The 1,121,368-nt window shown below is 40.9% G+C and overlaps 88 protein-coding genes, 7 long non-coding RNA genes and 6 other non-coding genes across 196 annotated transcripts in view; 53 read left to right on the forward strand and 48 right to left on the reverse strand.

Annotated features, from left to right (window-relative positions):
* Positions 1 to 226: 226 nt before the first annotated feature.
* Positions 227 to 24,895, reverse strand: LOC147156766 (uncharacterized). Of its 4 annotated transcripts, XM_086065234.1 has the most exons (16): positions 24,684 to 24,895; positions 24,125 to 24,587; positions 22,244 to 22,390; positions 14,079 to 14,150; positions 8,615 to 9,151; positions 7,485 to 7,780; positions 7,195 to 7,375; positions 5,676 to 5,815; positions 4,944 to 5,509; positions 4,607 to 4,880; positions 3,254 to 3,446; positions 1,973 to 2,157; positions 1,492 to 1,587; positions 1,213 to 1,368; positions 894 to 987; positions 227 to 791 (listed from the first exon to the last, which is right to left on the reverse strand). In XM_086065234.1, exons 5-16 carry the CDS (start codon positions 9,136 to 9,138, stop codon positions 728 to 730), a joined length of 2,769 nt encoding a protein of 922 aa, XP_085921360.1. In that variant the 5' UTR covers positions 9,139 to 9,151; positions 14,079 to 14,150; positions 22,244 to 22,390; positions 24,125 to 24,587; positions 24,684 to 24,895; the 3' UTR covers positions 227 to 727. The 4 variants fall into 4 exon arrangements, with proteins under 4 accessions (XP_085921360.1, XP_085921362.1, XP_085921361.1 ...); XM_086065236.1 differs by having other exon boundaries at positions 22,244 to 22,386; positions 24,125 to 24,895; XM_086065235.1 differs by lacking the exon at positions 14,079 to 14,150 and having other exon boundaries at positions 24,125 to 24,895.
* trnas-gcu (transfer RNA serine (anticodon GCU)) lies at positions 2,366 to 2,447 on the reverse strand. The gene has a single exon. It is a non-coding gene; the product is annotated as a tRNA-Ser (tRNA).
* Positions 24,896 to 25,270: 375 nt separating the features above from the next.
* On the reverse strand, positions 25,271 to 43,061 carry sbk1 (SH3 domain binding kinase 1). The gene is made up of 4 exons (XM_086064032.1): positions 42,468 to 43,061; positions 32,682 to 32,926; positions 32,399 to 32,601; positions 25,271 to 31,783 (listed from the first exon to the last, which is right to left on the reverse strand). The coding sequence occupies exons 1-4, from the start codon at positions 42,503 to 42,505 to the stop codon at positions 30,959 to 30,961; spliced, it is 1,311 nt and encodes a 436-aa protein (XP_085920158.1). The 5' UTR covers positions 42,506 to 43,061; the 3' UTR covers positions 25,271 to 30,958.
* A 1,896-nt stretch (positions 43,062 to 44,957) lies between these two features.
* On the forward strand, positions 44,958 to 48,179 carry LOC147156769 (retinol dehydrogenase 13-like). Of its 2 annotated transcripts, XM_086064033.1 has the most exons (7): positions 44,958 to 45,145; positions 45,508 to 45,626; positions 46,122 to 46,277; positions 46,377 to 46,481; positions 46,752 to 46,964; positions 47,046 to 47,147; positions 47,575 to 48,179. In XM_086064033.1, exons 1-7 carry the CDS (start codon positions 45,081 to 45,083, stop codon positions 47,880 to 47,882), a joined length of 1,068 nt encoding a protein of 355 aa, XP_085920159.1. In that variant the 5' UTR covers positions 44,958 to 45,080; the 3' UTR covers positions 47,883 to 48,179. The 2 variants fall into 2 exon arrangements, with proteins under 2 accessions (XP_085920159.1, XP_085920160.1); XM_086064034.1 differs by lacking the exon at positions 45,508 to 45,626 and having other exon boundaries at positions 44,965 to 45,145.
* An 865-nt stretch (positions 48,180 to 49,044) lies between these two features.
* decr2 (2,4-dienoyl CoA reductase 2, peroxisomal) lies at positions 49,045 to 54,287 on the forward strand. Of its 2 annotated transcripts, none has more exons than XM_086064470.1 (10): positions 49,045 to 49,211; positions 49,670 to 49,771; positions 49,884 to 49,952; positions 50,220 to 50,271; positions 50,345 to 50,480; positions 51,513 to 51,637; positions 51,738 to 51,831; positions 51,893 to 51,997; positions 52,153 to 52,405; positions 52,733 to 54,287. In XM_086064470.1, the coding sequence occupies exons 2-9, from the start codon at positions 49,671 to 49,673 to the stop codon at positions 52,371 to 52,373; spliced, it is 903 nt and encodes a 300-aa protein (XP_085920596.1). In that variant the 5' UTR covers positions 49,045 to 49,211; position 49,670; the 3' UTR covers positions 52,374 to 52,405; positions 52,733 to 54,287. The 2 variants fall into 2 exon arrangements, with proteins under 2 accessions (XP_085920596.1, XP_085920597.1); XM_086064471.1 differs by having other exon boundaries at positions 52,153 to 52,341.
* Positions 54,288 to 54,465: 178 nt separating this feature from the next.
* On the forward strand, positions 54,466 to 81,054 carry rab11fip3 (RAB11 family interacting protein 3 (class II)). 2 transcript variants are annotated; one of them, XM_086064454.1, is made up of 14 exons: positions 54,466 to 57,062; positions 62,834 to 62,927; positions 64,875 to 64,951; positions 68,706 to 68,878; positions 71,241 to 71,438; positions 73,438 to 73,575; positions 74,762 to 74,797; positions 74,904 to 74,997; positions 75,076 to 75,320; positions 76,015 to 76,096; positions 76,182 to 76,319; positions 76,389 to 76,544; positions 76,658 to 76,798; positions 77,784 to 81,054. In XM_086064454.1, the coding sequence occupies exons 1-14, from the start codon at positions 55,575 to 55,577 to the stop codon at positions 77,895 to 77,897; spliced, it is 3,174 nt and encodes a 1,057-aa protein (XP_085920580.1). In that variant the 5' UTR covers positions 54,466 to 55,574; the 3' UTR covers positions 77,898 to 81,054. The 2 variants fall into 2 exon arrangements, with proteins under 2 accessions (XP_085920580.1, XP_085920581.1); XM_086064455.1 differs by lacking the exon at positions 73,438 to 73,575.
* A 507-nt stretch (positions 81,055 to 81,561) lies between these two features.
* telo2 (TEL2, telomere maintenance 2, homolog (S. cerevisiae)) lies at positions 81,562 to 89,541 on the forward strand. Its single transcript, XM_086065355.1, has 21 exons — positions 81,562 to 81,765; positions 82,014 to 82,370; positions 82,541 to 82,818; positions 83,091 to 83,159; positions 83,692 to 83,839; positions 83,964 to 84,066; positions 84,138 to 84,206; positions 84,334 to 84,475; positions 84,709 to 84,845; positions 84,989 to 85,074; positions 85,704 to 85,814; positions 85,991 to 86,079; positions 86,160 to 86,251; positions 86,490 to 86,606; positions 86,705 to 86,776; positions 86,859 to 87,017; positions 87,624 to 87,715; positions 87,805 to 87,904; positions 87,999 to 88,063; positions 88,141 to 88,256; positions 88,579 to 89,541. Exons 2-21 carry the CDS (start codon positions 82,030 to 82,032, stop codon positions 88,698 to 88,700), a joined length of 2,508 nt encoding a protein of 835 aa, XP_085921481.1. The 5' UTR covers positions 81,562 to 81,765; positions 82,014 to 82,029; the 3' UTR covers positions 88,701 to 89,541.
* A 580-nt stretch (positions 89,542 to 90,121) lies between these two features.
* ift140 (intraflagellar transport 140 homolog (Chlamydomonas)) lies at positions 90,122 to 114,431 on the forward strand. 2 transcript variants are annotated; one of them, XM_086064857.1, is made up of 31 exons: positions 90,122 to 90,447; positions 90,869 to 91,028; positions 91,120 to 91,341; positions 91,480 to 91,601; positions 91,678 to 91,808; positions 92,035 to 92,210; positions 92,297 to 92,388; positions 92,476 to 92,582; positions 93,841 to 93,983; positions 94,048 to 94,251; positions 94,368 to 94,440; positions 94,970 to 95,061; positions 95,154 to 95,281; positions 95,358 to 95,475; positions 95,593 to 95,714; positions 96,977 to 97,112; positions 97,209 to 97,340; positions 97,482 to 97,508; positions 98,491 to 98,705; positions 110,630 to 110,807; positions 110,882 to 111,072; positions 111,200 to 111,295; positions 111,369 to 111,501; positions 111,568 to 111,711; positions 111,820 to 111,948; positions 112,117 to 112,299; positions 112,372 to 112,575; positions 113,263 to 113,472; positions 113,551 to 113,714; positions 113,790 to 113,931; positions 114,007 to 114,431. In XM_086064857.1, the coding sequence occupies exons 2-31, from the start codon at positions 90,882 to 90,884 to the stop codon at positions 114,184 to 114,186; spliced, it is 4,341 nt and encodes a 1,446-aa protein (XP_085920983.1). In that variant the 5' UTR covers positions 90,122 to 90,447; positions 90,869 to 90,881; the 3' UTR covers positions 114,187 to 114,431. The 2 variants fall into 2 exon arrangements, with proteins under 2 accessions (XP_085920983.1, XP_085920984.1); XM_086064858.1 differs by lacking the exon at positions 97,482 to 97,508.
* tmem204 (transmembrane protein 204) lies at positions 100,247 to 108,239 on the reverse strand. Its single transcript, XM_086064859.1, has 3 exons — positions 107,861 to 108,239; positions 106,366 to 106,521; positions 100,247 to 101,095 (listed from the first exon to the last, which is right to left on the reverse strand). The coding sequence occupies exons 1-3, from the start codon at positions 108,138 to 108,140 to the stop codon at positions 100,851 to 100,853; spliced, it is 681 nt and encodes a 226-aa protein (XP_085920985.1). The 5' UTR covers positions 108,141 to 108,239; the 3' UTR covers positions 100,247 to 100,850.
* Positions 114,432 to 114,568: 137 nt separating the features above from the next.
* Positions 114,569 to 120,490, forward strand: ccdc78 (coiled-coil domain containing 78). Of its 2 annotated transcripts, none has more exons than XM_086064831.1 (14): positions 114,569 to 114,680; positions 114,783 to 114,908; positions 114,989 to 115,075; positions 115,827 to 116,180; positions 116,264 to 116,314; positions 116,403 to 116,491; positions 116,669 to 116,729; positions 117,908 to 118,033; positions 118,108 to 118,304; positions 119,078 to 119,249; positions 119,315 to 119,355; positions 119,427 to 119,511; positions 119,637 to 119,737; positions 119,810 to 120,490. In XM_086064831.1, the coding sequence occupies exons 1-14, from the start codon at positions 114,618 to 114,620 to the stop codon at positions 119,883 to 119,885; spliced, it is 1,629 nt and encodes a 542-aa protein (XP_085920957.1). In that variant the 5' UTR covers positions 114,569 to 114,617; the 3' UTR covers positions 119,886 to 120,490. The 2 variants fall into 2 exon arrangements, with proteins under 2 accessions (XP_085920957.1, XP_085920958.1); XM_086064832.1 differs by having other exon boundaries at positions 119,430 to 119,511.
* A 9,968-nt stretch (positions 120,491 to 130,458) lies between these two features.
* On the reverse strand, positions 130,459 to 136,626 carry metrn (meteorin, glial cell differentiation regulator). Of its 2 annotated transcripts, none has more exons than XM_086065248.1 (4): positions 136,323 to 136,626; positions 134,866 to 135,305; positions 132,805 to 132,861; positions 130,459 to 131,784 (listed from the first exon to the last, which is right to left on the reverse strand). In XM_086065248.1, the coding sequence occupies exons 1-4, from the start codon at positions 136,409 to 136,411 to the stop codon at positions 131,471 to 131,473; spliced, it is 900 nt and encodes a 299-aa protein (XP_085921374.1). In that variant the 5' UTR covers positions 136,412 to 136,626; the 3' UTR covers positions 130,459 to 131,470. The 2 variants fall into 2 exon arrangements, with proteins under 2 accessions (XP_085921374.1, XP_085921373.1); XM_086065247.1 differs by having other exon boundaries at positions 132,805 to 132,864; positions 136,323 to 136,625.
* On the forward strand, positions 130,712 to 145,215 carry LOC147156777 (uncharacterized). Its single transcript, XR_015091856.1, has 4 exons — positions 130,712 to 131,841; positions 131,925 to 131,976; positions 137,193 to 137,273; positions 145,068 to 145,215. It is a non-coding gene; the product is annotated as an uncharacterized LOC147156777 (long non-coding RNA).
* A 7,099-nt stretch (positions 145,216 to 152,314) lies between these two features.
* stub1 (STIP1 homology and U-Box containing protein 1) lies at positions 152,315 to 159,188 on the forward strand. Its single transcript, XM_086064282.1, has 8 exons — positions 152,315 to 152,439; positions 153,035 to 153,266; positions 154,583 to 154,781; positions 154,856 to 155,021; positions 155,117 to 155,192; positions 155,272 to 155,328; positions 156,859 to 156,975; positions 157,050 to 159,188. The coding sequence occupies exons 2-8, from the start codon at positions 153,153 to 153,155 to the stop codon at positions 157,173 to 157,175; spliced, it is 855 nt and encodes a 284-aa protein (XP_085920408.1). The 5' UTR covers positions 152,315 to 152,439; positions 153,035 to 153,152; the 3' UTR covers positions 157,176 to 159,188.
* Positions 159,189 to 160,014: 826 nt separating this feature from the next.
* On the forward strand, positions 160,015 to 162,721 carry LOC147156779 (C-reactive protein-like). The gene is made up of 3 exons (XM_086064283.1): positions 160,015 to 160,182; positions 160,258 to 160,324; positions 161,040 to 162,721. Exons 1-3 carry the CDS (start codon positions 160,180 to 160,182, stop codon positions 161,648 to 161,650), a joined length of 681 nt encoding a protein of 226 aa, XP_085920409.1. The 5' UTR covers positions 160,015 to 160,179; the 3' UTR covers positions 161,651 to 162,721.
* A 21,305-nt stretch (positions 162,722 to 184,026) lies between these two features.
* Positions 184,027 to 192,006, forward strand: prr35 (proline rich 35). Of its 2 annotated transcripts, XM_086064062.1 has the most exons (5): positions 184,027 to 184,183; positions 184,954 to 185,007; positions 186,637 to 188,116; positions 188,491 to 189,295; positions 189,729 to 192,006. In XM_086064062.1, the coding sequence occupies exons 3-4, from the start codon at positions 186,801 to 186,803 to the stop codon at positions 189,269 to 189,271; spliced, it is 2,097 nt and encodes a 698-aa protein (XP_085920188.1). In that variant the 5' UTR covers positions 184,027 to 184,183; positions 184,954 to 185,007; positions 186,637 to 186,800; the 3' UTR covers positions 189,272 to 189,295; positions 189,729 to 192,006. The 2 variants fall into 2 exon arrangements, with proteins under 2 accessions (XP_085920188.1, XP_085920187.1); XM_086064061.1 differs by having other exon boundaries at positions 188,491 to 192,000.
* LOC147156781 (neurotrypsin-like) lies at positions 191,777 to 208,142 on the reverse strand. 2 transcript variants are annotated; one of them, XM_086064060.1, is made up of 18 exons: positions 208,033 to 208,142; positions 207,801 to 207,945; positions 207,704 to 207,738; positions 207,475 to 207,562; positions 204,106 to 204,324; positions 201,495 to 201,537; positions 198,986 to 199,228; positions 198,066 to 198,204; positions 197,810 to 197,988; positions 197,447 to 197,594; positions 196,930 to 197,108; positions 196,557 to 196,698; positions 196,266 to 196,486; positions 195,970 to 196,111; positions 194,849 to 195,130; positions 194,456 to 194,578; positions 194,114 to 194,376; positions 191,777 to 193,071 (listed from the first exon to the last, which is right to left on the reverse strand). In XM_086064060.1, exons 5-18 carry the CDS (start codon positions 204,316 to 204,318, stop codon positions 192,674 to 192,676), a joined length of 2,715 nt encoding a protein of 904 aa, XP_085920186.1. In that variant the 5' UTR covers positions 204,319 to 204,324; positions 207,475 to 207,562; positions 207,704 to 207,738; positions 207,801 to 207,945; positions 208,033 to 208,142; the 3' UTR covers positions 191,777 to 192,673. The 2 variants fall into 2 exon arrangements, with proteins under 2 accessions (XP_085920186.1, XP_085920185.1); XM_086064059.1 differs by having other exon boundaries at positions 207,704 to 207,945.
* Positions 208,143 to 208,499: 357 nt separating this feature from the next.
* Positions 208,500 to 215,039, forward strand: LOC147156782 (cerebellar degeneration-related protein 2-like). The gene is made up of 6 exons (XM_086064064.1): positions 208,500 to 208,759; positions 209,233 to 209,345; positions 210,600 to 210,748; positions 210,845 to 210,994; positions 212,647 to 212,860; positions 213,703 to 215,039. The coding sequence occupies exons 1-6, from the start codon at positions 208,678 to 208,680 to the stop codon at positions 214,234 to 214,236; spliced, it is 1,242 nt and encodes a 413-aa protein (XP_085920190.1). The 5' UTR covers positions 208,500 to 208,677; the 3' UTR covers positions 214,237 to 215,039.
* polr3e (polymerase (RNA) III (DNA directed) polypeptide E) lies at positions 214,658 to 226,054 on the reverse strand. The gene is made up of 21 exons (XM_086064063.1): positions 225,909 to 226,054; positions 224,896 to 224,990; positions 224,750 to 224,800; positions 224,427 to 224,504; positions 224,226 to 224,341; positions 223,187 to 223,269; positions 222,910 to 223,017; positions 222,762 to 222,811; positions 222,479 to 222,598; positions 222,314 to 222,399; positions 222,166 to 222,210; positions 221,564 to 221,655; positions 221,118 to 221,238; positions 220,965 to 221,046; positions 220,766 to 220,825; positions 218,676 to 218,833; positions 218,520 to 218,581; positions 216,836 to 217,296; positions 215,918 to 215,995; positions 215,675 to 215,797; positions 214,658 to 215,590 (listed from the first exon to the last, which is right to left on the reverse strand). Exons 2-21 carry the CDS (start codon positions 224,932 to 224,934, stop codon positions 215,534 to 215,536), a joined length of 2,070 nt encoding a protein of 689 aa, XP_085920189.1. The 5' UTR covers positions 224,935 to 224,990; positions 225,909 to 226,054; the 3' UTR covers positions 214,658 to 215,533.
* Positions 226,055 to 226,200: 146 nt separating this feature from the next.
* On the reverse strand, positions 226,201 to 226,282 carry trnal-aag (transfer RNA leucine (anticodon AAG)). Its single transcript has one exon. It is a non-coding gene; the product is annotated as a tRNA-Leu (tRNA).
* A 590-nt stretch (positions 226,283 to 226,872) lies between these two features.
* eef2k (eukaryotic elongation factor 2 kinase) lies at positions 226,873 to 238,924 on the reverse strand. 3 transcript variants are annotated; one of them, XM_086065243.1, is made up of 20 exons: positions 238,775 to 238,924; positions 238,344 to 238,661; positions 237,412 to 237,670; positions 236,922 to 236,978; positions 235,574 to 235,674; positions 232,864 to 232,924; positions 232,748 to 232,785; positions 232,405 to 232,576; positions 232,188 to 232,337; positions 231,223 to 231,355; positions 231,026 to 231,153; positions 230,734 to 230,938; positions 230,004 to 230,062; positions 229,851 to 229,928; positions 229,675 to 229,731; positions 228,353 to 228,484; positions 228,089 to 228,277; positions 227,893 to 228,017; positions 227,572 to 227,750; positions 226,873 to 227,342 (listed from the first exon to the last, which is right to left on the reverse strand). In XM_086065243.1, exons 3-20 carry the CDS (start codon positions 237,652 to 237,654, stop codon positions 227,233 to 227,235), a joined length of 2,217 nt encoding a protein of 738 aa, XP_085921369.1. In that variant the 5' UTR covers positions 237,655 to 237,670; positions 238,344 to 238,661; positions 238,775 to 238,924; the 3' UTR covers positions 226,873 to 227,232. The 3 variants fall into 3 exon arrangements, with proteins under 3 accessions (XP_085921369.1, XP_085921368.1, XP_085921370.1); XM_086065242.1 differs by having other exon boundaries at positions 238,339 to 238,661; positions 238,775 to 238,795; XM_086065244.1 differs by lacking the exon at positions 229,675 to 229,731 and having other exon boundaries at positions 238,339 to 238,661; positions 238,775 to 238,923.
* Positions 238,925 to 239,203: 279 nt separating this feature from the next.
* On the forward strand, positions 239,204 to 239,285 carry trnal-uag (transfer RNA leucine (anticodon UAG)). The gene has a single exon. It is a non-coding gene; the product is annotated as a tRNA-Leu (tRNA).
* A 965-nt stretch (positions 239,286 to 240,250) lies between these two features.
* Positions 240,251 to 243,263, reverse strand: tha1 (threonine aldolase 1). The gene is made up of 7 exons (XM_086064735.1): positions 242,911 to 243,263; positions 241,808 to 241,891; positions 241,632 to 241,720; positions 241,353 to 241,538; positions 241,133 to 241,270; positions 240,819 to 241,011; positions 240,251 to 240,743 (listed from the first exon to the last, which is right to left on the reverse strand). The coding sequence occupies exons 1-7, from the start codon at positions 243,227 to 243,229 to the stop codon at positions 240,433 to 240,435; spliced, it is 1,320 nt and encodes a 439-aa protein (XP_085920861.1). The 5' UTR covers positions 243,230 to 243,263; the 3' UTR covers positions 240,251 to 240,432.
* Positions 243,264 to 250,660: 7,397 nt separating this feature from the next.
* On the reverse strand, positions 250,661 to 258,826 carry socs3b (suppressor of cytokine signaling 3b). 2 transcript variants are annotated; one of them, XM_086063700.1, is made up of 3 exons: positions 258,096 to 258,826; positions 255,211 to 255,505; positions 250,661 to 253,694 (listed from the first exon to the last, which is right to left on the reverse strand). In XM_086063700.1, the coding sequence occupies exons 2-3, from the start codon at positions 255,337 to 255,339 to the stop codon at positions 253,179 to 253,181; spliced, it is 645 nt and encodes a 214-aa protein (XP_085919826.1). In that variant the 5' UTR covers positions 255,340 to 255,505; positions 258,096 to 258,826; the 3' UTR covers positions 250,661 to 253,178. The 2 variants fall into 2 exon arrangements, with proteins under 2 accessions (XP_085919826.1, XP_085919825.1); XM_086063699.1 differs by lacking the exon at positions 258,096 to 258,826 and adding an exon at positions 256,251 to 256,501.
* pgs1 (phosphatidylglycerophosphate synthase 1) lies at positions 258,082 to 269,540 on the forward strand. The gene is made up of 11 exons (XM_086063695.1): positions 258,082 to 258,311; positions 259,915 to 260,110; positions 261,112 to 261,189; positions 263,936 to 264,035; positions 264,126 to 264,315; positions 265,187 to 265,365; positions 266,772 to 266,953; positions 267,267 to 267,558; positions 267,749 to 267,897; positions 267,996 to 268,116; positions 269,254 to 269,540. The coding sequence occupies exons 1-10, from the start codon at positions 258,178 to 258,180 to the stop codon at positions 268,113 to 268,115; spliced, it is 1,620 nt and encodes a 539-aa protein (XP_085919821.1). The 5' UTR covers positions 258,082 to 258,177; the 3' UTR covers position 268,116; positions 269,254 to 269,540.
* LOC147156790 (uncharacterized) lies at positions 258,834 to 269,238 on the reverse strand. Of its 2 annotated transcripts, XR_015091525.1 has the most exons (5): positions 269,202 to 269,238; positions 268,825 to 268,892; positions 266,066 to 267,575; positions 261,089 to 261,186; positions 258,834 to 260,094 (listed from the first exon to the last, which is right to left on the reverse strand). It is a non-coding gene; the product is annotated as an uncharacterized LOC147156790 (long non-coding RNA). The 2 variants fall into 2 exon arrangements; XR_015091524.1 differs by lacking the exon at positions 269,202 to 269,238 and having other exon boundaries at positions 268,825 to 269,030.
* A 51-nt stretch (positions 269,541 to 269,591) lies between the features above and the next one.
* Positions 269,592 to 282,284, reverse strand: LOC147156791 (cytohesin-1-like). Of its 3 annotated transcripts, none has more exons than XM_086063696.1 (12): positions 281,978 to 282,284; positions 274,831 to 274,913; positions 273,986 to 274,050; positions 273,355 to 273,421; positions 273,098 to 273,216; positions 272,682 to 272,875; positions 272,463 to 272,611; positions 271,408 to 271,520; positions 270,931 to 271,009; positions 270,788 to 270,859; positions 270,553 to 270,707; positions 269,592 to 270,080 (listed from the first exon to the last, which is right to left on the reverse strand). In XM_086063696.1, the coding sequence occupies exons 1-12, from the start codon at positions 282,072 to 282,074 to the stop codon at positions 270,002 to 270,004; spliced, it is 1,272 nt and encodes a 423-aa protein (XP_085919822.1). In that variant the 5' UTR covers positions 282,075 to 282,284; the 3' UTR covers positions 269,592 to 270,001. The 3 variants fall into 3 exon arrangements, with proteins under 3 accessions (XP_085919822.1, XP_085919823.1, XP_085919824.1); XM_086063697.1 differs by lacking the exon at positions 281,978 to 282,284 and adding an exon at positions 278,372 to 278,558; XM_086063698.1 differs by lacking the exon at positions 281,978 to 282,284 and adding an exon at positions 275,683 to 275,840.
* A 2,261-nt stretch (positions 282,285 to 284,545) lies between these two features.
* On the reverse strand, positions 284,546 to 360,810 carry timp2a (TIMP metallopeptidase inhibitor 2a). Of its 2 annotated transcripts, XM_086065208.1 has the most exons (6): positions 360,803 to 360,810; positions 298,257 to 298,429; positions 292,281 to 292,381; positions 292,078 to 292,186; positions 288,585 to 288,709; positions 284,546 to 287,145 (listed from the first exon to the last, which is right to left on the reverse strand). In XM_086065208.1, the coding sequence occupies exons 2-6, from the start codon at positions 298,384 to 298,386 to the stop codon at positions 286,948 to 286,950; spliced, it is 663 nt and encodes a 220-aa protein (XP_085921334.1). In that variant the 5' UTR covers positions 298,387 to 298,429; positions 360,803 to 360,810; the 3' UTR covers positions 284,546 to 286,947. The 2 variants fall into 2 exon arrangements, with proteins under 2 accessions (XP_085921334.1, XP_085921333.1); XM_086065207.1 differs by lacking the exon at positions 360,803 to 360,810 and having other exon boundaries at positions 298,257 to 298,654.
* Positions 299,458 to 306,303, reverse strand: sfxn2 (sideroflexin 2). Of its 2 annotated transcripts, none has more exons than XM_086063679.1 (12): positions 306,190 to 306,303; positions 304,289 to 304,512; positions 304,051 to 304,221; positions 302,874 to 302,972; positions 302,734 to 302,809; positions 302,547 to 302,632; positions 301,548 to 301,608; positions 301,375 to 301,441; positions 301,248 to 301,297; positions 301,119 to 301,168; positions 300,972 to 301,019; positions 299,458 to 300,095 (listed from the first exon to the last, which is right to left on the reverse strand). In XM_086063679.1, the coding sequence occupies exons 2-12, from the start codon at positions 304,444 to 304,446 to the stop codon at positions 299,996 to 299,998; spliced, it is 966 nt and encodes a 321-aa protein (XP_085919805.1). In that variant the 5' UTR covers positions 304,447 to 304,512; positions 306,190 to 306,303; the 3' UTR covers positions 299,458 to 299,995. The 2 variants fall into 2 exon arrangements, with proteins under 2 accessions (XP_085919805.1, XP_085919804.1); XM_086063678.1 differs by lacking the exon at positions 306,190 to 306,303 and adding an exon at positions 305,522 to 305,679.
* arl3b (ADP ribosylation factor like GTPase 3b) lies at positions 306,657 to 310,640 on the forward strand. The gene is made up of 6 exons (XM_086063680.1): positions 306,657 to 306,804; positions 307,392 to 307,535; positions 307,701 to 307,817; positions 307,893 to 307,943; positions 308,963 to 309,148; positions 309,225 to 310,640. Exons 1-6 carry the CDS (start codon positions 306,802 to 306,804, stop codon positions 309,270 to 309,272), a joined length of 549 nt encoding a protein of 182 aa, XP_085919806.1. The 5' UTR covers positions 306,657 to 306,801; the 3' UTR covers positions 309,273 to 310,640.
* trim8b (tripartite motif containing 8b) lies at positions 312,010 to 322,111 on the reverse strand. Its single transcript, XM_086063677.1, has 5 exons — positions 319,786 to 322,111; positions 315,689 to 315,784; positions 315,243 to 315,508; positions 315,051 to 315,166; positions 312,010 to 313,745 (listed from the first exon to the last, which is right to left on the reverse strand). The coding sequence occupies exons 1-5, from the start codon at positions 320,389 to 320,391 to the stop codon at positions 313,099 to 313,101; spliced, it is 1,731 nt and encodes a 576-aa protein (XP_085919803.1). The 5' UTR covers positions 320,392 to 322,111; the 3' UTR covers positions 312,010 to 313,098.
* On the reverse strand, positions 324,023 to 324,136 carry LOC147156796 (U5 spliceosomal RNA). Its single transcript, XR_015091885.1, has one exon. It is a non-coding gene; the product is annotated as a U5 spliceosomal RNA (small nuclear RNA).
* LOC147156797 (alpha-N-acetylgalactosaminide alpha-2,6-sialyltransferase 2-like) lies at positions 324,482 to 330,894 on the reverse strand. The gene is made up of 9 exons (XM_086064435.1): positions 330,651 to 330,894; positions 330,185 to 330,458; positions 329,945 to 330,107; positions 328,851 to 329,013; positions 326,164 to 326,302; positions 325,983 to 326,086; positions 325,814 to 325,897; positions 325,638 to 325,737; positions 324,482 to 325,553 (listed from the first exon to the last, which is right to left on the reverse strand). Exons 1-9 carry the CDS (start codon positions 330,746 to 330,748, stop codon positions 325,326 to 325,328), a joined length of 1,353 nt encoding a protein of 450 aa, XP_085920561.1. The 5' UTR covers positions 330,749 to 330,894; the 3' UTR covers positions 324,482 to 325,325.
* Positions 332,092 to 335,636, reverse strand: LOC147156798 (alpha-N-acetylgalactosaminide alpha-2,6-sialyltransferase 2-like). Of its 2 annotated transcripts, none has more exons than XM_086064891.1 (10): positions 335,492 to 335,636; positions 335,249 to 335,372; positions 334,327 to 334,585; positions 334,069 to 334,231; positions 333,830 to 333,992; positions 333,610 to 333,748; positions 333,432 to 333,535; positions 333,071 to 333,154; positions 332,843 to 332,942; positions 332,092 to 332,557 (listed from the first exon to the last, which is right to left on the reverse strand). In XM_086064891.1, exons 2-10 carry the CDS (start codon positions 335,347 to 335,349, stop codon positions 332,327 to 332,329), a joined length of 1,344 nt encoding a protein of 447 aa, XP_085921017.1. In that variant the 5' UTR covers positions 335,350 to 335,372; positions 335,492 to 335,636; the 3' UTR covers positions 332,092 to 332,326. The 2 variants fall into 2 exon arrangements, with proteins under 2 accessions (XP_085921017.1, XP_085921016.1); XM_086064890.1 differs by having other exon boundaries at positions 335,249 to 335,409; positions 335,492 to 335,619.
* On the forward strand, positions 335,114 to 339,133 carry LOC147156799 (uncharacterized). The gene is made up of 3 exons (XR_015091785.1): positions 335,114 to 335,833; positions 337,241 to 337,304; positions 338,313 to 339,133. It is a non-coding gene; the product is annotated as an uncharacterized LOC147156799 (long non-coding RNA).
* mxra7 (matrix-remodelling associated 7) lies at positions 335,407 to 340,474 on the reverse strand. The gene is made up of 4 exons (XM_086064892.1): positions 339,821 to 340,474; positions 338,268 to 338,535; positions 337,224 to 337,332; positions 335,407 to 335,784 (listed from the first exon to the last, which is right to left on the reverse strand). The coding sequence occupies exons 1-4, from the start codon at positions 340,145 to 340,147 to the stop codon at positions 335,670 to 335,672; spliced, it is 819 nt and encodes a 272-aa protein (XP_085921018.1). The 5' UTR covers positions 340,148 to 340,474; the 3' UTR covers positions 335,407 to 335,669.
* On the reverse strand, positions 341,764 to 344,258 carry srsf2a (serine and arginine rich splicing factor 2a). Of its 4 annotated transcripts, none has more exons than XR_015091849.1 (3): positions 343,698 to 344,258; positions 342,236 to 343,384; positions 341,764 to 341,829 (listed from the first exon to the last, which is right to left on the reverse strand). XR_015091849.1 is itself a non-coding variant. In XM_086065211.1 (3 exons), exons 1-2 carry the CDS (start codon positions 344,030 to 344,032, stop codon positions 343,108 to 343,110), a joined length of 612 nt encoding a protein of 203 aa, XP_085921337.1. In that variant the 5' UTR covers positions 344,033 to 344,258; the 3' UTR covers positions 342,045 to 342,332; positions 343,084 to 343,107. The 4 variants fall into 4 exon arrangements, 3 of the variants coding, with proteins under 3 accessions (XP_085921337.1, XP_085921336.1, XP_085921335.1); XM_086065211.1 differs by lacking the exon at positions 341,764 to 341,829 and having other exon boundaries at positions 342,045 to 342,332; positions 343,084 to 343,384; XM_086065210.1 differs by lacking the exon at positions 341,764 to 341,829 and having other exon boundaries at positions 342,045 to 342,801; positions 343,084 to 343,384.
* Positions 345,589 to 363,464, forward strand: rnf157 (ring finger protein 157). Of its 5 annotated transcripts, XM_086065203.1 has the most exons (20): positions 345,590 to 346,510; positions 349,031 to 349,149; positions 351,856 to 351,944; positions 352,799 to 352,948; positions 353,024 to 353,141; positions 353,360 to 353,426; positions 353,491 to 353,534; positions 354,024 to 354,071; positions 354,176 to 354,247; positions 354,316 to 354,475; positions 354,553 to 354,665; positions 355,566 to 355,795; positions 355,882 to 355,984; positions 356,832 to 356,940; positions 357,391 to 357,608; positions 358,199 to 358,249; positions 358,321 to 358,369; positions 360,188 to 360,298; positions 360,765 to 360,799; positions 361,791 to 363,464. In XM_086065203.1, the coding sequence occupies exons 1-19, from the start codon at positions 346,423 to 346,425 to the stop codon at positions 360,797 to 360,799; spliced, it is 1,974 nt and encodes a 657-aa protein (XP_085921329.1). In that variant the 5' UTR covers positions 345,590 to 346,422; the 3' UTR covers positions 361,791 to 363,464. The 5 variants fall into 5 exon arrangements, with proteins under 5 accessions (XP_085921331.1, XP_085921329.1, XP_085921332.1 ...); XM_086065206.1 differs by lacking the exon at positions 360,188 to 360,298; XM_086065204.1 differs by lacking the exon at positions 360,765 to 360,799 and having other exon boundaries at positions 357,490 to 357,608.
* A 1,034-nt stretch (positions 363,465 to 364,498) lies between these two features.
* Positions 364,499 to 370,729, forward strand: LOC147156803 (5-hydroxytryptamine receptor 3A-like). 3 transcript variants are annotated; one of them, XM_086064616.1, is made up of 11 exons: positions 364,645 to 364,762; positions 365,606 to 365,772; positions 365,847 to 365,891; positions 365,961 to 366,070; positions 366,821 to 366,990; positions 368,239 to 368,399; positions 368,464 to 368,674; positions 368,796 to 368,948; positions 369,021 to 369,103; positions 369,232 to 369,470; positions 370,112 to 370,729. In XM_086064616.1, exons 1-10 carry the CDS (start codon positions 364,678 to 364,680, stop codon positions 369,448 to 369,450), a joined length of 1,404 nt encoding a protein of 467 aa, XP_085920742.1. In that variant the 5' UTR covers positions 364,645 to 364,677; the 3' UTR covers positions 369,451 to 369,470; positions 370,112 to 370,729. The 3 variants fall into 3 exon arrangements, with proteins under 3 accessions (XP_085920743.1, XP_085920742.1, XP_085920741.1); XM_086064617.1 differs by having other exon boundaries at positions 364,499 to 364,762; positions 365,346 to 365,772; positions 369,232 to 370,729; XM_086064615.1 differs by having other exon boundaries at positions 369,232 to 370,729.
* A 524-nt stretch (positions 370,730 to 371,253) lies between these two features.
* Positions 371,254 to 376,701, forward strand: LOC147156804 (5-hydroxytryptamine receptor 3A-like). The gene is given in 10 exon segments (XM_086064554.1): positions 371,254 to 371,391; positions 372,492 to 372,658; positions 372,762 to 372,806; positions 373,115 to 373,224; positions 373,291 to 373,460; positions 373,561 to 373,718; positions 374,739 to 374,949; positions 375,717 to 375,884; positions 376,021 to 376,158; positions 376,161 to 376,701. Coding segments are annotated over 10 exon segments (1,422 nt in total). The 5' UTR covers positions 371,254 to 371,354; the 3' UTR covers positions 376,379 to 376,701.
* Positions 376,702 to 376,774: 73 nt separating this feature from the next.
* LOC147156805 (5-hydroxytryptamine receptor 3A-like) lies at positions 376,775 to 382,080 on the forward strand. Of its 5 annotated transcripts, none has more exons than XM_086064552.1 (10): positions 376,775 to 377,451; positions 378,316 to 378,381; positions 378,461 to 378,621; positions 379,156 to 379,200; positions 379,311 to 379,420; positions 379,584 to 379,753; positions 380,549 to 381,088; positions 381,173 to 381,286; positions 381,463 to 381,533; positions 381,608 to 382,080. In XM_086064552.1, the coding sequence occupies exons 1-10, from the start codon at positions 377,397 to 377,399 to the stop codon at positions 381,839 to 381,841; spliced, it is 1,566 nt and encodes a 521-aa protein (XP_085920678.1). In that variant the 5' UTR covers positions 376,775 to 377,396; the 3' UTR covers positions 381,842 to 382,080. The 5 variants fall into 5 exon arrangements, with proteins under 5 accessions (XP_085920678.1, XP_085920677.1, XP_085920679.1 ...); XM_086064553.1 differs by lacking the exon at positions 376,775 to 377,451 and having other exon boundaries at positions 377,905 to 378,381; positions 380,549 to 380,709; positions 380,878 to 381,088; XM_086064551.1 differs by having other exon boundaries at positions 378,316 to 378,621; positions 379,156 to 379,420; positions 380,549 to 380,709; positions 380,878 to 381,088.
* A 495-nt stretch (positions 382,081 to 382,575) lies between these two features.
* Positions 382,576 to 386,442, forward strand: lrrc59 (leucine rich repeat containing 59). 2 transcript variants are annotated; one of them, XM_086065220.1, is made up of 8 exons: positions 382,576 to 382,737; positions 382,837 to 382,947; positions 383,081 to 383,140; positions 384,194 to 384,352; positions 384,441 to 384,545; positions 384,630 to 384,702; positions 385,550 to 385,762; positions 385,906 to 386,442. In XM_086065220.1, the coding sequence occupies exons 2-8, from the start codon at positions 382,846 to 382,848 to the stop codon at positions 386,187 to 386,189; spliced, it is 996 nt and encodes a 331-aa protein (XP_085921346.1). In that variant the 5' UTR covers positions 382,576 to 382,737; positions 382,837 to 382,845; the 3' UTR covers positions 386,190 to 386,442. The 2 variants fall into 2 exon arrangements, with proteins under 2 accessions (XP_085921346.1, XP_085921347.1); XM_086065221.1 differs by having other exon boundaries at positions 385,909 to 386,442.
* Positions 385,483 to 388,393, reverse strand: nat9 (N-acetyltransferase 9). 2 transcript variants are annotated; one of them, XM_086065222.1, is made up of 6 exons: positions 388,189 to 388,393; positions 387,647 to 387,756; positions 387,315 to 387,455; positions 387,166 to 387,238; positions 386,911 to 387,005; positions 385,483 to 386,610 (listed from the first exon to the last, which is right to left on the reverse strand). In XM_086065222.1, exons 1-6 carry the CDS (start codon positions 388,263 to 388,265, stop codon positions 386,357 to 386,359), a joined length of 750 nt encoding a protein of 249 aa, XP_085921348.1. In that variant the 5' UTR covers positions 388,266 to 388,393; the 3' UTR covers positions 385,483 to 386,356. The 2 variants fall into 2 exon arrangements, with proteins under 2 accessions (XP_085921348.1, XP_085921349.1); XM_086065223.1 differs by having other exon boundaries at positions 387,179 to 387,238; positions 388,189 to 388,372.
* Positions 388,394 to 388,751: 358 nt separating this feature from the next.
* syt15 (synaptotagmin XV) lies at positions 388,752 to 391,267 on the reverse strand. The gene is made up of 8 exons (XM_086063799.1): positions 391,192 to 391,267; positions 390,911 to 391,118; positions 390,674 to 390,807; positions 389,903 to 390,195; positions 389,497 to 389,664; positions 389,311 to 389,419; positions 389,051 to 389,236; positions 388,752 to 388,964 (listed from the first exon to the last, which is right to left on the reverse strand). Exons 2-8 carry the CDS (start codon positions 391,111 to 391,113, stop codon positions 388,825 to 388,827), a joined length of 1,233 nt encoding a protein of 410 aa, XP_085919925.1. The 5' UTR covers positions 391,114 to 391,118; positions 391,192 to 391,267; the 3' UTR covers positions 388,752 to 388,824.
* LOC147156809 (uncharacterized) lies at positions 389,465 to 395,357 on the forward strand. 7 transcript variants are annotated; one of them, XM_086063798.1, is made up of 4 exons: positions 389,465 to 390,082; positions 390,920 to 391,155; positions 391,228 to 391,323; positions 393,476 to 395,357. In XM_086063798.1, the coding sequence occupies exon 4, from the start codon at positions 393,485 to 393,487 to the stop codon at positions 395,165 to 395,167; it is 1,683 nt and encodes a 560-aa protein (XP_085919924.1). In that variant the 5' UTR covers positions 389,465 to 390,082; positions 390,920 to 391,155; positions 391,228 to 391,323; positions 393,476 to 393,484; the 3' UTR covers positions 395,168 to 395,357. The 7 variants fall into 7 exon arrangements, with proteins under 7 accessions (XP_085919924.1, XP_085919921.1, XP_085919918.1 ...); XM_086063795.1 differs by lacking the exon at positions 391,228 to 391,323 and having other exon boundaries at positions 390,920 to 391,172; XM_086063792.1 differs by lacking the exon at positions 391,228 to 391,323.
* Positions 395,358 to 397,513: 2,156 nt separating this feature from the next.
* On the forward strand, positions 397,514 to 401,136 carry LOC147156810 (chymotrypsin-like elastase family member 2A). The gene is made up of 6 exons (XM_086063806.1): positions 397,514 to 397,653; positions 397,736 to 397,845; positions 398,864 to 398,958; positions 399,034 to 399,314; positions 400,559 to 400,722; positions 400,807 to 401,136. The coding sequence occupies exons 1-6, from the start codon at positions 397,551 to 397,553 to the stop codon at positions 400,984 to 400,986; spliced, it is 933 nt and encodes a 310-aa protein (XP_085919932.1). The 5' UTR covers positions 397,514 to 397,550; the 3' UTR covers positions 400,987 to 401,136.
* On the reverse strand, positions 400,437 to 402,986 carry timm23a (translocase of inner mitochondrial membrane 23 homolog a (yeast)). The gene is made up of 7 exons (XM_086063807.1): positions 402,576 to 402,986; positions 402,406 to 402,464; positions 402,233 to 402,326; positions 402,074 to 402,158; positions 401,695 to 401,753; positions 401,512 to 401,622; positions 400,437 to 401,420 (listed from the first exon to the last, which is right to left on the reverse strand). Exons 1-7 carry the CDS (start codon positions 402,679 to 402,681, stop codon positions 401,296 to 401,298), a joined length of 639 nt encoding a protein of 212 aa, XP_085919933.1. The 5' UTR covers positions 402,682 to 402,986; the 3' UTR covers positions 400,437 to 401,295.
* A 5,466-nt stretch (positions 402,987 to 408,452) lies between these two features.
* On the reverse strand, positions 408,453 to 427,537 carry qki2 (QKI, KH domain containing, RNA binding 2). Of its 5 annotated transcripts, XM_086063800.1 has the most exons (9): positions 426,942 to 427,537; positions 425,792 to 425,940; positions 423,412 to 423,528; positions 418,612 to 418,755; positions 416,456 to 416,543; positions 415,966 to 416,250; positions 414,669 to 414,692; positions 413,370 to 413,447; positions 408,453 to 410,711 (listed from the first exon to the last, which is right to left on the reverse strand). In XM_086063800.1, the coding sequence occupies exons 1-9, from the start codon at positions 427,081 to 427,083 to the stop codon at positions 410,689 to 410,691; spliced, it is 1,050 nt and encodes a 349-aa protein (XP_085919926.1). In that variant the 5' UTR covers positions 427,084 to 427,537; the 3' UTR covers positions 408,453 to 410,688. The 5 variants fall into 5 exon arrangements, with proteins under 5 accessions (XP_085919926.1, XP_085919929.1, XP_085919927.1 ...); XM_086063803.1 differs by lacking the exon at positions 414,669 to 414,692; XM_086063801.1 differs by lacking the exon at positions 408,453 to 410,711 and having other exon boundaries at positions 412,191 to 413,447; positions 426,942 to 427,536.
* Positions 427,341 to 430,748, forward strand: LOC147156813 (uncharacterized). The gene is made up of 3 exons (XR_015091557.1): positions 427,341 to 427,648; positions 428,884 to 429,021; positions 430,651 to 430,748. It is a non-coding gene; the product is annotated as an uncharacterized LOC147156813 (long non-coding RNA).
* Positions 430,749 to 431,889: 1,141 nt separating this feature from the next.
* prph2a (peripherin 2a (retinal degeneration, slow)) lies at positions 431,890 to 437,917 on the reverse strand. The gene is made up of 3 exons (XM_086063735.1): positions 437,002 to 437,917; positions 434,720 to 434,966; positions 431,890 to 432,708 (listed from the first exon to the last, which is right to left on the reverse strand). The coding sequence occupies exons 1-3, from the start codon at positions 437,580 to 437,582 to the stop codon at positions 432,499 to 432,501; spliced, it is 1,038 nt and encodes a 345-aa protein (XP_085919861.1). The 5' UTR covers positions 437,583 to 437,917; the 3' UTR covers positions 431,890 to 432,498.
* A 1,288-nt stretch (positions 437,918 to 439,205) lies between these two features.
* tbcc (tubulin folding cofactor C) lies at positions 439,206 to 440,721 on the reverse strand. Its single transcript, XM_086063736.1, has 2 exons — positions 440,575 to 440,721; positions 439,206 to 440,437 (listed from the first exon to the last, which is right to left on the reverse strand). Exon 2 carries the CDS (start codon positions 440,352 to 440,354, stop codon positions 439,335 to 439,337), a length of 1,020 nt encoding a protein of 339 aa, XP_085919862.1. The 5' UTR covers positions 440,355 to 440,437; positions 440,575 to 440,721; the 3' UTR covers positions 439,206 to 439,334.
* A 258-nt stretch (positions 440,722 to 440,979) lies between these two features.
* On the forward strand, positions 440,980 to 448,923 carry bicral (BICRA like chromatin remodeling complex associated protein). 3 transcript variants are annotated; one of them, XM_086063732.1, is made up of 11 exons: positions 440,983 to 441,440; positions 443,229 to 443,292; positions 443,585 to 443,630; positions 443,760 to 443,808; positions 443,930 to 443,995; positions 444,348 to 445,487; positions 445,654 to 445,736; positions 445,937 to 446,082; positions 446,169 to 446,263; positions 446,530 to 446,632; positions 446,702 to 448,922. In XM_086063732.1, the coding sequence occupies exons 3-11, from the start codon at positions 443,590 to 443,592 to the stop codon at positions 447,070 to 447,072; spliced, it is 2,094 nt and encodes a 697-aa protein (XP_085919858.1). In that variant the 5' UTR covers positions 440,983 to 441,440; positions 443,229 to 443,292; positions 443,585 to 443,589; the 3' UTR covers positions 447,073 to 448,922. The 3 variants fall into 3 exon arrangements, with proteins under 3 accessions (XP_085919856.1, XP_085919858.1, XP_085919857.1); XM_086063730.1 differs by having other exon boundaries at positions 440,980 to 441,440; positions 446,530 to 448,923; XM_086063731.1 differs by lacking the exon at positions 440,983 to 441,440 and adding an exon at positions 441,510 to 443,137 and having other exon boundaries at positions 446,530 to 448,923.
* Positions 446,375 to 451,233, reverse strand: LOC147156817 (uncharacterized). 3 transcript variants are annotated; one of them, XR_015091540.1, is made up of 6 exons: positions 451,048 to 451,233; positions 449,895 to 450,707; positions 449,663 to 449,761; positions 449,454 to 449,570; positions 448,559 to 449,371; positions 446,375 to 447,060 (listed from the first exon to the last, which is right to left on the reverse strand). XR_015091540.1 is itself a non-coding variant. In XM_086063734.1 (6 exons), exons 1-5 carry the CDS (start codon positions 451,055 to 451,057, stop codon positions 449,343 to 449,345), a joined length of 1,068 nt encoding a protein of 355 aa, XP_085919860.1. In that variant the 5' UTR covers positions 451,058 to 451,233; the 3' UTR covers positions 446,375 to 447,060; positions 449,335 to 449,342. The 3 variants fall into 3 exon arrangements, 2 of the variants coding, with proteins under 2 accessions (XP_085919860.1, XP_085919859.1); XM_086063734.1 differs by having other exon boundaries at positions 449,335 to 449,371; XM_086063733.1 differs by having other exon boundaries at positions 446,375 to 449,371.
* A 1,069-nt stretch (positions 451,234 to 452,302) lies between these two features.
* On the reverse strand, positions 452,303 to 458,413 carry LOC147156818 (guanine nucleotide-binding protein subunit alpha-13-like). Its single transcript, XM_086064021.1, has 5 exons — positions 457,775 to 458,413; positions 456,324 to 456,550; positions 454,646 to 454,696; positions 453,563 to 453,763; positions 452,303 to 453,398 (listed from the first exon to the last, which is right to left on the reverse strand). Exons 1-5 carry the CDS (start codon positions 458,055 to 458,057, stop codon positions 453,027 to 453,029), a joined length of 1,134 nt encoding a protein of 377 aa, XP_085920147.1. The 5' UTR covers positions 458,058 to 458,413; the 3' UTR covers positions 452,303 to 453,026.
* Positions 457,817 to 468,035, forward strand: LOC147156819 (regulator of G protein signaling 9-like). Of its 3 annotated transcripts, none has more exons than XM_086064020.1 (19): positions 457,817 to 458,981; positions 459,834 to 459,930; positions 460,170 to 460,220; positions 460,287 to 460,393; positions 461,139 to 461,190; positions 461,265 to 461,323; positions 461,404 to 461,480; positions 461,741 to 461,822; positions 462,743 to 462,805; positions 462,925 to 463,056; positions 463,138 to 463,199; positions 463,336 to 463,449; positions 463,514 to 463,629; positions 463,699 to 463,786; positions 463,932 to 464,070; positions 464,144 to 464,226; positions 464,299 to 464,422; positions 465,793 to 466,190; positions 466,880 to 468,035. In XM_086064020.1, the coding sequence occupies exons 1-19, from the start codon at positions 458,913 to 458,915 to the stop codon at positions 467,040 to 467,042; spliced, it is 2,076 nt and encodes a 691-aa protein (XP_085920146.1). In that variant the 5' UTR covers positions 457,817 to 458,912; the 3' UTR covers positions 467,043 to 468,035. The 3 variants fall into 3 exon arrangements, with proteins under 3 accessions (XP_085920146.1, XP_085920144.1, XP_085920145.1); XM_086064018.1 differs by having other exon boundaries at positions 457,822 to 458,981; positions 463,027 to 463,056; XM_086064019.1 differs by lacking the exons at positions 457,817 to 458,981; positions 459,834 to 459,930 and adding an exon at positions 460,026 to 460,090 and having other exon boundaries at positions 463,027 to 463,056.
* A 1,996-nt stretch (positions 468,036 to 470,031) lies between these two features.
* LOC147156820 (parvalbumin, thymic-like) lies at positions 470,032 to 474,578 on the forward strand. 2 transcript variants are annotated; one of them, XM_086064023.1, is made up of 5 exons: positions 470,032 to 471,520; positions 472,458 to 472,523; positions 472,596 to 472,728; positions 472,810 to 472,919; positions 474,408 to 474,578. In XM_086064023.1, the coding sequence occupies exons 2-5, from the start codon at positions 472,463 to 472,465 to the stop codon at positions 474,434 to 474,436; spliced, it is 333 nt and encodes a 110-aa protein (XP_085920149.1). In that variant the 5' UTR covers positions 470,032 to 471,520; positions 472,458 to 472,462; the 3' UTR covers positions 474,437 to 474,578. The 2 variants fall into 2 exon arrangements, with proteins under 2 accessions (XP_085920149.1, XP_085920148.1); XM_086064022.1 differs by having other exon boundaries at positions 470,037 to 472,523.
* Positions 474,579 to 477,630: 3,052 nt separating this feature from the next.
* pvalb3 (parvalbumin 3) lies at positions 477,631 to 481,399 on the forward strand. The gene is made up of 5 exons (XM_086064024.1): positions 477,631 to 477,777; positions 478,177 to 478,243; positions 479,501 to 479,633; positions 479,968 to 480,077; positions 481,000 to 481,399. Exons 2-5 carry the CDS (start codon positions 478,183 to 478,185, stop codon positions 481,023 to 481,025), a joined length of 330 nt encoding a protein of 109 aa, XP_085920150.1. The 5' UTR covers positions 477,631 to 477,777; positions 478,177 to 478,182; the 3' UTR covers positions 481,026 to 481,399.
* Positions 481,400 to 483,601: 2,202 nt separating this feature from the next.
* Positions 483,602 to 487,196, forward strand: pvalb9 (parvalbumin 9). Its single transcript, XM_086063961.1, has 5 exons — positions 483,602 to 483,797; positions 484,427 to 484,494; positions 486,034 to 486,166; positions 486,476 to 486,585; positions 486,951 to 487,196. The coding sequence occupies exons 2-5, from the start codon at positions 484,434 to 484,436 to the stop codon at positions 486,974 to 486,976; spliced, it is 330 nt and encodes a 109-aa protein (XP_085920087.1). The 5' UTR covers positions 483,602 to 483,797; positions 484,427 to 484,433; the 3' UTR covers positions 486,977 to 487,196.
* A 795-nt stretch (positions 487,197 to 487,991) lies between these two features.
* Positions 487,992 to 495,029, forward strand: ccz1 (CCZ1 vacuolar protein trafficking and biogenesis associated). The gene is made up of 17 exons (XM_086064434.1): positions 487,992 to 488,124; positions 488,577 to 488,652; positions 488,739 to 488,835; positions 488,946 to 489,043; positions 489,128 to 489,221; positions 489,320 to 489,400; positions 489,470 to 489,517; positions 489,670 to 489,753; positions 489,875 to 490,050; positions 490,122 to 490,203; positions 490,277 to 490,338; positions 491,888 to 491,999; positions 492,620 to 492,653; positions 492,745 to 492,862; positions 494,244 to 494,402; positions 494,478 to 494,605; positions 494,683 to 495,029. Exons 2-17 carry the CDS (start codon positions 488,639 to 488,641, stop codon positions 494,736 to 494,738), a joined length of 1,443 nt encoding a protein of 480 aa, XP_085920560.1. The 5' UTR covers positions 487,992 to 488,124; positions 488,577 to 488,638; the 3' UTR covers positions 494,739 to 495,029.
* A 555-nt stretch (positions 495,030 to 495,584) lies between these two features.
* On the forward strand, positions 495,585 to 500,732 carry dlgap5 (discs, large (Drosophila) homolog-associated protein 5). Of its 2 annotated transcripts, none has more exons than XM_086065339.1 (16): positions 495,585 to 495,703; positions 495,922 to 496,163; positions 496,308 to 496,489; positions 496,703 to 496,768; positions 496,882 to 496,921; positions 497,012 to 497,125; positions 497,203 to 497,277; positions 497,365 to 497,405; positions 497,490 to 497,842; positions 498,716 to 498,804; positions 498,888 to 499,048; positions 499,138 to 499,245; positions 499,372 to 499,489; positions 499,802 to 499,930; positions 500,176 to 500,324; positions 500,439 to 500,732. In XM_086065339.1, exons 2-16 carry the CDS (start codon positions 495,929 to 495,931, stop codon positions 500,550 to 500,552), a joined length of 1,974 nt encoding a protein of 657 aa, XP_085921465.1. In that variant the 5' UTR covers positions 495,585 to 495,703; positions 495,922 to 495,928; the 3' UTR covers positions 500,553 to 500,732. The 2 variants fall into 2 exon arrangements, with proteins under 2 accessions (XP_085921465.1, XP_085921464.1); XM_086065338.1 differs by having other exon boundaries at positions 499,799 to 499,930; positions 500,439 to 500,726.
* On the reverse strand, positions 499,746 to 505,447 carry rsph10b (radial spoke head 10 homolog B). Its single transcript, XM_086065340.1, has 17 exons — positions 505,191 to 505,447; positions 505,038 to 505,113; positions 504,743 to 504,811; positions 504,473 to 504,640; positions 504,299 to 504,384; positions 504,071 to 504,191; positions 503,770 to 503,949; positions 503,341 to 503,443; positions 503,133 to 503,230; positions 502,763 to 502,952; positions 502,472 to 502,580; positions 502,211 to 502,290; positions 501,418 to 501,566; positions 501,218 to 501,322; positions 501,096 to 501,155; positions 500,919 to 500,964; positions 499,746 to 500,824 (listed from the first exon to the last, which is right to left on the reverse strand). Exons 1-17 carry the CDS (start codon positions 505,316 to 505,318, stop codon positions 500,700 to 500,702), a joined length of 1,893 nt encoding a protein of 630 aa, XP_085921466.1. The 5' UTR covers positions 505,319 to 505,447; the 3' UTR covers positions 499,746 to 500,699.
* Positions 505,448 to 506,113: 666 nt separating this feature from the next.
* pms2 (PMS1 homolog 2, mismatch repair system component) lies at positions 506,114 to 510,664 on the reverse strand. 2 transcript variants are annotated; one of them, XM_086064912.1, is made up of 15 exons: positions 510,196 to 510,664; positions 509,983 to 510,122; positions 509,800 to 509,886; positions 509,633 to 509,735; positions 509,363 to 509,546; positions 509,112 to 509,279; positions 508,944 to 509,041; positions 508,772 to 508,871; positions 508,616 to 508,700; positions 508,235 to 508,387; positions 507,417 to 508,152; positions 507,007 to 507,174; positions 506,823 to 506,923; positions 506,556 to 506,725; positions 506,114 to 506,472 (listed from the first exon to the last, which is right to left on the reverse strand). In XM_086064912.1, exons 1-15 carry the CDS (start codon positions 510,207 to 510,209, stop codon positions 506,329 to 506,331), a joined length of 2,451 nt encoding a protein of 816 aa, XP_085921038.1. In that variant the 5' UTR covers positions 510,210 to 510,664; the 3' UTR covers positions 506,114 to 506,328. The 2 variants fall into 2 exon arrangements, with proteins under 2 accessions (XP_085921038.1, XP_085921037.1); XM_086064911.1 differs by having other exon boundaries at positions 509,983 to 510,125; positions 510,196 to 510,663.
* Positions 510,665 to 511,066: 402 nt separating this feature from the next.
* Positions 511,067 to 518,650, forward strand: eif2ak1 (eukaryotic translation initiation factor 2-alpha kinase 1). Of its 2 annotated transcripts, none has more exons than XM_086064913.1 (15): positions 511,067 to 511,413; positions 512,899 to 513,066; positions 513,149 to 513,285; positions 513,536 to 513,579; positions 514,183 to 514,282; positions 514,362 to 514,442; positions 514,525 to 514,618; positions 514,698 to 514,746; positions 515,350 to 515,746; positions 516,888 to 516,996; positions 517,090 to 517,196; positions 517,269 to 517,383; positions 517,919 to 517,998; positions 518,062 to 518,295; positions 518,388 to 518,650. In XM_086064913.1, exons 1-15 carry the CDS (start codon positions 511,245 to 511,247, stop codon positions 518,514 to 518,516), a joined length of 2,013 nt encoding a protein of 670 aa, XP_085921039.1. In that variant the 5' UTR covers positions 511,067 to 511,244; the 3' UTR covers positions 518,517 to 518,650. The 2 variants fall into 2 exon arrangements, with proteins under 2 accessions (XP_085921039.1, XP_085921040.1); XM_086064914.1 differs by lacking the exon at positions 511,067 to 511,413 and adding an exon at positions 512,056 to 512,237.
* An 815-nt stretch (positions 518,651 to 519,465) lies between these two features.
* On the forward strand, positions 519,466 to 529,332 carry usp42 (ubiquitin specific peptidase 42). Of its 7 annotated transcripts, none has more exons than XM_086063994.1 (18): positions 519,466 to 519,607; positions 520,940 to 521,160; positions 521,551 to 521,757; positions 521,865 to 521,975; positions 522,141 to 522,240; positions 522,345 to 522,412; positions 522,496 to 522,566; positions 522,660 to 522,742; positions 522,844 to 522,955; positions 523,051 to 523,191; positions 523,433 to 523,533; positions 523,709 to 523,877; positions 524,039 to 524,674; positions 524,785 to 524,867; positions 525,272 to 526,228; positions 527,224 to 527,519; positions 527,608 to 527,683; positions 528,707 to 529,332. In XM_086063994.1, the coding sequence occupies exons 2-17, from the start codon at positions 521,007 to 521,009 to the stop codon at positions 527,643 to 527,645; spliced, it is 3,327 nt and encodes a 1,108-aa protein (XP_085920120.1). In that variant the 5' UTR covers positions 519,466 to 519,607; positions 520,940 to 521,006; the 3' UTR covers positions 527,646 to 527,683; positions 528,707 to 529,332. The 7 variants fall into 7 exon arrangements, with proteins under 7 accessions (XP_085920120.1, XP_085920115.1, XP_085920119.1 ...); XM_086063989.1 differs by having other exon boundaries at positions 519,472 to 519,607; positions 520,914 to 521,160; XM_086063993.1 differs by having other exon boundaries at positions 519,472 to 519,607; positions 520,914 to 521,160; positions 527,227 to 527,519.
* Positions 529,333 to 529,354: 22 nt separating this feature from the next.
* On the forward strand, positions 529,355 to 557,281 carry LOC147156829 (uncharacterized). 2 transcript variants are annotated; one of them, XR_015091605.1, is made up of 4 exons: positions 529,355 to 530,837; positions 532,924 to 533,024; positions 553,823 to 553,896; positions 556,196 to 557,281. It is a non-coding gene; the product is annotated as an uncharacterized LOC147156829 (long non-coding RNA). The 2 variants fall into 2 exon arrangements; XR_015091604.1 differs by lacking the exon at positions 556,196 to 557,281 and having other exon boundaries at positions 553,823 to 554,869.
* On the reverse strand, positions 529,467 to 556,680 carry LOC147156830 (cytohesin-3-like). Of its 2 annotated transcripts, none has more exons than XM_086063998.1 (13): positions 556,266 to 556,680; positions 542,419 to 542,501; positions 541,458 to 541,522; positions 541,280 to 541,346; positions 541,019 to 541,137; positions 539,042 to 539,122; positions 538,840 to 538,952; positions 538,076 to 538,224; positions 537,851 to 537,962; positions 535,307 to 535,383; positions 532,617 to 532,688; positions 532,391 to 532,545; positions 529,467 to 531,442 (listed from the first exon to the last, which is right to left on the reverse strand). In XM_086063998.1, exons 1-13 carry the CDS (start codon positions 556,282 to 556,284, stop codon positions 531,370 to 531,372), a joined length of 1,185 nt encoding a protein of 394 aa, XP_085920124.1. In that variant the 5' UTR covers positions 556,285 to 556,680; the 3' UTR covers positions 529,467 to 531,369. The 2 variants fall into 2 exon arrangements, with proteins under 2 accessions (XP_085920124.1, XP_085920123.1); XM_086063997.1 differs by lacking the exon at positions 556,266 to 556,680 and adding an exon at positions 542,592 to 542,767.
* trnav-uac (transfer RNA valine (anticodon UAC)) lies at positions 534,316 to 534,388 on the forward strand. Its single transcript has one exon. It is a non-coding gene; the product is annotated as a tRNA-Val (tRNA).
* On the forward strand, positions 535,104 to 535,176 carry trnav-uac (transfer RNA valine (anticodon UAC)). Its single transcript has one exon. It is a non-coding gene; the product is annotated as a tRNA-Val (tRNA).
* A 4,234-nt stretch (positions 557,282 to 561,515) lies between the features above and the next one.
* LOC147156833 (ras-related C3 botulinum toxin substrate 1) lies at positions 561,516 to 565,191 on the forward strand. The gene is made up of 6 exons (XM_086063999.1): positions 561,516 to 561,948; positions 562,985 to 563,056; positions 563,134 to 563,251; positions 563,642 to 563,704; positions 563,801 to 563,960; positions 564,124 to 565,191. The coding sequence occupies exons 1-6, from the start codon at positions 561,914 to 561,916 to the stop codon at positions 564,252 to 564,254; spliced, it is 579 nt and encodes a 192-aa protein (XP_085920125.1). The 5' UTR covers positions 561,516 to 561,913; the 3' UTR covers positions 564,255 to 565,191.
* Positions 564,689 to 568,319, reverse strand: crym (crystallin, mu). Its single transcript, XM_086064000.1, has 8 exons — positions 568,076 to 568,319; positions 567,658 to 567,808; positions 567,529 to 567,591; positions 567,363 to 567,464; positions 565,901 to 566,084; positions 565,684 to 565,805; positions 565,494 to 565,578; positions 564,689 to 565,422 (listed from the first exon to the last, which is right to left on the reverse strand). Exons 1-8 carry the CDS (start codon positions 568,240 to 568,242, stop codon positions 565,355 to 565,357), a joined length of 942 nt encoding a protein of 313 aa, XP_085920126.1. The 5' UTR covers positions 568,243 to 568,319; the 3' UTR covers positions 564,689 to 565,354.
* A 513-nt stretch (positions 568,320 to 568,832) lies between these two features.
* On the reverse strand, positions 568,833 to 569,929 carry snu13b (SNU13 homolog, small nuclear ribonucleoprotein b (U4/U6.U5)). Its single transcript, XM_086064001.1, has 3 exons — positions 569,729 to 569,929; positions 569,438 to 569,558; positions 568,833 to 569,231 (listed from the first exon to the last, which is right to left on the reverse strand). The coding sequence occupies exons 1-3, from the start codon at positions 569,729 to 569,731 to the stop codon at positions 568,969 to 568,971; spliced, it is 387 nt and encodes a 128-aa protein (XP_085920127.1). The 5' UTR covers positions 569,732 to 569,929; the 3' UTR covers positions 568,833 to 568,968.
* A 973-nt stretch (positions 569,930 to 570,902) lies between these two features.
* uqcrc2b (ubiquinol-cytochrome c reductase core protein 2b) lies at positions 570,903 to 575,439 on the forward strand. Of its 2 annotated transcripts, none has more exons than XM_086065170.1 (14): positions 570,903 to 571,048; positions 571,786 to 571,887; positions 572,111 to 572,260; positions 572,849 to 572,913; positions 573,007 to 573,063; positions 573,202 to 573,326; positions 573,415 to 573,512; positions 573,607 to 573,664; positions 573,748 to 573,843; positions 573,959 to 574,158; positions 574,242 to 574,322; positions 574,397 to 574,473; positions 574,799 to 574,952; positions 575,142 to 575,439. In XM_086065170.1, exons 1-14 carry the CDS (start codon positions 571,016 to 571,018, stop codon positions 575,223 to 575,225), a joined length of 1,380 nt encoding a protein of 459 aa, XP_085921296.1. In that variant the 5' UTR covers positions 570,903 to 571,015; the 3' UTR covers positions 575,226 to 575,439. The 2 variants fall into 2 exon arrangements, with proteins under 2 accessions (XP_085921296.1, XP_085921297.1); XM_086065171.1 differs by lacking the exon at positions 571,786 to 571,887 and adding an exon at positions 571,663 to 571,749 and having other exon boundaries at positions 570,908 to 571,048.
* A 588-nt stretch (positions 575,440 to 576,027) lies between these two features.
* LOC147156837 (uncharacterized protein C16orf52 homolog B-like) lies at positions 576,028 to 579,818 on the forward strand. 2 transcript variants are annotated; one of them, XM_086064620.1, is made up of 3 exons: positions 576,028 to 576,688; positions 577,409 to 577,621; positions 578,785 to 579,818. In XM_086064620.1, exons 1-3 carry the CDS (start codon positions 576,583 to 576,585, stop codon positions 578,967 to 578,969), a joined length of 504 nt encoding a protein of 167 aa, XP_085920746.1. In that variant the 5' UTR covers positions 576,028 to 576,582; the 3' UTR covers positions 578,970 to 579,818. The 2 variants fall into 2 exon arrangements, with proteins under 2 accessions (XP_085920746.1, XP_085920747.1); XM_086064621.1 differs by lacking the exon at positions 576,028 to 576,688 and adding an exon at positions 577,113 to 577,206.
* A 1,997-nt stretch (positions 579,819 to 581,815) lies between these two features.
* On the reverse strand, positions 581,816 to 582,856 carry birc5a (baculoviral IAP repeat containing 5a). The gene is made up of 4 exons (XM_086064718.1): positions 582,653 to 582,856; positions 582,312 to 582,421; positions 582,079 to 582,196; positions 581,816 to 581,988 (listed from the first exon to the last, which is right to left on the reverse strand). Exons 1-4 carry the CDS (start codon positions 582,761 to 582,763, stop codon positions 581,896 to 581,898), a joined length of 432 nt encoding a protein of 143 aa, XP_085920844.1. The 5' UTR covers positions 582,764 to 582,856; the 3' UTR covers positions 581,816 to 581,895.
* A 497-nt stretch (positions 582,857 to 583,353) lies between these two features.
* On the forward strand, positions 583,354 to 588,918 carry faap100 (FA core complex associated protein 100). Its single transcript, XM_086064670.1, has 8 exons — positions 583,354 to 583,636; positions 583,846 to 583,964; positions 584,184 to 585,049; positions 585,191 to 585,347; positions 585,898 to 586,744; positions 586,823 to 586,948; positions 587,110 to 587,196; positions 587,360 to 588,918. Exons 1-8 carry the CDS (start codon positions 583,493 to 583,495, stop codon positions 587,495 to 587,497), a joined length of 2,484 nt encoding a protein of 827 aa, XP_085920796.1. The 5' UTR covers positions 583,354 to 583,492; the 3' UTR covers positions 587,498 to 588,918.
* Positions 587,659 to 635,417, reverse strand: fscn2b (fascin actin-bundling protein 2b, retinal). 9 transcript variants are annotated; one of them, XM_086064673.1, is made up of 12 exons: positions 635,371 to 635,417; positions 634,849 to 634,961; positions 632,305 to 632,427; positions 618,332 to 618,374; positions 609,193 to 609,337; positions 608,777 to 608,973; positions 599,194 to 599,292; positions 597,988 to 598,714; positions 591,265 to 591,421; positions 590,980 to 591,101; positions 590,108 to 590,275; positions 587,659 to 589,975 (listed from the first exon to the last, which is right to left on the reverse strand). In XM_086064673.1, the coding sequence occupies exons 6-12, from the start codon at positions 608,789 to 608,791 to the stop codon at positions 589,770 to 589,772; spliced, it is 1,494 nt and encodes a 497-aa protein (XP_085920799.1). In that variant the 5' UTR covers positions 608,792 to 608,973; positions 609,193 to 609,337; positions 618,332 to 618,374; positions 632,305 to 632,427; positions 634,849 to 634,961; positions 635,371 to 635,417; the 3' UTR covers positions 587,659 to 589,769. The 9 variants fall into 9 exon arrangements, with proteins under 9 accessions (XP_085920799.1, XP_085920798.1, XP_085920805.1 ...); XM_086064672.1 differs by having other exon boundaries at positions 634,825 to 634,961; XM_086064679.1 differs by lacking the exon at positions 634,849 to 634,961 and having other exon boundaries at positions 598,075 to 598,714.
* On the forward strand, positions 592,472 to 603,228 carry LOC147156841 (uncharacterized). The gene is made up of 3 exons (XR_015091733.1): positions 592,472 to 592,532; positions 593,816 to 594,028; positions 601,795 to 603,228. It is a non-coding gene; the product is annotated as an uncharacterized LOC147156841 (long non-coding RNA).
* Positions 635,418 to 636,777: 1,360 nt separating the features above from the next.
* bahcc1b (BAH domain and coiled-coil containing 1b) lies at positions 636,778 to 699,460 on the reverse strand. Of its 2 annotated transcripts, none has more exons than XM_086064480.1 (28): positions 699,093 to 699,460; positions 696,443 to 696,774; positions 674,377 to 674,535; positions 669,545 to 669,655; positions 666,740 to 668,719; positions 666,169 to 666,280; positions 665,439 to 665,632; positions 664,385 to 664,525; positions 663,380 to 663,552; positions 661,456 to 661,825; positions 659,028 to 659,885; positions 654,117 to 654,283; positions 653,143 to 653,279; positions 652,874 to 652,978; positions 649,345 to 649,417; positions 648,853 to 649,024; positions 648,618 to 648,779; positions 645,740 to 645,859; positions 645,389 to 645,627; positions 642,526 to 642,709; positions 642,283 to 642,400; positions 642,119 to 642,194; positions 641,824 to 641,932; positions 641,629 to 641,742; positions 641,413 to 641,550; positions 639,483 to 640,879; positions 638,894 to 639,130; positions 636,778 to 638,745 (listed from the first exon to the last, which is right to left on the reverse strand). In XM_086064480.1, the coding sequence occupies exons 2-28, from the start codon at positions 696,612 to 696,614 to the stop codon at positions 638,536 to 638,538; spliced, it is 8,028 nt and encodes a 2,675-aa protein (XP_085920606.1). In that variant the 5' UTR covers positions 696,615 to 696,774; positions 699,093 to 699,460; the 3' UTR covers positions 636,778 to 638,535. The 2 variants fall into 2 exon arrangements, with proteins under 2 accessions (XP_085920606.1, XP_085920605.1); XM_086064479.1 differs by having other exon boundaries at positions 645,716 to 645,859.
* Positions 699,461 to 741,108: 41,648 nt separating this feature from the next.
* slc38a10 (solute carrier family 38 member 10) lies at positions 741,109 to 763,071 on the forward strand. 3 transcript variants are annotated; one of them, XM_086064192.1, is made up of 18 exons: positions 741,109 to 741,336; positions 741,470 to 741,738; positions 743,155 to 743,272; positions 744,074 to 744,119; positions 744,297 to 744,390; positions 744,485 to 744,628; positions 747,030 to 747,154; positions 750,055 to 750,157; positions 751,028 to 751,210; positions 753,141 to 753,252; positions 755,169 to 755,275; positions 755,374 to 755,527; positions 757,086 to 757,256; positions 757,331 to 757,741; positions 758,101 to 758,184; positions 758,603 to 758,623; positions 759,187 to 759,327; positions 760,248 to 763,071. In XM_086064192.1, the coding sequence occupies exons 2-18, from the start codon at positions 741,649 to 741,651 to the stop codon at positions 761,378 to 761,380; spliced, it is 3,237 nt and encodes a 1,078-aa protein (XP_085920318.1). In that variant the 5' UTR covers positions 741,109 to 741,336; positions 741,470 to 741,648; the 3' UTR covers positions 761,381 to 763,071. The 3 variants fall into 3 exon arrangements, with proteins under 3 accessions (XP_085920318.1, XP_085920317.1, XP_085920319.1); XM_086064191.1 differs by lacking the exon at positions 747,030 to 747,154 and adding an exon at positions 746,367 to 746,491 and having other exon boundaries at positions 741,110 to 741,336; XM_086064193.1 differs by lacking the exons at positions 747,030 to 747,154; positions 758,603 to 758,623 and adding an exon at positions 746,367 to 746,491 and having other exon boundaries at positions 741,110 to 741,336.
* On the reverse strand, positions 753,427 to 764,085 carry ndufaf8 (NADH:ubiquinone oxidoreductase complex assembly factor 8). 2 transcript variants are annotated; one of them, XM_086064194.1, is made up of 3 exons: positions 763,810 to 764,085; positions 763,461 to 763,571; positions 753,427 to 755,911 (listed from the first exon to the last, which is right to left on the reverse strand). In XM_086064194.1, exons 1-3 carry the CDS (start codon positions 763,888 to 763,890, stop codon positions 755,798 to 755,800), a joined length of 306 nt encoding a protein of 101 aa, XP_085920320.1. In that variant the 5' UTR covers positions 763,891 to 764,085; the 3' UTR covers positions 753,427 to 755,797. The 2 variants fall into 2 exon arrangements, with proteins under 2 accessions (XP_085920320.1, XP_085920321.1); XM_086064195.1 differs by lacking the exon at positions 753,427 to 755,911 and adding an exon at positions 763,164 to 763,391.
* A 401-nt stretch (positions 764,086 to 764,486) lies between these two features.
* On the forward strand, positions 764,487 to 769,729 carry tepsin (TEPSIN adaptor related protein complex 4 accessory protein). The gene is made up of 13 exons (XM_086063676.1): positions 764,487 to 764,608; positions 764,887 to 764,959; positions 765,063 to 765,154; positions 765,319 to 765,412; positions 765,471 to 765,538; positions 765,612 to 765,693; positions 765,821 to 765,892; positions 765,974 to 766,162; positions 766,264 to 766,450; positions 766,564 to 766,677; positions 766,950 to 767,028; positions 768,279 to 768,413; positions 768,507 to 769,729. The coding sequence occupies exons 1-13, from the start codon at positions 764,570 to 764,572 to the stop codon at positions 768,939 to 768,941; spliced, it is 1,659 nt and encodes a 552-aa protein (XP_085919802.1). The 5' UTR covers positions 764,487 to 764,569; the 3' UTR covers positions 768,942 to 769,729.
* A 284-nt stretch (positions 769,730 to 770,013) lies between these two features.
* Positions 770,014 to 771,738, reverse strand: LOC147156846 (uncharacterized). Its single transcript, XM_086064732.1, has 3 exons — positions 771,114 to 771,738; positions 770,720 to 770,825; positions 770,014 to 770,638 (listed from the first exon to the last, which is right to left on the reverse strand). The coding sequence occupies exons 1-3, from the start codon at positions 771,128 to 771,130 to the stop codon at positions 770,396 to 770,398; spliced, it is 366 nt and encodes a 121-aa protein (XP_085920858.1). The 5' UTR covers positions 771,131 to 771,738; the 3' UTR covers positions 770,014 to 770,395.
* A 28-nt stretch (positions 771,739 to 771,766) lies between these two features.
* Positions 771,767 to 792,607, forward strand: LOC147156847 (arylsulfatase G-like). 4 transcript variants are annotated; one of them, XR_015091559.1, is made up of 17 exons: positions 771,767 to 771,828; positions 772,600 to 772,888; positions 772,988 to 773,161; positions 773,271 to 773,399; positions 773,779 to 773,942; positions 774,016 to 774,192; positions 774,582 to 774,715; positions 785,036 to 785,275; positions 785,367 to 785,602; positions 787,421 to 787,535; positions 787,794 to 787,946; positions 788,694 to 788,893; positions 788,961 to 789,041; positions 789,609 to 789,717; positions 789,891 to 789,973; positions 790,126 to 790,216; positions 791,316 to 791,372. XR_015091559.1 is itself a non-coding variant. In XM_086063808.1 (17 exons), exons 2-17 carry the CDS (start codon positions 772,600 to 772,602, stop codon positions 791,594 to 791,596), a joined length of 2,694 nt encoding a protein of 897 aa, XP_085919934.1. In that variant the 5' UTR covers positions 771,767 to 771,828; the 3' UTR covers positions 791,597 to 792,607. The 4 variants fall into 4 exon arrangements, 3 of the variants coding, with proteins under 3 accessions (XP_085919934.1, XP_085919936.1, XP_085919935.1); XM_086063808.1 differs by having other exon boundaries at positions 789,853 to 789,973; positions 791,316 to 792,607; XM_086063809.1 differs by lacking the exon at positions 771,767 to 771,828 and adding an exon at positions 771,840 to 772,014 and having other exon boundaries at positions 789,853 to 789,973; positions 791,316 to 792,607.
* On the reverse strand, positions 774,980 to 783,441 carry LOC147156848 (monocarboxylate transporter 7-like). Of its 2 annotated transcripts, none has more exons than XM_086063812.1 (6): positions 782,676 to 783,441; positions 780,726 to 780,965; positions 778,667 to 778,810; positions 778,044 to 778,172; positions 777,067 to 777,972; positions 774,980 to 775,765 (listed from the first exon to the last, which is right to left on the reverse strand). In XM_086063812.1, exons 2-6 carry the CDS (start codon positions 780,961 to 780,963, stop codon positions 775,491 to 775,493), a joined length of 1,692 nt encoding a protein of 563 aa, XP_085919938.1. In that variant the 5' UTR covers positions 780,964 to 780,965; positions 782,676 to 783,441; the 3' UTR covers positions 774,980 to 775,490. The 2 variants fall into 2 exon arrangements, with proteins under 2 accessions (XP_085919938.1, XP_085919937.1); XM_086063811.1 differs by lacking the exon at positions 782,676 to 783,441 and adding an exon at positions 782,434 to 782,648.
* LOC147156849 (WD repeat domain phosphoinositide-interacting protein 1-like) lies at positions 792,003 to 802,055 on the reverse strand. 2 transcript variants are annotated; one of them, XM_086063814.1, is made up of 12 exons: positions 801,619 to 802,055; positions 800,268 to 800,350; positions 798,900 to 799,069; positions 798,685 to 798,781; positions 797,107 to 797,204; positions 796,928 to 797,020; positions 796,788 to 796,858; positions 795,780 to 795,887; positions 795,406 to 795,570; positions 794,984 to 795,091; positions 794,644 to 794,783; positions 792,003 to 794,550 (listed from the first exon to the last, which is right to left on the reverse strand). In XM_086063814.1, exons 1-12 carry the CDS (start codon positions 801,696 to 801,698, stop codon positions 794,435 to 794,437), a joined length of 1,329 nt encoding a protein of 442 aa, XP_085919940.1. In that variant the 5' UTR covers positions 801,699 to 802,055; the 3' UTR covers positions 792,003 to 794,434. The 2 variants fall into 2 exon arrangements, with proteins under 2 accessions (XP_085919940.1, XP_085919939.1); XM_086063813.1 differs by having other exon boundaries at positions 796,788 to 797,020.
* A 1,463-nt stretch (positions 802,056 to 803,518) lies between these two features.
* Positions 803,519 to 812,514, forward strand: LOC147156850 (cAMP-dependent protein kinase type I-alpha regulatory subunit). Its single transcript, XM_086064602.1, has 11 exons — positions 803,519 to 803,685; positions 806,184 to 806,392; positions 807,223 to 807,393; positions 807,479 to 807,570; positions 807,725 to 807,786; positions 807,861 to 807,907; positions 809,039 to 809,197; positions 809,276 to 809,336; positions 809,422 to 809,543; positions 809,627 to 809,708; positions 810,265 to 812,514. Exons 2-11 carry the CDS (start codon positions 806,219 to 806,221, stop codon positions 810,435 to 810,437), a joined length of 1,143 nt encoding a protein of 380 aa, XP_085920728.1. The 5' UTR covers positions 803,519 to 803,685; positions 806,184 to 806,218; the 3' UTR covers positions 810,438 to 812,514.
* Positions 812,515 to 813,176: 662 nt separating this feature from the next.
* Positions 813,177 to 822,271, reverse strand: fam20a (FAM20A golgi associated secretory pathway pseudokinase). Its single transcript, XM_086065308.1, has 11 exons — positions 821,721 to 822,271; positions 818,572 to 818,765; positions 818,455 to 818,505; positions 817,190 to 817,268; positions 817,018 to 817,110; positions 815,994 to 816,109; positions 815,194 to 815,374; positions 815,013 to 815,122; positions 814,804 to 814,885; positions 814,667 to 814,726; positions 813,177 to 813,823 (listed from the first exon to the last, which is right to left on the reverse strand). The coding sequence occupies exons 1-11, from the start codon at positions 822,065 to 822,067 to the stop codon at positions 813,553 to 813,555; spliced, it is 1,584 nt and encodes a 527-aa protein (XP_085921434.1). The 5' UTR covers positions 822,068 to 822,271; the 3' UTR covers positions 813,177 to 813,552.
* On the forward strand, positions 815,858 to 828,833 carry LOC147156852 (uncharacterized). 2 transcript variants are annotated; one of them, XR_015091867.1, is made up of 3 exons: positions 815,858 to 816,148; positions 821,630 to 822,293; positions 828,725 to 828,833. It is a non-coding gene; the product is annotated as an uncharacterized LOC147156852 (long non-coding RNA). The 2 variants fall into 2 exon arrangements; XR_015091866.1 differs by lacking the exon at positions 815,858 to 816,148 and adding an exon at positions 818,599 to 818,785.
* Positions 828,834 to 832,942: 4,109 nt separating this feature from the next.
* LOC147156853 (myoferlin-like) lies at positions 832,943 to 855,791 on the forward strand. Of its 2 annotated transcripts, XM_086065305.1 has the most exons (55): positions 832,943 to 833,201; positions 833,683 to 833,738; positions 834,038 to 834,129; positions 837,217 to 837,325; positions 837,395 to 837,488; positions 837,566 to 837,720; positions 837,940 to 838,068; positions 838,143 to 838,205; positions 838,303 to 838,353; positions 838,916 to 838,946; positions 839,008 to 839,123; positions 839,202 to 839,328; positions 839,396 to 839,499; positions 839,571 to 839,639; positions 839,731 to 839,774; positions 840,332 to 840,414; positions 840,551 to 840,589; positions 841,748 to 841,872; positions 842,040 to 842,153; positions 842,274 to 842,451; positions 842,537 to 842,661; positions 842,741 to 842,850; positions 842,931 to 843,123; positions 843,859 to 844,014; positions 844,103 to 844,234; positions 844,360 to 844,523; positions 844,914 to 845,028; positions 845,119 to 845,221; positions 845,819 to 845,961; positions 846,055 to 846,225; positions 846,404 to 846,497; positions 846,590 to 846,667; positions 846,740 to 846,921; positions 847,960 to 848,118; positions 848,234 to 848,335; positions 848,412 to 848,573; positions 849,289 to 849,454; positions 849,768 to 849,844; positions 849,965 to 850,021; positions 850,517 to 850,528; positions 850,603 to 850,701; positions 850,840 to 850,968; positions 851,049 to 851,204; positions 851,275 to 851,366; positions 851,460 to 851,630; positions 852,169 to 852,317; positions 852,395 to 852,534; positions 852,613 to 852,701; positions 852,781 to 852,876; positions 852,943 to 853,084; positions 853,213 to 853,312; positions 854,329 to 854,522; positions 854,600 to 854,709; positions 854,839 to 854,986; positions 855,306 to 855,791. In XM_086065305.1, the coding sequence occupies exons 1-55, from the start codon at positions 833,114 to 833,116 to the stop codon at positions 855,342 to 855,344; spliced, it is 6,222 nt and encodes a 2,073-aa protein (XP_085921431.1). In that variant the 5' UTR covers positions 832,943 to 833,113; the 3' UTR covers positions 855,345 to 855,791. The 2 variants fall into 2 exon arrangements, with proteins under 2 accessions (XP_085921431.1, XP_085921432.1); XM_086065306.1 differs by lacking the exon at positions 849,965 to 850,021.
* Positions 855,414 to 860,308, reverse strand: aarsd1 (alanyl-tRNA synthetase domain containing 1). Its single transcript, XM_086065307.1, has 12 exons — positions 860,160 to 860,308; positions 859,317 to 859,445; positions 859,044 to 859,203; positions 858,916 to 858,973; positions 858,698 to 858,854; positions 857,727 to 857,843; positions 857,468 to 857,598; positions 857,315 to 857,381; positions 856,342 to 856,433; positions 856,214 to 856,268; positions 856,041 to 856,135; positions 855,414 to 855,940 (listed from the first exon to the last, which is right to left on the reverse strand). The coding sequence occupies exons 1-12, from the start codon at positions 860,196 to 860,198 to the stop codon at positions 855,802 to 855,804; spliced, it is 1,239 nt and encodes a 412-aa protein (XP_085921433.1). The 5' UTR covers positions 860,199 to 860,308; the 3' UTR covers positions 855,414 to 855,801.
* Positions 860,309 to 861,117: 809 nt separating this feature from the next.
* Positions 861,118 to 862,399, reverse strand: ptges3l (prostaglandin E synthase 3 like). The gene is made up of 7 exons (XM_086065309.1): positions 862,233 to 862,399; positions 862,047 to 862,160; positions 861,899 to 861,965; positions 861,723 to 861,821; positions 861,548 to 861,637; positions 861,410 to 861,472; positions 861,118 to 861,305 (listed from the first exon to the last, which is right to left on the reverse strand). The coding sequence occupies exons 1-7, from the start codon at positions 862,265 to 862,267 to the stop codon at positions 861,297 to 861,299; spliced, it is 477 nt and encodes a 158-aa protein (XP_085921435.1). The 5' UTR covers positions 862,268 to 862,399; the 3' UTR covers positions 861,118 to 861,296.
* Positions 862,400 to 862,974: 575 nt separating this feature from the next.
* kat7b (K(lysine) acetyltransferase 7b) lies at positions 862,975 to 868,370 on the forward strand. The gene is made up of 14 exons (XM_086065313.1): positions 862,975 to 863,182; positions 863,977 to 864,127; positions 864,211 to 864,459; positions 864,550 to 864,632; positions 864,718 to 864,801; positions 864,886 to 864,984; positions 865,073 to 865,183; positions 865,542 to 865,733; positions 865,799 to 865,888; positions 865,962 to 866,102; positions 866,764 to 866,857; positions 866,935 to 867,081; positions 867,206 to 867,312; positions 867,720 to 868,370. Exons 1-14 carry the CDS (start codon positions 863,165 to 863,167, stop codon positions 867,819 to 867,821), a joined length of 1,668 nt encoding a protein of 555 aa, XP_085921439.1. The 5' UTR covers positions 862,975 to 863,164; the 3' UTR covers positions 867,822 to 868,370.
* A 60,849-nt stretch (positions 868,371 to 929,219) lies between these two features.
* dlx4b (distal-less homeobox 4b) lies at positions 929,220 to 932,448 on the forward strand. Its single transcript, XM_086064601.1, has 3 exons — positions 929,220 to 929,827; positions 930,927 to 931,120; positions 931,800 to 932,448. The coding sequence occupies exons 1-3, from the start codon at positions 929,500 to 929,502 to the stop codon at positions 932,049 to 932,051; spliced, it is 774 nt and encodes a 257-aa protein (XP_085920727.1). The 5' UTR covers positions 929,220 to 929,499; the 3' UTR covers positions 932,052 to 932,448.
* A 5,222-nt stretch (positions 932,449 to 937,670) lies between these two features.
* dlx3b (distal-less homeobox 3b) lies at positions 937,671 to 939,548 on the reverse strand. The gene is made up of 3 exons (XM_086063847.1): positions 938,990 to 939,548; positions 938,621 to 938,805; positions 937,671 to 938,504 (listed from the first exon to the last, which is right to left on the reverse strand). Exons 1-3 carry the CDS (start codon positions 939,321 to 939,323, stop codon positions 938,187 to 938,189), a joined length of 837 nt encoding a protein of 278 aa, XP_085919973.1. The 5' UTR covers positions 939,324 to 939,548; the 3' UTR covers positions 937,671 to 938,186.
* An 11,056-nt stretch (positions 939,549 to 950,604) lies between these two features.
* itga3b (integrin, alpha 3b) lies at positions 950,605 to 970,488 on the forward strand. Its single transcript, XM_086063846.1, has 26 exons — positions 950,605 to 950,913; positions 958,962 to 959,089; positions 959,266 to 959,348; positions 959,419 to 959,668; positions 959,748 to 959,852; positions 960,000 to 960,204; positions 961,307 to 961,500; positions 962,995 to 963,083; positions 963,155 to 963,291; positions 963,364 to 963,450; positions 963,527 to 963,594; positions 963,671 to 963,816; positions 963,909 to 964,055; positions 964,145 to 964,242; positions 964,311 to 964,479; positions 964,635 to 964,709; positions 964,814 to 964,893; positions 964,991 to 965,068; positions 966,121 to 966,223; positions 966,434 to 966,610; positions 966,929 to 967,063; positions 967,146 to 967,259; positions 968,112 to 968,210; positions 968,291 to 968,416; positions 968,563 to 968,718; positions 970,346 to 970,488. Exons 1-25 carry the CDS (start codon positions 950,738 to 950,740, stop codon positions 968,671 to 968,673), a joined length of 3,180 nt encoding a protein of 1,059 aa, XP_085919972.1. The 5' UTR covers positions 950,605 to 950,737; the 3' UTR covers positions 968,674 to 968,718; positions 970,346 to 970,488.
* Positions 970,489 to 972,201: 1,713 nt separating this feature from the next.
* ace (angiotensin I converting enzyme (peptidyl-dipeptidase A) 1) lies at positions 972,202 to 989,959 on the reverse strand. The gene is made up of 25 exons (XM_086063845.1): positions 989,345 to 989,959; positions 986,207 to 986,374; positions 986,042 to 986,129; positions 984,418 to 984,561; positions 983,433 to 983,624; positions 983,157 to 983,254; positions 982,901 to 983,070; positions 982,604 to 982,827; positions 982,389 to 982,533; positions 981,117 to 981,215; positions 980,169 to 980,291; positions 979,894 to 980,099; positions 979,681 to 979,817; positions 978,302 to 978,460; positions 978,110 to 978,197; positions 977,882 to 978,025; positions 976,685 to 976,876; positions 976,223 to 976,320; positions 975,688 to 975,860; positions 975,397 to 975,620; positions 974,516 to 974,660; positions 974,335 to 974,433; positions 973,992 to 974,114; positions 973,471 to 973,655; positions 972,202 to 972,701 (listed from the first exon to the last, which is right to left on the reverse strand). The coding sequence occupies exons 1-25, from the start codon at positions 989,564 to 989,566 to the stop codon at positions 972,475 to 972,477; spliced, it is 3,873 nt and encodes a 1,290-aa protein (XP_085919971.1). The 5' UTR covers positions 989,567 to 989,959; the 3' UTR covers positions 972,202 to 972,474.
* A 7,833-nt stretch (positions 989,960 to 997,792) lies between these two features.
* Positions 997,793 to 1,001,963, forward strand: LOC147156861 (lymphocyte antigen 75-like). The gene is made up of 9 exons (XM_086064731.1): positions 997,793 to 997,975; positions 999,092 to 999,253; positions 999,372 to 999,460; positions 1,000,303 to 1,000,432; positions 1,000,510 to 1,000,545; positions 1,000,617 to 1,000,784; positions 1,001,046 to 1,001,165; positions 1,001,262 to 1,001,369; positions 1,001,446 to 1,001,963. The coding sequence occupies exons 1-9, from the start codon at positions 997,912 to 997,914 to the stop codon at positions 1,001,463 to 1,001,465; spliced, it is 897 nt and encodes a 298-aa protein (XP_085920857.1). The 5' UTR covers positions 997,793 to 997,911; the 3' UTR covers positions 1,001,466 to 1,001,963.
* A 3,420-nt stretch (positions 1,001,964 to 1,005,383) lies between these two features.
* LOC147156862 (calcium/calmodulin-dependent protein kinase type II subunit gamma-like) lies at positions 1,005,384 to 1,041,994 on the reverse strand. Of its 3 annotated transcripts, XM_086065155.1 has the most exons (23): positions 1,041,740 to 1,041,994; positions 1,038,697 to 1,038,791; positions 1,029,737 to 1,029,796; positions 1,026,326 to 1,026,380; positions 1,026,130 to 1,026,195; positions 1,025,086 to 1,025,158; positions 1,023,894 to 1,023,996; positions 1,023,021 to 1,023,104; positions 1,022,606 to 1,022,700; positions 1,021,855 to 1,021,977; positions 1,021,625 to 1,021,708; positions 1,020,790 to 1,020,832; positions 1,020,056 to 1,020,118; positions 1,015,907 to 1,015,947; positions 1,015,270 to 1,015,353; positions 1,014,199 to 1,014,243; positions 1,014,080 to 1,014,125; positions 1,013,827 to 1,013,907; positions 1,010,925 to 1,011,068; positions 1,009,623 to 1,009,698; positions 1,009,438 to 1,009,532; positions 1,009,061 to 1,009,297; positions 1,005,384 to 1,008,219 (listed from the first exon to the last, which is right to left on the reverse strand). In XM_086065155.1, the coding sequence occupies exons 1-22, from the start codon at positions 1,041,802 to 1,041,804 to the stop codon at positions 1,009,065 to 1,009,067; spliced, it is 1,854 nt and encodes a 617-aa protein (XP_085921281.1). In that variant the 5' UTR covers positions 1,041,805 to 1,041,994; the 3' UTR covers positions 1,005,384 to 1,008,219; positions 1,009,061 to 1,009,064. The 3 variants fall into 3 exon arrangements, with proteins under 3 accessions (XP_085921281.1, XP_085921282.1, XP_085921283.1); XM_086065156.1 differs by lacking the exon at positions 1,010,925 to 1,011,068 and having other exon boundaries at positions 1,041,740 to 1,041,993; XM_086065157.1 differs by lacking the exons at positions 1,010,925 to 1,011,068; positions 1,013,827 to 1,013,907 and having other exon boundaries at positions 1,041,740 to 1,041,992.
* Positions 1,041,995 to 1,047,982: 5,988 nt separating this feature from the next.
* sec24c (SEC24 homolog C, COPII coat complex component) lies at positions 1,047,983 to 1,062,126 on the reverse strand. 4 transcript variants are annotated; one of them, XM_086064497.1, is made up of 25 exons: positions 1,061,963 to 1,062,126; positions 1,060,270 to 1,060,448; positions 1,060,011 to 1,060,091; positions 1,059,725 to 1,059,854; positions 1,059,483 to 1,059,631; positions 1,058,378 to 1,059,025; positions 1,058,062 to 1,058,204; positions 1,057,062 to 1,057,130; positions 1,056,511 to 1,056,619; positions 1,056,308 to 1,056,435; positions 1,056,029 to 1,056,167; positions 1,055,850 to 1,055,965; positions 1,055,653 to 1,055,777; positions 1,054,509 to 1,054,700; positions 1,054,279 to 1,054,372; positions 1,054,092 to 1,054,208; positions 1,053,779 to 1,053,949; positions 1,052,629 to 1,052,725; positions 1,052,189 to 1,052,334; positions 1,051,975 to 1,052,113; positions 1,051,767 to 1,051,885; positions 1,051,073 to 1,051,252; positions 1,050,805 to 1,050,990; positions 1,050,602 to 1,050,691; positions 1,047,983 to 1,050,041 (listed from the first exon to the last, which is right to left on the reverse strand). In XM_086064497.1, exons 2-25 carry the CDS (start codon positions 1,060,427 to 1,060,429, stop codon positions 1,049,901 to 1,049,903), a joined length of 3,669 nt encoding a protein of 1,222 aa, XP_085920623.1. In that variant the 5' UTR covers positions 1,060,430 to 1,060,448; positions 1,061,963 to 1,062,126; the 3' UTR covers positions 1,047,983 to 1,049,900. The 4 variants fall into 4 exon arrangements, with proteins under 4 accessions (XP_085920623.1, XP_085920625.1, XP_085920624.1 ...); XM_086064499.1 differs by lacking the exon at positions 1,060,011 to 1,060,091; XM_086064498.1 differs by lacking the exon at positions 1,057,062 to 1,057,130.
* Positions 1,062,127 to 1,063,154: 1,028 nt separating this feature from the next.
* LOC147156864 (synaptopodin 2-like protein) lies at positions 1,063,155 to 1,075,331 on the forward strand. Its single transcript, XM_086065358.1, has 4 exons — positions 1,063,155 to 1,063,342; positions 1,067,215 to 1,067,600; positions 1,067,912 to 1,068,282; positions 1,072,034 to 1,075,331. Exons 1-4 carry the CDS (start codon positions 1,063,241 to 1,063,243, stop codon positions 1,074,331 to 1,074,333), a joined length of 3,159 nt encoding a protein of 1,052 aa, XP_085921484.1. The 5' UTR covers positions 1,063,155 to 1,063,240; the 3' UTR covers positions 1,074,334 to 1,075,331.
* A 1,599-nt stretch (positions 1,075,332 to 1,076,930) lies between these two features.
* myoz1b (myozenin 1b) lies at positions 1,076,931 to 1,085,358 on the forward strand. Of its 2 annotated transcripts, none has more exons than XM_086064618.1 (6): positions 1,076,931 to 1,077,119; positions 1,080,873 to 1,080,959; positions 1,082,829 to 1,082,995; positions 1,083,063 to 1,083,132; positions 1,083,260 to 1,083,446; positions 1,084,249 to 1,085,358. In XM_086064618.1, the coding sequence occupies exons 2-6, from the start codon at positions 1,080,875 to 1,080,877 to the stop codon at positions 1,084,481 to 1,084,483; spliced, it is 744 nt and encodes a 247-aa protein (XP_085920744.1). In that variant the 5' UTR covers positions 1,076,931 to 1,077,119; positions 1,080,873 to 1,080,874; the 3' UTR covers positions 1,084,484 to 1,085,358. The 2 variants fall into 2 exon arrangements, with proteins under 2 accessions (XP_085920744.1, XP_085920745.1); XM_086064619.1 differs by having other exon boundaries at positions 1,083,066 to 1,083,132.
* Positions 1,085,359 to 1,085,751: 393 nt separating this feature from the next.
* The window catches only part of usp54b (ubiquitin specific peptidase 54b), a 41,779-nt gene continuing 6,162 nt past the window's right edge, over positions 1,085,752 to 1,121,368 (forward strand). For 2 of the 6 annotated variants that reach the window (XR_015091714.1, XM_086064567.1), the window contains exons 1-17: positions 1,085,752 to 1,085,935; positions 1,092,613 to 1,092,698; positions 1,095,873 to 1,096,341; positions 1,100,051 to 1,100,143; positions 1,104,533 to 1,104,667; positions 1,105,216 to 1,105,329; positions 1,105,404 to 1,105,486; positions 1,106,181 to 1,106,286; positions 1,107,519 to 1,107,665; positions 1,110,919 to 1,111,068; positions 1,111,354 to 1,111,546; positions 1,112,168 to 1,112,350; positions 1,113,713 to 1,113,932; positions 1,114,003 to 1,114,380; positions 1,114,454 to 1,114,581; positions 1,115,703 to 1,115,855; positions 1,120,122 to 1,120,275. Coding sequence is in view for 5 of the 6 variants with exons in the window: in XM_086064567.1 (XP_085920693.1) it covers positions 1,096,198 to 1,096,341; positions 1,100,051 to 1,100,143; positions 1,104,533 to 1,104,667; positions 1,105,216 to 1,105,329; positions 1,105,404 to 1,105,486; positions 1,106,181 to 1,106,286; positions 1,107,519 to 1,107,665; positions 1,110,919 to 1,111,068; positions 1,111,354 to 1,111,546; positions 1,112,168 to 1,112,350; positions 1,113,713 to 1,113,932; positions 1,114,003 to 1,114,380; positions 1,114,454 to 1,114,581; positions 1,115,703 to 1,115,855; positions 1,120,122 to 1,120,275 (2,381 nt within the window). In the remaining variant the exon portion in view is untranslated. Of the gene's footprint in view, positions 1,085,936 to 1,086,380; positions 1,086,612 to 1,092,612; positions 1,092,699 to 1,095,872; positions 1,096,342 to 1,100,050; positions 1,100,144 to 1,103,109; positions 1,103,386 to 1,104,532; positions 1,104,668 to 1,105,215; positions 1,105,330 to 1,105,403; positions 1,105,487 to 1,106,180; positions 1,106,287 to 1,107,518; positions 1,107,666 to 1,110,918; positions 1,111,069 to 1,111,353; positions 1,111,547 to 1,112,167; positions 1,112,351 to 1,113,712; positions 1,113,933 to 1,114,002; positions 1,114,381 to 1,114,453; positions 1,114,582 to 1,115,702; positions 1,115,856 to 1,120,121; positions 1,120,276 to 1,121,368 lie in introns of those variants that run through there. The other 4 variants (XM_086064569.1, XM_086064568.1, XM_086064570.1 and 1 more) reach the window with 4 other exon arrangements.

Consider the following 1,121,368-nt stretch of genomic DNA (forward strand, 5'->3'; position numbering starts at 1 on the left):
GGAAGCTAACATTGAAAGAATCTAAGAAAGCAAGCTAACATTAGGGTTACGTTGAAGCTAATGTTCGAGTAATGCTAGAAGCTAATGTTGACGCTAAGGTTAAAGGAAAGTTATTGTTGGAGCTAACATCCATAGCTAAAATTGGAGGCAACATTCCTGTTTTCCAGGACTTCAGATTTCAAATTAAATATAGAAATACATAAAAGGCAATAAAATGCAGGGGCAATTGTGTGTACATGTACATTTACTATACGGTTTTCAGTCATAAAGTGGCCCTCTGAAGGCTTGCAACAAAGAAGAGCTTGACAACACTGGTTTAAACTATCAATATAAGCAACTATAAACATTTTCTACAATTCACTTTTTTTTTTTTTTTAATGGCGGGCCTTGCTTCCTATAACCCCTGCCAATAGCCAAGGGTACACTAGACAACACAAAGTAAGAATTCAAAAAAAAGGAAAGGCTTCATTTACTTAAAAGATAAACCAAAATGATTTTTTTTCCCACAAAAAGAACAATGATTATTTCTCTCGAGTATTACCATTTAATTCCCACCCCCTCCCTTTAGTACCTCTTTCCCTTTCATAGTACGTAGCAACCAGCACTGTTCACAAACAATGTTCTTTATAAAAAAATATGTTCTAAAATAGCTCATTTTCATCAGCGATCCCTTTTCAAACACAAACACTCACGGTCACATAAGGACAACCCTGGGATTATTCCTGGACTATAGATCTGAGAGACCCTCCCCGTGCTCGCTCAACTCCATGGTGGCGTAGTCCAGAGGACGCCTGAGAGCAGAAACAGACTTTAAAAAAAAAAAAAAAAAAACATCCATGCACAATTTTCTACAAGAAATATAATAAATAAAATATATAAATAAAAATACATGCCTCCTTTTGTAGAAATACGTGACAAGAGCCACTCCAAGTGCGAGTAGCAGGAGCACCGCGACTACCAGACCAATCTGTAAACCCAGGCTGGACCCTAGGACATAATCAAATCAAAAAAAAAAAATAATAAACAAACATTAATATGTACCGTTTTTCCACCCTTAATGTGACCTATAACCTTTACAACTCTATTAAAAAATAAACATCTAAGATAAAGGTGGTTGTAAAAGTGCGCACACCCTCTTATCATTTCTAATGTGACAGAATTGTCACATGTGACTACAACAATAATGAAGCGTCCCGGAAAGACTTTACTGACCTGTACTGGTGCGCCGGTCAGTGGTGGGGGCGGAGCAATCATCTGCATGCTGGTTGACCGGGGACGTCTGGTTGATGAGTGCTCTCTGGTGGTCCGAGAAGGCCCGAATGTTTCCCCATACTCGCAACCAGCCAGACACACATGAGAAATTGGCCCCTTGAACAGGAACAATACAATGTAACCATGATTTTTTTTTTTTGTAGATCATTTCATCTGGCTGATTTATTTCGCCAAGTCATCAATCTTTCCTTAAATGTAAATCCGTTCATTTGACAGTACCTTGGAGCGATAGAGCGGATATTCCACAGAGACACTTCTGCTCCAGATAGTGGGCCACTTGCACCATCCTCCTTCCCAGAATCAGACCACTGCAGTCTGCAAACATACCACAAAGATCACGTAATATTACAATTATCAATCCATCCTAACCACCTAGCTAGCTAGCTAGCTATCAAAACACTTTCCTTCCTTTTTTTGTCTGCATGATTATAGAGGATTTATGTCAAGACTGGTAAAAAGCCATGACAGAGCTATCAGAACACTTACGCTTGCAAACAGCAATGTTTGTTGAGCCGTCGATAAAGAGAGCAAGCCATTTTTAACACTTCAGGTTGGTTAATCATTTGTAAAAGTAACACACCCAAGTGGGGACTGACCAATATTGACCACATAAGGACACGAGATTACCGTCAAACAGTGACAATATCACACTCCTTGTTTGATTACAGATGACACTTCACTTTATTTCATCCATATTCACCTCCTGATATATCCGGCCAGCCGCTGGATGGTGGTCCGAGGCAAATGTCGATGTGGCTGGAGAAGGCCGAGCTGGGGCAGATGTTGGCACTTCGAGGCGTCGGCGAAGACGTTGTCCAGGAAGATGGGCTCCTCACATCGCAGCACGCACAGCGGCTAAGAGAGACCGCGCCGTTTTTGACTGACCTGAGATTTAAAAAAAAAATTTTTTTTTAATTTTTTTTATGTAAAATAAAAATAAATTTATAGATTATATAGTAGATTTCCAAACATTTATTAATGAAATGTCAAAGAATTTGAAAAGTGTTCAACAAGTCCATGGATATTTTTGATATGTAAAAAAAAAAAAAGTTAACTGCACAATGTTTGCTTTAACACAATGTAGTTATTCTCTCGACGAGGATGGGATTCGAACCCACGCGTGCAGAGCACAATGGATTAGCAGTCCATCGCCTTAACCACTCGGCCACCTCGTCTGGTTTCATTCACTGTGTGCTATTTTTAACCACTGACTCAGCAAGTAAAAGTAAAGCGACCGCCATGTGCGAAGGCAGGGGAAGGCAGGGGTGACACGGTTTCATGGATAGGAGCGGTGCTTGGCCCCCAGGTACGGTGGCCCTGAAGTGCAAAACGCAAAAAACTGACACGACTGCAAATCAAAAAAAACAAACCAAACATAAAAAGAGATGCACAGACGGACAGATTTTAAAGCAATACAATAACGACATGAGTTAGGCTAAAAGCAATGTAACTGTAAATAATTTTCTCGCTTAGCTTGAATGATACGACTTACGTACTTCAAAGAAAATGGAGGTAAATCAAGCAGGGATCGAGGGGAAAACACATCAATTTTAATGGAAGCATATACAACCGGATGTTACCGGTGGTTGTTTAGATTATGTAAATAAAAAACTAGCACTAAATTTGTTGGGAAAAGCAATCTAAATTACAACTAGGATGAGATTTGAACCCACGCGTGTAGAGCACAATGGATTATCAGTCTATCGCCTTCAACCACTCGTCCACCTTGTTTAGTGTCAGCCATTGTGTGCTATTTTTTAACACTGCCTCAGCATGCGGCTACAAAAGTAAAGTGACCACATGTGCGAAGGAGAAAACAACTTCAAGTTGGTAAAGAAATGATGTACTATAGTTCAAGAAAAAAAATAGAGAACACAGATTTCTGTTGAACACAACAAAAAAATTGCAAGCAGAAAATGTAAACAATTGGAGCGTCTCTATGTTAGATGTGTGATGTTGCCAAGACGATTTATGTGCTCACCTGAGAGCAGGAATGACTCGGCTCCCTTTAGTGGACATGGAGGAGAGCAGCAGCTGGACATCACTGAACATCAGCTCGTCCCGTCGACTGGAGTTGGTCAGTGCGGTGGCAGCTCTGCACACGCTGAACAGGTCATAGCACAGGAGGACCGCTCCTCGTGCCGGCACGTCACTGCCTTCTGGGAAAGTCTGATCTATGCAGAGAAACATTATCAATCGTTCATTGCAAATATTTTAAATATACCATTTTAACAAGTTTCATCATGAAATGTGTCGTTCTTTAACTTTGAAATGGGTCAGTTTGACCCAGACTATGTTAGTGTTCCAATAGCTTATGATTTTTTTTCAATGCAAATATGTCAAGATGAACCATTTTAATTGTCTGTTGCTAAAGTTTTTTTTTTTATTGCGAAAAACTACCAATTTTAAAATGGGTCAATTTGACCCGGGGTATGTTTAAATGTTTCAAAGGCCTTCGGCTAAACATTTAATTGAAAATGTGTCAAAATGAACCATTTTGAAGTTTCCTAGCAAAAAACAACAACAACTAATTTGTAGATTTCAATGTTAAAATGGGTCAATTTGACCCAGGCTATGTTTAATGTTCCAAATGTTCAATTTTTGATAAACATTTAATTAACTGAAAATGTCAAAGTGAATTGTCCATGCGACATAGCAAAAAAAAAAAAAAATATATATAAATACTATGGGTCAATTTGACCCGAAATGTTTAACATTCCCAAATCAACACAATAAACATTGTTATAGCTTATTATTAACCGTTTTTATTGTGCATTCGTCAAAATTGACAATTTCTTAAAGACTGTTGATGTGAATGTTGGGTCAGTTTGACCCAGTACTGTATATTCTCAATGTTCCTTGCAAATATCTCAGTTTTTTTTATTGACTGTTGGTGCCAGGTATGATGGGGCAAAGCTAAGATTTGTTCTTAAACTTACAAGTGGGTCATTTTGACCCACAACATAACAGGAGAGTTAATATTTTTCATTTATATTTTGTGCGCACATTATACCTACTTTGTTGCCACAAATTAACATTTTGTGCAAAAAAATGTTTCCCCTGTGTCATGTCATCTCTAAAAACAGTTGGGTCAAAAATAACCCAACTATGGGTCACAAATGGACCGATCCTCTACTTGGGTCTATTTGACCCAACTTTGAGTCAATAAATTGTTTTTTTTAGTGTAAAACAACCCATAAAAATTGGTCAGATCCTTGACTTGGGTCAAAAAGTTGGGTCAAATTGACCCATACATTTTTTGATCCATAATTGGGTTACTTTTGACCCAACTGTTTTTAGAGTGCAAATTCTCTATTCTACCATCTGTGCTCACCCGCTCCAGTGACATTCCCAACCATGTAAAAGCCGTCCTGGTCGATAGATCCGGTCAGAGGAAGCGCAACGACCCTGCCGCTGTGTTCCTGGTCAAACACGACCAGCACCAGACCGAGCAGCTGGGTCAGCGGGGGGCCGTGCAGCTCCACGAAGTACCTCTGCTGGCTGTGATTGGTCCAGTGGCCACTCGCCACCTCATTGATGACCACGCCCTCGGGAGCCGGAGGAGGCCGGGGACAGCTGTTCTCCCTCAGCGGAGTTGGCGGAGCTACCTGAGGTGATATATAGAATATTATTTTTTTTTTATTCAATGCTGATTTTTCTAGTGTACTTACTGAAAATGCAGACAGGTCATAGGGGTAAAGTCCTCTGCAGCGGCTGAGCGCCTCGTCACCGGGGAGAACCTCCGGATCCTCCAGTAGAGGAATCTGTCCGGGTGTCAACGCCTTACTCAGCCCCTGCGCCTCCTTATCCGACCCCATCTTGCGGTACACCACAGCATCCAGGAGCCCTTTGGTGGGGATCCCCCTTTGCTGCGACGAAGGCGGTCCGAAAGGGCTGCGGTACAGCGCCACGGCGTCCGGTCCGTTCTGGATGGTGTTGGGAGGCAGGCGGAGAGAAGGCGCAGGCACCAGCCTGTCGCTGCCCAGCAGGAAGTAACCCTTGGCGGTGGTGAAGTGCCCACTGAGGCTGATCTCTCTGTAGGGTTTGTTGTTGTTTGCGCTAAAAAGTAGAATCCAGATGCCCTGCAGGGACACGCGGCGTCCGGACGGGTGCCACAGCTCCACGTACTCGCCGTCCTCAGCCACGCCGGGGGTGTCCGTGTTCAGCTCGTTGATCAGGAAGTCACCGTTCCCCCAAGATGGCAGGTGCGGGGACGTATCCGCACCTTCTCCTGGAACTACCTCAACAGTAGAGTGCATTTATTTAGGGATGTTAGAGACGTATGGCTCATAAATATGCCCCCTTGCGCCATCCATCTATTACTGCGACAGCCATTTGTGCCAATGCTTCTACCCAGTTAATTATTTACATATGCATAACCAACAAGTTGACCCAGCACTCACCCATAGTGTGAGGGCAGATTTTTGGCCAGGGGCACTGGTTGGGTTGCCCCGGGGTTTGCGGGGCCTCCCAGAAGACGCCGGGATCTCTGGTCCATGTGGCCATGCCACAACGGCTGAGGTAGAAGCCTCCCTCTTTTAAACTGACAAAGGAAAAGGACATATGTTTATTTCATTGTACATAATCAATTAACATATCTATCTATCTAGCTATCTAGCTATCTATCTATCTATAAAAAAAAGTCTACACACCCCTGTTCAAATGCCAAGTTGTTATAAAATATATCCGATTAACTGCAAATAAATTCCAGATGTTCTCGTAGGTTTTTCCTGACATATTTTTACTTTACAGAAGAAAAAGCCCAAATTATAAAGAAAAACACACTTGTGGGATTAATCCTTTACGTGCGCTTTATTGAGCTGAAATGGAAAGGAGAAGCTGATTTTGAGCGTGCCATAAAACGACGGCAGCATAGGGATGCAGTCAGCATGACTAAGTGCGCATTTCACATGAAAATAAAGGAAGGCGCGCTTCTTCTGTGAAGAGGAAATGTGGTCACGAGGTGACCACTGACATCAAAATTGTGTTGCAATAGTAACAAGAGTAGTTTTGAAAAGCAACTTTTTATAATTTAGTTTTTACACTGGCCCTGAATGCACTAAACAAACTTTCTGTACCTTCCAGAGGTGGGAAAAAGAACAACAACAAAAATTGTGGTCAAGGGCCACATTGGATAATTAAAATGGAGAGATGGGCCATGTAAAGGAAAGTTAAAATGTGTATGTAAAATAGTTTATTTAAATAATTAAATAGTAATTCGTCCTAATTTTGAAATAATATCACTTAGGATGAATTTAATTATAATGATTCAAGCAAGTATTTAATAACAATGTGTATTTCATTTTTTTTAACCAATAGCTTTTGTTTACAATAGAACAATCAACAAATTATTTAATGAGAAGAATAAATACATTAAATAGACATACTTAAGAAAAAACGTTAACATTAAGGTAACACAAATAATCACAATAAATACTGTTAAATTTCAAAAATATTTCAGTTAATTTAATTCGAATTAAGCAATTTGATTGGTTCAAAATGTTGACTATATGTGTAAAACAGATAATATAAAATTTATTATTTACAATAAATAAATTAACTGATTATTTATTAATAAAACAGAATAGAAATAGCTTATTTTTAATAAAAAACTGTTATTATTATAGTTATTAGTTAAATTACAATGATTAACAAATGGCTGTAGTATTAAGGAACTCAATACAAATGTGAAAATTGGTTGCTTTTCCAAATTTGTAAAAGTTTATATTTCACAATTAATCAATTAACGAACCACTTAATGAATGAAATGAATACAATCTCTCGCAAACTAATGTAAATGCTCGGAATGCAGAATGGACTTTTCATGGTGTATGATAGGCTTGAATTGTTTTGATTGTAATCCCCTCTGCGAGACCTTCAAATGAGCAAGGTTTGTGTTCCTAGTGAGTCACGTTCCCTTGCCTGTTGCTGATCTGGTAGGGCTGCCTCCCGGGGATGAGGGTCTCCGTGAGGTTGGCACTAGGTTTGTCTCCGGGGCCGGCGAATACAAACGAGTCCAGAGGCTCGATCTGACTTAGCGGGCTGCCCACAGGAAACTCTGAAGTCGAACCGCTGTATATGGCCACCGCCCCAGACTCATCTCCTGAAAAGAAACCATGACCACCTTTTAATTTCAGATACATCAGTGCTACACCATAACACAATATAATGCTAACACTTCTAATCTAAAAAAAAATATTTCACATACTCACCTTTCATATACTTCTTGTCTACAGTCATGGAGATGAGTCCGTTCCTGGAAGTGTTGGCATCCACGTTCAAACTGACGCTGACTCTGTCCGTTCTCCCGCTCAAGACCACCAACACGAGAGGGCCCGCCTCGGACGCCGACGTCAGCTCCACGACGCCGTCCACCTGACCTCCGCCCAGCTTCAGCTCGGTGATGACGGGCATGCTCGGCGGCGCGGTGGCCGGCGTACAGTTGTTCCTCTGGCCCGGGGAGGGAGAGGACACCCTCAAGCCCCAGCGATCTTCAGACAACAAACACCTAGATAGATAGATTTCATTTAGTTTATTTTGTTAAAAAAAAAAATTTTTTTAAGTGCACTGGCGGCCATGTCGATCCTTGACCGCTAACTAGCGGTGGTAGGCTAAAATTAGCTAACAATGTTTACTGTTGACGTAAACTTGTACACAGTAAATTTCCTAGAGTAAATTTTGCTTACACTTGGAAAAGGGTGAAATACTAAAGAAGAAAAAAAAAAGATCCCACAACTTTCAGCATAGGAGACAGCCACTCTACCACTTGAGCTATGCTAGCTTTATTGTTAGCTAACAAACATATTGTTAATGTGTCCCCGAAGGAGAGAAAAAAATGGAGATATACGAGGATTCCACCTGACACCTGCGATATATTGACACCGAGCAGGAGTGGATTGGGTCAGTGCTTAGGTAGGCTGTCTCCCAACCTGAAGGTTTTGTGATTGTTCCTCACTTGTTGAGTTTTTTTTTGTTTGTTTTGAATATTTTACTCTCCTCCAGGTTTACTCTGTTTAGACTGGGACCGAATATAGTCTTTTTCAGAGTAAAATGTACTCTTTACAACGTTATGTATACATTGTCTTTTGTACCCCAAGTAACTTTTTGTGTGGGGAAAAAACGAACTGTCAACGGTTCTTGTGAAGAAAACAAAAGTGTTGTCTATGTATTTTTTGGATGCTCTTCAGAGGCACACTTCCTCAGGGACAAGCAAGCCATTGGACCCTTAAAGCTACAAAATTTAGCAAATTTTTTCTGACGGTGCAGAGGACTATTACAAGCTTGTTCAATGAACAAATTTCACTTGTAAGTCAAAATATCCAAAAGAGTCCTGATCTAGCACCTCTCGATGGATTCGTCCCCCTCCAGGGCTTTTTCATCCTCCACAAATGCCAACTCCCCCGGGGTGAGAATATCTGCCAGCACTTGGGCACCGCCCGTCTTGCGCGTGGTATAAACAACGGCGTCCACCAAACCCATGGCAGTGACGTTCATCTTCTCGACGTAACGTGCCGCCGACGTATGGTAGAGCACGACGGCGTCATCCGGACCGTTCTGGACCGTGTTGGGAGGCAGGGGGATGGCGGGTTTGGGCAGCATGTCCTTCGAGCCCACCAGGAAGAAGCCCCTGTCGTCCGTGCTGTGGCCTCTCAGGTCTAACACTTTATAAGCCACGTTTCCATTCCCGTTAAAGAAGACCAGAGTGTATCCGTCCAGCAAGGACCGCTGTCCGCTGGTGTGGTACAACTCCACAAACTCGCTGGTGTCCAGCTTGGGGTTGTCGGCGTTGATCTCGCTGATGATGAGGCAGGGCTCGCCTCGAACCAACGCCGCCAGGAGCAGACACAGCAGAGTAAGCAACGTCATCGTGGAGCAGCTTCTGCAAAGAACAAAATTGCCAAATAGAATTGGATAGTGAGTTCGAAGAAAGCGAAGAAAGCCCAGGACAGACCAAAGCTACAGAAAGAAGAACGAGAGCTAAAGTCTTCAGTCCTGGACTGAATTAGCTCCCTTGAAAAGTGGAACAAGCCAAATTTCTTTTGGTTTCTAAAAAGTCACATGGATGGCAACCAGGCCATTGTTTGTCAATTGTGCTCGGTCGGCCATTGGCTGTCCAAAGTGTGCATTTGATATATAATTAGGACAAGCACTTTAGAAAATGGACGGGCCTGTATTGACATGTGTTGTGCAGATGGTACTGTAACAAATGGCATGTCATTGTCTGGATCATTATGTGGCTGTTTTTTTTAAAAATCGAATCCAAGTAAGTAAAATGGAAGACTACATAAAAACAACATAAAGAAAGTAATTTGTGTTGACGTCAATATATCTACGAGAGACACTCATCATAACACCATGAATGAGTCCTCTGTGTGTGTGTGTGTGAGTGTGAGTGAATGTGTGCGTGGAATTGTGACACCCGGCATTGCACGTCTTCGGCGTGAGTCATGTCATGTTGCGAACGGAAAGTTTGCATGCATGAACGTGAACAACATCTTGAGTCAAATCGGTTGACCGAGTGGGAAGACGGTAACGCGCCCCCAGAAGACCCGAGGAGTTGCGAATCGTGCATGGGAATGACCGATCATTACACGACACTTATTCCGGTCACGGTTCGGCAGCCGTGCATGCATCTTTGCATCCTAAACCACACACACACTTCTGGGTGGGGGGAAAAAAAAAGAAGCGGTTTACTTAGCGTGGGTTCCCGTGTCGCTCCGTGTGTGCCGTGGAAACTTCTTCACGCCGAAACGCACAGGAAGATAACGGTGTGTTTTGTTCTTCTTTTGAAAAAGTTTGCTTTCTGCCCCTTCCGCCGCTCCCTTCATTCACAAAGCAGCACTTTCTCCCCCTCGGAGTGGGCGGGCTGTCAGACTGGCTAGGGGGGGCTATGATGATGATGATGATGATGCTTTTGACCCCCCATTTCCCTCCTCCCCTTATACCATGTCCGGGATTTTACTATTTTTTTCAACATTTTAAAATGTTATCATTCACAGTAAATTTTGTTCAGAATGAATTTGTAATGTGAGTAAATAAATAAACAGGTCAAATGTTTATAGCCAATAAGTAAGATTGCTTTTCATACGGCAATTATATTTTATTATTTATAAAAGATATATTTATTGTTAGTTTAGTTAATGTAGTTAATTAACCAAATATTTACTTAAAAAACGAAATAAATAGATTCAATGTAAGTGAGAAGTTGCTAAAAGTATAAAACGTATTTTTACAATTAGGTTCGTTATAATGAACTAAACATTATTTAATAACATAAATAAATAAGCAAATTAAATGCATATACTTGTAATTAAAATTAAAAAAAATAGTTAATTGACATTGGATTGTATTATCTTTAATAACTCTGTTTAAGATTAATCAATCAATTATTTATTAACACACATAATGACACAGTTAAAAATGACATGTAAAATTGTTTATACTGTACAATACATTCATTATCCTTTTCCTTATGTTTGAGAATTTTAAAGTTCAACCCATAAAACCCTCAATCAGACGGTAGGGGGCGTCCTGAACCCACTTTTGGTCAATAGGTTCACTATTAACGGACAAAAATAATATTCTTCCTCCAATTGCTGGAACTCTTAAAAAAAGGTTGATTTTATTTTTTAAGCCAGTATTAGTGTCATTTGTGTCAAACTGTCATAAATAATTGTAAAGTTAGAATCCACTTTCTTGAGCGGCATAATAATAATATTAAAAAAAGTGATTCAAGATGAAACTGCAGTAGTACCTCAAAATCCCACAGGATGTCGATATTGGCGCAAATACTCAAAAGAATCAACAAGAAAAACAGCATGTTTGATTTATTTTATTTTATTTTATTAGCCGAATATTTCTGCTATCCTGGTTTATCTACTGTGGAATTAAATGTGTGTCGAGTAGCACAGTAGTCGAGGCCAGCACGTCTTCCTTAGAGGGGTTCTGGGTGTGAATCTCGGTTCTGACATTCGTGTGCAAAAACTAAATTGTCCAAAGATTTGAACGTGAGTGTGAACCAGTCCATTATTGAGTAGGGTAAAGTGCAGTCTTCTGCATTTGGAGGAGAACGTAACACAAGCCAAATTAATTAACAAGATGATTTAATATAGACTCATCTTCCCACTACAATCATTCAGTACATTGAGAATTGGTTCCAACCTTGGAGGAGGATGAGAAGCTTGATTGTGCTGAATTGCAGCTGACAGCCAATTCATCATAACACGTACACAATTGGATTATAGCGCTGCCATTCATCATATCAACTGCAATATGTCACGTTTCTTGGCCTCTTAGCTCATTCACTGCCATTGTCACCTATAAACGTCAAAAATTAATTTTAACCTATTTTTATTAGTTTAACTTTTTTCCCCACTTTTTTTTAACAAGAGTATGAAAACCTAGAATTTTTTTTTAATAATCTTTTTTTTAAAGAAAAACAAGAAAAGATTATTAAAAATTAGGGGCGTCAGGCGATTACAATTTTTAATTGTAATTAATCGCATGACTTCAATATTTACTCACAAAAATAATTGTAATTATTATTTTTAATTTTTAAAAATGTTTTCTTAATTTTTTTTCCCGTATGACTTCTCTAGTTAACTCACAATCAAATTTTATATCTGTTCTAAATGTAGAATATTTTTTTCCCTAGGTTTTCATACTCTTGTCAACAAAAGTAGAAAAAATGTTAAACTAATAGAAATTGTTAAAATGAATTTATTACGTCTATAGCCGTCAATGGCAGTAAATGAGTTAATTGAACACATTTAGTTGTACATCCTGCCATCCAGGTACTCTGTTTTACGATAAGAACTACAAATTAGGGATTGCCATTAATTTCATGCAATTGAAAGGAAAATTGGGACATATATTGGGGAGTCTTTAGGAGCAATATTTGGACACTTTGTTGTGTCATTCAAAAGGGAACATTTTTATTTTGGGAATACAATTGGGTACATTTTGCATGTTTCCACTGGTGGGGGTGTATGTATTGTTGCTACCGCACAGTGTAATGTAATGGCCTTCATATCCTTGCTTTGGAACGTTTCCCTTAATAGCATTCAATGAATTGTTGTCTCTAACACCAAATCCGTTTGGCCTTCATTCAATCCCCTTCGCTCGATTGTGACCTGGAAAAGACATCAAGCGTCTCTCATCATCACTGGCCTTTTGAATAATCCCTTTTATGTGGAATATAAATACACAATGCTTAATCTCCCTCCACCCCCCCCCCCCCCAATTTTTTTTTCATGTTTTTGCCTCTAAAAGCTCCTCTGGAGAGCCTGCAGTTAATTTTTCACATCATTAGCCTGGACAGACATTACAAGTGGGCCTGCACTGCGATGACAAAGACGGAATTAAACATAGAGGGAAAGGTGTGATAAGAAAGGCCAACAATCCTTTAGATGAGAGTCCCGTCCGTGCACACGCACAGGAAAATTATAAGTGTAACCATGAAGGTGTTTTGACTTGAATTAGCAATGTGGTGTGTGTGTGTGTGCAGGTGGTGGTGGTGGTGGTGGTGGGGGGGTCTGTTTTCTCTCTCACGCCTTCCCTAGCGCTCTATCTTGCAGCTACAGAGGCTTTTCTTTTTTTCTCCTTTCCTTTCCTCATCAGCATTCTGCATGCACCATCGGCTCACCGCGTCCGCTCACCGCGTCCGCTCACGTGCGCTCACCATAGTAATGTGTGTGATGAAGGAAGACAAGCGAGGAGAGCCCCCTTTGTGTCATGCTGAAGGCCCTCCCACACGCTACCCACCAACACCGCCGCCAAGGTCGCGCATGTCAATAAAAGGCTGGTACACACTCAGATACAGATGTCGAGAGATGTTGCAAAGCGGAGAGTATTAAAAGTGCTTCACTTTTTCATATGCTCTACAATGTACACTTTTCATTTGAATCTACTTTATCAGGAGTCCTGTAATATTTGCTGCATGCATTTAGTTTGGATGTATTATTTTTATTTTTATTTATTTTTTACTTTTCTTCTTCTAAAAAAAAAGATGTCCTCGATTTTTCAAGTGCAGCGTTACACTTTTTATTTTATTTTAAAGAATGAAATAATTTACGTTAAATGAAAAAAGGGTGGGAAAATGTTTGTTTTTTTGTAAGTCATATTTGTTTAATAAGACATTCATTGCATCATTGCTTAATGCATTATGGCAAATAATGACAGAAAAAAAAAGAAGTAAATTTGTTGTAATTGCTGTCAAAGCCTGTGAATGCGTATGCTTTTAAACCCATTCGTTATTTGCTGAAAATCAGTTTTTTAAGTAACGTGTTCAAGATTGTGTTTATGCTGCATGTGTTGATGCTTTATGATCTCCGTTTTCTTGTGCTCCACGACCATCGCGCGCAATTTCATATATATACAATTACCAACTCCGGAGTCAATTTATTCACAGATTTTCATTATCACTATAGGTTGTTGTATGAATAATTTTGAGTGACAAACTTAATCATTTGTAATGTCAAAAATTGGGGGCAAATGATGTAAAAATCCGGATGCAGGTTAATGGCTTTAATGCATGACTTGTGATGTTGCTCTGACACACCAGATGTGTGCTGGATTATTGATCATCCCCTCACTAGTCTGAACTCATTTCCACCCTGTTAATGTGATGCATTTGACATAATCTGGGGAATTTATTTCAACGAGGGAGGGAGGATAAGCGGTGTCCGCAAGTCCGTCCCTCCGGGAGTGGCGAAGATTGCGGTTTTGTTTGAATCTCAGTTGCCATGGCAACCAAGCGCCCGGCGCCGCACCTGACCTACATATGGGCTGTACGTACACACACTAACCATCTGTTAGCATCTCTTCACGCGGCGGCTCTGAGGGAATGTGAGCGAGATGATGCGGGGCGACTCGAGTGGCTGCGGAGAGAACAAACAAGAAGCGACAGCGGATCATTACATTGACTTTGTGTCAACAAGTCATAACATCAAGCAAACAATACAGGGAGGCCGTACTCACGTGGGATGATTTTTGGGTCTGCAATTCGATTCAGGATAGTTTTTCGATTAAGAATGATTTGATTGACAATGATTTTTGCTTCAATCTATAGATGTGCAAGGAATTGTAATGATCTTCTCCAGTCTGACTCGCTAATGCTAATTGGCGCGCTACTCGCGGCACTTTTATCACTCGAAAGAACGGCTCCACGCTGAAAAACAACAACTTTTATTGGAATAACTTGATCGTGACTCTCTAATGTGGCTACAACTTAACAGTGTATTAGACCGCGTGGAACCGCACTGCCTCTCAGTGGCCAAGCCGGGTACAACATGAACAGCGCTCCAAATAAAGGCACACACAGACAAAGACAAGACAGTATAAAATCATTTAAATAAAATCGATTTTGGGACATTTAAAATCGATTCTGAATTGTACAAAATCAGAATCACGATTCTTATGATAATCGATTTTTTGGCACACCCCTAGTTATGATGGTCGTACAGTAGTAATGGTAATCGTAATTATGGTAGTAGTGGTAGTGGTGGTAATCATAGTAGTGATAGTAATGTCCACATTAGTCTTGGTAGAAGGGGTTCATATTAGAAGTGGTGGTCGTAATGGTAGTAGTAGGAATGGTAGTAATGGTAGTAGTGCTGTTGGTAATGGCAGTAGTAGTAGTAGTGGAAGTAATGGTGGGGATAGCACTAACAGTAGTATAAGTAGTAGTTAAAATGGTAGCGGTGGGAGCTGTAGCAAATGTGGTAGTAATGGCGGTAGTAATGGTAGTGCTGATGGTATTAGCAGTAGTAATAGTCAGTGGAAGTTTTAGTAGTTCTCGTAATGGTAGTAGTGGTGGTAACAGTAGTAGTAGTAGTAATAGTAGTAGCAGCAGTAATGTAAGTAATGGTAGTAGTACTGGTAATAGCAGTGGGAGTAGTGGTAGTCATAGCAGAATAATTAATAGCTGTAGTAATAGTAGTAGTGGTAGTAATTGTAGTAGCAGTAGTTGCAGTGGCAATTGTGGTAGTAGTGGCGGTAGTAATGGTAGTAATCGTAGTAGTGGTAGTAAAAGAAGTAGAAGCCGTACTAGTACTAGTAGTAGTAATAGTGGTAGTAGTAATGGTAGTAGTAGTTGTAGTAGTGGTAATGGGGGTAGTAATGGTAGTAGTAGTAGTAATAGTGGGAGTAGTAGTAAAAGCGGTAGTAGTGACTTTGGACACTGTACATAATTCATATAAATACAAATAAAAATTGGACCAATTGAGTGAAGTCTGCTAATTTCCAAAAATATGTACATATGAGAAAAGCAGTAGTGCTCAATTTGGGTTCCATGGCTGCAGATCAACACTCACATAGACTGTATGAGACACGTCACAAGCCATACTGTCATTCATCAGCTATTGATTTGCCATCTGCACGATCCACTTAAATCAAGTGGACTCCGTGAGACTGATGGCTGATGTCACATTTGCGATCCACAGTTAGAGACGCGGTGGGAAAAACAAATGAATGAAAACAGAATGATGCTGCCGTATAAGACAACATTTTGTCATTTGTGGTTTATGGTAAACGTGATCATCTAAATGTAAGGAAATGTTGTTGATTATGCATTTTATTTGTAGATGAGGTAGTAGTAACAGTACATTTTCCCATCAAAAGTGGGTTATAATATTATGCACTTTGCCCTCATGGGTGGACACATCCAAAATAGTCACTACTTTCTTCTCCCCTCATTGATTGTGCCTATCGCAGGTCAGTGTCACTTCCCCATACTGCATTCTAAGTAATAAATCTCATTGCTGTCGACGCGTGGAGGCTCAAGGGAAAATTCTGGTCCACTTTTTTTTTTGCACCCAGACATATTTAACTGGAAAAATGGTGGAAAGTGGGCCATAAAGTAGCATCGAGTCACAGCTAAATAAATTGTATTTGCTGGATCATAATTTGGAACACAAACTGGAGCAGTGACATTTCATGCAAAAATCCTCATGTTCTTATTATATTTCTTTGTATAGACTAGTAACTTATAACATAAACCTTCCCTTTTAATAGTTCTTGGTTTATATGCAGATTTTTTTTCTTTTCTTTCCTTCTTTTTTTGATACAGTTTATTCTCATTTATGTTCTGCCTTACATTTATTTTGCATGTAATTCCACTGTTGACTACTAGATGGCAGCACACTATTTTATTTGACGCTAAATTGGGCTAAAGAAGAAGAATGGGAAGTATTTTGGTTCTCTAATTTTTTTCGTGATTACTCAATGTAAATTTTCTTCCATCATGCTTTTTACTATGCACTGCATTAAAAAAAATGCTACTGAAATACAACAACATTACATGAAAAAATTCAAGGGAGGACAAGAACATAGCACTTTGAGGTATTCTGGCGAAAATGGGCTTGTCACTTGCACTTATGTAAAAGCAGCGGAAGTCGCACAGCACCAGCAACAAAAAAACTGCCTTTTATTTCACAGCGACTTGCTCACATGTATCTCTGCCCGGGGGCAATACGCTAACTAAAGACCGAGACATGCGTGAGTATCATGCATTTTCCCCATTTCTTATCTCTCTTAGCATTTGACATAAGAACAAAACCTTGGGTCACACTGCCACAAGTGATCTTCCTCACCTTTAATATCTCCCCTTGGATGAAGCGTGTTCACATCATGTGTTGACCTGAGATCTTTTCTGAGAAGTCGCTTTTAGACAATTAGTCTATAAAGCCATCTTTGTCAATTGTCAATTTTCCAATCGTTTCACATTGCACAACGTACATGAGTGAGTGCCTTGCAGTTGCAGCTCGTGGACCCCCCCCCCCCCCCCAAAAGAACACCAAACACGTTTTGAATTACACACACTCGATAGTGCGCAGGCCTTTGCCAAGGTCCTTCTGACGTATTTGATTAATTTATCCGGAAAGAAGGGAGCAGGGAATGAATGAGGAAGGCTGCAAAGTAGGTTTTAACTGAAGGAAAGAGGGATGCATGAGAAAAAGGGGTCTGGGGGAAGGAAGGCATCAAGGAAAGAAAGATGGAAGGAGAAGAAAGGAAGAAATGTAGAAAAAGGAGGTTTCAGCAAAGGAAGGATGCAAGAGTGAAAAGCAACGAAGGGAAGGAAGTTTGGAGGTCCGGAAGGAAAGGAACAAAACAAATCGGAATTGGAAGGAAAGAAAAAAGCAGACATGTTTAGTTCATGGAAGGAAGGAAGCAAGAAAGGAAGGATAAAACGCAAATTCTGAGGGAAGGAAGGGTCTGAGTTTGGAATGATCCTTTTTTAGTTGTTTTATTTCTTTAAGATGATTTTCTTAAATTTATATATTTTTTCACACAAAATCTCATGGGATTTTTTTTTTAAAAACTGATTTTTTTCTTACATTTAATTTTTTTTTACACTTTTTACACAAATACTGAATTTCTTTTGAAGTGAAATTTTTTCACTTGATTTTTGAGATGTAGATTTTTTAAAGGGAATTTTTTTCCTCAGATTTTTTTTACATGTTGCATTTTCATAAATATATTTAGTAATTTTGTCAGATTTTTTTTTTAAATGTTTAAATTTTTCAGTTTTTTTTAGTAATTATCTTTTTACGTTTTTAATTAATTTTGCATTGAATTCTTGATGTCTGCTTGTTTAGATTTTTGATTTTTTTACACTGAATGAAAATTGGAATATATCGTTTTTTTTAACACTTTTTTTTTAAGATGCTGATTTTCTTTACACTGAATTTTCAAAAACGGAATATTTGAATGTAAAAAAATAAACTTTTACCAACTAAAGTCAAATTAAGATGCCATCCAAATATTTCAATAGTATGGAAAATACCTCCATATATTTGGAAATTAGTTTGCATGCACATGCAATCCCTGCTGCCTAATGATTTGCACCAATATCACCATGTAGGAGGTTGCTTAGCTGGCCAGCAAATCCTTACCAGGCTGAGACCTCATTCATTTTCTGTCAGGCACAGATGTCCTTCACATGAATACACTTGACTCCCAAGACTCTCTTATAAAGCAGTTTTGCAATTGTATTTGGTTGGTCAGAGCAAAACTGTTCAACTGGAAAAATACGTTTGTAGCATTCTGCACCCATTTATGAGTATATTTCCTTTCCAGCCCACCCACCACTGTCTACACCGTACTTCGAGCTGCATGTAAGCATCCCAACTTGCGGCCACAAAGTTCACGACAACATGAGCAGACATGTCAGCATTATGTCATACGCTCCGGTCTGTCCACACGTACAGTCCTGTCGTATTTCCATCACATATGTCCGGATGATATTTATAGCAACTTACGCCAGAAACTGCGCCAAAGCTGCAGAATGGCGCCAAGGACAGATGGCACTTCCTCGCAAAATCACAGCTTTTTAGTAAAGGACGTGGCACGAAATATAAAAATGGAAGACGGATAAAAATAACAATGCACAGAATGAGAGAGTTTAAGAATTTAGGAAGAAAATTGTGACATTAACACAACAAATATTATAGGACTCTAATAATTAAAGAACGTGGAATGTATGCGGACCCCAGGCCACTCTTTGCCCATCCCTGATCTAAATATAGATGCATGCAAATCGTTTCACATATCTGCATTTTTTCGAATTACCAGTGTTTACGTAATCAAGAGATGCAGGTTTTGGTGCCATTGTGTTCATCTAAATCCCCATTTGTTCCAATTTCTTCCCCACATACTTCACATTCTCCTCTCTGTTGACCCCCCCAGGATGCATATTAAGTGGCTCTGACGTAGTTCCACGGCATGAATGACGCAGATGCGTTAAGGAGAGGCGGGAGTGGTGGTGGGGTGTCGTCCTTGGGGTGTAGAGAAGGTGCAGTGAGGTTGTAATGGGGAGAGGGGGGGGGGTAGCAGGAAGAGGAGAGAGAACTGAAAAGAGACAAAATGGGAAATGTGTGAGTGTGGAAGGGAGGTGACGGCGTGAGACAGATGACGAGGGGGAGGGAGCGAGAGAGGGACAGATTGATGAATGAATGTTTGCACAAAGGCAAATGGCAATTTACTACATCGAGTGTTTCAAATTGAAGTGATGCAGAGAAAGAGAGAAAAACGACAAAGTTGGAGGGGGTAGGGGGAAACCAAATCGCCAATTTTCCAAATGCACTTTGGATAATTCAGGTAAGTCAGGAATCCAAATTGTATGATAATGGACAGTGTGCTGCTCCTGTTGATACGCACACCATGGCCACTGGGGGCAGTATAATGAAGACATAGAGACATATACGAAGAAGAGTTTCACAACTTACTCACTGAGCTGCAGTAATATTAACGACATGGCGTACTTGATTGGCTATTAGGCAGGCTATCTTGTGACATCTTTCACCATTAATATCATTAAATTTATCCCCAAATAAATATAATGCAATATAACAACAGCGTAGAAACTTTTTTTAACCTTCAAAACTTTTCCAACTTGTACTAACTTGCAAGTGTTTAAAGCAGAGCGTGCAGTTTTGATTTGGACCAACTTCCTCACGGCTCAGCGAGGTCACGCCGACAAGCCAAAGCACTTAGAAAACAATTAAAATTTAAACTGCCTTTTTTCTCTCCTGCATTTTAATTTAATGGGGTAAGCAATTCCAGTTTGAGGAAGAGCTTATATAACGTGACCAAATTTAATCAAGTGCACAGTGTGTTGTGTATCAAGCTCACAAACGCTAGAACCTGAAATCTACTGTATTGTGATTTTATGCGGGGCATACTTTTGCGGATTAAGTTCTCATTTCACTTCTCGGTGAAATTATGTAACCAGTATGGAAACCTTTTTATTAGTATTAACCTTGACCTGGGAAAACTATTGCACAACTGTATATGTTCAATATAAAACAGATTGGTCATTCATAGATGAGATTTTGAAGGAGAAAAAAATGATTATAAAAGTTTATTTGAGTGAAGTATAATGAGTAACACAAATATGTAAAATAGAATTTCTAAAGAATATAAATAAATATATTTCATGGTAAAGTCTAATTTTAGGAAGTGTTGGGTTTCTCTGTTTCCGACAAACTCCTCATTTTGATCACATCAACTTTTAAAGCCTCTTCTTGGAAATGACTTTGTGCACTGTTGACTTGTTGCCAAGTCATTTGCAAGCAGAGATTTGTCTTGTGTCACCTTGGACTTTTTTTGTTATTAATTCAACAGTGCTTTCTTTCCCTTTGAGAGAGACACACTGACAAGTTGTATTAATAGAAAATAATCAATCAGGCAGTGTTGCATTTGAATCCACTGAGGTCACGGGGGGGGGGTCATCTAATATTTTTCTCCCACCCCTCACTATGCGATATCCTTAACGAGCGTGGATCGCTTTCGCTTTCTCTCTCTCAGTAGGATTCCCGTTTGCTTCATTAAAAGCCGTATCTTGTTTCGGAGCGTGTCGATGAATGGAATTGAATTGACTACGGTAACACGGAGTGAGTGTTTACACCCGATGCTAAATAACGACTTAAAACTGCTTGGAATATGTTTTAATTAATGAGTCAATGAAACCCTGCAGAGTGTGTGACGACCCCCCCCCCCCCCCCCAACCGAGCCCCACAACAAGAAGCAATCTAGCATGAAGCTACCTTCACCTCATTACATTCATTGCAGCTGTGACTCACTCAGGTGTTGACTTGCAGCATAGGGACTATTTATTATATATTATAATATATATATATATATATTGTAGGTGTGTCAGGCGATTACATTTCTACTCGATTTTAGCGATGACATTTTTTAATCGTAATTAATCGCATGACTTCAATAGTTAACTCGCGATTAAGCGCAAATTTTATTCATAACTGTTACCAATAACATGTACAATAAATTTTAAATAAAGTTTTCATACTCATGTTAACATAAAACAAACTAACAGAAACATGGCAGCATCTTTTAGTCGTTGATACAGTAATTTCATAATAATTAATTTAATTGAGTTAAAATTAAAAATATGTGCTTTACTGTAAAAAAAAAACAAGTGTGATATGGATTTGTGTTGTGGTCATTTTTCTGCCACTAGATGGCATAATTGCATTTGTAAGACGTTGATGAGTGCATTTTTCTTTTCATATTATAAACTATCTAATCTTTAACATGAAGTAACTTGTGAAATTCTGCCCATTTTTAAAATTGTGAAATACAACTTGACCCCAGTCTCCACAAATATATGCATTATTATTACATTTATTACTGCAAAACTTTGACATGGACGTGTCTGTCGCATTGCGACTGGATTTCCGCCTTTCCAAGTAAGGGGCGGTTATTAATATAAAAAAAAAATGGTGGCATTAAAGGAACTTTAAATGAACTCAAAATGAACACATTAAATTTGACACCCCTAAAATATAGTCAAGACAAGTATAACTTCTATAATTACTATAGACAAACTTCACTTCCTGCTATCAGTTCTAAAGGTGGACATGAATCATTTGGCCAAGATACAACTGTCGCAGCCACGCTTACCCTCTCCTTGCCCCAACTCATTAGCGCGCTCATTAGCACATAATTGAAAATAACGGATCGTGAGCCTCGCGTGAGCGGCATCCCCGAGGTCTTTGCGATTTACAAGCTGGTAATGACAAGCCGACAAAGCTATTGTTTACCACAACTCTGAGGGCTTTGAGATATTTACTGCGCAGGCGAGGAGAGAAAATAGTTTGGGGTTGTGATCCATAATACTGCGTTTCAGCATGATGAATCTATCCTGCCTTCCAAGCTGAGAAAGGTTGGCCTTTTCCCTTAAGGAAATAAATCCAATCAAAAGATACTATCAGCAGTGTGCGGGTGTTGTTTAGAAAATGCGACAGCATAACACCGTAAACATTTCCAAAAATAAATAGCTGGGTGACACTTTTGCTTACTGTATAGAAGGGTAAGAAACATATATCTACATTATTACAAGATAACATATGGCACGCATGATTATAACTTATAGACACATATACACATACAGACACTTAAAATAAAATCAATCAATCATTCGGTGACAAATTTCGTGTGTGTTTCGACATACTTGGCCAATAAAGGTCGATTCTGATTCTCATCCTCATTCTGACGATGCCGTGTTGTTTCCCAAAACAACGTCGGTGTCCTCTTCTACACTCGGTTGCTGTGGCAACGCCGTCCGAGCACCACACACTGTCTGAGAGTTTATGTCTGGCTTTGGCAAAAAGAAGTTGCACCACAGAGTATTAGATGTTTTTCCCTGTGTAGCTCTGGATTGAAATGACCTAAAAAGCCGTTTTTTTTTTAAAACGATCAAATCGTTTTCTGTATTTCTGCATGTTTCTTTTAATTATTTTTTTCTCTGAGTGGGGAGCAGGTGGGTTAAATTTGGTGTTATCGCTGTCACACTCTCATACTGGTGACAGGAAGTTCAATATGGCACCTCATGGCCAAGAACTCTCTCCGGATATTAAACAAAAAAATAGTGCTGGTAAATAATGGGGCCCACACAAATTATTGACACTCTGGGCTCAAACACCTGCCACCTGCTCGCACTGTCACTCGCACAGTTCTGCCAAAAAGAAGCAGCAAGCAGTTGAAGTTTACGATATCGCGGGGGAACACTTCCTGCATGTTTCTAACATTATAAACACATTTGTCCCACTTCTCTTTTCCTCACTCTCCAGCCAGACATTCTTTTCCCCTCACTGTTCCCCAAGCTCACTTCTCCAGCTGTGATCCGACACGGATTCACCCGATGTGGATCTGACAGAAAGGAAAGAAACGTCCCTTGACAGCTGGATTTCAGCTGGATTTCTACAGCGTCACGCCTAGAGATGTTGTGCAGAAATGCATTGGGGGATACAAAATATTATTCACAGTAGCTTTATAGTGAGGATACTGAGGTGCCACAGGAGGGGGGGGGGGGTACACCTGTATTTTTTTTTACTTAAAAGTATGTCTTTTCACATTTATTGGCGGTATGACAGGGTCTCAGAGGTTAATAGATATCTACCAGATGAGCTACAGCAAGGATGGGCAACGTTTTGTGCTTTAAGGGCCACATTTGATTTTTAAATGGACGGTTAAGTCAGATTATTCAAATATATTTAGACTAACTATTACAATGAACCACACCTAAAGTGTGTGTTTGTGTGCGAGAATCTTTGCTTCAATGACATTTTATGAAATAATTTTATTCCTTGACATTCTCTTTTATTACGATACAGCGCTATTTTTCTTTATTAAAATTTTTGTAGGGGGGGGGGGGAGATGAATGCCATTTAAAAAACAGATTATAAAACAAGGCAAGACTTTCAAGGAGAGAGATAAACAAAGAAAGAAAAAAGAGCTGGGTGATCTAGAAAAAGAACCTTAGAAATCCAGTAAAACTGTGATGCTATGTTTGAATTAAAATGTTTAGACTGTTTTAGCTAGCCCTAAAATAGCACCCCCCCCCCACCCCTTGTGTTTTCAAGAAAAAAGCAGGTAATAAACCATCCTATAAATTGAATTTCCAAGATCAGCCATCAAGAGTACACTTTTCATAAGGTGTTTTACTTGTATCATACATTTTGCTGTGTTTGGAGCTAGCTTGTTACAGATACTCACATATTAAAAAATATATATACACATTATGTCGCTAAAAAAAAAGAAAAAAATAAGTTTTTACACTTAGAGTTACAGGCCATTTCAATACTATTTTAATGTTAGTATTCTCTAATTACAGTAACAGGGTTGCAAAACAGTGCTAATGTTAATGTTTTGCTCTAGAGCAGTGTTAGCTGCTATGCTAACTGGTCAAGAAGGAACAAACAGTAAGAAAAAAAAGAAAAGAAAAGAAAAGCATTGATATGAATACTGTGTTTGTCATTTTCTGAATAACTTTGAATTACACACTCCATTATGGTTGAAGACATAAAAAGTAAATATAGAAAAGAGGGCTTACCTTAAGTCACAGAAATTAGCTTGGTGATGCTATTTCTCAGAGTCACGTATCTCACTCCCCTCCCCTTACCCTTTTCCTTCAGGTGGATAAAGGTTTTAGCAAAAGGTGTGAAGTGATTGTTGAGGGACACAACTTCAGAACATAATACTGCATGTTTTTAATAAATCTAAACATTTGACCAATTACAAGGAAGACATATTAATCATAAGTTGATTTGAAAATTATTTGATCATATTAAATATGTAAGCGAGAAAGATGAGGGGAAAAACATTAGTAATAACATTTTTAAAAAAAATACACAACAACAGTATAATAAAATATTATGTAAAGATTTAAGCACTTTATTGCCACCCCTACTTTAGCCTTTATTTAGCTGCTCCTGTGCTCTAAATCCTTCACCAAAGTCGAAACAAGGACACCCTTTGCTGCTTGGTCCCAGCGGCATAAGTCAAAGGATATCCATCTAATAAAAAACGGGATTTAGAAGAAGATGATTGCAATAACACAGAGCAGAGAAAGAGCACTTTCTCTCCTCATAATCCTGCATGTCATGGCTGACCTTTCCTTTCTCCTGCCGTCTGAACGGATTAGCTTTCGCCAGACGTCGTCCACACTTGCGAATCCCTGTTCAAACTCGTAAACAACTCCAGCCAAGGTCTCCAGCGTGTCACGACAAGATCATTGCGCGGCGTGGAAGGCGATAAGCGCGCTCATTTTTTCCGCCGCATTCTGTATTCAAAGCGCCTTTGAACTCGGTTTGTGTTGGAGGGGCGGCAGATAACCTCCTATCTGCAGGCAAGTTAATTGGACAGGAGGAGGAGAATTGGAAAGGAGGGGATCATGTGAAAGAAAGTCTGGACACCAAAGCAACAGGAAATCACATATGGTTCCAAGATGACCTTTATCAAAAACATTAGGCGGGTAAGCCGGGTCATTCGTAGATGAGGTCAGAATACAAAAAGTAAAAGTTCAAATATATGTCAAATATGTAACGTAGTTTATTGAATTACACTATGATGACATTAAAATGACTGTTGGATTAAAGAATACTTTATCTAACATGATCTAAAAGCGGAGCAGTGTGTGGATAGTGAACCGTTCGCCAATGAGATGAGCAAACACTACTAAAAAAGGAGTCATAAGAAGTGGCGCACAATTGTGTTTTATTTTAACATATATTAACATCGTTCTCATTTTTATTAAAGATACAGAGTATTTACAAGATTTTACAGCAACTATTGGTGGCAACAAAAAAAAAAGGATTGCTTATTGCAATAATTCCCAACCATTGTGTGCTGTGGAAAACCATCAAGTTTCGCTGATTTGTTCTGAAAATTATTTGTTATATAATATTTAGTAGTTCATCTATCTATGCCAGCGATGTATAATGTCAGGCAAAATATTTAAATGCTCTTCCACTAGATGGCAGAAGACACAGTTAATCTTTTCATCCGTCATTTTTGGCTTTATACCTTTTGTGACATTTTTGTTTGGTGGTAATTTTTCGAATGGCGCAAAAAAAGTTTTGGGGGAAAACTGGTTTACAATCTTCTCACACAGATTTCAAAACCTTTGTCCTTGAACGTGAAAATAGCTGTATTAACAGTCCTTGAGCAGCAACAGAAGAAGAACAACGATGCTCACGTAAGACGTCTTGCATTGCTTGGTGAAGAATGTAAAAGTCACGCGGCATCATATTGAGTCATGTCCGCTCGCGATGACTTTTTGTTATATAATGTGTTTTGTTACATATGCACACCTACTGTCTATCTAATCCTGACCTTTTCTACTATGCAGATAAGCTCATTGGACAACATGGACACGCAGGCTAATTGCGAGCGTCTCTCTCATCCGACTGTCAAGCAATCGGAATGAGAAGGTCAAGGTGAGCCGCTATTGATTTGTCTTCTGGATGCGTGTGACGACAGCCTTTGAAACAGGTTGCAATTAGCGGCGGTTACATGATGCTGGCCTGTGGTCGAGCTCGTCTTGTAAAGCAGTCGCGCGTCCTTCAAGTCTGGCATTCGACCATCTTTTGATTGCATCTGATGTAACTGAAATGTAAAATCCTGCAATCTAAACGTGACTTTTAGGGGTGCAATAGCTTCACTGAGCTTTTATAACTTTCTTTCCTCCAATAAGGGTTCTTCAAATACTCAACTGCAGACAGTACCGGGCGTTTGTTTGAAGGATGTGTCTATTTTAGAGGAGGCATTCAAATACGTATTGCTTGTGCTTTCATCTCCTCAAATTGCGACTGTGTCGATTTGTGTTAACTGTGCAGTGAACCAGGTGTTTATTTGAAGGAGGTGTTTATTTGAGAGGCCTTGAGTCATACAAATGTGATGGTGCAAATGTTTTGCTTTTGCGTATGTCTTTATCTCCTCAAATAGTGGCCAGGAATGTCTACAGTATATTCACTCAGGGTATTGTGCAGTGTACCAGGGATTTATTTGAAGAAGGTCTTAATTTGTAAAAATGTGGTACTGTACCCTTATTTCCTCATGTATTGGCTCGGAGCATCTATTTACTCAACTGCACAGAATACCATGCATTTATTTGAAGCAGGCGTCTATTTCAATTTCGACAAATGATAAAAGATACTGCTTTTATCTTTATATTTTCAAATAATTTCTGGGAACGTCTATTTAATATAATACAGTGCCAGGCATTTATTTGAGGATGGCATCTATTTGACATGAGACCATAATTTGTACAAATGGTTCAGTAACCTCATAGGTATTGCTATAGTGACTGGGAGCCTCTATTTTCTCAATTCCGCAGACAACTAGGCATTTATTTGAAGGAGGCATCCATTTTAGAGGATGCCTTAAATTTTTACAAATAGTACATGGCACCGCTTTTGCCAATCTCACAAAGTATTTGGGAGTGTCGACGGACTAAAAAGCCAAGTGTTTATTTGAAGGAGGCATCTATTTGATAGCAGGAATCAATTTGACCTTAGGTCATTTTTTTTTTAGAAATGTATAGTCAAAGTTACTGCATTTCTTCCAATAGGAGTGTCTAATTCCTCCATTGCAGAGAGCACCATGTGTTTATTGGAAGGTGGTTTCTATTTCTGGAACTCATTCTGCCTACACACCCGCCAAGCAAATCCATATGTAGTGCACCCAAGCGCACTTTACTGCTTGGGGGAAATTAACGTGGCAATAGAAAAGGTTATTGCAGCTACCTGGGGGCACCAAGTGTTTTTTTTCTGGAGGGGTGGGGGACATCTAATCGAGGGGAGGTGTGGATGACTCACCTTAGTTTATTGTAGTGGAGGCCACTTTTTGAGGTTATACGGTGTTTAACTTTTGCAGGTTGGGAACATACTTGGAATAGCACAATTAGCTCTGCGCTAGTGCAGTTAGTATCTTCAGGGACAAAAACACTCTTTACAATTTAAATTAAGAAAATCAATTGATGAGATATGTTAATCAGATTTGTTCCATGTGCTCAGTTGCTATCAAAGTTTTTAATAACATTGTGTTTGTATATTTCAACGCAAAGCACCATGGGAGCGAATTTACAGGGAACACTGTATTTCATCAAATGCTTTAAATAATAAACGTTTAAATTATAATGAGACTTTATGGACACATTGTACTATTTTATCGTTATTTCTGCCAGTCTCGTTCACTGAGATGAACCGAGCAATTGTTCCGAACGGCTGCGAAATTGTTTAATTCGGGCTCAATTAGATTCAAGGAGGACAGAAGCCCAACGACAGCAGCAGTGTGGCACTGTCGCTATGGCAACAGAGCTGATGGGCTGTCAGTGCGAAAATTTAGGGGGCGGGGGGGGGGTGGGGTGGCTGTGGGGTGACGCTGATGATCAAAACAACATCGACACAAACATGAGCGGTTCTACGCACGCTGTAAGTATTCACACGCTGCTTTCTCGTAATTAGCCGCGACTGTTTGGAGGCTGAAGCGAAGGATCCAATCAATCATCAGCCTGTGAAACAATAGTGGATGACACAGAGGGCACTTCTCCAGATAACAAACACCTGGGATCTACTCAGGGAGGAAAGTCGGGCGGCTTCATTAAAAGTCAGCGTACAAAGCATCTGGAGAGTATTCCCAATGCTTTTATTTCCACATTTTGTTATGTCACAGCCTTATTCCAAAATGGAATCAATATATGTTTCCTCCCTCAAAATCCTACATCACCACATAAAAGAAAAAGTCCTTTTTGAGATGTTCAAAATCTATTAAATGTTAAAAAAGTGAAGCACTGTAAATAGTTAGCACACATTTTAATGATGCCGAGGCATCGTTTGTGTCAACCTAAATGCATCCCAAAACAGGCCAATTAAATTAATGTCGTATTCATAAGGAAAATCTAGAGTTCAGCCAAGTTCCCACTAGGGCTGAACAGTTAATCAAATTAAGATCAGGGGATTTGGAGAAGAAGAAAAAAGAACCTCTACTTCCTTTCAGTTTCATTATTATGTATATTTTATTTATTTGACTAGTGAATAATGTCTGGATAATTTGATGATTCACTAATTAATTGCCATTGACGGCTATAGACGTCAATGACAATGTTTGTTAAGAATACATGGGCAGAGGATTTAATACTGAGACGAGGGGTGGGAAATCACAATTAGATTGATTTTCAAAATTGTTCAGCCCTAGTTTCCACCAAACATCATCATTCATCAATGTTTCTGTGTAAAATAAGAACTAAGACAAGGGTCTGGTATTTCAAATAATTTGGACCTACGTCTCAAATTGCATACTGTATATAGAGTGAGCCCCCACCAGTTTGCAAAAAAGAAGTGTACTGTTAGCTGGAAACAAAGCAGTTCAGTTTCTACAAATCCAAGAGTGCATCCCACCAGTGATTCAAATCCAGCAAAACACTCATAGTTGAAGAAAAAGTAGCAGCTACTGTGTTAAACACCTTCATAGGCTCTATTTAGAGTATCTCAAGTGAGACAAAACTATACATTCCGTCCTATTTAGTTGCTACATACAATGCGTTAACCTGACAGTGACCAAATCCCCTGATTTAGAAAATGAGTACAGCTACATAGTCGAACTACCTGATATTACAAAGCACTTTTTGAAAATACCAAACATAACTACAACATGGAGTGAGATTCCTCATCCTTTAGAAACAGATTGTGCTTTAGAGTTGGAAACTCACACATACAATCCAAACACACACACTTAGAAAAGGAAAAAAAAAATTAAAACAAACATATTCTCTCCTTGTTATTGTTCACACTTTTGCGCTCGTAAAATGTTCCCGTAAATGGAGCTGAGCAGTCCAACAGATGCAGACGATGGATTTACCGGAATGGATTACTAATAATACAGGAAGTGATCCACTCAAATGTCCTGAGGTGATGCACGTCACTGAGACACGGGAAAACGTGTCCCGTACAAACTGCTACATGGAGGTCCATTTCGTGATCATCGGTGTGGTTAATGCAGTGGGCGGCAAAGTCAAATGTTGCTCTAGAATCGCTGGCCTCTGAGAGATCTGGAATCTCTGAAGTGATATGAGAAAAGCGGTGGTTCTCAAACTGGTGTCCTCGTTTGTATCATTCACACATTGCAATTATGTTTAACTGGCGTTGAGATACTGAGGTGGATCCCTGGACCCAAAAGGTGTGAGAGCCCCCCGCTATAAAGTGACAAGTGATGGGGAAGTCATTTCCATGGAGTGTCTTACTACGTTGATCATTAGCACCACACCACAGTGCGGGAGGAAATCACTTGTTTGGCATGTTCAAAGTTTGCAGAAGATCTCTTAGCCATAAATAATGCTTGGCCATCACCATCTGGATTTCGTTCCTGTCCTGGAAACTGGTGCTGTCCAGCCTCCTCTCTGGGGTCGGAGAGAACGCTCGGTTTCAGGGGAGTTTCAAGGCAAGAGTTCCAGGAGGCGCGGAAGGCGGGAAGAAGACGATGTTAAAGATAAACTAGTAGTTGCCAGTACACCCCCCCCTCCCCCCGAGCTGGACCGTTTATCCCTCTTGGTGCGGAAGGACACTCTTTCAGCCGTCTTTGGCCATGAATCCCGGGTCCTGACGGATTTCAGTATGATCTTGAGCTTCTCTGTTAAACCGCCTTTTAAGATGGAGCACTTTGCTATGACTGTGATAAGCTATGTGCTTACTAGTGTGTGCTCATGAGTCACTGTAGTGATACAGTTCCCTGTCTTTATGATGGTTGACTTTATCTGTCTCTACATGTGTCCTGTATCTGACTGACAACCAGTCTTGGGTGAAGTCCACCTCAGGATCAGAATCATCGTTATTGGCCAAGTATGTAAAAACACACAAGGAATTTGTCTCCAGTAGTATGAGCCACACTATTATTGCACCTTCGCCCCGGAGTCAGCTTGGATAGGATCCAGTTTCTTGACCGACCCTAAACATATTTAGCAGTATACTGTAGAAAACAGATGGATGCAAGTGGGCTCATATTTCAATGGCAGTGGCCATCACCATCTGGCTTTTTTGTTCCTGTCCTGGAGACTGCTACTGTGTCCAGCCTCCATTTGAGTGGAGCGAGATGAAGGCAGGAGGCTACAGGAGTCCGTTGGAGGTGTGTGACAAAGAAGAAGAAGAAGTGCAGGAAGATGAAGTGCAGTTGCTAGTGAACACTTCCTGGCTGGACGATTTTCCTCTCTTGGCGTGGTTGGATGTTCAGCCGTCTTTGGCCGTGAATCCCAACCTAAAAGGCCTTTAAAATACCAGGCAGCTAAGGGATGACGTTTATTTCCAGTTTGATCTGAGCTTCTCTCTTAAACTGCCTTTTCAGATGGACTTTACATATAGAGAGCACTTTGTTATGACTGCGAAAAGTCATCTAGTTACACACAGATTTCAATCGCAGTGGCCATCACCATCTGGCTTTTGTTCTTATCCCGTCCTGGAGGCTGTTGCTGTCCGGCCTCCTCTCTAGGGTCAGACAGGACGCTCCGTTTGAGGGGAGCTGGGCGAAGGCAGGAGGTTCCAGGGGGAGTAGAAGGCTCCGGGTGTCTGTGGGACGTGCGTGAGGAGGAAGAAGAAGTGGATGAGGACGAAGTGCAGTTGCCGGTGCACACCCCCGAGCTGGACCGTTCGCCTCTCTTGGCGCGGTAGGACGCCCTGCGCCTGAGCTCGCTCACCAGCTCATATTTGACAAAGCAGAAGACGTCCTTGACCCCGCAACGTTTTTCCGGCTCGGCGGCGAGAAGCCTTTGGAACATTCGCAGTGCGTCGTCTGTGAATCGACGCCACTGAGACGGATATGTTCCCACGGGGCATCCGGCTTTCTGCCATCGTCGAAACTCCTCGTAAAAGGCGTCGGTTAGCAGTGCGGCCTCCCAGGGGAAGTTACCCGTGAGCATGCAGAAGACCAGAACTCCAAAAGCCCACACGTCCAAACTGGTAGTGACCAGGAAGCCCTCGGTGCGGCTGGCCCGGCACACCTCTGGAGCCGTGTAGGGAATGGTGCCGCTTACCCTTTTCACACGGCAGCCCACCCGGCGGGTCATGCCAAAGTCGGCCAGCTTGATGCGGCGACACTCGCGGTCAAACAACAGCACGTTTTCTGGCTTCACGTCCCTGTGCACCAAGCTTTTACTGTGTATGAAGTCTAGGGCCAGGCCGAGTTGTTGCATGCAGCGTTTGACCATTTCTTCTGGGAGGCCCACCTGGGAGGAAGACAAAGACACAGACCAGATAATGAAATACTATATGTAATAAATGGGAGAGAAATTGTATTGAAATAAAGCTAATAATATACTTTCTTTGTGTTGAGTCTACTGTTAATTCATAAATAAAATAACAATAAATATAAAATAGTAAATTCCATTATTGGCCTTAACAAAAAAAAAAAAGATTAATAGCGCTGAATTTATTAATAATTTAATCCCTGACGCAATACCCAGTAATAGGAACCCAAATTGCAGTACAAAACTAGCCAGGTGTCCCAATACTTTTGTCCAAATAATACCAAATAATAATGCATTTCACTGAGTTGTTAAAAGCAAAACAAAAACTAAAGTTCAAGGGGAACACTGATTTTCTCCAATAAGAAAAAGTGAAGTAAACGCCTCTCGTCTTGCGTTGCGCTGCAATTGCAATTTTAATGAGAAAGCCGAGCGAAATAGTTCTAAAGCAAAGTCAGAGCCGCTCTCACAGCGATCCAACCGAGAAAAGGCTCCAGCCCCGGGAGAGCTTGTTAAAAGCGCGCCGTCTGAACATGATTGGAGCAGCGCTGTCGGAGCGAAGACGAAGATTGCTGGAGACAGGCATGATGGCGCTACCTGTGGGGGAATGATGTCGAATAGGTCCCCGGCGGGAGCGTATTCTTGTCCAAATACGTAGCTGTCCTCCGTCTCAAAGAGCACGTCCAAGACTTTGATGATGAACGGGCTTGAGCTAAGCGAGCCTGTAAGACTGTACTCCCGCAAGAAACTCTTCAGCTTGGTCTTGTTTTTGGTAACAAATTTCAGCGCCATTTTAGTGCCTGAAAAGAGCAGACGAAAATATGATGACAAAATGTGCACTGGATGGATCCACAACATGTATATGGTCATGTTTACTCACCTTGGCTCCTGTGGGCTACCAGGTCCACCTTGCCGTACGTGCCTTTCCCAAGCTCGCGAATCTGCTCAAATTGTTTGGCGACATCTGCAGCAGAAAGCGAGGTGATGGCCAAAGCTTGCATGTCCTCCACAGGCACCCCGACTCCATCGGGGGCCATTTTAGATGTAGGGGAGCCCCCGCCGCTGCCCACACGGCCTGGCCCGGTTGGAGAAAGGGACAGGCTGGCCTTGACACTGTGCGGCAGACTGATGGAAAGGAAAGGAAAGGAAAATAGTACTTATAAGTCAGTGTGATTTTTTTTTTCAGTAAAAGTGTCTGGTCTTTATCCTTTTAGCAGTCTTTTGTCCTTTTATTAGGGGTGTCAAAATTGGTGCGTTAGTTAAGTTCCTTTAACGCCACTAATTTTTTTAACATGCCATTAATGACCGCCCCTTACTTGGAAAGCATGTACTGGCGGAATTCCACTTGCAACGCAACAAACACGCCCACGTCAAAATTTAGCAGTAATAAATTTAATAATAATGCATGTATTTGTGGAGACTGGGGTCAAGTTGTATTTTACAATATTAAAAATGTGTAGAATTTTACAAGTTACTTCATGTTAAAGATTAGACTGAGCTGTCTCCAATGTCTTACAAATGCAATTATGCCATCTAGTGGCAGAAAAATGACCTTAACACAAATCAATATCACACTCGTTTTTTTTACAGCACAGTACAGCCTTTTAATTTTAACTCAATTTTATGAATTATTATGAAATTACTGTATCAATGACTAAAAGATACAACCATATTTCTATTAGTTTAACATTGTTTCCACTTTTGTGTTAACAAGAGTATGAACACTTTTTTATTGTACATTTCATTGTACATTTAGAACAAATGTAAAATGTGGGATTAATCGTGAGTTAATTATTGAAGTCATGCGATTAATTACAATTACAAATTTTCTTGAAATAAAAATAGGGTTCTAAACTATAGTTAAGGTTTCAAAATAGGGTTTCAAATTAGAATTTCAAGCCAGGGCCATGCAGAGTGTGCTTCCTTCCTTCCTTCGTTTCCTGCTGTCATCGAAAGGTATACAGTTGGGTTCACTATTTCACCCAATTTATGTTACTTTCAAGCCAGTAGTTGTAAGAGTGTAGATTTTGCTATGGCTTTTTATTAAATGCTATTTAAATAATATCTATTAAAAATAAGTATTACTAACAATCATCATCTTTTTCTTGCTAGGAGGAATTTTCCATGTTGACTCCCCGCTTAAGTCACCAGATAAAATTCCTCGCCAGATAATAGGCTCCTGCTAATTGCTCTCTTCTTGTATTTGCCTGTCTACATGATCTTGTTTTTTTCGTAGTATATCCCAAAGGAGGACTAAATCAGAGGCGCTTTAACAGACTCTCATTAGCATGAAATCCATTTCAGAGGAGTGCATGCGCAAAGGGAAGGGCCCTGAGTACACGCGCCGGACATCACTTTGTGGAGCAGCCACGAGAATGACTGGCCTCACAGCACTTACTGGCACACGGTGATGGGGAAATCAATAGGAGCAGGTAGAAGAGCCAACAAATGGAGACAAACGGCTGACAGCTTCGAGTTGTATTCCGGTTAAAATATGCCACGTGCCTTCTGGGAAACAAAACATCATCTCCTGTTGCTTTGACTGACAGCACTTTTGGGTTTCGTTCTACAGCACTGGCTGCTCAGTTAAATCGGCAAGTGTGTTTGGTTAGAGTGTAAAAAGAGACTGGAAAAAGAATGCATCAGTTTGAATGGGGGGGAAATACAAAGTAATCATCCATCCAATCAGGATGGAGGAGTAATTTTGCTGATGGCCTGTTTCGCTCGATAGTCCAAGCTAACAGATAAGCTTGTTGTTCCTGTCTCCTCTAACCTATTTTCTCGGCAGAGCTCCAGTTTAGGTACACCTGCACTACTGCAGCCACTACAAAGGACATAACCACAATTAATTCTGCATTTAGTGTATTGCTTTAATACTGTCCGCTTAAGCATGTTTTAATGTGGGAGGAGTAAAACTATTATTATTAAAAAAAAATTAAATTGATTTTCTATATCACACATTTTTAACCATCATAGTTAGGCCTGTAATGTATCTTAAAGGGGAAGTCAACATTAAACATTTCTTGACAATAATATATGTGACCTCACTAGTCTAAACATGACATTCTGAGTTATGAAGCAAAATCCAGCCGTTTTTATCCATCTGAGGGGACGGCCATTTTGCCACTTTCTGTCGACTGAAGATGACATCACAGTTGCTCAGCAAAACAGGTGAGCTGTGATTGGTCGTTGTCTGAGCCCTGAGCAACTGTGATGTCATCTTCCGTCGACAGCAAGTGGCAAAATGGTTGCCATCTGGTATTGATAAAAACTGCTGCTTAACTCATATTCTACTAACACAATAATAACCAGAATACCAAATTTAGACTAGTAAGGCTCCATAAAACATATTATTGTCAAAAAATAAAAATTAGGGTTGACTTCCCTTTTAAATCAAGTAAATTAAGTTGGACCCAATCCTAGTAATTTAGTTAAAATGATCATTATTTAAAAAAAAAAAAAGGACAATAAGTATCATATTTAAAAAAAAAAAACATTTCATTATTTGGAAATACCATCAGTTTTGAAATTTATTGAAAGGTCAACTTTTATCAGTTTGAGACTGTGAGCCATGCAAGACCGAGTTTCCAACTGTCCTCTTCAAATATTTAACCACAAAACCCGTGCCCAAGACTGGTCCACACGGAGCGCGATCAAGTCTTTTTCGGACTCCCTGAAGGCAACTCACAGTCGAGTGGGCACAGTTGGCGTGAGTAGGCAACAGGATTCACAGCGTCTTACATAATCATCTCCAGGCTCAAATCAAGACGTGTGATCAGTCAGCGCCGATACGAGCACATATGGAATACACGGGGCGCTCTTTCTATTTTCTGCGGCGGTGATTATTTTCCTCCTGGACTGCAAGAAGAAGAAGCCAAGAACAAGCTTTGCAAATTGTCACATCCTGCCGCATTTGCCCTGTAGCTATATTTATCCAGCTCTGCCCACAAGATATGAAGCTTTTCTTGAAACTCCCTCTACTGGGTTTTCATGGATATATTTATGTATATGTAATAGGGCAGTGACTCCGAAAAAAAGTGTGGTACAAGTACCACTAGTGCACACGAACTTTTTTAGCACAACATTTAACCTTTAAATACTGCTTGTAAACTGTTATGTGCATTACATTAAAATTGAATCAGCAAGTTTGATTAGATTTTCCTGTAGTATATACAATAGCAGTATTTTTGACTTATTCTTGTAAAATGTTATCTTATTTTCTTGTGATAATACAGCTTTATTTGCCTAAAAAAATTGACAGTGTTCAATCGCTTTAAGTTTAGAGGGTTCATTTCCCTTACGTTATTATTTCAAAGTTCTTAAGTTTTTACTCAAAATGCTTTGACATTAATCTCATAAATTACAAATCTTGGTCACGTAATATCATGACTTTATTGTTGTTTCATTTTTAGTTTTTTGCGCAAATGTCAGTTTATTTCAAATTTATTATTATTATTTTTTTTTAAGTATTCTGACTTTAGTCTTGGATAATGTTGAATTTTGTTCTCCTTTCCCTCATAATATTTCAACTTTATTCCTGTAAACTCCAAGGTTATTATTCCCATAATATCATATATATACATATATATATATATATATATATATATATATATATATATATATATATATATATATATATATATATATATATATATATATATATATATATATATATATATATATATATATATAATATTTTTTTCCCATGTACCATAATAATATGACTTTATTCATGTATAATTTTGAAGTTTTTCTCCTAAACTTTATTTTTAGAAACGTTTGTCATTTTCCTGATAACATTACAGCTTTACGAATAAAACCTCTCTAGTTTTGAATAAAAAAATGTTTTAGGCCGACTACATTTAAATTTTGCCTAAGGGAGTACTTGGAGAGCTAATGTTTCTTTAGTGTAACTTGGCAAAAAGAAAAAAGTTTGAGAACCACTGCACTTTTGGTCGAACAACCAGAGGTGAGTAGAGTAGCCACAAATTGTTCTCAAATAAAAACATTACTGTTAGAATAATGTCATTGAAGTAAAAGTAAAAAAGTAGTCCTCCAAATAAGTCACTCCAGCAAAGCTCACAATCACATTACTTAGGTCCCCACAAAGACAAAATCCGCCCCCCCTACTTCCGATATGCGACGGTGCAGCTGTGATGCCGTCGTAGGTGTGATCCACAAACCTCAGTGTTATGCCCGGAAGGTGCGTGGGGGAACTTATGCGCTTCTCTGGCAAGATGATGTGATTATTTGGGAGGCTCAAAGGGTCCTGAGTGTGACAGTGACGCTACATAGAAGGGGCCCTTGTGTCCCGCCAGCAGCTGTGATCAGAGGCGGCATAAGCCAACTAAGCACCTGCTTAGGGACTGTTAGGATCTAAGTAATTTTTATTATCCATTTTTAAATGTTAACTAAAGCTTGTACACATTTTTACACAATTTTAATGCCAAATTATTCAACTTAAGCTATTTAAAAAACAACAACATTTTATCACCTTGTTTTAGATACCTGTGTTCAGTTTTGTCACTATTTTTGTATTTGTTGGATATTTTATTGTATTTAATGGAAGTCAAGTCAAAGATTATTAGTCGAAAACATGGTTTTATGTTTAACATTGCGTTGGTGGAATAAGAAGATTAATCTACCTGTTTTTATCCATCTGTGGCATTTTTTTTTTACATTCTACCGCCCTCTGCTGTCAACAGAAATTGACATCAAAGTGCGTGCATCTCCAACATTCCGGAACACCTGTTTTCTGTGTTTGGTCACTTGACGTTGAAATGAATGGAAATGCCATTAATCCGTCCCAGCCTTGCAAAATTACAACAATTAGCAAAATAGTCATATTGTACTTTCTGAAAACATACTGTAATGACATAATTGTATAAAGTGTTAAAATTTTAAAAATGTTGCCACATTTTTTACTTCGATTCAAAGGACATTGTTGCAGAGGACAAAGAATACATGCCTCCAAGGAGATTATGTGCTGCTCCACCATTTGTCATATTTCGTAGAACTATCCATTGGATAAATTGTCTTTGGTATTCTGTATATATTGTTTGTTAGCATTAAGCTAAACAGACTTATCTAAAGCGAAAGCTATGCAGTTTATTTTTTTCATTACCGCTCACTTCTTGTCCTCTCAGGTGGCTAAAGACGCCGCAGATGAGCCCCTGGCACAGTTTGTCGTCTGTGGGTTATTAAATCCAGTCCCACTCAGTCTAAATAATCTGTAAGCAATTTAAAGCAGCTCACGCACTTGTTATACGTTAAGCATGTTTTGATCCTCTTGACAAGTTTTCTATCCCACGACATAAACGTAAACGTGAAAACAAATCTCTTTATAACGCTATTTGAAAGCAAGGACAGACTAAAAATAATCTCTAGTCATAATTCCTGAGAAGTGATGTGCGAAAAATAAGGACATCATCATATGGGAGGCTATAAGTATTTTTCACAATCGCAAAATGTCTACATTTTTTGTTTTTTTTGTGATTAGTAGTTTGCAGCGGTGTACGATTGCACCGTAATCACTCCCACTAAATTTGATGCAGCAATAACTGTGTCAAAAAATAATGAATACAAAAAAAAATTACAATTTAGATGTTGAAGAGACAAAACTGAGGGTATTAACGATGATGCAGCACCCTTTCATGCGCAACAAATGCATTTTAATATTCAGCAAGAACATCAGTATGACTAAAGTGGGTCCGGGGATCAGAGTCAGCAGCTTTACACTGTTTACACTTTTTATAGCGCTGTCCTTGTCCCTCTTGTCTGTTCCTGAAAACAAACAAGGGATTTAGGGAGGAAAAAAAAAATGAAGTAAATAGATTTTGCCTCATCTCCCTCTTTACACTAATGGACAACTTGTTTTTGGTGTGATGAGTCATCCACCGGGGATGACTGAGCTCATGTATTGCCTTGTCTCCTGTTCTCCGTTTGAATGAGTTCCAGTTAACTAGGAGGAAACACATCTTCCCTTGAATTGTACAAATTACAGCCTCCAAAATGGACATGAAATCCCTATCAGACACATACCGCACTGCCAATAAAGGATCTAAGTTGCGTACTCACACTCTGTACTGATATTGGTGTAAAATTAGAAGACGGTATGGATTCAAGTGCTTTAATTAAAGACCGTTTAAAATGAATTCAGATATATATTTTCAAAAATCTTAATACTGTACATTAATTATAATTGCTGAAAATGTGCAAAGACTTGTTTAGTATTCACTAATAAAATGAATAAAGCGTTAAACTGTTATTCACTATTTCTGTTTTCTTGATTATTCTTTTAGAGTGGGTGTGGCTAAAATTTTGAATCCTGCCCCACTATATACTGCCCCGCATTCTGGCGCAATTGCGACATGCAATTACCTAGTGAGCTATACCTACACCCGAAATGGGCATTTTCCCATCAGATACTCTGTTAACGTGGCTGCTTTAGAGTGCCTCGTTGTCAGCCATGAGTATTTGCGCGTCAGTGAGAAAGGCGGAAGCACCTGTCGGAGAAGAGAAGGAGTTGTGGGTTGGGGGGTGTACAAAGTCCTACATGGCAGCCAATGTGTGTATCAGGACTCCAGGCTGGCATGACTGCTTTAGAGCGCCTCGTTGTTGGCTGCGAGTGTGCGCAAGTCACTACAGCAATTACTTTATCGCTTTGGATTTATGTCTTTTCACATCATGTTGTCTATTGGCTGAGGTTGAAAAAAAAAAAAAAAGCCTTAAAGTAAGGCAGATAAAGTGCAGATATTTGTTTTCAAATAAAAGTAAAAAGTCATTCGAAAAATAAATATTCATGTACAGTACAATTTTTTTTCTGCTTGGCTTCCCGCTCTGTTCCTCTCCCGTTCTTATCTCCTTGCACGTGCTGAGCGTTTTCCGGGTTCATACTGTGCCCCCCTCTTAAATGGACAGCGCTGTAGGCTTGTTCCCCCCTCCCCCCTTCTTATGTTTTTTGTTTGTTTTTTCATCTTAGAAACTCAGGGCACTGAAAGGTGACCCGCCAGGCTTCCCATTCTGTCTCCCTCTGTTGGTAATTGTTATTTTTATGTTTCCTGGATGAGTAGTGACTGGGGGATATCAATAAAGTAATCTGAATGCGAAGTAAAACAGATACCTGAAAACTCTACTTAACTACAATAATGTACTCGATTTGTACTTGATTACTTCACACCACTGAGCATTAGTGTGCTGAGCTCACTGTCCATCTGTTGGTGTTTTTACTTGTACTAAAACATATCACTGCCCTTGTCAGTGAATGACAGATTGGGTCTATCCTGAAGCAAACACATTTTAAAAAGTACCACATGAGATATTGGCAAATCTCCCGCTAATGTCTGCAGGACCCATGTGAGTGTATCCTGTCCCTGACTTGTCTCACCTCTATGCGTCCAATCACCACATCCCTCTGAAAACCCCCCCGCGGAGCAAGCATGTTGAAAGGCAGCTATATTGGCGTCCTGCTGGGATTGCCAAAGACCCAGAAATGGGAGGAATAACAAGGCTACATTGATCCGAATGAGATAGCGTGTGGAGTGAGCCTGTTGTCAAATGTCATCGGTTGACTACGAATGTGACCCAAATACAGAAAGAAGGAAGAGAGCGATTAAAGCAAACGCTGACAACGGGACTAATCCAGATTCATTAGCGGCTGCAATTAGACTGCAGCACATCTGACTATAAACACCAATCAAAATCATCTCAAATCATCATCGCAATTACTGCCCGTCATGCAGCAATCCTTAAGTGGCGATATATTACTTCAATCATCTGCTCCTTCCACATTTCTCAACAGATTTAACACGTTCCAATTTTTCAACCGCAGAACTGTTGATTAGATCCTACATTTTTCAGTTTGACAATTTTTTTCCCATAAATGTTTCCAAAAAAGCTAAGCGTATTCAGGACCTCATGGGAACTATTGATCAAATTACGAAAATTCCCTTTTTCATAATAAAATCCTCAAATTAAAAGATATTTTTAATATTGACCTCTTCCTACCACATCTTTCAACCAATTCAAATGATGTAGCTATTTATGACATGCGGGACATATGGGGAACCTTTTTCTTTTTTGCTTAGTGCAAATTTCCACATTTTCCAGTACCACCACTTTTGTTCACAATAACATTCTCACATCAACATTTTACTGATTTATTTCATCCTTCCACAAATTTTATTTCAGATCATTCAGGACATCTATTTCCAAAATCGCCACATTTTCACAATAAGGAACACTGACGACACGCACCAATCATAACTCAGCGTAAAACATCGTTGCCTTTATGTTGTGCAGAGATCCTTAAGTAGGTGACATTACTTCAATAAGATGCCTTGGGAACATACTGTACACCCCCCGCCCCCTCCCATCCCTTGTACCCCACCATTATAATCCAGCAGCTTCAACTTCCACAAGGGAGGTTGGATGTGAGCGAGAGTGTTTGATTGGGGGAATCCAATGAGAGAGACCACCCCTCCCCCTTTGTGCCACATGCTTTGATGTTGAATACATGGCGGGGAGGGGGGGGGGGGTCATATGAGAGCTGCAGAAATTGGGTCTGAGGGGGGTTGTGGGGGGGCTTGCCTAACGAAGGAGCCATTTCACCATCCGCATCAAGGCAAACTAACAGTACTGTATATAATGAGATTTACAAGAATAATACAAAATTCCTAATCCCCCCTCACTCCATCCCCCCTCCCCCCCACCCCCACCCCCCACTGTCTCATTATGAAGTATTTGACTTAATTGCATGATGTATGTGCATGTGTATACAACACTGAGCAGACACAAAAGAGCAGTCTCCGAGCATTAACCAGCCCAGAAAAAAAGCAGCCCTAATTGGAAAACTGTGCAGGGCGAGTGAGCGTAAATAGAGCTCAATCAAATCGTTTGTAAGAGTACACTGAAACCCTGCATGAGGTATTGATTGACAAGGCTCATAATGATATTATATTAAACAGCTGTTTCCTCCCAGATGGTGGCAGGCAGGTTGATGGAAAAGCTGTTTCACACAGATGTTTGCAGACTTTAGAGGAAATGATGCACCCACTTGCACGACGTAGTAAAAATATTCACATTTGTGTCATATCATGTGGTAGTCTTGGATTAAGATGATATTTTATAATCTACAATGTTAAATTATTGTAGCTGTGGAAAGCTTTGTAAACCCTTTTTTATGGGATTTCCTCTAAGGTCATGAATGAGCAGATGTAATGTGTTTATGAATTTATGAAGTGGAAGGAACCACATTTATTATAAAAGTATTCTGCTCGTGAGGAGAATTTGTAGATTGATGTGATGTGAGTAACAATTTTTGAAGCGTCATTTATTTATTTCCAGATGATGTCCTTGCTTCTCTAAGCACAATGTTGGTGACAAAAGTCGCATAAGCTTTTCCACTTTGGATCCATTTGCTCTTTATTTCACTTGATTTTGTCTCGTCCATTCATGGCATGTCGTGTATATTATACACAAGTGCGCTATTGTGGAACCTCAGAAGTAATGCCAAACAAATGGGAGGTAGTGATGAAAAATATAAAAACAATGTAAGTCTCCTGGTGCGTACAAAGAATAATTGTTTTCACTACTTGTTATTGTACATGATATTAGCTTCCTAGATATATAACATAACACATAATGGTCATTTGGACAATGTCCTCACCTGCTGGGGACTTGTCTGTCTCCTCCATGGTCCTGCATTCTCTGCACAGCACTGACGATCTGGAGAGTGCAAGAACCTGAAGCACACAGGTGAAATAAAATAAACAATAAAAATAAAAAGGAAAAAAAAATCCTCTGAATCCTGTGCAGGTCCTTGAAAAATCTCAAAGCCTTTGGATGATAGAGAGATTTGATGAAAAACACTGATGTGCTCCCTCAGTTGGCTCTCATCCTGTTTCCTTGAAAAGCTTTAAGACTACTTGTCCGGAGGCGGATGCAGTGATCGCATCATGCTGGGTGCTGAGGTGTGCAAGCTCGGATCATCTCTCCTTTGGCAGAAGGCTAAGGGGGGGGGGGCCAGGGCAGGGGGTGTTTATCTTTCGCTCCTCCAATGCTCCCGCATGACCCACTTCAGTCCCAGTCATTCACAAACACAAGAAGCTAGAAGAAGCCTGCACATCCGGCGTAGGTGAGTGCGTTCCACTCCCGCTCTGCTCTCGTGTCCTGGGGGCGAGGGAGAGGGGTGCGAGGTTGAAATGTGGTGCAGGGGATGGGGATGGTTTGTGGCTCAGATGTTGCTCCTGTGCTGGTCCCCTAGTACTCGGCTCTCCTCATTGTTCGCCGTCTGCACTGCTCACATGCGCATGGTCCTAGTGCCTCCCATTCAATTTATACCACTACTACAGTGGTTGTCAGTGATGATAGTGTTTGACTAGCTTCATTTATTTAATAATTTAATTTCTAATAACTAGTTCTTGATCGTAATTTTTTTTTTTTTATCCCCTACCTGTCCGAGACTCACTTTTTCAGCCCCGGGTCCGAACCACGAGTGTAGAATCACTACTCCCGTTATTGCACTTTGAGTGATGTGGGCACTCGAAAGGAACAAGCTGCTTCACTCTTGCATAATTCAACAGCTTGGGCACTTCACGCGGTGACTTTGCCAACTGTCCCTATTAGGCAATTTACTTCACAGCACTAGCATGTCCCCTTAACTGTACATGATGAACAACAGCTCTCGTGCCAGCAATGTTTGTTAAGATGAACTGATGAGACAGCTTGGACATGGCAGGAATGACCTGAATGAGCCATGACGATCATTAGTGGATGGATGGTTGCATGGAGAAATGTGATACCTTGTTACAAATAATTGTGTAGGGAAAACAATTATGTAATTTCATTCATGTTTTCATTGAAATCAAATTAACTGCTCATTTCCCCATTTTGCTTCTACTTTATCACTCTTCTTTATTAGTTTTTTCTCTCCTTGTGTTCAACTCATTGTAGCCCCTTCAGACCCGCATTTCTTTTCTGCTGAGCAAAATTTCTTTCTTTTTCCTGATTTTTAATCTTTTCCCACACCGTTGTGGCTGTAACGTGTTGTAAACTTACCAAACTTATATGCAACGTTTTTAACATGAACATCATGCAAGTCAACTGATTGTGATTGGTTAGGTAAGATCCAATCATGAAGCAGAAGTGTTGACATCATCCAAATAATGCATTTTATTGGTTTAGACATGCGAATATGTCACGTCCACTGGGACCATCTATGGGTCTGAAGGGGTTAGTTAAAGTAATCCGAGTCAGGACTGGACTGTCTAAGTGTACCAATATGTGAAAGAAAATGTGCTTTCAGTCATTTTAGGTCCAGCAAAGAAGAGCAGATGCACCTACTGCAATGTGTTAAACAGGCCAACTTTTTATTTTATTTATTTTATCAGGGCTAGCACAGAAACAGCGCTGCTATTAATCATAGTGAAGGTCAAGTATTCATGCTGACAGCAGGGAGCAGCGAAGGTCAAGCACACCAAGGGGGATAAGACACCTTCGAACTATTAACAGATGTAATAGTAACAGGCTGCTCTGCTGTGGTCACAATGTCTTTCATCTCCTTTTTGCCACACACCAGACTGTCGGCCTAGTTTTGCACTTTTTGTGTGTCGCCTCAAGTTTCCACTTTCCACCTGGCCTTGTTTCTTTCTTGTTACCAAATCGTCGCTCCTGAAATTGCTTCCTGTGTCCTTGCTGCCCTATAAACGTCAATGGAGCGATACAAGTTCAAATGGCCTATTTACTGAGTAAAGTTTCTTCTCCAACTTTTGGTTGCCATTTTGTGTTCAACGGTGGCTTATAATATGAGTGTGACATTTAGCAAACTGAAATAAATAAAGGCACAATAGCAGTATTAATCATTCCAGTTCAAATATTTGTAACCCAATCACATGTAAGAAAATAATATGAAAAGCTGGTTAGCAAAAATCAAGTATGATAGGCATACCCAGTACATGCCCCTTCTTAACAGTAAACGTTTAAGTGTCAGAATTTTTTTTTTCTTGCATAATACTGAAGTGAAAAGGGAATATATTAATCAAGTGTGTTTATTTATTTGTGACATTAAAAGTTAAATTAATTAATAACAATAACAAAGCGTATTTACTCTTTTTGAAAGTGCCTTCTGTAAAACCAGACTACAATTCCCACAATGCCAAGTACCACAATGACGTCACAAGCAAGCGCCCATAACCTTGTGCTTTGCGTGTTACTGTATTAGCTGAGGAAACGCAGCTCAAAACGTTTTACTGTATATTTATTTAGTATAAATGTATCCACAATGAGCAAGTATGTGTTGCCAATTTCTTTCTTTGGAACTGTTTTTGGATGTGCTGTCTTACTGAAGTGAGTAGCTCTTGAATGAGCAATGTTTATACTGCAACTGTATTGTGCGTATATATTTGTATCGTCCTATGTTTTGTGTGTGTAGTGGCTTACTGAATATACACGTAATTTTGTCTGCTTTTTGTTTTCCCACTGAGAATTTTTTTTTTCTATCTGTCTATCAAAGCAAGTCAAACACTGGTCGAGGAAAGACTAAACTTAATTGATTTGATTTTTAATACTGTACATTAATTTAATGTACATTTTTGGGGGGTCTCGCACGAATTAATTTTATCCTAGAAAAAGGGCTACACGCAGGAACTGTGAGACAGACATTGTAGCAAAGGAGTCTATCTGAAATCTTGATTCGATTGCTTTCACAGAAATTACGTGACCGGGGGCCGGTGTCCTAGCAAAGCCAATGTAAATGGGAAGACTGTGATTATAACAGGGGCCAACACAGGGATCGGCAAAGAGACGGCGCAGGAACTGGCCCGGAGAGGTGTGGAAATATGATGATTAGTGTTAGCGACCCAAGATTTGCCGCAGAAAAAGTTAAATACAATTAGTAGCTAAATAAATGTTGCGAAACAAACATGTTTAAATTATAAAATGCAAAAAGTCACATACAACTGATCTGTGTAAATGTACTGTAATGGATTAAAGAAAAGTTGAAGCCACTGTAACATTATGCACAGTTCGAACATTTAATTCCGTGATTCTTTCACATACCACTAGAGGGAGCCTGCATGCTATTGGTGCTCAAATACTACACTTTGAAAATCACTTGTGGTATGTTTTAATAGTTTGAATTTACTGTATGGTCCAAACTATGATCCCACAAAAAGCACATTAGGTGTGACAAAGGTGCATTTTTCAGCCAATCGTTTGGTTATGTTCGACTGAAAAATGTCTTGTGTAGGTGAGTTTAGAATGGCATCTCATCAATTGTTTACTGTATCTTATAGTGCTTTGCCTCACTTTTCTTCATGGTCAGGGGGTCGGATCATTATGGGATGTCGAGACATGGAGAAGTGCGAGGCGGCCGCGAAAGAAATCCGAGGTAACACCCTGAATCATCACGTTTACGCCTGCCACCTTGACTTGGCATCTATGAAATCCATACGGGAGTTCGCCGAGAGGATTAAAGAAAGTGAGTTAATAAAAAAACACGTTACACAATCTTGTTTGATCCACAGCTCCGTGCTGTAGGGTAAAATAACGTTTTCTTGAAAATGATATTCCCTTACAGAGGAGAAGCATGTGGATGTGCTAATAAACAACGCCGGGGTCATGAGATGTCCAGCCTGGAAAACAGAGGATGGCTTTGACATGCAATTTGGAGTTAACCACTTAGGTACATGCACAATTTGAATTAAGCACATTGGACTAGTGGTTAGCATGTCTGGCTTGCAGTCTCGGGGGTTCTGCGTTCGAATCTCATCTAGTAAGCGGAAAATTGTAAAGACAAAGTTGTGTGGTTGTTTTAAATGTGCATTTATTTTAAGTTGTAAATAGAAAATGCATAGATGGAAGGAAATTATATAATAGGTTCCCAATTGAGACACAATCCATTCGAATGATTCACCATGATAAATGACGAATATTTTCTTCTATCTGCCTCCAGGCCACTTCTTATTGACCAATCTTCTGCTGGATCGGTTAAAAGAGTCCGCCCCCAGCAGAGTGATCAACTTGACCTCGCTCGCCTACGTGGTTGGAAAGATGGACTTTGAGGACCTGAACTGGGAGAAGAAAAAGTTTAATACCAAGCAAGCGTACTGTCAGAGCAAGCTTGCCAATGTTCTCTTCACCAGAGAGCTGGCCAAGCGTTTACAAGGCAAGTCAAGTGGCGTGTGTGGGAGGGAGTACAGCTTTTAATGGAAAATAGTTTGGTCGACAATGTTGTTGTATGTGACAGGCACAGGAGTCACGGTGAATGCTGTGCACCCCGGCGTTGTTTCCACTCAGCTTGGCAGACACACCGGTCTGCACCAATCGCAACTCTCCACCACTGTGCTCAGTGAGTATAGTAGAATTCTCACCAAAAAAAAAAAAGAGAGAAGAAAAAGCAGCTTCCATTTTGGCAAACAATAAAAATGTAGCTCCTGTTTTGAAGTAGGCATTTTGGCAGTTTGCTGGTGTGCAACATGCCAAGTCATCAGCAGCCATCTTGGAGATGCTGCCCATCAATGCGATGGCCATTTAAAAAAAGGCGTGGAGTCCATTATTGGCAAGTAGAAAACACTCCAGACGCTTTCTAGACTTCAATTGGAATGTTCAAATTTATGATGATAGGCCAGGATTTGCTCAAGAGCAACATTTCATTTTTGCAATGGAAATATGGGCTCATGTATTTTCCCCATGTTGTGTAGCCATTTACAATTCAAATCAACAAAACTGTTTGAACACTCTCCAATGTTTCTGCCACCATCACGCTCTCTCCCCAGGTCCCTTTTTCTCCCTTCTGATTAAGAACCCAGAGCTGGGAGCCCAGCCCAGCGTCTACCTGGCCGTGGCTGAAGAGCTGGAGGGGGTGACGGGACGCTACTATGACGTGTTGACAGAAAAGGAGCCAGCTCCGCAGGCCGTGGATGAAGATGCAGCTTGCAGGCTGTGGGAGATTAGCAGCAGGATGGTGGGTCTGAAGGAGGACGACGGACAGACCAGCAATTCCTCCCACGCCAACCTGCCGGCACAAAGTCAACAGACACATGGACAGAACCCAGGACCAGTTGTAGAAGCTGTGGGGTCGTAGCACGTTACGTTATGTCTACTGCCTCGGACCGGCAGTGATAATGGACTACAGTGGTGCCTTGAGTTACAAATTTGTTTAGTAACTCAAATAATGTTTTCTCATTGAAATGAATGGAAATGCCATTAATCCATTCCAGTTTAGGCCGGGTCGTTACTGGACGTTTCCGAATCTGGAGAGTCTTCACAGCATGTGTCTGTTTTTAAATCTGCTGAAATAAAATAGTCTGCACCCTATTTATTTTTCAGGGTAATGTTTGAAGATAAATTCAAAATGATATTAAAGTATTTTGTTATCATAGTTTGTGGCGTATTTATTATGGTTTAAGCTATGAATATAAACTACTAAAAACATTTTGGGGGCTGGCATCAATTAAATGTTTCACTATTAGCAGCAAGGCTCAGTATCAACTGATTTCAGTAAACATATTTTTGTTTACATACCTTTGTGCTCCTATATTTCCTTTAAGCAAGTTTCCCTTTAAAAAAAAAAGAAAAGAACAAATGAGTCATGAACAAGTGCCAACAATTAAATTATCTACAGTGCTTGCAAAATATCCACAGGGCAGGCACTAGCCACAGTCTTTGTATCCTAAATCTCCACAAGAGATTTTAATGTTATTGTTGCTCGTTTTGAGATATGCTGGGACCATTTTTGAAGGCCACTGTAATGAGATTATAGAACTCTATTCTCCAAACATTCAAAGTATTTCTCTAAAATGAATTTATCATCAACATTACGACTTTTTTTCCAACTAAAACCGTCAACTTTATAAATTCTTATGGTATTTTTGAGGCACTCGTTTAATTTTGATTGAGGTCCAAAACCCCCTCGGGCGGTCAATCACAAACTAACTAATTACTGTACACTAGTATCTGACTTAACCAACATTGCAAATCTTTCTTAACATCACATTTTGGAATAACTATTATTACAAAGCATTAATAGCTGTACTTATTATTATTATTTATGATTGACGTAAATTTAATTAATTAACTAAGTGTTTAGTAAAAGAAAACGTGGAATATACATGTAAAATCGTTCAAAATTATTAATCACAAATTACTGATAATATATATATATATAAACAATTAAATAAATACATGCGACAATACTGTATTTGAAACTTATCGCTGGGAAACGACATTTCCCAGAATGCCTTGCAACCAGCCTTTCCGAAAACTAGCGTCCAAGGTACAAACAACTTTTCGAACTTCACAAATAAGGGACGTACAAAAAGCCACACTGGAAGACTAACCTCGATATTTTCTTTTGGAAACTGACGCTTTCAAATATCTTTTCGGCGCTCCCGCTCAATTTGCTCTTCGACAGGTAAAGAAAACACAGGCTAAAGTTAGCTATATGTCTCATAGACTTTCATTGCACAGCACATGACAGCACCAAGATGCTAACACAAAGTTGGCTTCCAAAATTCGCTTTAATGTTCATTGGAAGTAGAAAAACAGCATTCCGTGTGACAGTAAGCTGTAATCACAACAAGGCATATAGTTGCCTAAAATCGTGAAATTAAATTCCAATTAAACAGTTGTACTTGCTTTGCAAACTGGTCGTTAGATGTCCCCACTCTGGTTAGTTTTCAATCACATTGCATAGATTTGTGAATTAGGTTCCATTTCAGATTGATTCTAGACAATCTGTCAAAAAACTGAGATTTTAGGAACACCCTGTATTTGATCCTTAATACTGGATTTAACAGTACAGCATCATTGTGTGTACACATATATGCATTAGTGGCTGTTTGATGGAAGTCATTACCGTATCTTCATTAGGATGGCAGAAACACAGCGAGTATGTGATCTGCTACCTGAAGACGTTGCTTCTGATGACTGCCTGACTTCATACACTCACATCTACAGTCCAGACTTACTCAAGTAAGTATTCAACGAGTACTGTATGTGGCTTAGAAGGACCACATTGCTAAATAATAGAAGTCTGGCATGGTGATTATGAATTGAAGTAACTTTGAAATCTTGGTATTTTCAGAGATCAGGTAGCATTTATTACAGGTGGTGGATCAGGAATTGGACTACGGATAGCAGAAATCTTCATGAGGTTAGGAAATAGTAGGCAACTTACTTGCGTGGAATCTGCATTATTTGAATAATCATTTGTAAAATTCATAGCGTGTTATCTTTATAATAATGAGTTTAACATTTTGAATTGAAATACTGAAATAAATGAACTTTTCTACAGTGTTCTAATTGCATTTTGAATTTGAACAACTGAGCACAAATAATACAATGAATACAATAATACAATATTAGTGCAATCAAAACACGTGAAATTTCCCAATGTGTTTTTGCTTGTCTCTTATTTCAGGCATGGCTGTGACACTGTGATCGCCAGCAGAAACAAAGACAAGCTCACTGAGGTTTTAATTATTCTTGTGGTTTTCTTTGCCAAAATGTCAGTCTTGGATGATTATTGGTGAATGTCTTCTGCAGGCGGCGAAGAAGCTGTCTGTTGTTTCAGGAAGACGCTGCCTCCCGTTGTGCTTGGACGTGAGGCAACCTGAGAGCATTTCAGCGGCTGTGGATGAGACCCTCAAAGAATTCGGCCGCATAGACATCCTTGTTAACAGTAAGACTGAAAACAAAAGTGGTGCTTTGTTTCTCTTTATTTTTTAAATTCTGAACATGTTGTACTATACTTGATTGGCAGATGGACCAGGTCAATTGAAGATGAGGGGGGAAAACGTATATAATTATAATAAATATTAAAATAATAATTGTCATGCAATTATATTATTTATAATTGATTAATTATAATTTTATGCAAATGTAAAAAATGTGTATTTGTGAGGTAAAAAAATATTTACGTGAAATATTTCGAATAGGATATTTTTATAATAAATGTTTAGTATTTTGCATATTTAATTAAATTACAATAATTAATTCACCAAATATTTGATAAAATATAATTTAAAATTTCAATTGAAATGCACATGTATTTTCTATGTGACTATTTTCCATTTTATGTCTAATAAAATGAGTAACCGGTTTATCAGTTTCGTTTTAAAAATGTAAAATGTACATGTTTTATTAATTACAATAAATTAGCTTTTTGTTTAATCAAATTTAAATGTCTTTGTAAAATATTTTACTAATAATTGTATTTCATTATATGTAATATATTATGTAAGCAAGTATTTGATTAATTAATTTAAATGTATGCATCTATGTATAATTGTTTATTTTAGTAATATTTTTTAATCAATTGTTAACCAATTATTTAATTATATGAATAAATACATAATATATCATTACATTTCAAGTAAGTCTTTTTCAATGGAAAATAGGTAAATTAATCAAAAATATTACATGACTCTTGATAATGTAAACGCGCAGTGGTCCAGTTTAAAGAACGGAGTGGGCCTTATGTGGCCCCTCACCCATACTATGCCCACCCCTGCATTATTATAGCATACAAGGTTGAACACGCGTAGATGGACCGGGAACAAAGATCAAGTGTGAAAAATTTTGGCTTAATCATCAACTTTTCATTTATCTTTTCACGCCAAGGTCCCTTTCGTCTAGCGCACAAGATCGCGTCACTTGAAACGCACCACCTTCTCTGATGTAACACAAAATAAGATTAGGCATTTTGTGACAGATGCTGCCGGAAACTTCCTGTGTCCTGCCACTGCGCTTTCCTTCAACGCCTTCAAGACTGTTATGGAGATAGACACCATGGGAACGTTTAACACCAGCAAAGTTGTGTATGAGAAGTGGTTCAAGGTACAGCAGTTAGTTACCACAAGAGGGCAGTGAATATTTAGATTCAATTTAGTCATTCAATTTACATTTTAGCATGTCTACAATTGTTTTTTATTATCAGGATCACGGCGGCAACATTGTCAACATCTCTGCAACACTCGGATACAAGGGACAAGCGCTCCAAGTGCATGCTGGATCTGCTAAGGCTGCAAATGGTAAGACCTCTTGACAGTTTCAAGAATTTTAATCCTCTTCCACTATTTTTCCAATTCCTAGATGCCATGACCAAGCATTTGGCAGTGGAGTGGGGACCCAGTGGGGTGAGAGTGAATGCTGTGGCCCCTGGTCCGATATCTGGCACAGAGGGCTTCCGCAGACTGGGTAAAAAAAAAAAAAATTGCATCATTTTGTATGTTAAGGAAGATTTGGGCTGAGAGAAAATTGATGTAAACAACTAGCCATTGAAAGAGTTTTGCCTTCATTTAAAAATAAAATGCTGCGAACAACACATTCTTTTTTTTTTAAAAACATCTAAGGTGGTCCGACAGGGGAGTCCGCTGGTCTGTTCCAGTCCATTCCCTTGCAGCGATCAGGCAACAAGACCGAGATGGCCCACTGCACACTTTTCTTAGCCAGCCGGGCCTCGTCGTACGTGACCGGAGCCATCCTGGTGGCGGACGGCGGGTCGTGGCTGACCTCAGCTAACGATATCTCCAAGCTGATGGGTATAGCCTCCTCTAAATCCGCTAAACTCTGAGCAGGGGCTCTCCTGTCCTCCTCCTGACCCAGGTGTGTAGGAGGAGGTATAGCTTTTTAAATGGCATGCGAAAAAAAACGGAATTTAATTTATTTTGTTTGCTTATCACTATATGTCGCTGTGATAGATGGAGAAATGATTTGTAATATGTAAATGACTTTTTTTAGACCAATTAAGTGCAATTGAATCATTTCTCGCAGCATCACTGATGATTACTACCGGCACCATCACAATCACTGATACAGGTTTTGTTTTTGTTTTTTTATTTTAATTCTTTTTTTCTTCTTCTTTTTTTTTGCAATTTGCCTCACAATGACACAGCAAAAATAATATATATTTCTTTTTTTCTTCTTTTTCAGGTTATTGGGCATCAGAAAAGAGAGACAAATAAAAATGAACAAAACCGTAACATAACATTTGTTTCATACTGTATGTATGGAGACTGATACATAAGTATTTGTACTTAATAATGTCGATTGTAATACCACATAGACAAATGAGCATATTTTTAAGAAATGAACTTTGCAACATTTTATTCAACTGGAATGTGGAGATCTTCAATATCATCATTATGAATGCCAACGTTTGTGATGCATGAACTCCACATTGGCGTCAATTGCCTTTGTCCAGACTTAATTAAGCAACACGCTTTAGTTTTAAATCTTTATTGTGTCATTATGCATTTCATGTACATTTGTACTGTTCACGTTCCATTTTGTGATGTTTAGTTCCAGTTTAATAACATTTTAGGATTATATGTAATATTGGATCCTTTTATGCAGTAATAATTTATTTTATTTCACTTAATGGTCCAGCCCTGTGGGTGCTTAAATGCAGTGATTCCCATCCACTATGTCATGGCTTATTGTGAAAAAGATAATCAGGTGTCACTTAATTACTACACATAATGTATCTATCGTTAAATGTTCAATACCAGTGACGTATATTGATTGGCAGAACAATCAAATGCTCTTCCACTAGATGGAAAACAATTAACCCATGTAGCCACATTCATACAATTTTAAATTTGTGAGTAAATAGAGAGGAGATCATTATTTCAGTTTAGGCTGTATAATTTTTGGGACATTTTTATAATGTAAAATATGTGCCTTGGCTTAGTAAAGGAAACGTAATTTGGAAGAGTAAAAATTGAAAAATACAGGCTCTCTCATCCAATCCAAGAATCAGTACTGGTTTATGCCATGTGGGGGGCGCTATAACACTACAATCGAGAGAGAAAAAATGCACCTTCCACTTCCACCTATAGTGCTTCTGTTTTTGCATTTATTGCATAAATCGGATCGATTTTATAAATGTAGTGTATTGTGGTAGATTTGAAAGTGTGTTTAGAAGTGTGGAGGGACGTCAACCTCTTGGTAATTTCACTATTTTGCCATATTTTCTCCACTTCATGATTACTGTCTTCACTTTATGCCTTGGAAATTGTATATCTAGTATATACTTCTACTGACTGAAACTGTTGAACAAAAGAAACGTCTGCGGACCATGCTTAAATTGAGCTGTAACATATGATGCCAAAAATGTCAGGAAAATCCTACTACAGTAGAACAACTGAAGACTTATTTGGTGTCTTATTTTTACATCCCCTCTAAAATGTTTAGTTTTTTTTCTATTGAATTGTATATTACAGGTGTTATTGTTAGTGAAAAAGATTTTCAAATCATTTTTTCTTGGTCTCGTTCTTTTTCTGTATCACTAAAACCTGGCATCCCAACAAGGGTGTGTAGACTTATTTTTATCCACTGCAGTTATTTAAATAGAATATATTGTAAGTATATAAGAGTTATAAATATAGTCAAATGAATACAGTGTCAGTAATATTTTGACAATTCCCGGTGGCCACCACGCACCGCGCCCCTGCATAAATAATAAACTTGCTCATCCTCACAGTCACATTCTGCAGTCATCATATTTGAGCAATATAAGTGCAGACTGAAAGCGCAAATATTATTAAATGAGTATTCGTAAATCATTTGGGAATACCAACTATATAATAATACAAAAGTGACATTGCGGAGTGTTTTGTACGCTTGCGTCAAACGTCAGCGTGTCTGCGGCGACAGAAGGAGGAGGATGACGAAGAGGAAGAGGAGGAGGGTCGGGATGCTGATGCGAGGGAGAGCTCGTACGTGACAACATCGGCGGCCAAACGATGGAACATATTCTTGCCATTTTTAATCTCTCTCTTTAAAAAAAATATAAAAAAATCATCGGAGCGCGGAGACATTTTGTGCGGAAGGATTTTTTGGGGCGGAATGAGCAGATTCGTCACGGTCTGGGTTGGCCTTATTTTTGAGCATTGACACAGGTGGATTTCCGTCGGGGGGGTGGGAAAAACGCCAAAGGTATATACCACCGACGACGACATCCGTGGATCAATTAACATTGACCCAGAGTCTTTTATTTTTATTTTTTAATCTTACCAAGGACATGGAAGTCGTTTGGCCTGGTAGCGAGCTAATAGGCTAATTTGGGCTAGCTCTTGCCGACAGCTAGCCAATGACAAGCAAGCGGTGGGATGCTGGAAAGGAGGAGTTAATGTAATGTTAGTTTTCCCCCTCAATTCTTTTCAGGATAAACGTTTGACAATCCCGTAGCAATAGAATTTAAACGCCACTGTGGACTTACGTTTCTATCTTTGAACCGGTTTGCTATTTTTTTCCCCCACGCTCTCATCGTTTCTGCTCGTGAGGAGATACGATGACTTAATCGGCTAAGCTAATGTTGACAAAATACTTGTTAGAACTCTTGTTTAATTCGAGATGTAGCTCGCGTTTTTGGTTGATTGCCGAGGGGTTATTCACGTCGGTTTTACTAAATTCTTCACTTAAACGTTGACGATGTTTGGGCTGAGGCTTCGAGAAATGGGAAAAGTCATGGGTGGACCTGCCATGCCCGAAAGGCACCAAGTGAGTCAAACCAGATTAAAGATTTGAAAATTGAAGTATGGTTTAGAGGTAAAAATGAGTTTGATATTAGCTAATACGTTTGTTGGATGTGTTTGTCGACCTGTAAAGTTAAAAAACATATTCATTGACAACTACATAAAACCTAACATCTCGCTAAACATTTCTACACGTAACGAGGATGCGTTGATATTAAGTTGTACTCGTATGTAGCCTAAGCTAAAGTATGGCATGTGAGTTCGGTTTCGAGATAAAGCACCTGAAGTCAAAATAGATGGAACTCACTGTGGTGTCAAGCCCTTTGGGGCATGCGCAGTGGGAGTCGGAGCAAGCGTTTCCTCTTGGATTTCTCACCCTGGACTCAGACAATGGAGGAGTCCTGTGTCAAAACAACAGTGGTCAGACAGGTTTGCATTTTGGCGACCCCAGTCTGACGTCCCAGCAAAATGAAATGGACAAAGTCTACCAGGACGCGCCGGTAGAGTTGGATAAACTTTTGTACATTTCTGATTATCCCTGTGGAGATTTGTTTTTCGATGAGCACCATTGCACTGCTTCTGAGACATCGCCTCACTCAGAAAGAAACAAGGAACCTGATGAAACAAGTGACTTCATGCTCTCGTGGCTGTTTTCTCCCAACCTCACTGATGTGGTTGGGAAAAACTTTGCATTTGAGGATGACAATGGACAGACTGACGTAATAATCAACAGTAGCACAACAGTACTGTCTTCCCAATCCAAGTGGAATTCTGAATTAAACCCAGGAGATTCACTTATTTCCATAAATGTCCTCTCAGATGATCAGACTTGTGTCGCTTCAGAGTCATCGGTTTTGTCACAAGGTGCCAGTGAAGGACTGGTAGACCTGTCACATGAGGAGGCTCCGGTGGAGAACAGGACGACGTTGTCACGTGAGACGGGAGACAAAGGTTTATTCCCAGATCAAGTGACAGCCCTGCCAGTAAACAGTAGTTTGACCCCGCAAAGGCTACCTGAGAACAGCCTCCCACTTAACCACATCAGCACACCACTGGCTTGTACTCAAGGATCTTTGTTGGATTTAGAGGGTCCAGAACTTGACAGCAGCCTGACCCTTGATCCCGATATTCCAACAGGTGCACAGCTGGATCTAACCCAGGAATGCGACGTTGAACATGCCGCCCAAACGGTATTCAGGACTTTAGATCTCCAAGATGAGAGTGTCTCACCTCCTGTGATTTTATCGCTGACAGACTCTCCAGCTGAGGATGTCTTCATCCGCGGTGATCTCAGCGGTGAGAGCTTCTCTGTGGAAAGTACGTCAAATGATTTGATGGAAAGCCAAATATGCTCCGAGGCCGAGCATCAGGCCAATGAGGAAATGGCTTTAGATTTTTGCTTAACCCCTGATGGAGTGCCCAGTGAGGAAACATGGAACTTAAAGCCACAGGAGGGAGTAAATGATGAAACTGCTCATGATGCGACGACAGAACAGAGGGAAGAGGAACCATCGCCGCCTGTTAACAATCGGCAGGATTTTAATATTCTGGAGTTGAGCAGTTGTACTGGAAAGACTGGATGGACGATTGAGCAAAGTGTGGAGACCGTTTCCCTCTCTAACATGGTGGGAGATGACTCACTGCCAATGGTTTCAGCTGTGAACACAAGAGAGGAAGATGCCTCCCCTCTAAAAACTGTATTCGATGCTTTAGACCAGGACGGAGATGGCTTTGTTCGCATTGAGGAGTTTATGGAGTTTGCTGCTGCCTATGGGGCTGATCAGGTAAGATGCTTTCAGAAAGTAGCTTCTAAAGCTTGCATTTGCAATGGCGGAAGGCTCCAATGCTGGCCACTCATTCACTTAAAACTAAACCACTAAACTAAAATCCATCAAATGGTCACTCTGGCCTAGAGGGCTTGTTGAACAAGCTCCAAATTGTTGGAAAGCAGTTTAAAATGATCAAGTGAGTAAATGAGGTTTTAACAATTCTAAGCTATTAGCCTAATTTGAGGATTAGTCATCAGTGATTACAAGTCATGTTTTGTTTAGTATTGTTTCAACATGCATCAACAAGTTATTGTTGACCTAAAGCAGGGTTTCAGGTTCTTACAAATGTATCGCCGCCCTTTAAATTAAACTATGCTGGCAATGGGACTGTTTCATTAACCAATCAGATTTCAAATTCACCTAAAATGGTCCACTTTAGCAATAAAACATTTTTTTAGTCTTCTGACAGGTTCGTAAGAGTAAGGCCAAGTTGAACTAACAAAAACTTAATTTTTGATCATTGTGATGTGATAATGGTGATATTGAGAGGTGAATTAAATCGGGTAAGTCCTCACTGATGGCCCAGTCTTGCAATTGCAATACACCGTATCCCGTTGAGAGTGGCGTGCCTGCTATTTGTTAAATAAGCACGAGCAAGTCAATTTCTCATTGCTTCTACAGTAGGGTGTCACTTGTGTATATTTGCTGCCAACCTCTCCTGGTTTCCTTTGCTGAAGAAGCTCAGCGTCACATGACTAAAACCATTCAGCGGATTAGTTTTTCATGCATTCACTAGCAGTTCCAGCCTGATGATTTGGGTTATCATCTAAATACGCCCGCCGAGCATAAGGGTTTCATTGGCCAGGCAATTCCTCCATATGTCAAATAACAAACGCTCATCTTCTCATTTGCATAGTATTTGCTTTAGGGATTATCTCCTGTGAAATGTCTGACGTCTCCCTCATGCGCATGACCCTCAACCATTTACTGCCTCTCGCCCGTCACATTATAAAATTGCCAGAATTAATTCTTAAAAAAATAACATGAGATAGCAAGGGTTGTATTTTAAATATATTTAATTCTACATTTCAGCCTGGGGGGGTTCACTGATGTAGCCTAACTGGTAACCAAAGCAAACAGAACACTGCCCTGATTAGCATGTAACATTCACATAGTGCTTTTAATTAATTGAATGTGTAAATTGGGCTATGGAGGGTTCTTGTGTAACAAAAAAATAAATAAAATAAAATTACAGTACCTACCCAAAATAATGCTAAATGGAGTTCTTGTCATCCCATTTAACCCCTTCTGTTTTATTCTTTTTATCTGGCCCCACATCATCCCTCCCAATTAGGCATTCATGGATCACCCCACAGGGAATTGTGAAGGATTAAGAGTAAAATGTATTTGCCTGAGTCAGACGGTCATCGTGGTTTGGTTGCAGGCCACAGACTGACCATGCGAGTGTGCGTACATGAGGCACAAAGCCGTGCTATTGTCATGTAGTCAACTGGCTATCGACTCCGCCTGTTATAGTTCTGTTTAGTTTCTAGCTCACCCCCACATTTCATCAGGACTTTTATGTTTTATTTTTTATTTTTTTGCTGGGTAATTGTTGTTATTCATTTAATAAACGTCTGTTAGCTTAAGGCTAACATGAGAAAACACCAAAGACAGGCTAAAAGAAAGAAAATAAATTAGCATCAACGTCACAGTATTTATAAACATTACAATAGATCGGAGTCTTAGCTTCTTTCTTTTTGTTTTTGTGGCATTTACTAGGTGAGCCCACATCACAAAGTGGTATTGGTCAGTCAGTGGTCCAGCAAGGTCTGCGTGCCTGATGTTTACACCATATGGACATAAACACTTGAATAACCTCCATGCCTAATCAGCTCTGATTTAGCGAGATTTCAAAGTTGTCCAGAGTGGGAAGTGAACACGGTGTTATTTTAGCAGCCTATTAAGAAAACCACAGAGCAGCCTTTGGACTCACAGGGACATTATCAAGCACTCTGCTGCACTTGTAGGATATAAAAATCTGGTAGGAGTGTAGGCCAAGTAGATAATTGAGTTTAGATGTAACATCAGAATCAGTGCCATAAGGTTACTGGCAGAGATGATTGTGAATAAAAGCTGCAGATTCATGTAGAAAGATAAAAAATAAAAAAAATCTTCATATAGAGAAGTGAATGGTTTGAACCAGACTCTATTTTTGTTTGACCTGGTTCTTTTTTTTGCAAATATGGCTGCAAGACAACAGTTCAGTATTTGCGTACTTATCCACTTTGGGCTCGGGAGCAAGCATGCAAATGTTTTCTCCAGAATTATTCCAGGATGTGATAGTTGTCATTTGCAAATACAAAGGCATATATACACACACAACACGTGAGTCCCAGTAGGACTATATAAAGTAAGTCCATGTACTGTAATGGTATAAATTTAAGTTTTATTTTTATTTTAAAGAGCTAGATGACTAGCTGGACACATACACAGACAGTTCAGCGCATTTGATTTATTCTGTAGTATACCATACAATTTACATTGTTATTTAGAAGCATATGCCTTAATTAAACATTTGAATCGAACCATCCGTGTAGTTGGTTGCTTAGCGCTCGACTCTGCTTTGCTACAAATGGCTATTAATTAATTGACTTGTCAAATGGGACGCCAGTTTACCTGTCAAATAATCACACTCGTTATACTAAAATTTGTCACATCTTCTATCCTATCCTTCTTTTTAACCTCTTAGTACTCTGATTTCTTTCTACTGACCAGTAATTTCAGAAATCTTCAAGCAAGATATATATATATACTATAATGACACTTAATTTTTTTTTATTGATTTACTTAAATATTCTAATACCCTGAATTTAAGTGAGTTGAGTGAAAATGTGGAAAGAAGAATTTTGAAATATAACATATTTCCCATACTTCCCATTACTACTCATTGAAAGTTTCCAACTATGAGAAAATTCTCAGAATGCTGAAACCGTTGTGTGCCGTTACTACTGTTGTGAAAACAACTCTAACTGTTTCTTCAAACGTGCACGCATTTAGAGTTTCTGAAAGCTTTCAAAGCCCTCTTGGTAACCGCCACGCTCACTGGTTTTGACCCCAATTGTTCACAAAAGCTGCACCAAGCTGTATTGTGGCAGCAACTCTCTTGTCCGTCGACACTCCCAACCCCACTTTTAGCCAGCCTGCCTCCCTTCTGCTTTTATGCACTGCCCCTCTAATCCACAATGGAATGTTCAGTGGCCTGAATTGTCCCCCTTTTAGGTCCTCTTCTGTCTACTCTGTGCTCTCTTTTGCCCTCAAACCAGTCTCTCAGCATGTCTGTCAACCTATTGATCATTTTATCAGTGCTTTAGATGGGAACTTTTGTAAAAAATCTCCACCAAACTCTTCCACTATGTGTATTCTTCTGAAAAGTGGTGCATGTGGGGGTGCGGACAGTCGTGGCCCGGCACTGATTAGATACAAATAGAGGAACGAGAAAAACCACAATGCCCTCTCTGCTCGTCCGACCATAGGAGCCGCAAAATGCCTTTGAGTCCAGGCCTTGTATAATGTTGACTTTAACATGGCTTCTCAGGGCTTTGTAGTAGTGTAGTATAGAATATTGTACTTATATACTATTAAGAGCAGATCAACAGTTTCTAATGTATGCTTGGTCTATTGGCCAAGATCTAAAGGTCTTGTCACAAATGATGATCACACAGTTTTTGTGTATATTATAAGGTAGACAGAAGAATGATATCTATGAAGGTGAACATTTGAGTGTTTTTGTCTCTTGAGGTGCATAATTAGGACCCAAGTGCAGACAAGACACAGATGTTGGAAAACGGAGAGTCTTTATTTACAAAAACAAAACCCCAAAAAACGTAATTTTCTGCCTTTGTTTGGACATTTTATGGCTACTTTTGATATTTTTCCGCCTTTTTTGCTATCAATTTTCTGACATTTTTGGCAAGTGTGTGGACATTTTATGATCATTTTTGGGATTTCTTATTTTTTGTTTGGAACATTTTATGGTTACTTTTTGAACATATTCTTTTCTGCCTTTTTTATTCAGTTCTCTGTCTTTTTTTGTGTGCAATTTTATGGATATTTTATGCAAAATTTCTGCTTTTCCTCTGCATTTTTAGGCATTTTATCGTCATGTTTTGGACATTTTTAGGTATTCTAAAAAAACACAACATAGACTGACATTTTTTTTGAATATTTTCTTAAATTTATATTTATATTTAAAACATTTTATTTAATCAATTCGTTTAAATATTTTTCTAAAAATAAGTAGGTAAAAAAAATTCTACAAAGTTTTTATTTATTTATTATTTTTAAGAGATCCACATAGGGAGCCACAAGAGAGGGACTAAAGGTCCACATGTGGCTCCAGAGCTGCAGCGTTGCAGACCTCTAGACTAGACAAACTAAGAGTGGCTAGCACATCATCATCATAAGTGACATAGCAACCGCATAGGAAGGACTACTAATAGTATCGCACGTGACTTAGTCACTGCATAGCAACTAACAACATCAAAATCATAGCAACACAATGACCCCCATGACCCACCCCAAAAACACAGCCATAACAGCTTTTTAGCTCCTGTATTGTTCAGCATTAGCCAACTATTGTTGATTAGACTTACCATGCTATTCTGTGGTAAATATTTTGTATTGCCTGCAGAAGAGCAACGCTCTTCATACTCAGTCTTAGCGCTGCAGTCACACATCTGCTTTCTCACATCACCCCGCGGAGGTGTTTCTGCATATAGCTGCAAAGCACTTCTTTTTTTTTTTTTTTGCCAAAGTGAAATGGAAAAGATCAGCCAAATTAAAAACAGCCTTCAACGATCTCTCGCTCTTAGCTCACGACGACTGCTGGGCTATACGAGCTGTGAGGGCCTTCTTAGCCGCCCTGAGTCAGAGATCAGCATTGCTGAGCAGATCAGCTTGTTTGCAAGAGTAACTGATACAAAATTATAGACAACAAGATCATCTCGTACCCACAATAGAAGTCTTTAAAGAGCGTGTAAGAAGACTCACTCACTCATTTTCTGCACTGTGGCAGGCTGTTATTTGTGTGTCGATTTTGATTGTTTGCTGCAGCTGTCAGCCCTACAGTTACGATGCAGTAAAAGCCTTCTCGGAGGCAGGCCACCACAAAGTTGCCATTGGGGATGGACACTGGAGTTTCTGCACATTTTTTTTTACCAAGCGCAGATCTGCTCCAATTTCATGTTATTTTTATTCTTCCGAGGTGCTGCAGCGCCGGAAGCATGCGCTTGTTGCTAGGTTACAGCCTGATGGAATATACAGTATGTAGGTGCCCTTACGTAACCCTTATCACATTGTTTTGCAGATATTGACCATGCATGTCTTTTTATTATTATTTTTTTTTATCCAGTGTATGCAAACAGTTGCACTTTGTTATCAACATCCTTGTAAAATCTGAATTTCACCAATAAACTTGCATAACATTTCCAAGTTAGTTTATTTTTTATTTTTTTCAGCCTGCAAATCAAGACGGGCATGATTTCGTAATTGTATAATTGCCCAAGTGTTTTTTTATATTTTCGAGAAGAAAACAAAATCAAATTAAGTTGCCTTTATTCAACCTTAACCATGACCTAGATGACTCGTAATCTACACAGGTATAAAAAAATAAGATAAGATAAGTACTGTTATTGATAATGTGACTAACAATTTCTAATATTTCTCATCCCTCCAATTAATTTGATTTCAGTTTCTGAAGGCTCTGCTGTGTTTCTGCCTTTCAGGTGAAAGATCTGACCAAGTTTTTGGATCCCAGTGGCCTGGGAGTAATCAGCTTTGAAGACTTCCATCGAGGAATTTCTGCTATCAGCAATGGCGGCAAGTGAAACACATTGAAGTGGGATTTTCAAGTTAGGGCAATTTAATCGCGTCTGTGAAGGTCATCTGAAGTAAATCAAAAGAGAAACTGTTGTTGTTATTCATAAAAGCACTGCTTTTCCTCAATCCTCTCACCCATATTGATACCATTAGACTCTTTTCCAGAGCGTTCTGGGTTGGATAGGTCTGGTTACCCCGAGACATGAATAAGAGATGCACTTGAAAGCTTGAGCCGCACGAACACGCGGGCCACGTCGGCGAGGTTTCAGAGCTCGACTGAAGGCAGAGAGTCGTGTTCGCCTAAATAATTGAACGCTCCCCCTCTCTTTGGTTCCTGTCCACTGTTTTTTTTTTTTATTCTTTATTTTGGTTGCCAGAGAAACCGCTGGATTGTAAATGCACCTTCAGAAATCTCAGTCATGCCTGCGTTGGTGCTATTTGACAACAACCACCGCAAAATAGCACATTGGAATAATAATATGATTACTTATTTTGCGTTTTAGGTTCCTCCCTCCCCAGTTATCGTTATTTACTAGACCCTAACTCTAACTATTAGTCTTTTTTCATTAGTCTTACCCTTTTTGAAAGCTCTCTGCTTTACTCTTAATTGTTTACGCGCACAACATCCATGACTGGAAGGAAAACCTGCTTTTCAATATCCCAGCTTGTGTCTGAACCTTTTATCAACGGGCAGGTATTTGTTTTTAATAAAAAGCAAAGCTGTGGCCTGCAGGTTATGGAAATGTCTCATCCCTTGTAGTAGCTATGGTATGTCTGCAGTCTCATCGCACTTAAATGGCGTGCAGTGTGTATAAGTATCAGGCAGACTATTTGATAAAAGCCTAGAGTCTACTTGGCTGCTGCTTTTTCACCAAGGCGCATTCAAATCTTTGTTAGGCTGACAATAGAGACTCCATTTTGTCCATCTCGGGTTACACCACTTGTCTTGGGTTGTGCGGATGCAGGTTCGTGTTTAGCACTTGTATTGTTTTTGCGTTTTGCTCGTGTCCTTGTCACGTGACGCTCTCTGGACCCTGAAATTTGAGCATAAATGTTACATAATGAGCTTCCGCTCCAAGGACGCAGCCTCGAAAATGTGCTGATTTGATTGTCCACTTCACCAAAAAAACAAGTGAGAGAGAGATGTAGTTTGATTTTTGTCAAACATGAATTCCTGTTACTTTATTACTTTATTTTTTTTATATTTAATAATAATTTATTAATTACGTTATTTATTTATTTATTAATAATTTAATCATTATTTTTTTTTCTATAATTTACTTTTCTTAATTACTTTAGTTTCCTTTCGGAATCAAGATTTTCTATGGAATACTATACTACAAATGACTCCCACAAGTGTGGGCCTTTGATTGCAAACAAGATTTGTTAATTAGTACACACGAAAAAAGTCGGGGGTTTTTCGTGACAAATTTATTGAAGAACAACGATTTGTTAATTCCAGGCCTAGCAGATATGTTGCAATCCATAAAAGTCATGGAGGTCATAGAAAATACTAGATGTATTTATGCATTCATTTTTTTTGCAATAGTTAATTTGATTAAATTAAGGATTTTGTAATCTATTTATTCTTTTATCAACCTTACTTTCATGTTGCGAGTTAAGCGCATATTCTACAGAATTTTGGAAATTGTCCTTCTGTTCATTGAGATATTGACTAAAATCTTTAAATGTGTCGAGGGGGGGTGTAATCATATACGCTGAGCACTGTATATGTAGGGGATTATTATTTTTTTTAAATAATCTATGTGCTACTCATTTTTAAAGATAATGTAAGAGGTGACTTCACCTATTTCCCTTCCTTGTTCTTTTCTTCACGAAGGCTATTTGTATGCACACACGACTACCCTCATGCGTTTGCAGAGCTTCCTTTGCACAATGATGTAATGTTTACACACATGAAACACGTCTTCCCTCGCTTATCTGCAGGTCCCGAGCCGCAGCTGTACAGCGCAAACTACAGTCCAGGCGACGGAGCTGTTGGGTGCCCGGAAGAGTATGACGAGGTGAGACGCTGCACACAAAGCTCGTGTAACGCAGCCCCGTTTTGATGCTACTTCCCGTCGCGGTGGTAGCGTGAGGTTTGACGAGCTGAACTCTTGGTGCACCCTCACTCTTGCCGCTGCAACCGAACGAGCGGCTCACAGAGCTATCATTACCACGCTGAGAATATTCCACAGACTGAACAACCTGGTTTGGCTGACATTGAGTAGCATCTGGCAGGCTGAGCTGTACACGATACTTTGACAAATATTGAATTGGGCGGATCACGAAAGAGTTTAACGAGAGTATGGGCTGTTTTTACAGTTGTGGTTAGCATATCTGACATTCCTGTGCACCCCCCTCATTCTGTATTTGGTTATTTAACCATCATATTGTTGCTGGCGTCTGCAAAAATTTTAACGTTTTTTTTGCCAGTGTGTGCATTTTGAACAATGAAGTGTCACGCTTAGTGTAGCTTTAACCTTCTCAAGGCGACCCAGTGCCCTGCTTGGTTTCTGCTTCAGATGTGCAGGTGCAGACGAGATGTAAAATCTTGGTAGATGAGATTCAATTTTATTTTTGTTACACGCTAATATATCAAGGCAATGAAATGTAGATTGCATCTTCTACCCACCCAGAAGTGCATGAACAGGTAATTAAATAGCATACAGCATGCTGCGGTAAGGCATGAGATTGGATATAAATATGTCGACATGTGGGTCTAATTCTGCAGGTTATAGTATATTCAAGGCTATGATTTTGACCGTGAGTAAAGAGATGCAATTATTAATCGACAACTCATTGATCATCAAATTAATGTAGAATTATTTTTGATAATCGATGAATCAGTTAGATGTCTTTTTTCATTTAAAATTGTCTAAATGCTCAGAATTTCATTTCCTCAACTGTAAATATTCTCCGATTTGTGTAGTCATGCATGAAAGCGGACTGATTATTTTAGTTTGGAACCAAAATAAAACAATGATCAATACTTTTTGCTGATTTTTCTCACTTTGCAGACCAAAACAGTAACCGAATCATAATTAATTTATGGTTGTGTACTGTTGATTTGAAATAATGTCTTGTTTTTGAAAAAAAGGATGGCAATTTAAACTGTTGTTTAAAAAAAATCTGATTCATCGATTAATTGAAATAAATAATCGACAGATTAATCGATTACTGAAATAATCGTACTTGCAATCCTATTAGTATGTTAGTTATACAGTATCATTCCTATATATATTGCACGCTGCTTTGAATATACTACAGATGTTCGTTACCACTTTTTTTTAGACCGATACCAGTGCGAGTACTCAGCTCTTGAGTAGTTACCAATATCACTTGTATTTTTGATACATAATATTTCCCCCCAAAACAATAACAGATATAGCTATTTCTTTACATTTGCATGAAATTAACGGCAATGTTCTGTTCTAATCTCTAGTTAGTGATCGTAAAACCGCCACAGGCGGGTATCGGCTTCTGTCGCGAGTACTTATACCTTGAAATAAGGCCTAGTATCGGCAAGATCCAAACAAGATCGAGATTACAATGAGCTAGAGCTAAAGCTAGAGATTTCTGTAAGTTTTACAATAGTCGCATAATAAATCACAATATTGAGGGGGAGAAAAATCACAATTAAGATTATTTTTCAAAATATTTTCTTTTAAACTCTAAGCAAGATAAAGTTTCAGTACATCCCAAATTGGGATTCAAGTCTACTGTATCAAAACCAACAAATGCAAATGGCCACTAAAAAGAAAGGAAAATATCTCAATCAATGCAAACATTGATCCAATAATTGTTCATGTTTGCAGTTAGAGCGGTGGCTGTGAGCAATATGTGTCTGCATCTTTTTGAAGTAGTCGCCCCACCTGTGTCCACTCCACGGACTTGTTTTTCCACTCGCAAAAGGGTGCCTCCTCAATGGTCGCACTGTTCCGCCTCTGTTTGCTTTCAAAACAAGCAAGGTGAAGCTGTACAACCGAGGCACAAGACCCCATCCACCCAGTTTTTCCTTCACTTCACATTTCCCTCCATTTTTTATTTCAAATCGCACCTAGAAGTTAAAAGCTTGACAAAAACCACTTGAACTACAGAAGAGTAACGTGTTGTTAATCTGTAATGCCGGCACACGGCAAAGGCGGTTATGTAACGCCTTAATGATGTGCACTTTGAGATATTGCAGATCCATCCCGTCATAATTATGGTGATGGCGTTGAAAGATTACGTCGTCGTCATGGTGTTTTTTTTTTGTTTTTTTTTATCTCGCCGCTGTTCGCGCGGAACGTTACAGTTGACTAACGCTAGCTACTCTTTTGGACTTTGGTCTCCACCCCCCTGACCACCCAGCGGAACTGAACGTGTGTACAGTACAGTACTTTCCATTTTTCAAACCAGCTCTGTGTCAGCGTGAGTGTGGAGGATAAGGAAGCGTTTTAGGATGCTCTAATGGCAGGCCAGCTTTCCTGTCTATGACTCTGATGTCCTGGGAGAATGGTGTTGGACATGTTGGGTAGCTCTTTTGGCCCGGCTTCTCCTGACGCCTCGTTCAGCCTGGTACGCTTTCCATTGTGACTCACCTGTCTTGAATTCATTGTTACTTTACAGCCGGGACACAATTGGGTGTCTAGACACTTGAAATCCACTCTCTTACTTTTTATAATGAGCTTGTTTTGTTGAAAGCTTAAAGGTGTTTTGCTTCTACAAGCTATTTGAAAAGCAGCAGATTGCCTGTGAAGTCTGTTCACGGTGCGTCATTTGTTTTGGTCGTTGTTTCCTGGGATCCGTCTGTCCCAGTTGTGCGAGTGAGGATTCAAAAAAGATTCTTTTATCTGTACTTTTTGTTTGGTTTGCTACTGAAGTCCAAATAGCCTTCACAATTTAATGCCATTCTGCATAAACCGTTAGTTCGTCAAACAAGTATGTAAATCTTCAACTTTATTATTGCATTTTATTCCTCACACTTTATTCACGTGCTACTCTTTCTACATTTTTCAACCGATTCTCACCATTCCACCTTTGATATGTTCCAAAAATTCATGGCACCTGTGCAAGTGTGCATCAGTTTTTCTCATTTTAAAAACGTTTTTCTCAACATTCCAAAATTTTCAACCAAAAATTCACCATTCATTCCCAATGACGCACTCCAAAAATGCATGCCTTCCAAAAAGTTACCATTTCCCAAATATTCCCCAAATATTTCCCAAATTTGCATTTACATTTAAATTTTTTGTATTTATTTTAATTTAAAAAATTGTATTTAAAGTTTTAATTAATAATTTAATATGTATATATATTTTTTTATATTTATTCACTTTTTGACACATTTCTACACACTCCAAACATTCCTACTATTCAGGGCTACCACTTTTGTCATTCCAAAAATTTAAATATTTCGCGAAATTCAAAAAATTTCCGCCAAAATTTAATATTTATTCCCAATGTCACATTCCACTTAACCTTTCCTATTTGAAATTGAAAACATTCAGCATTTTAAAGTCACCTTGGAAACCATTTTCAACATGCCAAAAATTCCCATTTACAAAAATTCAAAATTTTCACCATTAAAATACCCACAAAAACCACAATTTTATTTGTTTTTCTCTTCTAATTTCTACTTCTTCTTTTTTTTACCTTTTAAAACCGTTCCAACTTTAAACTGTTCAGCTCATACCATGTCATTCTCTATTTTAATAAAAGCAAACCGAATGTTCGGATCAAATTTATGTGCACACAGTGCATTTTTGCTAAGCATGACTTTTTGTGTGACTGCAGCAAAATGAGGTGACAGACAGCGCTTACCTGGGTTCAGAAAGCACGTACAGCGAATGCGAGACCTTCACAGACGAGGACACCGGTGCCCTGGTACCCCCTGAGATGCACGAGGATGTGGATGCGGACAGCGGCATTGAGGCGGCACTTCATGACCCCGAAGAGGCCATAAATAGGTTGGTTTAAAGTCACATGAAATGTACTAATGTCTTGCCATCTGCTGTGATTTAAACAAGCGTGTCCTATTGTGGAAACTGCGACCAATGTTCAGTTAAAGCAATGTTTCCTAACCTTTATTGAGCCAAAGCACACGGATGGATACACAGGTTATTTATTTGTATCGTCTACTATATAGTGTAGGAGCATTTCATTGTTCTACCTTTCACTGGCATATATAGATGATAGATGAACAAATACATTATTTGCAGTATATAAATACAAATGTTTGGATCGTTTCCCGCGGCACACTTGATGATCTCTCATTGGCTGGGAATCACTGAGCCAAAGGTCAAGCTTAGAGTAGCCAGTGCACTGACCCTTCACACTGATCATGTGATGTTCGTGCCAGTGCGGGATAAGTAACTGTTTGAGTTCTATTTGGGTCAGCAGACGGACAGATTAATGGGAAGGATAGCTTACTATTCTTGTGCGGTCACTGTAGGTCCATCTGTATTTTCCTGAATAGCCACCAAAATGAAACGCACGGCAATGCACAGCCGGGATGTTGTTGACGTTTTCAGGATTGCTGAAATGTAACCACTTTCCCAACATAGCTTGAGATGGAAGACCTTGACCACAGAGATCCTTCCACTTTTGTTAAACAAGTCCACTGTTTTCATTCTTTTTTGTGGGAAAAGACTGAGATTACACTATTGACCACAGAAAAGATGTTTTCATTGGTATCAGTTTGGCTTGGAAGGGTTGGAGGGACAGGTGCATTTTAATCAACTTGTCCTGTTTTCCCCCGCTGAGTTCTGGATATCGTATTACAAAATGTGTTGTTTTCATTTTCTGGTAGTGTTTCGGGCAAATGACAAGTGCTGACTTTGTGATCTGCCTGGTCTCCTTGATGACTGATGTCTGTGTTTGGCCTTCCCCTTCCAGCCTTGAATGCCAGGAAGTGTTGAGCTAAGCTCTTTAGTTGTTTTCCCATATTTTTTTTCCCCGGAATAAGCCGATTTTCTCCATTGCCCATTCACACCTTCTAGCTGACAGGAACACCGTTCCAATGTCCTGATGTCACCTCCTATCCTTCTTTCCTCAATTGCCAAACTAGAAACTGATTGCTAGAATAAAAATACATTCTTGGTTGATTCATTTCTGGCGCTGTCCTCATCTAGTTGATGTGCAAAGCCTTAGGCAATGAGGTATTCACTAATTTACCTCAGCGCTGGGTCATTAAGTTGATTAAAGTTTTTGCTACCCGACCACGTTAGCATGGCTAACTCGAGCTGTAGCTGTCAACTGAAAACAAGCGCAGCGTACGCTTCTATGGACTGGGTGAAGGATTAAGACTGTAACGGGATTAGCCTCCCCCAAACCTCTCTCTGTCCAAGTGCTGTGTCCCCACACACACACTTGGCCCTCCCTCGGACGGTCAGCTGGATTGTCTGATGGCTGTTGCTTAACCTAAAATCAGATTAACCCACTCATAGTGATTCAGTCTGCTAGTTAGCCTTTCAGGCCCGGCAGTCTTGGCTCTCTGGAGTCTTGGTTTTGTTTTAAGTTAAACAGTAAGACTTCAGGATTCCACTCTGGTTGGCTGGGGTTTTAACCCCAGTTGCTCCGAGGCTTTCACGCCAGAGAATTGGAGGGCGTTTAGCGATGCGTTCCCTTTCCTCGCCGACCCTCTGCGTGAGGGAGCTCAATTTGGGGCCATGCACTAAGAACCTGAGTAAAGGGTAAGTGGCTTGTGAATGGGTGGCGTTGCTGTTTATCCAGTTCTAGAGCAGTGTGGTTTTTAAAGTGTTTTTTTTTTGTCAACTTTAACCCAGCCGTCTTGCTGTAAACATGAAAACAACACTTGTCTTGTGAACAAGCAAAATGGGACCTTGCAGTTGCGTGCTGAGAGAGCAAACTTTTCTGCTGATTTGGACATCCTCATCCTGAGTGCGCTGAGGCTCTCAACGTATCCTGTCGGAAAACAGGAAAAGCCTGCTTTCCAGCTTTCTTTTCTTTTCACTGGTTTTATGTTGGGCTTTGGTACATGCTGGACAATTAAGAAACCTATAGTCACAAACCTGGACAAAGATTCCTTCTATACTGTGCATGCATCATGATGGAAGGCAAGGCGTTTTTGTTTTTAAGCAAAGATGCCTTTAGGATTCATGTGAATTAGCAGATTAGCTCAATTTGTCCAGATTAGTTGCAGTTTAAAAATTGCTTCTCTTTCTTCTGAATGTCCAAATCTAAGAAGGGTTGGGTCTTGTCTGCTGTGTGATGTTGCTATACATACTACTATTGATTATTGATGTCATGTGTATGACTCTTTTCCAAACCTATAACTGTCTTGTGTTGTTTTGTGCCCCCCTCCCAAAGGTTCTCTCTCAACTCAGAGCTGCACAACCCCTCCCTGGTGGCGGTCATCGGTGGCGAGGAGGAGCATTTTGAAGATTTCGGGGAGAGCAACACCTCAGAGCTGTTAGAGAGCGCCGAGGAGGGCACTGATGCCGTGGTTGACGGTCTTCTGGCACAGACCCCTCAGCAGATCGATGTCGCCACTCTGCTCTCTCCCAGGTACACACTTTCTATTTATTAACGACATCCTTTTGAAATATGGGCATCATTGTGGTATTTCCGTAAAGTGGAAGTTACTATGATGTGTTGCAGACTGTTAAATACATCTTGGTAAATGCATGTATTATATAGATATTATACTAGATACAAAAACAAACGTGGTTTATTTTATTATTAAAATAAGATATTTAACTTACACATTTTCATCCATGAGATGTGAACACAAAAGTTTTCCCACCCCTGACTCAGAGACTCTGAGGTTAAAAACATGATAAGATATCTGCCGGCGTCCTTTCCATCACCGTCTCTCCCTTTCTGGCGAAGGGCAAGATAAATAGTTCATTCCTCTTGTCACACTCGGAATTCATTTACACACATCTCTAGCCAATGAGGGAACTGTTTTTTTCTTCTTTTTCTTTTTTTCCTGTGTTTCCTCTCCACTACTTTTTCACTAGCGTACAAGTAGCCACTGTATTTATTCGGTATGAAGTTCTGGTCGGTCAAATCTGAATAAATCACACTTTGCTGTAATTCTATTTTTGTTTTTCATTTGCATCCAACTGGCACATAAATAAGCAAGCAGCAGTGATAGTCATTCTTGAGAATTGCTTTATGCAAGGATGACACGGTTTAAGATAATATATACTCACAAGTGGCAGCATTAGATGCAACTTTTGTGTTATCTAATACAAGAACTGTGGAAAGCCTTGAGGCAAGGCAAGTTTATTTGAATAGCACCATTGATACATACAGTGCTTTACATAGGTAAAGGAAAACATGATTAATCAGTAGATAAAAAAAAAAAAGAAGAAGATGATTATCAAGGTAAAAGCTCAACATTAAAGCAGGATAAATTAAAAGATGAACCAAAACTGTGACAAAACGTATACATTATCAAGTCAAAAAACATAAAATAAAAGAAAGATGGAGAGAACAAGAAACAAATATTGATTTATGAAAAATCAATAATGAAATTTCAAGGCTGGCTTTAAATTTGAGAAGCTCTCAAGTGAGCATGTAAACACAATGCTGCTTCACTTTGTTTGCAAACACTCAATAATCCTGCGCCAGATGACATGAGAAATCTCATAAGGCGCCAATTTTTAATTTAAGTCACGATTTATCCTCCGTCCTCTATACAAAGACGACATTGTTCGATTTTGATCGTTCGGACATGATCAAAGAGGTATAGCGACTTCAAACCATGCTGACATATAAAGTTCTGTAATTACAAGCGGTTTGTTGTCCTTCTCTGAACTGAAACTTAACTGACTTAAAAGATGACATTGCATACAAAAAATGTTGCTCAGTTTAGCGAAAATGATACTGCATCCCACAGACTTCACCCACTCGGTGTGAATGCGTCATGCTCTCGGCAGTGGCAGCCTACACACACACACACACATTTATCTTCATGTTATGAGTTTGTTTGACGACTTGTAAACTCGCCTCGATTTCCTCTCACACGAGCATCAATTTGCCAGTGAGATGAAAATGGCTCAGGGCAACAATGCGGATGGCCATCAAGTGACACTTTGACTGGCATTCATTTTTGACGCAGCGTTTGTGCTTCAGCAAGCAAACCTGCGCCAGATGGTTGCATAATGGAAGAGCTGACTCATTCCTTGAATGAACAATCAGCTTTTAGCATGGCCATGAGGAGTGTGCACAGGCTTCCCCGTTGAATTACTACACTATGTATTCAATCCGCTTGCGTGTTTCCAGCAGTTATCTTGGATCTTTTTTATAAAGAAATCTCTGAATTCTCTTTTGTTTTTAACACATAAGTCGACTTCTTGTAGCAAAAACAAAAAAACGAGGCCGGGAATCCTCCTGCGATTGTTTCCTGACACTATCCCCACATCCTTCTGAAGGAAACCCTCACACTTCATACCTAACGCAGTTCCTCGTGGCTCTTTTCCCACCTTGACGCACCTCCTGCTTGTCTGTCACTCACCTCTTCCGTTCTCTTGCCCTCTTCCTTCCCTTCTTCTTCCAGCGCACCCGCTCCTCTCCCCGACTGCTTTCAGAGCTTCCTCAAGGAGGAGGCGCTGGACTTTTTCTGTAGCCAATGTCACAAACAAATAAGTCGCCTGGAGGACCTCTCCACCCGCCTCAATTTCCTCGAGATGACTAGGTAACGTTTGTCTGCTCTGTGGCGCCGTTTGCCGTGGTGCGGTGGTGTGTTAGATGACGTGTCACGCATGTTCCCAGCATGTGTGCATGTTGTGTTTAGATTTGTGCACACACAGCATCAATATGACATTTTTGGGAACTACACTACTCACGAAAAGTTACGTGCATTCAAAATGTTAAAGGGTTCATTTAAATGGGAAGTCAATCTAAAAAATATATTACAATATGTTCCATGCAAAAAAAAAAAAATAATTTGCAGAATCCACCTTTTTTTATCCATCTTAGGGGGCGGCCATTTTGCCACTCCCTGTCAAATGAAAATTATATCACAGTTGCTCGGGGCAAGTGGCAAAATGGCCGCCCCCTGAGATGGATGAATACGAGTGGATTTGGCTGCTTAATTAAAATGAATGAATTAAACTAGTTGAATAAAAAATATATAAATTAAAGTTAATTAAACTAGTGGGGACGCATACGGCATATTATTGTGAAGAAGATTTTTGGGTTGCGGTCGCCTTTTAAGGCAATAAATAGTTCATTTAGATTCATCCTGAAATGTCACCAGATAGCCTTAACTCATGTGAGTAGTGTACTTTATCACCTCTGTTAGCTTGTTGCCTTGCCATTGTTACTGTAACTCTTAAGTAATACCAGATATCACAGGTGAGTCATACCTTTTTCGCTGCCTTTTGTTCCCTCTCACTTCACATTTTGAGTTCCGTGGTCACTCTTTGAATGACGCTTTTCAAAAGAGCTGTTGATTAGGAAAGACTTGCTGATCCAGGATTACTGGCCAGTAGCAGAGTTACGGTAGCCCTGAAATCCCATTTGATCTGCCCTTTAGTTGTAAAAGGGAGCACATTTATCGCAGTAAATCTGTATGAGAACTGTTTCAAATATGTTCACACTCGTGCCCTATCAATTGATGGGATAAACTAAGCCTAGATCAGCACTTTCTAGATTCACTCTGCTACTAAGCAGTTTGCTGTGTTGTCCTATTTTGCTGCCATGATTTTGACACTAATAGTAGTAGAATTCATTAAGCCCCCCCTTGCTCCACAGTGGGGGATCCCCCACTAGCAGAGCAGGGATAGCACTGATAACAAACAGGCTTAGCAAAAGATGATGTCTCCATCCTCCATATTCATCTTTTCCTGATCACTTGTTCTTGTTGTTCTTTCTCCTAGTGCTGGCAAAAGGCTGTCCAGCAAGAAGGTGGCAAGGTAAGTAAGCAGAAGCATCAAATTCCTAATTTTGTTTTTGAATGCATTCTGCAATGAGTCTAGCATAAGCGTGATGTTAAAATATGTTTTGCCCCTACACATGCAGACATCTTCTGCAGAACAGCTCAATAACACTGGACACGGTCAGCGACCTGAGCCGCGACATCCTGGAGCTGGCCGACAATGACATCACAGACAAGGTGAGCGGTCACACACAAAGCTGCATATGTGTCGTTGAAAGACGTTCCCGCCAATTGTTTGCTTTTAACTCTCGGCAGATGCTACTACTCGAGCGTCGCGTGGCAGAGCTGGAGAAGGAGTCGGAAACTTCGGGGGAGCAGCACGCGCGCCTGCGGCAGGAGAACCTACAGCTGGTGCACCGCGCCAACGCCTTCGAGGAGCAGCTGAAGGAGCAGGAGCTTCTCGCCGACGAGCAGCTGCAGCTCGAGACGCGGCGCCACAAGGAGGCTCTGAGCAAGCTGGAGAGGGAGAGAGGGATGGAGATGGAAAATCTACAGTCAAGGTACATTCGGGTTCAGATCAGTGGCAGGCCGTGCTGTTCATACCTGGGCTTTTACACTCTAAAAACAATTGGGTCAAAAATGGACCGATCCTCTACTTGGGTCTATTTGACCAAATTTTGAGTCAGGAAATGTGTCTTTTAGTGTAAAACAACTCATAAATATTGGTCAGATCAGGTCAGGTGGGGGGGGGGGGGGTGTGATTACCAATACCTGACCTTGTTTCACGTATTATACTCGTGACAGCTCCCTCTTGTGGCCGTTTTACAATCGAGAACCAGAAATTACAAGAATAGAAAATTGCCATTCATTTAATTCAGTTTTAAGGAAAATATATTCAGACATATAGGTCTTTAATATAAATTATTATTATTTTGGGAGGATACATTTTATGTAGCAAAAGTACTAGTTGCATTGGTACTTGGTATTAATATTGGTGAATACTCAAAAGTTGGTATCAATCTCAAAAAAATGTGGTATCCAACATCCCTAGCCCGGACCTAATAATAAACATCCACCAATTTAGTGGCTACAAAACGTCTAGGACGTTACAGCCAATAATTGAAACTGTTAGGTTGCTCTATACTGCCACTATGTGGCACTGAGCTGCAACCCAGTTTCAGTGCCGACATGAGGATGCTATATGGGTGTTTTTGGTGTATCGATATAAAAGTCATGTTTGTTTTATCTGCACAGATTGCAGCAACTGGATGAGGAGAACAGCGAGCTGAGGTCCTGCGTTCCTTGTCTACGAGCAAACATCGAGAGGTTAGAGGAGGTCAGTGGAATTGCTCCTGCTCATTCCTACTGCAGTTAATAGAAACCATCCCAATTAATTGTATTTTTTTTCTCTTTTTTTTTAGGAGAAGATGAAGCTCGAAGACGAAGTAGACGCAATGACCGACAAGTGGCAGGATGAAATGGAGACCCGGCAGAAGATGGCCGACAAGCTGAGCCATGAAAGGCATCAGAACCAAAAGGAGAAGGAGAACATGCAGGAGGTGGAGTATTACTTAATAAGATCCATTGAGCTATTTTGTGAATAATGGATTCCTCTGTGTCTCCTGCAGCTGATTGAGGACCTGCGTAAGCAGCTGGAGCACCTGCAGTTGTACAAACTGGAGGCGGAAGCCAAGCGGGGCCGCTCAGCCAGCGCCGGACTGCAGGAGTATCAGACCCGCACCCGAGAAGCAGAACTGGAGCAAGAGATCAAACGACTCAAACAGGTACAAGATTCTGGCTTCTTGCTTTCTTTCAGCCAAATTATGACTTGCATTGTGCGTTAGCATTGGCTAATGATAGACGTGATTGACAGTAGATGTGTGCACTCCCTCTGCAGGACAACCGCAGCCTAAAGGAGCAGAACGATGAGCTGAACGGCCAGATCATCAACCTCAGCATCCAGGGAGCAAAGAGCCTGATGTCTGCTTCCTTTTCCGACTCCCTGGCAGCAGAGATCAACTCTGTGTCGCGCTCTGAGGTGATTGATGCAAAATGTGTTCATATTTTTTGTTTTTTAACCGTTACCCAGACAAATTTTCCATTAAAAATTACAAAAAAAATAATACAATTACAAATTAATATGATAATAATAATAACAAAAATAATGATATATCATCGCTGTCAATTTAATATTTTTTCACAAATCAATACTATTGGTCTGTCACTACGTCATCATTTATTTTTAAGTATTATTAATAGGGTGGGAATCTTTGAATGTCTCTCAATTCGATTCCGATTTTTGGGATTGCGATTTGATTCAGAATCGATTTTCGATTAAGAGCGATTTTTTTATTAAAAATAATTTCATTGACAATGGTTTTTGCTTCAATCTATAGATGTGCAAGGAATTGTAATGATCTACTCCAGTCTGACTCGCTAATGCTAATTAGCGCGCTACTCACGGCACTTTTATCACTTAAAAGAATGGCTCCACACTACAAAAAAACAACTTTTATTGGAATAACTTGATCCTGACTTTTTCCTTCTACTCTCTAATGTGGCTACAACTTAACAGTTTATTTGACCGCGTGGAACCACACTGCTCCTAAGTGGCCAAATTGGGTACAACATGAACAGTGCTCCAAATAAAGGCACACACAGACAAAGGCAAGACAGTATAAAATAATTTAAATAACATCGATTTTTGGGACATTTAAAATCGATTCTGAATCGTACTAAATGAGAATCGATTTTTTTGGGCACACCCCTAATTATTGACCAATTCAAAGTGTAGAAAATCTATAAACTCTCTTAGCCACTTAGACTGTCTGAGAAGTGTCATAAAAGTCGTTCTCGCTGCGGAGAGCCGTGCAGCATTATGTTGCCTCGAGATCAAACATCTGCATGATTGTTAGACACTAAAGACTGCAAATAGTTTGTTTAAGATACATTGAGGTAAGCCCGTTTTGTTCAAAATGGCAGCTATAATGTTCCATTCTGACCTTCCTTTATCTGCTTCGCAGTTGATGGAGGCCGTTCACAAACAGGAAGAGATCAACTACAGACTTCAGGACTACATTGACAAAATCATCGTGGCCATCATGGAGTCGAACCCCTCCATCCTTGAGGTCAAATAGGCACCGTCTGCACAGGGGAGAAAAAAAGCCACACAGTGACCTCATCGTCTTGAATATCAACAAGTAATCAGACACAATAATAGAATATTATTATATTTGTGAGTGTGCGTGCGTGTGCGTGCGTCAGGTGCTCCTCAGGTTCTGGTGACTTCCATGTATTTTGGTCAGAGGAACCCAAAGCCGGATGAATGAACGTGTGAAACTTAATCACCCTGCAACCCCCCTCATCCTTAAAGTTTGGACTTCAAATGAAGGACTAGGCAATTATATACCTTGAAGGCCTTAAACTCGGAGGTGATCAAATTTATCTGCAACTGGAAGTGTCGGGGTTTGGACCATCGTCTCTTGAACCAAGCTGCTGACCCGTGGTATGAAGCACTGGTCAGCTTATTATTATTATTATTTTGTCAACACATTTGAGGGACATTTCTATGCCGGAAGGGTTTTCTTCTTTTTTTTTTATGAGGTACCTCAATGAGTTATGAATTGCTTTTTTTGTTTGTTTTCTTTTTGTTTGTTTTTTTACAATGAAACAAGGTCCTGGACTTCAGGTGGGGTGGAAAATGAGAAGGAATTCATTATTCTTATAAGAATTGCCTTTATTGAGCCAAAGCATAAAAATCTTCTAACACATCACTTAAAAAATAATAATTATCTTAAAAAATAGCTACATGGATAATTTATGAATCTCCTGCCACCTACTATAAGAGCATTCATTCTGTTATTATTTTTAGTAAATAAAAATTTTTGGACCAATTCAGTAGAAATTGCTCATTTGCCACAATAGTTGGGAGTCAATGATGCAAACTAAAGATTACAAAAATAAATATATTTTTTAAAAACATCCACCTGATTCCAGTGTTCTCTTGTTGAGTGAAAGTTTTTACTTTTTTGTTTGTTGTGAATTATCGTCAATGAAACTGTCAAGACTGAAAAAAAGTGGATGAACTGCTAATATGTGAAGAGTATGAAAAACCGTTTGAGCATTTATTCAATGTCTGTAGTTGGGCCTAGTAGTGTTACTAGTGCAGTACTGCGGTTTACTAATAAGGTTTCATTGCACACTTGTGGTGAAATCTGGCTCTCGTAGCGGAAAAATGTTGCTAGTTACAATTGTTCTATATATATATATATGCTCAAATGGTTTTTATGCTAATAGTTGCACTTTGCACTAAATTTTGTTTTGATTTTGTTTATTTTTTTCATGGAAGGGATCAAAATGTCAAATGACAAGTATGCGGGGATTTAAAGCACGCTCAGGTGTGGACTCATGCAATGACCAACCGACGAGGCAATCATAACTGCCACATTTAATGGAAAATACTTTTTCGCCTCTCAAGGATTACGTCACCGTGTGGACTCTGCGGGCTTGTCGGAATGACAAACCTTTAAGCGTAATCTTTTTTCTTTTTTTTCTCTTTTCTCCCCCCCCCCGACCCACGTTGCACACGGATGCTGCACTCATCTGGACTTTGGAGGCCAAATGAACAATAGGGTGGAAAAAAAATACGGCCCAGCTTCGCTTTCTGCACAAAACGTTCTCATGCTCACTTCTTTGTCACTCACAACTCTTCACCTGCCACTCCTCGCAATATGGCCTTGGATGTAAATGACTTGTAAAGTTTTTTCTACGCTTATTCTAGATTGTAGGTATTTTTTTAGTCAGTGGGGAACAACAACAACAACAACAACAAATCATTTATTTTCTCATCTTCTAAGGTGAGAAAAATGCTGAGGCTGCCTGTATTCCTTTCTAGCATGTAGCGTGTACAGTTTTTTTGTTCCTCTTATTTGGAATCACACAGATATTTATTCAATATGTGACACAAAGGCAACACTCTTGTCATCTGTTATACGATTTGTGTTTGATTTGAGGCGATATTGAATTCACGGTGACTACGAGAAATGCGCATATCATCTCGGCGCGTGCGTAATAATTTGCTGCAAGAGGTCTTTAGTCGAGGTATTCTTCTGTATATTATCGTGACCGCTCGAGAGTCTTTCTTATCGATATACAGCTTCTAGAGTCGTCTTCCCGTTTTGGAGTCAGGTACTGCATGGAAACACAGATTTTCATTGTATACTTCCTTAACTATTCAGGCTACTGATAGAACATGTTTTCTCACTTTGAGTGCGATTGGAACTTTTCCGTCACTTGATTCGTAACAGCAGTGGTTCTCAAACCGTTTACATCAAGTACCACCTAAAAAAAACAAAAAATATATATATAATCGTAATATAAGTGGTCTTCAAAAACAAGACAGAGGTTTTATTCTTCAGATGTATGTGTTTAATATTTGTAGTAAGTCACCAAAGCATTATGCACAGTTTAAATATTAACATTGCGCAAATATAGGGAATAAAAACAACAGTCCTTGATTTGGTATTTACTCAAATGTGAAATACAAATGAACTGGATTAAGGCAGCAATTCTCTCGCATGCCACTAGAGGGAGCCCATGCTTTACAAACGGAAAATGAGACGCCAACAAACGACAACTTGTCTCTAAATATTGCGCACGAGTGAAGGTTGGAGCACTAAAGTCAGACAGTTGACATGCAACATTCCTTCTTCTTTCTTTTGCAGAAATTATTGCACTTTAACATTTGCTTCTTTTTTTAAATACCAAATATATGCTCATATTAACCCCTGTTCATCTGATTCAAACTGACAAAAAAAAAAGTCATTGCTAGTCTAAAACACTGTGCCTGTTTCAAACTTTGCCTCTAAACAAACCTGATGGGAAAAGCACTGACCACACCACGGCGACATTGTTAAATTATCAACGCTAAAACCTTTGATGTAAATATGGAATTGTCATTTTTGTGGATTTTACTCCCACGCTCACTTCCAGTGTCCAAAGAAAATTCCAGGCACCATCACTACATGTGTAGTGCATGATTTGCCATTGCTATTGTATGACATGGGAAGATGAAATATTGTAGAAAGAAGAAATTGTAAAATGTATTCTTATTTTGAAAAATAAATGTATAAATTATAACAGTATTTGGTTAAAACTATATTTTATTTTTCATGTTTGGAATATCCCCTGTAGGTCAAATTACTTGGGGTAAATATAATTTCAGTCATTGTAAAGAGAGAAATTATACAAGTAAGCAGTGAGCATATGAGTAGGGAAATAAAAGGAATAAAATAACTGGCTGTGTCTACTTCTTTCATTTGAGTGTTATTCTGTACATTTTGCATTGATGATTATCGTTCCCAAACAAACAGTGAAGAAATGTACACAAAAGGTGTCAACATAATGTCATATAAAATTCAACATTTTGTGTTGTAGTATAGCTAACACAAATTAACTGGTTGATTAATTTGGTACAATTGCAGTAATTAAACAAGCAACAAGAATGTGTGTTGCACAGTTGTAGGCTAATAGTTATATTAAGTAGTAAATAAATTGAAATATGCTAATTAAGACTTTATGTCAGGAAATGCAAAGAAAAATCAAATCTATTTATCCAGCAACAGCAATTAAAAGAAATAAATGGCTTCAAATTAAAATTAGACACGAATTAAAAGCGTAGATAACACAGAATTGCGATAGGTAGCAGTAGCGTGCAACATGTATGGCTCTCAACCGGGGGTGGAAAACGAAAGATGATTGACGGAACCATTCTTTTGGCTCCTTGCTAACACGAACTTATTTTGAGGGAACACACAATTCAGACATGTCGTTCTCCACCTAATTCTTTGAAAGACTCCTCTGAACACGAAGCAAGATATTCTTGTTTCCACGGTCATTAAGTCGAATAATTTTGCTTTCTAAAACGAATATACAGATCCGCGTGTTACGTTTGAGCTGTTACGCAGACGCGAATTTAATTATCTTACACCTGCACTGCTGTACAGGGTAAGTAGAATACTGTACTGTTTTAAAATGTATTGTGATGTTACAAGTCAAGCTTAAGTTGAATACAAATGCTTATAAGATCTATCCGCAGTAGTTAAAAAAACAGCGATGTCGATAGATCAATTTTTTTTCTTAAAACAAGGTTTTTTAGTGTCTCTGTTAGATAAGTGCCTTTAAGAGGCGAGGTAATAAAACACCATATTTCATCCTTAACTGTCCCCACCACCCCCCGCCCCCTTGCACGATAGGAAATTGTCTCCACAGATGGAGGCTTCTACCCTGTCTGCTGATGTCCGTCTTGAAGTGTCCCAGTGTTTCAGGAGTCTCACCTTATCATCCCCCAAACGAGATGCAATCCATGCCCTTCAAACCCTCTGCTCTTACTTGGAAGAAGCTCCTGAAAACGCGAGCGCTTCGGTCCAGAAGGCAGAGTTCCGAAGGTCTCACTTCACTCGCACACTTCAGTTCCTGGTAAAGAACATTCAAGCCGACTGGTTCTACGGCCTGACTGCATCACAGCGTTCGGAATTATGGGATGGCCTGTTCCTGCGGGGACCTCCTGATCAGGCTCTGCTGGTACTGATGGAGGGAATTGGTGAGCTAAGGTACAAGATGCACTGTCGATGACGTATCTTCACATGAATTTGACATCACTGAATGAAAAGTCTTCTTTTTTTTCCAGGTCAAGTTATTGCTGTTTATGTTCTATTTCACATCGCGCAGAAAAAAGTGTTAAAGAAATCAAATTGTTATTATCCGTTGTTGTGCTTTCCAGACCAGGTTCAAACCTGGACCACTTGGTCAGCATCACCGAGAAGTTCATCCAGCGCGGTCGCCTTGCCGACCTGCTGTGGTCCTTCTGTCTCACCACGGGTCCCGTTGACTCCCCCCAGCTCCGAGAGGCCCTGCTAGCACGTATGGTGGCGCTGCCTGACCTCACTGCCAATAAATTGCAGCACAACAACAAGCCCGCCTTCCTTCCTCAGCAGTACTATCCTCTGCTGGCTAAAGAGATGCTCACTGCCTTAGAGCGCACTTGCAAGGCGCTCAAAGGTAAGATTTTTAAAGTCATTAAGAGGTTCGGCATTTTTTTCTAGAACTACATTATTCGAGGTGGGTAGAAACATGCTACATATTTTTTAAGGATAACTTCTACTTGTCAGAGTAGATTTAATGCAACATACGTTTTGCTTTTATGTGAGTATTTTTGTTGAGAAGAAATTAGACTCATTTTCTTTAGTTTTGACCTATCTATTATCCATTTGTTTAGGTTAGCTATATGTTTATAATGTACAGATACATTTTTCTTGTTTTATATTCGACAGATGGCACAAGCTGCTCCTTGAATTTTGTGGCTCAGACACTTGGAAAACTCTGTGCCCAAGGACACAGTGGTGAGTTTATAAAATACTGTACACATTATGAATTATTCTTTTTAAACACTACAAAGGTGTTAATAATTACAGTTAAAACAAAAGTTATATAATATTACATATTGCCCCATGAAGAAAGCTAATGTGTTGGGCCCGGCCGATATGATTCTTTTTTTTAGGCCAACTCCGATGTTTGGCAGAGTAAAATTATGAAAACCATTTAATCCTGATTTAAAAAAAACAAAAAACTTGTTTTGGGGTCCTTTAACACTTCAAACAATATTTTTTTCCATTAGCTTTGTTTTATATTGTAACGTGTTAATGAGTTTAAAAAAATAATAAAAAATCGGCCAAAAAAAAGGCAGATTTTTTTTGCTGATTTTAAGATAAAATATCGGCCAATTAAAATGGGCTTTAATAATGATTTTCTAATAAAAAAATAAGATCACTTTTACTTGAGAACCGTCACAAATCTGTGTCCTCTATTTTCTATTGATCAGTTTTTTAATTCATTTTTATGTATTATTTTTCAAAAATTAAATCCTCCCTGCAGGTTTGCTGCTAGCAGTGATGGCTCCCAAAATGTCCGGCTACACGCGCACAGACATGGTGTGGCAAAGGATTTGCTGCAAGCTGCTGGAAAACGTTCCCCAGCGCTGGATGGAAAGCGTGCTCACCGGCCTGGTGCAAGCCGTTCGTGGGTGAGGTTGCTGGGATCCCAAATGAAAACACCATAACAATAAAAACAAATTGGATGAACACATTTCAGTTGTTGTCTTATTACAGTATATGTCACTAATGTTATGGGTTTTTTCATTTTTTCAGGCCTGTTGCATTGGGTAGAATATTGGGCAATCTTGTATTAACAAATAAGACGGCCCAGTTTGTCATCACGCATAAGCTGCTGTTGCTACAATACAAATATGAGGTACGGTATTTCTTTAAGCGTAAATCCTGTAAAAAACAAATGAGATTTTGCAGTTATTTTTTTCCATCCAGACTCGTACGTTGAGAGTTGTTCTGGGTTACCTCGCTGCAGACAAGGGCAGAAGACCGCTGCTTATCCAAGTGAGTGCACAGAACGTCAATTTTTTGAAGCCATGATTATCCTATCTGAATGTATTCACATATATACACTACATATATTATTCTGTTGCATAGATAAGTAACACGGTGTTATTTTATGTGTTCTTAGGTGTTACGGTCCGTGTCCCAAGCGTGGGCCAACCCAAGCGCGGTGAAACACACCCCGCTGGAGCAGCAGCTGTACGTCAGCAAGGCGCTGCTGCTCTGCATCTGTCTGCTGGAAGATGCCGAGCTGCAGGAGCTACGTTCAGGTGCCACGTTCTCGATCGGATTTGTCGCCTTATGAAGTTCAGTCAATTGATTGATTGTTTTTGGGGTAGATCTGCCACCTCCAATATGGCGGTCACACGTCATACTGACGTATTGCAGCAACAAACAATACAAATGAGGGGTCTATGTATAATACTGTATGATATGCTCCCATGACAATGTTTCCCATTTTTAATCCTATTAACCGAGAAGGACTCTTCCCGCCCCCATTCAGAGCTTCTGCAATGCATGCTGGGAGGTATGCAGAGCCACCTGGACAGCAACGTGGTGCGCATCAGACATATGGGCATGATAGTGGGGGAGTGTCTGAGCTCCCGTATGAATATCAACGGAACCAAGCTCAAATTTGAGGTCAGAGTTTAATTGGCATGTGGAGAGAAAGTTATTAAAGGCACCTAATCAAATTACATTTGAACCTCTGTGCTCACTTAAGTATATCTAAGTGAATCCATAAATCATCACTTGAGCTGTTTGTGTATTGTATTGTACCGTAGTATGAACAAGATGAGGAAACACGAGAGCTGATTTCTCTTCTGACTCCTACTACCATGGACGAATCAGAGCCTGAGTCTGAAGATGGGTAGGTATCAATTACAATTCATCAACATATTTTGGAAGCGTATTGCATTCACCTGAAGAAAAAAAAGTCAGATTTTTCTGAGTAATTTTTTGGGGAGATTTGTTTTTTGTGTCTATTTTCAAATTATTATTTTTTTTTTCTGTTTTTTTTCTTTTCTGTTTTTTGCATTTTTTATTCTGTTTTTTGGAATAGTTTTTCCTTCTGTTTTTCAGAATATTGTTATCTGTTTTTTGAAAGAATGTTTTTTCTGTTTGTCGAATAATTTTTTCTGTTTTATGGAATATTTTTTCTTCCGTTTTTCAGATTTATTTTTTCTGGAGTTCGGTATAACTTACTTTCAGTTTTTTTGAATTGTATTTTCTATGTATTGGAATGTATTTTTTAATGACAGAAAAATATTATGAAAAAACTGAACAAAAAATTGAAGAACAGAAAAAAAATATTCCATAAAAAAGAAACAAAAACAGTAATTTCCCCCCGATTGCCCCCCCCATACGCTTACATAAAATATACTTAAATCCATTGCTAGTACATATCTTTTTTTAAAGAGTCAATATATTTGTAATATAACCTTCATGAAGTGATGCAGTGTAATGCTGTTTACTGATTTTATTTAATATCGCGTACAGGGTCAGCCCTCCTGAAGAGATCAGAGAAAATCCATTGATATGCAATGATTCATCACCAAATGAACAGGAAATCAAATCATCAAAAACTGAGCCAGACTCTGACCTCGATAGGTAAGTATTTACTGCACACATACACCATTCCAGTGAAAGGTTGCAGTGCATTTTTGGTTCATCCTGAACTTCTACCTAAAAAACCAATATCACTAACTTTTTATGATTTGCACAGTATGTTATGCAGTACAAGATCAGTGTAAATTAAAACTAAATTAAACTCTTAACAATTTCAGTGATGATGAGTTCATGCCTTACGACATGTCTGGAGATCAGGAAATAAATAAGGCAACACCACCACGTTACCTACGAGATTGTCTGGAAAGTAAGTTTCTATACTGCCAACCCCACCCCCCCATGGTATTATTTCATCATGTGCTGCCTGACTTTTTCCAATGCATACAGACTTAATTTCCTCTGAAGATCCGGAGCGCATGGAGCTCAGTTTAAGGGTTGCCGAGGGACTGGTGAGGAAGAACGCCTTCGCAACCAAAGAGGTACCAAAAAATATGCAATTGGTAATGGTCACTCTTGTCCAGTAGGAGGCAGCATTGCATCTCCTGTGTTGTACAGAGTGTCATAAATGTTGGAAATACTTTGAAGATGTTTACTTTTTTTTTTTTTTTAAATGTGCATTTATGTCTACATATCCGGACTTGAAGGATATCCTGTCGCTGTAGCTAATCTTCTGACCTTTTAAGTTTATAATTCACAGTCAATGTTGTGTTTCTTCAGATCAGTGTCCAGCTAAGCAAAGTTCTTCTACACATGGAGGATAAATACAGCATAAACGGCTTTCTGGCTCTCAGGCAAGCCACCATGGTGGCGCTTGTGGTCAGTGATTGCATCCCGGTATGGTCCGCCACCTCTTATCACAAGAGAATATCGCACATTGAAACTTATTTTCTGACTTTTTACATGCTAAAGTGTTGATTGTTGTTTGAGTCCAGGTGACAGAGTTTCTGAACGCAGAGTTCTACTCCTTAAACTACAGTCTTCGCCAGCGTCTGGATATCTTAGAGGTTGTGGGGGGGGGGCAAACAACTTCAGGCCAAAAAACTCTTTTTTTTTTGGTCCTCACAATAACTCTGTCCTATACTTCAGGTTCTTGTTCTAGCAGCTCAGGAGCTGTCAAAGCCAAACCCGGGCAACACAGATCCAAGCGTCACCGCAGATTTAACACCATACTCTGTTAACGACACTGCTCACTGGCAGCAGGTTGTTGACAAGCGCATACAGGCAAAGACCAAGCGAATCAGTAAGGTATTTAAAGCTCATACACGACTGCTCAAAAGTTTGGGGTCACTCAGTTTGTTTTACATGACAAAATAATGTTGTAATAGGGAGTACAGGCATGACAGAATTAGGAATGCCATTTTCATTATGAAAAACAAAAGCTTTATTCAGTCACAATTAGAATAGTGTACAAATGATTATTAAGTACGATCTCTTATTTCTTGTAATTAGATAGCTAAATAGAAAGTTCACTGGATAGCTAAATAGAAAGTTCACTGGATAGCTAAATAGAAAGTTAGTCGGATAGCTAAACAGAAAGTTACCCGGATAGCTAAACAGAATGTTAGCCGCATAGCTAAATAGAAAGTTAGCCGGATAGCTAAATAGAAAATTAGCCGGATAGCTAAATAGAAAATTAGCCGCATAGCTAAATAGAAAGTTAGCCGGATAGCTAAATAGAATGTTAGCCGGATAGCTAAATACAAAATTAACCGGATAGCTAAATAGAACGCTACCTCGATAGCTAAATAGAAAGCTAGTTGATTGATTTAAAGCTAGATAGATAGAAATAGATGGATTTCAAGCTAGAGAGATTGGTATTTTATTAATGTACAAGTCAAATTCACGTTACAGGGTGCCTCCCATCCTCGAGCAAAGGCCACAGCCAACCGTTACGCACCAGTTGCTGGGTATTTCTTCTTTCCTTTACTCAGGAATTATGACAAGTGAGTCAGACATTTCCCCCCATACATATACACGGTCATCTTTTGAGCTTAGAGCACTTTTACATGTGTGTTCATCTCATGTTTAATAGACCTCAGGTGACCTTCGACCTGTTGGGAAGTGACCACATGGTGCTGGGCAGGTTGATCCACACCTTGGGCGTCTTCATGCATCTGGCAGTGAATGTGCCGGTACTTGAATCATTACAATAAACAAACCCAATGTCCCCCTAAAGTCTCTTTACTAATGTTACAGATGACGTTATTTGACATTTTTGTCCCGCAGGTAGCTGCACAAATGGGTCGGGCTCTGCTTGACTTTGTGTGGGAAGTGCGTTACCACCCTGACCAGTAAGTAATTCTTGAAAATGTTGTTTTAATTTGAAATGTATCATTTGTAATCTAACAAGCAACGTTTTCATTTTAAGGATGGTAAGACGAGGCGTCCTCTTTGCTGTCTGCGCCGTCTTCATGAGCATGCCCAGTCAAAACCTTTTGGTGGAACTTACAGACCAGCTTTTTGAAATTAGATCTTGGCTGGCAGGTAAAAAAAAAAAAAAGAAGAAGTGTTTTCCTTTCAGTGAAACACACACACTCACACATAAAGGGACATTTTCAGAATGCACACGCAGCTGTACTGATTTCTGGGAAGAGGACGAGGATCCAGGATGTCCTGCAATGCACATTATTGTCTATGACGAGACTGGTTTATTTATGTATTTTGTTTATTTTTTATCCGTCCTGCAGCTTAAAAAATACTTTATTAAAATGTTAACAAGGAGATCTGAATCACCTCAAGTTTATTATTTATGTATTTATTTATTTTTATGTTTGTCTGCTGTGCTATTTTTTTTTCTGTCCCCAAGATGTGGCTGAGGGTGATCTGGATGCAGACTGCAGGAGTTTGGCCATGCAGAGTCTGGTGCTGCTGGATAAGAGCCTCAAGAAACAGCTTCAAAGTCCACAAGCGCTCAGCATTGAATCATGAGTAACAACAACAACAACAACAACAATAAAAATGCACCAGGTCAAAGTGAACGCGCTGTTCTCATAAAGACTGCAGATGTTGATTGTGGCAGTCAAAGGAAGCGGATGACACCAAACACTGACGAATGTCCCTAAAGGTGGGATGACTTTTTCACTTCCTGGAACATGAGGTCAAGCAAACGAAAACGAAAGCACCTTTGGCTCTGCAATTGAAAGTACACACACATATTTCTTCTTTTTGTTCAAACTTCAAATCATGGTCAAATCAGACCAATTGAGGATAATAAAAAAAAGAAGACATACTATGCTATTTTATTGGTTAATATTGTGTGAAGAGGATATCCTTTATATAGTACAGGTATATCCTTTTGTCTCTTTCTTGTACAAGCAGGTCTCGCTATTGGGGTTGTTTGTTCGCAAAGGACATCCTGTGAATATTTATGTACAGTATGTAGTCATACATACGCTGGAAAAATAAATAATGCTTCCTCCTGTGACAAATGCATAGTTTCATGTGAGAATGAGTTCTCTGAAATACAGTTTCCCTTATTAAAAAAATGGCAAAAGATGACAATTTGTAATTGTACTCTGTTGTAGTTACAGTTTTTATTACACTACACTTGCAAATTGTGTGATGACCATGCAGTGGCCTCAATTTTTCTTCATCAATGTCAACTATCAAACAATACAGTTAAATGAAGAAAAAAAATTGTACATAAAATCAAGGGCAGCCATGCATCAAGTGTTATTGTGTGCTAGTATTTGTATTTGCACCTGTGTCCCTTACAGAGTTCACATGATACAATACTTTAGAGTGCTATTTTTTATTATTAAAAGCACATTACAACATTTTTGTTGGTGTTTTTTTTTGTGAGACTGGAATAATTTAATGGAATTTATATTAATTTTAATTGGGGAAAGATAACGTGACACCCCGTGAACTTCAAAGTCTAATGGCCATGTTCCTGTGGGAACCCGTGCAAATATGGTGCATAGGCCTACACAGAAGGTTTTCAGGACTCCCTCTTGAGCAATTAACGTCTTAACCACTGTCCAATAAAAATACACACATTTATGGGATGTACAGCATAACGACCATTTTAATTGATTTCACAAAAAAACAAACATTTCTAATTTGACCCTCATTGTACACAATTTGAAGCATCTGAACAATTATATATATATATATATATAAAAATTTGTATTTTGGGTCACTTCACTAAAAGTCATCAAATATTAGAGTGAACAATTTTTAAATGTCACAACGGGTAAAATATAACTTGGTACTGTAATAATATGTGAGGATAAAATAGGATTACAAAAGGACTGAAAATTAGCAACATCTTCGTGACTCCTAGCACTTCGGTCATGTTCGTTAATTTCCGTAACTCCTCCTCCAGTGCAACCTCAGATGTTGTCAGGGGCAACTGTCAGGGACGCTCTCATTGCCACGCACAGGCGAGAAAAAATTGCAAGAACGTCTGGAAATTAACAGATAATTTTACTGGGGTTGGCAAGTTTTAGAAAAAAATCCGCGTCCTGACCTGTTGTTCACAAGACCGCCATTGAAGGCTTAGGCTAAGTTTGGATAATGTATCCAAGCTAGTTAGCTGAGGTGGGAAAATCCAAAATGGATGCCGCCTGGAGAGCATTTGTTGAGCTAGCTCCCTAGATGTAGATTTCCTCAACAACAACAACAAAAACCGAAACCTCGGAAACACCGTTGGGAAGGAAAGACGCTATCTCGGGTATGTTTGTTTCCTCATCTGTGTGAAATTGCAAACTAGGCTCATAAACTCAGTAGCACTTTCGCGTATTTTGTTCTATCACTATGTTAGTGATTCGAGAACATCATATTATTGCATTGACGATAATTCCCACAGAGTTGTTAACGCGCCAGCAGCAAGAAGATGCTAACGTGCCCCATCAGTGCAAAGCAATCAAGTCATTGTGTCAGTCAAATAAATGATGACATACCCTGTACTGCAACTACAGTTGAACACAATAGAAATTATTTTAAAACAAACACGTTTCTAGGGCGTCATGGTGTCTTAAGTGGACAGCATTTCTTCCTCACAGTCCTGAGGTTCATGGTTCGAACCAAAGCCGGTGCCTTCCTGTTTGGAATTGGCATGCCATTTATCTGCCATCTTTACCCTGCCCACTTAGGTACACTGAGGACATGGCGGTGTATTTCGACCACCGTGTTGAGACCCCTGAAAATTGTGAGGAACCCTCTCACTTGATGTGGCACTCGGCTCTGTCCATACTGGCTGTGGCCTCACGAAACTCCACCGCTGGAGGAAATGTAAACATCTACTTACAGCAGGTAAACAAGAGTATGGTTGTGAGATTGTATTATTTTCTCAAATTGCTGCTATCAGTCCCGTCTATCTAAACAAATACTTCTCCAAATGCAGGGCGAGCATGTGGAGAGCTGCCACATTGAGCGTCCTCACCGGACCACCATGCTTTGCTGGCATCCCATAAAGCCAGTGTTAGCTCTGGGTTGGGAGAATGGCGAAGTGTTGCTTCTGTTGCACCCTGCCGGGGATCAAAATGTCCTCCCGAGCACGCACGTGGCACGTATCACGCTGCTGGAGTGGAGTAGCTCAGGAAGTCGCTTGGTCACTGGGGACCAGGTGAGTGTCTTTTGAAGTGCTTTCTTCAGTGATTCTCAAATCGGTAGCTTGGGACTTTTACGCATGTATAGTTAAGTTATTTTTCAGAATACTAATAACACCAAATAAAAAATCTCTTTTACGTTCATGTAACATCAGAGTGGAGCTTTAGCTGTTTGGAAGGTGGACGCCAGAGGGAGACTTCAAGGGAACCATCAAGTGAAGCACGCGTACAACTCACCCATCACTTGCTGCATATTCAAACCCGCTTTGCCTGGAGAGTGAGTAGACAGGATAGCTAGCTAATTGTGGGAAGAAAAAAAAAATCTTGAAGTGTTTTTTTTTTTTTTTTAACAGTGACGTGAAAATGCTGGCCCGTGCGTCAGTGAGTGGGGATGAAAATGCTTTAGATATGTTCAGCTGGAAGGGAGCGCCTCTCAAGATGGGGCCGCAAGAAGGCCTTGCTTTCTACGTCAGCACTGCAGATGGTAGGTACAAGTCTAATTTTTTTTTTTTAAACCCTGTAAAGTGAATTTAGAAATGTATTTCTAAATGCTTGTATGAAGACAATTGATACCGTGTTTAAGCATTTGAGTGTCTTGAAGATGAAAAAGTGCAAAGGCCATTTTTTTGTAAATTATTTCGCGGACCCCAAGCTGCAGTCTACGGACCCCCGTTTGACAACCACTGATCCAAATTGTCACTTCTTTATAGGTAAGGTACACAGTGTGGATGAGCACGGCAAAACGAGCATGCTCCTCAGTATGGACAACGCCATCAAGAAAATGTTCTACCTGGACACCAGGGAGGTTCTTACTGTGATCACTGACACTATGATGCTGTCACAGTACACTCTGGGACCAGAGGGGGATGCCCAGGAATTTCAAAAGGTGCGCTCATCAGATTTAAAAAAAAGTTCCTTCATACAGTATCCACACATTTTACATTCCTCTCTCAAAAAAAAAAACGTTTCAAGGTCAAGCTGAGCAGTAAGAGCGGCCAAAGCGTCGACATCGTGTGTGCCCAAAATGGTCTCGTTGTCACAGCGACAGGGGAGCAACTCATCAGGTCGGCATACTGCGCTCACCAAATGAGGCACGAAAACACACTTATTGGTTCATTCGTGTGATGTTCTGTCCTGATTTGGTTTTGCAGGCTGTGGGATCTGGAGCGAAACGAAAACTACGCCTTGTCTCTTGATGAGACGCTGGGCTTTGAGAGGGGCGAAATGATCAACTGTGTTTCCTACTGTACAGGGAAAGGTCAATATTGATATGTTTGACTTAGTTTGCTGTGTTTTATTATTATTATTATTATTATTATTAATATATTTGGAATAGAAAAAGTTGCCCAAAATTGTACTCTAGTAAGAGTACTTTAAAATAATATGACTCAAGTAAAATAGTCTTTGAAATTCTTAATTGAGTAAATACTCACTGTTAAGTATTTTTTTCAATCAGAAAGTAGTCATTGAAATACTTGAGTAAGTAGACAATGAAAAACAACAAACAAGTACTCACTGTTCATTATTTTATTTATTTATCAGAAAGTAGTCCTTGAAACACTTGGAATAAGTACTTGGTGGAAAAAAAATCTAGTCAAGTACTCAATGTTGAGTAAGGTGTTTTTTTTTCTAAATCAGTAAGTAGTCCTTGAAATACTTAAGTACTCAGTGAAAAAACTACTCAAGTACTCACTGGTGAATACGTTATTTATTTTATAATCAGAAAGTAGTCCTTGAAATATTTGCATAAGTACTCCGTGGAAAAAGCTATACAAGTAGTCATTGTTGAGTAAGTTAATTATTTATTTTAATCAGAAAGTAGTCCTTGAAATACTTGAGAAAGTACACAGTGAAAAATTACACAAGTACTCACTGTTAAGTTCTTGTTTGTTAGTTGTTGTTTTTAGTTAGAAAGTAGTCCTTGAAACACTTGAATAGGTACTCAGTGGGGGAGGGGGGGTCTACTCAAGTACTCACTGTTGAGTAAGTTATTATTATTATTATTTTTACCAGAAAGTTGTCCTTGAAATACTTGCATAAAGTACTCAGTGGGGGAAAAAAAACTATAGAAGTACTCACTCTTGACTATGTTATTTATTTTATAATCAGAAATAAGTTATTTTTTTAAAAATCAGAAAGTAGTCCGTAAAATACTTAAGTACTCAGTGAAAATAATACTGAAGTACTCACTCTTGACTATGTTATTTATTTTATAATCAGAAATTAGCCCTTTTAAATAATTGAGGAAATACACAGTGAAAAAACTACACAAGTTGTCACCGTTGAGTATTTTGTATTTTATTCAGAAAGTAGTCCTTGATATACTTACGTAATCAGTGAAAACAAACTACTCAAGTACTCAATGTTGAGTAAATTCTTTATTAATTTTTTTAATCTGAGCATGAATGTCAGATATCCCCAAAAATTAAATAGGAATGTGCATCTTAAATTACATCGAAAACCACAACGTGTGGAATTCCTTGTCTGCCATGAATGTTGTGTCCCTTCATTCCCAGAAATTCTTGCTGCTGGCACCAGTCACGGACGCATAGCGATGTGGAAGATGACGGTGCCCCCGGACCGCAGCAGAGGTGACACAAAAACCCAATGGAAGCTTCAGACACCCACGGAAATAGAAGGGAACGTCACTCAACTGCAGGTACTCTTAACAAATGTTTTCTTGTCGAGCGTAAATAAATATCTGACGCGTATTTGCCTTTCAGTGGGGCACCAGTCTAAATCTGCTGGCGGCCAACAATTCCAACACGGTGGTGATCCTGCACGAGCATGTGATGTCAGCCCACTGTAGCCAGCAGGTGGCAGCGGTGCAGTTGACGCCGACCCAGCTCAGCATCACGCAGTTCCACACGGGGCTGCACTTGGCTCTGCAGTCCGAAATGCACATCAAGGGAGTCTGTGTGACCAAAGTAAGCAGCAAAGGGAATTTGTCATCGGGCTTAATGTGATGTAGGCGAGCCTGTTTGTACTGTATTGAATTTGATCAGCTTTCAATTTTTTTAAATTTGTGCTTCCATCCTGACAGGATTCTGCAACAGTTTGGAGCGGCAAACAGGTCACTGTTTTTGAGATGTCGGGGGCTGCGCTACATAATAAAGGTACTCGAGGTGCTTTCAAGGCTGATTTTAACTCATTCACTGCCATTGACGGCTATAGACGTCAAAAATTAATTTGAACTATTTCCAATAGTTTAACTTTTTTTTTTGCATTTGTTAACAAGAGTGTGAAAACCTAGATTTAAAATTTGTTTTGTTTTTATGCAATTAATTACAATAAAAAAAAAAAATCGCCTGACGCCCCTAATTTTTAATAATCTTTTCTTCTTTTTTTTAAATTGCATCAGGCAATTATTATTTTTTTAATAGTAATTAATCACAGTAATAACTCACAATTTATCACAAATTTGTGTTCTGTTCTAAATGTACAATAAAACATTATTTTGGGGGGGAGGGGTCCTACTCTTAATAACAAAAGTGGGAAAAGTGTTAAACTAATAGAAATAGTAAAAAAAAAAAATTGACGTCTATAGCCGTCCATGGCAGTGAATGAGTTAAGAGAGCTAATATTGTCTGATTAAATCCACTGTTAATCTCTTATTTACATTTTTTCCTCTGCTGATTTCCCCAGGATCGTTCCCTTGTGACTCTCATGTCGTAGCTGTACATAGTGAGAACCTCTACACAGTGGAACCTAACAGAGTCCAAATCCGCACACCGCAGGTTCGTTGACCCACTTTAGGAAGATGTAGTTCACTAATTTAGTCATTCAATTCTCTAAACACCATTTTATTATTTTATTTTTTTACATTTAGGGCACAGTGAAACAGCTGTTGACTTTCTCCAAGGCGGAAGGCAACCCGGTGCTCCTCAGCGTGTGCCAGTCTTACCTGGTGGTCGGCACCGACACATCGCATATCCGAGTTTTTGATCTCACCAGGAGGTTTGTTAATGGTGATGTTACTCTTAAGTCAAATACTTCTTTGTCCATATATGTGTGCATCAATGTGTTTTTATAGAGATGCTAAAGCTCACTGCAATGCCAAGAACCTGACTGACCAGATTCCTAATCTGGGAGCCCTGCGGTCAGTCAAGTGCAACGCCAACGGCAGCCAAGTCAGCATCTTAATCACACAGGTGAATAATCAACAGCCACTCTCATTCTACATCTATTTCATTCTAATTTCACAAACCCCAGTCTTCTTTTTCCTCTACTTTCGCTATTCTAAATCGATTTTTTTCTTTCCTCTTTAGGTGAACGGTCGACCCGACCAAAAAGTGTACTTCTATGACATTGAAATGGACACCGTGACACACTTTGACTTCTTTACTGGCAGACCATCCAGTGGGATCTCACAGCCGGAAGAAAGTGAAAGGTAGGTAAAGATGCATTTGCCCTTTAGCCAAAAATAAGCAAACATTTCCTCAAATTTAGACACATTTTCTTATTTTAAGCCCCCCAAAAAATATATTTTTTATATCTGCCAGCAAAATATGTTTGTCAATAATTCTTAAAACTAGTACATCAATCTAGCCCCTTTAAAACAGTAACGGGTTTAAAATAAAATCAAATAAAAAAACATGCTAATTACAAGTTCTGATTCAGCAAAGTCATACACATTTTGTTGCATTTTATGATTTATTTATTTTGCTAATCCGCATTATGGGCATTGTTAAAATATATTGTTCGGTTCTGCGTTCTAGTAGACCTGATTCAGCACAGCAGGTGACATTTTACTTATGTTGTGTAGCCCATGGCTGTGTCAGTAATGCATTTAAAATGTGCTCGAAAGCAAAGACAATATTCAAACTTTAATTGGCAAGTTATTCCCTAATTTCTAAATTGAGAAATTGTGTAATTGGTTTTCCTCTTAAAATAAGAAAAAAAAGTATTTCTCTTCTGCTGGTCATTTCATGCAAACATTGTGCAAAGCATTATTTGAGTTTATCACAATTTTATTTTCTTAATATTAGCTGTAATGTCTTAAGAAAAAGTTTGATAATTTTCCTTAATTTTAGATCAAATTTCTAATGCAAAAATTATTTGTCGAGATTTTTTTTTCATGTTGGGCAAAAAACGAGGAAACCCCCCAGAAACAAGTTTTGTTTTTTTACTTTCTTAAAGGGGAAGTCAACTCCAAAATGTTTTTTTTGGGCAATATGTTCTATGCAGCTCCTCTAGTCTAAATATGTTATTCTGTTTAATATTGCGTTAGTAGAATATGAGTTAAGCAGCAAAATCCAGCCGTTTTTAATCCATCTCAGGGGGCGGCCATTTTGCCACTTGCTGTCAACTGAAGATGACATCAATATCGCTCAGGTCTCAGGAAACAACCAATCACAGTGCAGCTTCAGAAAACTGGTGAGCTGTGATTGGCTGTTGCCTGAGCTCTGGGTAACTGTGATGTCATTTTCAGTCGACAACAAGTGGCAAAATGGCCGCCCCCTGAGATTGATAAAAACAGCTGGATTTTGCTTCATAACTCATATTCCACAAATTTTATTATATATATATATATATATATATATATATATATTAATCAGAATGTCATGTTTAGGTCACATATAACATATTATTGTCAAGAAATGTTAAAGGTTGACCTCCACTTAAAAAAAATATCATTTTTTTGTTCTTCAGACAAGATTTTCAAGCGAGCGAGCTTAGCGGCCGATGCCCTGTATCGCACTTCTGGGACGAGAGTGAATCTCGACTCTTTGTGTGTGAGACAGTGCCGGTCAGCTCTGAAACCTCATCATCCGGCTACTGGGACACGGTAAAGTTAACATTCAAGTCTAAATCAGCTTTTAGAGTTTTATTAAAAGACTGTATGCGGTGTTTATTTCTGTCCTTCCGTTGATTTTTTTCCCAGGTGGATGTGTCTGTGGTTACCCTCTTCTGTACTCAGGAACACGGCCTCCTCTTGCAAGATTGCTACCCCAAACCGGCAGGCCTGCAGGCCCTCCTTGCTCTTGACGTGCCTTATTATTATTTCAGCTGCAAGGTGAGTTTAGACAAACTCTTGTTGATCAGTTTCTTCATGATTTGAATCTTCTTAGACGTGCTGCTTCTATGTGGAAATTTTTGTTAAACACATATTTCCCTTTGCACCCACCACTACTCTAATGTGCGACTGTTTGGTCAGCGGAGGGGTGGTGTCTTTCAATCAGAAGTAAGTGCCTGTCTGTGCCTTTCCTTCAGAAAACTAAACATTTGTCATTTCCCGGCAGCACAAAAGTGTCCCTGTGTGGCGAATATAGCTTTGTTTATTCCAAGGTTGTAGTTTGCTTTGACTCCTGCCCATTCCGTTAATGTCCACAGTTCATCCAAAAAGTGTTCACTTTTTCCTCATTTTGTTCTGTTTACAGCCTTATTCCAAAATTGAAGACATTTTTTTATTTTATTTAAAGTGCCTATCTAAATTCCAAATACATTTTCCCAGCATTTTCTTTTCCTGCAGACGATGACACTGACAACCATTTTAACTCATTCACTGCCATTGACAGCTATAGACTTTAAAAATAATAATTTTAACTATTTATATTAGTTTAACATTTGTTCCCATTTTTGTTAACAAGAGTATGAAAACCTAGATTTTTTTTTTTGTACATTTAGAACAGATATAAAATGTGTGATTATTCGTAATAGTGAAGTCATGCGATTAATTACGATTACAAATTTTAATCGCCTGATGCCCCTAATTTTTTAATAATCTTTTCTATAAAAAAACAAAAAAACACTGTTAAGTTGTAACCACATAAAAGCAAAAATTCATGATCAAGTTATTCCAATAAAAGTTTTTTTTTTTTTTTTTGCAGTGTCGGATGTTAAGCTCCTTCTCTGTATACATTCCTGAAGCGTTTTGTATTAATAGCCGTTCTTTTGAGTGATACAAGTGCCACGAGTAGCGCACTAATTAGCATTAGCGAGTCAGGCTGGAGTAGATCATGACAATTCTTTGCAGAAGTATAAATTGAGGCAGAAGTCATTGTCAATCAAATAATTTGTAATCTAAAATCGTTCTTAATCGATTCTGAATGGAATCGCACACCTAAAAATCGGAACTGAATCGAATCATGAGACAGTCAAAGATTCCCAGCCCTAATGTGTTCATTCATTCATCCAAACTTGCTTTTTCCTTGTTTGTTTTCAAGGAGGTTTCTGCCACATCAGCGCCAGCAAACCAGAGCCAGCCATCACGAGGGTCCTTTGCACTTTTCCCCCAAATGGTCTCCAGGCGAGCGCTCAGGGACTTTGAAGGCCTGGAGAACTGCGACAAGTCCACCCGCGACGCCATGCTCAACTTCAGCTTCTACCTCACCGTCGGCCACATGGACGAAGCCTTCAAGTCCATCAAACTCATCAAGAGGTAAGAAGTCAGCTCGGCGCAATCTGTCAGCACGAGGTACGTACTTCCCACTTTTATCAGGTCATCTTGTTCTTTGGCAGTCCGGTCCACAAGGACTTTAATTCAAAGACTTGACTGAAGACCAACAGGGAGTGAGTGTATTGTTATGTTCGGCCTTGGCTCTGAGTGGCTCCACAATGGTCAGGAGGTTGTTTTTGATTCACAAAGTGCCTTCACGAGGTTTTTCAAAATTATCTGTGACTTTTCAAGATGAACCTAAAATGCACTCTGACCTTTCCGAGTCAACTTAATTGGACCTTCTCAAACGGAAAAAAAATCGCATTGAAACAATCAGGTGGGAAAAACATCCCACTCGCCGGATATTCACCTCAATAGATCTGATGACAGCTTTACTAAGCTCCTCATTGATGGCTATTTTTACCGCTTTTCAAAACGATTGACATTGTGTTTGATTAATGCAAACATCCACCTTTTACATGCTTGTCATGAATTACCCAGTGTGACATTAGAGTTTTCTCACGAATTGTCTTAGTCATATAAATAAATGCATGTGCAGCTGGGCTTAATGTCATTGTTAAAACATTTTGGTGGAAATCCTCGGAATGAAGCAGCAATATCAGATGCAGGCTGGAATGTCTGTATTCCAGACTCTGCAATTTCCTCTCATTCATGTTGTCCTTGACCTGCAGGGTTATCACCCACTTACTGTCTTTTAGCCTTCACATTGCAATTTAGAGGAGGTGGCCCGGTAATATGAATAGTCAAATAAACAGTGCGTATGTAGAGACATATAAAGATATCGAATCGATTTTCCTTTTCGAGCCTGATATCGATTCTTAAAATCGTGAATCGATTATTTTTAATATCTCTTTTTCCCAGAAATTCATAAGAAAATAGAATTTTTAAAAGCCACAATTTTTAGTATCTTTCTGTTTTCGTGAAATTTATTTTTTATTTTTTAGAATAATATTTTGTCTATAATTCATGTGATAACGTCATTATTTTTTATGAACAATTAATATCTTTCATAGCAAGTTTTTCCACTTGCTATCAACTGAAGATGACATCACCTGTGCTGGGGAAACAGCAGGTGAGCCGTGATTGGTTGTTACCTATTTCCTGTGCATGGAAAAATGTGTTTTTAAAAGTATTAATTGTACATAAAAAAATAATGAAGTTATCAAATAAATTTTGGACAAAATATTAACTTTTTACTGGTGAAAATGGCTCGATGAGTCAAGTGTCCCTTTGAAAGTATTTTCTTACATTTATGAAGGACAATTCAGAATATTTTCTATTCATATTTACAATTATTGAATTAGAATTATGAACATTTTTCACCTCATCCTTGCTGATGTCAATGTTTGTGTAACACTTAGTGATTATAAAACTAAATCATTTAACCAGTTACTGCCTTTGCGAAATTAAATTTGTGCATCTAAATTGAATCGACTGAGGAAATTAGAATCGATACCCAGCCCTAATAACGAAGGTACAATGACAAAAAAAAAGTTACGTAGAATGATAAAACTGACAAAGCATCACACTTGACTTTCAAATTTATTGAATTTATAAGATGCTATTTTATTTACCCCGTTTGAAAATGTGGAAGGATCCACAGGGTTCTTTGCAGATGTATGACATAATAATCCCAAATATCACGACACTTAAACGATAGCACTGTGTTTTATACAGTTTACGAATATTAAATTAGTGTATGGATGTACCACGAACAAGCAGACTTCTAAGTGGATTACATGAATTGCAAAAAATGATGGCAGTTCAGCTGTTGCCTGCTTTTATGTAGAAGTGCATGTTGTCACCAAGCTTAAAATGCAAGTTTCCTATTAAATATTGCTTTGACCCATTAAGAAACCTTGCTAGGATGACTCAAATGTTTTTAACCTACAAAAGATATATCAACATTACATTTCGATATGGGGGAAAGAAAAACGAGGTATTCCGTTATTATGATTTATAACCCATTCTTGAGGATTTTTGACTTAAGTGCACATATAACAATCAAGGTCCAGCTTGATCTTCTGCTTGGCAGACGTCCAAGAGTTGTGGATTATAAAACCAAACACATGCAGGTGGATGTATATTGCGCCATGGGGTTAATGAGATTGCGCGGGGATTTTCCGCTCAACACGGCGAATCCACGTAATCGTTGTCCAGACGCGGGTGGAAAGGGGACGTCAGCGAGCGGCTGATGATGATGACCCGCGGCGCCAGGCAATCGTCACGGCGGTGTAAAATGTTCCAGATGAGCATGGCCGCCGCCGTGGTAGCGAGCAGGCACGCGGCTATGTCCACGTAGCAGGAGTAGGACAGTTGCGTGTAAGGCCCGATCCTGTAGAAGGTCACCAGTCCAATCACCAGCACAAAACCTACACGGGCGCAGAGGAAGACAATTGACTCGGTTTGGCCAGTGACTTGAATAAACCGCCGAATAACATTAAAACAAAGAATTGCAAACATTCCACTAACTGCATATTTCTGACGTTTGTTTTACACAGTTACTCATTGATGGCTATTTTTACTGCCATATTGTGTATGATTCCCGAAATCCTCCGCCCATGCGATTACACATTTCCCACCGCGCTAACTTGTTTGTTGTTTTGTGAACTTTTTTTTTTCTGTGTCTTTGCGCCTATGAGGCCCATGCTCCTACACAGGATATTACTCAAGTATGGCAGACATATTAATATTATACACAGCAGACTGGGCTTAAAGCCTGGTATCTGTACTCGCCCATCCCTAATTTTAAGCTGAACTTAACCATAGCCAGCCCTAAAATAAAATAAAAATATAAAAACGTATTTATGAAACAAAAACAACCTGGTACGAAAAAGATTTAAGATGTTGTCATGCCATTTGTAGCATTACACAAAAGAGGCCTTAAAACCCTTCGCTGGTCTCTGTTTTCTTGGAATTCACAATCGAAGGAACTGCTCCGTCTTCAGTTCCATGCTGATTCATTGAACTGCTTCCATAACACACCTTTCCTGCACCTTTACCTCATGGAAGACCCCATCCATTCATAAAACCGAAATTGACCCGTTGGGTAATTTAATAATTTCGCCGCCCCCCTTTCTATGCACTGAGTGAGGATGTGAATAACAGCGTCTGCGTACTATGAGTGTGTGTCAAGCACTCAAATTGGAACGTCGCGCTGTTTGCTCAGTTGGCTCGGTGTTTAACCCGCCTGGCTCCTCATCCAAGAAAATGAATAATCTCCTGTCCAGGTTGCAGCCAGGGTGGGCTGTGTGAACCTCTTTCTGGCACGCACTTATCTCGTCAGCTTCCTTCCCCTTCTTCCTCTTTCCATCCTTCCGTCCCACCCCTCCACACCCGGGACTTCGAGGCTCGGACATTTACTGGAAGTTTGGATGTTATCGGTCACAGAGAAAAGCCTGAATAAGATTCATTTTGATGATTTTCAAAATATATATGATTTGTGAAATGGTGGGAAACTAAATGTCGTAAGTAATTATCCCGTGACCTATTATGATGCAACCTGACTTTTGACACAAGCGCACACATTCCAGCTTCCAAGGGTGAAACGGCCAACACAAAGGGAACAAAAAAAAAAAAAAAAAAACTGAATGGACGTGAATGTTGTAAGCTCACAGTCTGTGGGCACGTTTGGCTCCCATCAAAATGAAAACATTCCGGTGAAAGAAGTTGATAAGGCTTAAAAATATCACCATTCATTCAAGTAGTCCATTCACTACTTGTATAAAGACGAATACAAATCGAATTTATTTTGTAACTTGAAACACTTATATTAAATCCTCTTTCCACCTTGAAATGAATGGAAATGGCATTAATCCGTTCTAGCCTCCCCCCAAAAATCAATTTTTTCCCGTAACATTTTTTTTATACTAATGAATGTCAGCAATACAGTATTATTATTATTATTTGCAGTGGACAAAGAATATAAACCTGTCAGTATTGTTATTTGGGATTATCTGGGCCGATATTCAGCATTTTGACGGCATCTGCCTTTCTGAAAAATCTGTCGGCCGATAAGGAATCAGTTTAAAACGATGTTAACTTTAGGGAACTATTTATTTAAAACTTCAGTTAACTTTACTGTATAAGAGATGCTTCTGACGAAAACATGCACCTTTTTGTTTTTGTTTGAAATTACCACAAAATTATTAGACATTTTGAAATTTTTGAAAAATGTATTTACTGTACAAAACAATTGGTAACTATTTACCAGTATTTGTTTAAGTTTTTTTTATTATTTTTTTATAAACTTTTTAAGACACTAATAATTGGTCCCTTAACTTTTTGTCGCCAATATTTTCCCCTTTAGTGAAAATGAATATCGGAGTTGAGTTTACTGCCACCATAGAGCGCGCGTATCCCAAATTAAAGCTACTTTATGTGGTTGTCTATTCTTAATGTTTTACTATTTAAAAATAGAATAAATTTGACAGAACACTCATCAGTAATCACGTTTCCCACAGAAAGCAAGAGTACATAGCCAAAAGTGCATGACCAATGATTTCTCTCAACTTTATAGAGTTCTTTAATGTGAGGTCAGAGATAACTGAATTATATGAGAGGGCCTGGCGCCCAATCAACATTCTTGTTCATTTTCCACAAACTTTCCCACAAAATCGTAAGCATAGCATTTTCAGCCATAGTAACATTAATATCCCCAAGCTGCTTTTGCTCACCATATATGGCCAGACATTGTCCTTGCAAGATGCTATTTTTTTTCCAGGGAGCCTTTCTAATTTTAGATAGGAAATAGGCGTGTGCTATTTCAACTGTATTGTCAACTTACGTGAAGACGGTCTCATTGATCACTCCCGACTATCGTCATAAAAGCTATAAATATCCGCATGCGGATCTCCTAGACTAGACATGTCTTTTGTTTAGGTCACTAAGACCTGGAATGCGATTCACTGTTATTTGAGGGTGTGACTGTCAACTCTCTAATCAAGGTTCTCAGATAATGGCAATCAATGACACAAAAAAAAATGCTTGTGATGGAAGGGGGTAGTTAATCAGCAAGCTTTTCTGTCAAAAAAATAAATAACAAAAAATGTGTCTGGGGCCGCAAAACATTTGAAGATTGTGATGGAGGAAACAGTATCTACTCCTAAAGGGAGGGGAAAAAATCGAATGTACTGAGGGCTCAAGAGCTAATTAGAGCTGCACCATAACACAAAAAAGAAAACATAAGGCATATTTTTCTAATTTTTCTATATATTGTTTTTCATATATATATATATTTTCTGTCAAATTTCCCAAAATTTTTACCATTTTATAGACATAAAACCCCTTCTTTCTTTTTTTTTTGCTGCTTCACTTTTCTTTTTTGGACATTTTATTACTATTTTTTGACATTTTTGCTGCCTTTTTTGCCATCAGTTTTGTGGACATTTTATGGTAATTTTCAAGAGTTCTTGTTTTGTTTTTGTACATTTGGTAGTTGCTTTTTAAACATTTTTTTTTTTTAATCTGACTTTTACATTTTTTATGGTAATTTTCGGGATTTCTTTAGTTTTTTGACATTTAATAGCTAATTTCTGAACGTTTTCTTTTCTGCCCTTCTTTTTTTTTGCCTTTTTTATTTTTTATTTTTGCAATTCCAAAGATATTTTATGGTAATTTTCTGCCTTTCTTTTGTTTTTGGACATTTTAAATTATTATTTTTTATTTCTAATCATTTTTTTTAGAGATCCACAAAGAGTCACAGGAGAGGGACGAAAAAGAGTCACATGTAGCTCCAGAAATGCAGGTTGCAGGCCCCTGATCTAGTGGGAAACTGCGTTATGCGCATTTAACTTCTAAAATCCTCAATCCCAGCATGACTGTTGTCATAAACAAACACAAGAGTATCTCCAGGCAGTGCACAAACACACAGTCCCTGTCGAAAAGTGTCTTTCCCGTGCATTCCCCCTCCCGGCTTTTTCCTTCTTCATCTCGGGGGTTTGCATAACAGGTAGTCACAGACATTTCCTCGTCCTGAGCAGGGATATCCTGGCGCCCACCAGTCGCTCCCTGGCTCGCTGCAGCTCTGGCTCACGGGCTCTGGACGAAGACTAAATTTAGACCCAGAGCAGGCCGCAGACTGATACAGTGCCAAGTGACTGAGTGTCCATACACCATGCGCTGTAGGGACAAAAGTATTGGGACACAACTCTTTTGTATCAAACAAGGGTTGGGATAGTTCTTCCTGATTCTCTTGTAAGTTTGTGGGAAGTTTGCAGAAATACATTTACTGTTCCCATGGCAGTGCCCCTGTACACATGGTCCATAACGGCACACTTGAGACGTTTGGTGAGGAAGAAGTGGAAACCGTTGAGGATGGAGAAAAAGGGGGAATCACGTCACATGCTCGTCTACATTTAGTTCCTGTGGGTGTCCCAATACGTCCATCCATTTATTAACACATAGCCTTCATAGTTGTGGTGTGGTTGGAGACTATCCAAGATGGCTAGGTGAATCACTAACACTGCTAATGTTTGTCTTAATTTGTACATTACCCTTTAAAAGTTTGGGATCACTTATGATTGGTCTTTTTTTGTCTTTTTCCATGGAGTTAAGATTAAATTAATCATAAAGTACAGCATAGACATTTTAAATTTGTCTGCAAGCTTTTGAAAGGTATTTTATGCCCATTAAAATATATAATATTTCGTCACTGTTGGGCAGATACCTTGTATGATCAAATCTAGTCAATATAATATTTTTTATCACAAATTGATACTGTTGATCTATCACTTTTTTTTCTGCATCATTAACAAATTAACTCATTCACTGCCATTGACGGCTATAGACGTCAAAAATTCATTTGAACTATTTCTATTAGTTTAACTTTTTTTTCCCACTTTTGTTAACAAGAGTATGAAAACCTAGAATTTTATTTATTGTACATTTATAACAGATATAAAATGTGTGATTAATCGTGAGTTAACTATTGAATCTACGCAATTAATTACGATTAAAAATTTTAATCGAATGACACCCCAAATTTTTTGTAATCTTTTTTTTTTATCACGTCAGGCGATTAAAATTTTCAATTGTAATTAATCGCACGACTTCAATAGTTAACTCACAATTAATCACAAATTTTATATCTGTTATAAATGTACAATAACATTTTTTTCTAGGTTTTCATACTCTTGTTAACAAAAGTGGAAACTTTTTTTAACTAATTGAAATAGTTCAAATGTATTTTTGACATCTATAGCCGTCAATGGCAGTGAATGAGTTAAAATGATGGAAAATATCTGTCTGAGAAAGTCTTGAAAACACCTCCCACACTCTGCGGGAGCCGTGCAGCATTTTGTCACCTCAAGATTAAGTTTGGATGTACTTTTGACAATAACAGGGGAAAATAGTTATGTTAAATACGTTTGAGTAAGCCTGTTTTGTTTTGTTTTGTACAATTTTTTTTTTTTACGTAGTGATTTTGGAGATGCAAGGATTTTGCTCGTCTGCGACGATAGTATATAAACGTCACTGGGTCCCCTTGAAAGGCACTAAATAAATTCTGTAGTTCAATGGCTCATTTATCACGTAATTATTTGATTGTTTCTTAACCAGTGAGAGTAAATTTCCTGCATTGCATTCTTATCATTGTGAGCGTATCCTTGTGAGTTGTAGTACTTGACGGAGGTTTGGCACTTACTGGCTAGCTGGAAGAGCGCAGCAATGGCCTCCTCCCACCACTGAGATTCTGCCGTGATGAAGGGCAGCTCCATCAGGCCCAGGAGGAAGATCAGTTGACCTGCTGTCAGGGCCACGGTCGCCATCAGGTTACACGCCCGCATCATGTCGAACTGCACTTGAGGGACCACGGGGAGAGTTGTGTTATACCACTAAACATCCCTGAGCAAAATAAAATTCTTCAATGTAAAAAAAAAAAAAAAATGGGGAGTAATATTTACTCGAAAAAGTAAAAAAAAAATGTTTTCCAGAAATTCTAAGTACATTTCACTAAGAGAGTTTTGGGTACATTTTACTATTTAAAAAAAAATTGTGGAAAAAAGCTGTGTAAGCGTTGAGAAACAAACTCATGACCTTCAGCTTGGGTGACAGCCACTCTACCACCTGAGCCATGCCACCCTTGCTGTTTGCCACTATACTGCTGCATTGCTGCTGTGTCCAAAATAAGACCAAAAAAAAAAAAAACACTCTCTTGGAGGTACGAGGGTCCCACCTGATACCAGCAGTATAATAAAACACACAAGGCGTGGCATGGCTCAGGTGGTAGAATGGCCAAGCTGAAGGTTATGAGTTTGTTTCTCAATGCTTACATTGCATCTTTAAAAAAAAAAAAGTAAAATGTACTTAAAACTCACCTTGTATAATTTACTTAGAATTTCTGAGTAAAAACCTTTCTTCTTTTTTTTTTGTGTTGCGCATTTATAGTGATGAAATGAGATCAGATTGCGACTTACTAACGCAACTCTAGTAACTTAACTGCAGTAATATACTGTAGCAGGATTATTATTTTTTTATCACACTGTGCTGCTGCCTCATTGTGCTTAGTTGGCAGTGGGCATGCAAACTTGTTCTTGAATGGACTTTTGTCAATGGTGCTTTATTAGGTCAATGGTGCTTTATTAGGTGAATGGCTCATTCTGTGAAAAATCCAACGATCCAAATCAAATTAATTACACAGTCAATTCTGTCAATTTTATTTTGTCCCACTGTAAACAAAGTAAAATTATAATGAAGAAAAAAAAGTCACTCATGGGTTGAGGAACAAATCCACAACTTTAGGTTGGGAGACAGCCAATGAAATCTTTGTAACTCAGTTTGGATATAAGCAAACAGTGGGAGTGGCGTAGCTCAGGTGGTAGAGTCTCCCAAGCTAAAGGTCGTGAGTTTGTTCCTCAACCCTTGTGTCATATTTTTTTTAATAAACTAGTAACATTTTGACATAATCCCTCCTCGCAAAAGTTATTTAGAATTTGTGAGTGGAAAGATCTTTAATATGTTTTTCCTGGGATAGGCAAATTCTCTCATACATATTAAAAATACTTTGAGTAAAATTGACTGTATAATTTACTTGATTCTGTGAATTCAGTTTTTTGACTAGTTTTGTAAAATATCCATCCATTTCCTGTTCCTATTTTCTATCAGGATAATTAGGCTTGGTCTTATAAGTATAGACTTACATTTTACAGAACTGCGGGATTCTTGATAGCCAGCATACTCGGAACCCCATCCCAGATCTTCACATTGCCTCTGTGCCACTTGAGCCCTTCGCCCCACCTGGAGGTCCTCCCGACCCCTCTCCCCTCCGGCGGGGCACATCTTCCACAGTCCCACGCTCCTCTTGCGGCCATCTTCCAGGGCTTGCAGGACCCAGCTGGGGGTGAAGGCGGCCACGTTGTTGAGGACCAGGGACAGCAGCGCGACCATGACCGCCGCAGCCACGAGCCTCTTCACGGCCATGTGACACCCGGTGCCCGCCAGCCCTCCTCCCCCGCCCTGGTGTTCCGACCCCCGTAGGTCCTCCCGCCCGCTCCCTCGCCTGTCCTCTGGAGAAGCTCCGTGGTTCCTCGGAACCACCTCCTCCTCCTCCTCCGCCGCCGCCGCCGCCTCCTCCAGCGGATCGCTCGCAAGTCACGCAAATGCAGAATAGACGAGGGTGTTGTTTTGAGGTTTATCTAAAGAACATCTCCGTTCATCCTCATCGACGAGTCGGTAACTCCTCAGCCTTCCTCTTCTGACAGCACCGTAGGTATGCTCGGATCGATCCAAGAGACGCCGAGGTCCATTCCACTGGCTCCCGATGGCTGCAGCTTGACTTTTGGATGTTGGTTCCTTGAGTCCTTTTCTGGCTAATCTCGACTTGTATGTTGAGCGTATACAAGAACGATAGACACTACCGCCTACAACAAAAAAGTCCCCGAAACCCACCTCCCTCTGCTTCCTTCTAGCGATGCCCCTCTCTTGTCCCTCGCAGCAAATTCTATTAGGTTGCAGTTGATTTGTTGCAGATGGTCAGTTTGCATTAGCAGCAGGTCATAACCCCTTCACGGCCGCTTTAAATGTGCTCGCATGCCAAGGTTTTGGTGGGACTCCAATGTCCAAAAAAGACCCCCCTCTTGGACGTCACTGTTGTATATTCTTTTGTCTGCGACCCGGGAGGAGGCGCGGGAGGGGGGGCGTTCACTTGAAGTCCTCTCTTGTGTGCAACAAACACGTTGGCCGCCACAGTCGGCCAGCAACAGGATGTGTTTCCTGAGAGGAAAAGAGGCTGGGAAGAGGGGCCAAATGTAGACCTGTTCCTTCTCTTGTCTTTCCTTTTCTGGCTCTCTAGATGTTGCCGCTCCTCTTGCATTGTCAAGTATTTCTCTCATTGTTTTTGGGGCATCCATACAAGGCCTGACTGTTTCTGGACAGAACTTGAATTATCTGGCTGACATGTTGCATGCTTGTACTGTACGCCGTTGCCCCCCTTGTACAACATGGGCCCCCTAAAGATTTGGGCTATTTCCTGTTGCCCAACTTTAATAAACAGCACACATCTGTATCTGCTAAAGCAATGAGGAGGGGGCAGGGTGGAGCCAAATAAGGAACAGATGGCTAAGGAATCTTGAATATGAACTTGAAGCAATTGCAAAAAGGGGTTCAGGTTTGAGATTTTGGCACACATCCTGATTTTTATCCTCTAGTGATGCCTAACAGGAAGTCCGACATTTTGATTTAGTTTGAGGAATTCTGGGCCTTTTTTAGAGATCATGTTTAACAATCTAAAGATGCTTAAAATAAGTTATTGAAAGCTTTTTATTTCGTCACACGCTGTTTGAAAAAAAAAAAGCTTTTTTTGAGAGTCTAAACGTGGGTAAAAATTGCACACACATCAGACACAAATCAATATTTTAGACATTTCTTATATATTTTTTCCCCCGTAGTGCGTTTAAACTAGATACAGGAAAATTGGAAGGCATTTGTAACAGCCCAAGACCTACACAAGTCTTTTGTAGCACTAGCCTATACCACACCCAACAGAAAGGCAGCTATTTTGACTTTTTGGGGGGAATTGGACGCGCTTTTTTGCCCATATTTTAATGAACACTTATAGAATTTATCTGATCATCTTCAATCTTTGTTGTGTTTCATCCAAAGAAAGAAAAAATATTAACAGCTTTTAATTTTGTCATACGCTGTTGCCGTAGCGATGCACTGTTTAAACCTGGCATAAAAATGAACATTTTCAAGATTTCTTGTGTGATTAAAAAAAAAAAAAAAAGGCTCCATAGCGCCCCCTACAAATTTTTAACAAAGCATTCCTGTTTGTACGTTTAACCTAGATCAACGAAAATTGAGACGCACACAAAAGTCTTTCACTCTTTTGAGTGCTGTAAAAAAAAAAAAAAATTGGTATCGAACATCCCTAATTAACTCATTCACTGCCATTGACCGCTATAAACGTCAAAAATTCATTTGAACTATTTCTATTAGTTTAACATTTTTCCCTCTTTTGTTAAGAAGAGTATGAAAACCTAGAGAAAAAAAATATTGTACATTTAGACCAGATATAAAACTTGTGATTAATCGTGAGTTAACTATTGAAGTCATGTGATTAATTACAATTAAAACTAAAATGATTAATTGTAATTAATCACATGACTTCAATAGTTAACTTATGATTAATCACAAATTTGATATCTGTTCTAAATGTACAATAATCATTTTTCTAGGTTTTCATACTCTTGTTAACCAAAGTGGAAAAAATGTTAAACTAATAGAAATAGTTCAAATAAATTTTTGACGTCAATGGCAGTGAATGAGTTGATAATCATTCTGTTGGGCTGATTTATTTATTTATTTTTATTGTAAAAAAAAAAAACTGACTTTGCTGACATCATTTTAATGTTCTATCTGATGACTAAATCAAAAGCCGTAAACGACTTTCTGCCTTTTCTTCTCACCAGTAAAGCAGTATGGGAGAACATGGCGCGCATGTGTGTGAAAACCCGCCGCTTGGATGTGGCCCGAGTGTGCCTTGGCAATATGGGAAACGCCAGGGCAGCCAAAGCTCTGAAGGAGGCCGAAGCCGAGCCGGAGCCGGAGGCCCACATAGCAGCGTTGGCCATTCAGCTCGGCATGCTGGTCGGACGCCAACCAAATGAAACTATTTGCTACACTTTTCTCGTTTTCTTTCTAACATCAAGATGTCCCTCCAGGAGGATGCTGAAAAGTTGTACAAGAGCTGTCAACGCTATGACCTTCTCAACAATCTCTATCAGGCGGCCGGCCAGTGTGAGAAGGCGCTAGAAATCGCTGAGAATCATGATCGCATCCACCTACGCACCACCTACTATAACTACGCCCGTTATCTGGAGTCCATGGGTGACAAGAGCTCGGCCCTGGCTAAGTAAGATACTTTTGTGGTATCGCAGTCACTATTTATATACTGCCATTTTAATTTATTTATATGTAAGGGCGTATTATAGAAAACAATGTTTACATTGTCCTTCTAAGTTGTCAAATCCTTGTTCCAGTTACGAAAAATCCGACACCCATCGAGTGGACGTGCCCAGAATGCTTCAGGATGATCCTTTGTCTTTGGAGATCTATGTGAACAGGATGAAAGACAAGTATATCCACTTCGAGTGTAAACAGGCACATTATGGCCAAATCCTTTTTATAACCTCTAATCAATCAACGCAGGAACCTCTACAAGTGGTGGGCCCAGTATTTGGAGAGCCAATCAGAAATGGATTCAGCTCTGGACTTCTACCAATCGGCTCAGGATTACCTCTCCCTGGTTCGGGTTCACTGCTACATGGGGAACGTTCAGAAGGTGACACTTTTGGTGATATGCGCGTAATGTAGTTAAAAAAATAATAATAATGAATTTATTCGACAGGCATGTGAGATAGCCATCGATACAGGTGACAGGGCAGCGTCCTACCACCTGGCCAGGCACTACGAGGGTCACGAGGACATCAAACAAGCTGTCCACTTCTACACTCGAGCTCAGGCCTACAACAACGCCATACGACTCTGTAAGGTGAGTTCATTACTGGCTGTTATGGTGATCAGAGGCGAGAATTCTGTCATTTCTCAGCATTGTTGATGCTTTTTTTTTTTTTTTTGGTCTCGTCTTATCGCTGAATAGGAGAATGGTTTGGATGACCAGCTGATGAACCTGGCTCTACTCAGCAACCCGGAGGACATGATGGAGGCCGCCTGTTACTACGAGGAGAAAGGCGCCCACATGGACCGAGCGGTTTCGCTCTACCACAAAGTATGTCAACTGTTGGTTTACTCTAAGAAGCCTTTTCAGGTCCGTTTACATTCCTGAATGCATTCTGTGGCACTCCACAAGAGGGCAGCATTAGATTACATTAGAATGACCACAATTTGCTATCATTCATTGGTTTTCTCCCTTCAATGGCGCCGTGTGCTTCTGTAGGCTGGTTACGTCTCCAAAGCCCTCGAAGTGGCCTTCGCCACGGAGCAGTTCGCAGCACTTCAGATGGTTGCCGAGGATCTGAATGAAAGCTCGGACCCTGCCCTCCTGGCGCGCTGCTCTGAGTTCTTCATCCAACATTCCCAGTTTAAAAGAGCTGTGGAGCTGCTGATTGCAGCCAAGAAGGTAGCGGTCCTCCTTGATGTCCATCACAATCTTCATACTCTGAATTTTATGTGACCATGTTCTTGTTCTCAGTACCCTCAGGCTCTGGAGTTGTGTGTAAATGAGAACCTGACCGTCACAGAAGAGCTCGCTGAGAAAATGACCGCGGCGGATTCGAAAGACTTGTCCGAAGAGGCTCACAAGGAGCTGCTGGAGAAGATAGCCGAGTGCTGCGTGCGTCAGGGGAACTACCACCTGGCCTCCAAGAAATTCACACAAGCTGGAAACAAACACAAGGTAAGAAATGCTTTTAGTTGTTGTCAAGGAATTTGGAATGGGAAAAAAAACGTAATAATAATAACTTAACTCATTCACTGCCATTGACGGCTATAGACGTCAAAAATTCATTTGAACTATTTCTATTAGTTTAACATATTTTCCCACTTTTGTTAACAAGAGTATGAAAACCTTGAATTGTTTTTGCGTATTAGAACAGATATAAAATTTGTGATTAATTGTGAGTTAACTAGTGAAGTCATGCAATTAATTACGATTTAAAATTGTAATCGCCTGACGCCCCTAATTTTTAATAGTCCTTTCTTAAAAATAAATAAATACAAGATTTTTTTTTTTTTAAAGGAAAATATTATTAAAATTTGTAATTGTAATTAATTGCATGACTTCACTAGTTAACTCTCGATTAATCACTAATTTGATATCTGTTCTAAATGTAAAAAAATATATAATAATAATGTAGGTTTTCATACTCTTGTTAACAAAAATGGAAAATAAATGTTAAACTAATATAAATAGTTCAAATGAATTTTTGACGACTACAGCTGTCAATGGCAGTGAAAGAGTTAATTATTGGACCTGGATTATTCTTTTACATTTGTATTTATTTGACAATTGATTTCAATCATAAGTACATTTCAAGTTGTAACCTTCAAGTTACTGTGGCAATTTTTCGTTTTCCTATAACAGGCAATGAGGGCACTCCTGAAATCAGGCGACACAGAGAGGATCATACTTTTTGCCAACGTTTGCCGTCAGAAGGAGCTTTTCATCATGGCCGCCAACTACCTCCAATCCGTAGACTGGAAAAATCCGGATATCTTGAAGACCATCATTGCGTTCTACACGAAAGGGAGAGCTCTGCACCTGCTCGCTGGCTTCTATGAAACCCGTGCACAGGTAGCATACTGCTCCATTCTTGACAAGACAAAAATGTACAACTATACAGACCTTTTATTTTTTGTAACCATACGAAAGGTGGAAATCGATGACTATCAGAGCTACGAGAAAGCTCTGGATGCTTTGAGTGAGGCGGTTAAATGCCTCTCTAAAGTAAAAAACTCAGACGGACAACAGGAAGCCAAACTGGCCGAGCTGCAGCGAAAAATCACCATCATTAAGAAATTTGTCCACGCACGGCGGTAAGAATATACTACTGTTCCAACTTCATGTTTTTCTTTTTAATTTCTTATTTTGGCTCCTTGGCTTTTGCGCAGGTTGAAATCGGAAGATGGCGAGGAGGCACTGAGCATTTGCGAAAGCTTACTGGCGGAACCCGAGCTGGATGTCGCTGTCAGAGTCGGCGATGTTTTTGGTTTCCTGATCGACCATCACTGTCAGAACGGCAACTTCAAATCTGTAATTATTATTATTATTAATTTACGCTCAATACAAAATCCCAATTATTCTGACTTGGCTGTATATTTTCCCTAGGCCTACAGCAAGCTGGAGGAGCTTCAGAATGTGGTACCATCACAAAATATCAGATATTACGTTAAACAGGCCAGCCTGGAGGCATTACATAAACACATGGGTCTCACTATGCATTCTGGGGACCACAAGCATAATGACAAAGAGGAAGATGAAGTGGAAGAGGACTTGAATATCCCCTAAAATCCCGCTCATCACCTCAGATTTACCAAACAAAAAAAACTATTGTGCCACTGGGTGGCGCTGGTGTCATGCTGACAGTTTGCTACAAATGTCCTCATGGTTGAAATATAATAATATCAAAAAATATATATAAGTCACTATTTTTTTATACACCTCATGAAAGCAGATTTGTGCAAGTGTGTGTAAATTTGGAATATTATTAAATAATTGTATGCATACATTTGACTGTATATGAAAAATGTACTATGGAATCCACTTTTTTTGGTGAACTATAACTCTTATGTAAATAAATGTTTTGATTCTTTTCTACAAAGAAAATGGGTAGTTTTGTTGTGAAGACTTGTGTTGTGCTGAACCATGGCAACATTCCGCCGAGGGTCACAGAGTGAGTATCAAATGCCGTGCAGCACTTAACCGGAGGAATTGTAAATATGGACCCACAGGAGGCGCCTCACCCATGTTCAAGGATCAAGGATCAAATTCAACAGGAAAATGTGAGTAGAGCATTCCGTATATAGATTCAATTGTATTTTCCAAGTGTATCTAATGTTGAGTTCAAATCAGTTCATGTCTATAACCTAGCTTTCACTTTGCAGCCCATAGAGAAGAATGAGCAACTTTCCATCAAAGTAGACTACTTGGAGAAGAGAGTGGCTCATCTGTCCACCTCCAACGCAGACCTGTCCGGCAGGCTAGTCCAGAGCGAAGAAGAGAAGCTGAAGGTTAGAGTGTTGATCATTTTTGCTTTATTAAACACACCCCCATAAAGACAAAGGTCTTTTTTTTCTCTCTCCATGATCAGATATCAAAGGAGCTTGTGGAGGAGAAGTTCCAAATAAACAAGACGAGAGCCCAGTTTGAAGAGGAGATGTTTGAGCTGAAAAATAAGGTAAGGCATCATTTATTTTGGTCATGAAATCAAAACAATCAATAGACAATCAAACAAATTTTGCATGGTTGAATTTTTTTTTGTTGATCTGTTAACTCATTTACTGCCATAAATTCATTAAAAAAAAGATAATTAAAAAAAAGCAGATTAAATTTTTTTATTGTAAATATTCTAATTACTTCACTCGTTAACTCACGATTAATCATAAATTTTACATCTGTTCTAAATCTAAAAAAAAAAAAATCTAGGTTTTCATACTCTTGTTAACAAAAGTGGGGGAAAAAATGTTAAACTAATAGAAATAGTTCAAATGAATTTTTGATGTTTATAGCCGTCAATGGCAGTGAATGAATAAAAAAGAAAAAAAAGATTCAGGGCGTCAGGCGATTAAAGTTTTTAATCGTAATTAATCGCATGACTTCACTAGTTAACTCACGATTAATCACACATTAATCTGTTCTAAATGTACAATAAAAAAAAATTCTAGGTTTCATACAATTGTTAACAAAAATGGGAAAAAAATCAAACTAATAGAAATAGTTCAAATGAATTTTTGACGTTTATAACCGTCAATGGCAGTGAACGTTAATGTGCATTTTCATCAGAATTGCAAGTTTTAATGACATTATCAAGAATCGGTTACTTAGTATTGGAGCGTACGCAAATTAGATGTTTGTGGAAGGCGTGTGCCTTCTTAGCTCATTAAAACTGGCTTACGTTATTCATGGACTGTATCTTCCCTCATCTTTAGATATTGAACCAAAAAGATGCCATAACAGAACTACAGACCGAGCGAGACAATTTACTCGGTAAGCTCCAGTCAGTCGAGACTCACCTCAAAGCGGGAGAGAAAAGCGACCAAGAGTTGGCCTCGCTCAAGAGCAACTACCTGACCCTGGCTGAGGCCCACCACAAAGAACTGGCCCAAAGCAAGGAGCTGAGGGCAGAGCTGCTGGCCTCGGCCCAAGCCCAGGCCCGTCAGGACGCTTTGCGCTGCCAGTTGGCCGAGCAGCACCAGAGGGCTCGGGACACCTCGCAGGACCTCCGCGGGGAGCTGGACCGAGTCATGGCCCTCGTTGGTCGCCTGTTGCAGAGCAGAATCAAGGTGAGATGTTGGCCATGCTAGTGGCAATGAATGAATTCAGAAGATACGAGGAATGACTGACGCAGCCATTTTCATTTTAACAGCCAGAAGATCTTGCAGCTTTGAACAAAGGGCAAAAAAGCATGGAAAAAACTGTACGCACCTCTAAGACCCCCCCGGTCTAACGTCAACAATTGCAATTCATTTCTCGTTGTTACACTCCATTGTTTTTCTTCCCTGCAGCTACTCGGAAACCAAGAGGAGATGAAAGACATTCTGGAGAACTTGAAGCGCAGCTATGAGGAAGAGCAGAGCAAACTCAAGGAGAAGATGTGAGGGATGTTTTGGATTTCTAAAAACAGAACAAGCTTGCGGAGATGCTGGTGTTCGTCCCACATGCGCATCTGCTCTTTGATCTGATTTTCTGTTGTGGTCTCGTGACTTCCTCTGGTTGATGTGGGTTTTGGTTTCTTCTCTCTTGTGGTTGTAACCGATGTTTGGGCCATCAGTGGGGCGATGGGAAAAGAGCAGCAAATCCAAAACGGCCAGAAAGCGACAGAGCAGAGTATGGTGAGCATGCACTGTCAAGATCACTGTAAAGATCAATCGTTCCATTTTTTTTTCTTGACAACATAAAAGTTGTATTCTGATTTTTGCAAATATGATCCCATCAGTTTTTGGGATGATGCTAAAAACTGAGCTCCGTTGCATCCTCTTACCATTGATCATCCTTTGAGATGTTGATACAACTTAACTCATTCACTGCCATTGACGACTATAAACGTCAAAAATTCATTAATTAGTTTTTTTAAAAAATCCACTTTTGTTAACAAGAGTATGAAAACCTAGAATTTTTTTATTGTACATTTAGAACAGATATGAAATTTGTGATTAATCGTGAGTTAACTAGTGAAGTCATGCGATTAATCGCCTGACGCCCCAAATTTGTAATCTTTAAAAACATATATATTCATTCACTGCCATTGATGTCAAAAATTCATTTTAACTAGTTCTTTTAGTTTAACATTTTTTCTCCACTTGTTAACAAGAGTATGAAAACCTAGAGTTTTTTATTGTACATTTAGAACCGATATATTTTTTTTTATTAATCACGAGTTAACTAGTGTCATGCGATTAATTACAATTAAAAAAATGTATCGCCTGGTAAATTCAGTTGATTGATTTATTTATTCCCCCAAGGATGTTAATGTGTTTTTTTTCTACAATAATTAAGGTTATTCTAGAAAAACAATGTTAGTCAAGAGAAAGTTTTTGCAAAAAAAAAAAAAAGTAGACTTTTTTTACCCAGAGAAAACGTTTTATCACAATACATTTTTTTAAATGTTTTTATACGTAACATCGATTTTTTAGGGGGAGGGGAATATGTCATATATAAAAATAAAAAAAATCCCCTAAAATAGTTGTATATCTTGAGAAACAAAATGTAGGCATTTGAGTTAAGTTAAGAAAAAAATTCTAGCTGAAATCTAGAAAAAAAAAATCCATGTGCCAAGCTTGCGGCATCATATAAGTCTTCAGGCTGTGAATACTGATGTCTTTGTGATTTTTATTTATTTTTTTGACATTGCAAAAATCAAAAAAACACTTTTTTTCATGTTGTCATTATAAGGCATTATGTGTAGCATTTCAAGAGGAAAATTAACAGGATATAACAAACAAAAGGAAAAAGTGAAGCGCTGTTTCACTTCATATATGTATCAGTTCTGTCGTGTTTTTCCCATCTTAAGACATGCTCGTGCTGCCTGAGTCAACTGAAGGAGGCCAAAGAGGAGATCTCCAGGCTGCAGCTGCAAGTCAAAGAGCTTCACGAGCTGTATCGTGCAAGGCTGGTGTGCTATTTAAGGGACATAACTGTGAGTAGCTGCACAAACACACAGATGGATGTTGAAAATATCTGACATCCCTGAAGTTTTAATGGCACCTTTAGGAGTTTGTCGATGGCGTCGGGGGAGGCAAAATGCCGTCCGGGGGAAACAAGTTGAGGGCCTTTGTGGACGACATGCTGCGAGATGTCCGTGCTTCCTACAGGGCCCGCGAGGAGCAGCTCGCCAACGCTACTCGGGCTTATAAAAAGAGCTTGCAGAGGACCACCAAGACCCATCATGCCCTAATATGTGCTTATAGGTCTTTACCTATTTTTTTTGCTGTTATACTTCTTATAGAGAATCCAATTTTAACTCGTTCACTGCCATTGACGGCTATAGACGTCAAAAATTATTTTGAACTATTTCTATTAGTTAAATTATTTTTCCCACTTTTGTTAACTAGAGTATGAAAACCTAGAATTTTTTTATTGTACATTTAGAACAGATATAAAATTTGTGATTAATCGTGAGTTAACTGGTGAAGTCATGCGATTAATTACGATCCAAAATTTTAATCGCTTGACGTCCCTAATTTGTAATCATCTTTTTTTTTTATTGCGTCAGGCGATTTTTTTTTTAATTGTAATTAATTGCATGACTTCAATAGTTCACTCACGATTAATCACAAATTTTATATCTGTTCTTAATGTATGATAATTTTTTCTAGGTTTTCATACTTTTGTTGACAAAAGTGGGGGAAATTTTTTAAACTAATAGAAATAGTTAAAATGAATTTTTGACGTTTATAACCGTCAATGGCAGTGAATGAATAAAAAAATAAATTAAACATTATTAAAAATTAAGGGCGTCAGGCGATTAAAGCTTTTAATCGCATGACTTCACGAGTTAACTCGCGATTAATCACAAATTTCATATCTGTTCTAAATGTACAATTTAAAAAAACTAATAGAAATAGTTTAAATGAATCTTTTACGTCTTTAGCCGTCAATGGCAGTGAATGAGTTAATAAGCCATAACTGTTGGTAACATATTATTAGTTCACCTGTAGCGTAATCTCTATTCAACATGCAGGGCTCAGAGGCAGCATATTTTGGCCAAACCAGACAAGGGATTAGAACCTGGACCCCCAGAAACTCATTTCAGCCTGGAGGCCACTGATCCGAGAGAAGAACCCAACAAACAGTACCGCCATTTTGAGCATAAGTCAAAGTTTGAGGGGCAACAGCAAGTGGTCCGAGACCAGGTAGTGTAAATAAATGGATTGCATCGCACGCTTTTCTTGTCATTTTGGTCACTTTTCTCTTCCAGGTGGCAGTCCCCAAAACACCAACTCGATCAACCAATCAGGAGTGAGTGTCCTTTCTCTGTGTTTCCATTTGTGACGAAAGTCATCAACTGTTCACGAAAACTGAACCTTTAGCAGGATGCCAAACCCGGAGCAGATATTCCAAGAATCCTGGTCGGTCATCAGGAAACAGCTGAAGGAGATAACGGACTCCACGCTGGTACGTGAAACTTTATCAGCTCTGACAATCCTCCAAGCTCAAACGTTTTAACCACGGACACATAATCTTGCATATAATATGGGTTTCTTTTTTTATTATTTTTTTTATATGTTTTTTTGTTACAGGGAATCTATGTGAAGGAGCACAAGCTTCTCAGCACCAGAGCAACAGTTGCAGAAGCACGGGTGTCCCAGTTGCAGGACTATATAGACACGCATCTTGACAGGTGGGAAGGTCACACGCTGATCATTTAGCCTTAGCCTTAGTCAAAATATTGAGTTACACATTCTGCGCGCAGGTATAAGCAAGAGATTGCACGTCTTCGTCAACTGGGTGGTAAACAGGAGGCTTCGGGCACACATAACAATCTTTAATTCACTACAAGTTTGTCAGAGTTTTTTTTTCTTTTCAGAAAATGTTATTTTAGCCTAGATATATATTATTATCTTAGATTTTTTTTTTTAAAGTCACTTTTCCTCAATAATTATCATTTTTTTAAATAGAGTCAATTAGTAGGATCAGAGGGTTTTTTTCTATAAAGTCTAGTTGTTTAAATTCGTTTTTTTTCTCTAAATAATAATCTTAAGAGAAAAAGTAGCATTTTTTTCAAGAAAAAAAGTAATTGTCATATGAGAATAAATTCACTATATTACTCGTGAAAAATAATTTAATTTTTTTTTTTTCTTCTAAGAAATGTCAAGCTTAATTTTATTTTTTCCAGAGAAAAAGTAGGCTGGGGGGCTGACCAGAAAAACATAATTTTGTATGATAGTTGTCATATATTTTTCTTTTTTTTAAAAGAGAGAAAGAGAGAACATTTTCTCTGAGAAAATGGATATATGTGTGGGATTTTTTTTTCCATAGAAAAAGACAGATTGTATTAAAAAAAAACACACACACACATTTTTATTCTGAAAAGCAAGCCTCTTTTTTTACATTAGGGTTTTAATTTAATGAGAATAAAAATATTTTTGGGGGTGGGAGGATTACTTTTCTGGAAAAGACATGCCATTAATGTCTCTTTTTACTTTTTAGAGTTAGATTTTTTTCAAGCGAAAGTTGTTGTTTTTTTCAAGAAAATAATTAATTGCCATATGAGAATAACTTCCCCATATTTTTGTTAAAATATATATTCTAGAAAATATGTGCCATATCTTTTTTTCCAATAAAAAAAATCCCCGAAATATGCCATCATTGTATAAGAATTTTGTTACAGAAAAAGTGAGTTCTTTTTTCCAGATAAAGAAAAAGGGCCAGATTCAAAATCACATTAAACTTAGTGAACTCACAAATGCATGTTTCAATTGTGAGCTGCCTGTAATGGTTTGGGAATGGCATCCCACTCCACATTCATTCATGTGATCACTAGGTGGTGTGTGTTTGTGTGCCCCCCCCCCCCCCTCTCCCTCGCTCTGCAATTCCCAGGAAGAAATCGGGCCTTGAGAAAAAAATGCCTGGAATGTTTGTAAAGCTTATGTCAATTTCACGAGCTGGGGAGAAGAAAGCGCGGCGACAATGAGGGGTCACCCTAGTGAGAATAATGTCATTACATGTTACCCAGACGGGTACACGCCCGTCCGTGAACACTTTCCCCTTTAGTGCGATGTGAGCACAGCCCCCCCGCCCCCTCCCCTTTGAATGAGCGTTCATATTTATTGCCTCACATTTGTTGTGAAAGACACTCCCTTTAAATCACTTTAATCTTCTAGAGGGGGTGAATACTTTTCCTAACCATATGATTATTATAGTACAGTTTTTAAATGTTTTTTTCATTATATTGTTTTATAGATTGTTTTATTAATTTTTTGTATTTACTTTATATTTGTCAGAGACCATCTACAGATTACTTTCAACTCAAAATTTGAGCCAGGTTAGCTTTGTAGCTAATTTTCATCTGCATGCCCTGCGGCAGGTAAACTGAGGAATGGAAATAATATACATATAAATGACATTATTTACACTTAGACATTAACAAAATGAATTATAAAAATAGTATATGCACATATGCTCACATATTACACACTATTCATGCATATACAGTGGCGCTAAAAAGTCTACACACCCCTGTTCAACTGCCAGGTTTTTGTCGTACTAAAAAAAAATATATATATATATATATTTAAAAACTTTTTCCACCACTAACGTGACTTATAACATGTACTAGAGGGAAAGTAAAAATGAACAACTGTAGTAATCTAGTTGCAAAAGTGTACACACCCTCTGATAGCTGTATGGAATTAACCCATCACATTTAAACTCGTGTTAAATGGAAGTCAGCACACACCTGACGCCATTTAAGTGCCTATGATTAACCACAAGTAAACCTGAGATGTTCTAGTAGGCTTTTCGTGTCTGCTACTCACAAATACACCCACATAAATCACATTATTTACACAGATATATTCATAAAGTGCATTAGTCTCTCTACTCACGTACATTACGTAACTCACTGCATTTCAGCTTTTTCAAGTAACTAAATATGGTTACAATGAGCGAAAAAAAAATATATATATTTTTTAACCCCCATCTGAGTTTATTGACATAATTTTTAACTGCCATAACATCTAAAAGGAAAATGTGGCTTCAGTCATATAGATAAATATCTTCAAATTGAACCAGTCTGGGGAATTATGGGAACATTGTCAGGCAGTCATACAGACATGTCACCCCAATCCCCTTTTGAGGGGGCACGGCTGCCCACCCCCCAACAGAGGAGGGGGATGTGAAAAGTTTGAGAGGAATGGGAAGTGGGATTTTGTTGGTAATGTATTACACTCCCAGGGCCCTGGGAAAGGGTGTGTGTGTGGTTGGGCTGGTGGTGTGGGGGGTGCAGCTTGGGCCTGTGCCAACATAGTCACTGTGCCAAAGCGCTTGTGGGAAAATCAAAAAAGCAGGTTGCTTCTTTGCTGACGTGCCAACAAAGAAGCTGTGTCGTAATCTGTGTGAAAGAAAAAGACGGGAGATGTAGAAACTGCCATGTAATACAGTCAGAACTTTATTTATGTACACATTTGCAAAAGTGCTTTGACAGAAACGGACAGCATTCATAAAAATGAATACTATTTGTTTCATGAAATTGTATTGATATATTCCCAATGGTCTATTCTCATCATTTTGTCGTGTTTCTTATGGTTTCTTTTACTGTATGTGATATAAACCTTTTCTTTTTTTTTGTCCACTCAGATTTCAGCCTTAATGTGTGTATGTATCCTATGTAATGTAATCTGCCCAAAGCCATCATTCAGAATCAGTACTGGTCAAAGAAACCTAAACTGTATTAGCAGTGGGACTGTTTCTTTAATCAATCAGATGTCAAATTTAGCTTCTTTTTTTTTGGTCCTCAGATTGATTGGCAAGTGCAAAACTTTTTGACTAGCAATCATTTCAATTTTCAATTTTTATTTTTATTTTTATTTTAACACTTAAAATTTTCAAATGTAGCCCTTAAACATAGTCATTTAGCCATTTTTTTCCTCAAAATTATTTTCATAAAAGTGTAGTTACAATTTTTTTAAATTCATGTCTCCATTAAATAAATGGTTAATTGGCTTATTGCAGATTTTTAAATAACACAAATTAGTAAAGTAAACACATTTACGTATACATTCAAAACATGTTTATTTAATTAACTATTTGGTTGATTATGATTATTAGATTTGATAATTGCATAATTCCAAATTTATCACCATAAAAATAAATAGTAAAAAAAATTATATTGTGATATTAGTAATACATTATTAACTACATTTCATTAAATTTTATTAAATTGTATTTAAAAAATATATTATTCATACATATATATTAATTATTGTTATATATGATTATTCTATTATTTATATATAATAATTGATATTATGTATTATATTATATTATTTATTTAATTAAAAAAATACATTTAAATTGCAAGTATGTATACAATTATTAATGTCTTAAAATAAACCCTTTAAAATTATTTATTGGGTGAGTACCTACAAAAGGTATCGTATCGGGCCGACGGAGGCCTTATCTTATCGGTACTCATTGAGGCTACTGCCGATGCCAGCATCCAATACTAAAGACAGAAAAATCGGAGTAAGTCCTTCTTAGCAGCAATCGGCGCTATACTGCGGGCAGGACACATGGGTGAATGATCATCTATGAAAGAAAGGTCTTTGTTTATACTCATACTGGTAACAGCCTGGAAAAAAACGGACCTCCCTTTATTTATTTATTTATTTAATTATATTCTATTCAATTTATTTAATTAATTAATTTATTGATTTATTGATTTATTTTATTCTATTTATTTTATTCTATTTATTATATTCTATTTATTATATTATATTTATTTTATTTTATTTAATTATTAATTAATTTATTTGTTTGTTTATTCATTTATTTTACCTGTCTACAAATCACTTGGCCCGTGTGTCCATTTTACAAATTGAAAGTGAGCACAAAAGTTTTCCCACCCTTGGTCCAACTACTCGTTATGTAAAAAAAAAAAATAATAATAAATATACCAGACCTAAACTCATACCGGCCTATTGAATGCTTTATAATCCAATCCTAATCAACATTACGCCGCTATTTAGCATCTCATGCTAGCTCTCTATTCCCCCTCCGCTTTGTTTGGTTGTTGACATTTTGCGCACAGATTTGTTTTGTGGCCAGCACAGTGGGAAAAAAAGCTTGGATAATGTGTCCTGCCCAGGATGGGAAGCCATGCAGAGGAAGTACCTCACATGGGCCGCTCGTCAAGAGGCCCTTTGTTTTACGAGGTTAATGCCTAATTGATACGGGCTTAATGAGAACGGGGCTCGCGGGCGCGCAGTGTGTGAGCCCGGGGGCCGGACGGGCCGGACGTAATTGGAACGGACAAGCCTTGTGTGCCCCAGTGCTCCGGGAAGAGATTTATTGGAACGCAAGGAACGGCCGGGTAGAGTGGGAATGGGCAAGGAAAGGTGACAATGATGAGGAAGAATGTGTGGAGCCAGTGGGAATTTGGGAGGTTGGAATTGGGAATATCATGTGAACCAAGTCGCTAACAATGGAACACGAACAGGAAGTGGTGTTAAGGCATGTGGAATTAGTTAGTGGTTGGTTCTATAGATACAGTAGGTGGATCCATACTGTAAATGGCTAGCTAGCTTGCTTGTTAGCTAGGTAAACTGCTAGATAGATAGATAGATAGATAGATAGATAGATAGATAGATAGATTATACTGTATAATGGCCAGCTAGCTTGCTTTTAGCTAGGTAAATTGTGAGCTAGCTAAATACAGGGATACTGTAAATATAGACAACTTGAACTCAGTGCTGCCATGTCAAGTTGTGGCAAAATGCGGTGTTACAACTCTAGATTCGGACTTGTCTGTATGCTGTTAAAAATATATATATATTTGAATGGGGAATATGGATGTGAGGAAACTGAGGTACGACCTTGGTCACAAGACAAATTAAACTTAAGGACACAGTACCGACATACCAACTAAATTTAAAGTGCCTCCATGTTAACCACAACTCCAATTTTGTCCGACACCTGTCTCCTCTTTTCGGACAAGTTGTCTTTTTGGCCCCCTCTTTTTCCTCAAACTATTCATGCAAAGAGTCCCCAGCTCCTCTCCAGACAAGCTTTCAGCACCCGGACTGGAGAGGCACTAAAAGGGAGGGGGGGGGGGGTGATTGAAGGGGCTAAGGGGTCGCATGCACTTCAGCAAACCTTGAAGAATCGGGAGTGAAAGCTATAGAGATTCTGGGTGGCTGCATGAAGGAAGAAAAAAAAGAAATAATGACAAGTAAACTAAAAAAAAAAAGAGGGGACGAGAGGGGAGGTTTGGAAAGAAAACGAATGCTTGACTCGCATGAAAAGTGGTTCAAAAAAGGGGAGAAATGAGGGTGAGAAAAGTAAGGACGAGGTACAGTAAGGGTGAGAAAGACAGACGGGAGGGATGGACTGCAGCGAGTGAGAATGAGGCTGAGGGAAGGAAGGAGGAGAGAGACCCCTCTGCTTTCCCACACTCGCGCCTGTTCCCACACTGGACCTGGCTAATCCCTGTCTTAATTGGGGGAGAATTCCAGCGCACATGTTCGCCTCGGCTGAGCGAAGGGCAAGGCTGGAATATTGGCTAGATGCTTTAGGACACATCATCTGTGCATGTTTTAGCACATTTATTACAGTTTTTTTTGGGAATGTGGAGAACTTGAAGGGTGGATGCACAACAATGCTGGCTCTCCACAAAAAAACTAAAAAAATTATTTAAAAAAAATCTAGTATGCTGTAATCTCTTCCAACCTCCCAAAATATTTTTCAATAGAATAGCAAAATTGGCCTGCCTACATTTTATTTTGGTTGTAATTCCACTTGATTAGTGGCACATTATTATGTTTGAAATTTCAAAGAAGAGTGAAAACAGGAAGTATTTCAAGCTCAGCCTGTTTTTTGCTGAATATGATTAAATGTAAAATCCTCGTTAATCCTGTTCTTTACGCCTACAAAAAGCAACAACCATCGATTCATTTTATAGTGTACATCTTTGGGCATGATTATCGATAATTGTGAGGTCAAGTATGAAAAATTACCATATATGAGAAGAATACAATTGTGTGCAAAAGCTACACTTATGAAATCATGCATTACGTCATCATTTTTATCAGCTTTGATCCATATATCACGGACCATTGTCACGTAATTTACGACACTGGGGCCAGTCAGTATCAGTTGACTCATTTTGCCTGGAGGCTTCAAAAAACAGGAGGGGAGGAAGGAGGGAGTGCAAGGAGATACTAGTAACATAACAAAACAAGCCTGAGTGGCAGTTTCGTTCCTTCCTACCTCTTCACTCACCAACAACTCGTACAATAGGAGCGTAACTTAAGTCTCGGCAGGACAAACAGTGCGTGGCAGTGGAAAAAAACTCAACTTTCTCATCTTTTAATCCAAACTCTTGCGGTTAATTGGTCAGGTTTTAGCTGAATAGAAACAGGTGTATGCAGCCTTTATTATCATTTTGGAGATTACTGACGTAAGAAAACAAGTTGGACCATTTAAAAGGGAAGTCAACCCCCCCCAAAATTTTGGGGACAATATGTTCTATGCAGCCCCACTAGGCTAGTTGAAGCTATTTAGGAGTTTTTGTGAAAACATTTTTTTGTTATTTTTTATATAGAAAAATCTACTGTGTGTATTTTCAGTGAATATTTTGTGTAATATTTTTGTATTTTTGCCAATATTTTTGTAGCATATAATATTGCATGTTTTTATCTTATTTTGTTTCTCATTCTCTATTTTTGTCTAACATATTTGTATTTTTGACTGATTTGTATTTTTTGTGTAATATTTTGATAGAATAGTTTAGAATTATTTGTCTTGTTTTTGTATTTACATACATCTAATATTTGAAACTATTACTAATATTTGTAATTGTTTTTAAAAAACAGTTTTTAGAACTCGTCTTAAAAAAAACCCACATTTTTATTCTTTCTTCAGTGCCATTAAAGTTAATCGTCGGTTAAAACTACTTAACCAGTGGTTAAAGATCTAACAGAGTTTTGAACAACCGGGCCCTGGTTAATATTGCGTTAGCGGAATATGAGGTAAGCAGCAAAATCACGCCATTTTTATCCAGCTCAGGGGGCGGCCATTTTGCCACTTCCTGTCAACTTAAGATGACATCACAGTTGCTCAGGGCTCAGGCAATGACCAATCACAGCTCACCTGTTTTCTGGAGCTGAGCTTCATACCTCATATTCCACAAATGTAATATTAATCAGAATGTCATGTTTAGACTAGTGAGGTCACATATAAGATATTATTGTCACGAAATGTTTAAAGTTGACTTCCACTTTAAGGACAAAATAACAGAAGTAAATATTCATGTGTACAGTCACCAGCCTGGGATTTAAGCAGGGGTGTGTAGACTTTTTAAATTCGCTTAAATGCTCATTGGGCCACTACTAGATGAATCCTGAATACTGACACACGGCAGTTCTCTTAAACTGCCTTATTAGTGCACAGTGTTAGTGTTGGGAGCTTTTTTTTTTTTTTTTTTTTGCCCCAGGGAAACATCCAGGAGGTGGCAGTTGGCCCTTCATCATTCACTCCCTTTGCCTTTCATCACCATTTTTGGCGGGAAAATGGCCGAGGATGCTCGTTTGAACCTCCCTGAGAAAAGGGGGTGGCTCGTGCGCACCATGTCCACCACTCTTGCCTTGATTGATTTTCAGTGCGCTTTTTGGAAGGGATTACAACCATCTGCAGGCTCTTGAGGCACAAAAGGGGCCTCCTCGCTCTTCTCCCCTCTCTACTTCTCAATACGTAAACAGAAATGTGGAATTTGGGGTGTTTGGTTGACGCAGTCAGACAGGTATCAATTGAGCGATATCGTTGCGGGGTGTCGTTTACAGCGGCGTGGACGGCAGATTAGATGCATGAAACGCATCATCCATCACAGTCAGTTTCCCTGTAGCTTGACGGATGGAAACGATGGCGTGGCCGCCTCACAGAAATTCCCAGCCCGCGCTCCCAGCTGTCCCGAAAGGGTGTAATGGGAACCCGGTCGTGGAAATGCTCGCGCTCAGCTGGTGGCTGGCTGCTGATCTGAGGCGGGAACACGCTAGACTTGTGCTGTTTGGTTGCCAAGGATACAGCTGTTTTCTCATCACACAGTAAAATTTATTATTTGACGTCTATAGTCGTCAATGGCAGTTAACGAGTTGGGGACGGAGAAAATATATATTTTTGCTATTAGACAAAGCTATGGCCTGACTAAATGACTTCAACACAGTTCCTTGGTCCCAAGATTGTAAAATGTGTCCTCCCGTTTCAAAAAAATAAATAAATAAAAGAAAAAGTGATTGCGCCATGCCGATGCGTCAGCCGCACTTTCCAAATCAGATGCCGACACACCCTCACAGCTGTGGTGAGCGTTATGGGAAAGACTCGTTCTTCCCAGCCCCAAATTAAACATTTGAAAAGGATGTTACGGTGAAAGAGTTCCAATGAGTCGGACGAGGTCAACGAAAGCTGATGCGCTCATGCAAAACAAAACCGTTTTTTTAGGATCAGTGAGCAATATCAGTGAGCGCTTGTTTAATGACTGCCACTATTACAATTCACTAAACGCGATTTAGTCTAAAAGCGAGAAATGTTCTCCAACGTTGCAACATTTTCCGCAACTAATTCACATCTGTAGACATTTCAATAAAAAACATCCCAGATGAACTTGTTGCAATTATAATAGTTAGGTTCACATTATGCTTTCAAGACAAAGTTACGGTTTCAAATTGAGTGCATGTGTTGATCAGAAAAGTGGTGTTGAGCTCCTTTACTTACATCTTCCTTCCTTACTTCCTTACTTCCCTTTTTCCTACTGTCCTTGTTTCCTATTATGGTTCCTTCCTTCTTTCCTTCCTTCATTCCTTTCATACTTTCCTTGTTTCCTTCTATTCTTCCTTCCTCTTTTTCTTCCATCCTTGCTAACTTCCTTCATTTCATACTATCCTTCCTTCCTTTTTACTCCTATCCTTCCTAACTTCCTCCCTTCGTTCCTTCTTTCCTTCCTTTCTCAAATCTCTTCCTGGATCCCTCTCTTCTTTCCTCGCATCCCTCTCATTTTTCCCATCGCTTCCTTCCTTCCTTCTTTCCTTCGCTTCCTTCCTTCCATTCTTCCTAACTTCCTTCTTTTCAAACTGTCCTTATGCTTCCTTCCTTCTTTTCATACTGTGCTTGTTTCCTATTATGCTTCCTTCCTTCTTTCCTTCCTTCATTCCTTTCATACTGGCCTTGTTTCCTGCTTTTGTTCCTTCCCTTTTCTTCCATCCTTGATAACTTCCTTCATTTCATACTGTCCTTGTTTCCTATTATCCTTCCTTCCTCTTTTTCTCTCTTCCTTCCTTCTTTCCTTCCTTCCTTCCTACTATCCTTCCTTCCTCTTTACTACAATCCTTCCTAACTTTATTCCACCCTTGCTTCCTTCTTTCCTTCCTTCAATCTTTCTTTTCTTCCTTTCTCCCTTCCCCCACCATCCATAAATAAGCAAAGTAAAAAAAAATAAAAAATGGATACCAACTTTTTGCGCAATCTGTATACTCAAGATTAATTTAACTCAGGAGGCAATCCGAGGATATGCATGGCATGCAGGGTAGGGGGTTCCACTGGATAATAAGAGTGTGTCTCTGAGCACTTTGCACCCCTGTGGGGTGCGTGCGTGTTTGCGCGCATCCGCCCGTGTTCATCTCTGAAGCTTTAGGAGCATTTCCCTCAAACTTCCCTTGGGGCCTAACTGAGCAGAAGTCCACACCCCCTCAAATGTCTCTCCAAATCTCTTTCCTGAGGTCTACGCGCTTTGCACTGTCGACACCTCGGCCACACAGCACCAAAGAGGGGTGGGGGGGGGGGTGTCTACTTTGGGGTGCTTTGGAACTGAGCGAAGCAGCAGTGTTGCATGCACATGTGTATTATGACCCTAATGACCCCTTATACTGTTTCATCTAGCACTTAAAAAAAAGTTGCTCTCACACGCACACGCACACACGATCAGGATAGCGTGAGCGACTATGTGGCACCTCGGCCCAGACGTGCCTGCCACAGTGCTGCCTTTATGGCAATTTATTGCTTCCTGGCTCCTGAAAATGGCAGCGCGAGGACAACAGAATTCCAACCTCTGTTTTCCACACACAAGTCACAGGCATAGACACACACACGCGAGCGCTCACACACTCCCTTAAATCTTGCCGGCCTTCTTGTCGTTAGCCTTTCGGGCTCGCATTCACGGGCTACTCAAAGTGACTTATGTGTGAGAAAGGTTTACCCTTGAGCTCAAACTCAACCTGAAACACTTTTAACGAGCTTTTTCAATTCACGTTTGAGAATCGCAATAAAAACAAGCACGCATCTGTAGAGTGATTTCTTGAAGTATATTTGAATGACAGCACATAAAAAAAAACAACAATACTGACATATTTAGAATTTCTTATGCACATATTTACATTTTTTTTTTTTTATATATATTCACATATACACATATCAAATGGCAGTTCTTAAGACTTCGGCACTTGAAAGTCATTTGGTATGATCACATTATTGATATAGTGCACATAAGAAAACAGCATTTGTCAACATTTCTCATTTCTTGCTTGCTCTCTCGATTTAGAAAACAATTTGTCACCAGTTCCTTTATATAAGATTATTTACATGTCATTTACAAAAATGTCATGTTTACAATCTGTATGCACATATATTAGCTGCACCTCTCTGCTACATATACTTGCTTTTTATATATTTTTTTGGTTTTTCGTGTTTGCAGCATTGCGATTCGTTCCCTTTCGTTCACTCAGTGCAATTTCCTCTTACTTATAATCTCCTTAATACCAGCAGTCGTCCACTCATGTAAGATGCTAAAACTTGTTCATATCCCCGCTGAGTTCATTTCCGTACATTCCCTGAGTTTCAGTGACTCCCGATGGGGGCCAAAAATGTCATATTTATTCCATGAAATTGTCTATGCTCTTCATTTTAAACCATTTCTCTCTCTCTCAGGTGTTAGATTTATTTTTTTGGCCAATCAGATTGCAGCCTCTGTGTTGCCATGTCGATCTAATCTGCCTTCAGAATCGTTAGTAGCCCGTGTAACTTCAAGTATATTAGCAATAACTGTTTAACTAACTAGATTTTAACCAATCAGCTAACTACCTCACAATTATGCTTTTGATATTTTTATCATGTTATTGGATATATTTTGTGGGGCAGCACCAAATGCATCTGATTGATCTGAATTAACCCCAAAACAAAATGCTTTTATTCTCCATGGCAACCAGGAAGCTGACGTCACAACCCCCCCGCGAGCTGTTATTGCACTGAAATGGCGTCCATTTCTCTCGGCCCCTTCACCGGCTCCGAATGGTCGCTTGAAGCGGGCCGACCCGGCGTTCCATTCCGCCTCGGTTCTGCGTCATAAACAAGCCGCGACAAACTTTCGGGCTCAGTCCACAGGAAGTTCGCAAGGAATCTGCTGAGCCGCTTTGGCGGTGGTGTAAGCCTGCAGGAAGTCCTTGTAGCGAGGAGCGCAGCCCAGCCAGGCCTCGCCAAAGTGGACCCGACCGGTGAAGAGGAAGCTGCCGGGCCCCGGTTTGACGCCGCACTGCAGGAGGGTGCGGATGTCTCCCCGAGTGGCCACGCGGCTGCTGCCGGTGAAGAGGGCGTACTTTTGGCGGAAAACCCGCGTGGCGGACACCTTGATGACGGCGGCGCGGAGGTTGCCGTCTTCCTCCACGGACCGGATATTGCCTCGGACCACTGTGGAGAAGCGGGAAAATTCAGTTGAAGATGTCACCAAGAGACCAACGGAAGCAGGTTTGAACATTTCGACATATGCAAGACGTGTCATTTTGGTCTCTAATGTCATCTTTTTTTTTGTCTGCTCAACTTCTCCGCAGTTCATCTTTGGAGATTGTCCGTCGTGCAGCGCGAGGATCCCGTAAAATAGCGGTGAGACTCTTCTTTTCTTGATTTCTTCCTTTTTTCCTTCCATCATTCCTGCAGTCTTTGCTTCCTTCCTTCCATCCTCCTATCCTTTATTTCATTCATTTCATACATCCTCAAAACTTTCTTTCTTTTATACTTCTATCTTTCCTTTCTTCCTTCCTCCATATTTCCTTCCTTTCTCTTCTCATACCTTCCTTCCTTCCTTCATTCATTTATGCAATCTTTGTCACCATTCTTCCTTGCTACCGAGTTTTCCTTCCTTTTGTTCTTCTTCCTTTTGCCTCTTGCATTCTCTCCCATCTTTCCCTCCTTTCATGCATCTTTGTTTCATCCTTCTTTTGTCTTTTCTTCTTCTCCTTCCTTATTGACTTATTGCCTTAGTTACCTTCCTTCCTCCATTCCTTCCTCATCTTTTTTTTCCTTCCTTCCTTCCTTTTGTCCGATCCTTTCCTTCCTTCCTTCCTTCCTTCCTTCCTTCCTTCCTTCCTTTCTCTTAAGATAACCACACAGCTACAGTGGAAGTGCATGTATATTTTTTCCTCCCTGTCAATATACGTCACTTGCATTGCTAGAGCAACAAACATAAATTATTTGTAGCGAAAAATTTCTAGCTTTTGGGCCAATTAAGTGAAATTGGATCATTCCCCGCGGCACAGAGAAAGAGGTTTTAATGCAAGACTACTGCTGTGAACTTATAATGTCCTAACACCTTTTTATTTTTTGCTCCGGATTAGTGTTTCCCTAAAAAGGACTTGGGGGTGCTGTTTCAGAACTAGTTATTTTTTTTCTGCTTCGCATGATCTTTTACCAACGTGAGGCTGTGCGACTTACCAAAGTCACTTGTACACACGGCCATGAGGATCTCAGTGTCGTTGCACGGTCGGCACGCTTCTGAGGAGGAAACACAGGGAGAATCAGTTAGCGATCTTGCATAAATCTTGTGTGAAAACATGTACAGTGCATGCTCATAAGAAATCAAGAAGAAAAGCACACATGCTAAGGAATGTGTGCCACAAAGGAAGGAAGGACCATCCACTAACAGACAGCTGCTACTTTTACAGTTGAGGCTTTAAAGGTGCACGGTTCTCTGCACTGCACACCATTTACAGGCTGAAATCCCCCCCACACACATCCTAAAACCTTCCTGGGTGTCTGCAGTCACACCTCTACAAAGCCTCCAGGCCCAAAAGAGAGGCAGCGGGGCTAAACTTCAAAGATACGTTTGAGTACTGCAGTCATGCTCATTAAAAAAAAAAGAAGAAAAAAAGAGTCAGACCACTCTTGCTATAGTGGCTGAAAAAAACCTGCAATTTATAATTGTATTTCATGAAAAATGAGAGTAGCATACAAAACTATCTTAAGTCAAATTATGTGAGATTTTTTTAGTTTAACTTCAAATGAAGCCAGTTTTAGACTTTTGAGTTTATTTAAGACTAACAAAGATTTCTGAGTTTAAGTTAAACTGAAAAAAATGTGTAAATCTGAATTAAGTCACACAAATTTAAGTCAGACTTGCTAAGATTCAAACTAAGTCAGTTGAACTCAGATTTTTTTTTAAATTTAGTTTAACTTGAACTCAAAATGAAATCACTAAGATTTATTTTGTTTACTTAAGGCAAATATTTTGTTTTTGTTTACCTTAGACTCAGAAATCTTTTGTTAATCTGATTTAAATCACACTAACCTAAATCAGACTACTTTTGGAGTTTGACGAACTAAGACTTGAAAATGACTAAGAAAATGTAGTCACACTCAGATTTGTTAGTTTAGCTTAAACTCAGCAATCATTTTATTTAATTTTTTAGTTGACTTAAAACCTTAACTCTGAATTCTTTATTAGACTGACTTAAATCACACTAACAAATTTAAGTCAAACTAGCTAAGATTTTTTTTTGTTTAATTCGAAATTAAGTCATGGTAAGATTAAGTTTACTTAAGACTAAGATATTTTAGTTGACCTTAAACCCAGAAATATTTATTTGTCTGACATAATGAAGTCACAATAACTAACTTAAGTCAGATTTGCTAAGATTTTTTAGTTTGACTTAAGTCAGATGAACTAAGATTTCTGAGTTTGACTAAGTCCATTACAATGTACATTAGTTTAAAGTGTTCCAATCAACTTGATGCTTGAAATCAAATCTCGTCATTTTATTTTTAAACACTTTAAAAACTTTTGAATACGCTCAGGCAGTTTTATGTGAACAGCAAACCAGTGAACTTCGATTTTAACAGTTCCTTGAGGTTGACTGGAGGCCCCTATCCCACCCTGCACATTCTCCACAGTGAAACCCTTCTTGATAAATGAGATTCCTTCCTCTCCAGTCCCAAAGCAAACTTAATGTGAGCGACCGAGGGGGGAAGGGGGCGGGTGTCGGTCTCCGGCTACAGACAAGTCTACCCACAGCGAGGCAGCTCAACAAAAGAACGGAGCATCTCAGCTGGGGAGAGGCCTCTGTTGCCTAGGAGACGGCAGTAATCCCAGAATGTTTCAGCATTCAAAGCGCTGTGGACTCTAGAGAAAGACCCACATACTGAGCTTTTGTAGCCCCCCACAACCCCCCCCCCCCCCCATCCAAATTCCCCTCCTCTCTACTCGCTTCTCCTGCTCCAAACCAACATGCCTCTAGTCTAAAGAAAGTTTGCCCACTTCCTCCTGGGAAATCCAATCAGCCCACAGAAGCCTGCTCGGAATTACCAATTAGGGGCTATGTGGTTTTGGTGGCACATTCTGTCATCACTGTTCCCACTCAGAATGCAGGAACGTGAGCTAAAGCAGTGACACCTGGCATCTAACCACAAATACATTGCATCTCAAATCATCTTTTCCCATTGAAATGAATGGAAATACTATTAATTCGTTCCAGCCATCCCCAAAAGAGTCAAACTCACCAACAGTACTGATCTGGTTGGAGTCAAGTGACAGGCGCGCAGTCCAGTCCCCCCTCAGCTCATATCGGAAGGACGCGATGCGCCGGCTGATATCTTGGTGTGGCGTCGCCTGCATGAACAGAGCCACCTTCTCCCCCGGCTGGCGGCTAAAGCAGCGCACCCTCGGCGGGGGGGAGGACTCAGGCCGGTCCCCCACCAGCAGCTCCAGCACGCCGTCCCTCTCCAGGTAGAGCTGGGCGCCGTGGAAGTGCTCCGAGGGCTTGACGCAGGCCGTGATCAGGCCCGAGCTGCCGCCCCCGCCCCTGGGACCCACCACCACGGAGGGTAGGCGGGGGGACAGGGTGAGGCGAAGGGCTCCTTTGGGGTACAGCCAGTCCAGGTTGCCCTCGGAGCAGTGGAGGGAGATTTGCTCCACGCTGCCTTGCTGCTGGGATAAACCACTGGAAGGAAGAAACGAGAATTATTTGACCAGGGAAAGATTAAAATGCATCAATCTGTTTTCTGTACCCTGATTTGGGAAGAAGCACAGGAGAACATGCAAACTCCTTACAATAAGATTGGAACTGAGATTCAAACCCAGAACTACAAAACTGTGAGGCAGAAATGCTGACCACTAGGGTAAAGTGCTGCCCTTTAAGATACATGCATCTGGAATTTTTAAATTTCAACTTTGTCATGTTTGCGAGAGTTAAAGACATCAAACAGGAAGGTCGGAGCTGAGATTCAAACCCAGAACCACAAGACTGCAAGGCAGAATTGCTAACCACTAGGGCACCGTGCTGCCTATGTACCCGGAAATTAAAAGATTTCTACTTTTGACATGTTAGAGAGAGCTAATGTTTTTAAAGACATATCATGCAAAAAAGTTGGAGCTGCGATTCACACCCAGAACCACAAAATTGCGAGGCGAAAATGCTAACCACAATCCACCATGCTGCCCATTAAAATACATGACCTGTCAACCAGATTTAATAATATCATTTAATGATTTGTTTTTATGTATTTTTTTTATGATCGTCTGGGGAAATAACTGAACATGTGTTCCTTGCTACATTCAGTTCAACTTTAGAAGGAATCCTAACTAAGAACTACTGAGGGAAAGCACCGCCTATTGGCAACTCTGTGAAGCACAACCTTGCTCTCAACATACAAGAACAGTCACCCCATCCCCTTCCAAACTCCTGACAGTGGGAATATTATTCCTAGTCGTGCAGTGCATGCAGAGTGCGTGTTAGCAATTAATCCCCTCAGCCTCCTGTGCGTCTGGACCCTGCGGGCCTCTTGTAGTCGAGCCCCTCCACCGCAACCGAGGACTTGAAAACATTGAGATGGCCCCTGATAGCCAACGCGTCTCAACGTGTTGCGGGCAGACAAGCACTGTCCTGCAACTTGGGCACTTATAAACCGAACACCTGTAGCTCCGATGTAAATAATAAAAGCTTATGTGGAATACTTGCCTCCCTCTCCAGCTGCACTGATCCTCGGAATAGTTGCACAGTGCTGCATGGAATAAAATCCAAATGGCGTAAATCCCCAAAAGATGCATCTTCAAATACAACTGATGCAAGATCAAAAAAAAAAACTATATATATTTTTTTTAAATCCAAATATGAGCTCCTTTAAAAAAACAATCTAATGTTATCTGACTTCACAGCCATAGTGTTGCATCCTCTCCAGATAAGAGAATGTGTCTCCTGACCGACCGACCGACCGCCTGTCTGTCTGCTCCACACTGAGTCAAGCTCCAAAGTTTATTCCCCCTAAAGAAACTTGAGCGGCCAATCAGAGGCAGAGGCAGGAAACTTTAAACCACTCTCGCAAGTGGGGAGGGTGGAGTTTGGAGGAGTTGGTGGGGTCTGGGGGACTCCGGACTTGGGGGGGGCGGGGTTATGCGGTGTGACCTGAAGAAAGAGTGACAGTGCACAAGTATGTTACAATTCTCCATTGTGTTGGCCCCCACAGTGCATATACTGCAACGTAAGTGAGACAATGTGAGCAGTTTGTCTAGTCTTTCTGCTCCTCCCCCAACTCTACATATGTAAATGTGTTTTGTTTTGTTTTCAAATTCTCAATGAACATAATTAAAACGTTGTCCTTGAAGATGCCACTTGTATTTTGCTATTTATAATTAACTACATTGTGGGTGTACGCCTAATGATAAATTATTTTTAAGTCAGGATTTTCCAAACTTTTTCAGTGTTAACCTGTGCTTAGGTGCACGTGTCGCCTATGATGAAGCTGTTTGTTATTTTACGGCCCGAGTTTAAAAATCCAATAAGCAAACAAAGGCCCTGCTCCCAGTTCAATAATGCTAATCTTATTTTCAGATTAGTGCAACGACGTCGATGATTGGTCCTCCTCTGGTTTGGTGACCTTCGCCCCCCGCTACGCTTGGCCTCCATGCCGAGGTATTTAGAAGCAAATGAAATATTCTTTTGTGCAAACACCGCCATCCGAGTTACTGACTTGCGTGATGAAAGTCAAGGCCTCGTGGATGGAGTTATGACAAGGCCGCTGGGCCGGGACAAAGGCACATGTGCAGAAATCCAGCGGCTTTATTGTCTTCAGTAGGACGGAGCTTTGTGGTCCTGCGGGCTATTTCAAAAGCAGAGCACAGACGTACGGCTGGAAAAATGAATCCATTAATGTCAAAACTCGGTGATGGACGACAATGGGATGTCAAGCAAATGCGTGGATTATTAGCTCGGCCGAATTGATCAGTTTAACTAAATGACAGGCATCCTTCAGAACTAAATAGCTCACAATCATTTGATGTGGTCAGCACATTTTATTAGCAGAAATTATGTTTGTTATTTAATTTAAGAAGAAAATTCAGGTTGAAGAAGATAACAACCATGAAAACTGGAAATCTAGCAACTGATTAGCTTGGCATCTAGCTAAGCAGCTAGCCTAGCTTCAGTCTATTATGATTTACACTATTCAAGGCAACAATTTAAGATTAATATTATAATAATTTAAGTGTTTGAAGTTTGAACTAAAAAAAAAAAAAGGGTGTAGAGTGCAAAACAATGTATGAATGAACTACATACACTAGATTAGCCTAGCAGCTAACTAGCGCTGTCCAGTAAGGGCAAAAGGAAGCCATATTTTTATGTCAAAGTCAAAATTTTGAAAATACAACAAAGGTACAATTAGTAATCTGTGTTTACAGTGTTTCTATTATGAAAGAAAGACATGACAGAAACGACCAAATTATACAATGTGTGAAATTCTAGCATTTGATTACCCTAGCAGCTATACAAGCATTTTCCCTTTAGGTAAAATGGGCAATAATGTAATCTGAGCCATTAAGTGTGATTAAATGTGTTTTTAGTGTTCAAAATGAGTCACGTATAGAAGAACCAAAAATAAATTTTAATATAGCTAGCTTAGCCCTGTCAACAATTACAAAATAAAATATATGAAAAGGTTCTAAAACAGCTAATTAGCTGAGCAGCTAACCTAGCTTTGCCTAGCAAGCTCAATGGCTTCTATCTGTGGTTATTATTTAAGCTAACAGCTAGCTATGTCCAAGATGGTTATTTTAAATCCTATTTTTTAATCAAAACGTTAAAGAAGGGATTGACGTAGTGAGAGCTATGACATTTTTATTTGACTTTAACTTCTTCCCATTTCAATGCTAATGCTAAACAAACATGTCACTATCTTAACTCTTTTACTAAATTGACCGATTGTTATGACAAATCTGTACAGATCTCGATTGGTTAGTGGAATGTCAGCATGGTGTTAGAGTACTTTATACGCCTGCCCCACACTTGTGAGGTTCAAGGTTCGAATCTTGACTTGGGTGTCCAGAACAATGCTGCTTTTCACTGTGCTCCGTGACACACACACTGCATCGTTGTAGCAGATTCCCGCCGTGGTCTACTTCGTCGTGCATCGTTCAATCTCACCTGGCCGCCAATGACAACGTCTTCAAACAGCGTCGCTATACGCATACGAGAGTTGGCGTTCAAGTGTGAGACTTTTGTGTATTTGCTCAATGTTTTGGATTCCAGTGTGTGTGTGTGGGGGTGTGTGTGTGTGTGTGTGTGCGTGCGCAAACATGGTGAGGATGTCATGACAGTGTGGTGTCAACAGTGTTTATAGGACCTTGACATGTGTGTTACTTTCCCTTAGCGCTTCTTCTTGCTGGAACATTCCCAAAGAGTCATTGTGGGAAGTTTTGCTGTTGAAAGAGGAGTGGTGGGAAAAGGATGGCCCGCGGGTCACATTCGGATCCCGGTGTTCTTTAATCAGATCCCACAAGCGTTTACATGATCATATTGATGTAATATTTGTTGCATAATGTAGTTGTTATCCAGAAATTAGTCACTTTAAAAATTTATGTTTAGTTTGTATTTATTTACTCTACAAATAAGTGATTACTTAATTTATTTTAAATAATTAAAAAAGTAATAATAATAATAATCCTATATTTTTTATTTAAATAATGGATTTTTTTTTACACAAATAAAAGATAAAATAAGTGAATTGTTTTATTATTTATATTTGTTATATTTATATGAAAATAAAGTATTTTTAACACAAATTTTCACTTTAATGTCATTCTTTATTTCATTAGTTAGATCTAGTAACTTAAAAAAATAGCATTGACAAATTTGATTGATTTTTTTGTGTCACTATTTTTATGTATTTTACATGCACATTTTATTAACCTTTTTAATACATTTTTGTATTTATTTTAATAAATAATTGGTTAATTTGACTTGATTTAATTAGTAAGTTATCAAAATTATATATAATTAAATATAAAATTACTTCTAATTATGTATAATGTACAATTTTGAATAAATAATTGCTTCCTTGAACAATTCAATTAATGCTTTTTTTAGATATGAATGAATAATTTTTTTCAATCTATTTCATACATTTTACATACACATTTGTAATTAAATTAATTATAATTAATATGTTTTTTCTATTTATTCGTGAATTTACTACATTACACACAATTACATCGATTTAGATATTAATTTGCTTTTTGTAATAATTATTTGATTAATTCTAATTGAATGACTCATAAGTGATGAAAACGTTCAAATGAGATTTTTTTTTAAATGTTATTAAATACGTGTAATTGATGAATTTGATGTAATATAATTGATTATGAATATCAAAATATCTTTATATATTATTTCATTATTAAATTCGATTTTACATCATTCTTGTAAAAAAAAAAAAAAAAAAAACTTAACCTCCATTATCCTTCAGCCTACGGTACTCTTAAAAACCATAAATGGATCATGAACGCAAAATCCTGTGCTAGTATTGAGAGGTGTATGCATGACAGGTGCATTCCAACGCTTCAATATGACCACTTAAATGGACTCTTGTACGGACTTGCGTCATTTGACGGTGTTCACCGCAAACAGGTTCCCGCTTTCCCATGACTGCTAGCTAGCTTCCCATGGCACCTCAGCGCTAATCCATCTGATCTGGCGCGGCTGCTGTTTGTTTTCCAGCACTGAGTCATCTATCTATCTGCTGGTAATGAGATCTTGTCGCGGCGCGCCGATAATCAGCATTCCTGCACATTGGCGGCAAACCTTGACTGCTTGTTTCGCGTCTTTTTTGTTTTGTTTTGTTTGCTTTGGTCATGGGAAAGCCAATGAACATTTTACACAAGCGTGTCATTGTTTTGTTTTGCTTTTTGCTTTGTTGCTTCTTGGTGTAGTATATTAAACCAAATAAAAAAAAAATTTAAATGTGTGTTTTTTTTGTAGTTATATTAAATGTGAAAATATGTTGCTGCACTTTATGTGTTGAAATAGCTATTAATTAGCATTAGCATTAGCATTAAGCTAGCTCAGTGTTTTATTGATTTTTTTTGCTTGGGACTTCCTTGAAACTTAAAAATTAAGACTCACTTATTATTTACTCCCATCTCTGTCTTTTGCTGATATTTATTCCCCCCCCCCCCCGTGTGAGTCACATGTGAAAAATGACACCTACTTTCTCATCGCGCTTTCTCAGGATCCTGAAACGCGTTTGTTTGTTTGACAGTAAATTTCTTCTTTTTTTTTCATCTTTTTTTTTTTTTTGCATCTCGTCTCAGCTGGTGTGCGCGCGTGGGTGTGTTTTAGCGTAAAGCCCAGCGGGAAAGTGACTACAAGACAGCAGATAAACAGAAAGGCTGGATGGTAAACGCAGCTGGAAACGCGCAGAGACGCCATGAGAATGCTCCCTAATGCTTTTCCAAACATGTAATAGATCACTTAGCTGCACTGTCACAATACTCGCATGGCGTCCTTGTGTGCCTTTTATCTTCTCCGTTGGGATCCCGCCTCAATGTGTCGTCGTTTTATCTTCAACTATTGCGGTGTTCAACTGCACATTTTTTGTCTATGAAAAGTCAATCTCTCTTTATTTATTCGTTCCCATTCATCCTCGCGTCTCTTTAAAACGACTTTTCCACCCTGTCGCGGCCTGCGCTGCTCTACCCTTTGACTTTTTTCCCCACTTTATGCATCCGTCAGCTCTATATATAACCTAATTATATTGTCTGGGTTCAGAGGTCACAGCTGTGCGCCCCCCGGGACAGTCCGTTTGCGGAATGAAGGGACGAGGCGGACTGCAGGTGTCCAAAAGGGACTCTGAATCAAGGAATTTCTTCACACAAAGGGTCTTTAAAAAATATATATTTTTGAATGCATATTATATGCAAATAATAAAATAAAATAAAATTCCGTTTTGGGTATTAATTATTTATGACTTAACCATACAAAGTTTTTCGTTTCATCCCGACATTCCTCTGCGTCCAAAGCACACGCGGGAGCAGTTTAGCTAAAAAGTAAACAGTGCCGAGTCTTTTAAGTGGTTCTTCACACAACGTTGCGTATTCTTTTTTTATTTGTTATTCAGATTGGGAATAACTGAAAGACAAAAAAAAAAAAGGACTGCACAGGAAGTTTCTGGTGAGGCTTCAAAGAAGTTAATTGCTGCCAGATTGAAATGAGCACGTAGTGCCTATTAGCGCTGGGTGAGCTTGTTATCAGGGGGCTGACACGGACAGCATTCAGGATTTCCTCTCACACATACTTCTGAAACACTTTCATACAAACTACTCAAATGCTCTCATTCTCAATTTTGCAAATACTACTGAAACACTCTTGCACAAAATACTGATTTGTTCACAGACACATTAGTGAAATGTTCTCAGACATACTTGTGAAATGCTCTCATATTACAGTACTAAAATGCTGTCATACTTTCTGCTGAAATGCTCTCAGGCTTACTACTGAAAAGTTATTTTACTCACGATAGAAAAACGATCCTACATTCAAGTAAAACACTCTCATTTACAATTCTGAAATGCTCTCACATATTTCAAAAATGCTGTCATACTCACTATAGTAACACTTTCGCATGTTCTACTCAAACACTCTCACACAACTGAAACGCTATCACACACTTCTGAAATCCTAGAACATTCACTACTTTTTTTGCTTACAGTGCATTTAAATGCTCTCACACACTACTGACATCGTAGCACACACTTATTTTGCTTTCATTTCAACTAAAACGCTTTCACTCACACTACTGATTAAAAGACACTCACGTTACTACTGAAATGTCACAACTGATGTTATACATTTTTACCGAAAAGCTCTCACACACACTGCTGAGTGGCTCTCACACACATTGGTGAAACACTTTCAGACATACAACTGGAAAGCTTTTGCATGTATAGTATTGAAACACACCTGCACACCTTTTAATGACATTCTCATTCACACAACTAAAATGCTCTCACATACTACTGAAATCCTAGCACACTCTACTTTTTTCACTTACACAGTCTACATAAACACTCTCGTAAACACTACTCAAACAACTAAAGCACCCTCACACAACTTCTACAAAGCTCTCCCAACATACACTACTGAAACACTCTCACATGCACGCTGTACTGGAAGGTACTCAAACAATGCTGTCTCTCATGCACAATTGAAAAACTCTCAGGATACTAGTTTTTCTCTCATTTGCTTCTTGAATGTTCTCACTCACACCACTGAATTTCTTTTCACTCACATTCTCACTACTGGAATGCTGTCACACTCATAGGAACAACCACACAACTGAAATCCTCACACACATACTGAAATGTACTAAAATGCTCTCATATTATACTGAAATGCTCTCACACACTACATTAAAATGTTCTCATATGAAATACAGATTTAAATGTTTCCGTAGTAGTTGTGACAGGTCTATGTCCCTTCCGATCCCCTGATGACTGGTCATGATTGACTCTCATGTAGTTACGCTGTTGTTGTCCTTTCTTTGTTTCATTTTGGAGGGAAACCATCTTGTGTCGTCGTTCCTTCTCCTTTCACTTTGGGTTTACGGCTCCTATTAGAGGAGGAGCCTCCCCATCCTAAGTTTTTCAATCCAGCTGAGTGTATTGTTGTCGTCAGGCTTGCTGGGGGGGCTCAGTGGAGGCTGTTGTCGGAGCCCAGCTGGGTGTGGCGGGGGGTCAGACAGAGGTTCACCGCTGTCTGCAAAGTCTTTAGCTTTTTTTGCGCGGCGCCCTTCCCCCGCCACTGCTTCTAATTGGCCGGATCGATTTGGAGGGAAACTTAACTTAAGACGCGCGGTCCCTCCAAAAATGGACAATGGCGTTTTGCATATGTCCACAAGGAAGACAGATGTTGGCGTTGCCCAGCACATCCACATTTGAATGGGCGTTATTAGAATACAATGGAGGAGACCACAAAGACTCCAAATTTTGGCGGTCAGGCCAAATGATGCTTTCAATTTATTTATTGTATTCCCTCATTTCCACCATTATTAATTAATTATACAATATGTTATCAACAATATAACTTAAATATTAATGTTCATCTTCATTTGTTATTTGAGTGATTACGTCATCTTATGTTTGTTTCCTATCTTTGCTGTCTTAACTTATCAGTGTTAAAATCCCTTCCATTGTAAAATACATTTCATTTATCTGTTTAAAAGCACACTAATATCTAAGGAAGGCTCCCATTCACGCCCCTGCCAATCAATAACACACCGTTATGAAGCGACTTCTATTTAAAAACTGCTTCTAAGGCAAAGTAACAGTAAGCAAAAGCATTTTTTTTCACCTTTGTTTTGATTGCAGATCCAAATCTCACCCTTGCACACTTAAACTGCGAAAGCCCAAAAGAATGCAAGCTCACATTTTCCTCCTTTTGTTGCATGACTATTCTTCATCACCTCCTCCTCCTCCTCCTCGCAATTGAGCGTGGTCAGCGAAGGTCATCCCGGGTTGCGCACAATGTAATTAGCCTTCCTGCGCACACACACACAGACTTGAAACTCAACTTTAAGACCCCCCCCCCCCCCCCCCCCTTCAACAACAGACAATGGACACATGCCAATGCGCTGAGGGGCCAACAGGGACACACAATTACATACATTGCATTACAGCCCCTCATACTACCCCTTGACTGCATCCCCATCCAATGGCCTCCCCACTCTAACATTACACACGGTCAGGTCGCATTTCACGCGGCAAAAATTGATAAAGAGCTCAACAGCTGCTCAATCTCGGCTTTTTCCTGTGGCGAATGCGGCCGGCGGTCGGCGTGACGCTCGCCGTCGTCCCCGCGGGTTGAATTTCGTCTTGGACGCTCCGTAAAATTATACGACTCCGATGCTGGGAAGTTTGTAACCAAAGATGGGGCCTTGTGAAATTATTTTAAAGCCACTGCATAAGCATTATGCATTCTATCTGTCATCTATCCGTCCATCCGTCCATCCAAACACTTACCCATATCACAATTAACATTATGAAAGTTGAAAGTAATAACACTGTAATAACAATGTAACAACATAGTATAAACACATTCAAGCTTAATAATGATTTTCTGTTTAAGTAGAGTGAAAATAAGAGGATTAAGGGCTGACATAATGGTCCTCCAGATGATAATTCGCACGTTTGAATGGACACTGACTGTGAGCGTAATTGCACACCAAACGTGAATATGAAGCCTCCTTTTTATCTCGTACTATCTTTCATCACCGCCATTCAGTCTGCTTTGGTGCCCTGAACCTCGTCCCCCAAGCACCTCCCCGCCGTAGTCTTTGCTCTATTACCACCTGCACCTCAAAACAAAACAAAACAAAAATCACCCCAGGCTCATCATTGTAACCTGTCTTTTTTTTTTCTTTTCTTCATGTGCTGCCAGTGAGGAGCCCTTTTGTTAAGGGAAACTGGGGAGCCCTGGAGGGCGCCGTCAAAGTCGGGTGACACACCTCTTTCTTCAGGGGTATCAGTTCGCTCGTCCCTCAGGGTGCGTTGGTGTTAGGCGGCAACGTTCTCATGCAAGCAGGTGGATTTGAAAGCATACAACAGGTGTGGACCAATAGCAGTGGATGGGGGGGGGGGGGGGTTGTTTTGGCTGTTTGGGTGGATGAAAACTGTGGTTTTGAACTGTTCTCACACACACACACACACATATATATATATATATATATATATATATATTAGGGGTGTCAAAATGAGTGTGCTAATTTTGAGTTAATTTAAAATTCCTTTAGCGGAACTAATTAAAAAAATAAAATAACGCATGATTAATGGCTGCTCCTTAGTTGGAAAGTCTGTACTGGGGGAATTCCAGTCGCAACGCAGCAAACACTTCCACGTCAAAATTTAGCAGTAATAAATTTAATAATAATGCATATATTTGTGGAGACTGGGGTCAAGTTGTATTTTTATATATAAAAAAAAAAAAAGCAGAATTTCACAAGTTACTTCATGTTAAAGATTAGACGGCTCTTAATATGATAAGAAAAATGCACTGAGCTGTCACCAGTGTCTTACATATGCAATTATGCTACCTAGTGGCAGAAAAATGACCTCAACACAAATCAATATCACACTCGTTTTTTTTACAGTACATCTTTTTAATTTTAACTCTAATTTTATGAATTAATATGAAATTACTGTATCAATGACTAAAAGACGCAGCCATATTTCTAATAGTTTAATACTAACCACTTTTATATTAAGACTATGAAAACTAAAATATTTTATTGTACATTTAAAAGAGATATAAAGTTTGCCATTAACTGTGAGTTAACTATTGAAGTCATGCGATTAATTACGATGAAATGTTTTTATTGCCTGATACCCCTAATATATATATATATATATAGGGCACCCTCTTTCGAAAAAGTGTATGCAAGGAGCTGCATAATTAGAACTTGGAGGGTTGTCCCAAATTCGGCTTACACATTCATGCATGCACACATGCATGAGCGCATGCACTTGCTTTTGCTTCTTCTACACACTCTCTCACACGCACACACACACACACATTCATGCATATTTTCAAGGTGGAGGATTTTAGGCCTATCTGCACACGTATGCTGGCTAATCAGGGCCTCTTCACTGACAGAAAGCAAAAGGTCACTCGGGGTGAGATGTTTGTGATGGAAATTTGGACGGCAGGCGTAGGAAAACAAAGCTCGTAGACAGGACGTCCCGCCGACGACATACTTTACACATGACACAACGCAGCTCGGACTTGGAGGGAAAAGCCGTCAGAGTCATAAATGCTTAGCTTTGAAAATAGTTCATAAATTCATATCATCAAATAAATATCTCGATTTTTTTTCTTTTCTTTTTTTTCTTTTCTTTTTTTTCTTTTCCACGCATGGACAATCCAGTGCCGAGTCTAGCTGACCACCGCACTGGTCGGGTGCATCAATTGGAACCTCCACGCTACAAGGAGGAATCACAGAAGGAAAACTTTTTAATGGTGCTTCGATTGAGCGGCTCTGAAAGGTCCACCTTTGACCCGCCAGCCCCCGCCGGTCCCCCCCAAATTCCCCCAAAATCCCTGAACCGGTGCAACTCCTCCGCCTCCTCTCCTCCAGGGTTCAGTGCTTGTCATTGGTCATTAGTCAAACCCCTCTCGCTGATCTGATTACCGTCCAATTTGGAATCTGCCGACAACGCACTTCCAGGATGAAGACAGGCCGCATTCAGCAAGTTTGCCGCGCAACAAATAGAGCGATTGTTGAGTCAGAGGATGACAATTTGATGACTTTGCACACGATAGATTGGAGTGGAAATTGGCTTTTGGTTGACTTCAAATGGACACCAATTGGAAAATTGCGTTCACCTTACCCTGTCTGTCTGTCCATCTATTGTCTGTCTGTCTTATTATATATGCAAAGAAAAAGGCTCATTATGCAAAGCATACCACACAATATGCTAATCAAACTGAGTTAGAACTACGCACGTCATGTTTTGGTATGCTCGCACACACACACACACACACACACACACACACACACACACACACACACACACACACCCACACACACACACACACACACACACACACACACACACACACACACACACACACACACACAATTAGCCCCAAGCTCATTATGTATGTCTTTGGCTGGGGGGGGGTTGGTCACCCTGAGAGCATGACCCAAGGGGACATTCGTGGAGTTAAGGGGGAGGGGAGGGGGCACAGTGCAGCGGTCCGAGGGAGTGGGGGGAGTCACTTATTGGTGCCCCTGCTGGTTGCGTTTACTGCCCTGGAGATTCCTCATTGATTGTGAAAAAGTTAAGAGAATGTGACTGAAGTGGGCCTGATGATTGAATGAGCTCCACCAGGAAAAAGCGCCTTTGACTTGATAATATGATGAGCCAGCAAAACACAAAGCTCATTTGAATATTTAAAAAAAAAAGTCATTTAAAGGCTGTAATTAGTAATAATATGTCAACAAATATTGTCTCACCTCCGCACAATCTGGTTTTAGTCATTTGTTGGTTGGCCATTGCTAGCTTGATGAGCCCTAGCTAGCTGCTAGCTAGCTTTCATGTCTTTCATGAAAACACATTCCGGTAGTATTATAAACGTTTGGAGTGACTTAAATGGGAAGTCAACCCCAAAATTCTCTTGACAATATATATGTCTGATATTGTTTTTTCCGTCTAAGGCGGTGGCCATTTTACATTATACCGCACTCTGCTGTCGACTGAAAATGACATCACAGTTGCTAATGGCTCAGTAAGCGACCAATCATGGCTCAGCTCGTGAACGTCGCATGACCAAACCAAAAAAACAGGTGAGCCATGATTGGTTGTTACACCTGAGCAACTGTGATGTCATTTTCAGTTGACAGCAAGTGACAAAATGGCCGCCCACTGAGATGGATAATTGATTGATTTCTGCCTTAAAAGCAAAATGTTTGGGTTGACTTACCCCTTTAAATGTCCCTAATTTACAAAGACCTGTTTTTTTGTTTTGTTTTTTCAAAATAGTAGATATTACTGAGTCACTTACAGTAGTTGTGAAAGTCTTCTTTGTTTGTGTATGAATTTTTCTGCGCACTGACATTCCCTTTAATTGTTCTTACTAAAGATGTAAATATTTATTATAATAATATTATCATATATAATTATAATAATAATGATAATAATATATTATAATATTTATATTTAAATATGTATATAAATATATTTGGGCCAGCTGGAACGGATTAATGGCATTTCCATTCATTTTAATAATGTCACTGAATGCAGTAAACTTGAAATTATACTAATTCAAGTTGTGTTAAACTAAACTTTGATTGAATCAGATACAAAATGTGCTTTTTTTTCTCCTTTATTTTTTTTACATGTGGACTGTGCTGAGTGGGGGGGGATGCAATAAAGGATTCCTGAAACTCCTCATCCTCCAGGTCCAACGCAGGAGGTTTGATTTCCCTCCAAAAGTGTTCCACCATTGTGGAGGCGTCCCCCTCCTCCACCGCCTGCCACTCAAGCCACAACAGCAGCCGCCTTACAGACCCCCCCCCCACCCCATCCCCCAGCCGCCCCACATCAATCAACGCTGTGTGGGTGTATGTTTTGTGAAGGTGGTGTGTGTATGTGTTGACTCCCCCGGGGGCGTGGAGGATTTTTGTACAAACAAAGCAGCTTTTTCAAAACAAACTTAGCTTTTTTGTGTGTGTGTGTCTTTTTTTCTTTTTCTTTTTCTTTTTTACAGGTTTCATGTGAGGGAGTCCGTCAACTTGCTGGAGGGAGGATGGTGTGACGTTTGCAACCTTTCTCCGTTTTTGTCAGGAAGCTCAATCAGGCCCTCAGAGGTGTGAAGATGAACTTTGACCCTGTGGATATCTTCGGCTTTTCTGAAGGCTTTAGTGTCAGGATATCCCTCGTTTAGCCCTTAACCTCAATGCTCGACTTTCGGCTACCACTCGCTCTGGCCTAATGTAAAGTCAGTATTCACTCATGCCTGATATGCACTTTAAATCCTACTGAGGTGAGGTGAGGTGAGGATTTGTAGTTAGGGTTTTAAACAAGGGTTTCAAATTGGGGTTTCAAGTGCATTTTTAGGGTTTTGAGTCTAGTGTGGGTTTGTGTCGGTGTTGACTTCATTTCTTCCTTCCTTCCTTCTTTATTTCCTTCCTTCCTTATTTACATCTTTTTACTTCCTTCCTTCCTTCTTTACGTCTTTCTTTCCTTCCTTCCTTATTTTCTTCCTTCCTACCTTCCTTCTTTACGTCCTTCTTTCCTTCCTTCCTTATTTAATCCGTATTTCCTTCCTTCCATACCTTTCTTCCTTATTTACTTCTTTATTTCCTACCTTCCTTCCTTCTTTACATCCTCCTTTCCTTCCTTCCTTCCTTCCTTCCTTCCTTCTATACATCCATCCTTCATTCATTCCTTATTTACTTCTTTGTTTCCTTCCTTCCTTCCTTGTTTACATCCTCTTTTCCTTTTATTCCTTCTTTACATCCATCTTTCCTTCCTTCCTTATTTACTTCCTTCCTAACTACCTTCCTTCCTAATTTACGTCCTTATTTACTTCTTTACATCCTTCCTTCCTTCCTTGTTTACTTCCTCATTTACGTCCTACCTTCCTTCCCCTGTCCTTTCTCCCTTATTGACATCCTTATTTCCCTCCTTATTTACTTATTTATTTCCTACCTTCCTTCCTTGTTTATGTCCTCCTTTCTTCCTTCCTTCCCTCCTTCTTTATGTCCTTCCTTCCTTCCCTCTTTTTTTATGCCCTTATTTCCTTCCTTTCTTCCTCCATCCCTCCCTGCTTTCTCTCCTTAGATGCTTGCTCCCTTTCTTCCTTTCATACGTTCCTCACCTTCCATTGTTACCTCCTTCCTTAAATGAAAAATAAATAAATTTTATGTGCTGTACGTGTGAGTATACTTTCGACCCACTGTGTACAATAATAAACAGATTTGTCCTACTTTTTATGCGGCCCTCAAACAAACTAACTCCTCGGAGGAAAAATGTGCTTTAAATTAATGACTTGGAATGACTGAAGGAGGCCAGAGGTGATGGTGATGATGTCATGCGGAGAGCAAACATAACATCTGCAACTTTTAGTCTCTCATCACATCCATCTTTGTTTGACTTCCTGTGCACTCTGCCGGCTCCTGCATGTCAAATAACTCACATGCGACCTGCACAAATATTACAAGTAGGTTAACACCATAAATCTTGCTGAACTTGCTCTATTTGTACTTGTAAAAAAGTGTTGCAATACGGTGAGAATTTTTGAGGTGGTAGCACCACTCATCACTGAAATAATTGTCGATGTTGGTTCAAAAAATGCTGTCCAATAATTTACCCAATAACATGTCCACGCATTGATAACATTGTGTGTTTTTCCAGGACGGTATTTTCCATTTCTACCTGTATGCAAATGTCCCCTCCCGCCATGTAAAGAGCGGTTGCAAACTTTGTGAGCAGGTGTTGAACTTTTGCATTTTTTGACCCATTATCCGACAGGTAAACAGACTACAACGTGTGGCTCTTGTTGTGGTTAAACAATAGAGGTTAATTAACGGAACCTCGCACACATTTAGAACAACAACTAACTGTTTCCTCGTCTCACATCATTATTTTACCTTGGCGTTCATCCGGCATTCAAGCACTTTTGCAAAGAGTCTATGAGCCTTTTCCTCTGTCAAAGTGAGCAAACCCACCCGACAAAGGGCCGGCCTTATGGATGAATGCCGCTTTTGTTTTGCCCATTTGAACCTGAGCTTTTTCCCCCGAAGAGTTTGTTCACCCTTTTTGGCTTGTCGGGCGCTTTTTTTTTTTTTTTGGAGGGGACTACGGCTCGGATGGAAATAATCAATCAGGAAGTAGCTGCCTTTCAACTGTGCCAGAGGAGCCGGGCAACTTCCTCATCCCGTTGCCAAGGCGACGGTAAGCTCAGCCAGCTGGTGCAGCGGGCAGTGGCTTTGAATGGACTGGAGGGGCAACGGCGGTTGGGACGTGAGACACAATGACGGCCAGTTTAAACGTAAACACTTGAAACAGTATTCATATAAAGACTTTGTTTCTGTATTGCGATTACCTTGTAGCCAAACATTTCACATCCCTGTGTCAGTGGTTCTTAAAAGTTGGGTGGGTGTTCTGTGGGATTGGACTGCCGTAGATGGGTAAACACAGCTGGGGACACACACAGCAATGGTGCCCCCCCCCCCCTTCCTCTTTACACCCTTTACTCCACTCATTTATTTATCAGCATGTTTACTTTAGGGATGTGCACTAATCTTCACGCAAGCCTTTGCAGAGTCTTCACAACCGAGGATGAAAATGACAATCCCTCGCTGGCTAATTCACCCAAGGCTAAATTAGAATGTTCTTTGTATTATAAAGGCCTTAAAAGGGCACAAGGGGTCATCTATGGATTTTTCTGTGTGGGCTGCATTTTCTCTGTGGGTGGGATGCTCCTGAAGAAGAAAAAAAATAGACTCGCTTCTACTTTAATGTCATTGCACATTTCACTCATTTAACAGGAACAAACCATGCATATCAATAGAATAATAGACTTAAGTGGACAAGTGAGTAACACATCTGCCTCACAGTACCTATTGACAATTTTATACAGTCAACTTAACAGGCATATTTTTGGAATGTGGAAGGGAGCTGTAAAACAAGAAGAACATCCAAGTATGGGGTGAACATGCAAACTCAACACAGAAAGGCTGGGACTAAGATTCAATCCAAGAAACTCAAAACAGTGAGGCAGATGTGCTAAGTCTTTTTCCATCTTGCACTCTTGCTGCTGAAAAAAAATGCAAATGTGCCCATTATTAGAGTAATATTGGTTATCTGCTCATTTTTTATTTAAAAAAATGGACTAGCCTACATGTGTACCATTTAAAATATAAAATTGTTTGCAAAGCAACTCGATCCTGAACCGAATCTAAAATGTACATATAAATGACTATTGAACGCCCTCTTCTGGTGCTATTTTGTACTGCATAGACTGAAAAACACTCCTAGTTATTTCTTGTAGATTCTAAAAAAATATATTTCGTTCAAAGATCAACAGAATGCTTCTTTTTAATGAAGGGTATGTATGTATATGTACGCATTTAATTTTGATTTAGTACAGGAAATTAAGAGTCCAACGCGGCTTCCGTCGATGTAACGCGACGCGTGACGTCAGCATAACAACAACCTGTCATGTTAGCTTCAAGAGGAAGAAATTTAATCCACATTATAAAACCGATCTTTTAGAAACAGTTTGGATGTGAGACGTCTCTCGGAAGGTGAGCGTTTTAACTACCGCTATTTAATAATGAGCCATCCGACGACTGCTACCGTCGACGTCACATGAAAAAAAGAATAATTAAAAAAAAAATCACCTAACGTTCGAGCTAGCGTTTTGATGTTAGCCAAATGCTAAAAGGCTTTTTAACGGCCCGCTTTTCTTTTATATTCCTAACGTCCGACTTCGGTGGCATGAACTGCTCATGGTTCACGGGGTTAATGTTAATAATTGATCTATTAAGTGTCACCTCGTGAATTGCCACGATGGCGTTCATCGGTGTGCTAGGTGGCTAACTAGCGAGCGTCAATTACTCAGCGTAAAGTCAACGCTTTGATAAATGGACGCAAGTGGCAGCATTTCCACTTCCTCCGTGTGTGCGTTTTAAATGTTTGTGCTTTCTAATGACAGTTTAGTGTGTTTTTTTCTCGCTTTATTGCTGACACCCGTCCAACGAAGAGTTAACACGCCGGCTCTCCCTTCGCTGTCAATCAGTGAAATAACGAGAAAATCCGCTTCATTGCTTTGATGTAAAAGACACGCATTGCAGGATCTGAACTCGCGTGCTGTCTTTCGGTGTTTGTTTTTTTCGACAGTGTTGGAGATCCAGGCGGGGACGGGGCGTTCTTGACTCTGTCGGTTGAGCCAGCCGAAGAGACGGGGAACAGGATAGGGAAGCAGAGCGAGGCGGGCCCCGCGGAGCCGGTGGAGAAGATGGCCGGTAGCCCGGAGAAAAGTTCCACCGCGCAAGAGCTGAAGGAGCAGGGGAACCGCCTGTTCCTCTGCCGCAAGTATCAGGAGGCTGCGACGTGCTACAGCAAGGCGATTGTGAGTCAATCTCCCTTGGACACCCTTTTGCACTGGCGACTTTCATAAAGCAACCCGATGCAAAGGTCATTTTGGATTGATGGATGATGTTGTGATTGCGCCAAACATACAAAAGATTCAGCATTGGCTTCCATCTTGCCACCCTATCTAATAGACCAGGGGTGCTCAAGTCCGGTCCTCGAGAGTGCCTATCCAGCCTGTTTTCCATGTTTCCCTCCTGCAGATCAACTAATCTCAGCAAGCTTTGCAGAAGTCTGATAATGATCTTGATCATGAATCAGGTGTGTTAGTGGAGAGAAACATGGAAGACAGGCTGGATACTGAAGAAAAAAAGAGATCACGAATATTTTGTTTGATATTCAAATCACGATAAATAAAAAATGATTATTCATTGAATGATTTTAAAAATTAATATTAAATCAACTACACACAATTACCATCATATCACCCTTATCTCTTTTCTGTTCGTCCCTGCACCTTGAACATTTTATTCTTGAACACTCTGTTCTTTTTGTCAAGTACAAAATGTCCTTGTAAATATCATGTGACATTGCATTTTCATTCTGTTGCATCCCCGCATACCTTTGCAGCATTGCATCTTTGCATATATTTAAAGCATGAATAAGCATCTCTGTTATCTGTTTATTGTATTTATTTTGTTGTTCAATTTTCACTTTCACAATTTTTGGGGACTTCAATATTGTATTTTGTGTCATATGCGTTTTCTACTATTATCATGTTTTGATGATTGTGACAAATCAAAATCATGATTACATTTCGATTAATTGCCTAGCCTTAGTTTCTTTCGGCCTCTTATATATTCCAATATAGCAATTTACTTAAAATTGCATGACATTTTTTTTCCCGATTTTTCTAATTTGGACCACAAAATTGTCAAGAATAGCCTCCTAGAACATCTGAATTTAGTTTGGAGTTAATCTGACGTATTTTAAAATGGTGGTAAGTACGTGATGACTTGTGTTTAACATGTGTTTAAAATGCACTGCATAATTCTAAACACACCCCAGGCCATAAAGGGGTTCGTAGAGTTTTGCAACTAAATTTTGTCAGTTGTTTAATTTTATGACACCTCGCTAAAACATTAGATTTTTCTCAATTGAGTTGAATTATTTAAGTCACATTAATGATAGGAAAAAAATGCATGGGTGTGTAGACTTTCTATATATCTACCACATATTCAGCCATCCGTAGTCTAATATGCACATTATTCTTTACGTGCAAAATCATGTCCAAAACTGCATTTCGCTCCATTCCAATGTCTATTAGTGATGTTTGTTCGATGTGTCGCCTTCCAGAACCGTAACCCCTCCGTGGCTGTGTACTACACCAACCGGGCCCTGTGCCACGTGAAGCTGCAGCAGCACGACAAGGCGCTGTCCGACTGCAAGCACGCCCTGGAGCTGGACACCCAGTCGGTCAAGGCCCACTTCTTCCTGGGTCAGTGTCACCTGGAGCTGGAGAACTACGACGAAGCCATCGGGAACCTGCAGAAAGGTCGGAACCGACTTTGCATCGATGCGGCAGTATTGGATTCTAAAATGTGCCGTCAAATTTTGTATTTCCTGCAGCGTACAATCTGGCAAAAGAACAGAGGCTGAATTTCGGCGACGACATCCCCGGCGCCTTGCGCATCGCCAAGAAGAAGCGTTGGAACAGCATCGAGGAGAAGCGAATCAACCAGGAGAACGAGCTGCACGCCTACCTGAGCAAACTCATTCTAGCAGAGAAGGAGCGGTGAGGGCGGCCAGTGAGCAGGCGTGCTGTTTTGTTTTGTTTTGTTTTGTTTTCCTCTGAAGAGATGACTAATGCGATGTCACGTTGCACCGCAGACAACTTGAAGACTACAAAGAAAAGCAAGATGACGATCACATTGGCGGCGACGTGGCTAAGATTGCATCCAAACACGTACATTGTGACCTCCATTTTGTCTCTGTGGTACTTTTGTTTTTGTTTTCTCCCTGATTTTATATTGTGACCCAATCAGGACAAGTACTTGATGGAGATGGATGAGCTGTTCTCTCAAGTGGACGAGAAGAGAAAAGTGAGTATCGTCTACACATGTCTGATATTCCAAAACTTAAAAAAAATATATATTTTAATCAATATTTGCAACATCTTTTTCATGTTCCCCAACATTCTCTAACATATTTCGAGGTGAAGTCAACCGCCCCAAAATTGATTGACAACAATGTTCTATGCAGCCCCATAAATCTAAATATGGTATTCTGGTTAATATCTAAATATGGTATTCTGGTTAATATTGCGTTCCAGCATTTTTTTATCAATATCAGCAGGCAGCCATTTTGCCACTAGCTGTCGAGTGAAAATGACATCACAGTTGCTCATGTCTCAGGTGACAACCAATCACAGCTCCGCTTCAGGAAACAGGTGAGCTGTGATTGGTTGTTACCTGAGACCTGAGCAGCTGTGATGTCATCTTAAAGGGATACTTAACTCATTTAACCTTTTTCAACAGTAAAAAGTTAAAATTTTGTCCAGACTTAAATTGATAGTCATTATTTTTCATGCAAATTAATACATTTAAAAATTAAATGTTCCACTTGCTGTCGACTGAAGAAGACATCACCTGTGCCGAGAAAGTAGGTAACGACCAATCATTTGCTGACCAAACTCCGAAAACAGGTGAGCCACGATTGGTCGTTAAAGTTATCACATTAATTATAGACAAAATATATTTTTCTTACTGCTGAAAATGACTCAATAAGTCAAGTATCCCTTTAAGTCGACAGCAAGTGGCAAAATGGCCGCCCCTTGAGATGGATAAAAACAGCTGGATTTTGCTTAATAACTCATATTCCACAAATGTAATATTAACTCATTCACTGCCATAAATTCATTGAACTATTTCTATTAGTTAATTTTTTTTTCTCCACTTTTGTTAACAAGAGAATGAAAACCAAAAACATTTTAAATGTTCATTTAGAACAGATATAACATTTTTGATTAATCGTGAGTTAACTAGTGAAGTCATGCAATTAATTACAATTAAACATTTTAATCGTCTGACGCCCCAATTAGAATTTTTTTTTCTTTTTTTATATTTTCTTTTTAATAATTTACTAGTGTAGTCATGCGATTAACTACAATTAAAAATTGTAATAGCCGTACGCCCCTAATTTTTAATAATCTTTTTTTCTTTTATCTTAAAAAAACAAAAGATTAGTACAAATTAGGGGCATCAGGCAATTAAGTTTTTTAATCGTAATTAATCGCATGACTTCACTAGTTAACTCACAATTAATCACAAATTTTATATCTGTTCTAAATATACACTATTTTTTTCCTCTAGGTTTTCATACTCTTGTTAACAAAAAGGGGGGGGGGGGGGGGGGATGTTAAACTAATAGAAATAGTTCAAATGAATTTTTGACGTCAATAGCCGTCAATAGCCGTCAATGGCAGTGAACGAGTTAATCAAAATGTCATGTTCAGACTAGTGAGGTCACATAACAAATTATTGTCAAGAAATGTTTGACTTCCCCCTTTTAAGAGTCAAATGAGTAAGCCTGAAGCATTTTTTTTTTTGTGCGCTTCTGTCACGTCCCGACAGAAACGTGAGATTCCAGACTATCTGTGCGGCAAGATCAGTTTTGAGCTGATGAGGGAGCCGTGCATCACACCAAGCGGGATCACCTACGACCGCAAGGACATCGAGGAGCACCTGCAGGTGACCAAATAATCCATTTGTCAAGTAGCGACGATAGTGGAGTCGAACGTCAACGTCTCGTTTCATCCCTTCAGCGAGTGGGCCATTTCGACCCGGTCACTCGAAGCCCCCTGACCCAGGACCAGCTGATCCCCAACCTGGCCATGAAGGAAGTGATCGATGCCTTTGTCCAGGAGAACGGCTGGGTGGAGGATTACTAGACGGATCCCGTCGCCCGTTTGTCCATCTCAAGTCTGCGCGAGACTTTTGAGAAGATGTCGCCTTGCCTTGTGGACCAGCACAGGGGAGCTGATGCGGACCCCGTAGCCTGTCCCGTTCTCTTTGCATCCCAAATTTGTGAGGCTGTGTGCTTGTGGCCCGCTACTCCCTTTAACATCTTTGGCAACGTTCATCCTTCCGGGGCCACTCTCTCAGGTCTCGTTCATGTCCTCTGCTCTTATCTATTTCTATCTCGAGTGCCACAATCCCAGGTAAGCGTCCCATGTCGTCATGTGACTGCCAAAAAGAAAGCAAATCACAAGTCTTTATTCTTAACATTTAGCTCTGAAATGGTAACTATGCCAAAAAACAAACAAAAAAAACAATTACGTGTGACCACTTTGTATGCAAGTTTACACGAGGACAGTGGAGGAGTTTGTGTGTTTTCAGTTGTCAACTCCACCTCTAGGTGGCGCCACAATCCCTCACCCGCAGCTATGTGCGTTGACATTTTTGGTGAATACTTCTCCATTTATTCAATATCCTTGATATCCAGCTCGTAAACCGTGCACTAGTATGCTCTTGTCTTCACTAGTGTGACAATTCAGTACACTAATGGATATAGAATAAATGATCAAATGGCTTTTTTTCCCCCAAACATTTATTAATATCTATCCTAAGGTTCATGTGCTAGTATCCTCATTGTCCTCATTAGTAGGACTACTTTGGCATACTCGTAGACTTACTAGTGAGGCGAGTACACAACTGCAAGTAGAATTTTTATTTTTCAGTTTACACCTCATGCACGTTTTTGCCTCCCTCATATGCCAAAGTTGTCCGAGCGTACTTGTATATGGACCTTAAAACTATACGAAGGATATTGAATAAATGCTTAAGCAGCTTACCATAAAGCCATTTGAGCATTTGTCTGGTATCCTCGATGTGCACTAGTTGATGACCGCGCGCTACTAGTACTAATTAATACTGAAGCACTAGATTTTCACTAGTGTCGTTTTATCATATCACTAGTAGTATTGTAGCACACACTTGTCAAATAGTGTCCAGTTTTGCCTCACTCGTAACATGTTGTCATTCCTGTGCCGGTACTAGTACGTGGACCTCGAGCTCTGGATGGCAAGGCTTGCCATCCACTCAAGTACAGACAATTTAGATGAGATGAATGTATGCATTCTGTTTAGTTTTGAGCTGGAAATCTTTTGAAACAGGGCACTTTCTTAAAATAGAGCAGCCGTGAAGTGGAGAAATGAAGGTGAAAGGCTGCTGGATTTTTTTTTTTAATTGACATTTTTAAGTTTTCACATTGCTGAGTATTCCTTCATAATGTGTGTGAATCAGCTGATGGCGGGTACACGTGCTTTAAATGGCGTTCATGTCCACAGATGTGCTGTGACGATGTGTTTGATGCCCGCATCGCCCTCGAAGTTGTTGGGTTTTTTTCGGGCCCTGATTGTCCTTGCTGTTAATTTGAAGCGTCACCTTGCTGACTTGCAAAAACAATCACCGGTGGAGAGGGGATCTATAAGCCTAAAAGTTCACTTGTGTCATCCTCCCACTTGTTTAAAATGCTGGAAGCGCATCATCTGTCATGCTTACCTCTTGTTTTGCCAGCATTCCTGTCAAACACATAGATAGTGCTTTGAGTTGACTGATCTCGTCGCCGAGTGGTTCACATCAGCGTGCAGAAAGTGTAAATAATTAGCTTGTCTTATTTCTTGACAAAATATGTTCTCTTTGTTTTTCTTGCCGTCGTTCAGCTTGAAAATGTATTAAATGTAGATATGTTGATAACATGAAGGCCCCGTTTCTTTTTCTTTCTTTCTTTCTCTTTTTGGGAAGTATTTTTCAAGAAATGTTCACCATGTTACCATGCCAATCCTTGCTCCACGTTGCTATTGTGTTTTTGGTATGACTTAAATTCAGAAGGTAAGCGGTTACGACAGCCATACGAGAAAGCAGATGACATGAACCTGTGATTAAATGCCTGTTATTTCAAATATTTGTGTACTCTGCAATTATTTCTTCACTTCAGTTTGGATTTTTGATTGAAGGTCCAACAACGTCTACATTGTTTCTCTGAACACAAAACATATTAACTTAATATCCAGCTCATTTTGTATTAAGTTATTAGTTGCAGCAAAAAGGGTATCTTAATTACTGTTGTGGTTTTACGCTCTGGATTTAGTGGTAAATTTGAAGTCTCTTTCGTTTAGCTTAGCCGAGCATGAAGATTAAGTCATGAAATCTTTGAAACTGACAATCTGAATGGAAATAAAATCACTCGTTTTTGTTAAGTTTGTTTCCCCCATAGATACAAGCATAAAATCAAGCCTGTAAACATTAAAATGTTGTTTTGCGTTCTAGGTTTAGTGGCAGTTTGTGGTAGTTTAGTTTCTATTCACTCTTACTAGCTTAGCCTAGCATGTGGGTTTATCATTACCTGCTAATTATTTCAACCATTGAAACGCAACTCAACTTTATGTATAGAGCACTAAAACAAAACTCAGTTTCTCAGCTAATGAGAAAGCAGCCGGGCTCCAAGTTTCAAAACAACAGAAGCACTGTGACGTGGCAGTGATACGTCAAAACCGAAAGGTAAGCAGCGTTTTTGGCACGGCCGTCATCTTTTTAAACGATAAACAATTAGCGTGGCTTAGGCTAGCATGAACGCAGCTAGACATGCCAAAACGGAGGACATTTTGTGTAACAATTTTTGTTTTGTTGTTATTCACGCTATTTCAACCACTACACAATTTAAGTGTGCTTCACTCTTCCTTACATTTTTATGTATTGTGGCCCTCGCTTGAAAATGTTTCAACGTCCCTGTTTCAAAACAAGGCCTCAGCACACACACACATCTGAGAAGAATGTGTGCGAGTGTATCAGTCCCTCACCGAACCCATTGTCTTGGCTGACATCACGGCTGGTACAAGGAGGGCAGAGGACAGAAGGAGGCATGAATTACTTTGACAACAGCACCACAACATCATGGTAAGTGAATTTTTCAACAGGATTTTGTCTCTTGTGACTTCTGCACTGACTACTGTTGTGTGCGTGTGTTTGCAGAATTTCCATATGTTAGCCGTGCTTCTATTTGGTGTGTTTGCTTCGGCCCACTCTTCAACCAGGAAAGGTAAAGTGTCATTATGTTGATGAAAAATGTATACTGACTATTATACTGTTGAGTATGCTTGAGTTTGAGTGGATAATTAATTTTTCTGCTATCAAAACAAGGTCCCGTAGCTTTGCTAACATGAACTGTGTAACAAAAAATGCTAAATTAGCTCATGCTAACAACTGAAAAATAGTACCTTTTTCAGATTAGACAATTTCAAAAATTTAAATAATAATAAAAATAAGGCTGTTGAAGGATGGTGCCATGAGATGCAAGCGGCCTGACTTTTATTTTATTTTTTATTTTTTTTGCTTTGAATTGCGAGTAAATTTTTTAAATTAGATTCACCCTTTATGTCGACAATTAACTTGACTGGACTCACTTCACAATTAACAACAGTTTGGGAAATAGTGAACAATTCTTCACAAAGTCTTCAATGTGTTTAATGCTACTTCCAGTCAAATTTACTGTCAAACTAAAGATAAAACTAAGAGACTTTCACCTTGTTGCTAGCCAAATACTAACACATAATGGCAAATGTGATAGTTGCAGTCGGGTTAACAAAATACCCTAAAACGCTTTAAGCAATGGCTATTTGATTGAGAAAAGACAATAAAAAAAATAATAATGGCAGGCCTATATTATTTATTCTTTGTGAAGAACGACTAACACTACTGCACAACACTCCTTGTGTCGTGCGATTTCCGGTGACAAAATGTCCCATTTGCTCCAGTGGGCCTCGCTAGCAAAGTCCTGGTCTTCCCTTATGAGACGGATTTCAGCTACGTGACGCTGATGCCGATGAAGGATATGGCGCTCAAGGGCTTCACGCTTTGCATGCGCGTGGCCACCGAGCTGCCCGAAGAGCGACAGATCATCCTGTTCGCCTACCGCACGGCCGACTACGACGAGCTGAACGTGTGGCGCGAGAAGGATGGACGCGTTTCGTTTCAAATGAGCGGGGACGGCGTTTTCTTTTTCCTTCCCCCGTTGGGCACCTTTCGCACCAGCCTCTGCCTGACATGGGAATCCGTCGCCGGCCTCACCGCTTTTTGGGTGGACGGGAAACGCAGCGCCTATCAAGTGTACAAACCCGGACACAGCATCCGTCCCGAAGGCACCGTCCTCCTGGGGCAGGACCCTGACAAACATCTAGGGGGCTTGGAGGCCTTGCAGAGTTTCGTGGGGGAGATGACTGATTTGAATATGTGGGACTACGTCCTCTCCAGGAGCATGATTCAAGCCTGGCATTACGGACATAAGGTCCCCAAAGGCAACATCTTTGACTGGGCCACTGTTGATTATGAGCTTAATGGCAATGTCATGGTGGTGGATGATGACTGACTCTCTGTGGAATCCCGGGGAGGGAACCGTGACATCTACCTTGGAACACCGCTGATATGTGTCGTAGCATTACTTGTATTTAATCTTACTTTAAATTAGGGCCCCTATGTCGAACTGGGGTTGATGAGCAGTAGCTTGAGGGGAAAAATGCATACAAAAAAATGTATAGTACATATGGGGAACAACTTAAGTAATGATGATCTAATCTAAATTTAAGGTATTTATGTACCTTCTGCTATGTGGAGGAGGATTTAATTGTACTGCATGTCACTTTATGTTGCTGGTATCGATAGATTTTAAAAACACAGGCCAGGCGATTATGGGGGGGGAAAATTACAATTATTCATTGATTTCAAAACTTCGAATTTACTCTATAACCAAAACTTAATTTTAAATATGACTCGAAATAACATAAAAATAATTACTAAAAAGTAAAATAAAATAAAAATAACAATTCCTGCTGTGCTCACCTTATCCTCTTAGGGGCAGTGTGGTGCCGTGCATGAAGAGCGATATACACTTGCGTTAAGAAAAATAATAGAAGAAGAAAGTCATGTTTAAACTTTATTGACAAAACTTTGTTTTTCGCATATTAGGAAGAATATTGTCTAGCGTTAGGCCGAAACCTCGTAAGTCACAATTTGATAACATTTCTATTTTAGCCAAAATCGATACTATTGATCAGTCTAATCGTGTGGGTATTATTTTATATGAATAATTGTTATTTGAAGGAATATCACTCCTGAAACTGAATGCTAATTTTCTATTGGCCTGCAATGGGACTGTTAGCATTAGCACTAGTGATATTACTAAAACAAATTGTCTAGTATTGAAATTAACAATGTGTGTAATTATTTTTTGTTGTGTGTTTAGTTTTACAATTAACTTGAACTGGATTGTCAATGTCATTAAATGGCTTAAAGTACTCTGGTGGAGGTAAGAATAACAATCTTAGCAACATTTACAAGAGACTCTAAATCTCCAGCAAACTGGACGTAAGCATCAACTAAAACTGTTAAATGTGCCACTTAAAAAAAAAAAAATAATAATAAAGGGATGGTCCTACCATGACTTTTGTGTTTTTTAGGCTGTTCATTCAGTAACTAGACACAATCGTCAGTGTCATCAGCGACACAATCGACCTTTTTGTCTGTACTGATATCATGCTCCCCTTGATTAGCAGAATCAGCAGCATTCAAAATCAGTTTGGGCTGCGTTTTGTCGATTTTGACTGGGCTGGTGGATGGATATTGTGATAGTGATGTCTGACACTTGAATTGAAAGCAAATTTTGTTCACTTATTCACTGTATTGAGGGCCATTTTTATTAGGTTTCACGTCAGAGTTAGGGAAACTACGGCCCGTGGGCCACAATGGGCCCGCTCCGGTCTTAAATCTGGCCCACCAAGTATTTTTATGAGTTCTGTATTCGTGACATTAATTGAGACGGTGATTTATTTTTGTGTATCTTGTTCCGTTATTTATCAATTTTATCAAACGTTTGTCAGGCAAGGCTTTATTTATATAGCACATTTCATACACAAGATAACTCGGGTGTGCTTTACATATTTAAAAACAAAAAAAGGCAACAAATTTAAAAGATTTTAAGGCATTTAAAACCCAAGCAAAGAAATACTGCAATTTACTAAAATAACTATAGAATAAAAATGTGCAGTGCAGGAACATGATTTTGCAAAAATGGATTGAAAACAGTTGGGTCAAAAGTAACCCATTTATGGATTAAAAAATTGACTGATCCACTTTATGGGTCAATTTGACCCAATTTTTTGGGGTTGTATTATACAAAATTACCCATTTTTTCGACACAAGTAAAGGATCTGACCAATATTTATGAGTTGTTTTATTTTTGACCCAACTGTTTTTAAAGTGTATAAATGCTCTAAAAGACCTTAGGCAAAGGTATGGGGTGAGGCATAGTTGTTAGTTTTTAACCTTTTACAAGCACAATACGTTTAAAATTAAGTTGTGTAAAAGATGGGGGTTTTTTTTAGATATTGGTTGATAAATTGCAGCAATTAATCATTTTAAAATTTGCATTATTTTTAATATTAGAGCTATTTGTTGCATTAATTTAGTCATTTCCCACCTTAAAAATTGGTTTCTTCGAAATCTATTTATTCATTTTAATTAATTTATCTCATGAAATAATAATTGATTATTGTAAATAATGAAGTTAAAAAATTTTTTTTTACTTTGAATACATTAAATTCAAAAGTTATTAGCAAAATGTACTATTTTTATACGTACACATTTTTGGGTTTTAAAAATGAACTATTATTAAAAATAATTGTGCATAAATAAATAAAATATTAATTAATTTATTTTTGTAATTAGTAAAAATAATAGTCATAGATTAATTGTGAACACATTTCACATAATTTAAATTGTCCAAATTTTACAGACATTTTTTCCACTTTTCAATTTTTCTTTTTTTTTTTAACCTCATCTATGACTTGGGCCATCTGTTTTAATAAAAAAAAATCCAACAACACAAAAGTTACCCCAACTATGTTGTAGACGATGTCCTTGGTGACTTTCTTCTTTCCACCATCTCACCAAACCAGAACTTTTCAAGTCGCTCCACCTGACTTGAGGCCAGGCCATGCGATCATCAGCAGCACATTCCAAAGACACACCATAAGAAGGATTCGTTACATGTAACTATCAGAAATGAAATCATATGGCGCCGCTTGCCTCCCAAAGACTCAGCTCAGGGTCAGATGTTCTCCATCCAAGTGTAAGTTGCAGCGCGCCTTCTCCATTGGCGTCCATGGCTCCTTGCACTCATTATCCCGGCCTGCGCTGAAGCCTCGTGACCTCCTTGCAGAAACCACGGAGAAGTTTCTGGCGCACGGCCCAGGCTCCCTTGAGGGTGAGAAAGTGCCGTGTTCCCAGTGTGTGCGTGTGTGTGTGCGCGCGCGTGTGCCGTCGGCGCCGTGGCTGCTGCTAAATAAGGAGAAGGCAGGGCCAATGAGTTGTGACTGCGGGTCAGCAGCCAAATGTTCCACCTTCCTGGATGTTGCAATGCATCAATCGCGGTGCCCACTCACTGTGTGGTAACACCTTTATGGACCATCTGGTGGACCGGGCCTGGCATCTCGGCTTGCATACACACACGCATGCCTTTTATGCATTTCCGCCACAAAAGGGATGCTAATCGTCAGACGTGGAGGTGGACAAAAGCACATTTTTCTGTAGAACAGAACTATTTGCTGAAAAATGCACCTTTCCACATATTTTGTACGCTTTTTGTAATGCCCTTAACACATTCACTCCCAGTCATTTTCACTGAAGCAATCCCCTTCGCTCCCGGCAGTTTTACTAGATGTTGACTGATTTTGCAAGGCCCACAGAATATTGTTATAAAAATATGGCACTTGCCTAAAGAAAGATTAGATCTCGTCTCTTCTTTCATTAGAAAAAAAAGTATTTTTGTATCTGTTTCGGTTTTGCAGCAATTAGCATTAGATTATAACATCGATATTCACATTCCTAGTGAAAACACTGGCATAAAAAGCTTGTTGCAACATGGCCCTTGTTGGTCTCTTATTTAAGCCACTTCATGTCAGAAGCTGCATCACAGCCTTCAGTATGCTCTTGCATAAAAAAAAAAAGTATTAAAAAATATGTGTACACGTTTGTGGGTTTGAATAAGCTAAGATGGTGTCCAAATGCCTTTCTCTTTCTAAGATGCTATTTTAGTGTAGCCATAGCAGGAAAAGCCTACTAGAACAGCTGAACCTTTATTTGGGGTTAATCAGAGGCATTTGAAATGGAATTGGTGGCAGGTGTGTGCTAACTTCTTTTAAACATAATTTTTTAACATGTTTGTTTACCACTTAACATTTAGAAAAGGGTATGCACACTTCTGCAACCACATTATCTCAGTTGTTTATCTTTAGTTCCCTTAATTCAGTTGGGTTGTAGAGGTTGTAGGTGCCATTACGAGTGGAAAAGCTATTGAAACTATTCAAACGGGTGTGTAGACTTTTTATATCCACTGTACAAACCTTTTTGGGTGGGTGCCAATTAAAAAAATCCACATTTCACTGAATCAAAAATTGTAAGAAAATGGTTTATAGGAAAGTAGTAATTTGTATTGGTTGAGAAACCGACATACATGCTAGCATCATCTGATGTACTATTTCGTAATAAAATAAAATGCAAGGTATTTATTTTCAAGTGGATGCGTTTGAAATATTAAAGTGCTTAGGGATCATATTTTGGAATATATTTAAGGTTTTAAATTAAAGAAAATTGGGAGGTAGTGTCTACTGCGTAATTTTTAGCTATTGGTCGTGGATTTTTGTCCCCAACTTACTAATTTTAGGTATTTAACTATGAACCATATTTAACAGAAATGTTCGGTACCACATTGTTTTGTTTTTTTGTATTTACTGTTTGTGTACTTACCAAGTACCAATACCTCTATTACTTTTGGTATACTATATACATTTTTATTTAATACAATGACAAAAAAATGTGAACAAAGATGAGTATTCACTGATGTGTCAAACTGCTGCAGTATAGCATCAACTACCTCAGTGAAAGACTTACTCAATGAAATATATATTTTTTGCCTTAAGTATTGGTGTCTGGTATCGGTACTTGCCCATCCCTAATATTGAGCATTGCTGTAGCTTGAATTTGGCCTTTTTAGAGGGAACAAAACTTTGTGTTAGGTAGTTGAGAGAAGTGGCCATATAAAAATCTTCCTCGTGCGTCTTCTGTGGCGTGTTTTGTCCAAGTGAGCAAACAGTTGCAGGCCCCCCTCAACCTCGAACCCCCACCCCAGCCCGCACTGATCTGCATATTGGGCCCACGGTGCTCCGAGGTGCCGCTGACTCGGGTGCGTGCGGAGCTGGTGAAATGTCTTCCACGCGAGAGGAGCTAGACGGGAGCAGCGCGTGAGTCGGGCGAGGGGGAGACAGAAGGCGGACCGTTCTGGATTCCTTCGAGCAACTCCAAATAGATTTCCAGGCAAAACATATTTGCATACGGCAAGACAGTGCTACGAGCTATCCCGGCGAACTGAGGCGTGTGTGCACTGAACAGATGGATAATGTTTTTAGAGCTTTCTTGCAGAAATTTCAGCCCATTAAATTGAGAGCTTGGGCATTATTCAGCCGGCGTTTGTTCACGGACATGACAAAGAGGCGAGCGGATCAAGCTGCTCTCGTTAATCACACATCGTTCCCGGTAGACCAGGCCCGGCCGGGCGGCTTTTCAGCTCAAGGGCTAACTTTGATTTAGACAGATGGGCCAGGTCAGTCGGAGATGAGATTTCAAAAAATTTATAAAGTATGTACATTTTGTCAAATGGTTGCTTTAAAAAATGAAATGGAAATCCATGATCATTACTAAATTGTGTATTTAATGTCAGTATTGTTATTCAACCCGTTGTTGTTTTAAATAAAATGGTCATGCTTGCTTATTTTTAAATTGTATTGCTTGTAGTTATCATCATCATTAGTAATAACCAAAATAACTATATACTATAACATTTTGTATGTCTATATGTGTATATACATATTCAGTATATACGATTCATAATTGTATAGATAGACATTTATTTTACGTGCGTGTGTGTGCGTGAACTTACTGTATATGTTAAATTAATTCAAATTAATTTAGTAAGTAAAATAGGTAAGAAATAATAACCCATGCTCATTTACAAATAGGAGTTCATCATTCATATAATTGTTATTAATTAACCAATTGCTGTATTTCGTAAAATAAATACTTTATTTGTTCCATTATTTTATTTTAAAATAATTTTATACTGTATCGTTTAAAAGTCGTGTTTTGTTGTTTTTTTAACAAAATGAACATTTTAAATTGGTAAACTCTCCTCATATTTTGTATTTTATGTGGGATTGTTATTTTAATTATAAAGTAATTTGTTATTTATATTGTACCTTTTTTATAATTCATTAATGGTGTAATTTTTATTGTTAGATTTTTTTTTTTTAATCACAGAAAAAATCAATTAACAAATGAGATCCACAAATTACAAAATAAATGAATACATTTTGATTAACCAATTTTAGTAGGGGGGGGAATACTAAATTGATGTTTAGTGGGCCGGATTAACGAATGTGTTGGGCGATATGTAGCCGACAAGCCATACTTTGGCCACCCTTGCAGTTAGCACAGTTGCCTAAGTTATATTAGGACGTTTTCATAAAACAAGCAAAACAAAATAATTTAGCTGGCAAATTTGTCTTTGTTTTTGTAACAGGAAGTCAAAAATGACTTTTATGGAATTATATTGTTCTGTTTACGATATCGGGATTGGGACATAAAGACCTCAATGTTAGTTTAGCCCTTTCCTTTCCTCTCTCTCCAAGAGGATGTAATGCGCCAGTATGGCCCCTCGTCGTCCCCCTCTGGGCTGTATGAAAAATTCACTAGGCCTTCCCATTAGAGTCATTCCGAATCAGGGAACAACGCGTCGCATCGGGCCCACTCCACACTTTTACCTCTTCGCGCTTAGCAACGCAAATTGTTGTGTTTACAAAACACTAAAAACAGTCAGTTAGGTCAAGCCAGGAAGAGATGACTTATTTTTCACATATTTGTTTATTATTTCCTATTTTTGCGTATTGCCTGTTTGAAATGAAGCCTTCATTTATTCATTCACATGAACACATACAGAATGAACGCACACACACACACCAGCACCGTCAGTCGTGACCGGTTAAAAACAGATGGACAATACCCTTTTCATTGGGCGCCTTTCACACTCGTGGTGCGAAGCCTGACCTTTAGAGCGGTGAGGGTGAGAGCGCTTGGCTTCTACCGGTGCGATACCTCCAGGCTGGACAGCCAACACTCCCGAGTCTCTTACTCGACATAAAGTGACAAAATTTAACAATTTGACCTTAGAGTCGTGGCTTCGGAGTCATTTGGATGGTACACCGGTTTGTAAACGCCGAAAAATGTTGGGTTGTCCCATTTACCCAAGTGCTAGGTTATGAAATATTTTACCGATTTGGGGTTATTTTTCAGTCAAAATCGTGGTAGGTTATGAAATATTTCAGCCATTCTGGATTATTTATATCTACAGGTGACTCTGCAGTATCTTCAAACATCGTCATTTCATTGTGTCATCACACTGACAGACTTGAAAACAAATTTGACTAACAATGTAGCTAGCCATTTAGCATTTTCCATTGAAACACACCCTGATACAACTTTTCTGTTTTTTCTCAGGCATTTACCTAATCAGTTATTGAAATTTGTTCAGGGTGACTGAGTGTTCATATTTATTTTGAGCTCACTAGCTAGCAAGCTGGTTTGGGTTGTTAGCTTACCAGCTAAACTCCCAGCCACTTAGCTTGCTAGTTAGCCAGGTTATTCGCCAAATTAGGGACAATTCCAGGCAAGTTCAGCCTGAACTTGCATTTTCCTAATATAAAGTTAGCACAACTGAGGAAGACATGCTAACCACTGTCCCACTGTGCTTGTGATGAAGACCCAAAATCGGCCATTTTGCCACTTGCTGTCGACTTAAGATGTCATCACAGCTGCTCAGGGCTTAGGCAACGACCAATCACAGCTCACTTGTTTTCTGAAGCTGAGCTGTGATTGGTTGTTAGCCTGAGACTTGAGCAGCTGTGATGTTATTTTCACTTGACAGCAAGTGACAAAATGGCCGCCTTCTGATATTAATAAAAACTGCTTGATTTTGCTGCTTAACTCATATTCCACTAACACAATTTTAACCAAAATACTGTGTTTAGACTAGTGGGGCTTCATAGAACATATTATTGTCAAAAAAATTGGGGGGTTGACTTCCTCTTTAAGAATAGTTTAAACATAATAACAGCACACAAAATGTTTGACAGTAAAAAGATGCTATTAAATGAATACATCTATTTAAAAAATAAAATAAAATAGCAGCCTTTAAACATTTAATTCCAAATACGCCTATTCCCAATCCCCCATGAATGTGTGTGTGCATTTTTTAGCATGTTTTAGCATAGGCCCCCAGTGGCCTGTGGGCTGTCGGCCTCCTCCAAACATATGAGCGCTGCCACAGTGCGCGATGCTGCCAGGCGTGCCGTGGCCTCCTGATTAAATATTACAACCCTCTAAATGGATGGAGATTAGCCTCTGTGGGAATGTTAGGGCCTAATTTACCCCCTGGCCACAAGCCGCCTCTGTGCGTGTGTGCGTGCATGTGTGTGGTGAAGAAAAGCAGGGAGGGGGGGAGAGTACATTGGTGTAAAATGGGTTGCTTTTAGGGGTAGTTTGAGGTGGCCAAACTACTTTTTAAGACAGATTTTCTTTTGACTTCACTATGGATTTCTATAGTGAAGTGTATGTATTTGCCTATAGTGAGACTACTGTATATTGTAGGCACTCAAACCTGAAGTGTTTTATTACAACCAATATAGGTCAAATAGTAAATGGAAAACTGGCTTTTTTTTTTTTTTTTTTTTTGCAGACATGCTTGTGTTCATACCAGATGCTGATGGCGGATATGCTAAAATGCCAGGAAGGTGTTCAATTCCCACTTGCCATTCAAATTTGCGGATGTTTTCTGTGTTGTATTATGCCAGCTCAGCATTGGGCCCTGAATTATTGATGCGTTGGTTTTGTAGTTCACCACCTATAAAATGCTTTTAAGGACGTGAGTGCATGTTTTGAGGTCTTTGCATGAAATGCCGGAGCTTTATTATTTATAAACACACATTTTATGGAAAAGGAATTTAGACACCTTTCATCACTTTGGGCGGAGGGATATATAGATTTAAGGTGTACACAAGATTTTCATTTGTATTTGAATAAACAAATACGCAATTATGCAATGTCATCTAATGTTTCAGAGAAGGTTTTCTTCATTTGCTTACCTTGCAGACCAGGAATGATATTCTTGTCATTCATTTTTATTTTGTGCGCACATCAGAGCTATGTCATGGCCACAAATGAGCATTTTGTGCGCACGTTATATCGTTATTGTGGCCACAAATTATTTTTACACCCTTCATATCAGATTTAAATTTTATTGCGCAGTTAGTAACTAATTGGTAGGGCTACATATTAGCATTTTACGCACACGTTTAATCCAGCTAATTTGTGGCCGCAATTTCATGTTCTTTGGTCACGATTTAGAATTTTGTGCGCAAATTATATCCACCTAACACGTAATTTTTTTAATTTCATGGCCACATGTTAGTATTTTGTACGCACGCTATATCTAAGCTATTGAATGGCCACAAATTAGCATTTTGTGCGCATGTTTTATCTCTCTAATTCGTGTCCACAATTCCGTATTCTTTGGCCATCACTTAGAATTTTGTGCGCACATTATATCCACCTAATACGTACACATGAGTATTTTATGGACACGGATTAGTGCCTCGTGGCCATATATTAGCATGCTATATTCTAAGCTATTTCGTGGCAACAATTTTGTATTGTGTGGCCACGAATTATAAGGGGGTCAGAGGGGTAATTCAATTTGTCCCCACAATAGACTGTAAATATAACATGCACACAAAATGCTAATTTGTGGACACGACATACTGTAGTAATTTTGGAACCTAAATTAGCTAGCTCTAACATATGCACAAAATGCTAATGTGGCCACAAATTATTATTTTGTGCACGTTATATCTATATTGTGGCCACCTGCAATCCCCATGTCATGTCAGAGTCGCTTTAGAAAAGGGCTTTGCACACCTTTTAATCACATTACACACACGCGCGTACACGCAAACGCAGTTTGTAAAACATGCGGTTGTTGTACAGCGATGCGCAGCGCATGTAACACTGCGAGGCCTTAATTCTCTCCTCATTTTCCTCATAATGGACAAACACATCCATCACACACGCATGTTTGTGGAACATCCTCAGACAATAACCACACACACACACACATGCACGCACCAGCAGCCTGCGCCACTGGGCAGAGACTAGCCTGAAAGATTGAAAGCAATTAAAACTATCATCTGCAGTGGCTCTGGGCTGGCCCGTGGCTGCGAGGGGGGAGCTGCCACAGTGCATCAGCCTCTCGGTCTCCACAACGCTCTGCGACGTGAGAGCCCAAATGGCAGCACACAAACACACAAGAGCAGACGCACGCGGAGGTGCGGTGAACCCCGTGCGGGGGTGTGGTTCCGACCCAAGAAGGACCAAAAATGTCAAAATAATAAATGCATGAATAAATAATTAAATAAAAGTGAAAATTAGGGGTGTCAAAATTAGTGCGTTAATTTTTAGTTAATTTTAATGCCACTCACGCGATTAATGACAATAATATGTAGTATTTCCTTACTTGGAAAGCCTGTATTGATGGAATTCCAGTCGCAACGCAGCAGACACGTCCACGTCAAAATTTAGCAGTAATAAATATCATAATTATGCATATATTTGAGAAGGACTCTGGGTCAAGTTGTATTTTACAATTTAAAAAATATGCAGAATTTCACAAGTTGCGCAAATCAGGATCCGCCGCCGTTAGTGCTATGGTGCAGATGCGAGGTGTAATTCTCTTGTTTGGTTTGGCCGCAGTCTTTCATATTTCAAGGCACCGCTGTATACATACGTACTTATTTTTATGACTTTTAGTAGGCCTCAATGACGTTCACTATCCCTCTTAGTGCTTTATCACTGAGATGGCGCTGCGTGTGCGTCTCTGCAAACGAAAACAGTGAAGACAGAAAAACTTTTTTTCTGAGGAGATATGAAAAGTTTGTGCAGACTGCCTGCAGTGGTGCGCACGTCTTCATCTAAAAGTCTGAACATTTGAGCAAATACTCCATCCCAACTCAAAGCACACCTGCGCACACACACACACACACACGCACACATACGGAGCTCCACAGTCAGATATCATTAAGTTGGAGTAGTGTAACTCCAAGCTGTTTGGGACAGAACCCCAAGCGTCTTCCACGTGTCCGTCCGTCTCGCTCTGTTTGGATTGGCCCTCAGCAAGTCTCCTCAGGACAATCCCACCGCCGCCATTATCGGCTACTGTTACCGAGCGCCGACTCGGCTTGCTCTCTCCGATCGACTCTCAAGCTGTCACTCTCACTTACCGTCGACATTAGCACCGGTGCTTCCCTCATCCTGGTCCTCCTCCCCGTCTCCCCTCGGTGCCTTTGAGTACATATCTCCGCTATTCGGCCTCTACTTAATTTGACAGGCCCCTGTTTTGTCAGTGTGACAGGCCCGTAGCGAGACACTAATAGGCCACGGAGACCACCAGCAAAGGCACCAGCCAGGGAGGGCCCCGCGGTGCCAGGCCGCATCACCCTCCACGTCTCTCGGGGCGATGCGGGCTGGAGCGAGAGGGGGTCAGGGCTGGACTGGCCAGGCGGCATCGCTGTCACACCGGGCCAGAGCAGGCTGGACGCGGCCTCAGTGCTGACACCCGTCACTATACTGTAAGCAAACCCACCCCCGCCACGCAGACAAGAGGAGAGTAAAAAGAACAGCCAGTGGGGCTATCTAATGACTGCGCCTGCCAATCACGGACAAAGCGGCTTTCGTATAGCCAGGAAAATACCTCCACGTTGAGTGCTTTTTATTTTCTGTGTGTTTTTCAGCTACCGCTAATTGGTAGCTGGTGGCTTTTGGCAGCTTCTTTTTTTATTACATTAATACTGTACAGTGTTGCTTATACGAGATTTCTTTATTTATCGAGAACTTTAAAAACATCAGCAAGACATACAGTACATAGATATGAAATACCATGATTTCCTAAGATGGAACCCAGGGGCAGTAAATACAATGGAAACAGCAGGGGCACCGAAATTGAACCCTGTGGAACACCATACGAGAGTGGTGCAGGCCTGTGTGTCGTAATAGGTTCTAAACCTTTCATTAAAAGCTCGTAACAGGGCTGACTGTGCTATGCAGCCTATTAAACCTGACTGGAAAAGCCTCCTGGTGTCATTCATCCAATCAACTATTCAGTGTGGGTGGTGGTATGCATGGTGAGCAGACAGCGACAATAGGGTTGGTATTTTTCTGTCAGGTTAAATAGTAGGAGTGTGCCAAAAAATCGATTCTCATTTAAATGTCCCAAGATCGATTTATTTAAATGATTTTATACTGTCTTGCCCTTGTTTGTGTGTGCCTTTATTGGGAGCGCTGGTCATGTTGTACACAATTTGGCCACTTAGGGGCAGTTTGGTTCCGCGCGTTCTGATACACTACTAAGTTGTAGCCACATTAGAGAGTAGAAGGAAAAAGTCAGGATCAAGTTGTGCAAATAAAATGTTATTTTTTTGCAGCGTAGGAATACTATATTAATATGCTTCTTTGTATACATTCCTGAAACGTTTTGTATGAATAGCCGTTCTTTTGAGTAATAAAAGTGCCGCGAGTAGCGCGCTAATTAGTATTTGCGAGTCAGACTGGAGTAGATCCTGATGATTCTTTGCACATCTATAAATTGAATTGAAATCATTGTCAATCAAATAATTTTGAATCAAAAATCGTTCTGATTCGAAAATCGGTTCTGAATTGAATCGCAGGCCCAAAAATCTGAATCGAATTGTGAGAAAGATTGTCAAAGATTCATCTAGTAAATAGGTAAATTGTAATTAAGATCAATTAAAAATGTTTGATTTTCTTGACTTTGTTAGCAAGACACAGTACTAAAGTGCGACAGGAGTGGGAGACGTGGGGATTTGCCAGGGGGACTCCCGGGGTCTTTGATGTTTTGAATTATTAAGGTTTACTAATACTTCATAAATCCCCTCTTTGTCCTGTCCATTACCGGCCTGTCACATCCTCTCGCCGCGGCGAGACTGACTCACTTGCTTCATCTAGATGACAGAAGTTAAACTGTGTTCCGGAGGAGATGGGAGGAAGAGGTGGGGGTGCAACCGAGGAGGAGGGGGGGCACGGCACTCTGCAAGTAGGCCCCAGGGCTGGATGGTTTGAGAAGCCCACGCGAGTGTTAAGCGCTGCCTTGTGCGTTGCTTTCTTATAACCAAACTATAGAATGCAATTTCTGTAGAAATTGAGTATGAATGCTGAGGAGCTGAATTGAATTGGTGGAATGTAGATTGTGAGGCTTGAAGTTGGAATGGTTTGACTCAATTGTAGAAAAAGGATGTCAGTATATGAAATAGTGTCATATGACCTGAAAATGTGTATTTTAAAGGTAATTACTTTGCTGGAAAAGGTAGAATTGTGAAAACATTTCTACATTTTGAAGTCTTCTACATCTTTCATGTCAATATAAGTCAAAGATGACATTTTACATAACATCCTCTTTCCACATTTTCCACCTGTTTTTTACTTTATCCTTCCACATTTCTTAACGGATTTAAAACATTCCAACCTCAAATCACAAGATCAAGGAGGCCGATAACCAATATTTGAAGCTTATATTCATTTTCAGTTTAAAAAAAAAAAAGGGGGGAGGGTGTATATTGGTGTCAATGTTTTTTTAATACAAATCCCAATCTTGATTTTGTTGTAATGTCTTAAAGCATTAATGTATTTTTTTTTTATCTTATATTTCATTTTAAATTTTTAAAAAAGTTTAAAAAAAAATGTTCAGGGAGCTCCCAAGATTATCAGTACATCTTAAAAAGTTAAATGGAATCTTAAAAAAGTAAATACCGTAGCTCTGTTTTTTCCCAAAATTAAAAAAATCCTGAAATCTTAAAACGTTCACCTTTCTTTGTTTTCATGTCAAATAAAAGGTTCAGAAGGTTCCCAGGGTCAGCAACATCTCTTATAAAGTTAACTGAAAATTTAAATAGATAGTTCCCTGAGATTAAAATGGCATTAGCTCTACCTTTTAATCGGTCGTCAAATTTAGAAAAAAGGCAGATACCGATATTCATCAAAATGCCCAATATCGGCCGATTATCGGTCTATCCCTATTACAGAGCTACTGTATTCATAACACTTCCAAATTTTTCACAACACAATTTCCAAAATAAAGATTTTTCATATTTACCTCTTTTTTCCCCACATTTCTTGACAGATTCAACCCGTTCCGAACAATTTTTCACATTCACTGTCGACATTCCCAAATCAATGGCGACACTTCAAATATTGACCTCCCTCCTTCCACATTTCTCACCCTTCATGCTGAAGAGCATTCACACAATGTGAAGACGCTTTTAAAGACAATGAAGCGGGCAGCTGGGTGAGGTGGGCCAACTCCTCGTGCATCCGATCTTTCTCTGAACTCCCCTCGCGTCCACACCAGCAGCTCTCTCTCCCTGTGGCACCCCCCTCCCCTCCCCTCCCCTCCCCTCCCCGCCCCCCACCAAACCCCATCTCCTCCTCCCAAAACAGCAAACCTTTCCTTGCCTCAGTGCGTGCCTGGCGGACTCTCTCGGCGGTCTCGACAGCCGAGCTGGTCGTTGCCCCGAGCGCTGTGGAGCCGTCGCCTCTCGTTAGTGTCACCACGCCTGCCTGCTCCTTGATTAGAGAGTGAGGTGCATGGAAGGAGTATTTGTGCGTTTATGTGGATGTGTGTCTTCATTAGAGGATGGGGGTGCGTGGTCACTGCTACCCCCTCCCCCCCCACACCAAGCCCACCATCCCACCCACCAGCGCCTTGTGCCCGCAGAGCTGCTTTTAAAGATCAGTGATTTGGTCAATTGACGTGGCAAGTCCAATCCCGTGGAAGGTCACTGATGACTCAATGGACCAGTCAGTGAGGCCGGCTGTCATGTCACTCAATGTGTGTGTAAAGGAAGGTTACTATAGGTAATAAAAAGTCAACAAAAAATGAGAGAAAACATTTGAAAATCATTTTTATCCTGCTATAAAATTTAATTATGCTATAATTAAAACTAAAAATTAAAAAGCAAAATTAAAACCGTTATTTTTGTTTTTGTCAATCACATGAGCTTTTGGGGCGTAGCTACAGAAGAACCAAGGTCAGTTGTTCGAGAATTGGTTGTTTCAAGTTTAATAATTGCGGTAACATCAATGCTAATATCTGCTCGTCTATCAATGTCTATCGTGTTGTGCTAGCATTCTGCTAGTAGACTTTCGCAAGATGAAATTTAATGGTTTGGTGCTGTTTAGATTTGCAATGTGTCAGTTTTACAGTAAACGTCAGGCTTCAAAATCATCATTTAATTCATTCACTCCCAGCCATTTTCACTGAAGCAACCCCCTTCTCTCCCGGCTGTTTTACTGGATTTTGAATGATTTTGCACGGCCCACACAATATTGTGTTCTATTGCTATAAAAACATGAAATCTACCCAAAAAAGATTAGAGTATTTTCTTTCATTAGGAAAAAATATATATTTGTATCCGTTTCCATTTTGAAGCAATTAGCATTATGATATAACCAAGTTTCCTCATTATTTACAAACCTGTTGAAAACACTTATACTCTGCTGCTACACGCTGGCCATTTTTTGTAATAACTACCATTGCTTTAAGCGACCTCTTCAGGTCAGAGGCGGCATCAAAGCATTCTGTAAGCTCCACCATAAAAAACAAACAAACATTAAAAATAAACCGTGGCAATATTTAAAATAGAACGTGTTTATAGGTTTTTGGGAGCAAATGAATTAATGATTAATTCTGTGATATTTTGCATTATAAGGCAGAATTTAATTTCTGGCCTACAGCTCATGTGTACCTAATCAAGTGTACTGTAGGGATGCTCCTGTTAGGAAATTGTGATTTATTTTTTGTGTGACCTTGGAGCAAACTTTGGACTGATGTGATGGCCAGGTCAGTGAGTTGCTGCACCCTGAGGGGTCCAGAAGTGTGCTATGTGCGCTAGTCCACTTCCTGAATGTCGTGCCCAAGGCGCAGCTGTCCATTTGTGGGCAGTTTCTCTGCCCAAAGGGACCTCTGACTGACTGACTGACTGACTTCATGGACCTTGTACACACACACCCTGTCCATCTGTTTGGCTCTGTCTATCATTCACCCCTCTGGAAAACACAAGCAGACTTGGTTCATTATGAATTTAAAAAGTACAGACTGGACTATGATATTTTATTGGACTGGATTGAAGAGTTGCTATAGCGGACTTGTTTTCCTCTTTTATTAACTTGGATGGTTCGTACTGTTGGAGAAAAAAAACGTATCAAAATGTATTCCCTTTGCTAGCTTTATTAGCATTGCTAAGATTGAGAACTACTGAACAAAATGCTAACTTTGCTAGTAAAAACTAAAAAGTGCAGCTTACTTGTGTGTTTTTGTAATATACATTTTTTTAACACCAGGGATGTGTTTTTAGGCTGCCACGAGACAATTTATTTGCCGCAAATCATTCTTGGACTTCATAATGTAGCCCCCAAGAAGCCACTACCCACAGTGCTAGAAACAGCTTAGCGGCAGTGAAAAGGCACGAGGCTGACAGCCACAGAGAGGCAAACAAGCCTCCCCGCAAGCTATAGCTTCCTGACTTGTTTATTTGCTAACTGGCTGAGAGGGTCTGTGCGGCGCTGGGGGGCACAGGGAGAACATATGGTTTGCTAAAACGTGAACTTGTAGTTGGGAGGCCGAGGCACCCTAAGGGAGGAGGCTAACGGCCTTTGGTCCCTGTCTCCCTTGATTCCTGCCGCATGGACAGCCAGCGTCGCACGGGCCTCCTCCAGGAGTTGGCGCTCTCTCCCCGCTAAACCCCCCCACTCACTCACTAAGGGAAAGTGATGGTGGGGGGGGGGGGATTCCTGGTCGCAGCTGGGAAAGTGACTGACACCATGCTCCCCAGAGTGCGTTGCTCCTGCTTTGCTGGGGGAATACAAGCCTGGTCCCGGCATGAGGCCGCGCTGGTGCTCGGGTCCCAACACATATGGACGCTTACCATGCGGTCGTGTTCCGATTTTGGACTCATTTGTCGGGAAATGCATCCTTAGCGCTTTGGGAATTTGTCATTAGGTCTCAGTCTTAACGCCCAGGATTCAAGCAAGTCTCTAGGTTATTGTGGCGAAAGTAAAGCAAATCAAGTTCATGCAATCTCGCTCAGCTACAATGTATAATTGCATATTAGCCTCTTTGTACTCTGTATGTGTACTTGCATTAGTTAGCTAAAGCTACTGGGACATTCGCAGTCACATTTCTACGAGGTAAACGGCACAGCTGGCTTCCAATAACTGCCAGGACCAAGCAAAAAAGTTTGGTTAATGGTAAGTGCATTGACTAGTTTAATGTTGTTGAAATGCCAATCAAGATAGCATTTAGCATTAGCTAAAGTAATAACACAACCACCGGTCACCTGATTGACTAGGGATTAAATTTCTTATAAATAGTTGGTAGCTGGTAAGAATTTATTGTATATTTAATTGGCTGGTCATCTTAATTAGCACTGTAAACAAGTTGATGTTAGCTATGGCTGCTACATAGCTAGCATGACTTAATGGTAGTAATGGAGTCTTACGAAAACACTAAATACCTGTCGAGCAGAAATGTTTTTAATTCCGTATCGGTTCTAATTTCCCCCTTTATTTGCTTATGTCCTGTCAGGTCATACTGACAGTTAAACATATGACAGAAATGTTGTGTGGTATCAGAAAAAATGTCAACGTGTATCTTGATTAGAAGCTGTTGAGCGAGTTCAAGTATTTGAGGGTGGCCGGCCGCCGAGCTAGCGGCTACGTCAGCTAACTTACACAGATTGCTGCGTTGACATGGAGACACACTCGTACACACGCCCCCGAGCTCCGAGAGTTCACACACATGCACACACACACTCCACAGTACAGTACACACATGGTCTCGCACACCCTACATTGATGAACAAACACATGCACTCCCTGTGGGTCAGTGACTTAATATGCACATACTTACACATTGTTGATAGAGACACACAAACATGCACACACACACACACCCTGAAGGTCAATGCTGTGATGGACAGCGGTAGTGATGCGCTGTGACACAATCAGCTGCTTCCCTTCATTTCCACTTGCTTTTCCGCCGTCAGGTGACACCCATGAAATAAATAAATAAATAAAACCCTACCTCCTGAGGGTGTACTGGGGTGGTGTGGAGCTGGGGGAGCGGGGCAGCTGGTTGGAAGAGGAAGTCGGCGTCGGGCGAAGCGATGAAGGAAAAACGGGCGACACGCGGGGGCACCAGCTGCTTCCTGTCTCTTAACCCAAAGTTCTTTAGCTAGATGTGGGGTCTTAGTCAAGCTGGAGGGGAAAGCGGCTAATGTGACCATAAACCTGTCAGGAAAAGCCTACATGAACAACTGAGCATTTTATGTTGATGCTGTGCTGTCCCCCCAGCCCCCACCCCTTTAGCTTAGGAACCATTAATTAACAGTTTGAAATGGCAGTCAATACTAAAAAAAAAAAATCAGAGGGAGTTTAAATTGTGACAGTTCTGACTCACACTTAACGTGTTTGAATGTGGTTCATTCTTGAGAAAAAAGCGTGCACACTTATATCACCAATACGTGGTATTTGAACAGGGGTGTGTAGACTTTTTATACCCACTGTATACAGTTTATACTAAACTGGTCTAATTTCAGTGTACTTAACCAGTGTAAAATCTGAGCAAAAAGTTGTTACTGTTTTGTATGACTAGCAACAGGTGGATGCACAAATTAATTGCACCTTCCGCCACCTAGTGGCATTTAATTGTTCTGACTATCTCTGCCATAGATAGATGAACAGATATATACGGAAGCGTATTGCATTAACTTGAAAGAATAAAACAAAACTCCTGTTTTAATGACTATTTTGGGGAGAGCTTAGTTTCTTTGTTTAATATTTATTTTATTTTTATATATTTTTTGTCATCAAAAAAAAAATCTGAAAAACAGAAAAAATATTCAGAAAAACAGTGGAATAAATTATTCTAAGTACTTTTTCCTCACTGTTTTCTGAGTATTTTTCCCCATCCTTTTTCGGAATATTTTTTATGACAGAAAAAAAAAAACTGTAAAACAGAAAAAATATTCAGAAAAACAGAAGAAGAAAAAATACACCAAAAATAAAGCTCCCCGAAAGAATTTGTCAGAAAAACAGAAGGGTTTTTTTCCCCCAAGTGAATGCAATACGCTTCCGTACATATACAATATGCGTAGTAAATAAATACATTTCCAGACCAATTAAGTAAAATAGGATAATTAGTCACATTGGTTGGGCACCACTGTGTGTATATTACATGTGTATTTTATATATTTTTTGCCTATATGTCTTTACCATTCCAAAGCGTAGCAGGTCGCGCAGAACTAAAGCGTCCGGTTCGGTGGAAACATGCGCGTGGCGTTTGTGTGTTGAGACCAAAGAGAAGGGCACAACTGTCTGCAGAGGAAAAACCCCAACGACTCATAGGTCCTGTCATGGCTGAACCATGATATCTGCCCTTTTCACATATGAAGCCAGCTGACTTTGAAGGGCTGCCTTTTTACACGCTGGACCGCGGCCAACGCTTGTCCGGCCCTCATCTGTATAATTGCCTTGCATGTTCATTTGAGTGTGAAAGTGGAAATGCCTCATTGTTTGCTCCCAGCGGCGTCGACTGACATAATGTGAGGGCAGGTCGACTCAGTCAAAGACACTTGTCAATCTTGTTATATTTTAATAGTATACATTTAAGCACAGCATTCAGAAACCTTTTTGGGATTTATTCTTATTGCAAGATTTGCTCCCCTTTCAAGTTCAATATTAGTATTTGCTTAGCAGCCAGCTTTTGGTTAGCCTGGCTTAGCTTAAAAATATTTTCTTAGCAGCCAACTCATTGTTAGCCTAACTTAGCTGAGCCTAGCTTAATTCTTGAAGAGAAAAGGAATAAACAAGGGATTGGATTCAAACAAAAAAAATTGTAATACCATCACTTAATAAGAAAATTGTTTCAAAAAGTTTTAGTGTGTAGTTTTAAACGTGTAGCAAGAGTCAATGCTAACGAGCCAACCCTTAGCTTTTGTATGAAAGTATTGTACATCCTTGTAAAAGACCTTCAAGAAGCTCATACTGGTCCACGCAACTCTTCAATAAAGTCAATGACTGAAAATCCAGCAACAGAAAGCAGGGAATAGCTTTAGGGTGTTGCTCTCCTTTTAATAAAGAAGGGGGGAAAGGGGCTCGGGGGGGTCTGCGGTGAATAATTGATAGTGGCTGAGAGCGATATGAGTTTAGTTAATGTGCCCAGCAGCGCACGCTCAGAGAGGAGCTGTTAGCCATTCCACCCCGGGCCTCAAACTCACAGAGTGGAAGGAGAGAAGAACACTCATCCCGAGTTGGTGGAGAGTTTTCTATTTTAAACAAATAGTCCATCTTATAAGACATGCGGGAAAACGTGTGTGAGTGTGTCTTTGGATGCATGCGCACAGCTGGCTCTGCCTGGTGGGCGTGTTGTCGGAGCCCTCCAGTTCCTTTCTCAGAGCCGTAATGGAGTGCGACTGTCAGCCTCCACAGATGCTGCTCCATAAGGACCCTTAGCTCATCCTCCTTCGGAGCATCGGTGGCTTCACGCTGCAAGTCTCTTTGTCAATTTGCCAGTGCATTAGATGGCCCGAAATATTTAAAAAGATGAAAATAAAGATAAAATCCCAAGAGAGCCTTCTATGGGCAATGGAGTTGGCCTGTGTTGACATGCCGCACACAGTGATCGTGGTGCGTGTGGTGTGAATAGTTTTTTTTTAATTTTTTTATTTTTTTAAACAACACCCTAAATATGTTTTCAATGAGGACTGTTGTGCATTTTAACAGTATTTTGGTGTGGACGTTTTGAAGTGAGACGGTGTGGTTGTGTTCATGTAGCTTTAAAAAAAAAAGTGTTGTGTTTAGACATTGGGGAAATTGCGAAATGTGTTTAAGCATTTGAGATAAAACTATAAAATGAGCAGGCAGGGGGAGGTTCCATCATTCCGTTGGGACTAGCACGTTGTCTTTGGATTTGACATTTCATTTTGGACTACATTTTTCCCTTGGGATGTGACCTTCATCTTGGGCCTAGTACCTTGTCTAAGAAGTACAGCTTGGGACTTGACCATTCTCTTGGGAATACTATTTCAAACAAGACAAGAACCTTCTCAAGGGACTACTGCTTTTCTCAAGTTTGAACCTTGACTTGGGACTAGAACCTTGTATCTAGATTCTGGATGCTTATCTCAGGGCTGCAACGTTCACTTGGCCTAGCCTAAATCATTCTCTTTGGACTTGTACTTTTCAAGACAAAAACCTTCTCTTTGGATGTGAACCGTAAAAAGGGACCAGAAGCGTCACTTGGGACTAGACCAATCTCTTAGGACGAATACCTTCTCTCAAAACTAAAACCTTACCTTGAAATAATGAACTCATCTTGGGACTAGAACCTTCACCCAGGACACTTTCTTTTTCTTTCTTTCAGGTTTTATTCTTGGCTAAGCTCATCTTTACCTAGCCAGGGTAAGCCAAATGTTCTAATGGTTGTAGTGACATGGTCCAACTTTCTGGTACCAGTCAAAAATGTATCACTGTTAATCATATCTTCTGGCGTGGCAGTCTTGCTCAAGACGACGTCAAACGTCCAACGCCAGGATCCCCGCACCGTGGAAGTCAGTCATCCGGTCATCCAGTCAGGGACCCTTCACGAGGCATCAGGCCGGCTGTCGCGCCAATGTGGCCAAATGGAGGCTGACAGGCCGCTACATAGAGCTTAACCATCTGGAGCAAATGTGACAGCGGGGGGAAGACCATGTCTGCTCAATCAGGAGGAAGGGCAGGAGAGCTCGGTGACATGGACGACCAGGAGGAGAAAGTAGAAGAGGAGATGATATATCTCTTGAGGCACATGGGAGTCCGTTTTTTGTTTTGTTTTAACTGAGAGTGAGAAGCTGCTTCCTTTCCACTGTGCACGAAAGGTCAGATGGATAGAGACACGGTAGCTAGGTAGATGGATGGACCGACGATATGGTGTTTAAATGATAGCTGGATAGATAGCTACAGTAGGTAGATAAGGTAAGAATAAGGCTATAAATAGGTAGGTAGGTGAACACTATAATAGGTAGAAGCTAGCTAACTAGATAAGTGCTATAGATAGGTAGATGCTAGCTAGCTAGATAGCCGTAGATGAACTATAGATGGATGATTAATGGATAGATAGAAGCTTGCTAACTGTACATGAACACTATAGATAGGTAGAAGCTAGCTAGCTTAGTAGATGGTTACTATAGATAGGTAAAAGCTAGCTAGTTAGCTAGCTGTAGATGGATGGATGGATCTGTTGATGGATGGATGGATGGATGGATGTGCTGCCGGTAATAAGGAAAATAACAGTTACTTCGAAACTCTCCTCATCACGGTTGAATTAAGAGTCACGTCAAGTATTAAGATGCCATCAGTCACTGGTGTAACCTTTAAGTTCAACTTGGCTGCAAGGTACAAAGCACATTTGGCAATCCAAAGTGTGTAGGTGGTTGCGGGGTAAAGGGGTGTAAGGGTGGGTGGGCCGGTTTAGCTGCTTTATTGTAGTGCCTGAGGGCGACGCTCCCAGTCAATATAAATGTGCACGCTCGCTCCTGCTGTGCTCCCATTTGAGTACAGGGACGGACGAGAGGCAGACAGGCAGCACCGGGATAACAACTACTCGACACGACTCAGACGGACACTTCACACTTTGCAGGTAACTTATGACATGACACACTTTATTTGGTTTATTGTTGCTTATGTTTTTATGGTAAGTGATCTTGCATGGACTAAGACTAAGATGCGTCTAATATCCAGAAGCATGACATTAATATGATTATTTTTTCACGTCAATGTAATGTTAACTGAAACTGATTATGACATGTTTGTTGTGTTGTTTTTATGCTCTTTGTTTTTAATTATAAATCATCTTGAATAGACTAAGGAAAGTGCCTGCTAACGAGACACTTTGTGGCTTGTGTGCGTGTGTGTGGCTTTGGAGATGTTTAAAAAGTACATTTTCATTCATTATAATTTTTTCACTTTATTTTGAAATGAAATAATTTCAACAACTTTGCTGTGCTATTATGTTTCGTATCATTTTATGCAAATAATGTCATACTTTGAATTGTATTCGATTTAAATGTATTGAATGTGTGTGTGGGGGGGGAACTGATTGTAGTAACAAAAAGCTTGGCTTCTGCCATTTTAAAATTATATTTATATATATATCATAATAATAAGTCATACATAAATTCTGAAATCTTGCTGTAATTTTTCTCAAGTGTGATTTTAAAAAAACTAATATTTTTTTAAGCAATGGGCAATTAACTAATAAATGTTTTTGTAGTATTAACAATTAGAATTTGTATTTGAATAATTATAATAATAGCTATTACTTTAATTTTTATACATGTACTTAGGGTAAAATGTGGGAAATTACAAAAAGCTCATCATTTAACTTTTCTTTTTTTTTTTCTGTACCAGGACTGTTGATTCTTGGAAGGAGACGGCTCATAATTCCTGAGATCATAGAAAAAGGTAATTTGATAAATAAACAGAAATAAATATGTATATGCCAGGATATTTTTATTTTCAAAGAATGCCGTCCCATCAAGTGTCAATTTTGTGATTGCTGATGCATGCCAAAGTGGTTCCAGTGTGGTTACTCTGTCCGTAATTGTAACAATAGATGTTCAAGTGGTTCAGCTTGTCAGATCATTGGCTTTAAAAGCCTAAAACAAGACCGCAGGGTTTGGATATATGATTGGGGGGGGTTGTGAAAGTGCACAGTCAGAAGCGAGTGATCCAGATATAGTGGCCAGAAGAGGAGGAAACTGTCCTGTAAAAAATATTTGTATTGATTGTCTGGTAACAGCAGCTGTTCGCCTCCATTATGAGCTTAAACGGGGGGGGGGGGGGGGGGGGGGTCAGAGCCCCGAGGCAGACAAGGGAGTCGATGAAATGGTCAACGGGCTCCAACAGAACAACCAAAGTCTGTACAGTCGGCTATTTAAATAAATATAAAAGTAAAAATACTTTGGTAAAAGTAGAAGTATTGATTCAACTCTTTAAAGTAGAGCAGTACAGATTCTGTTAATTTTCATGCTCCCTTCAGGTTGCAGTTTTTTGTTAATGTCATCATTCACAGAGGTTGTCTATTTTCAAATGTAGGGAGTAAAAGTGAAAAGTCATCAGAAAAATCATTCACCTTATTTAGTCTTCAGTCATAGCGCCACCTTCTAAGTGAAACCATAAGCATCGTGACCTGCAATAAAAATGAAAATGAATTCAACATCCCTAAATCTTCATTGAAGTTCAAATGAATGTTTTTGGATTCTATTCCTGAACTTTGTGTTTGGCTTCAATTACTATCTATTTGAAACTTTTTAAAAAGATCATTTATCTTCAACTTTTATCTTTGAATGACCTGAGGAGAAGACGAAATAAAAGCCTTAAAGCAGAATGTTTTCAACGGAGGCTCCGCGCATCCTCGTTCACCGCAGGCTCCTCCCTAAAGTGGAACAAGATAATAGTTCATTTCACTGTTCATGGCGAGGAAATAAAGAATATTACGACGTTCTTAACTAGCAAGATGAGACCTAGTTCAGGAGAACTATTGAACTTCTGCACCGTGTCTTGACCCAGATCCCAGGCCTGTCACTAATGATGCTCCCAAGGCATGACGCCAGGCCCTCATTAGTAACCAGCCCCCCCCCCCCCCACCACCACTTTCTCTTCTATACCATCCGCTACCCGCAGCCTGGACTCGTCCTGCCTGTTAGTTGGCCTTCGATGTTTCTGGCCCCAAACACTAGGGGCCATCCCTAACCCCGCACAGGTGCACAGCCCCCCTGTCATGGCCCATTTGCCCCCGAGCCCTTACCCTCGCCCCGGCCTGGTATTCTGGTGGAACTAATGAGGAGTGGCAGGTACAGTGAGAAGCTCAAGTTAGGTTAGTGGTGAGGTGACCTTTACCTCAGGTAGACAACACATGCAGTCTTGGACTATAGTCTCTGGGGGAAAAAAAGACATCATTGCACCTCTAGGGCAGGGGGTGTGCAAACTTTTGTGCCCAATGGCTGCATTTGATTTTGAAACGGACAGATGGGCCAGGTCAAAAGAAATGTTAAATGTAACATTCAAGAAAATTGTCTTGTCTGTTCGCAGGTACCAAGAAAATGCATTGAATGTCGGCAACCAAGCTGAAAGCTGAAGGCCAAAACCTAAATGAGCACAAAGGTCACAAACAAAAGATCATAACTGACAAATAGTCTTGTGAATGATCCCAACCTGAACAGAATCGCAAAGTCTTCCAAATATCCGGACCAATCATGTCCAAGGACGACGCTTGCAAAGTGACGTCTGCCGGCAAACACAAGGAGCGCAAGCCCAAGAAGCCTCACTACATCCCTCGTCCGTGGGGCAAGCCCTACAACTACAAATGCTTCCAGTGCCCCTTCACCTGCATGGAAAAGTCGCACCTGTACAACCACATGAAGTACAGCCTGTGCAAGAACTCCCTGTCCCTGCTTATCGAGTCCGACTGGCCCTACAAAAAGGGCAACAATGTTCTGCACCCGGACCAACTGCGACCCTTACAGCAGGGCCTCCGTGGGGCTGGGAAAGAGGCCCAGGATCAGGCAACGCGGATTGAGGAGGGGCAGCAGAGGAGTGTGGAGGAGGAAGTGGAAGATCGAGAAAACCGGGGACAGGAAGAGGAGGCGGAAGAGGTGCGCACGTTGGTGAAAGAAAGGTCCCAAAAAGCGGATTCTGCAGAGTGCAAAGCCGATTCGGAGTTGTTGATGGCAGACATGCTCTCCTTGGAAGACCAACTCCTGCGAGCACGCTCCGTGGAGGTGGAGGCCCAGTTGAAACATTACAAGACCCTATCCAAGAACTGTATAACAGCTCCCGGCTTGCTCTCGGACCAGTGGCGCCTCCTAACCGCCAGCAAGGCCAAATCCGAAGGCGCTCATGCCCGAATGAACGGTTCGATCCCGTGTTATCCTCCCCCACCCAACTTAGTGGACTACCAGGACCCCGCCGGGCTCAACCTTTCAGTGCTCGGGGTGGGCTATCCCATCGGTCCGAGTCTTTTCTCCTACATGAACTCTTCGCTTCCCGCCAGTCAAACCCACGCGCAGCTCGCCCAGCTCCCGTTCCTGGCTTCGGCCGCCCAGCTGATTCATCCGGCCTCCGGGAGCCACGCAGACAGAACTCTCATCCCCCCGCGGCTCTACTACCCGTTCCTGTGCGAGCACAGCTTCGGACCGGCACCCAGTCAGGGCGACACCAGTAAAGGACACAAAACAACCGCAAACACTGTTGATACATTTTCTTTATCTGGCTTCCAGCCCAAAGTTAACCTCTGGAAAGTGCCTGCCCTGAGGCCCGGGGCCACTCTGGTTTCCCCCGTTGGTCGGATGTCCCCTCAGGGAGGTTCTTCCGACCCGGCTTACAGGCTGGGGGATAAAGTGCAAGCCTCAGTCAAGGAAGGTAAAACTACTTGGGCCCTCAAGAGGACAGGCGGACCCATCGTGAACCACGACGCGCCCGCGGAAAAGAAGCCGACCACGGGCTTCCCTTTGGAATTTCTGAAGAACATCCAGACAAGTCCTACTCTAAACATGGTGTCAGACAAACTTAGGTAAGTTAGTCAAAACAATCGTTTTGCTTCCGCCCAAGTAGATGGTCTTGGCTGGAGAACTATCTAGTCATTAATCAGTATTAAATAACATTTGGCAAATTAGCCCTGGTATTTTGTTTGACCTGAATCTTAAACCACATAGCTATGCTACAGATGTTGATTGGTTCAGTTTTGTTGTCTATATTTTAAATGGATTAATGGGGCCGTTCCTTCTAAATTGTGGAGTGGTCTCTTATTGAAAAATGGAGAAAAAAAAAATAATAAAATAGCACCACTTCGGCCCCAAAAGGTGCCGACACACCGGGCATCTGGCATACAGGGCAGATGGCAAGTCCAGTTGGTTGGTTGTAACTGAACATTTCTCCACTTTTTAGTTCACAGAGTTTGCACCCCAGGACAAGGTCGTCAGAACCCTTGCACACAGATCATCTCATCAGTCCAAAAAGTGAACCATCCTCCCTACCGGCTTCTACCAGGGGCCACAGCAGCCAAGACTCGATGACCACGCGCCCCGTAGGGGACGGCGCCTCGGATTCCGTGGCTGCTCTCCTCAACGACCTCTCCAAGGCCTTACAGGAGTACCAGGAAGCGGAGCGTAACATCTCCCACCTGGAGAAGGAAGACCTCCCCGTCCAGCACCACCTTTGGGAGCACCTGAGCAAAATCCGAAACGAGCTCTCGCACATCCATCAAGCTCTGGAGAAGACGGCCCGCCAGAGCGACGTCCCGCTGGACCTTTCGTTCAAGAGAGACTCCGCCGACTCGAAGGATTTCGGCCTTAAGGACAACCCCGCAGAGACGGACGAGGAGGAAGAGGAGGACGAGGACGAAGAGGAAAGGAAAGCCATGAGGGCCTCGCTGGAGACTCGCAAGCAGTCGCTGGACATGCTGATCAAGATGAGCAACGCCGGAGCGTCGGTCGTAACCACGGAAGTCCTGACTCGGGGAGCCCTGGCCATCAGGCACAGCCCCGCCGAGGCCTTGTGGCCAAGCAGAACCACCAAGTGCGAAGCCGACTCCAGCGTGCTGCTATGTCCCGACGGCAGATCGGTCATGTTCGCAGACATCCCGTCCAAAGCGGCCAAAAGGCCGTCGTCCATGCAGCGAGGGGAGGGGCAGTGCCCCCACAGCCCTTTGGCTGCCACAGACAATTAAAGCTTGGTTGAAAGTTAAATTGAGGTAAATGGACTCTTCTCGGTTGTTCACCAAGCTCTTAATTCAAATGTAACGTTTCTCTTGGCTGCACAGTTTCCAGTGTGTATGCGGATGTTTCTGTCCAATCGGATTTCAGCCTTGATGTGTTGCTATGTCAGTCAGTATACACTGGCCAGGGCTTTTGGAATCCGTAGTGCTGTCCCATGTAACTTAAACACCGTTAATATGAGACTTTCTTTAACCAATCAGATGTCAAATTCACCTTGGAAGGACCAGTTAGCTAGCCCACGATACCGTCAGCATTTTTCTATCTTCTGATTTGTCGGTAAGAACAACCCAAGTTTGACTCGCAAAACAACTGCCCATATTAAAACTCATTCTCAATCACTGCAATGAATGGCTATAGATTTGACAGATCCATTTGAACTGGGCTGATTATATATTTCTTTAAATATAGGAGACAGGAAATGCGAGAAAAACAGCAGGAAGGAGCTGCTTGGCACGGGATTCGAACCAGCGCTGCCTGCCTGCTACAAGAACTAGCTTCAACACATATTGCAGGTACTCTAGCAGTGAGCGAAATACCCAACAAAGTTAAAAAAATTGATTAGCAGTATGATGTAACCCAGGAGCGACATAAAAAATATATGTACAATTTAGAACCAAATAAGCTTTTTGGATTACAAGTGAAATGTCAACAACCAGGAAGGGTCCAGTTGACTCCATTCTCTTACAAGCAAACACACAAAAACGTGTCTTCAGTTTTGTAGTCACTTGTTAAAATTACTCAGACATTCAGCACCTTTCTATGGATCTGCAGTCACAACATGGGCCAAAACATTTATAAATTGTGACCACAGTATAGATATAGCATCAACACACAAAATGATCATTTGTGACCAAGAATGGGGAAAAAAATGTCAATAATGTAAATAGTCAACTATTGAAGTGGCTCCATAATTGTTAATGGGAATGATATTAACCTACTAAGTAGTATTTTTGTGTGCACATATCTATTTATTAGCCACAAATTAGCATTATGTGCGCATGCTATATAGATATTGTGGCCGCAATAAAAAAATAAAAAATAGTCATCTGGGTCTGCACTTTTCCGATGAAAGATAGACACGTCACACACATGCACTATTAACTTTTGATTGTCACAAGGTTGTCATTTGAAAAGTGGAAATAATCAATCTGAGAGACACTCATATCCACCATTTTGTAAATTATGTGACAAAAAAAATTGTATAATGTTTTAAAGAGCAAATGGTTTTATTATGATAATTTTATGGGTTCACTGAAAATAACATTGTGTTGTACGCACATTTTTTGGGGAATAAAGGCAGTAAAAATTAAAAGAACTGTCATTTCAATGGGGGGGGGTGATGAAAAGCAAGATAACAAAGAGCCTCACATGGTTAAAATAATGTAACTTGCATACATGTTATGATTAACACTCACTTTTAAATTGACTTTGTCAAAGAGGTATTAATTAACTGCTTTGTCAACTAAACAAAGGTCCTCCACTCACTTCAACAAGCCACCAGATGGCGCCACAAAAATATACAGTACAGTATATATTTTTCTATTAGACAGACTTTAGACAGTAAATCGGTGACTGTATGATGAATTGTATTGTATGAATTAAGTGTCCAATTTAAGGACCGTGGACACTGGTGCTGTTGGATAGCCAAAGGGAGCATAGAGCTGTAAAATTTCCATAGGTAGGTACTTATTTATGTGACGGCGGTGAGCGAGACTAGAAAGGAGAACGTTAAAAATGAAAAAGTCACCCCGCAAAGGGAATATGCTTTCACTTTAAGCATTAAATCATCATTTTGGTGTTTTTCGCTGAACAGGAAGGGTTTGAAATATGTAAGCAGCAGCAAGATTTACAGTGCTCAGCGTAAAAGAGTACACCCCCTTTGAAAAGTAACATTTTTAATAATATCTCAATGAATTCAAAAACAAGTGGGAACGGGTTTTCTTTAAGTAACACCCATTTATAATCAACTGTCTGCTTGACACCTGTGTAATGAATAATGAGACTCACCTGTGGACGCTTGTAGTCTAAAATTTGGGCTTTTGATTTTGTTTCAGTAATGGTACAAAAAGAAACTATTTCTTATTGAAAAAACATCCATTTATGTCTTATAGTTTTATCGTGGATTTATTACTTGACTAATATATCGATAATTGCGGTATCGTCATATTGTGAGATAATCATTATCATGAGCCTTGTATCGTATCGTGAGGTACCCAGAGGGGCCCACCCCTAATATATACAAATGTCACTTTACCTTTTTTATTTTGGGATAACAACTGAAAATGCAAACTCTCCATCGTGGACGGAATCAAAGGCCAGAAGTCTTTTGAACTGCTGAAGGAAGCTTTAATGTTGATTATTTTTCAGAAGAAGTGAAATGTTCATGATCAGGAAGAGCTTTTCCGGCCTGCTGCTGTAACTTTTATCATGTACAGTACAGAATCATGAGCAGAATGTCACATGGCCCGCTGTGGGAAGCTTTAATGTTGATTATGTCTACACAAACAGCACCGGGGATATCCGGTGACCAGATGTCGGACGACATAATGAGCCACTACACGAGACACAAAGTCCAAACAATTACAATACACTGAAAATAAAATAAATAAATAAAATAGCGAGAGAAAACTGGGCGATTGCGCCATCTAGTGGTTCGAAGCAATATTGTCATTGAAATGTTCACAGTCCACACACACACACACACACACACACTCTTTACCTCTACTTTTGGCACAATCAAAATCAGACTTTCAATGGCTTTTTGTCAGATTCTGTACATTGAAGGACCGTACCAGTGTTTTTATTGATAATTACAATATTCGCACCTTCCTACTTCATGGATCACCAACTTAAAGGTAAGTGAGGCAAAGCCAAATGATTGTCATTCATAAATCTTAGACACTGCAGTTAAGCAGGCCTCAATTCTTATTAGTAAATATCAACATGAACTAACGCAACCATGTCACCATGATATGTTCTAACTAATGACCGTTTATTGTTCCATCAACCACAAATACTTTAATTGTGTCAGCCTTAACGGACGGATGTTTGTCATATTTGAAACACTGGTACGGTCCAATTTGAAACGAGCTCAGTCATCGGTTATGAGCCTACAAAGAAAAGCCCTTTTTTGTTGACATTGTTGCATGTTTATCAGCTGTACATTAATTAGCAGTTAGCGCCGATGCTAATTGTCTTAATTGAGCACCCTGCCACGTAATTTGCAAAATGTTGGACATGCTGATCGGCCATCTTTATTTGGCCTTTCGTTGGGAAGCAAGGCATCCACCAATCAGAGTTCACATTTTCTCCGGTGGTCCCATGGCACAGGTGGTAAGCCAATGAGGCCTCAATCAAACCGTTACCTGCGAGTGGTGTGTGTGTTTTGCTTGTGCGTGATGTCCGATGTCGTTTGTTTCCTCCCCTCGTCGGACGTTTTGCGAATCGGCCCGGGTGACATCGTCGATCCAGCTACGGAAGCGGCTGACGCGCGTGTACAGGGCAGGTGAGGACGGGTCCGCGCAGCCGTAGCTCCCGGCGACAACTCCCACCAGCACCCACCGCCCGGCCTCGCCCTGACACAGCAGGCCGCCTCCGGAGTTGCCACGGCAACCGTCGCCGCCGCCGTGGAGCAGGCTGGTGTCTGGGGGGCTGCCGGCGCACACGGTGCCATGGCTGGAGAAGCTGTCGCCGTGACGCTTCTTGCATTGCCATGACGACATGACGGGAACCCACGATGCCAGGACAGAGTCTAGGACACAGAAACATCAATAGAATCATAGAAGTGTCATACAAACAAAGTTACATAACGTTAGCTTATGAGATTAGCTTCCAACTTTCCAAGACCAACTTTAGCTTCCAAAGTCAGAAACATTTTCCAACGTTAGCTTTCAAGATTTGTTTCAAAGGTTACCGCTAATACTGGGATTGATGATGACCAATCTTAGCTTCCAAAGTTATCTTTAGAATTAGCTCCCACTGTTAGCTGACAATGTTAGATTCTGAGGATAGCGTCAGCATTACGTCTAACATTATCTTCCAACACAAGCTTTTGATTTGAGCTAGTGAAGTAAGCTTCCGCTATTACCTCCACTACTAGATTAAAGATTGTTAGCTTCCAACATTATTAGCTTTCGAGATTAGATTGGCTTCCGTTAGCTCATAGGTGTCAAACTCTGGTCCTGGAGGGCTGCAGTCCTGCAGGTTTTGGCGGTTTCCCTCTTCCAACACAAGCTGATTCCAATCAGCGGGATCGTTTTCAGGCTCATGCAGAGCTTGCTGATGAGCTGATCCTATATCAGCTGTGTTGGAGAACGGAAACATCCAAAACCTGCAGGATTGCGGCCCTCCAGGACCGGAGTTTGACACCTATGCGTTAGCTCAAAGGAAGACCAACAATAGCTTCCAAAGTTGGCATCGTTAGATTCCAATGTCAGCTTTCAAGATTCTCTCTAATATAATTAAGGGAGACCAACATTAGCTTGGCTTTCAAAGTTAGCTATAGCATTAGCTGTCAACATCTTCTGAAGTTAACGTCAACATTATGTTAGCTTCCAACATATGTTTCCATTTGGGTTTCTGAAGTTAGCCTCACCACTACATTACACTTCAGGAGCTAATACTGAAGCTACCAATTGAAGCAGTAACTTTGACAACTAACATCAAAAGCTAACGTTGGAAGCTAATTTTGAAACTATCATTGGGGGCCACCCGGTGAACATTAGCTTGCGACATTAGCTTCAAAATCATCACAATGGTCAATACCATCCCACCCGATCCCCTGTGAAACCCACCTGGTGTGCTCCACCGCGTGGTCACCATGACGACACAGGCAGCAGGCGTGCTGCTGTGGTTGTCATCGGGCAGGCAAGCGGCGTTGACGTGGGGGTCAAAGGTGAAGCAGTGACCCTTCTGGGCGCCCGGCAGCTTGAGCAAGGCCAGGTCGTGACCTCCACTTTGACCTTTGAACTTCTTGTGGACCACCACCCGCTCCGGGGTCAGGGTCCGCTCAGAAGCCCCTACGCGTACCACATACCTGGACGGCTCCGTTCCAAACCTGATGAGGTTCATGATGTATGTTACAAAAGCAGGAAGATGATGTATTTCTTGTTGATACTTTTTGGTGTGTGCGTTACCTGGCGAAACAGGTGGCGGATGTGAGCGCCCAGCAGGAGCCAATCAGACTGGCGCTGCAGAGAGGGCCGCCATCTTGACTTTGGGACTGAAGCCACACAGACGCCTGCCAAGGCCACGACGACCTGCAACCAGAGGTTAGCATTGTGAATATGTCAAAAATCTGGTCAGGTTTACTATATAAAATATATTCTATTTGAGACATTTTTTCATCCAAAAAATTTTTAAATACTTTTTTTTGGGGGAGGAGGGGGTTAAATGGTCAAATGTAGCTAAGTAATGTCCTAAGTACATATGAGACACAGACACTTCATTTTATGTATTATATTGGTTACAGTTGCAGTTAGAATCCACCAGATGGAGCCAAATTGCAACCTAGTGGCTATTCCACTCACCTGAGCACGTTTCCTCCTCCCTCTCCCGCCTTGGTCTCCCCACCCTCCTCTTGAAGCTTCCTGACCCCGCAGCTGGCATCCGGATGGTCGGCTCGAACTGTCGGATCGTGCGTCGAGGCGTCACACTTGACCCCGGCTGCTTGCCCACGCCTGCAGCCCAGGATGTTAAGTCCCAGAGAGGGACACTCGCCAAGGAACTCCTCCTTGCCAGTGCACCTCACTTGGTCCAGGTGGATCGGTCCTTTGCCCTGCCCGAAGCCACCAGCCGCCAGAGCTCCGCCGCTGGGGAAGAAGGAAGACCAACTTATCTTCCAGTGTGACCTAGCCAGAGTTAGGCAAGACTGAACTGCCAAGACTTTAAAAAATGGATTCTTAAAGCTACTGAACGCAGAAAATTCAATTCTGAATTGCTGCTGCCACCTTTTGACGAAAAATGAAACTGCACACACCCTTTTTCACGTACTCAATGCGCACATGAACTCACATCCGCAGACAGAGGGTGGGAAATGCAAACCCGAATCCAGTCTGAAAACTATTGGCCTGAGGCTTGCGCGCATTGTTAACCGCTAATCTACTAATTAAAATGTGTTTCAATCATAAATGGTCAAATAAAAAGGCTATTGTAAAGATTTTGGACTAAATTGTTGCAGAGAGTAGCTTTGAGTTAGCTTCCAACTTCATATTCAAATGTTAGTTTCCATTTTTAAATATATTTTTTTAATAAATAAAAATATTTTTCAACTTTACTGCTAATGTTAGCTTCCAACATAGTTAGTACTAAGGAATAACAAAGTTAGCTTTAACATTAGCTTCCAACGTTAGAGTCTAAAGTTGGCTTCTGTTACCGCTGACGTTAGCTTTAACCGTTAGCTCCTAATGTTTGCTTACAACATTACCTATAGTGTTAGCACTCAGGAAAACCATTAACACTAGTTTCGACATGAGCTGCCAACTTTGATTCAGCATTAGCTTTTTCTTTACTTAGCCTCCAACATTGACTTCAATGTATGCTTTATATGTTAGATCATAAAGTTAGTTTTGGAAGCTAATCTCTGCGGTCATGTTGGAAGCTAAAGCTGAAAGCTAGCATTTGAAACTTCAGCCGCTATGTTGCTTGTCACCTGAGGCCCAGCTGCCTGCACACGACAGCGGCGTTGAGGTCGTTCCAACCCGAGTCACAGATCGTCCCCCAGTCGCCATGGAGATAGACCTCCACGCGCCCCTCCTTCCTGTTGACGCCCCCGGCAAGACGCAGCAGCGGGCCTGCCAATATTCAGAAAAATATCATTAGCTTTGCAGAAGGGGAAAGGAGCATAAAACGTATTTGTATTCTTCATACTTTGCCTTATTTCGTGACTTTAGTTTTCAATTGGGTGTACCTATTGAAGTGTCCCGTGCGCAAACCGACCCTCCTCACCTGTGGACGGCGCAACGACGGGCACGTCGTTGGACTCGTCTTCGGGCTTCCCTCTGCAGCGCACGCCGACGTCCTCGGCGTGGGAGCAGTCGGTGCGACCCCAGATGCCGTGGCGGCAGTCCAGCAGGGACGTCTCGGCGCCGTCGCAGTGGATGTCGTCCAGCAGGATGAGACCGGCGCCCTCGCCGAACAACCCGTCCGACACCACCTCGGCGTGGCCCCTTAGAGGAGAGGAAAAAGTCAGTATACTGTATTCCAGAGGTTTTTCTTCCTTTTTAATCCGCCATCTACCTGTAGCCCAGTTGTCCGCAAACCACCCGGGCGTGCTGCTGCGTCCAGCGGTCGTCACACACCGTCCCCCAGTCGCCGTTGTGGAGCACCTCCACACGGCCCTCCCAGGGACTGTCGCCCCCCACCAGACGCACCACCCCATCTGAAAGCGTCGAACCACTACATTTAGCCCACTTAAAACATTAATGAGCATATTTATGTTTAGACATGTTGCGATTTTTGTACCGCTTTCAAAAGCGTACATTGTCTGTGTTAACTGTACCAGTCCTTCACCACAGCTGTTTTTCGCTGAGTAATGATTTATTGATGTGCAGAGGATATAAATAGAAACTTTTAAGGCTGGGTGTGTGTATGGTGTGTGCGCGCGCCATGCCTGTGTAAGGGCTGCAGGAAACTCCGGCGTCCTCCATGTGGTCGCAGTTGTGCTGCTCCCAGTGTCCGTGCGGACACTGATCCAGGGACAGTTCGTTTCCCGTGCACTTGACGGCGTCCAGCATTATGGGACCCAAACCCTGACCGAAGTGAGCCCATGACCACGCCTTGGCCACGCCGCTAGTACACACATATAGACGCTCAATACATACAAAAAAATTGTTGGGTTGTTTTCCCAACCCACTTGCTGGTATGGATTTCAATTGGATTGGGTTGATTTTAGCCAAAGTTGGGTTATTTGTTTCGACCCAACAAATTGGGTTGAAGCTGATTGCCATTTTAGCATAAATGTATAAATAACCCAGAATTGGTTCCGTTCCTTTTGGACCCAATGCTGAGTTAGCTATTTCCCCAATTTGGGTTACTTTTTAACCCAACAGTTCTATGGAAAAAAAAAAAAAGGAAAGTATTTTAATAGTTAAATGAAAGTAGCAAATATTGCAAGACTCCTAATGTACCTGAAGCCCAACTGTCGGCACACCACCTCCGCGTCTCTGTCGTCCCATTGGTCGTCGCACACGGAGCCCCACCTCCCGCCGTGGAAGACCTCCACGCGTCCTTCAAAGTCTTCCCCACCTCCGACCAGGCGTAGCGGAGGTCCGCTGCCTGGTAAACGCCGCATTATACACGTCACACCTGTCAGTCTTCTATTTTGATGTGTCTCTATTATTTTTTAAATCAAATTTGCATTGGTGTACATTTGAAATTTGAAATCATAATATTTAAAAATTAAGTTCAAGGTTGTAAACATATACCGTATATAAAAGTCAAAAACAATTGACTTGTTCGACAATGTGTCTGTGTGTGTAAATCTGCCTGACCTTCAGGAGGCGCACACAGGACGGCCGCCTCGTTGCCATGGTTACAGTCCCCGGTGACGAACGTCCTGCTCCTGCAGGCGCTCACGCTGTTCTCGTCACCACGGCAACCCAGACGCTCAAAGTGGAAGAGGCCGGAACCCGAGGCGAGCTGCGAGTGTCGCAACGCCGTACCAATGTCGCTGCCCCAACGGGAAAAAACCCCGCACGGTAAGTCCGACGTCCCCAGCGTGGATGTTACGAGACCGGAGGGTCTTACCTTAAGCCCACCTGCCTGCAGACCACGCTGGCGTCACGATCGGTCCAGTGAGAGTCGCACACCGCCCCCCACTGGCCGTTCAGGTACACTTCAACGCGCCCGCTGCTGGGCGACGAGCCGCCGACCAGCCTGGCGGCACCTGACCGACGGGGATGTGCGAAGGTATGTGATCATCAAAGACAACTGCAATCTTCAATGACAGTTTTTTGGGTTAAACATCAAAGGCAATTTAAATCCTTTGATGGAACGAACATCTTTTCACAAACATTGACAAGAATTTACAGCCTTGATTTTTTTTGTTTTGGGAGTTTACAGCCTTTCAAACAACCGGTCTTTTGGGGAACATCAAAGACTATTGCAAGCTTAAATTGACAGATGCCTTTTAAAACGTCAGAAACCGTCTTTTTGTAAACATCAAAGAAAGTTTAGAGACCTCAAAAGTAACATCTGTTTGAACATCAAAGACAGTCCAAAGAGCATTTGCGTCTTTGAGGAAACGGTCAAGCCCTTTGAAAACTTCAAAGACAAATGAAAGTCCATGAAATGTTTTATAAACATCAAATAATTTTCTAACGTATAAGACCATCTTCGTATCAAAAACGGCAAAATGTAATGCACAATGATGCGTATATCTTTTCAAAAACATCAAAGGCGGTTTTTAATTTTTGCAATCTGAATACAACACCTTTTTTGTACAAATCAAAGACAACTGAAAGCGACGTATTTGAGTCTTTGATCTTTACGAAAAGCACCAGTCGTTCGAACCTTTTCTGGAAAAACTGCATAATGTCTTTTTTTTTGTAAGCATCAAAGACAATTTTGTGTGTCCAATAACTCTTAACGCACGTTTTTCTTCAAACATCAAGGACAATCTCTCCGTTGAAGCTAACTCAAAACAGAAGCGTTGCGGTTTGTCGTACCCTGGTGACAGTCGCAGTAGGCCCATCCGATGGCGCCCGAGTTCTGCCGGAAGAAGCACCAGGGGTTGGACTCGCGGTCCGGGTTCCGGCAGTAGCTGTGCTCGCCGAGGCCGCGGCCCGGGTACTGCACTACATAGTCAGGGAACTCGGTCCACTTGAGGCACGGGGCGCCCGAGTCCGTCTGGGACACGGTGCCGTTGTAGTAACCCAGCTCGGTGAAACCCTCGGAGCAGGACAGAGGGACTGTGGGGGGGGGGGGGGGGGGGGGGGGGGTTGGGTCGAGGACAGGAAAAGTGAGGACCCCCTTCTACCAAACTTTTTTGTCATTTTTATCTATAATGGTAGCTCAGGTCAAAAATTCCCCGTAAAAAAAACTTTTATCAATCTTCTCCAAACATCAAATTGTAAAATGTGCCGCAAGACCACAATTGTTGTTTTTTGTCATCCTTTCATGCGACCTTGCTTTTTGGTGTTTCTTGCACCTTTATTTATTTATTTATTTTTTTTGTCCTGACGCCAGACTGCAGCTAAACTGTGATTAATGGCGGATGCGCTTCGCTAACCAGCAGTAGTCTTATCATATTCGCGCGCGCGCACACACGAGATAAGACGAAGCGCAAAGAGGGGAAGCAAGAGAATCGGAGCGAAACAAGCGAAGAAGAACCAAAAGCGAAGATCAATAGATGGTCCACAAACGGGAGGAGACAAAGAATCGTTTCGGGGGCGCAAAGTTGTGATTTCGAATGCGACTGTTTGCGTATCGCTCGGCTATCTTCTTGTACTTCGTCATTAATTCATGGCAGGCTGCTCCACTAACAAAGTACAGTGTAAGTGCAACTTTTAAGTGGTAAAAAAAAAAGAAAAAGAAAAAAAGGACTCTTCTTGTTTTAGATTTCAAGCTGTGCTTCACTCCGACTTTAAAGGGGACAAATAATTGTGTGTCTGCAATGCCTGGCTGCCCAAAGGAGTTTGAAAGGATGTAACAATGGAGCTCATTAGCATAACGACCAAACGCCACACCGACTTTCACACCCAACGACATGGTCAGCTCAAAAAGATACAATAAAATAAATAAAAATTCATAATAATTGGGGGGCTTAATTATTATTTTTTTATTCCTTTAAAATATTTATATTACCCATGCCCCTCTATTATTAATACATTCATTAATTTACTTGGGATCCCACCACCGTCCTATAACAACAACAATAATAATAATAATAATCTGTTTTCTACTAATTATGCTGAATGTTTTTGTATGAAATCCCACCCCCCAAAAAAGTTTTATCATTCTAACGTCTATTCATTTGCAAATATAATTTAAGGGACATTTTATACTAATGAAATGGTACATTATTTTGTAAAAAAAATTCAGCTAATTTCCATATAATAATAATAATAAGCATTGCATTATAGTATTATAACTTTAGTTCTTTCTTTTTTTTTTAAAGCCTTTTTCAACTAAGTAGCTTCTTAAAATTGCTTGCTTATGGTTCTTTTTTTGCATGAAATTCTACTAATATATATTTTTTTAGTACCGTAATTGTAGAAAAATTGTATACAATATCCTACTCAATTAAAAAAAACTTAATTACAAAAAATCTGTTAAATTTTTCTACTTTAATATGAAATTTGCATTTAAAATCCAACTACGGTAAATAAAAAAAAAAAATCTAAATAATAGTGCATTACTATTATAACCTATTGATTTTTACAAAAAAACATCATTAATGGTATATTTTTTCTAGTAATACAAGCTGCATTAAATCCTACTAAATCCTAAAGAAAATACATTAAAAATAAATACATTATTAACATGTTCTTTTATCATGTTTTAATTTGTGTGCATTTATTCACGCAACTTTTTTCAGCTAATAACCGTGTATTTTTAGAAATAAAGCCCATAATTTTTTATTTAATATTTTTTTTATCACAATGTAGAGACTTAACAAAAAAATCTTCCACCTCCCCCCATTCTGCCAAACGCACACACACACACACACACACACGCGCGCTCCATCATCGCCACGACAACAGCCCTCTCCTCATCGCCATGGGAACACTCAGCCTCCCCTGCTCGTATAATCCATTTCCCCGCCACAAAGCGCATTTGACACGCTCCACACTTGCTCTATTAAAGGGGGGTATTTAGTTTGTGGGATGCTTTATATTTGAGGGTGTTTATCCACCACACACCAATAACCACAATGTGTATTAACAGTTGCGGTGGCAAATACCTGCAGGTGTACGTCAAACTGCGTGCGAAAGCCTTCACGAGCTCCTTGCCCTACTCCCATCACGACCCCCCCTCCCCCTTTTCAACGAACGTCATGCCCCCCCCCCCTCTCCAAGGGAAGAGATAAATTAAAAAATGGTGGCAGGCTTCCAGCTGCAGGGGAAGGAGAAAGAAGAGCTTCCTCGCGCCCAAACAAAGCAAGAACAGGAAATGGCGGCGAGGTGAATTGGGGGAGGGAGCAGGGAGCATCATGGGATGCGTCCGCTCACGTACCTGAGTTCTGCACCTCGTTTAAGTACGTGTCGTCAGCCACCACCTGAACACACAAAGACGACAAGAAATTAGACTTGCAAAAATACACCGTTTGTATATATATAAGTGGAAAAATGTGCTGCGGTCTGATGAGTCCACATTCAATTTTTGGGTTGTTTTTAAGTCTTTTAATTTGTATTTTAAGCATTTGTTATTTTATCAATGTATTTTTATGTTGTCATTTCTCAAATTTTGTGCATTATTGCATCAAACCACCAGCTAAAAGTACATTCGCGCGGCATTCCAATCGAATACACACCTGCACACGCATGCCGGCACAGCTCTAATAGCGTGAGAGCAGGAACATGTGACCCGCGCTGCTGCCAACACAGATGGCAATATCGCCAATCATGTCAATCGCACGCCTCCGTTACCAACCTAATGTGCTATGATGCGCTTGCACCTGCTACCTCCACACGCACACACGCAAGCACCTGATTCAAGTTCAACGTCACACAAGGTCCCACAGGGGGAGCTAGACTGAATTTAATAGCAAGTAAAATGATGAAATAATTCTAATTAAATTGGATTTGATTTAGATTAACTACTATTATGTTCCTTTAAATGTTTAAAAAATATATATATTGTGTGCATTTGCATTTAATTAAACTGAACATATTTCAAAATAAGAGCTGATTACAGATTTAAGTGAATTTAATTGGATTAAAGTAATTATTGTATATTTAAAATATTGAATTCATAACATCTATAAAAAAAATAAGTAAAACGAAATTGAGACCTTAAAAATATTATTTATTTATTTTTATTGTGATTTGCATTTTGATTTTTTTTTTAAAGGACACTCCTCCCAAAGCTATTAAAATATATTTAAATGCTAATTACTTTAAATAACTATTTTAGTCATATGAATTAATAAGAAAAAATTATTCAAATTAAATAAGATATTTGCACAAAAAAGTGTTACTTTCCTTAAAAAAATTCAATTTCAATTATATTTATTCAAATTACATAGAAACAAATACACTTAAATGGTGAATTAAAACTAGATTAAGAACTTTGCACAGTCCCCCCAAAAAATAAAACATAATTTTAAAAGCATGCAATTAATTAAATGTCAATTATAATGATTTTATCGATATATATTTGAAATAAAAATGCCAATTAAAAGCACATTAAAATTAAATTGTGAATTTCCATACCGCCCCTAAAATAATTAAATTTTAAATAGTCATGATAATGTGTCTCAGTTGGTCGATCGGCTCGTCCAGTAACTGAAGAGTTGGTGGTTTGAATCCCTGCTTTGACTGTCCACTGTTGAAGTGTCCTTGGGCAAGACACTGAACCCGAAATCGCCATCGTAAACAAGAAACTGTTCTCGATTTATGGTCGAATAAAGAATAAATATATCAAAAATCAAAATGGCCATTAAAAAGTATTTTGAAATTGGAATACGAGGCGGCGAAGCATGTCGACAGTCAAACGAATGCGTATTCATTTGTCAAAACATCCCGACTGTGTTGTGCTGCCTTCATTAACGTCGATGTGGAAATCTGCTCGTCTACCGGCTCCTATTTGGCGAGTATCATTAATTACCCGCACCCTGCTCTCCGCTAATGATTCAACACACACGCACGCACGCTTGTGCAACACGAGCAGCAAAGCGCAAATGAACGTTACCTCCTGATTAATTGATTCCTTGATCATTTTTTGATGTTGTCTCAAGCAAAGTCAAAACATTTTGGAGGCCAAGGGTGACAAACTGTCATTTGCAACCTCTCGTGATAATATCACAACAATGGGGTCAACCAGGAGGAGGAGGAGGTGGAGGATCTCAAAAGCGAAAATGTCACCTTCTCATTGGCCCATGTAGAAAATGCATGAAGAAGATAGAAAAAAGAAAAAAGCAAGAGTTCTGTCGTATCCTGATTTCCCTGCAGGTGCAAGGCTCACCGTGCCCGTTTCCCAATTTGGAACCACGTCTAACTGTTGGCGCAGGTAGTTCAACGCGAATGTTGGTGAATTTGAACGGTGCACAAGCAGACGGATTGCGCCACATTTGAAGGCAATGAGAGAAACGATGTTACTGTTCACACCCACAGCGGCGCATAGCATATTTTTTCTTCTTTTTTTTAATATATAAATTTGCCAGCTTTAGAATCTGAAAAATTGACAGTCTGCATTAAAAAAAAAATAGCATAAACTGAATAGCGTGCTTTGAGAAATATAAAAAAATATAATACTTTCAGAAAAATAACAAAAGTATGCTCTGAGAAAAAATAAGAAAAAAACAGAAGAAAATAAACATTGTTGCTATCGACATGATGGGGTAAAAACTGCTTAGAGACATGGCTAAAAATAATATATGGTCAAGAAAAATATGGAAGAAAATAAGCCATTTTGTGCATACAGACTAAAAAAAAATCCACTGTGTGCATACAAAAAAAATCAATAATGTAAATACATAAAAAGTGGAGTCATACAGTAAATCAATACAGAATATTCCTCATTCTCTCCATTCATTTGTGACAGAACAAGCATCATCATCCACAATTGACATACAACAGTATGAACATGTGCATGTAAATGTGACAAAAGGGGGGGGCGATCGTACCTGCGCGCGCATCGGCAAGGGCAGCCCCAGGCAGGCGGCGCCGATCAGGCACAAGAACCAGCGGCCGCTCGGGTACATCTTTTCCCGCCTCGCGTGTCCGTGGCAGGCGCACGACAACGCGCCGAGTGGCAATGAGGAGGAGGAGGATGCTGGTGGCGGGGCTGCTTGGGGAGAGGTCGAAAGCGAGCAGAGGGTGCGGCACCAGAAGGGCATGGAAGACTGCACACACACACACACACACACATCCAATCTGGATGGGAATTGTGTTGAGCTCTGCAGAAAGCAGCCACTCCCCCCTATATGTCTCTCTCTCTCTCTCTCTCTCTCTCTCTCTCTCTCTCTCTCTCTCCCCCCCCCCCCTCCGTGTGCTTTTAGTGGGAGACTAGGACTACAGTATATAAAAATGTAATTTATAAACCTGAATGTATTTGCATTCATTAAACCAAAATGGCTGAGTTGAAGGTGGTGAGCGTTGTCATTCATGAATCCTATAAGGCAAATCTTAAATCAAATGCAAAAAAAAAAAGATGCGACTCGAATTGTCAGTGGTCGAAGATATCTGAATCTGACAAAAAAAAGGTGTGTCCTCTAATTAGCGGCACAGGTGTCTTCAAACTTGTAAACAGTCACTCGGTCTATTTGAAGGGCGATAAGTAGTCACTGTGCTATTTTGTTGGCATTGTGTGTACCATGTTAAACATGGACCAGAGGAAGGATACAGGATACAAGACCATTTCCAAGCAGCTTGGTTTTCAGAATTAAAAGATATTTCTTATTTTATCTCTATACTGTATATATTTTCTTAATTATGTTCCCCAGTATTTTAATTCTTTGCTTTTTCCTTTTGAAGTGTTGATTTTTTATTGTACTACACATTTTTTCGGAATTACTTTTACATTATTTTAGCTTTTGTATTTATTGTATTTTTTGCTATGTTTCCCCATGCATTCGAGACCTTCGCATACTGAAGGTTCCCCATCTTTATTTATTTTAAATATTTTCATTTATTTATTTTTGTTTTCTCCCATTCCCTGTGGAAAATGTATATTGAATGTTTTTCAGCATTTTTGGGGGAGGATTTTTTAAAATTATTATTTTATACTTGTGTCCTGTTGTCTTTTTTTTTCAGGTGAAGTGTGTGCTGTCAAAGTATCAAGCTCCTCCTCCTCTAGTAGGTCAAAAACAGTTGAACTCATCCATATTCAAAAGCGACATCTTTGTTGTTATTTTTTTCTTATCTCTCTTTCTGCATGCTGCGATGCCTTGGAGCCGTGAGCTTAACTCAACTCCTGCCTTTCACACACTTTTACTTGTACCCACTCGCTGCAGGCTGGGAGATTAACATTTTTGGATTTCCCTTTTAAGTTTCATGTTTTTTTCCCCTGCCAACGCAATCAAGCGCGGCCTGCTATATCTTATCACCCAAATTGTTTGTGTCATCTTCCTTAACTTTGATCATCTCGGATGGGTGCTTTTAGTGCCACTTCTAATATTTTTACCATTTCTTGTGGCTAAGAGAAAAAAAACTGCTGGCATGCTAACATATGATAGCCACTTAAGTACAGAAAGGGCTGAGGAAGAGGGATACAATCAACAATTTCTTATCCAGATGGATAAAACACTAACATGCTAGTAGCTACTATGCTAACATACGGAAAGATAGCAGCCCTGGTTGCCCTGTCATCGGGTACTATTTCTAATGAGGATTAGCTAGCACGCTATAATGACTTCAACTGCTAACGGTATACGGCAACATGATAGCAACTCGATAAGGATTTCACATTCTGCCCGGTAGTCTGGGTTTATTTCTAATGATAATGAATGAAATGCTAACAGTCAAATATGCTAACATTCTGCAAAATAGCGGGTGTACCTAATGAAATGCTAACAGTAAAATAGGCTAACATATTGCAAAATAGCAAGTGTACCTAATGCAAAGCCCGCAAAAACACACAATATACTTTTTCAATACATGTGTCTGTATATACATTTATATTTATACAGTATATTATGTTTATACTGTGTATGTTGTATATATGTACAGTAGCATATACACACACACACACACCTCTCTCTCTATATATTTATATATATATTTTTTTTTTTAAAGAAACACACGCTGTTTGTGTTTGCCTCTGTTCCCTTTGCCTTTGTCTCTTTCTTTCATGTCATACGCCCCCCCCACACACACACACAAATGGCGTGTTTCCATGGCAACACGCTAGCCTCCCCTCACAATGAAGCTGTACAGTACAAAATATATAAATATAAATTACATTTTTAAAATGCGCGTGCGTACACGCTGATGTATTTGTGCTAAAGTTGTCGCCAGGAGCCTTTTTTTAATCGCCAATCCCATTACACGCCTCCTCGTCCCTGATGTTCGTTGCCCCGGCAACCGGCACGGCGACGCAGCAAATTTGGCCATAACCATTAATGTCGGTGAGCGGAACAATGTGTGTGCGTGTATGTGTGAGGGGTACACATTGTGACACACACACAAGATGCCCCCCCCACCCCCACCCCCACCCCCTTGTGCTCTTGTAATGTTTCAATTTCCTTCCCTGGCGTTTATCTGACTTCCTCTCCCTTAAAGAGGCTTCAGATACAATTCCCTCTCTCTCTCTCACACACACACGCACATCAAATAAAGAAGGCTTGTCGGCGACTTTGTCGATTTGCCTTGAAACGACTGGAAACAAAGAAGCGTTCACAGATCAGAGATGCGCCTCCCCTCACTCTCTGCCATCCCCTCTCATGTATCTCAAAGCACACATGGAGGAGGACAGAAGACGGATGAGGACGCACAAATGGGAGCTGGCGTCCCACCGCTGCGAGTAGTTTGAATCAGTTCAGAGCCATGCTGTTTATTATTAGCATCATGTTCTATTCAAAGGGTGGTTGAAGGTTTGGACTCGGGCGACTATGATTTATAATGCATTGTAAAGGTCACCTGATTGTGTAGTGTTCATTGGCCTGACTTGTTTGCCGCCAATTTGGCTGAAGTTACCACGCAGTTATATTTACTAAAATCTGTCAAATTTAATTTGTTGTTTTTTTATTGTATGTTATTTGATTTTACATTTAAGTGCCTTATTTTTTTAATGCCTTTTTTTTTTTTTTTTCATTTTATTGTTATGGCTAGCTAATTATAATTTTTTTCTGTTTTAATATTTATATAATTTGCCACTTAATGTCACAAATCTGCGAGTTTATTTCTCGTCAATGTTTGAGTTGGTTCTCGAAAATTACACCCCCTCAAAAAAAAAATAATACGAAAAAATAATACGTGGCCCTAATACGCCATTCTAATTTAAAGAGGCAAAAGGGCATTTTTTTTCACCGCACATGATTAGTTCGACCTTTTACCTCACTCCGCAGACAGGTAACTGTGCCGCTAGATACTGGATTTGATGCGTAGAATTACTCATTATCCCCAATCCGCTCCATCTGAGCCCTGCAACGACGACAAAAATTGTAGAAGTGCCACTTGTTTATTATTTACCATGTGTTTCGTTACCATTAAAAACAAACAAACCAAAAACATTTGAGATACGGGGGGGGGGGGGCAGTGAATTGAGACAAAATGTGCTCAAACCTCAAACGGTGTTGTGTCCCTCAAGTGTTCAACTCCTGCAACAGGCAAAATGTTCTTGTGAGAACACACTGAGCTGACAGGTGCCATCTTGCCTCACCTGTGTACGGCGCTCCGAATGAGCCGCAAGCCTGATTAAGACAACCTGGCTTCTTCTGCTTACGAAACGGCGCTTTTGTTTTGCCCACTTGCGCCGCCCAGTGGCCCGTCATGATGACAGCTTTGGCTTACCGCCGAAATTGTTGCTTTTCAAAGTGATATGAACAAAAGGGCTTGGATTACTTTTCATAGAGTTCCTCCGCTATTTTTATGCTTTATAATAAACTGCTCACCACATAATTCCCGCCCGCTTCCCATTTTCACCTTGGTTGGACGTTGGAGCCAGGTTCTTTCGTAGTAAGTGGAATTGAGACCCCTCTCTGTTTCATTTGGTTTTGCAGCAGCGACCTCCTGTGGACAAATGGAGTTAGTGCACAGTTAATGATGCACCTACAAAGCTGCAGGTGCCGGCGAGCCAACCGTTAAGTAGATGTACAAGCACGGCCGTCTCGGCGGAAACTAATACCAAACCTTCAAAGTAAAAGCTACATATTAAATAACCCTATGAACTGCGGACTTTAGACTTTAGTAATATGTCGTTTTAATGTTGTAGACGTTTAGGCGTACAAATTCCGCTTTAAAACGGATTTAAAGTTATTACCGCGCCGGTTTTGAGCGCTGTGTATTATCATAAACTTTTATTTTGAAGCCGCCGAACAAGAAGTCTCTTGACACATCAGAATTTCTTATTAGCGTTATCCTGAGACGCTCGTGCGCCGCGGTTATACCAGCCGCTTGCCAGAACAGCGAGCCGTTTTTTACGGCCAGTCTTTAATAATAGTAATAATAATAATCACTTGGAAGCCTGCGTTCATCATGTTAATTCGGAAAAGCGTTCGACGCTAAACGAACTGGAATATTTCTAGCCAGCCGCCGAGATGCTGACGGACATGAGCGTTGAAGAGGAGTTCGAGCTGAAGGAGGATGAGCCCTGGTACGACAAGCAAGACCTCGAACACGGTAACCTTTGCAACCTTTCTTCAGCTACGATAGAAGCGAGTCTCATTTAATTAGCCGCGTTTTAAATTGAAAATAAAATTCCGTTTTATCAATCAATGTGGATATGTCATGGTGTTTTAATTTGAAAAGGATACCAGAAGAGAGGTGACAGCGCAAAACGTTTTTATTAATTTATTTTTTTTGTACGTTATTGATTTGCCTGCAACTTAATTGGAGGATAGCTTAGTGGTATTGTCAATTAGCCTAATTAGGCCCTGCACATCCGCACAAGTGGGTCAGTGGATCACAACACACGGTTTGCAAATTGTGTACCTAGGTCAGAGTCAAAAACCTTGTAGACGGTCTAAAAAAAACAAAAAAAAACGGAATGTAGCTTAATGCCTCAAAACGACAACCAATCGTCACCAAAATATGAATGCCGTCCTCAGTTCTATCACTGCCCGTATCCAAACCGCGCGCGTCTCCTTCCGCAGACCTTCAGCTGGCCGCCGAGCTGGGAAAGTCGTTGCTGGAGAGGAACCGCGAGCTGGAACAGGGCCTGCAGCAGATGTGTTCCACCAATCAGGAGCAAGTGCAAGAGATCGAGGTATAAGACTCCCGGGACATTGACAACCGGGTTGCCGTGGTTACACTCATCAGTCAAGGTCTTTGGGATCGTGACTTCAAAATATTTGTAAACTTTGCAACAACAAAAAAACAGGAAGTGAACTGTTCTGGATTACTTTAATGTCCTTAAATCTGCTTTGTGTGGCCGGCGAGGCCTTCTCAGCACTGACATGTTGATTTAATCCACAAGTCCTAAATGGCGTCAACATTTAGGCACACAAACACACGCCCCCCCCCCCCCCCCCACACACACACACACATGCATTGAGGTCGTGCTGTGGTCAGAGTGAAGGCAATGTTCATTAACAACAGGTTCAAATTGCCGCTCTGATAAGATAAAAGTTTATCCGTCCGTCCTCACTTGGGTCGCTTTGTTGATAATGCACAGAGCTGTTTGTAATATTAGATATACTCATATACCGAATGACTTGTCCTTATATTATGCTATTGCTTTTGTAGTAACAGTGCAGTTGTTAATTATTATTATTATTATTTATTTTTTTAAAGAACAGTGAATGGGGTTGTAATTTACACTATTTAAAGATCATCTCAAGACAAAAAGTGTCTAGAAAAGCGCCATATAAATCCGATGCGTTATTATTATTATTTAAAAAATGCACAGTATTACACCCCCTCACATTTCTGCAGAACCATGCTGTGTGGTCTGATGAGACCAAGGCCAAGTTTTCGTCTTTGGTAATTAATTCAATGCACGAGCCTTAAATGTGATTTAATTTAAGTGTATTTATTTTCGATATTAACCAGAATAAGGACGTTTGAGAGGGTGTCGCAGAAGCGACGTCATCTCGCAGCAGCCAATAGAAAAGCACCTTCAGATGACGTCGTTCCTCAGCGACATTTTTGCGCTTGTTCATTTAACTCAACCGAAAATGCAACGCGAGGCAAGAAATACGTTACTTTTTCCGTTTTAACAAGTAAAACTAATACTGAAACTAACTAAAGCTAAAATTAAGCATTTTTTGAAATAACTAAAACCAATAAAAAAAACTAACAGAGCCACCCTGAAAACTAATTAAAACTAATTAAATAAAAAAAACTCAAAACAAAATAAAAACTAACTATAATGAAAATTTCAAAACTAATAATGAACCTGCTGGCCACACAAAATATTGACACTTTTGGCATTTTCACCTAGGGGTGTACTCACTTTTGTTGATTTTTAGAGAACATGAAATAATTTTCCGATAGTGATTGTTTTTTTTTTGTGGTCCAGTACCTGGGCAAGCAAGTGGAGCTCCTGCGGCAGGTGAACGACCAGCACGCCAAAGTGTACGAGCAGCTGGACGTGGCGTCCCGCGAGCTGGAGCAGTGCAACCACAAGCTGACTCGGGACAATCGCACAGCCCAGCACAAGATCCACGGGTCCGAACACAACACAAACGCCATCAGCACGAGAAAGCAGGGCCGACTTATCGCGCAAATCCGATATCCGAGCTTGTGTGTTTTATGTCGGCGCAGGTTGACGGAAACGGTGGATGTGCTGCAGACGCGCGTGGACGAGCTGCAGCGGCAGGTGGACGACATGAAGCTGGGACCCTCGCAACTCGGCCGGGGGGGCCGGCGGGTGTCACGCGGGGCACAGAGTCTGGAGGAGCTGCAAAATCTCAGGTTTGAGCCCAACTGGCTTCCGGCTGACTTGTTTTAAGTCTATTGGCGCGTCTCGCTAATCAGCTGTGAGCGTAGTCGCCCACATTTCAAACTTAAGTTTGCAATATTGTGTGAGGAAGTGAAGAACTGAATGCTTCCTGGTTGCGTCGTCAATGTGACATCAGTTTATCACCTCCTGCTCGTTTAGAACGCGCTGTGCCGAAGATAAAACGTAAATATGATGACTAATGTGTTGTATAATAAGGGTGAGATAAGTGAAAATGGTGTTACCGCAAGAGTGCAAAGGGCGTCATTCGGCTCCACGCTCTGGACTTTTCACCTATAACATCAAATTATTAATATTTTTCCAAGTCTTTTTAATTCATTTTGTTATTATAAAAAGTTCGAGATTTTGAACATAATTCGACCTACATTTAGATATTTTTTTAAAGGGATACTTGAATTAATATTTAATTTAATATTTTGTCCAGAATTAATTTGGTAACTTCATTATTTTTCATGTACAATTAATACCTTTAAAAACTATATTTTTCCCACTTGCTTTTGACTGAAGATGACATCACCTGTGCTGAGGAAGTAGGTAACGATCAATCGTGGCTCAGCTGGTTGACCAAACCCAGAAAACAGGTGAGCCATGATTGGTCGTTACCTACTTCCTCAGCACAGGTGATGTCATTTTCAAGCGACAGCAAGTGGGAATTATTTATTTTTTTAAGTTATTAATTGCACAAGAAAAATTACGAGGTTATGAAATTCATTCTGGACAACATAGTAACTTTTTACCGCTGAAAATGGCTCAATGATTTTGCTATTTTTAGCTCAACAAATTTGGAAAGATAAAATTGTTTAACAAATGTAATTTCATCAGTTTTTCTAATCAAATTTGAGATGCGAATAAGGTTACAAATTTAGATATTTATAATCGGCTATTTTACTTTTTTTTTATTACATATTTCAGATTTTCATGAAGATGCAACCAAAATATGAAAGATTTGAATCACTAATTCTAAAAAAAAAAAGCTCTGGTTGAGCTGAATGTTGATTTTTGAAGTCATAATTAACACAAATGTTAAAATTTGTTTTTGTGTATTTAGTTATTTTACACTTTTATTTTGATTTATTTTCTATCTATTGATTTTGAATCTAGTTGAATAAGGTGACAAAAGTATTAGCAAAAGTTAGTCAGTCATTTTTAAATTGCAATATTTTATAAATATATTACATATTGTACGTAGCTTTAAAAGGGAAGTCAAACTACAAATTTTCTTTACATTATTATATATATATATATTGAGTTTATGGAATATGAATTAAGCAACAAAATCCACCCAATTTTATCCATCTAGGAGGCGGACATTTTGTCACTAGCTGTTGACCGATTTCCGAGTTTGGTCGTATGTGACATTCACCAGATACATGTTTGGTTGTTACCGGAGCAACTGTGATGTCATTTTCAGTCAACGTGGCAAAATGGCCGCCGCCTGAGATAGATAACAACAGGTGGATTTTTGCTGCTTTATTCACACTCAACAAACGCAGGGGGCACCTAGAAAATATTATTGAAAAGAAAATTTGGTTGGGTTGACTTCCCCTTTAATAACATGTATGTACCTGCATGCATTCCTATGATTTGCTCCACTGTGACTGTGCAGGCAGCGTGACGGCGATCCCGAAGAAACTCGCCTCGACGGCGTGCAGCGGTGGCACGAGGAGCAGCAGACGTCATTGCGCCGCTCCCTCCGCAGCCTCCAGGCTCAGTACGCCGGAGAGCGCGCGCGGCGGGAGGAGGCCGAGCGGGAGGCGGGGCTACTGAGCAGGGAGAACGCGGCGCTCGAACAGCAGCTGGCTGGCATGGAGACGTGCAGGGTACGAAAATTGGGAATTTATACTATTATATACGGGAGGTGGCAAATTCAGGTCCAGAAAGTAAAAATCCCTGCCACAGTTTGGCTTTAGCCCGATGCTAGCTAGCTAGCTCTCTAGCAGGTAAACGAGCACCAACGGAGCAAACCACATCAAACCGGGGGCTAAAGCCAAACTGTGGCTAGCTAGCTAGCTCTCTAGCAGGCAAACGAGCGCTAATGGAGCTAGCAGGTAAACAAGCACTAATGGAGCTGACTAGCTAGCTAGCACCTGGGGCTAATGCTGCATTCGAGGATGGCCGGAAGTCGGACTTTTCCGGGTTCAAACCAGGAACGCAGACTGTGAATGGCAAAACACAATTTACTCGAGTATAAAATATACTATATTCGACATGACTTCACGTAACAAAACCCGCTTTCTCACTTTCTCAACTCCTGAACTCTATTGAATGCTTATGAAATAAGATTTTTTTTAAAAATAATAATAAATGAAGCAAAATTGCAAGAAGGCAAGTTTGCTGGAGGTCAAAATGAGTTTTGAGGACCAAAATTAAAAAAAATATTTATCACTATCCGCCATTTTGGTTGTTTACTTTCGCCTCGAACGCTTTCAGGTCTGAACTGGGAAAAAACAACTGATTTATCCGACTTCCGACCATCCTTGAATGCAGCATATAGCCAAACTGTGGCAGGGTTTCTAGCTAGCTCTTTGGAAGGTAAACAAGCATCAATGGAGCTAGCACCTAGGGCTAAAGCCAAACTGTGGCTGCGTTTCTACTTTCTGGATCTGGATTTACCACCTCTGATTATCGTGGATATATACACTGACTTGTTTTGTGTCTGCAGATGCGAGTATCCGAGTTGGAGCGAGAGGCCGAAGAGCTTCGCCACCTGTGGAAGTCCGAATCCTTCTCCCGGCTCAACGTGGCGTACGCTCTCCCCGAGGAGGAAGAGGAAGAGCGCGACGAGGAAGCCGAGCCCAGCGGGTCGTCCCCCCGAAGCCGACGGCCCCTCAAGCGCTGGGCCAGCGAGCGTCTCCTGAAAAGCAAGCACGGCGCCGACCCGGCGGGCGAGCACGAGTGCTGGTGCGGCCGACGGGCCGGCAAGGCGGAACGCGGCGGCATCTCGCTGCTCAACGAGGTGGACGCGCAGTACAGCGCCTTGCAGGTCAAATACGAGCAGCTGCTCAGGCACTTTGGATTACAGCAACGCCAACGAGAGGAGGAAGAGGAGGTGGTGAGCCACAAGGCAATTCAGACCGCCGACTACAACGGCGGCTTGCAGCAGCCCGAGTACAAGGAACTGTTCCGGGAGATTTTCGCTCGCATCCAGAAAACCAAAAAGGACCTGGAGAACAGGGCCAGGCCATCCTGTACTTGATGATGCCGGCATGAAAGAAAAAAAAAAAGGCAGTGATGTTTTCTCATTAGGAAATTATTTATTATTTCTCCAATGAATTCCAATGGAAACATTTATTACTATTTTGGGCTGGGCGATTATGGCCTTAACACAACAGACAGACTTTTAGTTTGCATCTAGTTTGTTAGTGGCAGCAGTGCACGTCAGCGGAGACTTTGAACTACTTCAGAAGCCACTTAAATAAAAAAAAATAAAAAATAAAACTGTTTAAGCGCCCAGCCCTAACTTCTACATGTTATTTCTAGCACTTTTTCCTCTAATTCATTGCAATCGCTACCAGGCTGTATGCTATTTACTCCAATGTGAAAGCTTTAATTCTTACTATATCTGAATTGTAGCAACTCTGAATGTGTCTTCGTGAAATAAGAGGAAAAAGGGACGGTGCTGAATTTTATGCAACAAATATCCGATACTTGATTACTTCTCCATGTTGGATGACTGAGTGAACGTTTTGATCGCTGTCAAGGTTGTCTCGTGCCCTTTTCACTTTGTTCTAACAGGAGTGTGTGAATGGGTAAGTCGTGTTAAAGATGCTAATGTTAAAGTTCATCAAGGAGAGGGGGAAGAAAAAAAAAAGGTAATGTTGCCGTTCTGAGCCACAATCATTGTTTACATTGCTTAGTATGTCATTTCTAATTATGCATATTTATTGAATTAGTGTCACAATAATAATAATAAAAATAAAAATAAATCCACTTTGTTGAAATTCTATTGCATTATGGCACGGAAATACACGTCAATTTATTCCAATTTAGACTCCGGCGATCAAACATGACAAACTTTCATGTAAATGTTTTGTTTTTATTGATCATCCACAACCGTTTCTGTACATTCGAGTAAAAAGCAAACAAAACGCAGCAGTCGAAAGTTTGTCGTTCCCAACACGAGTCACGAGTAGAGATGCATGAAGTCTGAAATGAACTTTCACTTTTTAGCCTTGCTTGTTTTTTTTGGTTAATGTTTAAAAAAAAAAAGTGCCAGAGACTACTTGTGTCTTACTGCATCCTACATCTTAATGGATGAACACAAAATGGCGGCCGTGTAGCCTTCCAAAAAGGTCCATCGGGGGAAAAAAAACCATAAATAAATGAGGCGTTTGTTTTGAAGATTCCCCTTCAAAGACCGCTTTTTCTCAACGCTCTCAGCGGCAGACGACAACGCGGTCGTCGTGACCGGCCGCGACCGGCTCTCACCTCGGCCGCGCTCCCTTGTGACACTGTGATTGGCTAAGGGTGCCCCCTGGGGCGGGCTGCTTGGGTCAGGACTGAGTGGTTCCCTTTAGGTACCACATGCCAGCGTTGCAGATGCAGCATTCCTGAGGGAGGGAATAATAAAAAAAATATGGAAATAAAAAGGTCCGTTCTCATTTTGGAAAGAATCCCCCCGCTCGGGTGCTCACCTTGAGCAACCGGTCCACGTCGGCCTTGGCGACGTTGCCGAACTCCTCGTTGAGCCGGGCGTGCACCGCGGTCCGTTTCAGGCGATATGTTTTGGCGAACATATCGTAAAGCAGGCGCCGGTGCTGTGCCCCGCCAGGAGAAATAAAATTAGCTTAGCAGAAATATGAGCTACTGTTTGTTTTTTTATTACAATGTAACAGAACTCTCCATTGTAACCCCCCCCCCCCTCCCCCCTCGCTCACCTTGTCGCAGTCCTCTCCGCTCTCCCACAAGCCGAACACCTTTTGTATGTCGGCAGAAGCCGTGGTCAGAGCGGGGAACTACAGTTAGAGGAGAAACCAAAGTGTTAAGTTTGGATCTTAGTTAAATGTTTGTTTGTGTGGACATACAAAAACCAAACAAGCCAAACAAATACCCAAAGTGGAACCATATTTGGTAACCGCGTTTTGGGGCTTTGGTGACCAAATGTGGTTCCACTCAGGTTTCCAAATGTTACCAAATATGGTTCCTCGAAAATATTCAAGCCTAGTACATTAGTAGTCAGACAACGTTTGTCTCAAGGAATCCGCAGGGAGTCAAAAAATGAGCCTAAAAAAGCCACCTGAAAACAAAATGGCAGACATTGTGTTTCCTGGCTTCCTGACAAAACGCAGCTCGGCCCCTCCCAGGTCCGCTACCCTGCCCGTTTGACGGCTCACGCAGACGTAATGAGCTTAGCGCCGAAGCTAATCGTCGGTTGCCTAATAAACGTGGCGTGCCTCCATTGCCCCCACCGCTCCCCACCAATCCACTTGCAATCCTCTCAAGGCTGCAGTTGGGATAAGACTTAACTCGCAACCTGTAACACAAGACCGTGACGCCCAGAGATGGCGCTAAATCCGGTACAATTCCAAATAAGCTGCAGCGCAGTCAAAACACAATCTGTGCCAAGCTACGCTCAAAGTCACACCTGTCAATCAAATTTGGTAGCACACAGAGCCGAGATTGCATCACAAACCTTTTGCTGGTAGACAACTCATCATATTACAAAACAATAAAACAATCCATTCCACAAAAATACCAAATATGGTTCCACCTATATTACCTACGGTTCCACTCAGGTTACCAAATGAGGTTCCATCCATTTCCTATACCAGGAAGTGACATGCATGAATACTCACAGGCACCGTGATCTGCTTGCAGCGGCTGAGCAGCACAGCGTCCTGCAGAACGTGGTCCGACACGGGTCCGAAGGGTATGCGCCCCGCCGGCATGGTGGCCAGGTGGAGGCTCATGAGCCTCTTGAGCTCGTTCAGCGTCAACACGGGATTCTTCCTGAAGGTCTTTGTCACAAAGTCCAGCAGCTCCGGTGAGGGCGCGGCGGCGGTGGGGCTGCCGCCGTTGGCGTGCTCGGCGCCGGCGTAGCCGTTGACGGAGCCGTTGGGGATGCCCGACCGGGACGGCGAAGGAGAGGACGTGTCCATGGGTTCGGCCTCGCCGTCGCTAAGGGGTTCCTGTTTGATGCGGGCGCCGCCGCTTCCTGCTCGCTTGGCGTCCACAACCTTTTGGAAAGAGGCTTGCTTCTCCTGAGCGCGACCCTGCGCCAACTTCAGACGCTGCTCGCCACTGATGTGCACCGGATCTGCAACCACAAACACACTTTTTACTACACTGATATTTAAAATGGCAGCAGAATTGAAATCAGCTCTACCGGCCAAGTGTGTTAAACACACAAATAATTGATCTCAGGTAGTTTGAGCCAACTCCAGTATTACAGTACACAAGCCATTACAACTAAATATATATTTTATACACATGATGTATTAATTAGTTTTACCTGGCAACCCAGCCAGCAATTTATTCCAAATAGAGAGCAAACTAAATGCTCTTACATACAAATTGGAAAAATTGCATCTTTGTGAGGTTCCTACCAGGGTTATAGTCTTGAATTTTTCTTTATAGTTAAATTGCATATAGTTTTTTTTAAATAATTTGAATTTGTTTTTAATGTGAGCTTATTAGTGTTACTTTTTTCAAAAATGCTTAGTTTTTTTTAAATATATATATATATATATATATATATATATATAGCCTAAGTCATGTTTTGTTTTTTGCAAAAATCTTCTCCTCATGATATAAATGGTTCGTTTTTCCTGAAAAATCTGAAATAATGACATGGGCAATTATTTTAAGAAGGCGTCAATCTGGAATATTTGTTAAGTGCAAGAAGTATTGTGTAAAATAAAAAAAAAGTTAATTATACTACAATTCTTGTCTTTTTAGATAATTAACTAGTGAGATAGATAACGGATGGATTTATTATTATTATTATTATTACATGAAGAAGATTTGTCATGGGCATCATAATAATGATAATTCATTATTATTATTATTATTAGGGCAGACAGTCGAATACAAATTGCAATAATTGTTGCAAATTAAACACCTGCTTGGGTGTTTTATTGATGATTATTACGATTTATAACAACACTATTATGAGCATTATAATTATGAGCATTAACATTGTACTACTGTACATTTGACCATTATGCTATTATTTATAGGGACCAAGTATTGAGGTAGTATTAAAAAAAAAACTTTAATTATGACTATTAGTGTTATGAGCATTCTCCTAATTTATTATTATTGTCATGATGACGGCCAAATCGCTTTGATTCCAGCAACCTAATTGCCTTCCTGAGAGCCTTAATTATTATACCTTACATAAAAAAAACCATCTAATATTCTATTATCATTATTATTACTCATGGAGGAAGGTATTAATTTTTCCAGGGTTTAATTTTTACTACTTCCCAATGATGACGTATTACTATCCCCTACTGGCTGAAGTGGCTCATTACACACCTGGCTGCGGAGAATTCTTTGGCAGGAAGTCGACCTTTGAGAAGTTGAAGACTTTTTCCAATCTTCAAAATAAAAAATAAAAAAAACACACAAATTGTCATTAGTCTAATCTCCTTTCTTTGGTGAAACTTGTTCGTTGCGTCTTGCGTCACCCACTTGCTCTGGAGGCCCATCCACAGCATTTGCTGGCGGAGAGCCACGTCGGCGTGCTTCTTGACAAAGTCGGCATCGGCGGGAAGCAGGAACTCCCAGCCGCGGTTGACCCGCGGCACCGCCACCTGCTCCAGGAAATCCTTCACATCCTCTGGCGGAAGCTGGAAAAGAGAAGAACCAAGTCGGTTACGTTCGCCTGAATTATTAAGTTGGAGCATCTTTTCGTTTTGTTGCTCCGGGGCTTTTTAACTCTTTGACTGCCAGACGTTTTCAGAAAAGGGATGCCGTCAGTGCCAGCCGATTTAAGCATTTTGACTGATCTTTCAAGGTCCACAGAAAATGTTCTGTTTGGACTATGGAAACACACGTACTACCAAATGAAAGATTGGACTTTCATCTTTCATCAGAAAAAAAGAGTTTGTTTCTACCTTATTCCGTTCTTTAGTAATCAACAATAGAAAATGGTTAGTTTGACCCAATTTCGCCTGTGTTGGACCAAAATACGGAGAAATCAAGCTTTTAGTGAAACGATATTATTTCATGCATTCTAGTGAATTTGACACTTCTTTTTGTCCATGAATGATGCCACAAACACCTAAATAGTGCTTTACTTCTATAAAACACTACCACCAAGAATGAAAAAGTGTTTTTTGATAGCAAAATACGTTTATTTACATTCAACAGTGTAACAATTTGACAACAATTTGGCAAACTATTTACAAATGTGTGCAACTGTGGTGCTATTTACAAATATGTGGATGTTTCAACGACAGTTTTTCTTTTTGTAACACTCTCCTGCGTGCAAAGAGACGCAACAGCATTTGCACAACAGATTGCCTCTTCGCGTGCGCCACTTTCTTGCAGGCCGTTTTTTTCCGGGGAATAGCAAGTATATACTGCAGTGTGTCATCAAGTCTAATATCAGGATCATGCTACGGTTTCGTTACGTCTCGCTTCCCCGTGTCCTTCAGTTGCTATACCGGGTGGTAGGAGATGTTCTGATCCATTTTATCCACTCCATTCATGGTGGCATCGTAGTCCAGAAACAGTGTCTTCTCCGTGATCAGACTGTACCCGCTCCTCCGATGAATATGCATTGGACTCGGGGTACTCTTCATTGTCCGATCGAATGTCCGCTTGTGCAGCTCCGCGTTTTCCGGCGTTAGCAGCGCTAGCCGGTGAGGCTTTATGACGAGAGAATAACGGCCGCGTCAATGCTTCCAACTCCGGCGTCAACCTCGGGAGTGACCATCATCATCATCATCAATGTGCATTGGTCGATGCTTTTCGACTACTCTCCATCGTCCGATCGAATGTCCGCTTGTGCAGAAGTACCCGGCCGGCTATTGTGCGCGTTTTCCGGCCTTAGCAGCGCTAGCCGCGCTTAGCCGGTGAGGCTTACTACGTGATCGTAAACACGTCAAGGCTTCCAACTTTGGCGTCAAGCTCGGAGTCATCATCATCATCATCATCAATCTGCATTGGTCGATGCCAACTCTCCATCGCCCGATCGAATGTCCGCTTGTGCAGAAGTACCCGGCCGGCTATTGTGCGCGTTTTCCGGCCTTAGCAGCGCTAGCCGCGCTTAGCCGGTGAGGCTTACTACGTGATAGTAACAGTCGCGCCAAAGCTTCCAACTTTGGCGTAGAGCTCGGAGTCATCATCATGTCGACATCAATGCGCTTTTTAGTATTGATTGATGCTTTCCGTCTTTGAAAAAAATGCTCAAGCGTGAGCTGCTTGCAACCGGTTGCTTGGTCAGCCATTGTGGCTTTCATCAGCCATTGTCTCCTCAACACTCTAGCTCCGCCTCACGTCTTCTACTGACGCCCACGGTGGGCGGCCCATCCAACCTTGTGCAAAGAGAGTCATCGCTGCCCTCTAGGGGCCAAAACGAGTCTTTGACTAATCATATCTGCCTGATACTTTCAGCACAGCTGCCCAAGGCTTTCCTGCACCCGTTTTTGAAAAAAAAAAAAAAAAACATAGGGGACGTCTTTTAACGTCCTCGGCGCCCTTCCCTAGGTTTATGCTAAACGTTTTATAACGTTTATGGCAGTCAAAGAGTTAAGGTGGCAAAACACGAGGCTTACTTTGATCACGGCCGCCACTTCCTTCCTCATCAGGGAGCGTTCCAGCGTAAATCTCCACATCTGCAGTGACAAATATGAAAAAAAGAAAACACACAAAAACTTTTTTGATGACCAATTTATGAATAAATCCACTTCTTACAACAACAAAGATATGTCAACAATATAAAAACGCATCACTTTGCCTTTCAGTTGAGCTCACCACAAAATCTCTCCCCCGACACAGCAAATCGGCCGGAACGCCGCTGTGAGGGCTGCACGTGTTTTTGGGATACAGAACGTCACTGAAACGACAAAAAGTGCCCATTAAACTCAGCCGGATCCGATTGGCGCTGGTGGGGGGGCGTTTTCGTACCTCTTCACCACCCAGTTGCCTTGGACTAGCAGCGCCACCTGCTGGATACAGCGCAGTACCGCGGTGGAGTCGGTGCCCGAGGCCAGCAGGCCCATCAGGCTGGCAAACTGGATCACTTTGACTGCAGGGAGGGGACAAAGATTATTTTTAGGGGTCAGGCAATTAAAAAATTTTTTTTATCGTAATTAATCACATGAACACACTCATTTTGACACCCCTAATAAGTAAAATAAAAATATTTTACTAACATTTTTTCCCTATTATTATTATTATTTTTTAATTATAGTAAATCAAGCAATTCTTAAATAAGATAAATGTGTACAAAATAAATGAAAAAATTAATAAATACAATTTAGGGAAGCAATTTTCTGACAAAAATAAACAGCTAAAAAAAATACATCATCCTTATTCTTCTTTTGATGATGTAAGCTGTAACGTTCACTTACCGTTCTTCATCAGCGTCTTGATCTGCTCGCCAAGCGGCAACGTACGCAGCTGGGCCATGGACAGCACGTTGCTCGGGCCGATGGGCTTCACGCTACGACAGACGGTTGAAAATAGGTTATGTTCTATTTTAAATGTTTTAAGTGTCCCAAAGATGTATTTATAGGTTATTTTTATGTTGTTGTTTTTATGCTAGAGCATACATAAGGCTTTGATGCAGCCTTTCAACTGCACAAAAGGGTTTAAGCAATGGTAGTTATTACAAAAACAACCACTAGGTGGCAGCAGAGTACAAGAGATCAACTAGGGCCATGTTTTAAACTATAATGATGAAACTTAGCTATATTCTAATGCTAATTGCTGTAAATCGTATACAGATCGAAATATTATTATTTTTTCCTAATGAAAGAAGAGACTCTAACCTTTCTTTCGGTAGGTTCCATTTTTTTTATAGCAATAGAACACAATATTCTGTGGGCCTGGAAAAATCAGTCAAAATCCAGTAAAACAGCCGGGAGTGAAGGGGGTTGCTTCAGTGAAAATGGCTGGGAGCGAATGAGTTAAAATACAAACTACAGTGAGAAAGAAAAAGATGAACGCTTACAATTTTTCCTCCGCCAGCGGCGGCATCAGCATCGTGAGGTACTCCCTGCCGGGACAAAGAATCTCCATTGTAAGCCATCATTATTAAATAAATGTCCACAATTTGAGGAAATCCTGTCTCCAACTTGGAGATGCGTTCAAGAACTCACTTGGGCGTTTTAACCAGCTCAGAGTTGTCGGAGGCGTCCACATTCTGACAGAACAAATACTGCCTTTCGTGTTCCGAGCGCTCGTCCTGAGGCAAAACAAAATGGCGGACTTACTGGAGTACCATTCATTATAATAATCAGCGGGCACTCATCGTGACGAGCTACCTTGACGTTGTGGTGCTGCAAGTGGATCCAGGGCTCTTCGGCCTGCTTCTTTTGGAGGAACTCGTACGACTGGATCCTCCTCTGGCGCGCTTGCTCCGACTCGGGCCGAGCGAACCTCACCTGCAGGAGCAGAATAAAACATGGTCGATGTGAGTGTGCACAGCTTTATATTCTATTTGATATTGAAATGATTCCTCTATTTGTATCCCATATTTTCATATGAATTAATAATAATAAATGCCAAAAATGCAAAACCTCTGGTGTGGGAAAAGCGAGCACTCACCGAAATGGCCTTGGCTTCTTCCTCACCTTCATCTTGGGACGAGTCTCCACCTGTGTGGAAGGGAAACCCTCAGATGCGCGCAATACAACAAGCAGAAGAAAACAAAAAATATGTGAGAAAAATAAAGAAGAAAGAAGAAAACTGGGACCTTCGTTGGCCGCCTCTCGCTCCCTCGTTTTGTTGTCGGCCTTGTCCAGGTATGTAAAACTGGGCCTCATCTGCAGGATTCCCGTCAGCGGCGTCACATGAAGCTCGCCTGTGGACAGCATCAGCAAAAAAATAATAAAAAAATGAGGATCGTTTGTAAAAAAAAATTGAAATTTAAGGCATGTTTTTTTTTGTAATTTTTTTAATGACCGTAATGTATAACTCTCAACAATTTTCTCACACATGCAATTTTTTCAAGAAAAAGAACAACTCGAGACCTTTTCGAAAGATGGCAGCGGCGTATCGGGAGGTGTTGGTGGTGGCCTGGATAGACGAGAAGCTCTGATTGTCCATCATTTTCCTGTAAAAAAGACATCAGCTCCCGTGTCACTTTAACATGCTACATTCAACAACCTCCATTTTAAAATGAGCCACTCAGTAAATCGTCGCGACGTCACTTTGGGGTAATTTTTTTTTTAAATCCACAACACATTAAAAAAAAAGGGGGGATTGCACTGATTTAAAAAATTTGCATATAACATAGAAGTGAAATTTATTTTCAAGTGTGATATAAGAATGATACATTCATTAAAACTGTTTAAATATTAAAAAAAAAAAAAGTAAAACTATATATTCTAAAATTTTATTTTTTATAATACATAATTTTACTTGCACAATACTGACAAAAACTAAAAATACAATTTAAAATTACTTACATTTGTTGTTAACAAAAAAATATTCCTTTTAAATTATGTGTGTAAAAAAAAAAAGGTTCTTGCAGGTTATGTTATTGTCTATGGAAATGTTGGCAAAAATATGAAACATGACTTTTGCGACTATCTTGATCTCATTTGTATGGAATCCACCCAATGACCCTTGAATTAGACAACACATTAAAATACAATGTTTATATTTATTTATTTATAATATTTGTATGTGTTTATTTACTTTCATTCCAATTCAATTTGGCTGTGTACATTTGTTTAATTGACCATCTAATCAGTAATGGCTAAGCAAAAAATGGTTTGTTTTTCAAACCCAATAATCAGTTTCACTCCCTTTTAATTGCCGTTTTACTAAATACAATAAGAAAAATAATTGTTGTTCAGTGAGAGCGGAAATAGCATGAAAAACATGCATTGTTAGAAATGTTCTTCAAAATGAGTGAAAAAAGGCTTCTTCTTCTTTTTTGCTTCCACTTTCCAGGCAATAAATTGTGCACTATGAAGACACGGTGACATCTAGTGGAGATATTCCAGCATAACACACATACAGTCAAAATGTTCTATAGTAAGCCTGTTTCGCCGCAAAACATACACTGAATAGGTGTTGTTCTCCTCGTAGCCGGTACCGTCCACATTCAGCGCTATCTGCTCTCCCTTGCTGCGGCAGTAGTTGGGGCTCGTGGTGTCCATGGCAATCTGCAGCTCCACCTACGGGCACCATAATCACAATTTTCTGGAATAATTTGAGGATAAAGTAAGCATGTATTAAAGGTTTTTAGTTTTGTTTTTTTACCCGCTGCTGTTTGGGTTTGACCTTAGCAGCCAAAAGGTTGATGTCGTCGTAGGTCATGGTGGATGGTCGCACGGGGTACTGCAACGGGAGAAAATTAGCAGCAGCTTGGGCCTGCGTTATTCAGACACTAACATGTCATTAACTGGTTAAAAATCACTGTCTATTTTTCTATAAGCGAAAGCCGGGGAAAATAAATACATTCAAATCGGAACAGATTTAGAGTTATAAAATATATTTTTTTTAAAGTAGCCTTTTTATTTAAACGCCATCCGCCCAGTCATGATGGCAACTAATTTGCATCGAATGCAACACAAAACACCCACCTGGAGTAGATAAAGCTTCTCTGCAAGGCTTTTAGCGAGATAGACGTCAATCTGCGGGTGCAAAAAAAATAAAATAAAAATAAAAAAAGGAATCAATGCTGATTGATTCAACAGCAAGTATCTTTGATCTTCCAGTGAGCGCATACCTCCTCTATAATGGGGTCGTCGTCATCCCCGCTGGCCATATTTTAGGAAGCGGAGTCAGGAGGGGGGAAGGTGGTGTAGGGAGAGCGAAACCAAACTTTCAAAAGGAGACACATTATGTATTTTAGCACATTATTATGTTATCGCACATTAAGAGCAAGAACCAAACTTCAAACTTTTGTCCAGCCAAATCACTGTTGGAAAAGACTCCTAGCACATAGACACTTATTCAGAAATAGGGAGATAAAAGTTTTACTTGGCTGTTTAATTTTACCCCTAAAAAGGAGGACAGGCATTATGCAACCATTTATTTAAGTACAGTCATTAAAAACTCAACCATAATATGTGAACTTTAAAAGGTGGTAAAATAGCTTCAATTGAACATGTTCAACAATTCAGTGAGCAGTGGCAGTCCAAACAGTGTTTCAACCACAAGAAAATCAATTGCTATATGTCGCCCAATATTTATGTGATGACTCAGTGCTAGAATGCTAATAGAAGCAGGTAAACACTGATTATGATGAGGTCAAACAGGTGATGCAAGAACGCGAAATCGAATTCAAATTGCTTTCCAAGGTTTGAACACATTGAAACAAACTAATTCACACCACTGGGCAGCGGTTAGTATTGATTCTAATGCATTTTCGAGCCATTACTCTCTAAAATAAGCCTTTTCGAGGTGTGTTAGCACATTAGCAAAACACACAGCAAATTGTCAGGCAGGCCTGCGTTAAACTCCGCCAAACTAGACAAAAACGTACAAAAAATACCACACCGCCTGCATTATAAAACGAACTTCACGGAGCCCCACGCAAAGGACAATATGTTCTATAACAAACGTAAACGTGACGAAGTGAGCTAACGTTGAAGCAGCGGCAGGTTAGCAACTTTAGCATAAGCTAACTAGCTTTGATTCACACATGCCGGTAGAAATAACATTGGGCGAGTGAACGGGGCCTGCTATTACGCGAAAAATTTGTCCTACTGAAAATCACAGCTATATGATATACTTTACCTGCAATTAGCCAAGTGTGTGAGCTATCTCAGCAGCGTGACATTTGTCCACCGAAGCGGACGGCGAAGTGGAGGAAGGAGCACGAACACACATGAAGTGGACACCATGTTGACTCCGATCTACAGCGGACACGTGTGAAGCGAGGCCGAGCCCACAATGCAAAGCGGGTGATAAAATATTAATATAGTTTTTTACTTTTGTTCATTGTCGTTTATGTTAGTTGTCAAGTCAGGGAATGTATTATAATTGTAAAGTGAAATGTGTGTTTGCAGCACATTGTCCAAAAAATTACTGGCAGCGGTGGGATTCGAACCCACGCCTCCGAAGAGACTGGAGCCTTAATCCAGCGCCTTAGACCGCTCGGCCACGCTACCGATGTGGAGAACTTGGAACATTTTAAATAGATGAATTTTTCAGTGTTATTTTTATATATAATTTCCCTGATGTTTTATAATGTGAAGTTGTGTACTAAATTTGCTGTTGTTGGTTTAGTCCCTTTCATTTATTGGGTTATGATTATTTACTCCAATTTTGTTTAAATAAAGTTTGAAAAAATGGAGAGAGACATATTTGTTAGCCATCTCAACATTACGTTATAATATGCAAAGCTATGCAACAGTTTCTAAAATGTACCTCATGTGAGCGGTATTTTTCCAGATATTTTACGATAATCTGAGATTGTCATCATGGTCAACTATAAAATAAAGGTGCCCTTATTATAAAACAACATACTTTTTTTTTTTATCAAGGCAATCAACTCCAGCTTCAATTATCGACCTAAAACGTATTTAACATATTTAAAGTAATGTTAGATTTTAATTGATATTTGTTTAATATAAGGTTTACCTGCCACAGTTGTCGTCTCCACTCACACGCCTTACCCGGGATGAGTGGAACAGACTACAGCCACACAAACAAAAAAAATTCCAAAAATTCTGTAATAATAAAGTGTTTACTCATGAAATTCAATGCAAACCTTTATTTATTTTTTTTACATTCACTTAATGTAATCCTTTTTTTAATCCACAGTCTTCCAAAAGAAATCTGTTAAGTAAACAATTCTATCGGTTTTGGCTCCACGGACCACATTCACAGAAGACAAATTCAACATTGAAACAGCAACTTCCCGAAAAAAGAGAATCTTGCGCAGAAAACTAGATGAAGCTTAAATGCTGGAAGGCAAACATGCAAAAATGCAAAGCACCTTTAGCTAAAAACCTGTTATATAAAAAAAGATGTAAACGCAACTCGTTTAGGGTCTGGCGGGGACACTTGAAGCCCTTTTTGGGGGGTGGCAGGGGGGTAAAAGTGCGCACAAGCGAAGTTACTCCTCCATCAGCGCCCACGCCTCCTCGGCTTTCATGTAATACTGGTTTGCCGAGCGCCCTTTCATGGCCTCCATGGCAGCTCCGGCGGCTTCAGTGAACAGGTCGCCTGTAAGGAGACATGGATGAAGATGCATTTGGTACTCTGAGATTTAGTGGGGATTTACCAGACGTAATCCAACTCTTAATACCGCCACTATTATGTCAAATTTGGAATCTGGTTAGTGGTATGAATTTCATGTGAGAGAAATCTGTCTGACAGTGCATCGGCATCTGTCTCATCCTGCCATCATGCAACCAAAATAAAAAAATTCTTGACTGTATTATCGTGGCTCTACCTGCTTTCTGTGGGTCCGCCGCGAGGTTGTAGCCCCCCACCATGAACATCTCGGCCTCTCTGGCCAGCAGGAGATAACGAGGCTCGTCCTGTATGCCGTCAAACTCGCCGCCCTCGTCGTGCTCGTCCATGTTCAACGCGCTGTCGTACCAGCGGATCGCCTCCTCCCAGTCCTGCTGTCTGTTGCGGTAAGAAATGGCAAAGCGAAAGCATTGAGACCATTGTCCGCCCTATTAAAAACGGCACTGCACTGAAATGGAGGAGAATGTCCTCTAGGGGGCAGTATTAGCACATCTTCATTCATTTGAGGCAAAACTCTCACCTGTCTGCTGACAAATTAACTCCCGTGTCAAAAGCTCGGGCCACCGTGATCATCGAAGATCTGTCGCCGGCTTCGGCAGCCTGCAGGAGATACTTGAAGCCTTTCATTTTGTTTCCTGCGTTTTCCTGAAAAAAGACGCAACAACGTCAACGGTCAAGTGAGGCCAGAAAGAACAAACAGGAAGAGGAAGTAGCACCTCCATCTCCATGTTAGGCAGGATGTGGTGGGGCAACTGCAAGCAGCACTGTCCGATGGCCACGATGGCCTCCAGCTCACCGCACTGGGCGGCTCTCTCCAGGTGAAACATGGCCGACTCCTCGTCCCACTGCTCGTCCTTCTCGCAGAAGCGGCCCGCCTCGTGGTAGCGCACCATGGCCAGGTGAACCTGGACACCGGGAATGTTCAAATCGCAACACTCAAATCGCCGTGGAGATTATTTTTTAAAAGTGTTTTTTTTTACCTTCCCCAGGATGGATTGCCCGATGCGCTTCTGCATCAGTGAACTGAGTCGCTCCACCTCGGTGGCCACGCAGGAGGGTCTGTGTACGTGAGCGCGGGACGAGTGGAAGAAGCTCCACTTCTCTTCTGTCAGCTGTGTGGAAAACACACACACACAAACGCACACTTTATCAGCAACTTGAAGCTCATCGTGTTGGGTTGTACCCCTCGACTTGATTAACTTGAGGACATCCCTGTTGGGATGAATGAAAAAAAAAATCACACAAGAGGCGGGCACGGGAGCACACTCACATACATAAACAGAAGAGGTAGCTGGTTGGTTTAGATTTTTCTATATGTTGCAATTGGAACCAAATCTCTCATATTGGATCAAAAGTCTTGGGACATTTTTGAACATATCCTCAAAGTTCTTAAATGCGTATTTGGGTGAGTTTGCTGCAGACGAGCCTCAGCATCCTGACCTCAAACACGTCCGATTTCCAGTAGATGTAACTCTGACCCAAAACTTTTGTCCGTATTGTGTATTTAGCCTCAAGGGACATGCGCTGCTTTTTGAGGGCTTTATGCACCAATAAAATTACGATGGCGTATTAGGGCCACATCAAATTTTTTTTTTAGGTGGGGGGTGATATTCAGAGAAAAAAAACTCACAAATTTACGAGAAATAACTCGTATATTTGCGACATTATAAAGTGGCAAATTTGCAAGAAAAAAAACACACAAATTTACAGGAAAAAAAATCGTATATTTGCGACATTATGAAGTGGCAAATTTGAGAGACAAATACTCACAAATTTTCCAGAAATAACCTCACAAATTTGCGGCAAAGTGGCAAATTTGTAAGAAAAAAACTCACAAATTTACAAGAAAAAACTCATATAATTTCTGAGTTTTTTTTTCCTCACAATCTGTGAGTTTATTTCTAGTAAATTTGTGAGTTTTTTTCTCGCAAATTTGCCACTATATAATGTTGCAAATATACGATTTTTTTCTCGTAAATTTGAGAATTTATATATATATATATATATATATATATTTAATATGCAGAGAAAAACGTTTCACAAATTTACGAGAAAAAAATCATATATATATATATATATATACATAGCCCTAATACAGTGTCGTTAAAAAAAATCGTCCCTTGGTTGTTTGAATATAATTTCGGTATAGCAACCAGCGCCCTCTAGTGCACAAATAAGTGAAATGTGAGGAAAGACAAAGAAATGAGTGGAAAAAAGATGCAACAGGGAGGTAGTCTGTCCCCCGCATGGTGATGATTAATAGATTAGATGTGGCACACCGGCGTCTCATATGTTGCTTTACCCGTCTGACACTGTCCTCGTCCGACTCGGAATAATGTCTTTGGTGGTGGTGGCGGGCCTACAGCGTTTCCAGATAAGACATGCATCATAAAAACAAAGCAGTGAAATACAAAACAGCGGGAAAAGAAGCTAACAGGTTTAAGGAGAGATTAAAAACATCAACATTGGATTGTTTACCCCGTCCGGGTAGTCGTTGGCGTCTCCCTCGCTCCTCCTCTCGCTGGGGTAGCCGCTGTCCCCTCCGCTGTCCGACTCCTACGCACACGAAAGCCCAAAATGTGACACTTCAGCTCTACTGGACTCCACAGGTTCAAAAGTTCCATTTCGTACCCTGTGCTCCCCTGCGTTGTCCAGTCGTTCCTGGTCGTACATCCCGGTGAAGGATAAGCCTGTAAAAATTGAACAATAAATGTGGATGTTCATGTTTCTGGAGACATTTTGGGACATTATTGTTGAATGTTTATGTCAAATTTGCCAGAGGATATTTATTAAAACAAAAGTTACATTTTTATGGATGGCCGAGTATCAGGTTGATACACGGCCTTAAAGTATTTGTACGCGTGAGGGCAACCAATACCAGTATCGGCCACCCTCTTTTTTTTTTTAAATTACCATAAATTTAATGCAATTTTAACTCATTCACTCCCAGCCATTTTCACTGAAGCAACCCCCTTCGCTCCCGGCTGTTTTACTGCATTTTTTAACTGATTTTGCTATATTGGGTTATTTAGGTCTTTCTATAAAATGATCTGTCATTCTTTTTTTTTGGGTGTAAATTTCATTTATCAAATGTACTAGTGGTATTGGTCCTTTGTATCAGTATTGGTTACTACTCAGAAGTTGAGTACTCGTACTGGTTTCGGTCTTAAAAAAGTGAAAATGTCACCCCCAATTTTTGACACGCAAATCATCTCCAGTTAGCAACAGTGACGCCACAATTACCTTTAAAAAGTAACCTAGTAACTTTCCAGATTACTTGATCTTAAGTTACTTAGTTACTTTACTGATTTCAAAGTAAGTTAGATTAGAAGTTACTTTCTAATGCATTAAGCATACACACCGGCAGGAGACCTTGCCATGCACGCGGGCGCCACCAGGGGGGAGCAAGGCACCGAGTCCACATCGCTCATGCTCATGCTCTCGTCCACCGACGACGTCTCGGACAGGCGGGACAGCAGCGGCGGCGCCCGGCTCCCGGAAATGGTGCGGACGCGGGGGGAACCGCACAGCTCCTCGCAGCCTCTCAGCACCGTCTTTGCTGATTTCTAACAGGGGAGAAGGGAAACATAAGGAGAGCTGGTGGGATGTGATGGAAGGAGGAAGTGGAGGGGGGGGGGATGGGGGTAGCCAACCAGCAGTTTATTGGTGCAGTCCAGCTGCTGCCTCTCGGCCGGGGACAAGTCGAACGGCGTCAGCCCCATGCTCTTGCAGATTTTGTTGCACAGGTGGGAGTGGAAGAAGAGGGCCATGCCTCGCACACCTGAGGACACAAAGACTCCTGATTTCATCGTGCATGACGTCGTCAACACGAAAAGGGGAGAATGCGTACCCAGATTCCCGTCGCCAAAGTCCGTTCCCTTTTCCGTGTGAATTTGAGGGTCGGTGTAGAGATCGCCAACGCCTTGGATGTCCACCACGATCAGCTGGTGGCCAGATCGCTCAAAGCTGAAGTGACTAAAGGCCTGATGGGGACAAAACGCAACGGATCTAAGAATTGCTGACATTTTAGGAGTCATATTTAGATGAATACAAATAAATTGTCAACTCTATGGGAGGACCAAAAATGCCAAAATAAAAAACAAATAAATAAAAGTGAAAATAAAAAGTGGATATAAAAAAAAATACATAAAACATTTGATTAAAAAAATCTAAATACATATAGAAATAAAAATAAAGTTTTAAAAAATTGATTCAAAAAATCTAAATACATAAAAGGTGGAAATAAATACAAAAATAGAAATAGAATATCAATACATAAAAACGCACTGCTCAAATATTTATTTATTTATGCATTATGAAACGTTATTCTAATGAGCGGGGCGGTCCACAGCAAGAGAGAATTCACACACACGAAAAAAACAATGGACCATGTTGTCAACCAACTCAAGTTGCAAGTTGTGGTGATAGTGGACAAGATAGTTTTCTTCCTTGTTCGCCGACCTGCTTGGTGTGAGTGAGAGAACATTCCGTCCAAAGGCAGTTTGTAATGGCAGAGTCCCAAGACACGCCTCATTTGATTAACATTTCATGACGGATTATGAGAGCAGAGCCTTTTGATTTATTGACTGCTATTCAAATCTATTCATATATTCATTTATTTATTTATTTTTACATTTATTTTCATTTTTTGAGTCTTATTTTTTACTTGTATTTATTTATTAATATTTTTGTTGTTTTTATTTCCATTTATGTTTATTTTTTTGTGTTAAATTTTTTGAATTGAGTTTTTTCCCCACTTTTATTTATTTATTTGCTTTTTATTTGGGCATTTTTGGTCCCCCCCAAACAACTCACCTGCGGCGTCAATCTGATGTTGTCGTCCCGCACGAAGCCCGAGTTGGAGTTGTACTTGATGTACTTGCCCTCGATGTAATGCTCCAGGTGGAAGAGCGGCTTGCCCGGCCTCTCGGTCATCTCCACCACGCACATCTGCATGATGTCCACCTGGCCCAGAGCGTTTTCAAGACATCCTTCCCTCCGTCTCAAAGCAGATTTATGCGATGTGGTCTACCTGTTTGGGAGGCCTGTGGCGATTGAACTCCTCTCCCCAAAGCTTGGCCTCCATCTGCAGACGCACGTCCTCAAAGTAGACGCTGCGGTCCACCGTCTCCATGTAGCGCTTGGCTACGTAGTTGCAGGCCGTCTTCCAGTTGTGGCTGTGCGAGAAGCTGGACAGCTTCTTCCTGTGAGCAAAAAATAATAATAAAATACCGTTTGAGAGATTTAGAGACTTCCACCGTAATCTATTTTTAAAGCCTGACAAGCATTTTTGGAGTATAGATGAATGCTTTGTAAGTGCTTCGAACCCTGGGTCACTTTAGCAAAACATACTCCATGTAAATAGTTCTACTTACGTTCTAAAGCACTCCCTCATGGCCCCTCTCCCAAATGGCTGTGATAGAGATAAAGATAGTGAGTCGTAAATAGAATGTACATTGCAACAGTGTTTTTCTTCATTGTGTGATGATACCTGTGCAGCCATCTTGATGTGGACCCGGTCTTGGGCCCACTCGCCTGTTATGGCGCTATACCTGCAATGCATTCAGTTTGTTTAGTCCTCGCGAGCATAGAGCCCATTTTAGTATGATTACAAGTGTTTGCAATTATAAAAATATGACGTCATGAAACTTATGTGAAAAATGTCGGATTATTTATTGACGCAATTTTTATTAGTTATTATTTCTTTATTTGCAAAAAAATTCTAAAAATGATTTTAAAAAATGTTTTAAAGCAACACTAAGGAACTTTCAGTTTACGTTGATTATGGCGGCGCCATATGGACAAAAATGGTAATGAAGGAAGACCACATTTCCCATGAGGACAAGCGCATTTAACATTTTTTTCATTTAATTTCATTTTTATGAAAGCCTAGATTTTTTTATATTGTACATTTATAACAGATATAAAATTATCATGCGATTAATTATGATTAAATACCCCTTATTTTAATTGTTTTTATTAGGCCCGTCGGGCGATTAAAATTTGTAATTGTAACTAATCACATGACTTCACTAGTTAACTAACAATTAATCACAAATTTTATATCTGTTCTAAATTTACAAAAAAAAATTATCCTAGGTTTTCATACTCTTGTTAGCAAAAGTGGAATTTTTTACGTCTATAGCCGTCAATGGCAGTGAATGAGTTAAGCTGCTGAAAATGACTGACTGATGAAAAAAAAAACAACTTTCAATCCATATGTATTTTTTTTTAAAGAATACTGAAAAAAAAGACGACTACAATGGAACTTTACCGTTTTTGTTGTTGTTCAGTGGATGCTTTTAATGACTATAATAGAGAAAATTAGACATTCAAAAATGCAGAAAATGGCTGCCTATAATGCACAACAGCTGTGCCCAATACTTCACAGCAACAACAAATCACGAGCGTTATGCTCTCCCAGTCATAAACATGTCAAGCGTCCTGCCTTTTAACATCACGCGCTCGCACTGACGTGAGCTTTTGTTTTTTTTATCCCCAACCCATCACAAATCAGTCAAACTTTTGTTCTGCTCTCCATAAACGCAGCAAAGCACTGCATTATCCTCAAGTTAATGTTTGCCCGCTTCCTTGTACGCACACCACCTGTTTGTCTTGGCCCTACTCGCGAGATTAGTAAACACTGTTGAGAATGCAGGAGCGCCGCTCAACTCGACACACATTTCTAGTACAGTCTCGTTTTAGCTTACAAACCACATCAGGCTGGGAACACCACGTACTATTTGGCTCCATGACACTAAAGTGGGTATAAAGACAAAGAAGAGGAGGAAAGTAAAATTAGCATATGAATAGCCGCCACTGCCTCCGTTTCTCGCTCTCTGTGTGGCTTATATAAGAGATTGAATGCGAAAAGTGCACTCAGCGAAATAAAGCCCTCCCGCATTGTGCGGCGGCCAATGGCGCGGTACGTGGCGCTAAGTGTCTGAGCCAGATGTGAGCGGGCGCTTAAGATCGCTGGGTTTCTGTGTCCAAACCGCTGCTGTTTTTTTGTTTTGTTTTTACCTAAAACTAGGCCGCGGGTTCAATACTGGGTTCAAGTGGAAAAGGCTGTTGGACTCAGTGGAGCTAATTGCTAATGTGAGAACACGAGGGTTGGGATTACAGTTATTAGCAGGGATTATCGTTGCTGTCAGGTAGAGTGAGGTCAGGGGTCAAAAGAGCCATTTTAGACATTGAAACATTGTGATGAAGGAAACAGCGTGTTAGTGTTAGTAGTGTAATGTACTGAGGGCCTGAAGAGCACAGAGAACAGAGAACAGAAAAATATCCAAGATGTCGAGATTCATTTTCTTCTACCTTTCGTCTTCCATTTGTGGATTTGTGTGTGTGTGTAATTTTTCAGACTTTGTTTTTCATATATTTTTTTACTTTTCTGCCTTTCTGTCAAATTCCTGACATTTCTAGCAACTATACGAAAATATTATAGTAATTAATATAGTAAAAACTATTTTTTTGTTAGTTTGTTCTTTTACATTTTATGGCTATTTTTGACCCTTTTCTGACTTTTTTCTTTCATCAATTTTCTGATATTTTTGTCTTTTTGAACATTTGCTTTCCTGCCTTTTTTTAAAAAAAATTAAGTTCCTGCCTTTTAAAAAAAACATTTTGTGTACATTTGATGGTAATTTTCTGACTTTCTTCTTTTTGTTTTTGGACATTTTATGGTTATTTTTTTAATGTTTTCTTTTCTGCCTTTTGTCTTCCTTTTTGACATTTATGGTCACTTTTTGGACATTTGTAGGTAACTTTTAATAAAGTTTACATCTACCTTTCGCCTCTCTTTTTGACAACTTAAAAATTTGGATTTTGACATTTTTTTAATATTGAATTACTATATTTTTAATCTAAATCTCATTTAAAGAATAATTTGTCTGAAGTGACCTCAAACAGGATTCATTAGCTCAGCTTACAATCATGTGGAACCATACTATTGATTTGAATTAGAAAACCGATGGTTGCTAGTGTGAAAAGCTCAGTCTGGTTCACTTGAGAGGTGTCGGAAGTGGTTTGGAGTGTTCACGTAGTCAGTGGAAGCGTAAATGTAATCTGGTTAAAGAAACACCTCAGATATTCCCGTTTTGTGGTCAATACAAGAGATAAGCACATGTAAACAAGATGATAAAAGCCGATGTCTAGACCTTGACTGCGAGCACAAACATGCATCCTGAGGTTATTCCCACCTGTAACGCAAGCAGGGTTCAGTCTCTTTGTCCTCCAAATGAAATTCGGCCCAAGGGTCCGGCATGGCTTTGGCTTTCATGATGGCATTTTTCCATGTCTCCTATTGCAACAAGCACATTGAATACATTTTAAAAATTGAAACAACCGTTTGTTTTTTATGGGAAATGGGCTCGAGCTCAGAAAAAGCATTGAAAATGACACTTTTTGATTAAAACGTAAACTAATGCAATCATATATGATTAGGGTTTCAAAAATGAGTAATGAATTTCAATTGTTAATTTGTAAACATTTTCACCAGATGGTGCAACCCCCCCGCCCCCATTCAAAGCATGCAGCAAAAAAATTGTTTTTTTTACTTTTTTGCAACAAACTGATATAATATTTAAAAAATAATATTCACATTAACTGCCATTGACGGCTATAGACGTCAAAAATTCATTTGAACTATTTCTATTAGTTTTACACTTTTGTTAATAAGAGTATGAAAACCTAAGAAAAATATATTGAACATTTAGAACAGATATAAAATTTGTGATTAATCGTGAGTTAATTATTGAAGTCATGTGATTAATTACGATTAAAAAATGGAACCCCCGTGACGCGATTTAAAAATTAGGGGCGCCAGGCGATTTTTTTTTTAATGGTAATTAATCGCATGACTTCACTAGTTAACTCAATATTAATCACACATTTTATATCTGTTCTAAATGTACAATAAAAAATCTAGGGGCGCCAGGCGATTTTTTTTTTTTAATTGTAATTAATCGCATGACGTCACTAGTTAACTCAATATTAATCACACATTTTATATCTGTTCTAAATGTACAATAAAAAATCTAGGTTTTCACACTCTTGTTAACAAAAGTGGAAAAAATGTTAAACTAATAGAAATAGTTTTAAAAATGTTTTACGTCTATAGCCGTCAATGGCAGTGAATGAGTTAAAACACCAAACTGCTCTTCCTGTTTTTGTGTCTTTTTTAAAAAATATATATTAATCGTCTTATCGAACTCAGGGACACACCAATGCAAACTAGCACTGGGGTGTGGACTTGTTTGCATTGAAGGAGGAAGCAAGTTGGATGACACGTCAGTCATCTGCACTCCGAAAATAACTTCCTTAGCGGGCGGGGTTGATACTCTATCATGTCAAGTAATTTAATCCTTTATTGCCCGGAGCAGTCGCACGTCTCTCTCTCTTCCAAAACATAAATCATGCAGATGAATAGAACAGAAAAAAGAAAACTTTGAAAAAGGATCAAGGAAAAAAAGGCAATGAAGGAAGGTGGTATAGATGATCAGTAGTGAAGGGACGGTACAGGATAGTAATTGAAATGGTTTAACGTACCCGCGCACTCTCAGACAAAACCTGGTACGAACCTTCCGCCAAATGCTCTGTTTGATTCTATGTGGGAAAAGGTGAAGAAAACGCACCACTTTTCATCAGCACAGCACATGATGCAACAAGACAAACTTTGATGTTTCGGCAAAGCTACAAACACAAACACAAACAAAATCACACATTTTGTTCCTAGTGACAAAAAAAGTCCCATTGAATAAAAATTTAAACAGATTTCTCCTATCATAAAATGTTTTTGTTTTTCCATTTGGACTAGTGAATTTCAATGTTCTGTTTTTATATTTGTCCACCAGATGGCGCTACTTCTCCCATATTCAAAGCATGAAGCAAATGTGTCACACTTTCTACTTCCTTATTGCTTAAATCTTATTTAAAGTGGTTACACTACAAAACTAAAATATTTTACCAGCAGTTTTATGTTTTGTTTTTTTTGTCATTAGGGACAAACCCCTTAGAATTTAATACAACGCCTCCCCACCTTGTACAAAAATTCTGTCTTGGGCATCGAGTTCGAAAGCTGGCGGTTGTTGACCAGGTTCTGCATGTACTGGCAGATCTCTTGGGCGGGTTCGTCCAAGATGGAGCAGATGAAGCCGTCGTCCTGTTCGCAGTCATCGTCGTCGGTGAGCGAGGAAACCCGCTGCTTGGGTGCGCTCCTTTTGTCCGAGGACCTGGTGTCGCTGCCCTCCTCCTCCATGCTAAACATCAGCTCGTCCTCCATTGTATCCACTGGTGTGCTAAAGAAAAAAATACAGAAGATGGCGTGAGTGGAAGTGTTGGAACAACAGACTGTGGTATTGAACATCCCTAACAATAATAATGTTACTAATACTAGTTTTGATCTAGAATTGCTGGGCAGCTTGCCTCTGAAACTTAAATCATTTACAAATAATTTAAAATGTGTGCTACTTTTTCTCCATTCAAAACACGCAGCAATCATTTTACACTTGTTTCCATTTTTCGCAAGGGTGCCTTGCTCCTGACATAAAATGAATGTCCAACTTCAGAGGTCTTTTCTCAAAGTCTCCTACTTAAGGGTTAAAAAAAAAATGGAATTTATATTTGATACGTGTAGTAAAGTGAATATATTTACAGAGGTTTTGGAGGATTTTTTTGGGCCCATAGTTTGGAGGTTCGTTTGACATTCGTTGTTTAGTCACATAGCAAACATTCGAACATCAGAAAATGTAACGCAAGCGTGCTAACCACTAGGCCACCCAGTGTTGCCATTCTGCACGACAGTTACTAGCTGATTCTGCATGTTTTCAATTGTGTGCTGCAGCGGGGACGAAAGTGGACCATGCATGTCATGGATGCAGTATATTCGATTGCATTGCAGCATACTGCCCCTCAAAACGAGCATGAAGATTCATTCGAGATTTGTGCATGCGCTAAGTGAACCCACCAAACCTGTAGCTTGACACTTTGCAGGCGTGTAACCAAGCGCTCTCCTCTTGAGTCGAACAAAACACTTTTCTCTCGGCGACAAGATATCACGCAGTTTGACTTATCCAGAGATAGGTCACTCCCCGCCTCTCCAGCGAGCCCTGCGGGTCCCGAGGCAAGCGGTTCGATGGGAGGGTTTCTCTCGCGACGGTTCCACCAGTCGCCACACCGATGTGGACCGTCTGCACGTAACAACAGCGTTCCATGGAAGCCCCGCCCCGCGCGGTCTGCAGCTTTTTCGGGCTGTCGGAAATGTCACAACAAACGCCCCACTGGGAGGCCCTAGTACAAAGACGTAAACATAAATAAAGACATAAATAAATAAAGTGTACAATTGCATAAAATAAACACATTTGACATATTTTAGTGCTAGTCTGACACTTATAAGCACCTACCATCAAGGAGAAATGTATAAATTACAACCCGGAAGTTGCTTTTGAATGCAGCGTTTATGGTAGCACTTGAACACTTGAAAGCCAAGCAGACTCAACCAACTGTGGTACTTTTACAGTTAAACGTCTTTTCAAAGCCGTTTTCTTTTTTCTTTCTTTTTTTCTTTTACAGAAAACCCCTTCAAACGACGGGTCCTCCTCGAGATCGTCATTTTTTCAAACGAACTGAGCTGCTGTCTCCTTGCTGCTGCTTCATCGTTACATTTCGGATCCTCTGATTCGACACATAAAAACACGTCATATTGTATTGTATAAGTCACAATGCAGACTAGGATCCACACGTGTTTTATATTAATTTACGCTGTCAGAACAATGGCCGTACATTTATGGTGATGCCTATTATTACAAATCTTTCATCCGCTAGTATCTTACGGTAGCGTGGCCGAGTGGTCTAAGGCGCTGGATTTAGGCTCCAGTCATTTCGATGGCGTGGGTTCGAATCCCACCGCTGCCAGAAAGTTTTTCTTATTTTAATCATCCGTTGTTGTTCAAAATAAAATGAATATAAAAGTAAAGGGGACAAGTACACGGTAATCGCTAATATAAGATAGTATTCTTTTTTCCCTTCAGTTGCCTTCATCTAACCCTGCAACCTCTGCAACCTCTGCAACCTCTGCTCTCACACCAACTAACAAGGGGCTCAGTTCAGCTCTCTACCTTTTCCTGTCATAGTTCCAACATTCAAAGTCCGTACTCTCAGTCCAAGACTCTCAGTGTTCCTTTTCTCTTTCTTCCCACGAATACACCTTCCTCCTCTCCTTCTTCGGCCAACAGTAGTCCAGTTTCCACCGGCGGCGGTCGTTTTTTAACCCGGGCCTCGACCGATCCGGTATAAGAAGTCAATATATTTGATTGGCATGTTTGATTTGGCCAAAGTTTCACGTCGGATGCCCTTCATGACACAACCCTCTCTGTATTGTGCCCCCTTGCGGCTTCATTGCTAACATAGGATAGTGCTCTGAATCAATTATTCTCCAGTGCGATTGGACAAACGTTTTTAGGCTGCCAGAAAACTCAACTCTTTACTTCTACTGTATATGTTTTAATGATAAAATAATTCAATCGTGTTATTATCTATAATAAGCCAAATAATTATATGTATAAGTTCTTAAATATAATTAGATAAATACATTTTGATTAATCACTTTTAGAGGGGAAAAAACAGCTCGTATATATAATTTAATTATAAAATGTAAACGTAAAATGTTTATTGTGCTACTATTGTTTATTATTGACAAAAAAAATAACAAATATATTAAATGAGATGTATAAAAATCTATAAATGAATGTTTTAGCTAACCAATTTTAGGGGGGAAAGAGGCTGAGTTACACATCAAATAAAACAACAAAAACTATTTTTTTATTATTTATTATTTATAATTAAAATGTGTTAAACAGTTACTTCATACAATAAAAACCTACAAACAAAATGTAATTGCATTTTCATTTTTTTTAATTATAAAAAACATTTTGTATAAGCTTTCATTCACATTTCATTTTAAATATAGTTCATCATTTACAATGAATCAATCAGAAAATTACAGAATGAGATAAATTAATAAAAAATAACACTGCTTAATATCCACAACTTGGCAAACATGTTACAATCCCCTTTGCTGTTTATTCTCCAAGCACTGACGGGCAACAAACTGCAATTTCCCGATGGCCAGGTGCGTGTCTTCGGCCGATATCCCCAGATGCCACACGGCTCGCACAGAATTCCCAAAATGAGGGTACATGAGGACTTGTACCCCTTGGCCCAGCGCGTCCTCCTCCCCGTCCCCCACTTGGGCCATGCGGTCGCAGAACTCCGCTGGAGTCAAGGCGGGTTCTCGGATTTGGTAGCGCAGGATGTTTGTCTCCACGGCCGCCATGTCCACGGCGAACAGAGGCGGCTCGCACGTTTGCAAGGCTGGAACGGGGAAAAACAGACAAGCTCTTATGACGCCGACGGACGGCAAGACTGTGCGTGTGAACTCAAGGACACCTTGAGCGAAGGTTCTGGCGTTGTCGTGGTCTTCCTGTAGTCTCTGGACCATGTCCTGCAAAGACAGTTTCCCGGCCGCCGCTAATATGCCGGCTTGCCGCATCCCACCGCCCAGAGCTTTACGGCACCTCACCGCCCGAGAAATGAAATCTCTGGGCCCGGCCAGTATGGTCCCCACTGGCGCACCCAATCCCTGTTGAACACACACGCGCACTATTTGGACAACAGTTCCAGGAGTCCTAATCACAAAGTACGACTACTTTGGTTGACTGACAATTTTTTTTTTAAACAAAAACATGTTATGAAGGCGTCACCTTGGATAGACACACACTAACAGTGTGTGTGTGCTGTAGTATGTCAGCCGGCGGCACTCCCAGCGCCACGGCGGCGTTCATCAGGCGCGCGCCGTCCATGTGCACCTGCAGGCCATGTTTGTCAGCGAGAGCTCGCACCTTTGGACAGAAGGTCAAAAATGCGGACGTCATGGAGGTAACTGCTAACCAAAACAGCAGCTTGGCCACTATTTGGGCGCACCTCCTGCAGGAAGCGGAGTGGCATGACTCGTCCTCCCTGTATGTTGTGCGTGTTCTCCACGCAGATGAGGCGCGAGCGGGGGTAGTGCGGGTCCGGGTAGCCGTGGCGGATCTTGGACTCCAGCTGGTCCAGGTCCAAGGTGCCGTCGGCAAGGGTGTTGGCTGTGGTGGCGTGGACGCCCGCCAGCTATGTAAACATCAACATGAAACATCCATGCAGTAAAAAAAACAAAAAAAAAACGATATATATTACATATATATATACTGTATATATGTTTACCTGTGCGCTGCCTCCCTGCTCGTAGATATGCAAATGAGATAAGTCGCCCACAATCATCTCATCGCCGCGCTCCCTACAGTGCACCATCACTATTGTGACCAATGCATTACGGTCATTTAAACCCCACCCCCAACAAAATACATATATATATTTCAGATCAAATTGTTTCAAGTTACCTGCAATGAGGTTACTCATAGTTCCCGAGGGAACAAACAGCGCTGCCTCCATCCCAAACATGTCGGCTGCAATCTTCTGCAACTCTGCAACCAAGAGGCCAAAATGCAAATGTGCTTCGGTGCCACAATGACAAGCACATGATCAAAGGTTTAGGAACAAGAATCTAAAAACACTATTCCAAGCCTATGATCTTGTCCATCACATCATGACTTTATTTTTTTTCTCCACACTTTAAAAATGTTAGTTTAAATTGTATAACAATTGTTTTGAATAAAACTTTTTCATTAAATTCATACGTCAAATTTATTTTTACCGTTCCTGGTCAATTCAAATGTACTTATTGAATTTGTATTAATTAAAAAATAATATAGATTCTTATTAGGTTTTAATAAATTTTTCAATATTTTAATTTAATACATCTATAATTTATTACAAAAAGGATAAATTCAGGATTTTAAGTTTATTTTTTGTCTAATTTTTAAACTGCATATATTTGATCATTGTATTAAATATTTTGTCATTTTTGCCAATTAAATTTGAAAATTAAAATGTATTTTTATATGAATAAAGAAGACTTGACTTAATGATTGTATTTATTTAAAAAAATGAGTGCAGGTTTTCATTATTCTACTTTTTCCAATTTAATTTCAAAACACAATCCAATCCAGCTACAATTATTGTATTTAATAAAATTGACTGATTGAAATTCTAAAGTGCTGTTTTTTTATCTATTTAAATGACATATCTAAATAATAAAACGAAATAAATGACCATTAAGAAAAGTTGTATTTTATTCAATGAATCTAGTGTGATTTGAATGAAATTAATAAATAATGTCAGGTTTCTAAACTGCTAAATTGTTATTTTTTAATTAATCTTAAATAAAAATCAAGCTTTAAAAAAAAAATACTTATTTAAAATACGTATGATAGTTTAAGAGTAAAAATAATTTCAATAACTATTAACATGAATTCATGCTTTTCTTCTTCTATTATTTTATGTAATTATGACATTAATTTCATTTAAAAAAAAAAATATATATATATATATATAACAAAAAGCTATTGCTAGTTACGAGCATGTTAACGTGCTAACTCGCTACCGTTCACTGTGGGATCTTCGCCCATCACGTCGTCTCCGACTTCGGCCTCGGCCATGGCCCGGCGCATCGCCGCTCCGGGTTTGGTCACCGTGTCGCTGCGGAGGTCCACAACGCGGACATGAGCCGCCTGGCCGGGCTCGGGGAGTCCAGAGCTCCTGCTTTTGTAGTAACTTCGTTTTCCGCCGGCTTCTCGTCGAGCGACGACCCGACCCCAAAATTGAAACTTGGAACAAAATGCTTTGAGGGACATTGTTGTGGCGTGCACATCGACGCGGATCAGTTTAGGCTTGAACTTTGGATCGATTGCATCGATAATCATTGACTTAACTGCACGCAGGACGGTTAATGGATGACCGAAGAGCTGGTCAACATCGCAAGTGTCAATATTGTCCACTAGATGGCGTTACATACATATTATAATACACAAAGCTTACAATACGGTACTGTACACGTATTTAATCATGTACAAAATGTTGTAATTAATATATTTAATATGTGTATATTAAATGTAGTACCTAATGATAATAGTACTAATAATGCAAAACAACTAATACTGTACTGTATATTATATAAAGTAAGTATAAAAGCAAGTTAACAAAAATAAAAAGTATAAAGTAAGCATAAACCTATGGTATATGCATATAAATATAGCGTTATAAATAGAAAATAATCTTGCCAATAATTTAGTCCAATAAATAAATAAATATCCAAATAAGGGGAATACATACATCAAGCTTGGACTCCATGCGTACCAAAATACTTTTCATTTTATTATAAATGTTTTGTGTGTATTTATTTTTGTCTTCAAGGAACGCAATGTTGACCAACGTCCGTGGTGGGGTGGCTCCCTAGCGCCCTCTATTGACCGTCTGCCTTTGACACACTGCAAGTGTCAAAATTTCAGCTGGCGTGGGATTCGTGAATCTGCTGGATCAAATTCCAGTCAGTCACGCGCGCGCGCGCGCACACACACACACACACACACACACACACACTTCCCACTCTTGTGTGATTGTAATCACTTGACAAAAGCGTGTGCGCGCGAGCGTGTGCGTGTGTGTTTGTGTGCAGTGCCAGTAAGCGTGTCTGCTTGTAATGTAATGGGCCATCCAGCTGCGTGACGCTCACACACTCGAGTCTTTGTGGCCAGCGTCTTCCATGGCACAGAGAGAGAGAGAGAGAGAGAGAGAAAAATATTGAATAAGGCAGAAATGAAGCAGGAGAAATATTGAGCCCTTTCTGGGAAGAAGCAGCGAGGAGACGGCAACGCCTTTCCAATAACCATAAAGCTTGCCGGGGGCCCGAAATAGACCCCCTCCCATCCCTTATTGCTTCTCTTTCACCATCACTTGTTCCACAAAAGCAGGTGTTTATGGGAAGGTTTCGCACATAAACACAAGCGTGGGGCAAACTAAGATGCTCTTTGCTTAAAAGGTGTTGACATCACTGCTTGAGACATCTGGTTCATATTAAGCCCCCATACGCCCAACCTTCCTCATTCATATGTCACTCACACGCACGCACACGTTTTTTTAGGGTACTTCCCAAAGTGGCATAAATCAGAGTGTCCCACCCTTAGAATGTGTCACGGACAGTAAAGTATTGACAAAAGTATTGGGACATCATGACAAAAATGTCCGCAGTATTGCAACCTCGGCAATTATTACACGCAGTACCTGTGGCTGGTTGGTTACGTCACTTCCGTCATTCCACAGAACATCAGTGATTGGTCGATGATGTGACTCAACCTCATTGGCCGGTCGACACTAAGGTACGCATTTTACGAGACACTCAACAAAACAACGTTACGAAATACTTAAATACTGTTTTGACTATCTCGTCTCAATTAAGAATGAAATGTCACTTAATTAGTACAAAAATAGTCCACTAGATGGCAGAAGGTACAATTTTGTATGCGTGTGTGTTCAACTAAACAGACCCAAATTTCACACTTACGTACATTTCTGATAAAAAATAAAAATCATTATCAGCGTACTGTATATCTTTTTTGTTACAGTTTTGCTTTTCTAATATATACAGCTTAGCTCTAAAGGTTGGGCAACACTGCATTTTCGGTTATCTCAATTCAATGGTGATGAATGGCTGCTCATTTGCGGCAGGGCAAAGGGATGAGAAGTGTTTCCACAGAACCCTTGCAGCGTTTTCCTCGCAACTACTTATCCATCAATTCAAGAGGAAGACGTGTTTCGTGGCAATCCCGTGAATCATCTTCGTATGAGCAGGGCACCATTTCCAGGAAGTCCTCGGGCCTCCGCCAGAACCAAGGTTAACCTGACCTTGCAGATTCCCGCCACTCATTCAAAATGTCCTCCCTCATTCAGTCATCTGTCACCTTGAGCGGCCTGCCACGCTTCCTTCATTCAGTCGTTTGTTCACTTCATCCTTTCTGTCACCTCCTTTTCACTCCTCTTCTTCATCACTCTTAACCCCCCCTCATCGTCACCCTCCCTCGCTTTCTCTCTGGGAAGTCACGTGACTTCTCTGAAGCTGAACCCTATAAACCAACAGTACTTGGTGGGGGGGGGGGGATCAGTGTGTGTACCGTGCTGTGATTGGCTCTTCAGATGCTACACGCACACACACAGAGGACCCCCTGTTTTCGACTAACGGGAACAAGAAGCGTGGCCCCCTCACATTAATGCAGAAGAAAGGGAGGAGGAGGTAAATAAAAGTAGGCCTATTCTGACTGGGACTGGGAAGCGCTGTTTGTTTTCAGTGGAGTGTTCCCGGCGTTCCCAGCATCCCGGCCCATTTCCATCCACTTGAAACCCCCGTCGCGGCCAAAGTTCACACACAAGAATATCGGGAAAAAGCACCGTTTCGCAAACCCGAAGCCGCACAAATTGATACAAAACATTCCAGGTCCGTAGGAGATGTGCGGTGGTTCTTTGATCGTTCCGCCAACTCTGCCCGTGAAAGACGATTACCACCGCCAAGCATAAAAATCCTCCGAAGTGGGAACTCGACAGAAACTTGAGTTGCAACCGCTAGCTGTGGTGACAACAAACTTGACAACAAGCAGCAGTTTGAACAATACTTAAAAAAAGGGGGGGGGGGGGATCAGTGTCTGTGCTGTGGTTTATAGTGCCACTTCCAGTTTAAGTTTACTTTAAAAAATAAAAAAAGCATTTTCTGGAGAAATTGCGTGTGAAGGCTGAAAGGCTAAATGAAAAGACATGGAATGATGTATGCAATGACCAGGAACGAACTGAGCATGTTGAAGTTGCAACTGTTAAAATCAGTCAAAAAAAGTTGAAATTAGAGAATAAAAATAAAAAAATCTTAATTTTCGCCTTTTATTTTGAAATTTCTAAAACATTTTGTGATTAGGAAAAGATGAACAGTTTAAAGTTGGAACAGTTTGAATCAGTCAAAAAATGTAGAAATTAGATGGAAAAAAACCTGAAATTCTTCATTTGTTTGCTTCTATTTTGAAAGTTTTGAATTTCAAATGGAAACGATGAGAAGCTGTTTTGTCAAATGTGTCATCAGGAATGAATGAGGATTTTTTTTTGTGGGGTGTTGACATTTTTGGCATGCTGAAAACTGTTCCCAAGGTGAATTGATAGATTTTGACATTTGGAATTTGTATTTAAATTTCAAATAGGAATGATGTAAATCTTCACTGTTGATTGAATGCGTCACTGAGAACGATTAGGGATTTTCTTTTCTTTCTTTTTTGCTGGGAATCGTGATGATGAAAATATTTGATTTCTTCAATTGTTTTCAATGTGAAATGAATGAGTTGAATGTTTTGAATTTTAAATGGGAATGATGTGAATCAAAAAATATATATAATGTAATTTTAACATTTCAAAATGTTTATGTATGTTGAAGAAAGATCTTGACATTTGAATCATGTGAATCAATGAATAAATTATAATTATGTATATATGAATATATGTTGAATATGTGTAATTTTTGGTCAAATAGAAATTTATGATATTTTTGGTACGTGTGAAATTTTGAAGTGTTGAAAAAGTGAATTGAATGAGCTGAATATTTTTGAATTGGTACGATGTGCTTGTTGAACGTTTCATTGGGAATGAATGGCATTTTTTTTACCATGCAAAATGTGAAATTTTGGTAAAACTGCAAATTAGGATTAAGAAAAATAATCGCACGGCACGTCTGAATTTTTGGAATACGTTGAAGTTGGAATGGTGAAAATCGGTCGAGAAATGGCGCAGTAGAAGCATGTCAAAAGGGCACCATCTGTGGCTTGATTGTGGACCATAGTGGGGGGGGGGCATTGGGGCGGGGGTGGAGACCGCCACCTGTCCTTGCCCCTCCCCCGCTCATGTCAGAAACACCACTATACTGTTTTACTCTGCAGAATAGTTTCGATGCGTTCCGTTATCGGCATTGGTATGAATTATCATGCAGTATCATGATACTGTCAGGCAAAATATTGTGCTAATACAACTTTGTGAGCCATTGTGTTGAAAAATAAAGCAAGGCATGCGCGCGCAGTCCAAATAAATCGTAATCACGCGGTTTGAGCGAGCGCGGTCGCGCAGTGACCACAGGTCAACACTTGGCGGCCACACAATCACGCGCGCATTCAACTATACAGCATGTGCATGCTTACCATATGTTTTTTATTGATCCACATCCCTCTTATACCCCCCACTCGCCTCCCTCACTTTCTGCGCGCGGTGATGGCGCTGAAGGAATGATGGAATGCTTGGAGGGTAAATCTCTGATTTCCTGGAAGCCGCTCTGGCTTTATCAGAAGCGGCTGTGACAATACTGGCGCTGATGGGCCGGCCCCGAACGTCTTTCCTATAAGCGCTGATCGGCCAACAAAAAAGCCTTCCTGGAAGAAACAATCAGCAAAGCCTCTTCCTGGAAGAGAGCCGCCGGAGCGCTCGTCGCAGGGGCGCGCTCGGAGAAGCCCCCTTTTGCATATTGTTTTACAATTGTACCATCTTAGGAGTTCACTAGGGGAAAAAAAAAAAGATTTTTACCTTTATAACACCTTTTCGAGAACAATTGTCTTGCCGAATCAGAATTTATGGATTCGAGTGAGAATGAATCATAGCGTATTGTCTTGTGTACTAGTGTGACTGGAAGTATTTGCGCATGTACGGGAATATTTAGCCGGCTAATTAGCATCATATTCAACTGTTAATCAATCTGTCAACAAAGCCCATCTAAGCAGTGTATCAATGACTGTGCCGTTACAGATTTGAGGTACAAGTCCAGCCTATATTATACCCAAAATGTATACACTTAATGTTATTCTTGCGTGGATTAAATCCCTTTTCTAGGGCTAACACCTAGTTCTGCCACTGATATTGACTAACGTCGGTTCAGTTTGCTGTCTATATTCAAAATGGATTCATGGGCTAGTGACCAGCCTCTTGGGGTAAAATGGAGGAAATTAATCATTAAAAAACACTGCATCGGCCCCAAAACACGCCAGCCCACCGGGCATCTGCCCTGAATACCAATTGGCCAGTCCGGCCCTGTATATATATATATATATATATATATATATATATATATATATATATGTTCAGAAAGTTTATATTTATGCTTGGAAAAAGTTTTTAAAAAAAAGCCCAAGTTGCAGCGCTGAGGTCATTCACGACAGGCGGAGCTCAGTTGTGTTGCGTTTGTTGACAAATGTCACGCTGGTTCCGCCCCTCGCCCACCTCCGAAAAAAATGAATCATGCTGGAAAGACTGTGGTAGGGCGTGTGAGATGGGACGAAAAGGATGGAGGGCAGAATATTCCACAAGATTTACAGTATGTGGGGAACCTGAGTCACAGCTGAGCTCTTTTGTGCATTAGACCGACTGCACGCACGCTTCCGCTTTGAGGAAGTTTTGGGGAGGAATAGAGGAAAGGAAACTACGAATACCTTTCCATCCATTGCGGCATTTTGGTCATTGGCAAAATGACAAAAAGTTGATGGTGTGTTTTGATCGTAATTTTTAATGGTGTGCCATCAGTTTTTATTTATTTGAAAATTTTGTTATGCTTTATTGTACTTTTTTCAATGCGTTTAAAAAAAAAAGCATTTTGTTGCTATTTATTTTATTTAACGTTTCTTTTCATCACTCAAATGTTTTTTTATATATTTCGTTTGTATTTTTCATAATTTGATGTGTATTATCTCGATTTAATTGTTTGTACTTTTTTTTTGTTTCTAGTTTGATTAATTCAATTTTGTTTTAGTTGTTTTACAGTTTATGTTAGGCGTCATATTTTTGTTCTTAATTGTAATCGATTTCTTTTCATATTTGTACTTTATGTTGTGTACTTTATAATTAAGCTAGTTTATAATTTTGAGTTGACTTTATTTGTTATATTTATTTATTTTTGTTTTTTATTTGGTGTTTTGTTTTTATATTGAATTTTAAAGTTCTATTTTAATTGATTTGTAATTAAAAAAAAAACTTTTATATATCTTATTTGTATTTTTAGATTTCATTTTATTTTTTATTAATACTTTGTTTTGTCACTTATTTAATTGTGTTATATATTTGAATTTGGTTTTCTTTCTGTATTTAAATTGAATTTCAGTTTCTATTCTTATGTATTTAATTGAATTTTTTTTATTTTATTTGTATAAGCAGAACTATTTTGTTTTACCTTTCTGTTTTTGCCTTTGATAGAAAATAATGGAAACGGAAAGTTTATTCTATAACTATAAAAACCTAAACTATATATGTAATATTTTTAGTTTTAGTTTTGCTAACTTTGTCTAACGTTTGTCAAATAAAATGTCACAGATCAGCATGTTTTCCAGACATAACTTTCTTCAAGCTTTCTGATTGGCGACATGCACTTTCCAGCTTGACCTTGCGCAACATTTGCGAGTCAAAATATTCGTCGTGCTTGGAGCCACATTGGTGCCTGTGTGTGTGTGTGTGTGTGTGTGTGTGACAGCGTGTAGTGTTTATTATGTCACTGGGCGTGCGAGTGTGTGTGCGTGCGTGTGTGCCAGGAATGCTCATCATAATGACTTTTACATCATTTCTCCGCAGCCTTTTTTGCGTCACTGAAAAAAATGTATTCTTTCTCCACTTCGAGCACCCCCCCCCCCCTTGCTCTCTCCCCACACACGCACGCGCGCGCACACACTAACACCAGGCAAGCCGTAAAAACTCAACTCAATTAAAGTGCCTCTTTCCTGGAAGCCAGTCACACACAGAACACTAGGTATGCAGGGAATGGGAACCGCGTGTGCGCGCGCGTATATGCGAGTGCGTCACTTTTTTGAAAAGCGCTTCACGTTTACCTTCGAGGCCGCCGTTTTCACGTGCGGCGAAATGTCGTGAATCACCCGCGCGTGGGCCCTTTCACGCGTTTGACCTCACTCGCGCTCTCACACGGGCACAGGGTTTATAAATCTACACGCACATCAAGAGTATATGTACGTACGTACATACTTTATATACGTCCACCCACACACACACACACACACACACATCCTTGTTGAGCCCCTGGGGCAGGATGTATAAAAGCCCGACTGCATTCCTTTCCAGTTAGGTCCGGCCCAAAGTGAGCGTTTTGCACAGTAAGGCCTGTGTCCAAGTGTGTAACGGCTCTTCTGGTAATCCCTTTGTTACCCCCCCCCCCCCTCTTTCCTTTCCTATAGGCCCGCCTTTATGGAATTTACCCACAATGCTTTGCAGCAGCTGAGAAAAAAAAACAACAGCAAGTCGTAATTTTAACTCGGCGAGCTAAGCTAAAAGGAACAGGCAAACATAGGCAGTTGGCTTTTGTAAAAATAGTGCTCTTTAATATAAATTATTGAAATATTTTAGAAATATAAATATGTGCAACGTTCCATTTTTTTTCTCATTTATTCTTCTTGCTTTTTTGTTGTTGTTGTTGTTGAGAGATTACAGCTTGTGTCGTGCCACACAAAGTGGCCACCAGCCTGCTGCGGTTAAGTAGAGTCTTTATAAAAGACAAAATGATTTCACATACATACACATGACGTGACGTTGACGGGGGTCCACCAGCACAAATGTGTGACCTATTTTGTTTGTAGTGTTTTGGACGGCAGCGGAAAGCCTGGATCACAGGTTAGCTAGCGCCGTTCCAAGGAGAGGGGAAGAGGAGGGGGGGGGGGGGGGGGGGGGTTGAGTGTTAAAAAAAAATGAGTCCCTTTTGTGGATGGCAGGGAGAAGATGTGCTGTCGAGAGGTATGACTAGAAGGGGGGGGGGGGGGGTAGGAATACACCACACTGTTGACTCGCTCTCCTGCTGTCCCATTAAAATGGCTGCTTTGATCCAAAATGGCCGACTTCCTGTTGGATCTTTTTCTTGGGTTACTTATCATAAATGGCCTATCTGTCGAGTATACACAATTCCAATTGGGGCTTACTTGGATGAATTCCCTAGTAGGAATTTGTCAAAAAATAAAACCGAGCAAAACAAAATGGCTAACTTTCTGTTCAATTTCGGGCATAGGCCCTTGAGATTTTTTCATGCGTCCTGTTAGGCTAGACTTGTTTTGTCAAATTTCATGGCAATCGGCAACATTTTTGCTCATGTTCCAGGGGGCGCCACTGAGCGAACATTTTCATCAGCGCAAAAAAAAAAAAAAACGAAAAACAACACGTGACTTTTCAGGAGCGTGCTTGTGCTATAATTACACAAGAAGTCAACGCGCCTTTTGGTGAGCGTCATATGTCAAAGACTATTTTAGCTTACTGCTAAACTTTGAAATGTGGCGAGGAATACTGAACAAAGTGACCTGTTCCTACGGTATAAAAAGGATAGTTTGTGTGAAAAGCAAGCGTCTGGACTCATTGTTAATATTTGATATGGCCTTTTAACAACTGTGCCGTATTAAATCAACTAATCAATGCTCATCTTTGATGAAGTCATTCGGCTCGGCGCGATGAATTAATGATACGGACGCTAAATGAGTGCGCAGACCGCACGGGGCAGCACTCATGCATCTATTTATGCACGTGTATATATAAAGTTATGTTTACATATTGTTATTTGAAAACATGTACAGGGGTCCCTCGGTTTGCAACGGTCCCGAAATCCAAGATCTCAAGGGTCCTGTTTTTGTTTGGTTTGTTTTATATTTATGGGCTGAGATTTTCTGTAATTACAATTGCGCTAGCATAGGTTAGCGATCGAGTTCCGACAAATTGGGACGATCTCGCCGCTGTATGAACAAAAAACGCCTCTGTATTGGCTTTCATGTTTTTCCACAAGATGGCGCTACTTTTGATCTCATTCAAAACATGCAACTAAATCATAGCTTTTGACCGTTTTCTACGATGTTACCTCGCCAAGACATATCGGGGAGGTTCTCGGTTTGCAAATGTCCCGTCATACGAAGTTTTGAGGTTCGGAATGGCACGCAATGAAATCGTTAGGCTATGTGGTCACATGACGCATGAAGGCACGCTCAGTTACATCGTTTTCTGTAATAATGTTTTTACTCCTGCGCTAGCATAGATTAGTGATAGGCTACGGTGTATTCAAATCCGCAGAACATTTTAATTACAGCTGTATTGTGATATAATCGTCGGCCAATTCGCACTTAGTTATCGCCACATTGAGATTTTTTTCTTATCGCAACACTGCCCCCCATGGTTTCTGGTGGTACTGCACTATATCAGATTTTCCTTCAATCGTCGCTTCCCAATGTTCCTGACGTACGAGGTTTTTAGGGTTGGAGCGAATTTGCTGTAAGATGTCGTCAGGCCGCAGAAGAAGGCACACTCAGTTACCGCGATACATTAGTGTTGTATGTTTTTCAAACAAATACTGTAATTGTGGCTTTACTAAACTAGTGATTTGACGCATTCCAACTTCCGCCGTAAGCCGAGGACCCTCTGTATCTCCGTATTTATACGAGACGAGACACACGTGCTTTATGAGATGAGAACTACAAAGAAAAAAAAACATCTTAAGACTCGACGCCATTTTGGCTCTGAGGCGTCCGCCTGTCATTTCCTCGAAGCGTGAGGTGTCTCTTTTTGTCAAGACTACGCCTTCCCCCGACTTCTTCTTAATCCCATTTCCTGCTTTTCTTCTTTCTCCATCATCATGGTGTATTTTTGCAGCCGGATTTTGGATTAGAAAAAGAAAAAAAAAGTCGAGGTTGGTCCCGTGTGAACGCACGTACACAAGACGCTTCTTCTCGTTTAGTCTTCTACGAGGCTCTGCTCGGCGTCTAAGTCAGTCGTCGGGAGAACGTTTACCTCTTCTCTCGCTCACGTCCCCCGCCGAGAACTGGTCCGAGCCCACCGCCCCGTCAGTCATATGGGGGCGTCGTACTCCTCCAGGAAGTCTTTGAGCGTGTGCGGCAGCCGCTCGGCCCCGCCCAGGCCCTGATTGTTCAGGGTCCTCCTGCACATGTGCTGCAGGGACGACAGGGAGTTGAAGAGCGGCCGCCGCAGCTCCAGCGGGATCCGCTCGCCGCCGGTGTGGATCAGATAGACGGTGCGGCCCGAGCCGGGTTCGGCGGCGCGGCCGGCGGGGCCCTTGCCCATGTAGTGCGCGATGAGCTTGAGCACGCAGTCGAAGCGCGGCGGCTCCTGGGCGCACTGCACGTCGGGCTGCAGGAAGAAGCCGCTGCACTGGCTGTGGACGCGCAGGTTCTTGGTGCCGCGCGCCGTCTGCACCGACAGCGTGAAGAAGTGGCGGTTGTCCGACGAGTCCCGGATCAGGAAGGTCCCGGGGGGCTCCGAGCGGAGCAGGGAGCTGGCCTCGCGGCCCCCCACCGCGCCCCAGTAGAAGCCGCTCTCCTGGAGCTTACCCAATGCACGCATCACCTGAAACAGGTGAATTGTTGTTTTTAGTTTTGGGATTCGTTTTTTTTTTTAAACAAAAAACGAGTTTCAATACTACTGCTATGTTGTGGGCCAAAATAAGCCCTTTTAAATGTAAAAAAAGAAAGAAAAAAATTTAAATGTAAAAAATAAATAAAATATATTTATTTATTTATATATATATTTATATAGAATTTTATCATATTATTATTATACTATTTATTAATATAATTATATATATCATTAATATTTATAAATATAATTATGCTCACTAAACACAATCTGTGATAGGTAATATACTAAATATTGATTGAAATTGTAAGTAATGGTTGTGGTGCCCCATCTCAAATTGGCCCATTGAAAAACATTTTTTTATTTTTTATATATAATTCAAGAAATTGTTCAAGTATATTTGGTATGAAACTTAAGTATAATCATATACAATTAACCTGTTTAATCTCTCGTATATATATATAATTATTTTTTTTACATCTATATTGAACGAGAAGAAACTAGAAATTTGATAGAAAATGACCATTAATTTCAAGCAATTTTAAGGAAAAAATATTGCAAAAATTACCTGTGGTTTTTTGGGTGGATTTTTTTTCTAATAAAAATGCTAGTGGTATCGGTACTTAGTATCAATGTCGGTGACTACTCAAGAGTTGAGTATTCAAAAGTCCCACATTTTTATAATGAAACAATAAAAATAAACAATAAACAATAAAAATGATTCCTGTCAAGTATTTGTGCAATGAATTATTATTTTTTAATTATTGTTATTGAACTTTGCTCTGTGAGAGATTTCATTAAACATCGACTGAATCGGTTATAGTTTTGCAGTTAATAATTAAATATAAATCATGTTTTGGGGGGATTTTTTTACGTTTTGGAAACTTTTGGATAACTTTATTTTATTCATTATGTAATCCTTTAATTAATTAGTTGTTATCAGATTTTTGTCTGTCAAATATTGAAAACGTTATCGGTCTCAAAAAATCCATATCGGTCCAAACAATGCTTCACAGCATTTATGAGTTTTAATTTGTTCTGTAACCATGCTTATAACTCAAAACATTCATATCTCAAATCATCTTTCCCTTTTGAAATGAATGGAATTGCTGATAATCCGTTCCAGTTCAAACTGTGCATCATGATTTCATGCTAACGGTATTTTTTTACATTGTGCTGCTCGTACTGGTGTGCGCGCCTTGTCCACTAGGAGGCAGTATAACACCGATGAAGTCTCCACTAAGCTGCAATATTACTTGTTTTTTGCAGATGATCAAGAACATATGTTTGTAAATAATTGCTACTGTCTGGGTTAAAGTTAATGGTTTATAACTACTGCGGTAGGGAGTTTGCTAGTTTTGTTAGCTCGTTGTGGTGTTTCCCATTATGTGTTAGCGTGAAGCTAGTAGAATTTGGACATACGTAATTCTCTCAGTTTTATGTTTCGTTTGACAGTAAACATCAGCTGGGAGCTGCCTCTAAGAATCAGAAATTTTTTTTGACTGACCTGCTGGTAGTGCGCGTGCGAGCTGAAGGGCTTGAAGTGATGCGGGGTGCATTCGGACTGTGGGACCCTCCCCTCTGACGGGGTCCCGCCGCTCATGGCGAGGGGCTCGCGCCGGCGGGAGGCCACCATGGCGCTGCGGCCATCTGCCTCCGGGCAGAGGACGGGCGGCGGGAAGGCGCCGGTCGGCGAGGGGGACAGAGGGGAGGACGGCGGGGTCACACACCGGGTCCAGGGCCCGGGGGCAGAGGAGCTGGATGCATCCAGAGAGGGGCTGGGAGAGACCACCGAGACACACCTGCACAGTAGATGGACGCCATTCATGAATTAGTGATTGCCAATTGAGTCATATGGCACAGATGTATGAATGGAGGACAGCTAATGCTTTTCATAATGTTCAGTATGTTCTGAGACTCCCCCATGACCATTTAAAAACCAACAGGTGCACGTTTGTGGCGGCGGGCGACACAGACAGCTTTCCCTCTTAAACACTATGTCCCTTAAAAATAAACACATGTATAAAAACAATGTCACTTATTGTCACAGTTCCAAAATTCCCACCATTATCCATAATGTAACACACACAAATGGGGTCACTTTCGGAAAAGTCCTCACTTTTCACCTGGAAAAATAACAAATTGACCCAAACGGTACGCAAGGGTTAAATGAGACATTGCAATGCACCTTGCATCCCATTCGGCAACTGGAGCTGCAATCGATCTTTCAGGGAGGGGGTCAAAAATAACGGGGTCACTGCCCCCTCTTTCTCTCCTATTCACTCCGGCTTTTAATACTGCCTCAGTGGCCCCTTTCTCCGGTTTCACACACAGAGAGGGGGGCCCCCGGGTATGTTGTCCGCACTGGAGCTTGGAGGTTGGGGTACTGGAAAAAAGGAGTGTGTGGGCTTCCCCGGATAGACCCCTGTACCAGCTCGTCGCCGCCATTTACGTTTAACCAGCAGCCATTTTGACTAATAAGTAACTAAGAAAGTCCCAGTTCTGAATTTTCAACACATTTGAACGCGGTCTACTTCGCGAACTTACCTTGCGGATTAATACAGCCCCGCGCCGCAGCTCGTCGCCAAAAAACACACTCGGCAAACTACCCGAGAGTAGTGCTAGATGGAGGAGGATTAGCTCAGGCATTAAAATCCCCCCGCCGGAATATTCCGCCAAAAAAGTATGCCGAGGGCCGTCGTCTTCGTCGGCGGCGGCGGTCGCTGCCGTCTGCGGGAAAGGAGGTAGCGGACCGTATGTGTGTGTTTGTGTTTGTGTGTGCGCGCGTGTGTATGTGTGTGGCGGAAGGTTACCGGAGGTTGTTTCCAGTGAGTAAAGCCGATCGTAAGGCCCCGCCCCCTTCTTCCAGTAAACGCACGGGTTCGCGCACGCGCACGCGCACGCTCTGCACTCGCTCTGGCGGATTGCCAGTAAATAATCGCGGTGACCTTTGCTGCAGGGTCCGCTTCCTGGTACCGCTCGAGCAATTCCACGCGCATTTTACACGGCATGAAATATTCATGGCGATAATTTATCACATTATATGCCTTTTATGCTTTTTTTAGGGGGGGGGGGGGGGGGGGTACTTGTGCGCAGTCATTCGCATGTTACACGGTGGAAAGTCCTGCAATTAACTTTGAACTAATTACACATAATATCAAGAAACTTTGTTGGTGGCGTTTAAAAAAGAAAAAATATATTTGAATGGTTAAATTATAAGGTTATTCTCATTTATAGTTAATTAGCTATTTAATTAACCAAAAAATGTGTAACATTTTGATTATTTAGGTTGCAATACAATTCGAATTTAATTCTTTAGCTTGCGATTGCATTTGATTCGATATTTATTTAAACATTTTGATGTTGATTCAGTTAAAGCACAGTTAGACAGTTTTTAAAGATTTATTGTCATGCCCGTGTGAACATATTTGCTTTTGTGACCTCACATTTTTGAGCAATAAAACATTTTTTGCACAATAGTAACATGTTTGTGCATATGGAGTACAAAAGTACACTCACACACATAGACTATAGCCTACATAGTACATATGTAGTATACATAATATATGTATATAAATATTAGATGTGCCATGACTAATTGATTATTCTACAACTAATAAATTATCAAATTAATCAATAATGTTTTTCAGCAATCGATTAATCGTTTAGAGATCTTGTTTATTTAACATTGTCCAAATCCTCAGAATTTCAGCCGCTCAACAGTAAATATTCTCCAATTTTCTGTAGTCCTGTTTAAAGGCAGACATATTATCTTTGTGTTGAATCAAAACAAAACATTTGCAAACATCTGTTTTTAATATGAAAAACAATGATCATTTTCCTTTTTTTACATGTTATGGATTACACGAGTAAATGAATCATAATGAATTCATGCTTGTCAGATTGAAATCGTGTCCAGTTTTTGAATGAAGGTGTTCCCCAATTCATCAACAAAATAATTAACAGATTCATTGATGATCGGAAAAATCATTATTTGCAACCCTAATCGTATACTGTGTATCCATATTATGTATGTATATTTACAATGTACATACCCTATATACAAACATACATAGCATATAACAACACATATACAATAGTTGCGTGTATAGCTAAAAGTATTTCCCATCATTTGCATGTGAAGTAAGTGTATAAAAAGACAATACACGATAGTCTTGTCGGTTAACGTGCCAGTGATGTTACGTGATGTAGATACAGGTACAACGAGGTGCGGGAAATACTTCTTATACATACAATGTTATAAATGGATATGCAAATGCCGTATATGTTCGTGTATTTCAGGTTGAGGTTGATATCATTCGTGTGTGACATTTACTATACATCATAATTATGTGCGTTGAATGATGCTAAGCTTGTTCTTGTTCTACTCACTGGAAGCCTTCGCAGGTTGTCTTGTCACGTGTCCAACGCTTTGTGTCAATAAAGCTTTTGGTGGGGTTTTTTCTTCCTTCAAATGGGCGCTGCGGCAGCAATGGCGGCCCCCATGTCTTGGAGGAGGCTGGTGTACTCCGTGTATACGCCGGCCCTGGCCGGGGTTTTCACGCGAATATCTGACCGGCTCTTCCGCGCGCGGGACCGACGAGGCGGGTAAGAGACGATGTTCAAATGAAACGCAGAAATGATGGTGAAATCCGACGTTTTGTGTCGTAAACTAGGCATCCCGTTGACAGAAACAGTAGCAGCCTGCGAATGCTAACGTAGTAACACGGTCTGTGCCGCTGAAATGCTGCTGTGAGTTTGAAACGTCCTTCTCCCTTGCTTTACAGCCTTCCAAAATTCGAGGACGTATTCCCACGAGTTATTATTTGATAAATAAATAAATAAATGCTACTCCAGGTGTTTGCCATGAAATTAAGTCTTTATTGTCGTTTCAGCGAGTTGCGTTAATCGGGAGAACCCGTGAGCCATTTAAAATGCTTAGAATGGCGCTAGTTAGTTTTCGGCTGTCCTCGACAATCATCGGCTCTTCCAGTGCTGCGCTGCTTTGCTGCCTGATTGGTTGTTTGGCTTTGAGACGGCATTGGCTGGTTTTGCTATTTGTCCCGCCCACTTTGTGACGTAAATAAATAGCAGCCATATTGGTGAAAATAATTTTGGTGAAATAAAAAAAAAAAGTCTACTTATCCTCTTTCAAATGAACAAAGATAATGTTAAAAAATTATGCAAGAAATGTTTTAAAATGTAATGTTGTTCTCATGGTTTCAATAAAAGAAAATGGGTAAAATAATTACAATAATCATAGCTCATTTTCTCCCGTACAAAACATTTTTACATCATGTTTACTTTTTTCATAGACGTTTAATATACTGCAGGTTTATTAGGGATGCCCTACAGAAAATACTTTTTCAAAAACCCTCACATAATCCTTACACGAATAACTAATTAGGTACTGCGTGTATGCCTACATGCCAAAGGAATTTAAAAGTTGACTGTTATTAACAATAACATTTTGAGTTTTTTTTCTCAATAAAAAAAGTTCTAAAGGTTTGACAAGTCATATTTTTTTAGTTAAAGAAAAAGTTGTCTTTACAAGGCAAAGGCTCATAGAAAATTGTAATCTCAAGATTACATTCTTAAAAGTAAACTCATACAATTATTCTTTAAAAAAAATATTGTATTCTTTATTCATGCAATAATGTCAGATTTACTTACCCTAACTCATTACAAAGCGTTATAATTGACACATAGCTAATCTTGGGAGAAGTCAAGGGTTAAATTTGTTTTTAGTGGTGTGCGAGTCCCCATATGCAAGTGTGCACTTTTTGAAATGTGATCCAAAAATGTACTGCCAATTATTTCGTGGATGATAGCGGTAACATGAAGCACATATCACTTCTGTAAAATAGCAACTTTAACCTTGGCCTAGAGGATGTTCATACCAGCGATGGGAAATGTCATTGGCATGTCACCCACACGTTTGCATGATTTAACAATGACAATTTGCATGATTGCGTGGGTGCTGTAACGATTCATTTTGCCAGGTGTATGTGCTTCATACCTCTTTGTGGCGTGACTAAAAACTGCTTTGGGCACTTGCCTCACAAATAATAGATGAATCAATAAGTCTTGACATTCCTTACTTGACGTGTACATTGTTGAGAGAACCCCGCCTTCGCATTGAGCACAGTGGCATGGGAGTTGAGCGTTCTTCCTCTGCAGTTGACCCACTTTTACATTTACGTTGGCGCAGCTCCATTCTGCTTTTGGCGCCCCTGCTGGCCAAAACCGAGCCTGCTCCAGAATGCGACGCCGCCACGCTGACGGGTGCGCCGCGCGGCCTCCAAGCTCACTTCCGATGGATGGCTGAGCGCGTGCCGGCCTTCCGGGTCAACGGCTCGCGTGTCCACGTGATAGCATCGCCTGACCAATTCTACCAGACGCTGAAGGTCAGTTCGAAGGGAAGATACTGGTTTTGGCCGTCATCACCTGTATCTTTAATCAATTACGGGAGTGCTACATTCTCGGCAGGCTTAATCGCTCTACAATTAATTAATAAAAGCCTTTGAATGGAAACTTGTGAAAGAACAAGTCTCGTAGACACCTTTTAAAAAAAATAATGTCCTAGGAATGTAGTAATGTATGAAAGAAATGTCTTGAATGCAATTTTCAAAGGAAAAGTCATTCCAAGAAATAGACAATTTTATGTTCTATGCAGCCCCACTAGTCTAAATACGGTATTCTGGTTAATATAGCATTAATGGAATATGAAAGCAGCAAAATCGAGCCATTTTTATCAATATCGGAAGGTGGCCATTTTGCCACTTGCTGTCCAGTGAATATGACATCGCAGTTGCTCAGGTAAAAACCAATCACAGCTCAGCTTCAGAAAACAGGCGAGCTGTGATTGGTCGTTGCCTGAGCTGAGCAACATTGATGTCACCTTCAGTTGACAAGCAAGTGGCAAAATGGCCGCCCCCCCTGAGATGGATAAAAACGGCTGAATTGTGCTTAATATCTCGTATTCCACAAATGTAATATTAATCAGAATGTCATGTTTAGACTAGCGAGGTCACATATAACATATTATTGTCAAGAAATGCTTAAGATTGACTTCCCCTCTAATGGTCTCAACAAATGCAACTTGTAAAGGAACTAGTTTCTTATATGAATCTTTTTAAAGGCATAGGTCTCAAAATCTCAAATTCACCAAAAACAAATGCATCTTAAATGCACCTTAGCCTCAAATGCAACTTGTAAAGGACTACATCTTGTAGACACATTTTTAAAGGAATAAATCTTTTCGGCGCCTTTTTAAAGGCGTAAGTCTCCAATGCAACTTGTAAAGTTCCCAGCTGGCCAAGCGTCTGTGACACAGCTGTCGTCATTTGTGGGAATCACGCTCACATCCCGCGCTCCATACTCACTTTCAGCGTTCCTTTCCCATCAGGCACGTGTCAGGACCGCAAAGAGACGAGTGGTGTTGGCCTCCTTGTACCTGGGAACGGGTCAGCTGGAACAGGACCTGGTGAGAGGATTGTAGTGTTACTGTGCGTGTTCTCGAGAGAGAGAACGGCCATCTTCGGCTCTGGGCAGGTGAGAGCGATACCAAAACAGACTCCGGCCAACAAAGACGTTGTGAGAGACGCCAGAAAAAAGTGAGTCACGGGTCCACTCTGGCACAAGAGGTCCAGAATGAAAACGTTCCCCGCGCCAACCAAAAGCAATGACTGCAAAGTGTTGAGGTTTTACGGGTCTAAGGACAGCACCGCTGGCCTGCGCTGGCGTGCTGTTCTCCATGCCTGGAAGCCCAGCATAACAGCATGAAAACCACAGTCTGGGCTGACGCTCACATTCAGCTCTTTTCCTGATGTTTTTGTTTGAAAAACACACACATACACAAAAAAGTACGCCGCACAGAGAAGCTGAGTCACACGGCGAAAAGCATCCGAGTGAGCTGGCGTCGCTGCCAAAGTCTTCGAGGATGAGTCACTCGGCTCTGTCGAAATCCCAGCCGTCGTTGCCGCCGTCGTCGTCGTCGTTGTTGTTGTGTACATGTTTGCTTGTGATGAGGCGCAAAAAATGATAATAAAGGAGTTGCATGACCTTCATTCAAATCATTAATATATTTGTGGTGTACTTTTTACAAAAAGGTGTGGCCAGGGAGTTTCCGTCTGTTCTGCCGCTAATACATTGTGTCAACTTTAAACCCTCTAATTTCCACATTGGTACCTTTGCATCAGTGTTTCCCAACCTTTTAATTGGAACAATCTTGCCACCCCGAAAAAAATGACAAACTATGATTCTGTTGTATCAGAGCAGCTAAACCCTGCTAATTGACACTCACCCTAAAAAAAAATTCTAATTGTCTATATATCAAGTTTAAACGGCACATATGCCACAAACTAGGATCCCAAACCACTTGTATATAATTTCGAACTCATCTTTATAACATTGCCCTTCAAAATACAGTAAATGCTTTACAGATGCTTGACAATTTTAATAGCCACTCAGCAGAGTGAAAACATAAACATGCTGCAAAGACTCTCCATGGCTTCTGACACTTGCCCGTCATAGAAATATCTTGAGTCCAGATATATCACTTCATCACACTTCTTTGACATAGATTACTACTTTCCTATTAGCCAGGGCTTTGGCGCGCATCTTGCTTGTTACAGAGTACAGAATCCGCTCATAGCTAAAGAAGGTTCCACCAATTTTTTTTTTTTTTTTTTTTTAAAGATTAGATGATTTTGTGAATAACAAACTGCAGATAGGTAAGATGGATTCATAATTTTCTGACCAATTACCAATAAGTGGAATTGGATAGTTTCCCGTGGCACAAGCCTGGTAAAATATTTAGGCTGTGTTAGTAACTGCATTCGGCGTAAAAATCTGCGCCAAACAAATCATGCGTGTGACTCTCTCTGGCGACCCCTGATAGGACAAGCCAAAAGACTGAACATTAGTTTGTGGTTGGGAATCGCAGCCTAAAACAAAAGACAGCAAACCGGGGAAAAAGGCAGCTTGGATGACTAGAGCAAAAAGGGATCAAATATGGAGTTGTTTCCCTTTTGCGGCTTCTTTACACCCCGGCCTTCCCCAAACTGTTCCCACAAAGTTGGAAGCATGCAAAAATGCAACATGTCAGGGGAATGTACCTACGTGTCACTGCTAGAAAGAGGACGCGTGCGTTTAGGCACCAGATGCGTATCGTTGAGTCATCATTCAACTCTGCGCTTGCCATGTCGAGTACCGGCATGGCTCGATTTGTCATTGCAGACAATGTCGCTTGTCGCACTATTAAAAGAGCAGAAGCGCTGATAACCTGTCATTAGTGTCAGCTGGCAATTATCGGTTAGTAATAAGCTTATTGTTACGTTTGGGTAAAATCCCGAGGGCGTAGAGCCAACAGGATAGTGCGCGTAGATGCCGTCAGCTCGACAAAGGCAAAGGCGTCCACTTAACTCGTTTACTGCCATTGATGACTACAGACATCAAAGAATAACTTTTACTGGGCTGGCACTGGCAGGGAATCATTTTAATTATTTACTGATAGCTGGCTATACAGGTCAAAAATCTGTTTTAAACTGGCCTGGCACTAGTCTAAACACAGTATACTGTTGTATGAATTAAGCAGCAAAATCCATGTTTTTATTCTTCTCAGGGGGCGGCCATTTTGTCACATGTAGTCGACTGAAAGTGACTTGCCAACAACACATAATAAAACACAGACAACAGGGGGGGGGGGGGGGGAGTTGTGATTGGTCGTTACGGGACCCAAAAATTATGGCCTTACAAAAAAAAAAAAAAAGTTTAAATTAAAAAAAAAATCCTCTTTTAGAAGGTCTTATAAAATGCCACAGTTGGCCAATCTGTGTGTTGCGAATCAAATTGACCTGACGTAAAATAAATAAATAAATACAAAGTTACGATAAAACTAATTTTAAAAAACAAGCAAGCTCCCAAGACAAAGCATTTTTTTTTGGGAGCAAATGGACACATCACTAACCTTAAATACTCCAGTTTCCATAGTAACCACCTGCTGGGACCTCGTTCATCGCCCATTTGCCAAGCAAGTTTGTCTGTAGAACATTACCGAAACTATTCACGGAAAAATGCACCCATTTTCTCCAATCCACGTCTTTTTGTACTCTTTCTGTAACGTCTTGCTCCTTTTAAGGCACTTCAAAGTGTTTTTAACATTAGCCACCTGCTTGACGGCGAAACATAGTTCAAGTAGAGGTCCACCAATTTTTGTTGTTGCGTTGCAGGTTGACTGCATGCAGGAAGCACTGGAAAGCTCACGAGAAAACAGCCATGCCCCCGACCTTAAAGTCTCCGTGTTGCTGGACTACACACGAGGCTCTCGAGGTCAGCAAACCCCCCCCCGTCACCGCAAACATGTCAATCAGAGGGGGCAAAAGGGGTGCGCTAACCCTCCCCGATTGCTCGTCCCCTCAGGGCAGGTGAACTCGAGGACCATGCTGCTGCCCCTGCTACGGCGCTTCACCTCGCAAATGCGCGTTTCCCTATACCACACCCCTGACCTTAGGGGCCTGCTGAGGCTGCTCGTGCCGCAGCGTTTCAACGAGACCATCGGCGTGCAGCACATCAAGGTCTACCTATTTGATGACAGCTTCATCATCAGCGGGTAGGTGCCGACGGCCAGGTGGCTTCCGGATGTGCAATGGGGGGAGGGGGGGCTTCCCGAATCAATTTTTGGAAATGTTTGACCAAACAACGTCAGGTTACGTTTGTAGTTGACTTTGCTGGAAGCCGATGAAAAATGCAAACACGCTGCAAAAATCAAATAGACATTACGCAGGAAGTGCAAATGCAAATTCTTGAAACTTGTATTCAAATTAGTACGCTTCTCGATTGTCGGAGTTGTGAGGCAACTTTCAGCGCATACAATATTTGATCTATTCTTTATTTCATATTATCCATCTATTTTAGATAGCGAATCAGGGCCTGAGTTGAAAAACACAGAACATGCTTCCCACACAGAAGTGCCGGGATTCAGACCCTAAACCTTAGAACTACGAGGCAGATGTGCTAACCACTCTTTCACCGTGCTGTGCTATTTTGTATTTTCACATATAAAAAATATATATATATTTGTATTTTAAATGTAATTGTTTTAATTTTACACGTCACCTTTTTTCAGAGGATTTCAATATTTCACAGAACTGTTCAAATGTGATTGCATTTGTGTAAAAACAAATCAATAAAGCAAAAATAACAATAATTAAAAAAAAAAAAAGTACACAAAAAACTAGTAATAATTATTCCTGCCTTTTCAGAAGTCAATTATGACCCAATTTTGTGTCCTCGCCAACCAATTGAGAATCACTAGCATGTAGCATGGTAAGGAAGCACCTACAGAAGGTTGAAGGAAGGAAAATAGGTCAATACAGCTAAAAACAGCTCTTCTGCGATTCACAAAATGTTGTGCCTGCCTTTCTAGATCTTAGGCATTGAAAGAAAAGAAAAAACACCCTTTGCTGTCATTTTTTTTTCAGGGCCAATCTGAGCGACTCCTACTTCACTAACCGGCAGGACCGCTACGTCCTGCTGGAGGACTGCGCCGAGCTCGCAGACTTCTTCTCCGAGCTGGTGGAGGCGGTCGGGGACGTCTCGCTGCAGCTTGGGCCCGATGACTCGGTGGCCATGCAGGATGGCATGGTACACCCGTACAAAGGTTGACATTTTTTATCGATCGGTGTGGGATCGTGCAGATGTTTCTAATATTTTTGGTTGCCTTTTTTTTTGATGTAGTACTACAACTACAGTGATAAACAGCGCATCCAGACTATTCACAACGCCCCATGATTATATGAAAAATAATAATAATAATTTAACTAAGAATCCACATGTACATAATGCACATGTCCTGTTTGCACCTACAGCTTGGCTCAAATCCAGTGGATATAAACGCTCAAGAGTTAATGTCTCAAAATACAAACCAAGAATAACATTAAAGTTATTGTCTGTTAACCTTCCCGTCGTCCAACCTGATGGGAGGCGCTTCAAAGAGGAATGGGCAAAACTGCCCGAAAACAGGTGTGCCAAGTTTGTGGCATTGTATTTAAAAAGAGTCGAGTCTGTAATTACTGCCAAATCAGACAAGTATTGCGCAAGGGCTGTAAATAATTACGTGCATGTGATGTGAAAAATGTCAAAAGCTTTTTCATGTCATTATGGGGTGTTAGGTATAGATTTTTTTTTTAAAAGAAAAAATAATTTATTTTATTTTAGAATAAGGCTGTAACATAAAATATGGGGAAAGTAAAAAGCTGTAAATCCATACTGAATTTTAGATCTCATTAAAATTGTACAAGTGTACCTAATGTAGTCTGCCAAGCATGTACACACACACACACACACACACACTTACTTACATTGCATAGCCACAACTGGAGTACAGAATTCCAAGATGCCAGTTCTGAGGGGCGAATGACATCATGTCTGCCGGACTGCGGAAACCAAACGCTGAGAATAGCATTATGATGGGACAGTGATGCTGGAAGATGATATGCCCTAGGAGGACACGTGCGTTCATACAGACACACACACCCATGTGGGTAATTGATAAAAATGCCGTTGACATTTCCTCATAGTAGAAACACTTTTGAGGGTAAAATTAGCTGTCACAATTGTAGTCAGGTTAAACAAGCTATCCAATATAACTAACCTGTTAATAATTCTGTAATAAGTAGTTTTAAAAACAATGGTGACTATTCACAAAGCTTCCGGAAAGTTGTTAATGATGCTTTAATTAGTAGTTTTAAAAACAATGGTAACTATTATATATATATATATATATATATATATATATTCTAAAAGCCTTACACTTTTTGAACATTTTATGTTGGTCCTATTGCAAAATGGAATGCATTCTTTTTAAACCCCCAGAATTCTACATGTAGTAAAAATAACAAAAAATTAAAGTGTTTGCAAATGTGCTAAACAAAAATATCAAGTCATTTTGGAATATGGCAGCAACATAAAATGTAGCAAAGTGACGTGTTATTTTGGCATGGCACATAAACGAGCAATACACACACTAAACTGTTTTGACCTCCTTCGGATCTCCGCGACAACCAGGTGACAGGCAGGACTTTTCTGCGGCGGCAAGTAAGCGCATCATGGAAGTGGTGGACATGGCCCGCCTGCGGCAGAAGCTGCTTCTCGAGGAGGAACAGGAGGACGAGGACGAGGACACCTGGGTGTTCCCTCTGGTCCAGATGAAGCCCCTCGGCATCCAGGTGGACGAGCAGGTCACGCAGGTGGGCGTGTTTGTAATTCTGCGTGTGACTCACAAGAGCAAAAACATGACTAACGCCGGAATATTTGAGCCTGTTGTTAGTCACATTTTCTGGGCATAAATTCAAAAAACAATCGCCAGTGCAATGGAATGTAAACGAGTGCATCAACATTGCAAGCTCCATTTGTAAAATGTATCAGAACTCACTCGTTGATCCTGTACGGCCGTTAAAAACATGCTTATTTATGATAATAATAAAAATAACTAAATGCTAAAAATCATCTCATCACTCACAAGTTTTTCCTTGCCGATGGTAATATTCTCGCCTCCTCCAGCGTCTGCTGCGAGACGCGGGCCCGGACTCCACCGTCTACCTGACGTCGGGCTACTTCAACCTTACCCGGGCGTACATGAGTCTGGTACTGGGGGCGGGGGCCGGCTACCGCATCCTCACCGCTTCGCCGGAGGTCAACGGCTTCTTCGGGGCCAAGGGCGTCGCCGGCGCCATCCCCGACGCGTACACGCACATCGCCAGGCAGTTCTACGAGCAAGTGCGTCACCTGGGCCAGCAGGGCCGTGTCCGACTGCACGAGTACCACAGGCCCAAGTGGACATTCCACGCCAAAGGTGACTCCAGTTTGAGTCTGTTGATGTGTGAAATTGCAGGGTTGAAATACAGATTGTATTGCTAAGTTGTGATTGTCAAAAAATATTCATATATTAAATCATAACCACACAATATTGAGGGGGAAAAAAATTACAATTAAGTAACTAAGTCGTTTCTCTGTCCCGTGATTTTTGTGCTCTCAACCTCCAGGTCTGTGGTTCTACCTCCATGGGCAGGACCGGCCTTGCCTCACCCTAATCGGCTCCCCCAATTTCGGCTACCGCTCAGTTCACCGTGACCTGGAGGCCCAGATCGCCATTGTCACGGAGAACGAGCAGTTGCAGGACCAACTGCGGGAGGTCTGTTGTTTGTTTGTTTTGTTCCGTCCTGGCCCTAGTCAGACGTAATGCTGACAGCGTCTCCTTTAGGCCTCCAATTGTCTTCTGTCATGAAACAGGAGCAGGAGATGTTATACCAGCGCTCCTCGGAGGTGTCCACATTGACATTCGAGCAGCCGGATCGCCATGTTAAACTCTGGGTCAAACTGGTCACGCCGTTCATTAAGAACTTCTTCTGAGGTAATGCAACCAACTTGCTGCTCTGCTTACCTTTTCCTGTACATGTACTGTATGTGAGTATACGGTTTCAGGATATATAGCACTGCCCTCTACGTCAAAGATTAACACACTGGAAAGAAGAGTAGTCTAAGGCTTCTTCTGCTTTTTTTGTGTGTCACATTTGTCTTGCAGAATGTTTTTGACATTTTTTGTGACATCATCCATACATGGATGTGATTAATAGTCTTGGACTGTCGCGCAGTCACCAGATCCCAGCTCTGAAGTAACCACGGGCAATTTGCTAAAGCAACTTCCAAGAGCCGTTGTGGTCCATCCCGAACCCCTGTCCTCGTCTTCCCAGCAGCATCCCTCAAAAAGCGCCACGACTGACTCACCCCTTCACATTTATTTATGACCGCAATCTTTGGAGGCTCACCTACGCTGTGTGCAACACTTTGTTTGGTATGCATGACAACTAAGAAATAAGAATGTGGCCACTCACTGGCAGTGGGCAAAAGTTGTGAAGACCAAAAATCCATTAAGTCAGCTGTAAAAAATACAGCTTTGATGTTTATAAATTTTTTCTCCACTTGATATATTAAACATCAAAAAAAAATAAAAAAAAATAACATTTTAGCATTGTTTTCCCTAAATTTGCAATGTTTAAAAAATTCAGTTCAAGTAAACATTTAGTTTAAAAAAAAATCTTGATAAAAAAAAAACATCTACCTTTGTCTGGCCTCAATACAGGAGCCATTTTTAGAAGCTGTATTTTTGCATCCGCTATCTGGCTGTTCCTGGCAGGAAAAAACAAAAATCAGCACTCAAACAATAGCTTTGTACGAAGCAAAGAAAACAACAACTGTAAAGATCATTATCAGCTGCTGAGAAGAGGAACGGTGTTATTGTTAGAACACTGTGGCACAAATTTTTGGACCCACCCCAGGCTTTGTGTAAGTCTAAAAGGGTGGAACAGTTTTGTGACTACGGGCTGGAGCCGTGTGCCTTCTAGTGGTGAAAACAGGAATGGTCTTAGACGTTAGGCCAATCACTGTTGATCATATTTTTTTTCAAGGTTTTAATTTCAATATTTGAGGAAAACCTACCAGCCTGGTCTCATTTTATCCTTGACGTTGCGTCTGTGTTGTTGTTGCACAGGTGGTGCACATCGAGGCGATGTCGTTTCTGCTGACACTGCACATGCGAAAGATGCACTGGAGTATCTCTAGCATGCTGGGTATCTCAAAACAGACTGATTTGCTTACATGTTACAGTTCAAAAAGCATCTTCTGCTCCGGGCAAGTGAAAGGGAGTTCAAAAGAGAATGTTGCAAACGGTGAAGGACCATGTGTGTCAGATCGTGCAATTACAGATCTACTGGTAATACCGTACTTGCAGTGAAAAGTAAGCCAATATATTTGTACAATAAAAATGATGAAAGTGTGTGAGTGTGTCTGTGTGTGAGAGAAAGAATGCAGGTTTAGGAAGAACCTTGATTGGTTGTAAACTTTTAATGAGACAAAACAATAAATAAGAACAAATAAATACCAAGCAACGCCTTCAACCACCTTCATTTCCACTAAATGTGCTTTGAAAGCATGGGAGGGGTTATATGGAAATGAAATGTGAAGAGATCCCGTTTTTCTTTTTGTGCCTCATTTAAATGAATATCTGCGTGGCCTTTCATGAGATGTAAATTGTTCAGTCAGCTTCCCACCCAGAGAAGTAACAAACTAAACAGACAGAGGGTGGTTCTCAAAACATAATTACACTGTATGTATTTAAAAAGAAAAAGAGTTGAATTTGCAGTTGGGGAAATGAAGGTGCAACAGTGGTTCATTGGTGCGAGCGGTTGAGCTCCATTTTTGCCAACAGCACACATTGGTCAAACCTGTGTTTGTGCACACTACACGCCCTTCGTGGAGGAAACTTTCTTTTTGCGAGCAGCCAACATCTCGTAGAACGGGTCCTTGCTAATGGCGGCTCTGCAAGAGACATGTGGAGGACAACATTTTAGAATTGGGTTAAAACATAAACATTTCATAATCAAAGCGATTATGTATGGAAGCGTGATCAAAATTAAATATACAATCTTTCTAAGTTCTACGTCACATAAATCACATTCTACTTTCTGTCAGGTGTGTGTGCCATCCGTTTTGGCTTCAGTTGCCAAATATGGTATATAAATGGCTACCAGAATTTAATATGGAATCTTCCTAGGCTCCATTCTCCACAAACATGAATCACATGGTTCTACTGCCTCATCGTGGGACAAGTAGTTTAATGTTAGCTCCAGTGACCTTCCATACACAATATAAATGTCTATTAAGAGTTTAAAAATGGGGGTCCATGGCTCATAGTCACATGATTCTACTGTGTTTCCTTGCCCGATGAAGAACTACGTAATAGCTGCAGTACATTCAGCACAATTACAAAAACACAGCAAATAAGACTCACTTCATGCTGTTGATCCACTCGTCTTTCTCCTCTGCGGTGGGGGCGGAGATTCTGTAAAAAGTGTGGTTGCCCTCCACGACGCGGCCGTCCGCCTCTGTCTTGCAGGCCTTGATCACCTGATCTCTGTGGTCCGGGATGAAGAGCTCGAAGCAGTTCTTGGGAACGAGACGAGGATAAAGAGCGCCAGTGAGCCGTTTGAAAACCACATCCGGCGCGAAAAGTTAAAAGAGTTTACCGGCTTCTTTGAGTCATCGACTTCGCGGATGCTCAGATTTTCCAGGGGAATGATCCCTCTGGGTTCTTTGTCCTTTGCGGGGAAAATACATTTCATAATTACAGTACTTAATGGCTCAAAATATTCTTGAGGCTTCTACTTACTGTTGTGTACTCAAAATAATAAAGGCAGTTATCCGTGAGGATGAACCAGCGCCTTTTCCAGGTCTTTACCCGTCCACCTGTAGGCAAAAAACAAGTTAGCTGTCAGGATCCTTGATGGCAACTTTTGCTGTTAAAGCAGGTAAAAAAAAAAAGAAGAAAAGATTTGGTTGCAGTGATCAGAAAGAAGCCAGCGTTTGTCAGATTAAAAAGCACAGCATGGGAGAAGAGGCGTGACATGGTTTGCGTTCTAGCGCGTGAGCTCAAAGCTAATGTGCACAGAGCGGTGAGAGGAGGCGAAGCGGTCGGTGCATTGAAGCCGAGTTGGACGGTACTTACCTCCTGGTTTCAGAAAACAGAAAACAGAAGAAGAAGAAAACAGTTAACAAATACACACACTGACGTTCACATTGATTACATCAACGAATGAGCGCGCTCTCTTGGGAGAAGCCACTAGGAGGCGCTCTTGGCAAACACGTACCTAGTTTGAGCAGCCAGCCTTCTCGGTCTGGATTGAAAAAAGTGTGCGTGAGGTCGTTGCCGTCATCTTCGGGGATTTTAAAGGGCTCGTTCTTGATGCTTTCAAATAGGTTCTACACACACACAGAGTCAGACAATGGATCACGCGCAGGCTCATCAACATTTGACAGTTATTCATGATAGAAAAAGACTAGTAAAAATTATACACATTTAAAAAAAAAAAATCCATAGGGTTGGACGACTTCGTTAATCGATGTCATCTCTTGATACTTTTTTCAGTTGTCAACTCTGTCCGTGCTTTTGCTTGCTTACTTTTCAGTTGCAGTGACCCCACCCCCCGACACAGTAAGCAAACCTGCAGTCGTGTTAACTCCCGACTGTCTGTGATACCATGAAGGTGTACGAGTCTAATGGATGAACGAATCTGGGGTGGCGTGACTGGAAGGAGGATGAAGGCTTGAGCCAAATATTGGTTGCTGGCGACATTAAACGCTCGTTTTCAGATTCAAGAGGTTATCGGTCGACCATCGCTTGTCATCATTTCGTCAAAGCCGCCGCTACACGTTATTATTGGTCTTTTCACTATTACAGGAGAGCGTTTGTTGGATTTGAGAATTTTAAGCCTAGCGTCAGCAGTTGGCATTTTTAGATGGGCGTTTATAACATTTGTATTTTTGTCATATTTGCGGTTAGACTTGCCTATTTTGAAAGCGACTGTGCCAGTTTGCCACGTTGCCCGGCCATCTCTTGATGTCAGGGCGGCATCCGTGTTGTTAATGCCAAAACACGTGATTGGTGATTAATCAACGTCAAGCTATAACCATCATTAAGCAGTGGTGAGGTCCATCTGTCATCAACTCGGTCCACCAAGCCCTACTGTGTAGAACAATGCAATTATGTGATTGCTACTTTTCTCAGTTTACTGGAACATTTAATGTACTAGCTAATAATAAATGCGAGTACTTCCCTGTACAGTTTTTCTTCGTGACAACAGCTATCTTGCGCAATAGAAATAAAAAAAATTACGGAAGTTTAGGTAAAGGAAATGTTCTCACTCGGAGAAGCTCGTCTGGCAGATCCCCACCGTCGTTAATGCCTCGATTCATGGCAGTAAATCTCTGAACGGAGGGCTTGTCCTTCACGTTGGGGTTGTGCAAACTGGTGTTTAGCATGATGACGGCGAAGGACAACACATAACACGTGTCTGTGGAAATAAACTCATTACGACTGGAGTCCTGCCAACAGAATTCTGCAGCTCATTGTTGCCCACTCACCTGTGCTTTGAAACACGCCGGGATTGCAGCGGCAGTAGCGCTGGGCGAAGGCCTCCATCATGCGGTCGATCTTCTGGGCTTCGCCGGGAAGACGGAAGCTCCACAGGAACTGCCGTAGGGCCTGGACCAGGTTCAGGTCCGAGAACTCGTGCAGCTGCAGGAAGGCGTGCAGTACCTCGATGTTGAAGTCGTCTCTGCAAAACACACACGAACATTTGGCCAACTTTGTGATATTACAAAATAACACATTTAGTCTTGGAATACTAACTTTAATCAGATGACTCGCTACTCAAAATAGCAGCCATTATTTGAGGAATGCGTAACCGGCATGACTGGGTACAAAAGGGTATACTTTGTGCTTAAGATGATCCTTTTGGGAGAATTCCCTGTGAGGGAGCGCCTGGAAAAACACTGACCTCTCTCCGAGGTAATCGCCGATGGCCGTCTTGTTAAGGCCCTCGCCCTTGTAGAGGAAGCGTGCGATGTCATCGCTGGTGTTTTTCAGCAACGAGCAGTCAATCAGGAATTGGATTCCCTTGAGACAACATGTCGCAAATGCATACATTCGTGATTAAGCATAGCAGTTTTACAAGCACATTAATAAAAGCGTTATCTTCAAACGAAGAAAGGAAGACGTTTTTTTTTGGTGGGCGGGGGAGTGTATTTCTCTCACTTTTTTGGGGTCCATGTTGAACTTCTTCCGACCCATAGCCATCTGTTTATTCCTCTGCATGCTTTTCCTGATGACCCAGAAAATAACATTAGCTACAAAAACCTCATTAAGTACACAGCATCCCTGGTTCAGATATGTTCCTACAGAGAACCCAAATTAGTACACAATTCAGAACACCATAATACTAGAACTCCTCATTTAACACAAATAAATACTTTTCAAATAACCAGCCAGGGTTTTGGCGACATCTTAAGGCATCTTAGGGCATTACAGCAGTGAGTTTGTCAGTGAATAGCTGGGGATGGGTTGTACAGAAAAAAATGAGAATAGGTGAATTTGAATATAGAACTGCAAACAGTTCACTGTAAACAACCTAATGAGTAGTAACTGAGAACGCCATTGAAATCTTAATGCCTTTAAAACGAGGACCCCATTTGATTTTAGTATAGTTCTGGATAAAGTTGTGGTAAAGTCTATTCCAGATTCAAAAGGGCCTCTTCCATGAATCAGCCATTAGCCTGCTGACAAATAAACAGACAAAATGGTGCCTTGAATTTTGGGGGATCACCTTTCATAGTCTTGCTGAGAGTCTGTACTCGCATGCAAAAATGTTTCTCAAAAGACTTCTTACCTTTCTTCAGTCAGTCCCAGGTTATCAATCTCGCTGGTGACCTCTGCTATCTCATTCTTCAGCCTCTAAGAACACAAATAAAAATAAAAATGAAAATATAGATGAGTGAAAGCCTACAACTCTCTCCCTCTGTCTCTCTGTCCCCACAAATCTTCTGTGAGAGCCGGAGCACCTGTTCTCGGGTCAGCCTGGCGACCTTGCTTCCCCTCTCCGCTGTCCTCAAACCCTGACCCACATTCACTAGCCTGCTCGGCCAACTCCCCCCACTGCCCCCCCTGACACTTGGCCCAGACTGACAGCAAGAAAAAATTGGAGACGAAAGGAGTAGAAAAGATAACAAAAAATGGGACAAAGAATGTGTCTCTCTGATTAGAAAAATGCCCAGACACAATCCTCATCCCGAGTAAATAAGTCCAGTCTGGACTCCTCCACATGCGTCTCCATGGTTACAGCCGCCACCCCCTTCCTCCTCTTTATAAAGCAACGGCGTCCCGTGTCTCCATTACTGGAATATTTGACGGCCCATTGCTCATTTGTCCTGAGGGCAAGGGGCACTTAAAGCAGACAAGTGAGGTTCGAGAGACACCAAGAAACATGTCAATTGGAGGTGAATTTTTTTTGTTTTTTCTTCTTTTCTGTAGTGCCTCATACTGATCTATTTCATTTTACATTATATCCTCTGGGGGAAAGTAACAGGTTCAAACGATACTATTCCTGTAATTATCCGGTCTGTGTGTAACATCAAGTTTAGCAGAAAACTGAGATTCAACGGTCGTTTTGCCACGAGGTTGACAGCAGAGATCCAACGTGACACTGTGGGCATGTGCATCTGTGTTTGTGTTTACTTGGATGTCCTGCAGTAGCTCCTGTTTTCTGCGGCGGATGCTCTCCAGCTCCTGTCTCTCCTCTGGACTGAGGTCATCGGGCACTGAGGGCCAACAAGAACGTGTAAATACAACAAACTGACAAGGAGATTGGTCTGTGTCGCTATGGCAACAACATGTTTGTATGCATTATGACCCCCACCCACATCCGACCAAGACAAGACACACGCGCGCCCTTAAGTTCCAAATTTCCAACATATTCCAAATTCATACAATAGAAAACAAACACTGCCGTTATCTCGTAAGATTAACCCCGAAGACACAACATGACTAGGTTCAAATTAGCTCCATCTTGATTGTGCATGTGGCACTTTGATCCTGCGTTGGCATTCAATCCCGTCACTAGAATGATTATAACAGTTTTGCCTTGTGATCCAGAGGTCCACACTTGGCTAAATGAATGTGGCATTACATCCCTTCTAAAAAAGGACAAACACACGCACGCCAGCTCCCAGACAGAGGCATTTATCCAGACGACAGTTGCGCTTATTATAACCCAGCACAAGAATAACAACACGCCATTGTGAGCAGAAAACAGGGCTAACTCTTGATTGACATCATCACATTTAAAATAGCATCCCAAGTTATAACACACATACAGACAGCAGCAACAGGGAGGGAGTCTGGAGGCCACTAAGTGTGTGTTTGTGTTTTTTTTTGCGAGTAACGAGACTCCTCGTCATAGCGGCCGGCTGCTCGGAATGTGTGACATATGCGCGCTTCACAATGCACAAAATCAAGTTGACAAATGTTTAGCACTTAAGTTGCTATGAAAAGTAACGCCAACCTATCACGCGTCACGCTGCTTCTTACCTGTAAAGAGGATATTTACATAAAAACTCAATAATCCAATCCGATCCACCTATTTTAACTTTAGAGTTGATCAGTCCACATATTTGGCCTTCAGTCCCCTTTTTGTTAGCGTTACAAAGATGATGTCTAGTTAGAACTCCAGTTCAGCCTGTGACCGATGTGCGACTGCCAGAGAGGGGTGAGACCCTTTAACATCCCCCTCCCCCGATACCTCCCCTCCCTCTTTTATCTCCTCCCTCACTGTGTAACCTTAAGAGTTGGGCATCATGAGCGGAAACTGGAATTGGATTCATTTAAACATTCGTGTAGCTGCTCATATAGCAATAATGGATTTCACCGTTCAGGAGGCAGTTTGCCGCTTAAACCGGTTGCAAAAGAAAGAGGAAGTACAGTCTATGGTGTTCTAACAAAATGATATGCAAATAATGAGTGAGGTTTGAAGTACAGAAAGACCTTGTTAAAAGTAAAAAAGTCAATATTGCTCGAGCTGCAGCACGAACTGGTGTAAAATGAATGGAGAGGAATGGTGAGGTTCCCCAGGCTAGCGAGTTAGTGGGTCAAACTGTACTCGGTCAATTTTAGCACTGGTTATAATAGTTTGGTATTTTTCTGTATAGCGCGTTTTTATTTCATTTTCAGCTTCTTCTTTTTTTAGTTCGTTTTAATTAGTCGTCAGAGCCGTTTTTCTGTTTTGTTTTTATTTACCAAAATGTTTTATTTTAGTTTAGTTTTAGTATTAGTTTTTTGTGTGGTGTATTTCTTGTATACAAGATTTAAAAAAACACACATTAAGTGCTATGGAGTAAAAATTCAACTGAAACACATACAAATATTTTTAGAACAACCATCCACATGTCAAACACAGCTACTGTTAAAAAGTCCACAAACTAAGCAGGAAAATGTACCTACAAATTTATTTTCAGCACGTGTGAAGACGCCCTTCACGAAATGTGCCCAAACAAAACACAATTCCTGTTCCAAAATGCTTAAGAGGAATTGAAGCAGTTTATTCCTCAACTCTTCAACGTTACCAGCTGATGCACAGTTTTAGCTTTGCACAAGAGGCAGGTGCGTTGTCCCCACTCAGCCATTTTCCTGAATTGAGTAGGCGTGAAGTAACCATAAAGTGGGCAGGTACTTGAACAATGAGTCACAAATCTATGTCACAATAGCGCCAAATTCAAGTTTCTACTAGCGTTTGTTTTTCAAAGGATATTGTATGCAAACGCCAAACCGCAATTAGACGTCAAATTTAAACCATGTTAGGGATAATACAACTGGGGGAAAAATCTTTTGATTGCATGGAATCATGGAGCTTTGAAATTTAGCTCTGAGCCTCAAAGTCGAATAAAGATCCTGGACAGACAAAATGTTATTGTGGTCATAACAGGCCAACAGCCGCAAATTTAACTTGCGCCACCCCAACCTTACCCTACTAGGACCGTCAGAGGCAGCTGACCAGGGACCCGAGGCCAAGCGGGTTTATTTGGGAAGAAAAGAAAATGATGCGTTTGGTCGTCTCGCTTCACTCATAAAGCGAGGATTGTCCCTCTCCACGGCAGCTGGCCCCAAGGCTAACCAGCTCGACGCGGCGTGATATAATCCAGTGGTTACGGTAAACTCCCCACGGAGACTGGGAGGCATTCATCACCAGAAAGTCCAATGTGTTCAACAGAGAAAACGAATGAGGAATGAACTGGAGTTGTTGTTGTTGGATGCAGGACATACGCCACAGACTATATAAACTGAAGGAAGACGCAACATCACAGACATTTGCAAAAAAATTAAAAACTGTTCTTTCCTGTATACTGAACAATAGGGATATTATTGCGACTGGTACACTTTTAAAAAACAAACATTTCCTTTCCTGTTTGAAACCAAAGGGGCTGCAACCAATTCTGTTAAGCCTGTGTGTTGTTTTGATGCTTATTTCTTTTTTTATTTTGCACCATTTTTTTTTTTTTTTAAACACCAATCTTAAATGGTTTAACACACAAATTGATGGGAGTGACAGTATAAATATTAGGAAGACACAACAACAAAAATAATATTACTCTTTAGTTGCATAATGAACATTATGTTTATTATTGTGGCTGGTGAACAAACATTTCCTAACATTTTGAAAACAACAGACATTCACTCATTTTATTAACTAAATAACATCAGGCTTATTTACATTGTGCACTATAGATAATATATTTTTTTAAGACATAAACCGGACTGGATTAACACATGCATTGCTTAGGTATGGTCAGAAAAGTATCAATATTAGCCACTTCCTCGAGTTAATAGCTGGACCAACATCGATAGACAAACTTAACATACACATTCACTAAACGTCACACAAGGTCCTGATGTTTAAAATATCCTTTAACGACGTCAAAAACAAAACAAAAACAAAAGTCTTAAAAGTGAATGCTTTGGTTTATAGGGCTAATAAATGAGTACGGAACATCATCAAGTGTGGCCCCGGTCCAAGTTGACTAATAATGGCTCGCTTGTGTGGCCATAAAGAGCTTTTATTGACACAGTAGGAGACGAGTTACCTACTTATTAACTTAAATAAAACGCGAATGATGCGCTTACTGGTGTATTCAGAATTACATCCCGTTAGCTGCTAATTAGCCCAACTCGCTGAGCTAACTTAGTTAGCTTCGCTCAAATTAAAAGGACCCCCAAGGTAACTTACCAACGCCGTCTTCCGACTTTAAAACCATGTTCACGTCGCTGTTCAACGGCCCGCAGGTGAAACACTGCCCAAATGGAGCAAGAATATTTACAACTTTGAGTAACTTTAAAGGTTAAAATAGGGTTTTATGGTTGCGTTCGGATGGGGTGAAAAAAATGACAACTGTGTCCATCAGGGAAAGCAGCCGGTGTCGGGACTCGGGGGTGTGGGCGTGACTGCAGCTGAGGCAACCAATCAGAAAGCGGCTGGTATCTAATCTCCATATCTGACTGGAGGAGAGAAATCTTACATAAACAGTTGAACAAATAAAAACAACAAATTATCTATCTGATAGATAGATAGATAGATAGATAGATAGATAGATAGATAGATAGATAGATAGATAGATAGATAGATAGATAGATAGATAGATAGATAGATAGATAGATATAATGTTCCTTTAAAGTGGATGTCAACCCCCCCAATTTTCAATAATAATATGTTAAATGTGCCCCCACTAGTCTAAACGCGACATTCTACTAATATTGGGTTTATGGAATATGTGTTAAGCAGCAAAATTATTATTATTTTATCCATCTCAGGTGGCGGCCATTTTGCCACTTGCTGTCGATTAGGACCAATCACAGCTTACCCGTTTTCTGAAGCTGTGATTGGCCGTTATCTGAGCCCTGAGCAACAGTGTTGTCATTTTCAGTCGCGATCAAGGGGCAAAATGGCCGCCACCACAGATAGATAAAAACGGGTGGATTTTGCTGCTTAATTCATATTCCACAAAGGCAATATTAACCAGAATGCCATGTTTAGACGAGTGGGGTTGCATAGAACATATGATTGTAAAAATAAAATAAAAATACATTACCAATTTTTTAATTAATTACTTTTAGTGGGCATATTATGAAGAATTTAATTTGTAATTTACATGTAGATGGATAAGTGATGTGCTTGCCCACCCTTTAAAGTGAAATTAAACGGTCTATAAATATTTCATTGTTTGTCTATTTTGGAACGTACGAGCTAATTAACATAATTACCCCCCACAAGTTCTTCAGTCGATGACATGATCATCTTAACTGACGGAGAGCAAAAGAACCACTTTGACACGAGCGTGTCAAAGCCAAAAAGTAAGCAGAGCTGCAATGTTAGCACAGATTATCTTTAGCTAACACTGCTACGAGCATAATCTTCTGATAAGTAATGTTATAATAATGTTGTCCATGCAGGTGGAGAGGAGTTGTGTTTGGCGATGTCATGCGGAACATACACAGTGGTTTAGTGATGAAATGCCGCATTTATGAATAATAACGTAGTTGAATCTCTATGGACATTGGGTATAAACTTAAATTAGACGGCAGTGGCTTTGCTTTTTTTGTAGAATATTTTTAACTCCTATACAAGCAATGTCAACTTTATGCTTATGTTTCTATTATTTTTCATTCCTCGTGCGTGCTAAACAAGATCACTGAAGTAAAAATAAATCCCTTTCAGCAACAATGAAAAAATAAATCATTTCAAAGTCGTTTTCTGTGGCGGATGCAGCTGCCGAATTGGACGTGATTGGATGGTTTGCTGGGAAGCAAAGAAGCCAAAGATCATTGCAGCTGTGCACTTTAATCAGCCATTTTGGACACACTAACAACAGGATATGCTGAGGATGGGTAAAAGGAAGAGCTCAGGAACTCTTTAACGGCCCTTTTCCTGAATCAGATAATCAACATGGCTACCAAAAAAAATAAAAAATAAAAATTGCGATTACATACAAATCTAACCTCCGAGTGGAGCAAACTTTTGTTGATTTTTACAGCGCAGTAAATCAAACGAGACCGAATGACAAATCTGCACACAATCCAGGTCCACTAGAACTCTTCTTGCCCTTGTGTGTCCCAAATGGACTTTGAATGAGGTGAAATGACACGCAGGCGATCAGGGCGAGATGATATCGCTCGGGGGACCCACTTGAGAGGAGGATCCAATCTGGGCCCGAGAGGGCGACGAGCGTGCGTCACGCTCTCGAATCGAGCCCACCATCTCGCGCACGCAGCTTTTTGCCTGACTCATGCGTGCGTGCGTGCGTGCGTGCGTGCATGCGTGTGTACACCAAAATGCCAGATAAATAAATGAAATAAAACGCAGCATGGCACGCACACGCACTCTCAGAAGTCTCCACGGCAACGGCCGCAACATGTTGCACTGATATTTACACGAGGAATGGAGATGTTCAAGTGTTTAAATGACATTTCTAGTCCTTCATTTTCAGTCATGTGGAACTTTCAAGTGGACTTTACATTAGTGTGCCATTGTGATTATGACATTTTGACTACACCAGCATGTGATTGTTATGCCACACTAAGCTTTGAAAATGTGTTGTTTTTTTATACAAATGAGAATGGCCATTTTGACTCGTGAGCATGATCATTTTGATTCACCAGCGTGTGATTGTTATGCCAGATATAAGTTTGAGAATGATTGTTTTGATTCACCAGTTGTGTGATTGTTATGCCACACGTTGTTTTGACTACACCAGCATATTGTTACGCTGCATATAGGTTTGGGAATATTTGTGTTCACATGACGTGTATGATTGTTATGCCATACATGGGTTTGGGAATGATTGCTTTGATTACACCATTGAGAATGATCATTTTTGCTGTAGAAAATGATTTTTGATTTACCAGTGTGCTATGTCACATGTAGCTTTGAGAATGATTGATACTGTAGTGTGTGATTGCTATGCCACATATAGCTCTGAGAGTGATAGTTTTGATTCATCAGTGTGTGTGTGATTGCTATGCCACAGATGGGTTTGAGAAGGCTTTTTTTTTTTAAACTGAGAATTATCATTTTGAGCATAGGCAAAAACAAATATTTACAAGTGTCATTGCCAGGTCACACACAGCTTTGACAATGACGGTTATGATACACTAGTGTTTGCTTGCTATGCCACATGGAGTTTTGAGAATGATAGTTTTGATTCAATAGCATGGAATTGTTATGCCACTCTTTGCTTTGAGATTTTTTTTAACTAATGAGAATGATCATTTTGATTAGTGGGCATTTTGATTCACCAGTGTATGATTGTTATGCCAGACATACTGTAGATTTGAGAATGATTGTTTTGATTCACCAACGTGTGAGTGCTAGGCCCCCACATACTTTTGAGAAAGATTTTTGTATTATTTAACCTTTGTGTTAAATATCGATAATTGTTACTGATTCAAAAATGTATGCTTGCTTTGCCACATAGAATTGAGAAAGATCGTTTTGACTACACCAGCATGAGGGTGTTACACAACACATGGGTTTAAAGGTGATTATTATGACACCGCCAGCATTTTTCACGCCATTTTATGATTGTTTTGACAACACCAGAATGCGATTGACAAGTCACATTTGAAAAATGCTTTAACTCTTGAAAATTGTTTTGATCCACCAAGTTGTGATTGTTATGTCACGCACGCTGAGAAGGATTGTGTTGACTTCACGTGTGTGATTGTTATGCCACGCATAGGTTTAATGACTCACCTAATATGCCACATGCATTCTCAAATACTTATCTTCATGTCAGTCTATTTAGCCCCCTATCCATCTATAAAGTGAATCATCACTGACCTTTAGTAGCAGGAGCAGCAGCAGATTCCAGACCTCGCACCGTCGGACACAAAAACGCCTGAAAACTAGAAGCGCACAATTCGCTGACACTCCCCATAACGCGATGGCTCCTTGGTGGATGACTCCAAAGTGTGTGAGGCTCACAGCACCATCACGATTTGTCTCCATCCACTGACACCAGCACTTTGTGATGGACTCTTACAAAAGAAGCATGATTTTCTTCTTCTTCTTCATCTCACTCTCTCTCCTCCCTCACCACCGCTCACACACTTGACCTGACTCTCAACATACACGCACACACACAGACACCCAATATGACACTCTGAACAGTTGCTCAAGTATTATTGGAAGTGATGGTGACAAATGGGCGTGCACACATGCACACAAACTGTATCTCCCACGCACACACAAATATACATACACGCTTACGCACACACTTACACACACATATAGACACGGCTATTTTCATTTCAGACATGGAGGAATTTACTTGTAAGAATTCGTGCTGCGTCTCGGTCAAAGTATGCATTTATTTTTTTGCTTTGGGTCAATAAAATGTAAAGAATAACAAATAATAAAATAAACGTGTAAAAAATGTTTTTAACAAAAAATAACTAAAGTAAAAAAAAAAAACATACTAAGTTTCTGTGTCATCTTGACGTTCACTTTCCCTTGCACTCCATATTGGTCCAATAATAACTCTCCTTTCCCCTCGAGAGCTGACCTCGTTCTGCTGACCTCTCTCTTTCTCTCACTCTTGAACTTTTCTGCCACCAGACGTTTTACCTATTCCCCTTACAGCTCTGCTTTAAAAACAAAAACAAAAACAATTTCTGTTTATTTGCACAGTTTTCCCTTCCTGCTGCTGTTTGGAAACGAGAATGAGTGTAGGCGGTGAAATGCAAGCAGCCTCGGCCCGGTCATTTGCATGCAGCTACAGACAACAAACCAACATTGTGACTCATTGGGAAAATGAGAGAGGGGGAAGCGAACACTAAGTTAGCATTTTGAGCAAAATCAGCCTAACAGTGTCTCTTTGGAGGAATTCGGAGTTGAAAGACAAGGTCAAAAAACAAGCACAGAGAATCCTCGTCTTCCATTTTGGCTGCAAATCGATCCAATTGAAGAAATTAATAAGACTGTACCAATAAATGAATACAAGCGGTAAAAAAAACAAAAAAATCTCCAGAATGGCAGCGTTTCAGGTTTAAAATACTACATCTTATTTATGCATCAACTTTACTATCAATAATTTTTAGGTACGTATTATTGTTTGATCTTGTGAAACACTCGTGTCACGACTAGCGAGCACAAACCTGACAGTAGATGATGTGACCGAGGATAGCCACGAGAGGGAGACACACCACAGATTTTCCATTTTAAAAGTTTTACATAAAAAAAAAAGAAGCTTTACTGGTTAACTAATACAAAAGTCATGTTTATGTTGAATTTACATTCTGGCTTGGGAAAAAAACATGACACTTTTGACATTAACAAGCGTTTTGAGTGTAAAGATCAGTTAAAGGGGGGAAAGCAGGACGTTTGACCCATTTTGCACGTTTATGAAGCCACAGAGTAAACATCCGAGGTCAAAGTCAAAAGCAGATCAAGCGGCTTGACATGCACAAATTAACAAATGCACAAAAACGCATACTGTCACGTACTCTCACACACACACTCGCACTCACACACTAACATCTATATAAACATACAAACACAAACTACTGTTAAACCCCCCCCCCCCCCCCCCCCAAACAAAACATTCATGTTATAAAGACAAGAATGAACAAAAATGACAAACCTACTCCCTGGGCTGGGCTGCACATTTTTCAAATATTTTCCAACTGGAGTCAAGTAACTCAAGTGATTTGTCTGCTATGTCTTTCACTCTTGCTAGCAGCCTCCCAAACTGAGGCTTAGAAATTTAGAAACAGCACTTAGACGTCAAATGATGAATACAGTGTTGGCTTCTCCTTTGTTATGAGCCTTGAAATATTGTACTAACAGTATGCTACATCATTAACTGCAGAAGCATGGACATATCTACATGCTGGGTAGTGATAAATAAATTTCAATGCATTCATTACATTTTATTTAGTTGTGAATATTATACATTATATATTTTTACTTAAATAATTACACCTTCAACGGCTGTGACTCACTATATTTGTATGTATTTTTTTTTTTAATTAATGATGCAGCTTTTTTGGGGTATTTTTTTGTAGTATTTTATATTTTTAGCTAACAGATATTACATCCACCTGCTGTCAGCTGCCATTTCATTTATAAATGTATTTATTCATTTTTGTTGTTTTTAAATAAAAAAAATGTATACACTGTTTCTTAAAAAAAATAAAATAATTAATCACAATTTTGATGTAAAATTTTAATTAATTTTGTTAAATTATTATTATTTTTTTAATATATTTTGAATAAAAATAAATTTTTATAAAGCTACATAAAAACACATTGTTCCGATTTTTTTCAAAATATGTGTGATTATATTTAATTTTTTTGCATGTATTTTAGGTTTCACCGTTGGAGAGAGAATATGCAAAAAGACATTCATCCTTTCAAAGACATCTTTTTATTTGATAATATGGAATATTTCTGTCCTTTTTTACCGGACGTACACAAAGCATCAGACACATGCACGGTGGTCTATTATTATTATCATCATCATGATCGTCATCTTTATTATTATTCACACAAGGAAAAAAAAAGAAATGAATATTCTTTCTTCACTCTCACGGTGCTCCAGCGCAAGAGGACCTTGCCTCGACGGCTAAACACATTTTTTTAAGACAATGAATGAAAAAAAAATAAAAAATACAGAGAACACACCAAAAACAGTAACAGAATGGAAAATTTGAGTTTAAATTATGCCTCTAATACTCCTTTACATATATACTGTATATAAACAATCACTTGCCAATTTATCAGGTACGCCTTGAGAGAAAAAACAACAACTAAGCATTACTTTTTTTTTTATGCTAGTTTATAGCGATACAGTGGATATATAAGGGGAAATTAAGACCAGTTCCAAACTCCAATCAATGAAGAAAATGTCAGGAAAAGCCTACCCGAACATCTGAACTTTACTAGGGGTTCATCAGAGGCACTGCAAATAATGGCAATTGTGTTACGACTCTTATTTTCCATAAATTTGAATGCGATTACTACCCGCATCCCCAGCTATAAAAGGGTGTGCCCACTTATGCAACCAAATATTTTTTTGCCTTTCAAAGATCGATTGAATTGTACAAGTTATAGGTCACACTGGTGAAACAAGCTTTTGAAATGATTTATCTTGGTGTCAATTTTTTACAACAAATACCTAATGTTACAACAGGGGTGTGTAGACTTTTTAGATCCACTGCATATATTCAAATTGGGTGTTAAAATACATTAATGCGTTAACATTTTTATTGATCTTGTTTCAATGGGTGTTTTTTTTTTTTACCTCAGGGTACATACCTTTTAAAATAGAAAGTGCCTGTAATGTTATATTGTTGTTGTTGTTTTTTTAAATCGTTTTCTTGCGTTTAAAGCAGCGGCGCGTTCCAAAAGGCGATAAGAAAGCTTTGGCGAGTAACTTGGTGGGAGAATAGATGTGAAAAAGAGGGGCACGCTCACACCGGACCCCCCGTACGTACATTGGCAAACGGTGAAAATGCTCATACAATCAAAAACATAAGACATTAAAATTAGCAGTGAAATCTTAAAAAAAAAAAAAAAAAAAAAAAGAAAAGAAAAAAAACATTTTTGTCACTCAATTCAAGGCTCTGCTCTGGGGAGGCGTGCAATAAACATAATACTACGGATACTAATACTTGTAATTGTAACATCAGTGTTCAGGCCTTTCTGTACGTGAACGCTTTCTCGAAAAAAAAAAAAAAAGTGCAAATCTAGTTAACTAACGCTGTAAATAATTCATTAAAAAATAATACTAGTAGGTCAAGTAAGGACAAAAACATATGCATAGGTGCTGTACAGCTGCAGGGTGCGACACTGCGGATTTGAAGGTGACAGGGTCGTAACGCAGTTATTCGTTGATGTAATACGCTCCTAAAAATATAACACTTGTAAGGTATTTCCTGCTCCCATTCAACATGAATTTCAGGACAGAACATGAAACGAGAGGCTTGAGTTAGCAGATTTAGTTGAAGCATCTTTTTAAAAAAAAAATTTAAGGCCTGTATCATTTCCTCCTGTGCCCCGCGCCGCTGCTCTCGACTCTTCGAAGCCGTCTCCACGGCAACGAGACGATACGTTTGGCGAGCCAGAGATACTGTGCACAGTTTGGGGGTCGAATGAATCTGAGGGAGGTTTTTAATCAGGAAGCTGATGCTAATTAGCCGACTTGAATCATTTTGACGCCTTTTGTCGCAAAAGTCTCTCATTTTGAGTTCAGCGTTCTTCATGGAAAATGGGAGCAAGCAAACTTGTATCTTTTCTGGTCGTGTACATTCACAAACGTACACACCGTAGACTGGTCCAGTGAGCGGTTTGTCAGCAAGCAAAAAATGCTGAGTCGTGTTGTTTTGAAAGAAGACTACTTTCAAAAAAAGGACAACAACAAAAGAAGAACAAAATTAAAAAAAAGGCAACGTGGAATTTTGGTTTTGGATGAAGTGTAACATCTCGGCGCAACTCTGGGATCGATTGGTTTAGACTTAAAAGAGCTTTAGAGGAAGTGCTCGTCGTTACAAAAAAAAAAAAGAGAAAAAAAAGTAAAAACTAAGTTGCGTCCTCCTGACGCCAGCCTCAGGAGGAATTTACATCACTTGACCAGTCTCATGCCTCGAACGCGACAACAACAAAAAAAACCTCATTTGCTTTAAAATGGACACAGAGAGGCTACCGATTCTTTTTTTTTTTTTTTTCCCCTCTAAATCAAAATGGCCTGATGTTGGTTTTTCCATGGGGTGTGAATTGATACTTTCAGGCCCGAGCGGCGGGGACCTCCCCTAGGGGTCCTCCGCGTCCAGGAACTCCTTCTTGGGCGGGGCCACGCCGCGGTACCAGGAGCAGGATCCGTCGGCGCGCTTGACGCAGGCGTAGTGGTTGGCCTGACGACCGTAAACCTGCTTCTCGATCATCAGGTCCGTCCACAGGCACTCCTTGGGGGCCGAGATCTCGCAGGGCAGCGAGGGGCAGCGTACGATCTGCAGCCCCCCCACAAATGGATGCTTTTTTTTTATAGGGTGCACATCTCAAAGAACAGAAGTGGGGCTAATTTTGGTTAAAGGGGCCAATTCCGAAAGTTCCAGAACGTGAAAGGAAATTTTGGTGTACGGCCCAGACCTGTCCTGGAGGTGACCAAAGCATGTTTTTGTTTTTATTTATTCTTAATTTAATTTTTTTATTTCTACATATATTTAAGCTTCTTTTTAAAAAAATATATATAATTAATATATTGATTTAGCTTTCTTAAGAGATTTTTATTTTAACAAACAGAAATTACTACTAAATATTTAGTCATTCTAAAATGTATTAAAAAAATATATATTATAACCATTTAATGTAATTTTACATGTATCATTACCGTTTCCATTTTTTTTTTTATATAAAATTAAATTGTTATTAGCACCATTTGTGATTGCACATGCGCTGTAAATTTCTTTGGCATATATACCGGTAGTTTGAAATATTTATATTTATTAATTGACTCATTTAAATGTGGATATATATTATTTATGTCAGTAAATATTTTTTGTATTTTTAAATTAAATTTATTTTTGATTATACATTTGTTCATTTACAGTTTTTTCTCCAATTGATTTGTTAAATTAAACTCATTCATATTAATTATAAATTTGACTTCTAAAAATGTATTACACTTAATTTTTATTTATTAGTTATTTTCTTCAAATAATATTGTCCTAATCTGATTATGCTATTGATCACTATCATATATTGCAATGATTTTTCATTGTTTTATTGATAAAAGCAAAAATTCATATACTAAGTATTCGTCACTTCCTTAGCGATAACCATATATGCATTTGCAATACTTAAAGCCTTTTGATTATTGAAAGAAATGTTTAAACTGAAAGAAATGTTTAAATTGTGATTGCAGGGAAACATTTTTTAAAAGATGTACATACACAGTAAATTCTGTAGAGTAAATTTTACTCTAAACAGAGTCAATTTGATCCCACTCTAAACCGCGTACAATTTACAGTAAAATATTCAGAGTAAATTTTACTCAAAGTATTAGTGTTAATGAGAGAATTTGCATATTCCATAAAAAAACAACAACTATTAAATGGTTGAGGAACGAACTCACGACGTTCAGCTTGCGAGACTTTAAATTGTGATTGCAGTGAAACATTTTTAAAAAGCGGTACACATGGTAAATAGCATATCATCACCGCCTATGTCCAAATATGGTCAATTTCCTATTTTTTCAAAAATCTAAAATATTGGACAGTCCCATTGTGGATTTTTTTATTTTTACAAATTAGTGACCAATTTAAAGTGTATAGAAATAGAAAATGCAATGTTAATACACCAACAAACATGACGGGTGAGGAATAAAAATAAATAAATAATAATAATAATTTAAAAAAAGGTAATTTTTCCGCGCCGTGCTCTTTCTTACCTTGCACTCGCAGCCCATCTGGTAGCGTTGGCTGAGACTCTTCTTCTGGGTGTTGCTCAAGGAGTCCCAGAGCATAATGTAATCACACAGCGTCACGTGCATTTGCCCGCCGGCGTCGGACTTGCCTGCGAAAAAGACACAGCGGACGACAAATCAATAAAAATATATATATATTTTTTTACTTTTGAAACATCTGCCGAGTTTGCAGTATTCTCGTTTGCAGAGCGTGCTGCTATATGGTATATTTAGTCAGGGACAGGAAATGTCATCGCCTTGTGCACTAGCCATGTGTACTCAGTAAACAAACACAGTGCAGCTCAGCCTCTGGTGAGAGCGGACATCACTGCTAGCAACAACCTTTCAAATGCATTTAAAAAAGTGGGGGGGAAACATTTTTGTGCTAATTTTTTTTAGAAAAAGGTGTATTTTTGTACTCTTGTGTTTAATACTTTGGTGTGATTATTTTATAGATTTTTTTCAAATTCAGTTTAATCCAAAAATTTGCTAAGTGACTCTGCAAATAATATTAATTAATATTAAAACTACCAATTATTTCTGTATTAAATATTTGGTTCATATTGAAATAAGATTTTTTTTCATGATGTAATTTAAAAAAATATGTATTTAATGTTTTGTTTTTTTAATTCATTGAACAAAACTCAAATGCAAGCCTTGAGCAAAAAAAGGAATCCAACCCCAATTTAATGATTTATTAATTAAGTCTTCAACTAATAATTATTTTATAAATCAATTAATCCTTTGATTATTTTGTTGATAAATAGGATTTAAAAAAAAAAAAAACCCGTTTTAACTTTAATCGCTTTTATCAAAAACAGGTCATTATTTCAAATTGAACAATGTAGAAAATATGCAAATGATTTATTTACTGGTTTTGTCATTAACATGCCAAAAAAAGTTGATCATTGTTTTTTTTATGTTTGAGGACTATTTGAAATCAGACCAAAAATAATTATCTACTAATTTAGCAACTGATTCCCACCGCTAGAATTAAAAAAGACCAGGGGTTGATATTCGGATTCACGGCATGCCAGTGGGTTAATTCTGTGGGTGCTGTCCCCCCTGGCGGGGAGTGGGCGGGTCTGCCCCTCTGTTGGCTGCTGGGTGGCGGCTGCGTCTTGGCCGTTCCCTGGGTCTCTTGGGGGGTGCTGCGTTGCGGGGCTTTCCCTGGTGTCGGGGGCGGCGCCGTTCCGGCGCGGTCCGTCGCTCTGGGCCCGGCGACGCGGTTCGGGGCCTGTGGGCCGCCGGGGTGCCCGGTGGTTCCCTCTCCCCTCCCCCTTCCTCCCCCTTGCTGCCTCTCCCTCCTCGCCTCTCCCCGCCCGTCCTCCGCCTCCCTGTCCCCTCTCCCTCGTCGCCCTTCCTCCTCCTCTCCCCCTCTCCTTGCGTCCCTGCCGCTGCCCCCTGCCCTTCTTGTCGTCCCCTTCCCTCCTCCCTTCCCCTTCCCCGGTACGCCTTCCTTCCCCTCCCCTGGGCCGGGGGCTCCATCCATGGCCCGGGTCTCGGTGCTATGGGGGCCGGCGGGGGTGGCTGGGGTTTGGTGTCGTGCCCGCCCCGCTCCGGTGGGCGTCCTGACACCTCGGGCGGGACCCAGTATCCGGGGGGCGAGCCCTATCGCCCCGCCGGACGGGTCCCATATGCCCGCCGGGGTCCTGGTGGGGTGGGTGGGGGCTTGGTGGGCCGGTGCGCCTCCTGCCCCCGCCCGGTTGGGGGGGGCCCCGCTGGTCACACCTCTTAACTCACTACACTAGGTTTGCACAATACACTTTTATAGACATATAGGGCACATAACACACTTTGGGGGGTGGGGTAGGGTGGAAACACCGTCTTCACCCTACAACTCCCCTCCAATTTTAATACACCACACAACTTGTGGGTGGGGGGGGGGGCTTGGGGGCTTGTGGGGGTGCCATCGGTTGGGGGCCGCGGTATAGAGCAGTGCTGCGGTCCCCTGTCCGTGTCGCCACCCGCCCCCCCCCCCCCCCCCGCCCTATCTATTTTTTTTAATGCACCACATACACTCAGCAACATGCTTGGGTGGCGGGTGGATCGGAGCGTGGGAATATCATTTCCATCGGCTCCGGTTCACCTGCTCCTAATTTTAATGCACCACACACACACACTTGTATATACACTGGGTGGGGTCACATTCACGGTTTAGGGGTAGAGTTCGCCAGTCCGCGAGCTGGCGGACTCAGTAACAGGGGTTAATTTTCACAAAGAACGCTGGGGTGACGACCGGGGCCTTCCCCAGCTGGGCCTGGGGTTCGGGGGTGTCGGCCGCCCTCCGGTGCCCCCATCTCCCCCTTCTGCCCCCGGTGTTCCGTCCTTCCACACGGCGGGGGGTGGGGTGGGCGCGGCTGCCCTCTCCGCTCCGCTGTCCGGCCCCTCTTCGGCGCCGGTGCCTGGGTGCGGGTGGTCCCCGGGGGCTGGGGGTTGGGGGGCTGCCGGTTGGTCGGGGTGGGGTCGGGGGGGGGGGGGGGGGGGGGGCGGTGGTGGGGGTTGCGGGGTGGGGGGGTGCTGGGGGTGGGGGGTGTCTGGGGGATTGGGGGCATGGGGGCGGCTGGGGCTGGGTTGGGGTGGGTGGCGGGGGGTGGATGGGGGGCGGGGGGTGGTGGGGGGGCGGGGGTTGGGGGCCGGTGGGGTGCCTGGTGGGCCTGCAGTGCCCCGTCCTGCTGCGTTGGGCCGGGGGCGCGGGCCGTGTTGGGGCGGGGGGCGCTCCTGCTCCTGGGTTTGCTCTCCGGCCGGTGGCCCTGGTGGGGCCCGGGGGTCGTCCTTTGGCGCTGCCGCGGCCTGGGGGGCCCTGAGGTGTTGCGCTTGCTCTGTTCCGGCGGGGGTCGACGGCTCCCCTCTTTGGTGGAGATTTTCATGCATGCCAGATCCACCACACCAGCATCTACCGAAACTCAGACACAATCTGTTTCCTCCTCAGGTTATTGAATCGGTGGAGGCTGGTGTCTCGGATCTCACGCGGCTTCGTCTGTCCTTCCTTCCTTTTCTCGGTCTCTCCGTTGGTCTCTTGAGGCCTCCCTGACTTTATGTTTTTTGGATTTGTTGGGGTCTGGATGTTTCTTGGGCTGGGGAGGAGTTCTGGTGGGGGGTGTCTGGGTGGTGCTGGATTTCACCTTCCTTGGTTTTCTTCGGTCCCCTCGGGTCTCCTGGTGTTCGATTTAGGTGAACGGTATAAGATTTTTTTTTCTAATAGGTTTTCTGGTGAGCTAACAAACACACGCACGCACGCACGCACACACACATACTCACCCACACACACAAAAAAAAAAAAAAAAAAAGTATGTATGTATGTATGTATATATGTATATATGTATGTATATATGTGTATATATATATATATGTATATTTAAAAAAAAAAAAAAAAAAAAAAAAAAAAAAAAAAAGAGCAATGATGATGACATTTCCGAATGAACAATACTGAGCTCTTAAAAAAAAGAAAAAAAAAAAAGAATTAAAAAAGACACACCGGAGATCAAGTACTCCTTCTTGCCGCTAGTGTCCAGGGTGACGCCGCACACGGCCGACACGGGCGCAGTGAAGATGGTGTCGATGTCCTGATTGGGTCCCTTGAACATCTGCGGTGGGGGAAAAAAAAAAAAAAAAACGACGTTTGAATTTGAAGCTTTGAGGACGCCGCGGACGCACACGCCGCGATTGACTTGCGACGACCTTGATCTGCTTGACGTCATACTGAATCCTCTTGATGGGGTTCCCGTAGATGTCGTTGCCAGAGTCCACCTCTCGCTCGCCGACCACCTTCGCTCGGATCACTGTTCAAGAAAACGGTCGGTTTAGTGAGTTTTTTTTGTCAAGTAACGTGCCAGTGTGACTGCAAAACTGGTTCGCTCCCAGCCATTTTCACTGAAGCAATCCCTTTCGCTCACGGCCGTTTCGCTGGATTTGCAAGGCCCACAGAATATTGTGTTCTATTACTATAAAAAACATGGAACCTACAAAAAAAAAAAAGATTATCTTATTTCATCAGGAAAACATTTACATTTTTTTACCTGTTTCCGTTTTGCAGCAATTCACATTCCTGGTGAAAACACTTGACAAAAAGAGCTTGTTGCAACATGGCCCTGGCTGATCTCTTATACTCTGCTGCTAACTGCTGGCCGGTTTTTGTAATAAATACCATTGCTTTGAGCCACCTCTTCATGTCATAAATGGCATCAAAGGCCTTCCGTATGCTCTTGCATAAAAATAAAAAAAACGTTAAAAAAAACAATGAAAATCATGCTGGGGGATTTTTTTAACATCGCATTATGACCGACCAGAAATGACGAGCTGCACCGGAGACGCTATATGATGACTAAAAAAGGCTTTTCATTCTACTCTATTTAAAGAACCTGAAAGCTGATACGAACGCGGCGCATGTGTTTGGCGACGTCCCGCTTCAACTATGCTTACGACATGAAATTCTCAATGGAAAATGTGAGCAAGGGAGTCAAGGAAAAACAATCAGAAGTGGATGAAATGCACGCAGACGTTCCCGGAGACAAACTCACCGAGTTTATTAACATCACGACTACGCTGCCCCACATGGGTAACAAATGATATACAACCAAAACAGCAGAGGTTCAAATTCATCCATTGACGTCATTTTGACAACATTACGGTCGTCATCAACATCGCAAAGTGCTTTAATGTGAACTCTTTCAAATGTCCGCAAGCTCTTTTACAGGTTGAATAATTCTCAACTTCTTATACTTGGAACTGTGTGCAAACCTCAGCGTTTTCAGTCCCACTCTGCAAATATTCAGCACACGAGTGCGGTTGTACCTGGCTGGCGCTCTGGCCTGCATTCCTCCTCCGCACCCCCCCCCCCCCGACCATCCTGCTTTCGCTTCCTGACCTCATTCAGAGTTTTTTTGAGCATTCTAACGAGCAGAGGATCGACGACGGGGGTGCTAAGCTGACAGGAAGTTGCTGTGAAATTAGCAATGTACACGACACGCCGCTTAATAAATGAAGTAGTAGCGCCCAAACAAGCTACTCAGTGGTTCCCCCTGGAAAATAGTTCAATAGTTGACACAATCAAGACACACAGAAAAATGTCTCAAAGACCCACGCGTCCAAAATTGAACAGGAAGTCAGACATTTTGTCTCGAAGCAGCCATTTTGGGGCATATACTACGATGAACTCCGATAATATGATTCGCACAAATGAGGCCCAATTCGAATCAGGTATACTCGACGGATGGGCAGCGCTAAAATTGCGAACCATAGAGGAAGAAGATGACCACTTGAATTGTAGAAGATTAATCGTAGACGACAAATGGTAAAAGATGTCAGGCACATACAAAAAAAAACAAAAAAAAAACAATGTAATCCACAGAAGACTTGAAACAAAGATGCAAACCACAGGCAACAGAATCCATCAAAAAAAATGATGCAAACTAGAAAACACTAACTGTAGAAGAGGGCAACACAAACAAACTATAGAAACTGAAGACTGAAGAAATGATACAGATCATACGAGACCAAAACAATGTGAGCTGTAAAAGAAAACGCAAAATGGAGAACAGGACAGATGCGAACCACAGAAGACCCAACAAAGACGAGGATCCCAACAGAATAAGATGTGAATCAGAGACCATGAAGAAGGTCGTAGAACACGATGTGAACCATGGGAGAAAAAGATGATGGGAACGGTAGAAGACATCACAAACCAGAGAAAAAGAAAAAAAAGTCAAAAACAAGACATATAGTCCACGTGATCACACTGACACAGTCAACTCTACAGACAGCAGATCAAACACCACAAGGTCATGTGATATGCACCAGGCCGCCAATCCGACAGCAAACCACCGAGTGACCCACATTTCGCTTGTTAGCGCTCTCAGGATGCGGCGCAATGACTCAGATTTCAATTTTGGACAACTTTTCCATGCACAAAGTCCCCCCCCCCTCCATTCAGCCCACCACCGCCATGACGACCCTCTTCCTTTTCCATCCGCCGCCACATGTTGAGCCAATTACGTCGGGCTGCGCTAAAGCTAAAACGTCAGCTGTAATTTCTGTCATGTCAGCTGTATTCCGTCTGCAACGCTAATGTACAACAGCAGCGTGTGAACAAGCGCCTTTATTTTGAAATTTCCCATCTTGGTTTGGACTTCCTCCTTTGCTACTTCAGCTCACCAAAAGTTAAATGGTGAAACCTAAAAGTTCCTCTTTGTGGATTTGTTACATCATTTTAGACAGCAGTAGTGGTAGCGGCCTATATAGCATGTTTGACTTTCCCGCATCTTCATGTCATTTCTCTGCCCTGTGAGGCAGGTTTAGTATCTTGTGTACATTTGTTTGACTTCCTGTTCCTTCCAATTAATCTCACTATACTTTCTCTACTATGTGAGGGGCAGTGGAGTAAAAGGAGTGAGATTAAGCTAATAGGAATAACATTTTTGAGTTTTATAAATAAACATGTTTCGTAGTTCTTTCGGTGTCCTATGTGAACATTTTCCACCGTGTCACCCAGTCTATTTAGCCGGCTAATGGGCATTAAATTAGCTAGGCAGTGTGTCAAGTTAACATATTTTTCTTTGTTACTTCACTGCTGGCCTCTCTTGCCGTCACAGCAGCATACGAAGTGATTTTGGTTACTTGTTCACCAGCCGGACTGAAGAGCTAGCTTAGCGCTAGCTTAGCGCTAGCCTAGCGCTAGCTTAGCGCTAGCTACCATTGGCCAGGCTACTGTGAGGAATCCTGGGAGTCGAAAAAAAGAAGCTATTTTTAACTTAAAAAGTCCGGCCTGAGTTGCAATGGAAACAACATAGTAAGCATTACTGGCATTTTTTTTTTTTTTGAGTCCCACTAATTCTGCCTAGCAACAAGCAGCCGCGTAACCGCAAGAGAATCGTTGCCGCACTAACTAGCAAGTTAAAACTGTATTGTCGCCGACGTTTGCGGCGAGAGCATGACACTGCATGACCGCTGCGGCTTGCGGTCCGCCATGCGGCATCAAAACAGCTGGTCATATACGCTAGTTATTTACAGTATGGAAGCCATTTCCACTACATAAACACCCATTGTCAGACCGCATCATTTTTGACGTTGTCGTTTGCAGGAAGCACACACAGACATGCGGGCTTAAAAACAAAAACAAAAATGCTTCTCAATGACTGTGCTGCTGGGTCACGCATAAACCAAAAACCACATTTTAGACTTCCCGTAATGGTCTGTTGATCTACGAAAGGTCTAAAAAACACACCGGCTCACCAAACACAGACATCCTGTTTCTCAAGGAAAGGAATCAAACGAGCATAAGATGTTTATTTGTTGGGATGATTTTTTTTTCCCTAAATATATTTTTTTGTAGCGTCCACATCACCGCTGACATGCACTGCTTACGCTAATAACATGGTTGTGAACAGAGAGACTAGTTTACAAAAGCGATGTCAATTTCGCCAAATGAGTGATTTGGTTGCTGTATTTTAGCAACATCACTCTTAAATTTTTTTTTTTAAAGCGCTTAAGATCTGATTTTATTTTGAAGCCATATCGCCCCATCAGTCTCAAACTAAAACCCTTAAAACGTTCCCACTCGTCATAAGAAATCCACTGTAAATAGACAAAAGCAACACAAACAAAAACAATGACCATCAAGTGCAACTTCTCGCACCAATTTTCTCACACACTGCTACTTTTATTGCTTCCCCCTTGGCTTGGAAACACACCCAGGATGTCATCCAGATGTCACCCGAGCCGCAGCGCTCCGCATCATGCGTTCGCTTCCAGCGTACGTGATGTTGTTTTTGGCATGTTTCAAAGTGTGCGTCCCTTTTTGTGAAGCATTCCTGTAATTCCAAAACTTGCACCACCCCTCCTCACAAAAAAGGAGTGGAAATCAAGTCAAAAAGACAAACTGGACAGAGAGGAACGTTTGCAGTGTGGATTTGGGATTTGATTTCTTCTCAAACGCCCCCCCCCCCCCCCCCCACCCACCCAGAAGTGAGACCGACCCTTTCCACACGGCTTCTTCTCTCTTTTCCCTGCGCGGTGCCACGTTGTCCCGGCCGAGCCCCGTCGGCATCCCGAAGGCCTCGTAAAAGGCGCCGTCTCACTTCCGGCTTGTGCGTTTGACTTACAGAAAAATAAAAAGACCGAGAGGAGAAAAAAAAAAAGTATGCGATTATGAATGTGTTGCTAATGCAAGTACAGACACCGAGTGTAAAAATGTGTTTCGTGGGGACTTGACTCAACTTGCCTGATCTTTGCCACAGAAATTTAGGACTTGCTTGAAACTTGAAGATATTAGTGACTTATGTTTACGCCACACTCGTCGATAGAATTTCATCAAGTCGTCGTATTGAATAAGAGTGAAAGTCAAAGTGTTTAAAACGATGAATTGAAGTAGATAAGTACACTGTCTTTCATATTAAGCCATGGTTAATTTTGATGTATTTTCAAGGGAAGCTTATCCTATAAAGCCAAAAACATTGATGTACTGTATATACACAAAACAAGAGTTATTCATATTTATTCATTCATATTCCCAAAGCATATCATGCTCATTATGCTGTTTCCTTGGCAACTTCAGGCAGACCTGATGGGCGGTACTGCAAAGAGGAAGGGGCAAAACTGGCCAAAGGCTGGCGAGCTAACTGCTAAACATGTGACGTCATACTCAAAAATGATGTTTCTAAATAAATTGGAAAAAAAGGAAAAATTACAGAAGGAGAATTTTGATGGGAAAAATGAATTGCGATAAGGCTATAAAAGTAGCAAAATGTGGAAAAAGTGAATCACTGTAAATACTCTCCGGGTGCAGATATAAATATATATTGTGTAGATATCTTCAAACGTTCGTCATGCGGTCTAAAATGATGCAACGGCGTCCTCCTTCCAGTCCACAAAGGAGAACTTCTACATTTCACCACACAATACATCTTGACATTTCAAAACGCCAAAAAAGTGGTCAAGTTTAGGTGCATCAGAGCTGTAATTCACAATTACCAAGTCAGGACCCAAAATGGGTCGCAGACAGGTAGTAAAAAAAAAAATTCCAAGGCATCCTTGGTTTATCAAGGAAAACTACAAAAACTAGCAGTTTTCACATTTTTGGGCTCATTCTGTAGATTCCTAAAATGTCACAAGATGGCAGCAAAGCCCTGTCTAAGAGAAAAGTAGTAATTAGTGTCAAGGAAGTATAAAGAAATCACTATGCTAAGCTCAAGTTTTGTGATTATATGTAGAGTTTAAGATATCAGCATAAGCAAAAATAAACAATTTAATTACAAGCTGTTTGCCATTATATTTAGTTTGATGATATATATTTGTACATGCAGTTGTCATGTCAGCAATGTCTTAATTAAATATCAATATGGTGCTCTAAAATCTTTTTAATGGTTATTTTTGAGCATGACATTTTCTTTAGGTCAGGTTTCTCATACAACTGGAACAGTTAAGCCCAGTTTTTTTTTTTTGCAGTGTAAAGGGGGTCTGTTGTGGTCTAGAAGGGGGTCTGCAGGAGGGTGCTGCTTTCAAAATCAGCATGCAAACCGAGTCGTGGCCTTGAACAGCACAACACCACTAGAACGCGAAACAGATTGATGATTGGGGTGCGAGTGGTGCGGCATGTGGAACAGACAACAACAACAACAACAACAACATGCGTGTCTGGGCATGTGTGGGTGGTGTACTTACCCACGTCGGCGTTGCAAAAAGCCTGTTGCGGGTGCACCGGGGCGCAGCTGCACGCCTCGGCCAGCTCCTCCGCCCGCCACACGAGCAGCAGTGCCAGCGTGCACAGGACGCCGTTCACGCTCAGCGACATTGTTGACGCAGACAAGACGACTCTTGGGGTTCTCTTTTTTTTTCCTTTTTTTTTTTGCAGTGTTGGCTGTGTAGACGCCAAAGAGAAGTGACTGTCGTTTTTTCGGTATATAAATATATATCTTTTTTCTTTTTTTTTTACTGGAGCGAGTCGAGACGTCAACGACAAGACGAATGGTTGGCGTAAGTCATAAAGGTAAAGTCAGGTTCTGCCGCATTAAGAGTCTGGTCCGTTTGCATGAGTCGTTCAAGGACTCTTGTTGTCGTCTGATGCTCGGCCTTTTTATAGACGCTGCTCCCTGGCCGCGCCCCCCTTCGGCTACGGCGAGCGGGAAAGGCCAAAAAGACCCTAAACTCATTAACAAGTGGCATTTTGTGCTATCGAAAAAAAATACCTGTAAATGCCATACGAATTTAACGTTAACATTCATGACAAAAAATAAACAACCAAACTAACTTGAATTGACTTCAATTCGATATTTATCCATCGTTGCTAGCTTACATGCACTGCTGCTTCACATTTGGAATATGACTGTGTTTTGCCAACACACTCTTGTTCAAATACCAGGTTTCTGTGTTATAAAAATTAAACCAATATTATAAATTCATCCATTATAAAACGTTTGTCCATCATGAATGTGACCTGACTTAACCTATACCATGTACCTGTCGATTGAATTTAAAAACAAAAAGGCATCTTTTTGAGAGAAGGAATATCTGAAATGTGGTAGCAAAAGCGTGCACACCCTCAAAAGTAATGCATTGTAAAAGCAATATTAAGCCACATGTAGGAAATGTTTGACTGGAGGTGCATGCTTCCAAGGTGCAGTTATTTTTGCAGAGGCACTTGTGACTTTCAGGTGAGGTGAAGTCTACACCAGCTGACTTTTGGGCAAAAGATGAGGTACACCCTGGACTGGTCGATCTCACAATTAAACAACCAAGGAAACCTTAAGTCTAAAAAAAATATGTCTGTTAGCGAGACGTTTCTGCACTTCTGCCCCACTCAATGTCATCTAACCATTAAGTTTCTTGACCAAACAAAAAAAAATAGCATACAACAGCACAGTAATGATTTTTAAATATCATAGGTCTTTTATTACAACATCTACTGAGAATTATGGTAATTCTTTTTTTTTTACACAGCTTCAGTTGAATCATGCAAATCAAGAGTCAGAATTGTGTCCTCCATTTTGCGTACCACTCCCATATTTTTGAAACCAGTGGTGTCCATCTTGAACCGTGCATAGGAATCAATTTGTGTTTTGAGAACATCCAGAGAGCCTCGTTACTGTAGAGATGTTGTCCGAGGCACGTAAACATTTTAAGAAAAAAAAAAAAAAGAAGAAGAAGAAGTACCAGGACTTTTGTTCAGTTCCTAGCTAGCAAAGTCATCAAAAGAAAATTCCTGAGAAGAGATTATTTGGTTTGTAATGAGAGAGAAATTGAGAAATCATCTCAGCAGAATTAAAAAAGCATTCATCAAAGTTCCCCACGTACAGTATAAGGTATAAGTTCCACGTAATAAGCACCTCGTGAAACCATGTGAGTAACCACTGGGGAAAGAAGGAGTAAGAGTGAGTACGCGGCGAGTCCTGCGGCTGGAGTTCTCAGAGGCCTTTGTTGAAGTAGACACAGTGTACGCCATCCCCGTACTTGGATGTGATGGAGTCGCGCAGTTCGGGCTCCAGCTTTGACACGGCGATGGAACTGGGACACAAAGACGGCACGTCTGGTCAGAACTCAGCAACCAATAAAATGGCTTTCCGCCATTAAAACGTCCTCACCTGATTATTTGGCATTTGTTGACTGTTGTTGGGCTTGAATTCCTTTATTTATTTATTTTTTATCAATTGAGAAAAATGTCATTAAATTATATTTTTAGAGACGTGTTGATGATTTTGAACAAAAGCAAAATAAGATTTTTTTTTGCACACTGTTAAAAGCACTAGGCCTGTATTAGTTAATTCAACGATAAAATGTAAATAAAATGGTTTAAAAAAAAAAAGAAGCTAATTACTACTGAATATAAATATACAAAACATAGATAGATGCATAGAAAAAAATTATGTTTGAACAAAAGGGAAAATATAATAAGAATTTTTTAATTATTTTATTTTGTAGCCTGTTACAGGGAAAAATTATATTTCGATTTTTTTATTATTTTATTTTGCAGCCTGTTGAGGCAGAAAATGAGATTGACTTGAATTACTTGTTTTATTCAATTATATTTAAGGAGATAAACATACATTTAAAAAAAAAGTTTTTAGCAAGTTGGGTTAATATACTCTTGATAAATATATTTGAAAAAAATATGTATGTAAAAAATAAAATATAAATATTTTGATGATGTTTTTTTTTTTTTTTTATTATGTTTTTGCGCAACCTGTTCAGCAGCAAAATAGATGGGCCTGATTTACTTAACTGCCCTCTGTTGGCTGCTGCTATTGACTCATTTGCTTAAAAGTACCAGGAACTTATGAACAGTAAAAAATAAAATAAAATAAAATTATGTGTGAAAAATATTATATTACAATTAGATAAAATATACATTTAGATAAACAAAACAAATTAGACATGAGTTACCATCTTTGCGGGAACAGCGAGCAGGCTGCCGGCACCATGAAGACCAAACTGTTAAGAGAAAAGCACAACAAAAGCGAGTTGACCCCACCTTGAGACCTGTATCACTAAAACTCCTTCCAACCTCCCCCAGCCAGATGTTGTACTTACAAGACGCCCACCATCATCACTTGAATGGGCCCGTGGAGGTATGTGATTCTCTGCGGAAGAGAAGAAAACAAGTCTCCATGGGGTTACTCTAACCAAAGAAAGGCAAAAAAACTAAAACAAGGAACAAACCTGCATGAATTTGTATTTTTCCAGCCGCTGCATGATGATGGGGAGTATGACTGCGGAGGAGAGCGCGAGTGAGGCGGCAAAATAAAGAGCCGTTTGTAAGACGGGGTTGTTTTTTTCCTTTACGTACTCATTCCCGGTGCGGCCATGGTGATCCTGGAGATGACCACCTGCGTGATGCCTTTCGCCGCCGCTTTCTGCGCGGGGGGAAATTGACAAGATTTCAAGTGAATGAAGGAGGTTGAAGATCTGTTTTAGTTTCAATATTTAATCAGAAAAAAAAAATATATATATATATCTTACTTTTGAGTGGCCTAACTTGTTGCCATTTTCATCGGTGACAGCGATGCCATTCAAAATTTCCCTGAAGAAACATTTTAGGCACATTTTCAGTCGGAAGAAAACGTTTTTTTAAATGACGTGACGGAAAAAATGACTTTTAACTGCTCGTATATAAATATTTTTTCTCTCCAGATTTGTCTTTGTTTTTTTAGACATTAGCACACCAAACCCCTTCCAAAAAAGATTTTTTTCTTTGTTGTAAATGTAAACAAACACAAAGTATTGTACAATGTCAAATGTTTTGCCTGTAATTTATCTTTACTTTTGTAAAAACAAATTTAAAAAATCTATTATAAGCAATCGCGCGATTAATCCGCTATCGGAATGACAGATACAGTGTATGTAGAAAGTCTACACACCCTTGTTCAAATATCGGGTTTGGTGATCTAAAAACGTCAACTCAAAACCTTTTCCTCCAATAAAATTCAATATTTGATTTTTTTGAGAGGTGATATCAAAATAAACAACACAGGGGTGGTTGCAAAAGTATGCACACCCTCATCACTAAGGATGTGGCTGTGTTCAGAATTAGCCAATCACATTCAAAGTACAGTAATTTTTGGACTACAAGGCGCACCAGGCCATAAGCCGCGCTAGCTAAATTTGGGGAATACTCAAGCTTGTTACACATATAAGCCGCACCTGACTGTAAGCCGCAAGTGTTTTCATGTTACCGCACCGGGTTCCGACTACTTTCTTTTCTCGCTCTCGTTCTGTCCCTCCTACTATAATTTGGGCTCACTTGGTTCGTTTTGCTCTGCCTGACGCTCTTGCGCTTCCTTTACAGTGCGCCCCCTTGTGATCTGATGGATAAGCCGCACCTTTGCATTAGCCGCGGGGTCGAATGCAAGTGAAAAACGTAGCGGCTTGTAGTCCAGAAATTACTGTATGATTACTGTCAACTGGTGGAGTAATGCAAATTGATCCTGAAAGTCCTCAGAGTGTGTATGAGGGACTCACTGTTGCCTCATCATAGGAATGTTGACACAGTTGGCCGCCGCCACGGCCGCGAAAGGGACCCATCGCGCCACCAGGGGAGGTGCTCTCTGCGGGAGGAGGGGGTGGGGGGGGTGTAGAGTGTGATGTGGAGCCACTGCGAGAGACTTCACACACAAAAGCGTCAATCCAGTATCCGTGGCAACCGTACCTTCGTGTAGAGGTTGAGTCCCACCGCCGTGGCTAAAGCCGTGCTGGTGGCGGTCACGTAGGCGACGCCGATCTGCCTGAGGCGCACAACGGTGATGTCATTTGAAGCCTGCCATGGCGATGGGTGTGAAGAGGTCTTACTTGGGGGTGATGGGCGAGGCGGCGTTGCGGTTGGTGTAGTTGACCAGCGCGTTGAAGGACTGATTGACCCACTGCCAGAAGACCACCGCAGGAACAGTTCTGGAAAGGCACAGTCGCCGATGCACTTTTTAACAGCTGCCGTCGCGGTTGTCAAGTATGTTTGTATTCAATTGTACATCGCATTTGTTTCTTGTCTACTGCGAAAGGGTTCACAATTTTCCTGTGACACACATTAACATGATTCCTCCTCTCACCAGTTATTCATAACTGTCACCTGTGCAATTTAACTAAACAAAATCAATAGGAATAATCCAGTATAAAATTGATCAAATTGGCCATGTGTGTGTTTTTGCAATAAACGTGATGACTCTTCTGTACAATAATAAATTTTAAAAAATTGACTAGAGATAATCTAGTTTTAAAAATGTGCAAGAAACACTTGGTCATATGCATACAACAATGTGCAGTACGTGTCGTTACGCCCCCCCCCCCCCCAACTTAGTTATTCGTGATAAACATCACGAGAAACATTAATAATGACGAGAAATCTTTAGAATGAAGAAAAAAATAAGTTCCCTGCATGCTCAGTCAGAGTTAGAATAGTTTTGGATTTTTCATTATAGTTAGTTTTTATATTGTTTTTTCACTTTTAAAAAAAATGCAATTAGTTTAAATGAGGTTTTGGAGCAAGCTTGTTAGTTTTTTTTTTCTTTCAAAAATTACTTTTGTTTTTTCTTAGTTTTAGTATTAGTTTTTTTTTTTAAGTATAAGGAGTATTTGTTGTCTGCAAGATTAAAATATATCACTAATTATTTTGTAGACTACAATTTTTAGTTAAATTAAAATAAATATGTTTAAAACAAACCCTTGAAAGCTAATGTGTGCAAACACAAAACTGACATTTTTTGCTACAATTTGCTAGGTTTATAAACATAAGAAGTCGTTCCAATTGCTTTTCTATATTTTAAAAGCATTTGTTTTTACAGTATTTTATTTTATTATTTCATTGTATTTATTTATTTTAGATTTCCTCTAGTTTCGTTAACTGTCTTTCATAACCTTTCTGATTAACGCAACACCTTCTTTCTCCTGTCACGATAAGCCCACACCTTGCGCAATAGAAATAAACAAAACTCTGCAGAAGAACACGTCCGTGGTGACGTTTGCACAAGTCTACCTATAGAACTGCAGCATGCAGCCGGTGATGGCCATGCCGCCGGGGACTTGGAAGGACATGCGGCCGATGATGTTCATGCGGTCGCCCGAGTCGGGGTGGAAGGCGGAGTCATACAGCTTCTTGGCGTAGTGGAGTTGCTCCTCGGTGGTACCCGGTGGGACCGAGCCGGCCCTGGAAAAACAGAACGTGCAGTTGAACGCGTCATCGTGAAACATTTTCTATAATCGCCGTGTCCTACCTGCAGCTCTCCACCAAGGCTTTGGCCTCGTCCAGGCGCGAGTCGGGCAAGAGCGCCGTCCGCCAGTCGGTGATGTTGAAGAAGTGCTTGAGGCGCCCCATGAAGGTGGTCTGGTCCCATCGCGGGGCGTCGATGTCGAATGTGGGGCTGAGCGCCATGGCGGAGGATTCACGGGTCGCAGGGGAGGGTTAACGTTTGTCCTCCGAAAAGGTTCGAATGAAGACCTGAGGAAGAGAGTGCATTTACATTTCTGCCAGTAGGGGGCATGGAGTTGATTTATTCGATTAGGTTCAAATTTGGTAGCAATCAGCGTGCCCTTTGCATCCTCTTGAGAAAAAAAAACCCGAAACAAGTCCCCCCCACTAGAAATAATTGACAGGCACCTAGTGAATGGTTGGTGAGGTTGTCTAGCGCTACGCTACTCGACCAGAACCAGTAGAATCCAGGTTCCCAAAGAAAAACAACAGCATAACTTACTAATTAGTCACATGAGGAGTTAGCTATTCACAGATGTTGCTGCAATTGTTCCTTTTAAGGAACTTTGTGCGACCCCAGCATGACTTGATCTGGATGGTTCTGGATCTGTTTACTTTCAAATGTGGGTCGGCAACAGTCAAAAGTCAATATTTTTCGTAACGCTTACAAAGCTTTATCAACAAGCCTAAAACTGATAGGCCTCTGCAGGATTTTCACATGCATGAAAGTAGGTCATTAGTAGAATATGTTAAAAAAAGGAAATAAGGAGAAGCTTATTAAGTTTCCAGATGTTTATTTTCTCACATGCCTGCCTGCGTTAGTAAACAAACTAATGGATCATGATATTACTAGAGTAACTTCAGACAGCATTTTACTCACACTTAATACACATTAATACAATTTATTATAGCCGTTAAAAGAAGCACCTCTGTGTGCAACTGAAGCTTGAGAAACTGGATCTACAAGCCGGAGCACACCTGGATGTAGTTCACGCTGTCCCTAGACGCCCTAGGTGTTGAAAATGCATTTAATTGCATTAAAGAATAACCGAGGGTGCGATTCAATTGCATTCGTGAGTGGGGTCAGAGTTGGGTGGGGAGGATATTCCAAAAAAAGCAGAGAAAACATATGCCCGGTAGAGTGATGCAACTTGTGTCTCGTGTTACTGGCGGTCTGCCCGCAACGAGAAAACATGAAGAAAAACATGAAGAAACACATTTTTGTGATTTAGATTGCACGTCAAGACGCAATTCTCACCTTCGAGGGGGTCGTCCGCCGCCTGTGAGTAAAAAGCTGCCAGGTCAAGTCAAGAAACGTAAAGAAATGTTGCACGTGGCAAGCTCTCCGCCAATAGCGCGGAGGGGCAGCTCCCCGCGGCACGGAAAACGGCTGGGTCCTAAAACCCGAAGGATAAAATTGTCTTCGAGTTTGCTAAATTGTAAAGAGTCCACGACCTAACTACTCTTACAGTAAAATTGTATTCATATCATATAGTATGCAGAATCACAAAACATTATACAGTTAATACAAATAAATAAATCAAATATATCAAGTCAAACGACTACTTAAAATAAAAATCACCTGCCTTTAAAATGTCTATGGAAGTTTTGTAACGAACTGGGTTATGCGCTAGAGACGGTTCCATTCATGATGTTTCTAAATTTACGAGGGTCCTTAAACGCCACATGACGCGAGACTGAATCCAAGAGAGGCTTGTGATTGGTAGAGAACCCGGAAGCGAGTAAATATGGCACAAGTTAGCGTGCGAGTCGAATAATTGTTGTTTTCGTATGTCACGACCGAGATTGATCCAACGAATTTCTGCAATAAACCTAAGATAAATCAACAGTGTCTTTATGCCTGGTTCTAAACGCTCCCGTATGTTGTTTTGCGAGACAAAAAAGACAAAGTGGATGAGTGCTTACTTGACGGTTGTCAGGAAAATTAGTCTCGTTGTCGCCACCTGTGGTGTGGTAAGGTATAGCAGCTCCCAGCGAGTTGAGTAGGTCCTAAAGCCCGCCTAGTTTAACTCTATCTATCTATCTATCTATCTATCTATCTATCTATCTATCTATCTATCTATCTATCTATCTATCTATCTATCTATCTATCTATCTATCTATCTATCTGCTTGCCTAGTGGAACTGCAGGCTTCGGTCCCATATCTGTGGAGTTAAATTAGGGTAAAAAGTTTTGTTACTTGAAAAGAATAAAATGTGAAACAGAAAATTATATCCATACATATCGTTGATGCAAGTAAAAGACAAAGCGTTGTTGGTGCAAGCAACTTCAGCCTCACTCTCGCCATCTGTGGATGGGAGTGAGAACAACGGATTTAATTCTCACGTCCAATATTTTATTATCCATTTTTACGTAGATTCCCAGCATGTTTACAGCGTGGGGATAATATTATTAAAGTGCTTTTCAAGCACTTTAGCGGCTTAATACATCAACCACTCGCGCGCGTGCCTGTGCAAGTGACGTCATCGTCCTTAGTAACCCTCCGCGGCGGCGTCTCCACGACACAAGACAACAAGATGGTGAGTGTCCGTAATTCGCTCGTAATTACCGTTAACTGTCCGAAAACGGGCCGAAATGTGATCGCTATAAATCAGGCAGGAATGCAAAGTTGTTAACGTTGTTCGCGGGGGCGATCCAACCGCGAAAGGCGCCTTGTTGCGTTAGCTTCAGTTGCCAAGGGGGAGAGATTAGCCTAGCAAATTAGCCGCGTTTAGCATCTCTGGTGCTGTCGTTATCCGAGCCAATTACCAGCCAGTCAAAAGACAACAGGACACCAGTTTAGACGAAGACCAAGACCGTTTTCGATGCACTGAATACATGTTTGGAAGACGGAAGGACTGCGACTCGTGTTTTGCACGTCCGCATCACAGTTCTATGGTTCTGGGTTCGAATCTCGGCTCCGGCCTTCCTGTGTGGACCATTGGAAAAATAAAGACAAATAAAATTGCATGAGGTTTCTTACATAAAAGTCTTCTGAAATCAGGTTTGTCCGTTCACTTATTTTTACAGAACCAAGCAAAGAGAAGTGATGGATTGATGTTTGTAAGATGCACAACCATGGCAGGCATCACGACATGTTATTTAATAATGTGATTTGTGCGTGCAGGGATTGCTGTCAATCCTGCGCAAGCTGAAGAGCACACCGGACCAGGAGGTGAGGATACTACTGCTGGGGCTAGACAACGGCGGAAAGACCACCCTTCTCAAGCAGCTCGCCTCCGAGGACATCAGCCATATCACTCCCACCCAGGCAAGTAGTGATCCAATCTACACAGACGTAAAGAAAAATAAAAAAAAATTACCAAGCACGTTGGTATTGTTTTTTGATATTGTGACAGTAAGTTAACAATAACTACTATTGGACTAACAATTTGTAGTTTAAGAGTCACAAATCCTCCTCCTCCTCCTCCTCCAGGGCTTCAACATCAAGAGTGTTCAGTCGCAAGGCTTCAAGCTCAACGTTTGGGACATCGGCGGCCAGAGGAAGATCAGGCCCTACTGGAGGAACTACTTTGAAAACACAGACGTGCTCGTATGCTCGTAACGTTGTCGACACGTTGTGGAACTATGTCACCGTTCACATCTTAACTTGACGTTTGTTTTGCAGATTTATGTCATCGACAGCGCTGACAGGAAGAGATTTGAGGAGACGGGTCAGGTATGTACCCGGTCCGAGACATTATTCATTCTTCTGCAACATGCTCCATGTTTGGAAGATGCCTACCTAAAAAAAAAAAAAAAAAAGTCAAGTTTTTACATAATAGTTGTTTTCATTATGTATGAAGTCAATCCAACATTGATTTTAAAACAACAAAAATATATAGTATAGTAGTCATCATTATTAATAATATAAAAAATAATAATTACTAGAAAAAATATTTGGTTTCTTCCAAGGTAACAACAAAAAAATAATGGGAAAAAAACATTTGCTTTTTAAAAACAAATGTTGATTTCTGCTTCAATAATAAAAAACTGTTAAAAATAGTTATTTTTATTTAAAAAGAAGCTACAAAATCAACAAAAAATCTATAACTTAAAAAAAGGGCAGTTTGCAACAAAATAATAATAATAATTTGTTTAAATAAGTGAAAATCCTGGTTTCTGCTAAAGCATCCGCAGCAAAAAATACTAATTAAATAAAAAATACCTTTAAAAGGATCTGCTTTCTCCTGAAGCATCATCAACAACGACAGAAAATAAATAAAATAACATTTATTTTCACGCTTGTTTCGATCAACAACACCGTTACATGTAATTACTTGGAAAATGCTAACGTCAACTACAGCATCAACAATAAATACAAATTGTAAACATTTAATAATACAAATTCAATTGCCTAAAAAATGCTGCTTGAAACTGTGAAAATGGAATAAAAAGTAACTGCCCTTTAAGAAAAACTATGGGTTGCTGCTAAAGTCTCAACAACATAAAATAATGCAATTAATTTTTGTTTTTTTGTTTTTTATAAACGCTTGTTTATGCAATAACAGAAAAATATATAACCTATATACAATTGCTTGAAAACTCCCAAATTGCACATTTATATGTATGCTCGTATCATTGACATATAAATCCAAAAGACAAAGTGCCTGAATGATACTGAAGGTCAACTTGGCAGCCATTTTGAGAAGCCATGTAATGACAACTGACTGGCTTTCTTTCTTTTTTTTCCCCCAGGAGTTGGCCGAGTTGCTGGACGAGGAGAAGCTGAGCGGCGTGCCCGTGTTGATCTTCGCCAACAAGCAGGACCTCCTGACGGCGGCGCCGGCCTCCGAGATCGCCGAGGGCCTCAACCTGCACACCATCCGCGACCGCATCTGGCAAATCCAGTCGTGCTCCGCCCTCACCGGCGAGGGCATCCAGGTACACCAACTTTTTATTATTATTATTTTTTTTTCAATCGCTCTTTTCTGTTTTTCAATCTCTCCTCCCCCCGCAGGAGGGCATGAACTGGGTGTGCAAGAGCGTCAACTCCAAGAAGAAGTAGTTTGACTTTTCGGTCGTCTTCTCCTCGGGAGGACGTGCGACGACGACGCCTCCCGAGCCTTAAACACTGCGGGGTACACCTGTGAATGTACACACACGCACACTACTAATCCAACATGGCGGTTTTAACGTAACTGCTGCATTCCTATCCGTCACACTTTCACCACTAGCGTTCCCGTTGAGTTGCTGTTTTTCGAGAGGAATATTGGAACTCCCACCTCATTATCAGGTCAAAGTGTGTCATTCCTTATTAACCCATTCACTGCCATTGACGGCTATAGACGTCAAAAATTCATTTGAACTATTTCTATTAGTTTCACATTTTTTTCCACTTTTGTTAACAAGAGTATGAAAACTTGGATTGCACATTTAGAACAGATATACAATTTGTGATTAATCTTGAGTTAACTAGTGAAGTCATGTGATTAATTACAATAAATAAATAAAATCACCTGATGTCCCCAATAAAATAAAATAAAAGATTATTAAAAATTAGGGGTGTCAGACGATAACATTTTTAATTGTAATTAATCGCATGACTTCAATAGTTAACTCACGATTAATCACAAATTGTATCTGTTCTAAATGTAGAATAAAAAAAATCTAGGTTGTCACACTCCAAAAAATTTGAAACTAATAGAAATAGTTCAAATGAATTTTTGACGTCTATAGCCGTCAATGGCAGTGAATGAGTTAATCGTTCCACGCGTTTTCATGGCTCTGTTTGACGTGAGGTCTTCTATTTTTCTAAGTGTTTTATTTATGGCAGAGTGAATAGAGTGTGCTTTCACCACCCCAAATCCACTCAAGAATGATACTGTACATGTTGTATGTATAAAAAGAAACGCGATAGATTACAGGAGTTTTTAAATCCACTGTAAATAGTGTGGGACCCCCTCCCGACCAACCCCCGTGTTCATATATTTGATGCGCATTACTCGGCTCTATTTTGTAGTCCTCGTACCACTTCCGCGACACTTTTTCGGGTTAGATTCCTTTTGATATTCTCGAATGTGATCCGTGCAGAAGTGAAGGTACTGTATGTGAATAAAAGAAGAACGGAATGGAAAAATGAGGGTGTTTACGTTCGCCTCGTGTGACTGGAAGCGACCTCAAGTGGAGCAGGCGAGCTCAGCAGCTGTCGATGGCGGTGGAGAGGTCTCAGGCGTGCGTGCGTGCGTGCGTGCGTGCGTGCGTGGGACAGCTCAACTGAACGAGAAACAAAGACACAAATGGATCAGATCATAATCCAGGCCATATAGCATGAAAACAAAAGATTAACGGTGGCCTCGAGGACTCATCTCTCACAAACATGCCTTTTTCGCATCATGCGCATATGAACTCACACTAATACATAGCTACTGTATGTTTGACATTTAACTATATAAAATAAATTAATTAACTAAATTATGAATAGCCATTGAAAAAATGGGAGTGAATTTAGGTTATTTGTCAAATAAGCTTTTTATATATATATATATATATATATATATATATATATATAAATTTTGCATTTATATATATATATATATATATATATATATATATATAAATTTTGCATTTATATATATATATATATATATTTTGCATTTATATATATATATATATATATATATACATTTTGCATTTATTTTATTAAATGAATGGTTTATAAATAAAGTTAATAAAAACAAGTTTAACTATAATTACATTAATTAGAAAAATAATCCAAACACCAACAATTTTCTCGAGCACAACTATTTACTACACGTTTTTGTTGCCTAAAATGCCCCCCCCAGTTTGATCAACTGACTACCTACTCAAATGACTTTATTTATACATGTGTATTTGATTCGTGGGCGACCATATCGCCCCTCTTTCCATTGCATTGGACAGCTGCACGACAGCTGTGTGTACTTGCGTGGGAGAATGTCAGGAGGAGGAAAAGAGGGAGTGTTTTTACAGTATGATGTGTGTGCGTGTACTGTAAAGTATAAAGAAAACTTATTTTTTTAAGTACAGTAATGTCAAATGTGCTTTGTTAAGGGTCGCTCACGTGAGAGGCCTCGGGGAGGGAGTGGCACGTAAGGTGGGAGTGCGATGAGGGTGGGGTCGGAAATGAGGAATGTTATTGTTACAAGGCTGCCAAATAGAATAAAAATAGAAACATATTATGGACCTATATTCCCCCCAATCTAAAAAGAGTGCTCACCCAGATTCCATTGCTTTAATCACCGGTGGACGCAGTATTTCCTCACCAAGTCATTGCCATTTGTTAGTAACACCTCTCCACCCCTACGTAGACAACTTAGCTAAACATTTTTAATCAAAAGCTAATGCTAATATGTGCTAACACTGCAACTTAATTTCACAATTAAAAGAGGAAGGCAAGTCAAACATTTTACTTACAATATGTTCCATGCACCCCCACTAGTCTAAATATGGTACTACTGCATTGTGATAAATATTGCGTTTTTGGAATACGAATTAAGCAGCAAAATCCACTTGTTTTTATCCATCTTTCGGGGCGGCCATTTTGCCACGTGCTGTCCACTGAAAATGACATCACATTTACGACATGACATCACGGCTAAGCTTGTGATCAACAGGTGAGCGGTCTTTGGTCGTTAACTGAGCAACTGTGCTGTCATTTTCAGTCAAAACACATTTTCACTTATTTTCCATGATAAAATACGGCTATATATATATATATATATAATTAATTAATTAATTGTTAGACTTTAATCAACCAGACAGAATCGTTTTAAATTTCTTTCTTTATTTGGAATTCTCCAAATCACGTCGTGTCATTTTTCCCATTTCACAAAATATTTACAAAAAAGGACTTTCAAGTTGTTTTTTTGTCCTTTCTCTTAAAGTTGAGTGTCCTTAATGGCTTCTATGCAAGAAGGATGACCAGTTCATTCTCGTTCCTTTAGAAAAAGTAGATCATCGTACACTTTTTTTTTTTTTTTTAACTGCATACATTGCCTCTTCTTCTGAGTGCTTAAAAAAAATCTCTTCCTTTGCATGCTTACAGCTGCAAAGAGGAAGCCAAGAGCTATCGCGCGCGCGTACGTGTGAGTGTGTGTGTGTGCTTATTGAGAGGAAGTGACATCGTCGCCCTGAAGGAAGTACTTTAGATGGCGTCGTCGGATCCTCTTCTCGTCAACGCCTGATTGGTTTGGTCTGTCCCACCAGTCTGGTCTCTTATTTCCTGTGAAGTTGAGGGGGAAAAATGGAAAAGCGTCCTCCAAGTGCATTGTGGGTATTGTGTGGAAGAGCCTGGGAAGCTGTAACAAGTGCAGCGAAGGAGGGGACCCAAAAATAAAAAATCCGACGACGTAAGGCAACTGACCTCGGTGGACGTGAAACATTTGCAAAACTCTTTTCCTCCTTTTTTTTTTTTTTTGTCCCGTCCATTAAAAGTTCATTTCCATCTCTCGCTCTATAAATAAAAATACTTCCCTTCTGTCTCCTCCCTCAGAGTCTCTTAAAATGGCCGCTATGCTTTTTTTTTTCTAAGGTTGTTTTCTTTTAGTTAAACATTTTACAACATTGACCGAAAAAAAAAGTACAAATAAAAAGCGATCGACCCTGCCCCCGAATGTGTATACATTGTATTCTAGAGGTGTGTGTAGTTTAAATGTGTGTAGGCTATAACGGCTTTAAAGCAATTGAAAGTAATCCCCTGCATTTTTGTGGTTCACAATTACTGAATTTTTCAATTTGGGCGCTCTTTCTGAACAAGAGGGCGCCAAATTATTGGTTAACAGGATAGTAATAGGTAATTAGGCAGGGGATTAATGTTTTGCTGTGTGTGAGTGGTCTATATGTGTGTGTGTGTGTTAACTGGTGACGTAGTGCTTTGTGGAGGGCTGCCCGTACAGCCCGTAGAAGTCGGCGTGTCTGTGCGACTGCGAGGCGTCGATCCAGTCGCGCACCGCCAGGCCCTGCATGGACGGCCCCCCGGAGGCCAGGCCGGGCGGCGGGGGGTAGTCTTGCGCGCTGACCCAGGGGAAGGATCCCGAGCGCGGGTACGGCGGGTGGCCGCGGTGGCCCGACACGGACGGCACCCCGGAGCAGTAGCAGTTATCCATGGTGCACACGAGGATCTTGCGCCCGCCGTACTGCGGCAGCACGGCCTGCTGGGAGGAGTGCGAGGAGCCCCCGGTGCCGCCGCCCCCGGCGCCGGGAGGGAAGTGCGAGGAACCGAAATGGTGGTTGGCGCCGTCTGTTATGTGAGGCGGGCCGCACGGCTGATTGGCCGACTGGCCCTCTCCGGAGGAGGAGGAGGAGCCCAGGTAGGGCTGCTTGCTCGAGGAAGAAGACGAGGAGGAGGAGGCGTCTTTGAAATTGGCCGCGCTGGTTTTGCCCGAGTTTCCTTCCGGGAAGGCGGCGGAATGTTTCCGTTTCTCCGCTCCCGAGGCTGAACTCTGGCCGCTCGGGAAGGCCGGGACGGACTGCAGGAAGGTGGAGGGAGGGGTGAGCGGAGCTGAGGGGAGACACAAGGACACGTCAACATAAAATACTCCGGAAAGGACATTTTGATATTCTGCATTTTTTCCCCAATATTATAAAAAAAAGAAAATCTAACCATTTAATATTTGGCAGCAAAGCGTGGTGAAAGCACTTCAATATGTATTCAATGTGCTCGTGAAAGGAGCCTAAAGGCAAGAACAAGTTTTTACATTTGTCCCAAGTAAATGTAAATGAGTAAGTCATGCAGAAGGTGTAGGCAAATCATGGACTGGGGGTCACATTATGGCCCACTCCCTTTTTGAATCCGGCCCAGCATACATTTACAAAAGTCCTGTGAAGTTTATTGTAATAATTTAGTCAACCCCTGCCTCTAAAATTTGTTAATTAAAATGTATTGATTCATTAATTAGTTATTTTTGATTCACTTATCTCATTATTATATTTGATTTGTTTTGAGTAATTATTTTTTTTAAATGTGAACTTTCATATTTGCATTTATTTGACTAATTGCATTAAATGGCTCAAGTTAAAGAACTAAAAACATGACAATGAATTATTACTTTATTTAAAAACATTTCAATATATTTAATAATTAAATATAAATACAAAATAACTTAAATTAACTATTTTACAAATGCACATTGCAACACTATTATCAAAAAAATTATTTATTTCTTGTAAATACAATATGGTAAAATGAACACTTTCACATTTACATTACAATTTACATTATATGTTTTTATACTATTAAATAACTGGTTAATTAAGCATACATTAATAATCAAAATACACATTTGAATCTACCCAGGCTTACATAAAAACAGTTAGTTACTGTTAGGGCTGTGCAATTAATTATTACACTCCCCAATTACAAAACTGGCATCATCATAAACAAAAAATATATATATTTGAGTTGTTTAAATGTATATATTTGCACCTTTTTTATTTTAAAATAACTAATAATTTAATAAATCTTGTTTGGTCCCCAAAAAAACTTGCATAATTATAGTGTTTCAAAGAAATGTATTTGTCTTCATATTTTTTATGTTCAAACATTTCTTGTTTTGTACCCAAAAAAAAAATTTTGTCCTAATCGTGATTTCAATATAACCAAATTAGTCAGGATTAAATTCATTATCGAGCAGCCCTAGTTTAGAAGCGTCCTTACCACGGTCAGACATTTTCTAGAAGGAAAGAAAAGCAAGGGGGAGGCCTACCCAAGTAATCGATGGAATAATTGATAGGATAATTGATGATAAAAAATATATTAATATTATTCCCTGGTAAAGGCAACCAAAACAATGATCAGACTGTGTACCTTCCAGCGTTCTCTTCAAGCTCTTCTCCCGTTTGGAAATCTCCGCGAGGAAGAGCTTGGCGTTCAGATTGCCGACCTTGTAGGGGGGCAGCGTGCTCCCCACGCACGCCTGAGACCTACAAAACATTCGAGATGAGACCCCGACAACCACCAATAAGACGGCGTCACGGACGGGAACCACAGCCCTCGTACCTGTCGGTGAGGATCTTGACGGGCTTGGTGTTCTTCATGAAACCCAGCTCCTCCGCTTTGCCGAACGCCGTGTTGATGGCGCTCAGCAGCTTGTGCGCCTCGTGCCGCTGCTCGCCCAGCACCAGGACCTGGGCGGCGTTCTCCTGGCAGAAGCGCGCTTGCGCCCGCTCCAGCGCCTCGAGCGTGCGGCCCAGGTCCTCCTCCAGGAGCTGGTGCATGCGCTGGTACTGCATGCGAACGTCCTCTTTGAGCTCCAGCACGCGGTCCTTGTGGAGGAGGAGACCAAAGCGTGAAAACGTCAACACAAAATGGAGGCGGGATTGCGCAATACTGCTGCATTTGGAAATGCTTCACTTTTTTTCTTTTTACACATTTTATCCTGCAGCATTATTCAAAACATTTCAATTATCAATATTCAATATTTCCGGATGCATGCGTAAACGCACCTCCACCACACACTTGTCTGAGTCCAACTTGCATAGCTGCTCCTCGATCTCCTGCACGCGGTCCTCCACGCGCTCCTGCTGCCTCAGTAGGCTTTGCTGCAAGGTGACAGGAGAGGAAAACAGAAGAAAGAAAGTCTTTAAAACACCGCCACATTTTCCCCCTCCCTCCATCCCCGGCTTAGTTGGTCCCCATCCGACACACACAATCCCCGCAGGAGGGGAGGACCACGCTGTCATGGCAACCAGCAGCTGTTTCGTGCTTGCATAAGTGTGTGTGTGTGTGTGTGTTGGGGGTTTGACTTGATAAATGAACCAACATAAGCAGGCAGAAAAAGCTCCCCTCTGCTTTAGTGGCCCCGCTAAAAACATGGCCGTGTTTTCATAATGAGAGAAAATGCCAGGCTAGGATGATGGAATGCTTTTCATTTCTCGGCGTGTTTATTTTTGTTGTGCAAGCGGCTGGTTATCATGAGCAACCGGTGAGAGAAGGAGTCGCGTAAATCTTGAATGTGACCAAGGTTGCGATGGGACGGGTTACAGTTTTTCTAGCTTTTTTGTTTATTTCTATTTTGAAAGGAGGAGGATATCATTAATAACTGGCAAGAAAAGTCATGTTTACAATGGATTATTTGTTAACATAGGGCTGCTCGATTACGAAGAAAATATTCATCACAAATATTTTGGTAATAGTTTAAATCACGATTAGGACGATAACGAATTAATATTTTTTGGTACAAAACAGAAAAATGTTGGAACGTAAAAAATATTAAGACAAATAAATAAATAAAAACACTATAATTATGCAAGTTCCTTCTTGAGTAAACAAAATGTATTAGTTATTTAAAAAAAATTAAAAGGAGCAAACGTATAAATTGAAAAAACTCAAAATTAGTATTAATAATATTTTTTTTACGGTTATGCTGATTTTGTAATTGTGGAGTGTAATAAATGACATTGTAATTGAATTTTGATTAATTGCACCTAGACCGTTAACGTTAATTATAATGAACAGTGGTGTCTACTTATTTTTACATTGTATCTTAATGAATTACTGAAAAATATTTATTTAATAAAAATAAAAAAAGGCTTTGAAAGCACTGGGGGAAAACCTGCCGAAGGGCAAACTAAACTTTTGTATATTTTTCTAAAAGCAAAATGGAAAAAATAATCAATTAAAACCATATTCTAAAATTGCAGATTTAATTATACATTTTTTTCATCCATATGAATCTCCACTGCCCTAAAAAAAATTTCAAATGTATATTGAACCTGATGTCTATTTATCGGCGAAATGCTATAATTGGTCCACTTCTAAAAAGGTTCTAAACTCTTTTTATACACAATTCAGTGAATTCAACAAACTGAAACGGACAAGATATAGCGGCAGCATCAACTTGATCCAGATTCAAGCGAACAACCCCCCGCCCCCTTCCCTCTCCCCCTTGCAGCCATATTAGCGCTTCCAGCTAAATGCTAATGCCGGCGCACAGACCTGCCTGTGTTCACTGGGCCCATCTTTATTCTTATTTTGCTACCTCGGTGTGTAGCACGCTAGCATGCTAACAACAAGCCATTTCAGTGCGTGGAAATCTGGATTGCAGGAGTCCAACGTGGCTAAAAAATACATTTAAAAAAACACTCCCGTAAACACTGGCCGCTCAGCAAACAGCTGATTTTATCATCGGTTCCCTGATTGGAAACCACTGGCCTAGATATCTCACACGCGCACGCACACACACACACACACGGTTGCCATGTTACACGCAGGACTGTGACCTGGTTGTGCTGACTGATTGAGTCGGGCTGCGAGCAGAAAAAAGCAGCGGGGTCGAAGGAGAAGAAGCTTAACAGAGGGAGGTTGCAGCTATGGATACATAGGGGAGGGAATGGGTGGGTGGGATTTCGGGGGGGGAGCTTTCGTTGTCATTTCAGCACAGTGGCTTTTCCATCAGGGGCAGGGGGCCACAGGGAAGGTCTGGCCGCGCCTGGAGGTGCAGGGAGGTGAATTCGACGTGTGGGGCTAATGGAAGCGCAGAGGAGGGGGATGGCGAAGCGAGGAGTTGAAATCATATTAAAGATGGCCGACACAGCTCGAATCAACGGTTATTCATCTTAAAGGCCCGGCTGGCAAATGAGAGCCATGGCGGATTTGGTGAATATGCAAATATATGCTAAATAGACCCTCATATCTACGTACATGAATGCTGAACGCTAATGCAATGTAAATATTCATCCCTAAATAATTCAGCGGGTTCTAATTAGCGACCATCCAGACCATTAATAATGTAGAGAAAGATGGCAAAGGATTTTTTTTTCTTGGGGGGCGGGGCGTGGCTTTAGAGTTCAGATGGGCAACCACGCCCCCAACCATAACCTCTGTCACCCCTCCTGCTGACTCATAGCGACAGGAAGTAAAAGAGGGTTGACGCCGAAAGCCGGTGTCATGAGTCAGTCGAAGACTCACGTTTCCCCCTCTGACAGATCCCCACACACACACACACACACCTTTGAAAAATATGCATGTGCGTAAAGGTGTGGGGGTTCAAAAAGGCAGGAAACCGAGATGTCATTAAAAAAAAATTAAAATCCCCACAATCGAGTGACGAATCACTGTAATCCCTCGCTGGCGATCCCCGAGCGAGGATGCACCTGTGCCGGGGAGATAAGCCCACCCCTCCTCCTTCACAATGAGAGACCCTCATTGTCGCCGCCACCCGCAGCCCCACACCCTCCGTCGCTGCATTGTGTGGCATTCCGACAGATGACAAGGACGACCGCAGCAAGCTGGATGCAGATTCCGGCCTTTCAGTAAATGAAATGTGACCATTTCAAGGCCGCAATTTAAAAGTGCTTGTTGTTGCTTGGCGACGACGCAAAATGTAAAGCGATAGCTTTTGTGTGTGTGTGTGTGTGTGTGTGTGTGTGTGAGTGTGATTCGGCCATAAATGCACAAAAGCACTTATTGATCATGGATCAGATTGACAGGATTCATTCAAGATGTCTGACATCTAATCCAGTAATGCCTTAAAAAAAAAATTTGTTTGCTACTACAAGTTACTTTGTTTCAAAATATTGACCGCTTGCATATTTCCAAATTTTGTCCAAATACCATATTAGATCTCCAACAAGAATTTTTCTGTCAAATATGATTAAAATTAAAATTATTCACTAAGAAACATACAGACTAGCACCTATCTTCTTGTTTTTATGCTTCCTCTAAGAAGCCATTTTAGTGGCGGAATAGCTAACGTTGGTCACAGGCTGATAGCTAGCCAGCTCGACAACAAACGGCAGCTGGATGGAAGATTCCCGTTGAAGTCGACCAGCAGGTGCTTGACGCTCCTTGTGGGGTAAATACCAGAGCGAGACGGATGGTAAACATCTCAAGATGACGCAGACAAAAGTCGGTATCAGATAGCTACTCAATGTAAAGTACAATAAAAAATCATTAGCAATATAGGTATCACCAAGTCAAAACAATAAATTGCTTTATAGGAAAGTAGTAATTGGTATTTTTATGAATTTTTGCTGCGTGTGGCCTCTTAGCGCCCTCTAATGTCTTGGAGGCAGATATAGTTTACCTACATAATCGCGCTTATTGCGGAGGATGAACTGTTAAGTGCTAATTTGGTGGTTGGTTATCCATCTGTGAGTTAGCTAGCAAGTTACTTCCTGGTTTGTGGAACTTGTCAGGAGGTAGCCCTGGTAACAACCAATGGCGACACAACTGCAGAAAACAGATGAGCCATGATTGGTCATTAACTGAGCCTTGAGCAACTGTGATGCCATTTCCAGTCGACAGCAAGTGGCAAAATGGCTGCCGCCTGAGATTTGGCTGATTAACTCATATTCCATCTTTTTAATCGGAATACCGAGTTGAGACTAGTGGGGCTGCATAGAATATATATTATTGTAAAGAAAATTTTTGGGTTGACTTACCTTTTAAACTAAATTATCAATGTGTTTTTTTTCCTTTACCCAACAGATTTCAATTTCACCTCACTTCATCATCTAGCATGTTCACACTCACAGTAACCTCAATAATCCTGGTCAAAAGCAGTTTAGAAGTGGCTGTGGTGAGCGTGTGAATGTCTTACTCTGATGTCATTGCGACGCAGCTCCACGTCGGCGACGGCATGCCCGTGGCTGGGGTGGCAGCGGGCAAAGCAGCAGTACTGGCACACGGCCGTCTGCTCGGCATCGCAGTGGTAAAGCCGGTATTCGTCGTGCTGCGGGCAAGTCCACGCCTTGACCGCCTCGGCCTCCACCAATAGGTGCCCGAGCGCCGAGCACGGCTGCTGCAGGTGCGTCTGCACGTGCGACTGGCAGCATGGCGCGTTGCAGCGCAAGCACACCTTGACGGCGGGCAGCGGGGGGCCGCGTCGGCACAGGATGCACTGGGGCGGCGGCGGTGACGCTTTCTCCACGCTGAGGGCGTTGTACTTCTCCACGATGTTGGACAGTTTGTGGTTCTTCTCCAGGCTGGGCTTCTGGCTGTATGCGTGGTTGCACTCGGGGCAGCGGGCCAACGTGGAGTCCTTGGCCCAGGCCTCGCTGATGCACGCCCGGCAGAAATTGTGCTTACAGGGGAGCTGGATGGGCTCGGAGAAGACATGTAGGCAGATGGGGCAGATGAGCTCCTCCTCGAAGCAGTTCTTCCACGTCTCGGCCATGTCGGACGCCATGGCGGCGGGGGCAGGCATACAATGAAGCCTCTGGGTTTCGGTCTGCGTGTTCTCACGAAACCCGAGCCTCCCGCCCACACCACCCTTCTCAGAAAAAAACCTGACGCTGTCCAGAAAGTGTGCGTTTACCTCTGCGCTGACACCCTGACTTGTTAGTTATTGCTGCAGCAAGTTCCGGAAAACTGACCAAAGGAGAACACACTCACACAGAGTGAGGCTGACGTTACAAGATTGCTGTAAACTGTGACACACACGCGCACGTACACACACACAGGGCGTGTTTGTGTGTACGTGTGGCCTACAGGAAGTAGCAGCCTGCAGGTAAAAACCTTGGAATCCAAACAAGGCACAGATAACTAAACCTGGGGCAGCCCAATATGCAAATGAGCACAGGACCTCCTGCACGTGCACTGACAGCTGCCTGGGGCTTGATTCATTAACCTGCTCCCACACCCTGATTAACACTTTTTATTTTTTTTTCTACCTGACTCCGAACCTTTAACAGTCACTTTTTTTTTCCAGCCGACAAATTCCCGAACGAAGCAGCACAGCAGGTTCGGCTCGGCTAGGTTAAGCGCACGACGGCCGTGAACGCACCGCGGACCCACAACAGATTCAGATTAATAACGCCTCCGTTTCGTTTTGACGTGAAACGCCATTTCCATGAGATGAATAATAATCCACACACTCACACACATACAGACAAGGCCGCGGCTCTCTCTGGCACTTTCCACTCGAAAACAAAAGGGCCCACTAATCTTATTAGATGGCGAAATCATAAATTCATAGCCAGGCCGTCGCTTTGGATGCGGTTTTACTGCATAGTTGTCGCTTTTTAAGGGCTATAGTCGAAGCTACGGAACAAAAGAGCTTTTATTTAGCTTTAAGGATCCGCAGGAATGTTGCTTGCTTCAACACCCATCGATCGAATAAGCCCCCGCCTCCACAGGAAAAAAAATACAATTATTATTTATTAATTAAATCTTACTCCGGCGTCCTGCTTATTCGCCAGCACTCTCCCCCGCCGTCGACCAACAACATATTTAATCGACTTATCTCGACGAAAATCGTAGGGGGGGAAAAAAGCGAAGCGACTCACCTCACCATTTTGTAGCACAGGTACACATTTTAAACCGCACTTTCGTCACAAACGCGGCCCTTGCTTGCATACAACATTATTTACAAATATATCACTATCTTAAATATATATTTGTAACTATTCCAAGGATAGAATATAAAAATATGATGATATTAAAAGGCGACGCCGCTCCGCTGTCCTTGTTATACTGGCTAGCTGCTGTCATCAGCCATCTTGATATTAAAACAACACACACACAGGATATCCACGGTGGAAAGGGTTAGAGGTCGTTTCACCCAGGCTTTTCTTCTTTTTACTCGATATTACTGACGAGATTGAATCAAAAAACGGCCGTTTTTTGTTGTTGTTGCTGCTTAATGACGCTCTTCCCTTCGGGTCCAAAAGTCCACAGTCCTGACGTGCTTGTTATTTAGTCACGGCCCATATTTGGTCACACGGTCCAGTAAGAGTCGACGACTCCTGATTTATAAAAATCCAGATCGCTTTGGTGCTGCTGGGAAGACACAAAAAAATCTTTTGACGTTTTCTTTAATGGCTTCCTTTCTTCCTGTGTCTCACTCTGCCCCAGCCAGGCTGTCGACAGAGGAGGAATGCGGTCGAGCTGGACGCTTCCTTCGGTTAGCGTTAACGTAGGCGAGCAGTGGAAGCAGCAACTTCCGGTGTTTCAGAATGAAACCGGATGTAGGATGTGCACTGTAAAACATTAGCATAGCAGTAAGTGTGGTGATGAGGTCTGCCTTCTGTATGAGACACGTCAGTCCCTTAAATGAGCCACTTTGACCATGGCATGAAATATGCTGGAAAATTTTGTCTTTTTTATTTTTATTTAATGTTGGGGGTATTTTGAGTGCACAACATGTTATTAGACACTTGGTAACTGTTTTCAATTGTGTGGGGGAATTTTTTTTTTCTTTTACACATTATATGACTGTATAGGTAGTATTTTGGGTTGCACGCAGACATAATTTCAAAATAAAGCACTGTCAATCAGTACTAAGGACAGTGTAACTCAGCAGTGAGCTAATTATAGACTCCGGTAAACAATGGAGGTTGATTGCACATATACACTGCCGAAAATCAGTAGGCCTATGTGGTCACGCAGACCATAATAACGAGCGATGGGTTGCCTATATACATCACTTCAGTAAAATAACAATTCCGTTCAGTTCCTGTTAAGTAAGAATTTGACATTCCAAATTGTCATTCAAGCATGTAAAACAGTTAAAAACTGAAAAGTAAAGTACTTTGAAGACGCCTGACAGAATAAAGTAAAAATGTGCCATTCTGTGATCATTTGCATGCCAGCCATTAGCCATAATGCTATGAGCTACATTCTATTTACAATAGTATCAGTTAGCATGAACAGAAGTTGTATGGTTGTCACACTAACTAAAAACACACTAAATCTTTTTACTGCTCCCGGGGTGGAGGTCTCGTATGATTTTCTGACTTCACGCGTGATTTAGCTTCATTTTCAAGGCCATGCATATCTACCGGGCCCCCACCTTCCTTCCTCCCCAGCTTCCACCTACATCCGATGGACCTTGAGGTCATCACGTGACACACCACACCACGCAGCAGACCTGTGTGTGTGTGTGTGTGTGTTCTCTGTGCAGGAAACTATAACTTGTCTAATTGGATTTCACGACTCCTTATCATAGGCCCCACATTGCTTGTTGTTTGACAATGAATGCTTTTGTTTTGCTATGTTTACGTATATCGAAGTTCTGGGTGGTATATTTAAATAATAACCTCTTAAAATAGTAGGCGTACAGATTATGGAATGTATTTAACTACAAATGTAAAAAGTTAATTTTGACTGTAGATTAGGTAGCCTACAATTCTTCCAATATCTCACACTGCTTTATGAACTGGCTTTCCTTCTGTATTTTACTCCATAGTCTTCTGACGGTTGTATGCATTAAAGGTTTATTTAGCCAAACACACACACTAGCCTGCAGGGGGCGACACAACTCTTTTTACGGGGAGGGTGAGCCGTTTTGTTTACTGAAGAAAAGTTTTGTGCTCAAGGGTCTCACTCGAGTTTGAAAATGAAAATAATAATTATTGTCAATTAAAATGTATGTCATTTTACAAATGTAATCATAACATAATTCACTGTAAATTTGGATTGTGTGATCTAGAATGAAATTGATTAGAAGTACAGAAGATGGATGAATGGATGTGCTGTATAGTTAAACAATTATGTAAACAATATAAAAATGTTAAATGTGCAATTTCAAAACGACACTAAGTCATGGATAGTTAAATATAATTAAATAACCATGTTCGATGTGTAAATAATGGTTTTTTTTTAAATGTTAAACCAACTATACTTTATTTAATGAGACAAATGGAATGAACAAAGTTAGAATTACTTTAGTACGGGGGGCGGGAGGGGGACTCGCTGTTTGCTAGTGGTAAGTAAGTAATACAGTGCTTGACAACATACAGGATAATCATTATTGTGAATATGGAACTTAGAAGTGCCACAATGATCTTCTGACACTTTGACAGCGAGATCACGATTTTATTTTCAACCAGAGAGAAAGCCCCGCTTGCGCAGGGCATCAAAAAATTGGTAAAAACTCTTGTTGTTCCTCCCCACGGAAATCTTTAGTAAAAGGCGAAAGATTTATACGATCTGAAGAGAAACAAGAGTGTACTGATTTCTAGCTGGGCGGCACGGCGAGGTCATTGTAAGAGATACAACTTAAACTCACGGTGTGTTTACAACACGTTCTAACACTCACGCAAAACATCGTAGTCGAGAGAATAACGTTTACATAAGATGAATATGATGAGGTTATAATCGAAGTTTACGAACTAACTAGTATAAATTCTTAAAACATTCTTACGCCGCAAAGTATTCTGGGAGAGATGTTATTTCCGGGTTGACTGCGTCATGCTCCCTCGTAGCTCCTCCTCAACGCTCCTTCAAAAATAAAAAAAATAAAAATCCAACGCTCCTTCAAATGTGAATGTAGCAAACAGAAAATGTCAGACCGGTGTGGGATTAGATTTAATACACATTTTCTATGTTTAGAAGATCCGCCGATAATTTGTCAATTTAGTGACAAATAACTTGCGCAGTCATTACAGTTATCTGCTGTTTCAAATTGGAGCTTTAACTATTCGGTTATTTACACTTCCATTTACCAAATGTAGAGTCTTCAATGAACCTAAAAGGAATGTTTTGGAATATTTGAGGAAGCCCGAGTACCCCAGGAAACCCACAAAATTAAAATACAATCTCAAATGATATTATTCAAAACTGGTTTTGCTTCTTTCTTTCTTTTCCCTCTTCGGGGATTTGCCCCAAAAATATTTGAAAGTGTTTGTCCTCTGATTGTAGGAGAAGGAAGTGAAGTCGCTTGTTGGGTCTGAACAGTCGCCAAGTTTGAACTGTACTTTTGTAAACATGTTCTCTCTGTTCGCAGTCGCGCTGTTAGAAAGATGTGCTGTCAACTACGGAAGCAGCAGCAAAAGAAAAAAGAAAAAGGAAGTAATACACTCGATTTAATAATAATAAAAAAAGATGAATTGTTAATTAACTACAACAACAACTGAATCATGACTGAAATTGAAGACATTGCGTGACTTGATCATTTGACAAACCATTGTTACTTCCCTGATATCTTTGCCCAACCCAGCTTGTAATTCTCCGCTTCACTGAATGTGTGATGCATACCATTTTTTTTATTGGAATTTGTACCGTACTACTCTATTCTCTGCTTAATAAAAATATGTTAACAAAAAAAAACAAAAAACACTATAACAGTCTAAAATACGCTGTACATAAATAGTGTTAAAAAGAGTGACGCTATAGCCTATTGTCACAATTATCAACAAGTTAAACCATTAGAACATCCTTCCTAGTTACGCTTTTTGAGGGAGGGGGTTCCGTTTCACTTCTTTGATACAGTCGCATGATTTTGCTCTCGTGCAAGTTCTCCCAGGTTTTCATTTCCAGAATGTAGTCGTGATTTGCATAGAAAATCACGCGGCTCTTGCCATGCTTCTCGAAATAGTAGTTGGAATACTTAGCGTAGTCTTTCGTCATGAATCCGTACGCGTCGACCTGAGTGGAGCGAGAAAGAATTGAATCAGGATCTTATTTTTCAGCCATTCAATTATTGTTTAAAAACACACAACAACATCTCACTATATCACATGTGTGAAGAGCCAGGAAGAGCGCAAATGCGCCATTGGTTGGTCGGACTATTGCCCAGAATTTTTTATTCATGTTAGGAGATTTCAGGAACCTGAAAAGTGCCAAAAAAAACACGCTTTCAGCAGGAGTGACAGTCATGAAACATATTTTAATAAGTGAAAATCAACCTGTTGCGCACATATCGCAGAAAGTCTTGGTGCAGGACGTAAAAACGGCTCTCGTTGTACTGCCCCGCGTAGTACGTCTGGGGCCTGAAAGTGAATTATTATTATGATTATTTTTTTTATAAAGAATCATACAAATGTAAACAAGCAAATATTTCATCAAATTCATCACCGTCTGTTTTTGTACGGGCCGAGCTGCACCCTGTCGCCTGTGAGGAGTCCTCGCAGCCACTGGAAATCCCTCATGCCCTCTGGAATCATCACATATTTGATGCCCTGCGCGAATCGAGCTGCGTGAGTGATTTAATCTATGAATGGATTTGTCGGTGGGGGGGGGGGGGGGGGGGGTTTACCTCATCGTGGGGGGCAGACTTGTAGCCGTATTTCTTGAGCAGATACAAAGACGTAGTGATGGCGTGCGCCGTGTGGACGTAGACGGACGTTTTGTTGCCCACGTCGTCCTCGTAACCCTTGGTGATTGCGCCGTTCATCCTGCCACATTATTAAAGTTATATTAAACTGCAAAGCCTGTCTGTACAAGGTTCGAATTTGGTATCTATAAGGAGGATCCTTTTGTTGGCACACTTTGGTTGTGTGGAATGCGACGTACAACAATAACGAGATCCTCAACAGGACAACAGCAAGTACCACAGGTACGCTGTAAAAAATGTCAGTGAATTTTCTGTAAAATCGTGACATAAAAACTGTAAATACAAAACCAATGAAGCGTTGTGTAATTTGCATTAATATATCGTAAGACTCTGAACCAAACACAACTGTTGCTTTGACAGTAAGAAAATAGATTTCCTGGATTTTTTAGGCAAGACTTTTGGAAAGGTTTTGTGGGTCAACTCTTGTTAGACATGTCTAGCACATTTCATGCCAGTAAAGGAAACTGGCTCAGGGGACTAGAAAATTGATAAATTGACCCAGAATTTTTTTTGTCTTTCAGGCTTGCACTGCAAAAAGGACAGTAGAAATTTAAAGGAAAAAAAATAGTAAAATAAGAAAATTATTACTTCAAATAAGCAAAATTATCTGCCAACAGAACAAGAAAATGTTTCTTAAATTTACCTGTAAGATTATGAAAAATAAGAAAATACTAGGCCCAAAATAAGTGAATACTTGGCCCATATCAACCACAGTGGTCTTGAAAATGGTATTTTTAAACTAAAAACAAGTCATATCGAATAAATAAATAATAATAATATTGCTTAAAATATATTCACATTAATTTGGGCAACTTGGCCTCAGTGTCAAGCATGAAGGTAAAAAGGTCCCTTTTAAAAAAAATGTTTTGACCAAAACCAGGGATTGAACCCACAACCTCCCAGTCTGAGAGTAGACACTCTACCACAAGACCACTGCGCTAGTACTATACTGGCCAGAAAGAAGAAAAATTAGCTGAGTGTGTATATATTACGAAACCACAAACGGATTTTAACAAGACAAAAATGCTTACAATAAAGTTCTATATTGAACTTTTGTCAAATAATTTTTTTTCCATTTATCTTATTACTTGATTATGCAAAATCTTAAAATAGGAACTTAAACTTATGAAACCTCAGTTTAGGGCCTTTGTTGTTGGTTAGCCATCTTAAAATGTGAAAAAAAAACGTTTGTTTTAAGCCTCACAGTACTTAAAACTCAATGCCAAAACTGCTTGATCAAATAAGACCATTAAGTAATGCGTATCTTAAAATAAGCAGAATTATCTAGTATGACAATCTTATTTTAAGTAAAAATAACTTGTCTGAGCAAAATAAGCAAATTATAAAAAAAAATATCTTACTTAAGATTTCAGTTTTTGCAGTGTGGCATCTTGAGACTTTTTTTGTGGCTCTACTCAGTTGAGAGACATAGCTATCAAATGTCACATTGCTAAGAAACTGGAATTGTGATTTAAGATTAAAAACAAAATCTGGGGTCACCAGATGGCCGTTGAAAAGCAAAAAGGCATTTTTTTTTTCAGGCTTGGCTTCTTGAGACTTTTTTTGTGGGTCTACTTAATTATGAGAGACATGTCTACCAAATGCCACAAAGCTAAGTGAAACTGTAATTGTAACTGAAGCTTTAAAAAAAAAAAAGATAAAGAAGAAGAAGAATCTGGGGTCCTAAAAATGGCCCAAAATGACTCAAAAATGGCTTCTTGAGACTTTAAAAAAAAAATCAATTTGTGATAAACATGCCTACCAAATTTCATGTCGCTAAACGAAACTGGCAGAATTTTCCAAATGTTCTCTTAAAATGGAAACATTGACCTTAAAATGACCACTTCAAAACAAACTGGCAGACTTTCTGTATCTTTTGCAGCAAGCTTTTCGAGATGTTTTTTGTATTGTCCTCGTGTCATAGCTGGCTAGAAAAGAATGCCATTTCTCCTGTCTGGTGGGCAGCACACTGTTTGTCTGCTCGTATTGTCATTTGCGCGTGTGTTCACAAAGTGAGACACATACCAGCACGTATACGGTCACACCCTGGAGGACAGTCCCATCCACACGGACTAAAGTATTGGGACACCCTGGTCATTCAGTCAGCCACATCATCAATGATTGGTCGAGGCTGTTCTAATGGGTTGGTGTGTTACATTGGAACTCTCTATTGATCAAACTATTATGATTCTTCATGTGGTTAAGGTGGATGTAACACATTCATTTATTAATTATTATTATTATTTGGGTCAATGCCGCTTCTTCCATAATAGATCGCAACGCCATTGTATGCCTTAAAGCTGTTTGTATTGAACCATGAATGTGGGTAAACTGGTTTGTGTACATCAATTTGCACTAGGCACCGTCCTGCAATTGTGCGGTGCCGTGTGCGTGGGCACCTCGAGCCATGTTTATTTAAAACATCCTGAAGATTACTGGATGTCAAGTGCAAAGAATGCTGCCGGCGGTTTGGACTTGAATATAAGAAAGGACTGAAATAATATTGTCATGACAGCTCAATTATTTTGTTTTCATACACGATATATAATACATACTTATTATAAAACAACAACCAAATGTCCCCAAAACTAAACGAGAGAAAATATTACCGAAAGACGTAATCGTGTGCGTCGATTTCGTCGCCCATTTTGGAGCCGTTCAGGATGCCGGCGGTGCCCACCACAGCGCAACGAATGCAGCCGTCGCCACCGGCCTTAGGAGAGAGAAAAGGCTCCTTTGGCTTTGGGATCAACTTGACTGTGGACATGACATCTGGAAGAAAAAAAAAAGACATTATTATACTGCATTTGTGGAAGTTGGATTTATCGCACTTGGATTGTCCCATTTCTGATGTCAAAGCGTTTGGAGGTGAATATAAACAACAAAGGCTGATTCCGATAAATTGGTTGTCGTCTGGCTAACGCAGGTCAAAATCACGTTGGGTTATGTGAAGTTACTTATTTCGAATAACTAAATTGTTATAGAGAGATAAATATGTTTATAATCGGCATTCCCGTGCACACTCGTGGTATGGGAGCGGGAAAGTCCGACTTTCCACCTTCCTCAAATGCAGCATAAGTTTCATGTTTTATTTGCAGCTATACTCCATCCACGTGCAATAACAAAAATCGGAATCCCTAAGAATTTAGTGTCATCCATCTTGTTCAAATGTGTCAGCAAATGGATAAAATCCTTACCGGTCACAAAGTGCGTCTTGAATGAAAAAAATGATCCTAAAATGGCTGCTTCAAAACAAAATGGCAGCTGTTGAAATTACTCATAAATAGATATGCCTACCAAATAGTATGTTACTGAGTAACAATGGCTTTGGTAGGCTGAATTTTTAGAAAAAAAATTGGGGTCTTGGAAATTGCCAAAATTATTCTAAAATGGCTGCTTCAAAGCAAAATGACACATTTCATACCGTCTTCTCAGGCTTAACTTCTTTGATCATTTTTGTTGGTCTACTCACGCATAGAAACGTGTACAAAGTGTCATGACGTTATGTGAAAAGGGTTTTAGAGAAAATTTTTGCGGCCAGGAAAAGAAAAAGAAAAATCACCCCAAAATGGCCGCTTTAATCCCAAAATGGAAGACTTTCTGTGTCTTCTCAGGCATGACAGCCTTCTTGAGACTTTATACGATTGTTTGGCAACCATGTGACACATCTCTCCAGTTCATCTCTGGAAACACCTTGACCTACCATTAAAAGAGTAATCCATGAAGCCAAAAGGATTGTTGAAATGCGAGAGTCTGTTCCACTCGCTCATGTTGATGCTATCCTTGTGCAGGAACAAGCGTATGTTGGGAAGGAAAGCCTTCTTGAAGCTCTCATCCTTGGAATTCCTCAACGATTGTTCACACCTCTAGGGAAAGAAGAAATTAAATTCAGGCGTTCCTTTTTTTTTTTTTTTTTTCCTTCAAAGTAATGGAGCGCACTTACTGTGTTGGCAGTTGCGGCATCCTGGTTATACACGTCCTCAAAATCCCACACGGGAAGTTTGGAGAAGTGTTTTCTCCAGAGGATGGGCATGGGGGTCTCGGGGACGACGCCGCGCGTGGAGACGCTTTCTGTCTTGCGTTTAAACTCGGTGACGGGTATTGCGGTTACAGACTTGGTAAGTCTTTTGGTATTTAAGGAGTTGGGCATTGTGGTGGTTTCCTCATAATCCACTTTTGAGGTGATCGTCTCAAAGTTTCCGGAGAAAACGGTCCAGCTGATATTGAAAGAAAACGCGATAGCAAGAAGTTGATTACTCAACAAAAATATTCAAAAATAATACATTTGTTGAATGTTGATGAAAAATGATGGCCCCCTTCCCTTATTTAGACATAAAGTCAAATAGTTCCCACCATCCAAACACAAACCCTTAAAACAAATTGGAAATAACAAAAAAACACACACTTACTTGTTCACTGTAACATTTTCTTGAAAAGCAACAAAAAAGACAATTCCGATGGAGATGACGAGTAGCCAAGTAAAAATCCTGGATATGTGGAAGGCCATGCTACACCTTGGACCTGCCCTGGCTGGAAGGATCGCTGCTCTGCTGGGGACGGTTGCGAGGGGGAAGTGGCACCTTGTGGCAACCAGACTTGGGCAGGGCTTGTGCTCTGCGCTTGCACCCACTCATACACACACACACACTCACACAACACAACGCAAATACACACATGGTGACTTGTCACTACGCACAAAGCACACAAACATCACCTGTGCATTTCTTATAGTTCAGAAGAGGTTTGTATCGGGTTCCTGTAAGAATCTGTCATCAGCAATAGATGCAAGTTTACATGATTCTTAACACTAATGTTTATTTTATTTTTATTTTTATTTTTTACTTTAGTGACTGAACAGTGATTTCCTTCAACAAAACAGCAAAAATAATATTTAAGGAAAGGCATTATGACTTTACAAATGTAGCACCACTATTTTAAGTATATACATTTGTAACGTGAGAACTAAACAAAGAATATATAGATACATGTGTTGTAATACATGCCCACATGCATTGTTAGTTGCTCCACATTTTTCAAACATTTCCATGTAAATAATAAGACACGCCTATATACAAGGGCGTATGCAAGAAAGAGAATGATTTTTTAAAATGTATTGTGTGAAAATGCTGAAAACACTGAACCGTCGTGGACCAAATATTTCGGAAATTGGTACAATTTCTTGAAGCGTTGGTAACACCGACCTCTCCTGGTGAAAAGCAAGGCTGCATTGCTCTGAAAATGTCGCCATCTCCTGGTCAGTATGAGATCTGTCGTGACAACTTCCGGTAATCAGGAGAAAAAAATCGATTTCCTAGAGCGTTGCCCGTCTAGTAAATGTTCACATTCGTTAGCAGATGAAAAAATCACCCAAAGTCTAAAAGTTAATCTTTCAAAATCCCTGGAAATAGACAAAATGATCTGAAAATGGCTGCTACAAAGCAAAGTACCAGACTTGCTGCAGGCATGGCATCTTGAGACTTTTGTCTAGCGCAGTCACAGTGGTGTCGAAACTCGGTCCACGAGGGCCAGAGTCCCGCAGGTTTTCTCCAACACTGAAGCTCATCAGAAAGCTGTAAGCCACTGGTCGGCTACCCATGATTGATATGCCCACCTGGCATAGAAAAAAATACCTCTGGGGCTAAATTTTAGAGAAAAATCTCGGAAATGACCAAAGTGATCCTAAAATGGCCGCTTTGATATAAAATGGAAGGCTTCCTGTCTTTTTGCGGGTCTACCAATGATTGAAATTCCTAGTATTTTTTTTTTCATTTTTATTACTAATAAAAATAGACTCAATTGCTGAATTTTATAGAAAATTCTGGGGACCCGCAGGAATAAAAACAGACAAAGCAGATTTTATGGATTTTTACAAGATATGCGAGTGCTTTAATGCAAGTATTCAAAAGTTGGATGCATCATAAATCGAGAGCAAGGCAATGGTGATGTCATTTACAGTCAACGGTGTTTTAGTTGTTGAACTGGTAGAGAAAAGGAGCGTTGGTTTGCTCCAAAATATATTTGAGCAGAAGAGTAACGTATGCACGTACTCTTGTTTTTTTTTTTTTTTAACTTGTACTTAAATCTCTCAGACACTAGTGTTATTCTTATTATTATTTAGCAATTTCTTTTTGGTGTGCTCTTTTTCACTTCTCTGGTACAGACGAATGATCATACTGTTGTGAAGCTCCTCCCACCTTCTCATTTCCAGCTTGTAGTCGTGGTTGGCGAAGAAAGTCACGCGGCTTTTTACATGCCGCTGGAAATAGTAATTGGAATACTTGGCGTAGTCTTTCGTCATGAAGCCATATGCGTCCACCTCGGATAAAGAGAGAACTGGATGAGGAAAATGATTTTGCTACACAGGGTGAGCCAAACACTTTTATTTTTTTTAAACATTACCGGAATAAGGTAAATAATTTCTGTGGATTCTTAAGTATTAATAGACATGTCAAAAAACTAACAAAGGCAGAAAAGTAGTTTCATATTCAGTATATGGAGAGTGTGAGGCAATGAAGGGGAACAGAGGAAGGAAAGAAGAAAAAGGAAGCGAGGGAAGTTGCCAGAAAAGTATTCTGCCATTATTATGTGAACATCAACTCACTGTGTCACACGTGTGAAGAGCCAGGAAGAGAGTAAAAGCACCATTAGTTGGTCGGAGTAGCGCCCAGGAACGTTTATTTAGCCGTGGAGACTTCAGGAACCTGTTGGCAATAAGTGCCACATGACGCTCAAATTGCTCTACGCTTGATCTCTACAAATTCTGCCTAGCAACATGTTCCTGCGTGTATTTTATTTTTTTTTCTTCTAAGGTTGATAAATCAAGGAGGACCTGTTGCGAACGTATCGCAGGAAGTCCTGATGCAGGACGTAGAAGCGGCTCTCGTTGTACTGCCCCATGTAGTACGTCCGTGGCCTGCATGGCGGGAAAAGTAAGAATTATATAGATGTAGAAGTAGGCATTAAAATACTATTCTGCAATTCCCTTTTTTTGGGGCAAGGAAGCAAATTTGGTAACGTCAATGAGGGGTGCGTTATTACATACGTTATTTATGCTTTTCATAAAAAAATAGACTATTTAGCTTCTTTTAGCTTTATTGCTAATTGTAATCTTATTGTAATATTCTTTCACACAGAAAAGGTAGCCTAATCGATATACAATCTGTTATCTGGTAACTTGATTTTTTTATTACCATTTTTTACGATACGGTCCAAGCGGCACCCGCTCTCCTCTGAGGAGACCTCCGAGCCACTGGAAGTCCCTCAGGCCTTCTGGAATCATCACATACTTGATTCCCTGCACAAATGAAATGCATGCGCAAATGATGTCATGTTATGTAGATAAGTGCCACTAAATGAGTCGCAGGTTACCTCATCGCGGGGGACTGACTTGTAGCCGTATTTCTTGAATAAACTCAAAGACGTCGTGATGGAGTGAGCCGTGTGGACGTAGACGGACGTTTTGTTCCCCACGTCCTCCTCGTAACCCTCGGTGACCGCGCCGTTCATCCTGACGGAACACCAACATCTCGTTGGAGGTGTGTCTACTCAAAATAAATTAATCGAGCGGGGGAAATTAACAAAACATTACCGAAAGACATAATCATGCCCGTCGATTTCTTTTCCTTTTTTGGAGTCGTTGAGGATACCGCCATTGCCCACTACGGCGCAGCGGATGCAACCGTCGCCGCCTGGCTTTGGGGAGAGCAGAGGCTCCTTCGGCTTTGGGATCAACTTGACTGAGGACATTACATCTGAAAAGCAGCAAGAGAAATAAACATATATGAAAGATTTATACCAAATGGATGGATAGACGGTTGGATTTGCCACCTTTGTAAGAGTATCCCATGAAGCCAAATGGATTGTTGAAATGCGAGAGTCTGTTCCACTCGCTCATGTTGATGTTACCCTTGTGCAATAATAAACGTATGTTGGGAAGGAAGACCTTCTTGAAGCTCTCATCCTTCGAATTCCTCAGAGAGTGTTGGCACAGCTAGGTGGGCGGTAGCAGAACAAAAGGAGTCCGTTGTAGACACACCTCTGGATAGAGTTTTGAGCAATACAATGACATGGGTGACTACATTTTACCGTGTTTCTGGGTGCAGCATCCTGGTTATACACATCCTCAAAATCCCACACGGGAAGTTTGGAGAAGTTTGTCTTCAAAAGAATAGGCATTGGGGTCTCTGGGCTGACAACACGCGTGGGGAGGTATGTCGCCATCTCGGTGGATGTTGTATTCAAGACGATGCTGGCTGTTGAGATGGTGACGTTTTCCTTGCGATACCATTTTGTGGCGATAGTCTCATCTCCGACTAGTTCAAATTTCTCAGAGAAAGTGGTCCAGCTGAATCGAAGGAGAGTGCAACAGAAGAAGAATGAAATGTTTTAAGAGGAACAAATTGTTTTTTTAAATTATTATTATTACAAAACAATAACACTCACTTATACAAACCCTTAATTAACGGAACTGGCATAACACCACAAAACTCAGAGAATGAGCTGTCATTTTGGTATCGGACAAAAATAAATTGTTGATGTGCAACCGATGGTAGAAAATATCCCCAAAATATTTTTTCTTGAATGAAGATGTGACATATGGCACTTTATTTTTTTCATTTTTTTTTCTTTTCCTCCTGAAAGTTTTACTTCACGTTTCTCATAGTTCCTATCAGGATGTTAAATTGTCTGAATAGGGTGGAGAACTTACAATTATTAAAGCATTTTTTTTATAATCTCATTGATGGTTTTTAATATTTGTTTTATGTGTACTTTCCTTTTTTTTTTTTTTTTTATCGCTTAGTGATTAAAAAAAAAAATCCCATGCGTGCCCAAAACCAATATGGCGGTCACGCCTTTTACGACGGCGATATATAAAGTACCCGGATAATCAGTCAATATTAACGTGCCCGACACATGGCGTCAACTCATTCACAAAAACTTTTTTTTAACCATTACTGTGATAAACGCAGTGTTTAATACTTAACCTAGGGGGGTGGGGTTCACTTACCTGACATTTACCGACAGGTTTCCCTGAAGTAAAACAAAAAAAACAACGCCGAGGGAGCCGACGACCAGCCAAGCAAAAATTCTGTCGACGTGGAGGACCATCACGTCACCTTGCACCTGCCCGGCTATAACACCACACGGTCACAAACATACAAACTCCACCTGCGTAATCGGTTTTTATTTATTACATAACAGCAGAGGGTTACACGGGGAGGAAATCGCATTTATACTGGGAGTTGCTCACTTGGTGGCTTATTTGTACTGCGTTAAGTGCGTTAGTCCAGCCGTTGAACAGAAGCAAAAACAACACCGCTTGTTTTCTGCCGTAACAAAATAGCGGCGGCTGCAATACTGTCACACAAATGTGTTGGCGAGGTAAGGCAGCGCATGTGACGTCGGCGTTGTCTCTAATGTCCCCCCCCTCAGATGGAGTAGAGACGCAGCTGGTCCTCCATGTCGCCCTCGGAAACGTCGCCGAACGTCTCCGTGTTGTCCTTTAGCAGCTGGAAGATGGCGGCCAGCTGCTCCCGCTGTACCCTGGGAAAAACAACGGAGAAGGTGGCGAGAAAGAGAACATTGTATTCAGGTTGGGCCAACACTTTAAAAAGTAATACTTTTATTACATTTATACGCAATGACATGTATTAATCACAGTTTGATACAAATTAAGATTTCAATGTATGCAAGGCAGGGTTAGGGTTTGTGTGTTGACCTGGAGACCCTAAAAGTGGCAGAGTCCATTCCTTCAATCCTTGCCTCCTTGCAGCCATCATTCTCCGTCCCTTCTTTTATATTCTTGTATCTGGTCTTCTTCAGATGCATCCTACCTTCCTTTGACACCATTTTTGCTTCTTTCCATCCTTCCTTTCACACAATCATAGCCTCGTTCCTCCTTTCTTTGATTCCATCCTTTTTACATTTTTATACTGTCCTTGTTTGCTTTCCTGCCTCCCTTCGTTCGTCCTTTTTTCATCCTTTCAATAAATTATTTCTCTCTTCCTTCAATAAATCCTTGTTGTATCCTTCCTCCCTCCCTCTTGTCTATCATCCCTTAGTCCTACCTGACTTTATTCCTTCCATTGTTTTTCCACACATCCTTACACCTCTTCCTTCCTTTCTTCACATGCCCATTTTATTATTTCAGTCTTTCCTTTCATACCATCCTTTATTACTTTCTTGCATAAAATGCGTTTTTTTTCCAATCCTTCCTCCCTCTTACTACTACTTTATTTTTATTTTTTATTATTATTATAAACTTAGCTTTTCACTAAGATAATTCGTTTTTGACAAATCATAGCATTTACAATAAAAAACAAACAATTACTAAATGCAGTGAATCGCCAAATTAGTAATGGTTTTTCGAAGGGAGCTATAGCATCCCCTAGTGGCTTCCCTGGCGCAGGTGCATTAAAAGCTGAATGTAATTTTTTTTTGGTTCATTTATGAGTGACACTCTTTAACAACAATGCTCAGTTTTGATTGACACCTTCAGAAAGGTAGTCATTTATAACTATGTGTATAGGGCGTGGCTGTAGATGTTATTTTGGTTATTTATTACGAGTCTTGATAAAAGCAGTATTTTTCATCCAGATGTTGACTGTACAGTAATTATCCTGCCACGAATCAATTAAAATTGTGGTCGCACAAGTGCCAGGAGAGCCAATAAACACTTGGACCCGGACCCGTGACACCCGGGAGTAGCACCTTTAATAGGCAAAGTGTGCAGGGAGAATGCGATACGTTTCCAAGCAAAATCCTCAGGGCTGTGTCAACAACACCAGGCGTCTTTTCTTCTGTCGGCTAATATGTCTCTCCGCCACGTCCTCGGGTCAAACGTCCTGTCCTGCGAGCTGGCAGGGACTCAATCTGGCCTTAAGTCAGTCTAGCCCGCATCACACGGCAGCTTAAGAGCGGAAAGCTGCAAGTGAAAGGCGGCCAGCACACAAGCAGAAGCTCACAGCATGTTTTTAACTGACCTCTGCTCGTCCTCTAGCTCCTCCTTGGACATCATCATCTCCATGTGGTGCGAGCGCGACTTTCCAGGGAGGTACTTCAAGGTATTGTTTGCGTGGAACTCAGATTTATCTGCAGACAGAGCAGTTAAGGAAAACATGAAATAAAACACAATATACAATTAATATTTTACATATGCATTTTAAAAATTGTATGAAGTCATTTTTTTATTATTGTAAATAAGAAAAATGTTAGTAATATGAACAATTTTATAAACAAATACAATTTTTAACTTAAATGTATTTAAAGAACCAATTTATTTGTTGCAAATAAAAATGATTAAAAATAAATGTATATGTTTAACATGTTTAATTACATTACATAATTGGTTAATGTACTGTAATTAAAATAATTTATACATTTGATTTTTAAATTAATAAAAAATAACAAATGTTATAGATATACTTAAAACTTTAGAATTTTTATTAAATGATTATTTATTGTAAATAAAACATTTATTTTGACATTTTCTGATTTCATTGAATAATTCATTTGTTGTACATATTTCAGAATAAAATAAAAATATTTGTAAAATAAGGAATTTCATAAATATATAAGTAAAGTACATCGAACTTTAATTTTTTTAATGAAATAACTTGTTAATTTACTGTAAATTAAAAAAAAAAGACATTTATTTAGCGTTTCTAATTTTTCTAATTATAACTTTTTTAACAATTTATTCCAAACACATTTTTTTAAATTATGTATTATTATTATTTTTTTTTACAATTAATTAGATTATCTCAAATGTGATGGTTAATTGCTTGTTGATTAATAGTTGCACCTCGGAATTTTATTAATAACAAAATCATAATTGAAAATGAGAGTAAGTTTTGTTAAAATGTCTTGTTTTGCAAAAGCTACACTTTTTTTAACCTCATCTGTCCAGGGCTACAAATTAATTGTAGCCCTGGAGTACAAAAGTGTCCCTGCTCCTGCATTAAATGCACTCATATAGGTCAGTGTATCCTACTGAATTGTCAGTCAAGCTCAAATTTGGTGCTTACCGTTGACTTCCGGGCTCTCTGCATCTCCGTCGGTCTGGGGGTAAGAGAAAGCACACTTTAGCAGCTCCTGATCAGAGAGCCCGATGAAGGAGCGCCGGCCGCGAAACGACGACGCCTCGGACGACGAGTCGAAGCTGGCGTGCCTGGAGTCGGGCCGCGGCACGGACAGGCTGGACGTCGCCGACGAGGAGGAGGAGCGCTCGGCCGGGGCCGCCGCGACAGCCACCGGCTCCGGCTCCTCGCTGGCGAGACGGGTTTCCACCTCCTCCTGTGCGGGACAATGAGCCAGTGGGGGAGATGAGACAGAGACATCACCTTGGATGGATGGATGCCGATGTGGCCGCTTGTCGTCCCACTTGGGATGATTGACAGTTGACTTGAAAACAACAATTGCTTTGGGCCTTTGTTTCTATTGTGCGTTGAATCCTACCCATGTTTGTACAACACATGGACTTACTCTAAGTAAGGTGATTTATAATGTGCATCTGGTATTTGTTTCAATCGGTAACCATGTTTATGTACTACAAATGGAGTCCCAGTAAAAAAAAAAGTTATTTCTAATGTGCATCAGGGTTTTGTTTTTAGACTTACAAATGTAAAACGAATAGACTTTAAGTAAGACATTTATTTCCAATGAGCATCAAGCTTTTCTTTCTATTGGCACACATTTGGACTTTCATTAAAAAAAAGATTTCTAATGTGAAGTGAATCTTTGTTTCTATGGCACTCACATTAGGACTTTAATTTAAAATGATTTCTAATGTGAATAGAATCTTTGTTTGTACTGGTAACCATGTTTATGTCCAACAAATGGACTTAAATTAAAAAAGTGATTTCTAATGTGTATTGAAACTTTCTCCTATTTGCTTTGTCCAACAAATGCACTCAGAGTAAAAACTAGTGTTGTTCCGATACCCAGCTTTGCAGTATCGGACGATGCCGATACTATACCGAAACCTAAGTTTGTTTTTTTTCCTCAACATGAAAAAGCTGCCCTGCCATTGATTCAGAGCATTCAAGGGCCAATAGGATATCTTAGCTCGGCATGCAGTGAACACGTCATACATCAGTGAATGTTGTGCACGAGCAAGACACAAGATGCTGCATCCAAAGTCCTATATTAGCATCAGAATTAATGGTATCGGCATGTTACTTGTTAGTACTCACCGATACCACTGTTTTAATGCAGTATCGGGGCCTCTGCCGATACCAATATCGGAATAACACTAGTAAAAACGATTGATTTCTAAAGTGCATTTAACCGTTATCTATGTTTGTCATTTACTGTGCAACAAACTGACTTCGAGTAAGAAGGTGATTTCTAACGTGAATCGGGCGTTTTGAATCTCTTGGTACCTCACAGGCAGAGTGACAACAGCACGAAAGTGATTTCCGATGTGCATTGAGCCATGTAGATCATTTACAAGTTGACAACGAACTTTGTTTGCTCCTTTGACAGAACAAAGTGGGAGGGGAAGGTAAACAGCTTAAGGCGGTGACGTCATCTATCACAGCTTTAACACAACAAACAAATGTGGATGGAGGCAACTCACTGATAGCACAGATTTGACCACGTCCCAGTGGTCGTGGGAGCTGCCGCTTAGCTCGCACCAGTCGTCCCCCGTCGCCGTCGCCGCCGCTACCGCTGCTGGCGCCGGCGCCGGCACCTCCTCCGCCTTCCCCTGCTTGCTGTTTTGCGGTATGTGGCCGTTCTGCTTGGCCGCTGTCTTGCCTCCTGTGTCGGCGTCTGTGCCGGGTCCAGCCGGGTAACTCTCGGCCGGAGATGACTGCGATCGGGAGGAGCCGTTCAAAAGCGACGTTGCGACCACCAGGGCGAGCAGCGTGAAGATGACGGCTGATAATATTAAAGTCAAATCCATAGCTGATGTGTTTTTTTTAATTGTCCTGCGTGGTTCCACCGGCAGCCATAGCGACGGTTTGAGGATAATCTCCCCCAGACAAGCTGCCTAAACGAGCGGCGTTTACTGGATCAGACAGAAGGCTCTGTCCGGGTGTGACGTCACATCATCTGACACCGCCCCCTTCTTCCTCCGTTGTTGGATCAGGCACGCCAGCAACGTGCTCGGCTCATCACCTATATAGGTGTTAATCTCATCAGAGGCCGAGTGTCCAGATGTACCGTGGATGGATAACTTGTGACAGCACCCGTGTAGGTTGCAGGGTGATTTACACAAAAGAAAATCAGGCAAAGGTCAGCGAAAGACGCTCGCCCTGACCTGAGGTGGACAATTCCGGGGCGTCATCACGTGACTGGTTTCCATGACGATAGTCGAGTGTGGGTAGCCGTTGTCCAAAGTTTGTTTTTGTTATGCGGACATAAAAGTACAATACATTAATTGTAGTTGTGCAAGTCTTTCTATGAACCAGCGGTAAATTACAACGAACGGATCAAAAGGTCACTTTTCGAATGTTTCAATTGGCTCCCACGTTTATGAGTAACATAAACTTGTAGGAAGCGTTTTTAGTTATGTCTAATTTGGATCGAGTCTAAAATTAAAAGCCGCTATATACAGCCCATGCCATCATGTTGATTTTGACTCATTTCCCATATAAGAACATGGAAATTGTTTTGGGGGCTATCTCATCTTATTAGTTAGTGGACGCCAGGATAATAGGGCTGTAACGTGTCGTAAACTTATACGCAATTTTTTTTTTAAACACGATCATGCAAATAAACTTGCTATTGTGATTGGTTATGTAAGATCCAATCATGTATTAGAGGTGTTGACATCATCCAAATATGCGTTTTATTGGTTTAGACATGTGAATGTCATGTCCATCGATGGGTCTGAAGGGGTTAAGTGGACTATTTTGTTTACATAAGACAGTAGTTAGCTGCCTGTTAAGCATTAAGTGGCTCAATATGGAAATGTCAACTTATTCAGTAAATCTTTAGCAATTCATTGCAACCTATATTGTTCCACTTTAAAATGTAGCTACATCACCTTTTATTGAATACGCACACCCCTAATGTGGCTGATGGGTAATTGTTAAAAAAAACAAAAAATAAAATTGACCAAGTATCCAAAGTTCAAACCCACTGTAAATATTGCAACATTAAAATTAAAATTGCACATGCAAAACAAACCACACAAGCATTTAATTTTCAACAATACATTTATTGGCATTCACCTGAAAAAATGCAAGAGAACAGAGGTCAACATGGGAATACGTAGCACAAAAAGGTGTGATGAGGCAGCCGGGGCTACCCTTATATATTTTTTTATCGACAACTCTTCAACTGTGGACCCACTTCCAAAAAGCAAGAGATGAACCAGACACGGGAGGAGGAAAAGGAGGGATAAAGAGCTGTGCAGCACACAGTATGGAAGTCAAAGAAGTAGGGAGGGAGGTTCGAGGGGGGTGGGTGGATGATCTGCAACACCTGTGAGCTTACAAACCGGCAAACCGCAGCGGAGGGTCGAGCGCCCCGGAACAGTGACCGGGCACTCAGCACCGCAACACGCCACACCATGTCACCACTGCACTGCACCGCATCTTAACAGCTAACCAGCATTACTCAACTGCTACACAACTGCGCCTAGTGCACAAAAGATACACAAGAAAGAGGGTTAGAGTCATAGGAAGCAATTTTAACTAGACAGAAAGAGCCGACAGATAAAAAGGAAAAACAAAAATGTCATCAAGACAAATAAAAGCCAGGCTGATTAACATACAGCACGTTTGTCTGAGTGGGAGCAACAAACCAGTATTTGTAATTGACAACCTCCTGCCAAGAAAGAGTATAACAAGGTATTGCATTCAAGAAATTAACTCAAAAGGTTTATTGAAGTACAAATTCAAAAATAAAGCAATTTAAAAGGGGGGAACAAAAACACCTTTCATTCAAGATGCCCAACTTTGTGAACGAGCAAACATGACGTTTTTTTAGGTAGCGCGAGTGAAATTAACAATTTATAAAACGTTTAGACCAAGTTCCAAATGACCTTTCAGTCTGCTTTCAATGGCAATAGTGGAGTCCCCTTGAACATGGTGAGACTCGTCCTGATGTCCTCGGCAAAACAAAGCAATCATCCGAGTGATCTGCAAGAAAAGAGAACAGAGTCAGCAAGAGGACACCTAAAAAGACACCATCTCAACTCCTAACCCGAGTATTGACATTACGTGAATACACCTCATGTATATTTACGCACCTTCTATGGTACCACATTCCCAAGTCTAGCTCTACACGGGACTCTTGCGCCCGGGCGTTATTTTCAAACAAACCTTTGGCTTGAGAGGCGGGAGTGCAAAGCGCAGGCGGCGGGTTCCGCCCGAGATCCCCGCGAACGTACCTCACCACACCGCCTCAAACACCAACTGACAGCCCCGCACCGCATACATGTCGACCCGCTCCTGAGCAACCAAGCGTTGCCTGGGTGACCTGCTCCCGAGCAACTGCCGCCGCCCCAACCCGGAAACGGGCAGGCGACATGGGCGGGTCACACACTATAACTGCTCTCTCACTGCCACACCCCCATCTCCTCCTCTCTTTGCATACAGGACTCAGCAGCTTGGAGGAAAGAATTTCACATTAAGTGAACGTTTTGAGTGAAACACACCCATTTATACCACATTAACCCAATTCAAACCCTTTTTTTTTGCGTATTTGAAATTGTCTATCATGACAACACGAATGCTTTTGAGCCAAATTAATCTTAGCTGTTGCTTAAAATAGACATGATTCTGCCAACTTGGTTGCGTGTGTAAAATTCAAAACAGCAACCTCAAGAAAGCAGAATACTAAACATCGAATCACATGTATTTGTGAAAATCCAGCCATCCCGCTAAATACCGTCATTTTGCGTCCAACTTTGAGCTAAGGCTCCGTTCCGTTGTTCTCCGGAGACTTGGGCCGACTCTTGGACTTTGACCTGGATCTGGACCCGCGGTTGGAGGCTGGAGTCCGGCTCCTTGACTTGGACCGAGAAGGGGACTTGGACTTGCTCCGTCTTGGGGTCCTGGACTTAGATTTGGATCGGGACTTGGATCGGGAGTCGGAACGGGACCTGGAGCGAGAGTGGCGACGGTGGCTCCTGGATCGGGAACGACTCCTGCTCCTGGAACGTCTGCGGCGGCGGGGACTCATTGAACGTCTGTACAGAGAAACATTGAAATTTCATAAGTAAGTATATAATATTCCACTTTAATTGTAGCCTGTATACTTGGATCGAAATAAACGCAAATTGAAACTTTTCACTTCCACACAAAATAGAGGAATCAGATATTGTCCAATAGTAATGCACGTGCTGATGAAAACAAAATGGCTACTTTTCACGTATGCGAAGCGATTAAAAAAAAATCTAAATGGAATCGGAAACAGCGGCCTAGTATACCATGAAAGCACGTGCTAACTTTGTTCCACAGCTAAACAGCTTTTGCCATTATTTCAACCCCTAACCAACGTACCCTTCATTCCGTCGCTGAGGAGCTCCTCTCCGGCTGTACAGTGAGTCTGGCGGCCGGCCATAGCGGGCCATCTGCACGCGGAGCTCCCGTCCGTCGAGCAGAGCTCCGTCCATGTCGTCCATCGCGTCTTCGGCGTCGCGTTTGTCCAGGAAGCGCACGAAGGCGAAACCACGGCTCTCCTTGGTGTACCTGTCCCGCGGGATGTACACGTCTCCCACGCGGCCGTACTTCTCGAAGACTCGGCGCAGCGTCTCCGGGGAAGTCCGGTACGTCAGGTTGTCCACTTTGAGGGAGGTCATCCCCTCCACGTCTGGCGGCGGCCTACCGTAGCTCATTTTCTCCGCGGAACCGAGCAAGAGTGCACTAAAAAAAAATACTTCTACTTCTTCCTGGCTGTAAAATAACAACAAGCTGCCGCTGATTCTGAATGAAATTCGTTTAAGACTCACAACCGAGCCTAGTTTTGAAACACTCACGCGTGTGCGCCACCCGAGCTGCGTGTTTCCAGTACACGAAATGGCGGCCACAAAGCTTCCTTCTATCCCTCTTTCTTCTCAGCCCGTGGTGGCCTTCTTTGATTGGTTGGTTGATGCCCTCGCGCGCTTACCCTGAAATACGCTTCACTGCCCCCTGTTGACGGGGAGGTTACATGACTATAACATGGCACTTTACTTCAAACTTAGTACTTTTGTTGCTACATTTAGCAAAGTTTCAGACTACCCCAGCAACCCCCACCCCCCACAAACTTTTGGAATTTGAGTGGAAACGTTTTAACAATTTTGGAAAAGTGTCTCCTTGCACTAAATTATCTCAGTTGTGTATTTAATTTGTACTTTCCCTCTCTAAAATATTGACTTTTCCCCCCAATTGAGCTGTACAGGTTAGGTCTCATTAATGGTGAAAAGTATGGGCATTTGTACGAGGGCGTATTAGGGCCACGTATACACACACACGCATATATATATATATATATATATATATATATATATATATATATATATATATATATATATATATATATATATATATATATATATATATATATATATATATATATATATATATATTTATTTATTTTATCTGAGAAAAAACTCACAAATTTGTGAAAAATACAAATAGCCTACTTGGATGCTGATGCCAAATCACAATTCCAATGTGTGCAAAATGCCTACGGTGGAAGCTATTATCATTTTTGGTTGGGTTTTCAAATAAGGAGATAGTAATCTCTTTAGCAGAGATCAACGATATCATATTAAGCATTTGCACTTTGAAGAGGCTAGAAACAACGGACCTTTTTCGGAGGAAATATCACAGTAGTTTGGACGAGGTGCTGGCTTTTGGCCACCAGAGTTATAACAAACCGGACAGATGCAATGTAGCTGATTGTGACAGATTTTTGCATTTTTACGCCTACTGCACGAAGACAGCTGGGATAGGTTCCAGCAGACCGGCACGCCCGTGACCCTCGTAAGGCTAAGCGGTTCAAATAAGGGAGGGATGGAAATGTCTTTAATATTTTTATGAATACAAAGTGGATTTAAGTTGCGCGCTGCCTCCACCATCCCGAACGTGTCAATATATTGCAAATTTGCGAATTTTAATGGGACAAATATCCCAAGTTTATTTCTTGTAAAGTGAGTTTTTTTCTCGCAAATTTGCCACTTTATAATGTCGCAAACATGGGGGATTTTTATTTGTATATATTGAATATTACCCCCCCCCTCTCTCTAAATATGTAACCCTGAACTGGGGTATGTAGACATTTTTTATATGTAAATTCACCACGTACACACAAATAACCCCTATGTGCCCATCGACGTGTAAACTTAATTACGCAATGACGTCATCGCGCAATGTAAATGTCAGTTAGCAACTTTTAGCAACAAATTGCCCTTGCCTGTAACAACATTTAGTTGGCAACTTTAGCCTACCGCTCCTCCTTTGTTCACTTTAGTCTACCTCAAAATGTTTTACTTTACTTTACCTCACCAAATGGTCTCTTAGTGAGCTACCACGCTATGTTGTGGTAGCTAGGTTTCTCAGTCATTATTTTTTTATGGACCTCTCACTACGCCCCACCAGGCCTCGCGTTAAAATGTCATGTTTTGCATAGCTAGCTCATTAAATGAAGCTCCATTAGCTTTCCCTCAGTCGTGTATTTGCTACTACGTGCGTGTTACTGTCTCTGCATTGCAGTCTTCGCCGGGGGGTTAGGCTACATATGAGGCGGCTATGTTCGTTGCTAGGTGGAGAGAGAGAGAGAAAGAGAGAAAGGACTGCGCCAAAACCAGGGTCCGGATTTGTGACGTCACAGGGATCCACAGACCTCTGACAGAAACGAGGTGGACTTAAAGACCAGCGTCCCGCCGCCACCTTGTTGTACATCGACACATTTATGTTTTTGGTGCTTTAAAAGTCCAAATTAAGCTCGTTTGTTTTCTAAGGGAATCCCACAACTGCTGCTTTACCCTCCTGCCTCTTTCAACCAACCAACCGAGCTCCACCGCTGACCGGCGAGGACAAACAACCAGCGGACCGGCCACTAATCCCTGGAACGGTCACTCACATCCACGGTGGAGAAAGGGGAGCTCGATCCCCTTTTACGAGAAATGGACAGGGACAAGGACCGAGTGGATTAAATGAGTCGAAGTAATCATCATCGAGGGGGTTTGACAAAGCGAAGCTGAATGTCCATTTTGTCTTTATTCTTGTCATTTGACCGGAGATGGGGGCTTTCGTGAGCAGACAAAACATAGGCGTGGAAGAAGTGGATATTCCGTCCAATTCGGTATACCGTTACCCACCGAAATCTGGTAAGTCGCCAACAACAGGTAAACCTAATGTGTGTGTGTGCGTGTATTCGAGTGTGTGTTCTGTTTGTAATGGATTCACGCTGCATAGCGTATTGCAGGTGATTTTGTTTTGCGCTAAAATGATGAAAAAGTAGTACACCCATAATAAGCACAGAGGCTGCTGACAAGCTGGAAAAGAGCTGCAGAAAGGCCTTCAGGGCAACATTACATAGCTTGTCATATTTCTGTGCCGTAAAATTACATTACAGTCACTTTAAATAACACAAAAATAATACTGGTTTTTCAAACAAAAGTATGTTTTGATGAATTTAACAACACATCATTGAACATTGCTTAACGCACAGCATCATCCCGGGACCGTTCCTAATATCTTGAACCTCTGGGGTTTCTGAAAACGTAACCAAAAACATGCCATCTTCATAAGGTCGAGAGATCCATTTCGTGTTGAAATATTACAAACAGTTGTCTCTTTGTAAGTTAGTGGCGGTTCGAGCTTGAATGGGCACCCTTTGGGAGATTAACCCCCCCCCCCCCCCCGTTCACCCCCCCCACCTCACCTTCATCACGCACATACACAAAACTGATGGAAAACACTAGCATAGGTTTTATAAATAAATACTGCAACAGAAAAAAATAGTTAGCCTTTAGGGGAAAACTGAAAACACAAATTGAATTAAATGAAGAAAAAAAAAAGAGACGAACTAACTTATTATATGTTGGGAATGTTTCATAAGTACTGACTTAATGTAAATCGGACTATACAAATTTACCTCTAATCCACATACAATAACTTTCCAACATACCTAGTTGCATTTTGAAAATAGTATGAGCATTACATGTTTATTGATAACAAAAAACATTTCTCTCCATAATAGTAACGTGTGTTTTACCTACTTAAACCTTAGCGACATAGTATAAATCCAAATCCCAGCTCTCCGGACCCCACACTGAAATGTGTACGTGTGTGTTTGGATGCGTCCTGTTTGATTGCAGCATGGCCTGCAGGGGAGTTGAGCTGCAATCTGATTTGAAAGATCACAGATAGATGTTGAAAGAAACATGGCTTTCGTCTCGCCATAAACTGAATTTGCGAATGCGATTACACTTCGATGTCACACTAATGAATCACAACAATCACCCATTCTGAGAGGCCAGTGGCTTTGTTGTTATTACAGTAGACACATTTATTTATTTATTTTTTTTACAATTTACAAATGTTGCCAGGTCTCAAAACACCCTGTTGAGAGAGAGCTCACCTACACAGATGTCTTGCCTTGCTCATTCAAGTGAGCACCTGGAGCCCATTCCCCATATACTACTTGGCCGACGAATACTGATTTTTGTTTCCATGACGACCGCAGGGTGAGGTTGGGGATTGAACCTGCAAGGAAACGTTTTTTTATTTTTGTATTTAGAAACAAAACCAAAAAAATACGCCCCTTTGACAACGTTAGCAAGCAATCAAGTATTTGCAGCTTATCAGAAGCTAACCCTGTTAGCTAACGCTAATCTGTGTAACTAACAAAACTCATTGCAGCTCTGCTTACCCTTAGACTTTGACAAGGCGAGATCAGCACACCTGTGGGCTTTGTGGGGTTTTCTTCATGATAGTGCTTCAGACAGACTTGAAAGTGGTTCTGGATCTTCACCCTGCCTAGCTGATCATGTCATGGGTGAAGAAAATCAACATGGGGCGGTTTTGATGTAAAATTTCAGAATTAGGTTGATAAAAAATTTACTTGGTTGTTTTGAGTAAACAACTATTTCTATACAAGTAATTAAAAAATTACATTACAATTTCTATTATATTATCTTGTTAAAATCTAATTTGTATGGCACTTTTTATATGTCATTGCTTGCCACCATCCTGTCAGTGTTAGGGGAAGAAGGAGGAAGGTTGCAGATGAAACTGATCTGTCAGACCCAGTTCCCGTAAGCGGGATCTGGTGACAAAGGCGCCGACCTGCTTCAGGAGATGTCATTCAGTCTTCTTTTTAGTCTGCGGATGTGCGAAACAAGTCTTGAAGGTGTCAAGACTCGACTCGCACCTCCCACATCCTGTCAAGTATGTATCCGGATGCGTATTATTACAGTCTTGTCATTCCTCCCCTGTGATGAAACAAACGACTTGGTTTGAAGCCAGCTGCACAAGTGACGCGGCAGAACTGGACGGAACTGGACAATCCAGAATGGATGACAACTGACCATCTCGCAACTGAAAAATGCGACTGCTGGTCCCAGGGGGAGTTATTTGAGAGGCTGCTGACAATGATAGTCCTATTAATAGACCGCATAGACACCAACTTTAGTTTAAAATGACTTTCCTTAATTAGAACTCTATGTCGCATTGTGGCCAAAAGGAATCCTTGTAGGTTATTGCGCCTTTTGTGAGTTGCCAAGTTAGCTACTTTCCTGGAAGGGGTGAAGTTTTGGGCTAAAAAGTATGTCATTTTTTTGCCGTTAACAATTTGCAATCCAAATTTGTAAATTCATTTTGCATTCTATCTTCTGGGTCCATAGGAAGTTACTTTGCCAGCCACTTCATCATGGGCGGAGAGAAGTTTGACTCAACCCACCCGGAAGGTTACCTGTTTGGAGAAAACACGGACCTTAACTTCCTCGGGACCAGACCAGTAGCGGTAAGTATTCTTACTGACGTCGCCAATTGCATATGACCAATTTCAATTCACTTTATTGGTTGAATAAGTACAAATATAAATTTGTGTTTCACTGCCAGGTTTAGCTAGTTTACTTTTATTTATTTTTAGCTAGGTTTAACTAGCTAACTTAGCTCTATGGTTTAGCTTGCTATATCAGGTATTATATTGCGCCCATATATGCTCAAAACAACAAGAAATATAAAGACAAATCAACCAGTATTATCGTGAAGTCCAGTATTTTTGTTTTTTTAAAGATTTTCTTTTGTTTTTCTCAATCCATCTTTTAATTTTTTTATGACCTTTATGGTTTTACATTCTGAAATAATTTCTTCATTTTAATATGAGAGTTATTTATTGTAAGAAGTACAATAATTTGAAATAAAAAAAATCTTACTTGTGAAATTGTTATAATTTTTTTTATTTAAAGTCATAAAATTAAATAGTTAATTAATTAAATTACACTAATAACTTCAATTGTAATATACAGTAATTTCTTCATTTTAATCTGATAGTTATTTATTGTATAAAGAACAATAATTTGAAATTGTTATATTTTTTTTTTGTAAAATAATCCAATTAAATATAAAAATATGTTTAATTAAAGCAAACATTAATACATCAAAGTTGATTTAATTACACTAATAACTTCAATTGTAAGATACAGTAAATCCCTTATCTTTTTTTTTTAATTTTAATTTTATTTTTACCTGATCTCCTGCATCTTTTTTTGTGAAAACATTGCCAAAAACGCTTCTTTTTTTTTTGTCATGACAATTATAATGTACGGAGGCACATTGCATTCACTTGAGAAAAAAATATCATTTTTTTTTCCTCAGTCATTTTTTGAGGGCTTTGTTTTTTTATTTTCAGTTTTATTGAATATAAATTTTTTCAGTTTTTATGAATAATAATTTTTTTCTTTTTCTGAATGTTTTTTCCGGGGGGGGGGGGGGGGGGGTTAAAAAAATTATCTTTTTTTTTTTTTTATATATAGAAAATAAACTAACAGAAGAAAAAAAATCCTCTCAAGTGACTGCAATAATGACCGTCAATTATTTGATAATTATGGCGATTTGCAGTCCGGGCTGTTCCCCGTCCACACTATTTAAAAAGTTCAATACAATTTTATTGTACTTTCTTTTATGATTCCAGCACCTTTGTCAAACTCCTCTTTTACTCGACAGCCAACTCCATCATCTGGCATTCATTTCGTGTTGACGTGCTGTACACAACCCCGTTCGTCTGCAGCTGACGGCATCCCGCTGCAGCGTTTAGCAGCCTTCCACTCTCTGCCCGATTGCAATTTACATGGACGCGTCATCCTGTCAGAGTAATTAAAAATGAAACTCTGCCAAGCGATAAGGCTTTCTCCTGCGGCGTTTCAATCATGTCACCGGAATGTTTAGCTCACAAGCAGCAAAATTTGAAGCTTGCTTGTGGTCTTGCTGCCGTTAATGTCTAGACTCGGGCTAAAATTAGCAGTAGCGTTTTTCCTCCCAGATTATGTGGGAGTTTAAATCCTCCCGCGGGCACACACACACACAAAAAAAAAATTCTCCCCCTCTTCATCTCTCTTTGAATGAGACGCTCAAAGCAGCGTTATATAACGCTCAGTGGCTTGTGAGCAGATGGCGCAGTAAAAACATAAACCCAGCTTGAGTTATTGCGCTCTGGCTCTCTCGCAAATATGATCACGGACGAGCTATATTTAGAGATCTTCCCTGCCCACATGCAATAATCTCCCATAAGGAATTGAATGTTTTCAAATGGTGTTTAACATACACAAGCGCGAATGGCCGCTGTGACATTTCTAATAAGACCTCCAGTGTTGCCCAATGAAAGGCTCGTTTCAGCATCAGCGCGCGTGTGTTTTACCAGCACGACTCCCACCGAGGGCCAGATGTGTATCGCTACTGTCGTTCACAGGCGCGTAAACACTGGAGTGAGGTTTGTGTAGTCTGCGGAGATTGGTCTTTTTTTTGCACAGTCAGCAGCTTGTGGCTTTGAATCCGATCGAAGCGAAACGCAAACAGGGTCAAGTTTATCGACGTGACCAAGGGATGTTTGACCCTAAAGGTCAAAGATGAATCCACAGCTGATAACTATCTTCTTGGAAAGTACAGCAGATTTCTCTTATTCATGTTGACTCGCTGAAATTGTTCAATGTTAAGGATAAACCATGAGCAGCCGTGGTGGGTACGAGAGGACTGTTAGGGCCGCTCCCCATCGTCTCATTGCGTTTATTTAACTCATTCACTGCCATTGACGGCTGTAGACGTCAAAAATTCAAGAGTATGAAAACCAGAAAAAAAAAAGTTTGTTGTACATTTAGAACAGATATAAAATTTGTGATTAATCGGGACTTAATTAGTGAAGTAATGTGATTAATTACAATTTAAAAAATTAATCGCCCGATGCTCCTAATAAATAACAAAAAGAAAAAAAATTAGGGGGGGGTCAGACGATAAAATTTTTAAATTGTAATTAATCGCATGACTTCAATAGTTAACTCGCGATTAATCATAAATTTTATATATGTTCTAAATGTACAATAAAAAAATTCTAGGTTTTAAAAAATAAAACTAACTAGAAATAGTTCAAATGAATTTTTGACGTCTATAGCCGTCAATGGCAGTGAATGAGTTAACTTTCTCAAATGATTGTTGTTGTTTTTCTTGCTTTCAGTTCCCATACGCGGCCCCTCCACCTCAGGAACCGGTGAAGACGCTACGGAGCCTTATAAACATCCGCAAGGACACACTGCGACTTGTACGGTACGCTGTAATACAATTCCCACTCGCACAAGTGCTGACTAAGAATGAGCAGCAACCGCTAAATCTAGGCTCAGTGACAAAAATGTGTTTGTCAGTCCGTGTGAGTCAGCAGCATACTTCCTGGTTTAGGGAGAAGACCAGTTGACAGTGGCATTTCAGATTATTGGGTACAAAGAATGGTTAAAACAGACAAATTCCTCGCTCTCTGTATTTGCGCCAACATGTTTCTTTGGGGAAAATAATTAATCAAAAAATAATCAAATAAACTAGAGCTGTGAGCAGCTGTAAAGGGCCTTCGCAACCATAGCCACGTTGGGGTACTGACACAGCACAAGGACCCTCTAAAATATAAATGTAAAAAAGTCAAGTCAAAATAGCGGACTTCCTGTTAGGTTTAGGCCATGGCTCCATAAGATTTTTTTGTAGGTCTCATATGCCTGCCTTCCAATTTTCTTACTGAAACATACTAGCGAGAATTTGTGTTAATTTGGTTAACAAAAAACGAAACAAAAATATTTTCGTCAACGCACATTTTTCACCGGACGAACACTAGACTAGATTAGACTAAAATCCTCATTCATGCAATTAATTGCAATAAAAAAATATATATCGTCTGACGGCCCAAATTTTTAAATAATATTTTCTTTTTTTGTTCGATTACTTAATTATTTAAACTCCAAATCACAAATATTATATCTGTTCTATATGTACAAAAAATGTTTTGCTAGGTTTTATACTCTTGTTAACAAAAGTGGAAAAAAATGTGAAACTCATAGAAACAGTTCAAACCAATTTTTGACGTCTATCGCCGTCAATGGCAGTGAATGAGTTAAATCCCGAGCTCTCCCTCGCAGGTGCAGCGAGGACCTCAAGTTGCCCGGCGATGACGAGGAGGGCAAGCAACGAGCCTGCTACAACGTGGAGTTCACCTTCGACGCCGACACGCAGGTGGCAATCACCATCTACTACCAGGCCATAGAGGAGTTTCACAACGGCGTGCCGGTGTAAGTCCAGCGACAACGAGCTCGAATGTCTGCATTTGTGTGAGCGCACCCGTTGACCTGAACGGTTCTATTTAGCTACCTGCCCCAGGACGGCTCTCTGCAGTCGGAGACGGTGCACTTCAAGAGGGGGGTGAGCCAGCAGTTCTGTCTGCCCTCGCACACCGTCAATCTCAGCGAGTGGGCGGACGAAGAGGTGAGTCCTCATGCGGGTTGCTTTACGGAAGGGACGACTTGATTCGAGCCTCACTTGCGACACCGATTTTGGGACTACGACTTATGAAAGACTCGACTTGACTTTTCCAGGCCCATACTGTGCTCCCCTTTAACTCATTCACCGCCATTGACGGCCGCAGACGTCAAAGATACGTTTTTAATAAGTATTGATTTTGACAGCTCGTTTGTTCTTTGCAGCTGCTGTTTGACATGGACAGGGAGATTTTCCCCATGGTGGTGCAGGCCGTGGTTGACGAGGGCGACGGTGAGTCCGCTCCCACGTCGTCGTCAAATGACTGTGAATAAATGTCTTTGTTTTCTGCACGCAGAACATCTGGGCCACTCTCACATACTTCTGGCCACGTTTGAAAAGGTAAACTTAAGTGCGAGGTCTTTCACTCATTCACTCCCAGCCATTTTCACTAAAGCAACCCCCTTCGCTCCCGGCTGTTTTACTGGATTTTTTTCTGATTTTGCAAGGCCCCACAGAATATTGTGTTCTATTGCTATAAAAATACTGATTGTCTTCTTTCATCAGAAAAAAAGTGTATTTCTATCTGTTTCCGAAAAAAAAAAAACTTTTTGCAACATGGCCCTGGTTGATCTCTTATAGTCTGCTGCCACCTGCTGACCCGATTTTGTAATAACTACCATTACTTTAACCAGTCTCTTAAGTTCAGAGGCTGCATCAAAGCCTTCTGTATGCAATAGAATAATCATAAAAAAATTAATAAATACGTCTTTGGGAGCACAATAATGTTTAAAATAGAACGCATTTATACGTTTTTGGGAGCAAATGAGTTAAAAATGCACAATATGTCATTCAAAGTAGAATTCCTCATGCCGTTGTTTTCTGTTGCAGCACATGGACGGCAGCTATTGTGTGAAGCCTTTGAAGCAGAAACAAGTGGTGAGCACGCGTCACTTTTTTGTCAAGTATTTGCTCATTCGTTTTTGAAGCAAAGCATTTATGTCCCCCGGAGACGTGACACCTTCTTTCCTTTCATTTCCCAGGTGGATGGAGTGAGTTATCTACTGCAGGAGATCTACGGGATAGAGAACAAGTACAACAGTCAAGAATCAAAGGTAAACATGACAAGAGGCTTTCCCCGTCTCAATGATTCGATTGCACATCTTACACGATGAATCCACAGGTTGCCGACGACGAAATCAGCGACAACAGCGCCGAGTGCGTGGTGTGTCTGTCGGACGTGCGCGACACGCTCATCCTGCCGTGCAGACACCTGTGCCTGTGCAACGCCTGCGCCGACACCTTGCGCTATCAGGCCAACTGCTGCCCCATCTGCAGACTGCGTGAGTCCACGCGCACCCAATTGCGCGGCGGTGCTCTTTTGACAAACATTCCCAAAAGTGTTTTTTGTTGGTTTTAGCCTTCAGAGCTCTGCTGCAGATCCGAGCAATGAGGAAGAAGCTCAGCCCTTTGACGCCGACCAGCTTTAACCCCGTCATCACTTCTCAGACGACAGACTCAGAGGAACATTCGGTACTGCGGTGGAGCTAATATGAGCTAATGCTAACTAGGGCGCGATCGATTAATCGGCCAAATTGGGAAAAAAAAAATATATATTTTTTTAAACCCAAAATATTCTTAAAAAAAAATGATATGATGAACATTTAATGTTTTCCATGTAAAATGGGGGGATATTGGGATATAAATCCCTTAGAGGAATGGAAAAGATTGGAATATATATATTTTTTAAATATAAAAATTAGCGCTGTCAAACAAATACATTCATTAATTAATTTTGATTAATCACGATTAATCGCTTGACTTCACTAGTTAACTCACGATTAATCACAAATTTTATATCTGTTCTAAATGTACAGTAATTTTTTTAAATATAGGTTTCCATACTCTTGTTAACAAAAGTGGAAACAATGTTAAACTAACAGAAATAGGTCAAATTAATTTTGACGTCTATAGCCGTTAATGGCAGTGAATGAATTAAAAAAAGATGAAAAGATTATTAAAAATTTAGGGCATCAGCTGATTCCAATTTTTTATTGTAATTAATCGCATGACTTCACTAGTTAACTCACAAGTAATCACACATTTTATATCTGTTCTAAATGTGCAATAAAAATAAATTCTAGGTTTTCATACCTACTTTTGTTAAAAAAAACTAATAGAAATAGTTTATTTATTTATTTATTATTCATTTATAGCCGTCAACGGCGGTGAATGAGTTAAAAAGGCGAATGAGTTTTTCTCAACATGTTTTGCATGTCAAATTTAAAGAGCACCCGTTATGTGTGAATTCTTTCGACATTTAATGTTATGAGGACGTCTTCAAAAAAAATGGTTATCCACTGCACACGCTCCTCCTCTTGTACATGTAAACTATTAATCGGCCAATTTGTCGGCGATCGTTCTTCTTTCCAGGCGTCCGAGCACATCCCCCCAGGTTACGAGGCCGTGTCCCTGCTGGAGGCTCTCAACGGCCCCCTGGCCACATCCTCCCTGGCGCCCCCCCTCCACTCCGGCCCCAGTCACGTGTCGGGGGCGCTGCCCCCGTACGGCAGCGAAGCCCACCCTCCGACGGCCCGTTCCCTCTCCCCGCTGGACCACTCCAACTCAAGTCAGGGGCTGAAACTCAAGAAGAGCGCTTCCAAGTGAGTCAACGTGCTCATCCTGGGATTATGATTAAAAAAAAAAAAAGTTTAAAAGCTTCTTTAAACCACACGTTTGCATGTTTTAGGTCGCTTTCCCAGAATTCTTCAGTGCTCCCCGAAGAGGAAGATGAGAAGTCTTGCAGTGAATTAGAGGCCTGTCGCCACAAACTTGCAGTGGATCCGCAGGAGGTGTGTCTTTTTTGTAGGGCGGTCACCGGGGCTTTGATTTTTAAGACAAACAATGGCTCTAAACTCGATCATTAAAACAGTTGTCGGTTAATCTGATAATTGCAAATTTTCATTAGGGATGGACGAGTACCAATACCAGGTGTTGAGGTGTCGATTCATTCGATTATTTGTCGATTAATGGATTAATTTTGCCAATTTTAATATTTTTATTAGAAATGGACGAGTACCGATACCATGTGTCTGCATCGGTGTCGAATAATTTGATAATCGATTAGATGTCGATTAATTTTGCCAGCTCTAATATTTTTTATTAGGTATGGGCGAGTACCGATACCAGGTGTCTGTATCGCTGTCGATTAATTTGATAATTGATTATTTGTCGATTAATGGTTTAATTTTGCCAGTTTTAATATTTTTATTAGAGATGGACTAGTACCGATACAATGTGTCGGTATTGGTGTCAAATAATTTGACAATCGATTAGATGTTGATGAATTTTACCAGCTCTAATACTTGTATTAGGAATGGGTGAGTACCGATACCAGGTGTCTATATCGCTGTCGATTAATTTGATAATTGATTAATTGTCGATTAATGGATTAATTTTGCCATTTCGATTAATTCGATTTTTATTAGGTTTGGGTAAGAACAGATACCAGGTGTCTATTTGTGTTGATTAATTTGATAATTGATTAGTTGTCGATTAATCGATTAATTTAGCCATTTCTCATATTTCTATTAGAGCGGGCGCGCGTACCAATACCAGGTGTCAATCGCTTTCATACCGATATTTTGTCGGGTCGTGAGCTCCTGCTTCAATGCTAATCTCCTCTCTTTGTTTTGACAGTGCGGAGTCACGCCTGACAGCGAAAACCTGACTCTGTCCTCTTCCGGGGCCATCGACCAGTCGCCGTGCACCGGAACTCCGCTCTCCTCCACTATCACTTCCCCTGAAGGTAACACAAAACGCAATCCTTTCAAAGACATCTTGAAAAAGAACGTAGCATGCAGTGGTTCCCACAAAGGAAGCTGCTGTCAACAAATACTTAGCGCATGCTAAAAGCAGACAGAAGCTGTCGGGAAGAAGATTCCAGGATCGAACACGTTCTGGTTTCCATTTACAGTATAAGAAGTATTGACCAATCACATTTGAGTAACAATAAAATGTCGACAAAATGTGGAAAGCAGTCCAGTTTAAGGAGCGTTTTAACATGAATAAATTATTAGCCGGTGCCGTCGCAACATTTAGCGGATCTGCCGGTAGGATTTTTGGCATTCAACCGGCAGCGTAGGAAGACCGCTATTGTGTGAGAGAGAGAGAGAGAAAAAAAAAAGCTGGGTGGTCTCCAATGGATTCTTTGAAAAAGGCCGTCAAACGGTGATGTGTGTCTCCGTGTGTCCGCCAGACCCAGTGAGCAGCAGCCTGGCCCAGTCAGTGATGTCCATGGCCTCGTCCCACTCGCGCCACTCCCACATCAGCACTGACACCATGTCCTCCATGTCAGGGTCCTACCTGGCTGGGGCGGATGGCGAGCCCGGGGCGGGCCAGGAGGGGGTTGACGCCCAGGGCCAGGAGAACCGGGACGCCCCCATGGAGAGCCGAGGACCCTCACAACTGGAAGGGGTAAATATCGGTGCTGGTGTGTAACGATTGTTTTGATACAGATTAATCTGTCGATTATTTTATTTGTGAGTAGAATGAAAAAAATATATATAATTTCCATCCTTTTATTAAAAACAGGACATTATTTGAGGTTCAACAAAAACGAATTGATCATCATAATTATTTTTGATAATCAATGACTCTTTTTTTTTTAAATTAAAATTGTCCAAATACTACAGTCAAAATTCTCCGATTTCTGTCATCCTCCATGAAAGCGGACTGACTATCTTTGTTTTGAACCCAAATCATTTGCTTTTACTTTTGGAAAACAATGATTGTGCTCCGGAACATGTCAGAAAATTCATGAAACGATAATCGGTCTGCTTTTATGGAGGGTGGTGCAAAAACGAGGATAGTTTATGATGCTGAAATTCCGACGCTTTGGACTGTTTTGTGTTAAACCAGGCGGTTGAACGATTCACTGATTATCAAAAAAAGTTGTTGATTTAATTTGATAATCGATTTGCTTTCGATTTATCAATTAATTGTTGCACCTATTCACCAGACTTTTCACTGACTTTTGCTTCTTCTTTTTTTTCTTTTCTTCCAAGGAGTCAACAGAATTGAACTATTCCGTGGCTGTCGATGAGCAGGACTCCGAGGTGACTGGTAAATGATAACTTGTTAACAAGTTGACTTGACTTGACTTACTATTTTTATTTTATTTTTTTAGGGAAACGACGTCACAGAAGAGGATCGCCCCTCGCCATCGAACGGCAAAGGTAAATCAGGTCCCGTAAATCAAATAATTTTAAAGCATCCACGTAACATTAAATTGATATCATTTTAAGCCATTAATCGATCTAGAAAAGGTACATTTGAATGGATTAGTCTCGGGCATGAGTCACTTCAAGCTTGCATTTGCACGCCTTCATGCCATACATGTTAATTACACTTCCACCTTATTTTCTCCCTAATGCACTTTTGTGTGCGGCGAGCAAACAAACACGAGGCTCCAGGCAAACAACAACAAGGTCACTTTTCAACAGGCAGCCCGTGCGGTGACGTCATCATGTTTGTGCGATTGCGTGTGTTTGTGTGTGCGTGCGTGACACTTGGCGAGTTCACTGAATGATCTTTTTAGTTCTTTAGGGAGCAAGTGCTGCCTGACAGGCTGTGAATGCTCATGTGTACTGCGGTATGTGTGTGTGTGCGTGATTGACAGCACCAGCACTGCCAGATGGCTTGTGTGTGTGTTTGTGTTTGTGTGTTTGTGTGTGATCTGCCAATCATTGATGTAGCCACCCTTTGCCTTTTTGTCCTCATTAGTGCCAACATATGCACTCACCCGTTGCACATTGTGCACGTCAAAATGTTTTTGTCTTGGTGGATTCTTCAATAAATTGCAGCATAGTCTAATTTACTACGCAAGGCTTCCCAGAAGAAGAAAAAAACGATGACCAATGAATCGATAAAATTAACTCATTCGCTGCCATTAACGGCTATAGACGTCCAAAGTTCATTTTAACTTTTTCTATTAGTTTAACATTTTTTTCCAATTTTGTTAACAAGACTATGAAAACCTAGATTTTTTTTAATTGTACATTTGGAACAGATATAGAATTTGTGATTAATCGTTAACTAGTGAAGTCATGCGATTAATTACAATTAAAAATGTTATGTTAAAAATGTCGCCCCTAATCTTTTTTTTTAATGAATTTATGGCAGCGAATGAGTTAATCATCCGATTAATCGATCAAATTAATCATCTGATTAATTTTACCGATGAATCCGCATATTAATTTTATCGATTAATCTTCTGATAAATGTAAAGAATATATCATGCATTTTTTTGCCCCCAGTGCATTTCAGTGGGTGTCAATTATTCACGGATTTTGGCTATTTGCGGTCTGATGAGTGTCAGCTGTAAATATAGTACACGTATATTTAAGGATACAAGATTATTGTATAGATTTATGTGTAGTAAATAATTAAACCATTGTTACTTGTGTACAACTGCTGTAAATGGTTAGAGTATGTAAAGGTAAAAAAACAAAATCGGAAAACATCGTCCATTTGACCAAACATTTACGGCTGGTCGATTAATCGGTCAGGCCCTACTAATTATGACTTTCTTATTAGCCATTTAATTGTTTTTAAATCAGTGTAGCGTTGATACTCTTACTTAAAATTGAAAAATAAAATGATTGAAAATAATAGATTAAATTATAATGATTAATTAAAATACATATATCACAAAGGGATTTTTAGGGTTAGTTGGGCACTCAAGGCCAATTTATACTTGACGTGTTCACGCAATATATTTTGCCATCCATCTTTTAATGGGCTGCAAAAAAAGAATAAAAAAAAAAAAGTTAAAACTTATGTTATGTAAACAAAATAAAAACAAATCAAATCCATGTTCAATGCTGTTCCACTCCAGTCCTGTAGGTGGTGCTAGCGCACATTGCATTTTGTTTGTCAGCAAACAAAAACAGCGCATTCCGCAATTCTTCATCCTCGCATGGCTGACCCGTCACCCGCACCCCCCCCCCCGCTGTGCTCGGCTGCTCTTGTTTGACCTGTGCCCTCGCTTGCAGGTGGGCGGAGCAGGTGTCCCGAGTTGGCCAATAACAATCAGGGCGTAGCCCTGTGTGACACGCCCTCTTTGGGCTTGGACAATGAGCAGGCTCCCGACGGCCGATTTGCCGGTGAGTGGACGCCGACCACAAGTGACGTTAGCTCGCCGGGCTAGCACCAGGAAAGAAGGAATGGCGGCGGAAGCTAACGTTGGGCTAATGAGCAGCACCTCTTTTTCATTTCGTCCCTCCGCTGCTTCATCGCTTGTTGGTAGCGAGTAACCATCCTTTTCGAACCCCGATGTGTGATCATCACGTGTGCTTCATACACGCATGCTCTCAGTGTGAGCTCACCCTTGCGCAATAACCCAACGTGTTCATTTGCTTTGTATGAACATTTTGTGTGACCTTGCCTCGATGTCCTCCATCGTTTCCCGTCCCCCGTCCGTGTGTTACGTTTTTAGCTCAAATGGCGTCTTTCTCTCTCTCTCTGTGTGTCGTAAAATGTCTTCTGTTATCTCTCCCTCCTTCCTGTGAAATCCTCCCATCCCGTGTTCTCCTCCTCCCTTCCCTCTCTCGCCTTCTTTTGGATGGAAAGATGAGGAGTCGTGTCCGGTACATATTGACGACTAGGTATGCAGTGTTGGCTGAAACGCGAAATCTGACTCGAAGGTTATTTAAGGCAACATTATGGATACCAATACTTATAATAATCATTTTGTTTTTTATTTTGGACTACAGATTCCGATATTTGGCAGAATAAAATTCTGATTACCGGCCAATTAAAGTTAATATCTTTGTTGGGTCCTTATTGCTTACAACAATAAAGATATGAATTAGGCAGAACGTGACTGTTTTGCAATACTTGGTTTGTTAGTCTTAAACTTTACAAGAGCGGAAAAAAAAAAGTTTGATGGTGGGAATATTTGAATGTTGTAATCTTTGTCTATTGTTGTAATGTTAAAAATGTAATGAAAAAAAAAGTGAATTAAAAAGTTTTAAAATTTAAAATATATTTTTTTATGCTAAAGCATACAGAAGGCTTTGATGCAGCCTCAGAACTGAAGAGAATACTTGAAGCAATGGTAGTAATTACAAAAACGGCCAGCAGGTGGCAACAGAGTATAAGAGATCAACCAGGGCCATGTTGCAAACAGCTCTTTTTGCCAAGTGTTTTCAAAACAGATTTGCGAATAATGATGAAACTTAGCTATATTCTAATGCTAATTGCTGGAAATGGAAACGTATAGAAACATACTTTTTTTTTCTGATGAAAGAAGAGACTCTAATCTGTCTTTTGGCAGGTTCCATGTTTTTATAGCAATAGAACACAATATTCTGTGGGCCTGGCAAAATCAGTCAAAACCCAGTAAGACAGCCCGGAGCGAAGGGGGTTGCTTCAGTGAAAATGGCTGGGAGTGAATGAGTTAATGTAACTTTTTTGTTGATCTCTTAACTTTTCTAACAAAGGAATCAATTACAGGATGAACATTTGAGTGTTTTACAATATTTGCTTTGTCGATGAATCGCTTAAGCCCGAGTAATCACCTCCACTTATAATTGGGCGTCTCTTTTGTGTCTTCTTATCTTCAACATCTCTTTCCGTTGGTCATCTCTCGTTCAGGTCTGATGTACCTCGGCGGCTACAGGCCCGTTTTGGACTCCACCGGCAACCGGGAGGAGCAGGGAGGAGTGGAGAACCGGGAGGGCCAGAGTCCCCAACACCCCCGCCGCGGACCCCTCATTGTGTAGCGCGCTCACACCCACACCCAAACACTGCTACTACTACTACTACTAGCACTTCCTACTCAGTGCTTCATCGCTGGATAACGGCTGAGCAGGGAACCTCACCACCACCACCATCATCATCATCATCATCATCATCATCATCATCATCATCACCTCCAGTTTCTTCTCCAGTGAGGTGTTATCTGAGCACTTTTATATCTTATTTTGTTTCCCGCTCTGTTTTTATTTATTACTTACCCAGTGACAGTTTCATGTTGTGACTTTATGGTTAGAAGTTGCTGCTGCTCCTCCTCCTCCTCCACCACCAGCCAATCAGTCAGTCAGGGGCTACTGTGATCTACAATCACCATCCCAGGTGGGCTACCTTAACGCGCTAAATGCTACAAACAAATCCTGCTCCTGCTCCTCCCTGGACCACCTGCGCTGAATGCGAAACGAAAGCAGACTCGGGCTTGAACATTAAACGAATGTAGGATGGTAACCTGCCAGTAGGGGGTGCTAGTGTAAACTCATTCACTGCCATTGACGGAAATACACGTCAATGGCAGTGAATGAGTTAATAGTAGTGGACGTGATTAACCAACAATCAGTGATTAGGATGCCCATCCCTGGCTACCTGACCTTGAACTGGAATCAAACCCCCGACCACCCAGCCTTGTTAGCATGTCAGTATTGTTGCAGTGCAACTCTTGAAGCCACCACCCAGCAATAAAAATGGCTTCATTTTCTCCTCAGTTTGCAATTAAGGAAGAGGATTGGGGCCAGTGAAGAGGGGAAAAAAAGCGTTTGGCAGGATTCTCACTTATATCTCAGAATTCTGACTTTAAAGTGAGAATTCTGACTTTAATCTCAGAATTCTGACTTTAAAATGGGAATTTTGAGAATAAAGTCAGAATAGTCACTTAAAATTCTGATTTTAATCTCAGAATTCTCACTTTAAAATCAGAATTATGAGATTAAAGTCAGAATTCTCAGAATAAAGTGAGAATCCTGCCAATCTTTTTTTTTTCTCTCTTCACTGGCCCTAATCCTCTTCCGTATGCGCTGAACGGTTACATTTAGAAACTTTTTTTTGTTATTGTTAAGGGACTTTTAGTAAGAGACATTCATATCCTGATGGTTCTTTATTTTTTTCGTGTTAATTTCTCAATGTTGATTTGTGTTTTGATCCGTTGCGAAGCACTGTGTCGTTGATTAGAATGTGGATTAAACTATGTGAAACATTTGTAAAGGTTTACACAAACTCACACTCACCTACTTAATGTACTGTAGCTGGTCATAAAGGGACATTAATGCACTATTAGGCCGTTTCCTAGGCGACGTAATGTGCGGTGCATGAGGCTGAAGGTGAAGCATGATACGTCCGGGTGGCAGGTCTCTCGCGTCTTTTTGGTTAAGCGTCCATTTCTCGGCCTGTCACACGATCACAGTCACATGATCACAGTCTGAATGTGTCGTAGGCGGTGGATCAGAATCTGTATGAACAACCCACTTTTGTAGGATTGTAGGCGTGAACGTGAGATGGACAATAAAGTTTTTTGCAACTTAACAGTCGAGTTTGAAAATGTTACTTTTTGGCGACTTGATATTTTGGTGTTGTTTCTATCAAAGTCCCGTTCACATCGGTGTGTGCTTGATTTATCCTCTTTGATCAATAAATTTTTTTGAGACACCACTGAAAAAAAATCACAATAGAAAAAAAAACGGTAATAAAATTATATATATATATATATATATATATATATATAATTTTATTTTCTTACCATTTTATTTTATTACCGTTTTAGACAGTAAAATGGTAATAAAATAAAATTACATATATATATATATATATATATATATATAATTTTATTACCGTTTTTTTTTCTATTATGATTTTTTTCTCAAGATTTTGGGGCTTTTTTTAATATACAATAATTAAAAAAAAATAATAATATATATATATATATATATATATATATAATTCCTCTTTGATAAATACTTTTTTTAGACACCACTGAAAAGAAAATAAGAAAATACAATCATATATAGCTTTATTTTTCAAAATCATAAATAGAATCATAATCGAAAAAACTGTCTAGAACGGTAATAATATATGTATATATATATATATATATATTTAATAAATTTAAAAAGTGATATAAAATAAAGTATTGAGGTGTACATGCTTTAAAATAATTAAACAGTAACAAAAAATAGGCTACATTATGACATTACAAGACCAGATGAACAGGAGCTATTAAACTGTTTAAGCACAAAAAAAACGTGAATCATTTTAACATTTCAGCCACTAAACAAAGTAAAACGCTTGACAGTCTCAACCCAATGCGGAACTCTGGTTGTATATAATCTAATTATGAAGTTCTTAAAGCCTTGAAAATGTACATTTTATACTGACTTCAAGTGAATCAGCTTCCTGTTCCCATCACTGGACATCAATTAGCAAGATGAAATAAAAAAAGAGTGCTTTTATGTGTAATGTCATTAGAATGTCATTTTGGTGATCAAGTGTCGCTCTAATGGACTTTAGTGCGTGTTTTTTTTCTCCATGATTCCATTATTTCCCTTCTCATGGTGCAGTTCCTCCTCGAATCCGCATTACCTGCCTCTTTTCAGACACCCCCAATTTGCCACCTGCTTTTATTTCTCACAGTGCAGCCTGGAAGCAATAACAGGCGCATCGTGTCAGCCCTTCCTCGAACCACGCCAACGTTTCCTCGTCAATGTCATTACAAAGCCGGTGGGAGGGGATTCTCATCATCATGTCAGGTTTAAAAAGCTCTTCTACCACTCGGCTTCACATCACAGTAACGATGACAGCGTTGGTCGTTGTCCTCATCCTCTCAGGTAAGTGCTAAAAGTTTGCCATTTTAATTGCTTATTTTTGAACATTATTATTATTAGAAGTGTAAAATTACATTAAAACATTTTCCATCCATTTTAATTAGGTTTTTGCAGACGTTTATAATCTTTCTGATAGTATCGGTATCAAACTTACATTTTGAAAAGTTGTCTTATGCAGTCTTATACAAAATGATGGTCAAAAATGTCTTCCATTTTTAACAACTTGGTTATGCTGTCGAACAGCGATGGGGAACTGACGACCACACTGAGTGGCTCCTTGATTCATTTTCAAAAAAATTAAATTAATATTTTTTGCACACAAATTCTTCAAAAATTCAGATTAACATGCACATTACATTTTTCCACAAAAAATGTTAGAAATTGGGAATAAAATCCCAGAAAAAAAAGGGAAAATCCAAATGAGGAGAAAAAAAATTAACATGTTTGATACCAAATACGGATACCACTAGTCCATTAACCCCCCCCCCAAAGACAAATAATTTTAAAGAAAAACTAAATATAGAATGTTTCCTTTAAATTGCTTAAAATTAATTTTCGATTCTAATTTCTAGTTCCTGATCAAAAGGTGACCACAAGTGTGATTGGTCAACTGCTGGTCACATGACATATGGACGCCATCTTGTTACGCTGCTGAAACGGCTCTGATTTACGCTTACATTGGGTCTTTATACCGAGCTATACTCCAACGTGAGTTGGCCTTATAATTATTTTGCCGATTTGGAATAATATACAGGACAAACATATAACTACCTCAATAATATATAAAGATTGGAGTTGACAAAATTTAATATAACATGCAGCGTCACTAAGTAACTGCATCCCTAGTGGTAGGAGGGGCCTCACCGGGCAAGGTGTGCAGCTACCAGGATGTCGTGGACCATCTGAACCTGACCTCTAACAACAAGGCCTTCCAGTTGACCCGGCCCGTCCTGGACCACACGCATCCCACCGTGGTGGAGCTCAACGTCATCCTGTACGCCATCTTGGCCGTGGTAGGTACTTGAATATGCGCGGTTCGTGCTCGCATGAATTTGGTGGTGACGTTTCCACATGCGTGTTCCCGCAGATGGAGAAAACGCAAACCTTTATTCCGTTCCTCTGGACAATGAAGGTGAGTGGATGATGATGTTGTTTACGTGATCTCGCTGCCCGCGGTAATTGGTCTGTAAACTGTCTGCAGTCTTGGAGGGACGAACGCATTTTTTGGGAACCGGATGAATTCTGCGGGATTACGGAAATTATTGTTCCCACCGACATGCTGTGGAAACCCGACATCGCCATTCTGGAGATGTAAGTTTATGCTATACACAAAAATCTTTTTGTACAAAACAACCCAATTTTTTGTATTAACCTAAATTTTTGGGGGGGGAAATTAGCCATTTAGGTCAAGTTGACCCATGTAGTGGATTGGCCTTTTTTCTTTTTCTTTTTCAAAAACTGGGTTGTTTTTGACCTGCACTCTAAAAACAGTTGGGTCAAAAATGACCCAATATGGGTTAAATGTGGACTGACCCACTAACTTGGAAGTCAATTTGACCCAAGTTTCTGGGTTGTTGTTTTTTACAAATCAACCCCAAATTTGGGTTGCCTTTGTCAAAAGGACCAATAAAATAAAATAAAAAGATACTTTTTTTAGACTGTTAGGTCAAATTGGCCCAAGTAATAAATCCCAACTTCTTCATCCTAGAGATGTAAGTTTATGCTACACACAAAAATCACACAAACTAGTTTTAAAAAAACGAAACTAAACGGTTGTTAGCTCAATAGGTGCTGCATAATGACTGTCAAAAAATGCCAGAGGGAAAATAAATACTGTTAATTTTTCAATAAATCACTTCCTATATTCTTTGAAGATATCGAGTGACAAATGGGAAGCCATTATGGCAAGATTGTTAGTTTACATAAAGTCACGTCATGACCTGCTGTTTGCTAACTCCCCATTGTGTCTTGGAAAGTTAATGACTACACTATAGGCTCCATTATATGTGAGTAAACAAAAGGCGTACCGCAACCGGCCCATTATTGCGTGTGTTTTGTCAGGGTGGAGAAAGACAACTCACAGCCCAGCCCTTACTTGCTGATCAGGCACGACGGGACCGTCTTCCTGGATGAGGACATACGGGTGGTCAGCATGTGCATGATGGACGTGCACAAGTTCCCCTTCGACACGCAGCGCTGCAACATTTCGCTGGCCTCAAACGTTTTCAATTGTAAGCAGTTTCTCCCCCCCCCCCCCCCCCCCCCAAACCTCACTATTTTATTAAATTGCTGTTTTGGGTCACAAAAAGTAGGTAGCCACTTTGCTTTTAATTTACAGAAAGAATTGAAATTTTGATTTATCGATTCAATGATCAGGATCATTATCAGGCTTCTCCAGAGCTTGCTGATGAGCTTAAATATGAATCAGCTGTGTTGAACGTGGGAAGCCTATTAAACATGCAGGACTCAGGCCCTCGAGGTCCGGACTTTGACACCACTGGTTTTGGTCTAAGCACAAAAAAAAATAACTAATCTTTTTTTTTTTGTTTTCAGTAAGTTGGGTCAAATTGACCCAAATGGTGGATTGGTAAATTTTTGGACCCAAATTGAATTGTCTTTGAGCTACACCAATTTGGGTAAAAAATGGACAGATCCGCTAACTTGTGTCAGTTTGACCCAACTTTCTGAGATTCTTTTGTGCAAAACCACACATTTTTAAGGGTTCTTAGACAAAACAAACCAATTTTTTATTTTTTTTTGGTAGTTGGGTCAAATTGACAAACCAAATAGTGGATCGTTTTTGTTTTTTTACCCAAATTGGGTTGATTTTCACCTACACTCTAATAACAGTTGAGTAAAAACATAACCCAATTTGGGTAAAAAAAATGGACCGACCGGTCAATTTTGGGGGTTGTCTTAGTCAAAACCTATTTAAAAAAATATATATTTTCTTTTCTTTAGAAATTTGGGTCAAATTGACGTTTATATTGGGTTATTTTTCACTTACTATTAGCTAATAGTGGATCGATCCATTTTTGACATATACTGGGTTATTTTTTACCTACGCTCTAAAAATAGTTGGGTGAAAACTAACCCAACACTGTGTACGTCCAAAATGGACCGACCTACAGTGGGTCCTACATGACATTTGGGTCAATAATAACCCAATTTGGTTAAAAAAAAAAGAAACCGACCTTCTAACCTGGGTTAATTTGACCCAATTCTGTTTTGTTTTTTTACAAAACTAAAAATGTATTCAATGTTGGGTCAAATTGGCCAAAGTTAGTCGGTCGGTCCACTTTTTTGCCCCAGCCTTGCTTTCTCTCATACATTCTGTCGCAATTCCTTTTGTCATCCTTCCCTCCCTTTCATACATAGTTTCATTCCTTCCCTCCACTTAAATAATTCAAAAAGTGTGTCCAGTACTTACTTTTGTCCCGCCTTATATTTTTTTAATACTTTCCTCACTCTCTTCGCAGATCAACACCTGCGCATCTTGCCAGTGGTGAACTCGTCGCGGGCTACCGAGTTCACCAAATCCCTGATTCTTTCCCAGGGAGAGTGGGACTTCCTCCATTTGTCCGTGAGCAGGACCAACATAACGCTTGGCGACCAAACGTGGGATCAGCTGGTGTACACGGTACGGCGATTTCCGAACCTTCCCATAAAAACGTCAAGCGTGCCGTTAACCCCCGTCCTCCCAGTTCGTCGTCAAGAGGCGACCCCTGCTGCACGTCATCAACTTCCTGCTGCCCATCCTCTTCTTCCTGTGCCTGGACCTGGCCTCTTTCTTCATCCTGGACCGCCACGGGGAGAAACTGGGCTTCAAGGTCACCGTGCTGCTCGCCATCTCCGTGCTGCTGCTCATCCTCAACGACATCCTTCCTTCCACGTCCAACAAGACGCCGCTCATAGGTACGGGTATGGGTTGAATCCAGCGCTTCTCAATTACTTCATGCTACGACCTCAACGGGAAAAAGAAAATATTTTTTCAAGATAAGAAACAATTGTATTTTTATATTTTTCCTCCCGTTAGCCACCTACTGCATCGTCATCTTTGCCCTGATGCTTCTCAGCCTGCTGCAGACCATCATGGTGGCCTACCTGACAGAGGGGGACTCCTTGGAGAATCTGGCGACGTGCGCCAGGAGCAGACGGGAGAACGATCCGAGCGATAAGTCCGACACGGGTACGATTGTATACGGAACTGCTGGGACTACCATTGATGATGCGTCAACGCTAACCTGCTTTGTGTTTTCAGAAGAGAGAAAACAGACCGGATCTTTGGTTGCATGTGTGATGGGCGGAGAGAAACAACACGAGCTGCTACCTGTACCAGAGGAGGTAAGAAGTCACTCATTGAAACGTGTGGACAAAAGTATTGGGACACACTGCTCCCATTGAATCATTAGAAACAAAGCGGTCTCCGTTCATTGATTTGATTTATTCAAAGCGGCGTAACGTGCGTGTAGGTCAACAGCAGCGTGCCGAGCGCGGAGTCTCGGCTGTTGCTGCTGGCGGTGGACGAGCTGAAGGAGCTGCGGAGGATGCTGAGCGTGCACCATAGCCGCAAGAAAGACAGCAGGAAGGGTGCCTGCTTGGCCAGCAGAATCAACAAAGGCTTCTTCTTCTTCTACCTCGCCACCGCCGCACTCTTTCTGTCATTTCTGTACCTGGAGTGGACCAGTTAGACGTCTCCGACACTCTCGACGTAACTGGCTCTTTTTTTTTTATGGATTACGTCATCGATTCCCAAACACTTTTGTCTTAGTTTAATTTCCCCCAACTATATATGCCAATGACGTATAGTCCACTAGGTGGCAGAAAGTACAATGAATGAACTTGCGTATCCTCCTTTTAACATTCATCCAACACAATGATAGCTAGGTGTTCAATTTAGCGGGCTCAGTTTTTGTGATTAAATTGAGAAAATCCCAATTATTTCAGCATATAGTGTATACGTTTTGTGACATTTTTGTTTGGTGGGAAGTCATGAGATTATTCTCATGTAATGTACAGTAGTGGTTTAATAAACGTCGGGAATGTTATTATATATCATTATATACCAAGTAATGTGGTTTTTGTTGTATTTTTTGGGTAAAAGTTGGGGCTGATTAGCAGATTTGGTTCCAGATTGTACCCCCCCCAGCGGAATTGATTAATTAATTAATTAATAATATTTAATTGCACGCCACACAATAAATATCAAATTTCACAAACAACTACAAATAAAATATGAAATAAAAAAGTATGCCTTTACTGTATATTTGTTTACGTTAAACCAGCATGCAATTCTTATCTTGTCTTAATTATGGTTATGTGAAACAATGATTTATGCAAATCTTTTTGCAGGTATCTGAACTGGACTGGCTGCTTTATTTTAAAGCCAGCAAGCTTTGCCTCGCTCTGGTGCACCAAGTAGCATGGATGTAATGGTGGAGTAAACAAGTTGCAAGCAAGCTAAGAAGCTAATGCTATTTTCATGTTTATTTTTATAGACAATAATGATTGACTGACATACATGTGTATGCCTGTTTTTCCTCCTCCTCCCTTTGCCGCTCTCTTAATGCTGCATCTGAGGGCTTGAACCTTTAATTGTAAATGTTTTGGGGATTTTTTTTTAAATCTTTTTCAAAAAATCTTTTTTTTTAATCTTTTTTTAAAATCTTTTTTTTAAGTCTTTTTTTTTTTTAAATCTTTTATTTTTTTAAATCTTTTTTTAATCTTTTTTTTTTAAATCTTTTTTTAATCTTTTTTTAATCTTTTTTTTAATCTTTTTTTTTTGCCCTGCAATTTGGCCCCCCTTCCACTAGATGGCGACCAAGACGACTGCCTAGTTCACCTATGCCCAGGGCCGGGCCTGCTTATTAGCCTTAGTCTATCTTTTATTTATTCCTGAAATAAGATACAAATATAGCAAACCCAATTGTTTATTTTGTTTAATTATGATAAGCTTTGTTGTAATGAGAAAAATATATTTTCTTTGTATGGTAATTTAAAAAAATTAACAATAAACAATATAAATTTTAATTAACTTAAAATGTGTGTTGTTGTTTTTTCAGAATTTGTGTATTTTCCGTTTATTATAATATTAACAAGGGTATTGTTTTGTTTATTATAAATAAACAAGACAGTATTGTTTATAAGAAAAATTAGATTTTTGTTTATTCAGTTGAAAAGAGGTTGACGTTTATATGGTAAACTATTTTTCTTTTTTCTTCATTATTAAGCTATTTGGGGCACAAGTTGATTCCAACTCAGATGCGGTAATAGATGCGCGTTTATGTTAATGTCTTATGCAACTTATATTGCGTTAACTAATTGATCTTAAATTAAATATAGACGTCACCATCAATAGCCTCTTAACGTACACAATTAATTATTCATGCTAGCATTTCACTACTACTGTATGTCCATGTGTGTGCGTGTTTAACTAAATTGCCTCACTTAGTTTTAAGGGCCCTCCATGGCATGAGAAAAACATCATCGCCATCGTATTACGAACAACGAGCCGCAACGCCACGTCCGCTCATCCCTCCTCCTTCATAAAGGACACCACGGGAGCGACCACTTACTGTGCGTCAGTAACTTCATCATGTTCGCAGCCCTCGTCTCCCTCCTCATCTTCTCTGGTAAGCAGCATCACACATTAATCAATGAATGAAGTGCTTTCATTTATATTTACTGTTTATTTGCCACATAAAGCATGCAGTGTTTTTTTGTGCATGTTGAAAAATGTTAAAATGTAGGCCTCGGCCAAACCAATTTTAAATAATGACCCAATTTAATACAACATACAGTTTCTAAATGATGATTTTATGTATTTAAGGGGGTCAAATGTAAAGACAAGTATTTATTAAATCATGACTTGCATACAATAACAGTTTTGGGAAAATTGGGTTCGATTTCCCTGGCCGCACCCACTGGCTTGATAACGCCAGATTTATTGAATTAAGAAGTTACTTAAATAGTACTTGTAAGATACGGAATTTTATCAAAAACATATCGTGCCATGATCCAAAGCAATTAAAGAACAAATGAGAATCAAAGTGAAGCCATTTTGAGTCGACGAGTAAGCCACAGACAGCGAGAGCCATTATGCACTAATGGAGAAATTTGGGAAGTGTGGTGAACCGCCGCCGGAAGTGGTCAGACACCTAAATCACTCCAAGAGTGCAATGATGGCTAATCCAGGAAGTCACAAAATAACCCAGGATGACATCCAAATTGGCCTCAATTGAGGTTAGTGTCCATGGCTGAGCAATTAGCAAGACACTGGGTAATAATGGCATCCAAGGTAAAAAATAAATAAATAAATAAGACTTTGGAGAAATGTTATGTGGACCGACGAGATAAAACTGGAACTTTCTGGAAGCAAAAATTACAGTTTTTGATCAAAGCATCATGCCTACAGACAAACATGGCGATGGCAGTGAGATGGTTTGGGGCTGCTTTGTTACTTCAGACCCTGGACGACTTGCTTTGATTCATGGAAAATAAATAAAATCCTGCTGTATACCAGAAAACATTCTGCCAGCCATCTATTTGTGCCCCCAAGCTCAAGCACGGACTTGAACCAAACAGGCCTGCAATTCCCCCTCTCAAATTTTTGCTCCCAAGTCAAAACAAAAACTAAATCATCTGAACGACAATTCATATCTAAAAAAAAAAGAAGACAACTCTGGTCACCCATAGCTCAAGGCAAGGTTGTTGGTTGTGCTATCCATCGTAGCAGACGGCGTGGCGTGGGAACCAACCGGCTGCAGTCACCAGGATGTCTTAAACCACCTGAACCTGACTCGAACCAACGAGCTCTTCTCCATGACGCGGCCCGTCAAGTACTACAAGAGGCCGACTCACGTGTCCCTGGAGGTGCTGCTGTACGCCATCCTCAATGTGGTAAATCATACTTATGTACATTATAGTCTTTCTTTATTATTTATATATAGATTTATTTATTTTTTTACTCGAAGTTCATTCTAATGAGATGTCCACTTTCCAGGTGGAGAAGGAGCAGAAGTTTGTTCCTTACGTCTGGACCGTCACAGTGAGTTCTGCTTTGGGGATGATGATGATGATGATGATGATGATGGCACGATTGTACCATATGTATTATCCTTCCTTGTTGTTCTTATGTGGGCTCTATTGTTATTGAACTAAAGCTCTCTAGCTTGATGCTAACACACAATACAAAACCCTATAGACTGGCTAATAAAACTAGCATCAATGTCACGATAAACCTTTCAACTACTTCTATTTGAACACAAGTGGTAGCAAACACCTGCAAATAGAGCAAACAATTCCCAAAGTCCTCTGTGAAGAACGACTACTTTTTTTTTTGGGCGGGTTTTTCAGAGGTGGCACAACGAATACATCTCCTGGGATCCCCAAGAGTTCTGCGGGATCAGAAATGTGTCTCTTCCCGTCAGCATTCTGTGGAAGCCGGATCTCACCATCGAGGAGATGTAAGTGCTCAAGCGTGCCTCACGTCCCAACAGCCCCGCAACGTGACGCCAAATGTCTCCCGACAGGGCCGAGAAGGACAAAGCGCCCCCGAATGTTTACCTGACCATCAGCGCCGACGGCCTTGTGGAGGTCACAAACGACCAAGTGCTGTTCAGCATGTGTCGCATGAACATTTACAAGTTCCCATTCGACACGCAGAGATGTAACCTCTCCTTCAAGTCCATCATTCACTCGTGTAAGTAACATAAAACAACAATTTGTATTTTTTTTTTTAAATAGTATTTTTTCTTTCAAATACATTCTTTGTAATGATATCGCGTGAACTTCCGCCGCAGCCAGGGACATGCGCCTGCAGCCTAGCAACAACTCCTCCCAGGCCACCGAGTGGTCGCGCGATTTGATGCCCACACAGTACGAGTGGATCTTCCTTAACTTGAACGTGACCTCCATCAAGGCCAGCAGCCCGGACCACCAGGACGTCATCGTCTACACGGTCGGACCAGCCTGCCGCCTGCAGACCGCCCGCGCAACTTCATGTCCAAACGGGAAATTCAATTTGTCTTGCAGGGATGAACAAATAAATGTGCACGTTAAAAACAGTTGGCTCTCAAGAAGCCAAATTGGGTTAAAAAAAAGACAGACCCAACTTTTTGGGTTATTTATTTAACACCCCCCCCCCAAAAAAAAACTACAACACAATGTTTTTTAATCAAATGAATAACCCACAAAAAACAGAAAAACAGTAAACATTTTTTTTTTGTGGTGATTTTTTGGGGGTTAAATGAATAACCCAAAAAGTTTTATCTGCCCTTCTTTGACCCAATTTTGATTCGTTTTGAGTCTGACCCAACTGCTTTTAGAGTTCAAAGTTTCAAAAACAATAATTGGGGTATTTTTGGTAAATTTTTGAGGGTTAAAAGAATAACCCAAAAAGTTGTGTCGGCCACTTTTTGACCCAATTTGATTTAGTTTTGACCCAATTGTTTTAGAATACTCTAACATCTCCCCACCTGAGTTTCAAAGTAGGGTTCAAGTCAGGGTTATCTTTTTAATTTAGGGTTTTGGCACTTAAAACTCTTGGGTTAAAGATAACCCATATTGTTTTTTATTTTTTTATTTTATGAAAACAACCCATATTGTTGTTGTTGTTGTTTTTATTCATATTGGGTAAAACATTTTTTTAACACAGCTGATTTAAAGGTGTGGATTATAATTTGTAACTAGAGTCAAATTAGGGTTTCAAGTCTGAGTTAGGTTTTCAAATGAGGGTTTCCAATTGGTGTTTCAAGACAGTGTTAGGGTTTCAAGACCAACTTTCTTCTTTAAAGTACGGTTTCAAGAAATTTTATGTTTCAATTTAAGGTTTCAAGTAGGTTTAGGGTTTTCAAATTGGGATTTCAAGCCAAGGTTAGTGTTTTCAGATTAGGGTTCCAAGTTTGAATTTCAAGCCAGGTGCAAGATCCGTCAAAGTGTTTTCAGATGGTGTCAAACTGACGTTGCGTTGATTGTCCAGATAAGCATGCGGAGGAAGCCCATCCTGTACATCATCAACTTTTTGCTGCCCGTCTTCTTCTTCCTGGCCCTGGACTTGGCCTCCTTCTTCATCTCGGACTCGGGCGGTGAGAAGCTGAGCTTCAAGGTGACCGTCATGCTGGCCGTCACGGTGCTGCAGCTCATCCTCAACGACATCCTGCCTTCCTCCTCTAATTCCATCCCTCTCATAGGTATACAAGTTTCTTTTTATCAGCATCTGGGAATATAGTGCCACAGGACAGGATTTGCTATAAAAAAACACACACTTGAAAAACTTATTTTTTTCAAGAGACTGGAACAGATTAATTGTATTGCCATTCATTTTAATGAGGAACCATGATTTGAGCGTACCCTTTTCCATTGCAGTTTGGTTTGCATAAGTCTGCTGTTGACCACTAGATGGCAGCACATTGTTATGTTTGGAACTGAGTTTGAATGAAAACAGGAAGTATTTCAGCTCAGTCTAGTTTTTGCTGGCGTTAAATCCTCTTCAATCCTGGTTCTTAAGCCTACATAAAGCTATGGCTACTAGGATATGAATTACTAGCAGAACATTATACGGTTTTACAATACTTTGTCTTTTAATATTTATTTAACTTTATAACAGAGAGAAACATTAGGGGAAAAAATGTACCAATTTTTTTCTGCAGGGTTTTTGGGGGAATATTTTAATGTCATTGTGTTTTTTATTTTAAAAGAGCTAACTTTGGTTGATTAAATCTTCTAGTTTCGAGATGTGTGGTCACTTTCCGTATGTGCTGTATATATTATAATAAAATGATCCATATATGTATATATATATATATATATATATATATATATATATATATATATATATATATATATATATATATATATATATATGTATATATATATATATATATATATATATATATATATATATATATATATATATATGTATATGTATACCTTGAAACATAAATGACGCCGTCTTCAGCCGTGTACTGCATCGGCATCTTTGCGCTGATGCTGCTCAGCCTGCTGGAGACCATCTTGGTGATGCACCTGGTGGAGAAAGACAAGAAAAGCGACAGCGACCACACGGACGCCGACGGAGACGGAAGAAGCGACGAGCGAAACATGCAAACTGGCTTCCAACGTGGAGGTGAGATTAGAACCATTTTGACTTTTGTTTTCTATATTCAGTTAGTTTTAAAACAAGGTTTGTTACATTTGAAAATGTTTTAGCTTCGTTTTTTAAAATTTGTTTTAGGTATTTGTTTTGTTTGCTTCGCCTGCAGAAGTTCAAGCTTGGACGCAGGGTGGCGTCCTTTATTCCATGCCTGAAACTCCAACGGAACCGATGCCGCTAACCAAAGAGGTGAGTCTCAACATCTCTGAGGTCAAACACTACAATTGAACCCCCAAATTGTTTTCTTCAAGGTGCAGAGCGGCGCCCTGTGCCAAACGCTGGAGAAGCTGTCGGGCGAGTTGAAGCAGATGGAAAGAACGCTGACCGCGCTGCTCAACGGCACGAAGGAGAAGGGCAAGTTGGGTTACTGGACGCAAGTGGCCGCCAGGGTCAACAGAATCTTCTTCATCTTCTACCTGACTGTGGTCAGCCTCTTCTTGACGATTCTCTTTTCCAAGTGGACCTAGCACTAATTGCTAATGTGTGTGCTGTCTTTGCTGAGCATGATTATAGGGAATAATCTTGTACGGATTGTCTTATATTTCAATTTATTTTCATTCCTCATCTATCTATCTATCTATCTATCTATCTATCTATCTATCTATCTATCTATCTATCTATCTATCTATCTATCTATCTATCTATCTATCTATCTATCTATCTATCTATCTATCTATCTATCTATCTATCTATCTATCTATCTATCTATCTATCTATCTATCTATCTATCTTTAGCTAAATACATAGATATTGTTACGTAGCGAGCTAACTGTAGTTATCTATGTAGTCACTGTATGCACTGTATCTAAACGTGTTATCAAATGTCTTTGAGTGAGCAACAAAAGCAATAAAAAAAACTGTCATTGACTGCCAATGACGTATTTTTACGTCTTTTAAGAATCCAGACAACGACGGAGCTTTATCTGGTAAATAAGCTTATCAAAACATTACGTTTTACTTAGACTTGATCCAACTTGTATTATGAATATGTTGAGCATGTTTCTAGATATGTGTACATTTTATTTCATGAAACCATGATTGTGGGCGGTATGATGAACAATGACTTTCAGTTAGGCCTCTTATTCATCTCAAGGGGCGGCCATTTTGACATTTTCACTCATGCCGTCGACTGTTGCCGCATTCGAGGATGGTCATAAGTCGGATAGCAAACTTACCTTCTCGCAATTTTGCTTCCTTTAATTGTTTTTATCTTATTTCATAAGCATTTCATACAGTTCAGTAGTTCACCATATAATTGTCTGCGGGGAGATAGCGGCATACTGTCGCGTACGTTGTGTTACGTAAAATAATGTTGAATATTTATGAATGAAGAAAGCTATGGAGTTTTACACTTGAGTAAATTGTGTTGGTGTTTCCAAAGGGCTCGCCATTGTAGAGTGACGTCACTTGTAGTCCGAGTTCAAGGGGGCGTTTCCGTACACACTTCCTGGAAAAGTCCGACGTCCGACCATCCTCGAATGCAGCATGAAAACGACATCACACAGCTTGTGTATGTCACATGACCAAACACAGAAAACAGGTGAGCCGTGATTGGTGGTTACCTGAGCTCTTAGCCACTGTGATGTCATTTTCTGTCAACAGCAGAGGGTGTTATAATGTCAATTTTTTTTAAATTGTATTAGAACAGATATAAAATGTGTGATTAATCGTGAGTTAACCAGTGAAGTCATGCGATTAATTACGATTAAAAATGGTAATCGCCTGACGCCCCCTCATTTTTAATAATCTTTTCTTTACAAAAAAAAAAAGATTATTAAAAATTGGAAAAAAATAATTACAATTATTTTTTATTTTTTTAAAGAAAAGATTATTAAAAATTAGGGGTGCCAGGTGATTAATTTTTTTATTGTAATTAATTGCATGACTTCACTAGTTAACTCAAAATTAATCACAAATTTTATATCTGTTATAAATGTACTCCCAAAAAATGTCTAGGTTTTCATACTCTTGTTAACGAAAGTGGAACAAATTTTTACATTAATAGAAATAGTTCAAATGAATTTATGACGTCTATAGCCGTCAATGGCAGTGAATGAGTAAAAAAAAAAGAAAAAAAGCTGAAATATTTTACCCCTAAAAAAAATAACGTTTTCCTCCCTAAAACCACTATTTTAGGGTTGTCAACAATATAATCACTAATGAAAACACTTTTCATGCGACATCAGCATATTTTATCATTGAATATCAAACAGGGAGCGAGAGTGATATTGGAGCATTAAAGTGGTCAGTCAGTCAGACAGACAAACGAATATGACCACAAATGAGGAGTTAACGAGCAGCCACTGGCGCCACGATCGCATTTGCAATTTGAACTTGTGGGATTTAAGTGTGGCCCAGCCCCTTTTCTTTTTTTTTTCCCCTTCATATGTCCAAACTGATCAAGGAGAACGTACTCACTGCGTCAAAATGCTCCCTCCTGGATCCTTCTTCTTCATGCTCCTCTTCACAGGTGAGCTCACCCATCGTTCTTTATTATTTATTGTTTGTTTGTTGTTGAATTGTACTTGGCCAAATGTTCTGTTGTGCAGGTGCGGCTTGCTCGGAGCGAGTGTGTTCTTACCGCGAGGTGCTGGACTACCTCAACATGACCACACAGAGCACTTTGTACTCCATGACGAGGCCCGTCAAACACTACAAAAAGCCAACTGTGGTTTCGCTGGAGGTCATCCTCTTCGCCATTCTAGACGTGGTTAGTTTATTTATGTATTTATTTATTTTACAGCGCACATATTAGTATTAGTATTCAACAAGCTTTTTAGAAAAAAAACGTTGGGACACATCTTTATAATTAATTTAGAGTATAAAAAAAACCAATTAAAAAACATTATTGGTTCATGAAATGAAAGTATATGCATGCATGACAATTTGTATATATTATATATATTGTACAATATCTTTGTTGCAATCAACAGAATAAGATGATATCTATTCAGCAAATGATAAATACTGTAAATCGTTTTTAGTGGTTGCCAGGTGTCGTATTGAACAAGACGAAATGCTTCCAAATCATTTTGCGGTAAACCCAACTGGCCCTGACGCCGCTTGAAGGCTTTCTCAACTGTAATTAGAGGCTTCCATCATATTCAATGAATAATTAACCGAGGCTGGGAAAAACCATTAATGTTTTTTTTTTAGGTTGCCAGATCATCCTCCCCTTCAACGGGAAATTATTATTTACGCTTGGATTTTAATATTTGTAACTTTTCTTTTTGTCTGTCAACAGAGGGAGCTAGACCAGACCTTCATACCCTACGTTTGGATTTTCACGGTTCATTCAAAGCACTTCTTTTTTTTTGCGCTACTAATTTTTTTCTGTCAATTTATAAATGGACAGACTTTTTTTGGAGGGTCAATCTTCTAATTGTGTTTCCTGCACAGAGATGGCAGAATGATCACATCTCTTGGGATCCGGAGCAGTTTTGCGGGATGAAGAACATCTCTCTTCCCACTGAATTGTTTTGGAAGCCAGATCTCACCATTGAAGAAATGTAAGTATAGATCCACCTCATTCAATTAAAAAAATCCTTAACACCTTCACACCTGACCCAACAACCCCAACTTTTAACCCTCAAACATTTGAAGACAAACCAATAATAAAATGTTGCCAAGCCTACTTGAGCCTGACCTCTGCAGCTTGCTGTTGCCGTGCAGGATAGAAAAGGACAAGGCCCCCCCGATCCCCCACCTCACCATTTTCAGCAGCGGCCACGTGCAAGTGAAGAATGACCAGGTTCTGCTCAGCATGTGCAAGCTGCACATCTACCAGTTCCCCTTCGACAAGCAGAGCTGCAACCTCACCTTCAAGTCTGTGGTCCACACATGTAAGGCTCATCAAAACACTCCGTGACTGGAAAAGCTCGCCTGTCCATATTTTCATTTTGCAGGTGGCACGAGTAATCACACTACTCTGTGTTTAGGTACAAGTGTCGGTCAAATTAGAAGTACAGTAAACCCCCTCCATTACAGGGGTTACCATAAACATGTTTAAAAAATAATAATAATGCAAACACATTAAAAAAAACATTTAATACATTGAGAGACAGACAAAAGTATTGTACAGTGTAACTGTAACAGTGTAACAAATGTTTTTCCAAACGAGCAGACTTATCATCTCACAATATACATCAATAATCACGGCCAAAGATGTATATTAAATAAACTACAACCATTGTAGTCTTAAAAAGCAGATTACGTCAGATAATATTAAAGTATTTCCAATTAAATCTTTTTTGTTTTGTTTTTGTGCTTTCTTTATTAATTCAAACTCCAACATCCAAATCAAGCTAAGCACACAAACCAGAACGGTGATTTCCAATCAAATCTAAGATGTGCCATAAGTAGTTCTGGTTTCGTTCTTCTTCTTTTGTATTCCCACCGTATCAAGTTAAAACGTCCCGCCATCTAGTACTCGGAAGTGGAATTGCAGTGCATCAATAACTGTGTTTAAAAACAAGTGAAATAACTCTTGAAAAATGCTTATTGGGGGTAGAGCCCCTTCTTAGACAGGATTTTTGGGAAGTTAATTTTTATATATATATAAATATATTTTAACGAATACTTGGGTACAAATATCTGAAAAAGCATTTGTACTTAGTGACACTCACTTCCTGTCGCAGCGGGGGAACTGCAGCTGCTTCACAGGCTCAGCTCCGCCGAGGCCACCAAGTGGTCGCGGGAAGTAATGCACACCCGGAACGAGTGGCTCTTCATCGGCATGACCGTCGTCAACAAGACTAGCAACGTGTTCGGCATCCAGCAAGATATGATTGTTTATACTGTGAGTGTTTTGTACCACACTGTATTTTCGCTGTCTTCAAACTTCAGTTCAATTCAATACAACATTTTTATTTCATTCTTTAAAAAAACAAAAGAAGAAAGATATGAAAGGGGACAGAAAAATAGTAAAATTTATGATATCTGCCCAACTTTCATTGCAATGTCACAGATTAGCATGAAGAGGAGGCCGATGTTGTACGTCATCAACTTCCTGTTGCCCATCCTCTTCTTCCTAACCCTGGACGTGGCCTCCTACTTCATCTCGGACAGGGGAGGCGAGAAGCTGAGCTTCAAGGTGACCATTCTGCTGGCCATCACCGTCATGCAGCTCATCCTCAATGAGATCCTGCCCTGCTCCTCCAACAAAATCCCTCTCATAGGTCAGCACACATGTGAACTTACACCTAAAAAATGTAAACGGACTTGTTCTCGCATTCACTGATGCCATCCGCTGCCCCCCTCAGTCGTCTACTGCATCGGCATATTTGCACTGATGATGCTCAGCCTGCTGGAGACCATCTTTGTCATGTACCTGATGGAAAAAGATAGAGGCGGCGAGGACGTCGGAGATCAAACTGGTGAAAAAAAGCTTTCTCGTATGGCGTTTTAATACGTTTGTCAATTCAAAGGGGGTGATTGACATCAAATTGCCTTCGGGCTCGCATTGTGGAGGTCACGGCTCACTTGTTTGGTCACATGACATTTGCAATGTGGCCACAAAATTTTTTATTTCTATAATTTTGTTTCTCTGCAGAAAAGAAAAGTCCAAGTTGTTCATGCATTTGTAAAGTGCCCACAGATGAAAACTCATCAGAAATGCTAAAGGTGCCTACAACTCTACAAAATCATATGTTTTTTATTAGTCAAATATGCGCAATAATCCACAAAACCCTTCGTAGGATGGCCGACTGACGGAGTCCAGCTCTCTGGAGAGACTCTCCGGCGAAACGAATGACTTGATAAAGGTCTTCACGCGACTTCTGGACAGCAAGAAGGAAAATGAGGACAAGCCCGGATATTGGACAAGACTCGCCGTAAAAATCAACACAGTCTTTTTCATAATCTACGTCACCGCTGCGTCTTTGTTTTTAGTTGGGACGTGCTTCATTTGGCAGATGAACCACCAAGAATGAGAATTCATAAATATCAATTATGATTTGTTACTATGGCAGAACCACAGAGTAAACAGGCTTTAGACAGTATACGCATGCCGTTGCTATTGACGCACAACTTATTTCCTTTTAAAATATACACGTTAAGTAAAGTATTTAACAGTACAGCATGAATGCCTGAAATAAAAGTTGTATATGTTTCCCTAACCCTGCTCAATAATCCATCCTTGCATTTTCTATAGTGTAGCAAATGTGCTAACTCGTCGTCACCGTGCTGACTCTATGAAAGAATAAAAAAAAGAATAAACCCTTACAGTTATTTATTGCTTTTGTTGCTCACTCAAAGACATGGACTATATGCCACGGAGGAGGCGGGTCTACCGACTTCCGGGTTTTCACCCATCAACTTTGTTTCTGTTTCCGGTTTGCGACGTGTGGGCCGCATTCCAGTACTTGCGCACTTTAACCTTTACATGTGGGTGTAACTTGGCCTTCTCTAAACTTTTGAATGCACGTGTCCAACTTTTCAATGTTTCGATACTTTCTGCACAACTTGCTTTTTTTCCTTTTTCTTTTTTTTTAATTTAAGTTGGAGGTGAATGGCAAAATTCACAACCGTTAAAACTCATTACAGTGGATTGTATGAATTTTCGTAATCATTTTTGCGGTGTATTTCTTTGTGTGCGTGTAATGTGTCCTCCGGTAATGTAGGGGGCGCGCCTTTCAGCCTCACCTCCCCTGCGCGGCTCAAATCAGTGACGTGGACTTTCATTCAGAGTCCGAGTAGCTCCTAAACACTCAACACACGGCGTCTCAACGCCTCTTTTCATTTCACTTTTCTTACATTTGCAACAAATTCCTTTCGCTTTTGTCGCTTGCTTCGCTCCGAGACAGCTTTGACACGACGTAAAAAACAGGTGAGTTCGTCATTAAATGAAAATGTTTAATAAAATAATAATAAAATGCCACAGAATGGCCGTCACGTGAGTCATTTTTGTGTGCGTGTGTTTCCACAGGTAGACAAAATGAGTAAAAGCAACAAAGTGCTTAATTTAAAAGACAAAATATCCGACAATGAGTTGGATATGAGTCTGTGCAACCTCACCGAGGTGCCCGTCAAGGAGCTGGTGAGTTGCTTGAAAATGCACCGTTATGAATATTTAAGGTTTATTAGGTGACATTTAAAGTTGACTACATGTCCGCTCCTTCCACTTCAGCACTTTCGTTACTTAACAAATAGTAATACATTCCTCCCAACAGGCTTCATTAACCAAAGCGACTTTTTTGGACTTGTCGTGCAACAACCTCACCTCCCTGCCGGTATGTACAATTTTTGTTTGTTTGTTTTGTTTTATTCATTTTTTCCTTTCGGACACATTATTACAGGTTACACCGATCACATCGTATCATTTGCAACATTGGCTAATTAGTAACCCGTCCCCATCGATTCTTATTATACGCATCAGTCATATAAATTGATTATGATGGTCATTGATTCATATTGTTATCAATCCCAGACTTAAGTCTGCACACGCCTCGCTCAGTTCATCTTGAGTAATGTCCGTGTATAAATTGCAGCTAGAGCCAATCATGTGGAATTGGTAAATGGATTCCCGGACGCCACCAGCAGGCCCACCCAACCAGGCGAGCAGCCAAGGCCAGCGCATGCTCGCTCACCAGTAGCGTCTTCGCTGACCTTGGATCAGCTTTCACACACACGTTGTGGCTTCCAGAAGAGTAGAGTCGTAATTTTCTTCTCAGGAAATGAGTCTTCTTTTGATCGAACGAAGATCCGACAGTCTTTTTGTCCACGTGTTCTCGATAAGTCCATTCTTTCTCAATTGTCACCTGTAAACATGCGACAGTCTTCTTTGGTGATTAGTTTTGCTTACGTTAGACACTTGTTCACGTGTCGTGTAGAAGCAACATGGCAAACTTTTGTAGTTTTGAATTTGTTTTTTTCTTCCCTTTTTATCTGGTGATGGGTTAAAATAAAAATTAAAAGAACATCATAGCCTCGTCCCATTGTTACACCATGTACTCTTGATTTGTAAAACTAACCATGGTTTAAAACCTTCTGTGAACCCCCTAATCCCAGTTTAAAACACTAACTCTGGCTTTAAAACTGAACCTGCCTTTAAACCCTAATATGAAGCCACAACCCTAATAAAACCCAAGCGCTAGTTGGAAATTGTAACCTAGGCCTAACTTGAAGTCGTAAACCTAGATTGAAACCTTAAATCCTGGTTTAAAACCCCAACCATGCCTTCTCCTCACCCAGTCTTGAAACCCCACTTTGTAACCGTACCCTGCTTTAACCCTGGCTTGAAACCCTATGCCCGAGCTCTATTTTCTTTCCTATTCACACGGCAGCCAGAGTTCTGCAACCTAACCCACTTGGTGAAGCTGGACCTGAGCAAAAACCAGCTGACCTGTTTGCCGGATGACCTGGGGAACCTGGTCAGTTTACAGCACTTGGACTTGTACAACAACAAGCTGATCACCCTGCCGGTCGGCTTCTCCAAGCTGCGGGTCGGTGGAAACGCGCACCAAAACAAAAGCGGTATTCCACTAACTGCTGCTAAGCTGATAGGACGGGTTTTGTTTTTTGGGCTTTCAGAGTCTGAAGTGGCTGGACCTGAAGGACAATCCTCTGGACGCGGGCCTGGCCAAGGCGGCGGGAGATTGCCTGGATGTGAAGCAGTGCAAACAGTGCGCCACCAGGGTAAGAAAGATACGCAGAAACGAAACACTAGAAAAAGATGGCAAGTCGAACGATTTTTTTTTCTTTTTTGGGGGGGATTGTCAGGTGCTCAAGTACATGCTGACGCTTCAGGAGGAGGCTGACCGTGCACGAGAGAAGCGACTTTTGAGGGAAAAAGGTCAGTCAAGAAACACAAAGTTTGATCTTTCACAAATTGTATGTCAACGGAATATTAGAAATGTTAAAAATGGCTCTGAAAATATACAAACATTTATTATTTTGATAAGCTTGTAACAATTTTCCTTGGGAACTTTTTTTCTGGAAGAATACAATTACATACAAGAGTCCTTTCCTTGAAGGAATCTGAATATTTGATTTAGGCAGAAAGTGTTTTTTTTTTTGGAAGAAAAGTAAAAATATTTTTCTGATAGAAAGTACTTTTTTTTTTCTGGAAGAATTTTTGGGAAAAAAGACATACTTGTAATATGACTTTTTTTTATTACAAACAAAAAAAAACAATTCAGAGGGGAAATAAAGGTTTTGTTGTCAGGGGAGTGGTGGGCAGTACTTTTTTGGATAAAAAAAACAACTAATTATGTAAGATTATGACCCAAAAAAAAAGACTTTTATCTTATTAGGACATTTTTTTTAGGGGGGAAAAATCCAATAGGATCGTAATTTTTTAAGCGTGATTTTACTAAAATAAAAAAAGTATACTGTCATATTACACATTTTCTTTATTTTAGAAGAAAATACAACTTTGCTTAAAAATCAATTAATAATTAAAATGACAATTGTCATGTATGGTTTGTCTGAATAATTTTTTTAACAACTATTTGGGGGGGGGTGAACTTAGAACTGTTTTCTGGGGGGGGGGGGGGATAATGATTTGTAAAAGACAATTTTTATAAGATTGCAACTTTTTCCTCATAAAATAATCAAGTAATAGTAAAAACCCTTTTCTGGGAAAAACTTTATTCGTGTATTATCATGGAGAAGAAAACCACTTTTTGTCATCCCGTCAGAGCTGGAGAAAAAGCGCGAGGCCAAGAAGCGGGACCGCGAGGCCCGTGAGAAGGAGGCCCGTAAACGGGAGAAGGCCGAGGAGAAGGAGAAGCGGCGGAAGGAGTACAACGCTCAGGTGGCCGCCGCCGCCACTGCTACCCAGGTGCCGCAGCCTCAGCAGCAGAAAAAGAAGGAAGAGAAGAAGAGCAAGAAAAAAAATGGACACGCCTCAGGTAACGCAAGTGCACTCTAATAATTTATTTCATATCATCGTTGCAAAAATTCGGAATTTTGTCCCAAAAGATTCAACTTGGCTTAACAAACATTTGGTGTTTTCACGGAAACAAATGCATCTCAAGTTTTTGTGTCACGTCAGCAGAGAAGAAGACCGTAGCGCGGGCGGCGCCCAAGCCTTGCCGCTCGGTGCTCGGCGTGATCGTCAAGCTCTTCCTACTGTTGCTGCTCGCCGTGGCCGTTACGACCGCCGCCTGCCGGCTGACGGAGTTGCGGCATCAGGATGTGTGCGCGTCGCTGGACGCCGCCCTGGACCGGGGCCTGGCTTGGGCCAGCAAGCAAGAGGGCGTGGTCCGCCAGCTCCTCGGCGACCTGTCCGCGGCCGTCAAGGACTTCCTGGATTCCATGCAAACGTCCAAAAGCTAAGAGTGTGATTTTTAAAGAAAGTCTTGTCATTAAGATGGCCGCCACCGCTTCTCGTTCACGCAGAGACAAAAAAAAAGGGGGGGGGGGCAGGGGCACACGTGTGAAAATTCCTATGGAATTGTCGCTCTTTGTACAACCGCCTGTTTTTAAAAAGCGCCTTTGTCTTCTCACGCCACTTTGCGGCGTTCCTCTCGCAATGTGATCACGCCATGAAATAAACGTGCTGACTCCTCGCCTTTGTCTAACGAGCTCACATGGGAGTGTCCGTGGTCTTCTGTGACGCCGCTTCCCGTCTTCCGCCGCGGGCCGCCAGGTAGTCCCGCTCGGTCATGTGACCCACTTGCTGCGACAACCTTCGACGAAGCGACTCGTCCACTGTCGCCTCCAAGGTGACTTCCTTGAACACCTGACACACGGACACCTGTGGAATCAAATTATTATTTTTTGATTAAATGTGCGACTCACTTCAACATAGTTGACAACAATATGGCGTCAAAGCCATAGTTTTATATTTGGGCTGACCATAAAAAAATTAATACTTTGAAACATTTACTTTTTTTATCCCTCTAATAAGTGAAGAGTTCAGAAGGTAACTTAAAAAAAAAACCTTTATTCTCAGTTTGGCATTTTTCCTCTTTGAATTGTTCTAGTTCTCGTAACTATTCCTGTAGTCGAAATTATTTTTCTTACTCATATTTGTAATCATTGATATTGTTTTTACCTGGTGGAAGTGTAGCTTCTTGAACATGGAGATGCTGACCTCGTTGTCCAGGCCGATTTTTGCTTGAAATTTGCTGATGCCAAGTTTGGCGACCCCTGGTGGTAGACAAGACAATCATCAGTGAAAAAAATCCAAAGATTTACTTCTCTTTAAAAAAAAAAAGTTACCATTGTCGTAACATGATCTGGAGTTATGGAAAAAAAAAAGTACTATGAGTACTTCATAGTATAGAATGTATGCAAATTATAAACGTACAGTAAAAGCTTACCATAGTGCATCATCATCTGCGTCACCTCCTTCCCGATGCCTTTGCCTCTGTAGTCGGACTCTGCAAATAAAATAAACCACTCAAGTAAAAAAAAATAATAAAAGTTGCTAGTGGATCATCGAGGTGGTTTGTTGACCTGCTATCATGATCTCCAGCTCGGCCAGGGAAGGATCCTCGGGGTCGGTCAGGAAGATGTTGACGTCTCCGATCATGCACTGCGCCTCCTCGGCACCAGAGTCCACCCAGCGCCGCTTGTCCAGGATGATGAAGGTGCACTCTGGGAAAACAAACATCAAACATAATCCAATCGTTCTTCCCTTAGAGGAGATATGCACATTTTCAAAATAGTTCTCAATGCCCGTGGATTGAGTGGATCAAGAATTATAGGAAAATAATTTCAGCATAGATTTTTGAAATGGTGTGATAGGCTCATTTTAGGGGTGGATCTGTCTCATGCAGATAACTTACTGTCGACGTCTTCCCTCCAGCTGCGCTGCATGTCATATTCTTGCTCCAGCGTCAGAGGCTCTGAGGCGGTCAGCTGCTGCAGCTCCACAGACTTCATCCACTCATGGTACCTAACACAGACAAAAATCTCTAATTTACTGAGACAGGGTAGACCAAATGGAGGTATACATTTTTTTGAACTTCTAACATTTAGGTTTTTTTTTGTCCTTCCCTCTGGCCCACTTTTGATTTATGCATTCTTCCTACTAACTTTTCTGCCTTCTTTGCACCTCAGACCTGCTTTCATCATCTTTTCCTCTTTCCTTCCTTGCGTGCTCAAGACAAAAATACTTGAATTCTTTACTATTTTTCCTCCTTTCCTTTTCTTTTATCCTGGACTTAATTTGCCATTATTCACACTACTGTACCTGTAATAAAATAAACACGTTAATTTCAAAGTGTAAACGTATCTTTGACCCAAAATAAATAACTAATACAGTATCTATATTTTTGTGTGCAACATTTTAGTTAATCTCCTGAGAGTTGACGTTGATAGCAATTACCTTGGCACATGCTCCGCATTATAAGGCACCAACACAACTTTGTGTCCTTCCAACAACGTGTTCTCATTTATCTTCATGATGAAAATCAGTATTAATGTCTACATAAGTCGCCCTGTAAACACGCTGTCATGAACGGGAAAGGGAATTGGGTATTTCCGGGTTCACTCTCACTCTACGCTACTAATTCAGCGCCACAAGTGACGACCGGCGCCACCCCTGGACGTAATCATTATTTCAACTTTATTCCTCGCTTTATCTACTGTAAACAATACAGCGTCATACGGAAACCCCGCAACAGACGAAATTAGGAGCTTCATATCCACAATGGAATGTTTTAATAAAGTATATTGATCTATCGGGGGGACTTTCCATATTACTTCTGAGTTAGTTCTCACACGACGCTCAAACGCAGCGGCTCCGAGCGGCAAAGTAGCAACAGCGACATCTACTGGACATAAGCGGTATTTTCCCCCCTCTACCCCCACTCTCTCTCTTTGTGGTAAACATGCCACTCGAAATAACTGATCATCTTTATTGTTACATTTTAATGCATCAACCCTTGATCCAGTTTGTTTTTATTGCGTTAAGCAGCTCTGGAATATATTTCCACAAATGGACACACTCCACAAGTGTGCTTCAAGTGGCAGTGCAGAGTCCATGCCACAGTTTGACCGGTTGAAGTGGTGCGTTGACCATGTCCATCCAGTGCTGCAGCTGTGGACCCCTGGCGTACATAAATGGCCCCAGCACTACAAATCCCAGTGGGACTGGGGCTTCTGGGAAAGACCGATAATGAGAAATTGTTGAAGATGAATATGAGAGAATTGTATTGCACATATTTTCGCAGTGCACGATGACGCACCTGAGGGAATGTCCTCGTTCTGCCGCCGCACCTCCAAGCGGAGGCAGGCCTCGTCCACGTGTTCGGCCCGCAGTTTGAAGCTCGTCCTGAGGTGGAAGGCCGGCTCGCCGTCCGCCGCCACCACGCCGCTGCTCTTGATTTTCACCACTTGAGTGTGGATTTGCAAACTCACCCGCGCGCGCACGCCTGAGGAACGGACGACACGTTGAAGCGAGTGAAGCAACGTTGGGTGTGAAGAGACCACCTAGAGGACCTCGCACCCGCATCCGCGAGAGGTTGCATTCCTCGAGCCTTCGGGACCTCCACGGATAGGCGCTGTAGAGTTGGGTTGTAGCTCAGGGACACCAAGACGTCACCCAGCTCTGAACACTGACACCAAAACGTTAGTACGGTGAACCGGCAGTTAACGCCCAATAGTGACCTCACTGTGCCACTTGTGCACATACGTGATGGTGCTTTTCAGTGTCCAGGTCCCTCCAGAGCAACCTGCCGGCCTGGCCCAGTTCTCCCTGCAAGGGAAACAGCACCTGGCCCACTGCATGGCGTTTGCCGTCGTGTGCCACGCTCAGCACGCACACACTGAGCGTGCTCCGTGACACGCGCGCTGCAGACACCTGTGCATTTACTTCACCTTAGATGACTATTATATTTTTAATTCATGTATTTTCATTTTTTTTATTTATTATTTTTATTATTTTATTCTATAATGTGTTTATCATGTCATGTTGTAGTTGTCATTTGTGTTTTAGGTTATTTTATATTTTGGTATTTTCCTGTATTAATTATATTTTTTAAATATTTTTTTAGCTTTTAACAAGAATACATCGTCATCAAGTGTGCTCACATTCTCACCTGGAACACGAAGAAGTCATTGAACTCCGGGTCGGGCCCGGTGCCCCTGGCCTTGGCCTGGCGGGGGCGCCGGTCGTCGGGCAGCAGGCGGAGCTGCACCAGGGTGACGTTACCGTGGAAACGAGGCGGCAGGTTGCCCAGGCGGAGCAAGGAGACGGCCAGCTGCTCGCCGCCGTGACGGTACTCCACCGAGAAGCAGAGACGCGTGGCCATGCCGGGCGGGGGGGCTACCACCTCGCTCGAACCCGGGCCAGAATACAGGCCGGCCAGAACCGTTCCCACTGGGTACCAACCTGGGACATGAATTCAAAGGGGTGGCCGTTTTGTTAGGAACATGAATACAAGGGGGTAGCCATTTTGTCAGGAACATGAATACAAGGGGGTGGCCATTTTGTCACTTGCTGTCCATTGAGAATTACATCAGTAGTTGCTCAGGGCTCAAGTAACACCCAATCACTTCTCAGCTCGCAAATGTCACATGACCAAACTCAGAAAACAGGTGAGCCGTGATTAGTGGTTCCCTGAGCCTTAGCAACTGTGATGTCATTTTCAGTGGAAAGCAAGTAACAAAATGGCTTCCCCCTGCGATGGATAACAACAGGTGGATTTTGCAGCTTATTTCATATTCCACAAATGTAATATTAACCAGAATACCGAGTTTAGACTCGTGGAAGCTCATACAGCATATTACTGAAAATACATTTTTGGGTTTGTCTTTTCTCCATTAATAAGTGACATGTTGTCATCCAAGCACAAGCAGTATTGACCTACTCTGAACGGAAAGAGATCCCCGATGGGCCAGAATGTCCCCGTGGGACTCCATCTTTATCACCTCCGCTTTCTCCTCCGTCTCTCTCTGAGGCGTTGTGAAGCGAGGAGGCAACGTGAATGGGATCTCGCCGGGCCTTCAAATACATTGCGAGAACCAGAGAGGGACACATTATGGTGATCTATGAGTATGCAGTAGTACTTTTTCATAAATTTTTTATTATTTTTTTTTTAACTTACTTGACGTAGGAGCCTTGTGAAACCGGGATGGCCAAAGGGGTGCATGCTGGGATGTGAGGCGCAGCGGCGACCAGCTCCTGGTATTGTCTGCGATCGCGCCTCCTCTTCCTCCTCAACAGACAGAACGTCACCAGGCCCAGAAGGAGAAGAATGAAAAAAAGCAGCACCAGGAGTCCTGCGGTGAGGAGGCCGACCGGAACCATCAGACCTGAATGACGTGGCACCAGGGACGCCGAAGTCAAAAGGTGGAGCAGCTCACGTGGTGCGTTTGTAATGTTTACCTTTAATTTGGAGTTTTTCTTCTTGTTACTTCTCAGATATGTTGCCTGTTGAAATGTGTATGTGCGTGCGTGAGTGTGTGTGTATGAGATGGACACAGCTGGCAGGTTCTCACACCTTCACGCCCTCTATTGGTAAGTCATTTTATTTGGGACAAGAGAGGAATTGAATTGTATGGAATTGATTGAACCCAAGTATCACAGATTAGCACATCAGCTCAAGTGTGTGCTGAACATTTAAATATATATCACATTAAAGTTCAAATTAAAAAAATACCTGAATAAAAACGAAAGAAACTAGCTCAAATATACTAAATTTCGCTGGTTAAATAAACAAAAACAACAAAATTAAATAATCCTATAATTAAATCAACTTGAAATGAGAATGGAAAACAAATGAAAAATACAATAATGATTTAAATGAAACCCTAAATTTAAAAAAATGAAATACAGAAAAACACAAATAATACACCTACAACATTAAATGATAAATGCAATATAGAATAAAATAAAATTTAAATAAAAGTAAATACATTTAAAAAATAATAATACCTGAATAAAAAAAACGAAAAGACATGAAATAAAAATATATAATAAAGTCATCCAAGGTAAATAAAGTTGAGAAATCAAATAAAATAATAAACAATAAAAAATACACACATTAAAATAACATCTGATTACCTAATAAAAACATCATACTAAAAAAATAGCATAAAGTAAAAATATACCAAAACATAAAATATATTTCTAAATAAACAAATACAAAACATTAAATAAAAATGAACTTGAAATTTCGCCAAAGTCAGCTGGGATAGGCTCCATCTTTGGTATTTGGTGTTCAGAATTTTTTGTTGGAGGGCCACATAAGCTACAGAACAATGGAAGGATGCAAGGTCAGCCAAAATCAATCAATCAAGCAAGCAATTATATATATATGTTTTTTTCCAGCTAAATTTGATAAATTGCTACTAAACAGCTTTATGTTGAAGGTTATAAGGTGAATAGTTAAGTTTTTTTCTCTCAATATTTTGCATATCTAGAAAAGCTGACTGACTATTTTTAACTCGCCTTGCAGGCCGTGTCAAATGTCATTTTTTTGGGTATATGCCGCTGAAAAATGGATGGCGGGCCACAAATGCCCCCCCCCGGGCCATAGTTTGGACAACCTTGATTTAACAGGAAAACGGACGACTGGCAGAATTTTTTGGGAAACAATTCATTAATCTTATCCAGTACAAGAATAAGTATGCATGCAAATCCTGCCAGCTGACCTGATCTTAACTCTTTAGCCACACACACATACACACACGGCGGCCAGAGATTGGCCACCGGCTAATGGGATGACAGGTGGCCAGTTAATCCTCGGGGGGCCAAGAAGCGCCACACCCACGGCACCCGCTCTCTCTCGCGCACGCACTCGACTCGCATGATACTTCAGCGCCACAGGAAACACGGAAGGAATGTGAGGACTGTGAAAAGATGTCGGGAGGAAAACGGGACGCTATTTAGCCGGCAAATAGCGGACGCCACTTGAAGGTAGGAAGTGTCGTAAATTGCGGAGTATAAGGTGGCAAATTATACACAAAAGTCAGAAGAACTTCTATGACCTGAATGATTAAAATGACACGGATGTGTAAGGGTGCGCCCTCAACTTCAATCTCGTCTAAACGATTACATAATCTGGATTGTATAATCCCATTTAGGTTAATTTGGGGCTATATCTATCCGTCCATTTTCCATAGCCACTTGTAGCATTTGCAGCTAAAATTATGTGGGAAACTCTTGTTCACATGTTGGCTGTGATGTTAGATTTTTTTTTTTTACCTTGCTTTTCAGCCTTTTCTCTGTGACTTGCATGCACTCACAGCTGACAACGAGGCACTCTAAAGTAGCCACACCAGGCAAAATCACATGCTGCCTGTTAAATCTGACATTTATGAAAGCGTTTTCCGTCCTGACTAATTCTTTCTTTCTTTGTGTGACATGCGCACACTCATGGTGTACAACAAGGCACTCTAAAGCAGCCGTTTTCAGGGTGTAGTCACAGCTAGCGAGCTATACGCTTCTGGAAAACCATACTAACAAAGGCGCTCAGCTTCTTATATAGTGGGGGAGTGGAGACAGTGCATCACATGGTGCCATTTTAGCCACGCCCCCTCCCCCCAAAAAATCAGCAAAACTAAAAGGGTCAAAACATCGTTATTAGTCTTTGCACTTTTTTAACTTTCAAAGGTCAAGGTGCCTCTGTATCCTGAAATAAAGTGAACCAATATGGTGTCTTTTTCAGGTTGTTGCCATGGCGACGAGGCCCGTCCGACCCCACTCCGAGAACTACCCGTCGGTGTGTTGTTCCGTCAGCCCGTCCGTTTCCTACTCCAGCTTGACTGATGGCCCGGCGGACGACGGCGAGGCCCACACGCCCATCTTCTCCGTCTCCAAGAGCTTCATGGACGTCTTCAAGCGCGACCCGGCGTGGACCGGCGCCGACCTGCGCCGCAGCTCCAGCGCCAATGCCGAACAGGGCCCCAGGGTGCAGCAGCTGCACGGGTGGCAGCGCGTTGGCAGCCTGCACTCGCCCGACGCCCACAACCCGCCCGCCCTCAGCGAACACTGGGTGGCCAACATGCGGCGCTGGAGCCGCTGCAGCGGCGGAGGCAGCGCGCACAGCCGCAGCAGCACGCCCGACACGGTGGTGTGGGGCGGCGGGACGTCACGTCCCGGCAGCCTGGCGAGGGACGCGTCCTGCTGCGCCGCGCCGAGCTCTCCGAGCACTCTCGCCTCCTCGCCGTTTATCTCCCCGCTGCTGACGCCCACTCTGCCGTCGGCGGAGCTCTACGCCTCGTCCCCGGCGTCCGCTACCACGCTGCTACCCGAGCAGGGGTGCTCCCCAGGGCTCTGTTTCGAGTCCACTGCGCCCTTCGGCCAGCAGGGAGACTCCCCAGGGTCCTCTCTGGCATCATCCACCCTGCCCCCTGAGCTCCTTTTCCAGCCGACGAGCACAGACGACGACGCCATCTTGGGTAACCGTTTGCTTTATTTCCAGTATCCCTCCCCGATGGCGTCGTCCGTGTGCTCAGAGGAAGGCGCGTCGGCGTTCCACGGATGCCTCCCCGGCGAGGAGACTTCCCCGATGTCCGATCCCCGAGTTCGGGTGTCAAGCTCAGCGAACGAGGTGCAAGAACCGGACGAAGGAGCTTCGGTGTGCCACCTCCAGTTGCCATGGCAACCCCAGCCACGGAGGTCGCCCCTGGTCTCCTCTTTGAGTGACTCGCATCTGCGTGAGGGCTGCCCATGCTCCAGGGGAGGCGCCCAAAGGGAGCCACCGAAAATGGTGGACGCGGCCGTGCAGACGCTGTCCCCCGCCGGTTCCGCCTCGCACTCCCTCCTGGGCTCGCCGCCCGGATCCAAACTGGACCTGAAGGCCTCGGTGGGCTCCAACTCCAACCTGGTGTCGCCCTCCTCCAGCATGTTCCCGCCGAGCGAGGAAGAGGACGAGGAGAAGCCGAAATACGTTCAGGAGCGGAGGAGGTCGTGTCTTAAGGCGGAGAAAGGCGAGCTGGGGGGGAGGAGGAGGAGCAGCATGAAGCAGGTGCAGTGGGACGAGGACGGCATGACTTGGGACGTCCACGGCGCGTCCATGGAGCCGGAGGTCCTGACCGCCGCCATTCGCAAACACCTGGAGCTCCACAACAGCCCCCAAACTGTCAAACGGCCCTCCAAGAAGAAGACCAAAGCACCCGCTCCTCCCGCTCCTCCTCCTGTGCCACGCCCAGACGAGACCCTTGCGGAGGTGGCGCGAGACGAGGGAGGCCAAACCGAGGAGGCGCCTCGTGAAGCCAGTAGAGCGGACGAAGGAGCCGCGGGAAATGACGACATTCCGAAATCTCCTTCGCTGTCACGCGGGATCATCCGGAAGAGGAGCGTGATGAGGTCACTGAGACCAGGGTGGTGTGGAAGCTCGAAAAACGAAGATGACTAAAAGATCAAAGACGACTCGAGTGTGACCTCAGGAAACTGTTTTTTTTTTTTTTTTGCCATACTAGAATACACAACGTGTAATTGCACATCCACTACAGTAGGTGGCAGTGGCGCTCTCATTGTCACAGAGTTAGCTCCTCCGCAGAGGTGAACGTATTACAGTTTTATAGACCGATTATACAACAACTATAGTCACGGCAAAGATTTGGGGTGGGGGTGGGGGGGGATTGTCTTCTTCCTGGGGGGGTTGCGTGACAAAATATAATTAAGTAGCACTGCGCTCAATGTACATGGCTGCTTCTCTATTGCTGCTCTTTGCACAGACTGAAATCACAAAATCAAAATTATTATTAATTTACTTATTTTACTTCTATCTATTATGTTAAATGTGTTGGGTCAGGATTCTTGACTAACTTGATTGCAGATAGATTTAGCATGAACAGAGGAACAACAAAATCCTACAACATAATATTACAGTAGTCACAGTCGTATATTCTTAATCCTCTGCGAAGAATGACTAATATTAGTGCTGTACTGATGAGCTGAGGACGTCTGAAATGAGCATCTGTCTGTTTTATACTGACCCCAGGGGTCAAGCTGGGCATACCAAAAAAAAAAAAACAGCACAATGGCCATTCATTCAACTAATGTAGTTGACAAAAGCGCTTTAATAATTTTTTTAAGAATGTCATTACTGTATGTTTTTACTGTATTATGGAGTTATGTAAACATAACTCCGATAACAAGTGAGTCATGAATTCTGCCCCTCCCTCTCTTTTATTTATGAAGAATATAATTATATTTAACATTTGTATACATTTTATTTATTATGCATTTATTATTTATGTATTATGATTTTTGTTTTAATGGAATCTGATGACTCGTGGTAGAACACATTGCTCGCTGTTTTAGAATTTTGAAAAAAACGACTTACACATCTACATGATTTAATTAAACGTATAATTACGTAAATGAAAAAGATTTTGAGACATTTCATTTGGTGCTGAAGCTTAATATGCCATGTTAGAAGACTTCTTCACTGCCTTCCACAAAAATAAGCCCATGGTTCGAGGGATGCGGCTGTACCTAATATTATGCTCTTTAGCGACAGTCAACTTGTTGAACCGCAATGAGGGGCTGCAACCATTCAGTGTTTCAGATGAGCGTGCACATTCCCTTTCAGACTAAAAAAAAACAACAACAACAAAAACTCACTGGTGACTTCCAGTCTGCTCTTATTTTCACACCATAACATGTATCGTAGAGGCGGAACAGTTATCCATGGAAGCAAACATTGATTTTTATTTATTTATTATTGCTCTTCGTCAGTTACACAGCTATTGTGATTATATACAATATTTTGCGGCTATTTGCTCGTCCGAGCTAAAAATCTACAGATTTTTTGCCAATTGACCTCTTGTTTTTCCTTTTTTGTTAAGTTAAATACTGAAGGACAAATTATTGTAAAACAGTAAAATGTTCTTCCTGTAATTCTTATAAGTTAGCTCAATCAGTATTTTGGCGCAAGTCATTTTTAACACTTTAAATTGATCAGAAAATTTGTAAAAAAAACCCAAAAATATACGTGTCCATACGTGGACTGACTAATAGTACATATTTGTGTGAGAATTTTTTTTTTAACCAAATTGTGGCATGGGGGGGGGGGGTGTTCGGCACCACGCCAGAAACAAAAAATTCAAGAAGTAACCATAAAATGTCCAGGAACAGAAGAAGAAAGGAAGAAAATTAGCATTAAATGTCTTTGGAATTACAAAAAAAAGGCAGAATTTTTATTTATTTTTAAGTCAGAAAACGTATAAATACTATCAAATGTCTAAAAACAAAAGACGAAATCCTGAAAACTACCATAAAACGACCGCAAAATTTCCAAAAATGTCAGAACATTGATAGCAAAAAAAAGACAGAAAAAATGCCAAAAAATTGCCATAAAATGTCCAAAAAGGAAGAAGAGAGGTAGAAAAATGACCATAATACTGTATGTCCATAAAATTACCCAAAAATGTCAAAAATGTAACAGAAAGGCAGAAACATCTAAAAATGTATGAAAACAAATTATGAAAAATTGCTGACCCCTAAACGACACAAAACAACCCGGAAGCATTACTGTTGTTTACCCCCAGAGGTCATTCAAGGGTCACTGTGCCACTGTAGTACGTCACATGACATGATAGTTGTGTACAGTGACGTGTACTATCAGATGTGTGTGTGAAAAGGCTTTTTTTTTTTGTGTAAAGTCATCGCTGCAGGAGAACAATCCAGCGCCTCGTTGTGATACAACTCATTGTGTGTTTGTGTGCGCGTGTACCTGCTGCTATAAAAACGCCGGCTTGGGCGCGGCCTGGCCATTTTTTGCGTGGAAGACGATGGCCGCCGCGCTTCATGTCGTGTGTTTGCTGATGCTGCCCCTGCTGAGTGAGGCCGCGTACACATACACGCCTGGCAGGCAGCATAAGGTGTTACACCTGGGTGAGAATACACACATAAGAATAATCATAACAATAACATGGTTGAGCACATGAGTTTGTTTTTTTCTTGTTTTTTTTTGTAGACTGGCCCAAAGACTGCGGGATGGCCTACTTCAAACCCAACATGGTCGAGAGGATCGTATCAGGGAACGAGGCCAGACCGCACTCCTGGCCCTGGCAGGTTTCTTTGCAGGTATATTCAGAAGGAAATTGAATATATGCTAACGTCATGAGGGAAGGCAAGTTTTTGTACTTGAGGCCACATTTTTTCTTTTTTCTTTTTTTAAAGGGACAGATGGGTCAGGTCATGCATGTGTAGATGTGTACGTAAAATATGTCATATTGTTTATTTTAATAATTAAATCAGAGTTCATTGTTAGTTTAAATTTTTATAATTGAAAATTATCTTAATTATGATTAAACAATTGTTTATTTTGGTAATATGTTTTTTGTATTCATAAGTCAATTGACTGATTATTTAATACAATAAAGGGGAAAACATTCAAATGTACGCACTATTTCCCCCCCCCACCAATATTTGCATATATGTTGTTATTTTCATTGCAATAGTTGATTATTTAATGCAATAAATAAGTTTCTAAAATATAAAAATTGCAACTTTATTTTCCTAAAATTTCAGTTGATTTCACTTAAATTTACGTTATATTTTACATAATAGTAATATAACTTTTTTCTCATAAAATGCAACTTTTCGTGTATTACTTGGACTTTATTTTTCCAAAATCAGAACAAATTCATTTTTTTTCTTTGTACAATATTATGACTTTATTCATGGTAAATTGCAACTTTTTGTTGCAATACTGTTTTATGAGTTTATGTTTGCAAAATATAATTTAATTTCCCATGTCTTTGTGTGTAAGAATTCAACATTATATTATTCTCGTATAATCGGACATTATTTAAGATTGAAACTTCATTCCCATATTCTTATTTTTTTTCTTGTAGGCTAATATTATGACTTTATTCTAATAAAATCAAAACATTTTCCTCCTGTAAAATTACAACATCAGTCTCATAAATTAAAATGAAATGAAATTGTAACATTCTCACTTTTATTTCTTCTACTTCTATATTATCTTTTTTTTTTTGGGGGGGGGGTGGCAATAATACAACTTTTTGTTCTCATATTATTCCAGAATTATCCTTTAGATTGTACTTACTGAGGCTTCTTCTGTGTGATTGTTTGTCAGGTTCGTCCCAGAGGCAGTAAACATCACATTCACGTCTGTGGAGGAACTCTGATCCACAAAAACTGGATCCTCACTGCCGCTCACTGTTTCCAAAAGTAACCCTTCGAGAAAAAAACACACATTTTTGGCACACTTGGACACTCAAGCAGTTGATAACCTCATTACCTCAGGGGTAAGGCTGAGGACGCCGGCTCCTGGAGGATCGTACTGGGCAAGCATCGGCTGAGGCGTTCCGAAACGGCCGAGAGGGTCTTCCCCGTGAAGCGCATCTACCGGCACGAAAACTTCCGCTACCCGGTGCACAGCGAGCTGGATTACGACATCGCCCTGGTGAAGGCCGCCACCGACATCCTCCCGTCCAACTTCATCCGCTACGCCTGCCTGCCGCGCAAGCAGACCAGTCTCAAGCCGGGACATTACTGCTGGGTGACCGGCTGGGGCGACACCCGGGGTGAGTCTGAAAGAACATCACACAAATAAAAGTGTATCCTTTACTACGGCAGATTGGCACATTGGCGGATCATCATCTATGTCAGAAAATATCTTCGTTCACAATGTTTACTCAAGTACTCAGGAGTGAATACTCATACTGGTATCTGTCTGGGGGAAAAAACAGTCATGTCGAACCTCCTTACAAACTAAATGACAATTTTAAAAGAACAAAATGGTACCATTAAAAATGTGATGAAATGTCATTTGACTACTATAACAATTTGACAGTTTAAAAAAAAATAATGCTAGTCACAATATAATACGCCGTTTGTTTCCCCCGTTTAAAGTGCGTTGCATTGCAAATATATCAGAAATGCCCGGATGATCGGAATCGTCCCAAGCAAAATTAGTTCACCAGTGAGCAGTATTGATCTACTTTTCAGAAAATTGACAATTTCAAAGAAGCCAAAACGTTGTTTTGGAGTTAACTGCGTGTCAAATGAAAACTTTAGGACAATTTCATAGGTAAAAGTGCAGCATAACACAAAACGCAATATATGAGCCGCCATATTGGTTTTGGGATCAAACCAGTTAGCGGTTTTCGGCAAAACGTCTAAGATTCCGGAAATGATACTAGCTGTGGCGTGCTATAAATGCGCACTTACCTTGTAGTGAATAGCCAACATGAGACAAAAACACATTCGAACATTAGTTGCCCTCGAATCAACTTCACCAAATATGATCCATTCATCCATATTCTTAACCGCTTGTAATTTCACAAAAAAATATCGTGAAATAATGATCACGTTTGAATTGACTTACAAATTAAAAGAGTAAAATCTGAGCGTGTTTAGTTGAACACACACTATTATTCTGTTTCTGTTGTAAGAATGGCAACAGGTATAACACAACTTAATTGTAGTGTACCGTCCTTCTGCCCTCTAGTGGAAGTCACTATACATTACTGGCATAGGTGCATATTTTGTTGTAAATTAAATAAAAAAAGTTCAGACCAAGTGACATAATTCCCCAAAAAACACCTGACGATTTATGGATGACTACATTTATTTTCTACATAAAACAGCAGCAACATGGTGTGGTGAAATAGCTCAATTTTCCAAATAGCAATTAGGCTACAAAGTTCACTTCAGATGTAGCTTTTTATTTTTGTTTTTGTGAGATATTTTGACCAATTGTGCATTCTGTAAATGTTTGGGAAAGAGACAAAAGAAGCAGACATGATGTTTGATTGAAATACTCCAGGTGGGAAGGAGAACGTTTCACTGGCCGAGGCCCTCAACCAAGCCCGCCTCCCCATCATCGACTTCAAAACCTGTCGGCAGAAGAAATTCTGGGGCGACCGCGTGCGAGACTCCATGATCTGTGCCGGCTTCAGGGACACCGAGGATTCGCCGGCCGCCTGTCAGGTTCGCTGCCACCGTGCTCCTCCCAACACTCCCAGGCCGGGGCGGGGGGGCTGATAACATAAATCACAACGTTGCTCTTTTCAGGGGGATTCAGGCGGTCCGCTTATGTGCCAGCTCGGCCGTGAGCGCTGGGAGGTCCACGGCGTGGTGAGCTTCGGCCCCATCGGCTGCACGGTGGAGAACAAGCCGAGCGTCTTCACCCGCACCGGCGCCTACATCCCCTGGATTGAGGCCACGCGCATCCGAGACTTCTTCCTGCACTGACGCCGCTTCCACAACAATAAAATGTTTGCCTTTTTTTTTTACGGTATTTCCCCGTGATTTATTACGTCAGATGATGGGAGACATATTCTTTTTCTTGATGTACAGTTTCTAATGATGGTCACCGTGAAATAAATACAAGAGTAGCACTGACTGTAAGGCAAAGTCCATCATTAAAAGATCCACTTGCAGACCACACACACACACACGCACGCACACATCTCCACAACAAACACTTTCATCCCAGAGTCTGCGCGCACGGTTCTGCTGGAGATAATTTGGCCCTAATGTCAGAGGATGAGGAGGCGGAAATCAGTAAAGCCTCGAGGAGGATGGTGACGACGTTCCAGTCAGGTGGTCCCAGTTGTTGTAGACGGCGTAGGCACTGGACAAGGCCAGACCAGCCAGACCCCCGCGAGCCACACCTTTCAAGCCGCCTGCCAAAGCACAGATCATGAACAAGGAAAAAAGTCTACACACCCCCAGTTTAAATGCTAGGTTTTTGTGATAAAAGTGAATCATTTGTACCGGCTGCCTTGAAGAGCATCCCTGTTAGCGTGCCGGCCGCTACTGTGTTGATGTCGTCCTCAGCTCCTCGCGCCTTCTCGATCACCACGCCAAACGCGCTGTACAACAAGGCTGTGACAGCAAAACGGACGTCAGCGCGCCACAGCAACGAGTTTGTGCGGTGAGTCAGGTATTGGGACGTACCTACTGAACCCAAAGTGTTGGCCCACGAAGCTCCTTGCCTTGTCACCATGTTGATGATCCTGGTGAGAGAACGTATTTCGACATTTTATCTCAGGAGCGGGCAAACTTTTGATTTTTAAAGCAGACGGATAGGCCAAGCCATTCGTAGCTAAGGGTTTGTTAAAAAGCTCAAATGAGTATGTAAGATATTGTGCAAGACATGTAAAATTGTTGAAACTAAACATATATTGAATTAATTAAAATAAATGAATAAATACATTTTAAATGACCAATAAACATTCAGTGGGCCTGATAGAGGTCCTCAGGTCATACTTTTCCACTTTTGTCTTATCTGTTGCTTACACTGAGATAGTAATACTACAGTAGATTCCATACTCACTGCACATTTCGCGGTTTGGACCAAGCCATGTCTCTGGTTTCCTTCAGGCCCATTCTGAGACCATTTAAAGCGCCAAACGAAGCACCTTTAATAACAACAACAAACATAAAACAAAATGGAAATAGAACAAGCAACCATAAAAACATTCAAACATTTTACCTGTAATGCAAGAGCCTCCGATTGTGAAGAAAGCCAACTCAAACCTTCCTCTCGTCTTATTAGCGCCTGTAGGCAAAATGAACTCGTCTGTGTCCTAAAACAGACACAATTATTGTCATTATTCTGTGATATTTTCATCATATCACATACTCTCATTTTTCATTCTGCCTTACCTGAATGAGGTAACGAGGGTCGACGTTAAGGTAAGGCGACAGGGGGCTCATTCCAGACACTAACATGAGGAAAAACGACACAAATATCAACATTGAATAGCACTGACAACTCACTTAGGCGTGCTAGCCGGTTAGCCGCTAAGCTAGCCACGAGCTACCAGGTCGCTTACATGGAACACCGGCGAGCTCCGTGTTAGAATATTCCGGCGCTCCACCTCCGAAGAGACCACCGAGGCTAGCCTTGAGCCCACCAGAGCCTTGCGAGTTGTTGTCCATGTCAGGGTGGATGGTGGGAATAAAAAAAGAAAAGAAAAAAGTCCTTGCCTAGGCTAAGGAGCGGTAATTATGACGCAACGATCAAGATGATCCACGCCGAGCTGTTCTACTTAACGCCAATATAATAATAACTACAATAATATAATTGGGCAATCGTGTTTTGTTTTTTTGTTTTTTAAATCATCAAGTGTATTTTACGAAAGAGAAGCAGCATGTCTGTATTGGGAACTCTCTGTTCTGTCATGCCCCTGACCTCCACACAGCAGCAGCACCAACACGCTCTTGCCGTAAAGCGACGCTGACAATTTACGTCACAAATTCACTCATCTGAAAGGTCCGTGCCCGTACTTAAGTGAGAGGGAGAGAGCGGCCAACGATGTTGTAAAAAATATCTATGTAAGTCTTGGAATTTCACGACTATAAGTAAACTAAGTAAATCACAAAAGGCGTGTTCACACCGTTTCAAGTAAGTCTTGTCATTTTAGGAGCTACAAATCTGCTCATCAGTTTTACGCCAGTTAAGAACGAACTACGGCAGTTACTCCCGATGCAGGAAAACAGGACAGTATTGAGAGATATTTTATTATTTTAAGGTATAATTCCATTCAAAACAATAGTTTTAAAAAATTGTTTGTACAAACTCGAAACTCGTCAACCAAAGCATTTTTCGTTTACGAGACATCCACCAATAGAGGGAGCCATAGCTCACAAATTTATCTGTACTGTACTGCTGTAGTGGGTCGTGCATAATTCACCCACGGAACGATATGTACAATGATGGGGAGGTTCGAGTGCGGGTGGGGATGTTTTGTTTGACGGACAGAACGGAAGTCGATTTCCTCTCTTCCCACGGTGAAGAGTTGAGTTACATTAAAAGCAGATGTCGATAAAATGCCAGCACTTGACTGCTCACTTCACAGTAATTTGGATTTGTTAGCTAATTTATCACAAAACAAAATCAATTTATCAACGTATGTTTTCCTTATCGATCCTCCTATTCATTCAACTGTAACTGTTCTTTGGTAAAACAAATTAAAACCCATACGCACATTACAAGGTTTGAGCACAGTGTTTCATTCAATCAGCTTTAAAATGTGTCCAGAACGTTTAAATGTTTGTGTGGCTACATAAGAGTAAATACATGTTTTTTAAAGTAATTTATTTTAATTGTTTGTTGATTTTTGTTCTAATGAATACATATGTATTTTCCCCAAAGACAAACCTTGCAGACTTTTTGGCATAGCACGTAGTTCATATTTTCTTCGCTAGAGGACAGCAAATAGTTAACAAAAAGGACCAGCTGAAGAAGAGTCAAATTCTTTTGATTTGCACACGTGCATATTTCCACAATTAAAAAAATTACAAACCTTCATAAACAAGTATGTGATATTTTTTTCATCAACATAAGGAATTATGTACATATTTTTACAGTATATTTCTTTCCATGGTGAAACAGGCTTTTTTTTTTTTTCAGGGCGGATTTGTCCCATGCGGTGTGCCAACCATTATCCAGCTTCTCACACTGTTGAGCCAATGGCGAATCCAGCGTTTGTTGTGGCCGGCTGCTTGCTACTACTAGTGGAAGCAGAATGTGGAAAACTATTGCTCGCCTAAGACAAAGAAAACAAATTTGAGGTACATGCACACATCACCAAACACAAACACTCCACCACCTTGTCAACAACTCATCAGAGCAATTAAATAATTGTTGGTTGTTTAATTCCACACTTTATGGGCAGGCACTCTAGAAAGCCAACTATTTTTATTCAAACATTAAAAAGTTAATTTTTCATACGACTGTATAACTTGAAGGATTTAGTTCAGTTTGATGATGGTTTTATATGCGTAACTTGACGCAGAGAAGGCGCGATACTTGGATACACGTCAGGAGGCCTTGCCTTGCCGCACCTTTTTTTCCCATGATGCAACGGTGAGATGGGCCACACGCATGGTCCCGTACGTGCGCGTTTTAACCCCCCCCCCCCCGGGGGGGGCCCATCTACTGCTCAAAGCGGCACTGAAGGAATTCAGTGTGCCGTTGCCGAATTTCCCGAATAACACAGCATCTTAGCCGGGTATTCTGCCATTGTGTGTGTGTGTGTGTAAGTTTGTGACAGAGAGTGTGTGTGTGTGTGTGTGTGTGTATTCACAAGGGGCCAAGTGGAGCGATGAAGTTTGCCATTGTCACCCAGTGTGGGTGTTTTTCAGACTCTCTGGCATCATCTGTGAGTTAGTGTTCTCTGTGTTGCTGCCCAGTGTGCCCACTGTCTTCCCACAATGCCCCATTCAGACCCCGGGGCCTCTCTCTCTCACTCTCTCTCTCTCTCTCTCGTCCTTTTTTTTGCACCCGTTAAGAGGAGGGGGGGTGCTATAATCATCATCAAATTTTTGCAAAATAGCTGTGATGTCATCTTTTATTTTTGTTTTTATCCCCTCACTCTCTCTCATTCTCTCGTTTTCCTCCCGTCTTTCTTCTCTTTTCTGTCTCTCTCTCTTTCTCTCTAATTCTCTCTCTCTCTCTCTTTGAGCTCCCAAACACAAAAGACAAGGGGAGGCCTCGACAGGATCCCAGTGTATGCTGGTTGCCGGGGAGACGGGGAGACAGTGTAGGGTCTTTAAACTGCCCTCACTGAGGGGTGTGTGGAGTTTCTTGGGGGGGGGGGGGGGGGCTTATTTACATGGGAAGAGGACAAGGGTGAGAGCGAGGATTGGAGGTTTTAAATACAACTTTTTTTTCTCCTCTCCCACCAACCCCGTCGTCACTGCTAAAATCATTCCGCCGCATCAAATATTTACCAAGAGGAGGAAATGTAGAGCTGTTCATTATGTGGAGAATGCATAGCAGTCTAAATCAACCTGTCTCACACACACACACACACACACAGTTTGATTGTGGTGGGAGCCTTGGTGTGTGTTGGCTCGCTGGCCGGAGCTGACTGCAGAATACATTAGTGAAGCGATTTAACCCTCCTGTTTTGTCAAAAATGACCCGTTTGAAAGTTAAAGAAATGCAACACAAATTAAAGCTGCAATTAATGGAGCCCTTTTTTTGATGGAAAATCCTTCTATAACATCAAACTTTGGGCGCCAGGCAATGGATGGATGCGTAATCGGGGCACATTTTAGACTCGAGTCATAGAATTAGCTCAAAATGGCTGCTCTAAACCAAAATGGTCGACTTTCTGACAAAATTTGGCCATGGGTCATTCAGACTTCTTTGGGCGTCCTGTCACTGTAAATATATCAGTGAAATGAAGGTTAAATACTTAAAATGCAGAAGACTTGGGGGTGGTGGTGGGGGGGGGGTTCTCTTTTATTATGTTTTTATACTATACAGTAATATTGTCGGAAAATCATGGATTTTGTGGTGTTGGAGGCAGAAAGGTGGACCCAAGTGCAGAGATGCTAAAAAAACAAAAAAAGTTTTTCTTTCTCCAAAAACAAAAAGACAAGGAATAAAAATATCAGAATGTTAAACGTCTAAAAAATATATTTTAAAAGTAACAAAGAAACAAGGCTGACAACAGGAAAACTGATGAAACCAACGAGTCACACCTGGACAGGAGAGGATGGAGCTGATTGGTTAAAACGAGCGACTGGGCTGACGAGAACAGGTGGAAATGAAAACCTAACGACATGAACATGGAACTCAAGAGAATAGAATTGAAAAAAATGAAACAAAACTTCATATAATCTGAAATTGTCAAAGTACGAACCCTGGATTCCAACCCCCCCCCCAAAAAAGACTGCCTCAAACCAAAATGGCTGACTTCCTGTTCCAATTTTGGGAATAGGTCACTGAGACTTCTTTTTTTGACGTGGCAATTGAATTTCTGTTGATTGGTGAAACTAAAAAAACATTCTCACCAGTTTCTAAACAAACTTGAAAAAAGTGTTTTTCTGCACAAGTTAATAAAAAGATAACATTTTATATTTCAATTCTGACACTTTGACACTTCAACCCGCCCCAAGTCGAATTGACCGGGGAACATTATTGCTCTTCCTGAGAAACGTAACAAGAGAGTTAGAAGACTTGATTGAAAACAGGAAAAACAGACAAGAGCGAACACACCCATCCAAACACATGCATGAACCCCCCTCCCCAACCACACACACCCCTTTAAAAAAAAAAAGAAAAAAAAAGCCTCTCTCTTTTTACTGCTATCTTCCTGTCCAGAGGACTGTCAGCGGCGGTCACATTATGTTCTTTCTCTCTCAGTGATCAGGGGAGGGGGTGAAGCAGGCTCAACTCCAAGCCTGAAGTTCAATATCAAGCCCACCCCCGCGCCACCCCCTCTCCAGCCCCCCCCCCCACCCCAACAAAAACTCCACAATGAAAGCAGGAAGGGCAGGCAGAGGACGAATGAGCCACCCATGGCTGCATTCACCGTGGAAAACGCTGTGTTGTTGTTTAACTTTGGGATTTAAAAGGAAACTTTGTTTTAAGCGCGCGTGATGTGACTATATTTTTATGTTGATGGCTCGAGCGCTGCTCGCCAAGAGGGCCCCCTCTTAAAAGTGCTTAGTTACTTCATCCTCTTTTGAGGGCTTTCCCATACTCAAAAAAAAAAGTCATGAAATATCGCCAAGTTTTGTTTGGTAGGGGTTGAGGGTGTGACCAGAAAATCAACAGTGACCAGAGAATCTCGTGGAGAAAAAAAAAAGGCTTAAGAGGCTATGCCTAAAAAAGATATAGGAAGACTGCCATTTTGTATCAAAGCAGTCATTTTTGGGTCATTTTTGGCCAGTTCGGGCCTTTGAAAATTTGGGAAAATTTAGCCACCTAGCCAGGGTCGCTAAGCAACATGGAATTTGGTATACACGTTTATCATAAGTAGCCTCACAAAAAAAATCTTAAGGAAGTCTGCCATTTTGGATCAAAGCAGTCATTTTAGGGTCTGGAAATTTCTAAAAAAATTAGCCCCCAAAGCTAGTTACACTTAGCAACATGAAATGTGGTCCATCGTGAGTAGACCTTCACAAAAAGTCTCAAGAAACCATAGCTGAAAAGACGCAGTCATTCTACCATTTTGCTTTGAAGCAGCCATTTTGAGCTTATGTTGGTTATTTTCAGGCCCCTGGAATTTGGGGCAAGTTTAGCAAAGCTAGCTTCACTTGGCAACATGAACATTTGGTAGCCATGTCTACCATGAGCGGACCTACGAAAAAGGCTCAAGAAGCCACGTCTGAAAAGAAACAGGAAGTCTGCCATTTTGGATTAGAGTGGCCATTTTATGTCAGTTTTGGCTTCATAAGTGAACTCCCGGCGATTTTTGTCCAACCAAATTTTATGAACGTGTACTTGACATTGTAGCTAAATTTATCACATACATTTTTGCGCGGGAGGAACATGTTTGCAAAATTGGACGACTCGCCATAAAAAGTCAGCCCCACAAGTTCAAAGCGCGACCAAAATGTCTTGTGTGTGTTGAATGTCTCATCCTGAAGAGATCCATAGGTGCCGCCCGCTGGCAGAAAATTATTCATGCAATAGTGCTTGCTGCATCCGACGCACCCATTTCCTTCAAATGTCTCCTTCTGGAGTCTTTTGGTCCGCTTGTTGTAGGAGTTTCACTCCTCGCTGTGATCCTGCGCAGATGTTTCAGGGCGAGCTTGCGCAATCAATTTCCCTTATATCCCCTCGACATTTAGGCCTCCAAACCTGACACCCCCGCCCGCCCGCCCCCCACCTTCTTGTTATACATGTGCATGCCTCGCAGAAACCATGGCGAGCCGGGTGTGTTTTGTTCTCTCTTATTGCACAAATATGTGTAATGCCCTCTTCAAGTGGGAGACAGGATGGAGAGAAGACAGGGAAAATGGGGGAAGTGGGATGGAACGTTTGTGGCCTTTTCCCCGCATTTCATCTCAAGGGGTGTGTGTGTGTGTGTGTGTGTTTTTTTTTTCATTGTGTATATGTGTGAAAACTAGGCCTTGTTTTTGGTGATTAGTATGCAGAAATGAAGACCATTTGCATAATTAAGTGCTACAAAGAGAGTGAGAGAAGCAACAAAGTTGGTTAGTTTTTACAACAAAGAGTTTAATGATTACAACGTTATTTCTGCAAACAATGTTAAAGAGACCACCATTCCCATATTCATCTTTTTATGTAGATGTATTTTTTTTTAAAGAAAAAGCAGATACAATTAAAGTGGTTAAACACAGAAAAGTTTAGTACAGCCTATACAGTGGCCGCCGAAGGGCAGATTAATATGGAACTACTGTTAATTGTCAAAAAGACAAAAAAATAATAATTGTAAAGGCACAAGAGGCAAGCGGTGGCGCTCATCTCAAAGGCTCCAGTTAACGCACAAAACATATCCAGTATTTCAGGACACACTTTTGTATAGATATATATAGTAAGGCATCAACTCTGAAAAGGTCATTTAATGTACAAAATAGCATATAAAAATACATATAAACTCGTTACAGGTGTTACAACCCCGTCGTGTTTGATACCAAGGCCTCAGTTGGCTGTGTTGCATGTGCTCGTTTATATAGTATGTGCGGGCAAGTTATGACAATAATCATATAACAGTGTTCCATCCTCACACATACATAAAAATACATCTTCTAGATCAGTGCGTAATACTGTGTGGCACTTAGACAGGGATTGGGCAATAAAATGGAGAGGTAAATAGTAATACAAATGTAATACTAGTGATTTTTTTTTAAAGGCACTTTTGTTCAGTTGTGCAAGCTTCCTTTCACGTTTTGTGCACTTAAACCCCGCGTGTTGACTCACAGACTTGCGAAAGAAGCATCAGAATGCCCGACTTGATGACTGCGATACTTTGGCCTTTTTGGATTTCACTTTCTTTTTTGGCGGAGAGAGAGAGAGAGGATCCGCCTTGGCATTTTACTTCACTTGACGAAGTTAATGGAAGCGCAAAACTCAATAAGGCACTCTTTAAAACGTCAGTGACATTTAAAAGACAAAAAAATAACAAGAAGGAAGGAAGAAGTAATAAAAGAAAATCAAATAAAACTTTTAAACTGTTTAAATAATAGCAGCCAGGTGCTATTTGTAATTGAAACTGATAAAATGCTAGCATGCTAACAGTTGCTATGCTAGCATATATCAAGATATGTTGATAAGGAGTTTACATCTTGCCCTATAGTCGGGTACGATTTATGATGAGGATTGATAAAATACGTTAGCATGTTTATTAATGTTAACTGTTAGTATTGCTAATGTGTAGCAAGCTAGCAAACAGAGTACAAAAAGCACTGTGGCGGGTCGATAGGGATTTGACATCCCAGCCTGTGATATGGTACCATTACAAATGAGAAAATGCTAACATGCCATTAGCTTGTTTTCAAAATTAGAAGGGAATTACCTTAGGATGGTCATTTAAGTTTTCTTTTCAAATGAGGACTCACAAAATACTAGCATGCTAACAGTTTGCTTGTTTTCATAAGAAAATGCATTCTGGGTGGTCGTTACATTTTTTTTTTTATCCTGCCACGTAGTTGTTTATTACTCCAAATAAAAAATGCTAATATGCTAACATATAGCAAGTCGTGCAAAAAAAAAAAAACGTTAAGTCAGAATGCTAACATGTTAACGCCACGGTTGATTGCTCGTTGAAATCAAGTAAAATGCACAATATCAACACCTCTCTCTCTGTGGACGGTTCGAGTGCATCTTCAGTAGCTAACTTATAAAGAAGAGTTGTAATTATTGCTAATGTAGGAGCTCATTTGGACCCCCACAATGGCAACTGTGGGCGATATGCGAGAGGAAGGCACGTGGGCTAAAAGTTCGATGGCAGCGGTCCCTGCTGGGTTATCACCGCCGCGGCCGCCGTCCGCTGCTGGTTAGACGGAAGGGTCGGTCCCGGCGCCGGCTTCTGGTTGGCTGAGCCGGGTAGGGGTGGGAGGGGGTGGGGCGCGGAGGGAAGGGGAGGAGAGCAGCGGGGCCGGGGGTGGGTGGGGTGGTTTGTGTTTCTCCAATGAGACGGGTGGTGGGGGATGCGGGGGGGTCATCAGTGGGTGGAAAAGGTGTCATGGGTTAGTTGCCGTGGTAGCTAGTTAGACGGGACACAGACAGACCAGGAAAGGAAATGGAACCAAAAAAAAGGGCACACAGAAGGGGACATAAAAAGAAAAACAAAAGATAGAAAAGAGATTAGTTTCAGCTAGTGGCGTCGGGATGACAACAAGGCATTTTTTTTTCCTACGGCGGTTGCACACGGTGCTCGGGGCAGATGCTTGGCTGCCCCCAGCGTCATGTGACCGTCGCTACCGTGACGCTACTCATGCTACCAGACGGTGAAACCATGAGGCAGAGGAGGAGACACTAGCCTGTGATTACCCAAAGTGCACACGGGGATACATAAAGATGTGACTGCACACATGTGACAGTATTCTCGGGAAAAAATTATAACTTTTATTCTTGGAAATACAAGATTTTTCCTGGAAAGCATTTTTATTTAAAATATTTTTGTTCTCGAATATATCCAATTTTTTTCTTAAAAAGATCAGACTTTTTTCCTAAAAAACAAAGCTTTTTTTAAAAAAATGTTTACTCTAAAATATACAAAAATCTCTCGATCTAAGATGGTTTTTTTTGGGGGGGGGGGGTCAGAAAAGATTTTTTTCTTTACAATATACAAATTTTTTCCTTGCCAAAAAACATGTTTATTTCTCTTGAAAAATATGATTTTATTTTTAAAAAATCTCTATTTTTAAAAATATTTTCTCACAAATGTTTTTTACGTGAACAATGTAATTTTAATATTTGACTTTTTTAAAAAATATAAATATTTGAAAACATACATAGATATCTTTTTCTCTAAAAATGTTTTTTCTAAAAAAACAACTTGTTTAACTTTGATACTTTGAAATAAATACATACAAAAAAATCTTACTTCATTTTTTTTCCCTTCCAAAAATGTTTATCCAGCAGAAAATATACTATATTTATAATATTAACAATATAAAACTTTTTTCACCTCAAAATATACACATTTTTCTTCTCTCAATTAAAATAAGATAGCTGTACTCCAAAAAGTTTTTTCAAAGTACAATAAGATAAAATACTTTTTGGAAAAAATAAGACTTTTCATAAAAAAGCCAATTTCTTGAGAAAATTTCCAGCTTTGTAAGATCACTTTTTTTGCTAACATAATTTTCTCTTCAAAATATGTGATTGTGGCATGTAGCTTGTCCAGGTGGTGGCCGTACAACTCCTGCTGTAGATTTAGCACCACGTGCACTTTGGGTAAGCAATGGACGGCATGGTTTCATGTGGGTGAGAGCGTGACCCTCTCGTTGTAAGCGGCTAGTTTTGCGAGTAAGGCTGACTGATTATTATTAATATTGATTATGCTTTGCTCCATTGGCTAGGAAGTATTAGCAGAGCGGCTAATGGCTACTGTGAGCAGCAGACAGGTGCCATAGTAAGAGACAGCAATGAGAGGTTAAAAGATGGTGATTTGTTTTTGTTTTTAGAGGAAACAAATTGAAAATAGACAGTCTAACTACAAGAATTTTGAGTCTTTAGGTTGTCTTTGGAGATTTATTTTGTTCTCAATAGTCGTCTTTATTGCCTTTTAGTGTCTTTTTTTTTTTGTTGTTGCTCGTTTTGTACAACAGGAGCACCACTGCTCACACACATACATATTGCAGCTAGCTAGTCCATATCTGTATTGCATAAAACAGTCATGAGGCCTGTGCATTGAGAAGGTCACCTCATCTTTAAAAACAACAACAAAATCCAAACAGAACAAAAACACACACACAAGAGCAACAACGCCGCCTTCCAGGGAACAGTAGGAGCTACACACTCGGAATAGAAGTTTTACATGGAGACACTTCATCTATAAAAAGCATACCGTAAAAATAAAAATATACAAACTAAAAAAACAAAAAAAACAACCTACAAATACTTTCAAGCGATTTTGTTCCATTAGCTTCATATAAGCACTTTAAAATCCCTATATACAAATGTCTTTTTCTTTTTTCTTTTTTTTGCAGCTAAATACATGGCAACAGCACCACTCTGGCTAGGAAATAGAATATGAAAGATGTAAACAGTCCCAATGATAAAGTCCAGTGGGCGACTGATAAGACCACAAACAACAGTATTTCATACAAAAAAAAAAAAAGAGAGAGAGCTTGGAACACAGACTTCAGTAGTCATCACACGCTGTGTTTTTAGTAGTAAAATTGGATTAAGTGGCGTGTAGTCGTCGGGCACAACACTTTTGATCATTCACAACAAAATGCGGGAACCAGTGGAATGAAATCGGGTATAAATAAAAGGTTCCCATAGGACGTGCTGGGTAATAAGACGTAGCAGAAACCCCCCCAGAAAAAAAAAAAGCGAGGACTCCCAAGTCCAGGAGTCACAAGGAAGAGAGTCACATGAATGGAGTGATTCACTCTAATTGAGAGTGGCCGCCCGGGTTATCGAACAAGAGATAAGCGCATCCGCCCCCCCACCACACCCCACCACACCCCACCCCTTTCCCCTCCTCCCTCCTCTCCTTCCTGACATGGCTCCTCCCGAAACGTCACTCTTACTGCAACGAGACTGTTTTCACATTTGACGCCGGGCTCGGCATGCCATGCTAAGACACACGCACATAAACTGGTCCCTTGGTTTGCATGCATGCACACACACACGCGCACACACACACACACACACACGTACGCATAAAGTGGCTGGTGAGCTAACTAACCTCTGTCTGTGGTCACTACCCTTTGGTAAGGATGGATTCTCTTGTCTTGGCGGCGTACCTTAGCCGTCATGGCACCTGCTAACAAGCGCGACGACGTTGGCCAAAACAGAACACAGAAGGGTTACTCATCAGAAAAGAAAACATCACACAACGTCAGCGGCCACTTCCGGGAGATTTGACAAGGTGCACAAATCTGACGGTGAGGGGGTGGGGGGAGGTGGGGTTCGGAATGGGGGGGTGGGGTGGCATAAGGTTTAACCCTCCTGTTACGTCGCCAGTCAAATTGAGTACTTTGAAAATGTAGACTTTGTTTTATTGATCAATTTAGATGATTTTATTTCCCTTTTCGGTTAAAACATAATAATTTAAAAATATACAAGTTTCATTATTTTAATTAATATATGTTGATTAAACATAGAGCGGGTCACATTGACCCATGAACGTTGGTAAGAAACAAACACAACAGGATTTTTTTAAATGGGTTTAAAAATGTAAAATGACGCTAAATCTTCTGTTGGCCTTATTTTTTTATAATTTTTCCTAAATATTTAAAAAATAAAATTTTTGCAAACACCTGTCCTCCCATACATACACATCAAATATATCGACATGGCAGCGACGCAGAAATGGCTAATTATTTTCCTTGCAAATATAATATACACCCTATATTTCATGTCACACATACACACGTACACACCTTGTTTTACAAGTGATCACACATAACAGGAGGGTTAAGTCATTCAAAGAGGACAGAATCTTGTCGTGTTGTGGTCTTCTGTTCTCTAAAGATTAATCCAAACCACTACTTTCTATTAAAAAAAAAGCTTCACTCGTAGCTTCAAAATCACGCTGATGAGGCACTGGAATCAATAAAATAGTATTTTTTTTTAAAAACATATATTAAATCACAATCAGCGCGCTAGAACATCTAAACTACAAAAAAGTGTTAAAATTACAAGCGGAACTATTCTTTTTATTTATTTTTTTAAAGAAAAGGTTAGAATTGAAGGCGTCACACCAACACGCTAGTCAGCTAATAGAACGTCACGAGCGCGAAGAAGCCATGGACACTCGACTATAGCGCGAGGAATCTGTCGTCCTACAGTGTGAGCGAGCTGCGAGCTTTTGCTCCGTAAGCGTATTGGAAGCGTTTAGAGGGAAGGGTGGCGGGGTTTGGTTCTGGAAGGGGGAGGGTTTTGGGGAAGGAGGGGGTCGGCGGGATGGGGTCTCTCTGCAAGCCAGTCCGTGTGCGCTAAGATGGATAGCTAATCGCTTAGCCTTTGGTTGGGAAAGCCATACCTGCGAAAACACAGGACGAAGGGACTATTAGCGCGACGATGAGCTTCTGCATGCCGGATAACATTTGGATGGATGCATTACGAGAGCTGGACACTGATGGCTGCCGTCGCCCATCGCCGTCTCTTGGCATTGATCAAAATGCAGACAAACATGGCGTCTGTAAAGCTGAAGTTCACCACGGACTTTAAAGCCATGGGTATCCAAACTATGGCCCGGGGGCCATTTGCGGCCCAGCGTCCATTTTTCCCAGGTCCGCACCATATGCTAAAAATTAGGGCTGGGTTTTAAAAAATCGAATAATCGATATTGAATCCATTATTTTAATATCTCGTTTTCAAGTTTTTTGTGTGTATTTTACTGTTTTCTTGACATTTACTGTTCACATGCATTTAAAAGTATTTCCCTACATTTATGAAAGACCTGACTTATTGTACAAATCAGAATCTTTTTAATTTGTATTTACAATCATTGAATTATGAAATTATTTTCATCTCATCCTTGCTGATGCCAACGTATGTGTAACACTTAACGTAATTATAACACTAAATCATTTAACGAGTTACTTCTTCCGCAAAATTGAATTTGGAATTTAATGTTTGTGGAGTTAAAAAAAAAAAAATCATCTCCTTGATATTTAAGAAGACTTGATGTTCCATAATTAATCAATATCGAATTGAAGTGGAGTGAATCGAATTGAAACGAAAAATATCGGAATTGAATCGAACTGAACTTTTGCGAATCGAAATTGAATCGATACCCAGCCCTATTAAAGACTACATTTGTACATTTGATGGAGACTACCACTACGACTAATTAATTCATTTGATATTCTCTAGCGCTTTTCTCGATATGAAGCTACAATTTAACGATTTACATGTACAATTGTAACATTTATCTTCATAACACAGAGGTGAAAAATTGATAATTCATTTTTAGAATCTCTGTGTCAAGTCATCTTTATTTATATAGTGCTTTCAAAATCATTAATCAACTGCTTAAAAAATTGTCAAATTACTACACATTGCTCTTATTTTGTTTCTGAATTTGAAGTTGGTATTTAGCTGTAGTTTAGTGCAGGGGCGGTTCTATTCTAATGGGATAATGGGTTGGGCCACCCCAATATAAAGAAAAAAAAAATCAAAGTATTTGCCTCAAACGTTCTAAGTAAACTAATTTATAAAACAATATACAATTGCTTGATTGACTATTTTTGGCCTTGCCTTGGAGCCAAGTATCCAGGTCTCATAATACATCCATTGTCCATGTAGGAACGTGATGACCCGTAGCGATTATTTACCTAATACGCCGGTCGAGTCGATGGGGTATTCCAATATGGAGGGCGTCAATGTGTAAGGGTACTCGTAGGGCGTGTAGATGATCCCCGACTCGGGTCCTTGCTGCAGCAGCGCCGGGTGCGGGTTGCCGCCCGGCATGAGGGCGGAGCTCTGGATCTGGCGGATCAGAGGCATGAGGGTGGGCGTGGTCACGGGGGCGGGGTTGCGCAGGTTGGGCGGCAGGACGGGCGTGGGGCCGGTGATGATGCGAGGGCCCTGCGGGGTGCCGAGTGGGAAGCCGGCGGTGGCTGCGGGAAACACACACACACAAGATGCACAATGATTGTGTGTGCGCACCCACACATAAGCGTACACACAATGGACAGGGGACGAAGAAGGGACAAACAGTCTATGCTACAAGGAACAGAGGCATTGTTTGTATATACAGTGGTCTCCTGTGAAAAGAGCCCCCCCCCCCATCGGAGCCCTCCCATCCTGTATTGTGATCCTTACGTGTCTTGACATTGGCGTCTCTGTAGGTTCCATTGAGGATGGCCAACTCCATCAGTTGCATTTTCTTCAAGTTGTCCTCGCCTTCAGCCTACAAAAGACACACGCATTCTTCATCAATGTCAACGTCAAGGTCGTAGGGCAAACAATCTTGTATGGTAATAGACCGATGTGGGGGGGGTTTCAAGGCCGATACCGATTATTAGTAGTAAAGGAGGCCGATAACCGATATTTGGAGCCGATATTCATTTTCAGTAAAAGGGAAACGAATATTGGCGTGAACATTTAAAAAAAATACAAATTCCCGTTTCTTAACTTGAACTTATTGAACACCTTTTCAGATTTGCAAAATGTTGTAGTTTTTTAAAATGTATTCTTTAGGTAGACAATAGTCATACTTGTTTTAAAATTCTAACAAAATGTTCAGGGAGTTCCCAGGATCATCAGCGCGTCTTTATGAGCTTAAATGAAATCTTAAATAAACAGCGCCGTATTATTTTCTCCAGTAAATAAAGTTTTCCCAAATTTCGAAATATCTAAATTTAATTTTTTTTTACTTATCTTTGTTATAATTTCAAACAATCAGAAATAGGGTCAGCAGCATCTCTTATAAAGTTAACTGAAAATTTAGCTCCCTGGGGTTAACACAGTTTTAAATACATCTTTTATCGGCCATCAATTATACATTTTTTTAAAGGGCCGATACCGATATTCGTCAAAATGCCGAATATCGCCCTATCCCTAAATTGATCATCTCAAAATGGCCGCCACCAGTACAATAACAGTTCTCCCAAGCAATCAACAAAGAAAGACAAGGAAAAGGGGAGAAAATAGTCAAATCAAGTTTATCCTAGAGGTGTTAGGTCGCTCGGCGCACATCAGCGCTTTCCTTGTTAAATTTTTGACTTATTTGTTGACTTTTGAGGTTTCCACTGCATTGCTGCTTCTCACCATGCGTCCACTAATCGTACACTAAAAAGCCTTTTCAGAGATTTGTGAGGCGACTTTTGAATAGCCTCCCATGTATGATAATAAGCAGGCAGTACGTTGCCCTGGCGGTTAGCACGTCTGCCTAACAGCTCCGAGGTTCTAGGCCCAAATCTCCGTTCTTCCTGAATGCAATTGGCATGTTTTCAGCTCCCTTCACATTACAAAACGGTTGCGTTCGCCGAAGACCTTAAAATGTCCATTAGCGTGAATTCTAACCGAATAGTTGTTTGTTTCTCCATTTCTCACACACTGCCCTAATGAGGACAAGCAAGTGCTCTCCAAAATGGAGACAATGTCACACACTTTGACGTCACCTGGCCCAATCGTGTCCGCGAGTAAACATTCTGTCATCGTCAGAGACTGCAAACAGCTAAAACGCATCGCACCACCGCCCGACCTGTCGCTATTCCGTGCTTAACGAGCTAGTTGCACCTTAGCTCCAGTTACCGCCTACCGAGAGGCTCGGCTGATTTACTGCTTCAAGGCAAAGTTGCCGGGGGTTAAGCCAACACGTGCACATGAACACCAACGTAGAATGAACAGGTGCCGACGCTCCCGACAACCAACCACGTCTGACGGCCTTAACCTTTTTGGTTCGGCTGCAATTGAATTCCACCCGCTGGTCTTTTCATTCTGAGCCGGTTGTCGCAAGAGGAAGCAGTCTTGCCATTTCACAATATGTGTGTGTGTGTGTGTGTGTGCGTGTGCTATTTTCCACATGCGAGCACTGGAGGGGAGGGTATGTAGGTGGCGCCGGAGAATGCGAGCGATGCCGAGGAGTCCAATCAAAACGTCCCCTTGTGTGCGGACAACGACGACGACGACAAAAAAAAAAAAAAAAAAAGAGCGATGAGAAGAAAAAAGAAGGAATATTGTAGCCGGTCGTTGGGAATGAAGTGAGTTGTGAACGAGTGAAAGGAGTGATGGAGTGGGGAGGACGAGTGAACAGACTCGCCATTCATTCGCGCAGCCTTTCAAACAACCCGGCGTTGCCGTGGCAACCCCTTTTTGTGCGTGTTCCCTAATTACCCTAACCCCTTACACATACTCACACACATACACACACTTTTGGACCGACAATCTCACCCCCCCCCCCCACCCCCACCTCCCCCCCTTCCGTGCATACCAAAACGCTAAATTCTCATCCCCGTTTCTTTCGGGATACTCACAGCGGGGACGAGGAGTTTCTTGACTTCGTTGATGGCCCGCTGCAGTTTGATCTTGGCGCGGTTTTGCGTGTCCTCCACCGTGATCAGGACGTGAAGGTCCTCGCTCAGGTGCTCCCAGTTGGGCTTGCCTCGGTTCATCTCCTCCTGGTGGGAGCGCAACAACAAGCACGCTCAGTTTGTATGCGCGGCGTGGGCCCTTTTTCATTCAACGAGCGACATGTGATGTGGCGCTCTGTTTTTTTTGTTTTTTTTTCGTCCTTCTGTTATGGTACGGGTCAATGTGACCCATTTTAAAGTTGAATGGAATTTAGGAAAATCCACAGGATGATTTCATATAAGCACGGGTCCTGGAATTTGCCCAAAATGGCTGTTTCAAACAAAAATGGCCAACTTCCTGTTAAATAGTTAAAACTATACAATAAAAATGGTTGATTTCACTTATTTGAATTCAATTCCAATGTATTTATTTTAAAGGGAAGTCAACAAATATGTTATATGTGACCTCACTAGTCTAAACATGACATTCTGATTAATATTACATTTGTAAAATATAAACTATACAGCTCACCTGTTTTCTGAAGCTGAGCTGGGCTGTGATTGGTTATCACCTGAGCAACTGTGATGTCATTTTCACTCGACAGCAAGTGGCAAAATGGCCGCCTTCCGATATTGACAAAAACTGCTGGATTTTGCTGCTTAACGCAATATTAACCAGAATACCATATTTAGACTAGTGGGGCTGCAAGGCATATTTCGGGGGGTTGACTTTCCCTTTAACTCATTCACTGCCATTGACGCCTATATACGTAAAAAATTCATTTTAACAATTTTTTTATTAGTTTAATCCCCCCCCACACTTTTTGTATGAAAACCTAGAATTTTTTTATTGTATATTTAGAACAGATATAAAATGTGAGTTAATTGGTGAAGTCATGCGATTAATTACGATGACAAATTTTAATCGCCTGACGCCACACATTTTTAATCATCTTTTCTTTTTTAAATCTTTTTTTAAAGAAAAGATTATCTTAAAATATATTTTTTCTTTTTTAAGTCTTTTTTTTATTCAAGAAAAGATTATTAAAAATTAGTGCATCAGATGATTACAATTTTTAATTGTAATTAATCGCATGACTTCACTAGTTAACTCACAATTAATCAAAAATTGTATATCTGTTCTAAACGTGCAATAACATTTGTTTAGGTTTTCATACTCTTGTTAAAAAAAAGTGGGAACAAAATGTTAAACTAATAGAAATAGTTCAAATGAAGTTTTTTAAGTATATAGGCGTCAATGGCAGTGAATGAGTTCATAATGAGATCTAATTACAGGAAACAACGATTCAAGAAATAACTTGTTTGTCACGGGTTGTGCAACTTTCTGAAACTCCCCAAATCACCAAACCTTCCCGCAATTTTTGACAAGTCACAATCATTGCAATACGCTTATCACTACTATGTGCTTTATCTAGCAACAAATTTAACTACCGGTATATTCAGTCACAGGAGTGTTGACCTTTACATGACCGGGTGTGGTCATTGTTTCACTGTATATGATGTCATCACCATTATCTTACTAATCATTACTGCATTCAGTTTTTTTGTTTCTATTTCCAAAGGTTGTCTTGATGTGTGCATGAGATAGCCGTAGCCATGCGAACTGATCGAATTAGTTACTTTTCCACTTTTGCTGAAATATTAAATATGTTTTTTACGGTTAACATGTCAAATGCATAATTAACAAGAAAACAGACTATTCAAAGTACCAGCAGCCTCCCTGCATTGATGCTAGCTTGAAAGGCTAATGTGATGTAAAAGAGATCATTTTTGATTGATCATTTGAGATTTTTGAATGTTGCTCGAACCATGCTTGGCCACTTTACCGATTTAACTGCCATGCTAAGCTAAGCCAGGCTATGATGCTACTCAAATCACATCATTATTGGGTGTTTTTAGCTTAGCAGGAGTACCCGCCCACCCAAGTGTGAAATTAAATAACCAAGTAATTCTTTAATTATATGCCCAATCTGTGTAGAGCCATTCTGCACTTCTGCCTCCCCGTTGCCAAACAGTAATTATCATGATAACCACCCCCACTTAAGAGTTCCTCAGCAATGACCAGGTCAACTCCGATGGATGAAATTGAAGTACGAAAGAACCACTTAGACGTGGCGACCTGAAGCACTATTATGTCAAAGTCAAAAGGTAAGCTGAGCTGCATTAGGGTTAGCTAACAGTGTAATCAGCGTTAGCTTGTGTTAAAGTGGAAGTAGGTGAGTTTGCAAATGGATGGAGGTTTTCCATATTTGTCATTTTGGATAGGCTCTAACCTACCTGTGACCCAATTGAGAATAAGCAATATAAAAAAATGGATGCATTACGCTGAAAAAGCTAAATCTTTGATAAACAAGGCAAAGCTAAACATTAGCACCGCAACATGCCACTGACCCTGCCCACAGGCAAGGGAAAGGGATCGTGAACAATTTTAGCGTCTCGGCTCTAGTTCATATTTCATAACTCCCCCAAAAAAGTAATGGGAGATAAATATTTGATGCAACCACACGCGGGCGGAAAACCAAGTTACGAAAGCGTCCGTCGCAGTGTGGGCCGTGCACGCAGGGGTGCGAGACGGGCCCGCTTTGCGAATGTTTTGTCAAGTGAGATGTATCGTTTTGAAGAGCACTAAAAGTCAACATCTTTCTTTCGCCTCCCCCCTCCCACTGAGTCTCTGTTTTCCTTCCTCTGTGTATGCGTCTCTCTCAGAGGGTGTGCGGGGTAGGGAATGTTCTAGAGAGAGAGAGAGAGAGAGATAGAGAGAGAGACAGAGGGAGAGAAAGAGAGGTGGGTGGGGGGCGTCACATGGAATGCTGGACTTGCTCCACCTGCCGTTTGGAAAGCTGGAGCCATCCAACGGGAGGAGACGCCAGGGGAGAGGAAGGAAAGACAGATGGACTAAGCAGCGGGACAAGGAGAGAAACTGAAAACACATTGTGGATGGCGTAGATAGATAAATAGATAGATATGATTCTGTAGAAATATAGAGACAGATGATGTGAGGAAAAAAAAGCTTTGATTTCAGACAGTCCCTGAAGGCAACACCCAATTACAGTCTTTCGATAGATGATGTGAGAAAAGTTACAGACAATCCCAAGGCAACACTAAATTCTAGATATAGATAAACAAATAGACGGACAATGCGTGGAAAGCTTTGATTTGAGACGGCCCCTGAAGGCAACGCCCATTTGCATTTTGTGGATACTAGGTAGGCTAGATAGATAGATAGATAGATGGCTACGTATTAGGAGGAAAACTGTGATTTCAGACGGTCCCAGAAGGCAACACCCAATTTCATTATGTTTTGTAGTTTAGCCCATTTCCGACATTCACTATTGAGAAATCTCGACTTGTGATGTCTGGACGCCTCCTGACACTAGTCATTACAATTATTTTGAGCATGTCAAAGGAACGGTACTTCCTGTGAAAACAGGAAGTGAGGCTTCCCTCGATTAATGCCTTGATTAACACGATGCCACTTTAAAGCAGAAATATGTCACTTTAATCTTTAATATAAATACAGCCGAAATCTTCTACTCTTGTTTATTATAATTTTACTACTACTGCTGCTGCTTTTGCAATGGCTAGCGCCGATAACGTACTGGATCACACGTGACCAGCCTGGACGCAGCTTATGTCGCGTTAAAGCTAGCGTATGTGCTTCTACTCACAAAAGCATGGATGGACAATGTGATTTTCCAGACTGGAGCAAAACTGTTCCTTCGTGCTAATTTAACAAGGAGTTTATTTCAGTAAATACACCGTAAGATTGTGTTCTGTTCTCTTGCGGTAACGACGTTCATTCACTGGCTATCAATCGAAAGTCAATGACACGTCACAACTCCCGAGTTCCCTTTAATAAGTGACTCCTTTCAAGTCAACAATGTGTGCAAACATTCCGGACAAGCAGAAATGTTGCGTTAGCGTTTAGCACATTTATTGGATTCTTCAGCTTCTGTAAAGGACGCTTCGCAACTGTTCCGAGTTGACGCTTTAAAAACGAATTTCTGTCAGTAAATGTAACTTTAAAAAAATATGAATACACATTCCTTATGAGAAGCAAAAACACAAACGTGACCTGGTAGCACATTGTTGGCTAACCATCGAAAGGAAATTCACAACTCTAGGGACGGCATTTGAGCTACAAATATTCTTTACGTGTACTTAAATAAGCATTTTTTTTCAGGAAACTTAATTGTCATGTACGGTAATAGCAAAAATAAAAGTGTGTCTTGTTAGCATCTTAGCTGGTTTATTGGTTGGCTCATCTTATTTAGCTTCTGTAATGGTAAACGTATTTAAATAATTACGCAGAGTCCCGGACGTATCTTGTTAAAGCTTTGACCAGGCGTCAGGTTTATTTAGTGGCGCCTGCAGCCACAGCTGTTTCTTACTACTGCTTTAATGATTTCTCCATCCGTCAATTTTCGATGCCGTTTATCCTCATAAGGTTCACGAGATGAGAAAGTTTAAGCCTGCCTGGGTATACTCACGCTAGTTTAAACTATAAATATAGACGACTAGAAACGGTTCAATGAGAGACAAGAATAAACACTGACGTATCCCGTTAGCGCTTAGCATGTTTATTGGGCTAACTGAAATTAAATGACACTTCACAACTCAAGGGGGAGCCCTAGAGCTACAGCTGTCCCTTACAGCTCATTTAATTGGCGAGCCCTTTTTTGTAAATGCAATAAAACACGATCTGCAAACGACCCTGGAGCCTGTTAAAGAGTGACGCGTTACCTTCTTCTTGTCCCGCATTGAGCCTTTGCCGCGCACCATGATCTTGCAGCCGGTCTCCGCCTCCAGCTGTTTGGCCGTCAGTCCGCGCGGGCCCAGGATCCTCCCGACAAAGTTGAACTGTGTACCAAAGCAAAACAATAAAAATAATATCATACACAAGGGGGTGGGGGGTGGGGGGGGTCGCATTTGACATGAGTCCATTTGGGGTCGGCGGTGTGCTTGTGTGATGTGTTTGCGTTACCAAGCGAGACCAAAATAGATCATTATAGGGGGGGGGGGGGGGGGCGCTTGGCGGCATGAGAGGACGGCGGCACTCGCTTAACCTTATCTGTCACGGAGACTGAGTGATTAACAAGACAGCTGCCCCCGTGTGTGTGAGCGTGTACGTGTGTATCCTCGCCTCACGTACAAACACACAATACCGTCTCAGTAGCGACACGTCGCCGGCGCGCTGACCTCTGCCTCACATGGGCGCGCGCGCACTGATAGGGACGAACGGCCCCCCTCTAAATTTAACCTTGATCTCAAGCGTTTGCCCCGCCGTCATGTGAGTGAGGACAGCCTGTCATTGTACTGGTTGATTGGCGAGCTGATGCGGCGCGGTCGCGGCGGAGGGGAGGTGAAGGGTAGGGAATCAAAAAAACAAACAATAAAAATTGTGGAGGGAAAAAAAAAAAGCATGTGAGTCCTTCAATCCGGATCAACACAACTCATATTGAAGTGCTTAACTGTACTTGGCAGTCAGTCGGGAGGATGTGCCGGATGCACGTGCGCTTTATAGGGCCTTATATTTAGGGCAGGGGAAAGACTTAATCCACCTTTTTAAGCGCCTATAAATATGGATGAGGTATAGCGTCATGCTGATTAAAACGGCATGAATAATCAGCATTTATCAGTAAACATGAATACAGTAATCTGATCCCTATACTTTGCAGGATGAACTTAATTAAAGATTGACTTCCAGCTTTTGTTGTTTTTTTTGGGGGGGGGGGGCTTGTCTCCTTTGTATGACATCACAGTTTATTTTCTATTGGCCTGATGACTTTAGAAATCATTCTTTCCTTATTATTCCGGCAACTAAATCAACAACATTTTCAGGGGATTTAATATAAAGTGTGATGAGATTGCTTGATTAGATTTTGCTTAAATTTTAGTATTCTGGCATGTAAATGATCCCCTTTGATGGACATCCTATTGGTTGGATGAATTTAGAAATCATTCGTTTTTAGAAATGCCATTTGTACGACGTCACAGTTTACGGCCTCGATTTCTATCAGCGTGATGACTTTAGACTTTTCTTATTATTCTGTTAATTGTCTCGTATGTTATCACAGCTCATTTCCTATTGGTTGGACGACTTTAGAAATTGTTACTTTCGAATACAGTTTTACTTCCTCAATACCTTTTGCGCACTTATTTTAGAAATCGGTTAATTTCTTCTTATTCCGGCATCTTAATTGTTTCCTTGTATGTCAGAGCTAATTTCCTTTTGGCAGGATGAATTTCGAAATCGCTAGTTTTTATAAATCGCTCATTTCTTATTGTCCCAGCAATTAATCTGTGTCCTTTGTATGACAACCGCAGTTAATGACCTCATTTCCAATTAGTGCAATGACTTTAAAAATCGCTTAATTTCTCATTATTGCGGCATGTAAATCGTCTCTTTTGTGCGACGTTACAGCTCATTTCAAATTGGCGGGATGCAATTTTAAAATCACTGGTCTTTATAGCAAGCATTTGTTTCTCATTATTCCAGGAATTAAATTGCCTTCTTTGTATGACATCACCTTTAACTCCCCTCATTTCCTATTAACACGATGACTTTAGGGATTGCTCAATTTATCATTTTTCTGGCTTGTAAATTGTTATCCTTTGCATGACATGACAACTTACACACTCACAGCTCAACTAAGCCGTCATTTGAGGGATTTAACATATCAAAAACACAACAAACTGTATCCTAACGCAAATACGGACGTGTATTAGCCATTAGCATTTCGCCATAAGGGCGTCCGATTTTCACAAAATCCGGCATGGATGTCCATCACTGCACAGGAAAATTAATTTTAAAAAACCATGCTGGCAAATGCACAGGTGCTCTGCCATTTTGATTTGAAGGTCATTTTAATATCATTCTCAAATTTTTAATTCAAGAGTTTTACATTTCACTAGTGTTGTTTTAATGCGTATTTTTTTCTGGATTAGTCTTTCCTCTGGCTTATGATTGGCTAAAATGGCCTTACGGCTATTCTTATTGACATCGACAGTCTAGTGAAGCCCAACTGACTTTTTGCCCTCCCTCCCGCCAGGAGATAAAAAGGGCGAAAAGTAAACAGCTGGCAGAGCGCGGTTCGAAGGTCACACACTGGCCCCAACTCACGTCGGGGTACTCTTTGACCGGCACGTAGAGCTTCTCCTGCAGCTGGGCAACCGGGCCGACGGCTTCGGGCAACTCCTCCATGTCGCGTCCGTTGAACATGCCTCCGTTCACCGTGTCGTTGTACATGTCCTTGCGTACCCGCCCGATCTCTGCCGGACAAGAAAGACGGGAGACCCATGAGACACACACTGACAGTTTCTCCTGCTATTGTTGACACACGCCGTGTTCCCTTTTAACCCAGTAAATATGCTCCGGAGGTCACCGCGACCCGATGATGAAACGAGACAGAAAGGATTGCTGACTTTGAAAACACGCGCAACGTCTGCTGTTATGCGCAGAGGCCCCATTAAAACACTGTCATGCTTGTAATGTTTGTTTAGGCTCGACCCGGTGGCCCACAATGCCTCTGTAATGACACCCCGGCGCAATAATAAGTGCTTACATGCCGACCGCACGCAAACACGAGCCAATGGCTGCCTTGAGGCGCAAATATCGTCTGACCTCAGCAGGCTCGGTGGCGAGCTTCAATCCCTTAACAACCTATTGTGACCCTCCACTTTTGGGTCACTTTTTAAAATGAGAAGTGAAAGAAGCCGGAGCTTCGTCACACATCTTGTGTTTTGTTTCGTGTGAAGCAGATGCATATCTGACATGGTTATTAGCATTAGTTGATGCGCAACACGTGTCCACGTAACTCTGAAATTGGACTCAGGAAGTCACGCTATCATGTGGTGCAAAAAAAAAAATATTCAAGTAATGAGCGCCAAGCTTGAATTAGTATTAAAAAATGACGAGCGGACACTATTAGAATGATGTAATTCTTTTGAGTATCGGCGCTTCGGTGAAGAGGAATGGAACAAGTTGCCCAGTGACATGTGTCGTTCCTGTGCAGGGATGGGCTGCATCACTCCCACCATAAGCCTGCGCATTAGGTCACTGGCAAAGACTAACAACTGTCTGTTTGTTCCCATCACCAACTCAATCACTCACACGCTCACTCACTCACTCAGCGCGCATGTGTGGAACTGATAAAGCACAGAGAAAGGCGTATTGTAGGAGATATAAACTTTAAAAAAATATATCAGATTTGGCCTGTTTAAAGTGACCCCCCCCCCAACTCCCCCCCCCCCCCATCCCCTCACCACCTTACCTTCATCCAGCAGCCGCTCCAGATGCGTGAAGATGCCACTGAAGTTGGGCAATGAACTCATCACCTTCCTGTCGTTCATGAGCTGCATTAAGTAGTCCGGGTTGGACTTGGGTCTCTCCTTCACCTCTGTCTCCCCGACCATGGCTCGAGCGTTGACGCAAAAGCACTCTGGTTGGATTTAATATAAAAAAAAATACTGCGTGGTGGGGGCGGGTGTTAAAAACAAACACACACAAAAAGTCCCCAAACGAAGCTGTGCCAGGACACCACCGTCTTCTTGGCCGACGAGCGTGTCTCTCAAGCGGCTACTCTTCAAATCACAGCCGCCCCCCTCCCCAGCTCGGTTCCGAGCCCGACTCGTCTCCGGATGATGCGAGCCCCTCCTCGACCACCCCCGCGGCGACTCTAAAGTTGTTTTGAAATTGAAGGGAGAGGGGGAGAAAAAGTTCCCTTGAGAGTTGTTCGAAGTGGACCGCGAACAAGTTGGTGGCGGCTGCGGTATCGCGGACTTGGGCTCGCTATCATATGATTACAGTAGTGCGGGTGAGCACGAGTGGGGCTCTGGGGAGCGCGCCGCGCGTCACCGCCAACGCCTGAGGGGTGGAGGCTCGTGCTCGTCCCCATTGAGCAGCGCATACTACAAACGCCTCCTCCCGTGTGGCGTCGCGCACGCGCACGCACAACAATGCGTACAAGGCAACGTGAAGGTATGCGCATCTGTTGCTTCACCTCAACGGTTCCGTTCGACCTGGGGCGCGCGCGTGCCTGTAGCCGGCTAGTTCGACTCGAAGGCTAGCTAGTTTGCCACATCGATTAGCATACAACTCGAACACCTGTTTGTTTTTCTGTATTTAACATAAATGTATCTTTATTTTTAATATATAATTAAACACAATGTATCCAGTAATTCACATGAATTCGATTTTTTTCTATCAGTGTGGGGTACCACATGGTAAATTAAGCGTTTACGCCTTTACCATGCTCCTTGTGAGTATTTTCATTTTGTGTGTGTTAGCCCCATTCAATGACTGTAGATTTTGTTTTTTTACTTGAATCGGTGGGCGAAATATCTGAAGCTGAAGCTCACTTGAAATGTGAAATTTCGTCTCACAACGCAGCAAAAACTCAACCAAGCGACAGGCTACATCTCATAACCCGAAAAACTCATAAGGTGGGGGTGCTCGTAAACTGTGTTTTTTTTTGGGGGGTGGGGGGGGGTCTACAAATGTGTTCATAATGCAACATCTCAATTTATTGTTACTAGCTTTGGCCGATGGCTAGGTGCTACACTGCTTTTGTCGAAAGATCACCTCAACATAGTTCCTTGACTCCAAGATGCCTCAAGATGGCCCGAGGACAAAAACAGTCAAGAGTTTGACAGCAAATAAGATACATAGATTTGCTTGATAGCTGGTTAGCTTTACTAGATATCTATCACGTTGTTGGAGCTGTGTAGCTAGCTAAATTACTAAACAATATTTAAAAACCATAGCAGGTAACTAGCTAACCATTATTAGATATACATAGATGGGTATGCTTTAGCTCGATAGCTATATCAATTTGATTTATTTTTGCTTGGGATTGTATAGTTTAGCTTGTTGCCATATTGAGATATAATATCATAATAAGCTACATTTAGAACCAATAGACATGACCGAAGCCATGCGTCATATATTCCATGACATTTAACATTATAATTAGTAATATATTGCTTGACCTTGTGGGATTTATTGTATATAATACACAAACACTACACATTCTCAATTTCTCTACGTGACCATAATGCCCTAAATACCATTTCAGTACAAAAAAAAGCTGAAGCAGAACATCCACCACTTTAACAAGTTTATTGTGAAATCGCGTGGCTGTTAGTTTGTCACTCTTGCGAATTTGAAAAACAAAACCTGACCATAAAGTGTTTTATCTTCTGTTTTCCTTCCAGCGAAGTAAGGCTAGTGGGTCGGCATCCTGCGGCTGTGCCACCAGGTGGATGCTTTGCTGAACTAACAAGGCGGCGCGAAGTGTGCGCTTGTTCTCGCTGGGTGGCTGCCTGAAATGTCAGCGCTGAAGGAACAGATAGGTGCGAGAGTCTAAACATAACCTGCTCTAAATCACACACACATGTAGGTGATACAGTATGTGTGTGTGTGTGTCTGTTGGAGGGTGGGATATGGCCTTGTCTATGTGTGTGTGTGTGTGTGTGTGTGTGAATTGTGACGGGGCAGCATGGTAATGGCTGGTCAGCTGGTATGGCGAGTATTCAGGGCGGGGGCTGTGCATTGTCCTCTCATGGCTCCCCAACAATGCCCCTCTGAGCAGCTCGCCACACATCTACCAGTCACGGGCCTCTCGCTCACCCTCTCTCGCCGCTGCTTTGCTTTCCATCGGCCATATTTATTCAGCCGGGGCGAGGCGTAAAGTGAGACGCGATGGTTGTTGTGAGAGCCACGGTGCCCCTGACCATTTGGGCGAAGGTCAAGCAGCTAGAAGACCCCCTGCCGCCCCCACTCCCACCCATCCACTCACCATACTTCAAATCAAAGCACATGTCATTCACGCTGGAGCTGCCAAAAACACGTACATACCTCCATACATACGTCATTATATGATGCGCACACTGAATAATTTATAGCTCTTAATCAGTTCTGAAAAGCCTCTTCAAAAAGAATGTGCTCCCGTAGTGTATATGTGCAAATAACTGATGACATTTTATGATAAAGTGCCAAAAGATTGATTGTCCGTCTAATGTTTAAGTCATTGGAATGTCAACATTTAAGTATGTCATAAATAAAAGAGCCAGCGAATCCTGACAGACACACTCCAAATGTCTAGAAAATGGTCCGTTTTTTGTCACTTTTCACTTTACTTCCTGTTGGAGTAATTTGTCCTAAAATTTTTGTCCATATGACAATGCAATGAAAAGCATACATATTTTTTTATATCCAAATAACATAAATATTTTAGATGAAAAGGGTGTCAAAAAAAACTTTGGAAACGTGTGTATATTATTCACTATTCACTACCCAATGGTGTCCATATTGAATATGTATCTCCAACTTTTGTGTCTGAATAACCAAAATATTTCAGATAAAAATGGCCAAAAACAAACTTTGTCCCAAACTTATGCCCATATATTGAACATGTACAGTACCTAAACATTTGTTGTTGTTGTGTAATCAGAATAACATAAATATTGGGATAATACAGGTAAAAAAAAAATATGTTCGTCACTTTTCAACTTTTGTTGGTGGAGTTTGTCCCAAAATTCTTGATAACATAAATATTTTATTTTAAAAAATAGTAATAAAAAAAAGACCAAAACAACCTCGGAGTTGGTGATACAACTAACTGTGCTTCTTCACTTTTAATTTCTCTCGTGGAATTTCTCCCACAACTTTAATGTTCATGAAAAACATTTCTCTAAAAATTGTGCGAGTTTTATATCGGGCTAACAAATATTTAGAATAAAAAGGGGAAAAAATTTGGAAATAATTGTTTACAATTCAAGCGGGTGGAATCACAAAACTCTTGTCCAAAATGGTTCATCATAATAATAAGAAATAAATGATATAACATACAATATAAAATAACAAAATATTAATTTCCGGTCTCATGTTGACGTCATAAGAATGCCAACATTATTATGTGTATGAAATGAGATAACAGTGATGACAGTGTCTACTTACTTTTCCACATTTGTATTCATCAGTGAAGGCTTGTAAAAAGACGCCTTCTTGTGGACGATGGGTGCAACTGTCGCTGGTCAAGATGTGGGAAAAGGCACAAAGATGAGGAAAACACAAAAAGGTGAGTGCTAAAAAACCTGTGTATGGAAAATTGTTGCAGATGATTAATAAAACAACATCAGTTTAATTGAACAAATGGGAGGAAAAACGTCTCCGTGCATTACCTACAGTCACCTACAGAGGGCGACAGAGCAACAAGGCGATGGCCGCAGCTCTCACTGATTGACAATAAAAGATGTTCTAAACAGTTAAACACTTGGTTATTCCAGATTTAACTTAAACAAAATATTGCATTTATTTAAAAAAATAATGTATTCAGTCATTTATGTAAATGAGATTTTTGTTTTATAAATAGACAGACAGATAGGTTGGCATTATTTCAACCCAAGTCTTGTTTTTTCCCCTCCCTATGCGCCTTCCACTCCCTGACTTTTGCATGTACGTGACGTATAAGTGCTCGCGGTAGGACATCAGCCGCTCACCTGGCTAAGGGGGACTCAGGCTAATCCCAAATCCGATTAGGCTCCTTATCTACTCAGTCCTGCTTTTATGTGCTTTGGAGGCAACTGAAATACTGTGCCTCACTGCATCAGAGAACGGAAATGAATGTCAACTAAATAGCGGTAAGTGATAAATATCCAAATAAGTGGCTCTAAACGATGATCTAATTAAACTGGGGTTAAAGAATCTTGAGGATTCAGATTCTTATCAAGACAGTTTGGGTGAGTTTATGCTTCAAATTCAGCAGGAAATGCTTGGGAAATGACGTTTACGATCCATTAAGGTGTGCTTGGATACATTTGGAAATATAATAAATAATACACACAGACACACTCCAAACTTCACTTGTGGGTGGATCTCATCCCCAATACTATTGTCTGAAAACGTGCACACACTCTCAAGATTTTGTGAGTTTCTATTTAAATAACAAATACAAGGTTCAGACTATCACACAAGTACACAAACCACTCAATAACACACACACACACACACACACACACACACACACACACACACACACACACACACACGCTTGTTAGGTCAGGGCATGTGAAGAGTCATCCCATGTCGGTCCGTGCATGTGAAAGCAGTAAAGAGCATAATTGCCTTGATCCGGTTGTCGACTTAATCGGGAGCCTTGCGGCCCTCGCTGTGTGTTGGGCCTCCTTGACGCAAAGTCAAAAGACGACAAGACTAACACATTTTCCCACACAAACACTAAGTGATTTTATTAGTTTTTCTAAACATACAGCCCATATACACACATTTACATGGATTTTGATATTTATATATATATTGACAGATTACATTATAGAATTTTTTTTATTTAGAAAAAGGTTAAGTCATTCATCAGCATTTCTACACTATGTACAAAGACCGCCATCCCTTTGTTAAATATACAGAGACTGAATGAACTTCTGACAAGGGGACATGAAGAGCTTTTGGGGAGGGGCAAAATATTTAGCTGCCAAATTCATTTGTGGCATAGTATTCCTATAACAAAAATAAATAGCATTTCTCTTCAGATGGCCTGTGAATGTCTCGGGTTGCTGCGATAGGGGGGTTGCATAGTAACCACCATCCCCATCCAAATATCTTTCATTTACATAATCTCATTTACATAATGTGGAGTCTTACATTTCCTCATCGTCTCGGTTAACTATGTCTCTGTATTCACTACAATTGTATAGTAGATTTCCTCGCAAAGAGCCAATAAAAATAAAAAAATCATCTCACAAGTCCTTTTTTTCCCATTTGGGCGTGGTGGCGGTGTCAGTTTTGGCAGGGCGTGAGGGGACTTGATAGGTCGCTCAGCTCACAGTGGCTACGCCGCCCTCGTCGCCGCCCTCCTCCACTTTACCGCCTTTGCCCACGGCTTTCATTTTGGCCATGATGTCGGTGAACGTCTCCTTGACCGTCTTCTCCAGGAGCCAGCCCTCGCTCTCGCTCTCCGGGTCTTCGGGGTTGGCCAGAGTGGACAAAGAGGTGTCGACGTATTGCAGGCCCACCGTCACGGCGATCTGTGACAGGACGGGGGTGGGGGGGACATAGTTTACAGTAAACCATAATGGATTATTTTCAGGAAAAGTAATGGATTTCATGCCATATTTCCTGAAAATGATGAATAAAGTCCAATATAAATTGAGTTCCACTCCATCAATGCTCATCAATGTTTGATTGCTTTTGATGGTCATTTCTCTTCCAACTTTTCATTCAAGTTTAAACTAGCTGAACAAACACACCGATTTTTTGTACACCTTCAGAATCCCAGATATTTTTAACCAGATACCTATTGGAACTTTATGGATGCTCCTTAAACCCATATCCGACTTCGACACTACATTTTGGTAGAAAACGTTTGTTAGCTAGCGAGCTAGCTAACGAGCAGCAACGCTCAATTTTGATTGACGCTGTCAGAGATGCACACATTGAACAATGATGTTTATTATTGCAGTTGTAGCTGTCTTTTTGGAACTTCAATGTTGACATTTCTCTAAATTAATAGTTTTCTGAAATCCTCAAATAAAAGTCAGCTTTGCTGTTAGCTAGCTAACAGGATGAGTAAAAAAAAAAAGGCTAAAACAATTTAGATGTAAAATTTTCATGGGGATCTGGTTGACAAATGACAACATTTAAACATGGATGGTATGGAAGTTGGTATTTCTGAAGGATTACAATTAAGTGTTGATCAAAATAGGCTTGTTGTGGCGTAGAAGTGTAGTTGTAACTTTTTATTTATTTATAATCTGTCCAGTAAACAGTCAATAATATCACTCCACTTTGACTCCACTATCTGTGCCAGCATAGTTAACTTGCATAACCATTTTCAATCTGGGCTTCCTCCAAGTGGATCAGCTTCCAGGGAGTCGCCCTCCATCCAGGTTTCTAGAGCAAACTGCCGTCTGCTGGATTTAAGACATTACCTAAAAGTGTCTGCAGCCCAGACAGGAAAAGTCGGGGCCAATTTAAAGTAGCCACAAAAGAAACGCCAGTAATACGTCAACTTGTTTACAAGCTTTGTCGACCACAACAACTCACAGAAAGTTGAGTCCGAGGAGGGATTGGTGATGGATTTGTACTTCTTAGGGTACAGTTATAGGCGAGAAACTGAAGGGAAGGAGGAATTATTTTTAGATTGTTTAGGGAAAGGGGGCAGCAAGTGGAAATGAGGAAAAGGAAGTAGGTGACGGGAACACCAGCTAGGTCAAATGTTGCTCACATGGCACCATGCGATTAGGACAATAAAGTCATCCCTTCATACATTCTTCAAGAACTTCATACAATGTGGCACTATTTTATGGATATTAATTGTATGTTTATACCTAAGGAGGACCAAAAATGCCAAAATAAGAAATAAATAAACCAAAATAAAAATGGATGTAAAAATGTCATTCAATAATTTAATACAAAAATGGAAATAAAAACTATACATATATATATATATAAACACGAGATTAAAAAAAAAAAAAGATGTGGGAATAAATACAAAAATGTATATATAGAAATTGATTTAAATGTCAATCAATAAATAAAAACACCCTGCGCTCATATTTATGTATTTAATGCTGCATATGCTGTCAGCATGAAGTGCAGTGTTTCTTTCGTGTGTATATTCTCCCTTGCTGTGGAAAGAGTCCAACATAGACTGACATGCAATCAACCAATAGGCGAATAGTTCAACCCAAGACAAACTTAGGACCGCCCCCTGTCATTTGAATAACATTTTATGATGCATTTTATGCTAACAGAGTCTGCAGCATGGAATAAATATGAGAGCAGAGCGTTTTAATTTATGAATTGACATTTAATTCTATTTATATATTTATTTTTGGGGTTTTTCTACATCTATTTTTATATTTATTTTTATATTTTGAATCTTTTTTTACTGTTACTTATGTATATACATTTTTGTTGTTTTTGGTTCCATTTATATATATTTTTTATACATCATTTTTGAATTATTATTTTTTTTAGATCTGTTTTTATTTTCACTTGTATTTATTTACTTGTCATTGTTATATGTTCCCTGACCTCTAGCATGGTGACCAGCAGCACCAGGCCGCCGATGGTGGCCATCATGCCACCATAGTAGGAGAGCAGAGCGTCGCGGCAGCCGCTCTTCCACACGTTGAGGTCCTCGGTGTAGTGGTCGTAGCTGTAGTGCGCCGAGTTGTTGGACATCTGCAGCTGGATGCACGGCCGCGGCGAGCCTGGGTTACAACAGCTGAAGGGCACGCCATCCATCAGGTACTGGCCGTCCACGTTGCTCCCAATGCGGCTAGGAACCAAATATGACACTTTTATAAGTGTGTAGTGTACCGTACAGAATAATATAGTATGTTGTTAGCCTAATAACATTATTGCCAAAGTCATTTTTACCTTAAGTGTCAAAATATCAACAACAAATACAACCCAGCCCCCCCCCCCCCCCCCCCAAAAAAAAGCTTCCCATTTCTTTATTTCTTCTCTTGTTTTTAATGCATGTATAGATTGTCATTTATCCAGGTTATGGTAATCTCCAAAAACATCAAAATATGACACAGGAAGCTATGCTACTAGGCTAACATTGTAGCCGTTGCTAATGTTGTAGTTTAAGATGCTACAGTTCTGTATAAAGGCAAGAAGTTTCATAAAAATAGTTTTCAAACTAGCTAGTTGAGAAAGCAACTGAAACAATGGGGGAAATGTGTGTTTTGTATTTTAAAAAAATACAATAAATGTAAATAAAATAAAAGGTTAAATTAAATTTTATTATTTTTAAAAATCTGAATTTGTATTATTTGTTTTTAATCTGAATCAATTTTAATAAAATAAAAACATCATGTGAGATATTATGTGATCTATTAAGCGTCAACAAAGCAATGCAAAGTGTAGGAATTGTTTCGCCAGAAGTTGACTGACATTTGTGGGTCGGAAACACTTAATCCAGAATCAAACCGAGTAAACCTCTTTGATTGCGCAGGGAACGCGACATATGGGTCAGTGCGCAGAACAGCAACCGTTTTGGGGCCTAAAAAGAATCCACCAAGACCTTAAAATGCTTAATGAACATTTCATCTTGACTGCATGTCAGAAACGTCAACAAGATCACTTTCCCTTCTTCTCGATGTAACCGCAAAGCCGTCAAAAACCTCCGCAAATTAGCTTTCCCAGAGCCCAGCGGGACTGATTGGACAGGACACTGATGCTTGAAGCGCTAATCCCGGCGATTTACCAGTGATGGTGGGAATACTTAAAAGAATTGGCACAACATTAGGTACACACCTGCGACAGGCGGTTTCAATATTTTTGCCTTTCCTCCTATGGCTAGGGGTCATTTCTAAAGTCAACAATAATAAAAATATATATTATTCCTGTTGAGGAAAAAAAGGACAAAATTTATTTTTTTAAAGAACAAAAAACATTGTTTTATGTTTCTTTGGCACAACAAAAATGTTCAAACTGAGCATTTGTGATTGATAGCTCTCGCATTGGCTTTTACCAGCAGGTGAATCTAATATTGACTTGTATTTTAACCCCCCCCGTGCTGGTTTGACCCCTCTTATTGATTTCTACACTTAATCCAAACCCTCCGCCCACCCTCTTACACATCATCCTGGCAAAACTGCCTCCTAGTAACCTCCACCCATTTCCTCATTTGCTGTCACGCTAATCCTCAAAAGGGCGCGAGGGAAGAGCATACCTGCCCTGTGCCCTGACCTTCCCTCACCCCAAATCCACTTATTCTGAACTCAGTTTCAGAGAACCACCACCTCCATATCCCTCGGGTCAAATGACCAGCGTTATTTCTATATCAACACTATCAGAAGCACTGACCCACATTTACAATCTAAATTGTAATATTTTTTCTTCATGAAATTGTATCAATTTATTATTCCCAACAGTCTAATCTCCTATATAGTTATAGTTTTTTTTTTTTATGTGTTGCCTTGAACAATGTAATCTGCCCAGGGCCTTGAGAAGCAGTAGTCCTGGGTGATGTAACAACGGGACTGTTTTTTTAACCAGCCAAATTCTAAATCATCCTCCCAAGGTCGGTGAGCTGACCCCCTGATGACGTCAGGATTTTTCTGTCCTCTGATTGGCTGGCCACGATAATCTGCATACATTTAATAATTAGCATTTGTGGCGATTATGATGTCTTTTACAGCGCTTTTTAAATGTTTTGTCATGTTATTAGATATTGTTTTTGAACTGCTCCCGTGTTTTTTATTTTTTAATATAATTGTGACGTGATATCGGCGGTATTAAAAGGCCCAAGTACCAAATACACCACAAATGTCACATTAAATTTAAAGGAATATTCCACTTACTCTTTGACCTCCTTGGAGCTGAAGTCCAGGTAGCGGTTGCTGACCCACTGTATCTCGAACCAGTCCCGATAGTTGTCGTTCCCACAGCAGCGGAACTCCATCTGCGTCAGGTCCAGCGTCCGCTTCATGTAGCAGCGTCCCGGCGTGTCCGTGTCCTTGTAGTAGCGCATGCCATTGCGTAGGCCCTCGGCCAGCGTGAACTGCAGCGGGATGCGCATGACGAAGCACAGCAACGCCGTGACCACCAGTAAAGCGTTGAAGAGCACGCACCCCGCCAGAAAGGTCTTGAGCATGGGTTTCCACTTAACGAACTTGGCGGGATCCAAGGAGTCGTAGCAGACCTTGCCACCGAAAGCGTTGACGCCGCACGCCACAAGGCCCATCAGGATGAGAAGGTTGGGCAGGAAGTGGCTCTCGTTGTTGTCCATCAGCTCCGAGCGCTTCCGCAGCTCGATCTTGAAGAAGAGGCCCATGCTGAAGACCAGCACGCCGGCCATGACGGCGAACCAGAAGAGGAACCACACGCTCTGGGCAAGCTTCACTCGCTTTTTCAAATCAAACTTGACCTTCATCAAAGCCATTGTTCAGCTAGATGTGTCCTTAAAAAAAAAAAAAAAAAAAGTTAGATCCTAGGAGATCTTCTAGTTTTCTTTTAATAACCCAATCGTGGTTTGAACAGTCTCCTTTGGTGCGTCAGTAATCCATCGGAGATCATTCCCGCCGTGCCCTGGTCGAGCCCAAGTATGTTATTCATTCAAAGTCACCGCCATTGCGCCCCAAATCTTCCCCGTTTGATGCGTTCACTTTGCTTGGATTTCGCCTGGAAGATTTCTGCAAGGATCTTCATGACTAAACTGGCCAAGTCGCACTACGTCATGCTAAGCTCCTGTAAGCGGCCTGATCCAATTTGCGAGGGAAAAAAAATCCCCCAGCACAAGATGAGCCCAATTTGAAGCCGCAGCCCCGGCCTTAATTGGTTTGAGTGATCACGCGGTCGCCATGGTTACCTTCATGACGGGATCTCCAAAGACGAGTAGCATGGAAGCGCCGCTATTCCGGGGAGCCATTCACAGTCGCAGGTCTGCGGGTTCAAGACAAAGCGGATGTCTTAATGGCCTCCAGCAGTTAAGACATCATCAGTACTCACACAAACAATTTACCTTTAAGGGAGGGGGGCTTACATCTTTCTGGGTTCAAATGGATGAAAGGGTTGAAAGAGAGTAGCTTCCTGCTTGCGGTTTACAGTCAAATTTCATACGGAGCGTAAAAGATATGAATCATCTTCGTTTGACCTTCTCAAAACTTTATTTTTTGTACGAAGCAAAAGCTAAATTCTCAAGTTTGATCCATGGCTGGGCCAATGTATTTCCTGTTTCAATTTGAAGATGGTCATCTTCATCTTGCTGTTCACATTTGACATTATGTAAGCAAGACTACGCCTAAAATTGATCAACAGTACCTTGCCATTTTGAGGCTTCAAACCGTCAGAGGGGAGTGGCCAATGATATTATGCTGCATTTGAGGAAGGTGGGAAGTCAGATTTATCCCACTCGGATTGCCCCAGTTCCGACCTCAAAGCGTTTGAGGCTAATGTAAACAACAAAGATGGCTGATTCTGATCAATTGTTGTTGTACATTGAAATTACGTATTTTGGGTAACTAATGTAATAGTAAATAAAGGGATACATACTGTATGTTTATTATCATGTAAATTATGTTTTTCCATTCACGGTCTGTGTCTCCATGGGGATCTCCCGGTTCAAAAGGGACATTCCAGTGCACACTTCCTGGTCAGAAAAGTTTGACTTGCCACCTTCCTCAAATGCAGCATTAGTGGACATCTTGGAGATGTATTGGATGATTCCTGGATTCTTGTAGAGAACAGCCAAGTTGTGCAAAAAGTAGACAAACAGGTCACATTGAGTTCACCTGTAAAGGTTATAGTGCATTTTAAATTAATCCATTGATTTCACCCAAAAGCCCAATATTATATTATTATTTGGGTGTGAAAAATCTAATTATTGCAGATGAATTTTTGTTCCATAAATCCCCCAAAATGTGCTCAGGTTAAAAATTAGACTACCCTAAAAAAAATACAACAAAAGTGCCTCCAGATTTACATGTGGACTTCCAAGAAGTATCACTTATTTAAAACTCCCGTTAAGCCTCCAGAGTAATAATTCAGGTTACACTCTTTGAACATGTACAGTATGTAACATTTATTAAATAATCAAGACACACTTTATTAGGAGTTTACTCTTTTCAATGCATTACAACATTTTTTTTTTAATGTGTAATGGCAAATTTTGTCATTTGAAGGCATTAAGGGAATCCTAGGGGTCCCACGTGGCCTTCCGGTCTGCTTCGGGAATTACAGTCCAGTTAGGTGATGGTGTCCCTGCAGCGAGCCAGTTAAAGTCGTCCACCTGCTCCCAGTTGTTCTGCTTTGGGTCCAGGCCGGCCACGTGGAAGTCCTCATCCAGGTTGGGGTAGGACCAGGAGTACGGTGCAAAGCTTACGCCATGACAGTCCTCCACGATAGCACGGCTGGTAACGTGCAAGTAGATGTAGGTATCTTTGGAGTTGTGGGTGCGCAGCTGCTGGCAGGCCAGAGCCAGAGTGCTGCTCTCACAGTGGTCCACAAACACAGAAGTGGACACGGGCCCACACAGGATCTCACAGCGATCGATGTGCTTCAGGTGCAGCGTGCTGGGCGTGCCGTACAGACGCACCTTGCAGTTTGACAGGTGGGACAAGAGCACATCCTCTTTCTGGATCTCCTCCGCCGTCATCACGAAGACCATGTCGCTCTTGTTAGAGAAGCCGCACTGCGCACCAGCAGGATCGCCATCCACTTGGACAGCATTGTAATCTGCAGGTGGAGAGACGGCAGTGTCCTCCACCGTGGTTGATGACGCCTTGGTGCGACCCCGGAAGCCGAATTTCTTCTTGGGCATGGACTGCTCCCTCGTCTCGTTGAGGCACGTCTGCAGTTTCTGGAGGGCCACCTGAGCTTTCCGCTGGTCGTAGGTCGTCAGAAAAACCATGCTGTCGTTGAGTAACTTTTGCAACTGCACCGTTTTGCTCGTAGCTTCTTCCAGCCTCTCCGCCACCGCCTTTTGGTCCGCGCCCAAGCAGCCGCAAAGCAGCTCCTCCACGGCAGCCCGCTCACCGTTGAAAGTGCTGAAGAAGTAGTCGACGCTCTCCTTGGCGACCGAGTGGTTCTCTTTGGCTTCTTTCCGCCGCTCCACGTCCTCCAGCCTCGCTTTGTGGCGCTTCTGTAGCCGTTCTTTCATTTTAAACGTGTCGTCATGGCTCTCCGGATCCTGAACCACTTCATCTGCCGCTTCCATGTTGTCGCGTTGTGATGACGTCAGTGATTCTTCTTCGCTTTTGTTTTGATGGCGTCCTGCGCCACCTGCTCAAGATGGCGGCACTACAACGTAAATAGTAAATATAGACCGCTATTTTTTACATTAAAAAGTTTCCGGTTTTTTTATTCATACGATCTAATAATCAGGGGACATGTTATTGAATAGTCCACGCGTACAAAATAGTTGGTAATAAACATACCTTAACCCGTCGTAAGTGCAGTAGAGGAGCAGAGGCAAGCTAAACAACCACGGTCTGCTGTTTTTACACGACTTTAATGTCTGATGATGACGTAGCATAATTATGCTCTTTGATCAGGACAACATTGAGGCGTCCAACGATCCTGACAAATGTGCTCCCTTCAAGTGTCTGGCGACCAGTCCAGGGTGACCCTCACTTTTGCCCAAAGCCTTACCCCATAGCTTTTAAAATATTAAACATCCCCATGGTAAATGATGCTATAATTAAAAAATAATAATTACTTGTATTTATTGTTTTGCATTTTTGCTGCCCTCTACACATGGAAAGAGTTGCCAAATTGCAATACAGCATGTCATTTTAATTCAATGTGCATTATTATTACTTTTTATTCTATCATTTATCCATTTCTTTACCGCCTGTCCTCCTTAGGATTGCAGTGTGCACATTTGCGAACGGACCCCCCAAAAAATAATGATAACATGTGTATAAAAAACTTGTTGTCCTGTGTATGAAAGATGAGCACTACTCCCAGGTAACTTTTGCCACACCTTTATCAACAGTCCCATGTCATGAGTGACGTCATGCATCACAGGCCTGCCCTCTACTGTTGGAAAAAGTTAACTAATTGCAATGCGGCGTAGCATTTTAACTCAGTGTGCATTCATTCATCGTCTTTTTGTACATAATACCCCCCATCGTGTCATTTTTTATTATGGCAATAGCAGGATTGTCGTACGGGAGGAGGGGGGCGCCGGTTGTGCTGTGCCCTCCTTGAACTTGTTCTTCCAGCGGCGCGCGCTAGCCCCCACAGCCCGTGCAGCCATGGCGAGGAAACCCCGTTGACAAGGCACTGCTTTTTCATGACGGTGAGTTCCCCCTTTGAGTGTATTATCATTTTGGGATAAAAATTGCAAGGGAAAAAACACACACGGCCTCCTTCCCTCTTCCTCCTTCGGGGAGGGTTAGGGAGACAACTTTGAAAATGGAGCCGAGGCAGCACAGTGTGGGGAGACAGGAGTGAGGCGAAATAACACGAGTGGTGGGAGAGAGGGAGAAGAAGGAGGAGGAGAAGGAGGGGGCGAGCGAATTAAAAGTTGGCCAAATGGAGATATTGGGTTTCAAGTGGAGTGGAGAAGGGAGTAAAGAAAAAAAGGGTTTGCCTCCGCGATTCTTTATGTTATGCTAATCGGGATAAATATTTATAGATTTCGTTTTTCTGCCTAATTGCGCTTTCAAAGGGGGAGGGCGTGGACGATACGTCGGCAGGCTAGCTAACCGGAAAAGTCGGCGGTTTGGCCGTTTAAATGTCTCCGGAGCGAACGCAGCCAACTAGGACAAGGACCGGGTTCGAAAGAGTACACCCGCCCGGCACAGCTTTGGCTTCGGGGGGAATGTGACGTTTTGAGCCGCTCGGGACGAGTGAAAAAGGCTTGCCCAAAATGCGTCAAGGCAACCACGTCGACTGCCCCCCGGACTGCGATTATGTCGATTCGAGGCTATTTTGGGAAATAAAAGCGTAGTGCAGGCTGCACTTTAAGCTGACTTTTCTCAGCTCCTTTTTCGAGACATTTTTCCGCCCGATGCGTCCGGGACAACATGGCGTACAAGCTAGGGCGGATTTGAAGGGCAATTCAAGCGTTGTCCGGCACATTAGTGGTACCGAAGCTGGATTGTAGTTGTCTTTGGTCCTTAACAACGATATTATTAAGTGTACAATTTGGTTTAAATCTATTTTTTTTAAGGCCGTTCCACACTTTCCTCCTTTAGCTACGACGCCATTTCACACTATTGTTTTTCGGCCACGCCGCCATTACAAACTCGTTCTAAAGATTCGCGTTAGCCTTTTGTGGTAAACTTATCTTAAAATAAATTAGTGCCTTTTTAAAGTATTGTGGAGTTCATATGAGCGAAATGTTTTCCTTTTTTTTACATTCGTAGTGATGTGACAATGGCGGCACAACAATATTCCTACCTAAATTAAAAGCCTCTCCCCCTCAGTCATGATTTAATAATGATAGTCAGTTATATTTAAACTTTTTACGATGATTTCTGCTCCTAACATAGTTCCAAGAACATTATTTTAGAGCTATAATGTTGACCTGCGTGATTCGAAGATGGCGTCAGAGCGAGGCGCAGCGCATAAAAGACAGCCTGCCTTTATCAGCAGCCATTTTGTTAGTTGAGCTTGTCTAGTGTATAAAATGTCACTTCAAACACACAGTCACCATATGGAAAATAAGCATTTCATTCTAGGGCTGGAACAAATGACGTTGCTCATCACCTGAACGCATGCACAAAAAAAAATCCAAGCATGAATGTTTATACTCAAGTAATGGCATCAATGTATACGCCTGTTTACCCTTTTTATTCTTTGATACACAACACACTTGATGGCTAAAATAAAGCCAACAATCAGTTATGTCTGGCCCTCGAGGTTATTTCGAGCTTAGTGTGGTCACTTCCACACAAGTTATTTTAACCATGTGAGGTGGCTGATGATGGGTGGGAGAAGTGTGTCACAGTACCCATGTTGTCGGAAGAAAGGCCACACTGCTCTCCCATGGTGATACTTTTTTTTTGTTTTTTTTTAACTGCTGGTCTGTGTGTCAGCTTTTAACTTAACACCACTGTCATTTCATCATCCCTCTTTGCAGCCCATCCCGTCACTGGAAACGTAGGGCGTTACATGACTGGATCCATGTGGCCGGGCACTAATCAGTGAGTGAGGCAAAGTAATAAATACACACATTGGATGCAGTATTAGTTACCCCAGCACCTCCATTATGTTAAAATGTACTTGTATATGTCCACATAATAACAGGAGTTGTCTAAAACTGGTAAAAAATAAATAAATAGACGTTCTGATTTCACTAACAAACATAATAGTACCTTCATTGTGTTAATAAAACTGAACATTGTTTAAAAGGCAATATTGATACAGTGTTCGTACCAACAAAGTAATCTTCTAAAGTGACTTACACATCTCATCTTGAATATTCTTGGTCTTTAGGTGTCATGGATGATGAGGATGATCGCCATCTTCTGGATATTTTAGGGTAAAATAAAAACATTCAACATTCACATATGATAAGAGCATTATTGGGACCAACCGGGCATAAATGCAAACATTTTTGTTCAATTACTTTCAATAAGCATCGACAATGACGAAGTTCCTGTGTTTTCAGAGATGTGGATGCATTGAATGACTATCTACACGGCAACAACAGCAAGTCCGTGAGTGGCTCTTAAAAAAAAAACAAAAAAAAAAACGATTTACAGTCGCACACGTTTGCCATGTTTACGTAGAACCTTCAACTCTTGAGGTGGGCGTTAGTGTGTGTTCTCCCTCATGCAGATTGAAGAGGACGATGTAGCCAATGCTGCGTACGGCTCAGATGCGTCTTTCTTTGCTGGTGACACTGTGAGTACACGAGTCATTGTTTCAGTGTTCAGTTCGAAGGAAATTGTGGTTTGCGTTGTGTGTGTGTGTGAAGGGATGTAGCCATGTCATACAATTAGTTTAATGCCATCGTCCCTTGACAGTTATTCTTGATCGCAGGTACTTTGCAAAAATAAAAATAGATGACTAGAAATTAACTGCAGTCCAAAAAGTACACAGCATGCTCAGCCATGCATGTATAATCGTACAGTACATATGGGAAGTATTCACTTTTGGTTGGTTTAACAGCCTTATTCCAAATTGGAACACACACACACACACACACACTTCTACACTCTCATTCTTCCTGAATTCTCTAAATGCCTCGTTTTAGGCAAATGCCGGACTCAAAGATGGCTCCTCCGCAATGGAGTTTGGCGGTGATCCGGCTGGAGACAACCTCCAACTCTCCAGCAGCCTCTCCTTCATCGAGGACCAGCTGGGGGCCGGCAGCCCCCCCGGTGGCGACGTGGACCTCGGTGAAGACCAACCCTTCGACATCCTCCAGAAATCCCTGCTGGAAGCTGACATCACGGAGCAGACACTGGCGCAGGAGGCCTTGCTGGACACGCAGCCCGCGCCCACCCTTGTGCAAGCCCCCGTGCCCTTCCCGTCCCAGCTGGTCTCTGGGGGCTACGGCGGGGGTGTGGTTACCGCGGCGGCGACGGCGGCATTACCGGCCGGACCGTTCCTTCAGGGCGTGTCCCCGCTGCCTAACGGTTCCACACAGCACATCCAGGTGCTGGGCTCGTTTGGCGCGGGAAGCGGAGTCATGACCCTGAGTGGTCTGGAAAGAACTCCTCAGATTGTGCTGAGGCCGGCGGGCCCCGTCGCCGCTGCGGGGGCTGCGGCTCCGGGCGGGCAAGTGTACGCTCCTACCCAGGGGCACCTCGGCCAAGTGGGCTTCAAGAACATTCCCCTCCAGAACGTCATCATTCAAAGAGGTCCGGGAGGGACCCAGACTCTTGTCAGGCCGATCCAGCCTAAGCCGCATCAAGCTGGTGCTCAGACTGTCTTCAGCTTACAACCCGCGGTCTCCCCGTTGGCGAATGTGGCGAACAGCGCTACAACGCAGTACACCGCCAATGGCTCCATGGTGATAGATCAGCAGCAGGCACAAACTAACATACAAGCGGGACAGTTCTTGCTGCCCACTTCTTTGGCCGTCCACAACGGACCGCCCGCGGACCCCCCTGCTCAGATCACCGCCCACGGTGCGGTGCAGATTGTCACTGGGCAGAAATTTACAGCGCAAGCTGGTGGGCAGCTCATTTTGAATCAGGGCGCGGCAAGTGGCGGCGCAACGCAAACGTGGAAGAGTGGCGCGCCCACGACGTGCACGCCGGGCCGGCTGGCGCTGGTCAGTCAGGGGCAGCTCTCGGGTAGCCCCGTGCAGCGCCTCCTAGTGACGCAAACAGCCAACTCCACATCGTTGTCCCCGTTAACCAACGCAGCGGCACAAGAACACGGACAGGTGAGGGCAACGCTGGAATGTTGCTTCTTTGGCTGCGTTTAGAATCTGGTGGATTGCCCTAAAATATAGTCCACTAAATACAAATCCCAATATAATGAATAAGTAACGCTTCCGAACTTAGCCAATCTTGCCTGGTCTAACGAATCAACTTCCTGATTTTTCCCAGAATGCCTCAGTAGCTGCAGTCAAGCAAGTGCAGCTCAGCGCACAGAAGAGGCCCGCCCCTGCGCCGATGACCAAAGGAGGAATGTGAGTAGCTACACTATGTCACACAATTACAGAAATGCCGTCGTTTCTTGGCAACTCGCACAATCGAGATAAAACAATTCACAAAGAAGTTTGCGGCGCACATCGTAAAATCAGGACAATTACCAGCCTGCTATGCCTAACTGCTGCCTTGCACAATAGTACTAAGCAGTACAATTGGAAATTCTAATTGTCCTTTTTAGGATTCTACAGCAGCTAAGGGAACATCACGAACGGGTGGACGCGTCCGACCGGCGACACTTCACATCGTTCAGTGACGCGCTGCAACGGCTTCTGCCCTACCACGTGTTCCAAGGCACGCCACCCGACCAGGAGGAGTTCTCGCAGGGTACACCCGAGTTTTTCCCGCTTGTCAATTTGGTGTTTGAATCCGCCATTTTAGGTTAATCGGAGCTCTCATCTTTGCATTGACAGTGGACGAGGAGTTTGAGTCAGTTGCGACGCACGTGTTGACGAGGACGCAGGTCATGATCAATAAATACAGACGGCTACTTCTGGCTGAATCCGAGGTAGACAGTTGACATTTGTGTCTTTCATCTATTATGTTACCAGTGGCCTCATTCAGCACAGCTGCTGCTAATGGCAGAAATGTGTTAGCATCTTGTCACTTTACAAATATATATATTTTTAAATGTTTTATTTTACAATTTGTATCCAAATCACTACGTAGTTAGTTGGTGCTATACATTTTTTACATGAATATAAAACTATAAAAAGTCACAATTGGCCGCCGTCATAAACCTCTAACAAGTCGTCCCACATTCGTTGCGGGCAGCATTGTAGTCCTTCGTCAGAGATGGTGATGATCGACAGGACCTTCAACCAAGAGGAGCGCGGCTGCCTGACCCAAGACAAGCGCATGCTACTGGTGGATCCAGGTACCGGTCGTCTCCTTGCAACGCGTTTTGAGTCCATTTACGGTCTCACTGTCTGCTCTGTTCTCTCAGACGCTTTCTTGGAGGACTTCTGCTGCGGCCTGAAATCGAAACGTTTGCAAGTTCCTGTCCCGTCTCCGTCTCCGCCGCCGCCTACGCCGCCTGACACGAACTCCGAGGAGGCGGCATACAGGACAGACTCCCAGCTTGGTTTCGGCGACCCGGGAGGCGGCGGCGGCGGCGATAGACTTGAAGATTCACCTGCAGAGAAGAAGAGCGTCTTGGAACTGAAGCGAGCCCAGCAGCAATTGGGGCAGGAAGGTAACCGCTCATCTTTTGCAACAGCTGCAGGGGGTCACATGCACCACCAGGGGGCCTCGCCCCCGCACCTGGACACGGACTCTGCTCTGGAGGCGGCAGTCAACAGCATTCTGGAATGTTAACAAACCACATGGAGGTTTATTGTAGTTCGTTTGTGTCGTTTGTTTTGCTCTTTATGTAGCACTACTTTTGTTTTATTTTGGCAGATACAGGGTGTCCTCGGTTTACCCAACGAAAAACCGGAAGTGTGGCGATAACTGACCGTGTCACATGGCGATTCTTACGCTAATGTGCGGAGTATTTTGTTAGGCACGATTCGGAACCTGAACATTTCATACTTGTTAAGCACTTTGAGGCCATAAATGTAAAGCAATCCAATGATAAACCTTACGTACGGCGCTGAGTGTGCCTTATTGTGCCGTATTATGCCTCCACGCAAACTAATTCATTTTGCGCCGTACACAACCTCGGAATGTCATCACAGTAAGTCGGTGTGTGAAAAACACTTCTCGGCCACCCAATGAAAAACCGGAAGAAGGTGGTAACGGAGTTCGTTATGTGCCATTCAGAACCTTGAGATGTCGTCACTACAGAATGTTTGTATGCACACGTTCGGGTCATAGTTACAGGTTAAAACAATTCTACAACAAACGGTAGTGACTGAGTGCGCCTTCTTGTGCCATAAATATAAAAAAAATCAAAAACAAACCATGACCACGTATTCTTACACTGTTGACAGCCTGGAAATGCCGTATGGCCACGCCGTTAACCGAGGACCCCCTGTACTGTCAAGACAGGCACTTCTTGGAATCACCCACAATGCTGTGGAAATGTGCAATTTAAAGGATCCATAATTCTTTCCGATGGCCAGTTTGTTCACTTTGGCAACTCCGTGCCTCCTCCTCAGCTTTTATTACGAAGGTTTTACGTGAAGAATTCTTACATTTCCTTGATGAATTGCACTAAAGGCCGTTTTCATCGGACTGCACACAAGCATCATATAAGGCGCCGCCACGCCTTGCCCGCTCACTTTTATTTGGCATTTTCCCTTTTCTTTTGTACCTTAAAGGTACGCGACCCCCTACACGTCAAACACGTAAACTTGCCTATCATTTCAATGTGTTTGCGCTAAGGGGGGAGGTTAATCCTCAGATTGAGGAAATTTACTTAGTTCATATTTTTTTTATCAGTGTTTCTATTTACTTTGGTTTTAAGATGGATTGTATGCGTTGTCTTGTTTGCTTTTATTGTTTCTTTTCTCAGCAGCACAACCCCAAAAAATGTTTTGATGTCACATGGGACTCTTAGCTTTTTTGTTGTTACATATTGAAAATCAAGTCAGAATGATTCAGACTGAAGAAATTCAATCCAATCCATTTCTGCCAAAGTTTAACCTGCTTAGTGAGCTGCAACAGCAGACAGAATGCCTTTTTTTTTTTTTTTTTACCATTATTAACGTACTAAAGGTTAGTGCGTTTGCCTCATAGTATCCTGGAGTTTGTGTGTTCTCCGCCGCATACTCCAGCTCCATCCCACGTTCCAAAAAACATTCAAGTTTAGGTTCATTGACGACTCAAAATTGCCAAAAAAAAAAGAAAAGTGTCTCACCTCTCACCCCAAAGTCAGACTCCAGCTCATCCGCAACCCTTATGAGGACAGTTGCTATAGAAAATGGATGGACAGATAGATTCCGTCATCTTCGAGCTGCTGCTGCGCACTTGACAAGAAAGTTGTTTTGTTTTGTTTTTAAAGCTCAGCTTCGCTATTGCATAGGGGTCCATGCGTTCTATCCGTATTGTCAGGCTTGATCTGTATAGTTTGTCGTTTTGTATAAACAAACAAAAAACAAAAAATATTTATAATTTTTGTATGGAAGACGATGAAAAAAAAGAATGTAAGAAAAATGAAAATGGCAATTATTTTGTATTATGTTGGTGTCAGTTGTTCATTGTTGTGTTGCCCACAACAGCAACAATAAATTCATTTTGAATACAAAAAAGCAGCTAGTCCTCCATTGATATTCTGGTCAAGTGTATAACGATTTGCAGTCAGTCGGGGGCGGAAGGAACTTTTGGTGGGGTTCTGGAAATATTAGGACCGTAGCTACATCTGAGCTAGAAGATTTGATCCATCTCAAAAATGTGCCCGTTCCCTTTTAATCCTCTTACAAAGCCAGCACACGTGATGCATGACTATTAGCCCCACGTTTGAGCACACGACTCAACAGTGACACACAGTGGAGTCCTGCGGTACTTCCTCAATGGTGGGACTCGAATACAATTTCGACTGGTGGCGAGTATCGTCAAATAACTCGCCATTTTTTTCCTCAGTGGATTATTTGTAGTCGCTGTTTATTGCTATTATGCATAGGGATTTGTATATACCGCTGGTCTTAATGGTACTTCCTCCAACGATAATGCTCTAAAAGACAAAGAAACAAAAAAAAATTAAACACTTTAAATCTTGACACTATAAAAAGAAACAAGTGTTCTTGTGTCCTTACTAAGATGAGGGTAAGACCAGGCGTAGCTGAGCACACAGTATCCGGCCAGCAGCATGCCAAGGCCCCCCACACCGCCTTTCTTCACGTCGAAATATTTGCTGTAGTACCACTGCCAACCTGTAGGAGGCGTATAGTGCCGATTTGAACAGACCATTGTTGATGGGTACCTAATGTTGTGGCTGTTGAGAGTATAATTATATTTTCTTCACCTCTCTGCATCATTTCCACCGCATCTCCCGGGCGACGCGGCGCCCTGCAGGCCAGCCACTCAGGAAGCTCCCTCAGCGTCACCTGACCCAGGTTCCGCCCTGCATGGCACAGTAAGACGCCATTAACGAGGATGACTCGAAATGTTAACATAGTTTGTAGATTTAGAGTGATAAAATAATAACATGACTTAAATAAATACATGCAAAATTTGATTTAAGAACGAATACTAACCCGAGAAGTTGTCTTTCCTCCTTTCTATTGTCGCTAATGTGTTTTGGGGTCTGCACTGAATGTTGGAAAGGCGTTCTGGCAACACTGAAGTGAGTTCTGTCTGTTGAAAAACAACTTTAGATGTTTGGAGGTCGGGTAGAAGTGGAGTCTTGCGGGAGGATTGGTTGGATCCATAGAGAGACTGTTTTGGTTGTAAAATGATACTCGTACTAGCTGGACTTGAATCTAGGCTGGATTTAGTATTTTGAGTGGCGTCTATGTGGATGGCAGGTCTGCTGGTCTTGGTCCGGCCTAATGTGCTGCCAATGTGCTGGAGCGTGATCCTGGGAATTTCCTTCCCTACGGCCATTATTTCTTCTGCTGGGGATTTGATGTCTTCATTGATTTGATTTGGTTTCTTTTTAGAGGCACTTTTGGGTTTTGGGGACTCTGCGGACAAGTAGTGTTTGGATTTGGACTTTGTGCTCGTGGCTCTTGGAGGGACAGTTTTTAGTCTCTGTGGAGCTGAATCCGATCCTGGAGAAGTGTGGCTGGTCTTTACTGTTTCTATTGAGGCGTGAGTGGTCTTTTTCTTTGGCTTCGACGGTGGGGACGTTTTTCCACTTTTCGCAGACACCTCTGGTGACGACGCCTTCTCACCGTGCTGCGGCGTCTTCTTCCCCTTCATTTTAGACGAGTTTGCTTCTAGCCGTCCGGGTGGCGGGGACGCAACGGGCTCATTGTGGCTTAAAGGGGGTTTGGCCGCCTTGCAGTGGGGCAAGTGGCTCTTTAACCTCTTGTAGGACTTCCCACAGAATGGACACACCTCTGTAGCTGGGAAGAGAAAAAAAAAAACAATGAATGGAATTGAACCTTTAGACACCACGTGTTGATAGTTGCACATGCTGAAATTAGTAGCAATTACCCTCAGGCACTTTTCAAAATTAATACTTTCCTGCTACTGTGCACCCACAAAGTAAGCGGCATTTGTAAATGCATATACAGTACTGCATTTAGTAACATGAATACGCACTTTAGCCTTTAGTTATTGGTAAGATTCCTTGGGTTGTATAACATAATCCTTTACTTTACTATTATTATCATCCATTATTAGTCAAAACAACTCATTTTTATTAGTAGTAGAATGTACGTGACGGTCATTTTCGAAACTTACCGGAGCTCATTTCGGCACGTGTCAACGACGACCAAAAAAGAGAAGACAATAATTCATATAACTTATATTACAATATGCGCTAAAAGTGAATTAAGCGTGTCGTTATAGTTTATACGTTACTAATTGCATTAATTAAAGATTTACACGTCTAATAGCTTTCACGGTCATGTTGTGACTGGCGATGGAAGAAGGACCCTTAGTTGCTTTTAGGCGGTCACTCAGAAGCCTGAACAGAAACGGATAAACTTGGTCTATTACTAGTGTGGTTGGTCGTTTAAAGCGCTTCATTTATGAGACTGTAAATAATTTAATTCAATGATATCCCTTTAATTTAATTTAGGGCGTCCTGTAATGTTGACCTATTTACTACTCAGACGCATTTCCGGTTTGGTGTAAAAATCCCTTTACAACAAAACAGAAACTCAACTTTTCTCTGAAGGTAAATGGGCATGACGAAAAACGTGCAATCAAATTTGAACTTTAAAAAAAAAAATCTTTTTTAGAAAAGTGTGTTTATTGATAACGTCAGAGTGGTATGAGAGTTGACACAGGAAGTTAATTTCCAATAAAAGATGTCAGAAAACAAATGACCCAAAAAACTTAATTGAAAAACGCAGTGATTTAGAACAAAAACGTTTCTACAACCATTTACAAACAAGCAGATAAACCTAGGTATTATTTACAACACGAACAGATTTGGCTATGTACAACCAAAAACGTATTTTTGAGAGGAGGGGGGAGGGGGGGGGCAACTGAGAAGCTCAAAGAAAAATGTGTGGTGTTTGGCAAAAATAAAATAGAAATGGGGAGTCTTGACTGCTTTTTAAAATCAACCCTGAGAAGTGTCGGTTAGTAGGCAAAACACTCGCTAGTACTAGAAAGTTGTCTCATGCATTGTGTCACAGGAATGATCAAATTCCACTTTATTGGTATTTTTTTTTAAATTTACTACAAATAATGCATTATTGTTCATCTATGCCAGTTTTTATTATGAAATTGACATGATATTAATCATCAAGTATACTGTGCATCTGCCACATTTGTTTCACTACTGATTTTTTTTGTCATAGCCCTTTCTAATAGAAAAGTTGTGCTTTGCTGCCATCTTGTGCCATCAGTAGGCAACTAAATTCCAGTTGCGAGTAGCTGGGAAACACTGAACGTTTTGTGGCATTATTGTTTGGTGATTTACTGTGTGATTTTTTGGAAAAAATGCAGTATGTGCCATGGCTCAATAAAGATTGGGACGCACTAATTGTCAATTGCAGTGTTACCCAAACTTTATTGAGCCAATGCACAATTTACGTTGGAAAAATCTCATAGCACAACAAACAAATGACAAAACAGTGGAAACATGGGGTTAATTATGAATCTTCTGCTATCTAGTGGAATAGTATTTAATTCTTCTACCTGTCACCATTGCACTGGCATAGTTAGATGAACAAATACATTATTTATATTACATAATTGGATCATTTCCCGCAGCATACCTGATCTCTCAAGGCACACTGGCTGCGAAATAATTGGTGGCAAAAATGCAGAATTTTAAACAGTAATTTGGTCTCTGTTAAGGCATCACAGGTTCAGTCGTTTTTTCCTGCAGACGTTCAACTCGTGAGCTAGGAAAGAGGGCGGGACTGAGAAGATTTGGGAGAAACGGTATAACGGGGAGTGTCTGCTGTTTATCTATTCACAAAGCAGCACGGGGCAGGTAGAGGGACAGTGCAACAACCAACTCGAGTTATTTTGCTTAAATTCAGTGCTCGGACAAAAAAAAAAAAAAAAAAAAAGACGGCACGGATGAAACCTTTGAGCATCCTCTTGATTCCCCCGTGTGAAACGTTCTAACGTAGCCAAACGACGTCTCGACAGCGTCACAAACTACCGAACCGCGGCTGACTAACTAACATAAAAGCAGCCGACGCGTTCTAACGGACGCTTCTTCTAAAGTCCCCTTTTTTGAAGGTCGCGCACGGGGGTCATTGGAGCATGAGCTGCTTGAGGTTGTCGTGGAGAATCGTGTCCTTGACGTCCCGGAACACCAGCCGGATGTTCTCCGTGTTGATGGCGGTGGTGAAGTGGTGGTAGAGCGGCTTCTGGGTGGCGTCGCGCCGCTTGGCCCGGAAGCACTCCACCATGAAGGCCTGCACGTCGGGCAGGCTGTGCTCGGGCCCGCTGTAGTTGGGGAAGTAGTCCTTGAGAGGCACGCTCTTCACCTTCTCCTCCAGCAGGTCCATTTTGTTGAGGAAGAGGATGATGGACACGTTGGCGAACACGCGGTTGTTGACGATGGTCTCGAAGATGTTGAGCGACTCGCACAGCCGGTTGGTCTGACGGTCCTCCATCAGAACCTGCGAGGAGCATTCAAGTGAAGTCATTAACAAAACACAAAATTAATAGCGCTAAAAAAAAAAAATCATCCGTAATGCCAGGAAAAGTGCGTCATGGAACATTGTAACTAATTTGGTATCTGCCCTAATCAGGTGTGGAAAGAAGAAAAGAAGGCCCTCCTCACCTGGTCGTACTCAGAGGAAGATACCAGGAAGAGGATGGAGGTGACCGAATCGAAGCACTCGAACCAGCGCCGCCGCTCGGACCGCTGGCCGCCAACGTCCACCATCTTGAAGGGGACGTTCTTCAGCTCAAAGTCGTACTCGTGGATTCCCTTGGTGGGCTTTCGCGCCAGCAGGATGTCCTGCTGACTCGGCAGGTAATTCTGGAACACGCGGAGACACAATTATTTGACTTTTATGGGAAAATGGGTTGATTCTTTTCATTGGGCAGCGACAATGTTATTTTGTCCTATTTATTTCTACAGATTTTTTTTTGTCCTATACAAATTCATAACATTTTAATACCTCAATCTGAAATGTAGTTTTTATAATTTTGAAAATAATTAATAAAAAAATAAAATAAGATAAATCAATGCTAACACACAATTTTGACATTTTGATTTTTTCCAAAATTATTTAATAAAATGAATTACACAAAACATTTCAAATGTAAAAATGGAATGCTAAAAAACATACTACGCTACCATTTGTGTTTTTATTTTTGCTGTAATAGAACAATGTGTAATTGCACATCCACAACAGTAGATGGCAGTATTTTGTCTTTGTTTACTTTAATAATCCTGTTCAAATTTTAATCCCTCATTCGAAAATGTATTTTTTATAATTTTATAAATAGATTTTTTTAAAGATAAAAAGATAAATCAGTGCTAAAAAACAATTTAATTGTTTTTATTTTTAAAATAATTTCATAATAAAATGAATTATACACTCACAAAAATATTTCAACCCTAACTTAAGATTTATGTAATTTTTACATGACAAATTCCCATTCATGAAATCACCATTGTTTTCTTTTAATATAGAAATGGAAATTAGTGTGACTGTATCGAATGCTGTGGCCGTCTTGGTGGTGAAGAGGTTAATTAAGCGGATCTCCCAGCGGCGACGTCGTTGTCTAGACACGTGAGATATGAGACCACAGCCTCAAACATTAAAAAAATAAAAAATAATAGGGGGTGGGGGGATGGATGGGCGGGGCTTAACTCTGGGTAGGAATCTCCCAAAAAACAAACAAAAAAACTTACCGGCTCGCCAAGCTTATCCAGATTATCCAAGAAATACTTGACGGACTCGCCCTGCAAAACACACACGCACGAGCGCGTTACAGTTAAGTCGCATGTGAATGATGCGGTTGGACGTGTCACACAGACGCGCACACATAAAAAACGTCGTCTCGTAAGCTTCTGCTGAAGGGGCAATTAATGCAAGCCCCAACACGAAGCCGCACAGAGTCACATACATTCCTTCATCAGCGCGCGCGTCTGTGTTGAGATTTCCCTTATCGTTTTTCCTGGTGTCTCTCTGGGGCTTTTAGTTATGCTGCCACTTCTCACCAGAACAACCTTTGCATGCATTTTGTGTTCATTTCACTATTTGACAGCAAAAATGCAAACAACCCGAGTGACGCATTTACCAAACATTTCAAAAACCAAACTGACGTGAAGAACCTGTATCCATACTCTCTTTCTTTTTTTTTCTTTTTTTTTACTACAGTGGCCCCTAACCTGAAATTTTAGGGGCACAAATAGAAAATCTAGCGGAACACACTTATTTTCACTAAATGGGCTGAAATGCATGAAAAAAATATTCAAGAACATGTTGTCGTTTTTTCTAAGTCGGCAAATTACTATCAAATTTTAAGGGTAAAATGGCACCGTTTTTTTCGGTGACGAGTTGGAACAGTTACGCTATAATGCGGTGGGAGCGGCAAAAGACGCTCAAGAGGGAGGACGGGCGCAGGGTGACGTTTCAAAACTGTCGACGAATCAGTCAGACGGGGCGAGAGAGGGAATTAAAAAAAAAGGAGAAGCGAGACAAGAACTGCGAGATTTTTCCGTGTGCTGTGAAAATGAAACTGGAACATTATTGTATGATTGTCAAAAAAAAAAAAAATCTATATTACTCATCGCACTGATATCAGGCCCCAAAACATCAACTGAAACTATTAAATTCATTGTTTTTATTTATTGATTTACTTTTTAATGGTGTGGTGTACCTCGAAAAGGTAATGACCTCATTAATCCGCGGCAAAAGCTGTCCAGATTCAAAAGGTGCCTTCAAAATGTGATCGTTTACCGTTGGCCTGTTTACGCAGCAGACTAATAGGGCCTGATTTAAATAGGGCCTGATTTAACTACGTCTTTTAGATACATTCCATATGTTCAACTAAATTCTAAACGTAATCCCTTTTTCGATGACAACGGTGGCCTGTTTGGGCAGCGAACTAAAAGTAGAACTTCAAATGGCGGAAAATGCTTGCGATATTTGAACTTCCATGTCAGGCCCTACACTGCGTGCGCAAGTAACACGACGTGGGCAAGCCGAGGCCCCCTGTTTGTAAGCATAAAGCAGTTTAACGACAGATCAACATTCCAGCTCTGATCACACTTGTGTCTTTGCCCCGCCGTTAACAAAACACCATTGAGAAGCTGCGGCAGCAGCCTTGTGCAACTCCAAAAAAACCCATAAAAAAAAAACGTGGATTTTCATGTGAAAGCGACATGAGGAAGTGTCAGACGCCGTGAGTGATTCTCAATCTGTGGTTATGGGAATCCGTGAACATCTGGGCGAAAATGTCAGCATCTTACGACAAGGGGGAAGGTGTAAACAGGAAGTTAACCGCGTCACATGACTGTCCACTCAACAGTCAGCTGGGAGGGAAAGGAACGGTTCAGTTATACGCGTTGATGTCTTTCGACCTACCAGCTGGAACTCGCGCCGGCGGTCGTAGGCGTGCTGGATGCCGGTGTCGGCCCACAGGGCTTTGATGGCCGGCAGGTACTGCAGGAAGACGGGCGTCTCCAGCTGCCCGCGGACCATCTTGGCTGAACGCGTGTCGAACGCCATCAGCTTGTCGCCGCGCTGCTGGTTGCCCGGGTGCCCCCATGGGATGTGCAGTTTCTCGCGGGCGTCCACCAACACGCGTATGCCTGGAAAGGGGGCAAGGATTAATTGCCGGGCTAATTAAATGCATAAAAATGTTTTGATATTAGAAAAAATAAAAATACATGGAATAAATAACCCTTATTATTACTTTTTTTTAAAGAATCCAGACTGAAGAGAAGTAAATTACGATGTGATAATGTGTCTGGATGTGCGGTTTTTATTTTTTTATGCATTGCCGAGGTAAGATCAGAACTCAAAATATGATCACGACATCCCTAGTAAAACTTCCCGAACCAGTGAGCAATTGCACATTCACCTGCTGTGGAGAATTAAACTTAATACGGTGGTTATTTTCGCCGTGAATGGCTCTGATTGGTCAATCGGAATTCTCGGCCTATCATGAACGGCTATTTTACCGTGATTACCGTAGGTTGGCCGTGGAAAGGTTATTTCAGCGTGATGTGTTACGGTTCAACTGGCTCCCGATACTTGTGGCAAAATAACACTAGACGGCGAGATGTCGGTCACGGCAAAATAACCACTGCGTAAACTTTTGGCTTTTCCCTATCAGGTGTCGCCACCATAAATGAGCTCATCTATCTATGGCAGCAAGGTTTAGTGACAGGCAGAACAATTTAATATTGTTCCACTAAACAGCAGAAGGTACAATCAACCTAACCTAATTTACATTTTTAGTTTGTTTGATGGCCCGCCTACGTGTGATTGTTATCATGCAAAATACGTGCCTCGGCTCAACAAAAGGTTGGGAAACACAAGATTATGTCAATGTATTACTGCCAAGGTCACACGCCTAAATAACCATGTAGCAAAGTTTGTACCTAAACTCCATATTAATTTTAGAAACACACTACATTGACTATGCAATGATTTATTACACCTGTGTGTATTTTATTGTATTGCACGTTGACCTTCGTCTTACTTTCCATGAAAAGTGACAATACAGGAAGACGTTCCATCCCATTTGAGGTTGCTTGTTTAACAATAATTCCCATTAAAACTACTTTTATCACTTCTTAAGAAGTAAGGTTAAAACTAAGTGGCGATGCAAAACGATAATGTATGCTTAAAAACAGGTTTAAACAGGCAGAAGAGGGCTCTCGTGTAGGGTGTGTCGAGGACTGTTTATGTGCCTCTCTGGCAAACTTTTCCCGGCCATTATTAAGCAACAAAAAGCTGGCCTAGCCACACTATCACACGTTCAAAAAGCGCCATTTTATGCATTTAAAAAAAACTAACTCGAATTGTACCTTTGATTACGTTGCTATAAATGGTTGCTCGGAAGTCCTCGCGGGCTCTCTGGTCGAAGTCCTGGCCGTGGATGATCCGCATTTGTTTGAGGAACGTCGACTTGCCGCTCTCGCCCGCGCCGAGCAGCAGAATCTTCACCAGGCGTTTCACGTAGGTTTTCTCCCGGGAGAGCCGCCGGTCGATCTCCTTGGAGCGGCGGACCTGCTCCACCTCGCCGCTGTTGAGCAGACACACGGGAAGGCAAACTTTGAGCACGGAGCGCGACGGCAGGAAATCCGCCATGTTCGCGAGAGCCTCATCGATGCTAATTTGGCTGCGCTGTGCGGCGGCGTCAGGAGGCACGGGACCAAGCCCCTTCCCTCCACTCAGGAAGTAGACTTGTTTGGTCGGCCGTCTGCGGTGTGCGCGGATACGGTGCGATTAGCTCGTTAAAAAAGATGACATATCTTATCTTCTGGCTGGTCAGACGTCCAGGAAAAACGTATTTATATCGACTAGTTTACACATATGACGCTAGGTAGGAGGAGAGGACGCCATGTTAACATGAACGGAGGTCTTGGGTGTGTGAATTTAACGACACATTTCAATTAATAAGTAACAAAAAAAACAGCTTTTTATTTTTATGCAAACACTGGAACGGACATAAAACAAAACTTTAAACTCTTGATAATGAACAGCGCCCTCTAGAGGGGAGTGGTGGTTATTGTTTAACTTTTGTGGTAGAAAAAACGCCGCCTTCTCATTGGTCGACTCCTGTCAGTTTTGAGGTATGGTGCGTTCCATGACAGCGGAACTGACCATGGTTATTAAAAAAAATAATAATAACGTTTATCATCGAACAAACTGAATAGGGCCTTAACATAATTTAAAAACGCAGCGCCTGAGTGTATATTGTTAAAAATGTAGCAAACAATCAATGCAATTCTGTCGATTTGCATATGATAACAATGTTACTCCCCTTTCCGAGCTTGTGGGGAGTACGGGAAGGCACCACCGTTATTGATTATCTCAAGTCCCCTGCAGCCAGCATCCCTTCGCGACACAGAGCTCGCAGTTGCATTCATTTGAGTGTGTATCTGTGCGCGCGCGCGTGTGTGTGTGTTTGTAATAAGTGGACATTATCATCATCGGAGCATCATGACAATTAGAAACACTCTGCGGGATCACGGCCAGAGGAATCGGCCACGGATGGCGTGTCTTAAAAAGGTAAGACTCATACAAAACACACAACCTGCCCTCAGGTTCCATGATCCATAAGTATGGAAAACATAATATAATATTATTTTGTATAGACTATTTCCTCGGACTATCTGCAATGATGCTGTTTGCATGGCTTCAAATAATGAACCAATGAATCAGTAAACATGATTAGAAATGTATATGTTATCAGAATGTCATCTCCTACTTACTATACTGTTCACCTCACAGTAATAAGGTCATGCAGTTTAATAAGCATTAAGACAGGATCATTGTCAGTAAAGCGGCCCCCATACAGAAAGAAGTTAATCCAGCTACTGGATCTTGACTCATCTCGCCCACATCACGCGTGAGGAGAAAGGCGTGGGCACCTTTATTTTACACTTCTGTATTGCTTTAGCTCTAAGTTGGCGGATGTCATTTCAAGGCAGTTTACTATTTACTAACCATGCAAATGTGCTAATAAAACCCTTCTATTACTGCTATTCAAAGCATGAAGCGGCATCAAACATACTCAAGAATCTCACGCAGAGCGAAATTATGTTAACTGATTCAAACGTGCGTGTCATCTTAAAGTAGTGCTCAATTCTTTCGGAGGACTTATTACGATGTGAAGATGCCACGAAAAACGGGATTCAAAGCATGAAGCAACAATCAAGGTTGACATGTACATTTTATTCATATATTAACTGTAACGTTTTTAATTGCCGTTTTAAACTTCTGTGACTAAAAGAACCGAGAAGACATTTGAGTCCCAAGCCGCCCTCGCAATCTGTTGTCAAAGCAACCCATCTAGCCCCCCTCACCAACCAGCATCCCCCCCACATGGGTTGTCACGGTAACCTCTTCCTCCCCCCGCAGGCGGAAAAGGTACTGCTGGAGATGCAGGATCCCAAATCGGGAGTAAAGTCTCAGCCGCAGCGACTGGTCATCACCACCATACCGCACGCTATTACTGGTGAGCGCGTGCACACACACACACACACACACACACACTTGCACACTGATATAATACACACTTGATGCTGAGTGATTGTGTAATCAGCGGCTGAGACGCGTGGCCTCAAACTCGAGCGCTGCAGATTTTGTCGCCATGACAACCCCGCGGACTCGTCAAAGTGAGGGAAGAAGTAGGAGGAGGGACTTTATTCGTCTTTATATGTCAGTCAAATAATGTCATGCATTTGTGGTCTCTAGGCGAAGACATGGTTGCGTGGCTGGCAGACAGATTCCAAATAGACACAAGAGGTGAGTTTTAAGCCTGAACTCTTTCAAAGTCAACACAACAAGACAAATAAGTGTCGCTGTGGTCAGAGGCCAGGAGTTTGGGTTCCATGCTGGTGGCGCTGGGCTTCGTGTACCCGCTGCAGGACCACAAACGCTTACTGCTCAAGCCTGACGCGTCCCTCTATCGCTTCCAGGTAACGCAACAAAATTGTTTCGAATTAATTTTTATTTATTTACTACAAACAATGACGTATAGAGAGTGGCAGAACAATTGAATGCTCTTCCACTCGTTAGCAGAATTTATCCTCCTAATTTGAGTTACCAGGACTTAAAGTAATATGAGTTTTAGCGTAGAATTATGCCATTTAAGGTAATAGTATGTTGACACTAAGCACAACCATAAATGGATTTTAAAAATAACATAAAAAAATTATTACAATTATTAACAAGACTGTGTCGAGGTTGTAACCCCCCTCCTTGTCATTGTTGATATATATTCAAATACACCCACCCCAAAATAAAAAGAATGAGGAAATTGACTTTCTTTCCTGCATACGATCTGCATGATGCAACTTCCTGTGGTCCAAACTCAGGAACGTGACTAATGCGTGAATTTAAATCTTTTTTTTCTCAAAAGAAAATAAAGTACAATTGGTAAAAGGATTATAACAAATTGTATATGATTGAAATTGTTTATTATTATGATAGGTAACAAATGCTTAAAAAAAAAAATTGTATTTAATAAATATGAAATCTGATCAATTTTTTCATAAAAAATATTTTGCAGTTAATTATTTCATGCGTTTATACATTTTATTCCCTGGGGACTTACATGGACTCAAACGTCTGACAACAATTTTGGTTGTTTGTTTTCCATGCTAATTTTTTTTTTAAATATCAAATATAAGACGCATAACAGTAACACGCTTTTCCTTACAGACACCATACTTCTGGCCCGCCCAGCAGTGGCCTGTGGAGGACACCGATTACGGTGAGTATGTGACAAGATTCTGCACATTAACAAACTGCACACTGCATGCTCAAATACGCGTCCCTGTGCTGCAGCAATCTACTTGGCCAAGAGGAACATACGCAAGAAGGGAATCCTGGAAATGCACGAGCAGGTCAGGGAACGAGATCGCGACTGCAACTGCTGCCGCTGGAGGTGTTGACGATTGTGTTGTTATCTCCCGCCCGCCCTCAGGAGCAGTACAATCGTCTTCACAAGTGGATGAATCACAAGTGGGACTTCATCGTGATGCAGGCGAAAGAACAGTACAGGTAGGATGGGAACATCATCGGGGTTTGTTTTTGTCAGAGCCATATTTGGTCCCCTAAAATGGACGGATGGCGGGGATACAAAAAATCTATTGTATATAAATAAAAAATAAAACAATGCAAAATGTCAGACAAGCTAACAAATAAAATCTGTGTTGCAATGTTTTAGCACACAAAGTATTTTTATACTATTGAGATTTTTGTTTTACAACATTAGGATGTGAATGTAAAAATACAATTAAGAGTGTTGTGTGTGACCTTAGGGCCGCCAAGGAGAGGAAGAAACCAGACCGCGTAGTGTTTGACTGTCAGGAGAGGGCCTACTGGGTGGTCCACAGACCAGCGGTGAGACAAACACGCACGCACATACACATTGGTTCGTGTGCTTTACGTGGCCATCATCCACTTGAAGACTGGAAATACATTGCGCCTCCTTTCTTCCCGGGGTATCTCATTATCTCTACCCGCGATGCCACGTTGCCATCACATCTCCCATCAGACCCAAAAGGTCACGGCTGATTAATATTTCACATCGCATAAGGAAATTACATCGCTTGCCTCCGCACTGGACTCCCGTCGATTTACTGTCAAGTTTATGTATTAAGTCTTTATTATTCATCGCCAAATTTTTATTTTTTCTTTAAATACGCAGTCATATTTAAAAAATATATTATTTACATTTCAACTTAAACTGATGAAAATATGAAAAATGTATGTAATATTTTCAATTATTTATTCTGTATTAAAGTAATTTTTTCAAATGAATGGATGCGTGTTTATTAATTCAAAAGATACATTTTCTATGAATTCTTTTTTTAATTAGTAGCCGCATTTTTATTAATTGATTAATAGCAATTCCATATTTTGGATAACTTTATATGAACAACTATTTGTTGAGTAATTATGTTTATTGTGTAATGTACATTGATTAATTTGAGCAAAAATATTAATTTAATTAATTATTTAAATACATTATATTCATTAATTTTATGAAAAATATTCAAATTCACGTATATTGTACTTAGAATTAAGTTTTCTGCAAATTAATAGCTAATTAGTTATTATTTAATTATTTATTTATTTTAATTTTTTTTTAGTTACTATATTTAACTCATTCACTGCCATTGACGACTATGTCCGTTAAAGATCCATTTTAATTGGGTTGATTTGAGTTATTAATAATTGTGTTTGTTTAAATGGTTAAAAAAATTCATAAAAGTGTCCGCATACTTATTGACGACTTATTTTGCCATGTGTGTGTGCAGCCTGGCACCGTGAGCGCCATGGACTACGGACTCGATCGGCGAATTGATCCGAACGCAGAGGAGGTAACAGGTGAGCGGACAGGATTTCCATCAATCAGCTATTATTAATATGAATAATTCTTTAATGTGCTTTTTCTTACTAAGCATGTTTTCCTCTTTCCTTTGTCTTCTGTCTCCTGCAGGCCTTTCTTGCTGCTCTCTTTCTTCTAAAGTTGTCATCTTTCATACGTTTCTTCGTTTGTAATCTCTATCGTCACATGAGGGTTTTTTTTTTCTTCTCGCAGGTGAAAACGCCCGACTACTATGAGAGAATTGTAAGAATCTCACATCTGCTTTTGGGTTGATTTCTTTTTGTTTTATATCTTGTATATGTTATTTTCTTTTCCTCTTTGTAGATGATCTTCACCCAGCAGTCCATCATGAGACCCAGAGTCAAGTCGTCCGTGTCCATCGGCGCGTACGTTTATTGCGTTGACGATTTGTGAATTATTTCTAATTGTTCTGTTTGTTTCTATTGTACCAGATTTGGTTTCTCATGAATAACTTGCAAGGATCGCATGACAATTTAAAAAAAATAATAATAATTTGTCCAGGTTGGTGAAATATTGCGCCACCTACAACAATCACGACCCGTTCCTCTCCAAATGTCTACCCAGCAATCCCTGGCACACCGACGACATCACATACTGGGCCTTGAACATGCCCAAGTAAGTGCACAATCACGTCACATTACACACGATTACTTTGACACGTTTTTCTTCCTTGCGGCAGTGTGGAAACGCCGACCAAAATGCGCGTGGAACGCTGGACGTTCAGCTTCGGCGAGCTGCTCTCGGACCCTCGAGGGCGCGACGACTTCAGGCGATTTCTGAAGAAAGAGTTTAGTGGTATGATGAAACACGGCGGCGATGACTACGGGAGACATTTTGAAACACAAAATGGTGGCTGTTTTGCAGGTGAAAACTTGGCATTCTGGGAAGGATGCGAGGATTTGAAGTGGGGCACGGCGGCGACGATGCGAGAGAAGGCCGAGCAGATCTATAAGTAAATTCATGGATTATTTCTAGTCAGGGTTGGGAGGGGGGGGGGGGGTACATGTAATGGGATTACTCAATCTCTAATTCATTATATTACTGGAAAATATGTAATTACTCTACAGGAAATTTTGATGATGATCTTCTTATCGCAGGACCTTCCTGGCCCGCGGTGCCCCGAGGTGGATCAACATCGACGGGAAGACGATGGAGGTCACCGTGAACGGCCTGAAGCATCCGCACAGATACGTGCTGGACGCTGCCCAGACCCACATCTACATGCTCATGAAGAAAGTCAGTAAGCGCGAAACCGAACGTTGCCGCCATTCTCCTTTCAAAGAAGTCACCGCTGAGTGTGGCATTTCAGGACTCGTACGGCCGCTACATGAAATCTCAGGTGTTCAAGGACACGTTGAAGAAGTCCATCTGCCCCGAGGAGCACAAGTTCACGTAGGTGGTCGGCGCCTCCTTTAGTGTTTGGTTGTTGTTGGTTTTTTTCACCATTCCCTTGCGCTCTCCCAGGGACGCCCAGTTGGAGCAGAACGCCAAGAACCGGCGGCCCAGCGTCAGCCCCATCATCCTCCGGCAGCAGGAGCTGGAGGAGCGCGCCAAGATGGCCGCCAACGCGCCCGTCGACATCACGCAGGTCATGAGCAAACTCAGCAAGCAGAAATGATAATGCTGTGTGTGTCTGTCGGCTTGTCCAGCTTCAGGTCATATTCATCATTTTAAGTAGTTAAAAAAAAAAATTCTCCCCCAATATTTTATTGATAGTTCAGTTTTCTTAATACAAAAATGCAAATAACAAACATAAATTAATAGTAAAAAAAAATACTTATGTATGACTTTTATTAGTGTACTGTATTGACTATAATTATGATTGTAATCATTATTATTATTGTTAGATTGCACACATTTAAATTGGTAAAACTTGTATTAGTATTATTGCAACGTTGTACTGTAATATTTGTTGGATAAATATGTATCTGTTTTTTCCCAAAAAATGGGTAATTATAATGTGTTCATTAAAAAAAAACTATTTTTCATAAAATAATTGGTTAATTGATGAATTGTAAATAATACATTGTAAAAAAAAAACTATAAAGCCAACAATTTTATATATCCATTTAACAGTTTTGTTTTAATTCACTTAATGAATGAGTTGGTTATATAATTGCAATTAAACTTTGCATGTAAATATTTACCATCATTATTTATTATTATTATTGTTATTATTATACAACCAAAAACATTTTCAAATGACAAATGAATTATTATAATAAATTCAAATAATTATTTTACATATACAATGCATTTGACATTTAACTCATCTAAAAAAAAAAAACATGAAGTTTAGCCTTTCTAACTGAATGTGATTTTTAAAGGAAAAGAAGATTTAAAATAAACCAAAAAATGATCATGCATATTTATTATTTTATTGAAAAAAAAAAAACCTCAATTTAATAGATGTTATCTTAGCTCCAAAATGTGTTGCTTCATCTATTGTCAAGTAGAACAATAAAAACATTGTGTTAAGAAAATCGGCATATAAAGCATCAACAACAATGTCCATGTGTTATATTTCTGTACGTTGGCTCTGTTTATTGTTTGCCCCCCATCCCCCCCCATCCAAGATTCCACACACAACTTGTACTGTCTGCCGCATGCATGTCGTGGCGACTAATAAAACATCCACCAGCACCTCATCTGTCTGTTCCGTCATTCCCCCGCCACTGATGTCCACCCGGCCAATGATGACCATGCTCATTAAGTTGCATAATGTCAACTGAAGAGTCTAATGATGAAAAACGTAAGCAAAATCATATACAGTATTTTATTTATTTATTTATCCATTTATTTGACTTACTTTACTTACTGCAACATGTTGCGTTCATGTGCCTGTTAATGTTAAGTGTTATCTGTGTACTATCTGTCGTGTAATAATAATGCTCAGCCCTAATTCCTTACATTTTAAATAGCAACGTCTGTAATCTCTTTATGTGTTTGATCCCACAGCTATGTCGCTTCACCACCCCGGTGCCCCACCTGGCCGTATACTCCGGCCTCATCGACTCCCCCACCGCCTCGTCCTCCCTCGCCGTCTTGGCCCCGTGCCCGTCCCCCGTCAGCGTAGCCCCGGACAGCACCCCCGGCTCGGATCGGCGGGCGGAACCCGGGGTAGAAGCGGAGCGGGACGGCGGCGAGGCGGCGCGAGCCCCCGGCCCGACGTGCAAGTCGCGGGTGGCGCTCTCGCTGCGGCGGCTGCTGAGGCGGGGCTGCGGCGTGGGTGGCGGTCCCTCCGCCGTCTTCGCCAGCCTGTCACCCAAGTGCCACGCGGCCGCCGGGGCCAGCGGACGCATTCGGCCAATTAGTCCGGACGCCTCCAGCCAGGCCCCGTCCAGGAGGTTTGGCAAGTGAGTGGAAAACATTTACAAGGATTATTATCAAATTATTTGTTGTCATATGCTGGACTTTCACTTTTGATACTATGAGAATGTGTACCAGCCTTAAAAAAATGTTTTAATGTGTTTTTTAATAAGGAATATGACATAATTAAATTGAATGCTAACCATAAAACCATTTTTTGCCACATTTTTTTCCTGATGTTCATATCATAACCACTTAGGGGCAGTATAATGCAGACATCCGCATATGCATATTCAGGGGAGAGGCTGCTAGCAAAAATCAGTTCATAATTGACACCTATATAAATGCTTTAAAAAAATATATATTTTTTGAAAAAACGCTAACTTTGTGTAGAATTTTCTACCAAAAAATCACCCCAAAAAAAAATTCATGGGGAGAAAAAAAAGGAAAGAAAATACCAAAACACAGACGCTATTCATTAGCTCCTCTATGACGTTGTCCATAGTTTGTTAGCATTAAGCTAAACAGCATATCTAAAGCATAACTACAGTAGGTGGTTATTTCAAATACGCAATGTGTCATTCTCTTAGTGTGTTTGTTCATTTTGACGGTAAACTTCAACTGGGAGTGGCAATGAACTCAAAAGCTCAAGTATTATTGTGTTTATTATTTTATGCAAAAAGGAGGTTATTACTGATGAGAGGAGTGATCAATGAAATCCTCCTCCGTGCGGCAGCTTTTTCCAGATCAAGGTGGATATCCCCCCGGAGTGTCGGATCTACCCCATCGAGTCCGAGGATGAAGACGAGGAGAACCGAGCCGCCTCCCAGGGAGCTTTGGGAGCCAAGGAGATCATCTGCCCCTGGGAGAGCCTCACCTCTCACAACGGGACTGGCTAAAAAAAATATTTAAAAAAAAAAGAGAGAGAGAGAGAAAAAAAAGGTACCGAAAGTTTTTTTTTCTTTCAGCCTTCTTTGTAACATTCCAGCTGAAACGGGACCCTCTAATATCTGCTGTTAGAACGTCTGAAAAGCTTTTCAAAGTGAATTGTAGCGTTCGCATTCAAACCTCATTCCGAGTAGCCCCAAATGCAGCCTTATTGTTATACGCCTTATTTAGTTTTGCCTTACACCGACTAATAATGTCAATTAAAAAGCAAACCTACTGTCTTGAACGGGAAAACTCCAATATATATATATATATATATATATATATATATATATATATATATATATATATATATATATAGTATATGAAACAAATCAAAAAAGTTTTTAGTGTTCCCCTGCTATATTACAGATTTTTAAGCAATCTTTTTTTATGGGCTTTTATAGTATACTTATTCACTGTAATGCCCTCGTATGTGGGAAAGGAGAGCCGATGCGCTTCTCATCTGTTTCTATAGCACCAGAAGAACAGTAAAACACAGAAAGCACACCCACACAGAAGCTGCTGTCGTCCACAGACTCGCGCAGACTTGCTGACGTCACGCCAACAGACTCCGCCTCTTAAAGGAACATGCAGACACCAAAATGCAGTAGTGTTTGTACAATTGACATTTCATAATGTTTAAAAAGTGTGTTTTAGCGAGTGTTTTATTCGGTTTAAATGTGGTTAAAGTATGTGGGAAGGGTAAAATGACATTTATATATATTTTTTAATTTGATCCATACTGAGGGTTCTGCAATGTATCCCCGCGATAAACCGGGGGTTCACTGTACACGTTTTTTCACTGGACCTAAACAATGCAGTGTACATTGAGATGGGTTCTTGTGGTAAAGTCATTTATGAATTTTTATTTAAATGGTGTGGTGTTGGACGGGTACATTCCACTACTTGTGTCAAGTGCCTCAATGATGAGTATGTGAATAAATAACATGTCTTCAAATGAGGCTTATTAAGGACGCGGGTGTTTTTATTCGCGAGTATTTTTTTACGTTTGATGTGAATTAGTGGAATTAAATACAAAATAAACACAAATATATAACGATAGTGTTTTCCAACCTTGCTGGTTGTGACCCGGCTGATCGTGCCCCCCCCTCTGGCAACAAAATCACTGATGCTGGAGTTCTTGCTTGCCACACCCGGACAGCATCAGGATGTTGTTGTCAGAAGTTCGCAACGGGCCGTGGAAGTCAAAAGATTCTGCAACCAAAGCAAAAGCATTCACAGTGAGAGAGCTTGTCCCCAAGTATTTCTGTTTCTACATGATACGGCTTGTTCTCGTTGCGTTTCACATTCTATTTTCACATGATGGATGGCGCCCGTCTCAGTTGCTCAGAATCTGATATAGCTCCGCAGCGTCTTGCGTCCAAATGTCACACGGACGAGTGAGACGGCTTTGGTTTCAGTTTGACTGACTGCATGCAAGACTAATTATTACCCGCCGCGCTATAGATTCTATACTGTGCCGCGAAAAAGAATTTGCTCCTGTCCTGATTGTTTTTTTTGGTTATTTATCCAATCCACTTTTTTTGTGTCCAAAGTGTTGCACGTTGACATCCGAACAATATTATACACATAAATATAAATAAAACTATACAAATAAAAAAAAAAGTCAATGAAATTATCAAATAATTAAGTAAAATAAAAAATACATTAAAATACTTATTTATTTTTATACACCAAACGTGTTTCAGAACATCAAGACAATTCTCACAAAGACAAACCACATTTAAAAAAATACCTTGTAAAAGGGAAAATAAATTTGGGTCAGATACAGTTGATCACAAAAGTAATGTTTTTGTAAACAGTCAAATTTATTCATGTAGCGCTTGATCACAAAATGGTTATATATTATTATATTATTCACATCCTGTGACTGAAATCCCCCAACTGGGCAGGGGGAAAACTTTTTTTTTAATTGGGGAAAAAAAGACTAATATTTGAATAAATCATGTTTCTGGGTCAACGTTATACAGCTTATATAACAATGTGTATTTACTGTCCCCTCAAAATAACTCAATACAGTACACACTACAGTAACGTAATGTCAAAACTGGCAACAAAAGTGAGCACACCCCTTTGTGGGAAAAAAATGTGAGAGTCTATAGATTTGGTTTCCCCCCTCATTGTTATTAATGACTTAAAAGGGAATTAATTACACATTTAAACGTCATTAAAAAAAACATCATTAAAACATTTTGTCTGCATTTTTTTTTTCAGTTCATCTACAAATGAACTTGTATTGAGCAGTTCAAACATATTTTTAAGCTTTTTTGTTCTTTTTCTGTATGCAATAGAAACACCTAATTATTTTTTCTAATGCTGAAGTTGCAAATTTTGTCAAACGCTGACATTTGGACTACTATGCACATTTTGTGCAGCATGTTGCCACAGCTTTTGTCACTTAAATGAAAAAAATATATACAGCATTTATTATTTTCTTATCAATGTCCATCCTCTACAAACTGAAACTAAATGATGTAATATGACTATGAAATTTCAAGACATATCTGTTTCAGTATCTAATCTTAAATATGATGAGGTACACACCACACAGGAGCATGTAGTGTTCAGCTATTCCGAGTGTATGTAACTGCATACTGTCTATGTATGTACATATATTAGGGTTGGCTGATATCAAAAGTTTGCCCACACCTGCAGTATACACACATGAAACCTCCACAGTTTCTCCACAGCATTACTAACTAAGCGTCCATACCTGTGCTTGTTCCCACGACATGCTGATGACTCCCAAGACAAAGTCCCAAAATGACCTGTGGATCACTCCTTATTTAGCAAGTGTCTCCTCTTGAATCCATCTGAAAGCTGCACAAGCACAAACACATCGCTTCATAACACGCCCATCCCCCCCTTTTTCCCACATCTCATCCATCACTCAGGAAGCCTGGTCTTCCTGAAAACAAGCGCGGGAGTAAGGAAAGGCACAAGGCCGAGAGGGTGGGACGGGGGTGCAGATGTGCGAGGGGGGAGCAGAGGATGTTTTTGTCGCTGTTGCACTCCTCGGCCAGTCGCAGGTCTCACCGTAGGCTCATCCTGAGGAAACGGGGCTCGCGTCACCATGTGACCGAGCCAGAGGGCCTCACGTGGTGCCTGTGTGACGCCATAACGTCCGCTATGTTATTATTATTATTATTTTTATTATTTTAGTCACATCTACATAAAATGTTATATTCCTAACGTGCATGATTTTGAATGTGGGAAGTATACGCACAGAAAACAGAAAAAAGAATGAGGGAACATCAAACTGAAATTTGAACCGTGAACCTCAGACCATGTGGCAGATGTACTAATCAATAGGGATTCGAACCCTGAACCTCAGACCATGTGGCAGATGTGCTAACCAGTAATGATTCGAATCCTGAACCTCAGACCATGTCAAAGATGTGCTAACTAGTAGAGATTCAAACCCTGAACATGAGACCATGTGGCAGATGTGCTAACCAGTAGGGATTCGAACCTTGAACCTCAGTCCATGTGGCAGATGTGCTCACCAGTAGGGATTCGAACCCTGAACCTCATACCATGTGGCAGATGTGCTAACCAGTAGGGATTCGAACCCTGAACCTCAGACTATGTGGCAGATGTGCTAACCAGTAATGATTCAAATCCTGAACCTCAGATCATGTCAAAGATGTGCTAACTAGTAGGGATTCAAACCCTGAACATGAGACCATGTGGCAGATGTGCTCACCAGTAGGGATTCGAACCCCGAACCTCTGTCCATGTGGCAGATGTGCTCACCAGTAGGGATTCGAACCCTGAACCTCAGACCATGTGGCAGATGTGCTCACCAATAGGGATTCGAACCCTGAACCTCAGACCATGTGGCAGATGTGCTAACTAGTAGGGATTCAAACCCTGAACATGAGACCATGTGGCAGATGTGCTCACCAGTAGGGATTCGAGCCCCGAACCTCTGTCCATGAGGCAGATGTGCTCACCAATAGGGGTTCGAACCCTGAACCTCAGTCCACGTGGCAGATTTGCTCACCAATAGGGATTCGAACCCTGAACCTCAGACCATGTGGCAGATGTGCTCACCAGTAAGTCACAGTGCTACCCGCTAAAGGTACATACTTTATTTAGTGTTACTTAAATAATAATACTTGCTCATCTATGGTGTTTTCCATTATGTTTTAGCATTAAGCTAGCAAACTTAATCCAAAGTTATTTCTCTCATATTTTCATGTTGAGCTTGACATTAAACTTCAACCGTCTTATCTTCAGATCTGCGAGGCAGCTGTGCTAACCACCATGCTTCCATATGCTAAATGTAGCATGCGGCGATAAGGAGACACGCCCACGGAGCGCGGCCTGATAGTGACAGAGGCCCGGATAATAACAGGATGTTTACAACTGGTGGAAATGCTGCACGGGTGATTAAGATGCCGGCGAGGAGCCAGCGAATGAGGTTGCAAGGAAATGTTAACATCGGTCCATATGACCGATGTTTATTATCTATCCATTCTTTTTATATACTGCTTGTCCACTTTAGGGTTGCGCAGATCTGGAGGTTATCCCAGCTGACTTTTGATTGAAAGGCGCTATATTCCTAGCCAGAATTCAGGAATTTTGTCCAATTTCAACTTAGTGGGCTAAAAAAAATAGGACTTGCCTACTTGAGGTCATGTTTATTTGTTCATATGTTCATGCCGGTGATATGTCATGACAAAGCAATTAAATGTTCTTCCACTAGATGGCAGTAAGCACAATGAAGATGTGTCCACCTGTTGCCATTCATACCACGAGGTCAATAAATAGGCCCAGTTATTATTTTTAAAAGCATTATTGTTTGGAATTTATTTCATCATTTTTTTTCTTCAAATTTTGATTAGTTTGAGTAAGGTTTTAGAAAAGAATTGTTAGTTTAAATATTTTTACAACATTAAATGGCAAAGATGAAAATGAAGGGCATAGTCAAATCTAGTTTTATACATGAAAAATGTAGTTTGAATTTTTTTTTAAACAAAGGTTTCCAATGAATGCTTAGTTTAAGTTGATGAAATTTGCAAAAATAAAATAAAAATGATATAATTCCAGTAGAATTATAGTTGGTTTTATAAATGAAAAATGTGGTTTCAATTACTGCTATTATTGTTTTTGTTTTTATAAGCCCTTGCTTTCATTTAATTTTGTTTACAAAAAATGCCTTGACTTGAAACGTACTTGTGAATGCGACCTGTGCCATGACATCCATCTTGTTGCTTGGCCGGCCCCTTACGTTAATAACGTCTGAAGTGGTCAGCTGCAGGTGACAGCGGCCAGAAGGACGCTGGTGGTTTCTGACACCCGCCTTGTTTCTTTCCGAACATCAAACCCTGCGGCGGCTGCGACCTCGACCACAACAGTCATCATGGCCATTACTGACGTTCTCGCCGTCTCGGACGTCACCTCTGCTCTTAACGCGTGTAAAGGTACGAACTTTCCCCTTTCTTTTCGGTTTGGTGGCAGGACTTGAAGCTTTATTTGTGTTTCTCTTCTTCCAGCAAAGGATTCCTTTAACCCAAAGATGTTCTTCAAAGCTGTGGGTTTATCGAAAAAGACTCCAAATGAAATCGAGAGGGTCTTCAACATCTTGGACCAGGACAAAAGTGGCTTCATCGAGCAGGATGAGTTGCAGTTGAGTTCGTCGTTCGTCTTCTGCCTTTACTTCGGCTTCTTCTATTCGTTTCCCGTTAGCGTTGATGATGTCGCTATTAGACTCTTCCTGCAGAACTTCTCCAAAGGAGCCAGGACGCTGACGGCTGCTGAGACCAGAGCCTTCCTGCTGGAAGGAGACTCTGACGGCGACGGCAAGATTGGATGGGAAGGTAGTTGATATATTGATGTGTTTATTTTCATGACAGGGATGAACATTTGTGACGTCAGGGTTCGTTCAAGGTTTCTTAAACGTTCTCTAAACAGTCTTAATGCTTCTTAACTGTTCTCCAAACAGTCTTAATGGTCTTTCTTGTCACAATAACTTTTTTCAACATGTTCAAAATTTGTTTTATCGAACCCTGACATCAAATCAAGATTCGATGTTGTAGAAGCATTATGCAAAAAAAAAAATGCTATCCAATGTTGATTTAGCATTAGGGTTCGTTCAAGGTTTCTTAAACGTTCTCTCAACAGTCTTAATGCTTCTTAACTGTTCTCCAAACAGTCTTAATGGTCTTTCTTGTCACAAGAACTTTTTTGAACATGTTCAAAATTAGTTTTAACGAACCCTGACATCAAATCAAGATTCAATGTTGTAGAAGCATTATGCTAAAAAAAAAAATAATGCTATCCAATGTCGATTTAACATGAGGGTTCGTTCAAGGTTTCTTAAACGTTCTCTAAACAGTCTTAATGCTTCTTAACTGTTCTCCAAACAGTCTTAATGGTCTTTCTTGTCACAAGAACTTTTTTCAACATGTTCAAAATTTGTTTTAACGAACCCTGACATGAAATCAACATTCGATGTTGTAGAAGCATTATGCTAGAATAAACAACAACAAAAAAGACAACGCTAACCAATGTTGATTTAACATTAGGGTTTGTTCAAGGTTTTTTAAACATTCTCGAAACAGTCTTAATGGTCTTTCTTGTCACAATAAATTTTTTGAACATGTTCAAAATTTGTTTTAACGAACCCTGACATCAAATCAACATACAATGTTGTAGAAGCATTATGCTAACAAAAAAAAATGCTATCCAATGTTGATTTAACATTATGGTTCGTTCAAGGTTTCTTAAACGTTCTCTAAACAGTCTTAATGCTTCTTAACTGTTCTCCAAACAGTCTTAATGGTCTTTCTTGTCACAAGAACTTTTTTCAACATGTTCAAAATTTGTTTTAACGAACCCTGACATCAAATCAACATTCGATGTTGGAGAAGCATTATGCTAAAAAAAAAAAAATGCTATCCAATGTTGATTTAACATGAGGGTTCGTTCAAGGTTTCTTAAACATTCTCTAAACAGTCTTAATGCTTCTTAACTGTTCTCCAAACAGTCTTAATGGTCTTTTTTGTCACAAGAAAATTTGTTTTAACGAACCTTGACATAAAATCAACATTCGATGTTGTAGAAGCATGATGCTAAAATGAAACCAAAAAAACGTAAATAGCATATTTGTAATGATTTGTCATTGCTAGGAATATAAAATGTGCCATGTTTGATGGATTTTTACCATTTTACAACAAGTAAACTTGTGTTTTTTTAGAAATCAGACAATTAGCTTAATTCCAATGGTAAGAAGTAAGTCCACTGAAACCTGTCATAATAAGTTGCTATCATATATTTTCTTTTCCCTCTTTTGTTTTATATTTCAGAGTTTTCTGCCCTGGTCAAGTCTTCATAAGAGCAGAATTATGTCTCCGTGGTTTACGGCGTGGTAATCGTCTCAGGGCGGATGCTAACTGGCAAGAGTAAACAAGAGATTCTATGTGTGTAGAATTGTAAAACATTCCAAGTAAAGTGTTTCAATAAATGGATCCTCGCTGTTTTGTGTTTTTTTTTTTTATTCTACTCGTAGTAGTCGTGTACACGTTTGACCGCAATCGTTGTGATGCGCAGGTGAGAGCGCGCAACAATTTGGCACCGTTCGACGAGGGAACCCTGAATTCTGGCCCGGCTTCAAACTGGCAAGCGGCGCGGCGGTTTTGTGCCAGTACATTTCCTGCACTCGTGTCAAACGAGGCGCGTTTATTTAAAACTCGCACACTCGCGAGCAGACGAGTGTAAATAGACGAAGGCCGTGCAAAGTGTTCAAATTACAGAATGAATATAAGTTGTAAAGTTTTATTTCAGCATACGTGTTTAAAAAATAAAAATAAATCTGCATATGATTTAAATTAATTGACAGGTCTTGAGTTATTTACAGCCCTGGTAAATCCATTCAAGTTCATTTGACTCAAATATGAGCTTTCCGACGGGGGGAGGATTATCCCGGCTGACGTCGGACGCTTGATGGGCTTTAATTGCTGCTCTGTTAGGATATTTGTAACGCAACACGGATATTGAAGGAGGTGCAGGAATAGTTACGGTATCCGAGGCCCGTGTCGTTCGAGGTGAGGGACCCGGGCTTGACCGTGGCGCATTTTCAACACCGCCAAATTGACATCAAGTTGATTCGACTGGCAAGAATTGGACTTGCAGTATTTGAAACATTTAACAACACGAGTCAAAGCAAAGCAGCGTTGCAAGGCATTCCGTCGTTTCACGTTTACATGCAGCCTTTGCTGCGGACATGATGACGCGCTTTCCTAAAATAGACGCCCGAATAGTTTCATCACCATAAGGAGAAAGGTTCTGAATGGGCGTAAGAGGCGGGGTTATAAAAAAACAAAAAAATAATAAACTGGCAGACTTTCCTCCGAAGCATCAAGTAATGCTGATTCGTAGCTCAATATTTTGGGTCTTGTCGTGACCGAAAGAACAAGATCCCGGATACAAGCGGCCGAAATGAGTTTCCTCCACAGCGTATCCGGCCTCTCCCTTAGAGATAGAGTGAGAAGCTCGGTTGAGGTGGCTCGGGCATCTGGTTCGGATGCCTGCTGGACTTGCGTTTCGGGCTTGTCCCACCGGCGGGAGGCCCCGGGGACGACCCAGGACACGCTGGAGAGACTACGTCTCTCGGCTGGCCTGGGAACGCCTTGGGATCCCGTCGGAGGGAGGAGCTGGCTGAAGTGGCTGGGGGAGAGGGAAGTCTGGGCTTTACCTGCTAAAGCTGCTGCCCCCTGCGACCCGACCCCGGAGAAGCGGTGGATGATGGATGGATGGATATTTAGGGTACAAAGAAATCATAATCAGTATTCACAATTGTCTGCCCATCCATCCGTCTACAGATACCATATAAAAAGATATCTGTCCATCCAACCATTTTTCACCAACATCCATCCAGATAGATATTATCCATCTATCCAAATAGATAGATATCGTCCATTCATCATCCAGATATCATCTATCCAGATGGATATCATTCATCCATCAACCCATCCATCCATCCATCTATCCATCCAGACAGATAAATATCATCCATCAATCCATCCATCCAGATAGATAGATATCATCCATCCAGATCGATAGATATCATCCATCCAGATCGATAGATACCATCCACCCATCCATCCAGATAGATAGATATCATCCATCCATCCATCCAGATAGATAGATATCATCCATCCAGATCGATAGATACCATCCTGACAGATAGATATCACCATCCACCCATCCATCCATCCAGATAGATAGATATCATCCATCCATCCATCCAGATAGATAGATATCATCCATCCAGATCGATAGATACCATCCAGACAGATAGATATCACCATCCACCCATCCATCCAGATAGATAGATAGATATCATCCATCCATCCATCCAGATAGATAGATATCATCCATCCAGATCGATAGATACCATCCAGACAGATAGATATCACCATCCACCCATCCATCCATCCAGATAGATAGATATCATCCATCCATCCATCCAGATAGATAGATATCATCCATCCAGATCGATAGATACCATCCAGACAGATAGATATCACCATCCACCCATCCATCCATCCAGATAGATAGATATCATCCATCCATCCAGATAGATACATATCATCCATCCATCCATCCATCCAGATAGATAGATATTCATCCATCCATCCATCCAGATAGATAGATATCATCCATCCAGATCGATAGATACCATCCAGACAGATAGATATCACCATCCACCCATCCATCCATCCAGATAGATAGATAGATATCATCCATCCATCCATCCAGATAGATAGAGATCATCCATCCATCCAGATAGATAGATATCATCCATCCAGATCGATAGATACCATCCAGATCGATAGATACCATCCAGATCGATAGATACCATCCAGATCGATAGATACCATCCAGACAGATAGATATCACCATCCATCCATCGATCCATCCATCCACATATATACATAGATATCGTCTATCCATCTCGAGAGAGAGAAGTAGAAGCACGGCCCAAAACTCATTGCAGACATGTTATCTGTCATTCCGGCGTAAATGAACAGACCGTACTGAATGATCTGCTGCCCTGAACCCAATCCTAAAACTGTGGGCTCTTTTCATATACATTCACCCGTATTTACTCTCTTATATCCTCCCGTAGTTATCTATCCTTAGCAGACATTAGAACTCATCCTGCGCCGCTCCGATACAAGATCTCACGCAAACCTGATTTACGAAGAAGGCGCCGGTTGCCGCGCGACCAAACAAACCCCGCCAAAGCCGTCAAATATGTCGACATGGCGGCCTCGCGCCAAGCGACGTCGTCCCTCAAATCGTCTCCGCTCTCCTGTCAAGTTAGACGGCACGGCCCGAGCGTGCGTTTCACCCCAATCAGCAGCGTGTATAATTAGCCCCGTGCCGCGTCCAGCACTTTTCGACATGGGCCTTTTACACTCCACGTGGGCCTACCATTTAAGCATCTTCATTGAACGTACATATAAATAGAACAGCTCTGTCTACTTGACACATTTTTTAGCGGCTACTTCCACCAAGCCGCTGCGCGTCGTGTCCATTACTCGGCCTATGCATCATATTTCGGCGCGGCGCAGGTATATAAGTTGATGCGCTTTGGCTGCGGGGCCCCACTGCAGTGAACAGAATCTTCTCAGTGAATTCTCAGTCTTTTAAGATCTAACTAACCTCAAGGTGAGTTTTCACTGCTTCAACCTGATGTGATGAGACGTTTGTGAGGACTACCATCCGACCACAGGATTTTTATTTATTTATTTATTTATTTATTTATTTATTTATTTATTTATTTATTTATTTATTTATTTATTTATTTATTTATTTATTTATTATTATTATTTTATTTTTTATTTTTTTATTAATTTATTTTTTATTTTTTGGGGAGGAGTGGGGTGGGGGGGTGGGGGGCTTTGGCTGCTTTACTATGGAAAAATTGGACTACCTTTTCTGCCCTGAGAGGAACGTTCACATTCAACCTGTTCGCATGTATATAGTTGCGCGATTGCGATTTACAAGGCAACATGTTTGCCTGTCCATCCTGTCTGATGTTCTCTTGTTTCTCTTTGCTCCCCGCAGTTCAAAATGGCATTCGCCGGAATTCTGAGTAACTCTGACATCACTGCAGCCCTTGCTGCCTGCCAAGGTAAAAAAAACTCCCGATAAATCGAGATGTCTTCGCTTGTCTTATGTAACCCGTATAATAGTCGCAGTGAGATCCGATGCAAAAAAAAATCATAAAAAATCTGCCTTTACAGTGCTAATAGCGCTTACTTGAGCTCCCACACTTTTTTTTTTCTCTCCCCAAAATAGCTGCAGGTAATGTGCACCTAACAGCAGTATGTGAGCTTGTTGACAGGGTGGACAGTGATAGAGTGGACATTTTTTTTTACTTATTTAGCAACATGAGAGGGGATCTTGTTCCAAAATGAACATCATTATTTTGTTAAAGGCTTCTTTTTTCTTCTTTTTTTTTTTTAAATACAGCTTTATTGTGCCTCATTGGGCCTAATACAGTTGCAGTAGACTTTGATTCTTTACATGCATAATATATCTTTAAAATAAAAAAGTCAATTAACTGTTGTAATGGAAACTTACTCCAATTTACTCCTAATATCCGAATTATTTTTAAATTCTTAATTTTTTTGTATTGCATCTCTTTAGATTGTGTATCAGGAGCGGGCAAAACCAAAAAAATTGAATTGACAATGTGTATGTAAAATATTTTATTTCAACTGTGAAATAATTTATTCTCATTTTTATTGGATTCTTTTTTGTAATTCTTCCAATTGAATGAATATAAAATAAATAAATAAATAAATAAATGGGTAAGGGGTGTGTAGACTTTTTACTGTGCAAGTGTACTTAATCGGGATTCCAGTGACCGTAGCTAAATTGTAGATTAACCAATTATTTCATCAAATAAATGAACAATTGCTCAATTTACATGTAGAGGTGTACATTTATGTATTTTCTTTCTGAAATTTATTATTTAGGCAATAAAATAGTCCAAATAAATGGATTAATTGATACATTTTAATTGAGCGGTTTTAGCTAAATTACTAAATTACTAAATTATTAAAATGGACCACAGTTTGCACACCACTGGTTTAAGTGCACCCAATTATATGTCTAGTGAGTGTACAATAACACATTACAAGTCCCTACTTAGGAAATGACATACATTTAATTGGCGTATTAGAATATGTATGTTGCGCAGTGATTCCCAATGATTTTCAAAGCTGCGTGTTACACTTCAACATGGAATGTAGTCCCCATGCAATATTCGGCGATGATGGAGCACCTGTCAAACAGCGAGAGTGCAAATGATATGTGACTAATGTCCGTCATGCATACGTGCGTGCGTGCGTGTGTGCGTGCGTGCGTGCGTGTCTCCTGGCAGCTGCCGACTCCTTCAAGCACAAGGAGTTCTTCGCCAAGGTCGGTCTGGCCGGCAAGTCCACCGACGTCATCAAGAAGGCTTTTGATGTCATTGACCAGGACAAGAGCGGCTTCATCGAGGAGGATGAGCTCAAGTAGGCGAACCCCTCCGACCCCCCCCCCCCCCCCCCCGGCTTAGATTTCAACTTCTCAGAACCTTGTTGTGCGCGGATCGTATGTCTGAAATTTGAAAGATTTGAACGGCCTGGCATGCAAAGACGAAATAGACATAAAAATAAAAAAAAGTCTACACACCCTTGTGCAAATGCTAGATTTGTGTGACAAAAACTTGCCATTTGCAAAGGGGTGTGTAGACTTTTTAACACCACCGTAGAAAATAATCTGATTAGCGCGACTCCTTGTCTCGTCATGAAAACAGAACTAAAAATTGATAAGGATGCCACTGACTTTGACCCGGGTTTTTTGCAGGCTCTTCCTGCAGAACTTCTCTGCTCATGCCAGAGCTCTGACCGACAAAGAGACCAAGGTGTTTCTTCAGGCTGGCGACACTGATGGCGACGGCAAGATCGGAGTTGATGGTGAGAACATGAACCAGCAACTCAACAGCAATTAAGCAATAGCACATGAGAAGGATTGATGGATTGAACAGATTTAGTCGATATACTCGTTACTTTACTTGAGTATTTTCACAGTAATATATATATATATGTATTACTATAATTTTTATTATTAGGATTACTATTATTATTATTATTATTAATATTATTATTATTTGAAAATAGTTCAGTCTAATACTTTTACTTTTTCCGAGCTTTTTGTTTTGTTTTGATTTTATTGATGCCTGTATTGTGCACTTTGAGATTTATTTTAGAAATGTAAAGTGTGTTATTAATAATAATCTATTATTGTAAGGCGTGTCAAAATTAGTGCAATAATTTTGGGGTTAATAAAAGTTTCTTTAACGCCACTATTTTTTTTTTTACGCGCGATTAATGACCCACCCTTACTTGGAAACAAGTTACTTCATGTTAAAGATTAGCTCTTATTATGAAAAGAAAAATGCAATGAGCTGGCTGTCAACAATGTCTTACAAATGCAATTGTGCCATCTGGTGGCAGAAAAAAATGACCTCAAGACAAATCAATATCACACTCGTTTTTTTACAGTACAGCACATATTTTTTATTCAATTTAACTCAATCTTATGAATGATTGTGAAATGACTGTATCAATGACTAAAAGATGCAGCCATATTTCTATTAGTTTTACATTGTTTTCCACTTTTATGTTAAAACAAATATAAAAGTAGCGATTAATTGTGAGTTAACTATTGAAGTCATGCGATTAATAACGATTAAAAATTGTAATCCCCTGACACACCTAATTATTATTATTATTATTATTATTATTATTATTATTATTATTATTATTATTATTATTATTATTATTATTATTATGTGACCATCAATCTTTGAAAAACCTTTTGTCTCTTTCTCTACAGAGTTTTCTGCTATGGTTAAGTGTTAAAGCAACAAGCTGACCAACATCTTACTTGACTACTCATAAGGAACAACTTGAGCCCAGAAACTTTTCTCTTCTTCCCTCTCACTCTCTCCCTTCATCTCCATTTTTATTTAAAAAAAATATATATATTATTTTTTTTCTTTACATTTGGCCTTTGAGCTCTGAAGCCAAATCAAGCCGCTCCGCCTCCCTGTTGGTTGCGCTGTCCACGATGAATGTAGCTGACTAAGTGTGTGGTGTGCTTGTGTGTCTTCCTTTCTCTCTCTCGCTCTCTCTCTCTCTCTCACCCCCTCAAATACTTCTGACGTCGCCGTCGTACTGTGACTTTTTCTTACTGTCACATCAGTGCTGGTGCACTTGAATGGCAAACGGACGATGAGGAAACAATAAAGGTGCTTTTTCAATACCGCGTCTCACCCTGGTTTTTATTTCATCGAGTGGGAAAAAAACACTTCTGCGGTGGGGCTTATTTGCATAAAAACCACCTCCTTGCCCAAAGAAAAAGGCTTAAAAAAATAAAATAAAAAAATAATAATAATAATAAAAAAATATATATATATATATATATATATATATATATATATATATATATATATATATATATATATTGTTATATTGTTATATTGTTTTTCTACATGCGTTGCTGGCTCTGATAATATGCATAATATAATGTGATTGTTTTTTTTATTGTCACCACTAGGTGGCACTGTAACTCTAATGTGTTTTTATAAAGCTGCTGAAGGCCAATTGATTTAAACAAAAGCCATAGTTTCTATTAAATATCAATACCACCTAACCCTTAATTAATTGAACACATAGTAGTTGTGCAGTACCACCAGTGACACAAATGCTGACACACCAGACCTCAGAAGAAGAAACATGGAGAATTAATTACCTTTATTCCCTTGGTTCTCGTTATAAAAAAATAAAATAAAAAAATAAAAACGACCTGTGCTGCGTTTGACAGAAATGCTGACTGAAACCACCAGAGATGATGATGCCTTTGCAGAGGAAAGCCATCAGTGAGAAAGTAGCTGGTCGTCAGGGTAACCAGGTGTAATCACCCCCCCCTCCCCCCAAAAAAAAATCCCTGGAAAGAACTTGAATTAATTCTGCAACCCAACTAAGAGAAAATATTTTTGTATTGATTTGTGAATTTGTACATTTTATTATATTGTGCACTCTATTTTTCCTTATACAGCTCAATGTCCACTGGTGAGTGCCCATCTAATTGCATTGTTTGACTGACAGATGTTGTCGTGAGGTGGGAAATGTGTTTCACATGATCCATAGGGACATGCACCAAATGCATTTGCGCAGCTCTGAGTTTATCCTGGTTTAACGGCTTACTGGGAAAAAGCATATAGAACAAGAATGGGCCACATACGGACCGCTCCACTCTTTAATCCAAGCTGAATGTTTACTGCGTGGAGGCATGTCATAGCTATACGTTTCATTTAAGATATCCCCCCCCATTTAGCTCAATAAATAACTGTCTCATTAATTTATTGTAAATAATAAAATAAAAACAGTATTTTAGAAATAGACAATTCTTCCATCCATTCAATCCATGTAACATTTTTGTAGTTTTTTTTTTTTTTTAAGGTTAATGTACCGGTATTATAAAAAATATATAAATAATAACATAATTTTTTTTTTATGAATTATATATTAAACACATTTTATTCATTTAACTCATTGCATATATTTTTATAAATTAATTTAAAAAAATAGTTAATTACAATAATTTATTCAGGTTCTACTTTAATTTCTACAAGAATCAGGTGACTCTTTTGTAGTAAAAAAAAAAAAAAAAGACTTAAATTAACATTTATTTGTTTGTTTATTTATTTAGTAAAATTTATGGTTATTAACAAAACACATTTTTAATATAAAATGTATTTATTTAAATTGTAAAAATAATAATGATAAAATTGGTAAATTTAAATAATTTATTCATGAATGACTAAAAAAATAATAATTAGATAGTTCATTTATAGTGAACAATAACAAAAAAAAATTAAAGTACAGTAAACATTAGAATTTGTATTTATTTAGCCAAATAATTATTTTTTAATCTTAATTAAATAATCTATAAATAATTGAAATAAATCATCGTTAATTAGTTTATTTTATCATTAGAATTAAAATGTTTTAGATATATTTTTCTTTTAATTTTATTTTATCACAAGGAACATGAACTCATAAAATACAAACAAATTACTTATTAATTATAAAGTTAACTTTTTTCTTTTTCATTCATCATAATTAATTTTTTTTATTGATTTTCGGGAGAATTGTGGTTATTTGATTACAAAATAACACAATAATATAACATATTGATTGTATTTAACTTTTCTTTGTTTTACCTCATCTGTCCATTAAAAAAAATAAATCAAACATGGCCCTTGAGCATGAAAAGTTCCCACCCCTGCTATAGATTAAATTAAATGTGATATGTGTATAATCTCTCATGTGCACATGCAGCTCGGGTGGGGGAGGGAGGGAGGCTGGACAAGGGAGCGCTCGAGCATAAAAAGCGAGGGCTCGGAAAACTTGATTGGATAAAAAACCCTACGCGTTTGGGCTGAAAGGAAGAGTGAGCGCAGCTATAAAAAGTTTATCGGGCAGGTAAAGCAACACGAGCTGAGGGAACATCTGATCCCACAGTGGAAATCCAAGCAGAGTGCATAAAAGTCAGGCAGCTACCAAGGGCCATCACAAAGACTTTTTATCTGCTTTTGTTTTGGACCTGAGAGGACGACCAGTCCAGAGGTGAGTCGCACATCTGTATCATGCAGATATGGGCCGGGTAAGAAATTTAGAATATGCATTGTATGCACTATTATGTTATATTTTCAGATTCTGCCTGAAAAACTTAAAGGATGCCTGCTTAATGAGTAACAACCTGCAATTGTAAATGTAATATTATTATGTTTATCTTAAAAGTGTCCGATTTCTGTTGTAGGCACTGCACTGGATCATAGGCGAAGGTTTTCCTCATATTTGGGTTCCTATTGAGGAGAACAGTATTGGAAACTCTCCTCTGCATGATGCAATGCAGTTCTCCGCCTCCGCCTCCGCAAACGACACCCACGATTATAAACATACTTAAATTAGCACCAGTGTCAATAAAAAAATCTTTGCAGCTATTGCGTCACAATAGACAGTACAGACAAATCAGTTTTGATTTAAAAGCTGTAAGTACATTGAATCATATCACAACCCTAATATATATGTATACTTACTGTGCTGTTTACGTATAAAATGATATAATGATGTCCCTCATTTCATTATATTTATTTCTTGTATTGAAAAAGACTCTAGCCCAAAACGGGAACGCTTGAAGTAGGTGAGAAAACCCAGTGTGCCTAATTTGCACCGTGTTTCTTTTCACCCTGCAGAACCAGCATGTCCCTCACCTCCATCCTCTCGGCTGAAGACATTGAAAATGCTGTGAAAGACTGTCAAGGTAACACACACACACACACACACACACACACACACACACTCATACTACCAAACTTTAATACACTATGTGACTGATCAATCTGCGATTACCTTAACCTCTAACAGAAGTAAAGACGAGCTTTGTAATCTTTTCTCCGGCTGCATTAATTTCACTTTTGTACAGTACCCTCTTATCTCCACCTCCAGATGATTGCAAAAGCTTTTCAATCATCCTGTCTGTTTTGGTGGTTGCATGACTTTGCAAAACTTGAAGGAAAAAAAAACAGTAAAGTGGAAAAGCTCCCATAAGCCAGCAGCCACATGCATTTTTAATCTCACCTCATCGGCCTACTCTGTCAAACAATTTCATATACGGTGGTGCCTCGACTTACAAGTAACCCAAGTTGGCTCGTTTTGTTTTATTTTATTTATTTTTTGTATTTATTTTTTTGTAATTATTTTTTGTATTTATTTTTTGTATTTATTTTTTGTATTTATTTTTTGTATTTATTTTTTGTATTTATTTTTTGTATTTATTTTTTCTATTTATTTTTTGTATTTATTTTTTCTATTTATTTTTTCTATTTATTTTTTCTATTTATTTTTTCTATTTATTTTTTCTATTTATTTTTTGTATTTATTTTTTGTATTTTTTTTTTAACCAAACTTTGCTTTGTTGTGAAAGCGCTATAATAATAAAGTTGAGTTATGAAAGTCAGCTAGCTTAATGCTAACACATAATGGTACAAATCATAGACAAGTTAACAAAGCTAGCTGAAATCCCATTACCCGGTAGTTATAAACCTCTAACCAACTTATATTCAAACACAAATGGTAGCAACACATGCATTTTCAACATGTTCTTATCCTTTATTTATTTATTTTAACCAAACGTTGCAAAAATAAATACAGGTGAGTTCTGAAAGTCAGCTAGTCTTAATGCTAACACATAATGGCAAGAATCATAAACAGGCTAGCAAGGCTAGCATTGAAATCCCAGTACAGATGGTTGTAAACCTCAAAACAATTTGCATTCTGACACAAATGTTAGCAACACGCGCAGTGAGATAACATAACAACACTCTTTGCCTTTTGAAGTCAACTCGCTTAATGCTAATACACAATAAGAAGAATCATAAACAGGCTAACAAGACTAGCATTAAAATACCTGTACAGGTAGTTGTAAACCTCTATACAATTTGTCGTCTAACACAAATGTTAGCAATAGCAACACGCGCAGGTAGATAACATAACAACACTCTCTTTGCCTTATGACGTCAACTAGCACAATGCTAGTAAAAAATAAGAAGAAACATAAACAGGCTAACAAAACTAGCATGCAGGGAGACAATAAAGTATATATTGTTTTTCCTCTCTAAAATGACAAAATTACCACAACACATTATTACATTATTTCTAATAATAATATTACTATATGTTTGTTTGTTTGTTGTTGTTTGGATATCTCCATTTATTTCATTGGGGAAGAATGATTTGAAGTACAAATGTGATCAAGGCACAAATTCAACTTGTAATTCAAGGCGCCACTGTGTATCTGCAGCTCCGGACTCCTTCTGCCACAAGAAGTTCTTCGGACTCTGCGGCCTCTCCTCCAAGACGCCACAAGAGGTCCAGAATGTCTTCCAGATCCTCGATGAGGACAGCAGCGGCTACCTGGAGGAGTCGGAGCTCAAGTGGGACATCTCATTGTTTTTCATTTGTGTTTATTTTTTTGAACATCTCTTACAGTAAAATGTTACAATGTGCATGACAAGAGAGATTAAGGTCTCCCTAATAACTCACACAGCTGTATTAAAGCCATCCCTTTGTAATCCACGTAGATTATAAATGTATAAGTGTTATCATAGTATTTGTGTTACATAATTCACTTTTCGCTGTGCTAACATTTGACAAAATGGCGTCTTCATCATTTTTCTGCGTTTGAAATAACGACGCAAGACATCTTGTATACGCGCATTAGAGTGACATTTGTGTTTGTGCAGGTTTTTCCTGCAGCGGTTCGTCCCCGGAGCCAGAACGCTGACCGAGGCTGAAACCAAAAGCTTCATCTCGGCAGCGGATGACGACAGCGATGGCAGGATCGGAGCAGAGGGTCAGTATCTGATTTCATGCAGCTAAAAAGGCATCTGATGCGAGGAGAACACTTTTCCTGCGGGTTGCCATCCCTGACGCACTGGAGTTTAACTAAAGCTTTCAAATTATTTATGATGCGGGACAAATTTGTATATGCGGTACAGTTTTGTCTGTTTTGTTCAATAAAATATACAGATTTTATTTTGGGTGGATTTTTTTTAAAAAAGATTACTCAGAATATCTACGTACATAAGGACATTTTAATTGGGATGATTTTATCTACTGTATGCATGATTTTTTTTTCACAATGTTTAAAACTGCTTATGCGTCGAGGAATGTATTTTCAGATACATGTTGTATTCATAATGTTTTCTTTCTGTTTAGAGTTCCAGATGATGGTCCTGTCCTGAGCTCTGAGAGTGGATCAGTTCTTGCTTCCATTTCCATTGATTTTTGTTTTGTTTTGTTTTTTGGCCTGGGTTTCAGTGGATATTCTGTTTGATTTCCTCGCTCACCCTCACTGATAAACAATAATTATTACAGTTTCTCCTTCAAACTTGTGGCAATGGAAGAAATGAAATGTGTGAATGTGTGGCCTCTGTTTTATTAAATAAAGTTGGTAACAATACTAGTAAAGTGTCTTGACATCTGATTAATATTTTAATGTCCCAATGTATCTATGGTAGAGACAGGTTGTTAGTTGAAACCACCAAAGTAGCATTAGATTATTGAAATTATTATTATTTTTGTCTGTGTCTTTTATTTTTATGAAAATGTTAGTCTAACATTAATATTTTTTTGTGTTCTCATTTGGAAGATAATCAGAAATATTAGAAAATAATAAATAATAAAATATCACAAATATATTCTATAATTTAGTTAAATTAAATTAAATTGAATTATATAATTAAATTATATATAAAAAATGATCATAAAGATTACAAAATTATGCCACTCACTCAATGTGCACTATACACTGCTTACACTAACAACAAGGCTTGAAGAAAATAACTAGTTTACAAAAGCACATACAGTGATGCCAAATTACTGATCGATAGATTTAACAACTTTTCTAACCTCTAGCAGCTATTAAATTTGTCGAGGTCACCTTGCCTCACCTGTCAACTCTTACAGCAAAACTCTTCCACTAACGTCAATCCAAATCATGACATGAATTATTGCGCTTCCAAAATTATAAATTAATTTCACGTGAAAGGCATATTTTGAGGATTTTTTTAAATCCAGGTGGAAGCTGGTATTTCCACGTGACCTACTAATAAATTATTATTATTATTATTATTATTATTATTATTATTATTATTATTATTATTATTATTATTATTATTATTATTATTATTATTACAGCGAAGGCCAAGGTTCAGTTTTGTCCTATTCTTATGTTCGCGTTACAGTTTTCCAGCCGGACAGTTTTAGAGGTGACACTTAGCTGTCAAAAGCAGGAAGCAGACGATGTAGATTGTTTCTTGTTTAATCGCAATTTTTCCCCTGCTGTAACAAAACGACGTGCACACGAACCTGTTCATTTATGCTCTGTAAGGTGAGAGGTTTTCTCTTTCTTTCACGGTTTTCGTTTTGGGTGTTTTTTTTCACGCGTTGTGGATGTCAGCACACCGGAAACTCTTGCTAGCTAAGCTAACTTGCTATACGTCCTCTAGTAGGATTTATTTCTGTCTGATGTTATAGTCGTCATAATAACAGGTACATAATAAAAACTATGTTGGAACGACTGCTATATCGAGTATGTATAGTAGTTATGTTGTGCTTGAGTGTCTCCTGAGTATCAACACTTAAAAAAAGTGCTTTAATTTTTGTTTAGATTGCAATATCCTCGGTTAATATTTTGCTGTCTGCCGCAGCTGCACTTTATCTACGTTCCTTACCATAGGGCTAAAAATAAGTATTAAACATATACAAAAGTAAATGTAAATGCAATTTTAATGTTCCTGTAAATAAATATTACCCATAATGTGCTTTTCTTTCCTTCTACAGGAAAAAGGCATGCTCGCAACACACGTATTCACGCAAAGGAAATCCAGACAAACGTGACACTGATGCTGATGATTAGGTAAAAATAAATGCATTTATTTATTGCAAAATGTGAGCATAACAAAAACCTGATATAAATATATGTCCACTTTTTTTGTATTATAGCCCCAGAATGGCCTCAGGAATGCAAGAGAAACAGTTCACAGCATCTCTACTCAATTTCTTTGTTTATAATCCCACATTTGGACCGCGGGAAGGCGAGGTGAGTTTTACGTCGCAGATGATTTGCACCTGAATTGGTCCCCTTATTATAGTCTCACCTCAGTGCTGGTAATTACTTATAAAGTGATGTTTTTTTTTCAATCACATTAGGAAGAGAACAAGATCTTGTTTTATCACCCCAGTGACTTGGAGAAGAATGAGAAGATCCGAAATGTGGGCCTTTGTGAAGCTATTGTCCAATTTACGAGGTAGGAACTAATGCAATAAGATACTAGTGGTGTATTGAAAATATGGTAGTAATTGTAGCTAATGTTTGTTTTGGTCTTGTCTAGAACATTCTGCCCAACAAAACCAGTAAAATCCCTGCACACACAGAAAAACCGGCAGTTTTTCTTTGAGCCTGAGGAAAATTTCTGGATGGTCATGGTAATGATTAAAGTATTTTTTTTTAGATTATGGAATGTGTTTCATTTTAAATGTTCATTTCTTAGCCTGCTTGTAATTGTGTCCAATTCATTGCACAGGTGGTTCGAAACCCAATGATTGAAAAGCCAAACAAAGATGGAAAACCTCCCACAATAGAGTATCAGGAAGAGGAAATACTTGTGAGTGTTTGTTCTTTCTTTGAATATTATCATCTTGGTTGTTAACTATGTTTCCTGTACCTCGTCAAGGACACCGTCTATGGTGCAGTGGTAAAGCAATGCTACAGTATGTATAAGGTAAGCACTGATAATTTTGGATTGAGATAAATAATAGTGGACATTTTTTCCCATCTTGTTCTAATTTTTTTTATATCACAAAAACAGGCATTTGACAGGGGTGTGTAGACTTTTTATAGCCATTGTAAGTAATTATTTTCCTTATGCTGCAGCTTTTCAACGGTACCTTTGGTAGAGCCATGGAAGCTGGCGGAGTGGAGCTGCTAACTCAGAAGCTCGAAAAGTTCTTCTACAGGGTAAAAACCAGATCCAACACATCGTTACCGACTGAATACGTTTTTAGTATTTGTGTATTTTCTCAAACTGCAGTGTTAGCACGACACTTTACATTTGTGTTTATATGGCTGCGTCTTCCAGTATCTGCAGACTCTCCACCTGCAGTCCTGTGACCTGCTGGACGTATTTGGCGGCATCAGCTTCTTCCCGCTGGACAAGATGACATACCTGAAGATCCAATCTTTCGTCAACCGGGTGGAGGAGAGTCTCAGCCTCATCAAATACACAGCCTTCCTGTATAACGACCAGCTCATCTGGTAACAGGACGGGACACGTCTGCTCGGCTCGCGCCGCTCCCGCAGGTGTTAAGTTGTCTTTGTGTGTGCAGGAGCGGCCTGGAACAAGATGACATGAGGATTCTGTACAAGTACCTAACCACTTCGCTGTTTCCCAGGCATTCCGAGCCGGAGGTAAGGAAAGAGCCTGCGTATATTTGAGGTGCTGATGATGTTGTCATTACATACTCTTTCTGTTCCTGTGTAGTTGGCTGGCAGGGATTCTCCTCTTAGGCCAGAGGTTGCAGGAAACTTGTTGCATTACGGGAGGTGAGTCCCGAAAACACGGTTGGACAAAACTTTTTTTGTGCTCAAAGGTCAAAATTTATTTAGTTAAGTAGTTAATAGTTAAATGTTTATATAACATAGTTAATTGTATTATTTTTCTATCATGATTATTTTATACATTATAAATGAATTAATTATGTTTAATAATCAAAGTTAAAATTTATATGACCTCATTCACTGCCATTGACGGCTATAGTTGTCAAAAATTTATTTGAACTATTTCTATTAGTTTAACATTTTTCCCCACTTTTGTTAACAAGAGCATGAAAACCTAGATTTTTTTTTATTGTATTAGAACAGATATAAAATGTGTGATTAATCGTGAGTTAACTAGTGAAGTCATGCGATTAATTACGATTAAAAATTGTAATCGCCTCACGACCCTCATTTTTAATAATCTTTTCTTTAAAAAAAAAAGAAGATTATTAAAAATGTAATAATTTTTTTTAAAGAAAAGATTATCAAAAATTAGGAGCATCAGGCGATTAAAATTTGTTATCGTAATTAATCGCATTGCCTTCACTAGTTAACTCGCAAGTCACAACTTTTATATCTGTTCTAAATGTACAAAAAAAATCTAGGCTTTCATACTCTTGTTAACAAAAATGGGAAAAAAAAGTTAAACTAATAGAAATAGTTTAAATTATTTTTTTTCGTCTATTGCTGTCAATGGCAGTGAATGAGTTAAAGATGCTCAATGCAGGAAATTGAGTTTTGAAATGCTACTGCCGCTTTTGGCCCAAAAATGTAACTGCACACTCCCTTTCTTCACGTAGAAAAAATGCACACATGACGTCACATCCGCAGACAAAGGGCGGGAAATTCAAACCCGAATCCAGTTTGAAAACGATTGGCCCGAGGCTTGCAGGAGTACCCATTGTAAAAATCTAAGGTGTTAATCTGCTAATTAGAAGATGTTTGAGTCATAAATGGTCAAATAAAAAGGCTATTGCAAAGATATTTGGGGCAAATTGAGCAGCTTTAAATCTGTATATTTCAATGATAGAGTAATATTTAATTTCCATGGTTTTAATGTTACTATTTATTATAGTTAATTTAGCAATTTATACAATTATTTTGTAAAGTAAAATATATGTTGATTTTTTAATTTTTTTAATTTAATTTTATTATTTACTCTACCAATCATTCAGTGAGATAAATACAGTAATGAATAAATAAATTCATTTAGTTAGAATTAATTAGCCAATTATTTAATCACATAAAATGCAAAAAAAATAAATATTTTATTGTTATTATTTTGTTTACAATATTTATATTTATTTTTACAGTAAATAAAGGCACAAATTATTTAATGCGTTAAATGGATATAGATAGAGATTTTAATTAGAGATGGGAAACTACTGATATTGAGTGTCCGTATCAGGCTGATACCGGCCTTATTTCAAGGTATCGGGTACTCATCAAGGATGCCAATACCAGTCACTGATACCTAAGGCAAAAATTTTTTTTATGACACTAAATAGAATTTTGAATATTCTATAAATTTACATATGTACAATGTTGCCTTCAGGTTTCTGACAGGACCGCCCAATCTTAAAGACCCTGAGGCCAAATTCCGTTTTCCCAAAATATTTGTCAGCGCGGAAGATGGCCACGAGGAGCTGCATCTGATTGTGTATAAGGTAACGTATTTTACATACATTCCTCAGTGTTAGCAATCTCAATTGAATTCAATTATTGATATATAATCAATTGATACACATATTTTCCAATGCATTTCTTTCTTTCTTTTTATGTCCGTGTGACTGCTTTTAAAAGAGTGTTTATACGTATGTAATGTTGCTGTGTGTGTGTGTTTGAGGACATTTTGATCATTTACAAGATTAAACTGTGTTTAGGCAATACACTTATCTATACTAAGTATGCGTAAATGTCATAAAACAAAACAAAGCGTTCGTGTTTTGTGTCCACCCTGTATAATAAATATGAGCAATAGCAATATTTGCTGCGTTGCTCTCTCAATAATTGATGACTGAAATGTAGTAATTGATTTCAAAATCGCCTCTGCGTTTTAAGAATTGATCATTTCTCCTCCGCATATTTCTGCTGCATGAAAGAGATGTTCCTAAAATGACTTTCATCGCAAGAGGGGGATGAAATCGGTGTGAAATATGCCGCAGCCTTAACTGTGGATATGGATTTTTGAGGATTAGACGTGCATTTTAAAATGATGAGCATGCACATCACTGTCATTGCAAAGCAATGTGACCTTGTTTCTGGGTTTGACCCGCTCCCCTTGCAGGCGATGAGCGCTGCCGCCTGTTTTATGGTCAACGGTAAGCATCTCATTTTTCCCCCCGCATAGATTATCGCTTCATCCGAAAGGTGCTTTTCTTCAATACCTGTCATGTTGAAATTTGTGCGCAGCCTCTGTGGAGATGACGAGGGAGTTCTGTGAGCAGTTGGACAGCTTGGTGGGGCCGCAGCTCACCTTGCTGGCGTCTGATATATGCGAACAGTTCACCATCAACCGCAGGATATCAGGGTTTGTTGACGCATTCAGATGTGGGGTTTTTTTTACACTTGAAAGTGGTGCAGAAATGTCATCGCGACCTTACTGTATTACATTTCATGACCTTGACTGATCCAAGGCACGTATTTCACTTTAGAAAAATCTCACAGCACAAAATGCCCAAAAAAGTAATCTATACTGAAACTCATATATGTGTGCATTTGTTTAAAAACATCTAGACATATTTTCAAGCTTTTATTTCTGTTTAGTGTATGATGGCTTACCGGCGTAAGTGATCATTATTGCACGGGATTGGCTAGCAAACTCACCAGACCTGAAATCCAAAGCGTTTCAATGGGCTTCAATAACATTTAACAATAGCCTCATTACCACATTGCATTGAATTTTGTATTTGATGCAAAAGTATCTCCAACCAACATTTCTGTATTTAAAATAAATAAATACAAAATGTATTCTAAAAATTTTTTTGAAAAGCGACAAAATCTTAAAATAAAAATTGAATCTATATATCTCGCTTGAAAAAAAAAACCCTCCTGTTTTTCTTACATGCATTTCTATTTTTTTTAAACTGAAATTCTGAGGTTTTCAATGTATTCTATTTCAATCAATAAATTATACCTAACAAAACATGAAGATTCCACCAGGTGGCGCCAAAGTAATGCGCACAAAAAAATTAAAAATAAGACAAGTTCCCCAAGAAATCTGCCAAACCCAAATCCACAAATGGGTTCATTGTAAATAAAATAATGTTTTAGGACCAATTCAGCGAAATAGAATAATATCTCACAGGAAACTTGATAATTTCTCACAACACACCGAAGTAATTGGAAACGACTGCTAAATTGGCCAATAGACTGCTAATTCCACACGAGTAATTTATTCAACAGCTAACCATTTTTTTCCCCCCATTTTTAATTTGCAGCTTAATGTATCTTAGTGTCATCCCAATTGACAGGCGTCGAGCGTCCATCTGCGTCTGATACATCCGTGACTGTAATCCAAGCATCCGAGCATCGACTTTAGCCAAGAAGCCACTGAATAAATAATGACATCCTGAATTTGTTTTTCTGCCGCCTGTCCTGATTTGACCGTCATCAAGTAAACCGCGTCCTCGGCTTACTTGTTCCAGTGGCTATAATCATCCAGAGTGGCTTATCGTCCTTGTATAATTCATACATGCGGGGACCCACGGTGGCTATTTTACCGCCATTATAGTTTACTGACTGACTACAATCTCAGTTTGGTTTCCTCTCAAATCTTGTGTTTGACAGCAATGACTTGCAAAAGTCAACATTTAGCATGAAAGGACATTCTTGAAGGAAGCCACATGACTGCGTGCTTTTTTCTTTTCTTTTTTGTTGTTCCGCCGTCTTGTGTCTGCGCATCTATCCAGGCCGGAGAAGGAACCCCAGTTTAAATTCATCTACTTCAACCACATGAACCTAGCCGAGAAAAGCACGATACACATGAGGAAGACGGCCAGTGTCTGTCTCACGTCTGTCCATCCTGACCTCATGAAGATCCTGGGGGACATCAACTGTGACTTCGCCAGGTAAAACAATCGGAATTGCTTTCAAAAAGTTCATAAGAAATGAGACGAAACCCTATTTTCGTGTGTGTCTGTCAGAGTTGATGAAGATGAAGAGATCATAGTCAAAGCCATGACGGACTACTGGGTTGTTGGCAAAAAGTCTGACCAGAGAGAACTGTATGTGATCCTAAATCAGAAGAACGCAAATTTGATTGAAGTCAATGGTATGTCTGCACCAAGCGTGTCATGTAAACCTCCAGTCGTCTAGAAATAACCTTGCTTGTATTTTCTCTTTCCGCAGAGGAGGTTAAGAGGCTTTGTGCGACACAATTCAACAACATATTCTTCCTGGACTGAGGGAGAGACTCTTTGACCACACTACAAAACTGTCAGTGTTGCAGGGTCTCACGGCAGCATCAGTGTAATGCAATAGTTGCATTGGAAAATAAATTTTTAAAAAAACTTAAAGGTTCCTCATCATTATTTTTTATTTAACTTTTAAATTGACATTTCCTTTTGTAATTAAGTGTACAAATGTACTTTGCCATGTCATTGTCTTTGTCATTGTTAAGATTTCAATGTGCGACTTTTAACTCATCATAACAAAAAAACTACTAAATTTGAATAAAGTGTAGTCATTTCACCTACTGTAAGAAGTCTCTTTGTTTCTTATCTAGTTATAGGGTTTTTAGTTTTACCTTAATAAATCAGTACAAGATTGTTGTTGGAATCATTACATGGGACTCCTAACAGAACTAGGTTGACTTGGTTATTTAATTTCACACTTGCTTGATGAGCAGAGGCACCTATTTGTATACATATGTGGAAAAAAATCATTAGATATCATCTTAAATTAAAATAGACTTTTATGTAGGATACGTTTGTAAATACCCAGCCATCAATTAATTTTTTCCTGAACATTGTCAGAATATGAATGTCTATTGTTGAAGGTGGGAATATAGCTGTTAAAATTTATATGTATGTGCTTCCAAGAGAACGTGTTTACAAAAAAAAAAAGTGAATATGTTTATAGCTTCTAAAGCGGCTCTATAACGTTCACTATCTGCTACTAGAAACAAGAAAACTCGCAAAATAGTTAATGTTTGTTTCGACAGATTGTTTAATAAAGATTATAACAACAAAAAAAGTCTGAAGCGGAAGTAGATTAATCGCAGAGCCAATGAAAAGTCAGCAGTTTAAGGATGACCAGCCAATCGAATCCTTCAAATGAATTCAAACAGTTAACAGGCGTAACTACGCATTTCCTTTGAGCTGGCTGGTTGAGTTTATTTGTACGCTCTATATTTGTTATTAACCTTAAGGTAAGATGAATTTCTAATTATTTGCCACACAGTTTTGAAACTTTGGTTTTCGAGGTTTTAATCGCGCCGTTTGTAGAATCTTGAAAGCTAACTGTGGTCCCTTAGTAACTAACCCAGTTGAGGCGGTGAACACTCAACACTGTTTTCTGTCGAATTTAAAATTATACGTACGTCTACAAGCTCGTGTATTTATTTTGACCACCACTGTTCTTCCTCAGCATTACCATGGAACCGCAATTTTCTTATTTACGCCGCCGGGACAGCAGTGTGACCATGCTGAGGGTCAAAATGACCCGTAGACAAAGTCAAAACCAGAAGGAGAATCGAGAACGGGTTTTGGATGCTCGAAGACAGTTGGACAATCTCCAGGAGGATGAGACCTCGTACCTGGATGCCTCTGTTGCGACCAGGACGTCAACACTGAACGACCTAACAAATTTCAAGGAGAAATCAGCAAAAGGTACTCAAGTTGTTTGTAACCCCCCCCCCCCCCACCTAACCCCCCCCCCCCCCCCACACACACACACACACACCGTCTTATTGAGTGTAAAAGGTGCATCTCGTTTTGCTGAACTGCTTCATCTGAAATCATGTTTGTCTGCAGACAAGGCCGGAAAAGAGAGACTCAAACAGCTTGCACGCTGGAAAGAGAAAAAAACACTTGAAAAAGAGAAGCAAAAGCAACAGCGTGACCGCAAGGCAGTGTTTAAGACTGGCCTGTATCGTCCTAAAGACTCTGTTTTCTTAAAGCCTCTAGCATTGGTGGCCTCAACCAAAGCAAAAGCGGTAAGGTTTATTTTATCATTATTATTATTATACATAGGGCTAGCCAACTGTGAAGAAGCTGAGCTGAACAGTGTTTGTTTACTGATTAGGCTTTTGGCAAAAGTGCCAGGCAGTTTCATTTGTCCCTTACCTAATATTGCCTGTAAACATTTAATCAGTGAATGGATGTGGTCTTGTAATAACTTCACCTGTGATTATACTTTTTCATTATAGACCATAACAAACGCAGCACCATCACAGAGCAGCAGAGTCACCCGTTCAATGGCGCAGCAGCAGCAGGTGTGATTTTTAAAATATATAAATATATATATATTTTCAAATTCTCAGATTAGAGTAGTACCTAACAGTATATGTGTAACTGTACTTTTTTTTTTTTGTCTTCCTCTTCACAGCACCTGAAGACGCACAAATCAAATATGGCAGCAAAGAAAGGTGCATTGTATTTTCTTAAAGGGGACATAACAACATCAAAATTAAAATACTTTCCCTTCGCGCTTCATTGTTTCCCTATTTGCGTTGTAGTGGAGCCTGTTGTACGTGGAGCGTCGACCAGATCAGCCAACAGGCCTGTTGCAGCAGCAGCAGCAGCAGCAGCAGTAAAAGATCAACCAAAGCACACAAAAGACACATTTGCAGGTACCGTACTCGCACTCCTGAGTGCATTTGTGATTTTGAAATAGAGAAAATGTCAATATGTATATTATTTCACTTAGACCAGAGAATCGCAAGGAGACAAGCCGTTGTTTCCCCTATGCCACGACCTTCTGCAAGCCAAATGAACTGCGCAGGTACAGAATTGTGGAATTTGCCAAATTTGCTGTTTTGCTCCCCTTATGAAATGAGATTAATCGGTCTACTATGCATCTTTTGTGTAGCCAAGAACGAGCACGACGACGTCCGTCCTCTTGTGTTCCAGGCAAGCATTTCTGACACGCGTCATGCCTTTAAGATTGAATTTTACTGGCAATGATTGTTAATGTCTCAATTGGTTCGTCCACAGGACGATGTGGAAGCTCGTCGCGAGGAGGACAATGCCGTAGTGGACCAAGGCCCGGTTGAGGCCTCCTCGTTCGCTCCGGAGGGCTTTTTGTTCAAAGCTCCCGCTGGCGTGGCGGCCTTCAGTTTTGCGGCTCTTACGCCTCGCTCAGCAGATCGCTTTCTTGCCCCGGGGTCTGCGGCAAGGTGCTTGACACCGGCGCACGTCAATGTCGGTGCCGCCGCCCTATTGGTTGACGAACGGCAGGTTGAGCCAAGGGAATCCTCTCCTCCCAAATCTCCTCCTCCTCCTCTTAGGGCAGCTTCTCCAACCCCAAAGAGCCCCTTTGAAACAAAACATGATGTGGCGTACTTCAGGTAACCAAGCTGAAAGCTGTGTACTTGGTCCCCCCCCCCCCCTTTTGTATGTGTGTGTGTGTGTGTGGGGGGAGGGGGGGGCATCTTGTACATCACGACAATCTGCAGGGTTTTCAAGGGACATTAAGTCATCATTAAGTGGATTTTGATCAAATTAAGGCCTTAAATGGCATTAAACATAAACAATTTAAATACAATTGATGTACGGTAATCATGTAAAAGAAAAATGTACTTTTCCTGTCACCAATGTTCAACATGAAACGCTAATGCCACCAGGTGGCAGAAAAATTACCTCAATACAAACCTGACTCTGTTTCACACTTCCTTTTTAACCGTTTAGTATATCTTTATACCTTCAAATAGCTGAGTTATTTCCTATAAAATGACCGAATCAGTTAACTGAAAGATACAATCACATTTGTATTTGGTAACCATATTTTCCCACTTTTTAGTTTAGCGAGAATGTGCGGGACTTAAATGTTTTATTGTACATTTAGAACGGCTATAGCGTGCCATTAATTGCGAGTTAACCATGGAAATCATGCGATTAATTACGACTAAAAAAAAATAATCGGCTGACAGCGCTAATATATAAACAGAATATACGTGGGCATTACATTTTCAGTTACATTAAAAACAATTAAATTAGATTTGCTGATACCTGCAGAAAACTCTGATCCGGTCTACAATATAGAAGAAAGTTGAAGATAGGATTTTATTTTATTTTTTATTTGCTTCTGGGCTCTGTTCATATCCCCTGCGAATATTGCAGTTTTCACCGAATGGAACGCATCCCGTGTGTGTTCCCTCTATTTAAAAAAAAAATATATATATGCATGCGTCAATTTGTGAATGTCCTTTCATGACGTCCAGGTCGGAGATGGCCAACGAGACGGACAGACTGACATCTATGTGTGCTCAGTGGGAGACACGAGTTGACGATAAGTCCATTCCTGAAGAGAGTAAGTGAACCAGCCGCTCCATTAGTCCCCCCCCCCCCGTGCAAATAAAACACTGGCGGCGTTTCTTCCATGTCTGTGATCAGTGATTGGCCTCATCTGTACGACGGTGGGCCAGGCCAGGCTGCTCATGAAAGAGCGTTTCAAACAGTTCAGCGGCCTGGTGGATGACTGCGATCTGCGCCGAGGGGAGAAGATCACAACCTGCAGCGACTTGCAAGGCTTTTGGGACATGGTTTACTTCCAGGTTAATTCACCATGCACAATCTTGTGGGGTTTTTTTTCTCTCTCTAAATGGCACCGAAAGATGTGTAACACTTTAGCACTGGTTGTCAGGTTGAAGACGTTCACGGGAAGTTTGACAGCATCAAGGAAGCGGAGGCGCGAGGATGGGCGGAAGAACACAAGCCGCCGCCGCCGCCTCGGCAGAGGAAAGCAGTTAAGGTGACCAATTGAAGTCCTTTTTTAGTGTAAACCCTGTGTGTTCTACATTGTTGCATTCGTTTCATTTGCACAGTAAGTACATTGATTTATTATTATTATTATTTTTTATTTTTTTCCACACAACAGAAACCCGCAGCAGCACCTGCCAAGCCACCAGTAACTAAGGCAGGCAAGTCTGGCCTGGCTGCGCTGAAAGCGGCCATGAGAGCGCAGAAGAAGGCGGCAGAAGCTGCAAAGGCGGCAGGTAGGGCTGTGCAATTCGTCCAGGTTCAATTATTACACTCCACTACAAAATCTGCATCATCGTAAAAAAAACCGCAAGATTATTAATACTCATTTTGAGTTGTTTGAATTTATACGTTTGCACCTTTTTTTTTTATATTTATTTTAAAATAACTAATTTAATAAATTTAATTTCATCCACAAACTTGCATAATTATAGTGTATCAAATAATTTGTATTGTCTTAATCATTTTTACGTTGAAACATTTTCTTGTTTTGGACCAAAACATAAATGATTGTGATTAACAAAATAATTTTCTTCACAATCAAGCAGCCCTCGCTGCAGCAGGAGACGCCACTGATGATAAGCCCCGCCCATCCCCTCAAAGAGCACAACGCCGGTCTGACAGTGTGGTCTTCGACGGAGGCTTCTTCCGTGTGGAGAGCCCAGCCAAGACGCCCGGTAATGCTGAGACCGATTCTGATCTGGGGGTGTGTTGTTGTCGTTGAAATAGAGGTGGCAAAAGTACTCGCGTGTACTAAGACGCGTGAAAGAAAAGTTTTGACCATTTTCATAACTTGGTACTATTTGTATATAAAAACAAAAGCATTTGAATTGTATACGTATTTGCTCGTCAAAAAATGATGACCCTACATTGGCGGTTCCATTAAAACTACCTGCGATGCAATGCCGCGAATTGACCGCAGGTTCCGTGCGACGATCCAGCCGCCTCAGTGCCGCAGCGCCGCCACAGGCCTCTCCCCGCACCAACTATCCAACAACTCCAAGAAGAGTGACTCGTAGCTCCCTCGCATTGGGACAGGCCGCCATTGCACCTTCCCCGTTCGTCGCACAGGTTCAAACAGTTTTTTTTTTCTTCTTTCTTCTAACCTTTCAGTAAAAATGATTTGTTCTTGGTAGGTTTTCTTAATATTCATACCATGTTTATTTTGGTGCATATTTTGTGTAGGCTGAGACGGCAGAGGACTCCTTGTTTCTCTTTACACCGAACCCCAGGGACAGGATACGCCCCTCTGTATGCCCCAATGACCTTATGTCCTTCACTCCGCCATCCTGTTTGTAAGGTAACAAAACATGGTGGGCATTTTATTAAAAAAAAAAAAATTCTATTTTGTAACTTGTTTGGTTTTACAATAAAGTTGTTGTTTTCAAAGAAAGGGCTGGAGTAAGCGCGCCCTCTTGTGTTTCAATATATATTGCGTCCTGCTGATCACAATAAGTGGAGAAGGTCAACAGCAGGGAAGAACATATGTTTGAAGAAGTGATGGATCTTATGACTCCAAGCATCCAGTTCGCGGTCTTGGGCCAGCGTTTGTTGCCACTGACGTGCTAATGCTGGAGAAAAACAAACAAAACAGTTTTTAGTACGTGTGATGACGCGTCCTTATGTGTTTTAATTGAAGAAAGACAACATTGTGTGTATACAAACCTGAAGAAGATCGGGATGGTCCTATCTTAGGGTAAGGACCTGTCATCTGTTGAGCACATTTTGTTTGGCTTATTATGATTTATGGTGTATAATTCAATAGTAAAATAAGTGACTGGGATTTTTTTTTTTTGGTTCCCAAACATTTCCTTTTGTTGAAAAAAAAAAAAAAGCACTGACCTGTTGACACTTGACCTCACCACAACCAAGAAGTACCTCAAAGAATTCCAGGAATGTAATCTGTAGCAAAAGTAAGAGCAATAAGCCAAATCCACACGTACGGTCAGCAAATCAATGGTTACCTCATGCTCCATGCAGACGGATCGGTTGCTGGGATCGAGGCTCTCCGCAGAAATGATGTCCATGACCCTCACGATGGTCAAATCGCTATCGTAAAGATTGAGATCCTAGTACGGCAGACGGAAATGGCATCTTATCATTTTTGGTGACGTCATTAAATATGAAATACAGATTTCCCTCGTGGCATAAACCGTCGTGCTACCTCATACATCCATAGTATGTGGCGGTTTGTCATGGTGCTGTCATCCCTGGGGGCTGGGTTGACCCTGCAGTAGGCCTGATACACCTTCCAGCATTTCGCGAGGAAGTCCACAGCCACGATTGTACGTTCTGGTGGCTTGAACAGGAAGCCTGGACACCCCCCCCCCCCCCAAAAAAAAGTTACAATTATAAGTAAAATTAAATGCATGTAACATTCTTTTAATTAAATAATTGGCAAATTAATCATTAAATTATTATAAAATAAAAATTTATTGTTTTATCAAAATAAACTATTTTACATCTATGATTTAGTTGTATTTAGTTCAAATTTGGCTAACTGATTTATTGAAAATTGTGAAAAAAATACAGTATTTAACCATTTATTTTATGTTGTATTAACAATCTAGTTATTTAATAATGTCATTGCTAGTTAATCATAACTAGCAAAGGCTCCGCAATGACTATAAATAGTATCTTTTGTTTGTGTCTAAAAAATTGTAAGTGCCCCTCTGCACACTGACCAAAAAAAAAAAGTGTCACTGCCACCTACTGTAGTGGACATGCAATTACACTTCATAGTAAGTCCCTCCAAAAAATCAATTTGAGAATGGACTAGAGTAGTGGCTAATTAATCATAATAAATATAATTTATAAAATTAAAACGGCTTTTTTGTTTTGTTGCTGCCACTCTAAAATACAGCATGTGTATGACATAAACATTTAACTATTAAATTTCAACCTGTCAACTGTGAGGCAAACATGCTACTACCAAAATGTATTATTTATCTTCCTACCTTTGACATTCTTGGCATGTGGAAATATGTCATTTAACAACAGCTTGGTGAAACACTTCGCCAGTAGGTGATTTGATAACCTGCAAAAAAGAGTTTGGTTCTCACAATTTCAGAATAGGATTGCAGAGATGACTTTTTCCCACCCATGTTACTAATTACATTTAAAACTGCACAGTTTTGTCTGGTGATGGAGGAAAAGTTGCAGAAAAGTCTGCAAAAGCTTAGCTTTTTGTTTTTGTTCGTTACTACTCGGTCGCTTACTCCACGTCGTCGCGGTAGATGTGGTAGGCAATGATCACAAGGCAGCTGAGGAACCGACTGAGCATGATGGGGTTGAAGGGGGAGTGAACCTCCGCCGGGTCTGGATTATCTGACGCGAAAGGAGAGGAAATCAATTAGGAACGGATCAACCTCCTGCGTTATTTAGATGAAAATAGTACGTACACTCTTTGTGCATTGGCCCTAAATTAGAATTTAAAAATGTAATACTGAAAAACGTGAAACTAATCAATCTGGCATATTTGCGCTCGCCTATCCACAAATTCACCTCACCTCGTATGTAAAGGTCGAGCTCGGCCAGGCTGACGCCGCAATGGTGGATGTAACAGTCTTTGAACAGGCGCCACAGCTGCATGCGGGAGAGCAAGAAGGCGCCGCCCGGAATCTGAGGTTGGCCCAGTCGGCTGTAGAAACGGTAGATGGACCTCAGCTCCGTCTTGTGCCTCAGCAGGACAAACCTCACCTGTTCGAGGAACATGTGAACAAATGGGACATCGCTTACCTTTTAAGACGAAGCAAATGAGTGCGGGAAATTTAATCAGTGAATTCATATGAAGTCATACGAGAAAAACTGCTATTCAAGTAATGCATCAAAATGATTTGTTATCTTCACTAAAAAGCTAATTTTTGCATGGGAACTGACCTGTTTGTGCTCAACGTCTCGTTTTCGCTCGGGTATTTTCTCCAAAAGACAATCTATGTTGACAGTCATGTCTGGTCCAAGAGAAGATTCATCCATGCCTGATATGGGAAATGGCACAAGAGATAATAACATTGATTCATTCATTTTCAATAGCATGAGTGTCATATAGCGTTAGCATATATATATATAATGCTAAAAGGCTGTTTACCATGTAGAACGGGCGCTTGGTTTGCTGTCATACTGGGGGTCACCATCTTGTCATTAAGGAATTGTCCTTGGAAAACATAACCGTCCTTGAGGATAACTTTTCCCTAAAGATAAATACAAAGTCGGCACTTTTCTTAAAATCATTTTTTTTGTAAATATACATGGCTTCAACTGACTGATGGCTAGCTATCTCGCTATTTGCTAAACTGAAGGTTAAGTCATAAAATAGCTCGCTAGCTTGCTAGCCATGTAGCTAGCTACATTTTTAACCCTGTGAAGAATATAATGATAGCATTATTTGTACACATACATTTGATTTAATAATGTAGGAACAAACAACAATGTGAAAACAAATACATGGAGCAGCAATGAGGAGGAATTCAAAGAAATTTAATCAGAACAAGAAAAGAAAACTACGTATCTGATTCACCTTCCCATGTTTTTTATTGTCCTGCCATCCACCCTCATAGGTGGCACCACCGGCGTAGTAAAAGATGCCCGGCCCGTGTCTGTAACCGTGGAAAAAATTCCCCGTGTACTGATTGCTGGGACGGAATTCAGCTCCGGGTTCAGTTCGTTTCATGAGCCACACGTGTGTACCATGGCCTTGCTGCCAGAACAGAAAAATTGCCAGCTGAATATGTATCGTAAAGTGGTACCTAATACATTCCGTGAGCTCGACAATAACAGCATTTACTGATACATCTTATTTATGTTCCCAAATTCTCTACCTGGACTCCGTCATGCCAGTTCCCAATGTAGAGCTGTCCTTGGTTCAGCCATCTCATAGTGCCCTCTCCATTTCTCAAATTATGCTTCCATTCACCAAAATAAATGTTTCCAGAAGGGTAGCTGTTAGGACAAAGTTTAAAAATAAATAAATAAGGCAGACAGAAATCTGAAAGATCTACTGAAGGTAGCGTTACCACTAATGACATCATATACACATACAGTCTTACCGTCGTACTCCCCATCCCTCTCTTTTGTTCATCACCCAGTTGCCTTTGTACCAAGACGTCTCCTCCTGGTTATAATACACAGTGCCCTAATAGGGACAGGGTATGGTTGCACCCACAAAAATAATAGCATAACTTATTCTGTAGTAGCATATAAAAAGAGTTGTTGTGTGTTACCTTTCCATGCCTCCTGCTGTGATTCCATTGACCTTTGTATGCGGCGTTGCCACTTTTGTGGGTTCCGATGCCATGCCTGACGCCATTGCACACGTCACCTTCATAAGAGCTGCCGTCTGGCCAAGTGTACTTGCCCTGGCCTATCGGCATGTTGTGCACAAACTCTCCCTGTTGACAAGAAATACATTGCAAATTTTTCTATAAATCTAATTTAAAAAATATATATACATTTAAGAGCTTGTCTATCTATCTATCGCCTTCATATCCTACCTCATATGTCACATTGTCGGCCCATGTGAAGACACCGGTTCCATGCATAACTCCCATGAAGAACATACCCTTAAAAAATACATGTAAACTTCATTATTGTATTTTTGAATTAATGTGATAAAGGAACATATTTTAGGAGAAATTTCATAAAAGTGGGGGAAACTGCACACTGTAGCTCAATTTAAAAAAAGTACAAGAAGATGTTTGACTTGATTTTATTAGGTAAAAGTTAAAGGAAACTGCTAAGTGTCTTAATGCTTTATGATTATTATTTATTTATATTTATTTATTTTACCTTATAAGAATGGCCTCCTTTAAACTTAGCAGTCCCTCTCCCATGGAACAGCCCTTCTCTGGTTTCACCTTCATATCTGTCGGAGACATTATGACCACATTAAGTTTCTGTTGTGGTAATACGCACAAAATAGTAATATTAAATTGTATTTACCTCTGAAAAGTTAACACAAAGAACGAAGGAAGTTCAAATAAGCCATCGTCGTGATGCTCGTCGTCGTCGTGATGCGCCTGTTTGAAAGCCGTGGAATATCTTACTAAATTTGTACTCCCGTGGAGCATTCTCGGTGTGATTTTATTTTTTAGAATGATAAATATTCATAAAGTAGTATGTTGTCATGAGAAACGATAGAATTTTCTATTGAACTTGTGTCCAAAAGGGGAAAGTGGGAGGACACTGCCTGAAGGACCCGACCGCGAAACCGGAAATAAGCAACTCGTTTCCATGGCAACTAGATGCAACCATAGATTTATATATGTAAACAACTGACTTACAAATGAAATATTGACTGCCCATTCATATTTAAGTCCGTTATGTAATTGTTGCATTCAGGGCTGACTTATTTTATGTTAATCTAACCGCCGTATTGAATTGTGGCAAAGAGAAGCAAAACGCCGCATTGAGCGCTGATTGTACGTCGATGAGGCCGCCATGTTAAATGAGGCAAAGTGGAACCATAAGAGAAGATGCTGCAATTATTTTGACTACATTACTATTGTTTTTAAATATAGTGAGACTGAACTATATATATATTTTTTGATTGTATTTTTCTAATAATCTAATTCTGCGAACATTCTCTGGCATCTGTGTTAGTGACACAGCAGGTAACCCCGAAAAAAATCAAAAATTTTCGTTAAAAGTAAAAGTTAGCTTAACCTACATCATAACTGCTAGATTATTTATGCTAACCATTAATTTCACCAAAAGAACTGTCCACCCACCAGAATCATGTCACCCTCTATCTGTTCCTTAGGAAGTAACCTCAGAACTGTGAGACGGACATATTAACTATGCCCACACTGTGCTGGCCTAGTTGGAAAATTCTGATTTCGCAACACAGAAAAATAAAATACAACCTCTCTTAAACATGGTTTATTGGTGTGTGTTGATGTAAAACATTTTAAATGATAACATCTTGAAAGGATTTCCGAGTAAAAAATATAAAGAACAGAAATGTAAAGGATTTCAGAAAACTATATACAGTATCCACTGACTGGGGTCAGGTTTTGATTGATCAAGTAAATCAATCAGAGCCCGGTTCGTCTTGAAGTATGATTGCTCTTATTCTTGATCAGTCTTGTGAGATGATATCCAGGTTGACCAGGTGCCTCATGGTGGGCCTCCCGTGAGGACAGTTCCACGGCTGCTCAATCTCACCCATGTGACCCACCAGTTTCTTCATCTCGCTTGCACTCAGTGCCGTGCCAATCATCACCTGTGCAAGAACATGGGCAAACGTACGTCAAACTGAAAAGTATTCAAGAGAAATAATGCAAATCGCCGGATGTATCAACTCACAGATTTCCGACAAGCTCTGGAGGCAAACATCTGCCTGACGCGTGACGGCCGACACATGACCCCCGGGCTGTCGCTCAGCATGAAGATCAGCTCCTCAATGTCCGCTGGGCCAAATGTCCAGTTCTTACTTGTGGGCAGAGATACCAGCTTGACCCTTTCCATCACCTGAGCTACATTGACGGTGAGCAGGAAATTGTTTCATACGTTTACTTATCTAAAATAGAAAAGTGTTTTTTTTTACTTGAAAACTCAAAATCACGTTCAAACCTTCTTCGTCGATCTGAAATTCAAAGCCATTCTTTCGAAAAACATCGATGTTCTCCATGAGTACGCTCTCGTTGACTGCGGTTAGGTGAAGTTTTTGAGGGCTGAAACCCCCCAAAATATTAGTTCCTTTTTTAAATTTTTTTTTTTATAAATAATGTGTAAGAAGTACATCTTGGATACATACACAATGAGTTGTTGTCCTTGGAGCACCGTGTGTTGCTGCAGCATCTCAAAGTTGTATTTCTCATCTGTGGCGTGTTGGTCGATCATAAAAATGTCCGAGTTGAGTTTGGTGATGATGAAGCCCAGATTAAACTGGCCAACAATCTCCATCTCTTTGAACATGTCTTTGCTGTTAGGGAGTGAGAGAGACACACACAATTCAAACTAAGCAATTGAAATACCAATAAGAAAACGACACTGTATATTAGCAATATTTTCTCTATTCACATTTTAGAGTAGCCCCTTTATGGCTTTATCTTAAATTTTTGCTCACAAGTCAAAGAAAAGAAGAAGAAAAAAGATGGCTTGTATGTTGAAAAAGTACGTCGATCGGAAGCAAAACCGAAAGTCTTGTTCACTACGCGATTCTACCTGATCTCCTTCTTCAGCTCCTCCTCTGCACTTTGGTTTTCTCCCGGGTTGATTTTGGCTCTGAAGCATCGGTATTGAAGCTCCTCACAATTTTGGGGCTTCCGCCTCCGGTCCCGTAACCTCCTCATCTTCCCGGTCAGTTCTTGCAAGGAGAAATGCAGCGACACTGCCCTCTTCTGTAAACTGACTGGCGCGTCCACCAGGCAGCCTGGGTTCTCTTTCCTGGCCCTTTTCAAAACCGGACTCACAGAGACGCACTCACTGTACTCGTTGTGGATTTTGCTTGTTGTCTCTGTCGGGGCTTCCTTTGTTATGCTGGGTTCTTCCGCTTCAAAGGCGGGTGGACGCGGGTCGCCGTTCTGACTATCTGGTGCAGTTTTGAGGTCCGAACTGGATAGGACAACGTCCTTATCAGTGCAAACTGTCCCCTTTCCATACCTGAAGCCATCCAACGCTGACCTCCCAACTGAGGAGCCCGTGTTTGAACTCCGTGTGAGTTCACCGGGTGATTTTACACCTGCATGACAGGCGCTAGCTTTTCCAGCGTCCTTAAAGAAAGACTTGAGTTTTTTTTGTGCTGGGCCAGCTTTTGCCATGTTGCACTTGACACCAGGATTAAAGTTATGGTGACTTGAAAACGCAGCCGGGTTCGGGGATGCCTTCGGGCTCTCCATCATTAGTCCTGTGTTATCTCCAGATTCTAGCATGTTCTCTTCGGATTGTTTGGATGCAGTTGCTGAAAAACAATTAAGTCAGAATTTGCGTTGCAGATAGCTTTTTCCAAAGTCCTGAATAAAAATAAAAATAAAGCATCTTACTGCTGATGGGGATGCGCATATTGTTCAGACTGAATTTATTGACACCAGCCTCAAACATGCTGATGAGACAAGACTTCAAAATGGCCAACAAGAGTTTCTCCTCCTGAAGGAAAATCTGCCGCTTGTCTGGGGTAACATTTACATCCACGCACTCTGAAAGAAAAAAAATGCAGTTCAAGTTGATGCTTCAAACTGCCTATAGATGCCACTAGATGGCAGCAAAGCACTACTTTTGTCTAGACGACACTTTTTTTTTAACCCACTTCAACAAAGTTCTTTGGCACCAAGACGGCGGCGAAGCACTACTTTTCTTGCTGAATATATGAATTTGTCAAAGATTTCCTTGACATTCTACAAAAATATCCAAGTCTGTTTCCTTACCTGAAGCAACTTCTATGTTCAGTGCAACAAATGGATACTGATGTCTGTTATACATATGATACACTTCATTCACAAGTTTGGTCACCTGCAAGGTGAGAAAATTCAGGTTGAAATTAAAACTCACTTGTTGCGGTACCAACAAAACCCATGACATACCTTTTGGGGATCACATGGTCGCTTGTTTATAAAAAAGAATTGTCTATCTGTGGCACTTCTTCCCACACCGTGGTCTGCTTGTGACACAAACCCCGTGACGCTGCCAACATTTCTAATTGTTAATACAAAAAAAAATCACAAGATACCATCACGATGTCACAGTGTTACTCACCTAAAGAGCTTTTTGGGGAGCTCCGTATTCTCAAGTCCATATTCTTCCAGGACCTTCTCATTAGGAGGCACGTGCTGAAAGGGGAGAAGGTTCTGTAGCTGCGGAAAAGAAGAAAAAGAAGATCTGAGTCTGACATCTTATGAGCGTTGCGAAATGCTATCTTCCAACCTGTTTGGGCCCAAATATAGCTCCTATGTTGTCTCTCATATTCTGGCTACCACTTGTACTAACAACTGCGTTGCGCTTCCCTTGTCCACTTTGGTTGGAGCAGGTAATACGCACTCCTGTGGAGATGACGCAATAGGACTGCAAAACATGCACCATTTTGGTGAACTCCTGTGGGATAAAATAGCAAAATCGATTTAGCTTGAATCCACCGCATCATACCGAGTTACGCGAATTACAAATATTCAACTGGCCTTCTTAATATTGCGCTGAAACTCTTTGTGTCTGACGGGCAGGGTTAGGAAGAGCTGCTGCAAGCTGACCGTTGTGCCTTGCTGCCGCGGATGAGGTAGCCGCTGAACCAAGTGGCCTTTGTGGTCAAAGACCAGCTTGGTCCCGACGGGGCTGGACTCATGACACGTCACCACACTTAGGTGACTGGTGAGAAAAAAGACATGAAGTAATTAAGTACATTCTATTATCATAGCACTTTAAAGTAGCTCAATGATTTTACGATACTTTACCTGAGAGCACATAAAGAGCTGAGGGCTTCGCCTCTGAAGCCAAACGTCTCCACACGGATGAGATCGGAAAAGTCCCTCAATTTTGAAGTATGATGTTTTAACGCTGCGGGACAGGCGAAATTCACAGTTAACAAGTAGAGTGGATAAATAAACTCACAGATACGTACTCAATCCTTTAAAGTTGGCCTCCTCGACGCCTTTTCCGTTATCAGATACTTCCACCAGTTCTATTCCGTGCTCCTTCAGCTTGACATCTGGAACATTTTGCAAAGTTCTACTGTTTCAAGTATCTGTTCTTCTACACAAGTATAGCATGTGAATACTTTTACCAACTCAGTTGCCTTTCTCACCGATATTGGTGGCCCCGGCATCAATGCTGTTCTCCACCAGTTCTTTGACAGCAGTGGCCAAGGTCAGCACCACCTGCCCTGAGCAGATTTGGTGCACTGAGTGCTTGTCAATGGCCTTGATGGCTCCAGCAGGTTCCGAACTACTAAAAGCAAAATAGGCTTTTACAACGACTGCAAACTTTTTGTGCTTCTTCTTATTCAAAATTAATTTACCAAGTGTCCGTCATCTTTCAGGAAAATGCTACAGGATTTAGCCACTATTAAAACGTCCAGAGGTTTTAATTCTAAATAGAAAAATGCTTAGTTGCAAAATGCAGAACATAGGAGACGAAATGCTGTTCCCATTGTTAACGTTTTATCTTTTCACCAGTTTTCAATGATAAAACAGCCAAACGAAAGTTAGCCATGATGTTGTAAACAAACAAAAATGAGCTCTCAAACCGTACCGCGCAGTGTAGACGAAGTGTTGCAAACAGTCACCACTGCGTATTAGTTACGCATATCGACAACGAATAATAAAAGTATAGAGCCGCAATAGAGAAGAAATGTTAATTGACAAAACTGTAAAAAATAAAAACACTAAAAACGCCCAAACATATATTAATAATTTCTACATGTAACCTCTTAATGCAACATTTAATCGATAAACGCACCTTGTCCCGCACCGTGAGAGGGACTGTTGTAAAGCGTCATTACTGCGTATAAATTTAGCATTTTAAAACCACATGTACCGTGGGCAAGGTGGCAGGAAATTACTATTATTATTTTAAATCATAACCACCTCCTAAAAAATGCTAATCAAATTGACATAAATGTTAAATAAATAAATGATGATCTAATGTTTACGTCTCAATGTAATGTTTCATCACTCAATGCCTTGCTAACGCCAAACGTAGTTTTAGGGCGTACGTACAAATGCTAGTGTTGAACGTAAAAATAAAAGTGTTGTCATGGGAAAGGCTACTTTTTTTATTTTCTTAAAAATGTATTTAAAATGTATATTTACTGAATTTAAACTCATATTTGTTTGCTTTAGCGTTTCATAGTTTTAATGAAAGCAAATAATATTTTGTAGTAATACGTTGTCTTGGCGGACAGTCCCTCCAAGTCTGAAGAAAGATGGCCGCCAACTTAGGAGTGCAACTCGTGAGAGTTCCTGTCCGATAATAGAAATATGTAACCATGTTTTTTTTTTTAACAAACTTAGGTAGCCGTCGCTCACGTTAACTCCGATTCTCTGTGATTTATAATGGCTAAGTAACATGTACAGTTTAACGTCCACCAGCAGGCTCTTGCGGTCGGAGGAATGTTCTGGTAGCAGTAATAAGCTTCTTGTTCCCCGAAGCCGTCAGGTTAAAGCCGTTAGTAATCATGACTGCAGTAGCCTGCCAAGTCTTGCCACCGAAGAGGACGAAGAAGTACACTTTGACAGTAAGCAGCTTTTCCTCTAACTAGTTTTGTCTTATGTAACGTTTCCACACGTAAAGGTAACAGCAGGTGACTATTCACAGTATTAGCTAGTGTTAGCCAGTAGTCGCCTCCTGGATCTGAGATGCAAAAACGTGCACATTGCTGACATTATGTTTGGTAAAGCCTTAAAAGAAGAAAGAAAAAAAAAGTTGTTTAACGTTCGCTTTAGAAAGACCTCAAAGTGTACAGATTATAATCAACCTGACAGTAGCGGTGACGTCAGTGGTGGAAAAAACGAAATATAAATATTTAAATATAAATATAAATAGATAAATACCATAATTGAGATTTTGAGCCCTTTTAAGACGGAACATGAACTAGGGAGTATTAATGAAGATGATGACTCAGCTGATTCGGAGAAGCAAGATATTCCCCCACCGCGACATAATAGAGACTGTCGCTCATTTACTCATGAATTTTTAGTTTGATATTGGTATTACAATTTCCTTTAATGCATATACTGTGTGTCAGTAATACTAAGTTCAGCTGCTTTATTATCTATGGGCAGAAGGCGCAAAAACAATTTGAGACAGTCCCTTAAGATTATTCTTGTTATAATATTACCTCATCTTTTGCTTCCTCCCTGTTCATCAAGGAACAGGAGGTCTGACGGCCACAAGATAAGCATGAGAGCTGTGCACGCCCCCATATGTATAAACTAGATGAGCATATTTGCCGTAAAATTGAACAGGATTCTCATTAGTGCTGCTCTGGGTGTTGTTACGGAAGCATGGAAAAAAAAGAAAAAAACATTGTTGAAATAATAGCTAAAGTAATCGAAGAAGGTAAGAGAATTCTACTTTTGATGTCACAAGTCATGTTAGTGTATTTGTGTTGGTCAGTGTCATATCTGTAGTGTAACCTTGTTTTTTTTACTCATTCACTGCCATTGACGGCTATAGATGTTAAAAATTAATTTGAACTATTTCTATTAGTTAAATTTTTTTCCCATTTTTGTTAACAAGAGTATGAAAACCTAGACTTTTTTATTGTACATTTAGAACAGATACAATTTGTGATTAATTGTGAGTTAACTAGTGATTCTATGCGATTAAATACTATTAGAAAATTTAATCGACTGACGCTCCAAATGTTTAGTAATCTTTTTTTTTTAATCAAGTCAGGCGATTACATTTTTTAAATTGTAATTAATCGCATGTCTTCATTAGTTAAACGATTAATCACAAATTTTATATCTGTTATAAATATACAATATTTGTTTTTCTAGGTTTTCATACTCTTGTTAACAAAAGTGGAAAAATATTTAAACTAATTGAAATAGTTCAAATGAATTTTTGACATCTATAGCCGTCAATGGCAGTGAATGAGTTAAAGAGAAGTTCAATCAATCACATATTGTTGAAAAATATCCCAACTTTTCTTGAAGTTTCACTCGTATCTTTGTGGGCTATTGCCGTGTCCTCGATCCGTTTTCCGTATCTCCAGCTTCTGACACTGACAGTCACCATGAAGTGCTCATGGCGGGTAGACGCTACCCGTCAGTCCAAGAATTTGCCTCGGCCATCCCCAACCACCTCCTCCTGGGCTCCCTGCTGGAGCACCTGTGCTTCGTTTACGAGAGTAATCCAGCCCGCTCGCGAATGCTATTTAAAGGTACGGACCGCAACGTTGACATGATGTTAATGAAATCCTACTGGCGTTTGAACTTTTGCGATGTTGTTTTTGTCTCTGTTAGTGATTGGCCAGCGCTTGGCTTCAATGAATCTTCTCTCGCCTTTGGCCATAAGCGACGAGTTCAGCACAGTCAGACTTCAACACAACCGGGCCTTCACTGAGCTGCTAAATGCTGCTAGCACCTCACTGTACCCACAGGTATTTTTCTTTTTTTTTTAAGTCCTCATCAATATCTTAGATCAGTGATTTCACAAACTATTGCCCGGGGACCATTTGCAGCCCGCTGTCCATTTTGTTGTTGTTGTTGCTTGTGGCATCTAAAAAATTACTTTTGACATGGTCTGCATTGCTATTTAATAAATCCACAATTGTTTTAATTTCTAGTTTTGTTTCTTGTGGCCATTGTTTATGATTTGAGTATCATTTATTGTGTCTTCTCATTCTGCAGGAACAGCAACAGCTCGATACAAACGCACACAATCCTGCACTAAGGTGAACTTTTCTTGTTGTTTAAAATACGTGAAACAAAAAAAAGGGCATTTTGATAAATTTATTCCCGTATATTTATGTATATATATTAGGGCTGTGCAATTAACAAAAATAAAAGATTACTATTATACAATTATATTATATAATAATAATAATATTATATATAATATTATACAATACTATTAAAAATTTTGACTTGTTTAAATGTATATAGTTGCATGTTTTTATTTTATTCTAAAGTAACTGATTTAATAAATCTTGTTTGGTCTAAAAGAAACTTGCATAATTATAGTGTTTCAATGATATTGATTTGTCTTAATATTTTTTACGTTTAAACATTTTCTTGTTTTGCACCCCAAAAAATGATCGTCCTAATCGTGATTTTAATTATTACCAAATTAATCGGGATTCATATTTTCTTTGTAATTGAGCAGCCCTATAAAGAAAACGTTGTAAATCCTAATGCTTGTATGATGTAAATGCTCAATAAAAAATACAAAAAAATACTTGAAGCATCTCACAATACTTTTTTAAGTGTCGTACAAATCAAATGTATTATTGTTAAGAATGATCACCTGTTTTAAGCTGTTGTTTGTCCTCCCGCAGGCTAAAGGAAGGACTGTTTCAAGCCCAGACGTCACGTTACCTGAGCGAGTTTGACGAAATTGGCAGAATTGGAAAAGGATCTTACGGACATGTTTATAAGGTGATTACTGCGTTGCTTATGATTTGGCTATTTTGACTGTTGCGCATTGGTCACCACATTTCTATGACCTGTGACGAAGGTGGTGAACAAACTGGATGGGCAGTGCTACGCCGCGAAGAAGATTCTTATTAAAAAGGTCTCAAAGGATGATTGCATGAAGGTGAGCGCTCAGTGGAAGTTTTTTGACATGCAAAATATCCGCTGATAATTTCGACGTTCCTGCTTTGTGCTTTACGAAATAGGTCCTCAGGGAAGTGAAAGTGCTGTCCAGTTTGCAGCACGTCAACGTCGTCGGCTATCACACAGCGTGGATGGAGCACGTTCAGCCCACGACAGGTGAGGGAACTCGGATCATTTTTCTTGTTTAATAACCTCAGGCAAAAGTTGTTCATTGGCACAATGTCTGGCTTTGCAGATGCAGAGAATCTCCTACCTGAACTGGCCTCACCTGCTCAAGAAGACATGTAAAATAACTCAAATATTTATAGCAGGGTTTAACGGTTTACAAAAATAATCAAATCATTTCCTGAATGTTGCACTTAACTCATTCACTGCCATTGACGGTTATAGACGCCAAAAATTATTTTGAACTATTTCTATTAGTTTAACATGTTTTTCCACTTTTGTTAACTTTAACTTTTTGCTGGAATTTTTTTTATTGTACATTTAGAACATATATAAGATTTGTGATTAATCGTGAGTTAACTCGTAAGTCATGCGATTAATTACGATTTTAATTGCCCGACGCTCTTAATTTTTTATTGTAATTAATCGCATGACTTCAATAGTTAACTCACGATTAATCATACATTTTATATCTGTTCTAAATGTACAATATTTTTTTTCCTCTAGGTTAGTGGAAAAAATGTGAAACTAAAATAAATAGTTCAAATGAATTTTTGACGTCAATGGCAGTGAATGAGTTAATATGCAATTATGTTTTTACAAGGCCCTCTTCTCATTAATTTTTTTTTAACAAACACAAGCAAAAAATTCATCCCGATTTATTATGCATAAATGCAAACTTTGAATCCGACGATCTAACATGCATTACCCTTTTGTTGCAGTTCTGACGAGGACCCCGACAGCAGTAGCTCAAGTTTCTCTGTAGTTTTCCAAAGCCAAAGTCAGCCGCACGCGAACGGTTCTTCGAACGCCGCCGTGCTTCCAAGCAATGGGCCACCTGCCCAAGCCCTAGCGCTGACACTAGACAAGGGTCAAGGGGTGTGTCCGAACATGATGCGACGGATCCCCGAGAACTACGTTCCCTGCGTCTTCCTGGGACAGAGGGCGCCCATTAAAACCGCCAAATGCCCCGCCGTCGGTTGGGACACGTCGGGGCTGTTAGAGGAGGAGTCCAGCAGGGACAGCAATGAGGTCAACAACAACAACTCCTCCTGCGTTGAAAAGGAGTGCGAACAGTATAATAACAACAACAGACACACGGCAAGACCCCCCAAAGAGGTAGGTGCACTCAAGTGGAAGAAATAAAGTGTCATTTCAGGAGATTACAAGTCCTGTGCGAGTAGTACAGTGGACTGTTGCCTTTTTGGGTTTTCTTCTGTGGAATTAGGAACGTAGCAATTGGTGACAAGGAAGTACACTTGTGCCTTGAGATACGTGTGTGTATATATATATGTATATATATATATATATATATATATATATATATATATATATATATATAAAAATATAAATCAATATGTTTTTTTTTTAAGGCCGATACCGATATTCATCAAAACGCAAAATAGTCATCAAGCTGTCTAAACAAAGAGAATTTCACATTGTGTATTTAAAATAGCCACATTACTTATCCTTAAAGTCTGATAGCTTAATGCTAGCAATGCATATTGGGAAACAACATAGATGGACTAACTTATGTATGGTGGTGTTATATCAATGCTATTCAAATATCACTATATATACTAATGATTATTTGTACGCAAACTGTGCAGCAACAGATAGTACAACAATATTCACAGGCATATCTTCTTTATCATCTGGGAAAAGCTTTGTGTTTGTGTTGCACTGCCCCCATGTGGCCAAAAGGAGCTGCCATAGCAAAAAAACAATAATCCAAATGTTTTAGGGTCATAGTTTGTGGTACATTTAGAGTCTAAACTACCAATATATGGTTGTCCAGCTTTGCACACGTCTTCAATGGTGGCCTGTGCACTTGAGAGTCCATTTTAAAAGGATTTGATTGGTTTTTAAATCTTTAAATGGTCTTATCTCGTTGAGCCGCTTTACCCGGGCACTCCTGCCAGCTGCTCCTTGGTTCGAAACAAAAGCACAGAAGGGACATTGTATTTTTGTTGGCTGCTCTTAAAATTAAATGGGCTTGATGGATTGATACGTTATGAATTAAAAATGGCAAATGTTTTTGAAACATGTTGAAGAGCAGAATTAAAGTGGGAAAAAAAACTATAGAAGACCAAAGTCTCCAACCCCTTTTGATGTCCATTTTAAAGCTCCTCTTATGTTCCTTGGCTTTGAACCCAGCACGACACTGATTTGATTTGTTACATTGTTTTGAATGCATCACAATTTGTTTGTAATCCGCGAGCGCTTTATAAATAAAGTTGGCGTGATACGTTGTGCGCAGGTCCACCTCCACCTGATGCTCTACATCCAAATGCAGCTATGTGAGCGTTCGCTCAAGGACTGGATGACTGAGAGGAATTACGAGCCCAAAGAGGAGCAAGCTTCTAGATGTATTCACTCTGCATCCATTTCGTATTGAAAATACAAAAATACGCGCGCATCAAATGTCACATTTGTTGAGTTTCCAACAATCGCCTTCACAGGTCCTTATGGATGTGTGAATGCCGAGCACACGTTCAGTCTGCTAAGAAAGATCCTGGAAGGGGTGGAATACATTCACTCGCGCGGAATCATTCACCGAGACCTAAAGGTAAAGTGGTGCAAATGGTGACGTTTAAAATAATGACACTCCAAGCTGATTATTGTCTTTATTTCTTCACAGCCAAGGAATATTTTCCTCAACGGTCATGACTGCCACGTTCGTATTGGCGACTTCGGTTTGGCCTGCAGTGGTTTAATACTAGACAGTCACGAAAGCGTCGTTCCTCCCATTAGTGGTAATACCTCATTGTTTGCCACATTTTAACACCAGAATAGCAAATTGTTTAAATTAACTCATTCACTGCCGTTGACGGCTATAGACGTCAAAAGTTCATTTTATAACTATTTCTATTAGTTTAACATTTTTTTTCACTTTTGTTAACAAGAGTATGAAAATCTAGGGGTTATTATTTTTTTTTTACATTTAGAACAGATATAAAATGTGTGATTATTCGTGAGTTAACTAGTGAAGTCATGCAATTAATTACAATTAAAAAATTTAATCGCCTGACGCATCTTTTATCGCGTCAGGTGACTAATTGTTTTTATTGTAATTAATCGTATGACTTCAATAATTAAGTCATGATAAATTACAAATTTTATATCTGTTCAAAATGTACAATACATTTTTTTTCTAGGTTTTTATATTCTTGTTAACAAAAGTGGGAACATTTTTTTAAACTAATAGAAATAGTTCAAATGAATTTTTGACGTCTATAGCCGTCAATGGTAGTGAATGAGTTAACATCACGTTTCTGGTGTACTTTTCAGATTCGACACATACTACTGGTGTTGGCACATTTGTCTACGCTGCACCAGAGCAACTGAAGAGCTCACATTATGATTCAAAGGTACATAGTACGCGTATAAAAAGATGTACTTTTCTTTGCTAAACATTGTCTTTTCTCCCCCAGTCGGACATGTACAGCGTCGGGGTGCTTGCTCTTGAGCTTTTCCAGCCATTCGGAACGGAGATGGAGCGAATCCGGACACTCGGGGACCTGAGAGAGGGCAAAATGCCAGACTCCTTCATTAACAGATGGCCCGCCCTAGCCAATTACATCTTGAAGCTGACCAGTATTGAGCCCAGCGTGCGGCCCACAGCCAGCCAGCTTCTACAGAGTGAACTCTTCTGCAATAAAGATGTGGTATGTAACTTTGTAGAATCAAATGACTAATCTTAATCCAGGGTTTTGAATGAACGCAGTGGAATATTCACGTCGTGTTTTTCTTCATTCAGGTGATCTATGGTTTGCAGAAAAAGGTTGAAGAACAAGGGGAAGAAATCCTTCATCTGAGGAAACAAATCCAGCGGCTCCAAAGTTCGCACAGCACTTTTCAAAATGGTCAGAGTTGGGAAAACACCTGACACTTTAAAAGTTCACAATGTATCTCGAATTTAGTGACTTATTTTTTTTGTATGTGCGCGTGTGTGTTCTTGGAGATTTGTATGGAAAGGTGCATTAGAATTTTTTTTGGTGTCATATTAAATTATTGACAGTGCTTTATGGTATTGGTCTTTTTTTTTTTGGTCAAATGTACAGCAGACCTTTTGCACACTCATTTTGATTCATATGTCTTAATACATTGTCAGCATTCTCATAAAGTTACTTTGCAATTTAACAACGTTGAATGAATACACAAATCTGTGGAAATTACAATTTTTTTAAATTTCATTATAATCTCAGGAAATTGAATGCGCACAACTGTGACATTTTCCCACGTTGTGAGATTGGTCCCATGAAAGCAAGTTTCGTGTAATTTTTTATTTTTTATTTTTAGCATGGGTGTGTCGGCTTTTATATTCAATGTAGGTGTAAATGGTTGGCCATATATATACCCTGGGATTGGCTGGGTAACCAGCCCAGGGGTGTGACCCTATCAGGATAGGCAATATAGAAAATGGCTATTTCATCATCAAGGTACTTCAAATGCACAAAAAAAAACGTTTGAAATTATTTTTAACAGATAAAAGGTACAATCAACTGATTAATTTTTGTTTTTAATTGTAAACGACTGCGCAACCTGTATGCTTTGATGCGTTTTGATTTGTGGCGTCTATGAGGAAGTGCGCTCCATACTTCGAGCCTTTTAAAGTTCAAATAGTTGAGCCCGCGCTTCTAAAAGGGAATCGATGGATTACGAAAATACTATATATACGATAACGTCAGTCTAAATGTGCTTCGAGTCCATCGGCGTCATTCATGAATTGATTTGTATGTGGAACGCGCACGGTGATGATTGTGCATGTACACAAAGGTCCGCGGCACGAACGTGCGACGGATCTTCAGTAAACGCAGTCAAACGGCGGAGGGAACCAATCACGGCCCTCGTTTTATCCCAGGTACCCGGATGTTGCCGTGGAAAGCTCATCTACGTCATTGTTCACCGCCGGACAACCGCTTTGAAATAAGGAATGGCTTTACAATCGCTACAAACGTGCATTTAACAACATTCCAGGTGAGTGTCTCGACGCGTTTCGGTTCGAGTGGGGATTCAACGACGCGCCCGTCGCGTTCCGGTGCCCCCGAGCCGCTCTGGTTTGTTGTGGCATCCTTACACCGGTTCTGTCATGTCTAATGGAGCGGCGCAATGAACACACGGCTGCCGGTGTCGAGCCCCTCCTTTTCAATGTATGCTAGCTACGTGTTCGTGGGCCTTGGCCCCATGCCGTAGAACCAAAACTCTTTACATTTTTCAAAAAGTGAAACCGTAATGTGTTGTTTAATCGCCATGGGGGTCGCTGCGTTCCCCGCCATCTCAGCCTCCGTCCATCGTGCCAAGTCGGCTAACGACGTTAGCACGTCGTGCTAGCTCCGCTAGCTTTTGCGTAATGGTCGCCGTTTCCATGGTGTTCGTCCATTCAACGTTCACACGTGCGGTTATTTGGACTCGGTTGATGACTCGAAGCTATGCTAAAAAAACATTGTAGTGTTTCCCGTAAGTAGCCACTCATGTTTGAGGAATGCTTTATTGTAACTGAACGGCTGTGCGAGTGTGCGTGCGACAGGCCTAACCGCCAACGTGAGTCAGTAACGGAGGAGTGGGAGGGAACAGCTGCTTCCCGACCAGGAAATTCTCCTTTTCTTTTTTTCCCCTGGTAACTTTATCAAACGGGAAATAAAAAGTAGAAGCTTTTAACGGCCAACTCTTCTATAATAGTAACGCGTGAAGGTTTTTTTTTTTATGACGACAGAAGCACGTTTTTGTTTTCCGGGATGTGAAGCCTTTTACGTGCAAGTGATCATCACATTCAACATAACCTTTTTGCAATATTTGGTAATAACTATCAAAGTGACATTAGTTAACGATTTATTATTAAGTCATGTAGTTGGCGATCGATTTTGTGTATGACGTTATTCTTCTGTGGCACTTTACAACTTACTTGTACTGAAAGGTTTCACGATATGAATTGATCTGTACGTACACAACATATAGAGGTTAAAGTTTGCCTTTGTAATAAATGTAATAAATTCTAACTGTTGTTCAATAAATAGCAGTTGGAGTTAAAACGTCTGCCATACAATTGTAAGGTGTGGAGAGTCCCCCCCCCCCCCCCAAAAAAGACTAAAATGTCAAAAAATTTGAATGAGTGAATAGTTGTCCATGTGCACTGTGATTGGCTGGCAACTAGTCAAAGTCGTACGCTGCCTCATGCCAGAGAGCTTACCCATAAACTAAACAGAGGAAAAGTGCTCTAAAGAATATTTGAACGAAACTGATTCTTGCCTCTCCTAAAATCTTTTATGTTTCCCCCCGCCCACAGCAATGAACTATGACCATTGTTGACAGATCCTCCGAAAATTCTGACCACGAGTCAGTCGGTTGCAAGAGATCCCCCTTCACCAGTGGAGACGGGATGGACAGCAGCTGTTCCAGCAGCTGGGCGGTGGGCCCCACACTGCCCAGTGACTCGCCGCGATTGAAGGTTCCGGGGGGCTGCTTGGGCCCGACGCCTGGAGCTGTCGTCTACAATAGTTCGCCTTCCTCGGTGGACAGACCCAAAGAGCAAGGTAAGGGGTTTAGTGTGCCTTATTCCTTCATCTTTAGATGAACAAATGAGTGTGTTGTATTTTACAAGAAAAATTCAAGCTGAACCATTTCCAATAAACAGTATTCATCACTTAGTCTTTGATATTAAGATGAGCGCCATGTGGCCTCATGTGAAGGTGGTCCTAAGAAGAAAAGAAAATGCTTGGATGCTTTGTTACAAAGGCCGAGCTTTGTCTTCTAGTAGTTTTCCCACTATCCCACTGTTATTAGAACATGTTAAATATATGAACATAATGGGCCGGCTTCCTTTTTATGTGCATAATAGGTAATGTAGCACAATTGCAGGAACTGGTTGATATGCTGCTCTTGAGAAATGCACGGAGGCTAATTTTAGTCTGTTGTGCGTTTAGTGTTGTGCAGCGGCGATGGCATTGACATGCCGCAGAAGGTCCTCTTCTCTCCCGAGCGTCTCGTCCTAAAGTGGAACCAGGTTCATCGCATAGGCGCCGGCCTACAGAACATGGGCAACACTTGTTTCCTCAACTCAGCCCTACAGTGTCTCACCTACACGCCGCCATTTGCCAACTACATGCTGTCGCGGGAGCACTCGAAAACATGTTAGTTTTGTCTTTGTTGTTCACATCAAGGACGCCTGCGTTTGGACCCGTGTCTCATGTTTTTTCTTTTTTCTTTTTTCTTTTTCTTTCATCCGGTTCTACCACAGGTCACGAGCCGGGCTTCTGTATGATGTGCACCATGCAAAATCACATCATTCAGGTTTTTGCCAATTCTGGGAATGTTATTAAGCCAATTGGTGTGCTGAATGAGCTGAAAAGTAAGTGCTTTGTAGAACTCAGGCGTTTGTATTTCCCCAGAATGAAAGATAGGTGGCGCTGTTTATTTGTTTACTATCATGGATTTGGAGGGAACTAGTTTTACGTTGGTTTTATTAATTTTTTTCATGTATCCTGATCTGTGCTTTTATTTTTCCCCAATGCAGGGATTGCGAAGCATTTTCGCTATGGAAGCCAGGAAGATGCCCATGAATTCATTAGGTACACGGTGGATGCTATGCAAAAGTCCTGCTTACCTGGAACCAAGTAAGTTTTATCCTTAGTTGAAGATTTGCATTGAACACGCAGGGGAAATAATTTGTTGTTGCATTTGTCAATATTTCTGGCCCTTCTATTCTGTTGTATGGCAGATTGGACAGGCAAACGCAGGCAACCACTTTCATTCATCAGGTATTTGGTGGTTACCTAAGGTCCAGAGGTGAGTTTGTTACATCAGCTTATGGTTTTATAATTACAGCACGTTTAATCTGATGACCTTTTCATTTATGCCCTCATTTTCAGTTAAATGTTTGAACTGCAAAGCAGTCTCTGACACATTCGACCCCTTTCTGGACATCACACTAGAAATCAAAGTAACTACGGATTAAATTGAATCATTTTACAGTGTGCTTTGTCCAATTATGTTTTGAAAGGTATTTAACGTGTGGGCTTGCCGCTTGTTACAGATGGCACCGAGTGTCTCAAAGGCCCTTGAGCAGTTTGTCAAGCCAGAGCAGCTGGATGGCGAGAATGCCTACAAGTGCTCCAAGTAAGTTTCTGTGCAAAAATACGTTTAGGGAGCCGCTTTGTTACCCCTTTTTTTCCCCCTTTTTTTTTCAGCTCCTAACAAAGATTTTTTTTCCTCACAAGGTGCAAAAAAATGGTCACAGCTTCGAAGAGATTCACTATCCATCGCAGCTCCAATGTGCTCACCCTGTCCCTGAAACGCTTTGCCAATTTCAGTGGAGGAAAAATTACAAAAGTATTCTCTAGCAACTTTTTTTTTTTATTATTATTATACAATTTCCACTTTTTGCAGGTTATTTTCATATTTATCAGCTTGTCTTTGCTCATCAGGATGTGAAATATCCCGAGCAACTGGACCTGCAGCCCTTCATGTCCCAGTCGCAAGGAGAGGCCCAGCTCTACGGGCTGTTTGCTGTTCTCGTCCACTCTGGATTCAGCTGTCACGCTGGACACTACTTCTGCTATATTAAGGTATTGGCTCAACTTCGGGCCAGTTTGCTGATTGCTGTGGTTGCCACAAGCTCGCACACGCTCTCTTTCAACTGGGCATTCAAGTAAATGTGGAATTCACACAAATATCTTAAGAAATCATATTAAATATCATTTGGTCAGTTGCGATTTATTGACTTGAACACTGATTTCAAAAGTGTAGTATGGCTAAATCATGATGGTCTTGTGTTAACGCTACTATTCCCTCTTCTGTGTCCACCAGGCAAGCAATGGTCAGTGGTTTCAGATGAATGATTCCTCGGTGACTGTCAGTGACATCAGGTCTGTTCTTAACCAGCAGGCCTATGTCCTCTTCTACATCAAGTGAGTAAACCTTTTTTTTATTTTTATTTTTTTTATACTTGTTGGATATCAAGTATTGCAAAGTGTTGTTAATGCCAGATGAAGAATTATTACCTGACTATTTTGTGAATGTCAATAGCAGGTTTAAAAAAGAAAAAAAAGAAAACTGTAGTAAATCTACTGCCTTCACATCAAGGTCCAGTGATGGAAAGAAAGAAGGGGACTATGGTCACATGACCCATAACTCAGCTGTGCCCGGTCAGTCGTCACCTAGACCGGTTGTGATACCCCGCATCAACACCGCCATCGGCCATCACATCAACGTCGGTTTCATCGGACCGCAGCTGCCCCCGCACATGACCAAGGTAATGTTGATGCCCAAAACAATATCAACATTTGATTTTATGATTATGATGATTACATTTTTCAGTATGATCGCAATATTATTAAAATACATGCAAATAAAATGACAGCTTGAGAACAAAATGGCGGTCGGCATTTCACCAAGTTTTTGTCCTATCTGCAGAATCCTCTCCACATGAATGGGAACGGGTCTTTGAGGGATTGTCCCAAGCCCAGCACCAGCAGCAGTGTTGCAGGAAAACCCAACCACAGCGCGGCCTCCTCTTCTTCCGTGTCGCACTTGGCCGCCGGCCAGCCTTCCGTGATCCCAGAGCACGAGAAGCGGCTGAAGCTGTCGTTCTGCAACGGCCAAGGCAAACAGAATCGCCCAGCTTCTTTTTCGTCATCAGCCAGCAGCTCCTCCGCCGCCGCCTCGTCCTGCAGCTCTTCAGCATCCTCCTCCCAGTCTACCTCAGATGCTCACTTTATCCCGCGTCAGCTTAACCACGTCAACGGCACGCCGCGCAGTAACGGAGATCACCAGAGCGGCGGGAACGGCTCGTCCTTCTTGGTGCCGTACAGCCACGAGTTGTCAGAGGAGTCGGACCAAGAGAACGGCGGATCCCTGGATAACGGCTGCTCAGTGGAGGGTCACCTAAATGGAAACAAAAGAACAAGGGATGAGTTTGCCAATGGGGACTCTGACGCGCACCATAATGGAAACGGTTTCAATGGAATTTCACACGGCATATCCAAAACCATCCAAAATGGACACCATTATGGACTTCCAAAAGTCAATGGACACAATAGTGCTGAAAAGGTAAGCTGTATATTTGTTTTCTTTTCTTTTTTGGTGCGGCGCTTGTATTGGATGTACCAATGATGGCATGTTGCGCCATCATTAAAATTTTTAATTTTTTTGCCTTTCAGATTTCTGTCGCTAGTGGTGGAAATTTGTCCTCAGAGAAGACTGTCACTGTGAATGGAATCAACACTGGCCACTGTCAACCAAGGTAACTTTCCAGTACAACTAGACTGTCAAAACTCGCTCTCACTAGCATTTGAAAGTGAAAGCCTAAAAGACTGCAAATTCAAGTGTTTAGTTAGTTAACAGTTTTAATTAAAGTAGATCAATAACGTGTCTGTCATATTGTTTGTTGAAAAAATACATGGAAAGAGGACCTTAATACAATAATTGCTTATTAATTCACAATTGCAATCTTGAGGGGAAAAATGACTTTTTAATTTTTTTAATTATTGTTCAGTCCTACAATTAAGTCATTTATTTACACACAATAATAACAAATAAAAGCATTGGCACGGGGAACAGACAAGCTTTGTAGTGTATAAAAGAGGATGGGTTCTCAAAGAATGTGAACTGCGATTGTTTTGACCTCGTTTTCTTGTTTTGTTGCAGCAAAGAGGCGTCGCAGGCTAGTTCTGCTGCCAGCGAAAGCCAGCGACTCATTCCTGACCTAAGGGCTACTACACGCGTGTCCGATCCCCCGTCTCAGCAAGCGGCCTGCGAAGCAGCAACCGCTTCGACCAACAAAACCCTTTCATCCGCATCTAGCGAGTCTGCCTCCGTCAGTCCTGCCACCTCGCCGGACTCCTCTCACAGCGCCAGCGGTGCATGCGCAGCGCTACCGAAGGTTCCCGTTCGTGCCGATGAAGTCGCGGATGCCCCGTTGACCAACGGCTCATCGGCTGCAGCCTCCGAAGGGCGCGCTGACGTGAAGGAGCCGCTCCGGCCCGGTCCACCCCCCAGAGGCTACGAAAGGCAGTCATCGCGGGAAAGGGGTCGCGATCGGCCGTACTCGTCTGACTGGAGCAGGGACAGAGAGAGACACTACAGGGACAGGAGTCAAGATCGGGACTCTAATCGCTACAGGCGGGACTACAGAGACCACCATTACCAGCACAACCGCTCTTACAGGGATCCCGACTATTACTACCGCGATTGGGAGAGTGAGCGTCACTGGGAGCGGACCGCCCACCATCCCAGGGAGCGGGACCGTGACCGCTGCTCGCACCACTACCACTTTTATCACCACCGATCCAAGGAAGGCCGCGATTACCAGAACAGGAGTTACGGCCACTCCTACCGCAACAAGTCTCGCGGCCGCTGGAGGTGGCAGCAGGATGGCCGGGATGTTCGCGGGGTGAGAGACGACGGCAGGGAACGGGACCATCACCTCTATAGGGAGACGCTGTCATCGTCGAACAGGTCGCCGTATCGGCATGCTCTTCCGGGGTCGGAGGACCAAAATCATCGAAGGAGTGGTCGCTCTGTGAGCTCTGAGGAGCGCCACAGCAAAAAACACAAAAAGAGCAAGAAGAAGTCCAAGGATAAAGAAAGATACCGTGACAGTGGGTGAGTAATGCCACTCTAAAAATTGAAATCAATAAAATAAAAATGTATATGTAATTTAATTTCATAATGAAATTATTCCAGTCATTTTATTTAAGGTAATTTTTATTATTAACTCATTTGCTCCCAAAAACATAAATATGTTCTATTTTAAATGTTTTAAGTGTCCCAAAGACATATTTATACGTTTATGTTTTATTTTTAATTTTTTATGCTTAGATGCAGCCTCAACTGAAAAGAACGGTTGAAGAAATTGTAGTTATTACACAAACGGCCAGCAGGTGGCAGCGGAGCATAGGAAATCTACCAGGACCATGTTGTAAAAAACCCTCAAATACTCAGAATTCTAAATAGATTTGTAAATAATCATGAAATGTAGCTATATTTTAATGCTAATTGCTGCAAAATGGAAACCGATTGAAATTTACTTTTTTTCCCCTAATGATCGAAGAGACTTTAATCTTTCTTTTGGTAGGTTTCATGTTTTCATACCAATAGAACGCAATGTTCTGTGCGCCTTGCAAAATCAGTCAAAATCCAGTAAAGCAGCCGGGAGGGAAGGGGTTTGCATCAGTGAAAATGGCTGGGAGTGAATGAGTTTATTATCCAATGTTCACTTTATTTTACAGATGTAATTTAAATGTGTTAAATTAGTCAAACTATTTTAATAAGACAACTAGGGACAGGTGAGTACCGATTACCATGAAGGATGCCATTTTAAAAATGTTACGCAACTACAATTATTTTTTTATTGTACCAGCGTATATAAAATTGTTCATTTATATATTAAAACCGGTTGCTTGTTTTTTGTATTTAATTAAAAAACACTTTGACTTTAAAAATGTGTTTTACTAATGCTCTTGTATTTTCTTTACAATAAACTCATTATTTATATAATTAATACATTTTAGGGAAGGATGGATAAATGAATGCAACAAATGTTGGAGTACTCTTGAAAATGCAACTTTTTTCTTTCTTAAAAAAAAAAATCTCATCAGAAGCTCTGACTCGGACCGAGGCTACGAAGTAAAAAAGAAGAAAAAGAGGCGGCACCAGAGCGAGCAGCGCAGCCCGGACGGCCGCGGCCACAAAGCCCGCAGCAGCGAAGAGCGCGAATCACGCAAACGGCGTCACTCCAAGGACGCCAGGCAGGACGAGAACAACTGCTCGCCGGAGAAACGCCGCCGTGTCGACTACGACCAAGTCGGCCATGATGGTGCCGCCCCCTCTCACGTCACCTCCCCCACCGCACCTGCATACGGGCCATTTCACAGCCACCTTAATGGATATACAGGTAGGACAATCTCATTATCAATCCATCTGAAGGTAAACAAAACAAAACAAAACAAAAGCTCACAGCATTTTTTGTTCCTGTTTTGTAGGAAACGGTTACAGCCAAGCCAACGTTGTCTCCCATTGATGGTCCACTGTGCTGAGCAGTACCACGAAGCACTGACTGTGAGTGGCCACTTGCTACAATTTCTAAATTAGCCCCCCAGAAAATACAAAATCTTATCTCTTTACTTAAGGTTGGTCACAGCATTTATACAACCTGCTCCTTTCTGTAATCTGGCCCAGCAAGCTTTTATTTACATTATCAAGAGTCCTGCCGTACTTGGTGCCTCATCTGTGGTTTATGTAGCTCATGTCTCTGTTTTAAAGTGGAAGTCAAGTAAAAAATGACCCCTCCGCCCCCCCCAAGTCCAAACAAGATATTCTCATCAATATTGCATTTTAATCAGGTGAGCCTTGACGTTCACAATGCGAGCCCAAGGGTATTTTAATTTCATTTCCATCAGAGGGCGGTATCAAACCAAAATGGCGGCCTCTTGAGATGGATTAAAACAGGAAAGTTTAATCTGCTTAATTTTGATTACACCAACGCAGTATTAACTCATTTACTGCCATTGACGGCTGTAGACGTCAAAAATTCATTTAAACTATTTTCTATTAGTTTAGATTTTTTTTCTTGTATTAGAACAGATATAACATTTGTGATTAATCGTGAGTTAACCAGTGAAGTCATGCGATTAATTACGATAAAAAATGGTAATCACCTGACGCCCCTAATTTTTAATAATCTTTTCTTTAAAAAAAAAAAAAGAAAAGGTTTTTTTAATTGGAAAAAAATATTAACATTTTTTTTTTAAGAAAATATTATAAAAAATTAGGGGTGTCAGGTGATTAATTTTTATTATCGTAATTAATTGCATGATTTCACTAGTATTCAAAATTTTTATATCTGTTCTAAATGTACAAAAAAATGTTCTAGGTTTTCATACTCTTGTTAACAAAAGTGGGGGGGGGAATGTTAAACTCATAGAAATAGTTAAAATGAATTGATGACGTCTATAGCCGTCAATGGCAGTGAATGAGTTAATGAGAATATCGTGTTTAGACTAGTGGGTCACGGAACATACTACTTTTCCTACCCCTGCTTTCCATCATCCATTTCCTTTAATACTTCCTTTGCTCTTTCAGAACCCTGTGCCGAGATATACAGCAGAGGAATGATTCAACGACCTGGTGCTTCATTAGGGGGAAAAATATATATTTTTACCAACACGTCAAGTGTTTTAAACGTACACTTTTTAAAGCATTGATTTTTAGTTGCAGTAACTCCTACTCCTTTCGGACGTGAATGATGACAAATATTAATATATACGTGTATGGAACACACAAAGCCTGGCGCTTAAAACATCTCGACAGCTGCTCAGTGGAACTCAGGACTTGAAAACTCATCATCATCCACTCGCTTCACATTAAAGGGAAACCCACGCACTGCTGAAAACAAGTTTGGAAGTGGACGTGCGTGGATGATTTTGAGTTTCTTTCATCTTCACCACTGGGGGGTGGGGAGCAGCGCAGAGGAGTGGGTGGGAGGTTTGGAAATTATGAACAAATGAACAAGCGAGGCGTCACTCACTGATACCTCCACGATACCCTGGACTGACTTGAGCACATTTCCCCTGCGTTTGTTTCGTTTTTTTTCTAACACATGCTAGTATTTTCAACTTGTTTCTCCGAGTCATTCCTTTCTGTCTTTCAGCTCACATTCTGTTTGAACGAAACCGGAAAAAAAAGATGATGTAATTGGAGTTATGGGGGGGGGGGGGGGGGGGCACAAAATCTAGTTTGCGTCATAAGGAATACTGTGAATTTAATTTTTGAACTGTACTATCAGTTACTTTTATACATACATATATATATATATATATATATAAAACTCCTGTATCAGGACTATAAATAGATGTTTTGCTTTATTTGTTTTTAGACAAACTTGTTAATTCTGCTCATATTCTCTGAATTACAGTCAGCAATGAGTACGGATTGTGTTTTGTTTTGCAACTTTTTGACAGAAGTTGAAAACTTGTATTATTCATTTAATTTAGCATGTCAGCATTTATACATTGTACAAGGTAAAATGCCTTAAAATACATTTTGTTAATGTCAGAAATTGTATTGTTGTCTTTGTGTGTGGAAAAACTGCACTGGAATGGTTGCAAAGTGATGGAAGTGCTGAATTCAACAAAAAAAATTATTCGGTTACAAATTTTGTATTTTTTACCAAATAGATTGTTATATCCATGTGTACACCATACAGTAAATAAGCACTTAAATCAATGCAAGCTTGTAACCTTCTTTTCAAAGGTCTAGTCATAAAAGTAAAAAAAATCAAACAACCAAAGAACTGCTCAGTGGTCAAATATTTTTCTTCTCCAAATCATGTAATGCATTGTTTTTTTGTTACACTCACACCATCATTTTGCATCTTTATTTAGACACATCTTCATGATTGTAAAGTGTCGAACTGAACAACGAATGGCCACTTAACACATAAAAACAAAATATATGTACATCATATACATGCAGATTGAAAATTGGTGATTTTGTTAAAATAAGGAAATAAATTACAAAAATAATCACGAAGCTGGATCTTCAAATGTGTTTATGCAGCTTGTGTTGCTACTCTAATGACACAAAATAATTGTAATATAGTAGTGCAAATTATTCCCAATCTGCTAAGCAATATTCCAACAATGGGAATGCGTATTTTTCACAAATCAAATATTGTACACTGTCACAAATAAATTGAGGCAGTATTCGACTTTTAGGTGGAATTTCAGGGTGGACCTAAAATTCTCTGCAGGTGATCTTAATTTGCTGTTTTTATTTTATTTTTTTACCCTCACAAATAAAGACTGATAATCACCCTTTTCGTGGTTTTGATACACAAAACCCTAGTCTAGAATAGAATCCCGTCCTCCGAGGCATACCTCTCGCGTGATCTCTCAATTGAGGACGAGCATGCAGGCACTTCCGGGTATTCGCCGATAGTTGCTGATGCCAAGTGTTTCCGAAAAAGTGTAAAATGGTGTCGGTAAGAAAAACGAAACTTTCTTTAAAAACACATCCTGCCGTCTTGGGATAGCAGTTTTAAGTAAAACAACAAAAACAAAAAACAGCCATATTGGTTAGAGAGGACAACGGACATTCAGTATTTTGTATTACTGTATTTACCGCCGCCTTGTACGTCAATCAGGGCGCTTCTATGGTTGACTACATTGCAGTCACGTCACAGTAGACGGAGCCAAACAGTTCGAGAGTCCAGGTAGTCGGCTTTCCTAACATTAAGATTTTTGGTTTAGATTTTTGTTGTTTTGTCTTATGCATTTATATCCAAATTATGTTTAAAATGTTAAGTTACAGCACCGCAACATATCTTTGCGCATTGCGTTAGCATTAAGCTAGGGCACTGTAGTTCTGTTCAGGTCCATCCTAACATTTCACCCCAAAAAACAATATTCCTAACCCTTTTTTAGTGTATTAGGGTTGCGTGTTTGTCTATAGCTACGAGTAAATCAGTGCGCTTTGCATATACAAATCAGACCAGCTGATTAATTATTTTTGAGGCTTCCCATCAGTACGGGAAAGGATTGTTGAGCTTGGTACCCTCCAGCTGAGTGAAGTACATGTCATTCCTTGTAATATCCTCTAGAGGGAGCCAAAGTCTTTCCAGACGTGTCCCACCAAAATGTTCTTCATTGCTTTCAACCCAGAGCTGATCCGCAGGTGAAAGTTTGATTCTGCTGACCTCGGACGTGGCAGTGATGCAAAGGAGAGACTTTGAAAGAAGCCTTTGGTTATTTCTTATTGGCTATCCTCCTCTTCCTGGTGGCCAACATGTCGTAGAAAGGATCTCTGCTGATGCTTGCTCTGGGAAGATTGGAGAGAAAACATTACTGAGCAAAGTAACGATACATCCGATATAAAAACTGTATGTAAAAGGAAGCGCCACTGCAAGAGCCCTATTAATGAAAGAATATGTTCTATTCAGATCTGACCTTTGTGGCGTTTGTGCTTTGTGAAGGTGAAATTTCCATCTTTGGGGCACTGTTTTCATTTACATGCATGTCAATGCTAAGTGGATTGTAGCACCATTAGAGCACACTGGGGTTCCGTAATAAAATTTAGAGTCCTGAAATGCCATCCATCCATTTTCTATATTGCACTTGTGCTCATTAGGGTCACATTAAGGGTGAGTTGGAGTACATGGAAAAACCCATACAAGCATGCAAACTCCGCATAGGAAGGCCAGAATTCAGAGATTCAAACCCCCACATGCAGCTGCATCGCCACACTTAGAAATAAAGTTTATTTGATCCATTCATCCGTAAATAGCATGAATTATTGTATTACTCAAATTAACTATTTACAAAGGATTTGGCCCGTTTGTCCAGTTTACAAATCAAATGTTGCACATAAGTTAGGCCGCTCCTGATATCAAACCCGCTTGTGTGTGCACGTGTGTTTGCTTGCACTAATCAAAGGGAAGTGAGCTTATCCGACAAAGCAGAAGTCACCTTGTGTGTTATCTGCGTAGAAGTGTGAGAAACAGACTCCTGGTCGGTCACCAGCGTGTGCGTGTGTGTGCGTGTTCCCATTGTATCTTTGTGTTGGATATTCGTGCCACACACACACACACACACACACACACACACACACACACACACACACACACACACACACACACACACACACACACACACACACACGCATGTGTCAACTCATCGCCAAGGTCACCCATGAGAAGCCGACACATGGGATGTGGCTAAGTGCCTTCTCGGTGTGTAAATGGATCCGCACAAACACAGCCGTGCTCACTTGATGGATTTGATCCATTCCTCCTTCTCCTCGGGCGTGGGGGCCGATATCCTGTAAACCACGTGGTTGCCCTCCACGACGCGCCCGTCCGCTTCTGTTTTGCAGGCCTTGATGACCTGGCCCTTGTGGTTGGGGTTGTAGAGCTCGAAGCAGTTCTAGTAGGCATATCAAAAAGCCAAGACCATGTGAAAATCGGTCTCAAAGTAAGAAAATGTAAGGAATTTACCGGTTTCCTGGGCTCGTCCACTTCTCGGATACTCAGGTTCTCCAAGGGGATAATCCCACGTGGCTCTTTATCCTGGAATGAAACATCAGCATTACCTGGCCATCAATAAAATAATTAAACAGAATGCAAATGACTAAACAGTTAGTGCATCGTGATTCAGAGCGTAAAATACGTGAATACACACACAAAAAAAAAGACGGTCACATTAACCCATCAATGGTGTTTCGCATTGTGTGTTAGCATTAAGCTAGTGGACCTTGTTAATACACAACGTTTAATTCTTGTTGTTTTGTGTTTAATTTGACAGCAAAATTCAACTGGGACTGGCAATAAACAGCCTGAAGCTCTTTCCCCCCCCCCCGAAGAATTGTTCACTAGCTGCCAAACTGATGCTTGTTGTGAAGCGAGGTGAGTGAGTTTGCTGCCGCTATCTCACACGCCAAATGTTTAGCTTGCAACTAAAGACAAAAAATTTGGGCCGAGCGATGACTGGCTCGATGTACCCAATATGTTATTTTGCTGTTATCTTGTGGCATCTTGGAGTGATTCGAGTATACAAAAGTAGTATCTAACTTATGAGAAAAAATGGCAACTTTTTCTTCTGAATATTATTATTATTATTTGTATCTTAAATTTTCATTCTAAGCAACAAAAAAAGCATAACTTTTTTTGGGGGGGTGGGGGGCAAAACATGTATTTTCTTTTTCTTTTCTTTTTTCCTCAGGATGTTTTTTAAAAAAACATTTTTTGTATTTTTTTAACACCAACAAAATAACATGCATTTTTTACACGCAAAAAGGGAAGAAAAAAATAAATACATTTATAGACGGTTTAAAAAAAAAAATTGTCCAAAAAAACACTGTTTTTTTTCACAGTGCAATGAAGTGTAAATACAAACCCTATTTTAATTTTTTTTTACAAAAAATCCCCCCAAACATTGTCTCGATTAAAATGGGCGTGCCAACAATATACAGGTCATACTAAATACAACACACGGATGTACAATTAGGTCTACTGAATTCTGCAATTGATCTAAATACTATCATGTGTCATTTACCTTGAATTAAATTTACTATGACACTATTCTAATAAAGTTGAATTGGATTTGCTGTACAAATTCCTCATTTCAACCGGAGGTGAGAAAAAGGTGTCGATGCGACACCTTGAGGTGGCGACTTAAGTGTTTTCCCTGTTCATCCTGGTCACGTAGGGGACAGTGCCCCAGGGAGACCTAAGTAACCCTATGCTCTCTAGCCTCCTGCTCCTGCACTATTATAGGGCCAGATGTGTGTGTGCGTGTGTGTGTGCTTCGACGTGAGGACCTCGAGGAAGTGCCCTCCATCCTTCATGTCATCTTGCTACTAATGAGGGGGCACACGAAGGGGAGTGTGTATCCATCTAACACGCGAATGTTCAGTCATGTACGTGTGTGTGTCCGCGTGAGGGGGTTGTTCTTACAATGCAGTGTGTGTAGTGACATGCAGCAGGTTGAAGCATTGCACGGGCCCAGATGTGTGGTGTGTAGCGTGCAGATGTTTCCCATGAGGGTTGATGTTGGCGAGAGGTTCGGTCAAAGAGCCAAGCTGGGAGGCAAAAAACCTTTTGACCTAACACTGCATGTCAGCTATTTATTTTTTTTTTTTAAATGCCGCTGCTCGAATAAGACAAGCCAACTAATTGTTGTGTGTTTGCCATATGTGGTTCTATAGTGTAGTGGTCATCACGTCTGCTTTACACGCAGAAGATCCTGGGTTCAATCCCCAGTGGAACCAATGTCTAACCTTTGGCCCTGGATTCAGTCATTTTGCTAATCCAGTAGCCTGGATTCAGGTGTGTGTCCTTACTTGTGTAGGCCCAACCTCCTATATCCAAATTTGGTCAATTTCATATTTTGTCACAAATCTATAACACTATTGGCCGGTCCCCACATAGATGTTTAACCAATCTAAAGTGTTAATCTTGTTCTCTCTTTGACAATGCAATATTTTTGGTTTCCTGGTTTTGGAGATGCAACCATTCCACCCGATGCTAGTAATGCATCAAGAGTAGTTCTATAGTGTCGTGGTTATCACGTCTGCTTTACACGCATTCATTTGTTACAGATTGTGCGTTCCATTTCATAAATAGAGAAGTAACGATAACGGAAATATCACGATATTATAACTGCCACAATATCGTCACAATATTAAAAGCAGCACACCTGTTAATGATAAATCAGGTTGGTTTCCATTTGTGCAGTTCTCGCACCCCCTGGTGGCTAGTTTTTTTTTAGTGCAGTTTAATTTTCATAAGGGATGTTTTGGCCCCTCTATGTTTAAAATCCACGCTATTGGTCAGATGAAGGGGAACGTGATATGCTTGTGAACCAACTCAACATGTGGAGGAACTTAATGTGTGCGCGCATTAGCAAGTAAGTGCCTCTATTAGCGATTGGAGGTGATTTATATGCCTTTAGTGTCTATTGTCTTTGATCTTTTCTTTTCATCTGGTTCTGTAGTGTAGTGGTTATCACGTCTGCTTTACACGCAGAAGGTCCTGGGTTCAAACCCCAGTGGAACCAGTCTTTATTATTATTTCTGCACCTCATCATTTTAAGGATCACATGTGATGTGACGTGACGCTTGACCACAGACATTTGCATATAGGTTAATCCTGTACGTATTGAGTCACATATAAGCATATGCACTTACGGTTGTGTATTCAAAGTAATACAGGCAGTTGTCAGTAAGTATAAACCACCTCCTCTTCCACGTCTTCACCCTGCCACCTGCACACAGTGAAAAACGAGAACAAGGGTTCGAGTATGATTTCCAGCTGAGTAGGTCACCCGGGATATAATTCACGATTACCTCTCACACGCACTGCTGAAATGCTCTCACACATCATAATAAAACACCAACCCACACATAATGGGAATCCTCTCACACAATATCCTGAAATGCTCTAATCTAATACCGGTACATTGAAATGCTCTCACACATGATACTTGAATGCTCTCATTTAATATAATTAGTGCTCTGACATTTCATACTTACATGATCTCATATAATGTATGCAATACTCTTCTTTAATGTGCTTAAATGCTCTCATATAATAAGATGAAATGCCCAAACATCATATTGAAATACTCTCATATATTGAAATTATATTTTTAATATACTGAAATAGTCTCATATAATATGCAGAAATGCTCATACACACCATACTAAAATGCTCTCTTAAAATATACGTTAACACTTAATAATAACTATCTGTTATAACTAGTTAATAGATCATTAGTAAACTTTTAATTAATGAATTATTAAGGACGTGTTGTTTGTTAATAGTTTAAGGATTTACAATGCTGCTTTAAGATAGTTAATTCATTAATAAACTGTTAGATAATGAGTTATAATTAATGATTTATAACTATATCTACTAAATTAGTAATAGATCATAAAAAAATAATTAGTAAATTACTAGTGATCTGTTGAGTATCAGTTAATAGTTTATATATGTTATTGGAACATTATTCTTAAATTGCAACTATTCCTCATTGACTGTTGGTAAATAACTCATTAACGGTTTACTAATGATCTATTAACTAGTTATAACGGATATAATGTTGAAATTCTGTCACACACTACACTGATATTATCTCATTATATTGAAATGCTTTCTTATTTAAAAATGTTCTCACACATTATATTAAATGTCTCCCATTTAATATATTCAAATCCCCCATAAATATATATGTTAAAATGCTCTCACCGTCACACATTTGAAATTGAAATTCTCTCACATTCCATTCTGAAATTTGCTTATATATTAAAATTTAAAAAATTCTGAAATTGTAATAATATACTAAAATCCTCTCACACATCCGACTGAAATTCTTTCACAATTCAAACTGAAATGTTCTCATATCATGTATAGAACACTCCAAAGTTGTTTGATGGGAGTTGAGGTCAAGGCTTGTAGTTCTGATAATATAAAAAGCAGCCCAGCCCTTTATTATTTTTTTGCATACCAGGTCAGGCTGGCAAATAATCGCTATATAATGGAACAGACTTGGAGGCAAAAAGTGCCGAGTTGCCTTTCTCCTCTTAAAGGAAATATCCTTTTGTCAAGGCGCACAATCCCGCCATCTGCCTGCATCGTCTAACAAAAGTAGATTATTTGGATTAGAGGATATTCAGTGATGTAATTAACCTGCATAATACAAAACGACATTATGGCTTAGCGCTATGCACAGCCTGTAACATGTCTGCCGCAGACTGCACCAAGCAGCCGTTAAACTGATGCAATCAATATGTAATGTTCACTTGACCCAGATTTTTCGGCGGGTGTGAAATCAACATTATTAATATGAATAAAAGTCTGCCCTGGCTGTCGGTTTCACAAGCGCAACCAAAACTTGTAAATACAGCATGTTTCCAATGAATTATAATTGAAATGTATTTTCCTGCCTTGAAAAATACTGTACTGGCCTTTCACTTTTTTTTTTATTATGAATCCAATTCTGGTGGCAGTTGACAACTGTTGAATGTGAATAACTGCAATCTACTGGTTGCCACTGGACACTCGCTGATAGATTGAAACACAGCAGGATGCTCAGTCCTGCTATCCCGCGCTGTGATCGTATTTGTCATACTGAACTGGCACCAGTGACAGGAAAACGGAGCAATTCATTCATCCGACACAATCCCAAACCAAGCGGCGTCCCCTCTGATGCAGTTCAAATGAAAATGGAATTCAGTGATGGAAAAAAAAAAAAGCCAGACCTAACTTGCTGATCTGGCAAGTGCTGCTGGCCGGGGACTAAAAAGCAAGCGCCAGAGAATGCAGAGGAAGTGGGGGGGGGGGGGGGGTGACGAGGTGGGGGAGTGGTGGGAGTTAGTGAGGCCAGCAGGGCAGGACCAGAGAGACAGGATAATAAAAAGGGGAGAAGGTCTCCATTATTTCTCTACTTGAGCAGCGACACAGCATGTGGGCACGCATTCCCCTCAAGTCCGTTCTCTAAAACATGATCTGACAAGTGGGGTGGTCTCCAATAGTAAAAAATGAAATGCCCCAGCCAGAAGATCCTTTGTCCCTTTTTTTTTTAATGTATGCTTTAATAATACTGCTAGTAATAGTTTCCAATCATGTTTGTTATCTAAAGTGGAGAGATGATTTTTGGATTTGTAGGGTTGAGCGATTTGCCGAATTCATCGATAATTTCGGGTCAAATTGCCCGAATTGTTTTTACATACCAAGCTTTAGGAGCCAGCCTTCTCTGTCGGGGTTGAAGAACGTGTGCGTCAGATCATTCCCGTCATCCTCCGGGATTTTGAATGGCTCGTTTTTGATGCTGTCGTAAAGGTTCTGCAGAAAAAGGAAGGGGTGCGGGGTGGCTGTTAATCAGAGTAGAAAACTGCAAAGAAAAGGTTAATTCATGACAAGGGGAGGCCACCGTGGTACCAAAACCAAATCCTCACCCTGAGAAGCTCCTCCGGCAAGTCTCCTCCTTCGTTGATCCCTCTGTTCATGGAGATGAAACGCTCCACGGGGGGCTTGTCTCGTACGTTGGGGTTATGCAGGCTGGTATTCAGCATGATGATCGCAAATGACAGCACGTAGCAAGTGTCTGAAATAGAGATAGACCGACGTGGGCTTCTTTTCAAGGCCGATACCGATACCGATTAGTAGTAGCGAAGGAGGCTGGATAACCGATATTTGGAGCCGATATTCATTTTCAGTAAAAGGGAAACAAATATTAGATAGATAGATAGACAATTATTTTGTTTTGCCTCATGTATGCACAAACCAACCTCGCTCCCCCTATAAAACATGTTCAAATATTTACTAGCGTGTTGTTGTTGTTTTTACTGTGTTAGTTACCGGACTGTGTTCTCACTCCGCCAGGTCGTGTCTTTGTGAATAATGGATGTAGCGGCTCTTTCCTCATCTGCCGCGCGGAGCTGTGATGTTGTGTGATGTTACTTAAATCTGCTTGATCCTTATTGAGCTTCAGTTACAGCAACTCTTACAGCTGGCCGTTCTAAATGGCCTTCGCTAATAGTGCATCCTGTTGTCAGTTTTTACAGCGTATTGGACTGAAAGGTATTCACAATGCTTCAACTTTCTCACAATATGTTACGTTGGGCCACTTTCTCATATCTCATTGTTATTATTGTGGCCGATGAGTGCGGAAATCCAGATCCATTCCAAAGAGCTAACATATAATTTCAGTGTGTCTGACCTGTGGACTGGAAGACCCCGGGGTTGCACTGGCAGTAGCGCGACGCAAAGGCCTCCATCATGCGGTCGATCTTCTGAGCTTCACCCGGCAAACGGAAACTCCACAGGAACTGCCTGGAAGGCCGACAGGAAGTAAGGGGCTGATTCCCGCCGGTGTCACGGGCTGTCAGGATGCGTTTAACGACACATTTGTTTTCGCTGACCGTAGCGCTTGGACGAGGTTGAGGTCAGCAAACTCGTGCAGCTCCACAAACGCTTGCAGCACCTTGATGTTGAAGTCGTCCCTGGCGAACGAGCAGACGCATTCCATGTCGGAAAAGAAAAAGCGCAAACCATACGCAGCCGAGTAAACAGGTGTTGAAATGGGGCCTTTCCTCAGCATTCCTGTCATGATTACTAATTTATTCGCACAAGATGCTGAGCGGTGGCATGTGGAAGCAATTTAAACAGCTGGCCTGTGCTTTGCATTTCCAGCCCCCTCAAGGTATTCGGCGCATGTGCCGGACTGATGAAAAACAGCTAAAACCAAAACCACACACACTGCAGTTTGTTGGGCCGTCGGTGGGTTCTGCGCTGAAACCTGTCCCCCCGCTTACACGATCCTCCATCGTCTTTTTGTGGGCCAGAGTTTGATCTTTTAAGCAAAGTTCTGATACAGTAACATTCTTCAACTATTTGAACTGGAGGTTTTGAGTTGTTTGACGCCGGACAAAATCAGGCTATTGAGTCATTTACATTAATCCCAAAGGAAAGTGCATAATTCGAACAGATCTACTATTACTATATTTTTTTGATAACTTTATTACAGAGGGAGAAAAATTGGCAGATTAACTCATTTGCTCCTATAAATACGTTCTATGTTAAATGGTTTAAGTGTCCCAAATTCGTATTTATACGTTTTAAATGTTTGTTTGTTTTATGCTTGAGCATACAGGAAGGCTTTGAAGCAGCCTCTCAACTGCACAAAACGGTTGAAGCTATGGTAGTTATTACAAAAACGGCCAGCGGGTGGCAGCAGAGTAGAAGAGATCAACCAGGGCCATGTCGAAAACAAGCGGTTTTACCCACAGTTCGAAGCAGATTTGTGAATCATGATTAAACTTAGCTATACGCTAATGCTAATTGCTGCAAAACAGAAACAGATAGAAATATACTTTTTTTCTCTAATCTTTTTTGCGGGGTTGGTTCCATGTTTTTTATAGTAATAGAGCACAATATTCTTTGGGCCTTTCAAAATCAGTCAAAATCCAGTAACACAGCCGGGAGCGAAGGGAATTGCTTCAGTGAAAATGGCTGGGAGTGAATGAGTTAATTGCGGAGGGAAATGTTTGAACCTCATGATCTCATTATCGAGACGAAAGAATGTTATATGAAACATCAATATAAAGTCTATACAGGCCTTGATTGCGCCAATTAAGAGTCCCCCATCCATGTGATTATTTAATGCATTATTTGAAATTGATTGCATTTATTTTCTTGTGCCTCTTACTGTGATTCCGTGTGTTGTTTCTGCTTCCCTGCTGTTTCCCCTCCTCGGTGTGTAATGACAGGCTTCTAACCCATGCAAAAGCCCAATTACTGATAATTAGAGAGTGTCAAGCCACATTCTGATTTTTTTTGTATGGTAGGTGGTCCCTTTGATGAGGGCCCACGAATGAAGCTTTTTGGCAACCAGTGCCCCCCCCCCCCCCCCCCCCCCCGGTTGGATCACCACATACTATTTCCCAATGTGTGTATTATTGTCTCAACTCAGACAAGCAGCCTGGGTGTGAGGTTTTGCTTGGAACAAAGGAAAGATGATACCGACTGTATGTATTGTTTATCCGCCCAAAAAAGAATGTCATCATATTTCTAGTTTTTGATTCCATTCTGTAGCGAATTCCATAATGGAATGAAAACTGATCTTAGCTTTTGTCCCATTTGGAGTACAGTACTGTAAAACCATTAGATCATAAAAGTGTGTGGTGACCTTGTAAAGTGGCTACCATGGCAACCTATCTGCACCCTTGTCAATTCTACCCCTTTTGGGACCTTTCCAAAAATGGGGAAATAACAAGATGGCACTAGTCAAATTGGCCAAAAGCAAACTTGCCAGTCCGTAGAAATTGTTGCGACAATAAGACCGTTGGAGCTAAGTACAAGTGGTCAAGTAAGCTACGGAGCTGGATGCTCCGTCTCACCGTTCGCCGAGGTAGTCTCCGATGACAGTCTTGTTGAGACCCTCGCCTTTATAAAGGAACTGGGCAATGTCTTCTGGAGTGTGCTGAAGAAGGTCGTTCTCCAGTAGGAACTGGATTCCCTGGAGAAAGGGGGAGGGAGAACAGAGGGGGGTGAATCCCTCTCAAAGAGCTAACATCAACCATTTCAAGGTTCACTGGCGGCTCTGAGGAAGATGAAAAGGTGCGGGCAGCGAAGAAGAAGAAGACGAAGAAGAAAAGTACCTTTTTAGGGTCCATGTTGAATTTCTTCCTGCCCATTGCGATCTGTTTGTTTCTCTGGGATGTTTTGCTGGAAGATTTGTTTGACATGGACAATTAGCAAATAGGCGGAGCTACAACTCTAATATACTGCAGTTACAATAACTGAAATGGAAACTTGACCTCGTCTTGCGCATCTTACCTCTCGCCAACACATGTCAGCTGCTCAATTTCTGTCATGACCTCGGCGATCTCAAACTTCAACCTCTGCGTGCCGGAAATATTGATGAAAATGAGTTGCAATGTAATTTGAAAAAAAAAGAAAGAAAGAGCCAAATTCGTAATATTGTACTTTTATTTAGCAAAATTATTTCTACGAAAGACATGTAGCGGGGGTAGACTGTAATGTTTGATCAATACACTCTTATTGATTACTGTTGGGTCAAAAGTAATCCAAATCGTGTGAAATAGCGAGCCCAGCACTGAGTCCAGAAGGGACTGAGCCAATGCGGTTATACCAACTGCTTTGGGTTGAGAATCGGACCCAGCATGTTGGGTCAAGATTTTGAAGGGGGTAAAAATTACCCGATAAGGCTATCAAGAAATGGGTTGCCGGATTATCAATACAGCAGTGAAAATGAAAAAAAAATATTAATGTTATTACCATCATTTTCTAAGACTAAGTAACTTCCCTCAGTTTGGGGTCACCGCTGACCACAACCTTAAAACTGCTGGGTCAAAAATAACCCAATTTTGGTAAAAAATTGGACCGACCTGCTACTTGGGTCAATTTGACCCAACATTGGGTTGTTTTACATCAAAACATCCCAATTTGTAAGTTATTTTGTACAAAAAAGGTTGTTTTGTAAAAAAAAAGAAAAAAAAAGAAAAAAGTTTGCCAAATTTACCCAAGCAGCAGATTGGTCCAATTATTATTATTATTTTTACCGAAATTGGGTTATTTTTGACCTAGCAGTTTTAAGGGTGCAGGACTTGAAGCCCGATCCCTGCGCCCAACATCAGTAGTTTTACCTACTGAGCCATTTCAGTCGCCCAAAATTACCCCTACGAATATTTTACTTCAACGTCAACGTATTGGATCGTAAACAAATTTGTGACCTGTTGCAAAAATAACGTAAACCGTCGCAGAGTTTCGCGCACACCTCAATGTCGTCGAGTAGCTCTTTTTTCCTGCGCCGGATGTTGCACAGCTCATCCCTCTCCTCCAGGGAAAGATCCTCGGGAACTGAAACACATGATGGGAGAAAACACAGCGTAAGCGCACACGCATTTGTACACAGTTCACATCCTCCCGTGCGCACGGGCGACAACACACCAAGATCACAAGGCAAATGGAGGGATCGCATCAAGTCGAGGGAAAAGAGAATCCAATCTGGCACCTCGGAGCTGCGAATGATCAGCAAAACATGACCAAAAAAAAAAGTGTTTTGCTGCCAATCGCTGCTGCTTCACTGACTGTTTCACCTCGTTTCGACGGCGCCAGGCGCATCACGGGGCGATATCTTCACTCTTAATTAACTCGGCAAAGAGAGAGACAGGGTTTTAATTAATCCACTTCAAAGTGACTTGGCCCACTCCTCCTTCTCCACTTGGCCCGAGGGGATAATTCTATTAATAAAACCAATCCAGATTAGCTTTCTACGACACTGGATTCTGCGATTTTAACTGCCAGCTCCAGGAAAAATACGAGAGAGCAGAACGGACGCGTCACTTCTTTATCCCGATCCATCCTACGAAGGCACATTAAGTATGTTTGATCTTGCTTCATTAGGCTAACGTGGTAGAAATCTCTCCGCAGGGCTAATATCGCCGACATGTTGGGGAGGAAAATAACATCACTGCCTCAATTAATCCTGCACGCTGTTCATTTGTCAGGCACTCATAATATGTTATGGACCCAAGTCAAGAACATTGTAAATGGTGAACCTGCCGATTAGGCATTGAACGATTCTGAAAAATCAAATTGCTATTTTTTTCCCCCTTTAATATCGCGATTGTGATTTAATATGTGATTCTTTTTTCAAGGTTCTCTTCCTATGTATACATTTTTCAACAAACACAAGCAATTAATTTATCTGTGTTACAATAAACAGCCGTAAACAAAAATCAGTATGTCACAAGTCAGAATCAATTAATTACGATATTGAATTTACTTGTAATTTAGTAAAGCTGTTATGTTGTACCTTGACCGTAGCTGTCATTCATTTAGTGTTGATTAGGGGCAGATGTTTTGCCCCCCTTTATCTTTTTTTAAAAATAAATGAATAAATAAATAAAGAAAATGAACAATACAAATGAGTAAATAAAATATACATACATAAAGAAAATAAAAAGGCCTACCGATTGCATTACTTTTTGGACATTCTCAATGTAAAATTTCCCAGTTACCACCATTTCCCTTGATTTAACATTGAAACATTGACCCAAAAGAGCCTCAGTGTACAACTCTTGAATGACGCATTTAAATGTTTTTCATTTTTGCGTCTTTTGGGTCACTTGAGGAAAAGTAATCATGTTTCAGGGTAAAAAAAAAAGAATGACCTTATGCTTGATCTCGCTTCATGAGGCAAAAGCGGCACAAATCTCTCCGCACGGCTAATATCGCCTAAATGTTGGGGAGGGAGCTGATATAGAAAAAAAAAAATATATCACCAGTTTTCATCACTCCCTCAAAATAAGCAAAACAAGGTCACTCAGCTCAGAGGAAAGCATTCATCCCACTTTTACTTCACAGCTTATTAGGAGAAGAGTTGCCACACGTTTCAATGACCTCATTGACCGTATTCCTGAAACACTGTATTTAGAGTCAGGGAAACTGCGGGGGGTAAACAGCTGTGGGATTTCCTGTGTGGGACCTGCGTTTAACACGTCTTAACTTTAGGGCCATATTTCGTTTTTATTCCCATCTGCTGTCAAAGCACCGCGACAGAGGGAAGGAAAATAGAGATGTTAATCAGTGGTTGTTACCGACGGCACTTGTGCAACTATACTACGAGTGTGGAGGATATTAAAAGCCAATTAAGGGATCATAATCAAGAAAATGTCAATGCTGCTCATAGTTTGGGGAGTGGGGGGGGGGGGTCTTCTGCTCCAACTTTGTGCAGATGTTTCTGGCCTGCTCAATTAAATCAGGCAGATACTGTACAATATCGGTAGAAGTTGTTCCAGGACCATACTTATATCTCAAATCATATTTCCCCATTAAAATAAATAGAAGTGCCATTAATCTGTTCTGGCCTCTTCCGGGGGGAAAAAAAGAAGCAAAAAAATAGCACTCTATAATAAAAAAGTATTTTATAAAAGGATGTAGTAATAAAATAAAATGTAATAATAATAATAATAATGATCAGTTTGTACATCGTGATTTAATGCTTCATTTCAATTTGTTGTGCTTCTCCACCTGATGTGACTGGTTGGCCACCTGGACCAATTAATTATCAGTATGGTGCAATAATATTGGTAATTTTTCGGAGAGGATAAAGAATATATGGCTGTGAGTATTGTTACTGTATTATTTTGTGTCTATGTCGAACATTGTGTTCAAATATCCATCGCTCAAAGGGTTATAAAACAGCAACTATAGATGCTAATCATTAGCCCGTCAATGGCATTTTCTATTATGTGTTAGCATTAATTTAGCGGGGGCATTGCTAAGGCAGGTTTTTTTTTTGCTTGTTTACAAAACAAAACAGGTATTTCTCTTTGTTTTATGTTTAGCTTGATAGTAAATTTGAACTGTATCAGTAAGTAAACAGCTTGGAACATCTTTTTTGAAAAATTCTTCACTATCAGCAAAACTGCTGCTTATTGTGACGTGAGTTGAATTCACTTTGCCTTGTGCTAAACGTTAACTGTCTTTGAGTCTTGCACTTGTATCCTAGCTTGCTATCCTGTGCATGATAGGAAGTCTCGTGAACGTATTTCGTTGTCTATAGTGGGCTCGCATAATATTCGGTATTCCAACAATCACATCCATTTAGGCAGGAATGTAAACTGTAACAGTAATCAAGCAGCAAAACATGGAAAAAAATATGTCTTTTGGCGATTATTTATACTGATGATGTGCCCGGAGGCCCTACATTAGCTAATGAGCTAATGTCTACTCACGACAGCAACGGCACAACATGCATGATTACAGTCTTGATTCATTCCAAATCTAATGAACGGTAGACATTGCTCCATGTCGTAAAAGACCACCGCCATTGTTATCCGACTGCTTCCATTATCCTCCAACTCAGGCCTCTTATGCCCCGCCGGATCTTATTGGTCTCTCCAAACTCATAAACTCGACTGTACAATCAGCACTCGCATCTTTGCGCCAGTGGATAATCTTGTTTGCAAATGGTGGAAGGGGCTTTTCCGCAGAGGTGGCCTGCCAATTCCATTTTTAACACACTTTCATCGGTGACCTTCCATGACTCATTTCTTAATTGGGTTTCTTCGGGAAGCGGAGAAGAAGGCGCGGGAATTACAATACCGCCAATACGGGCCTACTTTATTGATAATATACTAAAATTCATACCACTGTGAGCTTCATATCTTTGTTCCTTAAAATTCGGTTATCATTATATGATGTTGTATGTAATTTGCAATAAAGAATTCAATTATTACTTAATCCATTTTATAGCTGTAAAAACTGTAACAGTGGGTTGAGAGAGCCCAGAAGATTTAACATCCATCATGTGTCCAACCACACAAGAGGCTCCCATCGTAATCTCACCCACAACCCCCCTCAAAAACAAATCCCCCTAAATCTACTTTTAGGAGTAAATCCCCTGCCTCTCTGTGCACCCGAAGCGAACAACTGCCCCCCAACGAAACCAAACCACCCACTGGCTTTAACTGCTTTCATTTAAATGAATGCGCCCAAATCTTCACTTTCTTAACTTGCCTTCAAAGCCAACAGCAGCAATCATGCAGGGATTTCAGTTTCACTTAATTGGTTAGAACATTATTAGTTACAGTCCAAAAAATGTGTTCATCTATCTATGCCACCAACGTATTGTGACAAGCAAAATAATTACATATTTTTTTTCCCAATAGATAGAAGAAGATACAATTATCGCAGATATCTGCAATGCCCTCACAGGGCCAAAATCACAGATGCGCTTTTCATCCAATTCTTAAACAGTAAAACGCATAGAGCACACTCACGCAAGGAGAGCTTCTGTCGACCACAGCTCACAGCCGAACTCTCACATTCCGTTATAAAGAGTGCTAATTTCCTTATTAAAAAGCGTATTACAAATACAATTTAGTTTTTTGACGTGGGGGGGGGGTAGAACAGACTAATGGCATTTCCATTCATTTCAATGGGGAAAGATGATTTAACGCAAAACAATCTCAATTTTTTTTAGCCTGATTACGATGTTTAGCAAAAAAAAAGAAAAAAAAAGATAAATCAGCTGATTAATTAAAAATCATTAATAAAGGAGTGAGGTGGGTGAATGTCATTATCTTTGTCTTATTCCAGATAATGGATGGATGGATGGATGCATGGATGGAATGTGTTAACATGTTTCTAAAAAAAAGAAAAATTTGCCGGTATTTGCCAATTTAAAAAGTGCTAGTATGGGATGATTAAATTGACCGGCCAATTTATCAACAGGCCCTAGTATGTAATAATAATAATAATAATAATAATAATAATAATAATAATAATAATAATAATAATAATAATAATAATAATACCTATTGCAACATTCTTGTTTGGTGGTATTCTGTGAGAGTTTTCTTATATAAAATCCAGCATGTGCCTTGGCCTAGTAAAGGTTGGGAAACATTTGTTATCCAGCACATGGAGCTCGAAGAGAGTGAAAATCCCACGCTCACTTAACGCGGGCTGCTGTGTGACAGGGAGTGGATTTAGCCATGGTTCCCTGGCTTTATGTAGCGACTTAATGTACTGTAATGCTAAAAAAAAAAAAGATGACCCCTGTTGCTTTGCTTGGCAGTACAGCAAACAAGTGGGTCTCTAATCTAAAACCCACCACTTCCCCCTCATTGCCTCCCATTGTATAAGCATTCACATTACAACACATGACGTATAGACAGACAGACAGACATGTGGTGAGACATACACATGCTGGAAGGCCAGCTGGCATTAATCCCGCTCACTCCCCCCCTCCCCATCCCCATTCCTCTCAAAGCCCCAATATGAGCGGAAGTGTGATGTATGGGCGGCCTATACGCAGATGTTGCAGCTGCCCGATTCTAACCTACTTTGGATAAAAGGAAGCACGTGGAGCAGCGGATAGGCTGTTTGGCGTTGTGTGCTACTCGGGAGTGTTTGGGCCTGGTGCCACGTAGCAAAAAAATGATGGGCTGTCATCATAATGGAGGAAATGGAAGTTATTCATAGACTTGCAATGCTGTCAATGATGGAGCAAGGGCTGAAGAGGGAATCGAATATAAATCTTAGGTGTGCATACAAATATTGCTTCTTGTACTAACTGTTTTATTGGCTGTTAATTTGTTGATTCAGGGTTTTTTTCCATTATAAAAGATGACATTTTCAATATTTTATATTTGAAGATAATTGCTGAAAACGTGGAAAAATGCTTTCCTTGATGGTATGTATGTGTGTGTGTGTGTTTTTGAAGGGCCGTGGCTAAGATGGCACCAAATTTCAAGTCCAGCATGAGTTGCCCCATCCCCAAATAAAAAAAACAAAAAAACTTGAGCGCCTTCATTTGCATGAGTGGATATCTTGCGCAAATGTAGCGCGCAGTTATGCAACTACTCCCAAAATGCATCTTCCCTTTAGAGAATATTCTGTTGTGACCACTTTAGAGCGCCTCGTTGTCAGCCATGAGTGTGTGCATGAGAAGACAGCAGAGATTTTGTTTTGTTTTTAAATAATTCATGTATTTCTTTTTTAAGAGGTCAACTTGACAAACTGAATTTAGAATGGGGTGTCAGGCTGGCGTGGCTTCTAAGAGCGCCTCGTCGTCAGCCATGAGTGCACGCACATCATAGAGAGAAGGCAGAAGAGCAAGGGGTGGAGTTACTTTACTATTTTCTCCATTGAAATGAACTGAAATACCATAATTTAATTTTAATTTCATTCATTTGAGCCATCGTTTGGCTGCAGGCACCAAACCTAATCGTAGCAATAAATCAGATGTACAGCGCAGTATATTCAAAAATCATTATAATGCATTGACTCTCCTGACATTACATGGTACTGCGTCTATTTGAGTCATCCACCCAGAAGCAGCAGCTCTCTCCCAAGTTTGCGTGAGAGGAAAGATTCGGGGAGCTTCTAGTGTTAGTTTTAACTACCTCACAGAGGATACGGGGCTCAAAAGAAGCTGATTGCTCGGGTTAATCTGCAGTTTTTGGGGATGGGGACCTCCTGCTGAGAACGCATTTGCAATGGGGGTGGTCCGCACATGATGTCCTCATTCGATCACACATCTGCTCAGCATCAGCGCTATGATAATATATTGGAATCCATGGTAGGATCTGAGAGGTTTTGCCGTCGTATGTTGGCAGGCCAAAATCATCATCGTGTGAGGATTTTGATCGGCCTGAGAACGAAACACACTGATGTTTTTTTTCTTCTTCTAGCATCTGGACAGGGTTAGGGTCAGTCCAAACATCTCCGCTGTGGTTCATTCATTGGTGACCATGCAGGATTTAGACTCTACTTGAGGCATTGCGTTTAACAGTTTATTATTGCATCCAGTGAGCTTTTTCAAACTGATGTCATGATTCCTAGCGACGGCAAACAAAAAGCATAGATGTGACGCGGCGCCACGCTGACACGTGAAGGATCATTTCCTGACACACACCTCTGCTGCCTGCTCCAGGCGTCAGTCAGGTGACGGACAGGAAGCAGAATGAATGTAATAATCCGCCTGATAAGCTCGCCGAACATTATTGCGATGTGTATCCAGCTTGAAAAGCAATTTTGAAATGCATTTGCCAACTACGGCAGACGAGTTCTCCGATATTGTCTTTGGCTTTACAGGATGTACAGCTGACATCCCTTGTACGACCTTCGGGGTGACCCGTGCTTCATCTGTCTTCTGCATAGGACGAGTCACGTTTAATGCAAATGTGCAAACATTGTCACAGAGAAGAATAAAAACATGGACTTGAACATGAAGAAAGTGCAGGAAATTAAATAAATGCGCGCCAGGGTGTTTTATTAAGTTAAAAAATGAGCTGGGTGTTAGTGCGGTTCTCCATTACAAGTAAAACAGCCAAGAAAAAAAGAAAAGAGTCTGGAATCGAAACACTGTGTTTTGTATGGTCAGCTGGAAATCTACAACTGTCTTTGATTAACAGCTTTTCTTCCATCTTATGGCATGTCAGTTCCAAGCAGGTATCCTGAAGTGAATTGAGGAGCTTCAGTTAGACAAAAAATAGTGCTTTCCCGCTCTCTTGTCACATTTAGACAGCTACACAGTAAATTTCATAGAGTTCACTTAAAACATTCTAAAAAGACTATGTTTGGTCCCAGTCTGAACTAAGAGTAAACTTTACACTTGGAAGAGAGTAAACTATTTAAAAAAAAATTTAAACCAGTTGAACCATGCCAGTCCTATTGTGTGTCAGCACATCGCTGGTGTCAGGTGGAATCCTTACCTCCGACCATTTTTGATCTCCTTTTGGACACACCAGCAATGTTATCTAACAGTAAGCATGGCATAACTCAAGTGATAGAGTGGCCGCCTCCCATGCTAAAGGTTGTGAGATTGTTCCTGAACCCTTGAGTGACTTTTACTTCTTTTTTTTTACATTTATTATACACAATATTTTACTCTCTTCCGAGTGTAAAGTTGACTGTGTTTGGACTGCGACCGAATATCGTCTTTTTCAGAGTAAAATTTACTGTGTATGAACCTTTTAACGGGTGGCGTCAGTTACTTGCAGATTTTTGCTATTGGCCGCAGAGTTCTGGCCATGGCTGCAAGATTAGCGGGGCCACAATGTACTTTTCACTGTTACAGTCCACTTGCATTGGGTTCAAATGACGACCAGCTCCAGCAGGTAGAGCTGGAGTCGCACATCAAGGATTCTCACCTGAACGGAGTTCTGTACGCTACTCGGTGCTATTCTCGTCAATTTTTTGCAGTGCCTTTTCCGCACGGACTTTGAAGAGCTTCTCCTTTCGCCGAGCAACAAAATCCACGAGAGACTACGTCTCTGTTGAGTGTTGCCTCGCTCGCGAACCCATCCCATCCACCTACACACACATTTACACACACTACTACCATGGTGATGGGAACATGCGGGGAAGCTTTCGCAGTCTTTCTCCTAATCAGCTCCATATGTAGTCTCTCCTCTCTCAGCTCTTAATAGTAAAATGTCTTTTACAAGCTCCCACTCACTCTCGGGCGCATTTACTCGCCGTTACTATCTGGGTCGGTGCGTTCGGCACGGAGCATGTGCCATAACATACAGTATATTTAATCTTCTACTGTTGCCCCACAAACCTTGTAATCTCGGCAGTCAAAAGCAATTCTCGGTCTTTACAAAAATCTGCTCTTAAGCCTTTAAACAACGCAACTGGGCTAAGGTTGTTGTGTAGTCAATCTTTGCAGGCGCACAAAGGAGACATATTTTGTTTTAAGACAGACTGCAAGACATTTTGGACGGGGTGAATTCAATCTGGCTCAATGCTTTTATAGCAAAGTATTTTTCTTCCCTGCAGCCGGGCCAACAACAGACATTAACAGGAAATCAAGAGTTTTTATTTCCCCAAAAAGACTTCAACTTGAAAACAAAGACGGTCGGGTCACAAGACTGAATTCATTACTTGAGTGCTTTGTCTCGGAGAGTTATAGATTCCTTTGGCTCCCTTTGTTTGAGCTATTGTTACCGAGCGCCTGAAACTCATTGTGATGTTGTAGCGATTAATCTGCCAATTTGGAGTTTGTTCAATGATATGTTCAAAATGTTGTTTTTATTTCTTTTTTTACATACAATGCCTCGTCAACTGTTTTACTGCCGCTTCTCCTCTAGGGACTATATAAAAATTTTTTTTACTTGATTTAACAAAACGGCAGTCAAATTGTCATTTTCTGCCATCCAGCTTTTCTCCCGCAGTCAGTCCAATTTCGAGCTGCCCCAAGTGACTGACTGGTGCCATCCCACACACTGCGCCTACAGCCACAACAAAAGAGCGTACCCTAATCACACGACTTCCCCTTCCAACCCAATAATTCCCTCAGAGGCGCAGTGCTAGATGCCAAGAAGTCACACACACAGTGAGTGGATTCAGGCTTTTTACAAAAGCTGCCTTCGGTTGACTTTTTTTTCCCAGCAGTTTCAATGTCTGACTTAAAAAAAAAAAAAAAAAACGCAGCAAGGAAAGCAGCAAAAATGTGCACATGGCTAAGTACACCATTAAAAGGCACTTCCAGACAAAACAGCTCTTCAGTTGCTAATCACACCCCAAGTAAACAGAAATCAATTGATCTGTGAAACTGGAAATCTCATTTTTGTACCCAAAAACAACAAACGGGGCAGAATAAACAAACATCAAATCAGTGTTTGTCTGAGTGATCAAACACCAATAAAAGGCAACCAAAACCCAACGAATTTGTGGTCCTTTTCCATTTCTCCGTCCAGCTGTAAGATAAAAACACATTCATGAATTGCTTACCCACCCGCAACGTTGCTTGTGCTTTATGTAAACTGCAGCAGTTCTTTTCAGGAAACGCCGTAAATACAAAACGACCGAGGCCAGTCGTCAGCACAAATAAAACACATCAGAGCAGTTGATGGTTTTATTCCACGTATAAATAAGAATTGATCACAAAACGCAGGCCGAAGTGCAGGAGGATTGTGCACTTCTTCCTTCCCAGGACCACATGACTGTCTATCGACAGCATGACACCCCTTAAGGGATAATTGCGTTGTTTTTACTGTGGAGCTCATTTACTTTTTATTTGCGGTAAATAAAAATGCATGTTAGACGCTAGTACTAACACAACATGGGGAGGTGCCCTGGCTGGTTTTTCATTTGTATAAATTAAATACTGGAGAAGAAAGAAGTGCTCAAATAGAAACACAAGCATGAAATTTGGCAAACCGAGACATACTCTTCAAAAATACTGCTGGCCTCACAAAATTCCTAAATGGTGGCCGAAAAGACAATTTTGTTTTTGTTTTCTCTTTATAACTCAAAGTGCATTGAATTCAAGCCTGATAAATGTACTAAAAAAAGTTGAATATAAAGTTGAGTATTGTGGATATTTTAGTACAAAGTGCATATTGGTTACAGTTCTAAAAGTAAGCCAAATTATGTGGAATCGCATACCCAGTACTGGGTCCAAAAGAGACTGAGCCAAATGATGCGGGGTTATTTATATCCAGCACATTGGGTTGAGGATTTGACCCAATACATTGGGTCAAGATTTTGATCCAACAAGGGGTAAAAATCACCTATATTGATGAGTTAAAGCTACCAAGAAATCGGTTGCCAGGTTATCAGTATAGCTGTGGTTAAAAAATGTTTTTGTTTTTTTATTACAAACATTTTCTAAGCAGAAGAAGAAACTTTCAACTGTCAGTGGTTGTCCAGTGAATCACTTGCACAATATGTTTGTCACAGTTTTAACACTGGATGCCCTTCCTGAAGTGAACCCACACTCTTAAAAACGCTGGGTCAAAAAATAACACAAGTTTTGGTAAAAATTTAAACCAACCCGCTACTTGGGTTCATTTGACCCAACTTTCTAGGTTGTTTGTACAAACAACCCCAACAATTGTGTTGCTTTGATGCAAAACAACCCAAAGTTGGGTCAAATTGACCCAACGGTCCATTTTTTTAACCAAAAATTGCGGAGTTTTTAAGGGTGCACCCATTTTGATCACGGATGAGGACCTCGGGTCTCAACTGAATGTTACCTGCTCTGACTGGGACTTGAGCCCTGATCCCCATTTGCAAAGTCCGTAGTGTTACCTACACCCTTAAAACTGCTATGTCAAAAATAACCCAATTTGGCTGAAAAATTGGACCGACCTACTACTTGGGCCAATTTAACCTAACTTTGGCATGTTTTGTATCAAAACAATCAATTTTTGGGGTTGCGTTGGACAAAATATACCTTGTTTTATATAAAACAACCCAGAAAGTTGGGTCAAATTGACCCAAGTAGTGCGTCAGTCTAATTTTTGACCAAAATGTGGTTACTTTTGACCCATCAGTTTTTACTTCAACTTCGACACAACAACAAAATGGCAACCAGATTCAGCTTTTCAGCCCGCCCAAATCATTCAAACGAGTCTGGTGAATTGATGCTATACAGTCCTATCTGTCTGTTCTCACATCTGAGCATATGTTGCACAGTTTGCGCACTTCCTCCAACCATATATGTATAAATAGTGCCAAATGCACAAAACACACATACACGCAAGTGTTAAAACGCATCTGCTGGCAGTGCTGCACGAAAGCAGCCTGCAACGCCAGCAGCGGCGCCTGACAAATACGCAAAAGTGCGATGCGCATGTGAATAGGATAGAATTCAATCTGGCACGGAGATGCGCAGGAATGTGACATATTGTCGTGTATCTGCTCTCATCTGACAGGCTCCTCTCTCGGGTTGGTGACAAACTTATCGGCCTGGCGACGCCCACCCTCCGCGCGATACCCTGGAATGAAGGTGTGTGCATGTGAGCAATGTTAAGTGACGTGTGCAGCGGTGACCGTGCGAGCAGCCCGAGTGCGAGTCAGGCGGCGCTCCCCATTAGTTTAACATTTATGGTAAGTTATCTGAATAATTCATTCGGCGCCGGGGCTGTTTCCAGTCTGATCACAAACAGCATGTCTCGGCGCTCTCTGACAGCCCGTCACATGATCGACACTGACTGCAAGGGTGTACATTTATAGTTACGTGGAGTGGGTTTTTTTTAAGTACAGTTTGGCACGCACGTCAGAGCTTGGAGTTCCGCATTCGCAAACAGATAAAGCAGTTTGCAGCTCCTCTATAATGGTAGGCGCGTGGATTAATAACATTAAGCGTGCACAGCGATATGCCACATCGAGGGTTGTCAAACTTCACGAGCCACATCGTCGTTACGGCAACCATAAATCATGGCATCTTGTGGCTTCACGGTGCCAAAGAACTACTTTAAGTTTACATGGATTTACATTTCTGCTCCCGCAATGTCAAGCACTGTGTGCGCTCTGACCGCCCTGATTTTAATGGGAAAGAGGGGAGCCGCGTTGATCGGCCGTGAGTCGGCCGCATTCCGTCCCACGTCTATTCCATCTGTGCTAGTCAAGCAAAAGAACCAAACCAAAACCAAAAGAAGGACAACTCTTGGAATTGCGCTGGGCATGAAAATAGGAACCAAAGAATTAAGATTCAATGGGGGAGTTATGGTGGTCCAGTTCAACTCCTGATTAAATACTTAATAATGAATTTGTTTTAAACCCACAAACATCCAGATTTTTATGCATTCAATGGTCGCTTGCTGCTACATTTAATCTCACTGAGCATCCAACATTGTAAAGACAACCAAGACCATAAATGCCACTTGGTTTTAATGAGCAACGGGCCATTTCCCCATGCATCTTTAAACCTAAGTATGGTTAGGCTTAATGAAATGAGTCTGATGCGGACCTAAATTAATTTTTTTTACTATACATCCAGATTGGGTTTGAGGATTGGGGTGGGGGGGGCATGATGATGCCTGTCAGCTCTTGGTAGTCTCTCACAGTTCAACCGACAAACTGTTATCAGGCCAGAGCCTGTTTACGTTTGCGTTCAAGGTGGTTGGGATTATCTGATGGAGGATACGCTTGCACGTGTGATAAGCGAGACAGACGGATGGCAGTGGTTGTGGTCAACGTGACACAGGCAGCAGTGCAAAAAAGGCAAATGGAGGCAAAAATATTTTTAACAGCATTCATTTGACTTGCTGCAAGCCTCAGCAATCCTAATAATGTGTTATTTTATAGAAATGTATGCGTAAATTTGTCTTTAAATATGAAAGAATGGAGTTAGTAAAATCAAGAGTCAATCAAAAATGCTTTGAAAATTGAGTTTAGTTCATGTGAATCGTACACATCGGAAATAAAAATAAATGTGTTATTTATTGATCGACTGAAACTGTATATTTGCAATTTGGCATTTAAGGACTTTTGGGGGCGGAACCTATCCGCCGTTAGTCGCTGAAAAACTCACCAAGTTTCTGTTTTGTACTCAGGTCGAAGCCATGTCTAATATTAAGCTATGTCGAAGTGATGGGAGGAGCATCGTTGAGCTTTTCCTAATATAAAAAAAAAGTGATTTGCTGCCATCTTCTGGCGTCTATAGTCAATTCTAAGCGTTTTTTTGTTGGGCTTCAAGTTTTCAAGGATAATGATACCTGACTGATACTTTATCTTATTTCAAAAATTTTAATGCAGCGAGAGAGCGAGTATTTTAAATTAAATTAAATTACTATACTGAAAGTTCCATTATGCGCCAATGCTGTTCTAAAGTTCAAAACTCGGCATCACCAATAAATACATAACACAAATTGGTTACGAAAGTCTCCTAATGCGTTGGCACGTGAGTGTAGCTAGCGAAAGCAACTGATTTGCTTGACACACTTTTCTCAGTACTATTTGTTTAATCCTCAGTTATCATCAGGTGACATTCGGTAGCACTGGATTTCATCACCCAACTACAAAGGAAGAAAGAGCTTGTTTGTCTGACTGCCATCCATTTATCTTATCAATTCCACCCAGTTTGTAGACTTCAAATGGAAGATTGTGGGAGAGAGAGAGAGAGAGACTTTCAACCTTTGCAACAAGGGCTTCAAACAGATTTAGGGAGGGAAATGTGGATAAATTAATATTTTTGTTTTGAAAGGAGCAAGCGTGGTCACATGATTTGAGCAAGGACATTGGATTACCTGCAGGGGGGAAGCAGCTGTTTTTGTATAAAGGTGCAATTATTTTTATTTCATTAGTGCATGGATGTACACATAAGCGTCCATCCATGCCAGGGAGCGAGTGGGAAAGGAGGAAAAACATCCTTACCGTGATTGTCGTCATCCATACTGATTGGAGTGGAAACAGGGCAGTCCTCCTCAAGGTGTGTCCACACAAATATATATTCTTCCTGTCTTATTTGGATTTTTTTTTTCTCTCTCTCCTCGCTGACAAGCCGGCGTGTGTGTGTGTGTGTGCGTGTGTGTGAGGCTGTCAGACGTCTGGCCGGAGATAAGCAGATGACGGCGAAAATGAAGCCACTATACGAGTGCAAAGTGGCAGCAATCTGCCCACGGATGAATGTTAATCAGATCCTTAATTGCGAGGAAGGATGTGTGAAATAGAAGTGTGTCCCCCGCGACGAGACTGCTCTCTCTCTCGTCTGATTCATCCTCCGCGAGTGCCGTTCACGTTCGCTCCGCTGCAACCGCTTCGCCGTCACCAAGCCCCGCCCCATGCAAACAATGGACGCGCGCGCGTGCACGCGAACGCGAGCACACACGTTCCCTGTTAAACGAATGAGGACGTTTTGCGTGAAATGCTGAGGTGACGCCGGCCGGAAACATTTTTGTCGACACAGTCAAGTATTCAGAGTAGATTTCAGAAATGTATCATTTGACTTGTTTTAAAGTAGCGTATTGTTTCTTACTAAAAATACAAATTATAATACAGGCAACACAGTTGCCTAGTGGTTAGCATATCTGCTTCACAGCCTATTTGGAGATTTGGAATGACATGCAGGACAGTAGTGCGAAAATATAGAGTGAGTCAATTTGGGTGAAAACATGCACAAAATGAATTCTTAGCTCTTCGGTAGTTTTGTGCCATCTTTGAATGGGATTTTTCTTTTATGCAAAAGAGCCCTTTGATTAAAGTATGTGGTTATTTTTGTTTGCTTCAAAGCCTTTGCAGCTGAGAAGTCGATCTTTTATGTGCGTTTGAGCAAAAATACAGTTCATGTACTTTAAAACAGATTTGTATCCATATTTAATCTGGTTAGGAAGTGTCCAGTCCTATTTGGCCCCCTAGTAGCTCTGACGTAAAATTGTGGCCCCCTCCACCCATCCCTAATATAGGATCTACACCCTCCAATGACATAAACGGCACACGTGACGTCAGGACGTCAAACAGAGGGCGCAGGATGAGGGCGTCTCCGTCACTTCACTTCCTTTTCGCAAACTTTCTTCCATTGTCCCATGTGGTGTCGCACAATGAGTCCTCAGCCTCAACCTCTTCCTGGACTCGGGTCGGGGATCGTCCCTGGAAAAGTGAGCTGAGTCACGAGTTCACATTGGCAGGGACACACAGGAAGTATTGCTCTAACTGGCGTCATGCGCCTGTATAATTGTGCCCGTGTGGAACTGCATCGGATCATAATTAGAGCTGTGGCTAATATTTTATTTTTGTACTTCGCTATATGACAGTGGAATATTTGAAACAGCTCGACTTGCCTTTTTGATACCATGTCATTGCTCCGCAATGCATATTTGACCATAATAATACAGTTGTGTCAAATTAAATACAAGGTGTTCTAAAAGTCTGATGAAAATGTGAAACTCATAGAGCAGGCGTCTGCACTTCAATGCGCCAACAAAATCTTGATTCAGCGGATGCTTCGAAGAGTGATCACGTTTTACCCGAAGCAACTTCTCGAAGGCTTCAAGTGTAAGATTATGACCAACTGTTTTCACCAGTGGTGGTGGTAGTAGCAGGCCAAGATTAAGAACAGATCTGGTTGCACGAAAAAGGAAGTCTATAGTGGATTAGGGTTAAAGGTCAAGTTTTGAAATGATATCCTTAAAAAATAATTTCTAGACGCGCAAAATGTAAACACATTTTTAAAACGAGTTTAAAAGAAGGGATTTCTTCTCCAGCTTGCCATTTGCTTTATGACAGTACATCCCCCTTTTAGGCATCAACAAATTCTACAGCCACAAGTCATTTGAAGCATGTGACCATGTAATTGCGGCAACCTCAGAAGCAGCCAGGAAGGCACCGACTGCTTTCTTCAAATGAGACACTTTCAGTATCGGTGGGTTGTTCCATGTTATTATACGTATGTTCGACATCCGTGTTTTCAGTTCCAGACTAAATACGATGGGACCGTTACTCTCCAAATCCCACGGTTCAGCCGTGCCAAAGTCCTGTAATCAATGAAACACTAACTTGATACATGTGTTGTCACAATACGCACTCCGTTTACCATCCAGATACAAAGCATATGTCCTGCAAACGAATGAGCATGTGCATAAATCATATGAGAGTCAGAATTAGTATTCATTCCTTGCTGATCAATTTTTGACCTATAAACTCCATCCCAGCCGCCACTAAAATGTAGTCATATTTTAAGAAGAAAATAACAAATTTGGACGGATGTGCTTGAAGCCAGCCCCCTACAAGGCAATGCAAGTCAGCCGCATTAAGATATGTCATGCACACATCTCGGGAGCTTGAGGATGAAGTGACCCAGAGAGTTGCCGAGTGCATACAGATGACCACGTTCGTGTGCAGCGAGGCCGAGCACACGCATACGGGCTGATGCGGTCATTTCGCATGCATTGATTCTGATAATGAAAGCCACTTCTGTTAATTGAATGCAAAGGGAAATAACGCAACTCTGCTGTATTCTCATATTTGTTGTTTGATTTAAACTACACTCCGAATCCAAAAGTATTCGGAGGCTTGTCAACACGTTCCCAAGGCGATTGGAAATAGATCTTCAGATTTTGTTTCATGCAAAGAGTTGTTGACAAGCCTTCTAGGAAATGTAGGCGAGTGCTTTCCCTGCGGGCTGAATTGGAACACACACACACACACGAAAACAAAAACAATCATATTACAACAAGTGATCAAAATGACCACAAATGCAACTTTTTATCACAAACAGAGACAAACACATTTCCCAATTCCTCTCTAAGGCTTCTTCTTCTTCTTTTTTTTTAACTGGCTGCTCATTGTTCTGGATGACAAAAAATTCTGCTCAGCAGGTGCCCATATCACATCTTTTGGATTTTTAATTAATTGTACATTACAAAATAACAATTTCAAATGATAAATGTAGTATTATAGAATCTCTCCACTATGAATTAGTCATGCCACCTATGCTAGGCTATCGTTGGCTTGTTTACGGTGCTAATGCTAGTTTAGTATCGCTAGCGCTCTAACCTAGTCTTGGTTTTAGTCTCACTTTGCCTAAAGTCAGTTGGGACAGGCTCCATTTGATCTCATCTATGAAGGACCATGGCCATTTTTTTCTGAACTCAAAATCAAATCTGACCCTTGAGCACCAAAGTTTTCAACTTTTATAATCAATTCAATATGCAGAGATCATCCTACCCCAACCCTAAAAAAAAGCAATGTTGCAGACATTCTTACAAATGCAAACACTTCCACACATAATGAATGAATGAATGAATGAATAGAGTATCTTTCCAATTGGGAGTGTTGCGTTAGTCGTCACATCCAGCATCATCAGCATGTGACTCACCTCGCAGCTCCATTACATCTGATCCAATCGGATCCCCAAGATGACTCTTGTCCTTTTGTTACCATGCCGCGTTTCTTTTCTGATCAGATAAACATAGCTTTGTGACTCCATGGGACCTAACAAGCACCCCCCCCCCCCCCCCTCTCATGTGATGACTAACGATCTGCATATGCTGCGCGCCCTTTGTGAGATTTTCATTTGTTTCCTTCTCACTGGATATTACATTGATTTAAATGATAAAAGTCGGGCAATATGTAGGGCTACCTGTGGCGATAGTGAGGACCTTCATAGCACATCACCAATCAAAAATGTCACAAAAATAGCCTACATTGAAATAATGACAATCTTGTCATTATCACAAGAGAGGTAACGACCAATCGCAGCTCAGCTTCAGAAAACAGGTGAGCCGCGATTGGTTGCTTCTGTGATGTCATTTTCAGTGGACAGCAAGTGGCAAAATGGCCGCCCCTGAGATGGGGAAAAAAAATAAATAAGAAGGTGGATTTTGCTGCTTAATTCCTATGTCACAAACGCAATATTAATCAGAAGACTGTGTTTAAGTGGGGCTGCGTAGACATTTTTGGGGTTGACTACTCCTTCAAAAGCATCATAAGGTTTCTCTGAGCCACCGAGTTGCTCAGAGTATAGTCATAGTCGACTCAAAAACTTGTTTTTTTTGTTAAACCCCCTAGCTCAGAGTAGTTTTTGGTTGTGCAGGACCTGGAGACAAACTGCTGCACCAGAGGAACAACCTCAGCTGGGTTCAACCATCTGTTTCATGAGCTCATTGAAACAGGGGAAATGGATTGCAGGCATGTACTGCATCTCTGATTGCTCTTTGGAAATGTTGACTTTTTTACTAAATCAGGTGACAGCAGACTTCCTGTGGACCCCAATATACAAAAACGACTGTTCAAATGTACAGTATTGCGTAGTGTACCCACTGCTTGACTTGAAGTCGGAGCTTTGTTAAAGGCTGCGGTAGATTGTAAAATATATTTGCCTCCTGAGTTTGTGTGAATTGTGCCTCTAAACATTTTTTCCTCTTGTGTCATTTTTACATCTTCCGTTGTAGCTCCTCTTTAGTCTTTATCCTCCTTTTTAATCTCCCACCTCTATTTCCTCCTCTACCACAACTAATGCTTACTGGGGACGGTTATCTCCATTTGGATAAATGTAAATAAATAAATAAATATTAATGTATCTCGTGCGTTGGTTTGCATTAGATGATGATGATGATTCTGGCTTCATTTAAGATTGATTTGCAGTCGCTCTACTCTACTTTGGATACATTTTTGCAGCACCACCGATAATCTCTCACACCAATCCAGTGTGCACCTTGGTTGGGAATCATCAATTGTGTTGAGTTATTCAATAAATAGTAACTACAGTGATTTATGTAACAGGTTCACTATTATATTTATGTTTATAATATTTTTGTTGGTTGTTATTGATCGCATGTAGAGATTAACACTATTTAGTAGGTGACTAAATTGGCCTAATCTACACTCTTCCTGTATTTAAATCTAGCTATCTATCTCGCTAACATATTTTCCTGCTTTTAATAGTCAGTCAAAATGTTATTCGTTGTTGCCCATTTACATAGCTTCACAAGGTATTCGTTGTGTTACAGTTAAAATTGTCAAAACAAGAATGATAAATAGGTTTAACATCAAACGATCAGCCTGCCAAGCACTTACAAAAGACAAATAAATACATATTTAATACTAATGAAAATAACTGATTTGATTTTTTTTTTAGATTCAGTAAACGAAGCAAAAAATATTTGAGAAACTCTAAAAATCGACAGTCTTGGGGGTGAAATCACTGTTGACGTCAGATCATGTAGTCCTAGTTCCAAGCAGCAGGTGGCAGCATTTACCTGTCCTGGTTTGACCGGATGTGCCTTGCAGGGATTCTCCGGCTTCATCTCTGCACAAACTGGGGCTGTTTTCCCCTTTAATCTCGACTCCAGAGTTTTTTTTCTTCCTGGGTGTTGCCTTCCCTTTTTCCAACTTTGGCGTGTCTGTGCACTTTATCTTGACGTGTAAACTACGGGAGTGTGCCAATATCTCCTTCGATATCCAACTATTTTTCTATTCAAGCGCTGTCGCGTTCACGTCTTAACTTTTTTTTTTTAAGGACTTGTTGATTTTCGACTGGCGTTAGCCGGCTAAGCTAACTGAGCTAAGCAAGGAGCGCTTCCCAAATGCAGGCCATTAAGTGTGTGGTAGTGGGTGACGGGTGAGTTCTACTTTACTTTATACGTTTTCGGTTACCTCTAAAACCGCCATGATCACAGTTAAGTATTTAATGTGTTGTTGTTTTTTTTATTTACATTGACCCAGTTAGCGGCTAACAGGCTACCAATATGAGCGACAGCTGTTGCTCCGGATAGCTCAGCAAGGCTCACTTATCCTCACATCTCATGCATTAGACACATAATTTAAATTGATTTATTTATGTATATTGTTTATCAATAGGGCAGTGATACAGTGTAATGGTCACTATTAAGTATTAACTTTGCTGTGAGCATTTTTCATGATAACGCAAGCTGACGTATTGAGCAACCTTTGGACGCCGGACATGTTGCTAGGGCTGGGTCGGGGCATATGGTTTTAAAAACAGTAACACAGAAATGTCTGATTTCAGTTGATTTTTCACTTTCATCTCCTACAAAATGCAAATGACAATTACATTATAGTATTCAAAATAAGCTTTGCTTTGTTTTCCCTTTGTTTTGATTTCTGACCTAGTTTTTGTCTCATTTTTCCTCGAGCATTAGCTTGTATGAAGTTCCACAAAATAATATATACATGTTATGTCTTGCAATAGTGATGACACCATTTTTCAAGTTTAATGAACACATTTTCAAAAACACAACCCCCTTTTGAACTTGTTATACTGTAAATGCATATCATGGTAAAAAAAAAAAAAAAAAAAACGTAAAATCACAGCATTACTTCCTTCTGCTTACTCTAGCATGGACTGTTAAAAAAAACAAGGGCTGCCACCAGAGTACAATTTAATATGCCTGTGTTTATCTTTCTTTTTATTTTTGCTGCACTGTTTGTGTTCAAATCTTCTGATGCTAATTCATGAGCCCATCTATGATGTTTCACTTTATGTGTTACCATAAGGCTACTGGACGTTCACGCATCTATGGACAATTAGTTTCCTCTATGACCCAAACTTGTTTTTAAGAATATGTAAGGAAGCTGGAGTACAGGAGAACATGTACATGTTTAGTGATGATTATTTATTTGTATTTTTTTTGCAGGGCTGTGGGTAAAACATGCCTGCTCATCAGCTACACTACCAATGCTTTCCCCGGAGAGTACATCCCCACTGTGTAAGCCACACTAGAACATAGTGACTTTAACAATTGTGTTTTTTTCGCCCATATTAAAAAAAATTTTTTTCTTTCAGCTTCGACAACTATTCAGCAAACGTGATGGTGGACGGCAAGCCAGTGAACCTCGGCCTCTGGGATACTGCGGGACAGGAGGACTACGACCGACTCAGGCCGCTGTCCTACCCGCAGACCGTACGTAGACACCGCATTGTTTGCTTGTCGCGCGCCACGCTGTCACGCCTTCAGCGAGCCACCGGCCGTCTTGAGTCATTCGCAGGCCCAGACGAGAGCGTGCACACTCAGCAATATGGAGCCTTGTATCCATAGTACCTATACACAGTCTGCAAGGCAGCTGGAGGGAGTGAAAGGAGCTGTTGTTTACTGCCTTTTGTCTTTACTACAAATCTGCCTCTGTGCCTTAGAAAGTGGGAGGCGGTCTTAAGAGAACATAGTTTCTGCAGGATTACCATATTGGGCAAAATAATTCACACCATTCCTGTTTTTCAGGATACATCCCGTCACGTCAACGAGACTGTGGAAGTGAACTTTACAACTTTTTAACTTTGTTTTCCCCCCTTCTAGGATGTATTCCTGATTTGCTTCTCGCTAGTTAGTCCCGCCTCTTTTGAAAATGTCCGCGCTAAGGTGAGAATACAGCCTCTCTTTTAATAACATTTTTTTCCCCCTCCATCTTAATGTTATCTTTGAGATGGCTCACTGTCCGCTGTCTTTGCTCATTAGTGGTACCCCGAGGTGAGACACCACTGCCCCAACACCCCCATCATCCTGGTGGGCACCAAGCTCGACCTGAGGGATGACAAGGACACCATCGAGAAGCTCAAGGAGAAGAAACTCGCACCCATCATCTACCCTCAAGGCTTGGCCATGGCGAAAGAAATAAGTGAGTGACGCACACAGATGTGCATTTTTATTTTTTTTACTTCATCTACAAATAACCTGACCCACCTGTCGGGTTTTCAAAATCAAATATGCACAAAAGTTTGCTTTGCTTTTAGTTTAATTGTTTTTTAATTGCAGCATTTCCCTCCTTTTTCCCGCACCAGGTGCTGTAAAGTATCTGGAGTGCTCAGCATTGACGCAGCGCGGCCTTAAAACAGTTTTCGACGAAGCCATCCGGGCGGTCCTGTGCCCACCGCCCGTCAAGAAGAGGAGAAGGAAGTGCAGCGTTTTGTAAAAGCGGGAGCACAAGAAACAGTCCAAATTCGCCCACCAAGAGGGAAGGCCCTGCTTTCCTCCGTTTTTTTCTTCTTTTTTTTGTTTTATCAACGCTCTTGTCCTTTAAAAAAAATAGAAATAAGATCAAGAGCATATTGGCTGCTTAATTAAGTCAACACTTTTCTATTCAATGTTGAGATGATGAAGTAAGTTGTGAGACCTTTTGAAGACATTTTACTTTATAGAAATTCCTGAGGCCTTCATGACATGACATCGCCATGAGAGGAAAATATTGGGTTCTGCACCCCCGAAATCCACTTCCAGGCGGTGGTAAAAACATTTTAAAAGTCATTTGTCTTTTTATTGTGAACGAAGGACCTATTGTTTACTTACTGACTATAAAGTCAGCAAACAGTACACACACAAAAAAAAAAAAAAGACAAAAAAATCTTAATTCTTTTTTTTTTATTTGACTGAAATTGATACATAATGCATCCTGTTTATGAAGAAGCTGTTGAATGCTTGGCGACGAGCGTCGTTTTAACAGCCCTACGTGATCCTCGGCACAACACAGTGCTCGGTGAGTTAAGATGGAAGTCATTCATGTAAGTTCGGTATTTCAACACTAATGGCGAAAATGCAGAGTTTTGCTAGTTGAATTTCTTACCTTAGTCGTTTTCCCGACATTAACATTTCACACGCTCTTTTTTTATTGTCGTCTTGATATCCCGCCTATTGCGGTGTATCACGAGGAGCCAAGTGTGTCGTACAATGTGATGGTCAGCTGTAAGTTTTGAACGTATTGTCCCCCCCACCCCCTAAATGAGCAATGATCAAGTCGACGTCTGGACTCTTTTGTTTCAGTGGCGCATCATTGTGCACGCTTGGATTTACAGTTTTGCCTAATATTATATAATTTCATGTTTTATAAGTAAATAAAATCAACAAAAATGCTATGATTGATGTGCGTCTTGCATTTTTAGGATTTGAGTAATTTTCTGAAGCATGCTGACTGAGTGATTGATTGTCAGTATAGTGCCCAACACTTCTGGAACCTCATCAGGTCAAATAATACCAAAAATGGATGCATAATCAATTTGGAGGTAAGTAACTTCATGGTTACTCGGTTGTTGATTTCCACCGGTCAAACACCAACTTGGCGCTCACTGCATCTTCAACCCCCATTCCTGTAAAAAAACACTTAATTATTTTGTATGAGTAGGGGAAGTAAATAATACAAGTAGCAGGTAGTGCTCACCAAGGGATTTAAACACTGTTGTCTTCTCTCTGAGTGCAGGTTTTCCTCCATTGAGAACTTCTCCGATCTCTGCGAACACTTCTACCTGGAAAAACAACGATGGCGTCGCCCATAAACTTCATTACTACCAAGAAGGCCAACACTAAGTTGATTGAATTGAAGAAAGAAAGAAAGAAAAAAAATGACTGACCTTGGAGAGGATGATGTCACCCGATTCGACCATGGCTCCCTCCCTGCTGTCAACATACACCACCGCCTCCTTCATCAGCACGTCGTCCACCTCTCGCCAGTCTGGCCTGCAAGCTCCCACCACTGCGCAATCGGTAACAAGTTTTTTTTTTTTTTAATGGTTATGGTTGGCAACTAGGGAAAAAAAAAAAGAAGCTATTTCCCCTACGTAAACTTACCTACCACGTGGGCTCCCGGTTTGACCCACTTTCCAAAGAGCACCGGTTCTGAACTTGAGGTTACCGTCACTATGACGTCAGCTCCCTTCACTGCCGCCTCCGCCGAGTCGCAGAGGATAACGGGATCACTGACGGAGCTCTGAAAGCTGTCCATCCCTTGTTTCCTGTGGCCCCACACTCGCACCTTTTCAAGAAGATTCAAGGTTAAGGTAAACACTAAACAAAAAGTCATGCACATCAGACGCAGCTGCAGTGAATCATGGTAAACAAATTTAAATTATGTTTGTTATTAGTGCAGTAATCCCACCTCCCCTCTTTAAATACTTCCTAGACCTGTTAAAAACACTTAATTGTTTTATTTTTTTAGTCTTTACACAAACGCTTAAAATAATACAAAACACAGAGCAACGGATACGAAAAATTATTGGTGTAGCATCCCTGTGTTTAGAATAATCACATCCCATTTTTTTTCCAAAATGACAAACTTATCTCAAAAAATATATCACTTATCATGCACATTACTAAATGAACCTACAGCTGTGGCACACTTAGGCATGAAAACAAGGATAGAGGATTTCGCATTCTTAAGAAAAAAAAAAAGGGCTTATCTTGAAATACTGCTACTTCTTTCCAATTTACAGTCTAAAATAATTGTGTGCCACCCTCCAGTGGCCGACGCTGGAACTACATCCAAAATGAATGGGAGGAACATAAGACTTACCGTACATTAAATTTTACCAGATTTAAATGAATAAATAAATAAAAAATCAGTGAATGACTTGCTGGTTAAAAACACTGACAAAACTTTATCAACAACATAATTGACCGACACCAAATAAGCCTTGAACCATGTTAGGAAGCACCTTTTGCTGATTATGAGGTTTAACTACATAACAAATTTCCACTGACGAAAGAACCTCATTACTTTCACTTTGAGTCCCTTTGTTGTTAATAATACATTCCAGCCAGAAATTAAACCAATATTTAGTTTGCTAACTAATTGATGAACAAATGAACACAAATGCAATACTGCATGAATTTCTTTTTCACTTTTGTTTACAGTTCAGCTTTGCCAGCGTCTACGCCCTACCGACAGTAAAGGCCTTCTTTTTTTTTTTGCTACAGCTCTTGCATTGGATTTTATTACAGATGTAAATCATTAAACACGCGTTGATGTGACAAGCCCGTAGGTGGGCAAACTTGTGCTCAAGGGTCATGTTTGGTTTTAAAATGGCGAAGTCAATCCTTCCAAGGTAGAGAAAAAAATGGCATATTTTACTGATTAGAAAAAACATTATCCTTAAATTTTTCCTTTAATGTTATTTAATATTTGTTTAATTTTACAAGACAAAAAAATCGACTATTTTCTTCCAAAATTTTTTTGTCATTATCTTTGTCTTAATCAGCAAAAAATCGGTCTATTTTAAAAGAGCCCTTGTACAGTAATAATAATCTTTAGTACCTCTTTAAATGAAAACATCTCAGTGAAGATACTGTAGTGGCCCAGGGCTTGTTGTCCTGTTCCCAAGATAGCCAGCACCTCTGCTTGGGTTGGCATCAGCAACTGCACAAATGATGTCCACACTTAATGGCCTTTAAATGCCAAACACGAGAAAGAGAGCGCAAACCTTAGCAGAGATGGCCGAGACAGCGGCCGTCCTCATGCAAGTGATGACGTGTCCCTCCATCACCTGGACATGGGTGCGAATGTTACCCCAGTGACGTGCAGCAGTCACGCACACCCAAGTGCTACTCACGGCTTTCATGGTTCCGCTCACGGGGTCCAGCAGCACCACAGTGGCTTGAACCGTTGGTAGGTTGGAACCTTTCTTCCTGTTGTAGACGCCCACAAACTTTGTGCACAAGATTCCGTCGTTTTCCATGTATGTTGGCATCAAACACATGTACCTGTCGAGAACGGAAACGGCGCTGATGTGTAAAACCCGGAAGTCGGAAGTCCGTGGCATCTACCCCATTGTTTACACTGAAGACAGGCGGGGTTACGTTTGTGAGATAGTCTTAGGTTAAAATGTTTTACGAAAACGTGAGGGTAGTGTTTACAGGGACACGTTCCACATTTTAAAATAAGTTTGTCATTGGGTTGTCTTTTTATGGAAAGGGAAAAAAGTAAATAAAATCTCAACTCTGATACATAGCATATTAATACTAGCTTACCCGTTACATTTCTGCAAAGGCAGGGTAGACCTCACAGGTTGAATCACCTCCGAACTGTCCCTTCGTGAAAATTTAGCTAAAGCTTCCTCCAGATGAGGAATGAGCTCCCCGTAGTGTAACAGACGAGAAACTTGCTGTTCCGAAATGATAACTGGTGGCTCGGCCATGGCTGCAGTACGTCTGCTTGCGGTCTTGGGATCTTTTTGTAGTCGTGGCCAAACTCTGGAGTGGAGCGCGAGTTGCGTTCAAGAGCCACTACTTGCCCCTTCGCTTGTCTGCATGCAGCTTCGGGTTGGTTTGGAAGTGGGTGGAACTAACCGCTTGACTTTTGACGTACATTCAGTGGGTTTAAATGTTATGGTCAAAAGTTGTCAACATAAAAACGAGTGGCATGGATGCAATACAACATGTCCCCGGCAGAGGACGCACACGTTGAATGTTTGAAGTTACATAGAATGGTATTTTTAATCGAGCGTTCCCCCCAGAACCATGTTTGAAGCGCGTTTGTAGTAATTTGGAGTCGTTTGCGCTCAATTTTTAGTGTCAACTGCGGCAAGGGTCCGAAGGAACTGGTGGTTCTCAAATAGGGGACCACGGACCCACAGGGTAGGTCAGCTGTAGCTTGGGGGTCCACAAAATAATAATTATTTTAAAAAAGTATTTCACATAAGGTATTTGATTATGAGGTGTATGCAGTGTCACAATACAAGAATACAAAATAGACAACACTTTATAAAAAAAAAAATATTTATTATGAATCAGGCAATGCAATGCCTTGACAAACAATCATAAGTGGTCCTAACTAAAAACTATTTTTGTCTCACATGATTCATAACTTGAAAATATCTAAATTGAAACTTATTTTCGGTATGAATGGTGAATAAAAATTTTTTTTACACAAGCAGTCTCTCGATAGCCATTTGGATCGTCTGGATCTGGGGTTTGAGCTGAGAGCCCTCCTTTATGGTGACTGAGGTAGCGATGACGGGTCGCGACACCCCACAGGCGCGACCTAGGGCCTGTTTGGAACGAACAAACACATACGGGACGTTCTTGTCCTCGCAGAGCAACGGAAGGTGGAGGATGATCTCCAGTGGTTCAGCATCAGCAGCCATGACGATGAATTCAGAGATTCCTCTATTCAGGGTCTTTGTAGCTGGGGGGGAGAAACAGTGGTTATTAGTATAGGGTTGGGGGAAAAGCAATGCCATTAACCCTTTAATTCAGTGTTTCCCAAACTTAGTTGATTAAAAAAAAAAAACTTTTTAAAGTATTCACATAGATAGTAACGTCACTGTCAAGGAGATAAATCTAAACTATATTAACCTAAAATGATTTCAGATTAGCCAAGAGGACCCTTACCTTCATTGGCCCCCTTTCTCAGCTGCTTGTAGTTGGAGGCTTGCTGCACCAAGTCCAGGATGGTTTTGGTGAACGTGGCGTCAGCCAGCGGGTAGGCCTTCGGGTTAACTGGGGCTTCGGACTGCACACAAAATACACGCGTTTTATAACCACACAGTCAGATGAAGCGAAATGCACCAATAGTGCCGCAGTGATTTTAAAGATGAGCTCATCTTAGTTACTTTGAAGCTAGTAAGTAGTTAGCATACATATGCTAATAGCGTGTTTGGTTCCATTCTGTAAGCCACTCACCATTGTGAACAATTCTTCTTGGTATTTCGTCCCTCTCGGCGAAATGCTTCACGGAGGAGTATTTCCCTTCGCTGGGGATAGAGGAACAACAAAACGCGAAATTAAAAGATGTCTTTTTCGCACTGCTACAGAATGCACAAATGTTGCTATTCGTCGCAAGCTCGAACGTTTGCTTCACGTGTAGGGTGGTACGCATGCGCAGTTACGATGCTGAAGGATACAGGAAATGGCACTGCTTCTTCCTGTGGTTTAACAACGGTTCCCAAGTATATTATTGGTAGCTCTAATATGTATTCTAAACCTGTCTCTTTGTGGACAATTTTTTTTAAATATCAAATGTCTTAGAAGAATATTAACTAATGAATGTTTTCTTTTACCTCTTAGAAGGCGGAATTTAATGGAAACATTTACTAATCGTAATGTTAAGTCAATTAGATGCCAATATATAGGTTTTCCCATTCCTCCCAAAGCTAAAGAAGTACAATTTAAAAATATTAACAATATTTATCCCTGTAAGGAATTTTTGCATTCTAAATTTAACATTGAGGACAACGAATGTACTTTTTGCACCAGTAACATAGAAACAGAAGAACACTTTTTTTTTTTTTAACTTTTATCTTTACAAAGCTTTTTTGTAATGATTTGGGCACTGTGTCTTTAATTTACACGGATGTAAAATTTGGAGTAATAATTGACAATAAGGTAAAACAATTTACATTGAATAACTTGATTATTATGGCAACATTTTTAATTCATAAATGCAAATTTGGAAAGACTAAGCCGACCTTTATTGGTTTTCATAAGGAACTTCTTTCTTTTAAGGATTCACTACAATTCTGTAAGTCTAAAAAGGCTTTACGGCTTTATAATAACATGGTGACCTTTTCCTTTGATCCCATTGTGCTATGATGTGTGTATGTTGTATGTTTTCACTGTTTTGTTTGTGTACCGCTTAGTTGTATGTTTCAATGTTTCTGTAAGGCTGTAAGCTTAATTTGTTAATAAAGGGAAAAAAACGTTACCCGAAAAAAAAGTACATTATTGGTGCGCCGACGTCACCTGTCGATATGGAATTGAAATTACGCAAGTCATGTACATACAGTATAGTGATTACAATATTTTGTTATTCGATATTGGATTATTCTTAATTATTAGTCTTGATCCACACTCCATACCAGTAGATGGCAGTCATGCAACCTACCAACACCAAGAAGAAGAATTGGTGCTCAAGAGGGCACTTTGACGCCGCCATATTGCCTCGTCGTCCTATCTTGAAGGAGAGGGGACATGAAGGGGATTCGGGGTTTAACTCACTTATCGGTAAGGACTACTCGTTAACCAATCCTCCGGAATATAATCGGAACGGTTTCTCTCTCTGTCGCTGTTTGTTTCACGCAGTCTGAATGGGGAATTCTCCCGAGTTCACGTCCCGACTGGGGGTGGGAAAAGCCTGGTGCTGTCACCTGAACCTCGGAAAAATTGTGTCTCTAAACTTAATTTCACCACTGCTATAATATAACTTGTAGTAGTAAACTGGTTAAAACAAATCTCACACAACCTCAGTGGATTGAAATAATGAAGGTATGCTTCCCGTTCTTGAGGCTTCATAACCATAGCTTCACCTGTTCCAAATGTTGCTGCTTCTATGCAAAGGAATGATAATACATTGAAATAATTATTATGAATTTTAAGAAAGCAGGATGGTGGGGAGGTTCACACACTCAGAATCATGTTAGGCTCACTAAATTGAAAAACAAACATAAAACACTACCACTAATGAGGACAAGCACTATAGAAAACTGATGGAGAGGATCGTCTAATCTTAATAATAATAATAATAATAACAACGTGATTGTGATGAGCTACTTGAGAATATGAGGGCTGTTGTTTGTAGCTAGTTGTATTATCCCACCTTCCATTTCCTGTTTTTCCAGACCAGGCTTTATGCTGCGCAGGCTGCCTATAAGGTGGAGACCACCAGGGCTGCCAATCATGTTAAATTTCAGCCACAAGATGTGCAGGTCAGTAATAGTTGATGTTGTTTTTCTTCTTCACAGAGGCGCTTCTATGCAGCTGCCAGGGCAGGCAGCTCTCTTGTGGAGCCCCTGCCTGGCCTCAAGCTCGCTCCAGGGCCTGCCCACTCATTCCAGGATGTCCATGTATGTTATGTTGTGAGGAGGAAGGCTGGCTCCAGATGACATCGTTCTGTTATTTCGAATCAGTTAATTTGTTTGCCAATGATCTTTATGCATTTCTTCTGTTGAGCTAAAATCTGATTTTTGTGAAAAATAAAAGATTTTATCTCAAGGCTGTATTATCCAGCGCTACTTTTATCATACATGATGAAAATGATCTAAGATCTCTGTTTGTGTGTACCTCCAGGTGACCCAACTGCCTAGTGGACTGGTGATTGCCTCCCTGGAAAATTACTCACCAGCTTCTAAGATTGGTGTGTTTGTTAAGGCCGGCTGTCGTTATGAGACCCCTGAAAACCAGGGTGTGACCCAAGTCCTGCGACTGGCCGCCAACTTGGTATGATGCGACACAGCTGTCATCAGGCTATAATTAATTTGTCACGTTTAGAAATAATTAGCGAACCCTAAAAGAAGCTTGAAATTGTTTATAGATGCTAAATGGAGAAGACTATAAAGCATCAACATCATGCATGTACATAAACCAGCGTTGCATAAACGGCTGCATTCAGTACAGAAGTTAATTTCATCAACAAATTATGTTCACATCAACACTAAGTATTAGCATACTAGCTTAAATAACATGCCTGCATAACAAATCACAAATGAGGGGGGGGGGGATATGCGCACGAACATGTCACACAAATGTTATTAAATTATTGAACTCACATTATGGCATTTATTTAAAAAAAGAAAAAAAATATCAGTGAATAAATCCAACAACACTGAGATTCCAGCCGATGGTGCCATTGTGCGCCCAAAAATTGCTTGAAATATCAAACGGTGTTTATGTGGAGTTTGACTAATATTAAACACAGATTGCAAATGTTTTTACTGTCTTAAGTTTAAATTCAGATCCATTTAAAGTTATTTAAGGTCTTTAAAATGGGTAGCTGATGGCAAGAGTTCATTATTTATGCTTTTCCAGACTACTAAAGGAGCTTCAGCTTTCAAGATATGCCGTGGTATCGAAGCAGTCGGAGGGAAACTGATGTAGGTTGCCCTGAATAGCAAACAAGATATTTTATCTTTTAGGCATCATTTCCTCATTAAAAAAAAAATATATATATATTTGTGCCTCTGCAGTGCATCTTCATCCAGGGAGAACATGATCTACACTGTTGACTGCTTGCGAGATGACATGTAAGGAAGCCCCTACCGTGTCTTGATCCCCTCACATTTCCATCAATTTTTTAACTCAAAATAATTTTATAAAATCAATGTATCTGCCATTTATCAAATATATTTGCAAGTACTTAATTTCATATCCTTGTTCAATAGCGACACAGTGATGGAGTATCTGATCAATGTGACAACGGCGCAAGAGTTCCGACCGTGGGAGGTGGCCGATCTCACGCCCAGGGTCAAGGTTGAGAAGGCCCAAGCAGGGCAGAATCCTCAGATAGGTGAGTGGCTCCACATTCGCAAAGCATCTCACACACACACACAAAATATTAAAACATTGTCCTTCCTGTCCGTCCTTTTTTGTCCCAGCCGTGGTTGAAAGTCTCCATGAAGCCGCCTACAAGAACGCTCTAAGCAACTCTCTGTATTGTCCTGACTACATGGTTGGCAATTTCCAGTCTGAACATGTGAGTATTGTAGTTATATTTGAGTTCCAACATAGTATCAAGTGCACCTCTAACTTTGATTGTTGCGCTTCATATATATATTAATTTTTTTCAGCTGCACCATTTTGTCCAAAATCATTTCACAAGTGCAAGAATGGCGCTTGTAGGACTTGGTAAGGAGGTCACGTAGTTGTTCGACACACTCCAGAAATAAATCAAAACAAGGAGACCTAAATGCTTCTTTTGTTGTCTTCAGGTGTGGATCATTCTGTTCTGAAGCAAGTAGGTGAGCAGTTCCTCAACATCCGCAGTGGCGCCGGAACATCAGCTGCTCAAGCTCGATACCGCGGCGGTGAGACACGCGTTTGCTTTACAATCCTCTTTGGGTTTTTTTTGTGGTTTGCTGCCATCTTGTGGCCTTTTAGAGGCGGGTGTCATTTAAACTGCTATTTCTGCCCCCTGTCCAGGTGAGATCCGCCTGCCAAGCAGCAGCAGCCTGGTCCACTCCGCCGTTGTGAGCGAGGCAGCAGCGTCAGGCACGGGTGAGGCTTTGGCCTTCAGTGTTCTGCAGCACCTGCTGGGAGCTGACCTGCGCGTCAAGAGGGGCTCCAATGCTACTAGCAAATTGACGCAGGGTGTTGCCAAGGCAACTGCTGACCTCTTTGATGTGAGTAGATGTCTTGGAATCAAACCACTTTTTTCTGCAATTTTTTATTCATAATTTTTTTTTTTTTTTTTAAATCTTGACAGGTAAGTGCTTATAACGCTAGCTACTCTGATTCGGGGCTGTTTGGAATCTACACCATTTCCCAAGCAGGATCAACTGACGTCGTGAGTTTAATCGTTTGCTCTAATCCGCACAATCTCCCCGAATATGACGAATAATATTTTTGCGCGCTCCGTAGGTCGTCAAGGCCGCTATTGCCGAGGCGAAGGCGGTCGCTGACGGCGGAGTCACAGCCGCCGACCTCACTCAGGCCAAGTAAGAAAGAAAGATGAAAGTATTCATCCCACTCAATTGTTTACCATTCTAACAACCCAGTTAGCAGTGATGGGAAAATGAAGCTTCATGAAGCACTTGTAATATTTGTTGACTCCTCTCGATGCCACTCTTGGTTGAAAGATGCAGTGGAAATGTAATCAATTTCCTTTGCACTAGCCTTTATATTTAAACCAAGAGCACCATCTAGGGGAGTCAAAAAATATCACAAGTGCTTCATGAAGCTTCATTTTCCCATCACTACCAGTTAGTGTACAAACGATTGAAAAGTAACACTTTTTAACCGGCTATTGTTTTCTTTGCCAAGGCTGTTGCTCAAGTCTCACTTGCTGATGTCTCTGGAGACTTCAGAAGGTCTACTGGAGGCCATGGGCACTCAAGCGCTGGCTAGCGGATCGTACCAGTCCCCTGAAGAATTTGTCAAAAACATCGACAATGTCTCCCTCAATGACGTGGCGAATGTAAGACCCTCTTTTGCAGCTGAATTTGTGCTCTGGTCAATAGAATTCAAACATTCAACTTATGTAGAGGGATCTCATTTAACAGTGAAAGTGGGCCTAATGAGTGAATATCATTGTTTATTACATCAATGAACTTCCTCAATGACTGAAGTACATTTTAATGATGCTGATTATTGCGTTAATTTGCAGGCTGCCAAAAAGTTTGTGTCTGGCAAGAAGACCATGGCGTCCAGCGGGAGACTTATTAAAACCCCCTTCGTCGACGAAATCTAAAACCTCCACCACCTCCTCCCCGGCTTGTCGTTTCACCTCGTCACAGCAAAGCAGAATTGGTTTGCTCCACTGTAATAGGAAGATGATTTCCGTGCTGTTGGTCTGAGAGCTATTATGTCCCTTGGGTCTCGTTAATGTAAGATTTGTAGGGGGTCACTTACATCATGATGTATAGCTCATGTAAAATAATGAATAAACTATCTGCCTGACGGGAGTTGTGTGTTGTCTTGCTAAAGCATGTTTGTGTGATGTACGGGGTCTCCAGATGGTCTCTTTACAATAAAAAATAAATAAATCAACATAAATGGCAAATCTGTGGAAATTATTACAAAATGAGTAGATATTTTTATTAAACATATTTCATCGGTATCTAAAATAAATGCAATGTGAAGAATTAAAACCATTTTTTTTTAATAAACCTGATTAAGATATTTCATCAATTGCTTTTGTAATTCAATTAAAGAGACTATTGAGACACGGTTTGATCAAACGTGCGACGTAACAATTATTTGGTTACAAATACGGTAGTAGATTTTTCCGGTATCTGTACTTCACCTAGCTAAGCTTATTTTTCTGTTGCCAAGTCATCAAAATGAGTAACAGTTTCAACAACAAAACACTACTTGAAGTGGATTATATCTGCTTATTTTTACACACACAATTATTCGCACTTCTATACATAAAAAAATAAAAATAAATCTCTTTTACTCCCTTCTATCGAACGAGAGATCTGGAGGTACCTGAAGTAGCCGCGGGGCACCTCCTCCCGTACGTTCTCGCGAGATTTCCCGATGACAGACGCGAAGAAAGCAAGCTTGCTGGATTTGAGTTTGTTTTTTTGAAGCTTGAACACGTCCTCTTTTCGTTGAAAACCCACAACGTCCTCTCGCTAGGAGGTGTTCAATTTATTTTTTCAAAAAAATATTTGCTATGAAGAAGTTAACGTAATACCGTATTCCGTTTTTCGACAATTCTGTTAACATAACGGGGGAGAGTGTTTCATGCGGGGCTGCAGGAAAGTCGACTGCATGGATTTCATATCATTGCTGGATAACTGTAGCGGCTAACACATCGACTTTGTGTGACTAATCCACGCTTGTTGCTGAGGAATATATCATCTGAGAAAGTTGCCGGGATGGCGGTCCGTGAAACCGGGCGGTGAGTCCCTCCTCCGAGGGCTGGCAAGCGCCTCTTGAAGAAATCAACCCGATTGTTTCGGATGGAGCACTTTCGCACTCCGGGATTCAACGCCATGAGCGTGATCCACACCTAGCCGTGGGGACTTTGAGGTTGGGACCGAGCCACAAAGGACCGGAGCAGCGACACCACCCGCCCGTGTGTGTGTGTGTCCACGGACATGGATAAACTGACCGTGATATCAGGATGTCTCTTCCTCGCTGCAGAAGTCTTCGCCATCGCCAGCATCGCGAATCCGGACTGGATCAGCACCGGAGAGTCAGCCGGTAAGACACCATGTTGCAAAACTTTCACTACTTCCACGTGAGGGCAATTTAAAGGGAACATATTATGGAATAAAATGGAGTTTTTAAATGTTTGTCTGAAGTATATGCACACCCAGTGTGAAATTGTCCAAGTACAATGTCCACCCGCTTATTCGTTAATTTTTTGGGGTGGTTAAACACTAATCGATTTAGCTGTTTTTTGTGCTTTTTACAAAACACAATATAGTGCTGAAGCCCTGTGAAAATAAAATTACTTTTGTACCTTGACTTATGAGTGCTTCTCTCACAGTCCAGAAAATTCGCATTATGCCTCTTTTAAATTGTGTCAACATTTGTGATTTTTTTTATTATTATTTTTACAGTAAACACTAGTAGTAGTAAATCACCATCCTTTGTCTTGGCTTGATTGGCCGCATATAATTAAGGCAGGAAGTCTAATGACTGAGGATTTGTGACTTTTAATGAGATCTCTTGGGAGTGTGAGACCTTCCACCTGGAGTATTAAAGCACTATGCCATGTGAGCCATGATGTCATTTGTTTGGGGTGAATCTATGTAGACAATAGAGAACGTCTTCATTTGTTTATTTTTATTTATTTATTACATTGCACATACAGTACTGTGAAATTGCACTTAAATAAATGCTTCAAAACAAAACAGTTCTCAAAAATGACATGAATCACAACCGTTACTGAACTATACTTGTTCTTCCCCCATCCAGGTTCTCTAACTGTCGGTCTGGTCCGACAGTGCCAGACCATTCACGGGCGAGATCGGACCTGCATCCCCCCGCACATGCCCCCGGAGTGGGTCACCACCCTTTTCTTCATCATCCTGGGCGTCCTCTCGCTGACCGTCACTTGCTGTCTGCTGGTCATGTCGCACTGGCGCCGCGAGGTCATCCGATACGCACGCTGGATCGCCTTCACAGGACGTAGGTGTCTCGTTGCTTCCTCACTCGTCACGTCGACATCCGGAATTGTGAATTGTGATATACTGTACAGCGGTGCTTTGATTTACAAGTTGAATCCCGTCCGTGACCATGCTCGTAACGCAAATACTCAAATCTTAAGTAATGTTGTGCTGTCTGTGTTAGGACACCCGTTTTAAAGTTTTTGATGCTAGCTCTGCTAGCACGTCTATGGCGCTTTAAATTTTATGTTAGCATTAAGCTAGCTTTTTTTTCTAATTTATGTGGTTTGATGAAATACACGTGAACTTCTCATTGTTTTATGGAAAACTTCAACAGTGAGTAGCAACAAACGGCTTGAAGCAAGCACTTAACCTCTTTTTTTTTTTGTTGAAAAATTATTTACAATTTTAGTGAAGTTTGTAGCCGCCATCTTGTGCTCATCGCTTGAATTTTTGCTTGCAACAATGAAAATCTGCCGAGCTAGTGTGTCAAAAATGAGTCAGTAAATCAAGTCGGTCAAGGTGCCACTATAATTGTATTTTGTTTTTTCTCGGGGCTAGTTTGTTTACAACTTTATATTTATAGAGTTATTGTGATAATTTATTAGTTTTTTTTAGCTATCTCTCCAATCTAAGCCAATAAATTTGCGATTCCAACCGGATCCGGTTCAGATTACGTCATCAGGTGACAGTTTGAAATTTCCATGGGCAATGGTATTTAAACCGTATTAGAGTGCTCATGGAAATACTTACAAATTAATGTTTTAGATTTCGGGAAAAGGTTGGTTTTTTTTTGCCATGTAAAAAATTCAATATACTATGATGTTTTTTAAAATATTTTTTTCAAAATTATACTGATTCATAATAGTGTTAATTATAATATTTTTGGGGAGTATTTTTTACTTTTTCATGATGGTCAGATTACCTTTCAAATGATTATCATTGGTTCGATGAGATCATTTGCAATAAATTATTGTCGTATCATTTTAAAAAGGCCATGCTGGTATCTCCATATGGTGACCAGATATCTCTCTCAAAAAAAAAGAAAATAATTTTGTATTATCGCCTATTTTTTCCCCTCTAAAATAGGAAAAAAAATTGGGGGGAGGATATTGATGAAAAATTGTAATATTAGATATTCAAAAAGCAAGAAGGTGTTGATTTTATTTATTTTTGTCCATGCAGTTGTCCTGTTCTGTATGGCCGCCCTCATTTTCCCCATCGGCTTCTACGTCAATGAAGTTGGAGGACAGCCATACAAGCTGCCCAACAACACCGGGGTGGGTTCCTCCTATGTGCTCTTCGTCCTTTCCATATTCTTCACCATCGTGGGCCTGCTGTTTGCCGGGAAGGTTTGCTTACCCGGCTGACGTACTTTGCACGCGGGAACTCTTTGCCATTTGGAGGCCCAAGATGCAAACTGTCCTTTTTTTTTTTTTTTGTCCTCTTGGGAGGCTTGGCACGATGCTCCCGATTGGAGCGGGAGAGCCGTCCGTCCATCTGTTTGTTCAGCGGGAGCGAGGAGCGCACATGCGGCATTGAGAGGAGCCCGGCTGTATTATCCACCATCTTAAGAGGGAAAGAGATTACAAAAATAGGGGCGAGTATGATTGTAGGAGCTTTTTGTGCGAGCAGCACAATGCAATCTGTAACATATTCAGTGGCATTTTTTTGTATTTATTTTCTTGTTTTGTAATTTTTTTTTTAATTAAAAGGTCTAATATATTCCAGTGTATAGCCACCATTAACATGTGTAGGGATCAAATTGCCTTAAAAATGTGCATTCGTTTTGTGCTTTAGTGTTTGTTTTTTTTGTTTAGTAGAAAGAAATACTTGAATACAGTGAATTACTGCTATTCCGTGAGTAACTGACACGGTCTAAATGAAAGCGCCTCAATTAACTTTGACCACATCCAAGATGCTACTAATATGGTGCAAAAGTTCACTCCTCCCCCCCCCTTCCCCCCCAAAAACAACAATACATTTTGAAATGTGTTTTTTAATTAAAAAAATAGCACAGGAATATTTTCTTAATAAAAACATGCTCTAATGACATTTGAATAATTAAATAGACTGTAAATAATTAAAACTTAAATTCTTAAAGTGCAAATAGGTGAATTGATGTGTGCCAAACCACGAATATGCGGTGGTTCACTGTATTAAAGATAGTAGAGTGGCTGTCCCTAAACACTCAAATAAACATATTTTCTGTATCATAATGGATGTGACTCAGGCTTTTTATTTTGGTTTAAAAAAAATTATATATATATATAATATGACTTTTCAGTCATGTTGAAATGCAGTATTGCAGTGCTAATAATTCAAACAGACTCCTATATTATACTACATAATAATAATAATAATAATAACAATATCCAGCAAGCCCATAAGGCTGAATTGAGTCAAACTCAAGTAGAAAACGGTTATTATGTTTTCTGTATCTGTAATGAGGCGGAGCATCGCCACTTCCTCACACCTACTCCCCCTCCTCCTTTTGTCTGCACAGGATTTTAAGGTTGCCATGGCAACGTCATAGGATGTGGCAGCAGTATATCTCTATGAACGGATCCCAGCAGCGGGAATCCAGTTGTGTGTGTGTTAAAGTTCTGTTAAAGTTCTCTTTGACGTTCCGCGTGAATGCTACAAACACAAAAGTGGCTATTTTAAGGCCCGCGAATCGTTTCATGCGAGTGAGCCAAGAGACGAAGTGAGAGCACACACGGAGGCAGGATTTCTCTTTATCTGCTCGTTTATTTGCTTCTCTTCTTGAGCGCAGAAAAATACACAAAGCTTTTGATTGGGTTTGGCGCAGACCCGGGGGGGGGGGGGGGTGAGCATAAGCAAAATGTGCTCAACAAACGTGCAACTTGTTGAGCATGCTGATTGCAACCCTGTTTGGACTTTGCAAATGTTGCTCTGGTTATAATAACAAACAAAGTAGGGCAAAAGAATGTGCAAATGTGAAAATAAGCTCCTGTAGCGCACTTCAAAGTTCAAGTGTTCTCTGCTTGTTCTCTATGGAAGCGTGGAAGTTGCAATTGACAATGTGGAGTAAACAGGGTTGACTCGGCCGTGTCGTTCGAACGTATGCCACGGGCTATTGATTTACGCATGCGCAATTGCGGCTTTCCCCTCGTGGCAATATGGGAATACAAATGCTACGTTTGCGCATTTAGCCGACACGCTTTACTCGATCGGTTGAATCGATAAAGTCGCTCAAATGCATTGATAGTATATATGTCAATGCATTTGAACCACTTTATCAATACTTTTATTAAAACGACAGGCATTTCCACGCTTGAGCTTGAAAAAGGCATATCATATATATAGAGCCATCCACAAGGGGGCGCAAAATCCCGTACAAACGCCTAGGAAAGGCATTTTAATCATTACAGTCCACAAGAGACAAAGATATTTCACGTAGCTAGCAATAATACTGCCCTGTGTTATTCAGTTATCAAATTAAGTAATGGATTAATTATAAAATTTAAAACACAAAAAAATTGCTAAATGTATAATTCTACACACTCACAAATTTCGGGTTTTTATTAAATAACCATCTTATTAATTGATCATAGAAACATGATTGCATTGTGTACGTGCTTGATTTTCTATCTTTAATCAAATTAAATAATTGGTTAGTTGATTTAATGCAATAAAAATATTAAAATCAACAATTTTCCATATGCTATACATTAAATTGTATTTTGTTAACCGGCTATTAATTGTCTTTAAAGTCATTATGTATACGGTTAAAATAAAATTGGAATGAATGATCATTTTAGTGCATACAAACCTCACACAGGAAGGCTGGAGAGGTTTCAATCCTGAATCAAAAAATTGTGAGGCAGACTTGTTAGCTACAAGACCACTGTGCTATTTATATACATTTCCATTCAAATTAATTTCATTTTTTTAATTTTTCCTCTGAACGCCAGTATTAAGTTTATTTAATGGTCATGCGTTTTCAATGATAGTGCTTTTTTTTTTGGAGGGGAGATTGGTGGCTTTTGGCGGTTGTGGCAACAGCATCACATCAAGGCAAATCCATTAACAGAAGAATTGTGGTGACTACTGCATTTACAGCCACGTGTCTGAAAATGTTCATTACCGACATATTATAGATTGATAAGGGGCACAGCTGCATTGTGGCAACAATGAAACAAGTCCAGAATGTCATTCGTACTTTGCAGTAAAACAGGCATAAACACAGAGGTTAAGCAATACAAAATATTTTAATGCACAAAATGTATGTATGTAAAAAAAAACGAAAAAGACACCAGTTTAACCAAATAGCTACTCTTCACCTGTAGCCGACTTAACTATTTCTGCTCTTTTCACACTGGCTGCCTCACGAAACTTTGTGATGACCTCATTACATTTTTTTTCCTGCAAGTGGAAGAAAACACTATTAGACACACAGGCATTTTAGTAAAAGACAAAAAAAATCGCATTAAGAGTGTTAAACAAGTAGCATACAGCTTTGCAGATGTTCTTCTCCAGTTGCAGCTTGAAAAGCTCCTCCACGGTCAGATCTTCTACCCTTTTCTTCAGGGCAATGAAGTGGCAGGAAGGTGAATGTGATTTGTGCTCTTTCCTGTCAAAAATGGGAGACACAATAATAAACATTGAAAGAGAGAAAGAAAGAGTACAAAAACTGCACAGGCGTGCAAAAGTGGCCATAGAGCAGCTTAGCAATATGCGCATCTTACTCTGGGTCGTCCTCAGGCTCCCAACCTTCCAACTCTTTAAGGCAAAATACACACATGGCGACGTCTGGGCTGTTATCCGAAGGCGTGTGGATGAAACCAGCCTTTGCCATCTGGAAACACAATGATCAACATTTTAAGTTGATGACGTTCAGGTCGCGGCAATATAGTCTTTAACTCTTCAAATCAAAATGCCCCTGCGCTTACAGAAAAAAAGCTAACGATAACGACATTATTCAAAACAGGTTTAGCTCTTTTTCACCCTTCTGATTGTGAACGATTTCGATTTTAAATGTGTTGCTATTTAACAGCTAACATGGTTAGCTCACGGTTTGACAACATACGTTTTCCGGTGTGCATTTGCAGTCTTCGTCGAACGGCCAACCCTGAAACGTCTTCAGTCTATTCTCGTAAATGAACAGTTCAAGGCTTTCTTCGACAACCAGCTCCTCCATTTTATATAAAACTGCGATATTTTGTTAACGACCGTTTCGCCAACACCGCGGTTTTCAAATTCCCTTCGCCTTTCGACAGCGTGTTTTGATTGGACGTCTTTCTTCTTCGTAAGTGCTCAAACACGGAAGTGTATCACGATTATCGTCACCTAGCGGTTACTTATTGTATAGGGTTAGCGTTAGTTGAACCAAAATAAAGCATTAACTTCTACCTGCAAACATTGCAATAGAATCATCAGAGGCATTTTGCTTATTTTTTTGGGTGTGGTTCTTTTTAAAATGCTTTATAAATAAAGCTGAGTTGAGTTGGCAACGGGTCAAACAAAGCAAATACTGAAGTGGGAAAGGTAAAGTCAAATAATGATTTGTCTGATTAGATTTATTTTATTTTAATTTTTATAAGCTAAGGGGTAAATAAATATATATTTTAAGGCAATTTACAAATGTAAACATATATGCCTTGGCGGAAGGTTAAAGAATTATCCAGTAGATGGCAGTGAGGCACTTAAACGCCATTTACCAATTGCGATTAAACACTACGAGAAGAAGAATGTTCTCAATTGCTATTGGTCAGAATTCGACGCGCGGAACTTAGTGAGTTTCCCATTCGGTGACAACATCCTGCGTTCACTTTTGACACGAGCAACAAGAATTATTATTATTTTTTAATCCCACATTTGGGATATTATCGTATACTCCACACATGTTTAATCTCCTCGAGTTGTGGTTATGGAAGGAAGATGTTCGGTTGAGACGCTGACAGAGTTTGCATTTTCTTCGGCGTCAAGCACCCTGAGAGTGGAATCCGATGTGTTCCTCTGCATTGGAGGCGACGAGGTTTATGTCTTCAATTGCCAAAACAGAGAGTTGAAGGCAAGTTTGTGATGGTTTATTACTGCAGGGGTTCTTAAATTTTAAGTGAATTTTTTCCCCCCACTGCTACAGTTTTTTTTCCAGGCAGTGATTGATTTCACAGCATCAAGTCAATTATGTATCAATTAAAAATATCTTGAGCATTTGACTTGAATTTATTGATACAACTGTTTAGTCGCCCTGCCCTACTAACAATTAAACTCCTCCAGGTCATCCTCATCTTTCCTGGTTTTGTAAGGGACCTGGTTGTGAATGAAGACAAACAGACCCTCTACGTGGCCTGCTGCACTGGAGTTTACTGCATCTGTTTGTCATCTTTGCTGTCCAGGTTCGATTTTTTTTTATATATGTATCATGTGCTTGCACAGCAAAGCTTCAGCAGCTAATGACGTCCAGGAGCTGTTCAATACTTTGTAAAACCTTTTACAAGGGGAATAGTGCTCAGTTTTATGTCACTTTTACGTAATGTTTGTAATTCCACTTCATGAAAGTGCATTAAAGGTTGAAAAACACTGCCCTAATGTTAAGTGCTCTCTCTTCACCTCAGGGTTCAAAGCTTGGAAGCATCTTCTACTGTGCCTCATGTGAAAGTATCCTCCAACCATCTTGTTATCAGAGAAGATGGGATATTAGCTCTACTTTTGGTCAACTCTGTGCTCTTGAACCTTCGGCTGGCAAAAGCGTCCTGGCTGTTGACGCACTATAAAATATCGGAGGAGTCAATATTGAGTAGTTATGAAACACTCTGTTCATTTAAAGCGCCGTTGGTATCAGACTCGGCGCATCACAGCACAGATGATTTGAGCGAGAGGAGGCCAGTGCTGTTTTGTGTCCACTCCACAGACTCACAATCCTCGTCGAGTTTACCAAGTGGTCACGTCTACCTTGAGCCAGTCCTCTTCAAACTCCTATTCGGGATCGACGCAGCCCTAGCCAAATCGCCGGTTGTTTTTTGCGGTCTGCCGGACGGCCGTCTGTGTTTTGCCGCACATCGTGTTCCAGGATCACAGCTCAGAGTCCTCCACAGCCTGGAGCAGCCTGTTGTTTTTGTCGGTGCCTCTGCCGGGACCCGAACGGATCCGGCACGATGTTTGGTGGCACTGGGCGAACAAGGCAAAGTTGTGTTGGTCACGTCCAAGCGAGGAGGACCCGAAGGAGGAGGCGCCGGGGCTGCTTTTACCGAGATGTCTGCCCCCGGACCTGTGGTGTGTGCTTGCCTCGATCAACGCCGCCTTTACTACAGTACTGGTTCAGACCTGCTGGTACTGGATCTGTCACCGGCCTTCACTGAAGAATCAGAGGCAGCAAAGGGAGAAGCGGCATCGCCGAAGAGAGCTGCTGCCCCTCAGAACGTCATCAGTTTAAATGTGTGTAGAATCGTCACCTTGGCAGAACATGCAAGGAACACTGAAGGTAAGAAAACTCGGCTAATCAAAGGTCAAATTAAGTTCACCTGTAAATGTTATTCAACAAATATATCCCTAACTTTTTAATGAATATTATGCTTCTTGTGCGCGTAGACGTTTCTGTAAAATATTACTGTTTGTGTGCCAGGTAAAGTTGAGCTGCTGGGACTGTCCAGCAGGGGGCAGCTCCAGAGGATTAGCTTGCCTGTTGACTTGCAAGATGGGAAATTGTCCCATCTTCCTTCTTCACATGTTGGCCGCAGCATCAAAGATGTCCTCTCAGCTATTGGAAATGTGTATGAAAGGTACACCATGATTTGAAAGCCCTTGTGTTGATGTTCAGTTTGGCAATATTGTATATGAGTCCTTCAAAAATATGCAGATTATTATTTATTTTTTCATCCAACTATTGTAATTTTTAGGGATTATTGTTATTGTTAGTATTATTTATTATAATACTAATAATGTATTATTTATTATTATTATTATACAATAATACTAATAATGTATTTTTATTTTTATTATAAAGACGTTCAAGAAGAAAAGTTATTGAAAGCTTTTTATTTCGTCGTATGCTGTTGCCGTGGCGATGCGCTGTTTGCAAAGAAAAATGATGCTGTTTTTGAAGGTCTAAAGTCTCAGCCAAGGCGAATTATCATGGAACTTTGAACACACATAAAGCCCGGTAACTGATATTGTTCATTGTAAGAACGATGAATTTATTGCTTAGTGGAGCTTGAACAAGAACAATCGCAAAAACTCAAGAGACCTGGAAAAATGAAATAAAATCGAATGCATTAATCTATGTAAGCAAATCTACTGCATCATTAACAAATGGCCTTCTTTTTCTTTTAGAGCGTCGGTGCTGAAAGCGTCAATCAAATCCAGGAACCAAACGCTAAAACGCCTGAATCAGGTGCTCAACATCAGCATCTTATTAAACAGCAGGACGCTCGCACCCGTTCAGGAGAAACCAATCCGATGTCACGCCGCGACCAGCTGGAGCACATTGCTTCAGAAAGACACTTTGAATTTGAAATGCGTGCTGGATAACGGAAGTTGTTACATTCTGGAGCGAGGCTGGACTTTAAACATCACCGCGTCTTCTTTGTGCGACTCCACCAAAGGGGAAAGCCGCTCGACACATTATTCATTCCCTTTCCAGAATCTTCACCCAGGCGAGAAGTTTGAGATCGCCCTGCCGCTAGCTACTGCAGGAGACCGGTCGTTGCCGTGCGCCGTTTCCTGCTCTCTCATGTTCTCGCCGTCAGATCTCCTCAGAGAGGAAGCGGCGACAACGCTGCCAGAGGGTGGTCTCGTTAGTCTGCCGTTGAACACGCTGACGGTGGATTGCTTGCACGCCCTGCGGCCGGTCGATCCGGCAGATGCAAAATCTCCACCTGGCGACGACGCCATCCGAGCGTTTTTGGGATCGCGCTGCGGCGAAAGAGGAGGGGATGCAATTGACGTGCAGCATTCGACGAGCATGAAGCTCTCGTCGCAATTACTGAGGGACGTTTTGAAACCTCCGGACGGAAGCCCGAAAGAGACGCCCGCGAACCCGTGCGTCTCGCTGCTGGACTGGCTCCTCTGTGAAGGCCACGAAGGCGTGAAGATGCAAGGAGACAAAATGGCCGCCAACAGCTCGGTGGTCCATGCTCGAGCTCCGGACGGGTACACCGTAAAGCTGACGGCAAAAGAGGTCACATGCATACTTGATTCCAAAGAATTAATTGAATAGCTCTACCGTAATTGTGACTGCGTGGCTTTTTTCGTACAGGCTAACATAGCGGAGGACAGCGATACGAAGCAGGAGGATCCCCAGGACATGGTGGAGGTTCAGGTTGAGAGCTCGTCATTGGCAGCTGTTTGTGGAATGCACCACGCCATCCTGCGGCGAGTGCAGGTTACAAATTCTCTTTTGGATTTTGGTCACGCCCACAACAGAGCCTGGCATCCAATAGCAAATTGACAAATAGGATTTGGCGCATTTCCTTTGTCGTCCACATGATGAATGATTGATTAATATTAATCCGAATTTTGTTTGTTTCATGCACTTTGATGCAGAATTTGTTGCAGAAGGTGCCGGAAAAGCCTCCTTCCTCAATCAAGATACAGAGTTTACGAGTGAGGGAGGCGTTACAGCGCGCCGAGGTAAGACTTCATTGGGACCGACTGCAAAAACTCGCGTTGCAAATTATTTGCTTGACTTTTTAGATCGGACAGAAATTCATTCAATTATATGTCAAATTGCTCCAAAAATGATGATTTACAATACATTTCCCGAACTCTCTGTTCTTGTCCATCCCAACGTCAGAAAATGCTGCAGCAGCTCCAGCAAAGTCGAATCTCGTGCACCTTTGGCGAGGGCGTGTCCACGGGCAAGGTGACGTCGTGTCTTCTCAGTGTGTATGAAGAACTCAGAGGGAATGAAAATTCTCTGCTTATTATGTAACAGATGTCTCAGTAGAGCCAACATTGACTTTTTATACATGCACAAGAGCGTAAGGGAACAATTGAACTGTTCTGGATTATTCCTCTGACCCGTTCCGGCATTCATTTATTTAGTACTTGTCTTAAAGTCACGGGTCCCGGACTCCCAGCTGCTTTGGGGCGAGAAAGCACCCCGGACTTGTTTTTAGCCAATAGCAGGCCACGTAGCATCCAGAGTATCCATGCACATTTTTACAACATACCATAAAAACTCCTCATAGGATAGATGGAATTGAGGTTCGAACACAGAACTTTAAAACTGTGAGGCAGATATGATATATCCATTTGCAAGTGACCGTTTCATTTTTATTTTACGGTAAACTTCACATGTGCAGGTTACAGCGTGTTGCAAGTCTACGTGTGTACAGAATTATCAGAAAATTGTATGAGACTCTAACCTTATTTTACATTTGTTCGCGTTGACTTGAAAAAGACATGAAAATGATATTTTTGGACACCAAAACAATGAGTTGAGCATGATTCTTTTTACAGCAGTAAAGTATGTTTTTCTTCTGATTACAGTACAATAACTTCTATAAAGAAATCCAGCTAAATTCTTGCATGCTGTTTCTACAAATGACACAATAAATAAAAAAAAGAAGTGTTGAAATAACAAATTGACTGGACATTTTAAAAATCCAGCTGACACACAAAGTGCACTGGTGGGCCAAACTTCGATATTCCAATAGGGGGCAGCATATTACTGTAAAACTGGTTTTCTCGTCTCGTCAAGTGGCAACAATGCGGGCTGTGGAAAACTGAACGGAAATTCTTGTTTTTGAAGAAATGCTAAAGTTCATTTGAAAAAGGATGACATGTTTTTTTTTTTTTTAATTAGTAGGAACTTTTACAAATCTGACTGAAGAGATTACAGTGTTGATTTGTTTTTACCTGTACAGTACATACATTTTTTTAATGTATAAGTTTTGTCTGTATAAGGGTTATAATCGTTTGGGAGTTTTCATTATTTAGTTAGTTTGTATTTTATTTAAACTTTTATTATTTGAGTTAGTTTTATTCGTACTAGTTGTATTTATTTATTTGGATATTTTTTGTATTTTATCTATTTTTAAAATTCTTAGTTTTGGTTTAGTTTTTTAGTATTAGTTTTATTTTATTTTCTGTGTAGTATTTGTCGAGTGCAAGATTAAGGTTAAACAAAAGATCAAACATACAATAATATTGAAATCTATACATTTAAAATGAACCCTGAAGGCTAATGATTGATATCATCCAGAAAACAGATGACATTTTCGCTAGAATTATAGTGAATTTTATAAACGCAAGATGCAGTTTTAGTTAGTTCCTGTTTTATTAAAATATATATTTTTAATTTTGTTAATCATTTTCTAACCTCCAATTTTGGGTATCGTAGTTTGGTTAGTTTTTGTTAACTATAATAACCTTGCGTTCATGCGTTAAAAAAAAAAAAAAAAAACTTAAAAAAAAAAAAACTAATGACTTATGATGGACCACTTCCTGCTGATGTTTGTGGTACATTTCAGTCACACAAATTGTAATGTAATCTGTTAAAAAAAAAACGAAAGAAGAAAAAAAATCCAAAGTGTGATTTCATATAAATTTGAAATAAAAAAAGAAAAGAAGAAAAGCTGCATTATTGTCTGACTTCTAAAAGGGAAAAATAAGCATTATTGAGGCAAAATGCATAATTTCCCCTCAGAAATGATTATTGCACAAGGTAACACTTTGACATTGGTAATGGTAACACTGGTTGGAGTTGCCTAAACCACAACAGGGAGGGCTGCAATTACTCTATATTGCTCGCATGTAGCGTGTTAGTTACAGTACAGTGCAGTAGAATCTACAGTTTCCCGAAACCTGACCTCATCTGCTAATAAACTCTGTGGGACAGTTGTAATGAGGAACCGTGTCTAAAAGGTGACCTCCATCCTCCCTCAACAGTGCCTGCGTCTTTCTCAAATGACCCCCATGAGTGGCGAGCGTCATTACACGCCGCACGAAAGCACCACTTTGTTTCCTTGAAGGAGAAACCATGAGGGGAAATAGATTACTGTATCGGTCCCGCCTTTAAAAACAATCTAAAGGGTTCGTCATGATGTGAGGCAACCATTTGAATTAATTGGAATAAAAAGCATAAGGGCCTCTTTGCAAAAATCCATCCTGCACTTCAAACTTCCATTTCTAGACACTGCCTGCCGTCTCCATGACAACAGAACCGACAGCGAGGTCACAGGTACGTTTCGGCCCTCTAATTAATACTCCCACAAGGCCGAGCTGCTGAGGCCGAGTCCGTCCGCTTTCAGCGTGCCTCCCTGGTCTCCGCGCAGATAGCGGCCGTTCCTGCTGCGGATGGCCAGGCGGCCTCGCTCCAGGAGCTCCACGCTGAAATCCTCGGGGACTTCGCCGTCCGAGCACACCAGCCCGGCGCCGTTGACGTACCAGAAGCGGCCGTTCGCACCTGCGGGGTAAATGCAACGCATCACACTGGGGGGGGGAACGTGATTGGCTGGCAAGCAGGGAGTTCAGACGTCTGTCACTTAAGTTCTTCGCGACGAAATTTTCTGCTGAGTCGGTCTTTTTTTGTGCTGACCTTTAATATGGTAGGCGCCGCTGCTGAATTGCAGGCTGAAAATGTCGTAAACGGATCTGCTGGCATCCAGAGTGTTGGAGTTTTTGTGGTGGCAGATGAAACCGTTCTCGCCGCGTAGGATCAACATGGGCCGGTTGATCAGTTTCAGACTGAGCTGCTCGTCCTCCCCTGACAAAAGATGACAGCGACTTTACAAAAGGGGCTGAATTTCATAGGGAATAAGACAGGGTGTCCAAACTATGACTGGGGGCCATTTGCAGCCTGCCTTCCATTTTTTTGCGGCCCATGACATATACTCAAAATAAAAGTTGGCACGGCCCGCATTTCTTTCTTAATTTCTTTCTTTCTTTCTCTCTCTCTCTCTCTCTCTCTCTCTCTCTCTCTCTCTCTCTCTCTTTCTCTCTTTTTTCTACTTTTCACTTTTTCTTTCTCTAGTTCTCTCTTTCAAAAAGGGGCGTGGAAAAAGTGTTAGTGTCAAAAGTTTGGGGGGTTTGTTATGCTAACGACACGCAAAGACAAAAAGAAACTGACGACTAATTACTAACTAAAAGAGTACACATTTTCTTAATTAAGGTGAGTAAAGCTAATAAGCAAAAAATGGTCTCCATTTTATGCTCTCGTCCAGGTCCAATTAATGATCTGACAAAATGTCAGCTTACTATAGATTTCTCTTGTTTTGGTTCTCATTTTGGAAATCAACATAAGACAGGGACGGATCTTTTTTTAGTGGGCCACACGACTGCTGACCAACCCCAAAATTTTATTATTTTCTACATCCTTATTATACTTTTCTGTATGTCTGAAGAAAAGGTTTGGAAACCCCTGCAATAAGAAGTAAAAAAAAAATTTAAATAAAAAAAATAAAGTCTCACCTATGGAATCACTGACAGCCAGTAACTGTCCATTCTTCTTGGTGCAGATATATTTCCCATTGTTTGCTTTTAACGCCATCTTGTGATCAAGCCACTCCATTGCAAACATGCTGTTTGCTGAACTGCAATTTGGCCCAAAAATGCAAAACGTAAGTCTTTTCCCATTGGCTGACTGTATTCCCGTACGCACATATCGCAAGCCCAATGCTAAAGCTGAAAGTTTAATAAAAAAAGGTGTAGTCTTGACATTTAAACAGGTCGGGTCAGAATGAGAGCATCACTCACACTTGTGTGGCCGTACTCTGGATGCCTCCGTGGGCCACCAGAGCCCAGTAGTTCCCTTGACTGGTGCGGAAAGTACACTTCCTGCTCTCCTTGTCCATCTCCATCTGAAACGTCTCCGTGTCCGTCTCATCTTCCTGGTTGGCGGCGAGGCTTACTCCTGGGACAGGAAGAGCAATGTTCCATTGGAGAAACAATACTAAATGGTGGGGAGTAATGAAGTACATTACAGTTGCAATGACAAAAACGTTTCGCTCTGCAGTAGTTTGAAAACCACTGACTTGGAAACACTACGATCCTATCAGAGCTTTTTCTGCACTCGACAGACAGATTGTGCAGGCCTAAACCTTTAATTAGATGCATAACACAATATCCCCAATGAATATTCTTAATCCCTTAACAACGGCCCGCTTATCTCTCGCTTCTTTCTGGTCATCCTTCTCTAATAATCTTCTCTTTCTCATCACCCCTGACCCCCTCGAACCCCCCACCTTCGCCCCCGTAACTCCACCTTTGGGGCCCGCCTATCTGCCCTCTTTCACAGCTGGGTTCGGATATAATCAGCTTTCGAGTGCTGCCCCTCAATCCCTTCAATAAAAGCAAAAAAAAAAAAAAAAACAGGAAGAGCGGAGGATTTATAGGTTCCACACTTTGCAGGATGTGCAGATAATTGGCAACGCCACTCAAGTCTCAAGAAGCGAATGATCAAATGTAGGCAGAACAAGCTAAAAAAAAATGAAAGTGCTTTTACGTTAATAAGCTATTTTAGGAAAGGGGAAAAGGGCTTTTCGGAAGTCTGAAAGGTTATATTATGTATAAATGTATTGCATGTATTCAGAGAAGAGATTTGATATAAGGACAAAAATAAGGGTCGCTATTTGACAAATGTTGGCCTTGCACATTTTTTAACTAAAACATGCAATCAATATTTTCGAGTGATTTTCTTTTTCTGCAAAAAATAATGTGTGACATCATTCATATAACATATATTAAGTATGCAATACATGATAGATTTGGGCGATATTATTTTTTTTTGGGGGGGGGGGGGTCTATACCAATATTGGACATTTTATATCATGATAATGATGTACCACAATAAAAAAAAAAATGAGTCTATTAAAAATATACAACACACTATGACTGCTTATCTTTTCTCACTTTATTTTGAAGTGATATTAAACAGATATTTTAATATACTTGTATTCTTCTAGGCCACTCCTCCTGGCTGGCGTGCACCGTAACTTAATTTCTGGTTTTCACCATAGCATTAGGTTAGCTTAGCATTTAGCATGGCTTCTCTGTCTTTCCCTCTGTTAACTACTACTCGCAATCCCTTTGTGAGAACAACAGTTGTAAAAAGTGTAGCTTATTATTGTTATCGTTGTGACTTAAGAGCGAAACCGCAAAGTATTTGGCCACAGTATTGGCTAGCAGAAGCTTTTTGCTAGCTGCAGCTAACAGCTAGCTGCTGTGGTTTAGCACCAATCTCGCCTCGACCTGCCGAATATAGCGAAGCTTTTTCTGACTGTTTCCGCTGTTTAAATTCGTGGTTCTCACTTTTGCTATTCATTGTGTAGTGAAGAGGTGCAAAATGCTCATTTCGATTTGAAAACTTCAATATGAAACTGTTTAATCCAAGCCTTATGTAGTTTGAAGGAGCCGAGGTGCCTTTTTGTGAATCGTTTTGAATAATTAGGGGTTTATTGTTTGTAAATTCTTTCTGAAAGTAGTATTTGTGTCGTGTTTTCACCCATCTTGTTATTTATTTTCATTAGCTGTTAGAATAAATTTTGCACCGTAACTTTGTCATGTATGGTGGTTACCACTTTCGTGGTTTGTTGTTCGGTGCCCCCTGGTGGCTGTTGTGTGGAACCGTACCTGCATAGTAAATGAAAGCTTTTGTCCATCAAATGACATTTCTAATGTTATTATTTGTTATTATTGGCCAAACCTTTTTATTGTCAAAATCATTTTGCATAGCACTTAGAGACCCTAATTATTTTGAGGTCGCAACATATGCAAATTCCAGAAACCACCACTATTTGACAGGCAGAACAACTTATAGCTCACCCAAAAGGTACCTAATTAACCTATGATGTAAAATACGTGTATATAAAGTTACTGTATTTTATAGCCACCATCACGCAGTCTACAAAGGCTATATGGATGCAAATATTGAATAATCTAACGTAAGCCTTCCCCCTTTTGGAAGATTGTATTTGTTTTCTGATTTTTTCCAGCGGCTTCTTGACTTCAATTGCATGTGGAAGCGAGAAAAGCGAGAGTGTGACGACACGTAACAAAGATGTCATGCTCGCTGAGCAACCTGGACACGTTAATGCACATCTTATTAATTCACGATAAATCAGGCGTCAGCGGGGGTCTCGCGCAGCCGTGACTCATCGTTGATATGAAGTGCGTTTGAAGCGGACATTCCTGAGGAGAGGACTCTTCTCGTATAGATTCTTTCATCCTGAGTCAATGTCATGCTTTGTCTGCCTATTCCGTGTGTCCCATTTCACACTAATTCAACCCAGAAATGATCCTCCGTCAGGGCTCAGCTGGACCTCACAGCCGCTACGCCGTCGACGGGCGAAGGACGGGAGGAGGAAACGGAGAACGGCGAAGAAAGAGATTGGATACACTGAAATCTAAGGAACCAATCTGAAGATATCAATACCTCTCCTGATGGCCGTCACAAGGCCTGGCCAAGCATACAGAATGAAGGCCTCGTCATCGCCGTCAGCCGTGATCAGGGTTCAAGTAGGTAAGCTCGGTTTGGTTGTTTACACTCTCGTAACTCAGATGGAATCTTTGCATTGGCCTCGGTTTTGGATGCGACCCCAGAACCGGCTCCACTTTCCGCCGTTGTCCTACCTGCAGTCTGAAAGTGGAGCAGGCCCAACTAATCCATCAGCCATGGATGGCTCTGGCATCTATTATTAATGGCAAGCTGATGCCACTATCCCCCTGACTCGTTTTCTCTTCTTTCTCCCAATCTGTTATTCTTCTCTGCTGCATTTTGTCTTGCTCCTTTCATTTTTACTTTCTTTTTTTGGGCCCACTCTAACGGACGTCGTCCCTACTCAACATGCCCCTCCCTCAAAAAACAATGAACAGACATTACAATTTACAATATTAATAATACAGTATTTCCATCCACTTCAACAGAGAAAGATGATTTGAGTTCCGAGCATGGTCACCCGCACAAACAAACAAGTAGTAGAAAATGAATGTTTGGATGCAATAATAATCTTTCACACGCGTCACCATTAGCGTGAATGAATAAATAACAATATACGGTTTGCATTATCATTATCTACAAGATCTACCTTAATAACATCCAAGCCTCTTATATAACTGCACTTGCTTTTAGTCCATTAGCAAGAAGGAGCACAAAGTGAGGTCAGGTGACTGCGGTTCTCAAGTCCTTCGAGAATCCCCCACAACACGTCGTCTACTTTCTTGTCCGCTTTCTCTTTCACTTCCAGCTCCTTTCGTCATCGCAGTAAAGGTATACTTGCCTGCTTTACTCTGCTAACTCAACAATTCATTGTTCAATTGGCACCCAAGTCACCCAAACCCCTGAGTTCTTTGGGCCGTATAACTCAAATAATTTAAAAAATAAATAAAATATTGTCAAAAGTTTGAGTAAAAATGACTGAAATAACTATTTGCAAAAGTGTGCACACCCTCATGTAACTCTGACATGTAACTCTTCAGAATTAACCAATCACATTCAAACTCATGTTAAATAGGAGTAAGGACACACCTGCCACCATATATAGTGTTTCCCACAGATTTGAAATCTACTTGGGTGGGTGGACTCTGGCGCGGGGGGGTTTCTCAGTCCTGTTACTACGTCTCTAGCTTAGGATCCACAAGTGAGTGACGGCGAACTAACGTTGCATGCGGTATATCCGGTCGCGTCACATTCTTTTTTTCTTTTTAAATACATTTTTAATAGATTTTCTTGAAAACTTCTTGGGTGGCAGCGAGTTTACTTGGGTAGCCCACCCAAGTATTAATATGGTGTGGGAAACACTGATATATAGCGCCTTTAATTAACCCCAATTAAACTCAGATGTTCTAGTAGGCTTTTTTTGTGCTATTTTATTGAGGTTTTTGTTATGCTACAAAAGCCTGGCATTTAAACAGGGGTGTGTAGACTTTTTATATGCAGTGCCTACAGTTAAGGTTTCACGACAGTCGGCCCTGTATTTTAACTGCATTTCCATTTCCTTTATTTCCTATGCGGCCGGCGTTGCGGAATGGGCTGTGTTCCACTTGACTGTATTGGTAAATGAATACCGCTATGGGCAAGTATTTGTTTGCGATGCAGGGTGGGGAAAACGTGCGCTCCAGGGTCACATTTGATTTTTAAAGGTTGGGTGGGCATTCGTGTAGATGAGGTAAAAACAATGTAAAAGGATTTTTTTTTTCAGACAGTATACATATTTTTATATATTTATTATCAGTATTTGTTATTTTGTGAATTAATACACTTTTCTCTTTTTATTGTTATAAAATTGTATTATCTGCAATAAATTCATTGATCAAATGAATAAATTAAAATAAAATAAAAGATGAATAAATACAAAATCAATGCAATAAAAATTTAATTTCAGTAAATACTCAAAATGGAGTCAGCCGTCCGCCCCATATTTACTTCTTGAGCGTTTCCTTGATTTTCCGCAGCATTTTCATTACAAAGTCAACGGTCAGTGGGTTAGGTTAGATTAGGTGACTCAAGAGGGAACGAAGCTTTTGGCCGGGGGGGGGGGGGGGGGGGGAGCTTGTGTTTCTGAAAGCAGACTCTCTCTTTACCTTCCAGGAACTGGGGACTAACTTCATCAATAATTCAACACACTTCACCTCCCCACTCGCCACACGGAGACATTATGTTAGTGTGTGTGGGCGTGTGTGATCGTGAAAGATGAAGCTTTTTTGTTTGTGCGAAACAAGCAGATGGAGTAAGAGAGGAGAATGTACTTTAGGCATGATGCAAGGATGGAAATGTACACGTATTAACGCGCGGGGAGCTGCGCCGTGCTCTCTCGGCGTTCACAGTCCTTCCCTTCAACCAATCAATTGAACGCGCTCGCAGTCATTTGCTTTCTGTCGGCAGCTCCCCACTGCTAACCAGGAACAATGAGCCGGGTCCCAGATTGGGTTTCGGCAAGTAACGCGAGCCCGCAGACAAGAATACGCAGCCAGCGGTTGAGCACGCTGACAGTATGCTAATCCGTCCCCAATCAGACCAGCGCGCGCCTTTCAACCGTCAGCGACGGAACACTTAGCAACCACTTGTAGCGCACTTCGACTTGGATGTCAACTGACCCCCCCGCGATTGCAATATTTGAAGTTTTGCAAACGCATCAAAGAAACCGCGGCCTTGTTTCGGTCAAGAATGGACTTTGAAGCTGATGTGGAGCAGCTGTAATCCATCAACGTTGCGGCGCGCTGCCATGTCCGCGCGCTGATCAAATAACCCACTTCAACTGCCCCGTGACAAGACCAAAGCATAAATACATAATGCAATATCAACACAATTCTGCGACGCGCAATATAGGTTACAAGCAGCTGTTTCAGTAAGCCCGGCGGGGGGGCAAAGAGTGTTAACGGCATTAGCCAGCAAAGCCAGGACAGGAAAAGCAATCGATTTTTTTGTTTTTTTTAAAAAAAACGTACATTTATGATTGATTATGTGGTAAAAGATTTGGAAAACAATGCTGTGCTTTCACATCTTGGAACAATACAAATTCACATCCCATTCATGTGAAACTGTCAGGCTTTCGTTCATTCAAGTTTTACGGTAATTTCGCACACATTTGCAGATCACAATTCGCAAATTCACTTGGTCATTTTTTTTTTAACCTACCCTTTGTTAATCTCTGAAAAGAATTCCAGAGTAGATGTATTTTCTAAAATGTCACGCAAATGAAGCCAAAGCATTGTCTAAATAGGAAACTAGTATGTTTAAGTGATATATCTCGACTGAGAAACAAGCTTTGTATGTCGGGGGCGGAGCTAAGTTTAGCCTGGGTTGGTATGGAGAGCCTTTTACCACAAGTGCACATTTTCTAAATCATTAGGGCAATGTTGTTAAGATAAGTATGAAATCATATTAAACAGTTTTAGGATAGTATTTTGTGCTGTATTTACAGCTAAAACTATGAATATAGACATTTTTGGAGGGCGCCAGTAGCTGTACTATAATATGAAAAATATCTTTCTTGAAGGATGTTTGCATATGACTAAGACAAATCTTATTGGACTAGCATAAACATATTGTTAAATAGATCATTTTCTATGTGCCCCCACTAGCCTAAAACGTGGCATTCTGATTAATATTGTGTTTGTGGAATATGAATTGAATCAGAAAATGACATCACATGTGCCTAAGGGGCTCACTTTGCCAATGTCACATGATCAAACCCAGAAAAAACAGGTGAGCTGTGACAGTCATTACCCGAGCCCTTCGGCACTGTGATGTCATTTTCAGTCGACAGCAGAGGGCGGTATAATGTCAAAATGGCCGCCCACTCAAGTTGATTATTTTTTTTTTTAAATACAGTTGGAGTTCAGATGACTTTGCGCGAGAACCTGTGTCCACCCAGGTCAGCGACACTTATTCACACCTACGGGAAATGTATATTCTTCAATCAATGTACCGACCATGCATGTTTCTGGAATTTGGATCGAATTGTGTTGCGTTTGACCTACCTTGCCTCATAGAAACGTATTTCCCATTGGCTGCCATCAGAACCACCTGCGGGTGGCTCTCCTCCAGGTCAAACAGTTCGTCCTTACCCGGTTTCGAACAGCGGCCGGACCTCAAGGTACCATTGGGGCCCACAGGAGACAAGTACTTCCCCTCGCAATCTTTGAAAGCCAACTTCCCGCACTTGAGCTCCAGCGTGTACGTTGTGGTCCTGCCGCTTTGCGTCACCAGCTTCCCGTCATTGCTGAGGAAGCGACTGTCGCAGGTCTTCAGGCAGTACTTCCCGCTCTGGTACACGAGAGTAAGGATCGCAGCCACGCCCCAGGCAACGTTCATATCCACGCAGATCTCGCCGTCCTCCACCGAGAGGTGGGCGTAGCGCTTGCGGGCCACCGACAGCAGGCTGGCCTGCGGGTGCAGGGCCAGGTGCACCGCCCACAGCTCGGCGTCGGCGATACCCTGGGCAAAGCAGGACAGGTAGTCCCTGGAGCCGCCGAAGAAGCGGAGGTGCCGCTCGGATTGGAGAGCCCAGCGGCCGTCCGACTGGGCCGCGATGAGGAAGCGGCAGTCCGAGTGGCGGCCGTCTGCTTCGCAGGTCACCTTGCCGTCCTTGTCGGAGGCCAGGTAGCGTCCGAGGTGGCTGCGCAGGTAGACCACCCGGGTGTCCTGGGAGTCCTGCTCTAAGGTCCAGATCTGCTTCTTCTTCATGCTTGGAGCTGATGCATTGACCTGATACACAAAGACGGCTTCGTGTTAGGCATCACTGAAACCGACAGTTTTCGACCAATACAGTAGATATATTTTGTTTGACTTTTTCATAGATACTGAATGCGGTCCTTAATTGCTTGGTCTGCGACAAAAGCGTCTGCAACTAATTTTTTCAGGATGGTTTAATTCATTCGCATTTGGCTGCGTCGCCTGGTTTGGGTCCGACACTAGTAATTGATTGGACTCCAGGTTGGCTAGCTCCTGACTCAGATTACATGTTGGAGAAGTCAATGGTCAAAGGCAAACATGTCCAAAATCCAGTCTGTGGGCCGTTTGTGGCATTGGATCTTGGTGTTATTGTGCCAAAATGTTTGGACAACTCTGGCCTTGGGATCCACATAGTTTTTCCACGCTGCAAAAACCGAAGCACTTTAATACTTTTTCAAATGCATATAACCCACACGTAAGACTGAACAGGTTGCGTAAGATTTTTTTCAAACCTTGAAGCCAAATGTCTCAGCAGTGAGGTAGCGACCTTCGTGGTTGATCAGACCAAACTGAAGCGTCAGAGAGTGATTCCCGTTGGACGGCATTTTGACCTGTAGAAAAAACCCGCAAGATTTGTAAGGTCAGATGTTGGACCTGTGAAAAAGGGGCATGGACAACAATCTCGGTTGTAGTTCATATCCTAAATTCCCACAAAGTTGTTAGCAGTTGTCCGTGTCTTGGAGGTTGACCTTCTTTTACAGACAGAGAGACCCTCTACCTCTTGGGTTCGATCGAAGCTGGAGGGTTCAGAGAGTCAATCTCAGGGGTTCGGCGGAGGGTCCACTTGTGATGTTAAGTCATGTGATTTCTTTATTATTGTAATCCCTTCATACTTTGTCGAGCAAAACAAGGAAGTGGTGGGATGACTATGAACGTATGGTGTTCCACAGGGTTCAATTCTGGGTCTTCTGCTGTTTTCATTGTATCTGCTGCCCCTGGGTTCCTTCTTAAGAAAACAGTGGTGGTTGTTTTAAAGCGCTCTAGAGTCGAGTTGGTGGAGTAAGCGCCCTAACTGCATGACACATTTCGGTTTGATGCAGTTGTCGAACTTAAAATAATTGTTTCAGTCCATAGTGAGAAAGAAAAATAAAGTTCCATTTTCATAAATTAATGGAAGTTGTTACAGTTAATTGCAGCGCTGACAAGGTAGATTTCCTAGATTTGACAAAATTACCAATGACTCATGCTGTTGCGGGAGAATTAGCAGTTAATTTAGATTTATTCCTTTCTTTGTAGCACTCTGCTAAATCAACAGGGGCAGAAAAAAGGAATGGAGGTGATGTCATGGGGAGTGATGAAATGCAAACATCGCTAAGACAGGAAATCAATTCATTAAGGTACAGCGTATAAAGCTCTCTGGAGACCGCCAAATTCCTGCCCCCACCCATTGCTTTCACGATACAGTTTTCCAGCCACAGCCTCCTAATTTACTTACTGTGGTTTTGTGGCTTCCCCTCTGCTGTTTCTGCAGCTCTAATTCCAGCTCCCAGATTTAAGAGGCTTCTTTCGCCAAGTGACCTGTTGTAATTCCTGCCTTCTTCTGTTTTTTTTTTTTGACGTCTCCTCGTCCCGTCGTTCCCTCCCAGCCTCGACTCGCCTAATCAGGTCGGACGCGACGAAGGCTTCAGTCGACCTCCTCGATCGAGAGCCTGTCGTCAGTCTCTCGTGCCGCGTAGACTAATTTTGCTCTCGACCGCTTATCTCTTCGTCTTCAGCAGCGCCCTCCCCCCTCTCGCCTGTGGAACGCCGCCGTGTTCTCGTCCGGCCCCGGATCACCTTCTTGACTTCTTCACCCCGAGGGTTCATTCGCTTGGTCTCCCCATTTTTCCAGTCTTCTCCTGCTCATTTTCTTTTTCTGACAGTGCGGTTTCTTGTTCCTGCGCCCTCTGACCTTGCTCCTCTACCTTCCTCGAAATCCAGATTCCTTAAGTTCGACCGGTGCCGAAGAACATCCTCAGCCATCCGAGGACTCCGTTCCCTGAACATAAGGTGTCCGTCACAAAAGGACGCTCGCCTTAAGCCTTCCTGTCACCTTCCCCAGCTGACATAATCTTGCTTTTCTCTGACTCTTCTGCTCTTTTTCTCAACTTTGCTCTGTTCTTTGCTCCCTGGCGCATAAAGACAGGTAAGTAGAAGAAACACATGCACAGGCTGATAGTAACCAGAGCACTCCTTGTGCCTGCTTTCCTAGAGCTCCCCTTACCCTCTAACACAGAGGGTTTAGTTACACACCTTCTCTGATTGCACACTCTTCAGGTCAGCTCTAATAGGACCAAGGGGCAGACTGGCTTTTGTGTATGTACCCCCCCCCCCCCCCACACACACCCCAGGCCGAGTAATCAGCCTCACCAATCAGCCGATTGTTAGACTTCTTCGCCAGGTAAACAGAATTCCCGATTCCTTCTACTCCTCAACCCAATCATCTCAACCTGGCTAATCTACCGGCACTGCCCCCCCCCCCCCCCCCACCCTGCTGTTTGTCAACGCACATTCACACGAACCTTAGAAACATGCATATGAGCTCAGTAAACGGTCATCTAAGATTTGCTCCTCGTGACCTGGATGTGAACCTCGACTCATTGTGCAGAATGTAAGAAATGACGCTTATGTTACTAATTTATATGTATATGCCCTTGTCTCCTAATATATACGTATATAACTAACTCTTTCATATAGAATATGCCCTTGCCTCCAAAGCAGCACCTGTCAAGACAATTACATTTATATTGTCATTGCGAGATTGCATAGTTACAGTGGATATAAAAAGTCTACACACCCCCTATTCAAATGCCAGGTTTTGTGATAGAATAAAGTTAGACCAAGATTAAGTCGTTACATAATATCACCTATCACATATACATCTTAAGACGGAAAGTAAACATGAACAACTGACATAAAGTGGTGGCAAAAGTGTGCACCCTCTTCAAAATTCCCGAACCCCATTCAAACTCACGCTGATTGGGAGTTGGCGCACACCTGTCACCATCTTAAGTGCCACTGATTAACCCCAAATAAAGTTGTTCTAGTAGGATTTCCCTGACTTTTTCTTGCAGGAGCTCAAAGGTTGCGTGCTAACGTGGGACGTGGAACTGTTCCTCCGCCATGTCCAAGGCACCGGGTCCAACTAAAGAAAAACAGCACCAAAAGCATGATGCTGCCACCATGCTGAACTGTAGGTATGATGTTGTTTTGGTGATGAGTGTTGTTGTTACCCAAAAAGTTCAAACTTGGCGGCCTTAACACATTTTCCCACACACGTTTTGGGAGACTTTGGTTTGCATCACAAAAGCCTGGCATTTGACTCATTTGCTCCCAAAAACGTCAAAAGATGTTTTATTTTTAATGTTTAACATGTCACAAAGATGTATTTATACGTTTTTTATGTTTTTTTTATGCTAGAGCATACAGAATGCTTTGATGCAGCCTGTCAACTGCAAATAACGGTAGTTATTACACAAATGGCCAGCACGTTGAGGCAGAGCAAAAGAGATCAACCAGGGCCATGTTCGAAAAAATAGCTCATTTACTCAGTTCTAAATAGATTTGTAAATAATGATGAAACTTAGCTATATTCTAATGCCAATTTCTGCAAAACAGGAACAAATAGAAATATACATTTTTTTCCTGATGAAAGAACAGACTCTAATATTTCTTTTGGTAGGTTCCATGTTTTTATAGCAATAGAACACAATATTCTGTGGGCGTTGCTAAATCAGTCAAAATCCAGTAAAACAGTCGGGAGTGAAGGGGATTGCTTTAGTGAAAATAGCTGGGAGTGAATAAGTTAAACAGTGGTGTGTAGACGTTATATCTGGCGTAAATAAGAAAACCTCCCATATGCATAGCAGAAAATATGTAAAATATTTTATTATAATAATTTGTAACTTTTTCATATAGTTATAACTAATTTAATTAAAAATAATTTGGCAATTATTTATTTAAAAATATTGTTTATTTTACCAATATTTTTATTGTATTATTAATTTAATGACATAAATAAATAGAAAGAAAGTGAACTAATCAACCAATTTTAAGATTGTTTTCTTCTAAATTAATTAATGTAATTATTGTAATTGTAATCAATTACAAATACTGTATTATAGGAATACTGCTCAGTGGTTCAGATTAAAGACGGAAATGTAAAGTATTGGACCTTAGCCAAGATTCAAACCCCAAATCTCAAAACAGCGAGGCAGACATGCTAACCTCAAGTCCACAGGATTCTGCTCCTCTGTGATAAACTGATCTGCATGGCAACCGCAATTAATTAGGAAACACATCACACATTTGAATGCTTTGAATGCCCTTTTCATTAAATGCAGACATTCACACTCGTGTCGTGTGTGGTTGAGGTGACAAAAACACAGCTCGCAAATCAAAAAAAGTCATACAGCGTTATTGTCATCAGCGCCATTATTTTCATTACTGTTACTATTATTGCTTCCACTGTAATTCCCTCTCATGTGTGTTCTATCTCACGCACCATTAGTTCAGGCCGCGTGGCCCCCGGGGGCCGCGTCATCGTCTGCTGATGTGCCGGCGAGCCCGCCGCTGTCGGCACACGGACGCCTGGCGATAGCCAGCCAGATGTTTTTTTTGTGTTTTTTTTTTTTTTTTTTTTGTCGTCCCCCTCCTCTCTTCCCCCTCGTATTGTGCGGGGCGGGCCGTGCCAGGTTCACTGTGGCAACCGTGTGATGGTGCTTTAGAGGCCATTACGTCGGCCCTCTGATGACACTCAAATAGCTATCATTACACCTCCTCCAAGGAGACACGGAGCAGGGAGTGGGGGGGAGGCAGGGAAGAGGGGAAGAAAGAAGAGAGGGGGGAGCGAACGAGGGGAGAAAATCTGAAAGGTGAATGGTGGAATGATGGCATGAAATTGCACGGGAAGACGGGATGAGGGAGAAGTGGGAGTGACCGGGAGGAAGAATTCAAAATGACCGTTTTGGGAGTTAACAGCCTACAGGCCCTTTTCTCCCCTATTAACTTCTATTCTGATATTACTTGGGACTGCGGGGAGGCTGGCTCGCACCCCCGCAGCGTCCCGTTATATTTCTACAGGCACCCCGTGCCCCCACACTCCTGAACACTGAAAGATCAGCTGCTTGTTTGTTTGTTTCTTCTTTTTCTTTCTTTCTATTTATTGCATTGAAGAGCGACAGCGCAAGAGGTAACGGGTGAAGGTTTTTGCGCCCTCGAGCAAATTTCGCAAAAACAGACAATAGAAATGATGTTCAATATTTGTATTTCCAGACACAGGCACAAAATTAGCATCATTACTAAATGCTTTATTGATATCAAAATCTTAGACAACAGAGATTAAAAAAAAAGAATTACTCATTACTAAGCATATATTTTGACATTTTTATGAAAGTAATGTGTAACATACTTTGTAGTTGTCGCCACTACTTACTACTTTGTTACTAGCCAGGGCCTTGGCGCCATCTTGTGGCATCTTAGATTATAGACAGAGCACAAAAATAAATTTCCCAGTTGAATAGGTTTCCCCTAATCAGTGAATTTGTGAATAGCTAACTGAAAATAGTCAACAGTTCACTGTATATGTTGTAAATAAATTATCATTAATCCCCAAAAATGACCAACATGTCTTTATTGGCCTTGCGTTGTACAACTGGGACAAAATGGAGCCGCAAAAGTGACCTCCCATTGCCCAAATTCGGGCAAGTTCAAACTGCCGTCTTGGAGTTCTCGCACTCGCAGTACCCACAGCCACCGCTAAGAGGCGGTATCAGCCTTGAATTGTAGCAGTTGTGCGGGGGTCACTACTGTACTGTACAATCTCTTGGAGGTGGAAAAAAAAACCCAGGGAAGATTGATGCTTGTTTCGTTACTGTTGGTGCCTGTGTGACTGCACAGCCCTGAGAAGGGAAGAAGCCCCCTTTTAAACGGCTGCTTTTAATGCTTGGCTTTTAATGGAGGGTGGGGTCTCACAAGAGCAAATCAAACCTGAAACATCAGCGCAATTAAAACAAGGCTATCGCGGTTGCACAACAGGAGCACGAAAATATGTGTGAATTGAACGTTATGGCTTCTTCGCTGCTGCTACGCTTGCATTTCTCATGTGCTTTTAATCTCACTGCTTCTCTCGCATGCTAATTTGATTATGATTAGGCGAAGGTCCTGGTTGTCCAACGGTTCTCGCGCCTTCCCAAACTAGGCTTTTGGAACAGTCCGGATGAACTGATACATTGAGTTTCTAAAAACAAACCGCCTCTGGATCATTCATTAATTCACATTTGGCTATTACAGTGCGGGCTTGTGTTTTATGGGCAGAGCTGTTCCTTCCTGGGTGACAGGAAAGAGTTAATATCAACCGGCTAAACGTGATGAGTGAGAGAGACCGTGACAAACACGCAGCCAATGGGCGCCAAGATTAACACCTTGCTCGTCCGCGATTGGTCCAAAGCCCGATATTGTCCTTTGGCAAATCAGAGCCCACGTGGGATGGGGACCCCTCATCCCAGCGTTCATTGGCTAAGACTCCAAACCCGAAACCCACCTCGCCCCATGATTGGCTCTAAGCTCCACACAGCGCCCCTCCCCGGCTTGTTTTCCGTCCGCGAGGAAGGGAAATATCCCTCTCGCGAGCTCCGTGGGCTCGCTCGCGCTCCCTCGTCCCGCCGCCGCGGTCTCGCTTCACATTTATCAACATGTCACAGCGAGCCTCTTTAACGGCGACAAAGTACGAAAAACACGACTACGGCGTGATATTTAACACGGAGTCAACGCGTCCCGGTATTCCGCTTTCGTGTGTTACGCTAAAGTGTTCACCTTTTACCTGAGGAAGCGCACGCAGTTTTAGTGGATGATTTATGTCCGTGTGACATCATGGAGATGTGACACACACGCGGAGTGACACAGCTAACCTTTAATGAGGTCATTATATTAGTAAAGATGAACAGGCAATAGAACTTAATCCAATTAGACTTTATGGCCACAGACAACATCCATCCATTCGGGCATCCTTTCACGCGTTCTATTAATCATCCATCCATCGTCCACGATGCGTGCTGTCTAACAACTGCCTATTCATCCCACCTATCACCTAACCATACATCACCGATTATTTAATTCATTCACTCACTCATTCATTCATTCATCAAAATGTCCACCCATCCATGTATTCTTTTCACTATCCATCCACACATCCATCATTAGTCCGCATCATGGGTATTAATGATTACATTAATTAATTAATCCATCCATCCGTGCACTCATCCATCCACCCATGTGTACCTTTTACTAACTTACCAATTCATTCCACCTATCATCCATCCAACCACCGGACCGCCCATCAAAACATTGATTGATTCATTCATCCATCAAAACCCGCATCGCCCATTCATCCATCCATCCAAGTCTGCGTCATAGGCGTCCATGATTAAATGTATCCATTCATCCATGCACTCATCCATTCATCCGCGTGTGCCTTCTGCTAATCACATATTAACTCATTCATTTCTTCAACTGTGTAATATAGTAATAGTAAACACCTATTCCACCATTCATCCATCCATCCATTCATGTATCCATCCATCCACGCCTGCTTTCTACTACCAACTAATCGTTCACCTTTTTGTAGCTTCATCCATCCATTTACCCATCCATGCATTCATGAACTATCCTTACACTTTCATGTATCCATTCATGATTTCATCCATTCATCCATGCACATTCATGTGTTCATTTTCAGATCAATCCATACCTATTTGTCCATCTTTCTGTCCATGCACTTTTTGCATGCTTCATTCATTCATTCAATGCTTTCGTTCATTCATTCATTCAATCAATGCTTTCGTTTAGACCATCTAACATCCCCGTATCAATCCATGCGCATCCACTAATGTACCGATTCACTCATCCATCCATCCAATCAAACTGTCACACTTTATTTTTTATTTTTTTGCAATATTGCTTGAAGGTATTCTCTAAAAAAACAAGTGTTCTCTACATGTTATGACTTTATTTTATTACCCAAATGGGTCAATAGCTAATCTCTGTCTGTGAAAGAACACTTACACATTCCCACTTAGTTTGTAGTGTGTGTGCGTGTGCGTGCGCGTGTGCGTGTGCGGAGACATTGCACATGACTTTGCAGTTGCAACGGGGAATTAAGATGATTCCAATGACCTGGCAATTAAAAGAACAAACTGCGCTATGAAACCAAATACATATGTAGAACCTTTGGCCACTCGCTAATGAAACGTCCTGGAAAATGGCGCATCATAGTTGCATTGTTGGTATTCACTCGAGGGGCCTCGGCATGACCGGTTTCTCCGAATCCGATGCAGACAAAAACCTTCCGCCCCGCACCAGCATCTACAATATATGAAAATTAATCGCCTGATTTAGTCGGCTCGATTTAAGTCTATTAAGCACTAAAGCCTTGTAATGGTTGACCTTATAAGATTTACCAGTTTCAATTACGTTCTATATTTATTGTTCGCACGCTCTCAAGACTACACTGCCCCTAAAGGCCTTAAACATTATTACTATTTTAATCGAATGCGGCTTAGTTATTAGCTTGCGTACACGCATGATAAAAACAACAATGCATTATGGGACTTGAGGGGCTCCCCGCAACACAAACCGAGCAACATATTTGCGGACATGATTGTGGTCATGATTCTGAAAATATTTCTAAGATTTTTTTTATTTATTTAAATGTAGTTCACAATGGAGAGAAAGGCTTGTGTGGTTTGTAGTCAATTGGAAATCGCTCAATTTTTTGTGTTACTTGTAAAAGCTTGGTATTATTTGAAGGCAAATGTTATGTCCTCGATGACTAAGTTATTAAAAACGTAAACATTTTTTTTTATGGAAAATGCATTTTACACAGTAATACTTTAATAATTGTTGAGTGAAATTGATTTATTTTCCCCTGAATTTGTTATAAACGGTTGTATTTTGTTAGTAAACACAAATGTAAAAAAATAAAAATAATGTACTCAACAATTTGTTAACTTAAACTAAATTTTGTGGGCACTGTTAACTAATTTACTGCCATAAATTCATAAAAAAGAAGATTATTAAAAATTAAAGGCAAGAGATAATTTTTTTTATTGTAATTAATTGCATGACTTCACTAGTTAACTCACGATTAATCAAAAATTTTACATCTGTTCTAAATGTACAATAAAAAATTCTAGGTTTTCATACTCTTAACAAAAGTGGGAAAACATTTTAAACTAATAGAAATAGTTCAAATGAATTTTTTACGTTTATAGCCATCAATGGCAGTGAATGAATAAAAAAGAATATGAATAATTCATCAGGCGATTAAAGTTTTTAATCGTAATTATTCGCATGACTTCACTAGTTAACTCACGATTAATTACAAATTTCAAATAAAGCCTAACTATACATAGTCAATTTCATTTCAATTTTTTGGGGGGGGTTTTCATACTATTGTTAACAAAAGTAGAAAAAAATATTAAACTAATAGAAATAGTTCAAATGAATTTTGGACCTTTGTAGCAGTCAATAGCAGTGAATTAGTTAATGTAAAATATGCCCCCCCCCCTCCCCCCAAAAGAAAAAAATCTTTATACTAAAAAATGAAAATGAAAAAAATAAAAAGTAAGCCACCATTCAAAGGTTTGGGGGGGGGTCACATAAATATACCCTTATTTTTTTAAACACATTTTTTTTTCATCACTTAAAAACTGAAAAAAACTGCCAAAAAGGGACATTTCTAATTGTATTCAGCTTTGTACATATTAATTAGAGATTGAGTCCATCTTCTTCATGTGCAGTATATCTGTATCTGTGTATACTGCCCCCGTGTGGCCAAGGCTCGCACACCAGAGCAGCACCAAGTCCACTGAATTGTCGCTAAAATGTATCAAAACGCTAATGTAACTGTTATCATTTTACTAAGTGGCCACAAACTTTTGAATGGCGGTGTAAGTATTTATTTATGAAACAAAAACATGTATGAATGTCGCGTTCTCGCTTCGACGCCCATTCGGCGGTAACATCGCTCAGCAGGTGCGCGCCACCGATTTTACCTGCCTTCTGATCCGGCATCAGCGGGACGCGGCGGCCCTCGCCGCGTGACGTCCCACGCAGGGTACCCCCTGCGTATCCTGGCCGATTGTCGTGGCGGCGACGGCGGCCATAGCGCCGGTTGCCAGGGAGATTGCCGGCTGCTTGTCTTGACCCGTCCCCCTCGCGCTGTCACCGGCGTTATTGATGCACGCCGCTGCTTGCTATTGTGGGAGTGCGGGGAGGGAGGGCGAAGAGGACAACGGTTAATGAGTTCAGGAGGAAGAGGGACTCTCCCCTCGACCCCCCCTCCCCCCCTTCCCCTCGTCTCTCCTTCATTTCTCATGGGGGTCTGCCTTGTGTGAGTGTGCATTAAGAATGGGGGTCTCTCGTTATCCATCATGGTAAAATGCACTTTGGCTGGCTGAAAAATGCTCACGCACCTAAAGCTTGCTCGCTGTTTTCATGCAGAGCGCTTGCAAAACATTCTCCTGCACCTCTTTGGGAACGCATCTCCTCGATGCTGCTTGAAGCTCGGGGCGAGGTTAATAATGACCCATCTCCCCCGTAGACAGGCCCAAATATGCACTGTTTGGACGGAGAGAGACGAAGCAGGTAAAAACAAAAAAAAATTGGGTTACGCAATGCATCCTGGGAAGCAAAGAGCAGACAAAAAGTGTGCAAAGCAAGAACCGGTGACGGGTCATTGAAAGTTGTCCATTTCTTTAACTCATTTACTGCCATTGACGGTTCTAAACGTCAAAAAAATCATTTGAACTATTTCTATTAGTTTAACATTTTGTTTCTACTTTTGTTAACAAGGGTATGAAAACCTAGACTTTTTATAGTACATTTAGCACAGATATAACAATTGTGATTAATTGTGAGTTAACTAGTGAAGTCATGCGATTAATTACGATTAAAAATTTGACTAGATGATTGTTTAAAATGAGGGGCGTCGGGCGATTACAATTTTTAGTTTTCATACTCTTGTTAACAAAAGTGGGGAAAAATGGAATATAATAGTTAAAATGATTTTTTGACGTTTATATCCGTCAATGGCAGCAGTATTTTTTTTTTTGTGAAGGTAATCCTGACTCACATGCAAACCAAATGAAAAACAATACACGAATTGTGTGTTTTTATTTTAATTTCTATTATGAAACAATTATATTTATTGAACGCATGTTTTAACGTGTTGTAACAATTATTATGAGAAAGTTATATAAATGCACAAATGGTTAGTTTATCACCGCTGTAAAAAAAAAAAAAAGAAGGGATCTTGAAATGTGCTCGAATTTGACCTTGAAAAAGGTATGAACCTGTCTGAAGAGTCTCTATAGATGGATGAGGACGAACAACAACACACACATATACATATATACACCGTATATATACACACACACACACACACACACACACACATACACACAAAGAAGCACCAGCATGGATTAATGCCTTTGCCTCAACTATTTCATTTATTAGTGTCAGAGGCCTTTGTGATGAGAGCATTTTTCAGGTTGCTAACCATTACTCCCCCAAGGCCCCGGGCTCCATAGGTTCTCAATGCAATGTGTGTGCGTGTGTGTGTCCATATAAGTGAATGTGAACCCTACATATCACGATCATGCCTATAGTCTAACCAACTTGTGAGCTCGTTGCAGGTTTTTTTTTTTCTTTCCGGTCTATTCTTTTGCACACGTCAACCACAAGCCAAAACAGCTCCCAAGTTTATTTTCGCCCTTGAAAGGATGTTTTGTTCATTCAAGCGCATAGAATCTGCCGAGTATGCGGTAAGCTATCGCGACGACCTGAGAGAAACTCACAAGTGAGACACAAACAACATCAACGTGTCTCAATATTCTTCCAGCCTCCTGACATTGGTTGCGGTCTGAAGAGTGACTGATGACATTAGTAACATGGCGTTGATGCATTCATTTATCTGTTAACTACGCACCTTCGGTTGATTCTGGAAAAGGAAAGAATTTGTGTGACAAAAGTGAAATTAAATGATCTTCAGCCAACATTGAGGGACTAATAATTAAAAAAAAATGCTAATAATATATATACATCCATTTTCTATACGACTTATCCTGGAAGTCATGCTACCAACATAGCAGCTGTTGCTAACGTTGACTTGGCTACAGTGCTAATGCTAGCTTAGTTTTGCGCTACTATTTTGCACTCCATGGAAGGCTTTTTTTTTTTTTTTTATGTTTAAAAATGACCATGTATACTAAGGCTTTTATTATGTTAAAAAAAACAGACTATGTATAGTTAGGCTTTTTTAGTCATGGTCATTTTTTCATGAAAAAAAAAACCTAACTATACATAGTCAGTTTTTTTTATTATAATAAAAGCCTTAGTATACATGGTAATTTTTTGATTGTTTTTTTTTTAAAGCCTTACTATACATGGTATGTTTTTTATTTAAAAAGAAAAGCCTTACTATACATGGTCATTTTTTTATATTAAAAAAAAGCCTTAGTATACATAGTCATTTTTTGAGTTAAACAAAAAAAAAAAGCCTTAGTATGCATGGTCATTTTTTGATAAAAAAGAAAAGAAAAAAGCCTTACTGTACATAGTCTGTTTTTTTTCATCATAATAAAACCCTTAGTATACATGGTCATTTTTTCATGAAAAAAAAAGCCTAACTATACATAGTCTGTTTTTTTTTATCATAATAAAAGCCTTAGTATACATGGTCTTTTTTTAAATTAAAAAACAATAATACATTTAAGAAAAGCCTTACAGTATGGTCATTGGTCATTTTTGGAAAAAAAAAAGAAGACATAATATGGTAATTATTATTATTTTTTACATAATAAAAGCCTTACCATACATGGTAATTTTTTTATTAAAAAAAAAGCCTCACTATACATGGTCATTTTTTTATTTAAAAAAAAAAAAGGTCTATGCATAGTCTGTTTTTTTAAAACATAATAAAAGCCTTAGTATACATGGTTATAAAAATAAAAATAAACATTAAAAAAAGCCTTACCATGGTCATTTTTTGATACTATACATGGTAATAAAACTTTTTTTTTTTTACATGATCATTAAAAAAAAAAAAGCCTTGCTGGTCATTTTTTTATTTAAAAAAAAGCCTTACTCTACATTGTAATTTTTTTTATATAAAAAAAAGAGCCTTGCAATACATGGTCATTTTTTGATATAAAAAAAAAAATCATAAAAAAAAGGCTTACTATATACATGGTCATTTTTTTTTTTTTTTTTTAAGCCTTACAATACATGGTCATTTTTTTATTAAAAAAAAAAAGCCTCACTATACATGGTCATTTTTTGATAAAAAAAAACAAAGCCTTACTATGCATGGTCATTTTTTTTTATAAAAAAAAAAGCCTTTAATGGTCATTAAAAAAAATAAAATAAAAAGCCTAACTATACATGGTAATTTTTTCATTAAAAATAAAGCCTAACTATACATAGTCTGTTTGTTTTTTAAACATAATAAAAGCCTTAGTATACATGGTTATAAATAAATTAAAAAAAATGTAAAAAAAAGCCTTACCATGGTCATTTTTGATACTATACATGGTAATAAAATTATTATTTTTTTTTTACATGATCATTAAAAAAAAGAAAAAAAGCCTTGCTATACATGGTCATTTTTCAAATTAAATAATAATAATAAATTTTTAAAAAGCCATTGGCATAAAAAAAAAGAAGCCATAATATGGTATTTTTTTTATTAAAAAAAAACATTACTATATATGGTCATTTTTGTATTAAAAAAAATAATAAAAAAAAAGGCTTACTATACATGGTCATTTATATATATTAAAAAAAAAACATAAAAAAAAGGCTTACTATGTGGTCATTGGTCATTTTTTGAAGAAAAAAATAAGCCATAATATGATATTATTTGATTAACAAATAATAATACATTTAAAAAAAACATTACTATATATGGTCATTTTTTGATAAAAAAAAAAAAAAGCCTTACTATACATGGTCATTTTTTGATTAAAAAAAAAAGCCTACTATACATGGTCATTTTTTTCATTAAAAATAAGGCCTAACTATACATAGTCTGTTTTTTTTAAACATAATAAAAGGCTTACTATAAATGGCCTTTTTTTTAAAGCCTTATTATACATGGTAATTTTTTGATTAACAAAAAAAAAGCCTTACTATACATGGTCTTTTTTTGATTAAAAAAAATATTAATACATTTTAAAAAAGCCTTACTATTGGTAATTTTTTGAAAAAAATAGAAGAAGCCATAATATGGACTTTTTTTTAATTAAAAAAAAAAAGCCTTACTATACATGGTCATTTTTTTCATTAAAAATAAAGCCTAACTATACATAATAAAAGCTTTAGTATACATGGTTATTTTTGGATATAAAAAAAAAAAAGCATTAAAAAAAGGCTTACTATAACACGGTCATTTTTTAATAAAAAAAAAAAGCCTTATTATACGTGGTCATTTTTTTATATAAAAAAAAACTAATAACAAAAAAAGTCTTACTATACATGGTAATTTTTTGAAAAAATAAATAAATACAAATTCTTACTATACATGGTCATTTTTTAACATAATAAAAGCCTTACTATAAATGTTTTTTTTAGTTTTTTTAAATAAAAGCCTTACTATATGGTCATTTAAAAAAATACTTTTTTTTAAAAAACCTAACTAAACATTGTCTGTTTTTTGATTAAATTATTATTGTTTTTTAAAAAAGTCTTACTATACATGGTCATTTTTTTATTAAATTATTATTGGGTTTTTTTAAACCCTTACTATACATAAGGGTTTACATAAGAAGAAAAAAAGCCATAACATGGAAATTTTTTGATTAAAAAAAACCCCTTACTGTACATGGCCATTTTTTATATCTATTTATATATATAATTTTATTATGTATATGTATCATGTTAGGCTTTTATCTGTATAAAATTTTATATTTTTTAAAATTAAAATAAAATACAACATTACAACACACAAAATAAAATGGTAAAAATAAAAGCCTATGGTCATTTTTTTTAACATTAAAAAAAATCCTTACTATACATGGTCATTTTTGATAGAAAAGAAAAGCCTTAATATACATGTTTTCTATATATATAATAAAAGCCTTACTATACATGGTCATATTTCATCCAATGCAATGTCCTAATACACGGTAACTCATTCATCAAAGCTACACGTTTCTTTCATAGATTGACGTGCGGAGGAGAGCGTGAGTGCTTTTAAGGCAAAGCTCACGACTGAGGTGCTAAATACCGCAACACAAGTTGTGAGTTAAACATGAACCAAGAATTTAATCAAGCTTGCAAACCCCTTTTGTGACCTCCGTGTCAGTCAACACAAACACGGCGGCTATTCAAGATCCGCATTCAGGTTTTCACCATCACAAAGTCCAACACGCACGCGCAACATGCTGGTGCCAGACCGAGGGGAAGAAGAAAGCTGATCCAATGAGACGTCTTCATGTTTCTTTCAAAGGTGAAAACAGAACCCACACTGCTTGCAATGTCATGAGGTCACGTTCATGACACGGCAACAATACGGAGGGAACCTGCGCCTCCGTATTCCGCACGATGTTGTGCGAGCAATTCAAGAGGCATGTTTTCATCTGATAATTCTCAAATTGGGAAGATGGTTTTCTCTGGTGAGTGCTTGAGAACACATGACACGTAATGAGGATGATGAATATTCCGATGGATATCAGTCATATTTTCGTCTAATGAAGAGCAGTAAAGTGTGATTTTATCTTTATAAAAAAAAAATAAAGCATTTTTTTTCCTAAGCAGAATTAAGTGGTTTATATTTCATTTCCGAACATGTTGGCGAGATGATAAGCATGTCTACGTTCGATGAGCTGCAAATTCTGCTGCCAATTCTCGCAGCATGCAAAGAACAATACATTTTAAAACTTTTTTGCAACCCTCAATTTTTGATTGAGAGACCACTGTGATCCTATATAGGGCTGATAGATTAAAAATAAATAATAAATTGTTTTTGGTATTAATGAACTCATTCACTGCCATTGACAGCTATAGACGTCAAAAATTCATTTGAGCTATTTTAATGAGTTTAACATGTTTTTTTCATTTTTGTTTACAAGAGTATGAAAACCTATCATTTTTAGAATATGTTTTTTTTGTACATTTACAACAGATATAAAATTTGTGATTATTCTTGAGTTAACTAGTGAAGTCATGCGATTAATTACGATTTAAACATTTATAAAAAAAAGATTAATAAAAATTAGGGGCATTGGGCGATTACAATTTTTAAACGTAATTAATCGCATGACTTCACGAGTTAACTCACGATTAATCACAAATTTTATATCTGTTCTAATACAAAAAAATCTGTTTTCATACTTTTGTTAACAAAATTGGGAAAAAATGTTAAACTAATAGAAATAGTTCAAATGAATTTTTGACGTCTATAGCCGTCAATGGCAGTGAATGAGCTAATTTAGAAATTGTATTTAATTATTACTTTTTTAAATAAATGTAAAAAAATAAATATTTGCAATTATTTATTCAAGCCCCGACCCCGCCTTTGCACGCCACTGCCCGTCTCGCAGATTCAGCAGGGATAGACTCCAACTCCACCTCCTCTTCTAATGACAAGCACTATAGAAAACGGATGAATAGATAATGGCTTTAATAACGGTATATTATTATATTGTATTATTCCGAGTCTTTAAATCTGCCTGCTTCATCTTCTGTGTCTATTCTCCATTCTCCATGCTTTTTTTCTCTTCCCGCACTGTAAATCCTCCCCCCCTTTCATCAAACAATATTATTCATCCCCCCCCCCACCCTGACTGTAACTTCATCCGTCTGACGGTCTGCCTGCATTTCCGGCCATTCATCCAGCATCACGGCGTTGCTGATGTGGCGCAACGGTGGTTGCAAGGAGGGAGTAAATAAACAAAGCGGGGGCCAGGAATCCGAAGAAGATCTTGTCTTTGCATGAATGACGCTCATTCATCACCTGCCTGCCTCTCCCTCTCTATTTCTTTTGTGTATGGGAGAAGATTTATCTTTAATTCTAATGGAGAGTCGGGTGATGAAGGAGGGAGGGAGGGAGGGAGGGACCGCGAGGAATTATTAAATGTCACCTCCAGTTTGATGCCACCAGAGGTTGAGATGTCGTCTTTGCCTGGTGGCTTTACAGTTAAGCGCTGCTCACGAGGGGGCTGGATAGAGTCCCGAAAGGTTTTGTCGTTTCGAGGAATAACTTCGGAAAGATATCAAAGCAGAGTTTGACAGGCGCCGTGCAACAAAAAAGGCGTTAGATGTGATTAACAAGCCTATTGAATTGTGCTCGGCAGCGAAACTCATGTTAACATCGCACGATTAAATTATTTATTTCTTTTTGCCAGGTTGGAGTATCTTTATTTACTTTGCAAGCAGTGGTGGTTCTAGCTAGAATAGCACCCTATGACAGACCGCCCCCCCCCCCTATTTTGCTTTGACTATTGGTTTTTACATTCAGTTAGTTTTAATCAGTTATAGAGCTAGTTTGTCAGTTTTGATTGTTCGAAAAAGCTTCGTTTTAGTATAGTTTTTATTTAGTTTTTGTATTAGTTATATATTTTTTATATTTTTTTTATATATGATGTTTGTCAAGTGCAAGACTGTTTGACCTTCCTTCTTCTGCACAGACCACAATGAATACATTTAGAATAAACCCTAAAGCTCATCTATGATATTTATTGACAAAGATGAAAAAAAAATATTTTCACTATTATCTTAGTTTTATAAATATCAAGTAGTTGTTTTTTTCCCCCCAATTGTAATTTGAATTATTTCATTAATTTTCGTTCATTCTATTAACCTTTGTCCTTTTACGACTCAGCGGTGCTAATAATACGACATTCCTAGTCCTTTCAAAAAATAAAAAATTTTTTAACCAACAACCAGCTCAAATAAAGACTTCCTACTTTCTTGACATCAAAAATTTTTCGCTTCAGTGTTTATTGACAAAATCCTTGTGTCACCACAAGGGGGCGCAAATTCCTTATTGAAAGATTAATGAAACGTTGCCCTGTGCGGCCGCACATATCGCACATACCAGAAACTGCCACTGTTTTCTGTTTTCTCTCTCTCTCCCTCTCTCTCTCTCTCTAGCTAGCTAGCTAGCTAGCTATTATGTTGTGCCTCTGTCTGACCTGATACTAATTGATCTGCGCAGTCACAAATGTGGTAACTTATCCCCCTCCGCCATCCTTCGCCCACTCCCTTTCCTGCCCCCTGACGGACACCCCACCTACCATTACCAATTAGCTGGTAGTCCATAATGGATGTTGGTTTGGTGTGTTTTCCTGTCAGCTGATTGAATTAGCGCCTCCAAAAGCGTGTGCGTGATCATCTTAAGGTGTCTTAGTCCAGTAATAAAACATAGTTAGAAATGGCTTCAATCCTGTTAGCAAAACAGCATCTGAGTGCAGGCCACGAGATAAATCAAAGGCGGGTCATCACCACGTCAACGGGAGGCGGGTGCGAATCAACGTCTTAAACAGCCACATCATGGCTATGCAAATGAGACGATTTATCACGCGTTTGCTTGGATGGCTGGTTTCTGTAAGATGGATAAAAAAAAGAAGACATTTTTGTTGACTCTTGCAATATTTGGTTTGCATTTGGTTCCTGGGCCTTCAATGGGGATTTGCCAGGACTTCATAATTAGAATCAGATTTATTGGCCAAGTATGTAAAGACACACAAGGAATTTGTCTTCACCGTAACAGCCCATTCGGTAAACACCAAAACGACCAAGAGAGGGAGACGGAATAGGAAGCCTGGCGGTTTGCTAATTAGCGCCTTAAGATGGAATAAAAGGAGACCCGAGGAAGACAAACGGGGGGGAAAAAAACAACAAGACTTAATAGGCCTCTTAATGCCACACGCATGTCGTGAACAGTGTCTATTAAAAGTCTACACACCCCTATTCAAATGCCAGGTTTTGTGATACAAAAAAAAGAGACCACTTTTTGACAAAAATAAAAACTGAAATAATAGGGTTGCATAAGTATACACACCCTCTTCTAACCGGGGATGTGGCTGTTTTCAGAATTAACCACATTCAAACTCATGTTAAATGAGAGCCAGTTCAACCTTGATCACATTTTCTCACATGCAAGATTTGCTTATTTCCTTATCTGGCCTTAAATATACTATGCTTTTTATTTTTATTTTTTTACATACAATAGGTAGTAACTTTGATTTATAGCACCAGAAAAAGAACTTGAAGGAATTTGGTTCATTTTGTTCTGCTAAAAGCGGAAGCCAAACTTATCATCTTCTTGCATGATATTGAATTTTTTTTTTCCTATTGTGGCTAGAAGGTTAAAGGTCACGTTAATAGGTGGCAAAAGTTTGATATGATTTATCTTGTTGTTATTTTTATATTTATATCGTAAAAACCTGGCACCTGAAAAGGGGTGTGTAGACTTTTTATATTCACTGTACATCATCTGGAACAGCTCAAAATCAATATTTACGTAACAACATGACAAAAACATAAAACATTGAAATGATTGCCATGGCAACACAGATGCTGAAATCTGATTGGACAAAAAAAATGTCTTACCTTTAGTTGCGTGTACTGGAGGCAGTGCAGCCAAGTTAAAAACCTAAAAATCAAAGAGAACAGACAGTTGGGAATAAATTCATAGAAATTCATGGAAGAAATATTAGAATTTAGATCGTAAATGTAAATTTGAAGGCCTTGCCGGCTCACAGACTACTGTCATTTTTACAGAGGACAGTGACATACTCCGATGCTCACGTACTTAATTGTTTTAATGTTTGACTTCACAGACTCTTTCAAAGCTGTCATTTTTGCACATTATACAGTCCTGTTTTCAATTACTTGGGACCACACGGGTCTCAAACACACACGCACACACACGCACGCGATACCTGTGTATTCATTCATACTATTGTTTTTGTGCGAGAATGACACTGATGAAATGCCTTTTTTGTTTTGTTTAGCTAAACAACAATGGAGGATGAGGTTTACGTGTCTTCACGCTACATTCTAATCAGTAACTTAAATTCCGGTATGACCGCGTGCGTGCGTGTGCGAGACCTGCACATACCGCACGCTTGCATTTGTTTTATTTGCACAAGCAGCGCAGGCTGTCAACGGCCAGTCAGTTGAGAAATTGAACATCTCCTCCTCCGGCTCGTTTTGAAACACGTCCGCTATAGTTCTTGGTTACAGTCACTGATCACACCTCATCAACAGTTATTGTGAATATAAGAAGAAGAATTTTGTTAGCACACTCTTGCGCCAGGCAGCTGAGCATGAGTCAACATTCGGGGACGAAAGAAAAATAAAAAAGCGCATAGTCCAAGTCATTACGTGCTGAACAGAGCCCAGTCAAGCAAATCAGAGGCGTGCGTGCGGATGAGAGCGATAAAGAGGGTGCGCGTGCGCGTGCGTGTGCTCACGTCCGTCCATCTCGTTTCCACTGGTCCACTGCAGGAATTTCAGCGGAATGATCAAGATGGCTCATAGCTGTAATCATGTTGGTGTCAAACTCGGGGTCCAAGGTCAATTATGCATTTTGTAATCATTTCCACGCATCTGTCAATTCATTTGCTGTTGTAACAAATGTGGAAAGGGACTTTGAGGACAACGATTTGAAGCTGATGCAAAATTAAATGTGTGTTCCATCCAGACCGAAAAGTACCCAAGCTACCCTTTTTCCCCCTCTCATCTGGAAAAAGCCCTGAAAATAAGTCAGACGCGGGTCGTACTGTGGTCAAAACAGCCCGCAAACTCCTGTAATAGAAAACCACAATTAGAAGTCATTTCAGGAGGCGACAAGCTACTGTTTCGATGTACTTTGACACAACCGCCCTCATCGTGCTGACTGTATATTCAAGGCAGAGTCTTTTTTTTTTTTCTCCCTACGGTTGTATGGAAAGCATTTATTTGAAATTCTTGATAACCGTCTTGAAGTCAATGTACTGGTTGGCTCTTTTGTCCTCACGAGCAAGACAATTAACCCTATAAAGCTAAACCATGAAATATATGACAGAAAATGTTGATTATTTGTAAATAGAGTATTTATTGGTCTTTTAGAACAAAAATAATAATAATTTAAAAAAAATTCCACATAGGGACTTTTGATTTGTGTCATATTTGATACATCTGCTTTAAATTTGTACATTTACAACTGTCAACTTTATAATAATAAACAGACATATCAAACATATCAGTATTTCAAAAAAATCATTGAGAACATTTGCCACCATTAATAAGTATAGTTGTCTCTCCTTTCTCATTTGGGGTGATGTTGCAAGGTCACTGGAAATCCATCAGTTGGTTGGTACTGCCCTCTAATGGATTATCCTTCCAATGCATGTGTCAGATCATATACGTCAGGGCTTTAATGGGGAAAAAAAATATTATACTCAAAATGTCTTGTATTTAATATGACACGTTTGGCATTGTAGGGTTAATTCAGTGAGGTTTAAGCCATTTAACACATTTGATGCCGTTCAACCAACGGGTCCCAAATCCACTTGAATGGGTTGCTACTATTTTGCACTTTTGCCGAAAAACGTCACGGTCCAAAAAAAAAGAAGTCAATTCCAATTTGATCATACATTTATGTTAAATGGACTGCAGTTACATAGCGCTTTACTGACACAAGATGTTGTCTAAAGCACTTTACCAAGCCTCATATTCACTTTTTTTGAAAACATATCGAAGTGTACCAAGTCTGCATGCAACGTGCTAACACAGCCGCATTGACCCATGTTTTCCTTTTTAGTTTAAAATAACTTACTTTAACTTCCAGGACCCCTCACTTCTTTGTTTCTCTGTTTCTTCTGCTTTTGGTAAAACTTGAAATCCATCTGTGTTCTGTTGTACTGGCTAGCTAGCGCTAAGCTAACCTGTAGGGGTTTCCTCTCTCCCTTTGCAAACCCCCTTCGAGCTACGATGGCGTCAAATGCCAGCAGTCTGCTCGCGAGATGGGAGGAGTAAGATGGCCGCCCTGTGGCTTCAACGGCTTGCAGGAACGAGCGTGTATGGGCTATCCAGTAATATATACAGATCAGTGGCTCTGTCGTACCAGCTAGTTAGCGCTAAGCTAACCTAGGCGAGCGAGTGACAGTATAACGACAAAAGCATTGACAGACTGCCTCGACTGATTGCTTTAATAGTTTAATATACTGTAAGCTCATTAGCCAGCTAACAAATAAAAACATTTGATATCCAGCTCAAAGTCTAGCATGCGTTCGTTTGTCCTCAACAGTAAGACACAGTTTGTTCGAGCACGACGAATTGTCTTACTTTTAAGGACAAAGTGCCTCAAGGATACGTAATGAATGCTGCAACTGCTTTCTGTACTTTTGCTTCTTTGACGGAGTGTTTAGGGAGGCGTCGCTTTCTTCTTAGCCGCTTCAAAAACCATCCATGTGTAGTGAACCTCCTATTTAGTCACAAGTGAAACTGATTAAAAAATATGAGCTATAGGAGGCCTTTTGTTCAAATCTATTGTCACCGTCTCCTCCCCCACCTGAGGCGGACGAACGGAACGGAACGTCGCACAAAGAGCTGCCCGCATTGTCATTCCAAATGCATAGGTTGGGGCTTTGGATATTTAAGATTTGAAATTATAATCTACATTGTCAATAAAACAGCCCACCTTCGCCTCCGTCCCCTTTTGCACACATTGCGGCCTTGTAAAAAAGCCGACTCGGGCTCCTCCCCCGGCCGTTTATCATTCAGCCGTTGCGCAAACATACACTTCGTCATTATGAGGCTGCTTGTCACTTTTCTCAGCAGGACGTTGCATCTCGCGCCGCTTCTTATTGATGCCTTTGATTGAGCTTAAAGAGATTAATTTAATTATCCCACATAGGTGCCGTGAATAAATATAAGCAGCAACAAGGAAGGGAGAAAATGGCGGAAATATTCATTATCTTTACAAAATGCAAATGTGCTTACTCAAATGGTACGAAATCCAATTTTCCAGAAAAGGGATTTGAGGAAGAAGGCATCTACTTTCCACCCCGTTTCTGCTTTTTGACTAACAGGGGACTAAACAGCATGTCGGGGTGGGTGGGGGGGCTTCTGCTTTTTGTAAACAGGTCGTGGGTCCGGTCAAGGCTGTGAGAAGAAAGGACATGCGAGGGAGGAGACAACTGAGGTTGTTTGCCATCAGGTGTGTGTGAAGATATCTCCAAACATTTGGACCCTGGAGATAACAACATGTCAGAGAGACGAGAACGGGGGGAGGGCGGGGGAGGGCAACGAGAGATGAGTGTATTTCCCCAGGACCACCTAAGCCTCCTAATCAAGATATTCCCAATCTTGCGAATTTGTGTGTGTGTGTGTGTGTGACAGGCCAAGAGAGAGTGTGTGTATCTGTACCGAAGATAAAAGGCAGTGAATCAGGTGTCCCTCATCATCAGGCTTCCACATAGCTGAAGCCGGATGCACGCTCCCTCGCGTGTGTGTGCGTGCGTGTGCGTGTGCGTGTGTGTGTGTGTGTGGGAGCCCCCATCGCACCTCCTCGACCATGGAGACCAGACCTACACAGGAGTAATGAGCAGTGCTCTGCTGTGTCTATGCCATTCATTGTGTGTGTGTGTGTGTGTGTGTGTGTGTGTGTGTGTGTGTGTGTGTGTGTGTGTGTGTGTGTGTGTGTGTGTGTGTGTGAATGCTGTGATGCCGCATTAATTGCACGCCGAGTCCTTGCTTAATAACGCCGCGACACGTCAACTCAATCACGCGGCCTGCGCCGCATTCGGGTTTTGTAATTTGGCTTTTAAATGAAATAAACGAGCTATCTGGGAGATCTCCGGGATTACAGTTATCATTAGGCAGCCCCCCACCCCCCCTCCGACCCCCACCCTTGAGCGACAAATGCCGCCCTCTGATTGGTTGATGACTTTGCGGTGAGTGGCACTCGTCCTATGGGGTCGTCTGGCGTGAGCGGAATGCAGAGGCTAATGAGGCGCAATTACAAAAGGGTGCATCGCCCACTGTTTTGGTGACCACCCCTTCGCCAAGTCATTCATGCGCCCACATATTACTGGCATATTAAAGGGAGATGAAAAAAAAGGATTATTATGAGGATTTGAATAATTATTCAATCAAGGCAACTGGAGAACACTGCTAATGCTCCTTTTCCACCACGCACAACATGGATCTACTACTGACGCAGATTCAAAACAGGTAAAACCAGGTACTATGGCATACTATACTGGTTAAAGTCCGTTACTTATAAGTAAAAGGAAAAAAAAGTACAGAAATGTACAAAAAATAATAATAATTAAGAAGAAATGAGAAAGTACACACGATATGTGCTTTCAAATCTACATACTAAAAATGATGGGCTCTTTTCCTAACCAACTCAGTGCATAGTTCTGGATTTTGAGCAGATTGGGTTACTTTTACCCAAGGTTGGGTTGATTATTTTGGGCCCAGCGGATTGGGTTCAAGATTGGATGATTTTTTTGCAGATTGGGTTACTTTAACTCAAGATTGATGAATTATTTTGGCCCAGCAGAATGGGTTGAAGATTTTCAGCAGATTGATTTACTTTTACCCAAGGTTGGATTCATTATCTTGGCTCATGATTGAATTTCGAGTGGATTGGGTTACTTTTACCCAAGGTTGGGTTAATTATTTTTGGCCCAGCAGATTGGGTCAAAGAGTGGATTTTGAGCAGACTGGGTTACTTTTACCCAAGATTGGGTTAATTAATTTGGCTTTGCGGATTGGGTTGAAGATTTGATTTTTAAATAGATTAGAGTTACTTTTGATCCAAGTTTGGGTTAATTATTTTGGCCCAAGATATTGGGTTGAAGAATGGATTTCAAGCAGATTGATTTACTTTTACCCAATTTTGGGTTAATTATTTTGGTCCATGATTGGATTTTGAGCGGCTTGGGTTACTTTTACCCAAGGTTGGTTGGTTGCTCCAATGCAGTATGGTTATCACACTTTCCCACAATACAAATTTTGAACCCAGTACTGTAGAATTGAAAAGTGACAACCTGAATCCTGAACATAGTTTGTGACAACAGAGATTTGACACCTTCTTCTGCACTAATAATAATAACAACAATAATAACATCACTCAATAACGTCCGTTTTTCAAACCCAAGGTGTCCCAATACTTTTAGTGCATCATTTTTGCCCCGCCGCCATCTTGCACGCCCTCTATGCATAAGCATGTACAAAGGTGTCAATTAGACTGACTAATTAATGACAAATAGAAGTCCATCCTTTATGTCCATCCTCAAAGGGAAGCTGAAGAGCTTTCTGAGTGCAGCACATCTAAGAGAATGATTCCTTTGCGGCCTTCTCCTCTTCTCTTTGTGGCTTTCACCGAATCCTTCTCCCATTGTCTTCGACCTCTGCAAAATAATCTCACTTAGTCTTTTTCCCTCTTCACGCTCAAGCCTCCTTCTTTTCCCCCAGCGGAGCGCTCGCTGCCTCGATCCCATCCATCGATGTTTTCCCCTCCATCAAGGCCCCTGTGATGCTTTTCTTCCTTTTAGCTTTTCCCTTTGTCTCGCACCTTTTGTGTTTCCTCCACAGGTAACGCACTCTCCACAGTGTCACACTCGTACGCATATTAAGGACTGAAGAGTGTTATGGAAGGCTGGCTCAACGCCGCTGATGGACGGCGTGCGCGTCGACACTACAGCGTGTACAAATCAGGTTATATTAACTTGGAAATATTCTGGAAACCGCTGGGAAATATGCAAAGTAGAACATGCTACAAGGGGATTCGTTATTTCCTCTGTCAAGCATAAAATGCGGCAACTTACAACTTGATAAGCGTTTGTTGGGTCATTTATTTAGTTAACAAGCCAAGGAGGGCCCGTTGAATTTTAGCGCCGTATTTTGTTTTCATCTTTCATGGTTACAGTCTGCTTGCACTAGGGCGAGTGAGGCAGTGAGCCAGAGGATCAAAACTAATTGTGAATTAGCACCCCCTACAGGCCTGGAATGCAACAGGTTGCAGTGAAGTAGTTTCCCGTTCTTCTGCTCTTTCTTTTGTTATCGATTTGCAAACATTTTCTAAACCTTAAATGAAATTGTCTCCTGTGTGTCCTTTAAGGACACTGACTGGCCTGTTTAATTTTTTGGACCGGACATAATCGTATCTGTTTGAAGCTTGGCATGATTGGACTTCACATAGCTGTGTTGCCGCCAATGCGCATGCCTTCACAAGGTTATTGGAGCCCATCAATAAAGCCGTTTATATCTCATGTATTTCGAAGCCCCGGTCTGTTTGGGATCTTGGAATGGTCCGCGCTTTTCCTTCCCTGATGGCGCCATTTCTTTATTTGCACGTCTCTCTTGAGAGACGTTATGGTTCCCTTCTCACTCGGGGTGGAAAAACCTCAGAGGTCATCACAGTCACTCATCACCGAGACAACCTCGCGGTAGTTATCTAAGGTTGCAACACAGCTTCCCTCTGCCCGCAATATTCAATATCAAAAGATCATTTCAGTCCGATGTAATAAACACGGTCTAACCTCAAACGCTAATCACCAGAGGGTGGAGGAAGTCACGTGCGCAATTCAGAAGACGGTTTCGAGTTTTAACCTTCAGTTTCGAGCTACTGTGAAAACATAAATCAAGAAAGTTGAGTCAAGGTATTTCGTGGGTCGAGTGAGTCATAAATCAAGTCATACCGTACAATTTTGCTCATTCACAACAAGTTGGTGATTTTCCTATTGCACATTTGATGCTTAAAGTTGACTAATTGCTAATCACGTGTTTTTGGCGTCTCGTCTTCCAATCAGCCAATTAACAGAGGACTTTTGACTCACAGTCCAGCAAAATGTCCAGACAACAAGTCATCATATATCATACATTTAGCTGGTTGTGGATGAGCGTTGGTGTTAGCCTCATATTGCTAGCTTAGAAGGTTAATATTAGCAAGCAGCAGGGCCACGTGACCGATGACTAAATTTGACGCAAATTTACACCAGTAGCACATAACATCAAATATCATCATCGTCTACTGTCTTCTCGATTAAACATAACGAATATGAAGCTCAGTTCATGTCGTGAGCTAAATTGTGGCGATAACTTAGCTAGCGTGCCCTTGCTAGCTTTGTAGCTCCGCTGCGATGGACAGTTGTTATAGTTGTGCTGCCCTTCAGATTTTATTTTTTATTTTTTAAACACAATCAAATGAAATAATCTTCGAAATTTGTACGTTTGATGAGGTAGCATATTCGTGAGGCATCCTAGCATACTGCTGGATTGCTAGCTCGGTTTGTGCGCACTACACTAAAATACTTTCATTAAAAAAAAAACACACACAAATGAAAATCAACAAAATAAAAGTTTTCAAACCTAAACAGACATATTAAGTCACGTAGTTCAAGTCGAAAAGCCATCAAGTGTCTCAACAAAAACCAGGGCAAAGTCGATTGTTTCATAAGATTTAGCCGAACGAGCCCCAAAGTCCTAAAATTGGCAACTAACGTCTGACGCAAGCCCCACACCCACACCCCACCCCCCACCCCCCACTCGTCTGGCCACATTCCAAGTTGTATTTCACATGTACAAGTGCAAATCTAAAGCGGTAAGACAAGTTGAGGTTGGCCATATCGCGACCCGACCGGTCAGCAGTTGCCCACTTTATAACAAACGCGGCGAGTATCTGAGCAGAGGGGGATATTTAGGGAGAGATTGAAAGAAGATGAATGATGGCGAGAAAGATGGATGAGAGGAAGATGTGTAAAAAGAGAAGGCCGGTGTCTGTAAAGCGAGCGTCTCCCGCGTCTGCGGGTGAGCGCTTCTTCGCATGTGTTCGGATGATACGGCCTGTTTATTTTTATTTTTTTATTTTTCTGCCCGTCTGACGGACAGCTTAACGCCAGGCTTGTAAAAACAGCCGCGCAAAATGTTTCACATGCCACGGGACATGCAGGAGGGGGGGGGGTGGGGTGGGGGGGGTCGCTGACACACGCATACACGTAAACTTACACACAATAAACGGGAGGTGTGGAGTTGCACCATTATTTATTAGGGGTCATGTGGTGCGGGTGATCAGTCACTGGGTGGAAGGGCATCGGCGCGAGCTAAAAGCAGAGGATGTTGTCTTAACATTTTCCCCCGATTAGCGTCTCCCATCTGTAAACTTTGCAACATTTTAACTGTGGGGAGCGATTTAAACATTTTGCAACTTTGCAGTTTTTGTTGTTGTTGCTTGAGCAACAAAACGGAGGGAGGTCTTGTATGAAATAATCACAAAGGTAGCAAGCTTGTGCAACATACACTCACTGCATATTCCATTAGGTGGCATATAATGCACACTGTAAAACTGGGCTAAATAAGGAATATATGACTTCATTTGAGTAAAATGATCCACCAATAGAACGGGATAATTTGCTCTAAAGAAAGAACAGAAAATTTTTACTTGAATTGGGAGTTTAAAAAAAAAATATATATATATATAGCAGTCATGGGTCATGAGATTAAATTGTAATATTTGTTTCATAAATTTTCCCCCAAAAATGTTGGATTTTTTTTTTTTTTTAAATAAAAGGTACGTTAATGGTACTTTTTTCTTTGTCTAATCAGATTTCAGCATCTATGTGTTAACCTGTTAATCTCATCTACCCATGTAACTTCAGCGACAGTATTTGTTTTTCCCACCCTGCTTCCGCATGTTTTCTTTTTTTCCATGTAAGAAACTCGGAGCGCTAATTAGCGGACCCCCAGGCTTCTCGTTCTCTCTCCCTCTAGTGGTCATTGTTTTTGTTTTGTTTTCGAGTTTCTCGGATTGTTTGACTGTAAAGACAAATTTATTGAGTGTTTTTACATACTTGCCCAATAAATCGGATTCTTATTCTGGTTTATTAGTAAGACGTGACTACAAAAAAGTCAGGAAAAGTCTACTAGAACATCTCAACTTTATTTAGGTTTAATCCGAGGCACTTAAAACGGTGGCACGTGTGTGCTGACTTCTATTTAATATGAGTTTGAATGTGGCATATCCCCACTTATTAGAAGGTGTGCTCACTTACGCAACCTCATTAGTGTTGGTTAGTTGTTTATTTTTACTTCACCTTCAGATATTTTAATTATAGGTTTTGGTCCTTATCTATTTTGGTCTCATGTTATATATATCACAAATATCTAGATTTGAGCAGGGGTGTGTAGACTTTTTATATGCACTGTATGTATTATTTTAACATGCTTTACCACAACAATAAAAAAAAAAGTTAGCCAATGTTATTATAAATATGTAAACGTTTCTTTCTTCCGTCAAATTATCCTCACACGGCCGATGAGATGGCCCACAATGACATCAGCATTTTTCCCGTCCTCTGATTGGTTGGCCAAACTAAGCCAAGTTTGACTTGTAAAAACGCATTGTTTGAAGTTTTTGCCACTAAATGCCCAGGCACCAAATCCATGTCCTGCCACTAATATAGAAAATACTGTCATGTGGTCTTCCATTTTACGTGCGCATGAGAAGGAGCCCAGATGGCGCAAGGTGTTGTCCGGCCCAAACATGCCGAGTGACTCACGGGAAATGAAGGCATCATATTTAGCACAACCACAACCAGAGGGCTTTTTTGTGTGTGTGTGTGCAATTTTGTAGAGCAAGCACTCAGCAGCCTCTCCGTCATAATAAGGAGCCGCCACTCAAAACGTCTCCAACCAACCTGCGGCTTATTGCAACACGCTCCAGTCCGCCGGATGAGCCGGCTCGACTGGGACTCGAATCTTGACACCCGGCGACACCGTTTTGCTAAATTGAGGGGAGAAAGGGTCGGGGAACGAATGTTTGAAACTGAAGGCCCCGGAAAGCAAAATTAGAGAAGCACGTGCATTATGATAAATAATAAAGTGAGGAAGAGGAGGAGGGTGAAGTCAGCCTTGGGGGGGCGGGGGGGGGGTAGACACAGAGGAGACGTCTTGTCATCGCTAAAGGAGAGCCATGGAAAGATGGACAAAGGAGACGTCCCGAGGGACTGTGCACTCATTCTGCATGGCTGCCTATCCGTCGCCATGGCAACTGTACGAGTGTGTACATTTGTACGCACCGTGGTGACCAACAGTGTGGGGCGGGGGGGTGTAGCTGCCTCCTGCTGTGTTAGCAGGAATACTTTGAAAGTGGCTGTGATCACATTCCACGTCATCATACGTGTGCGCGTGTGCGCGTGTGCGCGCGCTTTACATGCAGAGCATGTCTATAGATGGAGAGATGTTATCGTATGAAAGCGGCACCCGCGGTCGATGAGTGATCTGCTGCGCGGTGGGATTGATGAACGACGGGCTGATGAACACTTGATGGGATGAAAGAGTGAGGAGCACACGCACACACACACATGTGTGTGTGTTGTATCCACGCTCAAGGCACAAGGTCATGACTAAGGCCTCAGATGTTCACAAGGAGGCAAGTTCACCTGTAAACGAGGTGGACAAGGGTGGGAACATTTTAAGATGGGGCATGTCATTCAAGACGAGGCACAAGGGGCAAAGGTCATTTTGATTCACATTAATTATCAAATAATATTTGATGTCATGTATGTGTTAAGTTGATTTTACTTACATTCTAAACAAAAATGGCTTCTTCTTCCTAGAAATGTTGGGATCAAAATTTGGATTATTTTTCATAACCTGGCAACCCATTTCTTGGTAGCTTGAACGCATCAGTACGAGTATTTTGGGTCAGAATATTGACCCAATGCTCTGGGTATAACTAACCCAACATTGGCTCGGCTCCTTTTAGTTCACTTTCAATTTGGGTTTATTTCAACCGAGCAATTTGAAGTGTATAATAATAAGTCATTCTCATTTTAAAATCATATATTTACATTAATTTTAATTCAAATGAGTAAACCAATAAACTAATAAATTGAGTTTATTTTTTTTATATTCATTTAATCAATTTGTGAAATTGTTTATTTTACTATATATATCAAGTTTAAAAATAGATCAAAAGGTGATTATATTGACGTAAAATATGAAGAGAAAAAATTGTAATCTAAAAATCTTAGCAATAAAGTAATCCATTCTCATTTAAATGTTATTTCTAATTATTTTACTTCTAAATAATTAACCAATTGTACATGATAAAATGTTAAATGTATATGTAAAAAAAAAAAATCCGGTAATTATTTTAATGAGATGAAAAGAACAATAACAAAAAGAAAATAGACATTATGAGGAACCATTTTATGCCTAACAGTGAGGGTGACCTCCTAAATGCCAAATAGTGGTCCCACATTCAGTCAGACTATTGCACCCCGCCCCACCAACCCCTCATTTTGATAATATTGTAAATAGCGGTTGTTCATTTATATTACTTATATTTTTATACAATGTTACAACTTTTAATGACATGATTTATGAAAAATCTAAATTATTCTGTAACAATCATACCCTTTCAAACGGGACCCTTACTGAAAAGTTGTTCCCATGTCAAAACTGAGCTGATTTATTATCTTGGCAATAATTTGCACAGGTGTGCCTAATGATGTGGCCAGTGGGAGTTGAAGCACATAATAAAATAATAAACACGCACGCACGCACGCACGCCCTCGATGGGATCACAGATTAAACGTTCCACGCGGAGGAAGCCGGCCGTCATAAACACACCCGTCGGAAATGTGTTTTTCTTATGCCTCCGCGGCACCGAGTGCAGCCAGCTGACTTTGGGCGCGAGGCGGAGTACACCCTGGCCCAGTCCTGGTTACCCATTCAATCCATATCAAGTCAATGGAACTGCCTACGAACATACATGCACTTTTCTATGACGATGAGATTCGTTGACATGTCGTGTACTGTATTTTTTTTCCAATGGTTTCGAGAGTTCTATATGCAATCGTTTGCGGCAGGTTGGCTCATGCGATACGCATTCATCTTAACGTGTTGGGCTGACACGGCGTGCGCGACCTTGAAGGAAAGCGCTCGCATTTCCCCTGTAACGCTCTTTTGTGTGTCTTCACGCCATGAGAAAGTGACAGAGGCACCTCCTCCGTCAACGCGTTCCCTAATTACATTTCTGCAATTTATCACCGTGGCAACCGCAACTTGACATCAACCTCGTTTGAATGGCGCTAACGCAATCAATATGTTTTTAATTGCCTTGAAGGTACAACATGCGCAAAGTCTGATTTTGAAATGCGTGGAGGTCAACAGGTAATGTGAAGAATCTCATTAATTACGATTCCTTTCAGGAGACAAGCAAGGTCTGCCGACTTTCCTCTCACGTCGATTGTGATCAGGAGCTTCAATGTTGGGTTCAGGCGCACAAAGCTCATTCAAGTATGGGAAGTCGAGAATTCACTATCTGTTGTGTGGGAATTTGCCAGCATGTTTGCTGTTACGTGCATGAGGCGTAAGACGAGATCAATATTGCCAGAGAGTTCTGTTCTGAAATAAAAAAGGTACAAAATTCATGGCTGCTTGTGATACCGTCAACATTTTCCATTGCATTTACCTCATTGGGCTCGATTGTGAGCTTGAAACTCAAAGACTTAAATCCAGAACTTCTTACTGTGAGGCAGACTGGCCAACCACTACCTACCGAACGCTCTTAAGACTGATGGATCAAAAATAAACAAATTTTGGCCCAAAATTTGACTTACCCACTACTTGGGTCAACTCGACCCGGCTTTCTGGGTTGTTTTGTATTAAAGCAAACAACCCTTTTTGTATAAAATAGCCCAAAAATTTGTTGTTATGATGAAAAACAATCCAAAGTTGTAGTGAGGATAAGCACAATATGTTGTGTTGTTACCATGAACCTATACTTTTAAAACTATTGGGTCAAAAGTAACCCAAATTGGGGGTATAGCTAACCCAGCGCTGTGTCCCAGGGACAAAGCCAATACTGGGTTATTTATACCAAGGGACATTGGGTTTGCTTGCACTCTTAAAACTGCTGTGTCAAAATTATCCCACAATTTTGTGCAAAAATGGGACCAACTTTGGGTTGTTTTATATAAAAACAACAGTTTATTTTGGGTTGCATAAATTGTTTTTATTTTATTTTAATTTAAAAAAAAATTGTACAAAACAACCCAGAACGCTGGGTCAAATTGACCCAAGTAGCTGGTTGGTCCAATTTATTGGGTTGTATTATTATATATATATATTTTTTTAAACCATAAATGGGTTATTTTTTAACCAGCAGTTTTAAGAATGTGTAGGGACAATATGAACCATCTAGCCGCCACCAACATTTGCTAAGAATATTATTGTACATGTCATTTACTTCATCTTCAGTACACAAAATTTGACAAAATAGCAAGTGGGTTAGGAAAACAACCCAGCATTTTTTTTTTTTAGCATGTAATAAAAAGATGGTATTGTTTGAGACAACATACAGAATAGTTGTTGCGTGGTGACTCGAGTAAAATGATGATAAAAGCAGATATTGGTGTCACATCTAAGACAGTCACCCAGCGTTAATACGATGTATGCCGCACTGGCAGTCTTGTACTTACAGTTATTTAAATAAGGAAAAGGAATGAACATGCAGGGAAGTGAAGGCTTATGCATATGGAGGATGTGCCGCATCATTAGTTGATATAAATATACCTCACCGTCAACCAGGGTGGATGTGGCCAGTTTGGCAGATCAGATGATAATTGTCATCCATACGTTGGGACCACTGCAGCTATCAGGTCTCTACAGCTCAACTTCACTGTAAGGGGCACAGTATGAACCTGGAAAAAAAACCCCGCAAATTAAGCCACATAATAAAATACATTAAACTATACAAGAAAATCAACAGCATTGCACATTTTTCACTTGAAAATGATGTGTAATGGGCCGGGGAGCAAAACAAGTAGTTTAAAGAAAAAATAGTGGGTTTTGAAGGAAAAGGGTAGATTATGTTGGCGTGGTCGTGTAGAAGAAAAACATGCACATGACTTCCACGCAGCCAAGAAGCCATGATTTATGGATGTGTACCATCTGTTAGCACAGAATACGTTGCACAACTTCCAGTGAGTCACACTGACTTTTGCCCCCCACCTCCCCCCCCCCACCCCCACCCACACACACACACACACACACATGCAGATAAGATGGATACTAGTGAGGAGCTCATGCGGGCTCAAATGAACGATAGATGGGGCCATGCCGAGAAAAGAGCCGATCTTCTTACAGCTACGCTCAGTGACCTGAATGTACCCCAAAACACACACACACACAAACGCAGACATTGAAACGATCAGCAAACACGTGCAGCATCTCCGAGCAGCTGGCAACCATTTATTTACCTCAGTGACAGCTTCAGCCTGTATCTAAATGGAGAGCTTTCTCCGGACTGGACACGCACACACACGTTGCCATTTCACATCTCACTCCGTTTCCTGTCCCGCACACACAAGCAGACTGTTGCATGGATGGACGCGTACGATAAACGCAAACATGACGGATAACCTCTGCACTTCTTTAAGCGACGTCTCAAATGTGGCGTCCCGCAAGGCTCCCAAAAGGAAACACGACAAAGCAAACGAATGCACCGTTGTCTGACACGTTGGGGCAAAAACATGCTCAACCGGCCAGCGCTACAAACTTTTATGCTCATGACTTGACTCGAGTCAGACTTTAGATATCAATTTTAGGACTCTGGACTCACTTGGCCAAAACTTCTGAAAGACTCAAACTTGACTTACAGCTTGTTATCGTGCCTTTGTACCCGTGTCGATGTTGGGGGATTGCCGGCCGGACATTACGCTGCTGTACACAACGATACGGTCCAGCAACTGCAGCAGATGGGCAAGTTGAAAATTGGTTGGAAACACTTGAATGGTGATGTGGCGTAGTAACGTTGATTCATCGACGAGTCGACTAATCGACTAATCGCTTCAACCCCTGGCGCTGATGCCCCCCTGCATGACCCCTTTTGTTCAGTTGTAACTCAATGTAATTTCACGTTTGGCCACTAGGCGGCAGCACACGATTGTGTTTAACATAGTAAATTTGGGAAAAAAATAGAAAACAGGAAGTATTTCAAGCTCAGCCTCATTTTTGCTGATTAGAAAGAGAGTATCAAAAGTCTCAATTCTCTTTAATCCTGCTTTTTACGCATACAGAAAGCAATGGCAGTACGTTCATTTTATAATGTACATCTTTGGCCATGATTTTGCACTCTAAAAACAGTTGGGTCAACAGTAACCCAATTATGGCTCTTAAATGGACCGATCCAATTTTCTGGGCTGTTTTATACCATAGGTGTCAAACTCCGGTCCTCGAGGGCTGCAGTCCTGCAGGTTTCCCTCTACCAACACAAGCTGATTCCAATCAGCAGGATCGTTATCAGGCTTATGCAGAGCTTGCTGATGAGCTGATCATATATCAGCTGTGTTGGAGAAGGGAAACATCCAAAACCTGCAGGACTCCGGACCTAGAGGACCGGAGTTTGAGACCGATGTTTTATACAAAATGACCCAATTTTTGACTCCAAGTTAGGTCAAATTAATCCAAGTCGAGGATCTGATGTAACTTTATAGTTTTTTTTTAAATGTAAAATGACCAAAATTTTTACCCAAAGTTGGGTTAAATTGACCCAAGTAGATGATTTAATACAACTTTCTGGGTTGTTTTATACAAAATGACCCAATTTTTGACTCAAAGTTGGGTCAAATTAACCCCAGTAGAGGATCTAATCTAACTTTATAGTTTTTTTTTATGTAAAATGACCAAATTTTTGACCCAAAATGTGTTTGTTTGTTGATTTGTTTACACATCTTATCCATCTTGCTTTTGTTTTTGAATCTGTTTGTATTATACTGTTGTATTTGTGTTGGATGTGTGGCTTTAAGGGGCGTGTTCTAACAAAACAAAATAAAAAGCTCAGAAGGTTGAGGTGACGCGACTTCGCAAACACACTTTCCGTCCCCATGAAGATATGAATACCTGAACACGCACTCACAAATGAGCCTGCGGCGTGTTTGCTCCGACTGCATGAAAAGCCCTCCCTCATTAACCCCGGGGGCGCCCTCATACCCCCGCCCGTCCCCCACCTTTCCCAGTCTCCCATTGTGCCCCTATCTCATACAGCATTCTGGGTAAAGTAGTCTAACAATGTCAGGAGAGATAAGCTCAATGCAAACCTGCTGATAAGAACTGCACTTAACTTGTGTGTGTGTTTTCAAGGTGTCGCTTGATTGGGGAGCCAATAAGGAAGGGCCCGTGTGGGTGTGCGGTCACATTGGCTGACTGTGGTGTTCCATATCTCTGTAATAACAAGCTAAACAGCAAAAAAAAAAAAAAAAAAGTAGACAAAAAGGAAAGTAAACACAAAGGCATGTGAACGTTTTAAACTGTCGCTAAGGATCATTAGCAATGTTTTAAAAACAAAAACAAAAACAAACAAACGGTGAGTCACAAAGTTATTTCCTGAGCAAATACGCTTGTTGAAGGAGAGGCTATCAAATGGATGTTTACAGCCGGCGTTAAAACAACACCGTCCAGCAGCTGCCTTAATGCGACGGGCACACGGCAAGCAGACTACGATTTGGGGTCAAAGGTAAATCCTCCATCCAGACATTAATGTCGCAATAAGCCGTGTCGCAAAGGCTTTGCTTACAGTGCCATAAAAAGAAAGGTGTGAATATATCACAGGAAGTCTCCAATAAAATGCGAGTAAATTGGCTCACCTTGTCCCAGAAACTCCACACCCTGCTGGGGATAATCTCAACGCCCCTCCCACTTCCCTGCTTGAACACACACACACACACACACACACGCACGCGCACGCACACACGTACAAAGATGAACATAAAACACACTCAAGCGAGGGAATGCCTCCCAGTTACGTATATTCTACAAATAAAGGTCTATTAAAGAAGCTTTTTACATGTATGTATGAGCACACAAAAATGACGCTCATATGTACAAATACGGTCAATTTAAAAAAACATTTTTTACACTAATTAGTGATAGTGGTCTTGTCCTAGTTTGTTAAAAACTTTAGTGGTGAAGTAACTGGTCAGCCACAAGGATATATTTAGCAATTGTACAGTATATTATATTAATATCAGGTTTAATAATAATAATAAAAAACTTAAATGATACAGTGTTTAGTACCTCAAGCAAAATGGCTTTTTTAAAAGTACTGTAGTGATTTTGGAGATGGAAAAATTCTGACGAACTTTTGCCTTCTTTCCTATGTTATGCGTGCACTCGCAGCTGATAACGAGGCACTCTAAAGCGGCACATGCTGTCAAAATCAGATTTTTTTCCTGTTAATCCACCTGTGTGTATGAGAGACATTCACTCACTCATAGCGGACAATGAGGCGCTCTTAAGTGGCGACACCAGCAGACTATCCGAAGCTATGATGCGCTTTCAGGCTGCAGGGATAGCTAGCTCCATAAACACACATCACAATTGTGCTCTATACTGCGAAATAAATAAGGAAGCCCAAGTGCATCAGCGGGTGCTTCTAGCCACACCCCCAAAATCAGAAAAATTTATATTTTGAAAATGAAACTCTATATACAGCGCTCACTCAATCTTTGCACATGGTGTTAGCAATCTTCTTCTTTTTTTTTTTTTATAGCTACTGTATTTGGAAACATTTTAATGTGTCTTAAAAGTTGACTTGAAGTAACACTCCACACCTGTAGGGGGAGCACTAGAGCAAAGATAAATTGTTACTGGAGATTTAAGTGAGTTTGAAATATTTGCACAGTGAAAGTTGATATCCTCTCCTTTGTTCATTTAATGGCCGTGTTCCGTTTTGATTCTTGTGAAGACCCGACCCACCTGTACAGCCTGGCGGCCGTCTCTCACAAAGGCGCAGCGAGATACAGTTTCACAACCCCCCACTTCCATCTATCAACTACAGCTACAGTTTCAAATGGCTTGTTCCCCTCTCAAACGACACCCCCCACCCCCACGCCATTCTTCCTTCTCATTCTTGGAAGCTTTTATCCCGTGGTCCATTTTCCCTCAGCTGACAAATGATCGCCATTGATGAACACAAGGCGCTATTCAGAGCTCACGCCCATGGGGAGAGGGGAAAAAAAAGAAGCAAAATAAAACATCTTGGATGCTTTTTTGTTGTAAGAATTATTATTTTTAATGAAAACACAAAAAGGCAATAAAATTAAGATAAATATTCTTTCTTTTTGTACAGATGGAAATATGTAAGAAATACCTCCCTAAGAATGAGTGAAACATTTTTCATCTCAACCATACAAAGCCGATTCCAGTGGGGAGAAGAAAACAAAACAAAACAATGTTGTCACTTCTGTCGAAATGGGATGATCAGAAGTGGATCCAGTGTTTATCTTTTTTTTTTCTTCTTTTTTTTTCTTTTTTTTTTTTTTTACAAAAGTTTCACATCTCAAAAAAGTGTTGTCAAAAGTCAGTCAAAGCCCTACAAAGAAAAAAGGCATTTGTGTTCTCCCCCCTGTACATCCTATACAACAGTCATCACAGGCTTGCATAAACGGTAAGACCATGTCGAACGAAGAAAACCGGCGCGTACACGCGCACCATTTTTTTGGCAAAGCATGAATAAAAGTGACAAGAAGCATCATTTGCGATTTAATCCTTTTTTCTTTTTTTTTGTCTCTCAACATTGTCCCATTGATTGGCGCTGATTGTCCTTCACAGTCACGTGATGCCATTCTGGTTGTCATAGAGACCTCAAGTGCATCAGCTGGGCAGTGTGCAGACAATGTCGCCGCGACGTCTCTCCGAGGCTGTCATAGCAACACTGAGACGAGAGGAACTCCACTTCAAATACCTCGGTGATTGCAGGGGTCCCGGATTCAGATTTGATTGAACTTTTTTTTTTCCTTTCTAATCATTCTCATAAAATTATCTTGTAATGTGACGGAAATGTAAACTCGCAGGTGCTTTGGTATATTTCTTTTTAGACGCCGGATAAATATTTACATTTGATAGAAATACAGACCGACTGGATTCTTTGTGTCTCAGTGAAAAGCAGAAACTTGGTTTCTTTTCTAGTCAACTTCCAACAGGAAATGCTAAATTGTTATTCAAGAGCCGCTTTGTGATCATTCTATTAAAACGGCTGCTCTTTCAACAGATTTACCCCCGAAGATGTACTTTTTTGACCTCATCTGTGATCATGTTCAGTGCATTCAAAGACAAATAATTCAACCTCCTCCCCCATCACAAATAAAAAAAAAAGCATCTTCTCTGCAAAGAAACATGGACCAATATCTATGTATAGTATTTACATTATAATACATACACACATTAAAGCCAATCAATCTCCCAAGCACACATTTAAAAAAAAAAAAAAAATCGACAACCTGTACATGTGTCCTCGCACCTGAATACAAAGTATGCGAGAGAGGTATTGATGTGTATGGCTTGACAAGAGGAAACATTTGTATGTGTGTTGAAGACACGGCATCGTCTTGGCTTGCAACCAATCGGCTCATGCGCACGGTCTGAAATGACTCTGGAATTTTCCGTTTTTTGGTCCTGTTGGGGGATCAAAAGCAGTCAAAGACCTTTACAAACTTCCAAACCAGTGTGGCTTACAGTGAGTTTCCTCAGAAAGCGGAGTCGGCCGCAGCAAATCCCAGTTACTGAACTCCAAAGTGCTCATGTCTGCGGTTCCTATTCTTTTGTTGCAAGATATTCAGTCATTCTGAAAACTGAAGCCTCCCGATGCTCGAGTTCACAGGATTTCCAAGAACTAACCAGACTCCGTTAAGTGCCCGGTACTGCCAGGGTTTCTCCCACTGGGATGTATCCCGTTGCTCCTTCCGTTCTTTACGACGGACCTGTCACAGAAGCAGTCGGCTCGATAGCTTTGGTCACTCTAGCTGCGGGTGCTAGGACACGATAGCCATGCCGTCGACGGCAATCAGTTGGCCGGTGGTGGGCTCGTACGTGCCGGCCAGGTAGAAAAGATCGCTGGCCGTGGCGCCGGCCTTGTGCTCGCGGGTCATGTGATCGTAGTCGGACCGGCTGACCACCTGGCAGCGATGCGAGATGGTTTGGACGTCGTTCTCGTCCTCGTGGCTCGACTGGTACAAGGCGTTCTGGGAGAGAGTCACATGACGGTTAATCAACGTTTTCCTTTGAGGACTTTGGCAAACAAGCGATCGTGCCGCAGGAAATGACACTACCGTTGTGTTAAAACAAAGACTCTTAAAAAGTTACTAATATTCGGCTATTCCCAGTCTTTACCTTGCCGTCGCAATGTCGCTTCCCCAGGCGAGTCTCCTCCGGGTGGTAAAACCACTTGACCCTGACCACCATGCTGGAGCTCCACGACTCCCACAGGCTCTCCACTCTGCCCACGTAAGGCAGCTGAGGCCGACCGGGCGACAGGAACACGGCGCAATCGCCGACCCGCACCGTCTCCTTGCCGCGCACGATGGCCTTGTAGAATAGCTTGCGGGCTTTACCCTTCAAGCCTCTCCTCTAGTGGGGGAAGAGAATTAAGAATAAGACTCTCTCAGTCAAGATATTAAAAGCTCTGATCTGATGTTTCGAGATATGCTTAAACCAATGAGTCTTTTTTTTCTGTTTGATCATTAATACTGGCAAAATTGCTATGGCAAAGAATCTTTAACCACTATGGCAGGGTTCTCAAACCTTTTGAGTCTAGGGATCCCTTAAAGGGAAGACATTTTTCCAAGGATCGCCTCGTAATCTTGATGCCAATTACTCATTCACTGGTAAACTGGTAAATATGGATCAATGACGTGTATTGCCGTCAATGGCAGTGAATGTTCCTGTTTAGGCTAGGGTAGGCCAGGATTCATTCTCTTACCTGTGTTGGGTTACCGGACCATTTCCACAGCTGCCGTCCAGGCAGTAATGGAGCAATGCTGGCTTGAGGCTCAGTTGAGGACATCCTCTGCTTTTTAGCCGCCGTTGGGTCTTTGGCGGAAGTTTTAGGGCCATTCTGACCTTGATGGTGGTTATTAGGAACTCCTTCCTTCCTTTTCAACTGGGTCTTGGTTGAAGTACTGTTCGTCGCAGCACTTCCTTTGGACATGTACTCTGTCCTGTCCTCTGTCCTCCCCTTTGACCCAGAGTGGGCCATACCTGCCTTGGCCGCATAAGGATGAGCCGGCACTGTGGCGGAAGGGTTGGAGTTGGTGGACTCCGAGTTCAGGTTCTGTCTGTGTTTGTGTTTGTCCTGCTGTAGGAGTGCACGACGCAAGAGGACTGATGAAGATTCCTCATCGGACGAGTATGAGGAATCGTTGTCTGAGGAACAAAGGGATGAGGAGGATATGGATCCAGAGGAAGAAGACGAGGAGGAGGAAGAGGAGAAACAGACTGAGAGACGGGAGAGAAAGCGGCCGCTACGATGAGACGTCGCCGCCGTGCCTCGTCTTCGCGCCCTGGCATCCTGACCGCCATCTTCGTCATCTTCATCCAGTTCAGAGTAAGAACTTGGGCCGTCGCTGTGGTAGTCCAAACTGTAATCTCCAGTTTGGCCGCCATGGCTGGTTGGCAGGAGATCTTTCTGGAGAGGGGAGTCGCCTTTGGAAACAGAGTCCGGTCGGGCTCCAGGGTTCTCTCGATCCCTTTCAACCTTCTTTCCGTCCTTGACCAGCATTCCAGGGTGAATATATCGGAGTGGAGCACCCGTTGAGGACAAGGTTCGACCTCCTTTGCTTCCATTTCCAAGTCGAAGTAGAGCCTTGCCATTCTTGGTTTTCGGCGAGGTCACCCCTTCGTGATCCAGCTTCACCAGGAACTGTTTCCTGTCTCGTTCACTAACTGGCTTCTTGCTCCCTGCTGCCATAGTCGTGGCGACAACTGAGGAGCAAGTCGAGGGTTCCCGCGGCCCAGCGGAAGAGCCTGCGTTTGCATGTCGCGCCGATCCCGAGCTCCCGACGCTACCGAAGGCCGAGTAGCCGTTGGCAATGCTACTAAAAGAATCGACCACAAAAGGGGAGCCAAAGATGCCTTTTAGGGGGGTTGTGGGCGTGGCCGAGTGGGAGGCAGGGCGATGAAACAACCCTATGTCTCGCTCTCGAAATCTCTTCTGGGTCTTACGGGAAGTCCCGTTGAAGAGAAAAAAGTCGACCGGGGGTCTCTTCCTGGGCGCCGACCAGCTCGCCAATGAAGCGTTGCCTTTGGTTCGAGAGTCGGACTCCGATGTTGCTGTGCTGGCAGTCTTAGGCGCTGAGTGGATTTTCTTGGGCCTGCCAACTGAGCAAGGAGATGACAGCAGAGAGGAGTCGGAATCAATATGACGTGACAGTTGTTGGGAACAGACCGAGATTAATCGTGAAAGTAGGAGCTCCGGAGAAATTTAATACCATTATCTCCAAAGAGCCAGGTAGGTTTCGACATATCCAATACCTGTCTCTACCTGAAGCATTATTGTGATGAGTGACACGCATGTTTCTTACTGACACAAAAACACTGGTGGCGCCTCATAAACTCATGATTCATGTGCTTTTAAAGAGTATAGAAGGAATGTTGTTAATATATCGCAGTTGACAATGTGCTCCTCTCCGACTCGTATGTTTTGCATAATTGCTTGACAGTTAGAAATATGGCTGTCTGTGCGGAATGTACATACGAAGTTAGACATACGTAGACGTCTGCCGATTCTCGAGATTTGTAAGAAAACGTTAACTCATTCACTGCCATTGACGAATATAGACGTCAAAAATTCCACTTTAATTGGGCTGGCAGTGAGCGAGTTAATTGAATTGGACCATTTACGATTCCCACACCTGGTCTCTTCTCTTGGGGTTTCCCTAGTTGTTCCTCATTGGCCGGTTTCTCCGTGGGCGTGTCTTTCCTCTCCTGCATAGAGCTACGTCGATATCGCCGGCCCGGTGTCACCAGAAGCGCTGGCGACGGTTCCGCACCTGACAAGGAAGTTTTGTTGAACGATAGGTTCCATTTTTTTTCCCCCTTCTTTTTCCACCCCAAAGAGCTCGACTCACAGCAGATTTGGTATCCAGGTGGCAGGAGTCTGATGTTGGCGAGTGTAATCCGTCCTCTGTCCCCGTCATCAAACTCCACCATCACGCTCCCGTCCTTCTCTTCACCTGCGCCCCCTGCAGCAGAGCACATGAGTGTTGTGTGGGCTTTTTTTTTTGGTGTGCGTGAGTGTTTGTGGGGATTTGTGTGACACTCACCTCTGTGGACATAACCGGGGTAGAGGCAACGTGAGCGCTCGCTCCAGTAGGCACAAACTCGCGACCCTGCCGTCAGGATGGCTTCGGTCTGGGGCCGCACATCCAGAACCTTGACCGAAAAATACATCAAATAAGAAATACGGTCCAAATATCACACACGCAGTACAGTGGTGCCATTACTCTGTTTGAGCCTTCCCCTCCCCCCAAAAAAAAAAAAAATGTTATTTTAATGAGAAGAAATAGCACTCCATAATATTGTACAGTGCTTTTATGGGATCACATGACTGAAACTCACAGCTTCTTGTAGGATTTGCTCCAGTGAATAGATTCGGGGGCGATTCCCGCGCTCCCCTTCTATGACAACACTAAATCTAGGGAACAAAAAAAATATATAAATATATGACGGCACAACCTTCTCAATATGTAAACACAAAAGTGTATCGCGTCAACGGAACTTACATATCTGGTAGGTCGAGAGTTTGGACAAGGGCAGCGTAGAGCAACTCATCCTCCTTAGATATCAAAATCTTCAGGCCGTCGACGAGCATCTCCTTACTGAGCACACAGTTGGGCAGGGCTGATGAGCAGAAAATGGACGGAATGAGACATACGCTGTGAAAAATTTCCATCATTTAAGGACGTGAGGTCATCGATACGGTACGCTCTTGAAAAACTGTAATTATCTGTCACCGTTGGGCCTACCGGGTATTTTGCAAGGCATTTTGGGAGGAAGGTGCACCGTTGTCTGTTTGCTCCCCTCGTCCTCATCTTCCTCCTCCTCCTCTTCCTCCTCCTCCTCCTCGCCCTCAGAAAAGCTGCTCTCTTCATCCAGGCGAAAGCCATCGTCGGCGGTGAAGCTCTGCAGGAGTCGGCTGACCGCGTGACCCTGTGCCCGGAGTTGGAAATAACATTTGACGTGGGTAGAAAGTCACGAGAGCAGCTACAGCTATTGCTAAAATAACAATGCTTGGTTTACTTGCGTAAATGTTGGGGAAAATATTCACATCAATTTTTTTTTCTTCTCCTACTCGTTTATTGTTTTTAATAGCAGTGCCACCTAACGGATTCCAATTCAAAGAGCAAAAGGCGGCGTTCATTTAGGGAGGCTCAGCTATTACTTTTGATTGTGGGCAGTAAAGCAATGATGCAGGAAATGATGTCATAGCATCGCTTCAAAGCACTTACAAAGCATCACGTCGGATCGGTCCCATGTTAGCCGTATAATGCTCATAGCCCCCGGGTGGAAAGTTGTGTACGGTGTGTGTGTGGATTGCTATGATTAATAATAGGATTCACTTGCAAATTTGGAGGGGAATGCTATCTATAATTTAAGATTTCATTCGTTTTCAGGGGGGTGGAGCTTGTGTAACATTACAAGGGTTTGGCGGAAAATGTTTGTGCGGCAACCTTTCTGAAGTCTGAATTTTTTGAGCTGGCGTGGCAGCTTTAGAGTGCCTCGTTGTCAGCCATATGTGAGCGCATGGAATGAAGGCAGAAGAGCAAAATTAAAAATAATTTTCGAAAGTCTGATTTGTCTGCCAGTGTGCTGACAGGGGCTTCGCACTCATGTGGCTGCTTTAGAGTGCCTCGTCGTCAGCCACGAGTGTGCGAACGTCATGGAGAGAAGGCGGAAAAGCAAGATAAATATCATTTTCAAAAGTCAGATTTGTCTGCCAATGTGCCGACAGGGGCTTCGCACTGACGGGGCCGCTTTAGAGCGCCTCGTTGTCAAAATCCCCCAATGGGTTATATAATCATTCAAATTTGAAAGAAAGAAAGAAAGACATTTCATTTGACTTTCACTTTACCAGACTGGCCTAAATCTGGTCCAAGGTCACGAATCCAGTCAAGCGCATTTCGTACCACACGTGAATCTGAGCAGGCTCGTTGTGGAACGAAATCAAGTGAATAGATGCCGTTAGTTGCTGTACTCGCCGAATGAACAACTGCTTTTCTAACATATTCGAACCTCCAGCATATGCCAGACCTCCGAGACCTCAGCTGAACGTCCAAAATGACCCTAGCAAAGTTTTCACCGGTTGGAGAAGTTGCTTCGTAAAACCCGGGGAAAATCTTCGAGGACCAGCAAATTCTTGTCAACGAAACGTAAACTCCTTTTTTGAGCAACTGTTTTTGTGAAATTTCAGGGTCAGGTTAGTTTGGCTTTGCGTTTGTCATCATCATGTCCACTTTCTTGTCCTGTTCCTAGCGCATCCACAGCAGTACTTTGGACTGCCTGCTTACACAGAAAGCCAAAGTTAATATATTGTTCTCATCTTCAGTAACCCACACCTCAGACACTACCCATGGGCAGACAGGTTTCGGCTAGTTCCTCTCCAAAGACAACTGATGAGTGATGATGAAAAGTCACCTTGTCCAACAGGTTTCTGCTTGCGTTTAGTCTTTCCACACCGCGCTAAATGTACAGGAGGGGGTGTTTGTGTTGAGTTTTCCGCATAAGAGCGTATATTTCTTTTTTGGGTGACAGACGTTTCGTCACCAGAGGCTATGGGTGATTATCTTCCCACTCTGTGCTGATAGCGTGTTCGTGTGTGTGAGTGTGTGTTACATGGGCGTGTTCCAGGTCATGCCCAAAAGATTATCTATTATGTGCTTTTTGGACATGCTGTTATGGTGACTCAAGCATTAAAAGAAGTGGAGGAGTTATTGGGAGATTGGACAGGTTTCCTGTCAGGGTGCGCAGTTCTTCAGAAGCAATCAGCTGGCCTGGCCTATGAACGGGACATTAACTACAATTTAGAATTCTTGCTCTTGCATTTTATTGCAAAAAAAAAAAAAGGCCTTTGTTGACAACTCAAAACGGACATCAATTGTCTACTTTCAACAACACTACTAATCACTGAGAACATTTTCTGCGAATGCATGGCACAGTACACAAAAGGTACACCTGTCAAAAGGGGCACCTTTTTTTTTGTGGTTGGGATTTGTAAAGGGAGGTCATAAAAAAAAAGGACTGTGAAATGGGTTATTTTAATAATTAAAATATTTGTAGTTGTTTAATAATGAAACTATTTATAATTGTTTTACTTATGATAAATATAATAAATTCAATTATAATTAATTAACAAATTATTTTATACAACAAATTAAAAAGGTTAGATGTAGGCTAAATGGATTTAGTTATTTTTGTAGGATAAATGAATTCAACTTACATAAAAAATCCAAAATAAAATCCAATTAACCAATTTTAAGAAACATGCAGGTTATATAAGATAAAATATTTCTAATATTTTAATATAATTACTTGATTTCTTTGATTATGAATGATTATGCAATTATTTCATAAAATATTCAAATATATTATTCAAGTAGTTTAATAATAAATATTTATATGTATTCATATTTTTTTAATTTACAATAAATCCATCAACCGATTATTTTGTGACATAAATGAATACAAAAAAAACAAAAAACAAAAAAACTATTGAATTTATTGACCAATTCTATGAAAGCATGGCTAAATGAAAGCATACGATATGAATAGCTCTGAGCGGCCATCAAAATTGAGCATGATTATTTCAGGGGCAGATTATAGTCGTCTCACCTTTGCCAAATGATTGTGCACTGCTGAGTGTCTCCTCATTGCTTCCTTGCAATTCCTGTTATCTTCCACCAGAGCTCCATGGTTCCCTCGGCCATCCCCAAAACTGCAGCCCGCTGATGAGGCCGCCCAGTTGGGAAGAGAAGCTCTTCTCGAACCGTGCTGACCTGGACGTTCACTTTTGCAGTTGGTTAGGCACTGCCTCCTGTGGGCCTTTGTCTGCTCCGGGACGGCCATGTTTCCTGAGTGGGTCGATGTGAGATTTGGATTCAATTCTCGGGTGTTAAATATCATCCACGCGTTCATGATAAACGTGCATTAAGATTTCACCTGGAGGTCCCGGTTTCTTCGTACCGTTTTTCTGGTTTGAGTGGAGCCTCGAGGTGGAGTTCAGAGGCGCTTCTTTGGAGGATGAGCTAATCCTGATGTCATTGGCTCCCTCATCACTGCTGCAGCTGCAGTCGTCCTCATCCTCTGCGGAAGCGCAACATCAATAGGATCAGTCACATAAGGTTCGAATGATCTGAATGCAAACACCATTAACTACGTCCGGGGACTTGCTTGACAGAACGTATCGACAGCCGACTTTCAATATTCCTTTAGCGTGTACGCAACGTGTTGAAAAACGTCCATATTGGTAAGTACGCTCCGTGGCCACAACATTAGGCACAGCCAATCGAAAGAGAGCCAACAGAGGAGCGAGGGTATTAAAGTGGAACAACTCTCGGGACGGTTGGCTCGTAACAGTTGGCGGGTTCTTGTCGAGGGGGAGCCAATTTGGACATGCGCGCACGTTCACATATGCCGACCTTGATTTACACGCCGGCGCGCTCGCATCTGATAGTTATTGGCAGCTGCGTGTCACCGACTGCAAGGGTCGTGTCGAGTGTCGACACGTCCCCGACACACTTGTCACTTACGCCGCCGCCGTCAACGCTTTGCTGACACATACACACGCACACTCGCTCAGCCACAATATGTCAGTGTCATCAAAAGGGCACAGGGTCAACCACTTTCTTCCCTGAAGTTTTTGCATCTTGCATAGGAAAAAAAAAAAAAAAAAAAGGATCCATTTGTCCCTCCTCAGTTCACGGGCCTCCCGAGGAGGGAATCCTCTCTAAGCCGCGGGGGTGAAGCGGAGCGACGACGACATGGGTGCGACATTCTGAACAGGGCCAGAGCGAGATCGTGTTACCGTACAGTGTCGGGGGGGGGGGGGTCTCGGGTGGTGGGGAAAGGGGGGGAGTTACAAGAGGGAGCGGCGGCGCACGCCTGCGGCAAGTCGTTAACGGTTTTAACGCTGTGACAGAAGAGCCGAGAAGTGAGAAGAGGCCACTAATGATGGGAGACGTTTCGCTCACGGACGAGCCGCGTGCCAACGAATACCCGCTCTCGCACACCGGCACGCCATCGGGATGAAATTGCGCAGTGTCTGCCTGATAATGTCTTAGCTTTAATCCAAATCAACTCGACATAAAACAATAGGTACTAAAAAACGGGCTACTTCAAAGTGTCCATTTTGGTCTCATTTTTTGTCTTATTTTAACAATGATGGGCCAAAGGAGAGACACTGTCACCAATGCACTTTCAGCTGTTTATAAAAGATAATCAATTTTCACAAACCTTTTTGTACTTAAAAAAAACAAAAACAATTTTTTTACTTCAAAGCATCCGTTTTAGTCTCATTTTTAGTCTCATTTTTAGTCTCATTTTTAGTCTCATTTTAATCTCATTTTTAGTCTCGTTTTAGCCATGACGGTCTCATGATCACCTATGCAGTTTCAGCTGTTTATGAATCAGGTGCAGGTACTAAAAAAATGGTTACTTCAAAGCATCATTTTAGTCTCATTTTTAGTCTCATTTTAGTCTCATTTTTAAATCTCGACTTCAAAGAAGTCTCTTTTTTTTTTTAAGTCTCATTTTAGCCATAATGGTCCCATAATGGGGCAAGGAGAGACACAGCTACCAATGCACTTTCAGCTGTTAATGAATCAGACAATCAACTCTACATAAAATTACAAATACTAAAAAACTTCCGTTTTACTCTAATTTTTAGTCTCATTTGAGCTATGTTGGTTCAATGGTGGGTCAAGGAGTGACACAGCACTTTCAGCTGATTATGAATCAGGTGCAGGTACTAAAAAATGGTTACTTCAAAGCATCATATTTAGTCTCATTTTTAGTCTCATTTTTAGTCTCATTTTAGCCATGACGGTCTCATGATCACCTATGCAGTTTCAGCTGTTTATGAATCAGGTGCAGGTACTAAAAAAATGGTTACTTCAAAGCATCATTTTAGTCTCATTTTTAGTCTCATTTTAGTCTCATTTTTAAATCTCGACTTCAAAGAAGTCTCTTTTTTTTAAGTCTCATTTTAGCCATAATGGTCCCATAATGGGGCAAGGAGAGACACAGCTACCAATGCACTTTCAGCTGTTAATGAATCAGACAATCAACTCTACATAAAATTACAAATACTAAAAAACTTCCGTTTTACTCTAATTTTTAGTCTCATTTGAGCTATGTTGGTTCAATGGTGGGTCAAGGAGTGACACAGCACTTTCAGCTGTTTATGAATCAGGTGCAGGTACTAAAAAATGGTTACTTCAAAGCAAAGCATCATATTTAGTCTCATTTTTAGTCTCATTTTTAGTCTCATTTTTAGTCTCATTTTTAGTCTCATTTTAGTCTCATTTTTAGTCTCATTTTAGTCTCATTTTTAGTCTCATTTTAGTCTCATTTTTAGTCTCATTTTTAGTCTCATTTTTAGTCTCATTTTAGCCATGACGGTCTCATGATCACCTGTGCAGTTTGTGTTTATGAATCAGACAATCAACTCTACAAAAAACTAGGTAATATAAAAATGGGTTACTTGAAAGCGTCCATTTTAGTCTTGTTTTTAGTCTCATTTTAACCATAAGGGCTGACACAGTCACAAATACACTCTCAGTTGTTTATAAATCAGATCATCAACGATGGTCTCATGATGGGGCAAGGAGAGACACAGCCACCAATGTACGTTCAACTGTTTAAAACTAAAGAAAAATAGTTCAGCGGTGATGGGACATTGTGATTTTCTAAAAACGGACCATTTCAAATGTAAACACTAACAAAGATTTATAGAAAAATTGTGTTGTCAGAAATCAACAACTATAATCAGTGTCGTCACTTAAATGATAATAAATGACAAAATAATAATAAAGGGCATTTTGCGCAAATGGGTTCTACTCACCACGTCCCGAACTCTCACTGTCACTCCTTTCCCTGACGTCCTGCTTCTCAGAGACACGGTTTGAGCTCGGCGTTCGGTTCGAGTCGGGGCTCATCAACGCCTTGGGTTTCCGACCCCGCTTTCTCCTAACGGTCTGACTGGCCTCCCATTCCTGTTGTGAGTCTTAATAAAACAGCAGCGGGAAGTTATCATCGATCATTTGGCTTGTCGTAGATCAAGTGCCCACAGTGCGCACCTGCTCCCCCGTGTCCGCAGTGACTCTTCGGCCCCTCTTCCGCTCCGGCGGCCGCTCGGCAGTGCGGCGTGGCACGCTGGGCTGCGGCCTTCTGCTTCAGCTGGCTTACCCGTCTGGCCAGTCTGGAACTCAGGGCGCTGGGACGACCTCGGTGCTTGCAGCCCTCGTTCAACTGCGAAGGCGCATATTTGGGGATTTTTCATCATCGTTCGTTTTGTATTTCATTTTGACTTTTAGTGTATGTACTTTTTGTGACGTTCATTTTTGTAAACTAAGTCCATTGGCTCAATAAACTGCTCTCAGGGGCCTATTTGCATCGTCTCTGGGGATAGCTATGATCATATATCATGTTTTGCCTCCGCGGCACTTTTTTTTTTTTGCCGCATTAACAGCCCATTTCTGAGGTAATTGCCATGTTTGGTTGACGAATATCCCTTCCGCTAATCGAAAAGGTGGCAGCAGAAAGTGGACGTCTGCGTCTGTGCGACTGACCCGTGTGGCGCTGAGGCTGCTGAAGTCATGCTTCTTCCTGACTCTTTCTTCATCCTGTAAATTAACACCAGTCCTGGGAAACGGATCACAGAGAATATAAAAGAGAAAAGGTGTCATTAAAAAAAAAAAAAAAAAAAAAAAAAGTTGCGTATGTACAGCTTTCATTCCCGTCATTGTTACGTTATCCACTCTCCGTTTCCCCTCGATCGACCCTGTCTCATAACTTCGATGAGGCAAAATATTCGACCACATTAAAAGGGTGATGATGATGAGGATGGTGTGTGTGTGTGTGTGTGTGTGTGTGTGTGTGTGTGTGTGTGTGTGTGAGGAGGATGGTTGGAACAGGCGAGATGAAGCAGTCTCCAGGGAGTCTGTCCGTTGACCGGAGCTTCGGGGCTCGATCAATAAACACTAACATCTATTGAACACTACACCGCGGTGCCTCCGCCCCCCACCCGCCTCCCTCGCTGTGTCCTTCCCTTCATTGTATGCTGGCGCGTTCGCGCACACACGGTGTTAGCAGCTGGTGTCTGAGGCACGGGAATCTTATATTCCCACAGAGGCGAGCGTTGGCCCTCAGCATCAAGTTATGAGAAATTTGAATGCCGCAGCACGCAAGTGTTTGGAAAAGCTTGACCTCGGGCCCTTCGCAACAAACTTTTGGCGTGAAGCGGAACGATGACATGCCGGACTTAATGGGGGGGCGCGGCTACCTGTCAAGTTGAGCTTCACCTGACAACCTTAGAGAAGAGACATTTTTTTGTCCCTTAACAAGCCATGGGGATGATTTATTTTAGAACATTACAGCCTAAATAATCATAAATCCGGTTAACAGGAAGGAACGTAACCAAATTCAATTTAATATTTAGCATCAAAAATGACTTTTGCCTTTAATTCCTGCCCAAGATTTTTGTGTGTGTCAAGCAGCAGAGTATAAGAGATCAGCCATGGCCATGTTACAGCAAGCTCTTTTTGACAGTGTTTTTCACCAGGAATGTGAGTATTGATGAAAGTTAGCGATATTCTAATGCTAATTGCTGCAAAACAAATACAAATATAATTTCTAATCTGTATTTATTTTATCTTTAGGTTTTTATAGCAACAGAACACAATATATTCTGTGGGCCTTGCAAAATCCAGTAAAACAGCCGTGAGCGAAGGGGGTTGCTTCGGTGAAAATGGCTGGGAGTGAATGAGTTAATTAGCCCATAGCTGAAGTATAGTGGAGTAATTGCCTAGCATGCTTGGTTTAAGAGCATGGGTCCCCCCAAATGGAGGATAGCACAAAAAAATTAAAAATAAATAAAAAGGCGACATTAAAAATGTATGCTAATTATTTGACTGACCCTCAGAGACTCCATTTTGAGAACCACAGTTTTCAAAGTACGGTACAGTCTGAACTGGACCAAAAACAAGCAGTCACAAGGTAGCCCCCGTTTGACCCCAATAAGTAGCACACAGGCCTGTTCTAAAATTAGCTGGGTGATCGGACATTATGATTTCCTCGGAATGTAGTACAAGTTTTGATTTGAAAATGTGAATACGATTACAGCTGTTGTTGTGCCCATTTTTCTCTCATCCCCTTTTTGCTTAAAAAGAGTGTCTTTACATAATTATCTCTTATAACACTATTTTTTGGGGGAGCACATTTGTTACTTCAGTCGTGTTCAGTGACACTCAAAGAGTGAATACTGTACAGTATTTCATTTTGTCCGCGCTTCCCCACCGTCTCTTCAACATCACCGCGCTTCCAACGCTCCCATCGAGAGGAGAGCATAAACAAATCGCTTATTAATAACAAAAGAAACGCTGTTCGGGCACGTAGCAGCCGGCTTCAGCAATTAAACAAACTCTGCTTGAGAGCGAGCGTGTGAGTAAGGATTGCATAGGCATGTGTGAGTAAAGCCTTTCATTGGCATTCCCATTAGCGTTTCTAATAATGGTAACCGTGACAAACCTTGAAATTCTCTAATCATTTTATCTAGGCGAGGGGGGCACATGCCAGCAGAGGTGGGGCGGCATGAGAAAACACATTCATCATTGAATGTGCCGGAATACTGAGGGTGTGTTTGTAGTGTAGTGTGTGTGTGTGTGTGTGTGTGTGTGTGTGTGTGCGCGCGTATGAATGTGTGGCGGTGTGCTGCAGTGGGCGCGGCTGGCGTCGAGTCGTTTATCACTGTAATAACTGTACATCAGGACTTTGCCCGGCTATATTAATGCATGCTAATGGTTCACTGGGAAGCAGGACATAATCAATGCGAGTGATAGATATGATTAAAAGTGATTAATGATGATTAATGAAGGAGGAATGGTCGCCTTCGTCAAGACTCCTCTTTTAAAAAAAAAATCCTGCTGAGCGCATAAAGTAAACTCGCGTTCGATTTCCCTTAAACTTAGCTTAATGCTATTAGACGCTATTAGCATGCTAACGGCTAGCATAAGAGAGTTTCACTTTTGAAACAAATAAAGCAATGCATAGTTGAACACAAACCAATGTAGTCAGATAATACAACAATACTCACAAGCATATATTCTTTATCCTTCATGAAGAATTACTAATATTACTGCAATATTATATCTGTATTTATTTATTTATTATTAAAAACACAAATTTGGCTCATTTTTTTAGAATTCAATGTGGAAAGATGATTTAAAGGGATACTTGACTCAGTGAGCCATTTTCAGCAGAAAAAAAAGTTCATCCAGAATGAATTTGATAACTTCATTATTTTTCATGTACAATTCATACCTTTAAAAACTACATTTTCCACTTGCTGTCGACTGAAGATGACCATCACCTGTGCTGAGGAAGTACACTCTAAAAACAGTTGGGTCAAAAGTAACCCAATTATGGCTCAATTTGACCCAACTTGCTGGGTTGTTTTATACAAAATGACCCAATTTTTTTAACCCAAGTAAAGGATCTGACCAATATTTACGAGTTGTTTTACACTAAAAGACTCAAAGTTGGGTCAAATTAACCCATAGGTGGGTTATTTTTGACCCAACTGTTTTTAGAGCGTAGGTAACGACCAATCATGGCTCATCTGTTTTTCTGGGTTTGGTCAGCAAACTGAGCTATGGTTGGTCGTTACCTGCTTCCTCAGCAAGGGTGACGTCATCTTCAGTTGACAGCAATTGGGGGGAAAAAAATAGTTTTTAAGGGTATCAAATTCATTCTGGACAAAATGACAAAAATGTTAACTGCTGAAAATGGCTCAATAAGTCAAGTATCCCTTTAAAATGAGTGCTTTGGCGCCAAAGCCACAAACCACACTATAGCAGGGGAACACTGTAACTTCTCAGCATGTGTGCGCGTGTTTGTATGTGCGCAAGCAGCCCCTTCCAGCGTCCAATCAAGCAAATCATCAGCTATAGGAGCGTTGAAATCAATTCATTTGAAGAAGTAGAACTTCTTGACAAATCAAGCGCGCCTTTCACCAAAAACACAAACACAAATCAGGCCAAATGAGCCACCCAGCTCGCCAATCAGGCTTGATTGTGCGGGCGCCGCGTCGCAGGACCTCACCTGAGTCTTTTGGAGGCGTCTGGAGCCGGCGCGCCGGGGGTGGACTTGCGCTTGCGGGGCCGTCCCGGCCCCCTGCGGGCAGGGCTGCGAGACGTCTCCTCTTTCCTGCGGAGAGGACGGGAAAAAGATGAGAGCGGAACAGCTACAGAGGGGAACTTGTGCTGGCTGCAGGTCAAACTGTGTTCAGGTACGAGCGGGGATGAGGGCATTGTGGATGTTGAAATGCACAGCAGTTCAAAAGGTGTGTGTGTGCGTGTGTGCGCGCTTACTGGTGGTCGTGTTTCCTCTGAAGCTTGGCCAATTCTCTCTGTTTCTCTTTGTAGCGGCGCTGTATCTCAGCCAGCTGGACACGCATGGCCAGCTCCTCCCCTCCCATCGTCTCCATGGAGCCCTTCACCGGACACACCTGATACATACACACGCACACGCACACGCACACGCACACGCACACACGCACACACACAAAGCAAGGGAATGTTAATGCTGAACTCAAAAAGAGCCACAAAAGACGGACGGGAGGGCGAGTAGTAGGGCAGAAATCTAACAGTGACCCCCCCAATATTATGATTGCAATATTTTTGTCATATTTTTTAATTGATGAAATTATTATTTTAATTTGGTAATTAATTGTAATTAATTATTTTTAATAAACACAGGGAATAAATTATGTATTAAAATAAACAATATCAGATTTATTATACATAAATATTTTTTTAACTACAGGTTACTTGCTAAAAATTCTATCAAACAAATGTGGCGTAAACAAAACAGTAAGTATGTAAAGGTAAGTGTATATGCAGGGATGGACTTAGGCCTAACATGTAGTTCTGCCACTGATGTTTATTGATGTTTCAGTTTGCGATCTATATTCCAACTGGATTACCGGACCAGTCCCTCTAAATTGTGGGCCTGTCTCTTGGGGTAAAATGTAGGAAAATAATAGTTAAAAAGCACTGCATCGGCCCCAAAAGAGGCCGTCCCAACGGGCATCTGCCCTGTTATGCCAGATGGCCAGTCCAGCCCTGTATATATGTGTGTGTATATAAATAAATACATTAGATTATAATAATGCAGACACATCTGTGGCTTTATGACTTAATCTGTCAACAATTTATTTTGTATGGCAAGCAAAAAATAAAGTTTTGGGAAACCTCAATATTCAAAGTGTATTATTTACACACAAGGTACTAATATGCCCAGATTCGTACCTCAAACCCCAAAACACATCCGCGCAAAACCTCACCGGCTCATGGCGAGGCGTCCAATTGCACTTCCTGCGCAAATTCACCCTCTCCCTAATTTGACACCGTTGCTCGGCTCCGCCGTGAGGAGCCCCTCCCCCCATCTCCAAGGCCCGGGCGGCCGCCAGTGTTGCCAGACTGTGCAGGTCGAAGGTCAGCATGCGCTCACCTGCGGATAGCAAAAAGGAAGGGGGGTGGGGGGGGGCTTGTCAGATTGGTACATTGCTTCAGTGACACGACGGCGTTCTACAACATGTTGCGCGAGGCGAGCTGATTTATTTTGCTAGCGCGGTAGCCGCGCCTTGAAGAGTGGTGATGTTTATGATATTAGCTGTGTAGTTTATTTGATGTATACTGCTGTTCCTGCCTAATCGCGCACGCAAACAACACGTACGCTGAGAGGGGGGGGGGGGGGGGGGGGGTTGGCGTACAGAGCAATCACTACATCTGTCAATGTCATTAGCTCTGTCATTGTCACAGCGCCAGCAGATGAAACGGAATATTCATGAGACTGTCCACCACACACACACCTACAGAAATGAAACACACGCATATGCACGTACAGTAGTTTTGCTGAGCTGCGCATACGTGCAGAGGGGAGAGGAGGAGTGGAGAGGTGTGGGGGGGGGGGGGGGGGGCAATAAGAGGTAAAGTGTTTATTGAGCTATCTATTTATTCTCCCACATCTCCTCATTATGGACATGGACAGAAGCCAATTTCGCCTTTGGAGGAGCCTCGAGTGGAGCGTCACGGCTTTTTCTACGGGGGAGGGGGGGACATAAGATGCAGGACAGGCTAATGAAGCTAATAATGCCCACAATGAAGCCAATGTTAGAATATATTTTTTGTGTTTTTAATCAAAGTTGTTGGACTGTTTTCTACAAGCATGAGCGTCACCGTGACTGCCAGTGATCCGCACAAAAGAAGGAAGCCTTCAAAAGTCTCCGTTTTCGATTTTTCTTTTAACCAGGTAGTTTTTTTGTCTAAGTGTATTTCACTTCCTTCAAGATGTGTTTTTAATTTCATCTCAACGTGATATTGAAATTGCATTACCGCTTATGAAAAAGTTCATCTTAAAATAAGAACCGGGTGATAATTGCACTAGCAATTAGTATCGATCTACTTTGTATGAGTAGTGAAAAAGTTGCATGTTGGGGAAGACAAAATAAAAATAAAAATAATAATTCAAAAAATCTTCAATAAACTAAATATTTAATATGCGCTTTCCACGAAAAACTCTAGCCGCCCCCCCAAAAAAAGAAAAAACTTTTTTTAATGAAAAAAAACCAAAGAATCTGCAAATATGCCTATCCACGGGTGCCTAACTACGAATAAGTAGTAGAGTTTTGAAGTTGAAAGAAAGTAATTTGAATTTCTGCATGTTTAACATGTAAGTCAGTTGCACATGATTCAAATATGCTAAACTGGCAAAAGAAGTCATCCTTATTTTTATTTATTTTTGCCCTTTTAAAAAAAATCACACCAGTTTACCAGTAAATTCAAAGGACTTTTTTTCTTTTGGCAGATGATTTTCTTCAATTAAGCAAGATATTCCTCATTTCATTAATTTTTTGTCTTGCTTGCTAAGGCAACTTTTTTTTTCATTCACTGCCATTGACAGGCTATAGACGTCAAAATTTCATTTGAACTATTTCTATTAGTTTAACATTTTTCCCACTTTAGTTAACAAGAGTATGAAAACCTATACTTATTTGTTATTTTATTAGAACAGATATAAAATGTGTGATTAATCGTGAGTTAACTAGTGAAATAATGCGATTAATTACAATTAAAAATGGTAATCGCCCGACACCCTAATTTTTAATAATCTTTTTATTTATTTATTTTTTATAAGATAAAATAATTGCAATTATTTTTTTCAATTATTAATAAAAAAAATCAAAAAAAAAAGATTATTAAAAATTAGGGTGTCAGGCGATTACCATTTTTAATCGTAATTAATCGCATGACTTCACTAGTTAACTCACGATTAATCACAAATTATATATAAATAATACACAATTCTAGGTTTTCATACTCTTGTTAACAAAAGTGAATTTTTTTTTAAATAGAATTAGTTAAAATGATTTTTTTACGTCTATAGCCGTCAATGGCAGTGAATGAATTAAAAGTGTCTTCTACTTTTGACATATCACAGAGAAGTGTTATTAACAGCCCTAAAAAAATTTAAAGATTACAAACTGCCAAATATATCAAATAATGCTTCAAAATTGCGAAAAATCAAGCCATTGTCTCTGCTCTCAAACGCTTTCTAAATGAGTGAAACCACGCCCCTCTAAAAAAACAAAAAGGATGCTACCTTTATCTCGCGTCTTTCTGATGGCAACGCATCCCTAAAATTTTCATCTGCAGAAGTAGATCCGCTTAACAGCGAGAGGTGCTAGCCAACAGCTAGCTCGCATGCTAACGGCTACGTGCCAAGTAATAATAATTGAGCGACTTGTAATTTCACCAGATAAACGAATGCGCTCAAGTTCTTATATAGTGGAAGTGTCTCACTGGGTGCCATTTTAAACGGTAACGCTACATCTAAACATTTCACTTCAAACATATACAATTTATTTAGAAAAAAAATCTCTTGAATTGACTTTGCAGGGCACGAAATCCTATTAATTAAACCATAAAGTACAAGTCTCTTAATAAAAGCAAAAACAATTGTCTACTTATCATAAGAGCACTTAACGAGTATTTTTTTTTTTACAAAAAAGGGACTATGAAGGAAGAGAAAAATGTTCCTGCTACAAAAGCTCCAGCCTGTGCGCAAATAAAAGAAACGGTGCTAATTTATACAGAGGAGAAGGTATCTTGATTCCGCCGCTATCTGTAATTGCGATCTGCGGCGAGCGTCTGCGATATTCTTCCGCACCAAGAAGCAGTTGTGAATGCATCTGCCCGGAATCGCTTTCATCTCCCAAACACAGTCGCGATGACAAAAATTGCCATCAGCAATATTAATAACATTCCACGCAGGGAAGCCAGAGCGGCTTTTTTTTTTAAATAAATGTGTTGTGATTTGGCAAACGTTTTGCAAGCCGCGACAAGACTTATTGATTTCACACCTATTATTGCGCACGCATGTGAAATGTGCACACTTGTAAAACAATGCATACTCTCTCTGTATCTGTCACGGGTATGTATGTACAGAGAGAGTGACTTATGATTTTTACACGTATTAATTCTCTCAACAAGACGTGGGATTTACGGACAAGATTACAATGGTTTAATAAAAAAATGGTGTGAGTTAAAAAAAAAAAAAAAAAAAAAGTGAAGCGGAGAGGCGGGAAGCGGCCTTGTGGGGAGACACAGAGTCTGATGGAAGAGAGCGGGGATTCATCGGGGATTACTTAACAGCTTATACACACACGCGCGCGCGCTGACACACGCGAGCTCGCAGACGCACGCGCACATGCGCTGGCATAAATAAAAACACTTTCTCTCAGAGGGACAAGAGGAAAATAGGAGCGCTTACAGGAGAAGTGTTTAAAAGGAAAAGGGTCTAATTAGCAAAGCAAGACGCCAGAGCCCGGGGGACATGCATGTATGTGTGTTTTCTGTGTGTGCGTGCGGGCGTGCGGGCGTGCGGGCGTGCGGGCGTGCGCGTGTAGGCTAATTTCCAGAGCTGAGTATAGTAGCCACATATTGTACTCAAGTAACAGTACGGATACGTTAGAACAATATGATTCAAGTTAAAGTAAAAAAAAATTGTGTGCAATCATGTTTTATTAAAACGGAAAACGAAAAAAAAAGCACTCTAATGTTGTGCTTCATATTTAAAAAATAAAAAAAGAATGTAAAGCATAAACAGTTTGTGCCTTGACCACTGGGAGGCAGCACTGTATTATACTTTCCTGTAGACACAAACAAAGAAGAATAAACGTATTACCATAGATATGCACAAACAATAGATGGCTTATCTGCGCTGTGAGACAATGGGAAGAAACGTAAACACAGGGCGGCCATCTTGGGAAAGGGCTGCTCGATCTTTAAGTCAATGGGGCACGGACTTTCAAAAAGCTCAACTCTCCCAAATTCTCAACTAATTTTCATGTTTCTTGTTAGGTATGATTCAAGACATTATACAACTCTGCAGTTGTAAAAAAAAAATAAAAATCCAGCCTACATCATAGCCAAATTTACCGCAGACTACAGCACAGCAAACCAGAGCATCCCCGTCTTAAGATGGCCGACCAGTGGTTACGTTGCCGACTACGCCTTGAGCCATCGAGTGTGTTCTTATAGATATCTATGCTTCCTACTACTCAGCAAGTTGCTGCAATTTTTTGTGGAAAAAAAGTCCTACTGATAATTGTATTTATGTAAAATTTAAGTCACAATTTTACAACAAACATTGTATGTTTATTTTTTGAGTTTATGTTTTATTTATTATTTATACAAACAAAAAAATAACCATAAACCCAATAAAAACATACCAAAATAAACTAATAATACTACTACTAATAACATATTTAAAAAAATAATTAAAATGCCGGCCATTATATGAAGAATATGACTTTTAAAATGGCGACTTTCAGTGCTAACCGTTAGCATGTCATTATGCGCTAGCATTAAGCTAGTTTGGCTGTTTTGAATATACATAGTGTTTTTGTTTTTGTTGTGTTTGTCAGTAAATATCTCAAAGCCTCTTTTGTGATGAAACTGTCACTATTCACCAAACTGCTACTTATGGGTAAGTGGGTTTTTATAGTGGAATTTAATGTAATTCATAATATATATATATATATAATAATATATTAACAAAAATACCTAAGTAAAAGAAAAATCTATGTTGCAATGAATCCCCAAAGCGACTGAATTAAATGTAGCTTTCATGCTTGACCTTTTTCCTCCCCGATTCAATCCCACATGAACTTAATTAAGATGTACTTTGTCACCTTCATCTTGGTTCTCTTTGCTCTCCAGACTCCTCTGCTGAATCTCCAGCTCAGCCAGTTCTCCCAGGATCTCCATGCCGTGATGGACCAGAGGGCTCGGAGGCCGGGCTGCGGGTGCGGGCGCGTGCAAGGCATCCCGGGTGGCGCACAGGGCGGCGGCGATGAGGAGCTCCAGGCTCCACATGTAGGCGCCTTGCTGCTGGGCTGCCGTGCTCACAGAGGGAGGCGGGGGCCCAACCCAGGATGGACAAGGTGATAATTCCACCTCTTCTGGACTCCTTTCAATCTTTTCTTCTTCGCTGTTGATGACCAATTCTTCACGTTGATTGGTCTCCTCTTGGATTCTCTCTTGTGCAGGCTCTTCGAGGACGGAGCAGTCTGTTGGTTTACACTCCATTTGTTCTCCTCCAAACTCCTCTTTTTCGCATTCCTTGTCAACCTCATCGTCTTTGGATATCTCAGCTTGCTTAAGGGCTTTGCTTGCGGCCGTGGCAGGGTTGGTTGGATCCGGGACAGAAGACGGGGAAGGGCAAGGCAGCAAGCCAGAAGTGGTCTTTTCATGCTCCGGAACAGAGCATCCATCCCCTTGACTTGCCTCCCCCTTTTTTTCTGTGGGTCCACTGTGGGATTCCACCACTTCACAGTCTCTCTCCTCCTCCTCCTCCTCTTCTTCTTCTTCCCTCCTGGTCTCATCTTTAGTGAGAGGCGGGATGTGGGGAAGAGGCTGGAGAGACTTTGAGTCAGGCTCCGCCGGCTGCGCTTCCTGCGAGGCTTGCTCAGCCATGCGGGCTTCGGGCGGCGAGGGCCCGGCCTTGAAACCCATGGAGAGCGGCGGGAAGGCGTAAACAGGTGGCAAGTCTGGTGGAAACGAAGACAAAAGGGGGATGGAAGTTTTCTCACAAAAAGGACAAACTCGCACATTGAATATTTACAAAGAGTGGGATTTGTATCATCTGTTCATTTCTCATTTTTTGTTTTAAATGTATGGCCGTTCAGTTCTGGCAGACAGGATGAAGAATGTGATTAAAGTTGGCATAATACACTGACAGCAGGGTGTAGATGGAACAGCGTGCGAATGTTACAGTATTCTATACTCGGCGTGTGAGTGCGTGTGTGTGTGTGCGTGTGTGCGCGAGTGGAGTGTGAGCGGGATATTGATGACACTCTGCCATTTCCTTGTGATTGCAGCACCGGCCCTGTCACCCATGCACTGCTATTATTGATGGTATCCCTCCACCCCCTGACAATGCAGCCAGATGAATGCATATCCTTCCGCCTGTACTTCTCAAGGACCCCTGAAGGGTAAGTAGGGCAGGTCTTAACACACATTGAGGGCCCACATGCTATCCCTGACCTTAATAGCCGGCCTGGCCGCTGGGCCTCTTTAGCTTGCATCGAAGAATATTGCACACATATATATATTAGGGCAGGCAGACGACAATGACAATCAGTAGCGGGCAGATACCAGCCGTATTTCAAGGCAGTGTGTACTTATGAAGGATGCCGATACCAGCCACCGATACTTGAAGCAAAACAAACAACTGACACCGAGTTAGTCTTCCTTGCCAGTAGTTGGTGCTACTGTGCAGCCGTTTCACACATCAGTGAATCATCATGTCCGTCATAAAGGCAGAAATGATCGCCCCCTTGTGGCCATTTTATGAACAGGAATTAGATATTAAAAACTAGAATAGAAAATTGCTATTAAGTTCATGCCATTTTAAGGAAAATGCTGTATAAGGATGTGCAAGTCTATCTTTAAAAATGATATAATCTTTTTTTCAGCGAAATTTTATGTATCAAAAGTATTAGTTGTTTCGCTACTTAGTTTTATGTTTTTTTTTTGTTTTTTTTTAAGTACAATAGTAAAATTGCATTTTTATATACAATACCTGTTTTGATACAAAATAGTTTGTGTCCTTCAGTCGCAGTTAATTAAATTATATGACATGATAGCTAATATGTGGACCGGTGCTGGCGTGACCGCTTTACAGCGCCTTGGTGTTGGCCCCGAGTGCTTGCATGTCATGCAGAGAAAGACGGAATAGCGAAGAGGGGGATATTTTCTATTTAAATCTTAATTTTATTTTTCTAAGTCTGACTTTTAACCCAGCATGTGGATAGAGGCTTCAACACTGGCGTGGCTGCTTTAGAGCGCCTCGTTGTTGCGCTGTAGAAAATCCCTCCAATGACTCCCAATTTTGAAGCCTCCTTTTATACACTTGGTGATATTTTTTGGGGATCATTCAAATGTGTCTGGATTGTTAAAAATTGTTATTTTATGTGGTATTACAAATTTACAAGACATTTAGTCTTCTTGTTATGTCCCACCACTGCTAAATATTCACCTAAATCTGCAGCCGCACCCTCTCTTTCTCTCACCAAAGCTCTCAGCTTTTATCAATTAATCATTAACATTCCCACTCACCAGGCTCTAGGGATTGTGGGTAATCCTGAGGTGGCTGTCCCTCTCCCCTGTCGCTGCTCCTCTCCAGGCCTTTGGGTAAGAGCGATGGCGCAGGGCTGAGTGCCGGCGAGCGAGGGGCCGCCGCAGCCGGGCTGGGGGCGGGGGTCAGAGGATTGGGCGGGTGCGCTCGCCTGGACGGGGAATGGTAGCACGGTGACTGACGACTGCTGGGACACAGCCCCGGCGACGGGGCCGATGTCTTTGGCGGGGGAGGCGTGTGCGAGAAGGGTTTGGCCACGTGGGAAGACGTGATGGAAAAGGAGGATGACGACGAGGTTCTGGAGACGGAAGGAGAGTCTTCGAATGGAGTGGTGTGCTCGTCCAGTTTTCGCTGTGAAAAAATGGAGATCATAATCATCAAGAATGTCAGAACATTTTCGTTTTGCTTCTGTCGCCAATAAGAAAGTTATCATAAATGCATTTGACCAAATATATTTATTATGCAAATGCTGTACAAAAAAAAAATCGGACTAGGATCAAATATTTCAAAAAAAAATTCCACCATACATTTAACCCCTTTGTTCTTCTTCTCATAATTCTAATAATGATCAAATTAAAACAATACTGTCTATTGGTATTTGGCATACATCTTGCCAAGATGTTTTTTGTTTTTTTTTGGTCTCCAATCCATAGCAAAAGTGTGCAAGGATGCCAAAATTCCAATCCCATGATCTCTTTTATGACATCACTTCACAATGGCTGTCAAAGCTCAAATTTAAATGTAAACAAACAACTGCTGTTTTCTAAGCAGCTGTTCGTTCATCCGTTGGCGAGCACCACACATACAACGAGGAGCAGTTCAAACCTCCTGTTCTAAAAAGCTCTCGTCCCTTTTCACATCTTACAGATCACAAAAATCTGGCATTTGAACAGGGGTGTGTAAACTTTATAACCCACTATATATAGTTATTCTGTAATTTATGGTATTGGGTTAATCACATGTACTAGTTATATAGCAAACAGTTACTTTAGACCAGGGGTCAGCAACCTTTACTGTCACAAGAGCCATTTTAGGCCAAATAAATGACCACAAATCTGTTTGGAGCCACAAAACGTGATGAACGAAGCAGTGCGTTAGCGTTAGCCTAATGTACTGAGGGATCCAAGAGCTAACGTTACAGAAAATATGCAGCATTTAATACTTTTGAGATTCATTTTCTTCTACCTTTCGTCTTCCGTTTTTGGATAAATAAATAAATAAATAAAAATCAGACTTAGTTTGTCTTACATTTTTAGACTTTTCTGTTTTTCTGTCAATTTTCTAAAATTATTGGCAATTTTCTGTCTCTTTTTTGGACATTTTATGGTAATTTTTGGGGTTTCTTCTTTTATTTTTGGACATTTTGTAGCTACTTAAAAAAAATCTTTAGGTGCAATTTTGACATTATATGGTGATTTTCTGGATTTCTTCTTTTGTTTTTGGACCTTTTATAGTACATTTTTAAAATGTTCTTTTCTGCCTTATTTTAAATGAATTTTATGACTTTTTTCGGGCAATTCCAAACACATTTTATGGTTATTTTCTGTCGTTCTTTATTAGTTTTTTTGCCATTTTGTGGTTACTTATTGGATATTTTTAGGTATTTAAAAAAACTTTTTGATAACTTACAAATTTGGACTCTGATTTTTTTGGAATATATAATTATTCATTAAACAATAATCTAAATCATTAATTCATTTAAATAATATTTTATCCAAAATGTATTAAATAAACATGTAAAACAAAATAATTTCTACTAATTGTTTTAGAGAACCACAGGGAGTCACGGAGTGGGACTCATGTGGCTCCAGAGTCGCAGGCTGCAGACTCCTGCTTTAGAAGAAATCAAAGTAAACATTTGGGACGAGCCCCACAACCAGGTGAAGTTTAAACAACATGTGGTACCTGTCCCAAGGAATGGCGTTGCAAATGTTCCATGGCCCGTTGTTGTTGCATTGCATAGAGCTCCTGTTGCCGTAGGAATGAAGAGCGGGAGTAGACGGGGTGATGCTGCAGGTGAAGGGGGGGTCCACGGGCTCCGTAGACAGGGGGCCACAGACCCGATTGCTCTAAAACGTCTGCGAGACAGACAAGAAAGCCTGTCTTGAGTTTGACTTTAAAGCCGGGCGAAGTCGCTTTATGAAGAAGTGAGCCAAATGTACGGGGTGCGGCATCAAAGACAAGTGTGTCACAAAGGAGCTCTTTGTGGACGCTTGGCTGAGGCCATCTTCCCCAAAACCGCCGCAACCTCCATTCGGCTATTTTTCCCATTTCGAATTTGGCGTTATTCTGTGAAGCCCCGCCCTGTCCTAACACACGCACATGCTCACACACATATGCCTCCTTGGCTGCTTTGTCACTGGGAACCTTTGTTCTGTGAGATTAGCCTGAGTGGGCTAATGTTTCCCAGGGGAAGGGTTCAGTGGATGCACTTCCCTTCTCCGCAGGAACTCCCACGGAGCGGAGCAAGGGAGGCGGGAGATAATTAAATTTCACAGCCTGTTTGCGAAGAAGCATTCAGGCACACTTGTGCGCGCACACACGCGTTCTTACTTCTCCAGCATGGCTAAGATGTAAAACAGAACCCTCAACGCTGAACAATGTCTCATGTTGGCCCAGACATGACGACACAACTTAGTGTGTACGCACACACACAAGCCAGAACGCTGTCACGAAAGAGATGAACGTCAGTTAAAGCGCTTTGCATAATGCCAGGCCCACGCTGCTGAGGGCAATGGAAAATAGCTGCTCCTATTAACGAAGCTATAAAACACGCTCCCACTGACAGAGGGACTTAGTTGAGCATTATATTATGATTAGCCAATGATACTAAAACTCTGGGAGAGAAATGGTAGCGGTTCCGTTAAGAGAAAATGGAGAGGAGGGAGACGGGGAAGGTGGTGGATGTACCGAGGTGATGATGAGGCCCAGGCTCTGTAGGAAGGACCATCAGCGGGGAGCTGGGGTCTTGGGTGAGGGAGCCAAGCACAGGCTGCAGAGGGCTGCCTAAACCTGGGGGGAAACTGGCACTCATCCCCACGTGGTTTAGACCTGGAACAAAAGGTGCAGTAGTGCTCTCAGCATGCATTCGCACAAACTCATTGGTGAAAAAAAAAGAAGTCTTCACGGTGTCAGGGTTTGTTATGCAAAATTACGTTCATGAAAACACCCTTTTTAGTTTAAGACTTAAGACTTGAAAGAGGCATATATAATATAATATAATACAATACAATATAATAGAATATTAGGGGTGTCAGGCGATTCAAATTTATAATCGTAATTAATCGTTAAATAGTTAGCTCACGATTCATCTCAAATTTCATACCTGTTCTAATTCTACAATAAAATGTACAATATTTTAGTTTTCATACTCTTGTTAACAAAAAAGGGGGGGACAAATGTTAAACTAATAGAAATATGGCTGCATCTTTTAGTCATTGATACAGTTATTTCTGAATAATTCATAAAATTATGTTTTTCTGCCACGAGATGGCATAATTGCGTTTGTAAGACATTGGTGACAGCTCAGTGCTTTTTCTTTTTATATTAAGAGCTATCTAATCTTTTGTAAAATACAACTTGACCCCAGTCTCCACAAATATATATATACGAATGATTTATTATTAAATCTGTTACTGCTTAATTTTAACATGGACGTCTCTGCTGCGTGAGACTGGAATTCCGCCCAGTAAGGTCATCTCAAATGTTATACCTGTTCTAAATGTACAATATTTTTTTTAAAGTTTTCATATACTTGTTAACATAAAAGTGATTTTTTTTTTTACTTATAGAAATATGGCTGCATTTTTTAGTTATTGATTCAGTAATTTCATAACAATTCATAAAATTAAGTTAAAAATTTAAAAGTATGATATTGATTTGTGTTGAGGTCATTTTTTCTGCCACTAGATGGCATCAGAAAATCTGTTTTGATTTTTAAAAAATGTGATCGTTCCACACTCACTATATGAATGCCCCATCCAGAGGGAGGGACTTCCTGTTCTCTGCATCCAATGGTGGTGAGCCGGGTGAGCGTGAGCAGCGGGGTCAACCCCCAACTGGCTGGCGCCTCCGGGCACCAAGAGGTGAGAGGTCAGGTCACCGTGGCAACTACTTGAAGGGTGGATCCTGGCAAACTCCATGCGATCCTTGCTGTCCCTTTTCAAAGAGTCGGCAGAAACAACTTTTGTCATTATCCTCATTATCCCGCTTGGTGTCGTCACAATCACCATTATGATCATTATCATCCTTGTGATCTTCATTACCACGACAACCATTATATTCATCAAGGATGAATGACAGTGACAGTGGCTGCCATCATCTTAAGACATTTGGTCTATGAATTCTCTGTACTTTTAAAAAAAAAAACCACCATAATAGAGCTACATAATAAGAGTGTGATACTTCAGAGACATTTGTATTAGTCCCCATAACATTAAGGCATCCCGGCTCTACTCAGAGGAAAAAGGTAGACTACGAGATAGTGTTTGCATGTGTGTGTGTGTGTGTCGGGGTGGTACAGAAACACTACATCAAAGGCTGAGTGGAGTAAATGGAGTGAGTGAGGGGGCGGAAAGAGACGGCGAGGCGCAGACCAAAAGACATGGTCAAAGAATAAAAGAACTGCAAAGAGGGAAAATGGATGCTGCAACGTTATGTCAAGACGCGCGCATTCATGCTTTTGGTGCAAGTACCTGATGATCAATTCTCTGTCCCTGTCCAGGTGATGAAGACTGATTTGATCCTCTGTCATCCTCTTCCTCTCTTCCGCCTCCCGGCCAAGCGGGTACATGTGTCGGGAGACCCCTAGAACGCAAACAAGCCCCATGGAGAAATGAACGAGATCATTAAATCACTTTGGTTTTTCTTCCTTTGATTGCAAATTGTAGCGCTTGTGCTATTTTGATGCTAACAGCCTTAGCAGGCGTGTGTGTTTGTCTGATTTTGTGTTTGCAGCGCTTTGTAAAACTGCGACTTAACAGATATACTTCCGTTTTTAGAAGGTCCGCGAATGCAATAAAAATTCGGCATTCGTCTCATCTATCTATAGAGCAAAATGACAAGTCGCGATAAAAGCTGTTCTCAGTTTTGATTGTAAGATTCTGGTGCGCTTGGAAAATTGTCTGCGGCGTTATAATTGGCTGGCCTGTTGAGTCCCCAATTAACATCAAACGGACCAAGAAATGGAGGATACACCAACGTAGCCCAAAGCTCCAAAATAGCATTAATTGACTTTGAATGTGACGAACGTAGACCATGTCTGACCTTTCATGCTGGGCAGCACTCTGCCCTGTCTGCTGTGTCCAGGGGTGTTGTCTGGAGAACGATGGGGGGGCCTGGCCACCGCGACCGCAATACCCACCGGAGGCTGCCTTACCTCGCCTTCTCCTGCCTCCCCAGCCTCCCTCCCGCCTTTGTCGCCCTTCTCTCCCTCGTTAGAGGAGCCTCTGCGAGGAGGGAGCGACTGTTTGGGTGGGTCTTGTACGGAGCTGTTTTTGCCTCCGCCTCTTTCCCCCTTCTCTGATCTCTCTCCGCCCTGCTTGAGGCAGCCCAGGCCTCCAAAGGGGCTCCGTTGGGGCAGCAGTAAAGGCTGCTGGGAGCTGTAGTTCATTAAGTTCTTCATGGCATTGCCCTCTCCTGTGTTCTGTGACGAGGGATGCGATAGAGGAGTAGACTGGTTGCTGTCTCTGTTCGAGGCTGTGGCACAGAGTCCCTTGATTTCACTATTGCTAGCGGACGTATGACGGGAGTCTTTCCTCTGGTCCTCCTGTGGTCCTCTCCGAGAACCCCAGGATGCCGTCACCTGGCCATCTCTTCCCTTATCTTCTGCGCCGTGGCTGCTGTGTTGCTGGTGTCGTATCCGAGCAACCTTTTGTCCCTCCCTCTGAACCGCCGAGCCCACCCTTCCGTCAGATTGAGATCCCGATTGAGAGCAGTCTCTGAAAGGGGGAGAGCCATTCTTGGCTGTGGACCACCGTGCAGCCCCAAGGTAGGTCCCCTGGGCATCTGGCGGAAGTGAAGGCCGATAAACATCCTCTACAACCTCCAGGTCTCTGAGGGACGGGGCCGTTTCCAGGCTGCACGATCGCAGCTCAGGCTGAGAGCTCGCACTGGGATTGTGCTTTTGGAAGTGCTGTGTTTGTTGGCTCCAGTCGGGCGGTTTGTCAGCCTTGCCGTATCCCAGCTGCTGCGAATGTGTTTGGGATTTGTCTCTCTTCTGGCAACTGCTAAGGCGACTGAGGTGATGAGAGGGACTTTCATAAGATACATCTCCGTTCTTGTCCTCTCCCTTTTTACACCCACTTCCTGCTCCTCGACACTCGGGGGTCGCCAGATCTCCCAGTGGTCCCACAGACGGGACAAATGCTGCGCCTATGGCTTTTGCCTCCCTGCTCGACCCTGCGGAAAGCGGATCTTTGGAGGGTACGATTGTAATAGGCGCCGGGGGGCAGTAAAACTCCGGGTGCGGATGGTGATGCGGGTGAAGCCAGCTTCCTACCACTGCTGAGCCCATGTGCAAGGTATGAGGAGCGGGTGGCGGAGGCGGAGGAGGAGGAGGAGGCATGGAGTAGGAGGCCACAGAGTGCGGCGGTGCCAAGATGGCTGCAGCTGCAGCCGCGCCTCTTCTCATACATTCCGAGGAAGCGCTTGAAGAGTCACTGATCCTCATATCCCCGTTTATGGGTTCCTTATAGCAACGCCTACTGCCTCCAGAAGGAGTTCTACCTGCTCCGCCCCCACTACAACTGCTTAATGTGCTCCCCTTCTCGCTGGAGACGGTCTCCGCACCAGAAACACTGGAAAGTTTACAGGCACTCATATGTTTCCCTCCCTGGCTGTCACTATCTCTGTGCTCCTTGTGACGCTCCAGAGGGTGTCTGGAATCCTCCTCCCTGCTATGGGGAGTGAGGTGAAGCAGGGGAGCAGGGGAGGGGTGCAGGTAGGCTTTATGATGGAAGCTTGATGGAGTGGCAGCAGGGCTCGTTTGATGATGATGATGATGATGAAGCTGATGTTTGTCTTTATTTTCCTGGTGGCGCTCTTTGCTGCTGGATCTTTCTTTCTCCTTTGCAACGACTTTCTCGCCCGATTCCCTGGCGCTCTTGCCACCTCCGCCCGCGCTGTCCGTCTCTCGGCTGCAGGAGCCGAGCGGGTGGCCAGAAGCGGTTCTGGCAAGTGGGGGAAGGCTGTGGTTGGTGGAGAGCAGAGGGGGCTGGGTCGGAAGGCCTCTCAGGTAGAAGTGATCTAGGAGAAGAGAAGGCGGAGCTTGAATCGTTAGTCAATGTGGGTGAATGGAAGGCAAGGCAGCTTTATTGGTATTTGACATTTCATACACAAGGCAACTCAATGGGCTTCACAAGCTTGGCAGCTTATTCCATTTGTGTGCAGCATATCATCTGAATGCTGCTTCACCATGTTTGCTTTGAACTTTGTGTTCTACTAATTGACCCAAGTCTGCTGTGTATTTATACACCAGTAGCAGAATTTTAACTTATTCTACATCTGATTGGAAGAATGGTACCTTGACATATCACTCACTGGGCCACATCGCTTAAATGCACACATCCAACTCATGAATACAGCAGATGATCTGCGGTTCGACATTCACCGATTTTTGAGGAATTTACCCCCGATATTTGCAGAACCCCCATGCATATTTTCAGTGGGGGGGTTTTCCTGCCCCCCTGCTTATTTGCATTTTAGTTTCTAGGACTTATTTATTTGTTTTAATCATCGCAATTATAATGAGAGTCAATGATTTGTGGATTTTTGCGATTTGCAGTCAGGGCCGGTCTCTGTCCCCCACAATTAGTGGGGGTCCACTATACTGCAGTGCGTGCAGTAATTACACTTTATAAAAGCATTTTATTATTTGATAGTCTCTTTGATTCTTTTTTTAGATGAATACAGAGCTTTTTTTTTATTTTTATAAATAAAATAAATAAAAATTGCAGCGTTTTGTGGGGTAATAGAACAGATGAATGGAATTTCAACTAATTTGATCATTAGTCAATCAATCAATGTCAAAGTCAAGGTACCAATGTAGTAAGAGAATTCTCCAAAACGTACCTTTTTGAGTTTCATAGAAGCGGTGCTGTCCATATAGGCTGTTGTTATGGTGATCCAGGGGACTCATGGGAAGAAAAGGGGAGGCAAGACTTCCTGAATAGCTGGGGTACCCTGTCAGAGGGAGGGGAGAACATTGACATTCAGCAGCTCTCTAAACATACAATTTATTTCTACAATCTATCATGAAATTGCCACTTTGTAAAACGGAAAAAAACATGGCTCCATTCACTTTTGCACTAACATGCCACATTACTTGACATTATTTACAGTGGACAAAGTGGTGACAAAAACCACAGCAGGCAGCTACTGCCAAATGTTTGCAGCATTTAACCGGATGGAATTTGCTTTCCTCCAAAACACATTTCTTCCCCCCCAAACCCAAGACAAACAGTATGAAGCATCAGAGTGAGCGCACGCACACACACACACACACACACACACACACACACACGAGCCTCCCGGGAGGTCGCTGGGAGGTAAATGGTCGTTCCACTCTGTTCCCCGTCTTCAAGGACGTTGAACTGCGGATCACTTTGTGTTAGCGGACAAAATAATCCTACGTTCGTGACGCAATTCGATGTAAATTCCGCTTTTAACTTTATATAGACAATAAAATACATCATACTCATCTTTTGCCATTTTTGTTTACGGTTTCTGGTTGGTTGCACGCCAGACGCACGGACTTACAAACACATATATGTGCACATTAATACAGACTGCGTCATTTTCACCGTAGAGACACAAAATAAATGAAAACGCCACAGAGAAATCAACATATTGAAGTTAGGCTAGCTTAGTGGGAGGCAACGTAAGATGGCCGCCAGATATAAAAGTAGTTCTTGCGAATAGAACATGCGTAAAACACAAACCAAAATTCCATTCAAAGGATGTACCCCTGATGCGCGTTTATATGAGCAAAGGATTGGAAATGGGGTACCCCAGGGGTCTTAATCGGGCATCTTCAGGTTTTTGCACATTTTCTTACATGCTTATTGGCACCCATCTCCACGCGAGGACACCAAAAGGCTCCAATTGGCGTTTGTGTGCGTGCTCTGTTGTTCAGCAGCTGGTTTCATGCCCCACAGAGTGTCCTTGCTGGCCCGTTAATTGGCAGCCGTTAAAAGTTTAATGGCGGTGGCCAAAGTAAACAGCACTCCATAAAAACTCATCCTACGCATTCCACAGTCGCACTGCAAAACCGCCGACACCCCCTTTTTTTGCTCCGGCATGTGTGTCTGTTTGGTGGGGTGGTGGCTGAGGGAGGGGGGGGGGGGGGGGCATGCTTGTTCATGCGGCCATGTAAATGCACCGCTACACTCTGTGTGTGTATGCGTGATTACACTGAATGGTTAACAACCAGTGAATCTAAATGGCAACAATTAGCCAAAAGGCTCTATCAGCCATCTAAAACCAATCCCCCGAGTAATGACAAGTGATAAAATTCAGGAGGGTGGGAAGAAGAGAGGAACAAAGAGCGTTGGGGGGGGGGGGGGGGGGGGGCAATGAAGCAAAGTGGGGGACCAAAAGGACGAAGGGTTAGAGATTGCATAAATGACAAAGCGGGAGTGCGAGTAAAAGAGACACCAAAAAGAAGAAGGCCTGTCAATATGAAAAGGCCGTAACGCGATGTTGCTGCCGTGAGGCGTGCAGGGAGGCAAATGTGTGTGCGTTGTTAGCGAGGGAAGATGAAGGGAGGAGTGAAAGGGAAATGGAGAGCTTTGAGATGGAGGAGATGAGAGGATGGCGGCGAAGAAAGTACAGCGAGGAGCCATGAAACAAGGACAGGTGTTTGTGTGTGTTTGGGTGTGTGTGTGCAAATATGTCATACAACTGTGCCTTTCTGCGTGTGCGTGCGTGCGTGCGTGCGCGTGTGTGTCGGCCAGGTCTCTCCTCTTTGTGCTGGCTCCACACTCCACTCGCTGGACAGCGGCCAGCTGGCAGCGAGCCCGGCGGAGCTCCCTGGCTTGAATTCTTAAAAACAATCATTTGTAGTGTGCCGGCGTGCTCGTGAATGCGAGTGTGCGCGCACACACGTGTTCCCAACATCAAAAGCTGAGCCAGCGCAGACACAAAATCTGTCTGATAGGCGACACACACACACGCACACACACACGCACACACACACGCACACACACACACACACCGGTGCTCTCCATTGACTGCCGCTGCTCTCTGCTCCGTTGCCATCCCGCCCGCCCGCCTCTTCTTCTTCTTCTTCTTCTTTCTATGAAGCTGATTTATAAGACAGCCACTCCAGGAGACATTAGTGCTCATTTCCAGGGCTTAAATGTTGCTATTTATTGCCAGATGAGCTACAAATGAGCCGGTTGTCTCGTTTCAGAACTGGAACACTGAATCAAGTTTATGTGGTCCTAACAGTTTTCTACAAATTTGTCAGAAAAGTTCAAACCACACGCGCTCACGCGCGCATATTGAGTTGTGACTCTCGGCCCTCTTAAAGAGTCAGACTCGCTGCTTCTTGTCGTGTATTAATTAGTCGGAATGAAGTTGACATTGTCACTGCAGGAGTATAGAATGCAGGGGTGTCAAACAGATGGCCCGTGGGCCAGAACCAGCGCGTCGGGGGGTCCCAATCTGGCCCGTGAGGACAGAACACAAACAGCAGTTTTCAGTAAAAATGTGGTTGTTGTTAATTGTGTCCACTAGAGGGCGCACTGACAACCACTTAAATGACATTCTGAAATTTGGCAGATACTCAAGATTTGATGCAAACTATTTTTTTACAGATTACTCTGCAGTAAGATAATAAATGAGAATAGTTATTTATATCTGTCATTATTTGTAGGTTATTAGGCAGCGGACATGCTATATAAAAGATCAAATTTGTGTGAAAGTGGCCCCTGAATTAAAATGAGTTTGACACCCCATGCTTATAATGTTTCCCCTTTTATAGGTTTCTCATCTCCTCTCAAGCCATTGGGTGAAAAGTAACCCAAATTGGATGAAATACCTAACCCAGTGCTGGGTCAAAAGGGGACCAAGACAATGCTGGGTTATTTATGTTGAGGATTTGACCCAGGGTCAAAGTTTTGCCTCAACATGTGGTAAAAATTACCCAAAATTATGGAGTTAAAGCTACCAAGAAATGGCTTAATAGAATTTAGGTTAAAAATAATGTCCAGTATTTCATATTTAACAATAATTAAATAGGTAGAGTGGTGCCTTGACATCCAAGTGACCCAACTTTTGGCTTTTTTGCTTTGACTTATGAATCCTCTGCAAAAGAACAACTATTATTGCATCTTACGGAATGCCTGAAAGTAGTGACAATTCATGTTTGTGTCCGTATGATAGAATTTTACTGCCCCCGGTGGCCAAGGCGGGCACACTAGAAGGAGCAGCACGATGAATTGAATTGAAGCATTAACATTCTGTACAATAATAAAGCGTGATAGTTACACAACATTACAAACATTTTTGTCTTTTTGGTTGGGCTGCGGTTCCATTCATTGGGGGAAAAAGATCATTTGCGCTAAGAGCGATTTCAGTTACGAGCGTGGTTACGGAATGAATGAAAATCACATCTCAAGACACCGCGTGATCAAAATAGCCACATTGCTACTGAATAGTGTAAGTCAATATGGAGCGCGCGGCTCATTTTGAGACGCCATCGCTTATCAAATTGATTTCATCAATCGATACTGCATTGATTATTAAAGAAAACAAACTGATAGATAGCTGACTCGGTTCCATTTGAATCCACAGCAACAAGAGACGTCATATCGAGAGTTCTTCTTTCCTTTTGATTGCTCACTTTCACACATTTTGGGAAGAATAGACCTAATGTGTCATTTTTGAACACGTCGGTCGCGCTTCAGACTGCCGCTTGTGCACAACACGCGAACCTAAAGCACGCACTGAAAAGTGCAGATAACTGTGTCAAACTCGTTGTTTGACCGCAAACGGTTAACTGTCAAAAGACGACACTGTGCGTGTAGATCTTTCTGATCAGGAAGGGGGCCGTTGGAGGTCGGTTAGCCCGCAGGGGGGGGCCTGAAGGTGGGGCCCCTGGACTGAAAATGCTGGTAATAGAGCCAAGGTTTCGGTGTGTGAGGTTTTACTATGTTGGGGGAGGGGGGGGCCTATGGATCTAAAAACATTCACACATGGACTCTTCATTAGGTACACCACACACTGTCCTCTTAAATATGTTAATAAACACTGACTTATTTATGATACAACCCTCGAATTGGATAATATGCGCAGGTGTTGCGTCGCGGTGAAGAACACACCTGTCTTTGGGAATGAGAATTAACCCTGCCATAAAGTATATCATTATGTTTTAGGGTCAAGTCTTGGTTTGCGGTTCAGGAAATGAATGTAAGTCAATGTAATTTCCTCTGCAGCGATGGAAATTGTATACGTGTGTGCGTAACGAGGGTGGGCGACCTCATAAAACCCTCAAAGTGGGTCAGGGGGCGAATGATGATGAGTGAAAGGAAGGCAATGTAAAAATAAAAAATAAAAAGGGGGGGGCAGGGGTATCAACTGAAAAGAGTGATATTTATTTGTGACTTTTTTGTGTGCATGTTCAAGGAGATATAAGACGCCATTTTTTGGGGTCAGGGTACTGAAACTCCGCCAAAGCCAGCGCGAAACACAAAGCCACATGCTTTGAGTGCCAGATGAGTTCAGCATGTGCGTGCGTGTGTGTGTGTGTGTGTGTTGTAAGTGGCGTCATTCGAGGCATCACAGCTTCATGTGTTGGTTAAACCACTTAATGTCTTCATCGCCGTCTAATCCCAAAACCAAAACCTTGGATTAACCAGAGACCAAATGCTACGCGCATGCGGTCGCCGCGCGCGCATTACCTTCATGCGAATGAGGGAACCAGATAGGGGAGGCGTTCGAATGGGGTCCGGTCCGGTACGAGGGAGAGGATGGGGAGGAAACGGGGCCCGAGGGGTGAGGCGGGTGGGAGGCCGGCGACCCCAAACTGCTGGACAGGAAGGAACCCATAAAGGAAGCACCTGAGAGACAGAGGAAAAAAAGGTCAGAGGTCACGTTTCTGAGCATTGCTGATTAAATTTGGCTCTGGAGAAGAATGAAAGCATGTTTAATTACGAGAACAGATGTGCGGACAAGCTTCCTCTAAAGTCAAGAAGAATGACAGAATGCTTCATTGTAAACTTTATGCGTCGTCCTGCAAAATCAAAGATGTCATTTATTTTTTGGGGTGAAAAATAAAATCAAGTATATTGGTTTGGTAGTAGAGCAACATTATATTAATAAAAGTAGTGCTGTTGAAAAATGAAATGATATCACCTGCCCTTGAGAAACTACATTTTTTTCCCTTTAATATACACACTAGATTTTTCCCTTATTAACTCAAAGTGAATATTAAAGTACCAATGCGTAATTAATTAAGATAAGCAATAGTTGTGTGGGTACATGGGTTTGAAATTAAGATATAAATGTCACTGGCATTGCCATGGCAACCAAGGAACACTTACTTTGGCTTCTTATTCTCTATGATTAGTTTAAAGGAGAATTTGTAAAGTAAGTCGTTTTTGTCCTATAATTTTTTTTTTTTTTAAAGAAAGTAAAAAGCAATAACTGTGACAAAAATCAGCCCCATCTTGTGCCTCTCTAATTTCACATGCAACAAACCACCACATCCGAGGAAAAACAACCAATAAGAGCCAGAAGGCATGACTTACAAGGTGGCAATCATTTGTCGCTCACTCATTGCGGGCACACTGCTGCAGCCTTGCAAAAAAATAAATAAATAATTCAACTTGATAACTGACTGTTTAAATAAATACTGTATTACAAAAAGCGATTGTTTTGAAAATGGCAAAATTCAGGGAAATTTCCAAATTGGAACCCTTTTCAAATTTGGAATAAAAAAAATGCAATTACGGCAATTTAGGGGCGGGGCGCTAATGGGCGGCAGCCCTGTGCATCCATCTGAGTGAGCCCGCCCACCATTGATGAAAAAACGAAATGGGTGACAACATCTCCTACAGTCAAAAAATATATATATTTTTTAGGGGGAATCTTAATCATGGTCATAATCATTCACTGGAATCACTTAGAACCTCAGCATAATGATATTCTTCACCACATTTCTCCACGGCTGCTGCTTAAACACGCTGAGCACTTCTCAACAGATATCACACAGAGACTCAGTGGTACGTTTCCGCCGCGCGCACACGACGACGTATAGCAGTGGAAGCCGGCGAGCGAAACGGGCTCTGTTTAGTTTGGCTCGTTTGAATGTATCCCGCACTTATCAGCGTGCTCTCATTTGGTGGAACAACCTGAACAGTTGTCGGGGGGAAGGAAGAAACAAATCCACAGGGAGTCAGGTAATTAGTCGCTGGATGGGGAGACGGAGCAAGTGCGGTGGGCTGGGTCGTTACCCATAAACACCGCCTCGCCGAGACAATTACGACAACAGTTCGCATCAGAGAGCTGAGCACGCACGCACGCACGCACGCACACGCGCGCGCCTTGCATGTGCGGTACCTTCACCTCAGACACATCCTCACCAACACACACTCGTGCACCCAGGCAGTTCTTTTTTATTTTTTTTTGTCTTTATACAGAAAATAGTCAATGATTTCGATAACCAATGAATCAACCGAATGATCAAATTAATTTTGACAAATTTTAAGGTTAAATTTTTTATTTTAAACTTTTTGTTATTAATAATAATAATAATATAATAATAATAAATATAATCATAATTATTATTATTAATTAGGCCCTATTTACCAAGCAGACTGGCTAACTGTTAGCAGTCAGTTTGCTCTCATTCAATGGCTCCCATGTCACTCACCAGCCACCATTTTGGAAACGTGTTTTAAAAGAGAGTTCGCCAGCAAGGAATTTGGCAGAACTTTCCCGTCTTCATCTATTTTTTTCGCCACTTTCTGTTCTATTTTCCCTCCCCATGTCGAAATATTTTGGCAGATTTTTCTGTTTGTGTTGCTTTTTTTTTGCTTTTTTCTTCTTGAAGCTGCAAACCACACTTGTACAACAGTAGATCAGTGGCCTTTCAGCCAGTCATAATAAAACACAGCTCATATACAGTACGTCTCGGGCTGGTTTCACAAGGCCCCCCGGCAGTGTGGGCACACACACACACACACATACACGCGCGCGCGCGCACACGCACACACACGCACGCACACACGCGCGACAAAGAGAAAACGATAGACTCACTGGTCTGTCTGTACCTCATCTTTTACGATGTACAACAGGGAAAAAAAAAAGTCTGTTATAAGCTACGCACTCCATTTTTAAGTTACGGCCATCTTAAAATGTCTTCAAAACATATAAAAGTTCATGTTGATTAAATAAGTCAATAAAAGGTTTTATTTCAAACACTTAGTGATATTGATTAGTGTTCTTAGAGTTGAGATACTTCACATTCCACGGTGCCCCTTTCTTCCCACAGCTGTTCTTCAGTCCCGGCTCCACCCCCCCCCCCCCCGCCCCCATGTCTCCATCTTTTTCCATTTACTTATCTCCATCCATTTTGCCTGTTTTGCCCCCGTTCCCCTCTTTCCTGTCACCTCCCTTTCCCTGCCCGCTCGGTCTGTTTTATGTTGGCAAGTTGAGGAGAAAATCATATTTGCGCGCTTCCTCCGGCCGGCTGATATGGAAAACCATCGCTAACGTAAACCTCAATTCTGTCCGTTTGCCACCCCCCCCCCCCCACCCCCTCTCCGTCTCTTCCTGCCCTCTGTTTCCGCCTTTGTTTTTATCCCTATCCCGACACTCCCTTTCCATCTGTCACCGTTTACATCCTCCCGTTGTTTCCCCCGCGCAGCTCTGAGCCCAAACGCCGAATGACGATTGCGCAAAAACGGCGCGCGCGAACTGAACTGACGAGATACGTCAGAGGAGGGCTTGCGTGAGACGCAAAGACGAGCTAAACAAACGCACCCTAACCCCCACTCAGCCGGGCTTTTGTTCCTCACATCAACCGCAGACATGCATGCACATGAAAAAAAAGTAAATAAACGCAACAGTGACCCAAGTGAACCTGAGATTATGTGGTGCATGTTACTATACATGTTATTTGCTATAAACGGAAAGTGCTGTCTGAGAAAGATTCTATATTCAGTCTCCATAGTGGTGATTAAAGTCGAAAAAACACCACTCGAGTGCGGCCCACTCTCCCAGATGGCACCATGTGATGGAAGCGTGTCAATACCGTCTCACTGAATCCTCCGATCAGATGCTGACAATCCGAGACAGCAAAAATTAGGACTTTCTGTTCACTTGAAATCCGTCAGCTGTGCTGACAGTTTGATTTGTTGGTTTATGCTTTGACAGTTAAATGAGCAAAGCTGGGGAGAAAAAGTGCAGGTTCGACTGCTGAGCATGTTTTCGGTGTCATCGTGGATAATAGGGCTACAAATGAACTTTATTGAGTCCCCGCATTGTTTTCAGGAACTTTTGATTGAAGTTAGCTTCCAAAAATCTATACATTTAGTTCTATGTGCCCCCATTAGTAAAAACACGGCATTCTGATTAATATTACATTTGTAGAATATTAATTTAGATCTGTTTTTGCCCATCTCCGTGGGTAGCCATTTTACATTATACCGCCCTCTGCTGGCGGCTAAAAAATGACATCACAGTGCCTTTTAGGGCACAGGTAACAACCAATCACATCTAACTTGCTGGGTTTGGTCATGTGATTTTTTCCGTGAAGACATTTTCAGGCGACAAGTGGCAAAATGGCCGCCCCCGAGGGAGGATTTTATTCTTATTCCACAAATGCAATATTAACTCATTCACTGCCATTGACGGTAATAGATGTCAAAAATTCATTTTAACTATTTCTATTTGTTAACAAGAGTATGAAAACCTATACTTTTTTTTATTGTACATTTAGAACAGATGTTTGTGATTAATCGTTAACTATTGAAATAATGCGATTAATTACAATTAAAGATTTTAATCGCCTGACGCCATTTAAAAAAAGAAAAGATTATTAAAAAATTAGGGGCATCAGGTGATTAATTTTTTTTAATTTTCTAGGTTTTCATACTCTTGTTAACAAAAGTGAAGAAAAAAAACATTAAACTAATAGAAATAGTTCAAATGAATTTTTGACGTCTATAGCCGTCAATGGCAGTGAATGAGTTAATCAGATTGCCGTGTTTAGACTACATGCAAAGAGGGATTTTTTTGTTACATGACCTACCCTTTAAACGCATTTGACATGGCATTTAACATTGATTTTGAACAGTCAACTAATGATAAGTCTATGTATGTGCTTTAAGAAAGATAGTATTAAAACCTTTTTTTTTTTTTACTGTAACACGATTAAGGTCATTATAGCTGCACTCAAAAACGCAACATTATAGGAATATGTCAATGCCAAACTTTATTATTATTTTTTTTTATTGTAATCCAAAAGGTTGTTCAGAAACTTTAGAATATTGGGCGCATTGTACTTAAGTGCCCTCACAGTTCTGCAGGTACAAGGCAGCCTTTTTTTTTTTATGAGTGCCAATTTTAATTAAAAACGGTTCAATGAGGGCAGGCTGTCAGTTTAAAAACAGTAGAAGGAAAAATCTTTTAAATGCAAAATCCAGCGAAGGTGTCAAATGATGAAAAGCAGCCAAGGTTAGCGTCTTATTTTTGGATGATAACTCTTTTCTCGCATTTATTTTAAACTACTCATATAAAATATGTGCAGGATGTTGCTTGCAGCAACATGAAACACACAAAAAAAAACGGAGGTGCACGGTGGGAAAAAAATAATAACCTCTGTGTTTCACGTTTGAGCAAAGATCGAAGGTGAAAGCTAACAGCGAGATGAAAGATAGCAGGCCCAATCGTCCCAAGGTTTCACGCTATTCTGTAGAGGGGAAGGGAGGAGGAGAACCGCGGAAGAGGAGGCGAGCAGGAAGACGAAACAGGAATAAGATTGATATCACAAAGCAGCATGTTCTCACAGGAATTTGTTTTAAAACACATGAAATGTTAAGCTACAGTTTATGTTTGAATTGGACTATGGCAAAAAAAAAAAAAAATCACAACACGGTAGCCTACAAATTTAATATTTTCACGGTAATAATATATATTGTGATATACATTTAAAAATTGCAATTAAAGTATTTCTGAATGGGTTCCTTTGTAAAGCTAAAATCAATGAAAATTTGTTAAACAACTGAAAATAATTCCTCGTGAGAAGAACGCTGTGCTACATTTCACATTAGCTTAACGGTTAGCATAGCTTCTCCTGTTCTCTCATGTTGTTTTGCGTGTCACATAATTAGCACGACCTTATCCTCCTTTAGTGATGACAAAATGGGTGTTGTTGTTTTTTTGCCACCAGTGAGGTAAGCATTAGTAACTTGGGGTTTAGGTTTTAAGTTTCTTTTCTTCACACAATTGTTTTTTGCAGTAAAGAAAAATCTCTTAACCTTGCTGACAATCTTCACAATTTTGAAGAATGTTAACCACTCTAAAATAAATGTTATGTAGTCTGTATGTCTATGTCGAACAGTCTCTCTGCTTTGTCGGTTACTCAGGAAGCTAGTCGCTAAGCTAACTTGCTACAGACCAGCAATGAACTTAGACTGGCTAGCTAGCATAGCTGATAACGATCCTAGCGGCAGCGGCGCAGCGCTATAAGCGTTTGTTCATCTTGTCTTGTTTTTAGTTTGGTTTTAAGTTTCTTTGCGTTTTTACCACGAAAGCGAAAACCTGGCTGACAAACAATTATTTGAAGAAAAGAAGCTTAAAACCTATCTTAAAAAAAAAAAAAAGATAAGTTGTAGCGCCATAGCGCTAAGACAGTGGTTAGCCAGCAGCGGCCTGTTGCTGGTGCGGCGCAAGTTAGCTTAGCGACTAGGTAGTTCCTGAGTAACTGGGAAAGCAGGGAGACTGTTTAACGTCGGTACTGCATACATAACATTTACTTTAAAATAGTTATAAAGTTTTTCCAATGCGTTTGTAAAATCAAAACCTTTTCAAGTCAACAACCAAAAAAGTTCGATCCTGACACAAGACACGTCTTTATGCTCGTGAATTATTGTCACATTTGCCAGTTGACAAACACACACGCACACACACACACACTACTGAAAGGCTCAGTCAGTCTGTACAGTCCTGGTGCGAGTGTGTGTGTGCGTAAGTGTGTGTGTGTGTGTGTGTGTGTGTGTGTGTGTGTGTGTGTGTGTGTCAGGGGTTCTGACTCTCGTTAGTTTGGCTGCTACGCCTATTGCCGTACACTTGGCAACCTCTCGTCAGCCCGACCCTTTCATAAGCCTCCAACCACCAAGGGCCCTGGCATAGAGCCTTGAGCCAGCGTGTGTGTCTGACTACGTGTGTCTGTGTGTGTGTGTGTGTGTGTGTGTGACTGCGTGCGTGCGTGCGCGTGTGTTTGTATTTAGTGGCAGGAGTCAAGCCAGACCTTTCTGATCTGTTTTGACACCCCAGAATTGCACAAGTGACAGGGCTACTCAAACAAGGCGGTGGCGGAAGCCTCCAAGACTCACACACACACACGCACCGCACACGCGCGCGCGCACGTGCACGCCGGGGGATGCAAACACATTCAGAGTGTCAATAAAGGACTGAACAGTGCTTACAAAGAATATGTTCGGGGGAGCAAAAAGGAGTTCTTTTTGCCCGACGACATCCAGATAGCATTTTCTCCTCCGCTCTATCTTATTATTCATCAACTATTCCTCTTGACTCATTCATGTCGGAGTAAGCGGGGAGAGAGGCGCGCAGGCAAAGCAATGGCGTGTCATCTGGGACGAGCGGCTGCACTGAATCACATTACGGGGGGGAAAGAGAGAGAGAGAGAGAGAGAGAGAGAGAGAGAGAGAGTGGGGGGGGGGGGAAATGAGATGAAAGAGCAACAAATGAGAGATTTCCCTGCGAGGCGCATAAATCAGCAGACTATGAACAGCAGCTCAAAGCCTGACTCCCAGATTGCGGACCAGACTCTCGCCGCACACGCACACGCGCACACAAACTAATGTCTCTCCACACACACACACACACACACACGCTCCCAACTAAGATCCCCGATCTCACGGGTTCGACGTCAAGCTCCTCTCTACAAGACGCATCACCTGCTGGCTGGGAGTGCTTGGTCATTACACAAAGCAAAGAATCAATCATAAAATGGACTAGCAGGCCCCGATTCGATGAACAGAAAAGGTTGTGTTTAAAAAATGCCTTCCCTTGACAAAGGTGACCGACAAAATGCTCCATCAAAATGTGAGTAAGAAGGAAAAAAGTTCCCATTCTTCACCACAGACTTTTGGATGACACACACAACCACCTTTAGCGGGATCGATCCCATATAGAATGCATATCCAAAAAAAAGTCTACACACCCCTGATCAAATGCCAGGTTTTGTAATACAACAAAAATGAGAGTAAAACAAATAATTTCCAAACAAAAAAACTGTTAGTCAGGGAGTTCCGGCAAGAAATTCTAACCACTTTCACCCCTGGCTAAAACCTGTAAAAAAAAAAAAAAAAATTAAAATCTTTTTGAGAGGGCAAGTAAAAATAAATGACCAAAATGCTACACAAGTCAACATGCACACACTCTAATAACTGCAGATGTGGCTGTGTTCAGAATTATCGGATATCAAATTAATCAATAATTATTTTTGATCATCGATTAATCGTTTAGATACCTATTTAATTTTTCAGTTTTTTTTTTCATGAAAGTAGACGGGTTTTTTTTGTGTTGAATCAAAATAAATGGCCTAAAAGTTCAGCTTAAAGCCCATATCCCACTGAGGGGAATTCACGTTGATTCCACGTTAGGGTTCATCAGGGTTTGTTAAAGATTGCAGCATTTCCTAAATGTTCTCAAAACAGTCTTGATGGTTCTCTCAACATTCTTAATGGTCTTTATTGTTCAACATGTTCAAAAAAAGACCATTGAGACTGTTTAGGAAATCGTTAAGACAACGTTTAGGAAATGCTGCGAACAATTTTGAATAGGTTCCAAATTTCCTTGCGACAAGAAAGACCATTAAGACTGTTTAGAAAACATTTAGGAAACACTGCGACCTTGAACGAACACTGACGTGAAATCAACATTTGCAAATGTTCACCCCTTTGTGGGGACTACTGGCTTTAGTTTCATTGGAGAAAATCTCCCAAGCAATGTGGGAAAATATGTTGCGGTCTGATGAGTCCAAGGCTGAACTTTTTTTGGCCAAATTGGTGCCTGAGTTCTCAGTGGTTACACCAGACTCAGTCCACCTCTTAACACTACCACTATCATGTCACAATTATAGAAAGCAATATAAAAAAGCCTGCAACTGCGCCATGTATATCATATTGAGTTGTTCAGCGCAGACCCAATATTTATATTTCACAAAATATTTTTAAAAAAGAAAAAAAAAGAAGAAAAAAAAAAGAAGAAAAAAATAGAAAAATAAATAAATAAATACATCAACATCAATTCATGAAAATCATATTAGAATGTAGATTATAAAGTGGCTTCACTACTGGTGAAAAGGGATGCAGGGGGTATCAAAGAACATCAGGGGAATTTGGAAAGAACGGGTCATACAAGACTGGGTCGGATTGGTATGCACGCACACGCACACACACACATGAATTACAAGCATAAGGTTACAGATATTTTTAGGAATGGCTCGGTAAGAGTCAATAATGCAATTTCATCTGGAGCGCCTGCATGCGTGCGTGCGAGCTTGCTCTGGGAGTTCTGGTCCTTCTCCGGGGTCCAACATGCCTGCGCCACACCCAATCGATGAGATCCGCCCCGGGGAGGTCCAACGGCGAAGCCGTCAGCGAGAGCAGAGCCAGACGGAGCCGAACCGGTCGGAACGCTCGTTCTCGTGAGCGGTTGAGACAAAATCCAAGTTTGACACATTTCAAGTTAATTAGTGCACAATCCCCGTTTAAAGTCATGTCCCCCCTCTGGTGCTCGATTACATCGCTCCTGCGCCTTAACATGTGTTCCTCATTACAATTACAGCTTGAAAAACTTGAAAAAAAGTTGGTGTGAAAATATCGCTCTAATTGCGCCTCACTTTCTTGTGCAAACATTACCGAGGATTATTTTTTTCTTCAAATAAATTTTGCATTTTTCTGTGACATTTTCACACACACACACACACACACACATACAAAATAAAATATGTTGCGGAGTCAGGTGGGGAAAAATTAGAACATATTAAAAGTACAAAAAGTCAGATTTGTGGAAGCGGATTAAAAATAAAAAAATAAATAAAAAGTCTACACACCCCTATTCAAATGGCAGTTTTTTTGTGATTACAAAAATGAACTCATTTTCCCAACATTGGGAGCTCAAGTGGAAAACAAATCTTTTGAAGAGGGGAAGCAAGAAAAATAAAATAAACATATTAAATAAATATTGTTGCACAAATGTGCACACCCTTCTCACAATAGGGATTAGGCAGTGTTCAGAATGAATCAATGGAAATCAGCACACACATGTCACCATTTAAAGTGCCTGCGAATAACCCCAAACACATTTCAGATGTTCTAGTAGGCCTTTCCTGATTTTTCATTTTTATTTTGAAATAATTGGGCTATTTTGTACAAAACGCCTAAAACAAATTGTGTTGTTTTGAGTTATTCATTTGAGCTAACATTTTGGTCTAAATGAATAACCCAAAAAGTTGGCTTAGTTGCTGTTTGACCCAATTTTATACTTGTTTACTTTATTTAAAAAGTAAATAAATATGTTTTTAGAGCGTTCCTTTGCTGATATCTGGGCCAAAGAAGCTTGTTGGACTCACTCTCTTTTTTTATTTAAAAAAAAAAAGGTGTTGTTTTGAGTTATTCATTTGAGCCAACTTTTTGGATGAAATGAATAACCTTAAACCAAAAAGTTGGGTTGGTCCCTTTTTGACCCATATTTGGCTTATTTTTGGCCCAACTGTTTTTTTAGAGTCACGCATCACTGTAGTGTAGTTCTGGTGTCTTTTGGTGATGGACAGTGCTGTTATATGCCACATTTTTTTAATTTGGGAAATTTTGTTAATGTTCATTTATCTATTTTTACAGTATCACAACAATCTGACATTTGAACAGGGGTGTGTAGACTTTTTTTTTAATCCACTGTACATTGTATGGGTAAGGTTTGGGAATTAACAAGAGAAATTGAAGAAAATATGGAATAGTCTTTTTTTATTTTCCACTATTCTGGGGAATATGACAACCAAGGAGATCACCAAACGTTCCCTCAATTGCTTGAAGACGTAATTAATCAACTATCAGTTTTCCAGAAAAACAACAGAAAATTGTGCAACTAATCGATTATTAGACCTCTCCCTAGCACTAGTTCATCCAAAAATTGTCTGAATGGGTTGAAAATGTCTTGGATAGTAGTTGCAGAATTAACTTTCAGAGTAAAATATTTTTTCTAGCCTGCCTAGTGATTTGATTAACAAGGACCTATGTCTCAATACTTTTGTCACAGCAGTGAGGAAGACCCCCCCCCCCCCACATTCAAGCAAGGGGGCAAGTGTGCCAATGCCAGGCAGCATCCACTCTGCTTAAGTGTCCTTGGGCAAGACGTCCTGCCACGTCTGCAAAGGTCAATTACCCAGCGGGGCGGGGGAAAGGGGATCAAATATGCATTATGATTATGACAGAATACTACTTATAAGCCATCCAGGCCACTTCCACCAATCCGACACCCCCAAGTCACAGCGCAATATCACTGAATCAGGATGTGTGTGTTTGCATGCGAGTGTGTGGGTGTGTGTGTGTGTGTGTGTGTGTCTACACACGACTGTGTATGCTTAACCACACCGCTCCGTATCAACCTCCACCATCGTGAGTTGAGGGGTTGCGGTTCCTAGAGAAGCACTTTACTTAAATTAGACTCTCAACGGCTCGACGCGCAGGTGTCAGCCTCAGCATGCGTGCGTACGTGCGTGCGCGTACCGGATATGTGTGTGCGCGCGCGTGTGTGTGTGTGTGTCGGCGTGCGCGAGGAGACTAAACAAGACAGAGGATCGGCAGACAGCGAGCGCAACAAGGGAGCGAGCAGAGGGAGAGGATTGGAGGCTGTGATGAAGAGAGAGAGAGAGAGAGAGAGAGAGCGCGCGAGAGAGAGAGAGAGAGAGCGCGCGAGAGAGAGAGAGAGAGAGAGAGAGAGAGAGAGAGAGAGAGAGAGAGAGAGAGAGAGAGAGAGAGAGAGAGAGAGAGAGAGAGAGAGAGAGAGAGAGAGAGAGAGAGAGAGAGAGAGAGAGAGAGAGAGATGAGATGAGAATAACCTAGTGTGACCTTATTTCTGCGCGGATTTCCCTCTTCTCATATTCCTTCATTTCAGGCTTATTTACACAGGAATCAAAAAGATTATTGGAGAGAGTCGTCCAGATGAAATTAAAGATGAAGTGAAGAATAAGGGAGTAGAGAAAAAAAGACAAATTAATTTCAAATTATAGCAATTTAATAGTAAATCACTGGTTTGAATTCTGAGTGAATTTTAAAAAAAAATATGTCTAGCCATATGTACAAATTATATTCATCCATAATTTATAGACCAATGTTTTTTTTCAAGGCCGATACTGATTGTTTGCTGTGAAATAATCGATATTTGGAGCTGATATGAATTTTGCAGTAAAAATCAACTTAATTATTTAAGGATGATTTATTGAACAGCTTTTCAAATTTGCAACATCTTTTTTTTTCTACCAGGGATGTCCAAACTTTTTCATACAACCAATTATAAAGCAGTTCAATAATTAATGTAATATGTTCACAATTCAGACATTGACACAAAGCAGAAGGCAGCAGAAATTAGTTTCACTTCTAAAAATTAATTAGCCATTATTCACCACAGTGTTATGAAGATAAATTTTCCCATTTTACTAAATTGTATCTTTTTATACCTTGAAAACTCTATAGAATATAAATGTAATTCATTAGTAGTCGTGGTAGTCCCCATCAACTGTACAAATATAGTTTTGAGTATATGCCATGGGCCACTGAAAAATGGTTGGCGGGCCGCAAATGGCCCCCAGACCATAGTTTGGACACCTTGTTTTAGACAATAGACATATTAGTTTTCAAATTCTAAAAAAAATAAAAAATAAAAGTGCAAGAAGCTTCCTAAAGTTTTCTACAATAAATAAAGGTTTACACATTTTTTTATGTTTCACTTAGAATATGTTTTAAGTTGAAGCAAAAGCAAAAAGTGCAGGGAGCGAGACTCGTAGAATGTTAACTGAAAAAACAAATAATAATAATTCTGTGAGGTTTACCCAATTTTAAGATGAACTACTATTGGCTGGCAGTTGTTTTTAAAAGATCAATAAGCAAATAATAATAATAATAACAACAAATATTTTATAGTAATTAAAATACAAATCTTTGGTGATTGCATTTTAAGGCAAAAAATGTAGCTTACAAATATTTCACTTATAATGATACCTTAGCTAACAATAGCAACTTTAGCCACACAGTTAGGCACACTGGAACACTCAAACCACCATGCTGCTTTTACAAAAATACATTAAAAAAAAAATACTGCTCAGTGATGACAAGCAGCATTTAATTGAACAATGCTACATTGTGTTTTGAACATTTCGCAGCACAGCCAAAAAGCAAACTTCCTTCCAAAGTTCCTTTACGCTGCTTTAACAATTCACCGATTCATCACCTTACAGATAAGGAAAAACACAAATTATTTTGAAAAAAAACATGTCAGTACTTTATTTTTTAGTGCCGCCATTTCAAAAACACTTTTTGTCACGTATGCGAATTATAAGTAATGTGCTTCATATATTTCTCCCTATCCATACTGTGATAATGGCCTCTTCTATACACTGCAAGCCATTAAGCCACAACTTCACTTCCTCACTAAGAGTGCCTATTAAACAGATTTAACGTTAGCGTCACAAAATTTCCCAGTTAAAAGAATCATGTAAACTTCCCTCCATTTTAGCGCAGATCAGCAAATCGGATCGGCTGCTTGTGAAATACATTCCCGGCTTGCCACACTTCTTCACTGTGTGACCTTTTTTTTTTTTTTAGAAAAAACAAGCTCAACTTTTAGTTGGCTTAGCAAATAAAGCAAAAATAGTGAAGAGGATAAAAGATGATTTTTATCGAGTAGACCCCCCCCCCCCCAACACATACAGTGAATCATGTGCATATATGGGCAAAATCAGACTCCATATATGCACGCATGCTTCCAAACATTACAAAAGCACAGATCAAAACAACTGCGAGAGAGACAGTGGGCGGTTATTAAAAAGACAAGAAGAAGAAGTAGAGACACTTTAGCGGCAATCAAAGGCGAGAGAGAAAACGAGAGAAAGGCTGCGAGACACATGCACGAGAGAAGAGGAGAGTTTCGCTTTTAATCAGCCCCGATCCGAAATTTAGACAGGCACACGTAGAGGCACGAGAAACCCCGGCGGGATTAGGACCTCGGCTATGTGTGTGCGTGAATGTGTGTGTGTGTCCCGCGAGACTGATTAGCCATGAATGACTGATGACGGATCTTTGTTGTTGTTGATCTTTTTTTTTTTTTCTTCTCCTAGCTCTCTCTACTTGTTTTTTTTTCCCCTCACTAGCAAGAGCATGGGAGGGGACACACACACACACACACCCACACACACACACACACACACACAGACACAAATACACACATGCACACTCACACACACCATGTATATTCAACAAAGGCTCCTGAATATACTTAATGCTTTCATGTGTGTCACTGTGTAACGATCCATGCTGTTCCACACAGCTGCTTCTCTCTATTTCAGACTCCCCAACACTGATACACACACGCACACACGCGCACACACATCGCCACGTATTACCTATTTAATATCTACCTGTCTGTCACACCAATCTGTTCCGTCTGCACGACAGTGAAGAAACCTCCAGCATCGGGGAGGCTTTTTTAATCCTCACCTCCAGATGAACCTCCATCCACCCCCCACCCCACCCCCCCTCCATCCATCTGAGCCACTGACAGCAAAACAAACTGGACATAGACCCGCCTGAATGGAAGCCATTATAATATGAATGGGGCAAACAGCTGAAATGAATGAAGGAGAGAAGCGGAACACAAGAAAAGCATCAAACGAGGCCACTCCAGTGTCCGTGAGTCAGGCCCTAAACGTGACCCCGAGACGGATAAAAAGCCGGCGAGTCTCAGGTGTCGTCCGGTTGAGATAAGGTGATGGCTTTGTGCTGTGAGTGTGTGTGTGTGTGTGCTTTTCAAGACGGAGGTGCGTGAGGCGAGGAGGCGGTGACATCATAGCTCAATGTGCGCTCGCTCTCCCCCGCGTAAAGTAATGTCGTCTCTCGGTCACATAGCATAAGCAGGCGGATTGCCTTGACCCCTGTGACAAAGACAAGAGCCCATAAAATGGCAGTGACTGCAAACACACACACGCACGCACGCACGCACGCACGCACACACTCACATCTTTCCACTGATTGCGGCACTTTCATATCAGAAAGAGCAGCCACATAAAAAGACAAAACATTTTGTATTGCATCCTGAACTCATAACGCAATGTAGGTAATCGGGTGTCATCCGGGAAGTGTTAAAAAAATATTGCTTTAAAAAATAGGCATATCTAACACTGTGTTAATTTATTGCACTTTGGTGTCTGTGGAAAAAGATTTAACAACATAAATACATACATTGTTATACGTTACCACAAGACATCAAAATGCTGACAGACGGCTGAAATTAAAACAGGCTTGTGATGATGTATTTTAAAATACTATTGTGAGCATGAACGGTGTTTTAACATATCGCTGGACTATCAACTATGGTTTGACTATTGGGTCAAAATAATCCAAAATGGGTCAAAAAAGGGACCAACCCACCATGTTTGGGTTATTCGATCAACCCAAAAAGTTGGGTCAAACAGATAACCCACAAATCGGGTTGCTTTGTGGTTTATACATTTAATTTTACCCAACGTTTTGGGTTAAATAACAGAAAAAGTTGGGTCGGTTCATTTTTTTACTAAATTCATTTGGGTAATTCAATTGACCCCAAAATTTGGGTCAAAAGACTAACCCATAAAACAACCCAACAAATAAGGTTGTTTCATTTAATTTGACTCAATGTTTTGGGTTTAATAATTCAAAAAGTTGGGTCGGTTCATTTTTTGCTAAATTCAGTTGGGTTATTCAATTAACCCCAAAGGTTGGGTCAAATGAATAACCCACAAACACAAAAAAAACAAAGTGGGTTGCTTTGTGGTTTATTAATTTAATTTGACCCAATGTTTTGGGTTAAATAACTCAAAAAGATGGGTTGGTTCATTTTTTATTCTTGCTAAATTCAGTTGGGTTATTCAATTAACCCTAAATGTTGTGTCAAACAACTAACCCACAAAACAACCCAACAAATGGTGTTGTTTTATTTAATTTGACCCAACGTTTTGGATTAAATAACTCAAAAAGTTGGGTTGGTTAATTTTTAACCAAATTCAATCTGGTTATTCAATTAACCCAAACAGTTGTGTCAAACAAATAACCCACAATACAACCCACAAAAAAATTTGATTTCTTTGTGAATTATTAATTTAATTTGCTTAATTTAACTCAAAAGGGTCAATCCATTTTTTTTAACCAAAACATTTTTAGAGTGTATTTCTAATGACTAAAGCACAGCTACTGATGGTAACAAAAAATCTTTTATAATCATAAAAAAATATATATATATTTTTTATAACTTCCTGTACATTTTACAACACCTGTCATGTTGGACTGATTTGTCCATCCACCCAGAAGGAAAATGTTAAGTTTTCAATAAATCCCTGCTCCACTTCTTGCCAAAGTCATTTGATGGTGGTCTCCAACACCAAACTCATCCAAACATGCCACTAATGGACTTCGCTTTGCGCACTCGGGAGTAATCAATTGTAACCAAAGAACGCAAACTGCTCCCACATAATTGTCAAATAAGCTCAAATAAACAATTTCAAATATGTATTTAATTGCATCATTTTGGTGCACTTTGTTTCATTCCACCAGTGGCCAAGTGAAGTCCAGCACTGAAAATATACCAACGAGAAGTGAGAGAGAAAGAGAAAAAAAAAAAAACGAGGCAATGTAGAAAAGCAGAGGAAGTGATTTGAAATCGGAGGAGAGCTGAAAGAAGCCGTTTTGCTTCCAAAGCGGAGGAGACGACGGGGCATGATGTGTGTGGGGTTAGATGGAGATGAGCCAGATGCAAGAGGTGGAGGGGGTTGGGGGGGTGGGGCTGGGCTCAATTGAGAAAAAAATAGAGTGACAGCGGAGTGCAGCGTGGGGAGGAGGCGAAGCAGGAAGAGGAGGGAGGCCTGAGGACCACTCGAAATAGAGAGGAGCAAACGCGGAGCGAAGGGGAAGCGAAAGAGGAAAGCAGAAGGAGAGGAAGAGGAGGAGGAAGGGCAAGCATGTGGTGGAAGAGGAACGGGGCGGAGGGGAGGTCTAGCCTAGCGAGAGAAGTGGGGAAAAAAAAGGGGGGAAAAGGAGCACATGGACAGAGAGAGTCTGGCACTTTCCATTCACATGCCAAATCATCAGATGGCGGCGTGCGTTCACAGCCCCGAGATGTTGAAACCGAGCGGGCCCGACTGCCTTCATATCACCACCACAGACAATAAGCAGCTGTTCACATGTTGGATGAGAGTTGGAGGCCGGACAAAAGTCTTTCTGTCCTCCAAGCAAACGTGCCTGGGAACAAACATGCTCTTCACTCAAGACTTGGACATCAAAAAGGCTTTCACTCAATACCGAATTATATTTCAGTGGCCTTTCATTCATGTGACCCTTCGGGGGGCTGACGGTTCTGTTGGTGGCGGTTATTACCCCGCTCATCTTGATTTGATGCAGATAAGTGGCACATTATGGGACGTGATTTATGGCGAAACTCATGCTTAATTATTCTTGCTTTGTGTAAATGAATTTGGAAGACACAGTGGACCTCTGTTAATCCTTGGGGAGATATATTGATTGTGTATAGTTGTATCCATCCCGTACGCTTCAAACGCAACTTATAAAATACACTTCAACGAGCACACGGCTCTCCATATTCAAGATGTCACGCCCAGTTAAACTTTACCTTAAAAACTGACAACAACAAAAACCAAGAGACTTCATATTTTATCTAACAAAGGTCTTCAATCTGGATACTAATTATGTTCAGCAATGTGGTGCCCAAGGGTTCCAGGTAGCCCCTAAGGACCACATAACTAGCCAGCAAGCATGTTCTAAAAATAGCTCAAAAGTGAGATGGGTCAAATTTGTCTTTAAATTTTTTTGGGGTGGGGGGGGGGGGTGCATTTATCTATAAGATGCATTTTTTTTTTATCATACTTGCATTTGTGTAACTTTAGAAATGACAGTATCGAAATGCAAACTTTGGAAGGTCAAAGGTCAGCATGACAAAACCATAGCAACAAGTTAGATTTGAGAAAATCAAATTGGTGGCTTTAATTAGTACACAAGAAGTAGCTCTCAATTTTAAAAAGGTCAGTGACCCCTGGCATGGCTAATATGTTAATTATAAACCTTCATACAATTTATACTTTACACAAACAGAGCAGCAACGCATACAAATGGTCAGAATTCAAACAAAATCCAAACAAAATGATTTCTTAAAAATAACGGCTGAACAATTTTGAAAAAAAGTATTTAAATGTGACTTTTTATTTCCTCATTCTTGAGATTGCAAAAAAAAATTATTATTTAATCAGATTTATTAAATAATTGTTTGTGTTTAGATGAAGCATATGAATCATTAATCAATATTAAAGACAGTTCCTTTTAATTACTTCAATTAGAGTTGCAGCTTTTGGAATTTAAAAACTGCCTCCTACTACATTGCGACACTGATCTGAATTCAATCAATGAATAAAAAAAAATCACCATATAGCGGCGAATAATATGTGAAAATAGAGAGCACACAATAGATAAAGCCAAGCAATTATAATTTGAATAAGCAGCAGATTGTACACCTCCATATACTCATCTCCCGCCGCGACACTCCACAAAGTTTTTGTTGAAATTGGTTAAGAAGCTTACGCATAATCCCGCTAACTAACAAACAAATATGTACAGTATGTTTGAACAGAAGTGAGTTGACAGTTTGCCGCATCCAATGGCGGCTCAGCTGGCTGCAGCCTCCACCAGCTGTCCCCTCCCCACGGGGGGTCGTCTTGCGCGCCGCACCCGGAAAGTGCCCCCCGCGCCCCGGGCACAGTCGAGACCAGCCCGGTCTGTCTGAGACGCTCATCCGTTGCTGACTCATCTCACATATACACACCTCTCTCTCTCTCTCTATCTCTCTCTCCTGCTCTCTCACTTTCACTTCCTGTCACTCTTGAGAGGCGGCGGAGACGCCAGCCCGGGGAGACGGGGATGGCGGCCAGTGGGTGCCGTCGGGCGATTGTAATCCGACTGGATTACCAACCAGGTGGAAACATTCAGCCGCCTTACTCAGTATTCTCATTCATTTTTTTCCAGCTTTCCTGTCTCTGTGTGTGTTTTAATACACTACGAGTGCACACACACTAAAATTGGATCAAATTGACCCCAAATTTGGGCAATTCAACTAAATACTTTACATTGAGCTGTTGTGAAAATTGGCTTTCCAGCATTTCATAACAAATAAATAGTTTACAGAACTCATAGTCCCTTGCATTAGCTTCTCTATAGTGTTTCACAACATAATTACAAACGTTTGGGTTGTTTTACAAAACAACCTAATATTTTTGTTCAAAACAAAACAAACAAAAAAAAAAGTTTTTGTATAAACACCCCAAAATTGGGTCAAATTGACCCAAAATTGGACCGACCCACTAGCTTGGGTCAATTTAACCCAACTTTAGGGTGTTTTGTACATTAACCCAATTTGTTTAATGCAAAAGTTAGATTTTTAACCCACCCACCCCTGCCCCCAATTAAAAAAAAAATTAACCCCAACAATTTGTGTTTTTTTGGACACAACTCGCTAACTTGGGTCAATTTGTTCTGAAACGTTAACTATTTTGTTAAATTGCCAAAATTAAAATGATGTTCTATACCACTTTTTACTCAATTTTACAAATTGCATTTAATTATAATAATTATTATATATAATATTTAATACCTGATGGTAAAAAAAACTTGGTATCGGGCCCTGTCAGGAGCACCGATGTCTTGAAATAAGTCCGGTATTGGCCCGCTACCGATACCTGCATCGGTACTTGCCCATCCCTAATTTTTCACTGTGTATGTGTCAGTAAGAGGATAAAGGCGTCTGTCTCATTTGCGCTGCCTTGACAATCAAAGCTGAGAAAACATCTCCCAATGAGCCATCAAGCTCAACACCAACGGACGCTTCCATTCGCCGAGGAGGAGCGATGAATTGAAGCACGTTTCAAACATGACCGAGCACGAGGAGACTGCGGAGGAGCGAAGGTGTGCGTCGGAGGGAAGGGGGGAGGGCAACAGAGGGAAGAATGAGAGAGGGGGGAAAAAAATGAGAGAGGTGATAGAGAGGTTATCTGCTCCTACAGAAACATTGCGATTATGGTTTATTACTTTTTCAAAGCGCGCACGCGGCTTCGGATGTGCGTCTGTGTGTGCAGCTGCAACAAAAAGCTTTTCTTTGTATGTGTGTGCGTGCGTGTGTGTGTGTGTGTGTGACTTAGTAGGTCACACACGCACACTCTCCCACACATACGCGGCGGTCATGTAAACAAAACTGCTGTCTGGGAAGTAACACACCTGTTCAATGACAAGGGGTGCCACGCCCTCCATAATACTGCACACCTGTGCTACTGCAGGCTAAACCTTCACACACACGTACGCACACACAATTGCACAGCCCCGGCCCAGGGCTAACCACACAGAAAAGGGAAGAAAGAAACTGGTAGAACAGCACAGGCAGAAAAAAATGAGGGGGCAGCAAGGCAGACAGAGACAAAGGCTTTCTTCACTTCGCTACTATCAGTAATCAGAACGCCTGTGTAATATCATTATGGGGTTTTATCAAATTGTGGGGTGGGGGGGGGGGGTGGGGGTCTCGGGCGTTGGTATGCGACCATCATTCCATCACCTTGTCAAGCGTGTCGATATTCAAGCAGACACCATGCTGATCTAAATAAGAGGCTTCAGAAGAATTGATGGATTGCATGCTTTTCCAGGGGGTGGGATCCTTTTTTTTTTCTCTCTCCATACACTCAATTAGATGCTTTTCGAAAAAAGGGAGAATATGGTTGGAATTGTGCGTATGCTTTCCACACACTGACTGCCCTTCCTCCTCCTGTCCCAGTACGGCCAACTCCAAATCATATCTACCCCCCTTAGATGAGGCCTGGAGCCAGCCTTGCCAAATCTCCAGGGGGGGGGGGGGGGGGGCAGGCACACCTTAAAAAAAAAAACTCACCTTCAAGCAAATACGCACATATAGCAACCCCCATCGTCAAAACAGCAATCCTCTATGCCCGTCATGTCAGTCAAAAGCCCATCAGAGACATGCATGGAGAGTCTGGATATCTGCGAGCTCAATACAGTGTCATGCACCTTGAGACCCAGCGAGAGGCCCCCTTGAATATATTTCAATAGCATTATCACTCGGCATTACTATGCTTTCTCCCCCTTCGACATTACAGAATCAGCTTTAAATTGGACCATAATGCATGTGAGCGAGCGGCGCTATCAGTCTTTGTGCAGAATAATCTGGTTAAGGCGTTATGCAGGTTAGAAGTGTGTTACTTTAAACAAGACCATTTTACATGTCTAAACTCTTTGTTGGGATTTTTTTTGGGGGGGGGGGGGCATTTGAAACAGGGTACATTTGAAGAATACATTTCATACTTTATGAAATTACACAATACAATGAATGATGATTATTAAACAAAATCTATAATTGCATATTCACACCACAAAGTATGTGTGTCTTACATAAGAGCAATACATAATTCAGAAACTATATTTAATTCATCGCACATTAAAATTAAACGGATGTGTTCAGAAATCGAAAGTACATTATTTTTACAGTAAAACGTGCCACTGCTGGAAACATGTTTTGACAAATACAGGAGGTCAGATAGATAGATAGATAGATAGATAGATAGATAGATAGATAGATAGATAGATAGATAGATAGTATCTTTCCAACTAATGAATATGCAAATAAGATGAGCTAAGTGGGTCCTATACATCAGATCCATAGGACTGAGTGTCTTGGTCCATTTAAAGAATCCGCTGCATTTGCAAACGTTAATTAATGAGCTCTCTCATCAGACACGTTCACGTGCATCCAGTTAATCGCAGCATTTAAACTCTGATATGATTTTAAGTCTGTTTTTTCCCCCCCACCAGTTCTCCACATATGCGCCCACAGGAGGTACCTCCCCACCCCCCACCCGCCACCCCCCATCGAGACAGGATACCAAAGCTACTTGTTAAATCTAATGCATGCACTGTCAACCCATTCGCACCCCGTCACGTCGCCGCTCAATATAGAAACCGGATTTTCTGGTATTACCCGCACCTCCATTAGGCAGAGCACCCCTCCAAGCATAGCAGCAGCACCCCCACTTGCTTCGACCGGCACTTTGTTAGGACCTTGCGTTTGCCCAACAGAACCGAACCAAAAAGCCTCATATGAGCTCCTCGTGCACTGGGACGGCCACGGTTAATAGCCTTAATTTATTGTTTAATGGGAGGTGTAAGCAGTGGAATTACCCAATCTTCATTAATTACATCGAAATGACAATGATGAGTACTTTGCTAATTGACGAATCATATAAATGTATGACAAGATTATGCCAGTGGAAACCATTTTTTTTTTAATCCACGTGAGAAATGGGTGTTTTGGATATATTATTAATTAAAAGGTGCATTAGAAATAGTCGTGTTTTTTTTAAATGCATGCATGCACATTGAGGAGAAAACAATTGCATGCACAACCGACCTGAGTGCGGAGCCATGGAGAGATGGGATGAGTAGTACTTCCCCGCCTGGAAGTGCGCCGGGTGCTGCACGGAGCTGTGGCCGCCCGGCGCCATCCGAGACGCGGCGCTGTGCACCAGCGCGCTCCGCTCCGTCAGGAGGTGGTGCGGAGGAGCGAAATCACGGCTTTCCATCCGGCCGAGAAGCGATAAATCCCAAATCCCGAGTAAAATCCGGAGGCACCGAGGGTCTCAGACGCCCAGATGCAAATAATCCCCTTTATGAACTTCGGGATCCGCTCGCGTTGAGCGGAGTTTTGGCTTGGCAGGGTGGAAAGTGAGTCCCCGTCATCTCCTGTACAAAAAGGAGAAGGCAGGAGACACGTCAAAGCTCTGACAATAATGAGTCAAGCTGGGATGGAGCCATGCAGAAAAGACTCGACTGACATACAGTCGCTTCTCATGTTCGCGCTATAAACAAAATAAAATGTACACCCAAAAAAAAAATAACAAGCAAACAAAAAAGCACATGAGCTGATGTCCTGTAAGAAACATTGCCCCCCCCCCCCTCCCCCCCCAAGCATGCAAAGTCTATTTTGGCCCCCTCCCTTTTATAGTACCACTATAAGCTTCCTGCATCCATCCATCATGTAAATAACGCCCAACCTTCTTTCTCTTTGATTGTTCAGAAATGGAAAAAATATATTGAAAATCGCGCAGAAGCCGTTTTGGTCCTAAATGATGACCATTTTTTTTTGTGTGCAAACTGCACCACGTCACTTTGTTTACACTGATTAAACTGCACAAAATCTATGACTTATCCCCCCCCCCCCCCCCCCCATTCCACTTATTTTCTGCCTTTTGTGCTTGTTTCTTGTCTGGCAACATCAATGAAAGCACATTTCCATCAACGTGTGGCAAATGCCATGTGTGTGCAGCAACAGCAACAGCAGCAGCAGCAGCAGCAGCAGCACACACGAAAGCAAGCAGTGTAATCACAAATCAAATCACCTTTATGCCTCGCTGCGATGGCGAGCGCGGCAATAAACAGTGAAATAGTAGGAAATCATCGACTTTATATGTATGCCTTATAGCCCGGGTCATTTACTTAAATAGGGCTCCCTGTGACGCTCGGATGGGGAGTCATCTATTGGGCCTTTCAGTGGTCATCTACAGCTGTTGATAGAACCTCCTAGGAACCGAGGGACAAAGAAAACTAAAATTTTTCTTCGCTGGATCAAATGTTTTTATGCTAAAGATGATAATAAGCATGCGCAGTGCAACTTTTTTAGATCAAGTGGGCACTTTTTTTTTAAAGTTGCGTCGCTGTCAACGATAAAGTGCCAAAAGTCAGACCTTGAGTGGTACACATTTGAAATATTCAAGTAGAAGCACATTTGAATTGTTTACTGATTTTTTATTTTATTTTTGCATGACGACGTGAGCGCACAACAGGAGAGCAAAATGGACTCTCGGCTGTTCCTGCGTGGGTTCGACACAATGGGATTTCTCCGCGGGACAGCGATCATAAACATCTCTGGCTCTGACATCGCTCTATACATTTTTGCAGCTTTTTTTTCTTTCCTCCCGAGCCGTAAACACACGTCTTCGTGTTTACGTTACACGTAAACAGAGAGCCACTCGGGCTACATTTTAACAAGCTGAATCTATGTGTCGTGTTATTGCACGGCCACGCAAACACAACGATCGAGAAGAGTCAAAGAAAATGACCATTTGGAAGCAAGGTAGTGTACGTGTGTGTGTGTGTGTGTGTGTGTGTGTGCGTGTGTGTCGGGAAGACTCAACAGTACTGCCACGGACTTCACAGTCCACACACACACACACACACACACACACACACACATGCCTCCCCGTCACACACACACTTTCGCTATTCCACTATATTGTCTGATAAATACATAAATTACAACAAAAGTTTACATGCGACAAGATAAGTAAATGTGACAAAAAAAATCGAGCACGTTCACCACATGTACAAAAGGGCAATACCAAAATATCCACAATCTACTGAACCTTTGGACAAAAACGGCAGAAAATGCATTAAATTGCCAAGTGACCGGGGTTAAAATGTAAACCCATTACTACCAACAATTCGGCAGTAAAGTCAAGTCACAAGGCATAACCGCGACACTAAATTCAGGACGTTCGAAGGGGGCCGGCTAAACGAGAGACACAAGCCCAGCCGAGGTGAAGGAAGCCCGGCGTCAGCACAGCCTTCGCATACGGGGAGGAAGGAGCTACTGGGGGTTATTTATCTTGGACTGAGACTCTTTTTTTGGGTGGGGGCAAAACATAAACATACTAACACACAAAATGTTCTGTAAAATTTCTAATAAATATTGTTTTAATTAATTGAAGCAATGAATTAAAGACAGAAAACTATAAAGTGAAAAAGTGGCACATCAGGAGAAATCTGTAATACTGAACATTGTTTTTTAAATTTTTATAACCACATTGAAAACAATATTAAGGTCAACAAGTTTCATCTACAACTAAATATTGTGCTTAATACTTTAAAAAATATATATCCATAGTCTGATTTTTAAAAGCGCTGCATTTAAACGCATCAATTCATGCGAGCCAGCAAAGAGTCACATTTTAGTGATGATGAAAAAAATGAAAGAAATAAAAACACACATTTTGCTTACTTACTGGTAAGTTATATCCCTTGTATGGCGAGTGTTGGCTGAACAAAAAAAAAGGAAGAGTATCACAGACGAAGCCCCAAAATTGATGCAAAGTGAAAATCCCCGAGTCGCCGAGATGAAACATGTGGGATTGATTACATCCTATATGCTGCCGCCGCCGCCGCCGCTGCTGCTGCTGCTGCACTCTGTGCTGTGCACTCACTGGAGGTATGGCACAGACGCGCCGTAGAAGTTCGGGCTTGTAGTGAATCGAGACTCGTTCATGCAGCCGGGGACTCAGACACGCCGGGAGGTGGAGGAGGAGGAGGAGGAGGAGGAGGAGGGATGGTGGATGGTGGGTGGTGGTGGGAAGTCTGTGTGCGGGGAGGGTGAACGCGCGCGCCTACTGGTTTGAGGACGACAATGTGAAAGCGTGCCCGTGAGGCACCCCCACCCCACCACCACCACCACCACCTCCTCCGCACCCCCTTTCCTCCTCCATCCGCCCTTACCCCACCCTAGGTTTCTCTACACACACACATACAAACACACCCCATCCCCTCCCAGTCGTCGGTAAACACGCGTCGCCATTGGCTGCCCATCCGAACCAATGAGGGAGTGGCTCGAATCGAGGAGGGAAATGGCTCAAGGTTTGATTTGAAGCACTTCTGCCAGCACTGCATCGCCAAAACCACGGCGAGGCCTGCTCAATTTTCAACTATTTACACTTACTCTGTTCTAATATTGCATGTTCCTCTATTGTGTTTTAGCTACCTCTACGTTTACTACATAATGTAGAGTGGGTGTCAAACCCGAGGCTCGAGGGCCAGATGTGGCCCATAAAAGCAAATCAAATGTTCATGTTTCTTGCTAATTAGTTTTTTTTCTTCTTAGCAGAGCATCATGGGTAGTTAAAACAATTGATCAGTTTAACCAATTTTGTCTTTTCAGACAAAAGTTGTACAGTATGAAAACAATTGCTTTTGCTGTTACATGATTTTTTTTTGGGGGGGGGGGTCATTATTATTAAATTCAGAAATACAACGTGGGCCATAATGAAAATGAGTTTCTCACCAAATGAAGATCTAGCGCAGTGATTACCAACCCTTAGGTCAGCTGAGGTAAATTAGCCAATTCCACTCATGCATTTCCTTACATTTTATTTTCAAATGAAAATAAATAAACACACAGCATACTACTATATCATGATTATGTTAACACTGCCAAACGTGAAAATGGTGTACTGTATCATAGCTTCAAGTTATATTGTATTCTTGGTTTGAAAAGTATTTATTTATTACAAATACGATCTATGCAGTGATTCAATTAAAAGCTCTTACGCATGCACTCATTTTTTTTTTACCATGATCTTGACTGAGAATCTTAACAGATTAACCGTGCATATCTACTGCCTATCATTTCATTTATGCATGACATTTAAAGATTTTTATCATTTATATTTACTTTGTGCTGTATTTGTATATAAAATGCACAACCTAATGGAATCCAATACAAGCTTTTATTATGATAATATAGCATATAGCTCTAATTTTCTATGATTGTATATTGTATAAAATTCAATAAAATAAAATAAAGTCCAGTAAAAAAATTCATTTGCAATGAAATGATCAACTTATTCTCTGTGTTTAAAATAATGCCGTTTTTGATTAGTTTATCAATACTGTCTGTTGATCATTGTCGTTCATGTTTCCAGTTATAGCTTCACACTGAGATGTAAAGCGGTGTTCTTTTAGTCTCACAAAACCCCCCAATGTTTTTCAAAGACAGCACAGTAGAATAAGAAATAGCCTCAATCTCAGCATGATGTTGCAGTAGCTTCCACCACTGCCAATAATAGCCATCTAGACCTTTCTCTGCATCATCTTAGAAGTTTACCACCCTGCTTTTTCACCAGGAACCCCACCTGCCAGTCGGATCTCCACCGATCTCTTCCCTCACGCTGCCGTTTGCTACCAAGCCGACCGGCTATCAGTCAGTGGCCAACGCTGCGGCTACTCCTCTGCTAGCATGGTGCTCCTGACCTATTCAACATGCTAATGAGCCCCATGAGTTAGTGTTAAGCGTCCTTGGCTCTCTTGAAAGGCACTATATAAATCTAAATAATTATTATTGTTATTATACACAACTGCAAAGTACCATCAGAGTAAACATTTATTATTAAATGAATAGCTAACCTAGAGTGTCAACAAATACACGCTAATTTTGCTGTACTGTATTCATCGTTGAAGCCTATACCCCCCCCCCCCCCCCAGCCCACCGCTTATAACTGTGAAAGCTATAAATATATCATCACTCGTAGTGTAACTGTACGTCAAAAATCATGGTTTGGCACAAAACCGAAACATACTGTATACTTACTGTACCTATAATATGTTCCATGTGGGAGCTCGGTACGTATCTGTATTGTAAACTAAACATCGTTATCATATAATTACTGTATATATGTATAAGTGCCCTCTTGTATTTGATTATCATCATACAACTCATGAAAAATTGTGGCAAACTTTTTGGTTCCGGCCTGCATTCGTTAAGATTGACCAATCTGACTACCAGAGATAAATTCCTGGCAAGTTTAACATAACATAATCAATGTATATTAAAAAAAAAAATGCTTTACATCATGAAGGGAAGCAAAGAAGTACTAAATTAGATTTTTCAGGTATCTGTACGTTTGATTTTTATATATATATTTTTTTACGGACAGCTCCTTACATTTAAAAACAGATACCTGTATTTTCCATATGCAATACACTACAAAAAAAGGTTTGTTAATTTCTTCAAACTCAACAGATGACAATGTAAAAAATGTAAACAGAGTCAACCGCCATTGAGATTTTGATTGATTAATTGATTAATTCATTGGGGACTTTTATAGAAGAAGAAAAATCATGAAGCAGGGAGAAACAACAACAATGATGCAACAGATTCAGAGAAGCAAGATATTTCCCATCCATGAACTTATTCAGGCAGTTGTTTGTGATTTTCAGCTACAAGTCTGCTTTGTGGTCAATGTGTTGTGTCTTGTGAAAACTTAAAAACCACTATTTTACTGTGTTAAAAATGAATGTAATCTGGGGGGAAAAAACACATAGCCTACAAGCAAGATGTTTTTTGTTGTTGTTGCTATCATTAGCTCATTTAAGATTTATTTACTAGTCACTTTGCAAAGTTAGCAAAGTTATGGGAACATTTAATTTTCATAGCATAAAAGCCTGGCCTATATAGCTATCTTATTTTTCTTCACAGTACGAGTACTATCAAAGTGAATAAAAGGGGGAAATTTGGGATTTCACAAGTTTTTTTAATTGTTTAATTATGGTTTTGATTTGGCTGTTTTTATGGATTTATGTTTGGCTCTCGATACATCCATGAAAGCACACACACACAAGCTGCCTTCTCCGCGACTGTCCTCGGGGTTGGCTTTCCCTGTGCTTGAGTAATTTAGTCCATTAAGAGTGGAAGGATACGGCCTTGTATGTTTCCACGTCGAAATATATGAGCTGCCACAGTGCTACGGGCTAATCCAAAGTTCCCGTCCGGCTTTGTTTACACTGGCACTTGAAGGGTTAACGCGGCTCCGGCCCCTTACGCGCTTCCCGATTGGCTGGCGCGCTGCCACGACGCTGTCCATCAGCGAGTGTAAACAAGGCTCTGATTGGCTGCTGGCCAGTCCGCACTGGGCTGCCTGAAAAAAGCAATTACTGCCCCCGCGGTTTCAAGGCGACCCGCGACGAACGATGAAAGGAGATAAGGAGGAGCGGTTTCAAGGCGCCCCCTTCGCCCCTCGCGCGAAACCCCCGTTGGCCCCAGAGCAAAAGGAGTCAAGAGTGACTAAATCAAAGGGAATACGGCAAAAAAGGGGGCAAATTACACGCCGTATGCAATGTAGAGGAGCTCGGTGCAACAACAACAAGTTTGTGTTTAGGAAACGAAGAGGAGAGCACGGCGACGCGGAACCGAAGAGCCAACAAGCGCGTGGCGTGGTGGTCCCAACAAAAGTTTGTACTGGTGGACGTAAGATGGCCGCTTTTAAAAGTGAGTCGAATGTGCTCTATGGATGATTTAAGGAACTTGTTATTGTTCGTAAATTCCACACTTTAGATTCACCACGGTTGTGAAGTAAGTGCATGTGTTCGATTTTTTTATTTTTTTTTGCATCTCAAAAATAATTCCGCACAATAGAATAAGATATTTTAACAACCGTGATATATTTAATTTAGATTTATATAATTTGATGTCCTGACAAACGGAAATACAAATGCCTGAAATAGTCGAGAAATAGTCGAGGCAGACTTGAACGTATCATTTGCGTTGGTCCGGGCCCAAACAAAACACTACATGTCCGTACAACCACAAGATGAGTGACTATACACACTCTATGCGCAATGCTTGTAGAGAAGAAGACTTTATAGGAGAATTAATTACATATAAGTCTGTAATTTTAAGAAAAATGTAGGGGGAAAAAGTAAGATTTATTAGGTCTGTAATTAGATAATTGTTGCCATGTTTGCCTATTGAAATAGCTTTGAGAATTCCACAACGTTGCACTTTTATAAAGATGCATATATGTAATTTGCAATATATATAATTTGCTATCTATATAAAATTGGAACTGCAGGGTATCGACACTTGTATACGTGCATCCAGAATTGATCACAGCAGCATGTGGAAAATAAAGTTGACTTTATCTTCAATGTTGTTTACGGTTTAATATTCACTACATGCTAAATAATGCTAAATAAATAAGTATAGTTATATTCTTAGATGTTTCTTTACATTCATTACTTGAATTATGACTTAGTAAAAATTGTATCCTGTGCCTGAATCCGAAGTTTATAGGTCAGAGATTAAAAATACACAGATATATTTTAGTTAACTTCATTCATTCACTGCATGCTAAATACAGAAAATACTTGGCTCAGTTTTATATCATAAAAAAAAAAATGCTATTAAAAAAAAAGTGCTGTATAGTAAGATATTGTACAAGGCTATATACTACATATATAGTAAGATAGTGATAGTAACATGTTATTGCATGATGATGATTTGGTCAAAATCTAATAGTAAAAAAAAAAAGAAGTTAATATTGAATCACAATCTTATAGGTCTCAGGAGGTTAAAAAATGCACATACATTACAATATGTAATTTATGTATCAGTCAAACTGTTCTTCTTGCGAACTGATGAGAACACAAAGTCTCCAAATTGCTCATATACAGAATTACTAACTATAAAGTGATTTGATATTCTTTTGTTGCTGTCATATTCATTTACATTTGAACACTGTATTACTTGCATGCCAATTTGGTCCTAGATCAATCCCAAAAATGAAAAATAAGCACTCAATCCTCATTTTTAAAGGTCTCGGGAGGTTAAAAAAATGCACAAATATTCTCAACTTGTATTCCCCCCCCCCCCCCCCCCATTTGTCCTTACCATCATTTTAAGCATTTAATAAAAAGAAAATATGAATAACATTTATGGTCTATTTTTTTTTAATGGTTGCTATAGGTTCTTTTTTACTTAAAAGTGGGGGTCATGTGTGTGTTTGTGTGCCTCCCTCCCTGAGCCCGCGTGCCAAAGGTGGGGGTGGTTGGGCGATTGAGGAGGGGGGGGGTCGTGGGGATAATTAATGCGGATTGACTGATTGCTCTTGAAACAGAGCGGTCCTGCGCTAGGATTGTCCTCAAGCAGTGAAGCGTCCCTGACTGACACTTTCCACCTTCCCCTCGCGGCTTTCTATTCTATTGGGGCCTTGCTCTTCTCCTCCCGCACACTGGCCTGATGGAAGGCTCCTTCCACTGCATGTCCCGGGCTGCTCCAGCCGCCAAGACTGGCTTCTCAATAAAGCACATTTGAATTCAAACAGTGACTTTTACCTACTGTCGTTTCCAAAGTGTAAAACTGCGCATCATACTGAGAGAGGTATTGGATCTCATTAGCTTGTGCAGATGTACCTAATAAAGAGGCCAGTAAGGTTAGAAGGTCAGTCTATATATGAGCATGATGACGTTTGTTAGATTCTGCATGCAAAAGGGTTGCCAAAAAATTAACAACATTATAGATTGACTTTTATCACATTATAGTTGTAGTCGACAACAAAAAGTGCATTATAATTAGGCTTACACGATCAGATATTGTAACCAATCACCGATCAGTCGCTGATTACCAATCTGATCAGAAGACGCATCAATACATTGTATCTTTTTAAACAACTTTATTTACTGTATATACGCTGGGGATTATAATTGACGCTCATTGAAATACATTAAGGGGGAAAAATTACAATTAAGCCCCAAAACATTCAATACATGGAAAATTGGGTGGCAAAAAAACGGAACGAGATTGTGTTTGTTGTAATGTTGTATGCCTTTGATCCGATCATTGACGTCATTGATCGATTGGCAAAGGATGATATTAGAGCCGATCACCGATTTTGGATAAAATGCAAATTATCTGCCGATCCCATCCAGCCGATCAAATGTGTGTAACGTATAATAACAATCCTCAATGCATCTCATGTATTGGATCAGACTGTGCGGCTGTACCTAATCAACTGGCCGGTGAGTATACATTGCCACAGTAGGTTTGTCTTGAAGTTAAGTTTCTGGATCCACGCTGTTCCTAATATTTTGCCTCTGTAATGGAGCTAAATCAAAAATATTAGAAGCACTTCCGAGTACGATGCAGTACAGCACACACATACTTTATACACACACACACAGTCCCTATTAAGCCGTTCAACTCCATAGAGTTTCTGGAAGTAGGCGAATAAAATATTTCCTGCACATTACCAGCAAATGGCTAAATTAACCTAAAGTAGGTGCCATGCCAGCCACTTTAATATTAAATGACCAAACTTTTCGAAAAGGTCTAAATAAGAGCCTCTTTAAAAAGTCATAATTCACAGCCAATGGGAAACATGCCGGATTTAAACAAGGTCCAAATGGGGGTATTGGGGGGGGGGGGGGGCTCCACGGGTGCCACTCAAGGAAAGGCAGCCGTGCCCCTATTTCTGATAGAATTACCAAACATAGCCGTTCATTGGAGAGCGGGCCGTGGCCATCTCCTGAGACAAAAGAAACGCATTCAAAAGCTTTGAGAGTGAAAAAACAATATAGACAGTAGCATTTTTGCACTATTCTGGTGGACAACTCTGTAAATATCACTCACCCCCCCCCCCCCACACACACGCCAAAATGAAAACACAACATGACCTTTCCTGGGATTGTTGCTGCTGCTTGTGATCATGCAGACAAATGAAACGCAGAGAAGCTCACGGCAACTAAACGCCGCCGTCCTTTGGACGACGACGACGAGGAGATAGATGGTGGTAGAACGTGGGGAATGGTTGGGCGCCAAATTAGTACCTGTCAAGCAGATATATATCCGACTGTAATCAGCTCCAGGCCTGTGTGGAGACGACACCGGCATCTATTTATGGGACATCAAAACATGCAGGTAGAGGCTGTAATTATCGTTAGGATTTATAGCCATAGCGTGTTGTCTTGTGTGTGTTTGCATGGTAAACGTATGTTTTGTAATCACGCTCAAAAGCGTTTTTTTGTGTGTGTGTGTGTGTTTTTTAAATTCTCGACATTAAATTAACAAATGTGATTATTTCTGCTTGACGTAAAGTGACAACCCAATTTGGACTACTCCTGAAATTTCACTAATATTTTCTCACCGGGCTAGAATGTAAAGAAAATAAAACTCACTCAAGTGTCTTAACTGAAGATTACAAACATGTTTTGATAAACTCTAAAATGTCCAGGAATGTTTAGGTTGGGTTTAACACAGTGGCTCTATAGGCCAGCATGGGGTCAAAAGGTCACACGACCCCGTGCAACACAGCACTCATCTTTGGAAGATTCTTTAAATTATTTCAACAAAAGCTCTTTGCATAACGCACTCGAAATTCACTTTAGGAAACTTTTACTAGAGAACTGTGGTTATTACCACCTCAAAAAAAATACAGTAGCGATATAGTAGGCCTAAGTGATAGTCAAATACTAGGCAGAGGCTTTTATTCCTAAAAGCAACAACAAAAACTTAATAGACTTTACACCGACGTACACACATCATTGATCAGATCCGCAACATAAGACAGCAAAGACTAACTGAAAAAAAAGTTCATGCATTAATATCAGAGAATGAGATGTAAGTATATAAGCATGACATGTTATAATTAATGGTTACCAGCATTATTATTATTATTTTTGTTTTGGAGATTAACTTATTTTTCCAATGCATTTTAATTACATGTGAATTTTTGCTGATTGAGTATCACTTTTTTCCCAAACTCACTGATCGCTCATTGACCCCAAAATCCTGATCGTGTAAAGCCTAAAAAAAAATACAGTAAATAAATAAATTAATCCAATAGACATCTATTGCTCCATCTTGTAATCGTATCGGTGATCGGTTATCGTGTTTTTTTTTTTACTCACCGATCGGTGAACGGCCCCAAAAAATCCTGATCGTGTAAAGACCAATATTGAATATTGTAAGCCTCTGTAACATTATGCAATGTTTGAACATTTAACACTGTGTTTAAATATGGGGGAGGGGGTACTTAAATGAGTCAACTAAAATGTAAACATTGTACCTAAATAAATGTTTGAACACAAACAGTCCTAAAAATTAATAAATAAATAAATGCAAGTACTTAAAAGTAAAAAAAATAAATAAAATAAAAATAAAAACGGTACTATACTGGACTTAAAAAAATAATAATTAAGCCGCTGTAAGATTAGGTGCAGTATGAACATTTAAAACAGTACTTAATGATTCAATAAAACATAAAGCACATATATTGTACAACTGTTTGAAAACAAACAGCTCTAAAAGATCAAATGCAAATGTGTTGCACCTACAAGTTAAATACAACTGAACTGTACTTAATGAATATATCAGCGTTATAAAGGAAAGCATATTGCTCAGTCACTATGTTGACCATACATAGTTCCAAATTAATCTGAAAATCCTCAATAAGCTTTTCTTGAACTTTTAAAACGTTTGATATATTTTCAAAAATGTAACATGAGGCATTTGGTCTGACCAAAATCCACCGGTCGGATCAAAATTAGTCCGATTTTGCACTTTTTATCCCCGCATTAAGCAATATTGTCCTGAAAATACATTACTCCTGCAATTATGTTGATATAGGCATTATTTAGACTACCTTATATTCTCTTTTTTAATGTGTGTATGATTGTTGCTTACAGTACGTTTATATTTCCAATTTTGGAGGAACAATTAGTATAAAAACAAAGTGATGCTGACTAGCTGGTTTTAAAGGTCAAAATTAGGCTGAGGGAAGGAGTTAGTGGCATGGATCCTGATGACGATAACACAGTGCGTGTTGTGTGTGCGTGCGCGTGAGATGCAAATAAACAGCTTGCTGCAACACAAGCTTGAGCCAAGCCTATATGATGCGAACTAAAACGGGAGAGCACATTTGACATGCTTGAATCGGCGTATACGCGCCGCTCCGTGACACCACATTGCCCTCGAGAGGCCCCAAATTGACAAACCTTCCAACATTTACTCGATTCCCAAGACAAATTTGTCACGTAAGAGCCATAAAACATCCGCCCGTCCATTTGCATTGACTTAATTGGCAACCATTGAAAAGAAACGCTCAACTGCAAAAAAAAAACAAAAAACACACACACACGCGCATATCCTGCTTAAGTTATTGGAGGCGCACAACAATATCGTAATTGCGCACGCTAATTCATTCATCACAAAAAACATACAACACACCTACCTAAAGACAACTTCCTCTCGTCATTACAGAACTTTATCCGTAAAGCCAGCGCGCATCACCTCAAACTCAAACCAGTTCCACATACTTCGTCTCGTGTTGAATTTACACGCCGTGGGATTTCCCCCCGCACCAGATCCTGTGGACGACGTCGTTTAACTACTCTTAAATTTACGTCACGCTCTCTCCCACAACACAATCTCGCTCTCCTACCTTCTCTCCTCGCAGCTTTCTTGATTTTTATATATATTTTTTGAAATCATGGGAGGGGGCAAAGGCACATCATCGCGCGAGTTACACCCACTTCCACTCTTGCCGGCAAATATTACGCCATCTAAGTGTTTTGTTTACAAATATGATTAAAGATCCGGATGTGTTCACGAGGCCTATTATTTATTTGTTTGTTTATTTATAACGTTTTGGGCAATGTGAACACCGTAACTAAAGTCACCATGTGTCATTTGTGTGTTATTTCTTAATAGTTTACCCAATAATAGATCAAACTTCCGTCTGGAGGTCATAGTGCAGCCGCCGAAAACCCACCGATAACATTGCTGAGCTTTTACAAGCATTTTGGACGCAGACACGCACACGCTGGTCCAATTGGAGGAGAACTATAAACATTTAGCACGGGCGTTAAAGTCCGCGGCATTTTCCACGCACTTGCAGCCCCCGCAGCCTTTGATCACTTCCAAGCGGTCCGGACAAGTTTGTGCGTAAAAGTGAAATTACCTCACGGTTCGAGTGTGAGTGGGGGCAGTTCGACCCCAGCTCTGCCGCGTCGTAATGATTGCAAACAGGCGCGTCGTAAAAGTGAACTCAAATTGAAAAAAAAAAAAAAAAAACACGCAAACAATTTCCACTAGTGGGTCAGTTTTACGCGCCGGATAAGTGGAGGCGTAAAACGAACGACCGGCGAGGAAATAATTTCAAGAAACGAGGCGGTTGCTGCAGTCTTCTTTTCCTTCTCGCATTTTCAAAACAGACCCCCCCCCCCCTAACGCACACACACACCCACACGCACGCACACCCACACACATACAACCTCCTCGCACTGAACCCCCCCTTCCCCCTTCCCCCTTCCCCAGCGGGTTACCGCACCAACAGCACACGTCACCGTCGCGTTAACCCCTGCGTGGCCATGTCCGGGACACAGGAGCGTGCCGAGATGCCAGGGATGTGAACAAGCATTTAGGGAGAAGGGAAAGGGGGGTGGGGTTCAATTCCCATGCAAATAAACGAGGAACAGGTTTCCTTTAGAAATTCAAATGGTTGGGAATCGTGGTTGATGTCATCGTAGGTTTTAGTTGAACTCTTTTGCACTGCATCAAACTAGTTATTTCCCCCCAAAAAATTGTCAGTACAGAAGTAAATTATTAGGCACACTTCAAGTCATAGAATTAGCACATTACTAAATAATCGATGTCATCAAGACAATATTTCTGTAAAAGATAGAATTGTTGTTACATCTTATCTAATTGTGCAGGTGCTCATAATGGTGATATTGGTTTGTTTTCCTACACTCTTAAAACTGCGCAGTCAAAAACAACACAATTTGGATCAGAATTTGGACCAACCCGCTAACTTGGGTCAATTTAACCCGACTTAATTGATCCAATATAGTGGGTTGGTCCGATTTGTGACCCAGCGTTTTTAAGGGTGAAGCCACTTGCTGGGTAGGGTTGAATTTTGAACATGTTGGGTTAATTTTACCCAAGGTTAGTTTATTTATTTGGACCCAGCAATTTGTGTTGAAGATTGGTTTTGGCTGAAGAGCTGAAGCCTGTGGCTATTTTGGACAGTTTTGAAGTCAATTTAATGTAACATTGTTGCAGCTGTCAGTGGCAACACCACTGACTTTGGACACAGACATCGACTCAATTCCCGGTCAGGGCAGATGGCCCAGAACCAAAAATGGGTGGGTAGCATCAGGAAGGCCATCCAGAGTAAAAACTGTGCCAAACATCAGGTGAGTGACCTGCTGCACTCTTAAAACGGATGGGTCAAAAAATAACCCAATTTTGGTCAACAATTGAAGCAACCCGCTACTTGGGTCAATGTGAGCCATCTTTCTACCAACCCAATTTCTAACAACCCAATTTGTTGACCCAAGTAGGGGGTCTGTCCATTTTCTTTTTACCAATTGACCCAGTGGTTTTAAGTGCACTCTTAAAACGGTTGGATCAAAAGTAACCCAATTTTGGTAAATAAAAAAATAATAAAAAAAGACCCACTACTTTTGTCAATTTGACTTACCCTTGTCTTATTTTGAATGGAAAATGTGGTTGTTATGTATGAAACAACTTAGAAAGTTGGGTCAAATCAACCCAAGTAGCAGGTCAGTCCAGTTATTCGTGACCCAGCAATTTAGTGTGGCGATGCCTGACTGGGGAAAGTTGCTTTTTCATTCATTCATTCATTCTAGAAAATATTGGTAGTATTTTTAATCTCAGCTATACTGATAACCTGGTAACCCCCATTTCATGATCGCTTTAATTCATCAGTGCATATACTTTTAACCCCTTGTTGGATAAAATCTTGACCCAACATTCTGGGAACAAATCCTCAACCCAACGTGCTGGGTAGAAATAACCCAGCATTAGATCAGTCCCCTTTTGAACCCAGCGCTGGGTTGACTATTTCACCCAATTTGGGTTACTTTTGGGTAGACCCAGCACCACTATACTATACAAATGAGTATTGACCTGCTATACTAAATAACATAGTGAAAGAAGGAGGGGAAAAAAGCCTTAAAAAAACATCTAACCACATAACATCCAACAAAAAGATTCGCCCTTTACAGGCCCCGACAGGCTACTCCGCTCAAATAAACTTGCCAAGCTCAAGAAAAGTCGTTCTTATGTTGAAACTATGAAACGACGCTGCACACCCAAGCTATCTCACACACACACACACACACACACACACACACACACACACACACACACACACACACACACACACACACACACACACACACACACACACACACACACACACACACACACACACACACACACACACACACACACACACACACACACCCCCCCCCACACACACACACACACGCACACGCACACGCACACGCACACACACACACACACACACACATGTTCTACGTCGAGATGATTGATGAGGAGAGGAAGGTGTCAAGATCGACCTCACCCACTCACAAGCCCGTTCATATTTGACTATAACAGCCCACCACTATATTACAAAGGACACAGGTAGTATCACGCCTGCATGCAAAATTAAATAAAACATTTTTTTAGGTTGTACTGATTTAGGTTACGAATCAAAAGAACCTCCAGCATTTAATGTCCCTAAGTCAAGGATAACTGATGTACAACAAAAATGCCGTTTTAAATCATGACAAAATATGTTCAAATGTGTCATCTCTTTATTGAACTAATGCACAAAAGCATATCTTAATATATTTTACGTGTACTACTCTAACTACAAATTGTGCCACCCGTCACAATAGCTGCTTGAACAATAAGGCAATTATATTCCTTTGTAGCAGTATTAAGTATTGAATATATCCATGACATACCTGTATGCACTTTAAATGAAATGTCAACGGTTCACTGTTGTTTGTTTACTTTTGAGACGTGTGTTGAAGGTTGAAATCTTTCATCACTGAATCTTATCTCGCCTCAAAGACACCATTTTGTTGTTTGCCAGGACCTGCTCTTTTTCTCTGGTGGAGAAGTAGTCTTGGAGTTGCTGTTAAGGGAGGTCTGCCACCTAGTGGTGAAGTCTGGTATTACAACTTAAAACAGCTCATCCACAGTAACACTTTTTTTTGTGAGAGCTCAATTGTATTCATTCGGCAGCCTTCATCATCGCTCTCTTTCAATAAAACAAACAAACTTATTTTCAAAAAATGAATTGAGGGTGGTCACAGAACAAATTAAACTTATATCTCAAGGCACCACCGTATTCAAATTCACAATAGATGTCTTCTCTCCACCATGTGTTCTTCGTTGGAGTTTCAGATGTAACTTAAGCATACATCTCAATTAATTTATTATTATACTTGTATGACAGTCAGGAATGTTAAAGTAAGAGATAAAATATTGCGTTATTTCCTAAGGGGAAAATATGGATGAAGACAAATTGGAGGTCGACCAGCTTCCCAGAAAAGATTGTACGAGACCCAAGAGGTTACACTGTATTTTTTAGCGGAGTTTTGTGGACACTTGAAACTAACACTGATTTCCACTCAAGTCTTTTTCAAACACCTTGAAAAACTCAGCAACGTTTTTTTTGATTCAGAAAGAAAACAAAATCAATACAGAAATCTTCAAGTAGCCATCATATGTGGTATCTTGCAGAACTTTTTGGCAAGAAATCGACAAGAGCAGAAAGCTCAACAAGACATCTGTTTGATTTAAAAAAAAATTCCTTTGCCGGAGCTCACGGAAGCTCCTCATGTTTTCTTCCTGTCATAATCTGAATGCTCCCCCCCACCCCGCCCCCCCTACACACACCTCACATTCCCCACCTCCCGACCCTTGTTTTTTTCCCAAGCGCGCTGTAACAGGAGAGCGCGCTCAAACTGACCCCTGACTGAATGGTTAAATAGATGCCATCCACATACTCACCCCATCCATCTATTTCAACTCTGATGAGGAACAATTGTGGTGCGTTCAGTCAAACTCGGAACGCCTGCAGCCCTGAAACTCGACCCTTCGCTCCTCATTAGAACAATCCCGACCAAGGCCGCTTTTTTAACCGCTCAAGTCCTCTCTCTTTCTCTCGCCGTGTTGACTAAACATACTTCAGTGGCGTAGTCCTACACATGTCAGGTTGTTCTCATGCATAAATACATATTTGTAAAAAAAAAATCCGTTCCTTTTTCTCAGGGCTTTGAAGCTGTGAGGCTTGAAATAGTAAAAATGTCCAGCGTATTCACAGAGGGCCTTATCATTATGCGGCAACCACATGTACACAGGAAACATCTGTAATGTTCATCACTAAACAAGCCAACTTCTCAGAAGACAATGCTAGTTTGCCTTTTTTTTTTTATGTTCTGGGATAAGACCCTGTAAAGTGAACAAAGGGATTTGTTCCTAAATTCATTATGCTGTACACTCGCTGGACTCTACATTAGCAATAGAGATCTAACTGTATATGTTATTTATATTAGGGGTGTAACAAAAATCGAGTTAACAGATGTGACTGTATCGAATCAAACCAAATTAAATTGTTGGTCCTTGAATGGTATCGCTGCTCATGTATCGAGATACATATCGAATCGTCTTTTATTGCAAAGATGCACACCCCTAATATACATATACGCGTATGGATATGCATATATATATTAGGGGTGTAACAAACGGTTCCGCTTTGACAAATCAAATTGAATTGTTACATTTTAAAAATCATTGAATCAGATTGCACCCCGTATATAGAGATGCTTATATCGAATCGTCTTTTATGAGAGATGCACACACTTTGTTGTTTCTTTACATTTAATTCACTTGGTAGTTTGGGCTTTGGAGAGCTTGTTGTGCCATATTAAATAAACAAGACAAAAACTACAGCCGCATATTGAATCAAATTGATAATCCAATGGAATTGAACTGAAGCACATCGTTACATTTTGAAATCATTGTATCCTTGAATCGTATTGTAAGAGAGCATAAAAACATGTAACAATAACATAAATAAATAAAAAATAGATTTTAAACTGTTTGTACATTAGGATTTAATTTTGCAATGCAATTAATTGTGCGTATCCTTTTTTGGTTTGCCCGCCTTGGCCACTAGGAGGACGTTATAATACGTTACAGTAATGCAAACACAAACAAGAAGAATAGCCTTCAACTGCTGCTGTAAGTGAGCAAGATGCTGTAACATTAGTCTTTTATTTCATAAATGATCAACTATGTCTCGAAGTATTGTTATATCATCTGCCTAAATGTGTTGCGTTGCTTCTAACGCCGCGCAACCGTCCATGCTAACGGTTAGCACGTCAATTGCGTTTGTTAGCGAGTTGAGTCGAGTTCTTGAAATAAAATGAAATCACGATCAACTCGAACAAATGCAGGGGATTTATATCTGACGCTTGTCATTTGCCATATGCTGTAATGCCGCTGCTAACCCTGGGAGAATGTGTGCGCATGTGATATTTGTGTGTGTATGTGACACAGCTGCGATACGTTAAGAATCAGACGTTAAACTTGCCTCTGGTTCCAATTTTAGCTTACAGCTTCTTTTTTGGCCAATGGAAAACACTTCCAAGGTGGCACCGGACTTGAAGAAGGTGCCGCTTTCTACGGTTTTTACACGGTCATGTGATTTTTGGAGAGTGGCGGTTGTTTGCCTGAGAGGCAAGTGTACACCGCACACACACACACCCCCACACACACACACGAGACCCTCCACGTTTATAGCGGTCCCCATAGGTGAGTTGCAAGAGCCACAAAAAGGGGTGAGCTAAGACAGCAAATCATCCTCGGATGTGACTTCTTGCCAGTCCACTAAAACGGCTCGTCTTCCCACACATTTTCTAATCCGTCATAAAAGATGGTGACATCACTGGGCGCACAGTGGTTCCTTTTAGAGTTAATCGACCACACTGTGTCTCTGTGAGTTATGCGGCACGTATATATGCATATTTGACGCAGCAGCATTAAAATGCATTGTACTCGGGAGACAAACAGACTCTAATGTCAAGCCTGGCCAATAAGACCCCCCCCCACCCCCCGCCCCCACAATCCATGCCATCGTCCATCCATTCCAATTTTTTTTTTCTTTTACATTGCAGCTGCTAATGGAGCAGCCGGAAGAGAGACAAAGCTAGCTTTGTCAGCCCCTTCCCCTCCTCGCTGTCTGCTGACGAGTTCACTTGTTCTTCTCCCCCCCTCTTAGCAGTCTTCCAATCATTTTTTTTTTTTAAACGGCTTTTCTCCTTTTTAGAATTCACCCTCCACATCTGCAGCTAAGTCACGCGGAGCGGCGCGGACAGGCCAGGCCGGTCATGCGATCTCGGTCACGGCCTCGCCGGGGAAAAAAAGGGAAGTGTGTGTTGCGGCGGACATTATGGGAGGTCAGCGGTCAACTCAAGGCTGATAGCATCAGTCGGACTCAAAAAGCGGGTCAACTCGTTTTTATTCTACTTCTGTTGCGGCGTCTCAGGTTGTCTAACAGTGTGGAACTGTTTCCATTGAGGCAGCTGGACTCGTCAAATTTTGTGACATTTTTGCCTGGTACGACGCCATGAAAAAAAAAAATCGGAATAAACACACCAGGATACATTAACCAATTTTAGGGAAAATAGACAAATAAATATTACAAACTCTTGCTAATGGAAAAATACTCAGTGGGCCGGATTAAAGAAATGCAGGCCACATGTGGCCCACAAGCCACACTTTGCCCACATTAAGTTAGCCTAAGGTCACTTATCCGCTACTTCAAACTGCACAGACCACATGAGTAAAAACAATAAGGATCAAAGCCAGTTCAAATGTGATAATTGTTGCGCTGTCATTCTTTTTTTTTTTTAACTCTCACTTGAGCGCACAACCTTTACTGATCATGAGAGCAAATAAATGTGAGGATATGGGCAGTGACGAATGAGATGGAGTTGAGAGAGAGTTCAGAGGATCAAATGTTCATCTGCGAGTATTCCATTGACCCACATGACTCGTGCTCTATGAAGCACGGACCTCTTCCAAAACCAATGGGGGGATTTATTCATTTATTTTTTAATCTGATTTCAAATGAATATTGTCTTCTATGTACTTATGTAAGTTTAAATTTCATACATGAACAAATATTCAGTGCTTACAAACCACAAAAAAAAAAGTGTGTCACCAACTGGGCCTATTTTCCATTTTACAGTAATTTCTTCAATGTGGCACTTAAGTATGTTGGTAACTCATGTGCTTAGATCAGGGGTTCGAACACTTTTTGGGTACTGATACCACTAGTCCTTCTGATACATAAAAATTCACAAAAATAAAACAATGGCAGATAGATTTAAAGAAACATTCGAATGTAGCATTTTCTCTTCAAATTTTATTAAATTAATGGAAATTTTCTATTGTTCTAATTTCTACACTTTCAAAACAGTTGGGTCAAAAAGGGACCAACTCAACTTTTTGGATCATTCAATTAACTCAAGAAGTTGGGTCAAATGAATAACCCACAAAACAACCCCCCAAAAATCAGGTTGCTTTGTGGGTAATTAATTTAATTTTTCCTAATTTTGGGGTAAAATAACTCAACAAATTTGGAACAGTTCATTTTGTACCTAATTCAACCGGGTTATTAAATTTACCCCAACATTTGTGAAATGAATAACCCACATAACAACCCAACACATCCGGTTGCTTGGTGGGTTATTGTTTAATTTGACCCAATGTTTTGGATTAAATAACTCAAAAAAATGGGTCGGTTCATTTTTGACCATATTCAATTGGGTTATTCAATGAACCCAAAAAATTGGGTCAAACGAATAACCTCCCCCCAAAAAACAACCCCAAAAATTTGGTTGTTTTGTGGATTATTAATCAGTTTAATAACTCAAAAAGTTGGGTTAGCCCATTTTAACCCAATTTGGTTATTTTTGACCCAACCATTTTTATAGTGTAGTTCCTGATTGGAAAACAGCCATAAGAAGGCGGTCGATAGCACCCGTCGTCTAGGTATCGGCCCGATACGATACCTGGTACATAATGATATTGTTATATAAGTTTAATGAGGTAAGAAAAGTCATATTTTAAAAAGAGAATTCCAAAAATACAATTTTATTCTCATAATATCACACTTTTTTTTTTAAATAGAGACTATAGTCTCATAAATAGGACTATATTCTTGAATAAATCCGCCTTTAGGTCTTTATTCCTATAGTAATCTGCATTTTGTTAAAAAAAAAAAAAAGGCCTACTAGAACATCTGAACTATTTGGGGTTAGAGGCACTTAAAATGGTGGCAGACGTATGCAAACACGAGTTTATTTCACGTTTTTTATTTCACTTGAGTCCTTCAGGTTATGGGTCACATTTATGGTGGAAAAAGTTATGAATTCATTTATCTTGATCTCCTTTTTTATATATATATATATATATATATATATATACACAAAATGTGGAATTTGAACCGGGGTGTGTAGACTTTTTTTTTTAACGATACAACAATAATTACATTGCATAATGCTGCAATGACCCATGCAAGTGAAAACGGGAATAATTCAAACAAGATGTTAACATTAACCACAAATGCACAATTATCATGAGGCTACTGGTTTAGCTTTAAGTCATTCTTAGTGTAGAACTACCGCAATAATAAACAATGTTCGCCGACTACCCCTCTCACTGTCAATCAAACTGTCATTAGTTCCTGCAGGTGTACCTCAATGTTGTGGCCACAGAGTGTATTTTCAAATAAACACACACGCAAACTCACCATAACACATGAAAACACGCTACCGTTCGTTAGCCACATCTGCAAAAGTAGTCACTCCTTTCTATTATCATCCAGACAGATGTGTCCTTAACAGCATGTGACATGTTGTAGGAGGGGATTTTACACAAGGCAGATGTATTAAAACATCCATCTTACTAGTATGAAATGATTCCCACCCTCACTCAATGCGCTTTCGTCATCTCCAGCAACAAGTGGCCTCTTCCCTCGATGAATTTTGACATCATGCCGTCTGCTGCTACGCTGCCGACATGAGGCAGATCGAGAATGAGGGGGGGCGGAGGGGGCCATCGATTGCGCTCAGAGGCTGACAGGTATACATGGAAGAAAAATATTGCATATGAATACAGATGCACGCCTTAAAGCCACCCCTGCAACAAACCCCCCCCCCCTCCTCCTCTTGATCAAACCTGAGTGAGCTGGCTTAGTAAAATAAAATTTTAGTGCTGCGCTAATGTTGTGGAGCAGCATGGCGCCGCAGCTAATGGGGGGATCATATCTATATCGCTGTTCCTACACCCCGCTTCGTGTTCAACCCCGAGCGCCTGTCATCATCCCCCTGCACTTGGCACAGGATCCAACAAGGAGCCAAAGTTCAAACAAGCGCACATAAAATGAAAATAGAATTACAACAATGTGATAGGCTGTCGCTTTAAATGTTGGCAAAGAAAGTCATTAGTTTTTTTGTTAATCTCCGGTTTGCGGTTCTTCTTAATGGGCTTTTTTATTTGATTTTGGGAACAAATCATCTTTCCCCATTGAAATGAATGGAATTGCCAATAATCCGTTCCAACACCCCACAGATCTTACAGTTTCCAATTTACAGTCACAAATGTAATAATAAATATTCCTTCACCTGCCTTTATGGACTCGATAATTAAATATTACAATGTGGCTGCAGGTGAAAGTGCGCGTACATCATTTGAGTGGTGTATTATTAGAGGCTATTCTGGGGAGTTATCCATTAATTTGGGGTTAAAGTCCATTTGCATCCAAACAAAGGGGATATGGGGCATCCATCTCCACGCTAGGGGAAGGGGGTTACAGTGGGGAACGGAGAGAGAGGAGAGGGTGAGGAGGTTTGGGGTGCGGGGCAAGTGTGTGTGGTGGGGGTGAAGCCGATAAATCTGTCGCCCTCAGGGGTGCATTTACATAGGTGAGGACTGACGGGTCGGCAAGCAGTAGTGATTTATCTGAAAATACCAACACAAACACACACACAGCACTGGGTGTTTCACAACCTTTAATGACCTAAGGCACATGGATAGTATAAAAATCTCACCAAATAAAAATATCAGAAAAATTATAGCTTCCACATGGAGTTGCTATAGAGGGTTCTCCTTTTTCAAGATATCAGTCAGGTGAAAGGTCACTATGGATTGGACACATTGAAGACAGTCACCATCAGCTGGGTACAATAAACCAAGAATTGGACGTCCCTCCAAAATTGATGAAGAGAAAGGAAAACAAAAGAACGCCATACACTAGTCAAGATGAAGGGAGTTATGAGCAGCTCCAACTACCAGAAAAATGTCAGGGCAGTCCTATAAGAACATCTGAAATTGAGGTGGGGTCAATCAGAGGCATCTTAAATGGTGGCAGATGTGTGCTGGCCCCCACTTAACATGAATGTAATTTGTTAATTCTACCTCCCTTGCTAGTTATGGGAGGGTGTACACACTTTTGCAACCATGACAACTCAGTTATTTGTATTTACTTACTTAAACATTATTTTTACAGATTTTTCTGGGTCCCATTTTTTTATATCACAAAAAAACTGGCATTTAAACAGGGGTGTGTAGACTTTTATATCAATTTAATGAAATACGAGACCACTTGTTGCCATTCATACAACCGAAAGTAGCTTTATATTCAATTAACAAGGCACAGATATGATACTTTTTGGGGACATTTCTTGGATATTTTTTTCCCCCCCAACGTAAAATCATAGCACTCACTCTGTATTTTTAAAAAAACGGAATGTCCCAAAAACATGTGTAGATTTATTCAAAGCCTGTGCGCACATTTGCATGCACACAACAAAGCTCTCCACACAATATACACAGCCTACATATAGTGCACCAAATCCTTACATTATACTTTCAAAAAGGAACCAAGAAACCAAAATCTATATTTGAAACGAGATTTTTTTTTCTTCTTCTTTTTTTTTTACAATTGCAGCCGCCTTCTTTCTCATCCTGCATGTAGATCCTCCCCTCCCTCACCCTCTCTCACACACACACAGAAAGGATTTCCAAGCAACCATTCTAATTCTCGCGCACACACACAACATGCTGGGGCTCCCTCCAAGCTATCAGCGTGGGCTTCCCCCTCCTTTCCCTCCTCCTCCTCCTCTCCTCCTCCTCCCCTTCTTCTCTCCTCCGTGGCGGGAGAGAAAGAGAGAGCGATCCCCTCTTCACAGCTCTCCCGCGGAAGACCCCCGCACTACAGCCCGCCTGCCAACCGCGAGACGCGGTCACGCCGGGGCTCTCGTGCCCCCCGCTTGAGGGGACGACGACGTGTGGGAAGGGGGTTAGAGATTGCCCCGAAAGAGAGAAAATGGCGAGTGGACGACGAAAGGGAGCGTTTCGAGAAGACTCGAGCTGCGGTGGAAGAAAAACAACCGGAACGGGGGGATGGGGAACGCCCGGGGAGACGAAGCCGACGAGCGAGCCTTTCTCCTGGGCGTAATAGCACAGCGCGGGTTCCTACTCTCTTCCAGCGCAGGGGCGACGAACCAAGCAGTGGCTGTTCGCGTTTGGTCGATGAATTCCGGAGACGGTTTTGAAAATTCTGCGTGTGTGGGTGGGGGGGTTGGAAGAAAAAGAGACTGCAGCTCCATCGGGGAGAAACCCCACCCCCACCCTTCTCCTCCCTACGGCCGCCCCCGCCCCCTCTGCGGCAGGGCGCCATTTTCGAAAGCCGTTTTCTGCATGAGGAGATTTATTTTGCTGCGGTTTCATGTTACACTTTTGGCCAAGAATGTGGACGGACGAGGACAGCAGGACGCAAACTGGACGATCCATCCGCCATTCTTCTTCATTGATTTTTTTGTTGTTGTATTATTGGCACAGGTGAGGAAGCTAATAAATTCATTGTTGCTTCTGTTGATAATAATAGTAATAATAATAATAAAAACCCACGTGAGTAAATAAAAGTTAATTAAAAATTCGTTTTTATAATTACAAATAGCAAACTAGTTACACAAAATGTCAGATTTTTTTTTTTAGTTTTTTAATCGCTGTTATTGCACCTAATGAGTTCATAAAATATATAGAAAACAAAAAATAACAATGTCCTTGTTTAAAAAATAAATTAAAAAATTACAATAGCATTTTGCGGGATAAATAAAAGCCAGCGCAAGGGTGACCGTGGTGCGTGTAGTAAAAGAAAGAATAAATCTCATTTAGCAATTCTGCATGTGTGCGCGTACCGTGACCTTTCTATTCTCATTTCAAGTATAATTGACTTGACATTTTTAGCTTTTCATGAACGTGTCTTGAGTTTAAATGAGGAAAATCAAACTAAATTTGAATTAAAATCTTGAACTAACGACATAATGACAACAATATCACGCGTGTGTGTGTGTTTAGTTAACCCTAAAATATTCTGCAATAATAAGCCCTTTTTCCCCATTTAACGTGTAATTGACATGACATTTTATTTTTTTATGAACGTGTCTTGATTATAAATGAGGAAACGAAAACTAAATTGCAATTAAAATCTTGAACATACTTGTCACCAGAATGAGAACATAATCTCGTGCGCGCGTGTGTGTGTGTGTGAGCGTGTGTTTACGGCAAAGGCTCATAAAGCTTCACAGTGAAACTTAAATCTTTTTATTTTTTTCAATATAGCAAAACGATTTAATTTTAAAAGGCGAGCCTCCTATTGTTTTATCTCATTTGATGTTGCGTCACCCTCTTAAATTCAACAGACTTCCGAAAATGTGAAATTACAGGCTGGCTGCAGGAGCGTAGCACCACTTTACATAATTACACAGAGTGGACTCACTTTGAAGAACACGCTTTTAGTTGTACTCATCCTCACACAACCTACACGACCAGTTTATTAAAACGCACGTGTATTATCCTTATTATTTTATTCGCAGTTTTGCATTTCATTGTCACAATTTGGCCCCAAAATATCCAAATTCTCTTTTCTCTTACATGTGTGTGAGATGATTATTTCACACACTGCACGAGCGATCTCAGGCAGCTTTGTTGACACGCATGTTCCGTCTTTCTATATGGAGGCATTTTGAAAATGCCAGTAAAGACTGCAGCGTTTTTTCTTTTTTAAAAAAAAAAAGCTTTGGACATTATAGGCGTTAATCACGTCCAGTAAATAAATAAATAAATAGACTATGTGCAAATTTTGAGTGCTAGTAATTATCAGCTAAAATAGCTATAATAATTTAACACTTAATGTGTTTTTAATAACTCACATTAAATAAAATGTAACAAGTTAATATTTTTTAAACTTCAAAATAAACCATCTTAAGCTAAGCAATATAATGTGCTGTATTTATATTGATGACTTGAATTGCTGTTTTGAACTATCCAGTCAGAATTTGTGAAATTTTTAGCAATTTTGTTGGGGGGAAAAATGACACCACGGTATGTAATTAAAAACATTTATTTTTTATTTTTTGCACAATCTGTATAATTAAATACAAGGTTCATACTGTCTTAGTATGTGGATTTTTGTATCTGATACTTTTTAAATTATAATTTTGAATCATCATTGTACTTACAAGTATACTATATACTCTGTGTATATGTGTAGTATATTTACAGTAGTATTTATATATTTATTTGTACGTGTGTGTGTGTATAGGAAGATGTATTATGTGAAATTAATGTTTTTTCATTTACAATAAAATCAACATAGGTGTTTTCTTTTTGTAATTCAAATTAATTGTGATGTGGAGGGTAAACAAAAAATAAAAAATATATATTTAACAATAACTGGTAGTATGTGATGTGTTCTAATGAATGTGTGTGCTCCGGGTTACACGTGGACACTATAAGGGCACGTTGGGTTAATAGATTAATACTCATCAGAATAGGGCCCAGACTGCAGGTTCTGTCGGCCCAGTTGGAACTGACTGACCAGACACCAATCACGTGATCCATACTCACGGTCCTATAATGACATCACAGCCCATTAAGGGAGGCAAATGAACTAAATGATGAAGCTTTGAAGTGGAATATAAGAGACCATCATTAAGTCTGGCGAGCAGGCCTTTTTCATTACATGCTGCTAATAGCAACACAACAGTTTCCTCACTTTTTGCTTTTGATGAATAAGACGTCCTCTGTTTTCTTCATGCTGTTTTCCCCATTTAAACACATGAGTCAGATTAAGCTAATTAAATGAAAACATGGTAAAATGGCACACCATTACCATTTACCATCTTCTTCAGAGGAGGTCTTTTATCTAAAAAAGTTACTTTATTTTTGGAGGGGGGGGGGCATGCAAATATACACTTGCCTGCCATAATATTAGGTACACTGGCACAATAGAAGTGGTCTGCATCATATTGTCTGCTATTAATTACATTGAGCTACATTAGAGGATAAAAACAACCACCAAAAAATATTTTTTTTTAACCCTCAACAGTCAAAACATCTTTCTAAAAGCAGAATTATAGATGTCGCTTTGTCATCATGCAAGTGGCCTGTGAGTGTACCGCTGCAGATGCAAACACATAATACATGAGAGGTTTTCACTAGTAGTTAGTCAGAGGCGGAGCTGTCAAGAGGTGGTGGTGGGGTCCCATCTGCCCCTCCTCCTCCCCCCCGACACCTCCCCTCAGCCCCTGCTGCCGCTACCGGGAGAGCCTGGGAGAACTCCCCCCACCCTATAGCGAGAAGGCACCCAGCTAAGAAATACAATATAAACTCAATTAAATGCAGTCTCCACTGCGATTTACCGCAATGAATGATAAATTGGCCGTCGTTTGCACACGGTGGGATCTCCGAATTTGCAATAATGGGCAGAAACATTGGGTAAAATATGCAGGAGCCCGCGCGGTTTACCAAATTTAGTCCAGGAGGGGCAACTGTCCGTCTGTGTGTGCCTTTGTTAGAAAATGCCTGCTCAAATAACCAGGTTTGTCTTGCATGTTGTAGTGCGGGTCAAAGTGGGTTAAATTGCCCATTTGTGACATGGTAGAGGACAGCATGCAAGTAAAAATATGGCCAGAAAGCTCACGACATGACAACGTGAATAAAAAAAATGGAACAAACCAAGGAAGGGAGGGGATAATAAAAAAAATAAAAAATAAAAATCCAACCTGTTTGGATGATTCTATTGTCATGTGATGAGGAAAAATTGAGACGTGTAGCGCAAATTTGGTCAACTATTGTTTAGTAGTAGTAGTGGTTAAATTAATATGATCACTAAAATGACCATTGTACCCTACACTACTATAAAATGACCAATTTGGTTTAATCTTAGCTGTCAAATGTACATTTGAGGCTACTAGCATAATTGCATGAAGCCATTTTTGAACAGTTTCACAAAAAGTACAAGAAGCCTCAAGTTGCCTCAATTCAACATTTGCAGATTTCCATGATCTGCATGACTTTGAATCTACGCACAAAGAAAAACTGAATTTTGAGCAAGCACATTTCTACTTTTTTTTGTAATTGATACCAAGTTACAAAAGGCTAAGACAACTAGCTATGAGGCTACTGATTTTCTAACTGCAAAACTGTAAAGAGTAAAAACAAAAACAAAAAATACAAATTGCACATTTTTGGACTAAGGAACTATTCTGCAATTATAAATATACATATATAAAGAATTTATATGTAAGAATATAAACACTCATACACAAAAGTGTCAACATATTAGCTTCTATTACCTATTTAATTTTAGGAACTGTGTTGTGTACTCATAAAGTTCATGACCCAAACCAACATATTCACAAGCAATAAATAAATAAAAAATCTATCACAACATTAATGACCATGTGAAAATTCAGATTATAAAATGCAAGCATTGAAATGAAAGCAGCCACCTGCTGAGTGTGTCAATACATTGAGAGGGACAACCCACAAAATGCCAGTCAGGAGTTTGGAATGAGCCTGAAAACAAGAACGACTTTTCACATGACGATGACGACTTTACAGTCCTAAAGAAACAAATACACATTTTAAAAGTAAGGAAATCTAGCTGGTAAGTCATATGTTGCATTCCCATTTTACCAGTGGACACAAAACAACAAGCCTGCTATTCATTTGTGGACCAAGGACTGCATTCCTTCTTCTTCTTTTTTTTTTAAAGCCTTTTAGTCTTAACACTAAAATGATCTGCAGCCAAGCTTTTAGTTATTCAACAGTATAAGAGAGAAATCAATGAAACATTGTGCCAGCATGTTTATGACGGCGACGCATATGAGAATATGCGGCAGATGAGCAATTTCATTCCTTGCTGGAGCACAAAGACAATTCCAAAGCACTGTGGAGTCTTTTTAAGTTTAAAAAAAATAATAAAAATAAACGCGGAAATGATCAAAAGGAGCCGTTTCACACACACAAGTCAAATACTACAATTCTAAATGGATTCGTCTAATTAACTGGGAAGTTGGACTGCAGTTCCAAAACGCGTCAAATTTACGTTCTGATGGTGATGTACCGGTAAGTCCAACGGCAAAAGAGGTTTATCATAAAGGAATATTGATTTTTGCAGTGGATTGACTGACACACTCGCGCACACACTCACAATTCTCTTCCCTTTATTCCATTAATCTCTGTGAGCCGTGTAAGATACTGGAGGGTTAGTGTAACATTGTGCAGCTCTAATGTATTCCAGCCCTCACTTTGCCTGTGGCATCCATATGTTTAATTCCACTACAAATGTTTTGACAGCAAATGAAACTCTTTTCTTCAACCCCCGCGCCCCCCCCCCCCCCAACCCTTTTCTTTACGTTTGTGGGGATTTTTTTTCTTCTCTCCCTCCCGTTCTTTCGCAATGCATCTAAAGCGATTTTCTCTCACAGTGATGCTTTATTTAATTAGTTATGGACCACCTGGAGTTCGAACATCTCCCCTGGCTGATGTCAGACACCGTCAACGACGCAAAAGAAAACAACCGATTCAATTTATTATTATTAGGTGCAACGTTAATTCGGCTTAATGCGAGGAACTGGCCTCACTGGTCACAACATTAGATACAGCTGCATATTTATATTATATTATATTATATTATATTATATTATATTATATTACATTATATTATATTATATAACTGGATGGATTGTTGAAGTACTAGACCAGTTTTCCCAAACTATATGGAGCTAAGGCACATATTTTACATTAGAGAAATTGCACAGCACAAAACCAAACAAAAATATCACAATATATATATATATAGTATAGTGCATATTAAAATTAATAAAAAATAAAAAAAGTCTACACATCCCTGTTCAAATGGTTTTGAATCACAACATCTATATACAGTGTTGTGGATATAAAAAAAAAAGAGAAAAAAAGAGTTACACACTGTTCAAATGGTTATAATATAATAACAATGACAAGTGGTGGCAGCCTGTCACTATATGACGCTGACATAGATAGATAGATGGATGAACATTACCGGCATTTGTAGTAAATATTTTTTCGGACCAATGAAATGAAATAAGGCAATGTTTTGTGTCAATTAGAATGACAGTTTTTTAAAATAAAAGAATTGAGTCAGGCTGCTGGGATCACATTGCAACTTTGTAACATAGAAAAATTCACATTATATGTTGAGGACCATCGATCATAATTGTTTTCATATGTCTAACCTTTTGGGTAACGGTCTGCGGCATGCAGTTTAAACACAATATTAAACATATTGAATAAATAAAAAAATTAATTGTTAAATAAATACCTCTGACAGATTCAATTAAAACGGAATATTATCTGCTTTTTGGCATAACTGTGCACGTGTTTATATGTTGTCTTTGTTTTTCCATGTCTCTATTTCTCCTGAGGTGATGTCATATGGACACGCACATGAACGGGCGATTATCATCTGCTTTATGCATCTGGAGCCCCCCTCCCCAACCAGAGACTATCTGCTATAGCACCTACGTTTTCCCCCTGCTCACCATGCATACCACCACCCGCATTCTAGAAGACTTTTTTCATCCAAAAACTCACCTCATTCATTCTACTATTACCGTTTCAAACATTGGAGATACCGTGCTATGATGTCATGTAATTATATCACGCTGTGCAGTTTGTTGTTTGTGTGGGAGTGGGAGTGAGTCTTGTGTGTTACCTCACACCCACACACACGCACACACACACACACACACACACACACACACACACAGACACGCGTGTGTGTTCAACACAGGACACTATCGACAAGACACTACGCTCTCTGTGTGTGTCAGGGGCTCGGCGGGAAAGAGGAGAGAAGGATAGTCGGATAGCGAGAGTGCGGGAGAAAACGAAGGGCTGTGTGTGCGGGTGTGTGCGTGCAGCAGGAGGTTCTAACGTGTGTTTCCGGCGCAGGATGGCCCATTCATCATTCTCACATGGTGGGTTTACTTTGCCAGTGATAGGGAAAGCTACGAGGAGCAGCACTACGGGGAGAATTAATGTGTGTGTCTTGGGAGGAGGGGCGCGTCAACTGGAGCCGATGGCCAAAGCAGATGTGAAAGTGTGTGCCGGTGCGTGCGTGTTTATGCGGCGGGGTGTGTCGCAGGGTCACGTGTGCCTCTCCCCTCATGTCCTGTCATACATGTCAAAAGACACCGCTTACTTTTCGACCCCCGCATCCTCATAAAATTAAAAGGAGGTGAAGCTTGGCCACAGCTGAGCCTTTTTTCACCCCCCCCCCTTTTTTTTTTTTTAAACAAGGCCTTTGTTTTAAATGCTACCACGCCAAAATGCGTGAGTGGGCGCACGGTTTGAGCATGGGGTCCGGTGACATAACAGATGATCCCGCCACGGCCTCAAACAAACCGCCGCCGTCATGGCAACTGCCGAATATGCAACAACTTGACAGAGGAGAGGGGGTCGGAGGTCACGCGGGGAGGACAGATGAGGAGTCGCATCCTCATAGTCGGCGCACGAGCTCGACGACTCCACACCTGCGCCGTCGCAGGTTCCCGTAGGCGAGCTCGACTGGAACGCCGGGTGCCGACCTTTGACCCGTGAGATCAGCTGGTCTCATGTTGTGCGGAAATGACAAGCGCGCAGGGTGAGCCGCAGCCTCCCCTGTTGGCCACGTGCTGAAGCGCAACCGCACGGAAAAGCGGCGTCGGGTGAGGTAAGATCTAAAAGTCTTTATGATTAAATGTTGGAAAGGGGTAAAGAGAGGAGACACAGGGGCGGAGTTGCCGTGGTAACCGTGAATAGGGAACACCTGTGAGAATGTGGAATTTGGCATGTTTTAGTCATGCATGAATACGACGATAATGATACAAACTCACTGTGAACGAGCACGCACGAGCGCAGATATATTGTTTTAAGGTCACTCAGAGGGGCAGTGAAATTAGTTTCAAATGTTCACATTGTTATTGGGTATCCTCTCACTGTACAAATCCAATGCAGATGTTATCCCCGGTGGGAAAAGTATGGCCCTGGGGCCACGTGGCTCCCACCACTCAATCCACAGAGCATTTATATTGTTCAGAGTTGAGAATATTTGTTGTATTAAGTTAGCATTTTCCCCTAAAAGTGGACCATGGAAATATACTTATTATTCTTTTTTTTTTTAAATTATTAATAATTTCTTAATTGATTTTTGAAAATACAATACAAACATTAGTAACATAAACAAGTTTACATATCTGGCATTTATTTTTCAATTAAAATCATTGGGTGATTAATTGTAAGTAAATTAATGGCAATACACTGAAAACGGAGCATTGTCTCACTTGTTTTTTTTTCTTTCATATTTCACGTTTTCCATTCCATTGGCTATTTATTTAACTTTTAAGTACAGTACAATACTTTTGCATTGACTCTTGATTAAATGTTTGTTTTAAAACATTTTAGTACAATTCACTTCATTTTAATGGAATCATGAAGTATGTTTTAACATTTATGTTTTCAAGCCTTAAACCATAAAATCAAAGGTTTTCATTTATTTATTTTATTCCAATATTATAAAAAAAAAAAAATTAGAAATACACAAAGAATCACTGAATTAAATGTTCACCGTGCTCAAAGTTATTTTGGCTAAAACATTTTTTTAACCCAGTACAGTACACTTGTTGAGTACAGTTCAGTTGATTTTAAGTAAAGTCAATTTAGATTTAGTTTTCAAGCATTTGTTTAGGTGCAAAAATGTAACTTATGTGCAACATATTTTAATAGATTTTTTTTTAAGTACACTCTTTTTCTTCTCTAATTTTTAAATGCAGTGTTAATGTTAAAATTGTGTATGTTACAGTGGCTAACAATAACAAATGATATATTATGTATAATAAATAATATACTTCTTAGGAATTAAACATCTGCCTTGTTTACATTTAGACGTACTACATTACTGGATTTGAATGTTGTCATGGTGATACTTGAAGAGCAAATTTTTTTTTAATTTGTGGTACTTGCTGTAAATACCTTGAGAACTACTTTTGCATGTCATGTTATATTGCAATTTGTATATATTTTTTCCTTGTATTATTATTAATCTTTCTATAGTTAACATATGTTGGCATCCGCATGAATGGTAAAGAAAGACGTTTCTCTACTGTTCATATAATAAACACTTGGAATCTTTTTTGACTGGTATGTTGGAGAGGGTGGGGGAGGGGGCATGCATGTTATGATGGGGTACCTCTTTGTGTGTGCATATGTGTGTGTGGCAATGAGTGACTGCAGAAGAAATCAGGGATGATCTTTATGTGGCAGCCTATTTGCTTTTGAATGCACAAGGTTCAGAGGCCCCTAACGAGAGGCATTGAGTGCAGTGGGTTGGGGGGGTTTTGCAGAATAGGGGCGTCACGTCACCGACTGTACTGTCAGCAGACTCACAAAACCAACACACGCAGCTTGCCCCGGCCTGTGATCGGCCCTCGTGAGCGTCACTTGAGCGGACGCACAAGGAATGCAAATTCCCAAGGTAACATCCGGATACGAGTCAGGATCTTATTAAGCAAATTCTGGGTTTTCTTAAGCAATATTTTAAAAAGGGTAAAATATTTTGCAGTCTACTTCTTCCACTTACATGATAATGCTTTTTTTTTTTTTTTTACATGTATGACACTGACTCATTAAATTAACCCCTTAAAAAATTAAGAGAATTTTGTCACAAGGTTGAAAAGATGAACTCTAATTCCATTAGACAAAGATTTAGTATGTTACAAAAACTACAATTAAAAACAAAAATGACTGGTGATCAAATACACATGACAAAAAACAGTCAGCAAATTTCCATTCCGACATCACCAAGCTCAATTTCGCAAAAATACAAAATGGCTCTTTAATACAAAACGCCCCAGGGTGTTTTGTACAATTTCCCCCTCAAAAAAACATTCCCTGGTGATTTTTCTAAGGAGCTGCAGTCTGTCAGAGGTCTGGTAGCAATGAGAGTCTCCTTAAAGGTCAGAGGGGGAGTCAGAGGAGAGGGAAATGCATTGTGGGGGACTGCTAGGTCGCCAGCCTGGCCTCAGGACAGCCCGGGTAGGCCCGTTGACCTTTTCTGATGTTGGCGCAGCTCTGGATGTGGAGAGTGGACCAATGTGTGCGGCCTGAGGGGGGATTAAAGGTGGGTCATATCTAAATGTGCCCACATGTTGAGGAGAGCGTGCATACTGGCATTTATTGTCCATATTATCAGTGGGGGGGAAGTAACAAAGTACATGTACATCTTCACTGTACTTTTTTCTGACGACTTTTTATTTTTACTGCCTGTATTGGAAAACAGATATCGGTTATACGTTCTGCTCCTTACTCTGTCAAAACAGGCTTGATACTTTTGCAAGCTCCACGGTTGAAGATATGACGTAAAAAAAAAAGACGCAACGAGAGAGAAGTAAAGTCAACCACAGGTGATGCGTTGATTGAGATATTGGGTCTAAAGGTTGGGGGGAAAAAATACACAAAGAGCAGCGAAATAGAGAAACGTAAATCAAGAAGCATTAACGATGAGGGAGAACAATTTAGAGAAGCAAGAATTGTTTGAAACCACCAGTAATTACCACCAACAAAAATCTTATTCCAACCTGGAAAAAAAACCCTCACATACAAGGTATATTTTTAGTTGTTATCATTAACTAATTGTACATTTTTGACACTTATAGTTAGCAAAGCTAAGGAAATCTTGTTTTGCAATGAGAATAGTCCAGCCAAAGCTAGCTAGCTAGCTTTGTTTAGGTGCTAACTAGCTTTGGCTCGCTAGCTCTTAAACAAAGCTAATTAGCTCTAAAACAACAAAATGCAACATGTAGCGGGATTTTTTTCCCATCTAAGTACAATTTTCCATTGTTCGAAGATATCAAAACAGATATAGTATTGATTGTCAAAGTATGGTAAACGGCTCCCCCTAGTGACACGTGAAATAATTAATTAAATGTTGATTTATAATGTGAATAAATATTACAGTGGTTTATCACATTTTAATTTAATCATTAAGTCCAGTATGATATCTTTATTTATTTTAAGCAGTGTAACTGTGCATGTTACAGTGAGTTCAACTTAAAAAAAAAAAAAATGTTAAGTAGAGTTCAGTTGTTTTTAACTTTAAAGTATGATACATCTGCACGCAATCATTCAAAAAACGTTTGCATTCAAACATTTATTTTGGGGAATAAATTTTTACTTTTGCGCGGTACATTTTCAAAGTTTAAGTACAGTATTTTATTTTCTATATTGAAGTGCAACGCTAATGTTCCAGTGGCTAACAAAATATCAAATATTTGAACCACTTCTATATTGACGGTAAAGGTAAAGCTTTACTTTCTTTAAAACCTTTACACTAGATTACTAAATCCCAGTCTGTACCTTTCCTCAAGTACAGACGAGTGCGAGTACCTTGCCCCCGCCTCTGCCATATAGCCTACAAGGCTTTTAAATGTTTCGCTGTCATATCAGCTAGTAAATAACATGCAGTATATCGAAAAGGCACGGGCTTTGTACTTTGTCAACCAGCTCGTTTTACTGTTTTTGGCCGACAGCTTGGCACAAGCTGAAAGGAGCAGAGTAAATAAAGTGGCCGTTATGTGTGGGCTCCACTAAATAGCTGCTCTCTTGTGTCTCCGAGAGAGAGAGAGGCGGAAGACGTGATCACGAGGAGAGCCCGTGTCTTTTCTTCTCCTCGCCGCTATTAAAGGCCCTCTTCTTCTCTCCGCCCCACTTCTCTTCTCAGCGTTCCCTTTCTGCTCCCTGCGTCCCCCCGTCCAGTCCACTTCTGCCGTCCTTATCCACCCCGCTATCTGCCCCACACACACACACACACACACACACACACACACACACACACACAAAAACACGCTAGGCCCGCCCAGCGGCTCTCAAACATGCAGGAAGGCGAGATCAATGGTGTCCACGGCGAGGGCTGAATTTCGATGAGAATAGAAGAAAGGAAGAGGAAGGGAGAACAAGTAGAGGCGGGGAGGGCATGTGAAAAAGGGAGAGAACTAGGGGGGGGGGGGGGTGTTAGTATATCCCGCACAGGGGAGGAAGAAAAAAGAAATGGGAGGAATGTTGAAAGCTATGTCGACGACAGAGTGAGTGTCACAGAGTCTCACAAGGCCCAATCCTGAAATGTGGAAATGATTCAAAATTCTTCAGAATGAATCATGTATTTTGTTGCTTAACTGTGTGGGGGGGCATGTCTGTTTAACTAAATGACAGCTGGGGTGGGGGGTGGGAGTCCCCTTTCAAACTGCCAAAAGCAGTTGCAGGTTAATATTTGCATCACCTGTCAAGCCTTTCCATTAGAAAAAATCTCACTCCACCACACTAAAAAAATAAAAAGGATACGAAATGATGTACCTTCTACCATGTAGTGGGGAAAAAACAATTGTTCTACCTGTCACTATACGCCGGCGGCATAGATAGATGAACAAAGATGCATTATTATTTAATTTTTTGAGTGTCAATTACAGGGAGATACACAAGGTGCGTCAGAAAAGTTCCAAAATGTCAAATCGGTAAAATTACCGAATGAACAATACTGAGCTCTAAAAATGCAAAAGAAAGAAAAAAAAAAGAAAAGTTCCAGGATTCCAGCCATCTCTTCTACCTCTTCATGCACTCCTGATAGGATTCTTCCCAGATTATCCACAGCGCCACATCTTGAAAAACAAGTTCCGTTGATGACCTCCTTGAGCGTGGAGAAAAATAAACCAGCAGAGGGTGAGCAGGTAAGCAGCTTCTAGGCTGGGAACTGTCAGATGCTCAGGCAGAATGAGCTCTTTGTAGACAGGCAGGTTGATCATCTGGCTCACGTTTAATATCTCGTGACACCAGTCCTGGAACTTTTCTGACACACCTCATGTCGGCTATGCACGCCGTCCTATTTTACCGATTCCCCTCCAGTTGCAGCCCACTCGGACAGTAAATGATCACTCCCTTGTGCCTGAGGTTCGCAGCCGTGCGGACTCGCCTGTGAGACCCTCCTCTGTCTTGATGTGAATGTGAAGGAATTCCCACCCTTTGCGTGCCAAACCCTAAACTCTGCAAAAAAGGATGCTACGGAGCATGCGGCTGCGCGCCCACACGCTCACTCGCAAAACGCAGATTTTAACGTGCACATATGGGCACAAATGTTCGTATACGCTATATAAATTTTCTCCCCCGAGCAATAGATCATTGGCAACAGGTAGACTTTAACACATGCACACACACACACACACACCCCCCCCTCCCACACACACACACACACACACACACACACACACACACACACACACACACACACACACACACACACACACACACACACACACACACACACACACACACACACACACACACACACACACACACACACACACAGGCTGTAGATCATCGCGGTGGGCCGGGACGTCAGCACTCCCGTACACAGTAAGCCTTATAGCAGATTTAATAGAGGAAAGCCAGCATGAATTCCGGCAGTCATTCTGTTCCGCTCAAAAATACCATTCACAGCACACCGCCCCTGTTAATGCGTGTATGCATGTGTACAATGTGCATATATGAATAAAACCAGGTGCGTTCTCATGCAAATTCGACATTTGACATACCTGTGGGTGTATGTATGGAGCACGGGGTCATGCATCTTGTATGAGAGGGCATTTGTGTGTGTGTGTGTGTGTGTGTGTGTGTGTGTGTGTGTGTGTTTGTGTGTGTGTGTGTGTGTGTGTGTGTGTGTTGTAGCGAGAGGGGCTATATTGACCCATCAGTGCTGCTCTGTCACCTCTTCTCTTTATGAGTCTGGCCTTTGAAAAACAAACTGGATTTATGGTCAGTTCGAGACTGTGTGTATGTGTGTGTGTGACAGAAAATAGGAGGGAGGGCGGGGTTGGAGGGAAGCGGGGTAAATTAGGAAGGACATCATCCCCAAATGTGCAATTTAGGGTACAAAATGTTTTTTTTTTCTACTGTCAAAGTGCTGAAGATGAACTTCACAAAATGTTTATTTTGACTGTTCTGAGAGTAGCAACTTGTACTGCTCAACAGTTTGTCAGATAGCAAACAATTCTTCAATTCTAAACAGCTTCACGCTGTTTTAATGCCACTCCCAGTTGAAGTTGATCTGGGCTCGGCTTCAGAAAACAGGTGAGCCGTGATTGGTTGTTAGCTGGGCAACTGTGATGTCATCTTCTGTCGACAGCGAGTGGCAAAATGGCCGCCCCCCACAGATGAATTAAAAACTTCATATTCCACAAACACAATATTAATCAAAATACTTTGGACTAGTGGGGCTGCATTGAATATATTGTAAAGAAAATTTGAGGTTTGACTTCCCCTTTAAGTCTGTATCTGTTTTAAATGTCTGATCCTAATTCTTATTGGGTAGAAAAAAAGCTATCACAAATCTTCAAAAAGATTGTACGCATGTATGTATGGCATGTATGCGCCCTCACTAGTCTAAACACAGCATTCTGATTAATATTGTGTTTGTGGAATATGAATCCACTGCTTTTTATCCATCTCAGGGGGCGGCCATTTTGCCACTTGCTGTCCACTCAAAATGTCATCGGGGCTCAGGAAATGACCAATCACAGCTCACCTGTTTTCATGGTCATGTGACGTTCACAAGTTGAATCATGATTGGTCATTATTACCCCTGAGCAACTGTGATGTCATTTTCGGCCGATAGAAAGTGGCAAAATGGCCGCCCTCTGAGATGGATAAAAAAAAATGGGCTTCATATTCCACAAATGCAACCTTAATCAGCATACCACGACTTGTGAGGCCGCATAGAACATATTATTGTCAAGAAATGTTTGGGTCGGGTTGATTTCTCCTCTAAGGAAAATTTTGCACAAATACTTCTAACGGGGATTTTGCTGTTTTCACAAGCATTGATAAAACGAAGGCATTCAAAATGTTTTCATTGCACAGCAAGGTGTTTACTTTGGAGGTAAACATTAGCATGTGTGCTGTTTACATGTGTTGACCTAAAAACGTTTTTTTTTTCCCCGGGGTGGCGGGGGGGTAGCATAATTCTCCGCGTAAACATGGTGATAGATGTCGATATTAACACGTAAACGCTGCTCTGCATGCGTGTGCGGCGTGCAGATGGCGACCTGGCATCTTTCTCTCCCCACGTCATCTTCAAAACGCTCCGCTTCAGAAATTGATTTCACAGTGCAACCACCTACCTACCCCCCACCCTCCCTTGGAGAAGAACAGAATACACTTCGCCTCTCCATGTTTTTTTTTTTTTTTATGCTTAAATCATACCCGAGCAGACATGCAGCATTTTCTGGCGGTCTTTATTCATAATGGCAGGGCAACGTGATTGCTGATGAGTCTAATGTGTGGTCCATTTGCCTCATTAATGAGACTGACACACGCCGCTCAGCCAAGAAAACGTCCATTGTCCCCTTTTACCTTGGAGTTCTTAATGTGCAGCATTTACTTGTTAGTGCTCGACTGTAGTGCTTTGCTGATGGTCAAATGACAAAGTCTTTAATAGAAGATAGAGGGGACGCCGGGACAAAGGTGGGCAATGTTCGGCGGGATGCGGCCAATTCCAGCGTGAGAGGCCTGCCTAAAAACCCTATTCATGGGCCGTCTAATGCTGGTGTGTAATTAAATGTGATTACTGGAGCAGAGGGCTCCTCTCTGCCTCTCCGAGGGCCACACACAAGCACTGGAGGCGGCGCGCGCTCATTAAGGAGCCGCTAACAGATGTACACAAGCGGCGACCACAGGCGGACTTTGAATCTCTCACTCTCTCTCTTAACTCCAAGATTTTTAGATGCTCGGGGATCAGGATTGGAAGGGGTATAAAAGACCATGGCTGGCTTTGTTTTGCCTCCCCCCCCCCTACCATCAAGGAGTTTGTGATTATTTGGATGGGAATACAACATGAATCGGAGTAGCAAAGTTTCCATCAGACAAACTAAATCTATCCCAGAGTGCACGCAAATCAAACGCACCCACATGGAAGGTAGCAAATAAAAATCAGGGCATCTTGTCAGGGATAATCACACATCAAGCAACTTGAAATCCAAACAAAAATCAATTACGGTTTACACACACACACACACGCACACACCTCGTCACTCCGCCTCTCGTTTCCTGGGCAGACGCGGTCCCCTGGCGCTCATGGGAAATAGTGAGCATGCCAGGCCCCACAAAGGCGTCCTTTCAGCCGCCCGCATGCTTGACCTGTGCGGGGTCACCGCTCTGCTTTGTGCCCCGTGACCCCCTTGGTCACTCAGGGGTCGCGGCGAGGACCCCGGGTCAAATCCAGATGCCTGCGTCCAATTTTGCCCAAAGTGGGTTATCGGTCCAAATCTGCCCTAAAATGTGCCCCTAGCCCCGCCCCGATAACCCACGACTACTTCCAAACACATGACTGACCCTTTGGAATATACGTCGCTACTCCGCACTGTTAATTGGACTACCGGGGGAGAAGAACTCAAGCATTCACACATACACACACAGGCCTGACCCCTATAACTGCGCCGATACTCCAACCCGTGGCTTTTGCTCGATCCTGAAGGATTAGGTGCAGAAAGACACACATGCACAGATACACACACACACACACACGCACGCACGCACGCACGCACGCACCCACCCACACGCACACACACACACAGCAGGCCTGGCCGAGGGTCTACCTTGAGGGATTAGGTGCAGAAAGACAGGACCCTCCAGCCAATCAACTGGTCTGTCACATTGATTTTGAGGGGTCATTGGTGCACAAGGAGCAGGGCTTTCCTGTCTTAACCTCTCTGATCACACACACATGCACACTTGCACACACACAATGATAATAAGTTGTATTCATGGAAATTACAACTTCAGCGTAAAAGGGGACAAATTTCGTCATTTAGAGGCACAAAATACAAATATTTCCTCAAATAGTGACCACATTTTTATTTCAAGTACCGTACGAGATATTACTTAATTGTTCCTTGACCATTCGCACGAAACAATCATATCTCAAATCATCTTCCACCATAGAAATACATGGAAATGCTATTAATCCGTTCCAGGCCCCCATACAACAGCAACAAGCAATTGTGCAGTAATTTAGATGCTAATCATCACCTATGTTGGCATTAGCTAGCTGATTACAAGGTTGTTTTAAACGGACGGTGTGTAAGATTTAGCACCACCTAGTGGTGAACTAATAATGCATCCATTTTAAAGGTGCATTGTGCCGTTTAAAAAGGTAATGTTAAAGCTTTTTCTACATCATGCATGCTCCACCAATGCCCAGATGAGTACAAAGAGCCCTGATTGTTTTACTCTGACTGCACCCATCAGCTTTTATCTTCCCTTCATATGAGAGTGTGCGGACCAGCACACTCCACAGTTTCTTTGGGGAGGGGAGGGGCGGAGTTTTTCTTACCTCATTGGAAGTCATGTTTTGGTTTGTCAACTGTGGCTGTCGCTTTAAGATCATGCAGGTACACCATGAACGAGCCTGACACAGATGCTGCAGTTACGCTTTAGGCCAGAAGTGGCAGTCACGAGTAAAAAAGTGACAAACGGCACAAAGATTCTTTAAAACCCCACTATTAATTTTAATTATATGGAGAAAAAAAAGTTCTACCACATCAACGTACATATTTTAAAAAAATATATATATAATTGTAAGTCTCGTAATTATATCTGGTGGTGCTTGGAGCTAGTGTCTGCCCTAATGGGTCGATCACCATTTACCTTCCTGCGCCAAGTCCCGTGATTCGGGCTTGTCTCCCTCTGCTTTGCCCTGGCTAGCTTTTGCTAGCTTCTCCCGTTAGCCGCTTTTATTTCTTGCTCGCCACTCCAAATCCTACACACTGTCCCTTTAAATACACAAAGTGAAATTCTCTTTGTTTTATGTAGTTTGACAGTAAACAGCTTAAAGCACTTTTTTTTATTTATTTTTTTATTTTTTACACGAACGTTTACCAATTCTGACACTGCCACCATACAGCCCTCGTAGCGCAAGTTTATGCTCACAGGCACCACAGTAGGGTCAATTCAAGAGGGAGATTGCATCTGTATAAACGCTTGTATAAAGTGTCAGGCTAAATTTCCATTGACGGCAAATTGTCACTTCCGTGCACACACAATGGCAACGGAATGTGAAACTGCCATACATAAGCAGTTTGTAGTCTTTCGTGCTTAGCTCCGATAAATAATGCAGTGAGGCTAGAGGCAGAACTAATTGTTTCCTCACCCACTTAGCATCGACGCATCTGCCTGAACAGCGCAAACGAAGCAAACAATTGTTAGCGCTATGGCGCAATAGCATCGAGTTAAAGAGGAAGTTTGCAATGGTGAAGCTGCTAGCAAGATTTGAATGTACCAGTAGCCACACTTCCCAAACCTCCTCCCCACATGTTACATTTTATTGATTTGTAGCCGCGTATTTAGTAACAACTAACTGCAGTGAAAGCAATAAAATAATTATAAAACATATACATCGTTGAAACGAGCCAATATTAGCCATAGCTGTTACACAAGTAGCATGACTCATTCAAATGTTACTATAAAACGAAATGTTATTGGTTTAAAGTTGCATTTTTTGGACTGTGCAGTCAACTAAACTTCCTCAAAGACCAAAGTAACAAATGAATGTGAGGCTACGGGAAAACGATTGGTTGTTTTTCCGGCTTTAATTGCAAACGCGGCCTTTAATTTTGCCACAATGCTGTTTTTTTTCCACCGCTATTTGCAGCAGGGCAACAACAAAAATCTATCTGACATACATTTCCATTCATCCCCCAGCTGCCTCCCTAACCATCACATCCCAGCCTCTGAATAACCTTGATCCTTGGAGATACAGCACAACCCTTCTCGAGCAAAGCGCCCTGGGTTCCCCCCCTCCCACCACTCCTCGACTCTTTCTTCCATTTCCTGGTCAAACAACACAATAGCCTTCTATCTGAGAGGGCACCAGGCAGGCAGCAGGAATAAACCATCACAAGTTACATTTAAGGTGCTGGAGTTGAATATTTATTTCTCCCCCGAGTATGTTTGAGTTTTTTTTATTTTGTTTACCCTCACACCTTTAGCCTCTGCATCCCCCCATCACCCCCCCCCCCCCCCCCTTGTTTCCCTTTCCTGACCGGAATCTGATGGCTGGAAAAACAGGATCTGCTTATATACATAGATATATTAGTGTTGTTATGATTACAAAGCCAATCAGCGTGAGAGGAAGTAGACCGCACTTTCTGAGGGTCTTCTGCTTTACGACAGTAATGTTCCGCTCCTATAACTCCATGAGACGATTTTGTATGCAAGTCTCTAATGCGGTAGTAAAGTCATAGTTAAAAAAAAAAAAAAAAAAAAAAGAAAGAAAAAAAGAACACTCCTCACCTGCTTTACTCTTTGTTGGTACGCACACTGGAAGCTACCTAGTTCATAACATAACCACGAAACATCGAATGTCTGGGACCATTGCCAACCCAGACCTACCTGTAAATAAGAAAACAAACAAGTTAAAATATTGTAATCTATTTTACTGATCAAAACTTTTGAAATTATTGAATATAACCTGCTTTAAACCTTGTTACTATTAAGGCTATTTTTACTCACTAATTACGCAATCGTATTAGTAAGGTAACAAGTAAGAAAAAAATAAATGAGTTCATGATGTGGACCACAAGCAGTTAGTTAAATGAAAACCACCTGCGAGGTTTCACTGATACTATCTGCTGCCAGCTCTCTCAACCGAGACATCTGAAAAATGGCATCGACATCTCAATTTATCAGATGAAGAGATGAAAGGCTGAAAATGTTGGAAACAAATGACTAAATTAGATTAAACCTGATTGTCGTTACATGTCACGGGTACAAGAAAACAAAATCCAGATCGCATCTTACCAGTCTGGAAGTGCTTGTTTTTTAATAAATGGAGAGCCAAGTATGTTTTTGAGGTGGTACATGGTGTCAAAAGTTTGAGTACTCTTAAGTATTTTTCTGACAACTATTTAATTTTTTCCTCTTTGCTGCAGTAATATGTTCTTACTTTCTTTTCAACTATTTGTGGATGACATATTGCTGTAAAAAGTTAGCAGAATGGTGCAATGGGTCCATTTCAGTTTCTGTGCTTTTTACATCTCTGGATAGGACAAAAATGTTCATCTTGGGAAGGCCTCGTGACATCAAACGTGCAACCACTATAGAGGCGCCAGGGGGCGTTCGAGTATTTCACGCATAGGCAAAGGTATAGGCTGTGTTGTCTTTATTCACTTCCTCGACTACAATCGCTACTTCCTGGATACGAGAGCGAGCAGGAGGGGAAAAAACAGACAGGGCGAATTTGATTTACTATTTCGAACAAAGTTGTTTTAAAACTACAGCTTACACGCTTTTAAATGAGGACAATACTCTACAGGCATAACCGATCGATGTATGACACGATGCCGCCCATGATTACATAAACAGGCCGACGCTACGCTTGGTTAATGATGAAACTTTAAACGGTAAAGTTGCTATCTTTGCGCTTTATTGTTAAACATGCCTTTGTAAGACATACGTTCGCGTGATAATGTTTTTGTAATCAAATGTTAAAAGTATTCCTCAAGTGCGTGACGTATCTGTTTACTCTCCCCACAGCGCCACGTCACTAAAAAGAGTTGTGGAACCTCGGAACTGAGACAAATCCCGCCGTGGCCAAGCGATAACTACATTGTGACATTTCGACGTTTTCCCCTTCACTGTATTGCGGTTTGTTTGTTTTTTCGTGTTGTTTGACATTTGCCTACCGAGGGAAAGAAGAAGTCGCCTGTCCAAAAATGATGGCGTCCAACTGGGGTCTCATCATGAACGTGGTGAACAGCATCGTCGGCGTGAGCGTGCTCACCATGCCCTTCTGCTTCAAACAGGTGCGTCACCTGCGACGTGCGCGCGCTTGGATTGAAATCAATGAGCGCGCGTGAGCGAGCGTTCCGAGGCCACCATTTTAAGTTACCCTGCGTTTTAAAATTGAAATTGACATTTTAAATGCTTGTGTTCAAATAGTTGGCATTCTGGGGCGTCTGCCCGCCCATAAAGTGTGAAATTACACCTCATGGCACGGTTGAGTCATTAAAAAACAACAACAAAAAACAGACAAATTCCTTTCACGTTATATGTACAGTAATCTCCTTCAAATACTCACAAAAAGGATGACTATCTCACCCCCAAACGTGTTCCTATCTGTGGGAGGCATATGACAAAATAAGCATGATATCAGTGTTAATTTCTAATAAACAAACATTGCTTTTGTGGGAAAAATTAAAGCTTGCCTCAGGATTTAACTACGCAAATATCCTGTTGGATATTTACTGCAGTGATTATCTTGTTTTACTTGCCAACAAGTTAATGAAGCTCAGTAGCTTCTCAATCGTAAAACATGAATAGTCAATGACATAGCCCAAGGTGCAGACATTTTTTTTTACTGTAGTTTCTCAGGAGTCAAATTAAACTGGGGGCCTTCATTAAGCAAGAAAACAACTATGGCGATTCCTCCAAACAATTTAGGAATACTTGTCAATGAGTTTGAAAAGTTTACTTTTTGAAATAGAAGCCCAAGGAGAATCCTTTAATAAGATGACCACGCACTGCACAGAAATAAATGTTGCGACAAACAATGCAATACAGTTGTCAAAACTAGAAGCAAACCAACTTAAATATGGGAGGGTGTATCTTAAGTTTTGTAATAAAATATGTCACGCGTGCTTAATTGTGCATACCCGTGTATGTATTTTACATATGTATTTGCCTAAGGAAGGACAAAGTTTATCTGTCAACATTAAGCTCAAAGGAGCTTTGTTGAACTCAGTGTCTTATCCAGTGTGAGTACTACCTGTACTTCTTACACACACATTTCACACACACATATAAAGCTTGCGTACAAATTCGAGTTACGTCACCGCCATAGGAACAGATCCCATGTGGCAGAATGTCTTAATGATCATTATTTGTTGTTCATTTACTGCCTCATTTCTGCTCTCGTGTGTGACTTGAAGCAAATGAGTATAAAGGACGTTCAGTGGACGAGAAGTAGAACAGTGGTAAATGTAAGTGCTTCTGGTGTGGCAGAAACGGCAGGGGAAATGACATATACATCACTTATATTACATGCTTTCAGCAGGTTGATATGCCATATTGGAAGTAATGTATTTTCTATTACTGGTGGACAATATAAATGTACCCTTGACTCCTTGCTATGTCATTTACTTTACATTGGAATGCAAAGTACATTTCAAGATGGATGGATCCATGTCCTCGCTTTGACTGCTCCCTGTTTTTGTCTCCAGTGTGGGATCGTGCTAGGAACTCTCCTGTTGTTCCTTTGCTCTTGGATGACCCACAAGTCATGCATGTTCCTGGTTCACACCGCCAGTAATACCAAGCGAAGGACGTATGCTGGATTGGGTGAGATGTCATTTGGGGAAATGTGCAGAAATGACACTTTATTAGTCTTCATTTTTTTAGAGCTAAAAATGTAGTTCAAAACGATTACAATAAAAGTTGAACAAAAACGATAACACAAAGGATTGGGAATACATGTGATGAAATACATTGAATAATGTTTTTAAAAGGTTATAAGTAATAAGCGAATTCATACACAAGCTTCCAATGCACACAACCTGTGCTAAGTCACACAACACGCAGACAGGCTAACGGATAAGACAGTTATCAGCCAGCCAACTTGATCATCTAAATCACTGACGCCCACGTCACTTACCAGGTCAAGCTTGCAAAAAGTCACAGATACTACAGTAGAATGTGAGGATAGCGACTCCAAGTGGACAATAAAATACCTTCACATAAATTCGTTTTTGTCCGATTATTTGATAGGATGATCCGTAGAATACTTGATTCTAAAAATATTAAGTCAGTGTAGCCCTACTTTTAATTGAAGTTTTTATGTATCTTTGCATATGTTATGATTTTTTTTTTTATCTGTCACAGCTGGTTCTGAAATGTAACTCTTTTTTTTTTTAGGGGATCACTGGCAATAAATCCCATAGCAACATGACAAGTGTATCAGATTATGTTTATACTGTACTTAAGTACACACAGGGAAACACTAGTAGGTCCAGTGTGTTTTTAGTGAAACGTGTGCTTTGTTTTGCTGATGGTAATATCAAAATTACTAATAACTAATTTTGGACACAGACATTTGTTTGCACGCAGATCATTCACACGCTAACGTCATGTTTGCCTTTGCAGCCTTCCACGCTTACGGAAAACCAGGAAAAGCACTGGTGGAAACTAGGTAATTTATTTGACACATTTATGTCCAATTTGTTTTTATACTGATATCTATAGACCTCAGCAAATTTAAAATTAAAGGTTTGAGGATTTTTTTTGTTTTTTTTACGTTAACATTTAAAACATGGCCGTTAGTAGACACAGTAGATTTCACATGCCGCTTCACCTGGTGTCTTTGCAGTATGATCGGCTTAATGTTGGGGACCTGCATTGCCTTCTATGTGGTCATTGCAGATTTGGGCTCCAATTTCTTTGCTCAGCTGTTAGGTTTACAGGTATGGGATTTTGAGTAAACACCTCAACACCAGAATTTAACGTACCGCAGGCAAATTCTAATTTGGTTCTTAAATTAATCCTTATTTTCTGAAGGTGACAGGCAGTTTTCGCGCGCTGCTGCTGATCGCAGTGTCACTCTTCATCGTGCTCCCTCTGAGTCTGCAGAGGAATATGATGTCCTCCATTCAGTCCTTCTCGGCCATGGCGCTCATGTTCTACACCTTCTTCATGTTCACGGTAAGCCTGTCCTTCCTCTCTCTGAACAGTCCTGTCAGTCAGTATTGTATTGATTGACTGCTATAGGTGTCGGCATTGTCCACAAATTACAATATAATATGAATTTTATTGATAAATTGATTCCATGTTTTTTTAAGCAAAATGTGTAGTTTGTAAATGCTACGTGCGTTGAATGATAAAAAATGAATAAATCTTTTCCCCTCTCACTATTGCAATTGCGATTTAATGTGCAATTATTTTTTTCAAAGTTATTTTCCCATGTGATGTACATGAGTATGACGTAGGGCTGTGCAATTAATCTAAATTCAATTACAATTTCAATTATTACACTCCACAATTACAAAATGAGCATAATCGTTAAAAAAAGTGCATTAATACTAATTTTTAAATGTATACATTTGCACCTTTTTAAATTTTAAAATAACTAATTTAATACATTTTGTTTCATCCAAAAGGAACCTGCATAATTATAGCGTTTCAAATAATTGTATTTGTTTTCATATATATATATATATATTTTTTTTTTTACGTTAAAACATTTTCTTGTTTTGTACCAAAATATATATGATCGTCTTACTGCACAGTGCACAAGCTGCACTCCGACTTCAAATTTTTGCCAACATACATAAATAAATACATATATATTATTATAAATATATTATATTATTACAAATTCTGTTTGGTCTGAAAGGAACTTACATCATTATAGTATTATATATATATATATATATATATATGTTTTATATTTATATATATATGTTTTATATATATATAATATTTTTAAATGTGTAAACATTTTCTTGATTTGTACCAAAAAAATAAATGCTCGTCCTGCTGCACAGTACACGAGCTCTAATTTCAAATTTTTGCCAACATACATAAATACATAAATATATATCATTTGGTCCAAAAGGAACTTTCATAATTGTAGTGTTTCTATTTTTTTTCAATTGGTCTTAATATTTTTAAATGTTAAAAATTGTTCTTGTTTTGTACCCAAAAAATATTGTTTGAATAATCGTGATTTCAATTATTGCCAAAATAATCATGATTATCATTTTTTCCATAATCGAGCAGCCCTAGTATGACGTTAACATAAGTCAGTAAGTCTTAAATCAGGTTATACGACACTAATGTAAACAAATTGGTGACTTTATCACTTCAACTTTAGAATTCTTGTTCAGCCCTAATTAGTAGTCCTAAATATGTTATATATTCCTATTTATTATTATTATTATTATTATGATAAGGCAATGTAATGTAGTGATAGACTCAGCTCAGGATAAAAACAGTTGTTGCATATTTTTTTTTATTACCAAAGGTCAAAAACACTCTCCTGGGAAAGATACATCAATAATTTTAGTTATGTACCATTGACATAGCTAAAGTGACTGCTAAGCTGTTTTTTTTAATTTTTTTTAGTGCAATTGTTTTTGGGGATCCAGAGTCCAGCAACTTTTTTCCGCCTGTTGCCACTCGCCTGTGTGTTTGTGTACTTACATGCACTCCTGCTTCCACAGACTTCTCACTGCAACTTACAGCAACTCTGTAACCTGGAATAATTTTTATGACCCGTGTCTGCTGTTAGTAGATGCAGGCCTAGCCTGGGTCCATTTCGAACCCTGAACCCTCTAACAGTCACAAATCTCCTTCTCATCCCTCCCACCTTCCCCCCCTGTCCTATTCTGACACCCTTTCCTACTACTCCCCTCTCTCCTGCCTGCTGCTCATGTTGTAGATAGTGTTGTCGTCCCTGCGCTATGGCATAGTGTCAGGCTCCTGGTTGGAGCGGGTTCACCTGTGGCGCTTGAAGGGCGTCATTCAGTGCCTGCCCATTATCGCCACCACCTTCTGCTGTCACCCGTAAGTAAACCATGGGACCCACGACGGGCATATTACACCATCAAGAGGGCAGTGAAGGAGGATCGGCTGAAGGAGCCTGAACTTCATTACCCTGTAAAAAAAAAAAAAGTTTTTGCCAGCTTTTTCTCATTTCTCACCTTTGAATTCGGTTTTTCCCTCAAACGTCACGTGTGTGTGTGTGTGGATGGCAGGGCGGGGTGGTAATAGTCAAGGGAAATATTTTGGACCCCATCCCATCAGGTTGAGCAGGCTGGATATAGTTGCAAAATGGTGGAAAGTGCTTTCGCAGATTAACCCTACACGTTTGTCTTTTCGTTTTTATTCCGTGTACAATTTTCTTTGATTACATCAACATGCTCTTCACGCCCATCTTTTGACTCCGGCAGGTTTCTGTGCAGCATGGGGGGTGTCCATGTCCTCATTTCTTCTGGTTTGCATGGGAGAGCAGCTCCCCCTCTTTGTTTTTCTCTTCCTTCACCTGTCTTGATTTGGTTTGCGCTGTAACCCCGACTCCCCCCCTCCCCCTCCTTCCCCTTAGATGGTGCTGTCTTCATTCAAACACGAGCTGCTCAGTGGCTGGTGGCTAGGGCAGGTCAATGTGATGCGCTGGGAGGGGGTGTTTCGCTGTCTCCCCATCTGTGGGATGGCCTTCGCCTGTCAGTCGTAAGTACTCCTCTCGCACAGGACTGGACTGTAAACGTCTCACAAGCTCAGTGACTGACATGTAGTCGACCCAATGGTGGATGGATGGTCACACTTCTCCACTGGCTAATTCTTGCTGGGAAATGTAATGCGGGTGCTGCATGGATCCTTGCATGATTCCTGAAAGCCACAACGGGGGGTGAATCTGACAATATACAGCGCAAGAGCATTATAATTGCACAAAGAGGCTCCTGATTCCGCTAATGTGCATCTCACAAGACACAATCGCAAATACAAGTCGGCTACCTCGCCAGTATTGTGCACATTACAGCTATTATATTAGACCATATATTCAATGGAAGTTTCTCACTGGTCTTCTCATGCCAATAACTTTTTTCTTGACGTAACACCGCCGCATTTAAATTCTAACAGCTAAAAATAACTTTTCTTCTTTTACATCCATCTGCATGCTTTGTCTCTTTTTCTTTGTCCTCTTCACTTTAGTCCTTGCTTTGGGTTATTTAAAATAATTTCATTTGAATGCAAGATTGGAGATAGCTTTAGCGAGTGTTGTTTGGAGGTCGGCAGGATCCAGACTCTGTGCGTGCGTGTGTGTGTGTGTGAGTGAGACAGAGAGTGGTAAGTGACAGCAGGCGGTGACTGTAAGCCAGGGACCGAAGCGAGACCCTGTCAAGTCAATTCAGAGATTTGCTTCTAAATACATTGCCCATGTTTGAATATAATTGCTGAAAATGTGCAAAGAATTCGATTTATGTAGTGCTCAATTGTGGAGAGTTTACCGCTTTAGCGCGCCTCGTTGTCAGCCATGAGTGCATGCAGTTTGCGGTCAGGAAGGCTGATATATTCTCAACAGCTCAAACATGTTACGTGTAGGCATAAGAAAGATGCTAGATGAGTTAGCATCTATTTTTAATCATTTCAATTAGTCGTCTTTGTGATGTGTGAATTTCACAAGGCACATTTATTTCACCTTACGGAGGGGGGGGGGGGCTGTAGTAACTATAATAGTACAAAACCAACCAAATTTGACCGTATATCGGCGACGTTCATTAACAAATGAGGCGCGCGCACGCTTAAAGGGGAAGGACGCCTACCCGTGTGTTTGTATGCGCGTGTGTCCGGGCGCCAGGTCCCACGAGTGGCGCTGAGTGATATTTGGCAGGATGATGTGTTTGGCCGCTTGTCAGGGCCGAGCGAGGCAGGAGCGCCGTGAGATGGCAGGCAGCTGAAGCCAAAGCGCTAATCAACACGCTGGACTGCGGCCCTCCTACAGACACACACTGATGCATTCACAGGCTGATTAAATAGCTCTCAGCACATTGGAGTTTTATTACATTCATGAACCGTGTTTACTCCCCGTTACATCATTACTTAACATTGCCATTATGACGGAACGGGAGCTGGCCTTGTTTTTTTGGCCAAAGGCTTGGATGGTGATGGCCGATCGGCTCATACAGTGACGAATAGTTACGCAACTTACACTTAAGGATCTTGCTGTATGCATTATTTTTTTCAAGTCAGGTAATTAAGAGGTGTGTCAGTACGTGTTTGTCCCTCGTGCTTGTGTCGTATTTTTTTGCTTTTTATAGACTGCTTTAAGCTACTGTAAATAAAAACACAGCAGTCTGCGCTATTGGCTCGACCATTTACACTCCATAGCTCCGCTCTTACAGTATGCCATTTTATTTAACCTTGGCATTGAGATTTAATGGTTTGTGGATTAAGCACGGTGTGGGAGTACAGGACAGTTCTTGCTCATAAACTTGCAAGCGCATGAGGAGTGAAACAGAAAAAAGAACAAGGGATAATGAAAGTCATGGCCATTTGGGCTTTTTCACTTCTTGTACATAAAGGAAAGAGTAAGTTTATAAATCTCTTCAATCCAGCAATTAAATACTGTAACAGACTTTAAATTCACTGGTTAATGTTACCATACCGCTTCCCAAAAAACAAAAGTGTGGGAAATAACACACACACACATTATGTAAACCAGCGGACACTTCAGACAGACTTGACTACTGTCACCTCCTCCTGTCACACACACACAACCCCCTCAATTGCCATTGCGTCATTTCCATCCGCTGATATTTGAAACTGCCTGTTTAGTTCCCTAAACGATGATGTGCTTGAATGTTATTACGATTAACATGATTTCCAGTGTGAGAATTGTACACGGATTTGGGAAAACTTGTTGCAGACTGTGCCTAACTGATTATTTTTTTATGAAGTCAATTTTGAAACGTTTGGCAAAGCTGGTCTTCATAGGAATTGCCTCTTTTTTTTATTTTTGTATAGTAAATTTCAAACTTGGTTGAAATGTAAGCAAAAATGATTAAGTTTCTAAGTTTAAGCACACAAAAAACAGCTACATTTTAACAAAAATGATTATCAGGTGTGAAGTGTGCTGATGGAAATTAATCCAATTAATTGACTAGTTACATGTAATTGTTCTGAATTTTTTTATTAATAATATGCATATAATGAGTAATATTTTCGACCTAAACAAAACAAACTCAGAGTTAATTATTTAACTTAATTGAGACAAGATCATCATTATTTCTGCCTATATATTTTTTGTGACATTTTTGTCTGGTTGTCTGCTGTGACATTTTTCTAATATAAAATACGTGCCTTTGAGAAATAAAGGTTGGAAAATACTGGTTTAGATTATGTTCTGAACCACAATTTTAGGCGACAGAGACCATAAAACCACTTTTTTTGGGGTGCATTTTTGGCAATTTAACAAACGCAAGCACCAAATTAACGTTGACTGTATCTAATGGCGTCGCTTCTAACTTCTCATCCGGTAACACAGACGGCACATGAATGCAGCAACAACCCACAGTGTGTTTGCTCTAGCCTGGTGTTTTTGTAGTCTGTTGCATTCTTGTCTCCCGCAGTCAGGTGCTGCCGACCTACGACAGCCTGGACGAGCCGTCCGTCAAACGCATGAGCACCATCTTCACCTCGTCCCTCAATGTCGTCACTGTCTTCTACATCACTGTAAGTGGAGACGTACCCTCTCACCACCAGCTGTGTTTGTCACACACAGACTCTTTAAGACTCCAGCGTCTCCAATTGTGTATAAATGCGGCGAGACAAACGTTCAGTCCAATGCTATTGTCCATCCAAAACATCATTATTACACTCTTGTTTTTATTGCGCGATGTACAGATAGCCAAGTCGATCAAGGACAGTCATTCTGGACACGTGAGGTGTTAGTTTTCTCAGCCTTGTGGAGGAGATTAAAGAGGAGAAAAGTAGTCATGCAGCAATGGCGCCACACGTGTTAAATCAGATTGCTCCACTGTCATTCATGAAGGGAAAAAGTCACAATCAAGTTATTCCAATAAAAGTTGTTTTTTTGCAGCGTGGAGCCGTTCTTTTGAGTGATAAAAGTGCCGCGAGTAGAGCACTAATTAGCATCAGCGAGTCAGACTGGAGTAGATCATTACGATTCCTTGAACATCTATAAATTGAAGCAAAAATCAGCCAATCAAATCATTTTGGAAAAATAAATAAATCGTTCTTAATCGAAAATCGATTCTGAATCGAATCGCACACCCAAAAATCGGAAATCAAATTGAATCGTGAGACATTTAAAGATTCCCACCCCTAGTTTTTAACAAGTCAGCTATAGCTCAGTGGTTAGAGCAGATGACTACTGCGTCGGAGATCAAGGTTCGTACTTCCATGTCCTGGTTGGACCAGATTTTAGTCCCAAGTTCAATTTCATATAATAATCATTGTTCAATATCATTTCACATTTTAAAAATTTTTCAAGGGTGTTTCCCCCCCAATTTAAGTTATAATGACAGTTGATTATGTTTTAATGTGTCTGAATAACGACACACCGAACCATTTTGCTTCCAGGTGGGCTTCTTTGGCTATGTGAGTTTCACGGAGAACATTGCAGGCAACGTGTTGATGAACTTCCCTTCCAATCTGGTGACCGAAGTGATCCGGGTGGGCTTCATGATGTCGGTGGCTGTGGGCTTCCCGATGATGATCTTACCATGCCGCCAGGCCATCAACACCATGCTCTTCGAGCAGCAGGTGATCTCGGAACTTGTTTCCCACTACCGCGCAGTACATGGCAGCATGCTCAACCAATCAGTGTATGTTTGCTGTGCTTGATTAGAAACTGCTGAGTCATTCTCTGTGTGTGACCAATGTAAGCACAGTCCTTCTCCAATATACCAAGAAAGGAACTCGTCGTGACCTCAATTTCAGTAGTTTGTATTTTATTTATTTTTTTTTAGCTTTCATATCCACACGTGAGCTTTGGTACACAAACGCAGTTGACTTGAGCGGCATACATTGACAGAGGAAAATCAAACACAAACGGGTGTCAAAATGGAGGCTCAGGGGCCGGAGCTGGCCTGCCACATCATTTTATGTGGTATTCTTAAGCCGATCATGTGCCTCGACTTCATTTCATTGTCTTTGTAGATTCTCACTAAGTAATCCACAAAGGTTTGAATTGAGGCAACAAGGCTTTTCTTGTTGGTTGGAGAGGTTTCATCTTTATTCTTAAAGGCATTTTAAGCTCTCAATTTTTAAATGTCGCGTCTTCCTCTTTATGCCTGTTGCGGTGGTCACGATGGACTTGTTGATACTTGGTATGGCTGGTGAAGGAAGGAACTGGTTGTTCACCTGCCTGGTGGCAAAATATCACATTAGTGGCCAGTCCTAACCCGTGGAATGAGAAAGTCTCTCGGGGAGAGATGTCAGTACTTTGTAGTACTGTACTCCGAGTTTGCACCTTTCACACCAGTTTCAAAATTTTAATAAAGGTGGAACATACAGGAAAGCCCAGTTGCCTTGATTCGAAATTTGCGCTTGAGATATCGTAAGAGCCTCCCACCGGGGCTGGACGGCCACAAAAAAAATCGTCTTTGGCATTTTTACTTAGGTCCGACTCTTGCCTAACATGTAGTTCTTCCTCTGATGTTTATTGACGATGTTTCACATTGCTATCTATATTTGAAATTGATTCACAGACTGGTCCCTCTAAATTGTAGGCCAGTCTAAAATGGAGAAAAGCACTCAATCGGCCCCAAAAGAGGCCGGCCCACAGGGCATCTGCCCTGTATGCTAGATGACCAGTCCAGCCCTGCCCACCACCTGCACCAACTTTATTGTGAAATGGTTGAAGTATTTTTTTTCCCTTGACTTTTTTTTTTTCAAAACTTGGTTTCCTTAATTATGTTGTGCAAATCGTCACTGTCGGGTGGAATCCTCCCATGTCCAAATTTGGACAGTTTAATCTTTTCAGTCGGTAGTATTGGTCAGTCACCATGTGATTAAAACATTTTTTTTTTATTAAAGTGTTTTTCCACATGCACACCTCTGAAGTTTAAATATAGTTAAAGCTACTGAACGTAGAATATTCCATTTCGAATCGCTACTGCCACCTGCCGACGAAAAATGAAACTGCACATATTGTTCTTCACATACACACCACGCACATTACGTCACATCCGCAGATATGGCGCGGGAAATTCTAAACTATTGGCCAGAGGCTTGCAAGGGTACCCATTGTGAACAGCTAAGGTGTTAATCTGCTAATTAGTCATAAATGGTCAAATAAAAAGCTTACTGTAAAGTCATTTTAGGGGAAAAAGTTCCATATTGCAGCTTTGATATTTATCTTTGCCTCGTGAAATATTTTCAAGAAAGACAGGGATTTTTCTTTCTAAAATTAGATGTACTTAATGTCCATGTGTGATTTCGGTGTGGAATTTGCTTTTGTAATGATGTTGTTTCAGATAACTCTGGAGTAGTAAGCTAATATTTGGATTTGGATTAGTGTTAGTGCGTGTGAATGTTTTTTTTTTATCCTGCTGGGCAGTGGAAGATACTGCATAACCGTCTGTAACCTTCAGAAACAAAAATCCAATATAGCTAGTCATAATGAACCAAATTGTTGTGGTTTTGTTTTTCAAGTGTTGTCTTCCCTTGTTGTCTATTTTATAACTTGCAGCAGAAAGATGGGACATTTGCAGCCGGTGGATACATGCCTCCTCTGCGCTTCAAGATGATCACCCTCAGCATCGTTTTTGGCACCATGCTGGGAGGCATTCTCATCCCCAACGGTACAGTCGCTGTGTGCGTGTGTGTGCGTGTATGTGTGTGTGTGTGCAGCTTGTTGACTGGCGGTCTGGAAAGGTGCACGTGTTTCTTTGTGTGGGCAGAGTCACTGGGACACTTTAACGACCCGTGTGAATGTGACTTTATGAGTCAGTGACTGTCACACCGGAACACAGTCCTTAAATCAGGGCTCTAACTTTTATTTCCTTTCAGATGGGTAGACAGAGGGTTATGGGCGTTATTGCCGCAGACGTTCACACACATCACATACACACCGCGGTAATGTTGCTGACTCTGCATCAGGTTCACTCTGTATTGGTCCCACTCACAAGCTTCAAAATGGTGGAAGAGTTGCAACTGTTAGAATGAGTTTTCTCGCATTCATCCTTTTTATGGGGACTGCGTGTTCAAGCTTTGATAGGTTGGACGCACAAGCAAAAACACACTGCTTGGCTCTTTGTGTATCTAATCAGACTAATAGACTGAGGAGCAGGGAGGTAAGGACCCTGGGGAGAAGACACACTAAATCTGAGGGAGACAATATGGTGTCCGTCCTCTGGATAAACGATAGTTCTCGGGGTCTGACATCCAGCCAACTCGGTCGACAGATACAGGGGGTGGGCCGGGGGCAGCCCGCCGCCAGGAGCAGGATGCCAGGGATGCGAGCCCAGAGCGAGGGGCTGGGCGGCAGCTGATTATGAATGGCAGTTGAATGGAGCTGCAGATAAGGAGCATGCATTTGGGGAGCAAGAGACAAATCCCTTTTGCCATTGTGTATTGTGACAAAATCAGGTGACTTTGTGTTTACAAGCACTTGGAGTGGCAGAAGCTCATCTCTCAAAAGTGTACTCAGCGCTAATCATGTCAGCTTTTCAATATTTAATCAGTGGTGCTTAAGGTACCTCCGCATCAGTGATGATTTAACACAAAATAAACCGCGTAACCCCTTCAGACCCGCATTTTTTCTGCTGGGCATTTCAAAACAATTTTTTTTAGCTGATTTTGACTCTTTTCCCGCATAAGAACAACATGGAAATTTTTGGGGTGTCAACTTGCGATTGTGATTGCATAGCTAAAATCCAATCATGAACCAAGTGTTGACATCATCCAAATTAAGAGTTTTAATGGTTTAGACACGCAAATATATCATGTCGCTGCAGACATTATGTTTGTCAAACCTTTTTGTCACAAGTTTTGCTCTGACCAACCAAATTGGAGCATGAAAAAAAAATGCTGTTGTAAGGCGAATATGAAATCTGATTGTTTAAAGAGACAGCCCTTTTGCTAATATAGTTCAAGTTGCACCAGCACTGGGTATATTATATTGACATGGCAACACATAGGTTGTAATCTGATTGGACAAAAAAAATTAACATCAGTAGGGAAATATTAATGCTGTTTCTTGTAACAAATATTAGAATTTAGGTTGCATATGTACTAGAGCTGTCGAACAATTTTTTTTTATCAGATTAATCACATTTTAGAATTCTGATTAATCACGATTAATCGCCTAATAAAAAAAAGGCTTTTTTTATCAAAACATTTTCCCTGCCTAATTTGAAGAGCACCGGTTATGTGTTAATTCTTATGACATTTAATATTATGTGTACGTCCTCAACATTTTTTGATCCACTGCACACGCGCATCCTCTTTTTCTCATCAGTTACTTACTTGCATAATTTAAAATGGGGAAAAAAATTGACCCCGATATTTTGACATGAACAAATATTCTAAATGTGATACGCAAACGTTCATTATATGCTTTACTTTAATACATGGAATTATGTTTATTGCTCAAACTTGACAGGACTAATATGTAGTAGATATGTGCAGCCAACTTTAAATACATTTTCCTGATGTTGCTGATTAAAAACCACTGTGGGACGACAATGTGAATTTGTCTGCTTTTGTGTGTCTATAGTGGAAACTATTTTGGGTCTGACGGGAGCCACCATGGGCAGCCTTATCTGCTTCATATGCCCCGCTCTCATCTACAGAAAGATCCAGAAGAATAGCATCATAGCTCAGGTGCCATATTCATTTTTCAGTTTGTTGGGGATCAAAATGTATCACTATCAACATCTCACAATATGTCTCCGACTCTCCTGTTTCTCACCGGCCATTAGCTCGTACTTTGCGTGGGTCTGGGCATCCTTCTCATCAGCACCGTCACCACTTTGTCCATCTCAGCCCAGGGCCCCAGCACCAAAGTCCAAGCTCCTCCTCCTCCAGCACCCGACAAAGGCAACATGCAACTACCAGACATCATTGAGTTGCAAGGTAAAACACGTGACTTGGTGGCTGTAACACGTTAGCTAATAAGGCTAACATTGACTTCAACAAGGGCATTTATATCCTGCACAAGAAATGTAAGGAAATTGTGATCCTCATAGTACGGTCCAGAAAAAAAGAAATAAAGCGACATTATTTTTCATCCCATGCCTAACAGAATGACTGATAGGGAGACAGGCAGGCCAAGGAGATAAGACTTTGATAGTATCTCTGAGCATCTCTGAGCGCCTGACATTGATGGAGCAAGAGTGATGCCCTTCAGACTGAGGCAATTTTCTTTACACCCCTCTTCCTCATTTCCTCTTGACACCCTTCCCCCACAAAGTCTTCCAATATCTCCTTGGGCACCTCAAAAAGGCCTTTAAGCTGCATCTGTATAAAGGAGAAAAGGTAATATTAGTTTGGCAGAGAGCGCAACTGGAGGTAGGAAAGAAAGCTGAACGTTGACGTGTTCAGTTTCACTTCCCCGCGTCATGCTGTAGTTGTACCATATCTACCGTTGCACCCGGTTTGCTCTTGCATCCTCCACCTGCTTCCTGTTTGTCACCTCCATTTCGGCTTATTGCAATTGGTGATACAGTAATGCATTTTGTCCATGTATTGTTCTTGTCAGCATGGGCTGCCATCTAGTGGAGGTTTTGGCATCAATAAGAGCTGCTCAGATTTACTTAACAAGTGAGCAATTAACAAGCTCATAAAAATGATGAATCAACATTACATTGAAAGATTGTTATTTCTGTTTGACAAGAGAAAGTTAGCAAAATTATTCTGAGTTGGAACTTTTCCTTGGTAATTAGTGTGAATATATGGTAATTTACAGGAAATAATGAACATACATCATTTGTTTACATATCCCCTGACAGAATTTGTAACGTATACGATTTGACTCAAATTCGTTTATAGTATGTTTAATGGAATTCAACTAAACATAGCAACTGAAGCATATCAGAAAAGCACAAGTGTACCAGGTTAATCAATACATTTTATGTGTAATATAATTCAAATTAAACTGTAAAATATTTCAGAAAATCATTAAACTAAACATAGAAAAAAGAAAATGCTCCTAGTTCAGTTATAAAAAAAAAATCCAATATTACTGTAAATAAGCAGAAAATATGCATGTAACAGGGAATTTAAACATAGTTGAAGATAATCTTGCAGAATAAATTTGGTTTAAAAAAAATTCTAGAGTTTCTAGAATTATTGAGGCCATACAACCTTTTTTTTAAGTTGTTGAAAAATCAAATTATTACTATGTAGTTCACAATAAATTAGTCTCATGTCATTGTAAAATGTATATTTAAAAACAAATTCATCATTATAACTATCACGTTTCAAAATATGTACTACCTAAATTCCTAGCTAATTCCTAATGGTCAAAAATGGCACAAGTTCCAGGAAATTTTCTGGCCCTTTGTAACATCTGACAAGAGGACAAAGTGAAACAGATGGCATGTCAGATGTACTGTTTCATAGTTAAGTAATCAGAGAAGTAATTAAACACATATCGCTCCATGGAAATTACATTTAATTTTTCTGTCCATAGAGAATCTTCCAAATGTAAAAACAGTCGACATCGACAAGCCTGACCTGCCATTAGTGGATGAGCTGCAAGATAACAAGAGGCAACCAGTGGAACCCCTCCAGATAAAAGGACCAATAGGACTGCCTGAGATCAAGAAGGAGGAAGAGGTGCAGTTAGACCGCCCTGATGCCGGTAAGGAAACCAAACTTAACATGACCTGCTTCTAAATTGGACCTCATGGAATCCAACTTTGTCTGTTCACGCAGGCGTAGTAGCCCTGCCGGAAGGAGAAGCCCACCGCCACGAACCGCCTATCCCGCGTGACGAGGTCCAGATTGACACCAGAAAGAACAATGCAGAATTGGAAGAGGAAAAGAAAACAATGGAGGAAGATCACAAAAGAGAGGCAGAGCCAGTCGGAGGGCAGGGTGCCGTTAAAATGGAGGAGAGTGCGGAAAACGTACTGAAGCCTGCTGTAGTGGTTGGGAAGAAAGAGGAAGTGGACCTGGGCGGAGGTGAGGTGCGGTCCAATGAGGTGCTTGAGAAGGTGGCGGAGAAGAAACAAGGCGTACCGCTGAAAGTGGAGAAGCGAGATGGTGTGAAAGACCCACACGTCGCTGATGCTGCAGTGGAGCGAGCAGACAAAGTGGACAAAGATGCCGAGGCTGTAGGGAAACGTGAGTGATTGATATTTCCCAGCTACTAGATTACAGGTGTTAAATTCAAGGTGTGCGGGTCAGTCCGGCCCGTCACGTCATTTTATGTGGCTCGCAAAAGCTTGCAGTAATTTTCTAGTCATAAAAATGATAATGACCAAAGGCAGGTGTGATTATGTAATATGATGGTATGCTTAATTAGGTTCTGAAAGAGGACCTTCTTTTTTTTCTAAAGGGCATTTTATATTTTGTAAGGTAGCGTGATATGAGATTTTTTTTTTATGTAAAATGTGTGTATCAAGGTTGGAAAACACTGGCCTGGGAAACTAGAAAAACAGCACGTTGTATCTAACTGACGTTGATATTTGATGCGATTTTAGTGCCACCTGCTGCTGCTGCTGCTGCTGCTGCTGAAGACGCCCAAGCTACAGACAGCAAAGATGCTGGAGATGAGAAAATGGATGGTGAGTGGGAACTACACGTTTAATTTATTTACAACCAATAAATACAGGTCTTCAAGCATGTAAAGAAAGTTTCTAGTTGAGAATACATATTTATCATTTGTGTAAAGAAGGACATTTTTTGGTGAAACCGACAATGTGAGAAATGATCTGCCGTATATGCCACTTGCCACTTTTAATCTCACTTTGCTTCTTTTATCATCGCTGTGATCCCTTCTTGCTTATTGCACTCTTTACAGATAAACTTGGGGGTAAACTGAAGCAGAGCCTTTCTCTGACATTTCAAACATTGCAGGATATACGCTTGGCATTTTATTTATTTATTTTAAATTTCTGCACTTTCTTATTCTGTTGTTGACTTCTGCCCCTCTCTCTCCTCCTAAAACTTTACCTCTTTGCTCCTTTCTCTGCCGGATCACAGTGATAAAAAAGCTGGTTGCAGGTATGACAACCCTCTCGCTCCACCTTCTCTTGGTCTGTTACTAAAGTTTGAAAACACAGCATTTATCCACGTGTGTGTTCACGGATATATTCATTGTAATAATATAGCATATTGTGTGATTAACTAAACTCACCATCCCCACTCGTCTAACATAGTTCTCGTTAACTAGTTCTTGTAGTGCTTAGATTTTGTCGTAGCGTTGATTTGTGTTAGATAATGCATCTATTAAAGAAGTCGATGTACACTCACCGGACACTTCCTTAACAAAGTAATAGAATGCTCAAGTTTGTTGACGCTGCCTGAGAGGTATTAATTTAACAGTTTTCTTATTGCATCATACTGAGAATTGTTCCTAAAAAAAATCCCCTTTCAGTGTCCCTGTAAAATGAGCATTTTCCTTTTTCTTGATAGGCAAACATTTTGCTACATTCGGAAAGTGTCCAGCAAGTGTATACTCCTTTCCCATTCCCTTCTCCCATTGAAATACTCGGTCATGCTAACTAAGGGCTTCTACGGTCTGGTTTATTAGTCCACCGAATATTGTGTTGTCTCCATCCCTGTAGAAGGCCAGCTGGACCACGCGGTACTGCTGCAGGTCATCAAGGAGCAGCAGGAGCAGCAGAAGAGACTTCTTGACCAGCAGGAGAAGCTTCTGGCAGTCATAGAAGAGCAGCACAAGGAAATCCACCAGAAGCAGCCAGGCGGTATGTGAACTATTTTGCACAATTTGATGGCCATGAAAAATCGAGTGAATGAATACCCAACTAGGGAATTGTGAAATGTTTATACCACCAATTATTACTTACCTATTAGCTACTGTTTTTGGTGCCATCTTGTGGCATGTTAGGGTATTTCAGAAAGAGCACAAAAAAACGGGAATAGCTAAGGATAAGGTTCCACAGAAAAAGAAATTATGAATACATGGAGTCCTCGAGTTACGTCATACGCGACCTACGGCGTTTCGACATACGGCGCCCGCACATCTGGCTCTAGAGCCTCAGGTTGCAGATCGCTGGTTTAAAATATTAACTCATTCACTCCCAGCTGTTTTACTGGATTTTGATTGATTTTGCAAGGCCCACAGAATATTGTTCTATTGCTATAAAAACATGAAACCTACCAAAAGAAAGATTAAAGTCTCTTCGTTCATCGGGTATTTTTTTTAAATTTCTATCTGTTTCCGTTCTGCAGCGATTAGCATTAAAATATAGCTAGGTTTCATCATTATTCACAAATCTATTTAGAATTTTGAGTAATTGAGCTTTTTCAACATGGTCCTGATTCATTTCCTATGCTGTGCTTCCACCTGCTGGCCGTTTTTTGTAATAACTACCATTTCTTCAACCGTTCTTTGCAGTTGAGAGACTGCATCAAAGCCTTCTGTATGCTCTAGCATAAAAAAAAAAAACATTTAACAAAATATAAATACGTCTTAGGGTTAAGGTTAGAACGTATTTATACGTTTTTGGGAGCAAATGGGTTCACATAGGCAGTTATAAATACTTCTGGGCGGGGGTGCAATTATTCAGGGCTCAGTTCCTGTCGCCCACAAATAACTGCTTTACTGTAATACGTATTGAGATTTCTGAAAAGTGTTCATCCATGAAATGTGCTGCTCCTGCAGACCTCCAGGAGCACGCGGAGGAAGCAGATGGCGGCGCGGCGAAGCCCCGAGACTCGGCCTCAGATTTGCAACAACCTGAAGAACCAGGCGCCGTCGGGGCTCCGCAAGTTGCCGCGGCCGAGCCTCGTGCAGTGTTGCCGAATCCAGCTCAGGCTGAAGACAAAGGACCCGAGGTAGCCAAAGTTGCTCTTCCGGCGCCTTACAAAGAGAACAAGGCAGCCGAGTCCCATCAGGAGAGCGAGCTGGGGGCGAGAGGAGTGCCTCTAATTGGGAGAAAACCCGAGGTCCAACAGCCGGTAGCTCTAAATGAACACATTACCCAAGTGGGAGATGAGGAACACAAGGTAGATGATGAAAAGCAGAAGTTGGAGAACGAGGTCCAAGCCAAACTGGAACAGCTTGAGAGGGAGAAGAAGGAAAAAGCGGTGTTAGCGAACAAGAGAGCGGAGAGAGAAAAATTAGAAAAAGAACAGCTGGAGCGGGAGGCCAAGGAAAAGCTGGCCAGAGAGCAGGAGCGGCTTGAGAGGGAGAAGATCGAGAGAGAAGTGCAGGCTCGGGTGGAAAAGGAACGACTGGAGAGGGAAAAGAGAGAGAAGCTGGAGAAAGAGAAGGCGCTAAAGGAGATATTAGCGCAGGAGGAGAAAGCCGCCGAAGAGAGACGCCAGCAGGAGATTGAAAAAGCAGACAAAGCTTTGCTTGAACAAAAAGAAAAGGAGGCGCAGGAGCGAGCCAAACAAGCCCAAAACGCCGAGCACGCCGCACAGGGGGCTCCAAAAGAAGACGGCGAGGCTTTGAAGAAAGGAGGACGAGACCTCAAAGAGAAACTTGCCGCCGAAGCCGACCCGGGAGAGGACGGCGAAGACGGGCCGGTCGGAGCCCAAGCTGGCCCTCGGGGCTCCCGTGAGAACGCGCGGGACGAGGGGGAGCTGGATCTAAAGCGGAGGCGCCGGGCCCTGGGACGCGGCGAAGACGCCGGCGCTCCGGAGGCGCCCAGGGCCGTGCACGGGCTGGAGCCCCTGCTGGAGCTGGGGGGGCCCGACCTGCACGTCGCCCTGGAGGAGAAGCTGCTAGCGGGGGCAATGGTGCACTCGCGGCAGATTAAGCAGACCTCAGAGGACAAGGAGATGAAATAACACGCATCACATCACACATTCTCTTTTACACTTCTAACCTGGACAGACTCCAAATTTATACCAGGAGACCCATGACGTCGTTGCCTTAGACCCGCTTGCCTTCAGAATTGTTACACAGAAATACAGTGGTGCCTTGAGATGTGAGTTGCAATTTTGACAACAAAACACTCATATTTAAAAATCATCTTTCCCTAATGAAAGAAATGAATGCCCTTAATCTGTCCCAGCCTCCCCCCAATAAACAATAATTCTCATTCTGGTGTATGCGACGAGGCCACCGAGGACAGTAAATAGTCATTAAGACAAAAACGAAGAAGACTTACAACAGTAAGCTGTGGTACTGAGTCTTTTTTTTTTCCACATAGAAGGATAACGAATATACTGTATGCCTGTGAGTATTGTTATATTGTCTATATGTGTTGATGCACTGATTGTGTTGAAATATATTTTGCTTAAAGGGCTACAACACCGACTCAGATGCTATTCGTTAGCCTGTCTATTGCTTTGTGCTTTAGCATTAAGCTAATGTGGTTGTTTTGAACACGTGTAATATTCTTAATTTTATGTTTACAACAACAACAAAACTTGTCTTGAAGCCTCTTTGAAGGATAGTTCACAGTCCTGCTGCTTGTTGTAAATTGAGTTGAATTCACTTATCTCAAATGTTCTCGTATCGCTTGGCATCACGGTATACGACTTAGCTTTCAGGTGACATTTTAGGATGAACCTAAAATGCACTTTGACCTTTACAGCGATTAGTACATTTTCCTTTATTCATTCGTATTCATCACGCTGTTCACATATTGACATCATGTGACCCAAGATGTCACATCGGCGTCAGCAGCTTGAAACAGACTGGAGGGGAGTCACTCAAAAGGCACAAAAGTGGGCATCTCCTGTACATTTTCATAGTAAAAAAACGCCTGTTGTGAATTTTGCTGTTCTGCTCCTTATTAGAGAAACAAAAGTAATGTGCATTGAGGTTTGGAGGTCAAATGAAAGTCACCTGGAAAGGCTATAGTGCATTTGAGGTCCAGCCTTAAATTTCCCCGAATATTTTTGACTTTTTGTTTCTGTGAGTAGTGGCTTTAGTGAAAGTTGAAAATTGTCCAAAGTCCTTATTAAGGAGCAACGAGTTTGTACATATTAAGTTATTTCAATGAGTATTAAATTGTTTAAATGTACATACAGTACTTCTATGCAAATAGATTCTATTGAGGGTGGATATTATCGAGTGAATATCATGAGTCACTTTATTTTATTTTTGGGCCGCATTTACCTTTGACCTGCCCATTCTTGTTTTCTGTATGTTTCCCTGCTCTGAAGTTGAGGTGTAAATACTGTGAATCTTGATCTGATGTTATTGTGTATACTTTTTTTTAAGTCTTAAGTTCAACGTAATGCAGGAGCTGCTTGTTATACTTTTGCTTCTTCACCCATTACTGAAGTTATTCATTTGATTTCCCCCTTTGATTTCCGTGCCTTGTAATCCATGTGCAGCAGTGGTCATGTCAGGTATTTTTGCTGTAGAATTACAGTAATTTATTGAAACAAGCAGCGGTATTGTATCAGAAATGTAGTACAAACAATTTTGTCAGCACATGTATCGCTTTTGTATAGAGGTATTTTCTGGCTATTTTTCTATTTACAGTGTTGTTATGTGTGTTCAGATAATAAAGGCTCTATCACAATGGTGTGAGTCCTCTGGGGTTCACTTTTAACAATCCGGACACATATACAACTTATTTACACAAACAACAGGATGAGTTTCAAACTCAAGAGCTTCAGAACTGTGCAATCAATTTATTAACATTGCTATAGAAATGTTGAGTTTTTCATAAATACCACATGATGGACAGTCCTTTTTGAGAGCATTATGACACCTATTCAGTACATTCCCAATCAAACTTGTGATTTCGCGACATTGTTCGTGACTTCATTGTCACAGTTGACTTCATACATTACATCCTCAAAGCCAAATTGGGATTTTTCATTTGGGATTTTTCTTGGCCTGTAACAAAGGAGACAGCTATCAATAAAAGAGACTTAAAGAACAATTTCCCACTAGTAAGTTACTTACAGCATTTGCAAAGCACGTCTTCAGGGCTGCAAATTCTTTAGCACAATGGTCTTTCTTCAATTCCTGCTTGCTTGTTGCGGTAGCTGCCACACATTTGCCATAAGCTGCTCCCTGAATTACAAACATAGGACGAGAGTCCAAGCAAAACCATACGTTTTTGTTATGTAGATTTAGAACAGCGGTGGGAAGTACAAATATTTAATTATTGTACTTAATAGATTTTCAGGGGCTTGTGTAGGGATTTTAAAACAATACATTAGTTGACAGTGACATGACCTCGCAGTCAGCTGGTTTTCAAATAAAGGTAGCTCAGAATGAAATGCGAATAAGCGGCGCTTTCAATGCTTACCTCTTCTGCACATTGTGCAAAGAATTCTGAAAAGCGTCGGAGTTTATCCCGGCTACGATGCCAAACGTTTGACCCAGACATGGGAGTGCCGTAATGACCTAAACTGCAATTACTTTATCGCAGCCTGATGATGATAATAAGAATCCAGGGGTTCTGGGAGGTTCGCTAACTACTCAGTATTTTTAATGTGCCAAACATTTTTTTAAAGTGTTAAGAAACAGAAAAATTCCCAACAGAGGGTAAACACTTCGTAACTACGTGGACGGCGCCATTACGTTGTCTGCGTAATTTAACAGCACCGCGCTATATTCTGCATTGTCATTCGATTATTCACTTGTCAATCAAGTGACAACAGCAGTTTTGCGTTGAGTGATTGGTTGTTTCATCTTTTTAGGCGTTTCCACATGACAGGGTTTTTTTGTAGTCACTCACTCAACTTCCTTACGAATGTTTGCTAACTGCTTGATTGTTGAATGTGTCAAGACGTTTTTTTTAAATAATGTGTACAAATTAAGAAATAATAACAACAAAAATACCAGACGAGCTACATTATTTCTGTGTTCTGATTTGCTCATTGGTTCGTCCACCAAAAGTTGCCAATTTTGCGTGCAGTGATTGGTTGTTAGTTTCCTAAACAGCCAATGGATTTTTCCCGTAGCTGTCTACGTCCTGTCCTATGATTGGCTAGCTGTCACAAGCAGTCCCGCCTCCACCAGGGTCCACTGAAAGATGAGTAACCCGCAGCTATGATTGCTAAATCATGGCTACATTCATGGAACGGTTAGCTTTCCTTCAGAAAGTAAGTGACAGTTATTTTGATGGTTAGTTATTAAATCAAACATGAGCTAAATAGACTATGACTCTTTTGCCATTTTGTCTACGTGTCGCAGTCCTTCCTCCTAAGAGGTTAGCAATAGCCTGCTAGCTAAAACCGACAGTATGAAGTGTTGTAATTTTTACTTATCGTTACATGTTGTCAGAGTTTCTTCGTAGCAGGTACTTAATGAGTTAACTGAAAACATTAATGTATTTATGTGTACACAAACAAAATCTCTCTTCCCACTTCCACTACTGAAGGTCCCGACTCTGATGAAGGCGACAGCTGATGATGAGAGTCCCTGTCCTGGCTACCTTTTCCAAGAAATTGGAAGTATCCTTTGGCTTTCCGTTATGCAGTCCACTTTTGTCGCAGGGATTTTTAATTCAGGAAAAATACACGTTATTGAAAGCACTTAACTGTCATCACTTTGCAGAAATCTCCCACGAGTCTTTGGCGAGTGATCAGTGTTTGTTAGAGTACCTAATAGAGAGGCTTCAAGTCGAGTCCTGTCATGTCAAACTCAAGGTGAGTCACTTTATATATGTATTGTTTATATATGACTCTTCATCTATTCCCGTGGCAGGCGGAAGATATAATTAACATTTGTAGCCACCTGTAACAATTAATATAGTGTAATAGGTTTTGAAACACTTCTGTGAACGATTTGATCCTGGTCTCTTGTGTTTCAGGTGCTGAAGATCTTCGTTCATCTGTGCGGCCATGGCTCCAAACATTTCCTCACTGAACTCAGGAGGAATTCCACCTTCATTCAGCAAGCATCAGGTTGGACATTTGTTAACTCTCCTCTACTCTGAATACTCAATATTATTTGTTTTTGTAGTACACAGTGGGCCTCCCGATCCCATCCACGGCACGGCTTTGTATCAGAAAGTGAGAAACAAGGCACAGGTCAGACATGGATTCTATTTAAGACTTACAAAAGGTTAAAAAAAAATAGCTTGATGTATTTTCTTGTTCGCAGGAAGTTGCACGGCTGCTTTTCACTGATACGTTTTACGTAAAACATGATGTGCTGCCATTTAACATGGCAACCTCAGCAATGGGTGAGTAATGACAAAAGTATTTATTTATTTATTTACAAATTAATGTTAGGCGTGTTTTCCTCTTCACTTTTTTTTCCCCCACATCTGGATGCGCTCATTTGAGTTCAGCTGGTGTCTCTCTGTCCAGGTATGGGATCTGCAGCCTCCCACAGGGCAGGAATGCAAGGTTTTGGGTACAATCCAGTGAAGCAGGGAACAGGCGAGTCACTCTCTGTCCAAGTTGCATCTTCTCTTGTGCAGCTTTACCGTCATTTTTCTTACCTCCTGTGTTTTTAAGCAGGCAACGACTCGCTCCTGGATAAGATCCAGAAAGCTGCAGAAGTAGTAGCCAGCGCCGTCCTTCCCCCGACAGAACACCAGGGCATCCGTCTCCACGACAACCACTACCGGGCTGTCGTGGCGCCATCTGCACCGATAGAAGTGGCTGTACCAGCATGTGCCTACAGTCTGCCTGCTCGCAGACTTAAAGGTCCAACAATGACTCATTTGAGCAATCAATCCTTTTATCTAATGAATTCAAATGCATTTGTAAACATATAAGGTCTTACTACTCATGTGTGTTCACTCCAGGAGTGACTCAGCGTTCTCCAGGGCAGGTCGGAGGCGGCTGGGAAGAGACTGACAGTGGCAACAACTCCTCTCGCAACTCATCTCAGGACATCTCAACCAACAGCAGGGCTTCTGCGGGTAGCAAGTCGGCGTGCACTGGGAGCCAATCAGGAGCCAGCAGAGAAAGCAGCGGGGACCTATCGGAGCGGTGAGTGGAGAAGCCCAGTTAATTACCAATTACGGATTACCGGTTAAATTAACTTGCCCGTGTCTCTACACTATTGCCGGCATGATTGGATATCAATCATATGCTTCTGTCAGGGTGGAAGCGTTGCAGTTGGGGGACTGCGGCCAGGAGATGGCGCTCATCAGCAAGCTGATGGAAGGCTCCAGAGTGTTTCTGTCCAATGAGGAGAGCCAGCACTTTATCAAAGAGTCAGTACAGAAGCGTCATTGAATTGTGGTCAGCTCACAAGTATGATCCAGTAGAAACCTTTATAATCAGAAAAAAAATGTACTTCTAAATACGCTCTCAACTTGAGAGCGCCGTCATGCATGACATCACGTGAGACACGTTGAGTGAACATGAAAGGATTAACTAAGCCGGCTCGTTCAAGAACAGTCCGCTGTATTGTGATTTGTGGCGCTGCATGTGAGTCCATTATTTTGTATTTGTTGACATTTGTGTCTTTGTTTAATCCTGTCAGGTGCTCCACTCTTAACTGCGAGGTTGTTGTGGAGTTGCTCTCGAGTCGGCTACAAGATCCCACCAACACTGTTAACATGGTGATATGTCCATTTTCGATACAGTGAAATTTCATTAGAGACCAAGACCCACTGCAGAGAGCAGAAATATTATATTATATTTGTCACAAAAAAAAATCACTCAGTGATAAATAGATACTTTCATTTTTTTGAATATATACACTAGTGCCTTGAGACGTGAGTTTAAATTGTTCCGTAACCATGCTCATAAATCAAATCCTCATATTTAAAATTAGCTTTCCCCATTGAAATGGAAAAAAAAAAAGCCATTCATCTGTTACAGTTTTGCAATATATATATATTTTAATTTTAATAAATGAAATAAATAGCACTATGTAATATTTTACTAGTTAAAGACTTTTTACTGCATTTCCTTTCAGATGGTCAAAAGTTACTCCTCAATAAGCTGCAATTGTAATAGTCGTTCCTCGTAGAGGATAAAAAATACAGTGTTCCCTCGTTTTCCACTGGGGTTAGGTTCCAAAAAGTACCCGCAATAAAAGAAATCAGCGAAGTAGGTAGTTTTGTTTTACATTTATTATAAATGTTTTATGGCTCTAAAACCCCTCAACACACAGTTTAGACACTTTTCTCATCAAGGCGTTTACATTTCTCTCTTGTTTAAACATTCTCATTGTTCAAACCTTCATAAATGTTATAAAATAGGTACATTACTGTAAAAAAAAAAACATGCAAAATTGCACAAAAAAAATCAGTGAAACAGCGATAATATAATATAGCGAGGGAACACTGTATATCGCTAAAGTTACAATTTGGTCAATTTAATATTGACCAATATATATTTTATATTATAAAATATGTGGTATTTTAAGGGGATCTCCTGAAAAGTGACTATTTTGGAGGTACAAGGTTTTTCGGCCCGACGCCAGCGATGTGTCTTCAATTTGTTCACACGGATGCTATTTACAAGGTTAGCCTGTCTATGGGGTTTTGTGTCATTTGTTAGCATTAGGCTAAACAGACTTTAAAAAGGCAAAGTCATTGTCTTTCATGTTTATTTTGATGGTGAATGTCAACTGGGAGTGACATTTAACAGTTTGGAGCCTTTTTTTTTTTTTGCTAAATTGTTCACTGTTTGCCCAATTGCTTTTTGTACACAGATAAAAAATAAAAAAAAGGCACTACAGTATATAAGAGTATGTCAACAACAACTCTTTCTTTAGTTGAATTATTGTACCCTGTCAATAGCTTTTAGCAATAATAGCAAAGAGCTATTATTGATTACATTGTTCTTCTCCGTTTACCAACAGAGGGCATTGTGCGCTGTCGCCTGCCTCATGACTGCCGACCTTCTGTCTCTTGAGCAAATTTTCGGAGCGACGCAACGTAGGCTCCGTCAGCTCAGTGAGGGCCCTCCTGGACCTGTGGCCAACAAAGCCACGAAGGTGCAAGAGCTAGTAGAGAGCTTGAAATGTTTTAAAAGGGAATTCGACGGCAGGAGATAACACTACTTTTTTCCCCCTATCTGCTTCGACCAGATCCTGAGACAGGTCAAGGCCCTGATGGGCGGAGTTCACCATGCGGCCAAACAGGAACCATCCGGCAGCGCTCAAGTCAACCACACCTCCGGCCAACTTGTTACATCGACATACTCGGGTTCTGTAGAGCCCGCGCTGGTGGACAGCTGTGAGAAATCTGCGCTAACTGAGCAGCAACTGCTCCTGGCTCCTGTTCGGACTGAGGTGACAGACACTAAATACGAGGAGTGCATTCAGCCTTGTGTAGAAAGACTGTCCCTGTTCAGTGGTATGAAGCTGGTAAACAGGACGAGGCCTCTGTGCGAGACTAGCGTGGCCCACTTGGAGCTGGACTCGCTACAGGACTGCGTAAAAGAGAAGCGACCTGACAACCCAGCTTCGGTTGTGTGTGATGGTAGCCAGCAGTCGTCTGCCTTCTTGTTTCTCAACTCTTGACCTCTAGCGAGATGCTTTGCAGCTTTTACAAGTGTTGCAGAGATGTCATTGATTGTTCGTTTTAAGAGCTGATTAAAAGAAGTGTCACGTTAGGGGTGGGCATAGTATTTATTTAAAATATGTTTCAAATTTTTATTATATTTTTATATATGTGCACCTCAGATGACAACAATTTGAATTGTTTTGAAGAACAATTTTTTCATATATATTTGAATTATTTAAAAAAAAAAAATCAAGTGTGACCCTTGACCACAAAAGTTCGCTCACCCCTGGTAGAATGTTGATTCGTTTATTGGCTTTCCATTGTTCACTTGCAGGAGACAAAGGCGGCCACGTCCAACTCTGCGCACTTTGTTGGACTCATCTTTTGGAATTTTGTTCTCTTCCAAGTATTGAGTGGCTCTGTTGTAGAGAGATAATTCTGCTTATTGGGTTGTTTTATCTCAGGATTTGTTTTAGGCAACAAAAACAACCTCCGCAGCACATCTTGAACCTCCAACTTGCACTCTGGTTTGCACTGAAGTAGCTTTTCTTCAAAACCCGCTATCCTCGATCTTCCAGTCTTTGCGATTATATAAATGCAAACGTATGGTTGTGAGGTTATTTGTTGTTTTTACAGCTTGTTGACTAATGGTGCTAGAGTGCATGTTAAAATTGTGTTGTGGGGAACCAATGGTTTGGGTAAGCAATCAAAGTGGCATTTGGAGTGTAACGCAGAATATTTGCAACAATGGCAATTTGTCATGTAAAACAAAATAAAAGCAGATCAGCTTTGTTTTGATTTTGTAGCAGAATGAGTGGACCCAAATTAATTGAAAATTTGTGAGGACCTAAAATATTTGACAGGCTTAGGTAGAGCTTGTCTGAGTCGCGTACAGTAATGTCTGCATAACTATATTATACTGCCCCCTTGTGGCCAAAGCAAGCACATCAAGAGCAGCACAATGAATTGGATTGCAGCATAACACAATCGATTTAAATCTTTACATTTTTATAAACTACAAGACAAAGAAAAAAAACTGATTTTATACATAGTAATGGACGGTTATAAAGAAAAAATGGAGACTTGCCATTTAGAGTAAAGTGCATCGCTTTATTTACTTTTGCAAGCACTTTGGATCCCACTTCTCTCGTGATTAGCACCAATGAACATGTCCACACATCAACGCACGCATGTCAAGAGAATGGTAACCTCTTCATAAAGTGCACAGGGCCGGATCCACACACACGCACGCATATCAATACTGCACAGTAAACCACAGTGGCTGGGCCATGAAAAGGCAAATGTGCTTATGGTCTTCACAAATGGTTTATGGCAGGGGTGGGGATGAGCATTCCAGCCCATAATATGTAAACGTCCCCACTCTTCATTCACCCCGTTTGGACCGGGGTGAGGGGGGGTGTTCCACTCGACTCGGGCGTGAGACATGAAACGGAGTCGTCGACGTGGCTGTTCATGTCGAACCCGGGCGCCCTCTCGTCTGTAGACTGCTGAAGTGCGCCTCCCTCAGGACTCTGTTGATGGAGTCGTAGGAGAAAGTGCTGCAGTCGCCATGGAAACCTTGCTGCGCCGAGTCCTTGGGCTTGGGAGAGTACTGGGGGATGCGGTTGCTCTGGTTGTGGATGCACGGCCTGCTCGTGACCACCATCGGCCTATCCGTGCTGCAGATGCCGCTGCTGCTGTCACTGCTTGACGACTGAAAACACGACAGGAAACAAGGCTTTTACTCGCATGCATTTGCTGCTAAATAAAACATTATACCCAACTGTACATGTACCTCAGAGTCCAAATCGGACACAAGCAGGCATGGACCCCCTCCTGACCTCTTGGCCTGCGGACTCAGCTGTTGATTCTCCTCACTGTCACTGCTCCGGTGGCGTTTCCTGTATGCAAAAAAACAAAAACAAAAAAAAACATGTAAAAATGTTCAAATGTGACGTGTGTGTTGGAAGGAATGATGCAGTGAGGAGCGGAAAGGAGGAGGGGGGGGTGTTAGGGGGGCGTGCATCTAAAAGAGCACTGAGATGAACCAAAAATAGCTATGGCTACACACAATCGGCCAGTTACATGATCACATATTATGACAGGAACACTGATGATTCACTGAGCTCGTTTTGGAGTTGATAACATGAAATGGCAAAAATAAGGCACATGTAAGGCATTTACTGTACCTGTTATCTGTCAGCATTGCTGCAGTCTTGGCAGATGTGGCAAAGAGAAAGGTGGACACTCCCTATGAGCTGGATTTGAATGTAAAAAGCTTCTGGCTCGGGCTATAGCTCCACAACCGAACCGCAAGACATACTCCTTCTCATTCCTTGCTTGACGTTTTAGTGTGTGTATGGGTGGATGTATATGTGTGTGAGGGTCTCCAGCCCGATCAAGAATATGAAAGATCACACTTCCGATCGTAGCGTTCCGCTCGGTTGCTAAGTACCGAACAGCTAACAGTTGAACCCTAGTGGAAATATTCCGCAAATATCGACATGACAGCAAAGCTCGCTAACGTTGACACGGCTAACTGTTGGAGCTAACTAACTAACCCCAAAAAAAACGCTGCACTGTGACCAAGTTCTTCCGCTGTCGTATTCCGCTCACCCTGCTGAAAAAAGAAAACGTGAGCTGGCTGTTCTTCGGAAATAACTAACAAACGGTCAAATCTCTAAATTAATAATTTAAAAAAAACACACACGATAACGTTTAAGTTGTCGAGTCACATAAGCGACATTTTAGCTTTGTAACGACATGAGCTCGCCAGCTCGTGTCAACTACGGTAGTCCCCAACGTTTCCTTGACGTCACCAAGCCGCGCCTCTCTGTTGTCACGACGTCATCGGTCAAAAGCGGAAGTAGAGACGTACCATGAAAGTAGCTTTCGGATCACGACGTAATTCCCATTTATTTACTTGAGTTTCTTGACTTACGTGTATTTCCGTTATTTGTATTTCGTACTCTGTATTTTCGTCACTTATCCAGGCAGTTTTTTTCTGTCCACATTGTTTTGGTAGTCTCTTTGACTGCGCATTTAGGCAGAAACATGCTATTACTGCTAGCCTGTACCGTCACCTGAATAGTACGTGCACACAAAATGCCAATATTTGTACTAAAAAAATATATATATTTCTACTACTACATTTGTGGCCACGCAATGAGTAAACTGCACTGTACCCACGCAGTAACATTTTTTAATTTTACAAAATTTAATTTGCTAATTGGCCTTTAGGTCGTTGGGAAAAACGGGAAAAAATTGTAATTTATTTAGTTTTTAATATTATAATTTAAAGTGGTAAATAGGGGTTGAGCCAGTTGGGAATAACCCAAATTTGTGAGTAATTGATGCCCAATTAATTGCCTTATCATGCCACAAAATGGTGGCAAAGCACCACATCAAGCTTCTCAACTCACTTCACCATAGTTCTTTGGCCACAAGGAAATACTATTTATATTGTAATTTGCACAGACAGGGCCCGAGCACAAAAGTAGTAAACTAGAGAGGTGGTGGTGTTGTTTTTAGCAAATCACAGAGGACAAATTTTGTGAAAAAGTGCATTTTTAGCATTTGGTATTTCTATTGATATCTACACTACACTATTATCCATGCCGTATGGTGTTACCGTCGCTGTGCTTTTACAGGTGTTTCTTTACTTTTCTTTCACAGATGAAGGTGATTCAACATTCCGCAGAGACATTGCAAAAAGCATTGGTTTCCAATTGCAAGGACTTGGCTGAACTTTATAATCAGTACTCCAAAGAAGAACGTCACCTTTTAGAGGAAGGACTGCGTCCAGGGCAGCCTGGCTCTGTTTTCCAGCCCATTACTGTTCATTCAGACTCCGACTGGATTCCCTCTCATCCTGAGGAGCCTCAAGATTTTGAGAGCTTTTATAGAGACCCTCACAGAAAGACCCCAAGTGCAAGCTGTGCCACTATTTACATTCAGACCATAGGTCAGTTCTCTTTTTGTCTCACTACGCAATAGTACAGAACGGTATTCAATTGATTACAGTCTTGGTCAGCCAGAATTTGAGCCGCATGTTTTGTTGTAGGTTCTTTTGGCGAGGCCGGACCCCAGACAGAGCAGTACGTGGAATGGCTTCGAGAATACTGCCAAGCCTTCTTCTATGGGCTGCCTGTTCGTTGGTTACCAGCTGTCACAGTTGCGCAAACAGGGTGCTCTTTCAGAATTAACCATGGCTCACAAAACCTTCAGCTGCTCACTGGTAATTGGAAATATCTACTTAGAGCCCATTGGAACCATGCCAGAGTAAATAACTGGTTAATTTTGTTTGATCTATGCTTTGTTCGCACTACTGCCATTTCCTCTTGTAGGTGACCTGCTACAATTTTTGTGGAACCGGAAACCAAAAGATGCTTTTTGTGTTGTTGGAATCACAATGATTGACCTGTACCCGAAAGACTCCTGGAATTTTGTATTTGGACAAGCATCTCTACATAAGGGTAAGGTTTTACAAAATTCATAAATCGCTTAGAGAAAAAACAGACGCAGGGTTGGGAATCAAATTTAGTATATTAGGTCAAACTAATATGATTTCCAACTCAAAAGCTGAATAAAAAATTATACGTTTAAATAGACAGCAATGATCATTTTCATTCGAAACTCACATTATTGGACTATATGCCACGGAGGAGGCGGGACTTCTGACAACCAATCACAGCTGACTTGACTTTGCCAGCAGTGGCCGGAAACTGTGATAATATGTAAAACTCTCATGGGGTAGAAGCCTTCTACCCCATACCTGAGCATTATGTTAATCATGTAATGTGGTTCTAACACCACAAGATGGCGCTGCATGAAGGTTAATTGCACTCTTTGCAGGGATTGGTGTTTTCAGCTTTGCCAGGTACGATGACAACTTCTACAGCAAAAGTTATGCAGGAACGCTGAAGATGCAATATCAACCAAAGCAGGGGGACTACTCCGCCTTTAATGGATATTACACTCCCCCCATCACCAGCACTCTGCTGCTGCGATCCTGCAAGGTTGCATTCACAAGCTGTATCTCTCATTGTGAACATAAAAAAAACAGAAACTAATGGATTGATTTCTTGCCAGACGATGACACATGAAATCGGCCACATGTTTGGGATAAGGCACTGCCAGTGGCTGAGCTGTGTCATGCAGGGCTCCAACCACCTGGAGGAGTCCGACCGACGGCCGCTGGATTTCTGCCCAATCTGTTTACGCAAACTTCAGGTCTCGGTGGGGTTTAACATAGCCGAGAGATACAAGGTATAACGCAAGTTTCACCTCAGAACTGTAAATTAGATGATGGCAAGTCATCGTGCATAAAGCTTTTTGAGTGGTACAGGAGGCTACAAAAGGAAAATATCACTTGCCTGGTGCTGAATCAGAAATACATGCTAAAGTCATCCTAAATAATTCAAAAAAATGTCTCTGTACTTTGTCCGGTTTTGTTTGGCACGTCCACTGAACTTGCTCCTTATTTATTTGGAGAGGGAGAAAAAAATCCCTCCTTCGTCCTCATAACGACGAGTTTAAGTACAAGAAAAATACAACACAGCACTAAATTTCAGTTGATGTTTCAGACACAGTAGTTGAATTGCATTTTTGGTATTTGATTTCCTCACATTAACATTGTACTTTTGGGTGCTCCACAGGCCTTACAGCACTGGATGGAAGAGGAGGCGAGGCCACCACCAGTGGAGACCTCCTTTCCCAAACCTACGGAAGCCTTTCACACAGCCAAACTGTGGCTGCAGAGGTGCCGGGACGTACTGAAAGTCAATAAACGGTAACAGAGATAAGATACCAGTATATAAATAAGGTTTCACTTTTTATAGCGTGTGTCATCTCGCTTTTGCTTAAAAGAAATCGACTTCTTTATGCGAGATTAAATTTGTATGCAGTGGACATGGAGGTTCATTCCAAAGGTGTTTGAATGGGATGGGTGGGGGGTGGGGCTCAGTTTGCTTTACGTCCTTATAAAGGGGTGTCAGCATTTATATTATATTTATCGTATTAATACACACAGTCAAGTATAAAGTAAAAATGCCCATTTGAAGATTAAAAACACTTTTGCTTTAATGCTAGTGAACATGTTTTTCATTACAAAAATAGTTCATCTTTGACATCTCACAAGTGCACTTTTGGTTAAAAAATAAACTTTTCAAGCAGACGTTTCTCCTGAAAACACAAGAGCGGATGTTAACAGAAATGGTGCAATTTCATGTACAGTATTTGCTGCTACATTGGCTTCACAGTTTGACCGGCTATTATTATAACATAGATGACCATGAGGTAATGGTTATCATTGACCCTGATTCCCTGATTTCAAAAGTTTTTGTAAAAAAATGAAAGCCATCTCAACACAACGGATATTACCTTGCTCAAGAATCAAACACTTTTTAGCTACATCAGCTATGAAAGTCACAATACAGATTTCCGATCCCCTCCAAGTGACCAGGTCAGCGACAATTTTGCCCACTTAGTGTTTAGCTGTAGATAACCTTTTCCAGCATCTTCTTCACGGTTAAGACCCGCTTCAAGCAGCATTTATAACACGCATGTCATGCTATATGGTTTCTGTCTTTATTTGGTTCAAGTTCGTCAGTTGCATCTGAGCTGAGATCAGTACTGTCTGTTGGTTTTTCGTTGACGTCTTCCGTAAAGTCCCCTTTCACGACATCGGGCGTGTCTCCGTTTAGCCTCAATGTCCTCTTCCTGCAAAGTAGTCCTCGCTTGACAGGTCTCACTAAGCCCAGGAACACGGCACTAACCGCCATGCCGGCTGCGCAGGAGTAGAAGGCTGAGCCGTAGTCCTGAGTCACGTCCACTAACACACCTAAGAGAAGAAGGCAAAGTGTTAAGCGCTTAAAGATACATACTAGGGTGGATACTACTTACTACCAATTATGTATTTTTGTTCATTAATCTATGCCAGTGACGTGTAGGGACAAACACAAAAATGAGATGGCTTTAATAAGAAGTTGGTAAATAACTACATTAGAGATTAAGAAAGATTTATTTATTTTTTATATGATTGGCTGCTTTTGCAGTTGAGTTGAGTAAGCAAGTCGCCTCTTTGGAGTTATTCTCGAAGGAGGAGGAAAGGAGCAAGACGAGATACTGCAAACACAGATGCCTCTTTGGTCTGATTAATGTGCATTGTCCCCCAAATAAGTGCCGGTGGGTACTAGTTAGCCCCAAGAACAACATGAGTAGCCCACAGGTCCGTTCTAAAAATAGATAGCTAGTGATAGGACACTGTGACTTACTAAGAGGACTGAAAACTATTTTTATTTATCCAAAAAGAGAATTCAAAAATCATTTTGGAGCTATAATTAATAATAAGTAATTAATATCATGGTACCATATTTTTGTTATCATCCTTTCAGAATCTAATATCGGTCTCTGCCTACACTCTAAAAACAGCTGGTCAAAATAACCCAAATTGGGTGAATAACTTTTTCCTCTCCAACAATTGGATCAAATTAAATTAATAACCCGCAAAGCAACCCAATTTTGGGGTCGTTGTTTTGTGGATTAGTCACTTGACCCAGCTTTTTGGCGATTGAATTGTGTCAAAATGAACCAACCAAACTTTTTGAGTTATTTAACCCAAAGTGGTTTTTTTTGGGGTTGTTTTGTGGTTCTATTTCTTCCCTACCGACCACCTTCATGTGACTCAACTTTTTGAGTTAATTTAATAACCCAATTGAATTGGGCCTATAATGAACTGACCCAACTTTTTGAGTTATTTAACCCCAAAAGTTGGGTCAAATTAAATCACTAACCCAACTTTTTTTTTTCCGTCAAACTTTTTGGGTGAGTCAATTTAGCCAAAAGTTGGGCCAAATGAATAACCGACAAAGCAAGTTGCTTTGCTGGTTAAATTTGAGTCATTTTGAGCAGTGGTTCTCAACCGCGGTCCTCGAGTACCCTTATCCAGCCTGTTTTCCATGTCTCCCACAGCCAACACAGGTGTTTCAAACAATCAGTTAATTAGCAAGCTCTGCACGACGCCTGATAACAATCCTCAGCTGTGTTGGCTAAGGGAGACATGGAAAACAGGCTGGATAGGGGTACTGGAGGACCGCGCTCGAGAACCAGTGTTTCAGAGTGTAGACTTAAGATGACGTTTACCTCCGAGTGGGGGTCCAGCCAAGCCAGCGAAGCTGTGTATGAACACATAGACTCCAGCAGCAGAGGACATCCTCTCTAAGCCCACCACGTCGTCTTCTGCCAGCATGGGAATATGCGTGCATGCAAGCGTCCCCATGAAGAACCCGTACAGAGAGCAGCAAACCGCTAGGCCGTAAAACTCAGTAACCAGAGTAAATCCCACCAAGTCCACACTTATGGAAATGACACAAGCCAGTAGGACGAGGAGCTTCCTTGTCTGGATTCGATTCTGTGTCAGCACCCATCCGATAAAAAAGCGGCCGACGATTTCGGCTACCGCCATGGTGGAGAGCATGTAGGTGGCGCGATCCCGCTCCACGCCGCGACTGACGCTCAGCTCGATGATGTAGAGTTGAGGCGCGAAGAAGCCCAGCGTAGCAAAAAGTCCGAAAAGCGAGTAGAAGATGAAGCTGCACTCTTTGAGTACGGAGAAATCCAGAAGTTGAAACTTTTTTGCTGGTTTCTCATCAACTTGCTTCTTCTCTACCTCCTTCTGACCTTCAGCTGCATCTAAGTCATTTTTTAGACCCAGGGTCACCTCTGGCGTTACTTCCTGCGTTAGTAAAGTCCTCTCTGGATTGCAGTTGACCTTCTCATCATCATCATCATCATCGTTTCTCACACAATCTCGTCCATTTGTCTCAGTCCTAATCAAGTCTTCTTTGGTGGCATGCTCCACATTCCCATGCTTGCTTTGGGTTTCCTTGCTTTTTGGAGAGGATCTGTCCGTCTCTGTCTCCTGGCTTGTTTTGGGTTGGATGATGATTGGCCGAAGCAGAACACCGCAAATAATGACGGTGCCTTGCAAAGCTCCTATCACTACCATGGTGTGACGCCAACCGATAGAATCACTCAAAGAGGAGAAGGCTGAAGATAAACAGTAGATAGTAAGCGATTCAAAGTATGAGATATTTGTTATTCATTAATAAGAAACTTACCCGGGGCTAGCGCAAACATGGACAGGGCTTCTCCAGTGGAGGCGATGGCAATGACCAGTGACCGGCGTCGTGTAAAATAATGCGATAGTATTGTCACTGTGGGTAAAAATGTCAGGCAGTAGCCAAGACCTGCAACCAGCACAAGATAAGAGGTGTGCTCAACACCACACATTTTTTTAAACATTTCTTGACAATAATATGTTACACGTGACAGAACATTCTAATTAATATTACATTTGTGGAATATGAGTTACGAAGCAAAATCCAGCCCTTTTTATCCATCTCAGGGGGCGGCCATTTTGCCACTTGCTGTCGACTGAAGATGACATCACGGTTGCGCAAGGCTCAGGCAACGACCAATCACAGCTCACCTGTTTTCTGAAGCTGAGCTCTGATTGGTTGTTACCTGAGACCTGAGCAACTATGATGTCATTTTCACTTGACAGCAAGTGGCAAAAATGGCCGCCTTCTGATATCGATAAAAACTGCTGGATTTCGCATATTCCACTAACGCAATAGTAACCAGAATACCGTATTTAGCCAAGAACATATTATTGTCAAGACATTTTTGGGGGGTTGACTTCCCCTTTAAAGCTTAGTCAACAATAACAGTCAACTCAAACCTGCCACTATTCCATAGGTGATGTACATTTGATTGACGGAGTTGGTAAAGCTCGTGGCGATGGTCCCTGAGGAAATCAGTACGCCTCCAAGCATGACAACAAGTTGGAACCCAAAGCGGTTAGTCATCACGGAGGAAAGGGGACCTGCACAGTCAGAAATAGTGTTGTGTAGGGAGTTCAGTTTAGGTTCGTCAAAGTACAATCCGAATGAATGTAACCGCTTTAGTTCATTTTTTAATCATCTCTTGGGTAAAATTCTGGGAAAAAAATGTTTTACTTCTAAATTCGTTAAGGATGTAACGATATCCAAACATAACGATACGATAAATATAACAATATTGTGGGAGGGAGGTTGGCAATATAAAAATCTCACAATACTGTATAAAAATTCACTATATTGTGTGTGTGTGTGGGGGGGGGGGGATCAAAACATAAAAAAACTCATAGTGGGGGGGGAGGGTTAAGCACAATATTGTGTTTTTGTACATAACACTAGTGACGGAGAAATAGGCTTGGCCATGTCACTGTCATGCTCCTATTGTTTTTTTTGTTTTGTTTTTAAGAGATGTTGATAAACAAATTTGCTGGTCCACAGTGGCCAAAACATTACTAATTAAAATTAAATTGCACCAATAAACTAACCACCAGATGGTGCTAGAACTGCACAAATACAACCTGCCTTTTTAACAGATGAGCGGCTTTTAATATCGCGATATCACGATATTGCCGTTATTCGTTACATCCCTACTTCTAATGTCACACTCTGACTCTGAGGTTGAACAAAGAGCAATTCCTCATGAGCCCTCTGTATACTTTATCAGAGAGCCGTTAAGCCAGAATGAATTAAAAACATGTTTTTTATATTTATTCCAAAAGAAGGACCCGCCTCAACAAGCGTCATTCTTTCAAGTCAGTACAGGAAAATCTTTCACTCCCTGAAAAATGTCAATGCAGCCCTCCAGATAATCTTTCTCTGCTTTGCACAAACACATGCTGTAGGAGTTTGGTGTTTTATATAGGGGCTGTTTAACTGTTTGTAACAGTGTTTAATTGAAACTATTTTTAACCATTAAGAATGCTCTTTGTACAGTTTCAAGATGCCAACTAGTTGATCCTGTAATGCAGGGGTCGGCAACCTTTCCTGTCAAAAGAGCCATTCAGGCCAAATACATAACCAAAAATGTATCTCAAGAGTGTGATGAAGGAAACAGTCAAATGTAGCCTATTAGCCCACAAAGCTAATTAAAGCTGCACCACCACAACACAAAAATAGGAGAGCAGCATCCAATACTTGACATTCATTTTCTTCTACCTTTCATTGTTAGTTTTGTTTTTGTTTGTTTGTTTACATTTTTAGATTTTTCTGCCTTTCCATAAAATGTTTTTGGCATTTTTATGGACATATTGTAGCCATTTTCTGCCTCTGCTTTAAAAAAAAAATTAAAATATTTTATGGCTATTTTTTTATTATTTTTTAAATACATTTTTTATTCTGCCTTTTTTGCCAGTAAATTTGTGACACTTATGGCAATTTTGTGGACATTTTAGGGTAATTTCGGGATTTCTAGTTACCTTTTGAACATTTTCTTTTCTGCGACTTTTTTTCTTTTAATTAAAAAAAAAAATTCTGTATTTTTTTGACAATTCCAAAAATATTTTATGGTAATTTTGTGCCATTCCTTTTTGACATTTTTAGGTAATTTAAAAAACAAAACGTTTTCATCTTTTTCTGACAAGTTAAAAATTTGGGCTCAGACATTTTTGGGAATATTAAAGTATTCATTTTTTATCTAGATCATTCATTCATTTGAAGAATATTTTTATCTTAAAAAATACAAATAAATATGAAAAAAAATATTCTACTCATTTTTTGAAGATCCACATGTGGCTCCAGAGCCGCAGGTTGCAGACCCCTGCTTTAATTGATTCATTCAATCTCCATATTCCAAAATCCAAACAAATCAGAGATGGACCAACATCCCGTAACAGATTTTGGTCAACCCTGGATCCATAATTCAAAATGATTCATTACGGCAGTACATCTCGTATTAAAACTCACCATTAAAGGTCATGACAAAGACACAGATGGAAACGATCCAGGACACCCGGCTGTTGCTCTCCCCAAACTCCTCCATTAGCTCTTGTAGGAAGATACCGAAGATCTTGATGGTGCCATAGGTGAAGACCTCCACCAAGAAAAAGGCCGCGGCCACCACCCATCCCCAGCCTCCATCTGGGGGCTCTGCGTATACGTTAGGCCCCAGGAAATTTGGTCTCTTGAGTCCACACAGCACCATTTCTTAAAAAAGAAAAGAAAAAGAAAAACAATCATCACTAAAACCCTTGTAAAAAAAAAACACATGATCAATGTTTTGAGGATCATCTACTGTGTCAAGCGAGGTCAAGTATTTGTGGCATAGTTTTAAATTAGCCAAGAGCTAATAATGGCTGCATTATAAAAATATGAAGTATTGAATACTTTGAAATTAATTTTCTTCTACCTTTTGTCTTCTGTTTTTAAATTTATTTTTTGGGGTAATTTTTCATACATTTTTAGACTTTTCTGCCTTTCAGTAATTTTTTTTTTTGCAATTTTTGGACAGTTTTATGGACATATTATTGTAATTTTCTGCCTTCCTTTGTCCTTTTTGGGGACATTTTATGGCTTTTTTGTATTTATTTATTTTTAACATGATCAATGTTTTGAGGATCATCTACTGTGTCAAGCGAGGTCAAGTATTTGTGGCATAGTTTTAAATTAGCTTGGGAGAAAATGAGAAAAACACACCTTGACCCAATTTACAAAACAAAATATTACCAAATTGTATCGAGATTATCAGGAGTGCCTCGGGAAATTATTATTTATTCATAACAAATACAACTTTGCTTTTCTATCTATGCTAGTGACATATAGTGACAGGCAGAACCATTAGATGGCAAAAGGCGCAATACACCTGTTTCCGGTTTATTTGTATAGTATAGCCCTTAATCACTAGAGTCGCACAGGGCTCCACGCTAGTTGACAAATATCAACCACATCACTAATTGGGATGGGCGACATTTATCACATAGGGTGCTCAAGCCGTAACAGCATGACAGTCCATTTATTTAGATTAGGTGCCAACAGAATGAGTCATTGCTTCTTGCACGCACATCATCTTTGTGTCAGGCCCACGTTTCAATTTTCAAGTAAACAAAGACAAGATGACCATTTTAGTATCGTACTTTTAGTTATATCTGGATTTTTTTTTAAATGTCGATTTTAGGTGCATTGGCTTTAAAAACTACACAATAAAGAAGTGAAGTAACTATCAGTCAAAAATGTATGATACAGAACGTAAACAAAAAAAATGCTAGTTAGTCATACCCTTGCAACGTACAATTATTCCCGGCGAATGCACCGCGTGGGGTTGCAATGGGTGGTCTGTAAATACCCACTTCATCCTAAATGCGGCTCGGGAGCCCTTTGCGTATATGCCAAGTTTCTATGAGTTGCGCACATTGAATTGAATTAGGTTGTTGTAGGAGCCGGGGCAGGGCAGTAAAGTGAAGCCGGCTAGCGTGTTGGGTCCGCGTGGCTGACGCAATGCTCCCTTCCCCCGCGGGTGTCCCCACTTCTCCGTGTGACTCCAATCACTGCACGATGCCCACTCTACTCTTGCTCTATTATTAGTTTCCACAACAACAACAACAACAAAAGACACCATATCATTCTTCCTCGCTCATCCTCGTCAAAATATAGCAGCGGTAGTAAAATTGCGTCTCACCCGTACACTCCTACTCCCAGCATAAAAGTGAGTCCTCGTGTCTAAAGTGCTCAATCCGCGTTAATTTGTCCACGCGCGCGCTTCCCCACTGCCCCCTCGTTGAAAAGCAAAGGGTCACAGATAGATCTGGTTCCAGCCAGTTTTTCTCGCACAGACGCCAAAACAATATCGCGACTTGCAAACTGTACACCCTTCGAGGGTGTGGAGGCGTTGTTCGGACCGGGGATGTTATTGGTGCGAACCTGCGGCTCTGAAGCCAGATGGCAATTTCCCCCTCTCCTGTGGTTCCCTGTAGATCTCTAGAAAGAGAGAGAGAGAAAAAGTTGAAATTTATATCTATCTATCTATCTATCTATCTATCTATCTATCTATCTATCTATCTATCTATCTATCTATCTATCTATCTATCTATCTATCTATCTATCTATCTATCTATCTATCTATCTATCTATCTATCTATCTATCTATATATCTTTACATCAATTGATTAAATTAAAAAAACGAATACTTTTTTTCCTAAATGTTACAGTCCAAATAAGTTATCAGAAAAAACGAGACAAAGGTAAATTAAAACTTTTTTTTTTAAATGTCTAAAAATATCCCAAAAGTGGCAATAAAAATACACAAAAGGGGAGAGGAAAGGCAGAAAATTACTTTAAAATGTTCACAAAATTGCCAAAAATGTCAGAAAATTGCTAGCAAAAAAGGCAGAAAAAAAGTTAAAAATAAATAAATACAAAAAAGCCATAAAATGTCCCCAAAAAGGACAAAGGAAGGCAGAAAATTACAATAATATGTCCATAAAACTGTCCAAAAATGGCAAAAAAAAATTACTGAAAGGCAGAAAAGTCTAAAAATGTATGAAAAAATGACCCCAAAAAATAATTAATTAATTTCAAAGTATTCAATACTTCATATTTTTCAGTTATAATGCAGCCATTATTAGCTCTTGGGCCCTCTAGTACATTAGACTAACACTAACACACTGTTTCATTCACAATGTTCAAATATTTTTGCGGCTCCAGACAGATGTTTTTTTACCTAAAATGGCTCTTGACAGGAAAGCTTACTGACCTCTGCCCTAAGCAAAACGCAGCATGGGCAGGGGGCGTATTTTAACGCCCAGTCATGGGACCCTCGACAACACTACCTCATTGACAAAAGTTTTATTTTCACATCAACACAAGATCTCTAATGATAAAGTCTAAAATCCTCTTGAAGCTATTTTTTCTAACAAGAATCTCTATCTATAATTGTAGGTATGTGTGTAAAATTTCAAAGATTAATTGATTTACATGAAGCCAGCATTATCCAACAAATGTGAAAGTTATGACAAGGCAGTGAAAACGCACCAATTTCTGGGCAACATCTGAATGCAAAGTCAATGGGGGGTCAAGATTTTAGGTGTGACTTTGTAGGATTCAAGTTTGAAACTCGCATCACTTTTAAATCTGTATCCTATTTTCAAAAGACTGTTACTGGCACACGGGCATATAGCAATTATGTTAGTTATTTCTAATTCATTAGCTATAAAATAATTCCAGTTACTATGCAAAACAATAGGTAAATCTCAGCATAATGCAAAGAAGACCTGCTTATCTTGCGTGTTGCCGAGCTCACCAATGCGCTTGTGTGACGTATGAAGCTAGCAGAAAAATATTTAGCCACTCCTAGATATGTTGTCTGATTGGTTTGTTTTGTTCCTTTCACTTAGTGGTTGTACTTGTTCGCATGAGCAACCGCCAAACAAATGCAAATATGTACAGTCGGTTATCCGTGCCAGGGCATGGCACAATATGCAGTTTTAGTTTGTATTTCCAGTTTCTGTAACCAAAACATGCAGACCATAATTTATAATGAATAACTGAATGTAGCTTAAATGCAACCATGTCCATAATGGTTTTCTTGTGCTTGTAAAATACACTTTTACAACTGCTTGATTAAAACTCTCCCAAATTAGGGTGAAATAACTAACCCAGCACTCGGACTAAAAGGGACTGATCCAATGCCGGGTTATTTATACTAGGGCTGGAAATCTTTAACTATCTCACGATTCGATTCTGATTTTTTTTGGCACACCCCTAATTTATAGCCATCACATTGGGGCAAGATTTTGATCCAAGGGGTAAAAACTATAAATACTGATGAGTTAATGCAACCAAGAAATGGGTTACCAAGTTAGCAGTAGGGCTGTGGTTAAAAAAAAAAAAATGACGAAGACGCAACTTTCCCCTGTCAGGTAGCCTCACGTCCGTCACCACTGACAGACCGTCAGTACTGACAGACCTTCTCAGTCCGTCAATGTCGAATTCCCGTTTCGTTGTCTCGCCATTTTTTGGTGAAGCGTTTCAGTCATTCCACTTATGCTGTAAAAGGCATCAGAGGGCTGTTCAAAATGGCGACTAACTTCAGCTCTACAGACCACCAAATCCAATATTCACTGCTGGGTCAAACAAAGTCCACATCTAGGAAAGGAAGCCAGCATTTTTTTTTAGAGTGTACAAATGTCCTCCACTGATTTGACGCAAAACATATATAACTTGTTTTTGATTTTAAAAAATAACCTCTCCCCAAAACATGTAATTACTGTTTTTTTTTTCAGGTTTCGTCACAAAACGCAGGTGGGATTCACACCGCTGCTTGTTTGTGGGATTTTGCTGTGCGTCTTGTTTGTCCACCTTGTGTCAGAGCGGCCAGCTGGGTTTCAAAAGCCAAACAAAAAACCCAACTTCATTATCATACTGGCTGATGATATTGGTTGGGCTGACCTGGACGTGAACCAACCTGAACAGAGGACCAACAACACACCCAATCTTAACCTGATGGCCCAGCAAGGATTGAGGTAGAACTGAATTATTAAACCGATTATTACATCCCCCCCCACCTCTCTTCATCATCATCATCATCATCATCATCATCATCATTCATTATAGATTCTCGGACTTCCACTCTCCGGCTTCAACCTGCTCCCCGTCTCGAGCTTCCCTCCTGACCGGTCGTTACGGACTCAGGAATGGGGTCGTTCACAATTTTGCCACGCGCTCCGTTGGCGGTCTGCCGCTCTCCGAAGTCACCTTGGCACAGCTCCTACAGCAGGCGGGTTACTATACTGCCATGATCGGGAAATGGCATCTCGGCCATAATGGGCCATATGGCCCAACTAAAAGAGGTAAGGAGGACTTTGACCTTACCTGGTAGCAACTATACAAGTTTGGAATTTGACTTGCTCTGTTTATTGCGCCTATAGAACTGGGATGTGCAAAGTAAGGCCCGAGGGCAACATACAGCCCGTTGTACTTTTTTAATGCGGCCCACTGAGCATTATTTAACACATTTATTTTATGAAATAATTCAATAGAGCTGTCAGAATTAAAGCGTTAGCTATAGAGATTAATTTAAATTCCTTAAAGTGTAATTTTTTTTTTTTACTCAAGTTAACTCATTTTTATTTACTTGAGAAAAGAGAAATTGTTTTGTTTAACGGTTGTTTCTATTTGATGATTTTACATTAATTCCAAGATTTGCTCAAGTAAATATCTGTTACAAGCTTTAAAGAGAAAAGTAGAAGCAGAAGTTGGAAAATGTGGTTAATTGCGATTAATCACAAATAATTACAGAAATGTGTTGCGATTACAGTAATTTCTGGACTATAAGGCGCACCTGACTATAAGCCATGCTAGCTAATTTTGGGAAATACTCGCGTTTGTTACACATATAAGCTGCACCCGACTGTAAGCCGCAGGTGTTTTAATGTTACGGCACCGGGTTCCCGCTACTTTCTTTTCCATAATGAGGGCGCAAATTGTCTCGCTCTCATTCTCTCTCCTACTGTATTTGGGATCACTTGGTTTGTTTTGCTCTGCTTGACGCTCTTGTGCTTCCTTTATAGTGCGCCCCATTGTGATCTGATGGATAAGCCGCAACTTTGTATTAGCCGCAGGGTCGAATGCAAGTGAAAAAAGTAGAGGCATGTAGTCCAGAAATTACTGTAATTAGGTAGAAATTGTTTGTGTTTAGACTAGAGGCACACCAAACAATGTGACGGGATCTCAACTTTTGACTCCTCCCCTAATAGCAACTCCCATCCCCCTTCTCTGCTCCTCTTTCCAGATGCCACTTTTCAGTGTCGCCGCTTTGGGTTTCATATCAATAATTTACAAATAGGATCAGTGAGGGCTGTGTGAATTCGTTCAAATGGAAAATCAAGCCCATGTAAAAACATGGAAAACTGGTCATGAGCGCAATGCTAAGCTAGTAAAGTCCACGTTCAAGCTTGAAAATGAAAAAGACAAGTACTTCTCCAATAGACTCATAATGAACTCATTCACTCCCAGCCATTTTCACTGAAGCAACCCCCTTTGTTATTATAATTTTATTGTAATATTGTGTTCTATTGCTATAAAAACATGGAACCTACCAAAAGAAAGATGAGAGTTTCTTCTTTCATCAGGAAAAAAAAGTAAATTTCTATTTGTTTCTGTTTTGCAGCAATTAGCATTAGAATATAGCTAAGTTTAATCATTATTCACAAATCTGTTTAAAAATAGCTTTTTGCAACATGGCCCTGGTTGATCTCTTATACTCTGCTGCCACCTGCTGGCCGTTTTTGTAATAACTACCATTGCTTTAAGCGTTATCTTCAGTTTAGGGGCTGCATCAAAGCCTTCTGTATGCTCTAGCATTAAAAAACAACAACATAAAAAACGTATAAATAAGTTTTTGGGAGCATGGTAATATTTAAAATAGAACGTATTTATACGTTTTGGGAGCAAATGAGTTAATGTATACAGCGCAACTTATATGCATTACTTTTAAAGAGGACACAGGATTTGCAGTCATAAATTGTTCTTGAAAATGTCTTTCAGGAAATATATATACACCTAAAAGGAAACTCCATATATTATATTGTGCAGTTTGGCAATGCAAATGAATTAAATGTGTTTTAGAGTACACAATATTAATAAGCTGTTTCTTGTTTCTTGAACAGGTTTCGACTACTACTTCGGAATTCCCTACAGCAATGATATGGGATGCACTGACAACCCTGGATTTAACCATCCCCAATGTCCCAGGTGCGACTCTTCTGGATCGCAACTAACCAGGTGGGTGGGACTCGATTTCTCAGTGTTTGATGGCCATTGAAAATAATTCAAAGTAGTCAAATGAGATTTGTATTTTCTTGTGTACCTGAAGTTCACCCAAGCCTAATGAGAATAAGACATTTGATACCACACTCACTGTTGTATTCCTGTATCGTTGCATTTTCTGTATCTTGGTGCTGAACGCATTAGCTGTAAAAGGATGCATGCGTGTGGCAAAGACACATCATACATTATGCATGGCATTATTGCGTATTGTAGATTGAGAAGGAGTGCAGGCAAAGAGGAATACTGCTTTTCCGATGTGGCTCTTCCTTTGATGGAAAACAGCAGTATTGTGGAGCAGCCACTCAACCCGTGGACACTTACGCAACAGTACCAGGCGGCTGCACTCCGAAGCATACGCCATGCGAGGTAAAGCTCCTAAATTCTTACATGCGTGCGTGCAGCTGTGTGTGAGACCGCGTGTAATAATTCAAGGTTATGTGAAAGATTCAATAGTTAACTCACGGTTAATCGCAAATTTTATATCTGTTCTAAATATACAATAAAATGTACAATAAGTTTTCATACTCTTGTTACCATAAAAGTGGATTTTTTTTTAAAATAGAAATATATGGCTGCATCTTTTAGTTGTTTCATAATAAATCATAACATTGAGTTAAAATAAAAAGATGCACTGCACTGTAAAAACCGAGTGATATTGATTTGTGTTGCGTTAATTTTTTCTGTCACTAGATGGCATAATTGCATTTGTAAGACATTGGTGACAATTCAGTGCATCTTTTTCCTTCATATTAAGATCTATCTAATCTTTAACATTAAGTAACTCGTGAAATTCTGCACATTTTAAACATTTTAAAATATAACTTGACCCCAGTCTCCATAAATATATGCATTATTATTATTAAATATATGACTGCAAAATTTTGACGTGGACGCGTCTGCTGCGTTGCGACTGGAATTCCCACGATTGGAATTCCCCCTGTACAGGCTTTCCAAGTAAGGGGCGGTCATTAATCTCGCTTAAAAAAAAAAAAGAGTGGCGTTAAAGGAACTTTAAATTAACTCAAAATGAATGCCCTAATTTTGACACACCTAGTAATCATCTAAGCTAACTGTGTAAACATCAAATGCAATATCCGCTTGTGTCCTTTGCAGAGAGCGAGGACAGCCCTATTTTCTTTATTTAGCGCTGGCTCACATGCACGTACCCTTGGCCCCACCACTTCCACCCGCCGCTGCCACCCATTCACCAGCTGACGGCCAAGTGTACGCCGCCGCCCTGCGAGAAATGGATGACCTGGTGGGGTCGATCAGGAGTGCTTCAAACGCAGATGACACGCTCATCTGGTTCACTGGTAAGTCTTGTGCTCCGATTATGACTGCTTTTGTGCCCATGATCTGGAAAGCCTTTTTCGCGTTTAGGTGACAATGGTCCTTGGGAGCGGAAGTGTCAGTATGCAGGAAGTGTGGGACCGTTCAAAGGAAAGTGGCAGAAAAAAAGAGGTAAAGGATAATGTCCTTATGAAAGCCTTCCTTGCACCTAGTAAAACAGTTACATATGTAAGCTTATAAAGTATTTAAGATGATTCATAGCACAGAGTCAGTTTTTAACAACATCCTCCTGGCTAATAACACTGAAGCACGGGGTCTGCAACCTGCGGCTCTGAAGCCAGATGTGGCTCTTTAGTCCCGCTCCTCTGGCTCCCTGTGGATCTAAAAAAAATATATAATAATTAAAAAAAATTGTTCAAGTTCAAGTTGAACTTGATTTAAAAAAACGTTTTTTTAAAGATAAAATATTATTTAAATTAATTAATGATTAAATAAAAAATTTTTTTTTAAATGTCATAAGAGACATAAACATTTCCAAAAAGTGACCATAAAATGTCCTAAAGGGAAGAGGAAAAGCAGAAAATTACTATAAAATGTCCACAAAATTGCCTAAAATGTCAGAAAAAAGATAGCAAAAAAATAGCCATAAAATGTCCGAAAAAGGAGAGGCAGAAAATTACTATATGTCCATAAAATTGCCCCCCAAAAAATCCACGGAATTTTTTTCTTCCGTGTAAGGTGGGGGTTCAGCGAAGACGACCACTTGGGAAGGAGGCCACCGGGTGCCATCTGTGGCCTACTGGCCGGCTATGATCCCTGCAAATGCCACCAGCGCTGCCCTGCTCAGGTATGTCGGCTTCCTGCAGTTGTAAATTCCTCTGACACTTGAAGCCACGCTGACATCCTGTTACCGTTGTTTACTCCGGCACACACTTTTGAATATAAATGAGCGCATAATTAGAAAAAAACAAAATTTTTACAGTGGTATGGACATTTTCCCGACGCTCCTATCCCTGGCAGGGGTGACGCCACCTTCGGACCGGCGCTACGATGGCATTGATGTCACAAGTGTCCTCCTGCACGGCGAGCAGACTGGTCACAAGGTATGGAGGCTGGCCTACCTGATGCCACATCACAATTGATTACAAGCCAAGTTTAAGCAAAAGTGAACACTCAGGAGAAACAAGTTGAACCGGTTAAGAGGCAGCATTGTCAGTTTGAGTTTTTATATACTTGTAGATTTGTTTATTTTTAGGTCCTCTTCCACCCTAATAGTGGTGCCGCGGGGCAGTTTGGTGACTTGCAGGCAGTGCGAGCTGGGAAATATAAAGCTTTCTACGTGACAGGTAGGTGGGCACATTTCATGTTTAGTCACTGTCAGCACAGATGTCACACTATAAGCTCACGCCCAGATGACGGTAATGAAGTGGAACCAGAATGTTGGATGCGTTGTTTGTCGTCATGGAGATTAGGCTAATGTTGTGTTACTGGCACGCAATTGCATTAGTTCTGCTTAAATAGCGATATCCGGGTATTATATGCTAAATACTCACCGGTGTTTTTGGACAATTTCATAGCATGGCATGTTGGCGAATACTTGTAAACTATCCATCCATCTTTTTACATGCGGTATAGACCAGGGGTCGGCAACCTTACCTGTCAAAAGAGCTATTTTAGGCCAAATAAATAACAACATTTGAACATTGTGAAACAGTGTGTTCGTGTGCCTAATATGCTGAATGAAGGCCTAGAGCTAACTAGAGATACACTATAACAGAAACATATGCAGCATCCTGATTCATTTTCTTCTACCTTTCGTCTTTTGTTTTTTAATTGTATTTATTAATTTATATTTTAAAAAATTCTTAATACTTCGTTTTTCATAATTTTTTTTGAATTTCCTGCCTTTCTGTCAAATTTCTTGCATTTTTGACACATATTCTGCCTCTGACCTTTTATCTTCCTTTTTTGCTATGAATTTTTTGCCAATTCTTGTGTACATTTCATGTAAATTTGGGGGATTTTTTCTTTTGTTTTTGGACATTTTATGGTTACTTTTTGAATGTTTTCTTTCCTGCCCTTTCTTAAATCAATAAAAAAAAATTGGGGGGGGGGGGCAATTTGTTGTCATTTTCTGGATTTTTTTTGTTTTTGGACATTTGATAGTTACTTTTTAAACATTTTCTTTTCTGCCTTTTTAAAAATAAATTTCTGACTGGGCAATTTCATGGACATTTTATGTTAATTTTCTGCTTTTCCTCTTTATTTTTGGACATTTTAGGTAATTTTAAAAACGTTTTCATCTACTTTTTGTCTCTCTTTTCCTGACAACTTAAAAAAAAAAAATCATTTACAGAATATTTTATCTAAATTTCAGAATTTACCCAAAATAGTTTCTATTTTTTTTTACTGTTTTAACTTGTATCCCTGTCTACCCCCCTATAGGTTCAGCTTCACCATGTGACAGCGACATAGAAACACAGGAGCTCCACGACCCACCGTTGATATTTGATTTAGAGCGCGACGAGGCTGAGGAAACACCCTTACAGGTTGGGACACCCGAATACCGAGCGGCAGCCCAACGGGTTGCACTCTGGAGGGAGGAGATATTATGGGACATCGCCACCGACCCATCCGTGTCTTCGGCCGACTACACGATGGACGACTCGGCCCTGCTTTGCTGCGAGCCCACGCAGCCGTGTTGCCGTTGCGTCTCACTGGCCTGACAGCGGGAACCCGGATCCAGAAACGTAACTTGAATGGACGGTCAGAGGTTTGTGGGGACCGATGTCATGTTTGGCAGGTACAATGTCCAGATGGGACACGGAGGCGTGCAAACAAAGAGACAGAGTAAAGAAGAGTGGGCGATAAACAGGTCAGTTGTCTTGTCAGATCGATATGGCAAACAGAAAATATTTGCTCAGCAATTGTTGGACATTTAGGGAGTTGTCAATAAAAAAACACTTTCTCATATTTTTTAAAACAGTGGTTATGACTTAACAGTATGATTGATTGACACCTCAAGTAACTGATTAAGTCATGATTATTCGAACAAATATGACAAAATGTGTGAACTCCCTTCTCCTTTACGCCTCAGAAATAACACGACAGCCAAATAATACGCAAGGTGGATTGATTCTGAATCAGCTTTATTGATTCTTCATTGTCAGTATGCAACAGCTCAATGTAGTGTAAGGTGTCCTAACAGCACCACCTTTTGGCAAAATTAAATGTATCACACTACTCAAAAAAAGTTCAGCGATATTATTGCGCTTTCGGGATGAACCTAAAATGCACTGGATCCTACATAAGTGATCTTTATTTGACACTTTGTTCTCTAACAAGGAACTGAATGGCAAACTGTTTTTTTTTTTAGAATTGAGTCTTCATCACTGTTCACATTTTTTGATACCAAATAAGTCAACATTTAAGAATCACATAAAGGCATAAAAATGGACAGCCATGGAAATTTTCATAAATCACGGCATTTGTGCAAAAGGTACTGAAATGTTGACCATGTGGACATGTGCATTCAAATTGTGTTAACTTTAAGGCTCATCCTGAAATTTCACCCAAAAAGCCAGATTACCTCTACATTTCTGTGATTAGTATATGTATTATATACACAAGTAAAAAAAAAGTTTTTATTATTTTTTATTTTTTTCAAGATATAGGTACGCATGGTCAGTTAATAAATGTTCCTATATTGTATTAAAAATAACCATATTGAAATTCAAGGACCTGTCTGTCGCTTTGTCGTGTACCATTAAGCGGTTTCACATTACATGTTCTCATTTTAACACTCATGAGTATACAAGTGTCTCTGCTTCTACTGCTTACCAGAATTGGTAAAACAGCTGCATCCTCAAGTCACATACTTAAAAGGTCACGTTTCAAATGCTCTTATTTGAAATACTCTTATTTGGAGGTGGTGGCAACTAAAACTGAGAGGCTTTTGTCAGTTTGAAATACAAATGCAAATGCCCTTAGGGTGGATGTTAGGCTAAAACAAAAACAAACTTAGCACATTTCAAGCATCCAGACTCTTGCATACTTCAACTGCAACAGTACACTCTTTGCAAGCAGCCTTTTGCGTAGAAAGATTTTAAAAAACTAAGATATCTTATTTTAAGATCAGACATAATAACCGCCGATGAGGAGGTTTTCGCACACTTCCTTTGGTTTGTTTTCAGCAGGATTACTGTACACAAAAGCTACCTTTTTTTCCATGCCAACATTTGTGCTATTGGGTGTAGGCCTGCTAATGAGCATTGGCTGAGGGGGTGGGGGGGGTACAGTATGTACTTTACAGCATGCATGCCTACTGTATGAGATTAGGGGTTTCTCGCTCGGGAATGTTAAGATATGTTAATATGTTAATGTTAAAAAATAAAAATAAAAATAAATACTCAAGTAATATGATTGTGTTTAGCATATTGAGTAGTTATTTTGTGGTCATGACAAAACAAAAGTACAAAATGTTAAGAAAAAAAGAAAAAAATCCTCATAAAAGGAGAACTTTTTTTCATAAACATTTATATAAACATAAAATAAACATTATAAATTCTTATCGATATTATTCAATTAAATCTTATAATTTTGTTACTGTTGCAAAGTGACTTAATTAAATTTTTTAGTCTCATCAAATGAATTATATTCTCTCTAAAATAAAATAAAAATCAGGAATGTATAACACTTATTTTTATAATTTAGTTACATTCTCATTCTTTTTAATTTTTTATATTTGATTTTGTTTTTAATTTTATTCTCTTAATATTTCACCTTTATTCTCATAAAATCAAGCCTTGACTTTTGTGAAGTCACAATTTTATGCTCATAAAATCTCAACCTAATTCTCTTAAAGTCAAAATTTTAGTTTTCTTTAAAATAAAATTAAATTCTCGTGAATATATGAGTTTTATTTAGTGTAAAATTACAATATCATCCTCTTAAAATGCTGACTATTCTCAGAGTCAAATATTTTCTCATAAAATTACGTCACCTTAAATTCCCCGGTTATTTTTCTCCTAAAACTTTATTTGTGTATTTCTACTACTACTAGTACTACGTCCCCCTCTCTTTTCAGGGTGGTTCTAAGTCACATACATAAGCAGAGCAACATACAAGGTCTACTTTCAGGAATGTTGACCTAGTCAGAAGGTCAGTGCTTCTTGTATGTTTTGATCGCTTATCTCAAACAAAATGTGCTCAGAAGCAGGTTAAGTCTACAACGGCTGAAAAGTCACCCCTGCTAACAACAAATGCTGCCTTTACATAACATGTAGCCTGCGTTTTGCTCCTGTCATGATGAAGCAATGTCACTCACAAATTCTAACACTGTATTTTTCGGTGAAATAAGGTAGACTTTGTCAAAGCAACAGAACATGAGATAAAATGTCCACTCGTTGTTAATGTGTTTGTAGAACTACAAAGATCCAGAAACACCAGGATGGAACTTTCTGGTAGGATTAATTCCCTCGACCCGCAGGGGTATGCACGGAAGGAGGTGGCTGGTATTCGTAACCCCCCACCCCCCAATTCTCTCTGCATCCAACAGTGAGGAATCAGTGGTTACCGACTGGTGGAAATTCATTTTCATCATCCAGACACACGGGGCCTTCAGCAAACTCGTGCTCCGGGATGACATCCCCCTTCTGGGCTCCGCCGTCCTCTGAGTATCCTGGAAATTGAAGAGAAAACTTTGTTGATTGAGTTCAGGGCTTCCCGCCAAACACCAAAAATTCTGAACATTTTCAATTCCCAGATAAGTCACCCAAAAGTGTGGTAGAGCAGGGCGGGCTGGAAGGAAGAGCCACGGTGGCTGCGTAGGATTGGCCGGCTGGTTGGTTGGCGACCTCTGCTGGTGTCTCCTCTTCCTTCTGTTCCACATGCTCTTCGCTGCCATCAAACAACCTGGCGGGTGGTAACAAGTATTGTATTTTTGAAATCGTTTCATAACCTTTACTGAGCCAAGGCACGTATTTTACATTAGAAAAATATCACTCTTTACAAATCTTAATATTGTACACAAAGAATGGAATTATATTGCCTGTCTCAAAACGCCATTTTCCTCAGTGATTCATGCTCGTTTAACGTTTTTACTGAAGACACACCTGTGTTTTTGGACCAGCATACATTCACCTCCATCCTGTGGATCGACATTATAGATGTAAAGATGCCCGTCGGAGGAGGCCACCAGCAGGCGAGGCAGCTTCTGAATCCTGCCGTACAAAAAATAAAGCTATGAATATTTATATTATTAATTAATATTAATGATGTCATTTTTATGTATTTATTTACTGTTATTTTATTTTATTATTAATTAATATTTATATTATTATTATTGTGTTTATATTATATGATTTTTTATATTAATTAATATTAATTAATTTGTATTTATTAATTATTTATTTATGATTAATTAATATATATATATTATTATATTTATATTATTATATGAATATTTATCATATGCACACCCCCCCCCCCCAAAAAAACAACAACACACACACACACTTAGATAATTAGGTCTTACGTAGCCAGCGCGCAGATGTTCTTCAGGCCGAACATGTTGAGTCGCACGGTGGCGAAGGCTCGGTCCTGGTGCATCATGTCGGACACCTGAGCTGGCAAGTAGGTGCTGGCAGCTGTGAACATTTTGCCTACGTAGGCCGACCATGTGGGAGACTCCTCCTCTTGACTAGAAAGTTGGAATTTAAAATAGAAGATACTAGCATCAGCACTGAGTAATGTCACTTTGAAAAGGAGTAGAAAACCTCATACTCATATTTGGAAAAAAAAAAGTTTTATCCTGCATCGTGCGGTATAGTAACAGTATAACCAGAATGTTTGATATGTTCTTGATGTTGACATTTTGAGCTGTTGTAGTTTTTGTTTTTTGTTTTTTACCTGGGGCTGTGCTGTTCCAGTTTGAAGATGTGAACCGTTTCAGTGTTGCTGGAGGCGCAAAGGAACTGGGCATCGGCGCTGAAGGACAGCGAGCTAATGCTAACATATCTGAGAATGGAAAAGGGCAAATTATATAACACTTTAAAAGAAAGTCCACTCCAAAATTTACAAACAAAATATTCTGGTTACTGTAGCATTTGTGGAATATTAATTAACTCATTCACTGCCATTGACGGCTATAGAAGTCAAAAACTATTTTGATTAGTTTTACACTTTTTCCACTTTTGTTAATAACAGTATGAAACCCTAGATTTTTTTTATTGAACATTTAGAACAGATATAAAATGTGTGATTAATCGTGAGTTAATTATTGAAGTCATGAGATTAATTACAATAAAAAAAATTAATCGCCTGTCACGATTAAAAAAAAGAAAAAAGATTATTAAAAATAAGGGGCGTCGCAAGACTTCACTAGTTAACTCACGATTAATCACAAATTTTATATCTGTTCTAAATGTACAATATAAAAAAATCTAGGTTTTCACACTCTTGTTAAGTGGAACAAATATGTTAAATAGAAATAGATCAAATGAATTTTTGACGACTATAGCCGTCAATGGCAGTGAATGAGTTAAGCAGCAAAATCCACCCATTTAAATCCATCTCAGGGGGCGGCCCTTTTGTCACTTGCTGTCGACTGAAAATGACATCACAGTAGCTCAGGTCAACCAGTCACAATTCACCAAGTGCAAGCTGAGCCGTGATTGGTCGTCACTTGAGGCAGGAACAACTGTGATGTAAATTGGGTGGATTTTGTTGCTTAATTCACATTCCACAAACGCAGTATTGATCAGAATGTCAGGTTCACAGACACTTTTTTTTTCTTCAGATATTTATAACGTTACAGTCCATTTAAATGTATTAACACGTTAGCTAAAAATCAACTCATGGCACAGTATGATGGCTATTTTGCCCGATTATATTATCAGAAACAATATGATTGCAAACCTTTTCATCCCTCGCCGGAACTCAAACAGCCTCTGTCCTTCGGGAATGCTGAACACCCTGATGACGGTGCCCTGTGGAGGAAGACGGACATCATTGGGCCACGCTGGTGGACGTGGAGGAGGAAGTTGAAGTGGGCTCACCTTCTCTGAAGCGCTAGCGAGTTTAGTGCCGGAGGCGTTGAAGGTGAGCGCCGCCAGGGGACTGGCGTGGGCCTGGATCAGCGTCACAGTGCTCTAAGCGGGAAGGCGATCAATCATGTTATCAGCACCACTGCCTACTGTGATGTCACTTTTGACTATTCTGTTGAGTGAGGCCGCACCAGGTTGTTTGCATCGTACACTGTGATCTCTCCAATAGTGGCGCTGCCGGGGTATGCCAAGAAAGAGTTGCCGTGGTTGACGGACAGGGCGCAGAGACCTGGGAGGAAAGGAGGGAGGGTGAGATCTTGTTGCATTATTTAGCTGTTCGTTGCAAGAATTAATTACGTTAAATTAAATTACAATGTTCTGGGAAAAGGAAGAGGTCCACCGCACACCCAAATTTATTGATTTAAGTGTATTTAAAAAAAAAATTTTTTTTAATTCATTTGTCTCATTCAATAACTGGCCAGTTTATTTATTGTAAATATCCCCCAAAAAAATGTATTACACATTTTTGTAGCATTGATTACTCATTTTTATTTAGGTTTTATTCATTTATCTCATTGATTACCTAGTTTATTAATTGTAAATAATAAAGTAAATGTTAGTAAAATACAAAAATACTACTAATATTTGTTGCACAAGGAATTGTTTGATTAAATGTACTTTTCATATTTTTTATTTAGTGTTTATTAATTTACCTCATTTATTAACTATAAGAATCAAATAAAATATTTTTAGAATTTGTTACTATATTTTCTAATTGCTTTAGCTCATTAGATAACTGGCTATTTGATATGTTGTAAATAATAAAGCAAAATGAATACAGTATGTAGCCATTTTTTTCCCATTCATTTATCTCATCAAAAACTGCCAAGATGATTTATTGTAAATAATTTAAAGAAAATATTTTACAATATGAAAATTATTTTTTTGCAAATACATTAAACAATTTGTAATTTTCTTAAACAATTGGTCCATTAATTAAAATGTCATTAATTACAAATAGCATTTTAAAATGACAATGAATTATTTTATAAAGCATTTGACATTTTTTCATAAAGTAAACCCACGCCACTCATCATGGAAAGGGTCCGAGCCCTGCCACGATGAAAAAGGGCGAGTAATTGATGCCCTCCCCCCCAAAAAATATGATTACCTATATTAATATACCACAGCCTATGATCCCAAAACACTCTAACGTCATTTCAAGCACATTTTACTGTAATTATTACTACTTTCCTATTAGCTAGAGCTTTGAAGCCATCTTAGCACATTAAAACTCATTCGCTGCCATTGACGGCTAAAAATGTCAAAAATTCATTTGAACTATTTCTATGAGTTTAACATTTTTGTTCCACTTTTGTTAACAATTGTATGAAAACCTAGAACAAAATTATTGTACATTTAGAACAGATATAAAATCTGTGATTAATCGTGAGTTAAATAGTGAAGTCATGCGATTAATTGCAATTAAAAAAAATTCATCGCCTGACGAGATGATTATTAAAAATTAGGGGTGTCAGGAGATTAACATTTTTAATCGTAATTAATCGCATGACTTCAATAGTTAACTCACGATTAATCACAAATTTTATATCTGTTCTAAATGTACAATAAAAAAAATATAGGGTTTCATACTCTTGTTAACAAAAGTAGAAAAAAGATGTTAAATAGAAATAGTTGAAATCATTTTTTGACGTTTATAACCGTCAATGGCAGTTAATGAAAGAGCACAAAACTATTCATGTGCTTACCTGACAGGTTGGTGGGGGTGTTGAGCAGAGTCTTGAGGAGTTTCATGTCTTTGATATTGTGGATGTAAATGGACTCCTCCAGGCACACCACCAGTCGCTGACGGGGGGGGGGAGACAAACGGTGAAGTTAGTGAACGCGCTCGATGACTCACAGAAACCGACGATTCCCCGACAAAGTGTGAATACTCAAGAGATGCGGTCACCGATCGCCTTACCTGCCTGTTGAGCCTGACGGAGAGGATGTTGTTGGTGTAGCTGTAGTTGCAGATCTCGGTACCTTTCTTAAAGTGATAGACGTTCATCCGCCGCGGCACGGACTGGCTCACCACCACCACCAGGCTGCTGGAGAACAGCCGCTCCACGATGCACACGTCGGTACACTCCACTGGGTGAGAAGTAAAACTTTGATTATAATGTACTGCAAGGTGTTTGAAATACGGAAAGTGAATTATTAGTGAATGAACAGTGTACAGTGTTTGGCAACCTTTACTGAGCCAAACATACAGTAGTTTAGCAAACCTTCATGGCATATCACCCAAACAAGTTTGCTGTTTTTGTTATCCATTTGGCGCCATCTGGTGGACTCTTAGTGTTGTCATCTCTGTGTTTGAGATGTCCTGTTTTGTTGACGGCCCTTGAATGCACCTGGTGTACCGTTGAAACTGCTAGCCGCTAGCTAGCTTGTCGTCTACTTTGCCGTTACAATTTGCCTGTATTCACTAGGGATCGGCGGCGATATTGGGCATTTTGACGACTATCGCATCGGCCTTTTAAAAAAATATCTGTGGGCCGATAAAAAGTCAATATAAAACCATTTTAATCTCAGGATACTATTTATTAATTTTCAGTTTTATGGGTATTTTTTTAAACTTTTTTTCCTGCCCTTTTTCTATCAATTTTCAGACATTTTGTGGACATTTTATGGTAATTTTCGCAACGTTTTCTTTTGTTTTTGGAAATGTTATGGTTACTTTTTGAACATTTTCTTTTCTGCCTTTTAAAAATCTGATTTTTTGGGGGCCAATCTAGTGGACATTTTATGGTAATTTGGGGGATTTCTTCTGTTTTTGGACATATTATACAAGGTAAGTTAATTTTTTTTTAATGTTTTCTCTTCTACCAGTTTTTATTCAATTCTTTGACATTTTTGGCAATTTCTTGGACATTGTATGGTCACTTTTTGGACAACTCATATTTACCTGCATTATTGTATGCAAATACTAAAACAATGACATAACGTTTATGTGAAGTGCTAGTGCACATATTTGTTTGCCATGTGTGATGTCGCGTCAGTTTGAGCTAGCGTGTTATTTAGGCTAGTATGCTAGTCCTAATACTATTGATGAATGTGATGCATTTGTATAATTGAACTACTAAATGCAGGTGTTTGTGTGACATGGGTTCACAATTGTGTACATGCTAGCTGCGTGGCCTTTGTGCTTTATTATTATCTTCATTTTAAATGCTGTACTGCGCTAACAGAAGGAGTTCATATACAGTACACAACGATTTGTTTTTATGGCAACTGTAAAATTGCTTGACCCCAAATTTTTTCAACGGCAATGTATATTATATTTTCTCACCACCCTCATGGATGCAGTCCAGTTTGTCCACGGCGGTGACTGAGAAGAGACGGTAGCCGGTCTTGGTGCCCGCCGACAGGGAACTAAACACACACACACACAAAAGGATGCTAAAAGTTAAAAATTCATGCCCAACACTGAATGGAAGAGCAGAGCAGATGCATCATTTTGGTTTATCTTCACTCACTACTTTTTTTTTCCTGATATGATGTGTCAGACAGAAAATCGGAGCGGCGACACAGCCTGCAGAACCACCTGTACCTCTGAAAATATGACTTTGTTCATATCAGATGTCGATAAGTACATGACGGGTAAGGCTGGGCAGGCCACCTGCTTCTTTTTACAACCAGTGCCAGTAACACGTTTATTTCAAGGAGGAACACCCAAGACCTTATGAAGAAGTACTTCTACTCTAGACATGAGATGATTGTTACAATGACTCAAAAGCAAATAATGATATATATATATATATATATAATATATATAATATATAATAAGAGCTTGTTTTATGTATCTCTGTTCATTTTGTGCTTTAGTATTTTATTTCATCATCTCAGTTTTTACATTGCAGGTTGATTTTATACAAGCATTTTTTTTTTATTACTGCATTTTATAGTTCTTGCACTACAAATTGTTCTTACACATTTCTGTTGCCTATTTTTTTTTAAATAAAAAATAAACCACATAGGCTACCACTTTTACAGTAAATACATACTAAACTAGTTTATTTTTGTCACTTTTAGTGATATTCAGTATATCACTTTAGTGCGTTATTACCTGGATTGATTCAGCAAAACTAGCAAAACAAACTTGTTGGCATGATATGAGTTAATGCCTTTTCACACTGCGCTTAGCAATGTACAGCACGCCATTGACGAGCCCATTTATTGTGTATGTGCTTCGCGATGTGCAAGGCAGACAGCTGCTGCGACCTAACGCAAGAAGGCGCATCCAATAGGAGAAGGGCTGGCGAAGTGATTTCAGAGTGTTATCAACCAGCTGGAAAAAAAACTCCTAGTTATTTCTTATAGACTGTTATATACAAGCACGTGGACAAGATTAGTAATGTAAATGTTGATAACTTTTTCTTCTTTTTTTTTAAGCGCAGAGATGATTCACTTGTTAGATAATAATTTAGGGAAACACTTTTTTGTTGATGATGTAGCCCATGATTTGCCTTTGCCCCCAACTTAACCAAGCACGCCCCTGGCAGGTGTCTAAATGATCAATAATACATAAATAAAGGGCCCCGTGGAGGCGGAGGCCATCTTATCAAAGCAATTATACAACATACAGGTGCGTCAAGGAGTTTGCGTTCGTGCAGGACAAGAAAGGCCCTCAGGTTGCTTACGTGGTGTCCTGGTTAAACGAGGCACAGATGAAGCCTCGGAGCATCTCGGGGCCGCCGTCCCCTTCGTCCTGGGAATCCATTCGAACCGCTAGTTTTCCTTGTCCTCTCGCTGGCCGAGCTCAGAGGCCTCGGGCTCGGCTCGATCCACACCGGGCCCCCCACCCCCCCGCTTTCCCCTCCTCCGCTGCCCCGACTCCAAACGCCACGCTCACAGTCCTCGGGGGGAGGAATGTCCGGACCAGCCCCGGATGGTACGCATGCAAGCACCGACAGCGAACGATCCCCCGATCGCTTTAAACTGTGGATGAGATCAACGATACCGATCGCGTCGTTTCGCCGTGACAAACAACGACGGTACTGTTAATATGAATATTAACTTCCAGGCTTCATACAGCAAAACAATAACAACTGATGGGAGGAAGCGTCACTTGAAGATGCGTTCCGATTGGCTGGTAGAATCACATAAGACCCGCCCTCGGTGTTTTCACACGGATATTTGTTTAACGCGTGTCTGTGATTTGTCAAAGTAACTGTCAGTCGATTAAGTTTACGTAGCAATCCGCTGATTGGTCAACGACACGCTCGATGGACTGTTTTGGTGATTCGATTGGCTAAAAGTCTTATCAATCTGTTTGCTGTGCTTTTGATCGCCCGTCTACACAGTATGTCACAAGACTCAAACGAAATGCAAATAACACGTCAAACAAGCACATAATCTTTCAAATCTTTGTATCTCAAACTTTACAAGGGAGCGTCCAAAACGCGCACCCCTTTAACCACTAAAAATAACGTAGCAACCCTACGTTATTTTTAGTCCGTGTGCTTTTAAATACATAAAATGTGTCGAGGTTCGTTGTTACAAGGAAATCTACACTAATGATTCTCAACTTTTATTGTGCAAAACTACATACAATATTATACATCAGAAAAATGTCACAATACTGTAAATACTGAGAACTCAATTGATGCCATGATCTGCAATCCAGTGCAAGGGCATTTAGTTCTGCTTTTCACTGTAGGTTGCTGCCGTAGATTAGATAGAAAAAACTCTAATTTTCAGATTAAAGGATGTGAAATTTAAATGAAATTCAATTTCCTACATTAAAACGAGCATTTGCCCTCTAATGAATATAATAATTAAATAATTAGAAACAGTTAATGCTCCTCCTTTTCAGCTGAAAGTTACCTCTTCAGTGGACATTTGCAGTTACAATTTTGTTTGGGCAGGTATTCCAGTAAAAAAAAAATCAGCTTTGATTTTTTTCCTATATATTAATTTGATTTTGTTGATTTGTGTTTAACCACCACTTAGCATTTGGGACTGTTTATTTTACCAATCAAATTTCACCTCCACTATCACAGGGCCAGAGTGCTGGCCCTAAATGTTGTCAGCATTTTTTAGTATTCTGATTAGTTGATCAAAGCAAAACTTGTTACATTTAAGAGAAGACTGACGAGCAAAACAGTGAAAACACATACTACATACTTACTTACATACTACACATACTTACTGCAAACAATCTGCATCGGTTGTAGGTATGATGTATTTTATTAAATTTTAAAAAATACTTGTGTGAATGCAACTAGATAAATGCATGATGCTGTGTTTTTGTTTAGCATTGAATGATTTCTGTAATTGTAACTCTTCTCCTCACTTGTTGATACGCAACCCAATTTTTTTTAAATTATGGTCAGTAATATGTTTCATGCTCAGTTAATGAATTACCAAATAAAATTCTTTAATTACTTTTGATGACTGTCTTTGACTTATAATTATGTGGGGTTTTTTCTCCTTTTTTTCCATTTCGAGCAGCTCTCCTTGACGTCATCAGCCTGGACGCGGCCCCTTTAAGGTTGCCATGGGTTACGGGCTCACATGTCAGAACGAGGAGAATTGACGTCAGTGAAGGCCGTTGATTGGCTCTCAGCCGTATCCGGTGGGGCAGCGGTCCAGGGCTCGGGAAAAAAAGATCGAAGAGAGCACAAGCTGCTAACCGTTACAGCTTTGACAAATACCACCCGTCCCGAGTCACTGTCGAAGGGCTCGGTAGGATTTGACTACATTTTGTGAGTATCCCTCTCTCCCTACGCCGACGCACGGCATGACCTCTGCATAGGTGAAATTTGTTTTCTCTTGTCTCGCGTTTGTTTATGATGGAACCCAAGATGGCGTCAACGCAAGAGGGCTTTGCCTTTGCACGGAGCTAGCAAGCTATACATCAAAACCTTCAATGCTCTTTTAACGCGGAATTGACACAAGGCCGATTAAGTTAAACGATTCTAACGACGTTTTTGTTTTACGTCTAATATAGGAAATGCGACGTTCACCAAGTGGTCAAGCTTTCCTTTCGCAAAGCACTCCCCTGACCTAGACGTCATTGCATACTGCACACAATGTGAACTTCAAAGATTCATATTACAGTATTTATTTCATATTTATTTCAAGCGGTGGTGTTTTTATTCTGCATGGAGTGCAGCTTGTTTAGCAAGGTCATTTTGCATCGTAATGATTTCGTCTGGGATTTTCACACAAAACGCCTACATTTGATATATTCTCACAATAAGGAATAGTAGACTAAGTAAATATATTATGGTTATTATTCATGAACAATTATTAAAGCGTGTGATGGTAAATAGTGTCTCAACTTACAATATCAAGGGAAGTCTACTTATTTCAATTTGTTTCAAAAAGTGAAACTTGTATGTTGTATAAATCTACTTCTTCACACACAAAGTGAAATAGCTCCAAGCATTTATTTGTTTTCATTTTGATGATTATGTCATAAAAACACAAAAACCAACCTCAGTATTTTGCAAAGTTTGAATATAAGCACAGTTCAGGTGTTTTGTAGCCAAGTTGTTTTGATATTCTGTTCCCCCGCTTTTCACTTTGACAATACTTTACACCTCAAATTTTCAATGGGGTTCAATGTACTGTGTTATTCCATGGCGTTTAAACCAGTTATTGGTAATTTTGGCTTTGTGGGCAGGTTCTATATCCTGCTGGAAAATAAAATCACCGTCCCTAAAAAGCTCACCACCAGTGGGGAAAAATGAAGTGCTCAAAAAAATTCCTGGTCGGCAGCTGCATTGACTGTGAACTTGATAAAAGGCAAATGCCATAGCTCCCCAAACCTTTACTGAAAATGGCAACTTCACACTTTAAAGGAGCTTGACTTTTGCCCTTCTTCAATTTTCTGCCATACTCTGGGACCTAGATTTCGTTAGGAAATACAAAATTGACTTTAATCTGAAAAGAGGACTTGTGACCATTGGGCAACGGAGCATTGAGAGCAGAGCCTAATGTTGAACGTAGTCATGATAATCAAATTTGGATTTTTTTTTTTGTCTTTTAACATCATCAAAATTGAAACAAAAACTTTTTGAAACAAATTATTGAAAAGAAATGCGTAGGCTTGTTGTAATCACCTGGCATTATTCAAGTGTATGATGACAAGACTGGGTGTTTGAAATAGCACTCTATTTTACTTTAGGCTTACAGTAATAGTATGATTTAATCGATTGTAAACAATTAAACCGTTTGTGCGTCTTGATTTCATGTTTTAATTCAGTGGATTGAGTGGCTACTTTTGGTATGATCATCCTGGCCACCAGGGGCACTATAATGCCAACATAATAAATACACAAAGAAGACGGTTACGACTAAGTAACTCAGGAAGCTGCAGTAATATTTGTTTTATCGTTTTTCACGGAGGATAAAATAAAAAAATATATGCCTTGAAATACTGTTAAATTGTTTGCGTTTGTTTCTGCACTGCACAGAAAAGCTTTGAACTACTGCAACATCATTTCTTCAGCTTGTCTATGACATTTTGTACAATGTATTAGCATTAAGCTAGAGGACGTTTTGTAAGTCTTTTCGCAATTTTTGTACCGTAGCTCAAGTCAAGATCAAAGAAAATTAGCCGAGTCGGGTCATTCATTAGACAAGGTGCCATCATTTTTTGTCCTTGTGTATCATAAACCGTATTTCAATGACACACGTGTGATAGTTTTGCAAGTACAGGATGGATGTGGTTTTGGGGTATTTGCAGTTTTGTAAGCATCACTTAAGAGGCTTTCCTGTTTGATAAAGACCAACCAACCTTTTGGCTCTATCTATGCTTTCATGTTAGAGGCTGATCATGTGATCATGGCCAGCTTTTCTGAGAAGTGCTTTTCTGTTTCTATGGAACTGTAAACGAGATTCCTGTCACGCTTTAGGTTTGTGGCTCAATTCAAAGCAAAATGAGGCCTTGTGCATCACACACTTTCATAGCCAGTCTTTGTGCTATCAAACTTGACTTGAGGAGATGAAAAATGTTGCGGTCTGGAGGGCAGACATCATATGACCGTCTTCGGGCCTGCTGCTGAACAACACCAAACGTCTCTTGGCCTTCTCGCTCCGGTTCTATTTCTCTCACGCGCTTGTTATTTTTGTCCGCTTTTGTCGCACAGAAACTGAAAGCCCCGCAATACGCATTTATAACTTCTCCTGGCATTGAGAAGATGTCATCATCTGCTCTTTTTGTTTTCTTTCCCACTTCCCGCTGCCCCCTCTCAAGGTTAGAGGTCATAGAGCAAGGTTGCGGTTGTCGTCATGGCTTCTGGAAGCACGAGCAGCGAAGAGGAGCGCAGCCTGAGGGAGTGCGAGCAGTACGTGCAGAAACACAACATCCAGCAGCTGCTGAAGGACTGCATTGTCCAGCTGTGCACCTCCAGGCCCGACCGGCCCATGGCCTTCCTCAGGGAGTACTTTGAGAGGCTTGAGAAGGTGCGTGCGTGCCCTTTAAATGGCGCCAGCGTGTTCTTACTCCCACTTAGAATCCGTTTGAATGTTATTGGTTGTTCTGAGCAAAGCCCCACATCGGCAGTTATAATTCGCAGTTGAATATTCTCTCCAATTGAGAGGATCATCAACCATCAACGCCATGCCTGCAGCATGAACACAATCACAAACCCGCGTTACATAAAAAACAATATTCAGTCGTTAATTAGTAGGGGTGTGCCCCAAAAATCGATTCTCATTTAGTATGATTCAGAATTGATTTTAAATGTCCCGAAATTGATTTGATTTCAATTATTTTATACTGTCTTGCCCTTGTTTGTGTGAACCTTTATTGGGAGCACTGTTCATGTTGTACACGATTTGGCCACTTAGGGGCAGTGTGGTTCCGCTCGTGCTGATACACTGTTAAGTTGTAGCCACATAGAAGCAAAAAGTCATGGTCAAGTTATTCCCCCCAATTTCTTTTTTTTTTTGCAGTATAGGATGTTAAGATGCTTCTCTATATATACATTCCTGAAGCGTTTTGTATGAATAGTCGTTCTTTTGAGTGATAAAAGTGCCACGAGTAGCGTGCTAATTATAATTAGCATTAGCGAGTCAGACTGGAGTAGATCATGACAAATCTTTGCAGATCTATAAGTTGAAGCAGAAATCGTTGTCAATCAAATCATTTTTAATCTAAAATTGATTCAGAATCGATAATCGATTCAGAATCGAACCGCAGGCCCAAAAATCGGAATCGAATCGCGAGACAGTCATCACAAACAAATCCATCATCATTAGGAAGCGGTCACTCTTTTTGGTCTCGCATCCAGGAGGAGGCCAAGCAGATCCAGAACCAGCAGAAGGCCAGCAGTTCGCGCTCGGACTCCCGCGACGAGGAGGTGTCCCCGCCCATGAACCCCGTGGTGAAAGGTCGCAGGCGGCGGGGAGCCTTCAGCGCCGAGGTCTACACGGAGGAGGATGCCGCCTCCTATGTCAGAAAGGTACACACAAACACTTACATGTTCACCGACATGGTTTCTTGGAAGAGGTTTCTTCAGTCCGTAGTGACGTGCGTTGTTTCTTCAGGTCATTCCGAAGGACTACAAGACAATGGCGGCCTTAGCCAAAGCTATTGAAAAGAATGTGCTCTTCTCTCACCTGGACGACAATGAGAGGAGGTACCCGACGTGAAGGTTTTACTGAAGCCCTGTCAAATATAAAAGTGCTGCTTTGGTGCCATCTTGTGGCATCTTTTGGCGATTATGAACGTTTTTATTTATTTATTCAAATTTTTACGATTCACAATTAGAGTCAACAAACATTTCTTTGCAGTGACATATTCGACGCCATGTTTCCTGTCACCTACATCGCCGGGGAGACCGTTATTTTGCAGGGTAGGATTGTTTGCACAAAATGCCGCGCGTATCAAATCGAGGCACACCTTTAGGAGTGTTCTTCCTGTCCACAGGTGACGAGGGCGACAATTTCTACGTTATTGACCAAGGCGAGATGGACGTGAGTACTTTCTGGTTTGATTTGAAAAAGTTTCATCGTATTTTTCGTCACAATTTTTTCAGTTTGCAATAAATAGAAAACTAAAATGGAAGCCATTAATTGAGAAAATGACGATAACTAAATTGACTGACAATTTCGTCAATGGCTAAAACGAACAACATAGTGACAAGAATTCACAAAATCTAATTAGAAGAAGGATTAAAACGCGGGTTGAAGAAAATAACCACTCAGAAACTGTTTACTGCTCTTTATTTGATGTTCAAACATGTTTCCATACATTGTGCAGCTGTAAGATTAACTCGTTCACACCCAAAAAGCGTATAAATATGTTTTTTAATACTTTTGTGTTTTACTCCCGAAAACTTATTTTTCCTTTTCGTTTTTGTTTGAATGCTAGAGCATACAGGAGGATTTGATGCAGCTTCTGACCTGAAAAGGTTGCTTAAAGCAATGGTAGTTATTACAAAAAAATGGCCAGCAGGTGGCAGCAGAGTATGAGATCAACCAGGGCCATGTTGAAAACAAGCGGATTTACCCACAGTTCTAAGCAGATTTGTGAATAATGATGAAATCCAGCTATATGCTAATGCTAATTGCTGCAAAACGGAAACGGATAGAAATATACTTTTTTTTTTTTCCCTGATGAACGAAGAGACTCTAATCTTTCCTTTGGTGGGTTCCATGTTTTTATAGCACTAGAACACAACATTCTGTGGGCCTGGCAAAATCAGTCAAAATCCAGTAAAACAGCTTGGAGTGAAGGGGGTTGCTTAAGTAAATTAATCTCAGGCAATTATGCTTTTTTTTTCATTTTATTTAGTTTAAAGACATTTTATTGGCAGTTCAACATGTTTCATTCAAAAAAAAGTTTAATAAAGAATAAATATAGGAGAAATAAACAGAGTTGTGATAAATGCGTCTTACGTGTTAAACTACCGTTAAAAATTTTTTTTTATATAAAAGTTTCAATGAATGCTGAAGGAAAACCGACTAAATTGTCAATTTAGTTGACTAAAATTGGTTTAAAACTAAAATACAATCAGATGACCAAAACTTCAATTTTAGTCCAAAGACAATAATTCAACTCAAAATGAACACTGCTGCCGGCAATTTTTTTGGGGGGGGGTCCAGGTGTACGTGAACAACGAATGGGTCACCAGCATCGGCGAAGGCGGCAGTTTCGGAGAGCTGGCGCTGATCTACGGCACCCCGAGGGCCGCCACCGTCAGAGCCAAGACCAACGTCAAGCTGTGGGGCATCGACAGAGACAGCTACAGGAGAATACTCATGGTGAGGAGACGCCATGGGACCAATTTGCATGCTTGCTAAGAATATGCACAAAAGTATGCTTTTGTTTCTCCATGTTAGGGAAGCACTTTGAGGAAGAGGAAGATGTACGAGGAATTCCTCAGGAAAGTTTCCATCTTAGGTCGGTTGTTTCCCTTTTTACTAGACTAGTAACAACAAAGTTTAGCTTTTGAAACGGAATGTGTCATGGCGGCCTGCTCCCTCAGAGTCCCTGGACAAGTGGGAGCGCCTGACCGTCGCCGACGCCCTGGAGCCGGTCCAGTTTGAGGACGGCCAGAAGATCGTGGTGCAGGGAGAACCCGGAGATGAGTTCTTCATCATTTTGGAGGTGAACGGCCGACCCCTCGCCAGGCTCTCGCGCCCACCAGCTGCGCGTCGGGTGGAATTGAAGTGTTGTGCGCATGTTTTCAGGGTTCTGCTGCGGTGCTGCAGCGGCGCTCGGAGAACGAGGAGTTTGTCGAAGTGGGAAGATTAGGACCATCGGACTATTTTGGTAAAGAAACATATTATTATTATTATTTTTTTTTTTTGTAGCTATGACTAGTTGGGACTCTAAATGTTTTTTATTGGCAAAGTGTTTACATTTTAAATCATGCTGTTAATATTGCTAATATGACTAACATTAGAGCCACTTAGTGAGTCAGTTGTGAATTTTAACATAATAATAAATATTAATCACCATTAGGACAATCATCAGGTTTTTTTTTTTGGGGTATAAAACAAGAATATGTTTAAACACTATATTTATGCAAGTTCCTTTTGGGTCAAACAAGATTTTTTTTAATTAGTCATTTTTAAATAAAAAAAAATGTTTCAAATATATCAATTTAAACGACTCAAAATGAGTATTAACTCATTTGCTCCCATTTGTTTTTGTTCTGAGCCGTGAGCACGTGATGTCATTTTCAGTTCACAGCAAGCGGCAAAATGCGTTTTTAAAAGTATTAATTGTACACGGAAAATAACAAGTGATCAAATAAATTCGAGACAAAATAGTCACTTTGTACTGCTGAAAATGATGGTTGACGTCGATTGTGCTCTTGGCGCAGGTGAGATCGCTCTGCTGATGAACCGCCCCCGCGCCGCCACGGTGGTCGCCCGCGGCCCCCTGAAGTGCGTCAAGCTGGACCGGCCTCGCTTCGAACGCGTCCTGGGCCCGTGTTCGGACATCCTCAAGCGCAACATCCAACAGTACAACAGCTTCGTCTCGCTGTCGGTCTGAAGGGGCTCGCGTTCTCCCTCGCCCCGAACCCCCCCCCCCCCCCTCTTTTGCTCCTTTTCGACCAACGGGTCCCCTCCTCTTTTCTTTCGTGGTTGCCACCCCCACCTGGAGGTGACTTTTAGCCGTTCACCAGCGCTTGTACCAGCTGCTGTAAACGTTACCGTGTAGGCACAGTCGCATCACGCTACCTTCATATATCCGCTTTGGTTTTCCGAGAACGCAAAGCAACATTTGTTAGGAGAAGACGGGACAATCAAAAACCTCACATGGCAAATTTGTTACAGACGGATTATTATTATTATTTTTTTAATACTTTTTCGAGTCCCTGTGAAGACACATGCAGCAGAAGCTCACGAGCGTCGGAGACGTTTGCACCAAATGTCAGTCAGACATGACGGCTCCTTTTTTTTTGAATTTTTTTGAAATTTTTGCTTTTCAGGCGGTAGAACGTGACAGTCGAGATGTCTAAAAGTTGAGTTTTAGTGTGCAGCTTCCAGGCTGGTGCCAAATTCTTAGTACAAGGTGAAGATGACGTGTTACTTTCGATTTGGAACGTTAAATAGGATTTTTTTTTTTCAAATCCTTCTTATCCTAATCAGTAGAACACCTCTACAAGAACTGCCTTGAAGAGAAAAATGGAAAAAAATAAATATATATATAAAGGGGCAAAAAGCCCAAAAGTATTGTGTATTTCAGTATTCCGTTTAGTATATACCAAATAACTTGGTCACTTATGATATGGTTTGTAATCCAAATGTTCTAGTTAAATGGTCAATGACTTAATGACTATTGTTATTAAATTTTATGGTTTGGAGTGATGATAATCTTAAAAAAAGAAAAAGAAAAAAAAAGTTCTCTTTGTCTTTTGTAAACACTTATTTTTCCATAAATTCTATTTTAGCTGTCCAGTGCCACAAAGTAAATAAATGCTTCATGTCAATTGACACAACAGTATGTAATTGTATTGTGTAAACAATGGGGTAGATGCCACGGACGTCCGACTTCCGGGTTTTCCACGTCAGCGCTGTTTTGGCCGCGTTCCAAGACTCGCGTCTCGGCTTTCTGAAATGCTTCGGACACTGAGACAGACACGACACACTCGCAGCCTCGCACCCGTCGACGGGAACGCGCAACCGAGGGGCACAAAGGCGGAAGCGCAAGTGCTGGGACGCGCGGCCCACACGTCGCAAACCGGAAACAAAGTTGATGGGTGAAAACCCTGAAGTCGGAAGTCCCGCCTCCTCCGTGGCATATAGTCCATAATTATGGGTTCCTTTTTTTTTTTTTTCTTCCAAGTAAATGAAATGGTGTAAGGAAAACTATTTCAGGAAATCTATGTATCGAGTGAGTTATTTATTTAAAGCGTTTGCTATTTTGCTTCCTGGAAAAAGCCGCCTGTCTTTTCACGCGCTTGTGATTTGTTCTCTGCGCTTATTGAACGTGATGTTACACATCCTCAACACGAGAATAGCAACTTTGTGCAGAAGTGACAACTTGATTAAATATTTTTGTTACTTCATGACTATACTATCCAAAATAATTTCATTCCTGTTGTCATTTTTCCTGAAAAGATCATTTTGATGCTGATTTGCTTTGTAGTCACGAGTGTATTTTTTTTTTCTTCTCCACTTTCTTTTCGATTACAGCCCGCTCATGCTCAAAAGACGTGTTGCCCTCCCGCTCAGGCTATCCTTTTAGTCACTTCCTGTCCATCCCGCTCCACAGGGAAAAGATTCTCAATAGGGACGAAGGTGTTTGTCGGACTAACGTCTCCGTGTAAATAGCAGCAACATCAGCAAAATCGGTTTTAAATGTTTTAGCCACACTGCAGTCGTCCCGGTTTGCCTTAGCTGAACTTTTCCTGGGCTTTCAGTAGTCGTCAGTCACTCCCGCTGGTTGCAACCTTCCAGCGGGTCGGTGTGGGCCTGTAGTGCGCTGAGCCGCAGGCGATAAGAGGACCATTCTTTTTCTATTCTTCCCTGTATTCAGTTTGACCTCCTATATGTGCAAAGATGTTTATCCTTTTTGGTATAGATTGTTCCAGATGGCAGTTTAAGCAATAAAAAAGTAAAAAGAATTCGGATCTGCCTCAAGTGTTGTTATTTTGCATATTTATTATTACGCCACATGACTGATGTATGCTATATTTCAAGGTGCCGTTACAGTTTCCATTGTCAACATTGGCCACTAGAGGGAGACACGGAGCTATTAAAAAGTACACACCCCGGTTCATTTGCCAGGTTTTTGGATGCTAAAAAAATGAGACCAAGTAAGTCCTTACAAACTAAAGCTCAGCAGTTTCAGATTTTCATGACTTTTTTTTTCTTTTCCTAGCAGAAGCCGTAACGATTGGTGATCGGACTGCTATTTGGAACTGATCATACCACCAACAGCCCCAAAAGTGATACTGACACTGCTATGCTTCACTGGAAGTGAGTTTTTTTTTTTTTTTATGTGAGCCCTCAGACAAGATGGAGGGAATTCCGAACAGTTCAAAATAGTTGGTATTTGGTATTTTCTTCAATCATTTGCTTGAAAGCTAAACAAAGATTACAGGAAAAGCCTACTGGAACATCTGAAATTTACTTGCTGGCAATAAAGGGCACTTTATGATGGAAGAATGCTGATTCCCAATTAACATGAATTTGTTGCAGGAGGGTGTCACTTCTCAAATGCTTTTTGTCAAACTGAAGACGTGGTGGAAAAAGTTGATATGAAATGAAAACCTGGCACTTTAACAAGGGTGTGTAGACTTTTTATATCTGTCTTTAAAATCACAACTTTTTAACACTGATATTTAGTGGACGCCAACTTTCAAACAAAAATTCCTATCCATTCCAGTGCTTAAGCTTAAATGTAATGATAATACAGTACTTCTTTATCAAAGTATGATTTATTTTGTGTACTTTACATTTTATGTGCTCTTGTTTTATAAACATTCTTATAGGCTTGTCACAATGCTCAATGCATTTTCTATGGAGATTCCCTCTCTCGACCCCCATTTTGTGGGCTTCACAGCATCTTGCATTGATTCCTGGCTCGTTCCCTTAAAATCGAAACGACTGCGCTTCATCATGAAGTCTTAAGAAGCAGAGTAGACTTCCATCCTCTGCTGCTACCTGGCATTTTTGCTCTCCGCGTTGGCCCAAGGGTTCGCCGTGGCTCGGATGAAGTCGTTAGTGATGACCCGCTTGTCGCCCAGCTTGCGCGTGCAGCGCTGGACCGCTTGCAGGATCTTGACCAGCCTGCGGTCCAGGGCTGAGAGGTGCGATTCGGTTAGGATGGGCCGCAGGGGGTCTTTTTTCAGGGACTCCCTCATCACGTCGCTCAGTCGGAAGTGAGGTTGGGCCAGCAAGTGGAGTCTCAGTAGAGTGGAACGCTTTATTCTGTGGGAGAGTAAGTAAAAAAAAAAAAAAAAGCAAATAAAATAATTACAATATGAACTCATTCACTGCCATTGACGGCTATAGACGTCAAAAATTCATTGGAACTATTTCTAGTAGTTTAACATTTTTTTCCCACTTTTGATAACAAGAGTATGAAAACATAGATTTTTTTATTGTACATTTAGAACAGATATAACATTTGTGATTAATCATGAGTTAACTAGTGAATTCATGTGATTAATTACGATAAAAAATAATAATCGCCTGACACCCCTAATTTTTAGTAATCTTTTTTTTTTTTTTAAACACGTCAGGCGATTACAATTTTTAATTGTAATTAATCGCATGACTTTAATAGTTAACTCACGATTAATCACAAATTTTATATCTGTTATAAATGTACAATAAAAAATTGTTTCTAGGTTTTCATACTCTTGTTAACAAAAGTGGAAAAAATGTTAAACTAATAGAAATAGTTCAAATACATTTTTGACATCAATGGCAGTGAATGAGTTAATGTGAATTTATACATTCAATTTGTTATAATTTATTTTCATTTTATTTATGTATTATTTTTATTGTATATTTATTTTTTGTGTATTTTTATTTATATAATTTCCCTATTTTTTCTCAATTTTTCTTATTCCAACTTTAGTGGGGACGATTCACACAATGAAAAAAAAAAGACAATACAGATTTGTTTATTTGTTTTTGTTTTTATTTATTTGTTTATAAAGACCAATCATATCTCACTGGGTTTATCCCCAGCTAACCTATCCAAAAAATAAAACACTAATGAAGGGAAGTGTTATAGAAAATAAAATGATTTTTGTTTTTACTTACATGCAACACTGCAATAGTGGGGCAAGAATAGACATCTCATCTCGACTGTGCTTCCCAAATCTACAATCACATATAACACCATAAAAGAATGCCACTATTTTTATTTTTTTTAAATAAAAACTATTTTTGGGTCTTACCCTCTTGCATTGTCCAAGTGAAGAAGAAATCCTTCATCGCCAAATTTGGTGAAAATCTCATAGTGGTGTCGGTCCATGTTACCTAACAATAAGGTATGAAACATCACAGAAAGTAGTGTTTTTACTATGTTTTGTTTTGTTGCTCCTATATTACAAATTCAAGTATATGTGTTGTGATGATGTGATCATTTATCACAATAACAACCTACCCATAAGAAAGTCAAAGATGGACATATCGATGATGTTGAGGAGCCGGTTGCCCGAGTTGTAAGGATAAAGCTTCTTCACGGTGTCGCAGTAGGACGGATTCACCTGCCACCTTTTCCAGAAAATCAATAACAAATAATCCAGAAATGTTTCAGTTTGGTTGCTTACGAGGCGGATTCTTACTCTCCCTGTCCGGTGAAGGTGTATGAGCGTATCCAAGGGTTTGGGATGGAGATGCGAGGAGCGATGCTGAGGCCGGGAAGGTATGCGGATAGGGAACCTTCCAGTAGGTCGGGGCTCCCGCAAACTGCATATTCCGTCTTGCATGCGTACAGACATTTGGCAAAAAAACAAGTGTTGTTTGCTGTAATGAGAGAAAATGAAAAAAAAAAGAAGATTGGTATTGTTTAAATGCTGTAGAAAAATCTAGTGATATGAATGGAGACGTTCTATCGATCTAATCTGTATTGCTGTTATTCGCCCACTCGATGGCGCCAAATCCCCAACGAATATGATGCACAGTACAATAAGAAGCCAAGTTTAAAAAAAAAAAGTGTCATTAAACGTCAATAAAAGTGACCAAAAAACAAATATCGCATTTACATCCCTACAGTAGACCACCAAACGATTTTTGTTTCATACCAGGTGAGGTGAAGAATACAGCCAGGCTACCTATCTAGCTATCTAGCTGTATTGCTTTGGTCACCCACTAGATGGCGCAAATTCCCCAATGAAAATGATGCACAGTCCAATAAGAGGCCGAGTAAAAAATAAAATTGCTTTGGTCACCCACTAGATGGCGCAAATTCCCCAATGAAAATGATGCACAGTCCAATAAGAGGCCGAGTAAAAAATAAAAAAAAGCGCGAGAGAGAGAGGGAGAAAAAAGTCATTAAACGTCCATAAAAGTGACCCAAAAACATAAATATAGCATTTACAACCCTACACTTGACCACTAAACGAGTCTTGTTTTTGTTTTATACCAGGTGAGGTGAAGAATACTGCCCGTAGGTCGTCATTTCGGGTCACTTGGAGTACTTCGCCGGTGAGGTTGAGAAACCTGCCAACAACCGGTGGAACTCTTCGGAAATCCAGGATCCTAACAGAAAAATCCACAAAAAACAAACAAAACCGTAAGGTAACCCTCATGACTTTGTTTTATTCCCTCATTTTAAATGAACATACTTTCAAAAGAGGTACTAAAAATGTATTTCCTGAAGAAATTACAGTCTTATTTTGAAATGACAAAGAGAAGAAATTAAGTCACAGTGAGGTGATATGGCCTTAAAATGAAAGTAAATAACATTTTATTCACAGAAATCCTATTTTTTTTAACACCCCCCTGGTTGACAATAATAGACAATAAAGACCATATTATAAGAAGAAGAAAAAGGAAATAATGTCTCTTTTTGTCACAACGTATACCAGTGCAATACTTAACAAATTAACATTTAAAATAAAAATACTTTAATATAACATTGCACCCTTCCTCATATGGAGTTGTGCAGGTGAAGCAAAGCAACATGGGCACAATATTTGCAGCCTGGAAGCACATACCTTGGGTCAATAGTTTTCAATAGTTCCTGTTTCTTAGTGGGTTCGAGTTTGAGGATATGCGTTTTGCCTGCATTGAAATTTTTTGTTCAGTGTCACTAAGTCTAATTCAATGCTTCTTTCTGTATCCCATCCAAAGGGCCATTCACTCCCCCCGGGCCACATTTTAGTCATTGATCAAACAATTCAAGTGTGACGCCGGAAGAGTGCGAGAGATTGTGAGCGTTAATGAGAAAGACCTCAGGCAAGACCGAGAAATACAGTACAAGAAAATAAGAGTCTTACAGAGGGAACATTTGTTTTTAAGTGAGCTGTTTGCAGCATAATAACCGTCTGGCTGGAATTATAGCCGCAGAGTGTTAAAAAAAAAACGATGCAGTGAAGTGTGTGTATGTGTGTTTTATAATCCATGGTTACCTTCAGCTGGGAAATTTGTGTACGGAAGTTCGGTACCTGTCCAGGTGAAAGGCAGCAATCTCTGCATTGTGTCTCTGGACGTCCACGAAGAAAAAGACGTCATCTGGCGTCTCCTCGTCCCTCTGCTGCCTGATATGTGCACAAAGACATCATTTGCAAGTGTGCTCATGAAGATCTTTAATGAGGCTTGAAGTGGATGTGAGCTCACCTCATTGGCTTGAACATGGCCTTGCCAAAGTCCTGCGTCTTCAGCGCCAGTTTCAGGTGGTGTCCACTGGGCTTCACCACTGGATAGATAGACAGCAACCATAAACCCTAAAACTTCTTAGAAAGGGGGACTTTTTAGAAACCTGAAAAAAAACCTGATTAGTGTCAACATTTGGTATAGTGTTGGAGTTGGAGGATTTGTGGAAAGTATGCGGTGACAACTGAGGGTTGCTGGGAATTAGTTGGTTGCATCCTGTCCCATTTGGCATTAATAATTAACAGGCACTGCATAAAATCCCTTTTTTGTGTGTTTGCAAAGAGGGTCAGTTGGAGATAAAAAGCGTAGTTGAGGAACATCGTCACTAGAAGCCGAGATTTAAGTCTCAGATGGTTTTATGTAATGCTGTATTAAGCAGGGTTATTATAGTTAATGAAAACGATCAAACTAAAAGGATAACTAACTGGAACTATAGGTTGCATTTATATAAAATGTCAATTCATTTCATACATGAGCTTGTAGGTTTTATTATAAACGTGTTTTTTTTTGGGGGGGGCATTACATTACGGTCGTACAAAAGAAAGAATGTTGAAAATTTGTGAGGGAATTGTAGCCTTTTGCTTTGTGTTAAACTCCACAAATACGCCATATACATAAAAAACTAAAACTAATACCAAAACTAATAAATCTAAATTAAAATGTATTGTTTTTGGAAAGAAAAAAAAACTAATACAAATGAACCTGCTCTAAAATGAATTAAAACTAACAGAATTTAAACGTCAAAAGGAAATTAAAAACTAACTATAACGAGAAAAAAAAACATTCATCAGCGTTACGGTACAGCATACAATAATATTAATCCCAAGTCCTTTGTGTAAATAATTTTGGTTTAAATAATAATAGCTCTGTATGAGATTGTACTTTATGATACATACAATAATGACATAACTAAATACAATATAAAAAATGTAACACATTTAGCCACATTTTTGTTGTTGTTGCTCCAATTCAATGTGCATTTTTCTGCTCCTTCTGGTGTGTGTACGTTTTGGCCACATGGGGGCAGTATAGTACAGACATACACACAAGATTTAATTTTTTTTTTTTTTTTTTTTACAACTGACTCAGTAACCTGCAATAATTGTTCTGGAAGGATAAGGAATGTGTGTGAGTAGTGTTGCATAGTCTGTCTACTTATGTTGCTCCAGACTAAACGGCAAAGATGTGTCGTCATTTTTGTTGAAATCGAAAATGTGAACTGACCTTACCTTGGGTGCAGTCACACGCGCCTTTCAGGGCCTTCTCATCTTGAGTGTAATCTGGAACAATTCCCATTATTACAACAGTGGCGACTTTAGAACAAGCAAGAAGTGAGAATTAGTCACCTGCGTTGACCACTGTCATGTCGTGCATGTCCAGGAGCAGCCGTGCGATGGCGGGGTCACGACGGGAGTACAGAGCGTGGCGAGTGATCCCCGCGTGGAACTTGAGCCAGTTGGCGTTGGCATCGAAGGCCACTCGGTGTTCGATCACGGTCATGTTGGAGGTGGCCGCAGCTTCGTTGTATAACTTCATGTGTCTGGCCGAGAGTCGAGTGAGGTTGGTAGTTTAAATGTTGCACTTGTTCATGGAAGGCACTAGGGCAGAAATCTATGTAGCCTCAGTTGAGCCCCTCCAGCATTTTGTTTTATATTTTAAAATGTATTTATAAATTAGTATTACAATTTCTGGAAATATATCATTAGTACAAGGTCATTCTATTTAATTATTTTTTGTTTAATTGTTACTCAGAAGGCGTCTTGACTGTTTGCTGTCATTTATTTTGTGTTGACTTTCTTTTTAATTAAATTTTTGTGTGTTGATTAGGTACAGATATTATAAGTTTTCTTCTTTCTGTCCCCTTTCATTTCCTTTCCTTTTCTTTTCAAGAAAGACATTTTTTTTATTGAGGTTGAATTTTCTTTGTCAGCCCCCCATAGCCCCAGGAGAGAGCAATAAAATGTAAAAGAATAAATAAATAATAATGAATGTTCATTTCAAACATTATTGTTTCTAATTTTATTATATTTAATTAAGCAATTTTAATCAAATAAAAATGTATTTTAGGTAAAGCAGTTTTCAAAAAAATTTGAATAATAAAATCATGAATTCCAATATCATTAAATGGATCAAATATATATTGCTTTTCTATTTCATGTAAAATTGTTTGTTTAAAAAAATAAAAATAATTACTGCTCATTTTAAATTGGACTGTTTAAAATGTCATTTTAATTCATTAACCCCAAAAAGTATTTTCTGCAAAATTGCAAATGTTTTCAATCTTCAACAAATTTTTTTCCTTTTCTATAATTATATATATATAATGTAATCACAGCTCATGGTCATTTTAAGTATTAATTACTAATTAATTTTATTCTTATTATTCTTATTATTAATGAATACTCCTCAAGAAGATGGTATTAGGTCACCATGTCAATGACAGACGATATTCTCTTGTATTGCGTCAAACTGATTTTGAAATTGTCATTCGAAGGCATTCTAACTTCATATTGTTATCCTTAGAAGGCAGCCGAGAAGGGAAAAATAGCCATAAAAGTAGAGCCTGACTGCTCATAATTCTTCTCCCTTTCCACCTCAAGGCACCAAAGACCTCCCAATCTTGCTGAGCGAGCAGACAGGCACGCGTCACAAGCCAAGACATCTTTTTGTCTCCCGCAGATTAAGACGGGCGTCACTTTTGTTTCAAAACCCCTGTTTATCTTCAAGCACAGGCAGACGCGGGATCTCAGAATAACATGTTTGCGGCGTGGACTCGGGTGACGCACGTTTCAGCGAGTGTTGCCTTCATCGCTTTTGCCTCGAAGCAAACGCTCGCTCGCTATTGTCTGTGTGATTTGACAGCTGTGGGAACGCATCTGTTATCATGCGCTGATGCAAAAAGAGTATTTATATTCCTGGCTGCCTGCGCGCGGCGGTGGGTTGAACGGCCGTAAAATCAGCGACTCTGCCCCCTTGACCACAAAACACGCCTTCCAATATGATCACTTGCAACACGTGTGGCGGGGGATTCTTCAGTAAACGCCTTCAAATAACCTTAAAACCAATTGGTTGAGTAAATACTCTATGTATGTCAAGACCCGGAGGTGATTGCATAATTTGGGACCAGCAACAGAAAAGGTTCTATCCCCTCTGTGTTTCCGTTTAGACTTCGGCGCCTCCGGTTGATTACCTGACCTGAGCAACTAATCGGGAACCTCCTACTGAAAACGAACATGAGTTCCAGTTAAGAAGGAGCAAGTAAAAGTTCAGTACAAAGCATTTCAGTGGAACTTGATCATTTGTCATTAGGTTGGGTATCGTAACTCAAAGACACGGACGGTCAGCAACCTTTACTGTCAAAAGACTTCGAATTAGACCATAGCAGAAAAATATGCAGCAGCCAATACTTTCAGATGAATTTTCTTCTACCTTTTGTTTTTTCTGCCTTTTTTTTCTATTAATTTTTTTTGGGGGGGGGGGGGGGGGGGGCAATTTTATATATATATATATAGATATTTTATGGTAATTTTCAGGATTTCTTTTTTTGTTTTTGGACATTTTATACTTGCATTTCATTTTCTTTTCTGCCTTAAATTTTTTTTTAAATTAATTTTCTGACTTTTTATTTATTTATTTTATAATTTTGTGAACATTTGATGATAATTTTCGGGATTTCTTCTTTTGTTTTTGGACATTTTATACTTGCATTTTAAACTTATTATTTTCTGCTTTTTAAAAATTTAGATTTCTTGGACACTGTACGGTTGCTTTTTGAACATTTTTCTTTTTTGCCTTTTTAAAAATTTAACTAACATTTTTGGCAATTTTATGGAATTTTATGGTAAATTTCTGCCTTTCCTCCACTTTTGGACATTTTATGGTCATTTTCAGTATTTCTTCTTTTGTTATACATTTTATACTTCTGCCTTTTTTTTTTTTTTTTTAATGAAATGACTTTTCCCCAATATTGTGAACATTTTATGATGATTTCAACTTTTTGGGCAATTCCAAAGACATTTTATGGTATTTTGGGGGATTTCTTGGACATCTTATGGTTACCTTTTGACCATTTTCTTTTCTGCCTTTTTAAAATTAAACTCTCTGACATTTTTGGCAATTTCATGGGATTTTATGGTAAATTTCTGCTTTTCCTCTTCCTTTTAGACATTTTATGGTCACGTTTGGAAATTGTATAGGTAATTATTAAAAACTTTGTAATTGACCTTTTATCTCTCTTTTTCTGACAATTTGAAAATGTGGACTCTGACATTTTTTGAATATTTAATTATTCACTTTTTAACTGAATCGTTAATTCACTTAAATAATATTTTATCTAAAAAATAAAAGTAAATATGTAAAAATAATAATATTAATATTAATTTCTATTTTCTTTTTTGGGGGGAGGTCCACAAGGAGCCACAAGAGAGGGAGTAAAGAACCACATTTGGCTCCAGAGCCGCAGGTTGCGGACCCCTGCTCTAAGACAGAAGCTCACCTTTCCCATCGTGACATTTTCTTCCTGTTGTAGTCCATCAGCTGGTCCGCCTGGAGCAGTTTCTCCTCCGGTCCCAGCGCGGGGTTCCGGATGTTATACAGAGGATGTGCGAACAACCGGTCAAGCTTGGAGCTCCCATTGCTGAGTCCAGAAGGGTCCACTTCCTGGAGCGTGAACGCAGTCCAGTTGGAGAACTGACCGGGCAGGCTGTAGTTGCTACGGCGGCACGGACAAAAATGCCTCCATCCTTCTCCGGCGTTCCTCAGCTTTGGCAGGAGGATGAAGTAGAGGTCAGCTGAGAAGATGGCGGTGAGGGTTACGGCCAACAAGAGACGGTCTTTTCTCATTATTGAGAAGGGAAGAGGAACAAATCGACCAGCGGGGCTCTCTACTGCATGGTTCGACGCTGCCTGTGTGCCTTCTCCGGCAGTCAGCGAAGAACTGAGAGCGAGCGTGTATCGGCTGGGCTGCTTCCCAAGAACTGCTGCGCCGACAGTGAGCGAGCGAGAGACTGTGTGTGCATCAGGGAGCGAGAGAAGAGAGAGAGGAAGGGGTGGAGGCGCCTGCCTGCAGGTATGTAAACACCGATTCGGAGCCTTCTAGGGGCGGGTGCATCATATGCAGTCCCACAGTGGGGTGGGGATCTCCGTGACAGCATGTTAGGCTGCTTCTGTGTGCAGTTTTGCAGGTCTGACTTGTTTGTTGGCTCAGTTTGAGAGGGTATGATGCAATGAGTTGTCATTTTGTAATATGGATGAACTTGTCAGTACTGTAAATGTGGCCCGGTTAAAATGGATCTTTGACGTCTATAGCCGTCAATGGCAGTGAATGAGTTAAAAAAACAAAAAAAGGGAGAGTGCTGTTGATGACATGTTGACTCGGGAAGGCTGCCAAATAAATGATACTGAGCTCTCCTAAAAAAGAAAAAGAAGAAAAAAAGAAAAGAAAAAAAGGCAGTAAATGAGTTAGGGGAATATCTCTCTCTCAGTTAAAATATGTTTCAATACTCACTTTGTCTCAATATCTGGATGTGATACGATTAGAGGACAGTACATTTCTGAGTGGAATGATTCCATTTGACGGACTCGCATCTTGAAAATGGGGATTTTTTGAATATTTAATTATTCAACATAAATATCCATGACCATCGTAATGGAAAGGAACTGAAACCCATTAAGTTCAGTCAGATTAAATGCAAGACCTATTTGGGGTGTGAATCTTTAACTGTCTCACAATTCGATTCAATTCCGATTTTTGGGTCTGCCATTCAGTTCAGAATCGATTTTCGATTCAGAACGATTTTTAATTCAAAATGATTTGATTGACAATGATTTCTGCCTCAATTTATAGATGTGCAAAGACTCGTCATGATTTACTCCAGTCTGACTCGCGGCACTTTTATCAATCTAAAGAACGGCTATTCATACAAAACACTTCCGGAATGTATACAGAGAAGCATCTTAACATTACTCACCAGCATTGCTCTTCCTACACTGCAAAAAAAACAACTTTTATTGGCATAACTTGATTGCAACTTTTTCTTTCAACTCTCTAATTTGGCTACAACTTAGCAGTGTATCAGAACGTGCGGAACCACACTGCCCCTAAGTAGCCAAATTGTGTACAACATGAACAGCGCTCCCAATAAAGGCACACACAAACAAGGGCAATTTAAATAAAATCGATTTGGGGACTGAATCGTACTGTCAGTGTTGCCAACTTAGTGATTTGGGTGTTTTAGTGAACCTTTCGTTGTTCATGGTGATACGGACCGAGCTCGATCTTGTGAAACTCCGCAAATAAAAGACACGGATCTCAGATTTATGTGATGACAGGTCAGAATTTTAGAGCTTTTAATTGTCAGGAGGAGTAATTGGTCTAGCATGCTTGTTTTATTGTCAAACACTTTTTAAAAAATATGACACCATCATTTATTGCAAATGATTCTTCCATCGTCTCCACAGACCTCATTACACTAAAACTAATAAAAAAGACCAAGCTGGAAAAACACATAGGCATGTTTGTTGTTTAACTTCAAGTACAGCAACAAGCAAAGAAAACATCACGCTGCCTCGCTCACAAGCCACCTTTTTCTTGACTCCTGGTTCTAATGAAAACACTCAGCTTGTTGGCTCCATCTACTCGTTTCAGCTCTCGGCTCCTATAAACGGAGGTAATGAAGATCTCGCACAAGGCGTGCGCGCGCATGTTGTTGCGGTATTTCGGAACATGTGTCGCCTGTTTGGGTGTTTGCGCGTCTGCGCGCGTGGGTGTGGGTGGAGAAAAAGCCACACGTCAGTGTCTGGGAGTGGTTGTCGTCTTTCTGGAGGGAAAACAAAAGTGACATGGCCTTCTGCCAGCATGCCATTAAACCAGATCAAGAGGCTTTCAGATTAGATTTTGATCAGGCTTTCTGTCTTTAGTGGAAAATATGATGCTAAAATAGTAGTTGAAGGGAACGCCCGCCTGTTGAGAGAGTTCTCATTGGGTACCCATTAATTAAGACTGAAATAAAAAATATCATGTGATTTATATGTTTACGGAGAGGGGGGGGGGAATTGTTTTTTTTTTTTTTTGCGTATTATGCTCTTATATAGAATCAAATTTGTAGCCAAGGGAGTGTTTTTTTTATTAAAATGAATTAGATTGACAATAATTAAAAAATGAACAGCAGTGATTTGGCAAACTTAAACTGACTTGCGGTGGAGCTTTACCAAAGTTATGGCACGTAAGCGGATTCACAATGTCACAAAGACCCTGTAAAGTGAATTCAACAATTTGTTTCTTTATATGCGTTTCAAGATAATTGCTGAAAATGTGCAAAGACTAAGAACTACTTTGTATGTAGTTCTATGCCTACACCCTGAAAATGGATCTTCCCTTTAAATGGCTACTTTAGAGCGCCTCGTTGTTGACCGTGAAGTGCGCACAGCCAATGGAGAGAAAGGTGGAAGGCGGGGGGAAAAAAAGGTCAGACTGACTTGGCCGTTTTAGAGTGCCTTGTTGTTGCATTATGGAAAAGCCTGTATGAAGTAGCATCCATTTTTCAATTTTATCTTTAATTTCGAAGACATGCTCATTTTTACTTTACAGGGACTTTAAGGTAGAGTGTTTATTATTGTTTTACTGTTAACTATGTTTGGCTTTGTTTAATACTTGCTTGATCATTTAAAATATATTTTAAAAAATTTATATAATTCCGCATCAGGTACGCCTTCACCATTTTTCTTTTTATAAAAATAACCATTGTTAACATTGCAAAAAAAAATATTGTTGCTTGGTCAAGTAATACAGGTTTTATGATGCAGGCCATTTGACCCCGAAGTGAATTATTTACTATATTTCCACTATTTCCTATTTACCATTATAAATCCGATTAAAAAAACGTTCTTATGTCTGAATCTTTAAATGAGCTGGAAAGGAAACTCAGTTTTCTTCATCTTTGGCTGTGGATGAATTTTCACCCGCCTGAAGACGAATATGAGAAAGGAAGGTTTTGGACTGCCTCGGTAGCGTCATGCGTTTTTATGAATAGTGTATGAAGCGGAGAGACATCCCCATCAAAGCATTCCTTACATTTCCCTTTGACAGAAGATCTTTTTCACGTCTTTTACAAGCCCACAGCAGTCGGTCTAGACAACTGGCACGCTTGGCCACAAACTCACGGGCGAGGTAGCAAATCACAGTTTAACAGAAAGCAATGAAGACGCATGCATGCATTAGAGGAGCCCAGCCCAGACAATGAAAAATATACTGCGTATGGCCGCAATTAGAGGATTTTCGCCACATCAAATGCGCCTAAAATATAACTCATTCCTTTTCTTTCCTTTCTTTGCTGACAACCTTCGCCAAACAGTGGAAGTCTGCAGCCACAGTCGTCGCCCAAAAAGTGAGTGGGCCACTAGCTTGGCATATTCCTGCAGACTTGATAGAGCCTTTTATAGTCGCTGGTGCTGACCACTGCATGCTGGATGTGCAGAAGCCCAAACCTGCACACATGGCAATTATTCATACGCAGAAAAATTAAAATCGACTTTTTAGAGATTAAAAAAAAATAAAAATGTACCATGCAGTTATTGGTGGAGAGATAAGAGTTAACAAAATACATAAATAAAGTGAAATTATTTTAGTTAATGAAATTGAAAATAGACTTTTAAAAAGAACCGAAATGGCATTCTGTTTATAAAACAAATGAAAAAGTACTATAATTATCACAACAACAGCAAAAAGTCTGGGGTTCATTACAAAAATAAAATAAAAAAATAAAAAAAAAACAAAAAAACTAAAACTAATAAATCCACAAACAAAAGTTGTTGTTGTTGTTGTTGTTTTTGGGGGGGAACCTACAAAACGTACTCTATGAAAAATAAAGAAGAAAAATGAAAACCCGAAAGTCAAATAAAAGAAAATAATGATAATAAAAAATAAAACTAATAAAACCACAAACAAAATTAAGTGTTTTTTTAAGGGGGGGTACTACCAAACCCACTCAAAAAACAATAACAGAAAGGTTAAAATTAATTAATTAATTAATTAATTAATTAATAAATACAACTAAGAAAATCACAAACAAAATTAAGCGGGTTTTTTTAGGTGTGTGTGTGTGTGGGGGGGGGGTGACTACCAAACCCACTGTATGAAATAAAAAAAATGAAAACCAGAAAGATAAATAAATAAATAAAGTAAAATAAAACTAATAAAACCACAAAAAAGATTGGGCCCCCCACCCCAATCTTTTTTGTGGTTTTATTAGGGGGGGCTCTATAAAATCATAAAAAAAAAGGGAAAAAAATAAACACAGAAAGTAAAAAAACAAAAACAAACTAATGACAAAAAATTCCAAGCTCCTCAACCATTTGCTATTCTCTACACAACACGTGTCCAAGACAGGTAAACAAACTGTTTGTACGACTGCCATTTAAAACATCTGCACCTCCAGATGTTCTTGACTCAGCAATATGCAGAATTCCTCAGGCGAGAAGGTGATTAAAAAGGGAAAGTTGAGACCTTTTGTTTGCGTGCGCTCAACATCTGTTGTTGCATCACCCTCAGGTTAAGATTGTTCCTGTGAAGTTTGGTCCCATGAGTGGAGCAACTCATTTTACTTTCGGTCTTGCTGCTTGAAATGTATCACTTCAGCATACTTCCTTGACACCAATTCCTATGTAGGCATGTCGTGTGTGTTTGAGAACGAGCACAAAATGTTTCAATCTATTTGCATACTACACCATTTTTTCGAAACGGATATTTTTTGATCAACCTTTTGAAAACGCAGGCTGAACTGAATACGTTAAATTATAACGTGAACCCACAGAAGCTTCTCTGTTCCGCTGCCATGGATGCAGCCAAACATTTGCTACTTCTCATTTTCTCTTCAACTACCGCTTTCTTATTTGTGGTGTCTTTTATATCCGACATGTGTCCAAAAAATGTCAAATTAGTGAGCCAAACCCGAGTTTATGAACTTTAGTCAATCTTAAACTTCTGTAAAAGGAGTTAGAAACTGGGAGTGTATTTGAAGGATGAAAAGTCCTAAACATGTGGACAAGAATGTGGATCTATACTGGCTATAAAAAGTCTACACACCCCTGTTCAAATGCCAGGTTTTTCTCACGGAATGGACAGACATGACACGGAAGTTGAAAAACTGAGAGTCTTTATATAGAAAAAAAAACCTTGACCGAGAAACCTCGGCTTAGAAACCTGTTCCATTCTATATGACAGAATAAAGGCATATATGGCAAAATAAGAGTGACAAATACATAACCTAAATACAGGACCATAGCAATTGACATCATCACAAGGCACAAAATAAATAAAGTGAAAATAAATACCCGACATTTGACATGCCAGTTAAATAACCGAAACCTGACATTTGAACCCGGGGATAACTTCCCCAATTACTACCCAGTTCCTAGAAAAGCTGTCCACTGATCTACTACTGCCCTGGACTGTATAATCGGTGTGTTTTCAGTCATTTTTAGCATTTATGACTTTGTTTACAACCAGATTGTATATTGTTGCCACTGGTGGCTCACTGTTAACCCTCGGTCGGCCCAATAAAAACACCAGTCCGTTTTGTTTAATACATAGTTGCCCATGAATGAAGCAACCACGGAAATTTCAAGTATGCTCTTAAACATTTAGTCCTACTTGAGCCGGACAAACTTCTGAGGTTCACCTCCGGTATGTTGTTGGCTCGGTGATGTTCCACATCAAGTCCTGTCCAGAAGAAGCCGCGTGATCACTATCCTTGGTCCACAGTCCGACTGAGCCATCTGGGGAGGCCGTGAGGACAAAGCGTGTCTCGGCCACCTCAAAGATGGCCGCACTTGCTATCTTCGCCTCGTGAGCTTTCCAACAATGCACCACTGGCAGTCATTTTTGTCATAGTAATCCGCAAAAGTTCATGCGAGGCAACGGGGTCTATTCTAAGTTGTTGAAGACGAGAGAGGATTTTCATACAAAAGATTAAAAATGGAAGATTTTGGATTAAAAGTGCCAAGAAGAGTCCAGCTGCCTCAATTCGACTTTTGAGGATGAACTTCTTCACTTTTCAAACAAACAATGCTACAAAAGGCCTTTTGTCAAATCCTAATCAGTTTCACCGTTGCGCGTTTTTGTAGAAGAGCCGATTTAGTCGTGTTTTGTCACAATCCCGTACTATTTTTCAGACCGTGAATGCCTCGTATTCCACAGTTTACTCAGACCGAGCGGTCGCAGCGCCCAAGCCCACACCGCTAAACACAGTTCTGGAAAGGGACATAACTGTGGTTTAGTGGAACGATACCGGTTCAGTTCAGGCTCAGTATCACTGCTGCTTTTAAAGACCATCTTAAAGGCCCGTCTACACCAAGTTTGCATTGTCTGTTGTCAACACCGCACCACTGACAATATGGCGGATGCTAACTATTAGCTACGGCATGAACATCAAAGTCAGACGTCAACTCAACTGTAGCTTGAATCTCCATCTCCAACATACATCATCAGTTTACTTGTGTTAGTCTGCAGACGATGCAGCGGACGGCGCGCCATCCTCCAGATAATGACCTCTCCATCGTGACTCGCCATGGCAACGACCCCCAGGGACCGGCAGTGGCGCACATGTCGTCATTGAAATGAGGTAGGGTTGAAGGATTTTGAAAATGAATCTAATTGTGATTCTTATTTATTTATTTATTTATTTATTTATTTATTTATTTCAATATCCTACTCTATTACGTACATACATTTTTGGGTTTTTAGCTTGAACTAAAATAAAGGCAAATAAACCATGAAGTAAGATGCAAAACAGTTCTATGTAACAATATGTACCTACTTGAAATTGTAAACTTACTAAACAATTTGACTGTTTGACTGTTGCAGTTAAGTATTCACTACAACGTTTCAAAATTCTACCAAACCAGTGTGGCGTAAATGTAAGTCAATAAATCTTAAATCAAATTACAATATTAATACCAACAAATGTATCTTTTAATTTATTATGATTATTTTTTTTACTTATTACAATAGGTGCATTATTACATCAATAGAGTCCAATTGTTTTTCAAAAGCAAATACTTATTTTTTTTAGAAGGCTGTCCTGTTCTTTGGCTTTGTAGAGCTCTATATTTTTAAAATGTTGATTTTTTTAAATATGACTTTCTTCTTTAAACTTCGACTTTAATCTCATATAATGATTTAATCTTTGGTGGTGGTGGTGGTGGTGGTGGTGGTGGGGGGGTGGGGGGGGCTTATGCTCATAAGATTCAGACTTTTTATCTCGACAAAATATGGCTTTACTCATATAAAGATAATGACGTTTCAGAAAAAAATACAATTTAATTCTCATAACTTTGTTTATTCCTAAAAAAATTGCAACTTTTAATGGCTAGGACTTTAGTTATGTAACAGTGTGTGTGTGTGTGTGTGTGTGTGGGGGGGGGGGGGGGTCCTGGATCCAAAAATCTTTGAGACCCCCTGTTTCCAAATACAAAATAAAATGCCTGTATCGTCCATACATTGGCCAAAAAACTTTAATTAATTCATCAGTTCTTGTTGAACTGTGGCAGTGCTGCTTTTTTTTTCTTTTTTCTTCTTCCTCCACTCAAATTCACTGATGCGGTTAAAACCTCTGGGCTAAAGAGTTGTTGCAGTCATCTTTTTCAAATGTACTCTTGGAAAGCTCAGTATTGTCGATGCCAGTGAAATACTGCAGCAGATGGGATTCAGCACAAACTTCCTCCATCTCACCAAGTGTGCGCAATAAATGTATTTTTTTTTATCATCCTCTGAAATCACCTTAAAAGCTATCCCTCAGTCTGCAGCTTTCTCGGGCATTAAAATGCCTCCTTAAAAATAAGACGCTAATGAAAAGCAGGTTTCTGGATTTTTTTTTTTTTTTTAACTACTGTCAACCTCGAGGAAGGAATCTAACCACAGAAGAATTATTCTTCATAGTTGGAGACGGGAAGGTGTAACACAAGAGCGTCAGGTGATAAAATATGCACATCTGCACAGCCAGACTTCGTGTGTTTATGCTGGCTCATACATCATTGGATTCAATGTGTACAGAAGACGTGGGAGTGGAACTCCTCGAGGAAACTACTCCAGACATGAACCCCCCGTAGAAATGTACTGCATGTGTAACATGCGTGATGTCAATTTCATATTTAGGACGCACAGCATTCAGTTGGTTGACAGAATGCACAACAAATGTAAACATCTGGGGGGAAGAACTTTTGAAAAAGTCAAAGTTTGTTTTATGTGTTGGGATCACGTCGCGACCTCATGTCACCCACAGCTGCAGTGAGGCATTGTTGCTTTTGTTTTGGCTCCCTGAATAGTTCAAACATTCCGTATGTAGAGGTTTTATGCGTAAAATATGGGATCATTTTAGGATAAAACCGTGCAGCCTGTTGGAGTTAAGGCAACAACAACAACAACAGAAATGAGACCCAGTGGCTCCATTTTGCTTCCTTGCAGAATCAACAGTACTTGCAATTATACCTTCGACGATAATGCTGTGTTTTTAATGTTTGAGAGGTCTTACTTTAATTCTTAAGTTTACACGTTTTTATGACTTTGGCGTCCTCATTTAGCTCCGATATTAGAAACGGTGTCGGATAATAAAATCAAGAAGTTACGTAATAGCCCAGTGAGAACTTGGCCTCTGTTTTGAGCTTTTGTAAATTGATTTAGATGAGATGACCCGCGAAATAAGGTCAGGATCACCTGGCGCGGCAGAGCGCTTTGACAGAGGCCCCTCTGACCGCAGTCTCATCGGAGCTTTCCAAGAATTCCGCGTTATTGTACAAACAATTACAGTATCTGGTTACATTTCCATACGTGTGTTTTTTACCCAAAAAGGGTTATAGGTCATCTCTATGGGGGTGTGTAGACTTTCATTTCATCCACATTATGCTGCTTGTGCCTCCAGATTGGATAAAAGTACATTTAAGAATGATAACAGGTAGTTACGGGTGGCCTTAAATGTCAGGATGAGTATTTGAAATTGGTTGCGAAGCCGCAGGACAGGGAGTGATGTGGTGGATGGCAGGGAGTTCCGCTGATAATACGGGCGGAAGAGTTTGGGAGAAGCTGTAATTTGAGTGACTGATGGGGCAGACCAAACGGAAGAAAATTGCGACAGCCGAGATGGGAGGTGGCGAGGCGACAGGCCGGCAGGATGGCAGCGGTGTGGGAGGTTAGGGATGGGTGGAAGTGATTAATGTTTGGCGAATGGAAGTAAGTGGAGCGGGCGCTGTTATTTATGTGGGCTCGGAAAAAAAGGATGCCATCCAGATTCTCCTGCGGGGGATGGGAAATTGGTGGAGTTTTCAAGTGCTGTCAGATTATAGCTATTTGAACAACATATAGCATGGCTAAACCTATGATGACATTTTGAAAGAAAGTGTTTGATTTGTATGTTTATCACGGTACTTGTGTCTGCAACTTGGGCCAAAAAATAGCAGCTTTCTTTTATTTTAATGACATGTTGTGATAAATACTTCTGAAACTACTAAGCTTAAATTGCGCTTTTATCCACTCAGCAATTGGAATGTCTAGTGGGATACAAGAGAGTTAAGTAAACAGTCCCTCACAAACAGTTGAAAAGTGACTGCATTAAAATTCAAACGGTGGATTCGTTTTAAATAACGTTGGCGCCCCCAAGTGGAGAAATAAGGCAACACAACCTCAATTTGACGTCTTGAACTCACAACATCAACTATCAACATGAACATGATGTACAAATGATCTTCAAGTAAGATCCTGGTGGGAGTTGGTGATGATGAGGAAGAAAACAAATTTAAAATTGGATCTTCAGAGTCAGCAGCTGTATGTGGTGGCCCTGTTGCGATAGTAACAATGAGTCACATGTCCGAGCATTGTGGCCTCAAATCCAGGATGTGAATGAACAACCTGTCCCAATGGAAACATAAAATAAAAATGTTTAGTGGTGGACAAAAGATGCAGTATTGTTGTTGTTGCTGTTGTTTTTTAATCTCCAAAAATAAGAAATAATTCTTGGGATTTATTCCTTTACATAATTTTGGATTAGTTTGTATCCTTAAAATAACCATTAGAGCCAAAGAACAGGAAATATTTCTCACAGGTATATCAAGGAAAACACTACCTATACACACATCCTACACAAACTGGTCATGTAACACTCATGTGTAATATTTGAATGCAGAAAGAAACTTGGCAGGAGTTAGAAGAAGTAGAAGAAGAAACCATGAATTTGTCTCTTAGTCGTCCGTATGTGATGATGGTTACATATTCCTTTTATTTGTTATTATTATTACTACTCAAGAGCCTTGAAAACGTAAATAGGCACGTGACCAGATCGCTGGAAGCAGGTGCATCTCATTTGCCTCCTTGGAAGGATACGTAGACGCCAGACGACAATAGAAGGTATTATAAACCCACGTTTTGTACAGATATATGTTTTTTAACCATACACAAAAATGGGTTGGCGGTATAAATCCGTACAGCCACTAGATGGAGACAAAGTAAAATATATTTGCCGAAACTGGGGGTGGGGGGGAAGTAAAGTGAAGGTTTGCAGTTAATTTTTGTTTAGTGGTCCACAAAGTCACCTTCACAAAATTAATAGTTGACTAAAAATCTTCCCCGGTTAACTATTTCCCGTTTTAAATTCAGTTTGGTGTCCTCGCCTCGCAGGATGGCAGCAGCTGCCCACGATCTGTCCCCGCTCGGGATAATTACACAGCCGTGGTCCGCCCTCTTTTCCACTTCCCAACGCTACACTTGGAAATAAACTTTTGTCTGCGTCCCGGACGCGTCTGTGAAGATGCCAGGGTTGATTGTTTCTCTAGGGATTGACCATTTCACTCAATAACTAACTTTACTTTTCTTTTTCTTCTCGTTCTCTTTTAAACTGGATCATCATGTTGCGGATTTTGGTAGAATCAGCCACAGGTCTGCCAAAAAAGAAGGTTGGAAGTCCTGATCCAATCACGACAGTAGTGTTTAGAGGTAAGGGCCTTGTTTTCCCCCTTTTTTATTATCCTGTCCTTCAATTAAATTTAACAAAAGCTTCCAAACATAATACATGTTATCTAAGGACAAACTCCAGCAAATTGTCCTTACGTGTCCGAACATTCCCAATTGGATGTCAGACAGGAAAAAAAGAATGTTGGAATGAGACGAGTTATAAATGGCTGTCAAGTTGGGTCACATCTCTCATCGTAAATTAAATGGAGACCAAGGGCAAAATGGCTTCAATCACTACAAATATGTCAGCTCAGCAATCACCTATAGCCTGCAGGTGTGGCTGCTTCTCTTCCTTTTCTTTTTGCTTCCCCTTATAAGGCAACAACTGCAGCTCAACTGTTGCATCCGTAATAATGGCCAAAAAGAACATTTGTGAAGAGACTTGTGCTGATTTTTGTGTTTCAATGTCAATGTTGCTGGCATGACTTGTGATCGTAAAACAAATGTTTGTTTGTTTTTTCAGATGAAAAGAAAAAAACAAATGTTATTGACAGTGAGTTGAACCCGGTATGGAATGAGGTAAATGTTTGTTTTTGTCCAATTAGATCTCAGCCTGTATCTGTTGCCATGTCAGTCAAATCTGCCAATGTAACTTAAACGATTAGCAATGAGACTTTTTCTTGAACCCATCAGCTGGCCCAGTTTCATGTCAGCTCTTTTACATCCTCTGATTGGTTGGTCTGAGAAAGCCAAGTTAGTTGTGTATTGCTGAAGTGTAAGGGAGGTCTCACAAATGACTATTAGGCCCTATATTTACAAAAAAATAATAATAATCTTGTTACATCTACATATGACACTTTCTTTGTTTGTTCTCACAGGTCCTTGAGTTTAACCTGAACGGAGCCGCGCTCGAACCCAACTCCCACGTTGATGTGATTGTGAAAGACTCCGAGACCTTTGGGAAAGATAAGTAAGTGGCGCACACCCCCACTCTAGAGAATTAGCTCCCAGTATTTGTCCTTTTGCTTTCTGCAAAGGGAAGGGTCGTCGTGATGACAAAATTGAGAGGAAGAAAAAGTCTATAAAGTTAGGCAACTGTCTAAATAGATTTGATAGATCTATGTGTCTTCTGTGATAATAGCAAAAAAAAAAAGTGTTTGTTGGCTGCCTCGGCCCCCCTCACACCCCGCTTGCCATGCCGAGACTTGCAGAGCCGTGTGGGATGACTGATCCTGATTGGGCAACAATGGACGGATGAATTGCTGTTTGTGCTCTCCGCCAGCGAGGATGGGGCAAATTCTCTCCAGGATTCCAGTTAAATCATGTCTTGACAATGTGACATGAGCATGTTTTATGTTTAACACTGTGCAAGAAGTAGTATTTGCTCCAAAGCAGCTCATGATTCTAGTTAAAAAATGCAGAATCACATATGGGACTAATTCAGGCAAGCCACAAAGAATGTTTCCTCTGGCTCACTAATTACTGCCGTGCAACTTTTGAGCTTATGAACAGTTTTTTCTTTTGTGCATGTCCTATGCTTGTCACAGTCCTAACTGAGGGAGGAACTTTTCCAAATCTCAGCGTATGAGTCCACGTTGAGCAAAGTTTTCCACTGGCTTGTCTGACACACTCCCCAAAGATGTACGCAGTCATAGCGCGGGGCTTTTCCCCCCTCTCGCTTGAGTAGTTTTCCAGATTCTGCTTTTGTGCTTAATCCCCATTGTTATGGCAACGCAAAATGGGAGGGGCCACGTCAATTGGTGCCCTCTTGACTGATTAGATTTTCCAAATTAGAAGCAGCACTGTCATGATCACATCATATGATTAGCAGATTCCTTCAATGATGACCCTTCCACACGGCTCTGCAATCACATGTGGCTCTCTTGTGGCTCCCTGTGGATCTCTAAAAAAAAAATTTGTAGGAATATTTGTTCCTTTTTTTTTTTTAGGTAAAACATTCTTTAAATGAATTATTGATTTAGATAAAATAAAAATAAAATAATAAAAAAATGTTCCCAAAATGTAAAAATCAACATTTTTAAGTTGTCTGAAAAAGAGAATAAAATACCGTGACCACAAAATGTCCAAAAAGGAAGAAGAAAAGCAGAAAGTTTCCATTAAAAAGTCCATGAAATTGCCAAAAATGGCGGAGATTTTTTTTTTAATACCATAAAATGTCCAAAAATAAAAGGCAGAAATTACCATAAAATATCTTTGGAGTTGTCAAAAACGTCAGAAAATAGATTTCTTTTTTTAAAGGGCAGGAAGGAAAATGTTCAAAAAGTAACTATGAAATGTACAAACACAAAAGAAGAAATCCCGAAAATTACTATAAAATGTCCACAAAATTGCCAGAAAATTTAACGCAAAAAAGGCAGGGGGAAAAAGTTAAATAATAATAATAATTTTAAAAAATAACCATAAAATGTCCTAAAAATGGAGAGGCACAAAATTACCTTATGTCCATGTAATTGCCAAAAATGTCAGAAATTTGATGCAAGTGAAAAAAAAAGTCTAAAAATGTATGGAAAACGAAGTCTGAAATATAACGGAAGACGAAAGGTAGAAGAAAATGAATGTCTAGTATTGGGTGCTGTATATTGTTGTTGTGGGGCAGCTCTTATTAGCTCTTGGGTCCTCAATACATTAGACTTGCACTAACACACTATTTTTGTTCTCCTGACAGATTTTTTTGTTATTTATTTGGCCTAAAATGGCTCTATTGACAGAAAAGGTTGCTGACCCCTGCCCTACCTGGGGTCGCTGACCCCTTAAGGTCACTGATAATAATATCAATAAAAAAATAGCTGAAGAATGGCTAAAGAATTTGATGGTAACATTGAAACGGCCTGCTTCCACCCTGTGTCAAAGGTTTTGGAACACAACCCTCATTTCTTATCTCTTCCTGTTAGTTTGTGCACCCTAAACCAAATTCAGCTCAAAAACTGAAGTGTTGTCAGTAACATTTGAGTGTAGAGGAGAAGAGAAGATGAATAATTCAAGGACAAAGTAGATTTTTTTTTCTTCTTCATGTGTTGTGTGCAAAATGATAGATTGACGCAAACATTCCAGGCCTGTAGAGTCACTGACACAAATCAGCGTCCCTCTTGATGAAGGACACCACGTCCTGCCAACACCGCAGCACTCTATCCTCCCTTTCAAAAGGCTCTTGTCCAGCTGTTTGTTTGGCCACAGTGTGAATGTGCGCAGCTGCTGTCGGCAAGCGTGTATGTTTTTGCTTTTTATTATGCTTTATCGTCAGTTGTTGATACATCAGTGGTGCGTCAGGATTGCACCAGCTACCTTTTTAGAGGTAAATGCAAAAAGTATTGTTTGCTAACCTATTTTATTGCTTCCTCTTTATCGCCATTTTAGGATATATGCATTATGTGACACATCTAGCATCGGCTGAATTATCCAAAACAGAATGAATGTCAAAATTCAGTTTTTGCTTTTCCTTGTTTTTGCATAAATAAGATGTTGGATAAAGATGATTGTCATAACTCCATTTTGCAGTTTAACTGACATTTGCTACTCCAGACAGAATTATTGGTATTATTGTTATTCAAATCTCATGCACTCATGCAAAATCCTGTACTTTTGAAAAAATATAAATAAATTAGTTCTTGAGGTGCCTTAAGATAATTATATAAAAATTATCTCAAGTCAAGTTGCTCATACTCTTTTTCATCCAGTGTTAAACGCTGCTGAATTGAAATTGTCAATTAAATGTTGTTGACTCGCTGCTTTGTGACTGGGTGGCTTCTGTTTCTGTCTTGCTGGCTCCCAGACTGCATTTGTTTGCTTCAGCAGGCGGGTCGTGTTAGCTCTGGGCGGTGACCTTAATCGTGCCCCTTTTTGTGAATGACGTCTTTACAGCACTTAATGAGTACGGGGCCCACACATTTATGACTAATATGTTGGCAACTGGCCTCATTGGCAGCCAGCTGGAGTTGACTTGACACAGGAAATCAGTGCAGAGGTGCCATGGGGAACTCAAGATATACGGTTCTGTTAATTAGTGTGATGTTTTTTTGTGTGTGTTTTTTTTGGGCAGATTCATCGGGTCAACAAGAATTCCTTTGAGAGATCTTGCTTCTGGTCAAATGACATCCCTACCGTCTAAAAATGTGCATTTGCATGATGAGACTGGCCACAATATTGGTGTAAGTACATTTTGCGATTTATTAAGGCGACATTTATAGAACATTAATACCCTGATCATTTCCTTGCAGGCGACCATGAACCTCGTCATTGGCTACGATCCTCCACCCAATGCTAACCAAAATGCAGATGAATCTCATGATGGCGACTCCACTGTGGATTCTGGTAAGTTGAACTGCAATACTTGATATCATCGCAACACCCAAATGTATGTAGCCTAACATTTATGTCTTCACATTCAGGCGGTGCAGAGCAAGGTGACGAGACAGAGCCCGACGGGGCCCCGAGTGGTTCAGGGACCAGCCCCTCCCCTGGCAGGAAGTACGCTAGCCTCCGCAGGCGGATCGTGAGGTCGCAGAATCGACACCGGCTCGTCAACAAACCTCAGGATTTCCAGGTAAGTGGAAATGTCAATCGACTGATTATAGCATTTTAAGCAATAAAGACGCATCATATTGTGACATTTTTGTTATGAATTTTTTTCCAATGTAAAATATGTGCCATGGCTAAATAAAGGTTGGGAAACATTGATCTTGTGTGTTTATCTTTAGCTAGCTTCACACTTCCTCCTTGGATGTTATTCCTCTCACGCGTTCCGATGTTGTCTGTCCGTCAGATCCGCATCCGTATTATCGAGGCCCGTCAGTTGCCAGGCAACAACATCAAGCCGGTGGTCAAGGTCCAGGTGTGCGGACAGACACACAGGACGAGGATTAAGCGGGGAAACAACCCCTTCTTTGACGAGGTACTCCAAATTTTCAGTTTTTTTTGGGGGGTTTGACAGGTTCCAACTACTTAACACATTTTACTTTTGAACAGATGTTTTTCTATAATGTCCACATGCTTCCATCAGACCTGTTTGAACAGAACATCAGTTTTCGGGTAAGTGGACCGAACTAAGTGTAACTACCTACTTTGGTGGAAGGTGAGTTTTTCTTTAAATGAGTTTTCAATTTTTTATTTTATTTATTTCCTGCAGGTTTACAATTGCTACTCTTTGAGGGCCGACAGTCTCATGGGAGAATTTAAGGTGCCATTTTGAATTTATGTTTAGTATTTGGCCATGCATTTTCAAATTGTTTGGATTGTGCAAATTATGTAGATTACACTTGGAAGAGAGTAAAATAAAATACAATTTTAAAAAGTCACTAAAGGGTTGAGGAACAAATCCACAACTCCAGGTGTTGGTATATCGCTCATGTCATCTGGAATCTTCGTAACTCCGAGAGACCAAAAACAATGATTTTGGTCTCCTCTTGGATACAAGCAAAGAGTAGGAGTGGCAAAGTGGCAGTCTCCCAAGATGAAGGCTGTGAGTTCGTTCCTCAACCCGTGTGTAGGCTAACTTTTTTTTTTTTTTTATTATTATTAATTAACTAGTCAAATTTAGTCCAAATCTCCTTGTAAAATTTACTTAGAATTTCTGAGTGAAAAAAAATCTTTAATAGTTTTTTTCATGTGCAAGACAAAAAAAAAAACTCTTCTAAGTGTAAATCTTATTTAGAGTGGGACCCAATAGACTCCGTTTAGAGTAAAGTTTATTGTACAGAATTTACTCGTCTGCCTCATCTGTTTTTTGTCTTCTCACACAGCTCGACGTCGGCTACGTGTATGACGAAGCAGGTAAGATTGTGGCAAAGCACATTTGTGGAAACGCTGTAGTATAATCTCACTTGCACTGCAGGCCACTGTGTCATGAGGAAGTGGCTGCTCCTGAATGATACGGATGACTCCAGCTCTGGCGCAAAAGGATACCTGAAAGTCAGCCTTTTCGTGGTAGGGATCGGAGACGAGCAGCCGGTAAGAATGCGTGACTTTGAGGCACTATCTTCTCTTCTCGTCATGTCAATAAATGCGTTATCCCTCATCCTCACCCAGTCCGAGAAGAGGGAAACTAATGACGACCAAGATGACATAGAAAGCAACATGCTGCTTCCGGCTGGTGTCACGCTGCGAGTGGCCACGTTATCGCTGAAGGTGTTTAGGGCGGAAGACGTACCCCAAAGTAAGATTTAAGATTTTTGATTTAAGCCAAGAGACTAAGGGACTTAAAATGGATTTTTGATTTTTAGTGGATGATGCCTTCATCCAGTCAATGAAGCAGGTTTTTGGGGGAAGTGCAAATAAAAAGAACCTGGTGGATCCTTTCGTGGAGGCTCGTTTTGCTGGCAAAAAGGTTTGTGGTCATTCATCTCATTTACACGCAATCTACCATGAGGATACTGATTGCCCCCGTCGTACTTACAGCTATGCACTCGGACCATAGAGAAGAACGCAAACCCGGAGTGGAATCAAGTTTTAAATCTTCAAGTCAAGGTGATCCATTGCATACCTTAGCATGTGCTTATCTTACACCAAAGTACGTCATAATGAAAGATTGCTTGAGGCCTTCTCTTTTCTGTTGTAGTTCCCCTCTATGTGTGAGCGTGTCAAACTGACAGTCTTTGATTGGTAAGTCACAAATGAACTGGCGTGCTGCTACTTGGTATTGGGAATTTTCAGCATGGCTTTTCTGCGACGTGGTCAGCGTGACTTAACCGTGCATGGGTGCGCTCCATCACCAGCCATATGAGAATGATGTGGCCTGTGAGTCAGACTTTACTGGCCCCTCCCTTCCCTCACAATAACAAACTCTGTAATCCTGTTGGCAGCGTCTTCCTGCTCATTTTCATCACCACGTACTCCTGAGCGAACAATATGACTGATAAGGCAGGTCCAGGAAGCCGCAAGGGAAATGGGTGCAAGAGGAAGTGTTGGAAAAACTTTGACTGATTTGACTGAAGAGGCTGTTTTTGGTTAAATGTACTTTTTACAGGTCACGTTCAAGAGCTGTATGACAAAAGTGTTCGCTATTGTGACTAGTGATGGCAAATCCACCAAATGGTGATTTAAAAAGCACAGCATGGGAATGCACTGTGGGATTTGCACGTTATCCTTGAGTTTATCTTGCCACATGAATGTGTGCGCTGAGCTGTGTGTTCATGAATGTGAGTTATGTGTGACTGCAGGGATCGCTTGAATGGGAATGATGCTGTTGGCACCACATACCTCAACCTGGCTAAAATAGCCTCCTCTGGGGGTGAAATAGAAGGTATGGTTAATGATTTATTTGACATGTCTTATGATGTTAATGGATTTCCTGTAAAGGAAAAGCAAATCTGTAAACACATTTTTTTTTCACCGACTTCTAAATGGTGCCTTTAATTTTTTTCTTTTTCCTGGAATAGAGGAACATGCAGGAAGTGTGGAATTGTCGTCATTTGAAGGTTCACCTGTGCTCTCTTTTGCTGTATTGCATGCGTGCTGTTAATAATATTGTGCGGGCTAAACTGCTCCGTACAGTGTTGCCCTGCTACATTGCAGTTCATCCACTAACCACCCGCTATATCGCTTTTTTTTTTTCCATTATATTGTGGAAATTTGCATTTATACATACATTTTTACACACATTGACGTCTTTGCATTTTTTTGTTTTCAAATCCATTTGCATTGTTTAAAGTTGTTTTAATATCTTTTAAGGTTAAGTGCGGAAGCGTATTGCATTCACTTGGATAAGACCACCCCCCGTCTAAATGAGTTTTTCTGACTGTGTGTGTGTGGGGGGGGGTGCTTTGTTTTTTGTAATTTTTTTAAAATACATTTTAGTTTTATCTGAATATCTATTTTCTGTTTTGCTGAATATATCTTTTTTTCTGTCATAAAAAAATATTCAGAAAAACGGGGGAGAAATTATAAAAAAAAAATGTTTACCTCTGAAATCCAAGTGACTTGTTGCAGACTCTCTAATGGCCGATACTTTGCCGTATACCTCCAACGTAACCTCAATTTATGATTAATATGGCTGTTAAGTTTAATATACAAACATAAAATGAAAGAAAAAAATTAAAAAACAAAAGTTGGTGCTTAGTTTTTCTGATAACTTTTTTCTGTTTTAAAAAATAATAATTTTTTCCCCTTTTTTTCTGACATTTTTTTCAGTTTTTCCTCCTGCTTTTCTAAATGTTCTTACTGTTTTTCTGAATATATTTTTTAATGACAGAAAAAAATGCAGTAAAACGGGGAAAAGAAAGAAAAAACCCCACAACAAAACAAAGCTCTCCCCAAAAAATAATCAGAAAAAACAGGATATTTTTTTCAAGTGAATGCAATAAGAATATTATATTGTTTTACAAAGTTCACCTGTAAGGGGACACATCTCCGTGTCCCTTGCAGTGAATTGGGGTTCACTGTCATTCAAATTCAGTTTCGCATCTTAAGCTTTTTTTGTGCGTTAGTTCTCCTAATCAATGTGCATTCTTGTCCTCCAACCACTTCCCGACCAAGAGCCGCTTACTAACAAGCGTTTCACTGCATACTAACAAGCTCAAGCTTCCTATTCTGCATGGTCAAATCCAAATCTGACTTGTGTTTGTATCTACATGAAGCCGGAACGGGAGAGTCTGAGGTTGGTTTCCTGCCAGTTTTTGGTCCCTGCTACATCAACCTCTATGGCAGCCCCAGAGAGTTCTCTGGACTGCCAGATCCATACAAAGATCTGAATTTGGGGAAGGTAATGACGACAGACCGTTTTGGCAAGCTGAGTGGATGCATATTGATACTCATCTTCTCATGCGAGCAATTTAACGTATAGATGGAGAACATGAAACTGTTGACAGAAAATAATAGTCATGCCAGTTCTAGTAGTTGTTGTGTCTGAATTGGTTTTTTTTTAAACAGGGTGAAGGCGTGGCCTACAGGGGCAGGGTCCTGGTTGAGATGTCCACTAAGTTAGAAGGCAAAGTTGACAAGGCATTAGACAGCATCCCCAGTGATGACATCTTGGTGGTACAGGTAACTTTCATTCTGTCTTTATTTCCAAAGGAATACAAAAAAAGGAATTCCATCCATCTTAAATCCCCAAAAGTCTCTGTGTGAGTGACTTGTTTTTGCCATTTTCTTCTCTTGCATCAGAAGTACCAGAGGAGACGCAAGTATTGTCTCTGTGCAGTCTTCCACAGCGCCTCCATGATACAGGAACCAGGTGAGCCAATTCAGTTTGAGGTCAGCATCGGTAACTATGGCAACAAACTGGACAACACCTGCAAACCGCTGGCCTCCACAACTCAGTATAGTTGCGCTGTGTTTGATGGTGAGTGAGCTACAATTCGGATTTTTGCTGACTTAAAGATTGCGGGGTATTTTATTTTTTAATATTAGCATGTCATGTTTCTAAGGTAACCACTACTATTACCTGCCATGGGCGGGCACCAAGCCAGTAGTTGTGGTCATCTCATTCTGGGAGGACATCAGCTACCGGATGGACACTGTCAATATCATCCTTTACATCTATCACCGCTTGGTAATGCTCCATTTTGTTCTCAGAGAAAACAATGTTTTTGTGCCGAAAGCTCACCAAAGGATTTCATTCTTTGTTACAGCAATCTAACCTGGAGGTCTTTAGAACGGCTATCTCCGCTAAAGCACCTGACGACCAGCTATCTGGCGTGTGGGTGAAGTTGCTGAGTCAGCTGGTTGAAGATCTAGAAAAGTAAGTGAACGATGGGAATTATACGACTTTTTCCTGGACCACGTTAGATTGATTGATTTTTGATCGTCTCCCTTCTCTAGTTTCCCAACACCGGAGTTGGAGGGCCGCTCCAACCTGACGTCCTTGGACATCCAACTCAAGAAGCTGCGAGACAGTGGCTTTAAGAGCATCAATCAGGCAGCCCGACGCATGAGAGAGGAGGCCCAAGACATCGCCGACACTCTCGCCGACATCGAGTCGTGGGCGGAGAAACTTGAGATGCTTGCGGAAGAGGTGAAAGCACACCAAAAAAAAGAAATCCTCTAATTTACATGTTCAAATGTATTGTGTAGTGTTTTAATTTAATGTAATTTTTGTAATTGATTTTTAATTAATAATAGAGGTGTCAGGTGATAACAAATTTTTAATCATAATTAATTGCATGACTTCAATAGTTAACTCACAATTAATCACAAATATAATATGTTCTAAATGTACAGTAAAAAAAGTTTTCACACTCTTGGCATAAAAATGGGAAAAAAACTAATAGAAATATGGCTGCATCTTTTAGTCATTGGTACAGTAAATTCATAAAATTTAGTTAAAAGGATGTACTTTAAAACCCAAGTGTGATATTGATTTGTGATGAGGTCATTTTTCTGCCACTAGATGGCATAATTGCATTTGTAGGACGTTGGTGACAGCTCGGTGCATTTTTCTTTTCATATTAAGAGCTATCTAATATTTAACATAAAGTAACTTGTGAAATTCTGCACACTTTTAAAATTGTAAAATACAACTTGACCGCAATCTCCACAAATGTATGCATTATTATTGAATTCATTACTGTTAAATTTTGATGTGGGCGTGTCTGCTGCGTTGCGGCTGGAATTCCCCCAATACAGGCGTTCCAAGTAAGGGGTCATTAATCGCACGTTAAAAAATTTTTGTGGCGAACTTGAACTTAACTCAAAATTAAGGCACTCATTTTATCACCATAATTAATTATTATATCACATGTCTCTTCAGCCCCAGAACAGCATGCCCGACGTGATCATCTGGATGCTCCGCGGTGAGAGGAGGGTGGCCTACAGCCGCATTCCAGCTCACCAAATCCTCTACTCCACATACAGTGAACAGGCCTGTGGACAACACTGTGGAAAAACCCATACTATCTTTTTAAAGGTACAGATGACACTCAGAATATTTGGTGAATCTTGGCCATTTGGGTCCTGTCCATCCAAGTCTAAGCCGGCTGTCATGTTCCTCTCAGTACCCCATGGACAAGAACAAAGGCTTGAAGGTGCCTGTTCAAATCCGAGTCAACATGTGGCTGGGTTTGTCCGCACATGAAAAGAAGTTCAATTCCTTCTCTGAGGGAACTTTCAGTGTGTTTGCAGAGCTGGTAGGTCAATTCAAATAAATGTCAAAGCCAGGCACAAACTTGGCGGAGAGGACGTTGTTCAGTTCTGAATTGTTTTTATTATGAGCCCTGTAGCAAATCTTGGCGTTGTGTCTCTGCTTTTGCAGTACGAGAACCAAGCCAGTATGTTTGGAAAGTGGGGAACCACAGGACTGGTGGGGCGCCATAAATTCTCTGATGTAACAGGCAACCTCAAGCTGAAAAAGGAGTACTTCATGCCCCCCAGAGGATGGGAGTGGGAGTCGGACTGGTTTATTGACCCGGAGAAAGCGTGAGTGCAACTACAAGGCCACTCAGCCTATAGAAACTTGTCTTCCATGAAAACCTAGAAAAAAATTCATTTATTTTGAACGCTTTCAGGATGGTTATTTATAATGCTCTGCACAGGAAATGAGTCAGCCGCTTGTGTTTACATTCCTCTCGTGCCACAGACGAGGATTTATTGAGAAAATATCAGATCCTGCCCGGGAGTTGAAAAGGGTTACTTTTACCCATGTGCCTCCAAATTTACAATATGTGTTATTACATCTTCACTTAGCCGTAAATTCTCAAATGTTGTGAGAGGCCCTTTTCTTTTTTTTTTTCTTTTTTTTTTTTTACATTTCCTCTATAGTGTCTTTATACTATATTCATGCACCAAATTTGACTTTTTGCTTTGCAGCCTCTTAACAGAGGCGGACGCAGGACACACTGAATTCATGGATGAGGTTTTCCAAAATGATACCCGCTTCCCTGGCGGAGAGTGGAAAGCAGCCTCCGAGCCCTTCACCGACGTGGTGAGAAGAGCACAGACATGCAAATACATTATCCCGGGAAGCTATTTTTGTTTATTTTCTATAGTTTATAAAATGTGTCTTGTCACGCAGAATGGAGAGAAGAGCCGAAATCCAGGGGAGTTTGAGTGTCCTCCCGGTTGGGCCTGGGAGGACGAGTGGACAGTTGATGACAACAGAGCTGTGGATGATCAAGGTCACATCAATCCATTTTTAGCTTAATAACATGACAAAGACAAATGTAAATAAAATTCATCACACAATAGAGGCTGATTATTAAATGTTTATTACAAGTCAAACCTGGCTTGCTCTGATCTACCAATCAGAGGACAGAAAAATGGGACTCGAGTCAAATTTGAAATTGAATTGGTTAAGGAAACAGTCCCATCGCTAGTATAGTTAATGTTTCATCAACCAGTAATGCTGATTCTGAAGGCCCAAGGCAGATTAGATTAACATGGCAACACATAGTGGCTGAAATCTGATTGGACCAAAAAAAAAAAAAAAAAAGTACTGAAGGCAGTGCAGCCAAGAGAAGGAGTACTTAATGGAGACTGTTAGGAATGAAATAGTACAATTTTAATGGAATGATTTAGGCCAGTAGAAAAAACCTTACTGATGGTTAGCTAATTTTTTTTTTTAATGACATCTCAGTATTAATTTGGCAGCCTTCCCAAGTCAACATGTCTTTGCCTTTTTTTATTTATTAAATTTTTAAAAATTTTGTTTGTGCTTTTGAATTCACCTGAAACCTGTTCAAATATTAAATATGAAAAATATTTGTTTTCTACAGGGTGGGAATATGGACTGACCATTCCCCCAGATGACAAGCCTCGGTCCTGGGTGCCGGCAGAGAAAGTGTACCATGTCCACCGTAGGAGACGGGTGGTTCGACCTCGCAGGAGAGCCGCACTTCCCGCAGGTGCAGCCGTTGAGGTCAGCATCTCGTCGTCTGATTTATATATTTTTTTCAGATTTTGGAAAAATTAATCGAACATGTTCCATGTCACACATGTTACATGTGCGCAGAGGCGGGACCACGGCGATTCGGAGGGCTGGGAATTCTCGTCGCTGATCGGCTGGAAGTTCCACAGGAAGGAACGGTCGTCAGATACATTTCGTCGGAGGCGGTGGAGGAGAAAGATGGCCCCGGAAGACCGCTTGGGAGCGTCGGCCATCTTCAAACTAGAGGGTGCACTGGTGGGTACAAACCAGCAGTTTTCTTCCGATTCCTGAGGCCGAGCTTGCCGACGATATAAACTCACATCCTAAGATGAAGTCTGACATTGTGAACCAGTTCTAGTATTAAATATTTACTCATGTACTATGTGATAAGTGTGCCATTTCCCTCAGTAAACTTTGTTGATTTACTTTACAGGGTGTTGATACGGACGAGAACGAGAAAAGCTCCAAGGGCGATGTCACTAAGATGTTTGGTGCTAACACACCCACTGTGTCCTGCTCCTTAGACAGTGAGTGATGCACACAAAGATGAGTGGTAGGCATAAATAGAAATGACTGCCCACGACATGCATATGTGATTGTGTTTCCCCACCTCCTTCAGGGTCATGTATATATCACTTGCGTGTTTATGTCTATCAAGCAAGAAACATGACATCTATGGACAAAGACAGTTTCTCTGGTATGTTGGCCCCTTATGGTAAAATTCTCACATTTTTCGGCATTAAAAAGATGATTATGTTTTGCTTGACAGATCCCTATGCCCACGTCTCCTTCCTGCATCTAAGTAAGACAACAGAGAAACTGCGTGCAACTTTAAACCCAACCTGGGACCAAACCCTCATTTTCAATCATGTGGAAATTTACGGGGACCCGCAGGCTCTTGCGCAACATCCCCCGGATGTTGTCATAGAGTTGTACGACCATGACCAAGTGGTAACTACACAAAGGCAGTCATTTAGTAGCTCTGGTCTAAGAAAATGCACTCTAAAAACTAACTCCACTATAACACCACTTTATTTAATACATGAATGTAAGTTTAAAAAAATGGATTTGCATAAACTTTCTAAGTTGCTAACATTATTTTACGAGTTGAGATTAAATAAAAAAATTGGTAATTACATCAACTTGATTTAGCATGTCATGCATACTCAAAATTCACTGTTGGTCGGCTGAAAACAAAATTCAAGTTGGCATAACTGAATAACTTACCTTGACAACTTGATTTTTCTCAACGTGGACTCCATTTTGATGATTTGAATACTCCCACAATACCGTTCACCATGTTCAAGTTGTAAATACCAGAGTTTTCCTTTCTGTTCTCTATAATGTATTGTAGTGATTTAATTATATTACAATAGTGTTAGGAATAGAGTGATTAATATTGTATTATTTGTTAGTCTTACATTAAAATACATGTGTAAGGGTCGCTCACTACTGTACCCCACAGGCAGTGAACTAACTGAAGTTGCTAATAGTGTTGTAATGTGCTTCCGTGTTTGGAACTCTGCTTGTGCTTGTACGTAGAAGCGCATGTGTGACAGAGTAACTAATGAAAACATTTTAATTACTACTGTAGTTTGATTACTTGCTTGGAGAAAGTTACGTGACTAAGCATAATGGGCATCACTCGTAATTAAGACAAGAAGCTAAAGTAGCCGAGCGTGCTTCGAAGCTAAAGTAGCCGAGCGTGCTTCAAAATATGGAAAAGTCAGTTGTAACGCATTTCTTTGAGTTGCCAACTTAAAAATGAGTTCTTACGATAACAGTTCTTGAGCAGTACTTGATCATCTTTTACCGAAGGAGGAAAAGCTACTTCATCCAAAGTAATATTGTTTGTTGGTTCAACACCATTCAAATAAGTTGTCAGAACTAACAAAGACTAATAGAAACTATTTTATGTATTTATTGTTGTTAAGGCAAAATATTTTATTTTAGAGTGTGTTCTTCCCCTAACAAAATCACCTTGTCCAGGGCAAGGATGAGCTGCTGGGTCGGTGTGTTTGCGCTCCGTTGGTGAAGTTGAACCCCAGCATGGATCAGATGCCCAAACTGCTGTGGCACCCCATCATGCAGGGGGGGCGTGAAGAAGGGGAGGCACTTGTGGCTGCTGAACTTATCCTTAAAGATAAGGTCTGCAAACCAAGAAATGTCAATTAGTGACTTTTTTTCTTTTCAATTTGCGCTAACTTGAATTGTTTCAGGGTTGTATCGCTCATCTTTAACGCTATTGCTTTTGTCTCTGCAGTCAGGAGACTCAGATCTTCCTCTTGTTCCACCAAAAAGGGCGGAGAACCTCTACATGGTTCCGCAGGGCATCCGACCTGTTGTGCAGCTCACTGCAGTAGAGGTAACGCCTCCATCTGTTCGTCTGACAACTTCATTCACAAAATCTCAAAATGTGCATTTGTAATTGCCGCATGCAGATTCTAGCGTGGGGTCTGAGGAGCATGAAAACATATCAGCTGGCCACAGTCTCCTCTCCCAGCCTGGTGGTGGAGTGCGGCGGGCAGAGGGTGGAATCGACAGTCATTAGGAACATGAAAAAGAGTCCCAACTTCCCCAGTTCGGTCCTCTTCATCAAAGTGGTACAACCGCACACCATGTTGAAATTTATTACATTTCCTTAATCATATTTTTCCCATGCCAGTGAAATTCAGTTCACATCAAAATTGACAGAAACAGGGGTTGCTGATGACAGTTTAACCAGTCAGTGGTATGAAAGAGGAACCAAAACCAAGATGTCAATAACACTGTAAAAAAAAGAAAAAAAAAGAAGAAAAAAAAGACTACTTTTACTTGGAAAAAATATATATTCTAAGTAAATTTTACATGGAAAGTTTTTTTGAGTACATTCTACCATTTATTTTTTATTTTAAGAGCTACGCACAACCAGGTTGACCTCTACCACCTGAGCCATGCCGTTCATGCAGTGTGTGAGTATATTGATAGTCAGGCAGAATCCTTGTACGTCCATGAGACCAGCTGTTTTTGGTTTCATTTTGGACACACCAGCAAAGCAGTATAGTGGCAAACGGCAAGAGCGGTATGGCTCAGGTGGTAGAGGTCATGAGTTTGTTACTTTTTTGTTGTTGTTGTTTTTTTTTTTAATGCTGATAAAAATGTACTCAAAACTCTCCTTGTACAATTTATTTAGAATTTCTAAATTAAAAAAACTTTACTAGTTTTTTTTCAAGTAAATATTGTTTTGTTTTGTTTTTTTACAGTGAATGAACAAAACCTTTTTTTTTTTTTTAAACCGGGCACAACTTAATTTATTTTGTCTTCCTGACAACCCTGCAGCTTCTCCCAAAGGATGAGATGTACACGCCTCCCATTGTGCTCAAGGTGATCGACCACCGGCCATTTGGCAGGAAACCGGTGGTGGGCCAGTGCACCATCACCTCTCTGGAGCGGTTCCGTTGCGATCCGTATGTCATCAGGGCCGAGGGAGCCATGGCTTCCAAAAGTAAGGACACAAAATGACTCCGCTGACTGAGCATTTGACAAAATCACCAATGGGGGGAGTAGGTCACGTGGAGGTTATAAAGCCCTTTTCACACTGCATTTAGCAATCAAACCCATTTATTGTGCATATGGTGAGGGGCAGGGACCACGGAATGGAGCATAGCTACGATAGCACTTCCAAATATGGGCACGCTGGAAACGGGTCATCCGCATTGCCACGCGGCTCTTTCACACTGAGCCAAGTGCAGTGTGAAAAGGGGTTAAGTCTCAAGTCCTCTTAATTACTGTCCATTTCTTATGTTGTATTCTTCCAGTGGCCCTCATGGCAGCGACTCCCTCCAGACATGTCTCCATCAATATGGAAGAAACTCGATTACTGTTAGAAACTCAGGTAAGTAATATAGTATTAAGAATATTGCATCAGATGTTCTAATCATTTAATCAAGTGGTACTTTGGACTAAAAAGTCAGAATTTGACCTGTGCAGTCAAATTTGTCACTCTGGCTTGCAGTTCATGTGCAGCATGTCAGCTGCTGTCAACAAAATGACTTCCCCTACCTCCTACTTTGTATGTATGATCAGTTGTTGTTGTTGTCGCTCTATCACAAAGCTTAGAAACTAATGACACTGGAAAGCTGGTGAATCACACTTCTAATGTCACACTGCTATTAATGTGTGCTAGAGACGAGGCATTTTTGCAGTCTGTTCTTTTGTTCATTTATTAATCAAATCTAATGAGCACAGCAATCTAATACAGCTTTTTTTTTTATTGAAGGAGAGCGTGACTGCGGCTTTGGCATTTGTATCAGTAGCACAGTAACCAAATCAAATCCAAATATTCAGAATCATGAATTTGGTTGGCAAAAATGTCCTTGCACATTAAGATGACGTCTATAATATGCTGTGATACAAATGTGCTGTTCTAGCCCCCCCTGATGGTGATTGCTCAAACTGCAGCTCAAATCATTCATTTGATTTTTCGCATTCATTTTGAGAAAAATATATTTTAATAGTGCATTTTTCTTTCTTTCTTTGTATCACAATGTACGGTGTGGCTGCACAGCACGTAGAGAAGGTAAACACCCGCCGGTTGATTTTCAAACTGAGAACAGATTGATAGTAAAAGTTGGGCACAAATCCACCTCGTAGGAAAAGCAAACTGTGGATTGGTGGAGTAAATTCTACGCTTCTGTGGGAGAGACTGAGAAATGTGGGCCTTACCTCAAGAAAGGATACGACACCCTCAAAGTAAGATACCCCTCCATTGTGTTTCTAATATTTTGGTGTCTTACCAAGAGGCAAAATATTATGAGTACTTCTCAGTGCGTGCCGTTCTAAACCATCGTAAACGATAATGATTTATTTATGATTTAATTGTCTTTTCAGGTGTATGATTGTGAACTGGAAGACATCACACAATTCAAAGGACTGACAGACTTCTGCAGCACTTTCAAACTGCAACGAGGCAAGAACGAGGACGGTGATGATGACCCAAGTGTGGTCGGGGAGTTCAAGGTACTTTGACACGGTCACATTTATCGAAAAAAAGAAACTCCTCAACTGTGAGGTGGCAACTTGTGCTTTTGCGCCTGCAGGGCTCGTTCAAAGTGTACCCGCTGCCGGATGACCCTGGCGTGGCCCCTCCTCCCCGGCAGTTCCGAGAGCTGCCAGATAGTGGACCTCAGGGGTGCCTGGTCAGGATTTATGTGGTCCGAGCCATCGACCTGCAGCCTAAAGACAATAATGGCAGAGTGAGGATGAATTGTGAATTTGAATTTATAAAAAGGTCTACTCAATATTGAACTTGTTGCTTTCCTTCAGTGTGACCCATATATGAAGATATCTCTTGGAAAGAACACAATTGACGACAGAGACCATTACCTCCCCAACACAACCAATCCTGTGTTTGGAAGGTAGCTAACAGCCAATTAGCATGTACGGTATTTCATCCTATAGGACTCATTCAGAAGGATTTAATGCGGAGTTGTTCACTTTTGTTTTGTCAGGATGTTTGAGATGACGGGTTTCCTCCCCCAAGATAAGGACCTGAGAATCTCCGTGTACGACTACGACCTTCTGAGTCGTGACGAGAAAGTTGGGGAGACCGTGATCGACCTGGAGAACCGCTTCCTGTCCCGTTACAACTCCTACTGCGGCCTGCCGCAAACCTACTGCACGTGAGAAGACTATGAAATTTCATTTGACATTTTTGTACTTCGTTTCGAGTATCATTTTGAAAGACACCAAGCCCTCAGATTATTATTATTTTTTTAAATCCCCGGCAGAATTTACGCTATTGACGATTTTGTGAAACATCTGAAGAGCTGCTACTACTACCACTGATTGATGAAAAAAAAAAAAAAAAAAAACGTAACTCCTAGAGCAGGCATTTGTGCAAAGCCAGCTAAATCAACAAAAGCGACTGCTTCAATTATTTTAAAGGCTTCAAGTGGATGAACCTGAAGTCAGTTTGGCTGAAGCTTTATCACTTTCTGAAGTATCCGCTAGGTCGAGTTTTTGTTGATGCCAGGTAGCAACTTTGCGCTGTTGCTCCAATGTCATTTGGCGAGACATGGGCAAGGGAATGTGTTTACAAAAGCTGCAAATTCTGATGGCACGTCTGTCTGAATGATACATGAAATGGAAAAAGGAAGAATATCGTGACTTTTTGTGTGTGTTAAATATACTGTATTCAGTTTTTTGTTTTGCTGTCAGTTCTGGAATCAACCAGTGGCGGGACCAGCTGAAGCCATCCGAGATCTTGGACAACCTAGCTCGTCTGAAAGGCTTTTCCAAACCTAGGAGTGAAGACAACGGCAATTCGCTCACCTTTAATGGAAAAGGATACACACTGGCTCAGTTTGGTCAGTTTGTCGCGGCTCCAAATCCAGCTGTTGAAACGGAACCTGGAATCTTACATGACTTGTTTCCCCTTTTTTAGAGGGCAAAACTGAGGTTCATGAGCACTTGGGTCCCGCCTGCGAGCGTCTGTGTCTGCACATCCTGCGAACGCAGGGACTCGTACCTGAGCATGTGGAGACCAGGACACTTTACAGCAGCTTTCAGCCCAATCTGTCACAGGTTTGTCATCATCTATGACCACATTAACCTTTAAGCGACCTTTTCTGATGACCTGTGTGTGTGTGTGTGTGTGTGCAGGGAAGGCTCCAGATGTGGGTGGACGTTTTCCCCAAAAGCATGGGCGCACCCGGCCCCCCTTTTGAAATCATTCCACGCAAGCCCAAAAAGTGAGCGTACCTAAAATGTCCTCATTTTCGCTCACAAATAATGCCATCAATGCTGATGTGACATTTTTGTTCATTCCAGGTATTTCCTACGCATCGTCATTTGGAACACGACAGACGTGACTCTGGATGAGACGAGCATCACCCGAGAGCGTATGAGCGACATTTACGTCAAAGGGTACACATGATTATTCTACTTTTTTATCTTTAAATCCGTTTTTAACATAATGTTGATCGGTTGCAGTTGGATGCCAGGCATGGAGGAGGACAAGCAGAGGACCGACGTCCACTACAGGTCTCTCGACGGTGACGGCAACTTCAACTGGAGGTTCGTTTTTGAATTCGACTACCTTCCCGCGGAGCAGCTCTGCCTCGTCTCCAAGAAGGTGAGCGCCTCTTCCTTGTTCAGATCAGTGGTTCTCAAAATGGGGTCAGCAAAATAATTAGTAATGAATTAGAGAGAACCCCTGGTTTAGACTTGAACTGACAAGTCACAAGTTGTTTGTTTTAACAGGAGCACTTTTGGAGTCTGGACAAAACGGAGTTCAGGATTCCACCTAAGCTGAGTATCCAGATTTGGGACAATGACAAATTCTCATTGGATGATTATCTTGGTGAGAGACTTTTTACTTTTCGTGACCTTTCTGGTTTTTCAAATATTACATGGCCTGGCCGATATCAGGGGTCTGCAAACCTGAAGCTCTTTAGTCCGGCTCTCTGTGGATCTCTAAAAAAACAAATTGTAGATTTTTTTATTTATTACATATTTACAATTTTTAGATAACGTAATCTTGAAATTCATTAATAATTTAGATTTTTTTTAAATGAATAAAATATTCAAAAATGTATCCAAATTTGTAAGTTGTCAGAAAGACAAAAAATAGCTGGAAAAGTTGTTTTTTAAACCCTAAGCAAGTCAAAAGTGACCATAAAAAAAGGAAAAGCACAAAATTGCAACAAAAAAAAGGCAATTTATTTTAAAATAAACGCAGAAAAGAAGACATTCAAAAAATGATCAATAAAATGTTAAAAATAAATAGGAGGCAGAAAATTTACATAAAATGTCTTTGGAAAATTCATTTAAAAAAAGGAAGTGACGAAAACATACAAAAACTAAAATGTTCAAAAACAAAAGAATCTCGAAAATTACCATATTATGTACACAAAATTGCCACAAAAAAAGTCAGAAAATTTATTTTTAAATAAAACTTTAAGACGTAACTATAAAATGTCCACACACAAAAAGAAATTACTATCTATACTATAAAATGTTGATAGCAAAATGGCAGAAACAAATATAAAAAAAATAGCCATAAAATGTCCCCCCCAAAAAAAGGAGTGTGGCAGGAAATGTTCATAAAATTGCCAAGAATGTCGGCAATTTGACAGAAAAGTCTAAAAATGCATGTTATGGTGCAGCGCTAATTAGCTTTTGGGCCCTCAGTACATAACACACGGTTTCGTTCATCATAATGTTCTACGCTTTTGCGGCTCCAGACAGATTTTCTGTTATTTATTTAGCCAAAAATGGCTCCTGCCAGTAAAAGTTGCTCACCCCTGGCCTATATAAGATCGGCAAACTGTTACAGTGGACTAATTCTTCAATAATGTCTTGCATCTTGGATCCCAGGGACACTGGAGCTCTATTTGCACAACTTGATCCCCCCCGCAAAGACGCCAGAGAAGTGTACACTGTCCATGTTGGACGATGCCAACGCGGACATGCCACACAAGCCTGAAGCTGCCAAGTGTCTGTTTACCCAGAAGTCAGCGAGGGGCTGGTGGCCCTGTTCTATTGAGCGGGACGGGTTCAAGTCCCTGGGGGTGAGGATGGACAAAAATGGTATCTCCAAATCCGTTAATAATCAGGCCTCTCTGAGCTTGTTGTTCTGCTCCCGTAGGGCAAAGTAGAGATGACTTTGGAAATTGTGAGTGAAGCTGATGTGGATGAGAAACCGGCAGGAAAAGGCAGGGATGAGCCCAACATGAACCCCAAACTGGACCCTCCCAAGTAGGAGCCCACGAAGAAACACTTTTCTATTCTTTCACGTGGATGTTTTTATTTATTTATACTTATTTTTTCATTTCTATATATTTTATGTTTTTTTTTTCCCACTGGTAACCTCTCCATGACCAACAGGCGCCCTGAAACCTCCTTCTTTTGGTTTACCAACCCCTGCAAGACCATGAAGTTCATCGTGTGGCGAAGGTTCCGGTGTCTCTTCATCGCGCTCATCATTCTCACCATTGTGCTCCTCTTCCTCGCCATCTTGCTGTACTCTCTACCGGTAAGAGTCATCCATCTTTTTAGTGTAATAGCAAACATATTATTAAATAATGAAGATTGCATTTATTTATATTGGTTAGGCGTAAATGTCATATGTCCAAATGGTCAGTTTTATATTTTTGCACAAATTGATACTATTAGGCTGCCCCCTTGTGGTTTGTTATGGTTATGCACATAACTAAAGGTTTCATAAAATGGCTTGCAAACAAATTTCTTCTTAAAATATATTAATTTCATTACTTATTTTTCAAGCCCAGTGCATACTTAGAGGGGTTTGTGCAAGTGATGTTAAACGATTTAACTTCTTTCGCCTTTTCCAGAACTACATCTCAATGAAGATAGTGAGGCCACTAAATTAAAAATGTATGGCGGACAAGATGAAATTGAGCTACAAAGGACTATGGCAATGGCAAAGGATCAAAATGCAGTAACGTCAAACAATCTCGCTGTCTTTTTAATTGTAATTTAAAAAAAAAAAGAAAAGAAAAAAATTGTCAATGGGAAGAGGGATGCTTGCTTCTTTGCACTATTTCAGCATGATGACACACACACACACGCACAACTGGATTGGTGATAAGACCTTTCCACACAAACACTGGTATCACTGTCTTCTTAATGAATTATAAGCACACTTCGAAAATCAGAAATGTATTAAATTTTTTAAATTACAACAATCAACATTTTTTTCCCAGCCAATATTGTGTGGTAGTAGCTTGATCGGATGAGCAAGTAACTAAACATTTTTAACATGTTCCCTCAAATGTTTTTGTATTATTGTTGTTAATAATAAACTAAGTGTTAAGCCATGTCTGGAATTTATTCTTCTTGTGACGTATGCTGGTTACAGTGTTGTCGCAATAAAGCTTCCGCCTCGCCCCTTCGCGCCAGACTGTTCGCTTTGCCTTGGAAACGGCCGTTTTTTCCGGCTCCCTTCCCTTCAAGCAGCTCTAACAACCTGGGGGGGGGGGGGGGGGGGAGTGGGGGGGGGGATGGATCAAATAGTGTCTCACAATTTGATGATGATAATTGGCACTTTTTTTCTTTCTTCCCCCTACCGTGGTCCCATCTGTGTCACTTGATCGCTGGGTCCAGCTAGCAGAAACAAACCTGGCCGCTTTTCCTCTCCTACAGTCAGGAAAACCAAAATTTCCTGGGAATAGTCCAAACGGATTACCAATAATGATCTAATAGCAAAAAAAGAAAAAGAAAAGAGGTTTAACATTCTTACCTGAGTGTTGATTTCATTGACAATGATGTTCATGAACTCATTGTCCCCTTCTTTTCTGTGGGTCAAGAGGAGACCATTTAGGATGCAACGCTCAAAAAGCGCGTCATGTGAAAAGAAGCATCTCGTACTTGTGCAAACTGAAGAAATTCCCTCTGTGCGGGTCTTTCATAAAGTTGTGAGCGACCAGGAGGGCCATGTCCCGAAGTAAGCTCACGTTAGTCTGCAAAAAAAAGAAATGTATATTTATTTTTTTAAATTACAGAACCGCCTAAACCAGCGGTCTGCAACCTGCGGCTCTTTACTCCCTCTCCTGTCGCTCCCTGTGGATCTCCCCCCCAAAAAATAAAAATAAATATTATTTTTTTTACATATTTATTTTTGAGATAAAATACTCTTTTAATGAATTGATTCAGTTTTAAAAAATTAATTAAATATTCAAAAAATGTCAGTCACATTTTGACGTCAGAAAGAGACAAAAGGTACCGGTAGATAAAAGTTATTTAAAATTACCTAAAAATGTCTAAAAAGGGACCATAAAATGTACAAAGAGGAAAAGCAGAAACTTGCCAAAAATAATAAATAATTTAATAATAAAAGAAAAAATGTTCAAAAAGTAAGAATAAAATGCCCAAGAAATCCCCAAAATGACCATAAAATTTCTTTGGAATTGCCAAAAAAGTCAGAAAATTAAAAAAAAAAGAAGCAGAAAACATGTTTAAAATGTCCAAAAACAAAAATAGAAATCCAGAAAATTTTAATAAAATGCCAACACAAAAAATTCTTAAAAAATCGATAGCAAAAAATAATAAAAGAGCAGAAAAACTCCAAAAGTGTAAAACAAAAGGAAGAAGAAAATAAATCTCAAACTATTGTATGCTGCATATTTTTCCGTTACGGTGCACCTCCTATTTAGAACTTGGGCCCTCAGTAGATGAGACCAACACTAACACTGTTTCATTAGCATCATATTCAAATGTTTTGCGGCTCCAGACAGATTTTTTTCTTATTTATTTGGCCTTAAACGGCTCTTTTTCTCTCCCTGATCTCCACAAAACAATGACATCAGCCCCTAGAAAAAAAGCAACCAAAATGTTGGCTCACTTTATGCACAAGCTTCACAGACTTCTGCAACTTGTCCACGGCCTCAACGTGTTCATCGGGACCGGTTCTGTTGGCAAAAGAAGCAATTTTATTACATATGTGTGTATATATATATATATATATTTTTTTAATACATTTTATGGGTCATCTTACTTGAGAAGCGCCACCAAAGAACGCTCTTTGTTGTGGCTTTTCTCTGCATATTTCAGCACCCTGTTTCCCGCCAGGAATATCAGGTTGGTTTTGTTTTTCTTTCCTTTCTCCGTCCCCAGCAGCTTAATTACCTAAAAAAAAAAAAATAAACAAGTTGTACAAACAGTCTGCATATTCTTTATCAAATATGGTGTGAATAAAGACAACTTGCGCTAAATAATTTGATCATAAGTCACTCTTAGGACACTTCATTAGGTACCTGTACGTGACTGAGGTTCGACACGTGCGTTCCACAACACATGTTGGAGTCTAATCCATCGATGTCAACGATTCGAATTGGCCACGCGTGGTCATCCGGCAGCCCTCGACTCCTCACCTGCATATTGAACACAGGTAAACACTCGCTGGCCTCAATATTAGGTACACCAACAAAAGCTAAACAAAAACACATCTAACCAATATGTCTTAATGAGACATGGAAGCGCCAAGACGCTACCACTTTATTAACTCATTGACGGCTATAGACGTCAAAATTTTATTTTAACAGTTTAACCTTTTGTCCCACTTTTTTTTTTTTTAACAAGAGTATGAAAACCTAGATTTTTTTTATTATGATATAACATTTGTGATGAATCGTGAGTTAACTAGTTAAGTCATGCGATTAATTACGATTAAAAATTGTAATCGCCTGACACCTCTAATTTTTAATAATCTTTTCTTAAGAAGAAAAAAATTATAAATACATATATATATTTATAAATTTTTTCAGAGAAAAGATAAAAAATGAGGGGCATCAGGCGATTCAAATTTGTAATCGTAATTAATCGCATGACTTCACCAGTTAACTCACAATTGATCACAAATTTTATATCTGTTCTAAATGTACAAAAAAATCTAGGTTTTCATACTCTTGTTAACAAATATAAAAATAAAAATAAAGTTAAACTAATAGAAATAGTTAAAATGAATTTTTGACATCTATAGCTGTCAATGGCAGTGAATGAGTTAAATTAGGGGCATCAGGCAATTGATTTTTTTTTTAAATTAATCACATGACTTAACTAGTTAACTCACGATTAATCACAAATGTTATATCTGTTATAAATGTGCAATACATTTTCTTCTAGGTTTTCATACTCGTGTTAACAAAAGTGAAACTAATACAAATGGTTTGAATGAATTTTTGACGTCTATAGCCGCCAATGGCAGTGAATGAGTGAAGATCCACACCTTTTCCATCTCAGGGCTGTCATTGTAAAGTAGCTTAACATTGACTGGGATGCGAGCTCTTATCTTCTCATTCGCCGCTTGCTCCAGTTCTTGTACTTGGGCTGCTTTAACAGTCGGCGAATCCAGTTCAATGGTGCCTCTCTGACGCCCAAGCTCCCTAAAAACAAAAAAAACGGGAATGAGGACGGCACAAACAAGTGTTAATGATGTGAATCTACCAAGATGTGGTCCCGTATCCAAACATGTTTTCTGCCAAGGCTGTAATCAGATGTTGTCCTAAAAGGGGAAGAAAACAACCATGAGTGTAAACATTAGCTCCCCCTGGGAGAGTCTTTGTGAGGCTAACCGGAGTGTTGCTGCATGTGGTCAAACCTCCTCTCCCAGTCCACCTTCACTCGCACTTCCTGACCCACCTCCAGGGGCGAGGCCACGAAGTGAGCGGCGTCTTGGCCCTGTCTGGTCACCCTCAAAACGGGGACATCCGCTATCAGGCCGTGGTCATCTGGCTGATAGAGGAAGAGATTATTGACACCGTTTTGGCCTGTTTTACTGCCGCTCCCCCCCCACCTTTTTAATTCTATTTTGTCGTAGAATACGAGTTGAGCAAAATGATACATACCTGGCCACCTCCCTCAGGAAACAAGATGGTGTCTTGCAGCTTCACAGTGAATCCACTCACAGTTTCTTTCTTTCCACCGATTTCCTGCTTGAGCTCCGCAGGTGAGCAGGAAGTTACAGTTGTGACAAACTAGAAGAGAGAGTCATGAAATTAAACTGTGCATCTGCAAAAAAAATGATGTCACGTAGTGTTGGGAAGTACACATTTTTTTGTAATTAGATTTTTCACACAGCTGTGCTTTTATTCCCTAGATTTGAATTTGATTTAGATCTGTGCTTTTTAGTACTTAATTTGCAAAAATAGTTATTTTTTTCAGGCTACTTATATGACTTGACAATGTAATAAAAAGACCCTAATGGAAAGAGTCAAGCACGGTTGAGCTTTTGGGCCGAGAATATTGTTTATAACTGACTGTAAAAATTCATAAAGCGTTTTTTTTTTTAGCTTTCTTTCGTCATACAATCGATGTATTCTATCTGTAAATTTAAAAAATTATTTATGCCTAAACACTGAACTACTGTGTTGTGGGGCTAATAAAGTGTATCTAATATTTGCTTAAAATGAAACTGAAATGTGGCATAATTTTTCATAGGCATAGGGTGAACTTTGATCATCTTGTGTAATAAGTCAATCCTTTATACTATATTTGTGTGGACTGGCAAAAAAAAAAGAAAGGAAAACTGCAACTTATCCGTCCTAATGTTAATAATAATATTACATTACAATACAACTACTTTTGACAGCTATTAGCAACCGTGCTAACTACTTTTGCAGAGAAAACAATGTAAGCGTTATTGTTTCAAGCAATTAAGCGTTGATATATTATCTGAGACATGTTCTTACCTCTTTCATATAGCAGTCCCGCTGACACTGGAAAGCCATACGGACTTATTTTTGGAGAAATCTAACTGTAAATGATGAGACACGAGAAGACGGACAGCGGACTGTGTAGCTTGTTAGCTTACGGTTTCTACGGGTAACGAGAAGGTCAAACTTGACTAAAGCGACTCTTATTCGTGGCCAAAGAAAAAAGAAAACCTTTAGATTTTTTATGTTTCTTAAAAGTGCAACGTTTATAATTAACGTATTTTGGAAAATTGTTGTTTTATATATATATATGTATATATATATATATATATACACATATATATATATACATATATATATATATATATATATATATATATATATATCCAGTTTTTTAGAATTGTTTTCCTTTTTTTTATTATTATTATTTTTTTCTGTCAATAAAAAAAACCCTGAAATACAGAAAATAGAATTTGGAATATCTTTTTTTTTCTGTCATTAAAAAAATTCCCCGAAATAATACAACTTCCATATAAATTCAATAACACAAAAAACAAAAAAAAAATTCAATAAAACAAACACAACGAAATAAAAAAGATTGATAACAGAAAAAATATATATATTATTGAAAACAAAATACTCGGGGAATTATTTTTTTTTTCAAATGAATGCATTAATCTTCTCTTCCATATTTAAACCTTTATTATTATTATTATTTACTCAATAACACATTTATACAGATAGCGCGAAGGCCAAGCTGAATCTTAGATATAAAGAAGATTACATGTTGCTACAGGTAAAGAAGATATTAACAAACAGCAGGATTTTTAACAGGTTTTAACATGTCTTTAACACAATATTTTTTTTATTCAAATTGTCAACGACTTATAAGTACTTTGTACAAAGAAGAAAAAGAATCATTGAAATAAATACATTTTCAAAATGACATGTCGAATAGCTCAAAACGCAATTATTAGCACCCAACTCAGAGTGGTAGTTTGCGAGCGACATATATATATTTTTTAATTGAAATTGACAATGATAGAGACATAAAAAAAACAGAATATTCAATTAATACACAATAACACTGGAAAAAAAAACATGTGTAAATTGTTCCAAAAAATAAACAAAAAAAATTTCCATGGTTGGTTCCCACAGAAGGTCCTGTGAGGCTCAATCTGACTGTGCCGCAAGAGAAAGAAAAAAAATCAGTGGTCAATATACAATATAACAATAGGATACTTATTACTTAAGTTCTGTTTATGTGTGCATGAAACTGAACTTACATCACTAAGATCCCCCATATCTGGTGCTGCTCCTTTATTACTAGTGGCCATGTCTTGGATCATCTAAGGAGGAAAAAAGTATTTTCATGCATAAAAAAAATTATGCTTTGAGAAATACTACTAAATGACTTTACTTACATCTGCATATTTTTCATACTCCTCCCTTCCATCATCTTCCTCATTCTCCCAATCCCTCCAATTATCAAAGTCCACAGATATCCAACTGGGCTGTGTAAGAAAGAAAAACATGGATACCTTTGTTTTGTTTTAGCTTACTAAATGCAAATGTCAGATACAAACAAAATGAATAGACCCTTTCTGGATCCTTCTGAAGACGAGGCCACGCATAATCAGGCTTCATTTTCCTCAGCAAGACATTGACGGTGCGGTCATATACCCTTTCTCTGGAATCCTTTGTAAATTAAAAAGGATACAAACACTGTTTGTAATAAATGCGTTAAACTTGAATTAACATTACTGGATACTGACATGGATTTGGATTTTTTCGAAGAAGTGGATTTCATTGTAGATCACATCATCTGTGTCATTCTTGCAGCTGTTGGAAAAGGTAAAACAAGGCAACTTAATCCAACAACAACATTTGCGGTTCTACAATGGGGGACGTTTTAAAACTCACCACAAGATCATTTTGTCTGTCTGGATGTCAACTTGGACATCTTTAGGTTTTTGCACCTTGAAGTTAATGGTGACATATTTTTTCCTGTCAAACCACACCGCCTGTGCTGGCTGACTGTTGGAAAATAGAGGAAATTGTAGAGTTGTTTTCACGTCATAAATTAAAGCAAAAAAAGGCATCACTTACCACTCCTCTGGTCGAACAATTTTAGGTTTGTTCATTGTAAAGCTTTGCAATACCAGAAACAACTCGACTGGGCAATGCTCACTCTTCCAAGTTGGCTGCTCAAATGCAGTAGAAAGGCCTGGAAGATGCTATTTATAGCATCTGACTGGGAGAAGTTGGTATCATCTGTTGGGGGGTGGTTCCCCTATACCTTTTATGGTCATCAAGTGGATTTCTTGAGAAAACAGGCATTTCTGGATCACACTTTATGGCTACCCTCACCTTAAATGAACAAAGTGACCAGGTCAACATCATTAAAAAAAAAAAAAAAGGCTTGTGAACTTTTCATTTCGTCCATGAGAGCTACATGTGGGCACCACGTTGGTGTCCTCTGATTTACATAATAGAACATAGTGTAATACGATAAAGTATTTATTTATAAAAATTGCCTAAATATTTTCCAGTTTTTTTAAATTAATTTGTAATGTAGCAAACAACCCCGGTTACAATAAAATAAAGAAAATAACGAAAGATAACCTTTATTTTTCCTCAATGGGCACAAGAACACTTGAACGTTATGTAAATGCTTTCATATTGAGACTTTAAGAATAACTAAGGCAAATCGGGGGAAAAAAACAAGTGGATAAAAGGGCTCAGTGTACACTCCAGTCCACTAAGTAGCGGTGATATACATTAAGATAGCTTGCACACCGCTTAAAAAGCACAACAGAAGAAGAACATGAACCAGAAGAAGGCGCCTGTATCAATGCTGCCTCCTACTGGCCTGGTGATTTTACTTCAGTCCATTTAGGCGATGTGGCGCCAGTTCCAGAGTACTCTATTTACATTTAGCTTACACCTGGACGAGTATACGTTCTTTTGACTACCTTTAATTTAACGGAATAGTGCCAATTGTTTTGAACGCGCGGCCGAGCGAATTCTCATCAAGCAAAATGCCTCGCAGACGTCAGGTAAGGGAAAAAAAAGGCGTGCTAGTAACAAACGCAATGGGTTTAGCTCGTTTAACGTAGCGTTAGCAACTGGTCTTGTTGTGGGTCCACCATTTCACGCCACTCGTCTTTATTTCGTTTTTTTTTCATTACCTTTAGAGAGTATTTATATATTATATATATAACAAATTTGCATTCGTTTTTCCAAATTGAAAAATTTCCTTGTAATAAACTAAAAACAATCGTCGCCCGTTCGCAGCGATGGCTACCTGACTAGAAGCTAAATAGTCTCTAGCTTTGCCGTTAAAATGTTGGACAAAACGCCTTTTTTTGGTGAAAAAGATTGACGCCGAACTGACGAAAACGTCAAAGGTAATTGTTATGTGCAGGTAATTTCTACATTAACAACTGCTGGTAATGAAACTAGTAGATGTAATGTCTGAAATGAGAGATTCGCTAATGTAGTTTAATACGTGTGGAAAACTGGTTTTAAACTCGGGCGCGAACATGCAACGATAACATCGCCAGGATTCTGTGATACACAAGTGAAACCTTAATCTGCTTAAACCTGGATTTAATTATCATTATTTTAATTATTGAGTGTCATATTGGTCACGTAGCATAGGCGGCTAACTGTAGCCCGTGTTAAAACATGACCACAGAGATTTCTTAATAAAGAAATAGCATGCTAAACTACCACGTTATTAGCTGCTTTGTGGGATAAACCCAGTTTTCCTAAATAACTTAAGTGCAACAATTTTCAGTTTAGCTTTTAAGGAGCAGTGCCTCACATTCATGTTTGTTCATAACAATAGAGACATATGCCAGGGAGTGGTTCTGATGGAACTGAAGATTCGGACTCCTCTGCTGAAAGAGAACAGACCAATAGCTCAGAGAGTGATGGGACCCGTACCAAGAGACAGCGTCTCACCAGAGCCTCCACTCGCCTGAGCCAGAGTTCTCACGGTTTGTGTACTTGTATACAACTTGTATCGTATTCCTATTCTCTCAGCTGACTCAACATGGTGATTGAACTTCTTTTACCGCAGATACGGCTGACTTGAAGCAGGCTGCGGATCACGACGAATCCCCGCCACTGACGCCAACTGGGAATGCGCCGTCCTCCGAGTCTGAGCTGGATATCTCCAGTCCGAATGCCTCTCACGATGAGAGCCAGGCTAAAGATCAGGTCAACAGAGACTCGGACAAGGACCTCTCCCACCGACCCAAACGTCGCCGATGCCATGAGACGTACAACTTTAACATGAAATGTCCCACCCCTGGATGCAATTCACTTGGTAAACTTGCCTTACGCTTGCCTCAAGTTGCTAATTAAAATGTCAAAGAAGTCTCTATCAAAGTTATTCATTATTTTAATGACTTCACAGGTCACCTCACGGGAAAACATGAACGCCACTTTGCCGTGTCGGGATGCCCGCTGTACCACAACCTGTCTGCAGATGAATGCAAGGTGAGAATTTGGGAAGGTTATAGTTTATGGTAGTGACAAGTTGTCTGTTTAACTAACATGCTGCATACCTTTGTTTTATTGTTAGGTAAAAGCTGTCAGCCGTGAGAAGCAAGATGATGAGATGAAGGGACATGAAGAAAGCAATTCCCGCCATGCAACCCGTCACCAGGTCTGATTTGGCAAAATCTGAAGCAAATTTAGCCTGTTCTGTAAAGTGGAATTATGTAACTGGATCGTTTTGTGTTCTATTTAGACGCCAACATCAAAGCAGAGCAGATACAAAGAGCAGGTGGCGGAAATGAGAAAGGGGAGAAACTCTGGCCTGCAGAAGGAGCAGAAAGAAAAACACATGGTACCACTAAAGAGCTTCTCCTCAGTTGAGTCTGTCGCCGCTTGTCATGTGGTCTCATCCTTGATTGGCCTTTCTGCGCGATCCGCAGGAGCATCGGCAGATGCACGGCAACACCAGGGAGCCTTTGCTAGAAAACATCACCAGCGATTATGACTTGGAGCTTTTCAGGAAAGCGCAGGCTCGTGCCTCGGAAGACCTGGTAAGAACCTTTTATTTATCCCTCTCGATTAATCCAATCCATTTTATTTCTATAGCACATTTGATAAACAAGCGTTTCTAAAGTGGTGCACATTGAGATCCGCACACTATCATATACAAAAAAATCTAGTAAAACCAACCATAAAAATTAAATAAAACTGTCAATAAAATACAATCAGTAAAATAAAAAATACATTAATTTTTTTTTTAAAACAAATAACAATAAATAAATAAATCAGTATATCTGCATCCGTACATTCAGAATCACAACTGGCCAAGTACTGTATATTGAAAAAAACACAAATACAAAGTACAGAAGCTCTACGGTGATTCACTCCTTGTTTTGGGCGGGCCCTCAGGAGAAGCTGCGCATCCAAGGTCAGATCACGGAGGGCAGCAACATGATCAAGACCATCCTGTTCGGCCGCTACGAGCTGGACACCTGGTACCACTCGCCCTATCCCGAGGAGTACGCCCGCCTGGGTCGCCTCTACGTGTGTGAATTCTGCCTCAAGTACATGAAAAGCCAGACCATCCTCAGGCGACACATGGTGAGATCAATGCTGATTGGCGTTTTCTATTTTGCGACCGTTTAAACGGCGTGCGTTTGTGTCAGGCCAAGTGCGTGTGGAAGCATCCCCCAGGAGACGAAGTGTACAGAAAAGGTGCCATATCCGTGTTTGAAGTTGACGGCAAGAAAAATAAGGTGCGCGATTATGCAGATAGATACACAATTGCAAGGTTTTACTGATGGATGAAATGGGTTTGTTACTCCACAGATCTACTGCCAGAACTTGTGTTTACTCGCCAAACTCTTCCTGGACCACAAGACGCTATACTACGACGTGGAGCCTTTCCTGTTTTATGTCATGACCGAGGCCGACAACACAGGCTGCCATTTAGTGGGATACTTTTCTAAAGTAAGGACAGAACCGAGACCTGCTGCAAATGGTGACAAATTGCAAGTAGTTGACAAATGTTTCAATAGCTTTAAATTGCAATTGTGGCATCAAATAGGACCTGAAATGGTTCCGTTTCAAACTCATTTAACAACAGTGCCATTAAAAGAAATTGTTAATATATTATTAGGTTTGGAAAAAAATGCACTGGTAGCGTCTATACAGTTTTAGCACGCTGTTTGGAAAGCACTATTTTTCTACTAGACAGTTCTACGGCCAAACTAAATGAAGCTCATCTCCTCACTTCAGCTTTGTTCCTTGACATTTAAGTTTATTTTGATAAGATTTTGGCATAAGCAAAAAAAAAAAAACGGAATAAATGAGTTTTTCAGCAAATAATGTAGGATGGGTTGAAAATAATTTGAATATCGAACCACAGTACTCTTACTGGTATCGATCTGACCAAAAGCGGTATCGAACATCCTGAAAAAAATACCAATAACATTGTTAGTTTGAGCTTTTTAATAGCCACTGACTCAGCACAGGAAAAACATACACATGCGGAGAAGACTCTCTGAAACTTCTACTATTTACCCAGGCTAAACTTAGCTCCTCCTTAACATACAAAACTCATAAGTCTCTTGATGTGATCCCCCCCCCCACCCCCCTTGTTTGTTTCTAGGAGAAGAATTCCTTCCTCAACTACAACGTTTCCTGCATTCTGACAATGCCCCAGTACATGAGGCAAGGCTTCGGCAAGATGCTCATTGACTTCAGTAGGTACACTCCCACAAAATGTCTCCTCACTAAAAATGCAAAAGTATCTGTGCTGACTGCTTTTTTTTCTTGTAAGGCTACCTGCTGTCCAAAGTGGAGGAGAAGGTGGGCTCGCCAGAGAGGCCTCTGTCGGACCTCGGCCTCATCAGCTACCGCAGCTACTGGAAGGAAGTGTTACTCCGATACATGCACAACTTTCAAGGAAAGGAGATTTCGATCAAAGGTAAGACAGTTGGGGGGGAAAAAAACTGTCCGCTTGCACAGATGAGGAGAGAGGAAAATAAAATAATAATAAAAAAACCCGAAAAAGGCTTTGAGCAAAATTGTGCTGTTTACTTGATGCACAGAGATTAGTCAGGAAACTGCCGTCAATCCCGTGGACATTGTCAGCACGCTACAGTCTCTTCAGATGCTCAAATACTGGAAGGGGAAGCACTTGGTATTGAAGCGACAGGTGAGATTTTCCATCAGTGACTTGTTTTTTTGTCCCCCCACCCCCCTCCATTGCATATAGTGTGTGTTTGTGTAGTGAAGGCCCCCTTTCATTGTGTTGATGCTAATGCATGTCATGTTTACATACCAGCATGATTGGGTCAATGCTAATGCACGTCATGATTATGTAGACCCTTCATGCTTCTTAACTCGCATTTGAGTCAACTAATCTAATCTCAAACGTCTCTGTCGGCTTTTAACATGTGCCTGTGAGTTTTACCTAAGCATGCAATTTCATTTCATTTGATCCGTTTCAGCTCTTACTTAATGCAAACGAGCACATGCTGCTATAGTTATGCCTCTTGATGAAAATGAGATCTGACACTTCATACGCCCGACTCGCTACTTGGTTTTTTTCCCTCCGCACAGGACCTGATTGATGAGTGGAAAGCAAAGGAGGTCAAGCGAGGCAACGGCAACAAAACAATTGACCCCAGCTCGCTGAAATGGACCCCTCCCAAGGGGACATAAGCACTCAGATCCTCAGGCTACTCAATGCACTCACCTTCAGCCTCACCAGCCGCAAGTAGCCTCGACCTCCTGACTGTCAGTATAGAGCAGACCATCTTTCTTTCTTGTTGTTGTTCTTTACTACTTTATTTTTATTTTTATTGGACCCCTTTTGTCCGTATGTTTCAGTCAAATCAACAGCTGCAGAATCTCAAGTCAAGTTTTGAATGTTAAATGGTTGTTGGTCACCTGAATGTTTTGCCTAAACAAAACAATACGTACCAACATTAGGGAGCTGAGCAGTTATTGACTTTTTTTATTTTACCGTTCAGTTGACATGAAGCTAAAGAAGAATTATTGTGATAAGAAAATGACAGGCACTGTGTCATTGTCTTTGTTTGGTGTAATGCATCGGTCATCATTAATTTTCCCGCGCTCCCCCCCAATACAGGATTAATACAAAAGAATATAATTTTTTGATGTGCTGCAAATTGAAATTCTGAAAGTACCACTGTAAAAAAATGCACATAAAATCAAATAAAACAACCTCAGGTTTTTATACTGATACAATCGCATCCTCCTTGTGTGGTTTATCTAAAGCATGTGTTGTTGGAGACTGAGCTCTTCTTGTTACAGAATCTGTGGGAGACACAAAATGTCGTAGAATCTATTAAAAGTATTCACATGGACTTAAATGATGTGATATAATAAAAAAAAAAAAATCTTTTTAACCACTCAGATTTTTTTGCTCACCTCTGTGGATGGTCCTCCTCAATTGGCTCCCACTTTTTTGTTGCCTGGGAGGAAGAAATTAGGTTTGATGATGCTTTTGAATTATTATTTTTTTCATAATTCCTTAAACAGTAATTGGACAATTGGTGTCATATCTACACATGGATTTCTATAATGCTGTGTATCTTGATTCCTATGTACAACTGAGTGAAAAATAATAGCTTTTTTTCAGGAGGTGAAAGGTCACCTGAGCGTTTCCCCATGAGTCCGTAGAAGCGAAAAGCTTTTGATCTTTTCACGAGGTTCGCTATGGGCTGGAGCACCTCCCACTCCAGTGATTTATCTTGCATCTTCCAAAGCAAAAAATCATCAGTTTTAAAGCACCCTCAAACTACTAGCACACGCAAATACCCACCTGCCAGTAATGCAGTAGCTGCTGCCCCTCGTCCTTTGCGCGAGGCTCTCCTTGATACAATTGCGGCAAAATGCAAAAAAGCACAAAAATGAACACATGCTGCCATTTCTCCATTTCTCCTCCTGGTGCGGTGTGCTATTAATTCCCTCTTGTCTCTCTCATATGGGAGTAAGGCTGCATTTATACCTCTGTCTACACCCCATGCCCACCAGACCCCGCCCCTCTGGAGAGGATTACGCACGAGCCTCCAAATTCAGCCCCTTCCGTGCAAATGTGTCAGGGATGAAGGATTTAATGATATGGTTATCACATTTCATTCCCCCTGGAGCTTAGAAGTTCAGAGTTGATTGAGATATGCAGTCATTTTCCATGTTTTTTTTGTGTTTTTTTTAGACATCTGTCATGTCATTGATACACAAATATTCAACCTGTGAGTCTGCTGCTTTGAAATCAGAGAAAGAAGGTGGACGGCTGAAGTGATGCGTTGAAAGTTTTTGTTGATTTTATTAAGATGTACTGAAACTTGTTGGGGGGGGGGGGGAGTCAAACCCTATAATGAACAAAATCGGAACCTTTTCTTAGTCCTAATGGATATGCAGAAAACAACCACTTAGTTTTGTTGCAAAATATTAGCTTTTCAGAATTTTCCATTTAAATGTTTTTTATGGCGTGGCCCCACATATCGCACATGCCAGAAACTGCCAATGCTTTTCCCTTACCTAATATGTAGTTCAAAGTGGAACCGTATCATTGCATGTGACCATTCACCCTGACCGTTTTATTTCAACACGCCAGCCCCGCATTTCTGAAGTGGGGCAATCACTGTGCTTTTGAGAAGGATGCCGTGCATCACACGCTTTCATCTGAGCACAGGTGCTTGGAGAAACAAGAAAAGCACAGGCAATTGAACCTGAAAGGCAATTATAGCTGTGTAGGGCATAGTTTAAACCCGGAGTGGCAAATCAAAAGAAATAAGCTTCATATGCAAATACTGCGTGTATTTGCATATCAAGTTGAGCTGGTTGTGATGTGGTGGTCGAGGTGATGATTGTGACACAACCGTAGTTCTAGCTAACAAAAAAACAAAAAAAACACTATTAAATAATATTTCCCTTTTAAATATGCACCATGTACCTAAAATGTGCTGCAGTCTGAGTTCGGGTTTAATAGGAGCCTTTTTGCAAAATGCCATATTTTATATACAGTATATTGCAATGGATATACACCAAGTTTAATTGATTTATTGTTGCTAAATAAACTCATAAAATGTGTGTGAGGACAAGAATGTAACTGGCAGACTCCAAATGGTTGTAAAGGGATTGACTTAATCTGCTTCGTCTCAGTGATTTATTACTTGTGGTCAACATCTCCTGTGGATGCTTTAAAACCAATCATATTTATGACTTTGTGCACTGAAATAATGTTGGCTGTTGTTCCAAATGCTGCCTACTATACAACTGTGATTGTCATCCCTCGGGCTGGGGAAATTGTCAGCGTATCAACTCTTAATTTGTCTGTGGTTTGAAGTAATATGAAACTATGAATTCTTCTTGTCAGTGTTATGACTAACTGCTTTCACATTGCATTTGCTCAGCTGTACATTTTTACTAGCCTCGCAATATTTTTTCCCCTCTTAAAGAACTGTGATTTTCTTCAATCTTGGAACGATCTGATTGAGGAAAGTAGATACCACCAGGGGGGGATGTTTGACAGCAAGCTTCTGTTCCCAAGTGGCAGACAAGAATCTTGAGGGGGTTTAGAGAATTTGTGGGGTGAAATCTCTTCTGAGCTGTTTGCAAAGCTACTGATCAACATTACTTAGAAGTGAGCACACTTTCAACAGGGTTTCAAATATGTTTGTCTCCTACTGTATACATTTTGGGCTGTTTAAACATTCAAGCATTTTTTTTTTAAATCTACCTTTTTTTTTACATGTCATTATATCAAATATACAATGACTACTAAAATGAAATGTGGGTCAAATATGCATAAAAATAAATGTAAAAAACAAACTTCAATTGTGTTGATGTTTGAAACTGAAGATAATGAACATCCACTCCAGCAGATGGCAGTGTTGTCCCACATGTATAGTGCACCGAGAACCCTGGATTTTTTTTTGGGGGGGGGGGCGGTGTCTTTAATGACATTTTTGTGTGTGTGTGTTCTTTAATGACATTTACAGGACATTGTGTTTCTAAATGGCAAGGTCAAGAATTTTTGGATTTAAGTCCTGTTTGACAAATACTATGTCCATTCAATTAATATAGAATATTGGATATTCGCCTATAATATCATAAAGCCACATTTTTATTTTCCTAACTTAATTATTGAGATTGCGAAGGGGGTATCAAGCTCAATAGATTCCAAACATGGTGGTATCATTTCACAGTTAAAATACCTTTTTCTAATGATTTGAAGATGATCATTCAAGGCCAGTTTTCAGAGTTAACATGAAAAAGGTTTGGACCAAATGCAAATAAATGAACATGAATGGTGAATTTCCTCATGACTTAAATTAGTTTGCAAGTTTTCAACAGATGACTTACCGGTTTGATGTTGAGGTTTGACACACCAAACTAGAGCAGACATGATGTGATGAAGACTCCATCCATACAATGGGAGGCGGAACAGCCTCACTGACATGATGTAATAAATCATGCTAAGTTGCCCGAGTGCCGCCAACTCTCTTGTTCACTCAGTTGTTTTTCTCGTTTGGTGCCCTGTGGCACTTTTCAGTGGTTTTTCTCTTTCGAGAAGAGGAAGAAGAATACAAAATGGCTCCTCAGTGTTGGCTTCTGAGTGAAATACTGCTTATGCGTGTTGGCTTTGACTCGATGCTTCTTCAAACAGATCTCAGACACTCTTGTGTGTTCAGCATTCATCCTGATGGAAGTGCCTTTTGAGTCCCTTGGCCAAATGGCCGAAAGTGATGCAGTGTCATAGACCCTCACACGCTCAGACATCAGCAGTCACGCTTTTTGGAGGCGATACCATCAGCAAACAGATCACCCTTCAGAGGCCTGAGAGCAGCTGACTTCCAAGTAAATCACAGTGTGTCGACTTGTGACTGTGCTGTCATACCCAGCGAGAGGATTCTTCATCCGTGTTCCACTACTGCTTTGGCATTGCACTCAATTAAAATGTCATTCTTTCGGAGCCTGACACTGAGCTAGTAACCGCTTCAGGGTAACTTGGATACTAAATTTGGTGATGTTATTCAAGGCCAGACTTTTTTTTTTTTCATTATTTGAGCTTATAAGCAACATAGCAAGCACAGAGCCAAGTCGGGTGAATCGGGAGGTTTCTTCCGAACGGCAATGTTCTTCTTGGCCAGGAACTGTCAGATGCTCAGGGTTTTGTGAGCAGGCACAACTCTCACCTCTTCTCATGCATTAAATCAGGGGTCTCCAAACTTTTTCCTTTTGAGGGCCGCATACAGAATAATTGAAGGATGTCAGGGCCACTTTGACATTGTCTGACTTTATTAAACACGCTAAAACTAATAAGTCAATTATGTACTATAGTTTAGCTGGTTTTTAGTTATTTTTAAGCAGGACAGGTTTTTTCAGAATTGTTCTTGATTTTGGGGTGGCCCACACCCCTGTATCCCACAAGAATAGATCCGCTTCAGCTCTGAGCCAATCTCTACATTCAGATTTAAAGGAAGAGTAATCGGTAATAAAATAACTATTTTTAAACGTGCTGGTTGATTGTTGGACCCACATTGAATGGAAAGATATTGTTTGTATTTCTTTTGTAGTGCCAGTCCTGGAATTTTCCTGACACACATCGTCAATATCAGTCTAACAGACCTACTTTTTTTTTTTTTTTTTTTTTTTAATTTACAATCGACCATAACATTATAAACATAATACCAACTCTGTATTCCAAATTCTGTCCTTATGAAGTTGATTATGCTCAATTGTGACGTGGCAAGTGAAGAAATATTAACAGAGCGAATGTTAACTACTGTGGATGTAAAGAACAAGCACCAGCATGCTATAAAGGGCATGTTTTCATTTTACATTCACTTCATCCTTGTCCTAAATTCATCTCTTGGTCTATGGGTCAAATTTCTTCATCGCTGAAGGCCTTGAAATTGGCCATGTTATCAAGAGTTCTTGTTTGTATGGGTCTTGTGGCTTCCTTGACACTCTCAGCTGATGGCAAGACCTACTTTGGTCAGATGTGCTTACTTTGTCCACGAGCCACTCGCCAATTCATTCCCAAAGCCTCAGAGGCTCAGAAGCCAAGTGCGTAATTACTCCTTAAGTCAATCTGCAAATTTTGTGGCATCCGAGCAGCAAACATTTGGCCTGGAATCATTTATTCATAAGCAGTGGCTGTCCATGGTGTGTTTGAAGTTGGTAGAGATCCTTCTTACTGGTCTTGGAAAATCACATTAGAATATATGTTAAATTATAGGATTGTGGCTTGCCTATGTTTTTCATTGAGCTGGATACAATTCATTGAATTTGTCCGACCTTCATGGCTATCATTGTGTTTTTGTGGTTCTGTGGGGAACAGTTCTGGACCCTGAAGGTTTTTCCCCCAATTTTTTCGTGTACCCCCTTTCTAAACAGCTGCTGCAAGTCTGTGAGTGTGACTCATCGGGCAACAGTGCGGTTGCAGCAGTGTCACATTAAAAAACAGACGCATCTCAAAGCCCTCCATCTTTTATAACAGCTCTTTTGACACCCGGCTTTTTATGAGTCTCCTTCAGTTTGCACCGTCCCCGCTTGCTGCGTCTTTTTCTTCTTCAATTTTCCTTTCTGTCTTCTCTATCCCTCCTTCTTTCTATCATCCTCTCTGTCTCCTCAGTCCTCCTCCTCTCCCTTGCTGTATTTGCAGGCAGCTTTAGTGCCAGACACCCTGAGGCAGCGGTAGCGCCAGCGAGTCTTCCCACCTCTGTTTTTGTGGTGGGAGATGACATGTCAAAGCTTTGAAGGGAAGGAGGGAGGGAGGAACTGGAAGGAGGGGAGGGAGCACATCACTCGGCGCAGAGGCGAGCGAAGGACCCAGAGAGAATGTCATGTGGCTTGCAGTCGGCCTCAGATATACTCTCTTTCTCCGGCTGTCTATGTGGGCAGGCGGGAATGGCGACAGGAAGCAACCCCCTTCGCCCCCCCTTTCTCCTTCCCACACCCTGCCTCTCTTCCTCCCTTGACTTCAGTGCTCGCTCACTCCCCTCTGTCAGCCAAGACCCCCCCCCCCCCTCCCCCACCCCCCCAACTCGGAACGTGGGCCCGCTTTGGCGTAGGTGAATTTCCCTCGTAATGGTTCTTGTCGCCCGCAGGCGTGCCCGTGCATCGTAACTCATTCTGTGATAAAGTGTGCCGAGGTGCATCGAGGCGCGGTGAGGTGTAAACGGAGGGCGGTAGCAGACAAAACATCCTTGGGCATTGCCGTACTCTCAGAACAAAATGTACAGCAGCCATATGTACTATATAAATCCAAGCTTTATTTATTTAACTGTTCTTAGAAGTCTCGAGTTCTTTCACCTCTTTAGTTGCGCAGCTGTCATGGCGGAGGAACAGTAGTCGAGCAATTTACTGGGTTAAGATTGGAGGATGGCCAGTCACAACAGCGGTGCTACGTTCATATGCACTCAATGTTCGCGTTAAGGTCGAAATTCCGTTTTCTGAAACATTCGGGATGCTCCATGTTACATGCATGACAGTTTCAAACAAGACGCACAGACGTCATTATGCAAATAGACATAATTTTTGCTTTTAAACGACAGTCAATAAAAGCCTCATCGCTCCTGTGGCATTTTCGGCATAGAGACAGAAAATAACTTGAAATCAATGTATTCAAGTTGGGCTCGCTTGGCGAGTGGCAACGTAAGATGGCCACTGCACAGACCAAGACTTCCTGCGAATAGATCATTCGCAGAACCATGTTTACATGGCCTTTCATAACCCGACTATTGTCAATATTTCGGTTTTGAAGGGATTATTGACTGCCTGATGTAGTCAATGAGGTCTCACAGTTCGGTTTGACCAAACTCTTAGCCTTTCCACTTCATTAAGTCTGCGAGAAGTTGGCAATACGATGCACAAATCAAGTTATGAAGTGTTTTTGAGGTCCAGTCTCACATTAAGGCGTAAAAGAACTACTTTTTTTTGTGAGCAAGCATTGTGTTCATCATTGGAATTCCTGACCCTATAGCTGTAAACATGCCATCTTCTAGAATTTGTTGGACGGAGATGAACGGCTTTAACTGCACATTGGTTCTGCAGGACTTAATTGGAAGGGCACCAACCTGATGTGCAGTGTTAAGCCGTTCAACTACATGAAGCGGTCTTACATTTTAGATCTTACAACGACGTGGTTGTCAAAACCACCACCATCAGCCTGTGCTTTTTTTACATGGGCACTGCAAAAGTACACAAAAGCAACAAAAAAAAAACGTTATTTTCATCTCAACACGCGAGATGTGGATGCATGTTGCGTTTAGATAAGTCTCTTAAGATATGCTCGGGTTTCATTTATGGCCTTTGCTGACATACATAGGTGCTTCCAGAGATTTTTTTCACAGCCAAGAACATGAAATGATAAAGGAAAAAAAAAAAGTTTAATTTGACTTTGATATGAGTATCAGACGACACTTCAACCATACCTTGTATGCTCAAAGTTTAGTGAGACATTTGACAAGTGCGTTTTTCAAATGTACAAAAATGTACCTGACAACACCCCTTCAATTTTTTCAGTTATCCCTCTCTCACTTTGAGCCGGAAAGACCAGCTGCAGGCAAATAACCGAAAGCTAAAACCAAGCCTTGCTTCTATGAAATGCACTCACTGGATGCTTTCTTTCCATGAACTATAAACAAGGTCATACAAATATTTGAAATGTACTTTGTATGATTTAAAGCAGTTCCACACATATATTTGAGAATGCTCTCAATGTGGCAATCAAAATAATGTCTTGTTACAGGCAGGCTTTATCTTCATTTACAAACGTTGTTGTCTTGTTCACTTATGTGTGGATTGAACAGGTCTGAGCCACTTTGATATTTCTTTGTCGTGAAAAGTGAGAGATTACAGGGTAGTGCACCAGTAACACTCACTACTATCAAGACAAGGTGTTATTATGAGACATTAGCCTGTGTGTCACTCTTACAATTGCTGTATCAGCACTCTTGATATCGGCTAAAATTAAGAGAGGCATATAAATCTTTTCAGTTTAGTCATTAAAGTGATTCATATCATTTTGTGATTTCATTATTGACATTAAAAAATATCATTTGTACTGTACATTGAACAGCTTCGGACCTAGCACAGAGCCCTGGGGAACGCCACAATGTCAAGATCTTCTGATGTTTATTTTCTCTTTTTTTTTTTTTACATATTGTAACATTCTGTAAAATAACCTGTTCCCAGCTACACCACAAATACTGTATTGTTCCAGTTAATGAATTAGGGTTGAATGATATATTGTCACCAACTATTGCCACAGTGCAATTTCATGCTATTCTGGTTTACACTAAGTGTGCTAAAACCATTAAGACAAGGCTCATGGCCACAGATGTGAATGAGCATGAGAATGAATTCAGCCTACCTCTCTTTTTATCCCCACCCCCCTCCCCGACATCTTTCGTGTTGCGTCTGAATTTTCCATGCCTGGCCTCCCTACTGCTGAGAATGCTGTTCCTTGAAGCCGCAGTATATTTTGAAGCAAGGTCGGGAGCGAGACAAGAGTCTCCAAAATCAGGCACAAGACTCCCAGTGTTCCACTGTTCGGCTTGCTCTTGGCAGCGACTCTTGACCAGAGAGGTCTAGCTGGCCGCAGCCACTCTTGTATGTGTGTGTATGTGTGTGTGTGTGTGTTTGTGCATGACTGTATGCATCCCCCCCAAACCCTCCTATATCCAAATAGCTTTGGTTGACTCATTTATGAGCTCGCCCACGCAGCAACAGTACCTGGATGTGAGTCAGACTTTTTTTTTTCTTTTCATCCTAAATTTTGTTTGAATCCCTAAAACCCATACTCCTCATGTTGTATCCACAGCAGCGGTGTGTGTGTGTACATGCAGGAGAGTGGATGTGGCTCCAAATGTCTTAGTTTTGACGGAGCTAAACACACGAGTGATTCCGGGGAGCTCCCCTAAATTGGTTCCATACCTCGTCTGACAGCGGTGAGGTCATCCCCCGAAGGAAAGGAGCTCAACTTTTAGATTCTGACAACGCTCAAATTGCATGCATATTCTGCCGCTGCCATTATTGACAATCGCATAAAATGTCAAGTCATAAAAGTGGGGCAGTTTGTCTTCTATCATAGCCTGACAAACTCAGTTATGATTTAAAAAGATTTTTTTAAAATGAGGGATGGGACCACACATCAAAACCTCACACTTATGATCAACACATACTGTATGGATGTGACATGAATCCTATATAGTTTGTTTAGTTTATAGTTTTTATGTATGTCAATGGAACGCCATCCATCCATCTCCATCCTCAGTTGGAATATCCACCCAGGGTCTGGAAGTCTAGGACGTAACACGCAAAACCACAGCGAATATAAATAAATTGGCTGTATTTCGCTCCCTGCTTTTGTCTGGTCAGGACACTCCATGGAGAGCCTGCCAAACTGAGCATCTACATTTGGGTTTGGCTGTTCCCCTCTCCTGACAGCTCAGCCCTGGCCAAACCACAGGAAAAGGAAGCAAAAGGTCCTCTCTGAAGGGCTTGTAAAATATCGTACCAAGTTGAAATGGCCGAAATGAATGGCAACCCTCAGTCCTTTCTCTACAAAAAAAAAAAAAAAGTCTTTGAAGGAAGGACATGGGCAACCGCTAGTCTTTCTCCTGCCCAGACCCTCGTTGTACTCTCTCATGGCTCAGGTCTATTTCAAGGTTGTAGGGTTTTTCATCTACTGTTACAGTTTGTTTGTATAATTTCCTGGAGGAAATACCAAAATTGAAGCATATTTTTCCATTTGTTGTCATGGAATTTTTTTTTTTTAAAGGGCCCCGATTGTATAAATATATGAGCGCTTTTTTAAGGAGGATTTTAATTAGTCATATTTTGGGTCCTTAACTCATTCACTCCCAGCTATTTTCACCGAAGCAGCCCCCTTCGCTCCCGGCTGTTTTACTGGATTTTGACTGATTTTGCAAGGTCCACAGAATATTGTGTTCTATTGCTATAAAAACATGGAACCTACCAAAAGAAAGATTCATCAGGAAAAAAAAAGTATATTTCTCTTTCCGTTTTGCAGCAATTAGCATTAGAATATAGCTAGGTTTCATCATTATTCACAAAACTGTTTAAAACACTAGAGAAAAGAGCTTTTTTGCAACATGGCACTTGTTGATCTCTTATACTCTGCTGCCACCTGCTGACCGTTTTTTGTAATAACTACCATTCTTTAAGCGTTCTCTTCAGGTCAGAGGCTGCTTCAAAGCCTTCTGTATGCTCTAGCATAAAAAACAACAACATAGAAATACGTTTTTGGGACCATGGCAACATTTAAAATACAACGCAGGGCTTAAAGTACTCCGACACAGTGCCGGATTTCCGGCGTAAGAGCCACTCGCGCAATGACAAATCCAATGAAGTCAACAGTTACATGTGGAAAATATTTCACAGTCAATGCGGAGAGAAGGCCAACATAAAAATAAACCTTCCCATACCAAGTAATATGTGGAGCGCAATGCCAAGAAACACTTTTATTTTTTAAGTTTTTTCTCAATAGCGTTTTGCCTGTCGGGGTGCAACAATAATACTGTCTATGCGCCCCCACTAGTCTAAAACAGTATTCTGATTATTATTGCATTTGCTGAATATGAATCAAACAGAAGAATCCACCCCTTTTTATCCATCTCATGAGGCGGCCATTTTGACAACGGTCTGCCTTCTGCTGTCGACTGAAAATGACATCACAATCCCTAAGGGCTGAGATTGCACACGTCATATGACTTTTGGTGAGTCCATGAGACAGCATGGCGATGTCTTTCTAGTGGAGAAAAGTTGCTGCTGCATGACAGCTCATTAGTGCATTAGCGCGTGGCTACTTGCACGTACGTAAACGTGAGAGCTCCGTGTGCACATACGATGTGAGCCCAAGGCCATCTGGTCACCGGTGCCATGCTGTGGTCCTTGTGAAGTGCTTTCACCGTGGCCACTGTGGTCTTCAGTGGCGACTGGAGACTTGCTGTACAGCACTTCCAGGCCAGGCAGCAGACCTCAGAAAAGGAAATTTGGGTCGCTGAAATGGAGGGGTTACTCCATTGCTATTTCCAGAGCCCTCTACCGGCCCAGCGCCACCCACGATATTCCATATGAGAACTGCTGTGTGTGTGGTGCCTGTGGTGTGGTGTGTGAGTGTTGGGGGGGGGGGGGGTGTTTAGGAGGAGAAGCAAGGAGGGGAGGGAGTGTTCGTTTGTGTGTATGTGTGAGTACACATAAAGTTTATGAGGAAATGCACATGAGTATTTCGCTCTCAACGTTCACCCTCGCATTTTAATCACAGCTAATAGAAGTAAAGGTTTGGCTCTCAAATGCATATTCATAATAATTGCGACAGTCTAGATCTCCCTCATAAAAATTCACAATAAGAGCATGAAACCACAGTTCGTATTCCCTTTAAAGACACATCATGAATCATTGTCACATTTCGGGATATAGACTATTCAGCATGCCTTCTGGAGCCGAGGCTGAGCTGATCCTTCTCTAAACTTGCCTGTATAAATATCTGGGGCGTCATGGTTGCTGATGATGGAAATAAGATGAGGATGCGGAGACGAGAGGAGCCTCTGATTAATGAGAAACCTGCACGACGGAAACTTTGCTTCTGGTGAGATCATGGGCATTTCTCTTGCGATACCCATCGCCGGGCTTGCTGGGTTTTGTAATGAAACTCGGTAGACTACAGCCATGGCTCAGAGGATCTGCTGTCTTATTATATACGGCGTTTCAGTGACGCACCACATTTTTTAGCAGATACAAACATGACTCATAATGAGAGTCTGCAATGGATGTGTAGATCATGCTCACAGCCATAGCACAAGCTGGGCAAGGTTCACGTACGGTTCAATGGGTACTCTGTCTACATGTCTTCGATGTATAAGAAAGGTAATCAAGTAAACCCTCCGAAGACGCAGCCCACTGCCACCCAGGGGGAGACCTCCAGCGTCTCTCAAAGTCTTTCTATGTTGTGAATATTAGGTTAAGGTTATTTTAGGCTGACCCACTGCAGCAGCAAATTACAGCGCAAGAAAGGGGGTGAAAAACCAAGTGGGTTATCCACCATGTAATTTTCCTGTTTCTCTTTCAAAGGATGAGGTATTCCTCGAGGAAGCCTTGTGAAATTTACAAGCTGTGACCCCACATCAGCGGGAAGGAGGCTCCTCTGACTAGGGAATAGGAAAGCAAAGGATGGAGCTTCATGATTTCACATCTAGTGTTTTATGGCCCTGCTAATTTCTCTAGTAGGAAAGCAAACTGATAGAAAATACAGATACACTCTTTTTTTTTTGCAACTAAAACAGCTTCCGTTCCTCTATAAAATTCTGGAATCTTATATGTGGGAATCTCCGTCCAGAAGAAATTTGTGAAGTCAGAGTGGTTGTGGTTGAAGTTCTGGAGTTCTTCCGCACCGAACTCTTCCAAGCATATCGTTATAGATCTTGCATTGTCATGTTGGAACAGAATAGCGTCTTCCCAAAACTCTTCCCTCAAACTCACGCATAAAATTGTCCAGGAACCTAAAAAGGCCGATCTGAGCTTCTGCCTAAACCTTGGTACCTCCAGAAGCAACCAGTTGGAGGACAGGAGGTACTAGGCAGCAGAGGCGGGCACTTCGGTCTCTGGTCTCTTCCCTTAGTTGACGGATGATTTAAAAACAAATAAAAGCATCTTAAAATGGATTTAAGATGCTCCGGCAGCCAGTGGAGGGAGGCCAGAATCGGCGTTATGTGCTTAATCCCACTAAGCGGCGAGCGTTTGCGAGGGTATTCATTTTCTTTTGCCAGGGTTCGTTCAAGGTTATGAAGACGTTCGTCAACAAGAAAAAAAAACATTAAAACAGTTGGCGAACGTCTGGCAAACGTTTGGGAACGTAAAACAACCCTGAAGGGAAATCAGCATTTGCGACCTTCGCAAACGTTTGCCCCCTCAGCCTCATTTGGACTTTAGGAAGATAAACAGCATTTTGAGCCAACTATAGACATTGGCTGATTGGTTGTTGTGGCCGCAGAAAAACAATGCCAAGTGTGGAACTTTTCATGCACTAAAGCTCAGGTATGCCAAGCAAACGACTTTGTGATTATGAGTAAGACCTTTTGATACACAAACAACTCCTTTCATACTCCAGAGCTTCAACTATTTGATGTTTGTTGCTGTAATTATATGTTCAACATTTCATGCAATTTTTCCACTGAGGAATTTGTGCCCTTTAAGAGAGCAGCTTCGATAAATAAGACTTCCCTTGCACACATACTGTACAAACCTATGACTCCGGAGCATCCTCGTCGACGAGCTCTGCAGCATTACGCCGTATATTCTGCCTGCATTTCAAAGGGGGTTCTGCGGGGAGGGGGTAGAGGATGTGCGCTGCAATGCGGCTTGCTGCTTAATTATGGGTCACGAGCTGCAGCTCGGTTGGCCTGGGCGGGTGTTGGAGCCAGTGGGTCTGGCACAGGGAGGTCTGGCCACAGACCCCGGCGGTGACGGCATGAAGTCTGGGACGAGTCAGAACACCAGCCTGGGGTTTGGAGCATTCCTCGCATTCCCTCCTCCAATGGCTGCCTGTCTATGTATGTGTGTGCGTGTGGAGATGTGTGTGAAATGGCGGGTAAGGAAAGGAAATGCAATGTTTGTGCATATATTAGTGCATGCACTGTGCACAGCTGTGCTTGTATATATGCCTTACACCCAGGGCGGCATCGTTCCATGCCATGTGACGTCATGATAGAATATTTTTGCTCAACTTCAGTAACCTTTGGCAATGTTTTACCAGTCAAAGTTCTAGGGGCAGTGCCTTAATCTAAAAGTGTCAACCAAAACAATCTGTGATAGTTATTTTAAACTGATTGATACTCCATAACTGGTTTCCTAAGGACATGTTCATGTTGGCCGCAACCTTTTTTTGATAGACTCTGTCAAATCTATGTGACAAATGGTGAATAGTTCATTGCGACCTTCTTTTGCTTGGATCTAAAGTTTTGTACGGTAAGTGTTTGCGCTTCTGGCAAATTTGAAACTCTTGTTAAACATTAGTGGCATGGCCCCTCAAAATACAGCTCACGGCAAGACTTAATGTACCTGCACACGCAGATCCGCATCATCCAGAAGACCGTTGGCGGCTCATTGCACCTTCAAGTCGTAGTTGATTGTTCATAAGTCATCCTCACCTGCCAGTCAGACTGGCTCCTCGCCACTCCCCAAATCCAAGCAGGCTGCCTGCCAAGGTCTTCCAAGGCGCAGGTGTGGCGAAAAAAGGGATGTCTGAGCATTGCGTGATTCCACTAGTGACATTTGTTTTGTTTCCATCGTTACATCAGCTGTCAGGGAGTGGCCTTGGAAGGCAATCAGCCAAGTGCATTCTGGTTCTTCAGTTTTTTTTTTTTTTTTTTTGCTGAACTTTTTCAGCTCGTCTTATAAATAGACGTTTTAGGTATGTAATGAACCATAACAACCAAACAGTATGGATGAGTGACTACACTTATTAAGGTTTGCCTACAAGCCAGTCAAACACACAAGAGCTTGGCTTACAAGTATGAAAATATATCGATATTATAATAATAATAATACCGTATAACAAAAACAATGACGGCGTTTCTGGTACAGTAGCGGTGCGCACTCCTGACTTCACTGATTGTAGGTGGTTGAGTTAAGCTCAAGCTTTCAGCAAAACAAAAAGACAGAAAAAGGGTTACAAATGAATATTTTGATGACTGATTAATAATAGTATTAATATAATGTCATTCATATATTGGATTTTTCTTACCGTTACCTGGACACCACACACATGCACGAATGTATACGGCCAATAGCCCCAATTTTTATTACTGACGATTGTCAACATCCACTGTTCAACAGAGACACCAAACTCCAAAGTGATTCATCAGAACACCCCATAATCATGTTCAATTGATAATTAATATGAAAAAAAATGGTTAAGATCCCCCTCCACCCCAACCAGACAAAAAGCCGCCTGTGGTTGCATCCTCTTCCCAACTGATTGATGCAATATATAGATGAGCTGACTAGTGAATCTGCACATACTTCCCTTTGTGGCTGACCAGTTCCTTCTGCACAGAAATATTACAGCAATATATTTTTAATAAAATCAGCCAAATGAAATGTAGTTAACTTATTTTTGTTTTAAAAAGAAAAAAATCCAGCCGATACCGATTATTAGTAGTCAAGGAGACTGATAACCGATAATTTCAAGCAGATATTCATTCACTTTTTCTTTTAATTTTAAACATATAAAGAATGACAGCTTTGTTTAAAAACGCTAAGAAAAATTGCAGGGAGCTTCCAGAATCATCAGTATGTCTTAAACTAAATTAAAATCTAAGCAATTAAATAGTTTTCTACTGTGGATAAAGTTTTCCAAAATTTCAACATTATTTCTAAATTTTTATTTATTTGTATAAAAAGTGTAGGGAGTTCCCAGTGTCAGCATTTTTTTTTTTTTTTAATAAAGTGGAAATTTAAATAAATCCATAAATGAAAAGTTCCCTGTATCTCACTGAGCGACAAATTCATGCGAATGCAGCTAATTTAGGGTTTTCAAAAGATCTTCACAGACAGTAAAAAAATTATCCAAATATGTTCGCAATGGTTTGGCGAAAAGTAAAAACTGTGGACATCTCACAAATCCTGATAAAAACCTTAAATTTCGCTACGTTTGCGAGTATTCACCGTTCAGTTTTATACCAGCTTTATGGGCCTTCAGACTCGTAAAAAAGCCGATGCCGATATTTGTCAAAATGCCAAATATTGGCATCGATAATCGGCCCGGCCGATAATTGGTCCATCCCTAGTTCTCAGGGTACTCTCAACACTTGAAATTGGTTAATATTGCGTAAAAATGAAACAATGTAGGGTCAGACCAATAGTAATCGATTTGTGAAAAATACATGGAATTGACCATATTTGGACATAAATGCAAAGACAATAGAGAGGAACATTAGTTTACATTAATGAATTTCTTGCTGCTTGTGTATTGCATATAAAAAGAGAATGATTAAAAAAAAAAAAAACAGTAACTAATTTCAACAATTCTGTTTCTATTATCACAGTGATATGAGAAAACACGCATTACCATAAAATTACCAATTGAATAAAGCTTCTTTTTTTTTTACTCCCAGTACAAGTGAAGCAATCACGTTTTTAGTCTTAAGCCAAGTCAGAGTTTACCTGTCTGAAGCAGGTGACACGAGCCCTTTCAAAGCGTTTTTTTTTGTGTGTTTTGAGTGGCGACGAGGCACACACTGTAGACACAGACAGGTAAGTGCAATGAAAACCAGGAAGTCCCAGCCCACTAAAAACACACATCAAAGCGGTCGCGCATCAACAGTATCCCGCGTCCTTCACACAGCTTAAAGCCCTCCTATACAAGTCTTTGCTCCATATCGGCATCACGTCAGCTCACCTGTGACAAAGGTGCCGTGTCGACTGCGCTACTGACTTGTAACGACCACACGTGTATGTTTTATAAGCCTGGAACAAAAAGCATGCAATTTTTTTTTTACATGTTTTGGTGTTGACCTACACTTACGAAAAGGAAGTAACCTCCTCGAATATGTCTTCATTTGTCATATCTTCGCAACTTCACCCAAAGTTAAAAGTTTGCTCCTAAATAGCAACAAAGTGCAGAAGCCTTATTTCTTTTTTCCCGCACAACCTTTATTTTGACAAGGCTGGAAGGAAAGGGTATTTATATATGGAGCTGTGTGCTGTGGTTTCCCCACAATTACAGAGTGGCAGTGCTTAGACTGGGAGGCGTGCTGAAGGTTTATGGAGGGGGGGGACATGAGGGGAAACGGCCCTTGCAACCTGCCGTGTAGACACAAATACCGCACATTCGTTCATTATCACGACGTATGCATAAAATGCAGTAACGCACGCAAGCGCTGCAAACAAATCAGCCAGTGAAATGACTTCAATCTGTTGTCATAAGAACGCATGCAAACCTCAGTCGCCTCTAAACATTGCAATGAGGCTCAATTTCTTTGTTTAAATGGTGGTCGGCAATGTTTTGAAGGGTTCGGGTTTGTAGGCTGGAGTGCCTCTTTGTAGACCCGCTGTATTATGGTTGCGATATAAACAAGGAATCGTCTCGCACAACCGCTGGGGAGAACAGTGGGGAGTTTGTGTTTGTTTCGTGGATGCAGTGTTGAATCTGGCGGCGGCTTCTGTGGGGGTAAGCGGAGGGAGTTAGGGCTTCGGGGGAGGGGGCGGACGGATTTTGCGGTTTTGCCAGGGAGCCTGGAAGTCAGTCAGGGCGGTGGCTGAACCACCTTCGCTCCACAACATCCACCTCACTCCTCAAAAGTACACACACAAGCGTACTTACACATACTTTCATATCGCAGCATTCAAGTATAGACAACATCTCACAGTGTTTGGCAAGTCCTCTTACACGACATTGTAATGATATATTTTGTAAAATGGAAGAAATAAAAGATCCTCAACTGAGCTCTTGTAATAGCCAAAGAGGCGATAGAATATACTATATGACATCTCCTATTATGTTAGCATTTAGCTGGCAGACTTTTTGCAGATTCAAAAGGCTAGCGGGTTAACTAGTTAGCCCCAAGGACAACATGAGTAGCCCCATGCCCACGGGGTCTGTTCCAAAAGTAGCTCACGGGTGATGGAACGTTGTGACTTACTAAGAAAAGTTAAACCAGAGGAAGAATGTTAACACACATTTTCACATGTTCACTCTAAAAACAGTTGGGTAGAAAAAAATTACGCAACTATGGACCGATCCTCTACTTGGGTGAATTTGACCCAACTTTGAGTCAAGTAATGGGTCTTTCGGCGTAAACCAACTCATAAATATTGGTCATTTTTTTGGGTCAAAAAATGGGGTAATTTTGTATAAAACAACCCAGAAAGTTATAACAAGTAATACAAGCCGACATTGCTTAAAGGATGCTATGCTGCAAGCAGAGAGACGTGCCACAGGGGTGTTAACACTAATTATAATGCCCTTAGCCTTGACACTTTCAAACTGAAGCTCTTCTCATGACTTTAATGCCAGTGTGGCGCTCTCAGCTTGATCTTGCTTGTATGTCTCCAGGGGTGTGAGCGACCACATTAACAGGTCAAAGGCTTGTTGTGTCTCTGCTCCGATGACACAGACTTACAGCAAAGCAAACACGTGGAGCAGACGATGATAGATGCACCTTCAGCATGTGCTGCCACTTTTTTTTTTTTTGTGCTAAGCTGCTGTACTTAATTGTTACTTGATTGTATACTGTAGAGATAGACGGATGTTTTTTTTAGGGCCGATGCCGATTATTAGTCGTCAAGGTGGCCGATAACCGATATTTGAAGCCAATATTCATTTTCAGTAAAAAGGGGGGAAAATATTGGCGTCATTTTTTTCAAAATACAAATGCCAATCTTGACTTTGTTGTAATGACTTTTAAAATTATGTTTGACAATATACTTTTAAATTTCCCCCCCAAATTTCTTTTCCGGGGCACCAAAGGTTATCGGTACATCTTAAAAAGATAAATGGAAAATAGTTGTTTTTTTTAAATTAAAAAAAAAATAATGAAATCTTAAACTTTTCACATTTCTTTGTGTCCAACAAAAACAAAAAGTTCAGAAGTTACCCAAGGTCAGCAGCATCTCTTTTAAAGTTAACTGAAAATTGAAATAGTTCCCTGAGATTAAATTGGTTTTAGCTTTACCTATTATCAGCCGTCAGATTTTGAAAAAAGGCAGACACCGATATTTGCCAAAATGCCCAATATCAGCAGCCGGCCGATTATACTATCTCTAGTAGATTGGTGTGGTAGAGGGACATCAGGACAATGAGATGAAGATAATCAGGAAGTCTTTATATGGGCACATGTCTCTCAACACGCAGGTCTTTAACTACGGCATACACCACTGATGTAAGCTAAGTAAAATCAAATCAACATTCTAACAATAAACTTTTTCTGATTAGCTATACTTTCTACACATCTAGGATTTACTATTTACAGCACCAAAAGGTGAAGTAAACAACCAGGATTCTACTTTTGGCCGCAATGTGACACAGGATTCTGGTTAGGCTAAGCCATTTTTCAACTAAAAAGGAAAACTTTTCTGTAGTTGTGTTGTATGAAAATACAGTGAAGTCTCACTTTCAGTTACTTTATTTTTTTATTTTATTTTTTTATTTTTATATATTTTTTAATTTTTTTATTTTTTATTTTTATTTTTTTAAGTTACTTTATATAAAACTGGCCAATTAGTAGTTGGTTTGTGCAAACGGAAAACTGATTTTTCATTTTGCAGTTTCCTCCTAAGGCTTGATTCAATCCGTGGCGTAACAATTTTAGCCCTTCAATCACAAACCACGTGTTTCTACCCTCATTAAAGGATCTTGTGGTTTCGCAGTGGAAACAATAGTTCATTAAGGTGTACTTGGGCAATGAAAGTAAAGGAAAATGGTGAATGCAGTTCAAAGTAGCACGGTTTGGCATATTTAGATTAGGCGGTAAATGGATAATAACAATAGGATAATAGACGTAAACTGTAGTTTGTAGTATATTCACCGGTCCGTGGTAATAGATCACAATTTGAAAAATGATTTTGATACCGAAACAAGCATTTGTATCTCCACACATTGTCGGCCTACACGCTAGCCATGTTTACAGCTTCAGCCCCAGAGATGTATGCACAGGAATTTTATTTTTTCCCCGCTTCTTCCTCTTCTCTCAGCACTCGCTGGCAGATCAAATAAGAGCTGCACCCGTCACCTGTCAGCGGAATGTTCCAGCGCTCTCATCCGTCAACATGACTAGAACAGGCATAACTGTGACCCAGCGTAGGCCTCAGCGGAGCCCCCAGGCAGCATCGCCTTACCTGGTGGCTCAGCCAGGTAAAATGTGTATGCGCACCGATGGTCACACAGGTTTACCCTCACGTGTGCTCATCGGAGGCCTCGACACAGCCACTGGCTCCGCGTCTCCTAACCCGACGTGTTCTGCCCTGCTTACCGGCCTATGTGATGTCTGAGATTTAGACAGGGCGTTGCGTTTTTCTTCACCACCAGCCTGGGAGAAAGAGGAGGATTTGGCATGTGTCAACAAGCATACCTGTAACCCAGGAGATGCGCCCTGAGGCCACCTTGTGATTTTCTCATGATTGTGATGGCCAGACGCAGACGACATGGCTTGCAAAAGTATACTCCTCCGCAGGACGGGGCTGGCTTAAAGTGGCGTCAGACGCACATGCGCCGCCACGGCATCCTGACAAGATGCTGCCTTTATGCAAAACAAGAGCCGCCAAGTGTTATTGCTCTCGTGCATGTTTGCGTGGGTCTTTCCCAATTACAGTTTTCGTTTGTGGCCACCAAGGACCAACATGCCCAACCCTGAGAACATGAGGAACCCCAGTAGACGTCAAAGGACTAACAGAGTCTAAGGGGGCTTAGGACTGGTCCGTAAAAACACTGATATACTGTGTCTGCGGTCTCACTGTCACTGTAAATTAGAAAACAAGCGCTTTGGTGCACCCCATGGTTTCTATCTGGGGCCTCAGCATTTTGTTACATATCTCATGTTTGTTGAAGGCTTTGGGCATTTTGAAACGGTACTATACTTTCCCTACTACTCTAACCTGCTACAGGATTACTCTTAAACAGTCGACTGAAATTGCTAAGTGTTGCATCAAAAATTTTGCCCTCACAAGGTTATCACAGAAGATCTCTAAATCCAAACTGTTAACAAAAGTAAAAAAATAAAATAAAAAAAAAGCTAAGCGACATTGGGTGATTCTAGAAACTTTAGGCTTCCTATCAGAATGGGAAGCATACAATGCCTTACAATAAAAATAATTTAAATCACAGGTGTCAGAATCCTCTCCTCGAGGGCCTGAGTCTTGCATGTTTTCGAGGTTTCTCTACTCCAACACACCTGATTCAATGATCAGGGTCATTATCAGGCTCCTGCAGAGCTTGCTGATGAGCTTTAATATGAACTAGCTGTTTTGAACGTGGGAATCAGGCAGGACTCGGGTCCTCGAGGACCGGACTTTGACACCACTGATTTAAATCCAAGTAAAGTGAAAATAAATGTATCCTAAATTTGCCACGCTATAGGAAAGTGTGTTGTTAATAATCCCACCAAATTTGAATTGAAGAAATTGGCAAGTATCAAAAATAATTCTTCAAAATCTTAAAATGAAGCTGTTCGCTGAATACTAAGGCTGTCAGTCGATTAAAAATTGTAATCGTAATTAATCACATGAGTTCCATTAATCGCAAATTAATTGCGCAATTATTTAAAAATATATATATATATTTGTATTATTATGTATTAAATTTTACATACTTTTTTTTTTTTAAACATGATTTTAATACTCTTGTTCAGTCTTCACCCACCTTTTTTTCCCCACCACAGACCACAGGTTCAAATAATAATAATAATAATAAAGTTTTTTGGGGTGGTTAGGGGAAGTAATGTATGGCAGAATGGTACATAGGACAAATATTTTTATGAAAATGCGTCTTGTAATTTGAAGTTAGAATTTAGAAGTTTGTAGCAACAAGGTCATAAATTTACTTTACAGGGCCTTTCAGTTAACAATGTTGCTTTCAGAAGTAACTGAACAAGTTAGATGGCCTATTTTCAAGCGTAGGAGAAAATCTGAAATAGAATCACACCCAAAATTGCCGAACTGTCTAGGAATATGCCCATTTGTTTGTTAATAGAGCGATTTTGCTTCTGTTAACCTGTCATGTGAATATGGGTTCATCTTTGTCACCACTTGACACAAATTCACTGCAATAATGAAAGTGTGGGGGGGGGGACCCTAGAATGTGTCAGTCCAGTTGCATCAGTGCAAAGTGCAACCACAATAATACAGAAAGTGTTTAAATGAATACCTCTCTGACTAAATGTTTTTAATACATAAATACATACATACATAAATTTGGACTCTTCCTCACCTTATTTCATTCACCCCGAGTAGTCACATGAAGATGACTAATTCAAATGATCTTCACTCAGTCCAAAGAAAGAAGCTTGCGTGTGAAAATCCAGGGTGTGTGTGTGTGTGGGGGGGGGGCAACAGGTTGCAAGGCAAAGAGAGGCCAGTGATTGCTATCAGCTGTCATGAGCCTCAAGATGATGGAGAGCGTCATGGCTACTGCTGCTGTTGGAGTCGTGCCACTTCTAAAGACGCGCTGCGTTTGATGTTGCTTTTCACCTTTGTGAGAGTGACAGACGGGGGGTGCCGCCACGTACGCTTTGTTCTAGAACCGAGCGCTTATGGGTTTCAGGCTCATATGGAAGCATCCATGCAAATAACTGCGCAGGACCACATAGCATATCGTTTCTGGTTTTCATATCGAAGATCTGCCTCATGATAGCTGTCATTACGCTGTAAATACTCAGTTCTTTACATTAGCTGCTCTTTCATATCGACGCAGGAATACCGATATGATAATGAAGATAGGCCGACTGCAGACCCCCCCCACCCCCCCGAGGAGAAGCTTTCTGTTGGAGTGTGTGACAGTAATAGCAGGGTTCTTCCACAAGCAGGCATGGTGGAGCAGGGAATCTCTAATTGTCCCAATTATCAAGGGAAACCTTCATTCCAGCAGGGGGTTGCATGGACGGAGATCTCTGTTGAATGTCATAACATTAATTGGGCCATTAACTACAAGTGGCTGAAAACTCCCGATTCGTCTGTCATAAGGATGCGGCGTTACATTAGATTTTTTATTTTTTTTTGCTTGCATCGTTCGCAGTTTGAAAACGTACCCAAACAAATGATTACAATCCTTTAAAAGCCGCACCATTTGTAAGGCGGCATACTGACGAAATGAAATCAAATATTTACCCCCGGATGAACCGAATATCATGCACTTGACACGCTGCTCAAAGCAATGTTCTAACTGCCAGTTTCTGTGTTGTGCTGCCAGCTTGTCACTCTTGTTTGGATCAACTGGTTTTTCGGAGTTTAATTTAAAACAAAGCCGGCTTCTCGATTGCACCCTTGCCTCTCTCTGTAGCTTGAACAAATAAGTGTGCATTTACTCCAAACACCTGTAGGGTTTTTGATAAATAAATATAAAAAAAAAAGTCACTGTCAAGGCGCCCGTCGCGTGTCAAGAGGTTTGGATTAGTCACACTCTGAGGTCTACCTCCTGCATTATTTATCAGCCGTCTCCATTCTCACTTTACTCCACACCGCCTCAGCCAGACTGTTTAGATTTATACCTCTTGTCTTGCTGACAACAAGCACATTAGTTAGGAACATTGAGACCAACTCGCCCCACTATGTTGTCTTCTACTTTTTGCCCGTACGGCCGAAAATGATCAGAGGGGACACGAGTCGGCGGCGGCGTGTAAAAAGACGCGCCAGCTTTGCGCTTGCGGTGGGGAGACACGCTCTCTTGTTTTCAACAAGGTTACAAAGTACTGTTAGGCCAGAGGTCTTAGAGGAACTAATTGACGCAGGTGAAGGGGTTTTCAGAGTTGCCATGAATATTTCATAACAATCAGGTGTCGGCTGGCGGCTCGTATACATCCAAACGTTGGGACGCGTGGGACAGAGACCTCGGTTCTTGCACAGTGGAAAGAAAACTAACACCTGTAATCCCTACAAGGTGTAGCAGATCAGAACGCTGAGGCCCAAGTGTATTTTTGCGATGCGTGTTTCCACCACGTGCGCGTTTGCTCAGAAATTAGCGCCGTAACTGTTTTCCATCATTTATTGAGCCGAGGAGGAAGAAATTCAGAGCGCTCCGCCAAACAAATGTCCCGAAAAGAATTCAGAAATAATGTCTCGTCTTGATTTGGTGTGAAATCTGGCCTTGTTTAATGGAACAAAAATCGGACACAACTCACAAGACTTATTTTGTTTTATGAATGGCAACAGGTGACAGTTTTTTGTACATCTTACCATCCAACTTTTCCATTTTTCACTAGACGGCACACAGATAAAGTAAAATGGATTAATTTCTTGGGACACTGATCTCTCATGGCTTACCATCTGGGAACTTTAATTCATTAACTTAATATAATTATAATTAATTAATAAAAACATTTGTTTGATTATTTTGTAGCCAATATTAGTTTGCAGTAAAAAGTACAAGGAAGTTTAATTAAAATTTAAATAAATACAGTAGAATTTTTATTTTTATTTTAGTACAACTATCTTAACTTAACCAAACTAAAGAAAAAGTGCAGGAAGTTCTCAGGTCCAGCAGAATTTTTTTAGGAACTTCTTAGAAAGTTAAAGGAACATTTCCATGAGGTTTACTCAATTTTAATATGATCGGCTAGCGGATTTTTCTTTCAAAAAGACCGATGTCAATATATGTCAAATATCAGTGCCGATGATTGCCCCGGCCAATAATCGCTCTATCCCTACTGAGTAAGTGAAGTAAATTCATTTAGTTGTATTTGAACTACAGCAGGTACTAAATACCTTTAATTAGGTATACTTTAACCCTAATTTTCTAGTGTATCATCTTAATCAGAAGCATTGGCCAACTAAATCTTCAAATTAAACAATACTACATTATGACATTGTCAATGAGTAATTTTTAAAAAATCGAAATGCAAAGTCCAGCGAGTCAGAGACTAAGTGCAATTAAAAGTACAATTAGCCCTCGAGCAAAGTTTTTGCCTCCCTAATCTGTAAATATCTGCCTATCTATTAACATACTAAATATGTTTCAGTGAACCACACAAAGTGATAATTATATCTCCCGTTGAAGGATTTTGACGTCCTTTGGAAATGAATGCGTGTCTGTACGTATTCCCCGTTGCAAACTAAAATGGAGGAGAGACCACTTTTGAATAATTCAACCACCTTGACCATCTCACATCTCCCGCTCGCCCTCCAGCTCCTGTTTCCTCCCTGTTACTAATTACAGCAACATTCTGACAGCTCGTCTGCCTTCACACTAATGAAGCGCTCTCTATTAGGATAATAGCGGAAGACAACGTATTAAGTCTTCGAAGGAGGAACCGTATTGTCAATGCCTCCCAAATTACCTGCTGCGTGCCTTGCTGAGTTTACAACCCTCCGCAAAAGTCAACATTGAAATTTGTCATTATCCTTATCCGCGGGGTTCTGTATTGAAGTGCAACCTAAAGAAATGTCCTCTGACACAATTAGCAGATACATTAAAGGAAGCGACAATTGGCTAATTGGTGTTTGCTTTGGGAGGGAACTTGCTAGGCTACTTTCAGATGCCAGCGCGGCCAACTGACAGTCACCACTGAGGAATGTATCTGATGATCAGAGGAGGAAGAAGGAACTTTTTTTGCGTCCTCCTCCCACAAGACTCTCATTTTGAGAGACTTGTTGACAGTTCGATGTCTTTTTTTGCACGGATAATGAGAAAATGAATCAAATATCTCACCTCCATTGACTCTCCTACCTTTTTTGGACGTCGAGGCGATGTCTACTTGAAAACAGGGACTGTGAATTCTCTAGGATTGTGTCACTAGGGGGCAATCTTGAGCCAGAAAGGAAAGCGAGTGGAAGGGGACAAACCCTCCATGCAGACGCAGCAAAAATATTTCCACACAGGATAAGACAGAGCAACTTGAAGCTACCATTTGGCATCCTTGTCCGCTGGTGGTGGCAAAAAAAAAAAAGAGAAAAAATTTGGTGATTTTGTTGAAGAATACGCACAAAGCCAGCCATCAGCCCACCTGTCAGTTTCAGGTGTAAAGGCAGTCAGTATGCACAATCTTTTCCATCTGAATGAGAGCATTGTCCCGCGAGAGACTGGGGGCATTGTGCGCCGCTGCTTGGTCTGAAGGGGACGTAGCTGTCACCAGCAATAGCCCAGAGGACACGCCACTGTCTCTTACTTTGTTTTGCCGCGGACAGCGGGACAAGGGACTACTTCTGGGGGGAACCTTGTTTTCCCTGATCAAATGATGAAGTGAGCCGCTCAGGATTCCCTAGCGTGGAAGACGGCTGTCAGCGCTTGTTTGATGCTGGATGTCTCTCCTAAAGGCCAGCGGATTGATAGATGATCAAAATCAAGGGTAGAATAAGGCCTTTTGTACTGTGTCTGTTGTACATGATTCTGAAGTGTCCCATTTGTTTTGGACAACTACTTTTTTTTCCTTTTTTTTTTAATTGTCTTCCATATATGGAAGTTTTGACCCTTTACATACTTTTTTTTTTTTTTTTTTTTTTTTTAGTAGTCTCTCAAGTCAGTCTCAGTCATTCTGGAGTGGAGACATGCCCAGCGCTCCTTAATGGCCCTTTGTTCAACCTGCAGGCTTAGAGGTCAGGGGTCAACTGCACCTGAGGCCGATTCCCACTAACAAAAGCTCTTGTGTTTACTGGCACCCGGCCACCACTTCCATGTCTCCTGCAGGAGGGAGCCCACCAAAACAGACGAGACATTTTGATAAAGCAGCTTCAGCATGATATTTATTTTATTGTGTTAGTTAAAGATGCATCAATTTTCCTTTTTTAATATTTTATAGATTTTTATTTTTAATGTTTACATTTATTTTTAAATATTGTAATCAGAATATGCCAGCCTCATAGAAAAAGGAAATACAGGACTCGCTCTCCCATTAAATGGCAGGAGGTACAGCAGTTATAAAAAGTCTACACACCCCTGTTCAAATGCCAGTTTTTTTATGATGTAAAAGCTGAGACCGAGACAAATTCTTTCAAACTTCTTTCCGCTATTCTGATCTCTAAACTGTACAACTTAATTGAAAAAGAGATTATTTTTGAGATGGGAAGTAAATACAAATAACTGTAAAAATGTGGTTGCACACTCTCTTATACAGTAACCCGGGATGTGACTGTTCAAAATGAACCATTCACATTCAAACTAATGTAAAATTACCTCTGATTAACCCCCAAATAAATGTCAGATGTTCCATTGGAACACAACAAAATCTCCCAAACACATATGGGAAAATGTTTACGGTCTGACGAGACCAAGGTTGAACTTTTTTTTTTTATATGTACATATATGGTTCCAAAAAGTATGTTTGCCAAAAGAACACCTTATGCTGTTGGCATGTTCAGTTGGAACTGGGACCTTGGTCAAAATGGAAGGAATTATGACCAGTTCCAAATAGTAGTGAGTTGTTACAACAAGACTTTGAGGCTTCTGCTACAATGAAGAAAAATAAATCTACTAGTACACCTGAAATTTATATAGGGTTATTCAGAGGCACTTTTAACACGAGTTAAAATGTTATTGGCTAATTCTGAACCAACCGTGTGCACACTTATGGAAGCAAATTATTTCAGTCGTTTATTTTGATTTCATCAATTCTCCGAACTAGTATGAGTAGTTCTTTTTAGAAAACAAATTATTCACACATTTTATCAATTTTTTCAAATCTGTTCAGTGATGCTAATGAAGCGTCATTGTTAAAATTAAAAACAAAATTTTTATTTTTTTTTGATGTACAAAGCGTGTGAAAGCTTTTCTCTCAGCTGTCAGACAATAACTGACTCCATGTTGCACTTGTCACTACTTTTATGGGACATGTGCAACAGTGAGAACGGACATATCCAAGAAATGACTGCCAGACAGTTTTTCATATTCCAACAGCAATGACAAGTATCAATATTTCCCTCGTACTCCAACACAAATATCACTGAAGGCTTTCTCGGCCCGATCATGGAAGAAAACTCAACAATTCCACTTCCTGCCATTGCCAGCTTCTTTTCGGCACCGATTCAAGGACAACAGATGGGAATCTTTAAGCTGCCACACGTCCGCCCATGAGCTGAAGCACACAAGGGGGGGCTGAACAGGACAGATTGAATGAATTGTTGGAATTGGGTGGGGGGTGGTGTAAGGTGGGTCGTACCTGCCAGGGCATGAGCGCAACAGGTGAAGCTCGTCCCCGAGGCCCTGCCTGGAACACACAAATGGGCCGGCCCCCTCCACCTGTCACATTGTCACCCGGATTGGGAAGCAGCAGGGGGCATCCCTCCCCTTTGCCCACTTACTTTAACCCCCCCCCCCCCCCCCCCTGCCCTGTTACTCCACCTCTTAATGTATCCGATCTTACATACTAGACCTACTTGTTTTTTTTTTTTTAGCCCATTTTGCCATCTGAAGCAAAAATGCAGCGAATATTCTCTGGATCAACTTCCAAAGCTTATTCCGCGTCTCATATTGTCGGTGACGGCAGTTAGCATGAGAAGTGACATCTGCTACTTTTTGGAAAGACGAATAAAAGAGACACAACATGTGGAGAAGAGGAGAAGACGACACCACTGTTCCGCCCACACGCTTTGACTTCTAAGTGAACGTCATTGCTATAAACAACAGAAATGCTCAGCACCAGGACTTCAGACCGGTAATGATATAGATTCTTTCCGATGATATACGACTCGGAATCCTTTGTGACATCATGCGACAGATCGGTACTCACTTTTCTCATGTTGCTTGACTTCTGACGGTGGGCCAGGCCTAGCGAAATCCTTGACACGTTCACATGTAAAGAACATTTGAGCGGGTTGCCTTGTCAAATGGTCTTTACATTTTGAGATCCCAAAGAAAACTTTTTATCAGCCTTAATGGAAAACATTACTATTGTAATTCAAGTCAAAATATTACAAGAATAAGTAAATACTATTATTAGCATTAGGCTAATGGCTGTTAAGGATCTTGTGAAAATGGACTTCATTGTATAGTGAGACAATAAATTCATGTTTTGGCACATCAACACAATAATCGTCTGAGTAGTTTAATCGGATTGTGAAAACTTTTTTTTTTCTTCCTGGGAAAATAACCACAGGCACTGAAATTTTCAGTTTGTTTCGAATTTAAAATTGGTATAAAGTGAAAATAAATGTATTCTAAACTTTACATTTAGGCCTACTACTTTTTTTTTTAACAGCTCAAATGCAGAATTTTAACACCTCAAAACCATGAACTGTCAATCAATTATCACATCAAATGAAAAAAAAATGTCTAATCATATGTTTAAGCAATGAAACTATATCAATTAAAGCATCCGGTGGCTGGAAATGATCCCACCGGGCTTCTTCTATACCACAACAATGAGGTGCTCTAAAGCAGCCACACCAGTGGGAAGCCCGTGCCGACACGCTAACGGTCACATTGGACTTAAAAAAAAAAAAGGCCACTTTCTTGCATCCTTCTGAATATTTTGCATACACTCATGGCTGACAACGAGGCGCTCTAAAGCAGCTAAGCCGGTTTACTGAAAGTCAGACCCCCCTCGCCCGTTACTCGCTATTCCACCTCTCCCTGCTTGACATGTGCTTACTCGCAGCTGACGACGAGGCGCTCTAAATTTGCAATGCCAGCAGACTCTCTGAATGCCGGATGCATTTTCAGGTTCTTACCTGATAAATTAATATATGGCATATCTTCAGTTGCGTGTGAATTTTGACATTCACTTCTTGAAATTTTGAATTTATTCTTCTATTTCCACTTTCTTCTTGAAAAGGTACAACTTAATTTTTTTTCCTTTTCACTGTGGCATTAGTTGCACTTATTTTCATGCTTTCATCTTGCCATCACTTTCAATATCTTCCTGTTGTTGTGCCTGCATTTTAATAGTAATGTTGTTGACTGCAGCTGAAGGAGCTTCCTGCCAGGCTTCGCTGTTCCTCCTTCAGATCCTCATGGCACCTTGCCGTGTGACACTCAAACCCTTGCTGCTTCTGTGAGCAGCACATTCTCATTCTCGACAGTTCAGGCGGCTGCCGTGTCGATGAGCAACAGGCGGCAGACGGTCAATACTTCAAAACGAGACCGGTTAACATAACAAACAGTGTTGCGGCGGCGAGATGACAAGCCTGACTCACCTCAACTGCTCCACAGCTGCAATTTAGTGGAGAGACTTGCAATGGGGCGTCATTTGAGTTACCTGCCAACGCGCATGCTGAAAAACAATTCCCATTTTGATTGTGCTTACGAAGGGTGGCCCAGTGTGACCCGCTCTTTGCTACTAGCTACTACCCTGAGTGTCTTTTGCTTGACCTGATTTGCAATCGCTGTTCTACTAGTAAACCTAACCGAGTCAAGTTCTTCCACATCAATCTCCACCCAACTCGGCTTGGAACCTACAACAACAACAACAAAATAAGCCAAATGGAGTTTCTTTTTATTCACAGGGGATTTGTTGTGCTCACGCAAGTTAGCATGATCACAATACCTGTATGCTAAGCAAAGTTTCCTGAAGGGTTTGCTTTTCTTTTTTTTCTTTTTTTTACTTTCGGGATCAAAAGAGGTTTGATGCACACAACACACTGCTATTTCCCTTTAGGCGGGAGAAGGAGGAAACCTTTCCACTCTCGGCTCTCACACTCCACGCTAGTCACGCAAGCCTCATCAAAAACACACACAGATGTACACATCCACATACACACATAGGGAGTCACAGGAAAACACACAGGCGAAACCTCACACTCGAACGGAGTGAGTCAGAGCTGCAAGCCGGGGATGGCGGAGGCTCACATTGTGTAAGGTTGTGTTTGTGTTTTATGTGGCTATTTGAAATTCTAACCACATGTTACTGTTACAACTATGTGGGTGACTTGGTGTTTGTTACGTTGCTTTGCAGCCAATTGACTTCTTCGCTGTCGTTTCGTGTCAGAGAACGGCAACGGCAGGGAGATTATTTATTTCATGCCGGAATGTACAGTACAAATGTGGTGAACACACACGAAATGAGTTACACCTGCATGATCCAATGAAATTGAATACAAATCCCCCCAAAAAAAAAATCATCTATAGGTCAATAAATCTTGTCGTATCAACACACGAATGTTGGAGCTACAGAGCACTTTTAGAGTTACCAGTCTAACAGCTTGTGATGCTCTACAGCCTCCTCTGTGTTTGATCTGAAAAACTATTTAAAGTTGTTTTTGTGTATTTTGGATGTAAATGTTAAAAAAAAAAAAAAAAATGCAGGGACATAATTAACAAATAATTCTAATTGACATTGTAGTTGTCGAACGTGATTTTCAAATTGCAAAGGCGGTAATTTGGAGAACACCCCCCCCCCCCCCGTTAATTTTGGTAAGTTGTAGACTTTATTTTTTTATATACATATCTATGGATATTTTATTTATTTATTTATATGGTATAGTGTCTACATAAGTTCAGTGCTAAAGTGCAGTCTGCATATTTACATAGCCACAGATTTGTTTGCATTATTTTTGTAGTTTGATTTCGGACTTTCGGACTTGTTTACGCCACAATTGTTTGGCAGAATTTTGTGAAGTTGTTCTAGTGAACGCTTAATACTGCAAGTCCAAGTGTTTCGTAAATTAACAACTCTAAGTGACATAGATTTTAAAAAACTAAAATCATTCATTTGTGGTTCATTTTATTTTTATTTTTGTGTTGGATTATCCGATGAGACTAAAACATTAATGTATAATAAATATGATATTGTTTATTATAATACAGATCAATTTATTGTTTGTGTTAAAAAAAATACATAGGGTTTGTTTTTAAATTTGCAATCACGATATTGAGTAAAAAAAAAAACCAAAAAACAATTGGGAATATTTTTCAAAATTGTTCAAACCTAATTTGGATCTTGCTTTTTATTGGACAGCACGGACGTCAACGATAGTGTTGCCAAAAATATTCAAAAGCTCTCAATCTGATGCACTGGAGTTAGACAACTACATACCACAGCCACCATAATAAATATTGTTAAATGAATACCCATCTCTCATCTGTGTGGAGTGCTGTCTATGTAATAGGAGAATCTTGTGTTAGTTCTTTGTTGTGCATGTGTACCTAATAAAATGTCCTTTCAGTGCGTATTGCATTGATTAATTTGGATGGCACTATTAAGTATCTGGCTTGCCAAATTGTACAAAAACAAAGCAGTAAAAGCAAAGCTGGCAGCGGGCTTCAAAACGACCTAGAGGGAGGGCATCCATTGCTCAATGTCTGAAGAAGCCATTGAATAATAGAAGTCACATCGCCGCAAGTTCACATGAAACTCGCTGTCAGGCCGCACGACATCGACTGTAGACGCATAATTCAAGCAGATCACGCATACGCAAACATCTTGTCTACAAAAAAAAGCAACCATAGCGACCTGGACAACGGGGGCTTTCAAACCCGCATTTCTACGCATGACTAGCCTTAGTCGAGGTCACACACTGTCTTATTTGAGGTAGAAAGTCCTTGGGTGCACGTCTAAATTTCACTCTGCAGTTGCGAGGTGTAGACCACTTCAAAAGATATTTAAATGCTCTCAGATGCTCCGGGGATTGAAACCTTTGGTGTTTGTGTGAGAGTGAAGGTGGGCTCGCACCCATGTTAAAGATTCAGGACAGGGGATGAGCCAAGATTGAATACATGACTGATTATGCCTTAAAAAAAAAAGGAAGTGATACCATTCAACTCGGACAATGTTCCGTTACACTTTTTGATTTAAAAATCAACTCCAATTTTTGCTTTGAAATGCACAATAATCCAATGTTCATCAAAAATAAGGCACAGATTTTATTGCAAAATGTTAGATATTTGAGGCCATTGTCAAATTTGCCACAGTTTGAACATGAATACTTTACTGAAATATAGTACACAGTAAATTCTCTAGAGTAAATTTGACTCTATTTAGAGTGGTAACAAATAGACTCAGTTTTAGAGTAATATTTACACTTGGAAGAGAGTAAAATAAAGAATTGAAAAAAATCAATAAAAGTCACTCAAGGGTTGAGAAACGATCTCACGACCTTCATCCTGGGAGACAATCTACTCCCTGAGCTTGTCAGCTAGAATCTTCCCAACTCAACGTTTTTGGTCTCTTGGAGATAAGCAAACCGTAAAAGTGGCATAGCTCAGGTGGTAGTGTGGCAGTCTCCCAAGCTGAAGGTCGTGAGTTTGTTCCTCAACCCTTGAGTGACTTATTTTTTTCGATTCTTTATTTTACTCTCTTCCAAGTGTCAATATTAGCCTACTCTAAAACGGAGTCTATTTGGTCCCACTCTAAATAGTCAAATTTACAGTAAAAAGTAAAAGTTGTACATAAAAATTAAGTAAAATGTATTGCGCCATATAAATAGAAGATTAAATAAAAATGCATTTTACATAAAAAATGAAATTCACCTCAGCTGTTCTTTACAAATGTGAGTCTGCTACACTACCTACAATTTTGCCTTCTTCGTAATGAGACCATTTCTAATACTTCCTCTCCAGTCCCTTTTTTTTTTTTTTGTATTTGAGGGAACGTCAGATTCATATGCAAGTAGTGATCCAAATCCTTACTCCTCTACTGCGAACACTGTGAATGTTACATGGCGTCCGTCCTGTGAATCACTTAACTAATGTCAAATGCACCAAAGCAGTTGCACAATTGAACTTGGTGTGGTAATTTGTTTTTTTGGACCTCATCCTATCTTCAGGGGACGCACTGTGCTTGCTGTTCCCGGAACCACAAGTTGCGTCAAATACTTCTCCAAGTCTGACATGACAGAATTTTTTAACACATTCTGATGTACGCCGTTTGAGCTGTCAATGTGTGATGATGAAACTCGGCCAGTGCTGCTCTCCACTGGAAGCCCAACATGGCAGCCAGGCCCTCGGTGTAGTTCACATACAGTGCGCTGCAGGAAGTGATTAACAGTAAAAGATCAAAGTCAGCCAGTCAGGATAAACACTCCTACTCCTCTGGGGTAAACAGCACCACTTCCTCCTTTTACAGACTGATGGCTGTCTCCTCTGCCACAGCACAGCGCACACATTGTCCCCACATGAGGCACCCAACCAACCACCGGCCAGGAAGAAGGTGCGGCCAGGAACAGATAGCGAGATGGAGAGGTTTGCCCAAATCATAGGGAAGGGAGGAGGAGATTTCAATCAGAGCTGGCATTAAGTGTCCACGCTCTCGTCCGTACTGAAGTCGTAGGAGGCTAGAAAGAAGGCATTTTTACTGTCAATTTCTACAATGCTCGTTTTCATAACTTGGCATGACAACAAAAAAAACGTCTCTGTACACAAAAATTTCCCTCCTTTATTAAATTGTGTCATGCTCCTGCTGAGAAGGGGGGGGGGGAAATCCCTATAAACACCATCTTAAACATGTTCCCATTGCTAACGTTTTAAACTAACACAAAGAATGTGAAATTAGCTCATAATGACAGCAGGAACAATACAACTTTTGCTTTTTCAGATCTTTGAATGTCAGAAGCTTGTGGTTTTGCTGGCACAAGACCCAGCGTGTTTGCCACAAATCGGTCTTGAAGCCGATAACATCAAACAATTCTCTTAAATTAGCCCATGTCTCTATTTGTTGCATCATCACTTGTTCACGTTCCGCCTTATGAACTCAAAATCAATCAATGGAAATCTCGACCCCAGTTGATGTTATGTCATCATCCGTGCAGGTTTAGAAAAGTAAGACGGCTTTGACTAAGTTAGGAGTAGAAAGTACAAATGTAGTGAGTAGCTACAGTGGTTCTTGAGTATTCACAGGCTTACTGTACTGGACATTCTTTATCTTCTGCCAAAAACAACTAATACTACCGCAGCTAACTGAGTCACATTACAGTAGATGTGAAACTCTTCTTTGTTCTTAGTACGCACTAGGAGCCGCCATAAATTAATCATAATGCACAAACTCTTAATTTTTTGTGTACTTTTCCCCCCATGAATTTCAATATTATAGAGTGCTGTTTTACCTATATATATATATATATATATATATATATGTATATATATATGTATATATATATATATATATATATATATATATATATATATATATATATATATATATATATATATATATATATATATATATATTAAATAAAAAAAAAAAACATTAAAATGTTCTCTTTTTTTGGAGGGGTGCTGAAAAAGTTGAATAGTGTTACTATTTCAAAGGGTAAGTCTGATTTGTGATACGAGTGTTTTCACTTTTGACGTGGTCTCAAAACGAATTGAACTTGTACTTTAAGACACCACTGTACCTCAGAAATTCACTTAAGTCCAGTAATGGAGTATTTCTACTTCATTACTTCCCACCACTGGTGTTAGCTGAAATGTTTTGCTGTTTTGTCCTCACCTTATGCAAATGTTCTCAATTGGATGCATTCACTGGTTCCCAACAGCTGTGCTTTTGGGAGCTTATTATGTGTGTGACCCAAGCAGCTGTGCAGGTGTACCATGAGAGACAGGAAACAGCAGCAGTGGCTATGAAGTGCAAACAAGAACCAAAGTGGTTCATGTGCATTTTGGCTGTGTGTTAGGGTGAGAAAAACACCTGGTGCAATGAAGTGTATGTACACTCTAAAAAGAGTTATTTAACCCAAATTGAATAACCGGATTGAATTGGGTCAAAAATTAACCAACCCAACTTTTTGAGTTGGAGCCACTCGGGCCACTCCAATTAAATGAATAACCTACACAGCCAATTTCTCCTTCTTTTTGGAGGTTATTCATTTGACCCAACTTTTTGGGTTCATTGAATAACCCAATTGATGTTTTTTTGTTTTTTTTAGGTATGTAACCCAAAATGTTGTCAAATTCAGTTAATAACCCACAAAGCAACCAGGTTGTTTTGTTAGCTATTAATTTTACCAAACTTTTTGGGTTAATTGAATAACCCGATTGCTTTTGGTAAAAAATGAAGGGGCCCAACTTTTTTAGTTATTTAACCCAAAAGATTGGGTCAAATTAAATTACTACAAACCCAATTTATTGGGTTGTTTTGTGGGTTATTCATTTGAACCAACTTTTTAGGTTAATTGAGAAAAAAACAATTGAATTGGGTCAAAAATTAACTAACCCAACTTTTTGGGGGTTTAAGACCACACAAAGTTGGGTTAGTTAATTTTTGACCCAATTCAATTGGGTTTTTCTCAATTAACCCAAAAAGTTTTTGGGGGTGGGGGGGGGGGGCTAAGACCACACAAAGTTGGGTCAAATTAAATAAATGAACCCACAAAGCAACCCAATTTGTTGGGGCTGTTTTGTGGGTATTCATTTGACCCAACAGTTTGGCTGACCCATTTTTGATGCAATTTGGCTTATTTTTGGCCCAACTGTTTTAGTGATACTATGCGCTGACAAACGTATGGTGACTGTTGCACATCCCAACAGTGAAAATCCTTGTAACTTCATTTTTAACTGCTTCTGGAAAGACTTTGTACAAGATGTTGAAAGAACAGTTGTGAGGTCAGAGTTAACTGGGCCTAGATTCTAGTCTGTCCCAAAGACGATAGACTAAAGTGAGTCACTTCTTCCATACCAGTTGGGCTGGAAGGGGAGTCTGTCCCCAAAATGTTGAAGGCAGACAATTGCCCATCATTTTTTAATAAATAATTTAAGATTTCATTATAACTACACCAACCCTTAAAGGGTTAATTAATTGAGATGACTCAAAAAACTCACCAGTTGGATCACCCGTACCTCAAGGCATTGCTGTCCATGAATGATTTCGTTCTGATCCTTGGAAAGAAACTTCTTAAGATATTTAATATGGCTTACTGAATGACTGCATTCCTCATAATGTGATACAACTATTTGTCTTAAGAATCTCGTATTAGCCTTTTGATGTTGATGCTATGTTTACATCAATGTCAAGGCGGCCCTTGTTGAGTCCCCCGCATTCCCCCTTCCTTAGGTGAAACTTAACCTCCTTTTGCGCTCAATGGATGGCAGATCACAGGCCCTCCAGATCTAAAAGAGACAATTATCCTCAATTGAAAGCTGACAGTAAGAACAAACACTTTGTAAGCGGCGCAGGGGTCTTTCTTCTGTCGGGAAGGGGGTCAGAGGGCTAGTCCACACTGACCAGGTCAAACTGAAGCTTCATGAAGGACCTGGCTGGTCTGTTAAAACATTTCTTTAAAAAAAACAAAACAAAGTTCCAAGTGTTGGTGGATCCAGACTGTCACATCTCAGTCAGTCGAGCTTGCAAAAGCCAGTGTGGGCGAGAACCGGAAAGTAAAAATACATTATTTGGCCTTGTTGGCGCTTTTAAGGCTCCAGCCTTTGACATTGTCTTTGTGCTTGGCTGCCATGATGGATCGAGCAGCCTTTGCTGTGGTAGGCACGCAGCTCCCAGGCCAAATGTGGGTTTAAAAATAGCGAGGCCTGTGGATGTGCGGCTTGCTCGCACTGTTTCTCTTGGCCCGTCCGGACCTCGACATATTGCCATTAATCCGCTTCATATGCAAAGCAACACAATATGATTCCTTGTCATTGCTGCGTGCCAGCTCTGCTCACAGTCAATCACATTTGAGTCCGTGATAGAACAGCGCTGACAAACTGAGGGTTTTGCGCTGCTGTTTTTTCTGGAGCCACTCAGGCACCAAACAACGAAAGAAAGAAAAAAAAACCTTAGCACACAAATTACTTCCAGTAATAGAAACATTTTTGTGCTTCTCTGCTTGCCATTAAGAAAAAAATTAATCTAATAGAATCATTTGTCTTTGCGCTTGACAGGTCCAAGGGACGCTTCCATCGTGTAATTGGACGAGAGGTTCATTGACATCACAAGAGGTGAAAGGTCAGTGCGGGACAACCTTTGCTGCTTCTTTTGGTGCCAAGTTGTGTTTGAGAGTTGCCAGGTGTGAAAGGTTTTTGCTTTTTGGGCGGGACTCTGATGTGAACATCTGCGCAGGACGACTAGCCAGTGCAAGAGGAACGGGATTCATGCTAAAGCTCAACTTGGGGGGTGCAACAATGGTTTTTGTCGATTTTTTTAAAGTCTAACCAACAGCTTACCTGTCATGCCAGGGTTTCTTCACATAACTGCATGTTGCATGTAATCTGATTACTTCTCATTTATGTAGTTAGTTATTTTTAAGATGCAGGAATTGCAAGGTGTGTCATTATAGAGCAATTAAGACTATGCCTAAAACCAAAAAATGTATGTCTTCCCTGTGGCCTCTTTAGAGCGCCTCCGTTGTTGGCCATGAGTGTGCGCATGTCACACAGAGTAATATGTAAGAGCACGGGGGGGGGGTGTTGGGTCTTGTACGACGTGACAGGCAGCATTTGAGCTTTAGAGCGCCTCGTTGTATTCCAGCAACCGGAGGCTTGAAGATGATATATTTTCATGTAGGGATATGTAGTTATAAGAAAGATGCTGGATGATTTGGCATCCATTTTTCCAGGGTGTAGTAGTGGTATTTAATTGACAGTTGAGGTGGGCGTGGTTTCACTGCCTTCAGCGGACACGCCCACAGCATATGAGAGTGGGGAGAATGGCTTGAGTTTTTCATGATTTTGAAGTCTTGTTTTATAGATTTTATTTTTTATTTTTTTGCTAGCCCCACACTCTTCTCTGTGGGTTGTCAAATTTAGGTTTGTTGTTTCATTTTACAGGGACTTTAACATCACCTCACCAAAGGATTAGCTGTAGCATTGTTCGCTTTTTAACTGGTTTGATCTGTCAGGCATTTCACAACATCTTTGAAGTGGTGGGGAATTCCCAAGAAAAGTTCCCTCTATTTTTACTTTGGATATTAAAAAAAAAGAAGAAGTGTCTCCTGGTAAAGGTGCAGATCTAGGTTTTTTGATATTGATGCCAATTATAGGATTGTTCCGCCTTTTTTTTGGTGGAAGTCTACTCGTTATTGGGTCATAATGTTTAGCTTTATCGTCTTATCAATTTCTCCTGTTAATTACAATCAAATTCCTTATGTATTGATCATATCCTCTTCACATGAAATACGATCAAGAGCATAAAGAGCTTGTGCCACTGTTGCATCCAAAACACTGCCCGCTTTTCAGCATGCTGATATAAATAGACAATGTTTACTCACACGTCCAGTTTAGCCAACAAGCGTCTAACGCTGCGCCTGACCCCTAACATAAACACAACATGGCTCCTTTCCCCAGCGACCCAGAAGGGTGCAGGTGGTCCACATGGACACCTCTATACGGGTTCTGACCCGGGTTCAAAGGTCACACCCCTCAAATGACGACCTTCCTCGCCGCCCCTAATTGCCCTGTTTATTTTTAGTCCACACCGGCCTGTGTTGAGCTATTATAAGAAACATGAACATGAGGCCGCGTGCTAATTACCGTTGGGCCAGCAGACCCCCACTTTCGCTGATTGCTCCCATATGCCAGCCCACTCAGGGAGCGCAGTCTCGTCTGTCACCTTCGCTGTCTCTCAGTGCTGCGGCGGGATGGCACTTTGCACAAAGTGGGCATTATTCCGAATGCGGGTTGGAATCTGTGAAGTGTTGAGTTTCAGTTTGGCACTTTTTATGTTATCTCAATTTCTGTATGTTATATGGGCAAAGATCAATGGTGATAAACTTTTAAGGGGTTCAACTCTTTGGTCTACATAAGAAGGTATAAAAGCTAAATATTAGAACATTTTCATTTATTTTTTACTATAAAATTGTGAGAAAATACAGAAATTTGAAAATTACTAAGTAAAAAAAACCACAAGCATAAAAATATAGAATACGGTCTTGCAGAATAAAATTATAAAGTAATAAGTGTCTTAACAAATATGCAGATTTGGTTGTGAAAATGTCGTACAAAAATTCAAATATGACGTTATAACAAAGTGTGGTATGGCTCCCACTAGTGGTGTCTGAAAGAATCACTGCCGAAGTACAGTTCTGTTGTATTTAAAGAGAAAGTCAACCCCAAAATATTCTTTACAATAATATGCTCTATGCACCCCCGTTTGTCGAAACATTTTTACATTTGTGGAGTTTGAATTATGCAGCAAAATCCAGCTGTTTTTTTGCTGTTGACTGAAAATGACATCACAGTAGCTCAGTGCTCAGGTATTGACCAATCACAGCTCAACTTGCGTACGTTCACGTGACCAAACTCAGAAAGCAGGTGAGCCGTGATTGGTCATCACCTGACTTTTGAGCAACTGTGATGTCATTTTCAGTCCACAGCAAGTGGCAAAATGGCCGCCTCCTCAGATGGGTAAAAACGGGCGGCTTTTGCTGCTCAATTCAAATGACACAAATGCAATACTAACTTTGAAGTTCATTTTAAACTTAAATGTAAAAGCACAGCTTGTTTTTGAAGACGTTCTTAAAATATATTTTATATCATCCAATCTCTGAGGCGCATCGTTCATGTTCAAACTGCATATTTACTACAATATACACTATATTAGAAATAAACCTCAGATCTTTGCAACGTGTCCCAGCGATGCTGGGCGGATGCTCGAGAGCGGAAATCAAATAAAGAAGCGCACATTATCACGGAGCCCGTTGCTGGAAAGGATCAGTAAATGTGGTACAAGTATTTAAAGAGGCACTAAGTAATTGGGTCGATTTAGGCCTATTTGTGGTCTGAAGGAGGTTTGAAATAAAGCAGCCGAGGTGTCCCCGGCGCTGAAGTTGTGAAGTTTACAAAAGGTTTGATTGGAGGAGGAAGCTGGTTGTGTGGATTAGCACAAAGAGAGCGCATGCTTCTGTTTGGCACTGCCGACATTCGATCTGACCATTACCGAGCTGTTAGAGAATTAGCGGCGAGGAGTAAAAAGAAGTTCAGCAATAAAGTTATATCATGCGGATCATTTGAATTTGGATTTATCTGGCTCTCCAATACTTAGATGCTGAATTTTCATTGATATTTGCCACTTAATACCAACATTTTCTCTGTGGCAAAAGTATATCATTTCAGTTTTTGTTTGTATTTATCTTCATATCCTCTTTTGGCCTATATTGTCGGGTAACAAATGCAGGAACTGTCACCGAGGCGCCTGGCTAGTATCAGACAGCGCAGGCCCACCCGCCTCGATCTTCCCTGATGGATTAGATTTCCATCGTGCCTCGATGCGCACAAACCTGCAACTTCCTGCACAAATGGATCGCAGAGTGAAAGAAAACAATACTTTGTGCTTCTTGGACCTGCTCGTTAGCGTTGATGTCGCGTTTCCTGAGCGTCTCAAAAAAACAAACCTGTTTCATGCTCCATATCCAAGAAGAAACTCCTGAAATAGTGACGAGTTGAGGAAATATTATAAAAAGACAGGCGCTTTGTTTGTTGAGGTTAGTTGATATTCACGTTATCTACCATAATGCAAAATGCCATAATTTGGATAATGTCAACACTTCTGGTTCATGATTGGATCCTAGCTAACCAATCATAATCACATGTTGTTGTTATGTGGGAAAAGAGTCTAAATCAGTTTTGTAAAAAAGAAAAGAAAAAAGCCCAGCAGAAAAAAATGCAAGGGGTTAAAGCAAAATACATAAATAAATTAATAAAAATCTGACATCGAAAAGTCTTCCCTGCCAGTAGTTGGTGCGACACTGTATTAATTCATTTATTTTTTTAGCATAAGTACTAGTGGTATTGGTACTTGGTATCGGTGAATACTCAAGTCAATTATCGAACTGTATTGGTCTGAAAAATTATTGCTGCTTTATGAAGTAATTACAGTGATATTTTCAAAAAAAAATTGGGGTATAGGCTGGAATAAATTAATGGCACATGCATTTGTTTCAATGGGGAAAGATGATTTGAGTTACAAACATGCTCACAAAACGAATTAAACTTGAATCTCAGGGCGTCACTGAATTTGCTAAATGTCACAAACGTGTATATATATATCTTTTTTTAACATTTAGTTTTTATGATTCATCCAAAATCATGTAAAATCTTGATCTTGCAAATCTAACAAAAATGTAAAAATAATAGCTCACATCCACTTCAAATTTGAACAGCCGCGTCCTAATTTTGTGGAACTTGGAGAGCAACATTCTTGCAATTAACGGGCAAAAGTGGGGAAATATTTGTTGTATATTTTTCCCAAGTAAATATTGTATAACAGTCCTATGTGTGAAGTTTCTTGTCGCCTGTCGTAAATCAGATGCTGCTGCTTTAACGATGGTAGCACGCAGCGCGCAGGTGGGTTTTGCAGCTTCAGCGTTTCATTTATGTTAATGGCGCCTTGCCAACGTAAGGAGCTGGAGGCTTTTTATGACCTCGTTGCACCGTTTTGTTGAGTTTTGTCCTCGGGTAGAACTACATTTGCACAACCGATACGATGTCAAACTCATTCGTTGAAATATGAATTTGAACGATCAATATTCCGTCGAGAAAGAAGCCATGTTTGTTTACGCAAAGACTTAAAAGCAAAGATAGGATCGAGCCCTGGTTGTGCTGTTGAAGCATCTGGCAACACTTTGCAGTAATGGTTGCTAACTTTGGTTATCACGACTGAGCTTCTTGGATTAGGCTTTTATCCCATCGCTGGAATTTCAAACTTTCTGCTCTGTGAAAGCCTTAATTGAGGAAAGACTTTTTTTTTTTTTGTGGCTTTTTGATTTGGTCTGTTGAGGTAACACCCAGCTGTTGGCGAGATGTTCATTTCTGGAGTGTCTCAGGAGCTTTTCTAATCACTTTTTGCTGTTGTTTGTCTTCTCTGCTTTTCTTTCTACCACTGCTGCGATTTGATGTGGTTGAGGTCATCCTCCAATGTGCCAGGCAGCTGTACAGTAGATTTCAGTGTTTTGGTCTTCAGTTTGTCACCACACATAAAAAATAAAAATTAAAAAAATCAATTCAGAAATATCTAGGATGTTTGATACCACTTTTGTTCAACTCTTGAGTAGTTACCGATACTGCTAGTACTTTTGATACATAGCATTTCTCCACAAAAGCAATAACAGATCATTTTGAAAAAAAAACTTTATATCCCAATATTGCATTTTCCTTAAAATTGTGTTTAGTGGGAATTTTCTTTACTTCAATACTGGTATGTGTACTGATACCTTGAAATAAAGCCAGGTATCAGCCCCATACTGATACCTGGTATCGTTACTCACCCATCCCGAGAAATATCCATTATTTCATAGACAAAACTGCTTAATTTGCATTTTTTTAATGTACGTATTAAAGGGCAAGACACAAAGTGCGGCAGCAAACAACCAAGCCTCACCTCAGATTGCGCAATCTCTCAATAATCTCTAATTTAAACTCCAATTTTCCATAGTTTTGCTAATGTTTTTATTTGTGTGCTACATATTCGTTTCGCTGATTGCATAAAATTGCAGATGAAGCGCATAGTGAGGCAGGCACGAGTTTGCCTCCACACTTTGGCAGCAAGGTTTCAGTTGTTGCCATTCTTCTTCTCGAATAGCCCTATCATCTATGCTATTTTTTTTTTTTTTACCCCAAATGAAATCCAAACATGGACGATATATGTACAATGAGATTTTCTCAAAATTTGGCTACCAATTCAAACACGATATTTTGTGTAACAATAAACAAAGACTGACACTGGCTCTTTAAAGAACTGCTTGAAATAATGGGCCAGAAAATTAGAAAAAAAGAGTAGCCTATTGAAAAATCAAGAAATTCTCATTACTAATACACTTGAAATTCAAGGGTCCCGATAGCCAAATATGTTTGTGAAAAGAATTCTGATTTCATTTTTTGTACCCATTTTTAACGTAAGGTTGGAACGTGGCCGCTTTATTTGGCTCATAAATTTGTAAACCTGACTCTTATGTCGGCGTCTCACCAGCCGTGAAGCTTACTACAGTAATACCTCATGGGAACATGCCTGTATGTGTGTGTGTGTGTTTGGGGAAATCGGGGCCCCCACTGGCGGATCACTGTTGCCACCTGGACATCTGTCGTGGGCCACCCGATGAGCACCTAAGCAGGGCCAACACACCTGACGGCGCCCCTTGTGGTTCGATCCTCATAGGAGCCTCCCAGACGGCCCAAACGCTTTCGGGCATCGGTCCAACAACAACAGCAACACAGAAGTCACTGGAACTTTGAAAAGAAAATCCCAGCGTTTGTGATGTCTGCTGCCATTGAGGAAAAGCCCCTTAAATGAGACTAAGTTTGGTTCTTCATAATGGAAGGGCTGGTAATAGAAACCTGCTGTCTCTCTGCTAAAATTGGTTTCACATTTTTGAATGATAGCCAAACCAGTGGAAGATAAAAAGCTTGCAAGGTTGTTTCAATACAGCATGAAATTCAAGACATGAGTTCTCTTAATTCGGTGTCTGGTCCCCCTCCAGAATACTGGAATACTCTCCAAGCAGGATTTGAGTGCTACACCCAGTTCCTGTACTTTTTTTTCTTTGGTAATCTTCCTGAGAAACCAAGGTGGGAGTTTTGGGTGAAAAGGTCACTGTCCTCCAGCATTCTTGGCTTGGCAGGGGGGCAAGGGTTGGGTTGAATTGGAGAGGCAGGTTGAGGATTGAGGTGAAGCAAGGGCATTGTATGTCCAGGGGAGGTACCTAAGTCGGGTTTGGCCCATTGGCTTTTGTTGATGTGTTTTGTGGTCATTGTTGGCCGCGTTTAATATGCAACATTCCTCCTGGCCCGACAGTCCGTTTATACAGCAGGAAGGCAGAAGCAAGTGGGGGAAGTGATTATTAAAAAGACGGGCTTTAAAATCTTATCTGAAACGATAGCCGTTGACTCCTGGAGTAGTTTTTGCTGTTCGGTACATTGAGCAAAAAAAAAAAAAAAAATCACGACATTGAAGGTTATAGGACAAAATGGGTAATGCTAGGATTGCGCTCAACACAATTCCTGACAACTTTATGGATGACCCAGGAAGAACTGTGGTTTGGCTTTTCACTAATATTTTCCAGAAATGTTCAGCAAACAATTCATAGACTCTTAATGCTGATCTTATGAAAATGATACTTGTTTGTAACTCTAAGGCTCTTCTGCCTCGATTTGAAAATGACAAATGTTCTCGTTTGCCTGGAGGGGGGATGCAGCCGCAGCAAATGGGGTCAAGACGTGGTCAATTGAAGCGTCACGTAACCTCTCGTCTTTTTATTTTTCAACACTTGACGAGAGTCTCCTAAGGGCAGAGTTCTTCTTCGGCGGCTTTGTCGTCATTGCGGGCCCGCCTCGCTCCTCCCGGGCGGCTTTTAAAACAGATTACAGGTAAATGGGTTGTTTTACCCCGGAGCGTGCTGTCACTGAAATATGGATGCATTTGAAGTGCTGGCCCGTACGCAGTCTGCTCAGAAGTTACGGGATCTGTCATTCCGATGGCGTTATCGCTACCAGTTTGTCATGTCACGGTGAAAGCCTGGCCAAATTCCCCGAGCCACTTGCTATCCTCCGGTTACTGCTTGCTCATCGTTTTCCTTCTGTGGCTTTGTGGAAATGAGAGACGAAGCCACAATTCTATCAGTGGATTTATGCATCGGTTTGTGTTGATGAATTAAGTTCTTATTGCAAAACAAGTCTGCCCACTGCAAGGGACTGCAAGTATGTGCAGTTTTTGCAAAGCGGCAGTTTTATTCTCAGAAGTCAGATCTGTAATCTACTTCCGTACAGGAAAAGTTCCAAACCTCCATGCATCAGATAAGTGGTTTTTTTTGTTTTTTTGTATCTGGGTCAAGCACATTTCGCTTGGAGCGAGGCCTTTGCCAGACAGAGGTTATTCGAGGCTGGCCCACAGGGAGTCGATTATGACTAATGAGCTCCAAGTTAATGTGACCGACCAGAGGAGGCAGCTGTCGGGAAAAACGGGCCCGAATTTTATCGTGAGATCTCGTCACGGGCCAGACTGGGAGACAAACCCACAGGAAGTGCACCAGTGCCGACGCCGGTCACGTCCGCCGAGTGATGTTGCCAGCTTCATCGGCTTATAAGGAGATATTCGATGGATGTTAAAAAAAAAAGAAGAAACGTTTTTACCTCGATCCACAAAAATTGTGACACGATTTTAATAGCCCACGACATACAAAGAAGTCTTTTGGCGCCATGGGCTACACCTAACAGAAAGTCCGCCATTTTGAGTTTACCTTGCAATTTGTCACCATTTTGGGCCTTTTCATAGAGGTCATATATTAATGAAATAATCCTCGGGAATGAGTCCAATCGGCTCCAAATTTTGCATTTCGCTGAAAAAATATTGAAAGCTTTTGATTTAATTTCATGCTGTTGCCGTGGTGACACGCTGTTTATTGTTTTTGTCTCATGCGTTAGTACCCCAATGTGGAAGTACCCCAATGTTGCCAGGGTTGTGAAGGCCCTTTATAGCTGATTGCAGCTCCAGTCTATGCGTACAGTATATCTTCTTCAGCTGAATCCAGTTGGATTTTCCCAAAGGGGAGACGTGATCCCTAAAGGTACGCTTTTGTTTTCCCCTCTTCTTGCTTTATTGAAAACCGCGCTGTGATACAAACAGAAATAAGTGATCAGTAATTGCTTTGTGGTTCAGGGCCCTCGAATCAATTATTCTGCCTCCCTGGCAAAAATTACAACGGTTTATTTGAACATAAGCTCCCCTTAGGTGAGTCATCAGGGCTAATTGAGACCTGGGGATCTTGACATTTATTGACAAGTAATAGAAATGTAGGCATTAAGAGTTACGCTTGTGCAGGATGAAACAAAGTTGACCCCAAACTTTCTCACCAAAACTCATTTAATTGTGGCACAGGACAGCCGGCCAAGAGTACCAAGGTGAGAGCAACAGGTGTGGAAATAATCTCCGACCCACCCAGTTTGCCGGGGCTCCTATTCAGCCCTCACCTAAGCTGCCATATGTGCATTGTGGCTGACGAGGAGCAGAGGAACATGACAATTATAACATTACGGCTGGCTGACTGAGCAGCGTTCTCAGCTGCTGAGAAACAGAAGGGAGAAAAGGGAGAGCCAGTTTTCCCACCGGAAAGCAATCCAGCACACGCAGTATGGAGTCTGTGCTGATGTGCCGGGGGGGCGGGGGGGGTGGGGTTCTGTGGTGCCACACCGCTCATTGGGGAGCAAAGGTGTGTGTAACCATTTAATTAGTGTATGATTTGCTGCAGGTTTAAAATCTGTCATTTGCGTTCAGTTTGATTCACTAGATTCTAAATGTCTTCAGTGATCAGAAATGTTTGGAGGTTTAAACTGGTTTGAACCGGAAAATCATTTTTTGGGTGTAAAAGATGCATCGAATTGAACTGAACCGAATCGTACCACTTAGAAATTTATCAAGATGCATGTTGAATTGTTTGTTTTTTATTGGAGAGGCATTTCTTAGAAGAAAATGGCACATTTACATTGCTGACAATTTCATTCAAATGCATGTATAATGACAACAAAAAGTAATTGCATCATACCCTGTGGAACTGAGCTATACCATATCGAACAAAATGTAACCGTTCTTGAATCGTTGCGCACCCCGCATATCATTAACCGTATTTCACATCGGAAAATGTCTACTTTCTGCACAATCTTTCCCAAATGTTCAGAATCCTGTCTCCATAAAGGTTGTACAACCAATTTATGATCAGTTAATTCTCCTTACAGTAATTTCTGGACTACAAGCCGCTGCTTTTTTCACTTGCATTCGACCCTGCGGCTAATACAAAGGTGCGGCTTATCCATCAGATCACAAGGGGGCGCACTATAAAGAATTCGCAAAAGCGTCAGGCAGGGCAAAACAAACCAAGTGAGCCCAAATACAGAAGAAGAGACCGAATGAGAGCGAAACAATTTGCACCCTCATTATGGCAAATAAAGTAACGGTAACATTAAAAACACCTGCGGCTTATATGTGTAGTAATCCTCAAATTTAGCGAGCGTGGCTTATAGTCAGGTGCGCCTTGTAGTCCAGAAATGACTGTAGTCTTAATATGCACTCAGGTAATAACCCATCCAACTAATTGATTTAGTCCCATGTTAAGTCCTTTTTAAGGGTCATTCTTTGCGCTCTACTGTGTCCACTTGCATACCTGAACTGACGCTATAAGTAATAAAATAGGAGTCTTTGATGTGATGTCCCACCCAGAGGCTTCTTCTCCCTTGGAGGAGACAATACACCAATTCATTACCGGAGCTGCCTCTTCAAAGCTCAGCCACTCTGCATCAAGAAACTCTAAACTCGCATCTCAGACAGGCTCCTTTAAACACCCCCCCCCCCCTCCCACCTCCACCCCCCACCCACCCCGGGCACTGAGGTGGCGGCTGGATGAGTCCACATAAGTCACGGTAGCCTGCACATATCCCCTCCTTAGAGCCTGCAGCGCCACACCTATCCCCCTTAGGTGACAGGCGGATTATTGGGCACTGGTATTTTTGCATTCCCGTGCCCATCTTTAAACACGCCCGTTGAGTGCGGGAAAAGCATCCCTTAAGATCTGGGAAGGTCGGAACCGTGACGTTGGGTCGTCATGTTGTTAGATTGCACTTTAACACTGGACGTCAGATTCAAGTCTTTAAATCGTACAAAAAAACCTTGACGAGACTGTATTATGCATCTTTGTATGGTTTTTGCAGTAACATAATTATGTCATCATACTGGGCGTTTTGTAATACCAATTTACCGATTACAAATTGGTTACAATGTTAATTACTGCAATACCAGCTCATATGTTTAGTATGAGGTGTGTTAAAAAATAATTATAACCACCTTGTGACAACAACGATTTTGTTTATGCTGTAATTCTTGAGGAGAAAGATTAGGTATTTTTTTATGTGAGGTGTTTCTTGTTAAACTTGCATTTCCATCGTTTTTCAATTCTAAATCTCATGATATATAAATTGAATTACTCGAAATGTGTATTAGCCCATCTCAGGCAACTCAATGTTGTCATTGTTTTACTGGACTGATATTTTTTTTTTTTGGCATGGAATTAGCATGTATGTGAAATACAGCCTCATGGCATTTGTGCTAATAGCATATTTACTCTATTACTAATTACAGAGATTTAATAAAAAAAATAAACAACGAAAGAAATAGTTAACAGGACTCTGTGCCATGGTTAAATTCCTTACAGTCATAGTTGAAATATCATTTAATACACAGCAAATATTTGATTTCAAGTATTCAAATTTGATCTCAAGTAGGCCAGTATGTCTGTGGCATAAGAAGCTATAAATAACGGCAGCTCAAAATATTTCCTGTTTATTTTTGGTGCAAAATGAATTCTGAAAATATTCCCTTTTATTGTCTTACCACAGGGCAAGCTAACATTTCTGAGTGCAAAATGTTTGCATCAAATCCTAAAGGGGTCATCCGTCCGCAATAACAGTTAATTTTAGTAGAAAACTGCAGTTTATATTCTGTCCTAACGGGCCAAAGTGGACCCACTTGACGGGCCGGTTTTTGGCCCATGCACCATATGTTTGACACACCTGCTCTCTTCCACATCTTTCACTGAGGGCATGAATGATTTTAGTAGTAGCACAAATACTGTAACACATTTTTCAATATTGTCCTGGCAACGTCAAACAAATATTTTTCTAACGTTCTATTAACCGACAAACATGTTGTCAAGAACTTTTAACGCTCCTTTAATCAGATTGAATTCATAAGAGTCCCTTTGTTGTCCTTTCATCAAGAGTATTCAAAGCAAGTCCTTCCACTGTGTTTGTTTTTGGTTTGTAATCCTTTGTCATGACCTCAGGAGGGCCATTGAACCACTTGAAGAAAACAAAAGTCGCTTGACCCGTGCAGCGGAAAGTAGATTTGAAGTGAAGCACTATTTTGTTCACGATCCGCGATGAGCTTTACCTGTTTCGTCTTGGTATTTTCATAGCGCTTTAGGAAAGTTTTTTTAATTAATTTTTTTACTACATGGCTTTTTAATATTGTAAAGCCTGAACAAACACGTCTCGGTTTGACTGAACATCTTTTCATCTCCGGAGCCAAGTTTCGTGGTTGTTATTCTTTGGGGACATGTTTGTAACACGGCAGATTAGTTTTTAAGCACGCTCACACGACGCAACAGTTTAAGAAGCGCCTCTCTCTCTGTGTGGGTGGCGGACAAGTATCTCCGCCTATATTGTCTGTCTTTCTCTCTCGAAGTTTTTGTTCTTTGCCAAGTCTGACGTCAGTCCGTAGAGCACCCGGGGTCCATGAGTGCGTGTACAGTTTCTGTTTTGACACCCGTTCCTAATTACACATGCAAATGATTGATCACTTGGTCTCGGTGAGGGGGGTAGCAAAGATGGAGGTCCTTGTTACAAAGATGTTTCTGTGATTATGTCCAAGTTCAGGACACTTTCCGCTGCCGGGTACGGTTGAAAGCGATACCTGTGCAGGCCCGTGAGATGGGAGATTAAGTTTTGAGCACCTGCCATTTGGACCCAAGTTTGTCTCTATTAGTGGCCTTGAGGAGCGAACCTCCACAGGTGTGACTGTGGCTTTTTGTTTGGTCTAATCCCACACAGTTTAAAGCCGCTCGCACCTCTTTCGCACCCGAGGGGCCTGACCAGTTGAAGGCACAACTGAGCTACTTTTGTGAAATGCGATTTGGCTAATTGATTTTGGAGTGGCGAGTTCAGAGCGCCTGTGGTGGCAAACTGAAACCGCTTCAAATGATCCCGCTTTTGTGTTAGAAAAATGATGCTGGATGTGTAACTTTTGTTCCTTGCTCAAAACTAAACAGCAAGCCAGAAGTGGCCTTCACTGCTCTCACATATGGGGTTAGAAGCTCCGTTTTCCCTTCTTGACTCGGCAACAGCTGTCCATTCATCTGCACTTTGACTCAGGTATGGAGCCAATCTGAGGGCCAGCAGGGTTTTAACCCCAATCTTCTCCTCTCCTCCCGTCTCGCAGCCTGGCACACATGGGTCGAGCAGCTGCGCTTCCCATTGATGTACTGGGCTGCCTGGATGGCTGCCTGGCTGGAGGGAGATAGATTGGAGGGGAAATGGCTTAATTGTCCTCACTCTCACTGCTGGAATGCAAATAGCCCTCCACTGCTAAGCCTCCTCGGCGAGGAAAACCCCACGCTGAGGAGCACCGAAGTTTGTTTTCTCCTTATTTTAGTGAAGAGGGAGAACGAGCACAATGCTATGACATGTATTCTCATTGGGGCCCCTGCACTACTGGTTTGCAAAATAATTTCTGAATTAAATTCAAACAGTGTCCAATTTTACAGTGTCCTAAACTTTTTTTTTTGTCAACCAGCACAGTACATTTCAGTTGTATTTAACTTTTAAGTACAATACAATTAAGTGCAAATATTTAAGTATTTTATTTATCTTGTACGTCAAGTACGGTTTTGAAAATTCTTCCTCTAATATATTAATATATCGATTCATTACCCTCTTAAAAATATTTGCCCAAGTAATTTTTTAGCAAAATAATTTTTTTTTTGCCTAAAACATCTCATGATGCAAAATGGTAAAAAAAAAAGTGTGTTTCCTGAAAAATCTGAAAAAATTACTTGGACGATTATTTTAAGAAGGCGTCAAAATATAAGCAGAATAGAAAATGGATAGATGGGTGCTTTTTCTGAGATCTATATCGTTATGGATTAGCTAAATTTCCTCTCTTTTTTTACATTAAATTCCCTTGGATAGTTTCCATATTTTACTAAAATAATCTGAAACTAGCAATGGTGTACAGTAGGGGTGTGCCCAAAAATCGATTCTCAACAGAATCGCAATTCACATTTACTACAATTCAGAATCGATTTTAAATGTCCCAAAATCGATTTTATTTTAAATTATTTTATACTCTCTTGCCTTTGTCTGTGTGTGCCTTTATTTGGAGCGCTGTTCATGTTGTACCCAATTTGGCCACTTCGGGGCAGTGTGGTTCCACGCGGTCTGATACACTGTTAAGTTGGAGCCACATTAGAGAGTGGAAGGAAAAAGTCACGATCAAGTTATTCCAATAAAAGTTGTTTTTTTGCAGTGTGGAGCCGTTCTATTGAGTGATAAAAGTGCTGCGAGTAGCGTGCTAATTAGTTAATTATTAATTAATTGAGTTAGACTGGAGTAGATCTATTGATTGAAGCAAACATCATTGTCAATCAAATCATTTTGAATCAAAAATCATTCTTAATCGAAAATTGATTCTGAATCGAATCGCAGACCCCAAAATCAGAATCGAATCGAACCGTGAGACACCCCTAGTGTACAGTATTAAATTTGGGGAAATCAGTTTTTCCCCAGCTGTGAAAATAAGATTATGACCATCGACACACGCTACTACCACCTGCAGGACTGGAGTGTAGCAGTATTGTCTGGCGCATCTTCAAAGACGTGATGTTAAGCCTTGGCGGAGGTTCATACCTGGATTTCTTTTTCTTTTTTTTCTCGGCATGCAAAATCTTCTTCTGATAGCCCAATAGGCTTCACCATTCATCATTCGCAGGTCAAGCAGTTAGGCAGGTGAGGGGCCGTGACTCGTGTAGAAAAGGTTGGAGATGAAAGAGTTAAATGCCAAGGCGTATGTATCCTGTCTGACTTTGATCTCCGCCTCAGGTAGCTCCTTCCTGGCCATCAATCTTGGCCCCCCCGAGCTGACGGGGAGGCTGTGCCTTTCTCAGAATAGGCTTGCTCAGACTCAGACCGTCTCCACGCCTCGACGAGGGCTGCCGTGTGATATGTCAGCCGTACACGCCAAGCGACACGTGTAAGAAGTGTTCTTCATTAAATCTCAATTCGCTCACGTTGTTGGTTTCGTGTTTGCTAGCTCAGTGTGAAGCGTTTAAAGAAAATAGGCGAGAGCGCGGGGGAGGGATGGGCTGTTGTGTTGCGGTTGTGAAGTGACGAACATGTCTGCGGAGCTTTTGATGTTGCTTGGCAGGCTTCAGACAAACACTGACAGGCTGATGATGCAGCAGCGCAAGCCCGCGTTTGTAGCAATCCCCCCCCCTTCGGCCCATCCTGGCCCCGGTCGTCTCGCCCTCCAGTGACAAATGCTTTAATATGACAAGGTTAAACACCTGAAGCGCTGCAGCAAAAGGCGCATCGACCAAGTCGGGGTCAAGAGAGCAAACCTTAAGTGGCGGCTAGTTTGGTGGTTTATACTTTATGCACTTGTTTATGTTGTTGACTTTTGTTGTTTTAGTCAAGTATGAACTTCTGAACAACTAAGGCACATTTTTTAAAAACCCAAATAATAATTCAAGGCCCATATTTGTATTGGGAAAACTGGTTACTAAATTAGTGAGTAAAAAAAATTGAACAACACAATTCAAAAAATCTTAAAAGAAAAGCATCCAAAAGACACCTACATGTAATATCTGCTTCCTGTGTTTCTCTGCGAAAGTTGTCATTTGATCAGCCGCGAAGTTGAATCTGCCTGTTGCTCATCCTTTGTGTTACATTGTAGGCTACGTTACAACGGAACTTGTTGTCAGCAGCTGAACTTGATCCCCTCAACTTGTTCCCATCGAAGAGGGAAAGGCAGAGATGTGACTTCGCCAAGACGGTGACAACTGTGTGAGTTACGCCACAAATGTCATCAGCTTGAATGGAAAACGTCAACCAGCTAGCTACTTAGCACTGCCAATTGATTGAAAAAAGAAAAAGAAACAGTAATGATATAGCTTTTTCTGATAAAAAAAAAAAAAAAAAAGAATATCGAAGGCTAGATGGTTCAGTTTATACGATTGGCTGTAGCGGTGATCAAGACAAAACATGGAAATATATATATCTTTTTTCTGTTAGCTACTGTATTTGACATTTCCCAACTCCCATTTGAATATGATATACTCGGAACGTTGTTTACCCTCCGTTCCTCAAAACCATCACTTGCCCATAAGGCCAGACACACGCCCCCTTCCTCCTCCACTTGTCATCCTCGTCACCTCTGGCATTTCAAACTGACGCTTATCTCGCGCATTGTTGGCCGTCGGACCACAAAGGTGGGCTCACGTTACCCAGGGGGGGGCAGGTAACTTCAGAAGGGTAATCCTTGGACCTGGTAAACTGGTTCGTTGGCGGGACCTATAGTTGTGTCTCATTGTTTCTGCGGTTGTGTGTGTGACTCCCTGGGGGGAAATCATTGTCCGCTTGCTTCGCTATTTCCACCTCCATCTGTCAGCTCGTGAAAATGAATGACCGAGAACGTCTTCCTACTTTAAATGGAAAAACATTTGCCGCTTGTTAAATGTCATATGGATTATTATTTGTTATTAATCAATTTAATTTTTTTAAAGGCAAGGGGTAATTATTATACAGGAGGAAAAAAAATCCATGCAGTTTTTTGTTACACCCCTAATATATGTATATATATATGGGGTGTCCAAATTAGTGCGTTAATTTAAAGTTTCTTTAACGCGCGATTTAATGGACGCTCCTTACTTGGAAAAACTGTACTAGGGGAATTCCAGTCGGAACGCAGCAGATATGCCCATGTCAAAATTTTGCAGCAATAAATTTAATAATGATGCATATATATTTGTGGAGACTGGGGTCAAGTAGTATTTTACTATTTGAATGTTTAATAAGATTAGATAGCTTTTAATATGAAAAAAAAAATGCACTCGGCTGTCACCATTGTCTTACAAATGCAATTATGCCATCTAGTGGCAGAAAAATGACCAATACAAAACAATATCAGACTCATTTTTTACAGTACAATACATCTTTTTTCATTTTAACTCCATTTGATAAATTATTATGAAATGAATCAATGACTAAACGATGCAGCCATATTTCTATTAGTTTAACTTTGTTCCCACTTTTATGCTAACAGAGTATGACAACTTATGTGTATTGTACATTTTATGACCTTACCTGACCTCTTATGCCACCCATAAACCATAGCAGACCTAGCAGGATTCTACTTACCTTTCTCCCCCCACTCTTGGAAATGATGCATGCCAGCTTTTGTTTCCCCCCCACCACCACCTCCCTTGGCCCTGTGGCCAGGATTTACAATGGAAAAACATAGTATATATATATCCCCCCCCACCCCCATGTTGAGCTGGTGAATCTGGAATGTGTGCTTTGGCAAGATTTTGTGAGGAGCGCGAACAAAAAAATAAAAAAACAGAGCTGTAAACACCCAGCGTGGACCCAGACTGGCTTCTCTGTTCCAGATGTGGAGCATGCATGCATGAGGCGGTGCTATTAGCGCAGCTACACTCCAGCAAGCACTAACACAAAACACTACCACTACTGTCCCACTCACTGCCTGTCCATCAGCTTGGCCCTGTACACCGTATTGTAAACAAGCCCGCCATAGTCAGAACTGGCATTGCACTCACAAGCAAGCATGCAAAGTGGAAGCAATGCAATTTCTCTAATTGTTGCTATTTAAAGCACATGTGATCATGTGACACCACTACGCTCATTATTGCACAAGCTTATTTGCTCATCGCGCCTAATTGATTCCAGAGGAAATTCCATTCAACTAATCAATTAAAAGTTGACACCGGGTGACGATGCTGTCTGGCAGTCATTATGTAAACGAGTCATTTAAAGCATAGGATTTTGCTTTTTAAGGGAATCCGTTCTAACCAATGACTCTAAAGTGTCCTCTCTTTTAATCCTGACAAAATGTCATCAAATATCTCAACAAAGATATTGCGTAACGTAACTTGTAATCGACTTAAACTTGAGCCATAAAAATACAAAATTGAAGATTGCTTAAACAAACATAATATTCAGCTTGTCGTTTTTTTCTGTTAAAATTTGAAATACAACCAAAACAAATGACAAATGTTTTTTTTTATTATGTTTTATTAATTAGAAAATTAAAACATGGCACCCTGACATCAAATGAGCTATTCCAATGAGCAAACAACACTTACAGTAAGCATTATCATATTTTATCGGAAAATGATTGAATGAATATTCTATTTTATTATTTATTTTAAAACGGGATGTTTGCATAATAATGAACACTTATATGCGAAAATACCGGATTATTATAAAAATTTTCATCTGTAGTTCTTTGGCAGGTTAATATAACATTTTGAATACAAAGACAAAAAAAGGGCAAAAAAAGAAGAAATCAAATAAATCAATTATTCCTATGTTAGTCAAATCATTCCTTCAAATTCAAAATTCTGCTCAAGTAGACCCCTCCCCCCCCCCCCCCCCGCCAAATAATAATAAAGGAAAAAAACTGGCGACTAAGAAGTTCTACATTAAAAAATAAATAAAGAAAAAAGATTCCACTTCATTTATTTATTTATTTATTTATTTGACATTTCAGTCAGTTCCATCTGAAATGCATCGACTGATGATCGTTTTTAATTTTCAAAGACCTGAACAGGTGTGTTTCTGCTGCGTAAACATTTCATCTCATCTTCACACGAGATCATGTGACATACCGGAATTCCGCCGGCTCTTGCGCGGCTGCCAACGCACACACATGATCAGCACACAGGCAAACTTGAGGAATGACAAACCGGCGCTGCACATTTTAGGCTTCCTTTATGACGGGCGCCTGGAGGAAAGATTTTTGTCAATCGTCCTCTGCCCACCTCGTCTTTCTTTTTCCTCCCCTCTCCTGAGGCGTAGAACAGTCAAGAGAAAAATCCTTTTGTCTGCATTGGCTTTGTTGATGCACAAAGACAGAAAAACACTTTACGCCACGGAGAATGTTTTAATAGTGTAAGCCAAACACTGAAATGCAGATGCTTGTCAAGAAAGGTGAGACGCGGTCGCGGAGGAATTGAACTTGGCTTTCCTGGCGAACCCGTGCAACTATCCGAAGATGCGGAACTATGAACGCCAAACATTTGCTTCAATGTCAGTTTCTCGAGATCGGCTGCATTAGGACCCACGATGCAGTCGTGGTCCATGAGGACATCATTTTGGCTCGGCATGCCAGTCTCTGCTGGCTGATATTTGTGTCCTCTTTATTAAAATGGTGACTCATGACTCATGACAGCATGAACCTGGAAAAAAAAAAACTCAGCACATACTGTAAATCCAACAGCGCCAGAGATGGGACCAAGTCGCAAGTAAGTCTTCAAGTCTCAAGCAAGTCCCAAGTCATTTTGTCTTATTAATGCAGTCTTACCTGCATCTGGTATCTGGTATCTGGTTAGTATCAGTATCTGGTCTTCCTAAGTCACTATACACTTCCTTCTTGTCTCTTTTATTTCATCCTGCTTACTACCACCGCTGATGAAAACTCTGAACTCCTAGAGCAGGCGTTCACGCAAAGCCATGGAAAGTCTATCTGGAGGCCTGCACTGGAACTCGGCATCAATGAAAAACTGAGCGGATACTTCAGAGAGTGCTCAAGCTTTGACTTCAGGTTGATGATGATCAAAATCTTACATATCCGGTCTCCATTCAAGTACAGAGGCTTTAAATCCCAAGACTGAGTCAAGTCTTTGTCAAGTCATCAAAACCGTGACTAGAGTTGACTTGAGTCTCTGGCATTTAGTCTTGCCTAAATCTTTGGGATTCCAGTCTCACAACCCGGTTCTCGTAAAGAATTATTTTTGGGATTGGAGGAGCATTTCCACCAGTTCTTCTCTTGCGAATGTCCCCAAGTCTTCCGGAACATTGTTTATGGACATCTTGCTCAGTTCCATTTCCCTCAAGCAGAGGTTTGTCACATGAATGGATCCCTGTGAAACCGTCCTCCGAACTGTTTGCACTTCTGTAACGTTTTTCTGCTTCCAGCAGCACTTTCGGACTTGTTCTTTATGAGTTTGCTACTGAAGATGATTTGCATATGGAACAAGTCGTAGACAGTACATTTTTTGGGAACATCCTGTATAGGAGACCCTTGTTGTCATCCCCGTGTTGTTGTTGTTGGGAAAACTGTGGGGAAAGGATTTGGTTTATTTCCAGACAGTTTTCTTGAAAATAGTGGCTCTGGATTGGGATTTTTCTCATCTTCTGTAATGGATCCTTCTTACTGTACTCCTATTTCTGAGATTGCAGCCTACGTTTTTGTGTTGAGTTTCACAAAACTTGTTGACAAACCGTCCCCCGGCTCCAATCGGGGCCCCCGAAATAGAGGCCGACTTGTCAAACATGACGCGTAAGATCAGAGCTGCTGCCGTTGCTCGGGAATGCGCTCTTCGGTTTTCGCCTCAAAGAATGTTGTCAACCTGCGTCACCAGCCTCATGACGGACAAACTCGACTTGTGCGTGTTTGAGTGCGCGCCGAGGACACGCACCTGTGTTGAACACGCCCCGACGCGGGTTGTGTGCGGCGCGCGGGAGACGCCGCCGAGTCTGGGCTGCGTTGGAGAGCGCCGAATGTTTTGAAAATGTTTGTATTAAGAGAGACATGGCGCGGACCCATCCCTTTGCCCCATGACTGCAGGGCTCGACTTTGTTCTTGGCTCCTTGCACCGACGTAATTACAAGCCTGGCAGGGCCTCCCGTCCTCCGTGTGTGTTTGTGTGTGCGTGTGCGCGCCGCGTACACACCTTAGCTCTCATGCGATGTGTTGGTTTCTCTTCTCTGCTCTTGTCTTCGCTGTGGGAGACTAAAAGCTGTCTTTGAGTTTTCTGAACTGGACTTCTTATTAAAAGGGATACTTGACTCATTGAGCCATTTTCAGCAATAAAAAGTTCATATTTTGTCTCGACTGAATTTGATAGCTTCATTATTTTTCACGTACAATTAATATCTTTCAAAACGATATTTTTTTTCCACTTGCTTTTGACTGAAGATGACATCAGTATGTGCTGAGGAAGTGGGTAACGACCAATCATGACTCAGTTTGCTGACCAAACCCAGAAAACATGTCAGTTAGGATTTGTCGTTACCTACTTTCTCAGCACAGGTGATGTCATCTTCAGTCGACAGCAAGTGGAATTTTTTTTGTTTTTAAAGGTATTAATTGTATACAAAAAAATATAGCAAATTCATTCTGGACAAAATAGTAACTTTTTTGCTACTTTTCCCTTAAAGTACCAGTTTCTCTTATCTTTGCTTCTCTTCTTTTTATTGGAGGAGACTAAAAGGTGTCTTCACTTGTCCAACAAATCTTGAATTTTGGATCACATTTTTGCCCCACAAATAAGCATGCTGTTGACTCGATGTTAATTTGTGGGACCAAATACAAGAAGGTACACAAATTAAAGTGCCAGTTCTTGACTTTTCAATCCGGAAACTCCGTTTGAACCCAGGATTTTGTTTTCTATTCTGTCCCATTTTAAATCCATCCTCGTTTTGCTGTGCTAGCCTCATCCTAACTGGCGCTAAGCTAGTTGGTCGCATAGGACTGGCTAGCTAGCATCCACGTTTGCAAACTTGCTTGTTTTTTGTTTTGTTAGGACAGCGTGAGAGACCAAGGTATACTTTCTTATCTTCAGACTAAAATAGAAGATTATGTGAGGTTATAAATTCAACTTTAACAAACTTTAATACGGTTGGTATAGATGTGCGGGTTATGAAGGGATTTTAGTCAGTGTGTCCCAACAAAATAAGATGAGCTAAGCTATTTTTTTTTTTACCAATGTCTTTTTGTTAATAAAAGGCTTTTATAAAAAATAAAAATAAACAATTCTTATGTTGTTCTGTTGTACCTTCTTCGTCAGAAGCTCAAGTCCCTCACAAAAAAGAATCACGCCCAAAATGAAAACCGGGTTGTTTTTGTTTTGACCTTTGGAACTGCTTTGATGTTAGAGCCAGAACAATTTGAACCAACACCTCTTCTTTAATTGTCACCAAAGCAACGATCCACATGCCTGTGGCCAACTATGACGACACGATTTAATAGAATGAGGTTGCAGTGGAGCTTCTTTGGGGACGTGAGCCCAGAGGAGATCAAGATGTGAGGCTTCAAAGCGTAATCTCAATGTTTTGTCTTGTTTATAAATGAAGTCTTCACAATCATTTTGTATATAATGTTATTTTATCTTTTTTTTTATTTTTATTAATTGGCAATCTTAGCTCATAGTGACAGGATATCTCAAGTGTTCACATTCAATTTCTGAGGGCTTCAAAATGTCTACTTGTGAATGAAATTGTTCCATATAATAATCATTTGTGGCTTTGTTCTGGCGGCCTGTTTTGGCTGAGTGGCTGCGTGGGGTTCGGGAAGCAGTCCAGCCCCCAGCAGGCAGGCATGCAGGCCTTCACGATGACTGCATGTGTATAGCTGCAGGCGGCGTTTAGTCGGACCTGACCAAAATGATGGGTTTGGACAGCACGGCAGCAACACGCTCAACCCATCAAACACTCTTTAGAATGCGAACATATTTTACTGTACATATGATGGCTCTATTTAGTTGAGTAGAAACTCATTTTTTGTGTGTGTCAGCTTGTCTTCCTCCTCCGCATTTTTTTGCAGAGTTTAAGGATGACTCTTTTTAAGCCTCCGGTTATTTTTTTCACAATTTCACTCATGTCCTGTGTGTGTTTGTGTTTCTGCATTTTTATTATTTTTTTGCCGAGTCTGCACCACTCTCCCGCCCTCTTGCCACATCCGTGTTTTCCCACTTTTCCCATCATTGTTTATTTTTTTAAACCTTGTCATTGAGTCACACCAATGCACACAGCCACGTGCACATGTATTTTTTATTTTTTTTATTTTTTGAGTGACATATTTGCATACCAGTAGTTTTGTTGTCTTTTTCCCGTTAGTGGGAATATTTAGAATTAAAAAAACAAAACAATTAAATTTGCTTATTTATGACCTGCAGGTGCAAATAAGACATTTTGCCCTTTTAAATGCTGTGCATTTGGGAACTTTATTATTAATATTATTATTATTATTATTATTTGAACTGCAGAAAATTCCACGCATACAAAAAAAAACTTCAAACAATACATTATCAGAAACTTTATAATATTGTGTTTAACGGCTATGATTGCAAATTATTTCGTTTGTGGAACCATGCTTAAATTTTTTTTTAAACGGCATACGATTGGATATGAATAATTTTAGCATTTGACATATTTTTCTCTTCAGCAGAATAATTACAAAAATCAAAAGCAATCAAATAAAAAAATGATTAAGGGGAAAACAGAACAAAAATACAAAGGCCAACATCATGCCAAAGACAATGCACGCGCGGTCATTCCATACGATTGTATAGTAGTGATTTTAGCATTTGACATATTCTTCTCTTCAGCAAAATGATTTTAAAAAGATTAAAAGCAATACAATAAAAAATAAAATAATGATTAAAGGGAAAACAAAACAAATGCATACTAACATCATGCAGGAGATAATGCACGCGGTCATTCCATATCGAATTTTGTTTGTCTCTTATTTAAAAAGCCCGTGGATACAAATCTTTAACTGAAATATTTAAAAGTAATTTCCTCCGCGGAAGTTCTCTTCAAGAAGATCAGAAAAGCCAATCAAATCTCATAATGATATTCGTAGCGCGCTTGCTTGGGGCGCTATTTGGCCGTTATTGTGGCCTCGAACAACACTTCTGTCAGTCGGCGCACGATGAACACGATTTGATGTGTTGCTGTTGTGTATAGAAGGAGGTCCCAACATGCGTGCGTGCGTGCCCGTGCAGAGCTGCATCTTAACGCATGTTAATGAGCTTCCATGCAGCTCCACTGACAGTTTGCGGCTGAAGGCCAATCAGAGGGAGAGAGAGAGAGAGAGAGTTGCAAGGCAGAAGACGAGCAGTGTGTTGAAGCTCTGCGCACACGACGTGTTCGGCGAGCATTTGTCAGCTGCAAAGAAGATTTTATTATTTGTATTTATTTATTACTGTGCTTTTATTGGATCTTTTTTTTTCGGGAAGCTCTGGACGCATGCGGATCTTCTCGCTATTTTCGTGTGGATTTTCTACAAATTCTCCTCCTCCTCCTCCGAACTCATGAAACCATCTTCTTCCCTGTGTGGACGCTCGAATGATGTCTATGGCTCTCATGCCTGACACTCTCAATGGCTCCGACCCGTCCAAATCGGCCTTTCTGGAGTTTGGACACGCGCATCCGGCTCACCAGCAGCGCTCCCCGGGACTGCCTCACATTTACCCCGTGCACGGCTTCCACGCTGCCGGCCACTCGCAGCACGACGGCCCCTTTCCAGCCGGCGCGACTTATGGCCGCTCTTTGGGCTACGCCTACCCCGGCGCGTCGAATCCTCACCCGCAGTCTGCTTACATGCCCTACCAGCACAGCAGCAGCAGCTCCGGCAGCAGCAGTTTGAGCCTGCACGCACGATTAGAGCACACAGGTATGCAAAAATAAAAAAAATAAAAAAATCATACATTACGCGTGTTTGCACTAAAATCGAATCAGAGCAAATCGTCTCTAATATAAATAAGTTCATAGTTGTCAAACTCGTGTAGAGTAGACTGTTCTGCAGCAAAATGCAGTTATTTGGCTTGTGTATGTAAGGAACTGCTTTTGGGTTATTTAACACCCATTTTTTTGTGTTTTTATATAACCAACCATTATTTAATGCATCACACCAAATGGTTCTTTGGTTACATAATCCGAAAGCACTCCTGCTATAGAATCATGGAAGGTTTATAAACAACACTCAAAAAATAGTTGGGTCAAAAGTAACCCAAATTGTTTTGTTTTTTTAAAAATTGGTCAAATCAACCTGCTGATTTTACCCACTTTTCCGAGTTGATTATTGTTATTTTAGAGTAAACGCTTTAAAAATTGTTGGGTCAGAAATAACCCAAATTGGGCCAAAAAGGGACCAATCCTATACTTGGGTCATTTGTCCCAACTTTCAGGGTTGATTTTTATTTTAGTGGGGAAAAAAATGAAAAAAACTGTCAAAAATAACCCAAATTGGGTCAAACTTTCTGGGTTATTTGTTTAACCCCAAAATTTGGGTCAAATGAATAACTCCCAAAATATCCCCCCCAAAAACCTATACTTGATTTTTCTTATTTTAAAAATAGTTCAGTTAAAAATGACCCAAATCAGGTCAAACAGCAACCGACCAAAGATTTTGGGTTAAATGAACGACCCCAAAATTGGGTTGCTTTGCACAAAACTAAATTGGGTTATGTGGGTTATTCATTCGCCCCAGCATTTTGGGTTGCATCTTTATCTAACCCAAAAAGTTGGGTTAGTCCCTTTTTGACTTCATTTAAGTTACTTTTTTAAACCAACTGTTTTTAGAGTGTTTGATGCATTGAATTTGAAATAAGAAGTCAAGTAAAATAGTGACAAGCCAATATTTTCGTGTTGTATATAACTCTTGTCCAATTTATTAAAAATAAAAAAAATTGTGTCACATGCATGCCTCAAACTTGCACCTTAATATTTGCACAATATAACATTCAGCAATTCACACTTTTACGGATTCGCAGATCCCGACAAGTCCCACGCACTGGAAAGCAGGGACGTGCGTTTAAATGGCAAAGGGAAAAAGATCCGGAAGCCTCGCACCATCTACTCCAGCCTGCAGCTGCAGGCACTGCACCAACGCTTCCAGCAAACCCAGTATTTGGCCCTGCCAGAGCGCGCAGATCTGGCGGCCAAACTGGGACTCACGCAGACTCAGGTGCGTGGGCGATCAACACTGCACACGCAAATTATAAGTAAAAAAAAAAATAATAATCTTATTATTTACAACATTAATTAACCCTTTTTGATTTAAGCACCTAACCACAAGGAGTTAAGAACAAAAACGGCAAATGGTTTGGCGACACGTTAATCCGCCTGTTTTGTTTACAGGTGAGGTAATTGGCCGCTGTTTAATTGCATGTCGCTACCTGAAATTGCTTTTGGAACATTAAGTAGGATTACGTGTAAGAATGTCAAGGCTATATAAATCTTCTGATTAAGACGCAGTTCTTTTTTTTTCTCCGCTGCAAAAAAAAAAATCACTCTTATTAGCGAATATAGAGCTCTGAAGTGAAAAAAAGAAAGTGATAATAATAATAAAAATAATCATCTGATTGAATGACGGTTTTTTTTACACCAATACATATACTGAGAGCGGTTTTTAAATATTTTTTTACCGTCCCATGTGTAAGGTTCCACACAGTGCAAACCTTGTCAATCAAAATGATCTGGTTTGAGCACATTTGTAGTAAATGCAGTAAAATAGTAATATTCCACCCAATTAAGTGATATTGAATATTTTCCCGCAGCGTTTGATGATCACTTAACCAGATGGAGATCGACAGCTTGGACAATAACGTGCAGGTTTCCCCCCCCCCCCCCCCCCCCCTTTACAGGTGAAAATCTGGTTTCAAAACAAGCGCTCCAAGTACAAAAAAATCCTGAAGCACGGGAGCGGACCAGAGGGCGAGCATCTGAGCAGCACCAGCTCGGCCTCCCCTTGCTCGCCCCAACTTTGGGACGTGTCCATGCAGGCCAACAAAGCGGCGGGCTCGATGTACCCCAACAGTTACATGAACAATTTGGGCCACTGGTACCCCAACCAGCATCCTCACCAGGAGGCCATGTCCAGGCATCAGATGATGTGAGTGGATTGTTTACTGCCAAAGCCATCACGTGAAAAAAACGTTACAGCAAGTCGTCTTGTTTTGTGCGCTGGATTACACGCGCTCATTTCGCGCATCATTTGACGGGACTTTTATTGAGAAGCGACACTTGAAGAGGACCTTTTTTTGTGCGCGCAATGTCTGGATGAATGCGTTGTGAACACGTGGTGTGCATGATTATTCACAGAGGCCCTTTTCCACGGAACACATTCTCCCGAGTATTAAGCTAATAAACAGATGTTGTGACTTTGTCATTATTTCGGAGATGTCTGCTTTGAATGCGCAACGTGTCAACGGACAAATTTGAACGGAGCCCAACAAATCCGTGTGAGCTGCGAATAAAGCACTGTCTCTGTTTTGAATGCAACACATAAAGATTGCTTAACTGCTGCTGTGACTTGTGATGTGATGAAACCAGTCTTTTATTCTCATTAGAACGAAAGTGCACAATGAGCGAACCACTTTACGCGTGTGTGCGCGCCAAACGATTTTAGTCCGATTAAACACGTTTTAGAATATTGATTAATCGCGATTAATCACTTCATTGAAAATACTTTTTATCAACATATTTTGCCCGCCAAAGTTGAAGAGCACCTGCTGTGTGTTAATTCTTTCTACATTTGATGTCGTGAGGATGTCTTCCACATGTTTTGATCCACTGCACGCTCTCATCCTCCTCCTTTTTTTTTTTTTTGTAATCTGTTAATTACTTGCATAATTTAAAAATGGAAACAAGAATGACTCCAATATTTTTGTCAAGAACAAATATTCTGAATGTCATATGTAAACGTTTATTCAATGTTCTTAATGTAACCGTATACGCTGTCAAGCTAAAGGATCATCTGCGGTCAAAATTAATAGTGTGATTAATCTGCGTTAATACACGATTAATGGGGTAAGTTTATATATATATATATATATATATATATATACATATACAGTATATTTCAAATACGCTCATATTTAAACCTCATCCCTTTTTAAAGTCATGATGCATAGCTAAATTGTAGATGTTTGGCTCAAATAGTTTCCTAAAGTGTGTCATAGTGTTCGTTGCAATTAACTCAATTCCTTCAAAAGTTATCATGCAAGCAGTTTGTTATATTCGTCATCATGCCTTCTGGCTATTGGGACCATTAAAAAAATAATAATAACCAATAAGTTATAATTGTAAGCACTTGTTTCCCCCCCAAAAAATAACAGCATAAACAATGCTCCACTGCTATATTAGCCTCATAAAAATACAGAGCATAACGCCATCTTTGTTATTGAACCAAATTTCTTCAAGGATGCCCCCTCACCTCTTTCGGCGCTCCATTTGTGTCTTAGTCAGAAGAAGAAGAGCTGAAGAAGTCGCGTTGGAGCCCCTCGGAAAGTTCCCTCTTTTATATATGCTCTACAACATGCGAGGCCTTTCCTAATCATTGATGACGATTTACGCGCCTTGCTGAGCATCGTGACTGCACGTCCGGGAGAATTATAGGCAATTTCACATCTCCAGATTACAATGATAGCTTGTGGAGTTGGACGGATGAATCACGCAGGCGCAGTGAAGGGGACACTCAAAAAGCTTTGACTAAAGCCATGTAGATGCGAAGTCTGCTGGCTTTTGATTGCGCCTTTGCAAAAAAGAAGAAGAAGCGGGAATCAAGTTTGGCAGGCGTCGGGCTCGCCAGCGGACGACACACAAACACGCCATTGTGTTTACATCCTCGCAGATGACATGATGTTGACTTTATACTTGATCTCGGGAGACTTCCTCCAAACCATAATCACTACTTTGCATCCCCAACTCAAGTCTTCACCCTCCAGCGTAATGATTTATGCGACGGAGGCTCGCGCTCTGTTCCCGGAAGGATTGGATCCGAGTCGCTGTGATGCGGGATCATACTTATATGAGTAATTCATACGATGGCCAACTCAAAGCGAAGTATAACTTACAAGCATTTGAAACATCCTAAACTAGAGTGTTGCCGTAAAAAAGGGCACGCCAAAAATAACACTTTCCCGCAAAACTGCAATCAAAAGTATATTTATTTGTATTTTAATATTTACTGATCGGCCACAAGATTGCGACCACGTGCTCAGGCTGAGGTCCCAATGCAAGATTTATGCAGAAAAAAAGGCAGATTTTTTAATTTAATAATACAGTTTGTGGTCATTGTTACTGTCAGCATGGGACTATGCTGTTGTTGTGCCTATTGTTCTCTCGTCCCCCCGCTGCGCAAAACTGCTGCCCTGCTTTCACTTTCTCTATCATTGGTTCCAGGTGCCGTAAATATGGTTTTAAAATGATTCGTTACAGGTTCGAGGTCATCATTTTTGTTTCTTCTAACTTTTGGAGTTGACTTAACAGAGTTGGACGTCTTTTTTTTTTACAAGCCCTAATGTGTTTATGTTTATTTAATATGTGTATATACGTATATATGTACATTAGAGGCTGACACGAGAATGGATTGTTACTGCTGTCCCATCCCATTCCCACGGAAAAAAAAATCCTGTCCCAGTCCTGAACCAAAAAAAACAAAAAATCATGTCCTGTCCCGCTGCCGGTAAAAATGACTCCTCGTCCTACTCCCATTCATAATGACTCCCACTCCCGTACCGCTGCCATTTTGGTGGTCAGCTACATTGAAAAATAAAAAATAAAAAAAAACATCTGCCTGAGTTTTGTTTTTCTCCTCCTACTGGATGGATAATTAATCTTTTCATATTTTTTTTCCCATAAATTGAGAAATACAAATATTTAATTTCAAATTGACAGTGCAAAACATTTTGATTCAGTTATTGGTTTGCTCTTTAGCATGTGAATTTGTTTGGTTTGGTGCACTTGCAGTGTTAATAAGGAAAGAGGGTGGGTATACGACACTGCACACAATTGGTACGAGCTGCAGGTGATTGTGGATTTTTTTGGGATCAGCAATTAAATCGACGTAAACTGATCAAATTTTTTTCACGGAAAATGGCTGATCACTCCCAGTGACTGATTGGTCACTGGTCAGTTTTCTTTAGCCCACCACCACACAGAACACTCCGACACGACTATAAATATCATAATTTGTCTATAAAATTGTTGTAAGTAAACCTCTTGGCGCACTCTCTGGCAGTGAGAGAGCCACTGCCACCTACTGTAGTGGATGTGCAATTACACTGTATCATTATTGTATTTTTATTATTTACCTTGTATGAAATCCTATCATGAGCATGTCTCTATATATGAGGAAAGCCAATAAAGACACACACACAAACATCATTACTGTACAGATTTTTAGGATTCACACGCTTGTTAATCTCTATCACGTTTTCTTTTCTATAATGTAATATAGACTTTATGTGCTGGCGGTGGCCAAGTGGTTAGCACATCTGCCTCATAATTCCAAGTTGAGGGGTTTGAATCCGAGGTCTGGCCTTCCTGTGTGGAGTTTGTGTGACCAGCTGAGCCCATCCAGGGGTCAGCAAAGGTTCACAAGTTCACAGCTGTCCCCTCCTGGCCAATATATTTCTTTTGTGTTTACAGCAAAGCATTTGCCTGATCCCGAAGCAGCCGAGGCTCCGTCCAGACCTGATCTACGGATCGGGCAGCTGCTGGAAGTCTTTCCATCGTCGCGTCGGGCTCGCCGAGGAGCTCTCGACCTCCACCTCAACCCGCTTTGCGCTCCCCCCCAGAGACCGGCGCCGACACCATCCTGTTGACTGCTGGACGAGGTAAAGGCCTCAATGGGGCCTCAGCACCACCTCGATTTAGACCCAAGTGATGTTTTTTTTTCTTCCTGTGTAGGATCACATTCAAGTTCAATAGTTCACTTTCATGGCTGCCTCCACTTGTTCATATTTCGAGATAACGTGAATGTTGGAGGTCCACACACTCACGCGCGTTTGTCTTCAGCACAAATGGCGCAACCGATGAAGGGCGGGCACGAGGACCACACATGCCGAGGGGTGTGGCGGCTGAGGGGGGTTGTCTACTCAGGGAGATCACATGACCTCTTGATGAGAATGAATTGATACCGAAATGCAAATAATTCACATCTGCTAGCGAACACGCCAACATATCAGAACATGAAGGCAATTGATGGTGAATTTAGTCACAGGATTTACAAAATTTTAAGTCAGGTCAATAACAGACAACTTTTGCAAATCAAAAGATAACATTCTAAGTGTGACATTTTTAAGTCCTCCAAGTTTTTCAAAGAAAGACTTTTTGAATGTAATGAGGAATCATATCATTGCGCCCTTTCTTTTACTCTTTGGCAGCATTTCCTATAATGTGACCATACAATAGGGCATTATTTATTTAGACTTTTTTTTCTCCCTTTTAACCATATTAACAATAGACTACTGTTAAAATGGGTCACGCTAAAACAGTATTTTTTTTAAGAACAATATAGATACATATACAGTGTATATATGCTACTGTTAAAAGGTTTCACCTTTAAATGTGTATTTATTTTTAAAAAAATCTGAATAAAGATATTTAATTGGTCAGAAATTCCAGACATTTGTAAAAATAAATAAAAATAAATACCACCCCAAAATACAAACATTTCTTCTACGTTACCCAAACTTTTGAACTTTTGAAAATGTATGTAGTATTTCTTGTGTAAGGTATTTATGTTGAAAATATTAAATTCACTTTTACTAATTAAGATATTAACGTTGCATAACATCTAAATAATAATAATAATTATTATTATTACTATACGAATATTGCTAAAATTAAACAATTGTTTAAAATAAATCAGTCAACACAGTCATTTAAAAATAAAATTTGTCCCATCGCGTGTCCACCTGACGCATACCATGGACTATCGTACATTATCCAAATAAAAGACGACTCTGCCACTAAATTTTAAATGTCATAAAACATTTTTTTATGAATTCCGATGCATTTCAACATCGTAACAAATACTTCCGGGTTGACATTTTTGGAATCATAAAAACAAACACCTCAAACTGGTTCTTCATGTTGATGATTATTATTATTATTATTTTTAATTGGTCATTTATTTCTCCCCCATGTTACTACTCTTTTGCTTGTTGGGCTACTCCATTATGCGAAAGAGTTAACCCCCGAAGCAAACACCCCCCCCACAAGCACACACACGCTCACTACAGAGACGCAATAAAAGCGAGCGACTCCAACATGTCTGCCATCGCGTCGCCTCCTACAATCTGCACAATTTGTTTTCTTGGCTGCGCGTTTTCTGACGTCAACAACATTGTTCGGCGCTGTCAACAACCACTAAAATCGGCAACCTGACCCGCCCTGAAAGAAATAAAAAATAAAAAACAGAACAAATTTAACATCTATGTTGTATAATTGTGCGTTCAAATGTAGGGCAACTGCGAGATGACAATTAACATTTAACATGCGAGTTGCGCCATGCCCAGTCGAATAAAAATAATAAAATACGATACGAGCATATTTACAAATCGATATTTTAGCTGCATTTTTACTGAATATCTTTTAAATCATATTTTTACAACAACAAAAAAACATGATGACGTGTCAATTATAACCGCTACAAAAAATAAATGACTGAAAAATTGTTCCTCATTTGATTCTGTAGTTGAAGGCACCATGCAGCTGGACACACAACGTGCAAATAACACTTTTATTTAAAAGGACAAGAAGGCAATGAGTGAGCTACTTACATGAATATAAAAATGACTTTTGCATGGAGAACCACAATCGAGTCGTTCAAACAAATGTGATCATAATAGTGGTTCTGTATAAACACCTATTTACAACCTTCGACGCTTTGTACAAATGCTTATAAATATGACCTGAGTTTAATTAACGTGACGCTCGGCATGAGTTATTATAACTGCGCGAGTTTTGCCATTATTGCCTATTGTAACTATTTAACAAAAATAACGTTGCATTTCTTTTTTACAAAAAAGGGGGGGTATAACAGAGGAGATAAATTATATTCAAAAAGAAGAAGTCAGATGTCCTTTAAATACGTCGTTATAGTGATCACAAATCCCTTATTTGCTTTGAAAAAGTTCTGGCCTGGATTGACTTGTTCCCGGTCCAAACGTGATCAATGCACAGTCGTTTTTTGGGTAGACCTCGTTTAAAAAAAAAGGGGGGGGGGAGGCTTGGAGTCACTGTTAATAAACAGCTCCCACGCTCTGTGGCGGGACGGGGTGGTGCACGGTACCCGGATGCTGTAGGTGGGATCCCTGCTGGTACCAGTGGTTGCTGTAATCGTCCATGTAAGGCGGCGACGAGCTGTGGGCCGGCTGCGGCACCTGAGGTCTGCTGAGGGGGGTGTTGCTCTGGGGGGTGCTGTTGTCCCACGCGGCGGGGGAGGGCGGCGAGTTGCACGCCATGGAGTCGCTGGCGTCCGGGCTGTGGTCTAGGGGCACCTCGCCGTTCTTGTACAACTTCTTGAACTTGGATCTCCGGTTCTGGAACCAGATCTTGACCTGGGGAAGATAGAGCGGAATGTTTAAGACTCAGAACCAAATTTTTCTCTCTCTCTTTTTATTTTATTTATTTATTTATTTATTTTAAACGGACATTATGAGTCCGGGTATCGTACCTGTGTTTGGGTCAGGCCCAATTGGGCCGCGAGTTCGGCTCTCTCGGGCAGAGCGAGGTACTGCGCTTTTTGGAAGCGTCTCTGCAGGGCAGCGAGCTGATAGCTGGAGTAGATGGTTCGGGGCTTGCGGATCTTTTTGGGTTTGCCATTCACCATGCGGACCTCGGGTTCGGGCTCCTCTTTTACTAAAAATAAACAATACATATTTTAAACGCTGTCAAATATAAGCTAATGCAAAATTCACAAGTCGAAGCGCGAACACGGGGCTTGTGCGGCATTTCAAAAATAAACACAGAAAATAACACTTATAAATAATCAAATGTAATAGCCCTATATATATATATTAGAGTTCAAAGGTCATTTCCTTACCTGAAAGTGGCGGAGATGCCTGCAGGTGATCCCTGTTGTAATGTCCGTACTGTCGGTAGCTGTTCGTGTAAGGGTATTCAGATTTGGCGGCGTACACTCCAGCAGGTCCCATTCCGTTCAGGTTAAACTGGTGGTGATGGTGGTAAGAGTTGATGGGCTGTCCGTACGCTTGGCTCTGGTAGTACTCGTGGTGGGCCGACTGCGCCGCGCTGTAGTAGCCCATGTCCGTCACGGAGGACTCGGGCAGAGTCGGGGAGTCCTTAGATCCGATAGATCCCGGAAGGTCGGTGAGAATACCGGCGATTTTCTTCTCGTATAGCTGCTCGATACTCATGCTTTTTTTTTTTCTTTAATAGGAGGCTGCAAAGGAGGAGGGTGGGGGGGTTTCCCTGTTTCCCTCGCAGGGGTAAAATCCACGCGTGGATGGAAAGAAGGAAGAAAAAGCTTCTTTTTGGGGCAAGTCCACTTAAAGTCTTCCAGCTGCAAGAACTTGGTTGTGGCATGACTTGGTGGCTGTGACATGAAGTTATAGAGAAATGGGCGGGATGCTGCGCTCCCATTGGCTCCAGTGCACCCCCCTCCCCCGTCGAACCCCAACTCCCCCCTCCTCCTCAGCCTTCAGCGCCCGCACGCAAACCTCACAGTCTTGACTTTTTATTAGGGTTTTTAATGATGCATTTGCATTTACCTGTTGGCGGTGAAAAACCCCAACACGAGAAACTTTTTAGGGACTTCGTCCAACAGTATTAGCCTACTACTATACTCTAATACTATATTTAATTTCGCCAACTTCCCGGTGCATAATAATAGCTCGGAGCTTTCTTCTTCTTTTTGTTTTTGTTTAAGAGACTAATCCCATCGCCAGACCGTCTCCTTAATGTTTTTATGCAATGTTTTGCCTGGAGATCACACTTGAATTCATCAAAATGAAAAGGCTCCCACTGCCTTCCATTGTCATTCAAAAGTGTTTGGGGAGACCCGAGTCAACTGTAGGGGTGAGAAAAAGCGAGATAGTAACGATAGTAAAAAAAATAAAAAAAATAAAGTTGCTTCAGCTGATACAGCCCTCGGGGTGAATTCCTCTGAAGTGTTTGTGCGTGTGTTTCGTTTTTTTCTGGGGTGTGGGCGGGTGGGAGGAGTGCAGGCGCGTAAATAATAATAATAAAATGACGGATGGATTATACACTGTTGAGTGAATTGTGGTAATATTTCAAGTTCTAATTCAGAGTGGTTTTAGTTGTATTTTTAGCTTTAGGTTATGACCTACAGCGCCCCCTGCTGAATGTTATAATCGTTATACATGTCTTTATTGCTTGTAGATTACATTAATTATTAAATATATTAAATTAAATACTAAAACTCTGTTAATATATGCACCTAAATCTTAATGATCTCTTCCATTGTTTCCATGTGACTTTTTTTCCTCCATAGACCACAACAAATTTATGTGTTGATTTGTCACCCGTCTTTTCTGATACTATGGCGCCCTCTTTTGGTAGATTAGCGCAGTGCAACTACACAAGCGTAATGAATGAATAAATATTTTAGTTCCTGTTATTGTTTGTGTTCTATATAAATGAAGTTGGCAAAAACCTCTGCTGCTAAATGTAATATTTCAATGGCATTTAGACAAGTCAGTAATTTATAGAAAATATAGACTACTGATGAGGAACTGTCTATAATAAATAAATACATACAGTTGAGTGACAGACTATTTCGTCACAGAAAACAGTCATACTCCTATCCAGTAGATGGCGCAGATGGACCGAGTATGGAGTTGCACTAATACGCCATGCAAAAGATGCAATCAATCCGAAACATGCGACATTTTACGTCCACTTTCCGAGACGTATTCATTTCACAGTATTTTTATTATTTGGAAATTTCCAAAATATTTGAAATATCTCTCACGCTCAGCATGATGCAGTGCAAAATGCATCCACAATAATAAGACACTGAGCATTATTATTCGATAGAATACTTTCCCTTTTGTTTTTTGCCACCACTGCTGTCCTGTAAAGTCTTGTACATATGCTAATGAAGTCCTATATTCCTTATCAGTAAGACAGCCAATCAAAGTTCAGCATGCTGGTAACTTGAGAAGTCTTCAGCGACCATTGTTAGGTACTTTACTGACACAGTAGGTTTAAGTAGCACTGCTGGCCTGGTTTCAGCCCGCATGGGACAAAAGCTCAGTTTACAAAAAATAAACAACATATTGGCGGACGTTTAGTTAAAAACATTACCAATTGGTACTACATACTGTATAACAGTGTTTTGCTGTACCGTTTTCCTATTTCTTATGCATTGTCACTGTAATTAAAGGCGGACAATTAAGAGTGAAAGTGAGATCGCAGTTGACCCCAAAGACAACACAACCATTTTCACAGGACCTTGAACGATAAAGTAGATATCAAAAATTCCGCTGTGGAACAAAATCTCTCTCTCGCTCTCAGTCTCTCCTCCCGTTCCTTTGTTGCCGTTTTATTTCTTAATACCGACTTCTGCATTCCACTTTCAATTGACTGTCCTCCAGGCTGTCCCGTACTGCTATGTACAGCCCGCAGGTCCGAATATTGTGCCAGTTTTTCTTTTTTTTGCACCATATGAGGGGATTACAGAAGAGAGACAGTTATTATGGGGAAGTACTGTATACATATTGTTTCATGGCTTTATAAATGCGTAAATGCCTTTTATTGTAAGACCAACAAAGGGGAAAATACATACCACGCTTCCTCCATAGTTGCCTCTGCTCTTGTAAACATCATCTTATTATCAAGACACTCGAATACTGTATTTTCTTTAATACAGGGTTTCCGCCGGTCATTTAAAAGTCTCAAATGAATTTTGCTTAAAAAAAAAAAGGCCTTAAATGACTTTAAAAAGCTTTGAATGTCTGGAGGAATAAAAAATCTAAATATAGTTAATTATTGTAAAAACAATGTTGTTCATGCTCTACTTCACAACAACAACTTTTTGCAAAAGAGACATCATAACACAATTTAGCAATCGTAAGTGTGATTTTTTTTTTTTAATGTATGTATTTGTTGGGACTGCTGACTGGCTGTAGTTTACAATGAACAAAATGACCTGGAGTCCTCGAGTTACTTCATGTTCCACACCAGTGAATTTGAAAAGAAAAATGTAGCCATCCTGTCGCCAACATCCAACATGAAACACTAATGCCACCTAGTGGCTGAAAATTACCACAACAAAAACTTAACGTAATGTTTCAAATCTTACAATTAAACATACTGTATCAATGAAGGAAAATCTACCACTACATTTGCATTTAGTAACTTATTTGTCCACTTTTATGTCAATTTAAGTTACATTAAAAATGATATGAAAAAGCATGAAATTATAATTGCTGACACCTGCAAAAAAAAAAACCTGGAACGATAGTCAGGTGTGTACTTGGGTGTTTGCTCTTTTAAAATGAATGACAAACCAGGTGATTAGTTGAAAGTGGAGGTAAATAAATGCCTTACCCCGCATCTGATACATTATGTAATTGAGTAAATAAACACATCCGAGCACCATAGAAAATACTTTGTGGCAAAAATGACTTGATTTGAGTCACCCTTAATGATACACATACTATGTATAATCCCACCGCAGAGGATGTTTACGTGTTGTAATTAAGAGGGGATGACGGCCACGCAATTGCTTCCTATGCCCCCCCCCCCCCCCCCGCTGCAAACTGCAACGCAATTTGGAAACTTCAAGCAAGTCTCCATAATGAAGCGCCACGGGCTACTTTAGGCTGATTTGATTGAGAATGGGAGTCAGGCTTTCAGCTGAGTGGGAGAGCTGCAAGCAACTCTCTCGTTATCTACCCCGCCTCCCCCCTGCAACCCCCGCCGTCATTGGTTCTGACCTGAGATAAAAAGAAAAAAAGGGAGATTGCAGTGAGTCAAAGAAATAATAATTTTGTCTCAAGGGTGGCATCACCAGAAATATTGCTTTTCCGCTATGTAAGCCACACAATGTGGACAAAAGTATTAGGACAGTGGGCTGTCGCGGTCACAGGAAGTGAATATGTGAGTAGAGACATTTCTGCAGATATTTTTGAAGAAATGACACTTTGACACAATGAAAAGTCGTCATGTAAATGTATTGTTCCCTCAAAATAACTCAAAAGCCACATAAATTGCATTCTCAGCTTTCGTATGAATCCACGTGAGACCACATTGGTCCGGGCAGAAGAATGCTTCTATTCTGCGCTTCCACTTTGCCAGGGTGAGTGGACAAGTGGGAGCGGCCTGCGCAAACAGCTGTTCTCTTGGGCCCATCAAAAGACCCAGAGCGACGTCTTTGATTACGCCGTCTTTGTCCGCCCCGCCACTCAACTCGAGTATTCGGGCTGCAGCTAACTAGGCAAGGGAATCCCTCATGAAATTCCCTCTCTTCGAACCAAGCGTCTACAAATTCCAAACGATCTCACTCCACTGCTAATTTAACTCATTCACTGCCATTGACGGCTATAGACGTCAAAAATTCATTTGAACTAGTTCTATTAGTTTAAATCTTTTCCCACTTTTGTTAACAAGAGTATGAAAACCTATAATTTTTTTAATTTTACATTTAGAACAGATATCAAATTTGTGATTGAAGTCATGGGATTAATTATGATGAAAAAATGTAATCGCCTGGTGACCCTAATTTTTTATATTTTCTTTTTCTCTTTTAAAAAGAAAATATTATTTAAAAAAAAACTTTAAAAAAGAGAAGATAATTAAAAATGAGGGGCGCAGGCGATTAATTTTTTTGTAATTAATCTTAATTAATTAATCTAAACTTCACGAGTTAACTCACGGTTAATCACAAATTTTATATCTGTTCTAAATGTACAATTTAATTTTTTTTAGGTTTTCATACTCTTGTTAACAAAAGTGGAAAAAAATGTTAAACTAATAGAAATAGTTCAAATGAATTTTTGACTTCAATGGCAGTGAATGAGTTAATAATCTTTTCTTATTTAAAAAAATCACGTCAGGCAATTACAATTTTTAATTGTAATTAATTGCATGACTTTACTAGTTAACTCATAATTAATCACAAAAATCTGTTCAAAATGTACAATAACAATTCTTTTTCTAGGTTTTCATACTTTTGTTAACAAAAGTGGAAAAAATGTTATACTAATAGAAATAGTTCAAATGATTTTTTTGAAGTCTATAGCCGTCAATGGCAGTGAATGAGTTAATCTTCTCAATCATTCCCAAGTGCATCTTGACCCCTCACCCCCCCTGTTAGCATCCCATTTGGGGATGATCAAAAAGCGTAACCATGGTGACATTCGGACTCTTGTTGTCTCTCCCGTGGTTCGAGCAGGAAACTCCACCCTGAATGTGAGCATGTTTTGACTCGGGACAGGATGAAACTGCGCATCTTGACAACATTGTCTGTACTATTACATTTGCAAATTAAACATCCTCAACCCTTCAAACCATTGGCAAAAGTGTTCAACCCCAACTATAGGCGTTAAAACTTGCTTTTAGAATTTTCCGTCCTTCAGTCACACATCCCCCTTTGCTATTTGGTGGGTTGTTAACAACATAAGACGAGCAATCCATCCAGACATGCCTGAGCTTGGCCCGTTTTGGGGAGTTCCCGTTCTGCCCCACTTTTTCTCCCCCCCCCCCAGCTTGCTTCGTCATCTCATTTTACAAACATGCAATTTTGAAATGAAGCAAAGAGCGTCTCGTATTTTTGTTGGCGGCAAATTCTTGATCAGCTCCACAGGATCTTGTATCCTCGGGCAGGTGTTGACGACTTCAAGTGCTTGTCCAGGATAAAAACAACCTACGAGGACTTTTGGGGCCAAGAATAGTCGCTGCTCACAAAAAGTCAATATTTGATCCAAGAATATAAACGATGTTGAGTATGTAGAACACCTTTTTGGGGTCCAAAGAACTTCATTGAGTAGAGCTTTTAATTATTGGCCTGAATAGGAAGAAGTACTTCTTTTAATTGGTTTCTTTTATTGACGCTTTTATAAAATGATATAACATAAGAATGTATTGCAAAAAAATTTTTGAGCGGAAATATCGACTATAACTTCTTGTGTTATAGTTAATAGGTTGCTCGTTAACAACACCTCAGGTGAAATTCAGAGGCCACTATACCACCCACAAAGCCCCCCCCCCTCCCCCCCAAGAAAGGCCCCTCAGTGTTTGCCTTGCAGCTGAGGCCCTGCCAGTGTCCCTCACTAATGAATGGAAGCTTAATGATCTGAGCAGGCCATTCAATTGAGTGGAAAATGTGCACGTCTGTAGCATCTCTCACACTTTCGCACTCTCCTCGCTCCGCTCCACTTGTCATTGGAAGGTAACAAAAGGCCAAGTTCTTTTTCACACACATGTCAGGCGATTACATATTTTAATCGCATGACTTCAATAGTTAACTCACGATTAATTGCACATTTTATATCTGTTCTGAATGTACAATAAAATGTACAATAAAATATTTGTTATAAAAGTGGACTAATAGAAATATGACTGCATCCTTTAATTATTGATACAGAAATTTCATAATAATTCACAAAATTGAGTTAAAATTAAGAAAATATACTGTACTGTAAAAAATGAGTGTGACATTGATTTGTGTTGAAGTTATTTTACTGCCACTAGATGGCATAATTGCATTTGTAAAACATTGGTGACAGCTCAGTTCATTATCTAATCTTTAACATGAAGTAACTTGTGAAAGTCTGCACATTTTTTTGTGTATGTATTATTATTAAATTTATTACTACTAAATTTCTCAATTTTGACGTGGACGTGTCTGCTGTGTTGCGACTGGAATTTCCCCCAGTACAGACTTTCCAAGTAATTGCGCGTAAAAAAAAATTGTGGCGTTAAAGTAACTTTAAATTAACTAAAAATCAACGCACTAATGTTGACACCCTTAATATAAATATAAATATATATATATATATATATATATATATATATATATATAGAATTCAACTCATCTATGTCCGTTGTAAGCCCGCCCTTTTACAATAGCACGTTTATTTGCACGACGTGCGCATCCACTCATAAACAAAATGGCACCATGTGGATCTGAGCAGCAGCTGCTCCGAAGGCGAAAGGAAATAAAGGTCCGAAGGATGAGTGGAGAGGGATCGGCCCTTTGCATCCGACAAAAGGGGGGTCTTAACAGAGCAGCATTGTAAATCTTGTAAACTCACTTTACCGCGGGAGGGTACACAAGCAATGCGGGGGGGCAGGGTGACGTTGTGTTTACTTCTCAAGTGCCATTTTTCAAGTCTGTCTGCAAGATTACATTAGGCTTAGCACAGGAACCATACATCAGAGAGGGAGTTTTAACCGAGATGAGCCGAGCTGGATTCTAATTCTTGCCTGTGAAATGCGTACAAGTGTACCTAATAAAGTGGAAAGCTCGATCTTTGAAGCTACTGGAGAACCATAAAGTTGCACCTTCAGTCAACATTGTGTCATTGTGTGGGCTTCACGCTGGGCTTGCTAAGTATCAAGTTCTGAGCAGGGGTACGACGTTGACCCGGGCCCTAATGCTCTCAGCGCCCGTCGTCAATTCCAATGAAGTGAAGTGTTGCGAAGGTGACGAGAACACAGGGAGAGCCGGCGTGATGAATGAACTCTGTGTAAAGGTCAAGCTGGAGTCATGCTCTGCAGACACGCCCCCTTTTGCCACCCAATGCCTACAGAATATACACATACAGCTACTTTCTTTGGGTAATTCCGTCCAGAGCCAAATGAAACCTCCCCTTGAATATTCTTCCTTTTAAATCAGTGACTCCTCCACACATCACAATCTACAGTGATTCATTTTGAACAAGGAGGAGTCATTTGGTCTTGAGCAACTCCCTTTTTTTTCTAATGATTAAACACCACCTGCAATGCACCGTAGCACATCAGGTGTTCACTTATTATTTTTTCCTGCAATGAATCATTAACTCACGACAGATTATTTTCACTGGTAATGCAGTGAAAGTCAAGGAAGTGGAGGTGGATGGAAGAATTTATCGTGTTTCTGCGCTCAAAACAAACATTTGACTTCATTAACCCTTAGAAAGTAGCCCAGTAACTAATAATCACACTGGTGGTCCCAAATTTTCCTCATTTCAGTTTTTTTCTAAGAGTGTTTAAAAACTGCCTCGTCCCGCTCAGCTTCAATGTCTTATGGGGTTCCACAGGGTTTAATTTTAGGGCCCTTTCCTCTTCTCTTTGTATTTGCAGTTTCATGGGATTTTCTTTCCAGATTTTTGTACCACGAAAAAAAAAAATAGATGGCGTTTCCTTAAAACCCTTTTTATAATATTTTAAAGACTTTAAAGCATCGATGACCTGTTTCCATAGTTGCGCCTTGTCCTACTGACTCCTAGCGCTCTTTTTCTGTCTGGCCCAAAGCGAAACCCAAAAATCAGGTGCCACTGGACAGTGGGAGCGTTCCGAACCACGCCTTCCTCCTCAGGCTATACATTCCTGGGCTTTGCCCGAGAGCTGAAGAGCAAGTGAAAGACCGTGTAAGGGTCCCAAAATTCCTATGCTGCATTTTGCTTCCTACTCCACACACACAAAAAACCAAACCACCAAAAAAAATCACCCATGTATGATGTGGATGCTGACAAGCAACACTTAAAAGTTTGAAAAATCCAGTTCACCTTGCTCTGATCTCATTCCATGCAAACCAAGAAGGAACTGGCAAATTATTAGATTTAGCTCATTAATCTTTGATGATTTTCCCCTGCAATTAGATTTCATCCATGCCACCCTGATCGAGTTACACCGGGAAAAAACCGACTACAGTGCGGCCAAAATTCTGTTTGTGTTGCAGTCTAGACCTGCATTTGATTCCCATTACATCGTAACAAGTGGCAGACTCGTTTCACAGGACGAAGTCGGATTCCCGCGAAAAGGTCATCCGAGCCCAGCGAGACTCCTGGTTAAAGTTTAAACAGGCCACGCTGTCTTCCTGTTGTCCAGAACATACTGGCTTCATAGCAACCCCCGACGTCATGGCAACGGCTGCTTATGTCATCACCGAGGAGCGGCGACTCGATGAGTGAGAGCGTGCTGTGCTTCATATTCATCCAATGTCTTGCTCGCGCTGTTATTATTCTCCCTCCGCCAGTTATTGTGATTTAAAATTCATAAGATACTTAATGCAAGACTGAGGTCTTAATTAGGTTTATTTTCTGTCTTTTTATACAAAGCTTATTCCAGTTGGAGAGTAAAGGGATCATAATGGAGCATATTGTGTGCTTTTGTTCTGGTTCGAGAACAGTCGGCCCATTTTTGCTATCGCACATTCTTATCAGAATTCACCCACCATCCTGTCAGGCCTTCAATGTCTCAAGTGTCATACAGATGCAAAACTGGGCTTAAAATTTTGCAAAAACAGTCATAAATATGATGAAAATAATTAAAAAGGGAAGTTTTCAATTATTGAAAATCGAATTCAACAGTTATTATGACTGTATGATCTGTGGTGGGGGGGCTGTTTGTACCTCTAATTTGATATATAAAAAACTATTATGCCTGAGGAAGAGCAACCAATCAGAGGCCTTGCCTTGACCTTGACCTTATCACCACAGAAAATTTGTGATTGACTGTTACTATGACTTTAAATGTTACAGTAACAAAGTTGTATTTATAGCAAGGCTGTGCAGCAGATGACTGACACCTTGTAATGTCTCTGATTGGTTGTTTTTCCTTGGGCACGAGGGATTTCTTGTTTTTCTAATTAGAGGCAGTGCCAGTGATCATATTTATGTGCTACTGTCAAGTACTACTGATGCATAATAACTTAAAAAAAAATAGTGGTTTTTTTTTTAAAGGGTGAAATTGCAAAGTAAAATTTTATTTAAGCAAAATCTGACACTAAAACAAGAAAATTTGACTTGGCAAGATATCAAAATAAGTGAGCTTAAAAAACACCATTGTCTTAAAACTCGGAAATAAATGCAAATTTCAATAAGTTATAATGCCTTAAAATTGTTATGGTAAATTTGAGACAATCTAAATGGTCTTTACAAAAACAAAAAACTGCCTGGTACGAAAACAATTATTCGCTTTTTTTTTGGGGTGGGGGGGTTGTTTCTGCATTGTAACTGTAGCAGCTGCAGTGCTGAGCAGGAAGATATTCTAACCAGGAGACTTAACCTCAATTAAAGCTACAGTATGACACAGGAGGAGGAGAACATTTCCTTGTTTCGTCAGTGGTGGTGTGAGGAAAAGAAACAGGAAACTGGGAGATTCTGTACATTTCAAATTACATTCCATGTTTGTCCATGTGGACTGGATTTAAGCAGCAACGTCATTCAGGTCCTCAGTTTCAGATTATTGTTCCTTAATGGTAGCTGTAGCTTAACTAGTTCCAGTTATCTTTTTTTTTTTTTTTGAAGTGAGATTGTTCAGATGTCAAAAGGGCCGCATGTCAGACGAGCCTGGGTTCAGAATCAGATAGCCTCCAAGCCCTTAAGGGGGGGTACAAAAAAAACAACAACATGTAAATCAATCATTGCTAGCAAAAAAAGAAGGAAGGCCGGATCTAAGTTCCTCCTTGCTCAAAACACAATGGCATGATACTGTTCAGTGTCAGTGCTGTTGATGCGTGTCTTGATTAGGCCAGCAGGCAGCAGGATGTTGACAGTGCACACACTGGCATGTTGTGCACTCATCTTCTTCCTGACAATCATGCTCACGAGCTGCTTGACAGTGATATGGAGAAGTGCTAATCCCATAACAAGCGAGTTTCCCTATTGTACGTTACTTTACTGTCCCCTCAATTCAACGCATAACCCACATAAAGCTTAGTTAATGTTTGACCAGTTATAACATTTCTTAGCTTTCTGTGAACGTTGTAGCCGCCGTGGCGCTGACAGACCTTGCATTGTTGCCACAAATGCCGTCCTATTTTTCCAATTTCGTTACAAACACAAATCTTTGAATCCAAATATAGTTTTTCAAACTCCCCTCCATACTTGCTTTATGATCATAATTTTAAAAAACACACTTTGCACTTTCGAAATAGGTCAATTAATGGTGGAAGTAAGTCATGGCGCCGCTATGAAAAGTGAAAGAGCGGACTCAAGGAAAGTCCAAGAAACTCTGGCTGCCTCCATGAACTCTCAAGTTCTCTGTAAAGGGATTAAGGGTTTAATGAACGGCCGATTCCAGGCCACAAGTGCGGCCGATAGGTGGGGGCGTCACAAGAGAGCTCACGTGAAGGGTGGCCCACTTGGGTTTTAGTGCGATGGGGAGTCCAAATGTTCATATGAATCTTCGAAGAGATTATTCAGTATACATATATATTAGGGGTGTATATCTCTTTTGGAATGATTAAATCAAATAATATTTTCCAATTCATTTTTTTTTTCGTTACACCCCAACTTTTTCCTTATTTCTGTTGTGATTAATACAATAAGACACTTAATTGTTCCCTATACGTAAGAAATGCACTTAATGACTTAAACGTATTGCTATTATAATATTGTACATTGTTGTTGTGATGGACATGTAACTCGTTATGGCTTGGGTGAGACTCGATGGAGAAGGGAAGGGAGAGCGAGGGAGGGAGAGAGAGAGAGAGAAAGGGGGAGGGAGAGGGAGAGAGAGAGCTCACCTTCTTGAATGAGTGTGCGAGCGCGCGTCGCGACTGCTCTTCTTGCGTGGGGAGGTCCCTGCTGTGTCTACCTGTCGGATCCACGCCGACCGTGGATCAGCTTCTCCGTCACAGGAAACAAAACAAACCAAAATGTCCTCAAGGCTACTTTTTGGCGCGTTGCTGCTTTTCGTGCACGCGCCGCCGCTCTGCCGCGGATTCAACGTGGACGAACGTTTCCCGGTGATCAAAGAGGGCAAAACCAAAGGCAGCTTCTTTGGATTGTCCGTGGCCATGCATGAACAGACGGGAGGCTCCAGGAAATACTTGTAAGTTACTTTCCCCCCCTCTTGTCTCTCTCTCTCTCTCTCTCTCTCTCTCTCTCTCTCTCTCTCCACTTTGTTAGTGGCTTGATGGCTAGAAACAACTGACACCTGCTTTGACCCAGTGGGCGGAACCAGATACTACCGCCTTACAGCGGACTCCTTCTCATTCAGTGGCTGACTGAGCACGTTAGAAAAGCAGATATCCCCCTCTTAAAACTGTTCTCTATTCATAAACTTGTTAGACTCTAGTTCCACCTGTAAAGAGGATTTTTTTTTTAAACAGGGGTTCTCAAACTGTGGTCACAGGGCCCCTGAGTGTCCACCAGCTGTAGCTTATGGGTCCGCAAAATAATTTGTTGTATCATTTTAAAAAGTACATAAAGTGTTTGGGATGGAGACTTGCCATAAATAGTGAAATACGCATGTAATTGATAATAGAGGCCACAAGTTGATGGTAAAACACTAGTTTTGTCTCAATGAAGCAACTCAACTCGCAGAGTAGTTCCCTGGCACTAAGATGCCACATGAGGGCACCAACATAATAAATGTACAGTCTGTAAGTGTTTTTCATGTAAATATTTACTGTAATTTATTACATCAGCATTAGCATAATTTAGTGATAGCCTACATTTTGTCCTGACTTTTTTTTCCCCGCCACCATAGATAGGAAATATGTTATAAACTGAGGACACCATGTAAAGTTAGTAAAGTATTATGTTGAATGAATGAATTATTTTGAACATGTATTAAACAAAAAATAAATAAAGTACTTAGAAAAATAAGAATAACATAAAATTGGAAAAGGAGTAGGAGGAAGTGTAGACTTTTCTTTTTTTTTTTTAACTCCTACCACTTTATGATTTATATGACACTAACTAACTTACACGTTTACATAGAAATAGAGTTGTTGTGAAGTCATTTTAGCGTGTCCAAATAAGAATGGCTTCATAATTCTTACAGAGGTTTGGGTTGGTTCAATTTTTTTTCATCGGCCAATGGAGTGGTCAGGGTTGAGCCCTAGTGAATTCTACCTAGCAACCATGTGACTCATACTATAAACAATTGTTTACTTTAGCTGTAATAGTAGATAGTACGGATGTCATTTCACTCATATTTTAAAAAGCACATAAAACACTGGCCCAGTTTTCCATTAATTTATTTTCTTATACTGTAAAAATGCAACGACGAATGCTTTTCAGTCTAAGAAATTCTTCCAGAATGCTCCACTAATCACAAGTCTCTGCTGGGGTTTAATTGAGAGAATGCATTGTTTGTGTAGCTGCAGGTAAAACAGCTGGGCCAGTTAAATTGTATAGCTGCAGGCATAGCCGAGTGTCTACATGTCTTTGTGTGCGTTTAGCTCATCTTTGTGCATATTCAGCCATTCTGGAGTCCGCGTGACGTGGCGCGTAACCTGTCATATTTTCTGCACACCTGAACTTGCACTTGTGTTTTGTTTAAAAAAAAACACTTTTAATTATCTCTTTTTCTAAAGTTCCTCAATAGCCCTTGACCAAATGAATGATGTCATTGTTTATTTAATATCAGACCCCCCTGCTTCACCTCAACCATGACCAATTACACCCCCACCCCTCCTCCTCCTCCTCCCCCCGAAGCGTCCACTTCCACGATCACCCGACGCACGCACACCCCGCTGTTATCTGCGTCCCGCCTCCGCTTTGAGGAGTCAAGCGTGACGAAAAGTGGCAAACCGGGGCCATACTTCCTTTCCAGCCTCACGTCCGAGTGGGAGATTATTAGTATCACTATCAGCATAATCTCTGTGAAGAGAGGGACAAAGATGTGCATTAGTGTGAGAAGAATGGAGAGCAGTGTCCAGATGACATGCGGATCGATGTGCCATCTTGGACAAGTCCCAGCTGGGATGCAGTCATCCTCAGTGGAGTGACACTCAAGAAGTGGACCACATGCTAGTGGCGCGGAGGAGGGCCGCACGACTCTTTCTTACTAAATGTATGTTGACAACAGCAAAAACATTGGCCCTCAGTAGACACAGTCCATACAACTTTGCTATCTTATACCATGCTAACAACCAGCATGGACCCATAGTAATGCTAATGTCGAAAGTTGAAACATCTCAAAAACAATGTGCTAAAGAGCTGAAGCCTACTGAAATTTGAGACAATGCTAATATGCTAACAGTTAGTATGCTAACACGTAGCGACCTGAGCACAGAAAACATAAATCTACATCAATAAAGATTTCAAATTGTGCCCAGTCATCAGGTATAACAGTTATAGCCTTTATACCCCAAATGCTAACACGCTAGCATATATTGTTATGCTAAGTTGCTAACATTTGCAGAATATCGCAAGAGCTAAGGCTTCATTGATCATGAATTTACATGTATCCTTGTGGTGGTGTAATATGTCCAATAGGAGTTGGTACAATGCTAGCATGCTAACAGGCGGTAAGCTACAATACAGTACAGACAGGGTTGTCTTGTCTCTCTATGACTTTTTATAACCTTGCTGCTCATTCTGTCTGGTTTACAAATGTCTTCTTGCTGCGCCAGAGTTGTTATTGGTCTCATGCTTTTCTCAATACTACTGAGTGCACTTTTGAAAAATACAACCAGCTTCAACAAGTCCTGGCACTTAAAATGGGCATTCTTTCACGAGTTAGACCGAGGATAGGATGAAAGTCAGGAGATGATTGCCACTCCCAGTTCTGCAATCAAGTAAATGCAATAAAGTTGTGAACCCTTGACACCGTTAACCAATTAGTTGTCTGAATCTATCATGGCTATGTCGGGGCAGTTTAGAAGTAAATTTTGGCCTAGCTTGAAATGAAAATTGAGCGTATACGAAGCTGCCTGAGGCTAGATTGCACAGGTCCCTACTTCACTGCCAGTCACCCATTTAAGTCCCCTCGGAGGGCTTTTTTGTTCTCTTTTGTAGCCAGGAGGAGGGACTGGGCAGTCAGCTGGCCAACGATTGGCTCTTCCAGTCCCCTGACCCCACGGTATGTGTGGAATGTATTAGCCTTCTGTGCACAGTCACAACCTGCCAGGTTTCAGGTTGAGACAAGACAGGAGTCAGGGTGATGATCTGTCGGAAAACACACATGAATCCACCAACATTTGGAACTTTAGAACTTTATTTTCCACTAGAGACAATTCCTACAATTAGTCAAGACTAAAGTGGCCTAACAGGTCTCAAATTAAATTCTTCTTACAGATGAATATGGAAGTTCTCCTTTTTTTCCCCCACCTCTGTCTGACTGTATCAGCCCCAGGCCACGAAAGTCCGCCATTTAATTAGGTACTGCCCCGCCCCCTTTTTTTTTTTTTTTTACTGTGAGAACAGATTAGGTAGGTCAAACTATGCTGTGAGCTTTCCAAACACAAAACAAGCTCACGCAGACTATATCCAAAATGTGCTGCAACTCTCTCGGTCGCTCTCTCACCTCTATTGTCAAAGACGTTTCAATTGAGTTCAAACTGAGACGTGAACACACTTCATTTTGTACACATACGGGCCAAATGAGATGTGTGTGTATCCAATCAGTGTTGCACTTTGGGTCCCAAGTGAATGAATGACGCGTTGAAATGGATCCCAGCAGGATATTGCGCCCCCTGCTATTCTCCACAGAGAAGATTCTCTCTGGCAGGGGCTTCCATTACCGCTACCTGTCGAGTAAACCGTTTGACTACTGTAAGAGATCCTTTTCCTTTTGCTCCCGTGCGTAAAAGAAGCCGGTGTAAGTTGGCTGGCCTCCGGGGTGGTTGAGGGTCACCTGTCCCGAGACAAACTATATGCTTCAATACCTTTCAGACCATTTTTCATTTTTGACACGGAAAAGAGTGTTGACTTACGCTTGGTATGTGTCTGTGGACATGTATTATATGTGCATACATGTGCTTACAATGTGCTTTGAAAGACTCAATTAATAGTTTAGTCAAACTAACAAGCAAAGGGTTATGTTTTGTTTGTAAAACGTAAACCAAGCCCGTCAGACAGAGTTTTACTGGGCGCTAATGAAAAAAAGCAAGTTGGTTTAGTCTCGGAGTTTAGTCTCATTTGTCGCCCAGGTCCGATATGACTTTGTTCTCTTGTTACTGTTTCACCAGTGGCAGATGGTGGGCTGCAAACAGGATGTTTGGCCAGCTGAGATGTCTGCTCGAGTAGTTTTTGAGAAGCTAGGAACAACACAGGTGGACAATAAATCGGAAATTGTCGCTTCTAAAATTGATTATCCTTATTAAAAAAATTTTTTTTTAACTAGCCTTTTGAGCCACTGAGAAATGGATGAGGGGCCGCAAATGGCCCCGGGGACCATCATTTGGACTCCCCTGGCTGTATCTGACTGGTTGTCTATTTTCGTGATTTATATGACGATCAGATCTCATTTTATGGCCAATGAAGTCAAGGCTTCACATTTCGCAATCATTTAGCATTTAGCACGAGCAACAATTAGCTATGTTTGTTTATCTTGCGACCAAGGTTTTAGGTTGGTTCTCAGTCATGACTGTCATTTTTGTGCACATTTGTTTTTCTGGTTCCTCTGACAGTTTTACAAGCACATCCACATGTTAAGAGCTCTCTTTCATACTTGATTCCGTTTATTTTGTCGGCAGATGACTGGTAAGATTACATTTTTGTGGTTGAGGTCTGCTGTCTTTGTGATAACCCTTATTATTTTTTACTTGACCTACAACTGAATTGAATTACTATGAAGATTGTATCTTACACTCTAAGCCAATAGTTTTTCCACACATAGTGAGTTTGTAACTTCCTGTTCACAAGTTTTCAGCATGATTTTTTTTTTTTTTGGTATTTGATTGGCAATAGGAGTTGAACAAAAACAGATTTGTCATCATTATGATGCGAGATTTTATTATTTGCACTCAGAATGCATTTCATCGACATTGAACCTTTAATCATGTTTTCTGTTGCTACAGGCAATTGTAATAAGTTGTCCTACTCGCAGGTTGCTGCGTCACTGTCCATTTCCAGTTCATGTGTGAGTCAGGTGTGCGCACACTCGGTGTGTGCACAATGAGGCATGCCTGCTCTGAAAATCCAGATAGCAATGCGTGTACTGTATTTACCCCCGCGCTGCTCCTTTATTGCTGTTTCCTGACTATCCCAGGTCAAATCGTCGCTGTGCTATGGACACAGACATGCCATACCTGTCACCACAGTCATTCTCTTCGTTTATAAGGACAAAAGTATTTCGGTGTACAGGTAGTTGGCCAATGAGAGTCCTTGATAAAACACAACACAGGCGCAATCAAGTATGGAAGTGTTCTGTAGGCAGGATTTAGGATTTATTATGGTTTTCCTTGTTTGCACTTGTTTGCTAGCTTATTGTGCGTCATTTGTTCATTGCTTCATCTAACGGTTACTAGAGCAGGGGTCACCAACTTCTTGGGAACTGAGAGTTTCTTCTTGAGTATAGATTGATGCGGAGGGCTACCGGTTTGATACACACTTCTTAAAATAAAATAAAAATTGTGTACAGTGGAAAATTCTCAAGTTGGTAAATTATGAACTTTTTTCCCCGGAAGTTTGCGGTTTAGTGGCGCTAGGTCTGGGGCTTTTCTTAAGATGGTGGTTGTCAGGCTGGCTAACGTTGACGTTAGCTAGCTGTATGGGCTAGCGAGTTGATTACTACTGAGCCGAGTTGTAAACAGAACACAAGTAGTGCGTTTGGAAATTAGTGGGAGCGCACTTTAACTCTCCGAACATACGCTTTCTCAGTGGAGTCATGGACTTTCTAGTGATGACGTTTTCCACAAGGGCTAAAGAAAGGTCATATAAACGCTAGGAGATTTGAGTTTCCATATACGCCCGTAGACCCCTGGTTGCTCCTCTTCAGTGAAGAGTCAAGATTCCATACGACAAGAGGTGGCAAATTCAGATCCAGAAAGTAAAAACCCTGCCACAGTTTGGCTTTAGCCTCAGGTGCTAGCTAGCTAACTTCCCAACAGCTAAACGAGCTCCTGGGGAACTAGCTAGCTAGCTAACTAGCACCTGGGGCTAAAGCCAAACTATAGCAGGGTTTTTACTTTCTGGACCTGGATTTGCCACTCCTGCTTACATCGAACCTCCCACTATGGGGCCGTTATTGGTGTATATGTCATTCCTCTTACTCCTAATGTGAAGAATGCAGCCACTCTCACCTCACCTGGGCGTGTAAGCCGCACTAAAAAGGCAGCATTTCCCATCAACTCCTGAGCAGAAGAGGGCAGATTTCAACACGTCCCGCATACGCACTTGGAATGCAGGAGCTCGGTGCCCACTCGCGATCCCTCCCGTGAGCTCGTCAGCGCGTTTATGAGGAGGTGATGAGCAGGCAAGGGGACGAGAGGTGAACACATTGTTGGACTTGTTGCACCAAACAGGATATGAGTTGCCTTGTCATGACTTCAATGGGAGAGTAGAGAAAGGCTTGCCACAAAGGGCTTAGCAGAAGCTTATTACGTTTGTTCAAACGTAGATACCTTCTCAACACTTGACAAACATGAAAACTATCACTGACCAACATAGGGAGGCAGAACCTGCCGGTTAATTAATTAACGTCCCGAGTTTCTTCGATGGCAAAAAAAAAAAAGGAGACATGAGGAGTGAGGGAGGGGAAAAATGTTAGTCTGTGATGTATTTTTGTAGATTTGAGTCCTTTGCATGAGCCAAGTGTTAACTTATCATCTCACTAAAGCTTTGATGATACATAACACCACACAGGAGAAATGTATTCAACACCGAACCATAGGCTGTGGCTCTGATTCTCCACATAATGTAACTCTCAGTCATGTCTACAAACCTTTGTGGAATCTGCTTTATCGGTCCGTCCAATCACCACTGGCGGCCTTTTCGAAGCCATCTTGGCTCCTGCTAAGTTGTCATCACCAGGATCAGATAATTGATTCTGCACTGATAATATCCTTCTGGTGGTAGAGTGACAGGATAATGGTAACATGGTAATGACGCAACATAGAGGCTGAAATCTGATTGGACAAAAAGAAGAATCGACTTTGGGAATACATTAATACAGTTTCATGGAACGAATATAGTGTAAAAATGTAGGCTTTGCCTCAAAACATTTCACTTTGGTTCCTCTACTTTTTTCTTCCTCCACAAGTCAGACACCATAAACTGGTTTGTTCTCACCTTCTGCCTACAAGTGCAGATAATAAATCTGGTCCTGGCAGTCAATAGTGTGTCCCAGCACACGCAACGGCACCTTAGTCTAATCCCTCCACTTCAAAGGTCACTGTGTTGAAAAGTGCAGGTGTAGGGTGTGTTAATATGTGCACGACGAAAACATGGAGGTCCACCAACAATCTAGTGTGTGTGTAGAGTGTTAACTTGTTGCCCAGACCTGCCAAGGGTCCAGCTCTGGCTTGCCCTCTCTAGAAACGGATTTCTTTTTATAAACAGTGAAGCCCCATGGTAGCTATCTATGCAGCTCTAGCTAGCTAGCTACAAGCTGAAGGAAATGGATGACTGCTGTATGATTAATAATAGTAAATGAATATAGTCATATGTAACTAATATATTATTTACCAAATCATACATCTAGCAAGCTAGCTAGATAAATAGCTAAATTGGTAGCTGCATAGCTTGCTCGCTAGCTACATGGATATATATATATATATATATATATATATATATATATATATATATATATATATATATATATATATATATATGTATGGTTGGATTAATCCTATATTTTTAATGTTACATATTATATTCATTTACTTTTATTAATCATATAGCATCCATTAATTTCCTTCTGCTTGTATACCCGTAACTGTATTTTCCTGATTTTATTACTTGTAAAAAAAAAAATCAGTTGTTATTCATTTCTTTACCGATTAGGGAGCAACCACATGGTTCTGCCACCTTTTAGCGAGAGTTTCTTTCTTTCCTTTTTTTTTTCTTTTTTTTTTTTGCATGTGGCTCATTTTTCATGCTACTATCGCCTGTCTCGCACACCATGACAAGGATGCGAAATAATCTTGTAATCTTCGTCTGCCACTCTGTGTGTGTGTGTGTGTGTGTGTGTGTGTGTGTGTCCAGGCTTCTAGTGGGAGCTCCCAAAGAGAAAGCCTTATCGCTGGCGAATGTGAATGAAACAGGTGCTGTCTACTCGTGCCCCATTACCACGGACGCCTCGGACTGTTCCAGAATGGACCTGGTCAGCTCAAGTGAGTGAGAGGAAGCATTGCCATGCAATCCTTGCCACTTTATCTTCAACTGCATCAAGGCTGGAGCGCCTCTGCATTTTTTGTGGTTGTGTGTCGGGGTGTGATTCACTTTGCTTGCTTCTTATCTTTGACAAAAGCATCGTTTTAATAGTGTCACTCTTCTGACGCATTTACAGCCGACCAGACCGAAATGGTGGAGGGCATGTGGCTGGGCGTGACAGTGGCCAGCCAGAGAATACAGTCGGCCGGGCGCATACTGGTGAGAGAGCGCTGCCATGTTTGATTGTCTCTGGAAACGGTTCTGAAAAATTCTATTCTGTGGTGTGCAGGCATGTGGCCATCGCTACGTCAAGGTCTTGGGAAGCGGCGCGGCGGAGCAGCGACGGATGATTGGAAAGTGCTACGTGAGGAGCAATGACTTGACCTTCGACGCCGATGACGACTGGCAGACTCATCCCTACGAGATGTGTGACCCCAACACCGATATGAGAGACGAGGGCATGTGCAACATGGGCATCTCAGGCGGCATGACGGAGAATGAGATGTACATGGGCAGCCCGGGCAGCTACTCGTGGCAAGGTGTGGGCACTGGGATTACGAGGGATTATTCTCACACTGTTATGCATGAAGATTGAGGTTTTTTTTCTGTTTCATATAGGAAATGTACATGCTTTGTGGAGAAATCCTGATCCTGCCTTTCCGTGGGATTCCATTAAAAAAGTCTTTGGCCCGCTGAAAAAACAATATAAATTCTACTATATGGGTAAATCAGTATTAGGAAACTCACTGAGATGCATCAAGGATCAAGTCTAAGACCCTTCTTTTTTGCCATGGAATATAATTAAATTATTGTTATTATTACATCCTCAAGTTTTATATACCAGTTAATCTTGAAATCTTTCCCCTACAGGTTATTCCGTTCTTGAAGAAAAGCGCCTGTTGAGCATAAACAACTACACGATGGTGACCGGATCTCCCAGGTATGAGTCCAAAGGTTCGGTGGTCCTCGCGACAACGGCTGACAACACGTTCGAGACGGTGCTCATCATCCCCGGGGAGCAAGTGGGCTCGTATTTTGGAAGCAGCCTGGCTGTCACGGACCTCAATAACGACAAGTATGTGAATTACTCGATTATTTCACAAAGCTTGTAACAAAAAAAGCTAAATATTTTACAGTATTTACATTTTACCAAATACTCTAGCTCAGGGGTCTGCAACCTGCCGCTCTGGAGCCACACGTGGCTCTTTGGTCCCTCTCCTTTGAAAGAAAATTGTAGAAATACATTTTTATTTTGCTTATTTATTTTATATTTTATTCTTTAAATAAATTAACATTTATATTAAAAATGAATAATTAAATGTAAAAAAAATTATAATTCAGAGTCCAAATTTGTAAAAAAGAACAGACAAAAGGTAGCTGAAAAAGTTTTTTTTTTTTTTTTAAATAGGCCTACCTAAAAATGTCTAAAACGTGACACAAATTGTCCAAAAAGGAAGAAGAAAAACATAAAATTACCATATAATGTACACAAAATTGCCCAAAAAGGTCAATTAAAAAAAAGGCAGAAAAGATGTTCAAAAATTAACCATAAAATGTCCAGATATAAAAGAAGAAAGGCAGAAAATGACATTATAATGTACACAAAATTGCGGAAAAAAAGTCATAAAATTATTTTTCAAAAGGCAGAAACAAAAATGTTCAAAAAGTAACTATAAAATGTCCCAAAACAAAAGAAGAAATCCCATATGTGTATAAAATTGTCCAAAAAGTACATTAGACTAACATTAACGCAGTGTTTCGTTCATCAAAATGTTTTTCGCGACTCCAGACAGATTTTGAGTTATTTGGCCGAAAATGGCTCTTTTGACAGGAAAGGTTGCTGGCCCCTGCTCTAGCTGAAAGTTCCTGAGGGGAGAGTAAGGGCGACCTTGCTGCTGCCGTGTTATCATTTGGCGCTTTAAGCTGGCGCGACGCTTGAACGCTCCGTGGCCGTGAGCTGTCGTGTTATGTGGAATGTGCACTGAAGTACATCTAAGCAGAGTTGAAAAGCTGTCAGCAGCCCGTTCAAGGTGTTTGCTATGATATCATGGCTAAATCACCTTCTGCCTCCCCCTTTCATGCATGATTGAAATTTTATGGAGTCTGACAGTAGGGCAGATGTTGACATTATAGGATCGAGCATTTCAATTCATTTTTTTTGCTTCCTATGCTTGCAGTTGGAACGATTTAATTGTTGGTGCCCCGTTTTACTTTGACCGCATGAAGGATGAGGGAGGTGCGGTTTATATCTATATGAATGAGAATGGATCTTTCCAGAAGATTCCTACCATGGTGCTTAAAGGCCCTGCTTCCTCTGCATTTGGCATCGCAGTGGCCGCCATCGGTGACGTCAACCAGGATGGATTCCAAGGTCAGCACATACACGCACAATTGAATTTTATGTGCAAGAGCGGAAATTATTAGTTGATCCATTGCTGCTTTTGGTAGCTTTAACATCTTTCTTTAAAAAAAAAATCATGTCCATCCATCCAAAACTAGACAAAAAGTTGCCCTCTGTCAATTTGCATTTTAAGATAACGTAAGACTAGTTGAGTTTGACGAATACTACACTCTAAAAACAGTTGGGTCAAAAGTAACCCAATTATGGATCAAAAATGGACCGATCCACTTTATGGGCCAATTTGACCTAACTAAAAGGTCTGACCAATATTTATGAGTTGTTTTACACTAAAATACCAATTTCTTAACTCAAGGTTGGGTCAAATTGACCCAAGTAGAGGATTGGTCCATTTTTGACCAAATTGTTGGGTTATTTTTGACCCAACTGTTTTTAGAGTATACACCAGGTTTGGACAAAGAATGTTCTGAAAGCCAAATTATGGCTTGCTCTGTAAACATATATAGCCAAGAGTAATATTTGTTTCATGAATTAAGCCTTTTTAATTATGTATTTATTTATTATATATTCATTATGTAGTTGGTTAATTTGGAGGTTCTTAAACTTTTAAGTGCCATCCGTACCAAAGAATACAGTATATATAAAAGTACATCTACTATTATTAACACATTATGTGCATTTTGAACATTAATGCTGTGCTTCAATATGAGAAACCCTCATGTTATGTGGTGGGTCAAATTTACACGTTTGGAAAATCTAGGATTAGGAAAATGGATTAAATTTAGTCTACTGTCCTCCATTTTTTCATTTGAGTTTGTTTTTTATTATTAAAAATATTGTATTGCGTTATCTGATAGTTTTTTTGATAATTAAACATTCACACAACACACCAGGAGGGGATAAGTAACGATCCAATTAAAAATGTTTTCAACGTAAATGTTAAATACAAATTAAACCTGAATAAATGTTTAAAAACAAAAAGATTATATGTGAATGTACCCAAAAGTTAAATACAACAGATTTGTATTTACAGTAATTTTTTTTGCGCGCTACTAGAGGAGCTCGCATATCACACTTGAATTACTGGAATAATTTAATTGTAAAGAATACAAATACAACTTAATATATTTATTTAACATTTTTCAATTATTGTCTTTTTAATTCATTCTAATTAAATGAATAATGCAATTTTTAAAACATGAATTATTTTACTATGGTATTAAAATGAATTTTTACAATTAGTTTATTGTATTTTTATTTATTTATGAAATATTAAATGTAAAAATATGCCAAATGAAAATACAATTATTATTATTATTATTATTATTATTATTGTTATTATTATTATTATCATTATTATTATTATTATTATTATTATTGTTATGCATGTTTTTGTGGAATCCAAAATCAAATGTAGCACAAAGGTTTTACCCACGGGTGTGCTTTACAGTGTCATATTGCCACCTACTGGCCTTTCACTGTCATTACATTTCTTTCTATGTGCAGATTTTGCCGTGGGAGCTCCATTCCATGGCACAGGCAAGGTCTACATCTGGATGGGAAGTAGAGAGGGAATCTCAGAGGAGCCCAGCCAGGTAACACATCTCCTGGTGTGAAAAACAAACTCTTCTTCACTGGTGTCAACATTTGTATCTGCCCTCCAAAGGTGATTGAGGGCAAATCTGTGGATAACGGAAGATTCCAAACGTTTGGCTACTCCATCAATGGAGGCATGGACATGGACGACAACGGCTACCCTGACATTTTGGTGGGCTCCCTTGACGACCGCATCGCCCTGCTCAGGTAGGAAAGAGACGGACGGGGCAGCACGGCTGACAGCTCTCTTGGCTCTAAAACGGTCTTTGTTCACGACAGGACTCGGCCAGTCGTCCACTTAACGAAAGACTTTAATGTGGAGCCAAAAATTGTGGATCCAAATCAGTGCCAAAAGAACGCACCATGGTGAGCCAGTGTCCAAAAATTCAAAATGGCTCATGTAATAGTGTTTGTGGCCTATCTGAATATGTTTGTTTCCCAGCATCGTGGCCACTTTCTGCATGTCTTTCACACTAAGCAACGGCAACAAAAACTTCAAGAAAGACATCAGTGAGTCGCTCGTCCTTAATCAAAACAAAAACAAAAACAAAAACACGTGAACTTTCCATAATGTGACCGGTTACAGTGGTGAAGTACACCGTGGAGGCCGACATTGATAGGAGAAGGAGCCCGCGGGTTCGTTTCCAAGACAACAATGATAACACGTACACGGGCGTGTTGTCCCTGCCCGCCTCCAAAACGGAGTGTCATCGGCTCAACTTGAATGTTGTGGTAAGTTCTTGATACGCAAAATGAAGTCAGTTGCAAAAAATAAATAAATAAATCACAGCGGGCTGTTATAATATTCTTGGGTGTGTTTTAAGGCGCCTGTGAGAGACAAACTGGAGCCCGTGGTCTTTTCCCTCAACATGTCCTTAGATGAGCAAAAACCCAAATCAAGACGCTCCATTCAGAACTTGGACTCCTTCCCCGTTCTCAGTCAAGACCAGAAACTCTCCCAAAGAAGCGAAGTAACTCTCAGCGGTTGCACGCTTGCTGCCACACCTGCACCTAATCAAGTGTCCACGCATTCTCAAAGCCAAAATTGTTTTGTACCCAGATTGACTTCCAGAAAGAGTGCGGCTCAGACAACAAGTGCACCAGCAACCTGCAGCTGACGGCCCATTTTGCCGACAATAAGGAAAAGCCGTTCTCCAGGTGAAAATAGAAATAAAAACAAAATGGAAGGCTCATGTCGTATATCAACCGTATGTTCTCGTGCCCAGGCAGGACAAATCCCAAATCCTTCAGTTTAACAGCAGTATGAAGATAATCAGGCTGATGGTGGAGGTGACCAACTTTCCCACAAGAGGGAAGCTGGCAGAGGACGCCCACCAGGCCATGCTCAACGTCACCATCCCTGACGCGCTCAAATACTCTGGCGTCAGGTCCCAGGTATGGTCAGCAGGGGGCAGCAGATGACACCGCTGTTAGAAATCTCAACCCCATCCACTATCAGTGAATTTTTTGTGTGGCTCTTGAGTTTATTAGATGGGTACCTAATGAAGTGGGTTGAATGTTGTTGTTTTTTACTTACTTACTTTATTTAGGACCATGATGTTGAATGTCGCTATGACGGCACCGTCCTTTGTGAATTGGGCAATCCGCTCAAAGGCAAGGAAAAGGTACGGCAGCTGAACTCTGACATTCCCGCCAAGTTGTGGCATCTTCTGAAAATCAAAACAATGTACTGCAGTCGCATGTGGCGTCTTTTTTTTTTTGTCAACAGGTGTCACTCGCCTTGAGGTTGGAGACGTCAGGCATCAATCTGAACACGCAGGAGATTCAGACTCAGCTGCTTTTGTCTACGTAAGGGCTTAAATGTTCTTAATCCGTATGTAATAATCATAATGGTAACGACAATGATGAATTTAATGCAGGGCTGTCGTTTGATTGTCTCCTTCAGTCTCAGTGAGCAGTTCGACCTGTTTCCTGTGTCTGTAAGCCTGCTGATTGAGAACACCATCCTCCCATCCTTCTCCATGTGAGTTGCTATAAAAAAGAAAATCAAAATCCATACAATCAAAAAAAAAAAAACTATACACAAACCAAATGATGATGACAATAACATAAGCAGGTAATAAATTGTGAAATTATCAAATAATTAACAATGGAAATTTCCCATAAATGGGCAGTGATTTTCCTGTCCATAGTCGTAAAATGTTGTCCTCCAATCTCTCTGGAATAACAATATCTAATACTTTACATCAGGGGTGTCAAACATAAGGCTGGAGAGCAAGAACGGGCCCCTCAGGGGTTCCAATATGACACCTACGAAATGTTTCCACAAAAATGAACTGTTTTAGCTAATTTTTTCCACTAGAGGGCGCACTGATAAATGACATTCTGAAATGTGGCTGTTACTGAGAATATGATGCAAATATGTTGCACTCATTTTTGTTAAGTAATGTCAAATTACTATATTTTCATAATTTACTTGTAGTTATTTGAGTAAATATTTATATTATTTATATCTTATTAGGCTATGGACATACTGTATTTTTATTATTAATCATGATTAATTATCATTAATTAATAATTCTTTAATTTATTATTATTGAATGGATTATTTTTATTAAATAATATTATTTATTATTATAATTATATTAATATTAGATTATATTAAATATTATTATTAGTGTTGTTCTGATACCGTTTTTTGGCCCCCGATACCAATGTCGTGCATGAGATGAGCAAGACACAAGATGCTGCATCCAAAGTCCTATATTAGCGTCAGAATTAATAGTATCGGCATGTTACTTGTTAGTACTCACCGATACTGTTTTAATGCAGTATCGGTGCCTCTGCCGATACTAGTATCGGTATCGGAACAACACTAATTATTATATAATTATGGTAGGTTTCACTTAGATCGCTGTGAGAAAGCATCCAAAAGATTTAGCTAGATGCTACTTTAGAAGAAGAGCTACATACACAAAATCATCGCATCTGACTTTGTATTGACCTTTATTATTTTATTTTATTTTTTATCTATATACATATATATATATTTATTTATTTATTTTCCCGGTGCAGTGCAAACGCGCTCGTCCAGACGAAATATGGCGGGACGGTGATGGGCGAGTCGGCCATGGTGAACAGCAGCGACGTGGGAAGTTTGTTTGAGTTCACCTTCAACGTGAGTCACTTCAACCGCTCACATTTTTATTCCCCCGTTGACGCCTTTTACTGTCAGATGCTTAATATTATTTTTGGGGAAGCAAGTTCACGCGGCTTGCGGTGCAGCCGTATGCGGGGGTGGATGCTATTTAGAGCCCAAGCGGAACTGTGGCTGTTAGTTCACGCCATGACTTTTTTTCTTTTCTTTTTTTTTTTCCTCTATCACTAGGTCAACATGAGGGGGCCTCCCTTAGGGGACTTGGGGACCCTGGCTGTGGAGTTTGAGTGGCCCTTTGAGGTGTCAAACGGGAAGTGGCTGCTCTACCTGACGCAGATCATCATTCAGGCGCAGTCGGAGAGCGAATGCCGACCGCCTGGAGACGTCGTCAACCCGTTGAACTTAACCGTGAGGTTTCTTCTAATAATAGTTGGTCAACAAGTTGAGGTGTAGTAAATGACTACTTTCCTATTAGCTAGGAATGTAATGGCCAGTGAGTGATGGTTCCACTGTGTGACTGTCTGAGCAGTGGTTTTAAAAGCGCTTCCTATGCAAAACAAAGTCCTTTAGGGAACAATGTCCGCTTCACCACACTTGATCCTCCCCGGGCCGCAAATTGAAAATAGAAGTCACGACGCTATTCTGAGAGTCTGATGTCTTGATCAAACCCACTCATTTTGCCTGTGATGTCATGTCTCCGTCTGCCCGGCTTCCTTCCCGTTGCAGTTGTCGGAAAGAGCGTCCAAACGCGCGAAAAGGCAGCTCGCGGCGGATGATCCGGATGACGCCAGCCCGACTGAGATTGTTGAGCCGCAAGCAGCCCACACGCTGCTCACGTCACGGAAAGAATCGCACCTGTTGGTGAGATCGCAAGCAAGCCAACCACGCTGGCCCCGCGTGTGTTTTTACTCCCGTAGTGACATTTCCTTTTCGTGTTTTGCAGGAATGCTCCAAGGGCACGGCGCGATGCGTGACCTTTACGTGTCCTTTGCTCAACATGAGCAACTCGGCCAAGATTCACGTGCGCGCTCGTTTGTGGAACAGCACCATGCTGGAGGTGCTTTCATCAGCTCGCGATCAATAATAATCAATATTTGCACAAGAGCAGCAAGAGCTGTGTTACAAATTCAGCACTTACAAAGATAACAAGGCTCACTTTGATAAGATAACAATATTTCAGTTTTGATGACATCAAACTGTCCATCCATCCATCCATCCATTTTCTGTACCGCTTGTCCTCACAAGGGTCGCGGGGGTTGCTGGAGCCTATCCCAGCTGGCTTCAGGCAGTAGGCGGGGTACACCCTGAACTGGTTGCCAGCCAATCGCAGGTGTGCCCTGCAATGGTTTGAAAAAAAAATATATATATATATATATATATATATATTGGTTGCTTTTAGCTGGGTGAAAAATGGGGGAGAAATGGGAAAAAGAACAAAAATATAGAAAAATATGTTTAAAAAATATGAATGAAACCCATTGAAACACTGTATATAACATATGTACACTGTTTGGGGTGAATTCTTCAAAACCACAAAAAAATACTTCAAAAAACAATAATCAATATACATTTTTGAAAAAATGGAAGAGAAATGGGGAAAAAAACAAAAATATAAAAAAATATGTTTAAAAAATTTTGGAAAAATGTATATATATATATTTTAAAAAACTGTTTTTCAATGTACAGTATTGCGTGTTTTCGAAATGCCAATGAATGAAACCCATTGAAACAATTCTTTAAAAACAAAACAAAAAAAACTTTAAAAAAAACAATAATCAATACACATTTTTGAAAAATGGGAAGGAATTGGGGAAAAAAAACTTAAATATAGAAAAATATGTTTAATAAAAATATTGAAAAAATGTACAAAGAAAAAAAATATTTCAATGTATTACATGTTCCTTTACAGGATTTTGCCAATGCTTTGTGGATCAAAGTTGTAGGTGAAGCCACGCTGAAACTCATTACGGACAACCCCACCCTTAAAATGGAAAGCCAGACCACTATGGTAACACACATCAAATTAATATTTAATCTTAATCGCCTCTCAGCGACTCAAAATGGCTGCTGTCTTTCACTTTGATGCAGTTCACAGTGGATATCGAACCGGAGGCGCGGGTGGAGACGCCCTATGAACTTCCGCTGTGGATCATCATCTCTGCCGTCGTAGCCGGAGTTCTGCTTCTAGGAATCATCATTCTTATACTTTGGAAGGTAAGCTGACGCCATAGAGCGGCGGACTCCGACAAACCGACTTACAGTTGAAAAGCGATCCTCATGTGGGATTTCTCAACCCGAAACTTGCTTCCTGGACTCTAACCTGGGTCCTAATGTTCACATCCTCCTCCGCCTCCATGCAGTGCGGCTTCTTCCAGAGGGCCAGCAGGAGGGAGATGTATGAGGCCAAAGCCCAGAAGGCTGAGATGAAGATCCAGCCCTCTGAGACAGAGAGGCTGACTGAGGACTACTGAGACCCACTATGGGTCCACAACTGCACACACCAGTGGGGCTTTTGGGTAACGACACCCCTCCGATGAATAGATTTCACCTTAACTCTTACTAGTGATGGTGTGGCCTCGCTCTCTTTCTGAATTTTAAAGCTTTCGCTTAATATGTCTAACATCTTCTTGCTTCCTTTTCAGGCTGGAACTTAAGCGGCTTATCGTTGTGTGAATGCTGAGAGTTTTGCTATGATGCAGAAAAAAAAACATGCTGGTGCTTGTCGAATAATGTCCAATGGAATTGTCAACTTTGGTGTAGAAATGCATCATTCTGAGAGGTGTTTACGGCTCAAAATTGTTTCTAGGGTGACCAGGCGTCTCGATTCAAATAAAATCGGACAGTACCGTTTTTTTCCGAGGCGGTCGTTTTTTTTTTAGCTTTGTTGACTTGTTTGGTGCTGTTGAACTGTCAACAAAGATATCATTTAGCATTAGCTTAAGTAACAACACAACCACCAGATTGATTACCGTTTAAATTTGTTAGAAATAGTTATTGGTGAGAATGTATTGTATATTTGATTTTCAGCAAAATTGTAGTGGTTTTTAATTTTGAAAATCTGGGGGGGGGGAGGGTGTAATTGAGGAGTAACTTTCAAATTTTGCGGAGCAATTAAAAAAAAATAGTTTTACTTGTATTTTTTTTTTTTTTGGTATTTTTTTAGTTTAATCCCCCAGCCAGATTCTGTGAAAAGCGAAACTCCATCACCCAAGCACTTAATTCTGGTTTTAAACTTGCTAGCCGTGTCAATCTTAGGTTAGTTTAGCAATTAGCATTAGCTACTCACTTTGTCAGATTGATACTTGTACTAAATGTTTTTTATTTGCCGATGATTACTAACTTCGGAATGACTGTGCAGCATATTTAACTGAAGCTCGTTGCTAGCTATGTGGCTAGCTAGCTAGTGTAAGTTTTGCCTCAGCGTCGCAGCTCAGCAAAGCTTTTTGGGACGTCCCGGTGGTTGATTCTCTTTTTTGATTTATTTAATGTGTTTTTTTTTAATGAGGATAAAAATGCTAATGGAGTCTTATTTTGTATATTCACAACAAGCAGCTATTTGGAAGTAAAATATTCTTTAATGTGTTTTTTTTTTTTGCCACGCCCAGTTTAAGTTTATTTATATTTTTTTATAGTCCAACAGCAAAAAAAGGAGGATTACACATGTTTTTAAAACAGCCACATGGCTTCAGCTAATAAGTTTGGTTAGCTTAATGCTAGCAAACTAGAGCAACACATAACCGATAATATAACAATACTCACAGGTATGCCATGAGATTTTTTCCAAATATAGAATATTTGGCTAAAGGTTAGCAAACACTGATCTAGAGAGTCACAAAATTAGAGATAGGTCTCAGTATGATGCATAAGCACAACCACCATTTTAAACTATTCTATTCAACTGGGAGATCATCATAGCACAAAAGCTCTCAGCATCTCCATGCATTTTCTATGGGAATAAGTGTTTTTGTATACCTTGCTTATGCTCTCTTTGCACGTCTTCCTCAGCCCCCCAAGCACCCCCCCCCCCTCCGTCTCCCGACGCTCTGTCTCTATACAGAATCTAAATCTCCTAAATGTCGTTCTCAAGCCACCATTAAATCTTAGCTGCGCTTTAGTCTCTAATGTCACTTCTTTTCTCCCCAGCTCGGATTCTTCAAGCGATCCCTCTACTACCGGATAATGCCAAAGCACCGCGGGGTGAAACTTCGCAAGGCCGATCGCTATCAGTTCAACGGGGGATTTGAGCCAGAGGAGCCGCACAGAAAGTATTGGATCACCAACTGGACAGAGATGCAGCATTTCAACTACTGACTACCGCTAACTGGCACGGGCCAAATGAAAGGACACTGGACCCAGTCTGGATCAACCGTGGATAAAATAGACGTGATTCTATTTCTAGATTTCTCAGTGCAATATATTGAACTTTTTTTGTCTCAGTGATTGTAATTGTTGAGTATTCCTACTGACTGCAGTGTTGTGAATTGAACATTGGCGCTGTCAGAATATCGTTTTTTAACTTCTCTTTCTTTCTTTTTATTTCTCCATGTTGACCTTTAAAAAAAGGAAAAAAAATTGCCCCAATCAGCCTTGAATTTTCCCCATGATTTTAAATACAGTGATGCCTTGAGATACAAGTGGCCCAAATGGATTTGAATTAGTAAAGTAAAAAAACAAAAAAACGTTTTTAGAGCCGTATAAATCATGCATATTCTTCAATATAGAGCTTCAAGCGGTTTCATGCAACAACAAATAGCTTAATGCTAACAATCAATGCAAACCCTCATAGGCGGGCTAACAAATGGTATGTATTTGGCGAACACAGACAATATAACACCACTTAAAACAGGCGTATATTTTTTTATCCTCTGAAAAAAAATTACGACTAATATTACTGCAGCTTACTGAGCCATTTCCGGTAGTTGTGAAACGTCTTACTTTCTTATACTGCCCCCAATGGCACATCAAGACATAATAACAATTAATAAATTGTGATGCACAAATTCTTTACATTCTCTTAAATTAATATGTTAACTGTATTTATCTATAGATTTTTTTTTAATTAAACAACACATTTCAAACTTTTTTTGCGGCGGCTAGAGCGGATTAATGGCATTTCCATTTGTTTCAATAGGGAAAGGTGATTTAAGGTGGTCATGTGACAAATTCAACTCGTATCTTAAGGCACCACTGCAGTATTTGTGCTTGTGTGTCATTGCTGTAAGAGATTGCTTTTATACCTGCAGCAGTTTATTTTTATTTTTTTTGACACCTCTGTCGTCAATGTTTCGTTTTGTAATACGTGTCATCGGTACAATACTGCTCAGCCCCAGGACGGCATTCTGTCGCTTCGCTGGAGCCGTTTTGAATCACAAGGCCTTGAATTGATGACTATTTATTAGAGTCTTTGTGCAAACACAGCAGGAGATCGGTTTCGGATGATTTCACACAGCACTGGATTCAATATTGCTTTATGTTGTGATCAAATGGACAATGTATACAGTACATATGTATGTTTCATTGACTGTTTGAATGAGCATATACACTCACTGGGCACTTGTAATTCTGTTTAATACAAGAGCAAGTTGTTGGTGTATTTTGCATTATGATGTCATTGTGCTAATGTGGTGGCCAGTGAGTGGATATGATTTGTTGTGTATATTTGTTAGGGACTTTGGAATGCCGTCCAAAAGGCTTTTGGGAAGCTTTCAGCACCGAATAGCAGGCTGGACTAAGAAGACATTGATTCAGTTGTCTCTGGTGGGACCAAATGTTACTTTGCTGCTTGTGCTCATGTTACCTGAGAGCTGCCAGGTATTCTGCTGTGACGCTGAGAACGGCGAACCTCACAGAGGCCCCTTTGACTCCTCGGGACGGACGGACGGGGGGGAAGGGCTTGAATGCACAAATTCTGCTCTGATGATTTTTATACTGTGCAGTTTTAATGTAATTCGGTTGTTCATAACATCTGTCAAATGAATGTTTGATGTCTCATGCCAAAGTCGGTCATAGTTTTTTTTTAATTGTACAAATAAGAAACAATATAATGCGTACACAATCAATGACTTTACAAATATCTCCTCCCTATATATTAACAAATAAATTACAAAATTGCAATCTTTTTTGCATAGACAAAAACATAATTGGAGTATACAATAAATATACAAGACTTGATCGGGAGGCAGACCCAAAACAAATACTGTCAAATCAAATGTGATCAGATGACACACTGATATTCACATTAGGCTTCTTACTGTGCAGGCTGCAGTTGCCCTTCAGTCTTTTTGCTTGAGCTCTATTGTCGAAAACGACTTGCTGGACCTCTTTGACTTCCTGTACCTGTAGGCCAGGAAGATGGTGGCGACCAACAAGACCAGGCCCAAGACCAGCAGGATCCACTGGCCTGCAATGGCGGATGCGCTGTCCACATTCATTCCCAGGAAGTTCACAGTAGTACTGCCGTTGTTTACCTGGCCTGGAATGATGGGGTCACTTCCTGGACCTGCAAAGAACCATAAGTAAGTTTTCAGATGTTGTCTCTTTTAAATTGGAACAGTACACACACAGTTTTGTCAGTGCACTATTGGGGTTGCAAAATACCAGAACCTTTCCATGGGAACTCATTGGAAGCTCAAGCTTTAAATCTTTTGTTAAATTTTTATTTTTCATTTTGAAAATCTGGAAACCCTGCTGACTCTTATTAATGTAATCTAACTAGAAGAGTTAGAGTTGAATAGTAGTAAATTCTCCACAAGGGGGCATCATGATTTGTATTTATTTTTTATTATTAAACATACAACATGTAAAAAGTCTGATAACCTTCAGTACAAGCATTCTGAATAACTACGTTTGAGCTAGCTAGTTAGCTCAAACGTAGCTAGCTAGCTAACTACGTTTTAGCTAGCTAGCTAGCTAGCTTTAAGGCAAGATACTGTAGCTCTGTGTATGGGAGTGTGCTGACTACACCCAAACTGCACGTCTGTGCGCGCGCGCGTGTGTTGTCCAAACAACAGCTGCTGTTGTCTCTCTGGAGCTCTCTTTCACTCCCATCAATCTAATCTGTTCACATCCTTTCAACAGGATCTCATCAAGAAAACGAGCAGAAGGAGAAAGCTTTCATTGTAAACTGCAACCAAAAAAAGTCTTCCAGCAAATACTTTTCCTATTTCCTTTTGGAAGGAGGTAAACTAGATGTGCTTGCCATATGTTGGACTCACTTCTCTACACACGTGACTAACTTATTTCACTGCGCAGCAATATGGGAAACTTACTCAAAGGCTTCCAGTCATAATCGGGCCACCCGCGGATGTCCTTGTTCTTGTCGTTCTCTTGCTCCAGCCATTTAATGAGCGGTTCGAAATACTCCATGAGCGGCTTGGCGCTCATCTCTGGCTGGCCTGTGATCATGGTCATGGCCTCGGGCCACGGCTTGCTGAAACCCAGCTTCATCACGTCTCTGTGGATACGAGCAGGGGGGTCAGAATGACACTTAATGGCAATATCGATATGAAGTCCTCATCAGAATCAGTCAGTCATGAAATTTAGGAGAATAATGAAAGTACGAGGTCTAGTAAGTGGCCATTGAGAAGGCTCTTAAAATCCTTCATTTCATACAATTGTATCCCCATTGGATGTCATTTCAAAGAGTGATACCGAGCAGCAGGTTCCATTTTCCATTGAACGAGCATGAAGTTCAATGGAAAATCTCCTTTGGGTGGAAATGGGTCATTCTCAAATCACCTTATGGTGATATTGAGTCATTTCATTATCCGTGTTTGTCGCGTGCACTCACCCCAGCAGCTCCCCAGCCTCCTTTGATTTATAAATGTCACATGTGTGCAGGGGACCCGTGTGGTTGGCGGCATTACACAGAGCCTTGTGGAACTGAAACTGGATAATGAAGCTCACAAAGTACCTGAGGGATGATAAACATAATATCCACGTCATAAATTTGCTTGTCAAAAACCAACTCATGCTGATGATTGATGATTCATTTATTGGGTCACGCGGAGTTTATCGTTCACTGCAGCTCACGCCGCCTTATCTTATCATCATCGTGTGTGTTTTGTACAGCGTCGTTCATCGGTGATTAAATATCAGATGTTTGTTTGTTCCACTGAAAAGAATAAGCTTACCTCACGTAGGGCACATTAGCGGGGATGTGGAACTTTGCACCTGGGTCAAAGTCATCCTCGTTGCGGGGGACGGGCGGACACAGGCCTTGGTACTTCATTCTGCGTTAGAAGCAACCGATGCATCTGTTAATGTGTCTCGTCGGTTCTCAAACAGGGATCCAGTTCCAAGTGTTCACATTACCTGAGGTTCCACCACTCTTTATTGTACTCGGACGGCGGGATGCGTCCGTCAAACACCTTCCATCTCCATTGGTCCATCAGGTAGCCAAAAGGTAGGAAGGCGATTTTATCAAGTGCCATGTTCATCAGGAAGTTGATGTCACTCTCTGGAACATCAAAAGGACCAGTTGTTCATATAGTAAGGGCTGTCAAAATTAAAGTGTTATATCTGGGGTTACATTTCAATTCTTCTAAGTGTTAAATAAAAATGACTTATGGCCTACATCCTGCAGTTAAACGTAGCCACTGGCGTGTCGATTTACAAACATGGAAGTAGAAGTAATTTTACTTTGTTTGACTTGCTTGATGCTTGTTGGAGTCATCTTAAGATATAATACAAGCTTTGTGGGAAAAAAGTAGAAGCAGAAGTAGAAAAATGTGATTCATCGCTATTAATTGCAGTATTATTGTGCAATTTTTATTTTTTTATTATTTTGAAATCGCTTGGCAGCATGGGTGTCAAAATTTGTGCGGTAATTTAAAGTTCCTTTAACGCCATAAATTTATTTAACATGCGATTAATGACCGCCCTTTACTTGGAAAGCCCGTACTGGGGGAATTCCAGTCACAACGCAGCAGTCACATCAAAATGTAGCGGTAATAAATTTCATAATAATGCATGTATTTGTGGGTCGAAATGTAGTTTACAATTTAAAAAATTTGCAGAATTTCACATTTACTTCGTTGTTAAAGATTAGATAGCTCTTAGTATGAAAAGAAAAATGCACTGAGCCGTCAACAATGTCTTGCAAATGCAGTTATGCCATCTAGTGGCAGACAAATGACTAACACAAATCTACATATATATATATATAAAATTAATTTCTGTTTATGCTAACTCACCTTTATTGCTCTCCACTTTGTCCAGGAGTCCGATGCTCTGAAGGTGTTTGGGTGTGGAGACGGACAAAGCCAGAACATCGCCAATGGCCTCGTGGAAGCCCGGGTTGGCGCCTTCGCGGAACGCCACGGGCTGATCCTTGTACTGCAGGAAGTATTGCACGTGGCCCATCTCGTGGTGGACGGTGATCAAGTCGTCCATGGTCACAACAGTGCACTGTTTGATTCTGAATGGAGTGACATTTAGCCACATTAGACACAATCTGTTGAATGAACGGGAAATGCTGCTTTTACCTGAAGTCTTTTCTGTTGTAGAAGTCCCACGCAGAAGCGTGGCAGACCACTCGGCGTCCATCGGTGGGTTTCTCCAGCATGGATTTGTCCCAGAACTCTTTCGGCATTGGCAGCAGCCCCAGAGAAGTGAAAAAGCTGTCTGATTCCTGGAACATTCTTTTGGCATTCCAGCCCTTGATGCAGGTAAACAAAGAAGTGCAAATGTGGAAGTCTTATACATGCGACAGATTTGTCATTGTTTGGTTTTTAAATATGGAAAAACAATAGCACACATTTCAGTTGCAATAGATGCCGCTCCGAACACGAATCACAAAGGACAAACAAACCAACACAAGTGCAGGACGGCACATCATTTGTCTTCCTTTTGTTTATAGTTCAACCTTGGCTGAGTGCTATTTTTGTTATGCTATTTTTTGTTATGCTATTTGGATCAAGTACAAACAAAAATCATTTTGTAGACTTATGGAGTGTTCAGTTGACAAGACAAAACAATAGCATAACATTTTGAACATTTAAAAAAAAATCGTGTATTCACCTGTGCCACCATAGCTGGCGTGGCATCAACTTGCGTGGCGTCTGGATAAGGCATGACCAGGTCCATGATGCCAGACCACGTCTGCGCCCACATGTTACCTGAGGCGACACAAGATGTGTGATTTTTACAGCAAGAATTCGCGTCTGCTCTGTTGTGTTTACTCAACAAGCCAGTTTAAATCCCAACTGTGTGGAAGTGTCGCACACAATCTCACGCATGACACCCTTGAAAGAAAATGAAATCCTTCCCAATTCCAAAGGCATCTGCAGCCAGCTGCACAATATTAGTCGGGTATGCCCCCACACAAAAGGAACATTTGGGCTGCCGTGCTTGTGTGAATTCCACAGCGTATTACTGACAGCCTTGCGGTTTTGTACCGTCTGATCCAATCGAAGAAACATTTCCACAGTGCTAAAGAGGAAGCTAACTTTTGGCAAGTCCATTCAGGTTGCGCTGACTCACCTAGCAAGTGCGCAGGTATGGGCCCCCTCAAGTTGATGCGCTTGGGGCCGTACTTTTTGTACAGAGCCCTGCGAACGTAAGCGTGGACGTTGAGGTAGAGCGGCTCCAGTTCCTTCCAGAGGCTCTCCAGGTCCTCCTCAAAGGTCGGCGTTTCGTACAGCGAGCGCCAGTAAACGCCATTGTCGCTGTGACCTGTAGAGAAGGATAGATGGCATTAACTATCACATTCTGAGCTCACTTCATTACAAGCACAATCTAATGAGAACTATAAACTAGAGTCGGCACTTTCTGTAGGCATAAAAAGCAGGATTCAAGAGGATTTCACATTCAATAATGTTCAGCAAAAACCAGCCTGGTCTTGAAATACTTCCTGTTTTCACTCAAATTTTGTGTCATAAACAAATAATAGTGTACCACTATCTAGTTATGGAGGACCAAAACTGCCTAAATTAAAAATAAATAGATGAATAAACAACATTTTAAAAAAAGACTAAAAGTGAAAATAAAAACGGATTTAAAAAATATAATTAAAATATAATATAAATAGAAATGAAAGCAACAGTAGATACATATCCCTAAATAAATAAATAAATGCTCTCACATTTATTTATTTCATGCTGGAGACGCTCTGTCAGGTCGAAATGTTATTCAAATGAGGGGGCGGTCCTAAGCCTGTCTTGGGTTGGGCTCCGCTATTGCAAACTGCCTAGAGTGAACAGGTTTGCATGGAGAGCTCCAGCAATGGACGACTATCTTGTCCACTGTCACCGTGCAGAGCGTTTTTATTCATCGATTCATATTTAATTCTATTTATAAGTTTATTTTTGTTTTTATTTCGCTATTTTGTTTTTATTTAGATTTTTCTAGTTTCGTTTTTTATTTTTTATTTTTTTAGGGCTATAAATTTAGTTTTTCTTGTCTTATTTTATTATGTATTTTTTAATTTTTTAATTATATTTTTATATCCGTTTTTATTTTCACATTTATTTATACATTTTTAATTTTGGTTGTTTTGGTCCTCCATATCTAGTGGTCAATAGTGGAAAAGTAAAAAGGGGGCTGAACTTATAGAGATATAAATAACTGTACAAAAATCAGTAAAATAGCAGGACTCGTGAACACGAAAGCCACGTTGGCTAAAGGAAATGCATATTCGCGTGGGAACATTGAAATGTGAGAATGCAGTTCAGGTTGTACCGTTGAGTCTGGCGGCTTCGTTGGCCAGTTCTACGTATCGCTTGTAATCCGAGCGAAGTACTTTGCCAGCTGCATCTCGCCAGCCCTTCCAGGCAAATAACAGTTCATCATAATCTCTGGACTCTGCCATGATCTTCTGAAGGTCTGAAAGATGACGTAACACGATCGCTGTGGCATCAACGAACAATTCAAGCAAAGCTGTCACAACCGTATGATTTTCGTTCTTACCGGGATCCAGTGGGAGGCACTCGCCATTATCTCTGCAGACCTCTGCCACGCTATATTTGGTCTCCATGTTGGACAGGAGATTGTTGTACTAAAAACAGTCAAGATCAACATTTGCTTACTTCCAGCTTATTTAGCAGCAGCTTCTGTTGACGAGCACAAATATTTGTAAGGAGCAAAGAAGCTTCCCCGCACCTCTGTAAGCTGCGCCGACGACAGCGCGGCCCTCTCGATGTCGCTGAGTTTTTTAATGATTCGTTTGACCGCGTCGTCCTGGAAGTCGGCCGTGTCGAACCCCCGCGCCCGCTGGCCGTAGTCTAAAGTGTGGGCTGACATTTCCTGGCTCTTCTGAAGCTGGTGGACACATTTGCATTCATTTAGCAGTTGGAGGGAGAAGTTGGAGTGGTAGATGACCAATTGGTGACTGCTTGATGTATGGAGAAGAAAGATGGTCGGATGGAGAGAATAATTGGATGCTTTTGATGATGACAGGTGGATATGCAGCAATGGTGACTGAATTAAGGGAGTGATTGAAGGATAGTGGATGGATGATGAATGTTCATTTGTCTTGCGGAGATGAGTGAAGCCGTAGATGAATATTTGTGATGGATGTATGATGGGAGATAAAAGGATTGAAGAGGCTATGATAGATGATTCATCATTGTGTGATGATACAGTTGTGCTCAAGTATATGTTAGAGATGGATAACGGGACGGACGGACGGATGGATGGATGGATGCAATACTGGAAAGGATTGAACCAAGATATGAATCAAGTGATGATGGTAGTGGTCGTTGGATAATGGATCAATTGATAGAAAAGGATAGATGGATGGATGGACAGACAGATGGCCTGCAGGAAATAATGGACGGATGGATGGAATTCAGGAAATGATGGATGGATGAATGGACATAGGGTCGGACAGACAGATGGATGGATGAATGGACGTATGGCCTGCAGGAAATAATGGACGAATGGATGGACGGACGGACGGACGGAAGGATGGGTGGCTGGATGGGTTGATGAACAGATGGGTTAATGGACTGCAGGAAATGATGGATGGATGAAATGATAGATGATGGACGAATGAATGGATGGACAGAGGGATGGATGGAAAGATGGATGGATGAACGGATGGATAGCCTGCAGGAAATTATGGATGGGTGGATGAATGGAAGTTGGATGGATGGCTGGTGACTGGTTGATAGCGGACGGATGAATGGACAGATGGATGATGGGATGCAAGAAATGGTGGATGGACTGACAGAGATGGATGGATGAATTGTCGGATGGATGGGTTGGATAGACAGACAGACAGAAGGACAGATGGCTGGACAGAATGATGGAATAAGGGAAATGATGGAGCGGTGAATGGACGGAAGATGGATGGATGGGCTGGTGGGTCTTTGATGGATGGATGGGAGGATGAACAGATGGATGAATGGACATCATTAAAAAAAAAGAAGAAGACTTTTTTCAAATGTAGATAACAGTCAATAGATAATGTCCCAAAAAAGCAGGACATTTTTATGGTCCCCCAAACTTTTCAAGGCGACTTATGTTGAAGGTCTTACCATGTTCTGCTTGTTGGCCTCATTGATGTCAGTGTTATACGCCCACGAGGCCTCTGTGTAAGCGTTCCACACCACTTCAGCCGTACCGTTGTACTCATCCAGAAGATCCTTGGCATCCAGCTCATCTGTATTTTTATCTACACGGACAAGGACAACATTAGCCACCGTGCGTCATTTCATGTCGCGTGGTCCCACAGTTGACGGTTAGCCTACCAATGTCCTCCGGATAGCCTTCAGGAATGGGCGGGACCCAGTTAAAGTCAGGCCATCCCAGGACCTCGTCCACATTTTGTCTTTCCAGCCACTTGATAACAGGGTCAAAGTATGTCATCAGTGCGCCGGCGTCCAACTTGTTCGTACCTAAAGCCTCTTGGAGCACATCGGGCCAAGTCTCAGAGGAACCGGCTTGAAGAATTTTCCTGAAAGACATTTTGTCCAACATCACCACCTTCTCAAAACCTGACTTCATAATATAATATAAAACTTACTTTAAAATCGCCCCCGCTTCTGCAGAGCGGTAGATGTCACACTTGTACAAGGGTCCTTCGTGTTTGGCTGCCTGACACAGTTTTTCGTGGAGCTGGAACTGCAGGATGAAGCTAACGAAATACCTGCAGAAGAAAGAATTGCAATTTAATTGAGTGGAAATTGCATACGTTACAATGTTGGACACTATCAGTCTTTGTCAAGACGGAATTTATGTATCTATATGTATGTCAATGTATGCATCTTTATTTAATGTGTTGTTAATTTTTTATTAATTTTTGCTAATTGAACAGCTTTACTGTGTTAGCGTTATTGTAGGCTGGGAGGCCAATTTAAAATTTAATTGGTGGGCAGATTAGATTGACATGGCAACACATAGAGGCTGAAATCGGATTGGACAAATAAAAATTAACCTGACATACACATACTGGAAGCAAGAGAAACACTCAATAATATATGACAATTTCATAGTAGAAATATTAGTATTTAGTTTGTGAATGTAAGTCGGTGCTTCTGGTCGTGTTTAGGCCAGCAGAAAACACACGAGCAAACCACAAGCGCCACCGTGTCGTCCGACTAAAAACAAAAATAATCCCCTTAAGGTCGGAATAAAAGTGTTCCGTGTACTACTTGTCATGTTCTGTTGTGGTTAACTAAGTGCAGCTGGTGTCCATGCAGCGAGTTTCCTGCTATTGTAAAGCTTCGGTATTGTTGAAAATCTCATTGCCGGCAATTCCGATGACAGCATTAAGATCGCAGTATAACAATAGCACCTTAATTTCCATCTTTCATGCATTGTTTGCGCTATTCCCATCTTGCCTTGTGGGTTTTTGTGCGTAGACGCAAGGTCTTAACATTTTAAAAACACTTTGTTGGATTTTGGATGCACAAAGTGAATTAGCGTCCCCGTGCCTATTTGAAAGTGTTGTGGATACATTTTAAGATGCTACCTGATGTACGGTGTGTTTGCAGGAATGTGGTATTTTGCGCCAGCGTCAAAGTGCTCTTCGGTGCGCTTGGTGGGTGGGCAGATGCCTTGATACTTTGTCCTTGAGAGAAGAAACAAGAAACAGATGGATTGCGCGGCTTATATAACCAAGACACCAGTCATGGAAAGTCAGTCAATGTGGAATCACTTTTATGCTACAATAACAAATAGCATCAACAACGTAGAAAAAGTAACAGCAAGAAAGGACTGTTTGCAAATGTAGGAAATAAAGTAAAAAGTCCTCAGAAAATATCTACTTAAGCACAGTAACATTAACTTAACGGAGTTATGAGATTAAATGGACATTTAAGACATTGTGATAAAGATTAATAGACAGAAATAAACAGCCAGAAGCTAAAGAAGTCAAGCTAATGATGCTAGCTTAACATTTTTCAAACGTTAAAATTAAATGCAGTTTTTATAATACAAATTTAACTTCAAATAAAGACTTGTTTGAGTGTCCAGTAAATTTGTACATGCAGTGCGATCCACATGGAAAAGTACCTGTAAAACGAATACTTTCTTGGTGAAGCCAGGCTAATGACGCTAGCTTAGCATTTTTTTAACATTGACTAACGCAGTTTTATAACAAAAATAACTTCAAGTAAACACTAACTCATTATTAAAGTGTTCAGTAAAGCTTTTACACGCAATGTGATCAATTTGGAAAAGTAACTTTAATACAGTGGTCAAGCCAAGCTAATGATGCTGGCTTAATGTTTTTCAAACATTAAAATATAATGCAGATTAAGATTCATAACCAATATATAACTTCTAATAAACGCTGACTCATTATTTGAATAAATGTTGTACATGCGGAAAGTGACGTTAACACGAATACTTTGGTGGTCAAGACAAGCTAATGGCGCTAGCTTAACATTTTTCCAATATTAAAATATACGATAGTCTTATAACAAATATAACGTCAAATACACACTGACTTATTATTTAAGTGTCCAATAAAGTTTGTACACACAATGTGATCAATTTGTTAAAGTAACTTTAAAATCGATACTTTGGTGGTCAAACCAAGCTAATGGCGCTAGCTTAGCATACATATAACTTCAAATGAACACGGACTCATTATTTCAGTGACAACTTTAACTTATTTTAGTGTTGGTTTGAAAATTGGGCAATCTGGGGTTGCCATGGCAATGACAGAAATTGTTTTAAATGAAGTTTGTAGTTTCATACTCATGGACTGGCTTGGAAAGTCAAGCCAACCTAAGCCTACCTGAGGTACCACCATTCAGAATTGTATCTCTCTGGGGGGGTGTTGCCCCCAAAGACGCCCCATCTCCATTGGTCGATAAGGTAACCAAAAGGAAGGAAGGCTATCTTCTCCAGTGCCATCTTTAACAGGTAGTTGATGTCCGATTCTGGAGGAACACAACGCGAGAATGATTTTGGAACATTTTCCATTCAATGAGCCGCCTGTGTCTTCTTTACCCTCGTCAGACGTCGCCGTCTCCAGCAGTCCGATGGTCTTCAGGTGTTTGGGCGTGGAGACGGACAGAGACAAGACGTCGCCGATGGCCTCGTGAAATCCGGGATTGGCCCCGCGACGGAAACCCACAGGCAGGTCCTTGTACTGGAGGTAATACTGCACGTGGCCCATCTCATGGTGGACAACGAAGAGCTGCTCCATCGTCACTGTGGTGCACTGCTTGATCCTGCACACCGAAAACCGAGACAAGAATGAATGAAATCTGTCTTTACAAAATGAAATCCCAAAATCCCGATTACCTGAAGTCTTTGCGGTTGTAAAAGTCCCAGGCAGACGCGTGACACACCACCTCTCGATCGTCGGGCTTCTCCAGCATGGATTCCTTCCAGAATTCTGGAGGCATCTCGGCCAATTTCAGAGACGTGAAGAACTCCTCCGCAACGCGAAACATCGTCGTAGCGTTGTAGCCCTGCCAAACGCCAAAAAACACAACTTTTGCGCGTGAGAGAATTTCTTGCCTTCCTAAACGATGTTGGCCCCTCTGCCTCGACTTACTTGCTTGACCATTTCTTCGGTCACGTCCATGTTGGGTTTGTCAGGAAACGGGATCATCAAGCCGTAGATATTGTTCCAGGTCTGGGCCCACATGTTTCCTGAGGGCGAGGAAGAAAACACACTTAAGCAACAATCCGTCCTCGTCACGGGATCCCGTCCTCGCGGACTCCATAGGAAATGCCTGCTTGAAATGTGGACGTCCACTGCGATCAGATAAGCTGACGTGCAATTCGGTTATTGTTCCCAAGCCAATTTTCCACAAATGTGTTTTCGTACCCAGCAAATGAGCGGGGATGGGTCCTCGGAGGTTGATGTACTTGGGGCCATACTGCTTGTGCAGTTGTCGGCGCACGAAGGCGTGCAGGTGCTGATAGAGGGGTTCGATTGTTTTGTACAGCTGCTCGATGACTTCCTGGAAGTTGTCGGTTTCGTACCAAGAGCGCCAGTCAGCCCCTGTGTCTTTAAATCCTGTAAAGTAAGATATATCAGTGGTGCGCATCTTGAGAATAAAAGACAAGTCGATACATGTCTGGATACAGCGGGTGCGATACCATTCAAGGAAGGTTCATTTGAAAGTGGAACAATTCGGATTGATTCAGTGCTCTCGTCTTTTGAATCAAACCCGATTTTTCAATTCAAATACATTTTTGTTACGCCCCTAATATATCTATATATAGATAGGAAGGAGGAAATCATTTTACTCACAGTAAGACAATCCAATCCACTCGATTTATTTGCTTTTATTTATTTATTTTACTATTATTATTTTATATATTCATTTTTTAATGTTGTTATTTATATTATTATTATTTACTATTTATTTAGTAATTTTAGAGTAGATTCAGCGGGATTATAATTATAATTACAATAACTCGTGGTTCGATACCCGCAAATCATTTCGTATATTTGGGGAATAAAAACAAAAAGAAAAGTTTTCCAATATTTATTTATTAATTTTTGGGGTAGGGGAGTATTTTTTTCATGATTTTTTTTCCCCTCCCATTTTCTCAACAAAATAATTTTTTTAACAACAATTTTATCAGTGTTTTTTTTTTAGGGTGAATTAAAAAAGAAAAAAAACTTTTCATCCCAATGCATTTTCCATAGGTGGCAATTGTACGTGTATTTTCACTGTTGGCGTGGCTGCCGTGGGGGTCGACCTATAATGATTCAATATGTATATTTGAAAGTGAATCCATTCATATTTTATGATTCAAACCCTTTTTTGGCACGTGATTGTATTTTAGTGTGAATTTCTTACCATCAGCTTGTGAGGCGTTGTTGCTGAGCTGCACAAATTTGGGGTAATACTCCTTGAGGGGGACACCCGACACGTTGTGCCAGCCCTCCCAAGCGTACAGCAGCTTCTTGTAGCTCCGCGACGTGGCCATGATGTCCCTGAGATCTGCAAAGGGAACACGCATGAAAAGCTTTTCCCTCCAAAATCATGTGTGAGGATGAAAGACCAAAAGCGGACTCGTGATTAGGCACGACCAATATTATTAGTTTCACACTTTAGATTTTGTTCAGCCCCACTCGTGATACATCAGTGACATTCTGTCAAACTTGTTTTTATCATGTTATAATGATAAAACCACAGGTACCCCGTTGCATTATGGGAAAAATGAAGAACCTAAATCATGCACTGCAGACATAAATCATAAAAGTTGGGAATAAACATTATTTAATATTTGAGCGTATAGGTATTAGATGCCCCCCAATGTGTTTTTTCCCCCATAGCATATGCAAGTAACACCCCATGGCATTATGGGAAAATATGCTATGTTTGTAGCATTTAGTCTACAAGTACTTTCCAACATATTTGTGTGTATGTTCGCACGAGTATGTTCGAATGTATTTGTGAGTATTTTGAACGTAATTGCGAATTAGCGAGTGCTTTCGAACGTACTGTATTTAAATGCGTTCGAACTTATTTGCCAGTATGTTTGAACGTGTTTGCGAGTATGTTCGAATGTATTTGTGAGTATGTTTGAACGTACTTGTGAGCATGTTTGAACGTAATTGCGAATTTTTTATTTTTTTTTTAAGAAAAGATCATTAAAAAATTAGGGCCGTCAGGTGATTAAATTTTTTCATTGTAATTAATCGCATGACTTCACTAGTTAACTCACAATTAATAACAAATTTTATATCTGTTGCAAAAAAAAAATTCTAGGTTTTCATACTTTTAACAAAAGTGGATTTTTTTTTTAAACTAATAGAAATCGTTCAAATGAATTTTTGACGTCTATAGGCGTCAATGGCAGTTAATGAGTTAATTGATTAGCAAAAGAGGAGGATGAGCGTGTGCAGTGGATCAATTTTTTTTATAAAGACGTCCTCATAATATTAAATGTCAAAAAGAATTAACACATAACCAGTGCTCTTCAAATTTGCCGTGATTTTTCTGGGAGAGCCTTTTTTATTAGCCGATTAATCGTGATTAATCAGAATCCTAAAATGTGATTAATCTGATTTAAAAAAATTCATCGTTTGACAGCTCCACTTTTATATACAATCAGCATGATCAGTTATAACAGAAATAACGATTCATTATTTGTGGTCAATGATTAATATTCTCTGTCAAAAATGATGTTCAATTTGCGTCGTTTCCTAAACCGCGCTTGGGAATCACCGGACTCTGTTGTAGACAAAACATTCGGCCATTGTTCCCGATGTTAAAAGCCTTCAGCATGCTGTTGTTCCAGCATTTGACTCAACACTCACCAGCAATAACACTTCCTGAGTAAAGTAACTTTGCCCGTCCTGTTACTTTTACAGGAAGCGATAAGAAGGTTTATTTATTTTTTAAATGTTTTCTTTACAAGCGTTTGCTTTGTAAACCTTTACAACCATTTTACCGCTGTCGTTCGAATTTTACTCACGAGGTTCCAGGCTCCAGCTGACGTTTGGCTGCGGGTGCACTTTGGCGGTTGAGTAAATACTGTCCATGGTGCTGAGAATGGTGTTATACTGCGCACACAGAGCAAACCAATCATATATTTTCTTTCGGAGTCACATGAAATGACCCAAAACCATTTGAGACGAACCTGTTCTCTATCGGCGGGAGACAGGTTGGCGGCGCCGAGGACCATGACTTTGCTCATCAGCTTCTTATCTTTGGGGTCAAGAGTGTCGAGCAGCTCGCGAGTGAACACCTGCTTGGCCTTCTTCCCCCAGGCCTCGGTGAAGGCCTGGTCGTCCAAGGATGCGCTTACCTGAACACATCGGGAAGAAATGTACAGGTTATTTTTTGGGGTGGTCAAAGTTCATCTCAGTGGCCAATTTGCCGCCTGCCGTACTTCTTTTTTTTTTTTGGGATGGGTGGCCCAAGATAGCTGAGAAAAATTTCAACATAAGTCCTGTCTGTTACACTTAACTCATTCACTGCCATAAATTCATAAAAAAAATAAAAAAAAAAGACTAAAAATTAGGGGCAACAGGCAAACATTTTTTTTTTATTGTAATTAATCGCATAACTTTACTAGTTAACTAACGATTAATCACACATTTTATATCTGTTCTAAATGTACAATAAAAAAATGTATTTTAATAATCTTTTATTTTTATTTTTAAAGATTATTAAAAAATTAAGGGCGTCAGGCGATTAAAATTAATCGCATGACTTTACTAGTTAACTCACAATTAATCACACATTTTATATCTGTTATAAATGTACAATATTTGTTTTCTAGGTTTTCATACTCTTGTTAACAAAAGTGGAAAAAAATGTTAAACTAGTAGAAATAGTTCAATTGATTTTTTGACGTTTATAGCCGTCAATGGCAGTGATTCAATAAAAAAAAAAAATATATATATATATATATATTATTAAAAATTCAGGACGTCAGGCAATTAAAATTTTAAATTGTAATTAATCGCATGACTTCACTAGTTAACTCACGATTAATCACAAATTTTATATCTGTTCTAAATGTACAATAAAAAAAATTATAGTTTTTTTATACTCAAGTGTTAACAAAAGTGGAACAAATGTTAAACAAAATACGTGTTTTGACATTTATAACCGTCAATGGCAGTGAATGAGTTAAAAGTACACAAACAACAGCATTTGTTTTCCCCAGTAGAACCGTTGACAGTTCGTTTGACGTGCATGAGGAGCTTTTTTGTTTGTTTTTACCGGAGATGATTCAAAACCTCTTCAATCCTGCTTTTTACGCCTACAGAAAGCAACAGCTGTAGGTTCATTTGGGGGGCATTATTATGAGTTAATAAGTTTGTTGATTTGTATTTAAATAATGTATTTTTAGGTTTGGAACCGAGCCGCCATGACGGCGTGGGGGATTACCGTATAACATTTTCAGTTGAGCATGTCCAGAATGTTAATGCAGTGGATTGTTGTTGCACAAGGAGCATTTGCAGGTGCAACATTTCAATACCCGCCTGAATTCTCACAAGACCACTACGTTGTACGTTCCCATGCTCTATTCACTTCTTTTTGTGTGTGTGTGTGTGTGTGGGGGGGGGCTATGTTGCAACGCCACGCGTTTTGCTCAAGGTCAAGAGTGACAAACACCGATTGGCCAAATCACAAACGGGAAAATATTTGCACACACATTGCGATTAGGCTGGACCGCCGCTCATGCTTCAGTTCCGAGCGTTCTTCTTATCTGCGTTTTTCTCAGCAGGCTGACGCTGACTCCAAGCGTTAACTATAACCTTTTGCGCACTTCCCCCTCCATTGCTGCCTTTTTCTCTTCTCTTCTTTCTCCTTCTCCTCCGCCCATTCATACAATACAAGCACAGCGTCTTCAGTAAAAAATTAAGGAAGCGGATTTTGCTGATTTGACTTTTGTTTGACCGCAATGTACAGCCTGCATGTGACTGTACATTGAACGGCCAAAACATTAGGTACGCTCACACAGTCTTAAAAGCGCTAACACGGGGATGTCAAACATAAGGCCCGTGGGCCAGAAGCGGGCCGGCGGGGGTCCATTCTGGTCCGGGAGGACAGAATGGAAACAGCAGTTGATCACAAAAATTAACTGTTGCTGCTAATTTTGTCCACTGGAGGGCGCGCTGAACCACTGTTCCTGCTCATTTTTGTTAAAAAACGTAAAATAATAAATGGGAGTATTTTTAGAATGTACTTTTAAAAAAAAATGTAAAAAAAATTGGGACCTTTTTATGCCGCTTGAGACCAAATTTGTGGCCCCCGAATTAAAATGACCTCTACGCTGATACGAGAGTTGTGGCAAAAAATAAACAAAAAAATGCTTTTCAAAGGTCTGTATTGAGGCTCAGACAGCTATGAAATAATATAATGCAGTCGTTCCTACCCCCCAAAAACAAAATGTAATGTGTATTTTATTATTTTTTATAAAGCACTGACAAAATTAAATATACTGTAAATTTTTGCTTCAATTCAATGGACAGTGTGAGGATCCTTAGTAAGCCTCAGTAATATTTGCCATTCTTTGTAGAAGATAAAGAACATATAAATATATGCCTTTGAGTATTGTTATATAATATATTTACATGTGTTGATCAACCATTTGTGTTCAATTATTTGTTGCTTGAAGGGTTGTAGCACTAAAAAAGCATTTGTTAGCCTGTCGATGGTGTTTTCCATCGTTAGTTCACAAAATTGTATTGACTCTCATTAGTTGTTTTTTTTAATGTTAAATGATCCACGAAATATACTCCACAATCTCCTCGTTAAAGAATCCAATATAATAAAATAATGTGTAATTCAATTAGCAAAGATCAATTTGTTTCCTGCTAACGGCCAACCGGAACCTCATTTACCCTGAAACCAAATCATGCACTTAACGTGCTTTACGTTTAATTGATGCACTTCTACGCGTTCGTAATGTACGTAATTGCGCTTCCCGTCCCACTTTATGGTCCGTTCCACTTTGCTGTTCACATTCTGCAGCCTGACCCTGTTGCCTCAGGCATGGCGGGGGGGCCTTCAACTCCACCTGTTCTCCATGCTCGGATGTTGCAGAGAATTCCTGTTGTGACAGCTGTACAAGCACGGACATCACAATAAAAGCCTCAGAGTACGTTTTTTTTTTTTTTTTTTTTGCATCAATCGAATCTTTTGATGATTCTTTGGTGCGTGCCGCTGCTTTTTTTTTTTTTGCTCCTCGGGCATCACGAATTGCCTTTAGAAAAAGCTGACTTTGGAGCGTCCATCCAGCACAGTCGGAGGAAACTCTTACCTGGAGTTGCGAGTTGTACTCTGTCAAGTTGGTGTTGTAGTTCCAGCTGGCCGACACGCTGTAAAAAAGAACCTCCTCGGCGGTGCTGTTGTAGTCGCTCAGGAATCTCATCGCATCGCCCGCCGTGTTGGTATATTCCCCTGGCAGCCAGTCGGCCGGCAGAGCTGCACACGGCTGCGCCGCTTGCAGCACTAACACGACCAACCACGCTAACTTGTCCATGATCCCAGCAGTAAAAAAAAAAAAAAAAAAAAAAGTTGAGAGAACACCTTCCACCGGGTTGTTGAAGTTCCGCTCCTCAACTGGTCAGCGAGCTCAGCAAGTGTCTTTTAAAGTCCAAGTGTGACCCAGCCCACACGCCTCTGCAGCCTGCGCTTGCACCCGTTTACGACACTCAACATAATCCGCACCCTTGAACCCGCCAAACGACAACCTTACTTGTCTCTCTCCTCCCTGCTTTCCTGCAGCCGGGCAGCATCAGCATCTGGAGGGCAAACCGAGCACGGGCAGATAAGATACGAGGCGGCGGCGGCGGCCGAGCCCAGAAGAGACTTGTCAGCGCCTCGCGGACCCGCACGAGGAGGGACTTGGCATACTTTGCTCTCTGGTGCCTCTCTCGGTACAAACACACACACACGCGCGCACACACACAGGCTCAGAGGGGAAAGAAGAGGGGTGGGGAGGAGGGGGGAAGCAGAGGCTTGAGTGGCTGGGGGAAATTTGAAAATTGAGGCTTTCCTTGAATTTCAAACTTATTAGTTACATCGATTGGTTTAGAAAAATGTTAAATGCTAGTCAAAAGTTTGGGGTCACCTAAAAATGACCTTATTCAAAAAAAAAAAAACACCACTACATATAGAAATGTAAAAAAAAAAAGTCTACACACCCCTGTTCAAATCCCTGCTATTGGTGATAAGACAAACATTTCAAACCAATATATATTTTTTTAAATGCCTCTGATTAATCAAAAAATACTGTTTGGCTGTTCTAGTAGGCTTTTTTTTTATTTTTTATAATACACTGTCCTTTCCTCTTACACAAAGGTTTAAAAAAAAGTGTTGCTTAGAAGATTCCATTTTTTCTGGAGAGCCCATGTCAGCCCAGGTGCTGATTGGACAGCTAATTTGAATTAAAAAATAATAATTTCGAGAACTGAGTTTGTTTGGAATGAACTCAAAGTGAAAATATATAAATTTGCATTTTCAGGGAAGATCAAATGCAGTTTCAGAGAAAAAAAATACAATACAATTCATAATTTTAAAATAAGTCTATTGGACTTCAATTCCCAATTAATAAATTCAAATTGTACAATTCAGATTCACTTTTAGCTAATTCAATTTATGTCATTTAAATTCAGATTTTTCCAATGCAATTGCTGAAGTTTAGCAATGCAAATTCAAACTTAAACGACTCAAATTAACTTTTCAGTGGCACATATTTCAGACATATTTGTGCTCATGTTAATTGCGATTTGGATCTGTCCACAGCCTCTGAAATCTTTTTGAGAGGCGAAGCACAAAAAAAACAAATGAGATCATATGGTTGCACAAATGTGGGGAAAAAAGAGAGAAAAAGCTCAAAAGGAATAATTATATATTTAACGTGATTTGTTAGCCCTTCTTTACTGTTTTGTGCGCTTTGTTAGCGTTAAGCTAAACGGATTTGACTCGGGCAAAGCTATGCGGGCGCATGGTTTGGCTTTATTTGGTTAAAAAAAACGTTTTTATCTTACACATTCTCATGACAAATGATTCAATAATGATGCTCACAATTTTCCATTCGTCTTTATGGATTATTAAATCTCCACGTGCAATGTTTAATATGCACTCACACCTGCCAGGTCATGGCCTAATAATATTGCCCTGTTGATTTATATCACTGATGACAGCGCACGTGCCAACCTGATGATTATATTTGAGTCAAACCGATTGAACCCTAAAAATACAGCAAGACTACAAGAAACTGATTAAAACAACCTATGGAAGCTTTCAATCACTTTTGGGCTGTGATCTTATCATATTCCGTCAGACGTTCATGGCCACGTTGGCTTATCTTTGAAGACCATCCATCCTGTTGGATGATTTATATGGCGTATATTTCGAAAAGATATGCGACGTGCAACACTTGACCCCACGCGCTTGATAACAAACTGATGTTTAGCTGATAGGGTAGTAAGTAACAAAAGTTCGACCGAGACTGGCAAAAAGTCTTTACTGCTGTCTTATATTCTGTGTGAGTGTGTGCTTTTCCTTTTCCGGCAGTCTTCCAATCCCCAAGTAATTGAATGTGGCTCCCCCATGTAATGGAATTCCGTCAGGTGTGAAGCGACTATGATAGCCTAGCGGAGCCAATCTTGGGTGTGTGTTGCACACCACTGGTTGCGGATAGCCTACTGCTGTGTAATGCGTGTGCGTGTGCGTTTTGGAGTAAGGTCGCATGTCATCACGTGTCAGTCACAAGTCATTTTAGTGGCCCCCGTGTCAGCCTGACTGCATATGAGCCGTAGCATGGAAGTAGGACCTGGTTAGCAAGGGAGCAAAAAAAAAAAAGAACACAATTTTCACTCTCGTTCTTATTTTATTCATGACTTTCGTTTTTTGTAAAATTCATATCCTCAATTCTCATAAATACATGCCCATCTGAAAAGGCGTCCGCTAACGCTAGCTGACTGGCAAATCGTTACGTTAGCCATCAATGAGCTAATTCACCAAACCAGCTCCTTTGTGACAACAAACTTTAGCGTCTGCTTGGATGATGAAACAAACACAAACTGGAAATCAACCATAATTATATTTTCTTACCGGAACATTGATTGTATTTTGTTTTGAAATTTGCAGTGTAACTAGTCACTTTTGGTTTTGGGCTTTTATTTTGAAGAGTCACTTCTGTTTTAGTGCCTCTTTTAACTCAAATTGGCTACTAATTGTACTTTTGCCAGAAAACACATATCTAAAAAAATTTAATTGGATTATAATAGTAAATGGGGTGTACTTACTTTATTGTGGGAATGCTGGAAGAATTCCCACATATGTTATTGTGATTTTTATTCTCCGCACTTTTTTGCCAAGAAACAACTCTCACATAATACTTCCGATTTACACCGTCTTGCTTCAGAAAATCACGCCTTCCGGGTTCAAGTGTTCTTTTTATTAATTTATCTTTCAACTACAATTAATACTTTGTAATTTTCACATAATTTATCTTTCAATTTACTTCATACGCATTCAGCTTAGCATTCAGCTATTAGCATTCAGCTTTCAAATTGCATTTAGTCTAGTCTACACAATAGCCTATGTTTTCAAAGTGCTTTTCCAAGAACATATTAGAGTGTACACAGATGCTTTAACAGTTAACAAAGCCGCATCAACCAATGTAAAGGTTCCTTTTTAGTTTAAAATATCATATTTTATTCTCCAGGATCTCTTGCTGAACACTGGCGAATTTGAAATCCCTCCACTCGTGTCATACTAGCTGCTAGCTAGCGCTAAGCTAACCTAGGACTCTACATACTCTATATGAATTAATGTTTACAATTCGTTGTGGCCATTCAACATCTTGTTGGCCCATCCACCTATGTTGTAATGCACTTTATGGGGTGTTTTATAGGGTAATAAAGAAAGTAAACATGTTACTCTACGTGTGTTACAACACGTTCGATTGTAAAATGAGCGGGAATAAAACTCTGGACCTCCTGTATTGCCAAATGTCAATGGAAAGTGTTGAAATACGACTTACTGCTTTCCATTTAATTGTTTTATTCTCAGTTTTTTTCCCCCTTTAATGTATTATTATTATTATTAACTCCTGTAAAAGTGAGTCACGCTTAGTGACAATAGGATCTTATGGCTACAAAATGCAAAGTAATACCATTGGACTCTTATGCTAACGTTACTCAAGCAGTAGCTAGCCGTGCACATAAATGTCTGGAAGCTAACGGCTAACATTTTAAGCACCTCTCGTAATTGTAGAGGCCGAAGGTAACTTGTAATACCGGTAGTTATAATGACTGAAGAGAAACCAGCTAGCTAAGATGAGGCTAGTAGCAATATAGTTAGATTTAAAATAGGGACCAAAGAGAGCAAACATCATTTACTTCTGCCGCTGGACATGGGAAGTTATTTTAAACTAAAAAGGTTAGTCTTTCCATGTCTTGTCGCTGCATTTAGATACTTCTGAATGAGATAAGTAAATGTAATAAAGATGAAGCATGGATAAAGATACCATTTTGATCCAATTGAATTCATCATTTGTTAGACTCTGATTTGTTTTTTTGGGGCAAAAGTGTACATTGAGTAACCCATTTAGACATTTCTGTTTACTTATCTAAATCTATCTATCTACACGGTGCGGATAGATGACAAGATAGATGATGTGCGTTTCCAAAGGGCTGCTATCTGATTGTTGCACGTGTTTGTTACCAAAGCAGGAAGGAAGACTGATACGTACATCGTCCCATCTGAATACAGCTAATCAGTGAGGGAGGCGGCCCAACGATAGGATATCTTGTCTTGATAGTGCTGTGTCACGTCCGCTGATGAATTCATGTTCAAATTGCATATTAGATGCGAGACGTTCCGTTTTCAAGACTTCAGCTGCTCGCAATGCCGTCGTCGGGTCTCTTGTTAATATTTTCCACAAATGCAGGCAGCGCTTGCGTCGAGCTTTTTTTTGTGAGTGCGAAATGATGATTGATGGTTACCACGTTCCGGTTGCGTCTTTGCGGCTCTGACACAACTGACATCATGTCTGAGGTCATAGAATGTGACTAATGTATAAACTGTAAAGATATTTCAAGCATTAAGGAGAAGTGCTGCGTTTGAAAGGAACATTTTAAAGGAAACTAAAGCTCATTTGCGCGGTCTGACGTGCTCGGGTGAAAGGTTAACTTTGACAACGCTGATTTATGAGAGGTGGCCGATAAGATAAGATTCGAAAACCATCAAAAGGGGACAAAAAAGACCAAGAACTGTGACTTGGAAAAAGTGCACAGTTCACAATTTAGTTTGATCTTTAGCCTCAAACTGAGTCGATCAGTGGTTGATTTGGTTAAAGTTTAAAGATAAAACTTGCCCGAAAAATCAGCACGCTAACAATGTTTGCTGAGCATGTTTACTATAAACACTTTGTCAATCATTTACAGCATAGGAAACGTCCAATCTGAGTGGTAAATAAAGTTTCATTCATTATAATTCATCATTAGTCAGAAGATTCAAATACTACAGGTTACACTGCATATTTTCAACATCTTGAAAATATAAAAATATACAAACTACAAAAAAAGTTTGGGGGGAAAAGTCATGATTAGCAACAAATAATCAAAGTTTTCATTTTTATTGTATAATGATACTTCTACATAATCATCAGAACACAAAATGAATGCAATCAATCCAAAGATGACACTTGAAGATCTGACACATTTATGTTGTTGTTCGCTTTTACTCACGGATCTTATCAATTTAAACACTTGTGGTTCTGGTTCTTAGCCAACCAAATGTTATTGCACCTTGTCACATGGCTCAATACAGACAGACCTGATGCTAAATTGTCAGCTGATTATCTTATTTTATAAATGTAGTAAACAATAATGCAATAAAATAATAAAACAAAATACAAGTATATCTAAAAATATAATACCACTAATAATAATATAAATAATAGTTATAATCATCACCATCATATGAAATTATAAAAGGAAGAAAGGGCAGTTCTTAGCATAAGTGGCATTATAAATAGATTGATGGACCAACAAGTCAAATTATTATTATCATCATCATTATTATTATTATTACTAGTGTTATATTGTGACCGAGTTGACGCCGGTCATTATTATCCATAAAGCATCATGCCGAAAGCTTCACGCTTGTCTTTTTAGTTTATACTTCCCCCTAGTGGACAAACATTGGAAGGCAGCAACATTTTAATCTATTCAACGGACAAATATTCCAATTAATAAAAAATAAATACATCAAATATTGTATTTTATTTATGAATTAATTGATTCAATTATTGATAATTAACTTCTTCTTTTTTTTAATTATCAAGTAGGCCTAAAAAATTCTGTCCTTTTTAACCCTCCTATTATCCTTACCCTTGGGGTCAACTTGACCCCAGGGATTTGCCTACAGAAAATAAAATTGTTGATCCAGGTTTTGTGTCAGCCATTTTGTTCATTTGTTTAATACTTAAATACTCCCTTGATAATGAAACTAGCGCCACCAGCAGGCCAAACTTATTAGAATGAATGTATCGTAAAACATTTCTAACATCATTAATGGCCACTATAGGATGAAAGCGATTGGTTTTGGTGATGAAATGACCATCACAAATTATACTATTTCTATGGACTATATGCCACGGAGGAGGCGCAGCTTCCTACTTCCGGCTTTTCACCCATCAACTTTGTTTCCGTTTCCGGTTTACGACGTGTGGGCCGCGTCCCAGTACTTGCGCTTCCGCCTTTGTGCCCCCTCGTTTGCGCGTTCCCGTCGACGGGTGCGAGGCTGCGAGTGTGTAGTGTCTGTCTCAGTGTCCGAAGAATTTCAGATAGCTGAGACGCCATCCCGCCAATCAGCAGGGGCGCAGGGGTGGTGGTGCGAGTGTTGGAACGCGGCCAGCAGTGACCGGAAACGGCGCTGATGTGGAAAACCCGGAAGTCGGAAGTCCGTGGCATCTACCACATAGTGGCGTTGGAGTGTTGGGGACGGCGTGATTATGACGCCTAAAAATAGCAGAGGAGCGCAAAAGTGCAATCCAAGCCCTTCCTTTCCTGTGCTGTGCTTCACTTTGACAAGCAAGATTTTCAGCGGTAAACCGAATAAGTCATCGCGAGTCACTACAGGTGACGCTAGTGTGCAAACACCGTTCAACAAGTAGTAGAAGATGAAGATTGGCTTAGATTGGCGTTTGGTAAACCTTGCTCACACAAGGGCATTCGTCAAGTGCATCGCACAGGTGCGACGAGATCGCCAGCAAATGTTTGGTTTGTTCCAGTTTTTCACGACGATATTTTGTTTATTGCAGGATTTTCACACAAGGGACACGACGGCGATGCCCGTCAGAAACTACCCCGTGTCGTACGGATGGTTTTGGCACCCCGGAAATGGCGGGTGAGAAAGGGAGTGGCGCTCTCGCTCAATCGCGCATGATTGCCTCAGGTGCGCTTTTGGCCATGGACACAAAAGGACGCCGAAGAATCGTGTACTCGTAAATGGGGACTGTTGTGTTCAAGTGATTCAGCAGCTAGATGGTCGTTGAATACCCGAATTAGCAGAGAACTCGACAGGACGGTAATTATCTTATCTAATTTATTGTCATTAAATTAATTACCCCTGTTGGTATCCTCCATTTATTTTATTTTCAGTGTCTATAATTGTTTGGACTTGTGTTGTGGCTCATTATGTCGTCCACCATCTTGTCACCGGAGATCACTGGTGCTGTTCGGGTAGAGTTGTAGACATAATCAACATTAAAGCTTCCTTCAGCAGTTAGACTTCTGGCGTCTCATTCTGTCCACAATCATTACTTCCATCAGTCCACATCACTCACAGTAATATTTCAAGCCTATAAGATATATGTAAAAAAAAATTTTTACATGACATTCCTATTTACTAATTTTAACACAAATCTGTCAAAAAAACTTTATATGATACATATTCATTAGTCTAATAAAGCCTATTTATTTGAAATTCATAATCCTCAGTTTTATGTAGGCCTATTTAGTTATAAAAACGTATAATTACTTGAAATTAATCACGTTACCTATACACGAAAAATATACTGTTAAAAATACTAATGTCCTTTATTTTATTTTATTTTTTAAAATGTTTTTTTGGGATGAAACTGAATGCAGACATCCCAAAAACGTAAAGAAAAAAGTCATGTTATCAACACTAAATACATAAACCTGAGGAGAATATGCTTTTCAAATGAATGGGCTTTGTTATATTAATAAATGTATATCAATATTATTTGATAGGTTTGTGTTTAAATTATATATATATATATATATATATATATATATATATATATATATAAAAGTAGGCTACATGGGAATTTATGTTGAAAACAATTACATAGGCTTGATATATTTATGTGAGTGACAGACTGGTGGAGAGAGTGCATTTTCAGTTATAACTAAAAATAAAAAAAAGTGAAATAAAAGTGACGTTGTTAATGTAATAATACCATTGGTCTCAAAAATTTGCAAATCTTTTTTTTTTTTCAGGACGATTACGTAGTAATCAATATATTATATCGTTAAAAGTTACCACGTTATGGTTTCAGGATTTTCAGGACGTTATTGATCAGTTAACGCGCTATGTCTATTACATTTAAAAAGGGCAATGCTATGGGCCGTTCTTACTTTATTGGCCTTTTATACGTGGGCTTCTACGTCCGTGTGTCTTTCGACGACTTTGACGTCATTAAGGCGACGTGAACGTATCGCGCTATATGACGTTCCCGCTGAAAGTCGCCGCCTCACTCCGCTCGGTCTCCTCGAACCTCGAGCAATAATCTGTCCCGCACCGTCCAACTGGTCCCATCAACCGTTACCGGGGACGCTGAAGATGAACGCAATACAATGGCTCATCGTGAAGGCGCTGCTCGCACTTTGCGCATGCGCGACATGTGGTGAGTCAACATCGGGAAAGTTGAGAAATAACATTTTTCATGTACATGCAGCAGCGGTTTTTGCTATGGGCGATGTGGGCGACCGCTCAGGGCGCAGTCAATAATAAAATAATAATAAATAATAAAAAAAACGCTACTTTTACTACCGCACATTTCCGTGTTGACATGTGGAAGTAGGTGTTTACACCACGTGACTCCGGTTGATGGTGAGCGATCGGTGTTAGCAGGCTATGATGTCGAGTGACAGTCGGCTATCGGCTATTTATGGCTAATATGTTGCCGAGCCACGAAACTCGACTGTATTTCATTTTGTTGTTTAGTTCGGCTGAATTAGCAACTATTAGAATTGAGCCATCATGTGATGGAACTAAATTAACCCATAGGCAACCTAGTGTAATGTTTGCAACACACACATCTGGCTGATGTTGACTTGTCCAGTTAAATAACTTAGAACATATTGACATGACATTTTGTAAACTACATGTGATATAGATGTATCAATTATTAATCTTATTATAAAACGTGTCATTAGCATCACTCAAAACAGTTGTACAACATATTGAGTATGATGATGTCATTGATGAGTTTGCATCAAAGAAGGTTAGAAAAGACGAGTTTTGGATTGCTCGAGCAATCTTAAGAGAAATGAAAGTGGAAAGGAGATTTTTGAACTGTTAAAAAAAAAATAAAGACGAACCAAAGAAAAAAACAATGTGTTTTATAAATTAGTTTGAGAAGTATTATTTTGTTATTATTCATAAGACTACTTTTCATTTTTGTAAATATAGTGTGTGAAGTCTTACTTGAGGTTAAAATTTGTTTGAGAATTAGGTCATCCAGTTGTTGGGTGATCAAATCCGGATGAAGGATATTTAATTTAAAATGTTCCCCTTTGAGCGATTGCTACCTTATTGTGGTCAAGGGGTTCGTGTGCCTCAGTGAACTAGTCTTCAGGCGGGACACCCAAACATGCATATGTGATGTGCTTTCCCCCCCCCCCCCCCCCCCCCATAATAATTGGATTCCGACTCCTTTTCTGCGATGTGTTTATAGTGAACGTGGCTACTTTTGACACCTTACCCGTTCCCGCCATGCTTTTCTAATTCCCACCTTCAGATTCCGGCTGCGACCCCGATGAGGTGCCGTACCGTGGTTTTTGCTATTACTTTTACAATGGCGAGCAGACAAAAGTGTGGCAGGATGCCGAGGATTTTTGCATCGCCAGGAAAAGTCACCTGATCAGCCTCCACTCGTGGGATGAGCACAAATTCTTGACAGGTAAAAGCGGCAAGACGAAAACGTCTGTTGGACTTTCCCCCGCAATGCTGCGCAACATCCACAAGGTTTAGCTCCTGTTCTTGTGCTAATTTAAACCTCATATTTTCCTTGCGTGAAGATCGCTTGGGGAAGATGCGGAAATGGTCCTGGATTGGATTGACGGGGTCCAACGGAGAGAATTATACATTTAGTGACGGAACTGCTCTCGTAAGTGAAACGTTTGACATGACTTGTAATCTTTGAATAATATGGGGGGGGGGGGGGGGGGGGTGAAATACAGGGTGGGTGAAAAGTTGGGAGCCATCTTCAATGAGGTTTTTTGCACAAATCCACGACTTCCTGAACTCAATACCACTCCTTCATTTCCTGTCTTTAGTGATTGGACTGATAAACTCACTCACTGCCATTGACGGCTATAGACGTCAAAAATTCATTTGAACTATTTCTATTAGTTTAACATTTTTTTCCCCACTTTTGTTAAGAGGAGGAAAACCTAGATTTTTTTATTGTACATTTAGAACAGATATAACATTTTTGATTAATTGTGAGTTAACTAGTGAAGTCATGCGATTAATTCAGATTTTTTTTATCGCTCAACTTGTTATATTTTATTTTTCAAAACTAAAATATAAAAAAAAAAAATACAAAAAAAAAAAGATGATGATTAAGAGTGAGGGGCGCAGGCGATTACAATTTTTAGTCATAGCTCAAGCTTCAGAAAATGGGTGAGCCCTGATTGGTTGTTGCCTGAGCAACATTGATGTAATTTTCAGTCGACAGCAAGTGGCAAAATGGCCGCCCTCTGTGATGGATAAAAATGTAATATTAATCAGAATGTCATGTTTAGACTAGTGAGGTCACATACGACATATTGTCACAAAATGTTTAAGGCTGACTTCCCCTTTAAGTGCTCATTTTACAGTGAATAAATTATAGCATTTGTTAAAAGAACAGTCTTTATTTCTTCAAAAAAAAATTTTTTTATTTGATTTCACCATAATCTCATGTGCAAAGTCACTTTCTCAAATGTACATTTTACTGCTGAACAGGACGAAAACCCTTGGCCCATTTTTTTCTGGTCGGGCTTGGAAATCTCCCAGTGTTCTAAGATGGTGGACACCACTGGAGCCGTGTGCGACGTCAACTGCAATGCGGCCGGCAACTTCTTCTGTAAAAAAGGTCCAGAAGTTCTTATTGCTTACCTTCTCTCCTAATATGAGAGCATATTTGATACGCTTCCTCTCCTTTTCCGACAGCCATGGGCTCGGCGCCCGTCCCTCCGCAAAAACCAGGTAAAGTTGCACACGACAGCAGACGCACGCGCGCGGCATACGACGACGTCAAACGGCGTTACCTGTTGCAGTTTGGACCGACGACTGCGGCTGGTGGGCCGACAACCCCGCCAACGACTTCTGCTACTTGTTCAACAACAATTACTGGATAACTTGGACTATAGCGCGAATCGTCTGCAAGGCCAAGGGCGGGGATCTGCTCAGAATCACCGACCTCGAGGAACAGACCTTCCTGCAAGGTAACGCGCCTTTTGGAGGCGGAGCTTACATTGGGCTCTGCGGCTCACCTGGGACGGGCTCCGGCTCAACCCACACGACTCCTTCATTTCCTGTCTTTTGTGATTGGACAAACGGATTAATCCAGGTGTGCCTGACCTCAAGGGCCAGACACACCTGGATGAATCCGTTTGTCCATTCATGACAGACAGGAAATGAAGGAGTGGTACCGAGTTGAGGAAGTCGTGGATTTGTGCAGAGAGCCCATTGACTTTTGTCTGTAGACTCCCTTAAGGAGAGCTGGAAGGAGACCACGCTGTGGATGGACGGCCGCTCCTACAACCCCAAAGCCGACTGGAAGTGGGGCGACGGATCTCGGATGGCGTACATACGCTGGAGCAGAGGTTCTTGCAAAAGCCCGGCTAACGCACGTCTGAAGGCTTAACGATGTGGACAAACGGAGCATTTTAAGATTGCGATTCCTTTCCCGCCTTCTTCAGGTGAACCTCATTACGACCACGCCAAACGCTGCCTTTCCTTCCTCGCCGTCACCGGCCAATGGGAGGAGGACGACTGCGAGGTTAAGAAAGGCTTCATCTGCAAGAAAAGTAAGACGTGACGTTGCACTTTGTTCTTGCTGCGTTCGTGACTCACCCGCGTCCATGTTTGGCTTTCCTCTGGCAGGGAAGGCGGCGAAGCATTGACCGCACGGCTCGCCACCGCAAGTCACCTCGAATGAGATGAAAGAAATGTGATGATCTGCAGAGCTGGGCTTGTGACCTGCCTGGTACCGGGGACCAAGTGTTCATCACAATGTTTAAATTTTCAATAAAGCTTTGAATTGATTTTTATGATACTTTGATTCTGGAATTGTAGACTAGAAAAATTTAGCTGACTTTTTCTTTCCCTTTGAACAAATGTATATTGACTCAATATTATATTTACTTATGTATAATCCTTCATTTTCAACAATTGTTCAATACATTTGCAAAGATAATTGGCTGTGGGAGGTTTCCATGGCAATGCAGTGGCGAGAGGGGAAGGCCCAGTATGGAGCTAGAACACTGTCCAATTCGATTTGGTATGGGAAAAAAACTTGTCATTGGGGAAAAAGCTGCATTGATATTGGAACAAGTATTGACATTGGAAAAGGTTGTATTGAAAAATAAAACAGACATTAATAAAAACACTTTTAAAGCATAGTTTTTTGTATTGTGACAACTTTCAATGCCAATCTGCAGAGTTTTTTTTATATTTTTTTTCAGTTTCAACTTATTGGCAGTGTTGAGTGTTTTAACGTGGGGGGCGGGGTAACGCCTTCCAGCTTTTCAGGAGAGGAGTGCGCCCCCTGTTGGCTAAAGGCAATACCCATAGAGGAACTCCTAAACCGCCTGTAAATTATGTTTCTACATACCAGTTAGCTAAATTAGCATGACGTGATGCATTAAGTTATTTCAAACATGGTGGTTTTAACGCCACAAGTAACACATATAACCACATATAACCTTGTGGCTAACAGCGCGCACTCTCCTGAAAAGCTGGAAGGCGGTCTCACGCTCAAAGCCCCGCCCCCCACGTCAAAACACTGTCAATAAATTGAAACTGAAAACGTGTGACACCTGAAAAAAACAAGTAAACAAACTGCAGATTGGCATTGAAAAAGACAATAAAAAAAAAGCTTAAATAATAGTTCTTTTTTAAATTTTTATGTCTGTTTTATTTTTCAATACAACCTTTTACAATGCCAATACCTGTTTCAATGTCAATGCAGCTTTTATTTATTTTTTGCTCCGTGCCACGTTTAACAAAATAATCATTTGTATACTGCCTATGAATATTGTGAATCTAGGAACAATGAATTGCACAGGTGGAAAAATCATAAAGGTAATAAATACAAAATTATGACATCTAATTGGACTTTTAGAGACCAATTATACAATTTCTAGTGGCGGTGGAGAGCTGGAGATGGTGCGAGTCAGGTGACCCACAATGACAGAACCTCAAGGTCCGAGCAAGGTAAAAATGGGAAGCAGCCAAGAATGTGGTGGAAATCATGAAATACGATACGATACGATATACTTTTATTTTCCCCGTGGGGAACTTTTTCCTGGACTCTGTCCAGCTGCAGTTACAGTAAGGAAGAAACAACAGAATAGAAAGAGATAAAATTAAAGTTAAATAAGAAGTGCAGCAATAAGAAATCTTCACAGAAGTATACATGTGTAGAGAAGTACATACATGAGGACTGCACACACCCATATACACACACACACACTCCTAAATGTCGGTTGTTAAGCAGTTTGATGGATGTCGGCAGGAATGAGTTCTTGTAGCGGTTCAGCCTGGTTCTGGGGGCCCTGAATCTCCTGCCGGAAGGCAGTAGCTGGAACTCATGATGCAGAATGTGAGTCGGGTCAGTAACAATTTTCTGTGCCATATTGTATACATAAGCATTCCATACAGTTCAGTAGTTCACTGTATAATTTCATGCAGGAAGATAACGGCATACTGTCACTTACATTGTGTCACGTGAAGTTATGTTGAATATTTATAAATGAAGAAAGCTATCTAGTTTTAAACTCGAGTCAATTGTGTTTTACTATTCACGGCCTGTTTTTCCAAAGCCATTGCGGCGTGACGTCATATTATAGTCCGTCGATGAAATCGGGGTCATTTTTCCACACGATTTCGCAAGTAACACATGATTTGAACAAAATGTTTGAAAAATGATTACCCTCGTCTGGTGGTTCTTGGTGCCTCTCATACGCCGACCTACGACAGCGAAAAAGGAAAGGCACACATATGCGACAGATTATAAAACCAGTAATTAGCTAATTAAAGCAAAAGGAAGTGAATTGTGACGTGTGTGCGCGCAAACCTCAAAACGCTGGAGTGTCCCTCAAGTGTGCAAACCCTGCAACAAATGTCCGTGTGCGAAACGGCAACGATACGTCAAACATTTGCTTTCATGCTCACCTGTCGGTCGTCAATCTTGACGCACAGCACCTGCCTGATTAAACTTGCTTTGCATTAGCGTCATCCGGCGACCGACAGGTTTTACCGCGGAAACGGTTGCTTTTCAAAGTAAATCAAATAATATAATTTGTCTCCAAAAGTCTTATGACATTTAATTCTGTTGTATTTAGTATTACTTTTAATTTCCCCCCTCTTTCATCAACCGAGTGATAGGAACAATTTTCTCCACGTGTGTAGTTAGTGGCTGTGGAATTTCGGCAAGTAAATAAAATGGAACATTCCGGAAGACTACATCGTCTTCAGGCGCCCTCTCCTGGTCAGTATGATAGATGCAGTCAGTGACAAGCTTTTTCTTCTTTGAACATAATCAGAATTAAAGCATCCACCACTCCAGATTTTGTATGTGATCAAATTTAAGCTACCAGCACTTCACTTCTGGACATAAACAACATTCAAGTTTATCAGTAGATCGCCACCTACCTTCTACTTGTATCCAAAATCAACAGTAAAGTTTCTGAACGTTAAATATAAGCTTTCATTTCTTTGAACATAATCATCATTAAAGCATCCACCACTCATGATTCTGTCAGCCGTAATCTAATTCAACTTTGTTACGCTTAAGTGCTCTTTAAATGAAGTTGAGTTTCACCTGGTGCAACTCTGTGAAAGCAAGAACCCTGATGATTTTTCAAACCATTTCTACTCGACAATCCAGTTAATTTCTTGGTTTTTACGTGAAGCGACCTTTCCCTGACTCGGAGTTCATGGCGTGCTAACCAGAGCGCATCCCTACAGACTTCTTTGACTTTGGCTGTCTTTGAGAAAGAGAGAAAAAGCGCCAGGGCTCATTAATCATGGCCGCCAGATGAACCGGGGGGACCTGTCCTACATGCCGCGGACCGCCGTCATAAATAACACCTTTTTCAAAAATAAGACCGCTGCATTACTCAAGAAGTGAAAATTAAAGCGGCAAGTGACAAACAAACTGCCGAGTGGTTGAGGCCTCGCTTGGGCTATTTAGGGGATTAGTTGGATGACAGACAAGTAGGTCTACTATTTACCCCTGCCAGGGATGTCATGTGATCTGTAGTTTATTCTAGGATTTCATGTGGCACGTTGATTTAAAATAAGTGCTAATATATATTTTTTGAACATAGTTTACTTAGCTAAAAAAATCATCTCGTCTAATCTATATCGTCCTGTGTTTTTTCTTTTTTAAGACAAAAAAAAATAGTCAAGGTAAAGCACAAACTTTTTTTTTTGTTTAAAAAAAGAAAAAACAGGACGATATAGTTGACTTTTTGGTGTTTTAACATCTTTCAGCATTTATTAAAATTGGAACTGCTTTAATTTAATGCAAATGTTTTTTGTGTGTGGCATTATTGCGACGCTGTAATTAGCTGGTCTTTCTCGCATTTATCTGCAATTCATGGTTTGAGTCTGGTCGTTGACCTTCCTGTTACTCTGACGTTCTCCCACATTCTGAATTCTTTGTAAAGTTAGAAATTGATTCTGAACAAAACCCTACTGCGTACAAGCCAAAAGGTAAGCAGAGCTGCATTAGGTCAGAAGTACTCCCTGTGGTTAGCTTGTAAAAAATAAGTAGCAAAGGCGGCGCAAATGAGGCGGACGGGTCTGGAGCGGGGTGCTGAAATAGTATTTTTATTAAATACTTTCAAGATCCAAGTCTGAAGAATAACAAAGCTAAGGATGAAGACCAACTAACACTCAGACAAACACTTTATAGTCGTCAATTCAAATGGTTGTTATTTCATTGTACATCATGATCATGCAAAAGAAAAAATAAATCTCCAGCGTCCGCGTGAAGGCTGGGTACGGTAAGGTCAGGTCAGGAAAGGATGGTGGGGAAGGGGAGAAAAAAGCGCAGGCCAAATATCATACCATAAACAACGCAGGGGGAAAAACATCGAGGGCCTCATACCAAGCGTCGGCTCCAGCATCCTTTTTTTTCCCCTTCAGTTTGCTTTTTGCTTTTTTTTTGCTTACAAAAAAAAAAGTTTCTTTTTCATGTCACCTAGTCAACATTCGAGATGGAGGAAATCTCAAAAGATGCAAGTATTGTCATCGTCATAATAATATTAACACTAGTAGAGCTCCATCCTCATTCAGGTAGGTACATGGTAGAAATGCGTAACTGAAACATGCATAATAATAACTAGTGCTCCTGCTTGCTAGCGCTCTTTTAGAGAATCCGCCCCAAAACCCCTCCAGAACCGAGCAGGCGCAATTCTTTTTAAAACCACCCGGGGGTGGATTCTAGGTCGCAATCGTAATCAAATCCGTGCATGTGTGTGTGTGTTGCCTCACTTCCTGCGGGTCACGTGCAGAACTCCAGCTTGGCAACTCGGCAAAAAAAACGACAAAAAGTTGACGGCTGACAACAAATAGTCGCAAAAAATAAATGGTGGCGACATCAAAGGTCAGGAGGGGGGCAACAGGTGCTAAGCTGTGAGAAAGAAGAGCACACAACATTGTGGGGTGGGTGCAGATCACACAAAATTAATGAGGCCGTGTCGAGCACAATGTTTTGGACCAGATCACAACACTGTGGGGTGGGAACACATAACATTGAGGAGTGGATGTGGATTAAGTTTTGGGCCAGTGTGTATCACACAACATTTTGAGCCGGATTGGATCACAACACTGTGGGGCAAGTGCACCTATAATCAGGTGGGTGGGGATCCTGCAACGTTGTAGGGTGGGTGGGGATCATAGCATTATGGGACAGGAGGAGAATACAACACTGTAAGGCGCTGCGGCCCACACATTGTGGGCTAGGTACAGATAACAACAACAAAAAAATGGGATAAGTGTAGATCACAGCATTGTGGGACGGGTGGTGATTATACAACATTGTTAGGTGGTGCATACCACACAATATTGTGGTAGTGTGGCTCACGCAGCATTGTGGGGTGGGTGAAGATCACAAAATTGTGAGACAGATGAGGATCACACAACATTGTGAGACGGTTTAGACCTTACAATGTTTTGGGGCGGTATGGGGTGGGTGAGGTGAATATCACACAACATAGTGGAGTGGCTGCAGGTCACAACATAATGGAACAGGTGGGGAATCACAACATTGTGAGGTGGGACAGATCACACAAGATAATTGGGTGGGTGCAGATCACAACATTGTGGGGTGAGCTCAAATCGCACAACATTGTGGCGGTGTGGCTCACACTACATAGTGGGGTGGGTGCAAGTCTCACAACATTGTGGGGCGGATATGTTACACAGCACCAGACGTGCATGTTATATGATGTTTAAAAAGTGGAGGGAAGCAAAACTTAAAAGAAAAAAAAGAAAAGAAAAATGGAACCTGTCTCAAAGGAGCAGTTGAGGTGCACAGGATGCATGTACATATGATACACGTTTCTACATACATGTATACACACACTGTATTTACACAGTGAGAAGGAACAAACCAGGCCCCAACAGGACGGGAAGGCGAAGGACGGACGAGGCGGTCGGGGCACGCATGCAAATCGCCTGACGTGGGGCAGCCCCCCACCACCCTCTCGGCAGCGCCCTCTACCCGCCATGTCCCCCCACTGCTGCATACAGACAAGACAGGACAGGACGTGCGCGGGAAGCGTTTTTAAACTCACAATTAAAAAAATCCCTCTTCTGAATTTTGTTTCCCTTCTAAAATGCGCTTTGTAAAAAGTAGCCAGTTGGACGAAAAAAACAGGAGGAACAAAAAAAAAAAGCAAGGTAAAGGCTCGTCACAGGACGCTAAAAACACAACACGAGCTTCAATCGGCCTTCCAAGTGTGGAGGGGAGAAAACAGGCAAGACACATAAAAAGCCTAAAGTTCTACACTTTGGTGCTTCATGATATCAAGTTTTCGTGGCGGCCCGCTCGGACTCGTCCGCACGCTCCCCCGTTCTCTCGTTTGCGTAAACTTGCGGCTCACGAGCGCTTTTCATGCCGCGACAAAAGCCAACGTCTCCGCTCCTCCCTCATCACACAGACAAGATAAATGCTTGCTGGGGTTTTGGTGTTTTTTCTGGAACATCTAAGTCATAATTTACACAGTATATTCATAACTCATACTCATAAACTGTCACAAGTGTAAGTTGCCTCCTCCCCCGCGACGCCTGGTCCGGCGGAACAAAGACGACCGCCGAGGGGAGGCGCGGGAGGGTAAAGACGCGCCCTCCGCGCTCAGGCGGGCGCCAAGATGCATGCATCACATCCCACGTGGGGCGAGGGGGCGGCGGGCGGGCGGCAGGGGGGGCCGGGCGTTGTCTTGTGCTCGGCCGGCGCCCCCCCGCGGGGTCAAAGGAGAAGACGAGGGGGGTCGGTTGGTGGTCGCGGAGAAGGATGCCGTCTGGCCCGGCCGGGCTCCTGGCGCTAGCCGATCCACGCGGGGGGGTCGGGCCCCCCAAACACACTCGCCGGAAAAAAACTGCCCCCCAAAACGCCTCCACCGGCACAGTGGAGGCTCAGGACCACTGAGGGGACAAACGACACCAGGACCTGACGTCAATTTCGACTCTTCAACAAAACAAAAATAAACACACCGTCAAGTACTGGCAAATGCAACAATGAGGGTTTCAAAATAAGGGTTAGGGTTTTAAACCATTAAGTATGGTTGATGATTAGGGTAAGGCTTTTAATTCAGCTTAGAGACACAATCAAGATTTAGGGTTTCAAACAAGCATTTCAAGACACAGTTGGGGTTTCCAACAAGAAATCGTTTCAAATTAAGGTTTTAAAGTTTGGTTTCAAACCAGCACTATGGCTGCAAATGAAAGTTGGGGTTTCAAACAAAGTGTTCAAAATACGGTATCAAGCCTGGGTTAGGATTAACAATAAAAGTTAGGGTTTCAAATTAAGTGCGCAAGGTATGGTTTCAAAGTAGGGTTTCAATTCAGATTTAACATTTTATACAAGGATTAGGGTTACAAATAAGCCAAGGTTAGCGTCTCGAAGTAGGTTGTAGCCCTGGTAGGCTTTCAAAGTAGGGTTTAAAGTCAGACTTAATATTTCAAAATAGGATTAGGGTTAAAATTAGGGTTTCAAGTCAAAGTTAGGATTTCAAAGTTTGTGTTAAATTAAGGTTTCTAGACTGCTCTTGTTTTAAATCAGTACCGGTGTTTCAAAACAAAGGTTAAAGTTTTAAGTTAGAGTTTGCCATTTGTGGGGGGGATTTGACAAAATCATTTATACACATGCAGGTCTTAAAGGACATCTAAACCCAAACTTTTAATTTTTTTTATTTGACATCTTTTGTTTAGTTCCCTTTTAAGAACAGCAAGGCCAAGTGCAGTTAAGGTGCGCGCCGCGTCGTACCTGATTACTGTAGTGGCGCGGCAGGCGCTCCCGAGCAGTGGAAGTGAACGTTGAGCCACTTGCCGTCGCGGCGGTGCCACACGCGGGTCTCCTCCGATTGGCTGGAGCGCGGGCGGCCGCCCGAGTCCACGAACTGCGTGAGGCGGATGTAGGCGATGCACGCCGCTTCCTCGCCGATCAGGTGCACGTGCGGGTTGAGCAGGGTGGTGTGCACCGGCTTGTTGTTCTTGCTCAGCACTGTGCCCATGCAGACAGACGGGAATCAAACACACGGCTTTCAAACCAGGATTAGGGTTTTAAAGTAGGGTTTCAAGGGTACAGTTTCACATAAGGGTTTTTGAGCCGGTGTGTATTCGCAGATATGCGTGTGCCCTCACAGTTTTCAAAGTAGAACTTATGAAAGTCCATGCCCTCCACCAGGTTGCCCAGTGCCTCGGGTTCGAAGGAAGTGAGTCCGGGATCGCAAATCCTCCTGCGCGGGGAACGTCCAGGAACAATTCAAAGAGGAGTGAGAATCAAGAAATGGTAAGAAGTAAAGCTTCCTCGACATGCGGTCACTCACGTGTAGGCGTCAAAGTCGCCGTTGTTGATGGCTTCGATCAGCTGCTCGGTGATCTTGATGATCTCCTGCTTGCGAGCTGAGGCAGAGGTGGGGGGGGGGAGGGGGGGACACAGACCGGGTCACAAATGCTAACAATATTGCTACTCGTCTCACGAATCTCTCTCTCTCTGCAATGTCCCGCCTGTGTATTAACCATCAGCAGGCCTCTAGCTGAGCAACGCTGACAGGGGGCGCCACCGTGCATCACAATTAGACGCCAGCAAGGGCTACAGGAATTTGTTGGAGGATGGACAAAAGTATTTGGACACTCCTCATCAATTATTGAATTAATCAATCTAAAGTTGGGCAAGAAGGCTCGTCCCACAAACAAACTGTTTTTTTTTCTTTTCAGACAATGCTAAGCGTCAAACTTCATAGGACCAGTTCTGGGAAAAGCTTTGAAGGACTCCAAGCCTGGGTTATAGGGTTTCAAAGGTTTCGCGACAGGGTAGGGGTTTCAAAAATACCTTAAAAAAAAGGTTTAAAGCTTGAGTTAGCATTTCAAACAAGGGTTGGGGTTTCAAGTAGGTGTTCGGTTTCAAATTGCGGTTTCAAGCCTGGAATAAGGTTTGATGTTAGGGTTTCAAATAAGGCTTTCAAGCCATGGTTAGGATTTCAAAGTACGGTTTAAGGCCTTGGATAGGTTTTGAAGTAAGGTTTCAAGTTAGGGTTTCAAAGTGTGGTTTAAAAGTTTCTAAAAAGGGATGTGGTTTCAAAGTAGGGTTTCAAGCAACATTTAGGGTTTTTAATCAAAATAGCCCTTCAATTAAAAGTCTGAATCGAGGGTTAAAGTTTGAAGTTAGGATTTCAAATTAGGCTTTCAAGCTGGCTTAGTTAGCATTTTAAAATATGGTGTCACACCTGAGTTAAGGCCTTTTCACACTGCACTTGTTTTTCTTGGCGTTCTCCACAGGGCAGGGCTTGCCCATATTTGGAAGTAGTTGCTAAAGTCTAACGGGAAGTAGCATGGATGCTTTTCCCGCTGGTTGGTCTACTGCTGTTAGAAATCACTCTACCAACCCTTTTTCTATTGGATGGATGATTCAAACCTGGTTAAGTATTTGAAGTTGGGGTTTCTAACCAAGGTTATGGTCTCAAATTTGGCTTTCAAGCCAGGGTTAGGGTTTCAAAGTATGGTTTTGCCTCTACTGCCGTAAAAACTCTTAGTTATTTCAAACAATGCAGTGGCCAGCAGGGGGTGGAGTTAGCAGTGGCAGGCAGGCAGACAGGAAGTTGGTCAGTTAGTGTCTGTTATGCTCTTACTCTGCTTAACGTTGCTATTAGCAGCGGCAGAGTTGTTGCCCCCTACTGGAGCGGTGGTGGTGGTGGCGGCGGGCGCGCAGGACAGTTCAGAGTCGCTGTTGCCCGTGCTGTTCCAAGCCATGCGCTTTACATCATGCGGTGGTACTGAAACAAACAATGGATGGTCAACATCCACACATGCACGGAAGGACGGACACCGACGAGAGGTTGTGGAAAACCTCAAATGATCATCTCATGCAATTTAAAGCAAACCAAAGATTGGTTAGAAACAAGCAGGTGCACAGGACAATCTTTTGTTCTTTCTATTTTCAATTGACAATTAAAAATTAGGTTATGATTTTTAATTTGATTATGAAGTCAATTTTTCATTTTTACATTAGGTAAAAAAAAAACCACTAAATCATTTGCCAATTGAAAGAACAAATGATGATGCAGATTCGGGGGGCAAAATGGCAGCTGGTAGCAGGATGAGTGCGGCTCCGATTATGACGTTGTGCAAGTCATGTAACTGCTGGCCCTGCGCACTCTGCTCTTAATGCTTGTGACGACTAAACTGTGTCCTCTGTGGAGAAAGGACACAAGGCAACGCTGGCATTGCCCGTGGATTGTGCAGGTGTTTCTGACAAGTGGGGGGGGGGGGGGATTAGACGGGAGCTCTTAGAATACAATAGAGGTACGTTACAAGATAAAAGCTACATCCTAAAATAATACTACAGCATAGACAGGCAGTCCAGTGCATGCTAATGCAGCAGGTGGCGCTATAAACCACAAGTGTAAAGCCATAAAGTATAGCCAAGGGGAAACTCGAGAGTAGTCACTGTCAATTTTTTCAAATTGACCTGTGTGGTTATGAGGCTGAAACGGTGGTTAGCAAGTCTGCCTCACAGTCTGAAGTTCTGTGTTTGAATGTCAACTCAACTCCACAGACTCTAAATCGCCACCAGGTGTGAATGTGAATGGTTGTTTGTCTATATGTTTCGTGCTATTGGATGACGACCAGTCCCTAGTGTACCCCACCTGTCGCCAAAGTCAACTTTGATAGGCTGAACACAGGTTTTAGACGACGGATGGCAGTTATGAGTGAGATATGAAGTCCGCCTAGCAACAAGCGACCAGACAAACAATAGCATCATGTACCTAAAAATGTCTTTAAAATAAATTTAAATTTAAAAATACAAATATATAAGTAAGCACACATTAACAGAGTAGCAGAGAAAGTGATGGAAAAAGTGGGTGTGAAAAGGTTCCCGGGCACGTGGGTGCAAGGGGAGCGAGGACGCCGTCCAGCTGGAGCTGTCACATTAGGAACAAGAGGGGGAAAATGCAGTGACCACACAACACACACGCATACTCAAAACACACACTTCAGGGTTCCCAAAGTGGCCCTAATGGCTCACTTGCTTTGTGTTCGCAGTGTACGCTACAGCTGAGAGTACTCAGTAGTCTAGAGAGGCTCAACACAAGTTAGGGTCTTAACGTTGTGTTTTTTTTCTCCATATAGTTTTCAGGCAGCCACAGTTGGTCAAGATGACATTTGATGACACGATTTGGGAACACACTGACACCGCCGGAGCGCATCGGGCCTCGGCTGGAAGATCCAATTATTGTATTCCATGCAGAGAAGTAGAAGCAACACATGCCAGTTAAAGAGTTATTCAAGTCAATCTGCACAGTTTGGCTTGATCGCATCCAAATTATTGAGTAAACCACCAAATTGAATTGGGTGAGGAATTTTAACATCAGTCCTTGTCAACCAAAGTGTAGATTGATTGTCAGCCTTGTCAGGTTTACGCAACTGCCACATTTATTTTGTACTGTCTCAAATCTTACAACTCTTCGTGATGACGACGGAATCATGCAAGCTGAGACGAAACAAATTGATCACAGGGTTCATATATACTATTTACCCTAAATCAAGCTCCCCTTTTCCAGCTTTTTATGACACCGAAATGACATAAGCAGGAAAAATATACATTATTTTACCGTATCAAGTTAAGACTGGTTTTACACTGCATGGTTCAAGTGACAATTTCGAATTATTATTTTTTGCTCTCAAGTTGTGCAATTTGGCTAAGATAATATATCATGTATCTGTCAATGTGAGTGCAGCCTAAATGTACAAATAGGTGCTATATACACGCCCATGTCTGTGCTAATAGCAGCAATAAAGAAAGAACACCTGCTTAAATGCAAACTACACCAAAACCATAGACCGTTACATATGGTGTAAATACACAACATTAGAAATGAGACACGAGTCAACGCCGGCCAACTAAATGCTATGTAACGTTGAATAAATTAATACTTGTATTATTTATGTTTTACTGTTTACTTCTGTGCTGTTGCTGCCCAGTTTTAATAGTTGTGTATTTATTTAGCTCGTTATTTATGTGCAATTTGGGCATCTATGAATGTGGTTTGTTTATGTGTTCCGTCTGTGAACACAAGACCAAGAAAAAGATTTGAATTGGGCAATTGGACCTGCAGTGTAAATCCAAACTAAAGAGACAGTTTTATGTTTAAAACAAACACAAACAGAACACACGGCAAGGTTTATGTTTTACTTTATATTGCCACACGGCATACGAAGCAGCACCAGTACTTAAAAGCACCCTTTAAGTACCCTGACAAGTCTAGTTTTTAAGCAGCTGCAGGAACCCTGTGATCAATTAATTTTATTTCCTATGCATTAACATGTATAGAAACGGCAAAAACAGTGGGAACCCGCGGCTTGGTGGGTGAGAGAGTGAATGTGCAAGACATCACTGCTGGTGACCAGAGGAAGCTCAGGTGAGAGTTTGCGGGAGGAAGTGAGGGTGGTCGGGGTGGGAGGTTTAGAGGTTTAAGGGGGGCTTGCTTGTTAGCTCCACCGCAAAGCTTCCTTGTTTTAAAGCAAACTTACTGGCAGGTGAGCTTTGAGGTGAGGGCAGAAGTGGGGGCATCTCCTCGGTGGCGCTGTTCTGACTCAGCGCTGAACTGTCCGCTAGAACACACACACACGTGCGTACGTACGCACAATGGAGCCAGACGTACAACATGTACAAACACACCGTCAACAATGCGTCTCCGCAGACCTGCAGCCCAAGTAACCACGCCTCGCTGGATGGGAGAGCAAATCAAAACGGTCCAAAGCAAATCGGGTGTACTTTGCCTACCTTTCATTTCTTCCTCATCATTGGTGGCGTTGCTCTCCGTTGACCCCTGCAGCAACAACAACAAAAAGGTACAGGTATTACAACAACTGCTCACAGGTGAGGAGCGGCTGTGTTCTCACCTTGACGCCATCGGGAGGGTTGTGCACCACCGTGCTTTGAGATTCCTGCCACACACACACACACACACACACACAAGTCAGTCATACATCCACCAAGCTGTTCAGTCAGGTTACTGAGAGGAGGAAGACTAGTCAAGTACAGAAATAGGGAAGGTGAAGTTAGCAGATTGTAGTTAAGGGTTTATCAAGTAGAATACAAAACTGATCAGGCTAACAATGTAAAACAAAATTAGCAGTCATGGCGAGTTGAACCCAGATCTTGGGGATCATGCTCCTTTGACATCAAAACGAGGTGGACATGTGCATCCTGACATTGAAATGTCATCAGTGTCCCATAATGGAAAGAAGGTAAGGGGTCAAAAATGCTCTTCTTCTGGTTGGGTTGATAAATATTTCAACAGGAAATCCAAGGAGGAGCTAGAGCCATACTGATTTAAAAAAAAAAAAGAAGAGAGACATAGGGACAAAAATAGCTTTTGTTCTCCTTCGTTGGTAAAGCTCTATAGTGGACAGCCAGGCTGACGTGCAAGAGGTTTCAGGTTGGACACAAATGCTAACCAACCGGATCTCAAGTGTGCCTCAGATCGGATGCATATGCTCACCAACTCCTTTCTAATTTTTTGTCCTTTTTTCCCCCCACCCCCGAGTGCTTGCTGGTGGAGCTCCACGGCAAACGCCCAGGCCTACTCGGAACGTTGCCCGCCCGACAGCCACACGTGCTAACAAAGGCCCTTTCCAGCTTTTGGTGCTTCCCTTTCTTGTTGGTCACCACCCAAAATTAAAGATACACTTTAATTCACCATAAGCATTGGTACACTTGACTTTTGTATAACAGACTCACAAAGAAAAAAGTTGTGGGGCCTAAAACTTTATTTTGAATTCAGGAAGCACATGTGCACCTCATTGGGGAGTCTATGGAGGATGAGTGCAACACTTTCTGAATGACGGATAAACAAGGACGACAATCAGTCACGAACACAATGACGATGGTGTTACAAACGACTACTAGGGCATTGGGGGGCGGGTGTTAAAATGCGGGGACCAACAACACTGCGGCGGGGCCTACTGTACCATCTGGGCGTTGGTTGCCATGTTGCTGTCTTTCAGGGCATTGATGGCGCTCACTATACTGTTCTTACTGTTGTTGGTGGAAGGCTGGGACAAGAACGCAAACACTCAGAGTGAACACACACACAGATTAGAATCATACGCCTTTTAGGAAGTGGGGCTAATGTTAGTCAAGGCTTGCAAGCTATTGAGAGCTAACGGCAAATGAGAGGGTGAGTGCCACAGAATGGCCTTTAGATCATCCTTTTTACTGCCTCAATAACTCTCTATGGCTCTACCACTTAACTGCACAGAGACCCCAGGGGCAGGAGGAGGAGGAGGAAGAGAGGTAGGCAGGATGAGGCAATGATGCTTAATAGCGGCCAAAGATGGATTTCGCGGAAAAGAGAGCAGTGAACAAGGTACAAAGAAAAAAAGATTTGAATCTTTAAGGGAGAATGGACTGATTGTTACATCGAGGGGGTGGAACAAAAGAAATCATGTCTCGGGACATGAAGGATTTCTCAAAAGAGTCCACTTAAAACGAGTGGACGCGAGCTAAAAAGAGGAACATGAACAATCAACTCAATGGGAATAATTCAAAGGAAAAAAGGGGGTGCAAGGGGGAGGGCGTTGCATCACGGTGATGAGACAACCTTACCTTAGCAGAGTCGGATTTCTTGTTGAGTAAACTTTTGCATGCTGTGAAAAGAAGGAGAAAAAGGGGGAAAAGAGGAGGATAGAAAGGGAGAGAAATGGGCAGAAAATTGAGTTCCACATTTGGTGATGATTTGAACGGTCGACTCTTTCGGGGGGAAAAGTGCAAAGGCGGCAAACGTAAAAAGTACAAAACATGTCGTCTCTGTATTTTTTTCTTTTCGCTGTTCAGTTGGCTAACCTCTGCTAAACCCATTCCCATCATAATCCATTCTTTGTCACTTGGGGATACGAGAAGAAACCTGAGCGCAAAGTAAACTTCCTGAATCCATTTCCTGTCTGGAAGGAAGGACCCCAGCACAACTAAGAGGAGAGCCGTGAGCTGGCTTAATGTATATTCATTGATTTCTCTTAAAGGGCCCTGGTCACCTTTCAAATCGACACAATCTTATGACACGCAAAAACAATCTTGTGTTTCTTACCTTCCAGGAGGAAAAAGTTCGAAGTGGGGGAGGGAGGGGATCGGACACAGGAGAACAAAGATAAGGGGCACAGAGTCGAAAGGCGGCAAGGAAAAAAAAAGTGTCAAGTCATGCTTTTATAATCTTAGCTGCTGCTACACACGGCTTTCATTTCTCGTTATCTGAACCTTGTCATGCAGCAACCACAGAAACATTCCTGATAACCAGCATCGCGTCCTACTTCAGCCATGTTCATACGCTCACTAAAATCACCCCTTCACCCTCGCCACACTTTGTGGAGATGAGCCACAGAAAAGAAGGCGGCGGCGGAGGGTGGAAGGGATGCGTTTAGAGAGCGGCAGAGACGGCGCCTCTCCTGAGAACATTCGATAAAATACATGGAACCTCTAAACGTCAAATGTCCCAGAAGTAGCAAAGATATATACCGGGCGTACACTAAAATAATGATGCTCTCATCTTAATTCAGTCCTAAGTGAACTCGGTGTAAAATTTAATCTAGAGGAACACAATCGTCCTATTTTCTATGGTATGAATGGCAACAGGTGGATACGCGGGTTTATCTGACTTATGGTTGGGCATCTAGTACAAAAACATTTAATTGTTTTGCCTGTCATTATACGCAACTGGCAAAGAATAGATGATCACAGATACATTTTTAGTAGTGAATTAATAATTTTCAGCCTAATAAAGTGATTTTGCTCTAAAGGAACTCGCCTCCCAATCACTCATCACATTTACGAACATTAAAACGACGCCTTGTGAAAAACATTGTTAATAGCTTTCATAAAGGTGATATTTTGAAACAGATAAATCCCTTTTCCATTATTCATTTGAATAATCACTTGAATCAATCAGAAGTTGCCAGCGTCTTGAACTGATTGCGTTTGAGCTTAGAGGTTCCACTGTACTTATAACCACGCATGCGAGAGGCAGCAAGGCAAAACACTTCTGCGTGGAACACAATAAACACTCGCGTGGCATTGAGGCTTATATCAATAATAATCACGGCAACATGATGCTCAAGCTGTCGCACCCTGCGCCGCAGTCTGCAAATAAGGGTGCAAGGAAGCAGTTACAGTCTCAGTGATATTGCAGTGAGGAGTGATACCATCCGTGGGGAAGGAAATGCAATAGCTTATGTCACACTTGATATTGAGGAAGAGGAGAAGAAAAAAAAAAACAACAACTTACAAAGCAGGAAACTTGGTCCGGGGAGCCCGCAAACCTTTCAAGGGCTCCAGAGCTGACAATCAAACCTTCACAAGCACCCGCTGGAATCTCAGCGCACCAATCAGACATTCCCAAAGCAACACCTGCCTCCCTTTTCACATGTAATCCGCCTTCATATGCACTCTGATTCACACGCAGTGTAGAGCAAAGAAGACTCCTGTGTGGCAGAGAACGGTGACGGAGAACCCGCTGTGCTCTACACTGCCCTGCCCTCAAACCTAATGGAGCCACCAACGGAATCGCCGACCTTCAGCGTACATTCCCACCCGGCGGGATGAGAGCCATCTGATTTTAGTACTTGCCAATTCAAGAGAATCTATGCCATTGCGTATTCCATGTTGGAGTGCAGTAGGGCTGAACGATGCTGTATAATAAAATACTATTTTTAAATTTTACTACCAAACTAAAATCCGTGCAGCTGCTGATTTTAACCACTTAAAGGGGAAGTAATTTCCCCCCCAAAATTATGGGCAATAGTATGTTCTGTGCAGCCCCACTAGTCTAAATATGGTATTCTATTCTATTAGTGGAATATGAGTTAAGCAGCAAAATCCAGCAGTTTTGATCAATATCAGAAGGCGGCCATTTTGCCACTTGCTGTCTAGTGAAAATGACATCACAGTTGATCAGGTCAACCAATCCCAGCTCACTTCGGAGAACAGGTCCGCTGTGATTGGTCGTTGCCTGAGCTCAGAGCAACTGTGATGTCATCTTCAGTCGACAGCAAGTGGCAAAATGGCCGCCCCCCGAGATGGACAAAAACAGCTGTGAATGTGAGTTATGCTGCATAACTCACATTCCACAAATGTAATATTATGTAATCAGAATGTCATGTTTAGACAAATGAGGTCACATATGACATATTATTGACAAGAAACGTTTAAGGTTTACTTCCCGTGTAACTACTACTGCACCATTCTGCTGGATTCTTACACATACAAAAAACATCTAATAAAATCACTACCTACTTGTCACTGCACTAACTTTTATATTGAAATGCTCTTCTTTAGTCATACGGCAACACAACAGTGACAAAAGTACTACTCTATGGAGACTCGGAAAAAAAATGCAACATTCATAGACCACAATGGCATAAAAGACAGGAATGAATCACAACTTTTATCATTCAGCCCTAGATCGAAGCATTCCTTCATGGAGGCATGTGTGTAAGTACTAAAACAGATCACAAGAGAGTGAGGGGAGATGAGAGAATCATCCGGAAGCCCATCTTCCGTCTCACATCTAAAATCTCTCTTCCCCTCCCCCTTTCTCACCATCCGCATCTTAACCCTCCCCAGCAGACCCAGGTGCGACGATGGCAGCACGCCAACCCAGCTCTTGCCGGCCCCCTGCAGTGTCAGTTCCCCGCCCCCAGGATACATCGCCCCTCCTCATCCCCTGCCGCCCCTGAGCCGTCCTCGCAAGCGTGCGCTCAGAGGGCGTCTGGGGGTCAGCCGGAGGTCGGAATGGAGCTTGTCAAATATGGCGACATGGCTCGTTTTGGGAGATGGAATGAGTGTGACGGAATTGGTGGTGGTGGTGGTGGGCAAGGAAGGAGCAAGGGGTGAGGAGGCCGAGACAGAGGTGAGGTGAGGTGTTAATGTGAAAAAAATTGCTTTGGAGGTGAACTATATAGAATTGAATGTGATTTTGTTATATTAAATCAAGTTGGACAAGCACTTGCTTGTGGACAGGATATCTGCATGTGTAAGAAAGTCACTTTTAATGGCCTCCCACTCATTAAATATGACATTCGGAGCAGGGCCATATGGGCTGAATCATAATACAATACATAGGTACATATCTCAATAAATTATGTTGTAGAAAAGTTTGTTTCAGTACATTTAAGCTGTTGCAGTCCATTATTGAATTCAGCTAGTCACAGAAAAACTAATTTTTACATTTTTGTGCTAGCTATTAGGAAAGCAGCACATAATGAAATGAAAATCTGTTGAAGTGTGGTACAATCGGTTTAAACTATTGAAATAGGAAATTTATACACATCTTATAAAGATTCATTAAACATGGAAAAATACTTCTCAGAAGGTAGCTTTTTTTGTATTATGGGTTTTCAAATTGTAAAATTTTTTTTTTTAATCCTTAATGTTTCACTGTGAATTTATACCGAGTGATACCAAGTTTCACTTATTTAATCAAACCACGAAAATAAATTGTTTCACACCGATATCCTCATTTATTGAGATGCACCTGTACATATGCAAATCAATTTTTTCTATACATTACATGGGATCTGTGGACACCCTGTGTAGATGAGCTCAATGTGTGCCCATGCAGATGTGTGGTCATGAAGATGCTGATGGAGGGTGAAGCTGCATGCATAAGCCACCTTTCTCCCATGAACCAAAAAAAAAAAAGTTGTGCGTGTGTCTGTGTGAGTGAGTGTAGAGAGGAAGTGGATGGGCGTGTCTTCTGGGACGTACCTTCCTGAGCCAGTGAGGCAGTGGAGGAGGCGGCAGCAGCAGAGTTGGTATGCTGCCGGCCCACTATTGGACGAGAAATGCTACAGTTGGGAGGGGCTATGCAAATTGCACTTTTGGACCGCGGGGGGGCCTAGGAAGCCACGGGGGCGCGCGGATTCAAGCCCAACTATATCGCCAAAGCGTAATACAGGTGGACTGAAAGCGACGACAAAAAAGATTGCACCCCCGTGGGTTCCTAGGCCTGAGGTCGAAATTGTTACCCATGGAATAAACAAAATACAACTGAATAGAAAACTGGGAACAAGGCCCAAAAACAAGTCACTCTCAGCAGCAAGCTCAGAAAAAAATCCTAATCTTGTTTTTAAACGGTACTACACTTGCCCCAATGTATACATAAAAAACTAGTCTAGACTATCTTGCAAACATGCAAATGCTCCACGGGCAGCAGAAAAGAGGGACACACGCACTCTCTCACTCTCACACAGACAGAAACATAAAGGGAGAAACATATTAGCAAGGACAAAGACAAGTGATGTCCACATACAGTCAATAACACAATGTCAGATACAATTGTTTAAATTGCTCCTACTTGTTTGTGCACTAGTGTTATTTAAAGGTGTATGTGTGTGTGGTAAGGAGGGAGGGAGGGGAGGTGCAGAGGATTCCAACTCTATCCAACTCTCCTTGCTCTGCATGTGCTGCGTGGGGGAGCGGAGGTCGAAGGGCACACCCACCTGAGAAGTTTCTGGACACCAGCATGGTGGTGAGGATGGCTCCCTGCAGGAGGAAAAAAAAGATGAGGAGGAGGAAGAGGAGGGCATAGAAGCAAAGGAGGGCAAAAATTAAAGCAAGTGATTCTTCTGTTTTCTAACTCTGTGTTCTGTTTCTAAATGTGACTTTCAATAGCTCGGGACATCTATTTTCTATCCCTTATGTGATAAAAGGGAATAACATGGCTTTGTGTGAAATGCTTTTAGACGCACAGGAGTTGTTCAAAGCTGCTTCGGTGGTGTAAGAACGTCAAATTGGGAACTTTGTAAATTAAAAACAAAACTCAGCTCAAAATGCATGGCGATATGACATAAAAGTGAGGTACGATTGGGTTTGTAGCAGGGATGCAAAAACATCTCATTAAAAAAAATGGACAGATGGGACGTCATTCAGAGAATAGGTGAAAAAAGTTAAAAGGTGTCATTTAATTTCTCAGATTATCTATATCTCATTTTAATGAGCAACTGCATCCCTGCCGCACCAGCACAAGCATGATTATTCTTTCGCTTTGGTCAGGTATTTTCTACAAATGATTCACATTGGAGCACCAACAATGGTTAGGCTATTGTATCCGAGTAAAAATATATATTTTATGCAGGCAACGTATTGAAGTAGTTAATGTGAAATTTGCCAGAAATACAAATCATGACAAAGTACAGATATGAGAATATTATACATCAGCACAGTAACAAAGTATTTGTACTCTGTTACACTACTTGTGGGCCATGCTTTGCCCACACATGATCTAAAACCTTCAAAAAGAACACAAAATATAGTAATTGGAGCTTCACTCTGTACCTTGAGTTTTCGACGAGCGTTGAACTTGCGCAGACACTCGACAGTCTCCTGTCTGTGCATCATGGATGCCACTGTGGAGCGGTGCTGCAGGGTAAGGGAAAGTAAAAGAAATTTCACACATTTACACATCCAACAAGGCTGTTAAAAACGTCTTAATATAGCAAGACGTGGGTTGTGTTCCCATTCAGACTTTTTTTTTTTTTTTTTTTTTTTTTTTTTTTGTTACTTACGCAGACCCACGGGTGCTTGAGAGCCTGCTCGGCAGTGATTCTCTTGGCCGGGTTGATGGTCAACATCTGGTTGATCAGGTTCTTGGCCTCGGGGGTCACTGTGTCCCACTCAGGGGAGGGGAACTAAAAAGAAGGACATGTGGTCACTCATGGCTGGTGGGATATGTTTCAGACCCACCAGCAATAGGTGAAAATCTGACTGTAGAAACAAATAGATCTAAACTTTGTGATTTACTGTATAAAGTTTATACTAATGTATTTAAATGTATTTGAACACGAAAAAAACTGCAAACATAACAACGTATGCAAAATATTGTACGTATAGTCGTGTACAAGCATGTGCCTTTAAGAGGCGGGGCCTGGTGAGGTGGTGCATATCTGTGCATCTGTGCGTGAGTGGACTACAGTGGCTCTCCTTTCCAACATGTGAGGGCATTAAAATTCAAACCACTCAAAAAATATTAGCGCTTAAAAAACAACACGATATATGCCACGGGTGCAAATTGTGAACCGCCATGCAGCGAGGTTACACTGTATGGTAATGCTTCTGTTTTGAGGGATGTATTTATTTATTTTTTTACCCACACATACCCGCAATGCGTCGGAGAGGCTGATTGGATCAATAGCATTGGGCCAACTCGCAATTGGACACCATCAAACATTCAAAAACTGCTTAGCAAAGGCCTGCACTGCACCCATGCAAGGCCTCCCCCATTACACGCACACACATACAATACACACAGACACTTACGTCGTAGGCCCCAGCTTTGATCTGCTGATAGAGCTTGTGCTGATCCTCATCCCAGAATGGAGGATATCCAACTAACAATATATAGAGAATAACACCTGAACAGAAAACATACAGAAAAGCTCTGTTATATGCAACACATTCATTTCATTAACACCTGATCAATAAGCCCCTGAAAGAGTAGCGTGATAAATAATAGTCATTTACTCCAAAATCTATTGTGGTAACTAAAAGTGACAATTCCCTCATGAATTGTGGGCGGTAAAAGGGAATGAGATTGAGTGGTGAAATTCTATACAAATGCTAGCATAGGTTTGACTAGTGATGCTATCATTCTGTCCCGATTAGATTCAATCGAGCAATCAAACCATCTTGTCACTGCAAAATTAAACGCTATTACTCATGGAGGACGACTCACCACAAGCCCATATGTCCACGGGCTTGCCGTAGGGGTCTTTCCGAAGGACTTCCGGGGACAGATAACCAGGCGTGCCCGCAAAGCCTGCCCGACAGGAAAATAAAAAAGTACACAATTAACTCATTCACCGCCCAATCTTTTTATTTATTGCTCATGAAGGCTATTTTACTGTGCTTATGTGAAGGGGGTTGGGGTGTGGAGCGGGCGGGAAGGGGGCGTTCAGACCCCGCTGACCCTCCCGGAATCTAATACAAGGCCAGATTATGACGGTGTGGAGTCACAAGCGAATGGCCGTTAATCATCTGGCTTGTGCTTAAGTTAGCCAAATGCTCGCCGCTCTGCCCCGATCAACTACGTTTACATCTCTTGACGAGCCTGCAAATTTGCAAATGTCTTGTGCAGGACATTCAATTTATTATACAAATGCAATTATGTATAATGTCAATTTATGAACAATAACTATGCTAAAAAGTTTGAGATTTTCTCCAAATTTCAGTTATCAACTGTACTATTTAAAAAAAAAAGCATACACAAATGGGTCAACCATTCAATTCAAGTGCAAGTTCCTTGCTGTATATACACATATGTATATACTAACTTTGCATGTCATTTAAATAGAACACACTTTCAACCAGGATTAATCCATTTGAATCATTTATGTAAATATGTTCACTTGCTTCTTTTGGACAATACTGGGCAAGCTTGTTTTTGCTATCCGCATTGCCAAGAAGCAGTGATTAGTATGCGCAAACATTTTTGTTCTCCTTAAAAGGAAACGTAGAATAGCCAAGGAGTTACTGAACAAAAATAAATGAATATATGTTGTTGTTTTTTTTTTTTATATGACTGACATCTGTGTTTGTGCTTTCTCACCGAACCAAGCCTGCTGGTCTCCCTGCACCTCAATAGCCAGGCCGAAATCTGCCAGCTTCACTGCAGCTCCCTTCATCTTACTAGCCAGCAACAGGTTCTCAGGCTGGGGAACACAGACACGCATACACATGGTGAAGCAGAATGCAGGACAGAAGATCAAGACTGTGAGAGACAGCTAGTGACAGCCTCTCTCCGCTGAAGCCATTTTTTGGAAATATTTGATGTATTCAATGTGGCTCTTAGGCGTGTGTGCGCGCGCGTGCGTGTGTGTGTGTGCGTGTGAAGGGGGCGGTAAAGGTGCGAGAGCGCGCAGTGATGGCAGGGGAAAGGGGGTGGGCACGAGCGGAGAGAGAGCGAGCGGACGGGTGGGTTGAGAATATCCACAGCAGCAGCAGCACCTTATATGGACGTGAGCCCGTCGCCATAGAAACCACCGGGGAGTTATTTAGGCAGCGCCGCAGACGGCATGCTAAATGGAAAGTGTACTTAGCGAGAGGCGGCAAGTGTGGCGGCGCTCTAAATGGCCGTTGTTTGGGCAGGAGGACATAAAGGGCCTGCGGTAAAAGCCCACTCAGGATAAAAGGCCAACAAATCAGACGAGCAGCGCGCGTCGAGATAATAGCGTTACGCCCCAACAAGGGGAGGAAAAACTCTTGACATTTTTTTTTTTGGGGAACAAGCTGCATAAAATCCAAATTATTATTATTATTACCATCCTTCTTCAAAACCACATTGTCATCATCGCCTCAAAATAGGCAAAAGAGGAGCCGTTTAAGTCACGCGGGAGATTTAAGCCCCTCCCCTTGCTCGCTCCACGGGTGGCGTGATGTCACACGAGTTGTCCTGGCAACTTCAGGGGTTCATCTATATCTCCACCACCCACCCACGTCAGTGTAATGTGCGTGTGTCCTTGTTTTTTCCTTGCCATAGGTGACACACACACAAACGCTGGTCACGTGGTCATGACTCATCTGTGAGAACAAATATGGAGGATGAACCAGCGGATGCGAGAGGGAAGAAGAAGACGGAGAAAAAAGAAGGACAAAAAAAAAAAAAAGACGAGCCATAGAAAGCGAGCGATGGAGCAACCGGGAGCCATCTGTGTGTTGCCATGGCCACGAGCAGAGGTGTATGTGCATACGCGTGCGTGTGTGAGAGAGTGCGGTTGTCACGGAAACGGGCAGCCACTCACCTTGAGGTCTCTGTGCACAATATCATGCTGGTGGATATGATTGACACTCTCCAAGATCTGACTAATGCAATGACTGTGGGGGGAGGGGGAAAAAAAGGCAAGGATAAAAATGTCAGATGCTATAAAAAAACTGCTTATATCACAGATGCATTACATCGCATTTGTTTGCCTAACAATAGATACGAAAGAAATTAAAGAATGGGAATCTTCACTTCACACAACTGTGGCGCGATTCGCCATAATGGGCCGCTACGTTAAGGGTGGCGGTGATGTGCATGAAATCATGTCCAAACACAAGAAGAAAGAGTGCACTCTGCACTAAGTTGCATAACGAGCCTTTAGCAAACAAGGCGTTCTCCCTCAGAGACATAACACAGGCGCTGCAGTTTAAACAATCGATACTCCAGGAACGCGTGTGGGAAGCCATCTTAATAACGGGGGCGTCCACGCAAGCTGCCGTTAGTCCACGTTTTCGCACTCGGCCTCGTGAGCGTGCTGGATCTTGTACTGTAAAAAAAGAAAAAAGAAAAGAAAAAAAAAAGTTCCCTCCGGCCAGCAGCCCCCCGACTGCCTTATTATGAGTGTCCTACGCAGTGTGCAGTGTCAGGCCTCGGCGAGTCCCCTTGCTCCGGGCTCATGTTTGTGTCACGTCTCTGCAAAAGGTTAGCGTCGGCAAGGTCGCTGGAGAAGAGTAGCTGAGGCCTAATTCGAATGTAAGAGAGTGCGAGAAGGGGGCTTCGTGTCTCTTAACAACCCCCCCTGTGTGCGGGAAGACACAAAGAGCGCTAATCCAGTTGTCCGCCCCAACTCTCTAAGCTTCGCACCACCCAGACAGCGCATGAGGAAACTTGACGATGAAGATGCGAGTTAAATGTCAAGCAAAATGGCAGGAAAACATGGAAAAAGATATTGAAGGCGGCCACCACATGCGCGCAGGGGGCTCCGCGCTGGCCTCGGAAACGCCTCATTTGTCATTGTGAACGCCGGCGTTGAATTTACAAGGCGGGCATGAAATATAAATGACGCCATTGATGAAGCGCGTACCTGGCGTCGGCCTCGCTGTAGTACTCTCTGGCTACGATGTCTTCAAAAAGCTCCCCTCCAGTCACCCTGGGGGGGGGGGGGGGGTGTAGGTTAGCAGGGAGACAGCGTGCTTAGCATACACAAACAAGCCGCAGTCACGCACATGGACAAAATGTCAACGTGTGTGCGTGCGTGTGTGTATTCACAACATACTCACAGGTCAAAGACGAGGTAATGAAAGCCCTCCTCTGAAATGCTGTCATGCAGTCGCACTGAAAGACGCAAGGAAGTAGATTATGTTCACACTTGTGGATTCGTTCATTTGCGACTTCAAAAGGAAACGTCTCAATTTATGCACTTTTAAAACTTGTTTTATATAATTAGGGTGTGTAACATGCTTTGGTCAAAACACCCTTCAATCAAGATTTATACTTTTTTTAATCCTCTTTTACAAAATGTCAAGAGGTTAAACACTCATCTCTGTAGGGTTTAAGTCTGCATATATTGACTCAGCATGTCTAAAACCTTGAACCAGATTACAGTAATTTCTGGACTATAAGGCGCACCTGTCCATAAGCCGAGCTAGCTAAATTTGGGGAATACTTGAGTTTGTTACACCTTTAAGCCGCAACCGACTATAAGCCGCAGGTGTTTTAATGTTACAGCACAGGGTTCCGGCTACTTTCTTTTCCATAACGAAGGCGCAAATTGTCTCTCTCTCGTTCTGTCTCTCCTACTGTATTTGGGCTTACTTGGTTTGTTTTGCTCTGCCTGATGTTCTTGCGCTTCCTTTGTAGTGCACCCTATTGTGATCAGATGGATAAACCGCACCTTTGTATTAGCTGCAGGGTCGAATCCAAGTGAAAAAAGTAGCGGCTTATAGTCCAGAAATTACTGTAACTCCCTTTGTGGTTTTTGGAGGGTCTTGGTCCATTTTGTTCCAAGAGGTCAGCAGGTCTGCCTCACAAGCTTCTGGATTCACACTTCAGGCTTTCATGTGTGGAGTTTGCACGGGTTTTTTCTGGATACACCACAAGCGCTGTAGAAAATAAATTGACGGAATATTCCATGACTCCTCACGGTGGCACTCGTCAACCGAAAGTGGCTTTTACGATGATTTTTTTTGTTCCTCAAAAATGGCTGTTAGCCATAGAGTATTTTTAAGAACAAGGGAGACGTGCAGAGTTGTGGCAACTACAGAGGAGCAGCTAAAATGAAAGGAAAGGTCTATAAAACTGTGGTGACACCAGCAATGTTGTTTGGTCTGGAGACAGTGCCACTGAGGAAAAGGCTGAGCTCGAGGTGGCAGAGATGAAGATGCTGAGGTTCTCTTTGGGAGTGACCAGGATGGATAAAATCAGGAATGAGTACATCAGAGGGACAGCGCATGTTTAGAGGCTTTGGAGATAAAGTCAGAGAGAGAGGCCAGACTGAGATGGTTTGGACATGTCCAGAGGGGATTGGGAGGATATTGGCAGAAGGATGCCGAGTTTCCAAATGCCAGGCAGGAGGTCTAGAGGAAGACCAAAGAGGAGGTTTATGAATGTAGTTAAAGAGGACATGAAGGTAGTTGGTGTGAGAGCAGAGGATGCAGAGGACAGGCTTAGACGGAGGCAACTGATTCGCTGTGGCGACCCCTGAAGGGAAAAGCCGAAAGGAAAAGAAGAAGAAGCCATCGAGTATTTCTTTAATATGACAGCACCGCTAGCGGGTAAGTTGCTAACTAACCACCATTTTGTTCCAATTCTAGACACACTGTCACGATAATGGGAGGCTGTATCCTGACGACGCATGATAAAACTGGGCAATTTTCCCTTAAAATGACCCCCAGACCATGCGTGGTTGAGTCAGGAAGAGAGCTCATGACAGAGTACAAACGAGCCACAATATTTGGTACAACTTCATAACCAGATGAAACCCAATGAAAGAGCTGTATGGAAAATTCTGCCTTCCATAACACAAATGCCTGTTTGTAGATGAGCATACTGTATTTCTTTCTGGGTATCCTCCAAGAATGTCTAATAAAGGAAATACTATAGGGTGAATTAATCTGTTTCCAGAGTAAAACTTTTTTTCATTGATTGATTTTTAATCATTCAAAAGCATTTTGGTTAAATGCATTTGACGGTCGTATTTTCCACAAAAAAAAAAATGGAAAAAAAAGACCTGGCTGATTCGAAGTTTTTGCCAGGACCTTTGTTTTTTTTCTTAGCTCAAAATGTGTCCCCGCTGATGTGCACTGCTTACACTAACAACATGGCTGAGAACACAACACAGAAGAGGTAGAGTAGTTGACAAAGGCAGAGTCAGTGTTGCCAATTTGGTTGCTATATTTAGCAACTTTTCTGACCCCCCTAATGACTATTTTCTAAAAAGTGACAAGCTATTTAATCCCTGCTAAGAAAAACACGAGCGTAATTATATTCCCACTGTTTCGCGTATGATAAGAATGGAGCCTTGCGGAAGGTGATTGCGGACTCAGTCTTACCAAACAATGCTACATACTTAGCAAAATCAGTGATTTATCTATATGTTTTAAACTTTTGACCTGAGGCTTGCGCTTCCAGGCCACAAATATTTGGCTGAGGTGACCATACCTCAACCTGTACAACTTTAGATGAGAAAATACTGTGAGAGCTGGAGGGGGGGGGGGGGGGGGGGGGGGTAGAGCATTACGCTTATTTATGGACGATCCCAGCCCTGCAATTTTACAGCTTAGCTTTTTATTATGTTAAATTATTGAACATTTAAAATGTTAATTTATGAAACTGTTTGCATGCATGTTTTGACTAAAGGGACATTTTCCAAGAGGAAGCATTTATTTCCACATTATCTTTATTTGTATATTTATTTTTATTATTTCTGTGGAAAGTCATTTCATTTTCATTTGCTTTTTCTACAGGGCAAGGGCTAAAAATAAAAAGGAGAATTTTTTGGGCATAAAAAAAAATTAATATGGACCTACAAGAACATACAGTAGATGTCCTCCATTGTTTACTATCAACTTTCTCTTCTTCCACTATGTTGCTATGACATCATGCTATTCACATAGCTGACACAGCTATCGCCACATAAGGCTTTACACCCGCCCAAACTGAAATGGTGTGAACTATACAGCGTTCAAGTGACACGCAGCCATCAGACAGCCAGCCCAAGACACAGTGGAGGCCTCGCGTCAGCACGTTGAAGGCTTATCGCTACATAAAAAAAAAAAAAAGAATATCACTTGTATAATATGGCCAAGTAGGACGGCTGGCCCCGCGGCGAGAAACCAGAGTGACTGCTCATTCCTTCTCCTCCTCCATCTTCTCGCTCCTTCCTCCATCTGTCTCCTTCTCCTCGCTCGCGTCTCTCCATCTGTCTCTTTCTTGTGCCCTCTTTTGTCCAAACTTTCAACACAGCCCGTGCCAAAATGTGTCAAAACCGAGAGAAAGAGTGAAAATCCATAGAGCGATGGTGTAAACAGGAAAGGAGGACAAAAAAAAAAAAGTGGGACATGAGGAAGTGATCGACAAGCGCCATGAAAAAGGTGGCATTGATTTTGTCATTTCCTCCTTCCTTGCCCTTTTAGCATCTCCATTAGAGGCGAGGCGTCTATTCTGTATGCTAGTCACTGGAGCAGACTCACCGATGTTGGAATGTTTGAGCAGTCGGCAGATGCGAGCCTCACGCTCTAGCTTCTGGTGGTCTGACGGGAGACAAGATGGAGGGTTTTAGTTAACAGAATCAGTAATGCAACAAGTAAAATACCATTAAACATCATCATGTCATGTTTGCTCATTGACCATTTGATTAATCTTACAGCTAAAAAGTTCACTGAAGGTTAAAAAAATAAATAAATCAGGAGACTTGAAATTACAAGTGACAAGTTTCACATGCTCAAAGGCAAATATTGCAACTAATTAATAATGCAATCTTGCAGCTGAGGACGCACAATATTTCTGGCAAAAGGTTCACTGAAGCGGAGGTTTGCATGTGTGCTCTCATTTAAGGTAATTTAACGCTAAGTGGAAATTAATGAGGGTGTGTAACGTCCCCGTGTGGATTATTGCTGTGTTTGCACTTTTGGATGGGAAGGCGCACACACGCAGATTTGGAGATTTTATGGAATCCTGTACTGTATGTTGCACAATAAAACCTTGCCGATTCGCAAATCTGCATTCACTAATTTTTCTGTACAATCTAGCCAACAACAACTCACTGAAAAATATACAAATTTGCATATTTTTGTGCGTTTACTGTAACACCTTAGGATGCCGTCCAAACACCTGACTCCTTCTAAGTTAGTTAGCGGAGGAGTAGCTAGCGTTAGCCACTAGCTGATGATCGGTAAGGCTTGACAGCAAACAGCGGTGTGATGGAAGAACAGGTCAGACAAAGTCAGTTTTTAAAAGAATACTTTTCTTCAATAAAGCTGCGGGTAAAAAAAAAAAAAAGAGGTAGGACTACATCAGGGATCACCTGGTCTTTGCAATGTGAGAGATATTCTGACAAATGAGCTTAGACTGATTCTGTGAACCATGTTGCTTGCAGATGACATTGTGATCTGCAGTGACAGCACGGAGCAAGTAAAGGAATATTTATCTTCTTGACAAATATTTTCACAAAAGTTTGTTTTCTCCACTTTTTGGTCAGAAACCAGTGTCTTTGGTGAAAGCAACCAATGTTTCACTAATGTAAAAAAACTACAGAACAGAAAAAGAAGAGAACCTACTCTTTGTTTTGGTAGATTCAGTTACAGGATACAATATTAGAGTCTTGAAATATCAGTCAAAATGCGAAACCCCACTTTTAAAACGGCATATTTAATATCTGCTCTAAGTACAATACCATGTAATATAGGCAATTTAAAAAATTTTGAGGGGGCGCCCATTACTTAAGATTTGTTGCTACTCGCGTCAGAGCTTAATCCGAAGCAAAAATCCACTACTGTACACAACAAGAGTTTTTTAACTACCCCCTGCCTGTTGCGACTTGAGAAAGAACCACTACACCATGTAGCAACGGGTCAGAGGTGACCGCGGGTAACCGGATCCGGTGTGAGTCAGTGTAGGCGTGTGCGTGTTGCATGCTGCGGCTAAATGTGCCCCCCAAGGCCACCGCATGCAATTATTTGTATTCAGTTGTGCACGCCTGTGCTGATCACCTGGCCCGACTGCAAAGGCAACAACGCGTTTAAACCAGCACAATAAGAGCACGTTATGATGGCGAAAAACCAAACTACCCTTCCTCCATCTCCACACATACACTCTCCAGCTGTCATGTGGCTTCTTTGTTTCGCTTCGCCCGACCTGTTGCTTTGTCGGAGAGCTTTTAAAGCCGCAGTCCGTTATTTCTTAGCTCTGTCTCTTGCTCCCTCTCTCGCTTCTTTTTTTTTTTTTTTGCCTTCCTCCCCGCAAGGTGTAGATTTCCAAAGATGGAGGGAGAGACCCGAAGCGCCGCCTAATTACGCCGCTGACGCAGGACGCAGAGACAGACAGCGAGAAGGAGGGAGGATTACACGCGGCGTCCATTTGCTCGAAGAGGATCACACGCTCCCCTGTGTGTGTTTGTGTGCCCCGCATGGTGCAGTGTCACTGCAGCACTCACTAATTCATTCAATCTCTCCCATTTGTTGATGTGTATGTTGGTGGAAGATGGGGGAAAGAGAGGGATGGAGGGTAATTACACTGGCACTTCCTGCTGCTCTCTAATTGGCCATCTGCGTCGCCAGGGGGGCGGGCCCTGCGGCCATCTTACATCACGGACAATCCGGGGCACACGATGATCTACTTTTGGACAAAAATTGTGTTACGCCGTCTCAGCGGGGAGTACATTAATAATAAGGGGGGGAAAGTGACCATAATTTACAGGGCCACAGTATTTTATTACAGCGTTACACTTTGTGTACGATAAAACTCTTAACCACGAGATCAAGGTTCCGTATTTAGTCCAATAATAAACAGTCAACGAAAACAATACGATACATTTGTGTTGAAATATTCTGACTTTATTTTTGTAAAATTTGAACATTTGTCTTAATTCTGGTAAATTAGTTTTATTTGTGTAATATTACAACATATGGGATAGAAATATGACTCATTAAGGTGTAATATTATTGCTATTATGACTTATGATTTTTTATTATGACTTAAAAAAAAATCCACATAAGACTTTCTTGTAAAATGAGTGCTTCATTTTGTATAATGACAACTTTAAGTGTTGCAATATTCGGACTATTCATTTAACATGACTTTTTCCTTTTATTATTACAACTTCAGCCCACATGTGACTTAATCTACCCCACCCTCCCCCTGTCAAAAAAATACTTTATTCTTGTTAAGTTTTTTTTTTTTGTACAATACTTAAAAACGATTTCAACATCACATAATATCACAATCTTATCAAATAAAATTAGGACATTATTCTGATATAATTACAATTTAATGCTTGTAATATTCCGACTTTCCCCCATTTTGTATACAAAAAATATCCCTATAAAATATGATTATTTTTGCAAAAATAGGACTTAAATCTGGTATAATTTCAACTCAAATATTATTATTTTTTAATTTCTGCACACAATCTGAGTACCTCATTCTCATAACTCTCTTACTAGAAGTAGTAGGTTTCATAATTTTGAAAAAAGGGGGAAAAAAGCATTTGTATACATTCTGTGTAAAATGATTTAGTTTTTTTAAACACGACTTAATTTTCATAAAATTACATCTATTTATATTGTTCTTTTAATCAGACTATTCTTATAAAAGTACAAAATAAATGAAATGCTACTTTGAACTAATTGTTTTTTCCACATATGATTTAAATCAGGACTAGTTAAGACTGTTTTCGAATTATTACAACTTTGGCCTTTTCCTTTTTTAAACCAATTTCACCTAAATTACCACCTAACTTTATTCTAACGTTATTATGACTTCATCCTTGTGATATTTGATCATTTTTTGCCTCCAGTTGGTGCACTGTGAACACCTGCCATGCACTTGAAGTAAACCAAATGTCTTAAATCCCTAAAATGTCGACACGTTCTGCAAGTCCATGATAAAACACACACACAAAAAGCATTATCAGCTATTTAAAGTCTAATCATTTATATTTGGGATTTTATTGGATTGTGAAAGTGCAATGTAACATGTAAATGACGCCCCTCCCTGACTCTCCAAAATGCCTTCAAATCAGGAAGCTCTCACAGAATAGCAGAGAGAGAGAAAAAAAAAACCTTGAGTCCCTAGCAGCACTTCCTTTCTTGTTTTCATCGCTTCCGTTTGCCTTGCTGGCCGGCCCCCCACCTTCCTTCCCTCCTCTCCCCTCCCCTCTCCTCAGATTACTGCAGTGTTTACCAGAGCTTTGAACGACTTACCCACCAGGCCACGCGTGAGGTCACACTCACCCCCATCAGGCTAAAAAAAAAAAAAAAAAAAACCCTACCAGTCAAATCCTGCCTGAGAGTCGTCTCTAGTACATGTTGTGTTTGCCGTAGTGCGTGTAGGTGCATGTCATTGCAGCCGCACACACTGCATTGCTATGTGACTCTGTGGGTGTTTCTCCACACTTTACTCTATTGTGTGTCTCCTTGAGTCGCGCTTCACCTTGATGTTGGTCCCACTGCGACGAGCCAATGATCTGCCCTTTCAAAACCACTTTCACTGGACAAAATATTAGGTACACCAGCCAAAACATTTAATTAACGAATTAATTAATTAATTATGAAGGTCCAACACAATCCGAGACGCTGGTGTGAACTACAAATTGTATTAAACTGCCACCATCATAAATCATTTATTAACTGCATTGGACCAAATCAAATGTTTGTTATCAAATTTAAAAAAATCTAACTTTCTCCTAATATTCACTCACACAAATAAGACTATTGTCAACATTTCGACAGCATTCGTGTACGACCTCTTGCTGTACTATTACAACTTATAACTTCATTCTTGTAAAATTCTGACTGTTTTTGCAAAATCAAAACTTTTCCCCCCCCACTTACGATTATGACAATTATTGTAAATTTATGACTATTGTTATGTTGAATAATTATTACTTCCTTCGTGCAGGAATATGACTAGTCATGTAAGATTACAACTTTCCCCCGACATACTGTATTGCCTTGTAAAGTTTTAACTTTCGACATTATTCTTGTAAATTCACAACCCCACATAATATGACAGTCATAAAATAAAGACTGTCTAATGTCGCAGGTGGTTCTTCTCTTAACACCCCTGATGATGTCCATCAAAACTAAAATCTACGTAACAAACATGTGACACGTGCACCAGAAGTTTTTTTTTTTTAATCAATTAATTCAAATGTATCGCTCAGAATGATTTTGGCCTCCAACGTTTAAAACACGGCCCGCTAACATGCACTGCTTCACAAACAAGGCTTTGAACATTGTGCCGCGAGTTTACAAAAGTACAGCCAGTGTTGTCAAGTCTGCAACTTCTCGCGACCCCTTTGGCGACAAAGCGAAGTTTATTACCCCGCTAAGAAACAGACGAGTGGAACCATTTTTACATTGTTTTCCATATTACAAGAAAAAATCTTGGTGGAAGGCAATCAGAGTCATTCGCACTGAACACTGCCAAACAAATAAAAAATGTTGCGCTATACTACAATTTGTTCATCGCACCCCTGTTTTTTCGCATAAGTAGGGTTGGCCAAATACCATCGGTATTAGTATTGGGCAGATACCGACCTTATTTCAAGGTATTGAGTACTCACAAAGGCCGTCGATACTAGTTCTCGAGAGCAGTCATCTCAAATGCCATTCATATGCAATTTGTAAAAAACATATATGTATCTTCATAAGGTTTATTAATGCTTAAGAGTACATTATTTGTGTGTTGCTACCAAAATGTATATATTTATTTGCTAAACCTACTTTAGGTGGTATGCAGACTTTCTCCATTATGGCATTTCATGCAAATACTTATTTTACACATTTACCCTTTTTCCCTGACTGAGAAAAATGCAGTGCAGGCAACAGAGTTTTTAGTAACTTGTGTGCATTATTCGATGTGCTGCACTGTACTTGTATGCATGTACTTATGTTTTGTAATATGAATTGTATTTCCCTCCCGGATGGTTGCATTTTATTACATTTTATCTTTAATAATGTAATAGTTTTTTTTTATTTTGAATAGATAAAAAAAAAGATAGATACATTTTGTTTATCGGTGATAGGAAACGCTTGCATTGTGAAAAATTTACCATCCTCATAGTGTCATGCGGCAGTTACGTTTAATTTATTTTTGAACAAAAACTAAAACTCATGGAATGAATAGTTGATTTTGCACTTTTGCTAATTTATTCATTACAAATGATTCCTAAATCGGAGCGAGTTGTTTGTGTTTTATTCTGCTTTTGTCCAAAATGTCTTTCTTTAAAGTTATCTGTCATTGGTTGAATAGAAGTTTGATGTATCAAAAGTACTAGTTGTACCAGTTACTTGGTATCGTATCGGTGGGTACTCAAAAGTTGAGGACTTGTGCTGGTATTGGTCTGAAATAAAAAGTGGTATATTGATGATAAACCGCAAGTAGAAGAGGCAAATAAGGTTCGCAACTCAAGTAATTGTCGTCGTTCCCACAATGCTGAGAGTATATATGCCTGCGAGTCTTATTGTATGCACTCTTTGTATGTATTTCTGCCCAATGTATGTTAAAGTAGCAGTTTTATGAAGTTTTACAATTACCCTAACAATTAATAACTCATTTTCATAAGCCTGTCTATGGTTTAGCAACATGTTAGCATTAAGCTAGCAAACTTTCACTAGAAGAAATGACACTGTCTAGTTAAACATTTGTGATTGCTTGAAGCAAGCGCGCGTTCCTCTTATTTAACTGTGCAAGCACTATGAAACGAGTAAAACTATCCACTGGTGACTTGAGCTGCAGGTGACACCGACGTAAAAAGTTTTCAAATACGAGCTGTCATTTAGACGATTTTTTTACTTTGACTTGCAAGGAAACATTGAAGATACTAGCGTTTTATGGTACAAGCGAACATAATTCCGTTTGTTACTCAGCAAGCAGCAGGTTTGCAGATAGTGAACAACTCTTCAAAAAAAGGCTTCAAGCTGTTTAATGCCACTCAGGTTGACTGTTAAACCAAACATAAAATAAAATAACGCTTTTGCCTTCGACAAGTTCACTTAGCTTGATGCTAACAAACAATGCAAAACAGAAGCCGGGCTAATAAATGACATTTTTTTCTTTTGCAATTACTGCAGCTTACTCGTTGCAGTTGTGAAGCTGCTCTTCGTTTTTGTCTCTGCGTCTGCATTATACTGCCCTCTAGTGGCCATGGCATGTACACCAGACGGGGAAAATAATTCTTGACTTTCTATTTCATTAACTATAACTACATATTTTTATAAAGTAAGGTTTTATAGACTACTGTTTTCCTCCTTTTTTTTGCAGAGGGGTGGACGGATTAATGGCATTTCCATTAATTTCAAGGGGGAAAGATGATTTTTGAAAAGAAAAGAAAATCATCAGAAAATTGGATTCTTGTGAGGAAAAAAGCCCTGGATATTTTATTTTAAGACCATATTGCCCAGCCCCACGCCAAGATGGCCGTTGCTGGACGCCAGCAATGCAACAATAATTATCGAGACAAGCATTCGCAGATGCACACTATATTAGTATTACTTCACGCACACGTACACACACGAATGCCATCAGACGACAACGGGGCAAACGGGGAGGCGCCTATGGAATCTGTGGGGTCTTAGTGTTTGACGAGATACATTTAGCATAAGTGGATTAGCCTCAATCCCCCTTTTACGGCAAGACAAGAGAGAGGCCACGAGGAAGACGGGTGAAAGACGGACTTGACGAGAACAAAGGGAGACATGTGGATGTGTGTTAATGCTAGCAAGGAGCCTAATTGGGTGGTGGTGGAAGGGAGGCAATTAGGTTTGTGAAGCCAGGGGAGGTTCCACACAAGTCCGCGTCACATTTCCAACATGGCACCAGCAGGCCTGTGTGTGTGTGTGTGTGCGTGTGCGCGCACGTGGGCGTGGAGCTGCGCGGCGATGCAGCGGCATATAAAATTCAGACCCCGAGAGCTGCAGTGCTACGCGAAGACGCCACGGCAACAATTACATTGATTCACATCCTGCCCCTCCGCCGCTACCGCTGCGGTTTTTTATTTCATCCTCGCAAGCCCAGCAGTGCTGCCGACGCACCCCCCACCACCACGACCAACCCAAGCTGAAAATTTGGATCAATTGACGGCAGAGGATGTCCGGACACGCGGAGTTATTTAATACGGCCTTTGGGGGAAAAAAAAAAAAAAAAAAAAAAAACCTCAGGATCATTAAATCTGATCATAAGACCTTATGATTGAATTGGATATCGCCTCGGCTGTTGGAATTATGGCCACAGCGAAGAAGAGACAAAACACAAAAAGGGTGCTGCGTTTATACATGCGGCATGCACTGGACACTTCATTAGGTACACCCCTTAATGGCATTCAATGCATCAGCTCTCATCCGTTTTGAGTGACACCGTCAAGAGAGGTAACAATCAGATAATAAAATGGTTCTTGGTGTGATGCAGTGCAGTCAAAATGAAAAAACTATTAAAAAATATATATATATAAAAAAAAAAGAACAAATCTACATGAGAGCCCTTCACACAATGTCGTTTTATTGGCGTGTGCATCTCTCCAATAAAAGGCGACTCGATACGCATCTCGATGCAGGGAGTACGATATGATTTAAGAGCAGTACATTTTCAAGTGGAAGGATTCAATTCGATACGATTCTATATGGTACGGCTGTCGCATTTTTCATATTTATTCATATGTAACAAGATGCAAAAGCTCTCCAAAGCCCATTTAATTCAAACAAACAACAAATAATCAGCAGCAAATAATCAGCAACATCAAACGCGATTAACGCGAGTGTGCGTTCCTTATAAAAGACGATTCGATACATGCGGTGTGATAAGAAGTTTAAGAAGGGTATATTGGGTTTGGTTAAATCAAAACTAATTTTCTAGTTCTAATAATTTTTTGTTATACACCTACCATTTTGTCTAACTAATCGCTGCTTCGTTGATTTGTTTGGTTTCAGATAATAGATTGAATGGAAATGGAAAAAAGAGCAATTAAGGTACTGTAATGCCCTTTCAAGTGGGCAAGGAGAGCCATAGTTGCCCAACATCACTAGATCACACCCCTTTAAAAGGCACACATCCAAAACACAAATACTGTACATTTACATACCGTAATTCAATTTCATCCATCCATATTTCTTTACATTTTTTTTTAAATCTTTATAAAAAACATGATTAACAACGTAAATTTTGGGGGGGACAAACACGTCCTTAATCTCATTTAACAGGTGCATGTTTCCTAATATTCTCACTCAATTTTGTCGAAACATTTTAGGATTTATCCGAACCAGTGTGCATGAAACGGAGGATTATATAAAAAAGAAAGAAAAAAAAGGCATCTTTAAAAGAGTGTATTCTAATTCAAGAGGATTAATCAGCCTTGAATGCACCGTTGGAACACAGCAAACAAAACAAAGATGTAATGCGTGCCTTTGTGTGTGTTTGCGCGTGTGTGTTAGCATACCTCGTGCAGACAGCTTCTTGGTGTTGATGATTTTGGCGGCGTATTCCTGCCCGGAGGATTTCTTGACACATCGGCGCACCACTGAAAAAGCTCCCCTACGAAGAAGAAAAGACCAGATTAGTTACAAAATAGATACTTTAAAGTGCATTTCCACAGTATGCCGGAGAAAGGAACTAGAGGTCCAGGTACATTTCAGGTGTGGAACAAACCTGCTTGAAGTGCCAAGAACCAAAAAGTTCCTGAAACTGGGAGGTGGAAAGGCAGACAAAAAGTGGTATGAAATACGCATTTCCACTAGTGTTGTCACTAGGAACTTCTTTCTGGAGGACCATTGCGTACTTGGATTATTGTCTAAATTCAGTTCTGGGCTAACATATCGGAGACCCCGAAAAAATTGCTAAAATTACGTCTTTTTTGTTGTTGAGAAGTCTGGGAATTTTTTATGTCAAGGTACCTTTACGTTCCAGGAATTATTACTACCATCAAAAACTACCAAGAATTTTTGGACTGTGAGAATTAATCAACCAATCAGCAGGCTAAAATGCATCTAGCTCCGCCCTTTAGGTACCCAGGTGGGGGACCTTTTAGTTCAATGAATTACATTTAGTACCTAGAACTTTTTGTACTAAGCCTTAGCACCCTCCCACCATGGCAGAGCCTCAACGTAAGAAAGTCAAAACTAGGAAAAGGACATTTTGGAGGACCACTGGTTTTGGACTACGGTCTAAATTTTGTTATGGCGTAATAGCTACAGGAACAAAAGGAAGAATATGCCAGAAGAAGTAGTACTTTTTTTTTTAGATGCCTGGTAACCTTTCCAGGACTTTTCTTGGCTCACATTTGATGAAGAGTGTGCTACCAGTATCACAAGAACCAAAAACTTTTGGACCAAAGGGACTAATATCTAAATGTAGTTCAAAAAAGCTGAAAGAACTGATGTCAAAATGTAGTTTCAAACAGTCTCAAGAAAAGACCCAAGCTAGTTTAGTTGGTACTAAAGATCCAGCCTCTACCACCGTTGTAGTACGAGGGGTGTGCCGATCATGGTTTTCTTCCGCCGATTCAGATCATCCATCCATTACAAGTAAGCAAGTAGTTTTTAAGAGCAGGCACTAATATCCAAATTTAGAAATAGGGTAATTGATCTAGGTCAAAAGAAAACCATGCTTGGGTGAGTAGTACCTTTGAGAGGTCCGGGAACCAATCAGCGGATTGCGCTGCATCTAGCTCCGCCCTACAACCATTGTAGTACCTCAACGTATAGGGACACATGACAACTTTACTCCAAAACAAGAAATTAAGCAAGGACCTTTGCGTGTTTGGTCTAACTTTTGTTCCAGGTAATAAAACCGAAGAACAGAAGACTTTTTCAAGAATTCTAAGAAGAACCTGTTAAAAAAAAAAAATCTGGCTCTACGCATACCATCCACTACCAAGAACCTTTGGAGAGCAAGACCAAATTAAGTTCCATGGTAACTTATCAGGGTCACAAGTAGACCCCTCAGGAACTGCATTACCCTACTAATGGGGCTACTTCAACCCTCAAACCCAACAGTATGGTAGAAGGGGCTTCTCGTTGACCTGATGTCAAGATTGAACGACTCCACACACGGTAAACTGAACCGGACCTTGCTGTAGAAACATGGCCCAATATCCGCTCAGGTCGTGGACTACGCAGCCCAACGACCCAGTACTTCTGATTAATCTTTGATAGACACGCAACTACAATGCTGCAAATGGAATAACATTTGTCACAATCGCACAGCCTGAGCTTTACTCTCCACACAGCCTCAGACGGAGCACTCCACGGTCTGCCACAACGCGATTCTGCGCCATCATTTTCCGAGCACCATCATCTCCTGCGCAACTACTCTGTTACAGGGGAGGGGGCTCCTGGCGACCTGTCACTCCATGAGAGCGTCCGCCGCCACCAGCACTCTCCTCTTGCTTTCAATTATTTAGCAGCAAACGAGAGGTGACGGGTGACAAGAGGCGCCGCGTAAAACAACTTGACGATAATGACCCATGGCGGAAAAGATGCATTAGGGATAAAAAATAAATAAATAAATAAATAATAGGAGCGAGTGGTCAGTGTTGATGTAATCAGTAGTCGACATCTTTATAAAAGGCATGGCTGATGCTGCCTTTTTGGGAAGGGGGGGGGGGGGCTGCTGCTGCTGAGGAGACGGATGATGATGAAACAGCAGCAGTTGTGATGTCGTCATCAAAATACCGAGAAACGCACGTCACCGCCTCTCAACGTGCGCGTGATTATTAGGGTCTATTATTATTTTATTTTTATAGGAAAATGAGAGCCACCACGATGCGTTCACGGACCGCGCCAGGGGGGGAGCAGCTGGTGCGCGGGGCGTTACGGCGCAAACATTAATAAAAGCGGCCGGGACCGCATGACTTCCTCATTAGGTGATCCAGGGCTATGTAACGTTACTCAACACGGGAGCACAAATCATCTGCAGCTGCTCATTGGGGGCGGGCGGGGGGTGGTGGGTGTTGGTGCGTAAAAAAAAAAAACAGAAGAAGCGGTCGGCCTTGCGAGTACAGCCTCCGGACGAGGGAGCCCGCGCGGAGCTGTCAAGAAGAAGCCGTGGGCCGGGGGTGGTGGTGGAGGGTATTAGGGTAGGGGTGGAATGTCAGCGGCTGGAGGGGGCTCCGCGAGGGCACAAAATGGTGGTTGAGTCGACGTTCACAAACCACCATTCAAGGGGTTTAAAAAATAAATAAAAAAATGAAGTGGGGCTAACGCAGCTAGTGGAGCACCGAGGTAGCTCGGCGGGGCTGGTGACCGAACATGAGCGCTCTCGCGCGGCTAGCCCGCCTAGCTACTGTCATTAGCGGTGGCGAGAGCGCAACCGCGACATGTTGCCAAAGCCCCGGAGGTCCTACCCGAAAAAGGTTAGCCAGCTAGCCGGGCAGCTTTGCGATAAAGTGAGGCGAGGTTGTTGCGGGGGTGGGGGACTGGAAGACAAATACCGTGCGCGCGTGTGTGTGTGTGTGTGCGCGTGTGTGTGTGCGTGCCGCTTACTTCCCGAGCTCCTCGTACAGCTGGTACTCGTCAGTGAACCGGGTGGACGTTGCGGTGGTCGCCATGGTTGGTGGCGTGAGGGGCGAGCCCGAGCCTCGGGGGAAGGGAGGGGGTACGACGGCGGCTGGCTCTCCGTGCTGCGGTCCGACCGAGAGGTGCGTAGCCTAGCCTTCCGACACAAGCGAAGTGACAGGCAGGCAAGTCAGGCAAGAGCAGAGCCCAGCAGTAGCACACGCACAAACGGAAAGGGAGGGGCTGGGGAGAGGAGGAGTGACGCTGGTGGCGCGTGTGAGCGGAGCGGAGGAGTTCTCGCGAGAGGTGCAGAAATGTATGCACGCCAAAAAGCAAGCGTGAACATGTATGTGTAAGGCTTTTGCCTTATGAATGCAGAGAATTGACTGTGACAATTTCATCTAAAGCTGGCCCATCACAATTTTCTTATTGGATTGCCAAAAGACAAACATTAAATCTGGTGTTAAATTAAGCATTTGTTTGAATTGTGAAAGACAATAATTATATTAATAATGTGGTATGAATGCTGGGAGACAATTATTCATTCACCCTCTTACTACTGTGGTAAAATGGTTGAATGCTGAGAGACAAGCATTGTCATTGTTACTAATATGTGTTAAAACAGCTGGATGATGAAGGAATAATCACTAGTTGGATGCCGAGAAACAAGCATTAAATATGGGAATGCATGTTAAGTGGTTGAATGCTGAGATACAAGCATTCACACTAAATTGTGTTAAAACGGTCATGTGGATGCATGTTTAAGTGGTTGAATGCTGAGAGATAATCATTCATTGTATTAGCAAGATGGGTTCAAATGCTGAGAGACAAACATCAACAACACTATTGTTGACTTGTGTTAAAATGGTTGAATGCTGAGTGACAAGCATTCACACTAGAATGTGTGTTAAAACGGTAGTGAATGCATGTTTAAATGGTTGAATGCTGAGATGTAAGCATTTACACTAAATTGTGTTAAAACGGTCATGTGAATGTATGTTTAAGTGGTTAAATGCTGAGAGATAATCATTCATTGCATTAGCAAGATGGGTTCAAATGCTGGGAGGCAAGCATCAACACTGATGTTAACTGGTTGAATTCTGCCCGGCAACATCAACAACACTAATGTTGACTTGTGTTAAAATGGTTGAATGCTGAGTGACAAGCATTCACACTAGAATGTGTGTTGAAACGGTAGTGAATGCATGTTTAAATGGTTGAATGCTGAGATGTAAGCATTTACACTAAATTGTGTTAAAACGGTCATGTGGATGTATGTTTAAGTGGTTAAATGCTGAGAGACAATCATTCATAGTATGACAAAGATATTGAATGCTGGGAGGCAAGCATCAACACTGATGTTAACTGGTTGAATTCTGACCGGCAAGCATTCACACTATGGGTGTTAAAACAGCCGAATGCTGAGAGACAAGCACTCACACTAGAATGTGTGGTCAAACGGGAAATGTGAATGCATGTTTAAATCTTTGAAAGCTGCCAAGATGTTGAATGCTTGTAGACAAGCATCAACACCGACGTGAACGTGTGTTAAAATGGTTGAATGCTGACTGACAAGCATTCACACTAGAATGTGTAGCGGAATTGTGAAGGCTTGTTTAAATGCTGAGAGACAAGCATTTACACTAATTTTGAATCATCTTAAAATGGTTGAATGCTGAGAGAGAATCATCTATAGTATTACTAATATGGGTTTAAAGGCTGAGAGACAGGCAGCAACACTAATGTTTACAGTACTGGTGTTAAAATGGGTGAATGCTGAGTGACAAGCATTTGCACTACGAGTGTTCACAGTGAAACGGTAATGTGAATGCATGATACTAATGATGTGTTTGAATGCTGAGAGACAACCATTCACACTACTACCAGCATCCACATTCTTACTAATGAGTGTTAACACAAATGCTGAGAAACAAGCATTCACACTCAAGTTAACTCATGCGTTTTGTTACTGTAGCTGCTATGATAACCAGCATTTTTTTTATTTTTAAAGGTACAGTACGCGTGCGTACATGGTACTGTTCTCCGTACTTTGGTGTCTGTGTCACACTTGACTGTGGCTGCAAGGCGGCAAGTCGCTCAAATACACGCACACACACATTGCATAAGTAAAGGCAGATAGAGATACACACAGCATGGATCAATATTGATTAATGCAGGTCTTGCTCTGAACATAGTTAGCCTTTTCCGAGCCACTGGTTTTGCTTTTGCATATGGTTGTTGTGTGTCAGTCAGGGGGATGAGTGGTGGTTTGTGGTGTTACGGCTAGCTTGCTAGCAATGCACGCACGGGAACTGCAACACCGTTAGCCGGCCGGCTCTAAAAGACGCCGTCGCGCACTTCCAGAGTGCCTTGCTAAATGTTTAATGTGGCGTGAGCTGGGAGGCCATCGTAGGCCAGGGCGGGTGGGGGCTGTGGAGCTCCGGAGGGGATGATGATGCTAGGACCCTGCACTGACAAAAAAAATAAGGAAATACAGTGTGGTAGGACATCCACAGGTCACGTGGATTATGTGGTGTCCATTTTGGCTCCAGTTATCAAATATGGTTCCCTTGTCCAATTCAAAGTGATACCAAAATGGAGGTCTTCCTTTCGGCTCCACATAAATCTACCAAAGTCAAATCACATTGTTTACTGCTTAATAGTGTCGACTGGCATCCATTTTGGCGAAAAGTTACCAAATATGGTTCCCTTATCCTATATAAAAGGCCATCGCAACTGAATACGAGGTCTTCTAAACTGTGAGGCATGCGGCGTCCATTTTGGCTCCAGTAATCGCTCCCCTTGGGCTTTTTGGAGAAGACTTCGGGTTTTCTCCATCCAACGCCGAGCGTGGCCGAAGCGCGCAGTGTGTGGTCGTCGCGCGCTAACAAAAGGGCTGAGGAGTTGAGCGTTATGTAACGGCGTGTGGAGGCTGAGGAGGTGGAGGAAGAGGAGGCGAGGCGGCAGGGTTCTCACGTAGGAAAAGGAGGGCAGGAGCGGGGCCAGCAGCCTACGTTTTCTGCGCGCGGCTCATTTGTCTTCACGCACACGCGCGCGCGCGAGAGAGAGAACGCCGGCCTTCTTTTCTTCATCACACACACACGAACGCCGCTCATGCAGATACCACTTCATCATATTTGAACTTTTCCGTGTTGCGGCTTTTAGTGTGTGCGTGTTCCCACAGACAGCTTAAAAAAAAAAAAAAATCAGCATTTTGCTCTTTTTCAGAGTGCTGAGCCCGCACGGAAATAGAGGATGCTCGCACGCTGCGTTCAAAGACTGGGGCAAAGTAGGGAAATATGCCTACTAAGTCAAAGTCAACAGACAAGCACAATAAGAGTGATGGTTTTGTTTACCCATCCATCCATTTTCTAAAGCGGGTGTCCTCGTTAGTGCGCTTTCTGCAATGGCCTATCAATAAATCCATGGAGCTGTCCGTGGTACTGAAGAGGAAGACATTATTCAATACACACTCTTTTCTCTACAATTGTGTGTTGCACTAATCTTTTCTCAGAAATTCCCATATATATATATATATATACTCTGACTACATTATGCAAAGCTAAGCACACTAATGTATGAGATTTGAAAATGAGCAAGAGTAACACCGCCCCCCCCCATGATCGTTTGATGAATCACATAAGTCCTCCAGTGTGTGTGCGTGTGTGTTTAGTCCACAGCTATTATTAGCCACAAGAAGAGGTGTCGAAATAAAAAGCAAAGTGATCTTTGTGAAGCACAGCGTCATGATCAACACAGCATTTTATTTTATTATCATTCAGTCTTTTATGTATAAAAAAAAAAAAAAAAGTAATATTGTGACTAATAGTAGTGACCACGACGCCATCCGCAAGTTACATCACAAGATGATGATGAGAGGGTGGACGGGGCCACAGGGCTGAGTCATGACACGCTTCCTTCCCTCCCGCCTCTTGTTCTCCCCCCCCCCCCCCCCTTGAGATGCACTACTTTGAAGACATAATGAGAACGAGGGGGGATGTGAAGAATAAAATAACCCGTTGAAAACTGGTAGACAAGTATTGTTTGAGACATATTCCACATGAACGCAAACTGATACCAAATATTTTTTTTAAATCAATGTACCAATTATTCTATAGATTAATTGGATAATAAATGATTTTGCACTATACGCAATAATGCGCATGTGAGGTGCAGCACATTATTTTTGTCCAATTGGGGTCACCATCCTCACGTTCTACTGTGACTTTCAGTGTGTATGGCTTTAAAAAGACCTGTGAGTGACGAGGGTGTCGGCAGAGTGTACAGTTGACTGGCTGTTTACATGTAGAAAGTCCCGGCATTGAGTTGCAATCCAATTATTTGATTAATTGTTTCTGCTGAACCTGTGAAACAATATACAAAATTATTGAGACATATTCCAACTGAAGAACCTACGCACGTGTCCTAATACTTTTGGTGAAAGTCTACAGCAATGGACATAAGTATTGGGATACAAAGTTACATCAAGTAAAAATGTGTCCCAATACTTGCAATAAATGTGATCTAAAAGTAATGGGACGCATGCTCATTTTCTCTCGCTGGATTGTGTCCCAATACCTTTGACCTGTCTATGTCTTTCCTTCTTCCCTCTGTTGAACAGTCAGATAAAAAACAAAAAAAGTAAACAGACATACTGTATATAACGAGCCTGCTACTCACTGATTGACTACATTAGGGGGAAAAAAGTTGTTATTGATTAAAAAAAAAAAAAAAAACAGGAGTGATTTACTAGCACAATGAAAAGTGTGCTTTTGCTGACCTCCAGTGGATTTTCTGCTGAGGTATCACAATTGTGCTTTTTTCCCCCCATTTATTCTGGAAAATTGACTTTTTAATGTTTTGTATCCAAATCGTTGTGTGTCTGGACTGCTTGTACACTCATCAAGTGTGCAATTAAACAACCCAGTAAATATTTTCTGCCTATTTTTGGGTGTTAAAATGCTGCAGTCACAATGCAATTGAATGGATACTGGTTCTTGCTTTAAGTGTGTATGTGTTTAGGCATAGCCATATTTCTGCATGGCAATAAATATACCGTTAAAAGGTCCAGCGTTGGGGTATTTTATGCCACACAAATTTAAAGACAGCTGACAAATGTTTATAATTGTAAAAAAAAACAACAACATCCAGAATGTACCATTTAAAAAGATTAAAAATTAGTCCTTAACTGTGGCGTGCAGTCAAATCCTGACCAATGTCAGCCACGCTCAGCGAGCTGGAACAACCTGACAGATGCAACATAAATACTTTCTCTCCCTCTTGGCTACAAACCAGGATGGTCAATATTAATCCACTTTTTTTTTTAAAAACAGAACTGATAAGGGTTTAAGTGTTTCCCATCGCTGAGGCATAGCAGGGCTTGGGTTATCTGCCAAGCGCAAGTTTGAACGAGCCATTTGAGGGAAATTCCATCCCGGATGCATTATTTAATTATTTAAGAGGACCGTATCATCATGCTCTTTGAAACGTGGCAGTGTGCTGCAAGGTTTTAGCTTCTCAATGGTGGAGGATGAAAATGGAAACCCAGGTGGGCTACTCACACTTTCTTTTTTACCATGCATAGAAAATATTAAACGCATTTGTCATTTATTTCTAAATAATTATAGATTAAAAAAAAAAGAAGTAAAATCAAGTGACTGAAAACTAATTTTTTGAAATATTTCAACAAACTGCTTTACAATTTTTTGGGGATTGTCTGGAAGAAATTACATAGTTCTATATTACTTTATAGTGAAGCTTTATTTTGACCAAATATAGGATTTTGCTGATTGTCCGGGGTAATAAAGTAATGAATTTGATATGTTTACAAAACATATTTACTCCAGTGCATCAAATCTTTGAGTTTTGAATTTTTATTCTTACTTTTTCAATTCTATTTTTCGACTATATCATATACATTTTAAAAATATGCTTAGTTGGCCATCAGGAAAATTCCCATTAACTGCCTTACAATAAGGCAAGACAATCTTTACTTAAGTAATTTTATACTTCTAAAAAAATATGCGGGTGGGGAATCACACATTAGAAATATTTATAATTATGTACAAAACATTCTAGTGAGTTTATACAATCGCAGCTTTTAGAATAATATATTTTTTTAGATTTAGAATTCAAATGGATTACGATGACATTGGTTTCCCATACGACATCCGTTTTAAGTAGGTGCCCGTGCACAGTGCTCCAAATGAAGCCAACTTGGGAAGACTGGCGTTGAATTTCACTTCTGAAACAATCACTTTTATTAGCAGTCCCAAGCGGCAGTGAGAAAGGGGAAAATAACAAACAAAAAAGGAACAAACCAATGAAGATTACAGTGACGATTGTGGCTCAATCGAGGTAACAGAGAACAGAGGGCTTCAAACACATTTATACATATTTAGCAAAGGAAATAAAAAGTGATTTGGACTTTTAATTTTGGTGGGTTTGTTCGAGGGTCCCTCTGTTCCTTAGGAGAAATTTCACCAGGACCGACACACGCATTCACTCGCTCATCCAAAGTAGTATCAGTCATGACATTATTAACCCCTGTTCATTAGTAAAAGCCATGATTCTTCATTTTTGGGATGGCCAAAAAGCCCATCACAGCAGAATTAAAAGGCTTCTTTCTCTATGAATTCTGTACAGATTATATATTTGATATATTTATATATGTATATATAAACAGACTGCTCAGCATGGGCCCATTCGTCTGCTTTAATCATGCCACGCGGAAAACTGAGGAGCAAGACGGGGGGCCGCAGCTGCATACTTCCCCACATGTGAGGACTCTTCATTAGGTACACCTCCAATGGGGTCTAACACAATAGACCTTCACAAAAACAATATAACGCTTAGTTTTTTTGTAGTATTATTAAATGAAAATTGTAAATTATTGCGGTTGCGTCGGTGTGCCATGTGGGCACACCGTATACACCTCAATACAATCTGACACAAGGGGTCTTTTACAGAGGAAAACGCTTGTTTTAAATGTGCAGCATGTCCCTTATTGCGGTTGTTTAGTCTCTCTTGACATGGGGAGTGAGGCCACTTGATTAGGTACATACACTTTGAATGGGATCTAACGAAAGGGGCCCTTGCATAAACAATTATTTTTGTTGTTGTTGCCATTATTAAACAAGCGATATCCTAATTATCATGGTTCGTTAGCTCCCACAATGTGTGACATGAGGACACTTTATTAGGTACAACTGCACAAAAAGGGCTTTTTTTTCTTTTTAATACATAAGATTACACTTTTTTTTGTGGCATTATTAAACAAGCATTGGCTGTAAAAGTGGGCCATTTGATTAGGTACACAAATACACGAGTCTTCTCAAAAGCTAAACGAACGACGTCTTCATTATTGTGACTGGTTAACTCCCTTTATGTGTCAATCAAAAAATTTGCTTAGCCTGTAAAAGTGAAGACACTTCATTAGGCACAGCACAGGGGCCATTACGGGAGATAAGGCTCCATTTTGGTGACATGAATGATTTATCAATATGCGCATTAACCAAATGATTTTTGGGATATAATGAACTAATGAAAGGCAAAAGGCCATTTTGAGATGCTTATGGGAAATTACTACTTTTGAATATATAGACACAGTCGCACACACACACACACACACACACACACGCGTTACAGAGGAATTGGATTGCTACATGGCAATCATTCAAAGGGGAGTAGCGGAGATCAGGTTACAGCATTTATTTGATTTCATTGGTGGCTTGCTCGTATGGAAGCCTCCTCTAGAACGGGATTGGATTCTATATAAAAAGCCATGTATGGGAGAGGGTGCTTTAAACAGCCTTTAGTCAGTGCTAGTCAATACATACAGTCCTGTTGCATTCATGATTTTTCAGTGTGTGTGTGCGTGTATATATATATATACACACACACACACACACACATCACCCACCCTCCTCTTCCTCCTCGCTCGCAGTCAATTTGAAGCAGAGTGAAGCTCTATTAACATCAGATTATCTCACACCCACACACATTTCCTCACATACTCACACGATGTAAGGTGCCAGCTGTGGCACTCCGCTGACAATAAGGAGTTTATTAGGTTAAAAAAAAAATAATAATAAGGAAGGGAAGGAGGAGGAAGAGGAGGGACGAAAAAGATGGCGGAGTCGGCGGGGGTCTAGCTGAGGAGCTGGCGGATTTCCTTATGCATGTGACACAGGAAGTCCACGTAGGACGCGCCGCCACTCACGCTCTTGTCCTCCATCAGGAAGTGTCGGAAGATGAGCTCCGAGCGGTCCTCCTGCTTCACTACCATTAGCTGCAACAGGAGAGATCAAATTGGGTGGGAAATAGTAAGAATGAATAATAATATTAAATTGTGAATGCAGATTTTCGAAACAAAACCATATGGCAATTTCACAATATGATTACAGTGAGCTAAGTCATCATGGTTGTAATCTTGTCATGTCACTTATTATATCGGAACCAACAATAACCTAAATTCATTTTCAAGCATGCAATATAAAATTACAAAAATGGCCGTGATGTGAGAGTTGATCACACTTAAGCGCTAAATTGCTCAATTCCTTACCAGTTAACTCGAGTTTTGTGTTTTTGTTCATCTTCGCCGCCGTGTTCCACCCACATGCAATGTCGAAAAACGGTTGAGGCATCGGCCCTTGGTTTACCATATGTGATTTACATTTGGCAGAAACTGATCAAAATCTATAAACCGAGTTCATCTTTGAAGGACAACCTGAAACAGGCCAAATTGACTATAAAATGGCCACGACTTCCCGACGTCGGATAATCATAAAATTCCAGTTACTGCGGTTCTAAATCGAGCGATAATACAAAAATGACAATCAATGCACTTACCTTCATGTATCGTGACCGCTGCGCTCTGAAGGAGTCGACCATCTCTCTGAGTCTTTGTGAGAAAGGATTATCCAAGACAGGCAGACACGTCTGAAACATCCAAAGAAAGAAAATGAAAAAACGAAACGAAACAAATATACTGTACTGCAGAAGAGAATCACTACAAATGAAAATATTGGCCTCGACGACCAACATCCTCTCACCATCGTGGCGTCGATCTGGCCGAAGTTGGACGTCCCGAAGACGTTGAGCAGCAGCTCCTGCTGCGCGTTGGCCCCCACCCACAGGAACAGGTGCAGGCCCGTCTCCAGCAGGTACACGCCGCCTTTCGATAGCCTCTCTTCCGACGCCCGCACTGCCACCGGCAACGAACCGCTCTCCAGCTTAATCTATGAAAACGCAACAAACATCCAGACCACTCTCATCAGTCATTTCTCTTATAGCTTCAAGCAGACTTTGTGCAGGGCATACCAAGGGCAGCAGGCGCGGGTAGAAGAAGACGTGCGTCTCGGACACGTCCATGCAGCTGATGAGCTGCCGTAAGTACGCCCTGTCATCCAACGACACGTCGGCGGCGGGCAGCAGCACGTCGCTCTTCAACACGCAGTTAAGATAGACGGGCAGCAGCTTCATGCACTCGGGGAGGATCAACTGGAGACGAAAAAAAAATTATACTGAGAGATCTGTTGGTGAAGAAGCAGTCGGTCATTTTGAAATGCCCCGGTCCAAGTAGCTGTTAACCATTTTAAGTATTCCATGAAGGGGCTCGATGTTAAACAATAACAGTTTAGATTTATACCGATCCTTTTAAGAGGCCCAAGGACTTAACAGTAACTCACAGGGGCAATTAAAATGTTGAGTTTGGAGCTCGATGTTGGCGGAGGAGTAGCTAGTGTTGACTAGCAACAGCCAGCTGGCCGGCTTGACAACAAGTGCATAAAAGAGCATGTCTATGTATCAAGAGTAAAAAAATAAACATAGCAAAATAGCTCAAAGAAAATTTGTGATTGTATTTTTACGGCGACATACATTTTGCATCTTAGGCTATCTGGTGAAAATGTCTGACATTTCCCCGCCATACAAAGTTGAAAAGCAAACCGTAATGATGTTAGGCCAGTGCCATCGTAGCGTTTCCTTGTTCATGGAGGACATTTTAGGGTCGTACCTGACCAGCTGAGGAGGGACTGGCGCAGTTCTTGCGATAGCAGGCCAGGATCTGTGCGCACTGGTTGACCAGAGTGTCCCTCACCGCCTTCGTGGGGTTGTTAAGGATGCCTCGGAAAGCTAAAAAAAACAAAAAAAAACAGTATGTGACAGCTGAAAAAAATGTATTAAAAAAAAAAATAAATCATTGTGAGTGTGTGGATCTTCACCATATTTGGAAAGGAAGTTGATGATGGTGTCCGTCTCGCAATTGCGATAAAGGTCGGACAGTTGGGAGCAGCAATTGACGGCCATGTTGTGGACACGTAGGCGCCTTTGGCCACCGCAGCTGGTGTACAACACGGCACACTGGAGGGGGCGCAAGCAGACAAGTTTAGATGGACAGAAAGGATGAGCAGCTTCACCAGACGAATTAGCACTCGCCTGCACGAGCGCCCCGGCCTCCTCGCTGAGCTTGTCGTCGTGCTTGAATTCCACTGTGACCACCTTGTCGCAGTCAAGCCCGGCTAGCTCCACGTCGGTGGTGTTGCTCATGAAGAACGAGCCAAAGAAGTCTGTCGCTCGAATTCCTAAGGACGAAGAAGAAACTGCTCAAGCCAAAGCCCTTTGTCTTCATTAATTAAAAAAAATACAGCTTTGGCACCATCTTGTGGCAACATGACGTCAAAGAACTATGTTGAAGTGAGGGCAGGAGCTTCATTTAGTCAACCCATAGCAGTGTCTAATAGGAAAGTAGTAATTTACCAACATCGTGTTGCATCTATAAAAAACTATTACAATTTCTTAAAGGGGGCGTCAATTACAGATTTTTGTCTTCCCCATCATAGTGGCATTTTTCTTAATTAGTGTAAAGACAGACTCACCTGTGCTGGTTCGAACCCTCATGACAGCATCGAAGCCGATCGGCTTCTGAACGTCTCGTCTTAGGTCGTTGAGGAACCTTTCCTGGTCTGACTGCGCCTGGAAAGATAAGAATGTAAATTAAAGCTGAAAGCAGCAATTAACGGGTACTCGCACCCCATGGTGATTCATGGTAAACCTTCTAAATGATCAAACTTGAATGTTGGGCCCCTCTACATTAAACAGCTCTGGCACAAAAATATTTAGGTAAATTCCCAGCACTAAGTTAGTCAAAAGTACAAGTTCTAGAATTCAAACAAAAATGTCTGCTTCAAACAAAAATAGTTGACTTATTGTTCAATTTCGGGTTAGGGTCCTTTTTCGTGCATTCTGTTATGATACACATGTCCGCTCCGTTTCATGCTGATCAATGAAATTGGCGTTGGGAGCTAATCAAATGAAACTTTCCAAGGTGTGCTACTGGTGTTGCCAAGTTCTCAAGGCAGTGAGGCCCCCCCCAAAAAGGCAATTTATTTGTGAGAATAATAATAATGAAGAGCAATTCCTAGAGCACTGGTTCTCAACCCCAGTCCTCGAGTACCCCCTATCCAGCCTGTTTTTCATGTCTCTCTCAGCCAACACATCTGAGGATAGTTATCACCCCGGGATTACACCGTACGCGTGTGTGTTGCATCTCCGCTCCGCCGGCGCAGTCGATTCGCTTTCATTCTATCAGCTTGTTCAAATGACACCGGCTGGTGCGCGCTGCGGATCGACTGCGGACCAGCTGAGTCGTGCCGGAGCCCGCTGTACGGATAGACCTATTTTAAATTTTTCCCGGACGACGCATCCGTCAAATGGCAAATTAGCACAGAACACATCGAGCGGGACAGGAAGACCGACGCAGTTTCAAAATAAAAAAAATCTGGTTACTTTTCAGAATAAAAGACCTGCTATATCCTATTTCGCAGTCATGTCAGCAAAACGCCATAGCCTAATGCTAAACGCTTAATTCAATTATTTATTTATTTTTATTTATTCGATTAAAACACCTGTGTTGGCTGTGGGAGACTGTGGAAAACAGGCTAAATAGGGGTAGTTGAGGACCGCGGTTAAGAACCACTGTCCGAGAGGGCCTTCGCATGGCCTGGTGGAGACTGCAGAATGTCCCACCTGGAAGTAGGTGTACTTATAGACGGAGCCTCCAGTGGAGACGGGGACCACGGCGAGCGTGGCCACATCCACATACTGGTTGGGGAAGAGGAAGAGGTCCACGCAGCAGCCCTGTGCCACGCACTCTTTGGCCAGTGTGTTGTAGAAGCCACCTTGAGGCTGAAACAGAGACTGAACAGGATACCAAACGTCACATACAAAGTGACATGACCGTGCCGGGAAGATTGTAGTGTTTGCAAGTCAGTCAACAAATAGTTTCAAGGGATCTGGAGATAGGGAGGGACATACAACCATAAAGTATTTGACTCGTTACCTTTTCCTTATCAGTGCCAATCAACTTCTTGTCTTCTCTGTTCTTGAGTTTGCCGGGGGCCTCGGCAATGGGCAGCGAGGTGTGGAACACAAACAGTTTCCCCGCACAGTCTGCCGCCTGAGGAACATCATGCAGTTTTACACGCTCACAGCAGAGGAGCCCCAACATCTGGACCGGCGAAAATTACCTTGAGCGCTTCCAGTCCGGCCTGTATGACAGGTCCAAAGACTGTCTCAGTCTCTCGGGTGTCTACAAACATCTCCGGGATATGGTCCAGCAAACTGCAGAACATAAAGACGACGTTTGATCAAATTGGATCTTCACCTTCTTGCAATTATCAGTTCAGAATGCAAATCTGTTTCCTTTGTCAAAACCGTACTGCTCTGTGGAAAGCCCGCGTTTGTGCGCCTCACCAACCTTTCAATGACCTGTCGGCTCTCCCCAACGTTGACGAGGAAGCCGTCTAGCAGCGGCACGAACATTTCGGAAACGTCCGACACCACCAGCATCTGTGGCTGGGCCAGACTGGACTTGACGTTGTAGAAGTGCAGCACCTTGTTGTAGGTAACGAAACCTACTCGCACCGCCGAGTCCGACTCTGGGTTCTCTCTGGAGAAGAAAACAATGAGATTGAGACTTTTGCTTTTATACATAGACTTATATAGTTCAGTTTTAAAGTGTTTCTGTCACAAACTTTTGTTTTTCTCTGATCTTTAATTTAGCAGTCGAAAGGGTTTTGTGGTTCAGTTCTATTATTTGTTCTCTACCAGGGCTAAAGGGGGGCCGAGGAAACAAATTATAAATTAATTTTAGAATATCATAAAAATGCTGGAGAAGTTGATAGGGGCTTACACAGATTTCTGAAGGGGCTATTTTGGAGTCAAAAAGTGGGAGGGTCAACCTAAATAGGGCCAACAACAAAAAAATCGCTTTCCCTGAACTTGTTCCTGCACTGCTGGGAAGCATTCCTGGAACACTTCCGATTTCCCCTGAACCGAGCAGACAGCAGTCATCAGTTCAACAAATTGAATTGTCCATGCCCTGTAGCCTCAAATTTAGAAGTGAAATTATATTAAAGGAAAAAGGCCAAATAGTCCATCTCTTTCTGATTTTGTAAATCGAGAAAAAGCTGTGTTGCATTCTGGCTTCTTATCTCTGCCAGAAACGATGAGCCAGCTCACATTGTTGCATAGAAAAAGACCATCAGAATTGCCGTCATCCTCGCTGCGGAATTCTCTAAGAATGTGATGCTCTGAGAAAATTCTAAGTATTCATGACCTCAGGATCCCCATCTGACACGGAGGCACGGAGGACAGATTGATGAAAGATAAGCCAATCAGCACAGATTGTCCCCTCTGCTTATCGTAGCAGGGGCTCCAACTATGGTTATTAAAAGTGATTTATGGCTTTGTTCCTCTTATTCTTCTTTCTCAACCCCTCCATCAGCAAATGGCTTATTGTGTTGACCTGCCAATTATTCACTAAATATTTGCTACTCACATTGGGCTTGGTTCCTAATACCTATGAACCATGAGAGTTCTTTTCTTCCATGAATTCCTACCTGGGCAGCTGGTCCAGCAGCGTCTTGAGTTCTTGGCAGACGATGCCGACCATGCCGCTCTTGACGGCATTATAGGACACGTCGATAAGGAAGATGAAGGCCGGAGGTTGAGGAATTTTGTTGTTCTAAAACAAACAAAGCTACGTGAGTAACTTTATATCAAATATGTTAGGACGTCACAAGACAGGAAGACTCACTTTACAGTAGTCGACAGTGGCCAGGAACTCATAGCTGCCCAGCGATAGCTCCGGTCTGTCAAAGAAGTCCACTCTCTTCCCAGTGTGGTCCAGATGCTGGAAGTAATGAGGAGGGACTGGACCCAAACACAAAGAACATCAATAACTTGCATTAAAAACAGCAACAAGCACAAACTCACCTTCTGTGACACAAGAGCAAAAGCCGCACTGGAAGCGGCGGCCGCCCTCGATGAATTGCATGTATGGACACATGTAGGCCTTGCAGCGGTTGCAACGGATGGGACCGCCTTCGCCGTGGTCCACCAGGTATGGAGGTGTCTATATACAATCGCAGAATTGTGATGATAGAGGTTTCATAGCAGAATTATTTCATCACACAAATTACACGGACAACATTAATCCCCACTCCTGAACTTGTCCAATTAATAAGCATGGATAGCAGAGAGAAGATGGCTGACCTCATCCGGTGGCAGCGTGGCGAGGGGCTTGATGACGGCGGCCAGCGGCACCTGAGACTGCTTGGCCATGTCTGCTGTGCAGGGCATGTTGTAGGCTGTACAGCGGATGAACCTGGGGCTTGCATTCCCTACAAACGCACGCAAAAATGACAATCATCGACGACATGAGTGGCAGCAAGCTTAGGAGATCTTGGAGGTCTCACCTTGGTCTTTGACGTGGAAGTTGGTGGTGACCAGCGGCGGCGCTTGACCTCTAACGCCTGTGGTGAAAGGTTCTATAGTCTTGGCCTTGTCATCCTCGATTACTTGGATCTAAAAGATGGGCAAAAAGCTTGAAAAAACTAACAAACTCGAAACAAACATGCCACACAGACTACCGCACTCTCACATTCTGCCTGTCACTCATACACTCCTTTTCTCCCTCTCACATAGAGACTCTCGTCCTCACATTTTGGCTCTCAGTCACAGAGCTTCCAAACACACAAGTGACAAACAAAATGACATCCCCAGGAAATAGGGTGAATCCCACGGGCATGCAAGTGAAGACTAACATGCAGCAAATGGAGAGTATGTGAATGTTGGGGGGGGGGGGGGAGCACTGACCAGACCCTAAAAATAAAGTCATTTGTGAAAACCAAGAGATCCAAAACACTAAAAACAAAGAGTGGCATTTCACAGAGGGTGCAAGGGTGGCAGGGATGCGTTTGGAAAGCCAGCACTAGGGCAAGAGAAAGAGCCACACAAGGGCACTTACTGGGCTGGGAATAGCGTCTGGGTCTATTCTATGTCTTGATTTCTGCACGGTCGGCATGTCAGATGCTTGCTTTACATTCAAAAAGTTTGTCCGGCAACATTGTGCAAAACAGGACAACAATTAATCAACACCACAGATTGAAAGACAAAAAAGGAGCAGCAGTGTGAAACCACAGCGAAAAGTTGCAAGAATTGTTGTTATTAAGACAGAAATTGGTCAGTAGTAGGGACGCACGATAATATTGGTGGCCGATAATTATCGGCAATTATCGACCAATTTGACATCAAACAGATAAACCAGATAATCAAGAAATCTGTCGATAATTATCGGCAATTATCAACCAATTTGACGTCATACTGATGCACCAGATGATAAAGAAATCCGCCAATAATAATAGACATGCCATGTTGGTCCATCTGTTGTGGTTGTGGCTCAAGTTGTGCCCAACTCCTCAGCCCGTCCCCTCAATTATTTTAGTGTCGCATATTTGTGGCGTCATAAAGCGCACAACGGACCTCGTGTTGACAGAAGATGCATCATGACGACTTGGAAGTCGTCAGTGTGGGCTTTCTTTACTATGTCTCCCCAAAATGTTACCCGCGCAGTTTTTTGTTGCATTTTTAAAACATGACTGTTTTGTTATGGCAAACTCAAAATGAGTTACTGGTTGTCTTTGAAGCAAAGATATCAATAAAATTCAGCTTCATGGTGCTTTACACAATGTTTCAATGTATTTGTACATGTTAGACTTATAGTAGGACTTGACAGTATATTTGTATTCAAGTTAGTTTTGCAAACAATTATCGGCTCACTTATCGGTTATCGACATTGGCACTTTCTAAATTATTGGTTTATCGTAACGGTTGAAAATAGTATTATCGTGCATCCCTAGTCAGTAGAGCTGTTTATAGATTATTGCTACTGTCATTCATGCGCAAGTACTGAGAAATAATACAGAGAGTATGCATGAATATGGGAAAAGTGTTTTGTGGCTTCTTACTGGGCTAGGAATGGCATCCGGGTCCAGTCTTTTCTGAGCAGTTGAGGCGGGGCCCGGTGCTGGTGCCGGAGTGCCGTAATTTGGTTGGCCAGGATAAGGGCCTGCAAAGCCGGGCTGAGGGCCTCTTACCTGCCCAAAAGCACCTGAAGAGACGCATTAAAAAAAGAAAATAAAAACACAAAAAAAATCCCAGCCTCACTAACCTCAGGAAATGAAAGCTAGTGGTAATTACCTGTGCTTCAATTAATTATTATTATAAAAAAATCTAATAACAAAAAAATAACAGTATACTAGTATTTTAACGCAATCTTCTCACCATTTTGCTGGGGAGGGTACCCTCCTGGCATACCAGGCTGGGGTGGGGGCATCTGCTGCTGCAGGGGTCCAGGAGGGCCTAGCGGGCCCTGTGGTCCTGGAGGTAAGTGGTTGCTCTGAGACATGGACGTGGGGGGCATTTGGGGTCTGGGAGGAAGGGGACCTGAAGGGAAAGGGGTTTGCTGCTGAGGCGGCAATGGGCCCGGGTACTGGCCAGAGGGGGTTGACGTTGGAGGAGGAGGGTACTGAGAGGAGGTGGGAGGAGGCGCTCTTGAAGGGAAGGAGCCCTGAGGGGCCGAGGAGAAGGCAGGCTGAGTGGGGAGGAAGGACTGCTGAGGCTGCGACATTGATGGAGAGGGAGCCTGAGCCGGCGGGGGACCCGAATACGAGGGAGGAGGAGCGAAGGATGGCTGATTGGATGGCGGAAGAGGAGGAGCAGAGGAGGTGAACGGCTGTTGAGAAGTAGGAGGCAGAGAGGAATTGAATGGTGGCTGGGAGGGTGGAGGGGGGCCTCCGTAGTACTGTTGAGAAGAAGCAGGTGGCGCCTGGGTGGGAGCAGACGATGCTGGAGGCAGAGCTTGCGTGTAGGCGGGGGGAGGTCCGGCTGAGAATGAACTACTGACGGGAGGCTGAGAGTTGTTAGGTGGTGCTGAGGAGACACACACAGAAACGTGTCAATCAACAAAGACATAAATGAACAATAAAAAAATAAATCCTTTAAATTTTGTTCCTGGGCAATAAAACTGACTTTTTCAAAACTTATTTTTATAATGACAATAAAAATGAAATGTTAAATTAATTTAAAAATTACAAATTCTGATCCCCCCTCCTTCCATAAAATTATACCCCACCTTCATACTTTCCCTTTTTTCCTCATAAAATTAATACTTTTTTTCCCTCCCTCAAAATATTTTGGCTTGCTACTTTTTGTCAACCCCCCAAAAATATGAAATTACATAACCAAAAATGAATTGTTTTTAGCTTCCTATGTATTAAATTTATTTTTAATCAAGCCATTCTTTGCACACGAGCCAAAATACACGGATCCACCCAGCTAGGCTGAGATGCAATGTTATGTGATTGGATGCACAGATAAAAGTTAATACCGTATCCGGGCCCGGGGGCATTGGGTGGCCCCGAGTTCATCTGCATGCCGCTCATCTGACTAGTGACGTGTTGCATTGTGGGCGGGGGTCCATAGTGTTGAGGGTATGAAGTGGGCGCTCCTTGATTGTATGACTGGGTCCCAACTGGCCTGGAAACAACACAAAACATAATAATCGTTACAACATGATCTCTTTTTTTCATCATTAATATTGAAATGAGAGAAATGAATCTGCTTCAGTACCTTGGGGGCGCCTGTGTCATAGGCGGGGGTCCATTCTGAATGTCACCCTGATGATGACCTCCATACTGATTGTACGCTTGAGGAGCTGATACAGGCGGTGGCCCGGAGGTGGGAGGAGCCCTGCTGTGACCTGAAAGACGTGTAGAAATTCCATTCACTATTAAAAACAAAATATTTGTCCCTTAAGTTTGCTCTTTTGAAGCGAATGGTGGGGGAAAACATGCACCAGCAGGTAAGGCCAAGACTGGATGATCGCAAGGTGAGAAGAGCGAAAGCAGGGCGTTACCTAGGTCAATAGGAGAGGAGAGCTCTGAGACGGGGTTGGCTGTCGCAGCCTTAGAGGGAAAGGTGGTAAAAGATGAATAACCTGAAATACAAGAGAGGAAAGTTGGGAAAAAAGTTTGGTAATGGCGGTAGGGCATGACGGAGTGAAAGTATCAAGCCACATGAAGGTAGCGAAGATTGTGATTAGTGTGATTTTTTCCGTGGGGTCATAACACACGTCAACAAATATCAAACCTCGCCGGACATGTGCCGAATTTTACCTTGCGGTGGCACTCCGGGTTGGTAGGCTGACACAGGGCCATTGTAAGGTGTGTAAGGTGGCGGGTACCCGCCGTCCAAGGGTGCAAAGGCAGTCTGCCCATAGCCAGGCTGAGGCTGGCCATAAGGAGAGGCCATGGGAGTGTGCTGGTTTACATTCATCTTCAGTTCATCCCTAAATCTGATATGACACGAGGATGACATCATCATCATCATCAACTGTTTGGTACTAAACAGATAACAGTTTTGAAAAGACACTGTTAATCAACTACCTCTAGACGGACTTAGCAAAATAAGCTAATATTTACAAGTTCACTGACAACACCTTTATTTGGTTTGACTGCAACACACACCCTGAACTGCATGCCATTCACATTTCCTTGCCAGACAGAACCACGGTAGCATTAAGTTAAAAACTTAAAATACAAATCATTTATATAAGTTGCACCAGTAGTGATGTGTGCATTTATTTAAAAAATTAAATTAGATGGCAATATGTAAAAAATTGGCAGCGACATTTATTTCACTTCTGCACTCACTCCGCAATAATGTATGGCCGGTTGAATCATCCAAAAGTGTAAAATCTGCAGGGAAAAAAAATCCCAATAAAAACTCCGATAGTAACCGTTTTGATAGATATTTAGTACATTACCCACCATAGATCATGCTTCAAAACACACAATAAAACGTATCTGACAACCATTCACACTGATGCAGGTTACAGTTCAATGAACCTCAATATGTATGATGGAGTCATGAATCGAACCATGAACCTCAGCAACCTGGTAAATTTCATTCAACCCAATACATACAAAAAAAATATTGTTACGTTACTCAGTAGAACATTAACACTTTTTGGTTAACTTTAAATAGGTCCGTTTGACTCGGAACATAACTATGGCTAACTTTCTGCATGGCCATGTTCATTACAATATATCCAGTGTCAATCACTCAGCTAACAAATGTGTTTGCGTGGCGGACATTTAGGCACTTTAACTGAAGGACTAATTTTTACAACTGAGTATCATCTATCAAGACAAACACGGGATAAACGAGCAGGGTTTTAAATAATTCAACTACGACGAGAAACACAATCGCCGTGTTTCTCTTTTTTTTTTAGCGTGTCGGGGCCTGTAGCTAGTGACACACAATTACGATTAAGGATGTGTTAAAAATAACATTTTACATTTTTTTCGAATTAAATCGATGTCAAGTGAAGTGGCTGATAAAGAAAACACAATATGGAGTTAATTCACAACACTCTGCAGGGCTAGCAGAGAACTGGCTTCAGTGCCGCATAACTGCTAGCTCGCTAGCTCAGCTAACATGACCGAACCGCAGTCACAACAAACACAACACAAGATAACACACTATATTTTTACTGGCGACGACCGGGTACAAAGTACATCTCTGTTGACTCAACAAAAATCCAAAGTGATGAGGCCTGGAGGGTGGGAGGCTAACTTGTTTTAGTCAGTCAAGTCGCTCATGACAGAGGCGATTCAATCAGCTGTTGTGCATACCACCACCGGAGCTAGTACGTTAGCATGCTGGCTAAAGCTAAGTGACATCCATTTGCTTATACGGCAGCTACTTTAGCAAATGCTAATTAGCATTAGCAGCTAACATGGCAAAAAAAGCCGGACATGGGTGTCACAGTGCCATGTTTCACCGTTTTATCACATCGAAACCTACCTCCGAAGTGTTGGGAATAATGAGGCGTCACTCTGCTCACGGTGAACCGTAAATCGGCAAAGCGACGGGGGCTGAACAAAAAAATAGATGTCGTCCCCTGGTGTTTCTCCCTAATCCCTTCTTAGAATGAGAGGCGGACATTCAGCAGAACTGCTGCAGCGGTATGCCACGTCCACATCCGCCCTGCGTGGCGTCACTTCCGCCTTCAGGTACCAATTTTCTTGTAACACAGGTGGCAAAAGTGTTCGCGTTGCCACTGGATACTTGTGTGATAAAAAAAAAAGGTAAAAAGTAAATTGCATTTTTCACTGCCAATTAAAAACAACTTCTGCACCTGTGGTGGAATATATAGGAGATGTATTTTTTCCTCACTGTACTTAGTACTTTCCTTTCTCCCTGTAGTGTTTGTCAAATAGTCACGTTCCTTTCGTCAACCTCTGCTGATTGACAAAACAACATGAATAGAAAGAGGTCAAGTTAGCCACATTCACAATGACGGCTACAGATTCAGATATGGAAGATATTCCCAATTCATTGCCCTATTTAAGAAAATGTTTGACGAAGTCGGCTCCAATAATTTTTTAAAGGTACTAGATGTCATTCGGCCGATTTACAGCAGAATACATTTCTGAAGCAGTTGAATAAGATAACAGACTCTGTGAAATTCTTTACATTACACCCACCCATCCACCCCGAGCGTGTGTGCGTGGGTGTGTATACGTGTGTGTGCCTTTGCTACATTGTGGGGCCCATACACACGTGTATTTCCATGTTTAACAATCACTGTGAGGACATTTTGGTGGTCCCCACAAGTTCAGACCTCTTTTTGAGGGTCAAGACTTGGTTTTAGAGTTTAGGTTTGAATTAGGTTATGGTTGAGGTTAGGGCGAGGAATGGGGGTAGGCAATAATTTTTGATGGTTGGGGTTAGGGGAAGGTGCTAGGAAATGCATCATGTCAATGAGATGGCCCCACGATGATACAAAGACAAGAGCGCGTGTGTTAGCGGGGAAGGTTATTTCTGGATTGTGTATGAGCAAGCATTCACACAGAGTGACACGGCATGTGTTGAATAGAAGGGTATGATGAAGGCACACACGCACGCACGCACGCACGCACACACGCAAGTGCCGGCCCTCCTACAAAGCATTCCCGTGGAAGCAGATGCCAGGCAGCCGGCCCCCAACGTTTATCCTTCTTCACTTGGGCCGTGTGAGCAAGCGAAGACCCTCACACACACACATACACGTACATACATTGAAGCAGACCTGGAGAAGGGATGGTGGCGGAGGAGATCGTGGTCTCCCTTTCTGGGGGCTCCCCGTGGGGGTTCAGGCTCCAGGGAGGAAGAGAGCAGCAGAAGCCGCTACAGGTGGCAAAGGTATGGCACCAGCGTCCATTTTAGATGTGCTACTTAAGATGGTGGTCATTCATTGCATTGTGATGGTCGCACTTGAGTTTGTAATATTGTTAGCCTATGATAGAATAATGGCCTAACTCATTTATATTGTGCTGTTACAGAATCGATAAAAGGGAACTTGTAGGAGTTGTTAGAGGTTTTATGACAGTTAAAATGGATGATTTGGCTTTTCTATCATTTTCAATGGGGAACGTCACAGAATGGAATTTGAAAGTTCCACAGTAAATGTATTCAGTGTCTCGTTTAGTGTATCGGTTGTCCTGAACTATACTATTTCGTGTTTAAGTGTCACAAAACGTACTAGTGGATGAAATTATACAAAAATAAAATAAGTTAACATGCTGTTGATTCGTTTATTGTGTACCAATACTGTATCCTGTCAATGGGTCATAAAACTAAGTAATTTACTGCATACAAGCGATGCAAAATTAATGTATGCTTTGAGAGTTAAATTTTTTGCTTGACCACACTTGTAACTCAAAACACTCAAATCGTCATTCCCGATTAAAAAAAATGTAAAGGCCACTAATCCGTTCCATTTTCCCCACACACACAAAAAAACACAATGTCAATGTTTTTTAATAAGAAAAATATACCTGGGGATGGTCGAAGGTTCGCAGTAATATGAGTCGTTCTTCGCGGAGGATAAATAATATATTCCTGTGAGTATTGTTATATCTACATTGTTGCTCCACTGTCTGTGTTCAAATATTTGTTACTTCAAGCAACACCGATGCTGTTTATGGCATTTTACATTGTTCATTAGCATTAAACTAAGCGGACTCTCCTAAGGCAAAGTTAGGCGGGTGTTTTAAATACAGAACGTCCAGGTCTCTTTGTTTTCCTATGTTTAGTTTGCCAATAGACCTAAACTGGGAGTGACAATAAAAAGTCTGAAGCCTCGTTTAAGAAAACATTTTAAAGTACATTTGTGCTCGCAAGTCAAAGCAAAAATAAATTTGTTGATGGTTAAAATCTTGAAAAACTGGTAAATCAGGTAACCTCAACTTACCATTGATTATTTTTCCTCCCCAGTTGCTTACATGCGTTCTTGTTTTAATGTGGACTTTTCACAGCAAAACAGTAAAAAGAATATAGCATAGCATTTTAATTAGGGGTGTGAATCTTTGAATGTCTCACTATTTGATTCAATTCCGATTTTTTGGGCCTGCGATTCGATTCAGAATCGATTTTTGATTAAGAAAGATTTTTGATTCTAAATGATTTGATTGACAATGATTTTTGCTTCAATCTATAGATGTGCAAGGAATTGTAATGATCTACTCCAGTCGGACTCGCTAATGCTAATTAGCGCGCTATTCGCGGCACTTTTATCACTCAAAAGAACGGCTCCACACTGCAAAAAAAGCAACTTTTATTGGAATAACTTGATCGTGACTTTTCCCTTCTACTCTCTAATGTGGCTACAACTTAACAGTGTATTAGACCGCGTGGAACCACACTGCCCCTATGTGGCCAAATCGGGTACAACATGAACAGCGCTCCAAATAAAGGCATACACAGACAAAGAAAGGCAAGACAGTATAACATAATTCAAATAAAATCGATTTTGGGACATTTAAAATCGATTCAGAATCCTACTAAATGAGAATCGCGATTCTTATGAAAATCTATTTTTTGGCACACCCCTAATTTTAATGTATAGAAGCTCTTTTCCTTTAAAAAAAAAAAAAATCTGGTTATGTTCTCAAGGTCCAAGGGTGCTTATTTGTCATTTGAAGTGAGTCAAAATAGCATCCGTCCTCGATCCACCGCCCGGTATAGACACGCTATTAATGCTACAAGGACCCACGAGACGATGCATTAGCCAGTTATTCTCAAAGAAGCCACTGAGAAATAAATAATTAATAACTCGCTATCCTATTAAACGATGCCCGCTGTGTCCCCGTGTGATTCATTTACGGGTTTATGGGTCACAAAACAGTGTGAACACGTGTCGGATGTGCACTCAAGTTTCAAACTGAGGCGAGCTTTGACCGTCGATAACGAACGCGACTTGGATTTTAAGCAATCATACTCGTCCGAAAATGCGGTTTAATCATCCGAAGGGCTTTGGTGTTTTCCGTAATAAGAACATTTGGATCGTGACCTTGCTCCTACCCTCTGACGCCCCAAAATCAGTGTGTGTATTCCAGCTGTTGACGTGTGTGTGTGTGTGTGGGGTGTGTGTGTGTGTGTGTGTGTGCATACCTCAGATAAGCCTGGCCGGGGGAATGGTGGGTTACAGAGTTGCAGGATAAGAATAGCCGCCTTTAAGAGGCGCTGGAAGCCAGTCATGGAAAAAAAGGCATACTAGTCAGACACACAAAGATAAAGACGCATCATGCACACACACACACACACACACTGACACCACATATACATTTTTTTGTATTTGACTTTTTTCCTCATGTTATTTTGTGTTTTTTTCGAGTTGTCTCACAAAGGCTGTATGTGGGTGACATATGGTGACTGGCAGGCATGCCCCCCCCCCCCCCTTTTGGTGCAGACGGGTGATGCAGCTGTTCAAAGCCACTCTTTCATTATGCTCTCATGTGCTATGTGCCAAATGATCGTCAGACTGTGTGTGCGCGTGTGTATGTGTCAAATTGGAATCATTTCAGATGGGTTTGTCCTTGCACATATCAGTGCTGCTGATAAAGGCAAAAATACTGGGAACATTCTCATTATGTCACCTATCGGATAAGATGTGTGTAAGTGTGTGTGTGTGGACAGATAGTGGCTCGATATACACACGCTCACACTCACTGAGTTATTCTGACGCGTGGTCACATTTGTTTTTTTTTTAACAGTGTGAATGACAGGATGGGTCGCATATTAACTCTCCCATGATGCAGCGGGTCAAATTGACATGAAAAAACACCTTAAAATGAACTCAAGGGAATTTGTTTGAGAACATAATTGCTGAAAACTAGTGGTGTCAAAATTAGTGTGTTCATTAGTGCGTTCATTTTGAGTTAATTTAAAGTTCCTTTTTTTCTTTTTTTGAGAGAGAGCTCAGTATTTTTTAATTCGGTAATTTTACCGATTCGACATGTCATCGTCATTGCTCTCTTCTTTTTATTTTTTAATTTTGTATGTGCGTGAGTATGTGCGTGTGTACAGTACATCTTTTTAATTTTAAATCAATTGTATTAATTATGACTAAACGATGCAGCCATATTTCTATTAGTTTAACATTTTTTCCCTCTTTTATTTGGACAAAAGTAGGAAACTTACATTCTATTGTACATTTAGCACAGATCTAAAATTTGCGATTGCCTATTTGAAGTCATGCGATTAACTCATTTGCTCCCCAAAACGTATAAACACGTTCTATATAAAATGTTTTAGGTGTCCCAAAGACGTATTTATAAGTGTTGAGCATACAGAAGGCTTTAATGCCGCCTCTCAACTGCAGAGAATGGTTAAGGAAATGGTAGTTATTACAAAAACGGCCAGCAGATGACAGCAGAGCAAAATAGATCAACCAGGGCCATGTTGAAAAAGGCTAATTTACCCACAGTTTTATACGAATTTGTGAATAATTATAAAACCTAACTATATTCTAATGCTAATTGCTGCAAAATGGAAACAGATATAAATATCCTTTTTTTTCTCATGAGAGAAGAGACTCTAATCTTTCTTTTCTTATGTTTTTATAGCAATAGAACACAATATTCTGTGGGCCTTGCAAAATCAGTCAGAATCCAATAAAACAGCCGGGAGCAAAGGGGATTGCTTCAGTGAAAATGGCTGGGAGTGAATGAGTTAATTACGATTAAAAATGTTAATCGCCTGACACCCCTACTAAAAACATTTCCTACGTGCAGGTACGCCGTCGCAGCAAAGCCTGCAGGGCAGGGCTGAAGGAACACGACGAGCTGGTTGCCATCGGTGACCACACGTGCGCTGATCTCAGCCACGCCCAGGCCATGATCCTCATCGATACCCAGAATGCCACGCTGCAACTGAGGGTCAAACGGACCCCGCCGTACCCGGCTCGCTGCTTACCTCCGCTTTTCTCGGTGAGCTCCTCCGTCGAACCCGGCGGTGTCACCTCACCGCCGGACAGCGAGGCCTACTACGGCGAGACGGACAGCGATGCCGACACGCGCTCCCAAGCGCACCGCCGCCAGCGCCGCACGCCTCCTCACGCCCGCTCACCTGCTCGCTATGACAACCACGGGGAGGAGGAGGAGACGTCCGAGATGAGTGGGTAAGGAAAAAGGAGTCAGACAGCTACAAAGTCCAAAACAGCACTTAGTACACAGAATACAGTATTGTGGTAACATTAAGGTCAAAAGGACCCGTGAAAATTTACCAGAATTTTTCCAATTAGTCAATCTGTCTGCCTGCGCCTAGATCAAATCCACCAAAATCATCTTGCACCACCTGTGCCACAATTTAGACCTGACATCACCTGTCTATGAAAATAGAGCCTTAAGAGTCTACTCTTAATTTATTTATTTTTATTACCAAAAAATTCCATTCGTTTTAATTTGTGATTTTCCTTCGTTTATCTTGAAGCTATGAGAGTGCTAATGACGTAGCGGGAGGACCAATGCAGGGCCAGTGGCACGGCGTTCCACACAAGGACTTCATCTACCAGCCTCCCCAGTTGGGATGGACCACCCCGACCAGCAGCGTCACCCCGCATTCACTCACCCCGACACCGGAGCGGGCCCTAGTGGAGGCCGAGGGTGAAGGAGACAGCGGCTTCCAGGACGCGGGGGCCTGCGTGGGGCTCGCTGTCTGCCCGCCGTTGGTGTCTCCCAAGCGGGCCAAGGAGGCCCTGATGCTGGGGTCCGGGAGTCAGCTGGTGCCCATGGTAGGACCGCAGCAGGGCCCCATGAGCGAGGAGCTCACTGCCACCTACATGGATAAAGCACGACAAGCCAGTGAGTAAATTTGCCAAATCTGTTTTAATTTTGCTTCAACTTTTTTTTACTTATTCATCCATCCAACTATATTAGAATTAAACAGTGATGAATGCCATAAATTACAAGTAGAGTTTTGAAATAGGGTTTCAAGCCAGGGTTTAGGTGTTAATTTAGGGTGTATGCCCGGGTTGGGGTTTGTAGTCAGTGTTTATTATTATTATTATTAGTCTTGGTCATGTTTCTTTTTTTTCCCTCAAGATTTTTTGCAGGGATATAAGAAAAAAAAATCACACAATTTGAGTGTTTTTTTCCCTTCTTTTAAAATCTATTTTGGACGTTGGGTTAAGAAATTAAAAATGTTGAGTTTTTCTATTTATCTGAAGAAACCTTTATCAGATAACAGAATGCAAACCACACAAATTTTGAGGTCTTTCTTTTATTTGACATTAAAAAAAAAAAAAATTGGTCATAGATTCATTTTATTTTATTTTGTACTTAATATGAACAGAAAAAAATGTGATTTTTGTTTTTGTCTTTTTTGAAAAAACAACAACACTATTTTCTTTTTTTAGAGTCTTGGTCACTATATTCGGATAAAAGAGAAGTAAATTACATAATTAACAAAGGTTTAAAAAAAATATTTTTGGGGCTTTGATTTAAAAAGTATAAAATGCTATTAATTTTTTGGAGCATTTTTGTAACTTTTTTTATTTTGAGCTAATGAAAACTTTTTCAGATAAAAAAAACAAATAACCTAAATTGTTGACTTAAAAAAAAATCTTTCAAAAAAATCTTTTTGCTCTTTTTTAATTTGGATTTTTAGTTTTAGTAGTCTTTAAAAAAAAAAGTATTTATAAATGTTTTAAATATTTGTTTTCATAAAATAAATATGAATTACACAATATAGAGAGTGTTTGACTTAAGAAGTATACAATTTTATATAAAACTCATAGATTTTGTTTTATGGGATATAAAAATAAATAAATAAATAAATAAATAAAAATAATTATATATATATATATATATATATATATATATATATATATATAATATTGACTAATTAAACTTGGGGTTTTATTCATGCAGAGGCTTACAAAAAAACTGATCTAAACATTGAAACAAATAATACAAGAGGGTTAAAAACCGAATAACATTTTGTGCATCTGAATCTGTATTTATTTTTTTAAAGAGGTTAAACTATTGTGAAGCACACAACATGTGATGTTCCTCACTGCCTTCCAGTGGCCATTCCCTATAGTTTCAGCATTACATCAAGCTCTATTCCAGGCCTGAGTGATTTCGTAGTAGTATGCAAAGCCTGCTTTACATAACTATATTTATAGAATCAAACAAACAGGTCACATGAAAGCACCACACACTGTAAATAATAAATTCTGTATACATTTGGTATGTTTAGGTGTACAATATATGTGATAAAGCTCACATCTAGGCAGTAATGTTGTGATAGTTGATAGATGTGACTTCATGTGTAATAATAAAATGTTGTATATATGACGTAGGTAAGGGTAATATATCACACGAGGCGTTCAGGGACATGCAATTTCTCGTGTTACACATTCAGATAGCTATACTGCAGAGTGTTGCTGTGTGTAAGCAGTGGGAGTCAGCAAAGTTATGAGCAAGCATATCCTCTATAAACTATAACTGGATGTTTATCACGTTAACCTGTTACGTTGGTTTCCTAGGAACCGCAATAACTCCCAAAAACAAAAATTACATTAAAAAAATAAAATAATAAAAAATAATCAATCCCATTTTAAAAAAAAATCACACAATTTTAACTTCTTTTTTAGATTTTTTTTCTCTAAAATATGACTCGTACTAAACCAAGCAGTGAAGCAAAAGGGGCCTTTCACAGATTTTGGTTAGTCATGCAAATATCTCATTTTGGCACACATCTAGCATACTGTATGATATTCCCATTCGCACAAATGCCCGATGATGACATCACTCTCCAAATATTTCCTGGTGAGGGGGTCTCCTGCATGGTTCTATGTGTGTATGGGTGTGGGTGACAGGTGTTTATTGCGGGTCAGGCAGACAGGAATAGTGGCTTGACATCAGGCGTCACTTTGGGTGGCGGGACGGAGACAACAAAAGGTCTTTAACGCTGAAAGAGAGGGAGCAGCCACTAAGTGCCTCGGAGTAGCGCAGTGCGAGGGTGTGTGTGTGTTGTGTGTGTGTATGAGCGCTGTAGGAGGGCCTGGGCGAGGTTAAACATACACACACGCATAAAATTAGTCTTGAAAGATGAGGGACCCGACATCTCATTCAGCAGGTGGACACACAAGCCAACACACAGGTAGGAGAAAAATACCTTATTGGAAGAAATCTAAAGAATTGTTATTTTAAATTTCATTTAGTGGTTACCACTCATTTGATTGTTCATATTTAGAGCTTTCGGGATATATCTTACGCAATACCTAAAATAGACCAAAAGTGTTTTATTGATTAAATAAGTGGCCGTGTCTAATTTTATTACCGTTCAATTAAAAGCATGTAGTGCTACATTTTGTGATTATATATATATATATATATATATATATATATATATATATATATATATATATATATATATATATATATATATATATATATATATATATATACACACAAACACACACACCAATATTAGGTTTAGTTCTGTGTTTTACTTATTTATTTTATTTTGTTTTGCTTGTAATCCATGTGAGACTAGCAAATGCTAGTCATAGTTTTAAATAGTGTCCGATTCAACAGGAGTACATACTGTACACATGGGACCAAACAGCATCTGTGTATAGAATGGACCCTGTGATCTAACCATGCTGGACTGTGTGGCTCATCGTTGGAGAGCTGCAGGAATTCTTTTTTGTAAATCCATAACACATACGGTTGTCTGTCACCGCTAATCTTCACTGTCACCGTACAGGACGAGCCAGCCTGGTTGTGGCCGGCCCCGTTTTGCCACAAATGGAAAAAGTACACACACTCTGGATTTAAGTAGAAGTACAAAACACAAAACAAAACAAAAAACACTCAGTTTAAAGTAAAGTACTGATGCAACTTATGTACTTGAGGAAAGGAAAGACGGATGAAATTGTTTTTTTAAAAGCGTTAGCTAGCTGCTAGCTGTTTCCATCGCTTTGCTAATGTGAACCGAGTAACAAAAAATGCTACATTAGCTAATGAAAGCAACTGAAAAATTCAAGATACCGTTTTTGAAAGAGCTAGATAGCTAGCTGCTAGCGGTTTCCACCGCTTTGCTAGCCTAATGTATACTGAGTTAAAAAAAAATGCTACATTAGCTAATGAAAGCAGCTGAAAAATACAAGATTCCATTTTTTTTAAGAGCTATCTAACTGGTAGCTGTTTTCATTGCTTTGCTAAAGTGAACTAACAAAAACAAAAAAAAGCGATATTAGCTAATGAAAGCAACTGAAAAATACACTTCTCTTGAAGCTTAAGTTTTTCTCAGATTAGACAGAGAAGTTCTGAATGCCAGAAACTATACTCCCTGGTTCACATTCCTTCATGTCATTGCTGTTAATTTTTCCAATTTATAACACACCAATTTACATTTTTTTTTACATTATGCAGGATATTGAAAAAAGCAATAATACTATTTTGACAAAATAAGGACAAGAAAGTAATGATATCTGTTGCTCAAATATAGGGAGTAAATACTCAAGTTGCAGATACCTGAAATATTACTTTTATAACTGCTTTCTGCCCGTCTTGATCTCATTTTTGTTTTGTTCTTACACAGAGCTGCAGCGTGGGGAGAGTTTGGTGGAGAAGCAGGTAAAAGAAGCTCGCACCAAGTGCCGCTCCATTGCCTCGCTGCTGACTGATGCTCCCAACCCAAACTCAAAGGGGGTGCTTATGTTCAAGAAGCGGCGGCAGAGAGCCAAGAAGTACACGCTGACCTGCTTCGGCAAGGCTGAGGACGACCAAGGGGGTGAAAGTACTGAGGGCGAGACGGAGGAGGAAGGCGGGAGCTCAGTTCAGAGCTCCGAAGTGGACGAGGAGGGTTTCTCGGCCTCGTTTGACCCCACGTGGGATAGCGGTTACTTAGACCTGCTGGATAGGAGGAGCGCCGCTTGCCCGCCTGCCGCAACAACAGCTGGCAATCACAGCCCAGGATTCGATAACGTGAGCTTTGTGGCGCCTGTCAATCAAATTCCAAGCTTGGAAATGTTCGGGTTGGAGAGCACGAATCAACCGGAAGCTGCGATGTCTTCAGCTCCAGATGTGCCTCTCGTCAATGGGGGTCCAGTCGCCATAAGCCGGGCCAGTGTTACATTAAGCCCACCCCCTTTGACACCCTCGCTGAATCAAAACGGCCCACATGTCAATCTCAGTACCAGTCCAAACCCCGACCACAATTTAAGTCCCGTTGCTCTCAATCGCACGGCTCGTCCCTTCACTCCCGGCCCCGCGGCGCCCCGCTCGTCGGTGACCTCTGTGATGTTCCGCCCTCCCCAACCCAAACCGGCAGCGGCCGTCTCCATGGTGACAATCGCGCCCACTCACTATCCGGCAGCGGATGGGAGGAGAGCGGTGTCAAGCGCCTCACTCTATATCCCGCCGCGCAACAACGGCGTTGCTCCCTCGACCAGCTCGCCCCCTTCGTTTTTGTGCCCCTCCGGCCTTGTCACTCCTCAAGATTCTCCGGCCCATCTTGCTCAACCCTTCTCCCCTCCTTCCTTTCATCCACCTCCCTACCCTGGAATGTCTCCCACCTCCCAGGCCCAAGTCCCCATGGTACCTCCCACTCAGCTTTCCCCAACCTGCACCCCCACTGCCATGACGACTCCATCGACCCCTCAAACCTCAGCCTCCAATTCACTGGCTACTCGCGAGCAGCGCATCTCGGTGCCCGCTGCTCGCACCGGCATCCTGCGTGACGCCTGTGGCCGCAGCAACAAAAAGCCGATGTTCAGCGCCATCCGGAGCAAAGAAGTGTCGCCCAACCCTGCCTTGATGTCCATGGTGCAAAACATGGATGACCGCTTTGTGAGAACAGCAGGCCCAGAATTAGGTGCTGCAACAGGTGGCGAGGCTGGCCACGAGTCTGGGCCTGAGGAGGACTGGATGCGGCTGGGGGCCGAGGCTTGCAACTTCATGCAGGCTCAGCGGGGTCCCAGGCCGCCGCCCGTGGCTCCGAAACCGCACACTCCTCAAGCACCTCAGCTGGCAGGGAAAGGGGGTCAGCTGTTTGCCCGCCGACAGAACCGGATGGATCGCTACGTTGTCGAGCGGAGTCCCTCTACTGCCCCGGGACCGTTCTCTCCTTCCCAGACCAGGGAGCCTTCACCCACGCCGTCCCTTCCGGCCACCTGGAAGTACTCTTCCAACATCCGTGCCCCTCCTCCAATTAGCTACAATCCTCTTCTATCACCTTCGTGCCCCCCCAAAGCCCAAAAGAAGGCAGAAGTGGCAAAGTCAGGACTGGCTGGCTCCAAAGGGAAGAAATCCGCCAAAAAGCAGGTGGATGTCATGAACCACCAGCCCTACCAGCTCAACTCGTCTTTGTTCACCTACGGGGGTCCCCAGGACGCCTCTGCCAGTCATCAACAGCAAGGTGGTCCTCAGAAGACAGCACGAGTGTACGAGGTCAAACGCTTTTCCACACCCCCTCCGAAGGCCACCAGCCCCGCCCTGAAAGTGATCGTACCTCGATCTGCCACGACTCTCGGAGAACCACTGTGGCGTTCCGACATTGCCACCCCACCACCCCAAACCGCCTATCACCCTCAAACTCCTCCCACGCCATACCTATCTCAGTGGTCCCCAGGGCCCCTGTCCCCCCCACCACCCCCTGCGCCCACAGCTCCCCTCCCTCAGCTCCCCACCTTCACGTCCCCCACGTTCTCCCATCCTCAGCCCCAACAAGTTGACAGGCAGTTTAAAAGCGCCCCAGATCTGAGCCCTCTCGGACCCCCTGGGGCCGCCGGGCAAACGTCCACTGGAAGCAAGTATAGCAGGGTTCCCAGACCCAGGTTCAGCACCTCCAACCTGGGCATTCAGTCTTGCGTGTGGCGCCCTGGCTCCACCGCGCACTGAGCTAGCACAGGATAGTCTGGACTGAATATAAACCATATTAGAAAAGCAAGTCCATATGTTTTAAGTTAGGCAGCATTGTTATTTACGTCTATGGACACGTTTTGATCTCAAGAGCAGTTTGGATTGGCAACAAGCTAAAAAATTTGATCCACTTTCTTTTTTTTTTGGGGGGGGGGTGCTTTGAGTTAGCCATCGTGACACAGTTTGTTAAAATTTAAAGGCAACACAGTGGTTTACCAAATGTAGCAGAGAGAGATTAAAAGACTAGAAAGACAGTGGAATGATGTTGATTAAAGTGTGGAGGATGTGGGAAAAGTTTGTTTTTAGATCGGAAGGTGGATGACATACGAGAAGATCCAATGAAGTCTCATGAACTTCATGTTGTAGGAGAATGCAAAGTAGAAGCCACAAGTAGTCCAAACGTTTGCACTTTGCTTGTAATTATCCAAACACATAATGTTTTCTGTCTTTTCTTTCTAACATTATGAAATATAGATGTGCAGGCTTTGGTTTCTGTCAGAGGTGGGGGAATTGAGTCACATGACTTCAAATTCAAGCCACCAATTTTAGAAATTGGGACTTGCTTGGCTTAAATGTATGAAAACGACATGACTTGGCAAAGCTTGCCTGCTGACATTTAAACATTAGAATTTTCAAGACAGTGTGCCGATTGTTTTGTTTCTGAATGAAAAGTCATTTTAGTGGCGTGTGCGAAGCTGTCAACCCATCTGTATGCCATGATGTGGCGTGCAGAGGCAAACATCATAGCTTAACCAATAACAAGTCAAACTTGGACTAAGCTTCAACTATACAGAGACTGATTTGGGACCATTAAAAAATATGTGATGCTAACTAATGCAAATCCAAATACCAAGTGCAAAGTAGTTAAGGTGCGAATTGATGTCATGAATGAGCCACATAGTATAACGTGACCTATGACTTGCGTAACCTGAAGTGACTTGACTTGCTTGCTTAAAACGTGAAGGTTAAGACTTGATACTGACTTACAACTTCCACATACATTATGTGACTTACTCCCACCTCTGTTTTCTGTCGTGTTTTTCCCATAATATCACAGAAAAATTACACCTGTGTGAAACAAGAGGCGGACAACGTGTCTTTCTTTGCTTCCTGTCCACTGAGACAATGCGGTGAAATAAAAATAGACATGACTCACCTCAGCCGTCACTCTCTTCCTTCCTGTGTCACCTACGTCAGCGCCGGCGTTCGCACCAGCTCTCTGTCACCAATCATACTTCATTTGTTTCCTCATATAACAACGTGCATCCTTTATTTCATATCGCATGAGTCTTAATTGTACCTCAAATGCCCATCAATTTGGGCCTTGATGATTTTTTTCATCCCCACCACATGGGGGCAGTGTGATATCATTCAGATACTTGAAGCTCACCGTTCTGCCTAGACACAAGCAGCGCGTGGCCTTTGGCACAGAAGCTCAGACCCACTGTTTATTACAGCCCAAGCACGGAGGACAGAAAATATTCTCATCCAATTGACACCCTCTGGTACGCGCGTGGCCATCATGACAGGATTCACGAAAATCAATAGAGAACCTACGTATGTTGTGAATGAAAAACTCGGGTATGCTTGGCAGATGGATGACAGTTGTTCATTATCGGCAAGGACCACGTTTGAGGATTCCGCATGCATGAATCACCATGACAAAAATTCAATGAATAACCTGTGCTGTGAAACAAAAGGTAGTGTTCGACTTTAGAGTTCAAAGATGGCTGGCCGACATTTTACCGGATGGCCGCGCAGTTGTGAAACCCAAGCGGACCTGCGGGGGAAAAAAAAAAGGATCCAATCTTTGACCCTTGACTGGGATCAGGTGACTCGGAGGCTAACTTTGGCTCCTAATTTTAAACTAGTGCCGCCGCATGCTTCACACCTAAAAGAGCTGAAATTCCGGGAACATGTCAAGGGGCCCGCCGGCTTCTTGAACCACTTTTTAAGCATTATGCTCTTCCCTATTAATTCACGGCTCGCTGTCTTGCACACAATCGCCCATTTCACCTATTTTTGGAGCCGTTAATCTGCGGCTATTTGGCACGGTGCTAAACTCTTAATTCCGATGGCTTTTTCACGGCGTGATTGAGAGCAGGAGGGGGGGGGGGGGGGGTGGGGGGGGGTCATCCTGTCCCTACGCATGCTAACCGAAAAGCCTCTGTCCTCACGCAAGTGTTTTCAGTTTCATGTCATTAATTGTTTAGTGGCCTCAGAGACCAAAATAAACATTAAAGAGGTGTCAGAATGTCTTGGGCGCGCCTTATAGACTGCTATTATCCAAAATTGGGGTCGGGCTTCGATAGGAGTATTTGTCATTTGGATCTTGAGATGTCGAATTTTTGGAAAACCCCAATTCCAAAAGAACTTTCTAGAAGTATCAGTAGGTCTTTTTGAAGAAATAACAGTCCTTTTCAAAAGACCACTTCAAATCTGATGGTAGTCTTCCATTGGCGTTTCCTTCAATGTGATGATTGGACGGTGGCCCATGGAGACCATTCGTAACCCACTTCTGAACTTGAAAAAAACACACCCACCACCCTTGGCCACCCCACCCCTCTTTCACACCCTCCACAGGAGGACGCATGTCCACAGCTCAGAAGCGGCCCTCCTGATAAGGTTTCACTCGCGAAGACGTGGATCGGAAGCTCAACGCAAGACTCGAGGACTCCAGTCTACCTGGAAGTGGGGCAAATTCTTTCCTGCGGGAACCTTGCGGGAGCCGAGAGACTTCCTGTGTGTTACACCTCAGTTCTTAGGTAAGACGTGTGTTTGTTTGTATGTGTGGGCTACAGAGGCCTTGAGCGCTGCTTCACGGTGGATGATCCGGCACTGATGCAATCTGAGCTGTTAAATAATTCAAGAGCCAGTTTAAGTTCAAGGACTTGTTTACAGTCAGATGCATTTGATTTGTGTTGTCAGCAAATTTTGGCAAGGCCTTGCATGAGGCAACCCCTCGCCACCGATCTCCTCCCGTGTGGTTTATGTACTCAGGACTAAAGAATTTTGAGACGCTCAAGTATGTATAATTATTATTTAATACATCACCTTTTAGGAAAATTTGCACTTTGTGGTCTGGAATATTTGGAAAATTCTGTTTCTATTCCCAACATGAAATTTGGTAGGCTTGAGTAGACCCAGAAAAAAGTATTGTGACATTTTGGTTTGAAACATTTTGGGCAAATTTCAGGGCTCACACAAACGTGCGGAATTTGCTCAAATAAGCTAAGATTGCAAGCAGGGATGACTAAATTGCAAACAGCATATTGTCAATCTGACAATCAACCAGTTTCGCCAATCAAAACCAAATTCTGTGGACAATGCCTATGACAGGATGTATGAAAAAGTGTCACGTATCCACGCTCAAAGCTTGAAGTAGCCATTTCCAGGCAAATTCTAGGGCTGGTACTTTGACATACTTGGTGGATTTGCCCGTAAACAGATATCCGAGATATCAGAGACGCACTATTCATCCATCAATCCATTTTCTACGCCGCTTATCCACATTTGGGGTCCCGGGTGAAGTGGAGCATATCAATCTCTGAGGAAGACACGATGACTTGAACCGAGATGCAAATTGGCTTTGAAAACGAATGCCGAATCAGAAATTTCCGATTTGAGTGAGAATGAATTATTGTCGTGTGTACTCGTGTCAGAGGAATGTTTGCATGACAACGGGTGTGATGTATGTCACACGGTTTGGGGGTGGGGGGGGGGGGGGCAGTGTTCTTCGAGAGCAACACTTGGAAGTGTTTACATGTATGGGAATGTTTAGCCGGCTAATGAGCATTATGCTAAACTGTTAAACTATCAGTCTAGACATTGTAGCAATGCTTTTGTCTTGACTTCACTGTTGGCGTCTGACGCCGTCCTAGCATGAGAAGAGTTTGCAAACTTGTATATTGTACCGGAGAGACAAACCCTCCCAGGTTAGCTTAGCGCTAGCTAGCTAGCACGGCAGAACTCGGATGGATTTAAACTTTACCCAAAGTGGGAAAAAAAAAACATCCTGGGTTCTGCTGTTGGCCAGTGTACAATGAGAGATCCTGGAGGTAAAACTAAGTTATTTTAAACTTAAAAAGGAAAAGCTTTTGGTAGGTTTGTGACGTGGCTGTGTTAGCGCATTGTCTTATAGTCTTAGTCACTCCATTTACCATTATCATCAAATTGGATTTTTCATTCTTTGGACTTGTTTTTTGGTAAAAAAAATACAATTAGTAACCCATTTGAGTCAACGAATAGCGAATGTGGATTTTGGGTGTGGGTCCGAGCTCTACCAACAACACTAGTTGAGTTACTGTTAACTGTTAGTGGATGCACGTATATCCCACAATGTCTGAAGTTTGAGATTGGGCGGTTCTGGACGGAATGTTACCCTCCTTGGAGGAGTTTTTAGTTGGTATTTTGAAGGATGTGATGGATGCTGATATGGGAATGGGCTGACTTTATGCCACCCTTCCATGTCAGCTGTCTCCTTCCAAGATTTATCCTGGAGCTAAAACAGGCAGGTTATGGCGGGTGGGTGAGTGTTAAGTGCAGTGGAAGGGGGAGATGTGGTAACAGGACCTCTCCTCTCTCCTCGCACCTCGCATCGACCAGCATATTCCAGAAAAGCACCTCGAAGAAACTAAAAGCAGTCATTATGATGTGTTCCTCTTAACACACGCGCATGAACATTAGAGTTGAATCCCAGGCTTGGGAAATGGCTTCAATTACAGAGGATGAAAAGCAATTACATTAACCGCCCTCCCCGCGGACGAGCCCCTTCCAAAGGGGCTCACCTCCAGCCTTACGTAATTGCTTTCGACCCGCAACACGCTGCCAGGCCTACATCGGGAGACGGCGGCCTCGGATGGGGAATTAGCGTCCTGAAGGCAGAGGCCTGCGTGCCTCGCACGCCACTGTTGCACTCAGTGTCCTTAACGTAATCATGGCGGAGCTGGAAACAAGCCGGTGGCTGTCGTGCAACTTTATCATCAACAACGTGCTGTTTTATTTATTGCGATGTAGCTACATACCAACCTTAATTGGATCACATTTCACTGCCTGTCAAACAGTGCCATGTTGCTAATTCTGTCATTACCCCCCCCCCCACACCCTCCACTTACACCCTCCCACACCACCAATTACGAGCAGAGCAAAAATGCAAGTCAACTTTTAACCAATAATATTTGCTGATATTGATTACAATGACAGAATCACATTCTGATTGTTGAAAACGGAAAGTAAAAAGAGCAAGTCAAAATGGTAAGGTAGTGTTTTAATACTGCAATGGTTATTATGATTTTTACCAAATGTTGTCTGCTATTGGCCAATAATCTGCACCCACTTTATTATGTAGGTTGATTTAGGAGCAATTATTACATTGTTAAAAATACGTCAAATTAAACTGAAAATAAACACACAAAAACACTGGCCTTTTATGAATCTTAATGCAAACAACATATTTAATAAATAATTGCAATTTATAATCATTAATCATCCCATTAAATAGGGTCCAGTAGGTCGAACAATCAAAAAAAAAAAAACTTTGACAAATATTTGAACAAATAAATAGATAAATAAAAATAAAACTACTGTATCTTTCCTGTTGTCCATACTGGCCAACAATCTACATTCACTTGCCACTAAATTGAATAGCAGACAATTAATGTAATAAATAATAAACATTCATCTTGATTAAATAAAAATAAGTGTTTTCATACATAGTAAAATAGTTTTATTTATATAAGCATAAAATTATTTGTCATAAAAACAAACAAAAAAATAATTAATTTAATTATTTTTCCAAATGTTTTCCACTATTGGCCATTGGCCAACAATCTAAACTCACTGGCCAATTTATTTCATAGGTTGATTTAACCGTAGTTATTATAATGTAAAAAAACAAAACAATCAAAATTAAACCAAAAATAAACATGTTACACCGGCCTTTTATTTAGGCAAAAATAATTTTGGGGAAAAAAACCCCCCACACAATATCTTTTACAAATAATACCAAAACAACATTTAAAAAAAAATCTAATTTGGAATACTTAAAATAAAAAGACAACAATATCTGCATATTTTATTTATTTATTCATTCAATAGTAGTAGCACTCCTAATGGAGATGCCACAGTTGCGGTAAAGTTGTATAGTGCAGTAATTATTATTATTTTACCAAATATTGCCCACTATTGGCCAGCAATCTACCCTCACTGGCACTAAATGCTCATGTATTTCTCTGACAGCCAATCGATCAAATTAGAAACTTGTTATCCTGTGAAACAAGCTTGTCTGGGTGTATACCAAATGACTACAGACTTGCTTGAATTAAAATTTCAAAGTCATTTTAAGAAGTGTTGCTGCTGTCAAATTGCCTTCCAAAGAAGTCAAGCCCACTATTTACTTCCCTGTTTGTCTTTCTAATGGCTTTAAATGTTTGTCTTAAAAGAGGATGAACGAGTGCACGCAAGCAAAACAACGCGCCAAAGCGACTTTCATTTCAACATGTGTCTTTTTGCGAGCTTAGCCATGTCGGTGACAAGTGCCGCCCCCTCGAACAAGAGGAAGAAAGCCAACAAGATCATCACAGACTTGACCAACGTCAGCCAGAATGGTAAGACACCAACACGCACACAATGCAAATGATTGTAATTATTCTCTCTTGGATTCAGTTTTGACTAACAGAATTGAAACATAATAATTTTAACCCATTCACTGCCATTGACGGCTATAGACGTCAAAAATTATTTCTATTAATTTCTCATTGTTTTTCCACTTTTGTTAACAAGAGTATGAAAACCTAGAATTGTTTTTGTACATTTAGAACAGATATAAAATTTGTGATTAAGTCATGTGATTAATAACTTTTCTTCTTTTTTATTAGGGGGCATCAGGCGATTACATTTTTTTTAATTGTAATTAATCACATGACTTCACTAGTAATCACAAATTTTATATCTGTTCTAAATGTACAGTGAAATTTTTTTCTAGGTTTTCATACTCTTGTTAACAAAAGTGGAAAAAATGTGAAACTAATAAATAGTTCAAATGAAATTTTGGTCTATAGCCGTCAATGGCAGTAAATGAGTTCAATGCCAGCGACTTATAGTAATAAAATAATTATCAAATTGCTCATCTGCTAATAGCTTTGTGTCCAAATAAACCAGCTCAGATCCCACTCTGAGGAAGCTAACTTGTGAATAAATAAAGACGAACATTATTTCCGTTTTATGTTTATTGTGCCATTCTTGTTTGGTGATGCGCCATGTGATTCATCTAACATAAAATACATGCTTTAGCTCAATAGAGGTTGCGACCTGCTGTCTCTTTTGCGTCTTCTTATTGTCATCACATCTGCGCCAACACGACATTTGTGTGTTTTCGCTCATGTGGCGGCTTATCCCGCTTTATCCCCGTATTTTGCCCCAGTTAATGCCCACTCAACCATCCATCATCTCTTGTCACTGTCGAGCCTTTTATCTACCGACCCCCCCCCCCCCCCCCAACCTGTCCGTCTGTCTGAAACCGCCTATACAACCCCTCTCCCCACCCGTCTGTCCATTTTCCTCCCAGTCAGCAGTCAAGCTCCGGTTTCACATTCTTCTGAATTAACGCTCAAATCAATATCCCCGCGGGAGAGTTCACTTTGCCCAGCAGCCTCAATTATTTTCTCTCTCTCTCTCACACAACACAACACACACACACACACTCAACAGACACCCGCTTGCACAGGTCTGATTTACGAGGCCCCCGGCGAGCAGCTCTCCGCAGCATTGCAATGCCAACTCCCCGTTTTTATAGGAAGCGGAAAAATCCATCACATCCCTCTGCGAGAGAGAGGACGGCGGCGTGGGTGAGGATTTCCCACCGTCCAAGCATGAAAACCAAACCGTGACATCCCCTCCCCAACCTTACGGGCCCTTTCGTCTGATTACTTTGACCTACTGATTCTTAGCGTTCCCACTGGTTTGGCAAGCCCACATCCCCGAACGCCGCACAACAGGTTGTTGCTATTATTCACTCGGAACGAGGCACGGCGGGGAGATGAATACACAGCAAAAAAAGTGAAAAATGGCTTCGAAATTTTTTTGGTATATTTGCTGTTTTTGTGCTCAACACAAAGCAAAGTGTTACTTTGGCGCCATCTTGTAGAACCTTGGTGTCATTTTAATGCAGATAATGTTTCCCCTTGAAGTTGTTATTTGCCCGTGTCGTCTACTTTGCCGTTAAAATGCCACATTTATTATTGTGTGTAGCATTATTAATGCTTTAATACCATTTACATAAAAGTGTGAGTGCGCATATTTGTGTGATGCCACGTCAGCTAATGCTAACGCTATGCTAGCAAATAATGAGCTTTATGCGGAGGTAGTTTGTTTGTGTTGAATAATGAAACTTTGGAATAAAGTCCTTTATGTAAAGTCAGTCAAAAAAAAACTAAAACGAACAGACTAAAGGGACTAAAGCGATGGGTTGTTTTCAGATGACGAGTCTGACCCCGAGGCCTCCGAACTGGACCTGGGCACCAAGATCAAAACCCCCAAAGACGTGATGCTGGAGGAGCTCTCGCTGCTCAACAACAAGGGCTCCAAGATGTTCCGCAAGAGGCAGCAGCGGGTGGACAAGTTCATCACGACCAACGAGAACATGGTGGGAGAAAAACCATCACGTCGCAAACACCTCGAGCCTGGACTGAATGTTCTCTTCTGTATTCCAGCAGAACCTGCAGAACCTTCTGATGTCACCTCCCCCTGTCCCACCAAAGCCTGAGATGCCAAAGGAAGAAGGTGAGGCGAAAGATTTACATTGCCTGCTTTTTTTTCCCGAGTACGTGATGGACCAATCATGGATGCTCGCTCAGTGACGAGTGTTACTTTGACTATGTTTGAGAAAATGCACTGCTCCTCCCCTCAGCGGCGCAAGAGGATGAAGTGGGGGACAAGGAATCCGAAAAGGAGAGAAGGAGAAGGGAGTATGTTCGCACCTACGTGTCGCCATGGGAACGGGCCATGAAGGGCAACCAGGAGCTGACGGCCACCATGAGAGCCAGTATGCCGAGACCCGGCAGGGTCCAGTTCCCTCAGTACAGGAGCTTCAACAGGTAAACAGCGAAATAACATTTGTTGGTCGTTGTTTACATTGCCACTGATTTGTAAGCGTTGCTACGACAACAGAGAGATAGGTGTTTTTTTTTTTTTCGTGAGGCTTTTCTGGGCAGCGCAAACACACCTGTAATGAGGTTTCCCACTGAGACAACATGTACGGTCCAGATGTGATTATCTCAAACCTAATGTGATCCCTTGATCTTCTCCTAATGCTCTTAATGGTGGGTGCGAGGGAGAGAGATGCTGTGACATTAAGAATCACAGCAAGCCTACAATGACATTTAAAGGACACTAAGTGGACAAAAGTATTGGGACAATCCTGTTGTTCGACCCAATTTGAAGTTATTACCACGACTCGTGATTTTTTTTCTCTTATCACATCTTTTAAGAGGCAAAATGGTGTCTCCTAATCTTTTTTTTTGTCCCTATTGTATCACGACAATACGGAAGCGTATTGCATTCACTTCCAGTTTTTCTGACTAATTTTTTGGGGAAGCTTTGTTTTTTTGAGTATTTTTTAAATTTTATTTTATGAATATTTTTTTCTGTTTTACTGAATATTTTTTTCTGTCCAAAAAATATTCCGAAAAACAGGCTGAAAAAAAATATTCTGAAAAAGGGGGAAAATTTATTTTTTAAAAACTGGAATTTTTTTATTTTTTAAACGGATTTTTTTTAAACAGGAAAAATAAAATTTAAAAAACTGTTTTTTTTTATTTTGTTGGTTTGTCCTCTAATCTCTGAGGGAAAACCCCTTTAAAAAATATTCACCTTTACCTCCCGCTTGGCCGCACCCAGGACGGCGCTGCCCTTCGGCGGCGTGGACAAGGGCTCCAAGCTGATGGTGTTCGAGCTGCCCGACCTCGGCGCGGACCCCGACGAGTTGGAGCCGCTGCCCTCCCTACAGGCCAACATCCGCTCGCGGCCCTCGTTCAACCGCACGCCCATCGGCTGGGTGTGCAGCGAGGACAGCACGCACATCCACATGGTCCTGGACGCCATCCCCTTTGACGGAGAGACCGATGATCTCTGAGCACACGCAATAGCGTTGATGGCTATTTAATGCATGGAAATGAAAACATGACTTGTTGGAAAAAAGGACAAAGTATCTCCCTCCCATTTATGATGATTTTACGTAGCGTGTGCGAATGTACTAACGTGTAAAAGCACTCTGCACTCTTAAAACAATGTACTTACGCAATAAGGTCCCTTTTAGAGATATTACCATTGCTTCTCGTGTCTTACAGTGCAGTGTAATTAAAAATTGAAAAACGTGCATTCAAGGTCCAGCGTGTACCAAGTCAGCTGAGATAGATCAATCAAGATAATAACAGAATGGCTACAAACATCATCAATACCAAACTACTAAACTAATTTTGGACGACTGTTTGAGGGATCGAAAAATAGAACCTCTTAAGATTTTTGTTACAGCCTAGTAAAGACCATCAACACCAACACGTTTTAGACTACTATTTGTCTTATGTCAGTCTCAATTTTCTTTCATTCATACTGTACAGAGGAATCAATCTGGGGGGACGACTTTCTTGGGGCCCCAAGCATGTTGGGGGCCCTTGAGTGAAACTTCAGTCAACAAACTTGTTTGGGGGGAAATATGATTGATTTTTGTCTGGATTGATGTACTGTACAGAGGAATCAATCTGGGGGGAAGACTGTCTTGGGACCCCAAGCATGTTGGGGGCCCTTGTGTGAAACTTCAGTCAACAATTTTGTTTGGGAGAAATTGTGATCTTTTTTGTCTGGATGTACTGTACAGAGGAAACAATCTGGTGGGAAGACTATCTTGGGGCCCCAAGCATGTTGGGGGCCACAGTGTGAAACACCAGTCGACAAAGTTGTTCGTGCCAAAAAAAAATTTGATTGTATTTTGTCTGGATGTGTGCAGTGATATTTTCCTCGTGTAAGCAATAAAGGATGTGAAAGTGTCCTCACCCGCCGGCATTATTAAATGACAGGCCTGCAAATGGTGGTGGGAACGCGATCCAAATAGAGGGGTATTATGGTATGCGCGACCTCTCACACTCGGTGGCTCAGGCTGTTGCTGCAAAGCGAGGCTAGCGGGTGTCAAATGTTGGACAGATGTCCTCTGCACGACGCTGTCAGCAGCTCCAACGAATGTGTGTCAGTGTACGCACACACACACACACACACACGCACACGCACACGCCCCCTTAAACTGCCACTGAGGGTGAAGGATACGCAGGTAACCCCACAGGGATGACGTCATTCCCTCGTATATTTGAACACCCCGGCTTGCCCGGTAGGCGGCGGCATCACGATGGGGGGAGGAGGTATCGCGAGAGAGCAGCGGCGTGTCGGCGCGACCGCAGCGCTGGATGGATGGCGTCGGTGGGGGCTGCGTGGAGCCGAGCCGAGCGGATACGCCCACGGCTCAGCCTCCTCTCCGCCGTTAAATCACACGGTGGGACACGCGAGCGGACGGAGACTGGCGGCGGCTGCATCCGGGGTGAGTAATAACAGCGTGTGTGTGCGCGAGTGTGTACGCGCGCGCACTTGGCTCCATGGCTGATGCTGCAGAGGTGCGCGCGCGTGTCGGGGGATGCAGTCAGCGTGTTGCCCGTCATCATCATCATCGTATGTGTGTCGCAGCTCGACTCACTATTTGGTCTTGGCGCTTGCGCATCCTTTTCAAGTTCAACCTGTCAGCCAGTCACAGGTGTCCAGTCGTGTTCCTTATACACTTGTGGGTCTCAGTTTCGGTTGTAGTGGGTTGTGGGGCTGCGAGGGGGCGGGGGGGTTGGACTTGTTGATGGATGAGCTACACATCTTTTGTGTGTGTGTGTTAGTGTGTGAGTTGCAGGGTCACTACTTTCTCCTGGCGCATGCTCACATCCTTTCAAGTTCGCCCCGCATCCAGCTCGCCAGTCAGTCCAGTTCCTGCATCTTTCGGTCTGGTCTGACTGTGACGTTGTGGAGGAGTTTGCGTTGGACTCATTGATGGATGGGCGACAAACCGCAGCCTCTTGCCGGAGCCCCATTCGCGCTCCGCTGTCAGCCACTGCCGGGCGGCCGCTTCATTGATTTAACGTTGCGGTTCCGAGATTGATGACTTTGGACGCCATCGCCGCTGCGATGTTACTGCTGTCTGCTTTTGCGAACGTACGCACGCATTCACGCAAAAAGTAGGTAAAAGTGTGCAATGCCGAGAAAAGCTAGCTCTCTTGATCTCGGAGAGATAGCGCTCGCTGGTAAGGATATACTTTATATTTTAGCATCAATTTAAAACCAGAAAGAGGAATTTCAAATCACCATTTAAAATTTGGCCTGCACAAAGTTGGGATCAGTTTTGATTGACACTTTAAGTATGTCATCCCATCTTACCAATGACCGGATGAGTTTTTCAAGCACAATTTTTTTTGTGTAGACACACAAGCAAAAAAATTTGAGCTACAAACTTCATGACAAACCGCAGTTGTGAACAAACCAATTACTGTGCACGCTGTGTCTCTAACCAAACTACATAACTTACAAAAGTCTGCTAGCGTAATGCTAACACACAGTGCAAAACTCCAAAGACGGGCTAGCAAAATTAGCATGGATGTTGCGGTAGTTGTTACACTTTAAGCAACGGATACTTAAAGACAAACGTCGTAACAACAAAAACAATACTCACAAGAGTATATTCTTTATCCTCTGCCAAAAAACGACAAATATTACAGTAGTTGCACAGTTTAATTCTTTACATTCTATTTAATAGGGGTGTTCATCTTGCCATAAAAGATGATTCAATATGGTTTTCAATACGTGGGGTGCGAAACGATTCAAGGACGGTTCGATTTGAAAGTAGAATGATTCAATTTGATTCGATTCGTTGATACGGTACAGCTCAGTTCGGGAAGGTATGACGCAACGACTCATCAATTCGATTGATATGTATCTGTTCTCAATATGTTTAAAAGTGGAACGATGCGGTTCTATTCTGCATAGGATTAGGAACATCAAAGCAGCCATTTTATTTTCTCTATTTCCAAAAATGTGCTAGAGATTGTAACCGTTTACTTGTAAATTTGAAACTTGTATAGTATAATCAACAGATGGCCGTTGCCAAATTTTGAATAATGGGTAATTACGGCTGCTCGATTATGAAGAAATTATGAATCGCAATTATTTTGGTAATAATTGTAATCACGATTAGGATGATGATTTATTTTTGGGTACATTTATGTTTAAACATAAAAAATATTAAGACCAAAAAATTATTTGAAACACTGTAATCAGTGCCTTTTGGACAAAACGAAATTTATTTTAAAAAAAAATTTAACTTAAAAAAGGTGCAAATGTATTTAAACGACTCCAAATTAGTATTGATAATCTTTTTTTTATATTTTATTTTTTATAATTATGCTGATTTTGTCATTGTGGAGTGTAATAATTGAAATTGTAATTACATTTCAATTAATTGCACAGCCCTAATAGTAATTTCGTCATTGCAAAAAAAACTGCTTGCCAATTTCCTGTTTTTGTTTTGTTATTTAAATGGGCTTGTTTTTTTTCATTTATTCATTTTATAAAAACTCCCATGTGTCATAACTCCTCTTAGATTTGGGACGGACTGAAGTTATAACTCATATATGTTCAGCAAAACATAAAACGTGTACTTAAGTAGGGTTACTTGAGTAAACTCATCATTTGCATTGCGTTGTCGTCGTGTATTTAAATGTGCTTTTTCCAAAGCCAACGTGGAGCTTTTGGAATGACATAAACTGGATGTCTTCCAGCGCCTTTTTGTGTGTGTGCGCGCACAATGTTCCGGCGTTTGTTGCTACTGCGGCTCATCCGGGGGAAAGTGTCCAGGGGGGAGGCGGGGAGGAAGTTTAATCCTAAAAATATTCCGGCTTTGGGAGCGGATTCACTTGATTTGACTAACTGTGACTGCTGACAGTCCGAGTACGCGTTCGGTGCCGTTCGCTCTTGCAGTGAAAATGCTTTTGCGAGGAGCGCTTCGACAGCTTGCGCGAAGCGGATGAAGGACGACAAAAAAACGTTTAAAAAGGCACCTGAGCTGCTTTATGAGCGTCTTCTTTTAACACGAACATAAATGCTTTGTGGATTTACTGTATGTTTTTACAGCCCGCCGAGATGTAATCAGCCTATTAAACGACTTCTCCGTGGTCACCGGGAACATTGTTTTGATGTAGTGCGGGCCGACTGGGCCTACTCAAACAAACTTACCGTCAGATGCCCTTTGGAGGGGGGTGGGGGGGGGGGGGGGGGGTCTCGGAAACGATGATTTGAACTGACTTTTACAAGACTTTTATTATTTTTTGCTTTGTGGTTCCACTTATCAGTGGGAAGGAAATATCCACGCTGTGGCATGGCGGTTTTAGGCCGCTTACCTCATGTAATATTAAACACAATTAACAGACCATTAGCAAAGGGCGGCATGCCCTCAAACATGCCATCTCCATCATTTACAAGCTGTCGTCGGAGTTTATGTCAAAACAATGGCGGGGTGCTCTGCTGGGGGATACACTGTACAATTTTGAGTTGGGGATTGAGATTGTTTCAGGGAATTGCTAAGGCATGGAAAAGTGTTTTGGTGTTCTGCTGACGTTATTGTTGGAAATAATCATGAATGGAAGGCCCTACTACACTGTTAGTTTTAACTTGGGACCATCCGTGTCTGAGCTGGGATTTGGGCTGTTTCCGAAATGAACATCGGCCTTTGCATTCTCAGGTGTGAACTTTCCAACATTTTCTCCCGTGTCCTTTTACAACACCTTTTTTGGAGAGCTCAGTATTGTTCATTCAATAATTTTACCGATTTGACATGTCATCATCATTGCTCTCTTCTTTTTATTTAGTATTTTTATTTTATTTTTATTTTGTATGTGGGTGAGTGTGTGCGTGTGTATGTGTGTGTGTGCGTGCGTGTGAGTGTGTACTATTAAAAATCCCATACCGTTCACCTAAACCGAATACTTCCGAATCCAGCTGGAGTCGTGAGGTTGTCAGGAGACCCGAGGAAGGATCAAAGTTGGGTGAGCTTTCCAATGGTATGAATGTCCTTTTGCATCTGTTTTTTTGGAGGTCAACGTAACGTGATGTTTAGAAAGTACTTATACATTTTGAAGTGGCATAATCCAACTGGTAAAAGATTCCTCATCTCTATTTGTAAACAACAGAAATTGCTTGAATTTTCATCAGTCAGACTGAGACGACTTGTCCTCCGTATCCCCTCTTGTTGACATTTCAAGCTGCAGCGTTCCCGCCTCAACGACGCCCCACCCTCCCCCGCCAAGTCTGCATGCACGGGATTATTGAGAGGTTATGGTTTAAGAAAGAGCAGATTAAACAATAGCAGAGGATGAGGCAGGAGAGAAGGATGAGGAACGCACGCTCCGATGTCTCCTTTGACCTTAGCCATCTCGCCAGTGTGGCTTCTCTCGTTCTCCCCCCGTCACAACCGTTCTTTGAGACGTTTAATCTAACGTCCCACTTATTCCTATCGTCTTCTTATTTTGCTCTGTTTTCCTTCCGACCCCCAAATCGTCACGTGACGTCCCAGCACGGACCGCTAAATAAGCGCGGTTATGTAAAAGCCTCCATATTAAACACATTCTTTCACCCTTTTCCATTTTCTGCCCGCGCGATTGGACATGTGCTGCGATGCTGCGTCTAAGCTTGTGGCGTGCGGTCACATGGTCTATGCGGGGAAATGACCTTGAAGAAAATCCCAGACTCCGAGCTGCGCGTTCACACACCGACACGCCGCGCGAGGATGTGTAACTTTATATGAAACGTTACGCGGGAGGAAGTGCAGCAAGGGGAGGATGAACTCGAGGCTCTCCGCTTAGAAGGAAACCCACCGTGCGTGCTTGTGAGGTCATGCGTGTGAAGTTTTTGGAAAAGAAAGATGAATGAGGAGAGTAGAGGTCACTGGTGGGAGGAAAAAAAAAAGAACGAAGCAACAATGAGAGGTTGTTGAAGAAAAGTTCAAGAGTCTTTTCAGGTGGATGTGTTCCTTTTCATGTGTATGTGTGTGTGCGTGTGCGTGTGCGTGTGTGTGTGTGTGTGTGTGTGTGTGTGTGTGTGTGTGTGTGTGTGTGTGTGTGTGTGTGTGTGTGTGTGTGTGTGTGTCAGAGAGCTATTGTCCTTGGTGACACTGGTACACTGACACGCTGACACAAACATTCAAAACGATGGGAGAAGTCACATGATGTTGTTACACGTGGATCGGAACCCTCCTGTTGTGTTTGCAAAAAAACTGTTCATGGGTCACCGTGTCCCGTCACATATTTAGCCATCAAAAAAAAAGTTAGCTGGATACAGTGGATTTATAAGCCGTATTATTATTATTATTATTATTGCTAATACAGGTAAGCACATACAAAATACTCCAACAATTGTCGGACTTACTAAAGAGAAAAATGAAGTTAAATGTTTATGTATGTACAGTAAATTCATTATTCATTCGCTTGTCTGTATGTATGCATTGTACCATACTCTTGTTTATGTCATAATAGCAGATACTGAGAGAAATCTTTTCCTCCCTTGGGCGCCATTTTAGGCATTAAAGAACAAACACAAAAGTACGCGGACAGGCGCGACGAGTTGGGCTAATACTGTCGTTTTAGTTATGTGCTATAGAAATAAATTCATGGGTAGGTGAGTTTGCAAATGTCGATTTGTGAATTAGCGGGGGTTGACTGTAGCTAGCTAATTAACCAAATGACTCGCTGGCTAGCTAAGAAATACCTCACTGACTGACTGGCTAACTAATGCTTGAGAGACTAACAACGACAAAAACTTGTTTTAAGTGGAGGAAAAAACGGTCAGACGCCCTTTGGTAGTTTGCGTATCTATCATTTTCACCAACTATAACGGGTCTTTTTTATTTTGTTGTGCTATTGGTAAAGAGATAACAAAATTAACGACAACAACAACAACAAAAAACTACTGTAGATAACTAGTTCTACATTTTTTTTAAATAGGTAGTTAGCTAACGATACCTTACTGACTGACTAGCTAGCTAGCGGACTAACTCACAGCAACCTTTCCATGATTGGTGGAGAAAAGGTCTTTAAACCTTAATGTTTACAGCAAAGTGATACTAAACTACATAACGGATTAAATAACTCACGAGCTAGCAAACTCAGTGGCCAGCTATCTGATTAACAAGCTAACGCCAAGATAATAAAAATACTGCACTGTTAAATTTTACTGATGAAAGTGTTACTTAGGATTTTTTTTTTTTTTAAAGAATGAATTTCTTTGATGGAATGATTAATTTGTGTTAATTGTTATTTTTTTTAATATATTGTTTCTATTCATTTGAGATGGAAGACACTATAGAGAGACGTTTTACAGTTGATGACACCATTAACAAACAAATGTAATTAGTGTTAAATCTGGGTCGGATTTATATATGTTCTATTGTTTGAATAGCAACGCATACGAAAGTTAATTAAAATTGTTGCCATTTAGTGGAGGATAATTCAAATGTTCTGCTTGACACTGTTTGTCGCTGGCATAGATAGATGAACAAAGATACATTAGTAGATTTTTGGACCAGTTTACGTGAAATTGGATGATTTCCTGCCGTAAGCTTAAGAATCCATAAATTGATTATCATGTCCATCCTTAGTGTTGTGTACTTTTTAATACGACGATCCCTGTATATTGAATACCATTAGATATCGCACAGGTGTACCTTGTCACTATCGCCACACATGCAGCACACGTACGTACGCTCGAGTGGCGGCGTTTAGCGGAAACAGATGTCTTTCCTCAACGCTCCCAGCCGTGCCCTGGCCGGCTCCCATCGATCCGCGAGTAATCATCGGCTGTCGTCCTGACAAAGCGTCCGGGATTATTCTGACATCCCAAGGCGACGTCACGACTCTGCGGCGTGACTCGCGCCGGCCATGCTGATTGCTCTTCGCGGGCGTGAACGTCAGCATGAGCCCGCGTGGTCTTTAATCAACCAGTTTACAGTATAATCTTCTTGCAAAAATGGGGAAAATTGTTAAAAAAAAAAACACTTTAGGACAAAAGTCCATGTACAATAATTTCAAATATAAAAAGTTTACTGTCAAACTAAACATAAAAGAAAGTGAATTAATTATACGTGCATTTAAAACAGCCATACAACTGAAAATTATCAATATGTTTTTTTTACAGGGATACGCGAGTGGTAAGCATATCTGCCTCACAGTTTTGAGGCACGGGATGAAGAGCGACAAAGGCGATCCTGAACGCCTCATGGGGTAAATTTGCCGCCTCTCCTCTGGTTTCCTAATGGCCGCCAGTGCAGGGTCAGGGAATTTGATTGACTTGCGCCTTGACTCGCTGTGGCTTCCAGGAACTCTCCACCATCAATACACATCATCATCACTCGCCGGCACCATGTGTCTCTGGGTGTGCGCGTCTATGTGTGTGTTAATATCACATGGTTCGGCTTTTCCTCCCGCGTGCCTGCTGCTTGGCCTATTTCCATGGTAACGAGCCGAAGATACGGGAATACGTACACGCGCTTGCACGCGCGCACTCCGGCCATCATATATAACGGCACTTGGGCCTTTTCCGTCGTGCGAGGCTGTAGGGTGCCGTCAGAACGAGGGGGTGTGATCGCACGTTCCATATCCACTCAGCGGGACACGCGTGTACACACACACACACACACACACACACACACAGACGAGGGCCATATATAACAGCACTTGTGTGATCTTGGTTGTGCGAGACGGTAGGGTGCAGTCAAAAAGAGGATGTGTGATTGCACGCTCCACACCCACTCGGCGGGGACACGCTCACGCGCACACACGCACACACGCACACGCACGCATATACACAAATAAACACTCACTATAAACACTCGCTGTATGCTGAAACAGAAGTTAGTGATTCTGTTTGGGAAAATGGGGATGAGGGGAAAATGGCAAACAGAGCCGTGGCTGCCAAATCCCTCCATAAATCCTTTTTGGCAAGTTGGATTTTGTGTATTTACGCACAGATGTACCAATGTGAATTTCTGTGGGTGGGTGGATGGATGGATGGATAGATGACAGACAGACGGACGGACGGACAGACAGACAGACGGATAGATAGACAGATAGATGGATAGATGGATGGATGGATGGATGGATGGATGACAGACAGACAGACAGACGGATAGACGGATGGATGGATGGATGACAGATGGACGGACGGAAAGACAGACAGACAGACAGACAGGCAGGCAGGCAGGCAGGCAGATAGATAGATAGATAGATAAATGGATGGATGGATAGATGGATAGATGGATGACAGACAGACAGACGGATGGATGGATGGACGGACGGACGGACAGACAGATAGACAGATAAATGGATGGATGGATGGATATACGGCTGGATAGATGACAGACAGACAGATGGATAGGTGGACAGATAGATAGATAGATGGATGGATGGATAGATAGATACATGGATGGATGGATGGATGACAGACAGACAGACAGACAGATGGATAGGTGGACAGATAGATAGATAGATAGATAGATAGATAGATAGATAGATAGATAGATAGATAGATAGATAGATAGATAGATAGATAGATAGATAGATAGATAGATAGATAGATAGATGCCCTCTGGCCTCCCTTCAAAGAAAAGTAGGGTGCTGCGCCCGCAACGCAACCTGGCAACAAGCCTGAAGGGAACTTTGCCAAAAGTGGCGAAAGTCACTGCGGCCCTGCTCGCTCGCTACCCCACGGCGTTATGCAATTGTGTGTACTTACTCTACACGCACACACTCCCTGGCAGAAGCTCCATATTTGTCGCTAAATCGTGATTATGAATAGATTTCGGTTTAGGTTTCCGATTATTGATGCAATGTTAGAGCTCATAGGATCCCAAATCTACCGAAAAAGCTCTTTTCTATTCGTGCTGTCAAATGTGCGCAGCTGAATGACCAATGAAATCTCCACTGGCTGCCAAGAGCGTCCATTAAACAGATCAGTCCACTTCAGGCCTCACCACGGCAGAGCAACAACACCATGCCAAGAATCATCATGTTACAGTTTGAGTAAACAAAAGTTCTGTCACCGCTGTATAATTGTTTTGAGTTGATAATTACCAATAAGGTAAGAGTGTGATTGTTGGATGTAAGTGATTGGAGTGGCTCGATGAGCCATTAACCTTTAATAAGCATCCGTCAAGGATACCTGCTTCCATTTGGGAACTCATTTGGGCAAATTCAAGCTCTGGAATTCATCCAAAATGCCAAACCCTAAATTGTATCAGTACATTTTGTAGAGTACCGGTACTTTTTTTTTTTTTTTTAATAGTCTATTTGGTCCCACTCTAAACAGAGTAAAGTTTACGCTTGGAAGAGAGTAAAATAAAAAAGTAAATTTTACTCAAAGTATTTTTACTGTGTACAAGAGAATTGGCCTATCCCATGACAAAAACTTTTTACACTCAGAAATTCTAAGGAAAACTTTTGAGTACATTTGAGTTGTATTTAAAAGAAAAAAAGTGACATGAGTTAAGGAACAAACTCACGACCTTCAGCTTGGGAGACGGCCATTCTACCACCTGAGCTATGCCGCTCCTACGGTTTACTAATATCCAAAATGAGTGACTTGAGTAACTTTACTTCTTTTTTTCTTTTCTTTTTTTTTTTATAAACTAGTGATTTAAAAAATATATATATATTTTTAAAATAATTCATTTAATTTATCGGCGCCTTTCAAGACACTCAGGGTCGCCTTACAACAAAATAAATTTGAAAAAAGCATTGCATTAAAACAGCAAAATGAAATAGGTCAACTCTCTCATACACAGTAAAAATATTTTGAGTAAAATTTACTCTGAATATGTTACTAAATTTTACTCTGTTTAGAATGGGACCAAATAGACTCTTTTTAGAGTCAAATATACTCTACATAAATTTACTGTTTTATGCTTTGTGTCCTGATGAATATGTAGAATTTGTACTTTGTCATCTATGGCAAAGTAAAGTTGGCCTTGCGTTGTCCTTCTTTCGACAACAACGTAGTGAAGGGTGAATCAACGCAGCTCTGTCGTGCGCTCCATTTGTGTCTCCATTGCTTCAAGAGACAATTAATCAACAATCAATACCACTCAATAGAGACAATTCTTAACAATCAACGACAGAACGTCAATTACAGTAATTGATTACCAGCCCATCTAATTAGTGGCGATTACTGACACTACAACTTAGAATAGTCCACTTGGACATCCAGTCATTTTGGGAAGAAGACCACTAAGAACCTTGTGGCGCGTCATCCTGGCAAATGCCTGTTCATTTGTCCTTTCACCTTTTGAATCACTTCCCTGCCTGTGGGAATTCAGGAGTGCCTGTTGTTGTTTACCTGCACAAAGTAGACAGCGTTTGACCCGCGCGGCCTGACAGCTGGGCCTTCTTTGTGTCTCGCAGGGCATGAAAGGACATGGGAGCGTCTGGCCGGCCCAAACAACATTCATTTGACAGCATCTGCCAGAGGACGACTTGCCAAAGGACGAGTGACAAACGCATGCCAGCAGCGGCTCTGGCAGCGAGCAGGCGGATTCTGAAGAAGTAAAGCGCGGCTGGAGAGGGGCCGGCTTGTATGGGGGCCAAATCCCCCGTCCGAGACACACCGCGTCGCCTCCATCCGCCATCTCCATCCTCCTCCTCCTCTTTTCTTCCCATTCGCCTTCTGTCACTCTCATGGGAGTGACATAGAAGCCTGCGAGGGACCGGCGGGGGAGTCCGGGTAGGGATGTCGTGGAAGAGGAACTACTTTGCGTCCGGCGGCGGGGCGCAGGGGCTGGCGACCCCGAGAACAATGACCTCCATCGCGCCCAGCAAAGGCCTGAGCAATGAGCCGGGACAGAACAGCTGCTTCCTGAACAGCGCTCTGCAGGTCAGTGACGCAGTGACTCCCAAATCATAAACCCTAACCTGCAACCCCTAATAAGTAGCCCATAAACCTTTCACCCGACCTAATTCCTAACCCCAAACGTAACCCAAGGTACAGGTGTGTAAAAAATGACCACTAGATGTCACCATATAAAGTTTATGCGTTTTGAAGCACGCAAACTACGGTGACTCAGAGAGACCACCGAGCCTATCACCAATATTATTATCTGGCATGAGCGAGGGAGCATCTCGGTGAGCGACAGCGACTTGGCAGTCGGGAACAACACCGGCAAGCGACGCCAAAAGACCGAGCGAGCTGGAGTTTGCCGGATAGTGGGAGTTAGCCGAGCCGTAGGCTGGATCGAGTGGCTAACAAGAGTGGCCAGTCAAGTCAAGTCATCTTTAACTCGTTCACTCTCAGCTATTTTCACAGAAGCAATCCCCTTCACTCTGGCTTTTTTATCGGATTTTGACTGATTTTGCAAGGCCCACAGAATATAGGAAAAAAAGTATATTTCTCTCTATTTCCGTTTTGCAGCAACTAGCATTAGAATATAGCTAAGTTTCATCATTATTCACAAATCTATTTAGAATTGTGAGTAATTGAGGTTTTTTTTCAACACGGCCATGGTTCATCTCCTTTGCTCTGCTGCCACCTGCTGGCCGTTTGTGTAATAACTACCATTTCTTCAACCGTTCTTTGCATTTGAGAGTGCATCAAAGCCTTCTGTATGCTCAAGCATAAAATAAAATAAAACACAAAAAACTTATAAATACGTCTTTGGGACACTTTAAACATTTCAAATAGAACATATTTATAAATTTTAGGGAGCAAATGAGTTAATAGTATAGATATAATAATTTTCTTCTAAAATAATAGAAGAAGCTAGTAAAAGCTTTCGAGAGCAAAGCAGCAAGAGCCCGAATCACGGGACTCAGCGACGACCACCTGCAGGTTTACTAGACCTACGATTGTATACAAAAAAATGTAGGTTGATGTGCTAGGATATATTTTTCGTTTATTATTGAAATCTATAGTGTGTTTTTAAAATAAATGATTAGTTCACCACTAGATGGTGCTAATTATTACACACTATGCCTTTCAGGACAATATGATGGTTTTGTCTGATTTAGCATCACAAGACTCGATCACAAATATGACAAGATCTTGTGTTCTTTCTCGGTTCGCCTAACCCTAATCGCTAACAGAACCCTAACCCCAACTTTATCCCTAATTTCGAACCCAAACTATGAATCTTTGTTTTCTAGGATAATACAATGGGTTGGACTGGCTTAGTATCACCCAATTTGCATTATTTTTTGGTTCCCCAAATGGGCAAAAATATAAGCTAGCCCCAAATCCAAAACCAGAAACCGCATGGCGCCCACAAGCACCAGGTGCCCCCCCCCCCCCCCCCCCAAGGATCACATGCAGGGCTCACTAATAATGGGATATTGTGATTTTAAAGGAATGTTGCAGAAGTGATCATTTGAAACACATTAATATCCTAATTTGAACAAATCTGTGATGTGAAAAGTGGTTATCAAACTGGTAGCCATTACCATGAATTAGTCGCCAGGAATCAACTCTCAGTTTAAAACAGGTTGGTGACCTCTGCCCTCAACCCTTAAACCCAAGATTGTTGCATTTTGCTATAACAAGACTGCTGGTTCAAGTTCAAGCTTGAGCAAGGTTCAAGCTTGCTTTGTATGAACCTATAATGCCTAAAAGTTAGCAGGGGATGCGCGACAAGCCCCCTTGTGGACATCCTGTAAATGACAACTTTCAGCTTACTTTAATAGCAAGCCTGAATACTCCCGCTAACACATACACACAAATAGCAGTTAACTGATAATTAAACATGACAGCGAGATAAGCTCCGCATTAATGAGTGTTTGCGTGTTCTTCTTTGCTTTTGGCACCGTTCAAGCGACTGTGTGTTTGTTTGCGGAGATGCTTGCTCAGCACACGCACACACACATACACGCGCCTACCTCTCGAGACGTCCAGCTGGCACGCGCGCGCGCGCACCTCTACGCTCCAGATGAGGAGATGGAGGATGCAGCAGCGATAAGCTCCGGCGAAGGGGGTCGACGGGCCAGTAGCTTAGTAGAAGTTGGAGAGGGGGCAGAGGGGCTGATAATGAACTGTTGAAGGAGAAGAAGTAAGAGAGTGGGGAGTGTTGATTGCCCATTCAGCTTGAGACTACTTGAGATCTCATGCCCCTCCATTTATGATTATTTTTGTTGTTGTAAATTAAATATGTCCGCCAGCGAATTGGGTTTGTTTTGCTCTACTCAGTTGTTATCTGATCTCATTGTCAACCCCCCCCCCCCCCCCCCCCCACACACACACACACAAATTGCGCCGATAATGGCCGCTGCTTGTCGGAACAAATAATCCCCTCGAGTAGTTCCGCCTCTCGCTGGCTCCCTCGCTCGCTATTTTTTGACTACAGCAAAACGCACCTGGACAGGCAACGTGCTGGAAAAAAGCATGTCGTGTTTCCATGGCAACTGTGTGCCAGCATCAAGCCACAGCAGCAAAGGTTTTTAGATCATGTTTACATTTGATTACTGTTCAAAGAAGTGTCTCCAAATCGTTTGCTTTATCTTTCCAAGAGGGTTCTCGCTCGTCGTAGTGATTCCTCAAAATGATCATCACGTTTTGATGCCATGGTTTGGCCACATTAGCTGGTATAGTTGAAAAAAATATGTAATATCTTGTTTCTGAGACTTGCCTCCGATTGATGCTCATTTGGGTTAGTTCACCAAGTTACTGTTAAATTTCAAGTCACATTTTCTGATAGAGATGGTTATTGAATTTTTATTAAATTGTTGAAGCTGGTGCCAGGAACACATTTTTTCCCCAACTTTTACTTTTTTTTTTAACAATTTCAACAACAATAAAACACAGATTAATCTTATTTTGTCAACTGGTTGCTCTAAAATAAAGCCTCAGAAAGTGGCGTTTATTTTAGAGTTGTACCGATACGATTGCAAGATAAATCTGTGCGATATACAAACAAACTATATATATTGTATTGTAACATAAAAACATCAGCCATAGGATACAAAATGTCATTGTTTATATGGTATAGTGATAGACATTATTGTCCTTTTTTTCTTCTGATTGCTTTGCCAAGGTATATATAAAAAAATAATAATTAATTCACTTTAATAATGAATAACAAAAAGAAAAATATTGATTCACTAAAAAACAGTAAATGCTAGCTTAACTTTTTTCTTGTCCACCAACATTGACACTAATGGACTTGGGTTTCATACATCAGCGTCGTTTCCGGCCACTGATGGCCGCGTTCCAACACTCAACACCCCACCTCCCCTTCACCCCCCCAACCGCGCGCTCCCGCCGCAGGGCGTCCCAACTCTCGGAAATGCTTCGGACAACTGAGACAGCCACACTACACACTCGCACCCGTCGCAACCGAGGGGGCGCAAAGGCAGAAGCGCACAAATTGGGACGCGGCCCACACGTTGCAAACACGAAACGGAAATAAAGCTGATGTGTGAAAACCAGGAAGTCGGAAGTCCCGCCTCCTCTGTGGCATATACCCTCATTTGTGTTCAACTGGGTAATAGGATCATTAGCAACATAGCTAATACACGTGTAAAATACCAATTGAAGTCAACAGTTTATTTCTTTTGCGTGTTCCGGCTGTTTTTAACTTTGATATTGTTTTGTTCTTTAGGTTTTGTGGCATCTGGACATCTTCCGCAGAAGCTTTCGTCAGCTGACCACGCACAAATGCATGGAGGACTCGTGCATCTTCTGTGCACTCAAGGTAAAAAACAACAACAACATAGCCTTATGTTTGTTTTTTATGTTTTTTTTTTTTTTTTTACCCATAATGCATTTAAAACCACAGTGACGGTTGCGTTCTCTGTGAGTGATGAGGATGTCCACTGACAGGGGCAATTCGTTTTCCTCTTCTGGTAAACCCTATTGCTTATTCTTGTTACTCGGAACATGTCAATACAATTTCACAGCTAAAAGAGGATTTGTTTGGGTACAAAGTGGATGAAAAGGAATAGAAAACATTTTCAATTTTGAAAAACAATTTTTTCAGGAACAATGTGGTTTTTAAGGCAACGAATCAAGTTAGGATTACATGAAATAAAGTATAATTATATGTTACACTGGTATATCATTAGGGCAGCACGGTGATTAGATGACAATATTGCGAACGTAACAGCCCAATAATATAACACAACACATTTGTTGCATCAATGGTGACCAACATGTGGCCCGAGCAAAGGCGTAGCACCGTGACTAATGTGCTGTAGTGCGGCAGCAACACACTGTTGGGTCTCCACAGCACTCCGCTGTAATTAATTGGCCTGACTGAAAGCGCCGAGCTAAGCAGAACCCACGCGCGCGCACACACGCGCACGCACACGAGCGCGCCTACACACAAATCAGTCCACGGCGTGGACTCCACGCACATACACTTTGATTTGCTGCTGCAGGCGTGCACTGGTGAGTTGTGGGCATCCATGCGTGCTTATGTCTACAAAATGAACTCTTCAATTTAGTAACAAATATGTGTATTCATAATCACACCGGCATTATTATATTTTATATGTTATATTTGGTTCTGTTTTCATTTTTAAATAATAAATATTTATTTGATTTATTTTCAATTTTCATAATGGATGATTTATGAGAATTCATTTCAAATGAGCACGATGACCTCTACCAAGGCAGGAATATCAATAAAAGAATCAATGGCTGAGAAACTACATAAGCACATTAAAAAAAAAATTCAATCTGATATCATGCGACAGAGAAAGGAGGAGTTCCCATTTTTTAATTTACATTCATGCCCAATGTGAAGTCAAGATACAAATACAGATTAAACTTGGTCTGGACCCATAAGCATATCAACTTATAAAAGCGAAAGCCAGATATCAACAATACCAAAAAATGCCGCCGGCATCTGAGATGGTCTGTGGTCTGACGAGTCCACATTTCAAATTGGTTTTGAAAATCACGCATATCATGTGCTCTCTCCTTCCCCATATGCAAAGCACAATTGCTCTTTTTTTTTTTTTCACTGCACTTGATCTCACTTGCAACCCAAAAAACAAAAAAAAATGACCATGCGGTTACGGTTCATAACTCCCAAAACTCCTAAACTATCCATTTTATTCCTCAAGATATCAAAAGTTGAAACATGGAAGTCACGCCGATGCAAACCAAAAAGGCTACGATAGCATCCTGTGGCGTTACCCGCTGGAAATTGCTGCAACACTTCATCTCTCTACACCAGAGAAGAATGGGATGGGAGGGAAAAGGGGGGAGTGAAGGAGAAAGATGAATGAATGTGGGAGTTGGTGTCGATGGCTGCAAACTTTGCAATTAGAATGCCGCGTGCGCACACGCACACACGCCGACGCCCGCACGCTCGCTCACTCTACCCCATCCCTTCCTTATTCCCTGCCTTGCCAACCTCCCTCCATCCCCCATTCTCTCTGTAGGGTATATTCCCCCTCCATTCTCCTTGGCGCATTGCTGCAGTCATAACACACACGCACATAGACATGTACACACACTGTCGGCACGACTACATTACCTTTTTCCAATGCCACTCCCCCTTTAGCTGTTTTATAATATCGTCTTCCTGTGGCATGACCGCCACCATTTTGCTCCGCTGCCTCCCAAATGTCAAAGGTGACATCTGAGATGAAAAACGCATAAAAAAAAAGAAGTGTATAGAACACTTAACAATATGAGAAGTCCAACACAGAAATTGACTTAGAGCTGTTAGCTCCACCAAGTGGTCATGTTACTAGACTCTAATCGAACTTGGGTCCAAGTCATAGTCCCAAAAATGAATTTAGTTTAATTCATGAAATATATTCATTGACTTACCAAATAAAGGTGCAACTTTGTTGTCAAATCTCTGTTTTAACTAAGAAAACTGTCAGCCTTCTTCTGCTTGATTTTTGCTACATAACATAATATATTGTAATACTCTTGTATGCGGTCAAGGACGACACAGTCGCTAATGAGCGCTAACAGAATTGTTGAATGCTACTTTTAACTGACCATTTAATGGACATTAACTCTATCTAAGGCCAAAAAACAAACCACGTAATCTTGGAATTTACCAAATTAACACGCAAGCTTAGAATATATTTATTGAAGAACACCCGTGGTGGCCAGGCTTCTTCTGCTTTAGCTAACGCTAACTATTCCTTTCTAATGTAAAGCAGCATTACAGACATAAATAGGGCTTAAGACTTAAGCTAAAGCTAACTATTAGTACTTATCTGAAGAGCTGTAGCACACAAAGAGGCTCCAGATTTGAGCAGACGCTAACTATTAGTTACCAATGTAGTGCCATTTAGCAAACAGGGTAACAACTAAAGACTTTAAAGCTAGCTATTAGTTACTAGAGGAGCGCTTTATAACAAAGGCAGGATTAAACATTTGAGCTAAGGCTAACAATTAGTTACTAATGGAAAGCTGTGTAGCAAACAGCTGAAGCGAATATATTATTAATCACTAATGGAAAGTTACTAAGCAAACATAGGTGAGGCTTGAGATTATATGTTAAAAATAAACTGGCATGGTTTTTGAGGCCCTGCTTAAAAAAAAAAAATGGAAGTTGTGCTTTTTTTTTTTTTGTTCCACTTCAGTATTATCAAAAAACAAAGACAAAAGGGTCGTTTTTTTCCCCCTTTGTCAGAACAAAGTCAGCCGTGCTTTTATCTCTCTAGTTTTAGATCTCTACTCCCACCCTCCTAAAATTTCCTTTAAAATTCTTCTCCTCTGTGTGAACTCAAGCCAGGAAAGAGTAAGCGCTCCTTTTTGAACCCGAGTTGGCTTTTCGCTGTCCTGGGCACTCTGCTTTCGCTAGCAGTTGACTGGCATGTACATTTGCAACCGAGTGAGGTGGAAGACAAGACACCATTTTACCCGGCAGCAAGATGATCTCAATTTCGCCATTGGAAGAAATATGCTGTCAAATATGTCTGTAATTCTTGATCCTTTGGGTATTTTGACAAAAGTATGCAACAAGTATGTTATTAAGACACCTGGGAACCGTTTTAAATTTGTGGGGGGGGGGGGGGGGGAGCACAATACACCTCGGTTGTAAGAGGATTTGTTGAAGGCGTCCATTTTTGATATTGTGATAAACTACACCGCCTTTACTTTGACTACTACCACTATTTGTGGTCAGATAAAGTCTTGTTGCACAGCTGTGTTTATTTTTGCGTGTCTGATTTGAAAACATACTTTTCGGCCCGCAACAGTTTGCGTCGCTTTTCTATTTTGCCGCTACAAAGCACTCTGCGGTCTGTGTTTTGTTGGGGGGGGGGGGGGGGGGGAGCGCACATGTATTATTGATGGCGTCTGCTATGGAGGCCGCATTTGTTGCTCGCCACTTTGACGGGGGGGGGGGGGGGGGGTTTCAAGCTTCGCTCGGCAGGACCACTGAGCAGAGGATACTTCCAAGAGGACAGCATGCATACGTGCATGTATGCTTACCTACTGTTTTAACGTCATTAAGCGAGTGCTTACAAGAAACACGTAGGCTACAGTACATCTTAAGCTTCCACCAATTTTGGCCATTTTGGCTCTAATATCTTTTAAAAACCGAAGTAATATTTCGGTCACATTAGTAGTCCAAAAAATGTTCACCACCATTTTGACTCATCTATCCTTTAACTCATTCACTGCTATAGACGTCAAAATTTCATTTGAACTATTTCTACTAACATTTTTTTCCCACTTTTGTTAACAACAGTATGAAAACCTATATTTTTTTATTGTACATTTAAACACAGATATACAATTTTTAATTAATCAAGAGTTAACTAGAGAAGTCATGCGATTAATTAAGATTAAACAATTTAATCGTTTGACGCCCCTAATTGTTTTTAATCGCGTCAGGCGGTTACATTTTTTAATTGTAATTAATCACATAACTTCAATAGTTAACTCACGATTAATCACAAATGTTAAATCTGTTCTAAATGTACAATATTTGTTTTCTAGGTTTTCATACTCTTGTTAACAAAAGTGGAAAAAATGTTAAACTACTAGAAATAGTTCAAATGAATTTTTGACGTCGATAGCCGTCAATGGCAGTGAATGAGTTAAAATGCATCGGATTATTTTTCTGACGCCATCTGATTTTAAAATCCTGTCTTTGTGTTCGCAGAGCATCTTTGCCCAGTTCCAGTTCAGCAGCGAGCGTGTGTTGCCGTCCGACGCATTGCGCAGCGCCCTGGCCAAGACCTTCCAGGACGAGCAGCGCTTCCAGCTGGGCATCATGGACGACGCCGCGGAGTGCTTTGTGAGTCACGTTCGCCAGCGTACACCTTAAGCTTGTGGCAAAGTTAGATTGGAGGAGACCCCACGCTGCACTCACTATTGTCGCGTAGCGCAAATTCAGTGGGAATTAAATACAAAAAGGACACTTTAAGTCATTAGACAATTTTTTTTGTCATACATTTGATGAAAATAACAAATTCTTTGATATGATGGCATTACAAAACAAAAATAGCATTTTTATAACAAAGTAAAACCAAAAGTGCGAACACGCACACACACAAACAAACATCTTGTTTTTTTACTACAAAAATTACTCAACTACAATTACTACTAATACTACTACTACTACAAGTAATTGCTACTACTACAACTCCTACTGCTTCTACTACAAGTACTACCCCTACAAATACTACCACTACTACTACAAGTACTTGCTAGTACTAAAAGTCCTACTACTACTACTATTGCTAAAAGTACTACATATGTCTTTCCACCTCGCAAGAGTCAGCAGTCCCATTCAAAACTTCCGCCAAAATGTTTCTAGTTTTTTTTTTTTTTTTATCTTGTCAGGAAAACCTTCTGATGCGGATTCACTTCCACATCAGCGCAGAGAGCCGAGAAGACATCTGCACGGCCAAACACTGCATCCCGCACCAGAAGTTTGCCATGACCCTGTTTGAGCAGGTACGTTCACATGCACACAGACACGTGCGCATAGTAAGCGCGCATTATAGCCGAGTGTGTTTTTGCGCTCGCAGTGTGTGTGCAACAGCTGCGGCGCCACGTCGGACCCGCTGCCCTTCATTCAGATGGTTCATTACATCTCTACCACGTCTCTATGGTAAGAACACAAACACATGTGCACATATAAGAACAACACGCCACGCGCGCACACGGAAGGAAGTCGGAATGAAATGCGGAAGTCATCAATCAGCGATTCGAGTCAGGTGACCCCCAGAGAGGGGAGTGGGAATCTTGGGCAACAGAAATCCATATGTGGAGCAGCGGTTTGGAAAGATGGCGAATGCGGGGGCGCTGGTCATTTCATTAGATACGGCTCTAAATACTAATATGACCATTATAGGGGGAGCCAACCCCAACATGTTCTTTACAATAATACGTATGTTGTATGTGCACAGCATTCTGATTAATATTCCATTTATCCATCTCAGGGGCGGCCATTTTGCCACTTCCTGTCCACTGAAAATGACATCACAGCTGCCTAGGGCTCAGGTAACGACCAATCACGGAATCAGCTTGTGAACGTCACATGACCAACCTCAAAAAAAGGGTGAGGCGTGATTGCTCACCTGAGCCCCATGCAACTGTGATGTCATCTTCAGTGGACAGCGAGTGGCAAAATGGCCGCCCCATGAGATGGTTTAAAAACGGGTGGATTTTGCTGCTTCATTCCTATTCCACAAACGCAGCGCGCATTTACATTTAGCTATTATAGCAGCTTTCGAATATAGCATATTATACCCATGTATAAAACATACATTATGCTAATATTGTCAGTGTGTGTGTTGCTGCAGTAACCAAGCGGTGAGGATGCTGGAGTGTCGGGAGAAGGCCACGCCGGACATGTTTGGGGAACTTCTTCGCAACGCCAGTAACATGGGAGACCTGCGCAACTGCCCCGTGAGAACACACACGCATTTCACCACACGTACAATGAACTTTTCGTGTTTGTAGGAAAGACAATATGCAAGGAGTCATCCATCTTTATCCGCACAAGTGTTTAATAATAAAGACGATGAAATAATAATGTCGGCGTTATATAACATAATTGCAGATGGTTTTATTGTGTTGCGTTGCTTTACATAATCAACAGCTCATTTGCATGTTTTTTTCCACATTTCTCTGCCGCTTTTCCGTCACCGTAAGCATTTTTTTTTCCCGGACTTGTCCTCATCGACCTGCTGGTGTACGGTAAAGCGAAGCCGTACTCCGCTTGTTGCAGCATGACGAGTCGATGCATTGTAAAAAAATAAATAAAATAAAGTGTTTGGTGACAATTTGGATTGAGAACATTCAGCTATTGTTGTCCAACTTAGCAGAGAATTTGGAATCGAAGGCAAAAGGGACTCCATGTGGATGGTGTGTGTTGTGCTGCCACATTGCGGAAGCGAATGGATCCAGCTTGGCTTCGCACTGCCAAAAAGTGTCCCCACAAAGAGGCTCCTCTGTGGGCCTTTTTTTTTTTACACTCAATTATATTAGTTCGATGTAAATTTGAATATTTGACGTGCACCGTCGTTACATATCGGATGCATTGGAGATAATAAATCATCATTAGTGCTCCTTCGTTTGCTGATTGATTAAATGTGGATTATCTTCTCCTCTCTGCGGTATCTTAATGAGTTGCGAGGAGTTTCCATGATCAGTATTCTGCAAACCCGCACACTTTCATCTGACCGCCGGTGCAATTATATAACGTGCTGGAAAGGTCCTCTTGAGAATGGAGGCAAACCCTGGCAAAGGGTTCATTCACACTTCCTCAAAGAGAGAGTCCAGTGTGTGCTGCATATGTGTGAGTGGGAGGCTTGCATTGGCAAAGCCCACCGGTCGCCGGGGTGCTCTCAGGCTGCTTCCGAGGCAACTATGCCAACGCTCTGTGTGCGCGCGTTTGCGTGTGTGTGTGCGCGCTCCAGCTCTGCGGTAGGTCATGACTCAAAAGGAAGCATCCAGTACATGCAGTCCTGAACTTGGCAGAGAGCCCCGGGGACAAATATGTCCCCTGTGACGTCCACATCCTTTCATAATTATCATCATTAACATCAACGCCACCTGCACGCGTCACAAGATATGATCAAAAGGAGGAGGGTGATTTCATACTTTTTTTATCTATTTCTTTCTTTTTGCTCTCCCAGAGTAATTGCGGGGAGGTATTGCGCATTCGCCGCGTGCTGATGAACTCGCCGGAGATCGTGTCTATCGGGCTGGTGTGGGACTCGGACCACTCGGACCTGGCTGAGGACGTCATACACAGCCTGGGCACCTGCCTCCGCTTGGGAGATGTAAGTGACCCTCTTCCACTCCAGTCCAGTAGGTGGCAGTAATGTGTGTTACAAAGCAAGCAGATAAAGTCAGAGGGAACGTTTGTTTTGCCCACTTTTAAGAATGTTACATCCACAGAGGAAGTGTTTGTTTTCTATAAATTAAGACATATAATGGAGGGTGCGCTTGTTTTTTCCCCACCCTAACACAACACTATGGGAGCGCTTGCTTTGTTACACCAAGTCAAATCACTGAGGGAACATTTTTTACACCAATGTGAAGACACTGCTCAGACTTTTTGCGTGCATCATACAACAGAGGGAGCGCTTGTTTTATCTAGTTTTGTATTATACGCTGCCGTGAATTATTTTTTTTCCCCACACAAGATTTTTCAGACACATGCTGCACTCGTACTGAATATGAAAAAGTTGCACCTCTGACCTCCGAAGGACCTGACGGCAGAGGCGGCGCTCCCACAAAGGGAGTAACCTTGAGATTGAGGACAGGGAGGCGGTTAGCGGCCTGAGCTGATGAAACCCTGGTGGACTGAGGACAGCGTGGCATGGGAGGAGGAGGGGCTGTGGTTGTCATGCCAACGGGGCAACTTTTCCCACCCGCTGTCCAGTTGGATTTTGACACATTTCAGGGGTTATGCTTTAAACATTTGACCACTGAGGCCACTGAACGAGTTGCACATCAGTGAGGGAGCGCTTGTTTCGTCGACCTTAATATAAACGATTGAGGCAATGTCTTTTTTGTTGTTGCCACCTTTAGACGTATGATTGAAGGAGTGCTTGTTTGATCAACTTTAAGACATAGCCCTAAGGGCATGCTCTTTTTTTTTTGCCCGCCTTAAATCATATCACTCAGTTCATGTTCAGTTCAGTTCTGGCCCACGGAGGGAGTGATTGTTTTACCCACCTTAAGACATATCACTGAGGAAAAACTTGTTTTGCTATTTTAAGAAATATCACCAAGCTAGCACTTGTTTGCTCTCTTCATGACGACCTGAGGGAGCACTTGTTTGGCCCACCTTAAGGCATAACACTAAAGAACCGCATTCTTTGCCACCCGCGCCATGATTGAAGGGGGGCTTATTTTTGCCCACTTTAAGAGATGATGGAAGGAGTGCTTGTTTTGCCACCTTGAGACATCACTGATGTGAGGGTGCATGTCTTTTGCCACCTCGAGACATGACTGAGGGAGCGCTTGTTTTGCTCATCGTAAGAGGGAATGTTTGTTTTGCCCACCGATGGAGTGATTGTTTTGCCCACATTCAGTCTTGAGGCGATGCTTGTTTTGACCACCTTAAGACTTAACACTGAGGGCTGTGTTTTGGTATTGAATCCCATTAATAGATCGACAGAGCACAGACATTGGACACGTGATTCAGGGACTTCCTCGGGCGGCTCTTACACACACACGCACACACGCACGCACGCACAAGCTCACACATACACACGTGTTGCAAAGCAGTGTCATGACCGAGCGATGTCGGTGCATTTCAATGCCGCTGTAACAGCTCAGGCACACTCATTCTGAAGTGATTCCCATGAATAATGCATGAGTCAGCATTATAGCGTGTCAACTTCTTCTACTCCCCCCAACCCCCCCACCCCCCCAATTCCAACACCACCACCGCTGCCAACTCCTCCTTCCATCATGTCGGCTTTTCTCCGCCTGCTGCCTGTCATTCCTCATCCCTGAGATGAAGCTTGTTGTCACAGGCGTGATGCCTTTTGTGCTTTTTTGTCACAAGAAGTGGATCCATATGCCCCGCCGCACCGCCTCCACTTCCTGTCGCCGTCTCTTTCGTCTTTTCTTCGTCGCTGAGATGATTAGCCCATTTGAGATAAATAGGAGACAATCTGGATAATTACGTGCGTCGTGCCTCTTAAATGAGACAATGCGCCGCTTAACACGCTATTCCGCTGAATAGCTTTGGGTTTTCCAGACAAAAGAAAGTCGTAGAATCGGGCTCATTCTGAATATTAATACAATATATTAGAGGGGAAAATGGATAAGGGCACCTGGAGTGCTGCTATGACAGCTTCCACTCTTCTGGAAAGATTTGACAGAATTTCTGGACTGGGAAATGTTTAGGATGGTCACTAGTGTACTGTATGTGTTTGTGTTTCTCCATCACTAAACCCATCCAAGGAAGCCTTTTCATATAATTGTCCAAAAATGATTTCAGAAGAACAGAGTGGTGGAGTCCAACTTCTAACCCAAAACCTTGTCTCCTGTATTTTGGATGGGTTTTTTTTTATAGAGAGTTTACATATTTATATTTTATATTTAGAAAATAATAAAGCACAAATACACCAAAAATATTTAGAACTTATTGTTCAACCACGTTCTTATTACAACATCAATCCAGCCAGCCATTTTCTATATAAATTTCAATAATTAAAAGAAATAAATATACATACATGCATGTATGTCATACATACCGTACCATGTACAAAAAAATAATAATACAAAATATATTTTTTTATTATTGATTATTTTGTTATGCGTTTGTGGTTGATAACCACAAAGTATCAGAAAATTTGACAAAAAAATATTAGAAATATTAATTCTGTCGGATAAATTGATACAATTCAATAAAAGCTAATTATATAAAATAACAATTATACTGTACTGTATATATTACACAAAAATACATACATATGATGTACTTCTGTATTTTTATATTTTTAGATAAACAAAATTTTAAAACCATAATCAAATTTTTACCATGAAACAATAACAGGAAAAACATTTATTTATGTGTGCATTTATTTACCGACGATAAAATAGATTATTATTACTGTCAGAGAAATAAATATGAAATCATAAAATGTGAAAAAAAAGTACGTATGTTATTAATCATTTTCTATATATTTTAAATGATGAGAATATGAAAATAAATTAAAAAAATTACATATTTAATATGATACTTTATAGGCTGAAGCTGTAACGTGCTGCACATAATAAATAGTTAAAAAATATATATACACGTATATATATATAATGCTATTATTGAAAACACAATTCTTGTTACGACTGATTTCTGTATCTATTATTTTAAACAACCAAAATATTACAAACTATGGGAAATTGTTGGTGCGCAGGATTACTGCATACGGCATTGAGGTGCAAAGAGAGCAAAAAAAAGAAAAACTGCTGCTGGCATTCACGTGAACTCATCTGTCTCACGCTGCACACCTCTCCCTCTCTTCCCCGCATCCCTCCCTCTACCTCCCTCCCTCCCTCCCTCCCTCGCTGTAGTTGTTCTACCGTGTGACAGAGGAGCGGGCTCGCCAGGCAGAGCTCTACTTGGTGGGCATGGTGTGCTACTACGGCAAGCACTACTCCACCTTCTTCTTCCAGACCAAGATACGCAAATGGATGTACTTCGACGATGCCCACGTCAAAGAGGTGACTACGGCCGTTGCGTGTGCCCGTACGTGTGTCGGTCTCCACATAGGATTGTGCGTTAAGGTCATTTAGATGTGAGTGGTGCGTAAGAATGTGCCAATAAGCGTAAGTGAATGCACTGTATATGTCCTTGCTCACATGATAGCAACACTGCAGATGTGTTTGACCTTCTGCTTCAGGCGATAAATTCAACATGGTCTCTCTTAAAATGGATTCATTTACTTGCCTTACATACGTGTGACTAAAGGTGAGGGTGGTGGTGGGGGGGTTCCTATGTGTCTCCAGATCGGCCCTAAGTGGAAGGACGTGGTGTCCCGCTGTATCAAAGGCCATTATCAGCCCCTGCTGCTGCTCTACGCCGACCCCCGTGGGACGCCGGTGATACTGCAGGAGAGCGCCAGCCCCTGCGCCGGCACCGACCCGCCGCTGGAGCTCCAGCACTGCAGCAGCAAGGCCGGCTACGACAGCGAAGACTCGGGTACGCGCGCCGGCACATCAGATCAAAGTACAGGGGAGAGGGGCTGCTGCAAATTGCGGGGGGGAAAAAACTCAAGTTACTGACTCACTCCCTCTAAAAAATGTATCATTTAAACCGCAACTGTACCACAAACTATGATCCCAAACCACTATGATGTCACAGTTTAGCTGTAGCACCCCCGCGACCATGTCGAGGAGACGCGGTGTTGAAAATGGATGGATGGAAGTCATAAAACCACATATTTGCTTTCTATTGTGGTTGTAATCTTATTTATGATTTACAGAAAATTGTTCTGCCCTAGATTTTTCTGATGCAAAATATAAATACATCTCATCTTAAATCAACTGGGATAAGATCCAACTCACTGAATGGATGGATGGTTATTAGGAAAATAAACAGTTTGTCATATTGTATCACCTCATACCTCATCTTCGAATAGTCTGTCAGTTTCAAAAATAAATTAAAATGCAGCGCTTGAGCTCCAACATTTGCCCACCCTTGGATTACACACGTGCGTGGATCATCCGGAGGAGGTCGACCTTCAACCTCTTAATCCCCGCCGACATCATTTCTCCTAAACATATGGGAGCCGGGGATTAATCGCCAAAGGTCTCTCTTTAGGTCGTGAACCGTCCATTTCCAGCGACACCCGCACGGACTCGTCGACGGACAGCTCCAGCCACCGCGCCTACCGCAGCCGGCCGCTGCACCAGTCCACGGGCAGCCACCTGTCCAGCGACTCTCAGACCACCGTGGTCTGCAACTACGATCTTGGAACGCCGTCGCACGCTGCCGACACAGGAGGTACGCTTTCAATTCCTTGCTGAGCTTTAGCCGTACAATGGCGCGTCGCTAGCTAGCATGGGACCCTGGTTTGAAAACCTAAAGTGAAACTATAACCCTAGTTTGAAACCAAGTCGAGGCCCTTATTTATAACTCTAACCTTGGCTAGAATCCCTCATTATTTTCTTTTTTTCTTTAGAGCTCAGTATTGTTCATTCGGTAATTTTACCGATTTGACATGTCATCATCATTGCTCTTTAAAAAAAAAAAAAAGAAAAGTTTTTTTATTTTTTATTATTATTTTGTATGTGTATGTTGCGTGCATGCGTGCGTGCGTATTCATTAGTTCACCAAAAACCTATTAAAAAATCACATAGCGTTCACCTAAACTGAACACCGCAGTCAGGAGACCCGAGGAAGGACCAAAGAAAATAATGTTTTCAAATATTAACCCTAAATTAAAATCAAAATCTTGTTTGAAACCCTACCTCTAATTTCAAGCCTTAATTTCAAACAAAACATCCTGATTTGAAACCAACATGGAAACCATAACTCTGGCGATTTGAAACCTTAATCTGAGACAATAACTTGAAACCCTAACCATGGTTTAAAACGAGAGATGTTCGATACCAAATTTTTTTCCAGACCGATACCGATGCTCGACTTGAGTAGTCACTGATACCGATACCACCAGTACATAAAATTCCAAATGACAGATACTTTTAAAGATAAACATATATATTCCAATATAGTGTTTTTTCTAAAAAAAAAAAAAAACCAAATAAAATTTATGGCAATTTTCTATTCCTCTCATTTCTAGTTTGTGATTGTAAAACGGCCACAAGAGGTATCGGCCACCGTCATGAGCACCGCTAAGGCTGGTATTGACACCGATACGATAACTGGTATCGGTACTCGCCCATCCCTATTTAAAACCTTAACTTGAAACCTTGTCTTCAAACACCCTAAAAGCCTGGCTTGAAAACCATACATTCGAACCTACACCCTGGTTTAACTGTAACCCTAACTCTGGCTTTGAACCCCCGATTGAGACTTGAAAGCCTGATTTGAAAAGTAATTGCTTGTTTGAAAGAAAGCTTCCATCCCTAATAACACGACAATAAAACTCAATCATTTGTTTGAAACCGGAACCGAGGCTTGCAACCATCATTTGAAACCATCTGGAAACTATGACTTGTTTGAAACCCGAACCCTGGGTTGAACCCCCCAAAGGCCATTCAATGTTACCAATCTTTCCAAGAACATATCACTAGAAAATGTACTTGTATTTTTAACAACTTATATAATTACCATCTATGAACAATCACACAACTAGATTTAAGACCCCCCCCCCCTTATGAGATAACTCTTCCTCCCCCACAGAGTCAGCAGTGGAGGGCCCTCCCCGGCCTCCCTCTCCCCCCCTGCAGGAGTACAAGGAGACGGCCGTCTTCCTGCTCTCGTCGCGCCGGCCGCTCACCTCCTCCTCGTCCTCCTCTCGGCCCCTGTCCTCCTCCTCCTCTTCGGGGGTGGGAGGCTGCGAGAGCGGGGTCGGGGGGCCTCACTGGGAGGATGAGAGCACCAGCAGCGAGAGCAAGTCCAGGTACTTGGATAAAAGTACTCACTTATCCTAATCATGGCCGCTAATTGGTGAACGTCGATTTGTGGTTCAGTTCCTCTGGCGGCTGCTACCGACCCACCTGGAGGCCCCGGAGAGAAGCCCTGAACATCGACAGCATCTTCTCGGGCCACAGCCAGCGGATCAGCTCTCAGGGTTACCACACTCTGCCGGGACCCTCTCACCCGCCGCCGCCCCAGCCGCCATCACCCTGCGTGCGGCCCACCACGCCCACACCGCGGAGCTCGCAGCCTCCGGAGGTTGCAGAGCTGGAGGCGAGATTCGGGCCGGTTGGGCAGCCCAGATCGCTGGGACGGACGATGGGGCCCCCTGCCCCTCCACCTCTGAGGGGGGTGGAGCACCAGCCTCGCCTGATACAGAGGATGGAGAGCGGCTATGAAAGCAGCGAGAGGAACAGCAGCAGCCCTGATAGGTAGGAAAACACACGTCTCGTCATATAGCCGGCTAAACAACTCAATTGACACATTTTTTTTTTAATCCCTCAGGGAGGTGGGGCAACAGAAACGGGCGCTGAAGTCCGGACCCTCATGGCGCTCAGTGCCCAAGTCAAAGAGTAGCGGTGCCATCCTGCAGGAGCTGCCTTTGCCTGGCTGGTGTAGCGCCACCAACTCTGGTAATGCTCGTACTAGTCTCATATTTGCTTCAATTAATTTAAAGTGGGATTTTTCAAACCTAGTCAAGACTGCTTAGGTCCACCCTTAAAACCTCAAGCCCAAAGATTTGGCCTAGAACAGGCGTCTGCGACCTGCGGCTCTGGGGTCACATGTACCTCTTTAGTCCCTCTCCTGTGGCTCCCCCCCACCCCAAATATTAAAAATTTATATTTTTTATGCATTTGTTTTTACTTTTTAGATAAATATCCTTAAAAGCAATTTATGATTTATATTTTAAAAAATAATTAAAAAAAAAGTTCTTAAAAAAAAAATTGTCAGAAAGAGACAATATAGGTAGAAATAGTTTTTTTTTTTAATCAATTAAAACGAAAAAATTTAAATTGCCATAAAATGTCCATGAAATTGCCAAAATGTCAAAGAAATTAATAATAATAATAAAAATTAAAAAAAAATCAGTGACCATAAAATGTCCAAAAACAAAAGAAGGTAGAAAATGACCATAAATGTTTGGGAATCACCAAAAACGTCAGAAAATCGACTTTAACAAAAAGGCAGAAAACATTCACAAAATAACCCTAAAATGTCCAAAAACAAAATAATAAATCCCAAAAATCACCATGAAATATCCATGAAATTGCTTAAATGTCAGAGAAATTAATAATTAAAAAAAAAAAAAGCAGAAAAGAAAACGTTCACAAAGTAACCCTAAAATGTCCAAAAACAAAAGAATAAATCCCAAAAATCCCCATAAAATGTCCACAAAATTGCCAAAAATGTCAGAAAAAAATGCCCAAAAATAGCCATAAAATGTCAGGCGTAAAAATGACCATATGTCAAAAAAAATGCCCAAAATGTCAGAAGATTGACAGAAAGGCACAACTGTATAAAAACATATGAACATTTCAATCGCAAAGAGGCTAAACTTATCAAGTCATATAAGCTCATGCCTAAGTGGAATCTCATGATTGATTACCAAGTCGAAGTGAAGTTGAGTCATTCACAAGTTTTAGCCAAGCAAGTCCCAAGTCATAAAATTTGCAACTTAAGTCTGCCCTCACCTAACCAACAATTCTCTCAAAGATTCCCATCAAATGTCTTGGCACTGATTTGTCGGTCCCAGGGCGCAGCGAGCTGGACGAGCTCCAGGAGGAGGTGGCCAGGAGAGCCCGCCAGCAGGAGCAGCAGAAGCGCAAGGAGGCGGAGCAGGAGGCGGCCATGGGCTTCAACCCTAAACCGAGCAAATTCATGGACCTGGATCAGCTCCAGCACCAGGGTACGACCAACGTCACTCAAATCGATGATGAGTTTTGGCTTGTGTGATGTCACACGCTACGAAAGCGTGTCGTTTGGCTGCGAGGTCACTCGCATATGTAAATGTCTCTGTCTGACCTCCTCTCTCGTCCTCATTCCCATCTGCTCGTCTGTCTGTGCATTTGGTAACCCCCTCCACCGCTCATCTTTTTGTTACTGTGACACACACACACACACATCTGCCAACCTCCATGTCACATTTTTGGTGGCGTGAGCGCGACGTGCGGATTTTGGAGGCAAATTGGAAGAATATCTACGGAGCCTTAAAAACGTTTGGAATGTGCTGATTTATTTGAAAAACTAAAGGCCTTAAATCCCTTTTTTAAAAAATTACACATAATCCTTAAATCCATCGTTCAAATGTTTCACAGGGGATATATTATTAAAAATATACCTTTTAATAATGATAAACAAATAGTTGCGGCTCGGGAGCTCATGTCCACTAAACAGTGAGGCAAATTAATACAGCATGACCACGCCCATACCAAATTTCTTCACTCGACAGCTCGGATGGTTGAATTACCAGAGCACAGTCCTCTAAAGTCAAGAGGTAAGCAGAGCTGCAGTGTCAGCGCAGATTAGCATTAGCATTAGTTTTTGATAACAATGATATTGCAATGTTGGCTAAGGTGTTGACGTTGTGTTTGGCGATGTTGACTGCTACACCTCTACACTAATTAGCAGGGGTGTGCCCCCCAAAAATCGATTCTCATTTAGTAGGATTCAGAATCGATTTGAAATGTCCCAAAATCGACTTTATTTCAAATATTTTACACTGTCTTGCCATTGTCTGTGTGTGCCTTTATTTGGAGCATTTTTCATGTTGTACCCAATTTGGCCACTTAGGGGCAGTGTGGTTCCACGCGGTCTGATACACTGTTAAGTTGTAGCCACATTAGAGAGTAAAAGGAAAAAGTCACAATCAAGTTATTCCAATACAAGTTGTTTTTTTTGCAGTGTGGTGCCGTTCTTTTGAGTGATAAAAGTGCCGCCGGTAGCACGCTAATTAGCATTAGCGAGTCAGTCTGGAATAGATTGCAATTCCTTGCACATCTATAGATTGAAGCAAAAATCATTGTCAATCAAATCATTTTGAAAAAATAAATAAATAATCGCCCTTAATCGAAAATCGATTCTGAATCGAACCGCAGGCCCCAAAAATCGGAATCGAATCGTGAGACATTCAAAGATTCCCACCCCTACTAATTAGCATCCACCAGTAATAATGCAATGCTATGGCCAATTGCTGCTAAGTGAGCTAATAGCGTTAGCTTCTTATAAACTGCAGTAACTCCTTGAAGTTGTTGACAGGGTAGAGATTGTTTGTGTTTGGCAAGGTTTCCGTGCGGCAGAAATTATTTTTCATATTCTTGGTGGCTTGTTTGTATTCCATACTCGTGGCTCTGTCTCTGCTAGTAGTAGCAAGAAGCAGGCTGCAGCGAACATTGCCGCTCGAGCAAAGCGGAAGAGGAGATGGCCAAATGCCAGAAGGAACGAGCCAGCGAAATGCAGCCTATTTATTGGCTGTCAATCTAATAAAAAGCTGGGCTCGCCATTGGCCCAGCAGTATGTGGGGCACGATGGCGGCTGGCTCACTGCATGAGGCAGGTCCGCCTCAAGGCAAAAAAATATACTGTAAAAATATGTCTATAATTTATGATAAGCGTACCGTAAACATGTCATTAAGTCACCCGGTTTTAAAATGTTTCCTTTAAAAGCTTCAAACACACTGAACATTGTCGAATTTGCAATTTTAAAAATTGCAATAATAGCATTATTTGTGCGAAAGACACATGAAACATGTTATACGCAATCATTCCTTGAGTACTCCCTCTAAAATGCTGAATGCCTGAATAATAAATGGGAGGCAGCACTCTCGCATTGCATTTGCAGGACTTCATTAAAAAGGATGCGAGGCGGCATGAATTAATTAACAAAATAATCGGGGAAAAACTTGGCGTGACTAGATTCAAAGTGGCGAGGAAATATATGTTCTCCATCCTGGTATGCACATTTGATACACTTCATGAATTTGGTGCTGGTTTGTGTGTGCGTGTGTGTTTGTGTGTGTGTGTGTGAATGGAAATGAGAAGTGATAGTACTCTACAACCCTCTGACGACACCTTTGGGTTTTGCACCATTCCCGCTATAAGGAAAGTGGCAAAGAATTTAGCATTTATAAAGGCATAAAGGCATGTTGGTGTATGACGGTGGTCTTGCTGTCGAGACATTATGTGATCCTCACAGAGACATCAAATTAATGATTTAGATAGTAAAAAAATTATATATATATATCCTTCCATTTTCTATTATATTTAAAAATTCTCAGTCCAAATTTTTACGTTGTCAGAAGATAGATGAAAGGTAGATGAAAAGGTTTTAAAAAATTAGCTAAAGATGTCAAAACAGTGACCATAAAATGTCCAAAAAGAGGAAAAGCAGAAAATTACTTTAACATGTCCATGAAATTGCCAAAAATGTCGGAGAATTGAATTAAAAAGGCAGAAAAGAAAATGTTCATAAAATATCTCAAAACAAAAGAAGAAATCCCGAAAATTACCATAAAATGCCCACAAAATTGCAAAAAAAAAAGTCTGAAATTTGATTTAAGAAAAGATGGGAAAGGTGCTCAAAAAGTAACCATAAAAATGTCCAAAAACAAAAGATAAAATCCCCCAAATTACCATAAAATGTCCACAAAATTGCCAAGAGTCAGAAAATTGATCGCAAAAAAGGCATAACAAAATTTCAAAAAGTATCCATAAAATGTCCAAAATAGGAAATTACCTTACGTCCATAACTATGCCAAAAATGTCAGAAATGTGACAAAAACACAGAAAAGTCTAAAAATGTATGAAGAACATGAAAAATGACACACACACACACACAAAGGTCCAAAAAAACATCACTTGTTGGATGCTGTTGTCATCTTTTTCATTTTGTGTTGTGGTGCAGCTCTTATTACATTCGACTAACTCAAGAACACACCGTTTCCTTCATCACAATGTGTTGCAGCTCCGCACACATTTTTGGTGATTTATGTGGCCTAAAATGGCTCTTTTGACAGAAAGCGTTACTGACCCCTGGCCTACAGCAAAAACGTTGCAAAATATGGTCCTCGTAGGGACATCACTTAGACAGAAAGACGCGTATTGGTGTTTGTTGTGCGTGTTTTGTATGTGCCTTCTCTGAACTGCAGGTGTGAAGGTCCCCCCCCCCCCCCCCCCCCCGGCTCAGCACTAAGTAAATCTGTATGCGGGATTATTAGATTTGTGTCCTGTCTGTCCACACATACAAACCGCTGCGAGTACAAGCAACCTTGATGAAGTGTGAGGACGACAAGCGAGTGGACAGATGGCTTCACTAACGCCGCGCTTGCATAAGTGTTTGCAACATCCGTATCGATGCGTTCAAGGACCCTCGAGATAGTCCGGGGAAAAATGCAAGAACAGTCCTCTTGACCTTGACGTTTTGACTTATTAACTCATTCACTGCCATTGACGGCTATAGACGTCATAACTTAATTTGAACTATTTCTATTAGTTTAACATTTTTTTTCCACTTTTGTTAACAAGAGTTTGAAAACTTAGATTTTGTTTTGTACATTTAGAGCAGATATAAAATTTGTGATTAATTGTGAGTTAACTAGGGAAGTCATGCAATTAATTACGGTTAAACATTTTAATCACCTGACACCCCTAATGTTTAATCATCATTTCTTTTTTTTAAATAAAAGAAAATAATAATTGCAATCCCCCCCCCCTGATTTTTAATCACCTTTAAAAAAAAAACTTTTTTAAAGATGATTAAAAATTAGGGCCGTCATCGCATGACTTCACGAGTTAACTCACGATTAATCGCAAATTTGATATCTGTTCTAATACAATAACAAAAAAATTCTAGGTTTTCATACTTTTGTTAACAAAAGTAGGAAAAAATGTTCAAACTAATCGAAATAGTTCAAATGAATTTTTGACGTCTATAGCCGTCAATGGCAGTGGATGATGCGTAAGCGCTCGCCAGCCGCTTGATTAGGTACACCTGTACAGTCAGTTTTGCCTTGAGATTTCAGTTGCAAAGTATGCATGCCGACCCCCCTTCTTCATATAACATAACCACTCTATCTGCTTCTCTCTCCTCTTTTGGTCATCATCTTCTCCTCATCACTCTGTCCTCTTTCCCCCCCACCTCCTCCTCCTCCTCCCCCCCGACTCTGTCGCGGGTTCAGCTGTGCTCAGGCCCCTGCATGAGGCCAGCGCTCCGAGCGGCTCGGCCGTAGCCGCGTGCATGCGGAGCGCTGGCGGCCCGCTCAAAGGCGGGCAGGAACAGGAAGCGCATCCACGGGAGTCAGGAAGCGCCCCCCGCCCACAGGGGCCTCGCAGGTACACACGCCGCCACTGTGACCCGCAAAGACCCACCTGCCTCCCACCACAACCCTGCTGGACTCCTCGTCTGTGTATGTGTGTGTCCTTTGTTGTCGCGCACATCCCGCTGTGTGTGCCTTGCTTGGCTGGGCACGGAAAGAAGCTTTTTCCTTTTTGTACCGCTCTGTCCCGTCGTGCCGTGGCGGTTGCACTTGTTTTGTGTCGTGTTGTGTGTTTTGCCGCCGTGCTTGAGGGCTACGGCGTGTCGTCAGTCTGCACAGACCCTGAAGGCATCAAATTCAGACATGGGATCGCTGGAACTGCATCTCTTTTAACCTTTAACGCCTAAAAAAGGCTTTAGAATATAATTTAATGACTCAGTTTTCACTTTAAATAAATACTTGTACATTTGTTAAGACAGTGACATGAACCCGCACATTTGAAAAAGTTTTTAAAGTCCATTAAAAAAATTACAAAATGGCAACAAATGTTTACAGAACTAAATTAACATTTAAACTCTGAGGTTATAATTTGTGTTTTTTTTTAAGGTGTAGAAATGTGTTCAATTTAAAAAATAAAATACATAACTCATTTTTTTATTAGAATAATTATGATTCTTGTGTTTTGCTTTTTTTTTTTTTAATGGGTTTAAAGTAAAAATATATTTGAGATGCTCAGTACAGTGGATATAAAAAGTTTACACCATAAAAAATGTATGTCAGTGAAATTTACATGGAACTTTTGGGCCATTATTTCACAGGGCTTTATTGTTTTATTATTTATTTATATTTTGAGGCAACCCTGCTAAATACCAAAAGGTGGGAGGAATTATGAACGGTTCAAAATGACAAAAAAAAAAAGCAAAACAAATGTCAGGAAAAGCCTACTAGAACATCCGAGGTTTATGCGAGGGTAATCAAAGGTACTTTAAATAGTGGCAGGTGTGTGCTGATTCCCACAGCTCAGTTATAGGAGGGTGTGCACACTTTTGTAACCGCATTATTTCATTTCATTATTTTTGCTTCTCTCAAAAGGATTAAAAAAAAAAACAATTGAGTTGTAGATGTTATAGGTCACATTAATAGTAGAAAAAGGCTTTTTTTTTTTTTTT

Source organism: Leptonotus elevatus, chromosome 20, assembly GCF_054856555.1.
Source record: "Leptonotus elevatus isolate MCC_2025b chromosome 20, RoL_Lele_1.0, whole genome shotgun sequence".
NCBI classification, from domain to species: domain Eukaryota; kingdom Metazoa; phylum Chordata; class Actinopteri; order Syngnathiformes; family Syngnathidae; genus Leptonotus; species Leptonotus elevatus.

Excerpts from the sequence above, each read along its gene's own strand:
- LOC147156862 (XM_086065155.1), bottom strand. The coding sequence starts at position 1,041,804 with ATGGCGACCACCGCAACGTCCACCCGGTTCACTGACGAGTACCAGCTG. Across the intron at positions 1,014,126-1,014,198 it reads ACCCTCCCGATGGCGTCAAG|GGGTCAACGGAGAGCAACGC; the intron begins GTGAGAACACAG and ends TTGTTGCTGCAG. Across the intron at positions 1,013,908-1,014,079 it reads TGATGAGGAAGAAATGAAAG|CGGACAGTTCAGCGCTGAGT; the intron begins GTAGGCAAAGTA and ends TGTGTGTTCTAG.
- stub1 (XM_086064282.1), top strand. The coding sequence starts at position 153,153 with ATGGCCGGTAGCCCGGAGAAAAGTTCCACCGCGCAAGAGCTGAAGGAG. Across the intron at positions 153,267-154,582 it reads CGTGCTACAGCAAGGCGATT|AACCGTAACCCCTCCGTGGC; the intron begins GTGAGTCAATCT and ends GTCGCCTTCCAG. Across the intron at positions 155,193-155,271 it reads CTAAGATTGCATCCAAACAC|GACAAGTACTTGATGGAGAT; the intron begins GTACATTGTGAC and ends TGACCCAATCAG.
- LOC147156850 (XM_086064602.1), top strand. The coding sequence starts at position 806,219 with ATGGCTTCTGGAAGCACGAGCAGCGAAGAGGAGCGCAGCCTGAGGGAG. Across the intron at positions 806,393-807,222 it reads ACTTTGAGAGGCTTGAGAAG|GAGGAGGCCAAGCAGATCCA; the intron begins GTGCGTGCGTGC and ends TCTCGCATCCAG. Across the intron at positions 809,337-809,421 it reads CAGGAAAGTTTCCATCTTAG|AGTCCCTGGACAAGTGGGAG; the intron begins GTCGGTTGTTTC and ends CTGCTCCCTCAG.
- sec24c (XM_086064497.1), bottom strand. The coding sequence starts at position 1,060,429 with ATGAATGTAAACCAGCACACTCCCATGGCCTCTCCTTATGGCCAGCCT. Across the intron at positions 1,053,950-1,054,091 it reads TTGGCACTGATAAGGAAAAG|TCTCTGTTTCAGCCTCAAGG; the intron begins GTAACGAGTCAA and ends TATCCTGTTCAG. Across the intron at positions 1,051,253-1,051,766 it reads GTCCCTCCTCAGCTGGTCAG|TTGATCCTCCCCGAGTGCAT; the intron begins GTACGACCCTAA and ends TTTCGTCTCCAG.
- aarsd1 (XM_086065307.1), bottom strand. The coding sequence starts at position 860,198 with ATGGCTTTCCAGTGTCAGCGGGACTGCTATATGAAAGAG. Across the intron at positions 859,204-859,316 it reads TTCCTGAGGGAGGTGGCCAG|CCAGATGACCACGGCCTGAT; the intron begins GTATGTATCATT and ends TTCCTCTATCAG. Across the intron at positions 855,941-856,040 it reads GTGACACAGATGGGACCACG|GTTGTTAGAGCTGCTTGAAG; the intron begins GTAGGGGGAAGA and ends CCCCCCCCCCAG.
- kat7b (XM_086065313.1), top strand. Across the intron at positions 864,802-864,885 it reads GCCATGCAACCCGTCACCAG|ACGCCAACATCAAAGCAGAG; the intron begins GTCTGATTTGGC and ends TGTTCTATTTAG. Across the intron at positions 865,734-865,798 it reads CCATCCTCAGGCGACACATG|GCCAAGTGCGTGTGGAAGCA; the intron begins GTGAGATCAATG and ends CGTTTGTGTCAG.
- usp42 (XM_086063989.1), top strand. The coding sequence starts at position 520,923 with ATGACCATTGTTGACAGATCCTCCGAAAATTCTGACCACGAGTCAGTC. Across the intron at positions 522,241-522,344 it reads TCCTGCTTACCTGGAACCAA|ATTGGACAGGCAAACGCAGG; the intron begins GTAAGTTTTATC and ends GTTGTATGGCAG. Across the intron at positions 524,675-524,784 it reads GACACAATAGTGCTGAAAAG|ATTTCTGTCGCTAGTGGTGG; the intron begins GTAAGCTGTATA and ends TTTGCCTTTCAG.
- sfxn2 (XM_086063679.1), bottom strand. The coding sequence starts at position 304,446 with ATGGCGCTCAGCCCCACATTCGACATCGACGCCCCGCGATGGGACCAG. Across the intron at positions 304,222-304,288 it reads GCCTTGGTGGAGAGCTGCAG|GGCCGGCTCGGTCCCACCGG; the intron begins GTAGGACACGGC and ends CTGTTTTTCCAG. Across the intron at positions 302,973-304,050 it reads TGCATGCTGCAGTTCTATAG|AACTGTTCCTGCGGTGGTCT; the intron begins GTAGACTTGTGC and ends GTGCCTTTCCAG.
- LOC147156864 (XM_086065358.1), top strand. The coding sequence starts at position 1,063,241 with ATGGTGGCGGAGGAGATCGTGGTCTCCCTTTCTGGGGGCTCCCCGTGG. Across the intron at positions 1,067,601-1,067,911 it reads GAGACGTCCGAGATGAGTGG|CTATGAGAGTGCTAATGACG; the intron begins GTAAGGAAAAAG and ends TTTATCTTGAAG. Across the intron at positions 1,068,283-1,072,033 it reads GGATAAAGCACGACAAGCCA|AGCTGCAGCGTGGGGAGAGT; the intron begins GTGAGTAAATTT and ends GTTCTTACACAG.
- ptges3l (XM_086065309.1), bottom strand. The coding sequence starts at position 862,267 with ATGAACAAACCTAAAATTGTTCGACCAGAGGAGTG. Across the intron at positions 861,638-861,722 it reads TTCAGAAGGATCCAGAAAGG|CCCAGTTGGATATCTGTGGA; the intron begins GTCTATTCATTT and ends TTTCTTACACAG. Across the intron at positions 861,473-861,547 it reads AGTATGAAAAATATGCAGAT|ATGATCCAAGACATGGCCAC; the intron begins GTAAGTAAAGTC and ends TTTCCTCCTTAG.
- myoz1b (XM_086064618.1), top strand. The coding sequence starts at position 1,080,875 with ATGTCGGTGACAAGTGCCGCCCCCTCGAACAAGAGGAAGAAAGCCAAC. Across the intron at positions 1,082,996-1,083,062 it reads TCACGACCAACGAGAACATG|CAGAACCTGCAGAACCTTCT; the intron begins GTGGGAGAAAAA and ends TCTGTATTCCAG. Across the intron at positions 1,083,447-1,084,248 it reads CAGTACAGGAGCTTCAACAG|GACGGCGCTGCCCTTCGGCG; the intron begins GTAAACAGCGAA and ends GGCCGCACCCAG.
- birc5a (XM_086064718.1), bottom strand. The coding sequence starts at position 582,763 with ATGGAGGAGCTGGTTGTCGAAGAAAGCCTTGAACTGTTCATTTACGAG. Across the intron at positions 582,422-582,652 it reads GCAAATGCACACCGGAAAAC|ATGGCAAAGGCTGGTTTCAT; the intron begins GTATGTTGTCAA and ends TTGTGTTTCCAG. Across the intron at positions 581,989-582,078 it reads AGAAGAACATCTGCAAAGCT|GAAAAAAAATGTAATGAGGT; the intron begins GTATGCTACTTG and ends TTCCACTTGCAG.
- faap100 (XM_086064670.1), top strand. The coding sequence starts at position 583,493 with ATGGAAGGAAGATGTTCGGTTGAGACGCTGACAGAGTTTGCATTTTCT. Across the intron at positions 583,965-584,183 it reads TTGTCATCTTTGCTGTCCAG|GGTTCAAAGCTTGGAAGCAT; the intron begins GTTCGATTTTTT and ends TCTTCACCTCAG. Across the intron at positions 585,348-585,897 it reads ATTGGAAATGTGTATGAAAG|AGCGTCGGTGCTGAAAGCGT; the intron begins GTACACCATGAT and ends TTTTTCTTTTAG.
- metrn (XM_086065247.1), bottom strand. The coding sequence starts at position 136,411 with ATGCATCTTTTGGGGATTTACGCCATTTGGATTTTATTCCATGCAGCA. Across the intron at positions 132,865-134,865 it reads CAACCAGATCAGTACTGTTG|AAGCGTGCCGACCGTGCAAC; the intron begins GTGAGTTTGACT and ends TTTCCTCCTCAG. Across the intron at positions 131,785-132,804 it reads CGTGTGTACAAGTGACTTTG|TGGTCCGAGGCAATATCCGG; the intron begins GTAAGTCGCACA and ends GCTTCTCCACAG.
- eif2ak1 (XM_086064913.1), top strand. The coding sequence starts at position 511,245 with ATGTACAGTTTAACGTCCACCAGCAGGCTCTTGCGGTCGGAGGAATGT. Across the intron at positions 514,619-514,697 it reads GCACGTTCAGCCCACGACAG|ATGCAGAGAATCTCCTACCT; the intron begins GTGAGGGAACTC and ends CTGGCTTTGCAG. Across the intron at positions 517,197-517,268 it reads TCATTCACCGAGACCTAAAG|CCAAGGAATATTTTCCTCAA; the intron begins GTAAAGTGGTGC and ends ATTTCTTCACAG.
- LOC147156861 (XM_086064731.1), top strand. The coding sequence starts at position 997,912 with ATGAACGCAATACAATGGCTCATCGTGAAGGCGCTGCTCGCACTTTGC. Across the intron at positions 999,254-999,371 it reads TGAGCACAAATTCTTGACAG|ATCGCTTGGGGAAGATGCGG; the intron begins GTAAAAGCGGCA and ends CCTTGCGTGAAG. Across the intron at positions 1,000,546-1,000,616 it reads CGTCCCTCCGCAAAAACCAG|TTTGGACCGACGACTGCGGC; the intron begins GTAAAGTTGCAC and ends TACCTGTTGCAG.
- LOC147156781 (XM_086064060.1), bottom strand. The coding sequence starts at position 204,318 with ATGCCCTTCTGGTGCCGCACCCTCTGCTCGCTTTCGACCTCTCCCCAA. Across the intron at positions 196,112-196,265 it reads CGTCGTTGCGCCGTCCACAG|GCCCGCTGCTGCGTCTTGCC; the intron begins GTGAGGAGGGTC and ends GAATATTGGCAG. Across the intron at positions 194,377-194,455 it reads TCCGCCACCTGTTTCGCCAG|GTTTGGAACGGAGCCGTCCA; the intron begins GTAACGCACACA and ends GAACCTCATCAG.
- LOC147156847 (XM_086063808.1), top strand. The coding sequence starts at position 772,600 with ATGAAGGTGATTCAACATTCCGCAGAGACATTGCAAAAAGCATTGGTT. Across the intron at positions 773,400-773,778 it reads ACAAGCATCTCTACATAAGG|GGATTGGTGTTTTCAGCTTT; the intron begins GTAAGGTTTTAC and ends CACTCTTTGCAG. Across the intron at positions 787,536-787,793 it reads TCTGGATCGCAACTAACCAG|ATTGAGAAGGAGTGCAGGCA; the intron begins GTGGGTGGGACT and ends TGCGTATTGTAG.
- decr2 (XM_086064470.1), top strand. The coding sequence starts at position 49,671 with ATGGCAGAAACACAGCGAGTATGTGATCTGCTACCTGAAGACGTTGCT. Across the intron at positions 50,272-50,344 it reads ACAAAGACAAGCTCACTGAG|GCGGCGAAGAAGCTGTCTGT; the intron begins GTTTTAATTATT and ends TGTCTTCTGCAG. Across the intron at positions 51,998-52,152 it reads AGAGGGCTTCCGCAGACTGG|GTGGTCCGACAGGGGAGTCC; the intron begins GTAAAAAAAAAA and ends AAAACATCTAAG.
- tbcc (XM_086063736.1), bottom strand. The coding sequence starts at position 440,354 with ATGGAAGCGGCAGATGAAGTGGTTCAGGATCCGGAGAGCCATGACGAC.
- bicral (XM_086063730.1), top strand. The coding sequence starts at position 443,590 with ATGGATGATGAGGATGATCGCCATCTTCTGGATATTTTAGG. Across the intron at positions 443,809-443,929 it reads ACGGCAACAACAGCAAGTCC|ATTGAAGAGGACGATGTAGC; the intron begins GTGAGTGGCTCT and ends TCCCTCATGCAG. Across the intron at positions 445,488-445,653 it reads CGGCACAAGAACACGGACAG|AATGCCTCAGTAGCTGCAGT; the intron begins GTGAGGGCAACG and ends GATTTTTCCCAG.
- fam20a (XM_086065308.1), bottom strand. The coding sequence starts at position 822,067 with ATGAGAAAAGACCGTCTCTTGTTGGCCGTAACCCTCACCGCCATCTTC. Across the intron at positions 814,886-815,012 it reads CATCTTTGACTTTCTTATGG|GTAACATGGACCGACACCAC; the intron begins GTAGGTTGTTAT and ends CCTTATTGTTAG. Across the intron at positions 814,727-814,803 it reads CACTTGGACAATGCAAGAGG|ATTTGGGAAGCACAGTCGAG; the intron begins GTAAGACCCAAA and ends ATGTGATTGTAG.
- LOC147156820 (XM_086064023.1), top strand. The coding sequence starts at position 472,463 with ATGGCCATTACTGACGTTCTCGCCGTCTCGGACGTCACCTCTGCTCTT. Across the intron at positions 472,524-472,595 it reads TGCTCTTAACGCGTGTAAAG|CAAAGGATTCCTTTAACCCA; the intron begins GTACGAACTTTC and ends CTCTTCTTCCAG. Across the intron at positions 472,920-474,407 it reads CGGCAAGATTGGATGGGAAG|AGTTTTCTGCCCTGGTCAAG; the intron begins GTAGTTGATATA and ends TTTATATTTCAG.
- pvalb9 (XM_086063961.1), top strand. The coding sequence starts at position 484,434 with ATGTCCCTCACCTCCATCCTCTCGGCTGAAGACATTGAAAATGCTGTG. Across the intron at positions 486,167-486,475 it reads CTGGAGGAGTCGGAGCTCAA|GTTTTTCCTGCAGCGGTTCG; the intron begins GTGGGACATCTC and ends GTGTTTGTGCAG. Across the intron at positions 486,586-486,950 it reads TGGCAGGATCGGAGCAGAGG|AGTTCCAGATGATGGTCCTG; the intron begins GTCAGTATCTGA and ends CTTTCTGTTTAG.
- LOC147156830 (XM_086063997.1), bottom strand. The coding sequence starts at position 542,622 with ATGCGATCCCTCCATTTGCCTTGTGATCTTG. Across the intron at positions 541,138-541,279 it reads TCAACATGGACCCTAAAAAG|GGAATCCAGTTCCTACTGGA; the intron begins GTACTTTTCTTC and ends CCCTTTCTCCAG. Across the intron at positions 538,225-538,839 it reads CGGGGTCTTCCAGTCCACAG|ACACTTGCTACGTGCTGTCA; the intron begins GTCAGACACACT and ends TCTCTATTTCAG.
- LOC147156797 (XM_086064435.1), bottom strand. The coding sequence starts at position 330,748 with ATGGCCTTCCACATATCCAGGATTTTTACTTGGCTACTCGTCATCTCC. Across the intron at positions 330,459-330,650 it reads GAAAATGTTACAGTGAACAA|CTGGACCGTTTTCTCCGGAA; the intron begins GTAAGTGTGTGT and ends TTTCAATATCAG. Across the intron at positions 325,738-325,813 it reads CTGCGATATGTGCGCAACAG|GTTCCTGAAATCTCCTAACA; the intron begins GTTGATTTTCAC and ends GGCACTTTTCAG.
- LOC147156853 (XM_086065305.1), top strand. The coding sequence starts at position 833,114 with ATGTTGCGGATTTTGGTAGAATCAGCCACAGGTCTGCCAAAAAAGAAG. Across the intron at positions 834,130-837,216 it reads GAGACCTTTGGGAAAGATAA|ATTCATCGGGTCAACAAGAA; the intron begins GTAAGTGGCGCA and ends TTTTTTGGGCAG. Across the intron at positions 837,326-837,394 it reads AGACTGGCCACAATATTGGT|GCGACCATGAACCTCGTCAT; the intron begins GTAAGTACATTT and ends ATTTCCTTGCAG.
- polr3e (XM_086064063.1), bottom strand. The coding sequence starts at position 224,934 with ATGGCCAGCGGGGATGACGACGACCCCATTATAGAGGAG. Across the intron at positions 223,018-223,186 it reads CGCTGCCATCTTTCGAAAAG|GCGAGCTTCATGTGACGCCG; the intron begins GTCTCGAGTTGT and ends TGCTGTCCACAG. Across the intron at positions 218,834-220,765 it reads AAGTGGCGGCCGTGATCAAA|CTTCCGCCAGAGGATGTGAA; the intron begins GTAAGCCTCGTG and ends TCTCTTTTCCAG.
- arl3b (XM_086063680.1), top strand. Across the intron at positions 307,944-308,962 it reads GATTTGAGGAGACGGGTCAG|GAGTTGGCCGAGTTGCTGGA; the intron begins GTATGTACCCGG and ends TTTTTCCCCCAG. Across the intron at positions 309,149-309,224 it reads TCACCGGCGAGGGCATCCAG|GAGGGCATGAACTGGGTGTG; the intron begins GTACACCAACTT and ends CTCCCCCCGCAG.
- dlgap5 (XM_086065338.1), top strand. The coding sequence starts at position 495,929 with ATGGAACCGCAATTTTCTTATTTACGCCGCCGGGACAGCAGTGTGACC. Across the intron at positions 496,490-496,702 it reads CCTCAACCAAAGCAAAAGCG|ACCATAACAAACGCAGCACC; the intron begins GTAAGGTTTATT and ends TTTTCATTATAG. Across the intron at positions 500,325-500,438 it reads CTTCCCCGTTCGTCGCACAG|GCTGAGACGGCAGAGGACTC; the intron begins GTTCAAACAGTT and ends TATTTTGTGTAG.
- tepsin (XM_086063676.1), top strand. The coding sequence starts at position 764,570 with ATGGCTACATTCATGGAACGGTTAGCTTTCCTTCAGAAA. Across the intron at positions 766,451-766,563 it reads AGCGGGGACCTATCGGAGCG|GGTGGAAGCGTTGCAGTTGG; the intron begins GTGAGTGGAGAA and ends TGCTTCTGTCAG. Across the intron at positions 768,414-768,506 it reads TGGCCAACAAAGCCACGAAG|ATCCTGAGACAGGTCAAGGC; the intron begins GTGCAAGAGCTA and ends TGCTTCGACCAG.
- ift140 (XM_086064857.1), top strand. The coding sequence starts at position 90,882 with ATGGCGGTGTATTTCGACCACCGTGTTGAGACCCCTGAAAATTGTGAG. Across the intron at positions 92,211-92,296 it reads ATGCCCAGGAATTTCAAAAG|GTCAAGCTGAGCAGTAAGAG; the intron begins GTGCGCTCATCA and ends AAACGTTTCAAG. Across the intron at positions 94,252-94,367 it reads AGGGAGTCTGTGTGACCAAA|GATTCTGCAACAGTTTGGAG; the intron begins GTAAGCAGCAAA and ends CCATCCTGACAG.
- nat9 (XM_086065222.1), bottom strand. The coding sequence starts at position 388,265 with ATGAAGATAAATGAGAACACGTTGTTGGAAGGACACAAAGTTGTGTTG. Across the intron at positions 387,456-387,646 it reads CTGGAGGGAAGACGTCGACA|AGTGCACCTTCATCATCCTG; the intron begins GTAAGTTATCTG and ends TTGTTTTCCCAG. Across the intron at positions 386,611-386,910 it reads AGAAGCTACACTTCCACCAG|GTGTCCGTGTGTCAGGTGTT; the intron begins GTAAAAACAATA and ends TTGATTCCACAG.
- ccz1 (XM_086064434.1), top strand. Across the intron at positions 490,204-490,276 it reads CCAGGCATTCCGAGCCGGAG|TTGGCTGGCAGGGATTCTCC; the intron begins GTAAGGAAAGAG and ends GTTCCTGTGTAG. Across the intron at positions 494,403-494,477 it reads ATCAACTGTGACTTCGCCAG|AGTTGATGAAGATGAAGAGA; the intron begins GTAAAACAATCG and ends TGTGTCTGTCAG.
- snu13b (XM_086064001.1), bottom strand. Across the intron at positions 569,232-569,437 it reads GAGAAAGGGGGCCAATGAAG|CTACAAAGACCCTGAATAGA; the intron begins GTAAGGGTCCTC and ends TCTCCCCCCCAG.
- LOC147156848 (XM_086063812.1), bottom strand. The coding sequence starts at position 780,963 with ATGGTGCTGTGTGGACTCAAGAGACCAAATTTCCTGGGGCCTAACGTA. Across the intron at positions 778,811-780,725 it reads CTTTGTCATGACCTTTAATG|GTCCCCTTTCCTCCGTGATG; the intron begins GTGAGTTTTAAT and ends CTGACTGTGCAG. Across the intron at positions 778,173-778,666 it reads CACCTATGGAATAGTGGCAG|GTCTTGGCTACTGCCTGACA; the intron begins GTTTGAGTTGAC and ends TGCTGGTTGCAG.
- LOC147156803 (XM_086064615.1), top strand. The coding sequence starts at position 364,678 with ATGTCAGGTTTAAAAAGCTCTTCTACCACTCGGCTTCACATCACAGTA. Across the intron at positions 365,892-365,960 it reads CGTTCCTCTGGACAATGAAG|TCTTGGAGGGACGAACGCAT; the intron begins GTGAGTGGATGA and ends AACTGTCTGCAG. Across the intron at positions 368,949-369,020 it reads GAGCGATAAGTCCGACACGG|AAGAGAGAAAACAGACCGGA; the intron begins GTACGATTGTAT and ends TTGTGTTTTCAG.
- LOC147156779 (XM_086064283.1), top strand. Across the intron at positions 160,325-161,039 it reads CCACTCTTCAACCAGGAAAG|TGGGCCTCGCTAGCAAAGTC; the intron begins GTAAAGTGTCAT and ends CATTTGCTCCAG.
- LOC147156833 (XM_086063999.1), top strand. The coding sequence starts at position 561,914 with ATGCAGGCCATTAAGTGTGTGGTAGTGGGTGACGG. Across the intron at positions 563,252-563,641 it reads CGCTGTCCTACCCGCAGACC|GATGTATTCCTGATTTGCTT; the intron begins GTACGTAGACAC and ends CCCCCCTTCTAG. Across the intron at positions 563,961-564,123 it reads GGCCATGGCGAAAGAAATAA|GTGCTGTAAAGTATCTGGAG; the intron begins GTGAGTGACGCA and ends TTCCCGCACCAG.
- syt15 (XM_086063799.1), bottom strand. The coding sequence starts at position 391,113 with ATGGTTCCGGTCGGCCTCCTCACCGCAGGACTCCTGGTGCTGCTTTTT. Across the intron at positions 390,196-390,673 it reads GGGATCTCTTTCCGTTCAGA|GTTGGTACCCAGTGGGAACG; the intron begins GTAGGTCAATAC and ends TTCATGTCCCAG. Across the intron at positions 389,665-389,902 it reads ATGACTTCTTCGTGTTCCAG|GTGTCTGCAGCGCGCGTGTC; the intron begins GTGAGAATGTGA and ends GTAAATGCACAG.
- rnf157 (XM_086065202.1), top strand. The coding sequence starts at position 346,423 with ATGGGGGCTTTCGTGAGCAGACAAAACATAGGCGTGGAAGAAGTGGAT. Across the intron at positions 357,609-358,198 it reads GACCCTCACAACTGGAAGGG|GAGTCAACAGAATTGAACTA; the intron begins GTAAATATCGGT and ends TTTTCTTCCAAG. Across the intron at positions 358,370-360,187 it reads CTCGCCATCGAACGGCAAAG|GTGGGCGGAGCAGGTGTCCC; the intron begins GTAAATCAGGTC and ends CCTCGCTTGCAG.
- pms2 (XM_086064911.1), bottom strand. Across the intron at positions 509,280-509,362 it reads TTCAGCGCAATATTAAGAAG|GAGTTCACCAAAATGGTGCA; the intron begins GCCAGTTGAATA and ends TTTATCCCACAG. Across the intron at positions 506,473-506,555 it reads CCAGAGCTTGTCGGAAATCT|GTGATGATTGGCACGGCACT; the intron begins GTGAGTTGATAC and ends GTTCTTGCACAG.
- itga3b (XM_086063846.1), top strand. The coding sequence starts at position 950,738 with ATGTCCTCAAGGCTACTTTTTGGCGCGTTGCTGCTTTTCGTGCACGCG. Across the intron at positions 963,451-963,526 it reads TGCCAAAAGAACGCACCATG|CATCGTGGCCACTTTCTGCA; the intron begins GTGAGCCAGTGT and ends TTTGTTTCCCAG. Across the intron at positions 963,817-963,908 it reads GGCTCAACTTGAATGTTGTG|GCGCCTGTGAGAGACAAACT; the intron begins GTAAGTTCTTGA and ends GTGTGTTTTAAG.
- LOC147156817 (XM_086063734.1), bottom strand. Across the intron at positions 449,762-449,894 it reads GAGGAAAGACAACTTCTCGG|GGCGGAACCTGGGTCAGGTG; the intron begins GTTAGTATTCGT and ends TGTGCCATGCAG. Across the intron at positions 449,571-449,662 it reads GGTGGAAATGATGCAGAGAG|GTTGGCAGTGGTACTACAGC; the intron begins GTGAAGAAAATA and ends CGCCTCCTACAG.
- slc38a10 (XM_086064192.1), top strand. The coding sequence starts at position 741,649 with ATGATGGCGTCCAACTGGGGTCTCATCATGAACGTGGTGAACAGCATC. Across the intron at positions 753,253-755,168 it reads AGGCATTCTCATCCCCAACG|TGGAAACTATTTTGGGTCTG; the intron begins GTACAGTCGCTG and ends GTGTGTCTATAG. Across the intron at positions 755,276-755,373 it reads AGAATAGCATCATAGCTCAG|CTCGTACTTTGCGTGGGTCT; the intron begins GTGCCATATTCA and ends ACCGGCCATTAG.
- srsf2a (XM_086065211.1), bottom strand. The coding sequence starts at position 344,032 with ATGAGCTACGGTAGGCCGCCGCCAGACGTGGAGGGGATGACCTCCCTC. Across the intron at positions 343,385-343,697 it reads CCTCAGCGACGGAATGAAGG|ACGTTCAATGAGTCCCCGCC; the intron begins GTACGTTGGTTA and ends TTCTCTGTACAG.
- telo2 (XM_086065355.1), top strand. The coding sequence starts at position 82,030 with ATGGAGGCTTCTACCCTGTCTGCTGATGTCCGTCTTGAAGTGTCCCAG. Across the intron at positions 86,252-86,489 it reads ACGCCTTCGCAACCAAAGAG|ATCAGTGTCCAGCTAAGCAA; the intron begins GTACCAAAAAAT and ends GTGTTTCTTCAG. Across the intron at positions 87,018-87,623 it reads AGACCAAGCGAATCAGTAAG|GGTGCCTCCCATCCTCGAGC; the intron begins GTATTTAAAGCT and ends TTCACGTTACAG.
- trim8b (XM_086063677.1), bottom strand. The coding sequence starts at position 320,391 with ATGCCTGCCCCCGCCGCCATGGCGTCCGACATGGCCGAGACGTGGAAG. Across the intron at positions 315,509-315,688 it reads CAGACAAGTGTGTGGTGGAG|GACCGCGTGCTGGAGCTCAA; the intron begins GTGCGTTTACGC and ends CTCCTCCACAAG. Across the intron at positions 313,746-315,050 it reads CTTGAAGAGAACGCTGGAAG|CTCCGCTCACCCCTCCCTCC; the intron begins GTACACAGTCTG and ends GTCTCCCCTCAG.
- LOC147156818 (XM_086064021.1), bottom strand. The coding sequence starts at position 458,057 with ATGGCGGATTTCCTGCCGTCGCGCTCCGTGCTCAAAGTTTGCCTTCCC. Across the intron at positions 456,551-457,774 it reads TTATAGCAACGTAATCAAAG|GCATACGCGTGTTGGTGGAC; the intron begins GTACAATTCGAG and ends CCCCCTTTCCAG. Across the intron at positions 453,764-454,645 it reads TGGATAAGCTTGGCGAGCCG|AATTACCTGCCGAGTCAGCA; the intron begins GTAAGTTTTTTT and ends CGCGTGTTCCAG.
- LOC147156782 (XM_086064064.1), top strand. The coding sequence starts at position 208,678 with ATGCTGACGGACATGAGCGTTGAAGAGGAGTTCGAGCTGAAGGAGGAT. Across the intron at positions 210,995-212,646 it reads GAGGAGCTGCAAAATCTCAG|GCAGCGTGACGGCGATCCCG; the intron begins GTTTGAGCCCAA and ends GTGACTGTGCAG. Across the intron at positions 212,861-213,702 it reads CTGGCATGGAGACGTGCAGG|ATGCGAGTATCCGAGTTGGA; the intron begins GTACGAAAATTG and ends TTGTGTCTGCAG.
- qki2 (XM_086063800.1), bottom strand. The coding sequence starts at position 427,083 with ATGGTCGGGGAGACAGAGGTGAAGGAGAGACCCAAGTCCAACCCGGAC. Across the intron at positions 418,756-423,411 it reads CAATGCGGGACAAGAAGAAG|GAGGAGATGAACCGAGGCAA; the intron begins GTAACGCGTCAC and ends CGCTCCCACCAG. Across the intron at positions 410,712-413,369 it reads GGTAGTGACCACAGACAGAG|CTACCACGGCAACTAACCCA; the intron begins GTTAGTTAGCTC and ends CCGTCTAACTAG.
- dlx3b (XM_086063847.1), bottom strand. The coding sequence starts at position 939,323 with ATGAGTATCGAGCAGCTATACGAGAAGAAAATCGCCGGTATTCTCACC. Across the intron at positions 938,806-938,989 it reads GGCATCTCCGCCACTTTCAG|TAAAAGAGGAGCCCGAACCC; the intron begins GTAAGGAAATGA and ends GTTTATTTTTAG. Across the intron at positions 938,505-938,620 it reads TGGGCCTGACCCAAACACAG|GTCAAGATCTGGTTCCAGAA; the intron begins GTACGATACCCG and ends TATCTTCCCCAG.
- LOC147156791 (XM_086063696.1), bottom strand. The coding sequence starts at position 282,074 with ATGGGGAGTGTCAGCGAATTGTGCGCTTCTAGTTTTCAGGCGTTTTTG. Across the intron at positions 273,217-273,354 it reads TCAACATGGACCCCAAAAAA|GGAATCCAATTCCTGATTGA; the intron begins GTGAGAGAAATA and ends TGTTGTCTCAAG. Across the intron at positions 272,612-272,681 it reads CGGCGTGTTTCAAAGCACAG|ACACGTGTTATGTGTTGTCC; the intron begins GTGAGTGGGCAA and ends TTATTTCCACAG.
- pgs1 (XM_086063695.1), top strand. The coding sequence starts at position 258,178 with ATGGGCGCTGCGGCAGCAATGGCGGCCCCCATGTCTTGGAGGAGGCTG. Across the intron at positions 267,559-267,748 it reads GTGGACATTCCACGCCAAAG|GTCTGTGGTTCTACCTCCAT; the intron begins GTGACTCCAGTT and ends CTCAACCTCCAG. Across the intron at positions 267,898-267,995 it reads TGCAGGACCAACTGCGGGAG|GAGCAGGAGATGTTATACCA; the intron begins GTCTGTTGTTTG and ends GTCATGAAACAG.
- LOC147156819 (XM_086064020.1), top strand. The coding sequence starts at position 458,913 with ATGACAATTAGAAACACTCTGCGGGATCACGGCCAGAGGAATCGGCCA. Across the intron at positions 459,931-460,169 it reads CATACCGCACGCTATTACTG|GCGAAGACATGGTTGCGTGG; the intron begins GTGAGCGCGTGC and ends TGTGGTCTCTAG. Across the intron at positions 460,394-461,138 it reads CGTCCCTCTATCGCTTCCAG|ACACCATACTTCTGGCCCGC; the intron begins GTAACGCAACAA and ends TTTTCCTTACAG.
- ndufaf8 (XM_086064194.1), bottom strand. The coding sequence starts at position 763,890 with ATGTCTGGGTCAAACGTTTGGCATCGTAGCCGGGATAAACTCCGACGC. Across the intron at positions 763,572-763,809 it reads TTGCACAATGTGCAGAAGAG|GGAGCAGCTTATGGCAAATG; the intron begins GTAAGCATTGAA and ends TTTGTAATTCAG. Across the intron at positions 755,912-763,460 it reads AGACGTGCTTTGCAAATGCT|ATGCAGCTTAAAGGCCTTTT; the intron begins GTAAGTAACTTA and ends TCCTTTATACAG.
- LOC147156837 (XM_086064620.1), top strand. The coding sequence starts at position 576,583 with ATGGATAAACTGACCGTGATATCAGGATGTCTCTTCCTCGCTGCAGAA. Across the intron at positions 576,689-577,408 it reads CAGCACCGGAGAGTCAGCCG|GTTCTCTAACTGTCGGTCTG; the intron begins GTAAGACACCAT and ends TCCCCCATCCAG. Across the intron at positions 577,622-578,784 it reads CTGGATCGCCTTCACAGGAC|TTGTCCTGTTCTGTATGGCC; the intron begins GTAGGTGTCTCG and ends TTGTCCATGCAG.
- LOC147156810 (XM_086063806.1), top strand. The coding sequence starts at position 397,551 with ATGGCCGCCGCGCTTCATGTCGTGTGTTTGCTGATGCTGCCCCTGCTG. Across the intron at positions 397,654-397,735 it reads GCATAAGGTGTTACACCTGG|ACTGGCCCAAAGACTGCGGG; the intron begins GTGAGAATACAC and ends TTTTTTTTGTAG. Across the intron at positions 398,959-399,033 it reads GCCGCTCACTGTTTCCAAAA|GGGTAAGGCTGAGGACGCCG; the intron begins GTAACCCTTCGA and ends TCATTACCTCAG.
- LOC147156846 (XM_086064732.1), bottom strand. Across the intron at positions 770,639-770,719 it reads TGTCCGATTTGGACTCTGAG|TCGTCAAGCAGTGACAGCAG; the intron begins GTACATGTACAG and ends TCGTGTTTTCAG.
- timp2a (XM_086065208.1), bottom strand. The coding sequence starts at position 298,386 with ATGTCGCTGAGCGTGAACGGCGTCCTGTGCACGCTGGCACTGCTGCTC. Across the intron at positions 288,710-292,077 it reads GAAGGAGTACTTGATCTCCG|GCAAGTCCGACGCCGGCGGG; the intron begins GTGTGTCTTTTT and ends TCTTTTTCGCAG. Across the intron at positions 287,146-288,584 it reads AGATGGGCTGCGAGTGCAAG|ATCGTACGCTGCCCCTCGCT; the intron begins GTAAGAAAGAGC and ends GGGGGGCTGCAG.
- lrrc59 (XM_086065220.1), top strand. The coding sequence starts at position 382,846 with ATGAGTAAAAGCAACAAAGTGCTTAATTTAAAAGACAAAATATCCGAC. Across the intron at positions 382,948-383,080 it reads AGGTGCCCGTCAAGGAGCTG|GCTTCATTAACCAAAGCGAC; the intron begins GTGAGTTGCTTG and ends TCCTCCCAACAG. Across the intron at positions 384,546-384,629 it reads GCAAACAGTGCGCCACCAGG|GTGCTCAAGTACATGCTGAC; the intron begins GTAAGAAAGATA and ends GGGGATTGTCAG.
- timm23a (XM_086063807.1), bottom strand. The coding sequence starts at position 402,681 with ATGGACAACAACTCGCAAGGCTCTGGTGGGCTCAAGGCTAGCCTCGGT. Across the intron at positions 402,327-402,405 it reads ACCCTCGTTACCTCATTCAG|GACACAGACGAGTTCATTTT; the intron begins GTAAGGCAGAAT and ends TGTCTGTTTTAG. Across the intron at positions 402,159-402,232 it reads CGGAGGCTCTTGCATTACAG|GTGCTTCGTTTGGCGCTTTA; the intron begins GTAAAATGTTTG and ends TTGTTATTAAAG.
- LOC147156766 (XM_086065233.1), bottom strand. The coding sequence starts at position 10,100 with ATGAAGGGAGCGGCGGAAGGGGCAGAAAGCAAACTTTTTCAAAAGAAG. Across the intron at positions 4,881-4,943 it reads ATGACCTGTCTGCATTTTCA|GTAGCTCCGCCAACTCCGCT; the intron begins GTAAGTACACTA and ends ATATCACCTCAG. Across the intron at positions 1,369-1,491 it reads ATCCGCTCTATCGCTCCAAG|GGGCCAATTTCTCATGTGTG; the intron begins GTACTGTCAAAT and ends TTCCTGTTCAAG.
- prr35 (XM_086064062.1), top strand. The coding sequence starts at position 186,801 with ATGTCCAAGGACGACGCTTGCAAAGTGACGTCTGCCGGCAAACACAAG. Across the intron at positions 188,117-188,490 it reads ATGGTGTCAGACAAACTTAG|TTCACAGAGTTTGCACCCCA; the intron begins GTAAGTTAGTCA and ends TCCACTTTTTAG.
- pvalb3 (XM_086064024.1), top strand. The coding sequence starts at position 478,183 with ATGGCATTCGCCGGAATTCTGAGTAACTCTGACATCACTGCAGCCCTT. Across the intron at positions 479,634-479,967 it reads ATCGAGGAGGATGAGCTCAA|GCTCTTCCTGCAGAACTTCT; the intron begins GTAGGCGAACCC and ends GGTTTTTTGCAG. Across the intron at positions 480,078-480,999 it reads CGGCAAGATCGGAGTTGATG|AGTTTTCTGCTATGGTTAAG; the intron begins GTGAGAACATGA and ends CTTTCTCTACAG.
- rsph10b (XM_086065340.1), bottom strand. The coding sequence starts at position 505,318 with ATGCTCCACGGGAGTACAAATTTAGTAAGATATTCCACGGCTTTCAAA. Across the intron at positions 504,641-504,742 it reads CCGACAATGTGACATATGAG|GGAGAGTTTGTGCACAACAT; the intron begins GTAGGATATGAA and ends TCTTGTCAACAG. Across the intron at positions 503,231-503,340 it reads CCAAGCGCCCGTTCTACATG|GCATGGATGAATCTTCTCTT; the intron begins GTAAACAGCCTT and ends TTCCCATATCAG.
- dlx4b (XM_086064601.1), top strand. The coding sequence starts at position 929,500 with ATGATGTCTATGGCTCTCATGCCTGACACTCTCAATGGCTCCGACCCG. Across the intron at positions 929,828-930,926 it reads CGCACGATTAGAGCACACAG|ATCCCGACAAGTCCCACGCA; the intron begins GTATGCAAAAAT and ends ACGGATTCGCAG. Across the intron at positions 931,121-931,799 it reads TGGGACTCACGCAGACTCAG|GTGAAAATCTGGTTTCAAAA; the intron begins GTGCGTGGGCGA and ends CCCCCTTTACAG.
- mxra7 (XM_086064892.1), bottom strand. The coding sequence starts at position 340,147 with ATGGATTTGACTTTAATATTATCAGCCGTCATCTTCACGCTGCTCGCC. Across the intron at positions 337,333-338,267 it reads AGAGAGCCCGGAAGTCAACG|ATAAATCTGAGTTCCACGCA; the intron begins GTAAGCACCAAA and ends CTCTGTCTGCAG. Across the intron at positions 335,785-337,223 it reads GAGCTAGAGGACGAGCAGAG|GGTACAGCGGGAGCAGCTGG; the intron begins GTCAGTTAAAAA and ends TGTTTTTCCCAG.
- fscn2b (XM_086064676.1), bottom strand. Across the intron at positions 598,715-599,193 it reads CTGAGACATTTGGCTTCAAG|GTCAATGCATCAGCTCCAAG; the intron begins GTTTGAAAAAAA and ends TTTGTGTATCAG. Across the intron at positions 591,422-597,987 it reads ATACGTTTCTATGAGGCAAG|GAGTAAGCCTCGCCGCCAAC; the intron begins GTAGGTCAAACG and ends TTCCTGTCCCAG.
- ccdc78 (XM_086064831.1), top strand. The coding sequence starts at position 114,618 with ATGGACCCACAGGAGGCGCCTCACCCATGTTCAAGGATCAAGGATCAA. Across the intron at positions 116,315-116,402 it reads AAAAAAGCATGGAAAAAACT|CTACTCGGAAACCAAGAGGA; the intron begins GTACGCACCTCT and ends TCTTCCCTGCAG. Across the intron at positions 119,356-119,426 it reads ACTCGATCAACCAATCAGGA|CAGGATGCCAAACCCGGAGC; the intron begins GTGAGTGTCCTT and ends CTGAACCTTTAG.
- LOC147156769 (XM_086064033.1), top strand. The coding sequence starts at position 45,081 with ATGAGCAAGTATGTGTTGCCAATTTCTTTCTTTGGAACTGTTTTTGGA. Across the intron at positions 46,278-46,376 it reads CGCCGAGAGGATTAAAGAAA|AGGAGAAGCATGTGGATGTG; the intron begins GTGAGTTAATAA and ends ATTCCCTTACAG. Across the intron at positions 46,965-47,045 it reads GCTGGCCAAGCGTTTACAAG|GCACAGGAGTCACGGTGAAT; the intron begins GCAAGTCAAGTG and ends TGTATGTGACAG.
- prph2a (XM_086063735.1), bottom strand. The coding sequence starts at position 437,582 with ATGGCTTTGATGAAGGTCAAGTTTGATTTGAAAAAGCGAGTGAAGCTT. Across the intron at positions 434,967-437,001 it reads AGCTCCAAGGAGGTCAAAGA|CCGCATTGGGAGCAACGTGG; the intron begins GTAAGTGGAATA and ends TTTGGTTCCTAG. Across the intron at positions 432,709-434,719 it reads TGCTGGTCACCATGCTAGAG|ATCGCCGTGACGGTGGGCCT; the intron begins GTCAGGGAACAT and ends GTCCTGTCACAG.
- uqcrc2b (XM_086065170.1), top strand. The coding sequence starts at position 571,016 with ATGAAGGGGATTCGGGGTTTAACTCACTTATCG. Across the intron at positions 573,327-573,414 it reads AGGGCAGAATCCTCAGATAG|CCGTGGTTGAAAGTCTCCAT; the intron begins GTGAGTGGCTCC and ends TTTTTGTCCCAG. Across the intron at positions 574,323-574,396 it reads AAGCAGGATCAACTGACGTC|GTCGTCAAGGCCGCTATTGC; the intron begins GTGAGTTTAATC and ends CGCGCTCCGTAG.
- LOC147156798 (XM_086064891.1), bottom strand. The coding sequence starts at position 335,349 with ATGGTCCTCCACGTCGACAGAATTTTTGCTTGGCTGGTCGTCGGCTCC. Across the intron at positions 334,586-335,248 it reads AACCTGTCGGTAAATGTCAG|CTGGACCACTTTCTCTGAGA; the intron begins GTAAGTGAACCC and ends CCTTCGATTCAG. Across the intron at positions 334,232-334,326 it reads ATGCTGCACCCAGAAACACG|CTGTGCCAACACTCTCTGAG; the intron begins GTAAAATGTAGT and ends CCGCCCACCTAG.
- LOC147156849 (XM_086063813.1), bottom strand. The coding sequence starts at position 801,698 with ATGGATTCCCAGGACGAAGGGGACGGCGGCCCCGAGATGCTCCGAGGC. Across the intron at positions 799,070-800,267 it reads GGACTGCATCCATGAGGGTG|TGGAGTGTACCGACGTGTGC; the intron begins GTGAGAAAATAT and ends CTTCTCACCCAG. Across the intron at positions 795,092-795,405 it reads AACATCTGCGCGCTGGCTAC|GATTCAGAAGCTGCCTCGCC; the intron begins GTAAGACCTAAT and ends TTTGTACGGCAG.
- crym (XM_086064000.1), bottom strand. The coding sequence starts at position 568,242 with ATGGCCGAGCCACCAGTTATCATTTCGGAACAGCAAGTTTCTCGTCTG. Across the intron at positions 567,465-567,528 it reads TCTCGGCCATCTCTGCTAAG|TTGCTGATGCCAACCCAAGC; the intron begins GTTTGCGCTCTC and ends TCATTTGTGCAG. Across the intron at positions 566,085-567,362 it reads AGATGTTTTCATTTAAAGAG|GTGCGAGTGTGGGGCCACAG; the intron begins GTACTAAAGATT and ends CTTCTTGAAAAG.
- socs3b (XM_086063700.1), bottom strand. The coding sequence starts at position 255,339 with ATGGTGGCCTCCCGCCGGCGCGAGCCCCTCGCCATGAGCGGCGGGACC. Across the intron at positions 253,695-255,210 it reads CGCACGCGCACTACCAGCAG|GTGATGCGTGCATTGGGTAA; the intron begins GTCAGTCAAAAA and ends CACCTGTTTCAG.
- LOC147156805 (XM_086064549.1), top strand. The coding sequence starts at position 378,183 with ATGACCACAAATGAGGAGTTAACGAGCAGCCACTGGCGCCACGATCGC. Across the intron at positions 381,089-381,172 it reads CAACAAAATCCCTCTCATAG|TCGTCTACTGCATCGGCATA; the intron begins GTCAGCACACAT and ends TGCCCCCCTCAG. Across the intron at positions 381,534-381,607 it reads ACTCATCAGAAATGCTAAAG|GATGGCCGACTGACGGAGTC; the intron begins GTGCCTACAACT and ends AACCCTTCGTAG.
- ace (XM_086063845.1), bottom strand. The coding sequence starts at position 989,566 with ATGGACAAGTTAGCGTGGTTGGTCGTGTTAGTGCTGCAAGCGGCGCAG. Across the intron at positions 983,625-984,417 it reads CAACGCCTCACAAGCTGATG|GATTTAAAGACACAGGGGCT; the intron begins GTAAGAAATTCA and ends CTTACTTTACAG. Across the intron at positions 982,828-982,900 it reads TACAACCGCAAAGACTTCAG|GATCAAGCAGTGCACCACAG; the intron begins GTAATCGGGATT and ends TTCGGTGTGCAG.
- eef2k (XM_086065243.1), bottom strand. The coding sequence starts at position 237,654 with ATGGAGGACGAGCTGATGTTTAGCATGGAGGAGGAGGGCAGCGACACC. Across the intron at positions 232,925-235,573 it reads GAACCCTGCTTGCGTTACAG|GTATAGCGCCATAACAGGCG; the intron begins GTGGGAATAACC and ends AATGCATTGCAG. Across the intron at positions 228,018-228,088 it reads TGCCTAACATGGAGATGGAG|GAAAACGCAGGAAACAAAAT; the intron begins GTGCTACTTCCT and ends GTCTTTTTTCAG.
- rab11fip3 (XM_086064454.1), top strand. The coding sequence starts at position 55,575 with ATGGAACTCACTGTGGTGTCAAGCCCTTTGGGGCATGCGCAGTGGGAG. Across the intron at positions 57,063-62,833 it reads CTGCCTATGGGGCTGATCAG|GTGAAAGATCTGACCAAGTT; the intron begins GTAAGATGCTTT and ends TCTGCCTTTCAG. Across the intron at positions 76,545-76,657 it reads AGATCAAACGACTCAAACAG|GACAACCGCAGCCTAAAGGA; the intron begins GTACAAGATTCT and ends CTCCCTCTGCAG.
- LOC147156809 (XM_086063792.1), top strand. The coding sequence starts at position 391,123 with ATGACGTGGCACCAGGGACGCCGAAGTCAAAAG. Across the intron at positions 391,156-393,475 it reads AGGGACGCCGAAGTCAAAAG|GTTGTTGCCATGGCGACGAG; the intron begins GTGGAGCAGCTC and ends TGTCTTTTTCAG.
- sbk1 (XM_086064032.1), bottom strand. The coding sequence starts at position 42,505 with ATGCAGGACCATGGAGGAGACAGACAAGTCCCCAGCAG. Across the intron at positions 32,927-42,467 it reads GACAGACAAGTCCCCAGCAG|TCTGCCGCACAGTGTCAAGG; the intron begins GTGAGGACATTG and ends CCTTTCCATCAG. Across the intron at positions 31,784-32,398 it reads TCGACATCATTCCCCCACAG|GTGGGCCTCCCAGAAGAAAT; the intron begins GTAGCGCCATCA and ends TCTTCCTCCCAG.
- tmem204 (XM_086064859.1), bottom strand. The coding sequence starts at position 108,140 with ATGGCCGTGAAGAGGCTCGTGGCTGCGGCGGTCATGGTCGCGCTGCTG. Across the intron at positions 106,522-107,860 it reads ATCCCGCAGTTCTGTAAAAT|TGCAGTTCGACATGATGCGG; the intron begins GTAAGTCTATAC and ends TGGTCCCTCAAG. Across the intron at positions 101,096-106,365 it reads TGCGCTCTTCCAGCTAGCCA|GTTTTGTGCTGGTGATTGGA; the intron begins GTAAGTGCCAAA and ends GCGCCCGTGTAG.
- bahcc1b (XM_086064479.1), bottom strand. The coding sequence starts at position 696,614 with ATGGAAAGCCGTGATTTCGCTCCTCCGCACCACCTCCTGACGGAGCGG. Across the intron at positions 661,826-663,379 it reads AACGCCATTCCTTGGGACAG|CGAAAACTGGACGAGCACAC; the intron begins GTACCACATGTT and ends ATTTTTTCACAG. Across the intron at positions 648,780-648,852 it reads CTGCGGACACGGGGGAGCAG|ACTCACAACAGGAATGGGAG; the intron begins GTGCGCACTGTG and ends TGTTTTATTAAG.
- tha1 (XM_086064735.1), bottom strand. The coding sequence starts at position 243,229 with ATGATTATCGATGCAATCGATCCAAAGTTCAAGCCTAAACTGATCCGC. Across the intron at positions 241,012-241,132 it reads TTAGTGTGTGTCTATCCAAG|GGATTGGGTGCGCCAGTGGG; the intron begins GTGACGCCTTCA and ends TGTGTTCAACAG. Across the intron at positions 240,744-240,818 it reads CGCCAGAACCTTCGCTCAAG|CCTTGCAAACGTGCGAGCCG; the intron begins GTGTCCTTGAGT and ends TCCCCGTTCCAG.